This window comes from Balaenoptera musculus, chromosome 3, assembly GCF_009873245.2.
Source record: "Balaenoptera musculus isolate JJ_BM4_2016_0621 chromosome 3, mBalMus1.pri.v3, whole genome shotgun sequence".
NCBI lineage: Eukaryota > Metazoa > Chordata > Mammalia > Artiodactyla > Balaenopteridae > Balaenoptera > Balaenoptera musculus.
Genome location: NC_045787.1, coordinates 19802916 through 20956348, shown reverse-complemented (window position 1 = coordinate 20956348; position 1153433 = coordinate 19802916). Strand labels below are relative to the sequence as shown.

The following is a 1153433-nucleotide window of genomic DNA, read 5'->3' as shown; positions in this document are numbered from 1 at the left end:
CTTCAATTTGTTAATATGGTGTATCACATTGATTGATTTGCGTATATTGAAGAATCCTTGCATTCCTGGGATAAACCCCACTTGATCATGGTGTATGATCCTTTTAATGTGCTGTTGGATTCTGTTTGCGAGTATTTTGTTGAGGATTTTTGCATCTATGTTCATCAGTGATATTGGCCTGTAGTTTTCTTTCTTTGTGACATCTTTGTCTGGTTTTGGTATCAGGGTGATGGTGGCCTCGTAGAATGAGTTTGGGAGTGTTCCTCCCTCTGCAATATTTTGGAAGAGTTTGAGAAGGATAGGTGTTAGCTCTTCTCTAAATGTTTGATAGAATTCACCTGTGAAGCCATCTGGTCCTGGGCTTTTGTTTGTTGGAAGGTTTTTAATCACAGTTTCAATTTCAGTGCTTGTGATTGGTCTGTTCATATTTTCTATTTCTTCCTGGTTCAGTCTTGGCAGTTTGTGCATTTCTAAGAATCTGTCCATTTCTTCCAGGTTGTCCATTTTATTGGCGTAGAGTTGCTTGTAGTAATCTCTCATGATCTTTTGTATTTCTGCAGTGTCAGTGGTTACTTCTCCTTTTTCATTTCTAATTCTATTGATTTGAGTCTTCTCCCTTTTTCTCTTGATAAGTCTGGCTAATGGTTTATCAATTTTGTTTATCTTCTCAAAGAACCAGCTTTTAGTTTTATTGATCTTTGCTATTGTTTCCTTCATTTCTTTTTCATTTATTTCTGACCTGATCTTTATGATTTCTTTCCTTCTGCTAGCTTTGGGGTTTTTTTGTTCTTCTTTCTCTAATTGCTTTAGGTGCAAGGTTAGGTTGTTTATTCGAGATGTTTCCTGTTTCTTGAGGTAGGCTTGTATTGCTATAAACTTCCCTCTTAGCACTGCTTTTGCTGCGTCCCATAGGTTTTGGGTCGTCGTATCTCCATTGTCATTTGTTTCTAGGTATTTTTTGATTTCCCCTTTGATTTCTTCAGTGATCACTTTGTTATTAAGTAGTGTATTGTGTAGCCTCCATGTGTTTGTATTTTTTACACATCTTTTCCTGTAATTGATATCTAGTCTCATAGCGTTGTGGTCGGAAAAGATACTTGATACGATTTCAATTTTCTTAAATTTACCAAGGCTTGATTTGTGACCCAAGATATGATCTATCCTGGAGAATGTTCCATGCGCACTTGAGAAAAATGTGTATTCTGTTGTTTTTGGGTGGAATGTCCTATAAATATCAATTAAGTCCATCTTGTTTAATGTATCATTTAAAGCTTGTGTTTCCTTATTTATTTTCATTTTGGATGATCTGTCCATTGGTGAAAGTGGGGTGTTAAAGTCCCCTACTATGATTGTGTTGCTGTCAATTTCCCCTTTTATGGCTGTTAGTATTTGCCTTATGTACTGAGGTGCTCCTATGTTGGGTGCATAAATATTTACAATTGTTATACCTTCCTCTTGGATCGATCCCTTGATCATTATATAGTGTCCTTCTTTGTCTCTTGTAATAGTCTTTATTTTAAAGTCTATTTTGTCTGATATGAGAATTGCTACTCCAGCTTTCTTTTGATTTCCATTTGGACGGAGTATCTTTTTCCATCCCTTCACTTTCAGTCTGTATGTGTCCCTAGGTCTGAGTGGGTCTCTTGGAGACAGCATATACATGGGTCTTGTTTTTGTATCCATTCAGCCAGTCTATGTCTTTTGGTTGGAGCATTTAATCCATTTATATTTAAGGTAATTATCTGTATGTATGTTACTAGTACCATTTTCTTAATTGTTTTGGGTTTGTTTTTGTAGGTCTTTTCCTTCTCTTGTGTTTCCTCCCTAGACAGGTTGCTTTAGCATTTGTTGTAAACCTGGTTTGGTTGTGCTGAATTCTCTTAGCTTTTGCTTGTCTGTAAAGGTTTTAATTTCTCCATCAAATCTGAATGAGATGCTTGCTGGATAGAGTAATCTTGGTTGTAGGTTTTCCCCTTCCATCACTTTAAATATGTCCTGCCACTCCCTTCTGGCTTGCAGAGTTTCTGCTGAAAGATCAGCTGTTAACCTTATGGGGATTCCCTTGTATGTTATTTGTTGTTTTTCCCTTGCTGCTTTTAATATTTTTTCTCTGTATTTAATTTTTGATAGTTTGATTACTATGTGTCTCAGTGTGTTTCTCCTTGGATGTATCCTGTATGGGACTCTCTGCACTTCCTGGACTTGATTGAGTATTTCCTTTCCCATATTAGGGAAGTTTTCAACTATAATCTCTTCAAATATTTTCTCAGTCCCTTTCTTTTTCTCTTCTTCTTCTGGGACCCCTATAATTCGAATGTTTGTGCATTTAATGTTGTCCCAGAGTTCTCTGAGACTCTCCTCAATTCTTTTCATTCTTTTTTCTTTATTCTGCTCTGCAGTAGTTATTTCCACTATTTTATCTTCCAGCTCACTTATCCATTCTTTTGCCTCAGTTATTCTGCTATTGATCCCTTCTAGAGAATTTTTAATTTCATTTATTGTGTTGTTCATCATTGTTTGTTTGCTCTTTAGTTCTTCTAGATCCTTGTTAAACGTTTCTTGTATTTTCTCCATTCTATTTCCAAGATTTTGGATCATCTTTACTATCATTACTCTGAATTATTTTTCAGGTAGACTGCCTATTACCTCTTCATTTGTTTGGTCTGGTGAGTTTTTACCTCACTCCTTCATCTGCTGTGTATTTCTCTGTCTTCTCATTTTGCTTAACTTACTGTGTTTGGGGTCTCCTTTTCGCAGGCTGCAGGTTCGTAGTTCCCATTGTTTTTGGTGTCTGCCCCCAGTGGCTAAGGTTGGTTCAGTGTGTTGTGTAGGCTTCCTGGTGGAACAGACTTGTGCCTGTGTTCTGGTTGATGAGGCTGGATCTTTTCCTTCTGGTGGGCAGGACTGCGTCCAGTGGTACATTCTGGGATGTCTGTCATCTTATTATGATTTTATGCAGCCTCTCTGCTAATGGTGGTGTTGCGTTCCTGTCTTGCTAGTTGTTTGGCATAGGGTATCCAGCACTGTAGCTTGATGGTCATTGAGTGGAGCTGGGTCTTAGCATTGAGATGGAGATATCTGGGAGTGCTTTCGCTTTTTGATATTATGTGGAGCCGGGAGGTCTCTCATGGACCAATGTCCTGAACTCGGCTCTCCTACCTCAGAGGCACAGGCCTAACACCTGGCTGGAACACCAAGATCCTGTCAGCCACATGGCTCAGATGAAAAGGGAGTAAAAAAAGAAAGGAAAAAATAAAATAAAGTTATTAAAATAAAAAATAATTATTAAAAATAAAAAAACTTAAAAAGTAATAAAAAACAAAAAAACAAAAAAAAAGAAAGAAAGAAGAAAGCAACCAAACCAAAAAACAAGTTCACCAATGATAACAAGCACTAAAAACTATATTAAAGAAAGAAAATAAAATGGACAGACAGGACCCTAGGACAAATGGTAAAAGCAAAGCTATACAGAAAATATCACACAAAGAAGCATGCACATACACACTCACAAAAAAAAAAAGGATAAAAAAATATATCTATATATAAAAAAGAACAAAGGAAGAGAGCAACCAAATCAATAAACAAATCTACCAATGATAATAAACTCTAAATACTAAACTAATATAAACATAAAACCAGAAACCAGTCAATTGCATACAGTAAACCCCAAGTCTACAGTTGCTCCCAAAGTCCACCGCCTCAGTTTTGGGATGATTCGTTGTCTCTTCAGGTGTTCCACAGATGCAGCGTACATCAAGTTGATTGTGGAGGTTTAATCTTCTGCTCCTGAGGCTGCTGGGAGAGATTTCCCTTTCTCTTCTTTGTTCACACAGCTCCTGGGGTTCAGCTTTGGATTGGCCCCCCCTCTGCCTGTAGGTCTCCTGAGTGTGTCTGTTCCCGCCCAGACAGGACGGGGTTAAAGGAGCAGCTGATTAGGGGGCTTTGTCTCACTCAGGCCGGGCAGAGGGAGGGGTAGGGAATCCCGGGTGAGCCTGCACTGGTAGAGGCCCACATGATGTTGCAACAGCCTGAGGCGCGCCCTGAGTTCTCCCCAGGGAAGTTGTCCCTTGATCACAGGACCCTGGCAGTGGCGGGCTGCACAGGCTCCTAGGAGGGGAGGTGTGGATAATGACCTGTGCTCGCACACAGGCTTCTTGGTGGCTGCAGCAGCAGCCTTAGCATCTCATGCCTGTCTCTGGTGTCCACACTGATAGCTGCAGCTTGTGCCCATCTCTGGAGCTCATTTAGGTGGCGCTCTGAATCCCCTCTGCTCGCGCACCCCAAAACAATGCTCTCTTGCCTTTTAGGCAGGTCCAGACTTTTCCCCGGACTCCCTCCCAGCTAGCTGTGCCGCAGTAGCGCTCTTCAGGCTGTGCTCAAGCAGCCAAGCCCAGTCCTCTCCCTAGGATCTGAACTCCAAAGCCCGAGCCTCAGCTCCCAGCCCCAACCCGTCCCGGTGGGTGAGCAGACAAGCCTCTCTGGCTGGTGAGTGCTGGTCGGCACCGATCCTCTGTGCGGGAATCTCTCCGCTTTCCCTCTGCACCCTTGTTGCTGTGCTCTCCTTCATGGCTCCGGAGCTTCCCCCCTGCCCACCCGCCATCTCTACCAATTTAGGGGCTTTGTAGTGTGTGGAAACTTTTCCTCCTTCACAGCTCCCTCCCAGAGGTTCAGGTCCCGTCCCTATTCTTTTGTCTCTTTTTTTTCTTTTTTCTTTTGCCCTACCCAGGTACGTGGGGAGTGTCTTGCCTTTTGGGAAGTCTGAGGTCTTCTGCCAGCATTCAGTAGGTGTTCTGTAGGAGTTGTTCCACATGTAGATGTATTTCTGATGTATTTGTGGGAAGGAAGGTGATCTCCACATCTTACTCCTCTGCCATCTTGAAGGTCTCTTAGATTGTTAGGGAAACTTGGACTGAAACCACTTGCTCCGGCCAGGCACAATAATATCTGCTTGCATGAGTTGTTTCTCAACAGGAGGTTCCGGTAAGGAACACGGTCTGTGTGTGCATTTTTAATAATCCTAGATTTCTAACACACATGCTCCTGCTGCATTTGTTAATTGGACTTATTAAAATATTATCTCATATATACTTTTGTTCTCCCTAAAACCTTTGACTGTCTTTGACCTCATTTCCTAATTTTTTTTCTATTCATATCTTTACTGTATGTTTTATTACACAGAATATATGCTAAGGTTTTCCTAATAAATACATGAAAAAATAACCACGGTGGCTTAAGCAAGATAGAAGTTTATTGATTTAACACAGGGTTGTCAAACTATAGTCAAAGGGCCAATTTCAGCTGGATACCTGTTTTGCACACTGCATTCCAGGAAGGAGAAAATGTCTAATAATAAATAATAACAAAAAATAGTGAAATCCATCATAGTCTGGCTCTTTTATATCTATCTTTATTACCTCCTGTGAATAACTTTTATTATAAAGTTTCCATAATATTGCTAAATTATATATTTATATGTGTATGTGTGTGTATTTTGATATGATATCTTTCATTTATTTAAGAATTTAAAGCTAGGACTGTCTTTTTTCCACACATTGTCAATTTCTAACTCAGTTTTCTTATATATAGTAGACACTAAATAGATATTTGTTAGATGAATCAAGGAATGAATAAATTGGTGAATAGATGAATGAATTGAGTAATTGCTTTCTGGCATTTTCTAAGCATAATATTAGTTTCACGTGGTGGTTTTATTTTGTATTTATTGCAATAAATAAATATTTATTTATTTACTTATTTGTTATTAAATTATAGAGAAATTCTGTATTATTTCACAGACACTAAAATACTACGATAAATATTGTATATTTTCATGAATGAATATGCTCTATTTACTTAATAAGTCGCTGGTAATCGATATTTTACATACTTCTAATTTTCAAAGGTGGGACAGGGGCAGGCAAAATGTTTGACGTGGTCAAAATGTACAAACTTCCAGTTATAAAAGAAATAAGTCCTGGGGAAGTGATGTATACAACATGGTGACTGTAGAGTTAACAATACTGCATTGTATATTTGAAAGTTGCTGAGAGAGTAGGTCTTAAAATGTTCTCATCACAGTAAAAAAAAGAAATTGTAACTCTGTGTGGGGATGAATGTTAACTAGACCTATTCTGGTGATTATCTTGTAATATATACATATTTTGCATCATAATATTGTATACCTGAAACTAATATAATATTATATGTCAAGTATATCTCAATTAAAAAAATACTTTAAAGGTTATTTGTTCATATTCCCTATATTTTAAATTATTTTCATGTATATATTTTTTATTTGTAAAAGGGTATTTTCTGGTCAAAAATTATATAATATATATTAAAATATACAGAATATTGATATATGTATATATTTAATACTCATGATAAAATTTTCTATGTTGATTTTTAATGGGTTATGAAATGTTATTATTCTACTTATAAAAAATTCACCTAGCACAGCAACTTCAATAACATCAACTGTTAGAAAGGGTGGAATTTTTTAGGTACCCGTGATAGAAACACTGCAAATCAGAAAGACTTCAGAACTGTGCTGTTTGTTTGAAAAAGTAATCACTAGCCACAAGTCCCTTTTTTTAAGTTTAAATTTAAGTTAATTGATACTAGATAAATTAAAAGTTCAGTTTCCTAAGTCATACTAACTACATTTCGTGTGCTCAATAGCCTTATGTAGCTAAGTGACAACCATATTGGAAAGGACAGATATAAAATATTTCTATCATCACCAAAAGTTTTATAGGAAAGCACTGTCTAGAGTCCAAGGTACTTCACAAGAAACAATTGTTGGAGAATGTGGGAAAGTGTCTGTATACATGGTGATTCTTTTTTTTTTTTTAGGTAGGAGGTCACACAAACTACAGTAAGTCCCCTACGTAAGAAGGAGTTCCTTTCTGAGAATGCATTCGTAAGTCCAATTTGTTCGCAAGTCCAACAAAGTTAGCCTAGGTACCCAACTAACACTATCTGCTATATAATACTGTACTGTAATAGGTTTATAAAATTTTTCACACAAATAATACATAAAAAACAAATAAAAAATAAAGAAAACATTTTAAATCTTACAGTACAGTACCTTGAAAAGTACAGTAGTACAGTACAACAGCTGGCATACAGGGGCTGGCATTGAGTGAACAGGCAAGAAGAGTTACTGACTGGAGGAGGGCGAGGAGGTGGGAGATGGTAGAGCTGAAGGATCATCAGCAATAGGAGACGGAGAGCAAGCTGCAGTTTCACTCACGCCTGACGTTGATGCACAGGTTCCGGTTCCTTGCTGGATTCAATTCTATGTACCCTCTTGAAAAAACGATCCAGTGATGTCTGGGTAGTAGCTCTGTTTTTCTTGTCATAGATGACACAGTAACACTGGATTGCATTCTGAACGGCTGCTGCAACCTTCGCGTACCATCCTATGTTTGAGTCCTGTGCCTCAAGAACTAACAGTGCCTCCTCAAATAAAGAAAATCCCCCTGCCATTTCCTGTGTCGTAAATCTCTTCAGTTCTTCAGTTACTTCTTCTTCCTCTTGTCTCTTTTCATGCTTTCTCTGGGCCTCCAATTCCATCTTTTTGCCTTGCTCCACTCTCCCAATTATTTTCACTTTTGTTTCCATCATTATCGCTTGGCACTTCTTAGCAGTACCAGCTATATCACTGCTGCTCTTACGCTTGTTTCCAGACATCCTGGGCTTGAAATAAAGATACTGTACTACTGTACTCTATACAGTACTTTATAGTAAAGTACACAAAAGCACAACCACTTGTAGAGGATGCACGCATGTGACAATGTACACCAGACACTTGAACTAACTTATGTAATTAGACGTGCAAATGCACGTTCACATCTTTGAAAGTTGGCAACTTGAAATTTTGTATGTAGGGGATTTACTGTATTAGGAGAAGGTTGAATCTTGACCACTGCCAATATTTGTATGGCAGGCAAGATAAGAACAAGTATTTCTGTAGGGAGGGGGCACTTCCTTTTTTAATGGTACATGGAAATTATTTGAATTTCTAATTTCAGGGTTGATGAATTATTTCTTATTGAAACATAGCCACTCACATGTATTTAAATACTGCTTTTTCTGTTCTATAAACAGCATAGTTGAGTAATTGTGACAGAAAGCTTAAGTCCTCTCTCTCTCAAAACATTTGAGAGTCAGGATAAAGAGAAAAGGAGAATGATGAGAAAAAGAAGGAGGAAGAATAGCTGGAGTCAGGTAAGCCGTAGTACCCAATAGATTTTCATATTTCATCTATAATCTTACATGTACATTATTTCCAGAAATAGGAGTTATTCACATTGCATTTTCATAATAATATCCAAAATACTGATGAATATTCTTATAAATACGTTTCTTTTACAAAGTGAGAAATGGGAGCATTTTGAAAAAAATAAACAACATATTTTTTTAAATCCAATCAGTAAAATGGTTTATTCACCTATATAAAAAATTACATTGGATAGATTGTCAAATATTAATAATGCAGAAAAGGGTGAAGGGGATCTACTGTATGGTAGTGGATGGTAAATAGACTTTTGTTGATGATCACTTTGTAGTGTAAACAGATGTTGAATTAAAATGTTGTACACCTGAAACTTACATAATGTCATATGTCAATTTTACCTCAATTAAAAAAAAAGAAAGCAGAGAATTACATATAATTGTTTATATATATAATATATATATACATGACATTTTAAAAACAGTGCTGTCCTCAGTGAAAATTTAACCTTTCAATACTTTTGAGGGATCTACAACTACCAAAAGCTCTATTATTTTTACTTTGGTTTTAAGTAGTGTCTGTGTTTTATAAATAAAAGAAGTAAAAATCTTATTAATTGTTCTTACCTCAGATGGAAATGCCAAGGTTTTTCATTCAGGGTCTACATTTTAATTGGGAAATTTGAGGAGAACTTAATAAATCATCTCCATACAATGGTGTGGGCTGGGATAGGGAACCTACAAAAGAAAGCACCGCACTGTTGGGCTACTCACAACAGGACAGTTCTACTAACCCCAGCACTGAAGGGGCCAGAGTGATAGAAAGGAGGCATATATAATATCCCAGAAACCTTCAGAGAGTAGCTAATACAGGGCTTTGACAGCCCATAGTCTGGCACCTCACTTTAATATTTTAGTGTCTAGTGTGAGATGAAGATCAAAGTTCTTAAACTTTCTTGTCATTCAGCAGGAATTTTAAAATTAAACATAGACATACATAAATGCAGCATTCATACACGTATGCCCAATTAAACACAAAAAGCATATACACAATCCTCTTAAAGAATAGCAATGCTTCTCAGAGAAAGCAAAGCCTCTATTCATATGATGGAAGGGCTACTTTGATTTAAATATAAAATAATATACTCAAGTTGTCATGAATATAACAGAGAAGCCCTTTATGTTATTTTTTATAAAAAGTGTTGGTCAAATTTTGTTCACCCCTGCCTTCTGAATGTCTTTCCTCTGATATAATTCAGTATGGCTTCTCTAGTATATATAAAAACAACCATTACAGAAACACAGACCTTTTGAACTCCACATACTAGGTAATAAAGTCCTGAACTAAAATTTGTGTCCAAAGTCAAGGTGGCATTGAAATGCACATGGGAGAGAAGGACACATGTTCCCCTTAGAAAATGTCTCCTCTTCTTACAAAAGCATGCTCACATCTAAAACATGGGTGGGTTAATTTCAGAACAGTTTTATTTCTAGCCCCTGAGCACCTATCTTGGGCCCCATCTGGAAATACCCCACAAGTTAAAATATCTAGGATCTAGTTTTGAAGCAGGCAATATCTCCATGTTTAGCAGACTTAGCAACCTGTCCTGGATTTATGACAGACTTCATAAATACACATGCATACACATTTACACACACACAAACACAAACACACACATACATTCTTAGAAGGATGGTATGGTATTTCCCCACATAATGATAATTCATTTTCTACAAGTGTAGTTTCAGATTCCCCTATCTTGTTTTTAGTTGCAGGGCATCTGTGTGTTAATAAACATATAAGGAACAACCTACCACTTTGAATACCTACCACTCTGAATAAGACAATTCAAAAGTTGTCTTATTTTCATTGTTAATAATTTAATATTTACATATATGCTAAGATAACTCCTTTTTCTTTCATATTTAAAACTGTCCATATACCTGAATCTTGCTCTCATTATCACTCTCTCTCCTTCTTTTTCTGCTGTGTTGCTGGTTAATTAAGAGAATGCTTTATTTGCTGGTTATATTTGAAAACAATGGGTACATCAACAGGTTCCCAGGGCAACTCTTCTGGATAAATCAGAAGAGATCAGAAGTTTGACATCTCCTTCAGGTTTAAGCAATTCCATCTTCCTCCTTTAATTCACTGCCCACTTCTCTACATCTTCTACTAACTAGTTTAGAGAGATAGCTTTTTTGCCTTGTTTGGGTTATTGCTTTTTAGGAAGACCTTTAGTTATTTAATTAGAGAGGACAGAAATGCAGGTTTTCCAACTACATCTCCTATGGTCAGTAAATTTGTTCAATAACTTTCTTTAGTTTGTTCTATTACAATCTCTGTATAGACAGAGTCCACGAGATACTACACAACTAATTATGAGCTAATGTATTCTATTGAAGAATTTACCAGAAGTTTTCAAATTACGTGATTATAGCCAATTTACTCTTCATAGTTCCTGCCTATCAGTGGCTCTTTGGTTATCACCCCAGGTCTTTAACATACGTCAGATGAAATTATCAGCCAGAATTCTTCTCCCATTTGAGACTTAGCCAGAGTTTAAAGAATAAGTTGTAGAGGTGGCTTGGTTTTCATAACTAATAGATTTTTAAAAATAAGAGCAGAAATCAAATGTTGACATGCAGAATGGTCGTCATGGTCTCTCTTTTCTATAATTAAATGAAAGATTCTTTAAATTCTATAGTGCTTTACAATTTTCAAAAGTTTCACACAAATGATTTTATGGTGTCTCTTTTTATAGACATCTGGATGAAGTAGTTGATAAAATCCCTCCTGTTCTGTCTCATGCATTCTTCCATGTGTTTCACATTGATTTAGAGGACAGGCCATATGGAGGTAAATACACAGTTCATATTAATAGCTGAAACTAACTTGTCATTACTTTCTACATCTAAAACCATTAAGGATAATATCAAGATCATAGATTACTATAGATACACAAAATAGTTAAGGCATCCTGTATCAATTAAGTACCGGAAGAAAAAAAAATTAGACAACTTATCTCCCAAACTAAATGGCATTCAACAATAACATCTCATGCTCGTGAGTCTATACATCTACTCTAGATTAGCTAATCTAAACAAAGCCTAACTTGGGGACTCTGCTTCTATCCAGGGACCCAGTTTGACTCTTCACTGCAGGCTAGTATCAGTGTGTTACAACTGTGCTTGTTCTGGGACTCAGGCTCAAGGATCAACAGCTACCCAGGAAAACCTTTTCTCCGTGATGGCAGAAGCACAAATGGGCCATGGAAGCACAGTAGAAACCTCTGTATATAGCACATCAGATAATATCTCATTTGTCACAGTGAGTCGTATTACTGACTCACTGTCAGCCATAGGCAAGCTGAGAGGATAAACAATCAGCCCATCTTGTACCCAAAGCCCAACTAAACTGGAGTTAAATGTTTCCTTAAAGAGATAGGAGGTGGGAGTGAAGATGATGAGTAATCTAACCTAAGAATTTTTTCTAAATTTTATGTGTTGCATTAAAGTACATATTGGTTGAGGACACAGTAAATGAAATTTTATTCTTTTGAAATATATATATATTTACCTATATATACACATTTAGAGAGTATTGCTGATGCCTACATTATAACAATCACACATGGAAAACTAAAATGATTCTTTTAAAAGAAAGACCATGAACTTTGTAATTTTCTATATTCAGAGTCTACTCTTCCTGTTTTTAATTATTCTCCTCAAGAAATTTAGGCATCTTATTAATCACCATGGGGAGAGACTCAAATATAAAAACATGAAGTTGAGTGTTTAATAAATGTGAATGTAATTGTTATTTGAAAATTAATTAGCAGTAAATTTTGGAATACATTTTATACATGAGCATTTTAAAAAATATTTTATAATAATAATATTATTTATTATTATTATTATTTACACCACCACCCACACCCCCTGCCACATTCGCCCCTTGGTGTCCATACGTTTGTTCTCTACATCTGTGACTCAATTTCTGCACTGCAAACCAGTTCATCTGTACCATTTTTCTAGGTTCTACATATATGCACTAATATACGATACTTGTTTTTCTCTTTCTGACTTACTTCACTCTGTATGACAGTCTCTAGATCCATCCACGTCTCTACAAATGACCCAATTTTGTTCCTTTTTATGGCTGAGTAATATTCCATTGTATATATGTGCCACATCTTCTTTATCCATTCATCCGATGATGGACACTTAGGTTGCTTCCATGTCCTGGCTATTGTAAACAGAGCTGCAATGAACATTTTGGTACATGACTCTTTTTGAATTATGGTTTTCTCAGGGTATATGCCCAGTAGTGGGATTGCTGGGTCATACGGCAATTCTATTTTTAGTTTTTTAAGGAACCTCCATACTGTTCTCCATAGTGGCTGTATCAATTTACATTCCCACCAACAGTGCAAGAGGGTTCCCTTTTCTCCACACCCTCTCCAGCATTTGTTGTTTGTAGATTTTCAGATGATGCCCATTCTAACTGGTGTGACATGACACCTCATTGTAGTTTTGATTTGCATTTCTCTAATAATTAGTGATGTTGAGCAGCTTTTCATGTGCTTCTTGGCCATCTGCATGTCTCCTTTGGAGAAATGTCTATTTAGGTCTTCTGCCCATTTTTGGATTCGGTTGTTTGTTTTTTTAATATTGAGCTGCATGAGATGTTTATATATTTAGGAGATTAATCCTTTGTCCATTGATTCATTTTCAAATATTTTCTCCCATTCTGAGGGTTGTCTTTTAGTCTTGTTTATGGTTTCCTTTAGTGTACAAAAGCTTTTAAGTTTCATTAGGTCCCATTTATTTTTCTGTTTATTTCCATTACTTTAGGAGGTGGATCAAAAAAGATCTTGCTGTGATTTATGTCAAAGAGTGTTCTTGCTATGTTTTCCTCTAAGAGTTTTATAGTGTCCAGTCTTACAGTTAGGTCTCTAATCCATTTTGAGTTTCTTGTTATGTATGGTGTTACGGTGTTCTAATTTCATTCTTTTACATGTAGCTGTCCAGTTTTCCCAGCACCACTTATAAAAGAGACTGTCTTTTCTCCATTGTATATCCTTGTCTCCTTTGTCATAGATTAGTTGACCATAGGTGCATGGGTTTATCTCTGGGCTTTCTATCTTGTTCCATTGATCTATATTTCTGTTTTTTTGCCAGCAACATATTGTCTTGATTTCTGTAGCATTGTAGTTTAGTCTGAAGTCAGGGAGTCTGATTCCTCCAGCTCCGTTTTTTTCCCTAAAGACTGCTTTGGCTGTTCGGGGTCTTTTGTGTCTCCAAACAAATTTTAAGATTTTTGTTCTAGTTCCATAAAAAATGCCAATGGTAATTTGATAGGGATTGCATTGAATCTGCAGATTGCTTTGGGTAGTATAATCATTTTCACAATATTGATTCTTCCAATCCAAGGACATGGTAGATCTCTCCATCTGTATCATCTTTAATTTATTTCATCAGTGTCTTACAGTTTTCTGCATACAGGTCTTTTGTTTCCTTAGGTAGATTTATTCTTGGGTATTTTATTCTTTTTGTTGCAATGGTAAATGGGAGTGTTTCCTTAATTTCTCTTTCAGATTTTTCATCATTAGTGTATAGGAATGCAAGAGATTTCTCTGCATTAATTTTGTATCCTGCAACTTTACCAAATTCATTGATTAGCTCTAGTAGTTTTCTGGTGGCATCTTTAGGATTCTCTGTGTATGGTATCATGTCATCTGCAAACAGTGACAGTTTTACTTCTTCTTTTCCAATTTGTATTCTTTTTATTTCTTTTTCTTCTCTGATTGCCATGGCTAGGAATTCCAAAACTATGTAGAATAATACTGGTGAGAGTGGACATCCTTGTCTTGTTCTTGATTTTAGAGGAAAGGTTTTCAGTTTTTCACCATTGAGAATGTTGTTTGCTGTGGGTTTGTCATATATGGCCTTTATTATGTTGAGGTAGGTTCCCCCTATGCCCACTTTCTGGAGAGTTTTTATCACAAATGGTGTTGAATTTTGTCAAAAGCTTTTTCTGCATCTATTGACATGATCATATGGTTTTTATTCTTCAATTTGTTAATATGGTGTATCACCTTGCTTGATTTGAGTATATTGAAGAATCCTTGCATCCCTGGGATAAATCCCACTTGATCATGGTCTATGATTCTTTTAATGTGCTGTTGGATTCTGTTTCCTAGTATTTTGTTGAGGATTTTTGCATCTATATTCATCAGTGATATTGGTCTGTAATTTTCTTTTTTTGTAGTATCTTTGTCTGGTTTTGGTATCAGGGTGATGGTGGCCTCATAGAAGGAGTTTGGGAGTGTTCCTTCCTCTGAAATTTTTTGGAAGAGTTTGAGAAGGATGGGTGTTAGCGCTTCTCTAAATGTTTGATAGAATTCAACTGTGAAGCCATCTGGTCCTGGACTTTTGTTTGTTGGAAGATTTTTAGTCACAGTTTCAATTTCATTACTTGTGATTGGTCTGTTCATATTTTCTATTTCTTCCTGGTTCAGTCTTGGAAGGTTATACATTTCTAAGAATTTGTCCATTTCTTCGAGGTTGTTCATTTTATTGGCATAGAGTTGCTCATAGTATTCTTTTAGGATGCTTTGTATTTCTGTGGTGTCTGTTGTAACTTCTCCTTTTTCATTTCTAATTTTATTGATTTGAGTCCTCTCCCTCTTTTTCTTGATGAGTCTGGTTAATGGTTTATCAATTTTGCTTATTTTCTCAAAGAATCAGCTTTTAGTTTTATTGATCTTTGCTATTGTTTTCTTTGATTCTGTTTCATTTATTTCTGCTCTGATCTTGATGATTTCTTTCCTTCTGCTAACTTTGGGTTTTGTTTGTTCTTCTTTCTCTAGTTCCTTTAGGTGTAAGGTTAGATTGTTTATTTGAGATTTTTCTTGTTTCTTGAGGTAGGCTTGTATAGCTATAAACTTCCCTATTAGAACTGCTTTTGCTGCATCCCATAGGTTTTGGATCGTCATGTTTTCATTGTCATTTGTCTCTAGGTATTTTTTGATTTCCTCTTTGATTTCTTCAGTGATCTCTTGGTTATTTAGTAACGTATTGTTTAGCCTCCATGTGTTTGTGTTTTTCACATTTTTTTCCCCCGTAATTCATTTCTAATCTCATAGCGTTGTGGTCAGAAAAGATGCTTGATATGATTTCAATTTTCTTAAATTTACTGAGGCTTGATTTGTGACCCAAGATGTGATCTATCCTGGAGACTGTTCTGTGCGCACTTGAGAAGAAAGTGTAATCTGCTGTTTTTGGATGGAATGTCCTATAAATATCAGTTAGATCTATCTGGTCTATTGTGTCAGTTAAAGCTGGTGTTTCCTTATTAATTTTCTGTTTGGATGATCTGTCCATGGGTGTAAGTGAGGTGTTAAAGGCCCCCACTCTTATTGTGTTACTGTCGATTTCCTCTTATAGCTGTTAGCAGTTGCCTTATGTATTGAGGGGCTCCTATGTTGGGTGCATATATATTTATAATTGTTATATTTTCTTCTTGGATTGATCCCTTGATCATTATGTAGTGTCCTTCCCTGTCTCTTGTAACATTCTTTATTTTAAAGTCGATTTTATCTGATATGAGTATGGCTACTCCAGCTTTCTTTTGATTTCCATTTGCATGGAATATCTTTTTCCATCCCGTCACTTTCAGTCTGTATGTGTCCCTAAGTCTGAAGTGGGTCTCTTGTAGACAACATATATATGGGTCTTGTTTTCATATCAATTCAGCAAGCCTGTGTCTTTTGGTTGGAGCATTTAATCCATTCATGTTTAAGGTAATTATTGATATGTATGTTCCTATGACCATTTTCTTAATTGTTTTTGTAGGTCCTTTTCTTCTCTTGTGTTTCCCACTTAGAGAAGTTCCTTTAGCATTTGTTGTAGAGCTGGTTTTGTGGTGCTGAATCCTCTTAGCTTTTGCTTGTCTGTAAAGCTTTTGATTTCTCCATCGAATCTGAATGAGATCCTCACCCTGTAGAGTAATCTTGGTTGTAGGTTCTTCCCTTTCATCACTTTAAGTATATCATGCCACTCCCTTCTGGCTTGTAGAGTTTCTGCTGAGAAATCAGCTGTTAACCTTATGGGGATTCCCTTGTATGTTATTTGTCATTTTTCCCTTGCTGCTTTCAATAATTTATCTTTGTCTTTAATTTTTGCCAATTTGATTACTATGTGTCTCGGCATGTTTCTCCTTGGGTTTATCCTGTATGGTACTCTCTGCACTTCCTGGACTTCTGTGGCTATTTCCTTTCCCATGTTAGGGAAGTTTTCGACTATAATCTCTTCAAATATTTGCTCGGGTCCTTTCTCTCTTTTCCTTCTGGGACCCGTATAATGCAAATGTTGTTGCATTTAATGTTGTCCCAGAAGTCTCTTAGGCTGTCTTTATTTCTTTTCATTCTTTTTTCTTTATTCTGTTCTGTAGCAATGAATTCCACCACTTTGTCTTCCCGGTCACTTATCCATTCTTCTGCCTCAGTTATTCTGCTATTGATTCCTTCTACTGTATTTTTCATTTCAGTTATTGTATTGTTCATCTCTGTTTGTTTGTTCTTAAATTTTCTAAGTCTTTGTTAAACATTTCTTGCATCTTCTCGATCTTTGCCTCTATTCTTTTTCCGAGGTCTTGGATCATCTTCACTATCATTATTCTGAATTCTTTTTCTGGAAGGTTTCCTATCTCCACTTCATTTAGTTGTTTTTCTGGGTTTTTATCTTGTTCCTTCATCTGGTACATAGCCTTCTGCCTTTTCATCTTGTCTATCTTTCTGTGAATGTGGTTTTTGTTCCACAGGCTGCAGGATTGTAGTTCTTCTTGCTTCTGCTGTCTGCCCTCTGTAATATTTTATAATTATTTTCATGTTATATTCTGGCTTGATGTACTTTAGTATTCTTACTGATTTTCTTAGATCTTTCCTGTATTCTACTGCTAGTGTTGGAGGGTCTCCTGCAGAGGTGGGGTGTGGCTGTGGCTCACCCTGAGGACAAGGACACTGGCAGCAGAAGTTCTGGGAAGTACTCTTTGGCGTGAGCCCTCCCAGAGTCCGCTATTAGCCCCACCAAAGAGCCTGTAGGCTCCAGTGCTGGGTCGCCTCAGGCAAAATAACCCAAGCATTATTTTTTAAATGTCAAAATTTTACTAAGTGAGCCAGTCATTAAAATAATGAACCAAAAACTTACATTAATATAATTGTTTATTTTAATCAAGTAGTCAAAATAAATCAATTTTCAAAAGTATTAAATTGTATCTACTTTTGTTTAGTTTGTTATTTAGTAATAAACACTGATTTATGTTCATATGTGATTACAAGAAATAGTTATCATTTAAAGTAGCTTAGCTGGCATAGTTAGTTTAAAAAAATACAAATTCTTAATTACATCTAAGGACTAAACTGAAGGTATGTTAAAGAAAAAAATTTAAAAGAAAGCCATCCGTCATCTAGCACAATGATAGTGAATTTGGTAGTACTAGATACACAGAATATCATTTATGTTGTAACACGTTTTAAGTTTAACTGGAAAAAAGGCTAAGACTTTCATGTTGCTAATAGCAAATCATGTCATTTAAAAATGTAATGTCCTTATCTCAAATCCTCCAGTCACTTCAATTAAAAAAATGCAATCTGTTAATAATCCAGATGTTTCATTTTAATTACACCAAGCATCTGGATATTTTGGAACATCTGTTTAGCTCTGTTTTACAACATCCAATTTTAACTTTTGAATTTAACCATAGTATTTGTCTATTAAGAAATATGCGGTGTACATACACATACCCATGGGCTTATATCTTCATGTAAAAAATTATCTCCAAAATCCTAATACACAAATAAATTAACAAGTGATTAACAGGCCTTTTAAAACCACATTTAATGACAGTTTTATTATCAGCCTAATAAAATATGCATACATATATGTTTATATCTATGCATTGTGTACACATAGGTATATGATTTATATAATCATATATATATAAGGAAAATTAGGCTCTTAAAGGTCACTAAAGAATGGTTTCCTGTAGTTAGCAAAAATGAAGTTTATGTCATAATGTTAGAAAGAAAATCAATTTTCCTTTAAATGCCATCCTTATGTTTCCAAGATACCTGAAACTTGTTATTGAAGTCTAAACTCTAGAAATTTAGAAACCTGACACAAAATCTCTACTCTTTTCTAGCAAATATTTAGAAATACATGTCCCTAGTCGATGGATGTCCCTTTAACTAGTATAAACAAATCTGAATGTAAGATGTTAACCCACCAAATGTTAGTGATAATGAATGTGCTCTTCCTTTTTAGAAGTTTTAGAATAAAGCTGTAATAATTATAAAATGATGAAATTTATTTCCTTATATAACTTCAATTTTCCCTAAATAAACTCAAATATTATGATAGTATTTTATATATTTCATAACCTGTTTTGATAACAGTGCCATTATTTCAATAAAGTATAGAGTTACCAAGGATTACATAGAAATGTACAGCATCCACTTTGGAAATAGCACAAAACAGTGCAGTGTTTTTACAAATACTCGAATTTTTACATGTGTAATTATGTTATAATTGCATGATATTGTAAAATATATGTATATATCAATTAATTATAATTATTTAAATGTATCATTTCCTATCTGGAAACAAATCCCAACTAGTGTTTTGAAATTCACTGTTAAAATTATTAACTGAAGAAAGGCATAACTCAATTTTCTGTAAATGGATAATTTATAACCTCATTCATAATAGTGTGCTTTTACTTTTGTATATGCTGTGAGAAAGTAGTTCAGTTTCTTTTGCATGTAGTTGTCCAGTTTTCCCAACACCACTTATTGAAGAGACTATCCTTTCTCCATTGTATGTTCTTTGCTCCTCTGTCACAAATTAATTGTCCATAAATTAATTTGTCCATTTCCAAATTAATTGTCCATGTATTGGTTTATTTCTGGGCTTTCAGTTCTGTTCCACTAATCTATGTGTCTTCTCCTGACAGTACCATGTTGTTTTGATTGCTATAGTTTTGTAATATAATTTGAAATAAGGGAATGTAATACCTTCAGCTTTGTCTCCATCCCCTGCCCCCCCAAGTATTGTCTTGGTTATACAGGGTCTTTTGTGGTTCCACATAATTTTTAGGATTTTTTGTTCTACTTCTGTGAAAAATGTCACTGGGATTTAATAGTGATTGTATTGAATCTGTAGATTGCTTTAGGTAATATGGATATTTTAACAATGTTAACTCTTCCAACCCATGAGCACAGAATATCTTTCCATTTCTTTGTGTCTTCTTCAGTTTTTTAAACAATGTCTTACAGTTTTCAGTGTACAGATCTTTCATCTTCTTGATTAAATTTATTCCTAGGTAATTTATTATTTTCATTGGGATTTTAAATGGGATTGTTTTGTCTTCTTAAAGTTTTTATTGGAGTATAGTTGATTTAAAATGTGTTAGTTTCTGATGTACAGCAAAGTGAATCAGTTATACATTCTGCTAGCTCATTGTTAGTGTACTGAAATGCAACACATTTTTGCATGTTAATATTTATTTAACAACTTGGGGGTAAGGGCTGTGCTGACCTCCCACACAGTTAAAAATCTGCATATATAGATGTTTACAGTGACTTCTCCATATCTGCAGTTCTGAATCTGCAGATTCAACAAACTGCAGATCATGTAGTACAGTAATACAAATTTATTGAAAAAAATTGGTGTATAAGTGGACCTGTGCCATTCAAACCCATGTTGTTCAAGAGTTAACTTGAACTATTTTATGGCTTTGGATGCTATTGTAAATGGGGATGTTTCCTCTATTTCTTTTTCAGATAGTTCAAGTTCATTGTTAGTGTCTAGAAATGCAACTGACTTACAGTAATTTTTTTTTAATACAGAAACTGAATTCATTTATTACTTCTAACAGTTTTTGGTGAAACTTTTAGGATTTTCTATATACAAGACATCATCAAAGACATTATTACTTTTTTCTTTGACATGTGGATGACTTTTATGTCTTTCTTACCTAATTGCTCTGGTTATGATTGTCAGTACTATGTTGAATAGGAGTATCTTGTTCTTGATTTTAGAAGGATATTTTTCAGCCTTTCACCATTAAGTATGATGTTAGCTGTGGTTTTCTGACATATGGTCTTTATTACATTGAGGTATTTTTCTTTTATATCTAATTTGTTGAGAGTTTTCTCATGAAAGGTTGGTGAATTTTGTGAAATGTTTTTTATGCATCTATTGAGATGATTACATGATTTTTCTCTTTAGTTCCATTGATGCAGTGTATCACATTTATTGATTTGCACATGTTGAACTATCCTTGATTCCCAGGGATGTCCCATTTGATCATGGTGTATGATTCCTTTAATGTACTGTTTAATTTGGTTTGCTAGTATTTTGTTCAGAATTCTTTTATAGGCATACATATTGTGGTCTGGTTCCAGACCACTGCAATAAAATGAATATTGCAATAAGGAAAGTCACAAGAATTTTTTTGGTCTCCCAGTGCATATAAAAGTTATGTTTATACTGGACCGTAGTCTATTAAGTATGCAATAGTATTAAATCTAAAAATGTACGTGCCTTAATTTAAAAAAACCACTTTATTGCTAAAAAATGCTAACCATCATCTAAGCCTTCAGTGAATCCTAATCTTTTTGCTGATGGAAGACTTTGCCTCAATGTTGATGGCTGCTGATTAATCAGGGTGTTGGTTGCTGACAGTTGGAATGGCTATGCAGTTTTTAAAAATAACACAAGAGTGAAGTTTGCCACATCAATTGACTCTTCCTTTCACTAATGATTTCTGTAGAGAATGCAATACTTTGATAGCATATTACCCCCAGTACAACAATCCTCTCAAAACCTGTTACTGCTTTATCAACTAAGTTTATGTAATATTCTAAACCTTTTGTTTTCATTTCACTAATCTTCACAGCATCTTTACCAAGAGTAGATTCTATCTCAAGAAACCACTTTCTTTGCTCATTCATAAGAAGCAATTCCTCATCCATTAAAGTTGTATCATGAGAGTTCAGCAATTCAGTCACATCTTCAAGTTCCACTTCTATTTCTAGTTCTCTTACTATTTCTACCACGTCTATAGTGTTACTTCCTCCAGTACACTCTTGAAACTTTCAAAGTATTCCATGAGGGTTGGAATCACCTTCTTCCAAACTCCTGTTAATGCTGATATTTTGACATCTTCCTATGAATCACGAATGTTCTTAATGGCATCTAGGATGGTGAATCTTTTCCAGAAAGTTTTAAATTTACTTTGCCCAGGTCTATTAATCAAAGGAATCACTATCTATGTCAGCTAGATCTTATGAAGTGTATTTCTTCAAGAATAAGATACGAAAGTCAAAATTACTTGATCCATGGGCTGCAGAATAGATGTTGTGTTAGCAGGTATAAAAACAGTATTAATCTCATTGTACATCTCCATCAGAGCTCTGTGGTGACCAGGTGCATTCCCAATGAACAGTACTATTCTGAAAGGAATCATTTTTTCTGAGCAGTAGGTCTCAACAGTGGGCTTAAAATATTCAGTGAACCATGTTGCAAACAGAAATGCTATCATCCAGGCTTTGCTGTTCCATTAATATAACACAGGCAGAGGAGATTTAGTGTAATTCTTAAGTGCCCCTGGATTTTCAGAATGGTAAATGAGTATGCGCTTCAACTTAAAGTCTATTTTGTCTAATATAAGTATAGTTACCTGTACTTTATTTTGGTTTCTGTTTGCATAGAATATCTTTTACCATCCCTTCACTTTTACCCTATATGATCCTTGAAGCTGAAATAAGCCTCTTAAAGGCAGCATATAGTTGGGTCTTTTTTGTTGTTATTCATTCAGCCACTCTATGCCTTTTGATTGGAGAATCAATGTTTAAATGAACATTATTTTATTTTGTTTCTATATGAAATATGTACCATTTATTACCCATTAGAAACTCAGTTGCAAATAAAGTTACATTTATGAAATATATCTGGAAATAAAGGATTTTGCAAAAATAAACACATGGTATATAAGATAGGTGTTAAAATATGCAATAACTAAGTCCCATTACTTTTTTCATCAAACACCAGTCTAAGAGTAAACAAGACCTTTTTATTTTTATTGCATTTCTAATATCAAGAATATTAACTATCTACTTTCCAGGCATTACCCTTCATTAACAAAGAGAATTGGAAAAGAGGAGGATTTAGGCGAACATCTATAGAAGTAATAGTAAGATTTAACTACTGGAAGTCTGATATAAAGGAAATAAAGATAATAAAAATCAGAAACGTATAAATTCAAAACCACAGAATTCTGTTTTAATGTCAGGGAACATAGCCTAAACAATATATTATTTTCAAAGGACATTTCTCAATCTCAGTACAATAATAATATGTATAACAATGACTGCAAGATATCAAAAGCATACGTTAAATCATGTGTCACTTAATTGGCTTAAAAAATCAGGAACATGGATAATATATTAAAAAACTCTCTTCAGGTACACCATTAATCTTTTTATTATAAAATGACTTCATGGAAGACCTAAAGTATATATAATTAAGAGTGTAATCTATCAAGTTTCCTTTCGATAACTCAGAGTTGTCAATATTATTTTCAGTTCTAGAAATCTCAGCCAATCTTTTTGCATATTTCTAACATTTCTTATTTATTGATAAACATTAAAGGTAACATTAAACACGGATATCTGTGCAGACTGGTTAAGTCCTAGTGACTAATGTACTCAAGAAATTTGCATCCAAATTAGACTGACAAAATAACACTAGCTTTTAATCTTAAGAAAAAAAATCATGAGCAAGTCTGCTACAAAGTATACATTTTGCTTCAGTAGGTTAGAAAAATGACTGAGACTCTATTTTTGACAAGCACAAAAAGGAGAGACATATTTCTGAATCCTGACTAAATAGTCTTATTGCAATATGTCCCATTGCACCACACTGAATTCCAAAAGACATTTAAAAATATTCTATGAATTATACATATTGCTGTCCTTTGAACAAGTTCTAATTTTCAGAAAGTTAATGTTATAATTAAGTATAAAATTAAATATTATACATTTATAAAATGTTTATAGATTTTATAAATGTTCATTCATGTTTATAAAATAAACATGCATCAAAGATTTTATTTAATTCAGTATAGAGGGCAAAATAAGGTATTACGACAAACTTAAGAAGTTCTGAGGGCTTCCCTGGTGGCGCAGTGGTTGAGAATCTGCCTGCTAATGCATGGGACACGGGTTCGAGCCCTGGTCTGGGAAGATCCCACATGCCGCGGAGCAACTAGGCCCGTGAGCCACAACTGCTGAGCCTGCGCGTCTGGAGCCTGTGCTCTGCAACAAGAGAGGCCATGATAGTGAGAGGCCCGCGCACCACGATGAAGAGTGGCCCCCGCTTGCCGCAACTAGAGGAAGCCCTCGCACAGAGACGAAGACCCAACACAGCCAAAAAAATAATAATAATAATAATTAAAAAGGTGCTAATAATTTTTTTAAAAAGTGGAAAGTATCAAGAGAAAGAGGATAACCCATAAAAATGTATAGTTTATTCTGATAATAAAATACAGTGTCATATTTAGAAAAAAAAAAAAGAAGTTCTGAGAATATGCATAAATATATTCTCAAAAAACAAATGAATGTATAAATATACAGAGAGAGATCTTTAACCAAAAATGTTAAGATTGTTGGGTTAGATACAAAAATGAATATGTCTTACCGTTTTACAGGAGAAAAAACCTTTAGGGTTATCTGTCACACTGGACAGAAATTATCCACATTGCTACCAGACAGAAATATACAAGTTAACCTCTGCCCCTACAGATTGTAAAACAGGCTAGGAAGTACAACATCAAGCCAAGCACTGCACTGGAAGAGCACCTAGGTGTTTCTTTTGTCCAAGTTTCAGATAATAGTTATAACATCTTTCAAATTATTATGGATAATTGAAAGGGAATATATATTAAAATATTTTTATTTTGTTTTATAACAATCTATTGATTATATTCATGTCTTTTTACATTAGCTTGCTAATATATAATTTAAAATAAAATGATACCCAGGAGAGAAGCTTCAAGATGGCAGAAGAGTAAGACGTGGAGATCACCTTCCTCCCCACAAATAAATCAGAAATACATCTACATGTGGAACAACTCCTACAGAACACCTACTGAACGCTGGCAGAAGACCTCAGACCTCCCAAAAGGCAAGAAACTCCCCACGTACCTGGGTAGGGCAAAAGAAAAAAGAAAAAAACAGAGACAAAAGAATAGGGACGGGACCTGCACCAGTGGGAGGGAGCTGTGAAGGAGGAAAGGTTTCCACACACTAGGAAGCCCCTTCGCAGGCGGATGTCTGCTCACCCGCCAGGACGGGTGGGGGCTGGGAGATGAGGCTCAGGCTTTGGAGGTCAGAACCCAGGGAGAGGACTGGGGTTGGCGGCGTGAACACAGCCTGAAGGGGCTAGTGCGTCACGGCTAGCCAGAAGGGAGTCCGGAAAAAGGTCTGGAACTGCCGAAGAGGCGAGAGACTTGTTCTTGCCTCTTTGTTTCCTGGTGCGTGAGGAGAGGGGATTAAGAGTGCCACTTAAAAGAGCTCCATGGACGAGCGCGAGCCGCGGCTACCAGCGTGGACCCCAGAGATGGGCATGAGACGCTAAGGCTGCTGCTGCAGCACCAAGAAGTCTGTGTGCAAGCACAGGTCACTATCCACACCTCCCCTCCCGGGAGCCTGTGCAGCCCACCACTGCCAGGGTCCCGTGATCCAGGGACAACTTCCCCAGGAGAACACACAGTGTACCTCAGGCTGGTGCAACTTCACACCGCAGGCTCTCCCCGCACTCTGTACCCCTCCCTCCCTGCAGCCTGAGTGAGCCAGATCCTCCAAATCAGCTGCTCCTTCAACCCTATCCTATCTGAGTGAAGAACAGATGCCCTCAGGTGACCTACAGGCAGAGGCAGGGCCAAATCCAAAGCTGAATCCCAGGAGCTGTGTGAACAAAGAAGAGAAAGGGAAATCTCTCCCAGCAGCCTCAGGAGCAGCGGATTATATCTCCACAATCAACTTGATGTACCCTGCATGTGTGGAATACCTGAATAGACAACGAATCATCCCAAATTGAGGAGGTGGACTTTGGGAGCAATGATATATATATATATTTTCCCTTTTTCTCTTTCTGTGAGTGTGTATGCATATGCTCCTGTGTGTGATTTTGTCTGTATAGCTTTGCTTTTACCATTTGTCCTAGGGTTCTGTCTGTCCGTTTTTCTTTTTTTCTCTGTTTGTTTGTTTGTTTAGTATAGTTTTAGCGCTTGTTATCATTGGTGGATTTGTTTTTTGGTCTGGCTGTTCTCTTCTTTCTTTATTTCTTTTCTTTTAATCACTTTGAAAAATTCTTTTAATAATGATTTTTTTATCTTAATAACTTTTTTTATTTTATTTCATTTCATTTTATCTTTTTCTTTCTTTTTTTCTCCCTTTTATTCTGAGCCATGTGGATGACAGGCTCTTGGTGCTCCAGTCAGGGCTGTGCCTCTGAGGTGGGCGAGCCAAGTTCAGCACATTGGTCCATGAGAGACCTCCAGGCTCCATGTAATATCAAATGGTGAAAATCTCCCAGAGATCTCTATCTCAATGACAAGACCCAGCTCCACTCAATGACCAGCAAGCTACAGTGCTGGAAACCCTATGCCAAACAACTAGCAAGACAGGAACACAACCCCACCCATTAGGAGAGAGGCTGCCTAAAATCATAATAAGGTCACAGACACCCCAAAACACACCACCAGACGTGGACCAGCCCACCAGAAAGACAAGATCCAGCATCATCCACCAGAACACAGGCACTAGTCCCCTCCACCAGAAGCCTACACAACCCACTGAACCAACCTTAGCCACTGAGGGCAGACACCAAAAACAATGGGAACTATGAACCTGCAGCCTGTGAAAAGGAGACCCCAAACACAGTAAGTTAAGCAAAATGAGAAGACACAGAAACACACAGCAGATGAAGGAGCAAGGTAAAAACCCACTAGACCTAACAAATGAAGAGGAAATAGGCAGTCTACCTGAAAAAGAATTCAGGATAATGACAGTAAAGATGATCCAAAATCTTTGAAATAGAATGGAGAAAATACAAGAAATGTTTAACAAGGACCTAGAAGAACTAAAGAGCAAACAATCATGAACAACATAATAAATGAAATTAAAAATTCTCTAGAAGGGATCAATAGCAGAATAACTGAGGCAGAAGAACGGATAAGTGACCTGGAAGACAAAATGGTGGAACTCACTGCTGCAGAACAGAATAAAGAAAAAAGAATGAAAAGAAATGAAGACACCCTAAGAGACCTCTGGGACAACATTAAACACAACAACATTTGTATTATAGGGGTCACAAAAGGAGAAGAGAAAAAAGACCCGAGAAAATATTTGAAGAGATTATAGTCGAAAACTTCCCTAACATGGGAAAGGAAATAGCCACACAAATCCAGGAAGTGCAGAGAGTCCCATACAGGATAAAACCCAAGGAGAAACATGCCGAGACACATAGTAATCAAATTGGCAAAAATTAAAGAAAAATTATTGAAAGGAGCAAGGGAAAAATGACAAATAACATACAAGGGAATCCCCATAAGGTTAACAGCTGATCATTCAGCAGAAACTCTGCAAGCCAGAAGGGAGTGGCAGGACATATTTAAAGTGATGAAAGGGAAAAACCTACAACCAAGATTACTCTACCCAGCAAGGATCACATTCAGATCTGATGGAGAAATTAAAACCTTTACAGACAAGGAAAAGTTAAGAGAATTCAGCACCACCAAACCAGCTTTAAAACAAATGCTAAAGGAACTTCTCTAGGGAGGAAACACAAGAGAAGGAAAAGACCTACAAAAACAAACCCAAAACAATTAAGAAAATGGTAATAGTAACATACATATAGATAATTACTTTAAATGTAAATGGATTAAATGCTCCAACCAAAAGACAGACTGGCTGAATAGAAACAAAAACAAGACCCACATATATGATGTCTACAAGAGACCCATTTCAGACATAGGGGCACATACAGGCCGAAAGTGAGGGGACGGAAAAAGATATTCCATGCAAATGGAAATCAAAAGAAAGCTGGAGTAGCAATTCTCAGATCAGACAAAATAGACTTTAAAACAAAGACTAGGAGTAGGATTCCAAGGTGGAGGGGCAAGATGGCGGAAGAGTAAGACGTGGAGATCACCTTCCTTCCCACAGATACAGTAGAAATACATCTACACGTGGAACTGCTCCTACAGAACACCCACTGGACGCTGGCAGAAGACATCAGACCTCCCAAAAGGCAAGAAAATCCCCACGTACTTGGGTAGGGCAAAAGGAAAAAAGAAATAACAGAGACAAAAGAATAGGGACGGGACCTGCACCAGTGGGAGGGAGCTGTGAAGGAGGAAAGGTTTCCACACACTAGGAAGCCCCTTCGTGGGCAGAGACTGTGGGTGGCGGAGGGGGGAAGCTTCGGAGCCACGGAGGAGAGCGCAGCCACAGGGGTGCGGAGGGCAAAGCGGAGAGATTCCCGCACAGAGGAGCGGTGCCGACCAGCACTCACCAGCCCGAGAGGCTTGTCTGCTCACCCGCCGGGGCAGGCGGGGCTGGGAGCTGAGGCTCGGGCTTCGGTGCTAGCCGAGAGGGAGTCCGGGAAAAAGTCTGCAGCTGCCGAAGAGGCAAGAGACTTTTTCTTGTCTCTTTGTTTCGCGGCGCGCAAGGAGAGGGGATTCAGAGTGCCACCTAAACGAACTCCAGAGACGGGCGCGAGCCATGGCTATCAGCGCGGACCCCAGAGGCGGGTGCGAGCTGCGGCTATCAGCGCGGATCCCACAGCAACAGGGGCGCAGAGGGAAAAACGGAGAGATTCCCGCACAGAGGCTCGGCGCCGAGCAGCGCTCACCAGCCCGAGAGGCTTGTCTGCTCACCCGCCGGGGCGGGCGGGGGCTGGGAGCTGAGGCTTGGGCTTTGGTGCTAGCCGAGAGGGAGTCTGGGAAAAAGTCTGCAGCTGCCGAAGAGGCAAGAGACTTTTTCTGGCCTCTTTGTTTCGCGGCGCGCAAGGAGAGGAGATTCAGAGCACCGCCTAAACGAACTCCAGAGGCGGGCGCGAGCCGCGGCTATCAGCGTGGACCCCAGAGGCGGGCGCGAGCCGCAGCTAACAGCGTGGACCCCAGAGACGGGCAGGAGACGCTAAGGCTGCTGCTGCCGCCACCAAGAAGCCTGTGTGCGAGCACAGGTCACTCTCCACACCGCCCCTCCCGGGAGCCTGTGCAGCTCGCCACTGCCAGGGTCCCGTGATCCAGGGACAACTTAGCCAGGAGAACGCATGGCATGCCTCAGGCTGCTGCAACATCACGCTAGCCTCTGCTGCTGCAGGCTCGTCCCGCATCCGTGCCCCTCCCTTCCCCCCTGCCTGAGTGAGCCAGAGCCCCCGAAGCAGCTGCTCCTTTAACCCCGTTCTGTCTGGGTGGGGAACAGACGCCCTCAGGCGACCTACATGCAGAGGCGGGTCCAAATCCAAAGCTGAAGCCCGGGAGCTGTACGAACAAAGAAGAGAAAGGGAAATCTCTCCCAGCAGCCTCAGAAACAGCGGATTAAAGCTCCACAAACAACTTGATGTGCCTGCATCTGTTGAATACCTGAATAGACAACGAATCATCCCAAATTCAAGAGGTGGACTTTGGGAGCAGGATATATTAATTTTCGCCCTTTTCCTTTTTTTGTGAGTGTATATGTGTATGCTTCTGGGTGAGATTTTGTCTGTATAGCTTTGCTTTCACAATTAGTCCTAGGGTTAGGCCCGTCCATGGTTTTTTTTTTTTTTTTTTTTTTAAAAAAAATTTTTTTTCCCTAATAAATGTTTTCTTAATAATTTTTTCCTTATTTTCTATTTTTAGAAATTAAAAAAAATTTTTAATAAGTTTTTTCATATTTTTTATTTTAAAAAATTAAAAATTTTTTTTCTTAATAATTTTTTTTCTTAATAATTTTTTCTTATTTTTTACTATAAAAATTAATAAATCTATTTTTAAAAATTAAAAAAATTTTTTCTGAATACATTTATTCTTAATAATTTATTTTCTTATTTTTTATTATAATAGCTTTATTTTATTATATTTTATACTCTTTCTTTCTTTCTTTCTATTTTTTTCTCCCTTTTATTCTGAGCCGTGTGGACGAAAGGCTCTTGGTGCTCCAGCCAGGCATCAGGGCTGTGCCCCTGAGGTGGGAGAGCCAACTTCAGGACACTGGTCCACAAGAGACCTCCCAGCTCCACATAATACCAAACAGCAAAAATCTCTCAGAGGTCTCCATCTCAATCAAGACCCAGCTTCACTCAACGACCAGCAAGCTACAGTGCTGGACACCCTATGCCAAACAACTAGCAAGATAGGAACACAGCCCCATCCATTAGCAGAGAGGCTGCCTAAAATCATAATAAGGCCACAGACACCCCAAAACACACCACCAGACGTGGACATGCCCACCAGGAGGACAAGATCCAACCTCATCCACCAGAACACAGGCACTAGTCCCCTCCACCAGGAAGCCTACACAACCCACTGAACCAACCTTACACACTGGGGACAGATACCAAAAACAACAGGAACTACGAACCTGCAGCCTGAGAAAAGGAGACCCCAAACACAGTAAGATAAGCAAAATGAGAAGACAAAAAAACCACACAGCAGGTGAAGGAGCAGGATCAAAACACACCAGACCTAACAAATGAAGAGGAAATAGGCAGTCTACCTGAAAAAGAATTGAGAATAATGATAGTAAAGATGATCCAAAATCTTGGAAATAGAATAGACAAAATGCAAGAAACATTTAACAAGGACGTAGAAGAACTAAAGAGGAACGAAGCAACAATGAAAAACACAATAAATGAAATTAAAAATACTCTGGACAGGATCAATAGCAGAATAACTGAGGGAGAAGAACGGATAAGTGACCTGGAAGATAAAATAGTGGAAATAACTACTGCAGAGCAGAATAAAGAAAAAAGAATGAAAAGAACTGAGGACAGTCTCAGAGACCTCTGGGACAACATTAAATGCACCAACATTCGAATTATAGGGGTCCCAGAAGAAGAAGAGAAAAAGAAAGGGACTGAGAAAATATTTGAAGAGATTATAGTTGAAAACTTCCCTAATATGGGAAAGGAAATAGTTATCAAGTCCTGGAAGCACAGAGAGTCCCATACAGGATAAATCCAAGGAGAAACACGCCAAGACACATATTAATCAAACTATCAAAAATTAAATATAAAGAAAACATATTAAAAGCAGCAAGGGAAAAACAACAAATAACACACAAGGGAATCCCCATAAGGTTAACACCTGATCTTTCAGCAGAAACTCTGCAAGCCAGAAGGGAGTGGCAGGATATACTTAAAGTGATGAAGGAGAAAAACCTACAACCAAGATTACTCTACCCAGCAAGGATCTCATTCAGATGTGATGGAGAAATTAAAACCTTTACAGACAAGCAAAAGCTGAGAGAGTGCAGCACCACCAAACCAGCTTTACAACAAATGCTAAAGGAACTTCTCTAGGCAAGAAACACAAGAGAAGGAAAACACCTACAATAACAAACCAAAAACATTTAAGAAAATGGGAATAGGAACATACATATCGATAATTACCTTGAATGTAAATGGATTAAATGCTCCCACCAAAAGACACAGGCTGGCTGAATGGATACAAAAACAAGACCCATATATATGCTGTCTACAAGAGACCCACTTCAGACCTAGAGACACATACAGACTGAAAGTGAGGGGATGGAAAAAGATATTCCATGCAAATGGAAATCAAAAGAAAGCTGGAGTAGCAATTCTCATATCAGACAAAATAGACTTTAAAATAAAGACTATTACAAGAGACACAGAAGGACACTATATAATGATCAAGGGATCGATCCAAGAGGAAGGTATAACAATTGTAAATATTTATGCACCCAACATAGGAGCACCTCAGTACATAAGGCAAATACTAACAGCCATAAAAGGGGAAATCGACAGCAACACAATCATAGTAGGGGACGCTAACACCCTACTTTCACCAATGAACAGATCATCCAAAATGAAAATAAATAATGAAACACAAGCTTCAAATGATACATTAAACAAGATGGACTTGATATTTATAGGACATTCCATCCAAAAACAACAGAATACACTTTCTTCTTAAGTGCTCATGGAACATTCTCCAGGATAGATCATATCTTGGGTCACAAATCAAGCCTTGGTAAATTTAAGAAAACTGAAATCGTATCAAGTATCTTTTCCGACAACAACACTATGAGACTAGATATCAATTACAGGAAAAGATCTCTAAAAAATACAAACACATGGAGGCTACACAATACACTACATAATAATGAAGTGATCACTGAAGAAATCAAAGGGGAAATCAAAAAATACCTAGAAACAAATGACAATGGAGACACGACGACCCAAAACCTATGGGACGCAGCAAAAGCGGTGCTAAGAGGGAAGTTTATAGCAATACAAGCCTACCTCAAGAAACAGGAAACATCTCGAATAAACAACCTAACCTTGCATCTAAAGCAATTAGAGAAAGAAGAGCAAAAGAACCCCAAAGCTAGCAGAAGGAAAGAAATCATAAAGATCAGATCAGAAATAAATGAAAAAGAAATGAAGGAAACAATAGCAAAAATCAATGAAACTAAAAGCTGGTTCTTTGAGAAGATAAACAAAATTGATAAACCATTAGCCAGACTCATCAAGAGAAAAAGGGAGAAGACTCAAATCAATAGAATTAGAAATGAAAAAGAAGAAGTAACCACTGACACTGCAGAAATACAAAAGATCATGAGAGATTACTACAAGCAACTCTATGCCAATAAAATGGACAACCTGGAAGAAATGGACAGATTCTTAGAAATGCACAAACTGCCGAGACTGAACCAGGAAGAAATAGAAAATATGAACAGACCAATCACAAGCACTGAAATTGAAACTGTGATTAAAAACCTTCCAACAAACAAAAGCCCAGGACCAGATGGCTTCACAGGTGAATTCTATCAAACATTTAGAGAAGAGCTAACACCTATCCTTCTCAAACTCTTCCAAAATATTGCAGAGGGAGGAACACTCCCAAACTCATTCTATGAGGCCACCATCACCCTGATACCAAAACCAGACAAAGATGTCACAAAGAAAGAAAACTACAGGCCAATATCACTGATGAACATAGATGCAAAAATCCTCAACAAAATACTAGCAAACAGAATCCAACAGCACATTAAAACGATCATACACCATGATCAAGTGGGGTTTATCCCAGCAATGCAAGGATTCTTCAATATATGCAAATCAATCAATGTGATACACCATATTAACAAATTGAAGGAGAAAAACCATATGATCATCTCAATAGATGCAGAGAAAGCTTTTGACAAAATTCAACACCCATTTATGATAAAAGCCCTGCAGAAAGTAGGCATAGAGGGAACTTTCCTCAACATAATAAAGGCCATATATGACAAACCCACAGCCAACATTGTCCTCAATGGTGAAAAACTGAAACCATTTCCACTAAGATCAGGAACAAGACAAGGTTGCCCACTCTCACCACTATTATTCAACATAGTTTTGGAAGTGTTAGCCACAGCAGTCAGAGAAGACAAAGAAATAAAAGGAATCCAAATCGGAAAAGAAGAAGTAAAGCTGTCACTATTTGCAGATGACATGATACTATACATAGAGAATCCTAAAGATGCTACCAGAAAACTCCTAGAGCTAATCAATGAATTTGGTAAAGTAGCAGGATACAAAATTAATGCACAGAAATCTCTTGCATTTCTATACACTAATGACGAAAAATCTGAAAGTGAAATTAAGAAAACACTCCCGTTTACCATTGCAACAAAAAGAATAAAATATCTAGGAATAAACCTACCTAAGGAGACAAAAGACCTGTATGCAGAAAATTATAAGACACTGATGAAAGAAATTAAAGATGATACAAATAGATGGAGAGATATACCATGTTCCTGGATTGGAAGAATCAACATTGTGAAAATGACTCTACTACCCAAAGCAATCTACAGATTCAATGCAATCCCTATCAAATTACCACTGGCATTTTTCACAGAACTAGAACAAAAAATTCACAATTTGTATGGAAACACAAAAGACCCCGAATAGCCAAAGCAATCTTGAGAAAGAAAAACAGAGCTGGAGAAATCAGGCTCCCTGACTTCAGACTATACTACAAAGCTACAGTAATCAATACAGTATCGTACTGTCACAAAAACAGAAATATAGATCAATGGAACAGGAAAGAAAGCCCAGAAATAAACCCACACACATATGGTCACCTTATCTTTGATAAAGGAGGTAAGAATATACAGTGGAGAAAAGACAGCCTCTTCAATAAGTGGTGCTGGGAAAACTGGACAGCTACATGTAAAAGAATGAAATTAGAAAACTCCCTAACACCATACACAAAAATAAGCTCAAAATGGATTAAAGACCTAAATGTAAGGCCAGACACTATAAAACTCTTAGAGGAAAACATAGGCAGAACACTCTATGACATAAATCACAGCAAGATCCTTTTTGACCCACCTCCTAGAGAAATGGAAATAAAAACAAAAATAAACAAATGGGACCTAATGAAACTTCAAAGCTTTTGCACAGCAAAGAAACCATAAACAAGACGAAAAGACAACCCTCAGAATGGGAGAAAATATTTGCAAATGAAGCAACTGAGAAAGGATTAATCTCCAAAATTTACAAGCAGCCCATGCAGCTCAATATCAAAACAAACAACCCAAACAAAAATTGGGCAGAATCCCTAAATAGACATTTCTCCAAAGAAGATATACAGATTGCCAACAAACACATGAAAGAATGCTCAATATCATTAATCATTAGAGAAATGCAAATCAAAACTAAAATGTGATATCATCTCACACAGGTTAGAATGGCCATCCTCAAAAAATCTACAAAGAATAAATGCTGGAGAGGGTGTGGAGAAAAGGGAACCCTCATACACTGTTGGTGGGAATGTAAATTGATACAGCCACTATGGAGAACAGTGTGGAGGTCACTTAAGAAACTAAAAATAGAACTACCATACGACAAGCAATCCCACTACTGGGCACATATCCTCAGAAAACCATAGGTCAAAAAGAGTCATTTACCATAATGTTCATTGCAGCTCTATTTACAATAGCCAGGACATGGAAGCAACCTAAGTGTCCATCGACAGATGAATGGATAAAGAAGATGTGGCACATATATACAATGGAATCTTCCTCAGCCATAAAAAGAGACGAAATTGAATTATTTATAGTGAGGTGGTGGATGGACCTAAAGTCTGTCATACAGAGTGAAGTAAGTCAGAAAGAGAAAAACAAATACCGCATGCTAACACATATATATGGAATCTAAAAAAAGAAGAAAAAAATGGTCATGAAGAACCTAGGGGCAAGATGGGAATAAAGATGCAGACCTACTAGAGAATGGACTTGAGGACACGGGGATGGGGATGGGTAAGCTGGGACAAAGTGAGAGAGTGATAGTGTATATATGGACATATATACACTACCAAATGTAAAATAGATAGCTAGTGGGAAGCAGCCCCATAGCACAGGGAGATCAGCTCAGTGCTTTGTGACCAGCTAGAAGGGTGGGATAGTGAGCGTGGGAGGGAGGGAGATGCAAGAGGGAAGAGATATGGGGATATATGTATATTTATAACTGATTCACTTTGTTATAAAGCAGAAACTAATGCACCATTGTAAAACAATTATACTCCAATAAAAACTTAAAAAAAAAAATGATACCCAAGGTATGACATGAAAGAGTAAGTCCAACATTATTATTTTGCAGTGTGTATATAAGTTAATTTACACAAGATTTGTTAAAACATATGTAATAATTATTTTTCTGAATGAGATATTGTACATAATTTTTGTCTGCATTTCAGACATTGTTCTACTAGCTTGAGATATACTAGGAATTCTTCAAATAGATAAGTGACAATAAATTTAATAAATACCTAAATAATATATTATGTGAGATAATTGGTACTTAGAGAATGGAAAAAAATTGGAATGGTTAGAGAGCTAAGATGTAAGGCATGAATTGCATTTCTAAATATGTTTGTCAGACTAGGCCTAACGAAGGAGGGGACATTTGAACAGTCGGATATAGGTAAGCACCATGTAGACACTGGGAATGAGAGAAAAGGCAGAGAGAACAACCTAGTGCATAAATCCTAAGGCAAAAGTGCCACAGAACTGTTGTGCAGGCCAAATTACCAACAGAAGCTACATATTATAGGTCAAGGAAGAAGCAGTATTAAAAACAGAATGTTTGATATTTAGCTGAAAAGTATGATTTTATCTGATAATATTTCTGATAGTGTATTATCAAATATTTCCTATTACTTACTATATTGTTTATTGTAAACAGGAGAAAAAAATATCCTGCAACCAGATATGATTCTCAAAAGACATTCATCATTAAAAAATAATGCTTATTATAAGGTTGACCCAATTTAAATGTGCCTAACAGTGGTAAAAAAAAAACAAACCCCAAAGCTGGAATATCATACTTCCTGATTCCAAAACTTACTAAAAAACTGCAGTAATCAAAACAGTACTGGTACTGGATAATGACAGACATATAGACCCATAGAATACAATAGCAAGTTAAGAAATAAATCTTTGTATATATGTTCAAATGATTTTGGATAAGGGTAAAGAGACTATTAAATGAGAGCAAGACAATCTTTTCAACAAATGTTGCTAGGAAAACTGCATATCCACATGCAAAAGAGTGAAGTTGGACTGTTACCTATATCATACAAAAAATAGCTAAAAATGGATTCCTGACCTAAGTGTAATACCTAAACCTATAAAAATTTTAGGAAAAAATATACAGCAAAACCTTCATTACATTGGATTTGGCAACAATTTCTTGGATATGATACCAAATGTACAGGCAGCAATAAATAAAAATAGACAGATTGGACTTCATGAAAATGTTGAAAATTTGTGCATTAAAAGGCACTATCAAGAGAGTAAAAAGGCAACCAACAAAATGGGAGAAAACATTGGCAAATCATATGTCTGAAACAGATTTAATAGGTGGAATATATAGAGAATTCCCAAAATTCATGAATGACAACAACAATAAGCAACCTGATTCAAAAATGGGCAAAGGGATTGAATAGACATTTCTCCAAAGAAGGTATACAAATGGCCAATAAACACATGAATAGATGCTCAAATCACTCATCACTAAGGAAATGCAAATCAAGCTACAATGAGATACCACCTCATATTCAACTACTATCAAAAAAGACTACTATCAAAAACCAGAAAATAAAAAAATAATAACAGAAAATGGGAAGGTCCTGGGGAAAATAGGATCCATTTTGTGCACTGTTGGTGGGAATGTAAAAAAGGTAAGCTGCTGTGGAAAACAGTATAGTAGTTCCTGAAAAACTTAAAAATAGAATGACCAAGTGATCCAGCAATTCTATTTCTGAGTATATTTACTCAGAAAATAACTGAAGCTATGATCTGGAAAATATATTTTTGCACCCCTGTTCATAGCAGCATTATTCACAATGACTAAAGTATGGAAGCAATGCAATTGTGAATCAACAGATGAAGGGGTAAGCAAAATGTGGTAAATACATGCAATGGAATATCACTTATCCTTAAAAGGAAGACAATTTGGACATGTACTATCACTACAACATGGATGAAACTTGAGGACATTATACTAAGTGAAATAAGTGAGTCACACAAAGACATATACTGTATGATTACACTTATGTGAGGGCCTTAGAGTAGTCGAAATTATAGAGACAAACAGAATGTTGGTTGCCAAGGGCAGGGGCAAGAGGGAATAGTAAATTTTATGTTATGTGTATTTTACCACAAGAACTGAAAAAAAATATGACACGTATACATAATTCTAGATTAAAATGAAAATGTTTACCATCTCTTCCCTATCTTCACTGCATTCTGGGTCTCTGGTGTCTATATACATATACAGTGTATATGTTCAATAACTGCTGTTGAAATAATAAAGTTTGGATTAATTTCTAGTTGTTTAATAGAGATAACTAGGCATATTTTGTGCATTTTCTCTTCAAACACATCTGATTAATGCTTATCAAAGTAATACTACCGGTAGTAAATTTTTGAAAATAAACTCACCTATTCCATAGAAAGATGAAATTATTTAAAGTCAAACAGTCTGTCTTGTTTACTAGTCTTTTGTATCTGTATCCTTTTAAAAATGTACAAATACATTTTGCAAAATAAAATGTGCATACTATTTTTCAAAAAGGAGAGTAGACTTTTCTTTCCAAAACAAAAAAACAGGTAAGGGTCACTGATTGACATAAAATAATGAAGAGTAATAAGTCAAAATTATTTTAAATTAAATTGAAGGTCACTTTAAAGGCAACATTAATTCAACAGATACTTACTGATGTTTAAAAAGTATCACGTTATATACAAGTCCTGAATCTCTTTAGATAATAAGAAGTAAATTTTTCTTAAGGAATATAATAGACATAATTAATTCAATAATTGTATGTAGAAATATGTGCAGAATACAGTGTGGCATATAGTAAGGGTGGAGCCATCTTATGTGGATGTTAGAAACTGCTTTTTAACAAATATTTGTCCTTAGTTATTTTGAGTACTAAATATTCATATATCTACTCAAATACATAAATTACTTTCATTTCCACATATAGTATAATTGCATTGCTTTCTGGATGCACTGGTTCAGGCTGAAACAGAAATATTTCTAGTAACAATGCATAATGGCAACTTTAATTTTGCAGCTTTAAGGTGAACCAATCAACAAATGCAAGAAAACATCCATCACAGTTCAGCAATACATTGAGTCCTATAACGAGAGGATTTTAAAAGAACAAAGAGGGATGACTTAAAAAGGGTAACAAAAATAGTTTTGATAAAACACATCTTTATTCAGAGATAAACATAAAACAAGATCAACAAAATCTGATAAACAAAATTGTAGAAAAAGGATTCATCACAGGGATGCAGACATTTGGAAATGAATTATGATAAGAAGCAATATATTTTAAAGTAATCATTGTGCATCATCCACAGTGGTTAAAATCACAGACTCTACTCAGATGGCCTAGGTTGAATCAGCTCTACAATTTCAGAGTATTATGACCTTAGATAATTTACTTAATCTCCTGACACCATCTATGAAATAAACATGTACATCGTATGGTTGTGCAGATTAAATGAGCCCTTGTTCAGCATAGTGTCTGGACGGCAAATGGTAATTTCCAAATAAACATTAGCCGTTATTTTTAGTACTATCAACAGATCGTAAGATGTATCTATCAAACAGGAGCTAAAAATCAGAGACAAATGGCTAAGCTATTTTTTAAAAAAAGATCAAGCGAAAACGAAGATGAGTGAGATCAAACAAACAAAAAACAAGATTTAAGATAAACTGTAAATGCAAAAGCTGGATTTAAGTAGCTTTTAGCATACTAAAGAGTAGAACTGAAACTAGGGAAATTTGCATTTGTAATGTTTTCCCAAGGTAGAAAAAAAGGAGGGGGATAAAAATGAGAATTGTAAGCTTTATGGCTAATAATAGAGAACGGAAAATTAGTGTGCCTAATATGACCAGATCATAGCTCACGGTGTTTATCTGGGTGATTCCAGTATATTTTTCTCCCCATCAGCTCCTTGACAAGGGCAATTTTTCCCTTTACAAATGAACGCCCAAGCAGTAAATTGTTCAGGAATCTGCAGGCTCAGGTTCTAGTCTCCACAGCAGGCTTTGCTATACCAGGGCTGGAAAGTAACCAGAGATAGCAAAAACTGAAATAAAGAAGCCCTAGAGATCCAGGGGGGCAAGAGAGGGCATCTTGATTGGGGGAGAGAAAGATGCACTGCCCATGGTTCATTGCGACTCAAGGAGTGAAGTGAATGTGACTCAGACGAACAATAGGTTTCCCCAATTTTCTGTCTTCCATTAATGTGTGACTCTTTATTTACAATTTTTTCCCTCTACTCATTTGAAAGATGCACGCATAGGAGAGTTCCTGAAGCTCTCTGTATCTCAGTTGCCTTCACTAGGAAAATAGGTTGGGAGTTATTTTGCCTACCTGAAAGGTTGTTATAAAATTTAAATTAGTTTAATGCATATAAAGTATACTTGGAAAATAGTAAAAAATATCAGTCATTATTATCTTTTCTCATTTCATATTTGGATTTGTTTTTAAATGTATTATAAATTTATGTTTTAACTAGCAAATGGAAAAAATAGATTGTCTTACATATAATATAAATGATGTATTTATATAATAAAAAATCTTTAGATATATATCCAACAGACTAAAAAGATTGGCTTTTAATTTCCAGTCCTTTGACCTACTATCTTGACAAAATGCAGCATATCACTTAGTTGGAATGATGATTTTCTAAGTGACACTTATTTTCCTAAAGGAAATTATCTCTATATATCTATACCTATATCTACATCAATCTCTGTAAATTTACATATCTGAATATAGATAGAAGATAATCTATATCTATATTTATCTTTAGATTGATCTATATATAGACTGATATAGAGATAGACATAGATAGATATAGAGATATATACTAAGTGTAATAGGCTTTGGTGGTGTGAGATGTATGGACCCATGTTTTTCCAGTGTATGATTTTATGAAGGTTTATCTGAATAGTAAGTAATATTGGTACGTAGCTTATCCTGACCAGCTGGGTATGGATGTAATAGTAATAACTATTACATTTTTTCAGTTTCCAAGTTTACCTTGGTAGTAATTTTTATACTTAGAAAACTAAACTCTTCTAATGGGTTACTGCGGTTTTCTTTAATATTACAAGAGAAATGTGTTAAATAGTACCCTAGAGGCCTAGTGATTAACTCTCATCTATCTTCAGAAAAGTCAGGTCATTTAGAATTCTACCTCCCTCAATTCTCTTACTCTACTCAAACCCATACATGCTGAATAGTGATAATTCATGTTCATAATAATAACCCGGAGGAACTGTAAGACTCCAGTGTACTTTCTGACTCTTTGAAGGAATAATAATATGTTTAGCACTGAACTAATTTTATTAGGCTCTAAGACTTTTTAAATAGCTAATCCCATATTCTCTAGAAAATATAATAATTAACCAAGATTTCTTATACCCCCAATAGCATTCTAGGTAATTAAATTTACTGTATGGAGAATTAATTTGAACTCTGTGGATAGTAGATCCCAATGTTGTTTTATTTTAAAAATGCCCTGGGTAGGTTTACTTAACTTTGCTATGTTGAATTTTTTTTCATTTTTATAGCTGTAATATTAATATGCAAGTTGCTGAGTTAAGGTCCCTGGCATGAAACAGGAATGAATAAATGAGTGCAGTTGTTGTAGTTGTGGTTATACCTGCCATTCTACTATATCAGTTCATTCCATAACCTTCACTGACAGAGATGATGAAAGCAGTGCGGTCTAGTGGAACAAACATCAGACTGTTTTACAGCTGGTCTATATTCAAAGTTTGGATCTCACATTTATTAGTTGAGTTCCTGAACCTCAGTTTTTTTCATAGCTAAAATAGGATTATAAAAGCTGTGCCCTATAAATATATTCATATGTGGTAGGAGTTGGTAATTTATAACAGCTTATGTAGTTATTGTTATAGGTAAAATCCCTTGATGTAAATCAGGCTTAAGTAATTGACCAATTTTTTGAATGTATGTATAATAAGCATACAACTATAAAGTTTAAGATCCAAAAAGTATGCTAATACTAATAGCCTTAAGAGTTCACTCAGAAGTTTATGGAACTAAAACGATGTAGTATGCATGTAAAGAAAGAAAGGTTCTCTACTTCTTTTGTACAGACAATTCCATATCTATAATGAGAATCAGAAAGCATTAATTTTATTTTGAGGGGAAAAAAAACAAGGTTTTATCTGTTGAAATACCATTTCTGCTCATTATATTTTAAACAATGTAATCACTTTGTGAAAAGTTGCTTATGTGCTCAAAAATTAATATACTTACAGTTTTGATGAAGATAGTCATAAACTAGTCTGCAATTACAACAATTGTTTGATTTTAAGAAAACAAAATGATTTCATTTTGTGATGAGTGTCAAGGAAGCACAGTATGATAACCTGTTTAGTTGAATATACAATAAGCAAAATATTTTTGTTTTGAATATTGTTGACTTGTGGAAAAAAATAAATTTTCTGAATGCAGATGTTCCCACAATTATACGATTCTCAGTGCAGGGTAGTGAATCAAAGCGTATGTTAAAAATAGTCAAGTTATTTTCATCTACAGATATACCTATTTAGTTTTTAAAAGGACTATAAATATATACAGAATACTTACGGCTTTTTAAATTATTTTATTACAATTTAGTTAAAGTAGAGGAAAAATTCAATAATAGATGTTTGTCTTCTGATAATAGATAAAAATGCCACCAAAATTCATGCATCATCATTCTATCTATTTACTGGCAAAATAGCTGTGTCCTTTAGCTACACTCTGGGGTCAACAGATGATGTGTCTCATGGTTCTATGCACAATGATTTATGCATCACATAACAAATGAGCCAAAGTCCAAATTTCTGTATGAGGAAATAATATAGAAAGAGATTTGGTCTCTAAACTCAAAATAAATCTTTCAGTATAAATTACACAGTGGTCATATGATGGAAGAACATTAAATGGATTTGAGATCGCAACAAATCTAGAAATCAAAAACAGTATAGCCACAGGACAATCAAATATTTTTCTTTCAATGATGCCCAATACTGCAAAATCAATCAGGTAACTAAGTGGTATTTTTAGTAGTGTATACTTAAATACATGGGCTCAGTATTTCCTGATAAAGCAAAAAATCCGTTACATTAAGCCACAGCATACTATGTTTAGGACGAACATTACCATTATAATATGTGGTAGGTTGATGAAGGGGAAAAAAATCATGCTAGTCTCCAAAGTTACGCTATTGAAATAAAGATTGCAATGCAAAGGAATCAAGACCAACACATAGTTAATACATATTATATAATAAAAAAAAAATGGAACGGAATTAGGTAAATGTAGGTAAGTGTGTCATAAAGAATCTAAGCCTTTCATTCATTTTACTTCCTTATTGAATTTCTCTGTTTCTCTGTCTACATTCTCTTTTCTGAGAAGAGGCGCATCAGAGGGAAATGGAACAGAAATCTGAGGATTTACCCCAGCTAAACATCTGCATATCTTGGGCAGAGTGTTTTGTTTGTTTGTTGTTTGTGTTTGTTTTGCTTTGTTTTTTTTAATAATGGATAGCCTCATCACCAGATGGCTCTAAAGCACTGGTTCCCCCAAAATGACTATTTAGAAAAACCTAGGAAATATTTAAAAATATATATGGGAAAGAATATATTACTAAATATTAATATACAATTTATATTGATTATAAACTTAATACAAATATTAATATACTGAATGTTAATAAACTGAGAAAACAACTTTGGAGAAATTGCAGTTGCAATCCATATTTCATTAAGGCACCTTCTCCAAGGAAACAGAACTCAGTAATAAAATAAATTTAGAACAGCAGACTATAGAATTTGTGATATCAATGTCAGAAAAGCTCCAAGAAAGATTTTGCATTTTGCAATCAGGTTAATGATTTATAAATTAAAGTGGAAGAATGGAAACCAAGGACTGCAAGAAAATTAACTTAGTGTGGATAGTTTCTATTATGAACAGTATAAGCTCTGTGGGGCCTTTAGGAGGTGATCAGGTCATGAGGGAAGATCTCTCATGAATGGGATTAGTGCCTTTATAAGAGAGACCCCACAAAAATCCTTCACTCCTACACGTGAGGTAAGCAGGTACCCTCTATTAACCAGGAAATAAGCCTTCATCAGACACGTTGATCTTGGACTTTCCAGCCTCAGAGGGTGAGAAATAAATTTGTTGTTTATAAGTCATCCAGTCTACGGTATTGCGTTATAGCAGCCCAAATATACTAATACCATCTCTATATTTGATTTCAATTACCCCACATGGATTTCTAGCCACTGACAAAAATTGGTTGGAATCATGGCAGAGTAGAAAGTACTAAGACTTTGCTTTTTAAAATTTTAATCACATACATTTATTTCTAATCTAGTCTCTTCCACAGTACATATTTATGTTATCCTGTGGTCTAAAGTCTGGTAATAAAACATGGTTCTAGACTGCAATGTATATAAATGTTGTTCCTTGCTACTGGGTTTGTAGCTGATGTGAAATAGCCTCATCAATCCTGTTGAGCATTTGAAACTTTGTAGAATTTGGCCAACAAGAACACAGCCTTAGTGGAAGTATAAATTCATTTTGCTAAGTCTGAAGATGCAACACTACTAACTTTGAATGTCTTCACAAGATATATCTGCTGAAGAAGAAAAAACCTCCACTCAGGCAGCTTTTAAGAATGCTATGGATGATGCTGAATGAGACCAGAAAAAAAAATGGAGGAGGTAGATGCCTACACCATATAATATACTAATAAAAGTGACTTCCATCGCTAGTGTTCATTTTGTGTCAAGATTTCTTCTTTAATTCTAGGGTGTCAATATAAAGCAATAGATCCTTGGCCTCTTTATTTTTAAGAAATGCATGAAGTAATGATCTTGAAAAACAAATGGCATGCAAGACCTTCATCACTGAAGAGAACTAGCTTCTCAATCAAATCATCACCTTCCTTAATAACATCTGTTTTGTCTTCAGGGGAGGAATTGTGCCTGCTTTACTGTCTTTACTCACCAAACTTCATCACACGCACTCAGAAGTATACATGGTAGAAGATAAAAAGGTATTATTAGATGATAATAAGAAAATAAAGATAAAAATATACTATGTAACTTGCCAAAATTACCCTGATTTTGCCTATAGTGAAGATTAAACCAAAATCTTTTAGCTCTATCTTTCTCTGTAAATAGAATATTTATGCTACACACAAGCTGTAAGTATTTAAGTTCTATTTATCATGACAATCTTTTGCAAATTTCAGTGAATCTTAATATTTCTTTACATAGTATGCTGATTGGATTGCAGTTTTTGCTGACTTCTGTTGCTCTACATTATCAAGAATAATTAGCTAATGCTGTGTGTACACCCTAAATACTATTTAACTATATTAGTAAACATGTATTGCCATTGTTTGATAAAACCAAGAGGTAACTAAACATATGCATTTATTTGTTGTTAAAACTGGAGAAAAATATAGATTTTTAAAATTGAATACATAGCAAGAAAAGACACTAAATTTAATTACACAAATTCTAATGGGTTGTATTACATTCAAAGAGTGTGTGGAATATTAAAAAAAATAACATAGCAAACTCTTTAACCTCAAATAATTCAGTTTGTTCAATGAGAAATCTCATTGGAGTATTATGTATTGGTTATCTCGGGATTACAAAACAAACACATCTGTGCATTGACGGAGTTCAGGTGATCTTGTTTGCTTCTGCTCATTTTGGCAGGGCTTGCTGATTGGTCTATGGGATTCTGGGCTCACTCGTGTGTCTGCTGGTTGACTGGGGCTGTACTCTAAGCTGGGCCTATCTGTTGAAGCTTCATTAGATGAACACTGCTGTCTGTGTTCCTCATTACCCTGCTGAAAACAGTGGGCTAGCCCAGGCATATCCTTCTAATGGTGATGACAGAAGATCAAGAGACAAGCAGGAATATGTAAGTACTTGTCAAACATCTTCTTGTGATGTGCCTGCTGACAACACAGTGGTCAAACGAGTCAAATGGAATCAAACTGAGAGAGTGTTGTGTTCCAGTTACCACTGCTGTATAAAAAACCAGCCCCAATAATAATGGCTTAACACAACAAACATTGTATTATACATAAGGGATTCTGAATGTCTAAACTATAGGTTAGATTGGCTGGGTGATTCTCTTACTTGACATGGCATTGACTGTGGTCACTGAGTAGTTCTCAGCTAGTGGATAGGCTGGGCCAGAGGGTCCAAGTTGACTGCATTAACCTGTCTGGGATTTGTGCTGAAATGCCTGAAATTTTGTTCTCAGTTAGCACTATTAACCAGTATGGGTAGATATGACTACTCATGCATAATGGTCCCAGAATAGTTAGATTTCTACATGGTGATTTCTTCCCCCAGAAAAAGCATCCAAAGTGAGCCAGGTATATGCTGCATTAACTTTTCCGATTGAGCCCTGGAAGTCGTGCAGTGGCTATTCCACTACATTCTATTGATTACAAGCAAGACATAAAGCTAGATCTGATTCACTGGGAGCAGAATTAGACTTTATCTTTTGATGGGAAGTGGCAAATCACATTGTACCAGGATATGGAAGATGGAAGATATTGTGGATGGACATCTTTGAAAAGTAAAATTTTCCACATACAGTAAAGGTATATGGTAAAGATCATGGATATAGGGAGAGATAAAGAACTAGAACTATTAAGATAATTCACCAGAGAAATTTATACTGATATTTATCAAAATTTTAATATTTTGTGATTAGGTTATAAATAATATTAATATAATTTACTTACTCTAATAAATATTCATTTTCTATGTTTCTATATGTTGTTTTTTTTGTATTTCATGTCACAAGCTAACACAATATTAAATCACCTATAAAATATTCATAAATATATAAAAATGAGATAACAATTGCAGCTTTTAAGCTCAATAACTAATATTATTGTTATACAAAGAACATTTAAAATCATCTTATGTAGTTTCAGTGAGTACATTTATATGTGTATATATAATATATATAATATGTACATATATATGTTAAATCTCAAAATTTGCTTTATAGCTTTAGCTATAGGGATATTCTTTGCAGCATTTTTAGAATAATGAAATCCAGAAGGACCACAAATGTTCAAAAGTAGAAATATAATAAAAATTTAGAGCTTTTTGAAATGATAAAACACTATAAAAACATTAAAAGAAATATAAGCATATTTACTTATGAATATAGAAAGACGTTAATAATATATTAAGTTAAATAATGAGTTTTAAGTAAATATGTGCAAATGTTATCAAGACTATGAGCTGTTAAACAACATCCACCACGTCCCACTTTGTGCACTTAACTAAACTATACATCTCTGGAATCTGCAGTTAATAAGACCATGTCACTAATTTTTATCTGATGAAATAGTGCAGTGAGATGTGCTTTGACTGGTGCATAAAAATCTTACATACACACAGACATACTTCCCCATGGTCTTTTCTCCTTCCAGGTAACTGGAGGGGCAATAACTTGAGTGACTTTAAAATCAACATCATCTGTTCTAAACAGTTACATGGGAAAGAAAGAAACTTCTTGTTCTTTAAACCACTACATCTTGTAGGTTCCTTTGTTCCTTCAGCTTATCCTGACTTCATTTATTCAGTAATGCTGTCTTGTTGTAAAAATATATTACCATAGTGTAGTTATTAAAAGAAATGTCTCTGGAGCCACATTGTATGAGTTCAAACCTTGCCTCTGACCCTTTCTAGATATGTAATCGTGGGCAAGTTATTCAGTCTCTCTCTGCCTCAGTTTCTTCAATAATAAAATGTACATAAAAGAGTACTTATTATTAAGAAATATTTCAATAACTTAAAGATAAGGCAAAAAAGGTGGTTGAATGACCTTTCATTGTCACACTGGAACCTTGTCTATCTGGTGAGTCCAAGGATTACTTGATTTTCTAGGGATATGCTTCTGTGTGCTATTTAATCTCTGAAGGTACATGTTAGAATGGAGGTTTCTGTTAATCAGAGATTCAAGCTTTCTAGTTAAAAGAAAAAAACCCTATGTATTTAGGGTTATTATTGACTGAAGGATATTAAAGGTATGTATCTAAACTTGTGATTTTATTTCAACATTCTTTCTTTGATGTCTATAAATACTCAATTTTTCAAATTCTCTTTGAAAATTTTTTAACTATCTTGGTGGTTCCTAATTAGTGAGTTAAATTTTTTATTGATTTCATTCCTTGGAAAATATAGAATATGTGCATAGTAGACACATAATAAGAGTGTTTAAAGGGTGTATTATATAAATTTTAACCATAGTAAATAATACAGGAATGTCATTGGATATTCTGACTAAAGCATATTTAGTAGCTTGGAGGAATGAAACCAGTTAGGAGTTGGTTTCAAATAGAACAGGAGATTTAGAGAAGAAGTTAATGGGCACAATACAGTTGTTCTTTCTCTTTTCATATCTCCCCAGATTCTCACATAAAGTGAGACTGGACAATCAGAATAGCAAAACCAAAAACCCATTGACAACATCTAGGTGAAAAAGTATCCTGACCAACTTCAAACATGAAGGAGTAGTAGTAAACCAGTGATAGCTACAAGACCAATATAATATGAGTACCTGTGTGGGAGGCATGGAAATCAAGGAACCACAGAGTTATCAAATGTTACTGACAGGAAAAGATGGTGGGCCCACTGGAGGTGAGAAGATGAAATCATGAGGGATTTTACAAGCACTAAGATGAGTGTAAGGGAAGTGTGGGGAAGTTGCAGAGGGATGAAGTAGTCAAGGGCCTATGAACCTGTAAAATTAGCAAAGTCTATTTAAACTGGACAAAGACTCCTGTACTGAGTAGAAACTGCTGAAAACAGAATCCAAATTATGCAAAAATGGAAAAATTGGAGAGAGAGAGATGTGCAGCTAAAAGTATGAGAGGAAGCAGAGGTGGCTGATCTAAGAAGACACCATGCCATATTGCATAAAAACTTCACAGGAATAACAGAAGAGGGAGCTCTGGGATCATTAAACTAGAAAATTTATTCTGGTCTCCTCCTTTCCTGTAGGAAAATCATGTGATGTAAAGTTGAGCAGCAGAAATTATTGTCAAATAAGTGAACAATTAGTACTGGAAAATTAAATTAAGAAGCCAAAGAAATACCTAACAATAACAAAGAATTAATAGAGAGACATTAAAAAAACCTGAAGCTCTAACCAATATTTTATAACTGAAAAAGAAATTTAAAAAAAAAGAAGGAATCTGTGAGAAAAGCAGTAATTAATGTGAGATGATAGAAGAATAGAAAGATTTAGAGAGATAACAGAACTCTAAAAATAATTAAAATGAATTAATAAAATCCTTGACTAAAGTAAAAGAGACAAAAGAAATAATTATAACAAGAAAAATAGAAGATGAAAAGGAAAACTGTAAAAATAAATACTATAAAAAATTGATAGAACAAAATAAATATTAAAAGTTACAATTTAATAAAACATTTCTGAAATTAAAAAAAAATAGTCTTATGAAGTAAAGAGTGGTGCAGAACTCTTTCAGAATAGAGGAGACCAGAGACATAGCAACTACATTTGATGCACAATTCTGAATTGGATCCTGGAGCAAACAACCAACCTCCCTCAACCAAAAAAAAAAAAAAAAAAGAGAGAGAAAGAAAAAAGAGGAGACAGAAGCAGAGACAGAGAGACACACAGAGAGGCTTGAGTCTGCAAATTAAAAGAACACATGATTACTCAATTAGGAAAATCAACCAAGAATGGCCAATAAATAACACATATTTCAGACAAACTTTTCAGCAAAAATTATGGCACACTAGTAACTTCTTCCCCAAAGTTGGGAAGATTCTTTACTAACTATAAGGGTTTACAGAAATGAAAGGTAAAAATAATTGGTAGCTATTATTCCATAGATATTTGACAAAGAGCAAACCCACTTCTTTGAAAGACTAAGAATGTGATTATTATGCTCCCCTGCTTCAACACAAGCTTCAAGATCTAAGATTTGTGCCCTCAAAAAACCAAACAAACCAAAACAAAAATTTTAGTCACTGTTTTTCATGTGGAGTCTTTCTTTTTTCCACAAATATATATCTTTCGATAACACATAAAGAATAAGTTGGACTTGGAGGCCCACGTTTTATGGTATTGGAATTGAGGTCATCAACAGTAAAGCTTTGATAATAAGGCATAATAAGGATTGTAGAATTTTGTGTACTGCTTTGGTTCATTGTCTTTAAAGGATATAGAAATTTAATCTAAAATGAAATTACAAAATTGAAAGTTGAGAATATATTGATATTAGGATTTTGGCTCATCAACTGATCTTTCTGCTACAAATCTGAGAAATGCTACTGAGTTTCTGTTTATTTTTTCTTTTGACTGGTAGTTGTTATTTCTTCCCTACTAATAGACTTATATATATATGTGTGTGTATATATATATACACACACATATAGAGACTATAACCCCTTTCATATTTGCTTTTACTTAAAAAAACTCATTGTATTGTAGTACAGTATAAAAATAAACATTGGTCCTATGATTATCTATATAAATAATTACTATTTTTGTAAATAATACATTCTATATGTGCTATAGCCTCTGGCACCTGTCAATTTTGCACAAGTTATAAAAAAATAATGCCTGATACTTGACAGGTTCATTAACTATGTCAGAGGCATGTAAAGATAGACTTTTCACAATATTGAAAAAAATATTAAATGAATGCCAGATTTTCAAACATCTGACACATATCCATGAAGTTTCATAACACATGAGCCATGTTTGGCTGACAGCCTTCTCTTAAAAGAGTTGGTAAAGCAGCAGCAGTAGTGAAAATTTAAGACAACTGCTGTGAGATACTGTATTTAGAGTGTGACCTTTCAGTTGTTAAGATGATCACCCTAGTTCTGCACTAGCACAAGTGTGAGAGGCCAACATATTGTGAAGTAGATATCAAAAAGGGGCTCAGAACATAGATTTAGATGCCATATGATTCTAGACAGAAGCTCAAAAAGGGAATCAATCAAGGAATAGAGTAATGCTGACAAGATATCTAAGACACACTAGGAAATAGTAAACCACTTACAGTAACCTTACTGAGAGGCAGTACACACACACACACACACACACACACACAAATACACAAAACCAGATATCTAGCTTATGTACTAAAAATTAAAAACAAAATTAGAATTTGCAGTATTATTTGGTAGTGCAAATTTAATTGGAGAAAAATATGAGTTTATATGATAGAAAATATAAAAAACATTTACATATGTAGCAACATAGTATCATGAGATTATTGAATTTCCTTAAAATATTCAGAAATTATTAATAGGCATATACAAGTCATACATAGTATGAGCAAAGCACATTACCATAGAAGTGGATCAAAATTTACTAGAATACATGAAGAGAATTAACTCTTGAAGATTTGGAAAATTTATTTCCCAGTAGTTGAAAGAAACTTTGTCAGTAAATGCTTTTCTCCACAAGTGAAAGTGTAGGTAAAACAAACTGTTGAGGTCATTGATATCTAAAATAAACTATAATTAAAATCTGAGCATTTCTGTCAAAACATTTTGGAACTGGAGCTATCACTGCTGAAGCTATCCTGAATGTTTATTTCTTTAAACAACTGTATTAATGTATTTTAAAATTTCAAATAAGTAAATGCCTATAATTGATGTAAATTTGTAAATATGTAAACATGTAAATAATCTTTCTTTACACCTGTGATTTTGAAATTTTATTCTGTATCATAATCATTTGGATTTCTTTTTTAATAGGCAGGTAATTGGTTCTCATCACCAACATTCTGTAGATGTTTCCCTTTATTACTGCATGAATTTGCATTTCAAACCCCCACCCCCTAAAATTCCATGCAAGTCATTGACCAACCACAATTTAAGAAATATTGGTATACGGAATTGGTACCAAGAACCAACTGAAAACTCCACTTTACACATAAAAGAACATATAGGTTCAAAGCAAATGAATGATGAAAAACATACTGTGCTAACAATAATAAAAAGAAATCAGGAGTAGCTATATTAATTTCAGACAGAGTTGACTTCAACACAGATAATTATCATGGATAAAGAAGGGCATTATGTAATGATAAAGAGCCAGTTCTCCAAGAAGACATATTATTCCTTAATATTTATGCACCTAAATTATGTGAGGCAAAAAGTAATAGATGTGTAAAGAGAAATAGTTGAATCCATTATCAGAGTTGGAGAGTTCTACACTCCTCTTCCAGAAATAGACAAATCTAGCAGGCAGAAAAATCAGTAAGGACATAATTGAACTCAAGAACACCATCAATCAACTGAATTTAATTGACATCTATAGACTACTTTATCCAACAACAGCAAAATACATGCTCTTCTAGGGTTCACATGGAACATTCACCAAGATAGACCACATTCTAGGCCATAAAACACACCTTAATGAATTTCAAAGGATAAATATCATATGATGTCTGCTCAGATGACAATGGAGTTCAACTAGAAATCAATAACAGAAAGACAACTGGAAAATCCAAAAATACATAGAGATTAAACAATACAGTTCTAAATAACACATGCATTAAAGAAGAAATTTCAGGAGAAATTTTAAAAATATTTTGAACTAAATGAAAATGAAAATACAACTTACAAAAGTTTTGATGCACAGAAAGTGGTACTTAGAAGAAAATTTATATCACTGAATCAATGAATATTAGCAAAGAAAAAAGATCTAAAATTAATCATCTAAAATTTCACCTTAGGAAATTAGAAATAGAAGATCAAAATAAACCCAAAGTGAGCACAAAAATAGAAATAATAAGAATGAGCATAGGAATCAATGAAATCGAAACAGGAAAATGATAGAGATAAATCAATGAAACCAAAAGTTGGTTTTTCAAAAAAGTTAAAATTGATAAGCCTTGGGACTTCCCTGGTGGCACAGTGGTTAAGAATCTGCCTGACAATGCAGGGGACATGGGTTCAAACCCTGGTCCTGGAAGATCCCACATGCTGTGGAGAAACTAACCCCATGTGCCACAACCACTGAGCCCACACACCACAACTACTAAAGCCTGCATGCCTAGAACCTGTGCTCCTCAACAAGAGAAGCCACCACAATGAGCAGCCCAGGCACTGCAATGAAGAGTAGCTCCTGCTCACCGCAACTAGAGAAAGCCTGTGTGCAGCCAAAAATAAATAAATAAACAAACAAATAAATAAATAAAAATTGATAAGCCTCTAACCAGACTGACTAAGAAAAAAACAGTGAGGCGAAAGTTACTAATGGGACCAAGCCTAAGGACATTTAAGACAATAAAGGGATGCCATGATAAACTTTATGCCCACAAATTTGCTAATGTATATGAAATGAACCAATTCCTTGAAAGAGTCAAAAACTCACACAAGAAGAAACAGACACTATGAATAGGCATATACCTATTAAAGAAATTTAATCAATAATTAATAACACTTCAAAACAAAAAGCACCAGGCCCAAATGGGTTTACTGATAAATTCTACCCAACATTTAAGGAAGAAAATATGTCAACTCTCTACAATTTCTTTCAGAGGATAGAAGCAGAGGAAATACTCCTAACTAATTTTATAAGTCCAGGATTACCTTAATACCAAAACTAGACAGAGATATTATAAGAAAAGAAAACTACAGATTGATACCCCTAATGAACATAGATGTAAAATCCTTAACAAAATATTAGCAAATCTAATCCGCAGTGTATAAAAAGAATATACCATGTCATGTATACCATAACAAAGCAGGGTTTATCTCAGGCATGCCAGGCTGGTACAACATATGAATATCAATTAATATATCACATCAACAGAGTAAAAACATTACATGATTATACCAATAGATGCAGAAAAAAGCATTTGAGAAATTAAACATGATAAAAACATTAAATAAACTAGGAATTGAGGAGAGCTTATCTATCCCAGCTTCATAAAGATTGCAGAAACACTATAGCTAACATCATACTTAATGGTGAGAAACTTGAAGCTTTCCCACTAAGATTAGGTACAAGGCAAGGACGATCCCTCTCACCACTCCTTTTCAACATTGTACTAGAAGTCCTTGCTAATGCAAAAAGGCAAGACAGGAAAATAAAAGATGTACAAATTGGGAAGGAAGACATAAAACTACCTTTGCTTGCAGATGACATGACTATCTATGTAGGAAATCCAAAAAATAGACAAAAATCTTCTGGAACTAATAAATGATTATTGAAAAGTTGAAAGACATGAGGCTAATATTCAAAAGTCAACTACTTTCCTACACACCAGCAAGTGGAATTTAAAATTAAAAACATACTACTATTTACATTAGCAACCCACCCAAAGTGAAAACCTTAGGGATAAATTTAACAAAATCTGTATAAGGAAAACTATATAATCTGATGAACAAAATCAAAGAAGAACAAAGTAAATGGAGAGATATTCCATGTTCATGAATAGGAAAACTCAATATTGTCAAGATATCATTTCTTCCCAACTTGACCTATAGATTCAATGCAATCCTAACCAAAATCTCAGCAAGTTATTTTGTAAATATAAAGTTATTCTAAAGTGTATACGGAGAGGCAAAACCCAGAATTGCCAACATTGAAGGAGAAGAACCAAGTTGGAGGATAGACACTAGCTGTATTCAAGCCTTACTAATAAGCCTTACTAATAAGCTACAGTCATCAAGATAATGTGGTTTTGGTGAAAGAAGTGACAAGTAGATCAATGAAACACAATAGAGAGCCCATAAGTACTCCTACATAAATACAATCAACTGATATTTGACAAAAGAGCAAAGGCAATACAATAAAGATAGACTCTTCAACAAATGGTGCTGGAACAAGTGGACATCCACACTTTTTTAAAAATTAAAAGTTAAATTAAAGATAATCTAGACCCACATCTTCACCCTTCACAAAAATTAATCCAAAAAGGATCATAGATCTAAATGTAAAACACAAAAGTATTCAATTCCTAGGAGATAACATAGAAGAAAACCTTGATGACCTTGGGTATGGTAATGGTGGTGTTTTTAGATACAACTCCAAAGACATGGTCCACAAAAGAAGTAATTCATAAGCTAAACTTCATAAAAATTAAAAACTTTTGCTTTGCAAAAGATAATATCAAGAGAATTAGAAGACAAGCCTCAGACTGAGAGAAAATACTTGTAAAAGGCACGTTTGATAAAAGACTGTAATTCAAAATATGCAAAGATCTCTTAAAATTCAACAATAAGAAAACAATCAATCTGGTTAAAAATGGGTCAAAAACCTTAATAGATACCTTACCAAAAGAGACATACAGATGGAAAATAAGCACATCAAAAGAAGCTTCACATCATATGTCATCAGGGAAATACAAATTAAAATAACAATGAGATACCACTATGCTCCTACTAGAATGGCCAGTATTGGAGCGTTGACAGCAACAAATGCTGGTGTTAGTGTGGAGCAACAGGAATGCTCATTCATTACTGGTGGGAATGAAAAATTAGATTTTTGTCGATTCTACTGTGAACTTAAAAGTGATCTAAAAATAGAGTTAAAAAGAAAAAAGATTGAGGAAGTGATCACCTGCATGGTTTACTTTTAAGAACTCAATAACTGGCTTACCTAAATGTACCTATTATTTATTTATATGTTAAAAGTCATCATGTGAAATGCATTCATTTGTTTGCAGAAGAGATTAAACTTTTCTAGAAACTTTAAACTTTAAATAATGCTTCCATGCTATATCTAAAACATATAAGTTATCACCTTCTCAAGGCCTCCATAGAGAACAATTTGACAGCCAGGTAAGCATCTCTGGCTGGAGGGTGCCAGTGGAGACAGATTTTTCTTCACTATTTTGCTAATGTACTGGCTAGTAAACCTCAGACTATTTTTGACACTGTTGAATGAAACATATTTCTCCATCTATGGTTACATATTATAAATGCCTATACACAAGATACATGAGACTTGTAATAAAGGTGAATATTAAAATTCAATATAGAAATGTTATGTTACCCTAACAAATAGCATCTTTCAATAATAACTTATAATTCACTGTTTTTTCCAACCAAAATGAAAATGGTCTTGTTTATTCATTCTATTTATTTTGTTTTTATTTTTATGTTATATGCAATTTACATGTTACCTCGTTATCTCTTCGATATGAAATGATTATGCAAACTTATTTACAATAAATTATATTTCTTTTCCCCAATTTACTTCAATATTTGAATTTTGTTAAGTGTTTGCACCAATTTTATTAGATAGTAAAACTTTATTCTCATATAGATATTTCTTGTGATGAATTAAACATCTTTAAAATATTTTTGCTTCTCCAATATTTCTTCTTATTCCATTACACCTACCATTCAAAAACATTCATTGAGAACTTACTACATGTCATGCAGTCTTACTACTGGGGCCCATCACTGAACAAGGAGGCCGGAGACTGTCCTCTTGGGGAGTAGTATATTCCTCCTCCCAGGGCCTACAGTCATATTGAATGCTGATTTCATAATGTGATAGAAAGGACTGATGTCATAATTTGTTAAAGATATTTTAATTTCACTCATGTCAAAGATACACATCTCTTGATTCATAAGATTTCTGGAAATAAAGAATCATCAGGGAAAGAAAAAAATATATTGGGGGTGCTAAAAGACATTTTTCTAGTGTCTCTGAAATTCTGAAGGAGGAGTTGCAGCTATCATGAAGAATGCCTTAACTGATATTACACCTGATAGATTTACATAAAGAAATGTACTTCAGTATAGTAGAAGATAAATTTGATTTGAGCAGCAGTTCTTCTCTCTTCCCAATTTTTTTTCCTAATGTTCTCATAGGACTTTTGCACACTGTATTTACCTGATAGAGCTGTAAATGTTTCCTTGGTATCAATACATTTATCAACACAACCAAAAGCATTAGACATTGTAAGGAAGAGAACTAAATCTTATACAAAATCTTTCTACTCTTAAAAGTATGTATTCAAATGTTAAACGTTAAATGTTCTCTAGTTTCCTCAAGTTTCATGAAATAGCTCCCTTACTTCCATTACTATGACATTTTTTGTGGACAATTTAGCTTTTCAGGTATTTAGGTTATTTAAATTATTTTTATGTCTTAGAAACTAACATTTTGGTAGGGCAATAAAAATTAAGCAAGGTACATTTTGGTGTCTATTTTTAATGTGAGTCCTAAATTCAAATATCAATTATTCAATATATTCAAACCCATTTTTTGAAAATATAGGTTAGAGCATTTACCAACTTTTCAAGGTCTCTATATCAAACATGTTGCTAAACATATTATGATGTATCAATTGTTTTTATTTGTTTGCACATGTTTCAATAATCAGATGATCATGCAAGAAGAGAACAGTTAGTTTTATACTGATAAATTGTGTGCAGGTATAGTTTGAGATGCTTTGACAAGTTTTCCTACCTGAATATTTATTTTGTAAAGTACACAGTATAGTATTTATTTGTAATTCAAGGAAAACTAATTTAATGACTTAGAGCAAACAAAAAGCATAATAATTATTGATCAAAAACTCACACACTGTGAAGCAATAAAAAGTAGAAAATATTTCTTGATAGAGAGAAATCATTTAATAATACTTAACCATGTCTCATAGGTGTTGATTTACAAAACCCTACAACACGAATTGCATTTTTGGTATGTTCAATTTTTCCTTACATACTTTGTAGTTAAGAAGAAAAGAGGGATTAAAGAGGTCATTTGGTTAAGGGGAATACTGAAGTTACCGTCACACATGATTACTGAAGAAAAAATTCTTTTCAAGAGGATCAAATGGAAGAATAATTGACAAAATAGTAGGCTAGGGTTCCTAGAGATATTGATTGCCTTCTATCAAAGTGTTTTTGAAAAGAATATTTCTCATTAAAAATATTTTTTAAAAAGAAGATCATGTAAGAAATTTTATTCTGTGGTAAATGTCATCCAAAATAAATAACTATTTTTATTTTTCCAAAAAGTTACCTATATGTAACATTATTTATTAGGAAAATTTTGCAATTGTATTTTATGTCCCTAAATAACTAGGAATAAAAATACTACAAAAAATTCAAAAGATATGTTTGAGTAACTACCACTATTTATTCACATTGTACAAATACAAATAATAAAATTAAAAAAAAAAAACTCCCTTAACTTCTCCCTAATCTACTTCTTCAACTCAAGAAACTCATTGTTATCAGTGAGGTTGGTAACTTTCAATTCCCCTGTCTATAAAACTTTTAAAACCATAAATTCATAGATAAAGATAATGCAGTTTGCTTGTGTTCCTTGTCTCAATAAATATTATAATTTTCTCAATCAAATCCATCAGTATCTTGGTATTTTTCAAAAGGTAACAGATCTTGAAGTTATTTTATTAGTACATTTGGATTCACATTAATGCTTTTATCTCCTGAAAAAAGGCAGGCGTTTTCATAAGAAAATTATATGGCACAAATAAATCCAATTTATAACAATATTGGTTTTAAATAACAAGTAGCAGAACGCACTTAGGTATACCCAGAAATTACACCATTCCATTTTAATATGGAGAAAGGACAATTTTCTCTAGATACATATTTACTGTGGTGTGATTTGAAATAAATTATTAATATAGAGCTTTTCCACACAACACTACTGTGCTCAGTGATACTAAAATATATAATAAACACAATGTCAACAAATTATTTGTGAATCTTTGTTGTTATATATAATTAGTTGAATAGTGACGATTTAGAATACTGTAAAAAATAAGTTTATATAGTTTTATTTTCCTTTACTTATTTCTAGCTTAGAAATTATCAGTGGTTTTGGTATAACAATCATTTGATAATCTCATGAATAGTATCTTCTATTATAAAGCCCCGAAACTGTACTTTGTATGAGTTATATGACTTAGAAATAGAAATCAGATGATATTAACGTTATATTATTTTGTGTTTATGACAACATTTGAAATGTAATTTCTCAAATTTAAAAACTAATCAAGAAATACAGTATTAAAAACTAATGGACAGGGCTTCCCTGGTGGCGCAGGGGTTGAGAGTCCACCTGCCAATGCAGGGGACACGGGTTCGAGCCCTGGTCTGGGAAGGTCCCACATACCGCGGAGCGACTAGGTCCGTGAGCCACACCTGCAGAGCCTGCGCGTCTGGAGTCCGTGCTCCGCAACGGGAGAGGCCGCGACAGTGAGAGGCCCGCGCACCGCAATGAAGAGTGGTCCCCGCTCGCCGCAACTGGAGAAAGCCCTCGCACAGTAACGAAGACCCAACACAGCCAAAAATAAATATAAAATAAATAAATTAATTAAAAGAAACGTTTAAAAAAAATTAAAAAAAAAAACTAATGGACAAAATAATGGTATTTAGACTATATATACATGGGAGTGCCTAATTCTTAAATGTAATCATCTTTAATGTAATCATCACAGTATTTTGTGAACTACAGTATTTTTGAAGCATCAAATCACATACAAAAAGTGATTTCAGTATATTTTCTTATTATCTCAATTCATTATTATAATAAATAAAATTAATGACCAATTAGTCCCATGTAAGCATATACTTAGTGGTGTGTTAGTATTATTATTAAAACACACATGCAGAGAAACGTAAGAAAATGTAGAAAATAAAGTTAAAATTTAAGATACAAAACCAAACAAAAATGATTGCCATATTTTATATCTGACATATTAATTTAGGAGAAAGTCTGGAAAAAATATTGAAAGTACTATTTTAGAGAAAAATAAAAAGCAATATTTAAGGCAAAAATATGGTACAATGTTTGTATATTTTTCTTATCTACCTTTCATTAATTCCTGTTGGACCATTAGTCTTGCATAACCTTTTTCTTTCCTATAATCATGAAGCTATATTAAGGATATCTCTCATTTATAGTCTGGAAATTACTTTGTAGGTATAAAATATGGTTTTTCAAACATATATATATATATGTTGAATAACTGCCTTTCTTTGAAAGGCTTTATGTGAAAAGAGTTTGAGTCTGATAAAAGTCAGTGTGGTGTAACAAAGAACAAGGATTGAGTTTGACAGGAAATGAAGGGAAAGGCACAGTTTGAGAGGCTGACCATAGAAAGTAGCAAACCAAATACAGCAAGTTAGATAGAAATCTAAAGTGTAATTCCGGAATCTATTCAGAACCAGGGACATGATTTGATACCATGGGGAAAAGCCTCAGTATATTCAGGTGAGAAGCACAGGAGGCAGACTAGCAACAGACATAGTATTGGGAAATGTAAATGTGTGTGAAAATCAGAAAGATAGTTCAATTCTCCTGGAACAAAACCTAATATTAAGCAGCAGTGTCAGTGATCAAAACTTGAGGCTAGAGTATCAGGAAGAACAATTGGCAAAATAATAAATATAATAATAATAACTGCAAGTAATCTAGTAGAACCTCTATTCTGTGACTGAACTAATGAAAGGGTTCAGGCCACAGATTCAGTTTACAATCATGGGGAATTATAGGGGAAACACAGAGTTCTAGCAGTTGTTTAGTATTAGGTTTGAAGAACCTAACATTAAAATTTATTAGAATGTTCAGCTAACTTTGTTAACTTCCATCCCGAGTCACATATTTCTCAGGAAGTGGAGAATAATTTATCATATGGATTATGGCCCATTTGGGAAGTTTTATAAATACTCAAATAACCTTCTTATCCCTAGAACACTCTATTTGTTCTAATTCATGTTCATTCTCTTCCATATTCTCCCAAACATAATGTAACACTCCCAACACCTCCATTAAAATGTAGTAAACTTCCTTCCACCATAATCTTCCCTTTGCAAGACCCCTGAAAAAAAAATGTCATTTGCATTAATTTCCAATCCTTCCTCTACACACTTCTAAATGAATCCTTTTTCTATTCTTTTGCCAAGCTGCTGAGAAGTGATAGCCCATTCATGAAGACAATTGTCCTTGTAGATCCCTGTAAGGTATTGGGTATTGCTTGCTCTAAAGCCGTTCTTTCTGGTCAGCTCTTTCTTTCTCTACAGCATTTCCTATAAATCCCTAAACTGTTTCCTTATGGTCATCACTAGTGTTAGTCAAATATTTCTGGTTCTACCCTGAACTAGGCACAGGATAGGACTGAGTCCAGGGAGATCGATATAACCATTCAGGTCAGTAAAGTGTGAATAGAAAGGCCATGTATATTTTCTGGGCCAGCATAGTTTGTTGGTGGCTTGAGACCCTCCAGGTCTCTCTCCCAGTGCACAGAAATGAAGATTCTAGATGATGGCAGTACTGTCAGTCTTGGTTTCTAAGTGTATACAATAAACAGACCTCCCACCCGGCCCACAAACAATGGATGTATCGCATTAATGACAAATACAACTGTGCTGTTTATGGACAGTGAGATTTGTGCTTTGTTCCTCACTGAAGCATGAACTAGTCCAGTCTGTCTGATTTACCTCCTCTTCTCACATTTAGTTTAATCTGTTCTGAACTGATTTTTGTTCATCAACATTGTAAAAATAACAACAAAAATAAAACCCCCAAAACAGAAAACAAAGAAAACACCTCCCCTCATTTTTCAGCTTCTTTTAGCTTGACTTCTTAGTCTCTCCTCCTAGACAGCTTAATATTTGGCAAATAGTTCAAGAAGAAAATGATTACATAATTATATCATCCTTTCTGTGCTTTTATTTCCTTGCCGGGGCCTAAATTTCTCAAGATCAGGCTGTTTTGACAGCTCTTCAATGCCTTTTATAATTATAATATGTATATTTTTAATAAATATTACATATTTATTACATATACATATACATTTCATTTATTGTACTGAGAAATGGGGCACATTGTTCCGGTGTAAGAGATTCCATTATTGTTGAGAGTAGAAGATTTCTCCACAGTCTTCAATATATTAAAAATTATCTGATAGTTTATTTTTATCACACACTTGTATGCCACTTATTATACATCACTTTCTAGTAAAAACATTCTTTTGAGAGTCTTGGAATCTGACCCAATTGGATTACATTTTCCATCTTGGGAGAAAACAGTAAGTAGGAGCAAATATGGAAAGAAGTAGGAGTTTTTAAACTCCCTTAAATGACCATACTTAGAGAGACAAGTAAAAGTTGAATGATTTATATTCTAAAAATGGATTCTAATCTGAAATGGCAGAGGATAACAATATATTATACTTGTTAAAACCATTTTAGTTTTTATAAATGGATTTTTTCATGCATGCTAGATAATATTTTATTCTGTACTAGTAAGCTAAATTCAATCAGTCACTGAAGCCACATACTGTCAGAAGAAGAAACTATTTACATTTAAAAGAGACAACATATCTGGAGAAAGAGAAACTGAAATCTATACACTATATTTGATCAATGTGGGGTATTGAAAAAAATTTCCTTTGACATTGATTTACTATAGTGGCCATAAAATAGAGTGGATGACATTCCCTGTCAGAACTGATTTGGACTTGGATTGAGAAACAGAATTCTAAGCCACAGAAGCAGAAAAATCTAGTTGGGCTTTAGACATATTATAGGTGCCCTTACCCTTATGACTTTTAAAGATTAAATCATATAAAAGGAATAGTTTAAAATTAACCTGACACATCATTCCCTGATGTAATTTGTTGGTGGAATATCATACTTGTATAACAAAAATACACTCAATATCTCAAATTAATTTGTCCTCACAATCTAATACTAGATATAGTAATGTCATGATAATGTATATTCTCCATGGAAATTCAAAATAAAAGTGAAATATATTATGTCTTTTTATCATATGCATTCCAAGATAGCATTGTGATATATTTTAGTATATGTACAATGCTTTAAATGGTTATGTAATTTTATGACAAGATTAAAAAATCTTTGAGAATAATTTTGCATTTGATTTTGAAAAACTATTGATAGAAAGACTTTGTTGAAAATACTGTTAATCAATTATGTCAATGCGGAATTTATTGATTTATTCATATCATATTCTGATTATTTGAATGTATTTCACCTTCCATTCATATAAATATGAGAAAAAATCTTGGCATCCTTGTATTATTTACCTTTTCCCACAGATCTGTTGAGACAGGTTTTAGTTCCTCTACTTATTTGTACTTGAAATATGAACCAAACTGTGGTCTAAATTAGTTTTTCTGATAATGAATTGTAAAGAATAAAGAAAATCTAATAGAAATATTCTTCATACTACAATCTACTGTATCAAAAGATTTTGGAATTAGAGTAACCTGCTATTTTTACTGTAGTTAGATATAGCCAGTCCCTCAGAACCTTGTCAAAGGGAATTTGGTCCTGTTGGTCTAAATGATATATTTTAAATTACATTTCTACAGAAAAATTAAAAGCATAAATTCCAAGTTAAATATCTGATATAGTAAAAATTATATATATGTGACTTTCTCTTACAAAGGAACAATACCATTATCTTTTCTAAGATAAATAAAAACAATCCCAATATATAAACTAGTATGTAGTTTATAATCAAATGTCTCAAAACTAGTTCATAGTTATTCTTTTTTCAAACTGAGATTCAATCAAGGTTTCCTTCTTATATATTTTTGCTACGCTTATTAAGTCACTTTAAACATTGAGCAATACACCCAGTTGTGGTTTTTTTATTTCAAAACATTGATTTTTGTAAAGAGACCAAGCCAGTTTTCATGTAGAATTAATAATAGATTCTTGATTTGTTTAATTGTCTTCTCATAGTGTCATTTAACATGTTCTTCTATTCCCTGCAAAATCTAAGTTAGGTCTAGGAACCTGGCTACATTCAGGATAAATTGCTGGCAAGAACTCTTCATAAGTAAGGATTTCTACTTCATACCATGTTACATCAGAGGGCACTAAATGGCAGTTTGTCTTAACCTTAGAGATGATCTTTCATAACATTTAATGGTCTTTTCTTCCTTTATGTGTATTAGCAGCTATTACACTGTAAGTCATATCACTGTGGGCTCATTCTTTTATTATTTCAATGTGTTAATGTCATTTATATTAAGTATTCTCTCAATGCTCAAAATATCTCAAATGTGTACTTGTGGGAGCCTCTTTAAACCTGCTCCTTGTGCCTTTTTGATATTACTATATTATTTTATTCTTTTCTTTTTTTTTTTTTTTGCTTTGTTTTTGTTTGTTTCCATTCTGGAAGGATGAGAGAGCTAGATTTGTCTTGTACTCTTTCTGCTTAGAGTTGGCATTGGTCATTTCTCCAGAGATATAGGATTCCTTATAATAGGTAATGGTAATTAAACACAGTGTTTATATGCAATGGTATTTAAAGACAATAGGATTGAAACAAAAAGGTCTCAGTGCTAGCTCTTTAATCATGACTGGAGTGTCACTGATTTTAGGTGTTTTCAGTGTACAAGGCTGGGAATATGAATTTATGCTAATATGCAATTCAAATTACAGGACTTTCTAATTAATTAATTAATTTTAATTTATATTTGTCTATTCACTATAAGAACAAAAATGTTGATTCCTATTTACTGTAATATATTACATATTGATATACATGCAATATATAATATAAATTATATATTGAAATACACATATTTGTATATTTTTATATATATTTGTTTCAAAATTGCAATGTGAATACTACTACTATAAACTGACAAGTATAAAAATTTTTGTACTTAGAATATATTATATGAAGGATGTAGAGTTAAATTACATCCTTCATACAATATACTTAAAATAATATTACTTAAAATACTTAATAATAAATTACTTAAATAATATTTTTCTCTAAGTGGTCATATTTTTTAGTTTGCTATACATTTCAGTTTATTTGGCTTCCTTTTATTTAATCATATTCAATTCAATCTAAATTTTTCCATTTTAATGAAATTTTATATTTGAACATGTGAAATATCTATGTTAAATTGTATAAAATGAAATAGAGAAGTTTTAGCATTTTCACTAAACCTTTACCCTGTATTTATTCAATCATGCTACAATTAATTAGGCATTGAATAATGTTATGAATAATTTTTTTAACATCTTTATTGGAGTATAATTGCTTTACAATGGTGTGTTAGTTTCTGCTTTATAACAAAGTGAATCAGTTATACATATACATATGTCCCCATATCTCTTCCCTCTTGCATCTCCCTCCCTCCCATCCTCCCTATCCCACCCCTCTAGGTGGTCACAAAGAACCGAGCTGATCTCCCTGTGCTACGCGGCTGCTTCCCACTAGCTATCTGTTTTATGTTTGGTAGTGTATATATGTCCATGCCACTGGCTCACTTTGTCCCAGCTTACCCTTCCCCCTGCCCGTATCCTCAAGTCCATTCTCTAGTAGGTCTGCATCTTTATTCCCATCTTGCCCCTAGGTTTTTCTGACCATTTTTTTTTTTTTTTTAGATTCCGTATATATGTGTTAGCATATGGTATTTGTTTTTCTCTTTCTGACTTACTTCACTCTGATGAATAATGCTTTAATAAATAACTTTGTACATATGTTTTTTCCTGCTTGTGGAGATACTTCTCTATAGACTGTTGGTTCAGAGGATAAATGCACATGTAATTTTTTCAGATGTTTCCAATTTTTCTTTCATAAGATTTATACTGTTTTTCACTCTGACTGACAATTAATAAAAGTTCCTTTTCCTGGTCTTATCAACAAAGTGTGTTACAGTATTCAATTATTGCCAAACTAACAGGTCAGAAATGGCATCTTCAGTGTAGTTTAATCAATGTTCAAATTAGTCAAGTAGTGTATGATATTTCATATAGTAAGTTATAGCTTCAGAACTAAAAACTATATCCTTTCCTTTTTTTTTTTTAATTTTATGGTGCTTATCCTGATTAACTTTTAAAAATGAAATTTCTCTTATCCCAAGTAAAATAACCCTGATATGGAACACAACTACCAACTTACTGTTAGTAGTTAGAGACGTTTCATAAAAGTATTGAGCTGCTAATATTTTACAACTGGTTTCTTCTGTTAAATTACTGTAATAACTTGTACTCCCACAGTTACTAAATTATGATTAAACAAGACATCAGTGGGAGTAGGCAGCCTTATAATTGAACCATATGTCCTCTACTCATGTTGGAGATTAAGATGGAGAAAACTTCCATTAATGGTTACTTGCTTGCTAAGAATGATTGCACTAAACACTCATACTATAGTCATATTATATTGAAATATAATTGTGATGTAGAATTAAATATAATTTAAAAATGGATCTCTTCTACTTACATAATCTTCAGAGGGTCAAGCATTTAGTAATGAAGCTGAGATTGGATCTCAGATTAGTTTTTATTTCCCATATTTTTTCTCAAAACAACAGATGTGGGCAAATAGGACACTGGTGAATTCAGAGTGACAGGATACTGATCTTTACTTTTAATTTTCCCATGATAAAAAGTAGATAACCCAAATTAAAAAAAAAAAATTCATGTTAGCGCTTTTGGTACAATAAGGCTTAAGAAAACACCAAACCTTGACAGTAGTATAAAATTATATAATTAAATAATTCTGCATTACTATAAAACAAGGTTGAGCAGCACAGTGACTTTTTATTCCCAAGAGGCACTGGCACCATGGATCTCCTGTCAGGCACTTGGGGGCAGTAATATTCATCTCATTCTGTGTTGTCCTGATTTCATTGTTTTCCTGCCTTTTTTGTAGGGTTTTTCTACATTGATAAACTTTATATTGTAATAAAGGATCTCTTTATGTCTTACCTTGTCATAGATGAACCTTACATACTCATTATGAAATGAAATAAGACAACCTATCCATTCAATAATTTTATGTATAGCACAAATACAGAAATTAGCTCTTTGTAGGTAATTTAGAAGGGAACAATAAAAATTTCATGAACAAAAAGGAATGTTATTAGTCACAAAATGTGAGATTGTGGGAACATATAATTTTAATTATATAACAAGGAATGTGGTACTAGCTAAAACAGGTATAATTGATAGAAATTCAGAAACCATGTCAATTTTAATTCTATTTGGTAAATAATGCTTAGCATATTTTCCCAATTTCAAATTATTTTAAGATTACTTTTAAAAGTAATACTGTATGAATCATTTTAAGGATGCAGTGTTTTATTTAATATTCACACTAATTATTCCTAAATAGAAGGCATAATTAATGAAAATTGTTTCATATAAATTTTGTCCAACATAACTCTTTTGTTTGATATTTAGAAATATTTATTTTGCTATTTTCATTTTGATTTTTTAAAAATTCTACTCATCACTTATTGATGAATAAAAATAAAATATTAACATATGATGGAAAAATTATGTTATAAACTTTTAACTAAATAAATCTATAATAGAATAAACCCCAATTGATGAACACCAGTAATGTTTTATGGGTACCTAAAAGATATTTTGTCATTATATTTAGAATTATAATTTCTCTCATATATTGGCTTCTGGTCTACAAATTGAGAAGAAAATATATAATTTTTCTGTTATTTTTTAATGTTGTCAGTAGCAGGAATAATCTTAGCATGAAAATATGCATTATTACAATATTTTTTTTAAGTTTTAAACTGTTAAAGAAGTATAAATAAACCACTCTGTTAAAGTCCTCAGAGTTTCATCTTTGGCTAGTGTACTATATTTCTGACAATTCCAACTTCATGCTATTTTCAGGTGCTTTTTGGGTACAATTTGCTTGCTTACATTCTGTAGCTTTAAAGAACTAGACAGCTCTCATATAAGTACTGAGGAAATATATAAACTGCAGTGGTTTGAATTGCTGTGAATGGATTGCATACAAGTAGATCAAACAATGGTTTAATAGCGAGTATTATATTCAGATATCCAGAAGAACATATCTGTTCTACCTTTGTAGATGGGAAAAGGTCATGTTCTCAGGCCAAGGTCAAGTTGAGAAACATCTCAACAAAAATAAAGAGCAGTGATGGATTTAAACAAACAAACAAAAAAATTCTATTATTTGAGAGTCCCAAGCCCTACCTCTCTATAACCTGTGATGCCAATCACTATAAATGATCATTAGTCCCCTCGATCATCCTATATTTCCTGTTATCTAATTTTCCAAACACAATGAAAATTTCCACAAACCTTGCTTACAGAAGTGGAAGAAATTTTAACCCTTGCTTGATCATCAGCTTCTGCAGAAAATAAAATTTTTCTAAAACTAAAGCAAACAAAATGAAGGCATTGACTATGAATCCCTAATTACTTTCTAAATCAGAGCACTGGCCCCTGCAATCTCCTTTCTTGTTATCACTGCAGACTTCAGTGTTGCACCCACCCATGCACACACATGAAGGTGAAGAATAGGAATTAAATATTGTTGGATGCAATACGTTAGCCACTACATGCATATAGTTTTCCTGACTTAGATAATGTTCTTAACAAGGATAACATGATGACTTTTAGTTACACTTTTTGGCTGGCTTAAGTGAAAAATGTTTGGGATAGTTACCTTTATTTTCTTCAGAGTCATGGAGAAAAACTCAGACATGTAGTGACATTTTATCTCTTTGACTATGAACAACTGAATTTATCAATTCTCACAACAAAATTATTGTTGCATATTGACATTTTGAAGATGCAATCTTACATACATTTAAATTACTTTGCTATTATTTAATTTCAGAGCCCTTACCCTGCCAGTTTCAATGGGGAAAATTCTTTTCAATGCATACATAGAATTTGGTGATTGACTTCTTGTAACATGGAAGAATGGAGTGATGAGGATGAGCAATACTCTTCCTAGAAACACATTCTGATTAAATTATGTCCAGAAAAATACCCAATCCTGAGAGAATTAAAAGAAAAAACACAGGCACCAAATATAAATTGAGAAAATTAAGAAGAGGTATTTGGGATTGATGTCATGACAGAAACAAAATTCAGTTATGGATATAAACACTAAAAGCTAAGCGCTAACATTATAATGCCTAGGTAGGTGCAGGAGGCCAATAATGTAGCTAAAAGTTCAAAGGAAATGGACAAATAAACAATACTAAGCAAAGGGGCAAAACTATCAATTGAACACAAGTATAATAAAGCAACAGAGAATTTTTTTTAAAAAATTTCATTAAGAAGATTCTTAATGAAGAATGACCATATATCTTGAGTCTGCAAACTTTAAAACTCTCTATGCCTTTAAATATGTATCTTTAAGAAAAATGTTCCAGCTTTTCCAGTGATTTTTAGCTTTTATGTGACTGTGGGAATAAGAACTAAATGAATGCTATTGTATCTCCCAACATATAGTCTTAAGAAATTTTCTTATGTTCAGTCAATCTGGGTAAGTCTCATAAATGATTATCTAAATAGCCTGAATCATGATTTCCGAGGGTGCATTCAACTTAAAGTTGGAGCTTTTACATATTGTTTGGATAAGCATTTAACAGGTACTCTATTCATGTAAAATTCATGGGTAATAGAATTGTACATGCAGTTTACACAATCGCCCTCTTATTTTACGTGATATTTTAAAGAGCACCACACCAAACACTGTTTTGAACTGACTCGGTAACATCATCTTTCTATTGTGGTTAAAGACACATTTTGACTCATTTTAAGGGTAGAGATTTAATCTAAGGTACAGCTGAGTACTCCACCACTTGTCTAAAATCACATGCTGTAGCTTCAAAAAATAATTCAGATATGACTTTTAATTGCTAACTAGGTTCATATCACTAATTAAAAGTATTATCTGTAGAAATTATACACTTTAAAGTTATTAGCATTACTGCATCTTTAAATGCAGTTTTAACTCTAGTAATTAATGAGGATACAATCACTTTATATAATGTTAGTTTTATATATTAATATGATCATTTTTAAATGTAAGAGGAAGGCATATAGCTAAAACTAGCTATATATAAAGGATTAATGGCTACTCCTACTGGAAGATATAATGGTTGTATTATCATTAGAATGACTAATTTTATAAATTTATGATGGAGCCCTGTTTCTCCATTTCTTGGCCTTGCTAATTTTATTTTGTTGGTTTTACTCTATAGAAGTCTTATCCATTACTGCCAGCATTTCCAGACTTACATAATCACTTCTTAGTTTCAAATCTCAAATACGACTTTCTTCCTCTGATCTTTAGAGTGTAGAGCAATAGCTTTGGCCACTCTGGTTGTCTTGCTTGTATCCACATAGACCACACATACAAAAGCTTAACTACAGTTTGAGTCTTGGTAGAAGGCCTTCTGATTTTCCCAGAACAGGAGAAGATGGAACATCTGTGAGGAGCTCCTCCAAGGCCACCTCTCACTTGCCATTGTACCTCATCCATGAGGCTGTCACGAGGCAGTTACTCATCCCCTCTCAGGTTCTGATGAGCTATGTGGCTCTCTGTCCTGCACCCCCCAGAATAAAGCTGCAGAACATAAAACCACTTAGCTGCCGTCTAGAATGTGCTCCTCAGCAACAGGGTATCCAAAATCTCATCGTGCAATCATTCAAAGCCTTCTGTTTGTGTGTCCTCCCTTTTTACATACGGGACAAGAATCGGGAGCTGGCACTTAGGTTTATTCTTGTTTTCATTGTCTATGTAAGCAGTAAACTGTCTAGTGTAAAAATGGCTGTCCTAACATTTTCTTTACCAGTCAAATCAGTTAGGCCTTGGCCCTCGCCTTGTCTTGTCTTGTCCTGTCTTGTGTGTCTGGCACCAAGGAGAAATGACCATGCAGGCTGTCATGGAAAGAGAGAAAAACCTTTTATAAAGTGGAGGGAGAATTTTAAAACTTTGGAAGTCAGAAATATTAAATTGAAATTAATGTATATTTCAACCAAAGACACCTTAATTTTTTAACTTTTTGAAAGATACCAGATAATTATTTTGTGTGTTAGTTTGCTATGGTTGATGTAACAAATGAGCACAAATTTATATCTTTAAACCACTACAAATTTATTATCTTAGAGTTCTATAGGATAGAATTCAGATAGGTGTCTCACTGGGCTTGCTCTAGGGGAGAACTGATTTCCCTGACTTCTCCAGCTTCTAGAGGCTTCCCCCATGCAGTGCCTCATGGCTCTCATCTTCCATTTTCAAAGTCAATAGCATGCATCTCTCTGACAATTCTTCTGTCACTACATTTCCCACTGACCACAGTTTAAAAAAGATCTCTGTCTTTAGGATCCCCGTGATTAGATTCAGCTCACTCAGATAAGGATAATCTAGGATAATGTTTCCATCTCAAGATTCTTAATGTAATAACATTTGTAAAGTCCCTTTTGGCATGTAAGATCATATATTCACAGGTTCTAGAGTTTAGGATGTGGACATCTTTAGGAGGGCATTATTCTGCCTACTACACTTTCCTATGCCATTGAGAAATTTCTGAGAGAAGTACTTGATTGCTTAAAAAACATATCTGTAGTTATACTTAAAATTTGGAATGTTAGTGGGAGAAGATAAAATTAAAATTGAGTATATGGTCCTAACAGACATAGGAGAAACACAGAGTGAGCATCAACAGTTGCTAGCAGGAACTATGGAAATCAAAATATCCTGGTCATTATGAAAGGCAGAAGAGCAGATGGACCATCCAGAACCCAGGGAGTGGTTCTGACATGCAGAGATCACACTGAAAATATACTGCTCGCAAGAATGAAATCCACAGGCAACTAAGTAACTAAACTACAGATAACCAAGTAACTCGTAAAAGTAAGATTGCATAACTGAAAACATCTGGGTCACCACATGAACCACAATACTCTAAAAACCACGGTCTTGTCCTGTTTCCAAACCTATGTAAAAAATCCAAGCACTTTGACAAAAAAGGTTCAGTGAGTCTCCTAAGGAATTTTGCTCTTGCATTATATTTATTGACAGAAAACATTGATCTGATCCTTTCCCAAAGGGAACTGTTACTCACTGTCTAACCAAGCAACTGACTCCAAATTAACCCCAATTCCAGCATGTGACATTAAGTCCACTAGGGTGAATGCAACATTCCCTGAGAGCAGTTGAACACCATATTTTTTCACATTATGATATCCAAAGAAAATGAAAAGATTCGTATAACATTTAAGGATGAAAAAATAAAGGTTCGTTTAGCTACAGGTAACAAGCTGGGAGTTACCAACTTCCAAAGACCCTGCTACTCCATTGGCTAAGGGGATCAACATCAAGGACATGATTACCCAGTCACAGCAAACCAGGGTGTTATGGCACACTAGCTGGGAAAATCTCCTTCTGAAAATAGCTGGTATGGATATATGCAGCACCTGCAGAATACACATATTGGCAACCTTCAATCATGTTGCAACAAACCTTGTAGTAGAACTGTCTAAGCACCTGTCCTCACATGTCATACCTGCAACACACATCCACATCTATTTCAATGCAGTGTCACCAGCAGAGTTGATATTCATTTCCAATAGGTTACACAGTGTTTTTGTTGTCTGTATCCATTCTGATTTGTCAGCATCAATTTGACAATTTAGTGCCCATGTTTAAGCTGGTATTGAATATTTTAAGTCTATTTTGGCCATAGTAAAGAATGTGGATAATGCGGGTGTTTTGATTCTTTACACATCCCTTTTAATTCTTTTTGGCTAAATTAATAAGTAAAATAAAAAATTTAAATAACAGGGCATGAGAATGACACTGCAAGTTCTAACCTAAACAGGTCATGTCCTCGTTGGAGATGCAGTTCTGAACACATCCTCTTTACTAGAGCACACTAATATAGCACTTGGAATAATGACAATTAATCTGGTAAATGTATGTTTCTCTATAGCATAGATCTGCAAACTAGAACTCTGGGGCAATCTCGCCTGCTTTCTGTTTTTATAAATAAAGTTTTATTGGAATACAGAAACATTATTTACTTACATATTGTCTATGGCTGCTCTTACTTTGAAATGGTAGACTGGAGTATTTGCAACAGGCTTCATGGCTCACAAATCTTAAAATACTTACTACTCTGGTCCTTTACAGAAAGAGTGTGTCAATGTCTGGTTTATATCAACAAGCAGAGAAGCATAAGAGAGGATTGCTTTCACCAGGCAAGAACTTAAGTGTCCTTTAAGTTTCCTTTTTCAGAGATACTTGTTTCTCTTCCCCAAGTAGTAAAAAGGCATTCTTATCATCTATGTATCACACTGGTTTCTTCTACTGATGACATCATTCTGATAAAACTGGGAAGAAGGGAATAGCTGGCACTTTAGATGTTTTTGTAGTTAACTTATGTGACAGAGGGTACAAACTTAACATCAGGAATACAGAATTCTGCCATTTCAGTGAAGTATCTTAATGGCATCCAGAAAAAGAGGAAGTTCTGCAGTTGGTCCAGGATACAAAACCCATATTGGGACTTCGCTGGTGGCGCAGTGGTTAAGAATCCACCTGCCCATGCAGGGGACACAGGTTTGAGCCCTGGCCCGGGAAGATCCCACATGCTGCGGAGCAACTAAGCCCGTGCGCCACGACTACTGAGCCTGCGCTCTAGAGCCCACGTGCCACAACTACTGAAGCCCGCGTGCCTAGAGCCTGTGCTCCACAACAAGGGAAGCTACCACAATGAGAAGCCCGCGCACAGCAACGAAGAGTAGCCCCCACTCACTGCAACTAGAGAAAGGCCGCGTGCAGCAACAAAGACCCAACGCAGCCAAAAATAAATAAATAAGATAAATTAAAAAAACAAAAAACAAACAAAAAAAACCCCCATATTAACCAGCAGGTTAGTGAACCTTATCTGGCAGACAGAGATACTATATAAAGTTTGCAACAATCTGTTATTTTGATTATTTTACTAGTCAGCCTAAAGGCAAACATTGGATTACTCTGGCTTGGAGATTACTAGGGTAGATGTTGTAGAATAATAAAGAGTAAACTGAGAATTACATGAAAGATGATACGGGAGGTTTAGAAAGAAATTAAAAATTTCCAATCTCAGGGAATTTTACAGAAACAATTTATTCTATAAAATAACACGCTAGGAAATTGTTAAAACCACATAATTAATACAGATATGCTTTGCTCTTAAAATCCCAATTCTTGTCCATTATTATGTTTAACTGTGTTTAATAAGGGGTACTACAGATAGCAACCCTACACCTAGGTATGTTAGATCTCCATCCACTGGAGTGAGTAGAAAAATTGTTAGACCATAAATTGAAAGTCTCATATTTATGTTGACATTTCTTAGAAGTCAGAACATAAGAACAAATTGCGACCAGATGATAATCAATGACCATATACTCATGTTGCATTTTGCCCACCAATCTCAATATTTTGATGCAAGCTGAGGATCCCAGAATAAAATATATAAAGTTGGATAGTGGAAAGAAAGTATAAATACCTCAACTGACTGGGTTTAGCCTCATTTGGCTAAAATTCATTTCTAGCCATCAAATTTAGCTTAATGCTGAAATTAAATTTTGCTGTCTAAAAATATAGAACATAATACTTTTCTGTACAGTTGAGATTATGGTCCATAAAATACTCAGCCAGAATATATTCATTTGAAACTCTGAGTATGGATGAATATTAGGCCAGAGTCATTTTGAATGAAAAGAATGAAATGTGACTCTAGCTCTGTTACCAATAAAACACGTCCATTAGTGTTTGGTTTATACTTCAATGACTATAACATGACCATTTGAATTGGAATATAAACAATTTTATGTTGAAACATATGTTTGATTTGACAAATTTAATATTTATGGCTTTTACTATTGTCCATTGGCCATGAGTGTCTATGATGTGAAACATTTCAAGTGTATAAAATCAAACCAGCTGCCTGGCGAGGGAGAGTAAAGAAAGCATGGGCATTGGCTTTGCATCTTAATACCCATTTACTAAGGAAGTATACAATATTACATTATATCGTGTTCACTAAATTGGGGTTCTGTAATTCCTGAGAAACTCTAGGGTTTTGGTTTTAAACATCTCAACTATTAAATGTTTCCAATAAATTTGGATAGAAAGCAATCAGAGCCCCATTTATAAATTGCTAAAATTTAAGGTAGGTTTCTACTTAGACATCATAAGGTCTTCTTTTTCCTATCCTTGCATCAAGTGTGCCTAGATATGCTCAAACTCATAGAAAGACAGCCTGCTGTGCTATCCCAGAGAAGAGCTCTGTTATCTGTGTATACATTTACCGAGGTTCTTGTCTCAGTTTCCTGATGACTAAACTAGTTTCTATTTGAAAATTGAAAACTATTGTAGAAATTGTATTAGGAATAATCCTTCAGAGTTTCCCCTAGGATTTAGAGGGTCAAAATCTTTACTCTCAGCTTTGGATTTAGCTTTTGACTCGCTAAAAAATGGACTATCATAGAACTATAGTGCAGAGAACTGCCTAATGTGAGGGTTTACAACTTCCTAATACACTTGCTATAGTTATGCTACCCTCAGCCAAGTAGAAAATGGCATGATACTTCCATTTATAGAAAAAAAGGGCTCCAAAGAAGCTTTGGTTTGCACCGGAATTTAGATTGCTGGTTACTCCCTACAAGCTACATCACTGGTCAATTTTTTTCCCCAGCCCAAATTCCATTTTTTTTTTTTCCTTTCTCTTTCCTATCAATCAGATTTCTCCCCTATACACCAGATGTTCTCAGATGTTGTTATCTCAGTAGCCTTGTCATGTCATCTTGTATAATACAAGATATGTTGCTTAGAAGTAACACTTTTTTAGCAAGGGCTTCATAATCTACTCACAACTGATATTCCAAACCTAAACTTTGACCTTGCTCCCTTAGACCTCTGCCGTTCCTTTTTCTGCCAATAAGACTCTTATAATTCAAATTATGCCCCTACTAGAATGTTGAGTTCATATGTTGATTTCAACACTGGGACAATTAGTAGTCAAGCCTTCTCAATAACCTTATCTTGTAATAATTACAAATCTCTGTTAAAGCCTTTATATTGTTCTGTGTTTATGTTACTTCTAAACACACAGGCACACACACATGTGCACACAAACACAATAAAAAAAAGTGAGAACATTCAAGGGAAATTATAACCCCTAACCTGGTAGGTAGATCAAGTTTACTCAGTATTTTTTCTTAACTTACAGAATTTATTTTTGAACACTTTACTCATACAATGCTTTTTCTTGGCTGTTTTTAAGCAATCACAGTTTAGTTTGTAAATCCACATTAATAATACTTTTCTGGAGGATACTCAATTCGGGCCGCATAGAAGTGTGCTAGCAGATTCTTATTTAGATTCTGTCAGTCAACCTCTTTTATATGATAGTCTGAAGCAATTCAAGTTTAATTTAATGTATTAAATTAAAGCCTTTATTTCGACAGAATATTTTTCTTCTCTGGTTTTGAATTCTTAATCTAGTTTCTTCCCCTGAGCTAAATACTCACAACATTGCGAAGACCAATATCTGAGGGAGCCCTTCCAACATCATTTAAGGTTGTTCATCAAAGACAACTTGAATGGACCAATATGTAAGACAATTAATGGTTATTAAGGATCGATTATTTAAAATAGACATTAAGCTTAACAGATGAACTAAGTTTCAAAGAACAGATCTTTTCTATGCTAGTCTACTGGAAATCTCACCAGTTTATTTTACAAAGACAGCACAACCTAACAAGACCCAATATAGTGTATGCTTGTGTACATGCATGAACACACAGATTTCAGACCACTTATATATATATGTGACTACAGAAGCAAACATCTAAATACAATAGTGCATGATTCCAAAAATATTGAAAGAATAAGTGATAAGAATTATTTTAGAAATCCAAGAATTAGGAACGTCATTATGAAATGTATCAAATACTTCAGTTGTTGACTGAATGAAAATTGCACAATGTAATAGTTGTGAGTTTAAGTTTTATTCAGGGAACTTACTGGGAACTACAGCCCGAGGGACAGCCTCTCAATAGCTCTGAGGGAACTGCTCCAAAGAGCTAGGAGAGAAGCCAGTGTATATACGATTTTTGGCTAGGGAATACATGCAGTCAAGTATACATCTTGGTAAAAAATTACTGTTAGTCATAAAAAACAGATTATCTCCAGTTAATAATTTTAGTTCTTTTCTATGTATGAGAAGATGCACGAATCTGGGTTTATTAAAATTCTTCATGAGTTACATATATCTAACTGTATAAGGGGCCTGCTTGTCCAAAGCACAGAGCATCCTGTTATCATTTTAATTTCCTCTCAGAGTGCACTGTCCATCAGTGACTGCAGTGGCTTACGACTTAATCCTTATAGAACTGAATGGTGAGCAATGCTCTTTGTTCTTTGCTTACACAGTACATCAATTATTGAAGGAAAAAACCAAGAGATTATATAAACATACAACTGAAAACACCTGAAAAATTTATCAGTTAATCCTTATAAGAATTCTAAACAGAAGGAAACTACTTAAGTATGACTTTTAAATTCCTAACTTGAATACTGAACTGGAGAACAGGTGGGGGAAGTATGAAGAACATTTTTGGGAAAATTCATTAAAAAAATAGATTGCTCACCTCTGAGATGCATTGATTCCCTGTTCCAGTTGATTCTGACTAAATCATGTGAACTAAAGCTGTGAAATGCAAGTTAATTCAACAAAAACAGATTTAAAAAATGAAATCAACGTATCATTTATGCATAATTTCATAATTGAAAAAATTGCAAAATTTTTCTCCTAGCTTAGCAAACTTTATAAGATATACACATTTTAAGGAATGTAGCAGCTTAAAACAACACAAAATTATGGGTCAGGAGTCAATCGGACATAGCTTAACCCTGTCTTCTTCTCAGGGTCTCACTAGACTGGCCAGGGAGTCAGCTAGGCTGTAATCTCCTCTGTAGGCTCGTTTAGGGAATATTGTGCCTCCAAGCTCACTCAGGTTGTTGGAGGCTAACAGTTCTTTGCCACAAGGCTGCCACTAAAGCCCTCATGCAATATGGCAGCTTAATTTTTTAAAATTAATTTTTACTGGAGTGTAGTTGATTTACAATGTTGGATTAGTTTCTGCTGTACAGCAAAGTGAATCAGTTATACATATATATAAATATATCCACTCTTCTTTACATTCTTTTCCCACATAGGTCATTGCAAAGTATTGAGTAGAGTTCCCTGTGTTCTACAGTAGGTTCTTATTAGTTATCTATTTTATATATAGTAGTATGTATATGTCAATCCCAATCTCCCAATTTATCCATCCCACCCTTTTCCCCTTGGTAACCATAGGCTGTTTTCTACATCTGTGACTCTATTTTTGTTTTGTAAATAATTTCATTTGTACCACTTTTTTAGGTTCCACATATAAGCAATATCATATAATATGTCTTTCTCTGTCTGACTTACTTCACTCAGTATTGACAATCTTTAGGTCCATCCCTGTTGTGGCAAAAGCCAGCAAGAGAAGTTCTCACTCATCAAGAGGACCCAGTCACTCTTTTAAAGGTTTTATACTCCATCCAGGATAACATCTTATTTGATTAAGTCAACTGATTTGGAATCTTAATTACATCTGCAAGATCCTTTCATTTTTGCCACGTGAAGTAACCTTATTACCAGAACGATATTCCACCATATTTATTGTTATCAACCCCACTCAGGAGGCAAGTATATAACCTGGAGACCATCTTAGAATTCTGCTACCACAAATTATTTAAATATTTAAACAAATTAACACTGAATAATGTTAAACATTAATGTTAAATGTTAAAACTATAACACCTGGGTTTTAAATATCACTTATACCTGCAGGCAGGACAGTAAGTACCTCTGAAATTCAGTTCCTAATTCAAAAAGTTAAAAGTCTAGATCAAATGAACACAAAGGTTACTATTTGTACTTAGATGGTATGACTTGATACTTGTAATTTTTAGTAACTCGGACAACCCATTTTACGAATTATACTGCATAAACATGGGTGCTACAACATTAGCTTCAAGAAAAATTATGGTTACTTGGCAGTCGTAACGCATCACCTCAGTAAGAGAGAACACAGTTTCTTTAAAGAAAGGTGGGCAGTTCACTCAATGACAGTTATTTCTCATTATTTTAAATATCAAATTGCATTTGAAATCAGTTATTTCATTTAAATAATTTTTTAAAATTCATATTTATTTATTTATTGTTGTTTTCAAAATTTTTATTGGAGTATAGTTGATTTACAATGATGTGTTAGTTTCAGATGTACAGCAATGTGAATCAGTTATACATATGTATATATCCACTCTTTTTTTTTTTTTTTTTAGATTCTTTCATATGTAGGGCATTACAGAGTATTGAGTAGAGTTCCCTGTGCTATACTTTCTTAAAACTTCAAAACATCTCAATCTGAACTGATGAATGTCAAAATGTAAATAATGGGGCAATCTTTTGCAAGTGTTAGAAGTCATAGCAGAAAAACTTTTCTTATGTTATTGACTTAGCAATTAGAAGTCAATTAAATCTATATAATGCTTGAGGTTTTCTCTATATTACAGTGATCTTGCAGCATATTACATGATTGTTGAATTTGAGGACATTAAAAAAGATGAGCTGAGTTTCCCCACATTCTGTAGTACATTGTGTTTTTCTTAATAATTTTTAGTTTTAATGATACAGATATATACCCATATTGCATAACTATATTTGTGTGCATACACACACACACACACACACACACACACACATATATTTACACACACTTAGGTGGCATTACATTTTCCTTCCTCAAGGGACTAATACTTCTCTTCAATAGGCTGGATCTCTGACCAAATTTTTCATGCTGGTTCAAATGCCCCTTGTAAGATTTGGTCCACTATTACTGCTTCAACAGCACATTGGATCACTGCCCCCTTGGCAAACTCTCCTCCAGTCACACTGTGCCCATATAGCTTATTGAATGAGTCAGGCAAACGTTTATCTTAAGGCACTGTCACTATTTCCTCTCCCTTGAATTATTTTCCAAAGATATCCACATGCCTACCCCTCTCAGCTATGGCAAATTATGGCTCAAATATTATTTTCTAATAAAGCCAACTCTGAGCACTCTATATACAGCTGAAAACGTATCCCCTCCCACACCAACCATCCCTGATACTCATTCTCTATTTTTTTCCAATGCATGCATCACCTATTTGTATATTATTTATTTATTTATAAGGTTTAATTGTTTACACTCTGTCACTATTACACAAATTCCATAAAATATGATTTATGGGTTTCTTCTATGTCTATTCAAAGCATGTTGATACAATGAGATACAAGGCCATATCCCAAGCACTTGAAAAGAGCTTGAAACAAATACGTGTTGGTATATAATTGTTGAATGAAATAACTGCATTTTGTTTGACATTTATCATGGTTTATTTTATTTTTTAAAACATGTTTCCTTTTTTTAAACATATTAATTGGAGTATAATTGTTTTACAATGGTGTGTTAGTTTCTGCTTTATAACAAAGTGAATCAGTTATACATATACATATGTCCCCATATCTCTTCCCTCTTGCCTCTCCCTCCCTCCCACCCTCCCTGTCCCACCCTTCTAGCTGGTCACAAAGCACTGAGCTGATCTCCCTGTGCTATGGGGCTGCTTTCCACTAGCTATCTATTTTACATTTGGTAGTGTATATATGTCCATGCCACTTTCTCACTTCATCCCAGCTTACCCTTCCCCCTCCATATGTCCTCAACTCCATTGTCTACATCTGCATCATTATTCCTGTCCTGCCCCTAGTTTCTTCAGAACCTTTTTTTTTTTTGTTCCATATATATGTGTTAGCATACGGTATTTGTTTTTCTCTTTCAGACTTACTTCACTCTGTACGACAGTCTCTAGGTTCATCCACCTCACTACAAATAACTCAATTTCGTTTCTTTTTATGGCTGAGTAATATTTGATTGTATATATGTGCCACACCTTCTTTATCCATTCATCTGTCGATGGACACTTAGGTTGCTTCCATGTCCTGGCTATTGTAAATACAGCTGCAATGAACATTGTGGTACATGACACTTTTTGAATTATGCTTTTCTCAGGGTATATGCCCAGTAATGGGAGTGCTGAGTCATATGGTAGTTCTATTTTTAGTTTTTTAAGGACTGTGTTGCTATAAAAGTTCCCTCTTAGAACTGCTTTGGCTGCATCCATAGGTTTTGAGTCATTGTGTTTTCATTATCATTTGTTTCTAGGTATTTTTTGATTTCCTTTTGATTTCTTCAGTGATCTCTAGGTTATTTAGTAGTATATTGTTTAGCCTCCATGTGTTTGTCTTTTTTACAGTTTTTTTCCTGTAATTGATATCTAGTCTCATAGCACTGTGATCGGAAAAGATACTTGATATGATTTCAATTTTCTTAAATTTACCAAGGCTTGAGTTGTGACCCAAGATATGATCTAACCTGGAGAATGTTCCATGAGCACTTGAGAAAAATGTGTATTCTGTTGTTTTTGGATGGAATGTCCTATAAGTATCAATTAAGTCCATCTTGTTTAATGTATCATTTAAAGCTTGTGTTTCCTTATTTATTTTCATTTTGGATGATCTGTCCATTGGTGAAAGTGGGGAGTTAAAGTCCCCTACAATTATTGTGTTACTGTCAATTTTCCCTTTTTTGGCTGTTAGCATTTGCCTTATGATTGAGGTGCTCCTATGTTGGGTGCATAAATATTTACAATTGTTATATCTTCTTCTTGGATTGATCCCTTCATCATTATGTAGTGTCCTTCTTTGTCTCATGTAATAGTCTTTATTTTAAAGTCTATTTTGTCTGATATGAGAATTGCTACTCCAGCTTTCTTTTGATTTCCATTTGCATGGAATATCTTTTTCCATCCCCTCACTTTCAGTCTGTATGTGTCCCTAGGTCTGAAGTGGGTCTCTTGGAGACAGCACATATACAGGTCTTGTTTTTGTATCCATTCAGCCAGTCTATGTCTTTTGGTTGGAGCATTTAATCCATTTACATTTAAGGTAATTATCAATATGTATGTTCCTATTACCATTTTCTTAATTGTTCTGGGTTTCTTTCTGTAGGTCTTTTCCTTCTCTTGTGTTTCCTGCGTAGAGAAGTTCCATTAGCATTTGTTGTAAACCTGGTTTGGTGGTGCTGAATTCTCTTAACTTTTGCTTGTCTGTAAAGGTTTTAATTTCTCCGTTGAATCTGAATGTGATCCTTTCTGGGTAGAGTAATCTTGGTTGTAGGTTTTTCCCTTTCATCACTTTAAATATGTCCTGCCACTCTCTTCTGGCTTGTAGAGTTTCTGCTGAAAGATCAGCTGTTAACATTATGGGGATTCCTTTGTATGTTATTTGTCACTTTTCCCTTGCTGTTTTTAATATTTTTTCTTTGAATTTAATTTTTGATAGTTTGATTAATATGTGTCTTGGTGTGTTTCTCCTTGGATTTATCCTGTATGGGACTCTCTGTGCTTTCTGGATTTGATTGACTATTTCCTTTCCCGTATTTGGGAAGGTTTCAACTATAATCTCTTCAAATATTTTCTCAGTCCCTTTCTTTTTCTCTTCTTCTTCTGGGACCCCTATAATTTGAATGTTTGTGCATTTAATGTTTTCCCAGAGGTCTCTGAGACTGTCCTCAATTCTTTTCATTCTTTTTTCTTTATTCTGCTCTGTGGTAGTTATTTCCAGTATTTTATCTTCCAGGTCATTTATCCATCCTTCTGCCTCAGTTATTCTGCTATTGATTCCTTCTAGAGAATTTTTAATTTCATTTATTGTGTTGTTCATCATTGTTTGCTCTTTAGTTCTTCTAGGTCCTTGTTAAATGTTTCTTGTAATGTCTCCATTCTACTTCCAAGATTTTGGATCATCTTTACTATCATTACTCTGAATTCTTTTTCATGTAGACTGCCTATTTCCTCATTTGTTTGGTCTGGTGGGTTTTTACCTTGCTCCTTCTTCTGCTGTATATATCTCTGTCTTCTCATTTTGCCTAGCTGTGTTTGGGGTCTCCTTTTCGCAGGCTGCAGGTTCGTAGTTCCCGTTGTTTTTGGTGTCTGCCCCCAGTGGCTAAGGTTGGTTCAGTGGGTTGTGTAGGCTTCCTGGCGGAGGCCACTGGTGCCTGTATTCTGGAGGATGAGCCTGGATCTTCTCTTTCTGGTAGGCAGGAGTGGGTCCAGTAGTGTGTTTTGGGGTGTCTGTGAACTTATTATGATTTTAGGAAGCCTCTCTGCTAATGGGTGGTGTTGTGTTCCTGTCTTGCTAGTTGTTTGGCATAGGGTGTCCAGCACTGTAGCTTGCTGGTCGTTGAGTAGAGCTGGGGCTTAGCATTGAGATGGAGATCTCTGGGAGAGCTTTCACCATTTGATATTATGTGGGGCCGGGAAGTCACTGGTGGACCAATGTCCTGAACTCGGCTCTCCCACCTCAAAGGCTCAGGCCTGATACCCGGCCAGAGCACCAAAACCCTGTCAGCTACACGGCTCAGAACAAGAGGGAGAAAAAAAAAGAAAGATAGAAAGAAAAAATACAACAAAGTTATTAAAATAAAAAAATATTATTAAAAATAAAAAAGTAATAAAAAAAGAATAGAGCAACCAAAGCAAAAAACAAATCTAGCAATGATAACAAGTACTAAAAACTATACTAAAACAACAACAACAACAACAACAAAAAAGGACAGTCAGAACCCTAGGACAAATGGTAAAAGCAAAGATACAGAGACAAAATCACACAAAGAAGCATACACATACACACTCACAAAAAGAGATAAAGGATAAAAACATATATATATATATATATATATATATATATAAAGAAAAAGGAAGAGAACAACCAAATCAATAAACAAATCTACCAATGGTAATAAGCTCTAAATACTAAACTAAGATAAACATAAAACCAGAAACAAATTAGATGCAGAAAGCAAACTCCAAGTCTACAGTTGCTCCCAAAGTCCACTGCCTCAATTTTGGGATGATTTGTTGTCTATTCGGGAATTCCACAGATGCAGGGTACATCAAGTTAATTGTGGAGATTTAATCCACTGCTTCTGAGGCTGCTGGGAGAGATTTCCCTTTCTCTTCTTTGTTTGCACAGCTTCTGGGTTTCAGCTTTGGATTTGGCCCAGCCTCTGCGTGTAGGTCGCCTGAGGGAGTTTGCTCCCCGCCCAGCCAGGATGGGGTTAAAGTAGCAGTTGATTAGTGGGCTCTGGCTCACTCAGGCTGGGAGGAGGGAGGGATACAGAATGTTGGGCAAGTCTGCAGCGGCAGAGGCCAATGAGATGTTGCAACAACCTGAGGCACCATATGTTCTCCTGGGAAGTTGTCCCTGGATCACAGGGCCCTGGCAGTGGCAGGCTGCACAGGCTCCCAGAAGGGGAGGTGTGGCTAGTGACCTGTGCTTGCACACAGGCTTCTTGGTGACTGCAGCAGCAACCTTAGCGTATCGAGCTGGTCTCGTGCCTGTGCTGATAGCCGCAGCTTGCACCCATCTTTGGAGCTCCTTTAGGTGGTGCTCTGCCTTCTGTGGGCAGACAGGGAAGGAATGCCCTCTCCTCACACACCCGAAACAATGGTCTCTTGCCTCTTAGGCAGGTCCAGACTTTTTCCTGGACTCCCTCCTGGCTAGCTGTGGCGCACTAGCCCCCTTCAGGCTGTGTTCACGCAGCCAACCCCAGTCCTCTCCCTGGGATCTGACCTCCAAAGCTGAAGCCTCAGCTCCCAGCCCCCACCCGCCCCGGCAGGTGAGCAGACAAGCCTCTCAGGCTTGTGAGTGCTGGTCGGCACCGATCCTCTGTGAGGGAATCTCTCTGCTTTGCCCTCTGCACCCCTGTTGCTGTGCTCTCCTCCATGGCTCTGAAGATTCCCCCCCACTCATCCCCTGTCTCCGCCAGTGAAGGAACTTCCTAGTGTGTGGAAACTGTTCCTCCTTCACATCTCCCTCCCAGAAGTGCAGGTCCTGTCCCTATTTTTTTGTCTCTGTTTTTCCTTTTGCCCTACCCAGGTATGTGGGGAGTTTCTTGCCTTTTGGGAAGTCTGAGGTCTTCTGCCAGCGTTCAGTAGGTGTTCTGTAGGAGTTGTTCCACATGAGACGTATTTTTTATGTATCTGTGGGGAGGAAAGTGATTTCCACGTCTTACTCCTTCGCCATCTTGAAGGTCCCCCCTTCTACATGTTTGCTTTTAATTTAGGACTGACATTGTCCATTTTACCATGATTACAAACAGGTCCCTCCTTTATTCTAAGCAGCCATTATTTCACTGCATTGTCTTCTGAACTCATCTAAATGTAAAACATTCTAATTTATAACATCCCTGTTACAAAAACACTTTTATTTGTTTTGTTGAAATTAAATACTTTTACGGATGTGCAATACTGGGTATTTGTTATTTCAAGTAGGTAAGAAAAATTCTTTGGTAATATGACTGTAAAGAGAAAGGATAAAGTTTTGCAGCGAAACGTTCTGTAATCTTTACCTGTAAGAAACCCCAATTACATAAATCAGAAATCTTGGGCCTTCAGATTTGAACAACAATGTTCAAATATATGTATGTATAAAGAAGAAAACTATTTTTATTTTACATGAAGGCTCTCCATTCTGTGAAAGCAGTCTCCATTTCTAGATCACTTTTCAGTACATCAGTACATTTATGATGTCTTGTATAAAATTATTTTTCCACTTCCATGGTCATGAGAGTGATCTTGGGCTTAGAAACATGCAATAATGTGCAGAGACTATTAATCCTGCCTTAGTTATAAGAAGGCAAAAATTTTATTTTATAAAAACAGGATTAGAGCATTGGCAAAAGAATAAATAAATATAGGATACAAAGAGTCCATGTATATGAGAAAAGAGGTGCTTGTCAAGTCATCAGTCATTGAACTTAAAAAGAATTCAGATTCTTTAGTGAAAAGTCTAATGCCCAAAACAGAAATCATCATCTTTATTTCCAACTGTAACCTTTTTCTGACTTATTTTTTTACTATCTCTTCTCTAAATTATTCTCAGAATGTGAGTAAACAAATAAAGAAAAAGAAATTGTAAACTACCAATATCTGGTACTATATATTTTATAAGACAAAGAGAAGTTTATCTGGACTTAGTTCATGGGAAAGATGATTCCTTGAGGGTGCATTGTGTGTTGTGCTGAGGGCTGGGGAAAGGGAAGAAGTGAAAAGAGAGGATTTCAGTAATTGTCATGATCAGGGAGAGAGGAGGATAAAAATAACCGTTCTTTTCCGAATGACCTCTTAAAGCCTAGAGCACATCCACAGAGGTCACTTTCTGAAGGCCTAGGCACCACTGTCTGAAGGTCTGGTGGTGCAAGGAAATGAGGTATCTATACTAAGAGTACAACAGACATGAAAATTTTCCTACCCCTAGCATCCATCAGTGTTTACTATACTAATTTGGGACCAATTCCTTTAAAATACATTCATCCATTCATTTATTTCTTAAATGTGTAGTGGATTCTAGTATATTTTTGGTTCAAATGGGGTGGTGACAAGTATATGGAAGTTTGTCAGATTTCTGTAGCCATCTGACAGTTACCTTTATTACCCGTCATATGGACCAACATATGGTGAAAAGTAGCTACCTACAGATGATGATCTGGAGGAACATAGTGTGCAAAATTCCTAATTATTCTATTTGCAGGGGATACATAGAAATGCCCTTAGAGCAAAAGGGAAGTGTTGTAACAACACTGTTACAAAATACATGACCACTTGTCATACACTGTGCTTTTGTTTATTCATTTCACTTGTAATGACCTTCGTCAATTTTGCCATTTAAGGAAATCCTATTGAAATTTCAAAGCTCATTTCAAATGCCATCTTCCTTGCTAGAACAACTGAAGTTGTGAGCTCTTTGAAGGTGAGACTCACTCATTCATATAATTGTGTTCCCAGTGAATAGCATAACAGTGTATATTTGTTTCATGACTCATTAAGACATTCTTGAATTTCTGTCTTAATTATTTTTTCTGGTACATCTACTGCCACAGAAACATTCTGATAAAGAGAGTGAAAGTTTTTCTCACTGTTTATATTACTAAATGTGGACTAGTTCTTTTCTCTTTTTTATCTCAATATGTTTGATGAAAAAATATGAAGTGGCAATGTTTCCTATGTCTTTTAAATTCTTCATGTGAACACTGTGGATATGGCACATATACACATATGCGCACACAAACAGTAATAACTTCCTATAACTAAATATTTACTTTGTTCTAGTAAAGCTCCTATTAAAAGCTGACAACCCTACAGGTTAGGTTGACTGACCCTGAAGTTATGCTTTTACAGAATATCATGTTGCCTCTACCTACATGTCATTAATTTCTTTTTGTAGAAAACAACCCACAGGTTTTCAGGATGAGAACAGAGACATCTATGTGATCAATTCATATAGAAAATTTTAATTCTCTTGTGCTCCTCCCACCCAAGGAAATCTGTTTGCTTCTCTATTTTCAAATGCAGGGCATTACAGAGAACTCAATAGCTGTTCCATATGACTTCTGTGAAACATTAACAAAGATAAAAAAAAACACATACACACTGATAAATTATTTGCTTAAGCATTAGTTGTGATAAGAAAAATACTCAGAACTATAGTAATACGTATTTTTACAATAACCTAAAAGAACTAATGCTTAAGGCACCTTTTTTGTACTCTTCCATGTATCTGTTCTAAACCAACAATACCTAATCACCCCTAGAAGTGTATGCTCCATGATACAGCACTTCTTCAAAACCACAAGAATGTCAAGACATTAGCACAGACTTTCAAAAATAACCTTTGTGCAGTAGAATGCTATCCAACACTTATTACCTATGTGAGCATGAAAAAAGTTATATTCTTTAAACCCTAGTTTCCTCAGTTCTAAAATGAGGCTAATAATGCCTAACCTGCTTGAATGTAATTATTATTAAGTAAATTATCTGAAGTGCCTGGAACAGAGAAGACATTTAACTATTTTTAAAAAAACAGATTAAATTAAAATAGACAAACTTTGAATGCTTCCTACTTCTCTGGGTAGTAGGTCCCTTTACATCAGAGTCAGGAGTGATGTTAGTAAAGACTGAGTGTCTGCAGTTAGATAACCCTTACAAGAAAATATGTGAGTGTGTCATATTTTGTCAAACAATGTAATCCAAAGCTTTGTCTCATTCTGATAAAAGTTACTTGCGATAGGAAACGCATTTTTGAAATGATTCACAGGAGACTATATGGTTTTAAAGACATGTTCTCTACCTTTGTCTCCACTGAGAGAGAATGACTGAGAAATTTTAAAATGTGTATTTTCCTCTGGGTTTCAAAAGGTTGTCTTTTAGGTTGATTTTAGGCTCTGTAAAATGTTGATAACAGCCTGTCAAGAGTTAATGTGTTTACCTTGATTTTCCGTTGGGTAAGTTACATACATATTGTGTGAAGTGAGGGTCCTTAGGGTATACCTTAGTGCATTTTTGAACAAATTGTTGTTAGTTTGGGGGGAAAAGACTAAAGTGAGTCAAAGACTTGCCTCACTCATACTCTGAAAATGTTACCACTTTTTAAAATTCTTGCTTTAATCAGGTAATTATACAACGAACATCAGGAAATTTTGGACTTGAAGAAATATATTTAGATTCTTCAATATCTTATGTGTAAGTGGATTTTGCAGTGGAAGGACAAATTTCCTACAAACAGAAATATTAAAGATTGTATTAACTTTTTAAATACATGAAAAAACTCAAATTTTAAATACTGCTTACTCTTAGAACACAATCTTTCAACTATGATGTAAAAATATTTCTTATATATTTCATATATACAGTTGTATTTTTACTGTTGATTTTCCTTAAAAATTAAATGAGGAAGAGTGATAGTCATCTGCCTCTACATAGAAATAAACCGAAAGCTAAAAACCCTGGTCACAAGGTGCAGGTACCATTGTTTGACAATCAAGAAAACTGAGAGGAAATTGGAGGGATAAAAATTCCAATACTACTGAGACCCATAATTTGGAGCCTGTGAGAACAGGCTTCTGAGAGCACACAAAAGAGACAAAGCTTTTGTTCAAAAAGAGCTAAAGCTCTCAATCTTATCCTGTAGCCAGCACTTTCTCTGTATGGTGCAGGAGTACATAATGTTTTAGAATCATCAAAGCAATGCAAATGTAAAAGTGTCCTTTTGGAATTCTAGAAAAGTATTCTTCCTGATGTGAACTGTAAAATTACTTTATTCATTATCATTCAATGACTATATATAGATCTCTCACACAAAATCCTTCTGGGGATGTTAAACTGAAAACCATTTTGGTAATATCGTATGAGTCCATTAACATCAGAGAAATCCATGCTTATATATTTTATTTCATTTTATTTTGCTTTATTTCTATCTATCTCTTCAATGATATTCTTTTTCCTATGAATTACTTCAAACTGGAGCTCTGGGATTTTACTAACATATTCTTGTAATTCTCTAATTTTCTTATAGAACTCTGAGATTATCAAGACCACAATTGTGATTTTAAAATAAACTCTGCACTGTTTCTGTGGACTTTAAAATAATATTTCCAACCAAAAAAGAATTTTCTCTAGGTAACATCAAACTGATATTTTGTTATTACTGATATTCTCAAGCTTTCATTTATTTTAGTTACATAAGCTATTCAAGAGCCTTGTCCTTTAAATTCTGCTTATGCCATTATTTAAAGTACTAAACTTAGTTTTCAGTATATTTCCACTAAAGATCATGAAGAGTAAAAACAAAGTGAAGGAGCCATAGGAAATATAAAGTATTAACAAAAATTTCCTAAGTGAAGCCTTCTGTTTCTGTCTTTTTATTTATATCTTTCTATAGACACTCTGTATCTTGTTTAGTGTAATATATGAAAATATGTTTGGATATTTAAGACAACTTCATAATTAAAATATTACCATAAAGTTTTTTTTTTCATATCTTTGTTGGAGTATAATTGTTTTACAATATTGTTTTAGTTTCTATTGTACAACAAAGTGAATCAGCTATATGTATACATATATCCCCATATCCCTTCCCTCCTGAGCCTCCCTCCTACCCTCCCTATCCCACCCCTCTAGGTCATCACAAAGCACCAAGGTGATCTCCCTGTGCTATGCAGCAGCTTCCCACTAGCCATCCATTTTACATTTAGTAATGTATATATGCCAATGCTGCCATAAAGTTTTCATGTTTTGATTATCAATATTCTTTAACAATTCATTTTTCAAACTACCATTTTAAACTAACTTCTAGAAAACTTAAAAAATTTTTGGCTTATTCCTATAATTAGTGATTTTCTGACATATTATAAAATGCTGGTACAAAGGAAACAAGAAGATAAACCTTCAACCTTCAGGAGGTCCTGACACACTGTCCATCACAAATACATACTTTAAAAAAAAAACTTTTCCAATAAAGGGAAAAGAAGCCTAGACAATCAGAAAAAAAAAAAAAAAAAAAAAAAAAAAAAGAACCAGTAAGCCATCTTTCTCTAAGGAAAATAAACACAGAAAATAAAACAAAAGTATGTTTCCTACTATTGATAATAATAGGTAGAGTTTATTAAACACCCAGTGTATCAGACATAGTTCTGGACACTTAGACATAGTTCTGGATACTTAGATCATTTCTTCAAATTTTACTAAGTGCTTATAATAGACATTATGTTAGGTGTTAAACATGAAACTAAACAAAATAGACATAATTTCCAACTTGACACTAATGAAACTATAATACAGCTAAACAATCTATTGCTACACACTCCAATATAAAATATTCAAGTTACTATATGAGCATGTGAATGGGGATTTAGTCCATGCATAAGGGATCAGATGAGGTTAGAAGGGTCAGTATCAGGCAGAGAGGGTACTACTGGACCAGGGTGTCAAAGATGGAGACAAGGAAAGAAGATTTCAGATGGAGGAAAACACATATAAGATGTGGGAAGTCTTCTGAAGGGTCTGGGATTTTATCCATCTGCATGCTAACAAGTTAGCCTACAGCGATATCATAAATGCTGAAAAAAAAGGGGAGGCACACAGTTCCTGGATCAGGAAAAAAGGACATTATTACAGAACAGCCAACAACATGAGCTCCTTGTTCATGTTCTTTCACCTTACCGCCTGAAGTCCATGGTGTGTGTGGCGGGGAGGTGCCTAGAATGGGCCCCAGGGGTGCTGCTCACACAATGGGTTTGCATGAAGGCTGAGGAAGCTAAGCTTATGAAACTCTATTCTTATAAGGGGGTACAAACCATCTGCCCAACCTTTGCCTCAAAGAGAGAGAGAGATTGTATTTATTATACTGAACAGCAAACAGAAGTGTCCTCTGTTCCAGAGGCAGACACTGCAGTGAACTGTGAGTGAACACTCCTAAGGCTGTTCACTATAAAATCTTGTGAAGTTAGTCTTACACAAAAGGATAAAAAAAAAAAAGTACCTCTGTTTGCAAGACAGGGGGAAACAGGGAGACCATTCTTTGGTATGATTTATATAATATCAGAAGTGTCTTTTCCCTGGAAGATTGAAATAATTCATCCATGAATATAACTAAATATATCCCTTTGGGCTAGAGCCTGGAGAATAGTACTCTGATGACTGTCCCCAACTCTTCCACTGCTAGGATCTGTTGAGGTTTTGGATCCCTCTTGAGATACATTTTTATAATTCACATTTTCCTAGGAAATCATCTCTTTGAATGAGATATTAAAACTCACTTGCATAATATTTTGTAAAGTGTTTTTATGGTACTTTTAATTTGCTCTTTCAGGGAGTATAATTCCCCTTTCCTTTCTAATTTTTGGTGTTTGTACCTACTCTTTTTTTTCCCATTTGGTTTTGAATATTTTTATTTTTGTAAAAAGCTTTTGAAGTTTTAAAGCAGTTCTGATCTCCCTTATTTTTATTTTTCAAGTAATATTAACTGATTTTATTTTTATTATTTCATCATTTTACTCACTGTTTAAACTGTGTGATTTAGATGCTTAAATAATTTATTTAATCACCAGTGATCCTTTCTGTTTCTTATATCTCTAAATGTTCCCATTGTGGTGGTTTTGGTTTTTGTTTTTTCCTAATTGGGATTTGAGATTTCTCAGATATTTCCTATTTCAGATAAAATCTCCTCAATCACCATTAACCTCTCCTGTTGTCATTTTATTTCTTTTGTCTCTTTTACAAGCAACCTTCAAACAATTCAAGCAAGAGTGGTCTGTACTTAGTCTCTACTTCTCCCAACCTTTCAGTCTTCAAATAGTTGCCTTTAAATCTGACTTCTGTCTATATTAGTCCTCACACTCAGTGGAAATTTGCCCTATCTATACTAACACTTCTTTTCCAGATCATTCTGTGTGGCCTCTGAATGTTGGATTTTATTAAGGCTCAACTCTGAAGTCTCTTCTCAACAAGTTACTATTTCTAGGCAAAGCCATTCACTTCTTGATGGCGCCAAGATTCTAATATCCAACCTAGACCTCTGAACTCTGAATACATATAATCAACAATTAATTTAACATTTCCACTTGATAACTCAATAAATCTCAGACTCAATTTATCAAAAATGATTTATTATTCCTATAAGTCTTCCAACTCCAAATTTCCTCCCTCTTCTGTGTTTTCTATCTCAAAATGGGTAACAACCAAACACCCATCTAGTTTCCATGTTACACACATAGGAGTTACTATTAATATTTTTGCTTACTTCAACTAGCATTACCCACCTGTCACTATATTCTGTATATTCTGTCAATTTTAGTTTCCTGATTCCATCAATTTTTGACAGTTTTCACCAAGATTTCTATATCCAAACCATAATCTTGAAACAGGAATAATGCAATTCCTTCCTTACCTTTCTATTTTCATTCAAATGTTGGTCTATCTTCCATTTCCCACATTTCAGCAGTGTGAGCTTTGTAAAATGTGCAGCTGATTATTGATGGGTACCTCATTAAGTATAAATATTTTGTGAAGGAAGGAATCATAAATGTTTTCACCCAGTTTTGGCTTTATTTGTTTCCTGGGACAGTACCTAATAAAGATACTGGGACCAGTATGTTTTTTACATATTTTCTTTATGTCAGTATTGTTCAATTCACTGGTTAAAAATGCAAATAAACCATGGCCCCAGTTTTCAAGGAAATCTCCATGTTTAGCAGCTCAGTAACACTGAATTTGTAGATATTGCTTGTTAGTAGAGAAAGACTGGGCAACCTCAAACATCCTTACTGAATGGTGTCATCTTCTGGTAACCTCCTCATTCAAAGGTCTAGTCAACTACTCTATGCAACTCTAAATAATTTCTGCTCATTTACGATTTAGAATGAGCCAAATGATCTTCTTAGTTGAGTCTTCTCCTGGAATTATTCTAAGGTGGGAACTTTATGAAGAACAGTAAGCTGGGCAAAAGTTGTCTACTTCTTAATCTCTTCTACCCTGGCTTTCAGTGTGTCATAAAATTGTATCTCTTCCGCACTGACACTGCTGATATATCTTTTTTTTAAATGGGTCTCCCATGGCAGCCAAATATCTAAGACAGTTACTCTCAAACTTTAGTGGGTATTAGAATCATCTGGTGGGCTTACTAACACATAGATTGCTGGTCTCTACCATAACATTTCTGCCTCAGTTGGTTGGGAGGAGGGAGTGATAATTTGAATTTCTAAAAGATCAGACATGATGTGAGAGAACCACACTTTGAAAACCACTGGTTTAAATCAGATGCACAAAACTTTACACCTGCAGGAAGATACAGTTTCCCAACCTTCTATTTAGGCATGTAAAGCATGCTGATATTCACCAGTAATTCTTCAAGTTCATCATTGTTAGGACCCTCTTCTAGGATTCTCAATCTAAGTCCCCAATAATCTAATGGTATTAGAAATATATGGAGGGCATTCAATTTTCCAGAACTCCAGAGGAAATAATAAATCATCCCTTTAATTTTAAATTCTCTGAAATGCATTGAGACTCTGTCATTCAAATACTACCCCACTCATTTTTTCTAAAATATACATATTCATACACACACACAAACACACACACACACAGTCACGAAATAAATGTAAAGCTGGTAATAAGGCAGGATAGAGAGATCAGTTTTGTGGTTTTTCTTGTTCCCAACCTAACAATTCAAAGTGGAATAATAAAATATAATCAACTAAAATTCATGCACAGATAAAGAAATATGGGATCATTTAACTGGATCAAATAAAAACAACAATGACTAGTAAGATATTATATTTAAACCACAGATAATAAACATTGAGGGATAAACTGTCCAAAATATGGACAAAGATTGTCAGGCTGATAAAAAATAAGCCTGTATACATGTAGTTTGAAATATTTCTTATATATGAGAATATGAAAAGGCTGAGATTAAAATGATGAGAAAAATTATCATGTAAACTCTAATAAAATTGGGTACAGTTATATCAGTAGAAATCCATAATCATAATAAAGTTTTAACACACCTCTTTTAGAAACTAGTGGAACAAGCAGATGGAAAGAATACTGATGATTTGGCTAACATACATAACATACTGAGATATTAAAGTCATCAACTGAACAATACCCATTCAGTTGGAACAATAATTAAATTGACCACAAGCAGGGCATAAAGCAAGTCTCAATAGTTTTCAAAGGGACACAGTCCTAGTAAATATGCTCTCTGACCACAAGAGGATTATATTTGAAATTAAAACAACAATATAGGCAGAAAATTCAAGTATATTCCAAAATTAAAACATCTCCTTTGAATAACACATGGTTCAAAGACAACAAATATTAGAAAACTGCGTTATGTTGAAAAAGCAAATATTTATCTGGAAAAAAAGAAAATAAGAAAGGGTTTTCTTCAAGTAATTAAAAAAATAACAAATCATTGATTAAACAGATTAAAATTTAAAGGAAAAAATTATAGGAGGCATTCAGGATTACTGTCATAAATTAAGAGAAAGAACAGGTCTATAGATCCTCAACATCAAAAATAAAATGATACTTCATTGGACAAACTTTGGGAAATATATTTGAAAATTTTAGCTGGAATGGAACATATTCTGGAAAAATAGAAATTATTAAGACAGATCTCAAATAAGAAAATGTAAAGTGTTTTTTATCTATTAAGTTTGTACTGAAAGCTTTCCCACAAAGAAAACTGACAGCATAATAGTTTCACCAGTAAATTCTATTAAACGTGTAAGGAAAAAATAATGGTATTTACCTTACTGAACCCTTAAAACTAGAAAATGAGGAAATATTCTTTACCTCTAATTATAAGGTCATCTTGAAATGAATGTTACAGGCCAATTACAAAATATTAATAAAGTGAATCACCAGTATGGCCAAAGATAATACACCACTATCTAGATGCATTCATTTCAGGAGCTCATGTTGATTAATCAATTAAAATTCACCATAATAACAGAGGACAGGAGATAAATCACATGATCATCATCTTGAGAGATGCACAAAAAGTAACTGACAAAAATCAAAACCTATTTATAAGTTTTTTGAGCCAGCTAGAAATACAAGGGGATTCTTTAACTTGATAATACTACTTATGGCAATAATAGGTTGCAGTATCATGAAGAATGTTATGGTTAAGAGGGTCTATGACTAGAAGCTAGGCCATAGGAGAAAGTTACTTGTTTTTCACATTGACAAGGGATTAAAAATTGAGTTAGTTAAAAGTAATAGTTTAAATTGAGTAGCAATTCATTTATGTCAAAGTACTATACATATAAACTCTGAGTTACGACTCATATGAATAGGCATGGTGCATATCATTAGGCCCAGTACCTACCAAAACAGTCAAATATTCAGGTCACTGGGGCTCTAAGAGTCAAGCTTAACCAAGAACACCACTCTAACCTGTTAACTCTATGAGTTAGTCCAGAAAATGGATCAATTAAAACATAAAACACTGGGGGAAGATATGGCTAGATTCTGGGATTTCAAACACATGTGTAGGCAACACATGACATGTGAATTAGTTAATCAAGAAAGGTACAGGGAGCAAGGTACAGGCTATGTGGGAAGACAGGCAGAGGCAAGTCTAAGAACACAGATCTTGGATCAAAAGTTGATGTTAAATATGAAAGGTCCAAAATTTCTTTGAATATTTATAAAGCCAATCTTCAAAGATAGATTCTTATACTTTGATATTTTACCAAAGGCAAAAGAATAATGACATACTGAATAGCTTAATATTGGATTAAATAAATACAACATTATGAGTATCTAAAAGTTCTTTGAATTTATTTTTTTAAAAACTGGAGCTACATTGGAAACACTTTTTAAATATTAACACACCATAATATCCAAGTGCACTTGTTGAAAATACCAAGTCTAGAAAAAGATCACCTGTTCTCAAGTCCCACCTGCTTCATTTACTAATTTGTTTCTTATGCCATAGGTTTCCCAACTGTAAAATGGAGATAAGAATAGTCCTACTTCTTAGAGTGGTTTTGAACTAAAGGAGTTAATAAATGAAAGCACTAAGGACAGTGCCTAGAGCATAGAGTAAACACCCTTCAAGTGTTGGATAGATCTTCCCAATAAAAAGAAATTGCAATGAATGCACTCATTTTTCACTGACATTGGATGCTGAATATTGTTTCATAATCTAAGTTGAATTGAAGATATTTATAAATTACTATTTTGGTAGTAAAATATTTCTAATTTTTAATTTATTTTTTGAATATTCATATTGAATTTTAGTGTTTCCAATAACACATCAAAGTAAATGGTCCTGGTGCTGAAGTTAGGAAAATAAACACTGCTTTGCAATATTCATCTAAAAGATATATTATTTAAATCAATCAATTTGGATTGAAAGTAATACAGGCAATGCAAGATAATACAAAAAGTCATCCATGCATAAAAATAATCTATATTTTCTTAGTAATATTAAATTTTCGTAAATAGTTTAATTTTGAATGTTGCAATACACAGTGTGGGCATCTTTTATTCAATGTAACTAATTTCTTGTTGTGTGTGTATATACTTCAATAAAAATGTTAACACTGATGTGGAAATATTCTTCACCAGTATGATTTTTTAAATTTGCCTTTATTAGTGGAAAATTTGATTTTGTACCACCATAATAAAACAATAGTAAAATTAAAGTTCTCGTCTTATACCATTCTGATAGTAATACAGAAAAAAATTCAAGCACTATGAATAAGTATATATAGACATAAAAATCCATCCATAAGTTATTAAACTAATTATAAAAGTAATACATATTCAGTACTAATTACAAGCGAGAACAAATAGAAGCTTTAAAGAAAAAAATGTAATTCTCTACTACCCAAGATTGATATTAAAATTTTACTTATCTTTCCATTTTTAATAAAATATATGCAACATATGTAACATATCTATGTCTATATTTATGAAAAAGGAATTACCTGAACCAAAATATTATTATGCTTAAGACTGAGAAACTCTGTGTGTGTGTATGTGTGTGTGTGTCTGTTCATTTACCTTAATCAAAGTAGGTGGGAGTAATGGAAATCCCCAGCCCACTCCTTCAATCTATCCTGTTCCCTGGAATGAGGCTCTAATGGTTGGATCTGTCAGTCATGTTGGACAATAAGGATGAAGGCAACACCTTATATATTAGTCCTGGGACTGCTGGAGATCAGTTCCATTCTTTACACTCTCCTTTGCTGCTCAAGATTAAGAAGGGCTACTCTGCTGACTGCACTTCTAAGGCTCCTGTATCAGTCCTATTTAATATCAAAGTGTATTAAAATTATATTTATAATATACATGAATACTATATTACATACAAAGTTTACATGTTATATAATTTACATTTACATATATATGTCCTCTAAATTTAAACATACCATTGTGATACATAATTAGAGAAAGAAGATATTAACCAAATGGAATTTTTTTTCTCTATCACATTTACCTATGTAATCCCAAATATAAATTCATGGACTCATTATTTTTAAGCTATATATATGTTTTATATTACTAATTCATCTTTAGGACATTTGTGTGATAACTTTAATCTCATTTTGCTTCCACTCTTAACCATTTTGACTTCACCTACATAAATTGGTACAGCTTTTATCCATTAGAAAATATGAACATGCATGCATAGTAATCACTATTTTAATGCTATTTTTTTGCGCTTGAGCTAACATGTATTTATGGATTCTTGAGCTGTTTGTTTTTTCTCCTATGGAGAAAGGTGAATAGGCTTGATAAGTAAGTGCAGAAAGCCTCTCAGTTCTCTAAATATACAAACATATATAAGATTCAAAGAGACTTCCTTTTCCAGATAATTTGAGCCAAAAAAAGAATGCATTTCCTTAGTCAGAATATCACCACGACCTATTATACAATCTCACTTGACTTATTTTTCTCAAAATAGAATTCAAAACTCTGTCTATATACAAACTCCAAGTGATGCTTTCTTTCAGTATTAAAAAGAGACCTCTGAAAATAGCAATTGCATTAAAGAAATTAACAGCATTTACATTTTAATTGTTATAATACATAGAATCAGATTTGATTAAGTGATAATGGATTTACGATTGATCATAAAATTATAGCAGATTTTGAGATTAAATTGCTTGAATTATTAACAGTTATTCACACTGTAAACAACACAAACCCAAGTGACTATTTCATCATTTAAATTCCCGCATAAACAAAAACACTCCCACTCAAATGCAAGTATACTTTAATGGAGATAAAGCTGCATCTCAAAAATTTTAGTGGGCACATTTGTTTTCTAATCAGAATTATCATTATGTATCTTTAATAGTGATTAATTTTTCATTATCTCAATGATGTCATCACCCTATAATTTGGATTATGTATTAAGCTTTCTGATTATCATAAAGGATTCAGTGAACTCCTGCTTCCAGTTCAATTATTGCAACAATTTTAAACCCATGTAGAAGCTAATTATAAGACAGCATGAATAGCCAGAATGAATATAAATAATATCAACAGTTCATGTTCTCACAGAATGATTCTGTTAAACACTCACTATAAATAACTAAATTGTTTTTTTAAAAAGTGTTTCTGGGAAAATGTGCTTATAGAATGATTTCCTGTTTTATAAAATCACAAGCGGCCCATTCTACCTTTCCATACCATTCTGCTACACATTTTCTTCTCAATTAAAGCTCACTTTCTCCATCTATTGATACAACATTGAAGTTTATGGATCATGTGTATTTTGCTATAAATCCAAAGAATATCTGGTTAACTAGAGATAGAATAACCATTAAATAGGTACTTCATTATGGATTAGAGAACCTAAAAATATGTTAAGTAAAAGAAATTTTAACTTCTAAAATGATTTCATTATAATTAAAAAATTAAAATTCTAAATTACATCTGCTTTGTAAATAAGTATACCAATTTTTTCAGATTCCACATATATGCATTAATATACGATATTTGTTTTTCTCTTTCTGACTTCACTCTGTATGACAGTCTCTAGGTCCATACACATCTCTACAAATGACCTAATTTAGAAGTAGAGACACAGATGTAGAGAACAGACGTATGGATACCAAGGGATAAGGGGGGGTGGTGGGGGAAAGCGGAGGGGGGTGTGGTGTGGGATGAACTGGGAGATTGGGATTGACATATATACACTACTGACACTGTATAAAATTGATAACTAATGAGAACCTACTGAATAGCACAGGGAACTCTACTCAGTGCTCTTTGGTGACTGAAGTGAGAAGGAAATCCAAAAAAGAGGGGATATATGTATACTTGTAGCTGATTCACTTTGCTGTACAGTAGAAACTAACACAACATTGTAAAGCAACTATACTCCAATAAAATTTTAAAACAAACAAACAAACAAATAAATAAATAAATAACATCTGAAAGAGGTAACACGATGTTGTGGAAAAAGTTGACGGTGTGCCAAGAAATGTAGATTCATATACTGATCAGGTATGTGATAAAGGTTAAGCCATTTTATTACTTTGGTTTCTAGTTTTCATTTTCTGTACAGAAAGTTGCACTAAATTATATCAATAGTGAAAACTGCAAAATGAAAGCTGTTTTACTTACAAATTAACAAGAAAATCAACAAAACAAATGAAGAAAAATGGCAAGATAAGTTAATATATAACAATAAATTCAAAGATTAATTTCCCAGAGAGATTTCTTTTTGCCAGATGATTTAGTGCCTTTAAAACTTTAAAGAAATTTTACACTGAGTCTAGAAAAATGAATACATGAAAAAAGAATTTCTTTTCAAAACAATATATGAAACATATTCAGTATTAAAGGGAAATATTAATTTAAAATTTATATAATATAAAGATGTTTATAAAATTCACAGGAAAAAAAGTAAATATTTAAATGTTTTTGCTTTCCACTCACTTCAGGATAATTTTGTCTCTCAAAATAGTCCTATTTTTATCTTACTAATATCTGATTACTTTGTAGAATTTATAGGTATTCTAAATACTTATGGTAGAGTATGATATCACATTAAAATTTGAAAATAACTCCAAGATTATTTCAATATGAATATTGATGTGGAAAGATTAATTTCAACATTAAAAAACATTTTAACTCAATACGGAAAAGAAAGAGATTTTGTTTACTAAACACTTCTTGTCCTAAAATATGTTGGTTAAATATTTTAAAATAATCCATTAAAAACAGGAATATGTAATATCAAACAATACAAAACAGACAAAAGTTTCCAAAGACAGATGAATCAGAAGCATAAAATAAGTAGTAATTATGTATCAGTATTAGATATCAATAAGTTACAGCATATGTGAAAACATTTCTCTCATTAAAAGGAGAGAGAAATTCCACATATATTTGTAACTTGAAAAATGTTGTCTTTTATAATATTGAAAGGGATATATAAAAACAAAATAAACACAGGATGTTTAAAAATACGTTAGCAAAATTATGGGAGACAAATTATCAAAAAAAGTATTAATACAGGATAAAATAGAATTCAATATGAAAATATGTGAGTGGAAAATTTTTTTTAATTCAAGGAGTAAGTATTAAGTGTACATACATATATATATTACATATGTAGTACTATAAAGTACATAATATTTTGTAGACGTTATTTTTTATTTAGTTTGAACATATTTCAAACATTACATTTTGGCATGTAGATTTAATGCTTTTTTTTTTTTTTTTTTTACTTCTGCTTAATATTCCACGAGTCCACTTTGAATTTTCTTTCTAATCTTGAGATGTGGGTTTTAATGCTAATGAATTGTTATTTTTTTGGTAATCTCCTCTTGGCTTTTGCTATTTTCTTTCTCGAAGTTTTTTTTAGTTACATCTAAGACATCAGGGTTTGAGCTCCAATTTTGGCTTTCTTTTTCCATCATTTTCTTTTTTAAAATTCTCCTCTCTATGACGGGGTCAGTAATACCAATTCCAACTCCAGTCTGCTGCCTGTTTTTATAAAATTTTACTGGAGCACAGCCTCCTACTCATTTGTTTAAATATTTTCCATGGGTGCTTTCCCTCTAAAATTGCAGAGTTGAGTAGTGGTCACAGATATTGTATGGGCTGCAAAGCCTAAAATATTTACTAGTTGCCCCTTTAGAGAAAACCCAGAATTTACAGACCACTGTTCTAGAAAATTACCCAATTTATTTCAACCTTCTTTTTCTGCTTTGATATATTTAGTTTCCAGAGACATTCTTTATTCCTTGCTGTTTCTTTCAAAAACATGCTTTTCTTGCTTTGTGGAAGCAACTAATTCTACAGTCTACCAAAAAATACATATTATTTCTTTTTTGTTTGTTTATTCACCTATTTATTTTTATTGGCATATTTGTTTCTTCTGTTACTTTATTCATTTTTATTTTGGCTTTCAGGTCAGAAATTTCTTCAAATGGAAACTTTATTGTTCAGTACACAAATTTTTGACAGTGAAGCATTAAGTTTCTGGTTGAAACCTGGTTGTGTGATTGTAGATGTGCATGTATGTTGGGGGATTATTAACTAGCACAATTCAGCAAAACAGTATGGTGAAAACTTTTTCTTTTTGAGGGGAAAGTTTCCAACGATATAACTGTCTGCATATGTATCTATTAATATAATTAAGTTGTTTTTTTCACAGATACTTCCTTTGTGCAAAAGGAGAAACCAGCATCTATTTGCATTTTGCATGGATCTGAGATTTGGGCTAGGGAAGAGTCAACCACTCTTCAGACAGATCAGAAAGCCAACCCTCATGTTATCCTCCTCATGTTATCAATTTTTTTTTAAAATTAATTAATTAATTAATTAATTTTTGGCTGTGTTGGATCTTCGTTTCTGTGCAAGGGCTTTTTCCAGTTGTGGCGAGCGCGGGCCATTCTTCATCACGGTGCGCGGGCCTCTCAGTATCGCGGCCTCTTGTTGCGGGGCACAGGCTCCAGACGCGCAGGCTCAGTAGTTGTGGCTCACGGGCCTAGTTGCTCCGCGGCATGTGGGATCTTCCCGGACCGGGACACGAACCCGTGTCCCCTGCATTGGCAGGCGGACTCCTAACCACTGCGCCACCAGGGAAGCCCTATCAATGTTTTATATCGATTGACTCATCCTCATCCTTTGCTCTACTTGAACAAACTCATAATATCTCCCATAAAAAAAAACCACACATAAACAAAAAGGAGTATAAAAATTCTATATATTATATTACGTTTTGGGGTATAAATGTTAGGGAGAGAAGAGAATCATGTGATGATGACTGCAGTGATAATCATTTTCTAAAATAAATTTGAATCAATGTCCCTGTTTTTAGCACTCTGCCGTAGATAATCTCAAAAACCTGAGACTCCCAAGGGGGTTTGATGGTCACTCACTCATGGCTTGCTACTGTTTTGGTTTTGATTTGCCTGTGACTTGTTTTTATTAGCATTACCTTCTGGAGGGTTTATGCTGCCACTTCCTCTCTGTTAATTCAGGTACAATTGCTTTCTATCTTCTAAAAATTTGTTGAACCATTTTATCTACTGCTGTGTCTTCTCAAATTTCTGTGGAGAACATTTAGTTATTTTACTGACATTTTAATTAGCTCTTTAGTGAAGGAAGGGAGAGATAAATGCATACACAATCCTTACAGACTTATTTTTCTTCTTAAAATAAAAGCTTCTATGAGATATTTGTGTATTACTCATATAAGTTAAACCAAATAAATTAGTGTTTTTATGAAGAGCAACTTTTGGGAAGATAGGGGCTGGATTTTATCCCCACCATTCTAATTTTCCAGATTCAAAGAACAACTACATCTATTCTGGACAAAGCAATAAGTATGATTAGGAGGAAATGAGGGCTCCCTGGGCTCTTCTGGAATCTTGAAGAAGAAAGTCATTCTTGATTCTGTTTTTCCCTTGTGGCAAGCTACAAACCTGGAAACAGAATTAGGATTATGAAGATCTACGGATTCCAGAGATATTGAGTTCTGCCACCTTTTCAGCCTTTGTAGGCCAGTAGAGAAGTCTGGGTAAATTTGATTAGAATTGGGTCCATATCAAGCCTTACAGGCCTGCAAAGAGAAGGAATATGTTACTAAAATGTAGAATTATTATCTATAAAACAGAGATTTAGAACCTCCCAAATAATATCTATGGGTTACTAGATTAAAAGAACCACAACCTAACAATCATACCCTCCAGTCAAGGGATGCAGAAAAAGATGTTTAGATATGCAAGGATGTAGGAATCTTAATACTCATTAACTTCCTGCTGTTACCTTAGGCTTAGTGTAGTACTTGGGGTGCCAGATTGTTTTACTAATCATTCCTTCTACAGCCTCAGCTCTCATCACTCTTTGAAGCACTTTTGTCACAGAAAAGATCTTTCTCCCATTCTTGCCCTCGTCCCTCAGCTTTAGTAGCCTTCTAAGGCTGATGAGCAGAACTTGTGTCACAATGAGGGGGTGGGTTTTCTTCGTTCTTCTGGTCCAAACTTATATTAATATCCTGTTGCTAATGTAACACATTATCACAAACTTAGTGCCTTAAAACAACACATATTTTTATTACAATCCTGGTGTGTCCGAGTTCAAACTTCATATTACTGAACTAATGGCATGGTGTCATCAAGGGCTAGTTCTTTCTGGAGTCTTTAGGAAAGACTAAAGACTGCTTCTGCCAGCATCTAGAGGCCATCTGCATTCCTGACTCAGAGGCTCTTCACTGACTCAGCTTCCATCATCACATTGCCTTCTCTGCTTCAACCTTCCTACCTCTCTTGTAAAAATACTTACCATTACATTAAGCTCACAGTGATACTCTTCCCATCAAAAGATCCTTCATTACATGTGCAAGGTTCCTTTTGCCAGTAAGGTAACATATTCACAGGTTCCTGGAATTAGGATGTGGATACCACTGGGGGCCTGTTACTTCCCCTACCACAAACTTCAATCTTAGGCAGGTTCTAAGAACCTTGGCCTGTGGATGGTTCCTTCTTAGCATTCCTGTACCTCTTCCTCTCAGCAGCCAAACTCTGCCTGCTTTCTGTGGTGGGTTTTGGGCAGGAAAGAGTTTTCTGCCCCTTCCCAGTGTTATAAGACTTCTCCTTTGAATTGGCACAGAATCTTGAGCCCAAGGATTTTGTGCCTCTCTCTCTCACTATAAGCTATTCCCAAAGCAGTGCCTGGATCCTGGGGGGAGGATTATTTCCTACATCTCTTACAGCAGCAGATATATTTTGTTTCTGCCCCTCCCTCTGAAACAAAGGATTTTTCATGGCTACATAGGGGAGGGGGGTTTTGCTGCTCCTTTCCCATCAATTTAAGATTTTTGACTCACATAAGAGAATGGTACAGGGGAAGTTGTTTCTGTCTGTTCCGTAGTCACAGGCCATCACCTCCCACTATGGGTACATCTCCAAGGCAGAGGTGGTGCTGTGGGACAGGGATTATCTTTGGTCCCCTATCTTGGCCCACATTTTCTAAATCTGCGTATTACTGTCATGTGAGCCAAACAGTTCTTTGTTGTAGGGGGCCTTCCTGTGCATTTTAGGATGTCTGACAAAGTCCCTGATCTCTACCCACTAGATGCCAGTAGTACTCTATATTACTTTTCTATTACTGCATAACAAATCATCACAAATGCAGAGGCTTAAAATAACATGCACATTTACTATCTCACAGTTTCTTTGGGTCCAAAGTCTAGGCCTGGCTAAGCTGGGTCCTCTGCTCAGAGTTTCACAAGGCTGCAATCAAGATGTGGCTGGGCTGTGTTTTCATCTGGTGCTCGGCTTCTCTTCCAAGCTCACATGGAGTTTTGACAGATTCAGCTTCGTGCAGTGGTAAGACTGAGACCCTCAGTGTTTAGACACAACCTATAGTTTCCTGCCATGTGGCCCTCTCTATATGCTGTTCACATCATAGCAACTTGCTTCTTTAGTGCCAGCAAGAGAGTGAGGTGGGGAGGAGAGAGAGAGAGAAAGAGAGACCCTCACTCCATGGCCAAGATGTAGTCTTATGTGTTGAAACACCGCCACTGGAGTGATACCCCTTCACCTTTGCCATACTGTTGGTTAAAAAGGAGACAAAAGTTGCACCCACACCAAGGGCAAGTGGGAGGTGATAACATGAGGGTGTTGATCATTGGGAATGATCTTAGGGTGTGTCCACAACACCTACAACAGTTGTGACAACCAAAAATGTGTATAGACATTGCCAAATGTCCCTGAAGGGCACAATTCCCCTAGATTGAAAACCACTGCCCTAAGTTGATTATACTTTACCTTTAGGGCTTTATTAAAATTTTAGCTGGTTTCTCCTTAACTGATTTTGTTCCCCCCCACCAATGCTCTACCAAAGATGAAGCAGTCCAGATGTTTCACCTCTCCTCTGAGGCACCTGTCATTTTGGAATTCAGTTTTATTCCTTGTGACTTCAGATTGCTGAGGTTCAGTTTAATTTATGATATTGCATATTATCTGGATTTTCTCATTTAATAAAGAAGCAATAATTCCCAATGGTTTTCTACATCCTATGTGGGAATGTAACTTCGTTGAAGCACAGATTTTTGATATTTCATCACATAAAGGTGAAAATCCAAGCTAATTATTGCATCAGACACTGGAAATTCCCATTATTTTATTATTTCAACAAACAACTACCAATAACTAATACAACTTCCTATATTAGGCAGCAGAGGTTAACTCTAAGAAGTTTCTGCTTTAAAGTAGCTAACAACATGAGACTCTCTAATCACTGTCTAGTGTAATATATTCAGAAGGGTAACATGATAAGGAAGGTTACTTTGCCCCGGACTTTCTACATGACAGGGGCATGAAAACTGAACTGTGATTTTTCTGTGCTCCTGTAAATAAATATTATTTTACTTATTTTATGTTACAATTCATAAAAATCCATTTTTAATAAATGAATAGCCTTGTTTGCATGGGAGACAGGACATTTAAAATATATATTGAATGTGAAAAATATTATTAATACTTATTATAAAACCATTTTATTATAATAATAACAGATTATGAATACTGTGACTCCTCAGAAAATATAACACGTCTTATAACTTCTTTGAAAAAGCAGAAACTTTTAAGTTTTTCAAGCAGGTGAACATTTCCAATAACAATATATTTTTAGATCAAGGAAAATATTAATTTACACACGTGTATCTTACAAAATTTTAAAGATTTTTCTAGGTATTAGAGCTTTCCATGAATACTAGTAAATTTATACTTTTTAAAAAAACAGTGAAACAATAGATCAGGAATAAAAGATTGGAAACTATGCTATGTACTTACTCATAGACTAGAATAGAAGAAAAGTGTATTAGAATAAATCTTATGAAACTTTCTTTTTGCAGGTTGAAAAAGTAAAATGTTCTTCAATTTAAAAGAATAAAAATAGTGTTATTTTCTGTCATAATACTGATATTATTTAAAGCATGTTTGGAATAGTTGAAGTTATCTGAACCTGACAATATTATACTGTAAATGTAAAAATCTCATCATTTTTCTACATGTCCCACTTTTGGGGAAATATATGCTCTGATGTTAACTTTTCTTATTTCTTTTAAAACATATTATAAAATATTGTTATGTATGTTATCACATATTGGTTTGGAACCTGTATGTCTACAATCACGTATCTGGATCAATTTTAGTAAAAGGATATATAGAAGAGAAACACAAAACAGGGCATTTGAACATAGACAAAAATGAACAATGGACTGCTGTAAGTAACACTGACTAGCAGACGTTTGTTTTATTCTTTTGGGATATATACCATCTTACTTTACTGATTTTATGCTTTTGCCATATTCCTACAATTCTTTTCTATGCCCTTATATTTTACTGCCTCTTAATCAAAATATATCAAGTGTTCCTTGAATTATCCGAGTAGTTCCAACTTAATGTATTAGCTGTAGAGTGTGAGCATGATAGAATATAATTTTGTCCCTTTCTTTGTTTCTCTCTTTATCACTATCCTCTTTCTTTCCTTGGAGCTCAAACTATAAAGCCCATTTGTTAGTGTCTCTCCTAAGGTTACAACTTTCAGCTTCAAGCTGATGTTATCTGTGCAACTGTCTTTTTCCTCCAGAACATACTGAGTTAGTTTCAAATTGGCTGAAAATCTCTTGTTGTCTGTTCCTATAATTGAACTTCCCAGAACCCATCGCAAATTTTTATTCTTCCTGGTGGGAATTAACCCTTGGGATTTGTTCTCCTTGAGCCTTTAAATTTATTTTGTAGTGGCTTTTCCCTACAGTACTTTAAATCTTGGATGACCTAGATTTATGGAAGAGTTAACATTGTTGTCACTTTCCTTACAGTATTTGTTTCTTACTGCCCTGGGGATCAAATAATAGAAAACTGATTATTATTTTTAGTTATATGAGTATTTACACACTGTAAAACAATAATAAAATCAGTAAAAACAATTTTTAATATTACCTTGATTCAGAATTTTTTTTAATTAGGAGTTTGGGATTAACATATGCACACTACTATATATAAAATAAACAATAAGGACCTACTATATAGCACAGGGAAATGTATTCAATATCTTGTAATAACCTATAATGGAAAAGAATCTAAAAAAAGTTATATATATATAATATATATATATTATATATATTATATATATTATATATATATATTATATATATATATGGCTGAATAACTTTGCTGTACACCTGAAACTAACACAACACTGTAAATTAACTATACTTCAATTTTAAAAAATGGTTAGAAAAAGAAAAAAATGAATATTAACCTTAAATATTAACATGAAGTACTTTCATTTTTGTTATACTTTTAAGCATGCCTATCTCCCACTTTACCAAAAAAAATACTTCAACTCTATTTGTTATGGTTAACAATAAGTCTACTCCTATAATCAAGGAATAACTCAAATTTTACCCAACTGTATAAATTCCTTGACATGCTTTTATTAAGATTTCTTCTCAGATTTAACTCAAATGTAATTTTTAGAGAAGCTTGCTTGTTTGCTTTTTTCAAAAGGCATCATCATTGGGCATTTTAGAGGTGAGTTATTAAAATAACTAAATCATCTCCTGAGGAGGGAGGATGTATAATGGGAGGAGCATAATGAGTGGCTGCACGAGTCTAGATAAACCACTGGAGATATGAACATGTTGAGGGCATTATTATCTCTGAAGTGATGACTAATCAGAAACTAGATATTTTATGAAGTCCATTCTTCCCTCCAAGGATGAAAGATATTTGATCTTGGTGACTATATCATACTGAGCTTCTGCAAAATTGTCTTATATCCAAGGACCAAAAACAAGCAATCTTGACCCTGCTGCTTTGATTAAAGCAGCTCAGTCATTACAGTTTGTCGGGTTTTCAGATAATACAGCATTGCAGCAATTTGGGTGGACTATTTGAGCATGAGTACTGTAGTACCAAGTTTATGGCATGCTTAGGATAAGAGAGTTTGTCAAGTAAAAATGACACTGAGCTTCTGATAGGTGAGAGGTTTTGCATTTATGGTCAGAAATATCAATACAAAGAAGAGCACTAGCATGGCTTGAGACAGAGATCTGGTTAGGAAAATAATAAATCAGCGATTTTCTCAGCTGTAGGTTTGACCTGATTTAGCACAATCCCTTTTCACTTCTAACCACTCTCAAAGAGCAAAGAGGATGAGAAAGGGAAGGTAAAATTGATAGCCCTCTACAAGGAAATAAGTCCCATACTAGTTTCAATGCACAATCAAAAGTCTTTTACCTATCAAGAGAGAAGACTCCCAAGAATAGAGTGTCAAGATGAAAGAATATGTCTTATTCACTCATTAATTAGTGGTTTAAGGATAAACACTGGAGTTTAATGCCTAAGATTTTGTATCTACCTCTTAATCATTCTCCATGTAACACATTTTTTAATTTTTTTTTTTTTTTTTGAAGTTTTATTTAATTTTGGCTGCGTTGGATCTTTGTTGCTGAGTGCGGGCTTTCTCTAATTGCAGCGAGCCTGGGCTTCTCTTGTTGCGGAGCACGGGCTCTACGCACACGGGCTTCAGTAGTTGTGGCTCGCGGGCTCTAGAGCGCAGGCTCAGTAGCTGTGGCGCATGGGCTTAGTTGCTCCGCGGCATGTGGGATCTTCCTGGACGAGGGCCTGAACCCGTGTCCCCTGCATTGGCAGGCGGATTCTTAACCACTGCGCCACCAGGGAAGCCCCATGTAACACATTTTTGCTCCTATGAATTTGAAACCAAGATATCCCTGGCAGTACCTACAGTTCAAAGATCACTATAGCAATACATATCCATATCAATGTCTATATCTGAAAAGTGTTGGTATAATAACATTTACTTAAAAAGCCAGAGCTAAAGCCCTGATTCAATCTAGTTGTCCTGTACATTCTGTAATAAGCTTCCTGTTTTGATGAGAATTCTGTCTCTGACAGAAATTGCAAGAGGTAGAAATTCTAAGTTGAAACTTGTCGTCAAATATATTTCGTAGTTCTAATTTCCTTTTGCATAACCAATGCACTTTTTTTTTTTTTTTTTAAATTAGCAAACAACTGTTGAGTGAGCTAAATTTATTTATTTATTTATTTGCTGTGTTGGGTCCTTGTTTCTGTGTGCGGGCTTTCTCTAGTTGCGGCGAGCGGGGTCCACTCTTCATCGCGTGCGCAGGCCTCTCACTGTCACAGCCTCTCTTGTTGCGGAGCACAGGCTCCAGACGCAGGCTCAGTAGTTGTGGCTCACGGGCTTTGTTGCTCCGTGGCATGTGGGATCTTCCCAGACCAGTGCTCGAACCTGTGTCCCCTGCATTGGCAGGCAGATTCTCAACCACTGCGCCACCAGGGAAGCCCACCAATGCACTCTTTCAAGCAAAAAGAGGTTCCTTTGGCCTCAATACACAGCTTCAACAAACTAACTTCCAGCTGTACCATACACTACCCCTCCATCCCAAGTGTTTTCAGAGCTGTGTTATGCTGTGTGTTTGTGAATGCATGTGTGTGCGTGTGGAGGAGGTGTTGCAGAAATTCCCAAATTTAGATGCTTTGACTTTTTTATAGGAAATGAAAAGAAAAAAACTAGTTTCTGCAGAACATGTGCAGAATAATGTTCAAACATTTTAGTTAAGTTTTTGAAGAATTAATCATTTAATTAAGTATATGTAGGAAATCCATAAGGAAAATGTTTTACATAAAAGGATTTACTGATTTTAGTTTTGATTTTTCATCATTGCAATTAGAAGTCTTTTATCATAACCATTTTGAAAAGTATATTCAAACCAAAGGAAACAAGAAACAGATACAACCAGGGATTTATTTCTTTTAATTTTCCCAAAACCTTCGTTTAAATTGCTACTAAATTTAATAACTTAGTCTCAGTTGAACAAAGGAGAATTTAGGAAGGATTTAAAACCCAACTGTAGCAAAGTAGCACAGAGTGTCATCCTTCTGCAGGCCAGTCTGTCCTGTTTGTTATCAGTAAAGTGGCAACACCATGAGGCTCTTGATGTCATCAGGCTAGTGGAATCATTTCAAAATGAGTAGAATAGTGTACTACCACTGTCTCTTGGTATCCACGGGGGATTGTTTCCAGGACCCACTGTACATACCAAAATCCATGGATGTTCATGTCCCATAGTTGACCATCTGAATATGCGGATTCTGCATCCTCGAACTCAACCAACTGAGGATCATAGACATAGTACAACAACCACTATTGGTTTAATCCATGGATGTAGAACCACAAACATGGTAGGCCAACTGTATATTTACTGAAAAAAAAATCTGCATATACGTGAACCCTTGTAGTTCAAACTCCTGTTGTTCAAGAGTCAACTGTACACCATGAGGAATTTATGCTAAACAAATGGGAAGCAGTATTTTTGGAAATGCTCAAGAAGAATTTGTTTCTGTTAATTTCCAGGTAACTTTGGATGAATATGACATAATGCTTTGGTTTACACAAGACTGAGCTACATATATTTTCTTAGTGAGTTTATGCTTTGTTACAAAAACAAAAGTAACAGGATAATGAGATTAGAAGGCTAAGGGTGTGCTTTATATTCAAGAGTTCAATACTAAAAGCTAGGAGCAAAGAGCAAAACAGATTGCTTTGTCTGAATAATGCAATATGGATCAGCAAAATCTTCATATGGCCAAACTATATAAACTTACAGTTTAACTCATTATGTCTCCTTGAATCATACAGTCAAAGTCATAAGGTTTCCATATAGAGTGTTATACAACGTGCTATTATAGTTGCATCTAATATTCTAGAATATGTATATATAGTATATGTTTGTATAGATTCTAAACAAACACTTTTTTTCCTCTCAGATAGGAAAATCCTTATTTTTAGTCAGACTTCATATGACTATCCTACACCTTTTGTAATTGGCATTACGAATCTGTAAATATAGCACTATATACCTTACAAAGAAGTTTCACAAAATAATTTTTTATTTTGGGCCTAAATTATCACTGTGAGGTAAATATTAGTAACTCCTTTTTACTACTCTGGGATTATTGAGATTATCTGTGATAAATACCAAAACTGGAATTAGAGTAAAATGAATTTATGTTTCCAAAAATGTCTCCAAACTTCAGAGTTTTCATGAATTTGCTTTCATAAATATGTTCTTACTCAAAGCTAAATTAGCACACAGTGGTAAAGGGGAAGTTTTGTTTTCTACCCTCACACTTTTAATGATGTTAAGTATTAATTGGTGTTTAGAGACTGTAAAGATACAATGGTCACCAGTACAGTTGGTCCTATATCATTGAGCCTATAAATCATATCTGGAAATTGAAAAACACTACCGTATATTTGTGATATTATTTTTTAGAGCAGGTTCATAGTAAAATTGAGGGGAAGTTCAGAGATTTTTTATATATCCCTTTCTCCATAGACTTCTCCATCATCAAATCATTGAACATCATAGTACATTTGTTAGAATTAATGAACCTAAAATGATACAACATACTCAAAGACCATAGTTTATGTTACTCTTCACTCTTGATGTTGTACATTTTATGGGTTTGAACAAATGTATGATGACATGTATCCTTCTTATGGTATCATACAGAGATTTTTTTTACCCTAAAAATCCTCTGTTCTTACCCTATTCATCAATCCTCATTCCCACAACCCAACACTGGCAACAACTGAACTTTTTACTGTCTCCATAGTTTTGCCTCATGCAGAATATCAAATAGTTGGAATCATAAAGTATATAGCTTTGTTCATACTGGATTATTTCACTTAGTAGTATGCATTCAAGCTTTCTCAATATCTTTTCATGGCTTGATAGCTCATCTCTTTTTAGTGCTGAATAGTATACTATCATCTGGGTATACCACAGTTTGTTTATCCATTCATCTAGTGCTTCCCAGTTTTGGCAATTATGAGGCTGCTATAAATATTTGTATGTAGGTTTTTATGTGGACATAAGTTGTCATTGGGTAAATACCAAGGCGTACAATTGTTGGATCCTATGTTTAGTTTTATAAGAAATTACCAAACTGTTTTGCAAAGTAGCTGTACCATTTTGTACTCCCACCAGCAATAAATGAGAGTTCCTGTTGCTTTATATTTGGTGTTGTCAGTGTTCCAGATTTTGGTCATTCTAGGTGTATAGTGGTATCTCATTGCTTTTTTAATTCATTTTTCCCTGATAACTTATGAGTTGCAGAATTTTGTCATATGCTTTTTTTTTTGCCATCTGCATATCTTCTTTGGTGAAATGTTATGTTGAGGTCACTAGCCCATTTTTAATCTAGGTGTTTCTTTTCTTATTGTTGAGTTTTAAGGATTCTTTGCATATTTTAGATATAGTCTTTTTTAGATGTATCTTTTGCAAATATTTTCTCCAAGTCTGTGATTTGTCTTCCAATTTTCTTGACATACCCTTTCACAGTATAAACATTTTCAATTTTCATGAAATCAAACTTGTCACGTATTTCTTTCATGGATCATTTTTTCTGGTGTTGTACCTGAAAAGTAATCACCATTCTGAAGATAATATAGGTTTTCCCTTAAGTTTCTAGGACTTTCATAGTTTTGCAAATTTTTGTTTGATTGCTCATTGTGAATGAGTGAATTTATTGTTTTTCTTATTCTCTTAATAGGTTGGATACTCACTGATGGATAGCTTTGCAGTAACTCAACCCATCAGTTGACTCAGAGTTTATAGATTACTACTTAAACGTATATTAATTGTTCTGAGAGCTTGGCCTATGTATACTTTACAATTCTCATGTTTGGATCAAAATATGACAGTCTCTTTCCTGGTTAACTGGAGGACTAGTTTCCTCCCAATTACCCATGCAGTGTGGTGAAAATTTGTTAGCATGTTCAAGAGCCTAAAGTCAAGTCATCTGGCTTCACTCAGGGAATATATTCACTCAGGGTTGTCTCTCATATTTGCCTGGTGATTTAAATTTTTTGCTTCATTTCTAGTGAAAAGAAAATTTCTGTTCTCACTCTAGGTGATAAATTTTATTATTATTTACATTCTATTCTGAATGTTTTAAAAATTTCTTCTTATATCATGTATTTAAGATGGATAAGTGGAAAGACTCCCAAATGTATTTTTTTCTGACAGCTTAAAGAAGTTTCTAAATTTTATCAGGATATGGTAAAAAAAGATATGTGCACCTCAGTGTTCATAGAAGCACTATTTACAATAGCCAAGACATCAAAGCAACCTAAATGTCCATTGACAGATGAATGGATAAAGAAAATGTGGTATATGTATACCAGGGAATATTACTCAGCCACAAAAAACAAAAAGAAATAATTCCATTTTCAGCAACATGGATGGACCTAGAAATTATCATATTAAGTGAAGTAAGACAGATGAAGACAAATTTTATCATAGGATATCACTTATATGTGGAATCTAAATAAATGATACAATTGAGTTTATATACAAAACAGGAATGGACCCACAGACAGAAAACAAACTTATGGTTACCAAAGGGGAAAGCAGAGAGAGGGATAAATTAGGAGTTTAAGATTAACATATACACACTACTGCATATAAAATAGATAACCAACAAGGACCTGCTGTATAACACAGGGAACTAGACTCAATATTTTGTAATAACCTACAAGGGAAAAGAACCTGACAAAGAATATATATATTATATTATATATATATTTGTATAACTGAATCACTTTTCTGTACACTTGAAGCTAACACAACACTGTAAATCAACTATACTTCAATAAAAAATAAAATTTTAAAAAAGATATGGAAATATTACGTTTAGTTATTGTCAAGTTGTATACATACATTTTTCCCTGCTTTCAATTAAAAAATAAGTATTATCATTTTAACCATTCAAAAATATAATTGTATATAACCTACTACTGTCTTTATGTCATATATAAATCATTCAATCTTTTAGCGCTTCTTTGTTACAGTCAAAACTTTACAAAATACCAACCACAAGTGATACTTAAGTAAGCTGACTTCAGACATATGGTACTTCAACTTCCATTTGGGGGATAAATTTGGTTCACTATAAGGCTACACAACCATACCATTTCTTTATGTATGTGTAGCACAAATTTTCACTGGGTTGAACTTCAATGTTCTATCTACAGATATTCTGGAAAGTTTCTACTAAATCATCACAAATCTAAACAGTATGAGATTTACATCTGCCTTTATACTCAAACCAAGATACTGAGGACATTGTCTAAATATCATCCATTCAATCCTTTATAAAAACACCCAACAATGTTTTTCTGTTCTTAGAATTTATGTTGAAAAATGATGCACTGCCTAGAGAATTTGATATAATTTCTTCTAATAATAATTAGGGCCATGTAAGTTTACTTCCTTTAAAAACTTCCTGCCAGGAAATTTTTGACACAATAAATAGTTTTAAAAACCTAATATTGTTTATAGAAGATGTACCATTGACCTCAATGTTTTAATTTAAAACAATCTGAACTTTATTTTCCTTTTTGAAAAATCCATTTATATATCCTAGATTTTAATCTTGTGAAAACAGAATATATCCTGAGTATTTCTATAATTTTCATATTGACCCACACAGTTTGGTGTACATAATAGGCATAAAATAAAACACAATTAAAATCATACAAGAAATGAGGTTAATATTCAACACAACTATAAAAAATAACATACATATTTCTTAATACATTTTACACAAATTAAACTTAGTAGACATTAATATTTTACTTTTTTTAAAAGATGAGAAAAATGAAGGTGTGAGAGATAAAGATTTGTCCAGAATTTAGGGCAAATAAGTTACTAATTCATTAATAGAACTCAAGTCTTTTTTTAAAAAAATTAACTGTCCTTTCTATGACTGCATGGTCTTTGCTTAAAAGGAATACAATCCACCAGACATCTTAAAAATCATTGTCTTCCTTGTTTGACTCTATCTCAGGTTACACCTACTATCCCAAGTTTATGATTGAATGTTGACACTTGATTTATAGATTGTGATAACTAGTCCCTTTTTGATTTTGAAATTATTAACACTCAGAGATTCATATTTTGGAAACTTTAGTGAAAAATGAAATGTCTACTGGTCTTTTGTCCATGGGAGTAGTTTTGTGGAAGTTCAGACATTCATCATTCACTCAAAAAACATTTTTGAATGCTTTCTGTTTGCCAGGTAGTAAGCTCAATGGCTGGGAATACAAAGATGATGAGAGAGAGAGTTTCTGCTTTGATGAAATTAATTTCTAATACCTATACAATTATATAAATGTGTGTGGAATTTTATTACTAAATAATGCCAGTAAATATTAGAAAATGATGATAGCAAATTATACTGGACACTGTGGGATCACAGGAGAGGTGATATAAAGAATGCCTACAGATATCAGAGATATTAGATGTTCTATAAAGTAGATGTGAGACTTGCAGGAAATATATCAATGCACCTCTCAGAGAAGTACAGAAATTCCAGTTGATGCAAGCAATATATACATACTACACTCTGAAAGGGAGTCATATTTTCTGAGAACCACACATACTTCACCTTGATTCAACAAAATTGTTCAGAACAGAGTGCTTCAAGGTATTATTTTGCAGCTAATGGATATAATGTCCCTCCTTTTAAATTATTTTTATTGAAGTAGAGTTGATTTTCTATATTCAATTACTTTCAAATGTACAGCAAAGTGATTCAGTATTTTTACATAATATACTCTATTAAAAGTTATTACAAAATAATAGTTATAATATCCTGTGCTATACAATCTATTCTTGCCACTTATCTATTTTACACACAGTAGTGTGTATCCCTTACTTCCATACCCCTATATTGTCCTTCCCATTTTCCATCTCCATGCTGGTAACCACCAGTTCCTTTTCTACATCTGTGAGTCTGTTTCTGTTTTGCTATATACATTCAATTAGTTTTTATATTCCAAATATAAGTGATATAATACAGTATTTGTCTTTCTCTGACTTATTTCACTAAGCATAATATTCTCTAGGTCCATCCATGTTGTTGCAAATGGCAGGATTTCATTCTTTTATGGCTGAGTAATATTCCATTTTGTGTGTGTGCATGTATACATATATACATGTATATATATATATCTATCTATATATATCTATATCTATATCTATATCTATATCTATATCTATATCTATATATATATATATATATCTTTACCCATTCATCCTTTGATGGACACTTGGGTTACTTTCATATCTTGGCTATTGTAAATAGTGCTGCTACTAACAGTAGGGTGCATGTATCTTTTCAAATTAGTGTTTTTGTTTTTTCCAGATATATACCCAGGAATGGAATTGCTGGATCATGTGGTAGCTCTATTTATAGTTTTTTGAGGAAATTCTGCACTTTTTTTTTTTTTATAGTAGCTGTACCAATTTACATTTCCAACAACAGTGTATGAGGGCTTCCTTTTCTCCACGTCCTCTCCAACATTTGCTTTTCTAGACACTTTGATGACAGTCATTCTGACACGTGTGATTTAATATCTCCTTGTTGTTTTGATTTGCATTGCTCTAATAATTAGCAATGCTGAGCATCTTTTCATGTGCCTGTTAGCCATCTGTATGTCTTCTTTGGAAAAATGTCTTCATTCAGGTCTTCTGACCATTTTTTGATTGGGTTGTTTTACTGATATTGAGTTATATGAGTTGTTTATATATTTTTTGATATTAACCCCTTATCAGTTATATCATTTGCAAATAAGTTCTCTGATTCCATAGGTTGTCCTTTTGTTCTGTTGATGGTTTCCTTTGCTATGCAAAAGCTTTTAAGTTTAATCAGGTCCCATTTGTTTATTTTTGCTTTTATTTCTTTTGCACTGGGAGACAGATCAAAAAATATATTGTTAAGATTTATGTCAAAGAGTGTTCTGCCAATTGTCTCTTCTAGGAGTTTTATGGTTTCAGGTCTTATATGCAGGTCTTTAAACCATTTTAGTTTATTTTTGTATATGGTGTGAGGAAATGTTCTAAATCTCATTGTTTTACATGTAACTGTCCACTTTTCCCAGTGCACAGTCTTTGCTTCATTGTATATTCTTGCCTCCTTTGTTGAAGATTAATCAGCCATAGGTATGAGGGTTATTTTTGAATTCTCTATTCTGATATATTGCTCTATATGTCTGTTTTTGTGCCATTACTGTGCTGTTTTGATTACTGTAGCTTTGTAAAATAGTCTGAAGTGAGGGAGGATGACACCTCCAGCTTTGTTCTTTTTTTTCTCAAGATTGCTTTGTCAGTTTGGGGTCTGTTGTGGCTCCATATAAATTTTTGGATTATTCTAGTTCTGTGAAAAATGTCATGGGTATTTTGATAGGGATTGCATTCAATCTGTAGATTATTTTGAGTAGTACAGCATTTCAACAATATTAATTCTTCCAATCCAAGAGCATGTGATATCTTTGCATTTCTTTGTATCATCTTCAATTTCCTTCATTAATGTTTTATAGTTTTCAGAGTATAGTATTTTCACCTCCTTGGTTAAGTTTATTCCTTGTTGTTTTATTCTCTTTGGTGTAATTTTAAATAGGATTTTTTAACCTTTCTTTTTCTGACAGTTTATTATTCGTGTATAGAAAAGCAACAGATTTTTGTATATTAATCTTGTATCTTACAACTTTGCTGAATTCATTTATTAGTATTAATAGTTTTTTGGTTGATACTTTAGGGTTTTCTATATAAAGTATGACATCATCTGCAAATGGTGACAGTTTTACTTCTTCCCCTCGAATTTGGATGCATTTTATTTCTTTTTTGTGATTGCTATGGCTAGGACTTCCATATGTTAAATAGAAGTATGTTAAATAGAAGTGGCAAGAGTGGGCACCTTTGTCTTGTTCCTGAATTTAGTGGGAAGGTTTTTAGCTTTTCACCACTGAGTTGATGTTAGCTGTGGGTTTGTTATAAATGGCCTTTATTATGTTGAGATATGTGCCTTCTATACCCACTTTGATGAAAGTTTTTATCTTGAATGTATGTTGAATTCTGTCAAATGCTGTTTTGCTTCTATTGAGATGATCATGTGATTTTTACCCATCCTTTTGTTAATGTGATGTTTTATGCTGACTAATTTGCAAATACTGAAACCATCCTTGTGACCCTGGAATAAATCCAGATTGACCATGGAGTACGAACCTTTTTATATATTGTTCAATTTGGCTTTCTAATATTTTGTTGAGGACTTTTGCATCTATATTCATCAAAGATATTGGCCTGTAATTTTTTTGGTAGTGTCTTTGTCTGGCTTTCCCATCAGGGTCATGGTGGCCCTGTAGAATGAATTTGGGAGTGTTTTGTCCTCTTCAGTTTTTTGGAATAGCTTGAGAAGGATAAGTATTAGTTTTGCTTAATATTTTTAGTAGAGTTCCTCTGTGGAGCCATCTGGTTTGGACTTTTGTTTGCTGGGAGTTTTTTAAATTATTAATTCAATTTTACTACTAGTGATTAATCTGTTCAAATCTGTTTCTTCTTGACTCAGTCTTGTCAGGTTTATGTTTCTAGAAATTTGTCCATTTCTTTTAGGTTGTCCAATTTGTTGACATAAAATTTTTCATAGTATTTTTTAATGATTTTTTTTGTATCTCTGTGGTATCAGTTGTTATTTCTCCTCTTTCATTTCTTATTTTATTTCAGTACCCTCTCTTTTTCTTCTTGGGGAATATAGCTAAATGTTTATTTATTTTTTTATTTTCAAAAAAACAGGTCTTGATTTCATTAATATTTTCTATTGTTTTTGTTGTTGGTGTTCTCTATTTATTTCCTCTCTGATCTTCAGCATTTCCTTTCTTCTGCTGACTTTGGGCCTGGTTTCTTCTTTTTATAATTCTCTTAGGTGGTAGGTTAGGTTGTTTGAGATTTTTTTTGTTTGTTGAGGAAGGTGTGAATCATTGTAAACTTTCCTCTTAGAGCTGCTTTTGCTGCATCTCACGGATTTTGGAGAGTTGTGTTTCTATTTTTGTTTGTCTTAAGGTATTTTCTGACTTCCTCTGATTACTTCATTGACCGCTTGGTTTTTTAGTAGCATGTTGTTTAGTCCCCACGTGTTTTTTCTTTTCCCATTTTTCTTTATGTAATTTATTTTTACTTTTATACTGTTGTGATCAGAGGAAATTCTTGATATAATTTCAGTCCTCTTAAATTTGTTGACAGTTGTTTTGTGGCCTAGCCTGTGATCTATCCTCGAGAAATTTCCATGTGCACTTGAAAAGAATGTGTAGTCTGTTTTTGGATATAATGTCCTGTAGATATCTAATAAGTGCAACTAGTCTATTGTGACATTTAAAATCACGGTTGCCTTACTGATTTTCTGTCTGCATGATCTGTCCATTGATATAAGTGGGGTGTTTAAGTCCCCTACTATTATTGTACTGTTGTCCCTTTCTCCCTTTATGTCTGTTATTTTCTTTATATATTTCAGTTCTCCTATGTTGGGTATATATATGTTAATGAGTGTAATATCCTCTTTTTGTTTTGATCCCTTTATCATTATATAATGGCCTTTTCTGTTTTTTGTTATAGCCTTTGTTTTAAAGTCTATTTTGTCTGATATGAATTTTGCTACCCCTGCTTTCTTGGCATTTCTGTTTGCATGAAATATTGTTTTCCACACCCTCAGTTTCAATCTGTGTGTGTCTTTAGCTCTGAAGTGAGTTTTTGTAGGCAACATATACAAGGTTCCTGTTTAGTTTTCCCCAATTAGCCAACCTTTCTCTTATAATTGGAGCACTTATCCCATTGACATTTAAATAAATTATTGATAGCTATATACTTTTTTGTCATTTTATTGTTTTCTAGTTATTTTTGTAGTTTTTCTCTGTTCATTTCTTCTTGTTTCTTCCCTTGTGGTTTCATGATTTTCTTTAGTAGGATGTTTGTGTTCCTTTCTTTTTAGTTTCTGTGTATCTATTGAAGGTTTTTGATTTATGCTTAACATATGGTTCATATATTGACCTATATCTGCTTGTTTTAAACTGGTAGTCATTTTAAGTTCAAAAACACTCTAAAAGACCTACTTGTTTTACTCCCCTACCCAACATTTTGGGTTTTTGATGTCATATTTTACATCTTCATGTTTATTCCTTAACCATTTTTGGTATTTATAGTTGCCTTTATGATTTCTTGTCTTTTAATCTTTGAAATGGCACATTTAAGTGGTTGATCCTCAGTCCTTACTATATATTTGTCTTTCCTAAGTCCCAATGGGACAATTCCTTTTCTATAGATTCTTATTTCTTTTCCACTTGAGAAGACCGTTTATCATTTCTTTTAGAATAGGTATAGTATTCATGAACTCTGTTAGCTTTTGCTTATCTCAGTTCTTTATCTTTCCTTCAATTCTAAATGATAATCTTGCTGGGTAGTGTATCCTAGGTTGTAGGTTTTTCACTTCTGCACTTTGAATATATCATGCCACTCCTCTCTGGCCTGCAAAGTTTCTGCAGTGAAATCAGCTGATAGCCTTACAGGGATTCCTTTGTATATGACTGTTTTTCTCTTACTGCCTTTAGATTTTCTCTTTAACTTTTGTCATTTTAATTATGTCTTGGTGTTGGTCTGTTTGGTTCATCTTGTTTGGGATCCTCTGCGCTTCCTGTACACGGATATCTGTTTCCTTCTTCAGGTTTGGAAAGATTTCAGCAATAATTTCCTCAAATACACTTTCTATCCCCCCCTCTTCTTCTTGGATCCGTATAATATGAATGTTGCTAAGCTTAATGTTAACCCAGAGATCAATTAAGCTTTGATTTGTTGTTGTTGTTTTTGTTTGTTTGGTTTTTTTGCTGTTCTGATTGGGTGATTTCTATCATTCTGTCTTGCAGATCACTTATGCATTCTTCTTAATCACTTAGTCTGCTATTCATTCCTTCTGGTATTTTTTTTTTAATTTCAGTTATTGAATTCTTCACTTCTGATTGGGTCTTTTTTATATTTTCTAGTTCCATGTTAAAATTCTCACTGTGTTCATCTATTCTTTTCTCCCTAATTCAGTTAACATTTTTAATACCAATGCTTTGAATTCTTTATCTGGTAAGTTATTTATTTCTGTTTCATTATTTTTTCAGGGGTTTTCTCTTGCTCTTTCAATTGAGAGTTTCTGCCTTTTCATTTTGCTTAGCTTCTCTGCCTTTATAAATTTAGTTGAAACAGTTACCTATTGCAGTCTTGAAGGGGTTTTCTTATCTGGAAGCATCCTTATACAGATTGCATGTTCCAAATGCCTTTGATTGGAGACCTGGATTTGATGTGGACACAAGTCGCATCATTTCTCAGGGTGTGCTGGAAGCTATGACCTTAGTAGGTGTGGGGCTAGAGATGGAGGGGCTAGAGCTGTAGCTGGGTGTGAGGTGGGACTTCCCCTCTGTTCAGCGCCTATCACTACCCTATCGGGGCAGGGTCTGATCCCAAGTTGCTGGAGTAGAAGTCCTGAGGTTCATGCCTGAGCTGACTCTGTTCCCTTTAAGCATGTGGTTTCTCCTCACCCAGCATCAGGACCCTTGCCCCAGAGAGGGGGAATGCTGAAGTAAGGGGGACCATGAGGGCTCCTGGCTCATGTTGGCTGCAGACAGAGGTCTCAGCTGTCTCCAATGCACTGCCTGTGCAGGAACCCAGAATTGTTTCCCTTACTCTGCTCAGATGCAGCCTTGGGTGCAAAACTTCACAGCCAATCACTTTGTTCTTCACAGCCAATCTCTCCCCCCAGCCTCCACCACTCTTGCCCTATTGTGGAGTCACACTGCAGGGTAGACAGGGCCCACATGGATTCTCAGCATGTAATGTCCTACTCCTATACACCTGTTTACCAAAGTATGTTTCTTTCCAGTTCCATAGGCTGACAACATGTTCTGCATGAATACAAATATCACTTGTTCAAGTAAGTTTGGATAAAACCTTTAAATACATTTATTTAAAAAGACCCTTTCATATATACATACATTGTAGACCTTTAAGAGGAAGTGTTTTCCATACTTAGCCACAGATTTAATTTTTACAGAATAGTATAGTGAATAACACATGCATAACCACAGCCATCCTCTCACTCACATGTGCACCCACACATCCTCATGTTCGTTCACCCTTAGACACATTCATGCTCATTGGACATGGATCACTACTGCTCCCCATACATATACACACACATTCACACAGAGTATTGCCCCACTTCCTTCTCTTTCTCACTCTCTCTCTCCCTCCCTCTCTCCCCACCCATTGTCTTTCTCCCTCTCACTCTTACATCCACACAACTTAAAATAGACATCCAAACTCACACCTCCAAACTCACACCACTTTTAATCTCCTCTCACAAAACTAAAAATGTTTATATTTTAGAAAAATGTTTGGAGTTAACTCTTTCAAATTATTATGCAGTCTATATATTTACATTAATTTGATAAAACTTGAAATTATTAAATTGTATGCCATGCCATTCATAAATACAGATCAATTTTTAAAGTTTTATTTTTATATGTAATTGTAGATTCTAATTGTATTAAAATGTTCACACAATCATTTTTAATGAAAAGGTAACAATCATTTTTTATTAGAAAATATTAACTGAACTTTAACCTTAAGGTTTTGGTTTTTTTTTTTTTTAACAAGAGAATGTTTACTCTGGTGAGATTTCTTCAATTTATCATTTATAAAGATTAAACACCCCTCACCAAAAAAAAATCTATATCTGTCTATCTGTATAGATAGCTATGTAGATATATATATATATATACATATACACACACACATATATATATATATATTTCTGTTCAACAACAACAAAATAAGTAAATGAAACTTTTAAACAGTATGTTTAAATTTTGGCTGACTAGGAACTGATAATATATTCCATCTTGCTCTTTTAGTATTTAAGTGGCTGCAAAACTGCCTAAATCTTTCTCTATTTTATTTTCCACTATAAAACAAGCACTTGCTATAACTGAGAATTGCTTGTGCTGTAAAGTATTAAATAGTTTATAAGTTTATTAAGTTAAAATAAGAAATGTATTAATTTATAAACCCGAAATACATCAGAATCATTATGACAAATTTTATACTTAAATTTAAATACCTTTATTAACATTTCCTACTTATAAAGACAATATATGCTTGGCATGGAGGAACTGTAAACCACAGAAATATATAATAAAAGTCAACTATATTACTATCTTCCAGGAATATTGAATACTGAAGTTTTGATGTTTGTTATTGGTTATTTTCCTGGCTTACACACATACAACTGCACTTTTAACATTTAATATATACTATTTGTGCATTTTCTATAATATCATGTATCACATAATATATATATGATGAGCATTCCCTCTGGTTATTAAATATTTAAAAAATACATATTCTATATATTTTTTCTTGCCATTTCAAAAGTTTGTGAGCAATAATGGAATAGCCAAGACTTCTGCTTTCCATGGAACAGCTAAGTTCCAGGGAATCAAGTTTGGTTCTGGGATTAACCCTGTGATAACATGGTATGCAAAATACAGTGCTGGGTGTTAAGTCCAAGCGTTAAGACAAATAGCTTGGGAATTAATTCAAGTTTGGTAACCTTCTTTCTCATTTTTTCTATTTTCGACTTCTGTAATTAGGTGGATAATTCAGGGAAGAACTGCTCTTTGTACCTGGGAAATTCAGATTCAAAAGGGAGGACATAGAAAGACATACAAAGATTTCTCCTCGCCTAAACTGTGATCTTCCAATTTTTTACCCGCTTGATATACACTGGTTATTTGCCCATTCATTTACTAAAAAGCAAAAGTTGATAACCTTTCTTAGTAATTTTTTGTATACATTCATGTTCATTTATATTGATGGAGAAAAATATTTGCCGCAAGCCTTTACCAACTCTTAGATAACGTTTACCAAAAAAAAAAGCATAAGAACTATATTTAGACTTACATAGGTGAGATTGCTTCAACGAATCCATAAAATAAAAAACTATCAGTATTACATATTCATAACAAACAGAGGAAGCAGATGTATAAAATCCATTTGGACATGCTGAAAGTGTTCCTTTGGGCAGCTTCCATTTCTACCTTATCATCAATTTCAGAATTATATTGGATATAATTGATGCATGAACTGGCCATATCATCTGTTAACTTAGAAAAAATTTCCCTAGTGACATTTCTTAATATCGTATTATATCTATTCCTATTGTTAAAGTTTATCTCATGATAATTTTAAAAAACATCCATGAAATTATCTGATGCCACTAGGCTTCCTGGAGGTATCCCCATGGATTTTACAACATCATCATTCCCAGTGCTATCTTTTAGAATTGGGGAAAGATTCCAGGCATCTATGTTGAGACATTTGAATTTATCTATGAATTTGTTTGCTGGTTTTTTAACAAGTCCTTTCATACGAACTTTTGTAAAAGCAGCCTCTTCAACATGATGATCAGCAGATTTTTCACCTGCTCAAGGCATAACATGTTAGATAGTTTTATTTATTAAGATTTGATGTTTACCATTAAATATACAAATGATTCTATAAGATCTGAAGATGATTTCCTTAATTTATTCCGGTAAGCAATTGTTCTGAGCCATAAAGAATATGTTTTGGCTCTTGGATCAAGAGATAGGCTAGGATAAGCGATGATTTTTGAGGTGGGCTATGTTGTTGAGTTAATCTCTGTAAAGCATGACCTAAATGTTCTTACACATAAAATATAGATATATATAATTGGGGGAGACAATCCGAAATATGATAAGCTCTGCTCCAAATGATATGCTTATAATTGGGCAGCGTCTTTTGCCAATGGGAATTCTACAGTCATATTTAATTATTGGGTTATTTCTTGAGACATTCATAATGTATGTATACTAATGTCAGGATGTCAAAATCAATTCGAATTTGGTTGTGAGGACAAAAAAATTTGAACTTCTATTAATAGACTTCCTACAGGATATTTTATCGGGTAGTTCCATTTGTAAATTAATTTACTATTAAACTTACAGAGGTTGTATCACAGAGAATAAAGGAATATTTTTCTAATACTGGTCTCAATTGATTATAGTTAGGGACATGTGAAAGAACTTAGTACTGGCAACCATTCCTACTTCACTAGTGATTTTAGCACTTCAGGGGATCTGATATTTATAGAGTATTGGTTAGATATATCACCCATGTCAATAAGCAAGCTGTATTTTGTGCATCTATATGTATTGAAAATTTCCTTTGAGAATTTAAAGGAAGGATACAACACTGTTAGGGGCTAAAATCCCCCACAGAGTGACATTACTTTGTACATTTTTAACATCTGTCCTCCTGATTCTTAATCAAGAGAGAACATTAGTTTTTTTTGTTTGCTTGTTTTCAATGACCTTTATGCTTGTAATCTCTACAGGTGTACATACCCAAAGATTTCCAGTTCTTGGAGGACAACAGGTAAATCAGTCTTGTCTTCTTTTAGGAAACAGTAATTTTATTTGAAGTGTCATAAGTCTGTTTTGATTTTCATACTTTTTTACCTTTTAGCTCTTATTAAAAATATTTAGCTACTTGATGAACATCTTCTCACTTAGAAATTACCCATTCTAACTTAATTTTTCAACCAAGTCTCCTTTTCAGATCTAAGCCCATTTACAAAAAGAAAACAATGTTCTCTTACTTTGAATATTGGATCTATCCTAGAACATTGTTCGAAATATCCCTGGATTCTATTTTTTGAAGTTTCCTTTAATCTTCTTCCACCACAATTTTGAAGCTTTTCCAATCTATCCTCAAGGAAAAGACTCCGGAAACAATCTATGTAGGTCATTTACTCTTCTTTGTTGGTTTCCCTCTCTCAAGGCGAAGGACTATTTAAAAAACCCTAAAGTAACAAAATAAATTAAACAATTATTTAATTAAATAATTCAGAGCTGAGATGGATATAGAAACATTTACTTGGCAGTGAAAAAAAACAAAATAAACAAAACTTAAGTTGGGCCAAGATGCCTAGTCATAATGTCTTCCTGTCCAAAGTTCGTATGGAATGCTTCCAAATGATAGTCTTTAAAATAATATTGATGGAAGCTTCAATTATCAAAGAAAGAGGCTACCGTTTGGTATCAGAACAAAAACCTGAGTTTATTGTAAGTCAAAGAAGGAAGATCGGTTCTGTAGTACACTGTCTATCTGAACAAAGCACACTGTTTGTCCTATCAGGGTTATACGAAGTGTAGAGCTCAAGTGCTGGGAGCCTTTCAGAAGAGTGGGGTTGCTACTGACTGACTGATATTCTGTATTACAATTACTCCTGGAAAGTTGTCGTTAATTATGACAGGTTTAAAACTAGTTTTAGTGGTTACAAGTTGCTATGTTTACAGAACAAACTGTCCTTTTCTTTAAGAACACATAAGAGCATCTATGCATTCTAAGACTATGGAGTGAATCAGAGATAGCACTAAGCTGGCCAATCGCAGATAACCATAGAAATATTTTGATTATTGGAATTTACTGTAATATGTTTCTTTCTAAAGAGTTAAATCACACATAGCTGTAGTGATTAAGTCCTTCATTCCTCCACATAGATGTTAGGCGTAAATGACCAAAGATACCTCACAGAGGGTCCAGTGAGAGGTCGACTTGATATTTGTGTTTGTGTGCATGCATATTCCTATTATGAATATTTTATAAAGCTACTGTGATTTGTTACATAATGCCTAGCCAGAAACTACCTTTGATTATCTTTGCCCAGAAATTTTCAGGGCACCCTGCCCCGTCATATTATAACTAAGAGGCAATTAAAATCCTATTTCTGTTTGGTCCAATCCTACCTAAGAAAACTATTCACCCTATGATTAAAACACAGCTCCCTCTGTGCTCTCCATTTCATTAAAATGCACCATAACTCACATAGACACTCAGGCCAAAAAACCTTGGCAAAACCATGGCTCCTCTATTTTCTCATATCCCAAAACATATGCAAGTCCTGATGGCTCTGCTTTCAAATTATACTCATAATGTCCATCACTGCCATCCTCCCTTGCCTACTCCACTGGAATTATTTCCTGTTTCTAACTACATGCTTCCCATCCCCAATTCTGCTCTTATTCAGCATCAGACTGATATTTTAAAAAAACATAAATCTTATTTTGACACTTTCCTATTGGAAACTTCAATGGTTGTTGCTATCCCACTTAAAATACAATTAAACTAATTCTGGCTACCGACAACTTCTCCATTCTCATCTTCTGTTACTCCCTCCCACTCTGATTCATTCCAACCCTCATACACACCATGTAGACAATCAACACAAAGCCTTATATCTGCTGTTATCTCTGGAATATCCATCTCAAAATATCTATGTGGCTTACTCTTTCATTCATGTCCTTTTTTGGCCTTCCAACATGAGAGTCATCCCTATATACTCTAGTCCCCTATCTTGCCTTCTTTTTTTTTTTTTAACACATTATTACCTAATATTTTTATATTACTTCTGTGTCTCATTAAAGGGAGAATTTTTTCTCCTTTTCCATTGCTTTATTCCCCAGAACCAGTTAAAAAAAAAAAAAAGGTTATGTTTTAACTTGTTAATAGTGCTAAAATAAGCACTGATCATTGAATATCTTATCCTAGAAATTCTAGTGGCAGACTGGGGATTGAGGTATGATGCGTGCTGTGCTTCTTTCTGCCACAACACCCATTAAATAGAACTCTAGCTCTCCATTTCCAGTGTCTGGTGTTGAGCACACAAATCAAGCTGAATCATGGAAATGAGCTAGGAAAGGTTTTAATGAACTTATGTAAAATCCATTCTGAAACGATACTCTTCTAATAGAGATTTTTCTATCCATTCACTTGAGTTATGTAGAGCTTGAAATTCCTGAAAATATTCTCCTAATGAAAAATTTTCCAAACTCAGGTGTAAGGCTAAGCACTTGTGACTGATTATGGTAAACTGCTCCTTCAACTGTGTGAGCATGTTTAGTCCCATGGTAACCACTTAACTTACTGTTCCTCAGCTAAGGAACTACATGCTAATGAAGAACAAATGAAGATATCAATATAAAAATTTGGAATTTATGTTTATTTATTAGTTTATAACATTTATATGAATCCTATATATTTACTCTTCAGTTATTCATGGGAAAACTTATCAAATGCTTACATTGTTTTGTTAATGAAAAACAGCAGAAATCCTTTTTGGATCCAAAATGTGTCTTCTGTTGTTATTCCTTTCAAAGAGCAATACTCAGAGAAAATGACTTTTTGACATACCAAAATTTCATCATGCACTATCAGATTTGTTAATTCTGTTCACTCACTCTTAGATAACTGTGACTTCCATTCATGCTATTATCAATATAAATATCTGCCACCATGAAAATTATTCAGACTAACCTCTCAACCAAATTCCTTTAAAAATTGAAATAAGAATGTGAACAAAAATTTGGTTGACTTCAGTAAAGAGGATTATAGTGTTTTTTTCTGCTCAACATTACAGTTCTAACTGTATCTGGTCATTTATTTCTTTTATAAATGCCTAGGCACTCTCACATTTCAAAGATAATTATTTTGGATATTAAACCCTTGTCCAGTATATGGTTTGCAAAAGTTTTCTCCCATTCTGTAGGTTGTCTTTTCCTTTTGGTAATTGTTTCTTTTTCTGTGCAGAGGCTTTTAAGTTTGATGTAGCCCCATTTGTTGCTTTTGCTTTTGTTTTTTGTGCTTTTAGCATCATATCCAAAGTCATATCCAAAAAATAATTGCCAAGGCTAATGTCAAGGAGATTCTTCCCTGTGTTTTCTTCTAGGAGTTTTAGAGTATGAGGTTTTATGTTTAAGTCTTTGATTCATTTCAAGTTAATATTGTGAGTGGTGTCTAATAGGGGTCAAATTTCATTGTTCTGTATGTGTTTATCCAGTTTTCCCAGCACCATTAAAGCAAATTGGTTCAACCACTGTGAAAAACATTATGGAGTTTCCTCAAAAAATTAAAGATAGATATACCATATGGTCAAGCAATTCCACTTATGCCTAAAAAAGATAAAATAAAAGGAGAACAGGATTTCAAGGAGATATACACACTCCCGTGTTGACTACAGCATTATTCACAATAGCCAAGAAATGGAAACAACCTAAGTGACCAATAATAGATGAATAAAAAATATGGCAGCGGGGCTTCCCTGGTGGCGCAGTGGTTGAGAATCTGCCTGCCAATGCAGGGGACACGGGTTCGAGCCCTGGTCTGGGAAGATCCCACATGCTGCGGAGCAGCTGGGCCCGTGAGCCACAATTGCTGAGCCTGCGCGTCTGGAGCCTGTGCTCCGCAACAAGAAAGGCCGCGATAATGAGAGGCCTGCGCACCGCGATGAAGAGCGGCCCCCACTTGCCGCAACTAGAGAAAGCCCTCGCACAGAAACGAAGACCCAACACAGCCAACATAAATAAATAAATAAATAAATAAAAATTAAAAAAAAAAAAATATGGCAGCTATGAGAAAGGAGGACATCCTGCATTTGCAACAACATAGATGGACCTTGAGCATGTTATGCTAAATGAGATGTCAGACAGAGAAAGACAAGAACTGTATCATATCACTTGCACGTGGAATCTAAAAAAATCCAGACTCCTAAAAACAGAGTAAAATGGTGATTACCAGGGGATGAGGAGTGGGGGATAGGACGGATGTTGTTTAAGGGTACAAACTTAAGAGGAATAGTAAATAATCCTAGAAATCTAAAGCACAGTATAGTAAATATAGACAACAATATTGCATTACAATCAACAAACTTGCTAAGAGACTAGAACTTAATTATTTCAACTACTAAAAATAATTTACAATAATGTAATGTGATAGAGGTGTTAATTATAGCTACAATGGCAATAATAATATATAAATGTAACACATTAACATGTTGCATACCTTAAATTTATACAATGTTGTATATGAAATATATTTCAATTAAAAATAGATTATATGAAAATATTCATGTCCTGAAGTATGGACCATATCAAGAATATTTGTGTAAATGATTACATGAAAATACTCTCAAATCATGATAACTTTTGTAAGAATTATTAATGAACTTAAATGTTAGAGACTAGTTACTCACACTGCCTTGTTCAGAAAAGAAGAAGCTTTTCAAGCATCTCTGGGGGTAGAGGCTGTGATGAATTTTTTTGTTCCCCACTGTGTCTCAGACAATTGCATGAGCATGTGCAGGACACAGCCCAAAAAAAGCCAAGAGAGGGAGGATTCTGTGCATCTCTTCACAACTCCTCTTTCAGGGACGTCACGATAATTACTTGAAATCCACTATGATGGGATTATTTACACCATGTAAATCGACAAACATTACAAGTCAGAGCTTTCTGTGAGCGACTGTGTAGTTTACCAGCATACCACTAACAGTGGTAAATCAATAAAAAATGTATATTGAATGAACATGTGTATTGTAAAATGTCTATTATTAAAATAGTTTATTTCCAAAGCCTTTTGGACTTTATTAGAGTCCATAAAGGACAGATGGTTTGAGAACTAATCTGATGTGATCAACATATTTTGTGAATTATGAAAAGCATCTGTTATGATGAAAAACAATCTAAACTTCATATTTCTATGTATGTAATAACTTGGAGTACCACAATTCCATAAGCTTCATGAATAAATAGAATACATAGCCATTATTCTTTAGTGTTATTAAAACTAAAATGAATTTCAAATGTTTGGAAATCCATTCCTAGCTTGTAGAATGCTCATTTTGCATCTCACAAATACACTTCACATGAAGTGCCAAGTCTAGGTTAACGACAAAATATCCCTAATGCAATTTTTGTTATTTATTAGTTTGTGTTTTAAATTGTGACAGGAAACTCATGCATCATATTTTATTATTTTGTGTTTTTTTTTAAAAGAGAGGATCTTTTCTCCTGAGAAAAGAAAACTGCCTCCCTACATTTTAATACTTCTGATATTAATGTATTAGAGAATTTTTGAAATCCTAATGTAGGCAAATATTACCAACAGGTCTCAAATCATGTTATTTTCTACTATAGTCAAAACCAAAGTAATTAATCTTCCTTTAAGGTAGTAAATATTCCCTGTATTTAGTAGCTCTAATTTGATAACCCTGTTTTTGGAATATGAGAGTAAATGAGAAATTATGACATCCTAATCTAAGAAAGGGTTTATATTTTCAGTTGGGTGAGTACCTGAAATACAATTCTTAAATTTTTTGATAAAATGTACTATTTAGATTAAATTAATTATTAAATTAATCCAGAATTGCAATGAAAGTGTCTGTATAGCATTATTGTATGACCATTCCTCAATTATTGAGATTCTTCAGGATGTTTAGTCAACATTGAAACTTCCTGGTTAATTCAGAAAATCAAATCAGAAGAACATGGCTATAGGTATGTATATGTATATGTTAATTTTCCTCTGAAAATAAAAACTATAAAGTATAGAATATACTTGATTTTTGAAAACTCTAAGGCAACAACATTGGTGTTGTATATGCACTCTAAATAATATTTATTCAAGGAAAAGTATTACTTTTCAATAAAGAGGAATAGGTTTCACAAGGTTTACCATTATCCTCTTCAAAGTGAAATAAATCTTTATCTGAAGGAAAAATATCTGGAGATTCCAGTTTTAGATTTCATGTTGCATTTGAGTTTTTTCTTAAAATACTTAGAATTTTAAGATTTCTTGTGTGAATATTTTGCACTTACTTGTCAATTCTAAATGACAATTAAGAACCTGATCTGTGGCAGCAGAAATATCTCTGCAGTATTGTCATAGGCTTTTCATTTAGATGATTGTAGAAATATATCCTTTAGTATAAAAGTTTCCAATGCTTAAACCTTTATTCCAAAATTTTCCAGGTATTAGGGAACTTAGGAAACTGTAACAACAGGATTTTTTTTTTTTTTTTTTTTTTGGTGTTCAAGAGTTGAGACTTAAAACCTGCTACTCAAACTGTTGCTTGGAACTGGGACTTTGTTAAAAATTCATATCAGTCCTATTGCAGAGCTACCTCAATTTGAAAGTTGAGAATTTCTGTCTTATAAAGTTATAATGGAGGAGGGAAACATACAATTTTATAGAAATTATACTCTTACCTAATGTTTTACACATTAAATAGAATGTTAAATAAATTTGATTTTGACTAAATTTCTATTACCTTTATATGGCAAAAATTGATCTGCTCTAAAATTTAATTTTGTAAAAAACATATGTATTTAATAAAATATAGAAAATCAAATCTTTCATAATGCATACCAATATTCAAATTTGAGTTATCTGGTAAGAACTAATGATAAAAGTTTTTTATTTTAGAAAGGCAGGAAATTACTGACCTATTTTAGGTAAAAGATAACAAGTTTTCAAAAGGAAGAAATTACAGGCCATTCATTTTCATGAGAAAATATTTAATAGATTTTAGACTGCAGTTTATTTTCTCAGCACGCACAATTATTTTTGTTATTAAGACATAAAGAATGCAATTAAAATTGCAAAACAACATTGTAGAATAATAAAAGAAAAATATAACTATTTGATAACTTATTGTGAGAATAACAATAATGAAATTGTTTCCTAATTATAGGAAGTTAACAGTGAAGTAAATTAGAAAATTAAGCTTTATTCTTTAATCTAGTAACACTGAATTTAAACAAGATAGTTATCCATCACTGATTATTATTTCATTTATAGGCTAAACCTAAACGGATATGAACTAAAGCATTTTCTCTAACAAGTAACATAACTTTACAAATGAAACACCATTATCAACTGCTATTTACATATGTGTAAGTAAAAAATCCCAAGATGTTCAAAAAAATTTTAACATTTCTAAATAATTCCAGGCTCGATTACTTAAATGTTATCATGTCACAATTAGTATATTTTGCACAGTTGTATGGATGTAAGATTTTTCTTATTGTCAATTTTTAATAAATGGATCATTAAGTTAATCAATATATATATATATTTTTTACAATTTTAACTATGATTGCAATTGGAGTTTGGATTTTTTGTTGTCTGAATTAAATTTTTAAAGAGATATAAAGAGGTTCTTTTAATGATAATTATAACTCATTACTTAAGTAAAAACTAAAGCAACTCTTTTCTTGATATTTAAATGTGACCCAATTTTTTTTCAGTTGGCTATTTTGTCAGATGAAATTCTAATTTTTATTATTTTTCCACAGAGTTCAAATTCATTTGCTTTTCATATATTTTTAAATATTTCAAAAGTATTAGGTATTAAAAAACCAAGATTCCTATTTTTGTTAACACGGTCAAGAATTCATATCTTATTATTATTGTATTTTGAGGTAAGATTTAGAAGCTCTGTATTTGAATTCTGAGTCTTGAAGTTTTGTAGCTCCATGACCTTGTAGAAAATTGAGTATTACCTATTTTAAAGTAAATATATTATCACTCTCACAGAATTTATATTGAGAAATAAAAGTGATAATATGGGCAAGTGCTTTTCGTAACCTATAAGGTTCTACCTACAAGTTATTATTTATATGGACTAAAAGGTCACATTCCTCATTTAAAAATGAAGTCCTTTCAAAGATATTTTTAATAGGTATTTTTTTTCTTCATGGAACATGCTTTTAAAGTACAATAGAAAATGATGCACTAAAATTATAGCCAAAAGACTGGTAACATCTTGCTTGCTTGATTTTGTATTTGTTTTATATACATAACATCTTGAAGCTGTTGCAAATAATTAACACTTTTACTACAAACAAAAAGGATGGGCTATGAATTAAAAGTGGCATACAGATTATTATCATCGTGATGATTAACCTCTTTGTATGGAAATTTTAGAACGAATATACTTAAAACTAAATATTTTATGTTGCTAGTGATTATAAGCAGCTTTGTAGAGGTTCTTGACATCACTAATATCGCTGAAGCCCATCTTCTGCTTTCCTCACTGTAAACTGGGAATGACAATTCTTGATTTGCCTTCCTAAACTGTCACTGTGAATGAAATCAGTGCAATTCTTGTACAAATATAAGGAATCATTATTTTCATTATCCTCATTTTAAATGATCAGAAGTAACATTTGGGAGGCATAGTGAGGTCTTGACATACTCACTGGTCAACTGATTTTAGGAGATATTTACAGTTTTTTTTTTTTTAATCTATATAATGCATCAGTTCTTCCATTGTCTTTCTAGATTTAAAAGATCTGTTTTTAGCTTCATTAACTACTTCAAACATTTTCCTCGAGTTGGTATTTGATTTTGTCACCACTTGAGTTAAATTTATTAAATTTTAATGAAGCTTTATTACATTTTAATTTATTAAATTTTAATAAATTTATTAATTGTATTAAATTTTGTTAAATTTTAAGTTATATTTGATGACAATGAAACATTTATGCAATTTATTTCATCTGATTTAGGCTTTAGTGATATCCTAATTTTTTAATAGATTGAAATTTCAATGTTGTAAATTTATGGTTATTTATTTTTCTCTGATCCAGTCACTTTTAAGAGTTTTTTTTCAAATTTAGAAATGGTTGGATTATTTTATAAAAACATTTGTATGTGAATAAATATAAGATTTGGATTATATTTTGTTGCTACTTTCTAATTTCATGTTCAGAAAATATGGCTGTGCAAGTTCTACTCTATGGAGTTCATTGTGATTTTCTGTGTAGTCAAATATAAAAATTGTTTTTGTGTTGTTTTAATGGAAATGAGAAAACATGTGCCTCAATGTGTTTTACTTTTGATTGCAATCCAAAATAAGATATCTTATATTAAAATGACACAAGCATATGCACACACACACTAAGAGGCATATACAGTAAATGTAGAAGAAGAGTTTGATGAAAATATGCATAGTTTGAGATACATTTTATTCTGCTCCATTCCATTTTATTTATTTAACGTCTGGTTGTAACATTAAAATGATTTCCTGACCCATGGTTTGAGAAATATTGTTTGAAATATGTAATTATTTGCTTATATTAAGAAAAGAATCTATTTTTTTATCTTCGTGGGAACATTAAAAAAATACATTGAGTCTCAGTGTACCAAATAGTCCCTGCATTATCAGCCAAATTTTTTCTGTTCAGTAGCAACATTTGTGGCTCTGACCACACTTTTTAAAAATAGTGTGACTTGCTGAGAACTTAAAAACTATCACTTTCATTAGCCAGACAATATTTTTAATCACAAATAAATTCTTAAGGCCAAATGGATCTTAGACATTTGCTTACAACTTCTCCACCCCATCAATAAGCTTTCCTTCTGCAAACCTACTGAAAGGGAACTACACATTAATCAAGTTCATCAGGCTGTGGAATTAATTTGCAAACTTATTTCCTACTATTTAAAACTGTCATTCTTTTTTTTCCCCATGTTTTATTTTAAGCTATGTCAGTCATTACTCAATAAACTTATATTCCACTTTATAGTTGAAAATATGCTGATAATTACATATAAATGAAAGAATTATGGATGAAAGGAAAATCGACTTAAGTACTTTATAATAGTATATTAAACAGGTGAAGGTAAGACATAAAAATAGAGTATCAATTTAAATGAATGTACCAAATGCATATGTAGTTGTCTGTTAATCATAATAATTTACAAAGAGCATTATAAAACTTTGTCTGACTAAACTAAGAAACTTTGTATCTCATATCCTTTATACCTTTCATTATTTCTGTTTATTGCAAAATAACTGTTTTAAAAGAATAATTTCGACAAAAATCTCACTTCTAAAACAGAGTGTGTGAGTTATCTATTGCTGTGTATCTCACCACACTAAAACTGAAAACAAGTATTCGTCTTCTAACTGCAAGTCTGTAGTCTTTGACCAACATCTCCTGATATGCCCCACTCCCCAACCCCTATTAACAACCATTTTACTCTGTTTCTACGAGTTTGGTTTTTTTATATTTCACATATAAGTGAGATCGTACAGCATCTGTCTTCCTCTTTCTGACTTATTTCATTTAGCATGATGTTTTCAAGGTCCATTCATGTTGTCACTATTGGCAGGATTTTCTTCTTGCTCATGACTGAAAAATAGTCACGTATATGTACACTCTTCACTAAGCCTCTCTCTGCATGTGGTCTTGTCCTCATAGAGGCTACACAGGACTTATTTTCATAGTCCTCTCAGGACTATGAAAATAAGAGTCAAAGTGGGTGAGAGTCAAAGAAGCAAGACTTCTTGAGGACTATTCTCAGAAGTCATACAACATCAACCCTCTGTGGTATTCTGTTGGTCAAATCAAATCTTAAGGTAAGCTAAGTGTGGAAATTGATATTCTTACTGTCAAGAAATAAGATCTAAGTCATATTTCAGAGGGTGTGCATAGAAGTGTAGGATAACTTTATGGACATTTTTGCAATGTGCCATATAATATCTCAAACTTTAATAATATCAAGATACCATTTAAATGGAAAATAAAATCTATATGCACCCATGTTGGCAGATTTTTAAAAATGATTTAAATTACACACCCACTAACATAACTTATTCTTAAAATCCTGGCTCTTATTCAATTTTCATTTAAAATCAATCTATAAATTACATAAAACAAAAATCAATCTAATAAAGCATATATCTTGATATTATAAATGGTATTTTCTTGCTTGGTTCAATTCTCCAATCTGGGTTTAATAAGAAAAATATGCATTTGTATTTTCTATATTTGCTTGTTAATTTGATTCTTTTTAATTTTAAGGATGATAAAACATCACATTAACAAACATTAATCAACATTATCCTTGCAGAATAATAAATATTTCCACTTTAATAAGTTAGTATAACCAATTATTTGCTAAGCTTTGAAGAAGCAATCTGTTTGATATCTAGAATGTTGTACTAAAGAAAAAATGTTGTTCCATGAATATTTTTCATGGAATATTGTAATGGGCATATTATTTTGACTGATCAGCATATACCACTTATTCTTGCAGTCTTTATTTTTGGTGAAACGTTCTTCCATTCTGGTTCTGGTGATTCAAGCTGATCTATCACCTTATTTCAGCTATAATCATATCATCTAGGTCTGCCCCTTAAATGTATTCTTTTTGTCTGGGAACAGATCATAGTTTAGGCATGGTCTGGTAAATCAATTTGCCCGAGGCAGACTGGTTATTTTGAATAGAAATATTGCTACCTTGTTTTTTTGTTTTCTGGAGCTACTGGTGACAATCTTTTGTACAATGTGAGCCTACTTTACCCTTATACTTCCAGCTTTGCTTAAGTCACTTAGAAGTTGTTTTCTATCACAAGCCATTAGTACCAACAAATGAAACATTTATCAATACTCAAGTGAATTTGATAAGTTGGTATGAGTCAACAGGAAATCAGAGTAGTGAATATATCAACTTTATGAAGACTATCAGCTCACTTTTGTTTGAATGTCTATTCTGTGTAATGAGCATGTTCTATCATTGCCGTTTGCTATTTGGAATACTGTGAAATCTCTGTTCCTAGAGTGTGGCATGATGTCATTTACTCTCTACTTGGCATGGATGCATAATTTGCATATTAAATGGAATAACTTATTTAAATTAAGTGATCACTTCATACTTTCATTGTGTCAATGTAAAATTTTAATATTACACTTTATACGATTAAAATGCAAATACTTTTCAGTTGAGTTTATCAGGGTAAAGACAGCAGAATTCAATACTAGCACAGGACAATTTCAGTTACTGTTAGTGTCAAGACATGGGTATATGAGCAGCTAGTCATGTTTGCAAATATAAAGTGTGTGGTAGAGAACAGTTATAAGCTTTATAATAATTTTTAGGTAATATTTTTCATTTAAAAATTTTTATTTAAACGTTTTCCTTTTTAATCATTTCTCAAAAGTGATTTGATAAACTCAATTTAAGTAATCTACTTTTAAATATAAGTATAGGTAAATTATTTTGTCTACTGATAAATAAAATGATAATTTTTTCAAACTGTCATAGATTTAACTTCCTAATAAATCTCAGTGTTTCATTGATCAATGCCATTGATTAATACTGGCAGCTGTTCTAAGGGAGTGTACATTTCATCCACTTAAAAGGTAATCTCTAAATAAATGGCCTGCAACTGAGTATCAATATTCCTTAAAGAGTCTGTAGTTTTCATTCCTACTGTCAAAATTACATGCTACTCTGGGAAACCAGTACATCTATGTTTAAACTTTGAATCAAAACAAAGTAACTGTCTCAACACAAATGGTAATAAATTCTTCATTGCTTTTCCCTCACACAATATAGCCAAATATTATCTAGGGAAACTTTGTAAAAATTATGTGACAATACAAAGAAGAAAAACAAAAAGTGAAAAAATGGTGATTGAGGAAGAAGAGGAGACAGTGGAAGGAAGACAAAAAGGGAAAAAGAAATTTTAAAGTAAAAATAGCACAAAACGCTAAGTTGCCAGGATATACCTTTCTGATTCTAAGAAATCTAACATAAAGAGTATTGATTTAGAATGGTCTAACTTCCTTAATAATGTCAGAAAAGTTTCTTTAACTATTTCATTTTTTTTCTGTTTGTTTCATGTTTTGTTTTTTCCCTTTGGGAATGCCAATCTGAAGCATATGGGACATATACATTCAGTGGGACCACCGTGAGCCAAAAACAGTTGTCTACATTAAGCATATCCTAATTAAGTATATGGCCATTAAGTATAAAAAAAAGCATCCTTTGGAGAGTCAAGAAAATTTTCTAAATTGATTTTAAGTAGAATAAGAACCCAGGCTTTTATGCAGACAATGAAATTAAATGAAAACTTGCAATATCTACAGGACATTTGGTGGAAAAAAAGAAGATAGTAAGAATTTTTACTGAGACAGGCTATATTCAAATATAAATTTAATAGTTCTATAAAGCTAAACCAAGGAATATTGTTCCCATGAACCTTCTTGAAGAAAACACTTGAAAGATTAACTATCTCCCAATAAAGATAACCTGTGAAACTACAACAAAAGACCAGAAGTAAGTGTTGGTACATTTAACTGCAGAGCTAAGATGAAAACCAATGTGGTGTATGACAATAGAATGTTTATGTGTGTTTTTTTTCCAACCAATGACAACATGATGCAAGAAAAATTAGAACAGAAAAGAAATAGTAGACCGTATAGTAAACTTGCTTATTCTTTTTTAACAGTTGAAAGCCATAAATAATTATGTAAATATGGCAAATGAAGTTTATAAGTATATAATGTATGAAGGTAAACACAAAGAACAATAATTAATTTGATTAAAATTGTGCGATGGGTGATAGACAATGGAGGGAGAAGAGAGAAAACAAATAGAAAAGGAAAAATATGTGTATGTACATATTATATATTGTGTCAGAGGTTCCCAAGATTACACTGATTCAATGATTTGCTAGAAGGACTGACAGAACTCAGATAAGTTGTTATATTCATGGTTATAGTTTATTACAGTGAAAGGACACAAATTTAAACGAGCAAAGGCAAAAGGTGCATATGACTTAGAGAGAAACCAGTCATGAGCATTCAGTTGTCCCTTCCCTGTGGAGTCATGCACATAGCACTTAATTCTCCCAGAAATAATACAGAATTGACAAACAAGGATGCTCACCTGAGACTGGTGTCCAGGGTTTTTACCAGGGGTCAGTGATGTAGGCATGGGAGGTCCACAGGTCTGATGTTAACTATTTAGTATTCAGCTGTCTCCCTCCCCCATCTCCAGAAGTCTAACTGATATAGCATAGCCAAAGACCACAGGTGAACAAAAATAAAAAAATAAAAACTCACCATTAATCACATTGTTACCACAAACTGTGTGGCATAGCCAAAGGCCCCACATATAGAAGCATACAGGCACCATTAAAAGACACTCTTGGGGCTTCCTTGGTGTCGCAGTGGTTGAGAATCTGCCTGCCAATGCAGGGGACACGGGTTCGAGCCCTGGTCTGGGAAGATCCCACATGCCGCGGAGCAACTAGGCCTGTGAGCCACAACTACTGAGCCTGTGCGTCTGGAGCCTGTGCTCTGCAACAAGAGAGGCCGCGATAGTGAGAGGCCCGCGCACCGCGATGAAGAGTGGCCCCCGCTTACCACAACTAGAAAGAAAAGCCCTCGCACAGAAACGAAGACCCAACACAGCCATAAATAAACAAATAAATAAATAATTAAAAAAAAAAAAAGACACTCTTATCAGGCAGAATATTCCAAGGGTTCATAGGATATCTCCCAAAAGTGGGTTAAAGATGCAACCTTTCTTTGGAATGGTCAGAGTTTGAGCACCCCAAGCCTTCAGTGAGTTAACCCTTTACTGTAAATATATATCTATAGATATATATAAGAACACTAGCACTAATAAAATGTTTAAAAGTTAATTATTATTTGAAAAAAAGAGTAGATAAACTGATGGATAATCTCAAGACTCAATAAATATCTTTTTAAAGATAAAAATAACCACTAAAGAATTGGTTAAAAAAATAATTTACTTAACTCTATGCAAAAACATTTTACAAATTTTATAAAATGAGTAATTTTCTAAAAATATATGTTACCAAAAACAACTTTTAACAGGCTTATTTACAATGAGAAAATATAGAATTTTTAAAAGAATTAATCTTCCCCAAACCCCTGGTGAATTTACCTAAGTACTCAACTAAGGATTTAAAGATCAGAAGATTCTTAGACTAATACTTTCAAAACAGAGAAAGAAGAAAATTTTAAGTTATTTTGTATTTTTAAATTTTTCATTTAATTGTAGTTGACATACACTATTATGTTAGTTTCAGGTGCACTGCATATTGATTTGACATTTGCATATATTATGAAATAATCATGATAAGTCAAGTAATAAGCCGAGTAATCATCTGTCCCCATATTGAACTTATTACAATAATATTGACCATATTCCTTACACTGGATATTACATCCCCATGATTTATACAACTGGAGGTTTGTACCTCTTAATCATCTTCACCTATATCTCTAAACATCTAATGCCCCACCATTCTGGCAACCACACATTTGTTGTCTGTTGTTGTCTTTTGTTTTAATTTTTAGATTCCGTATATAAGTGTGATCATGCAGTATTTCTCGTTTTGACTTATTTTTTATTTCTATGGAGTATATATGCACTCCAACGTTCACTGCACCTTCATCATAGCCAAGATATAGAAACAACCTAAGTGCCCATTGGTAGACGAATGAATAAAGATGTGGTGTATACACACACACACACACACACACAATGGAATATTACTCAGTTATTAAAAAAGTGAAGTCTTGGAAGACCTTCAAGATGCCAGAGGAGTAAGACGTGGAGATCACCTTCCTCACCACAGATACATCAGAAATACATCTACATGTGGAACAACTCCTACAGAACACCTACTGAATGCTGGCAGAAGACCTCAGACTTCCCAAAAGGCAAGAAACTCCCCACATACCTGGGTAAGGCAAAAGAAAAAAAGAAAAAAACAGAGACAAAAGAATAGGGATGGGACCAGCACCTCGGGGAGGGAGATGTGAAGGAGGAACAGTTTCCACACACTAGGAAGCACCTTCACTGTTGGAGACAGGGGGCAGGCGGGGGGAAGCTTCGGAGCCATGGAGGAGAGCGCAGCAACATGGGTGCACAGAGCAAAGAGGAGAGATTCCCGCACAGAGAATTGGTGCCAACCAGCACTCACCAGCCTGAGAGGCTTGCCTGCTCACCCGCTGAGGCAGGTGGGGGCTGGGAGCTGAGGTTCAGGCTTCAGAGTTCAGATCCCAGGGAGAGACTGGGCTTGGCTGCGTGAACATAGCCTGAAGGGGGCTAGTGCACCACATCTAGCCTGGAGGAAGTCCAGGAAAAAGTCTGGACCTGCCTAAGAGGCAAGAGGCCATTGTTTCAGGGTGCGCGAGGAGAGGGGATTCCTTCCCTGTCTGCCCACAGAAGGCAGAGCACCGCCTAAATGAGCTCCAGAGATGGGCGCGAGCTGTGGCTATCAGCGGGGACACCAGAGACCGGCATGAAATGCTAAGGCTGCTGCTGCAGCCACCAAGAAGCCTGTGTGCAAGCACAGCTCACTATCCACACCTCCCCTCCAGGGAGCCTGTGCAGCCTGCCACTGCCAGGGTCCTGTGATCCAGGGACAACTTCCCAGGAGAACACATGGTGCACCTCAGGCGGTTGCAACATCACGCTGGCCTCTTCCTCCGCAGGCTCACCCCGCACTCTGTACCCCTCCCTCTCCCCGGGCTGAGTGAGGCAGAGCCCCCTAATCAGCTGCTACTTTAACCCCATCCTGGCTGGGCTGTGAAGAGACGCCCTCAGGACCTACACACAGAGGCGGGGCCAAAACAAAAGCTGAAAACCAGGAGAATTCAGCACCACTAAACCAGCATTACAACAAATGCTAAAGGAACTTCTCAAGGCAGGAAACACAAGAGAAGGAAAAACCTACAATAACAAACCCAAAACAATTTAAAAAATGGTTATAGGAAAAAACATATCGAAAACTACCTTAAATGTAAATGGATTAAATTCTCCAACCAAAATACATACACTGGCTGAATGGATACAAAAAAAAGACCCGTATATATGCTGTCTACAAGACACCCACTTCAGACCTAGGGACACATACAGACTGAAAGTGAGGGGATGGAAAAAGATATTCTATGCAAATGGAAATCAAAAGAAAGCTGGAGTAGCAATTCTCATATCAGACAAAATAGATTTTAAAACAAAGACTATTACAAGAGACAAAGAAGGACACTACATAATGATGAAGGGATCAATCCAAGAAGAAGATATAACAATTGTAAATATTTATGCATCCAAAATAAGAGCACCTCAGTACACAAGGCAAATGCTAACAGCCATAAAAGGAGAAATCAACAGTAACACAATCATAGTAGGGGACGCTAACACCCTACTTTCACCAATGAACAGATCATCCAAAATGAAAATAAATAATGAAAGCTTCAAATGATACATTAAACAAGATGGACTTGATATTTATAGGACATTCCATCCAAAAACAACAGAATACACTTTCTTCTTAAGTGCTCATGGAACATTCTCCAGGATAGATCATATCTTGGGTCACAACTCAAGCCTTGGTAAATTTATGAAAATTGAAATCATATCAAGTATCTTTTCCAACCACAATGCTATGAGACTAGATATCAATTACAGCAAATAATCTGTAAAGAATACAAACACAGGGAGGCTAAACAATACACTACTTAATAACCAAAGATCACTGGAGAAATCAAAGTGGAAATCAAAAAATACCTAGAGACAAATGACAATGGAAACACACGACCCAAAACCTATGGGATGCAGCAAAAGCAGTTCTAAGAGGGAACTTTATAGCAATAAAATCCTATCTCAAGAAACAAGAAACATCTCAAATATACAACCTAACCTTACACCTATAGCAATCAGAGAAAGAAGAACAAAAATCCCCAAAGTTAGCAGAAGGAAAGAAATCATAAATATCAGAGCAGAAATAAATGAAAAAGAAATGAAGGAAACAATAGCAAAGATCAATAAAACTAAAAGTTGGTTCTCTGAGAAGATAAACAAAATTGATAAACCATTAGCCAGACTCATCAAGAAAAAAAGGGAGATGATTCAAAGCAATAGAATTAGAAAAGAAAAAGGAGAGGTAACAGCTGACAATGCAGAAATACAAAGGGTCATGAGAGATTACAATAACTATATGCCAATAAAATGGACAACCTGGAAGAAATGGACACATTCTTAGAAAAGCACAACCTGAGACTGAAACAGGAAGAAATAGAAAATATAAACAGACCAACCACAAGTAATGAAATTGAGACTGTGATTTAAAATCTTCCAACAAACAAAAGCTCAGGACCAGATGGCTTCACAGGCGAATTCTATCAAACATTTAGAGGAGAGCTAACACCTATCCCTCGCAAACTCTTCCAAAATATACAGAGGGAGGAACACTCCCAAACTCATTCTATGAGGCCACCATCACCCTGATACCAAAACCAGACAAAGATGTCACAAAGAAAGAAAACTACAGGCCAATATCACTGATGAACATAGATGCAAAAATCCTCAACAAAATACTAGCAGACAGAATCCAACTGCACATTAAAAGGATCATACACCATGATCAAGTGTGGTTTATCCCAGGAATGCAAGGATTCTTCAATATACGCAAATCAATCAATGTGATACACCATATTAACAAATTGAAGGAGAAAAACCATATGATCATCTCAATAGATGCAGAAAAAGCTTTTGACAAAATTCAACACCCATTTATGATAAAAACCCTCCAGAAAGTAGACATAGAGGGAAGTTACCTGAACATAATAAAGGCCATATATGACAAACCCACAGCCAACATCATTCTCAATGGTGAAAAACTGAAAGCATTTCCACTAATATCAGGAACAAGACAAGGTTGCCCACTCTCACCACTATTATTCACTATAGTTTTGGAAGTTGTAGCCACAGCAATCAGAGAAGAAAAAGAAATAAAAGGAAACCAAATCGGAAAAGAAGAAGTAAAACAGTCACTGTTTGCAGATGACATGATACTATACATAGAGAATCCTAAAGATGCTACCAGAAAACTACTAGAGCTAATCAATGAATTTGGTAAAGTAGCAGGATACAAAATTAATGCACAGAAATGTCTTGCATTCTTATACACTAATGATGAAAAATCTGAAAGAGAAATTAAGGAAACACTCCCATTTTCCTCTGCAACAAAAAGAATAAAATACGTAGGAATAAACCTACCTAAGGAGACAAAAGACCTGTATGCAGAAAACTATAAGACACTGATGAAAGAAATGAAAGATGATACAAACAGATGGAAAGATATATCATGTTCTTGGATTGGAAGAACCAACATTGTGAAAGTGACTATACTACCCAAAGCAAACTACAGATTCAATGCAATCCCGATCAAACTACCAATGGCATTTTTCACAGAACTAGAACAAAAAATTTCACAGTTTGTATGGAAACACAAAAGACCCAAATAACCAAAGCAATCTTGAGAAATAAAAACGGAGCTGGAGGAATCAGGCTCCCAGACTTCAGACTATACTACAAAGCTACAGTAATCAAGAGAGTGTGGTACTGGCATAAAAACAGAAATATAGACCAATGGAACAGGATAAAAAGCCCAGTGATAAACCCACACACATATGGTCACCTTGTTTTTGATAAAGGAGGTAAGAATATACAATGGAGAAAAGACAGCCTCTTCAATAAGTGGTGGTGGGAAAACTGGACAGCTACATGTAAAAGAATGAAATTAGAACACTCCCTAACACCATACACAAAAATAAACTCAAAATGGATTAAAGACCTAAGTGTAAGGCCAGACACTATCAAACTCTTAGAGGAAATCATAGGCAGAACACTCTTTGACATAAATCACAGCAAGAATCTTTTTGACTCATCTCATAGAGAAATGGAAATAAAAACAAAAATACACAAATGGGAGCTAATGAAACTTAAAAGCTTTTGCACAGCAAAGGAAACCATAAACGAGACGAAATGACAACCCTCAGAATGGGAGAAAATATTTGCAAATGAAGCAACTGACAAAGGATTAATCTCCAAAATTTACAAGCAGCTCATGCAGCTCAATATCAAAAAAACAAACAACCCAATCCAAAAATTGGCAGAAGACCTAAACAGACATTTCTCCAAAGCAGATATACAGATTGCCAACAAACACATGAAAGGATGCTCAACATCACTAATCATTAGAGAAATGCAAATCAAAACTACAATGAGGTATCACCTCACACCAGTCAGAACGGCCATCATCAAAAAATCTACAAAGAATAAATGCTGGAGAGGGTGTGGAGAAAAGGGAACCGTCTTGCACTCTTGGTGGGAATGTAAATTGTTACAGCCACTATGGAGAACAGTATGGAGGTTCCTTAAAAAATTAAAAATGGAACTACCATATGACCCAACAATCCCACTACTGGGCCTATACCCTGAGAAAACCATAATTCAAAAAGAGTCATGTACCACAATGTTCATTGCAGCTCTATTTACAATAGCCAGGATACAGAGGCAACCTAAGTGTCCATCGACAGATGAATGGATAAAGAAGATGTGGCACATATATACAGTGGAATAATAGCCATAAAAGGAAATGCAATTGAGGTATTTGTAGTGAGGTGGATGGACCTAGAGTCTGTTGTACGGAGTGAGTAAGTCAGAAAGAGACAAACAAACACCGTATGCTAACACATATATATGGAATCTAAAAAAAAAAAAAGAAAAAGAAGATGGTTCTGAAGAACCTAGGGGCAGGACAGGAATAAAGATGCAGACGTAGAGAAAGGATCTGAGGACACAGGGAAGGGGAAGGGTAAGCTGGGACGAAGTGAGAGAGTGGCACGGACTTATATATATTACCAAATGTAAAATACATAGTTAGTGGGAAGCAGTTGCATAGCACCGGGAGATCAGCTCAGTGCTTTCTGACCACCTACAGGGGTGGGATAGGGAGGGTGGGAGGGAGACGCAAGAGGGAGGAGATATGGGGGTATACGTATATGTATAGGTGATTCACTTTGTTATAAAGCAGAAACTAACACACCATTGTAAAGCAGTTATACTCCAATAAAGATGTTAAAAAAAAAAAAAGGGAAGTCTTGTCATTTGTGACAACATGGATGGATCTAGAGCATGTTATGCTAAGTGAAATAAAATTATTTTTAAATCATGTAAATCATTTTCACTAAAACCTAACAAAGATTGCCCCCTAAAAAAGTAACTGCATATCGACCTCAACAAATGATATTAATAAAAAATTTTTAAATATTAGCAAACAAAATTTAGCAGACTGTTAAAACATGACTAAATTAGTTTATCCCAGAAATACAAAAAGAGTCCAATGATGGAAAACATATAACAAATACTCCTCTTTTTAATAAACCTAATGAGAAAACATCTTTTTCACAAACAATGAAAAGGCATTTGACAAAATTCAACACATGTGCTACATAAAGACATTCAAAAATCAACAGGAACCACCTTAATGTGATGACATACATCTCAGCCCCAAAGCCATCATCATACACAATAGGGAAACAATGAAACACCTGAGACACATCCACTAAAGCCAGGACCAAAACAATAATAGGAGCTGGCTATTGTGCCTATTTATCATCCTTTTGTATGTATGAGCTTGCATTAAAAGAGGGATGAATTTAGATATGCAACAACTGGGCAGGAACAGGTAAAACTATTGCTATTCACCATTGATATGGTAGTATAATGGATGATTTTCAGGGTCAGGTGAAAATTTTCATAAGCAACAAGAGAAAACAGTCAAATAGCAGAGTATAAAATTACCCTATAGAACATTCCTCCCTTTGTGTGTGTGTATCAGATAAAAGATTTGAGGTATTTATTTATTAAAATCATATGAATGTGTTTATATATATATATACATATATCTCAGGTAAAATACATAAGATCCATTTTACTATAGAAAAGCAAAAGTACTTAACAAAAAAGTATGAACTGTTTTACAAAGAAAAGTATCGAAACTACTGAAAATATTCAAAAAGAATACTATTAAAATGATATTTAATTAGGATCATTAGATTTTAGTAATTTACCCATATTCTTGACTTATGTTTCTAATTAGAAAGTCAAGAATATTTGAGTTACTGATGCAGTATAGTTGTGGTATCTGTCTTTGGGTGAGAAATATTCACTCCAAAAATGTTTTCTGATTTCTCACCCTCTCTTCCCACCCCTCATGGGATGCATCTGCCTTAGAAATACCAAAAAGGAACAAAGCTTGCATTTGAAAAACAGCAGGAATAGAGGCTCATTTGTTGTTGCAGAAAGATTTATGTCAAGCAAACAAAAAGGATGCTAACCTCCTCTGGTGGACAGTAACGCCTCCATCTAAATGCTACTATGGTTGCTCTCAGGCTTTGAAAAACTCTCACAGTCAGAATATTCACCACAGAATGGCAATCTGACAACTGGGTGTGTTTAATGTCATTCATCTATAGAAAAGGCTAAAAATTACCCCAAACAGCCTCTGATCAAGGGTATCTCTTAACAGTATCTCTTTCCACTAATATTTCTATTACCTAGTTTACTGTTCAATAAAAATAGTTTTTCTAAGACAGCAGTGCTATTTGCATGTTATTTGTATTCAGAAATGTTTAGAGAAAATTAAAATATAATTTATGTAATTGTTATATAGAAAATAATCCATGTGGCCTATAAGTCATGTGAGGTTAAAAGTAGTCCTAATTTCAGTCTCAGCTTTTGACAGAGCATACGATGCTGTGAAAAACGAGGCTGTGCCACCCTAGTCTCAGAATCAGGAATCAGGTTTACTTTTATCAATGTATGTAATAAATCAGCATTATTATCAATATGATTCAATATTAAAATAAGTTGTCACATAGATGGTAAAATCATAAATTTTCAAACCAAGCTGCTTAAGTTTGATTTCTGGATACTCAACATGTGACTGTGTGACCTCAGGCAAACTACTTACCTTTCTGCACTCAGTTTCTTCATCTGTGGAATGGGGACAAAAGAAGTAACTCCTGAAATGATGGCTGTGAGAATTAAAGGAGATAAATCTGAAGAAATCAGTAGAGTATTTAGCACCTCATCAGCACTAAGCATTAGGTGCTTTTATTACTGACATTATTGTTATTATCCGTTTCTTCAAGATGTAGTACATTAAAAATTGATTAGCCACAGAACACTAAAAAACAGTTTCATTGCTTGGTTCTTTAAAATTCAGTTTTGCCCACTACTTGACATTAAACTAATACTTCACAGCAGTCAATAATTTTGAGATAGATCTTATAATTCCTTGAATTACCATCCTAACTGTGCTTCTTATTTGCTAGTCACAGGCCATGTCAATTGTTGATATGCCCTGAGAAAACCATAATTCAAAAAGAGTCATGTACCACAATGTTCATTGCAGCTCTATTTACAATAGCCAGGACATGGAAGCAACCTAAGTGTTCATCGACAGATGAATAGATAAAGAGGATGTGGCACATATATACAATGGAATATTACTCAGCCATAAAAAGAAACAAAATTGAGTTATTTGTAGTGAGGTGGATGGACCTAGAGGCTGTCATACAGAGTGAAGTAAGTCAGAAAGAGAAAAACAAATACCGTATGCTAACACATATATATGGAATCCAAAAAAAAAAAAAAATGGTTCTGAAGAACCTAGGGGTAGGACAGTAATAAAGACGCAGATGTAGAGAATGGACTTGAGGTCACGGGGAGGGGGAAGGGTAAGCTGGGACGAAGTGAGAGAGTGGCATGGACATATATACACTACCAAATGTAAAATAGATAGCTAGTGGGAAGCAGCCGCATAGCAGAGGGAGATCAGCTCAGTGCTTTGTGACCACCTAGAGGGGTGGGATAGGGAGGGTGGAAGGGAGATGTAACAGGGAGGAGATATGGGGATATATGTATATGTATAGCTGATTCACTTTGTTATAAAGCAGAAACTAACACACCATTGTAAAGCAATTATACTCCAATAAAGATGTTAAAAAAAATATGAAGAAAGAGTGGATGTTGATTCCTCCATGAAAGTTACATGATTTGCATGATAAAAAAATTGTTGCTATGCCTGATTATTAAAAAATGAAAACACTTATCAGCTTCAAGATCAAGGCAGAAGACTGAGCACATATTAAGATATATCTTACTGCTCAAAGTACATTAGTATAGTGGGAATACATTTTAAAATACTTTAACATTCATTACCAGATGCAAAGGTAACAAAGAAAAATCTCTAGAACTAGAATAGAAAGGAAATCTGTAACACTGAATGTAGGAGAAATAAAATTGCAAAATGGGTACTGTGCAGATATGAAAGGCAGACATTAGGGGTTGTGGTTTGAAAGCCATTATTAGATAGAAGCTGGAGCTACTCCCCCATAGTTCCTCAGACCCCACTCTGGGCTTCCTGTTGTAAGTCAAAGGATTATGTACAAACGCGGACCAAGCTAACTTTTTCAACCTTAGCCATGTTTGCAGCAAAAAATAAACTGCCAATTCATCACCATGCTGATCCAATTGAAAAATTGATTCAAAGCAGTAGAATATTTTAAGATCAGGACAAATTTACACAGCATGTGCACATACACACATACACACACACACACACACACACACACACCCATACACAGAATGTGCCAGAGTCACCTCCTGGGAAAGATGTTATCCAGGAATGATAAACTCACAACAATGAAACACATACACAGAAAGCGATAAAGTTGAAAATCATGAAAAGCATTGTAGTCACTCCCAAGAATGTGAGAATTCATACCATTATGAGAGATTATACAGCAATCTAAAAATATATATAGTATGTAAAATTTAAAAGACATAAAATCTATATTACCCATTGAACACAAATAAGGAATATATTATAAAAAACATGTTTAAAATAATCAAGGAGGAATATATCACAATGATACTAAAAATGGCTAAAGTATTTGAGTGCTTAACATTCTTCTTTTTCTAAGGCCTCTATAGGCTCTATCTTATTTAATCCCTACAAAACCATGTTGAAACAGCTGAAAGGTTATACAATGACAGATATAACTGGGAGAGGCTTTGAGAACATATTTAAATGTAGAATGTTTAATATCCATATTATATCAATCATCTACAACAGCTAAAACACACTGTATCTGTGAACCTACTTTTATAGCAAGTTAGCCAACCTGATAAAATTCAAGTGACCTATCCTGATGCTGGAGTCATGCACAGAGAAAAGAATGGTCACTGTTCCTTATCCTTCCCAAACATCCATATTTCAACTGAGTATCTGATGTGAATTGCAATTAGCTCTCATTGTTGTAAAAAACACAGCAAAAATTGCAATATTGACAAAAATGTGCTAAGTGCAAATAATATAGACATATTTTCAGATCCATTCTTTAGAGAAAATTTATAAGCTGTGGTGAAATGTTCTGTGTCTAATATACATATCTGTTGTTTGTTAATATTAATTTAAGATTTCTAGAAATATGTGCAGAATAATTCAGTCCCTAAATCTCAGCACAAACAGTTCAGTGACAAAGTATCTGGATTTAAAATGATTTATTTTCTTTTGTGACTTTTCTATTTTAGGGTAAGGTGATAGCCTTTGCCATTCGTGATTCAAACTTATGTCTCACAGGAGACCTTAAATAATCTTATCAATTGGGTTACTTGGAATTTCTCAGTATGTGTCAAGATTCCTAGTAGGAGACATTCTTTTTCATTTACTGAAAATATATTAAAGCCATCATTCCTCAAATCAAATAATCAGTGTGATTTTAGATAAATATAACACTATAATTTCTGATCTATGTTTCCTTTCACCTCTATGTTTTACTTTAAAGTAAAGCACATGCTAGTTTCAAAACGGACTAAAGTTTTCAGCAGTTACCTGCTCCTCCAAATGCTGATTCTTTATTTCCCCCTTTTTGACACTCTTGTTTTAGGGGTCCAGTGCCCTCTTTTCACTCCCTCATCTTTCAGTTGTTTTCCTCCACTTCCCTTTCTCCATTATTTTTCCACAAAATGCTGCTTTGGTTCGCTGACAATGTATTCAGTGCGTATATACTTTCCTTTTACTGGCATGTTTATTCATTATATCAATATGTAAACATATTCATGGTCACATATTAATGGCTATAGACAGCCAATTAGTCCTGCTACCAGTTAATGTGTGAATCTAACAAGGATTCCTAGCTTTTATTTCAAATGGCACATCTTAGCCATGATGACCCTCTGTCTGAGGCAAGTGTTATTTGACCCAATGAAACATGTAAGAGAGGAAGTTCAAGTGCTGTGGCTAGTCAGCACTTTCAGGCAAGTCAGTTTTAGGGCAAGCATCAAACATATACTCAAGTCAGTTATTTATTTTTATAGTTGAGTGATAGGTAATCTGCTCCTCCATCAAAGAAAAACTAGAGTGAGAGAGCTCACTTTTCCCCATGGCCCATAAAAAGGTGGTGGTTAGAACAGCCCCATAAAATGAGTGGAAATTAATGTGTATAATCTACTTATATATGCCAGATAACAGGCTAAAAATTTTTAATAACCTAATCTGGTGTAGTAACCCTAACATTTACTAGGGTTAGTACACAGTCCTTCTCCAATCAAAGCCCTTTATTTTCATTATATTGTGATTGCTTTTTTGTCTATTTCCCTGTAAGCTCTGTGATGAAAGTCTTGTTCTTCACTTTATCTGCTGAGGCGCTAGGCACAGAATTTGAAGCACAGGAGATGTTAGTAAATCCAAATGGAGAGGGACTGCTTTCAAATCTCTCTACATTCCTCCTACTGGCATAAACCCAACATCCATTACAGGTTTAAGTAGTCCAGAGTATTGGAAAAATTATTCATTGTTTAATTTCAAGCCTTCTGGAAACAGGCACATTTTCCCCCTTCGCTTTATTTGAAAATTTAAAACTTGTCAAAATCAAAAAGTCAACTAAAGGTCAATGTCCCTGAACTAACGCTATTGTATCAGCGATACGTAACACTCATCAGTGGGTTTGTGATGACTATGATATCCTTAAACCAGCCATTAATGTCCTCAAAGTGAAATCACTGTTTTTAATGGTAATAAACCACATTTTCTGTGACATCCCATTCAGAATCATCTATATGTTCACAAGGGAACAATGGTCATCAAGTCATTGGGCAACAGAAGCTATATGTCCAGTTACAACAAAATCAGGAATTTATTTAGCATTATAGAAAAATTACAATCAGCAAGTCACTCTTGCTAAGTGAGGAAATCATCATTCAGATGAAAAATACCACATATGTGGTAGAGAGAATATATTTGAAATAGAAAGGATTTCCTGAGGATGTGGCAGGTAAAATATGGAGAAGAATGATGTTTGAGCAGAAAAAAATAGGTTCATTTATAGTGGAATGACTGCAACAACAAAAAAAGTATTGTGAATTGAAAAAGCATACCTTGAAACAGCAGCTAGACATTTAGATTATTAAACAAATTTTTAAATAAGATGATTTGAAAATATTTGCATGTAGTTTGATGAATTCATCTTTGGGCATATGTAAATGTAAGATGAATTAAAACGTGCTTTGAAAAAAATTAGCAACAAGTCATGTTGATTTAAAAAACTTACTCTATATATATTGTCTATCTCATGATAGTACATATATTACATTATATGAAACTCTGCATTGAGTGCAGAATCGGAGGCATTTGAAATAATAATCATATGGAGAACAGATAAGTCATACAAACATTTGGATGATGTATACATATTTAATCTTCATAGATAAGAAACCTCTAATCTGGACATGATAAAAGTCCTTCAAATGTATTGTATCTTATAGTAAATACCTGCAGAGTTTTATTCAAGGAAATGTAACACCAAGGAAGACTTAATGAAAAGCATAGTTTTTATGATGCTCTTAGGATAACAAATGACATAACGCTAAAGAGAAAAAAAAAGTAAAATAATTTGTAAAGGAAAACTGAATTTGTGCCACACAGAAAAATGTATTCCTAAATCAGAATGCTTGTTATAAAGCATTTTCATAAAGATGGTTCCTCTTGTAATATGGGTGTTTAAAATGGGCCTTTTCAACAAAAAGACCTCAAGGACAGTATAGGCACTTTGGATTACTTATCAATACTTTCCTTTTCTTCCCCTCTTAATTTTCTCTCTCCTAGAATATGGTTCAACTGAAAGAAAAAAATAAGCTGAACAAAAATTTGGAGTTATTATTCCAAAAACTGGACTATTTTGTTCCAGTTTTTATATTTTTTCATTTGATAATTCAAATATAACTTTTGTTGATAAAAGAAGAAATAGTGATCAACAGAATATAAATTAAAGATATGTTCACTTTATCTTGATATTGTATTTTGTATTATAATCTTGAATTGAATCAAAATCTCATCCAGATATGAAGTAAAGAGATGGGAGATAAGATACTGCTGTGTTCTTGGTGACATAGTCTTACCATCAACTAATTCATTCTTACTGTAACACTTTAAATCTCAATCATCAAGAAGTGAGGATTTCAAGGTGTTAGATTTGGGTTATTGCCAAATACTAAGACTGAAAAGAAAGTCATTTGAGAACCGTTGGCTTTTTGCCTTGTTTCAATAAAACATTTAAATCCTATGCCAGCAATTAATAGCAAGAGTAGGCAAATGTCCAAACATTATAATCTATTATGCACTTTTTAAAGCCTTCTACCACTTACTCTACATTTATTACAGGTCATTATATTCATTATCTCATATAACCTTCAAAAACAGTTGATTTAAAAGTTCTCTCTCTCCCTCCCTCTCTCTTTCTCTCTCTCTCTGTCTCTCTCTTTTAAACAAATATGGTAACTGATGCTCAGAGGAGTAAAGCCCTTTCCCCAGGGCAGAGTGCTGTGTTTTGACTCAAATCTGTTACATCAAATCTCCACCATTTGTCATTAACTTATATTGACTTCATTTGGTACTTCTAAGTGAAGGATAACTTGAAAGATTAAATTAATAAAGATTAAAATTATCTTGTTTCTTTATGTTTTAAAGTATTAAGTGATTTCCTTCTGTCTTGAGGCTTTTCCTCTGAAGCATAATGAACATTATTTCAGAATTATGATTTTCATGGAGAAATATGGCTTGACTCAATCATCATCCATCTGATTTAAGGAAGATCTGTCATTTAAAATGCAGACAAATATCTAAATCATTCCAGAAGATCTGTCAATTGTTAACTTTTTTTTAAAGACTCTGAGTCAAAATACCTATGGAAACAAAACTCAGGAGAAAATTTTTGTTCTAATATTACTTTTGCTGTTTTAAGAGTGATTCTAGGTAAAGTGGAAAACAATTCTGAATTCTATGTTCTGTTACACTTTTGTTATATCCCTTGACATTTTAATACTTTTCTAGAACTTTAATGTCAGTAAGTTCAAATGAATCATTGCAATTGCAGCTAATTTTAACATGAATACATAAAATGGTGAATGAAATAGATATTGAATTTGTACTGCTAGTAAGATGATTTTGTACTCTCGTGTCTTAGAATTCTTGTTTTAGGATTTTTTTCTTCTTGAAAGGAAAAAATATAGAATGAGACTAAGTGTTATGTCTTTCTGTAAAAATATATTTTATACATTTATATGTAAGGATTCAGACATAATTAAACATTTTTACTTTGAATATATTTCTCTTTTTTTCATGTTACTATTATAGACTACCTTGTCATTTGGTAACTTTCTTCAGTGATCCATGTTTAGACCTAGATGTATCAAGACTCTTACTTCACTGAATACAATTTCATGATTATTCACAGCTCTTTATGAGTTTGTCCATTTTCTTGGTACACTATGGACAGTTCATTAGTGAAAGAGGCATATTTAGTTTTGCTAATAAATTCAATTAATTAAATAGCTTACATTCTTCAAAAATATTTACATTTGTATAGCTGCTTTTGAGTTTTCTGGGAAAAAAATGGGTAATGTTTGAATGGCAATTGGCAAAACTAAGTCAAAATGGCAGAGCAAATAATGGGTTATAATGTAATGTTTGATTTATCTTGCCATTCTTGAAACCAATCCATGAGAGCAGTTGCCTCTTTGATCTAGGTAAATGCCAAATGTAGTCCTTTGAAATGTGAAGATTTCTAATATATTTTTAAATTTAAAGATTTATGTACATATTGCTTTTATACTTGTATTGTTCTCTATGAATAATTTATTTGTTAATTTTTCTTAGTTAGGTCAAACCAAAAAATATGACAATTATGTTTAGTGAAATGAAATGATTTCTGTACTATGTTTCTCTATTTTAATTGTATCACAGATCCTTCTCAGTACTTCTGAGCAACCATTTATCAAGCTTTGTTGTACTCACTTCTAAAGTCTGGCATCTGGACATTTTTTCCACAACTGCCCTTGTACTACTGGAGTCATTACCCACAAGAACAGAGGTTTAGAAACACCTGGGAATTTAGTCCACACAACCAGTCCCCAGTGACTAAGCACTGGTGGAGTAGGACAGCCCAGCTCTTTTGCCTGGATTTGGACCAAATTCTGAGGCATCGTTTATACTGCAGTGCTCTGCTGCATGATCACACTGAAGCTTGGACACTGTCTAGAGCCAAAAACATTCTTGGTTTCTTCTTCTCTTGACCTGTTTCTTCCACTCACAATTTTTTTTCCTGGAACCAAATTCTTAATAAATCACTTGCACAAAGAATCCTCATCTAAGGTTTGATTCTGGAGAACCCAACTCACAGCAGTGATGTTATACTTTTACTTTATTTCTCCCAAAGCTCAAGAAAAATAATTAATTCAATATGAATTGAGTGATAAATATGTGCCATAATTCCTAGTATGGAGAAGTGTATTCGTGGCAATTAGGTCAGGCTGAGGGCAACAGCAAAGCCCAAATAACCGTGGATTCAAAAAGATCAAAGTTTTTCTCTCTCACATACATATGGGCAATTCAGGGTTAACCTAGACTTCTTTGACCATCAGGGACAAATGCCTCTTCTCTTGTATTTTCTATCTTGTTCAATAAGAAAATCAAATATGGCTGAATCTGCTTTACAAACTTCCAGAAGATTCAAGAAAAAGGGGAGAGAATTCCCCTCAGTTTAAAGACACTTTTCAATAATTTAAAAGATCACCTTTGGATCAAGATTATCACAAGGACAAGTTTTGGGGCAAAGGAGGATGGGAAATCTAGTTTTTATTTTGGGTGGTCATGTGCCTAGTAAATATTGACAGGATGCTTTAAATAGAGAATAATGGGAGAATAAATATTGGGGAAGAAAGAGCAGTCTCTGACACAGAAAGGAAAAAAAGAAGTGGACTTCATCTTTTCTCTTAAGCCTCAAATATACCATATAGAAGTGTTTTAGGCATTCCAAAAATGCAAATTAAAAATATCTCAAAGCCTTTTTTTTTTTTTTTTATAACCGGTTAACTACAGTTCTGTTGTTATTTTAACTGAAGCAATAAGTTTAAAATATAAAAAAACAAATTTAAGGCAAATCTAAAAGCATCAAAGTCTGTTAAATGTCTACAGATGACTTTTAAAGCTACTCAGTGTATTCTAGCATCCAACTCATTATCCCAAAAGTATGTCTGAATGCAAGACTTCTTCTCCAGCAAGGATTCATTCTTGTTATATGACTCCAAAGAACTGTTTCCGCTACTTAAATAGGCAGAATTGTTAGTCTCCTTTGTGTTGTGATTTCACAGGAAGATTCCCATGAATAAATATTTTGAAACCATCAACTCAGGTATCTAACATTCAGCAAGTCTGTTTAGAAATCTATTTACTGAGAAAATTACCATTTTACATAAAGAATCTGTAGCTAGAAAAATGTTTCACTGGGATGACAAATGTTCTATTTCATTCTGACTTTAAAGAGTGTCAGAAGTCCTACCACTAATTCATTCAGGTTTACAGAGAAATTTACTTAATTAATATAGTCTACTTAATAAAATGTGGTTTAAAATCACCAGTTTCATTTGGTTTTTAAGAATTTTAAACTTCATGAAGACAAGGGTTATGGGACATTCTGTATTCACATTTTATCACCAGCCCTTAAGATAGTGTCTGGCCTGAAGTAGAAATGTGATAGTTATTGAATTAAGTATTAATACATGAGTGTGTTAATGGATAAAGAGTGCATACTAGTATTTTGTCTTATTTAGTTATCCAAAACAGGAGAAGAAATAATCTCATTAAATTGGTTAAGGGATTCCAGTTGTCAGAAATCCAAATGGTGAACCTAGGTTTACTTCCCTTGAAAATGTTAAAATCATTTTCTTTATGACCTAAATAGCAAAGGAAACTTGAAAATGAGAGCATACATTTTCTTAAAGCCAGTGTACTCTTACTTAGTCTGTGTTATCTGTGTGCCACTCTAAATTATAAAAACCATAAAGACTGACACCCTAACTATATTATTCATTAATGTACACATAAGTTTACAGAAGTTATTTCTATGATATAATGGATGGTTTAGTAACTTTTTGAATAGATTAATGAATGAGTAAATAGAGGATGGATGAATGGAATCCATAAGAAAAGCTAAAATAACTAGAATTTTTATTGATATCTTGAAGAAATAGATGTTCGGTCATTAGAGATTACACTCTGGCAACTATTCTATATTCAGAAGAATACATTATCTGACATAATAGGAGGTACTCCAGCTTCCTGGTGAGCAACTCAACTTGAGTTTTGCAGGCAAGAACACCTGGATTAATGGATAGTATATGTAGGCAGATCTCAGAGGTAGGATGGTAAAGGGTATGGAGTGGTCTATGGATTAAGTCATTGCAAGAGTTAGAATTCAGCAGGGATTCATCCAAACATAAAAGATTTAAATAACCTATGACTGGAAAACTAGAAAATGTAATTGAATGGAGGTAACAAGAGAGGTCAAATCATTGGGAGAAAAGATGTAGGAGAAGGGCCCCTCTGATACACAGAGCAGGAGATGTAATCACTCAAATTCTGCAACATCTTGACATATGTTTGCAAACCTGTAACATTTGTAACATATGCAATGTTGTCTATAGTTTCTAATATTGCAATGTGCACCTGCCCCTGAAAGTTTCTTATATATAGCAAGTAGATTGTTTTTCCTTGATCTCTTAACTTTTTTATCTCTAAACCCAGTATTCTCTAACAAATTCTTTCATCTTATTCTCTGGCAGAATGTCAGTGTTGCTTTAGAGAAAGAGCTCAAAAAAGGCAGCCTTTCAATAGGAAGACTAACTAAAGAAAGGATCCATGTGGGAAATATATAAATTCATTGAGTATAAATGTAGATGGAGTGTCTCCTTCTGTGTAAAAAACATCAGCCATGGCTTTACAACATTGTTATATATCTAAAGGTTATCATTTGTATGAAATAAGTATAATATGATTAATATAATACAAATGTACCAAATATGTAGTAAGCACCTACTATGTGCCTGGACCGCTTCTTTGCTTTCAGTATAGACAGAATTTTATTTATCAAGTGTCAATTAATTGAGTATAATTAGTTTTACTTATGCTTGTTCTAAATTTAGCTTGTCCTTCTGTTTACCTAAAATATAAATAAAACATTTATAAAATAAATATAAATTTAAAAAGAATAAATCTAATACATGTTGCTTTGTAAATGCCTTAGAAATCATGAAATAGATATGTTCAGTTTTAGAGTGATTTTAAATTTTCAGATGAGGAATAGATGATGGATTAGAATTCTTTAAATATAATCATTTTGATTTTGTCCAGAACAAGGAAAAGCAAAAATAAAAAAAAAATCCAGGTTAATATTCTTATTCTTAATTTTTGTAACTTATAAAGGGATAATTATGATTATGATTTTAGATTACTTAACCATATATTGTCACTAAGTAGTAATTGAGAAAGAAGCAAAATATTAGAAAATTGTACATTTGTGCTATTTTTACTAGAAACTGTAATATACTATGCTTACAATTCAGTATCAAGGAAAATAACCTTTACCTCCAAAATTATTTTCTGTTGAGAGGTTTTAAGTATATTGAAAGCAGCATAGTCAATTGCTTTACACATCTGTTTGGTTTGCTTCAGTAATGCTATAGCGTTTTAATGAACATAATGCAAATTGATTTGTAAGTATGGATTATAAAGAAAGTCTTCTATTTAGATTATTCTTTATAAAAGACAAAATAACACAAGATGAATACAAATGTGATCAGAGATGTACAATGGCAGCTCAATCATAATCACCCATGGTGAGAAGAAATTTCATGGAGTGATAACCTAAAGGCATTGCTTGTCTTCTTCTTAAAATGAAAATCTACTAGCCGGAATGAGAATGGGTTGCTCACAGGCATGCCTTACTTCACTGAATAATGACTATGCTTTTATGGCAGAAATTCAAGTCAGATGAAGGACTGAAAGGGTACTCAGTGGGAAGTAACTGTACTTCCCCAGAGCTGATGAACTTTGGAACTGAGGTAAGTTGAGGAAAAAATGGATATCAGGCATCCTACTGTATCTGTACCAAGCACTCACACTGATAATGTAATAGATATTGATGCCTGCCTACAGAGATGAATGGTTGGAGAAGAAAAGAGACATTTTTCAGCAATTCTTGATTCCATATTATTCTTCTCATGAGTACTGCTTGAAAGCTAGTAAAATGATTCAAGAATACCATTACCTCTGCAATGTATCTGATTGGATAAATGGCAGCAGGTCATGGTTCCCACTGATGGAGAGATAGTTACAGTTATGTCGTAGTTTTGTTTAAGGAAGCTTTATAATGCTCAGTGAATTCTGTTATTTTTGAAAGACTATGATAATAATGCTTTTATCCTTATTTCTTTAGACATGTATCAGCACTTCAAGCACTGTATCTAAAATCTATCATATTTCATCATCAGCAAAAAACTATAGGATAACACCTACTTTAAAATAAGAAAATAAAGCCTTTCTGTGTCCTATGTGATTATCTAATACCTAGTTATTCTTCAGAAAACAAAACTTTAATAACCTAATTTTGGTCAAGTGCACATGACACTTTATTTTGACATAATAATTTTCCTTATGATAATCTACTGATAGTATAATGAAATATGACTTATAAAAAATACTTTGGACAGGTGCTCTATTTGTAATTTTAAATATTTACTAAAATATTACCTTTGTTAAATTTTTAGTGTCAAAATATAAGCATTGCTCACTACAAATCCAGTCAATATATGATGTGATGAAAGAAAATGGACAATATCTATGAGAATAGAAAGGATGTTTTAGAGTTTTGTGGGCTTAATCCTTTTGAATTTTATGTCATTTTCTAATTGATTTGCGAGCTTTGTTGTCATTTTGGATTTGATATTGTTAAAATAACTATATAAAGAAAAGGAAGGTAAATGGTTATTTTTCTTCAATTTCAAATGGAACAAGTTTGTTTTCATTTCTCAACATTACAATTGTAAAATATATTATGCACAGCACTTGAACTATGAACATGATATTCTAAACTTTTAAAATCAAAATTTAATAATTTAAAATTTGTGGAGGTGGTTTCATTCTTTGATATTTCATAATGTGTGATTTGTGTATGGACAATACTGTGTTTCAAAGGAAACAAATGTTCATGTGATTCACATGCATGTATGCTCAGAATTCTTTGACAAAATTCATGGTTTTGTGTGTGCACACGGAGAAAGGTAACAGTGTGCCAAATGAATCACATTACAAGCATACTTTGGCAAAAACTATTTTTTTGGTTATTTTATTTTGAACTTGTAAGTTGTTTCAAGTAGGATTAAAGTTTTTTTTCTTAGGGAATTATACAGAGGAAAATTAGCTTGTAAGTCACTCAGTCTTATGAGAAGAGTGCTGGGTTGTTTTGTTCAAGTTATTTATGCATGGTGAGCCCAAAGCCATAATCCCGCCGTCAGTCAGGAGGAGTTAGGAGGGTGCAAAGATACCTGAGATAAAGAGAAGATGTGAATGGACGATCATTCCTACTGTAACCCCCAGCCCACATACACGGTATTGATGATGGCTGTGCATTCATGGGAAATGTGGATGCTGAGGAAGTTGTTATTTCCATCTGGGAGCACTTTATCCTATCTTTTTGATGTAGCTCAATGTTACAAATGTGTTTCTATATCCTCTATCATAAAGGAAACATATTTCAACTATATCTAATACCATTTTTCTAACAATACTATAACAACCACATTGAAAGTGAGTTTTATGTATGTTTTATGATCTGGTATTATGATTAACACAATCTCAACAGAAAGTGAATCAACAGCAATACTTTAAAAATAATTTCTATAGAAAATAAATAGAAAGGAAAATACAGATATTTAAAAATGTCTGTTCTATATTTTGCCAAAGGCCCAATCAATATTTCTCATATATATGTATGTAAATTGATAAGTTAGAATATAAGAAAAGGAAAGTTCAATTTGTTTCAAGAAAGTAATCCAAATATTTTGCATTCTCTCCTTTTTCCATCAATAAAATAAAATTTAGAGGTATTTGAAAAAGTTCTAGAAATCCTATGTGATATATAATGAAAACTAAACTTTCCCAGTTTTATAAATATAAAAAATTGTGTATGTTCTTCAGCTTAAGAAGAGAATATGCTCTTTTACAGGGTTACAATGATCAAATCTAGACCTAACATAGCAATTAAAAGGGTCAATATTACAGGTTATTTTGTAACAAACCTTGTGAATATTTACTCAATTCACCAAACTTTTCAATGAACTAGATTAAAATTCTCACTACCAACATTAATCATGTATAAATCACCTAGGTAGCCCACAGAATAAATTAAGCAAATATAATAGACATGGAGGTGTTCTAGTAGGTGGTATATCTTTGGATATGAATTTACATGATAATAGGGTAAAAAGTCAGGATAAAATATGTGTCAAAATACATTAGTTGCCAGGGCAGGAGTGTGTCCTATTCAGAGTCCAGGACTCTTGAATGCAAGGGAACATTACTACAAGGTCTGGTTTTTGAAGATTTATTAAAAATAATAATAGTTTCATAATAAACTTCCATTCTGTGACAGTTTTTAATATACCTGTATTCCTACAAATTCTGTCTTTTAGGCTCCCGTCTGAGCTTTGACATTATATTTCACAGAACCATCTCTCTGTAGAGGCCCAACATACAACTTTAGTATTCCTTAACTTGTTATAGTAGTGTAGATTATAATTATGCTTAAACCTGTATAGTGTGCAACTAAATTCCATCAAACCCTGTTCCCAAAGATCACAACCTCAATTTTTTTGTAATTGTTTTACCCATGCTTTCCTTGACCCTATCCTTGTACCCCTGACTGAATAATTGTGGTTGGTTTGAATAAACAAAACAGACCTTGCAAAGTGAAGAACTGTCTTTAATTTTTCTTTTCCCATGGTTAAAAAACTTCAAAGAGAGATCAAATGCCATTGTATACACTATGCTTTCTGAGGAAAGAGTGTAGCTAACATACATTTAATTCAGCTAGAATACTCTATCCCAGAGATTCTGATTAAGATTTTATTATACTTTAAGATGATAAATAGCTTTTAAGTAAATCTCTACTACTCTGAAGATTGTCCAAGCACTTATTTGCGTAAAACTGCAATTTACAGATTTGCAAGTGAAAAGTTCTGCATACACTAATTAGCAGACTTTAGTACTTAGAATTCAAAGCCATAAATTTTGCTGATTATAGCCAAACTTGGTACTTTTGAGTTTCGGTATATAATTAAATAAATATAATGTTATTATCAGTGCTTAGTAAATTAACATTGGAATTGATCTCTTTTCCAACGAAGGAGGACCTTTACAATTTAGCCTGTCTCTAAAACGTTAAGATTTTACGTTTTAAGAGTTGAACTATGCCTTAGTCAGGGTCGAGCAGGCCATCCTTCAGTGACAAGCAATCTACAGGGCTCTATAGCAGGGCGCTCTGTTTTTAAGATGCCCAGGGATCCAGGTTGACGGCAGTTCTACCAACATGCATGGCAACATCAAGACCATGTGGACTACCTCAGTTGCTGTAACAGGGAAAGACAAAGTGAGAACTAAACGTGTACTTTTCACTGTGTCCCTCTGCAAGTGACATACATCATCATTCAGAGCTCATTAGCCAGAATAAGGAACATGACTTTGCCTAACTACAAGGAGGATGAGAAAATATGGTGAGCAAATAGAATACTTGGTAAGAGTTGTCACTGCAATAATTTGGGAAAGAATGAGAACTAAAACAGAAATGACAATTTACTGTAATATAGATGTTTCTATGTTAGGAGACAAAATGATTTGAGATATAATGAATTGCTTCAAATACGCCTAATTACAGTTTATATTTCCATGTCTGTATCCCAATCTGGCTAAGAGTAGTGCTTAAGTAAACTGAGCTTCATAATATGAGCCCTTTCACGTATCATTCCAAATGATTTTCTCAAGACCCCTGGGGCAGAAGCAAGAATTTTTCTATTTTCTGTGATTTAAGAAGGGGTGGTGGTGGTGGGATGAATTGGGAGATTGGGATTGATTAATATGTATAAAATAGGTAACCAATAAGAACCTGCTTCATAAAAAAAATAAATAAAATTAAATTGAAAAAAAAAAAAAACATACGAAGCTCTCCTGAAAGCATTTTTCCCCAAAATGCTTCCATAACTCCCACAGCACTAAACTTTCTGTACTTATAAACAGGATTACAAATCACTTTCTACTCTACAGTTTACAAATTAAAATTTTTATTTGGGCTTCCCTGGTGGCGCAGTGGTTGAGAATCTGCCTGCCAATGCAGGGGACGCGGGTTCGAGCCCTGGTCTGGGATGATCCCACATGCCGCGGAGCAACTAGGCCCGTGAGCCACAATTACTGAGCCTGCGCGTCTGGAGCCTGTGCTCTGCAACAAGAGAGGCCGCGACCGTGAGAGGCCCACGCACCACGATGAAGAGTGGCCCCCGCTTGCCGCAACTGGAGAAAGCCCTCGCACAGAAACGAAGACCCAACACAGCCAAAAATAAATAAATAAATAAAAATTAAATAATGTATAATTCAGGTGTACTTTAAAAGAAAAAAACTTTTTTTATTTTACAAACTTACAAATAAATTCACAAAATTTATTCAATATTAAATTATAATTGCCTCTGGTAAAGACAGGAAATGAATCTATTATGAGCTCTTGAAATCTGAAATTTTAGCATGCATGGTTGTGTTAATTAGCTATGCCTTTATGGGCACTGGACCAGGTAAGCAGCAGGAATGAAGAACATTTAAAAGGGTGCAGGAACATGTCAATATGGAAAGTCACTAAAACAGACATTAAAATTAAGAGTTGTTAATCATTTCTTAGTGAAAAAGAAATGCAAAGCTACAAAAATACTACATCCTCTGAACTTCAATAATAAAATGTAAAGAAAAAAATATGATGCAGGGAAAACAAGCTGTCATTTCTGCTAGGATAAACTGTTAAAGTTTTTTGGGGGGGGGGACTAACTGCATCATTGTCCATCAGAATTCCTAAACCATGCATTGCACTAGTTCCAATAGTTCTTGCATATTTGTGAACAAATGTATAAAGATGTTCATCATTGTATTCCATTTTATTCCAAAATGTCACAAACAACCTTGAAAGGAATAATTAAATAAATTATGGAATATGTATTCTACGAAATACTATGAAGCTGTTAAAGTTGTATATGAAGTGACTTTATGTGGAAATATTCCTTGTAAGGAAGACTCTCTAAGGCATAGGTTAAGTGGTAGAATTAAGAAGTAAAATTACTATTATAGCTAATATTTATTGGGTTCTTTCTCCATGTCAAATATTGTTATAAACATCTCAAATGTGTTACACTTATACTCTCACAATAACTATGTAGTGTAGGTACAATTATAATCCTCTTTTCACAAATGAGGAAACGGAGTCACTGAGAGGTTTTAGGGTCTTGCTCAAGATTGCGGGATTAGTGAACCTAGTGAAACTTGGAAACAAACCAAGGCAGCCTGTTCCCCAGCCTGTGTTATTCCTAGTGGGAGATACATGCATATACATATACATACACACATGTATGTATACACACACACACACACACAAACCCAGTAGTGAATGTGTGTGCTGGTGTGGGTGTATCTTAAAGAGAAATAAAGAGAGAATAAAGGATCCTCTTTGTATGAAAAAAAAAAAATCCTGTCATTATAAACTGACACAAATGCTTTAAAAAGAATGGTAAGATAAAACATCAAATTTCTACTTGTGGCACCAGAATATACACTATTATTAATATTATAAAAGCTGATGCTGTAGCTGTTTTGTATAAAGCTTTCTCTCCAGCAACAGAGCCTTGATGAGGTTAAGCATTTGATAAATATGTTACTGACTTACTGAGTGATGGGCTGACTCAATGTGCACAGTGCTTCCCTTTGCATAAAGGGACACATTTGGGGGAAGCACAGTGGTACAATTCACTTCTTCTGTTATTTTAATTATTGAAAATGAGACCATATTACACATAATTTTATGCTATATTAACAAATTTTGAAAACTATCTCTAGAAATATGTTTTCCAAATGTTTTAAGTTCATGCCACCTTAGTTTATCAGTAAGATTTTCAGGCCACCCCTAGTAAGAAAATATACTTAATAAAAAACAGAACTTTTAAGAATATGGTTTACTAAATTTAGTAAATAGTTAAGACCAAACCACTTAATATATTACTTTATATGATTTTGACAGATGTCTCTATGTTTCCTTTGAAAATTTAAAATACCCTAGGGCACCCTTATAAGTTCATTCACCGAGGTTTCCAGGGGCAACTTTGGATGAATATGGAAACCACTGTATTGTAAAGGTATTTAAATTCCTTCGTTGAAAAAAATATTTTCAAATGTATATTTTAATTCCTAATGCAAATTGTTTTAACTTAGACTTGTTAAATAATTAACTTAGAATAACAGAATTAAATAATATATTATTATTAATAACGTTTACATTAGCCAAGGGCATTGGTATTACTTTTTTCAAGTTTTAATGATGCAGTTTTGTTTAGGGGTATGATCCTTTCCTGACCTGTATAGTAATTGGCTATTACTTATGGGTCTCTTCTGTTTTTAGGAAAAAAGATAAATGTATAGTTCTTTGGAATGTTGCTTATTGTTTTCATTACCTGTTCATTTCTATATTGATAGTTATGTTAACTTGTCAAAATGAAGTATGAGCTTGATGGGATCTCTAATAGCTGCTTCAATAGTGGCTGTTATAAAAAATAAAGACAGAGGGGCTAAAAACTCACATTTTTATCATTCTAAAAATATATTTTGTTTTTCTTATGATGTGCCATATTTTTATGATGTGAGAAAGCCATAAGCATGCCACCATATAAGTCTTCCCCAGAAAATAAATTCTGGATATATTTAATGATGACATTAACATAAAACCACATTTTTGAAAACCATGTGTGTAAACGTATGTTTTTCAATTATTTAACATTCTAAATTGAAAGACAAAGAACATTAGAGATACTAAATTACCTGATCCATAACTTAATAGTAGTGTAACCATAAATGAATTAACTCTTCTGTAACTACACCATGAGATATAAAGTAAAGATATTATCTTCCTCACAAGTCAATGCCAGGGTCAACTGAGCTACACTTTATCACTAATGCTTGGCACAAGTAAGTCATTAAACTAGTAAGTACAGAATTTAAAAGCTTAAGTAATGAAATGACTTTTTATAAAGTTGCAATTTAATTTTGTTTCTGAGAAATTAAATTGTTCATCTGTTATTTTGCTTAACTAGTTGACATTTCATCAATATTTACTTGGAAAATATCTACCAATATTTCTCTATAACGTGTCAATCATTGTAGTAAGCACTGGAGATGCAAAATTGAGCAAGACAAACAAGTTTTCGGCCACAGAGGAGCCTCCCTTACCAGCATGTGTCTGAAAGGTGGGGACACAGAAAATTACTCACAAAATAAATAAATATATTTCAGAAAGTGATCAATCTGGTGATAAACTACTGACTGGGAAGTTATTTTAAATAGAATGGAAAGGGTAATGAGGCAACAGCTAAACTACAGGCTTCATGATAAAGAGAAACCAGTCCTACATCCTAGGAAAATAGATTTCCATGCAGAGGAAACAACAGCACAAATAGCAAGAGATGGAAATTAACCAGAACTAACTGATGAGTAAGAAGAATGCTAGTGTAGCTACAATGTAGCGAGGAAGACTGCAGAGGTCTCATTGCAGGAAGAGGCAGGGATCAGATTTCTAATCATGAGGGGAAGGTTGGATATTTTCTAATTCCAGTAGAAAGCCTCTGGGTGATTTAATAACGTGGTTGACATGATTCAATCTATTTAAAACAGCAATCCAAAGCTAACTAATTGTTAGGCTCTGCTATTAGTCTAAGTAGGAGATAATGGGTGTGCAATAAATGGAATTAGTGGAGATGGAGGGAAATAAGCTCGTTTGGGAAATATTTTGGAGGTACAACCAAGAGAATGAATTTTCTGAGAGCACTAAGGGAATAGATAAATTCAGGATAATTTATGCCATAGCAGAATGCTGATGCCATAATGTGAGAATGGATCAACTGTGAACTGATGCAAGGGAGTGGAGAGGGAGCGATTCATGTATCTTCTTTTGGACAGATTAAATATGGATATCTATTACATTTCCAAAGGAAGATTCTGAGTAGCCTGTTGGATAAATGGATATATGAGTCCAGAACTCAAGGGAGGTAGCAAGTCTATAACCATAAATCTGGCAATCATCGGCATATAGATTATTTTAAAGCCTTGAGGCTAGATGACATTATGCACTATGAGAGGAAAAGAACCCAAGGTGAAGCCCTAAGGCACTCTAGAGTTTTGAGGCCCCTTTAAGGAAAGCCTTAGCTGTAGGGCTAGGGAGGAAAGAAAAGCGATATACTCTACTGTCACTGAAGCCTGGGAATGGAGTTGTTCCACCCCCCCCACCCCCACCAAGAAATTGGAAGTCGTGTTCAATCAAATCCTGCTGAGAGGAAAATTAAGATGAAAATATAGGATTAACATTTTGTAAGATATAAAGTGCTGGTGTCCTTAGTAAGGACTCTTTCACTGGCACGTTGAGAAAGAAAGCTATAGTAGAATAAACCAAAGAAAGAATAAGGATGAAAAAAATGACAGAATTTATACACAATATTTGTTGTATTAACCATATGGTATTGGGGAAAACAATGGACTTTAGATGAAGTTGTGGCACTTCAAGTTTTTTTAGAAGTAACAATTTAGTGGTTAGTATAAAATAACATATTTTTTCTGTTAATGAAAATACAGAAATGGCAACGTTTTATTACTTTTTCCAGTATTAATAAAACAATGTTCAAATTCTTTACACTTCAACTCAAATCCCCACTTACCAATGGGAATTTAATTGTCATAAAGCTTATATTGGAGTCATTTAAATAGTATAAAATAGAAATATAAGTATAATTTAAACCACTTTTTAAAATAAAAAGGATTTAAATTCATTTTCAAGAAATGTTTGTTATATTTATTGATAATGTGTCAAGTCAGTTCTTAGTAATTCAGCTATATTATTTTAGTACAATCTTTTTTGTAATAAAAAATGTATGTATGTGACTGTGTATGGAGACAGAGACACACACACATACACAGGATAAAGACAAAGAAGAGGAAATGAGCTTTGGAGACCAATTTTTTAAATGATTATATATATCAGTTAGATAAAGACATTAATATTTAACTATAATTTAAACAAGAAGATATGTTTACTTGTCCTTCCCTACTAAATATAAGCCAACTTTTAAATGTAATTGATATACTTATTAACAAGTTGTTAGACTGTAGAGTCCAGAAGATATATATTAATAGACACGCTATATTGTGTCAAACGCTAACTGTGGAGTGTTGTAGACCATTTTATATACCATATTTAAAAAGGGATGAGCTTAAAGTACAAATGAATACTAAATATAAATGAATATAAACTATTTCTTAGACTAGTAAGAAAGATTAAAAATAGTCACCTTCAATAATTCAATGAAGGCACATGGAATTTTAAAATATCACTTTTTCAAATAGAGTTTGAAATGTGGTTTGTATTACTCAAAATGGTCCAATATGCATACTCAAAAAGGAATGTTTGCTTCTTGAAATTTCCTACTGCTAACTGGATGTGAATCTAGATGAGTAGATGCTCAGTAGTAGATTCTTAGAGTGTAGACTACTTAGAAAATAGAATACTTTTCCTTGGTGTTACTGACCACTTCTGTTAGCATAACATTTTGTATTACTACACTGAAAGAGCCCCTTACTTCCAGGTGGTAACAGTTGGGAGAAATTAATGAAGAAAAAAAGAAAACCCCATAACACCACACTTATCCCTCACTGAGATTTTGTGATGACAGGATTAGAGCCCTTTTACACTGAGCCAGTGTTGGAGGAGAGAGAGGTTATGTGAAATCCTTAAACCTGAACTATGTTTGTATTTTAGCCTACTATAAAATTTTCTTTAAGCTTATGCATCTATGAAGAATTCAAAATTTCTGTGAAAGAAAGGAGAATTTAATGTTTCCTATCATGAAAACATATGAACACAGAAACAGTTGGAGAAAACAAAGGATCAAAACAAAATTTTTCAAACTTAAAAAGCTGAGCTATATCATTGCAAAATAAAACACTCTAATTCCAGAGTGAGAACATAAATAGTATTTTTAATGAATAGAAAAATAATGATGCAAAATAAAACCAATGGTCAAATTTGTTTTATAAACATTGGATAGATAAATCAAATACTAAAACTATTTTCAGAAAAAAATACTCAAAGTTTTTTATACATTATACATGTCTGCAACAGTGTATTAAAAAGGATAAATCAAAATAAGAAATTAAAATCTGGATTTTACTATATTAATCATAGCTATCATTTGTTTAAGTTTGTATAATCACACTATATCTTTATAAATATTATATTTTAAAGCCTTTGCTTTGTTTTCCAAAGCAAGTTTTTTTCCCCATTTTATAAAAGGGAAAAAGACTCAAAGTTGTTTGATAATATCTTAAAGGACACACAGCCCAAGCAATCTCATTTCCATTTCACTGCATACTGTTTATCTTATCCTACAACCAAAATCTCTAATAGGCACACGTTGACTTTTTTAAAATCATCCACTACTTGTTGGGGGGTTTATATTTAAATCCAATACTGTGTGATTTAACTAGGCAGAAGAGATATGCTTTTCTTATTTCACAGAGTATGGTGAGTAAATAAAAATTAATTACTTTTTGAAAGTTATGTTTTAAGTGCATAGTACTTTTGCTTTTGTTTTTGATTTTTAAAAAAATAGATTAATGGGTCATAGTTGATCACTGAAGGCAAGAATCTCCTCTAGATGTGGCAAGTGGGATGCTCTCTTGGGTTTGGGAATTAGAATACTCTCATGTTGAGGTTTGTTTTTCTGTATATGTTATGTTATATTATATAAAATACATATCATACCTAGGAGAAAATGTGACTTCATACATAATACATATGACTTAAATGGGTACATTACAAGAAAATAACTTGATAAGCAAAATATTTTTAAAATATTTTTTTCTTCAAATACTAGATCTTTAAGTCTGTATAAAATATAATTCAGTTATCAAAGTATGTTTATGCTAAAGCTGGTCATAACAATCTCTTTGCACAAAGTACATTTATGCATTAAATATAATTGAAAACAACAGTACATATTGTTTTAAAAAGATGTGATTGATGTGTGATATGAGAATTATATAAATTATGTGACATAAAGATATTTACCTAATCTGCCCCTTTTGGCAGACATTCTCTGCTTTCCAACACTACACCATAATCTCACCTGGACCGCCTGAATAAATTCATAAAGGATCCCCTTATTGCCATTAAACTTGTCACTTCTACTCTCTTCTCCAAATGACAGAGAGACTGATATTTTTAAAAAGCAAATTTATTCTTATTGCTCTCTGGCTTAATATCTCTCACTCTGTTGCTGTTAAATTTAGAATGAATTTCAACATGCCTAGCAGACATAGCCATTTGTTTCATCTGGACTTAATTTCATTGCACTCTCTGCCTCATTCATTAATCTCTAGCTACCTTGGTCTCTTGTCTCTATGGGTCTTTATTGCTACAAGGACTTTGCATATCCTTTCTCCATATTTTGAATACTCATTCCCCCTTTCCTTCACCTTGCAGGCATCAGATATATCACTTATTATTTCAAATTAGACTGGTCTTCTACTTTTTGGTGCTTCTATAGATTTATTTTCCTTATTATAATTTTAACTTAATTTTTGAAAAAAAAAAATGTTTTCTTTACATGTCAGAGTAGAATTGTGGTTACCAGGGACTAGGGGGTGGGAGAACTGGGGAGATGTTTTGTAAGAGCACAAATGTGCAACCAGTAGATAACCAGTAGATAAGTAATTCAGTATACAGCACAGTGATTGTATTATAAACTTCAAAGTTGCTAAGAGACTAGATCTTAATCGTTCTCATCACAGAAAGGAAATAATTATGTGAGAAGATAGGCGTTAGCTAACCCTATTGGTGGTAATCATATTGCAATGTATAAATGTATCAAATCAACATGTTGTACGCTTTAAACTTACAGTGTTAAATGTCAATTATATCTTAATTTTTTTAAATCATGGTTTTCTTCATTGTTTTGTTTAGTCCTTTTCTTTATTTTTTGTTTTTTGAATGTCCTAGTGGCTATTTCAATACTCAAAATGATAAAATGCAGTTCTCAAAGACTGAAAAGCATTTGGGCAAGGGTCAGTATATTTTTTTCTAGATTTCTCTCTCCAATATTGGTGCAAAAGAATTACAGTGAGCATGTAAAGAAAATAGCTTAAAATCCAATTAAAGATTTTCCCCATAATGAACAGATTGAATTAAATTTGTATTTGCTTTTAAAATACTGAGGTAAAGTAAGTTTTTAATTTTGGCATCTACATACTATAGCAGAGAAAGTAGCTCTAAAAAGAACCAGAACATTATTATCTAGGTCAATTTCTTTAATGATACAATTTATCAGGTTTAGTAAAATGGTACCCTGTAGGAAAAAGTAGAGTTGACATAGCAATATTTCGTAGACATTACAGCCTCTGGAAAATTGCCTAATTTAAAAGTAAGATATTTTGGTTATGGTTGCTTAAGCTATTTAAACTATCTCTGCTATTATATGCTGCTGTCTTTAGATAATCTAAAAGAAAATACATAAAGCAAATATAAAATATTCACATTTCAAGGTGACTATATCTCCAACTCCTGATATATTGCTGTGTATATTTTTATTGTTTAAAATGAACATTATTGTGGCTTTTAAGCTAATTCTACTCTGGATTGAAGGTGAGTATTTTACATAGAAGTTAATCACTTCCTATATGTTGCAGTAGATTGATTCACAACACAAAAAAGCAGCTCTCTTTGGCCTTATTGTTTTGATTATATTTTAGCATTACATTATTTATAACATATTTTAATGCAAATTTATTTGACCTATGGAGTTGATTTTAATGATTATAAAGGGTTTATGTGTAACATTTATTTAATCTCATCAGTCCCAGCAATATGGCGAATAATACAATGTTTATAATTACTATTTTAAATTCTTGGATGGAAATTGTTTCTGTGCTCACCAATTCAAATAAACATGTTTGATAATAACCAGAATTGCCAGTCCAAACATTCTACCTTCTTCATTCCAGTGACTTCATTAACATGAAGAAAATCTTTACGTCTATAGCAAGCAATAGATAAGATTTGCCATATTTATTTTTGTACACTTTTATTCAGAGGGTTTGTTATTGCCGTTGTGTGTTTCAATCACATAGTGGCTCCTCCTGTGCTTCCAGCCTAATTAATATTCACAGTCCATGGATCTATAAATCTCTTATGATTTTTCTAAGCTCAAATACAAGTTTAGGTCACTAAGGCAGAAATTTAAAAAATCTTACAGAGTTAATGTGGCTTTTATTTTTCATTGCATGTTATGCTAAATTCTAATCCAGGTTCCCAAAGATCTTGTAGTTATTTATCTATATTTTTAGAGGCAAGTAATGCAAAATGCCTTTTTGTGGGATGAGTCACTTCAAGGAATATGACTAGAGACAACATATTAGCACTGCTTGACAAAGCACCTTATTATTCAAGCACTGAAAGGAACAAGAAATTGTATTTGAGTGAAAGGGAAAGGAGAGGCAGAGGAGGAAAAACATCAGTACAAACCATAACAACCAGAAAATTGGATGAAAAGAATGAAGTCAAAGTTGTAGGAGGAATACCAAATGCAAGTATAGCCTGCTGCACTACTTATCAGCTGCACACAGGCCAAACTCCTCTAGGAAATCCAATTTGTTTAGAGGAAGTGACCAAAAAGATAGAGCCAGGCAAATGATCCGATGTGCCCTGTAACAAAACATACCAGAGAAGCGGCTTTCCACAATTTGAAATGTTTCCCACTAGGCTTTGTCATAAGAAACCACCCACTTTAAAAAGGCACAAAGAATCCTTAATTTGGTCAGAGTTATTATTATATATATTTTAAAAAATTTATGTAGTGGGAAGAGGTACTAACCACTGAAATAGTGAATTCACATTTTCTTAAGTACTGAACTTTTTAAAACCTGCAGCATTTTATTCTAAAATATCTGAAAATATATTGATCATTTAAAGAAATCCAAACCTAATTAGGGAAAATACAAATTAAAAAGTTTGGCAAGAGTTATTTCAGATGAAGAGTCAAAAGTCAAAGTAGACAATATGGACCACAGGATAGCATAATCCTAAAAGACAAGTCCTATACTGATGGGAATGCGAGTGATACAGCAATAATCCATAAAGGAATTATCAAAGTTGAAGGAGATGCAAGAAACATTGTCCCAATCATCTTGAACATAAAAAATGAGGTACAACTAAACATGAAAAAATGCAGCCTTAAGGAAATAAAACAGTTTACATCAAGGTGGTAATTAACATAGTACAATAATCTCCAAACTTTGTCATGGAATCACCAAATTTCAAGGCAAGTTCAGCTACAGATATGACACTGGGTTAGTATAACTACTGGAATCCTAGACTGGTATTTATGTGTTGTATAAGCTTTTATCTCTAATTTTATTATTTTGGAAACAAAGGGAATTTGTGCTGTGGATTCACAGTTCGGTCTTCATATATTTACATGCAAACCAGAATGATTTTCCTTTATTCCAAGTTTCTTTCAATTCTAATTTACTTGTTCACCATTTCTGTATTTGCTGTATAACTGCCTGAATGTTGCCACTATGGTTACTAGCTGCCTGTATGCACAGTAGAAATTAATTGCATCACAGTTGTTTAAAAGTACTGCAGCATCAAAAATTCTTGAAAGCATTTGCAGGCTTAATGTTGTGCAAAATGATCTATTAGCTGTAACTATATCTAAGCCTATGTTGTCTTTAAGCTGAAATAGTACATATTTCCATCAAGCTGAAAAATTGTTCTAAGTATCCTTAAAGTATCATTTTTTAATGTGTATGAATATTCTGACAATTTTCCTTTATAGCAATTACATAATTTTTCATGGTTTCTTTCATCTATATTTCTACTTAGTCTCATTTCAAATGTGGGAGTGTGTAAAACTACTGAATTTCTCCCCATATAATAGAAATATATTTATAATTTCTAATGTAATGCATTCCTAAGATACTTGAAGTGGTTAGATGGATAAAATAGGTAGGTGTTAGTTTACATGGAGTCCTTCAGTTGTTTCAAAATATTTAGAAACAATTGATTTTATGTGCATGTATCTAATCTACCCTTGTTTATTTGGTTCTATTATATGCCAATCACAGTTTGAAGGTCTGGGAATGCATCTCTGAACAAGACATACAGGTCTCTCTTCCTAGAATGCTGGCATTCTTCTTAGAAGAAGGGACAAATAAAATGAATAACTGATCAAATACCCAATTGAAAAATATGAGTATGATTCATATTCTGCAAATAATATATGGTAAAATGTGGTAAGAGGTAAATGACAAATGTAGATTGGTTGGCAATGGGAGGGGTCTCTGACAACATCACACATATGCTAAGATATAAATAATAAAAATTTTAAAAGCGGTCATAAAAATACCAGAGAGGAGGGCATCTCAAGAAGAAGAAATAGAGACCGCATTCTGTGACCAATATGCCAAGTTGTCTCCAAATCTCAGTTCTGCCTTTCTCCAGAGAACCCCTTATAGGGTATATTCCTTCTCTGAGTAAGAGTCACGTCTCCTCATTTCCTTCTCCCTGAGGCATACACATGTGTCTAAATTTGGGCCAAATATATGTAAATAGAAGTGGTATGTAGTTGATGCCAAGAAACCTCCTTATAAGTAATCAGCTTGTGCCCTTTGCCATATCTTTGTCTCTTCCAGTGTCTTTTTGCCAAAAAGATAGAATTTAATTTCAGACATCTCCTCTAACTACCATGCTGTACCATGAAGTTGAGGCTCTATATCTTCACGGTAAAGCATTTAGTAGAAGGAGTTGATCACATCCTCATGAGGACTATAAGAATTTCATGAAACACAAGGCATCATGTCAGCTATGGGCTGGTCACCAAGGAAGTGTTGCAGGAAAAGAGAAGGGGTCATGGTTATCTCAGCTTTTTTCTCAGCAAATTCCTAGTTTATTGTTATATATAGGATTGTTCAACTATAATAGAGAAAATAACTTAGATAATTTTGCATTGAAAAGAGTAAATTAAAAAAAAAATTATTACCTGGCAAAATTAGCAAAGACACTGTACTTCTGGATAAATCACTTAGACAATGTGTCATTGAACCTGCCTTCCATGTAAAAACAAAGAACCCATGCAGCCCAAAATAGGTGGTATTCCTGTTATACCTTTTTTAATTATAGCTGATTTACAATATTATATTAGTTTCAGTTGTACAATATAGTGATTCAGTATTTTTATGGTTCATATCCCATTTAAAGTTATCTATAAACTATTGGCTATATTCCCTGTGCTGCACAATATACCCTTGTATCTTATTTTATACATAGGGGTAGGGATTTAAGAGGCACAAACTATTATCTTGTCTCCCGCCCCCCATCCATTGCCCCATCTGTAACTACTAGTTTGTTCTCTGTATCTGTGAGTCTGTTTGTGTTTTGTTATATTCATTCATTTTACTTTTTAGATTCCACTTGTAAGTGGTAACATACAGTATTTGTCTTCCTCTGCCTTATTTCACTAAGCACAATGCCCTCCAGGTCCATCCATTTTGTTGCAAATGGCAGGACTGCAGTCTTTTTATGGCTGAATAACATTCTATTGTATATATATCCACCACATCTTTATTTATTCATCTGTTGTTGGACACTTAAGTTGCTTTCATTTCTTGGCTATTGTAAATAATGCTGCTATGAAAATTGCGGTGCATGTATCTTTTCAAATTAGTGTTTTCATCTTCTTCCGATATATACCAAGGAGTGGAATTGCTGGATAATATTGTAGCTCTATTTTTAGTTTGAGGAACTTCCATAATGTCTTCCATAGTGGCTGCACCAATTTACATTCCCACCAACAGTTCTCTTTTCTCCATATCCTCGCCAATGTTTGCTATTTGTGGTCTTTTTGACAATAGCCATTCTGACAGGTGTGAGGTGATAGCTCCTAAACTGGAGACAGATGATCTTAAAAATAGAATATTATTTGATTTCAGAGCATAATTTTATGACTACCTTGCAATGAAACTAGTTACTTGTGGGAGTAGATGGTATTGATGACATATTAAGAGGGAAGAAACTGACATTTATTGATCACCTAAAATGTTATAAGAGCATTCATATATTTTATGATATATCAAACATTCTGAGATGTTTCATTTAACCTATTTGTAGCCAAAATAATCTAAGACAATTTAAGTAAACTTCCCAAAGTGAAAGATTCGGGAACCAGAAAAGAAATTGGAACTGTTTCACATGACTTATTATATACTCCCTATCTGCATAAAACTAACCACAAAATGGTAGTAACCCAGTTCTTTTTCTAGACAATCCAACTACTCTCAGTGAAAAAAAAAAAAATCATAGTAGTGAAGACTAGTTAGTCAAAGATATATGTGGATATTAAAGAATAGAATGCATACCTGTGATATCAATCACCTACCATGAAAGAATATTCCAATGTGAAATATGTATTTCTTAGTTTCAATAATTCAAAGTTTCCTTATCTATAAAATTTAGAAGATAATAGGTTTATTATTATAAGACTAAGGTTTTTAATAAGATTAAATGAACTGTTGAATATACATCAGAATTTGACAAGTATTAACTGTTATTAATTTTATGTAAATAATAAACAATGAATATATACTATTTTAGTTCACTCATAAGGACATAATCATGAAATCAGAATAATCATTTTTCCATTACTGAAATCACTAAGCTAATTATATATTGTATGCATTTACGCAAAAAATTGTTTCATTATTTGTGATCACGTTAAAAATGTATACTGCAATGTTAAACACATGATCCAGCAACCCCACTCCTGGGCATATATCTGGAGAAAAACATAGTTTGAAAGGATACATGCACCCTAATGTTCATTGCAGCACTGTTTACAGTAGCCAAGACATGGAAGCAACCTGAATGTCCATCAACAGATGAATGGATAAAGAAGATGTGGTACATATATACAATGGAATATTACTTAGCCATTAAAAAGAATGAAATAATGCCATTTGCAGCAACATGGATGGACCCCGAGATTATCACATTAAATGAAGTAAGTTAGACAGAGAAAGACAAATATCACATGATATCTCTTATATGCAGAATCTAAAAAAAAAATGATACAAATGAACTTATTCACAAAACAGAGAGATTTACAGACTTAGAGAATGAATTTATGATTACCAGGGGTGACTGGTGGGGCAGAGAGACAGATTGGGAGTTTGGGATTGACATGTACACACTGCTATATTTAAAATAGATAACCAACAAGGACCTACTGTAAAACACAGGGAACTCTGCTCAATATTCTGTAATAACCTAAATGGGAAAAGAATTTGAAAAAAATAATAGATACAAGTATAAGGATAACTGAATCACTTTGTTGTACACTTGAAACACAACATTGTTAATCAACTATACTCCAATATAAAATAAAATCTTAAAAATTTTAAAAAAAATAAAATAAATTCAAAATTGGACAACCTAAAAAAATAAAGAGAATATATGTAATGGATTGTACCTATCTGGCTATATAAACAGGGTAAGATTTCTTTTGGTCTTTGGAATCTCTTCAGCAGATTACCTGTGATGCACTTTATAATCTACTTTAATGCTTATTAAGGGCTAAAACTCTTTTATTCTTTTTTAAATTTTGTGGATAGGTTTACTTGGTTGGCAGGGTATTTTATTTTTAATTGTATTTTTCTGACAATTTAACAATGAGGACAGGATTAGTGTGGCAGTTCCTGAATTGAGCAGACACAGCTGACGGTCTAGTGGCAACACAAATATCAGGCAAGAGACCCCAACTTACAAAAAGTCTCCCTTCCGGCTCTCCACTTTTTTTTTTTTTTGGTATAGAGCCAGACAAAACATTCTCTCCAAATTCAAGAGCTTATGGTAGAGTAAGCATTGGCAATGGGCTCTTACATCCTGTAAAGATCACTGTTAGTTTTGATGACATAAAAATATGTAAGCCAGGAATGTATCCTGCAGGTCTTTCTCATAAATGGCTTATATCGCTCCATTATATTTGGAACAGGTATACATACATGAATCTAGTCTTCCAGTAAACCAGAGGATAGTGTCTTAGATGAATAAATAAGGTATTTATAGGGGTTCTTAGAAGGAATTTGTCACAAGTAAATGGAATGTTGCTATTTGTGGAGTGAATATCACTCTAAGAGGAAAGTTAAAAATACATAGCCAGAAGAAAATATTGAGAAAAAATTGAAGAGGAAATATGATTAAAGTTACTTTCTTGTTCACAGAACCCTTCTTTCCCTACTGTTTCCTTCCTCTTTCATCCTTCTACATCTCTTAGTCTCTCTATTCCTCAAAATCAACTCCTGGGAAGAGGGAAAGAATGGTCTTTTAGATGCGTGGTCCCCTTCATGTGTGGATTTCCGTGCAAAGAGGGACAGGTGCACAATATCTTTAGCTGGTAATGAACCACTTTCTTTGTTGGAGGACACAAGTTTGTGAATCTCATGACCTAGCTGGGATCACTTCATGTATTAGCCTGGATTTAACCTCCAAGAATCCTTTATCATCCACATACCATGTAGCTAGGAAGCAGAAATGAGAGGATAATTGAGAACTTGGATAAAAGGCTGTGTCCCTATGTGAAGGCAATAAGTTGGTCAGTCATTGCATTAGTCACTTGGAAAAAGGCAAACAGAAGTATTAGGTGGAAAAATACCAAAGGGAAAAATCAAAATGCCATAAATTCTACATTTTTATCTCAATAGGAGGAAAATCAGCCCGCCCTTCCTATACAGACTGCCAGTGGAGCTGATGACATTGCAAAGCTACCCAGGCCTCCTATGTAATCCACCTGTTTTCCTTACCTGCTGTTATTACTCATTTAAAGTTTTTTTTTTTTCTTTTTCCCCCTGTGCTCTCTTGCTGACTGTTCAAACTCACGTGAGCAAAAAGTGAGGTAGGGTGGCAAAGATAGACTATTACTTAAATCTTAGCAGCAGCTACTCAGTTTAGGGACAACACAGAGACAAGACAAAGAAAAGAAGAAATAATTTAAAGAATACAGTGTCTGCTGCTGCTGAGTTAGAACTATTTACTCAATATAACCCTTACTCTGTACATCCTCTGAAGGGAGCTACGAAAGAAACACTGTGTATCATTACTGCAAGAGGCCAGGACACTAGAAGATGGATTGTAGACAGAGACTCTGAGAAACACAGAAATGGCAGGAACAGGGATTCAGGAAATCCCAGAAGGACAAAGTCCTCAGCTAGGGAATAATTGGCAAATGGCTTAAAATTGATGGATTGAGGGAATCTCAGAGGTAATAACTGGTGAAATATGTTTCAATACATTTCCTTTATGCTATCTTATTCCTTGCCTTTTCTAGTACATACTGGTGATATTTATTCCATACAAGTTTCTTTCTTTCGAACTGATGAAAAATCAATATCAGCTGTTGGTATTTTTAGTCAGCCTTTCACTCTTTACTTTTCCTTTTCTTCAGTATTTTTCAATACAAATATGTTCTTCTAACTGAGGAACATGCTTTTTTCCCCTCCCAATTCACCTGTAAATCAACTGTGGAGACATAGGTTATGCAAATTAAAGGCCTCCATATTCTGTACTCCAGATGGAATGATTATAGAGCTTCCTGGGGGAATAAAAGGCATTTTATTTGGTTATTTTGTCCTTTCTGAAAGAAAAGGGGGTATGACAGAGTGTCAGTCTCACAGTGTGCTGGAAAAATATCCTCAATGGAAACAAATAAGTGTATCACTTTGGGCCCTGGAGAATAATGATACTGGTTTAATTTGATATGTAAAACTAATAAATATAGCTAATAAAATAATAAGCCATGACCAGGAAGAAAATAATATCTTTTGTCAAGCACTCAATTAGGAGGAAAACAGTCATACAAGAATTAGAAAATGAGGGATAGGTAAAAAGGGAAGTCATTCTGCAATACTCCCATACTTTCAGTAAAGAGGAAGATAAATTTGATCAAGGTGTCACCACTCCACTGATGCCTTTTTCCCCCTATTCCTCTAGTGAATGAGTATTGAAGTTTTGTTGGTGCTTGCTTATAAATGAGTCCAGTATTTATGGCAAAGGAGTTCACAAGATTTCAGGTTTCTTCTTATTTTCTCTTGTTATTTACAGGAAAACTTGAAGAAATTTGTCCCACCAGAGAGATTTATGAATTATTTACAATGTAGATTATTTGCTGGTACTCTTGGAAACTAGACAGCAAAGGAAAACTGATACTTGTATTTGGCTAAGTATGCTTGCTTCACAGGGGCATAAGACCTCAGTAGACAAATTACAATACTGCCAAAATGAAATAAAGTATTTAGGGCATCTGTTGTCAGCTGAAGCCAGCAAGTGTTACAATCTAGGAGTCAGCTAATTTAGCATGAGACGGGCTACTAAAAACCAAAGAAGCAAACAACACCCAAATTGACAATTTGGGGACAAGTAGGATATCACAGACAGTGGGTCTCAGCTTTTGCAAAAGCCACAAAAACCACCAATGGAGCAATTATGTGGTAATTCTCTAGATCAGCGGTCCCCAACCTTTTTGGCACCCGGGACCGGTTCCATGGAAGACAATTTTTCCACAGGGGTGAGGGGGGAGATGGTTCAGGTGGTAATGCGAGCGATGGGGAGCGACAGATGCTCGCCTGACACTCACCTCCTGCCGTGCGGCCCGGTTCCTAACAGGCTGTGGACCTCTACTGGTCCGCGGCCTGGGGGTTGGGGACCCCTGCTCTAGATCGTCTGGGTTTGCTCCTAGGAGCTGTAGAGATTTTTGAAAAATTGAAATGGGCTACAGTCTCTCTTTCTGCTTTGGGGATTCCAGACTTTGGGAAGCTTTTCCACTTGCTTTGTTATGAAAATAAATGTGCTGATAGTGAAATTTTAACTTAAAACTTGTGAGTAGACTAGAGATCAATAACATATTTCTCCATTCTTCTGCAAGTAGTGGCACTGGGAATGCCTGGATGCCTCCAAGAAGGTAAACAGAAGCCACACTTTTTTTGTGTGAGGGGGGGTTAATTTTTACAGGAATACAGTTGCTTTACAATGTTGTGTTAGTTTCTACTGTACGGCAAAGTGAATCAGCTATACATACACATATATCCCCTCTTTTTTTAGATTTTCTTCCCATTTAGGTCACCACAGAGCATTGAGTACAGTTCCCTGAGCTATACAGTAGGTTCTCATTAGATATCTATTTTATACATGGAATCTAGAAGCCACACTTTTGACAAAGCTCAAGCCCTACCTTGGGTTACCTGACAGCTACCTTACAGGTGCATAAGACCTGTAAACATTCATCAATGCACTGTCAAACTAGCTATGAATGAGTGCTCTTTTCTAATCATGATATTACTTAGGAAATGTAGTTCCCTAAACCTTACTTTAAAAAAAAATAAAATAAAATCAGATCCTGAGGAAACAGATGATCATGATTGCACAGTGATAATAGAGGACATTAGTCCCTGACTGGAATAACAGATATTCCTGTTCCGAATACACATGATTATATATAATTAGTGTGTGAGAGGGAGTAGGTGCACATAAGTCCATGTGTGTGAGTATTTGGTCTCTATCAAGCAATAGGGAACATTTGGAAAAATAGGGAATTCTTGATTTTGATGGGAACTAAAATGTCTCATGGAAAATTCATAGCCAATTTGTCAAAGGCTTTACAACGAATTGCCTGCTTAGGTATCAGTAATACATTGTAGAGCTTACACAAGGCAGAACAACAGAATTTCTAAAGGCAATGATTTTTTTGACAAAGCTGGAAAAAAAGCATTGTTAAAACGTGGCAGACTCTAAACTCAGAAGCACCACTTTTAATACAATAAGAGATTTTCAAAGAATAGATACATGTATATGTGTAACTGAATCAGTTTGCTGTATACCTGAAACTAACACAATATTGTTAATCAATTATACTCCAATATAAAATAAAAATTTAAAACATCAAGTAATCCTAACTATCTGGAATTGGACATGCAGATAGCTAGTATCAGTGTTGCCATGTACTCAAATACAATTTTGATTTTTTTTTATTCTAACAAGTCCTAATATCTTATATAATTCTCTGCAATAAACCCTCAGTGTATGAAGAAACAATTCTGAATGACATAGTTTTATGAATAATGAAAATGCTGGAGGCAGAAGTTAAACTCATGATTACAAAGGAAAGAAAGTCTTATTGAAGTTAAATCATTCAAATATATTGAAACTTTATGATTTTTGCAACATGATTATCACTGTAAAGTGCTCAAAATTTCTCTTAGGAATAAAAATGTGAGTTGTACCTGACACCTGCCCCCCACAAAAGAAATTTTCATTCATTGAAAAAAGGCTTCACAGAGGAATTACATGTATTTAGAATGATAAAAACTCAGTAAGTAATGGGAATTATCTGATGAAATAATTCCTATATCAGTCTTTATTTGCTTTGGTAAAATTGTTGTGTCACCAATAAAGCCATGTGAGTAACTAGACTCTTAGTACATCTACCAAAAAAGATGAAATTATTCAAAACATATTATAGAGACATGCTCTTTGTCAGAGTTCTTTATAGGCCACTTCCAAGATATATGCAGAAGTTTCCCCATTAACTTTATAAGGAATCTGGTGGCAGTTGGGTTTCATAAAATCAACACCTGTGGAATGTAAGAGATTTGGTATAATTATGGTATGTATGATATCTGGATCACCTAAAATCTTTTCCTTCTAAAAAGTTGATTATCAGACAGGAGTAATAGCTCTTATAATACACAAAATTCCTACTTTGGGGGTATCAGAGCATACTGAATCATATAGGAATTAATTTTGTTTTCACTGCCATGTAGAAGTTACACAAACGTTTGTGGATATCTATTAGATATCACATTTCTTTACCCTCAGCCCTTTGAACAAATAGAATGGATGAACTGAACTCTAAAAAGAAAACAAAACCCAACAAAACAATTCAACAATTCATTGGCTAAGATTCAACAGTCTACCAGGTTAAAACGGCCTGGAGCTTTACTATTATACTAGCCTTGGTAAAAAGTACAGTAATCCTGCAAGCAAGAAATACCTTTCCCTTTGAACTTACGTTTGACAGGTCTACAGAGTTGGGTCCATGATCCTATCCTGTGCCTGATTTCACTGAATCCTCCATAATTGTTTTCAACATTTAAAAAAGAGCTTCTCATCAGGCTCCCAGACTTCAGACTTTACTACAAAGCTACAGTAATCAAGACGGTATGGTACTGGCACAAAAACAGAAATATAGATCAATGGAACAGGATAGAAAGGCCAGAGAAAAACCCACCCACATATGGTCACCTTATTTTTGATAAAGGAGGCAAGAATATACAGTGGAGAAAAGACAGCCTCTTCAGTAAGTGGTGCTGGGAAGACAGGACAGCTACATGTAAAAGAATGAAATTAGAACACTCCCTAACACCATACACAAAAATAAACTCAAAATGGATTAAAGACCTAAGTGTAAGGGCAGACACTATCAAACTCTTAGAGGAAAACATAGGCAGAACACTATGACATAAACCACAGAAAGATCCTTTTTGACCCACCTCCTAGAGAAATGCAAATAAAAACAAAAATAAACAAATGGGACCTAATGAAACTTAAAAGCTTTTGCACAGCAAAGGAAACCATAAACAAGACGAAAAGACAACTCTCAGAATGGGAGAAAATATTTGCAAATGAAGCAACTGACAAAGGATTAATCTCCAAAATTTACAAGCAGCTCATGCAGCTCAATATCAAAAAAACAAACAACCCAATCCAAAAATGGGCAGAAGACCTGAATAGACATTTCTCCAAAGAAGATATATAGATGGCCAACAGACACATGAAAGAATGCTCAACATCATTAATCATTAGAGAAATGCAAATCAAAACTATAATGAGATATCATCTCACACCGGTCAGAATGGCCATCATCAAAAAATCTACAAACAATAAATGCTGGAGAGAGTGTGGAGAAAAGGGAACCCTCTTGCACTGTTGGCGGGAATGTAAATTGATACCGCCACTATGGAGAACAGTATGGAGGTTCCTTAAAAAACTAAAAACAGAACTACCATATGACCCAGCAATCCCACTACTGGGCATACATCTGGAGAAAACCATAATTCAAAAAGAGTCATGTACCACAATGTTCATTGCAGCTCTATTTACAATAGTCAGGACATGGAGGCAACCTAAGTGTCCACTGACAGATCAATGGATAAAGAAGATGTGGCACGTATATACAATGAAATATTACTCAGCCACAAAAAGAAATGAAATTGAGTTATTTGTAGTGAGGTGGATGGACCTAGAGTCTGTCATACAGAATAAGTCAGAAAGAGAAAAACAAATACCGTATGCTAACACATATATATGGAATCTAAAAAAAAAAAATAAAAAGGATGGTTCTGAAGAACCTAGGGGCAGGACAGCAGTAAAGATGCAGACATAGAGAATGAAATTGAGGACACAGGGAGGGGGAAGGGTAAGCTGGGGCGAAGTGAGAGAGTAGCATTGACATATATACACTACCAAATGTAATATAGATAGCTAGTGGGAAGCAGTCACATAGCACAGGGAGATCAGCTTGGTGCTTTGTGACCACCTAGAGGGGTGGGATAGGGAGGATGGGAGGGGGATGCAAGAGGGAGGAGATATGGGGATTATATGTATATGTATAGCTGATTCACTTTGTTATAAAGCAGAAACTAACCAAAAAAATCCTTTCTATTTGATTTATAAATAAATAAATAAATAAATAAATAAATAAATAAATAAATAAATAAATAAATTGCTGAGATGAAAGAGGAGGCTCATAAAGAAGTTTTGAAGTATATTTCTGTTTTCCTCCTCTGGGCAGGACAGTTGTGTTAAAAACAGTTCAGTAAAAGAAATAGGATCAATCTGAAAGGGTCTGTGGAAAGAAAAAAAATGTAATGAAGCCTGTATTCTGTCACTGTCGCTGTTGTTATGATATAAGCGAGAAAGGATTGTATTCTTAAAGTGGGGAGGGAGGAAAGGCGGGGGTCCAGGAAGGCTAAATACGAAAAGTGAAGTGTCAACTGGGATGAGAACTTTAGATCCAAGTACTTAGTCATTTATAGCATCCTGGTGTGAGAGAAGTCATCTTACCTTTGACTGTGGTTTTTGCTTAACTCATCTATTACAACAAGTGACTGGAAACCCAGAGAGTTTGAATCATTTATCTATCAACTTGCTCAAGCCCAGGCTAACCCAAAGAGAAAATAGTGATGAGAAAACCATCTATCATTTTGAATTAAACACTTGTTACTAAATCATGAAAATTTGTCCTTTATCCAACCTATGTCCAAGATCAATAACAAAAGGTCATGTCTTGGAAACAAGGTGACTTGAAGGCTTCCACTAAATCTCTAGCCTTCCATGAACTTGAGCTTAAACCTTCAAAGACAACAGGGCATGGACTTTGGCAGCAAATGATCAATTACTTTAATTCTGATGTGAAAATAGTGACTCTCTTCATTTAAAACATAGTTTCACTGTGAATATTTCAAATTTTGTTTTGATTCTGGCTTTTAATAATTACTGATAAGTATGCAGAAAGGGATACTTTGGGACTTTTTATTTCCATATTGCCTATTACTGCCTCTGTTTAAAAAATCTGCTTATTCCAAGTAGGGTACAGTCAATTTGTGCATATTGGATTTAATTTTCTACTAAGCAAATAAAAATGTCTAAATGCAAAAAATATCAAAAAAACAAAAAAAAGGGCTTCTCCTTTCCCTGGAAACCAAAGTCATAAGGACCTAGGAGGACTGACATAAAGAAGTCTGTCCTTTCTATTGGGAGGTTTCATCTACATAAGTGTTCCAGAGGAAAGATGGGTTGTCCCATGCTGAAAGGGATCCTTTCAAGGACTGCTGATCATTCAGAAAACTATTACAGTGAAATGAATACCCAGTGGGATTCATGCTTCCCATGTGAAGCAGCACCTCAGGAGTACTGAATTGTGGCTTCAATAAAATAAATACCTGAAATCTAAGCTTTCCAGAGTAACTGATACTGGTACTAAACTCCGTTGAAAGGAGGTGTTCTAGAGAACTTACTATTCTAATATTTTACCTTACTATATACTATTCTTATATTTTATCTTAATGTCATATTCATTATTTCAACGACTTGAAGGATCAAATTGACAAAATTTAACTTGCAATACTACTTTTCTCCCTGTACTTCTCGTAAAGCATGCAGAAGGGAACAGCTGGGTACTGAGACTATGAGGCTACCCCAGAAAAGAGTGAAAGATGTAGAAAAGAAAGCTTTTAATTAATAGACAAAATCTGGCATTTACAGACAGAGGGCTGCAAAAGACAGGTCTAATGTCACTCAGTTAATATTGGAACGTAAGTTCTTGCTGGTAAAAGTGAAGATAAACAAAGGTGGATGCCTATTATTCATGGAGACATAATTAGTTTATCATAATATACCTATTGATTTTGACCAATGTGAAAAATGGCCCACTGGTTGTATTTGTTCTAATGACTTAAAACAATTAGAGCTATGTACATTAAACACTAGAATTGCAATCTGAACACTTCAGTGAGCACCTCGTAATAAGACTCTGAAACCTTCTAATGGCCATGGGCATCATTGTGTTTCACATCCAGGAAAAATTATCTGTGAAGGCAGAATAATTACCAAAGCACCTAGATTAGTGTGTAAATGTAATGTTACTTATGTGATTGATGAAAACTCAAGAAAATTTATTGGCTTTACAACAAAAACTCAGATAAAAAAATTATCAAGCTAAAGAGTCAAGCAGTAAAGATATAACAAGTTGTGTAATTAATGTATGATAAGGAACAATTTTATCATATTACTAATCAAGAATCTGCCTTAACCATTCATTATTAGCATGATATATTGAAAGGTAATTCCCCCAAGACAAACACTGTACTTGATTTAAAAAATTCATCCTATTGTAATTCTGATAATTGCTTTTTTAAAAATTTTATTAGGGACTTCATAGATATTTAGACAGCCAGATTTCTCTGTAGCTGCCTAGAGAAAGGTGGAACTAGAAATGGGGATAATGGAAAAATAGTAGTGTTAGCAACAAATATGAACAAAACAGGAGACAACATAAAGGTAAACACAAATCTAATAATAAATCTTAGATTTTCCTAGTGCCAAAAGGGAAACTGAACTAAACCCCTCTTTTAGCATTTTCCATTAAAAAAAAAAAAGTGTTTTTAAATCATTTCTCTGTATCTTTGAGATGTATGCAATTTTTCAAAAAGATAAATGAGCCTCTTGCATTCCAGGGGTTTCTTTCTTGAGGATCTTGGAATATTAACATCAAGGAGGGTGGCAACCTGTAATCTATTCTCTGTGGGAGTTTAGCCAAGGCACTTGGCTCCAAGTTACAACTTCCACTTGTCAAAAAGATACAAGAAGTGAATGCAGTAGCAAAATTAAACTCATTTTCTGAAACTGAAACCAGTAAGTGTAATATTGCCTTTTGGAACACTAAACATGTCTATAAGAATAAAATCCACAGCACAATATTTTTCTTCTTTACATATCCACCCTCATTATTCATTATTGTACTCACTTCCACTACTGGGCTTCTCATATACCCATAAATACTAATAAGGTATACATATCATTTTATTTCTCGTCTTGGTAGGATATATCATCAGTGTCTGTGTGAATAACCCCTACCTTGTACACTTGGAATTTAAAAAAATTATCCACATTGATGCTATAATTTTTATATTTTATAAACTATTGTTTGCTAAACGTTGTCAAACATCTTGGGAAAAACTAATTTTGGTGAAGTTCCGACCATTAGATGATTTCTCAAAGCTTCAACTTTTAAAAACATGGCTTCAAATGATTTAGGATGCCTTCAGTAGTATTTTTCTTTGCCCACTTTTTAGTGAATCCCTATAGTTTATAATAAAATACTACTGTACCAATGTGAATACAATATAATATAGTTTTTAAGAAAAAGTAAATGTTTAATTTAGTTCCTGAACAGGTTTTCAAATGGCTATATATTTAAAATTTCTACATCTAATTCTAAATATTCCTAAAAGAAAATGTTTACAACTGTTGCCTAGAGAAGTAGTAACTGCTAAAATTGTGTCCATAGCATCTAGTGTGTACCTGTTCATATTTTCTTTTGATAAAACTACACATTAAACTTGAGAAGATCTTAATTTTTATGCCACTGGATGTGAAAAATAATTTTCCATGAACTGACTGTCTCCTATGACATACTACTGGATAGACGTTATCAATATTTCTTTTGAATATAAAAAAATATAATGGATCTAATAAAGTAAGAGGAGAGAGGCAGCAACAATTGGGCTATGGAAAAATGAATAGTTCATTAGTATAGAGACTTTCATTTCATCTGCATCTTTCAGAATTAGACTACAGTCTAGGAGTTTGTGTATTGCCATTTTTGACTGTTATTTATGAGTTTCTGGAGATAATATATCTGAATATTTGGTAAATTCAGATAACTTGATTTACATATAATTTATACAAATAGCATTTTGATATGCTAAATTTTGATTAGTCAAAGGGTCTGACTTCCTTTAGAAACAATAAAATAGCGGTTCATTAAATTGGTTAGGTCAAAAACAATAAATTGTTTTAATTATACTATGGTACTCTTTGTCAAGAAATAAAAAGTTTCTCTATTTTCACTTAGCTAGAAAGAGTCAATGCAGAGGGGAGAAAAAGGGTTCATATTTTACAATAAGAAACTCAGTTATACAGATATAAAATGTCAATTTGAAAAAAAAAATTAGAACATGGTGCAGCATTAGTCATACAGCAGATAAGATTTTACTTTACATTGAAACTTCTACATTGTTTCACAGAGTTCATTCTAACTCCAGTATAACCTGAATAAAGATGGACAGTATATAATTTCGAAGGTATACCTAATTCTAGAGGGGAAAAAACATGATATTTAGTAATACGTGCCAACTATCCAATTTGCAGTAGTGTCCTTTCGGATATGAGCAACTGGAGATCATGTTTACCTTGAAATTACCGGTCTGTTTTAAAGAATTTTAGGAACCTCACCCCATCAGTTTCTGTAGCACCATGGATTCCAGGATATGAATAGATAGTTCCTGCAGTTGAGCTTTATTTTGAGTTTCACATTCACTTAATTGCCTAATTTGTATTTCCATCTGAATTTGTCAAGACACTTCAATGATTCCAGTGACTTTCTATGACACGATATCAAAAGTGAAGAATTGGAATGATAGAAAGCAAACAGGCAATTGCTTGGGGTAGAAACATAGTGAATGATATGCCTAGAAGTGAAAATGGACATGGAAATTATTATGACAAAAGTAGGAAAGGCTGCAGTTATGTTTAGAGTTCTATGAGGCCACAGATATGGGAGAAATATATTCCCTCTCGCAGTCAGAGAACTCCGAGAGAAGAGAAACAAGGATAAGTCCCTAAGGAACACATTTAATGAACAAGTATTAAATACAGTTAGAAAATAAAAATATAGTTGGAGAATCAGATTTCCTGGTCATAGAAAAGAAGAAACAGAAAAGAAGTCAGGATGCCAAGATCTCCATGCAGAAAACTGTCAGCCAAACAGATGAGTGTTATTAAAGACTGGGTGCTCAAGTTGTGACTGAAAATAAATCTGTTGAAGCTCTGCCTGAATGGGGTAAACTTAATGTAAAGAGTAAATGAGTTAAAGCGATGCCAAAGGTGCCATGCCAAGATCCATTTAAGAGTCTGGGACACCCATCCTAGAACTGTTTTAACTATTGGATACTGCTGATGGTACCTAATTGTAAGACAGGCTGGGACCTGGGACCCTTTGCTGCAGTGCTTGCACCTAGACAAATGTCTCCTAGAGCAAAAAATACAAAGAAACTATAAGGGACTAAAAAATGAGTGCATGCGCAGTAGGGGTAAATTATGAACAACAAGATACAAAAAGACCGAAAACCCAGCAAAAGCAGAGCGTTGGGAGCAAAAGCAGGGTACTGAACATGCATGCACCCTGCACACAACATCTGCCACCTAAGCCACCCCTCCGGCCCAACCCCTGGACCCACCCCTACTCTCACCCCATATAAGAAACCAGCTCCCCACGCCTCCTCCAGGGAGGGGAGCAGGGGGACCTGTTACTTGTTTTCACTCTCTCCTGCTGCAGCATGAGTCCCAGTAAAGGCTTGCCTGAATTTCTTGTCTGCCCTCTTATCAAATTCTCTTAACAACTGAAAAATTGCTCCCTTCTCCAGAACGAATAACCCTAAATAGCGGCTATCTGGCCTGGGAGATTATGCACCACCACGCAGCCAGTATTTCACGAGTGAATGAATGGCATAATGTCATGAAAGTACAAAAGATCCACATTAAAAATGGGTAAATATGCAAGTATGTAAAATCATTATTGTCTGGGACATATTAAGTACTCTATTATTTCTCTACTACACCATCATTAAATATAGAAAGGTGAAATATTATTAAAGACAATCACCAAACACATCAACCATAACTTTGCTCACTTTGAAGGACATAGTTCATTGGGTTTCCCAGATGGGTTTCTATGCATAACCCTCATCCAACACACACTTGTTTTTAATTGCCTGAAAATACTAGTGATCAAATTGATTTTATATTAAAAAACTGAATTATTTAAAATAAAAGCTATTAAAAAGACCTACGGAATAGCACTATAAATAGCATAATGGATTGCAATTTTAAAATTTCTGTCATTTAGGTTTATTTCATATATTAACAGCAGATTGGCTAAAGCCAAAATATATTATAAAAGTGCAAATTAACCTTATGTATTAATGGAGATTTTATATACCCAGAAAAACACTATTAGTATTAGAATAGAAGAAATAATGAACTAGACTCTCTAGAGTTTTAGGAAGAAAATGAGATTTAAGGGTCAAATCAACTTTAGCTTCCTCCTGAGAAAATTTTATATCTTTTGATTTTATATAGTATAAATATCAAACTCAGAATTTAGAAAAAAACAATATTTAGGCTACTATCACAAAACATTAAATTATATAAGCACTGAATTGGGACATTCATCTGAATAGAAGAAACACATGGCTATTTATTATGTAAATATTTTGTGAGGTTATAAATGTAAAATTTGTATCTTACATAAAATGACAGCATTATAAATTTTAATCTTAAAAATATAAAATTAAGTTAGAGAATGTAAAATTATTTTGGTATATAACAAATACTGATTTTTAAAAATTTTTACAAAATTATGTAAACAGAAATTAGCATAAAATGAACAAATCAAACACTAACATATTAGTTTAGTTCATATATATAATCAAGTTAAAGCACTAAATATTTTCAGATTCCTCACATCTCCCTGATATTTTAATCTATTTGAAATACTTATTGAGTAAACAAATACATTCAAATAATTATTATTGAGTTTGTGATCTGGAGAATTTTTGAAAAGTACATTCACCACAAGATATAAATTAATTTAAAAACTATGTCACGTACATTAGAAACAGTATATTAAATTAGGAGTTTAAAAGGAGAAAGGTGTAAAAATTAGTTGGAAGATGCAATGAACAGGAAAGACACTTATTCTATTAAACACCAGGATCACTGGAACGTTCATTCATCCTTCATCCAAAAAGTATTCGTTGAACTGTTACGTGTGCTAATAACGTAGTCACATGAGTTGTTAAGTTTGTAGTCATGGACAGATTATTTATTAGCCACTATCCTAACCTTCCCACTAGCACCATTCTCCCACACCCTGACCTTTACTTCAGAACCCCTAAACTCCCTGCAGTTAAAGACTCGAATCCAAGGAGAACTGGTGGTCTCATGGACACTACTTCAACTCTGACTCCAATCTACTGTGACTAGCCAATACTAGCATCATATGGCTTTAAACATTCTATTGTGGATACTATTGTGGATTTGTATTGAGTCAACTACATTTCCCAGAATTCTCCTCCCTGTAGGGAAGGGAACAGAGATACTTTTGAGATGTTGAAGATGGAAGTGAAGCAGCAGACATATTCTTCTTTCAATCTCAAAGAGTCAGTGCAGGGCATGAAAGATTATAGCTCATCACATAATTGTCTCTTCTGCCATTGGTACGAGGCAGCAACTAGGCTCCTCTACTTCCTGATGGATTTCTTAAGATTGTCCAACTGCTGGACCAGGTGTATGTTTTGCTTCATGATGAAGGGCATCATCCTCTCCTGTGGAACATCTCTATCATTGAAGGTGAAGATGTCCAGGTATTGAGAGACTGAGGAGGGTTCTAGGCTATCCTTGTGGGTTGCAGCACATCCTCACTGGTTCAAGTTTTTCCTTGCTTCCCCAAATTTGTGTTTATTTCTCCTTGCCGATGGCCCTACTGACTTCAGGGTCTAACTGCAGATGTAAAAAAAAAAAAAAAAAAAAGCCTCACCTAGACTTTTTAATTATCCCCAATGATGCCTGTAAAAAAATGCTTCTATACATATTCTTTAGTGAGTTCTGCTGCTCTAATTTTCTGATACAGAATTTAGTACAGGAAGTGTTTCCAGTGGAACAGAACCTTAAAATGGATTATTTGAATTGTGTAGTTTATCCACAGTGATCTTATATGATTACAGACATTAATGACAGTATTTCCAATGGTAAAGACAATGCTAGTACATCATATAATGTGGAAAAACATGGAAAGTGACAAAACAATGACTTAACATATCAGTTGTAATCCAGTGATTAAAGAACAAAACGTATTAGGTGACAGATTATTTGCTGCCATAAGAAACATAGTGGAAATAAACAGTATAATAGGGTTAGGTGATTGTTTCAAAATATACTGGAGAATTTAGGGAATAAAACATGATTTTAACTACAAAGCCCAAGGTCTTGCTTCTTTGAATACTCTAAACTCTTATAGCTCCAAGGTTAAGATTTCTGAAAACAAAACCCTAAACCTAATCCTCCTTGTGATCGAGTTATACCATAAGAGAAATTCCAAAATTTTCAAGGTCCATTATTTTAAAGTAGGGAATCAATTTAGTAGTAGAATTTTGAAAATTGGGATGCATCTATAATTAAATTCCAAGGAACTTACACTTTGAAATTGTTCTGATCCTCCTTCAACAGAAGTGTCTTTTCACACCTTCTGCAGGGAGGTTAATCTTCCCTTGCCTGAAAAAACTATAACTTCCTATGAAATAATGGCTTTATAAGACATATGACCCTCTTCAGGATTTATCCCCTTATATTAGTTTCCTATTGCTTTTGTAAACAAACTATAACAAATTTTGACAGTACTTCTGCCAAGTACTAGAGAATATGTTTCCTTATCTTTTCCACCTTGTAGAGGATTCTCACATTCCTTGGCTTGGGTCCTCTTTCTCCATTTTCAGAGACAGCAGTGTAGCATCTTCCAATCTCTTACTCTTTCATCATCACCATGTCTCCTTATCTGACTCTGGCCTTCCTATCTTACTCATACCCAGGTAACCAAGGATAAAATTTCATCTCTTCTCTTAACTTAATCATAATTTGCAAAGTCCCTTTTGCCATAACAGGTAACATATTCACAGGTTCCAGGGATTAAGACAGGGACATTTTAGGGCGGCTATTATTTGGTTTATTACACTCTTCCACTTTCTATCATTAGACTCAAGTTAAAAAGGACTTAGAGTGTGAGTGACAAAGTATGACCCCTTAGGAGATGTGATACACAATATAATCACTTGATTTTAGCAATTGATATCAACAGAAACTTGGGAACATGTGGAGATATATTTTAAAACTGGGGATCATTGTGGAAAGAACGTTGGCTGGATAAGTTTGAGTTTATTAAAATGATCTCTCTAAACAGATTTACGACTAGTTACAACAATGCGACCCAATTTAGAAGAGAATTTTAATATGTATAAGTATTTACTTGGTTTGAAATAATTTCTATATAATCATTTTTTTCTCCTTTCCTGTTTCCTAGCCCATGGATAATAGTTTAAGAGTAGTTAACCACATATCTCAGTATTAAGTTATGGGATATTAAAGGAGGAATTCCACAGCTCGAAGAGGAAAAGATCTCAAGATCGGTAAAAGTACTTTCCATCCAATTTGGAAACGGTTGCTGTTTAGAATATTTTATGAGTGAGAAGCATGATTTTGTCAATATTACTTGTATATTAAATTTGGTTGAAAGTAGTATGTATGAACACCAAGTTGATAATGTTAATTTGTGGTGGGTTTTGGATGGCATCAACCTAATTAAACTAGAACTCCATTTCCTAGCATTCCTTTTTTTGCATTGTTCCAAATTATTGTGGGCCATAAGATATTTTACAAGACTTGAAAGACAGAAGTTAGGGAAACAATTTTTTTTAAAGACATAGAGATTATCTGCATAAAAAAAGAGGACTAAAATAGTCATTAAAACAAGGAATAAAGAAAAAAGGAGTTAATTTAGGAAGACAGCATAAGAGGCAAGAGGTAGTAAGTGCCAAACAGAGGAAGTGGAGGCTAGTTAAAAGGAAACAATTTACCCTGTGGTAGCAGTGATGAGGTCTTCATTAGATTTAGAAGAGAAAAATTCTACAGCACTTTGAAAAAAGAATGAGTAGAATATTGTTACATTATAGGTAATAACAGAAATACAGAAATTAGAACTGGAATTATTAAAATCTCTGCTTGATTCTAGATTTTGTTGGAATTTTCTAAACTACAGATATAAATTTACAGTAACAGAGTCAATCTCAATAATTTAAAACTCTGCACATTGTAATCTCATTTCCCACTTACTGAGAGAGATTAATCTTTGGGATTCAGAAACTAGAAATCAGAATTCCTAGGAATTCTATAAAATTTCAGAACCATGAGTTATTTTTTAAATATTTTAAACATTTTCACACTTTTTATCATTATTATATATATATCTAAAAATTAAAGCATGAGAAATATAGGCTTACAATGGACTGCAGCCCGTGTTGAATAATGATGCACTGAGAAATTCCAGCAAATGTTATCAAGTAGTATTCAAGTAAACATAACCTTCGAATTTCCTTGAAAATTACCAAAGTTAGGGCACAATTTGCTCCAAAAGCAATTTTTTGTATTACCACTCATAGGGTTTGTATAACATGTACTATGTATATAAACAATATTTATGTTGTTTGCACAATGGCTCACTTTTTACAGAAGACAGGGCCATGAACACACACTTATAACACTTCAATGAATACAAGCAGGACTCACTGACTAGATCATGACCACTTCTTGTCCTGTCTGGTCCTTCTCTGGGTCTCAGAAATGTTCAACTTATCCCTTGACAGCACAGCAGCATATCCTGATCTTGCTTTTGAACTGATGTCAGTGGATCCCTTTGAACCAGTAACATCTGTTGACTGTTATAAACCTAATTCTCACTGGAATAAGTTCGTAACCCATTTTCCCCAGAATATAAGATTCAGAAAAAAATAAACATAAATTTCTTAAGAATGCCAAGAAAATTCCTACCTGGAAACTATTCTAACTAGACTTGTTAGGGTTTTTACATCAGTTCCCCAGGATCAAGGAAGAAAAGCTGTCCCACTTCTATCTATATACAAGAAGCAGAAAACTCTTAATGTCCTCTCTTTTATTTGACTGTGCTGAGGTATGTAGGCATTTTGACTTTCCTCATTCTACTCGACCCTACCTTGTAGTTTCCTGGCCTATTAAGCAAAGTAATTTTTTAAACTTATCTAAATGTTCTGTTATATAACCCATTTTTCCTGTGGGTATGTGGTATTTTATACCCTATTTCTTATCCAAATTAAAGCCAATTGTACTTTGTCTTTTCAGAAGATAAAGATCTGAATGTGTATTAAGATCCTTATAAATATATTGACTTTTCTAAAAAGTCGTTTGCTCTTCCTATAAAAAAAAAAACAGTGCTTTGGCACAAATATCAGCTGACAAAATAGATGTAAAGTGATTTTATACATAATAAATGAATACATATATCTCACATGAGAGGTACAAAGGAAAAGAACAGGCAAAAGAAGTCTCTTTCCGGAGAAAGAAGGTGAAAGAGATCATTCTGTGGATTTTAAGAAGTAAAATATAGAAAAGGACCTATTCTAATGGTAGAGGTGGGGTATAAAATAAATTCAACTTTATATATGTTGTTTCAAGACAGTTGTGACATCTGAGTAGTCATGTGTTACATTAGCTATAAATGTAGAGTCAAATTTAACATGAAGACCCGTTTTATTTAGAGAAATAAAAGCACATTGATGCTAGAGAGAAATTTCTCAGGTATTTAGTGAATGCAAATAAGAGATTTGACTAAAAGAAACACAAGAAAGTGACAGTGAGATACAGGGAAATTAAAGATGGTATTAATATAGAGGGTGATAAAGGATTAGCTGAGATGACTAATGAGCATCATTGAATGTTGAAAACAAGTTAAAGGGAGTGAGGCCTGAGGAAAGAAATTATATTTGCCCTTGAAGATAGCACAGGTGATGCTACAGGATGGGTTTTAAAAAGAAGCCAGTTCACTAAATATAGATAAGAGCACACCCGAGCTTTGAGGACCTTCACTATGGAGAAAACAAGTGAAACCCAAATGCCCACTAAGTCCTTCTGATATATTAGTCAATAATTCTTGTGTAACAACTGGAAGAAAATAGACATATTTGGTAGATGATCATACTATTTATTTCTCTGCAAAAAAATTTTATTAGAATTGTTGATATTAGCAAAGAAAAAATATCCAATTAGGTTGGTCAATATTTCTAAATGTACTAGCCTAGAAATCAGCTGAAAATTCTGTTCATAATTTTTGTCATTAAAAACCCCTCCCTACTAAGAACCAATGAATGCATGATAAACTCATACTAATTCCTTTAAAGAAAAATAAATCATTAAAAATACTTCTCAAACCCATCTCTCATTGCCTTTATATTTTTCCTATTTTCTTCACTCCCAGAAAAAAAAATCTGAGTGGATGGATTTATTTTCTTCTATTGTAAAAATCGCTGCAAAGAAATAAACCACATGAGAATTGCCTTTATTCCCAAAATCTGCAAAAGGCTGAAAAATAGGAAAAAGCTATTTTTTATTTATTTACCCTAAGAATAATCGCTGAAACTACAGTTTTTAGTATAAAAGTTCTTACTTCTAATACCAAAATAATTTTTATTTGTTTTTAGTGACATATATTCATAAGATAATCTGGGACTGGACAAATAACAAGAAATCAATTGGACAATTTTCCCATGAATGCCACTTGAATCAACAAAGATCGAGGCCTCTCAGCACCTCCGTGACTCACTGCTGCAGGATGCTACACTTATTCAGAAAGCTCAGTCATGCGTGCACCAAGCACTGCTTACTCAGCAGGAAAGAAGCCCTTTTAGAACTATGGACTCAGCAGGATCACTAGATATAAGCTCCATAACAGACTCAGAAAGCTATAAACACTCCTTTCTTGTCTCCATATAGCAGTTTTCACTCTACATTTACAATGAAGTATGTACCATCTATATAAATATAATGTTGTGTATATAAATGCCATATATGCATATGTATATATACATATATTTATGTAATCCATGATAATATACTGGAGAAGCAGACACTTTTCTCCAGTTGAACATGTTAGATGCCAAATATTCATTATATCACTTTTGCTACTGTTCTATAGTAATTTGAATTTATAAGCCACTTCATTAACTCTTAATTTATATCGAGCACTGTAAATTGAGCTCCATGCTAAAGGCTCTAAGATTTGAAGAGTAATTAAAGGATACATTGTTTTAAAACTGTAGGTGCTCAAAATTTGTATGGCATATGGATAAGAACATTAATAATTAATATATAGCAGCAGAATGTGGTACCATAGTATTATAAAGACTTTTGATTAAAGTATACCTGTGAATTTATATCAGGCGCCCACCTCTACCATCAGAATACTATAGCTCCCTTTCTAAATTTTAACTCTTCTGAAAATTCACAGAATGCTATACTACTTCATATTTGTCCAGAAAAAAAAAGTCATTTCTTGTTACTTTCTAGTAATAAAATCTTGGGAAATAAACTTGGAAAGTAATGAAAACTTTCTAAGCCTTGGATTCTTCAAATAAGATTTTATCATACAAAAATTATTTAATTTTTAAAAGTATATAATTGTGACATTTCTAACACATAAAAATGGGTATTGGGCCATTGGTCAGGTATTCCTTACAACAGCCCTTTTATACATCACCACTTTACAGTTAAGAAACAAAATATTTAACATTATCCAATTATAATGTTCAGGAGCTTTGTTTTCTTATTCACTTATTTTGATAGTTCAATAGTCTTCCTATTATAGTTTCATAATGAAAGTGTTTCATGAACTGATACAGAACATGAAGGAGCAAGATACTACTTTTCACTGCCCCAGAAAGTGGGAAGAAGGAAATGTGAACTAAGCTTGGCCACCAATTTGATGCTTCCACATAAAACCTCAAATCTTCCAGGTGACAATACAAGACAATGAGACAACTGAAAATTATAGTTCATGTGTTGCAACTGGAACTCTCATCGCTGGTGGAAATGCAAAATGGTTCAAACACTTAAGAAATTTTGGCAGTTTCTTACAAAACTAGACATACCAATCCAGAAATCGTGCTCATTGGTATTTGCCCAAATGTGCTGAAAACTTATGTCTACACAAAAGCCTGCACACGAATGTTTATAGCAGCTTTATTAATAATTGCCAAAACTTAGAAGAAACCAAGATATCCTTTAGTGGGTGAATGGATAAATTGTCTTACATGCAGACAGTAAAATATTATCCAGCTCTAAAAAGAAATGAGCTATCAAGCTATGAAAACACATGGAGGAACTTTAATACCTACTACTAAGTAAAACAAGCCAATCTAAGAAGGATACACACTGCTTGATTCCAACTACTTAATGCTACGAAAAAGGAGATATTACAGAGATAGTAAAAAAAACTCTCTCTCATTGCTTTCCTAATGAGTATAGTGGAATGTCATTGTGGTTTGGAGAAATTTGCATTTCTCTAACGATTAGTGATGTTAAGCATCTTTTTCTGTGCTACAGGCCATATGTATGTCATGGTCAGAGAAATGTTTATTCAAGCACTTTGCCTATTTTTGATTTTTTTTTTTTTTTTGCTGTTGTTATTGTGTTATAGGAGTTCTTCACATGTTCTGGATATTAACCTCTCATCAGATATGATTTGCAAACATTTCCTACTATTTGGTTTGCTGCCCTTTCACTGTTAATAGTGTCATTCGAGGCACAAATATTGTTAATTTTTATGTAGTTCAACATATCTACTATGAAGGAGCCTAAACACTGCTCTTTCCACTTTCATTGGCTACCTGGCTGCTGGTTTTCAAAGCCACTACAGAGGTGGGTCTTGGAGAATAGGAACAGGGCAAGTTAAAACATACAAAATGCTGTTAATGCTGGAATTCCATTGTTTTTGAAATAAACATTTCCTACTTTATGCAAGACTTTGGTTGATTTCCAGAGTTCTGGAAGAGTTGTCTGACTTTTTTTTTTGCCAGTTTTCCCATTGTTGTTATGGAAGAGAATTTTCAGATGTCTTTACTATTTTCACTGACATCACTCCTAGCATGTATACTAGTGACACATTTGTCAATGAATTATGAGAAATAAAAACTCAGGGGAAAGAATGGAGTAAAATAACATTTACAGGCTGAAGAAAATCATCTTATATAGCTCAACCTGAAACTTAATGAGTATGTTGAAAAATTACAACAATTCCTATTTTCTGTAAATTCAGCTTTACTTAATGTTTTATAAGTCTGATATTTTTGATGTAACAAACTAAATAGGAATAGAATTTGAAAAAGAATAGATACAGGTACATGTATAACTGAATCACTTTGCTGTACACACCTGAAACTATCACAACATTGTTAATCAACTATAATCCAATATAAAATAAAAAGTTAAAAATAGGTGAACTATTTTAGGAAACTCACGTACTTTATCTAGACTGAAATGAGACACCATAATTATCCTGTTTATTCCAGCCCTAGCTTCTTTCTCTATTTCACATATTCTTGATTCAGTAAATCATTTATTTAAAAATTTGAAACATTTTAAAAGCTATATTAAATTAATGCTTATTGTCTATTTTCCTGTTGATTTTGTTTCTCTCAAACTTTTTTTTTCCCCTGTGGTAGATAAGAAGAGTCCTTGGGAAGTAATTTTTTATTAACTTTTTTATCCTTGTAGTGGAGATATTAGTATCTATTTCATTTTTATACCCCTTAAGATAGTCTACCTTTTCTAAAAATGGGTGTTTAATGTTAATACGGTCTAAATTAAACATAATAACCACTGAATTTCTTATTTCTTCAGGATATGCTTCCATAGCACACAGCATTTTGGTGTTTCTATTTCTTATTTACAGCACACTGTACCCCAAAGAACAGAATTTGCATATAATTTGTGTCCTAATCTTCTCTTCATATTGGCATATAACACTGCTACTATTTGGAATTAAACTAAAGGAAGGGTGATTTCCTTGTAGAAATCAAACCTCATTACTCACCTGCCTGATTGTTTCATTAATTTCTACACATTTAATGTTAAATTCAAAAGTAGTTTTGTGCTTTTTGGGATTTATCCAAGTAATTTTTATGGATAAATTCTTTCACCTTTGTTTTTCATATCTGATTTTTTTCCCCCCACATACATATTTTTCATGTGAAACAGAGCAAAGCGAATACTAAAATTAACACTTAAGTGTCAGAGATAGCGTGTGTGTGCAAGCATGCGTGTCTGTGCTTGCATGCATGGGGGGCAAGAAGAGAGAGGGAATCATGCAGTTGTTCATTCTTTCTTTCCTTTACTCTCTCCCAGCCAACAGGACATTTTTTAGTTGTTGTTTAATATTTAAGAAATCAGTTTATAAACTATTTATGTTTATACTAAAAAAGAATCCAATAATATGTAAGAATTTATTCCATGATATCACAAAAAACTTGAGTATAAATTCTGCTTTCACCATTTATTAGCTTTGTGGCCTTAAGGGAATAAAACATCGTCTCTAAACCTCTACTCCATAATCTACCAAGATGTTACATTTGTTATACATATTTGTAAAGGGTTCAGAGAACTAGATAAAAGTTTTACTTCTAAGATTTATTGGAAATTTTAAACTTATATCATTTAAAAATTATGATAACTTTTCCTCTGTATTGATGTAAAAATGAGTTGTTTCCAGAGTCTTTAAAAAGGCAACCTCCATGAAAGTTTGCATTAATACACATTTTATACATTAATATGTATGTTGAACATAACAATACACTACTGAATATCTAGTTGTTGCATTTAATATCTTCAATTAAAAGATGATGTTAAGTTTTATCTTTGCCACTCAGTCCTTCTGAAACACATCTAGAAGTTTGAGTGTGCTAAGATGGCCCTAGATCAAACATTAAAGGTTCTAAACTCCATAGCAAAGAGCCATTTCATTCTAAGAGGTCAATGTGTCAACTTTCTAATGGAAAGTATAAGTAAACATAAGTTTATCTAGGCAAATTTGGAACCAAACCAATGGAATCAAAATGTTGCTGGCACTGGAGATTTTTGTGAGAATACAGTTCATAATAGACCAATAAATGATCTGTACATCAATAATATAGATGAATGAAAAAGAATCTATTTTCACCATTTGTTTCTTTAGAATCAGGTGAACCAAAAGAATGATTCACATTATACTGCAGGAAAGATGAATCTCATTGATATTAACTAATTTTGGACACAGAAAATGTTATTAGTTATCTAAATGTGATAGAGACACATTTTTACTTAAAAACTAACGTAACTTTGCATATATACCCTTTTATAAATTTTCCTTAGTAACGAATGAAATGAGCCTATCTGCTTACATTTTTTCTTCAACAGAAACGATAGAGTTTATTTTAGAAGTAAATCCATACTGAATATACATATTATATGAAGCATTTTTTAAATTTATTCTACAGAAAACATTGGTAGATTTCTTTCTTTACTTAGGGGGAGGAGGTGTATCAAAAAACCTCCTCCAGGGACTTCCCTAGCGGTCAGTGGTTAAGACTCTGCGCTTCCATTGCAGGGGGCATGGGTTCAATCCCTGGTTGGGGAATTACGATCCTGCATGCTGCACGGTGCAGCCAAAAATTTAAAACAATGAAAACAAAACAAAACAAAAACCCAAAAACCTCTTCTGCCTAGTAAAGATGTACTAAATAACACATAACTTAAACATTTACATTTTTTCCTACCAGAGTTTATTGTTCATTATCACATCTATAACTAAAGAGAAAGGATATGAATCAATCCAGGATATGAATCAATCCATAACAATTTATTAAACTATTACAGTTAAATGTTTCCATCAGTTCTGACAAATCTAACATACTAAAAGGCTGTTTCTAAATTTTTTCATGAGTTTTATGTCATTTAAATATTAATAGGCAATTAGGTAAAACTCTTTACAGTACATTAGAAACACAGGCAAAACTGATTTATAAAGATCTCACTAATTTGCCTAAGGGATTAAACACATACCTGCACAAAGGGAAAACTTGCTTTGAAAATAGAAATAGCTTGAGTAATTTAATAATATAGAAATAAATCAGCAGTATATTTTTCTATTCCTTTTGCCTATTAGAAATTGTAGATAATGCTACATGTAATGTCTTTAAGGAAGTTAGGAAGTTATTTTAATATACGTTGCTTCAGATTTCAGTGTGATGGGAAATCATGCTCTAAATTGTCAGTTTATGTTTTTAATTAGCATATGTGCTCAGATATAATTGTTGGTTACTTTCCTTCTATATATTACTTGGATATTATACCAATTTTGGTATCAAAATTTGAAAAACCATGAAGTTCTCTTGGTATATAGTACAACACTGTGGCTAACACTTTGTTCCTTCCCCTTTATGGCCTTTTAGGATTTGTTAATGGGATTTGTTACTGGTCTAGAAACAAAGAAGGGTGATTGAGGTAGGTTCTGAAGAGGATTATCAGTTCCTTGAATGGCAGCTAATTCAGTGGAGACCATCACAGGTTCTTTGGGAAAAGAAGGGTTAAACTCCATAGCCACTGGTGGAAGAGCCATTTCTATAGGCGAAGACAACTTGGTAACATCTAGATGTCAATGTCCCTAGGTTCATCAGGATCTAACCATATGTTCCCATTTCACTTTTCAGGATGCCATTTACCCCCGTAAGTGCCATAACTTTAACATAAGTTTCACTGCTAAGTTGAGAATTCAATCTGTGTTGTAATTTAGCTTCTCAAAGAACTTGACTTTCAGAAAGCATGGCCCTGTGGCTCCAGGACATAGGATTTATTTGACAAAAGATATAAAAGATCTCAGGTCATTTATGTGTAACTTAAGCTGGTAATTTGAAGCCCAGAGATCATGTTTTTCTTTCCTTATTTTCTCTAGCTCGATTATGAGCAACTAGCCAACCTCATCACAGAATATTTTCCACATTAAAATATATGCACTCAAATCTTGCCTCAAGCTCTTTCTTGGAGAAGCCAAAGCTAATACAATAATACAATCAGTACCATCGGTAGTCCTAGAAAGAACTTCAGGATGGAATTTTAGAATATGACCTCCATCTCTGGTTGAGTGGTGATAAGACCCCATTGATGCTGGTATGTTGGGTGACGAGGACCCCTGGCGTATAGGGTAGTATTGCAGTTATTGACGTTTTATCGTGAGGGACAACAGGGAGCATTGCTATATGTGGAAGCAGTGGCACCTGAATGCAATCTAGTTGTAACTGGGCCAGGGGAAAATAATGAAATTCCAGCTCAACTGTAAAACACATTGAAGCTGTGGATACAGCTGGTGGTTATTTCCCACACTCAATTGCATTAACAAGACAGAAAAAGCAGCAGGCAAAACAGTCACATTGGTTCTGTGACCTGTGGAGTTCTAGCCATTATTTTAGAAGGAGCGAAGTCTGGAGGTACCCCCTCCACATCACTTAGAGTTAAAATATAATTCTAAATATTACATGAATCAAGAGAATTCATAAAATAGAGAAACAAGTGTTATATTTCAAAACATGTATCTGAGTCTAAAAGCTCAGAGGGAAATTTATGGTTAGATATATGAAAGAAAAGGGATAAGTCTGAGATATGTGATATATTCTTCATATTAAAGTTTAGGGGAAAATACAAATCAAACTAAAAGAAAATATGAGGAACTAAATAAGGACAACAGCAGAAAATTAATAAGCTAGTATATAATGGAGAAAAAAAAGTGGATATCGGCAACAGCTTTACTGTAAAACATAAAATTGGATTTAAATAAAAATTCTTCAAAAGCACAACTAAATAAGACTGAATGAATAGATTATAATTTTGTCTGATTCACAGTAATTGTTAAAAATCACTCACAGCCCAAAAAAACCTACACAACTTTATAGCTTCACTAATGAAACATTTGAAACATTTAACGAATAAATAACACCAAATTTACATAAACTCTCAATACGAATAAAGGAAACATCCCCAATATTTTTATGAGTCCAGAGTAACCTACCTAGTAAAAACCACTAACAAGGACAGTACAGGAAAAGAAAGTTATCTCCTGAATATAGATGCAAAAACATAATATATTGGAAGGTCAAATCCAACAATACATAAAAAGATAAATCAAAGGTAAGTTGTTTTCATACCAGGAATGTCTATTAGAATAATATTCAGAACTCAATCAATGTAACAATAATTAGAAGCAGAAAAATCATGATAAAAGCCAACATATTACCCAGATATGTTATAGTAAAAATGCTGAGAGCCAAAGACAATGAAATCTTGAAAGGAGCAGAGTAAAGCTACTCATAACATACAAACACCCAATGCAAATAAAGGCTGAATACTCAACAGAAACAACGCAGTTCAGAGGGCAACGCAAAGACAGAGTCACAGTCTTAAAGTATTGGTCAACCAAGAATCTTATAAACGGCAAAACTGTCTTTCCAAAACAGGATTGTAGTTTTGGCCCTGACTTGGGTGTTCTCAATCCCATTCTTACAACAAGAAAAATTCTGAACAAACTGAGAATCAGTAACTTTTCTTGAATCCATCGGAGAAAGGAGAGCACAGGCCAAACTGACATTGAAATCTGGAGAGATAGGCAAACACAAAATATTGCAGATAAAGCTCACCTGGAGCAGAAACTGCTGGAGCCATAAACTGGTTGGAATACATAAATTTTAATTTTGACAAATTGCTGGAGGATGTGTGTGAAATAGAGAGTGTGAATCTCATGGGGTTTGCCGTTTTAGGGGAAACCCCATGTTTTTGCGAGTTTTTCCTATGAGAACCCCACAAGGTTCTACACTTTAAAAATCAAGAACAAGAAAAAAACTCACCTCATACCTCTGGCAGGAAGAGAGGAAAGTAACCATTCTGAAATAAGCTGAAAGTGTTTTCCATAACAGAGGCTGACTTTCCAGCAAAACAGACTTCTCAAGAGCCTTAGTTCCCTGGTGGAAGGGCAGCTCCCTGATTCCACCTTCTTCTAACCTTTCTTATTCACCTGTAGAAGGAGAGAGGATGAACAGACACTTTGAAGGTTGCAGTCCAGAAATACAGGCTCACCAAAATACTGAAACTTAATCATAATACCATAGAAGGTTTTTTTCCTCTGCGTCTACTTACCACCGCACCATCAGGGCTCAACAATGGAGGAAAGCTGAAAGAGCTGCAGGGGTCAGCCTCCATTTAAGAGGCGGTCTTAGGGAAAAGGATACACCTGGGAAAACAAAACAAGAACACCTGAGAATTTTGAAGCCCTTTGCATTTAAAGTTACAGCAAACATTAAAAACATCCCAGTGTTCACCAGATTAACATAAAGTCTCACATGAAACGTTTACTTACATCAATTTCTATTACCCAATGTTGTGACTTGAATTGTATCTCCCAAATATATGTTGAATTTCTAACTCCTGGTACCCGGGAATATGACCTCATCTGTAAATAGGGTCTTTGCCAGTGTAATCAAGTTAATATGGGGTCATACTGTATTACAGTGGGCCCTAATCCAATGACTGGTGCCTTCATAAGAACAGGGAAATTTGAACATAGAGACACACAGAAATAATACCGTGTGACAATGAAGGCAGATATTGGAGTGATACATCTGCAAGCCAAGGAATACCAGCGGTTTCTGGCAACCACACGAAGCTAGAGAAAGGCAAAGAAAGATACTTCACTAGAGCCTTCAGAGAGAATGGCCTTTTCAACAACTTTACTTTGGACTTCTAGGTTACAAAACTGAAAGAACAAATAAATTTCTGTTGTTTAAAGCCACCTAGATTATCACTCGTTACGGCATACTGAGGATACTAATAAAGATTTTGGTAATGATTGTGCGGTGCTAGTGTAACAATTACTTGAAAACTTTGAAGTTGATTTGGAATTGAGTAATCACTAGAGTCTGGAAGTGTCTTGAGGTTCATGATAGAAACTTAGTCTGAAGTTTATATGGAAAGAAAAAAGATGTAGAATAGTGATAATAACAATGAAAACGAACAACAAAGTTGGAGGACTGACACTGCCCAACATCAAAATTAACTATAAAGCAACGATAATAGAGACAGTGGGGTCTTGGCAAAAAATGGACATCTAGATTAAAGGGAAAGAAAAGAAAGCCCAGAAATAAGTCTCTACAAATATATTCTACAAATTTTTGACTAAGGCACAAAGAGAATGGGGGAAAACATAGTCTATTCAACAAATGGCTGGAAAAATTGTACAACAAAATGCAAAAAAGATGTTAATCTTGACAAAGAATTTACAAATCTCACAAAAATTACCTCAAGATGAATCATAAACCTAAATGTAAAATGCAAAATTATCAAAATTCTAGAAGAAAACATAGTAGAAAATTTGGTGTACCTTAGGTTTGCAAATAAGCTCTTAGACACAACACGAAAATCATGATCTATGAAAAAAACAAAAACAGAAAAATTAAATTTTATTAATTTAAAACCTACTCTGTGAAAAACACTATTAAAAGAAGGAAAAACAAACCCCATGTAAGGCAAAACTTGCAAAGCCCTTATCTGATAAAAAAACTTGTATTCAAAGCTTCTAAAGAACTTTTCAATCTCATGATAAGAAAATAAAACAGCCTAATTTTAAAACACAAGAAAGGTCCTCCAGAAAAATAAGGTGGAATCTAGGAGATAATGTAAGGTCTAATCTCTTCTTTTGTGCTTGGTCTAGTTTTGCTAGCCTCCAGGGGGATGTGTGCAGAGGTCTTGCACCTAACATGTAGGAATAGAGTTCCCAGCACAGAACCACTGTGCTCGCCCAACACCCCAACTTGGCGGGACCTTGTGCAGAAACACTGCTCAGGACTGCAATTCCAGACAGCGACGGCATACTGTGTACAGAGATGCTGCACCCCACACTTCAGACTGAAGCAACAGGACTGCAAGAACTCCCTCCTCCCTCTGCAGACTAAAGGAGGGCTAACAAAGGTCAGCGAAAACTTTTTTTTTTTTTTTTCATGTAATGTCTGAAACATTTATATTAACATATTTCCATACAAATACAAATATAAGATTTTTAGAAATTTCATGTAATGTCTGAAACATTTATATTAACATATTTCCATACAAATAACCCAATGAAAGTTTAGTATTAGTTGTTTTGTTTGTTTTTTTATACTGCAGGTTCTTATTAGGCATCAATTTTATACACATCAGTGTAACCAAAAACTTTTTATAAGGGAAATTTGCACAAGCAAGGGAAAATGATCAGTGGAGTCTGACAGGAACAGTGTCTCCCTGCAGCCAGCCAGTTCCCTGGAAGAGCTGACAAGGGGCATGATCCACTCTTGCAGCTCCTGCTCAGACTTGAGAGAAGTTAAAATCCAGGAACTTGTAGGGAGGAGAAAAGCCAGACTAATTGTTTGGTCAAGACAAAGCAGAGTGTATGAAATGGGCAACTGAGAACATTCATCAGTGGAGATGAAAATTTTCTCTACTCCAGGAAATGTGGTTTCTCTGTTCAGAACTGGACCGTGATGGGCAGGGGCTACTTGGTTTATGGACAAACCCAATTCCACTAACACCAGCTCCTCCAATAACCCAACCCTTTCCCTATGGGGAAACACTCCCTTGGGAACATCGTCACAGGCAAAGCCCATTAACAATTCCCGGGAACTGAAAATAGAATCCGGGTAATAAAGTCTAAACTTTTTTTTTTCCTTTGTGCTTACTCGTTTCAATTGCTGGTGGGGTGTCACGTGCAGAGGCCCTGCCCCCGGCACTTCAGACCCGAGTTCCCAGTGCAAAACGGCCCCACCCGCGCCTCAGCTCGGCGCGCCTCTTGCAGAGGCACTGCGTGCCACACTGCAATCCGGAGCCTGCGAGCAGCACAATGGCCTGTGCGTCTGGGAGTTTGTGCTCTAGAGTACAAGCTCATCCCTCTCCATTCTTTTATCAAAGAATAAAACTTTCCTTTGCTTTTGAACCAGACTCGGCAGGAGGCTCCTTGTTCGGGACCAGCCAGGGCCTTTTCGCCTGCATCCGTCCATTCACTATGCTCTGGGCTCACCTGGCTCCAGGGGGAAGACGGCAGAGGCTTTGGGAGGTTGGCGTGAAGGTGACTGCCTCCGGCCTCTGAGGACACTCTGATGGGGTACGATGGTGGCATCGCTGGGCATCAGAGACTGACACTCACGCGTGTCTGCCCGCTGTCCCTGGCCTCCCTCCCCTTGGTGCTGGACGCCTGGGGACGGTGGGCACCTGTGGACAAGAGGGAGCCGCGGCAGTCTGCCCACTGTCTTGCCAGCAGTGCTGCCCTCCTGACCCCTGTACAAGGCGGCAGCAGCTGCTCCGGGGCTTTTTGCCCTCCTTGCCGACTTCCGGGAATTAACAGCCGATTTTTCCGTCGTCACTTCCGGTTTGGTAAAGGAAACGAGCAGCCCCGTGAGTCAGGAGGCGATACCGGAAAAGATCCAGGTCGTGCGGACCGCCTGACAAAATGGGTGAGGACGCTCAATCCGGGGTCAGGAAAAGGCACCGGGGATGCCCGAATATGAAAGGGTCCCAATGTACGTATGTGACCCGACCTGGGACTGACCTCTTCTGGTCAGAGCTAATTTCTCTGAAGTGGGCTGGGGAACCCTGTGAGTTGCTCTCAAGACCAGGAACCCCATTATCTGGAAACCTCGTGAGCTGCTGGCGAGAACGGGAAACACCCACCGCCCCACCTCTCCTCCCCTTCTGCTTGTGAAGCGAACTTTAGGTGATTCTTCATCCACCAGGGTTCTCCCAGCTCTCCTCCAGGATCAGCACAGGATACCAGCTGCCCCGGTGATCTGGTGAGTACCCCATGGGAATCCTGCGTGCTTTTAGCTCTCACCCAGCTGGAAGTCTGAAAACTCCTCTTGTTTGTCTGAAAGGGGGAAAGAGAAGACCCCCCACCTCAGAGAGCTGTGCCATCCCCTAACAGACCAGATTGGTCAGGAACTAGCATGGCTAAGCTGCTCTGGCCCGAGGCGGTCCCATCTAACCTCCTGTGAGACGTTCTGACTGAGGAGAGACTAATGGGCCATTACACATTCAAGGGGGACCCCCAGTTAAATCAGAGTCCATGCCATTTGGACTCCTCTTATTTTGGCCTTTTGAGGAATGTATTAACAGTTTGGTGCTGGTTCCAAATTTCCGAACTGGAATTCTTATTTGGGTCATTTCCCAAAGTGCCCCCGACGTTAGGTGTAAACTTGGAAACTAGAAACCCAGTGGTTACCATAAAAAACTGTCACGCACAAAATTCTGCCACTGTACTACCTACAGAAACAGGGCCCTTAGTACATGATTGTATAGAAACAATAGACACAGTCTATTACAGTTGCCCTGACCCAGGAATTGAGCCTCTCCTGAACACTGAAGAGGAATGGCTTATAGATAGGAGTAGTTTTATGAGGAAAGGAAAAAGGATGGTGGGATACTCAGTAAGCTCCCTCAGTAAATTCCCAGACTCAAGTCATAGAAGCAAGAATATACCCCCAGGGGCTTCTGGGAGCTGATAACCCTCACCCAAGCCTTAGAGCTCAGGACAGGAAAGATATTAAATGTTTATACAGATTCCCAGTATGCATATGCCAACATACACACACACACACACACACACACACACACACACACACACACACACACACACACACACACACACACACACACATACACACACACACAGCTATTTGGAAGGAAAGAGGTATGCTTACTGCAGAGAATAAACAGGTGAAACATGGCTTAAGGATATTGAAGACTGCTTCTAAAAAAGGGGGCAGTGATTCATTGCAGTGGTAACCAAAAGGGGGAATGCAGAGGTAATAAAAGGAAACAACTGCCGAAAGAGTGACTCTAGAACCAGTAATTTGTCAAGTAAACCCCAATAACCAAGGAGGAAGCACTACCATCAGACACATTTAAGAGGAAATACCACCTCCTCCCAGCAGGTGATAAACTGTAAACAAATTGAAGTGTTAGCTGGTCCCAGTTGTGACACTTATGGACCAACAGCACCAACAATATGTGAATAAGGCAGTCCAATGAGGGAAGACACAGTTGAGTTTGGCACATGAGTGCCCCAATAGGACTCTAAATATGCTTACGTGGATGAAAAACCAGAGCACCAACCCATCGAGGACTCCAGCCAATGGTACAAGGCCCATGTATTTGCAAAGAGGGTACATGTTCTTGGATAAGCCCCTAAACTCAGTGAGGGGCTGGGCATCCTAATGTTTAGAATTGCCCTAGATTATCTATTAGCCGATCAAGGAGAGGTTTGTGGGCTGGCCGGTATGTCATGTTGCTTTTACGTCAATGCAGGTGGCCTGATTGAGGAAAGTGCAGACAGGCTACCAGGAAAAGCAACTCAACTAACAGAAGCCAGCCAGCCTCATCTGGCCGAACAAATTCGCAATGGGATAAAACAGGCCCTCCCCAGCGCTGCTTGGTTTCTACCTTTTCTGAGCTCCTTAATAACCATTGCTCTCTAGCTAATATTTGGGAATCCATAAAACTTCAAATGGTGGTCACTCAGGGATATGAACAATTTGGGCTAAGGCCTGGTGACAATCAAAATATCTAAAGGTAGCTAAGGAAAAGTTCTGCTCCTCAACATCTTTGGATGTTGTGTTATGACAACATCCAAATTTGTCAGAAAGCAGCTACAGAAGAAAGACAATTGCCCCTCAGCAGGGTAAAGAATGAGGAGCAGGACAAAAGACAGGGGAGGGATGTGTTAGTGGCAAAGCCCACTGGGGTTCCTGGGGGGGAAAATAAGATGGTAGGTGATAAGGTCTAATCTCTTCTTTTGTGCTTAGTCTAGATTTACTTGCCTATTATAGGGGGCTGTGTGCAGAGACCTTGCACCTAACACGTAGGATTAGAGTTCCCAGTGCAGAACCACTGCACCCAACACACCAACTTGGCAGACTGTGTGTAGAAGAGCTGCACACAACACCTCAATTCAAGATGTTGACCCGTAAGAACTGCGCCCCTCCCTCCCCATTGACGAGAACCCTATAAAGCAACCCTGCCAATGGCCTGTTGGTGAAAGTATGTACTCTAGAGCAAGAGCTCGCACCTCTCCATTCTTTAATCAAAGGATAAAACTTTCCTTTGCTTCTGAACCAAACTCCTTCTATTGACATGAGTGACACTGGGCAGGAGAACCCTTTTTGGAGCCCGACTTTAAAGGGTTGGTAACAGAAAGTAGACTCTGAGGATCTACCTGTATGATAAATGTATGAAACAACTTCACTGCCTGGGATTGGAGAAAAAGGTGCTGACCTAAGTAACTTCGGAAATGAATGGAATCTTTTGGACTAAGAACAAAAGAAACTTCCCATCATCATTCTATCTAGTTGATAAAGTTGCTTCCCATGGAGTATGGGTCAACATTTCTGATGCTGCTATACATGTATGCTGAAATTAAATAAATGGCTGGTGAATAATGGAAGCCATGTTTCTCACTCCTGTGGTGGAAATTTATAGATAAGCAAGGGGGGATGCTAGAGTGATTCATTTGGTTGGTAACGGATTAGAGTTGAAGTCATTAGTCTGAACTCATGTTTAGGAGTACCAGAGTGGGAACACCTGAACTGTAATTGCTGAATTGCTAGCATCTCAATGGACAAATCTGAGAGTTAAAAACTTCAGGGGGACCCAGAGACTTTTCTGAGACTTATACCTCCAGGAGCTTGACCAGGTTCCCACAGCAAATATTAGAGAAATGTTCCCTCCTAATTACTAAGAAGGGGGAGGGGAACAGGAACCATTTTGAAATAAGCCAGAGCATTCAGCTCTTCTTAACAAGCTTGTCCTTAGGGGAAACTAGTTAACGAGAAGCCTAACCTGCTGGGGTTTTATCAGAACCTAATTCACCTGGGGGAAAGGAAACAGCCAGCTCCAGTCACTGCCAGCCTTCCATATAGAAGGGAAGTACGCAACTTCAGCCGCTTTTAGCCATCCTGTCCCACCTAAGAAGGGAGAAGAAAAATAAAATCACTTGTGAAGTTCACAGTCCATAGGCATAGACTCACTAAAAAAAGTGAGACCTAATCGTAGGACTATAGAAAGTTTCCCCTCCTCCCATGCCTCACCACCACATTACTAAAGGCTTATTTGCAGTAGTTCATTTTATGTAGTACATCATGTCTAGTTATCAACATAAAAATAAAAGTATTACCAAAAGGTAAAAGGTACAATTTGGAAAACAAGAGCAAGCATCAAAACCAGACATGGCAGGGATGTTAGAATTATCAGACTGGGTATTTAAAACAACTATGATTAATATGCTAAGGGCCCTGATGGAGGAAGTAGACAGCATACAAGAATAAATGGGCCGGGGCTTCCCTGGTGGCGCAGTGGTTGAGAGTCTGCCTGCCAGTGCAGGGGACGCGGGTTCGAGCCCTGGTCTGGGAGGATCCCGCGTGCCGCGGAGCAACTAGGCCCGTGAGCCACAATTACTGAGCCTGCACGTCTGGAGCTTGTGTTCCACAACGGGAGAGGCCGCGATGGTGAGAGGCCCGCGCACTGCAATGAAGAGTGGTCCCCGCTTGCCGTAACTAGAGAAAGCCCTCGCACAGAAGCGAAGACCCAACACAGCCATGAATAAATAAATAAATGAATAAATAAATGGATCATCACTTTAAAAAAAAAAAAAAGAACAAATGGGCCATGTAAGCAAAGAGATGAAAATCCTAAAAAATAAAAAAAAAACAAAAAAATGCTACAGATCAAAACCATTGTAACACCAATAAAGGATGCCTTTGATAGGTTTTTAGTAGACTGGACACAGTTGCAGAAAGAATCTCTGAGGTGGAGGATATATCAACAGAATTCTTAAAAACTGAAAAGCAAAGAGAACAGACTGGAAAAACAAACAAACAAGCAAAAAAAAAAAAAAACCAGAACAGAATATCCAGGGACTGTGGGACAACAACAGGAGCTGTAGCATATTCATAATGAGAATACCAAAAGGAGAAGCAATAGAGAAAGGGACAGAAGAAATATTTTGAAAGAATAATAATGGAGGATATCCCCAAATTAATATCAGACACCAAACCAGAGATCTCGGAAGCTCAGAGAACACCCAGCAGGATAAATTCCAAAAACAATCAAACAAACCAACAAAAAAACACTACACCTAGACATAATCATTTTTAAGCTATAGAAAATCAAAGATAAAGAAAAAAATCCTGAAGGAAGCCCGGGGGCTGGGGGGTGGGGGAATACCTTACCTACAAAGGGGCAAAGAAGAATTACATCTGCTTCTCTTCAAAAACCATACAAGAAGAAGAGAGTGGAGTGAAATATTTAATATGTTGAAAGAAAAAAAAACATTGCCCTAGAATTCTGCACTTTGTGAAATTATCCTTCAAAAGTGAAGGAGAAATAAGGACTTTCTCAGACAAACACTGAGGAAATTTGTTTCCAGTAGAACTGCCCTGCAAAAAATTGTTAAATGAAGTTCTTTAGAGAGTGAGAAAATAATATAACTCAGAAACTATATCTACGTAAAGAAAGGAAGAACATAAAAATGAATAAAGTAAAAGAAAAACCTTTAATTTCTTATTTTTATTCTGAATTGAACTAACGGACAATAGTTTGTTCAAAATAATAATACAATCTAGATCTCAAAGAAGAAGTCTGGGTTGATTATATGTGTATATATATATATGTATATATATATATATATATACACATATATATATTTATATTTGAAATATTCCAACATGTATATGGTATTCAAAATCATTAAAATAATAATACCAATAATATATTTGTTTATGGAGATATATACATAAATTTCAGAAACAGAGACCTGACTGAAATAAAGAGGCATTTATTTGGGGTTTTTCAGGACTGCAGCCTAGGAGACATAGATTCAAGAACACTTGCCAATGTTGTGTTCCCACGAACTAGAAAATGCAGGAGGCTTATAAAGGTTACTGCAAGGTTACATTAAGTTGTTTGTCAAGAATTAGAACTGGAGCTGGCAAGAAGTAAAGGTGCTTGTTAAGCCAGGATTGGTTGGGGTTTGAAATTATTACAGAGTTGTGAATCAGGGAGAACTTTGAAACTACAAGGTTGCAGCTAGCAGCTTCTTGCAGGTATTGTTTTGAACGTGGCTAGTGGTGTCCTTGAGTGTGATACAGTTCTCAGTGGTGCAGGGGTGTGTCTGAGGCCAGATCCTCGGTGGTTGCCTGACTCCATTTTTGTATGCCTGAATAATAATTACTTCATTATAATTTCAATTGTCATATATATATGTATATATGTACATATACCTGTATCTATCTGCCTATCTATCTATATATGTACATGCTTACATATATGCTTACACATGCTTAATTATAAGTGAAATGATTGACAACAATGATACAAAGGATGGGAGGGAAGAATTGGTATTATTTTATTATGTAAGGTACTCACATTACCTGTGAAGTAGTGCAGTGTTACTTGAAAGTGGACTTGGATTAGTCATAAAGGTATATTGCAAATTCTAGGGCAGCCAGTCAAAAAAAGTAGAAAGAAGTATAACTGATACTGTAAGAAAATAGAAAAAAATAGAATTATATAAAATGCTCAATTAAAAGCACAAAAAAGAAGAAAGAGTGAAAGACAACTAGGAAGAAAGAACAAGAGTAACAAATAGAAAAGAGTAACAAATATGGTAGATATTAATCTAACTATACCAATAATCATTCTGAATGTCAATGTTTTAAATGCACCAATTAAAAGAGATTGTCAGAGCGGATTGAAAACAAAGACCCAATTAAATGTTCACTACAGGAAACCTGCTTTAAATATAAATACACCTATAAAGATAAATTTTTTTAAAAAGTAAAATATTTCATTCTTTTTTATGGCTGAGTAATATTCCATTGTGTGTAAGTACCACATCTTCTTTATCCATTCATCTGTCGATGGACATTTAGGTTGCTTCCATGTCTTGGCTATTGTAAATAGTGCTGCTGTGAACATTGGGGTGCATGTATCTTTTTGAATTAGAGTTTTCTCTGGATATATGCTCAGGAGTGGGATTGCTGGGTCATGTGGTAGTTCTATTGGATGGACCTAGAAATTATCATATTAAGTGAAGTAAGTCAGAGAGAGAAAGACAAATATCATATGATATCATTTATATGTGGAATCTAAAAAATGATACAAATAAACATATTTACAAAGCAGAAATAGGGTAAAAGATGTAGAAAACACACTTGTGGTTACCAGGGGGAAAGAGTGGGGAGGGAGATTGGGATTGAAATATACACACTACTATATATAAAATAGAAAACTAATAAGGACCTACTGTATAGCACAGGGAATTCTACTCAATACTGTGTAATGACCTATATGTGAAAATAATCTAAAAAAGAACGGATATATGCATATGTATAACTGATTCACTTTGCTATACAACAGAAACTAACACAACATTGTAAATAACTATACTCTAAAAAAATATATATATATAAATACAGAAAGGTATACCATGTTTACAATAATCAAAAGAAAGAGGAGTAACTATGTTAATTTCAGACAGCAGACCTCAAGGTGAGGAAAGTTATCAGGAATAAAATATAATGGAATATCTCTAATACCTTAGTAAAGTGTTGAATAAAATATCCACTACCATGCTGCTTGTGAATTGTAAGACTGTAAGTTGAACACTTCATGTAAAACATGTTTACTTATTTATTTTAAGTTAATTTAATTTATTTATTTTTGGCTGCGTTGGGTCTTCGCTGCTGCACGTGGGCTTTTCTCTAGTTGCAGAGAGCAGGGGCTACTCTTCGTTGCGGTGTGTGGACTTCTCATTGAGGTGCCTTCTCTTTTTGCAGAGCACAGGCTCTAGGTGCGTGGGCTTCAGTAGTTGTGGCTCGTGGGCTCCAGAGCACAGGCTCAGTAGTTGTGGCACATGGGCTTAGTTGCTCCGCAGCATGTGCGATCTTCCCGGACCAGGGCTCGAACCCGTGTCCCCTGCATTGGCAGGTGGATTCTTAACCACTGCACCACCAATATGTATGCATGTGAATGTGTTTGTGTGTTTGCATGTGTAGACTGCACATTCCCAACGTAGGTAGCAAACTAAGTAGCTTGTTACATCTCATCATTTTGACTGGGCAGTTTGTAAGAGAATTAGTCTTATTAGTCAATCATAATCTTGTATATGTTTTTAACTCATCCTAATCATGCATTATTTTTACAATAGTAATTAGTTTCAATAATAGTCAATAACTAATAAAAATAGTTCCTAGACGTTTACAAATACTCTGAAAATTATAAAGTGGCTTTCAAAAGCAGGTTAGAGCAGAGAGATGAGATTAGGAACATTTAGAATACAAGGAAACTATGAAGAATAAGAAGAATAGAAAATTAAAGTAATAACAGTGGTTACTCCATGGACTGAAATTACATCGTGATGCTTTGAAAGTTTTATTCTGTATCAACCAGGAAGTGATAGACTCACTCTGAAGTTTAGCTTCTGAGTCTTTGACTTCCGGAGAATTGAATACAGAGATTCTCCCCTGCACTTTTTCAAGTTGAATATGTGACTAACTGATTTGTAATCTGAAGTGTCTTATATAGCAAATTAAAAATATGTCATGTCTATTCATTATAATTTATCTACCAAGTGCCAATGCCTTCCACACTCACTATTCCACTGCAAAGTCCATCCTGTGTTTACCTGCATTTACGAGAATTTTCTTGTTGAACATATTATTTTTCATATAATATCATCACCTCCTGTTTTATTGCAAGACTACACTTTGCAGTTTTTTTTGTATCTCTATTTCTCAACCTCATTAACATACTTATTCTTATCTCGTATTTTATTAAATGTTCCATTTCTTTTATGTTTTATAGAATAAAACAAGCAATTCTAAGTTAAACTATTCTGCATCTTATGCAGCAATCACATGTCTATGTTTACCTATATAGCCAACTTCTTCAAACAGTTGGTGAAGGTTGCCATACCTATTTTTTAATCACTCATTTTTCACCTCACTGTAACTTGGACTTCCCCCATCCCATTCCCTAAAATATATTTTGCTAAGATCAATAGTGATTTATATGGCATTAAATCCTACAGCAGTTTATATTGCTGACCACTGTCTTCTTGAAACCCTCACCTTTTTTGGTTTCTTTGGTTTTTTTTTTTTTTTTTTTTTAACACTGGCCTCTTGATCTTCTCCCCCCCGCCCCACATCCTTTCTTGAATTTCTTCAAATCTTGTTTGTAGAACATCATTCTCCTTATTTCAGGTTTTTCCCCAATAAAAAATATTCATGTCAGTGAATTCAATTGCCACTTTTATCAGATTTTTCTCACATTAATACTTTTAGCCCAACTCTGTCCTCTGAGCTTCATACCTATGTATTTATATTCCTCTATGACAGCTTTCTTTGAAGTCTCAATTCACCTTAAAAAGAACAAGTTTGAAATAAAAACCATGAACTCTCCTTCCACAATTTTATACTCTAGTAGGGTTCCTTATTTTAATACATGACACCACTATAAATTTTAAACTTGAAAACCTAGGAACCAAATTCAACATTTTCCAACATTTTTTAGTCATTTTATTACTTAAATATCCCTTGAATCTATCAGCTTTTCTTCTTTACTATCTGGCAATTTTCAGCCACCATAATCCTTAGTTGGAAATATTGCACATACCCAATGGGATAATTCAGTCTCTCTCAGTATATACAAAGCTGATTCTAACAAAGCCATTTTCTATGTGACAAGTAGAGTCCTCCTATCAAAATTCAGATCTGATTATATTGCTCTCTGCTTAAAATATCTCAGTTATTTTCATTTGTTCTTAGATAAAAGGCAAAATGTATTAAAATAGAAAACAAGCCTAGATATTCTGACTCTACCTACCTGTCTACCTTCATCTAGACATATTCCCATCTTGATCGTGGTGCTCCAGATGCACTACAATTATTTTATTTTATTATGTACTCCATGTTTGCTCCAGCACAAGGCCTTTGCTTATACTCTCTTCTCTCAGCCTAGAACATTTCCATTCATTCCTCCATTTGCCATGTTAATTTCAATTCTGTTTTCAATTTCAGCTCTATCATTTCATTAGATAATCCTTTGCTAACCTCCCTAACTATAAATTTTCTTCATGATGCATTTTCATAACACCAAGCGTCTATTTAGCACTTTATAAATAACTTTTAATTTTATATTTATTTGTGTGATTCATTGATTAATATCTGTCCTTTAGTAGATTCTGTGCTAAAGAATTTGTCTTTTCATTTTTCTTTCATTATTTTATTCCCAGTGTCTAGAAAAAACCTGATAGATGGAAGGTGTCCCTTAAATATATGTAAAATGGATTAATAGGTAATGTATGAATAAAATAAGTTCCATGATTTTTACTAAATATCTTATTATTCTCATATACATGTTATTATGACACGCATTTTCATGGTATTCTTATAGAGTGTGAAGTGGTTTTGTATTTTGGAAAATAAAATATCTGTCAGACTTTCCTATTATTAAGAACACTTAATCCCAAGCATTATCCATGCAAACTCTATAGGAATTTGGGAGGGGAACATAGATCTGAAAGCTCTATATTTGTAGTTAGATATCCAGATGAATAGACTAGTCTAGATTTTTCCAGAAATAGAGCTCCTTCATGGAACCACACACTCAGTATTAGTTTAGTAGGGAAATTGTGACTTTTGCTTTAATTTATACCTAGTGGTTCACTCAGTTAAAATGCTATTTGCATAATGTATACCCTTCCAGTATTCATAATCAGCATAGGTAAAAAATTAAAATGTCAAAAGGTCAAAAGAAACTCCATAACTGACTGTATTGCTACTCGGTTAAAAGACATCTGGGGACATTATTCAGTAGGACCAACCACAGAATAAATTAGTGGATTAAAAATGGATATGGTTATTCAGGGAATTGTGTGAGATGATAATAAAATACCTGGGAAGGTTTAATGATGAAAATTTCCCTAAGGAAAACTGCTGAACAATCATTAAAAGTGTACTCTAACATCTCTTATATTTTTTATCATTCCTCCCAGTGATTCAAATGTTAATAATCACATTTCTAAAAAGGCATGTAATGACATCTATAAGAGAAACTGTAGGAGTAGTTATGCCTGAAAAGACATAGGTGGCATTTTAAGAGTCCTGCAAAGAGCAACCCTTTTTGAATTAAAAAGCATGCGACCTTATAATCTAATATTGGTTAAATCTAACATTTAATGAATGCAGATTATGCTCCAGACATTCTCTTAGGAGCTATCTTATTTAATTTCTATAATAACATTCTTTTAACTTATTCATAATTCACAAAAAGGAAACTGAGGCTCAGTGGAGTAGAATGCATTTGTGAGATTTTGTAGCCGAGATGGGGCTGAGCCAAGGTATAATTAATTGACTCCAAACTCTAGGTATGTTTCATTATGCCATATGATCCTTAGACTGCCAAGGCATTTTTCCCCTTAGAGAAAGATAAAATGTTAATACCCACAAGATTGTATCTCTGTTCTACACTGTGCATAATAACTAATAAAACTGCTTACATTTTAAATTATTCTCTGTCACAATGTTACCACTTAACCTGAGAAGAACACACTAATTTACATTCCAAAGGCAGTTTGCGATTTGAATTAAACATGAGTATACACAAGAAAGGCATCCTATGATGTTTTCCAGGAAGTTAACTTCTAAGCACTCATTAACTAATATATTTCCTTGGCAGATAAGTGGTAAACTAAAATATATTGTGCTGTCAGTGGAAAGACACTGAACTGAGGGCTATCCTGCCTTCTAGTCTCAGCTATCACAATAACTTGTATGACCTTGGAGAAGTCATTTCATGTTTCTGGGTCATTTTTTCTTTTTTTTTACTTTTAATATAAGGGAATTGACTAGATAATCTATGTGCTTATTTTGAGCCTTAAAATAATTTTTTAAAAATAAAATGAATATAGAACCCTTCTTACAAATATGACAATCCTCCTAGTTCCCGCATCTTAATCAATCCCCTTGGACTGTCTTCAAACCAGAAAACATTTTCACTTCATTCCTTTCCCTTATCTCCAATGGAATAATGAGACATATGCACAAAGAAGGTTCCTATCACATGGACATACTGCAGATTGTTCTTCCATAAAGCCTTCCTATCCCACTGCTACCCAGCATTTTTCATAACAGATGTGTGAAGGCGGTGGATTTTGTTAGCATTCCAATGACCTGGCATACAGGATGGGGGCATTGGGAGCTTGGGTACCAGCTGCTTAGGGAGCTACACACAACTCTGTACAAAGCAGCTACCAAGCAGAGTTGCATATTAGTGCCTGTACCTCTACAGCACTCTACAGCAACTGGGGGAGGTGAAGCTACCTGGGTATTTAGGAAGTGGGTTGACTTTGTGGCTTTTTATGCTGTAGCTTCATGTATTTACACTTACCGAAAGTTTTTTGTTTTACACTTCCAAAATTTGGCCTGAATTTGATCACTTCTCTTCATATCTACAACTGTCACTCCAATCGAAGCCTACCTGATCATGAATACAATTTTGTTAATTGCTCCTTGGTATCATTCTTCATCTGATATGATCCATTTTCTTTATAAGGCAAAAATATCGATGCCAATTCATCCTTTCTGACTCAGACCATCCACATGCTCCATTGCAATGCTAAATCCGCCTTTAACACCAGCTCCTTTACCCGTTCTGAATTAGCCACTGTCGACTTGAAAAAATGCACAACATGAGAGTTGTGAGTGAAGTTTTACTTGGGGCAAAATGAGGACTACAGCCCGGGAGACAGCATTTCAGATAGCTCTGACAAACTGCTCCAAAGAGGCAGGGGGGAAGGTCAGTAAATATGTGATTTTGGTGAAGGAGAAATACATGCAATCAAGCACATATTTTTTTACAGAAGGTCTCTGCTAGTCTCGTGCAGGTTACTGCTAGTCATGAGAAGCAGACGTCACCATGAAGGATTTTTTCTAGATATGAGGAGATACAAGAATTTAGCTCATAAAATTGGCTCCTGAAAAATATTGACTATCTGAAGACCTATTCTGCCAGTGTTTCCCAGAGCACAGAGTGCCTCATTTCTGCTCTTCACCTGAACTCCTTTCAGGGGGTGTTGAAAGTCAGCAGCTGCAACAGCACATGACTTAATCCTTGTAGAGGTAGATGGCAAGTGCCAATGGAAAATGCCAATTTGTAGTTGACACCACACTGGCTTCTATGTGTTCCCAGATTAAGTTAAACCAGTTCTCACCTTAGTTTTTGGGCCCTGCTCATTCTCTTTTACCCCACATTTTACATGGTTACCTCCTGTAATTATTCATGCCTCAGCTTTCAGAAAATCCTTCTTGAATACCTGTTTAAAGTTTCCCAACTCTCTGCCCCTCCCTAATTATCACTCTGTTTTATTTTATTAATTTTACTAGTCACTCTCATATTATTACTTATTTTTTAACATTAATATTTTTTCTATTAGGTTGTATCTTTCACGAGAACACAAGATTGTCTTGTTTAATTGTGAATTCCTAGCAAAATCATTTTAATATATATTAGATTATATAATAAAGAAAATGAGAGACAGTAAGAGGTAAATGAGTACAGGAGTAAAGACACACCAAAGTACAGCTAGAGATATCTGTGGCACTTGGGACACAGCATTTTTCTTGCATGTGTTCACTGCATGTTTTCTTAATGTATGTGTTCCTATTCATGTGTGATGTACATCTGATGTAAATTGATCTCTATGATCTCTTCCCACTATAATAAGCTTTATGTATATTCATATATAGTTAAAAATCCTACCTTCAGAAGAAAATAATCTCATCAGGGTCAACATTATGAAAAAGTATAAAACACAGAATGCTGAACTTGTTCCTTTTAGATTAATATTTGCTTAATAAGAAGGTGAAAAATTCATATTTCCTCAAAATGCTACAGTTGTTTCTATACTTAGGTAAAAATACTCAGATACTTAGATCTGGATTTACTTTATTATTAAACAAAAAGTTTTAGATAAGATAGTCTAGCTTGCCATGTTTTACACATCACAAGTAGTTTATTTGCTGATGCAAGTTGATTTGGACTTTTTGTAACTTTATTTCTTGCTATAAAATAAAATATTGGAACTTGGCTCGTGAGTAGCAGAAATTCTTTAGAATTGCTCCCTCGAGGGAATGAGTCCTCAATAGAATGTTGTTCTGAAAAGATGAATAGTATTGCTGGAACATAGAAATCTTAATTGAGATATATTTTTGTTTTGTTGTATTATAGTGTTATTCTTTTTCTCCAAGCATCATTTGGAATATTAGTTTAAAAATGATTCTGAAACTTAGTTGAAATAAAGACAGAAAGAAGAGTAGCAAGGTAACAATGATAAAGTTCCAAAGACAGAAACTAAAAGTAGTCAAGGGGGAAAGATTAACTAAAATTGCTAAAAGAAAAAAATAAATTGATAAAAGAAACGTCACTTTAAGACATCAGAATAAAATGAAAGACAGATAGGTTCAATTTAACGACTACTTGGTGGCTTATATGAAACGGATTGATTTTCCCAGTCTAACATTTAATAGAAAATCATCTATATTCCAAGACAAGGCTAAAATTTGAGTTAAAGAAAACTTTATGCATTAAAGACTTCACATGATGTTTTCCGCTGAAACAGCTATGAAAACTTCTTAGAAAATATTTTAAAAGACTAGAAGAAAATTCTAGGTTTTATTTGATAATTTTTATTGTTCTCAGCTCTAGATTGAACTTTATACATCAAAACCTATTAATGAAATTACCTGTATTTGTCTACAACATGTTTAAAGATTTCTGACTCATTTTATGATTGTTATAATTTAAGTCATTGGTAATGATGTCACCATTCATTACAAGAGAAATCTAATTTAAATTCATCTTACTTTAAAAAAAAAATATTCTTAGTAGTGGTATAATTGTGTCAGCCATAGTTTCAGAAAACTAGATAGAAGATGTCAAAACTTAAAGTATTGTTATGATAATCTTTTCAAAAATGATGATAAAAACTTATTTAGTAATAACTTGCTTTCTTGACCAGTATTCACAACTTTTCCACCACTAATCAATTTTAACATTTTCAATCCGATTCATTTTCATCAGCTTTATCAATATGAATTTTTTGGAGGGCTTAAAATTTGTCTAAGCTATGTGTCTTAAATGTTAATGAACATATAGAATCAGTGTTCTTATAATAAGGTAATATTTTAAGTTAAAAGCAAAGGCACATCTTTTATTAACTTAAATGACCTTGTTTTATGAATACTATAGAATTTCATTTTAGAAACTAATTCGGATATAGTGGGTTATCTGATAATCTTATATCCCATAAAACTAATGCTTTTAAAGTGATATTAATTATAAGGACACCAATGACATTGAATTTAGGACCCACTCTGGCCCAATATATCTTATCTTAACTAGTTACATCTGCAGAAGACACTATTTCCAAACAAAAACACTTTCTAAGGTACCATTAGACATAAATTTTTGAGTACACTCCTCAACCCACTGCACACAGTGTAAGGAAAAAGAAAAGATCTACACAAATTGTATTAAACCTAACAATTTTACAGGCCAGTTTTAATAATCTTCAAGAAACAGATATTGTCTTATAGAAACTCGAGGGTCTAGAGCAGGAAATTTACTCACCTTATATGAGACCCATGTAACACTGCTCCAAAGTGGGTAAGAACACCACTGCAAAGGAAATGGAGATCTATATGTATATGTATATGTATATCTATCTATCTATCTATCTATATAAATATGTAAATATATTATATATGAAAATATATTATATATATGTAAATATTAGGTTAATGAACAGCAATGCATTAAATATATATCTGTCTATATCAGGGAAAGTTTATATTAGAAGAATTCCTTATATAACTGAATATGTTAACAGATTAAAGGAGATGAAGCCTATGCTTCTTTTAGTTGAAGTTAAAAAATTCTAACTTGATAAAAATTCATCATCTATTCATAATAGTTTTATTCAAGCAACCAACTATAGAGACATTTCTCAATAGATGCTAGGTATATAGGGAAATATAAGCTTTAAAATGAAATAAAAGCTTTAACTTGAAGGCATATATCTAGCCAGCATCCATTTATTATCTTTTATTTTTCAAGAGGCACTTAAGCAAGTGTCTAAATGTTTTCTGTCTAGAAAGAGAAGACGTGTAATTTTATTATGGTAGAGTAATCAATGTAAGTTTAATAAGTTATCCATCAAAAGCAGAGATGTCCTATGAATGATTCACCTAAATTTCCCCTAATAAGCATCCTTGCAAACACTATTGACTGCAGCAAATTTGAAATTAAACACTGAAATAATTTTACCCTTGCAGGTGATGGCTGTTTTCCGTAGGATCTTTGTGTACATTTTTTGTAACTAATTGCAGAATATCACATGGAAGCTATTTTTTTTTCCTGGAGAAACATCTTAAATGCAATTTAATTAGCACAGTTACAGAACATATATAAATTTAACTCAAGAAATTCATCTCATTTACAGTTACCCTTATGTAACCATCTTCTTACATTCTCCCCTACTTTTGCAACCAAGCACAATAATTAATCTGACACTTTTTATATTCACAATATTGTGTAAACAGTTTTATTTCCTCCCAAGTTTTGCCATTAAATGCAAAAGAGATTTGTGGTCTCTGGTTTCTTTTCATTTTAATCAAGAATGAATGAGGATATTTTGGTCTTATCATTTTCTAATTCCATTTTTCAGTTCTAGTGCTTCCTTTGAACCAATTTGCTTCACGATCAAATGTTTTGAGTAGAAACATTCTCCTGATTATGTCAGTCTTATTTCTAAATAAATATAATATTTCCATCAGTAAATATTTTTTATTTTTATTAGTAATGTAGCCTAGGTAGCATTTTATCACCATTTCTACCACATTTAAGCCAGAGATATAATATACCATGCAATTTAGATTTTAATTTCCCTTATAATTTAAGGAACACAAGGACACAATCCTACTTTCTAATCTGGTGTGATATTGCCCTTCCCTTTCTAACAAAATTAGTAAACAATTTTGGATAATTTCTGAATTATCAGGAATGTATGTTAACTTGTCTTTAACAAAGAGAGGATATACTCCTTCATTATTCAACTGAATAATTCCAAGATATTAATTAAGAATTATCAACCATATATTTTATTTTAATTATGTCCTGAGAGTTAGATTTATTAACACTAAATTCCTTTAAATTGTTGCCCTTTCTTCCCTCCAAAGAGATCACACAATCCATATGTTGAGAGTGCCTGTACTTTTTGAAAGTTCCATGAGCCACAAAATCTAATGATATCCACAAATAGGTATATATCCTAGAAAACAAATACATTCCCTTATGAGTTGCTATACCTTCTTTTTTGGAGCACATGAACTCGGATTAGTTCACCCGAGTGGGGAAAGGGCTTATTATCATTAAGGTGGCTCTATGATGGAGGTATGAATATAGTTAATTAGGAGAAGAAAATGCCTTTCCCCTTATTGTGGCAAAGATAAGCATCCTGGGAGTGTTAAGCCTTGTATTTGTACTAGGCATATGAAAATTCATTATGTAATAATTAGCATCACATGAAAGACAATTAGCAAGTCACTTCCACAAGGCATCAATTGCACAAAGATCTTGAACAAAATAATACATGATCTACAGCATTGTTTGATACAAAACTAGTTGTTTGATACAGTGTTTAAAACATTCAACAGATAATACGTCTCCAAAAATACTAGCCTTCCTGACAGGTGGATTGCTTAGTCTATTTCGGAAAATCAAAAAGAAAACAAACCAAACCAAAACAAAAAGCTAATAATTAGGAGCAAGTGAAAAATAACACCTCTAACTCTCAGGTTATAATTAAAAATAATCACTAATAATAAGCAAAAAGTAATAGTAAATTATATGACAATATAATGATAATTTCTTTTTATCATTATCTCAATAATTTTTCATTACCTCAATTATCTCAATTTCAAACATTTATCTCAGTGTTTTTTCCCATGTGAAGTTTTAAGCATATGGGAAAAAACATTGAGAAATATCTAGTTGAGAACATTCTTGCAGCCTTTAATAGCTCATCAAAATGATCTTTATGAGAAAGAGTCTTTCTAGGGTTGAGAAAATTCTCCTCATGTAATGAGGGAAGACAATTCCTAAATCAAGTACATATTATTCTGAAATTCTATAGTCATGTATCTGTTTTTAATAAGTTACTTCTGTCAATATTGGGGTTTCCAAATCTCAATTAATTGGATACACCTTAGGGATATTTTTATAGACCAAATTAAAATGTACTGACTCAAATAATCAGCTTCCTATAAAACAAAATGAATGTATTTATAGTAGAAAATTAGATGCTACAGTAGTACATATATGTTTCCTAATGTTAACCCTACAAAATATAAATAGAATACATTTTAAGATTGTTTAAATATATATCAAGATTCACATATTTCCACAAGTATAGTATCAAATATTCAATAAACTTGCTATCAAATTTGTAATAATGTGTTAAGGATATTACTATTCCTTTCCTTGAATACATAGTGAGGAGTAAAAAATACTGGCTCTAATTAGCAAAGCATCTGTGTATGTACTTTACTCAAGAAAGACCTTTTTTTTTTTTTTTTTTAAACATCTTTATTGGAGTATAATTGCTTTACAATGGTGTGTTAGTTTCTGCTTTATAACAAAGTGAATCAGTTATACATATACATATGTTCCCATATCTCTTCCCTCTTGCATCTCCCTCCCTCCCACCCTCCCTATCCCACCCCTCTAGGTGGTCACAAAGCACCGAGCTGATTTCCCTGTGCTATGCGGCTGCTTCCCACTAGCTATCTATTTTACATTTGGTAGTGTATATATGTCTATGCCACTCTCTCGCCCTGTCACATCTTACCCCTCCCCCTCCCCATATCCTCAAGTCCATTCTCTAGTAGGTCTATGTCTTTATTCCCGTCTTGCCACTAGGTTCTTCATGACCTCTATTTTCCCTTAGATTCCATATATATGTGTTAGCATACTGTATTTGTTTTTCTCTTTCTGACTTACTTCACTCTGTATGACAGACTCTAACTCCATCCACCTCACTACAAATACCTCCATTTCATTTCTTTTTATGGCTGAGTAATATTCCATTGTATATATGTGCCACATCTTCTTTATCCATTCATCCGATGATGGACACTTAGGTTGCTTCCATGTCCTGGCTATTGTAAATAGAGCTGCAATGAACATTTTGGTACATGACTCTTTTTGAAGTATGGTTTTCTCAGGGTATATGCCCAGTAGTGGGATTGCTGGGTCGTATGGTAGTTCTATTTGTAGTTTTTTAAGGAACCTCCATACTGTTCTCCATAGTGGCTGTATCAATTTACATTCCCACCAACAGTGCAAGAGTGTTCCCTTTTCCCCACACCTTCTCCAGCATTTATTGTTTCTAGATTTTTTGATGATGGCCATTCTGACCGGTGTGAGATGATATCTCATTATAGTTTTGATTTGCATTTCTCTAATGATTAATGATGTTGAGCATTCTTTCATGTGTCTGTTGGCCATCTGTATATCTTCTTTGGAAAAATGTCTATTTAGGTCTTCTGCCCATTTTTGGATTGGGTTGTTTGTTTTTTTGTTATTGAGCTGCATGAGCTGCTTGTAAATCTTGGAAATTAATCCTTTGTCAGTTGCTTCATTTGCAAATATTTTCTCCCATTCTGAGGGTTGTCTTTTGGTCTTGTTTATGGTTTCCTTTGCTGTGCAAAAGCTTTTAAGTTTCATTAGGTCCCATTTGTTTATTTGTGTTTTTATTTCCATTACTCACAGCAAGATCCTTTTTGACCCAGCTCCTAGAGAAATGGAAAGAAAGACCTTTGAAGAGCCTCGTGTTAACTTTTTAAAAAAAAATTAATTAATTAATTAATTTTTTTATGGCTGTGTTGGGTCTTCGTTTCTGTGTGAGGGCTTTCTCTAGTTGTGGCAAGCGGGGGCCACTCCTCATCGCGGCGCGTGGGCCTCTCAGTATCACGGCCTCTCTTGTTGCGGAGCACAGGCTCCAGACACGCAGGCTCAGTAATTGTGGCTCACGGGCCCAGCTGCTCCGCGGCATGTGGGATCTTCCCAGACCAGGGCTCAAACCCGTATCCCCTGCATTGGCAGGCAGATTCTCAACCACTGCGCCACCAGGGAAGCCCTGATGTTAACTTTTTTTTTTTTTTTTTAATTTTTGTTTTTTTATAATTTTGCTTTGCAATTTAGTTTTTGTTTTGTTTTGTTTTTAATTTTATTTATTTATTTATGGCTGTGTTGGGTCTTCATTTCTGTGCGAGGGCTTTCTCCAGTTGCGGCAAGCGGGGGCCACTCTTCATCGCGGTGCGTGGGCCTCTCACTATCGCGGTCTCTCTTGTTGCGGAGCACAGGCTCCAGACGCGCAGGCTCAGTAGTTGTGGCTCACGGGCCTAGTCACTCCGCGGCATGTGGGATCTTCCCAGACCAGGGCTCGAACCCGTGTCCCCTGCATTGGCAGGCAGATTCTCAACCACTGCGCCACCAGGGAAGCCCCTGATGTTAACTTTTAAAAGCACGTTTCTGTTGCAAACAAAAGACAGAAACTTCAGAATCTTTTCCTATCTTAGGAAGGTATTGCCCTTATCTATGCCAGGTTGGAGGAAAGATTATTCACATTTTTGGGAAAAAATAATTGCACCCTATTATATAGCCTGAGACCAATCATCTGATCTGAAATTGATTCCTCATGTGACATTTTTCGTAAATTAAATACATCCACAATGAAAATATGTGCCTTGGTATTTAAATCCAACTCTTCTCTGCACTCACCTACCTCACTAGACCTCTGAATGCTTGAAGCCCATCTGTGCAAGGTCACCATTTAATGTGTTGTTGTGTCATAACTTCCATTCACATCAATACTCACGGTATTCAGTGTGCAACATAAATTACTTAAATATTGTTAATCCAAGTCCATACACTGTGTATGCTGTAGAAAGTATGCACTTAAAAATTTTTTTTCAATAAAGGGCTAACTTGCTAGATAATACACATTTTCTGATTTGAGGTTTGGCATCATCATTTTTAAACGTCCATGGAAATGCAGAAGAGAATTGACAGAGTGCTGCTGTCAAAATGCCTTCTAAAACTTTATCGAAAGTATAACAAAATTATAGAAAGTATTATATATCAAAGGGGAAATAAGGCAAGTATAGACCTTTCATTCATTTAAAAAAAATTGTTTCTCCAAGGAAACAATTTTGTGATTAAATTGTGTTTGGTTCTGATTCTTATTAGGTTATTATTTGTACTATAGTTACAAAAAACATGCTATTTAAACACTTAGTGTATTATTATGGCTAACTAAACTCACAAGGGATTCCTGTCAAAACCCATGTTTTTATATGTTCTTGTAAATATTCCTAGGGACCCAGTAACTCTGTGTCGTTCAATCTACTAACAGCTAAAAATATATAAAATTGATTTTATATTTAAACAAAAAAGTAATTGGTCATAATCACTCAAAATACAAGTTACTTATATGTATAATGCTAAATATTGTTAAAAAATAAAAACACAACTATATTTATTTATTCTGGTACCTTAAGTTAGGTATGACCTCTAAACCTTTTATTCTTTTAAATCTCATATACTTTCATATGTTTAGTGATTCATATTACACTCAGTTCATGAAGGAGGAATTAATACGAAGCTGCATGCATGTTTAGTGTTACTTCAAAAAATTATTTTTGAAGAAAATAGTTTTCTTATCCATGAACATCCCAATAAGGCACAAAATTCATTGTGAATCTACCTTAGGTTTAAATTTTATTACAATGTTATTGATCACACCCTTTACATTTACATTATATTTGGCAAACCCAGTATATGCTCTGTGATTTTTATGGATTTCTGATACAATATATAAAGGGCTATCAAAAACTCTTCCAGATCAAAGCCCTCTAACAGAATTAGATATCACTAGCAGTATAATAGAAGTGTTCCTTTATGCAAGCATCACATTAAAATGAGATAAATGCAAGAAATGGTCACATAGGCACATATGTAAATATCACATGGCAAACTATTTTGAAGTAGGTATTAAGTACTCTGAGAGACCCTCGCTCTAAGAATAACCAGATTTTACATAAGCCACATTCTTTGAGGTGATGATGGTTACCCAAATGGTAGGGAAGTGCCAAGAAATGCCTCTTCATGAATGTTAAATACTATAGTTAGAGCTGGGGGCACCAAGAATCAAGCAGCAGGCAAACTTCTGGGAAAGGGAAACATGAGTCTCCTTTAGGGCAAACGTAAATAGACACTAAGAGAAGCAGGGACATCTGATACAAAACTTACAGCAGTAGTATAGTGAAATCCCTGAGCCTGGATCTCTAGTTCTCCACTCTCTGTCTTTCTCTCTCTCTTTCTCCCTCACCCACCACACTCACTGAGCCAGGTCATCCATTGCATCCAAGAAATCCCCAGTTTGATGTTGCTTCTGGTTGCAATCCAAAGCAGAGGCAGATCTTCTATGGAAGAAAATGTTCCCATTTTAAGTTCATAGGACAAATATTGAAGGAATGAGTGCCTGTGCAGAGAAAAAGCAAACTACTTTAAGTCTGGGTTATCAGAAACATACAAACAAAGCAAATAATAACAAAACAAATCTAGATCCTTGAAGACTGTAGACTTAAGTATCAATATCTATATTAGTCAGGGTTCTCCAGAAAAACACAACCAATAGGAGATTTTATACATATATTAAGTAAGGTGTTGGCTCACACATTTATGTAGGCTAAATCCCCACAATCTGCCATCTGCAAGCTGGAGACTGTGGTGTAGTCCGAAGGCCTGAGAGCCAGAGCCAGTGGAAGGTATTTATGATGCCTGGATTAGCTGCTATGATGAAAGCCAACATACAAGAAAGGACAGAGTCAAGAAAACCACAAAGAAATTGTAGTAGGGCCTCCTTAACACCAGACTTGATATTTTTTGATTCATATATTTCCTTCATTGTTTAAGACAGTTTGAGTAAGTTTTCACCTCTTCGATATAAAATATTTCTAATGAATAGACATTAAATTGGCTCTCTTGTGTATAAATAATTTTATAACAAATTAATACCTTATTTGTGTAAGACTATACACTATGTGTTATGTTAGCTACTCATTCCTTGAGAATTATATGAATATAGCAGCAAAATGTTCTTTCTTCACCATGAAAGTTTATAAAAGGACAGTGTAGGATTGATCTTAATCAGTTAATTTTATATACTCGTGTACAAAATGGAAACAAGATATTCAGAAAACCATGATAGATTCCTCCTTTCTGAGTCTCTCTAAGGAAAATCTCTAGTCCAATAGGCCAAGGGCATCATCACAAGCCCTTTAGATGTTAGTAACTAAGAAACTTTAGAAAACTGATAGCCATTCTTTACAAGTGCACACATACGGAGATTAGAGATGACTTTGCTGAATCAGCATAGTATTATGAACTGACAATCAGCCTGAAGAAGACAGCTCATTAGCAACCTAAACCATGAAAACACACCACAGAGAACTAAAGATCTCCATGGGTGACATGGAGCTGGAAGCTGTCAGTGAATACTGCTTCTTCTTCAGCACAATTGCCTTTAAAAGGAAAGTTAATGGGAAAAAATAGCAAACCAGATCAATAAAATCAGCATGACCTTCAAGATGGCAGGAGGCAGAACACGTTATCCAACCAAGTTAATGGTTTCTCGAGCAGAGACTCCACTTATTTTGAGGATTTTGTTATTTGTATCTGACTTGAACATTATATACACAACCTTGAAACATAATTACTTAAAAATTGACCAAACATGTTCTATATTTGACAGGAAATCACAGGGAACCGTTATTAAGGCCATATAAAGATTAAAAAGGTAGAGAGTATTTGAAGCAGTTTTACAGAAGTATCAAATACAACAAGAATTTTTAATGAAAGGAAAAGAATAGGTGGGGTATCTGTATAGTTTGTGTTAGAAAAATAAAGAAATGGGAGTATTTGTTCAAAAGCATAGATATAATTGGCAAGTTCACAGAGGAAAATGTCAAATAACTGAGAAATAGTTATACTTTATGATTAAAATGACTATATAAAACCAATAAGTAATTTCAGACTCTAATAACCTCTATGAAATAATTCTCCATTTTCTTTGAATTTGTAAAATTTAAACACAAGTGAAGAGTACAAATATAATCAGTAGTCATTAAGGTATAAATAAATATATAGAAATTAAAGATATATATAGAAACATATTTGTATAGATATAAAAACATCTAAGTTTTTTGAGCAAAATTAACACATATATACACATATACATACAGATAAAAGGAACATTATATGTAGATATGCACATATAAAGCATGTCTGTGTATATATGTTTAGATGTATATATATGATATAAATAATATATCATTGGTTACTATACTTAAATATAAAATAGAATTTCTGTTAGCAGGGAAGTAAAAAAGTTACCTTAAATCTAAATCACAAATCTCAGAATAAGTATTACTTTTTAATCATTGTGCATCATAACAATTGACATACATTTACTTGAACAAAAATAATAAATAAAAATAAGTTAAAAAAATAAGTTCAAAATGCCACAAGTAGACTTACAGTAACACTTTGACACAAAAACCTTGTAGGCTTAGAAAAGAAAAATTACTGTTAAAAACAATATTTCATTTTATAGAAAGTAAAATGAAACAAAATTGAGTGAGATCTATGCTAATATTCTAAAGATGCATAAATGTATTTCATACTTTGGCTTTTCAAGGTAATGCTATGAGTAAAATATAATATGGCAATTAGAAAATATACAATTGCAGAATATAGCAGTTATTTTTGTAGGAAAAATGCATATTCATAAGAATATTATACACTTCAAAAATCACCATGTTTTCAAACTTTTTCTAAAATTAGAGTGAATTTCTTTGTTGAAACCTATTGCAAATCATAAATCTCTTTTTTTATGAATGTAGAAACAGAGATTATAGGCAAATGACAGATAGTTGAATCAAAAGTAGTTTGAAACAAGTGATCCGCAGATGATTCATATTTGTAGGAAACAGTCTATCATTTGGCATTAAGAGAAAAGAAAGGCTGCATTGTTGAAAAAAATAATTCTTCAAGTCAGTTGGCTGGGGAGAAATAAAGACTAAAACTTTTTAAATAAGGAAGTTCTCAGTTAGTCAGGAATATTGCTCTAGCCTCTCTACAACACAAACTTCCCTTAAATAGTTGGTCCAGAAAAAAACCTTACCTCCTATAAATATTAATAACTTAAAAATGAGTCATATAAATTTAAAAAATAAAAAGGAAATGAAAGAAGTGAAATATGAAGTACTCTTATTAAGAAAAATAATATTGTTTGAGGTGCTGCATTAATGTTGTGAACAAACATTATTATTCAAAAATCATAAATCTGTGTCTTACATAAAGAGTTCAAAAATGTAAGCTACAGTATATCAGGAAAGAGAGTGATAATATATGAGAGAAGATGAAACTTCCATTGGCAGAATTAAGAAAAGAGAAAAAGAAGAATAGATTGTCCAAAAAAAAATGAAGGCAAGCCTCAAAAGATCCAATGGAAGAAGAGATTGCAAAAGAAAATTCAGTAAGGAACATTATATAATTCTGGGCTATGTTACTAAAACAGATACCATCTTTGGCTTCCAGGTCTAAAGGTTTCAATTATAAGACAGTGTTTCTCAAACTTTTTCAGCTCAGAAATCTTTTACTTTCTTAAAAACTGCTGAGAATCCGAAAAAGCTTTTGATGATGTGGGATATAGCCAATAATATTTACCATATTTGAAATTAAAACTGAGATATTTATATTTATTAAGTGATATTAAAATAATCTTAATAAGCCCAATTTATGTTAACATAAATAGCATATTTTTATTTAAAACACATTTCCATTATAAAAATTGTGAAAAGAATAGCATCATTTACATTGCTGTCTCCCTTAATTGAAGACAGGTGGATTCTCATATCTGCTTCTGCATTCAATATGTTATACCATGTTATTTTTGTTGAATGGCATTTAGAAAAAATCTATCCTCACAGAAATATGTAGTTGGAAAAGGGCAAACATTTTTAAAAGACTTTTCAGATAATTGTGGATATTCTTCTTTGATACTACAGCAAACATGGTGTGGAATCTAATCAATGATAAAATCCATTGGTCTATCTTGTACTTTGAATGCATCGTTAATCAAATATGATTTTGTTTTTGTTATTGTATTTTCTTATCACCCATCTTTCCTAATCCTTAAGACTTACGTTACATACTTGTGGTGTGACTGAGTGGGTATGATGCCTAGTCACTATCACATGAGTGGATAGTGTAGTGATATGACATTGATGTCATAGGAATTATTTCTACCCAAAACTGAGATGCTAGGTCTGGGTAAAATAGCTCACCATATAGAGATTTTTGAAAATATATATATAAGAAAATTATCCTGGAATTACTTGGGTATGTGGCTAGGCTACAAGAAGTCTGAAAGCTCGGCCCCAACCTGAGATTGTGGACTCCATCCTACTCATGCTGGCAACCATTGGCAAACAGAGTGATTGCTCATAAGAGTAAGGAGTAGGGAGACACAGCAGGTATGTTCATGAATATTCCTCAGGCTGAAACCTATGAATAATAAAAGTAACATTTATTTTGTGCACATTTTGTGTGTGTGTTGGGATGTCTATTTTTGCCAATCCTTAAATCCAGTTCTCTATGGAACTGATTCAAATAGTAAGGGATGGCACGGTATAATTACAACCCAAGGAGAAAAGCCACTTATGGTGTAAAACCTAAGTGTGTACCTCTCTTAAATTTCTTGTGTACATTAATATATGACATTTGGAATATTTTTTGAAACGGCATAAAACCTTTTATGAAATCTGTCAGGATGTATACATGGGAAGAGTTATCTCCATCATTCTATAATATAACAGTTTTGTAATTATTTAGAAAAGTAAATCAAAAAGTTATTTATGCTTTTTAAAACCCACTCATAGCTTAATAACAGTAAACACTGCTACTGCTTTTCTCCCTCAGATGTGATTTTATCTGTTTATAAATATATAAACTAGATAAAATATATGGGAAATGTAGTTTCTTCTAGAGAAAATTCTAAAACCTCTTTCTTGGGTTGGAAATTCAAATGAGTAGTTAGTGATATTCAATATTCTGGGATATTATTATAAACGATAATCTAAAAGATACAGTGAAATTGAATTTTGACCCCTTATTCACCTCTGGGTAAAAATGATAAAAGTCCACAGGGACTAGAGAATTTTAAACTGAAGGAAAAAAAAAATCAATAAAATTAGGTAGACTTTCCTCAGTATCCTGGAGGGTATTTTTATGTCTGTGCTAAACTGCATTTAAAAATCGTTTTTTTCCTTTTGCTTTGACAAACAGCTCTTTACATTATTGTAGAAATTAAAACCTTTCATAACCATTTCAGGTTAATATCTTTAAAGGAAATTATTTAGCTTTCCAAAGTTTTTGCTCTGTTTTTTAGTTTAAGTCACTTCAATAATTCTTGAAATAACTAAAGAAAAATTATACTTTGAGAGAATTTTTATTTGTTATTTTCTAATCTAGTTCAAAAAATTTCTTTTCATGAGTCTTAGTGATTGTTTATTTTTTCAAATTTCTTAAGCATTCCAGTTGCTTATTTCTCCATGTCAGAAACATTGGTATGAATATTCTTAAACAACTTGCTACAGTCACTTCAAACTAAAGCAATTCTCATTTTTGATGCTCTTTATTATATCCTAGGTCATGGAACATATATGTGTGTATACACATTAATATGCGACATATGCATTTTTGCACACTAAATGTACATATTTCAATTTGAAAGCTATATGCGCTTAAATTTTGAAGACTGAATTTGATGTGTAAACGAGAATAAGTTATAAAAGCATGCCGTCCAAATGATACTGTAGCTCAAAAAGTCATATTGGCTCATGTGCTGTCTTCATCTCATGTATATATTTTGTTTGATTTAGTTATTAACATTTTAAATGGGAAGATTTTACTTGCATACCCCATAGGCTGAAGTTTTGACTTTTGTTCTCCTATGGCACATTGATGAGAAAAGTTGAGGAGGTGGGGAAGAAGTAGTTTTCACATTATTAAAAAATTAAATATTTCAATGTGTCAGTATGAGACAGGCTGGGACCTCGGACTCTTTGCTACAGTGCTGCAATGCTTGTACCTGGACAAACATCTCCTGGAGCAACAAAATACTAAGAAACTATATGGGACTAAAAATAACTGCATGCATGTGCAGTTGGGGCAAATTCTGGACCAAAGGTACAGAAGACCAATAAAAAACTCAACTGCCGCTTCTGAAAAGCTGGGGGAGCAAAAACTGGGTGTTGGGAGCAAAAGCAGGGTACTGCACATGCTCTCTGCACACAACACCACCTAAGGGATGGGCAAACCACCTAAGTCACACTTCCAGCTGGACCTGTAGACACACCACTACCCTCACCCCATATAAAGGACAAGCTCGCCTCCACTGACCTAGTGGGCAAACAAGGGAACCTGTTGTTTGTTCTCATTCCTCCCTGCTGCAGCAGGGACCCCAGTAAAGCCTTGTCTGAATTTGTTGTCTGACCTCTGATCAATTTCTATTGATTAAAGAGGCCAAGAACCCTAGCCAGCAACAAGTAGAGAAAGTTTCCATACGTAATTCATGGCTGTTAAAAAAAAAAAAAGCTTAAGAATTGTTATATACCTCTCTTAGCTCATGCTGCTATATATTATAGAGTGTTTGGCTTAAACAACAGACGTTTATTTCTCACAATTCTGGAGGTTGGGAAGTCCAAGATCAAGGGGCAGGCCAAATCATTTCCTGGTGAGAACTCTCTTCCTGACTTGCACAGGACAGTCTTCTTTGATGAGTATTCACATCCCAGAAAGATCTCTCATATATCTTTTCTTGTCAGGGTATTAATTCCATTCTGGGGACTCTACACTGATGACTTCATCTAGATGTAACTACCTTCCACTTCCTAAAACTGTCACATTGTGGATTAGGGCTTCAACATATAAATATGGGGGGCACACATTCAGTCCATAGCAATACCCATAAAAACCTACCTCCTTTTCTCTCTTTTAATATAAAGGCAATATAAAAGGATTTTCTAATAAACCTTCAGAATAGGAGATTCTTAATATCACTCAAAATGACTGTGAAGATGTGATCTTATATAAAACAACTTATTTAGAACATTGAAATTTCCTCTTACCTTCTCTGCAGTTCTGTATGCTATATAGAATCAATGAGCACAATATCACCCTCTAAATCAGGTTTAAAAATGAAGTAAGCAAGGGAATGAAAAGTAAGTGAAGTCAGATTTCACTAAGTGCAGAACCACAAAAGTGAGAGGTAAAGGAAAATGGCCCCCCTAAATTGAATGATTTACAATTACCATATTTTTCTAAGATGGTATAAATTCTAGTCCCTCCCAGCAAGGAGGGATTAGAAATCAACATCATATTTCCATATTATTCCAAAGTTTAGCTGCTTCTAAACTTGGAGGAAATTATAGAATCTGCTCTTCCTATCATTTATCAATCTGTTCTTTGGAGAAAAAGCTGGTATGGAGCAGTGCCAGGAATGGTGTCAGAAGAGGGTCTTCACACTTGCCCCACCTTACTTCACCCCCCACAGTGCATTCAGAATGAGAATTCTCATAAAATCTCATCTCATTATGTTGAACCTACACATTGCTCTCAGAGTAAAGAAGAGATTCTTCTGCTGACCCTACCAACACTCCGTAGATTCTCCTATGGAGATGGCATCATTTTGTATGTCACATATTGTTGTCACTAACTCGGCAAGGCCCAGAAATCACTTGCATCAAGAAGCAGGATCAGGAAGGAACATTTGTAAATGCACATAGTCACACTGGTTTTTGGAAAGTCATTTTCATTTGCTGAAATTACATTTAAAACTCTTTTGCCCATATTAGAGACTGTGCTTCTGAGAAATAGCCAGAGGGTAAATCCCCATGACTTTTTTACCAAATGTCACACTATAGAGGGTAGGATTACAGAAGCAGCAATAAATAACATAAACAATGGAAAAGCATTTTATATGTACAGTCTGATTTAATCTTCTCAACCAGTTTGTAAACTGAAAATTAGATTCTCCTTTTTCAAGGATGAAAACTGAGACTTTATGGTTATGTAAGTAACTTCAACAGGAGTATGAATCTAGTAAGGGCTGAGATAAAAATCCGGTTTTATTTCATTTCAAAAGCATATTCTCTTAGTGACTTTACTATTCTTCTTTCTAGAAAATGCAGAGTTGATGATACAGAATCACATATGTAATCATTCACAATCCCTCTTTCATTTCCCCCCAATGACCTGTCTAAAAATAAAACAGAAAACAAAAACACACATACACAAACATATCTATATTTCAGAATCTCTCTATTTCACATCACTCTATTAAACTAGAATCAGAATAAGAATCAGAAATCTATATTTCTCTTAATCTTCAGGTGTGATGATTTATTTATATTGCCTCATATATAGCTAACTATTTTATGTATAATTATAGAAATTTGTCATTTTAAATCATAATTTACCATTTCCAACTTTGCATCTTAAACAGTATTTTAAGGTTATGCTAGAACATTGTCTTTCATGAACAAAGTATTTCATTTCTACATGAATTAATTCAAAACATTTTTACATTTCTGGGAAAATCATAATATGCAGCCAAAATAGAGAATGACTGATACCTCAAGTGACCAGAAAGAGCAATTTATCTGAAGCCTTATTCCTAAGTGCCTGGTATCTTTCTTTGATAACAGAAAAGTACCTAGGTTTTCTGATACTCATTTCCTTCAAGCTGTGCCATTCACATATAAAACAAAAGTCTCATTTAGCCCAAATCTCTACCATTCCACCTCTATAAGAAGAGAGGAAATTGAGAGTTTAACCCAAATGTCTCCCTCCACAAAGCTAAAAGGTTTTTCTCAAATTGTACCACAAAAAGTTAGTGTGGTAGAAGGAGATTTATATAAAATTCCTTCTCACATCTCACCATCTTCTTTTCTTTATAACTCTAACCTTGAAATGAAGCACGTCTGGATCGGGAATAGTTTTGAAAATAGTGCATATGTATAGGGATTTTTCCTTAGTAATTTATCTGTATTAAATTGGAGGCCAATAAACTGTGACAGAGCTAAGTCCATCTCATCACCTGTTTCCTGCCCCTCATCTATGTGACCCATGGGTACCTGAGTGAGATATAGTTGGCCTGACTAGATGTTTAAGTAAAAGCATTAAATACTTTTATAATCATTAAGATGCATAGAATTAATACTTAAAATCCAATTTCCAGAGGTTTGTACTTAGACTCCTGCAAAATTTTGTGCATCAGTACTTTCTTATTATTACTATTTTATCACTGGAGTCTCATAAAAAATAGAGTGTCTAAAACTCTGCATAAGTACATTCTTGCCAATCTTTTCTAATAATTTTAATATGCATTCGATCAAAACTCTAAATGGCTTTATTCAAATGAATTTTAACTTGCCTTCTTATAAAATAGTTGGAATTAACTAATGTGTAATTATTATAATGACAAACACAGCTAACATTAATAAAGTTTTAATAACAAAGACTTCAGTAACAAAGTAGCAAGCCTTCAGCAAATATTAAAAGTCATTGACTCATAAAAGCAAAATGTAATGTGAGAGCCTAAATTAGATCATGAAACAGAAAAAAGAATTCAGTGGAAAATGGAGGTGACTTCTAAATAAAATCTGTAGTTTAGTTCATAATATTATATCAATATTACTTATTTATTTTTAGTTTTGATCATTATACTGTAGTTATGTAAGATGTTAACATTAGGAAATCTGGGTGAAGAATGTGTGCAACTCTGTACATTTTTGCAACTTCTTCCATAAATCTAAAATTATTTCACACTAACAAGTTAAACAAAAAAGTCATCACAGTTTGATTCCATTTTTGGACAGTTCTAAAAGTAAAGAAAAAGAATTTTTATACTGAGCCATTATTTGTCTTCCTGAAGCTTCCACCCATACATTCTAACCTTATCTCTTGAGAAACTATAGAACACAGTTAATCCCTTGTCTGTGATGTGTAGTTTCAGATATTTGAATGGACTTAACCACATCGCCAAAATGTTAACTTTTCCACATTAAACACTCTCTAGTCCTTCAGCTTTATATCATGTAAAAGGTTTTTAATACCTTCACCATCCAGTTACTTTCTCTCTAAAAGTGAAGGTACAGGATCTGCCTTGTCCTCAGGGCTGTACTGACAGCAGTGCCTCTTGGCAAATGAAGAGACACTTGACAGAAACATTTCCTGATGCAGACCCTCAATAGCTAGGCCTACCAGCAGTGTCTCCCTCAGCTGTCAAACCTTGCTAGAGACAGGAGTTCCTGGCTGCTTGTGAAACTAACAGTGACAGTTCTTGTTAATGTTAGCTAGTAATGTAAGTAGCAATTTATAGCAGTATTCAGGGCTTTTCAAAATTTCCTTGGGATGACTGGTATTTTTGAAGCGTCCTTCTACTCGTCACCATAGCTATATTATATCTAGTCAGAGGCTTCTTGGATACCAGGGGAGTGGATTCATGTGGCTATAAAACTCATTGTTTTATTCTACTCAGGCTGCCTTAACAAAATACTATAGACTGGGTGGCTTAAACAACAAATTAATTTCTCACAGTACTGGAGACTAGGAAGTCCAGGGTCAAGGTGCCAGCCAGTTCAGTTTCTGGTGATAGCTCTCTTCCTGCCTTGTAGATAGCTGCCTTCTTTACAGTGTTCTCATGTGGCCTTTCCTAGGTCCTTGCACATGGAGAGAGAGCTCAGGTGTCTCTTTGCCTTAGTAAAAGTGCAGTTCTATCAGATTAGAGCTCCAATTTATGACCTCACCTGAATCACCTCTTTAAATCCCTAATCTCCAATAAGGTTCATGGGGAGCTGGGGAGGAGGGAGGGCTACCACATATGAATCTGGCTGGGGGTCAGGGGGGGCACCACAGTTCAGTCCATAGCATTCTTACCCTGAACAACCAAAATTCAGGTCCTTCTGGCATTCCATCCTAACATCTCCAAAAGTTTTAACTCATTCCAGCATCAACTCTAAAATGTGTCATCTAAATCGAAGTATGATTTGTCCTGAGGAAAAATTTCTCTCCAGCTGTGAACCTGTGAAACCAGACAAGTTATGTGCTTCCAAAATACAATGGTGGACATGTATAAGATAGACCTTCTCATTCAAGAGGAAGGGGTGATGAGTCCCATGCAAGTCCAAATCCTAGCAAGGCAAATTCCATTAGATTTAAGGCTTGAGAATAATCCTCTCGAGTTCAATACTTTGTCCTCCAGGCTTAGGGCAGTGCAGAGTCACCCCTAAGGCTCTGTGGGTGGTGTTGGCCCTTCAGCTCTTACAAGGGCAGTCCTACCCCTGAGGCACTGGGCAGGATCATCCTGGCTCCTTGAAACCACAGAGGTAGCCCTACGCTCTGATACAAGCAAGGAAAAAACCTTGCCCACTAGGCCAATGGGGAGAGTGCAGATATGATGATCTCTGAATCACCTTCTGGGTCATTCTTTACTTTCCTTGAAGAATAACACACATTTGTAGCAAAATAGCTCTATGGTCTGGTCCTTCAGAATTCAAGAAGTCCAACAGCCTTCCTTCACTTCATCCTGCTATTTCTGTCTCCTATAATTCAAACTGTCTGTGTCCCTGTTGGTATAAGCTCATCTTTATTCCTGATTTCTGCAGAGATTGCTAATTAAGTCCATAATTCATACCCCTGATCTGTTAATCAAATGGTTATTCAGCCACAACCTTAGTAAAGAACAAGCTTTTTCATTTTTTTCCGGTATGGATTGGATGAGAATTTTCCAAAATTTCAAGCTGTATTTACTTTTTGCTTAACAATTCCTTATTAAATTTTTCTCTCTTTTTGCATTTTACTATAAACAGGAAGAACCAAGCCACTCCTGCAGCATTTTACTTACAAATCTCCTCAGCTAAATATCAAATTTCATCACTCACAAGTTCTACCTTCCACAAGACACTAGAACACAGTTCAGCCAAGTTCTTTGCCACTTAATAACAAGAGTTACCTTTCCCCCAGTTTCCAAATAAGGTGTTCCTCATTTCTGTGTAAGACCTCACTAGAATTGTCTTTAGTGTCCCTATTCCTAACATGCATCTCAAAATTCTTTTAGCCTCTACCTATTACCCAGTTCCAAAGCTGCTCCCATATTTTTAGGTATTGCACCCCACTTCTCAGCTCCAAAATTAATGTTAGTCAGGATTCTCCAGAGAAACCGTCCCAATGGAATATGCTTATGTGCACACACACATACACACACATTTATTTATTTATTATAAAGAATTGGCTCATGAGATCATGGGGAGATCTCTTTTGGCAAGCTGGAGACCCAAAAAGCTGATGATATAAATTCAAATGTGAAAGCTGGCCGTCTTAAAATCCAAGAAGAACCAGTTTTTTGGTTTGAGTCCAAAGGCAAGAGAACAGTAATGTCCCATCTCAAACAGTTAGGCAGGAGGAGTTCCCTCTTATTTTTAGGAGGAGCAGCCTTTTTTTTCCAATTCAGACCTTCAGCTGATTCCATGAAGGCCAACCATATTAGGGAGGGAAATCTGATTTACTCAGTCTGTGAATTCAAATGTTAATCTCACCCCAAAACACTTTCACAGACACTACCAGAATAATGTTTGATCAAGTATCTGGATATCTCATGGCCCAGTCAAGTTGAAACATAAAATTAACCATCACGCCCACATAGTCAAAATTCTGCTTATAAGATACATATTTCTTTAGATAGCATGGCCATGGTTTACCATTAGCTCTTTCTCAGAAAAAAAAAAAAAACACAAATATTACAAAAAACTTGTAAATGGCTCCAATTTAAAAGGCTCCTTCCAGTAGAGTTCCTGCTGTGTTTTCTCGTGGCAACCACAGTGAGGCTCATTTGTTTCTAAGAAATTGCATTAGGAAAGCAATGTTCTCTGTATAACAGAATCTTAGCTGCCATTTTAGTATTCTTTGAAAGGGATCATTGAATCACCCTGGGCTCAGCTGAGCAAGTGTTCCCAAATTGGTGCCCTTCTAAAGTTTGTAGTAAAGTATATTAAAAACTCTCATGGAGAGTTTGAACTCAGGTAACTAAAGGAATTGGTAGGAATCCCATTTTCTTTCTACATGGTTGCTTCTAAATAAAAAGAATTACATTTAAGCATTAAATCATATTCTAAATAACATTTCAGGACATATTATAGTTCTCCAATTTAGATACACAAACTGTCACATAGTAATCATTCCTGTGTTGCATAGTTATTAAAAATAATATTTTTCATAATTTTGCCACATTTGAAAATAACTTTTATTTTTATTTTATAATCAGTACATATCCATTATAGAATATTTCAAAATGAAAAAATAGAAGGTAGAAAAAAAATTTCCTGCCACCAGAGACAGGAAGTACTAATAACACTTTGTGTTATGTACTTACACACACATGCACACACACACAATCTGGTGTAATTCTTTTTTTAAAATTAATTAATTATTTATTTATTTGGCTGCTCCGGGTCTTAGTTGTGGCACACGGGATTGTTAGTTGCTGCGGCATGCGGGATCTAGTTCCCTGGCCAGGGATCAAACCCAGGGCCCCTGGCATTGGGAGTGCAGAGTCTTAACCATGGAAGTCCATTCTGATGTAATTTTTTAAAAAAAATTTAATTCTTTCAACTGAGTATTTTGTTCTGTTTCATGTGTATTACTCATGCCATTTAATGATTCCTTTTAATTTTAGATGCTTCACTAATTTCCTTTAAATACATTATGAAACATTTTAGGCTTACAAAAAGTTGTAAAGAAGAGGGTAATAAGTACCCAACACTCTGATTATTTCTGTAAAATTTTTAAAAAATATCAAATAGTTGATTATCACTCTTCAATCATATCACTTTTCCCTCATCTGAGAAGTAAACCCTATCCTTAATTATCATCAATAATCACAGTGGTTTTCCTTATACTGTTATTAGTGCATGCATTCTTAACTATAAATATTTCTCTCTTTTTATGTCTTTTTTGGGAAGAAGGGAAATTTTTCATACTCTTCATGTCTTCAGCTGGTTTTGAAGATATACTCTTTATTGCTGTTTACCTCTTTTACCCACAAAATTTTAAAATGCGCATTAACCTTGTAAAGACTAAAAAAGTTCCAAAAATTTAGCTCTCATTATGCTTCTCACATTCTGATGTAGATAATATTGCTGTCCAGTATTTAGGTTCTATCTTGTGTTTTGTATTTCACCCTAAAATACTACATCGCTCTTACTGCTTTTAATGATATTACAGTGCCAACTTAGATTTACCTACATAGCCCTTAGTGTTGTAAGTCAACTGACCTTATACTTCAAACTTCCCTTCTAAGCTAATTCATATCCCATATTAAGTACAACTATTTTTGTTTGAGGCCTCTGGAATCAGAGCTTGAAATAAGGATGAAGATGCCGGCAGTTTTGGAGACTGTCCCAGAAAACAGGCCTGAAGGAGCTGAGAGAGTTAGAAAAGGGTCAAGATGGTAAAAGTCCTCCCAGAATCGTCTGGTTTTTTGTCTACCAGCTACTATTCCTCTTATTTGAGAGGGGGCTCCGGAGCTATTTGTTTCTAGGCTTGTTTGCCGGGACATCCAGAGAACTCTGTAGAGAATGCCTGGAGGAAGAAAGCAGAAAGCAACAAGGCTGGTATTAATTCTGGCAGCTGTGAAGAGAACGTGAGTGCACAGGGTACTGTTCAATACGGGTCTGGCTGAAATCACAGGTGGGCTAACCTTCTGTCAAGAACCACTGAAAATACTTCAACAACATGATTTAGAAGTTCTGCTTGTCACTGTTAAGGGGTCACAGTTAAATTTTTGTTTTTCTGAAAATATCTATTTATATCCATGATTAAAAGTAACTTTGCTGAAAATTCAATTCAATGTACAATAGTTTGTCTCAAAACTGTAAAGGTAAGGAGAAGTCATTTATCTTTCATTGTCGAGGTGAGCAATCTACCAGTAGTATACTTGGCATTCCATTTGATGTGATCCTCCTTTCTCTTTGGCTGTTTTTAAGATATTCTCTTTTATAGGATGATTTTGACACCCATTTCCATGCATCTAAGTGTGTGTTTCTTGTACTTGCTTGTCTGAAATTCATTGTGATTCTGGAATTGGAAGACACCTGACTTTAACATTTTTGGAATTTTATCAGATATAACTTCTTTGAATGCTACCATCCCATACTGTCTCTATTCCTTTTGTCTGCAACTCAAATTAGGTGTGTTTTAGACATTTTCATTTTAATCTTTGTAACTTAACTTTTTTCATATTTTCTATATTTTTTACTCCAAACTCAATACTACGTAATTTCTTCTGATATGCATTTCGGCTAGGTAATCTCAACTTCCTCTGTTTCCAAATTGCAATTTAACTCAATTTATATTGTATTTTCCATATTTTGTTTTTATTTTAAGATATATTATTTGGTTTTACCGCAATCTATCTTTTATTTATTGTTAGCCTGTCTTTTGTTCATGTAATTTTTTCTAAGAAACAAACATTTTTATATTATTTAACTGTTAATTCTGTTAACTGGAGTGCTTGGGTTTTATTTGGCTATTGTTTGATATTACTCTCAGTTGTGTAGATTTATGAAATATATGTGTGTTGTGTGTACACATGATTATTATTGCATGTATATCTGAGTGTTTGTTTTTATATGATACAATCACTTAAAGCAAGGCTAAGGCTTCAAACTACTAGTGATAATTTACATTTATTTTTGCCATATTCCCTGAAATTATTTATGAACACTCAAACCCTATTAGAGGGTACTCCCAAAAGTGAATAGAAATTCAGATACCACTCCTGCATCTTGACAAGGTTGTGATCCCAAAATTTCAAGAGGAGCTTTTTATTGGTTTGATTTTTGTATGTTTCTTTTCTGTTTTGTTTTGTTTTAGATTCTGTTCCACAAGGAGCTCAGAACAAGCTAGGCATAGTATGTTGTATTGTCTTAAACCAATAAAATAGCACAGGATGGCAGGTTTTGAATGTTCTGTAGGATTCCCTGTGAAGCCAGCTGGACCAGTTGTATTTCTGTGAGCTGTCTCTTTAAAAATTTTCTCTATTCCTCCCTTGGAAATTTATCTGTTTAAAAATGTTATCTTTAGGCTCGTTTTTAAAAAATATATTCTTTTGGAAATTATACATTTAAAATAATTTGAAAATATTTGCATAAAGTTTTAGAAATAAATATTTTATAAATAGACTAAATTATTCTCATTCCAATAATTATTTCTCCCTTGTAATTTCTTATGTTTGTAATTCTTCTTTTTCTTTCATTAGATTGGTGAATAGTTTGTCAATTTTGTATATATTTTTGGACATATTTAGCATTTTCATTTACTTAAAAGCTCCATTTTATGGATATTTTAGGTCAGTGATTTTGACTTTTTATATTATTCCTTATTTCTGCTTCATTTTGGTTTACTTTGTTGAAGTTTCATATAGTTTTGAAGTTGTTCCTTAACCCATTTATTTTTCATTCTTTCATTTCACTTATATGAATATTGAACAGCACTCTCTAACTTTATTTTGTCTCATGATTTCAGGTATATTTTATGTTCATTAACTTTAAAAAATATTTTCCATCTATTTTTATTTTTGCTTCGACCTAAAGTATTTAACTGAGTGGGAAATCCATTATTTTTTCTTACGAATATCTCCTTCTTTGTACTTTGATCATACACTGTGTTTTATTAGATTTACTTTATGGTGTGTATTGTGACTTTTTAACAAATGCTTTGATATAGGTAATATGGCTTTTGTAAATGTTCATGAATCCTGGAAAACAATTTTTTTTTTATTACAAGGATTCAAAGACACATAAACATAACTATAAATAAGTATAGAAACACATACTCATATGTGAAATATCTTGATTGTATTAAACTTACTTCATATTGAATCATTTTTTGTGTGTGAATGAGAGGAACTGATTCTAGCATTCATATAGGAAAATAAATAAGTATAAATAGCAAAAATAACCCTAAAATGATGTGCTATCGTACAGGGTGGAAGATACTCTACTAGAAGATAAAATATATAAGATCCCATGTTATGGACTGAATGTTTGTGTTCACACAAAATTCATATGTTGAAGCTCTTTCTCCTAATGTGACTGAATTTGGAGATAGGGGCTTTAAAAAATAATTAGGTTTAAATGAGATCTTAAGGATAAGACCTTTATCAGATAAAATTAGTGTCCTTCTAAGAATAGATACCAGAGCACACTCTCTCTATCCTTTCCCCTTCTCCTTCTCCCTCTCCCTCTTCTCTCTCTTTCTCTCTCACATATGCACAGAAGAAGGGCTTTGTGAACTCATCTACAAGTCACAAAGGGAGCTCTCAGTAGGAACTAAATCAGCCAGTACCTTGATCTTGAACTTCCCAGCATCCAAAACTGTGAAAAATTAATTTGTTATTTAAACCACCCAGCTTGTGGCATTTTGTTACAGCAGCCTTGGTAGACTAATACATCCCATAATAAAACATGTTTTGGCATTGGTTTATGATGAATATCAAAAACCAATGGAATAGAATAGAAATCCAGAAATAGAACCAACCTATTATGATGATTTGTTACATACGAAGGAGAATATCTCAAATCAATGGAGTTAAGAAAACTGTATAAAAGATACTGGTAAAGTAGACAGTCATTTGAAACAAGATGAAATTGGATCCATACCACAACATACACCAGAATAAACTCAAATGGAACCAAATGTATAAAAAAAAAAAAAAAAAAAAAAGAAAAAAAATATATTTTATAAATATTTATGTGAAGCATTTAAAAAAATTTATCTATACTTGGACATACATTGTTTATGTCGTATGTAGAGCATGTATTTTTAGATTTGGGATTCTTGGATCAAACTCATTTCCCATCAAGTTTCTGACACTGTTACCTGTTAATTTATAGATTTTAGAATTATAGAAAACACTAAACCTATCCTGGGTTGTAGGGGTAGAAGTTAAACAGCTGGCCTGAAATCCATGTCTCTCCAAATTACAAAAGAATGCCGTGGGAAAAAAAAAAGTCCTCAGGAAGGAGAGTGGTGTCTTGGTCTTATTTTCTTGTAAATATAGTTATATGTTGATCTACTGGTAAATAAACTTCTGATATTTGCTAGGAAGAGAGTAAGTACTATCTATCGTTTAGTCCTAGCAGAATGACTATACTTTAGGATTGCTTAAAGTAAACAAACCTAGAATCTATGGATTTATGAAGCATGACTCCTTGGAAAATGTCATACAAGTCCTGAAATCATCTGGGTATAAAACAAAGGTGCTTCACAATTTAAACTCTCTTGGGTGAGGTAGCCCACAAATTGCACTTAGTGACCTCATCTATCACACTGAGCCAGAGCGAATGTCTCCAATATGAGACTGGAGTACCAAGGAGCTATGCAGAATATGCCAGAGCCCTCCCACCTTTGCCTTTGCTTCTTACTTGATTGTATCTTTCAGATTATTAGTAGAATTTAATGCTGGGTAACGTCTCTGATTTGTGTGAGTCAGATCTGACAATTCAATTTTTGTGTTAGCTTTCAGTAGGATTGTGAACAGGATTACTTTACAGACTCATAAATCATAATAGCTAGAACACTTTTTAAAAGATAAGGGTGGGGATGGGAAAATGTAATGAGGCTCTGATGACAGAATTACTACCTACCCATCCTTTGTATGAAGGAAATAATGGGGTAAATTCATGTGGGATATCTTATCAGTGGAATTTGGAGAAAATAGATCCAGTGGAACTGGCTAAATAGATTGTTGGGCAGTATAAGGCTGAAGGAAAAGTAACAAAATTTCTATTCCTTAGTTTTTACTAACAGCTCTTGTCCAGTCTAAAAACCTAAAAGAAGAGTAGATGGAATTGGCAGAAAAATCCATATTTAAGACTAATTTTTCCTGTCACTGGAAAGCTTTCTTAAGCCTTTGGCATAAGCAGCCTTATGGCTGTGGGGAAATGTAATATTCACCTACAAAGTAAGTCAGTAAAGGTCATCTATTATCTGTAAGAATATACAGATATCTGGATGTCAAGGAGAGTATTCTTTTAAATAGTCAGATTGTTTCATAGAACAATACTAGCAGAAACCTGGTGAAGTATACAGGCTTATATTCTCAGAAGTAATGTTCAGAAGGCACATTACTAGATTTTGATTCTACTGAATAGAATGGATTATTTGAGTTGATCCATCCTCAACAGATAGCAAACTATTTTGGGTAGGATCTTCCAGAAATATGCCAGCTAATCTGCAGCAGTAGCTAAATGCAACTATTGGGCACATCTACCCTGAGAGGCGTAACTGCCCTATCGTTTTCCATACACAAAAGGAATCCTTCTTAAGAGGTTGAAATGTTAGCAATATGTGACTTTATATTACTTTTATAATGATCATAGAGAAAAAGTCTAATGCCATTGACAGGGATGTTGATTGGGCTTTTTGATCTTGGATGCCTTGTGTAAGCTTGCTCTTGGGAAACCAAGGGAATAGTCATCAGGCAGGATCTTAACTGGCTAAGCACCGTACAGAGGAACTGCATAATGTGAGAAAAAGTCCACACCTTACAAAAGAAAGAAAGCATGAAGAGACTTGAAAAGGCAGGTGAGGAAATGACAGCCAGATCAGCTGGGTGGGCTTGTTTGTTTGGCTTATAAAAATGGAGTGATAAAAATAAATAATTGGAGTTTTTCTATTAAGAGTTTGACAGTTTATGATCAAAATTTGATTGGTGAAGGGAGCAACTCCAGCCCCACTTCCTACTCCTTAAACACCTTGGCAAACTCACTCTCTCTATATCCTACTCTTAAAGAAATCAAATCCAGTTATGAGGATCAGGATTCATAACAGATGATTCTCAAATAAGGTGCTGAATTTATTGCTTTAATTAAGGCCATAGAATCTGAAAAAGACTGAACAAAAAGCCAAGGTCTTGCCCTAGCACTGAGACTGAAATGGAGGTGGAATATTAGGCTGTATTCAATAGTTTGGGGAAATGGCCTTTGGCTAGTAAACAAGAGGGAGAGCAGCATATCAAAGCCCACTCATAAAGTAGATTATATTAAAGAACATACTAAAAGGAGCAGAATTCAAGGGGAGCTTACTGCCTTCAGGAATATGTTGATTAACTACCCAAATGGCCAAGGATAGAAGCATCCAAAGACCTTTTCCTCCCATCACTCTCTGATCAAGGCCTTATGATTCTGTTCCAGCCAAGGCAAAGCTGAACACCTGATGCACTGATGAGAATTTCTGGATAGAGTGATACTTTACTCTTTGGAAATCAGCAGCAGTACACCTTAGAGATGGTACAGCCTTGGTGGAGGAGGGCAAGGCCAAGATTGTACAGTGGTTGAAGTTAAGAAACATTATTTTTAAAGCAGTGGAGGAAGCACCAAGCTCCCACTCTTAGTGCATCATTTGAATATTCACAGGGTCTTAGGACAAAGACAAGCACACTTATATATAACTAGTTAAATAGGCTCAGAATGAATGGAAATCTTTGGGGACATTTGAAGAAGTAAAGTGAATAATGTAGATGGCCACCAAAAAAAAAAAAACATAGTTGCAAACTCAGAAAGGATTGTAAGGCCTAATCAGATGCCTTGGTCATATCTCCGGCGCCCACCCCCCCCACCCCCACCCCACCAAATAGCTGCCTGTTTCTATGTATGTGATAAATTAGACTTTGCATTTGTGGACTAAGAGATGACAGAAACACATGGACCAAATCACCAAACTATGAGATTATTGATCCATCCAAGGAATGGTGCTCCATGTAAATAAGAGAGATATCAATTTTTCTTTTGTTTTTCAGATCTAGTGGTCCCAGGCCTGACACTAAATAAGCATTCCCCAAAAAGCTGATGCCCCAAACATCATAGCAATAACATTATTTTTGACAGTATGTATTCCAGAGGCATATTGGTTTGGGACATAAATTTACCTCATCTAGCTTCATTAAGGCTAATTGAGAATCCCTCCATTAGCAAGTGGCAGAGATAGTTCTATGAGTGTTTATTTGCCAAAACACATGCTATGTGCCTGGGATCAGGGGTCAAGTGTAATTTCTGTGAAAATATTATTATTAGCTTTGTGGTAAATCTTACATCTGCTGAGCTGGAAAGTCTGACTTAAGGAGAAGGTAGAAGGCATATAGTCAAAATTACTCTGTTTGTAGGGGGAATCATTATTTCCCATTAAAAGGTTCAAATCCTGGTTGTCTTTTGGTTGTTAATTGCCTTATCATTTTGTAAAAGATTTTGGAGAAAGTTTTCTAAGCCAAATAAGAACAACAACCTGAAAAATATATGGCAAGGGATACTGGACTAAAAGGGATACACTTGGGAGGAAAATGTTAAAGCAGCTGGATTGTGATTCATCTCTCCTGAATACTGGAGGAATGTTCCTGGAGCAAGAGGAAGGTGACCTGGTTTAAATGCCTTGTAAATGTGTTAAACAAAACTCCTCCTTAATAAGACTGCTAATATTGTTTAGAAGGAAGGAGAGGACTTATCTAAGGAAACTCTTAGCTGGATTTTTTTGGCTTAGGATTCCTTAAAGTAAACAAAGCTAAAATCCAAGGATTTAGGGAAATGTGACTTCCTGAAAATATTTTACAAAATACTCAGCAATCTTGGTATGAAATGAAGATGTTTGTTATCTTAAATGGTGCTGGTTGTATGAAGGAACACACAAGCCTTAGACTTCTTTCTCTCTGGGGCAGAGAATGTGTGTCCAATTCAAGAACAAGAGACATGCAGAAACCCCCAAATCTCCCAGGTGTATCAGAGTCTCTTTATTTGTCTACTTCTTTTATGTTATTAGTAAAGCTTGATCCTGGGGAAGAACTCTGATTTATATGAATCTGATTTGACAATATGATCCTCTGTGTTCACACACTATATCTGTTTCTTTCTTTTTATAAACCATTTCCTCTTCCATATGCAGGTGGGATTTTTTTTTGAGATTTACAATCAGATTTTCTAAATTTTGGAGTCACATTTTGTTCATATTACCTTGCTTTTTTGTGAGCCTTTTTGATTTGAAAATCTAAGTTTAGTTTGCTTTATTATTTGCTTCTACATCATAAATGCTCTTTTATAAAAATGTATTTATGTTTTTGGCCGCATCGGGTCTTAGTTGCGGCTCGCGGAATGTTTCCTTGTGGCGCGCAGGCTTCTCTTTAGTTGTGGTGCACGGGCTCCAGAGAACGCGGGCTCTCTAGTTGTACCTGCGGCCGTAGTTGCCCCGCGGCATGTGGGATATTAGTTCCCCGACCAGGGATTGAACTGGTGTCCCCTGCATTGCAAGACAGTCTTCTTAACCACTGGAACATCAGGGAAGTCCCCATAAATTCTTTTTAAATAGTTATTTTGATTCTTGTAATCTTTTATTTCCTTCTAAATTCCTATTATACAATGTTAAATTTGCTGTATCTTTATTCTTCCTTACCTTTTTTCTGTGTATTTATTCTTCCTTACTTTTCTTATTTCACTTGACTTTAAAATACCTTCCCTTTCAGAAAAAAAATCTTGACAATATTTTCGACTTCACTCTTCTGACTTGTTGCATCATTAAATTGATTATTTGACATCTCCAATATGTGTTTAATGTACCAGTCATATTTTCTGACTCTTGTGATATTTTCCAATTTAAACTTTTCTCTTTTTATGCATAGTCCTTTTAAATTTTTGATAATAAAAATTGTAAAATTTTCATAAACATCCTAATTTTTGCATTAATTCAATTATTGATCTACTTCCTCAGAGAATTTATTTTAAAAACAAAAATTTTCATGCATCTGATTATTTTACTTAATTACTTACTTATTCTTCCAAAGGAAATCCTCTGCTTTGTCAGTATTTAAAATTGAGATGAATTTTGTTAGTGATTTAATTGCTATAGAAATAGTTCAGGACTAGGTAGCATATAGAAAATGTTGAAATATAGGGTAGTTTAATTTTGCCAATTCAGAGAACCAATACGAAGAATAAGTAGAGAACTCTTTTCAGGGGCGTTTACTGTAGAACCATCGCTTTTATGATGAAGAACTATTTAAAGTTTTGTGTAGCGGTTAACAGTTAACTGGTACTATTTTCTTTTATTTACCCCCTTTATGTGGTAAAGATGAGATACGTTGTTCTTGCTTGGTAGGGCACCAGTATCAGTGCACTGCCCACATGTACTCTGTAACTGGATAGCTGCACAATGGTTTCTACCACTCACTCACTTTAGAAAATGGTTAATGTAGTCTCTAGTCTTTTCTGTGTACCTCTCAGAAGGCATTTGAGAATAATTGCAGATCATTTGGCTCTCCTTTCAGATAGTCTTCCTTGGCAGATAGTTTTCTATACTGTTGGTGGGTGCACTAACCTTTTCCAATGTGTACTTCCAGCACATATATGTATTATAATCCTTATTTTCACATAAAAACAGTGCTTTCAATGTTCAACTAGGAACTCCAGAATAAGACACCAATACCCAAGTCCCAAGATGCCTCGAAATTGGTTTAGTTGCCTAAATGAATTTCTATATTGTAAGTTCACATCCTAGGAACATCACATCATTATTGCTGAAAACGTAATTGCTTAATAGGGACCACACGTGTAAATGGCTGTACATGCATTATCTTATTTAATGTGTACAACTTGCTGAAATAATGTAGTAGATAATTGATAGTTGCTCTCTTAGCAACAATGAACCTCTCTGTCTTCTTATAACCACCCACCTCACCCCTGCCCACACACACTTTAGGAACTGAATATCTTCTTCCAGGAAAGCTACTTCACTTCTGGTTCAAAGTGTGAAGCCCTTTACCTAAGTTAAGCTAATCAGTCTGTCCATTTACCTGACAACCCTGCATTATTCTGGGGTAGACATTTGACCTTATCAATCATAGTAAATTTAGATCATTTTCTGGGAAGGTAGGAATTGTCCTAGAAACAGAATGATATGGTTTTTTAAGAACTAAAAGTCACACAGTAATTTTGCTATCATGAAGAGTACCAGCCTCAAACTGAAGCCAAAACTCAGAGGAGCAAAGAATTGATAAGAAAGAAGAATTCTGACTGCATTGGGAAATTTCGGATCAAAACGTGCCTGATTTAGTTCCACGTCTGGATTTTTGAAGTTACATTACCATAATTTTGGAAAAAAAATTGAGTTGTGTTTTATGTGTGTAATGCAAATAACTGTTATAGAAAATGAATAACTTGTTCAAGTGTACACACTCAGGTGGCAAAATTGAATGTCGAATTCAAGTTGATTTCTCCATCCATTTGTTTTAACATTTTCAAATATTATGTTAGGTAGAAAATACAGCTCTTGGGAATGAGGCAAAATAATAGAACAGATTTATTTATTTGTATTTTATTTAATTTATATTTTCACGAGCTATCTTTGCACAGGGTAGCTTATTGTAGTATCTGTTTCCTGATTAAGCCTTAATCAAGTACTTTTGGAGTTCCAAGGATTTTCTTGCACATTCTTATAAAAGGTCTACTCATCTACCTGGTCTTCTGACTTGGTTTCTTTCCTCTCACACTATTTAACAACACCTGCCCCATATTCTGCCATTGCATACCAATAAGTTTGGTGATTGTTATGTTTTCTGGATATCTTTGATGATTTTCCTGGTTTTTCTGCCAACCCATTTGGTGCTCTGTGACACAAGTGTGAAAAACATCCCTTTTACCCATAAACGAGTGCTGCTTGGAATCTCATGTCATAAATTTTCTTAAGTAAATGTAACACACCTTAAAATTATAAGTGATAGACTCAATTTCATTCATGTATACAATCTATGATGACATGTTTCCTACCCAACCCTATTTTAAATTAATGTACCAAAAAGTTCTCTTATTCTTCTTCCAAGAATTTCTCGCATAAACTGATTACTTAAGTACCCATCAGAAAATTTGTCAGACATGTGAACACAAGAGTGATTCATTTTGGAACCCTTGCTTCACTTGCATAATAAAAGAACAAAATATTTTTGTGACATGTATTCAAGAAATTTGAAACCTTAAGTTGACTTGAGAAAAATAATCCTATAAAACTGCCATTGTACAAAACACTAAAAGAATCAGTATATGTAGGCAGCTTTTGTTGTAAATATATGCTTTTGAAATGTCTCAGCAAAATGAAAATCCACTGCATTTTATATATAAATAAAGTAAACTATACAATTAGCAAAGTGATGCCTCCAAGTTAAGTAGATAAAAATAAATTTTAGAGAAACTTTTGACCTTAGCAATGCCCTAGGATTTTATGGATTTGTTTAACAGTAAGGAATCATGATATGCACTAATGTGATAAGGGCTAACAGTAAGACCACAGAGTCTTTCAAAAATTACAACTTATTGCTGAAAGGGGAGTGTACAGTGAGAGTGCCCAGAATAGCAATGTGTTTTTAAAGGCAGCAGACCATAAAGTGAATGCTGCAGAAAATAAAGGAGGCATATGGAAGGAGAGTGTCCTCACCTATTCACCTGTATATGAAGATAATGCTGAATAAATACAAACTGTCATTAGTGCACATAAAAATGAAATAAGAACCTTGAACATCTTTATGGTTTTATGCAACATAAACTGTGTTTTGTATTGTTAACCATTTCTATGCCTCCATAGTTATAACTGGGCAGTAATATGAATAGCTTAAAACTGATGGGAGAATCATAAGATCACTGTTCTAATTCTTGCATTAAAGAATACTCATATGGCTTATATAATTAGTAATTGTGAGCCTTAGTGTCCTCATTTACTGATTTTTATTTGCATGGTTATATAATCCCTACACTGTTTCATGTCTAATTTTGAAAAATAAAATAATTCATGTGAAAATGCATTTTAAATCACAGAGTGCTGCATTTGTAGATACTTTTGTTCCAAGAAACTAAAATAGAACATGATTCAGATTGGAGGCCTCTTTGCCATGATGATCTATTGAAGAATTCTGGGTATGTTGGCAAAGAATTATTATTAATGCTAGTTTCTTTCCTTTTTTAAAATTTTTATTGGGGTATAGTTGCTTTACAATATTGTGTTAGTTTATACTGTACAGCAAAGTGAATCAGCTATACGTATACGTATATTCCCTCTTTTTTGAATTTCCTTCTCATTTCAGTCACCAAAGAGCACTGAGTAGAGTTCCCTGTGCTATACAGTAGGTTCTCATTAGTTATCAATTTTATACATAGTGTCAGTAGTGTATATATGTCAATCCCAATCTCCCAGTTCATCCCACGCCACCCTCTCCCCACTTTCCCCCTTGGTATCCATATGTTTGTTCTCTTCATCTGTGTCTCTATTTCTGCTTTGTAAACAAGATCGTCTATACCAGTTTTTTCAGATTCCACATATATACGTTAATATACAATATTTGTTTTTCTCTTTCTGACTTACTTCACTCTGTATGACAGTCTCTAGGTCCATCCACGTCTCTACAAATGACCCAGTTTTGTTCCTTTTTATGGCTGAGTAATATTCCATTATATATATGTACCACATCTTCTTTATCCATTCCCTTTTGATGGACATTTAGGTTGCTTCCATGTCCTGGCTATTGTAAATAGTGCTGCAATGAACATTGGGATGCATGTGTCTTTTTGAATTATGGTTTTCCTGTGTTTATTGGCCATCTATATGTCTTCTTTGGGGAAATGTCTATTTATGTCTTCTGCCCATTTTTTAATTGGGTTGTTTATTTTTTTGATATTGAGCTGCTTGAGCTGTTTGCATATTTTGGAGATTAATCCCTTGTCAGTTGCTTCATTTGCAAATATTTTCTCCCATTCTGAGGGTTGTCTTTTCATCTTGTTTATGGTTTCCTTTGCTGTGCAAAAGCTTTGAAGTTTCATTAGATCCCATTTGTTTATTTTTGTTTTTATTCTCATTATTCTAGGAGGTGGGTCAAATAAGATCTTGCTGCAATTTATGTCAAAGAGTGTTCTGCCTATGTTTTCCTCTAATAGTTTTATAGTGTCTGGCCTTAAATTTAGGTCTGTAATCCATTTTGAGTTTATTTTTGTGCATGTTGTTACAGAGTGTTCTAATTTCATTCTTTTACATGTAGCTGTCCAGTTTTCCCAGCACCACTTATTGAAGAGGCCATCTTTGCTCCATTGTATATTTTGGCCTCCTTTGTCATAAATTAGGTGACCACAGGTGTGTGGGTTTATCTCTGGGCTTTCTATCCTGTTCCATTAATCTATATTTCTGTTTTTGTGCCAGTACCATACTATCTTGATTACTATAGCTTTGTAGTATAGTCTGAAGTCAGGGAACATGATTCCTCCAGCTCCATTTTTGTTTCTCAAGATTGCTTTGGCTATTCGAGGTCTTTTTGTGTTTCAATACAAATTGTAAGATTTTTGTTTTAGTTCTGTGAAAAATGCCATTGGTAGTTTGATAGGGATTGCATTGAATCTGTAGATTGTTTTGGGTAGTATAGTCATTTTCACAATATTGATTCTTCCAACCCAAGAACATGGTATATCTCTCCAACTGTTTGTGTCATCTTTGTTTTCTTTCATCAGTGTCTTATAGTTTTCTGCATACAGGTCTTTTGTCTCCTTAGGTAGGTTTATTCCTAGGTATTTTATTCTTTTTTTTTTGTAATGGTAAATGGGATTGTTTCCTTAATTTCTCTTTTTGATCTTTCATTGTTAGTGTATAGGAATGCAAGAGATTTCTGTGTATTAATTTTGTATCCTGCAACTGTACTAAATTCATTGATTAACTCTAGTAGTTTTCCGGTGGCATTTTTAGGATTTTCCATGTATAGTATCATGTCATCTGCAAACAGTGACAGTTTTACTTTTTCTTTGCCAATTTGGATTCCTTTTATTTCTTTTTCTTCTCTGATTGCCATGGCTAAGACATCCAAAACTATGTTGAATAATAGTGGTGAGGGTGGGCACCCTTGTCTTGTTCCTGATTTTAGAGGAAATGCTTTCAGTTTTTCATATTTGCACAAAATCACCATCAATTCCACAGTGTGATGTGAACAGGACTTGAGTGAAAGCTAGAGACCAAGGCATGGAGAGTTCTCCAGAAATACTTTTACGATTATAGGTTAAACCAACTCATTGACCCAAAAGTAATATAAGAAATACTTGGAAGTATTTGATTTGTCAAAACATGCTCAATTATAATTAAACATATTACACAATTATTTTATCATGTTTATTATTGTATTTAAATATTCATAAATATGTGTTGTTTAGCATTTATTAATTCATTTATTTAATAACGATAGCAACACCACAAAACAACTAGAAGTATAGATTGAAACTGCTAAGACACAGACAAAGTTCTTTGTGCTTGGACTCAGTGTTGTACAATAGCTATAAGTCTTCTCTCCTCACACAATTTTCCATCCACTGAAAGACATTTCCATGATTTCACAATGATACATTATTTTTAGTGGTACCTGGATTCCTATCACCAACACCAATATTGCTTTTTTTAGCAGGAGATTAGCTATTCTAAGTAACAAGTCATTTCACCTCTGAGAGACACATGGGTTTATAAAACAATCCTAAAATGGATTTCCGAGGCTGAAGGTTGCATAAGGGGAATTTTGTCACAATTAGCCTTCATCTAATTTTATTAAAAGTAAATCCTGACAGCAGCAATATTTAGATTTCTGTAACTCTTGCTGGCTCTTCCTACTGGTTACATCAGTTTTCTGCTTGAATAGAGTTAAAGATAGTCTAAGTTCCTTTGAAAGCTAGGAAAAATCTAATGAGTGATTTTATTGTTTTTTACTTTTTATTTTATAGGACCTGTTAGTGCATATCTGATTTCTTGTATTATTTGATAACCATTGTGTATTACCCAAAGACTGGCAATTTAAATAGGGTTGTAGGAGCCAGATTTTTTCTCAGATAGGACACAGTTCATTTGTTTTCTCTTGGATCTTTACAATTTTTTTCAAAATAACAAAATATTTTCAAGAAAATGAATAAAACAGTGGTTTCCCTTTAGTCTGTGAGTGAGAAAAGTGGTATGGGAAAATAATATTTTAAGCATAGAGCCTGTTTTCTAGTTCAGAAGTACCCTTTGAAAATCTATGGAATTGTGGAAATCTCTATTCTTTACATAAGTAGAACATCATTCTCTCAGACTTTGAGCCCAGTCAGGTTTTTATATGCCATCACCCAGGACAGAGATATGAATAAATAGGGTTGCATTGGACTCCTGGATTCTGACTCACTCTTTCCTTGACTCCAGCAGGCCTCTGTATTAAGGATGAACACAAGATTTATCAGGTATCCACAGTAAAATGACTTACATGAAGCTGTGGAGTTACTGAAGGCAACCAACATTCCCTAGCAGATGGATGAAGTTACCTGTCATAAGATGACCAATTTGAATTAAGTAGAAATGTAATATATAAAGCATTTAACTTGGGTTAATAATTAATTATACTTAAAGGTTCACTTTAGAAAATTCTAGCAGTACTATGTGATCCTAAAGATTTAAAGAGTGTAATTCTAATCTTTTTATTATCACATTATGTGGGGTATTCATGAATTTTGACAACAAGGGGCACATAATGTGATTTCTTTTTGCAGAATTACTGCACCTTGTGTGTACTATTCTGCTTTCACTCTGCAGCTCCAATTTGGGCTGTGCAGCCTGAACAGGTGCAGAGTGATGAGCTCTCTAAGCAGCTCTCCACATATTCCAGGACTGGTTGAGAACCATTGGATGGATATGGTACCACCTTGCCAAGAGGAGAATCTCCCCAAACAGGAACAGATGTTAATACGGGCAAAATGTTCTGTAACAATTAAATTTTTACTTTGACGTTTATAGGAATTCTTTTATTCCCCAAAATGCTTCAGCATTCCATTTTTTTTTAAACATCTTTATTGGAGTAAAATTGCTTTACAATGGTGTGTTAGTTTCTGCTTTATAACAAAGTGAATCAGCTATTCATATACATATATCCCCATATCTCTTCCCTCTTGTGTCTCCCTCCCTCCCAGCCGCCCTATCCCACACCTCTAGGTGGTCACAAAACACTGAACTGAACTCCCTGTGCTATGCAGCTGCTTCCCACTAGCTATCGATTTTACATTTGTAGTGTATATATGTCCATGCCACTCTCTCACCTTGCCACACCTTACCCTTCCCCATCCCCGTGTCCTGAAGTCCATTCTCTAGTAGGTCTGTGTCTTTATTCCCATCCTGCCCCTAGGTTCTTCATGACCAATTTTTTTCTTTTAGATTCCATATATACATGCTAGCATATGGTATTTTTCTCTTTCTGACTTACTTCACTCTGTATGACAGACTCTAGGTCCATCCACCCCACTACAAATAACTCAATTTCGTTTCCTTTTATGGCTGAGTAATATTCCATTGTATATATGTGCCACATCTTTATCCATTCATCTGTCGATGGACACTTAGGTTGTTTCCATGTCCTGGCTATTGTAAATAGAGCTGCAATGAACATTGTGGTACATGATTCTTTTTGAATTATGGTCTTCCCAGGGTATCTGCCCAGTAATGGGATTGCTGGGTTGTATGGTAGTTCTATTTTTGGTTTTTTAAGGAACCTCCATACTGTTCTCCATAGTGGCTGTATCAATTTACATTCCCACCAACAGTGCAAGAGGGTTCCCTTTCCTCCACACCCTCTCCAGCATTTATTGTTGGTAGATATTTTGATGATGGCCATTCTGACTGGTGTGAGGTGATACCTCATTGTAGTTTTGATTTGCATTTCTCTAATGATTAATGATGTTGAGCATTCTTTCATGTGTTTGTTTGCAATCTTTAGAGAGATGTATGTTAGGTCTGCCCATTTTTGGATTGGGTTGTTTGTTTTCTCGATATTGAGCTGCATGAGCTGCTTCTAAATTTTGGAGATTAATCCTTTTTCAGTTGCTTCATTTGCAAATATTTTCTCCCATTCTAAGGGTTGTCTTTTCAGCTTGTTTATGGTTTCCTTTGCTGTGTAAAAGCTTTTGAGTTTCATTATGTCCCATTTATTTATTTTTGTTTTTATTTCCATTTCTCTAGGAGGTGGGTCAAAAGGAGCTTGCTTTGATTTATGTCATAGAGTGTTCTGTTTTCCTCTAAGAGTTTTATAGTGTCTGGCCTTACATTTAGGTCTTTACTCCACTTTGAGTTTATTTTTTGTGTATGGTGTTAGAGAGTGTTATAATTTCATTCTTTTACATGTAGCTGTCCAGTTTTCCCCACACCACTTATTCAAGAGGCTGTCTTTTCTCCATTGTATATTCTTGCCTCCTTTTTCAAAAATAAGGTGACCATATGTGCGTATGTTTATCTCTGGGCTATCTATCCTGTTCCATTGATCTATATGTCTATTTTTGTGCCAGTACCATACTGTTTTGATTACTGTAGCTTTGTAGTATAGTCTGATGTCAGGGAGCCTGATTCCTCCAGTTCCGTTTTTCTTTCTCAAGATTGCTGTGGCTATTCGGGGTCTTTTGTGTTTCCATAAAAATTGTGAAATTTTTTCTTCCAGTTCTGTGAAAAATGTCACTGGTAGTTTGATAGGGATTGCACTGAATCTGTAGATTGCTTTGGGTAGTATAGTCATTTTCACAACGTTGATGCTTCCAATCCAAAACATGGTATATCTCTCCATCCGTTTGTATCATCCTTAATTTCTTTCCTCAGTGCCTGATAGTTTTCTGCATACAGGTCTTTTGTCTCCTTAGGTAGGTTTATTCCTAGATATTTTATTCTTTTTGTTGCAGTGGTAAATGGGAGTGTTTCCTTAATTACTTTACAGATTTTTCATCATTAGTGTATAGGAATGCAAGTAGAACGGAATATAGAACATGGCACATAGAACTCTCGTTATAGAATGGAACATAGAACATAGCGCATAGAACTCTCGTTATAGAACGGAACATAGAACATGGCGCATAGAACTCTCGTTATAGAATGGAACATAGAACATGGCGCATAGAACTCTCGTTATAGAACGGAATATAGAACATGGCGCATAGAACTCTTGTTATAGAATAGAATGTAAATCATCCGTGTCTATAGAGAGAACTCCATATAAAACTCTCATTATGGAACGGAAAATAGAACACGGCAGATGGAACTCTCATTGTGGGGCGGAACATAAAACACGGCGGATGGAACTCTCATTGTGGGGCGGAACTTAGAACACGGCAGATGGAACTCCCATTGTGGGGCGGAACATAGAACACGGCGGACGGAACTCCCATCGTGGGGCGGAACTTGGAACACGGCGGACGGAACCCCCATCGTGGGGGGGGAACTTGGAGCTCGGCGGACGGAACCCCCATCGTGGGGCGGAACTTGGAGCTCGGCGGACGGAACCTCCATTGTGGGGCAGAACTTGGAGCTCGGCGGACGGAACCCCCATCGTGGAGGGGAACTTGGAACTCGGCGGACGGAACCCCCATCGTGGGGCGGAACTTGGAACACGGCAGACGGAACCCCTGTCGTGGGGCAGAACATGGAACACGGCAGTCGGAACCCCCGTCGTGGGGCAGAACATGGAACTCGGCAGATGGAACCCCCGTTGTGGGGCGGAACTTCGGACCCGGCGGATGGAACTCCCAATGCGGGGCAGAACTTGGGACATGGCGGATGGAAGCCCCAATGCGGGGCGGAACTTGGAACACGGCAGATGGAACTCTCATTTCTCTGTTTGCTGTGGCTAAAACTTCTAAAACTATGTTGAATAACAGTGGTGAGAGTGGGCAACCTTGTCTTATTCCTGATATTAGTGGAAATGGTTTCAGTTTTTCACCATTGAGGACGATGTTGGCTGTGTGTTTGTCATGTATGGCCTTTATTATGTTAAGGTAAGTTCCCTTTATGTCTACTTTCTGGAGGGTTTATATCATAAATCGGTGTGGAGTGTTGTCAAAAGCTTTTTCTACATCTATTGAGATTATAATATGGTTTTTATCCTTTAGTTTGTTAATATGGTGTATCACCTTGATTGATTTCCATATATCGAAGAATCCTTGCATTCCTGTGATACACCCCAATTGATCATGGTGTATGATCCTTTTAATGTGCAGTTGGATTCTGTTTGCTAGTGTTTTGTTGAGGATTTTTGCATCTATGTTCATCAGTGATATTGGCCTGTAGTTTTCTTTCTTTGTGACATCTTTGTCTAGTTTTGGTATCAGGGTGATGGTGGCCTCGTAGAATGAGTTTGGGAGTGTTCCTCTCTCTGTATATTTTGGAAGAGTTTGAGAAAGATAGGTGTTAGCTCTTCTCTAAATGTTTGATAGAATTTGCCTCTGAAGCCATCTGGTCCTGGGCTTTTGTTTGTTGGAAGATTTTCAATCACAGTCTCAATTTCAGTGCTTCTGATTAGTCTGTTTATATTTTCTGTTTCTTCCTGGTTCAGTCTCGGAAGGTTGTACTTTTCTAAGAATTTGTCCATTTCTTCCAGGTTGTCCATTTCATTGGTGTATAGTTGCTTGTAGTAATCTCTCATGATCCTTTCTATTTCTGCAGTGTCAGTTGTTACTTCTTCTTTTTCATTTCTAATTTTATTGATTTGAGTCTTCTCCCTTTTTTTTCTTGATGAGTCTGGCTAATGGTTTATCAATTTTGTTTATCTTCTCAAAGAACCAACTTTTAGTTTTATTGATCTTTGGTATTGTTCCCTTCATTTCTTTTTCATTTATTTCTGATCTGATCTTTATGATTTCTTTCCTTCTGCTAGCTTTGGGTTTTTTGTTTTTCTTTATCTAGTTGCTTTAGGTGTAAGGTTATGTTGTTTATTTGAGATGTTTCTTGTTTCTTGTGGTAGGATTGTATTGCTATAAACTTCCCTCTTAGAACTGCTTTTGCTGCATCCCATAGGTTTTCGGTCATCATGTTTTCATTGTCATTTGTTTCTCGGTATTTTTTGATTTCCTCTTTGATTTCCTCAGTGATCTCTTGGTTATTAAGTTGTGTATTGTTTAGCCTCCATGTGTTTGTAGTTTTTACAGGTTTTTCCTGTAATTGATATCTAGTCTCATAGTGTTGTTGTCGGAAAAGATACTTGATACGATTTCAATTTTCTTAAATTTACCAAGGCTTGATTTGTGACCCAAGATATGATCTTTCCTGGAGAGTGTTCCACGAGCACTTGAGAAGAAAGTATATTCTGCTGTTTTTGGATGGAATGTCCTATAACTATCAATTAAGTCCATCTTGTTTAATGTATCATTTAAAGCTTGTGTTTCCTTATATTTTCATTTTGGACTATCTGTACATTGGTGAAAGTGGGGTGTTAAAGTCCCCTAGTATGATTGTGTTACTGTCGATTTCCCCTTTTATGACTGTTAGCATTTGCCTTATGTATTGAGGTGCTCCTATGTTGGGTGCAAAAATATTTACAATTCTTGTATCTTCTTCTTGCATTGATCCCTTGATCATTATGTAGTGTCCTTCTTTGTCTCTTGGAATAGTCTTAATTTTAAAGTCTATTTTGTCTGATATGAGAATTGCTACTCCAGCTTTCTTTTGATTTCCTTTTGCATGGAATATCTTTTTCCATTCCCTTACTTTTAGTCTGTACGTGTCCCAGGATCTGAAGTGGGTCTCTTGTAGACAGCATATATATGAGTCTTGTTTTTGTATCCATTCAGCCAGTCTCTGTCTTTTGCTTGGAGCGTTTAATCCATTTACATGTAAGATAATTATCGATATTATGTTCCTATTACCATTTTCTTAATTGTTTTCAGTTTGTTCTTGTAGGTCTTTTCCTTTTCTTGTGTTTCCTGCCTAGAGCAGTTCCTTAGCATTTGTTGTAAAGCTGGTTTGGTGGTGCTGAATTCTCTTAGCTTTTTCTTGTATGTAAAGGTTTTAATTTCTCCATCGAATCTGAATGAGATCCTTGCTGGGTAGAGTAATCTTGGTTGTAGTTTTTTCCCTTTCATCACTTTAAATATGTCCTGCCACTCCCTTCTGGCTTGCAGAGTTTCTGCTGAAGGATCAGCTGTTAACCTTATGGGGATTCCCTTATGTGTTATTTGTTGTTTTTCCCTTGCTGCTTTTAATATGTTTTCTTTATATTTAATTTTTGATAGTTTGATTAATATGTGTCTCGGCGTGTTCCTCCTTGGATTTATCCTGTATGAGAGTCTCTGCACTTCCTGGATTTGATTGACTATATCCTTTCCCATATTAGGGTAGTTTTCAACTATAATCTCTTCAAATATTCTCTCAGTCCCTTTCTTTTTCTCTTCTTCTTCTGGGACCCCTATAATTCGAATGTTGGTGCATTAAATGTTGTCCCAGAGGTCTCTGAGACTGTCCTCAATTCTTTTCATTCTTTTTTCTGTATTGTGCTCTGCAGTACTTATTTCCACTATTTTATCTTCCAGGTCACTTATCCGTATTTCTGCCTCAGTTATTCCGCTATTGATTCCTTCTAGAGAATTTTTAATTTCATTTATTTTGTTGTTCATCATTGTTTGTTTGCTCTTTAGTTCTCTAGGTCCTTGTTAAATGTTTCTTGTATTTTCTCCATTCTATTTCCAAGATTTTGGATCATCTTTACTATCATTACTCTGAATTCTTTTTCAGTTAGACTGCCTATTTTCTCTTCGTTTGTTTGTTCTGGTGGGTTTTCACCTTGCTCCTTCATCTGCTATGTCTTTCTCTATCTTCTCATTTTGCTTAACTTACTGTGTTTGGGGTCTCCTTCTCACAGGCTGCATGTTCGTAGTTCCCATTGTTTTCGGTGTGTGCCCCCAGTGGCTAACGTTTTTTCAGTGGGTTGTGTAGGCTTCCTGGTGGAGGGGCCTAGTGCCTGTGTTCTGGTGGATGAGGCTGCATGTTGTCTTTCTGTTGGGTACGTCCGTGTCCGGTGGTATTTTTTTGGGGTGTCTGTGGGCTTATTATGATTTTAGGCAGCCTTTCTGCTAGTGAGTGGGTTTGTGTTCCTGTCTTGGTAGTTCTTTGGCATAGGGTGTCCAGCAGTGTAGCTTGCTGGTCATTGAGTGGAGCTGGTTCTTGGCGTTGAGATGGAGCTCTCTGGGAGATTTTTGCCATTTGATATTACATGGAGCTGGGACGTCTCTTGTGGACCAATGTCCTGAACTTGGCTCTCCCACGTCAGAGGCACAGGCGTGACACCTGACTGGAGCACCAAGACCCTGCTATCCACATGGGTCAGAATAAAAGGGAGAAAAAAAAGAAAGAAAAAATAAATAAATAAATAAAATCAAGTTATTAAAAGAAAAAATAAAAATAAGTATTAAAAATTAAAAAATTAAAAAGTAATAAATAAAAGAAAGAAGGAAAGAAAGAAGAGAGCAACCAAACCAAAAAACGAATCCACCAATGATGACAAGTGCTAAAAACTATACTTAAAAAAAAAAAAAGGACAGACAGAACCTTAGGACAAATGGTAAAAGCAAAGCTATACCGACCAAATCACACACAGAAGCATACACGTACACACTCACAAAGAGAGAAAAAGGAAAAATATATATAAATCATTGCTCCCAAAGTCCACCACCTCTATTTGGGAGGATTCCTTGTCTATTCAGTTATTCCACAGATGCAGGGTACATCAAGTTGATTGTGGAGATTTATTCCGCTGCTCGTGAGGCTGCTGGGAGAGATTTCCCTTTCTCTTCTTTGTTTGCATAGCTCCCGGGGTTCAGCTTTGGATTTGGACCCGCCTCTGCATGTAGGTCGCCTGAGGGCATCTGTTCTTCCCTCAGACAGGACGGGGTTAAAGAAGCAGCTGATTCAGGGGCTCTAGCTCACTCAGGCTTGGGGGAGGGAGGGGTATGGATGCCAGGCGAGCCTGCGGCGGCAGAGGCTGGCATGATGTTACAACAGCCTGAAGCGTGCCATGTGTTCTCCCGGGGAAGTTATCCCTGGATCACGGGACCCTGGCAGTGGCGGGCTGCACGGGCTCCTGGGAGGGGAGGTGTGGATAGTGACTTGTGCTTGCACACAGGCCTCTTGGTGGCGGCAGCAGCCTTAGCATCTCATGCCTGTCTCTGGGGTCCACGCTAATAGCCATGGCTTGCGCCCGTCTCTGGAGCTCCTTTAAGTGGCGCTCTTAATCCCCTCTCCTTGCGCACTAGGAAACAAAGAGGCAAGAAAAAGTGTCTTGCCTCTTCTCTTCAGCAGCTCCAGACTTTTTCCTGGACTCCCTCCTGGCTAGCTGTGGCGCACTAGCCCCCTTCAGGCTATGTTCACGCCACCAACCCCAGTCCTCTCCCTGCAATCTGACCGAAGCCCGAGCCTCAGCTCCCAGCCCCCGCACCCACGGCGGGTGAGCAGACAAGTGTCTCAGGCTGCTGAGTGCTGGTCGGCACCAATCCTCTGTGCGGGAATCGCTCCGCTTTGCCCTCCGCACCCCTGTTGCTGCGCTCTCCTCTGTGGCTCTGAAGCTTCCCCCCAGCCCACCCCCCATCTCCACCAGTGAAGGGGCTTCCTAGTGTGTGGAAACTTTCCCTCCTTTACAGCTCCCAGAGGTGCAGCTCCCGTCCCTATTCTTTTGTCTCTGTTTTTTCTTTTTTCTTTTGCCCTACTCAGGTACATGGGGAGTTTCTTGCCTTTTGGGAAGTCTGAGGTCTTCTGCCAGCGTTCAATAGGTGTTCTGTAGGAGTTGTTCCACATGTAGATGTATTTCTGATGTATTTGTGGGGAGGAAGGTGATCTCCACGTCTTACTCTTCCGCCATCTTGAAGGTCTCCTCTCAGCATTCCATTTTATACAAGAATCATGTTGTAGGAGAATTTCTGTCATTTCAAGGTAATCTGTAAACTGCTGCATAGTAGAGAATGGTAGTAATTTAGAAAGTAAATAATCTTTTTGAATTATTGAATGTGGATCTCATGGACTCCTGCACGTTAGTTTTAAATTTGACTTAAAGTAATCCTATAATAAGAAATTATGTGAAACTTAGTTGGAGAGATAGATGTATGTTTGATGAATCTCCAAAATAGCTTTTATACACACTCGATCTTCAAGGAAATCCATACTGCTACGTGAACTTACAATAAATTTTCAACTCCTTAAGAATTTCCACTGCTACAACATTTTAAATTTATTTAAATGCACACTTGAAAGTGAAAATCACCTTTGAAAACTATTTTTTTCTGGTCAAATATATGGTTAAGTAAATAATTTTCAGGGCATGATGTTATTATTGAGTTGGCCTAGCTGTCACTAGCTTTGAAATACTCAGTTATTTTAGATGATCCTTTCCATTTAATCAGTAAATGTATTAATATTAATTAGTGACTAACAAAATGGTGATTTTTGGACTATTTTTATTTGTAGAACAATGGTTTAGCACAGAATTTTCGTAGACAGTATTCATTTAAATAGGTATTCCAGAAACTTCCATGACTGCAATTTTAGATGTGACAAAATTGAAATTTAATTTTAGAAATGGATTTTATTACATATATAGACATTACAATTATTACTGTATCTCTGCTTTTATATTTACCATATTTTCTTTCATTTGGAAAACATTTAAATCATTAAAATAGAGAAAAGTATCTAGAATGTCAAAGGTGAAAAAAGATGGTTTCAAAATGTAAACTTGTTAATTTTTTCTGAAAATGATAACTATCCACTGTGTTATTTATGAGTTTAAATATAGATTCACAGGAAATATTTGAATTCAGTGCATTGTGTATGGCATCAAAAGAGTTGAATGAGAAAAGCAAATATAAAAACTTAAAATATTTTTCATCTACTATGCCACAGATATTTGACTAATTGAAAGTTTCAGTTATTTACTTAGTGTCATTGTCATGTAAACTCAAATACACTTCTTTAGACCAACAAGTATAAAAATGATAGTATGTCAAGTGTCAGATATTTACCAAATTATGGTAGGCATTTAATTTCAGAATGAGGGCAAACAATCTGAACAATCTAATTCAGCTTCTGGAGCCAGAGGAAACATTAAATATTGTTTTACTGCAAGCATGTTAGGACCAAAAGATTGTCTCAGTGGGATTCCTTTTAAAGAACAGATCGTAGATATCCTCAACGAGATCCACTTAGCCTCAATATGGTCAGAAAAAAAAAATGCTTTTTCTGAGCAGGTGAAGTTCAGAGAGACATAAAAAGACAGATTTTCAGGCCACTATAATTTATCACTGTGGGTTCATTTAAGTAATTGTATGTGGGCAAGTTGGGCACATAACATCCCAGTAACCAGCAGCTGTGGTTTGTAGTTTTCAGATTGATTTGAAGTAACCATATCCAGTTGTATTCTGCACTGAACGAAAAAAAAAAAATTGCATATTGACTAGAAGGAAAAGAACACTTTTGTCTCCAGAAGTTTATCAACTGAACATATTACATTTAGAGTATGACATCTGTCTAAATGAGGACAGATTAGTACACTATATAATTGGTATTCAAAGTGCTAATGCAAAGAATTGATAGATATGAATCAATATGGGATTTGAACACAAGGAGTTCAAAAGATCAATGAATACTGCAACTCAGAAAAACAAAGGGAGAAGGTCCTGACTAAACTAAGACAATGTTTATATCTACCCTTACTGAAGAGTTTCAGCAGTTCTCTAGTGTTTAAGGATTGTATGCTATTAGCAAAACCACACATATATAACATTATAATTTGACATTTATTAATTTGGGTCTTTGGTAGTCACTAGTAAATTATATATCATTTGTTCCCTAACCATAATTGTCATTATTAACAAATTCTGTATTGCATTTCTAAATCCTGAGTTATTGAGCCTGCCCAGATATTATCTGATAGTTATTTAAAATGGGTTGATTAAGATGAATGACTCAAAAGAAATACATGGCTAATAACTGTTACTTCCTGAGCACATAATGTATTATAATGACATTAGTAATTTTCTTTTATTTTGTGTGTTTCCAGTTCCATTTCGAACCCTACCATTAAACACAGGAGTTGGGCACTGTAACCTACTGCAATAAGAAAAGAAGAATGGATTATTAGAGCCTAATAATCTTGAGGTAAGGTAATTTCAGGGGAAAATTTGACATTTATTTGGGGAATCTTGATGAAATAGTGAACTTTGAGGTGTTTAAAAAAATACAGTAAGTCCCCTCCATACGAACGAATTCTGTTGCAAGAGTGCTTTCGAAAGGCCACTTTGTTCGTAATTCCAACAAAGTTAGCCTAGGTACCCAACTAACACAATCAGCTATATAGTACTGTACTGTAATAGGTTTATAATACTTTTCACACAAATAATACATAAAAAACAAACAAACACAAAAAATACAGAAAACATTTAAATCTTACAATACAGTACCTTGAAAAGTACAGTTGTACAGTACAACAGCTGGCATACAGGGGCCGGCATCGAGTGAACAGACAAGAAGAGTTACTGACTGGAGGAGGGAGAGGAGGTGGGAGATGGTAGAGCTGAAGGATCATCAGCAATAGGAGACGGAGGGCAAGCTGCAGTTTCACTCACACCTGACGTTGATGGCACAGGTTCCGGTTCCTTGCTGGATTCAATTCTATCTACACTCTTGAAAATACCATCCAGTGATGTCTGGGTAGTAGCTCTTTTTTTCTCATCATAGATGACATGGTAGCACTGGATTGCATTCTGAACGGCTGCTGCAACCTTCGTGTACCGTTCTACGTTCGGGTCCTGGGTCTCAAAAACTAACAGTGCCTCCTCAAATAAAGAAAACCCCCTTGCCATTTCCTGCATCGTGAATCTCTTCGGTTGTTCAGTTACTTCTTCTTCCTCTTGTTTCCCTTCATCCTTTCTCTGGGCCTCCAATTCTATCAGGTCTTCATTAGTAATCTTCTCCTGTCACAGAGCAAGGAGTTCAACGTTACAAGAACAAGCGACTTCTACCACCTTTTTGCTTCACTCCACTGTCTCAATTATTTTCACTTTTGTTTCCATCGTTACCTCTTGGAGCTTCTTAGCAGTACCAGTCACATCACTGCTGCTTTTACGCTTGCTTCTGGACATCTTGGGCTTAAAATAAAGCTACTGTACTACTGTCCTCTACACAGTACTATATAGTAAAGTACACAAAAGAACAACCACTTGTAGAGGATGCACGCACATGACAATGTATGCCAGACACGTGAACTAACTTACGTGATTGGACATGTGAACGCATGTTTGTCTCTTTGGAAGTTCACAACTTGAAGTTTCATATGTAGGGGACTTACTGTAACTATAATCAATTGAAGTATATTTTTCCTTGCAGTTCCTCTGCCATTAAGCTTGGATTAGTGGATTTCTGTGTGGCACTAAGAAGACATTGGGTAGGAAAAAGGGAGACTATAATGCAGAGGATATTTCCACTAGGTGAAACAAAAAAGGCAATGCTATGGCAGGGTGGAGAGACTTTGAAAGTAAAACTTATTTGTTTTTTGATGATTATAGCACTAAAAGGCACCCAGATAGTGAGGAAAACATATTGGAACATATAAGCTGGGACTTTGTGTCCCCACTACATCCAGCAGAGTGTTGGAGCAATAGAAAAGCCAAAGTTTAAGATGGAGACTAGATTGGTAAGTACCAAATGGTACCTTGATCTCCCATAGCCTTGATTTGGTACACAAGAAACGAGTATGCCACATGATGGACGCACCTGTGCTGAGAGAATTAGTGGCTGCTTAATAATGTGAGGTCATTCAAGGAAGCCACAAGAAAGACCTAACATTTGAAGGAAAAAAGTAAGCACCTGAACTTCTGAAGTGAGTGTTAGCGTGACATCCAAAAGGGCCTGGTAAAAATGGACAATGAGACTCCTCACTGCAGGATCACAGGGATGCAGTTGTGACCATCCACTGTGCAGCAAATTCCAACAAAGATGCAGAAGAAACCATTTGGACCAAGGTCTTTACCCCTACCATCATGAGGGTACTATCCTCAAGAGGAGAGATTAATAAGGTAGACAAACCCCTGATAGGGAAATGGGATATAAATTAACTGTATTTTGCTACTAGGAACTAAGATAATGTGAGACATTTTTGATCTCTTTACAGCAAAATGCTTCAACTGTAAAACACTGACTGATGAGTTAGTCAATTCAGTGACAGTGATCAACTGACAATTTGACTAAGTTAACTGGTGAAGTCAATCCAAATATATTATTAATATATTATTATGCACATAGTCAAGTCCAGGTAAAAGTGGTATAATAAGTTGAAACTACGTTCAAAGTTTTATCACAGAAAATTATATAAAGAGAAAAAAGAGTTAACCTGTTTCTACTGAGAATCTTTGACACTGATTTTTACAGAGGGAAACAAAATTTAAGTTGTACCCAAGTAATAGCTTAAAAAGCTACATTTATTCTCTAAAAAGTGACCAATTATAGATAATGAGTGGCTTACTTTTATCTTAATCCCCCAGTATTGTAGGTTTTAGAGGGCAATGTTTAACTACTATATCCCGCTAAATTTGTTCCAGATCTTAACCCCTTACTATGTAATTACTTTGTGTTGCCCCTTAAAAAAGCAATTTAGTTGTCTTCTGTTTCTTCTTTCAGCGGGCCAGTAATTTTCCCCTTGCTTTTGGAGTCAGAGAACTTTTCAGATATTTTTAGAGGAGATATAAGGTGTTTAAGAAAGTAAACAAGACTGTTAAATTGGGAGAAAAACACATGAGAACTTTTAATATGGTCACAATTCACTATAGAATCTCTCTCAAAAAGAGAATTTTGTGATTACCACTCACCAGACTTGGAAACTCATTTACTGCTAAACATGGTAGTTAAAAATATCCTCTCTGGTTTCTAACAAGGAGCACCTTTGAAAGAAAAGTCTCCATATTTTGAAAGCAGTGTGTAGGGGGCAAAAATCAATTTACACTTTATATTTTTTTTCTCAGCAAGTCCTTGTCCATGTAACTCTATCTTTACAGAAGGTATACTCCATTTTTTGTTCCTCATATTTGAATGAGTTGAATTTTCCTGAATTGTTTCAGGAGGTTCCTCAGGAAGGAGTGAAGGTAGGGAAGAAAGCTTTCAAGCTTTGCCACTCAGAGGCTCCCTGCTCTATTGCGACAGTAGAGACTGTTGTTACTTTATAGCATGGATCTTTGTGCAGCCACAGCTCCTCTGACATGAAGAACCAACCTGGGGCAGGAGAACTTGTGCAGCTCCAGTGCTTCCCTGTTTTCCTCTCAGACTACCTCATGGGCCACCATCATCAAGAGACACAGCCCTTAATTTCCAAAGCCATGCACTGAATTTGTTTTCATAAATGTTAGTTCGCTAGAGCTTTCTGACATTGAGATTTTTAGGTCACTCAGAGAAAACTTCTTGCCTTCTCTATTGGCTTTCACTAGCGCTTAAGCCCTGTTTGATCTCCATCCTGGATCTGGCAGTTTCCCTTCTGGTGGGATCCCCTCCTTCCTCGAGTGACTATTCTACCAAGACTAGATCCTTCCTGTCTCCCAGTTTTTCCCCACCATAGCTCAAGGACTCCTGAGGACATGTGGGGCTCCAATTTTGGTAAAATTTTTTGAAGTATCTCAGATTACCATTGTCACATAGCTACTTTGTAAATGGAGATTTTTGGGTTTGTTGTGCTTCTGGAAAAGTTCCAAAATTCAGAAGCAAACTGTCTCTATGTTTTACAGATATCAAAATTCTTTATAGGCATAACTTTATATGAATATCTATGGGGAAAATTACTTTCCAAAGGATTCATGGTATGTTGTAGGGATTTCAAATTTTATAGGTTGAATTCTCATCCAGAATTTGGAAAGATTTTCCTACAGGACCATGTGGGATCTTCAATTTAAATCATAAAGTCTCAGAAGGGCAGAAGGATACTTAGAGGTTATTTAATTAACATGCCTAGCAAATATTTGAAAGTGCTAACTAAAATATAGTTTACATACTTTCTAGGAACTTTGAAAGTCTACTTCTGGCATTCCTATATACTTGATTAATACGCTGTACTTTACTGTATGCTGTCACACATCACAAATGATTAGAATATAGTTCGATAACCTGTATGTCAACTTCACTGAATAATAAGCTCTTTGAGAGTAAACATTATGTTCTCTTTACCCTTGTTGGTCTAGCACATAGGAAACCACTTGGAATAAAGTACATGCACATGAAACAATCCTCCTCCACCCACCACCCACCTCTAATCTTGCATTCTCTCCATAATTTCTTCATATTTTTCCCTTATAGGTCTTATGAACATTTACATTATATATATTTTAATTATTTTTTCGTGTATACTGCTGCTAGAAATACCTCATGTGGGCTGGAATATTTGGGGTTTTTTTGCACATTATGTCTTGTATAGTGTCTGTCTGTTGTATAGTAGGTACTCAGTAAGTATTTATTTTATGGATAAATGAATGTAGAGGAAAAAATGAGTCAATGAGACAGAAAGTAGAAGAGTTTACATATGCACAAACATTCACAAAGATGATCTTACAGAGGAGAGCTTAAGCAAATATATTTATTCTTAAACTTTATACTACAGGTTACAAAATGGTGTCCTACTGGCTTCTTTTGTTTGGTCCAAACACAGATTTTTTTTTTTTTTTTAATTTGTTGGAGGGGGAAGGGGTATGTTGCTGCCAACTGATTCCCAGATAAAATCAAGCAAACAAACAAATGAACAAACCAGATTTTTTGGTTTGTTTAAAAAATGCGATATTTGGCCATGTTCAACATTGTTGTCAATTGCTGGATTACAGCTGACCCTTCAATTTGCCACACATCCTACAATATTCTGCTCTCTTTACTTAGTTATATTTCTTTGCTTGGCATTACAGAAATTTAAATTGTCATCTGGACCCTACAGAGAGGTTGAGTTGTTGCAATTACAAATTATTTTTAGAACACTAGTTATCATTTTGTAAGACCGCATTGTATTAATTTTCTATTGCTATGTGACAAATTACCACACATTTAGCAGCTGAAAAAGATTATATTTATTAGCTCATAGTTTCCATGGATCAGGAGTCCAGGCACAAGTTAGCAGGGTCCTCAGTTCAGGTTCTCAACAGGCTAAAATCAAGGCACTAGCTGGGGCTGCAATCCCATCTGAGACTCAATCCTCTTCCAAGCTCTTGCAGGTTGTTGGCAGATGTCATCTCTTGTGGCTGTAGAACTAAGGCCCTAAGTGTGCAGTTCTCAGTGTAGTTCATTAATATGGCCATTTGTTTCTTTCCTCTGAGTTTAGCAGGAGAATCTCTCAAAACATCACTTTCTTTTAAGACATTACATGACTAGGTCAGGCCCACCCAGAATAATCTCCTATCTGACTAACAAAAGTTAACTGATAAGAACCTTAATCATGGGAGTGATACTCCATCATATTCATAGGTTCTGCCCACCCTATGGCAGGGAAGGGCATAGGGGGAGGGGATTATACAAAGGTCATAGGAGATCATCTCAGAATTCTGCCTGTCTCAAGTTTAAACTCAAACTAGTAAAACAAGGCCTGGGACTGGATGTTATTAACAAGTTCCTAAAGCCATAAAACTTACAAACTTAGAGCTTATAAAAGAAGTGTTGCTCTAAGCCTAGTGTTTCTTAGCATAAGCTTTTGGAATAAAAATATTTTCATTGGGTAATCATTTGAAACTACACGAGTCACTGCCTCTGCTCTAGGGAAATTAAGTAAGCTCCTGAAGCTCTGATATTGTACCACACATGGGCACATGTTTAACATAGGATGGTTATGCCCAAGGGAAGTTTTGTGTGTCACATTTGAAAGTTGTGCAGGGTAATTGTATAAAACTGGGGATTTTGCATTTATCTATTGCCCCAACAGAGATGATTTGGTTATCTGTGATATCCCCACATTCCTTAGATTACCCATGTCATTTTCATCAAGTTTTGCACTACAAGTTTACACACACCTCCTACTGACTTAATTTACAGTGTAATTTTTTTGTGCTTCTCACCAGGTGCAAAGACAGTTATCACCCTCTTTTCCAGACTACACACATTTCTCTTCAAGATTTTTGAAGATTGTTCTCTTTGTTTTATTTTTACAGATTCTGTCCGGCCTCTTTGCAAGTCAAACAACCATCCGGCAAGTTCACAGAATCACTCAGGTTAATATTCATTTGACTCTTTTTTTAAAAAATATGGTTTTACCCTTGAACCACAGAAGATACATTATCACTGCTCTATCCCCAAAGAGAGTAAAAGATAAAGGACCTTAGTCCTTCTTAATTAACATACACTTAATAACTTAATTTTTTCCCTGGGAAATTTTACTTTAAAATACTTTCCCTTTAGATGTTTTCATTATTATTATTATTAATACATTATTGGTAGGTACAGGCAAACTGCCTGTTTCAATGCAGGATGTATGATAAGGATGAGATTTCTCAAGTGAATCTACAGGCAAAGTACATGGTTAGCAATTATGGTTTTGAAAACTATGCACTAAATTATGCCGTGATGCAAAATGTGGAAACATCATAACTCAGTTCTCGTTACAAAAAGGAGCTGTGCTAAGAATCTTAAAATGAAGGAAGAAAAATCATTTCAAACAAATGTCTTACAGATTTGAAAGAGATTTTTTTTCTTTAATGAGATCTAGAACATATAGCCACTTGTATTCACCTCTCTAACCATGTAACCTGAGAGTTTGAATTCCATAAAATTATGGTGTTAGTTAATATAATTATTGGGTACTATAATCTATCTGAAGCTAACTTTTGTATTTGTAATTTAAGACTTTTTTTAAAAATTTATTTTTTTTATGTTTTATTTATTTTATCTTTGGCTGCGTTGTGTCTTTGTTGCTGCACGTGGGCTTTTCTGTAGTTGCAGCGAATAGGGGCTACTCTTCGTTGCGGTACATGGGCTTCTCATTGCGGTGGCTTCTCTTGTTGCGGAGCACGGGCTCTAGGTGCATGGGCTTCAGTAGTTGTGGCTTGTGGGCTCCAGAGTTCAGGCTCAGTAGTTGTGGCGCACAGGCTTAGTTGCTCAGCAGCATGTGGGTCTTCCTGGACCAGGACTTGAACCCATGTCCCCTGCACTAGCAGGCGGATTCTTAACTACTGTGCCACTAGGGAAGCCCTAAGACCATTTTTGAAAACTCTATAATATATATCATTCACATCTTACTGGTTGGAAAGTATTTTTAAACATATTGTATATTGTATATTCTTACTGATTCTATTTAGTTTGGAGTATTCTGGAATGTCCTATTAAAAAGATGGTGGAGTACCATGATAGAAAATGGGGAAAAGAAGACTTAGTTAATAGGATTAAGCACAATTTTATGAAGAGTATTTCACTGAAAATATATTTTTGACATTTAACAGCAACTCCTACTCTAACAATAAATGGAAATATTAGTGTTTGATGTTCTTGTTTTTTTCTTTTTTTAGTTGTTGTTCTTAAAGCCCTACATGTATTTGTATTGTTTCCCATATGATGACTATTGCTTTCCTAATGTATACACCCAAGCTGATTCTTATAAGTTCCTTTGATGCTTGGTCTCAGATACTGTCAATCAAATATTCCTTTTACATATAGAAACCATATTTTAGGGTGTTTCATGGTGTGATCCTTTTGAGCCACCATACTGGAGATTTTGGCCGGTAACTCTGAGAATAATTGGTATGACCCAAAGAAGCTAGAGTGTTAGTGAGCAACACAATTTTGGGCAACAAAATTGGTGCTGTTGTTAGTAAGGCCCAGTGCATTGATCTCGCTATATATATTATAATATTGGCTCTCTAGTTTCCCTGGAATTCCTAATATATTTTAAAATGTTTTAAATGTTACAAGTTTTCTGTTTTATCTAGCCACAGTGAATCCTGTTGTAGGTACTGAGAACCTTAACAAATGGGAGTGTTTATTAAACAAGGTATGTGTCTATAAATTTCTTTTTTGATTGATTGATTGATTGATTGATTGATTGCTATGTTGGGTCTTCGTTTCTGTGCTAGGGCTTTCTCTAGTTGCGGCAAGCGGGGGCCACTCTTCATCGCGGTGCACGGGCCTCTCACTATCGTGGCCTCTCTTGTTGCGGAGCACAGGCTCCAGACGCGCAGGCTCAGTAGTTGTGGCTTACGGGTCTAGATGCTCCGCAGCATGTGGGATCTTCCCAGACCAGGGCGCGAACCCGTGTCCCCTGCATTAGCAGGCAGATTCTCAACCACTGCGCCACCAGGGAAGCCCTATAAATATTTTTTAAACATATCCATCTCAATATGATTCTTTCTCTTTATTTTGTGTCTTCCATTAAAATATACAAATATATACATATATATTTCTATGTATAATTCTTATTGCCTCTTGTTTTCATAACATTTTACCATGAACCTAGCATGTAAAAACAACACAGATGTAATATCTCCCTTTTTATGGGTCAGAAGACCCAGGATGCAGAGGCTCACTCGGGTCTTCTGCTTAGGGTCCCACAAGGCTGCAGTCAAGGTGTTGGTAGAGCTTTGATCCTTTCTGCTTGTGGACCCTCCAATTTAACCAATTACCATGGGCTCTAAGCCTCACTTGTTGGTTTGGTGACTGATAGGTAAGTAAGCGAGGTCTTTGGGCTGCAGGGCTTGTATGAACCAAACTCGATGGCATTTGGGCCTTAGCATTTGCCATATTTGGTTGACATAATAGCTTACTTGGACTGTTTAAACCTCTGTATCCCAAAGCAGTAAAAGCACCCAGACCAATAGTAACAAGACCAATAGTTAACATCTTTCTGTGCAGCTGTACTTGATATGCTTTTGTTTTCTAATGTTGATTTTTCTCATGTATTATAAGGAAGGTAATATATCAATGTGTGGTTTACAATTATGGAATATTGTGCTGATTTTAATATTATTTCTGAATCTGATTTTTATTTATAAAACAAAGTTTTTAAATCTCCCTTTTTGATAGTTTACACTGTCTGTGGAAATGGCTCTGGAGAACTCACTTCAATTTCTTGGAGGGAATTTGATGGAGAGCCTGGATTAATTAACTACTCCTTTTAACCCCAATACTGAGGAGGTTTTTTAATTTACTGAAGTTTAGGTTCACACGGGTTCCATACCAAATGGACAGGCGATGGGTAACAGGTCCTAGGAGAGTATGCACCCTTGATTTGACCTCCAGCCCTATGGGATGGGAGCACGATGAAAAATCCATAAAGATAAGAGGCAATTTTATTGAAGGGCCTTATATAGAGTTACTCTTTATTTACATGGCAGTGAGACATATTCCCCTTTAAACAGAGGAAAAGGCAATGGGAATGTATTTTTATAGTTGGTGTGAGGTGTGAGTCAGCCAAGGGGGCTTGCATGAAGAGAGATTAAGGCCTTGGGTCAAACAGAGACCCATTTAGGAATCCCATTTGTCAAACCAAAGAGTTTAAATAGGAGTTGACTGAAGAAATCCTTATGTCTCTCAACTAAACAGGCTGCCTGGGACCTACTGGGGAGATGACAGTTCCATTGGAAGCCTTTTAAAGAGCACAGGATTTTGCATCCAGGGAGTGGAGTGAAGTGTGTGCCTTGGTTAGCAACATCTGAAACTGCAAGGGGATAAGAAATATCCTGTTAGACCTTCTATGTGGCCTTAGTATATGTAGAGACATTTGACCTTGATTTCTATTTTGAGTGTCTGTGGGGCAAGAGATTCCCAGAAATTTTTATCCTGATAGGGTAAAGAGCCCAAGAGTTTTTAAAATTGCGCAGTTGGAGCCATTTGCTGACATCCAGTGCTAAAATGACTGCCTGAAGTTTGGCCACTTGTGCTCACTTTGGGGCTCATTATTTATTTGGGACATCCTTGTTAAGGGATGGAAAGCAGCTACTTTTCACTTAGCTCCATCGTGTTTATGATGGTGGTAAGGCTATTCACACAGTCTATGAACTTTCCTTGGTGTTGACTCAGTTAATCTCAGGGGGTTCCCCAGGTAGCCAATGGGTCTTGGGGAGGATTGACCCCTTGCAGCAGTGGTATCTGGCCAGAGACTAAGAACAGAAGAGACCGTCCCCTCCTCCAGGTGGAATATGCCACAGGGCCCAGGTTTGGTATCATACTGTATCAAGAAGGATTTGGCAGGCTTGTGGAGCTTGTGGGGTGCTGCTTCCATAGATCAAGGCATAATGGGCAGGTGGGTAGAGAGGGTCGTAGGCTCAGCATCTGTGAGAGTCTCTGTTTTCAAAAGAGCCCAGAATGTGACCAGCAGTTTTCACTTTAACAGTGTATAGCACTGGGTAGAGAAAGATAGTCTCTTGAGTCAGAAGCCCATTAACACCTTATGTTCATCGTAGGTGGTCCAGAGACTCCAGAAAATGTGAGAGGAGGTTGTTAAAGTTTCTACAGTGAAGGAGCCCCTGGGGGCACTAATAGAAGTGTGTGTTGATTTTAATTTGTATAAATTTTAGAGCCTTTGTTGGAGAGAGCACCTTTTATAGCGGACTGATTTGTAAGTAGCGACTTCGGTGAGGCTAAGTAAAATTGTAAATGAGGAATATGTTGCCTCCAGAACTCAAAAAGGACCAAAAGATATTAGACACGTAGATCCTTAAGGACTGTGTCAAATCAAACTCCTTGGAGGATGGTGTCTTCAATGTAATGTCATACGTGTGCTCCTGGAGAAAGTTGGATGCAGTTAAAAATCTTTCCTGCAAAACTTGTGTGCAAAGGCAAGGCTGCTAAGGTAACCCATGGGTAGTTTGAAAAAGACGTATTGTGTCACTTTGGAGGTGAAGGTAAACTGCAGCCAAGAGGCTGTTGAAATAGGCACTGAACAGAATGTATTAGCTAATCTACTGTAGCAAAATATTTACCAGTTGTTGAATGGATGATATTAGTAACTTCAATAATATTGGGTATCAGGTTCAGGGACCTTAATGGAAGAGACCATAGCATTAAGCTTGCAGTAATCCACCATGAGGCACCATTCATAATTTTTTTATGTTTAAGAACAGGCAAAATTGGATTTTCAGATGGAGAAGCAGTGAGGATAATCTCCATTAATTCATTACTTAGTTCTTATATAATAAGTTTTAACACTTGAAGGCCCTATTATAACTTACATTGAACCATCTTAACCAATTTAAATGGTGGTTTCCATAGTCTTATTTTGGCAAGCCAATTTGTAATTGCCCAGGGCTTAATTTAATTTTAATTTTGTACAAGTGCCATATTGTTTATACCCAATATGGACTATTATAGGACAATGGGTAGTATGACTGGGGGAAATTTAGGCAAAGCTATAGTTAAGGTGAAGTATACTTAGTTTTCTCTGTCATATTTAATCACTCTCTTCAAGTTATAGGAGGCACCATGTATAAATTCAAAGTGATTCCCAGATATGTCTTTAATTTGAACCCCAGTATTGATTAATCCATGAAGCCTTATCAGCTGGTGCATGTTGGCACATGTGAAATGTAACTTAGAACTTCTGATGTAAAGGCACAAAAGCCAGCCAGTGCTGTTTTTACCTTTATCTTATATAAATTCTTCTGGTAAAGTTTGGATTTTCAATTGTGCCAAATTATACATACACACACACATAATTTATTTCTAATTTTTAAAATTTCCTCCCACTGTATCTAGGTTGTGTTTTGTTTGATAACTTCTTCTGCAAAACTTCTGGGTGCATCCTAGGAACTTGTAGGAAAAGGGAGAGGGAGAAGGAGTCCAGTTGTCTCTCTCATTCTAAAGAGAATGAGACTAAGCTTTTGTACTTAGACTAAGTATAAGGACTAGGATTTGTACTTAGAGAACTATAGCACACTCTCCTTGGGACAGCAAAGGTAACCCCCTTGTTGGAAGTATTACTCCCTTGGCATGTTGATATGCAGAGGTACTCACTAAGGCCCAAGTGAGGCCACTAAAACCCACTGGAACTGGTCCCAGAAACTACAGTTCAAGTGATCCATCATTCCTCCTGTCCTAGGTTGGGCCGTTTGGGTGAGTGTCTAGCTACCAGAGTTTAGAAATTAGCACTGCTAGTTTTGAATATTCCCACCGTGAGGACATTTGGGTCTGGTGATGCAGCAACCACCAGTGGACACAGCAGCAAGCAGTAAGTCTCAAGCAGGACTGAGCTCAGTGTCAGGAGCATTTCCTTTCCAAGCCACTGTTGTGGAGGTTTATAGATAATTAGTAATCCAAGAGCCATCCTCCAAGAAACTATCTAAGAGTCAATGGTCATGGCTTCACTGTTCGCCTCATGGTGCCAATGTCTTATAAACTTTAAAGATTCTTCTGATGATGGAATTCAACACACATACACTATGAGGTCAGTTGGAGGTAGAACTCTGTTATCTACAGCTCCAAGCAGAGGAGGCTGCCAGGCAAGGCCACATACAGGTTTGCATCTGGTGAAAGGGTAACAGCAGTCTGAAGCTTAGGGGGCAGTTTGTGTATGGTGAGTGGGTAAGGGTTAGCTAGGTTTGGCCCTGTTTCCCTACAGATTATTAGCTAATTTGAATAATTTTGTGGGCTCCTGGGCATAAGGACTGTCCTTAGTTATCTAGTATCTGGCCCTGGGGTCATTAGGGTGGGTGCTTAGTGGCCTGGAATGTGAGAATCAGATAAGGAAAGTGATTGCTGTGAGGACTAAATCAGCTGCTCAAGAACTGACAAGACGTTAAAAAATAAATAAATTAATTAATTAATTAAAAATTCAGAAGGAAAAAAAAGAGTGGATATATGTATATGTATAACTGATTCACTTTGCTGTATGCCCAAAACTAACACAAGATTGTAAATCAATTATACTCCAATAAAAATTAAAAAAAACAAAAAACAAAAAACTGACAAGCCTTTGGGTAGGACCTCAAAACTAGGTCAGGATAGCATTAAAACAAACAAACAAGCAAAAGACTACATCACAGGTGGAAAAATGGCTTGCAAGGAAAAGGGAAAGAAAGAAGTAGAAGGCCTATTCCAGCAGATTATAGGATATCATCTATACACATAAAGAATTATGACTCAGCAAATTGTATTGCCTCACTGAGGAAGGAAGTATTTGGCAGGAATTATGAGGGGTTGAGATAAAGGAGAAAGATTGACCAAGAAAAATTAATAGATAGGAATTCATGATTTGATGCAGTGGCTCAAGTGCCTGAAAGTCACTTTAAGAATCTGCTAAATTGGCTAAATAAATCCTGGTTTCAGTGGTGACCTATAGTTAATGAGATTGAAATTCCTATATATATTCTACACTATAATACAGTTGGTCCAAAGTTTGAGGAGATGGGAATGTTGGAACAAATCTAGTATATGCAGTCTGCTCAGCCACCCTTTATTCACATTACCAGGGAGAGAGCCTGAAAAAGATTCACCCTTTACCACGGCATGGAGAAATGCTTTGATGAGAGGGCTGCCAGAACCCTTGAAAGGTTTTATGGTGACTGAACTCTAATACGGAGATGATGGTAGGAGATGCTACAGTGGCATTGGGTTGCTTGATCTCAATGGGAATAATGGGATTTTTTTTTTTTTATAGGCTGGTGGTAGCTTTTAATTTTAGAGACATGATAGGAACAATTAGAGCCATAAGCCACATATTGTGAGTTATTTATTTTTTGATCATCAGGGATGTAGTGTGCCGGATAATTTATTTGCTGGGGTTTAGAAATGAATGAGATTACATCCTAGTACATATTCATGACCTCTTAACCCACTTCAAAAATGAAGCCACTTTATAGACCTACAGTGTCTTGAGTGAGAGGAAGCCAGAACCAACTTGAGGAAGAACCTTACATTATGGTCACAGATATATACCTTGAATCTTCCTTCAAACCTTCTCAGGAGGAAAGAAATTACCAAATCTAATAGGGATTATTATCTCCTGACTTTAAACTGTTTCTGGAAACTAATGATGAAGTGGGGGACTTATGGAGGTCAGGTGATAAATGGAGTCTTGACCCAATTTACCTCCAGTGCAATCTTGACCCATTCTATAGTTATTTCTTTCAACCCCAAACATATATAGGGAACAGAAATAAGAAATAGCTGTCAAAATTCCCACATTGATTTTCTGATCCATGGACAAAGGACTGTTATGGTAGGAAGGACCCAGTAGAAGCCACTGGAATTGCACCTGCCCAATGCTGACTTGCTAGAAAACAAAACAAACAAAAATATCACACCCCTAAAGGAATTACAAAGATTAGTGCCACCATCAATGACTTGAAATATGCAAGAGTGCTAATTTCTACCACATCCCCATTTAATATGCCTATTTGGAGAGTGTAAAGCCAGATGTGTCAAGGAGAATGACAGTCGATTATCACCCACATAATTAGGTAATGATTCCAATCACAGCTGCATTTCCAGATACGATATCTCCCCTGGAGAAAATTAACACAGATCCTGACACCTGGTATACAGCTATTGAAATAGAAATGCACCTTTTCCCCCCTATCTCTGCGAGCAAAGGAAAACATAAGCGGTTTGCTGTCACATGATAAATACAAGGTCATACCTTTCCTGTCTTGTTTCAGAGCTATGTCACCTCCCCAGCTCTCTGTCATAAAATATTGTTGACTAGGGACATGTGTTGATACTGCACAGAATACAACACTGGTCCATTATATTCCTGGTTGTATGATTATTCCGAAACAAATGCACAGGAAGTAGCCAGCATCCTAGATCCTTAGTAAACAACAGGGTGCTAAAGGTTGACAAATAAGCCCCTCAGTATTCACGGATCTGTAAAACTGATGAAATATCTTGGATTCAAGTGGTCTTGGAGCATGTTTTCTTATGCTGTAGAAAGAGAAAAAAATTGTTGCACCTTTCAACAATCACTATCAATAAAGAGACACAATATTTAGTGGATCATGTTTATGGATTTTGAAGGCAGTGTATGTCACATTTGGCCATCCTATTCCAATCCACTTCCTGGGTAATTTGAAAGGCTGCTAATTTTGAGTTGAGCCCAGAATGAGAAGGGCCGTGTAATAGATCCAGGTTGCTGTGCAAACTGCCCTGCTACTTGGGCCTTATGACCCAGAAACCTACTGTTATTGCAAGTGTCTGTGTCAGAGAGATAATTTTCATGGCGCCTTGACAAATCCCAGTGAGAGATTGAGTCCTAAATCAGAGAATTTGGGAGTAAGGCCATGCCCTTTTCTACTGACAAATTATTCTCCATTTGAAATGTTGTCTGGTTCATACTGGGATTTCCTTGTGAATATGTTACCTTACATGGCAAGAAAGGTCTTTGCAGATATGATTAAGTTAAGGATCTTGAGATGAAAAAGTTATCGCTAATTATCTAGGTGGGCCCAATATAGTCACAAGGGTCCTAATAAGCAGAAGACCAGAGTTCCAAGTCAAAAAAAATAGAGAGGGGGAGATTGGAAGGTTCTACACAGCTGCTTTTGAAGATGAAGGATGGCTCCATGAGCCAAAGAATACAGGTGCCCTCTTACAGTTAAAAAAGGCAAGAAAACAGATTATCCCTTAAAGCCTCCAAAAAGAATGCAGTCCTGTCAACACCTTGATTTTGGAATCCTGACATCCAGGACAGTAAGAAAATAAATTTGGATTGTTTAAGCCACTAGGTTTGTGGTAATTTGTTATGGTGGCAATCGGAAACTGACACAATGAAACACAAATTCATTAATTAAGTTCAACTGCTCATTATGTAGTGGTTGTTATTAAATTCACAAAATAAATATCACATACAAAATGCATCCATTCATAAATACTTTCACAAATTAAAAATGGATATGCACAACAGCATTAAATTATATAATATAAATAGTATTTAGGAGATTGGACCTGAGTAGTTCCTGAAAGCTCAAAAAAAAAAAGCTACATGAGCAGATATCACAGATTCCTGCACTAGATCTCCTTTTGCTTTTCTTCTTTCCTATAAGCTCATACCTGTGGCCTCTGCTCAAAATTAATAAAACAGAGAACAACAGGAACTTGATTTGTGAATATATCTGCACGTTCTGCCGCCACCAGTCAGAAATGAATGACTTCTTCCCTAAAGCCCCACTCAGGGGTAGCTCTAAAGACAATGGAGAAGAGAAATTATCCTTAAGGATAGATCTCTGGGTGGTGCACCTGTTTGTTCAATCCATGGAAAGAAAGAAGACCTTCTACACAGAGAGGCTGAATTAGAAATTCATAATCAATAGTTAGTGCTTTGACTAGGTGACCAGTGGTTCAAAAAACAAAAGAAATAAACAAAAAAACTCCAGATATTGGAACGGGGTGCAAAAAGTTTGGGAGAAAGATCTGTAAATGCATGACATGGAGTGCAAAAATATTTATGTTGAACATAAATGCCTACCAAAGAGCATTTCCTGCAAAGAAAGCATGCAGTTATCAGATATATCAGATGGATGACCAGTGCTAGAATTATCAGCTTCTTTTCTCAATCTCTCCATCTTACTCAATGGCCTGATGTATAAAGTTGTAATGGAGGCAAGAAACAGGGATAGGCATGAGTTCACCGTGAACTTCTCATCAAAGCTAATCTGGATGGCACCACTGTTGAGTGTACAATGTGCTTATAGCATGAGCCAATGCCAAATTGATGAGGTATTCCCATTTATCTGAGGAAAATAGCTGATCACTTCATGAAAATTTGATTGCACATTTCATTTTTGAGGGAGCATGGAGAGGGAATTTGACTCTATAGCAATTGTGTTATCTATTTCTATGGTTTTACACACAGTATTTCCTCTGACCACTGGACATGTTTTATAAGAAGTGAAATGTGGCAATAGATTTTCACTCACAGAATCAACTGGTCTTATGTGTTCTATCACCTAGAAAGAGCTAGCATGAAGGAAGTGTGCTGATGTCTAAAGTCAGAATGCCTACATCGTTGAGATATCATTCTACAGGATATGGCAACTGCCATAAACCAGCAACTGATATGTTATCTTTTTCATAATCAGAATGCATAGCCCTGGGAACCAAGGGATAGAGGTGACCAATTATATAATCACCCCCTAAAAAGTCATTTGGAGATTTTTTTAAAAAAAATTTCAACCTCACAACTTTAGGCCTGGTTAGCTTAGAGGTCTTTGAGCCCAATAAAGAAATGCTTTCACTGAGGAATATAGTCAGAATTCAAATACATGACTGTTGTCTGGCCAGACTGAGTTTCTCTTGTTGTTGAATGAACATGAAGAGAAGGAGAATATGTGCTGGCCAGGGAGAGTGATCACAGGCACTAGAAGAAAATTGCCTTCTGATACACATGGAAGATAGCAGGACCAAGCCTGGAAACCTAAGTATTCACTGGAGGTCCCTATTACTACTTTCTTAGTTAATAATCCTGGTTAATGGAAAACTGAAGTAAACTCAAATAGAAAATAACTCCAAGGTATGAAGGTTAAGCTCACCCAATTGGTTAAATAGTCCATCTAACTGATTGGCTGTTTGAGGAGAAGAGAAATAGTAGAAAGTACTAGCAATATAGGAACTCGATTACAAATTCCGTTCTTCTAATCAGCTGAAGAAGTAAAGATTGTACTATATTAATGATTGATTCTTTCTGCCAGCTTAAACCCACTGCCTTATATGGAGAACATTAATGATGTCTAATATATTAAGTTTCAGGCTGAAGTTGAACTGAGTTGACTTCAGCAAATGCATTGTGGTTGCTGCTGGGACTTTGAGTTCTCCTGTGCTATAAAAATTCAATTCTCACCAGAGTAAAATGTAAGAATGAATGCTGAGAAGTTATGGAGTAGACTGTTTTGGAGATTCTCCCTTCGTGACTCTTGGTTCATTCTCCATTTTCTTCATCTGCTCTCTGCTCTGGGAGGCTGACCTGTCTGGACAGCGTGGGATCCCTTGTTATCTAACTTTGGGTGGTTAGAACACCTGGGAACACTAGGAAGCCTGAGTAAGGTTGTGTTATTTATTCTCTTGGCTGAGACCTGCTGCGCCCCTCCAGGAACCCTCCCTTTCTGGAAAGGCAGTTCTCTCCTATAGCTGCTTGCCTTGGAAAGTGACCTTGATGTGTTGCTGTACTTTAAGACCTAGGGGTAATTAGAGCACCCTGGGGTCCTGTATTTTACTTTTGCTTTCCCTATAATTTTGTCATACTTTAGTCCCTTTATTAAACTCTTCTCAAAGTTTGCCAGTTTGACTTAGCTCCCTTTTTTTCCAGCATGCTGACGGATGGATTTCTTTACAACATCCCAGGCACCAAACATACATTAACGTATCTAGATGCAAAGGGGGAAAACTTTAAAATTATACTCTATTTTTCAGTTGATGTAATGTCCACATTTCAAGGGGACAGGCATTTTCTCTCTGCAAGGTAGAAAGACACAAATACTTGGATGAAACTCAATCAACTGATTATCTTGTTACACGTGAATAAAGGACACTTCAACTTGTTCTTAAAAGCTTAAATTTTGTGAAGGGGTTAAAATGCACGTATGTTGGAAATAGGTGTTTAGTATCAAATTAAGAGAGAAACTAGTACAAATAGTTCATAATTTGTTATATTTGAATAATCATTTATTTTTCAAAATGCCATTTTAACTTTTAATATGAGAAGGCCCAGAGATTCACTCATAATGAATGTCCCAAACATTTTTTTTTTTATTGGAGTATACTTGCTTTACAACTTTGTGTTAGTTTCTGCTGTACAACAAAGTGAACCAGCTATGTGTATACCTATATCCCCTCCCTCCCACGCCCCCCCATCCTACCCATCTAGGTCGTCACAGAGCACCAAGCTGAGTTCCCTGTGCTGTACAGCAGGTTCCCACTAGCTATCTATTTTCCCAACCATGGCACCCTGGAAACTTGCTATGAACTAGAAAGTAGCCCAGATGTAGACTAACAGTTTATATTTCATGAAATTATCTAATATTGTTTACTATATGATTATTTTCTTTGCTTGCTGTAAATTTGAATTGAGAGAAAGAATAACTTGTAGAGTAATAAGCTGGTTTGAGATGATTTCTTTCTTTTTTAAATTAATTAATTAATTAATTAATTTTTGGCTGCGTTGGGTCTTTGTTGCTGCGCACCGGCTTTCTCTAGTTGTAGCAAGCGGGGGCTACTCTTCATTGCGGTGTGCGGACTTCTCATTGCGGTGGCTTCGCTTGTTGCAGAGCACGGGCTCTAGGCATGCAGGCTTCAGTAGTTGTGGCTCGCGGGCTCTAGAGTGCAGGCTCAGTAGTTGTGGCGCGCGAGCTTAGCAGCTCCGCGGCATGTGGGATCTTCCTAGACCAGGGCTCCAACCCATGTCCCCTGCATTGGCAGGCAGATTCTGAACCGCTGAGCCACCAGGGAAGTCCAAGGTGATTTATTCCTGAAGCATGAAAACATTTTAACAAGATTCCCAAAAATGATTTGAGAAAACCTGGGCAGGTGATCAGATGATCCAGTGTAGTTAGTAGTTTCTTCTACTATGCAGGTGGGAGATAATTCAGAAGACTGTATTAAGACTGCATTGTGATGTCCAATTAGGACAAGAGACAGAAGTATCAGCCAATGACAACAATTTAAAAATGAGCTTTAAGGTTTGCACAGGCATTGGAAAGGAGCATCTAGGAACTATGAAGAGAGTTTCCGGGAAGGCTTGCAGAAATTCACACTGATGCTGAGTTTTGGAGGAAGATTAAGAGTTAAGTTTAATTTAAAAAAAAAAGAGGACAGGAAAAGATAATCTATTTTTGAAACAATACTATATACTTAGATGCAGAAGTGTTAAATTGTCCAACATTCAGAGAAGATAATTAATTCTCTAATATGACTAGAGATGAGTCAGCATGTAGAGTAAAGGTGGGCTTAGAAAGGGAAAGTTAAACAGAGATGTGTTTGTGGAGGAATTGCATGTTTAAGACAAGGAGTGTGAAAATCATATTGAAATCATGGGGGAGGGCACATCATAATTTTAATAATAGGACTGACATAATTAATGTAGAATTGTAACAAGTTTCCTTACAGCAATTTCAGATGTATATGAAGGGGCCAAGCTGGAAAGTGGAGGATAAATTAGAAAACTGTTACAAAAATGAAGGAAGAATGCAGAGGCAAGGATGAATTCAAGCGTAGAATATAAATGAACTGAACTCAGTAGCAAATTGGTTTAGGAGATCATGAGAGTGGGTAACTGAAAGCGATGCTCTGGTTTCTGGCTTGTGGGATGAGTCTGTAAGATAGGAAACACTCTGAAGGAATAGATTCTGTAGAAAAGAGTAATTTGTCTTATTAGGCTTAAATTTGTCAATTTCCAGTGGGAGAAGTTTAATGTTATATACTGGTGTACAATCATTAAGAAAAAAAGATGTTGAAAGAAAGTGGAAATGTGGAAGTTTGGGGATAGGAAGGTGCTGACGTCAGTTCTACTGTTCAGTGAATCCACATCAAGGAATGAGGTTATCCCCCCGACGCCCATCTCCCTCAGCATGTTGCTGCCTATCCGCATCTGTGACTGATGCCTATGTGAGGGTTAGGCAGCTTCAGGCTCTTTGCCCTTAATAAGATTAGGAGAAAAGAGGAAGGATGGCACTGGCCACATTTGTTTCTCTACTCAGGTGCCTCTGCCTGTCATCTGGATCATGACATTTGAAGGAGTGGTAATTGACAAAATGTGGTCACTTTAAAAGGGAAAAGAAGCTTAAGCATAGGTTTGGGGTTAGTTGGTCAATAGTAACTGCCATCAAAAAATCAGGTTGTTATAAATGGGATAGTTGAGACTTCCCTGGTGGCACAGTGGTTAAGAATCCACCTGCCAATGCAGGGGACACGGGTCCAAGCCCTGGTCCTGGAAGATCCCACATGCCGCGGAGCAACTAAGCTCGTGCACCACAACTACTGAGTCTGCACTCTAGAGCCCGCAAGCCATAACTACTGAAGCCTGCGTGCCTAGAGCCCGTGTTTTGCAACAAGAGAAGCCACCGCAGTGAAAAGCCCGTGCACCTCAACAAGGAGTAGCCTTCGCTCGCCGCAACTAGAAAAAGCCCACATGCAGCAACAAAGACCCAACGCAGCCAAAAATAAATTTTTAAAAAGTCAATTAAAAAAATGGGATAGTAAACAAATCTAAATACATCAATAATTTTTATTAATGTAAATAGGGTAAGCATATCCACCAAATGTCACCCAGCTTCAGTTATTTAAAAAAAAATCTAGCAATAGCTGGAATACAAATCTAAAATATGATAGATAACCCTGAAAGCCTGAAAGTAGGGCAATGAAAAATGATATAAAAAAAATACAAATCTGACATAGAGACACTAAATATAAGATAACTATGTTTTAATATGGTCTATTTGTAGAAATTAAAGAAATTTAATAATTAATAAGATGGATTTCATAATTATTTTAATAATTAAATATTCATTTACTTTTTAAATATTTGGAGTTTAATAACAATTATTGTCAATTAGTTATTAATGATATTACCACAGAATTACTGAACTAAAAGGAACAATTGCTGTAAGAAATTATAGCAATTATATCTTTGTATGAATATTGCAAACTAGCTTCTGAAATACACAAAGCAAATATATATGTATGTATACAAAAGAAGTTATAAATGTTATGAAGTTGGGAAACCACCATCACATTGAAACATTTGCGAACAAATTTTTCAGAGACAGACATATCAAGCACATATATTTTAGTAAGTGTATATAGCAATTGAATAACTCAATTAACAGCTTAAAACTAGTGTTTCCTTTTGAGGTCACATGTAATATTCATAAAACATTTACTGCAGAATTGATCATGAAGAAATTATTTAAAAATCCATAAGGATAAATACCACAGAGAGAACAATCCTTGATTACAGTGCAATGTAATTTAAAATCAGTAATTTTAAAAAAATGTATGTTAGAAAACCAAAAATAATTAATTGGTTTAAGAAAGCATTACAACCATCAATATGTCTGAGAAAATACAGACTTACATACACAAATTCATAATGATGTTAAATAAATAATACTACAATTTTAAAAACACTGTTGAGCTCAAGAATGAAAAATAACGAATAAATGAACAAATTTCTTATATTTCAGACTCAAAGAACGACCAACATGTAAGTAGAGAAACTTGTGATTTAGAGTCACAGAAACTAGGGTGTTTGTTGCTACAAATATTTCCCTTAATATCTAGGGATTAAGTACTTAACGTCCATGCAGGACCATCTGAATGGAGAAGTGGAGCAGGGACCTCTTAACCCAATTGTTATAATAAGAGTAGAGTAGGGACCACTAACTGAATGAGAAAATAAAACAACTGTGCTAAGAGAGGTGGCATAGAAACTTTATCTCTAGGACTCTGTTAGAAGGAAATATATTCTATGAAAAGTAGAAGTTGCATGACTTTTGTAGGAATTCACTAGTTTTCCTGTAAGTTGAAGAATTTCTTTAAGGCTTCATTCCATTTTGTTGAAAACTCTGGAATTACCAGCAGAGGTGTGTCTAAAAATGTTCTGTATTAATATACACTGATTGGATTAAGGATCTAAACAAAAAAGGAAACATTTTTTAAAATATAGAAGAAAATGCAAGAATATCATGATTATTTCAGTTTATGGTAGCTTATTTGAAAAAGCGCCAAATACACATTCCACATTTAAAAATATCAGAATATTTAACTACATTCAAATAATAATTTAAAAGCCTACATTAAACAACAAGGTCAAAGACAGGGCTACCCCATAAAATTGATGATATTTTAAGTTTATGTTTGCAAGAAAAGATTAGTATTTATAATGTGTAAAAACTACGAATCAAAAACAAAGTGAAAGGCTGTTAAAAGAATGAAAAGATACAGACTTGGAGAAAATATTTGGAAATTGCATATCTAATAAAGTACCTTGGTATAAAAACTAGTATCAAATCTCAATTAGAAGAAACAAAATTAAACATGGGCACAATATTGAATTGAAACCTCAGCAAAGATGATAAAAAAGATGGCAAATATGCACATAAAAAGATGCTAAACTGCATTAGTCATTGGGAAAATGCAAATTATTATCCCCAATGAGATATCACTACTGTCTTTTGAAAGTCTAAAGTTAAAAAGGCCGATTATACCAGTGTTGGTGAGGATGAGGAACAACTGGAAGTCTCATACCCTGCTGGTGGGATTGTAAGCGGGTACAACCAATACAGAAAACAGTTTGGCCGTTTCTTGTAAGGTTAAACATACACCTACCACGTGACTTAACTATTCCACTTCTAGGTATTTACCCAAGAGTAATAACAGCATATGTCCCCACAAATGTTTATAGCGATTTAATTTGGGGGATGTAATAACCAAAAAATAGGAAACAAAAACAAATAGCAGTCAGTAGGCGAATGAATAAGCATATTGATTTACATATTATCACGGCAGGCAGAGATGTGGATAACATGTAATTGTATTGAACATAAACAGACTTGTGGTCGAGAGTTTTTCATATACAATATTTTCATAATTGTTTCCTTTCTTAGTCCAGGAAGTGAAACACAGAATAGGTAGATTGGCCCTATGTAACAGTTCATAGATAAGCATTCATTAATCATGCAAATTCCCCTGTTTCTGTCTCTACAAATGAGTTATGTAACATCTTCTTCACACCAAAAGACATTATTCCATTTTGGGAGACCATAAGAGTGGGAGAGACAATTAGGCATATTATACACTCACTGAAACTTATCTTAGTTAACAGTAGGACGCTAAAATAATGGGAAAGAGGCTGAGAAAATACTCCTTAGTATCACCAGGAGGGAGAGAAATCCTGTAGAAGATTAAATTGCTTAATTTTTTTTATAATAAAGAATCTATTAATCAAATGAAGCAGTGTTGTAACTTTACCCACACTTCAAGTCAGATCAGATAATTCAAAAATGGAAAATAAGCAAAATGCCAACTAAAACACAAATGGATAAATAATTTTTATATATCCATGTAATTGATATTACTATATTGATATCAGTATATTCGTTGATTATTGCATTAATTGGTAGTATGTTATATTGATTGATACGAGTATATTAGTTCACACAGCACCATGAACTTCAAAAAAGGTATGTTGAGTGAAGGAAGCCAAACATACATGGTGTATGATTCCATTTAATTATTTTCACAAAGTGGTATAACTAACTGATGTTTATAGAAATCAGAAGGGCGGTTATACAGAGGCAGGGGATGTAGCCTATAGGGTGCATGAAGGAACCTAATGGGATGCAGGAAATGTTCTATACCTTCATCTGGATGAGGGTTACTGGGTACAGAATTATTGGAATGTACAAATAAGATTATTTTATTAGCTTTACTACATGTAAGTAATCTTTCAAAAAAAAGATAGAAACTTTACCTATCTATTTATTTATTTATTGTAGTATAGCTGATGTATAATATTATACAAATTAGAAGTGTACAGTATAGTGATTCACAATTTTTAAAGGTGACATTTCATTTATAGTTATTATAAAATAATGCTTTTATTCCCCATGTTGTACAATATATCCTTGTAGCTTGTTTTATACATAGTAGTTTATACTTCTTAATCCCCTACCATTTTATTGCCACTCCCCCTCCCCTCTTCCCACTGGTAACCACTAGTTTGTTCTCTATATCTGAGTCTGCTTCTTTTCTGTTATATTCACTAGTTTGTTGTATTATTTAGATTCCACACATAAGTGATATCATATAGTATTTGTCTTTTCCTGTCTAACTTATTTCACTTAACATAATGCCTTCCAAATCCACCCATGTTGCTGCAAATGGCAAAATTTCATTTTTTTTTATGGCTGAGTTATATTCCATTATATATATACCACATCTTCTTTATCCATTCGTCTGTTGAGGGACACCTTGGTTGATTCCATATCTTGACAATTGTAAATAATGTTGCTATGAACATTGGGATGCCTGTATCTTTTTGAATTAGTTTTGGTTTTTTTTTGGTTTTTTTTTTCGGATATATTCCCTGGAGTGGAATTGCTGGGTCATATGGTAGTTTTATTTTTAGTCTTTTGAGAAATCTCCATACTGTTTCCACAGTGGCTACACCAATTTACATTCCCACCAAAAGTGTACAAAGGTTCCCTTTTCTCCACATACTCCCCAGCATTTGTTATTTTTGTTCTTTTTGATGATTGGTGTGACGTGACATCTCATTGTGGTTTTTATTTGCATCTCCCTGTTGATTGGTCAATGTTGAGCATCTTTTCATGTGCCTGTTGGCCATCTGCATTTCCCCTTTGGAAAAGTGTCTATTCAGTCCTTCTACCTATTTTTTAATCAGGTTGTCTTTATTTTTTGTGATGTATGAGCATTTATATATTTTTGATATTAACCCCCATCAGTCATATCATTTGCAAATATTTTGTCCCATTCAGTAGGTTGTCTTTTTGTTTTGTCTATAGTTTGCTTTGTGGTGCAAAACTTTTAAGTTTAATTAGGTCCCATTTGTTTAGTTTAGTTTGTTTTTTTTCTGTAAATTATTTTTGTCTTTTTTTTTTTGTGCATCTTTACTGGAGTACAGTCGCTTCACAATGACGTGTTAGTTTCTGTTGTACAACAAAGTGAATCAGCCATATGCATACATATTGCTTTATTTCCTTTGTTTTAGGAATATAGTATGGTTATGAGTTGGAGGTTTGAATGTCATAAAAATATCAATGCTCCATGAGCATTATTCTAAATAAGTGGGGACATTTTTAATAGCATTATTTATCAGTAATGTGTTTGTAGTGTCTAGTTTATTTTATTTTTGGCATAATCTCCAGGAAAGCCACTAGTTAGATATGCCAGCATTCAATGATTTCTCTTGAATATGATGTTATGGAGACCTAAGATTAGGTGTGAAGAGATGATGTTTGCCTATAAACATTCTGGAAGCACATTTTGTTACATGAAATGACCTATGGGTTCAATTAAATCCCAAAAAGTGTTCCAGTAGGTGTTTTGGTAGGATTTTATAGGATGATTTGAAAGGTGTATGGGAAATAAATGGACTGAAAATAAATATGCAACTATATACTTAGGGCCATAGCCAAAACACTCTTGAAGAAGAAAAACTAAGTTGGGGATTTATACTACCATACAGTGACAATTATCATTAAGTATTGATACTTAAAACAATGTGATAAAAATGTAAACTTAGATGAAATCGACCAATGAACCTAAAGAGATAGCAGAAATAACTGAAAACAAAATGGTTACCAAATTTAGGATAAAAGTCCTCTGAAAAACCATGGGGGGAAAGTTTTTTTCCCCTTTTGTAAAAGGTGGTGGATGAATTTGACACCTTTATTAATGAAAAAAATCAAGAAATTGTGACGTTTATGTTGTTCTTTAAAAGCAGTGATAATTAATCAATTTCTGATGGATCAAATACCTAGAATATCTTCATGAACTTAGATTATCAAAATTACATTAAGAAAAGGAATTACTTTAAAGAAGAATATTGATAAATTGAACTTCATTAACATTAAGAATGTTCATTAAAATATACCTTTAGGAGAATGAAGAGGCAAGTCATAACAAGGGAGAAGATACTTTCAATACAGATATTTGAAAAAGGTTTTTATCCATAACATATAAATCAACTCCTATAAATAAGATACAAACAATTAAAAATTGCAGAAAGATTTAAACATACACTTTACAAAGATAATTAATTATAAATCCTAAAATCATTTGTTTTAATTTTAACTCTGCTTTCTTTGAGAAATGTTCTCAAAGGTTGAATCATTTCATCACCAAAATGAAGAGCAAGCACTGTGTTTAATCTTTCTGGTTTGAGCCTTTCCCTAGGCCATATTCAGCTCTTATCATGTAGCTTTAAAATCAATAGGAACACTAGAGGTATTTATTGAACTAATGCGAAATATCAAGTCTGGTGTGGGTACTAATCTATTTTAACTACTCCGATTTATATTTGATTTTATTTTCTCTTTATACTTGGAATATCAGTATTATATATACATAGTCGCACTAAACTTTAGAATTTATGAAATTCAGTGCAACAGTTGACAGCTGACCTCCTTCATGACCTCTTTTGAATATCTCTTGGTATATTTCAGGATACCTTGACTTATATAAATATAGATAACAGCCTATATATTTAACTCAAAGACAGATGGAGCACAAAGGCTTGACTCTAAACTTATATTTCCACTTTGGAAAAAGGCAGTTACTCTAAGAAAGTACATCTTACTGAAAGAACTGGGAAAAAATTTAAAATTTAATAGTTGGTGAATACAGAAGTTAATTATAATAATAGGCAGATTAATACGAGTGGCTTAGAAATTAGTGATTTTTCATACCAAATAAATTCAACATGGAAAGAATGTATTTTTCCATGTTAATTATCACAAGACTCCAAAGTAGTAGTTTCTTTTTTTAGTATGATGCTAGCTTTCTTTCATTCTTTCTGATTTTTAGTTTGTGTTGTTAATAACTTTCTAAAATGTTCTATGTCAAATAAAGCTGTCGGCATAGTTTGAGGAGACGGATGAAATGTTTAACAGTCCACCATTCCATATATGTATAGGTATATAATTTTTGGATTATGACGTCATGAAACAGGAGATCATCAAAGTTACTTCCAAATGTGAAAGTGACTGGAACCTCCAAGAAAAGGTAGATTGCCTGCTATAGCCTATGAAATATGTATTAACTGAGGAGTCTTCTATTGAAGATGAAATTTATAAAGAATCTTTTCATTCTTTGCCATAAGAAAACCTCATATATCACTCATTGAAAAGGAAGAGGAAGTGTTCACTGGAATTGTGTAATAAAATGTCAGTACTGGATGGTGATTAAGATCACCATCTAAATTCTATTTGGGCAAGGTACTTGAAAATCCAGATCAAATAGGCCATGTATCAAGAGAGCAGACTAAATGTCACAATGTTCCACTGTGACAGATAGATAAGTGCCAGAGAATATATATAGGCATGAAAAAAGAATTTCTAAGCAGACATTTTAAGACATGCTTCGTAAGCATTATTCTAAATAATTAGGAACATTTTAAATAATGATATTTATCATTAATGGGTTTGGAGGATCTTTTAAATTTTGTTTAATTTTTGGCATAATCTCAAAACAAGCCACCTGTGAGATATTCCAGCACTCAATGATTTCTCTTGACTCTGATGCTAAAGAAGCCTAGACTTAGATATGAAAAGACAGTGCTTCTATATAAATTTGATGCTTTCCATCCTGTAATGTTTTTCTTTTATTTTTTTTTAACAAATTTTTATTGGAGTATAGTTGATTTACAATGTCACATTAATTTCAGGTGTAAAGCAAAGTCAATCAGTTATACATATTGTATATCCACTCTTTTTTAGATTCTTCTCCCATGTAGGCCATTACAACAGAGTATTGAGTAGAGTTTCCTGTGCTATACAGTAGGTCCTTATTAGTTATCTATTTTATATATAGTAGTGTGTATATGTCAATCCCAGTGTCCCAATTTATCCCTCCCCTGTCCTTACCCCCAGTAACCATAAGTTTGTTTTCTACATCTGTAATTCTATTTCTGTTTGGTAAGTAAGTTCATTTGTACCCTTTTATTAGATTCTACATATAAGTGATATCATATGATATTTGTCTTTCTCTGTCTGACTTACTTCACTCAGTTTGACAATCTCTAGGTCCATCCATGTTGCTGCAAATGGCTTTATTTCATTCTTTTTTAGGGCTGGGTAATATTCCATTGTATATATGTACCATATGTTCCAACGTTTTTCTATTATCATCTTTTTTTCTTTTGTTGCCTTTAATGTTACTCCCTGAATATCTAGTTTTATAATGAAATTTTATCTAAAAATTAATATAGCAGACATTCAGATAGGAACTTAAAATTTTGAAGAGGTTAGGAGATAACCAAACAAGAGTGCTTGACTAGGACCAGTCACTTTTGAGGAGGAAATAGAGGGAATTTATCATGAGAGAAATAGATGGGGCCATCATTCTCCTGCTACCCTGTAAATTCAGAATAACTTAAATTCTCCACACCTATTCTACTCTTAAGTAAAATTAGTGATTTATTTTTCATTCATCATCATATGTCTGAATTCAGGTGTTTCCTCTTCTTTTTTCATTTCTCCTATATTGCTGCCTTCTGATTTCTATTCCATTGCTGCCTAGTACATAGCTCAGTGCTGTTTATACATGATTAATTTGATAGAAAAAAATGTGACACTGTGATCTACTGTAATTGTATTTTGTGGATGAAGCTAATAATGATTTCCTTTTTTTATTGGAGTAATATGAGTAAAGTGAACTTATCTTAACACTGAAATTTTTATTTTGCATACATCGATGTAACTAAAAATAGGGGAAGAAAAGATAAAAATAATAATTCCAGGACCACAGATGGTTGCCTGTTGCCATATCCCAGTTAATGTTCATGCCAAGTTAACCAGTGTGCTGGCTTCTATCAAAATCGCTTAATTTTGCCTGTCTTTGAACTCATATTAATTGAATCAAAGAGTGTGTAATCTGTACATTACAATTTAACTTCACAAACTTCTGTGAAATCCATCCATGTATTCTACGTAACTCTAATTTTGTTTTAATTTACTATGTAGTATTCTATCCTTGAAATATATCACACTATATTAAAATATTGTCTTTTTAAAATTAATAGCCACAGTCTTTATGCCATTTTAGGTTTACAAAAACTGAGGAGATGGTACAGAGAGTGCCCGCATACTCCCTGTCCCCTTCGCCTTCAAACTTTCCCCTGTTGTCAATACCTTGCATAAGTATGGTATATTTGCTGCAATTGATGAACAAATATTGATATGCTATTATTGACTAAAATCCATAGTTTATATTAGGGTTCACTCTTTTGTTGTATATTCTACAGGTTTTGACAAAATATCATGTATTGACTATTACATTATCATACAGAAGAGATTTATTGTCCTAAAAGCCCTCTGTGCTCCATCTATTCATCCTTTCCTTCCTCTCTCCAGATTCCTGGCAGCTACTCATCTTTTTATTCTCTCTTGTGTTGCCTTTCCAGAATGTTATATAGTGGGAATAATACAATATATAGCCATTTCAAACTGTTTTTTTCACTTTGCAGTGGCCATTTAAGGTTCCTCCATGTCTTTTTGTGGCTTAATAGCTCATTTCTTTCTATCGCTGAATAATATTCCATTGTATAAATATATCACAGTTTACCCATTCATCCCTTGAAAGACATATTGGTCATGTCCATTCTTGGGGAAATTATGAATAAATCTGCTATAAATATTCATGTGGAAGTTTTTGTGTAGATATGAGTTTTCAACTTATCTAGGTAAGTAACTAGCATGGAATTGTTGGATCATATGATAAGACCATGTTTAGCTTGTAAGAACTAAACTGTCTTCCGGAGTGAGTGTACCATTTTGAATTTCTACCAGAAATGAATGAGAATTCCTGCTGCTCTATAAACTCAACACATGTGATGTTGTCAGTTCTTTGGAATTTTAGCCATTGTAACAGACATGTAGTGGTATCTCACTGTTGTGTAGTTTGCAATCCCCTCGTGGCATATGATGCTGAGCATATTTTCATATACTTATTTTCCATCTGCATGTCTTCTGGATGAGGTGTCTGATCGGATCTTCTTCCAACTTCATGAAGTAGGGGATTTTTTTTCCTTATTTAATTTTGAGTTCCATATGGTATTTTGGATGCAAGTTCTGAATAAGATGTATGTTTTGTAATTTTTTTTTCCTAGTCTGTGACTACTCTTTTTATTCTCTTAATATTGTCTTTAACAGAGAAGAACTTTTTAAAAGTGAAATCCAACTTATCCTTTTTTTGTGTGTGTGTGGATTGTGTTTTTGATGTTGTATTTAAAAACTCATCACCAATTTTTTAAGCCAATTTTTAAAATGTTTTAAGTATATTTTTCAATGCTTTACTTTGCACTTTGTGTTATCTTACAAACATACTTCTTGGTAAGACACAAAGAGGGTCTTTCCTCTCATTTTTTTAACCATTTTTGTCTCATATTTGGAATTTGAATTAGTGCACTATTGCAGTCCACCCTGTTGGTCACAATGATTTATAATCACCCCCAAATGAAAAATATATTCTCTTCTTCCCCAAACCACAGAATTTTCATCCAGTTATGAAATCTAATTAAATGCTAAGAATGCTGTTATTTCGATCATGTCTAATTCTGGTTGTCTTTGTTTTAGAAAACTGTGACATAAAAAGATCATTTCTATGTCCTGATATCCAACAAACAACGGTCAAATGGGAAAGAGTAAACTGCAAGCAGCACCTCCATTCAAAAAGGGAAAGACCATAAAACACATAGTCACCATTAGGACTGGTGACTTAAGCAGTCACTTGTATCCAATAATGTCTCCAAACTAGAAGTAGGAAATGCTCTGCTTCCTGGGAGTGGCTTCATAGTACATCTTTCCCCATCATACTTCCATTCAGTTTCTGAGACACCTTTTCATTTTCATTATACTGTTTTGTCAGTATTGAAGAGAGCTTTGAAAAATATATACCATTTGGCATCTGAGAAGTTTTCTTCATCTATTTCTTGCTGGTAAATAGAAAGATGTCTTTTTGCATTTCATAGAGATCTATTTTCTTTTAACCAAGATCAGTGCCATTTTTTCCTCTAAAGTTCTCTTTCTCAGGAACACTGTGACTTTTTCTCTCTATTCATTTATTTTCTGTATTTCAAAGCCACACCCATGATTATTTTACAGACATGTCTCTGTCTTAAAATGTAATTACAGGTAGATTGGACCCATCAGACTTCTCTCATACCACATCCTTAAGCTTTCTAGAAACATTTTATTTAAGAAACCATCTACTAGAGAGCATCTTAATGATTTCAGAAACTATAATAAAGGGAGTTTCAGATACACTTTGCTGCATAAAAATAACAGTCTCACTGACATAGAACTAAGGCATTTGTTTTTTGCCCATCCCTCTGCTTGGCTGAGGTTCAGCTGATGAATGCTGGGCTTCATTGCTCTTGGCTTCCAAGATGCAGGTTTGCTTTAGGTCTGGTTCATGTATCACTCATTTTTCTTGAAACAGCAGACTGAGGCATATTTGTCATAACAGAAATCAAAAGTTTTCAGAGAAGTTGAAGCTTTTGCTTTTTTTAAAAAAACTAGACTTGAAACTTTTACATTTCATTTCTGTCTCACTCTGTTGGCTGAAGAAAATCCACATGGCCAACCTGCTCATTCCTGGAGCAAGTAATGTCCTCCATCTGTATTAGACTGAACTGAAGACACATGATAAGAGGTAGACACAAGAAAAAGTAAATAATAGTGAGCAATATGAAATATACCATGGAGCAGTTTGTCCATTTTCACTTAATACAGACATGGGCCCTGCCCCTGTTTACCCACATCCCACCAGTAACCATGTTCTCACATATTTTAATATAACATATTTAATCTACTAGCACATAATTATCAACATTATTTTATAAAGTTGTTATTTAAATACATTCACATATCTTTCCTATGCTTTTCATTCTCTACTCTTCCTTCATTTTCTGGGATATTTTTGGTTTGAGGTTTGCTTTTTATGACTAAATATTATTCCTCTAAATTAAATTCTCATACATATATCAGAATTACTACTATTTTAATAAATTTTGTTGAAAAAATCTGCATACCTGGGTAGCCTGTGGGAAGTGAGGTTGAAATCATTATTATTATTATTATCTTTGACTTCTATAAATCAGTTATTAAAATAGGTGAATGATATTTGAATAGCTGTTTGACTCTATGGAAATGAGGGGACAGTTTAAGTCATATATATCCTATTGGTAGAATATATGAACTTTTAAAAGGCAAAATCAAGTAAATTTGTAGGATAATTTTTATAAATCATTTAAAATATAATTATATATCTATTTCATATATTAGAATAATTATCTTTAACTTTATTTCAAGCATGACAGGTGTTTCCACACTGCAACCCCTTTCTGTCTCATCTCAGGATACCACAGAAAGCCTCTCTTTCTTTTTAACAGAAAGAGTTTAACTAACAGATAAATTATTGTAAACCTGTTCCAGTTTTGTTCATTAAAGACCTTCATACATAAAGGGGATTTTATTTGAAACAAAAGGAAATTTGATTCATGCAATCACTGGTGAAATCTTTTGGGGTGCTCAAAATGCAGAAGCAGGCAAGTTGTTACATCATGATCTGGTCAAGGAGATTAATGGAAGTCTCTGAAGCACAGAAATTGGTGAATTTAGACTCAGGAAACCCTGCATATAATTGGCTGAGACTTTGACTGCAACAATACATAGGAACAGTAATAGAATTACAGCTTCTAATGAGTAAGTTGAACCTGAGATGTGGTTATTGGCTTGGCGTATTCCACTCCCACAGCTATGAGCCCTTGTCCTCTTCACACATGGTCCTAGAATTCGAGAGGTAAAATGGCCTTGCATTGCAGGCATAAATCCCTGTATATACCTAGGGCCTTTTCTACAAAAGCTATTGTATCATTTAGCATTTTATTTCATCTGCGTGTATCAGATACCCCTTAGTGGTTTAACCAAGTACAAGGATTTTTCTCACTCTGTTCAATGGTTTGTGACCCATGGCTGTTCAAAAGCAAACTTCTTTCTGCTCTGCTCTTCTTAGTATATAATTTTTATCTTCATAATTTTAAGGGGGTTTGTCCTCCTTTGCTTATAATTTCCTAATTCCATCAGGAAAAAGAGAGAAGGGAAAGGACAAAAGACATGCACAAACTGATTCTGTCCCTTTTTATAATAAAATGAAAAGTTTTATGAAAGATGAAATGTGGACATGTGGACACAGGGGAGAAGGGGAGGGTGGGATGAATTGGGAGATTAGGTTTGACATAAATGCACTACCATGTGCAAAGTAGATAGCTAGTGGGAACCTGCTGTATATCACAGGGAGCTCAGCTCGGTGCTCTGTGATGGCCTAGGTGGGCAGGATGGTGGGGGGAGAGGGAGGTCCCAGAGGGAGGGGATATATGTATACATATAGCTGATTCACTTCGTTGTACAGCAGAAACTAACACAACATTGTAAAGCAATTATACTCCAATTTAAAAAAAAAGCATAATGCATTTTTCTTATGTATCATAGGGCAGAAGTACAGAGATGGCTAGATGAAGCTACAAGGAAATCAGGTTTATAAAGTTAAATGCACTGATTTTCTCATTAACCAAATCATTGTTCACTTAATGAACTAGACCAAAAAAAAAAAAAATGTGAATCAGTAACTAACTCTATCTGTAACCCTCTCAATATAAAAACTGTTACCTGCTATTTGTATCTTACAATTACTTGCCTGAGAGACCCAGGTCCTAGCAACATGTACTCCAATAATTCAGAGATATTTACCATCATGGAAACCCACGCACAAAACCACACAAAATCTTTTATGATATGGTTTGGCTCTGAGTTATAAGGACCTAAAATACAGCGGTTAAATATGGTGCAGATCTACCTCTTTTTCAGTTACTATATCCTGGATCGATAAGGCAGTGTGGCACCACAAAAAATCTCAGGTATCCAACTTCTTCCATGTTTCCACTTCACCATTAGTAGCTATGACCTTCATCTTAGTACTCCAAAACAGAGCTCATTCCCTCAGTAAAATAGTACAGCTTTCTCTTTCAGAAGGCTCCTGCAAGCCACTGAACAGTTCTCCTGTTTATCTTCAGTTTTCTGAGGTTTAGTCACTTGGTATACTCACCATGAAGGGAGTCTGAATTATTGGAAATCAGCTAATGAATGAACATTGAGGGTTTGAGGAAAACTAGTAGTCTCTGCAACAACAGTCTTTTAATACAAAAGTCATCATTCCCACCCAGCTCCTGGAATGCCTAGCAACAAGTTAACCTCCAAGATGTTCGGATCTATGCCAGTGCTATACAATGAAATTGTCTGTGATGATGGAAATGTACTTCTGAACAATCCAGTATGGTAGCCACCAGCCACATCTGGCTATTAAGCACATGGAATGTGTTTAGATTGACCAAGTAATTTAGTTTCCTTTTTAAATTAATTTTAGTTAAATTAAATTTAAATTAAAAAGCCACATGTGAATAGCGGCTACCATACTGGACTATGCAGGTCTAGATTTTCCAAATAAGGGAATTAAAGGATTAAGTTCCTCAATTGTGAGTTATGCTTTTGCAATAAAGGTAAATCTTCAAACCACTTTCACTAGAACAAAGAAAATAATGTAAAGATCCATCAAGATATTTTTAACTCAATAATTTGCTCTTTACATTTTTATTTTGTCATTGGGTTATACTTTCATGTGATAGAAAACTAAGAAATCATTGCTTCTATTGGCAGTTGACTTAGTAAATTTTAGATAAGAACAAACAGAAAATGACAAAAAACTTTTTTTGTTTGTTTTTTTGTAGCTCTGTTAATATGTATTTTGAGGCAGAACTTTAACCCAGGTTTTCAGAGAGTAAGAACATTTCCACAAACACCCTCTCCACTATAAGATCCTTATATAAATCTGCTGCAAAAGTGACCTGCAAAGCTATAACTTACTGAAATGAGCCCTCAGAGTCTTGCTCAGGATCTGGAGCCCACAACGAAGGATTATTGATGTTTTCAGCAAAGAAGCTGTCAATTAGATGTACAGTTGGCCATAACAGCTCCCGGCTATAAGCCTGAACTCTTCTGTGAATTTACTGGATCTACTTTGCAGCCACAGGGCCTAGCACACAACTCTCCATTTGCTTCAGGAGATCCAGATGTTCACCTTATTTGGATGTGTGCCAGAAATTGGATTGTAAATTTGATGCATTCTGGCCTTATAGCATTATCGGGTTTTAGCCTAATTGCTTATTTTTAAAAGTATGTTAATTTTTTTCTGACTATAAAGTGATACATGTTGAACGTGGCTAATTTAGAATGTATGAAAAATATGAACAAAATTATTGTTACTTATAATTCTACAACATAGTGATAAGGACTGTTATCATGTATCCTCTAAGTTGAGAAAAACTGCTATTTTCATTAACTTTGCTTTGCTATGGAACATTTTAAAAGTATTTTCTTCCCTCTGTCTCTTGCTTGCTCATTTATCATTCACACTTCTCAGTGCACTGCCACCTGGCTCCCTTTCTGTCAATCCATTGTGACTTTTGTTGCCAAGGTCACCAATGTTTTTTTGTCACTAATTTGAATGGAAGCAATTCAGTCTTTATCTTACTTGAATTCTCTGCAATAGCTCAGAATCCTGCCCAGTCACTTAGGGAAGTTTGTAAAAGCTGCTGAGTCAGACTGCTTCCAAATTACTGCTTAAACTTCTGAGACTCAACCCAGTCAACTTTTTGTGCCAAAAAGAATAAAGACTAAGTCTATTTTGCTTCACATGCTAGTTTACCTCAAAAAATCCCCAGGGGGCAAGTATATCTGCTCAAGGCTTATAAAGTAGTCATCGTTGGCATTGCTTTTTGCCCATTTCTCCCCCATGGTTATCTTATCTCCCAGAACATGCCTTTCTGGGGGGAAAAAAAATGTGGTTAATCGCACCCAATACAAAAACAGACATATAACTCAGATCCCTCTTCTTGAATTCCAGTCTTCCACAATAGTGGTCATTACAGAGTTTAGCATAAGTCTCTGCAGTGTCAGAGACATTTGGGGGCACTGAATGTAGATGTGACAAATTTTAAGGACCTGAAGCGCAGAGAAGCTGATTTTTGCACGTTGGAAGGAACTTGATGGAAATTGAAGCAAACACAAAAGCGAGAAAAGCAGAAAGGAGAAAGCAAAAGATACCTGATAATGTAGTTTGAGCCCGGGAATCTAGCTAGCTCTTGGTCTTTTCATTTATGAGTCAGTGAACTACTTTTCCAGCTTTTTCCTTTTTCTCTCTTTCTTTCTTTCTTTCTTTCATTTTCTTTATCTCTGCTTCCTCCCTTCCTCCCTCCCCCCTTCCTTCCTTCCTTCCTTCCGTCTTCCTGTCATTCTTCATGTATGTATGTATGTATGTATGTGTGTGTGTATGTATGTATGTATCTATCTATCTATCAAATCATCATGGTAAAGCAACAGAGCTTGGACTGATAGCTCCTGAACACTGCTCCTGAAAACTTTGCATAACTTCATATGCACCAACTCTCATCTCTCTCCTCTTGCCATATTTCCCCTATTCCATCTGGAAATCCTGAGCCATAATGACAAAAATCATATTTATTTTATATTTCCTTATTAATTTCTCTGCCTTCTCTTCGCTTTTCTGAAAACTGACTATTAATTTGAGGACCTACAGCTGTCCCAAGCTGCTAACTTTGGCTAACATTGGAACCACCAGGATGGCTTGTTAAAACACAGATTGCTGGCCTCCCCACAAAGTTTCTATTTATTCTAGTAAGAGGCCCAAGAATTGGCATTTCTAAAAAACATTGATGCCCCTGATCTGTGATCACAGTTTTATCTGTTATCGTGATAGAGTGATGACTTCCTAGTTCCTTATTTGTCAGACCAGAAACTAGAAGTTTCTGTCAGTCAGACTTTATCAACTTATGTGAAGGTTAACCAGTAACCTTCTTTTCACTGAAGGTATGCTGAAGAAATTACCACAAATATGGAAGATTTTTAGGAATAACAATAATCCTTATAAAACTAAAAAAAAAAAGTAATAATAATTTGAACATAAAAAAGCTAAGCAAACATCACATTTATATTGAATAAAAAGTAAAAAAGCAATTAAAATAAGAATTATGAAAATTTTAGCAGTTATTTGAAATATATACATACATTAATAAAACAAATGTGATTAAAACTGATATGATTAAACTGTATAAAGAAGATAATAGTAAACCAAAAAATACAATTACACAAAAATATTTACCTGTAAAAATAACATTTACAGTGCTAACCATTCTTTGCGTTTTGTGATTAGGGGATTTTCTAATGTAAAATCTTTGTACAGTATCCACATTTTCTATACTGAGCCTGTTGCTTTTACAACAAAGATTATTTCTTTATATGTTATGAAAAAAGTTAATTGCTCACTCCTTGCATATCTCCAAGGGAACCTGGAATCATGTTGACCCTTGACCAACTCTTGGGAATGTGGCCCTCAGAAGGGTCTTAATGTTAATTATTAAGGATTTTGTTGTTTACACCTAGAACAATGGACCATGCTGCAGCAGCTTGTCAAGCTTCCTTGGCACAAGCCTCAAGAGTGATGATTTGCATCGTGGCTCAGTTGGTTAGAGAGTGGTGCTAAAAAAAAAGATTGATGATTTGCACTTTCTGTGCTTGTTGGGGGTCCTGACTTTTTGTTGCCATGGCTGGGAATATAATAGGATGGGCCTATGTGACCTGCCTTCCATACATCCCCAAATTCTTAGACTTAAATGGATTTCTATGGGCAGAGAAATTCCACATATATTCTGGTAGTATGCTTCTAGAGAAAAAGCATATTCTGTGTAGCCTTAGGTGAGAAAGAACTTAGATGCCTGTGTCTTTTCTTTGTGGACTCCACCCAATGTACATTTGTTTTCTGCTGCTTTTGATCTGTATTGGTTGCTGTAATAAACCTTAGGCATGCATATAACTTGCTATTTATGGAGACTTATGTATCCTTACAGTGACATCAAATTTGAAATGGTCATTCAACCTCCAAACAATATCTATATATGTATGTATGAATGTAGGTGTGTACGTGTGTGATGAACATACAGCAAATGATTATCCAATAATTCTGTTCCTATCATAGGCAACTTATATACTTTATTAGAAGTAAACGGTCCCTGGGAACTCTACTCAATACTCTGTAAGGGCCTATATGGGAAAAGAATCTAAAAAAAAAAAAGAGTGGATATATGTATACATATAACTGATTCACTTTGCTGTACACCTGAAACTAACACAACATTGTAAATCAACTATACTCCAATAAAAATTAAAAAAATGGAAAGAAATATAAAGGGTCAAGTATACAAACTATTAAACAATTTAATCAGTCACACCTGTAAGTTTCCTGAAAAATTTCATTCATTTATGCATGAATTTGTTAATTTATTTAACAAATACTTTGTTAAATAAATATATTATATGCTATATACTTGGTATATAGTAGAGAACAAAATAGTCCTGCCTTCATTTTTACAATTCTTATTTTTAAAAAACTAAAGACCATACAGAACACTGCAATGCAGAGTTAAAAGTTACATCAATAAAGGAAATCAATAATATCTTCATTATTGTTAGTGCTAGTTTATATTTGTTGAGGAGTTACTCTGTGCCAGCCAATATTCTAAGCATTACCATATAATATTTCATAAGTCATATAAATTTCTATGATGTATGTCTAATTATGATTCAGATTCTGCAGATGCAGAATTGTGTCACTGAAAGATTGAGTAATTTGCAAGCCATCACAAGACCAGTACTGGGTATTGCGATTTAAATGCAGTTTAGTCTGATCCTGGAAACCATACTCTTCACCTACATCAATACCACAAATTGTTTCAGAAATATAGAGATTTCAAGTCTTTTGAAAGGGTTAGTTGGAAAAGGCACCATAGATAAACTATACATTTACAAAACCCAAAGTATGAGTAGAACAAAGTTTACAAAGGGCACTGAAGTTTATAGGAAGGAAGAGGATAAGTGTTCTAGACAGAGGGAACAGCATGTTCAAAGACCCAACTCTGAAAGCAGGGATGGCTTCAGGGATATGTCCTTAGAGGGACTGTGTACTTGGGTTTTAATGATCTGTGATTACCATCTTGAAATGCTTAATAATTTTATCTTCGAATTTATGTTTCAAGAGAAGTCTGATCAGTCAATAGAGCATGTGCACTGAACTCCCATTGCCTCTCTGTCTCCTTGGAAAAAGTCTCTGTAGTTCCCCTATCCCGGGAGCCCCAGGTATCCCACTTGGCTTCACTTTCTTGGCCCTGATCCAGTGAAGTCTGCCACACTTAGTCTTTGGTGGGGATCTGGGCAAGGGTGCAGGGAGGGTCAGAATTGGCAAGTCCCCTGCAGCCTTGGGGCAGAGCATGATGGAAGACATCTCTATCACGGGGTAGCAGTGCCATACACTTTCCCAAGGCTACTTGGTGGGAGTGAGCCTGTTGCCCACCACTGATTCAGGTACATGTCCTGACACAGAGTTTCCAGTCTCTTGGGTGTTCCTTTGTGGGTAGGGAGGGGAATCATGAGATGGGGAGATCCTTGCATGAGGCAATTTGATATTAAATAGCAAATGAAAAACACTATGTTGGGTTGAGAGTGAGGGTTTAGAAGAATGGAAAATCTTTTGTATCTTAATACCATCAATGGCACTCTTTACTGGCTTTTTGAACAAGCGTACCAGCAGTCTTTCATTTTGCACTGAGCCCTTCAAATTATGTTGCAGCCATGTGTGAGATTCCATGGTATGCTATGCTTTAATAACCAAAAAGATATCAGTATGTGTATCAGATGGTCTTTAATGATGTGACTAAATTCTGGAGAGAAAAAGGAAGAACAAATTAGATCATACAGGAAGTTATATTCTAAAAGCAATGAAGAATGAGTGAGATGTTTTAGGTATAAGAATCTGGTGAACATATTTGTGAAATACATGGCTAATTCTCACTTATATTCTTGAGATGGATTTTATGGAATTAAGACTAGAATCAGAAAGGCTTGTTAGGATACAATTACTCTCATTTAGATAGTAGATTATTATGACCTGAATGGAGTGATGACAATGGAGAGAACTGGACTGCCTTAAAAATTTTTTGGAGATGAAATAGACAGAAATTTATGAATGAGAAGATATGGGGGGTGTTACAGGGTCAAGAAACATAACTTGGATTCTTGCTTGGCCACAAATATATAGAGGTGTAATTTACTAAAATTGTGGCAAAATCTTACTTTGAGATAATAGTTTGGAAATTCATTAACATAAAAACAATTATTTAAGCAATGAGAATAAAGTAGATGACCTGTGGAGTGTGTCTTATTTGAAAAGATAGGAATGATTGAGTCATTACCTCTAAAACCGTGCTGTTTATTACATTAGTCACTAGCCACATATGGTTTTTTTAATAATATTAATAAAATTTAAAAATAACTTCCTTAGATGCACCAGTCACATGTTAAATGTTCGATAGCCACATGTGGCTATTGGCTGCTGTATTGGACATTGCAGATTACAGAACATTTCTTTCATTACATAATGTTCAACTGGACCGCACTGTCTAAAACTTCTGGATTTCAAGGATAGACGAAGGGATAGTAATTATCATACAAGACTGAGAACTGGTAGCTAGAAAAAGAGGAGAAAAACAGAAAGAAATGATGTGAAGGAAAGAGAGAGAGTTTTTCAAGGAGAGAATGTTCAACCACATCATATGCTAAGGGGAGTTCAAACAGCATTAGAATAAAAAAGGTCCTTTCTCAATCCCAAAACATTCAACTGGTTTTATTACTGACTTTCAAAATCAAGCATATAACATATTAACTGGCTAGAAGATGCTTAGACAAGTGAGATTTGGAAGTTACCTTTGACATATGTATATATTCTGAAAATTTTGAAAATTTTTGCTTCCTCACTAATTTTTCTACATTCAGTAACCACTATACTAGACAGTACATTACAAGAAGGTGTAAAGAGCAAGATATAAACACTTAATGTTTAAGTAATGAACCAACAAATTTTCAAAGATTGTTTTGCTCATCTGAGCAGATTAAGATAATATGTACACAGGATCATTTCCAGGAAAAGTTAAGGGTCATTAATATTGCTAAATAGAAATAATACTGTCATCACAATAAAAGAAAAGTGGGCTTTTCTAGCAAAACACGTTACCTTTCTACACTTTAGAAACATTGTTGAAGTGGAGGCTGAATTTCTCATCTTTTATTCTGAAAAATATTGGTTGTAGAAAATAGTTTTGAGAGGCACTAAAGTATATTCCACTTGCTTTTATTTGAAGGTGAGAGTCCTTGAAAATGCTTTATATACCTCTTGTTACACATAATCATTTCATTCCTGGAGACTTTTGTTCCTTTTTTATTGTATTGCTGGTATTTTATTTCCATGCAGGCTTTACAGATTTCTTCTTTCAATATGTAATATTGAATATCTCCTTTCTTTAATATTTGATATAGAATTATCTTCATAGCTGTCTGTGAATGCCAAACTCTCCTGACATTCACCTACCTTCTCCATTTTCTCCATCTCTTTTTTTTTTTGGCTTGAAGATCTATTTATGTTAGGAAGATCTTTTCACATTGCTAAAATGATAACTTTCTGGGGACAAAATGAATGTGTAGGAATAAAACAAGCCAAGGAGAAAAAAAGAGGTAAGAGCATGTCAATAACATATATACACCAGGAAACAAAGAGACAGATATTTATGTGTGTTTACACGCACACACATAAATAAGTCCATTTAACACAAAGGAAGATTTGGAATAGTAGTGAACCATTTTATAGGATGTATAATAATCATAGAAGTTCTTGAAGAAAAAGAAAATGCAATTAGAGTTGTGAAAACTGATTTAGGATTTATGAAGCATAATTATAATTTAATAAAATGTATATTTATGTGATACTTATTAAAACAGTTTATGATTTCTAGAAACAAACAAACTTGTATTTAGCATGACAGTGAAATATTAAAATTAATGAAATTATAAGATCATTTGTGAAAAATCATTTTGGAATTGATACAGCAAATAAATAGTAAAAGCTAATAAAATATGTGTAATCTACCATGTTTATTTGACTTTGGAAAAGCTGCTTAACTTAGTCAACACTATAAATTCTATTAAAACTTTTAATTTGTTTGTTTATGTACATGATTTTTTAATGTGGAAATTATAACTTTTCTCACTACATACAGGAGCTTTATGATGAGATAAGGCAACCATAGAATGAAATAATTGAAACATTTGAGTCTATACTTAATTATTTTTCTTAATTGATTTTCCCCTTATTGACATGGCATAAGAAACAAATACTGTAAAATATTTATTGTGCCAAAGTGTGTCTTTTAATGCACCATTACTTTTGAATAAGTATATCCAAAAGAGAAATATTCTTTGATTGTACAGTATTATACAAAAATTAGCAACAGATAAAAGCTAATAAATATTTGAAAAATTCTCCTTCAATATTTGTCTTGTGAGAGTTATTCAAATGAAAATAATCTATTCTCAAAAAAATCTCCTTTTGAGTGGTATAGAACTTTTAGTATACCACTGTGCTGCACGTTACAGTGTACCCTGAAATTACAGGGTTAGGCTCAAATCTTCTTGCTTAATTTTTGCGTGTGCCTTTGGGAAAGGTTGGTTCTTTGCCGTACTTTTATCATTTGCAAAATGGGGATAATTATGCCTAACATGCAGGACCATTACAAAGATATTAAGTAATAATACACTTAAAACATTTAGTGCAGAATGTTGTACTAAATATCTGTATGTTATTTCTCTTAAGTATATTCAAAACACATGCAAATAAGTGGGTAGGGTTTGACATTAAGGAATTGTTGGCAGGCATTGTTTTTTTTTAAGTCTACTGTATTTTTGCATTTCTTACTATTGTGAATAACAAAGATGTTTGTATTCAGTGAAATGAAAATGTCTGTACTATAAATGAAAGACACACTTGTAAAGTAATAGTGAAGATAGAAAATGCTTGCACAAGATGATTATGTTACTATTGTGAACATTTAAAAAATTACATGATATAATTGATCGAACATATAAGTTTAACCATATTTATTATATTATTTAGTCCTGAGGGGTCACCTTTTTTTTTAAACTGGGGAGAAAAATATTAAACAGAATCTCACTGAGATGTGATTTCCCAGATTGAAATTTGAATCTGGATGAGCCAACTCACCAAGTTTCCTTTGGCTCTCCTTTTGAAAGGACTGTTCATTGTCATTTTACATTCATGAAGCAATCCAATTTAATACTGAAAAAGGAAATCTAAATTCTCAAAGGCACAAGAAAGAAGATTGTTGATAAGGTTATTTGTGTATGAAACACAGAATATTTTTTCTACAAAACAGAATAATCCTCAAAGTCTTTCAGTACTTAAAGTGACTTATTATTCTTGGTATTATTTGAATAACACACACATATGCACAAACTAAAGAAAAATCATTAATTACTATATAATCATCAGATTTCTTATTTTTAAAAAAATGGTAGCTTAAAAAGTTTTCACTTTAAACTAGTGAATTCCTACTTTAAAAAATTATAGCTTTAAAACTTTAAAAAAATTTTATCATAGAATAAACTTCATTTGCTCATTCTCTGGCATTTTCAGTTTAAATTTTTTTACATTTAAATATTCGATGTTTTTAGAGTTAATTCTGGTTTTCTTATGAGGTACAAATTAAATTACCATTTCTAAGTCTTTGAAGTTGATTATGCAATTTTTATTCTTTTACTGATTCATCTGAATATTTACATTTATAGATTTTCTAGTAATGGATAACCTTTGAAATTATGAAATACATGTCTCGATTATTATGTGTGACAGTTTTTAAATGCAGTTTATCCTGTTGTAGAGTATTTAATTTTAGTATTTTATATCCATATTAATATGTGAAATTGGTTACTATTTTACATTTTTATGCAATCCCGATCAGCACTGAACTTTTAAATAAATATAATTTATATGGTTTCCTTCATTAACCATTCTCAAAAACAATGTAAATGCAACGGAATTACCTGCCATTAATAATCTGAGTAGAATTATCTGAAATATTCTGGTCTGGTTCTTTGGAGCGTTATTCTTTGAGAACTTTTTCTGTTTTTCATATGGCGATAGATATTTTTGACTTTGTACCTCTACAGTGAATTTTAATGCAGCATTTTTCAAGAAAATTACACATTTTTTAGGACTCAAAATTTATTTTAAGATGTGGTAAAAAGTAGTCACATTATTTATTATTCATTGCCCCCCCCTTTTTTTAAACACCTTCATTGGAGTATAATTGCTTTACAATGGTGTGTTAGTTTCTGCTTTATAACAAAGTGAATCAGCTATACATGTACACATATCCCCATATCTCCTCCCTCTTGCGTCTCCCTCCCACCCTCCCTATCCCACCCCTCAAGGTGGTCTCAAAGCACTGAGCTGATCTCCCTGTGCTATGTGGCTGCTTCCCACTAGCTATCTATTTTACATTTGGTAGTGTATATATGTCCATGCCACTCTCTCACTTCGTCCCAGCTTGCCCTTCCCCCTCCCCGTGTCCTCAAGTCCATTCTCTACATCTGCATCTTTATTCCTGTCCTGCCCCTAGGTTCTTCAGAACCACTTTTTTTTTTTTTTTTTAGATTCCATATATATGTGTTAGCATATGGTATTTGTTTTTCTCTTTCTGACTTATTTCACTCTGTATGACAGACTCTAGGTCCATCCACCTCACTACAAATAACTCAATTTTGTTTCTTTTTATGGCTGAGTAATATTCCATTGTATATATGTGTCACATTTTCTTTATCCATTCATCTGTCGATGGACACTTAGGTTGCTTCCATGTTCTGGCTATTGTAAATAGAGCTGCAATGAACATTTTGGTACATGACTCTTTTTGAACTATGGTTTTCTCAGGGTATATGCCCAGTAGTGGGATTGCTGGGTCATATGGTAGTTCTATTTTTAGTTTTTTAAGGAACCTCCATACTGTTCTCCATAGTGGCTGTATCAATTTACATTCCCACCAACAGTGCAAGAGGGTTCCCTTTCCTCCACACCCTCTCCAGCATTTATTGTTTGTAGATTTTTTTGGTGATGGCCATTCTGACCGGTGTGAGGTGATACCTCATTGTAGTTTTGATTTGCATTTCTCTAATGATTAGTGATGTTGAGCATCCTTTCATGTGTTTGTTGGCAATCTGTATATCTTCTTTGGAGAAATGTCTATTTAGGTCTTCTGCCCATTTTTGGATTGTATTGTTTGTTTTTTTGACATTGAGCTGCATGAGCTGCTTGTAAATTTTGGAGATTAACCCTTTGTCAGTTGCTTCATTTGCAAATATTTTGTCCCATTCTGGGGGTTGTCTTTTCATCTTGTTTATGGTTTCCTTCGCTGTGCAAAAGCTTTTGAGTTTCATTAGGTCCCACGTTTATGTTTTTATTTCTATTTCTGTAGGAGGTGGGTCAAAAAGGATCTTGCTGTGATTTATGTCATAGAGTGTTCTGCCTATGATTTCCTCTAAGAGTTTGATAGTGTCTGGCCTTACACTTAGGTCTTTAATCCATTTTGAGTTTATTTTTGTGTATGGTGTTAGAGAGTGTTCTAATTTCATTCTTTTACATGTAGCTGTCCAGTTTCCCCAGCACCACTTATTGAAGAGGCTGTCTTTTCTCATTGTATATTCTTGCCTCCTTTATCAAAAATAAGGTGACCATGTGTGCATGGGTTTATCTCTGAGCTTTCTATCCTGTTCCATTGATCTATATTTCTGTTCTTGTGCCAGTACCATACTGTCTTGATTACTGTAGCTTTGTAGTATAGTCTGAAGTCAGGGAACATGATTCCTCCAGCTCTGTCTTACTTTCTCAAGATTGCTTTGGCTATTCAGGTTCTTTTGTGTTTCCATACAAATTGTGAAATTTTTTGTTCTCATTCTGTAAAAAATGCCATTGGTATTTTGATAGGGATTGCATTGAATCTGTAGGTTGGTTTGGGTGGTATAGTCATTTTCACAATGTTGATTCTTCCAATCCAAGAACATGGTATATCTCTCCATCTGTTTGTATCATCTTTAATTTCTTTCATCAGTGTCTTATAGTTTTCTGCATACAGGTCTTTTGTCTCCTTAGGTAGGTTTATTCCTAGGTATTTTATTCTTTTTGTTGCAGTGATAAATGGGAGTGTTTCCTTAATTTCTCTTTCAGATTTTTCATCATAAGTGTATAGAAATGCAAGAGATTTCTGTGCATTAGTTTTGTATCCTGCTACTTTACCAAATTCATTGATTAGCTCTAGTAGTTTTCCATTGCCCCCTTTTTAATTGTTCTTTTCTCCTAGTTACATCTTATTTTGAATATTGTTAGCTTTCTGTTCTTTTTCTTGATTAGAGGAGTTGATGGTTTTCTCTAGTTTTTAAATGTTTTAAAATATTGTCTGGCTTTCCCTATGAATTCTCTTTTTACTGTGTTCTAATAAATTGGTATCTGCTTTCCTTTTTTTGTTTATATTGTTGTACTTCATTTAACTTTTATATCTGATGGCTAAATCTAGTAGCTAAATATATATACCTATGCACACAGACATACATATGTATAATGTGTATATATATATACACTAATATCCATAACATATGTGTATATAATGTATAATGTATGTATAATGCATATATACACATACATATAAATATATATTTAATATATATAATATACATATTGCTTTTAAGTGTTTAAGGCTTTAAATCAATCCTTAAGTATTGAATTATGTATTCATACATATATAAATATATGATATTCTCAATGTCATTTTTTTAGAAAAATTCTATAATTTTAATTTTTGTCCAAGAGTTATTTGATAGACGTTTTGTGGTATTGCTTTGTTTTGTTTGACTTTTTTTGTGTGAGCATGTGTATGTGTTTGTTTTTAACCCAAGGTAGTCAGAGAATGCTGTCCATATTTTTTTTTCTAAATTAGTAAATTTAGTGAATTGGTCTTTTATCTTTTGCAATATATGGAAAATTTCCATGACTTTCCATGGCTACTTGCCAAGAATATATATTTTCTTTTATTAGGATTACATATTTCAATACATATATTTATAAGATTTATTTTTTACCTTGCTATTTAGATTGCCTATATCCACAGTTTTTTGACCATCTCATTTCTCTTGACTGTAGACATGTTTCAAAATCTACAATTAGTTTATATTTGGTTTCTTATATATCCTATAGATGTTAATATATTTAAAATTCTGCTATGATATTTGTTGCATAGATATCTCTAACTTTTAAATAGTCTTTCTAAATTGTATCCTTTAGTCATATATTTTTTGGTCATAAATGCCAGTAAAATTGATAAAACTTTTGGAAGTCTGATTAAATAAAATATGTGGAAAAGGAGAAAAAACACACATAGATATTGGAAACAAACAAAGAAACAAAAATTCTGAAACTATTTTCAGGCAACACTATGGCAAAAATCAGAAATCCTGGAAGCAATGGTAAATTCTGCCAAAACAGAAATTTTGGTAAATAGAAAGCAAAGATTATAATTTTCCTTGAGTAAATAGTTTTGAGTTTTGTTAACTCAGACATGTTATTTCTTTTATGCAATCCTTCATATATTTTATCTGAAAAATAGTGCTAATTATTGATAATTATGGTACCAACTTAATAAGATTTTTGTAATTATTAAATGAGTTAGTTTATGGAAGTGCTTAAAACAGACTGGCATATTTTAAGTGGTATATACATATATGCTATTATAGTCTTATTATCACATTTATTATTAATAGATAGCTACCTTTTTTTTAAACCTAAAAACAAATGATGGCATTTGAGGATCATATTTAAAGTTTCTAACTGTATTTTCTTTATATTTATTTTTATATTTTTACTTATTTCTGACTTTGTAAATCCAGAAAATTATTGAAATTTGCCTTTCTTATTTTTATGAGGCCAGCAAAGAATTCTTTTAAAATATCTATGGAGGGTAGTGTCAAGAAAGAAACATATAACTAATCTTTTTAAATAAATATTTTGTAAAAATTGTAAAAAATGTAAAAATTAAAGAAAAATATTAAGAAATTAAACAATACACTATAATACAAAATAAGATACTGTATTTTAACATAATAATTGACATAATAAATACATAATAATACATTATATGAAAAAATTAATACTAATTGACTAAGTAGTTTCTGGTCCATAAATGCAAGAATGGCTCAATGAAGTTAAATATTAAAAACAATCAAAAAAATAAAATGAGGGTAGTTAATAGCATAAAATTTATTAATCACAAATCAATTTATAAATATAAATCCAATTAGAATTCTGTAAATTAGATTAAATATTTTATAGTTCCAAAGTAATAAAAGTGATACGAGGATAGCCTAGAAACATGAAAATCACCACCATATTAGGATAGTTAAGAGGACAAATTCTGGAGTCAAATTCTGGGGTTAAATTCTGAATATGCAACCTTACAATATTTCCCTTACCTATAAAATAGAGATGATGATGATGTATCCTTAATTGGATTTTATGAGAATTAGTTGAGTAAAAGAGTTGTAAAAGTCTCAGAACAATGCTTGGCACATAGTAAGTAAAGACTCTTTGTTGAGTAAATAAAAATAGAAAAAAATATGCCAAGTAGGCACTGGACTTAAATGTTATTAGTATGATTAAACAATGATGTTAATGGCATAGGGATCAACAAAATTATTGGTGAAAGAGGTTAGGAACACCCCCAAATAGTTCACTTTACATGCCAATAAATCACTTTCTTGTACTTAATCTCTTGCCCTCATTCCCACCCCTGTTCCACATTACTTCCTTGGCTACTAGCTACCCAAGTATTTTTTTCCCCTCATGTTCAGCATATGTAATTGTTGTTGAACTGTTATTTGATAATTTGTTAACGTACCAATTAATAATACTATACCATATGAAAGAAAAGCATTACAGTCTACAATCATTCCTGTTCATTGTGAACAAAATTACTGGTAAATGTAGATATCAATTTTTGTAACTGAACAATGGCAACTAAATTATCTTACTTGTCTTAATTCTTAGTGACTATTTTAAAACAGAATGCAGAGCTCATTTCTGAATCCTATAAATCAGTGCAGGAAGAACATTTGCATACTGGAGAAACTATTTGAAGGATTGATAAATTGATAGTATTTGTCCAAAAAATTACTATTCTTCTCTTTAGAAAGATTTGGAACTTTGTATCAAAGACAAAGCTTGAAAATACAAAAAAATAAAATGTAATAAAATTATCTAGGAGCTTATGATAGAGACATTGTTTAGGCATAGGGAAGTATGATATTTTCCAGCCCCATTTTGGTTAGATGAGAATCTTTTGATTGAATTCTAACTAATGGGATGAGAGTGGAAAAAGTATAGCATTTCTAGACCATGAAATCATTTACCATTCCACACTCCCCTTCCCATTCTTCAACGACCATGGTGGCTATGTACAATATCATAAGATGGAAGAGGCCACAGTTATCTAACTTCAGAAAATGTAAATACACTAATTGGAGAAGTACCACCAAGGATAGTGGTTCAAACTCATTCTTGAAAGGGGTGTGAAGGAGAAATAAGATTCTCTTGAAATATGTTACTAAGATTGGGGGGAGGGGATGTTTACTACAAAGAACTAATGTTAATTCTGCCACACAATACTGAGCCATCTAACTTAATATGATGGATGCCCACAAGTATTAATCAGTATCCCCAAAAAATGTTTAAAGGGGAAAGTCATTAAAAACTTATATTTGAATCATTTTACATTAACTAGAACATAAATGCATCTATTTTGAGGAAGATATAGGTCCAACTTTTTTTCTTGGAAAATGGACATTCTAATTAGAATTCCCTGTTTTTCCTTGCATAAATTGCATTGATAGTGTAAAAGTGGCACTTAAAATTTGATATCTATAAAGGGAAAAATAAGTCAAAAATACAAAGGAAAAAATTTGAGTGCATAGGTGGGTGTATATAACCTGTTTCCTTTTATTTTTAACCTAAATAGATACCATTTTTTTAGCTTCTTATTTTCATAGAGATTTTCAATAAATACAATTTTTTCACACACATTACACTATATTATGTTTAGGAATGAGGCATTTTCTTTATACAGTCCATTCTAATACAATGCTTTTTTTAAAGAGGAATTTGCTCCAACATGATTGCTATATTGGGATATTTTGAGCGTCAGGCTAATTTCACCTTTGCTTATGTGTGACTTTGAGTCAGGAGATAGATGGGCTCCAGGCTAGGCATTTACAACTGGCCTCCTGTTTACATTTTTTGGGGTGAGAAAAAGATGGGCTTCAGGCTGGACACTTAGAACTAGCCTCCTGTTTGCATTTCCTGATTTAGGAGATAGCTGGACTCCAGGTTAGGCATTTACAGTCAGCCTCCTGTTAGTACTTCAAAATAGAAATAACAACAGAAACAGGGTAAACAGCCAGGTTTTGTCTCCTGAGGACACTTTAACATAACAGTCATGGCAGGAGCAGAGAGAGGCTAAACCCTGTTGGAGTAAAAGATCAAGAGGTCACATATTTCCCATCCTTGGGACAAGGGAAACATGCACAGTAGCAGAAAGGCTCGTTGGGGGGTCAAAAAGGAGGGAGCACCACCCCATAATATGTGATGCCAAGGGTCCCCCATAGGCCTCTGGGCTTGAATCCATCTTGGAAAAAAGTTGCGCATGCATGTTGGGGAGGGTCCTTGGGCAGGTCAGGTGTGGAAAAAGAAACCAGATAATTGGTCAAAGGTAAACAAAGACCCAGAAGAACTGCCCTATATAAATGATTTAACCACCCATTTCCTGTGCTCCTCCTCATTAGGGAGGACACCCACACCCTTGCTCTCTGGGTGTGCATCTCTGCCTTGCTTCAGTCTTAACAAACTGTTTCTCTGTGTGCTCTCCCACTTGTTGTTGTGCTGTGTCTCTAATAATAAACTTTGTACCTGTTTTTACAGTTTTTGCCTCCTTGAGAAATGCATTTTTCAATGGGGGCAAGAGCCAGGGAAAATTTGCTTCTAGCCTCTAGCTCTTGCTGGTCTAGTGGCTAGGGTTCCTGGTTTTCATCCAGGCTACCAAGGTTCAATTGCTGGGCTCTTCAAGCCACCACTCATGGTTGCTGCCTCGCCAAGATCAATTTCATCTGCAAAAATCACTAGGTGATTATAGAAAATTCCACCCAGCTGAATAGAGCCTTCTAGGAATACACAAAAGCAAACACACACACATACATACACACAAAGCATCAAGCATCTACTAGTTACCTTAGTTCACCATATGTGCTATAAGCCATGTTCATTCATACCTGGTGTTACAACTTTCCTTCTGATTTCAGATAACCCTTCCATCACGTCTTCATAGTAACTAGTAAACTGTAACTCTTCTGATACAAACAAATTTTAGGGCTTTTCCAAGGTGGAATACTATATCATAATTATGCATTTAACTGTTAATGTGTGTAAATCTGTGATATTATTTTATTAAGTTACTGTCAATTTTGTGTATGTGTCACTGAAAATGTTCTGATGGTTTTGCCCCAACCTTATTTTTCCCTATGCTCAATTATGCATAGTGAGGTGACCTTTAAGAACATGTATATTATAATATAACTGACTGTAAATATAACTTATTGCATCTCCCCAAATGTCATAGAAAAAGTGGAAAGCATCAGTTAGCCTGGCAAGATTGTTCAAGAGGATTTGGTTAAGAGAATTCTAATGTATTGATTTAAAAAAAACAAAACACAGTGATGAGAATAAGATAATACTTCTTACTTTGAAATGTTTATTGGTAATATCTGTGTCGTCATGGGTCCTTCCTCAGCCATTCTTAGGCCTTGAAGTTTGTTACCATTTCAAGAAGTCACAGAAAACCTTTTTCAGAATTTACTGTTCAAGAAGATTGCCTGATGGGCATATACTTCCCTGTACCCTCAAAATTCTATTCATAATACATACATATGATAATAAATGTATAATATACTGAATACAGAAAGGTGTGATGTCAGCAAGTGAGATAATTTGAGGAGTTTCAGGACAAAAATTGTTTCAAACTAGGGCACACCCTAATGACCACATTTAACCTTAATTACCTCTTTTGAAATTAATTACATTTAATTACCCTATTTTGAAATACAGCCACATTCTGAAGTAGTGGAGACTTCAACATGTGAATTTGGATGGAAGGGTGCAAAATTCAGCCCATAACACTATATCATAAAGTAATATTAATTATTATTATTAATCAAAATAAAGTGAGCATACATTTTGCCAAGGGAGGTGAGTTAAATAATTCACATAGTTTTCCTCATTTATTTATAAAATTAGTGGTTTAAAATTTTAGAGAGTTAACCTGAAGTAGACTGTATGTGCTCCATGTGCACATACATTAATGGATGTTTCACTTTGATTTTTATAAAGTTGCTATCTAACTTCATAAAAGGATTAAAATAATTTATTTTCTTTACTGTTTAATCACAAAAAAGCACCGTAGTATGTATTTCTTGAGGGGTTCTTTTCTTCAAATGCTATTAAAATGCTCCCTTGTTTTCTAAACTTAACTGTTGCTTTAGGGACACATGAGGTCAATAGAATGTGTCCTGTCTTTTTAGAGAATTGCCTATTTTGTGAAGCAAACAAGACTATTTTCTTAATTTTAACATTTATTAAGTATACTTATATTTTTCTAATTGATTTTAAATGTTTCAATTTTGGGGAAAATAATGTTGTACATTATATTCATTTGCTTAAGGAAATACTTTTTAATTACATAGTAAACTATTTTTGTATATTATTTAATGTTATTCTATTTTTTAGGAATATCAATTATATTTATGTGGAATTCTCAGTTATCTCAATAGTTATCATTTTCTCTAATAATTTTAATCTTTATTTCCTTTTTATTTTGTGTCAAATTCTGAAACATATTCTCTACTCCCATGAATTTATTTTTAGCCAAGTCTGTTCTGTTTCTTTCTGTAACATGTAACTTTAATTTTGTTAAATTAAATAATTAAAATAGGCTTACTTTCTATTTCTTTATTAAATCTTCCCATTGCATTTCATATAATTTATTCTCTTCAGTAATTAATCCTCCTTTCTTATTTACATATTTCTAAAATTATTCCATTTTCTTTATAATGAGTTGTGATCATCTGCTTGAAATTTTGTTCAGGGTCATGAAAATTTTTCCTGTTATATATCCTTCATCTAGATTTTTCTTGATTTTTTGTTTATTCCATTTTCTTTGTAACATTTATGCATGCGTGTACTTTCTGCTCAATAGCAATATTGGAATAGGAACAGATCTGTCTATATCTCTGTTTACTCAACAAAAATATTTGTGTTTGAGGCAGTAGCCTGGGGGGAAGGGGAAAAGGTAACCGGTAAGTTTACTTTTTGTATATATTTTTAGGCTAGATTACCTCTCATCATATATAGGTCTTCTTTCATTGGGGGTGTATATCTCCCTGTACTTTAGGAACTCCTTTTGGGACGAGCATATGCTCTAGGTAGGAGATCACCATGATGACAAACTGTAGACAGAGTGCTCTCTGGTGATTTACAGTGCATTCATTACTCTTCAACCGACTTTGGAAAGCAAAATTACAGGTCATTGACACTTGATCTCTTTTCTCCTGTGATCTCACCTCCAGGCCATTTTGTTGTTGTTGTTGTTACTATTGCCTGTGATGTGGTAATGGATCAAACCAGGAGAGTTCCTTCTCTTTTCCAATGCCCCATTCTCATCTGTAAACCTATAAAGCATCATTGGTCAGGTTTGTTTGTTTTTTTCCCTTTTAGAACCGTTTCATTTAGCTTTATTCTAATTTTGCCCCAAATTTAGTTATTTGATAGATATTATTAAATTGTATTATTTATAGTTATATAATTTAATATAATATGGATTTTTTTCTAATTTTGTATTATCTGTTTGCTTTCAGAAAAATATGGGAAAAGTAGAATAATAATAGCTAGATTCTGCTATCTTTAAAAATATTGGGTATTATAATTTTAAAGTCATTTTAAATAACTATAAACTGTATATTCATACCCATCAGTTACATTTGTTTGAATAAGGCAATATCCACCTTTGTAAAATATAAAAGTATGTAATATTAGTTCATATATATAAAGAAACTACATATTTTTTATATCTGTCTTCTAATTTTCCCATTTACTCCTTAAAATGCAATAGAGTTGTGTGTACATTTCTTATAAGTAACATTTCAAAGGCACTTTATTTTTGACAGGGTATATTCTATCTAACCTCTTCCCTCCTGTACCTTGTTATGGTGAAAAGAAACTATGAAAATTAGCTCTTTAGAAATTAGATGCATAGAAATACTTTCCCTTATTATGTCCAGTAATATAAGTAAGCAAGCTCTAAAGTAATAAGAATTACTTTAAAAAGTGCCAGAGACCAACAACTTATTTGATTTAGATGTTCTTATTTACTAATTGTATGTTGTTACTGACATATATAACAATTGCTTGATAATAAGCACACAATTTCCTTGTTCTCAAGTCTTTAAAACACCATCTAATCAGGGAAAGATTTATTGGGAAATTTTGAATCTGAATCTTAAAAAGTGAAAGTTATCGTAATTGTGGTTAGAAAAACTCAGTTTCAATTCCTCCTAGATTTCTTCCTCTGAGGAACCACCCACACAGTTATTACAGGCAGCAGAGTCATTGCAGTAGTGTGGCCAAGCAGCTTTCCTTCCTGCCTTCAGGCCCACTGCAGGCCATGTTCAGTTTGAAGGCTGGCACACTCTATTATGTGTGCAGAGAAACCCCATAAATGTGCTGCAACTACATGGTAGAAAAATCATTCTCTCAACATACTGCTCCTATCACTACTGAGACATGACACATAGATAGCCTCACGTGTTTTCTATGTGTTTGTAGTTATTTTTTCTATTTTTAAATGTTTTAAATAGAAATTTAAAAGCACTAACAAAAATGGAGAGACGAATATAGTAAGCATCTATATGCTTGCCATTCACATCCAAGAATATCAATGTTTTGACCGTGTTATTTGTTCTACTTCCTGTGCTTTGCAATTGTGCTTTTTTCTTTTTTCTGGAATATCGTTGATTCACAATGTGCAATTATGTTGTTTTATTTTAAAGTAAGCCCGTGACTTTATTTTTTTCCTGTAAATATCTCAGTATGAGTGTCTAACTGATAAGGAATTTGATAAAACCGCTGTGACATTTATCATATACCAATGGGTAAATTATATCATTTCTCCCACAGTACTCTCTCTCACCTAGTATGGATCACCATTATTCTATCTAGTTTCTTGCAACAAATGTCTAACTAGTTTTTTTCCTCCAGTATTGTTTTTCTCTAATCTATTTTTTTTTAAATTTTTTTAAATTTATTTATTTATTTTTTTTTTTTGGCTGTGTTGGGTCTTCGTTTCTGTGCGAGGGCTTTCTCTAGTTGTGGTGAGGGGGGACCGCTCTTCATCGCGGTATGCTGACCTCTCACTGTTGTGGCCTCTCTTGTTGTGGAGCACAGGCTCCAGACGTGCAGGCTCAGTAGTTGTGGCTCACGGGCTTAGTTGCTCTGCGGCATGTGGGATCTTCCCAGACCAGGGCTCAAACCCGTGTCCCCTGAATTAGCAGGCAGATTCCCAACCACTGCACCACCAGGGAAGCCCCTCTAATCTATTTCTTAAAGGGCACCTGTTCTGGTCTTTTGAAAAGCAAATCTGATCATGTCACTCCCAAGTTTAAATATTTTTAAGAGCGATCTATGACTTTCTGAATAACTTTCAGATTCCTTAATATGCCTCATATGGTCCTTTATAAATTGGCTGCTGATCACTTCTCCAGCCTTATAACCGATTCAATTTAATGGCAGCATAGTCAATATTTTATCTGATATTAACCACTGGGTGTTTATATACACCATTCCTTGGCCGAAATAATCATTGCCCATTCTTTGCCAGTCCTTTAGGCTTAACTTAGATATCCATTTTGGCAGGTTGTGTTAACTGGTCTCCCAAGTCCTGGTTATCTATCCTTTCTGAATATTCACATAGCACACTATAATTACCTCATCACTTACTACACTGCAGAGGAAGTTCCTGAGCACTTGTCTCTATTATTATTGATTTATCTTTTAACCCTGTAGCTAGTCAGTCAGTAGACTTGGTTGATCTTACTGCAAAACAATTTGAATATGTTCATTTCTCTGCATATCCACTGCTTCTAACCTAACCTAGTCACTACATGTTATGACTTAATTACTAGTCTCTGCTTCATTTCTTACTAATTCTACAAATATTATCTACAACATGATTTTTTAAATTTCAGGTGAATTTTCCTATCAGATTATTTTTAAATCACATGATAATGATTAGTCTTAGATTAAATTACTTTTTTTCCAATATGCTCTATATGGTCTAGCCCTTGCCTACCCTTCTCCATCATCATTTTATGTCCCTGTCCCTTTCATATTGCTCAAGCCACACAAGTTTTATTTTTTCCTAGAAAACATTAATTTTTTTTTGTCCATCCAAGGGAATTTTTAATTCTGCTTCTTCTCTGTAGAGTGTTCTTCCAACAACTTTTGCAAAGATGGCTCCTTCATATCCTTTATGTTAAATGTTGTGATCAGGGACATTTTCCTTGAATTCTCCCATTTTCTCAATAACATTTTGTATTTTTGACCCATTAAATTTGTGTACTAGAATATGGTTGAACCTTAAATGACACAGGGGTTGGGGCACTGACCCCCCACACACTCAAAAATCCATATATAACTTTACAGTGAGACCTCCATATCCATAGTTACATATCTTTGGATTCAACTAACTGTGGATCACAGATAGTATAGTATTGTAATATGTATTTATTGAAAAAAATTCATGTATAAGTGGACCTGTGCAATTCAAACCCATGCTGTTCAAAGGTCAACTGTATAACCAATTTTCCTTTGTGGCTTGTGAATATTCTAACAATTCTTGAAAAGAAGGTGTAGTCTCTTTTTACTGGAGGTCTGTATTAGTCAGGGTTCTCCAGAAAAACAGAAAAAATAGGGTGTGTACATATACAGAAAGCTATTTATTATAGGGAATTGGCTCACACAATTATAGAAGCTGGCATGTCCAAAATCTGCAGTGTGAGCCAGCAAGCTGGAGACCCAGAAGGGCTGATGTTCCAGTTCAAGTGTGAAAGCTATCCACTGAAGAATTCTCTCTTACTCTGGGGTGGGTCAGTCATTTAGTTCTATCAGACCTTCAACTGATTGGATGAGGCCTTATGGAGGGCAATCTGCTTTACTCAAAGCCCACCAATTTAAATACTAATCTCATTAAAAAACACCCTCACAGTAATGCCTAGAATAATGTTTGACCAACAATTTGGGCATCATGGCCCAGCCAAGTTAATACATAAAATTAACCATCACAGGGTCCAAGTTCCATAATTATATATAAGAACTTTTTTACCTATTATGATTATGTGGTTTAGATCTACTCCACACTACCTTTTTCTTCACTTTTTGTACTTAGATTGAGAGAGGTATGTTAATGACATTTTTGATACTATGTTATTTTTTTTTCTCTCTTATATCTCCGTTTCAGATTTATGAAAATTGGGGTTGTACTGTTTTCTAGATGAATAATTAATAATATAAACTGTATAAACTTCATTGTTATTTGTAGCTTATATCATAAAAAAGTTTTGTGCTTCATTTAATTTTATTATTTTAGCTTTAGCCTTTTAAACATCTCTAGGCATGTTACTTTCATTCAGAATGATTTTAGATTTTTCTTTGATAGTCAATCTGAAAATATTTTTAATCGATGAGTTGAAGCTATTTTTATTTATTTTATCAACATTGTTGATGTTTATTAACCTCAGTTCCATCAAGTATTTTTACATTTCATTTATTTGTAATGAAGTCTATGGTAGTATTTACTGTCTCCTTTTTTGTGTTTTTCTTTCTTTAAAACATACTTTTTGTTTATAGGGAAGGTTTGAACATTTTTCTAATGGCTACATTTATACTAACATTTGTGTAAAATATCCTTAGTTCCCTTTGTTTAATAGTGTTTATTGTTACTCTAAGCAATGATTAAATTTTCTGGTAACATTTCCTCCCATCCCCTCCTGGTTTACACCTATTTAATCATAATTATAGGGCTTTCGGAAAGCCTTATCTATTTTGACATATTGTATTCATTCTTCTCTCTCAGGTTTTGATAGTGTACTGGTTCTACCTTATTAAAGAAAGCATCTATTGCAAACAATTTTTTCTTTGTAACTATATTTTAATCTTATTGCAAAAAGAAATATATATGTGGAGATCAGCAAAATTCTTTATGTTAACATTATTTCTAGTCATTTTGGTTGTTTGAAGTCCTTTTGATAGTTGATTTTTTAGGAAGCCTCAAAAATAAAATATTTTATGAGACTTTATGTTACTAAAAGCATATCTGTAGCCTTTAAATTTGAAAATGAGTGTGTTTAGATATACCCTTGGTTCACAATTCCTTTCTCTGAATATCATAGATAAGTTAATTTATTGTCTTCTGGCATGAGGTGCTACTATTGAATAATATGATGGCCTACTAAATTTTTTATTTGTTTGTTTTCATTCTTTATTTCATAATTGACTTGATCTTTTTGCCTACCAGCAAAGAGTACCATTCAAAATTTAGCTTTATTTATTAAAAAATTTGTTAATTAATTTTAGCTTTTAATATTTTTCTAAGTACAGTGTTTGTATTGTATTTTTGTATCGGCTTTAGTTTTCCTCTTCAGAAATTCATATTCATTAATTTTGCCTTTGACCACATGAAAATGTGTCCTCTTCTCTTGGAACAAGATTACACCTTCCAATATTTCATTTTTAGTAACATATTTTTCTTCTTCTGCTTTCAATTTTTCTTGACATTTCTGTTGTATTTTTCAGTGTTGTTTTCTTTCAGTTTTAGACTTATTTTCTAAATTGATATTTTTTTAAACTCATAGATTTCTAATTCATGAGATTAATCACTTAATTTCTGAGTATTACTAATTTTGATTTATCTTTCTCATATATATTATGGAATTTCAAAAATTTCTGTTAGTCCATTTGAAATATTCAGATGAAATCTGTGTTTGTTTTATGTGCAAACATTTTTGTGTGCTTTCATGATCTCAGGGGGTAGGATTCTGCTCCAATTCCTCCCAGAATTTAATTTCTCATAATAAATGGTCATGGGTTTTATAATAACCCTTTTATTTGACAGCTTTATGAGAATTAAATGGTGTTGGAATTTTTAAGGGAGATAAACCTCAGGATATATGTATTTGTGACACCAAAGTGTTAGTCTAAAAGCTAGCACTATCTGACAAAGAAGTAAGGAAAGGAGTCTCTTTTACAAGAATATCAAAAACAATAAAATACTTAAGAATATATTTATCCAATGAGGTGAAAAATCTCTACATTGAAAACTATAAGGCATTGATAAGAGAAATTGAATATGACACCAATAAATGGAAAGATATACATGTTCAGGGATCAAAAGATTAAATGTTGTTAAAATGTCCACACTGTCCAAAGCCATCCATAGATTCAATACAATTACTATTAAGATTCCAATGGCATTTTTTACAGAAGTAGCAAAAAATAATGTTAAATTTCGTATAGAACCACAAAAGACCCTGAATAGCCAAAGCAATCCTGAGAAAGAAAAAGCTGAAGGCATCACACCTCCTGATTTCAAACTATATTATAAAGCTGTAGTAATCAAAATAGTATGGCACTAGCATAGAAACAGACACACAGATTGATGGAACAAAATAGAGAGCTAAGAAATAAACCAATGCATATATGATCAACTAATATTTAACAAGAATACTCAATCGAGAAAACACAGTCTCGTCAATAAATAGTGCTGGGGAAATTGGTTATCCATAGGCAATACGATAAAATCTTACACCTCACAAAAAATAAAAATAAAAAACTTAAAATGATTTAAAGACTTAAATGTAAGACCTGAAATCATAAAACTCCTAAAAGAAAACATAGGGAAAAAGCTTTTTGACATGGGCCTTTGCAATGATATTTTGGATATGACACCTAAACAGGAAGAAAAATAAATTAGACAAGTAGGATTACACCACACTTAAAAGCTTCTGCACAGCAAAGGAAACTATCAACAAAATGAAAAGGCAATCTACAGAATGGGAGAAAATATTGGGTTGGCCAAAAGGTTCCTTTGGGTTCTTCTGTAAGATGTTACAGAAGAACCCAAAGGAACCTTTTGGCCAACCCAATATTTGCAAACCACACGAATGATAAGAAGTTAATATCCAAAATATATAAAGAACACATACAACTCAATAGTAAACAAATAAACAATCAAGGAAATAAACAAAAATTTTTAAAATTTTAAGTTTAAAAATTTAAATTTAAAAAAAAGAGAAAAGAACCCGAATAGACATTTTCCCAAAGAAGATATTCCAGCAGCCAACAGGTACAACAGAGGTGCTCAACTTCACTAACATCAAATGCATATCAAAACCACAATGATATATCACCTCACACCTGTTAGAATGGTTATTATTAAAAAGACAACAGATAACCAATGCTGTTGAGAATGTGGAGGAAAGGGAACAATTGTGCCCTGTTGGTGGGAGTGTAAATTGGTACAGCCACTATGGAAAACAGTATGGTAGTTCCTCAAAAAAATTAAAAATAGAACTGTCATATAATTCAGTAATTCCACTTCTGGGTATTTAGCCAAAGGAAACAAAAACACTAACTCAAAAATATATATGCACCTTTATGTTTATTGCAGCAATATTTACAATAGCCAAGATATGGAAGCAACTTAAGTGCCCATTAATGGATGAATAGATAAAGAAAATGTGATTACACACATACATACACACACACGCAATGGAATACTATTCAGCTATAAATAAAGGAAATCTTGCCATGAAAGAACATGAATGGACCTTGAAGGCACTATGCTAAAAGTGAAATAAATCAAAGACAAATACCATGTGATCTCACTTATATGTGGAATCTAAAATTTTTTTTAAAAAAAGAAGAAGAAATAAAAAACTGAACTCATAGATACAGAGAAGAGATTAGTTTTTTCCAGAGTCAGAGTATAGAGCGTGGGTGAAATGGGTGAAGGGTGTCAAAAGGTACAAACTTCTAGCAATACAATGAATAAGTCCAGAGGATGTAATGTGAGAAATGGTGACATAGTTAACAATACTTTATTATATATTTAAAAGTTGCCAAAAGTGTAGATCTTAAAAGTTCTCATCACAAGAAAAAATTCTTAACTACGTATGGTGATCATGTCAACTAGACTAATTGTGGTGATCATTTCACAATTATATCTCAAAAAAAGTTTAAATAGGTGAAACTAATATTAAAAAAGACATTAAATTTCAATGTGAAATTTCTATCTAAAAGGAATTCAAAAGTAAGGAACAGAAACAATCCATGCCAATAAAAGTTCTCTCAGTTGAAGAAAGTTTCCCATCTAGAGAAAGTCGTGAAGCTTCAGATTGAAACATATGTAGATAAATACACTCATATTTAGAGATATCATGGTAAAATTTCAGAGCCGCAAGAACGATGAGACAAAGTAAAATGCCAGAGAAAAGGGATAGAGACAATGAAAATGAGAAACAGAATACAGAAGAGAAGGAAATAAAAAGCTACCATATGTAGAATTTTGAAAATCAACTACTTCAATTTCTTGAGAATACACAGTAGAGAAATGTACATAGATGAACTTATGTATAGAGTCCAAGCACAAATCAGTAATTATAAAACAAAAATGTTAAATATCTAATAAAGTATGGGAATGTGGTAGGTGGAGAGGGAATTTGTCAAAGTTCCTTATTTTGATGGAGATTTAAATTGATTTTTGATGTTGATAAAAATATATACATTTATAATTATTGATAAAAATTTTAAGGGAAGTTACATAAGTAATAGAAATAAAATGTGAACTTCTCAAACTATGAGAGGGGGAAATGCTAACAATCCAAAGAAAGTCAGAAATAAAATGCAATCAAGAAAATCTGGTGTAGAGAGCACATATACTAATATGACAAGCCAACTTCATTTGCTAAATGAAAATAAGAAAGAACAAAGGAAGTGATAAAAAAAATACACCTTTTGTGATACAATGCAATGGAATGATCACAAAATCAATCTATAGAACAGAAACATCTTTCCCAAACACTATGCCATCTGGAATCAAATTGAGGAAATATTTTTCATAATTCTCAGGCTGGCAGCAGAAACCATAAGTAAACTTCTTATAAACAGGTCAAGGAGATCTGAGGTTATGAATAGGACATGGGAGAGGGGCATGGCCCCAAAGAGACCTTATTACACACCACTTAGATAGATAAGGAAGGAGACAGAATTCTGCTTGAGTCCTTTTATTTTCTATGACCTATTTCCTCTTTAGGGAGCCTAAAGCAGTGAGGAGGATGAAGAAGGCAGTAACCACCAAAGCACAAGAGAGAGAGCCTGTGTAAAGGCTGAGTTTGGGGTCAAATTATCCCATTTAATAACATTAAGGTGCATGTACTTACATATAATAATGATAGTACTGACAGGGTTTGAGAGGATGAATAATTAAGATGTGTTGACTGTTTCAGCTCATTCTGCCTACAGTCACCCTTAATTAAACGTTTTAACAATGTAAAAATACTAGAAGAAAAAATAGGAAAACTTTTTAAATAAATAATATTCAGAAAATGATGCATTCTTGAGTTTTAAAAAATTGGAAATCAAAAAGTTGGTATTTGGTATAGCTGATTCACTTTGTTATACAGCAGAAACTAACACATTATTGTAAAGCAATTATACTCCAATAAAGATGTTAAAAAAAATTTGGTATTTGCATAGATTTTGTTAAACAACAATCCTAGGTGTTCCACTACTCTGTGTCTATTGTAAATAAGGGATTGGTCAAGTGCAGAAAAGGAATACACTAAAGGAGACTAATTCCTACACCGTTTGCAAGAGAAAAATTAAAAATGAGGAAAATACGTAAAACCCATTATTACTAGGCTATGTATTGTGGGACACTGCAGCAACTGAAATAAAAAGTCAGATTTATACCCTTTGCTGAGACAGATCATAGTATGGAGTAATGCAGTCACTCGGTTTTTAACTCAAAGGACAGGTTTCTCAAAAAATTATAACTTATAATAAAGCCTCCTCAATAAGTATTCTAAAGGTTCCTATGAGTCTTCTGAGTTTTCTAAACTGAAGTTTACTCCTTTTCTTAAAATTTAATAAATGATATATATCTATTAGTATTTAATAATATTTGTAACATCCGTTTATAAATACAACTTAAAAATATTTGCTCAGGACTCATAGTGCCAGGCAAGGTACGGATAAAAATATTTCCTATGCACTTAATTTCTTTTTTACTCCTGATAACTTTTCTCCTTGCCCTGGAACTGGGTTCAACTTTCTGATTCAGTAAAACCTCTAAATCCTTAAATGTTTCCCTTTCTGAAGTTCCTTCCAAACCCTTGCACTTAATCTCACAAATCTGAAGCAACATTGCAGAGCTCCTAGGAGTTTTTCTTACTGAATGTTTGTAAGAGTGGTGTCTATTCATTTTCCCAACTTATGTACAGTCCAGCCAAATATTTTACATATATTATATAGACACAAAAATTATACGTATGTGTGCATGTGTGTGTGTGTGTGTGTGTGTCTGTGAGAGGTGAGAGAGAAGAGAGGGAGAGAGAGAGATTCCTGCAAACTGATAAAAATGTCATTGGCTCTTTTGGGCTTACAATGAACTGTGCATCCTATAAGGGACCCATTCTTGTATATACATGAGGTATGAGCTAAAACATTTGAAGTATTGTAAGGGAAACATGCCAGCAAAATAGGAAAATGTTCTGATTAACCACTGAGGAGGAAGCTGTGGCATTATGCTTAGTGGACAGAGAGAAGGTGAATAATCAAATAAGTAAAGACATGGAGAAGCAGAGGAGGAACAGTACTGTACAGTGCACTGGAAGCCATGGGGAAGGAGAATTTCCCAAGACCATCTGTTTAAGAGCATTAATACCACAATCAGTGTTTTCCCCTTTCTCCTCACTTACTAACTTTCCATACAGCACTCAGAGGAGTTATTTTGTAATTTATGTCAGAATATGGATCTCTTGTGCTAAACCTATAAATTAGCTTCTCATCTCACTCAAAATAGAATCCAAAATTTTTCCTTTGGTCTCTTCTTCCTTTGAGCCCAAGTAACCTGGCCTCATCACCTAACACTGTCTCTCCTGACCACATTATTTTTGATCCTCTGTAAGTTCCTTAAACAGACCAAGCTTGCTTGTGCCTTAGACACACTCTCTCCTGCTTCCCTTGGGAGAACTCTCTCCTTTCCCACAGATTTTGTCTGAAAGGTTGCCATAGGAGAGAGCCTTCCTGATCTTTCTATTTACAAGACCACCTTACATTCCTCTATTCACTTGCCAGGTTTTGTTCATCCATAGTGTGTTTTTTAATTTTTAATTTTTAATTTTTTTACAGTAGGTCCTTGTTGGTTATCTATTTAAAATATAGTGTACATGTCAGTCCCAAACTCCCCATTTATCCCTCCCCTCACCCTTCCCTCCTAGTAACCATAAGTTCATTCTCTAAGTCTGTGAGTCTCTTTCTGTTTTGTAAATAAGTTCACTTGTATATATATTTTTTTAGATTCTGCATATAAGTGATATCATATGATATTTGTCTTTCTCTGTCTGACTTAATTCACTTAGTCTGATAATCTCCAGGTCCATCTATGTTGCTGCAAATGTCATTATTTCATTCTTTTTAATGGCTGAGTAATATTCCATTGTATATATGTACAACATCTTCTTTATCCATTCATCTGTTTGTGGACATTTAGGTTGCTTCCAGGTCTTGGCTATTGTAAATAGTGCTGCAGTGAACATTGGGGTGCATGTATCCTTTCAAACCACGTTTTTCTCTGGATATATGCCCAGCAGTGGGATTGCTGGATCATATGGTAGCTCTATTTTTAGTTTTCTAAGGAACATCCATACTCTGCTTTTTATCACCTGAAAGATCATTTATCTTTCTACTCATCGAAGTTCTAGCCACCACATTTGAATGTAAGCTTTCTACGTTAAATGGCCAATCTCTCTTGTTCAAGTCTGTTTTACCAGTACAGTTACCTAATGTTTGTTGAATGCATGAATGGATGATGATGCCCTTTTGGGTTTTCATCTCTGTAATAGTAACATTTAAAACAACAATTTTAATATGGTGATAGGCAATAAGACACATTCCAAAGAGAGTATGTGAGTGATTGGATATGCAAGTGGTTAACTTGAATCAATGCTTTTTGCTTGATAACTGTAGTTCATTGGCAAAAAGAGGGAGCACCATTATAGATAAAAGCATGTTAAACATATTTGACTGAGGAAGAGATTGATTCACTGCAGGTAAAAATTTGATAGATTAAGAGCAAGATGTCGAGAGACTAATCGGTCAAACAACATGTTTATAAAAGCTAGAAATTGATGTAAGAGGAAAGAAGCAAGACTCAGTATAAGTTAAACAATACAGGTATTTTGCAATGTAAAATAAACCAGGGAAGTGCAAAAACACTTTTGAATTATCCTTTATTTTCAACATAGGAATTTCACATTGCTCCAGCAGAACAGATTGAATGATTCAGTATTCACATGGTTTTTCTCTGGTATTTATACTTTCTATTTTACTGACTGCTAGCCTGAGAATGCTCTGCAACTTACTCCTCCCCACAAACACACACCCACAAACACACACACACCATGACCTGCCTGTCTCCAACATCCTTTGCTACTGAATTCTCAGAAACTTGACTTGCTTCAGCCCTCATTCTCTATATGTGTGAAAATGTTAACTAACCTGCTGTGTTTTCATATTAAATGCTGAATTTGATGCTGGTTGTGTTAGGATATTCGGAGACAATATTAAAAATAAACACAGGATCAATTCCTCTATCAGCTCTTATCCCCCTTGTAAATAGCCTATTGCTTAAATGGGGAGGGGGAGAGGTCAGTTTCATATAAACTATGGAAATATTAGTGGAGCCATAACTGTTTTTGAACATATGTCTTATGCTGTAATGACTCTTGGCTTCTGGTATTTAAGTCTTTATCATTTTAATAAGAGTAATGCTAAAATTAATGAAAAGCACAAATGGCTCTAGAAACATTTGATAATGTAGCGGGATAGAATTCTCCTAATAGCAGTGATTATTCTTTATTTGTACTAAATCAAGCTGGATTATAAGAAGTAGATTCTATTTCATGCTATTAATTTCTCCTAGTAATTAGTAATTAAGTTGATCTGTAAAATCAATTTAAAAGTCCTTTTTTCACCTTTATTATTATTTTTTAAACATATTATGATTATTTTGTTCATATTTAGTTGAACATCAAAAACTTTGAGTTATATTCTCTGAGAAAAATTCTTCTAGTACTCTATTTTTAATATTTGAACTAAACATAGTGCTAATTTCTAAAGCGTTCCCTTTTTTCAAGAGTGGGTATTGTGCAAAATGGAATGATCGATTATGATATTATCAACCGTGCAGTTCTAATTGTGATTTATTAATATGATCTAGAAATTGGCCATTATTCTGTCAGACAATTAAAAAACACAGATTGCAATATGTAAGACAAAGTGTTGTTTATTTTTTTTCAAAGGATGAATAGCTAAATACAAATATTCTTAAAGAAGGGCAGAGAATTAGCAATGGATAATGAATGAACAAACCAACAAATTGAAAAGCTAACAGACATGCCATATTTAAAAGTTGAAGATTTTTAGTGATTTTTCTAAGGTTTGGATAGATCTCAGATTTATTATTATAAGTAATAGTAGCATGCAATCATATTTAAACAGCTAAGGTAAGAGCATGAAACATGTTCACCAGAGTAATACCTCTGAAACTCCTCACCCTCTCACTTCACGTATATCAGGACTGATCTAGAGGCTCATTTGCAAAGACCACTGTACATAAGATACTTGGAGGTAGTATAATAACAGATCTATACCACCCTATACCTTCAAGAATTTCCTATATTTTTCTTCATCTTCACCTGAATGTGTTCCTTTCTAAGGGCTCCACAAATAATGCCTAAGAAGCTCAAATCCACAGTGTGCTTTATAGTTTTTTTTGTTAAATGTCAGACCAGTTGAAGCCAGCTCAAATGTCTTCTCATTTTAGGAGAGAACTTGGACGTTTTTTACAATAACATGGCATTCATGGGGTTTGGATCATATTACACTTATGTAGACAAGGCTTTATATAACAAGTATGCAGTAAATATATTGAATTAATATATTATTATCTTTTCATGGAATTTGCATAAATTTAGGATATCTTTAAAAGTTACATATGTTTAAAAGCTTTCTCAACTTCTGATATGCTACAGTTCCATGCTCTCAGGCCAATTAGAAAGGATCAAGGCCCTCAAAGCAGTTTATGTGTTCAATAGGGAGATTATTTTTTTAAGTATTACATAGCTAAAATTATTTTTAGAAAATTACCATATGCCTCTAGGTTACAAAAGAACTAATATGTTTCTGCTTTCAGCTGATTTTTTTCAACATCTGATTTTTTTAAGATAAAGGGTATTTTTTAAAGTATATTTATTTTTCAGAGGCTCAGTCATTTTCTTTTCTCCCAAAGTAATGTATGGATTCGCAGGCATTTTTACATAATCTGCTAATTTCTTCTGTGTTGATGAAAATTAGTCCTTATTATTCCCCATTGGGGTAATCAAATTTGATGAGTAAGTTAGCTGTCTACAGTGTTAAAGTTGTATGGGCCTTTATGTATTTTTCACAATAGATTTGCTTATTTAGCCTAGAGATATAGTTTACTGTTGTAATTGGCATTTAGTGAAATTTGTTTCTGGTAACCTTCAACTCTCTTAAATTTTTTTCATTTCTTTTTTTTAATAGTACCTGTTTTATTAGCTTTATGTTTTCCCTTTCAAATGCCTCATCAGTTTTTGAAAATCTTTTTTTTTCAGTTAAAGAAAATTGCCAGTTACAGAGAATCTCTTAACCCAGTATAACCTACTTGACCTATTATCGTTTTTCATAAGAGTTTTTTACTATAATTTTCTTGTGATCATTACACACTGCCATAGAGAATATTTTCAGAGTTCTTTCCTCAACAAACAACAAAATAACAATGAAAACAAACGATAACTTCAAACATGGGCAAAGTGAAATAATGAAATTTTCTAAAGACACAAGCTTAAAAGCAGAGTCAGAGAAAATAGAATATAAAAAAATGAATATATGGAGATGAAAGATGATGAAAAGAGGCTTTTTAGCTCCCCAAAGAGAAATATCAATACATTCATATTTGCTACTTTACTAGTCAGTGTGAGCCCTGCTTATAGAAGAGACTAATGTATTCATATCTGAAGTTATTTGAAAGTTTAGTTTTTATCTCATTGTTTGTAGGTAAATATAAAAGCTACCTATAGAATTAGTTATTTACAAAGAGAAACTTTAAAACCTTCTGAAAGGTACACAAATATTTTTATACACACACGTACACACAAACACACAATGATGGACCTAAAAATACCTAAAAATACCAGTGCAAATCCTAAATACATGTTTTCTCTCATATTCTCAATAAAGAGCTATTGGTAATGAAACTATGAAAGTCAACAGCTACTTCTACCTTCCTAGAAGTAAATCTTACCTCTAGTGAGTATCTTTTAACACGTTATTTAAGGCTATTCACATTTACTTCTATACTTTATCTACATTGGTTAATTTCATATGTAAAACGCATGTATTTTGTATGATATCTGAATCAATTTCTTAACCTTGAAATCCATACGCTGATTTATCTTCATTTATATGAGTCTGAAAATTAAATTTGTTAGAGAAATTAAACACTATCTAATAGTGTCCTCATATTCTAGGAAAACTTGAATAAGACAATTTGAGATCATGTGAAATTATATATACATGTTGTATTTCAGGATTAGCAAGAGGAGAACGCTACTTTTGTGCCAATGATGCAACACCAGTGAAGAATACTGTTAGCTAATTACTAGGGAATTTTATAGGGAAATATATTAAAATTATAATAAAATGTAGCGTTAAAAGCACAGACAAGTGTACTATAGTAATGAAATGTGGACACTCTTACTCGTTCTATAAAGTGTAGTGATCCAGAAAGGTAATTCCTTTGCTATTTCCCTTGTGTGATTTGACCTTTTCATTTATTTTCCCCCTGGTGATTTTCCCACTGATTATCTCTTCCACTAGATGTCAGGCAAGAGGAGGGAGTGGTAATGAATCTAAAACTAAGAAAACATTTACTTTTAAAAGTGTTAAAATTATGACTAAATGCAGCCAAACGGAGTAGTGATTAGGCACGTGGAAGATAAAATGCTCTGATAATTAGTTTGAACTAAATATTAATAACAGCAGCTGCAGGAGGAACCATATTCTTTTATGATAATATCAGTCTTTATTTTGTCTTCCTCTGGGAAATATTCCCTGTTTAGAAAGTTTAGCTCCACTTATGCTTTCCAAAAACAACATGTATGTGTCCTTTGTAGCACTCAATACAATTTTAATTGAATAATTAATTTTGTCAAGGTCGATTTAATGCACATCCCACTACCACCTCTCACATGTTAATCTCGTAAGGTAGGGACTAAGTCTGTTTTGTCAATTTCTTTATCCACAGACTCAGCATAATACATTGGGAGAGTGTAAATGAAAAAAGTGTATTGAAGGAGTGACTAAATTTAAAAAAGGAATAAATATGAGTGAATGAATGAATGAATGAATGGATGGCATTATAGAGTTATCCACTTCAAATAGAAATACAGTCTAGATTCATTGTTTGAGCTCGATTTACATATATTATCTTAACAAATAAGACTCATAACAATGATATATGAAGGCTCTGTGGTCTATTTATTAGACAGCCTATAATATTTTGGTTAAGATGTCCTCAGTAGGACATAAATGATGGTATTGACACCAAATAAAAAAGACAGAAATTAGGAAGATGTAGCCAACGCACAACAGGTATATGAGCTCTCTGAGCATATTATCCATGTTTTACCATATTGTAGTTCACTTTGTTGCATGCCAGTTCCTCTGATGAGGACTTTAAAATTGTACAACAGAAGATAACTTACGATCCTTGCTGCTTCTTGTCCAGCTCATGTCCCGTGCCTTTGAATAAACTGTCTCTTCTCCCTAGAAAATTCATCTTCCTCACTCTTAACAGCTGTGAAGATTTTCTTACGGATTCCTCAGGGGACATCTACATACTACCTTCTCAATAAAGCATTTCCCAGTTTCCTAGGTATATAATTGCTCAGTCCTCTGTTCCCATTGCACATTTTGTAGCCTCTGCAATTAAACTGAGCAAATTTTATCACAGCTTAGCAGTTTATTTGCATGTTCCCCCCTAACTATTGAATCCCCTTATAAAATGGCCATCTCTGTATCTAGAGTACTTTGCAGAGTTCTTGACAGGAGTTGAACTAGTAAATTTGTCAAATAAATTAATAAAGTAATAAAGTACATTTAGGCTGAGGGGGAGCTAAGACCTTCATCATTGAGAGTAGGCATTGAAATAGTATAATCAATCAAAGATTTAGTCCCATTAAATTATGTAATTTGAGTATAAGACAATTATCAGGTTTTAAGAGTTGCATCCCTATTTTCCTTCTTTGATCTGATATTTAGCTCTTTACCTTCAGGACTATGGCATATCTTATTTTGCTACAGTTTCCAGGAATAATTTTGCTTTGCTTCATGACTTTAAATTCTATATTCCTTTGATGCCTTCACCACTCCACAACAAGTATTTCTTCTTTAGGACTTTGTGTTGTTTTTCAGAGTTCTAAACATTTCAACTGTAATATACATGGTTGCCAATCATCAATCAATAGTAAATTTAATATTAATAAACTTCGCATTGTCTTTCATGTACAGAAAAACATGGTTATAACCTACTACAAAACATGAAGTTTAAGTGGATTATTTATGCTCACAAAAATCTAGCTTTTCCTATTTTGAGAAAATTCTATTATGGTAATAAATGTATGAAAATAGACTCAAGAGTGGATGAATAACTTCTATTCAGAAAAAGGAAATTATTTTGTAAGTTTTTTCTCAGTGCATTGATTAAATGAGAGACTTAGGATTTCAGTAGAATAAGCGTGTTACGGTGTCAACCAAATTTATCTCAAACATGTCTCATTTTATTATGCTTCATTTTATTGTTCTTCACAGATAATGCATGTTTCACACATTGGAGATTTGTGGCAACCTCCGTCCAGCAAGTGTATAGGCACCATTTATCCAATAGCATCTGCTCAGTTTGTGTCTCTACGTAACATTTTGGTAATTCGCACAATATTTCAAACTTTTTCATTATTATTAGATTTGTTATGGTGATCTGTAATCAGTGAACTTTGAGGTTACTATTATACTTGTTTTTGGGCACCACAAACCATGCCCATATAAGAAGGCAAACAATTGCTAAATGTTACATGTGTTCTGCCTGCTCCACCAACTGGTTGTTCCTCCTATTTGGACCTCCCTATTCCCTGAGAAATAATAATATTAAAATTAGGTAATTAATAATCCTACAATGGACTCTAAGTGTTCAAGTGAAAGAAAGAGTTGCAGTTCTTGCACTTTAAATCAAAAGCTAGAAATATTTAATCCTAGTGAGGAAGGCATGTTGAAAGCTGAGATAGGCTGGGCTTCTTGCACCAAATATTTAGCCTAGTTGTGAATGCAAAGAAAATGTTTCTGAAGGAAATTAAAAGTGCTACTGTAACAGGGAAGAGCCAAATCAGACTACATGTTGCATCTGTTTCTTTTACTTTAACCTTTGCTTCCCCTTGCTTTTGTTCACTGAAAGGATACTGTCTATACATAATGGCCTGCCTCAGGGAACCCTGCCCCTCTGCCTGAATGTTAAACCAAAGTGCCTTTGTTCAGGGAAACATCCAGACCCTGTTCCACCTGCAGATGACTACAGGAAAGAAGAATTTTTTTTAACACATCCCCTCCCTGAGGCTGACCATTCAGGGGATATTTGCAAAACTTATAGACTTTTTACTTTACTTCCCCATCTCCTCCCCATCTCTGTGCTATAAAAGAAACTGGCATCCAAACCCCGATAAGATGGTTATTTTGAGACTTTAGTCTGCCATCTTCTCGGTCTGCTGGCTTTCTGAATAAAGTCGTATTCCTTGCCTCAACACCTCGTCTCGGATTTATTGGCCTGTCGTGCAGCAAGCAGAGTGAGCTTGGACTCGGTAACACTACTCCAGTGAACACACAAATGATAGGAAAATGAAACCGCCTTATTGCTGGTATGGAGAATGTTTTAGTGGTCCGGATAGAAGATCAGGCCAGCCACATTTCCTTAAGCCAAAGCCTCATCCAGAGCAAAGCCCTAACTCTCTTCAATTCTATGAACGCTGAGAGTTTGAAGCTAGCAGAGGTTGGTTCATGAGATTTAAGGAAAGAAGCCATCCCATAACTTCAAAGTGCAAGGTGAAGTAGCAAGCGCTGATGTAGAAGCTGCTGCAAGTTATCCAGAAGATCTAGATAAGATAATTAAAAAGGTGGCTATGCTAAACAAAAGATTTTCAATGTAGACAAAATAGTCTTCTATTGGAAAAAGATGCCATCTAGGACTTTCACAGCTGGAGATGAGGAGTCAGTGCCTGGTTTCAAAGCTTCAAAGGACAGGCTGACTCTCTTATTAGTGATTACTGCAGTTGGTGTCTTTAAGTTGAAGCTAGTGCTCATTTATCATTCCAGAAATCCTAGGGCCCTTAGTAAATTATACTAAATCTACTCTGCCTCTGGACTATAAATGGAACAACAAAACCTGGATGACATCTAGGTACATTTATTTATAACATGGTTTGCTGAATATTTTAAGCCCACTGCTGAGAACTCCTGCTCAGAAAAAATAATCTCTTGCAAAATATTAGTGCTCATTGACAATGCACCTGGTCACCCAAGAGTTCTGATGGAGATGTGTCGATACAAGGAGGATAACATTGTTTTTATGCCTGCTAACACAACATCCATTCTGCAGCCCATGGATCAAGGAGTAAATTTGACTAAGGCTACCATAGATAGTGATTCCTCTGACGGATCTGGGCAAAGTCAATTGAAAACCTTAATGAAAGGCGTGACCATTCTAGACCATTAAGAACATTTGTGATTCATGGGAAGAATTCAAAGCATCAATATTAACAGGAGTTTGGAAGGAGTTGATTCCAAACCTCATGATTGACTTTGAGGGATTCAAGACTTCAGTGAAGGAAGTAACTGCAGATGTGGTGGAAATAGCAAAAGAACTAGGATTAGAAGTGGAGCCTGAAGATGAAACTGAATTGCTGCCATCTCATGATACAACTTGAACGGCTGAGGAGTTGCTTCCTATGGATGAGCAAAGAAAGTGGTTTCTTGAGATGAAATCTACTTGTGATGAAGATGCCATGAAGACTGTTAAGATGACAACAAATGATTTAGAATATTACATAAACTTAGTTGAGAAAGCAGTGGCAGTTTTTGAGAGGATTGACTCCAATTTTGAAAGAAGTTGTAGTGTGAATAAAATGCTATCAAACAGCATTGACTGCTACAGAGAAATCTTTCATGAAAGGAAGAGTCAAGGGTTGTGGCAAAGTTCATTGTTATCTTATTTTAAGAAATTGCTACAGCCATCCCAACCTTCAGCAGCCACCGCCCTGAACAGTCAACAGCCATCAACATTGAGGCAACACTTTCCACTGGCAAAAAGATGACAACTTGCTAAAGGCTCAGATTATGGTTAGCATATTTTAGCAATAAAGTATTTTCAAATTAAGGCATGTGCATTTTTTGAACATAATGCTATTGCACACTTATTAGACTACTGGATAGTGTAAAAATAACTTTTATGCACACTGGGAAACCAAAACATTCATGTGATTCACTTTATTATGATATTTGCTTTATCATGGTGGTCTGGAACCAAACCCACAATATTTCCCAGGTATGCCTGTATCCTCACTTAAATGTATTTTCAACACCTTGCATTTACAGTTCAACTGCATCCACATGTTGGAGTGAGTTCTAGTCTTTACCATTAAAATAAAGAACAAAATGACACACACACAGGGCAATAACAAAGTATCTCTTTTTTCCCCATACTCCTGTACTCTGCTACTAGCTCATTTCTTTTCTCTAAAGTTCTGTACTCATGATTTCTCTTTCGCAACTCTTATTGACATATCATTACACATCAATGAACCTAAATTTTTATCCATAAATTTACCATTGACTTCCATATTACTAAATTCAGTGGACATATCAGTTTTCATGCTTGGATTAGCTCAGCATTGTTCTCCTGCACTGGAACTTTTTTCTGTGTGTGTGTGTGTATACACATATGAGATGAGTTTTTAGGGATTATGTCTTCTGTTCTTAACTGTACATGACAAGAATGCTTAGCCTATAAATACTTCTCAATAAATACTTATTGAATGAACAAATAAAAATGTAAATTAATAAATTATTGAATTGGAGTTACAAATTTTCCTAGTGGAATAATTTTAGAGATGTTAGTCTCTAAATTTATGTTCACAGATATAGTAAAGGGAGAGATGTCTTCTATATTGAAACATTGTTATGAAGATTACATTTGACTATCTATTAAAGGAACACAACATATATAGTCATTTCAATTTGTTGACCCTAAGGTACTTGTGGTACATCCAAGTGAAAGTCCAAAACTACCTGGCAAATCATTCAGGAGAAAGCTACTTAGGAAGTAACTAGAGAGAGAAATCTGTACATTTGCTCTCAGAATTTTTCAACCATTCTGCATTGTATAAAATGTGTGTGTGTGTGTGTGTGTGTGTGTGTGTGTGTGTGTGTTTCTGGCAAGATTCTGTTTTTGAGGTTATGTATTATTAAAAGTGAAATGCTTAGGCATGGTCTTAGATACAATTTTTTTCTACCTACATCACAGGATCTCAGTTGTCTTTAGGTGGCTAAAAGAAAAAACATCCTGTGAGTTATTAGGACCATGCTCTATCCTAGTGAGCTTACTGACCCAAAACATTCTGTTCTTATTCTCATACATGAAATGAGAAAGCTGAGATATTAGCATCATGTCACATGTTTATGGTATTTCCTCACAATTAGCATAACCTTTGTTGAACTAAAACTAGTGATAGCTATTTCAGAATGAATGAAATTTTACTCACATATAGTCTATCATCCATCATTTACTGCCTGCCTTCTATAAAATAATATGATCAAAGCTGTCGTCTTATGAATATGCTTTATGTTATGAGTATACTTTATGTTATGCCTCATTTTTTCATGAATATATTTCTAAATGCCTACATTGCTGCTATTATTTATTAATAACAATCTCCAAAAGAAAAATAAAAACAGCAGGTTGCATAAGCAATGGTAAGCTAACATGTTGACAAGGAAAACATTTCACCAAAATTGCATTACACAGTTGAGGAGTTGAAGACAACATTGTCACCCATCAAATGCATTGATGATGTTTATTTAGGAATTGGAGTTTAGAATTACAGCAGATATTCAAGAAGTATATGCTCTACATATGAAGAAAGTGTTAGGATAATTCTTGGTATCTGTAAGAACATAAAGCAAATATTTTGATTTTAAGTATGTGATACCAAGATGAAGGGCTCAGTAGGAAATGGAAGCTAATACTGAAATATGTGGAGTAAAAGTACAGATGTGTTATAAAAGAATAAGAAATAGTAAGTGGTTATTTAAAAAAACATTTAATACTGAAACATTTGTAGGAATAATATATATCAAGAATTCTCCTAGGTGCCAGGATATCAGAGATAAATAAGATAAACAAGTCCTTTCCCAAATAGAACTTACATTATAATGGAGGAGTTAGAAAGTAATATATATATATAGTAATTTATATATACACGTGTATATATACACACATACAAATATACAATGTGGAAAATATACAAAAGCAGTAAAGTGGTAGAGAATTACTGGGGTGGAAATGTTAATGTAGAAAATAAAATCAGCGAATGTCTGGTTAAGGAGTTTTCATTTTATTACAAACCTGAATGAATGAAGTGAGACTGAGAAACAAGTGAAATTACTGGGAGAATGTTCATACAAAAGCCAGTACACAGGTGTTAATAGCAGCTTCATGTGTAATAGCCGAGAACTGAAAACAACCCAAATGTCTTTTAATGGTGAATGGACAAACTAGCTCTGGTACAGCCATACGGTGCAATAATACTAAGGAACAAAAAGGAGGAAACTATTGATACACATGAGAACTTAGTGGATTTCAAGTGCTTTATGCTGAGTGAAAAAGTCAATTTCAAAGGGTTATATGCTGAATTATTCCATATATATAACGTTCTCAAAGACAAAATTATGATGGTCACAGATAAGTGTTTGCCAAAGTTTAGGGTTGGTGAAAGGGTTTGACAATTAAGAGCTTATGTAAGGGAATTTCTTTGTGGTGATGGATGGAATCCATATACTGATTGTGGTGATAGTTATTCAAATATATTCTATTTATGTGATAAAACTTCGCAGAACTATACACCAGCCAAATCCATACCACTCCCCAAAATAGTGCATGTAAAAACTGCTGAAATCCAAATAAGTTATGTAGCCAAAATAATAGTACTATACTAACATCAATTCCCTGTGTTTGCAATGTCCTATGGTTATATAAGATATTATCCTTTGGTACATTTCAACTCTTTGTGCTATTTTTGCAAGTTCTTCTGCAAAATAGTCAAACTATTTCAAAATTAAAACAAAATAGTAGAAAAAGAGCAACTGTTAGATATCTAGGTGTGAAAAAACATAACATGTTAGAGGAACCTATTAAACTTTTACTGCCCATGGAGAGTACTATGCTCATATTTGTAAAATAAATAAAAGTAATTAAACAACAAATCTTCAAATATAATTAAAGTGAGATAATCAAGGGATACATGTAGAAGAAAAGGTTAGAGGTAACGAGGGTCTCATTACTATTCAAATTTTATCTTAACTGTTACAGGAAAACATTAAAGTATTCGGAGCCAGAAAGTAAATTGAATTCACTTATACTTTACATAATAGCCAGGTTTCCCTCTGAGAACAGTAATATTCATCATTGTACTAGTGGTTTTAGCCAGTGCAATAGGTGAAGAAGATAGAGAAGGTATAATAAATTTAAAAGAATTGTAATTACTGGAAGATAGTATGATCTATTCTCTGAAAACTGCAAAGAGACTTTCAAGTAAGTTTTATTTGATTTAAGTGGATCTAAAAAGTTTATTGTCACAAGGCCACTGATTGCAGTCAATGCATTTCTATATGTCAGTGATACAAAACATAGTTTTAAAAAATGATATAATACAACTGAATGAAAAATATCAAATGCCTAGGTAAAGAATCTAACAAAAGATATGCCAGACTCTGCACAGAAAATTAGAAAGCATTACTGTAAGACATTATTGAAGACCTAAATCAATGGATGGTTGCTTAAAGTATTGTAAGTCTCATCATCGTGAAGATTTAAATTTTCCTCAAATTTATCTATTGATTCAATGCAATTCCAATCAAAACCCTATTGAATTCTTTTGGTAGATTTTGAATGTCTGATTCTAAATTTTATATGGAGTACATTACTCCAAGAAGAGTCAAAATATTCTTGAAGAAGAAAAAAAATAGAAGATTTACTTTACTAGATATCGTTAAATCTATAACGATGAAATAACGTGGGTTTGTCACAAGTATAAACATATAGCCCAACATGTATTATAAAGAGACCAACAGTAGACCAATATTTACAAAAATGGCATTTCAAAGCAGCATAAGAAAGACAGTCTTTTCAATAAATAGTAATTATTAAATTGGAATATCTATATGAAATGTAAATAAATAAAACTTGGTACATACCTCAACCTTTCACAAAAATTGGACTTAGGTAGAATTTATATCTAAAAGGGAATGTTAAAAAATGAAGATTACATTAGATGACATATGAGAATACTTCCACTAATTGAAGAAATAGATTTAATTATCAACCCAAGGTTTTGGATTATGTTTCTGCCATTTCTCCTTCTAAAGAGATGAGGTACATTCACCTGTTGTCCCCTCTTGACTTCAGATGTGACCATTTGACGTGCTTTGTTGATTAAATGATCCAGAAATGACAAGAAGCCATTTGCAAGCTTGGCACTTAGCAGACTTGACTGTTTGATCTTCTACTCTGCTCTGCCTAGAGAAGAAGATGCACCAGCAAGCCCTCTAATTCTAAGCCCTCTAATTCTAATTCTAAGAGGAGGATGAGAGGCACTTGGAGGGCCATCCCAGCTGAGCTGAAGCCTGAAGCAGAGGCAACACAGCTGCATCACACATGTGCAGTGAGAAGCAGTGTCACCTTGCCAACCCTGACCCTCTGCATACTTGTTAATAAAAATTAAATATCGTTGTTTGAAGCCACTGAATATTGGGGTGGCTTGATAGTGATCATTAGAATAAGTTAGCATAAGTTAGTATTGGGGATAGCTACTATGAATTTGTGGAAGAAAACTCTAATTTTTTAAACAGAAATCAAACAATTCTCAACATAAACAAAATATTGATAAAATTACATTAAAATTAACAACATTAAACATTAACAACATCAAAAACTACATACGAAAGTAAAATTTAAAGGAGACTTTTTTCCAGAAAACACGAAAATATTTTACAAATCAATAGGAAAAACACATTAAAATAGAAAAATGAGCAAGAAGTTTTCACAGGCACTTCATTAAACAGCATATCCAAATGAACAATAAACATTTGAAAAGATGCCTCATTTTATTATAAATTGCATTAATGTTAATTAAACACAAATCAATGGAAACTCATGATTTCATTAATGCAAATTAAAACAAATATGAGACACCACAAAACACCCCAAAATTAACAAAACTTAAAGGCCTGAAATAACAAGTATTGGATACGAGGCAACTGGAGCTGTCAAATGTTGCTTGTGAGATTATAAATCAGTAGAGCAATGTCAGAAAACCATTTGGTACTTTTTAGTAAATTTAGTAATACATGCACTCAAGATTGATAATTCTACTAATAGGTATACATAAGTGTTCATGAACACTGAGATATTATAAGAATGTTCAGAGCAGCATTATTTATAATGACAAATATCTAGAAACAGACAAAATATTCACTGACAGTGTAATGATGGAAAATAAACCAAATATACTTACAGTCAGCAAGGATAACTCTCATGAGATAATGCTGGGGAAAGAAGTCACACAAACAAAGTATACATATTTTATAATTCATGTTATATTTGTATTTTAAACCAGACAAAACTAATACATAATGTTAGAAGGCAAGATGGTGGTTATCATCATGGAGTAGGGAGTTTGTATTTGTTGGAATGTAAAACTAGGGTGGCTTCTGCAGTGTGCGTGATCTATTTCTTGACCTGGGCCATGGTCATAAGAGAGCTCTCAAACTGTGAGGTTCATTCAGTTGTTCATTAAAAAAATATACATTTTTGAGTTTGATTATTTTGCTACAGTGAGAATTTACCCATAATGATCTGTAGAGAAGAGACTATAGTGAGTCTCAAGTGGAGTTAGAAATGCCAGTCAAGTGCTGGCTGGGATTATGTTATTAGTGGAGGGGGCTAATAGTGATGAGTTGTAGTGGGAAGCTATGGATGCAGTTAACCTTAGGTTAACTTATGATGATCATAGTGATGATCATTTAATGGTTTGTCACAGCCCATGACAACTCCAACAAAATGCTTTTTTTTCCTACTTTTAGGCCCACATTTTTCCCCCCAGTGGTTTACAACAATGTTTATGTATTTATTTATTTATTTATTATTTCAATTATATATATACATGTATCTATTCTTTTTCAAATTCTTTTCCCATTTAGGTTGTTATGTAATATTGAGCAGAGTTCCCTGTGTTATACAGTAGGTCCTTGTTTGTTATCTATTTTAAATATTGCAGTGTGTACATGTCAATCCCAAACTCCCTAACTATCCCTTCCCCCAGCCTTTCCCCCCTCATAACCATAAGTTCATTATTTAAGTCTGTGAGTCTGTTTCTGTTTTGTAAATAAGTTCATTTGTATCATTTCTTTTTATATTCCACATACAAGCGATATCATACAATATTTGTCCTTCTCTGTCTGACTTACTTCACTCAGTATGACGATATCTAGACCCATCCATGTTGCTGCAAATGGTATTATTTCATTCTTTTTTAATGGCTGAATAATATTCCATTGTATATATGTACCACATCTTTTCTTTATTCATTCCTCTGTCAGTGGACATTTAAGTTGCTTTCATGTCTTGGTTATTGTAAACAGTGCTGCAATGAACACTGGAGTTCATGTATCCTTTTGGACCATGTTGTTCTCTGGATAGATGCCCAGGAGTGGGATTACAGGATCAAAAAACAAAACAAAACAAAAAAAAAAACAGAACTAAAAATAGAGCTAGGCCCATCTTTTTGAAACTTAACAGAAGATGTTTGTTCTGAGGAGTGTAAGTGTTGACATTGCTGCACAAAAGGAAGCTATTTTGATTTTAGAATATCAAAACTTTTTAGCCATTGATTAGTTGAATTAATTAATAGGCTTTTTTGACTACTCCTCATTCTCTAGCCAGGCACACCATAAACCCATATGGACAAATTTGTTTATAATAGGCTATCTTGATGGACCATGTATGCCTGCTAAAGCTTTTTATAAATCAAGGCCCTCCATTAATATTCCACTGGTAAATGCCATTAGAATGTTTATCAGGAATTCTGATATATTGCATTTTTTTTCTCCAAGAAGATTTGACTTAGATTATTTCTTCTTCTGAGACTTCTGTGATGGAGTAGTCAATGGTAATAGTCCTCATACTTACCTCCATTTCTTTACCGTATGTAATTGCTTTTTTTAAAAATTATGGCTTATACTCTCAAATAATATGTAATAAAAGATATTAACTCACCTATTTAGGTGTTGATATAACACATATTGAATCATTATATGAGATAAATATTTTTGTTTTATTTTATATAATATGACTGGCCATATATTTAAAAAAATTACTTTTTCAAATATCTAATTAAGTTTTATTCTAACAATTTATCTCCCAAAAAGAAATGGGAGATAAAAAGAAATGACTTTAAGGTCTAATTTTTAAAGATATCAATGAAAAAAGTATAAGAAATGATTTAAATATTTAGTTTAAAAGACATGAGTTAAAATATCTTCAATTCTATTATGAAATGCTACCTTATATTCCAAGATTTATATTCTAATTAACAACTTTATCTAAAATAATTAATTTGTAGATTTTCCTGATGTATCCTACAATATTTTATCTTTATTAAATCTAAATTTCCTCAACTTAAATTCCCAATAGTAACAAAATCGATTGGATGGGAACACCACTTCATAATTATACTGTTAAGACTAACACATCTCCCAGGAGCAGATAAGATCAGTAAAAAAAAAAGTAAAGATATAAAATATCTAAACAACATAGTAAAAATGATCTAATTTAGATATAATATGTACTAAAGAATGAGAATTCCCATTGTTTTCAATGATATTTGATACATTTACCAAAACTGACTATATGCTGTGTCATAAACTATTGAAATCATTAAAATATGTTATCTGTTTACAGTGGATTAAGCTAGGAATAAATATCAAAAAAAGATAATTCATTCATTTGGAACAAATCACTTCTAGGTAACCTATGATTTATAAGAAATATTTAAAAATTTAAATAAAGGATAATGAAAAAACAACATATAAATCTTGTGGGATGCAGTTACACTTTGCTCAGGGAATAATTTTTGCTTTAAGTGCATATATTTATAATGAAAGAAGGTAGAAAATTATGGACAAAATATTTCATTTCAAAATGCCAGGAAAAAAATAAAATCAAGTATAAAAACACAGAATAAGGAAATAATAACAGAAGAATATCATTAATAAAATAGAAATTAAATGTAAAATACAGTAACATTGAAAAAAGAAAATAGTTGTTTCTTTGAAAAGATTATTAATTTTGATAACTCCTCCATAACAATGATGAAGAAAATTAATTTAAAACTACAAAAATTTATTTCAGCAATGAAAGAGACATCCTCATACATTTAATAAGAGACTGTTTAAATAATTTAGATTCAATAAATTTGGCAATTTTGAGTAAATGGAAAGTCATTTTTAAAATAAAATTATAAAAACTGTCACAAAGAGTTGAAAATCAGAGTGGATCTAAATATTTTTAAGGAATCAAGCAATTTTTTAAAATTAATTTATTTTTGGCTGTGTTGGGTCTTCGCTGCTGTGTGCAGGCTTTCTCTAGTTGAGGCAGCAGGGGTTACTCTTCATTGCAGTGTGTGTGCTTCTCATTGTGGTGGCTTCTCTTGTTGCAGGGCACGGGCTCTAGGCGCGCGGGCTTCAGTAGTTGTGACTCACCGGCTCTAGAGTGCAGGCTCAGTAGTTGTGGCGCACGGGCTTAGTTGCTCCGCGGCATGTGGGATCTTCCCGGACCAGGGATCGAACCCATGTCCCCTGCACTGGCAGGCCATTCTTAACCACTGAGCCACCAGGGAAGTCCCAAAAAGATACTTAATGTACATCTTCCTAATATCAGTGAGAGTGAAATTCCTTTTATATGATTATTGACCTTTTATGTGTCCTTTGTGTGTGTGAACTGACTGTTCACATCTGTCTCTGACTGGTAGAAAGACTGTTCAAGCCACCGTTTGGATAAATCATATGAGACTAATCTGTTCCAAGAATAAAGAGGGCAGACTGTCAGAATACCTCATGGAGGGATCAGCACCATCATCCAGGACAGTGGAGGTCCAGTGTTCAGAGCCCTCCAAAGGGATCAAGAAATTTAGGAGAACAGGCCATAAATGATTGTGCTGCACTTTAGATGTACTTTTATTTGGAAGAAAAATAGTAACAAACATATCTTGTAAAAATAGAAGAAACCATTAAATAAACTTTTTCTATCAGAAATTTTGTAAGAATGATTTTCTCAGTCTGGTCAAAGTTATGAATGAAATTTCTTTTGAAATGGAAGTGAAAGAGATTTTATATGTGATAGCATTTTCTGGAAGAAAACAAAAACTATACTTTCTCATGGCTGAGTGTAACTTCTGTTTCTATATTAAGAAATGCAAAAGTTCATAGCTGACACACATTCATTTTTAATACATTTATATGAACACCTGCAAGCTGCTCAGCCTCCAATTACTTTTTTATTGCTTTATAAGGAAAGTGCTATATTCTGAAAGACTTAATGCCCTGTATTAAACTATATTGTATATTTTACAAGGAATATTAATCCTCAAAGTAATAGTACAAAATTACTACTATGACTTAAATAAATGATACCAACTTGAGAAACACAGCTTTGTCATTGTGCAAAAAAAGGACACTCTTTTCAAAAACCAGAGTCAGGATACAAAAGAGAATATCAATTAAATAATATCTTCATGGCAAAAATTGTTTTTCCAAATATTAATATATTACTTCAAAAGTTTGAATCCAGCTATATACAATTCACCAAGTCCAACAACTATCATTCAAAATTATTCTAGCTTTATTCACTTTGAAGTAGTTAAATACAAGATCTTTTTTACGACTTATAGAAAAGCTCACACTATCTTGACCAAATTCATCAAGATGTATGACTTATACCATCTAGGAGATATTATTTCAAATATGTTTTATCATTATATGATATGTGAGTATTTTATGTCAGGTAGTACAAAAAATTAAGATATTACCAAACTCTTTCATTCTACAACTCAATTTCAAAATATAACAACATATGTAATATAGATAAAATTTACTTTTCAAAATAGTAATTACAAACTTGCCATTCTATTTCTAAATAATAACAACATAAAATATGTTTTAATTTTACATTATATATTGAAGGTAGTTATCATTTCTTAATATACTTGTTTGGGATAGTTATCAAACAATGCTAAATTAAGAGGAGAAAATCTCTAACTGCAAAAGTAACTTTGTGCCCCTCGGACATTAAGACAATATCAAATGGAAAGGCAGCAATGATTAGCAAATATTTTAATACAATTATGTTCAGACACTATTTTAATACACAGAGATAACTTCTTATACAACTATTTGATCTCTTAATGTACGTAATTCCACTAATGACAGCATTATTTGAACTTCGTTTTAAATATGGATTTTGATATGTTTCTGTGAGGGTTTCTGCATGGTTACATTTTGATAAATCCCATAGTACAGCTTTATACTTTTTAAATTGCCAAAACAAACAAAAAAAAATCAGTACTAAAAGTCAGTATGTTGGGTTGTGAAAACAGTAAGTGGAATTATATACATATATATATAATATGGATAGCAATTATATCTATACACATATGTATGTGTATATATATTTGTGTATGTGTGTAAGTAGGTGCATATTTATGGATGATGGATTAAACAGAATGACATTGGTTTTGGTATCAGAATGAATTTGCAGGTGTTTATTCACTTATCGACCCTCAATTAATTTTAGTTGATTTTTTTTTAAATTATCTCCTTCAAGGCGTTGGATGCTACTTAATCCTTGTACTTTATCGTAATGTATTTTCTACCCCCATGAGCTCTCAGTAAACATCCAGTAGTTACAGGAGAGCTGTGTGAATGTGTATGGACCAGTAAAAAGAGCACAGGCTATGGAACTAGTCAGAATGGATGCCTTTCCTTCTAGCATAGATACTTCCTTTAATAACAGAAAACACCTGTTATTAATTGTATTCATTTTTCTTTTACCAGACATAGTTCCTGATATTTTTAAAGCATTTGCTAAATATGTTTATACATGAAGGAGAAAGTGGATGAATAAATAAACAAATGTGTATGTTCACTATTATAGAATTAGACTTTGAGAACTTATATGTGTGTGTATATATATATATATATATATATATATATATATATATATATATATATATATATATATATTGCATGTATGTCTTTGTTTTTGATGATGCTGATGCTGTTTTTAAAATAATTGCATGCATTCACTGATCCTGTCTTAATATTTAATGGTTTACCTAGTATTTTTCAGGAACTGATTGAGAGGATGTAGGTGATAGCTTACAATTATAGCAATGATGATGATGAAGAAGAAGAAGAAATAAAAACATTGTCTCTCTATTCATTGAACTTCTATTAAGGAAGAAGTTACCACAAATGCAGAAAGAAGATTAACATGCAGTATAGCCTGAGAAATGTCATGGTTAATATCCAGAAGTAGTTTCATTTCATCTCTCTCTAGTGAGTGGCCTCCAGATACCAACAATAGTTAGAAAAGTCTTCCTGAGTGAAGTGATCAACAAGCTTAGTCTTAAGAACAAGAGATTTTTAGTTTTTCAGTGGTTATTGGGGCCGGGTAGGGAATAGGAGATTAAACTAAAAAAGTATGCCAGGATCAGTTGTTGAAGGTTTTATGCCAACACACACAGAGATACACTCTTAGGTTGCTTCCATGTCTTTGTTATTGTAAACAATGCTGCAGTGAACACAGGTGTGCAGATATCTCTTTGGCATCATAATTTTATTTCCTTTGGGTACCCAGAAGTGGAACTGTTGGATAATATGGTAGTTATATTTTTAATTTTTTGAGGACCCTCCATACCATCGCTATACCAATTTACATTGCCACCAACAATGTACAAGTGTTCTCTTTTCTCCACATTCTCTCCATCATTTGCTACCTCTTGTCTTTTTGATGATAGCCATTCTAACAGGTGTGAAGTGATATCTCATTGTGGTTTTGCTTTGAATTTCTCTAATAAGTAGTTATGTTGAGCACCTCTTCACGTACCTATTGGCCATTTGAATATCTTCTTTGGAAAAATGTCTATTCAGGCCCTTTGCCCATTTTTAATTGAATTATGTTTTTTGTTTGTTTGCTATTGAGTTGTATGAGTTTTTTATATATTTTGGATATTACTCCTGATCAGACATAGGATTTGCAAATACTTTCTTCCATTCCATAGGTTTCCTTTTCATTCTGCTGATTGTTTCTTTTGCCGTGCAGAAGTGTTTTAGTTTGGTGTTATTCCAGTTGCTGATTTTTTATTTTTCTTCTTGTGTTTTAGGTGTTTCATCCAAAAAATCATTGCCAAGACCCATGTCAAGAAGATTTTCCCCTAGGAGTTTTTTAGTTCAAGGTCTTACATTTAAGTCTTTCATTAATTTTGAGCTAAATTTCATGAGTGATGTAAGAGAGGGGTCTAGTTTCATATTTTACATATGAATATTCAATTTCCCCAGTGCTATTTATTAAAGAGGCTGTCATTTTTTTGTTGTTATTTGTGGCTACCTTGTGAAGTATTAGTTAACTGTATATGCATGGGTTTATTAAGTTTATTTTCTAAAATTTTACCAGGTGAAAACAACTAGATAGAGAGCTTAGATAATAGAAATTGGGGACAAATAAATGTATGGCTTTTGGCCAATGATAATAATGGTTCTTGTATGAATTAGAAAATTATTGTTCTTTTTATAAAATTTTGGCATGTCACGTGACCAAACTAATTTCATTCCCATGAACAATGGGCACTGTGCAATATGTTATCACAAATATTATTTCATGGGGGGTGGGATGGACTGGGAGTTAGGGGGAAAAAGAAGAAAAATTTTTTTCATTTAATTCCCATAAATGATATCCACCTCTTTTCACATAGATATGTATTTGCTGGATAAATAAAAAAAGCATCACTAATAATTCTACTGATAATCTAAACCCTCTGAATTGAGAGAGGCACTGACCTCAATCATTTTCATTTGATTCTGTGCTGAAAATATATATTTCTGTAAATTCATAAAGACTTTATCTTACAGTTTTATAATCTAGTCTTAAACTGTCCCTCTTTAATTAAATTATTTTAAAAATTGAGGTATAGTCTCAACATCTAGTTTTCTAAAGAAATGCTGAGAAGAGCATAGCATTATGAGTAATATTATTTTACCATTGCTTTATCTAAAATCAAGAAATTATGCTAATAAAGGAAGCAAGAACTTATTCTCCGCAAGAGTATTCAAGGTATTTTAACTTTATATTATGGTCTATTTCACAGATTTTGTCTGAAATCCTAAGGAAAAGTAATGTCTTTTTTAAAGTTTTTACAAGATCCTCTAACTATATAGACATATCTATTCAAAACATTTTAAAATTTGTTTTAGAATGTCTTACTGCCTTAAGAACCAAATATCTAGATAAGCCATGGAGATTTAGAAATGGAGAAGAAAGATTAAGATACATAATTGTAGCATTAGTAATACAAGTGTTAAGAAAATCTACTTATGGTAGCATATGAATTCAAGAAATGCTAACCTTAAGGTAATGGAGCTAAAATAAATATGTTCAACATCAGTTTAGGATCAACTAAATATAAACTAAAATTGAGGATAGTATTTTCTCTTATCTTCTAAAAGAACATAAATTAATTTTAACATAAATTTAGCAATTAAATTACGAGTGCCCACAGAAAAGCTCTGTGGTGTTTATTATAAAGTGTTTTCATTAAATTTGAGGATTGCAGTAGGTCCTTGTCTTATTTAGAAAGAACAAAATAAATGGTATATGAATAATGAAAATATGATATGATAATTTGTACAGCTATATCATCATAATGAAATACTTGAAAATGCAATTCCTTCCTTAAAGTGCATATTTGAAGGAAATTACCATAATGACTTGTTATGCTTATCTATGTTATGATATGCATGTAAGAAAAGTATTATTCACTGGATAAATTACCATTACTATGAACAGATGATGATTTACATATATTCTCAAGCACCAAAATATTATATTAAACTTAAATGTATTGCATATTTCTAGCTCCTAAGAATAGTGTTTCTCTTATTAAAACATGCTAAAGGTAAAAATAAAACTCACAGTATTGAAGCCCATAGTTTGGAATCGCAATTAAGACAGAAATAAGTTATATCTCTGCCCATTCCCTCTAGCTGATAATAAAAGGGATAAAGGAAAAACAGAAAAGAAAGCTATGTCTCCTATGTAGCAAGGAAACACATAATTCTAGCAAGAGTTTATATATGAAGAATAAATATTAAGTAATATGAAATAAAATCCTAGGAACAGGCAGATCATGCATCAAGGAAGTATTTATGTGGAAATCTTGGGCACAAACAAAAATAGTAAAGACAAATCAAAACTAATACTCAGAAAAATTGTATTATGAAACATATATAAATTATTAACAATGGAGTGACATCATGGAATTTGGTGGAGTAAGAAGCTCTAAGAATCAGTTCCTGGACTGAAACAGCTATTGAGCTGGCAAGAACAGTCAGAATAAAATATGTCAGAACTCTGGTGTCTAGGTGTCCAGCGGAGTGTTTATTAAAGTGAGAGGCTGATATGTTTCAAATGTTGGTATTTCACATAGTGGCTATCATTCCCTAATTCCCAGCCTATGGAAGACATTCCTAGGGTTGGCAGACTACATTCTTTATGTGGTTTGCTGGTGCCAAGGTGGACATAAAGACCTTGTAGTCTAAAAATTGGGGTTATGTGTTTTAAGCATCCTGGAGGTTCACTGGCAACACAGGCTGGCCTTTGTTTTCACCCCACCGGGCTGAAGTGACTTCCTGGGAAGCATCTGTCAAAATAATTCAAAGAGGCAGAATGCATTTTTGCTCAGCTTGTCTTTTTGGATCCAGACGTTTAAGGAAATCACTCTGAAGTCACTGACTGACTGAAAAGTTAATGAAACAGAGATTTGAGTGACCACACACAACAAGGAATATCATCATTGCAAAATATTTTGAAAAGGACACTAAACAAATGGATGACTACAGCTCTCAACCAAACAACAGCAAACAGTGGGGGGGAAAGGGAGAATCTGATTTCCAAGTTTACTAGATTACAATCTTCACTATGTCCAGTTATCAACAACAACAATTACAAATGACAAAACACACACACACACACACAAAAAACACAAAAGAAAAAGAAAGAAGAAAAGTGACCAGAGCCTAAGGGACCTATGGAATGCCATCAAAGGTACCACCATACACATTATGTGAGTTTCAGAGGAGAAGATGGAGGGAAAGGGGGGAAAAGAAACATTGGAAGAAATGATGACCTGAAACTACCTGTTGAAAGCCAAACCCAAAGAGAGTATCTTGTAAGTAGCAAGAGAGAAGTGACATACACGTGTATCAATCAGGGTTATCCAGAGAAAAAGAACCAATAGGATATAGGAGATCTATAGAGAAATTTTATGGAAATGGTTTACAAGAAGATTGTGAGGGCTGGAATGTCCAATATTTGTAGGACAGGCTGGCAGCCTGAAAATTCAGATAAGAGTCAAATAACCCAACTGAAAAATGTGCAAAATATTAGAATAGACATTTCTCAAAGAAGATATACAAAAGACCAACAAGTACATGAAAAGATGTTCAACATCACTGGTTATTAAGGAAATGCAAATCAAAACCACAATGAGATACCACTTCACACTCAATAGCATGGTTACAATAAAAATAAAGGAAAATAGCAAGTGGTGGTATGTTTGCACTTTTAACCCTCTCACTTAGTTAGAACAATCATTATCGGACCTCACTCTGTTCCTGTTCAGATCCCACTCAACTCACAGATTTTCAAGCTTCAGTACTCTGTGACTCAGCAATTACTTTGTTGACAAATTACCTGCCTAACCTTGGGATTTATGACTCTTGTATCTGTGGACTCTATACCTGTTAAAGGCAACCTGTAGTCTGTGCATAATCCAGCCACTTAACCACAGAGACACTTAGATCTCACTAACCTGTCCTCTTGTGAACATTAGTCACCCAGTGACAACGTACCCATCTCATTATTGGTTCTTTTGAATGCAGTCTTCCTTCATCATGGTACCCATTCGGTTCTTTCAGCCATGCAATAGCATGGAAAACCACCTCATGTGAGCAGCTACTCTGTGTTGCCTATGAATTCATCAGCAAGTATCACAAAGAAGAATTAGGCTGTTACTCATGAGCAAGAAATCAGCAGGTACATGGACAACATCCTGTGGAGAAATATACTTGGACTGGAACACAACTGTGTACACTGTGGGTCTGGAGTCCAACAGAGAACCATCCCTCTGTGGCTCTTTCATTTTATAAAACATGCTTGAGGGGTAGTGGTTGGGTTATAGGGAGACAATTGTTTTGGGTTAAGGCACCAAGCAGTCTAAGAAGATAAGAAACGTTCAGAACAAAGAAAATTTATTTTTGATGCCATGGGAAGTTGAGTCTAGATGGGAGTTGTAAGTGGGGAATTGAAAGATTTTGTTGGCAGACAAAAAGAAAGATAGTTAAGCAAACAATCATATTTTTTTCAAATATTCCATCGTAGTCTATGAATTTGGTTTATTATTATTGTATAAAAGAACTATAAATTTTAAGAAGAAATCAAAATGTTTATTATTTTTTGACTTCAGAAATTTTATAGAGTTTGAGTTACCTTTACACTATATAAATATCCACAATTCAATAAAGAATTATAGACACTGGGAAGGCACATTTAAAATAAGGAGAATGAATTCAATTACCATACTTTTTGAATACAGAATATAATTGAATGCACTTCTATATTATCAACTTAAACTGAGGCCTGGATGTTCACAGGGTCTCCAACTTTTCACTTTATTTCTGTTCAATGAATGGAAAAACAGCATTGTAAGGCAACAACTCTAAATTCTTTTACTTTTTGTACCATTTAAATGAGTGAAGGGATATTTAGCTATTTCTATTGTTGCAGAAAGGCAGTGTTTTTGATAAGGTATTATAATTTATTCATGTTAATTATAAAAGTCATACAATAAAAGTCTAATTTAGAGGTCAAGAACCTAAGAACTAAGTCCTATTCAAATGTAGGATAATATGAGTAACTATCCTCCAGAGATTTTGTTGAAAGCAAATCCAAGTTCAAACTGTGACTCTAACACTCTTGAATAATTTCCTACATCTCTAAATTTTGTCTTTTAGACTGGCTACAAGACTTTTATTCTACTGTATTCTAAACAGTTTTCCAGAGAAACAGAACCAACAGGATGTGTATATATGCAAAGAGAGAAATTTAAGAAATTGCTCATGTGATTGTGAAGGTTAGCAAGTTCAAAATCTGCCAGGCAGGCCAACAGGTTGGAGATACAAGGAAGAGTTGATGTTACAGCTTGAGTCCAAAGGCAATCCGGAGACAATTCCCTCTTTCTTGAAGGATCTCAATCTGTTTTCTGTTAAGGCCTTCAACTGATTGGATGAGACCCACCCACCTTATGGAGGGTAATCTGCTTTACTCAAAGTTGGCTGATATAAACGTTAATGTCATCTCAAAAATTCCTTCACAATAACATCCAAACTGGTGTTTGACCAAATATCTGGGTACCATGGCCCAGCCAAGTTGACACATACAATTAACTATCACATATACCTAATAATAAAGTAAGATGGACTAATGCATTCCTGATTTTCTTTTCTCTACCTTTAGTATGCAGAGCTTAATGGAGATTCATAAACCTACAGGTGACCAGTTAGTGTTGATAGTGCCTTTGGTTGTATATGCTAAAAGTAAGTCAAAGAACAACAGAAGGCACCAATGGCAAACATGTCAGTTGTAAAGAAGAAGAAAAAAGGAAAAAAAAAGCTAGAAGAAATCACTAGAAAGGAAGAATTGTTAGAAATATGAGAGGAAATATGCTCACATTAGTGAATCAAATTGAGTCAACAGCTTTTGGTCTTAGACAAAGTATACACTATCAATTTTATCTATCTTCCTTTTTTATACTTCCGTGTTATTTACATTTTCTTACCATAGAAATAACTTTCAAGTCTTTGTAGACTTTTTTTTCAGATATATGAAGGGTTGATGTCAACTGAATTAAAAGTTTAGTGCTTAGGTACTTCTGTACTTTAATAACCATATCAACTTTAAACAGATGCTACCATCTGTTTTTAAAGCCTCCAGGAAAGTTTAAACTAGGTTTAGGCTGTAAGCAGGGGATGACTTACTTCTCATTGAAGAGAAGGAGAAACTAATGATTTAGGTAAAATGATTTAGAGTAATTTGCCACTATTCTTCCAGTTGAATGACTGTCAATCAAAATTGTTTACAGAGATTCCACAATGTGAAAAATTTTAGTTCATTTTATGCTCACTCATTTTAAACGTTTTGCCTTTAGACTTGAATCTTCACAAAATCTTTACTTTCCATGTACTTATATGCTATACAACATAGGAAAAAAACAACAGGAAGGTTGAAAATATGATATCCAGTAAAAAGGCAATACAATCTGGAAGAGAAATGAAGGAAAGATTCAGAAATACGTAACAGCATAGAGAGCAACCCATGAAGACAACAGAAAGACATAGTAATCTAGAAGAAAAGATCAAAAAAATAGAATAGAATATCTCAGTTTCTTCAGAATTCTATCAAAGAATTAGAGATAAATTAGGAATAAATATATAGTGTACATGACCACACAGGGCAGTGATTCACTACAAAACAATCATTGTACAAGAAAATGAATGTGATATTACTTCACTTGGCAGTAAGCAATGTGTTTAAAATTATAATTAAATAATAAATATTGATATAATCAAAAAGCTCTTATAAAATTATATTGGGAGAACAAAGTGAAATGTTTATGTTTTTGTTGAGGCATGTAAAAGAGATTAAAATCTAAATTGACTATTGGAGGCATTCAATAGGTAATGTATATAATAAAAAAAAAAGTTATGTAAATAAGTTGGTTAAAAGGAGTTAAATAATGGAGGAAGGGCTGTAGAGATGTTAAAGCACACCTTCTTTCCTTCAAGTCTAGTATCAGAGCTGTGAATTTCCCCCAGTCAGTTCTATATATTCAATTTTAGAGGAAGAGCTCTAGAAGTTCTTCTTGGAATGACAAATGGGCAGTGCTCTTCACCGAACTCTTTTATCACCCCAAATCAATCTTTTACAACTTGGCTTTGTTTTTTATGTTTATCCCACAATCTTAATGGCTAAGATTGTATAGGTTCTCCAGAATCTTGTCTGTATGTTGCAAATAAATTGTGGTCTTACAGGGGAGTTACAGTTGAAGCTTTTCCAATAGTTTATCTCTTAATTAGCCTTTTGGTAATTAGAGGAACAGTCTGAGACTATTTTCAGAGGTGTTTCAAATCATTCTGTCTTTAGAGAAGATGTCTGGAGGAGAATAAAGGCAAAACTTCAGATTTGAGAATTGTAGCCTTCCCTTCCCTATCCTATCTGGTAACTTTATCTGGCATCTTGTATTTTCATTAAAAGTTAATGGTCTATTAATATAAGTAAGATTTATCTGGTATTTTAACTTTATCTGGCATCTTGTACTGAAAGCTAATAATCTCTTCATATCAGATTTTGAACTCTATATTTTCTCTAAATATATATATGTACAGTACATATAATATGAAAGGCATTATATGTTATATTTATATTTATAAATATAATTAAATTATTTATATTATATATATATAGTAGCTCTGAGATATTGGGATTCTAGAAGTCCATATTTTCAAAGGTGCCTTATTACATTTCTTTTTAAATTTTTAATGATTATCAAGTAACTATTCCTTAAAATTTATACAGAACTTTTTCTACAATAAAAAGACAGGTAATTACTAATTTAGGACAACTTTAATAGCTGTAGCTGACAAGCAACCATTTTCTGTGATGTCCATTTGGCTCTGATGAATTTGACTTGATGCCCTCCTTAGGGTTAATATTATGTTTATACAGTTTAAGTTAGGAACTATAGACTACTTTCAACTTTCCAAGCATCAGATTTTATTGCCTGATACAATGGTTGTCCCCTAGATGGAGGTATAATTTTATTTTAATCATTCACTCTATGGAAAGACTCTTGGCTCATTCCATTTAGAGCAAAAAAATTTTTTTCTCAAAATTTCAGTGGCCCATATCAAAGTACAGCATATTTTTAAATTCCATACAGATCAGCAAATATGAAAAGGGAAAATGGAAATGGGAAAAATGACCAAATGTTTTACCCACCATTTCTCAACACAATAATTATCCTCTCACAAAAGGAAAAGCCTCACGTTTTCACTTAATAACATATCAGAGTACTGAATTTACTCACAACCTTATCATGCTGACTATACTAAATTTTTATGGAAATTCTTGCCTAAATAGCAGGAGAGAGTCCTTTCTCCATGCTAGACAATAAGTTGAATTATATTTTATGATTGAAAGATTTGGACCTCAGTAAGACAGACAGAATTGATGTGATTTGTATTAAAAATATTATTTTCCCATTTGTTGTTTAACCCAAGATTGTGCTGTCATAGATGTCTGCTCATTGTTTTACTTTCCTTTAGTTGCTTCACATATCTGAGCAGTGATAATCTGTTAAGAGTGGCAGACAAATAGAGATTCATTAATTGTGATATTCCATGGATGTGTCCTTTCTACTGTGATTGGTAAAAGCAAAATAAACCACTCAGATTAGTATTTTTAAGAAAAAATTGGTTTATTAGATTGACATAAAATGGTAACATTTAATGAGAATGTTGTGCATGCAGTAGATATTAAATAGTGTATTCTTCCATCTAGCTATTTTTTCTCCCTGATTCTTGGTTGACACTCATTTGTTGGGTCTGCTTCTGCTTTCTAATATGTCTGTCTCTGAAAACAGGCTCAGTGGGAAAAAAAAATAAACAAACAAACAACTAGTTAGTCTAAGAAACCCCAACATAGTCTTTTTGTAACTCAGTCTTGAAATGAATGTGAATTTTGGGATAGTTAGATTATTTTTTAATTTAAAATGATTATTATCTTGGGAGGAAGTATCTCAGTATTTTTCTTCCTCATTGGCAACAGGAATGACAAGTTATAAACTGGCAAGGGTTATCTGGAATACATGCTAAAAATATATATAAATATTATAATAATATACTTTATATATACATTTAATCAGAATAGGTCTGCATAAGCCATGTCTTAAGTGAAGGGAGTTTGGACTCCATAATGGACATCAGGCTCCAATGTAATATCTAAGGAGCCAGAGAAATATCTCAATGATGTAGGCATGTATGTTGAGAGGAATGAAAGAAGTATAACCCTATTTTTGGTACCACACTTTGTGTATTAGTCAAGGACTTGCTTTTATCTGCTTGATATGTACATAGCTCAGTTTAATTGGATACTTGAGGCAGCATCATGAAAAACTCTCACTAGAACTATTCCAGAACTCTTCATATACCCCAATAAGTGCTAATATGTTTGAAAATATATCTTATCTCTTGCAGTTTAATCACTGCATAGATATCTGGCGTGGATATAAGTGTGTTAATACTTTTGACACTCATGGTTTTCTTCCCTGAAAATATTCTTCCATAAAAGTGGAAGCTCAAATATTCTTGAACTAACTATCATAAATTTTTAACAGTGAAATTCAAACTCTTAAAAGACTGCATTATTATAAAGCATACTATTGGGCTTTTATATTTTTTCCAGTTTTATTAAGATATAATTGAGATATAACATTTTGTAAAGTTAAGGTGCACACAACATGTTGATTTGATACACATATGTGAACAGAATTTTAAAAATTGGTTTTTAAGTATTTCTTGATTTGAAAAGTTTAGGGCAGTGTTTTATACATAGAACATGCATAATTCAGTGAAGGTAATACAGCTGAGCCCTGAGATTTTTTTTGGGGGGGGGCAGGTTTAAAAGTAAAATTGTCAGTGGAAAACAGTCACATAGATATAAGAAATATTGCCAAATAGGAACTATAAACTATATTTATTACAAATTACAGACAAAAGATTCTGAAAATTGAACAATTTCTATAAAAATAAATTGCAACTGGAATGGGTTAAGGCTAGCTTGATACATTCAATGTTTAAGAATTTATTAACTCCTAAATAATAATTTATTAATCTGCTTCTAATTTCCAAATAATTCCTAAGTAATTAATTCATGTATTAATTTATTGATGCAACATCAATAAATTAAACTTTAAATTTTCTAAACTCTTGAATTTTTTTCTTTGTAGTCATATGATTTAAGTAAATTTTAAGATGTGATGTTGAATTTAAATATCTTAAAATATAATTGACAACTGGCTTCCTAATTGTCATGTAAGATAAATCAATTCTAGGTTACTAATTATGTGCAGCAGCAGTTTTGTGGAATTGCACATTGTCACATATCACAAATTAAGAAATCAGTTCCCTTGGGGAAAGAGAAAACTTTAAAGCCCATTCAACAAGTAAAAGATGCAGATTCCCAACTTTCCCATTACTTGCATAAGAAGTATCAGGGTTCAAGCTGCTTGTTGGACATCAAGTATACGTACATGATTTAGTATTCCAAATTGCTATAATTGCACATTTTAATAGTGCAAGTGTGAGTGACTTTATCCATGAAATGTTCTATTAGGTGATCTGGTACCAGCCTCTTCTGGATTTAGGTACCAGCAAGTCGAAAGAGTTGTCTGTCATCAGCCTTGCCCATAACCTGGAAGTCTTGGTGAACGGGACATTGTAGCCCTCTTACCAGGATGTGGAAGCCACAGGACAAATGGGAAACAGAGGTTGTCTACATGCTCTCTGTGAGAAGAGGAAGACAATTCCTTTCAACTAATGTTGTCCAGACCACTCAAATCAAGATCACAGAGCCATTTTTGGATAATCTGATTTTTGCATCAAGTGACATCACTGTTAATGGTGATATATCTAAGATATACCATTCTGATATGAAAGCACTCCAGTTACTACTGTCGACTGAAAAAAAAATGCACAACCTAAAAGTTGAGAGTTGTGTTTGATTTGGTGCACATTCTGAGGACTTTAAGTCCAGGAGACCAGCCTCACAGATAGCTCTGAGAGGCTGCTCCAAAGAGGTAAGGGAGGAACCAGGATACATAGGAGTTTTGCAACAAAGACCAGGTAGTCGGAACATCGAAAGATTACTGTTAATTAAAGAAAACCAGACATTTCAAGTTAATGAATTTAGTGCTTTTCTATGAATGGGAAGATGCAAAAGTCTGAGCACATTGAAATCATTCCTTTTATATGCACCTCAGCTATCTGGGCCCAGTAACCTGTGCTTTCTCATCCTGAGTCTCCTCAGGGTGCATTGTTGGGTTGGATGAAATGGCTGACTGCTCGATGGTGGACATCCTGTTTCTATCCTGAGTTTTCTCAAGGCTCACCATCGACACCATTGTAATGTGATGGCTTGATAGCTGCAGCATCCTTTGTTTACTGTTATGGCAGCTGACATTTTTTTCATTCACACTATTATGTGTAACAATCCACCCCAAACCTAGTAGTATAAATCAACATTTGGTTACTCCTATGAATTCTTTGATCAGGAATTTGGACAGATAGAGTAACCTGTTTCTGCTCTACTCAACAGTGTGGCACGGGAGTCACCTGGATGCATCTTCAATTAGATGTCTGAAAATTTATGTGTGCTGGAACCTCAGCTAAGCTGTCAACCCTAACAACTCACCAAGATATTCCACATGGCCTTTCTGCACAAGCTTAAGTTTCCTTACACAATTATATCTGTGCTCAAAGAATAAGTTTCCTAAGAAAGAAAGGTGGAACTTCATGACATTTTTATAATACAGTCTCAGAATTCAAAAGCATCACTTTTGTCATATTCTATTAATCAAAGCAGTCTAAAAAGCCCATCAGATTCAAGGAAGGATAAAGTCAAGGAGCTCCTCCTTATGGCGGAGTATCAAGGTTCAAGAAGAGCTAAGGGATAAGGGGATAATGTCTTGAAATCTTTGGGAAACATAATATGCTACAAAGAGTTAAAAGCATTTACATGATACAATTATACTCAAATTATTGTAAAAACATTTAAATTTACCAGCTCCATTTCCTGCTTTTAATCAAATTCACTTTGTTTCTGCCTGGAAAGTGTTTTTTGTTACATAGGTAATAGAGACTTAAAAGAGAGAGTTAAAGGATTACCTTGGAAAAATAAAAATGACTGAAAATTCTGAAAGGGCCAAGCACAATATATTCATCTATTAATTGTCTAACAAAGAAATAAATCTAGAACAGCTATTAACCCTGGGCTAAGAGGATAATGAAACTTCCTCCTTCCCTTCCTTTTTATTTTATTTCTTTTTTGTGTTTCTTTTTGTAAGAAGAAAAAAAAAGGAAATCTATCCATCAGGCTTTTGTTTTGTACCTCTAGAGAAACTTTATAAGGAGTAGATTTTTGTCATCTGAGATTTTGTGCTGTGTTTGTCTTTATCTTAGCAGAAATCTTCAGTCTTGGGATTTTAAAGGGGCCAAGGCCATCAGAAAATTTCTTGTGGGAGGTGATTACATAAAGTTTGTTCTACTTAATAAGAAGGTGGCAAATAAATATGTGTGATGAATTCTGTTCCCTAGATTTTCTTTCATATTGCTTGGCTAAAATAAATAGGGTAGGAAGGTAGACAATGATTGATTCTATTTGTCAAAATCACGAATTTAGTACATAAAGAATTTTGTACAGGGCTTCCCTGGTGGCGCAGTGGTTGAGAATCTGCCTGCTAATGCAGGGCACACGGGTTCGAGCCCTGGTCTGGGAAGATCCCACATGCCGCGGAGCAACTAGGCCCGTGAGCCACAATTACTGAGCCTGCGCGTCTGGAGCCTGTGCTCCGCAACAAGAGAGGCCGCGATAATGAGAGGCCCGCACACCGCGATGAAGAGTGGCCCCCACTTGCCGCAACTAGAGAAAGCCCTAGCACAGAAACGAAGACCCAACACAGCTATAAATAAATAAATAAATAAATAAATAAACAAACCTAAAGTTAAAAAAAAAGAATTTAGTACATAATGTAGTGAAGCATAAGAAATTCTAAAAATATTTAACTATAATAAGGAAACATTTAATTTTATAATTACTGAATTTATTAATATGTCAATCAACATTATAGTTACATTGTAGAGGCTTGAGGTAGCATTCTACATATGGCTATTTATACTTTTAATCAAAATAAACTGTTGGACTTGTCAGTTTTTTGAGTCAACAGTACAATTACTTTTGACATATTCTTGGTATTTAAAATTGAAAAGAATTGAGGATTGAGTAGCAAATAATTCAGGGCATCAAAACAGGGTAGCAAAAATGATAATTTTAAAAGGTGCTATTTTTACTTTGAAATAATCTGTATAGTTTATTCTGTAATTCTTTATATTCCTGTGCCATAAGTGATATAATATGTAACCCCTCTAATTCATATGGATTTTAAAACCTAAACTCATGCTAATAGATGCAAACTGACTGCAAGGTTTTAACTTCCTGTAGTTAGGTCAGAGTCTATTTTCAAGTAGAGCAGACAGTTAACTCTACTTATCACCTAGCATCCATTGTCATGTAATTGTAGGTTAATTAAGATTTGTTAAGCTGCTGCTCTAATAAAATGTTTTGACTATCTCTGTGGATTATGACAGAGGTATATTTATAAACTATGCTATACTTTGATCCCAATTCAGGCCACTATTAAGTTTAACTGTATCAAAATATCCTTTGTACACCATAATAGCACATATCATTTCATATGAAAAAGGCTCTACCATTTAGCAAAAAAAAATTCTCTCACATTTTTTATTCTCCCTGAAACTTTGAAGGAATATGTGTAGTTCTCATAAGATGTAGGCTCTTAGAAATAAGGCATTCATATGTACTAAGATTTAACTATTGTTCATTGATATTAAAAGAAATACACAAAAATTACTAGGAAGAAAATAAAATATTGAGTAGATTTTATAATTTTTTTCCCAGATTTACTGAAGAAAAATAATCATTTCTGTGAAGTTGTATTTATAATGGGGTACACAGGTTATTTAGATTGTCAAAGATAAGACCAAATTATTTGATTGCAAAGTTTAAATCATCAACAGAAAAAATGTAATTTAAACTAACAAGGTCTTATTATTGGCATAATAATCTTCTGAAGCTCTTCTGTTGAAAGCAAGATTCCATAAATGTCTGAAATCCACACATGACCCAAAGGCCTTCTTAAGTATATAATCCATTGCTGAAATGAATGAGTACATCTAATCTAAGAATCAACATTTTTCAGAGATGTGGATTTAAGTGCCCTCATTCATGATCATAGTTACTCATCTAGTGACAGAGGAACTCATGTGATAATGGCAGCTGTGATCCATAAAAGCATATCTATTTGAACTTTATAAGCATTGAAATTTTTTGTTTCTAAATCAAACCTTTTATTGTGTCATATTCTTAGTCCATTAATACACTGACATATGTTTAAATTACATGATATATCTCACTCTAATTGATATAAACTGTATCACTTATGTCTTATTTCCCTTCCATTTCTGATGGCACCATCTAATTTATTTTACCTTATGCTAACACCCTCCTCCTGATTTCTGAGGATCCCTTCTTTCCAAACACCAACCAATTATGTTGCCTCCAGTGATCATTTCTAAGGACATAATGGTTGTATTATATTATTTCATCTCTCAGAAATATTTAGTGGACTTTTATACTCTGTTAAAGAAAACAATCCTACTCTCCTTACCATCAGTACTGACATATATATATATATATATATATATATACATATATATACACACATATATATATATATATATATATAAAACATACACACACACACATAAAAGATGTAGCCTTTGTATTTTCTATGCCTCCATACTCCCTTCAGTCATATCTTCTTCTCAAGAATCTACTTGCACATATATTATCGAGTGGACATTTAACAAAGGAATTCCTACAGGGCTGATGTTTCTCTACCAGTGATTTGTAATTTGGTCACAGTAATTTGAGTCAGTCTCATGAATATTCAGTCTCAGAAAGGCATATAGAAAACTGGAGTAGGCATTTTCCATTGTTTGTGTAGAGAAACACTGAACCGTTAAACAATATTTATGTACAGACAGTATGTGCCAAACAACATATTAAATAGTATTTAATACAATGGGAGCCTCAAAATAGTCTCTCCCTTTTGAATCTAGTGCAGACAGCCAATCCTTAAACAGTGGGAAGAATGAAGTAATCACTAAGAGAGAAGAAAATGTGACAGTGCAGGTGGAAACTGAAGCTGGTTCTTTAGTTTCTGGTTGCTTTCCCAGTTCCATGTTCCAGTCTCCCAGCAAATCTAGCTTAACGTATTTACTTCAATTTTTTTTTTTTGGTGAGATTTCAGAATCCCCTTTCACAGATGAGCCCATTGTCCATTTACTCAATGTAGGACATGCAAGATGTTTGCAATTTCTCATACATTGTTGTTTCCCTAAGGTAGTGCACCTGCACTGTTATAGGCAATGATGGGGTGTGAGTTGAATAGCTTTTTGACTTTGGAGCATTTGGATGTCCACTCTATTATGAATATATTATTTTGCAGCCAACTTTGATTTATGTCTCACAGTGTGCTACCTACTCAGCTAGCTCATGCCATAAACTCCAAGGTTTAAGAGTTATATTTCCCTCTTAAAATATTCTATTCCTTGGCAACCTGCCTCCTCTTTTCAGGTGCAAACATTTAATGTAACTAATTAGCCATAAGAGAACATTAGAGAGTTACAGTGATGAGGCATGGAAACATTTAGGATTTGGGGGATAAACACAAAGGGTATTAAATCTATGATATTAAATATATCTTCGTAAAAAGTAAGTAGGGCTTGATAATCAGAGATCATAAGCCTAACAAAGATATTCTCTTATTTAATTTTTTAAAAATGTGTTTTCTTACAACCAAGTGATTCCTGACTGCAGTTATATTCTTCAATGTTACCTGATTATTGTTAGGATAATATATGTTCTCCATAAAATAAGTTAAAAACACCATATTACTTACCTCTCTGATACTATATCCCCATATAGATGCTCACTCACTACCTGTCCCTTTTCACTAACACAAATCTTACCTACACTAAAATTAGCTCGCTTTTCTATTCATTGAGTTCACTTAGAAAATGTATTTTGTTAGTTTGCTGCCTGTGCTTTAATGGGATAACTTCTACTCTTAATTAAAAATATAGGTTTTATATTCTCCAGTTGCCTTCTTTCACTACACACTCCTCCCTGACTTAAGTTCATAAATTTTTCTTCATGTCCTTTTATGTACAGCTTATAGCACCTTTTCCATACTTCTACCATAAGATCAATAAAATGTTGTGTAGATTCCTTGATTTTTTTTTTTTTTTTTTTTTGCCTATTGATGTCACTAGACAGAGATGGTATGGAAAATGAATTCTATTAGTTCTTGCATTATCTGTATAAAGTACATTTGGCAGATATTAGGCATTTGGTAATTATTTGTTGAATGAAAGAACGTCCTTCCTCAGTTATATTAGTCTAGATGAAGTCATTGCATCCTTTTTTTATCACTAAGTTCTATATTGCTACCTTTGAATTAACATTGCCCTGGATTTGAATTTCAGCATAGCAATTCACTGTAGGGTTTGGAGCAAGCCTTTTACACCCATGGATTCTAGTTTTATCGTCTATAAATATAAATAGCCAGCTTTTATTCTTTCATATTTAATGCGATCAAGCTACCAACGATGGATGGGAGAGTGGGGAGAGGGAACAGTAAATATAAAGTATATAATGTAAAACTGAACAGTGACTGAAACACTATCCTAACTCCTAAGCTATGTGGAGAGCCTTATTTATAAGGTGTATAGTTATAATACAGTGATGTAGAGGATAAAGGATACTGATGAATGGAATGAGACAACATAAGGGAATAAACAACAGAACAATATCAACCTTACTTTTTTTCCCTGTCTTTGTCCCACACTATCCTCATTACTTCCTTATCTTACTCTTATTGCTCACTGTATTCTTCGCTTTACTAACTTCCTCTAGACATGGCTAGTACTAGGTCTTTGTACAGACTGAGTTTTTTTCATTTTCCTTTGTTGTATCTGCATATTCATCTTTAATTTCTTTGTCTTTTTCTTGCACTTCCTATTTTCTAGGCTGTTAAGAATCCACTTAAGCATTATTATTAGCATATATAATAATAAAATATGGAAAAGAATATTATGGTGAAAACATCTATTTTTATACCGCAATTCCTAGTCAAAGAATTTTCTTCATTCCTATGTATGAATTAGGTAAAGTTTAAGTACTGCATTTGATCAAATAAAGGATGACTTATAATTTATTAACCCCATTGAGCTAGAATTGTTTCAAAATAAAATCTGTGAGACTATTTAACATTTATAATAGTATAAAATTTGGGTACACAAAAGTTGTTATTGCATTTTTTTTCTTATTTCCAAGAAGGAGAAGACCAATGGTCCATGACAAAACAATTTTACCTATTTGGTATTAAAGAGTTAATATAGTTGTTGTTTTTTTACATTTGTGGGTTTTTAAAATTGAAGTAGAGTTGATTTACAATGTTGTGTTAGTTTCAGGTGTACAGCAAAGTGATATATGTATTCTTCTTCAGATTATTTTCCATTATAGTTATTAAAAGGTACTGAATATAATTCCTTGAGCTATACAGTAGATCCTTGTTGTTTATCTATTTTTTATATATAGTAGTATGTATCTGTTAAACCCAAACTCCTAATTTTCCCCCTCTCCTTTCCCCTTTGGTAACCATAAGTTTGTTTTCTATGTTTGTGAGTCTATTTCTGCTTTGTAAATAAGTTCATTTGTATCATTTTTTTAGATTCCATATATGTGATATCATATGATATTTGTCTGTCTGATTTACTTCACTTAGTATAATAATATCTAGGTCCATCCATGTTGCTGCAAATGGCATTATTTTGTTTTTTTTATGGCTGCATAATATTCCATTGTACATATATGCCACATCTTCTGTATCCATTCATCTGTCAATGGGCATTTAATGCCCTTGTCTTGGCTATTGTAAATAGTTCTGCTATGAACATTGGGGTGCATGTATGTTTTTGAATTAGAGTTTTCTCTGGATATATGCCCAGGAGTGGGATTGATGGATCATAGCATAACTTTATTTTCAGTGTTTTAAGGAACCTCCATTCTGTTCTCCATAGTGGTTGTAGCAATTTACATTCCCACCAACAGTGTAGGAGTGTTCCTTTTTCTCAACACCCACTTCAGCATTTATTATTTGTGGACTTTAAAAGTTAATATAGTTTTAAAATAATCATATAAAAGGATATTCAATTTTATTGATAAGCAGGAAAATACAAATTAAATTCACACTGGGGGTCTGCAGTACTGATCCTGCCTGAAAATTTCAGTACTGAATATATGGTAGTTATTATTATTTCCATGTCTGTGCCTTCATTCAACATTCATATTGCTTACCAGTTTCTTCACCTCCAAAGAAACCAAACAGTTGATTTGTATGCTCTTGAGGCCTTTCCAAATTACCCTCATATCTTTATCTATCTTTGTATTTCTTAATATTAATTAGTTTAGATTATGTCATATGCCCTCCCTAGTTGGTAAAATCATTATATATTTTACACAACCTAGCTTATTTCCTTATACTAAACAAAAGTTGGTTGAATGACTTAGTTTATCCATTTCAGTTGGCATGATTAAAATTTTGAGTTAGTTTTTCCTCCATAGCTAAATCTTTATTCCTTGCTGATGATGTCCCCAGCATCCCCCCATGTATCATTTAATTTTCTCCAGTTTAACACATATAAAGCTTCAATAAACCTCTTAGATTCTACTTACTGCTCCCACATTGGCATGCATTGTAGCTGAGCAGTAGGGGAGATATTTCTATTAAGAGGATTCAAAGGTAATGCTATTATTACCTTACAGCTTTCAAGCTTCTTTCACATTATCATTTTGCTTAATCTCCAAAGAAATAAATATTATTATCATTTACTTTATTCCCCAAAAGAAAAAAAGGCAATCTTACTTATTTAAAAGTACATACTTCAAAACACATATTTATTTTCAGACTGTCCTTTTCTCCTGAAATATGTATAAATCTAGCCAATATATTAACTCACATGCATTTCTTTGAATCCTTTGATCACTTAGCTAAATCTTTATGTCAAGATAGTAAGTATGAATGATTGCTTCTCTCTTTTCTTTTAGATAACTATTTTTAATAATCTCTGTTAATATGAAAGTTTAACTAGGTTAAATTTCAATACAAGTAATTAAGAGACATCACTTTGGAAGTAATTAAAAGATAACTCATGCTAATTATAAAACCAAACCACTGAAGTATAACTTTATAATAGTGGCTACTTTTATAGCTAGATAAGGTGCTATTATTTTAAGATTTAACTACACTAGATCTTGTCAAAAAGTCCTCAACGGTTACAGAATCTTGTGAATAACAGGGTAATAAAATCCTTTATCTTTAGTGCAAATATGTGCTTTAAAAAAAATACCAAGACTCAAATTGTAGTCTAGAAACTGATGAGTTAGTGTAATGCCAAAAGCACATAAAGGTAGATTCTGTAAATTTCCCATGAGAGATGATTCATTATTTTGACGATGTCAATCAGACAGATGTTACATTGGAGTTACTTCCTCTAGTTTCTCTCAATTATCCTTCACTTGCTAGTATATGTGAGAAATACAGATTTTCTAGAATGATATTCCTGTCTAATGTTCATCTTTTGCTCTCAGTTCCTGGGGCTTTGAACATGCGAGCATCTATTTTTGCAAGGAAATGATGGCATAATTAATTTTTGAATAGCAATGTTCTCTGAGTAACTATTATCCCTGAGTAATTATTCAGTAAATAATCATCTAGCATTATTCTGAACTGCATATATTTGCAAGTGAAGCAGCTATACTTTGAAATCTTGTCTGAGGCACATCAACACATTAAGAGTGAATTATTTTATGTGTGTTAAGTCTATGTTTGTTTACAATTTCAGCTTTTATTTCATTGTATTAAGGATATTTATCATGTTCATTATCATCCATGACTAGGATTTTTTTTTTTCTTTGAAAAATGCCATTGGAATTTGGCTATGAATAGTATTGAATCTGTAGATCAACTTGGGTAGTGTGGAGATTTTAACAATATTAAGTCTTCCAATATATAAACAAGGGATATCTTTCTATTTGTTTCTGTTTTCTTCAATTTCTTTTATCTATATTTTGCAGTTTTGCATGTACAAGTCTTTCACTTCCTTTGTTAATTCCTAAGTAGTTTATTCCTTTTGATGTTATTATAAATGAGATCATTTTCTTAATTTCCTTTAGGGTTAGTTTATTGTTAGTGCACAGAAACACAACTGATTTCTATATGTTGGTTTTGTATCTTGAAACTTGACTGAATTCGTTTATCAAATCAAACAGTAGTTTTGTGGGTTTTCTACATATAAGATCATGACATCTGCAAACATATAACTTTACTTTTTCCTTCCCAATTTGGATGTCTCTTATTTCTTTTTCTTACCTAATTCCTCTGGCTAGGACCTCCAGTACTATAGTTAGTAGAAGTGATGAGAGTGGGCATCCTTGCTTTGTTCTTGATCATAGAGGACATGTTTTCAGTTTTTCATCATTAAGTATGATGTTAGCTGTGAACTTTTCATGTATGTCATGTTGACAGTTTTTCTTATGATGAGTGTTGACTTTTGCCAAATGCTTTCACTGAGTCTATTGATATGATCATATGATTTTTATCCTTCATTCTCTTAATGTGACATATTGCATTATATGTTTTGCCTATGTTGAACCGTCCTTTTCTCCCAGTGATAAATCTCACTTCATCATGATGTGTGATCCTTTTAATGTGCTGTTGTATTTGATTTGCTAATTTGGAACCACAAAAAGACTCCAAATAACCAAAGCATTATTGAGAAAGAAGAACAGAGCTGGAGGTATAACATTTCCTGACTTCAAAATATATTATAAAGCTAGAGTAATTAAAAAAGCATGATACTGAGATAAAAATAGACATATTACTCAGTGGAACAGAATAGAGAGTACAGAAGTAAACCCATGAATATGGCCAACTGATCTTTGACAAGAGTGCCAAGAATACACAATGGGGAAAGGTTATTCTTTTCAATAATGGTGGGAAAACTAGATATCCACATGTAAAAGAATAAAATTGGATGCTTATTTTACATCAAAAATTAAAATCAACTCAAATAAATTAAAGACTTAAATGTAAGATGTGAAAATATAAAATTCCTAGAAGAAAACATAGGGGAAAATATTCATGACACTGTTACTGGCAACTCTTTCTTGGATGACACCAAAGCACAAGAAACAAAAGCAAAAACAGACAAGTAGGACAATATCAAACTAAAAAGCTTCTGCACAGCAAAGGAAACAATCAGCAGAGTAAACAAAAAACCTATTAAATGGGAGAAAATATTTGCAAACCATGTATTTCATATGGGATTAATCTCTAAAATATATAAATAGCTCCTACAGTTCAATAATATAGGCACAACATACCCTGTCTAAACAATGGACAAAAGACTTGAGTAAACATTTCTTCAAAGTATACATACAAATGACAACAGGTATGTGAAACCACACTAAATATGACTAGTCATCAGAGAAATGCAAATCAAAACCACAATGAGGTGCCACCTCCCACCTGCTAAATGACTATTATCAAGCAAAAAAAGGATAAGTGTTGGTGAGAATGTGACTATATTGGAATGTTCTTATGCTATTGGCAGAAACATAAAATGGCACAGTTGCTATGGAAACAGTATGAAGTTTCCTCAAAAACTAAAAAAAAAAAAGAACTACCATATGATCCAGAAATCCCATTTCTGGGTCTATATTCAAAAGAATTGAAATCAGAATCTCTAAGAGTTGTCTGCACTCCCATGTTCATTGCAGCATTATTCACAATATCTAAGATATGGAAATAACCTAAATGTCATCAATGATGAATGGATAAAGCACATACAGTAGAACATAATTCATTCTTTAAAAAAAAAGAAAATCTTGCTATATGTGATAACATGAATGAATCTGGAGGACATTATGTTAAGGGAAATAAGGCTGTCACATAAGGAAAAATACTGAATAATTGCTCTTATATAAGGAATTTAAAATCGTCAAGCTCACAGAAACAAGGCAGAATGGTGGTGTTCCAGGAATGGGAAAAGGAGAAAAAGGTGAGTTGCTCTTCAAGAGGTATATAGGTACAGTTATGCAAGATGAGGAAATTTTAGTTGTCTGCTGTACATTGTGCCTATAGTTAACAATACTCTATTAAAATTTAAAAGTTTGCCAAGAGAGCAGATCTCATCTTCACTGTTCTCTCCCAATAGCAGCAATTAAATGAGAGGTCATCTAAGCCTAGCCCAGAACTAACATAGAAGCTTACCCATTGAAAAAAAAATTTTTTTTTTCTAATTGTGGCTCGCGGGATCTAGAGCGCAGGCTCAGTAGTTGTGGCACACAGGCTTAGTTGCTCCACGGCATGTGGGATCTTCCTGGACCAGGGCTTGAACCTGAGTCGCCTGCATTGGCAGGCGGATTCTTAACCACTGTGCCACCAGGGAAGTCTCCCATTGAAATTTTTGTACTTACAGAATATGGTTATAGCAGAGAGTTAGTGGTCTCTGACACCACTAACCATAGGGACACATCTTGAATTCCACACTTGCTAAAATACAAATCTTAAGGAAATACCAATTAAGGTATATTTGAGAAAGGAACAGCAGGGTAGAAATCAGGCCAATCCTGAACTAGCTAAAGTTATAGAACAAAAATCAAACTGTAAGTCAAGACATCTGTTTCCTTGAAGTAGCTGAAGCTAATTTCTGAAATGAGGCCTCCATGTTCTCACTTATACTTGAGGCTCTTGATGCAACCTATCACCAGTAATCTTTCCCATGTTACAATTTTAGTTTTGTAGAAACTTGTGATTTTTTTTTTAATCAGCACAAAAGTTATGTTTTAAAAAACGATATTGCATTGAGTTTGCTGAACTGCATATTGATCATATGAGCAGATCTGTGTCAGAGTGCAATAAATATGTTTAGAAACTTTGGGTATTTCTCTTCAAGAAGGTCTCCATTGAAAGAGCATGGACTTCGAAATGGCTCTGCTGCTTGTCTGTCATTAAATTACATTGGACAATGCACCCTACTGAGACTTAGGCTTTCATCTCCAAAGTAGAAAAGAGAAGGGATAAATTTTAGAGGTATTTGGAAGACAAGCAGTAATCTATATGAAATGAATATTATAATGCCTGACATAATATAAACTGTGATGATATAAATAATTACCAAAATTAATAATCTGTGGTAAATGTATAGAGGTGGCTTGAAGATTGAACCCTTATAAAAATTAAATTATTTGGTTTGGATAAAGAAACTCTATATCTGAATAACCTTAATAATTAATAGTTATAAGAATATCTATGCCAGACAATTTTACCTATGTTATCATATTCAATAATCACAATATGTTATGAGTAGCTATTTGGAATAAAATCAATAAAAACAGCAAATAACCATATACAGCTCATCTCCTTGGAGCATGTACTTCACACTAGTATCTGTGTTTATGCACTATCTAGTCCCTTCAGGGAGCTGCTTTTTATATTATGTACAGAATTTATAGTTATTATCTGCAAGAAGGTCTACCTGAAAGGCCTTACTCAGACCTCACTGGGGGCAGAATTTCCACTGATCTATTCATAAAATGTAAATTTTATCATCCTTAAAAGCCATCAACGGCTTCACATTGTTCTTAGGATAAAACTCAAAGTATTAGATTTGCCTGGTTCTTAATAATTCTAATACAGCAGAGGCTTCCGCTTCCCTCTCTGCATTTCTCAACATGATTCATTTATGCTGCCTTCTCTCTTCCTTTAATCTCCTTTTGTCTCTCTGTCTAGGGCTTTCATTTATGTAGTTCAATTTATACACATTCCTTTCCTTTTCTTTTCCACCTAACTGCTATGTTGAAGTGTGTTTTCCTCAAAAAAGCCAATACTGTCCTGCCATTCAAGATGAGGGTCCATTCATAAATTTTCTTGAAACATTTTATAATTTTTCTTTAAACTTTTAGAGTTATTTATGTAATCCCTTGTATTTACATGTTTAGGTATGAGTTCAGTCATTGCAAAAAACATAATTATCATATTCAGTAGTTATCATATAGTAAGGTGCAATAAATATTTGTAGAAGGAATGAATGATTGAATCCTAAATGAGGCCACACTATTTTACCTTGTGTGTTTGTTTGCTTATTCACTTGATTTGGTTTTATTTTCTATTTCAACATTATTTTACTCCATTAACACACTTTAAAGAATTTTGAATAAAATGACTTATCAAAGTTATCCTTCTAACAACCTTTCCTCAGAAAGAGACTGAACTAAGGGTTTGAGGATGTATACTATGTTCTCATATTTTATTTTACTATCCAACTTTTGTGGAAACTTACAGCAAAATTAAATAATTATTAGTGGTATAATTTAAGTAAAATAAGGTTAGCTTAATTAACTTCATCTATAAATTTTAAGGAATGAAACATTTTTAGTTTAATATCACATTTTTTCAAGTTACCAAAGTTTCAAGAAAGCTACAGCAAATTCATTTTAAATTAATTAACTCCACTTAGACTAGAGACTAGAGAAGATATTCCAAAAAAAATTAAAATGTGTTTGTAAACTTGTGAAATTCCCTGATGAAATCTCCCAGATTTTATTATTAAGTGATCTTTATATGTATTTCCTACAGAGCAGCAAACATAGATCTCAGCAACACCTTCTCTGTGTATCACCACATAATATATATAAAATACATAAATTGACTTCTCCATTCTACTTTTGATAAAGTCATCCTCCTAGACCTTTACGTTATGTGGTATTGGAATTTTGTGTTAGGTTCCTCTGTTCCCATAGTACCTGGCACTTCAATCTCTTGTTAAAATTATACACTCCATTCTAACAAGTTAATGTCCTGACTCCTTCCCTCATATAGTGTGATCTACTTTAGGATAAGAAACACAGGACTTTTATTTCATTATCTTAAAATCTTACACTTTCATTGTTACAATAACTAAAATTCGGTTTTATAGGCAAAATGACATAAGTAGATAACAGAGTGATAAAAAGATTAATAGGGGTTAGAATACCTTCCTGATATCTATGAAAGCATGAGATTGGAGGCTCTGTTGAATGTGGATAGAAAGAAAACACAAAAATCTGTGAGCAATTTGCCAGGTGTTCAGGAAAATGCTGAGGCTAACACAGTTGCTTTAATGATGTGAGATGATATGAAATCTAACAATGGATGGACTTTCTGTGTCTCAACAGTTCACTCTGTGCTTATTCACATCTTTAATGATGCTCTGAGGAATTACTCACCAATCCAGAAGGTTAGTTATAAATCAGTCCCTGCTTTTGAAGTAAGTGATTACTATAGACAAAGGAATAAAAGGCAATACATCTTGTGTTTTAAGTCAGATGATACTGTCCTCGATTATGACAAAAATTATCTAATAGTACATGGAAGTCAACAGAACAAGTTTCCTCACTTGTTTTCTAGATGGAAAACTTTGGAGTAGAAAAGTCTAAGACAAATGTAAAGGCAGAAATTAAAAGTGATTGAGGGGAATTTGGGAAAGATGACATCAACAGCAGATTTTGACTTTTCACATTAAAAAAAGAGAAAGAGCAAAACCCCCGAAATCTTGGGCAACATTTACAACAAAACTAGTTGAAAAATTATCCTACCTCCCCCTAAATACAAGCAAATGGTGACAAATTGTCAACACACACAAGATGTGCATGGTGTCAACATCTGTAAAGTGAAAAGAAGAAGGAAGTAGAAAGATGGAATCTGGTGGCATTGAGAAAAGGAAAATATTAAGAGAGCCAATAGATATTCACTAAAAAGCAGGTGAAAATGGAAGGGTTTTACCCTCTCCAATGCCTGGTAAATGGGAGGAGCATACAGTAAGGACTGAAGGAGCTGTGATCCCTTAGAAGTCTTAAAGGTCCTTTCTGTATGGAAGAAAAGAGGAGGGCCAGAACAAAATGGGATTAGGTAACAGCACCAGAAAGTTCTGGAACACAAGCAAAAATATTTTTGAAAACTACACAAAATTTAGGTAAGGTGAAAAGTCTGTGACATTAGAAACATATCCTGATCCTTGCTTTATTCAAAAAGTGAGAAAAACTAATTGCAAATGGAAATAAGGAATGTAAAAGTATCAATGTAAAATCTCATTAAAAAGTACTATAAGGAGAGAGAGAGAGTGAAAGAATTACCTCCCTGCAAACATTAATTTTCCCAGAAAGATATGTATACAAAAATGATTTAAAGGTAATGTACTCTCTCAAAATGAGTTAAAATAAAATAAGAAAATAGCAAAAGACATTAAAGAACATAAATCAGAACTAGATAAACTCAGAATGAGGTGAAAGAAAGTAGATAGAAAATTATTTTAAAAATTAAGATTAACTAGATGCAACACATGAGCAAATAAGCATAACATAAGAGAAAAAGGAGAAAAAAAGAGGAAAATTTTAAAAAATGAAAAATGCAAAATAAAGAGACTTCCATCAAGCGGATAACATTGACTGGATATTCCCTCTTACCTGAAACAAAGAAACAAACAAGAACAGAAGAACATTCCTGAGAGATGAGAAATAAATAAGATAAGCTCTACAAGTGGTCCAGTCTAGTGCCTTAATAGATTCTAAGATTCTGTAGAATGAGGGGAACCCAGACAGGCACAGCAGAATCCCACAGTTGAGGAGATGAAATTAAGAATGACACTGTTGTGAAACAGATCTCTATAATTTATTCATCTTGTATAAATGTAACTTTATACCCATGAACAATAACACACCATATCCTCCTCCCTCTATCCACCAGGAACCACCATTATACAATCTGCTTCTATAAGTTTGACCATTTTATGTACCCCATATAAGAATCATGGTGTATGTATATGTCCAAACTCATTGAAATGTATACATTAAATATGTGTAATTTTTGGTTTATTAATAATACTTCAATAAAGGTATAACAAAAGAGACATTTTGCCAATTAGATAGATTTAAAAAAAGAATCTGGGAAAACCAAGGAAGCTAGATCTCACAAGATAGTGTATCAAATGTAAACAAAGAGAGCCCCTGAAGATCTGCAGAGGGTACTCAACAGAGTTCTAGAAATGATCTAAGGCTGGATAGATAACTATCTGAAAGAATTAGAGAAAAACCATACAGGAAAACTGAAATGGGGTTAAGGATAATACCTATTTCCACCAACTTTATTTGCAAACCTCAAAATTCACATAGCACTGAGTATTCAGAATGACCCTGCCTCAATAGTGAGGAATAATTAGCCACAGACTAAATGCTTAAGGTTAGGTCCCATCTAACATACCCAAAATATTTATGCACCTAATGACAGTTTCAAAATAAACCTGATAACAGAGAAGCCAGAACCAAGAAAACTGAAAGAAAATATAGACATATCAACAATCATACTCAGGAATTTCAACACCCTTCTCTCAGTACTTAATAGAACAATAGATGCTGTATTAAATCAGCAAGGTTGTCTTAGACCTGAACAGCACCATCAACCAACATAACCTAACTGGCATTACAGAATACTCCACCCGACGCTCCACACTAAAAGAATACATATTCTTTTGAAGGACTTGCTGAATGTTAATCAAGATAGATCATGTTCTGAGTCACAAAGCATGTCTCAATGAATTTAATAGGTTTTATGTAATACAAGATATGATCCCTGAGACTAATGGAATTAACTTAGAAATCAATTACATAAACATATTTCAAAATGCCCCCAACATGTGGATAGTGAATACACACACTTTTCATCAACCAATGGGTGAAAAAGAAATTGAAAGAGAAGGAGGCTTTTTGAACTGAATGAAAATGAAAACACACCATATTGAAATTTGTGTGATGCCACTAAAACATCACTTAGGAGTGACATAGTACTAGACACCTGTATTAGAGATAAAGTTCTTAAATCACTGTCAGGAAATCAGTAAAGATATAGAAGATTTGAGCAACTCTATCCACTAAGTTGATCTAATAGACATTTGTAGATACACCACGCTAAAGGCATGTAGAATATACATTCTTTCAAGTGCATAAGGACCATTTACCAGTATAGACTATATTGCGAGCCATAAAACAGATCTTGGTAAATTTAAAGTAAGTTAATTCAGATAAATTATGTTTTCTGATCACAGTAGAATTACATTAAAAATCAGTAACAGAAATATGTCTGGAAAATCCCCAAATATTTTGAAACAAATAGCATACTTTTAATAATAAATAGGTCAGAGAAGAATTCAAAAGAAAAATTAAATTAACCATACTTTGAACTGAATGAAAATGAATACACAATATATAATTTGTGGAATGCTCTGAATAGCTCTGAATGCCTATAATTGAAATGAAGGAAGTTCTCAAATTAATGATGTCAGCTTCCACTTTAAGAAACTAGAAAAAGAAAGGTAAATTAAGCCTAAAGAGAACAGAAAAAAAAGTAACAAGATAAAAGCAAATATTTGTAAAATAGAAAAAAGAAAAATGATAAAGAAAATCAAAGAAACAAATGTTAGTTCCTTTAGAAGATGATTAATATAGACCAACCTCTATTCATAATTTGACAATTTCAGGAATGAGAAAAAAATGAGAGGAACACCTATTGAATCACTAAAGAGTCTATAGGTACTAAATGAATAATAAGGGGATATTATAAACCATATTGTACTATCAAATGTGAAAATTTAGATTAAAAATATAAATTCTTTGAAAGATATAAACAAAATTAACTAAAGAACAAATAATAGATAGCCCTATGTCTGTGAAATGAATTAAATTTGCAGTTAAAAACAATATTTCAAAGAGAACTCCTGATCCAAGTGGCTTCACAGTGAACTCTATCAAGCATTTAAGGAAGAAATAATAATAATTTTACAAAAATCTTTCAGAAACTTAAAGAGGTTATACTTCTCAATTTATTCCATGAGAATAGCCTTACCTTTATACCAAAGCCAGACAAAACATTAGAAGAAAATAAACATCCCTTATGAACTTATATTATTCATTAACATATGTGCAAAAATTCTAAATAATAGTTTAGGTATTCAAATCTAGCAACATATAAAAGTAATAAATATATCATGATCAAGTGGAGTTTATACATAAATATAGGGTTGTTTAACATTTAAAGCTCTATCAGTATGTTTTGTCACGTTAAAAAAATTTTAAAGAAAAAGGTATGATCATCTTCATAGATGCAGAAAAACATCTGACAGAATCTAACATCCATTCCTAATAAATAAGTGAAACAAGAATAGAAGAAAACTTCCTTAATCCAATAGAGGGTATCTTAAAAAAATCTACAGCTTATCTAATATCTAATGATGAAAGATTTAATTCTTTACCCCTAAGATCAGAAATAAGATAAGAGTGTCTGTTCTTAGCACCCCTATCAACATTGTACTAGACATTATAGTCAGCGCAATTAGGTAAGAAAAAGGAAGAAAGTAAAACCAAATTGGAAAGTGTCAACTAAAAAACAATACAGGATGCTGCAAATAAGAAAAGAGTTTATTTGAGATCTTAAGAGCTGCAATTCAGGAGATACAAATTTGGATAAAACTAAAAGAGCATTCTGGGAAAAAGAAAGACTCAGGGGCTTATAAGGAGAAAAAGCCAAGAGGTTGTTAAAAGTTGCCTGGTAAGATTTTGATTGACTCTGATGGGAGTCAGGAAATATTTGTCCTTGAGAGATCACAAGTTCCTTCAGGGTAGGGGTCCAATAAGAATCTTGAGTTTCTGGCTGATGTTCTGGATGACTTCATCAGGACAATAAATGATCAAAAGATCAGATTCTATCCAGGCTGAGATGTGTATAAGTCACACTTCCTTAATGGCCACATGGCTCCATTTTAGAGAGCTCTCTTAGCAATATCAACTCCATTTTGATTTTCCTTTCACATTTTCCCTTTTGCAATGATTTGTATAACTAGTTGCAATCCAGATCTCAGTAAGCCACAAGTCCAGAGGGGAACCAGCTGAAAAAGATTTTTTAGATGTCACAGTCAAAACATCTTTTTTTTTTCTTTTAATTCACAAATTGATTAATTTTTCTGGGTTTTCTTAGACAATGAAAATGTAAAAAAAATGTGGAATGAACATTTTCCATGAGGTTGAACAGATAACAACATTTGGAAATAAAAGTAATAAAAGTATTAAACAGATAACAACATTTGGAAATAAAAGTATTAAAGTAAAAAAAATGTGGAATGAACATTTTCCATGAGGTTGAACAGATAACAACATTCGGAAATAAAAGTATTAAACAAGGAATAGATTCTTTGGATACTAAATTCTTTGTATGCTATAATAATTTAAACTATAAAAATGGCATCATGCAATGGAATATTACTCAGCCATAGAAAGGAATGAAATTGGGTTATTGGTAGAGATGTGGATGGACCTAGAGACTGTCATACAGAGTGAAGTAAGTCAGAAAGAGAAAAACAAATATTGTATATTAATGAATATATGTGGAATCTGAAAAACTTGGTAAAAACGATCTTATTTACAAAGCAGAAATAGAGACATATTCAAAACATCTTTTGCAGTTTTTAATATGTCTGATGATGTCATCTAGTGTTTAGGTAGAGGGCAGTTTTAGTTCTCAATGATTCCGAAGATGGAAATGTCAGTCTGGAGAGTCATAGCTAAATATTAGAGGAAACCAGAAGAATTTAGGATCTAGTCCAGTTTACAGCTTAAAAAACTTCAAAGATGGTTAACAGCACTATCCCCTAATATCCACAAAGGTATATTATTAAAACATAATTTTTCTCTCCAAGATCACCCTTGTTTCTAACAAAGATAGTCAAATTAAGACTAATTTGTTTGCAAAACAGGTCAAGTTTCAATAAACTTGGCCTGATTATTTACATATGTCTAACAAGGATACCAACTGATCATATAGGCTCTCTTAAATCTACTTTGTTAGAACTTTTCACAAGGAGTCTCAGATTGAACTTTTAAAGACCTCTTGGGGACAGGAAAGCCAAACCAAGGACCTGCCAAAAGACTTTACCTGCAACACCTACACACTTGGGTGAATTCCTCTATTTTCAAGGTCCTCCAAATATCTTGAGATTCCTGTACGTGCCAAGAAGTGACCTTCCTTACACACCTGGTAAGGCTGCTGGGAACCCTGTAAATGAGGTACTTGGCTGTTTTTCCAAGGGTCTTTATTGGCTCCATAAAGTCAGTCTTTGTTCCTTAAAGCTGTCTGGTCATATCTGAGTCTATGCACGTCTCTCTCAAATATGACATTCCTGCTAAAGCCTTGGTAATATAACCAATATTTCTAGCTGTGTCTTGTTATGAGCAGAATGGATTCTTATTTAATTTATTCAAATAACTATATTGCCATGAAAATAAGAATACTCACTAATAGTTTCTGAATTCTGGAGGGATCAGGTAGGGAGAAAAAACTGAAGTTTCATCTTTGTTTACAAAGGTATACTTTTCAAATTTATGCAAGCCAATGATAGCTTGAGATAAAAGGTTACCTTAAATCTGGAAAAGCAAAACATAAAAGAACCAGTAGTGTTTAAAATAAAAAGTCAGTCATAAAAATTATAATCATCCTCATCAGTTCATTCAGTCCCATGGAATTAATTCTTGATCTTGACCTTTCATTAGCTTTTTTATGAAACCATCAATTTCTTCATTAGAGTTCTGTAAACTCTTACCCAGTTCAATGATGTGATCTGAAAGTTTATCAGAAACCTGTACTCCAGAGTGTCAGAGTCCGTTCCATGAGTCTCTCTGAGGATAAAACATATTTGTAAAAGCAACATAGTAAAACAACAACTGTTTTTAAATGACAAAAGACTTTAAAATGGCATGGTTAAAGAGCTGATTACAATGCAATTGACAAGAAAATTAAGTTATTTCTGTGACATACAACAATTTAAGATAATAACTAGAATTATGACTGATAACATTATACCAGGAAATACCGTATTTCCAAGAATTTCACATAGTTTCTGAAACACTTATACATATAGAGACTCCACATAAAGAAAGCGTAGTATTACATTTTATTTCTCAATACTTCCCATTTAATGTAACATATTAAGTAAGCCTGATTAGTTTAACATCTTCCTTTTAATAAGGATAGAGAACAAATCTTTGCGATATATCATGGGCCCTCTGAAGCATCTCATCTCAAAGTTAGTTGTAAGTCAAAAGAACAAACTTAGAATTTGATTTTGGGAATTTTGTCAAAAATATCAAAAGTTTTTAAAACACTTGGTCAAATAGGATCATAGGTCACTATGAAACAATGCGTAGATGTCTACCTAACAAAATGACAAGCAAAGACCTCATAGGCAAATATAGAAGGTTGCATAGTTGTAAAAACGCTTAGCTACAAGATGGAGAAGCTTTGTTTCTAGACAGATTACATTAAAGTAGAGATAATCTTTGTGTACAATTTCTTATTAAGAGCAGATCAATTATCCAAGAAAACTTTGTCCTTTTAAAAGAGAGAAAACCCAAATTTTAATTTTGCACCAGCTTACTTTTGATATTAAATCTCATTCACTTAATTAAATTCACTTCAATTTCAGCCAGTCACACTTACAATTCTTTTCTAAAATGACCTGTATTTCACAAATCTTTTGCAACTCCTTATGTCCATTTTAGTTTCTCACAACAAAATGCATTTTCATTCCTTATACCTTTTTTTGGAAAACTTCCTTGCATACAAATACATTTTTCTTATTAATTTTGTAATCTTAATTATATGTATACATTAATTAGAACTTTTAATCCTTAGAAACCTTAATTTCTAATGAAAACTAAGAAGTACACAATTATAAACTGTCTTTCACATTAGGACTCTATAGGTTGGCAAACTTATAAATACTTTCATAATTTCTGGAATCGTGTTTTCTCATAGAAAATATCTCAGTGTGGCACTAAATATGTTTACTCATAGTCCCAAATATCTTTAGTTTCTCTGTAAATGGCAGTTTATTTTCAGTAATCAATGTTTAAATATTTTATTTGGGAATTATCTAGATATTCAAAAAATGTCTATCATTTAATTTAGCAAAACTCTAAAGTTTCAAGTTGCAAAAAGTTTGGAGAAACTATTTTTAAGTAGACATATAATAAAACATCATTCTTAAAGAGTTTACCTAAAACTCATATCCCATTTACATTTAATTTACTTATAAAAACATTATCATACCAAGTTATTTTTCTTGCTCAAATTTTTTTTTCTATAAGATATGTGAGGTACATCCTTAACTTTTTTTTTTTTTAATTTTATTTATTTATTTATTTATGGCTGTGTTGGGTCTTCGTTTCTGTGCGAGGGCTTTCTCTAGTTGCGGCAAGTGGGGGCCACTCTTCATCGCGGTGCGCGGGCCTCTCACTATCGCGGCCTCTCTTATTGCGGAGCACAGGCTCCAGACGCGCAGGCTCAGTAATTGTGGCTCACGGGCCTAGTTGCTCTGCGGCATGTGGGATCTTCCCAGACCAGGGCTCGAACCCGTGTCCCCTGCATTGGCAGGCAGATTCTCAACCACTGCGCCACCAGGGAAGCCCCACTCACAAATTTTTTAATGGAGATAATATAAACTTATTTGACTTATAGTAAACCTAGGTACAATAAAAGTATTATATTTAATGTTGCTAACTCTAAAGACATGTTTGTACTAACTAAACCAACAAAGTAATTTTAATACTGAATATTAATTTAATACCAAATATTTCCCAGATCATATAAACCTGAAACTCATTTGGGTGAGTTTCCATTATATTTGAGAATTTATATAACTGCCTAATTTTCTTTAAGTCAATTGAATACAGTTCTTTTACAAATTCATTTTGGCAATAACATCCAAAGGTAGAAACATACCATATCTATAACATACATACATATATATACTGTGGTACACAATGGAATACTGCTCAGTCACACAAATGAATGAAATAAGTGCATGGAAACATGGAAATGTGGATGAATCTCAAAATAATTTTGCTGAGTTATAGAAGCCAAACAGAAAGAGTACATTTTACATGATTCCATGGATGTAAATTCTAGGCAATAAAAACTAATGTATAATGACAGAAAGCAGATCAGTGCTGGGGAGAAGGGTAGTCTGGGATGAGGAGAGGAGAAAGAGAGGGAAAACAAAGGGGTTTTGGGGAACTTTTGGAAGCTAATGGATGTGTTTATTGTGGTTTCATAAGTATACACATATGTCAAAACATTTCATCTCAAAATTTGAAGAAACACCATGTGTTATATTCTTCACTAAGACACATTTTTATATGATGGCTGAAGGTAATAACATGTTTTGTCACAAATTCCTTTTGGATGTAAAATATCAAGTTATTAGTAAACCAAAATATTTTTCTAACTTGTGATGAGTTCTCAAAAAATTCTATACTGAAGATGCAAAGGCTTAATAAACATTTAATCTCACACAGAGAATTAAGAAACCACACAGTAAACTCACCACAAAATAGTGGCAGAACACCAAGTGAAACACAACTTCTGAATCTGAAGAGTTATATATTATGCATTGTCCTCTGTTAGTAGAGAAGTCCACATTAAAGTGGAATATCTTTCAAGTTCAGTCAGAAATTATTTTTTAAGATGTTGGGAAGTTCGTGTTCTATAAATAATGATATTAATGATATATAATAGCTCAAAAGGCCAGCACATTAATCAAAAATATTCACTGAAACATTGAAAATTGACCAAAATCATAAAGCATTTTGTGTAGTTAAAGTGATCTTATAGTAGACTGTGTCTTACATACAAATGCTTAAGGAAATGTAATTGTGGGAATTGGTACATGAAAGCATTACTAAAAATCTGAGGAAAGCTCTAAGGTGTTAAGAGAATGATCATGCAGATTTAGTAGTTATCTAATTTCACTTGAAATATATGACTTTCCTTTTCCTTGATAAATGCATATTGAGTTAAAGACATCTAGGTGTCATAAAAACAAAACATTATAATGCTGACTTCATCTTTTTATTTTATGCTTCACAAGGCAGTGTAAGAACTGGCACATATTCTAATTGATACTCAAGTAAAAGTAGGTATTATTACTCTGCAAACACCTGAACATGCACATACATACAATCCAATTAGGTATTAGTAACCAGAAAGTCCTTGGTTCCTGAGCATTAACATTATTTTTAGAAAATTATTTTCAGATGTAGCCCAAAAGCCCAAGCTCTCTCTGCTCACCACATGACAGGCAATAAATAGGGAGACGAATTGTTGGATCAAGGCGTAACAACTTTTAATTGGAAACCTAGCAGACCAAGAAGATGGCAGACTAGAGTCTCAAAAAACCATCTTCTCTCAGTCCAAATTTAAGTTCCTTTTATACAGAAGAAGGAGAGGGTGGGTCCCCACTGTGATGCCAACCAATGGCTGAGAGGGACTGCTATTGGTCAAGCCTGTCCCACCCCTATTGCAAAAATATTCTGGTAAACTCCAAAACTATTAACATTCCAAGTAAGTGAAAGTTTACCTCCTCTACCTAGTTTATGAGGCTGAACAAATTATTGAGAATAGAAGTCTCTTATAAATGTTTACGTATCTGTAAAGGGTACTTGGTGAAACTTTCAAACTCAGTGAAGCCACACCCCCAGGCACATTCTGAAACCACCTTGTTAGGAGTCCAGGAAACAGCATTAGTTTTGCATTGGAAAAACAAAAAAAAATACAAATTCCAATTTTTATTTAGTATAATCCTAGCACCCACTTGTTCATTTCTATCCCAAAAATTCCATGGGATTAACAAATTGGCTGTCCTAGTTGCATATTCAAACATTTTTAAAAAGTTATTTTAAGAAGTACATTTACAGTAAAAAACACAGTAAATTAAAGGAAATAAAACCAGTATTTTAAAATACCTGAAACTATTTTGTTTGGTTTGATTTTACTGTTTGTTTCTTCTTTATCATTCCAGAGAGTACTTTCAATCTACTGTGATTATAGCACTCTGGCAGCATAGTGATTTTATGTTCTACTAAAAATGATTACTTTTCAAACAAAAAAAAAGGAAAAAAATTTCCATTTTGGAGTTTTACCCCCATAACTACCTAGACCCTATGTCATATTTATTCCATCTTGCCTCTGGATGAATAGAACAGGTCATACTTTAGAGAAAGGAGTGGTGTTGGTTTCAACAGATGGCTTTGTGTCCTCCCTGATTCAAGGGCAACCATGGCAACAAGCAAAGAGGAGGTGTTGCTTAACAACTAGAAACATTAATGAAGAGATTTCCAAAGTGTATTTAGAAAAAAGATGCTTTGGAAGAACTTCAGGACTTGGCATAAATGTACACCAAAATTAATTTATGAAACATGCTGAGTATGTAATCAGAAATCTGGAAAGCATAAAGCTTTATAAGGGAAAAATATCAAATAAGTGGCTTATTTGACATTTTCTCTAAAAATAATAGTTTTGCATCAATAACAGCATTTATGTAAAAATACAGAAAAATGTTAAAATCACAAATCTTTTTTTTTGAGATGTAATAATTTAAAAAGTTAGGTTAATTACAAAATCTATTATTATCTTATGCTGTAATACAACCTGAGGTTTTAGGTAGGATCAGGAATTTAGTTGAGCTGCTATGCTGTACCATGTTTGCTAATATCCATGATGCAGTCACCCAAAACTTTTCAGGGGGTTCTCTCTCAAGCTAGAATAGGCACTGTGGTTACAAACTGTCAATGTCTGTGTTGGTTAAAATTATATTTTCCCCCAGAAAATATTTTTCTTATCAGCATTTTCCCCTGTATTATGTCTTAAACTTAATCTTGAAAAAATGACTCATGAAATATATATTTTTTTGGAATTCATCAGTGAAAATAGAGCCAAACTGGGTCTCTAAGACAAGTGTGTAACTATTTTATTATCGTAAGTGCTTTTGCACTTAAATATAAATTCTAATTGATAGGTCATGTCAGGTTTGATACAAGAATGTATGTATGTGTGTATATATATATATATATATATATATATATATGACCTATACATATTTTTTATTTAATATATATGTTTTTACAAGTGTCTATCAATGTATAAGCACTGGTTTTATAATGACTATCACATCATCAACTTAATATCTTGAAATTTATTCTTCAATGATTCATAGATACTTATAAGGCACCAACATTTTGCTAGGCAAGTGTTAAACATATTGTAAAGGAAGAACATCCTTCTGAGTTTCTCCTCTACTCTATACAACACTCAACATTTCTGTGCTCTGGTAACCAAGGTGTGGAAGTTTTTCTCATACCAAGCAATTCTGCAACACCAGCTGGTTGTCCTACAGTTTAACTCAATTCTGGTACTATACCTGAGATAGCATCAGATCCCACAGGTTAAGGTCCCAGTCTCACAAGACTCCCCTGTCCCACTTCAAATGCCAGTAACAAGTCTAGGTTGTTACCTGTGCTTCTGACCAACATGCTGTAAATCAGAGGTTCCCACAATACCCTCCTTTGCTAGAGCAGCTCACAGAACTCAGGAAAACATTTTACTTACTTACTAGGTTACAAGTCTGTTATAAAAAGTTGTAACTCAGCAACAGTTACATGGAAGAGATGCATATAGGGAAAGTATGTGGGGAGGATGCTGAGCTTCCATGCCCTCTCTGGACTTACCATTCTCCCAGCATCTCCAAATGGAAGCTTCATTAGGTAGGAGTGATTGATTAAATCATTGGCCTTTGGTGATTGAATCGATCTTGAGCCCCTCTCCCCTCCCTGTAGGTTGGAGATGTGGGACTGAAAGTTCCAACCCTCTAATCACATAGTTGGTGTCACTGGCAACCAGCCTTCATCCTTAGGGGCGTTCCAGAAATCACTGCATTAACATAAAGTCAGGAGTGGTTGAAAGGGGCTTTTTAGGGTTAACAAAATACACCTTTATTACTTTTCTTTCTTAGGAAATTCTAAGGGTTTTAGGAGCTCTGTGTAAGGAGAGCAGGATGAAGAGCAGATACCTATTTCTTCTTATAAGTCACAATATCATGCATATATTGATAATCCTCTCAAAATGTCTGCAAATTGTTAATGTCTCCAATTTAAGATGAGGTGATGGTGACTGAGAAAGTTTAACCAACATGGACATCAGTATAGCCTACTGCTTATAAACACCTGAATTACATGAGTTCAAAACTCACCTCTGCGCAGTGTTGTGCAAGCTATTAAATCTCTCTGCTCCTCAGTTTTTTCATTAAAAAGAAAAAAAAAAAGAAAAAAAAAACCTGAGTACTTACTACTGTTAAATTAATTGAACAATGAGGCCATTAGACTGGGGGTGCTCTAATGCCTTGGCAGCTGTCATAAGCAAACCCAAATCTAAACCTGGAAATGCCTCAAGGTTACAAAATCGAAATCTAAGGACAGCCAATCACAAACAGCCAACTAGGTTTTAAGCTATAGCCAAGCAGTAATTTCCTTGCATTACTTCCACCATTTCTCTGTAAAAGTCTGTCCCTAGTTTCTAATCACAAAGCCATTTAAAAGCATTTCTTGTTTGACCCTGCCCAATTCTAATTGATAAATGTCCAAACAAACTCTTAAAATGTTTTACTATGACTCAGTTTATCTTTTAACTCTACATAAATACTCTTAGGGATTGATACACATAAAGCACAAATACATGGATTGTGAGAATTGAATGAATTAATACACTTGAAGCTCTCCGTGCTGGTGTATGCATTGATGCTTTCACTTCTGTTGCTTTTTTACTTTGGTATTATTTGTTTGTGTTATTATTACATACACTATTAATATAACAAAGGACTCCTCTGGGATTTAGATGTGGTTGTGATTAGCACTAAGTACTATTGATTTAATAAAAGTAATTAAATTTATGTTAGTTTACCAATGGAATAGAAAATGTTTAGCATTAAAACAATTTTAGAGTCATTAGTTTAATTTTTTTTCTTTTGTATAAGAAACGATTCACCCAAAGTAAAGTAGTCTGTGTTTTTCTCCTTCACTCATTTTGTTTATTGTGTGATTCTTCCAGCCATATGCTCTGTATTTTAACCGTACTATTCCCTCTTCTACATCCCCTAAAATATATTAGCTAGAAATTATTAGTTCTTTATAAGTCGCCCTGTTTGTACATCAAAGAAAGTGTCGGAAACTGGATTCACATCTGTATCAGTTTTCAATTGCTGCATAACGAGTTACCACAAACTTAAAGGACAAAAGCATTATCTGTTTACTGTCTCATGGTAAAGTCAGGATTGGGTCAGCTGGACTGAGTTCTCTTAGAGTCTCACAGGCTGAAATCAAAGTATTGGCAAGGCCAGGAACTTGCCTAGGTGCTCTGAGAAGAATCTGCTTCTTAGCTCATTTTGATTGTTAGCAGAATCTAGTGGCTGATGTCTATAAGTCTAAGGTGCCCATTTTTTTTTTTTTGGTCAGCTCTCAGCAGGCCATTCTTCACTCCTAGAGGCTGCCTGTATTCCTTCTCACATGGCCCTCTCCACCTCCAGGGTCAGCAGTGGTTCATCGTTCTCACACCTACTCTCTATTTTCCTTTCTGCTACCAGCCAGCAAAAACTCTAAACTCTCTGCTTTTAAGTGGCTTTGTGATTAGATTAGGCCTACCCAAATAATCTCACTATTTTGACTTTTATTAACAGCTTTTATTACACCTGCAAATTTGCTTTTGCCATGTAATACAGCATAATCATGGAGTAACACCTAGTCATGTTTACAGATTCCACTCACAATGAAAGGGGAGATTTATACAAGGGAAAGGTCACTGGGGTTTATTCTTAGAATTCTGCCTTAGAATTCCCAGCACCCAAGTCTATGACCCCAGAGAACATTCTCTTAAACACATGCGATAATGTGAGACCATATCCACGGTGTTCCTAATATCTGGTTGAAAAAATCTTAGGGTGAACAGTCATTAGAAGAATCAATTTAGCTGGATATTCCACTACATTAAAATAGACTTACCCCTGTCTTCACAGGTTTATTTTGTTCTAAATATCACTCTTTTAACTCTCTTTCATGCTTCAGGAATGCTATCAAGAGATCCAAATTAGTTGGTTTTTTGGCTCCAGATTTAAGATCCAGATGTATTACTGGAAAATGTGAGATTAATTTCACAGAAGTCTCTTTTTTCTGAGTTGTACAAAATTTACTATTATAAAAATCAGTATATAATTATGTACTGTGTTGGACATAAACAATGAACCCACTTTATTATTCTCAATTTCATCTGCTTGAAAAGATGATTCTATTATTAAGGAAAATAAACTTGTCATCATTTCTACATTCTTTCAAGTAATTATTATATATTTATTATAATATCTTTCAAATAATTATCAGAATCAACAACTGTTAAAACAACACTGAAACATAAACCCTAAAGTTAGTAACACATTTTATAGTTGGGAGGAAAGTTTGTCATTATGTACTCTCTTAGAATGTAAGCTTTATGAGAGGTGTCAATTTCATCACCAGTACATAATAGAACAGCACCTATAGTACCTCAGTTGTTAAAAAAAAAGAAGTTTCAAGTAAAAAATAAAATAAATAAAATTGGATTAACTTTATAAATCAATAAATTAATTCAAATGATCATCAAAAGTTTTGGATGCAGGTACATCTAATTTTTCAGAATAAGGTATATGCTAGTTTTAAACATTGTCTTCAGAACAATTGTTCCAACTAAAATCTGCAACATAGTCAACACAACACCATCGCTTATTTCTTCATCTCTATTTGACAGAGTTTTGCTGTGTATTTGATTTACTATTATTGTAAATAAGATCTGATTGTTTTAAGTTTTATTATCTATGAAATATTGCTCACATTATGCTTATGTATCTGTTAAATAATCAGAGATAAATATAGATCATATGTAAAATGTGGATTTTTTTTTGTATTTCTCTTGTTTTAATTTTTAATCCTATATTTGTATTGTTGTTTTAAAAATTTTGCCCACTAGAATTACATGGAATGAACAAGACACATCTTAAAAAACTAAATCAAAAACTCTGCAGATAATGACCCCAGGGTTTCATAGTATTTGTGTCTTGTCTTGTGATCCTAATGCACAGAGTTGACAACCAATGACCAGTACTCTCAACTGTGATATTTAACTATCCATCAAAATATAGCAGAAAAATGTCAAAATCAAAGAAGTGTGCTTCAGGTTCCCTGAGGTGGCACAGAATATAAATGCCCATACTAGAATCTGATTTAGCTCTTTTTGATTCCTGGGAGGGAAGCACACAATCCAGAACAGATGCAGGTGAAATTCCTTTCCACCTCCTAAAAATATATGTGCTTGATGAACAATTAACAAATTGTTAAACAAATAATAAATACGGAAATGGTCAAAGCAGCAACAAATCTTTAAGATGAAGGGTAAAGAGGACACAGTAGACAAAATCTATATGTTAAACTGTATCACAGTATAGTCCAAAAGAAACAAGGAAGGGAAATATGAAAAAAGTTTAGATTAATAGCTTCAACCCAAAACTTCTAAATACTTCTAACCAGAGTTCTAAAAGAAAGAATGGTGAGCATGGAAGATAGGAAACCTGAAACAAATAAAGACCTCAAGTTTTACATTAAAAAAAGTGATGATTATTCAGAATTAAAGTATCTGCTATGTACCACTTCAATCAACTACAGCTACAACAACACCAATACAACAATATATACAAATTTCAGCAACAACAAATAAATAAGCATTGTAATGAGACTTCAGTGTATAAAGGATAAACAGAAAATCCTGAGTAAGTAGAGAGTGCATTGCATACAGCATATGAGAATCAGTTTTGTTTGTTGCTTAGCAAATGTTGAATTTTATAATATCAGGCACTCATGTATAGGACATGCAACTGATCAGAACAGCAAAGATGGATGCTCCCTGCCAATCTTTTATTCTAGAGGAAGGAGATGGAATATAAACCATAAAGATATATTGTAGTGTTATGGAAAGTGATCAGACCTCTGGGGGCATAGACTGGATTGGACTGTAAATGTCAGGGCAAGGCAGAGGTTAGTGTACTCGTCTTTGAGAAAGTGACACTGAGTGAAGATATAAAGGAAGTGAGGGAGATATCTATGCAGATGTCTAGGTGAAGAAATAAGGAGTGTAAATGCTTACAATAGGAGTTTACTAAGCATAGTTGCAGAACAAAAGCAGGTAGCAGGGGATCAGATTAGGAAAGGATCCTGTTTGGGGATCATAATGACCTTTTTAGGTGACTATAAATAATTGTGCTTTTACTCTGAGTGAAATGAGGAGTTTAAGGATGATTCTAAATAGAGGAATAAACATCATCAAACTTAGACTTTAAAAGGACCACTCTCACTATTTTGCTGAGAAGAAATTTTGGGAATTGGTCAAGAATGAAAGCAGAAAGACCAAGTAGAAGACAACTGTAGCTGTATCTCTGAGAGATAACAGGGACAGGCACCATCAAGGTAGCAGGAGACATGGTGGGAAGTGGCTGAATACTGGGTTTTAAGAAACGAATTGAATGTGTAAGAAAGGATTCAAGTGTAGCTCTAACTGGAAAAAATAGAATTGCCATCAAATGGAATAGGAAGGACTGTTGTTGGATAAGATTTGGGGCAGAAGAAGATCAGAGTTCCATCTTGGACATGTTAAATTAGAAAAGCTCATTTGATATGTAAGAGGAGAATTCAGGTAAGAAGCCAGATATATGTGTTGACTTTGGAAGAGAGGTTTGTGCTAAAGATATAAAACTGGAAGTTGTTGCTGTGCCAAAACATGTTTAGGGTGTGAGAGCATATCAGTCCAACAGTGGACAATGAATGAGCACTGATAGATAAGAAAAGAACATCACAAAGTCATAGGATACTACACATTTAAAGATATCTAGAAAAGGTGAATAACCAATAAAGCAGACTTTGAGGAAGGCAGCCAGTGAAGTGGGAGAAAAACTAATATAATGTGTTATCTTAGAGATTACATTTTATTAAGGAGTCTGTGATTAACTCTGACAACAGCTGTTGGGTTAGGCAATCTGGGAACTAAGAACTGACCCTTGGATACAGCAACATAGATATCATTTTGATGACCTTGAAAAAAGCAGGTTAAATTGGTTGGTGAAGGAAAAAGTGTTTAAATAGGGAATAAGAGATGAGAAATTGGAGACACTGTTTATACAGATCTTTCTCAACTTACAATGGGGTTATGTCTCGATAAACTCATCGTAAATTGAAAACATAGTAAGTCAAAAATACATTTTTTTCTTGAAGTATACTTGACTTACAATATTATAATAGTTTCAGGTATACCACCTAATGATTCAGTATTTTTTTAGATTATACTCCATTTAAAGTTATTACAAAATAATGGCTATATTTTCCTGTGCTGTACAATATAACCTTGTTATTTATTTTATACATAGTAGTTTGTATTCTCTTAATGCCCTACCACGATCTTGCCCCTCCCACCTTCCTTCTCCCCACAGTAACCTCTAGTTTGTTCTCTATATCTGTGTCTTTCTGTTTTGTTATATACATTAGTTTGTTTTATTTTCAAAATTCAACATATAAATGATAACACACAGTGTTTGTCTTTCTCTCTTTGACTTAGTTCACTCAGCATTACACCCTCTAGATTCAACCACTTTCAAATGACAGAATTTTATTCCTTTTTGTGGCTGAGTAATATTCCATTGTGTGTGTGTGTGTGTGTGTGTGTGTGTGTGTGTGTATATATATATTCATTCTTTTTCTGTACATCTGCTGATGGGCACTTAGATTGCTTCCTTATCTTGGCTATTGTAAATAATGCTGCTGTGAACATTGAACATTGAGGTGCATGTATCTTTTTGAATTCATAGGATTGCTGGATCATATGGCAGTTCCATTTTTAGTTCTCTGTGGAACCTCCATACTGTTTGCCACAGTGACTGCACCAATTTACATTCCTACCAACAGTGAACTAGGGTTACCTTTTCTCCACATCCTTGCCAGCATTCCTTATTTGTAGTCTTTTTGATGATAGCCCCAATTGCATTTAATACACTTAACCTACTGTACTGAGAGTGAAAAACAGAATGGTTGGGCTTCCCTGGTGGCACAGTGGTTGAGAATCTGCCTGCCAATGCAGGGGACACGGGTTCGAGCCCTGGTCTGGGAAGATCCCACATGCCACGGAGCAGCTGGGCCCGTGAGCCACAACTACTGAGCCTGCGCGTCTGGAGCCTGTGCTCCGCAACAAGAGAGGCCGCGATAGTGAGAGGCCCGCGCACCGCGATGAAGAGTGGCCCCTGCTTGCCACAACTGGAGAAAGCCCTCGCACAGAAATGAAGACCCAACACAGCCATAAATAAATAAAAATTTAAAAAAAAAAAATTAAAAAAAAAAAACAGAATGGTTGTCTTGGTACAGAATGGCTGTAAGTGTAACGATTATTTAGTATTGTGACCGTATGGCTGACTGGGAGCTGCAGCTGCTGCTGCCCAGTATCATACAGCATATGGAAAGCCTGGGAAAATATTCAAAATTCCAAGTGCGTTTTCTATTAAATGTGTATAGCTTTCACACCACCATAAAGTAAAAAAAAAAAAAAAAAAAAAAAAAAATCACAAGTCAAACCGTTTTAAGTCTGGGACTGTCTGTAATTTATTCATTTGAGAAGTTTTGTTTGAAGTGGGGGAAGCAAAACTTGACAGCTGGGGGTTAGGAAAGAATTCTTCCTCTTCTTCTTCTTTTTCTCCTTCTCCTTTCCCTTCCGCATCATCACTTCTTTTCCTTCTTCTTAGCTTTTACCTGCCTCCTCCTTCACATTCTTCTCCTCTTTTACTTTGAGAAGGGCAATTACCTGAGCTATATTTGTGAGTAGGCAAAAATATAAACAAATTAATGCTTGAGTTAGGACGTTAGCTGTAAAGAGGATCATGAGTGGTTCATATATAATAAAGAGGTAGTAAAACAGATTATATGAGTTGAAATTTGGGAGGTATGCTGGTGTGGCAGAGGAATCTGGAGAAGTTCTCTTTTAAGTGCTTCAATTTTCTTAATAAAAGTAAGGTTATAAATTTAGAGAAAGGGCAGAAAAGGTGGTTTTGGTCAACTGAGGAGAGAAGAAAAGTGAAATAGTTGTAAAAGATAGAGGAAAATTAATTGAATACAAAAAGATTGTCAAGATGCCTGGAAACGTGAAGACCCACTTCAAGTTCCAGATTTTGAATTTAAAGTGTATTTTTCAACATTCCAAAGACCTGCACTAATGAAGGTTCAGACAAAGTAGAGGCACTATACTTCCATAGTGTGATTTTTCCAGCAAGTGAGATAGAAATACAAGGGAGAATTATTATGATTGACTATAGAACTTTACCTGGGTAGGGAGGGACAGGATGATCCCTTAGAATTGTGGGAGAGAAAAAAGTTGCTTTTATCAACGGACTCGAGGTTCCAGAGGGATCACAAATACCTGGGGACTGTAGTACTAGAGTTGGCAAAGAGTTGAAAATGGGGGCTCCTTTCAGTGACCAGTGCAAGCAGGGAAAAAAGGTGGATCAGTCATGGTCAATATAGAATGTCTTTGTTTACTTAGCAATTTGAAGTCAGATTTACCAGGAGTGTGCAGAAGCCTTGTTGATAGTGTTTGCTGTGGGCAGAGCTCCTTCTACACAACCTAGAGGTAGAAGACCTGAGAAGGATTGGACTTTGTGCCAGTAAGGGAAGGACCAATAACTCAGACTACCAGAATCCTCACTTGAATTTGGGATTGTTAGTGAATATTTAAAGAATTTATGATTGACTACTGTGATTTCTGAGGTTGGGAATAGGGTTACAACTCCACCCTGGCTGAACACCTTTACTTCAGAATCCACTGGGTCTTTTTTTCTTCGTCAGCCTTTGGCTAGCTTCATTTCTTTGTGTGTGGTTGATATTAATACATTTTTATTTTTAATGAATTTAAAATAAATATATTTTAACATTTCTGGAGTAAGCAAAATCTGTGATGCAGTATCAGTCTGCCATATTAACCCAAAATTTTACCTTTTTTTGTTTTTTTGTTTACCTTCACAGTCTCTCCACTTCCACTTTTTTTTCTTTTCTCTTTCTCTCAAACATACATATATATTTGCAAAGAATGATAAATTTTTTGGTTAATAAAATATCTAAACCATGGTTTTGCTCTTTCAACTTCTTTGTAATTTAATGTAAAGAATTAAACCAAACTAAAAAAAAAAAAAATCACATATGTTTTGATAGGATTGATATTGACTCACCTTTCTTCAAGGTACATAATTAGTCTTCTCACCTCATCTTTTCATAACTTATCAGATAGTATAGAGAATATAGTTGCTATTAGAGTGAGAATAAAAGTTGACACCTATTTATCCCAAAAAATTTTAAAGTATAATATTCATACATGTCTTCTAGTAGTAGTTTCATTATGGTTGTAAAATTGCTAGCCAGAAATTGAAGTGAAGAAATGATGACATCAAGAGTAAGATACCCCAGGGAGAGAATTAATGTCAAAATAATTACATGGTTCACAAGTCAAGGCTATATGGTTATTAGCGACTCTAGAGAAGCTAATTAAGTCAAAAATTGTGTTTAATCTAGTTAGGTCGGAGTGTTTCTATGGCTTCTGAACAAATAGGTAACACCTAAAAGCTGAGAATGTACTCATTAATCAAAGGAACTGAAAATTATATCACACTGATTAAAACCACATGTAGTAAAAATGCCTATTTAGTCTTCTTTTAAAATGAAATCTTAGAAAAAGCTGAACTGCTACTAACTATAATTCACTCCAACAATAGACAAGTTTTTCATCTTATTATATTCAACTATTTTTTATAATTACCTAATTTTCTTCAACTCCTCAGTCCCTCTCTTTTTTATCAGTATGAATTATTAGTTCCTAAATTAGAAAAAATCACACATTTAAAATATAGACCCAACTTCTTGTGTGAAGACTGAAAACAAAAAAATAGAATGTGCAGCGGGGTACCACATTTACAAAAGAACTAACATGCAATCTTTACTCACCACTCAAATAAATGTTACTATAGTTCAATTTAAGTAAATTTGCCCTTAAGTCTTCCAAATATTTTGTTTAGAAAAGACAAATAGAACAATAGAAATCTCTGTGTATACAACAATGGCAGAATTGTAAGCTTTGGGGGAAAAAGAAGGCAGAATTTGAAGGATGAATAGAGACGTCATGGATGTCATAAACATAATACAGTGTCAAATTTTAAAACTTGCTAGTATTGAAGGCTTCTAATCTTTCTCCTTTACTGGGCTATCTTAGTGGTCATGGTTTATTTTGGAATGTACCACTGCAAAATTTTTAAGAAGATACTCCTCAGGTTTTCATGAAGTAAATGCAACATAATTAATTAACTTACCAAACATTTTCAAGCTTCACCTCCCATGACTTTAGTTCAATCCATAACCAGTTAGAGAAGAATATTAATAATTATTCAGAAAAAATACTTATTTTCAAAGAATACTTCAAATAATTTTTAGGTAGTGAAGTCAGTTAAATTTTAACTTTGTATTCAAACAAACATTGAGATAATTTTGGAATTATAATTTTATGTTGAAGATTATAAACATTAAACAAATTAGAAGTGGTGGAGTGCGTATCTCTTAAAAGAATACTGTGTGCTTTAGATTACATGAGACAATGTATCAGGTAGGCAGCATACCTGAGGAGTAGAAATGGATATTCTGAAATGTCCTTATCCTTGCAGCAATGTTTTGTTGCCAATTTCATATATATACATGCCTTATGTGTATATATATATATATATATATATATATATATGTGTGTGTGTGTGTCTGTGTGTGTGTGTGTGTGTGTGTGTATGTATACATGCCTTCAATATATGCAAACTAGCTAATATCCTCTAACATTTATTCTAAATTTTTAGTGCTATTCCATATTTGAATATCTTCATTTTGCATAGAATTTGGTGACAAGTATATATTGCCTGTACTTAAAAATACTAGCATAAACATGTCGAGGACAATAATTCAATAGGCATTTTAATGGTTCTTAAATCTCTGAGACTGTGCCAGCCTCCAGAGAAGAGAAAATTGAAGAGGATGAGTTCTGTAATCTGACACACCTTTTTAAAAAAATTTTGGCTTTTAACATTATTAGATGTGTAACTTTGAACAAGTTACTTAAATTTTCTTAATATCTGTGTTTCATCTTTAAAGTAGGAGATAGTAATATCTGACTTACTAAGCCATTTTGACACATTGAAATAATTTATTTCAAACAAGTGACGATGTACTTGGCACAGAAGGGAATTTTAGAATTCTTAGGCCTAGAGATATTCAGAGCTTCCTTCCACTGTTCTATACCTGGGCAGTTACTAGAAGAACATGCAGAACTTTTAAAATGTTAAAATGGTCATGCCATTCCCCAGACTAATTAAATTATAAACTCTGCAGGAAGGACCCAAGCGTTACTATCTATTTTAAACTTCTCAAATGATTGTAAATTGCAACCAGATTTGAGAATCATTGATTTTAATATAAGGCAAATTAGTATTGTTGCTTCATTGCAATAGTCTAAAATATTCCTTGGTTATAAGTGTTTAACAAATTCAGTATTAACCGCCCTGGATGGAATCAACAACAACAATGAAAACCAATTTGTTAACAAATGGGGGAAGAGACATTGCTTGGGGAAATGGCAGGATGTAAATTTTAAAATGACAGAAAATAAGATGAATTCAGTGCTTTTAGTTGAAAGGAAGATAATTAAGATGCACTGTATTTCGATGGAAAGTTGAGGTATGATAGCATTCTTACAACACTTCCATATATTTATATATTTCTGATCAAAATAGAAAGGCAAATCCTAGGGTTAAATTTCCAAAGTTATATCTAATGATGCAAAAACATGTAATTTCATATGCAAAATGGGTAATTTTGCATGTAATCTATAATTTGCTGTTGTTTAATTTGAAGGTTAGCTAAATTACTGCCTTTGCCTATAGAATTTTAGGTTGCTATATTTTTTACCATTTGAGATGTTTTAAAGTTATTCACCTATATTTGCCTTGGAGAGTTAAGAACTGATCTTAATTCAATATATATCTATTACATGTGGGTCCCATATAACCATAGCAGTTTTAATAGCTTTTATGAAATGAAAATGGGCTTGTTTAAAAATTTTTCATGTATAATTTTGTCAAAGAAATTATGAATTATTAAGCACTGGGAAAACTGTATGACTTTGCTCTAATAGACAAGTGAAATTTGTTAAAAAAGAGGATATTGTACACTTCCACCTTTAAATATTCCTGAGAAAAAATATATAGGTACACACACATACACATACACAATATAGAATGCCTTTGTTTACTTAGCAATTTGAAGATGATCTGATTATCTATTTCTTTATTTTAAAATATGATAGACATATATTTTTGTAAATGAAATATTTCTTTTTGTATAACATTTTCTTTAGGGTAGTATTTATACTGCCATATATTTTGCATGTATTTTATTCTATCATCCAACCCTGGAGCACATTTCTTTTATAATTCCTCTTCTAACATTTGAATAATATGAAAGAACTAATGCTTATTTAAGGGTAGAACTTCCAGTTCACTGGAGCAGTCATTTATTAAATAGCACCCTGTGGGCTTAAAAATCAAACACACTTCTTCAAATGTTTTGCTTTCAGGCAAGAATTATATTCTCCACGCAAAGATTTAAATACCTCGTTTGCAGATTTGTGTTTTAAAAGTATATAGTATATATATAAAATATATATCCACACATAAAATATTTGCATCTTAATACCTGGAATCTGTGAATATATTACCTTACATTATAAGGGGAATTTTACAAATGTGATTATAATAAGGATTTCAAGATAGGGAGATTATCCTCAATTATCCAGGATGGCCCAATATAATCACAAAAGTGCTTAAAAGATGGAATTGAGAGACAAAAGAAGAGTCAATGTTATAGTTATGTGACGTGATGTGATGTGAGAAAGATGACCGGCCATTGCTGATTTTGAAGATGGAAGATACAAGTCAAAGAATGTGGGCAGCTTCTAGAAGCTGGAATAGACAAGTAAGTAAATTCCTCTCTATAGCTTCCAGAGGGAACATAGCCCTGTAAACACCTTGATTTTTGCCCAGTAAAACTCCATAACTATAATAAGATAATAAATTAGTGTTGTATCAAATCACTAAGTTTTAATAATTTGTTAAGCAGCAATAGGAATATAATAGGTGTGTGTATATATTTGCAGCTGTGTATACATATATGTATAATAGTATACAGTACATATTTATTTATTTATATTTATACAATGATCTTAAAGAATACTTCTCATTATGAAGAATGGTATCCTGACCTACCAGTCTATGATAAAGTCTGCTAAATTGAATTCCAGGTAGACATGGAAGCGAAAACCCTGGGAAACCAGAATAAGGAACTATGCAACATGATAATATTGTTTATTTTTATATTTTTATTATCATTTTTAAATCAAGCATCTTCCTGTATGTAGTAAAGACTTTTGAAAGAAAGCCATGTTGCCCTCTAAGATCTAGGATTATAGGAAACTGACAAGCCAACTATTTAATCGGAGTTGAGGGGCTGGTAATAGTGGCATCCTGAACTGGCATTTAAGTTCTTCTGAATAAAAAGAAAAGGAGATGGATGGACTTCAGAGTGCTTTTAAGAAATAGTATGTTTACTTTGACATAAATCACAGCAAGATCTTTTTTGATCCGCCTCCTAGAGTAATGGAAATAAAAACAAAAATAAACAAATGGGACCTAATGAAACTTCAAAGCTTGCACAGCAAAGGAAACCATAAACAAGATGAAAAGACAACCCTCAGAATGGGAGAAAATATTCGCAAATGAATCAATGGACAAGGGATTAATCTCCAAAATATATAAACAGCTCATGCAGCTCAATATTAAAGAAACAAACAACCCAATCCAAAAATGGGCAGAAAACCTAAATAGACATTTCTCCAAAGAAGACATACAGATGGCCAAGAAGCACATGAAAAGCTGCTCAACATCACTAATTATTAGAGAAATGCAAATCAAAACTACAATGAGGTATCACCTCACACCAGTTAGAATGGGCATCATCAGAAAATCTGCAAACAATGAATGCTGGAGAGGGTGTGGAGAAAAGGGAACTTTCATACACTGTTGGTGGGAATGTAAATTGATACAGCCACTATGGAGAACAGTATGGAGCTTCCTTAAAAAACTAAAAATAGAATTACCATATGATCCAGCAATCCCACTACTGGGCATATACCCAGAGAAAACCGTAATTCAAAAAGACACATGCACCCCAATGTTCATTGCAGCACTATTTACAATAGCCAGGACGTGGAAGCAACCTAAATGCCCATCAACAGATGAATGGATAAAGAAGTTGTGGTACATATATACAATGGAATATTACTCAGCCATAAAAAGGAATGAAACTGAGTCATTTGTTGAGACATGGATGGATCTAGAGACTGTCGTACAGAGTGAAGTAAGTCAGAAAGAGAAAAACAAATATCGTATATTAATGCATGTATGTGGAACCTAGAAAAATGGTACAGATAAACCGGTTTGCAGGGCAGAAGTTGAGACAACAAACGTATGGACACCAAGGGGGGAAAACCGCAGTGGGGTGGGGATGGTGGTGTGCTGAATTGGGCTATTGGGACTGACATGTATACAGTGATGTGTATAAAATTGATGACTAATAAGAACCTGCAGTATAAAAAACAAACAAACAAACAAAAAAACAACTAATACTAAACTTTCTTTGGGTTATTTGTATGGAAATATGTTAATATAAATATTTTAGACATTACATGAAATTTCTAAAAATCTTATATGTTCTGGTATAATGTTATAAGTCATAATTCTAGTTATTACTTTAAAATGTATATCTCAGAAATAACTAAATTTCCTTGTCAATTGCATTATTATGAACTTTCCTCAAATCTTTAACCGTGGTCATTTTTAAGTCTTTTGTCATTTACAGACAGTTCTGGGTGTACTCTGATACTTTTGCAAAAATGTTCTTATAAAAGGGTTTCATCTTCAAGGAATTCATGGAAAAGACTGACAAGTACAGGTTTCTGGTAACTGAGTATACTGCTGAACTGAATGAATAAGCATTTTCAGAACTCTAATGGAAAACTGATGAATTCATAAAAGTGCTAACAAAAGATCAAGATGAAAAAAAAAATTAATTACATGGGACTGAGTGAACTGATGAGGATGATTATAATTTTTGGGACTTTCTGTTTGAATAAAAAAAAAAAAATCCCACAAGGACTCAGAGACAAAAAATATACAAATCAATTTTCACCGCAAAGTAAAGGAACTGTTACAGTGGAGGATTACTGGACTGAATGTCAATATTATGACATAGTATGAGTGTGTTTCGTGTTTGGTAATTACAATCATTGTTGCTTTTGTTGTGGTCATCCATTTACAATGCTTGGTGTCAATTTATTTATCTCTTGTAAAAATAAAATACAGTGTGTGTGAAAAATAAATAAATAAATAAATAAAAATAAATAGTATGTTTAAAAAGCTAGATTCATAGGTCAACAAGTTCTATCTGGTCTTTTGAGAATGGTGAATTAGTAGGATTGTTTTGCCTTTGAATAAATTAATCAGTTTCTGCATTTTCATCTGTAAGATAAGAATGGTAACATCAATTTCAAAGTTAATTGTAACAATAAAGAGACAATAAAAAATAAGATGATTTTTCTGATACATAACACATGCCAAAAAATGTTTGATCCTTTTGCTTCTGTATCCCGACAGTGCCTAGTATTATATTGAGTAGACAAAATAAAAATGATAAAGTTTAATAAAAAATATAAGGAAGATTGAGAGTGATATTTTAAAATATTAGTTTAGATGAGATTGATAACCTAAAACATATTAAGTCTGAGATTTGATAAAATATCATAAAAAATTTGAGCACAAATAATGGGAAGTATTTCAAGTTGAATTCTACCTTTGATTTGAGGAGATAAGCTGTTCATCTTACATTCACCTAAATATGTATATTACTACAAGAGTATATATACTTTTTTTTCCAGAAATAAGGAGCATGAAAAATATCAGATCTACCAAATTGTCAAAGCCTCCTTCAGTTTTAAGCTCCATTTTACCCTATTTTTCATAATGGGACAAACCCCTGAGAACAGATATAATTGGCAATAGAGAAACAAAATTTTGTACTTCAAATTAATATTTTTGAAAAACAGCATTTTTGAAATTCTAGGGAGACCTGTTTATTTTCTACATAAAAGTTGTATGTCTCTGAATAAATATTCAGTCATAAAATCCCCATCAGTTTATAAAAATAGTCCTCACAGATCACTGCTATAAGTTACTAGTTTCAAATATACTTTTATATTCAATCTTTTATTTCAGAATTAAGAAAATTTTTAAGCAAAAAAGTCTGAGTTATTCTATAAAGTCACAATGAAAGTCATTTCATTTAATAATTCTGCTGTCCTTAATTTGTTTGCTTGCCTATTTCTATCTTAGGTTAAGCTTTCAATGTGTCTTAAATACTTTACAAGTGTTATTGTGTGTATATGAAAATAAGTAAACAAATGGAATTAGAAACATAGAGAAAAGTCACACAAATTAAAGAACTATGTACTCTCATACCTTAAAGTATTTCAAATACACTTAGGAATATATAATGTATGTACATTGACAAAATACAATGAAACTTGCAGATACAACTTAGACATGGATATAAATTCATTATTTCCAAAACGGTTCTTTAAAAAAACTACCATATGACCCAGCAATCCCACTCCTGGGCATATACCCTGAGAAAACCATAATTCAAAAGGCCACATGTACCCCAATATCATTGCAGCACTATATACAATGGAATACTACTCAGCCATAAAAAAGAATGAACTTGGGTCATTTGTAGAGATGTGGATGGACCTAGAGTCTGTCATACAGAGTGAAGTAAGCCAGAAAGAGAAAAAAAACAAATATCCTATATTAACACATATATGTGGAATCTAGAAAAATGGTACAGATGAACCTATTTGTAGGGCAGAAATAGAGACATAGAGGTAGAGAACAGCCATGTGGACACGGTGGGGGGGAAGAGGAGGGTGAGATGAATTGGAAGATTAGGTTTGAAAGAAATACACTACCATGTGTAAAATAGATAGCTATGGGAACCTGCTGTATAGCAAAGGGAGCTCAGCTCATTGCTCTGTGATGACCTAGATGGGTGGGATGGGGGCAGGGGGTGGAAGGGAGGTCCAAGAGGGAGGGGATATAAGTATACGTATAGCTGATTCACTTCATTGTACAGCAGAAACTAGCACAACATTGTAAAGCAATTTTACTCCAATAAAAAAAATTTATCTAATTCAAACTATTTAATCTGTGTTGGAGAATGGGGAAGATGGTTTTTATTCCAACTCCCTTGCCAATTAAAATAATTTCATTTCTTCATTCAATAAATATTTGTTAAGTGTTTACCATTATATGCTTATATAAACTCGACAAACATCACTGAACAAAATAGACAAAGATCTTTGTCCTCAGTCCTAAAATTTCAGCTGGAGAAATTGACAATAAAAAAAGCATAATTAATAAATAAATTGTATCATATTTTTTAATTGAAAAATATTGAGAAATAAGAAGTAGAGCAATTAAGGAATATATGATTTTGTTCTTATAGACTGAAACAATAAAAATTTTCAAAGATAAAAGTACTTATCAACTTATCCCCAGAAGAATAAATCTCTTTTTGTTTGTGTGAAATGAAGTTTTTTTATTTTGTTGTTGATTTATGTTGGTTATTGGAAGTTTAATATAAAAGAAGGGATGGCAAACAGTGCCTTTTGAATACCTTTGTATATATGGGGAAATCTTTATGTTGTGAATTCTGCCATCATGGCAAAGGAATCAAGACATATTTCCAGGTCATTTTCAGCTAGAACTGCCACTCAGATATGCCCACGTGAGACTTCTCTTCAAAAGGGAAAGGATGAGTGAAGGAACTCAGTATAGAACTTCCATTTTGTGCAGATGTGAGCAGTGAAATGGAGTTAGTTTTTACATTTAGCAGCAGCACAGGTTTCTGATGGTTGCCAGGTCACAGAATGGTATCTGTCTGGTGGCAGTAGCTATTGCAGTCTAGTCAACATACTTATTTTATGTTCCACAGAGCGGAGATGACATTTTATCTCCAGGTGATTTCTTGCTGTGTGGTTCTGATGAGGCACCTGGAAGGGAAGCTTGCACACAATTTCTCCGTTCCTCTGAATGAATCGGCAAGTTCCCTAATAAACATTAACGACTTCCTCTTCCACTTAAAGTAGATCGAGTGCTTTCAGTTTTTTAGTAAACAAGAACCATAACTGATACACTAAATTTTAAAGAGTGGGAGACTTCCTGATTCGCTTTCCCTTGTATCTGAAACGGATTGTTTTCCATTTTTTTCTCTTTAGGATCCCCACTTGAGGCATGGGTGAGGGAATCTGAATTTGTTGTATGTACTCCAATTCGGAGGTTTTCTCTATTAAATGTGTGTGCTCCTTCATAATTTAAGACCCTGTCCCACCTGCAAGACAGGTCTCTTGTCCACTTTGCATCTGCCCCTTAACATCACACATATCTCTGGAGCCCCTCTTGTTTCCACCAGTGTTTTCCACCTTGTTCACCTCCCAGTTTCACCAGCTGATCCCCAGTGACCTTCCCCTACTCTCCAGGAAAGGACAAGAAAACATACGGTTTCCCCTCGATACTCTTCTCACCAGATTCAAGATTGACTTCAGAATTTCGTGGTGTGGCTTTTTCTTTACAGGGCATTCTTAGGAGCCTTAGTGTGATGCTTCTGCTCTGTGCCATCTTTCTTTTGATCAGTTTTTGAATCATATTACATAAGAATGAACCCCATTTCCTCTGCAGTTGCTCATGGTAAACTGTTTTTGTGATATTTTATTTTTTTTATTTCATCTTATTTAACATGATTGCTATGTGCCAAAGCTGTTTTCTAAGGACTTTATTAATACCAACTTACTTAAAATTTATACAAATGTGATGATGTAGTACTATTATTTTCCATTTTACAAATAAGCATATTGAGATGAAAGGATTTAGGGTAGCTCATCCTAAGCCCACAGGCAGTAAATGGGGAAGCCATAATAAAAAGCAGAGTATGACCCACAGTCTACATTGCTCTTAACTACATTATCATTTCCCTTCTTCATTTCATTGGTAATCTGCAAAAAGGAAACTCTGTAATATAGTCTCTTTCTACTCTTATTGCAAAATTATCTTTATTTCATTTTCCCATATTGATCTTTACCACTTAGGAAGTATAAAAATAGGACTCTATTCCTATAATTCTCCATTTTATTCTCTCTTCTGTCCCAAGTGTACCTTTTCCCCAATATAGTAATTATGCACCAAAGTCAGATAAAATCCTAAAGAGTTATATAGTCAGTCTTCCATATCTCTGGATTCCACATCTGTGGATTGAACAAGCTGTGGATCAAAAATATTTGGAAAAAAATTCCAGAAAGTTCCAAAAAAGCAAAATTTTAATTTGACCCATGCTGGCAAATATTTACATAGTATTTTCATTGTATAAGGTATTATAAGTAATCTAGAGATTATTTAAAGTATACAGAAGAACATGCATAGGTTATATGTAAATACTACATCATTTTATATGAGACTTGAGCATCTTTTGATTTTGGTATCCTTGGGGGTCCTGGAACTAACCCCCACCTTGGATCCTGAGGGACAACTGTATGATTCTCACTTGCTCTGAGTCCATGCCGCCTAATACAGGCTTATCCCTAATTCTAATAACTTCACATGGACTGATTGACATTAACTCTTTTTTTTTTTTTTTGACATTAACTCTTAAGACAGCTATTTATTGGGCATAGTCCATAAATGCATAAAGAACGCCACTCATGTAAGGGATTCTATAGTGTTGCCATTTTCTTTTATTCAGATCAAACTACTACCAACTCCATCTTGGTCATTTATATAGCAGATGGGATGTGAGAGAGAATTAAGAGCCAAGACACCTTTTAAAGTATCTTCTTAATAAGGAAGACATCCACTTGAAGCAGCCCTAGTCCATAGTCAGGATTTAATCTTTTTCAAAACTTTCACTGTCCATGTTAGCAAGTTCTTTTTCCAGTCCAACTTTCAAACGTACTATTTCAGTGGTGGAGATTGATTTCCCATTGGTTGATTACCACCTCAGTTTGCCACATTAAAAGAATAGCATACTCAATTTTGAGTATAGAATTTTATATATATGTATATATATAGTATTGCTAGATATATTATGTATTATTAAAATACATAATTATGATATAAAATAATTATATACTTTTAAATTTCTACTATAAAAAATAGGGACTCTCTAAGAGAATTTAGTCAGCAATTATTGCATTGTATGGGTCACTTTGTGTTTGCTAAATGGCACTTATCAAAGTGGGGCTCCTATGTTTTCACAGAGACAGGAATATAGGGGTCTTTATCTTCCTTGATGATTACATTTTAAAGTAATGGCCCCTAGGTCCTTGAAAAAAAATAGTCCTGGGTTGTAAAACTGGCAAGGGGCTGGAAAAAAAATTTATTTCTCAAAGGGGCAGAGAAAGAATTTACACTGGGGAGTTTTCAAAAATAAATGCTGTAAGAAAAGGGAGGTCAGAGACCTATGATCACGAGGAAATCTGACTAAAATTCAGTCAAGCTGGGGGGAACATGAAGGCCATCTTGCTCAGTGTGTGTGAAAAGCCAGCAAGGCGCTTACCTCTATTCACATAGAAAACCTGGGGACCTCAAGGTGAGGAATTAACTTGTCAGGGATAAAGAACTCAGGCACCTGAGCTTCATGTAAAACATGGCTTGGTTTTTAGTACACCGTGGATCCTATTGCCCCTGTAATCCTCTGTCCTGGCTTCAGTTCCACTCCTCATCCCCAGAGTCCTGTGATGAAGTCTGCGAAGTCTGTAATGAGAAATAAATAAATAAATCATTAAAATAACTGTGAGATAATGAGTGCTTAGGGCAATTTCCAAATTGTTGTCATTGTAATGGAGTGAAATAAAAGCCAGGAAGTAAAGGGTTTGCTCTAGTTCAGCAAAGTGATTATGGGAACAGAATAAGGATGCAGCAGCCTTAGGGAAGCAGAGGCCTGGGCAGTGAGAAAGATCAAGATCCCAATGGAACAGGAAGCCACAGAGCCAGTGGTAGGAATCTCAACAGCAAGCCAAGTAGATTCTCTCAGGAGTAGAGAAGAAAAAAACAAAGGACAAAAAACAAAAAAAAACCCTAATATGAAATTTGCTGAGATGTCGGTGGATTGAAGTCGCAAATCATCCCAGACGTTTATGTTGGAAATAGGAACATAGGAAATGCTTAACAATGGTTCCTAAAAACTTAGAAAGACAGCCTGTGAGAGGATTTACACAATTCCTTAGATCCAAATCACCATAGTTACCCTTAACACACCCAGATGAGTTCAATCCATAGAAATCTGTTACACATATGACCTTCTCATCGTAGATTAGTTGAGAATCGATCATCACCCTTTATACCGATACTGTTTTATGCATTTCGCAAAGAATCTCAAGAATAAGAAAAAATATATAACTTGAAATAGCCAAATAAGCCAATTTGATGATGACACAGTCTTTGAGTGTCTTAGAAACAGAAACATTAAATTGCACGTATTTTAAGCCACAATTAAAAAACAGGATATGCGTAATGCTGAACTGCATGATATTCCCGATAAATCTCTGCTTTTGGGAGAAGTAATTACTAATGCTCTTCTGAACTTTTGGTACCTGCTATTAACCCAGTGGGAAATTTTAAATTGTAACTTACCCTGAAGTAAACCACTCATCGAAATGAATGGATTCCTCCTTCTAACAGGAATAATAACATTCTTCTATTTCTTCTTTTGAGCTAAAGGGGCTGAACATTGAATATAAATACTAAGCGTATTGTTTTCCCTTAAGTATTCTTTTTTGCTGTATTAGTTCACTTAAACCAGTATGAAGTTAAAAAAAAAAAAAAAAGGGAGTAGGTGTAATGTTTTCATTTTAATTGTTGTTATTTTGTACTTATACTAAATTTAGACTAAATATGAAAAGGATCAGGAAAACAGGTATCTGTAATACTTTTATTTAAAACATTCACAAAAGAAATGTAAAGCACTTTGTGTCTGTTTTCAAATAATCAACTAGCTACTCCTTGCATCTTCTTACTAGCATAATTTTTCAAAATTTAATTACTGAGTAGAGAAGTACGACTCTATCGGTCACAATTTTGTGACTGATATAAATATACATTTATATCACTTTCTGACTAGATACTTAGGAGGAAACCAAGGAGCTATAATTTGGAGAAAACTGCACTTAGAATATCGGATAATAAATGATTTCCAGTTTAAGAAAAGATGTTTCTGAAATCTCAGAGTTTTGTGTATGCACACGTGTGCACGTCTGAATGACTGTACTTCTGACTCCCAAACTATCAAGTGATGTTCCAAAAGACATTGTTACATGACTTATCACATTAATTTTTTTGTAAAGTAGCTAACATTGAACACATGCTCCAAAATTAATATGTGGTATGGGCATGCAGGTGGTGATTGATGGATGAATGAGGAATTCACATTAGTAATAGGGAAGAACCAAAGGATCAGGTCTAGAGAAGTTCATAATGTAGAAGTTGTAATGGAGAATTTAGTATTGAAAACGATCTTGCATTTAGGAGGTTTACAGGAAATAAACAGACCCAAGAGAACTCAGTATCTCATTTTACCACCCCTTTTATTTTTTCATAGAGACATACAAGGATGGCAGAAATATTTCCGAAGAAGTTTTGTATTTAAAGTTAATGCCAATTTCTGATATATGTATGATAATGTTCACAATACAATATGTCTTAACATACTCAAATGGGAGACATTTCTTTAAAAGCATATACTATACTATAAAAAGGGAAAAGATCTTATATGTAAAAGCCAGTTTCTTCTCTTTTGTTTTATCCTTATTTAATTAATATCGTAAAATGTGTTAAACAGCAACTCTGGGAAAATATCCTGTGTTCCATAGGCACTTGTAAGGAAGTAATAAATTTGCTTAGTGCTACATAAGACATCCTGTGAGAGCCCAATAAATACTTGTTGACTTGCTGACTAAAATAAAATATACCCTTTCTCATGAGCATGCAGTCGTTAAACAGGTATTGAAAACATTCTAACTGCAATAATTCTAAAAATGTTTTGAATTGGTGAAATTACACTTTATAGGCAGGAATCTTCATCAACGAGTTATGGCAGTTAAATTAAGTAACCTATAAAACATATCAAAAAGACTACTACATAGTGACAGTAGAAAAGAGTAGGTTTTACTACAGTAATTGTATTATTAAGAAAATGCTAGTTTTCAAACTGATATTCTATTATTAGTGTACAAATAGGAATATGGGGTTGACTTGAACATTTTTACTTCTACTTATGTAATTTTATGATAATCAAAACTCATGTTGAAAATAAGATGCTAAAAAAATCACAACATTAAAATAACTTTTAACACCTCTCAGGATCACCAAATGAAAGTAAAAGAGTTTATGCAAAGCCATTAGATAGTGAAGCAAATACAGTGAGGCATGAATAAATATTAGTACTTTTTAAAACTTTAAATCAACTTTATTGAGGCCTAATTTATATTTAAGAAATGACATCCATTGTAAGTATACCTTTTTAATGGAGTTTTGATAAAAGCATACACTATGATATTCCCTATATTCCTATATATCACCCCTATAAAGATAGAAAGCACTTTTATAACCTTCAAAACTTTCCTAATGCTTTTTTCCCCCATCCCAAGTAATAACTGATATGCTTTCTGAGACTATAAATTAATTTCCTCTTCTACAATCTCATATAAATGGAATTGAACAGTACAGAGTTTTGTACCTGGCTTGTTTTACCCAGCATTATGTGGTCATAAATGCTTTGGAATATATCAGCAGTTCACTACTTTCTATTGCTAAATAGTATTCCAATGTACTGGATTTATTACAATTTATCCATTCACCAGTTGATTGGCATTTGAGTAATTCGCAGGTTTTGGCCACTCTGAATAATGCTGTTATAGACTTTCATGTGGATCATTGTGTGCATGTGTTTTCATTTCTCTTGGATAAATATGTATGAGTGTAATTCCTGGGTCATATGGTAAGTATATGCTTAATTTTATGCATTTTTCTGCATTTTAAAACTCTTAGATGACCTGAGTTTTATTATATTATAGTCTTTTTCTATAGCCCTTATTAAATATAAATTGGCATCAACATCTAAGAATTAAACACTGCATTTAAGCAGCAAGTAGACTCATTTTTACACATTTTGTGTCTATGGGGTATTGGAAATAATAAGAGAAGATGGGGCTCTTAGGTAATGATGGCAGTTGGGAAAGGGTTGTCTTCCTTGGAACATGAAATGGAAAATTTCACTCCTACTCCTCCTATCACTCAGAGGGCATGCATAGGCTTTCTCAGGTTACTGAGTAATTATCACTAGGATAATTTGGGGGAAAAATTACATTTATGTGATTTTAATAGTTTATGAGTAGCTTAGATGTATATGACATTTACTGCAGATGAAAAAGTTCTCTACTTTGAAGACTCCAGTTTGCCGTTGAGAGCTCTAACATTTTGTTATCATCAGTGCATCTGCTCTGAAACCAAGAGATTATCAGTGGAATACTAAGCTGATCAACACACCTCCAAGACGAAAGAGATGAGCTGAAAATAGAGCAGAGAATTTTTTCCTCATCATTATGGTTTTTTTTTTTGCCAAACCATACATGGTGGGAAAAAAATGGTTAATATGGAATACTCATAACACACACACACACACACACACACACACAACACACAAGGGACAACACACTTATTTGCATCAATTGTTTAAAATTCTATACAAAGGATTTTCAGAGATTAAGTTTACAACACCTTAACTTAAAAAAATAATGCCTTTAATGTATCTATTCTAATTTGGATATTTTACTCTTTACAGAAGTATATAGTTGATTTTAATTTTATTTGAAATAATAATGATTAATCTGAATAATGTCATATATATGTTTAGCTTGATATTAATTTTACACTCTACTTAAATATGTTTGAATTGTAAGATTCTAGAGGATCAGCTTTGTTTATCTGGTAATAATATGAATAATAAGCAAAAAAAATGATGGGTTAATTGAAACTACAAGAAACATACCCTATAGAATATAATTCAAAATATTCAAGCATGATATGATAGTACTAACAGGAAGACTTCCAGCAAAAACAGTTAATTAGCACTGAATCATGATGTTACTATCTTCGTGCATGATTCTTTAGCTGTGAACTGTGAATAAACTCTATGTAAATGATGAATAGAGTATGATAGCCTTGACACATTTTCAGCTTAATCTAGGATGCAACTGGTCTTATCTTTGTCATTGATGGTGCAGTGGAAAAATATTTTCGGCTATATTATAAAATATAGCTATTAATTCATTATTGATTAAAATCAGATTTATGTATGATTTAGAGTCTAGATTACACCATTCAACAGAGAGTTTTGAGATATTAACTGTATATATTTTAATTTAATTTTGAAGAATACCCATTTGTTAATTTGAATGAATGGGGATTATCATTCATTTAAAATTTTTATCTTACTTCTTTATTTCAAGTATAAACCGATATTAGTAAAGTCATCTTGATGTGAAATTGCTTAAATAGTATAATATTAAGGATCATAAGCAAAATATATAAGGCAGTAATGGTTTTTCTTATTTATTGCCCTCTATTTTTTTTCTATGGTAATTAGCCTAAGTTTAGTTCCAAAATATGTAAAACATTCTTAAGCACATTTGGCAATACCTCAGTTACTCTGTTTACTTTATTCTGTTCTATCTTCATAAAAATCAGGGTCAATGTTTCATTTTTCTATAGGGGTAGTTTAATACACATACTCATTTAGATATTGTAAAAACTTATCAACAGTCTAAAATATAATTTATTATAAAAGGGATATGTACAGTTTCACTTTTTCAAAAATCCATAAGTAGATAAAATAATATATCTATTGACCCAATTAAATTCAGAATTTTTATACCATCTAAAATAGTTAGTTTGCACAAGCTAAGCAAATTAGCTTTATTCTTTGTTTTCCTTTAAATATTTTTGTTTATTATCCACACCAATACAAATTCAGATATACATAAACACAAATTCACACATACATATATATATTTCCCATGGAACAGGCTTTGGGCATTAACTTATAAATTCTGACATCCATCAAACAATACTCTGAAATTATGTTGGGGTGTGTGTGTGTGTGTGTGTGTGTGTGTGTGTGTGTGTGTGTGTGAAGTTGGAATGTGATAACTAACTTGCTAGAGGAGAACAAACTTAACCAAAAATTAACCTCAAAATGTCTTTAAAAATAGATTCTACATACATATTATTAAATAATTTATATGTAGGTTCAGACAAAACAACTAACAGTTATACTGTTCAATGGTTTGCATATTTATTATCTGTATAAATACACTGAATAGTTTTATAAGTTGCTTCAAAATAGTTATCATCATATATCTTTCTTTTTTAGAAATAAGAAGTACAAAATAAAGAATATAATCCATTCAACTAAAATTTACTGAGGTACTCCAAAAACAAAGTGTAAGTGGAATTAGCACTATTTTCAAAGATCTAACAGTGTTTGAAGAGACATATTAAACAATACATTTTATAAGAATACAAATATTAGGAAAAGTTCTAGATGCCAACTCGTTTTCTTGGCACTTCCTAACTCATCCATCAGAGGTCCCAGCTGGTCTCTGGAAAGGACAGTACACAGAAAAGGCTGGCTTAATTTTTTTTCCTGTCATTCCCATGGAATGGTGATTCAGTAAGAAAGCATTATATAAAAGTTTCTTTCAAATCTCAATTTGAAGGCTGAGATCCACTTCAAATTCATGTGGGGGCTTGGCATGTAACAGATATGTGTTTCCAGGATCACATATGTGCACAAAGAGCATATTAATAATATTTAGAATTACAACCAATTACTTTTGATATAATAATAAAGAACCTCTTTGATAATAGATGTATGGTAACAAAGATAAGTTACAACCATTTTGGGGATACCAGTGGACCACTTTGAGACTGAGTTGACAATGTTATAATCTAATGAATGCATGTTTTAAGATCCCTGGCTGAGTACAGTGTGGCTGGAAAAGAAAAAAATGCAGATTGTTTGAATTTGCTAATAAGAATACATTTTCACGGTATTCCAGAAAATTATCTGAAAAGAGAAGGCATAGAATTAGTTGTTAAAGCCCCTACTTTGGATCCAGAATTTTTCAATTGAGTAAAAATCTCCCTAGAAGTATTGGGCATAGCACAAGCTCAGGTTTAACATGTGCAGATGTGATTTACAAACCTAGACTGGTTCTTTTGTGTATTTGAATTAACTACATATGCTATATAACTTATGCTAGCATCCTTTCTCTAGCTTCCTAATGACAATATTCCAGCACAAATGGACCCTGGTATTTCACCAGGCATGTGTCCATTTATCATCTGAGGTATGGATACCTGAAGGCAGACTATGACTTAGAAGACTAAACTCTGTAGAAGAGTAGAAAGTTCAAAAAGACATGTCTTACATCTGGTTAGTAGGAAAAGTGGCAGGTTTAATTCTAAGACATCTATTATGAGTTTAGAGAAGAGAGTCTGCTTTTTCTTTGGGAGTTCATGGTAAAATTTTCCCATTAAGAGCTCCCAGGTCTGTAAAGCTCAAAGCTAAGGAAAACTTAACTGAGTATGAGTAAGACTGAGGAGCCTTGGAAATCAGAGAAAAAAAATTGTTTGGTGCCACTCCAGCCAGGAAAATGTGTATGATCAATCAGCACCCATTTCTGTTCTCCAGCCTGGCATATGTAGTCCAGAAGGGTGAAAAAAGACAAGAAATTCCATCTTTTGATTATACTAGGTAGGTACTGCTCACACTGCAGCTTTCTTCCTCATCTATCCCCCTAGTGGAAATACCTGAACAGGGAATGTCTTGTTAGGTCTAGAGACTGGATGAAAAATAATGTATCAAAAGAGAAATTGTTTATGGCTGCAGTTACAGGATAGGGAACCACATGGTTAGGTGCAAAAAACTAGAAACTGAACAAGTTGGCTGTTCAAGCATTTTCCTGTTTTTCACCTTCTAGCCACTTGCTGTGGAGCTCATCTTGTTTGGGGAATGATTCCACCTGTGCTAGGGGTAATCACAGTGAGAAATAAAATAAGGTAAATAACAGAAGGATGTAGATATTCAGCTAATATCTAAGTTTATTCTTCAAACACTCAGAGACCTTGAGGAAAATAACACTTTCATAGCATCGTGCTGCTTTGCAGATAAGCATTACTGCCTGGAAGGGAACATTCAGATTCTCCATGGGAGGGAGATACAATAAAAAGTGAACTATACAGAGGGTTTGTTGTGAAGGACTGTGTCTGGCATATTTTGTAATTCTAATAGTCTCCCATTGATTCCCTCTTCTTCCTCTTCCATGGAAACATTAACTTTCCTGTGTCACTGTTCACAAAACAAATGGATGGAAGGCAAATACAACTTTGGTCCCAAGCATGGCCTTATCTAACTTCATTTCCACATGGCAAGAGAGAGAATTCATAGGTAGAAAATACACTGCTCAAACGCTGAACAGGAGAATCACTTTCCCAGATGGAAAATAGATTTCTGATTGGGTTGTATACAGGAAAGGGGAGAGAAAAGTCTGTGGATTTTGAAAGTAGGGAAAAATTTCTCAAGAAGTGGAAACAAAACAGACGGATGAGCACGAGAGGCATCTAAGACAAGGAGGACCACACTCGCACTTAACATTTCAAATTATTTCCCAAATACAAGTTATAAACATGATGGAACAGAGGAAACCTTCTAAACCTGAGTTATGTGAGCATAAGAAATTTTCAGCAGTTAGGAAGAAGAAAAGTAATTTTTGGCTAGTGTATTTCAAGAAAGGTTTTAGAAATAAATAGAACCTAAATGGGTAAAATAGCCAACATTTTGGATAGGTAGAAAGAAAAGTTAGGACCATTTGTGTAGGAATAAACTTATGATTTCATTTTTAGCAGGGAGAATATGTATAAAATTATAAAAGATAAATAGATACTCTTGGCTGCTTTGGGAAGAACATTTACTTAGAATATAGCAGTCCTGGAAATGGACAAGCTGGGGCTCTGGATTTGGAAAAGATGAATAAATTCCTGGATGAACCTATGTGTCTTTGGGGAAATCATTCAACTTCCCTAATGCTCTTCTCCCTCATTTATGGAATGGGGATAATAACTGTATCTACTAAGTAAAGTGTAGAATAATTCTAGCAATATCTTTCAAATATCAAACCCAAATAAGCATCCAATACACTATAGTTTGCTACCATTTTTAAATGAAAATTCTTGGATTTTCAGAATTTAATCTTTATTTTATTGATAATAAGAAATAACAAAAAAAGTTTTTCAACTTTTTTTGAAAACTAGCAGTTGAAGTGATCACTGTTGATCTCTAATGAAAAATTTCTTAGTTCTAATGAGCAGTGTGAAACTGAGTAGAGAATGGATGATATAGTCAAAAACATCAGTTTGTGGCCTTAGAAATATAGATTGACATTGTTCATTTTAACAAATTATTGGATAATGTCCTGATTATGAATGTAGGAAAAACTATGGAAACTATATCTTTTTTTCTGAATGACACACTTATGTGTTTAAATGCATTTTAATACTTTTTCATTTTATCCACTAAAACTTTTTAAATTGGCATATGAAATATTTGCCCCATTAGTTTAAATTTTATTTCAGAGACTTTTACTGTTTATTTCAGAGACTTTTACTATTTTAACAGTGTAGTGCAAAATCTGAAATGTTAAAATCTCAGAGTCCTTTTAATACAATCCAGGAAGGAAGTAAATATTTTAGTTCTCAAGTATAAATCTGTTCATTAAAAAAAGGTGTAACAGAACCACAGGAAACAAGAATTTGAAACTTTTAAATATAGAAGGACATTAGGTATCAGAAGTTGGAGTCTTGAAGACCATCTCAGAAATTGCAGATAGAAAATTAAAGGCAAGTTGATTTACCCTAAGTGAAATCAATGTAAATATTGTTCAAAGAAATGTAGGTGTTTGCCAACATTAAATAAGATGGAATTAAATGTAAATGGCGCACAGAGAGAGTATGCAGAGTAGTACATACTGTATGTTCTGCATGATTCCATTTATATAAGGTTCAATTTTGACAAATCTAATCTATAGTGTCAGAAGGCAGGATTATTAAGCTACTCTTTGATACTAGTGTTGTGTCTCTGAAGACGTGATTTCTTTTATTGCCAGCTGACTCTTTGTTAGTTTTTAATACTTTGTTAGGTTTTAATACTAAGTGACTTTGTTAGTGAGTGAAGGAAGACTGGAAGGCAGGAAGAAGGAGAGAGGACTTGCTCCATCCTGTTTGTTTACTTTCCTAAGAGACTTGCCACAGAGATGGCTCTTCACCCATGCAATGGCTGATAATCAACACCTCCAGCTTGTTTCCTGGCACTCCCAGAAACAGGATCTTCCAATATATATATATTAAATTTAGTATAAGAAATTGGTTCAGAGATGATGGAGGTTGACAGATCCCAAGATCTGCATTCAGCAAGCTGGAGATTCAGGAAAGCCCATGGCTTAGCTCCAGTATGAGTCCAAAAGCATGACAGCCAGGAGACCCAAGGGTGTAGTTACAGCCTGCAGGCTTGAGAAAGGGGACAGCTGATGTCTCAATTTGAGTTCGGAGGCAGGAAAAGACTAATATCCCAGGTCAAGGCAGTTACACAGGAGGAATTCCCTCTTGCTCAGGCTTTTTATTCTATTCAGATATTCAACGAATTGTATGAAGCCCACCCACCCACACTAGGGAAGGCAATCTTCTTTACTCAGCCTATTGACTTAAATGTTAGGCTCATCCTAAAACATTCTCACAAAACACCCAGAATAATATTTGACCAATATCTGGCCATTCCATGACCCAGTCAAGTCGACACTTTAAACATTATATCTATCCTTCAAGTTTCTAGATTCTAATAACCAAAGGCTTTCTTCTTTGTCACCTCAAGGAGTTACTTCTTTCTGAAGTTACAATTTCAGTGTTCCCTTGTGTCCTTGTTTCATATTTATTTCTCCAACAACTTATATTCTATCCTCAACTTAACCTCTCAGTTTTGACATACCTAGCTTATTTTCTGCTTTTTTGATGGGACCTGGCTGGTTCAGCATATGGTCTCAGGAGTGTTCCCAGCAAACAGACCCTTAAAAATGAGATTTAGGAATTCATTTGCCTGTATCCTTGCATTTGATATCAGTTATATAGCCAATGAGAAATGGGAAAATATCAATTAGTGACATGTATGGGCATTATGAATAATTAATTTTGAAGCAAGAGTTTTGGTGATCAAATGACTGTTGCACTTGTTTTTTTATGTTAAGAAGAATAACTACCAGGACTGTGAAATGGGGTGGCTTTTTCTGACCATCCTGAAAAGCCTAGAAGTCAGGACAGTGGCTTCCTGGAGGATTGTAATATTTAGGGGACATGAGGAGAATTGCTGAGATTTTATAAAATGTATTTCCTTAATCTGATTAACAGATAAAAATGTTGGTTCCTTTTGTAAAAATGTATCAAGGAATAAAATTGTTTATGCATTTTTCTTTATGTGTTTCATATTTCATAATATTTTCCAAAAAAGTGGGATATAAGACTAAATTGTAGAGGCTGCCATTGATCATGTTGACAATTTGGGTATAAAAAAGAATCATGACAGTAATAAATTATAACAAATTGAATTAACTAAAAAAATTACTTGAATCCATGAAGAGAGAGAGAAAAGAGTAAAGTTAATAAATGTACAACAAATGATGATATTTTTAAAATCCCCATTTTTTTAGACAATTTAAAGGAAAGATTATCAAACAAAGATTCAGGCAAGGATAATCAAGAGATGCTAAAATTCATTGTGTGAATGTTTTTTGAGGAACAGACCATTAACATGGTCTCAAAGAATAACTCCATAATTTACTTTTTAATTACACATTGAAAAATATACTCTTATAATAATGAATTCTATCATTCTCCTCCTTAACTAAATGTTCAAATTTTCTATCAGCAAAACTGGGCAACTTATATGAATGTCATAAAGTAGGAGTTAAAGGCATCATCTGTAAAATGTTCTTTCCAGAAACTATTGACCAGAATGTAGTCAAAAGAAAATAGACAAATTGACAGTGCAAGACATTTTCCAAGGTACCTGGTCTGGACGTTTCAAAGGTTTAATGCCATAAAGAATAGAGAAAAGCAATGGGAATGATTTAGTTTGAAGGGGTTAAAAAGGACTTCATAGAAATGTGAAATGCATGAACCTGCATTGCAAAATTAAAAGATAAAAGAGAAAGTGTGAAGCCAGCTTGGGGATCTTGTTTGATTATACTATCGAATTGCTATTGATTTTTGTAGGTAATTTATAGTAATTTTGTTATTACATAGAAATTAATGTCCTTTTTCCTAAGAGATACATGGCAAAGGATTTAGGGATGGAAGGCCTTGTCATCTGCAATGATTTAGTGATAGGGAAGATAGAAAGAGGTAGAACAGGTTTGGAAAGATATTAACATTTGATGCATCTGTTTGAAAGGTATATAAGATTTTGTACATTTGAAAAAAAAAGAAATAAAAATAAATAATTTAATTAAAAATATACACACACATGTATTTTTTTCCCATCAGAGCTTTTTAATTTCATGCATAGTAAGGATAGAAAATATTCAATATAAAAGAAAAATACCTTAAAAACCAATATCTTACCTTCACAAATTTTTCAGCAACTTCACAGTTTGCAAATAACCTAAAACAAATACATATGCTTCACTGGTAAATACCACCACAAAGTTTCTCACATAAAAAAGACAAATGAATGTGCAGGAACAAAATCTAGAACTAAGACAGAAAACTACATTAGTCCTTTTTACTTATTTTAGCCTGTTGATAAAAATGTAAATGCTTGTAACAAAAAAAGCATTTTTTTCCTACCAAGCTTTATATTTGACTTCTTTAACCATGGCTTGATATTTTTTTCCTCACATTATCATTTTTTAGAGAAAGTTCCTTGTAGACATAATGATTAACTGGCTTAGCAATTGGATATTTCTACCAATATTCTTAATATATGAGTTCCAGACTTATATAAAGGCTAAGATGGCATAGAAAAAATACTAGGAAAAAGCACTTCTCAAAGTAAAACTGAAAATATAAGTTGAGAACTTAGATGATATATTTATTGTACTGAAAGTGTTATAGCACATTTTAAGAAGTTACTCCTTTGTCTAAAATTAAACTTTTCACATATGACAGAATTGCAAATGGAGAAACAGAATAAAAATTAAATTAGTATGATGGATGTTTTTCCTTGTAAGTAAAGTAAAATTAAATGTTTTTTAAATGTAATGTTTATATTTGATTTGGTTAGGATGTAGTCACAAATAACCATCACTCTAATTAGAACAATAAAATCAGCCATTGTAAGTTACAAAATCATAACCTTCTCCTTCCCGTCAGAGCACTAAACATTAGAAAATCTAAATAAAATAAATTCTAAAATAGAATTGCCCTTTGTAGGAGAAAAGCTTCCCAGGGCTACTTTCATTCTGGGAACAGAACAGAATAATAAGTGAACACACAAGGGAAAAAGAAAAAGAAACACATGGACAATTAATGGCCATATGTAGCCTAGCACGATGAATTAGAATCCTGAGCACCCCCAGTCATGAAGTGAGTCTCCTCCCACTTGCAAACACTTACCCTAACAGTCTTCACCAAGTAAATATGAAGAAGAGGCCAATAGCTGGGAACCAGGAAGTAGAGCTGAAATCGTTCTCCATAAAGGTATATAGGGCATCCCAGGGTATAAAGCAGCAATCTGAGGCTCAGGACAGGGCAGGAGGACTGAGACATGTACTGCCAAAGCAAGAATGACCTATACCAAGTGTCAGCTAACAACCTGATAAAAGCCATGGACCAGGAAGCATGGTAACAAGAGGAGATTTGAGAAACTTAAAAATTGGGGCAGGAGTAGAGGACATAGAAAACACAAACAAAAACACCCCCTCCCCCCAAAAAATCTGGCACCGGGTTGCAAAACAAAAAGGAATCTCCCACAGTTGAGAATGATTGGATCAGAGCTGTAAATCAGCATAAGATACTCAGATCTCATTTCTACTAAAGGGAAGGTCTTAATCAGGCCCTCAAAATATTTGAAATTAAAGAAGTAAATCTAACAATAACTATAAAAAATCCAGATGCTTCTAAGCTACTGACTAGATATCAGTCATACAGGCTAGCATCTTGATAGAATATGGGGTATGCCCTTTTCTGGAAATCATATTATTTATATCAACCTCCAGTGTTTGGTTTTTTTAATAGACAGTGACCCACATACAAAGAGGATTGTGCAATTACAAAGTAGCACTAACATATACCCATAACCAAGAGCAAAAAGTATCAATAGAAGAAGATTTTGGAGTAATAAAAAAAAAAACTTTAAAATAAGAATGAAAAATATTAGGTAAAGTGTCTATTGGAAAAATTTGATAACTGCATAAAAAGATGGTGATTTTTCAATGCAGAAATGGAAGCTATAAAAAGAAGCAAATGGAAATGTTAGAACTGAAAAATACAATAATGTTAGTAAAATAAATCCATCAATGAAATTCACAATGGATTAGACACAATAGAAAAAAAAGGGGATCAGTCAACTTAAAGCTAGTCTATAAATTATCTCAATGAAGAGGAGTTAAAAACAAATTAATAAATGTAAACAGAATATCCAAGGTCTGCCGAAAATATCAGATGTTCTAACATACATGTGATTGGAGACCCAGGAGAAGAGCAGAGAGGAATTGTATACAAGACATATTTGGAGAAACAGTGGCCAAGAATTTTCCCAAAATGTTGTAGTGCCTCAACTCAAAGATCCAAGAAGCTCACTCTGTCCAAAATAGGATGAATACAAAGAATATCAAACTAGGCACATCAAAATCAAGGGCTGTGAACTAAATATAAAAAGGAAATCATAGAAATTGTTGGGGTTAGTGGGAAAGGACACTTTACAAAGAATGACATAGAAAATGATGCCTAAAGTTGCATCACAAAAAAAGAAAAACTAGAGAAAGAAGACAATGTGCTGGGATCAAAATAAACTGTACACCTAAGATTCTACATCCTGGAAAAAATAAGCTTCACAAACGAAGACAAAAGTAAATACATTTAAAAAGTAAATTTAAAAAAAATCTAAATTAACTTGTCTCATATAGTACTTCACTACAATAAATAACAATAAAGGTTTTTCATTCTGAAGTTAAATGACGCCAGATGGAAGTCCAGATGTGTAGGAAGGAATAAAGACCAAAATAAATGGTAAATATATGAATAAGCGTAACTTATCTGTTCATCAAAAGACAGCATAAGAAAAATGAATGAGTGAATCACACACTGGGAGAAAATATTCCTTGTAGGTGTATCTGAAAATGCATTCATTTCCAAAATATATAAGAACTCCTATAAATCTATATTTAGAAGATAACCACTGAGTTTAATAAATAAGCAGTAAAAAATTTGAGCGTAATTTCACTAAAGAACATGTACAAATGTTGAATAAGCACATGAAAGTTATGAAACATCATTAGTTAACAGGGACATGAAAATTAAACCACAATGGGTTATGATATCTTGCCACTGGAATGACTACTATTAAGTAGAACTTACAATATGTTGGAGAGGGTGTTGAAAAAGTTGACTCTCATGTATTGCTCATGGGTGTGTAAAATGTTAAAATTTTTGAGAACTGTTTGGCAAAATCTGAAAAATAATATGTACTTCTTTGTCATGATCAAGAAACAATATTCCTGGAGAAACTAAAACATGTGTCCACAAGAAATTGCATTAGTCTTATTCCTAGTAGACCAATAAAATCCCGACAACTGCTTAAGAAATTCTCATATTCTCATAAGAATGGAATACTATGTAAACATAACAAGATATTAACTACATACACACAATACAACATGGATGAATTTCAAAACACAGCCATCTTGAAAAAATATGAACAAAATAAGCAGACATAAAAACATGCATAAAGTATGTATTAGCTATCTATTGTTTCTTATCAAATTGCACCAAAATATAGTGGCTTAAGACAACAAACATTCATTTTCTCATGTTTATGTGAGTTGGAGAGCTGAGCACAACTTACTGGTTACCTCTGACTCAAAGTTTCAGAAGATTGCAGTCAGTGTTAACTGGGGCTATGGTATCTGAAGGCTCAATAGCAGAAGGATATGTTTTCAAGTTCACTCATGTGGCTATTGGGAGGAGTCATTTCCTTGTGAACCGTTGGACTTGAGTCTTAGTTCCAAACTGTGGGCTGGTAGAAAGCTTTCCTCAGGTCTTTGTTAGGTAGAACTTTCAGAACATCATCGCTGCCTTTCCAGATTAGTAGCAAGACTGCTCCCAATATAGAAGCCATACTCTATAACCTAATTTCCCCCCCAGCTTTGTTGAAATATAATTGACCTATTATGTAAGATTAAGGTGTAAAATATTTTCATACACTTAAATAATAAAATATAATTATCACTGTAGCATTAAACACCTTCATAATGTCATGTTTATTTTTTTTGGTGAAAACATTTAAGATCTGCTCTCTTAGCAACTTTCAAGAATATAATACAGTATTATTAATATAATCACAATGCTATGCATTAGATCCCCAGAACCTGTTAATATTATAACTGGAAGTTTGTGCTCTTTGACCAATATATCCCCATGTCTCCCACATCCCAGCCCCTGGTAACTATCACTCTTAACTGTCAGTTTCTCTGGACTTGGTTTTGTGTTTTTTTGTTTTTTTTTAAATTCCACATATATGTGAGATCATACAGTATTTGTTGTTCTCGGTCTGACCTTTTTCACTTATCGTAGTGCCCTCAAGGTCCATCCATGTTGTGGCTAATGGCAGGATTTTCTTCTTTCTCTTGCTCAATAGTATTACCTCAAATGTATACATAGCACATCTTCTTTATCCATCCATCCATTGATGGACATTTAGGTTATTTCCATATCTTGGATAATGTGAGTAATGCTGCAATAAACATGGGGATGCAGATACCTCTTTGGGATAGTGGTTTCATTTCCTTTTGATATCTCACCCAGAAGTGAGAGTGCTGGGTTATATGGTAGCTCTATTTTTAATTTTTTGAGGAACCTCCATTCTGGTTTCCATAGTGGCTGCACCAATATACATTTCCACCAACAACACACAAAGGTTCCCTTTTCTCCTCATCTTTACCAACACTTGTTAACCTGATGTTGTTAGTGATTTCCTTTTGCCATATTTCGGTCATTAGATTTTACTAGATCCAGCACACACTAAGGAGAGGGAAGCAAGAATTATCAGTGGTCATGTTGGAGGTTGTCTACCACATCTATAATTCCATTTACATAAAATAAAAAAAAAACAGTTATTCTGACTGAAATCAGTAAGTGGTAAGGTAGGGGAATTTTAACTGGAAAGAAGAATGAGTGAACTTTTCGGGGTGATGGAAATGATCTATATCTCTGTGGTGATAATGAGTATTTGCAATTTTGAAAGCCTAATACATTAATGAAACTGAAACATAGCATATGTATAATTCTACTTTTGCTATTTATAACCTTAATAAACTTTTGAAAACAAAAGCAACATTAAATAAATATTTGAATTATTTGAATATTGTAGAACTAATGAAGTCTAAAATTATTTAAAGGACACTAAAGTGTCAGCATATCATATCTAATTTTCTGCAAAAAATCTGTCAATTTGTTTACTGAAATATACTTTTACTATAACATACTTTTTTTAAATGATAGCTATATCCAATATTTGGACATAATATCAATATATTAAAGATGAACACATTAGCTATACATCAACTTTTCTTGAAAGATCTAATGTTTTTCTAAAAAATAAATCTTTCACTTGAGTTTTAGTCTTTTTAAGAAAGTAAACTAAGAATATGTGTTGAAAAATCCACAGCAACCATTGACATATATTAGTAGATCATAAATGTTTTTTTAAACCTAAATATACATAGAGGTGGTATTTTCTGCATGTTAATGTCTATCTGTCTGCCTGCATCTATCTGTCTATCTGTCTATCTATCATCTATCTAGATCTATGACAAAATTCCAAACTAGATATACAAGGGTAAGTATGCATATTAATAATGCAGATTTCCTGTCCTCGGTCCCCATGTATCCTTTCTGTCCTCAGCCTATTGTAAAACTTCCCATCCTGGCCACCACGTGTTCTGGTTAAATTGAAGTCAGGGAAAACAGGCAGAAATTGAAAGAAAAAAAATATTTTAAAGGTGGTTTGGATTAATATTTAAAACTTAGAAACAATAAAAGTGAACAATTTCCACCTGAACTCAAAAACAGCAATTACTATAAGAAAAAAGAAAAAGACATAGTAAATTACACAACACTTATTCAACAAAGGAATATCAGTATAGAACACTGACACTTAAAAATATCATAATGAGTGTCTAATGATTAGCCAATCATAATGATAATGATTAATGATAATTCTTGTGGTACTAAACATTCACTTTTTCCAGAAAACAATATAAATATTTTGATTTTTGTAGAAATTATTTCAAAATTTAATGCTCAAATGCCAAAACATATTATATAAAAATATAAGACAAATAATTACTCTTTAAGATGGAGAACTGAAATAAGATTATTGTTTAATGGTTAATTAAATTATATACTATAATATACATAAATTTTTTAAGTAAATATTACTCAGGCCATCTAGTCATGTTAAAAAGCTGAGATTCACTTTACATATATTTGAACTATAAGAGTAAGAAAACAGCTAAGTTTAAACTCATGATTGTTTCATTGATTCTTTTACTTGTAAAAATACAGAATTTTGACTTAAGTGAAGATTGAGAAAGCAACCAGTGATTATAATCCTTGATTATCACATTAATAATGCTGCTGATAAGAATAAAAAGAAATTACAATCCAGAATTTTGGCTAAAATTCCAGGAGATTTTTTTTTGTGCCCTGTGTGGTATGTAATTGAATGCATTACTGGGAGACATAATCTCAACTGTGCTAATTACAACAATCTTTAGAATATTCAAACATCATTTTTGATATTTTCTAGAATCTCTTAAAGTTGAAATTATTTATTTTTTATTTTTTTAATTGAAGTATAATTGATTTGCAATGTTGTGTTAATTTCTGCTGTACAGCAAAGTGATTCAGTTATATTACATATATATACGTTATTTTTTATATTCTTTTCCATTATGGTTTAATGAGGCACATAACAAAGACCAGCTTACAACTACTCTCAGACACTCAGTGGAAAGAATTACTAAATACTATTATAATAACTAGATTTAATTTAGACGGTGAATATGATTCAATATAACAAATAAAACAGAAGATCCTTTAAAAAAGGAGCAAATCATTTTGAAACCATTTTGAATATGCACAGTATACTCTTATTTAATATGAACTATTCTTTGATTTTTGTTATGACAACAGACACTTACAAAAAACAAACAACTGTATGTTTTATTGTTTGAACCTATTAATAGGTTTGAAATACTTTTATAAGATAGAGAAAATTTCTTTTAACAGAAAGAAAATGCCTTTGAAATAGTCAACAGAGTTTCATTCCAATAAATTTTAAGCAGATTGGAACAAATAAAAGAAAACATTTGCATGACTCTGAAAGAGAAAATTCACATAAACTAATCCCAAAAGCAATGTTAGATGAGACAATGATCTGACCATTTTAGATCATGATATAATCTTGTCGACTGAAAAAAAAAAAAAGCACAACATCAGAGTTGTGAGTTAAGTCTTATTTGTGGCAAAATGAGGACTATAGCTCAAGAGAGAGCATTTCAGATAGCTCTGAGAAACTGCTCCAAAGAGGTAGGGGGGAAGGTTAGTATATATGTGATTTTGGTGAAGGCGGAGTACATGCAATCAAGCACATATTTTTTGCAAAAGGTTTCTGCTGGTGTCGTGAAGGTTACTGCTAGTCATGAGGAGCAGACGTCACCATGAAGAATTTTAGTGCTTTTCTAGATACGAGGAGATACAAGAATTGGGCTCATAAAATTTTCTCCTGAAAATATCTAACTATCTGAAGGCCTGTTCTGTCAGTTTTTCCCAGACCACAGAGTGCCTCATTCCTGATCTCCACCGTGAACTCCTTTCAGGAGATGTTGAAGGTCAGTAGGTGCAGCGGCTCATAATTTAATCCTTGTAGAGGTAGATGGCAAGTGCCAATTTGTAGGTGACAGTCTCAACTGAAAGGAGATGTGAACACAGAGAGCTGTATACTGCTTCTTTAAAAGTTTTATTTATATTACTCCAGTATTGAAATTCTGAAGGAAAAATAACTTAAACCTTCATGGATCTAGACATTACTTTAAGAATCACTGAGATTCTTGATACAAAATTTGATCCATAGGATAAAATTAAAATAAAACAATAAAAATAATGATTTGATTTGATTTTATATTTAATTTATTTTATATTTATATAAAGATTCAGGGTTCATTTCTGAATCTAAATATTGCTTACTAATTCTATTGACAAACCTAATTGTAATCCTCAGCAGATGAAATTTCTTTAAATTGAAACTATTAAGACAATTTTGGGAACTACAGTGACTCAAAGCATTTTTAGTTTGTTGTTACATGAGTTTAATCCATTCATGTGAAAACCATATCACAACATAATTAGCAGATTTTGTGAAAACCAAGGCAATATAATATATACTAACATAAGTTACATACATTTTTATTTTATTACTTATCCAAACATTGCCCTCGCATCAATAGAACATCTAGATATGTGCACTAGCTCTTGTACACTGGCCCCCTTAGCACAAGAAATTCTTCACAAACAATCAAGAGCACACACCAATTTAATATCAGTGTCATTAGATCCTTCAATGAGAAAGGTAAACTAATTCAATAATGGTTTTATTTTTTCCATCCAACTAATGTAAACGAATGACAACTTTTAGAATTCATTTTGCCAAAGATGAAAAAAATCTGACATTTGTATAAATGTTATTTTAATTTCAGTCTAAAAAGCTAATGTTAAAGAAAAAATGTATTTGCTAATATGAATGCAAATTTTGTACTACTATGAAAATTTGCATTTTGATGGAACGCAGAGTCATATTAAAAAGTATTTTTATTAAGTTAAGGAACTTATGGAGCAAAAATGTACTTCGAATTGATAGCGATATAAATATGCAATTTATAACTGCATCAAAAAAACTTTGTGATTTTCTGCCTATTGAAATAAAACTGATAGTTGTAAAACCAAAAGCATATTCTTATACAGACACAGTTACAGAAAGTGTACATAAAACTGTTGGCCTGAAATAAACAGACTGCCAGATATTTCTCCAACAAAGATGGGTTTATTCAGGATCAGCCAAGAATTGCAATTAGGGGTCGGCCACAATGGCAAGCCACGTGCAAGAGAGGGAAAACGCTTTTATAGAGAGGAAAAGGAAGTTGGGAGGGCTATAGTAGACAAAGAGTGCATGGCTTTTCATTGGCTGAGTCCTTGCCAGGAAAGAAGGGGAATCTTTCTTCTTCTTGTTGGGCTCTGCTAACGTCACAGGGTGTGAGAGCTACCCCTCTCTGGTCTCCCAATTCTATTTAATGGAGATTTCCATTTCTTAATTAGCTTATACAAAAATTTATGATAATGCAATGTGGGATAAAGACCAGCACAGCAGAAAAGTTTTCTTTCTTTGCTACCCACGTGCAATTAAAAAAACAAAACCAAAAAGACAGAAAACCTTCAAATCATTCTAAGATCCTACAACAGCATTAGAGTGCTATTGAACTGACTCTTTTATGAAGAAGGTTCATTTACAATAAACAAACATTTTAAATCAAAGTATTGAAAAATGGTGCATTAAGTCTTAGGTTTGAAGTTTTTAGGTAATAACAATTACTGAAAATAAACCTTGCAACTGGGAAGTAACTTATATACAGCTTTACTCTAAATAAGAAAAAAATTGCTCTTGAAACATTGTACAGGATTTTATTATTAAGATCGTATTTTGAAATATCTCAACTTGTGAGAGAAATCTTTTGAATAGGCTTTTTAAAATCTGATACATTTATTCTAATGCCAATTGAATGAAACAGAATAGACCTACAATTTTGCAGAATCTAAAATCAAATAATGTAATAAAGTCAACTTATTTTAGGAGTGTTCCTTATAGAAATACGTTTCTAGTTCCTAAGAGAGTAGATCTTAACATTTCTCAACACAAGGGAAACAATTACAACTGTGTGATGATGGATGTTAACTAAACTTATTCTGGTAATCATTTTGCAATATACACAAATATCAAATTATTATGCTATACACCTAAAACTAATACTATGCTATATATCAATTATATTTCAATTAAAAAAATAGAATGTGACTCTTGAGAGCACAGTCTAGCACTTGGCCCTGCTTAGGACACTTTCTTGGACACTTCACCTCTGGGCTTGGAAAAAAATCTCAGCCCAAATGGTAATAGTTTTAGAAAATTACCAACCCTTGAAAATGAAGGTGGAGGATGAAAATGCTATTTCAGCCTTGAATGTAAAGAATTAAATGCCAGTACATCCACCCTGGTTCCATTATTATCTATAGCTAAAATGTGTTAAAGAAAGCAAATATCATCTGGGAAGGCTCCCTGCAGCTTTCAGGACCCACTCCACAGAGGTCTCTGGACACCCTGATTCTCTTGCAAGTGGTAGTGGCACTGTAGCCCACAGGGCAGGAGAGAGGTGTTAGAGTCTTCCAGACCCACTGGGGCTCAGTGACTCTTTTTTTTTTTTTTTTTTTAAATGTGTATGCCTGGTCTTGCGACCATGCTCTTTATTTATTTATTTATTTATTTATTTTTTTTATTTTTGACTGTGTTGGGTCTTCGTTTCTGTGTGAGGGCTTTCTCTAGTTGTGGCAAGCGGGGGCCACTCTTCATTGCGGTGCGTGGGCCTCTCACTATCGCGGCCTCTCTTGTTGCAGAGCACAGGCTCCAGACGCGCAGGCTCAGTAGTTGTGGCTCACGGGCCTAGTTGCTCTGTGGCATGTGGGATCCTCCCAGACCAGGGCTCGAACCCGCGTCCCCTGCATTAGCAGGCAGATTCTCAACCACTGCGCCACCAGGGAAGCCCTCAGTGACTCTTTTTTAATATTTACATTCTCAACTTCAACAGTTTTTACCTTAGGGTTATGGGATAAGTGATATTCTTTCTAGAAGGGCTGATCTTTGTGTTTTTTTGTCAGACTTAATATTTAAAACTTTTACATAATAACATTTGAAGTTTGTCCCCAAAGTCTCCTGGGAGGACTTAAGTCCGACTTTCCCAGGTCTCTGCTGGGTGACCCCAGATAGACCAGCTGTACAGGCAGCTGGGTTGGTGAGGATGGTGAGACCAAGAACTGTCCTTCCTCTTCCTGCTCCTGACCAGTTGGTTGGAGGGTGCTCTCCCTTCCACAGACATACACTGACCCCTGACCTTGACCCTGACCTTCCAGATCTGTGCTTGTTGACCACTGGGCACAGAAGCACAGGTAAAAGAGGTGGTAACCAGCAGGCTAAACTCTCACCTCTGCCACAAAGGCCCGAAGTGATGTGGAATTGGAGTCTGATGCTCTGGGTTTTTGTCCTTCTTACTAGCAGTGGAACCCCCTTGAATCTACTTTATTTTTTTTAATCTGTAAAAAGGCTATTATGATAATACACACCAGCTTATCAAGTGAGAGAGTGTGTGTGAAATTGCTTTACCAAGTGCCCAGTCCCATAAAAGCATAAGGAACCTGTAAAAAAATGAAATATTTTTCTAAAATGTGTTTTAAGTATATGAATGGAAAACAAAAGTATTATGAAAATATCTGACCTGAAGTATTTACACATTTTAATATGAAAAATGTTAGACTAGAGAATATGATCTACATAGCAAAATTCACTCTCAGCTTATATGATAACTTTGTCCTCTAGGGAGAGTATATTCCTAGTTTTAAACTATTTTGCTTGTAGAGAAGAATCCTTTGAAGGTGTCAAAGATTTCAAGTTGCAAATTCAAGAAGACTGTTGATCATTTTAACTTAAATAATTAACATATATGGTCATATTGGGGGAAGCTTTTTTTTTTTAATTTTATTTATTTATTTTTGGGTGTGTTGGGTCTTCGTTTCTGTGCGAGGGCTTTCTCTAGTTGTGGCAAGCGGGGGCCACTCTTCATCGCGGTGCGCGGGCCTCTCACTATCGCGGCCTCTCTTGTTGCGGAGCACAGGCTCCAGACGCGCAGGCTCAGTAGTTGTGGCTCACGGGCCTAGTTGCTCCGCGGCATATGGGATCTTCCCAGACCAGGGCTCGAACCCGTGTCCCCTGCATTGGCAGGCAGACTCTCAACCACTGCGCCACCAGGGAAGCCCGAAGCTTTTTTTTTAATTTCTGAAAATACCAAAGTGTAGGATAGATACGGTACGTGAATGTCCATCAAGAATTAACACTCTACTTATTTTTAATTTTTAATATTTGTATTTGATTTATATATTATATAATATTATATATTATATTATATATGTATTTTAGAAACAGAAGGGTTTTCTGCTTCATTTAAATGTATGTTTCAATATTTGTAATTTTTTCTATTTAGAAAGAAATTTATTTTTATAATAGTTGTTTAATGTACTTATTTTATGGGTTCAACAAGATATAGAACCAATTTATCAGTTAATAAATTAATGTTTCAAATATAGTGTAATTTTAATTTATTTAATTTATTGCCTTTTTCTCACTTTCTATGTTTGGACAATTAATATATGATCCAATTCTACTTGATACTTCCTGTTTATCAGTTTCAATCAACTCTTCCTTCAGTCTAACACTTGAAGGTCCACTCCCATATGGATTATTTCTTCTACTAGTAATATTAGTCAAGTCCTGCATTTCTTTTGATAGTAAAATGTTTTATTCTGATGTATTTTCTACCCTTGCATTAAGCTGAGACTGGTCCATAATTATTAACCTGGAAGCAATAAGGGTAGATGGATGAGGATCATCAAGAAATGCATTTCTTAAGGTTAGATCTTTCCAGTCTTCAGACAAGAAGAAGCTAATCTCCAGCAAGCAAATCAGAGCTCATTCTGCTCTCCTACATAGTTCATGGTAATCTACGGAATTTACAGGTCTTCAGGTGCATCCATCCAAACATCTTCAGCCCAGTAATAACGATCCTAAAACGTTCCATTTCAGGTCTCTAACCTTGGCAATAGAAACCTCTCAAGACTATACATTATACAGCTCTGCCGTATGGATGTGCTTTTTTCCCCACAGTCCTCGATTCAGATGTAGGAGATAAGGGTTTATTTAAATAACTTTGAAGGAGTTCTGGATTTCAGCATTTCTGAAATTGACTACCCTGAACTTGCCATTCTACACTTTAAGGCTAAAGGCAGTTAACATAAATCACAATTCTTATAACCACTTTTGCCCTCATACCCTTCAAATACTTGGGGACAGCATTACATAAGCCAATGTTTCCCATTCATCTGCACCTCATTTCATACCTCCACAGGTAAGCTCTTAATCATTGTGATGCTACAGCAGAACCCAGATTATTAACACCCACTTCAGCAACCGGGTTTTTCTTGCCATCTGACCAGTAATTGACCCAGATCAAGAATTCTATACTGAGAGTCTGCTCTTTGGGGCTTCTTTTAGCAGAAACTGTTAATGGGGATTTCTCCCCAAAGACACGTCTTGTACATGGGCCAGATAATATATTTGGGAACGAAGTAAATATTTATGAGTTTATCTCAGTAGGAAGGAGTGAAGGAGGAAGGAGAATAAGAGAAAAAAAAAAGCCAATTAAATGTTCATTATTAAAATAACTGCTATAGTCAATGAGTGTTTGACTTTTTAGGAACCTCTGAAAATTTTACAGTGTCACTCAAATTGTTACTGTTAGAGTTTTTAGTTTCGACACTTAACCATGGACCCCTGTTCACCAGTGTTGCCTATCTGCTAGCATGCATGTACCTTCTTACCATGCAGCCCTTAGGGATGCCCAGCAAAAGAAGAGTAACAATCCCCATCCCTCAACCTCAGACAGTCCCTCTGGCAGTGATAGAGTTTCCTCCGTCACTCTAACTCTCACCAGAAAGAGTTCACTGTGGTACCAGATTCCCACAAATGAACCTGCCTTCCTGGGTCTGGGGAAATCCCTCCTCCCTTTTTTTCCTATAGCCTCAGGATGGTAGTAGCTTCTGTTGTTGACAGTTATCTTGATTTTGGCATCATCCTATTTGACATCTGATTTTCCATTACCTAGGTAAGCAATACCCTGCATTAAATTCACCCACTTAATCTTATATCCATTTCTCCACTTAAACTCCCTTACTTATAACACTGACTTAAACCATGTTCCCAAGCACTTGTTCATTCCTCAGCTTAGGTAGTTATTATCAGCATCTGATACTGTTGATCACAGCCTACTACTGAAACATTTTCTCTCCTTGCATTCACTGAACAAATTATTTCCATTGATACTCTTCCTTCTCAGTCCTTTTTACAGAATAAGTCTCCTCCACCACCCACTTAGTGCTGACCATTATCAAGACTTAGAACTGGATCTGATTTCCTTTCATTCTATAGCACTTCTACCCACATACACAGCTTCAATTACTACCCACTGGCAGAAGACTCAGAAGTTTGTGGCTCCAGCCCAAATTTTTTTGAGCCCTTCACTTATATTAAAATGCCTACTTTCATTTTTACTTGAATGTTTCAAAAATAGCTAAAATTAAACATGCGCAGGACTATTTCATGATACCCTCCCGAATCTGCTTGAGTTATAATCAGAAACATGGTCTCCTGGTGTGGCTAATTTTATTTCAAGGAAATGGGTTGTTGGTTTTTCTCTGATCTCAAAAGTTTTAAGTCACATTAATAATCCCAATTCATCTCTGCAATGTATATAATCGAGAGGTGGGAAGTGAAAGCTCATTTCTATTATTTCCATTTAAGTTAGTGTTTTGTTATTAACTTTGGGGCTCTGTTTCTCTTTGGTATTTAATATAGATGCACTAGCATAATTCCATTGGATTATTTTAACTATTTCTCACAGATTTCTTGATAAACATCGATGAATGATTTACATATTAGGCATATATTGATCTAAAATTTTACTATTATTTGGAGGAATGGAAACTTACATAAATATCCTTCTTAATTTCATATGGAAAGTAGAAAAAAAAATCAGGTTACCCTGGTCTTTTGTTCCTAGACTGTTTGTACTAGGAAAAATAGAATTAAAGCACTTTAGATTATAACTATTTAGACCTCACACCCAGTTCTGAGTCACAAATTTTATTAAATTCACACTGCTTATTTAGAAAGAATGTGGGTAGAAAGACTATGAATTAAATACTATTACCACTATTTAGCTGTTGATTATTCTATAACTAATTTTTTTGGATTACAGTTTCCATAGGAAATAATGTAAAAATTATCTATATTGGAAATTAGACTTACTATACAATAATTGCTTTCAAACTTATAGAAGAGCAATAGATAAGAGTTAATACTGCTAATACTGCTAAAAATTCTATTTCTGATATTATCATGTTAGTTTTAATAATCTTTACTTTTTACTCATGCTTGAATTATCAACACAGCTGAACTTACTGTCTCCTCAACTTTAAGTTTAAAATAAAAAGAAATTGATTTTATATAATATTAATAACATAAAATTTATTTTGGAATTTTCTGTTGTTGACATGAGAATTTAAGACATTCTTAGAAGGTGATACAAGTGAAACATATTTCCCCTCCATATTAATTTTTGTTTCTGTCTTTTTTCAATCATTGTTTGGTGACCCACATTGTATAAATCCATTATTAACAAAATAGAAGCAAGCATGCCATCAAAATTAAGGTCTAGTAAGATGTATCTTACACTTCAGAGTTTCTGTAGAGAGGAAAGCTGTCAACCTTCTTTTTAATTCTAATTCTTATTTGAAAGATCACGGTAATTAGAGAACTCCTGGCATGGCATTTATACTTCCATTCACAGTGATGGATGTACATTAATCAAGTTGTCAATTCCAAAACATATAAGGATTAATTTAATATATATTTATTTTAACTATTTCATCTGCAGCAAGGTATAACATCATGCAAATATTGCTCTGTAAAATATTTGTCATGAATAATACAGTCATTTGTCTTTCAATTACAGCATTAATTTGAAACAGGAATGAATATGGATTTTCTATGCAAATGAAGGAAATTCATACCATAATTGGGTTTCTTTGCACTATGATGTAGACTCCTCCCAAATATCTTCTTTCAGCTCTGAAGCTAAGCATGGAGAAAGCTGCTGCTAGGAGTCAGGGGTGGTGTTCATCGACCACTCTGCTGTGGGAACTGGCAGCCCTCCACTGTGTCAAATTTTCTGCTGATGGTTTTTCCCAATAGGTAACCTCTCTGACTCCCTCCATTCAGCCCTGTTACTGTGCTGAGTCTAGATTCATCGAGAATTACTCAATATTAAAAACCATTACCGAGATTTACTTCCAGAAAGTGGTATGGGAGCAGAAAACTTAACATGGATTTCTGACATTATGATGTCTTTTTACTGCTATTCTAATTATCAAAAAGAGTATAGGATTTTTGTTTTTTATCTAAACCATTCCAAACTCCTTCTAACTGTTTTCATGGCTTCCCTGGTGGCACAGTGGTTAAGAATCCACCTGCCAATGCAGGGGACACGGGTTCGAGCCCTGGTCCGGAAAGATCCCACATGCCACGGAGCAACTAAGCCCGTGCACCACAACTACTGAGCCTGCGTGCCACAACTACTGAAGCCCGAGCACCTAGAGCCCATGCTCTGCAACAAGAGAAGCCACCACAATGAGAAGCCATTGTGAAGTTCTTACTTCATTCTAAGACATTTTATACATGACTTCCAAGTTAAACTATCTACTTTAGCAGTTTAATTGTATTAATTCCTCAACATAAGCACAGACAGTGACATCTTTTCTGGGTTTATGGATTACAGAATATCAGTTAGAAGTTAGCACAGAGTTTAGCCAGGACGGATCAAAGTTTAGAAGTACCAAACTCTTAAACGACTTGTCTGAAGTTACACAACTCAAAAGTGACAGACTCAGATATTAATTTTTTAAAGCATTATTATAATCATGATAAAAGCAATATTATTTTCAACTTTCCATCCTGCCTTAAACTACTGTATAAATGGCATTTGTGTAGTCCTCAGCTCCATCTGATACCCTTTTTTCTATCTAAATTAGTCTTTTACTCTTAACAGGAAATTTCTCCTCTAGTCATATTATATTCTTCATTTTATCCTTTTATGCTCTGGTCATCTATGTGATAGTTTTCTTCCTCATGCTCCCACAGAACACCAACTTCAGTGCCTAAACAATTCTACTTCTGCAGTAACTATTTAAAGATTATGTGGATAGATAAGCAAATAATTTTAATATTTCCTTAAAAATAGATAACTCCAGAAGACCCATTAGTATGGGCATACAGTAATCTTATGTTTTGACTCAATCCTAAGTATTCTAGTACTGGCAGAAAGTATAATATTTGTATAATATATTCCATGCACTGTGTAAACTTTTTTTTCTTGGAATTACTGGATTAAATTTCTTATCCAGTCAAGTTTGAGTACAAGGGTTAACTAAGAAACTGGTAGAATTAGAAAGTGTCGCTATTAATTGTACATTCGCTACAATATTTTGGTGTTATAATAAAAATGAAGCTCACATTATGGGAACATTTAAAGGAGGAGGAAAGACTGGTGAACCAAAGTATTTTTTGTCAAACACATTTCCTCAGGTTAGAAATAGTTTCATTTAACCTCTACATGTGACCTGATTTCACTGGCAATCATTAAATTTCTGTGAGGGAAAAACTGTAAAATCAATTTTGATATTTATTTTTATTGGCTTAAGAAGTGAAATATGTCACGTATTAATGTTCTTCCAAAATAGACAAGTTATGAGAAAGGCTTTCTGTGTCTAGAATGCTAAAGTATTGTTCTCTGATCAGAGCTAAATTATTCTGACAAAAAGCAAAATTGAAGTTGTCCAAAGTGATTTCTGAAATATAAGCCATGTCATTAACAGCTAACTAAATAAAATAAATACCTCGTTTTCTAATTTATTATTAGATATATGAATTCAAGTCTAACAGGAAGATTTCCAAATTCTATTAAAGAAGGCAGTACTAGTTTGTACATTGTGTTCTGTGGATAATTTAAAGTTAATTTGGAATAATAATAATTTGGTATAAAATAGAGTAAAATATTTTATATCAGAGATAAAGTTTAGAAATAAGGACCATTAAAACTTTCCTCCTTATCCTGCCGGACCATTGGCCTCCCCTCCAGAAATTATTGAGTCAACTTTTCATTATCAGATAAACTATCTGACTCCAGTTGCCTCATTTACAACAGAAAGATAATAATTCTATTTTTGTCTGAGTATTTGACTAAAACAGATAAATTTGTTAGAGATCTTTGTTAACTTTAAAACCATTGTTGTCTTGGTTAAAATTATGCCTACTAAGGAAACTGTTTTAAGCTATTTTTTCTATATTCTAATTTATTGTCAAGCACTTAAAAACTAATTTAAAAAATAAGGCAGATTTTTAAAAATTAGACATTCATTTTCTTACTTATTCCTTATTTCCAGATACTTTTCATTAAATCTTTTTGGACAAATACTGAGTGGTAGTTTTTCAACAAAATGTTTGAATCCTCATTACATTTCTTATTTAAAATCATCTTACTGTATTATAGGTAACATATATTTTTAAATTATGATAAAATGCAAATTCTATCAAATATAAATATTGTTTCATTCTTTTAGTGGAATAGCAATGGGAGACTCTCTTATTTCCTACTTCCTTTTATTTAGAAATAATTATTTTGAAGGAATTTCCATAGTAGGAAGTCATGATTTATGCTGTTCGCTGTTCACAAGACACTTAGGGGAGAAAGTGGCAGGAGAAAAGAAGAAAATCAAAGTATGTCATCAGTATAGTCAAGTCAAATAAATCCAAACAAAACAAAACCCAAAAATTTAAGGAAAATGTAATATATGTTGATCTTAATTTTTTCATACTCCAAAAAAGCATGATTCTCTGAAATCACAGATAAATATGTACCAATATTTGCAAAGAAATCATTTCCCATGTGTTTGTTCTTTTTAACAGCACCATGTATTTTAACCTTTAGCGATTTTATGTAAATACTTTTACTATAAGCCATATATTATCCTTGCATGGTTTTTAAAGGAATGAATTTTGGAACTAGACTGCTAAAGTTGAAATCTAAGTTGCATTACTTACAGTTTCCTCATTTGAAAAGTAATAATAAGAACAATGCATTCCTATCTAAACATGAAGGTAATTGAATGTAAAATGCATGTACATACACACACACGTATATCACACAAATATATCTTGTTTGTAACAATGCCTAGCACATGGTAAGTACTATAAAATGTGTTATTATTTTTGATATTTCTACCGAGGTATTTTTCCTTAGAAAATGTAAAAGTAATATATTGTTTAAATTTGGTTTAAAACAAAACTTCTTATATAATTATGGCTAAGAAGGTTATATTTTATTCATTGAAAGAGACCACTTATATTTAGATACATAAAGTAGTTGAAAGCAGGTTTACATCAACATCAACATTTTTGTTTAGACATAGGTGGTATCATATACTTTTGAATTCACAAAGTTAATATAAAGTTGTTAGTTCATAATGACATAACCATTACAATGCCTCATTGTCCTGATATTATTTTGTTGCTAAAATTGCTTTCATTTTCTTATGATACAACTCTAACTTCAAGATAGAATAATTTTAGTATTTGATTATTCTAAAAGTAAATCCTAAGATGCTATTGGCATATTAATTAAATTTTCTGAATTGTAATACAAGGTTTATGATTTTCCCCAGGAATTGCATAATCAATCATAATTATACTTACATTTTATAATGTACAAATGACATTCTAACATTATTATTAGAGAACTATGCGTAGTGGCACCTTATCTGAGTACATAGATTTCTAAGTCCATCAAATTAAAATTATTTTTTTCTGTTGAAAGTCTTCCTCCTCCTTCCTCCTAATTACTTGGCTAATGTGTATACAGAGGCAGAGATAAAATTTCGATAGAGAGAAATATTGACATAGAGATAGGGATCAGGACAGGGATAGAACCTTACACATATGCAGCAACAAAAAACAACAGGTTTTATTTTACTTTCCATATTGTTTATATTAAATCTCTTTAGGACCATTATTTTATGAGTCCACTTTAATGAAAGCTCCATGATTCCAAAAATCTTTAGATCATTATTTTTTTCAATGATTTCTCTGTAAAACCTTAAAAAATGACTGGCATATTATAAGCAATCAATAATTTTTACAATAAAAATGAAAGTAAAAAATTACTACAGATTGACTTCCCATCTGTGTATATTCTGCTGGCCAAATTATGCAAATACATAGGAAATCTGAATATTTTGGTTTAATATTATATATCACCTGATGTAAAATGTTAAAAACACATCAGGCCAGGTCAAGGAGAATAAGTAATGGTCTATGTGAGTGGGGCTTTCTGAGAGTTTCCTAGGACTGCCATAATAAAGTACCAAAATCTGGATGGCTTAAAACAAAAGAAATGTATTGACTCATAGATCTGGAATCTAGAATTCCAAAATCAAGGTGGCAGCAGGTCTATGCTCCCTCTGTAATTTGTAGAGGAAGTTTCCTTCTTTGCCTCTTCCAGCTTCTGGTTGCCCCAGACATTCCTTGGCTTCTAACAGCATATTTTAATCTTTGCCTCAAATTTTATATGGCGTTCTCTTGTTTCTTCACATTGCCTTCCTTCTATATGTATTTGTTTCTGTGTCCAAATTTCCCCTTTAGGAAGGACACCAAACATTCTGGATTAAGGCCCACCATTATAACCTCATTTAACTTGATTATTAAAGATTCAATTTCCAAATAAGTTCACCTTTTGAGGTACTGGAGGTCAAGGCTTCAACATATTTTATTGCGGGACAGAATTCAACTCAAAACAGGCTTTAAAGTTCATACAGGAGGGTCTTTTCCTTCCAGAGATCTGGCTCAAACAGCTGGACCTGGTCAGTTAGACAACTACATTTAAAGCTGAAGGCAACAACTAGAGTATTGAATTTGTTGAGAAAATGAGACATGGTAGATACTCAATCAGTATTTGTTGAGTGAATGAATTAATTAGTTTCATTTTGTCATAAAATAGAATCATGGAATCCTAAAAGGATTGGAGTAAATATTGCAGTGCTTCACATATTTTTTAAAAAGCTATGTCAAGGGGCTTCCCTGGTGGCGCAGTGGTTGAGAATCTGCTTGCTAGTGCAGGGGACACGGGTTCGAGCCCTGGTCTGGGAGGATCCCACATGCCGCGGAGCAACTAGGCCCGTGAGCCACAATTACTGAGCCTGCGCGTCTGGAGCCTGTGCTCCGCAACAAGAGAGGCCGCGACAGTGAGAGGCCCGCGCACCGCGATGAAGAGTGGCCCCCGCTTGCCGCAACTGGAGAAAGCCCTCGCGCAGAGGCAAAGACCCAACACAGCCAAAAATTAATTAATTAATTAATTAATTAATTTTTAAAAATGCTAAAAAAAAAAAAGCCATGTCAATAGTTTCGCCTTTTAATCAGTGGCCATATGTCAAAGTGTCACTTTTTTTTTGTTTGATCTGATATTTTTTAGAATTTCTAGATTAAGAAAAAAAGACACAGTTAAATTTGAATCTAAATTAAACAACAAATAATTTTAATAAAAATGTATTACATTCAATATTTATTTGGTAATCCTATTTGTTTTCTTTACTGCCAAAGTTATTTATATTTTATTATTTTTGTAAGAATAAATTTTAGAAAAGTTGTGGTAAGCTCAGTCTACTGTTGATAGGTAGAAAAAAGTAAACAGAGAAACCAGATTTGTAGAAAATAATCTTTTTTTGCAGTTTAAGATAAACTTTTTGTTGTGAGTCATCTGAAGTCAAGAATGTAGAACTTCATAGGAGATATAAACATATACTAAGTGATTAAAATGTAATTTTAAAGTACACCTTTAAAGATTTTTGATTTAATTATCTGTTGCAAAAATATCAAGTTATTTTCTGCTAATTTTTGTATAGATCACCCTACAAACCTAATACAAATAAAATCCAGGAATAGTACATGATCAAATTCATGTTAGTAAAAGCGACTCCAATTTTCTGAGAACTTAAAATGATGCAAATTTTATGAGAAGAATGAAGTAAAGTTGAATGAAGAGCATATATTAAAGGACAGCAAAATATGGAAGAAATTGTGGCTTGAGGTTTGGAGAATAAGTGGGTTTAAATGTGTGTGTGTGTGTGGTGTGTTTGAAAAATGACAGGTAAAGAGGAAGACGGAGATATAAAATGGTCCATTCTGAAGCAGAAGATGGATAACACCTACACCATTTGAACAGTGAAATTGAATTGTGAATAAGAAATCAGAGACTGAAAATTAAATATAAATGCAAATACTTTCCCCTGCTTTACAATTTTATTGTTTTACCTGAGTTCATAAGTATCCCAGAGTTAAAATATCCAATACCAGCAACTTGATCCTTCTTCCTCCATCCTTGCCCAACCCAGACTACACTCCCGGTGTCTTCTCTCTCAGTAAGTGGCAACACCATCTTTCCTGTTTTTTAGGCCAACAAACCCAATTTTCTTCCCTATCTCTTCAAGGCAGTGATTTTATTTCCGTTGGGTATATACTCAGAAGTGGAATTTCTGGATCATGTGGTGGTTCTACTGTTAATTTTTTAAGGAACCTCCATACTGGCTGCACTGATTTACATTCCTACCAACAGTGTATAAGGGTTCCCTATTCTCTAAGACATCCCTACCAATACTTGTTATCTTCTTTTTTTTGTTTTAGGCTTACAATTTTCTTATTGTGGTAAAAGTCACATAATATAAAACTTACTATTTTAACCATATTTAACTGTACTGTTCAGTGGCACTAGGTACCTTCACATTTTTGTGCACCTCTCACCATCATCCATCTCCTGAATTTTTCACCTTCCTAAACTGAAACTCTGTCCGCTTTATTTATTTATTTTTTTTACTTGTTATCTTTTGACTTTGTGATAATAGCCATCCTAACAGGTTTGGAGTGATGTCTTGTGGGTTTGATTTGCATTCTCTTAATGACTAGGTGTGTTGAATATCTTTTCATATACCCATCGGCCATTTGCATGTTTCTCTGGAAAATTTCTATTCAGGTCCTTTGCCTATTTTGAAGTCAGGTTACTTGTGTGTTTTTTGTTTGTATGTTTGTTTTTTGCTATTGAGTAGCATGAGTTCCTTATGTATTTTTGATATTAATTCTATATTAAATATATGATTTGCAAATATTTTGCCCATTCTGTAATTTTCCTTTTCAATTTGACAGTTTCCTTTGCTGTGCAGAAAATTTTTAGTTTGATATTGTCCCAATTGATTATTATTTTTGTTGCCTGTGTTTTTTTTCTAGCTTTATTTAGACACCATTAACATACAACATATTCTAAGCTTAAGGTATACAAGTGATGATTTGTGGCAAAATGATTACCACAATTAGGTTAGTTGACATATCCATCACTTCATATAATTTACAATTTTTTGTGTGTGTGATGAGAACTTTTAAGATTTACTCTCATAGCGACTTTCAGGTATCAGAAACCCTCCCAGTATTGTTAATTATAACCACCATGCTGTACATTAGTTGCCCAGAACTTATTCATCTTATAGCTGGAAGTTTGTACCCTTTGACCACCTTCAACCATCTCTGATAAGCCCTGGCCCCTGGCAACCACCAATCTACTCTCTGTTACTATGAGTTCCTTTGGTTCAGATTCCACATAAGTAAGATCGTAGAGTATTTGCCTTTCTCTGTGTGACTTATTTCACTTAGTTAATGACCTCACGGTTCATGCATGTTGTCACAAATGGCAAAATTTCCTTCATTTTTATGACTGAATAATGTTTAATTTTATATACATTTATCCATTTCAAAGACATGGATTTATCCATTCATCTGCCTAAAGACACTTTGTTTCCATGTCTTCATTGTAAATAATGTTGCAATCAACATGGGAGTGCAGATATCTCTTCAAGATATATGCTTTGAGATATTCCTTAAGATATATACTCAGAAATTAAATTTCTGGGTCTTATGGTAGTTCTATTTTTCATTTTTTGAGGAACCTCCATATCGCTTTCCGTAATGGCTGTACTAATTTACATTCTCACAAACAATGCACAAGCTTTCCAGTTTCTCCACATCCTTGTCAACCTTTCTTGTTATCATTTGGCTTTTTTTTTTTTTTTTTTTTTTCTACAGAGACATCAGTGGTTTAATGGATGGGGAAGCTTACACATCTGAAGCAAAGTTCTGGAGCGACACCCCACATGTGTGGTGGATGGCACGCAGGACATGGTGGCAGTCTTCACTCTATTACTTGTTTTCTTAATATGACAATTCTAATAAGTGTGATGTGATATCTCACTGTGGACTTGATTTGCATTTCCCTGATGATTTGTGATGTCAAACACTTTTTCTTGTACCTGTTGGCCAGGTCCCCAGACTTATGGGTCTGGGTCTGGGACAGAATCAAGTAGGGCTGGAGCCAGGTAACATGGCTGTTACCAGCTCTGCAGTTGGGTCTGAAGGTGGCAAACTTCTTATTATCATGGGTATGGTTAGGCATGGTTCCTGCTGGATACCCAGGTGGAGGAAACTGCTTCTGGGACCAGAGCTGACCATAGCTGCAATCAAGTCTACAGACAGTGGGCTTGGGAATGGGGAAATAATGGATGTGGCTCCCTCTGGGTCCCTGAGTAGGCTTCTGTCAAACCCCTGGCCATGCAAGACTGCATCTGGTACCTTGACAGTGTAGGCGGGGAGCCAGGTAGCAGGGCCACTTCAGGATCTGTGGTCAGGTCTGTGGCCATGGTGCCTATTACCAGAGATGTAAATAGGTGTGATTATTTTTGGGTCCACTGGTGGCTGGGGGTGGTTGCACACTGCAGTATAGTGGGGCTGGAGCCAAGTCTATAGGGAGATGGGGCTGCTTCTGGTCTATACGCAGGACCACATTGTAAAGCCTGCTTCTATGTCACAGGCTTGCTTCTTCAAAGCATCTCTCCTTGTTCTTGGGCTTCACCAGCATTTTGCAAATTACTTCCTGGATCCCAAAGCTCACACCAAATCACTTTGGTTCATGAATGGCTATCAAATTATTGTTTATGTGGGTGAACACAAGTTGGAAACCCCAATCCAGGGCTCGTTGAATCCGAGGATGTGGAACCCATGGACAAGAAGAGCCAACTGTACTACACCATTTTATATAAGGGACTTAAGCATCTCTGGATTTTGACATCCATGTCCTGTAACTAATCCCCTTCAGATCCCAAGGGAAGACTATACTCTGCCATTTTATTAATATCACTCCCAAAGAAGTGCATTTTCATGTACTCAGAATATGTACTTGAATTTTGAAGTTAATCATTATAGATTTTTCTAAAGAAAGTATAGAACACTTTAGAAAACACACTAATAATTTCCAGAATTCCCATATCTTCCAGAGAGTCTCAGTATTTTCCTAATAATACTGAAAAAATTATTACTCAAATTTTATCTTGATTTTTCACTATTTAGACTGAATGAACATGTCCAAGCATGTTTGTTATTAACATGGAATGTTTTCTTAGATTTTTCTCTTATTATATTAATTTACATTTAGATTGATGGGCCTTTGAGAGCATTGAGGGGCAAACTATTCTTATGAGTAACTAATTTACTACACATCACTTGCAGTGAAGTTATACCTGCAGAACGCTGGTTTCATATATCTATACTGTTTGTTCTTTGTGTCATCATCAAGGAGAAATGACACTTTGTTCTTTTACCTAATTAATATATTCTACTAGGTATAAAGTATACTGTTTAACACCCCAAGAGAAAAGGTAAATATTATGATATTAAGACTTTAATTTTATTCAGAACCTAATATCATAAATTACTTTATGGCTTTCTAAAATACTGGATAAATAACTATCATTTGAATAATACATTTAGGATAAGAAAAATATAAACAGAAGTAAAGTACAGCAAACTTACCCACCTAAGGGATAAATTGAATTGTTTTAATTGAACCTCAGTTGTTATTTTGAATTACAAAGTAAAGTAGGAAAGAATGAAATTAAAACTTTTCAATGACTGAATCCATAGTCATTCTCTTGTAGAATTTTATATATTATCATCAGGGATAATTCAGAAAATGGAATAATTTCTGTGGAAAGTACTGCAAAACACCAAAGGAATATGCAGTGATAGCATTTTCTACAACAAATGCATGAACACATTTCATGCTGCTGTTTTTTTCTATGAGACTACTGTTAATGATGGGCACAAAACATTAAGCATAACTTAGTGAGGCAATTCTGCAAGGTGCTAGAATTATATACACCAGATGTGTAGCCTTCTGGTGGTGAAACTTAATTCAAAGCTATAATTTAGAGTAGTAATAAGTATATATAACAATTCTACATACATACCCTAGAGTCATTTCCATGTATGTGCACAAATTAACATGTATAGGGATAATAATTGTAGAAATGTTTGCAAAACCAAAAAAAAAATTGTAACATAAATATATATATATTATGAACTGGGAAAATAATATATTGTATAGTCTATGAGATATTTTATATAAACAAAACAAATTAGTTATAAATAAAGTTAGTCACAATATTAATTAATCAAGACAGAGCACTGAGTAAAAAAAAAAAAAAACAGTAAGAAGCAGGAAAAGAATTGGTAGTATTTATATAAATTTAAAAAGTGCAACTATAAATTATAATTATTGTTTTTATAGGTCATAATGACAAATATTGGCAATTTAGTATGATTCAACCTAATATATTTAATGCATAAATATGTACACTTTTGTAAAATATTTTTAAATAAATATGCACCCCCATCAGAATAGTTATTACTGAGGTCGAGATTGGAGGGCAAAATGTCAGAAGGTAAATTTTAAAGTGCACTTTTGCTACATCATGCAGTGTTTTCAAACATCATTTTTTTCACATGTGGATCTTTCATAGAATCTGAAATGCATAGGCTTGATATGATTTTCTGGACATAGTATGAAAGTAATATTTTTGACTGCTTATTGAAAGTGTATCCACATATAAAAATAGTTAAATTGATATCTCCATATTAAAAAAATTGAGGAGTTTGGCATATGCCTGATGGAAACCCACTCAGTTCTATCATAAAGGTCGAATTAAATACTACCTTCAATCAAATAAAAAATATGTTAAAAATGCTCACTCCTACAAACTTATAAAGGACAAATAAGTTTCAAATTTTTGCATCAAAGAGTATGTTCAAACCGTTTGTTATAAGACTACATTTAAAGGACACATTCTTGTTGCTAATTATCTCTGACACGTATGCATACAGGTTCAGTCAATTAACCTATATTATTCCTGAGCTCTGAATAAAAATTTTTAAAATCTTAAAATATTAACAGCAATAGAAACAACAGAAATAATAACTGAAAGAAAAAAAAACAATAAAATCTTCTTAGTGGTGGAAAAGATAGTAAATAGAAACAGTGTGACATAAAAATGGGAAAAAAAGTACAGGATTTAGCAAAGACATGAAAAATAAAACAACTAAAAACTCAGGAAAGCATTCAATATGCAACATATGTATCTCCAAAACATATCTGATATGAACGATCAGTTTTAGCCACACAAACTAACCCACAAGAAACAAAATAAAATGCACACAGAAAAGGTATATTCAACAGCCAATTAGGATCAACTGCTTTTCAACATAATTATAATTTGCAACAAACCTAAATATGTGAATCAAATATGAAAATAAAGGCTTCACATTTTCAGGAATATAAATCAATTTTTAGCTTCCTTTTCAGTAAGTTTTATAATTTTGAAAGAATTTTTATTTTAGCAATTAATGATTCAATATTTGATGTTTAAAAATGTTCTTATGGTATTCTTTGCCAAACAAATTATTGAAGTAGAATATTAGTGTTTACTTGATTTTTTCATTTGTTTTTAAGATCAAATATGAAGATTTCTGTCACAGATATTTGAGTCTAATTTACTCTTTAAGAGACTATTCTATGGACATAAGGTTTTATAGCAAGATTAGAAACTATAAAATTAGGTTTATTAATGTATTATTGGACTATTTCCCTTTTCTTATGTTTTATGAATTTCTCAAATTTATTTTCAGATACTACAACTTTAGGATTTAATCTAAGACTGAAGTAAACACTAAACAATGACTACTGAAGTTCTATTGCCATCAGAATCTAATATCTCTATTGCTGAAGTCAACATTTATTCACAGAAATTTAAAACTTTAGCATAGTTTTTATCATTAACTATTGGATAGGTATTTCAAATATACTTCAAGTAAACATATGAACTTACTAACTCATTGTCTTTTCAGCACATAGCCAACGATTTCACTTATACTAGATAATTTTATTTTATATAGAGGCTTTAAAGTATGATCAACTTTTTTATTATGAGTGATATTGTATCCAAGAATAAAGTCTTTTGTTGCTACATAATTCTCCCTTTCTTCTAGCGACCACAATCGATCTAATTAACATATCCATCAACTCACATATTTATCACACTTTTTTTTGGTGGGAAGAACAATTGAGATCTACTCTTGGCAAATTTCAAGTATACAATTCAATATTATTAACAATGGTCACCATGCTTTACACTAGATCCTATTAATTACTTAATTATCTCATATATAAGTTAAGTCATAATCTTTATTAATTTTCATGTTAATAATTTGGGGTTTAGATTTTTGCATGCATGATTATATGTGTATGTTTCCATGTAGATGACTGTGTTTCTAAGTATTTCAATATTGAAAAATTCATAAATTACATACAGATTTGAAATATACCAATAATATATTTTTAATATTATGGAATACTATATGATTTTATTGTATGCTTAACCTACACACAAATTCAGTCATGTAAATTATTGTCAGTGATAAAACAAGATATTCATATAATGTGTAGTGAATAAGACAAAATAATCATATACAATGTAGTGCATATCTGTCATGTTTCTGACTACCCAGCATATTGAACATCCTTAGTTATTATTGGAAAATGCCCAGGCTTATGATCTTGCACATCAAAGTAAAACCCAGAAATAGAAATTCCTAGAGTCATTGTCAGCTAGTACACAGACCTGGGAAAGAATACTCTTAAATCAGAAACACTACAAACTTAAGTCTGGAAACAAGCAAGGTGGTAAGAGGTTTCATGACACTTGTTTTGGGCGATGGTCAACTTATCAGGTATTGATGGCAGCAGGGATGATGACAGTCTGGTATTCTGTTGATTTCAAGACTGAGTACTTGACAAAGAAATAGCTTCAGTTGAGAAACAGCGGTTGTGTTGTCTTTGGCTCATTTTTAATGTATGTTCTTAGGCACAATTCCTGAAAATTGTTTTCTATTCCTCACAACAATTATCTGAACTACCTAATATCCTTTTATTGAATCTGTTTTTGCTTATTCGTACAGAGTCAGCTTCTGTTGCTTGCAACTAAGACTTGTAGTTGAAACAGAATAATCTCATATCCATTAAAGAATTAAGTTTGCTATACGCTATAAGCGACAGAAATCTGATCGTATATTGAAAATGGTTATTTTTTTTCTCCCAGAATGTCCTAAGTTATCCAGATGAAGAAGATCACTGCATTGATTCAAATACCCACAAGCTGACAGAGCCAAAAATTATTCTCTTAGCCTTTTTCTGTGTTGATTGTTACAGATACAGCCATTAAAACAAATTTCCTGCAGTAAAAGAGGTTAAAAAAATAATGCAAAGGGCAATAGGAGACAGGCATATTAGGGTCACAAAACTTTAGCAGAATTTTCCAGTAGACTTGTGCTTGTGCCTAATTGGTTCAGTCACAGGGCCACTATAATTGCAACATAGGCCAATGACCGTAGTTTTATAGCTGAGTGCATTGCTGCATCCAAATAAATTGGGATCTGTTCTAAAGAAGAATCTAGCCTGATATGCAGATAATAGCAAACCTTTTAGCAATTTTATACCAAAAACTATTTATTTAATACAAATAATTTTACATTTATAATAATCACCAAAACTAGAGGAATGGCTATAATCTTTGTTTTTAGTAATGACTTTTAAACAACTTTCATATGAACAGAACTAACCCAGCAAAGGATGTGCTTCTTCTGCTTGTCAGAAGACTACTAACAAAACTGCTTTCCCCTGAATCACATTGCTTATTATCTTAGAATCCAGATGTCACTGCTGTGAATATAGGGTCCAGATTCACACTTCTCCAGCCCTACTGAATGGCTCTCATACATTTTCCAACCATCTCACTTTAATGGTCCTGAATTCAAATTTCATGTGGAACCAAATGAGATAGAACCAAAATCATAATCACAAAGACTATCTGAAGAGAAGTTTAGAAAATGTAATTTTTAACTTTTTTTAACTTTTTATTTTATATTGGTGCATAGTTGATTAACAATGTTGTATTAGTTTCACGTGTACTACAGAGTGATTCAGTTATACATGTTCATGTATCTATTCTTTTTCAAATTCTTTTCCCAAATACATTATTACAGAATATTGAGCACAGTTCCCTGTGCTATACAGTAGGTCCTTGTTCATTATCCATTTTAAATGTAGCAGTGTGTACATGTCAATCCAAAACTCCCTGACTATCCTTCCCCCACCCCTTCCCCCCGGTAACCATAAGTTCATTCTCTAAGTCTCTGAGTCTGTTTCTATTTTGTAAATAAGTTCATTTGTATAATTATTTTTTAGATTCCACATATAAACCATATCATGTGATATTTCTCTTTTTCTGTCTGACTTACTTCACTCAGTATGACAATCTCTAGGCCAATCCATGTTGCTGCACATAGCATTATTTCATTCTTTTTAATGGCTGAGTTATATTCCATTGTATATATGTACCATATTTTCTTTATCCATTCTTCTGTCAGTGGGCACTTAGGTTGCTTCCATGTCTTCGCTATTGTAAACAGCACTGCAGTGAACACTGGGGTGCATGTGGGATTGCTGGATCATATAGTAGCTCTATTTTTAGTTTCTTAAGGAACCTCCATACTGTTCTCCACAGTGGCTGCACCAATTTACATTCCCATCAACAGTGTAGGAGGGTACCCTTCTCTCCAAACCTTCTCCAGTATTTATTGTTTGTAGAATTTTTGATGATGGCCATTCTGATCGGTATGAGGTGATACCTCATTGTAGTTTTGATTTGCATTCCTTTAATAATTAGTGATGTTGAACATCGTTTCTTGTGCCTCTTGGCCATCTGTATGTCTTCTTTGGTGAAATGTCTATTTAGGTCTGCCACCCATTTTTTAATTGGGTTGTTTGATTTTTGTTGTTGATTTTTAGCTTTTAAGCTTGCACTTTATTTTTTATTTTATTTTTTTTTATACAGCAGGTTCTTATTAGTCATCAATTTTATACACATCAGTGTATACATGTCAATCCCAATCGCCCAATTCATCACACCACCACCCCCACCCCACCGCGGCTTTCCCCCTTTGGTGTCTGTACGTTTGTTCTCTACATCTGTGTCTCAAATTCTACCCTGCAAACTGATTCATCTGTACCATTTTTCTAGGTTCCACATATATGCATTAATATACGATATTTGTTTTTCTCTTTCTGACTTACTTCACTCTGTATGACAGTCTCTAGATCCATCCACGTCTCTACAAATGACCCAATTTCGTTCCTTTTTATGGCTGAGTAATATTCCATTGTATATATGTACCACATAATCTTTATCCATTCGTCTGTCAATGGGTATTTAGGTTGCTTCCATGACCTGGCTATTGTAAATAGTGTTGCAATGAACATTGGGACGCATGTGTTTTTTGAATTATGGTTTTCTCTGGGTATATGCCCATTAGTGGGATTGCTGGGTCATATGGTAATTCTATTTTTAGTTTTTTAAGGAACCTCCATACTGTTGTCTATAGTGGCTGTATCAATTTACATTCCCACCTACAGTGTATGAAAGTTCCCTTTTGTCCACACCCTCTCCAGCATTTGTTGTTTGTAGATTTTCTGATGATGCCCATTCTAACTGGTGTGAGGTGATACCTCATTGTAGTTTTGATTTGCATTTCTCTAATAATTAGTGATGTTGAGCAGCTTTTCATGTGCTTTTGGCCATCTGTATGTCTTCTTTGGAGAAATGTCTATTTAGGTCTTCTGCCCGTTTTTTGATTGGGTTGTTTGTTTTTTTAGTATTGAGCTGCATGAGCTGTTTATATATTTTGGAGATTAATCCTTTGTCCATTGATTCATTTGCGAATATTTTCTCCCATTCTGAGGGTTGTCTTTTCGTCTTGTTTATGGTTTCCTTTGCTGTGCAAAAGCTTTTAAGTTTCATTAGGTCCCATTTGTTTCTTTTTGTTTTTATCTCCATTAGTCTAGGAGGTGGATCAAAAAAGATCTTGCTGTGATTTATGTCAAAGAGTGTTCTTCCTATGTTTTCCTCTAAGAGTTTTATAGTGTCCGGTCTTACAGTTAGGTCTCTAATCCATTTTGAGTTTAATTTTGTGTAAGGTGCTGGGGAGTGTTCTAATTTCGTTCTTTTACATGTAGCTGTCCAGTTTTCCCAGCACCACTTATTGAAGAGACTGTCTTTTCTCCATTGTATATCCTTGCCTCTTTTGTCATAGATTAATTGACCATAGGTGTGTGGGTTTATCTCTGGGCTTTCTATCTTGTTCCATTGATCTATGTTTCTGTTTTTGTGCCAGCACCATATTGTCTTGATTGCTGTCGCTTTGTAGTATAGTCTGAAGTCAGGGAGTCTGATTCCTTCAGCTCCATTTTTTTCCCTCAAGACTGCTTTGGCTATTCGGGGTCTTTTGTGTCTCCATACCAATTTTAAGATATTTTGTTCTAGTTCCGTAAGAAATGCCATTGGTAATTTGATAGGGATTGCATTGAATCTGTAGATTGCTTTGGGTAGCATAGTCATTTTCACAATATTCATTCTTCCAGTCCAAGAATATGGTGTATCTCTCCATCTGTTGATATGATCTTTAATTTCTTTCATCAGTGTCTTATAGTTTTCTGCACACAGGTCTTTTGTCTCCCTTGGTAGGTTTATTCCTAGGTATTTTATTCTTTTTCTTGCAATGGTTAATGGGAGTGTTTCCTTAATTTCTCTTTCAGATTTTTCATCATTAGTGTATAGGAATGCAAGAGATTTCTGTGCATTAATTTTGTATCCTGCAACTTTACCTAATTCATTGATTAGCTTTAGTAGTTTTCTGGTGGCATCTTTAGGATTCTCTATGTATAGTACCATGTCATCTGCAAACAGTGACAGTTTTACTTCTTCTTTTCCAGTTTGTATTCCTTTTATTTCTTTTTCTTCTCTGATTGCCCTGGCTAGGACTTCCAAAACTATGTTGAATAATAGTGGTGAGAGTGGACATCCTTGTCTTCTTCCTGATCTTAGAGGAAATGCTTTCAGTTTTTCACCACTGAGAATGATGTTTGCTGTGGGTTTGTCATATATGGCCTTTACTATGTTGAGGTATGTTCCCTCTATGCCCTCTTTCTGGAGAGTTTTTATCATAAATGGGTGTTGAATTTTGTCAAAAGCTTTTTCTGCATCTATTGAGATGATCATATTGTTTTAATTCTTCAGTTTGTTAATATGGTGTATCACATTGATTGATTTGCATATACTGAAGAATCCTTGCATCCCTGGGATAAATCCCACTTGATCATGGTCTATGATCCTTTTACTGTGTTGTTGGATTCTGTTTGCTAGTATTTTGTTGAGCATTTTTGCATCTATATTCATTAGTGATATTGGTCTGTAATTTTCTTTTTTCGTAGTATCTTTGCCTGGTTTTGGTATCAGGGTGATGGTGGCCTCATAGAAGGAGTTTGGGAGTGTTCCTTCCTCCGCAATTTTTTGGAAGAGTTTTAGAAGGATGGGTGTTAGCGCTTCTCTAAATTTTTGATAGAATTCACCTGTGAAGCCATCTGGTCCTAGACTTTTGTTTGTTGGAAGATTTTTAATCACAGTTTCAATTTCATTACTTGTGATTGGTTTGTTCATATTTTGTGTTTCTTCCTGGTTCAGTCTTGGAAGGTTATACCTTTCTAAGAATTTGTCCATTTCTTCCAGGTTATCCCTTTTATTGGCATAGAGTTGCTTGTAGTAGTCTCTTAGGATGCTTTGTATTTCTGCGGTGTCTGTTGTAACTTCTCCTTTTTCATTTCTGATTTTATTGATTTGAGTCTTCTCCCTCTTTTTCTTGATGAGTCTGGCTGATGGTTTATCAATTTTGTTTATCTTCTCAAAGAACCAGCTTTTAGTTTTATTGATCTTTGCTATTGTTTTCTTTGTTTCTGTTTCATTTATTTCTGCTCTGATCTTTATGATTTCTTTCCTTCTGCTAACTTTGGGTTTTGTTTGCTCTTCTTTCTCTAGTTCCTTTAGGTGTAAGGTTAGATTGTTTATTTGAGACTTTTCTTGTTTCTTGAGGTAGGCCTGTACGGCTACAAACTTCCCTCTTAGAACTGCTTTTGCTTCATCCCATAGGTTTTGGATCATTGTGTTTTCATTGTCATTTGTCTCTAGGTATTTTTTGATTTCCTCTTTGATTTCTTAAGTGATCTCTTGGATATTTAGTAACGTATTGTTTAGCCTCCATGTGTTTGTGTTTTTTACCTTTTTTTCCCTGTAATTGATTTCTAATCTCATAGCGTTGTGGTCAGAAAAGATGCTTGATATGATTTCAATTTTCTTAAATTTACTGAGGCTTGATTTGTGACCCAAGGTGTGATCTATCCTGGAGAATGTTCCGTGTGCACTTGAGAAGAAAGTGTAATCTGCTGTTTTTGGATGGAATGTCCTATAAATATCAATTAAGTCCATCTTGTTTAATGTATTATTTAAAGCTTGTGTTTCCTTATTAATTTTCTGTTTGGATGATCTGTCCATTGGTGCAAGTGAGGTGTTAAAGTCCCCCACTATTATTGTGTTACCGTCAATTTCTTCTTTTATAGCTTTTAGCAGGTGCCTTATGTATTGAGGTGCTCCTATGTTGGGTGCATATATATTTATAATTGTTATATCTTCTTCTTGGATTGATCCCTTGATCACTATGTAGTGTCCTTCCTTGTCTCTTGTAACATTCTTTATTTTAAAGTCTATTTTATCTGGTATGAGTATTGCTACTCCAGCTTTCTTTTGATTTCCATTTGCATGTTATATCTTTTTCCATCCCCTCGCTTTCAGTCCATATGTGTCCCTAGGTCTGGAGTGGGTCTCTTGTAGACAGCATATATATGGGTCTTGTTTTTGTATCCATTCAGCAAGCCTGTGTCTTTTGGTTGGAGCATTTAATCCATTCACGTTTAAGGTAATTATCGATATGTATGTTCCTATGACCATTTTCTTAATTGTCTTGGGTTTGTTTTTGTAGGTCCTTTTCTTCTCTTGTGTTTCCCACTTAGAGAAGTTCCTTTAGCATTTGTTGTAGAGCTGGTTTGGTGGTGCTGAATTCTCTTAGCTTTTGCTTGTCTGTAAAGCTTTTGATTTCTCCATCAAATCTAAATGAGATCCTTGCTGGGTAGAGTAATCTTGGTTGTAGGTTCTTCCCTTTCATCACTTTAAGTATATCATGCCACTCTCTTCTGGCTTGCAGAGTTTCTGCTGAGAAATCAGCTGTTAACCTTATGGGAGTTCCCTTGTATGTTATTTGTCGTTTTTCCCTTGCTGCTTTCAATAATTTTTCTTTGTCTTTAATTTTTGCCACTTTGATTACTATGTGTCTCGGCGTGTTTCTCCTTGGGTTTATCCTGTATGGGACTCTCTGTGCTTCCTGGACTTGGGTGGCTATTTCCTTTCCCATGTTAGGGAAGTTTTCGACTATAATCTCTTCAAATATTTTCTCAGGTCCTTTCTCTCTCTCTTCACCTTCTGGGACCCCTATAATGCGAATGTTGTTGCGTTTAATGTTGTCCCAGAGGTCTCTTAGGCTGTCTTCATTTCTTTTCATTCTTTTTTCTTTAGTCTGTTCCGCAGCAGTGAATTCCACCATTCTGTCTTCCAGGTCACTTATCCGTTCTTCTGCCTCAGTTATTCTGCTATTGATTCCTTCTAGTGTAGTTTTCATTTCAGTTATTGTGTTGTTCATCTCTGTTTGTTCTTTAATTCTTCTAGGTCTTTGTTAAACATTTCTTGCATCTTCTCGATCTTTGCCTCCATTCTTTTTCCGAGGTCCTGGATCATCTTCACTATCATTATTCTGAATTCTTTTTCTGGAAGGTTGCCTATCTCCACTTCATTTAGTTGTTTTTCTGGGGTTTTATCTTGTTCCTTCATCTGGTATATAGCCCTCTGCCTTTTCATCTTTTCATCTTGTCTGTCTTTCTGTGAATGTGGTTTTTGTTCCACAGGCTGCAGGATTGTAGTTCTTCTTACTTCTGCTGTCTGCCCTCTGGTGGATGAGGCTATCTAAGAGGCTTGTGCAAGTTTTCTGATGGGAGGGACTGGAGGTGGGTAGAGCTGACTGTTTCTCTGGTGGGCAGAGTGCAGGAAAACTTTAATCCTCTTGACTGCTGATTGGTGGGGCTGGGTTCCCTCCCTGTTGGTTGTTTGGCCTGAGGCAACTCAACACTGGAGCCTACGTGGGCTCTTTGGTGGGGCTAATGGCAGACTCTGGGAGGGCTCATACCACGGAGTACTTCCCAGAACTTCTGCAGCCAGTGTCCTTGTCCCCACGGTGAGCCACAGCCACCCCCACCTCTGCAAGAGACCCTCCAACACTAGCAGGTAGGTCTGGTTCATCTCCCCTGGAGTCACTGCTCCTTCCCCTGTGTCCTGATGCGCACACTACTTTGTGTGTGCCCTCCAAGAGTGGAGTCTCTGTTTCCCCCAGTCCTGTAGAAGTCCTGCAGTCAAATCCCACTAGCCTTCAAAGTCTGATTCTCTAGGAATTCCTCCTCCCATTGCCGGACCCCCAGGTTTGGAAGCCTGACGTGGGGCTCAGAACCTTCACTCCAGTGGGTGGACTTCTGTGGTATAAGTGTTCTCCAGTCTGTGATCACCCAACTAGCAGTTATGGGATTTGATTTTACTGTGATTGCACCCCTCCTACCGTCTCATTGTGGCTTCTTCTTTGTCTTTGGATGTGGGGTATCTTTTTTGGTGAGTTCCAGTGTCTTCCTGTCAATGATTGTCCAGAAGCTAGTTGTGATTCTGGTGTTCTCACAAGAGGGACCGATAGCACGTCCTTCTACTCTGCCATCTTGGTTCAGGGTCCGCTGGGTTGTTTGTTTCGATGATATTAAGGCACATGAGCTGTTTGTAAATTTTGGAGACTAATCCCTTGTCAGTCACATCATTTGCAAATATTTTCTTTTAAGCTTCTACTATACAGTAAGAGATGCCACAAAATCATTGAGAGATATGTTTGGTCATGTCTGCTACAATTGTGTAAAAATAAAATTACATTTCAATAAGTATTTTTACTTGCCATCATTCAATTACATTTTGCAAAAGATCAAATCACATTATCACTCTTTAAAATCACAGTGATTTGATATAAGGGATACCCTAGCAAACAATCTGCCTTCTCTATTTCCAAGACCTTCCAGTGTAGTTCATTCTCCCTTTATAAAGCCATGCCTGGGCTACCAGTGAATTCTTATGATTAATTCTCTGTCTCTTTTCTTCCTTTCTTCAAATGCATCCTCTATACAGTTTAAATAGGGAGGAGAACAAAGTAAATGTTAAATATTTAATTTTACTATTCTGCTTAAAATTCTCCAGGGGCCCCTTGTCATTATAGGAATAATATTGAGTTCTCAACTGAGCATATGAGGTTCTGCTAAACTCTCTCCTACCAACATCCCTTGCTTTATTTCTGACAACTCTGTAGAACACTTTATATTCTGGTTTTTAAAAATTATTTATTTATTTATTTATTTTTGGCTGTGTTGGGTCTTTGTTGCTGTGCACGGTCTTTCTCTAGTTGCAGCAAGTGGGGGCTACTCTTCATTGCAGTGCACGGGCTTCTCATTGCAATGGCTTCTCCTGTTGCGGAGCATGAGCTCTAGGCACGTGGGCTTCAGTAGTTATGGCACGCAAGCTCAGTAGTTGTGGCTCACGGGCTCTAGAACATAGGCTCAGTAGTTGTGGCTCATGGGCTCAGTTGCTCCATGGCATATGGGATCTTCCTGTAACAGGGCTCGAACCCATGTCCCCTGCATTGGCAGGCGGATTCTTAACCACTGTGCCACCAGGGACACCCAAGACTTCATATTCTAATCCTAGACATCTTGCAGTTCTCCACACAAACTTCTTTGTTTTCCAAATCCAAAATTTACTTTTGTGGTACTTTACCTGTCTCATATTTTTCCCTGTACGTTCTATTCACCTGTTAAGATACAGCTGTGCCATCACATTCTACTAGATACCTACTCTAAGATGATATCCTCTCACTTTTCTTTCTTTCCCCTCTTCTCTTTAAGAACATTTCCCAATAGCCTTTGAATAGACTTATCCAGTACCTGCCACATTTTATTTTAATTATGTTTGTGGGAAACTTGTCTTTCCTATGACATTATGAGTTACTTGAAGAATGGATTTATCTTCACTTATATGTTGCTGACACATTACTCAGTGTCTGATCCTTACAAGTCATCAATAATTGTTTATGAGAGAAAACAAAATCAAATGATAAAGACTACCTTTAGTAATAATACAGATTAAAGAAAAGAAAAGCTTTTACTCTAGTATTGCTTGATTTTTTAAACATGAAAGTTACCCAGCATAAACTTGGTAATTAAAATCAATACTTTGGACATAAGTAAAAATTTCCTTGTACTTGTGGGGAAAAAAGAATCAAGACATTGTTATTATGAGCAATAAGCTCCACTCTCTTTAAATTATTCATAAGTAGTCATATCATGAAACATTAGTTGAATAAGCTAAATATGCTTTAAGATGTTGTATTTACAATGTACTTTTTTATGTCTGCAGTGACAGACAATGCTAAATAATTTTTTAAAATAATCAAAAGATTGGAAATTTTCAGGACAAACTTTAGACCTGATTTCACAACTAGATTCTTTTAAAAGCTAGAGTTACATAGAGTTACATTCTATGAAAGTAGCATAAAGTCTTCTGCTGAGTATAATCATCTTCAAAAAGTTTATGATTAATTTATTTCTACCTTTTTGTTTCACTATTAAAATTATAGGCTTGTCTATCTTCTTTAGAGCAAAAATTAATATAACTAATTCTTTAAAGATTCCAAGAAATAACAAATGAGGAAGGGTGCCCTCCTGTGTTATTAGTTACACTTTTGCAAGATCTCTACAATTAATTATCTCACAACAATTACTTGTTTTCATTAATTAGGAATATACTTTCTCTCCATTTCTAAATTCAGTTAAAAGTAAAATAAAGTGCAATATCCATATGGACTCATGGCTGCAAAACTGTCTTTTAGAAAATGTTCTCTAACACAAAAGTAACGGCTCAGAAGTTATTTAGTCCACTCTAATGTTACTTTGATTCATGATTTTCAGGATTGATCTTTAAAAAATTAATCTGATAAATTGCCATCCCAAGAGTGGAGATTTTTTTAAAAATCCACTAACAAGTTATCCCAATATGAAATTATTTCATGTGGGGCAATCAGCAATGATTTTCGTTTGAATACCACCCAAAAATTTCTCCCAAGAAAAGGAACCATGTCCACATTTTTGGCAATCAAAGCTTAGGGGTAGCTCTCATTTAAGACTTTTATATGGTCCTGTAGATTTTCATTACTGGTTGCTTTTTCCTGAGCATTAGAATTCTGCACTCTGAAGGCTGGGGTAAAAGCCTAGTATAAATGTAATTGAGTTTTTAAAGGTTTCTCTAAAGTTCAGCAGGGATTTAAAGCAAAGAATTTCAAGCCTGCCTGGCTATAAATATAATATGTTCTTTAATGTTGGAACCAAGCCCTTTTTTTTTCTTGTCAGCAGAAGGAAAAAAAATCATCATTTGAGAAAAATGAAATACGGCTGATAAGTCAAAATAGTTTTCATCCTTGTCTTGATGTTTTGTTACTAGAGGTCAAAGTTCTTATGATAATACTTCGTTTTTCCTTTATCACTGGGGTCAGGGCAGTCGGTGGGAATCAGATTAAACTGTCGTAATTAGGAAATTTTTTCAACTATTCAGCTCAAAATGAGTTGGTGGAACGAATACATATGTATGTACACACACATACATATACATATAAACATATGTATACAAACACACAAGTATACACACATATGCATATATACATAATAGTTGCTGTTATCATCATTCCTTATTCTTATGTAACAGATATATGCAAATATTAATATCAGCAGAATACGGCTGTTACAGAAATAGGAAATAACATTCTAAACAACAACAAAAAAGCAAGGTACATGTAATAGCAGAGAAATATTGATAATGTTCATGACTAAATGATGAATATAGAACTTTTGAAAGAATTAAATAGCTTTATGGGGAAAATTTAGAGAACATTAAGATATATGGTCATTAAAGTTATAGTTCTTATGTAATTAATTTTATATTAAAGGTAGCAATTAGATGTACCAGTACTCTCATACTGTGCCAGTTTTAAAGTACAAGATTATGCTGATTTCTTAGAAGTTAGGAACATTACTGAGCATTGGTTTCTGTTGTGCAGGAACAATCACATCAATACAAAGAATGACCTCTATTCTTGTATAGAACTTACCTTGTATAAAATATGTGGACTCAAATCTGTGTCAAGAAGTTATTTCTTGACAGTTACAGAAAGATAGACAAGATGAAAAGGCAGAGGGCTATGTACCAGATGAAGGAACAAGAAAAAACCCCAGAAAAACAACTAAATGAAGTGGAGATAGGCAACCTTCCAGAAAAAGAATTCAGAATAATGATAGTGAAGATGATCCAGGACCTCGGAATAAGAATGGAGGCAAAGATTGAGAAGATGCAAGAAATGATTAACAAAGACCTAGAAGAATTAAAGAACAAACAAACAGAGATGACCAATACAATAACTGAAATGAAAACTACACTAGAAGGAATCAATAGCAGAATAACTGAGGCAGAAGAACGGATAAGTGACCTGGAAGACAGAATGGTGGAATTCACTGCTGCGGAACAGACTAAAGAAAAAAGAATGAAAAGAAATGAAGACAGCCTAAGAGACCTCTGGGACAACATTAAACGCAACAACATTTGCATTATAGGGGCCCCAGAAGGTGAAGAGAGAGAGAAAGGACCTGAGAAAATATTTGAAGAGATTATAGTCGAAAACTTCCCTAACATGGGAAAGGAAATAGCCACCCAAGTCCAGGAAGCGCAGAGAGTCCCATACAGGATAAACCCAAGGAGAAACACGCCGAGACACATAGTAATCAAAGTGGCAAAAATTAAAGACAAAGAAAAATTATTGAAAGCAGCAAGGGAAAAACGACAAATAACATACAAGGGAACTCCCATAAGGTTAACAGCTGATTTCTCAGCAGAAACTCTGCAAGCCAGAAGGGAGTGGCATGATATACTTAAAGTGATGAAAGGGAAGAACCTACAACCAAGATTACTCTACCCGGCAAGGATCTCATTTAGATTTGATGGAGAAATCAAAAGCTTTACAGACAAGCAAAAGCTAAGAGAATTCAGCACCACCAAACCAGCTCTACAACAAATGCTAAAGGAACTTCTCTAAGTGGGAAACACAAGAGAAGAAAAGGACCTACAAAAACAAACCCAAGACAATTAAGAAAATGGTCATAGGAACATACATATCGATAATTACCTTAAACGTGAATGGATTAAATGCCCCAACCAAAAGACATAGACTGGCTGAATGGATACAAAAACAAGACCCATATATATGCTGTCTACAAGAGACCCACTTTAGACCTAGGGACACATACAGACTGAAAGTGAGGGGATGGAAAAAGATATTCCATGCAAATGGAAATCAAAAGAAAGCTGCAGTAGCTATACTCATATCAGATAAAATAGACTTTAAAATAAAGAATGTTACGAGAGACAAGGAAGGACACTACATAATGATCAAGGGATCAATCCAAGAAGAAGATATAACAATTATAAATATATATGCACCCAACATAGGAGCACCTCAATACATAAGGCAACTGCTAACAGCTATAAAAGAGGAAATTGACAGTAACACAATCATAGTGGGGGACTTTAACACCTCACTTACACCAATGGACAGATCATCCAAAATGAAAATAAATAAGGAAACAGAAGCTTTAAATGACACAATAGACCAGATAGATTTAATTGATATATATAGGACATTCCATCCAAAAACAGCAGATTACACGTTCTTCTCAAGTGCGCACGGAACATTCTCCAGGATAGATCACATCTTGGGTCACAAATCAAGCCTCAGTAAATTTAAGAAAATTGAAATCATATCAAGCATCTTTTCTGACCACAACGCTATGAGATTAGAAATGAATTACAGGGAAAAAAACGTAAAAAAGACAAACACATGGAGGCTAAACAATATGTTACTAAATAACCAAGAGATCACTGAAGAAATCAAAGGGGAAATAAAAAAATACCTAGAGACAAATGACAATGAAAACACGACGACCCAAAACCTATGGGATGCAGTGAAAGCAGTTCTAAGAGGGAAGTTTATAGCTATACAAGCCTACCTAAAGAAACAAGAAAAATCTCAAGTAAACAATCTAACCTTACACCTAAAGAAACTAGAGAAAGAAGAGCAAACAAAACCCAAAGTTAGCAGAAGGAAAGAAATCATAAAGGTCAGAGCAGAAATAAATGAAATAGAAACAAAGAAAACAATAGCAAAGATCAATAAAACTAAAAGTTGGTTCTTTGAGAAGATAAACAAAATTGATAAGCCATTAGCCAGACTCATCAAGAAAAAGAGGGAGAGGACTCAAATCAATAAAATCAGAAATGAAAAAGGAGAAGTTACAACAGACACCGCAGAAATACAAAGCATCCTAAGAGACTACTACAAGCAACTTTATGCCAATAAAATGGACAACCTGGAAGAAATGGACAAATTTTTAGAAAGGTATAACCTTCCAAGACTGAACCAGGAAGAAACAGAAAATATGAACAGACCAATCACAAGTAATGAAATTGAAACTGTGATTAAAAATCTTCCAACAAACAAAAGTCTAGGACCAGATGGCTTCACAGGTGAATTCTATCAAACATTTAGAGAAGAGATAACACCTATCCTTCTCAAACTCTTCCAAAAAATTGCAGAGGAAGGAACACTCCCAAACTCATTCTATGAGGCCACCATCACCCTGATACCAAAACCAGACAAAGACACTACAAAAAAAGAAAATTACAGACCAATATCACTGATGAATATAGATGCAAATATCCTTAACAAAATACTAGCAAACAGAATCCAACAACACATTAAAAGGATCATACACCACGATCAAGTGGGATTTATCCCAGGGATGCAAGGATTCTTCAATATACGCAAATCAATCAATGCGATACACCATATTAACAAATTGAAGAATAAAAACCATATAAAAAAAAAAAAGAAGTTATTTCTCCATTAACACTAAAGAATGTATATGCTATAAGAATATCATTTTTAAAAAATCATTTAAAATGTTCTCTTATCTATTCAGTGAGGTTCTCTCATTTACGTTCCAATAATAAGCATATAGATTTGTGTCTCAAAGTGTCATAAAAACAGTCTCATGAGTATTAACTTGCTTCTAGTAGTATTATTACTATGGTTAGATTGCATTGAGTATTTCAAATAAGACTATTCTATCACCAATATTACTACTACTATTTAAAGAGAAGGATGAACAATAATGTTAGTATTTGTTGTTCACTATAATACTTGAATTTTCCTAAAGATTTTACATGCTTTATCTCTAATATAGTAATTAAATGATGTCGGAATGTCATTAGGTTTGAATATAAGACATAGAAGAGAAACAGATATATCACTGTAGAACAATACCACAAAAATATCTCTTATTTTTTAATCCTATAGTTAGTCAACCAAATTGATCATAACCACTATTTATATCCACTGTTGCATAAGAGAAATAAAACATAAAAATATATAACCTCGTTTAATCAAACCTGAAAAATGATTTATTTTGTCATTTCATAGTGCCAACAAATGTCTGGACAACAAATAAATTTTTCCCTGCATCAGTTTTGCAGCTCAGCTCATCACAGAAATACAGTTGACACCAACAATGTCATGAGCTGGTTGACTTTTTGTTGGAATTTTTTTCAAAAGTATATTTTGGAGCAAAAGTAAATATGCTGTTTTTCTATATGTTGATGAAAGAGAAAAGAACTAGATGAAACAAAAATTATCAGTCAAAATTTTATTTTGGAATCTAATAAATTCTCTAAAAATATTTCCATGAAGAATGAATATACACAAATAAAATATTTGCACATTTTAATTTGGTCTGTTCATTTGGAAACAATTGTAAAATATATTTTAGATAATTCAGAATGTACACACAAAGTTTGAAAAGAAATGTGTAAACTTGAGGTATATAGGCCAAAATTAGTCTGAAAATAGTTGAATTAATTAAAACATATAACAAATTGAATTTATTTGTGTGCGTTTCCATTTTTTTTAAAGTTGTGGCTCAGCAAAAATTAAACTTTACGAATGAATGCTTTTTTTTTGGTCAGTCATGATATGTCATTTTACAAATAATCAGATGAATTTTTTCTCACTAAATTTTCTGATAGTATTAACCAGATAAGAGTTAGTTCTATAGTTCAATATAGTTTCAGGTAATCTAAAGACTTATAATCAAGAGGTCTTTGTTTATTTTGCTTCTTTTTTTAAAATTTACTACTAAGAATATTTTTACTGGTATGTACAACTGGTGGTTTATATAACTTTTTACTCTTTCACCTGAGATTAGAGCATAAGTATAATCATTATGAAGAAAAACTGCCATTTGAAGTACTAGTCTCATACAGAAAAAAAATTCCATCTCTCGATGCCTTTCATTGACAAGATTTCAGGTATTATACCCTATTGTATTGGGTATCGTTTTAGATTTGATTCATTACAATTATCCAGATAATATTTACATTACATTCTTGACCAAATCCTATGATAACATTGACAAAAGAGTTGGGAGAGCATGATTCTGTTACTTTCTGCATGGGTGAAGTAAGACAAAAGGGATAGTGGCAAGAAGGACATATAAATCCTCAAGAATAAATATTTGGGTGGGGCATTGCCAATACCTATAGGACTACAGTTGACCAGTGGCCCCAGGGAGGGAAGGGAAGGGAAATGCACATTGATAAGACTTTCCACTTAAAGTACCTAGAATCTTAAATGTTGATTCATCCTGAGGCACCTGCTCTTCCATTACTTCTTTGAAATCCTAGCTAAGACTCTAGATGGCTCAAATATTCTGCTTGCTTTCACAATTATGTTGTATATCTGTAGCTTCCTTGTCCATTTGTGTTAATGGGAAAATGCACTGCTAACAGATAATGCCTTCTTACAGGCAGAACTTAAGTTTGTAAACATTTTAATTATTTAATTCGTACACTGTTCCAGTGTGAATTGATCCTTGATATCTCTACTATTGAAAATAATTTTTAGAAAAGAAAATGTAGAATAAAAATACAAACCTAGGAGCACAAAGCAAATGAGAGCTGTACTGAATATCGAGAGCTATACTAAGCTTAGGATGAATTCATTGCATAGTAAAGAATTAGAAAAAGATGATTAAGAAATTGTATTGTTTTATGTAGATCATAATAAAAGACAATTAGAAGCCCATTTCACTTATGAAGAATTCACAACTGAATTCTTGCATCTTAAAAACTATGCATTCTCAATTTAACAATGTATTAAATAATAAAACATCACAATCAGGTGACATCTGTCCTGTAAATGCAAGACTCTTTTCACACCAGAAAACCTAAGAACATAAATTGGAAATTTATAACACTGTCATAAAATTATCTTAAATGATGCAAACAAATTATTTTATGTATTTCAACACTTACGATTTAAAATATTTATCAAATAAAGACTGGAAGATAATTGTTGAATTTAATAATTACATACAAAAAATGACAGTAAACATATTTATTGGAGATTTTTTAAATATATATTAGATGCATTTTTTGAGAGCAAGAAAGGAGTGTCCACTATCACTGAAATATTTGCACTGGAGGTATTGGCCAGAAAGAAAGAAAGAAAACAAAAATATTGTGAAGATTAGAGCAGGAGGGATGCAGTATTTTTATTTGCTAATGATAGTATCTTAATTAGAAAATTGACAGACTTAAGAAACTAATTAAACAAATAAAAGAACTTGTCAAATTTCCAAATAAAGCATGCATTTACAAATGTCAACAACATATTCTAACCAGCTAGAAAATTTAAATTGTAAAGATATACCACCAAGTATCAGTAAGAATCATAATTACATAATAATTAACATAGACAAGAATACAGAATTTTAAAATTCTAATAAAAACAGTATGATCTGGATTAATAGAGGAATACTCCAAAGGCCTATTATAAATGGGAACACATGTTACCAGAAACATATCCCACATAGGGAAAGGGCATTTATTTGGTACCATGCCCCTCTAGCTTTCCTGTCTCATCTAAACCTGAGGGAGAGGATGAGGAACTCTGAAACACTTGTTGAAGTCAAACCCCCAAGACACAGGCCCAGTAACAGACTGAGAATTAATCAGAAGATTATGGAATACTTCTACTCCACAGCTCCCATCTTACTGCCATATCAACAACGCTCAAGTATATTTATGGGAGATTATAGCTGAAGTTCTACACGACATACACTGTCTTAGGAGTTGTCCTTAGAGAAGCTCAAAGTCAAAAAGGGAGACAAAAACAAGGACATTAGATGAATTTGAAGCCATTGGCACCTACATCTACAGCAAACATTAAACAAATCCCAACTTCTAGCCAGATAAATATAAAATCTCCATTAAAAGTCTTTTTACCTGTTGTTATTACTATCTAATATAACATGCTGAGCTTTCAACAAAAGTTTACATGGCATGCCAAAAGGCAAGGAAAAAATAAACTGTTTGAGAAGACAAAGCAAGTATCAGAACCAGAAGCAGATATGGCATAGATGTTGGAATTATCAGTAAAAAAATTTATAATAATTGTCATTAATATGTTAATACTCTAATGGAAAGGGTAGAAAGTGGGCAAGAACAGATGATTAATGTAAGCAGAGAGATATAATCTATGAGAAAAAAAATAAAAAGAACATGATAGAAATTTTGAGTAGCAACAACACTGTAATAGAAATGAAGACTGCCTTTGATGGATGCATCAGTAGACTGAATATGACCAGGAAGAGAATCAGGGAGCTTGAAGATCCTTCAATAAAAACTTCCCAAATGATATGCAAAGGGAAATGAGAGAATAAAAAAAGAAACACAGAACATTTAAGAACTATGGGACAATTTCAAAAGGTTTAGTACACTTGTGTTTGAAATATCAGAAGGAAAAGAAAGAGGAAATGGAGAAGAAAAAAATACTTGAAGAAATAATGGTTGAGAACTTTCCAAAATTAATGACAGACTGCAGAACCAGATGTAGGATGTTCAGAGAATATCAAGTAGAAGAATAAAAAATACACCTAGGCATATTAGTCAAATTGCAGAAAGACAGTCACAAGGAAAAAAATATTAAAGGAAGTCATGGAAAATAAGCATTTTACCTAGAAAAGAATAAGGATAGAAATTACAGTGGATTGCCCATCAGAAATCCTGAAAGTAAAAGAGGGGGTAGAGTGACATATTAAAGTATTGAAATAAAATACTACTAACCTAGAATTCTATATCAAGTTAAATTCATAGGTGAAGGAGAAATAAAGAGTTTCTCATGCAAATGAAAAAATGAGAGAAATAATTGCCAACCAACCAACCAATTCTTAAAATTCATTAATAAGAAATCAAATATCACAATTGAAAAGTTAGCAAAAGATATTCCCATTTATGAGGTGAACAGACAAGTCATCAAGTAAGATATAGAGATGGCAAATATGCATATGAAAAGATGCTCATCATCACTTATAATTAGGGAAGTGCAAATTAAAACAACAAAAAGAAACACACCTATTAAAATGACTAAAATTCAAAACTTAATTTTATCTATTGTTGGGGAGGATGCAGAGTTACAGAAACTCTCATTCTTTACTAATGGAAATGCAGAGTAATATAGCCACTTTGGAAGAGAGTTTTGCAGTTTCTTACAAAGCAAACATAGTCTTACCATACAACTACACTCATACGTGTTTACACAGAATATTGTAAAAGTCTGTGTCCATACAGAAACCTTCACATGAATGCTTATAGCAGCCTTATTCAGTCTCCCAACCTCTCCCAAACTTGAAATAACCAAGATGTCCTTTGATAGGTGAATGGATAAATGATGGTACATCTCCACAATAGAATATTATTCAGTGATTAAAAGAAGTGAGCTATCAATATATGAAACAACATGAATGAATCATAAATGCATATTACTGAGTAAAGGATACTAGACTGGAAAGACTACATGCTGCATGATTCTAATTATATGTCGTTATGAAAAACTCAAAACTATAGAGATGATAAGTGTTTCCCAGTAGTATAAGGCGAGGGGGTCAAAAGGGAAGGTTAAGTGGATAAAACACTGGAATATTTTAGGGTGATGAAACTATTAGATATAATACTGTGATGGTGGATGCATGACACTATGAATCTGTCAAATGCCGTGAAATTTTACAGTATAAAGAATGAACCATAATGAATTAAAAAAAAACCCCAGGAACTTAGCAGAATACCAGGATGGAATGTAGAATTTAAAAAAATAAATCCAATTGAGTTACAAATATATGAAACCTCATTGAAGGTGGGTGGGGGCAAGGAAGATGCTGACCTAAGCAACTTTGGAAATGAGTGGAGTCTGTAAGTTAATGGCCAAAAAAAATTGTATAGAAGCACTATATTCTAGTGGATATTTTATTTAACATGGTGACAGGGGTTACCAAATCTGATACAACTCTATGTGTATATTGAAATTGGAGACACAAGTAAATGGATGGTGGATGGTGGGAGTTAGCTTTCTCAGTGTTGGTGTGGCAAGTTACATGTAGCAAGGGAGAAGGCTAGAACTATCCATGTTGTCATGGATTAGAGTTGGAGACATCAGTATGAACTCATGTATGGCTCAATATAGATATGAAAGTAACATATACAAATATTTATAGATATGGTATATGCATCTGTTAGGATAGAAGCATATATTTCCTTGCTCTGTCAACACAGAGTTCCTAGACGCAATGACAGTCCACTGTTAACGTGCACATGTGGTACCCAGATCTTGGTTTCTAACTCCATTCTCCAATAAAAAGAACCATATCTCCTTGGTAAAGTGGCTGATTCAAGGATTGATGCAGGAAATATAAAAGAAGACCCTGGAGAATTTTCTAAGGCCAGAAATTAAGGCAGTGTTAGAAACAATAAAACAATGGAGGTATGTAAAAAAGACAGAGGACCCAACTAGAAGAGCTTCCACTGTCCAGAGCTGGAACAAGTTGAGGAAAAAAATATAAACAATGTGGTATTGGATTATCATCCAAAGTATAAAATGCATATACTTGAATCCATACTGACATAAATAAGTGATTGTATAAATAAATGAGGGGAAAATAGACAAATCTCCAGTGCAGGAGAATTCCAGACAACTTATGTAAATACTCCACACTCAAGAAGGTGGAGAATAACTCCTGACTCCCTACGTGTGGGGTGCATATAGTGACTTTCTTCCAAAGGGTACAGTATGAAAAGGGGAAAAAAAGAGTAACTTTACAGTGAAGAAACTTAACAAACACTATTCCAGGTAATAAAGATTAACGTCAATAGTGTTAAGTCACACTATAAGCATGTATCCTTGTCTGAATTTAGCTATTTTATTGAAGTTGCTCTCATTGTCATTTGCATTAAGGAAAACTGCCTTTGAATTTTTCACCACAAAGCACTATAGATTAAGTTGTTTTTAAAAATCAATTCCATATCAGTGGAGTAAAATAATATAACAGGCTATTATGAAAAATAATAAAGTTGTAAGTTTTTAAAAAATTTATATTCTAAAGATATTCTTTGTCTTTCACAAAAACCAATCCCATCATTTCAAACATTATGTATGAATTTCAGGTTTATTAAAATATAATTCTAATACAGCATTCTCTCCCTTTAAAAGTTAGATTAATAAAGTACAAATGAATGTATTAAGTATGAATTGCAGCACTTTTGGCTAGGTAAGCTTAATTATGTACAGATATTTTTAAGGTAACAAAGATAATAATATTTATATAAAAATGCATGCATATATGAACTAAACAAGATGGATCTTAATAGGTAGAAATAAACAGAGAAGGCATTAACCAGATTAAGGTATATTTTAAATATCAATAATTAGAGTAGCATGATATTCATGAATGGACACAAAGATCAATGGGGTAGAATAAAAAATCCAGGACTAGACTTAAGCCATTTTTGGAGCTTTGGGGAATGTCAAGCCAATGCAGGAAAGACAGAACATTCACTAAATTGTAATGTGATGACTTGATTAACCATTTTTTAAAAATAAAATAAAGTTATATGCATATCCCATATTGCACACTGGGATAAAATCTAATGAATCACATATTTAATTGGTAAAAGAAAAAAAATACTAGAATAAAATATGTGAGAATTCCCCACTTTTTAGAAGGAGATTTTAATAGATTTTGTTTAAATTTGATGATTCAAAAAAAATAGGGTACTTGCATATTACAAGAAAGGAAGCAAACATTTTAAAATATTAAATAGGAAAATGTAGATTATTCTGGGGAACAGGAAGGATCTAAAAAAGTTGTAAAGGCTGCAAGACTTTTAATTTTGTACTCACTGACCACTTTGGATATTCATTTCCATGTGTTTATTTGGCTTTATGACAGTAAAAATTCAAATTGTATGAAGATTGTGTGAAGACCACATAGAATACAATGGTCAAGATAAAGAATTGTGGAAAATCACAATACATATTTTGGAATCAACTAGATTGTTTGGATTGTTTACTCTTGTATTTCAGTCTAGAAAATTTTTTAAAACCAGACATGGCATATAGATCTTAACTCATGTGTGTACCCTGCTTGATTAGTTAATGGTTGCCAGTAGCTGAACTGAGAAAATTTCTAACAATGTTTCCAGGATTAGTAAGAAAACAAATGGGATAATTTAGCTGTCTTCCAGGATTTGAAAGAGGATTGGAAAGGTGGTGTTGTCTTTATTTCCTCTAGCTTTTATCAGTATTGTGATGTACAATATGTATTGACAAGTTCTTCCTGTAAAATAAGTGAGTTCTTAAATACAGACACTCCAGTATAGCCTATTCGATTTTAGTGAAGCACACATCAAAATACATTTTCATAATATTTCAACATAGAATTAATTGTAAACTATGTAAGATTATTTTTTTAAACATCTTTATTGGAATATAATTGCTTTACAATGGTGTGTTAGTTTCTGCTTTATAACAAAGTGAATCAGCTATACATATACATATATCCCGATATCTCCTCCCTCTTGCCTCTCCCTCCCACCCTCCCTATCCCACCCCTCTAGGTGGTCACAAAACACCGAGCTGATCTCCCTGTGCTATGCAGCTGCTTCCCGCTAGCTATCTATTTTACATTTGGTAGTATATATAAGTCCATACACAGTCTCACTTCGTCCCAGCTTACCCTTCCCCCTCCATTTGTCCTCAAGTCCATTCTCTACAGCTGCATCTTTATTCCTGTCCTGCCCCTAGGTTCTTCAGAACCTTTTTATTTTTTTTTTTAGATTCCATATATATGTGTTAGCATACGGTATTTGGTTTTCTCTTTCTGACTTACTTCTCTCTGTATGACAGACTCTAGGTCCATCCACCTCACTACAAATAACTCAATTTCGTTTCTTTTTATGGCTGAGTAATATTCCATTGTATATATGTGACATATCTTCTTTATCCATTCATCTGTCGAAGGACTTAGGTTGCTTCCATGTCCTGGCTATAGTAAATGGAGCTGCAATGAACATTGTGATACATGACTCTTTTTGAATTATGGTTTTCTCAGGGTATATGCCCAGTAGTGGGATTGCTGGGTCGTATGGTAGTTCTATTTGTAGTTTTTTAAGGAACCTCCATAGTGTTCTCCATAGTGGCTGTATCAATTTACATTCCCACCAACAGTGCAAGAGGGTTCCTTTTTCTCCACACCCTCTCCAGCATTAACTGCGTGAGGATTTTTTGATGATGGTCATTGTGACTGGTGTGAGGTGATACCTCATTGTAGTTTTGATTTGCATTTCTCTAATGATTAGTGATGTTGAGCATCCTTTCATGTGTTTGTTGGCAATCTGTATATCTTCTTTGGAGAAATGTCTATTTAGGTCTTCTGCCCATTTTTGGATTGGGTTGTTTGTTTTTTTGATATTGAGCTGCATGAGTTGCTTGTAAATTTTGGAGATTAATCCTTTTCAGTTGCTTCATTTGCAAATATTTTCTCCCATTCTGAGGGTTGTCTTTTCATCTTGTTTATGGTTTCCTTTGCTGTGCAAAAGCTTTTAAGTTTCACTAGGTCCCATTTGTTTATTTTTGTTTTTATCTCCATTAGTCTAGGAGGTGGATCAAAAAAGATCTTGCTGTGATTTATGTCATAGAGTGTTCTGCCTATGTTTTCCTCTAAGAGTTTATAGTGTCTGGCCTTACATTTAGGCCTTTAATCCATTTTGAGTTTAATTTTGTGTATGGTGTTAGGGAGTGTTCTAATTTCATTCTTTTACATGTAGCTGTCCATTTTTCCCAGCACCACTTATTGAAGAGGCTGTCTTTTCTCCATTGTATATCCTTGCCTCCTTTATCAAAAATAATGTGACCATATGTGCACAAGTTTATTTCTGGGCTCTCTATCCTGTTCCATTGATCTATATTTCTGTTTTTGTGCCAGTTCCATACTGTCTTGATTACTGTAGATTTGTAGTATAGTCTGAAGTCAGGGAGCCTGATTCCTCCAGCTCCGTTTTTATTTCTCAAGATTTCTTTGGCTGTTCAGGGTCTTTTGTGTTTCCATACAAACTGAATTTTTTTGTTCTAATCCTGTGAAAAATGCCATTGGTAGTTTGATAGGGATTGCATTGAATCTGTAGATTGCTTTGAGTAGTATAGTCATTTTCACAATATTCATTCTTCTAATCCAAGAACATGGTATATCTCTCCATTTCTTTGTATCATCTTTAATTTCTTTCATCAGTGTCTTATAGTTTTCTGCATACAGGTCTTTCGTCTCCTTAGGTAGGTTTATTCCTAGGTATTTTATTCTTTTTGTTGCAATGGTTAATGGGAGTGTTTCCTTAATTTCACTTTCAGATTTTCCATCATTAGCGGGTAGGAATACAAGAGATTTCTGTGTATTAATTTTGTATCCTGCTACTTTGCCAAATTCATTTATTAGCTCTAGTAGTTTTCTGGTAACATCTTTAGGATTCTCTATGTATAGTATCATGTCATCTGCAAACAGTGACAGCTTTACTTCTTTTCCTATTTGGATTCCTTTATTTCTTTTTCTTCTCTGACTGCTGTGGCTAAAACTTCCAAAACTATATTGAATAATATGGGTGAGAGTGGACAACCTTGTCTTGTTTCTGATCTTAGTGGAAATGGTTTCAGTTTTTCACCATTGAGAAAAATGTTGGCTGTGGGTTTGTCATATATGGCCTTTATTATGTTGAGGTAAGTTCCCTCTATGCCTACTTTCTGGAGAGTTTTTATCATAAATGGGTGTTGAATTTTTTCAAAACTTTTTTCTGCATCTATTGAGATGATCATATGGTTTTTCTCCTTCAATTAAGATTTTTTTTTTGATGAACTATTTTTGACCTATGGCTCGATTATATCAAAGATGAATATTTATAGTATATAGGTTAAAAAAGCACTATCATGAGAAATTCACATTTTCTACACATAGTCGCTCAAATTTTATAAAAAGTAAATTTATAATTTTCATTTTAATATACTTTCATTTAATTTAAAATGATATTCTATCATTTGTGTAAGGACGGTAGCAAATTCCCAAATTTCACTGCAGGGTCAAATACAGTTTGCAACTGTGACCAGTTCTATGATGATTTGTTAAGGTCTTCTGCATTTAAAAGCTGAAACTCATCTGGTTTAAGGTTAAGCAGACCAAGGTATAAATTTCTAACAGGGAAAGCATGGTTTTATAGACAAATTTTAAGAGTCCTTGTGAATCACAGCAGAGAGAAGTGTCATTCTAAATTATGCACATTTGTTTATTTTCTCTTCTTTTCTTCCTTTTTAGCTTTTCCTTTTTAAAAATAAAAACAGTGATATTCTCGCAGAAAAGCTAGAAAAGGGAACTCTCAGCAAATGGTTAAGTTAAAATGAAGCTAATGTGAAATGGAATTTGCATTCTAGTCATTGGTGTGGTATATAATCATGTACTGTATGCAGTTAAATGAGTCTGTTGTCTGGCTGTAATGAATATCTACATCCATCCTAACACTTAATGAGGAATAAATGACTTATTATCCACAAATGGCTGTGTCTAAATAGCTCTGCAACAAAAACAGAATATTAAAATGTGTAGCCAAAATAGATCTTAAATGATAATGAACTTAGACTATTAATTAATTTTTAAAGCATCATAATGTTCAATGCTTTAGGATGAAATCAGCACTAGACCAAGTTCAAGCACAATGACAGGTCGAAAGTCTGAATTTTAAATTGGACTTGAATGCATATATGTTTTTGTGTGTATACATGTGTATATATGTATATATTCACCTATATATATATATACACACACACATATACATACATACACACACTAACACATTTTTAAAAAACTGTCCTTTGTAAGATATCTTTGCTTTCATAAAAATGACAGCACATAAACTAAGCTTGCCTACTCAAAAGTGCTACAATTCATGTCTAATACCTTCATTTATAATTTACAAATCTAACTTTTTAAAATAAGAGAATGCCATAGTAAAACAATTTTTTGATATGCCTAAAATTCATGCTTAGTTTCTGAAATAATGAGAGAATTTTTTTCTGAAACCTAAAAGTGTATCTTTTAGAATATAATTTTTAAAAATAACTTACAACTTTATACTTTTTTCATAACAGTCCACTATGTTATTTTACTCAACTCATATGAAATACATTTTTACAAACAACTTAATCCATAGTGCTTTGTGGTGAAAAATTCAAAGGCAGTTTTTCTTAATCTGTAAATGGCAAGAGAGCAACTTCTGAAAATGGCTGAGTTCAGGCATTGTCTAAATCACCTTCCAACATTCAGAAAAGCTATTCATTATTTTATCAACTCAATAGCTTTTAATTGATCTATTCCCTTAATTTAACTCCAACAAGATCCCAACTACCTTTATCACTAGCTCAGGAAACTGCAGTCATCTCCAAATGACCTAACAATGTTCCTGAACTCAACCCACATTCTTGTCCTTCAAATCCATTTCTTTCCCTGAAGGCAAAGTGATCTATTAAAATATCATATCTGAGTGTGTCATCCCCCACCCATTACCTACCATTCAAGCATTCCCATTTCTTTCAGGCATGGGCCCAAATCCTTTCATACCTGTTCCACTTCTTCTACAGTGTGCCCTCCTTTGCTCTTTTCATCACTAATTAACAGTACTTTTGAAATATTCTTTTATTGAGTCTTGCCCATTTCCAAGGGACTTTTCATATTCTATTATACTCATACTTCATTTTTTCTGAATCATCAGTTTTCCAGGGAAAATTACCCTGAATTTCCAGATAGTTCAATCTCTCTTGTATGTTCCATACATAACCCACACATCTCTCTGGATGAATTTTCCAGTTATAATTTTCCATACATTTGTAAGCAGGAAGCATAGTGTATACTAAAAAACAGGACAAATTTATGTAAACTGGAAATTATGACCTGATCACAGCATCATGTGGCAAACAGAATGAGCATTAGATTTCAATCACTTCTTGCCACATACAGTAGAAACATAACCAATGAATGAATGACATTTGAACATTTGAGCAAGAATATCTAAGGTTGGCAAATTGTCTTAGTTTTCTGACACCTATTCCTGGAGAGGACAGCAATATTCAAAGGTGGGATATCTATATCAGAAATACATATTTTAAACCATCACTGTGATTTATTTCATAAGTAAATGACTAAAATATCAGTACTTAAGGAACATGTGCCTTGAATGTTTAGAATGTTCAGAAGCTGAACATTTTAAAACTTACATTTGAACAAAAATTTGGCAGACAGCTGTATGTTTGGGTTTAGTTCAAAGTGATCTCATGTTTTTTTTTTTTTTGTCAAGTGTCATTATTTTAAGGTATCTCTAATTTGATGCAAATGTCACTTGGTGTTTGTGGATAAATTAACATCTATTGTGTCCCTGCTAATTCCTAAGACTATCCAGGAAAATACCAAAGGCATATTTCTATTTTGATACAATTAATGATCAAAGGAAAATATAGGTCAAACTATAGAGAGTAAAGCAAATACAAATAAATTTGTATGATTAAATATGAAGGGAAATTTTGCAAAAAACAATAGTTTTTTATTTGAATATTTAAGGTGGCAATTTTTACTACATATCATGGTATTTTATGCTAATTTTTATAGTAGAATAATATAACTCAGAAACAACATTCTTGAAGAGTCTAGCAGACATAATGCATTTAGATATAAGTAGGCCAAATGAAAAATATATGAGAAGTTTCTGGGTTAAGCAAGGCCAGAAAGGAATTGAAAGTGCAAGTATATAGTGTACATACCATGTATTTCTGAATTTTCTATCTAATAACAGATATTGATAGGCATGGATTTGAACCAATGACACTGATATGAGAATATCTGTTACCTGCCCAAATTTTTTTGACTCAGCCAGTTTTCAAATTTGGTTGAATTTGCATTTAAAAAATTAAAATGCATTTACAATTTAAATTATTCTTAGAAATATCTGAAAAGTGTAATAGATTATGAAACTAAACTACCCAATTTGAGTAGAGAACAAAGAGTTAAAAAAGAGATGGTGATCGAGGAAAAATGCAGGGAACTCAAGTCAGGTTTCTTTAAATCATGCAATGTTGATGTAGTTAAAGATAAAATGCTGGTTTCAACCAAGGATGGGAAATTATTTGTAAGTATTATTTGTGGTTCTACTTTATTTTTTATTCTAACATTCACCATTTGCTAAAACAATTTTCCAAATAATGGGGAATATCTTATACCCTGACAGTGAAATGTACAGACTCTCAAATTGCTACATATCTAAAGCCTCACAAAAACTCTTGTAAATACCATATACATCATTTGTTTGTAATTTAATAATGAAGTAATCAAGCTATATCCAGATTCAGTAGTAAAAGAAAACTTTCAACTCTAGGGTAAGTGTTTAAACAATAACAACATATAATTGGCCTATATACTTTTCATTGTTCAAGACTTCCAGGATTTATATTTTAAAACCATGTTTTGATTATTTGCTCCCAAAACCTGTTCAATGAAACAAAACTGTTTTAATTGATTCTTTTTAAGTGTTCTCTAATAGAAGAAGTGTCAGACACACTACATCATTTATCCCTCTTTTGGATATTTGGAGGTGTCCAAGCTAAATTTATTTAATCATGAAATTCCTTTTCTAAAACAAACAAGATTAAAATCAACAAAATCTAGCCTATTGGATAAATTCTTACCACTTAACATGGTACCAAAACTTACCTAGATCTTCCTTGGTACTTTTATGTCTATCATCTCTTGTCTTACTGTATGTATTCTGTGTTTCAATCACCTAACATATTTGTGACCGACTTTTGATCTCTTTGAAAAGTTGGTGTTCCATAAGTTGCTCCTTTTTTTCTCACTTGTCCAGCTGAAAAGTTACCTTCTCTATAAACATAGGCCTCTTTTGAAATGGGAACCACAGCTTGTCTCTCTCTCTCTCTCTCTCTCTCTATATATATATATATATATACACATACTAGCATATTATCTAGAATATAAGCTTATAAATATTGTCCAGTATATGTTAAAACAAATAACCAAAAAAAAGGAAAATTATATTAAATTTATTTTCTTTATAATGATAACAATATAGAAAGAAATATATTTTTCAAATTTCCATCATGTTAAGGAAAGTTGAAGAGAATGAGAAGAAAACCTAAACGTGTTCTTAGTGCAGTGTTCTAATGACCACTTGAACTACACACATACATGAAATACATCATCTGCTGACCACCATCATTCCCATAGGATGATTTCTGTGGGATGTACATGTTAAACTTTTGTTAGCACTCTCATTAAATTATATTTTAGGTAAGGCAAAAAAAGTGAAAGGTTAAGTACATTAATGTTTGTTAAACTTTTCTTAGGAAAAGACATGGGAAACAAAAGGACTTCTGTGGATTTTGATCAATTATCCTATATCATTTTTATAAAAATATTAATACTTTAGATTAAATTTTGAATATGAATTTAGGTCTTTCCCACAGTGTTTCCACCTAAAGAAATAACTATCCATAAGTTTCTGTAGTTTATAATCATAAGTGACTTTTAACAATAGACATCAAAATAAGCCATAGAAAATGAAGCACAGATGTCTTCAAAATTGTTCAGCACTTGGTATAGCATATTGATTCTAATTTTATAAAAGCAATCCTTCATTTCACATAAATGTCAAAAGTTGTAGATATCTGTTCAGAAACCTGGATCCTAAAGCAGTGAAAGCAATGAAGGAAAAGTTTGTATAAATATGCCTACGTTATGAAAACCAAAACCAAAACCAAAACCAAACAATAACAAAAACTGTAAAACTTCCCTCAACTTCATTATTTAGCCCAACTTTGAAATTTGACATTGAGTTCATAATTACTTTGGTGCAAATGCAGGTCTGAACACAACTCTTTATCATATCTTGGCAACTAGAGAAAATTGTCTTTCAGAGGGGAGCCCTAAAAATCGTCAAGGTCATTTGTGCACTTGCAAGATGGCCATTTTTCCCTCACTGAATGCATGTCTGCTTGAAGCCAGTAAAATCAATACCCAAAGAAGTTGACTCTGAGGAATGTAATAGATTTACTGTACTTCTTTCCCTTATTTATTTGGCAGTTAAATGTTAAGTTTAAGGTTTTCTTAGGTTTTATATTTAGGTTTATCAGTTAGCTTACACTTAACGTGCTATGAACATCTATGTTTTTCTATATTTTAGTCACTTTACTTACATATCTCTGAGGCTTACCAAGGATCTAGTTACTTCTTCTTTGGGGATATTTAAGTCATACTGATTTACAAAATAAGTCCATTTTAAAACAATGAGGGATAACACAACACAGCAGAAGTTGGGCTCTGAAGCTAGACTTTTAGGTTTTGAATCCTGGAGCTATCAGTGGGGGATTATATAACTCTAGAAGTAACGCCTTTTTTTTTTTTTTGCTTTAGTTTCCTTATCTCCAAAGTGGAGTTACTTGTCTGACAATAATTATATGAATTAAATTAATTAATTATCTGAACATGAAAGACATATCTAAATACGCAATATGTATTTATTTTTCTTTTTATTGAAAAACCAAAGCTGTTTCTAAACATCTACATGTTTTTGCATGAGTTATTTTTATCATTATTATCATTTGATATTATTACTTTAATGAACATGCCAAAACCATATACTTTAACTTATTTTTTGTAAAGCGTAGAGTTTTCTACATTTTTCAGATACTTTGCTTTCCATTTATTATATTGTATTCTCACACGATTTCTAAATTTGTTATATATTTGTTCATATATACATTAAATCAAGTATTAAAAGGATTATAACTTGGAAAGAAAGCACTGGAGGACACTTTTTTTTGAATCTGTACTTGTTTCAAAGCTTATTTATTTTTGCAGAATATGTATTTATATTGACAGGGGGATTTCAGTGATAGTAGACACTATTCACATTAAATTAGGAATATTTAATACCAAAGAAGAACATCTTATATTTTAGTCACAGCTGGGAGGCAGTATTAAATAATATTTCTTTCCTACAAATGGTGAGGAGGGATATTGTCAACATTATCTATAACATTTATCATTATTTTAATATACCACATAACAAATATATTTTTTAGTTCTGTACTTAGGCATCTATCTGCTCTCTTAGAGGACACCAACGGTATTTGTATATGTAACCTATTTTAATGACCTCACTAAGGAGTCCATATACTTTCAAAAAAAAGTTTCCAAATTTATTAACAGCCAATTACCGTAAATAGTAGATATAATTTATTATTTACATCTTCAAAGTAGGTTTTAACAAATTCACTTTTTCTATGTGTAGTTATTTTGTATATCTATACCCTAAAATTTAGTTTAAAAGAATATCTTCATCTTTTATGGACTTGTTTAACTACAATAACATACTCTAATAGTATGTTAAGGGAAAATTGTTGGGCATGGTAAGAAAGTTAATAAGGAAAGAAACATTCTTCCCCTATATGCTTGACTGGTGAACTTTTGAAGATATAGACAGATTGATAGATATCTCTTTTTATATATATATATATATATATATATATATATATATATATATATATATATATATATATATATATATATATATATATATATATATATATAAAATACTAAAGCATAACATGAATTAGGAAAAGTGTGAAACCATAAATGCACAGCTCCTTTTTAACTGCTAACTTTGCAGGTTTTAATATTCTAAAGCTTACTGAAACTCTCCAAGAGAGATTTAATGAAATCTTTTTGTACCAGGTAAACTGATTATCATTGCAATGAATTTATTTGGGATACATTACATGATCCCACCTCTTAGATGTTTTTATTTGACACCTACTTCCTTTCTGATGTCACACTAAAGAAGACTGTATATATCTACCAATTTTTTTTTTTTTATTTCAATGTAGGTTTATTTCCAAAGAAGAGTTCCCAGAGTAGATGTAAAGGAAAACTGGGGGACTTCCCTGGTGGTGCAGTGGTTAAGAACCCACCTGCCAATGCAGGGGACACGGGTTTGAGCCCTGGTCTGGGAAGATCCCACATGCCATGGAGCAACTAAGCCCCGTGTGCCTCAGCTATTGAGCCAGTGCTCTAGAGCCTGCGAGTCAAAACTACTGAGCCCGCGTGCCACAACTACTGAAGCCCACATGCCTAGAGCCCGTGCTCTGCAATAAGAGAAGCCACCGCAATGAGAAGCCCGAGCACTGCAACGAAGAGTAGCTCTCACTCGCCGCCACGTCTAGAGAAAGACCGAATGCAGCAACGAAGACCCAACGCAACCAAAAATAAATGAATAAGTAAAATTGATTCTAAAGAAAACTGGAAAAATTGTTCACTCCAATTTGTGTACAACAGCATAACTCTACCAGAAGTGGACCCAGCTGTGATGAATCTTTTGGAATTGTTTTCTTGACACTTACATCAAGAAGATTAGTATCTCCCATACTCCTGTTCTAACTTCTTGAGGAACCAATTCTATCTTTGAGGATCAGGATAGCAGGGATATATGGCTCAGAGATTAACATTAAAATACAAATACAACATGAACGTATCTATCCAGTCCGATTTATTTTCATGTCACTTCTCCCCTCTTCCTTCTCCAGTCCTCCCCTATTCATCATACTATGTCAAAACATACAGAATGATCTACAGTTTCTCTAAAACCTCATATAGTTCTACAACTTGTTCTTTTAATTAAGTTTACTTCCCTTCCCAGGAAATATTTTAGTCCCATTGTGGTGTATCCTGTGTTCACCTTGTCTTTACAACAAAATAATGGTTAATTTATTCTCAAAATAATCAGTGGTTTAGGTTATAGCTATATTTACCTACCTAATTATTTGAATGATACTATTTTTGTTAAAAAACAAAAAAACAAAATTCCAAGACTCTACATTCTGTATTCACTAGATAACACTCTTAGAATAAAAGTGAAAAATTCTCCAAATCTTAAAAGGTATCAATAATGTTTGTGCCTAGAAACATTCTCCTTAATTGCTCCTCCAAAAGTGCCTTTGCCCAGGACCTTGTCACAGTGACCTGTCCTTCATACAGTATACATGGCATTTTTGAAACAGAATATTTTTTGCTATTTACAATGAAAGAAAACTGGGTAATGATGCCAGATTAGCAGACATTATTTATTACATGAAAAAACTGCCCAACTGCAGAAGGAGAATAAACATTGGAAACCTAATGTGTGTAGTTAATCTATCATCTGAAAAACAATCTAGCAAAGAGAGATGGCCACAAGCTAGCATAAATGGAAGTAAACATTAAGTTAATCAGTTGTGAGTTAAATAAATAAGAAATAAGATTCTCTTACTGAGAATGCAATAGATCCTCCCACAATGAGTAAAAATTATTCCATTATTCCAAAGATTGTTTCATATCAGAAAAATAAGCGAGAAAAAGTATTATGTTATATTGTTAAAGAAAGTCTTATTACATCAAATGTGTTTGCTAAAATGGGGGATTTTATTAGCCAGTTGGTTAAGGAAAAACGTCATGGTAAAAATCATCTGCATGCACAGTGGTGCTTTGAATACATCCTGAAAGCAATTTTCAGTTGAGTTACATTCTATAACATACAAACTAAATTTAAGGTAAAAGGTTTCTGTGGCTCATTAAGTAAGTTAAAGGTTGTATAGAAATGGTAGTATATAAAAATCCATGAGATACATTGTATCCACATAGATAAACAGTCCAAAATGTCATGTGTGTCATGGTTGGAGCTTATTTAAGTACCTGAAAGATAATAATCCAATAGAGTTAGAATTTGTTTTACAATAACTTGGAATATTAATACTTATATTTATTGTATAAAATCAATGTTAGGAAATCCAACACGCCTAATTCACAACAGATATTTCTTGATGCATACTTACTTTTATAGAGAAATCCCTTTTAAATTTTTGTTTCTTTTTGCTGTCAGTTACTATCAATGAGTTAAACCTTTTAAAGCAAGAGGAGAATTCTTAGATCATCTTTATTTTCTTGCTTTTCAAAGGAAATATGTGAAAAGGACAAGCATTTTCACTGAATGATTGAGTATCCTTTTATAAAACATATCTTTTATGCCAGGCACTTGCATAGGTATTGCATACCTTACAGTTTGAGAAGATATGTGAGCCTAATTTTATTCTTATTTCATTAGGAGTCTGACATTGGCACCTCAGGGACTTAGCTTATCATTAAAAAATTTTATTAAATTAGAAAAAGTAAATTTGAGTGCCTAAAAATGAATAGTTAACTTGATTACAATAAAAAAATACAAGTCTTTACTTTCAATGTCTCTATTAGAGAAACAGTTTTCACTTAACAGTGACTAAACTCTGAAGAAAGCATAAAAGAATATTTTGAATCGGTTCAGTTCAACTTTCCAAGCGTAATTTATAAAAGTATTGGATTTCAGATTTTGTAGACTTAAAAAAGCAGACAGTGATAATATAAGAGCCATACATTTTTAAAAGGTGGCTCTTTGAATAATTGTGCATTTTTATTTTCATGTAAAATAAAGTAGCATGGACACATTACATTCAATTTTAATATTCTTTCATTAATTTATAAAATTCAAGCAACTTATGGTATGCTTAAAACACAAACATTATTATTATTTTTTTTTCAATTTTTATTTATTTATTTATTTACTTATGGCTGTGTTGGGTCTTCGTTTCTGTGCGAGGGCCCTCTCTAATTGCGGCAAGCGGGGTCCACTCCTCATCGCGGTGCGCGGGCCTCTCACCATCGCGGCCTCTCTTGCTGCGGAGCACAGGCTCCAGACGCGCAGGCTCAGTAATTGTGGCTCACGGGCCCAGCCGCTGCGCGGCATGTGGGATCCTCCCAGACCAGGGCTCGAACCCGTGTCCCCTGCATTGGCAGGCAGACTCCCAACCACTGCGCCACCAGGGAAGCCCCACAAACATTATTTTTGAGCAAATAAACCAAACTCAATGATTACTTAAAACTAAATGGTATCAGAGGAAATGAAATAAAGTAACTTAAATGTGTCTGTTTTAACATAAATTTAGTTTTTATTGTTATTAATGAAATTAATCCCACATTATAATTAATGAATATTAATTATAAATATAAACATCACACCACCATCAATATTACTCAGTGAAAAAAAGCAATGAATCATTCATGCTTAATTACTCTTTTTTTACAGCCTTATTAAGGTATAATTGTACTACAAAAAGCTACACATATTTAAAGTATACAACTTGATGAGTTTGGACATATGCATATACCCGTGATACCATGCTCAATTACTCTTAAGGACTCTGTATATGCAAACTATGTATGAGTTTTACAAGCGAAAATTGAAAGTCATAAATTTCTCTACATGTAATAAATGACTAAAAAATGCAAAAACCTGTCACTGAAAACAACCCACTAGCTGTTTTGTCAGTAACTGACGATCTAAGAAGGTTAGAATAATGTATCCAAGGCAAATGAGTTTCCCTCTATGGGTATTGGCTTCCTCAACAGATAAAAATTCTGATTGAACCAAATTTTTTCAGCTTTCACATAATTCTATAATTCTAAATTTGAAAAATGTTTTAAATTAACATATTTAGGGTAAGAAGCTGAAAAAAACTGAAAAGATAACCTATAAATGTTATCAGGGGAAGGAAACGGAACACGTTGTGTTTGTGTTAGCATGTGAGTAATGTAAACTTCAAACTGGGATATGTTCTGAGCTTCGCTCCCATATACCCATTCAATCAATGTAACTTGCAAAATGCATAAACATATGACAGTTTGAATTTATAGTGTTGATGGAAGAAATCATTTTAATGTGTACTATAAAACCTGAAATACTCAGGAGCTGAGTGAATATGTCTGTTGCTACTTACAATCCCGACCTGATAGTCCCGTAGTTTTGTTTTAATATGGTCTTTTTCAACTTTGTTTCCTGTTCCACGACAGATGACTTCTGTTGTAGACTCACAAGATGAACTGTTGCATTATAACAGCAATATATGTCAACAGTGTGGTCATGACCTTTATTTATATAAAAACCAAATATTTAGTAAAAAAATAAAAAGTCATTTATTTCTACCCCACACCCACGACTTGGCACTTAAGTATTACTGTCATTGGTCATAGAACATAAATGAAACATCAGAGCAAATTACATTTTGTTCCCCTGTTGAATTCAGGAGAAAAAGAGGATACACTTAGTTATAGAAAAATAGAATTGTATATTTCTTGCACACTTAAATTTGTAACCGAAATAAGTATCTGCTACTCTTATATGCATTAAGATTTAAATAAGTGAAGACACTGCATATCTAATTTGTAGATAAGCTTTCTTACCAAGTAAATATATTACATATGCAATTAATCAAAAGCTGATTCCCTGAATTTTATTAATAGATTAAATTAATATATTTCTTTACATATGAATGAAAGTAAGACTCATAGACTGTCCTTACATTCATGTGGATACTTAAAAACACATACTAGATTATCTGGGCTGTGTACTTGCCTCTGATCTCAGAATGTTCTCATTCAAAAGTGTACCTCTGGATTTATTATGTAAACAGTGATCCCAGGTTGCTGGTTATCATAAGAATTCATTCAAACAAGCCATCTTCTAAAATGTTTTGGGGCCCAAGTCAATTTTAGAGTCTTCCAAGAATGAGATGGATAAAAGGAAGTGGCCCCAGTCTGTCCGCAACATTACCACTAATGGAAAAATAGCAGCAGTTAAAGTGATAGAGTTGGCAAATGGTAAATAGGATCAAAATCACTAAGAACTCAAAAATTAACTCCTATTTTGTTTTATCACAGCATAGATGACAGAATTAATATCCATGTCTACAGGCATTTGAGTATATAAATTTTCCTGTTAAACATTTTTTCATTAGTAAACATTTTATCACACCTATATGTTAAAATGATATTGTTTAGATATAGCCTAATAAATCAAAATATTTAATAATATAATCACTACCAATTTTTACAATTTTAGAATATGATTCCATTTAATTAATCATTGCTCCATTTGTCTTCTCAGAGTTCAATATTTCTGGCAATAATTTTACTTATTGAAAGAATAATAATGGGCTTGTAATGCACTTGTTTTCAGATTTACTGAAGTGTATTTCATAGTAATATTAAGCTGCCTTTCACCTAGCTATGTTCATTCATATTTAATCTATAATTAAATATTTTAAATGAAACACTACATAGAACTGATCTAATTTAACATACTAAATAATCAAAATTATAGCAAACAAACTTTTACTTTGTGCAAATAAAGAGATATTTGTTTAGTATGGAGATTCCTCAAAGGACTAAAAATAGAACTACCGTATGATTTAGCAATTCCACTCCTGGGTATATATTCAAAGAAAATAAAAACGCTAATTAGAAAAGATACATGCACCCCAATGTTCATTGCAGTGTTATTTACACTAATTTACACTAATAAGAAATATAGAAGCAATCTAAGTGTCTATCAGCAGATGAGTGGATAAATAAGATATGGCATATATATATATATATATATGAATATTACTCAGTCATAAAAAAAGAATGAAGTTCTGCCATTTGCAACAGCATGGATGGACTTGGAGGGTGCTATGCTTAGTGAAATAAGTCAGAAAGAGAAAGACAAGTACTGAATGTTATCACTTATACGTGGAATCAAAAAATAAGACAAAAAAATGAATATAACAAAATAGAAATGGACTCACAGATATAGAGAACAAACTGGAGATTACCAGCAGGAAGAGGAAAGGAGGAGGGGCAAGATAGGGCTACGGGCTTATGAAATACAACCTACTATGTATAAGATAAATAAGCTCAAGGATATATTGTACAACACAGGACATATAGCCAATATTTTACAATAAATTTAGAGCATAATCTATAAAAATATTGAATCACATTAGACAAATTGCTGTCACATTATCTATGCATATAACATCTATGCATTATGACTCTTACCTATGTTATTTAAAATGGATATTTTTCCATTAACAAACAATAATATGAGGAAAAGCAAATGAACCTCTACATGCCTTCTCCATTTTTATTTTGTCACTCTACACCCTACTGCCTACCACCCACCTATAATACACATTTTTCTGGGGAAAGGAAATACTTTTGTTCATTTATATAAAAGAATAATTTTCTAATAAGGAAGAGGTTTGAAGATGTCACCCACCAAGGACTTGTGTTTAATACTCCACGGTATATTTTCTGCTTTGCCTATATTTTATTCACGGATTTATTTTGTAACTAAAATATTTTGTTCATATATTTCTCTTAAGTTTTTCTCTAATCAAATTTCTTCTAAATTTTTAAATTATAAATTCAGGCCTCTTTTAAATTGCCTTTTATTTTTTATGAATTGATAATATCCTCAACTTATTGTTGCACGTAATATAATTTTGACAAATGGCAAATAAAACTGAAAACGCACATGTTTGCAGCTAGTCATGCATCAAATGCAGTGTGGTAAAAGTCAATGAAATTAGTTGATACATCTCATTAATTTTAGGTTCATACAATGAGGATGTTTCACTACATATGTGTTTTGGGGTGGGAAAAGACATCATTCTGAATTCAAACAAAGTACTGGTTATTCCTTTAATTTATTTATATAAATAAGACTTTACTTTGGAATAATATTAGATTTAGATTTTAAAGCCCAAGTAGACATCATTGATAATACTTGGTTATTTACTAATAATAAGTATTTGGTAATTTTATATTTTGAATTAATAAGAATACATAAAATTTTTTTGCTTGGAATGATAGTAAGCAGAACAATGTCCTCCAAAGATGTCCTTGTCCTAATCCCTCAAACTTGTGAATATGTTACTTCCCATGACAAAATGGACTTTGCAGATGTAATTAAGAATCCTGAGATGAGAAAATTATCCTGGTCTGTAAGAGGAAGGCAGGAAGTTCAGAGTCATAGTGGACATGTACAAGGAAGCAGAGGTTAGTGAGATGAGCTTTAAAGATGGAGAAAGAGACCATGAGTCAAGGAATTCAGGCCGCCTCTAAAACCTGGAAAAGGCAAGGAAATGAATTTCCGCCTAGAGCCTCCAAAAAGAATGGAGCCCTGCTGATGTATTTTAGGTACTTCTACCACAGATCTTTAAGATAATAAATTTGTGTTGTTTCAAGGCACTCAGTTTGTGGTAATCTGTTAGGGCAGGAATAGTAAACTAAAAGAGCATCCTTACAGACACTGTCTTAGGTGAACATTTGCATAATTTTCCCTTCTTAAATTTATCAAAAATTCTTCTGTCCCTGCTTTTCTCTAAGGCAAAACCATTAATATCCCCTCCCACTTCAGTCCCTTCTCTAGTGTTCCATTGTGTTTTGGGCATGGAATATGTTCTACTGTGTCTTCTTACTAGTTCTTGCCACATCAGGAATGTTAAAGTAATTATTTTCACAAATATAATATTTTTTCTTACAACCAAGACTTAATTTTCTATTTTTTCTTCCTAGAAGCCTTTACACTTTCCTTTCCCTCATTAAATTTTATTCATTCTTTAAGATCCATCCCAGCAGTCTAAGCAATCTCCTTTAATTGTCATGGGACCCTTCCTTTGAGGGTCCACTAACTCCATTAACTCTTTAGTACAGTATCTGATGCAATAAACACAATAAATCTTCTTTTACATGTGAACTGAGATTATTTAAAGCTAAATATTAAAATATATGTATATAAAGTAATAATAAAGAATAAAGTTCTCTCTCTTTATACAATAAATTTATTTCCAAAAATGCTGCCCAATAACTACTTTTCAAGTATTACACTGGCAATTAACTAAAATAATAACAAGAGTATATTTATTCAATAACTGTTTGACATGCTCTGGCAACAATTTGTACATTGAACTACCAGCTATGTGTAGGGTCAAAATTATCTCCTTAAAAATAAGAATAATTGCTGTGCTTTTTCCCCCCAAATTTTCTAAAGAATACGTAGTGGAGTTTACCAGAGACTACTCCTCAACAGATTAAATGTGAACGCAAATATAGAAATCCAGCTGTCTTCTAATTGTCAGTCATTCAGGAGATTTGAAAAAAAAAACCTAAACCAGCCTACTTTTCTCATTATTTCTACTGGATTGTAAATTATAGTTAGCTTTCTTAAAATGCTATTTTGTTAGTGTACAATGAGTTTATTACTGCTATTTTTAAATGAATAAATAAATAGCTTTAAGTTTTCCCAGTTTTAATTTCTAATACAGTAAATACTGACCCATATAACTCATTGAAATGAAAGTCCTTTGGGGTTCTCAATAATTTTTAAGAATTCAAAGGGGTCCTGAGATCAAGGAGTTTGAGCCCTGCTGACACATGTCAAAGCATAAATATACCAATGGAACTAATCCTAGCTGCATGTGAAAATCTCGCAGGGAACATTTAAAAAACACTAAGCATAGGCTCCATCCACAAAACTTCTGTTATTCTTTGAAAATACATATGTTCAATTATATTTTTCTTGTTTGTATAAGGCAGATGTGCTCAGTGGTGCTCCTAGTTGCCTAACCACAGTGAAAGCAGATAAACGTAAGTTTATTGTGCTCTTCCATTTTCTTCACAGCCATGCAGAAAATATTTATAGAAACCTTCGAAAATATAAAGTGTGGAGTAGAAGGATTTGCAGGAAAATTTGAATGTTGAAAAAAATGCCTAGTTTAAACCATGATGCTGAGCAGGGAAAACAACAAAATTGACAAGAAAGGTGGTTGAAATAGACAATAATTCTGCATTCAGCAACTGAGAATAACTGAAATCACTGAAGAGGATGAATAATGACTTAACACAGTTTTTATAGGTAGTGATTTGTAGACTGAATAAATTTTAACAAGCTTGTGGATTCTCCCCTGGTAATCTCTGTGATGTTTCTAAAATGGAAAAATCATGAGGTCGTGTTATCCATATTGTTATCTGAGGATTCATGCCACTTAAAAATAAAATGTGAAAGTCAGCTTTAAAGAACAGTTGAGTCTTGTATGGAGAGTTAAAAAACTAACTAGATGAGATAGCCAACACTTTGAATCTTTATTATATTATATATCTATTATTAATTTATCCTTTTAGGAATCGTAACATACTAATTGCCCTTTTAGCATGTACTGATAATATTTATATTTGAGCTGCACTCACATTCTTCTCCATAAAAGAGAGTCAACTATATTTCTAGAATAATATTTTGCTAAAAATTACTCTCTGAACATCAAATACCACAATGCCCCTCCCTGTTGGCAAACTTGAATTTCAGATGTTAATAAAAATAGAAGAGTGATAAAACTCTTATATTTCTTGGTATTTTACTAGATTAACTTTGAACCATAGGGAATATCTTTAAATCCAGGTCTTACTTTGTGTCTACTTTACTATTATCAAAGTTAGTATTGTCAATGTAAATTTATATTTGGGTAATATATATTTTTTTGTTATGGGACTCATGAAAAAATAAACATGAAACATTATTTAAATCACCAGACCTATCTCTTCATAAAAGGTGTATCTGCAATGCAATGTTTATCTTTTTTAGTAGTCATTTAAAAACTTTTGAGATAGTGTCAGATTTATAGATTTACAAAACTAGTACAGAGTTCTGGTAACACTTCATAGAGCCTCCCTCTATTTTAATATTTTACATAACTATAAAACATTTATGAAATTTAAGAAATCATCCTTAGTACAATACTGTTAACTAAAATACAGAACTTATTTGGATTTATCACATTTCCTGCTAATGTCCTGTAAAAAAAAAGAAACCATTTCACTGAGGTATGATTGACATGTGAAAAGCTGTACATATTTAGTAGATACAACTTGATGAGCTTGGGAATAAGTAGACACCTGTGAACCCATCACCAGCATCAAGTCCATAGACATAGCTATCACCTCTCAAAGTTTCCTCTTGTCTTCATTATTAATATTATTTTACTGTTATTATTAGTGGCTTGTGTGGTGTGTGTGTCCGATAAGAACGTGTAACATAAGATCTACATCTTAGTAAATTTTTATTATAATACAGTGTTGTTAGTGCTAGGCACTATGCTGTATAGGCTTTCCAGAACTTACGTATCTTGTATAACTGAAACTTTGTACCCTTTGACCATTCACTCCCCATTTCCACCTCTTCCGAGCTCCTGGCAACAAACATTCTACTCTCTGCTTCTATGAGTTTGACTACTTTAGATATTTCACAAAAGTGGAACCATAGCCTATGTCCTTTTGTGACTGGCCTATTTCACTTAGCATAATAGCCTTTGGGAGAAGAGAGAACAGCCACAATGAGATAGGTATGAAGAGCAATTCCTGTGCTTGCCACTTTAAGGTGCTTTTATCAATTAACCTTATTATTACTGGTACTGTTTTTCATGTGTTGTGTGGTTTATCGTGCATCTTACTCATCAAAGAATCTGATCATTTCCTACCACTCCACTGGTAACATCCTCGTTAAATACTCATAGCTTCTTAACTGATTTCCTTTTTTCTAGCTTTGCCAGAGAATCTTTAAAATCAGTTCATGTGAATGTCAGCTCAAAACTCTCCAATATCTTCCCAATTCAAAGTAAATACCAAAGTCCTTTGAAAGGCCTGGAGGGTCTCATAGGATCTGAGCCCCTCTTTATTCTTCTGAACTTAGCCCTCACTACATCCTCACTTTTCTCTCCACTCTCATCTCATGGGCAGACCTCCTACGTGTTCCTTAAATACATCAGGCAAACTCCTATGTCAGTGCATTTACAGTTGTCATACCTTCCGCCTGCAAATCTTTTTTTCCCATATAGCTACAACTAGGCAACAATTCTTTCTGGTCTTTTGTCAAATTAAACCTTCTCATTAATGACTCTTGGAATATATAAAATTGTACCCTTCCTCCCTGTAATCCTTAGAGGCTTATCCTTTTATTTTATGTTTTATAATCATCCCCACATGCCATATATTTATCTCGATTATTAGGTATATCCCCTAGCAGAAAACAAGCTTCATAAAGGAAATACTTTTTGTTTGGTTGGTTCCTTATTCTATATGTGATTTGTAAACAGTGAGCCAGAACTATTTTTAACTGGATTAATTAAATAATGCGTTATGGCTACTATTTCATTGTGAATTTGAACTATATTTTTAAACAAAGAAATAAGCTTTTTAATTACTGTTAACTTTATTTTGAACTTTAGCTTACTATTTATTTATAGACTAGAAAGTAAGGGTATGCTTCTTTATGCCTTCAATTCCAAAACAGTTTTTTTCTATTTACAACAAAACCCAAAGAAATATTTTTTGTGCCTGCCAAAAGAAGCTACTGTTTTCTCTAATGAATCCAGGTGTTTAGTTTAAGTGACTTTCATTAGATCACTCATGGGATAATCTTCAAATTGTCATCATCAACCATTTATTTAATTCTAAGGATTTTAAATCTTTTGTTGCAAGTTAAAAGTATATTTGTGATGCTTGCTAAACTTTAAAATATATAATTTCCATCTTGTTAAAACCTTTTAAATATATTGATTAATATTAATATTTATTCTTAACCATTTTGTAGAAAGAAGAATGCTTAGATAATAAATGAAAATAGGCTTTGTGGAGATGTCAAATATTAAATGGAAACATTTCTACAGTGTTCCTATTTCAGTAGAAGGTTTGGCAAACTACTACCTATGGTCCAAATCCAGTCTGCCACCTGTTTTCGTTAATGATGTTTTACTGGCTCACAGCCAGACCCATTAGTTTATGTATTGTCTATGGCTGCGTTTGTGTTATAACAGGAGAGTTGAATCATTGCAACAAAGACACATGGCCTGCAAAGCTGAAAATATTTTCTATCTGACCCTTTACAGAAAAAGTTTGCCAACCACTGTACTAGTAGATGATGAGGGTTAAATTGTGTGCAATTGAAAGGAGTAAAACTCTATGACTACCCTGAAATTTCTGGAACATTAAAGCCAGTTCTCATGAGCCATATTTGCAAATAGACTCCTGAGACTTCTGAGAGAAGTCAACATATTGGAACATTAAAACTGAGAATTAGCATGAAGATTGAGATATATTTTGGATCAAGAGTAGATCTGAATGCTATACCTATGTTGGGATAAACAAGTGCAGTAAAAATGGATTGTAACAGACAAAAATTTAAGGAACTATCAAACTATATAGCCATTATTTTGTGTCATGGTTTGCTATTTCCCAAGGAACATAAACATGTGCTACTTAAATGTCTCTCCAACATCCACCCTTACATTTTTTTCAAAGTTTCTTATCAAAGTACGCTAATGCTTAAAGGCATTATGTGCCTAATAAAGAGATCTACTGAACATTATATCCATCCTCATTTTTTTAGCAGTCAGGCTTACCACACAAGAAAGAAAAATAACAATCCTGGCAGTGTTTGTTAAAGGCAAACTTTTTTGGGTCACTTTTTGTTTATAGTGGTGGAAGAAGAGGGAGAACTACAAAATGATGCAGAACAACAAAAACTGGAATAACCATACAATTGACTTCAGTAAAGAATGCATTATATAAACCCAGGGGGACATAGAAGGGTGTGAGAGGCACTGTGTCAAAACATTACCCTATAAGTGTACTACCTGCCACTTTATAACAAATGACTATAAAATGTAGTATCTTAAGCCAATGACAATCTCTTATTAATTCATGAATCTACAATTCTGGCAGGAATTGGTAGGGAAAGTCCTGCTCCATTCTACATGGCGTCCCTTGGGGTGATTCAAAGGACAGCAGGGGCATGGAATTATTTGAATTCTCATGCACCCACATGTCCAATGGTTTGATGTTAGCTCTTAGCTGGAGCCTCACAAAAGGGCTTTCAGCAAGAACACTCCCATGTGGCTGCTTTGCTTTATCACAGCCTGGTGATTTGGATCCAAAAGTGAGCATACTGAGAGAGAACCAGGAAAAGCTACCTTGTCTTTTTGTCTCGGAAATCATATTTTATCACTTCTGCCATTGTTCAATATGAAGGGACATATGTTCTACCATTCAGTAGTAGAGTAGCAAAATTCTGAAAAGAACACAAGAAACCAGAGATATTGTTGTGACCACTTTTGGAAAATATAATCTGCCTTATGAGGGTAAAGCATTATCTTAAGTATTATCCATGCCACCATGTGATTCCAAATATTGTTGACTTAAAAAAAATTGGATATGCTTGGCTCTATATTGCATCTTATAAAAAATAGTTCTTGAAAGAGAAAGGCAAGAAGAAACTCATACAAGAGTACCAATCTAGGCATCAACTTAATTGCTTTTATTTAATTCTAGTATTTAATCAACAAAATGGATGAAAAATAAAAAGACCCAGAGAGTTTAATTGCTGATTTTCACATACTTAGTGAATGGTTGAGAGTGACTGTTGAGTAGCAACAGAAGGAATCATGGCATATAAGTTCTTTATTAGTTGGTGAGGATACAGCTCACTATTGGCAGAAGTCTCGTGCACAAAGGTTTATCTCAGTGGTACTGGTGCATGCTTCCCTGGCTTTCAATTCCCAATGAAGGGTCCTGGATGCCAAAGGTATCACCTGATTTAGGTCACATAAGGTGACCCCTTGTGCATTATCATGAGTGTTTTATATCTTCTTAGTCCCTTTCAATGGTTTCTGAAACACTAGCTGTGTGCTGGCAAACCCACTAGGAACGTGCAAGTGAGTGCTAACAGATCCATCATACTCCTGAATACTTAGGGTGAGATTGGATGAATCAAAGGTCAAGATCCCTTTGTATTATCTCCCTACCAGATCTGGGGTTTACAAAGTTTATTCTGGCATACTAAAAACATCACAAGACACTACAAGCACAAATTGATTAATTCATCATTTTTTCAATTCCTGCTCAATTCTAGATAAAACCTCAAGAAAATGAAAAAATGGACTTAGGAGAGAGGATGGAGTAATAATTGATGATGCTTGTAATTCTTTGTTTGAAACACCAATGGCATAGTGACCTCATGAACAAAAAGAGGAAGAACAGGGGTTGTATTTATGGGAATGAAGTATGGTACAATTTTTACATGCTCTCTTTGATTTGTAGTGGAGTATGAAAATCAGAAATGAGCTTGCCCTAAGTAACAGCACATACATAGTGCGTGAAGCACTAAGAACATGTGAGCTCATCCTAGTGTTAGTTCACAACACTAGCTCCTCAACTCCACCAAGAAAGAATATGTCTGTTTTACTTCAGATGTTCCAGTTAATTTTGCCAGAAACCTAGACATGCAAAACTAATTTTGATCAATACCATAATTTCCCATATGTCAAAGGCTATCCTTTCTTTTCTGTAGTAATGTGCTGATCAAGACCTTGAGCATATCTGAAAACCTAGGGAATCTAATATCACAAGGAATTAAAATAGAATATTTTTCCAAAGAAACCAGAAAGATCACGAAGAAATTTTAAAATAAATGGATTGCTGGAAGAGAAAAATCACACTGTTGAGTGCCTGGTATGGGCACACTAGGGTAGAAAGGAGTAAAAGGAGATGTTGGATTTTATGAGTTTGGAAGTGAAGTTTACTATCTACTCTTGGAGCCAACTTTTTCTAAATATTATGCTGCATATTCTGTAAATCAATATTATATCCAGAATTATAAGAACACTATTTGAGGAAGGAAGGTCTTGGCCCATATATACTAAATTCTAAAAAAAGTTTTGAAATATTTCTCTGAACACGAAAAATATTATATATTATCAACCTTGTTATTTTTTCTGGAAACACTGAAGGGATATTTCTAGATATGAATATAAATATAAACTAAATGTATATTGAAATATAAATAGCTGAAATAGCATAAAAGAGTGCAAGGTAAAAGTAGGGAAACAATATGACCTCAATAGCATGCTTCTGCTTGAATGATCTTTTACAGCTAAATTACAAGTACAGTAAAATGGACATATTGACAGACTATTAACTCCATTTGTGCTAGAGGCAGTACATATTAAAGTATTTGTTCTACTTACTTTTCAATGTCATGCTCATTATCCTTTATAACTAAAAGGATATTTATGTATTTGTAAGAAGTTTTGTTTATCTAGGTATATGAATTGCTAATTTTGATTGATAAGGAACTGAGAACTGATTCAAATGTGCAAGTATTCAGAATTTTTATTAGACTGCCAGGTATAACAAACTATATGTCTACATTCTTTGATCTGGTTCTGAGGAGGAGATGGCTTAAAAAATGGACTGTCACTAAATATTTCAGTTTATCTCCATGGATCTCAGTGAAATCAAATCATGTAATAAAGGCTGAAACTTCATCTAGCAGCATAATACGCTTCTGTCACCTTTTATTAACATGACAAGGTTTAAACCATAATTCATGTGTGTAGCTTTGTTTCCCATTATTCATAGATATGCCTTTGTCCTTAAGATTTCTAGCTCAGAAATGATATTCAAAATTTAGGGCAGTATGTAAATCTCTGACAATTATACCAAAGGTGTACTTTGTTTGCTGCTGAATATATTTATAAGAAAAGACCTTCCATTTCTTCCAAATGCTGATTTTTTCGGATATATATAAGTATATTTGATATCTAGAAACAAAGTAAAATGCTGCTACTTTAACACTGTTATTTATTTTACCTTAGAATAGTGAATATTAAAAATATAAACTTATAATAATGACAATTTCATAGTCATTTTTAAAAGCTATATTTTAGATTCTCCCAAGAATATATAAGGTAGTTAAGTTCTTGGTTCAAATTATTTGGGGGCTAGAAGACACATTTCATTGAAAAATTCCCGTGAATAAAACTGCCAAAATGAAATAAATAAATCAGTTATTGTTTTTATTAAGAAAATAAAAGTGATCTGAGGTAGGACTGACACCTTGATCATAAATTTCTTTTCTTTTTTTAACATCTTTATTGGAGTATAATTGCTTTACAATGGTGTGTTAGTTTCTGCTTTATAACAAAGTGAATCAGCTATACATATATCACCATCACTTTAAATATGTCCTGCAACTCCCTTCTGACTTGCAGAGTTTCTGCTGAAAGATCAGCTATTAACCTCACGGGGATTCCCTTGTATGTTATTTGTTGTTTTTCCCTTGCTGCTTTTAATATTTTTTCTGTGTATTTAATTTTTGATAGTTTGATTAATATATGTCTTGGCATCTTTCTCCTTGGATTTATCCTGTATGGGACTTCCTGGACTTGATTGACTATTTCTTTTTCCATATTAGGGAAGTTTTCGACTATAATCTCTTTAAATATTTTCTCAGTCCTTTTCTTTTCCTCTTCTTCTGCTGGGACCCCTATAATTCAAATGTTGGTGTGTTTAATGTTGTCCCAGAGGTCTCTGAGACTGTCCTCAATTATTTTCATTCTTTTTTCTTTATTCTGCTCTGCAGTAGTTATTTCCAATATTTTATCTTCCAGGTCACTTATCCATTCTTCTGCCTCAGTTATTCTGCTATTGATTCCTTCTAGAGAATTTTTAATTTCATTTATTGTGTTGTTCATCATTGTTTGTTTGCTCTTTAGTTCTTCTAGGTCCTTTTTAAATGTTTCTTGTATTTTCTCCATTCTATTTGTAAGATTTTGGATCATCTTTACTATCATTACTCTGAATTCTTTTCCAAGCTGACTGCTTATTTCCTCTTCATTTGTTTGGTGTGATGGGTTTTTAACTTGCTCCTTCAACTGCTGTGTGTTTCTCTGTCTTCTCATTTTGCTTAACTTGCTGTGTTTTGGGTCTCCTTTTCACAGGCTGCAGGTTAGTAGTTCCTGTTGTTTTTGGTGTCTTCTACCAGTGGGTAAGTTTGGTTCAGTGGGTTGTGTAGGCTTCCTGGTGGAAGGGACTGGTGCCTGTGTTCTGGTGGATGAGGCTGGATCTTGTCTTTCTGGTGGGCACGACCGGTGGTGTGTTTTGGGGTGCCTGTGACCTTATTATGATTTTAGGCAGCCTCTCTGCTAATGGGTGGGGTTGTGTTCCTGTCTTGCTAGTTGCTTGGCATAGAGTGTCCAGCACTGTAGCTTGCTGGTTGCTGAGTGGAGCTGGGTGTTACTGCTGAAATAGAGATCTCTGGGAGAGCTTTCCTCATTTGATATTATGTGGAGCCGGGAGGTCTCTGGTGGACCAATATCCTGAACTTGGCTCTCTCACTTCAGAGGCACAGGCCTGATACTTGGCTGGAGCATCAAGGCCCTGTCTGCCACATGGCTCAAAAGAAAATGATGTTTTTAAAAGTCTTTTTATATTATGAATGACCACAATTAATTATTGAATATTAAATCCTGTATTGCTTGAATGAACAACACTTAATCACAACATATTTTAACGTTTATATTTACTGCATTCAGTGCCAGCTGTGTAATTTGTGGCATCCAGTGCAAAATGATAACATTGGATCTCTCGTTCAAAAAAGCAGGAAAAGAGTCCCTGTTAAGGAACTAAATTATATAGTTGTTCTCTTTCTTCTGCACCTCTCTTAATATATGTATTATGGTGTTTTTTTTCTTTGCCACTTAATGTTGTTAGACATAAAGAAAAACTAAAATTTTAAATTATTTTCATGGCTATTATCATTTATACTTACGTTGTGCAATGCCAGTTTTAAATGCAGATACATGAGCACTCATGGAATCACCAGAATTACACGCTTTGTATTTTGTGGCTTGTACATGCATATGCATTTCATTCTTGGGAGAAAATGGAAACACTGCACAAATCTAACTCAACTAAGGCTATTTCACCTTTTGATATTATACATACTACCAAAACTCTCTACCTTTGCTTACCGATGGGTATGAATGGACTGAAAGAAAAAGAAACCACGGGTTGTTTTATTTTTCCCTTTATTTTTTTTTTTGCCATGATATTCAGTATTAGTGGTTGGTCAATACAAAAAAGTGCACCTGGAAAGTTCAGGCTCTTAGGGCTTTAGGTGAGCTGGTTTATTCAGTTATAGCTATTGATGAAATGAGCACAGAATCCCCATGGCCCCCAATGCACTGTAGTTCAGAAAGACTAAAAGTGAACACAAGGTATGGTACCATAACAGGTTTACCTTGCATTTTCTTTGACTCTCACTGAACTACCATGCATTGTGGTTTCCCCAGAATCCTGTGCTCATTGGATATACAAATAGGGTATCAAGGAACTAGGACATGCATACTGTGGGTATTTCCTCTGCTCACTTGCATGCTCAATGGCCTTGTCAGACTTTGCTTGCCAAACACAATTTCAAAGATAAAATTATTAAGAATTTCAAGATGGTGACATCAGAGCATTAAACCAAGCATAGTGGCTGGATAAACACTGGGTTCTGTGCAACTGCACAAGTCATAGGCCCATAAAGCTAACCCTGTTACATGTATGATATATATGTTCATATTTTGCAAGCTAATATTCTGTTAAAAAGAGAAAACAAACATTTAAATACTTTGAACCTCTCATTAAAATTTTTTAAAAATTACAAATTCTTTTTATTCTAGTTATGTTTCTTCAGTAATATATTTTCCTTTTTATGCATTTTACATTGACTTTTCTCATTTGAACATCACCAGGGAATCCTAGTCTTTTACAAACTCAACAGTGGCAATTATTATTACTACTTATATCATTGTTACAGCTGATATTTTCAAATATTGGGTAATGAGAGTCACTTAAGCTACCTCTTTTATTCTGCACCTATCATCTTTTACAGCACCCATGGTTTCTAGCAACAACAGTGTTACCAGATCCAACCTGACATTTTCCTTGCATCCTAGGGCCATGAAAGATCAGTGACATTCAAGGTGTCCCCTTAGAGGACAGTAGTAAGAGATGTAATTAAAATACTGGGGATAAACAGAGTGGGTAGTAAGCAAGAATTCTCTGATATTCTTCAGCCATGTATAATATGGACAGAGTTGGGGAAAATATATTATAAAACATACAGATTCACATTGATTATTCCAATTAAAGATGCAAATGTTACTGTAACAATTTTTTTTCTCAGAGAATATGTTTCACCTATCACCAAAACTTTCTACAGTAGTGACATTCAAAGAGATATATTTTCAAAAATCCTAGACAGGACAGAAGATTATTTTTTTATTTTCCACATATTTAATGAAAAAAGGTATATTTCTTACTTCTTCACCTCTTTTTACTACCACTCCCTGAGTATAGAAGAACAAATCTTGCATTTTAGCCACATATAATTTTATTTTTACATAATATACTATCTTCAATTTTCAAATTTATTTAAGATGTTTGTATTCTGCTCTGACCTGGATTTGTAAACAAAATGTTTACATTTAGATAGTCATAGTAACCCTATTCAGAGGAAAGGCAAAATTACAAAACACTTTTAACTTATTTTGATGCCAGATTGACTAGAAACCAAGTTCTTAAAATTATATAGCCCTATGACAGAATTAATATTTTGATTATCATACAAAGATAGAGCAGGATCCCTTTCTAACTCCTGACATGATGACAAATATAACTTAGGGTTTAAAAATGTACCAAATAACCAGGCACAATTTGCCACTTTTCACTTTCTCAAAAGAGATCCTAAATGTATTGCTGAATCTCTAACTCCTGTAGAGATGTAGATTTTTCTGGTCAGCAGGCTCAAGACTATCTTTTACTTAGGAGTCATTCATATTATCTTATAGTAGCTGTGATGTGGAAGTTAGCCAAAAACAGGGTAATAAAAGGAAAGACAATTATCTAAAGAACTATAGTAACAATATGCACTTGCGACAAGAGGGAAGAAACTGGATGCTTGTCTCAAATAAAGAGATAACATTGTAAATTCAAGGGGAGAAGCAGTAATATATTACTTTATATCTTATATATATGCACCATAAAGTGAAAATACTGTGATACTAGGGAATGAGAGAATGGAAATTTGTAGGGAGTCAGCTTTGAACATTTTAAGATAGCCTTTTTAAATTGGTACGTATCTTCTGCAAGGACAAGCTTTCCATACCAGATATATAAAAGAACAGAAAATTTAATCCCTTAGTAACATTGTAATCCTGGGATAATATCTTTCCATCTTCCCATATTTGCATAATTAGGAGGGATGATCTTATCTAGGTGAACTGGACCTAACTACCTAGAGGAGGCTAGCATTCTAATCGCTCCTCATTGGTAGGCATCTCTCTTAATCTTGATAGTGTATGGGCACTTTTCTTTTCCTTTACAATTATAAGTAGTTTGTGGGGCAATTGTTAGAAACTCTATGAATATGTGGATCCCATTGTGGAAGACATTATATTTTCCAGAGATTGATGCAGCAGTATCTCTGGTCCCACGTGCTTTTTTACATTGTGCCCTGGCCATTCTTTCATCAATAGGTACTGCTTTTACTAATAAACTATGGTGATGGTTACACTGTGTGACTGCCAAATCCATATCATAAAAGGTGACCCAGCTTTTCCCTAGTTTCCTGGAACATGCTCACTCAGAATACTGAGCTACAATGTAAGAAGCCACCTTGCTGTGAGGAATCCAAGAAAAAGTGAGACTATATGGATGGGGTGCCTTTGCTTCTAGAAGATTCTAATAAGTATGTAATATCTTTTCATTGTAGTGTTAATTTTCATGTCCCTAATGTTTAATGGTGGTATCTTTCCATATGCTTATTTGTCATCTATACATCTTTGCTAAGTGTCTATTTAAATCTTCTACCTATTTTTTTATTTGAGCTGTTTCCTTTATTATTAAGTATTGAGAATTCTTTATGTGTTGTGAATACAATTTCATTATCAGAAATATGACTTGCAAATATCTTTCCCAATCTTACATTGTTTTTTCATTCTCTTAACAGTGTCTTTCAAAGAGTAGATAGTCTCAATTTGTATGAAGTCTAATGTGTAAATTATATTTGTAGATTGTGCTTTTGGTATTGTACCTAAGAAATCCTTCATTAATCCAAGGTCACAATTCTTTTTCTCTATTTTTGCTTCCAGGAGTATTTAGAACCACAATACATTCTAGTTTATTTTTGTAAATAGCCCAAGGTATGGATTGAAATTCACTGTTTCGCATATGGATATCCAGTTGTTCCAGTGCCATTTCTTAAGAATATATACTCTTTCCACTGTACTGCCTTTGCACCTTTGTTGAAAATAAGAGAGTTGGCTCACTATCCTTATTCATTGAGTGATGGGTCTAAGCTGATGACAGTAAGGCACAATCTTGAATATTGTAGCCATTTAGTAACTCCTAAAGCAAGGAAATGCATCTCTTCCTACTTCTTTTTCAAATTGTTTTGGTCACTGTAGTGACTTTGTATTTAACTGAACGTTAGAGTCACACTTTCAGTTTCTACAAATAAGCTAGCTGGTATTTGGTTATGATTGCACTACATCTATGCGTGGTTTAGAAAAAATTGATATCTTAAATTATTGTTTCCATTGCATGAACATGATATCTCTCTCCATTTATCTAGGTCCTCTTTATAGGTAATGTTTTACATTTTTTCAGAAAACAGTTCTTGCAAAAAATTGACAAATTGTTTCCTAAATATTTTTATGGTGTTGTTAATGTCATTGTTTTCTGAATTTCATTTTTTAAGTTATGGTTGTTAGTGTATGGAGAAATTAATGGTTTGTATATATTAATCTTGTATCCTAAAACTTCACTAGTAGCTTCATCTCTCCCTCTCCCTCTCTCTCTCTCTCTCAGCTTCGTTGTAGATTGCATTGATGTTTTACATCAAAAATCATGGTGTCAGGGACTTTCCTGGTGGTCCAGTGGTTAAGACTCTGCACTTCCATTGCAGGGGGCACAGGTCCGATCCCTGGTCGGGGAACTAAGATACGTGTGCTGCACAGTGGGGCCAACAAAACAAAACAAAACAGAACAAAAATGGCATCAGAACATAGAGATAGATTTCTTCTTTTACCATCTGGGTGCAATTTTCTTTTTTAATTTCAAATACTCTTTATTTTCAGAACAGTTTTAGTGTTACAGAAAAATTGAGATGATAGTGCTGAGAGTCCCCACCCTGTATCTTCTATTATCAATATTATCTTCTATTATCAATATTATCAATATGTTGTCTTTAGTATCTTCTATTATCAATACTTTATATTTGTATGGTGTGTTTGTAGCAATAAGTGAACCAATATTGATACATTGTTATTAACTAAAGTCGATATTTGTTCAGATTTTCTTAGTTTTTACCTAATGTCCTTTTTCTGTTACATGATATCATTCAGGAGACTACCTTACATTAACTAGTCATGTCTCCTGTTCTTTTCTTGACGGTGACAGTTTCTCAGACCTGATGATATATGAATAGATTAAAATAATAAAAAAAGTTATCTTCACCTACATAAATTTCAAGTGTTCTTCATTCCTTCATGAAGATCAGGAATTCCTACTGGTATTATTTTCCTTATGCTTGAAGGACTACCTTATATTTCAATTCTTTGGATGATGAATTTTTCAAATTTTCTATGCTTGTAATGTTTTTTAATGCCTTACTTTTTTAAATATGTTTTTTCATGAAGTAAATAATCTTGGTTTGACAAATTTTTCCTTCCAGTACTTTAAAGGTGATGCTACACTGACTTCTAGCTTGCATTTTTTTTTTTTTTTTTTAATTTGTGTGTTTCAGGTCTTAGTTGCAGCATACAGGATCTTTAGTTGTGGTGCACAGGCTCTTTGTTGAAGCATGCAGGCTTCTCTTTCTAGTTGTAATGTGCTGGCTACAGAGCGCATGGGCTCAGTAGTTGTGGTATGTGGGCTCTAGAGCGTGCAGTCTTAGTTGCCCCACAGCATGTGGGATCTTAGTTCCCCGACCAGGGATTGAACCCGTGTATCCTGCTTTGGAAGGCAGATTCTTAACCCCTGGACCACCAGGGAAGTCCCTATCTTGCATTATTTTTGAAGAGAAATCTGCTGTCAATCTCATGGGGTTTCCCCCTCCTCCCATTTGTACCTGTTGTGTCCTTTTCCCCTCATTTTTTGTGTTTTGTTTTTTGTTTTTGCTTTGACAGTGTTTTCAAGCAATTTAATTATTATATGCCTTGGTGACATATTTCTTGTTCTTGGGGTTCTTTAAGCTTTTTGATATGTGGGTTTATACTTTTTATCAAATTTGTGGCTTTTGTATACTTTGTCTTGAAATATATTTTTCTGAACCTGCTTCTTACTGATCTCCTTCAATGATTTTAATGACATATACCTTAGTCTGCTTGAAATTGTCCACAGCTCACTGAGACTGTTTATTTTTGCCTTTTTTTCTCTCTGTGCTTTATTTTAGGTAGTTTCTATTGCTATGTCATCAAGTTCACTAGCTTCTACTACTGTAATGTCTAATTGCATCAATTTGTTTTTCCTTGTAAACACTATAGTTTTCATGAAGCAGAAGTCCTATTTTTTTTAATCTTCTGAGTTTCTAAAAATGTTCATCTTTATCTTGACTTTTTGAAAACAGAAAATTCATTTATAATAACTTTTAATGTCCTTTTTTAGTACTGTGTAATCTGTGTCACTTACAAATACGTTTCTAGAGGTTAATGTTTCTTTTCATTTTGCTTATATTTCCTTTCTTGTGTGCCTGGTAACTTTTAAGTGGATATCTGACATTGTGAATTTTATCTTGTTGTTGATATTTTGATATTCTTATATACCTTGCTGTTTTCTGGGACAAAATTGTTTCTTGAAAATAGTTTGTTATTTTTATTTTTTGCTTTATTATCTGGGATGAGAGTAGTGTTTATTTTAGAGTTAATTCTGCCCACTATTGACACAAAACTCTTATGAGTATTCTACTCAATTCTCTTTTTATAAGTTTATAAGTTTATGCATTTTTGTTTGGAGGAACAGGAACTATTTCTGGCCCTGGGTGAGCATGGGGATTGATCTTCTTGTTCCTTTAAGGTGGTTCTTTCTTATCCTTGGACAATGTCCTCAAATCCAGGCACTGATTAATACCAGCTGAAAATTCAAGTGAGGGCCTCTCTAGAGATATCTGGATTCTCTCTGTTTCAGCTCTCTCATCATCAGTACTCTCTTTCATAATATCAGGCTTCTTTGACCTCCAGAGACTCCCAGCTCTGTCTCCTCATCTAGGGAGACAGGCTGACTCAATCTGCATTTCCCTTCTCTGCGTGTGACCTAGCAACTCTCTACAGGCATTAAACTGGGGAAATCATAGGATTATCTTACTTATTTCCCTTCTCTCAGGGATTATTATCCTTCATTACCTAATGCCCAATGTATTGGGGCATTTTTTTTCATATACTGTATGTATTTCTCTATTTTGGATGAAAGTAAAAATCAATGCTTAAATTTTTTTAAGTGTTTGAGATTTTCTGTAAAGATACTAACTCACAGAATTGAAGGGAAGGCTGAAAGAACAAGTAAAGGGACATGGGCTCTGGGGTCTTAAGAACTATAACTATTCCACAATCTTATCTGAATGAAGTTACTAGGGTGAATGCTTATTTACAGATTTTTTGTTGTTGTTGTTCTAGTACTGAATTCTAGAGATCAGCTTAACTTCAGTGGTAGATATGAATGTATACTTCATCTTCATAACTGTGTGTGTGAGAGAGAATATTAATGCACAGAGAAGTTAAGTGAAAGTAAGGGAAGGGAAGAGAAGAGGACAGGAGGAAAAAGAAATAAAAAGGAAGAAAAAGGAAGAAAAGAAAAAGATAAAGATCTGGGGATAAATGGAGATACGATCCCATACTATATGCTCACACAAAAATCTTAAAACAATAGAAGAGAATTAATTCTCAAAAAAATCTGGATACCTTTTTCAAAGAAAGAAATTGTTAAAATAAGGTCCCCCCCAAATCAACAAATATTTATCACATCCTAACTTATTTAAATGTGTGGTTGGAGGTATAGATGGGAAATAAAACAGTCATGTTTAGACACAGTTAAAGTAAGATAAAATTGCATGTAGTACACATACTGATTTAATTTCTAATTACAAGTAAATAATATGTTAAGATTTTTAAAATAGATAATATTAATTTTACTATTAACTTCTATATTCTGCTATCCAAAAAAGATTGATGTCTATTTATTTCCAGATATTTTTCTATGAAATTGTGTTTTAGATTTAACAAAACTGAATATTTTTTCTTTGATTCTCTTTTTCTTGTGTGTGTGTGTGTGTGTGTGTGTGTGTAATTCTTAATCCTGGTAGTGTATTTGGTTGTACTGAACACTTTTTCCTATGGTTTGTTCTTGAAGAGATCAGGGAAAACTCATTGACTTCTCACAGTCCTTTTATTGCTTCAAGGAAACAATTAAATCATAATTTCAATTCAATGGCATTCTAAAATGCACATAAGTAATCTCATTTTTTACCCCCTCCTTTTTTTTTTTTTTTTTTCTGTTCTACTGCCTTCTTAACTGCTGTACTCTAGGAAAAAGACAGAGTTCACTATCCTTAAAAATGTAGACAAGTTTATGCCAAAGACAAACTAAAGAGAAAAGTTTGGGAAAGAAAAGGAAAAGTGAAACAAGTTCCTTCATTTATGCTTTCCCAGCTATATACAAGTGATATATAACACATATAAGTTTAAAGTATACCATGTCTTAATTTAATACACTTATATATTACAAAGTAATCATCACCACAGTATTAGCTAACACCTCCACCACATCACATAATTACCATTTCTTTTTTATGGTGAGAATATTAAAGATCTATCCTCTTAGCAAATTTCAAGTATATACTAATTTTGTTAAGTGTAATCATGCTGTTGTGCATTATATCCCCAGAACTTATTCATCTAACTAGAAGATTGTACCCTTTGACCAACATCCCCCCATTTCTTCCACCTCCCAGCTCCTGGTAACCACTATTCTACTCTGTGTTTCTGAGTTCAGCTTTTTTAGATTCCACATGTAAGTGATATCATATAGTATTTGTCTTTCTCCGACTTATCTCATTTATCCTAATGCCCTCAGTGCCATCCTTGCTGTCACAAATGGCAGGATTTCCTTCTTTCTCATTGTATATATAAACCACATCTTCCTTATCCATTTTTCCATTGATGGACACTTAGGTTATCCATATCTTAGATATTGTGAATAATGCTGCAATGAACATGGGAGTGCAGATATCTCTTCAAGATCCTGTTTTCATTTTCTTTGGATATATAACGAGAAGTGGGATTGCTGGATCATATGATAGATCTCTTTTTAATTTTTGAGGAAACTCCCTACAGTTTTCCACAGCAGCTGTAGTAATCTACATTCCCATGAGCAGTGCACAAGCATTCTCTTTCCTCCATATTCTTGCCAGCACTTATTGTCTCTTGTTTTTATGTTGTTGTTGGTTTGTTTATTTGGTGTTTTTTAGTAATAGCTATTCTAACAGGTTGAGGTGATATCTCATTGTGCTTTTGATTTGCATTTCCCTGATGGTTAGTAATGTTGAGCACCTTTTCATGTACCTGTTGGTTATTTGTGTATCTTCTTTGGAAAAATGTCTATTCAGTTTCTTTGCCTCTTAAGCAGTTGTCTTTGTCTTTCTGGCAACTTTTCCACAAAGAATGTTTCATTCTTGCTTTTGAGTGTCAGAATTAGGGGATCAAAATTTACTTCTTTCTACTTTGAATGTCAGGAATACCAGATAAGTTTCTTCAAATACCTGTTTCCATAATTCTCTAATTGTTTCACTCAAAAGATAATATAGGCTGACTTACATTTTAATATGTTTAAATTTTATGGTTTGTATTTTATCACAAATTTTATTCAATTATGTTTAAAAAAAGAAAGAAGACTAAGGAAGCTCTTTGCAAGCTGTCAATCTCAGTCCTTAATATTTTTTGGTTTTATCTTTTGGAAGTTTTTATATTTGTTTATTTAATCAGTATTTTATATTTTAAATTCATATTTATTGAATGATTTGATATTCATAACTTTATAAATTATTGAGCAAAGATTAATAATTCACTATACTCATATGTATTATTTAAATTATATTAAAATACTTCTGTTATATATAACATGAAAGATATTTTCCTTTCAATTACAAATAAGAGTTATCTGCTTAGATTTATCTACTGTTTAACAATTACTTATTGATATTCTCAAAATTTTCATTTATATGCAAATACATGTATAATACATACATGTATATAAGCATATGTATCTAAACTTATAAATAAATGAAATATTCTATTATACCTTGTAATTTTTAATCTTGCCTCACCTAACAATCACATTTTAGCATCATAGATATCTAATATATTGTCTTATGTACAAAATAATGCTCCATTTAGAGTATATTAGATAAATAAATCTCCCATTCTGAGAAACAATTAATTTGTCTCTACCTTTTTACAAAAAAAAATGCCGTTTTGAAAATTCCCTGTAAATTTGAGTATTTCTATAGGATAAACTCATAAAAATAGAATTACTAGATCAAAGTCTATATACATTTAAATTTAATAAGGTGCTCAGTAATGTGGTTCACTTGATTTGCACTAGATTTAAGAATGTCTGATTCTCAGAAACTTTGTGTGTTTTCCAGATTGCAATGATAAACCAAATATTTTATGCTATCAGTCTTTCAAACATGGCCTATGAAATGAAACAAAATCTATGACAGAATGTTAAGTAGGATTCTTCCTCTTTTGATGTTTCAACTGAGGACACAGAGTTGAAAAAAGTGATGTCTTGTAATCCCCCCCACCTTCGCCCAGTTTTAATATAAGTAACTAAACTGTTCATGAAGAATCTCCAAAGTGATTTTACCACCCTTAAGTCATTTTCAAACTTGATATAAAAGAGGTGAGAAATCAATAAACAAGATATTTGCTTTATGAGAGTTGTCAGGATCCTCCTGATACTATGGTCCTATGAGGAGGGTGGAGTTTGCATCCCACAACTCTAAGCGCAGTGAAGATGATGTCTCTTGGCCACTGATACATGACCAGGTGATCACTGTGACCACCTGACCACATGAACACAGGACCACACTGCCACATCCTCCAATGACTGTGGGGGACATTATCTCTGAAACCTTAGAAACTTTACCTTAGAAAACCTTAGAAGGTAAGGTTTACCTAAGAAAGCCTTAGAAACTTTTCTGAAACCTTACAACTGACAAGTTCCAAAGGAGAGTGGCTGACTGGAACTGACACAGAAGAGCAAGAGAGAGAGAGAACTGGATTAGGATTGGTCCTTTCATGCTTTTCAGCACAAGGATGCTTGAGTTTTCCCAATGACCAATCTTTGGAAATCCACTGGATTGAGTAAATTTTAAATGTACCAAGTCATAATGGCTTGCCTGAAAGTGCAAGATTAATGCTCAGAGAAAGTCTCTGTGATATAAGCTGCTAGAAACAGGGGTAAAGGCATATTGATAATAGGAATTGCCATCTACACAAGACATATCCTGACTTGAGCACTGCCAGTGATTGACCCCAAAGATTTGAATCAATGAGCACCAAAACTCCACAGGTGACAAAACCAGCCTCAGACTCCCTGAAGTCAGATCTGAAGTAAATAAGCTGTGCACAATTTTTTTTCTCTTTTCTTTTGAAATACTTATTTTCCTGGCCCCAACACAAGTAGAGCCATAAAAGTAATTATTGAGATCAGGAGAGTGGGGAATTTCAAAGAGAAAAGAAGCCAGCTATAACATCTACCTTCTCCACGATAGACTTCTCATTCATAGCGAGAATTATCAGATTTTGGAACCAGTAATAGATGATATTTTTTAAAAATACAACTAATTTACCTTTATAGCAATTTTGTCTAATTTTAATGTATACTCTCAAATGTAATTAATGTATTAACTAGGGAATGTAGATTTTGCTGTTATATTATAAAAAATTGACAAGCATTTACAACAATATGCTTAGGTCTGTTCCTATTGTGGTGAACAGTGAAAATCATGTGGTCCCACCTGCTATTTTCCCTTCCCTGGTAGGTCACATCCAATGATGGATTCTTGTGAGGTGTAAAAGCCTGGACATTTCAGCTCAACTATGTATAACTTTGAAAGACCATTCTCAATCCAGGGTTCCTTCAAGTGATCAGTTGAGATTGTTGCCATGCCTGTATTGCAGCTGAACTACTCCCTTGGCCCATTTTCACCTCCTCCCCTTCCTTGCACAGATGTTGATGCTAAGAGTACTGAAAACATCATGCCAGCTAAATTTTGTCCAAGAGTTTGCCATCAGAAGCACCCAACCAGTAATATGTGTAATAATTTGTTTAATACTAAACAAATCTCTAATATGAGAAAAATTAATATTCCCATTTTAAGACAGGGAAATATAGAAATGCATATATTTTCAAACATATAAGTAAACATATATAGCGAGTATATAGTAAATATCTAAAGTGAATTCTTCCAAAGGATTTAGAGACTCTTATTTTAAGAAATTTTTAAAAGAACTTTAGTGATCAGACCTATGAAGAAAAAGAGCACATTTTCATAATTTTTGATCAAATCTATAGGATGCTTGTGGAATAAGCAACATTGTTTTGTCAGATAATAATACTTTTTATTTTCTTATCTAATTATTTCTGAAAAACAAAACATCTGTTTGTCATGTCCAAACATCAAGAAGTATTGACATTTTTTTTTTTTTTTACTTTAGACTTATCTGCCTTTTGATTTTGTGTGTCTCCATAGGACCAAAGTCTTACTTCCCAACTTTCAAATATTTTCCCTAGTTCATAACTTACTCCACCTTCTTAAATGCTATCTACTAAATTTAAATCTTTATATTATTCAAGATTAGTTATTTTAAACTAGAAGTACCATAAAATCCAGAAACCCCGGTGATTTAACACAACAAAAGATTATTTGTTGATCTGCCAAAGTCTGCTGCAGTCTGCTGACTCTTTAGAGAGCCATGGATCCAGTCCATTTGCAGTGTATGGCATGATCATGTCAAGATGTGGCTTCTAACACACATAAGCATGGAAAGAGAAAGAAAAATATAACTCAGCCCAGGAGTCATGCATATCATTCCTGTTTGAAGCTCTTTAGGAAGAACTAGATTCTACCTAAGTACAAGAGGTCTGGGAAGCGTAGTCTCCTGTGCTTCCTGAAAGGAGAGGCACACAGGTATTGATGATGATGGTGATGTTTACAATCCTAAACCCAGACTAACCTTATGACTAAATTGGCTATCTACCGTGACTCCCAATAGAGAGTCCAGCAGTCACGTTCCAGCCAATATAAGAATAGAATATGAATACATCATTCCAAATTCTCCAACTCTTACTAAAGAAAATACCATTTTTGTAACTATGGATCCAGAACACTCACTATTATGGCCTACATTTTTCTTATCCATTGGCATCCTAGGTATGTTTTGTGGGATCCTAGAATTGTTAGCTCAGGTTCAAATAGTTGTAAAGAAGTAGCTTTTGTTAAAGTGTCATTGCCATTGAGTATATTTTATGAAACATCTCTCCATGTTGATTATCTTTTAAAAATCTTTGGAAAATTCCACAATGTCATAGAACCAAATAGAATCCTGAATATAGTGAGTTCTCATTAGCTATTTGCTTAAGAATTAAATATAACATTGTGTCTTGAAATTATAGTTAAAATTGCAGAACATATGTTCCCTTTTTCCAGAGACTGGTTAGTTTTTCAATGCTTTTATAATTGCAATTGTGCATCTCAACATTTAGAAGTAGTTACCATTTGGAAAACTAAAATCTTTGATTATGCAATTTACAGGATTGAAATGTTGAATTCAATTTAATGTTATAAACATATATCAAATATATCCAAAGTCAAGGCATCAAGATTATAGGAATAAAGAAATCCAATTAAAACATATACTGTCAATTTTACCTGTCTTCTTAAAAACATATTTCTTACTAAAGCTGCAACATTACAGAGGAAACAATCTATGTTTACATGCTAATATTAAATTATACATTTTATACACTAAAATATTGAAACATTGAAAGAACACTCCATTAAGAATCAAACAGTTGCTTTTTTCTTTGATCTAAGCTCTATTTAGCCAATGTTCAACAGTTGAATATCTAGAATAAATATATTAAGGATTTATAAGGTCACTTCCTGTTCTAAACAGGTCAATTGTGTAATTTCAACACACCTTATGGTTAGCTTTACTCTAAGAGTCATAGACAAACTTTTCTTATGGGTCAGAAGATGCCTTGGGCACATATGCTACATACCAGCAATTCTATTATTGACTCAACCATAGATCATCTTGATTTGGCATGAAAACTAACCACTTCATCTTTTCTGCTCTGGTTCCTTCAGTTGAGGATCAAAAAAAAAGTTTCTATTTAATTGTCTTATAGAGAGGATATTTATGTCATGCTGTTAGCTCTAATCACCTATAGAAAAAACTTGGCCAACAATACATGGCTTTCTGTTTCCCAGCTGTGTTTTCCAACTTTTCCTTCTGTAAAGGTATACTTGGGGTATAGTGTGCAAGTAGTAGAAAACTTATGATGAAAAGAACTGATGTTCATATGATGAAGGTTAAGCAATTCTCTGACAAAGATATACCTGGACAAAATGAAGAAAGAAGATAGCCAGCGATGGATAATGATGTTATTGAAGCAAGTGGCCAGGAAAACAAAAAGAAGCCAGAGGCTGGATTGAGGTCCAAAGAAGGGTCTGATGATAAATAGTAAATAAGACCTCAAAGTTTAAGTGCTCTACAGCTACCCTCTAGTCCCCAGGAAGATTAAAGAAAAAGTAAGCTTATATGGATTGGTTTCGATTCAAAGTCACATATTATAGGATGCTATTGCTGTTACATTTGTGGGCCCAAAAAGTACATACTTTATACATATTTTATTTGAGTAAGAAATCAACAAGACCACTCAAAAATGGTAATAAGCACTTCCTCAAAGACTCCAACATTTATATTTGCCCTTGTATATTGATACTGGTGTTCTATTAGTAAGGAAAGTCAGCTCAAGTCTTGGAGTTTATTAAACTTTTGAAGCACGTTTTGCATCACTTTAGGCTCTGTTACCCCGGTGAGATCTAACTGGATGTACAGATAGCTATAAGGCAGTGGTTACAACCTGGCCAGGTATATATACTGCAGCATCGTTATGGAAATGCACTCCCACTGGGAAACAAAAATATTATAAAGAAGACAACGAGTGAAAAATCCAGGGAAACGTCAAATGAAGTGGTTTTTCTGGCAGCAAAGGAAGAAGCAGCACAGGGTATGCCAATGAGATGAGACAGGGCATTCGCTACAATTTGGTATATGGTAGAGCAAAGAAAGAAAAGATCTAAATTCCAATTCCAGGTGCCCGAATACCAAGTTCTTGTGTCTCATAGTATCTGGCTATAAATTACTACTGTAGCAGTAATTGAAAAATTCAATGACTCAGTTTTCCCTTCCTAGTCTTTATTTATACACATTGATATAAAGAAAATCCAAAGAGTAAGTCCTGCTCAAATAATAGCTCTTTAATTAGGCTTTAATATGTGTGAACAGTCTGCAAAAGGCATGAAGAAAACAAAATGATATGCAATGCATAAAAGATTGCGGGGAATGGGGGGGGACACCAAATGTACAGTGGTAGACATTTTGTCTAGATTCATTATTGTAGTATATAATATAATAACTTTTATTTTGAATAAAATACATAAAAATTCTAGAATTTTGGAGCAAAGAATATTTTGAGAACAGAGAGGAAGAATATTGCAAAGAACATATATAAGCTTTTACCCAGTTCATTACTATCTCACCCATCTATACATGCACTTTATCATGTGCTCCCTCAATATCTCTCTCTCCACACGCACGCACACACACACACACACACACACACACACACACACACACAGGCACACACAAATGATTTTTGAACAATTTGAAAAGCTGAATACATTGTGGCCCTCTAACCATAAAACGTAAGTGTTTTCTAACAATGGGGAAATTTACACTATAGTTATCAACCTCAGTACATTTACAAGTAATATTTTACCTAATTTACTTTTCATTGTACAATTTTGTCATTTGAATCAACAATATTCTTTATAGTATTTTTTCTTCGATTATTGGCCTCAGTCTAAAATTTTGTATTGCAGAATGTACTATAATATTGATAGAGACAAATGGAGGTTTGAAACTCAATGTGAAGTGCTCAAATGCTTGGATGTAGGAAGAGCTTGCTCTTGCTATGGCATAAAGTTTTCCAATAGCGTAGGTGTTTGTGTTAGGACATTCAGGTATGTATGGATCTTAGCAGCATGAGGGACAGAAATCAACGAAGTGGAATGTGATTAAATTCAACTCTGTTATATTTTTCCCCTAATATTTATCAAGGATAACAGGAAAATAAACAAGAAAAATGAAGTAACATGATATCTATCTCTTGGATTTCTCCCAATGCTATACTTGTTTTCTCAACAAACGTGTTGATGACTCCTTGTATAAAATACTTGCATATTAATTAATCCATTCATTTATTTAGCAAGTATTCAATGACTGTTTACTATACGTTGGGCTTTTTATTGACAGTCTGGGAATATACAGAAGAACTCACAGGAAATCTCCCTGCTGAGTAGAGTAGCAGATGAGATCAGAGAAGGCAGAAACCATACAGGGTATCGTAAGTTGTGATTAGGAGTTTGGAATGTATTATAAATATAATAATAAGTTATTAAAGGTTTGGGGCAGTATATTGACTTATATTCTGGAAGTATAAATCTGGATACTTTGAAAATAGATTTTAGTGTTTTTGGTAAATTGACTGTAATGTAACTCCAATTGTCCACACTCTCCCAAGCCCCGTATCACATCTGCAATCCTTGCAATGTGTCTTTGAAGCAACTCTCATCATTTCTGTTTCTCCATCTTTTAAATCTGTCTTGGACTTGCCACTTTGGGCCAATAGAATGTGACAGGAGTGCAGTGTTTCAGATCTGAGCCTAAGTCTCACAAGGCATTGAACACTTCTGTTCTCTCACTTGGATCATCATGAAAAGATGCCCAGGATAGGCTGCTGCATGAAAAGATGCCTGAAACAGAGCCAGTAGTCTAAGCGTAAGTTATCCTGCATCAGCCAACGACTAATGACTGACAAACATGTGAGTGTGCCTAAGCCAAGCCCAGAACTTCCCCGCCAAGCCCAGAACCCTCTGCTAACCCCAGTCTAGATCATCAGAAGCATCTAGCTCTTCTGTAGACTTATGAGCAATCAAAAACCATTCTTTCTTTAAGCCACCAGGTTTTAGGGCAGACTGTTTCTCATTAATAGCTCAGTGTTGCAGGGAAACAGGGTTACCAAGGAGGATAGTTAGAAAACTATTATGAGAGTGGACGTCAGTGAGAATTTTGGCATGAACTAAGGCTCTAATATTAGAAATGGAGAAAAGAACATATTTGGTATATATTTTGAAGATGAATTCAAGAGAACTTCTAGATGGTTTGAATGTGGACGGTGTCAAAGATTACTAAATGTCACCAAAGACTCCATTTCTATTTTTTTCTTCAGGGAATAAGCTAAGGTGTGATATTTTTATAATTGTGAAACTAGCTTACATTGCTTTCCTGATTATCAGTTTTTAATATTTTGATTTGAAAAATATACTTTGAAATAAGTAGTTAATAAAACCTCAGATCAATGTTTTATAAAGGAAAGACACATTTTCTACTCATTAATATAATTATTGTCCTAACATTTGTGCTAATTTGAATTATCCAATGGAAATAATTCTGGAACAATACTGTTTATTCTAATAAAGCTCTACTTGGGAAAAAATTTATGTCATTCTTTATTTTACTTTAAATTTGGCATAAAAATTATTTTTCTCTCAATTTATATTAATTCTCAAAATAAAGTATTGGGAAATGTTTAAATGTATATCTAAATAAAGATTTTTTTTATAGTTTCAGTGTGCAATGCTACAATATTAGAGGCATATTGCAAGCAGTAAGCTACTCATTTTCAGCTGCTTTTAAATGTCAGGACTCTTACTTTTTAAGGCTTTTTTTTGTATTAAGAAAGCACAATTACCATTTCATTTTTTTCTTAGTGATGAGCACAACAGGGGAAATTATTCTGTGTGTAATGTTTTTCCTTTTGTTGTTGAAACTCTACAAAATGTCATTCATTTAACACAAAAACTTTCACAAAGTAGAAAATAAAACATGAATAAAGTTTTGCAAAATGTCTTTCCAATGCTTTGAAGAATATCACAATTGTCTTTAAAGAGTTAGAGAAAAGTTAAAGTGTTTCAATGAGCTATTTAATTATAAATTAATCATAACACTGATATAACATTTTATTTTAATGTCTGTGATGGTAAATTTTATGTGTTAACTGGGGTGTGGAGTGTGGGGTGCCCAGGTATTGGGTTAAACATTATTCTGTGTTTGTGAGGGTATTTCTGGATGAGAATAACATTTACTGAGTAAATCAGATTGTCCTCCCCAAAGTAGGTGAGTCTCATCCAATCCATCCAAGGCCTAAGTACAACAAAAACAGGAATAAGAGAGAATTTACTCTCTCTGCCTGTCTTTGAGCTGGACATTGGTCTTCTCTTGCCTTCAGACTAGAATTTATACCACCTTCTCTCCTGCTTTTAAGCCTCTGCACTCAAACTAAAACTATATCATTTTGTTCCTAGCTTGAGGTAAGGGGAAACATGAAGTGCCAGAAATTCACTTATTCATTCAGCAAAATAGACTGAACGTCTGTTAGATGATAGAAAATGTTATATATACTATGGAACACAACATTTAAAAAAATCTTCCTTCATGAAGTTTATGTTTTATTGGAGAAAGAGATTTAAAAATAATTAGTAAAATCTGGTATGTTATATGGTGGTACATTCAGTAGGTAAATAAAAAGCAGAAGAATATATGTTACTTTGGGGAATGTGGCATTTGAATAAAAACTTGAAAGAAGTGCATAAATGAGCAATGTACAATATTGGGGAAGGATTCCCTCAGGCCAAAAAAGAACAGAAATATAGCCCTTGAGGGAAGCACATCTATGCAGTGCCTAAGGAACAACTATTAAGTAATGTATTGTGTATTATAGATCATTTTAAGGATTTTGTTTTTTACTATGAATGAGATGGGAATAGAGTGGAGGATTTTGAGCAGTGTTTAGCATGATCTGTCCTCTATTTTAACAATATCTTCTAGCTGTTGGGTTAGCAACAGATAAAAGGGAACACATGTAAAAGCAGGGAGACTGTCTATTGTAATCATCCAATAGAATGATGACGATGGCTTGCACTAAACTGTCAGTCAGTGGATGTATAAGAACTAGTTGGGTTTTGGATATTTTGAAAGTAGAGACAAGAGGCTTTGCTGGTTGTGATATATAATGGTGCACAAATCCTCGATTCTGAGTTTCTATAATCTGTGTAACGGGGGAAGGTGAACTTGCCATTTACTGTGATCAGAAAGACTGCAGGAAGGGCAGGGTTTCTGTATAATACAAAAATTTTTGGACATAATTTTGAGATGACTAAGAAGCTAATAGGAGACAGAGAGAAGGCAATTAGATATATCATTTGGGAGCTAATGGGAGAGTGCTGAATGGAACTCTGGAATATATATTTGGAATTTTTCTGTGAACACATGGTACACAAAGGCTATACATTGGATGAGATTAAAAAGGCACTAGTTGCAGATAGAAAAGGTAAGTTTTCTAATTACTGAATTTGGGACCTTCCAACATTAAGACACAATTAATCAAGGAGGAAACTTTAAAGGAAGAACCAATAATATAGGAGAAAAAAAATTTAAGGTATCCTGTCCTGAAATCTAAGTTAATATATATATACATATGGAAAAAAAGAAAAATGGGCAAATACAAGAAGGACTGAGAAATGACTAATATGTTTTGCAACAAGTAGGGCATTAGCATGCTTGCTGAGGGAATATTGAGAGAGTAAAAGTCTATTTGGAATGGGTTCAAAGTGTATGGGATGAGGAAAAGTTGAGTATAGACGATGCTTTTTTATCAAGGTACTTAACTCTAAATAGAAGATAAAAATTGTGCAATAGTTGGAGGAGAAAGTGGCATCAACATAGGGTTTAATGAAACTACAGCTTTTTAAGAAGAAATGGGACTGATTCAACAGATACGGATAGAATTGACAGTGCAGTTGTAGTGTGGGTAGTGGGTAGGTTTTATTTACCAAGAGGAAGAATTTACCTTTGCCTGGAACAGAGTCAATTCTTCCTAAGTTAAAGGAGTATGGTAAACTTTAAAGTAACTTGAAAAATGAGAGAAAAAAATGCACTTTGGAAATATGGTAAGTTTACCAGGCATCCTTCATGATCCCTTTCAGGTATTAGGTGCTCCTGGAATCTACCATGATTTCTAGTCTCCTATTTATCCAATTATCTCCCAGGAATGAGGAGTGATAGTAGGGATTGGTGACATAGATACAGCCATGTTTTTTTGTTTTTTGCTTTTAGAGTAGGATTTAGTAGGAAGACTAAACATAGTTTGTACTGGGTTCTTTTCATTCTATGGGTTCCACACAGCCCGAGGGGTATGGGAATTGAAGGTGTTTCCCATAGGAAGAAGATCCAGTCAAGTTCTTTTCCCCATTCGTTGCATGTGTTGTTTCAAAGCACAGAAGCTAACTGACACAGGGACTGGAGACTCTACCTGAAGAATACTTGAGGAAGAGTCCTAGACAAGATCAACATGTAGGAATTTCATCAAAAAGTATTTCTTAGTTCATTTTTATTACTTATTATCAGTAGTCAAATAATATATTAACATGTTAGCCTTTTAAAAGGATACAAAGGAAGTCTGACTGTTTGCTTTTGGGGCCTAGTCTGGCATTCGGTCCAGAAAAAGAAAAGGTGATGATGTGGTTTAGCTTAAATTAATATTGGCATTTTGATGCAAACCATCACAATAATAAAGGTAATTAGCTTCCCAGTCATTCTATACTTCTCATACATGGTATTTGGAAACTTTCTGGATATGGTGGCTGGGAGTAGAAAGAATTCCCATCATCATAGGCTTCCTGGAGAAACACTATCTCAATATCACCACTTAACCGTGTTTTGACAGAAAACAAAGAAAATTTCAGTATCATGTGTGGTCAAATTTTATATAAATTTTATTTGTCCCAGGCTCTTTTGTTAATTAATGATTTGATGATTTTCAATTAGCCTCTTTTGCCCAGAACTCAAGTTAAATTACAGATTTAAGAATTTTTTGAAGTAGCATTAATCATTTTATTTCCCCCTAATGACACCATATTCTTAGTTGACAAATTCAATGATTCTAATCAAGAATAGGTTACTTAGGTAACAATGAACTATATTGCTACTTAAGCCAATTTTTAATTCTTGCTTCTTATTTTTGATGAAATGCCTTTTCTTCTTCTTTTTTTTTTTTTAAATTATTTATTTATTTATTTATGGCTGTGTTGGGTCTTCGTTTCTGTGCGAGGGCTTTCTCCAGTTGCGGCAAGTGGGGGCCACTCTTCATTGCGGTGCGCGGGCCTCTCACTATCGCGGCCTGTTTTGTTGCGGAGCACAGGCTCCAGACGCGCAGGCTCAGTAGTTGTGGCTCACGGGCCCAGTTGCTCCGCGGCATGTGGGATCTTCCCAGACCAGGGCTGGAACCCGTGTCCCCTGCATTGGCAGGCAGATTCTCAACCACTGCGCCACCGGGGAAGCCCCGGCTTTTCTTCTTTATCTTCATTTCTCAACTTTATTTCTTCTTGCTTATTTGGGTTAGATAAACTCTATTATCCTTATGAATATTCAATTATAAATTTTATAAATCTACAAAATTTTTTGCTAGTGATTTCTTAGGAAAATTAATTAACACCTGCAACGTGCATATAGAGTGAATATAGAATTCACACTTTTGAAGGAAAATAGGAAAAAAAAAAAGAGCAATAGTGGTTTGATACTATGCTACCATTTGTTTTATTTTCCTGTGGAGAATTCATATAGGAGTGCAAGGACAACAAATGGACAGGTTCAAATAAAATTTTAGCCCTTGAGATAAAATCAATCAAGAGGCACAAGAAAACAACACAGATCTTCTCAACAGAAGGTCTCCTGTTGCTCTTGTTGTAGATGGTAATACTATGTGGTCCCAAGGTCCTATGAATTAATTACTTCCCTGACACATTGTTGGGAACCAATTGCCAGCCTTCTTCCTTACAGAAAGCCTTTGAGGTTTGGAAAAATAGAAAGCATATTGCATTTTATCTTCATTTTTAAACTCTCAGGCATCTCTAAAACAAAATGTGTTTTTAACTTCCATTATTTTACCTGGTATGCTATGAAATAAAAGATTTTTTGGTGGCATTATTTTTCTCCCAATTAAAGAACTTGAATATACTTCCTCTTAATCTCTGTCTTATTGTTAAATCCACAATCATGTTTCTATATTTCTAAAATGAAACCTCGGTTTCAGTCCTGTTCAAACATCACTACTTCTGTTCAAAGAATCACCAAAGTGTCACAGTTTCACTCCCAAATTACTATCTTAACCATCATATCATATTGACTTCTATGGTCAAAACTATTTCTATATTTTATTTATTCATTTTTGTACTATTTTATTACGGGTATTATAATTGATCTTTGATTCATATTACCAACTCAGACTGGTGCATTTTCAATCGTTCTGAATAATTATGAGATCACATTAATCACCTATTTGAAAATCTCAAGAACTCACCCATACAGTGTCCAAATTCCAATATATTGTCACAAAAATAAATACAATGATCTAACGGAAATCCAACATAGGCACTGTTTTGTTTCAAATGACTTTTGAATAAGTGAGAACTATGGGTGCAAATGATCTCTAATATACTTGAGATAACTAGAGTAACGAAATCAGAAAGGATATAACTAGATCATATGGAATAGCTTCCTTAGAAATAAAACCACTACACATTTTAGCTACCCTGGGATAATGAGGGATGTTCCTATCTCATCCTCCTCCTGGTCGAGCACAAATTAATTGACCCATGCCTTAGTGAGCTTCTCAGTTTCTGCAATGTTATGTGGTAAGAACAACACAATCCAAAGGGAGGAGCTTTCAAGTCAGTCGTCTCCTGTTTTCCACAGCTGGATTTAAGACTTCAGTTCAAGAATGCTCATGTGACAGTAGGGAGGGAACCTGGAAATCTTGGAAGCATCTAAGAATATGATTAAATAGTATGAGTCTCTTACCCAGAATTAGCTATGGTGGTTCCTTTAATCTATGTGTCTTCAAGTTACTACTGTTGAGATTCCACTGTTCATTAGTGTAATATTAGAAATCATTAGTGTAACAGATTTAAAGACCAGAGAGAAAGCTAGAGGCAAAGCTTGGAGTTGAGTTCTCTCTACACAAAACATTGCTTATGTTTTCTTCAACTATGCCTTGCATGTTCTCAACTATGTCTCTTCCCTTAGTCTATTATCACTCAATTGCCTTTCATTTCCTTTCCAAACATGCCTATTAAATTTCTATTACCAGCAGCAAAGCATATCACCTACTATTATCAGATGCTTGAAGTACATAATTTAATCTATTGTTATATCAATATAACAGATCAGATATTATTTCATTTTTAATTAACCAAAAATTGATATTTTCCACAAATTATTCAAGATAGTGTAGCAATTATCAAGTAAGTTGTAAGATGTATTAGTATGGAACTTGGAAAATAGATCCAACTTCAGTAGAGTTGTGAAGTCCTTACCATATCCATTGTAATTAATGTCATGAAAGAGTATGGAATTATTCAAGGAGAAGAAAGTACTAGAGAAGAGCTGACAGCTTGGAAATTGATCCTTGTATAATTTAGACATTTTGATGTCAGCAAAAAGGTAAGACTGCAAAAGACTACTGTATTATTGATCAAAACATAGAGTGGAGATGGCATAGTTGGGTATCAAGGAAGCCATAAAAATATAAAAGTTTGATAATGCTAAGCAATTTCAAATGATCTGAAGATGTCAAGCATTATAAAGACTTAAATCTATTAATTAAATTTAGTGACATGAAAATTGTAGGTACATCAAATTCAATTTATCCAAAAATGAACTAATATATTCTTCAATCTTACCTAAAAAAATAAGTGTAGATGTTTTAAAGTAAAACAAGCAAATCCAAAAAGAGAAGATAAGTTGTTTTAAAAGTACAATACTTAATTCCAAAATTTTACTTCCCTGCACAAAAATTGAAAGCCATTATGTATGTTGGATTAAACATGGGAATAACTGTGTTTGGGTGGAGTTAAAGTAAAAGGAATTAATATAATATGCTATAGTTATTGCTTTAATAAGGGGTATAGATATAAAATTCATAATTTTGAGACATAAAAAACTAGAGAATATTAGTATCTTGGAAATTTATGCACTGTTAGTCTAAAAAAAAAAACTTGAATCTTCTATAATTGAACGTTCCTATTGCTCCAGGAAAATGGAGACCTATTGATTTAAATCCCTCCATGTGACCTCTAAAATTAAAAAGAAAAAGTGTAAGATCAACAAGGCATAGAAATATAATCAAACATTATCCAAACTTTCATCATTACATGGGGACAGGGAATACCCTGACTTTCAAATTACTAATAAGCATAAAAATACATACCAAATTCCAACACAAACACCATTGAAACTTGAGCCATTTCTGTAAGTCTGTGGATATTGAGAGTAGGGGAAGATAATCTTTAAAAGTCAGTGAAAAAGAAGATAGCGAAGCAGAAGACTTAGACAAAACCGGCAAAATGACTTTGAGAAAAATGTTCAACTTTAAGTGCAACAATTTTGAGCACAATTCAGGTACTTTATGGTTCACTGCCCGCAGCAAAGAAGGTGTTGGAAAAGGAGTAAGACCAGAGGTAGCAGCATTGGGAAACAATTACTTCTGGAGGAAAAGAAGATGGAGAACTGGAGTTACCATGACACTGAGTGGAAGGAAGTGACTAGTGAAAATGTAGCGTTCTGCAAATTGAAAGAGATCTTCGGGACATATCAACTCTTCCCTTTTCCCCATGGATATCACCCATAAAGACTGTATCCATTAAAAACAAACAAACAAACAAAAACTGCACCTCACTATGCTGACTGTTAAATTAATTAAACAGAGGCCATTAGGCTGAAGTGGCTCCAATGCTGAGGTGGCCTATGTAAGCAAAGCAAAATCGAAGCCTGTAAATGCCTCAAGGTTATGATACTGAAACCCAAGGACAACAAATCACAAAGAGCAACTGGGCTTTAAGCTAAAGACAATCAATAATTTCCTTCTTTGCTTCTGCCTTTCTTTATGCAAGTGTCTTCCTGAGCTACTGTCAGGTGGAGTGGTCCTAATCACTTCCAGTTTGGTGCTGCCCAATTCAAACTGATTTTCTCTCAAAAACTCTTAAATTTTTTTAATATGCCTCAGTTTATATTTTAACATGACAGAAAAAAAAAATCTTTAACTAGAAACACATCTAAGAAATTCCTTAGAATAGGAAAAATCAGATCCACTTTGAAAAATAGAAAATTTGAAATTAAAATATTTCAGTTTCTAGAAATTTTCCAATTTGAAATTTTGTGCAATAATACAATAATCCAAGATAAAGTCAATATCAACAAATAAGTATTTGGAAATTTTATTAAAAAACACATCTAAAAAGTAAAATAAAACCTAAGAATAGAAATGAACCAAACCTGACAGATACCACGATATCACTTACATGTGGAATCTAAAATACAACACAAATGAACATATCTATGAAACAGAAAGAGACTTACAGACATAGAGAACAGACTTGTGGTTGCCAAGGGGGAGGGGTGGGGGTGGGAAGTACTGGGAGTTTGGGATTAGCAGATGCAAGCTATTATATATACAATGGATAGACAACAAGGTCCTACTGTATAGCACAAGGAATTATATTTGATATCTTGTGGTAAACCATAACGAAAAAGAATATGAAAAAGAATATATATGTATAATTGAGTCTCTTTGCTGTGCAGCAGAAATTAACACAACATTGCAAATCAACTGTACTTCAATACAATTTTTTTTAATTTAAAATAAATGGACCAAACCCAAGAAAAAAATGCACTGAAACTTAACTGAACTTAAGAAAGAACTTAGAAAGAACTGAACTTAGAAAAAAAATAAGCCATATCAGAAATGAAGACTAAGCTACAAGTTTAAATTAAAATACACTTAAATTTAATGTTTAATTTATAATAAAATTTAAATAAATTTTAATGAACAAATATTAAATTAAAAATATTAGTTTTAATTTAAAATGATAATTTTAAAAGGGCCATTGAAAAATGGCATGATCAAAACCAAGAGAATAAAAATGAGATAATAAAAAATATCAAAGGAAAATGTTTCACATAAAAGGCAGGCAAAGAAGAACCAATCTCTATATGTATGTGTATGAATGGGGGTCTTAGAGAATAAAAACAAAATAATAGAACCAAATTAATATTAAAATTATAATACACAAAACCAAAATCATTATAGTGAAAGTATCCAATGTGTGCTTGGGAAAAATGACTGAGACCAATTAATTTACAAAAGTTATTAGGTTTTAAAGCCAATGGATGGGAAACAAGCCTCAGGTCACCCAGGAAAAAGACCCACTTGGTAATAAGGATATGAAAAAAGGATAGTATCTACATCTGGCTTCTCTAGAGCAACATGTAACGTAAAACAAGTGTCAAGACTTTTTTTAATGGATGGAAAAAATTGATTTTATATTCAGTCAAAGTATCCTTCAATTAACAAGACAGAGCTGTTAATATGCACAAATTCTGACTGCGCAGGAAAAACTGTTCTCACAAACCCTTTCCATGAATCTCTTAAGTAAAGAATGAACTTCATTCAACCAAGAAATGATTGAAGAAACCGGCAAAAGGACTGCCGGTGAGGGATCACGGAGGAAGAGCAGTGTTCAGACAAGGTGGAAAGGATAATGGAGAAACAAAGGAGAGAATTAAATAATGTCGTTCATGGTTGTGTAGGTAATAGGTAGGAAGCAAATCATATCATCTAAACTTGACAAACTAGATACTTAAAGAATAGTTAAAGAAGATTAAGAACATTATAAAAATACAAACAAAAGGTAAAATAAATACTCTAATCATTCTAAATACCACAAGCATTACAAAATAAAGATGCATACAATGAGAAAGAAGTATAGTAAATATAACATATAAACACAGTAATTCTAAAAATACAATAATATGACAGTGTCGCTGGGTAATATACCAAGCATATCAGAAATCTGAGTGGGTTTTACTCACTAATAAAAAGAAAACTTCATATTGAATCATAAAGTAATACTCAGCTCTATTCTCTGAAAAGAGACATTTAGAACCAAATGATTAATAGAAGTTGAAAATAAAAGGATGGCCAAGTACACACACACACACATAGGGAAAAGGAAATATTAATAATAAAAATATTAATAAAGTAAGGGTTGTAATATGAATATAAAAAGTAGAATTCTTATCAAAAACATTAACAAGAAACATTTTTTAGTGCTAAAAGGCAAAAAATATTAATATCTGTTATTCTAATAACATAGTAAACACCTACATAAACGGTAATCTATAGAAATTATGTAGTGATATATTTCAAAAAAGCACTGAAAATAGAACACACTCAAGTTAAAAATAGGACGTATCAACAAAGAATAAGTATGATTTTAAAAGATTTAACAACATAATCAGTAGGGTAGACCTATAAACATAATTATAATCCATAATACACTCTTAAAAGACTTGCGAGTAAAGTTGAACAAATGGAAAGACATTCCGTGCTCTTGGATAGCATGTCTCAACCTCATCAACATGTCAGTTGCCTTTAAATAAATTTATAAAAGTAATGTGATTGCAATAAAACTAACAACGTACTTATTCTGGTGATAAAGAATGTAATACTAAATTTCATGTTGAGAAATAAACCTACAAGGAATTGGTAGGAAAACAGAACTGAAAGTGTAACCAGTCCTATGAGATATTTCAGCATACTACAATTTAACTACTTTTTTTTAAAACCTGCAGTATTGACACGTAAATAGATAGACTGATGGTATAAGATAAAAGATCCAGAAATAAGTTAAGAACTTAAGAAATTAGTACTTGTGAAAGATGGTATCTTAAATCACTAACAAAAACATCAACTTTTAACTAAATTGCCTTGGGACAACTGGAGAGTGATGTGAAGAAAACAAATAGAGACATTCCTCAAACAATACAAAATAATGAACTTTAAATTGATCATAAATATAAATGTAAAATGTAATCAAATAAGCACTAGAGGAAAACAAGGGTAGATTCCTCTATAACGTTGGTGTAGAGGAAGGTTTTCTAATTATGACTGAAAATCCAGATGCAGTAATAGAAAAGATTAATAAATCTGACTAAAATATATGTGGAAGAACGTAGTTACCAAATATATCATCAGATATAAAAAAGTGTCTAATAAATGACGCTTAAAAATGAAGGATATAAAGACCAAAAGCATGAGAGAAAAATAGATGAAAGATATGAACACATATTTCACAAAAATGATACAAAATGGCTCTTAAATATAGAAAAATAAATTCAAATCCAGTTTTAATAAAATAAATGCATATGTAAATATACACCGAGATATAATTTCTTAATTATCAGATTGCCAAAATCTTTAATATTCTACATTTTCTTTTCCTGTTAGTCAGTTTATTTTGCAACATAATTCCTATAGCTTTAAGAGCATGCCTCCTTCAGAGGTGTATTTTGCTGTTCTATCATTCAGAGTTTTTGTATGTTTAAAATGCATGTCTTTCCATGGTATACAACATTGTAATTTACAGAATTTTCCACAGACTTTTCTATAGAAAAATCTGATTAGAAAATTTCCATAAAATACATACTACAAAAAGGCTTTCCTAATGCATTAAATTGTCAACATGAAAGCTGTGTATACTCTTAATGAAACTATTGGGAAACAGACATTCGTATGGATTACTGGAAGGAGGGGAAAAAAACCCAGTCTCTAGAGAGATTACTTTAGTACATCTAAAAATTTTTACATTTTACCTTTATCCTTTCACACAGCAATTCTAATTCAAGGAATTTACCTTAGAAATACCCGTCTAATATTATGAAAATACTTATACAGAAAGCTATGCTTTGAAAATAATTAGAAAATATTGGGAACCTGGAAAACATTCTAGATTTTGTGTAAGAAAGATTTTGTGTCAACCTATTTTTTTCTGCAAAAAGAATAAGCCATATACAAATGAAATCAGTGATTAACATGGGTTGAGTGGCATGTGATAAAAGGGATAAGAAAAAATAATCCCAAATAGAAAGCAAACTGGGCAAAAGAATCAAAGTGTATTTCAGATGAAAAATATAATCAAATGTAACAAGAATAACAAAAATAATTTCTCCAAGTGAAATTTGAACATAATACTTTCTTATACACCCTCAGGTAAAACACATACACAAAAACACACACATACACATACACAGGAGTGCACACATCTACTGAATGCTTGGTATTCTTTTTAGTGGTAATGATGGGCATTTAGGACTTTTTTGAAACATTACTATGTAATTTTAGGGTTGAGCAATTGAAAGCAGCTCTTTTGCCCCTTCCTTGTTTACCCATTTCTGTCCCCCTCTAACCTTAAAAACCTAATTATAGGAATGAGATCACTAAGTAATTGAAACTAACTCCTGACCTATGCTCTCTTGAATGCACACTATGCCTTGTCTAACCTGTTGATTCTTTTCCTAGATAAAAAAAAGAATGACGAATTAAGTAGTTAAAGAATGATTGGCTCTCTACCTCCCAAAGCCCCCTAAAGAATCCTGCAGGCAGATCATGCGGGCAAGAAGACATCTGAAGAGAGAGTCAGCCAGTCTGCACACGATGGAGAATGATGCAGAACCCAACCTTCTGCCTCGATGATTCACTGAGATTCTTCCCCCATTTTTTTTTTTTTTTAAACTGTCACGGCTGAGCAGAATCTTAGGAGTTGGTCTCTGAACATGAGTCTACCATCTCCCTGGATTGCTGGTTTTTCTGATTAAAGCACCATTCCTTTCTACTGACACTTGCCTCTCAAATTATTCGCTTGAGAGTGGCAAGTAGCTGAACCTGAGTTTGGTAACACAATAAGTAAATATATTTTTGTCTAGAGCTGGGTTTCCCAACTGAAGGAGGGAAATATCAATAGTGAAAGGCAAGGAGGAACAATATTGGATTAAATTAGACTAATAAAAGCATCAATATAACTCCTGATGTATGTTCATACATGTGAATATATTATACATACATATATATTCACATACACATAAACACTATTTCTGATATATACACATATCTATTGGAATTATGTATTTTATATATATACTATACATATACACACACATATATTTCAGAGTATATGTGTGCGTGTATACACTTCTAGTACAAAGTTGAGAAACAATACCAAAGAGTTAAAAAAAAGGCCCCAAATTCTTACAGCTGGTGAATATTGGTGGTGGTGTTAACATTCCAACACTCAGCTCAAGAGTATATGTTCTGAATCACTATATAAATTTTCTTTCAAAAAAAGAAAAATTAAAATTAAATGGAAATTTAATTATAAAACTACAACAGCCAGAGAATTTTTTTAAAATTCTCAATATTTGACAAAGTAGATGTGCCCCCAAAAATAAGTCAGACACAGTTTGTATACTTAATAAAGTTAATTTGACACATTTTACATATTACACACCATGAAGTACAAAGTGGAACATTTAAACATGATTAGCTTTTACATCACCAAGACAACCTAAATAGATTAAAATTTTATAGTACACTGATAATGAAGCCACCTCACAAAATGCAAAATTAATAATTAAATGTCGATCACATTTTAAGATTATACTGCATTTAACTAAAATAATTAATTGATTAAAAGATTGATATATCTATGGCACAATCTTTTTGTGTCTAAACAAGATAAATAATATTTGGCCTTTTAGAAAAGATGAAAACAGTAGTGCTGCTTATCAAAACTAAACAATCTCACTCATAAATATAGATGTTAAATAAAGAAAACAAATATAACCTATAAATACATTAAAAGAATAATATACAAGGACTAAATATGCTTTATTCCTGATGTTGAAAAACAAATAATCTCTTTAAAATGTCTTCACATTAATAGTTTAAATTAGAAAAAAAAAGCAATAATGAGACAATATCTAGATATGAAAAAGTTATTTCTGAATTGAATAAAATTCTTTTCCTGAAAGTAAATCACAATACAAGAATATATGCTTTATCACATCTTCAGCTGAAGCCAACAGCCGAATCACACTGTTGATAGGAGTATTCCCATTAAATGAAGATCAAAGCAAAGATCAAAGTTACTGCCATCTTATTATTCAATCCCATGCAGATTACAAAATTGAATACAAGATAGAAGTATCAGAAAGGAGGTGATAATGCCATATCCAAGTGCAATATGATTTTTCCCTAAAATCCAAGAGAATCATTTCTAGAGTAAGATTTAATATTACATCATAAATTCTCCCATAATCATTTCTAATTATTATTTGAGTAAATAAAAATTCAAAAATAACATTTTAAATATATCTGATTTTAACAGCCATTAGGGAACAGAAAATAGAGTTACAGAAGTTTATACTCTGATGAGATAGTGACAGTGGGCAAAAGAAGAGTGATAATACAAGGTCTGAAGTTGACCAAGGGGGGAGATGATTCTGAATGCAGTTAGAAAGATGACCTTACCCAATAGGAAGTATGTATTTTTCCATGAGAAAAGAAGAAAGAGTGTGAAATACAGGTTACATTGTAGGATTTATTACAAAATATGGTGAGAAAGTAGAAAAGCATGTCAAAATGTGCATATATACCCACATTTCTAGATGGCATATCAAGCACTGAGAATTTATTACACAGGTAAAATAACTGACATAAACTCAGTTGGCAAAGTAATTTTTAAAAAGCCAGAAACAAAATAATTTCTAGTTATACTGTAAATTTACATGTCATGTCAACTTCCTATTGTTGCTATAAAAAAATACCACAAATAGTAACTTCAAACAACACACATTTATTATTTTAGAGTGTTAGCTTTCAGGGATCTAAAATGGGTGGGCAGGGCTATGTCACTTCAGGAAGCAGCAGGGAAGAATCTTGTTTCTTAGCCTTTTACCAGGTTCTCGAGGTTGTCAATGTTCTTTGGCTCCTGGGTCTGCATCATTCTGACATCCACTTTGGTCATCATACCTCCTCTTCTGACTCTGAAATTCCTGCTTCCCTCTTTCAGATACCCTTTTAATTGTATCAGCCCTACCCAGATGATTCAGGATAATATCCCCATCTCAAAATCATTAACTTAGTCACATCTGCAATATCCCTTTCACCATGTAAGGTAACCATATTCACAGGTTTCGGGAAATAGGATGTGGACATCTTTTGCAGGGGCCGGGGTGGGCATATAAAAACAAATAAGCAAAAAGACCAAACTAAGACACCGTGGAAGAAGACAGAATAGGTATGTATTTTTATTCTTCAGATGGATACAAATATTGTGTTGGAAGACTCAGACATAAACCATATTCAAGAAATATAGGTTTTTGATTACACAAAATCTGAAAAATGTGATTCTTATGATTAGAAATTCTTATCCCAATAGGAAAATATCCTCAATCTATGAAAAAAAGACTTCACCAAAAAGATATAAAATAAATACTGGATATAGTAGATTATTTGGATTACTAATAATCAAACCAATAATAAAATTACTATTATATTTCAAAAACAGGAAACAATAATACTCATAAAATGCTGAAAGAAATATGAATTGGTACATGCTTTATTATGTATATCATAAGATAAAAGTACTTTCTAATGCTTTCCCCACCAATTCTAGTTCTAGAAATATCACCTAAGACAATAATTGGAAAGATAAAATATTTTTTATGGAAGAAATCTTAACCAAAGATAAAAATATGAAAATTACCTTAAGAATTATGACATCTATAAACTGTTATACTCTGTGAAAATGTACAGTGATGGTCACTTATTGGCATGGAAAGATGTTCCTGATTATATCAAATATACATGACAGTAACACACACACACACACACACACACACACACACACACACACACACTATACTTCTTCCCAGGACACATTGTAGCTATAAGGGGTCATAACATGTCCAGACTTTGAGTGATTACTTATTTCTTAGTCACTGAGAAACTTTGTTCTATATATTTATGGGCGATCAGAAATGATGTTTGAACTTCTATCAGGATGACTGAAACATTCTACTCTTGCTTGAAGGATCTTGGTCATATCAATATTAAGATCCAGCCTCCATTTAATCCCAGATGTAAATCAGTGGTTCCTGGACACAACATTACACATCTATTTTAACTTTGTAGTTTCCAAGTATATAGAACCCTGAATTCACTTCACAATCTAGACCTGATGTTGGCCCCTTTAAATATAGCTTTGTGTTACTTTGGTCATCAAAACATTGCTTCATCTAAATTTCACAAAAATGTTTTTTTCCCTCCAATTACTGTAATTTCTATTGGTTTTCTTTGTTGAGTGAGACATGCATCGCTTTTCTGATATATAGTCTCCCTTGTTGCAATTAGCCAAGAAACCTGAATTTGTCTGTGTCAGGAACTCAGTTGAGCTAGGAGAGAGCTGAGCTGCCTGGTGCTGGAACACCAATAGATGAAACTTTGAGTTAAAATGAAAGTAACAGTGGACAAAGAAGCTTTTAATCACTTATCATGATAGTATAAGCAAGAGGCTAAACCCAGAGAAGGTTCCAACCTCTCTGCTGTTTCATTTTTCCCCATGAAACAGTGCCCTGGTCGCAAGTCAGGTGTATCTGCAAAGTTGTGGGGTTTCTCACTATTGAGGGAGCGCCAAACAAAAGTCTCTGGCAGTTTATTGGACCCAGGTCTGGGTGAAGGGGGAGGGGAGAGTGCTAAGAGTAGAAAAGCACTGGGTACTGAGTCACAGTGGATTAATATGTCTTCAAAGTTTCCCTCTTCTCCCCATTCCAGACCCTACAGGTCTGTGTGAAGACCTCTGCCTAAGGCCGCAGAAAAGGCTACCTAGGTATGGAGCCACCTGTATTAGGAATGCAAATATGCAAAGAGCATGATCAGTCATAGGTGTCTGAGTGCTTGACTGCATCTCCCTTCGGAGGCTGTGGGCCAAGTCTGGTGTGGGGAGGGCAGCTTACCTGGTGAGGCCTGCCAAGTAAAGCCTTTGTGCTTACCTATGGTTGAGCCTGAAATATCACCCATAGGTTTTTAACGAGGAGCCGTACTTCTCAGACAAGAATTTTGTCCCTTACAGTCTTAGCTCTCTGGTCCTAGACAGTGCATAGATATAAATTCATACACTCACAATGCACACACATTCATACAACACACACATACACACTTATACCTCTAGACAAAAGCAGTTCATGATGGGTATAGGTGGTGGAAAATTCAATTTTTATGTTTGCTTATTTACACATTCTAATTTTGTCTATTAAACTGATATTACTAAGCAATATTGCACTAATAATCTTGTTTTAAGATTGTTAACAGAAACACATTTAAGAACACGAAATGCATTTCAGAGTGGATGGATTCCATTTAAATTATTTTTCCAATAATACTCCAACTTCCAGAATTGAAATATGTGCACCTACTCCTCATTTTCTATGTACATAATATCTTCCACAAACACAAAACAGAGAAATATGGATTGAAAAAATAGCATTAAAATGGTTTGATGTCTTATAGAATGAAAAGCCTAGATACATATATGTTAGTTTTCTATTGATTTGTCATATGAGATAAAGGAAATTTCTGCTTAAACCTTATACATATGTGCAAAAGCTTGACTGCAGGAGGACCTTAAATCTGTTTAAGTCTAAAGGACTCATCTCTGGGAGAACTAGGCCTGGCTTTATGCCCCCCAAAATAACATCATGCTACTATAATGACCAATCACAAAAAAGACTTTTCAATCACCTTCTGTAACTAATCAAATTCTGCTTTTATGAAACAAACCTAATTTAGAATAAAATTCCTCCTTCCTGCATTATAACTACCCCTCAGAAGGCACATTCAGAAAGATCTGCTCTATTTATTCTAGCATAACATGGGGTCTCTTGGCAAAATAGACTAATAAACTCAGTCTTGATTTAGATGAATTGTTCATCTTTGACTATTTTTCAACATTTTCCTTAAAAAACAATGATTTCCAATTAATTTTCTATGCTTTATACACCAAAACACTAAAAGAATCATAGCTTAAAAATCTTTTCAGCATACATGTAATATTCATGCTTTTGGGAATTCAATTCTTCTTCCCATCCTATTTTTATTTATATACTCATTTTGTGTTTCTTCTCATAAGGCATATCTAAGTCTTTCTTTACATAAGCTCAAGTGGTTAGATCATTCGTCTCTTCACCCCATGGTGAACTAGGAGCAAGTAAGTAACGTGGGCTTGCCAATCCAATCTTTCTCTTTAGGAATTTTAATTTGGGGTATTTTTGGAGCCATCATATAGGGAATTTAGGAAGATGAGTTAAATTCAGCCCATGATCAGCAAATACATGAAATCCTATTTCATGTGGATACACTGATCCTATTTGGCTGACTGATTTTATTGTGGTGCTACTGTCTGTATCTCTGGAATTTCCTTGGTTCATTTCCCATTCCCCTACTCTCATTTCCAAATAGGCCTTTCAACTTACTTTCAATTGCTTTAATTAATTCTCTCTATGCCTTTAAAAATATTTGAGAGTGTCATGGACATATATACACTACCAAATGTAAAATAGATAGCTAGTGGGAAGCAGCCGCATAGCACAGGGAGATCAGCTCGGTGCTTTGTGACCACCTAGAGGGGTGGGATGGGGAGGGTGGGAGGGAGGGAGATGCAAGAGGGAAGAGAAATGGGAACATATTGTATATGTATAACTGATTCACTTTGTTATAAAGCAGAAGCTAACACACTATTGTAAGGCAATTATACTTCAATAAAGATGTTTAAAAAAAAAAAAAAATATTTGAGATCACTTTTTATCACTTGTAATCCATAATCCCGCCTGGTAGATGAATTGCTATTAAACAGTGGGCTGTTGGCAAGAGAACTGTAGGAAAATGTGGGGATTTAGAAATAATTAAATGGCTCAGAAAAAGCGGAAGGCTATAAAAACATATTGTTATGCCTAGATGGTAAACTAGCTGACCATGGCACACAAGAGTGAAAGAAATTTCAACTTATTGGCTGTGATCATTTGGAACCAAGCGCTCACTGAGGATAGCTCTTGCAGAGTGCACTGTAGGAAGAATTCAAGAGTTCTGAATGGAAGTGTCTGCTTTTGACAGTGTTTGACAGGCTAGAGAAAACTCAAGAACAAACGCACACATGCATGCACGTGCGTGCGCGTGCGCGTGCACGCACACACACACACACTCACACACTTCAACTTTCTTAGCTTAAATCAGAACTAAACTCAGAAATATTCTATGGCAGTAGAGAAACAAATTCAACACTTCTAACTTCTTCAGGACTGAGATAACTGGAAGCCACACTCAGACTTTTGCATGGTAGGTTGTCAACTTAGAACTTCCACTGGTTAATCCAAGCCTGGTTTTAATATATACAGTCTAAATAAATAAAGATGATGGAAATGCCTTGGCATAATCAAGAACAATGTTTCTCAATAACTTTCAATTCATGTCAAAAAATAATTATTAGTATTTATATGGAGTCTCACGCTAAGTAGAAAAGACTACTCATAGCTCTGAAAGACCAATCCAGGGCTCAGGAACTTCCTAGCTACACAAGGACTAAGGGGACCAAAATATAAGCACACCTGTATGACAAGTACAACACCCCATGTTGAGGGAAAGGAATATAAATATTTGGGAAGATAGGAATGGTGGATCATGTTTGTTGGGTTCAAATAACCCGTAATTATGACTTTAAAGATAGTGTAGAAAAAGTACTCATTACCAAAGGTTTGATACATACTCCCATTGAGGGAAGTTTCAGCATCCATGGAAATCTCTTACTGGTGTGTCGCTTTGATGGAGAATCTAGTATGAACTGCAATAATTACAATGGATCTGTGGTGGTAATATAAACATTTTGGGTGGTTGTGTGGTCATGGATTTCCGTAGAATTAAATAGATTAGCATTTCACTAAATTTGTATCTCTCATTAAAAATCTAACAATCAATCAGTCAATCAATTCAGGGCAGTAACCAAAGGTTATGACTGAGCAAAAGGATAGAGAATTGTGATTTCCTCCTCCAGTCATCTCTGAGTCAAATCAGAGATGCAAAGCTTGAGGAATAACATATGTTGGGTTGCATTATTCTGTCAATATATTTGCTGTTCCTCTCTAATTCGCCCCGTGCATACTATATGGCCTCTCTCATCTATCTTCTCTGTGGGAAGACTATAGAGGCTTGGCCAGTGACATATTGACAGAAATGATATTTTCCGTTTCCAAGTAAAAGGTTTAAAAGGCATTATGATTATGGCTCTTTTTTCCTGGCCCTAAAAATGGCATATTCTCAAAATGTGTTGCTTCTTTAAGATGTATCCCAAAATGAAGAAAACAGATGAAGCAGAGACACAGCCAACATGTAATATGAGAAAAATAAAATAAATTTTAGTTGTGAATACTGCTTAGCTTTTGGATTTGTATGTTAATGAAGCATAACCTAGTAAAGTTTGATGGATTCAGAAAGAAGTTCAAGTATATTTGAGAAAGTGATATGCAGTAACAACTCAGACAATATTGATGGGTATATTTATTATAGCCTTATCTAAAAGGATCTCTCGCAATGCCATTTAAATATCTACTGAAGAAAGAAAAACTCAAAAATTTCTGGAATTCTTATATACTAGCTGTAAATCATCATTAATTTCCAGAATCCTACAATATCTTTGCAGCCCAATGATTTAAAGGAGACATCGCATTCTGATGACTAATAACATTTTGATCTCAGTCACATTAATGGTTACCCAAGAGAAGCCAGAGCCCCTTCTGATTAGTCCCCCAATTTCTGAGTATGAAGTCAGAATATTCTGGGTCAGAAAACATCAAGATCTGCTCTCTTTCTCAGTCCAAGAGTCAGGGAAGTTAGGAAGATAATCCATTGAAGAAGTGACTGAGTTCCCATATGAGGAGTGAGTAGGAGTTTTGAAGTGAGAAATTCAGGGAACATCAAATTTCCCAATCAGAGTATGGGCAAGAAAAGTAATAGGAGGCATCCAATCTGGAGGAAACCACTCATTAAAGAATTTGGAACAGCAATTGGTAAAGCAGTAACTTCTAGAGAATGAAACAAGGACAGTGCTATTGGAACAGGGAAAGAAAATGGTTTTGTGAAAGGGGAGAAGGACCTGTGGCTTAGCATTAAGACTATAGCTTTACACTAACAGCTGTAAGTATGACTGAATATATTTTAGCAGTGTGATCAGACTTCCACTTTGTCATTGTGGTTTGGGTATTCAGAATGACTCAGCAGGAGGCAAAAAAAAAAGGAGATGGTTAGAAATATTTCTATTCCCAGACAATTCCAAATCCGATTCTTATACAGTTGCAGTAGCATACTTGAGAAATGATATGGGGTAGGGAAAAGTGGGCAGAGATATATAAAGAGATATTAAGGATGAAAATAAGAGAAACTTGTATGTAGATTGGTTAAGAAAGGTAATGGCAAAGGAGGTAAAAACTAAAATTTGGATTTCTCGGACTTTTGGGATCATTGTCCTATATGTGCATGCACATTCACACACACACACACACACACACACACACACACACACACACACACACACACCCCTCTGTTTTTCCTAAAGATTTCCATTTTGTTATCCTGCAAACAACTCTATTTTTCCCGTATTTTATAATTCATTCTTATTTTTTCTGAAATTAATTTTCTATCTTCATCATTTTTTCTAAATTTAAAACATTGATTGAATGTTAAGTACATATAAAAAATCCTAAGCATACAAATTAGTGAATTTTCACAAAAAGAACACATGCATGTAACCAGCACCAAATCAAGAAACAGAACATTAACTGAAATCCAGAAGCCCCCAAGGTCACCTTTCATTCATAACCCACTGCCTCAAGGGTAACTACTATTCTGACTTCTAACAGCCTAGATTAGTCTTGCTGTTTTTTCAAATTTATATATGTGGCAAAAACAAAACAGTGTCCTGAGTTTTAATTTTGTTTTTTATGTTGTTTGTTTTACATTGTTTGCAGTTTTTAAATTTAGTATAGGTAAGTCAAATAATTCCATCCTACAACATTTTGGCTCATGCTGTTTTAGGCATACAGTTGATTATTTCCTTGAAAACAGTAAGTGAAAAAAGCAGAATGAGAGTAGAATATAAAGCAAATTAAAGGCATGTGCTAAATGCAAAATTGTACAGGTAGGAAAGAGAAGTTTCAAAGTAGGTTATATGTGTTTTCATAATTTGAATACTCGATTACTGGTTTTTGCATTAAAATTCTAATTATTTTTAGTAAGACTGTCACTATATAATGACAGTTCATGGTGATATTCAGTTTAGTTTTAATGATTACTACAAAGAATTTATTATAATATCAAAGGAGAACTTTAATATTTATTGCTTTGCCAATAACTGTTCTAAATTCTTTAATGAGTGATTTCCTCAAGATAGGATAACTAGGTGTTCAGATTAGAATTCTAGCATGAAAGTATGGTTTCAAACTCTTAATACAAGAATCTGAAATCCTTTTAAACAAAATACTTGTTAAAGAACCAGTGAAGGTACTTGCCTTAAATGTTCAGGAAGTAGATCTGGGTGGATTTTTATATTCTATTCTTGAAAGTTAGAGAGAAGAGTATCTTTAAACTATTTTAGCTAATCCAAACTCCTGAATACTTTTAATTGAACCTTAAGCCCATTTCTAATATTTGTTATGCTAATCAATAAGACACTGTTTAACCAATATAAAACTTTTTTATCCAATATGCTAATTAGAAAAGTGCTGATGGTTGAATGAAATATGGCTAACAGAAGAATATATAATAGCCACATATACAACATGGCTTTTTCTCTTATAAAGCTAGCTGATTGCCGTCAAACTGTGCTTGCTTGATAGAATTTGTTATCTCATCACACTTAGAATTAAACTTAATGTAATTGGCACATACATAATAAGCCTTTCACATTGATTATACCCAACTATATGAAATATGTTGTCTTTAAAGAAAAAAGGACCATTATCGATGAGAATAAAATATATTTAAGATTGTGTCATTAAAATGTAAAGTGTTATTTTAATGTAATTTTATTTAAAGAAAATATTCACTCCAGTTTTGCAAGCTTGGAGCTCCAATAAAACACAGAAAACATTATATTTAAACTATTTTAAGAAATTAAAATTATTCCTTAGCTGTCATACCCAGCAGTAGAATTTCATAGAGCCAATACGCATTAGAGAAGTGAGATTTAATTAGAGCTGTTTTAAACTGCAAAAAGCTCATCATTTGTAAAGAGAAATTTGATGAAGAGAATATGTTATTATTAAGTTTTAGATTATGAGCATATATTGATTTTGAAATGTAGCTTTCGGCAATTTTAACAGAGCCCATCCAACTTTAAAACAATATTTTGAGAAAATATTACTTTGGAGGAATAATGGCAATATCTATAATGTTCATTCATCCTTGGTTTCAGTAGAAGTACCATTCAGTAATTTCAAGATGTGAAAATGATATATATCTCCATCACATTTTCCAGCTGAAGCTCATTGCTTTTGAATTTTCCTGCCAAGAATCATTGTTGTAGCAATGCATTTAAATGTTACCTGCCGGAGGCCAGTGATGGGTAATAGTCACACCTTGGGAGATAATGTGACATGCAATTCCTAAAAATAAAGAAAAATAATCTTTTAAAAGTAAAAAGGATAATGCTTTCAAAGTGAAAAGTACAGATCATGTTGAAAATGTCTGCCTTTAGCACTTTCATGATATGGCTATATTTCTTAGGCCCTTTGTGTCTATAGACATCCTTATTCTGTCTTTTACTATTTCCAAATCTAATATATTATTCCTGGGAGCCTTACTCCTCCTCATATCTTATGTCATAAACTTGACTGTTACATAAGATATAGGTTTTACATCATCCCTACCCTGCCCATTTTTCTAACCTTGTCTGGTACTGTGCTCCGAGCTCAGTTGGCTGCTTGCTATCCCATAAGCAAACTAACCTCTTTCCTACTTTAGTGCCTTTGCACATGCTTTTATGGCTTCTTGAAGGTACTCTCTACTTTTCATGTGACTGAAACCTACTTATTCTCCATTGTTCAGTTTAGATGTCAAATTCTTAGTTGGACAATTAGTTAACAATGTATCTCAGTGGGTTCCCTGGCTGCCAAAATCTGAAGGCCCCTTACATTTTGTTATTCTCTATCATAACAGCCTGTTCCCATCAGTGTGTGTATTACACATTTCTATCACAAACTGTGCTTTTATACCTACAGATATAGATAGATGTACATAAACAAAAATTTGCCTACTTGTTTACAGCCTAATTTTCCTTGATTTATATACTCTCTCTTGTTCAGTATTTTATTGCATCAATAGTAAATATGAAGCTTGCCACATAGAATGCAAATAATATTTTGGTTATCCTTATTGTGGTTATCCTTAAATCCTAAGAAACTTTAGATTACTGCTTTCATGTTATAGTTAGGCTTAAAAGTTAAACATTTCCAAAGACTAACCATTAGTTATTAGAAAATACACACTCTGGTGAAAAAAACAACTAAATATAAACATTTCCTACACAGCTATGTAAATCTTCATTACTCCTACTCAAATTATCTTATAGCATTATTTCCACCATTTCCTCATTTCTCTTTTCCATTACTCTAACCTTGTTTACTTGCTCTTGCCTGAATGAAGAAGACATCTTCCTGTGTTTGTTAAAATATGGTATTCCCTTTGCCCACAATAGTATCACCATTTCTTCCTGCAGGTGATTTATTCTTTTCCTTAAATGCCACTACTTTCTTTACTTTTCCATATCAGAAGGAAATATTTTTCCTTCTCATAACTCCATATTACATACCTCTCTTTTAGTCTTAATTTCAGTTGAAGGATTTAGCAATGACTCATGGGAAAAAACAAAACCTAGAAAGTATCCTCAAGCACTAGTCTCTGAACATGAACACATATATTCAATTAAATTTTCCAATTTCCGCCCACAAATTTATCTACATTTCATTCTTTTCACTATATTCTATTACCAGTTCACACATTCATGTTGTATTGCAATTCAACAGTGCTACCACAACAATGTACAAAAGGTTTTCCTTTATTCTCTCATCTTGGCCTCCTCAAAATATCTCACAAAAGATGCCAGGTTGAACATCTAAAACACTAATGTGACAGTGTCACCCCTTGAGACAAAATACCTCAGGGCTCCCTATTTTCTTGAAGGTTGAATATGACCTCTTTGATCTGGCAGATGGAACCTCCAAGATCTGCTTCTGCAGAATTTTCCCCTTTCTTATCCCTTCATTCCACTGCTCCACTTTCATACTCCAGAATTCTGAACTGCTTGACATTCTCCACAACAGCATTCCTCATGCCATTTCTACAACTTGGGAGCCCTTCTCCCACTCTCTTGCCTTCCTTAACTGTCTAACTTTATGACATTTCAGAGGATATGTCCTAACTTAACCTCATTCACCATGAGCTCTCCAGGTAGGTAGTTCTTCATACACTCAATACCACCTTGTTATTATATATATAGGTATTGACTGTGTGTGCATTTTAAAAATTCTACTTGAATTGCATTGCAATCACACATTTTTATTCTGCAGTTGTATGACCTAGGGCAAGATAAATCTCTATTCCTCAATTTCATTTTCTGATACATGACAATGAGAATTGAACCTAAATTAAAGTACTATTGTAAAGATAAAGCAAACAATGATTGACTCAAGGAAAGCATCCATGCTTATTTTGTTCTGATAATTATTTGTGCCATGAATATCTGTCTCTGTGTCCATCTCTCTCTCCAAATTGTCAACTCCTTGAAGGTAGAATTCATAGCTTGTTTATTTTGGTGTCAGCACAGCAGAGAGTAATGGCAAGCATGTATATTTATACAAAACTTTTTTAGTTAAAGAAGGAAACAATGAACAAGTTGATTATTTGAAAATTTGAAAACCTCCGACTAGTATAGCAGGCTTTATTTATACATATGTGCTCTTTAGTGTTTTGCATATATTAAATCAATTAATATATGTTTAAAACATGTAATATTATCTAGGCAGTCTAGGTGTCATTTGTGCATTTTAGTAGCAACCTCTGGAGACAGTGCCTCAATTCAAAAAAGTTTTTTTTTAAAAATGGAGAATGACAGGTAGTGAAACCTGAAAACAATGCTTACAGACCAGCTTTGGCATTGACTGCAGCTCATTTCTATTCTGCTCTAGACTTTAGCTATTTTTCTGTGATGCAAGCTCTGTGATCAAAAATAAATTTATTTTTCAAGCTTTGAAATACTGAAGGATAACACTGAGGTGATGAGGAGGGGATCGAGTAATGAAACTAAGAGATTACATTGCATTTGTTATTTACTCATGAAAATGGATGATTTCTTATTTGCATATTGTTTTGCTGAGATCTGCAAATGGGAAAGTAGTGGTGACTGTTTGACAAATTGGCCAATCTAGAGTATTTTTTAAACCTCATATGCATAGTTTAATAATCTTACACTCGTTATGGCTTGGAATTTTTCAATATATAATTATGTGTATGAATGAGAGAATTGGCTATAGAGGAAAGAAAATGGGGAGGGGGCATTAACCATAAAACAACATAGTTTCATGACATATATGAAGCAGTAAAACAAAACATTTCTAGAACACAAACAAAAATCATCAAGATTGATCATGTTTACATAATAAACTCTTCATTTGAAATACTAATATTTCTTGACATCATATAATCAACAATTTTACCTAAAATGCAGATGATTTGTTTGCTTAATGCTTCTAAAGTCTATACTGGTAATAATTATTTACTAAGTAATTTAAAGATCTATCTTGTTCTGTTTACTGACATTACATATTGTAATATCCAGTAAGTTTACAATTGGTGCAAGTCCAGAATGTTCTTTCCTATTTAAGTATAATTTTTATATTAATTTAAATTAGTATATATATATATATTTATTCACACACACACACACACACACACATATATGTGTGTGTGTGTCTACAATACAATACCTTGAATCAAAATTCTGTAAAACCCAACTGAAATTTTTTAGTCCAAGTTCATTTATAAGTGGCATATTATTCTAAGTAAGAAAGAAGAAGGTCCTTGTTTCTCACACTCAAAATATAGTGGTACCATTGGAAAATTGTAAGTAAGGAGAGTCCAAATAACTGTTTTGTTTTGTTTGGTAAAATATAGCAAGTCAGTTCAGGGTATTTGGTAATTTGTCATAATATTTGTGGACCAAAGGATCTCTGCCAGACCAGGAGGAACGTGAAAACAGTAGGAAGAATTAATTATTAAAAGAGTGCCATGAGAATGGTTGGTTGGTATGAGGAGAACAGTTGAGGAGATGTTTTAATTACTAATTTTTAAGTGATATTTCTAACATCAGCAAGAGTAGGGCATACTCATAGGAATCTGTGTTTATAGTGAACAGAGAAAATATCATTAGTGGTATGCAGTTCAAGAAGCAGCTTGGGTGGATATATCAATGTCCATCCATATGGATATACCCATGTAATTGTCTGGGAATAATGGCATGATTTTAGATATAGAAGAAGTCTGTAAGTCAATTGTTATTATTGTCCAAGACTGGCAGAGATAAGAGTTTGGTATATTAAAAAATAAAAGGACGAGGGAGAAGATCAGGGCATTCCATGGCATGCAATTTAAAGCTGTGGTGTTTTGTTTGTGCTGTGTTTCTCACTCTCTGTTTGTATAATTGTATAATGAGAAAGAGAAAGAATGTTATGGAAATAACATCAAGGAGAAAGAAGGAGCCCTACACTAACTTCAAGCTCAAGGCTTATCAGAACTACAAAGCAACTATAAAACAAAAAAGAAAACTTTAACTGGGATTTACAGGGGCAATATTGTCCTCTGGGTAGAATCATTTTTCAGTTAAGATAAGTGGGTAGAGAGAGAGATTGGGGAAAGTTTTTATTGATCTTTAGGCCAAATTTTCATAAGTCAAACTGGGAATCTTGGGGGAAAGAGGAGTGAGAATTGAGTGAGCTAAAGAGAATGACTGAAAAGAGAGACAACATAATATACACAGTTATTGTGATGTTTAATAAAAGAGCAGAATGTTAAGCCTATCAGTGGAATCATGAAGACTTCATCAAGATGCATGGTAGTGGAGGGTGATTTTGGTGTCCAGACAGCACTGCACCATTGATTTTTGAGGGATAGTGTGGCATAGAATAAAAAGAAGGTATTTTAGTGGTCTTCAGTCATTTGCATGGAAAGGTGTATATTTTTCCATCTTCAGTTTCACTCCTTGGTTAATATTGATTGTTCTGTTTCTAACTTCTACAGTGTATTGACTGTGTGACTTCGGGGAATTAAATGCAAAGCAAGCATTTGGGGACGTGAAAAATATGACTTCAACAAATTTGTTATCTGACTAGAAATAAAAACTAGTTAATAATTTTGGTATTATGCATTATAAATGTCATTATAAATATCAACTTATGCAAGTTTTTATATTCTCCTATTTTGACCACAACACTAAGATCTGTCATGTCCCCACATGACAGACTGTCACATGAGAACCAGAAAAGGCATCTAAAATTCTGACTTTTGATTACAAAAGCAGTAGTAGAGTCATAAGACATTTGTGGGGGGGGGGGGTGGTGATTATAGGTTTCAGAAGGACCAAATTCATGGTCCAAAAAAGACATAAGATATTACACGCTAGATTAGAAGAAAGGAAGGAAAAAAGTAAGAGATTAATGAAATACTCTGAGAAAGAACCCAATCTTTTACCAGGGAGTTAGGGTTCTGTGGGAAAAAGACAACTGCGTGCTGAAGAAATTAGAATGGTTCCATATTTTTCCCACCTCACCAACATGGTCAGGCAACAATACAGGAGCTGTATAATGAGACAGCTGACCCAGATCTTTATATTCGACAGAATGTCAAGGGACAGATGAGTTACCATAGTACTCCTTTATCCAGAGGGGATATGTTTCAAGACCCTCAGTGGATGCCTGAAACTGCAGACTGTACCGAACCCTATATATTCTGGTTTTTCCTATATATACATACGTATGATAAAGTTTAATTTATAAATTAGACACAGTAAGATTATAACAAAAATAACTAATAATAAAATAGAACAATTATAACAATATACTGTTACAAAAGTTATGTGAATGTGCTCTCTCTCTCTCTCTCTCAAAATATCTTGCACAAATTTAATGCCTTTTCCATCTTAACTAAGCACTATCATGCACTGTGGCTATAACTTTTGCAATCTGAGGTTTGACAGCAAAACTAGCACATATTTCTTTTTCCTTCTTTATAATTTCACACATAGATTTGTTCTTACCTTAGGTCTTAGCAACCTCACCATACGATTTTTTTCTTTCTTTAATAAGTGGAGAAATTTCACCATTCACTAAAAGGAAAAACTTTATGGCTTCTCTTTGGCATATCTGAATTGCCAGCATAACTACTTTTGCACTTGGGGTCCATTAAGTAAAATAAGGGTTACTTGAACACAAGCACTACAATACTGAGACAGTTGATCCTATGACTGAGGCAGCTACTAAGTGACGAATGGGCAGGATATGCTGCAAAAAGGAATCACTTACTTCCCGGGTGGGAAGGAGCAGACTGTGTGAGATTTCATCCAGCTACTCAGAAAGGGGTATAATTTAAAACTTATGAATTGTTTATTTCTGGAATTTTCCACTTAATATTTTAGGATTATGTTTGACCGGGTAGCTAAAACTGCAGAAAGTGAAACCGCAGATAAGGGGAGATTACTGTATCTTAAAATTTTACTGAAAAAACATGTGCTTTTAATCTCACTGCATCATAAGGACATGTTATACAGCTGGCCCTTGAACAAAATGAGTTTGAACTGCACAAGTCTACTTCTACGTGGATTTTTTTCAATAGCAAATATTAGAGTACTACATGATCCTCAGCTGGTTGAATCCATGGATGCAGAACCATGGATACGGAAGGCCCACTATAAGTTGTACTTGGATTTTGACTGTGTGGAGGGCCAGCACCCTAACCCCTGCATTGTTCAAGGGTCAACTGTGTAAAAGCAGTGATATGGGGATACACACAGATAATGACAAGGCATGAAAAGTGAACAAATTTGAGACTCACATAGGATATTACAGTAGAGAATAGCAGAATAGATAATCTCTTCTTAATGCCTTGAAATCACACAACCAACTTCAAACTTATAGGCTCTTCCAGTGTGTGCTTGCATGTGAGAGAAAGGCTATCCAATTTCTTTCAATACAACCCCCAACATATTCTTAACATTATATCTTCAGCCATTCAATACTATTTCCTAAACTGAAGCATTGGATAATTATTCCTTGGTTTTTACTATCACACCTTTTTAGTAGCTTCTCTAAGAACTGTCCGAAAATTCAAAGCTTATTATGCCAGTCCCTTGCTTTAAATTTATTAATAATTCACCAGAGTAGGACATTGTGCTCCTTGGCTTAGAACACAGGACTTGTGGAATCAGACCAACTGCTGACCTCTCCAACCTACTTTGCCCCAGATTTTATCCCATGGTCACCTTGCACATTCCACTTAAAAGGTAATTTAAGCAGTATGTCCACTGGGGATTTGGTATTCAAACTCTCTACTCCAGCAGATAGTTTACTCATTTATTATACACTTAATCTCACTGTATTATGGTTACTTCTGTTTGTGGTTGTTTTCTCATTATTATACAAACTCCTATAAAACAAAATTTATGTTTTTCATCTTTACATCATATATATCTAAAATAGGACCAGATTAATGTTTACTAAAACATTAAAAAAAAAAAAACCTGCCAGACGTTTGAATGTCAGCATGGATTCACATATTCAGTGCTTATAAATTTCATGGAATTCTACTACATGAGGGAATAGAAAGAATCCTAATCCTGGTCTTTGCAACAAATCACACTAGTCAATTGTTTAAAAACGGGAATGTTTTAGATAAAGGACACATTATATTTGCTTTATTTTCCTATGTGACAAAATTTTCATGAAAATAGAGAATTTTCAGTTTTTGATTGTGAATACAATGTGACAATATTTATATCATATTTAAAAGAAAAATCATTGAGCCTTAGAATCAACAGAACTTTATTAAAAACTAACTCTTTGCTATGTTACAGCTTCCCTTTATATGCCTTAATAAAATTAATGACTATTTCATGTTATACCCTGCACACTAAAAAAAAAAACCACTTGTACAAAAGTATGTCTCTCTTGAGGTTTATAAATGTAACTGGGGCAAGGGATATGTCCACCTTTTAGTGTGATGCAAAGACATGTTATACTTTAACTCTTTGTTTTTATATTACTAAATAGTAATTATAATTGAGGTGATAGGGATAATCCAAAGTTTACATACAATACCGAACCAACTACTGAATAGCTTATAATCTAAAGCAAGTGGTGAAAATGTACACAGACAATATAGATTCCACATTGGTATAAAGACCAATGTTCTACTAAAGATAGGAAAATAATAACTTCAGAGCACAGAAACAGAAAAAGTTAATTCTTCTTGAATGATGTTTAAATGAGGTGTTTTAGTGAATTCAAAGAGCAGAATTACAACAGGCAAAGTATGCAAAGGTTTTCCAAGGTAGGATTTTGTAAAAGGTAAAGACCAACCACATCCTCTAAACTTTACATTGGATTTAGCATTTAAACATGGGATAAATAGGAGTTGATATGTTGGAGATGCACCTTGAAAGTCCATATAAGATTTTAAGGTTTAATGAATAGTAAGCTAAACAATACTTCTGTTTCCTTCATTTGTTGAAAATAAAAACTTGTTTTGTATTTTTTTCCTTTTTTAATTCAGTGGGTGGTGGGATGGCCATAGAAACATTGATCAGAGCGATACACTTGGGTGACAAATAGCAGCTAAATATTACTTTATCTATTTTGTTTTCAAAATTATTTATTTTCATATTTTTTAAAATGGTAAGCCTTTTCTACACTTTGTCCTTTTTTTTTAAACATCTTTATTGGAGTATAATTGCTTTACATTGTTGTATTAGTTGCTGCTATATAACAAAGTGAATCAGTTATACGTATACATATATCCCCATATCCCTGCCCTCTTGCGTCTCCCTCCCACCCTCCCTATCCCACCCCTCTAGGTGGTCACAAAGCACTGAGCTGATCCACCTGTGCTATGTGGCTGCTTCCCACTAGCTATCTATTTTACATTTGGTAGTGTATATATGTCCATGTCACTCTCTCACTTCTTCCCAGCTTACCCTTCCCCCTCCCCGTGTCCTCAAGTCCATTCTCTAGTAGGTCTGCGTCTTTATCCCTGTCCTGCCGCTAGTTTCTTCAGAAACCTTTTTTTTTTTTAGATTCCATGTATATGTGTTAGCATACGGTATTTGTTTTTCTCTTTCTGACTTACTTCACTCTGTAGTACAGACTCTAGGTCCATCCACCTCACTACAAATAACTCAATTTCGTTTCTTTTTATGGCTGACTAACATTCCATTGTATATATGTGCCACATCTTCTTTATTCATTCATCTGTCAATGGATACTTAGGTTGCTTCCATGTCCAGGCTATTGTAAATAGTGCTGTAATGAACACTGTGGTACATGACTCTTTTTGAATTATGATTTTCTCAGGGTATATCCCCAGTAGGGGGACTGCTGGGTCATATGGTAGTTCTATTTTTAGTTTTTAAAGGAATCTCCATACTGTTCTCCATAGTGGCTGTATCAATTTACATTCCCACCAACAGTGCAAGAGAGTTCCCTTTTCTCCACACCATCTCCAGCATTTATTGTTTGTAGATTTTTTGATGAGAGCCATTCTCATGGGTGTGAAGTGATACCTCATTGTAGTTTTGATTTGCATTTCTCTAATAATTAGTGATGTTGAGCATCCTTTCATGTGTTTGTTGGCAATCTGGATATCTTCTTTGGAGAAATGTCTATTTAGGTCTTCTGCCCATTTTTGGATTGGGCTTTTTTTTTTTGATATTGAGCTGCTTCAGCTGCTTGTATATTTTGGAGATTAATCCTTTGTCAGTTGCTTCGTTTGTAAATATTTTCTCTCATTCTGAGGGTTGTTTTTTGTCTTGTTTATGGTTTCCTTTGCTGTGCAAAAGCTTTTAAGTTTCATTAGGTCCCATTTGTGTATTTTTGTTTTTAATTTTCATTTCTCTAGGAGGTGGGTCCAAAAAAGACCTTGCTGAGATTTATGTCATAGAGTGTTCTGCCTACGTTTTCCTCTAAGAGTTTTATAGTGTCTGGCCTTACATTTAGGTCTTTAATCCATTTTGAGTTTATTTTTGTGTATGGTGTTAGGGAGTGTTCTAATTTCATTCTTTTATGTGTAGCTGTCCAGTTTTCTGAGCACCACTTATTGAAGAGGCTGTCTTTTCTCCATTGTATATTCTTGCCTCCTTTATCAAAATAAGGTGACCATATGTGTGCGGATTTATCTCTGGGCTTTCTATCCTGTTCCATTGATCTATATTTCTGGTTTTTGGTACTGGTTTTTGTGCCAGTACCATGCTGTCTTGATTATTGTAGCTTTGTAGTATAGTCTGAAGTCAGGAGGCCTGATTCCTCCAGCTCTGGTTTTCTTTCTCAAGACTGCTTTCTATTTGGGGTCTTTTGTGTTTCCATACAAATTGTGAAATTTTTTGTTCTAGTTCTGTGAAAAATGCCATTGGTAGTTTGATAAGGATTGCATTGAATCTGTAGATTGCTTTGGGTAGTATAGTCATTTTCACAATGCTGATTCTTCCAATCCAAGAACATGGTATATCTCTCCACATAACTGTATCATCTTTAATTTCTTTCATCAGTGTCTTATAGTTTTCTGCATACAGGTCTTTTATCTCCTTAGGCAGGTTTATTCCTAGGTATTTTATTCGTTTTGTAGCAATGGTAAATGGGAGTGTTTCCTTAATTTCTCTTTCAGATTTTTCATCATTAGTGTATAGGAATGCAAGAGATTTCTGTGTATTAATTTTGTATCCTGCTACTTTGCCAAATTCATTGATTAGCTCTAGTAGTTTTCTGGTAGCATCTTTAGAATTCTCCATGTATAATATCCTGTCATCTGCAAACAGTGACAGTTTTACTTCTTCTTTCTGATTTGGATTCCTTTTATTTCTTTTCCCTCTCTGATTGCTGTGGCTAAAACTTCCAAAACTATGTTGGATAATAGTGGTGAAAGTGGGCAACTTGTTCCTGATCTTAGGGGAAATGGTTTCAGTTTTTCACCATTGAGAACGATGTTGGCTGTGGATTTTTCATATATGGCCTTTATTATGTTGAGGTAAGTTCCCTCTTTGCCTACTTTCTGGAGGGTTTTTATCATAAAAAGGGGTTGAATTTTGTCGAAAGCTTTTTCTACATCTATTGAGATGATCATATGGTTTTATCCTTCAATTTGTTATTATGGTGTATCACAGTGATTAATTTGCATATATTGAAGAATCCTTGCATTCCTTGGGTAATCCCCACTTGATCATGGTGTATGATCCTTTTAATGTGTTGCTGAATTCTGTTTGCTAGTATTTTAGTGAGGATTTTTGCATCTATGTTCATAAGTGACATTGGCTTGTAGTTTTCTTTTTTTGTAACATCTTTGTCTGGTTTTGTTATCAGGGTGATGGTGGCCTTGTAGAATGAGTTTGGAAGTGTCTTCCCTCTGCTGTATTTTGGAAGAGTTTCAAAACGATAGGTGTTAGCTCTCTAAATGTTTGATAGAATTCACCTGTGAATCCATCTGTTCCTGGGCTTTTGTTTGTTGGAAGATTTTTAGTCACAGTTTCAATTTTAGTGCTTGTGATTGGTCTGTTCATATTTTCTATTTCTTCCTGGTTCAGTCTCAGAAGGTTGTGCTTTTCTAAGAATTTGTCCATTTCCTCCAGGTTGTCCATTTTCTTGGCATGTAGTAATCTTTCATGATCCTTTGTATTTCTGCACTGTCAATTCTTACTTCTCCTTTCTCATTTCTAAATCTGTTGTTTTGAGTCTTCTTCTCTTTTTACTTGATGAGTCTAGGTAATGGTTTTCAATTTTGTTTATCTTCTCAAAGAACCAGCTTTTAGTTTTATTGATCTTTGCCATCGTTTGCTTCATTTCTTTTTCATTTATTTCTGATCTGATCTTTATGATTTCTTTCCTTCTGCTAACTTTGGGGTTTTTTGTTCTTTCTCTAATTGCTTTAGGTTTAAGGTTAGGTTGTTTATTTGAGATGTTTCTTGTTTCTTGAGGTGGGATTGTATTGCTATAAACTTCCCTCTTAGACCTGCTTTTGCTGCATCCCATAGGTTTTGGGTCATCATGTTTTCATTGTCATTTGTTTCTAGGTATTTTTTGATTTCCTCTTTGAGTTCTTCAATGATCTCTTGGTTATTTAGTAGTGGATTGTTTAGCCTCCATGTGTTTGAATGTTTTACAGTCTTTTCCTGTAATTGATATCTAGTCTCATAACGTTGTAGTCAGAAAAGATACTTGATATGATTTCAATTTTCTTAAATTTCCTGAGGCATGATTTGTGACCCAAGATATGATCTATCCTGGAGAATGTTTCATCAGCACTTGAGAAGAAAGTGTATTCTGTTGTTTTTGTATGGAATGTCCTATAAATATCAATTAAGTCTATCTTGTTTAATGTATTATTTAAAGCTTGTATTCCCTTATTTATTTTCCTTTCGGTTGATTTGTCCATTGGTGAAAGTGTGGTGTTAAAGTCCTGTACTATTATTGTGTTACTGTTGATTTCCCCTTTTATGGCTGTTAGCATTTGCCTAATTTATTGAGTTGCTCCTATGTTGGGTGTATAAATATTTACAATTGTTCTACCTTCTTCTTGGATTGATCCCTTGATCATTATGTAATGTCCTTCTTTCTCTCTTGTAATAGTCTTTCTTTCAAATCTATTATTTCTGATATGAGAATTGCTACTCCAGCTCTTTTCTGATTTCCATTTGCATGGAATATCTTTTTTCATCCCTCACTTTCAGTCACTATGTGTGCCTACGTCTGAAGTGGGTCTCTTGTAGACAGCATATATACAGGTCTTGTCTTTATATCCATTCAGCCAGTCTATGTCTTTTGGTTGGAGCATTTAATCCATTTACATTTAGGGTAATTATCGATATGTATGTTCCTATTACCATTTTCTTAATTGTTTTGGCTTTGTTATTGTAGGTCTTCTCCTTCTCTTGTGTCCTGACTAGAGAAATTCCTTTAGCATTTTTTGTAAAGCTGGTTTGGTTGTGCTGAATTCTCTTAGCTTTTGCTTGTCTGTAAAGGTTTTAATTTCTCTGTCAAATATGAATGAGATCCTTGCTGGGTAGAATAATCTTTGTTGTAAATTTTTCCCTTTCATAACTTTAAATATGTCCTGCCACTCCCTTCTCATTTGCAGAATTTCTGCTGAAAGATCAGCTCTTAACCTTGTAGGGATTCCCTTGTATGTTATTTGTTGCTTTTCACTTGCTCCTTTTAATATTTTTTCTTTGTATTTAATTTTTAATAGTTTGATTAATACATGTAGGCCTGTTTCTCCCTGGATTTATCCTGTATGGGACTCTCTGCACTTCCTGGACTTGATTGACTATTTCCTTTCCCATATTAGGGAAATTTTCAACTATAATCTCTTCAAATATTTTCTCAGTCCTTTCTTTTTCTCTTCTTCTTTTGGGACCCCTATAATTAGAATGTGGGTGTGTTTAATGTTGGCCCAGATGTCTCTGAGCCTGTCCTCAGTTCTTTTCATTCTTTTTTTTTTTTTTTCTTCTGCTCTGTGGTAGTTATTTCCAATATTTTATCTTCAAGGTCACTTATCCATTCTTCTGCCTCAGTCATTCTGCTATTGATTCCTTCTAGAGAATTTTTAATTTCATTTATTGTGTTGTTCATCATTGTTTGTTTGCTCTTTAGTTCTCTAGGTCCTTGTTAAACGTTTCCTGTATTTTCTCCATTCTATTTCCAAGATTTTGGATCATCTTTACTATCATTACTCTGAATTCTTTTTCAGGTAGACTGCCTATTTCCTCTTCATTTATTTGGTTTGGTGGTTATTTACCTTGCTTCTTCATGTGCTGTGTGTTTCTGTGTCTTCTCATTTTGCTTAACTTGCTGTGTTTGTGGTCTCCTTTTCGCAGGCTGCAGGTTCGTAGTTCCTGTTACTTTTGGTGTCTGTCCCCAGTGGCTAAGGTTGGTTTAGTGGGTTGTGTAGGCTTCCTGGTGGAGGGGACTTGTGCATGTGTTCTTGTGGATGCACTTTCTGGTGGGCAGGACCACGTCTGGTGGTGTTTTTTTGGGTTTCTGTGACCTTATTATGATTTTAGGCAGCCTCTCTGCTAATGGGTGGGGTTGTATTCCTGTCTTGCTAGTTGTATGTCATGGGGTGTGCAGCACTGGAGCTTGCTGGTCAATGAGTGGAGCTGGGTCTTAGCTTTGAGACGGAGATCTCTGGGAGAGCTCTCGCTGATTGATATTAACGTGGGGCTGGGAGGTCTCTGGTGGTCCAATGTGCTGAACTCAGCTCTCCCACATTCAGAGGCTCAGGCCTGACACCTGGCTGGACCACCAAGACCCTGTCAGCCACATGGCCTGGTACGTGGGGAGTTTCTTGCCTTTTGAGAAGTCTGAGGTCTTCTGCCAGTGTTCAGTAGGTGTTCTGTAAGAGTTGTTCCACATGTAGATGTATTTTTGATGTATTTGTGGGGAGGAAGGTAATCTCCACATCTTACCCCTCTGCCATCTTGAAGGTCTTTTTGTCATATTTTTATTTTCTATCATGTGACATTCAAATATAAAGGATACAAAATTAACGTGCACTAAGAAAATGGTGTATAGTCAATGATAAATGTTGGAATGTTTCAATATTAAAATTTTAGTTAAATTTCATCCTTTGCTTTTGGATAGCACAGCTTAAGAAACACTAATTCAGAATTTTGTTTATAAGACAGTAACATTACTGTAGCATATTTATGTAATAATTTTAAATGATTTTAAAAAAAGTCACAAGTATAACTAATTATGTCATTTCAGTTTCTTCCCTTAGAATTTTCCAGACTCTTTTTTTTTTTTAATTACTTTTCTCTCTTTTCTCTCAAGATTCTTTATCTTATATATATTTTTTATTTTGGAGGTGTCTGAGTCAGAGATGAAAAGGACTAAATAAACAAATTGTAATCTTTGATCAAAATTGGCATTTAAGATGTTCCGCAGTGCCTTGTGTGCCAGTTATTTACACTCTGCTAATTCCCAAAATTCATATGTGAGTTTGTGACTGGTAATAAACTTACTTAATGTGTACTTTAAATATGACTTTTAATTACACAGTGAGTGCAACATAAAATTTTGTACTCTGAAATAAACACTAGAGATTTATATTCATCCAAGGGCAAGTATTTCAGTTCCAAACCCAAGGTGCCCCAAGATACTGCATTGTGATATTGATTGTACATTTATAGGGCATGCTTGTTAACGTGACTAGGCTAATTCCTATAAAGCAGAGCGTGTATGTATTTTCAGAATGGTCCCATGAAAAAATAGCTGTTTATCATAATGCTAAAATTATAAGCATATTAAAATATATTTTTATTTAAAAATCATATTATTAGCTAAAGTATTTATAATATTTCTTATGAATATATCATGTGTATAATCCCAAAAGAAGATGTACAAGTCTAAAATGTGTTTCATTGTTCAGGAAATAGATTGTAGATTACTTGCAATTCAAGTCTTGGGATAACATCCATTCTTTTTTCATGTATATTGGTCAAGGGAGGTTGGTCAATGATTTTACTCATATCTTATTAAAGGGTAATAGAGAGATGATCTAGACAATTTTCTGACCCTTGAGCTCATCTCACGGTTATTAATTGTTTGTATCATTATTGTGCATCTATGAACAGAGATTTCACTATAGTAGTTTGTTTTCTAAATTTGAAAATAAATACAATGAATATTTTAATGACATTTAATAGGGAAGGTCTTCAGGGATCATAAATGTTTATGCTAACAAGCCTCTTAAAATTTCAAAGTAGTTGAAACAAACATGATTATTTGAATTATAATATTTTAAACTCATGCTTAGTATAAAATCTTAAACTTCTCTGAGTAAAAGTATTTAATTGTTCAGTAACATATTCCTTGTTTATTGCTAAATGGTACTAAATATTTTAAATATTTATGTTTGTGTGTGTTTGTGTATCACATGTGGCTGAATAATAGAGCAATTCTCCCAATGCTTTCAAAAAGAGGAAATTATTAAATACATTCATGAAATTGAATCATTTTTGTTAGATTCAGTCCTCATTTGTGTCAGAATAATTCAATAATTATCACCACATTTCAAGTTGCCATCATGTTTCACCTGGACCATTACAGTAGCCTCCTAATTTGTCCCCCTACTTTTTTGTCTTTGTTCCTACAGCCTATTCTCTATGAGCAAGCAAAGAGTTCCTTCTTAAATGTAAATGTGGAGAAAAAAATTCTCCAATTCCTTGCTGAAACCCTGTAATGGATTTATCCCCTTCTTAGGACCAAAGACCCTAAGTCTGTTCTCAGCATCCGATGTGTTTTTGCCCCTGGTTCTTCCTCTGACCTCATCATTTGTTAACTCTGGCTGCTGGATGCCCAGACATACTGGCTTCTGGCTTGTTCTGTGGTCATGCCAAGAATGCAAGTTTTCAAAGTGCTGGCTCAACTCTTTCCTTGTATATTTTCTACAGTCATTCTCTTACAACTTAAAAATGTTCAGCCCAAATATAACTTAAAAGACTTATCAACCTCCCTAAATCAAATTTTGTCCTCATTTTACTCTGTATCTTCTCATCCTACTTTATTTTTCTTCAAAGAAAGTATCTCCTAATGATGTATTATATCTTTCTTTTGTTTGCTCTTTACCTTCCATCTCTTTATCCTCAGTACAATGTGTCACAAAATGGTCATTTTCTTTGTTAGTTTTATTTGGTTTTTTGGTTTTTTTGTTATGTTGCGTGTTGTTTTACTTTGATTTTTGCTGCACTTTCTTCAAGAGTTGTAACAATTCATGGCAATAAGTAGCATTTCAATAAAAACAAATTGAGCTAATGCATGTTATCATGTGATTAAGATAGATAATAATTTCATGAGTATTAAGCATTTTCCTTCTAGTCTTGTCCATATATTTGGGAAAAATGCATTTTAAAAACGTATAGGGACCACATTAACATAGAGTTGTAAGAAAATTAGAAAAAATACATTTAGGAAATATTTCAGAAGGCAATTTCAGGAAATTGCCACATCATAATGTCCAGCATTGATGAGTTACTAATATATACTTTTTAAGGTGCATATAGTCATGCATCTAACTAATAAGTATTTATTGCATGTATAAATGAACTCAGAGATGGATGGATGAATAAAGAAGAAAAGGAGGAAGATGAAGAAAAACTTGATTTTGAACAGATGTGTTTTGTCTCTTTTTCATTCCTTTGGTAAGGAGAGGATTTCTGCCCTGGGTTATGGGGATGGTGGTCCATACAACACCCAACATCGGACAGATGAGATCGACAGCTGGTTATTAGTCACATATGCTCACAGCCAGGGGGAGGAGGACACTACACACACAGGGCCACATGGGGGCTGCACTGAGAACAGGGTGAACAAGCAGGGCCTGTGGGAAGCAGGCTTTGTAGGAACGAGGATGGGGATTGATGGACTTATTTGAACAATTCGGCTAGCTGGCAGGGAACTGATGTCTGATACCAAGAAATGAGTAGTCAGTGGGCCTGACTTAGGAGGGTTGTTTGGCTAGGGGACCTTAATCAGAAGAGAAGAGAAGGGAGGAATCTTGTGGTTAGGCCCTTTAAGGCCCTCCAAATTTTACCAGATTTTCAAGGTAGTACATAATATTGGATCTTAAAATTTCAAGCCTTGCACCATAAGATGTTATTCATTAAGAGAGGCAGAACTGTAGACTGACTCAGGTTTCTGAAATGGAAGCTGATGAAAGCATCAAATTGGAGAGATTAAATAGAAGAAGGAGAAGTTGAGATGAAATAAGATAGATAGATATGCCAGTTGTTGAGCTGTTGACATTGTAAAGCTGAGGAGTTTGGATTTTCTTCAGGCTCGAATAAAAGTTTAGGAGTTTTTCACTAGGATGCTTAATTCCAGTATGGGTACCCAATTTTAGTAGCATACATAAATGCTAGGGTTATTATGACATTTTTAGAACATTAAGAGTAAAATTCAAATAACATGTCAGTGCACCTATTAAGAGGCAGAAAACTGTATCTTGTACTTTAATTTGGAAAAAGAAACCTAGGGGGTTTATTTTCATTATTTTATGGATAAAGACATTGATATTCAAGCCATCTAAATAATCTAGCCAGAATTATGACACAATTCTATCCTTCACCAAATCTAGTAACATTTCTACCAAACCGCAGTTCACATTGTAGGGGCATTTTAAAGATGTGTAATATTCAGCCAAGAGAAATTATCAACATTTTTAAAGTACAAACTAAATATATCCAAATATTAGGACAGTAAGAAGATATAATAGTAGGAAGAAATACTCTACTATATGTTTATAATAAATTTTAAAAATTTGAGTTTTTTGTTCCAATGAAAGGAACAAAAAACTATGATTGGGATAGATATGAGAGTGGGCTGCGAGGGAGTTAAAGTAACATATGCAGACACTCTGCTAGGGATTATAATATTATATTTGTTAAAGTATACATTTTGTGTATTTAAACACATGACACTCGTGCAAATATAAAATAAAGAAGTGCCAATTTTTTTACCTGATTAATTAATGAGGGAACTAGAAATAATTTAAAATCAGTTCAATGAGCATTTGAGGAGCTAGGTCTTTATCGGTAGTTTAATAAAGGAATGTTGAGCTAAGATTGTGGGGTTAGAAACAAAACTGATTAATATCTTAAGAGCAATAAATGTGACTTTTAAAGTTTTCTTTTCTTGAAGTAAAAGGTGAAAAACCTAAAAGTCTCATCTATAGAAAGCCAATTAAAGATGAAAGCCCTATACTACACTGAAAGAACACTCAGTAATCTCTTTTGCCAATTTTCAAGTTCAGTATATTTTTTCTGACACTTTCAATCTTTACAAAAAACATATGAGACAGATATATTTGAATACATTTATCTTCATTTTACATATGAAAAAAACAAAGCTCAAAAATGTCTAAGTAATTATACAAAAACTCTTAAAGTAAATAAGTAGAAAATACTGGAATTAACGAAGGTCAGTCCACTCTATTCACAAATTTATTTTCTTTCTATTATAACCATTTCCTTCTGAAACCATCCCTAGATGTTGGGCAATCGTTAAGCAGAAATATATTAGAAGGAAAGCAAACATTAAATTGGTAGTTGGTTCTGTAACCAAAATGTATATAAAGTGAGGTTTTACATATAAATCTTCAAACAAAATTTTTGATACCTTCTCCACCTCCCTCACTCTCACCTGATAAAATTGTAATAATAATTTAAAAATCTACAAGCTTCCAACCAACTATCTACACCACTTCATGCATCTATCTATGCATTTACTCTTCTTTCACTACAGATACTATAAAAGAATCGCCCCCTGCTTCAAATGAAGCCCAACTCTTTCACCTGTGACCTAGATCACACCCTTTGTTATGTACTCAAAAATATCCATGCAAACATTCTATGTACATTATCTTCCATATTGTTTCTTCCCTCCTTTTTATTCTCATTGCATACAAGCACGTGGTTATATATTTCTCTTCATTTCCTAAAAAAAATCATTGATGCAACTTTAGCTCCAACTATGAATCTGTTTCCCTTCTTCCCTTGAGAAAAAATACTCTATGAAAATAATGTCTTTGTAGCTTGTTCCAATTATTTTCTTATATTTTTTCCTTGAATTGCATCTAGTGAGGTTTCATCTCCTCCCCACTGAAATTGCTCTTGCCAGAGTCACAAATAATGTATAAATTGTGAAATACACAATCCATTTCTCAGTTTTCATCTTACCTGAAATACTTTACCTGCTTGGCTTCTAGGATGCAACATTCTTCTAGCTTATCTTCAGTCTCACTTGCTTCTCCTCTTAGTTTCTTTTGCTAATTCTTCCTATCTATCTCCCTGACTTGTTAATTAGGAGAGCTGGAGGGCTCACTCTTACAAGAATATCAATAAGCTGACTCAAATTTTATATTTTCAGCCTGAATCTTTCCCCTGAATTTCAGTCTTATATATTCAACTGCTTACTCAACGTCTTCAATCCCATGTCAAACCAGCAGCTGAAACATGGCAAATCCAACATGGAGCTCTACATCTTCCACTTCTGTCCCCCTTGTCATTATCTCCATCTTAATTGATAACAAGCGTATTCTTTTAGTGGCTCAGCCAAAATAATTTATCATTTTTGACTTTTCTTTTTCTTTCTCGTAACCTGTACTTAATGTACCAGAAAATCTTTTTGGTTCTATTTCCAGAATCCAACCACGTATTATCAGCTTCAATAGTAAAATCTTGCCCAAGCTACCACAACATTCCCATTAGATTATTCAATAGTATCTTAAAGTATCTCTTTGCTTCCCCCTTTAATTTATTCTCTAGAGGCAGCCAGAGAGGCTTTTCTACATATAAACTGCCATTTCTCTGTTCTAAGTCCTTGACTAAATTTCCATATCACTCTGAGTCCTTACAACAGTTGATAAGACTTTACATGGACTGGCCTTTCATTATCTGGAGTCTGTCTCCTACCTCTCTGACCCTCACTTGCTCCATCACCCTACCATATCAGTCTTCTGGTATTTACTAGGAAATTGCAAAAATTAACCCAGCTGAAGTTATTAGTATTTGATTTTCCCTTTAATGAAATTCTATGTCCCCAGTTACTTGCATGGCTCACTCTCTCACTTAATTTATGCATTTATTCAAATACTACCTCTTTTGGAGAGGCTTTGCTTGACAACACTCTATTCAAAAGAAGCATTTCCACTTCCTATACCCTTTTTTTCTGGTTTATTTTTTTTTCCATTAATCACCATTCACATCCTATACATTTTAGTCAATATGTTTTAATACCTATCTCTGTTATATGAAAACAAAATGTCTAAGTGAAGAAATTTCCCTTTTTTTTGACTCTCCCATCTCAGTCTCACAGAAGAGTGCCTGAGTGCTTCACATATCATAGGCATTAGGTACACGTGTTCACTAAGTTAATCAACAATGAATAGATGAATAGCATCTGAGTCAATAAGTAATAAATGATTATTGGATAATGTTCTCTTTTTTCTTGCCCCTTCATTCCAAACCAAATCTACCTTTCTATGATTCTTAGAGTCTTAATATTTTTCTAACTTTCCAAGACCAGGATGACAGTGGATCTAAAAAAGATGCATACAATAATCCACCACTGCAAATTACTTTCATTATTCTCAATGACATTTATATGCCTAACAGTTCTTTAGTGACATGAATCTAAAGAAATTATTCTCTAATAATGTCGTTTAAAATACTATAATATTTTGCCTGAATGATTGATACTACTAGAAAAGTAGGAGAACCTACTATGGATTCTAAAGTCTTTTATTTTCTTTTAAGGAACATGCTTAGGAAGACAGACGATATAGATTTTTTAAGGTGATCTGAAGTATCTAAAGCTTGGGTGATATAAATAATACCTCTGGTTCCAGAATTAGTTAGGAACTTTTACACCCCCTTTCATTAAAAACAGACAGAAAAATGAAAGCACCATTATTCTACAGAATGTCAGTACATATTAATCTAGTGGATAAGAGTATTAGACTTTTCTACGATTGTGGGCAAAGAGGAAACGGAAGTTGAAAGAAGGAAGTTTGGTAACTCAGGGAAGAAAAGAGCAGCACACATTTCCTTAAAGGAGGAATTTCCTAAGGATAACCAATGAGATAATAAAAGAAAAAGTGATAAGATAGTGTACACAAAACCAATTTTTCCTACTTTTTCTGGAACCTATTTTATCTTGTGCTTATATCTATTAAACACATTCACACATTAATGAAGATAAGCATGGAATACAGGTGGACAAATTATGAAAATATACTATAAAAGGCCAGGAGGATGATGATGCCTCTTTCCTAGAAGAAATTTATTATTTGGATATATGCTATAATGAAGTTTATTCTCAGGATTTACATACTCATAGAGTGACCAAAGCTTCATGACTCTGATTATAGTCACTAGCTATACACTCATCTGAAACAAGGCATGTGCGGAATGGAAAAAAGAATGAAGAGATCATGCCAATCACCTCTAGCCAGCACTCTCCAAGTGCCATCCTACCCATTTCTGTTTTTTTTTTTTTTAATTTTAAGTATATGATGTCAAATTACAACTATAACACTGGGCATATCAGAGTTTAAGGTTTGTAGCTCTGATTGCTTAAATTCTGCACATAGCTGTAGGCACATATCTGTGAGATTTACCTCCATCAAATTCTTTGCACAATGTGTACATTCCACTGACAATGTCAGGGAGAATCAACAAGGTAACAAGATGCAATCGGTGGGAAATCTTGAACATATAACACATTTCCTTTTCCTAAAATGATGAAAATTCATTAAATACTGACAGAATGTCCAAAAATATAGACTTTTTATTATTTGTCATTAACTAGCATATTGTAAATTCCCTAGCTGTGAAAGGCACTGTGTGGATCTATGGCACTAATCCCAGGTCAAAAAAAAAAAAAAGTTCTTTTTAATTTAATCATCTTACGTTTAACACGGGATATAATGTGATAAAAACAGAGAGTTTGTCCAATGATGTATAATAGATTGGAAGGCTTCCAATATTAAAATGTCTTTTAATATTTCCCTAGGAGGAAGATATAAAAGGTGGTTTTGTTTTCTCTTTTTGTTTTTAACTCGTTTTCAACAGTTTTCTGTGGTTGAACAGATACACTTGGAAGAGCATAATTGGCCATTGTGGTTTATATGTTCAGTATCACTCTTTTAATTAGCAAATTATAATATTGAATATATTAAATAGTTTCCAGGAAAGACTACTGATAAATTAGTGTCACCAACATTCTTGAATTCTCTCCAATGTTCCAATTCATAAGTACATGGACAGAAAATTTACAATGTTTAGAACCTTGCTGTTCAAAGCATGATCTATTAGTTTCCCCTTGCTGATATAAAAAATTATGATAAACTTACTGACTTAAAATGACATGAATTTATTATCTTACAGTTCTGGAGGTCAGAAGTCATATATGGGTCTTACTGGGCTAAAATCAAGGTATCTGCAGAGATGCATTCCTTTCTGGAGGTTCTAGAGAAGAATTCATTTCCTGCCTTTTCCAGCTTCTAGACACTGCCCACATTCCTTTGCTCATTAACCCTTCCATCTTTAAAGTCAGCAATGGCCGGTCTTGTCTTTCTCATGATGCCACCTCTTTCTCGTTCTGACTCTTCTACCTCCCTCTTCCCCATTTAAGGAACTTTTAGTCACATTGTGTCAATATGGATAAATCCAGATAATCTCCTTGATTTATAGCCAGATAGTTAGCAAATTTAATTCCACTTGTAACCTAAATTTCCTTTTGCCATGTAACAAAACATGTTCACGGATCCCAGGGATTAGTACGTGGGCATTTTTGAGGGATCATTTTGCCTACTGTACCTATTAATAGATAGTATAAACATCAGTTATGAGTTGGCTAGAAATGAAAATTATTGCAACCTATTCAAGCCCCACTCATTCAGAATCTCTCAGGGTAAGGTCCAGGATTCTATATTTTACCAAGATCTTCAAGTCATTTACACTAAACTTGGTAAATGATGGTTTAGGAGACAATACTTACCAAGAAGAAGTGACTTTCTTTGTCCAATAAGGATTAAAATCCTAAAGACATTAACTTATGCATTTTAGATCTTTTCCCAGCTCTCCCTTCTTTGCTTTTGCATTACTGAACAAAGTTTACTACCAAATCTTTGAGTAAGCTTGTTGTTGTAGTCTTTTCTCTGCCCATCTTCCATTCCATGGTTTGCAAACATTTAATTTCTTTCCTCTCGCTCTTCTTACCCATTTCAGGGGCATCACTGGTGCTATTACTACTCTGAAATCAAGATTGCACCATGCCAAAGTTTTTGGAAAATAAATCATATCGGGGATTTTTAATCCAGAGTCTGGTTATTACTATTACCTGTCTGGATATTGGTTTTGTCATTTCAATCTCTACTCCCAAAGAGCTATAGTGCATTTTTATGAATTGTAGCTGGGCATATCAACTTTTTTTTTCCTGATGGAAATATCCAAGAAGCCAGATGAAATCATAATTCAAATTCTGTAAAAGTTTGTTCTAAAAAATCTATTATAAAAATTCTACCATTTGTTATATAAAGAGTGATTTATAAGTACATTACATTGAAGATTACAGTTTTAAATAAAACTGAAGAAATAAAATTGCCTTCCCTACTTTGCCACTTCCTCTCCTGTTATCAGACATCTACTATCTAATTAATTCCATATTAGGAAGCATTATTTTTCTTTGTCACTCAGGTAGAGACAGTGATTTGAATCATTTCTCAAAGTAAATTGTTATCTATGAGACATTAGGCAAAGTGTTTAGTGTCTGCAGGAACCTAAGAGGCAGAGACCAGCTAATGTTTATATAAAGCCCTACTTGTCTCTAAATGACTTACTAGATGACAGGCCAAGTAACATTTCACACCACTACCCTTGCTGACTGAAAAGGAGATCTCCACATTTTTATAAAAGTCCAGAGCATCAGATCTTGTTTTGCACTCAGGGAAGAAATATATGTCACAGCCAGTGTTGGCTGGATTCCCTGCTCACATTGTGAGGCAAACCTATTTATGACTCAATGCATCTATTATTAATCCATCTGTTATCCCTGCAAGAAATTTGAGGCCTGATGTAATACCTAACAAAAACAATAATTATATAGTTCAGGGAATATTTTTAATTTATTTTCCAGGAAAAGAAAAATAAGCATGATATCTAATCAGAGGATCTTTAACCCAAGAACACAGATCATGGAATACATTACTTAAAAACAACAGAAAAAGGGTTCAGTCATTTTATCCCATCTAATAACCACTGGCAAAAAAAGCTATGCTATTGTCTTGAATTTTCCTGAATCTACATCAAGTTTTTTAAATGTCCTTACCTCTTATTCTCTGATATATGATATAAAATTAAGGCTTACTTCATGCAGTTATTTTGAAAAATGAATGAAATAATAATGTAGATAAAAGCCACAGTAGATTGCTTGGCATATAGTAACCCCTCAATAAATAGTAACCACAATGATGCATCATATCACTAGTGTTTTTGTTATTTTATTTAAATTATTTTTTAGTTTAATTTAATTTTTAAAATAAAATTTTATTTAAAGTGTAAAACATAATGAATTATTATACATAAACATAGTGAAATTATTAGTCAAGCTAACTAACATACCCTTTCACATAGATACATACAAATGGCCAACGGGTACAAGAAAGGTGCTCAATATCACTGCAGGGAAATACAAATCAAAACCACAGTGAGATATCACTCCATACCTGCCATAATGGCTATTATCAAAAATAAATAAATAAAAGATGACAAGTGTTGGCCAGGATGTGGAGAAAATGGAACCCCTGTTGGTGGGAATATAAACTGGTACAGCCATCATGGAAAACAGTATGCAGAGTCCTCAAAAATCTAAAAATTGAACTACCACACGATCCAGCAATCTCTTTTATGCATATATATCCAGAGGGAATGAAATCAGTGCCTCAGAAAGATATCTGTTTTTATTATTATTAACACAGAAATCTATATTTATTTCCATGACTTGTGTCATTTGATCCTTCTTTCTATGGAGATTTTGGAAAATTAGATAAAGGAATAATGTAGGGAAATTTAGGCATGGAAATCATTGATTTTAACAAAGGTATTAATTCCTAATATCTCCATATTTCTTGTTCTCTAAATTAAGAACAGGAAAACAAAACAAAACAAAAAAAGCAAAGAAAAAATAATGCAATCAACATTTTCCTTTTTGTTAGACTATTTAAAGACTTTTCATTAAGTATTTTTTCTATCATATTTTTCCCTTTCCATTCCAATCTGATCCCAACCTCCAGTGCCATCCAACACTTTTTTGTCACTTTATTCCTATTAGTTGACACCATGTTTTCTGTCACCAGCCCTATTTTTCCCCCAGAAATCAAACTTCTGAAATGTATTTTGAGTGCTACAAAAGACAGCATGAAATTGTTTAAACATGAAGAATAATTACTTTCTCATGCAGACCTTTAGTGGTTCAAAACAGGTGCTTATTTCAAGGAATTCAATGAAATATATATTTTTGGAAGGCATTTCCTTCTCAATGCTGAGTACCCATTTCCTTAAAAACACAAAAGCACTAAGAAAACATTATAGAAGAGTCATCTTATTTGAATAAGTCTATGCAGTTATGTCTGTCAGATAACCATAGTTTAATGTTGTATTTCTATATCTTGTTTAAGGTATTCTGTGACGGTAGTTGGGAACTCCGTAGAAAACAGTCAGTAACATTCAATCCTGAATTACCATGGCAGGATAAACATAAAATAACCTTAGAGAAATAAAAGTTTATCATTTAATATCATGTGATAAATGTTTAGAACAAAATATAAACTAGGAAATGAAAGCATGTCTTGATGCAAACCAATATATATTAAGTTAATACATGAATAAAATCATTTTTTCAAAGACTATCATCAACATTCGTGTCAAACAGTCAATTTTCTTAAAAATTCTTTGCTTTCAAGTCCTTAAAAATTTAAACAAAATGTTCACAAATTCAAAAGAAAATGAGAAAATTGTTTTTGTCCATTCTACATATTCATTCAAAATAAACTGTTACCTGTTGGTATGTTTGTGTGTGTGTGTGTGTGTGTGTGTGTGTATGTGTGAGAGACAGAGAGAGAGAGAGACATAGCTCTACTGCTACTTTAATGCATGATGTATGAGGGTAGAGATGATTCATTCTTGTTCACTACTCAGTCTCACAACCACAAAGATAACTGGAGTATCTTTAACTAAAAAAAAAAAAAGTAATATTGTTATTAGTCTTATTTGTAGAACTGTAATAAATTATCAGGATTCTAAAGTTTAAAAATTATTTTCTGACCTAGGCAACTCTTAGACAACTCAGAACTTGATAATAGCATGTCTAAGTTTCTACCTCTTTCTTCCTTCCTCCACCCTACAACCTATCTATTCCAATTTCCATTTAATATACCCAGTATTTCTATAAATTATAATATGACAATTAGTCAATCTATTGTAGCCGTGACACTAATATTTAGTTTTAACTTGAATAACCATCAATATTCTCCCTTTGAATAGGAGCCTTGTTCCTCAAGTTTACACTGATAAAATAATATTTTATAATCATTGTGTGTGAAACATTGATCTATTTTCTTATAGATAAATCCTGTGATTGCTTGCTTCTAAATACTTAGAAAGTAAACCATTAAATTAAAGACCATGTCCTACTTTTTCGTGTATCAGAACAAACTACTGCATTGCCCATAGCTAAACATTTAAGGAGGAAATTCAAGGGGTACATTTTGTTGTTAGATTTTTGTGAAAACTGATTGATATCTGTCCGGTTCAGTGTCATATCTCCATAACATAGCACAGTTGCTGGCACAAATTTGATCTTCCATAAACACTTGATAATTGAATGACTTTATTTTCTCATCAGTGTATCATCTGGCGCAACCCTTCAGGGTACTGCCACTGTCATACAAAGGTATGAGGAGCAGCAGGATATGGCTGGGGAAAAGAAGCCAAATCCAAACATTGGTTAGGGTAAGAGAGTTCTGGCAGATTCCATTGGTGGGCATACAAGAAATTAATTATGTAGAACTGAATATGTCTAAAAGTATCAGGAGGGGTACGTTGAACTAGGCAAGCAAGAAATTCAGTTTAGAAAAGTCAGGGAAGGTCAAACAACTACCAATCTGTCTATGCATTGCTCTGTTTTAGTCTATCTGTGTATTTAGTTTGAGCAAAAGTCACTGAGAGGATTTTGACAAGGGAAAAGTAGTCATCAGAAAAACAATAAAATGAGGAGTTCATTCACAAATTATACATTTGGATCTGTCAAATTATGCATTTAGGTCTGTACTTTTACGTAAGAAAAAAAGTCATAAATGACTGTTTATATCAATACCAGTCCAGTTACAGAAAGTAATCCAACTATTCATTATACTGAGATTTTTAAAGAGATTTTGTGATATTTTTATATGAGTCATCATGAAAAGATTAAAAATTGTAATAACAATGACATTGACAACATTATTCTATTGAAAAACAATTCTTCTTTAAGAGTTTTCTGTATTAACACAGGGCAATGAAATAACAATCAAATGCATTTCAGTAAAAACATTTCCATTAGAGGTTAAAATATGTAGCCCATGGTAGTAGGCTTCCAGGATAATCTAGTTTAATTTAAAAAATAATAAAAATAAAAATAAAATAAAACAGGATGAAAATATATAAAAACAACATTTTCAAGACATTGGCAATCAGGCAACGGAGGGCAGTAATCTCTGAGAGATGGAAAACAAGGTGAGCCCTGAGATTACCCCAGCCTATTGTCCAGTGGGTGCTTCCAGATCACAACAGATTCCTTAAGTAAGGCAATGTCACAGAGTATACAGGGAGACAAAGATACTTGAGCTTGCAAGGCAGAGTGCCAGAGGAGAGAGATGCAGCAAGAGAAAGGTCTAAAGATCTATAGCGGGTCCCCTCAAGTAGTTAACAGATCAATGCAGGCATGTGAGGCAACTATGCTGGTCTGCGGAAAGGACCACCCATAAGAATTACAGAGGATTTAGAAAAGGTCACGACTCATGGCCTGAAGGTAGAGTACTCAGAAAGATCCTGCCTCAGTAGAAGTGAATAATTAGCCCTAGACGACTGCCTGTTCTAGTCCCACTGGACAAACTTTAAAAGCAAATCTCAAAAGAACCAATTTCCAAGTAACTTAACTACCTTTCAGAACAAAGTGCAACAGCAATTAGAGGAGTACAAAAATATCCTGCAACTAATAAGGTGCCAAATTCACAACTGCTGTGCAATCAAAACCTACCAGACATGCAAAAACAGCAGGAAAATATAACCCATTTGAGGAAAAAGGAAATAAATTGAAACAGACCAAGACTAAAACAGATGTTAAAATTGTTTTAACCTTATTCCATATGTTCAAAAAGCTAAACAAAAGATTGAACATGTTCAGCATAGGTATGAAATATATAAAAACAAATCAAATTGCTGGAGATAAAAATTATAATAATTGAGATAAAAAATATACTGTTTGAGATTAACAGAAGATTAGACACTGCAGAAGAAAAGATGGATTACTGTGAAGATGTAGCAATAGAAACCAATTCAAAATTAATAACAGAAAGGAGAATGGAAAATAATGAACAGATAATCAGTTAACAGTGGGATTTCTTCAAATGTCCTAACATACATGTGTAATTGGAGTTCTAAAAGGAGAAGACAGAGGGGGAGACAGAAAAAATATTTGAGGAAATAATGGTAAAAATAGTCTAAATTTGATCAAAACAATAAACTCACAGATCCAAGACTTGGAATATGTCAGGGATATGGTTTTCCTTGTTGGGGTCTCAGGAAATAAGAGGGCTTCTGGAGTGCTGGTGAAGTTCTGTATCTTGATTTGGGTGCTTATACAGGTGTATTCAGTTTGTAAAAATTCATCAGCTAGATACTTCACTTGATCTTAGCCAAAAGGCTGAGAAGCGATCAGCTAGATACTTATGTATACTTTTCTACATGTATATTTACACTTCAATAAAACATTAAAATTGAAAAAAATTATAGCACACCTTGCCTCAGGGCATTTTTCAGTACTTGCATAAAATAGCCTATGCTCCCACAAGCTGTCATAAGGTGCTCACAATGAGAGTTTGTCAAGATGGAGACCAGAAGGGCTATTTCATAATATCTGCAATTTTGAATGTTTCCTTTTAAGAATCTGTGTGAAATCTTTCTTCTCTGTATTAAAATTATGTTCATATGTAGGAACAATAAGTTTTAGTCCATGATAGAACATCACGAATTGCCTCCATCACAAGTTTAACACATTGTTCTATGTTTCTATCTCTCAGCCCTGTTAAAATGGTAGTGTGGCAAAGTTTCAAATAACTGCCAGTTTGATTTTCCCATCAGCAGGACCTCTATGATGAAGAAGGTTATTTTGAAGCAGAGTGTTTTGCAAATATTTTCATTTGCATAGGTTAGTTTTCACTTTGTTGATTATTTCCTTTACTATGCAGTAGCAACTTGTCTATTTTTGCTTTTCTTGACTGTGCTTTTTTTGTCATATCCATGAAATCTTTGGTAAGATTAATGTTATGAATCCTTTGAATGTTTTCTTCTAGGAGTTTTAGAGTTTCATGTGTTACATTTGAATCTTTAGTTTTTTTGAGTTTATTTTTGTGTATGGTATAAGGGTCCAATTTTATGCCTTCCTTGTGGATATCCAGTTTTTCCAACATCATTTGTTGAAGAGACTATACATTCCCCATGGTGTAGTATTGGTACCCTTGTAGAAGATCATTCCACCATTTATATGTGGGTTTATTTCTGGGCTCTCTATTCTGTTCTTTCAGTCTATATGTCTGGTTTTTTTTGTTTCTTTGTTTTTTGTCCCTACTATACTGTTTTCATTACTTTAGCTTTGTAATATGTTTTGAAATCAGGAAGTTTGATGACTCCACTTTTGTTCTTCCTTCTCAAGATTGTTTTGGCTATTTGGTGTCCTCTGTGGTTCATATGAATTTCAGGATTGCTTTTCCTATTTCTTGAAAAAAAAATCATTGGTATTTTGATAGGGATTTGATAGAGATGGCCCCCAAGAAGATGCTATACAAGAATATGTGAGACAGTGAATACACTTGCTTACATGGTAAAGGAGTTTCACTGATGTAATGAATATTACTAATCAGTAACCTTAAAATAAGAAGATTATCCTGGTGGGCTCACTAAAATCACATGAGCCCTTAATAACAGAGACAGAAAAGAGAGCAAGAGAAATAAGGCAGAAGAGATTATCTAAAGGACAAAAATTATGAGGGAGCCATGCAACTAGGAATGCAGACAGCCTCTAAGAGTTGACGACTGACAGCAAGAAAGGAAATAGCGACTCAACTGCAGTCAGAAAGCAATAAAAGACCTATATCCTACAATTATGAGAATGAACTCTGACATAAAATGATTAAAAGTGCATGTGGATTGTGCTCCAGAACCTCCAGAAAAGAGCCCAGGCTGACCAACACCCTGATTTTGCCTTGGAAGAGCCTGAGCTGAGCAGAGCCACCTAGACTTCTGACCCACAGAAATGTGAAAAAATAAATGGATGTTATTTTAAGTCACTAAAATTGTGGTGATTGATTTTGCAGCAAAATAAACAAATACAGATTGTGTATCTATTTGTTTATTTTTGAGTATAGGATTAGGAATAGAAGTTCCTTCTCTTTAACTCTTTAAGTTACCTGGGTCATTATTACATTCTCTACTCGTAAGATCACTTTGTCATAAATCTACTTGAAGGAGTTGTGTATGTATTAAAGATAAAAAATATTTTAGCTTTATTAAAGCTGTTCTACTGTCCTCTAATTAATTATCTGTGCAGTCTACCAATCCTAACTTCCAATGCCTCCATATTTTAGGTCACCATGAGAAAGAACTGATATTTTTGGTGATCCTCATTTTCGTCTGTATGTGGTTTTGTTTTTCTCAGCTCTATTGTATTGTATTGTAAAACTCATTCTTCTTTTTATGCCATTCAAATTTCCTCACTATTTGTATATGCATTCCTAAACTGCTGCATTTTATTTCAATTTTATTTATTTAATTATTTTAAATAATATTTATTTCATAATTTAAATCTTGATTCTCAGAGAGGTAACATTTGTTTTTAATCAGCCATTTAGAACTCAGTCATATATATAAATATATATATATGTATTTTTTTCAGTTTCCTAATTATTTTCAGATACCTGTAACTATTTAGTAGAGAAATGTGTGTTTCTCAGAATTCAGAAAATTGAAATTAAAGTAATATAGTTTCTAATGATATATGATTATAACAGACATACTATTGCAGGACCGGATAGCAATAAGGGCATAAAATAATTATTCTCAACCTCACTTATTAAAAACAAAGACTGCCACCTTTAAAATTATGTTTACATATTTAAAACATGTGAGGCCAGTAATGCTCTTGTATGACTATGTATAAATATGTTTTTCATTTTGTTTTGACACTATATTATTTTTTGCTTAAGTTCCTAGAAATAGTGCAATATAATATTTTTTAAATTTCCCATTGATATGTTTTAGATATTTTCATATATCTGTTTATATTCAAAACAATCTTTGAGAAATTTATGTGGCATTTTTTTTTTCTAGAGGCTCAGATGTAAGACATTTTTATCTTTAGTGGTAAATAGATCTGACAACATGTTTAGCTACAAAGTCAACAAGATTAATAATATCTGTTAAAGGAAAATTAAAAACATTCTTTTCCATCTACAAAGAAAAAGTAAATTACTGCAACAAATACACTAATGCTGTTAATCCATTACATTTATAGATTCCATTATGTAAATTCATTAGATTTTTATCCAACATCATTTGTTCAGAGTAATACAATCTTACAAGCCATAAATCGAAGCTTGCTAATGGATTCAGATGTTTATATTTTTTAAACACTGAGGAGAAGAAATGCAAATACTCTTGGACCACGGGTGACTCAGATCATTCATCCATGAATGAAGACAAAAATTCATCAAAGCAATAAAATGATGACCAGGTGTAAATAAATATCAGAATATTTTTTTCCAAAGGAACAATACCATCTAGTATATCTGCACTCAATGTTATTGAATGGGAAAATGTTTGTTCACTATGTGTTATTCACTCCCTAATGATTCCTAATAATTCCCTAGCTTTGTGTGAATGTTGGTAGTCTTGGTTCAAATGAAATCTCTGACCGTCTGCTGACAATTTATTTTTTCTCCTTATTTGTTTTTGTTTTCTAGGATTAATACTTAAGATAATTACAAAATTTGTAAAAGTGAGTAAAGGTAAGAAATGAAAGAAAGGAAAACCTTATTATTTATTTTCATGCTTCAATCAAATTTCACCAGCTCAATGACTGATGACTCCTATTATCCTTGTTAGACTCCTTACCTATCTGCTAAATATTTAGTGTAGTCTCCAGATCCTCAAGCCTTTAATCTGGGAACAATTTTATTTATATCAAACCAATAGTATTGATTTAATGGTCAATATGATAGCTTAGTATTCAGAATTATTGACAACATTAATAATTAAAAGTTATATATTTCTTTTCAATTAACATGAATTCTTATTTGAAATGTGTGTGATGATCCAGAGCAGTATTTCTCAAGTTGTTTAGAAGGGTACTGGTCAGAAGTCATCTATAAAATTTTTTTTTTTTTTGTACAATACTTTTATTATAAATACTTTTGGTGAGGGGTTTAGAATGAGGTACGAACATAATTGTACTAAATAAGATTTCAATAAAGACATAATACTACATATATGGTTTCATACAATGAATGGTTACATACAGTGACAATTGTAGTTCTTATGGAACTCTAAACATGTTCGACTAAGCATAAACCTATAATAAAAGTTGCCTTTTTCTTGTGAAGTTGACTATCTTGAATAAGGAAAGTATATATTATATTACAACCATGTAGACATCCTCAGCGTGCATTGGGTATAGACCCAAAGGAGCTCATCTTCCTTTTAATTAGGTGACAAAACAAAACAGATGCTATTATTTCATTTAAAAAGGAAATATCAATACTTTGTAGAAGTTTTAAATATTATATAAATTAGCTACAGGTCAGAAGCTCATTATATGTATAAAATGACCGTTAGTTTTCTCATTTGTTAAAAAGATACTTTAGCTAAATAATTAGGGATAGAAACTCAAATACAGCTTAAAGGAATGTTTTAATAAATAAATATCTAGAGACACACCTATGTTAAATAAATCTGAGCAAATATATGTACACTTTATTCTGTGACTTAAAATTACAAACCCACTTTTACAAAGATGTTGTCTTCCTGTCCACATGTGGACACTGTAAGATAAAATAACATGAAGAAAAAAATGGGAGTATAAGACTCACTGCAGCAGTTCTAAAAATTGTGGAAGAATAACATTTTACAGAACACAAAGTTTCCACTAAGTATAACATAGTTGGGATATATTTCAATCTATATGGAGATCCTGAGTTCCAACTCACAAGTACTCTTTCCTACAACTCTTGCAATAAGTTGATTGTCTGGTGATTCCACTTTGGGGAACTCAGTGTAGTCCCAGATCTGTACCTTCCCAAGCAGGCAATCTTGGATAAATTACTTACCTTAATTTCTATTACGGTATTAAAATTGCATGAAAGTAATATATACCTGTGCTGGTTGAATCATCTGAGAAACAGGCTTCAAGATTATTTAAACATGCAAGGATGTTAGAGAGAAATTGGAGAGAACTTCATAAGATTAGGTCAGCCATCTAAATACAATTGAAATCTGACCTGGTAAGAAGGAGAAAAAAAGAAAAAGATTAAAAAGAAGATAGATTTGGTGGAAGATCTGTAAACTGCTGTGGAATGTAGGAAATTTCAGCAAGGCACTGGAAAGTCTTTAAGCCAAAAACAACTGTCAGAGGTATGTAGACTCAGGAATGAGTCTACAAAAGTAGCCCTGATGAGCTTACTTACTGTCTGCGAGCCGCCTAAGTGGAAGAGTGGATTTAGCACAAAAGCTGAGATGGATTTCAGAGTATTGCTTCTAGGTCCCTGGGTCAAATATGCTCCCTATAGTGGGGGGTCTATGAGGTACATTCTTGTGGTGACTACATTGCCTCCTAGAGTAATGAACTTTAGGGAAAAAATTTCACAAAAGCACGTAGAGCAGTTTTAAGACAGTGTTCAATAAATGCTTGCTATTACTTGGAGAGGTTAAATACTTGCCTTTGAGTAGTGAAATAAGCTACTGTTCATTTGCAGACACTTAGGACTTTGAAGATTAACAGTATTTAAAATTGCTAAGCCAGATGCACAAGTACAAACTGAGGAATGTTAAGGACCCATACTATAGGGAAAAAGACTCCTTTTTGATCTCACAGGCCTTTTTCCTAACCTAGCAGCAGTATCAACAGGAGTGAGATCAGTCTTCTTATGAGTGAAGATAAGGGAAAACTGGACATTTCAGCTTGATTCTGACATGACATATTCACCAATTATAGAGAATAACTGCACTAGGGCAGAACAAACATATAGCAACCAGCCTCCAAAGGCAGAAAAGTCTTACAACACTTTTGTGAACAAGCAGGGTATATAATTTGCAAAATCTGACATAATTTAAAATTTTATATTAGTTAAATAAAAACAATGCATTATTGCTATATGACATACAAGATTTTTACTTAGAATACAATTCAAGTGTAGATTCCTCTATATGCACATATTTTTCTCAAGATGTTTCTGAAGAAGAGAGGAAGACATTTTCCTTATATAGTTACAGATTGCCACATATGTAACTGCTTATAGTTTTTTGTTTGTTTGTTTGGCCTAAATGGGAATTACCAGGAACAAACTTCTGTTCAAGGAGCAGTGTGATATCAACTAAAGGCATTGTAGTCGTGAATCATTGCCAATATCTTAAATTCTCTGAGCCTCAGTTTTCATATCCATAAAGCAAGATAGGAATAACTATTTCATAATAATGCTTAAGCATTAAATTTATAATTCAGGTGACCCTTTAACAACATGGGTTTGAACTGTGTGAGTCCATTTACACAAGGATTTTTTTTCAGCAGTACATACTACAGTACTACAAGATCAATGGTTGGTTGAATCCAGGGATGTGGAACCATGGATATGGAAGGCTACAAATTATATGCAGATTTTCAACTGAGTTGAGGGTCGGCACCCTCAACCTCTGTACTGTACAAGGGTCGAACATATATGCAAAGCATTTAGGTTAAATTAAGAAATCACAAGAAAAAATTCTAAACTATAGAAGAAGGCAACATTTCTTTTGCAAAAAGTATTCACGGGAGCTTCCTAGTTGGTGAAAGCATCCGTTTGTCAGGAGGGTGGTGCACCCAAGGCCATGGGAACAGAAGCTCGTGCACTCAAGACCCTTCTGGAACTTGTCTATGTACCTCTTCATCTGACTATTCATCTATATCCTTTATCATATTCTGTATAATAAACTGATAGACATATGACAAGATTTATGGACACATGAACTAGAAATTTCAGACTCAAATTGAACAAATAAGTTATGCAGATGGCAAGTGAAGAAACCATTTATTTCCTAACACCAAACTCTGAGCTCATTGGAATTAGATTTGCAGCTATTTTTGGAGACGAAGCCATAACTATGAACAAAATTAACAGATTTGTGTTCATGTAAATCTTGCTTTAAATTCATCTGGCTGCCTCAATATACATCCAAATATCAATGTGACTCAAGGAAGATGAGATACAACTGAAAGTGTAGTGTATTTACCCAGAAGACAATAAAACTTTTGGAGTTGGAGACATACACCTGACTCTCAGAGTAAATTTTAAAAAATTAACTCTTGGCCAAATTCTGAATATTTGGGTTCATCTGACTCTGAAATTATAATCTCATTTATGAAACTAGTGAAATGAAAGACTTGTTATTTTAAATTGTATATTAAATTCATTCTATCATAAACCTCATCACTATACAAAATCCCCTAATATTCTAGAGTTAGCATTTTACTATTTTTCAATCAGTAAGATTATATTTTTCAGTTATTAACAGATGAGTACATATGCTGTTAAACAGTGGAAGTTATATAAATGTGTACTGATTAAAATTTATGGTGTCAACTTCTGATAATATAGAGATTCAACTGATCCAAGTCAACTACTTTAAATTATCTCTACCAGACTAAGGAAAAACCTATGTATATTAGAATGTTCTTCATACTTATATAAATCATATTAGCAAAAAAATGATAATAAATAAACTATTCATTGAAGAAAAAAATGTATTCACAGAGGCAGGATAAATGTTAGGCTTGCCTATTTTATTGAATATTAAATCACTGAAAAAGTGTTCAGAAACCCTATGCTTCCCTAACAAGCTGTGCATTGTGCAATTGAAAATTTGACTGTTCCTCCAAAGCTTCCAGACAGTTATTTCTTTTCCTCTCCTTTTTTTCTTTCTTCAGTTCATGTTTTTTTTTTTTTACTCACAAAGAAATAATTTACCCAAACATGAAAATAAGGCAAAATGATAACTGATTATTTAATATGTTGAAGTGTATTTTTATAAGAAATGATAACTCAAAGCTTGTAATTTTGTGGCTCTGCAGAAAATCTGGCTTTTAGCTAACTTGACTTTTTCACTTGTGCATTCTTTCTTTAATGAGTTCTTCAAACACCTACATAATCTACAGAGAAAAACTTTGACCTGAACTAAAAACCAAAACCAAAACCAAACCAAAAGTCTTTGAATATTTTGCATTTACCCATTTTCCTTCCTACCTTCTCTCCCTCCAAACTCAACTTTCTTTCTTCCTTCTTTTTTCCTTCCTTCCTTCCTACTTTCCCTTATTGCCTTTCTTTCATATTTCTTTCCTTTCCTTTGCCTTTAACACTTTCTTCCTTCCTCCCTTCTGTTTTTTTCTATATTTACCCTTTATGGACTAAGCTACAAACTAGATTATTACCAGTTTTTAAACACTGACAATATTTGTATTATCTCATTACAATTTTGAATCATTGAAGTCTCAGATATGATTTGAGATTACTAAATAATATTTTATAGGTTATAGTGATCTATTCACCCCAAATTATAAATATTTATGGTATAAGATAGCACCTCAAGGTTTTGAAATATGTAAGTTACTTTGAGGGTCTGGGTTTGATCATTTGACCAATTTCATTTTCCTTTTATTTTTCTGAGATAATTGAAATTATTGGTCATAAACTTCTGTCCTGTATGCCACACAAAACCAGATTTATGTGGATTGTGAAACAAGAGAAAAGATATACTAAAGTTGATAGTCATTTTAACTGACACAGACTTAACAGTTTTTAGTAGTATAAATGGAAAAAGTGCACAACATAGCAGTGTCAATTTATGAAAGGTTACACTTGTTTTGTGTCAAGTGTCTGAGACTCTCTCTTACATCTTTATTTTGCCTGACTGTTAAGATCCAGCATATTTTCGAAGTCCCCACTTCTAAGACCTCGTTCTGATAGAAATAGTTACCGAGAGACTGGAAGAAAATGCGGGTAACTGACATTTACACAGTAAATTATTTCAACTATTGCAGTTTCTTTAATCACGCACTATATGTCTGCCACTTCTAATAACAGCTTGGTGTCTGGCAGACATTCTGCCTAATCTCTGAATTTCACTGCTTGTGTGATCCTTTGTGAATAACTTAATCTAGTCATTACGTACATTCTTAGATTAACGTTCACTTAATTTCATTGCTTCCACGTACTTCTGTTGTTCAGAACTAACTGGCACTGATGCTTGGTCTAATCTGACCCTGCATTCCTTCTGCTTCTGTGAGAGTTTCCATAGAGGAGGTACCTGCCATGTTTATTTGTAGAAATTGTTCCTTGATTCAAAAACGAAAACCAAAATGTTCTCTCTTATTTTTTGTATGGTCATATTGAATGTATCATTGTGTTTCTATTTCTGAATTATTTTATTTACTGAATTGATGGTCTCTCATCTTTTAGCCTCGGAGTCACCATCTATGACTCTATTAGCCTATTTTCTCCCTGAACTCGCTCTCTTTCTCCTAAGTTATACCAATAAAAAGTGGTGTATTTTTATTAATCTGTTCACTTGTAAATAATGTCTAATATTCCCTCTCCTTAATTTAGAGTTAGAATAAAAAAGAGTATATTTCTCATATAACATAACTTTAACCTCTGTGACTCTCTATGAATTGAAATATTCCTTCTATCCTTACTTTATAAAAACTTGGCACCAAATTTTCTAATCAAATTGAACAAATTTATTTTTTCTTAGAACTACTAACTGTATTCTCATGTGAAATTTTTAATATATGCATCTTGTCTTACTGAATAATTTAAATATTATATTATTTTGTTTTTTTAAGCACTCTGTTAGACATTCATTCCTCCTAGATAAAATCCACTTACACATTTTATATGTCAACTTTTGTTTTCTATATTTCTTCCAGTCTAGTCCACATCTTTAAATAAATGGTCTAGGAATGTAAAATTAGCAACAGGTCTTTTTAAAATTATTATTTAAGTTCCAATGTCATGACTTTTTAGTGAAAGTTAATGTATCTGTCAGTATTTTTCTCTGCTTGTTCATTTATACTCAGTTAAATTTCAAGACATATAAAAGTTGTTTATGATTTACATGTTAATTGGTACTTGTAGTTATAAACTATGTATTCAAAGTTAAAAATCCTATATGTAACTATTCTTTCTCTAACACACATTTTAGCTATTTTGAATTGGTATTTGTTGAATAGTTTCAATTAAAAGGTAACATTTTGAATGGATCAATTATACTAGAAAGCTTTAACCTTTCATCTAACTTTATGTACCATGTAAAAATGTGAAGTTTAAAGAGGGAAATATTTATTGGAAAGTAACTTTATCATTCTATCAGTATTATGTGATTGTATATTACTTTACTTTCTGAAATATCATGTATTCAACTATATAATGAACTAGTAGAAAAGCTCAATTCCATAAGAAGCAAATAATTTTAAAGATATCTATTTTTAAGTTAATGATATTTAAGTCTAATATGGTTAATGGTTACAAGGAATAGAAAATATTATAATGCTACGTAAGTACTGAATGCATACCCTTCAAAAGAACATAAGCATTAGACCCAGAGGGCTTCCTTCTCACTGTGGTGTATTGCTTTTCCACAAAAAGATAGGAAGTTAAAAAAAGATGAGGTTGCTGGGAATCTTATACTCTGACAGTCAATCCAGACACTTTGAGCTTTGAATTTAACTGGAAGTCAGTTATTGACAGAAAAAGAAATCTTTTGCTTTGGAATCTCCATTTAACACATAAGAAAAGAAATAGAGAAGTGATTTGTACAGTAACAATTCTATGGCTATTCTCTAAAATAAAGAGAAGACTTTTTAAATTATAAAATTGATATTTATTAGAAGAGAACTTAAAAATCTACTTTATTTGAATTTCTATATATATTTTAATGGTAACATTTTACAACAATTATTTCCTATATAATATGTGTGTATATGATACATACATTCACTTTTTAAATATTTTTTGTAAAGATATTACAGACTACAGGTCATTTGAAGATAGTCAAGACACTTTTGGAGAAGTCAAAGACAAATAGTTTGACAGGACATAAACCAGACCTATTGGATCAATAGTTACTGGGGGAAACTCATGGGGCCCAGAGCAATCACAGTTGTGTGAGCATCCAGTTTTCCTTTCATTGAGACTTTACATTATATCCATTAGGCTACATCTCACACATTGTAAAGAAAACTTGACTCTTGGGCCATGGGCTTTTTAGCTGCAGAACATTAGAACATTAGCCCACCCCCTGGTGTGTTAAAAAGCTGGGGTCCAAACCTTTTATCATGTACAGTATAATAAAATAGGATTTGTGGCCAGAGCTACCATCTTAGAACTCTACCAGGTTGGTTAAATTCAGCAATTTGTTGAAGGATTTTTCATGGAGGTTTTAAAGTATCAAGCTTCCAATCAGTGCTAGATACCACTTTCATACTGGCAGATATAAAACGATGGCTGCAATGGGCCTGATGGTCATTGTCAGGGAGTAAGTCATGTGGACTGGAGTAGGACTGAGAGATGTTTTTGTCAATGTGATGCACTCATAGGAGGTACCTGGAGTATTAGAATTCATAGAGAAAGAGAGTAGAAAGACGGTTGCCAGAGGCTGAAGGAAATAGGTAATGGGGAAGATTTTTTTGTTTTGTTTTTTAATGGGTACAGAGTTTCAGTTTGGGAAGATGAAAAATTCTGGAGGTGGAGTGTGATAATAGTTCCATAACAATGTGAATGTACATAAAGCCACTGAACTGTACACTCAAAAAAAGTGAAAATGGTCAATTTGTTTTATGTATACTCACCACAAAATTTTAAAAAATGACCAGAATACAAAGTCTAGGAGAATAAAGGTGCATAAACCTTTATAAAGCATAATATAGGGAAAAAAATCTTATTTTTTACTTGGAAATCATTTCTGAACCAATAAAAAATGCTCTAAGAAAAAAAACAGGAATATTAAATATAAATCAATCAAAATTTTTAAAAATGAAGATTCATAATACCAAATATGTAAAATTCTATTAATCTATGTGAATAATGCTTAAGATCATGATTGAAAAATAGATATATGATGATATCAATTTCTTAAGATTAAACAAAATTTTCTAAGTTTCACTGGTTAATAATGAAATGCACATTAAAGCAATATGCCATTTTCAACTATAAAACTTGAAATTCTTTTTTTTTTTTTTAAGTTTACAATGTTCAATATGGCAAAGGTTTGGAAAATGAATGTTTGCTTCCTTGAATGTGGTAGATTAAATTGCTATAATGTTTTGGGGAAGTATTTGCTAAATGTGTCAAAGTGAGGTTTTTAATGCATCCGTTATTTTTTATGTCTAGTGATTAGCATGGTGGTTTAATCTTAATAATGGAATGAATAATATATTATTTTTGTTCTTACTTTTTAGAATTTCTAAATTATATAGACTGGCAATGTATATTGCACTAATTATCAGAAAAAAGGGGGCAGTCAATGAATGCTATTTTTTAAGGAAAAAAAATAGATATCCAGTTAGAAGAAAATTACATAATCTGGTTAACTCTAGTGACCTCTCTAAGGGCTTTTGAAGGTATTTTAGAGCTGATCAAGGAAAAAGATATGACCACCAGGTGGCAGTACCACACAAAAACTTTCTTGGGTGATTTTGGAACTGGTTTGCATGGAGAAAGTTCCTCATAGCACCAGACTGTCCAGAAGGGACCGAAGGGCCACCATCTAGAAGGTGAGGAGAGCAAGGAAATTCTGGGGAGAGAGGGACCATGAAGGGGTCTTACGTATGTAAGCAATGTCACCTGGCAGCAGGACAGGCTGTCTCTGAGTCAGAAACTCTTGAAGGAAATAGTGATTTGGGGTCTTCATGGCACAGGTCTTACCTTACCCATAGCTAGCAGATTTGGGCTGCAATTTTGTTGGGTATGCAAAGCAATCAGGCTATTATTGGCTAAAATTCTGCTTATTTGGGCTATGCTTGAAACATATAGATGTGTAAAAATTTGGCGCCAGTGGGCTTTTGAGCTAACAGGGCTTAGCCCACTGGAAGAAATAAACAACTTAGAGGCCAATTTACAAAAGCCATCTTTGACTCATTTATAACACATTGGAAGTACAACACCTAAAGAAGAGGCTCAGTGAACATTTTATGTGCATTGAAATAAGGACTGTGATTTTATACTTCAGAAAATGGAATTCAAGAGACTCTCTTGAATTCACTCAGCCAGCTAGCCAGAGTACATTCTGTGACTGAGTTTCTCTAGATTAGAGTCAACTGTTCTTTCCATCATTATTCTTTCTTCAAACACTGTTAATAAAGTTAATGAATTTACACATGTATTTCCAAATTCTCCATTTATCAATTTATTTACCAAATACAACTTCTGGTTTTTGAATACTGAATACCAGTCTCTTTGCATCATGTAAGGTAAGTGATAGTAAATAAAACACAATTTTATTTTTCACAGACTTTTGAACATGGCAAAAATATTATGGGTTAGTTAAATTGCGATTTTCTCTATGAGATAGATATACAGATAGATGCATTCTCGAACATTCTTCCATGTTTTTATATAGGACGTTAACTTTATGAATAAGGGGGGGGGAAGTTTGTATCCAATATGTGTGACAGATCATTTGGTAGAATGAATTCTGAGCTAGAAGTACTTTGATGTGAGTTCTGTTAAATTAATTTAAAAAGGAGGTCATTAGACCAAGGTGGCTCTAATGCCATGGGCACCTACATAAGCAAACCAACATCTAAGGCTGTAAGTCCCTCAAGGTTATGAAATTTAAATCTAAGAACAACCAATTACAAACTAGGCTTGAAGCTATAGACAATCAATGATTTTCTTAATTTCTTCCACCTTTTCTCTATAAAAGTCTCTCCCTGAGTTGTTGGTGGAGTGCTCGTAACCACTTCTGGTCTGGCACTGCCTGATTCTGATTTTCTTAGCTCAAATGAACTCTTAATATTTTAATATGCCTCAGCTTACCTTTTAATAGCTCCAATTCTGGCTCACCCACTAACACAAAAATTGATACTTTTAGGAAACACTGAGACTACATTCTAAGTGTAATAAATCACAGGGTATTGGTTAATGTGTAGAATCTCAAAAGTGATGAGAATATTTATAATTTGAGGTATTAAACTTATAAGTTCCAGAAATATGTAAGGGGTTGTATTGCCTTTTGTAGCCTTAAGTATCCATTAATGTGTATTGCATAACCTGTATAAAGTTGATTGCTTTAATTAACTGCTTTTTAAAATACTCTTACTTATGATATTTCTTGGAAATCAAATAATATCTAATGGCATTGTTAGAAAAACTTTACTACATACTATAACTTCTAATACTAAAGTAATTTTACTTTGATTATGGTAAAATAAGCATATCCAAAAAGGTTTTGCATGTATGTGTTTGTGTGCATCTTTCTACGGACCTGTTTTTCTACTCAGTATATTACTTAATTTTCATGGACAGAGAAGGAAAAATAGCTAGAATTCAGCTGAGTAAGCTAGTACATAGAATTTTATTCACTTTCTCAACAAATTGATATTACTAAACATTATCTTTCTCTGAAAATATTTATTATAAAAGAAAAATAATCTATTTTATATGAAATGGACACAATGTACACTTAATGAAGGCAAGAAGGAGAAGGACTCTGGCAAAGAAATAATTTTTGAGGATAAAAAAAAAATCAGTGTTTATTTAGAGCTGTAGCTGTAGGGTATGAAAAATAATTTTTCTTCTTCCCTTCTAGGCTGAGACACCCTGTAATAAAAGATCAACAGGAGCAAAACCAACCAGTTTAATAACATGTGTACTTCCTGTGTACATGGGAGATAACCAGGAAAACTGAGTAACTCTCCAAAATGGCCCAAGCCACCATCTTAAGTACTATCTCCAGCTAAAAACAAAAGAAAATGTGGGGGGTGGGAGGGGCAGTTAAGGGAGGCTATCAGGAAAAGCATTTTAAAATGTAGGATTGTTATGCAGATTTAGATAATTGCCTTCTCCATTGATAAAGACTTTCTAGAGAATTAGTTTGCCTTCTCTACCTGGAAAAGAGAAGAAGATACCCTTACAAATGGACATTTCCCTTAGAAATATAAATATCTCTTACAAAATGGTAATTTTACTCTGTTTTCAGAGCTGTTCCTATGTCTGTTGTTTCTTAAAAGTAATCAGCCTGAAACAGAGCAGGACCCTATGGTCCTTGCTCCCTATGTCCTCAGCCTGCCTTTTGTCTGTGGAAAAACTTTAGCCAAAGAATATGTTTAATCAGAGAAGTGAGAAAATGCAGAAACAAAAGAAAACAGTCCAACAAGACTAAATCATAATAGTTTAGTCCTTAAGCAAAATCAAGGACCTATACTTCCTCTTCAAGGGCTATGGATAATAATTTGAGCCATATCCTTTGAGCTGTCTTATAGATACTAAAACCTCCATCATGTGGAAGAAGTTAACTACATGATGACCAGACTATAGCCATGACATAAGCTGCCACAACTCCGAGAACTGGCCTCAAAGAAATGGGAACAAATTGATCCTGGAACTGAACATTAACTGTGCTTAAAACAATCAAGATGATGCTGATCAGATGACCGCATAACCATTTCAAGATGACTGTCAGAGCTGACAGGGGGCAGGGTACAACCTTTAGAAGAATGACATAGCCCAAGGACATGACATAAACTGATTAGAACCAAATAGGTCCAGGACTTCCACTAGTTGACTTCCACTAGACCTTGAGCCTCTGTATATGCTCATTGTAACACATCAGCAAGCTAAATGACACACCCACAGGCACCATGACTGTTCCAAGGCTGACCATAAAGGTCAAAAAGTGGGTGGGGCCCAATTCCTGGAAATCTCCACCCCTTCCCCAAAATAGGTGGAATACTACTCCCACTTATTAGCCTATGAAATTACCACCCCTATAAAAACTGACAGCTCCATACCCCAGTGCCACTCACGCCTTCTAAGAGGGCCCACCCTCTGTCTGTGGAGTGTGTTTCTCTCTAAATAAACCTACTTCTTATCTATCACTTTGTCTCTCAATGAATTCTTTCTGAGACGAGACATCAAGAACCTGAGCTTCATTAAGTCCTGAGATCAGGTGTGTGATCTCAATTAAAAGATCGTGGGTTCAAGTCCCAGTCTGGGTTTTGGCTGGGTTCTAGTCCTGGCCCATCCATGGGTTCAAGTCCCAATCTGAGTTACATGGTTTCACTTTCACCTATAAAAGTTCTTGCCCACTGATTGTCAGTGGGGGTGGGGGGGGTCGGCCTTTGGACAGAAGCCCGCCCCTCCCCTCCCACTGCCAGCCTCCAAAATAAAACAAACTTTCCTTTCCACCAACCTTGTCTCTTTATTGGCTTTAGAACAGTGAGCAACTGGGCCCCCACTTTCAGTAACAAGCCTAAAATTATCCTTATGCCAAAGAGACACAATTTAGCATGGCAAATTTTGTTCCCCTTCATAGGCAATATAATACTTGTCAAGAACAACAATTTACACAGTAGGCTATATGAAGGTAATGTAAAAACATCATGTCATATGTGAAATACAAATGCTTGATATATAACTAGAAACAATCGTGTATAGTAGCAGATTTAAAAGAAGATAATATAAAGGTTGAAACAATATACCTTTCATGCTTTTAAACTTGCTTTAACTATATTTTTCAGTTGCATAAATTATTATTAAGGTTTAATAAAATTATTAGGACATCATCCTTCCTACCTCCTCCCCTTCCCCCAAACAACTAACAATGATGGATAGGTGTTTTCTTAGGATGGTGGTAACATAAGTTAAATCTCTACACACATCCCTGAAAACTATAGAGTTCAACAGGGAGAGCAAATAAATCCAGCCACAATCCACTTCTACAGAAGGATGAGGAGACAGAGAATCCACTGACCTTCAATTTACATATAAATGAAAGAAACTTCTGGAGCAGGCTCAGGTGTCCATAACAGAGCAGAGAATCGGGTAAGAAAAAAGACACGTGCAGGGGCAATCTAGTGGTAGCAGGCACAGATGTAATCACCCAAAAAGAAGATTTCTATGGTGAGTGGAAAGTCAGGAGAACAGGAGCAAGATTTAGTAGAGCACAGCACTGGCTACTGGGAAGTTGAAATAGGTTCTCAACTATGGATGGAATCACAGGGGCAGCCTTGGGATGGCAGTGCTGGTGGAAGGGAAAGCAACTTGGACAGGAGAGGCATATCTTGTTGATTTTGTGTAGAAGAAAAAGAAAATAAAGTAGTAAAAATAAGACTCTTACAGAAACAGGAGCATCACAATTCTGAAAACCATAGTTGTTTCTAATGAAATATTTTATTGAAATAAATGCACTTCATTTTACTAATAGTAGAGTTGATCTTGCAGTGAGAAATTTAATTAGCTAATGAAACACTTCACATCATTTATAGAAACAATTGTTAATGTGTTTTAATGAAAGTTTAAAACATTTAATATAATAAACAGAAAAAAGTCAGAAATCATACATAAAGAGCTATTTAAGACAATAGAAAAAATTGAGAAGCAAAATTTTCACATTATAAAAATATTACGCTAGCAGGAAAAAACTATAAAAAATGCTCCAACATAAATATCTTTAAATTAGCTTTTGTATCTAAGAAAGTACACAATAAATCAGCAATTTGTAAAATTCAGAGTAGAATTTTAAAAATAATAACAGTAAGATGTGAGAAGAGAATTCAGAAAATTCACTGAAGAGAATCACCAGATCAAAACAAAAAAGGAAGACAGAGTTATAAGATGATCAATAAGTGTCACTGTGAAGAGAAACAAAACAGTGAAGAGAATAAAAACAATATAATGTGCACAAAAAATGAGAAAGTGAAATATTTAGAACACTCAGACTCTAATCCTAAACCTAACCCTAATACAAAGTGCAAATGGGAGTTCTCAAAGAAAAACAAACAACATAATGGTGTAGAAATAACACTTAAAACAATTGTTTTTTAGTTTTAATGTTTATATTGAAAGTTTCATCATTTAAGTAGGAAAGTTGTACCATGATTGACAATTTTAGGACCTATCCTTGTAAAACTATTAGATTGTAAATTCACTGGGAAAAAATGCAAAACATCCAGGCAAAATGATCAAGTCACTTATAGAGAAAATCAGGTCAACACCAGCTTTTTTATAACATACAAAATAAGACAACAGTGAAATAATATTTTAAGAATGACAAAGAAAAAAAGAGTGAGCAAAATTTTAACTTCAGACAAGCTGTCCTTCAACCATAAAGAATATTAGAATAATGGAATTTGTAAGAATATAGTCATGTTTCTTTTCTGAAGAATCAACTAGATTGCTGAAACTTCAGTGAAGAACTATGGTCAGCAATAAATATATTTAACTGTAGTTACTATAATCAAACAAAGGTGGGAATAAAATGAACTAATAATATTTAAATTTTATAAATTCCATAAAAGTAGACATAAATTAAATGTGAAAAAGCAAAATAATCTCATTGATGATTGTATAGGTAATAAATGAGAGTCAAGGATATCATACAAAGATAATAAAATGTAGAAACCTAACTAATTAAAAAGAAGACTAAGGATATTATGAAATATATTACTATAAGATAATTATTTGAACTAAATCAAAACCTCTATAAATACCAGAATTAGTACAAAAGAGCAGAGAAAATACACTATATATGGAAAGATGTATTTAATACACACATGAAGTAACTTAAGACCTCCTGAAAATAGGAAACTAAGCATATCCTTCAATACTTATGGATGAGTTTAAATTTTTTGCTTTTGGATTTGCTCACGAATCAAAATCTGTTTATTCTGTATAAGAGACTTACCTAGAATAGCTAGACTCATAAAGTTTAAATGGGTGGGTAAAATTATACCAAGAAAACACAAGCACTGAAAAAGTAGGGTTTCTGATATTGTCATCAGACAGGTTTTTAAAATTTTTTTTAATACACGAATGTGTGACTTTGGAGAAGATTTGGTCTGAGAGCATAAGAGGTCACGCCTTTCCAAAACAATCTGTGTATGTAGGTAGGTATGGCTAAAGATAAATGAATACCCAGATCAGATCTGGTTAGAATAAATTGATGTTCTGAATTATTGAATAAGCCACCCTTGGAATTAAACTATAGACTTAACAGGAATCAGAACACATCTAATAATGTTTAATTATTTCACACCGATTAGTATTATTATAGAAATACATAATAGTTACAAGAGTCATGTTTTAGTCAAGGAATAAACATAATTTTAAAAATATATGAATCTGTTAGGATTCAAAAGAAGTGGGAAATTGAGCAGATTGCAAAAACTCTTAATTTTAGGGAAGGCACACATATGATAGTCACAGACTGGATGAATTCTACATGATTTTTCAGGTAAGACATTACAAATCAAAGATGTTGCTAATATCAAGGGGGAAATGGGAGGAATTTTTACTGGTTCTTAGGGTAAAAGCAAACGAGTCTAATTAGGCTTTATACTTTCTGAAAGCCATATTCTAAGGATTTCAGCACTGTCCACCTGGGAGATGCATGTTGATAGATAATGATTACATCATACTCAGAAGAACTCAGCACAATTAATACAATGATGAAATGGAGTGCAGATAATGAAGATGTTGGTGGCAGTGAGGGGATGCCTTGCTGGCAGTGATGGATGGAGCCTACTATCCATGGAGACCATGAGCTTGATCTGTGTGGCTACTTGTGCTGAGTTCCTTCAGCCACAGAAGTCGCTGATCAAGGGACTAAAGTGAAAACAGATGTTTTACTAACATACCTTCAGACAACAACGTATGACTAATGCAGGCAAAAAGAGTCACATCTATTTATTATGGGAAGCTTTGACGTAAATTATTTTAAATATCTTGGCTGTGTTGATACCATGTTTACACATTGGGAGTGCATAAAAGAGCTTCAAGGGAAGCAAAAGAAAGTGGAGATAAACCTAGTTTCTGTAGTTTACCCTCAGAACCATACTGATTTGTATGCTCTGACTATGCCCACTTTGGCTCTATTTGAATGTTTATTTTTGTAAATGAAAGGTATATACAATGTTAATATTTAAAACAATTCAGTGTTCACAGTCTAACAAAAGCAGTGAGAATTCCTATGCCTACAAAATCATTGGCATTATACAGATGATAATTTCTCTCTTGATTACTGCTGGCTCTCATATAAGAGCTATCAACAAATGTCTAGTGTATTATGTAAACAATTCAGAGTTTCCTACTAAGGAGTCAAACAATAGCTAGTAAACCACATTATTTGTCAACCGTATTTTATGACTCAATCATTTAACTTACCACTACAGAAATAACTTGTTATTCTCTGTCTTTTATGGCCTGAAATTCTTTGTGTAATACGAAGTAAATTTGACCCTAGTAAATCTTGAGGCTTCCATTGCTGTATAACAGATTGAAACCATGGTTAGAGATGAGGGAACATGAAATGTTTATCTTGCATTCACATAAAATCATGGTTAGTTTGCCTTTTTATAGTTAATAATAGTATTCATTTATCACAGTTTAAAATTGTATATACTAGTTTACTCTTTTTGTTGTCTGGTGAATCTTTATTCCTTTCCATATCTGAAGCAAATCAAGAGATATTTTCAGTTATTTTTTTCCTTTGGTTTTCAATTATTTTCTCCAATTATGAAAAGAAGGAAAAGGCTTTGGATCTTAGTGGATTAAGCTGAAAATTTTACTTCTATGCTTTTTAGAAATACAATAGTTATACAAAATATCTGTACAGAGTTCACTATGGGAAATATAAATGTTATTCAGAAACAATCATCTTTTCTAAGATTTCAAAATCTAAAGTATTTAATAAGAGATGGAATATGAACATAGAAAAGTATGTCATAAGAGAGTTAAAGATCAGAGTCTTTGTTTTTTTTTTTTTGGTTAGAAGAGGAAGACATTGCTTTAGCACAGGTCTTGAAGGATCAAGAAACATTTTGTGTTAATTGAGATGGACTCTAAAGTGTAAGTGGAATGTGGAGCCACGGAGATGAGTCAGGACCAAGGAGCATCTTTGTAGAAAAAATGGAGACCTGAAAGTATAAGTATATATAAGAAGCAGCTTAGTTTGGACAGGTCTTACGATTCATTACGGGGATTAAAAAAAGATAAGTCTGAGAAAGCTGACTGGGTCTAGTTCAAGCAGAAAATTAAATATAAAGAAAATAAAATTGGGGTGTAAAAAGAAGACACTGATGATTTTACTTTCATTGTTGCTCTTTGCTTGGGAACCGAAACATTATTAGACTCTATGGGAGAGACAGGGAAAAGAAATATCAGAGGAAAACTTTACGGACAAGACACACTGAGAGCATGAACTGAAGAATTGGCAGTGTAGAGTTGCCAAAGAATAATCTTGGTTATATTTTAGAATTCTTTATATTTTCTTAGGACAATGAAAAGAAAAATATATTTGCTAGTCTTTGCCTGAAAAGAGAAAGAAAAGTTTCAACTTAGATAGTTATTACTGTAATATGAATTAAAATATATAATAAATCACTGATGCTATATTTGTCATTGAGTCAAGGAAGAAGAGTATTATGCTTCCAAAATAATTTTCAGATATTGTGTATTATAAAGAACCTCAGTATTCTGATTTAGATTCTGATAAGGAAGAACTCATACAACAATAAAATACAACTCCTCCTTCTAGGTCCCACCCTGACCTGAAGAGGAGCAATAAATTCTTACAAGGACTGAGGCTTATCTACAGGGCAAGGATGTTAAAGTGCCCTCTTGCTTTTCACCACATGTTGAGACATACCTCAAACTCAGTCATTTCTACCTATGATCAGATCAAACACCAGCTACTGCTGCTCTTGTTCCAAAAAAGATGATTCCCATTATATTCCTCACTAGCTTTACACACTTTCAGGAAACATACACTGAGAATTGCAATATCTTGCCTTGGAATCACAACAGGGAGAACAAAAAAGGACTGATGTAAGTGGCACTGTTTTTGTTGTTGTTTATGCCACACACTATATTCTTCCTTCATGAACATGCCTGAAAAAAAGTAATCATACAACTGAGTTTGAGAGAGTTTGCATAAACACATTCAGAAGAAACTTTGTAATTCTTCAATAGGCATTGTTAAAAAATATTAGTTTGGTAATTGTGAGGAGCCAGGTACCAGACATCATCAAAATTGATTTCAAGTATTGTATAACTAGAAAGATATAAGTGCTGTTTTGAAACAGGGCACCAGAGAGAAGCAGTGGATTACTTTAGGATAAGGGATGTTGAGAAGTAAGGTGGTGAATATTGGTTTGAAGCTTTTTAAAATCGAAATACCATTGTGTAGTCAGAATTTACCAAAGAGGAAAAATTCAGTTTTAAGTAAGAGTTTGATTAAGAATCATGAAAGAGTGATGGACCCCCAACAGGCAGCAGGTGCCCCATGCTTCCCTCCACAGAGATTATCTGGCACAGTGACATGGAATAAATATAAGAACATGGTTAACAGGAAGCCAAAGTTGTCACCAGGACATTAAAAGGTGTTTTTCAGAAGAAGGAATATTATTTAAAGTGTAGAGATGAAAGAAGGAATAAGAGGAAATAATGTAAATGAAATTAAGTATACATATTGACTTTATATATCAATGATGCTGTACTGTAGAGTTATATGTTAATAATGAATTAAAGAACATGGCTACACAATAACAAAATGTAGGAGAGTGATAAGTGGAGAAAGTGCACTAAGGCCCTTGAGGGATGGGTGAAATAGTTCCTCTAATTACATGAACTAATGATGATTCAAGAAAAACAGAGCTCATATCTAGACAGAGTCTGCCTATGGTGGAGAATGACATCAAGGATATTTATGTGACCTTGTTGAATCAGTCTCTTAGTTTTGTAGTTGTAGGGCTGTGACCACCAAAATTTTAGTTCTTAGAATGTTTGCACATGCTACATACTGACTTACATAGCTGAATCCACTTTCCCATTGGTACTCTTTAGAGAAAGTTAGTAAAACAGTTGAAAAACAACAGGGTTCAACAAGTAAAATAAAAATATTTGGTGCCCATTAAAAACCTAGGGAATTCTCTTACACAAAACGTATTAAAATGGTTTTATTTGTATGAAGAAGAACTGCTCTAATGAAAGGAAAAAGCTAACAGTTCTCCTTATGGCCAAATGCCCATGGACCTCTGGAATCAACCTGGTCTTGAAATAAATAAAATGAGAATTTGATGTAGGAATCAGTTATAACCTGGGTAATGTTGTTACTAGTGGCTATAAGGATGCTTGAAAAGGAAGGTGGAGGACAAATTTGAAGTGAGCTGAAATTCAAATTGCTAGAGAATTTGTAGTAACTCCACTGACTTAAGGAGCTAAATATGTTCTCATGAGATTGACAGTTGACATATGTTAACCTGGATCTAACATCGGCCAAGCCCAAATGGTACCCAAGGGTTGGAAATAGTTTGCCACAATGTAGTGGAAGAATACTAAAAACTACATACTGGTTTTTATTAACTGTGTGTCACCCAAGACACATCTGAGAATGTACTTGAAGATTCTTTCTTCTCCCACTTAATGCAAAGAATAGATACTAATATGGAATGCCAAATTATTCAGAAAAAAAATAAAAATTTTTTTTCTGCTCTCTCATACTCAGAAATGTCTGGGACAGTATTACAATTACAATGGTCTCCTTGATCTCAGCAATACTTGTGAGTAGCAAACACTTGTGAGATAAATGATGGCCCAGCATACTGCTTTCCAGTTTTTCTCATTTTATGACACATATAGTAAATATTATTTGTACAATTGGTATAGCATGCCAGGGTAAGAAGATAAATCTGCTATAACAAAAAGATGCTGGCCAGAGGGTACCAATTACCTTAGTCCCTGTCTGACTGACAAAGGAACAAAGGTGTCAATATTCCCACATACCTGCACCTATTTGAGGCACATTAAACATTGTGTTTTATAACCAAGATTTTGAGCCACATGTCTGCCTCACCTGCAGATGCTTAAAAGCCAGAGTAAACATAAAGTCATTGCCATGGTGACAAATAGGGAGAAGATGACCATCAGATCTCAAGAAAAGTCAAATATGCATAGTTTATTCTGTCACTAATTAATGATGGATATCTCAGAAAGAAAAAAAGCTACATTTTTACTTTAATTCATATAAGAATGGTTCATACCAAACAAATTTAGAATTGGAAAACTGAGGCCAGAATCAAGTCATTAATCTACAATAGAATCTTAGTTTACATTCAATTCTGAGACTAAGTCAACACATACCAGAATGAAGAAGAAGCAAGGTAATTTACAGGATCCTGATGTAATGTCATAATTTTGTTCTGCAAAGCTTCCTTCTTTAAGGAACCTGTGGCATGTAAGTTTTTAAAAATAGCCAAAGTAAAGGGATATGCCTAAACTTTGAGAGACTTTGCATCCTAGCTCTATGGAACTATCAATTACTCCCATTTGTGATTGGTCTGTTTCCTTTACTTATAGTATTTTCAGATAAACCTAAAATTTTAATTTTAAGATTTCCCTATTCATAAATCTTTTTTTCATGTTTGTTGCTTTTAATGTCTTATTTAAAAACACATCTTTCCCCAAGTTTATAATAATAATCTAATGTGGTTTAAAATGTTTACAATTCTTCTTTTCATATTTAAGTTTAATATACTGTCTCATGCTATGAGGAAAATATCCAATTTTACTATTATTTTTAATTTGGAACCAATTAATCTTTCTTTATTTCTTAAGTAACTGATCTTTCCTCCACTAACCAATAGTGCTAGCTCTGACCAATATGTTATTTCCTCAAGTGGTCTTATCTATTTCTAACCATTGTATTCTTTCCCTTGTTTTATGTTTCTTTCTGTGTATCAATACCACATTACCTTAATTAATATAATTTTATTATAACCACTGACATCTGGAAGGAAAAGTCTCCCTCTTTGATCCTCTTTAGTTGTGTGTTGACAATTCTTAGTTATTCACTCATTTATATATATGCCAGAATTATTTTGTCAAATGCCACGCAACAACACATTTTGAGATTTGCATTAGAATAGTACTGAGACTAAGTTTGATTTGCTAAGGACTGACATGTTTCCCTATGCATGAACATGATTATCTTTCAATGATTTAACTAATTTATAATATTATTCCAAAAAATGTCTTAACATAATTTTTAAAGTTTTTGAATATATTTTGATAGAAATACTCTTAGGTACTTTAAACTTTTGTTGATATCATAATCATACATTCATTTAAATTATGTTGTTTTTTACATTTATATAGACAGAAAATTGGTTTGTTTTAAGCAAAATTTATAAAAATCTCTCGTATTACTTCTAAGAATTTATCCCTTTTAGTAAATAAGCTTATAGGAATATGAAACTTCTATTCCTAGCTTTGATATTTTTTATCATAAATGTGTATTGGATTATATCAAACACCGTTTTTTGGACTACTGAGATGATCATATGAATTCTCTTCTCCAATATGTTGACTTGGTGAATTATACATGATTTTAATAATATACTAATGTTCTTTGAGTAAATATTAGCTGATTATTATAACCATATATCCATACCTCTATTTATATCTATCTACATATTGTTTTCTTCCCCCTAATTTGTTTGGAAATTATATTCTTTAGTGGTTAAACCTGAAATTAAACACAGTTGGTATTTAAAAAGTTAAATAATTCAAAATTGGTACTCCCATTCCTCCAAATTAAAAGGCCTTAAAACACCTTAAGTCTAATCATCTCCAACTAGCTTGTGTATTTTTGTTATACAATATTTCAGTTCTATTTATTATTACTCTTAATTTCATTACTATTTTGGTTCTTTGTCATCCTCCTGCTCTCTTCCTCCTGTTCATCATCATTACCATTATTTGCATAATTGTTGTATTATTCAGTAAATGTTTATTTAAATGTATGTACTGTTTTTCCAATTTGTTTCTTTGTAATTTGCCACATTTTATTCTTGAAATATGTTAATTCTTCTTGAAGTACTTTCCTCAGAAGATCCTTGTTTGATGTTACCTTCTTAAAAAGAGGTTTTGGTTATTTGCAATGTATTTTACCATTATTATTGAAAAATAACTTTGAGTAGAGCAATCTAGTTTGTCAGTATTGTCTCTCAGCTCTTTGAAGTTATTATTCCATTTTTTAAATCTTACATTATGCTTTTGAAAAATCTCCCTCAGTCATATATTTTCTTCTTGTAGTTAATCGTCATTTTTTCCTGGCTGCTGTGGGAAAGGAAAACTTTTACCTTCTTTCCCTTTAGATTCTTTGGCTGCTCTAATAATTCAATTGATATGAGGCAGATTAACAAGAGAAAAATAAAGTTTGTACATACGGAAACTCCATAAAAATATGAGACTAAAATGTCAGGCAATTGAGGCTTGTATGCCATCCTAAGCTAAGGAGAGGGGGGATGGGTCTTGGGCTTCAAAGAGGAGGAAAACACTTGACAAGAAGACGGTAAGGGCAAATGTTTGGTAAGCACATGTTTGGCCTGCTGTGCAGATACGTTTTTCTGATATAAAAAGTTATATCTGACAACAGCTCTCTTCCAAGTACAGGCCCCCTACCTAAATTCCTTTAGGCAATTAAGGGACAGGTAAAAATCTTTTGCTAAGTCTTCTGAGTCTTACTTGCTCTCAGCTCAAAACAATGCACATGTCAAAGTGGAACATTTTGGGGTGGTGCTCTGTTCCTCCTCACTGCTTTTAATATAATCTTTCTGACTTTGTTTTTCTGCAGTTTCAGCTAGGATTTATAAATAAAATAAGTGATTTGTATTTACTTTCTGGTATATATTGTTCTTTTAGCTGTGGTTTTATGTCTTTTATTAGTCTGGGATATTCTCAGAATATTCCACTGACTGGCTTCTCCTTTTAGGCCTTTCAATCCATAGTCCTTCTCATTTAATTATTCTTTCATATTTCAAATCTTCTTTCTCCAAACTGTATTCTGGGTGAGGTTTTTAAATTTATTATCAATTTACAAAATGTATATTCCTTTGTGACTAATCTGGGGCTTTACTCATCAATTGATTTTTGTTTCTGAGTTAATTCTTATATCCAGAGATTTATTCATTTTTTCTTCTTCCTGGTCATCGTAATTGGTCCTATTTGTTCATTTTGCCATTAAAATTTTTTATTTCTTTACATGTTTCATACATGGTTATTTTACATTCTGTTTTTAAAAGTGAATGACTCTAAGAGCTTTAGGCTCCAACTCCTGTGTGTTGATTATGTTGATTACCATCCATAGAAGCCTGTGTTCCTTTGTGTTTTGTGAGTTTTTATTATTGGTCATATTTGAAAAAGTTAACATGTGGGAACACACAAATATCTGCATTGAGCATTCCCTTTAACCTAGAGAGGATTTATACTTGTTTCTCATAAGCACCAGGGATACTAACAGCCAAGAAGAATTTAATTCCTTAACCTAGGAATGCTCTATCCAACGACTAATATAAATTTATAAGTGGACAAGGTCTGTAGAGCAACTTGGGAAGTGCACTTGTGACAGACAAGGCAGGTTGTCCTAAGTGTGTTAAAAGGATAAACCGAATCTGTGTGCTTAAGCAATTCTGGGTACTTCTGGCCTGCTGCTCCTCCCACTAACACTGGTAAAGTCAATGTAGTAACTACTCATATAACTTCATACAAATATTGTGTTGCATTTTTTACACAGCAGCATTACTGGTTAGAATGAACCAAGAGTTGAAAATACAGCAAGCTAATACTTCTTGGGTTCTGTGTTAGCAGATCTGGGATTAGTGCACTTTAGGAATCCCGGCTGCTTTTATCACTATCTCTACTTTTGTAACTGTCCTGGCCAGTGATGACTACAATCTGCGATAGGCATTTGGAAGAGAAAGCAATGAAATATGTTCCTGGTTTCTCTGGAGCCATGAAAGTAGAGCTCTACAGACCCGTGGTGAGGGGCATGTAGCTTCATCAAGTACAGACACTAAATACTAGGATTCTTCACCAAAGATGGATCATTTGTGAAGGGGTAATAAACCAAGGCCAGTATATTTGGTTTCTAAACTGGCTAGTTTCCAGAAAGGCTTCCAATTTATCTAAGAGAACCTAGGAAGTACTCTGAAGTCCTACAAGAAAGAATACCTTTCTCCAGAAGAAAATAGAAAGAATTGGGGAGCAAGTAAAAGGCTGTATTTGGTGGAGGGTAAGTAAAAAGGGCACTCCTGAGGGTTTTGGCAGGACTTCAGTCAACGTATTAAAGCCAAGGAGCCATGACTAAAGACAAAATTGTCTCTCTGTAAAAAAAAAAAAAAAAAAAATATATATATATATATATATAGAGAGAGAGAGAGAGAGAGAGAGAGAGAGAGAGAGAGAGATGACTTGACTAGAGGTTGCAAAAGAACCACTGAGAAAGACTATAATGGTTACAGGAATCCAACAGATTCTCACTGTGAACTCTGTCGAGGTAATCTCAGCAGTGGGGGGGCGTGGGGGGGACAAAACAAACAAACAAGCTCCCCCCAAAAAACAAAACAAAACAAAAACAGCCACTACAAAAACACTTGGAAGTTCTCTTGGTGGAAGTAGAAATTATCTAAGCAAATAAGGAGTCCTGTGAGGCCATAAAGAAGAAAAATTCTCAATTTACCCTGCACTGAGAGATAGTCACTGTTAAGGTCTCAGAAATTTTCAGTAGATTTTCAAAGTTCACATATTTAGAGTGTGAAAGGCAACCTTGGAAAGTGACCAAGAGTTTTAGAGTATGCTCTCATAATCATATTTTACTGTATTCCACGAAAACTTGTTGACATGACTTAAATTATAGATCCAGTGTGATAAATATAAATATTCTATTTAATGAAAACCTAACTTGGGGTGAGATATAAAATTAGCTTTAAAAGTACACCAAGGATTGTTTCTATTCTTCTTTACAAATACTATTTTAAGTAGCCACTTATCAAGAAGGTATATGAAATAATACTTTTCAGAGTGAATAGGTTTATCAAAATTCAGAATACCTTTTACCATGGCAAAACAAAGTTTCAAAAAGGAGAACACTTAAGAATACAATTTGTTATTTTTTTCCCCTCTAGGATATCAGATAACTAGGTAGTTGACTGAAGTGACTGGTTGTTTTCCTCACCAGGCAAACATAAACAATATTATTGGAAAAGCCATCAAGAGCTTCTAGAAATCAGATTTTAGAGCTGAATGTGCTGTGCAAGTATATTCTTTTCCCTTTGTTTTAAGACTGTCATTCTGGAACACTCAAAGTGTTACATTTATAACCAGAGACAGAGAACAACCATGCAAACCCATGGTTTTCAAATTTGTTATGCACCTCACAATAAGTAATGTTATGAATGCTGAAGAAAAATACAAACTCTCTGCAACCTGACACAGAATACAGGGCTGATATGGTGATTTCCTAGCATTCTTATATATTTATGAAGTTTTCTCTGAATTCTCATTTGGAACACAACTGGATTTCACCCCAATAAACTGTCCTTTTTTTAATGTACAGTGCCATCTATCCATTTTGGCATAAAACTTCATGAGATGTATACAATTATCCGCATTTTAGAGATGGATAAACCAAGGCTGAGTGGTTAAATACTTTATATAGAGAGTCACATATTTGTAACAGACCACAGCAAAGATCCAAACACAGTTGCTTTGTCCCAACCACTATTCTATAAGCTTGCCCTAAAAATAGTTTGCTTTAATAGGACAAATAAATTAATGAACAGAAAAATATTTCTAAATTTTAAAACACCACAGCAATATTATGTTTCACTATTGTTAAGTAACTACCCTTAAGTATATTATGTGATATCTATACATAAAATAAATCTAAATGTACACTTTATCCATACATGCATTTCTCAATTTTGCTTGATTTTTTTTTTCCTCTGATTTTGGGGATAAGAGGGAAAAAAAATGGGCAAAATATGACTTAAAGAGAGTCTGTTCAAAATATGCAGAAAATGGTTGATTCTCCACTCATGAAAAAGAGCAATATAAGGTGTCTTGGTTAGTTTGGGCTGCTATAACAGAATACCATAGACTTGGTGCCTTATAAACAACAGAAATTTATTTCACATAGTTCTGGAGTCTGGAAGTCCAAGATCAGGGTGCTGACATTTTTGGGTTCTGGTGAGGATCCTCTTCAGGACTGCCAACTTCAGATTTCTCATTCAGTTGCTAGATGGAAGAGAACAGAGAGACAAAGCATGCTCTCTTGTAACTCTTATGAGGGCGCTAATTTCATTCATGAGGGCTCCACCCTCATGACCTCATCTAATTCTAATAGCTTCCTAAAGGTCCACCACCTAATACCATCTCATCATGGATAAGGTTTAATATTTTATTTAGATAAATAGTATGTTATCCATTTGTGCCATTTAAATTATTAACATTTATAAGCAAATGAGAAAATCTAGCTATTGTAGATAATAGTTTGAAGATATTTTATTTTGTTTACAGAATGTACTTGTCTTTTTGACAGCCTGAAGAATTCATGGCAACGGTAAAAGATACAGTGTTGATAATTCATGAGTCAGTGTGTGAAATTAATGATTTCTATAAGATTCAATTTTTAATCGAGGATAATGGAGAGCACCTAGCTGAACTCCCTGTGCTATACAGCAGGTTCCCACTAGGTATCTATTTTACACGTTAGTGTATTTATGTCAGACCTACTCAATTCATCCTACCCTCCCCTTCCTGCCCTATATACACATGTCCATTCTCTAAGTCTGCGTTTCTATTCCTGCCCTACAAATAGGTTCATCTGTACCATTTTTTCTAGATTCCACATATATGCATTAAACAGGGAGCTCAGCTCGGTGCTCTGTGATGACCTAGATGGGTGGGATGGGGGTGGAGGGAGGTCCAAGAGGGAGGGGATATATGTATACATATAGTTGATTCACTTCACTGTACAGCAGAAACTAACACAACATTGTAAAGCAATTATACTGTAATTAAAAAAAAAAGGATAATGGAGAAATTTGGTAATATAAGGAATAACTACCAGCTGTGTGCCTCCTAAATTCTTCAGTGTACCACTGGCATTGGCTACTTATGGATAGCCAGGTCAATGGATATACATACTTAACTTTGACCAAACTTTGTTACACCTGGTAGGTGCCTTGCTTTGTACTAGTATACTAGTACTTTGTACTAGCTTTTAAAATGTTGCTGTTATTGGGCTTCCCTGGTGGCACAGTGGTTGAGAATCTGCCTGCCAATCCAGGGGACACGGGTTCGGGCCCTGGTCTGGGAAGATCCCACATGCCGCGGAGCAACTAGGCCCGTGAGCCACAACTACTGAGCCTGCGCGTCTGGAGCCTGTGCTCCACAACAAGAGAGGCCGTGACAGTGAGAGGCCCGCGCACCGCGATGAAGAGTGGCCCCCGCCCGCAGCAAATAGAGAAAGCCCTCGCACAGAAATGAAGACCCAACACAGCCAAAAATAATAAATAAATAAATAAATAAATAAATTTTAAAAATGTTGCTGTTATTGATCACACACACACACACACATTTTGTATAATCATTTAAAGAGTATCTCAGACAGGTAATACATCCACTCTCAAATTGACATTTTACCCAGAAGGCTTCAATAAACTTCATTTCAATATAATTGTATCCTGATTTTAATTTCCTTATCTTCATATTCCTATGTAATATCAATGACTATTGCATAATAAAAATGACATCAAGCTAACGCTTATGTTTGGATTGTGCTTTTTCAGAACAGCATAATGGTATTATAATCATAGATACAGGAAACTGCCAAATTTTATTCTTACGGATTTTTAATAAGAAAATTAATGCAAGTTACAAATAAGAAGTGGCTATCAATCTATTCATCTCTATGGCAGAAAATGATATCAAATCTGTTGACATTTCAATATTTCAGATTCCAAGTGATTCTGGAAGCTCTAAACCAAAATAGTACATTATTTACATTCATAATTTGCCTGCTTTTGAGGAAAATGACATCTGTGCAATTCTTTCCTTCCAAAACATATTAATTTCTACATAGGCTGAATTTAGAGCTTGTAAAACTAATGCAGAATACCACTCCTAACATGTCACATATAAAATAACACCATTACAAAATATACATTTATATCAATATTTTAGTAGATAACTTTTCAGAAATAAGCATAGATTAATGTTTTACACTATAAATGTCAATTTCATAAAAAATTTGTTAAATTTTTAGTTAAAAATAAGTAATTCTCTTTTCTTTTGTTCGGTGTTCAATTCTATGAGTTTTAACACATGCAGTCCATCACCATAATCAGGATACAGGAAAATTCTGTCACCCAAAAATTCCCTTATGTTGCCCCTTTGTAGTCAGACCCTCTCCTCATCCCTAATCCCTTACAATACAGATCTTTCCTCCATATTTATAGAATTGTATTTTCCAAAAATTTGTAAAACTGGAGTCATATTGCATTTAACCTTTTAAGATTAGCTACTTTAACTTAGCGCAATGTAATTTGTAGTTTTTCCATTTCATTGGCTATATCAATGTTTTATTCCTTTTTATTACTTAATAGTATCCCATTGAATAGATGTACAATGGATGTACAGTTTTTTTATCCATTGAAAATGGATAATTGATAATAATGTCCTGAAGGACATTTAGCTTATCTCTACTTTTTGATGATTTAAATAATGGTTTTATAAACATTCATGTACAGGTTTTTGCATGACATAATTTTTTTCTCTAGGAAGGATTTCTGAGTCATGTGTAAGTATATGTTTGACTTTATAAGAAACTGACAGGCTGATTTTCAAGTTGACTGTACCAGTTTACATTCTGACCAAATTGGCAACAGTTTGTATTGTCAGACTTCGTTTTGTTTTGTTTTAGCCATTCTAATAGGTAAATAGTAGTAAATATTTAGTATTTCATTGTGGTTTTAAGTTATATTTTAATCCCTAATGATTTTCTCTACATTTTTTGCCATCCATTTATTTTCCTTGGTGAAGTGTTTATTCAATTTTTTGCTCACATTTTAATTGTTTTTTGTTCTTACATTGTTGAAGTTTGAATTTTTACATGTTCTAAACACAAGTACTTTGCCAGATATGAGATATACCAATATTTTCTCACAGTCTGAAAAGTTTATACTTTTTCATCATATGGTGCCTGTGTATTAAAATAGATAAGAATGTTTATAGCTGATAAAGTTATAATCTACTTTGCTCTAGATATATCTGTTTTACTCATGTAAATCCAAATGGCTATAGGTTCTATATCAGGGGAATTATTATGTAGGTTTAAAATTTACATTTACTTTAGAAGTTGGGTGACTAAAGCTTAATTAGCTTAATATCATTTAGTTTAGTTAACTTAAACACAAAGGAATAATAGTTACTAAATTATAAGGCTACTGTAATAATGTATGTAAAGGCACTTAGCACAATACATAGCCTATAATGAGTGATCTGTGAGTTAAATATTAATAGTGAACTTTTAAAAATGACTTCATGAAAATAACATAATCTTGACAAATTTTCTAACTTTACCACATATTTTAAAATATCTTCAAGTTGCCAACTTTTGTTGCATTATTCCACCTTTATTTTAATATTACCTGATATTTTATTCCAATTAAAATGTTTTCTTATATATGACAGACATGTATTAAGTTTCAGTCACAATATGTCAACTAAATCTTACAGTCACAACCTTGTATACAGCTTCATGTACATCTTGGGACTTTTAAGTTTGCTCAGCTATTTCCACTTTTCTTTTTATGTTTTTAATTCACTTCTTATTTTTTAAATACCAGTACTCCTATTATGCTTAGTTCCTACATACAAACATGAACTATATTCCTCTTCTTTGGATTTTATATTTCTTAGAATAATCACATAATTATGCATGTTTCTCTTTCCTCCTCCTCCATTTTTATATAATTTCTTCATGATGAGCAACATATATTTTATTCCACAGAATGATTCTTAGTTTCCTAGAGTGGAGGGTGCTGTATTTCCAAGCTTCTCAGAATTACAAGGGAGATGCAGGTGAACTGGAAAAAGATTCCTCCTGATATTACAATATGTTATCTGCTGAGGAATGGTTTCTAGATTTGGGTAATTTATGAACATCATATTTCAGTGTTCACCATTTTATATATCAAAATGAATAAAAATTCTTATTGCCAGATACTTACAATTAGCAAAGCAGTGTATCATTTTGGGTCTTAAAGGATAAAAAGCAAAAGAAAAAGGTGGTTTTATCACCTAGTTTTGAAGATTTCCAATTGTTTATTTTCTATGACTTTACCTCAATATCCAAGTGGCTATGAATGGATTTAGTTAATATCATCTCTGAAAGTTGGGTCCTGTTTTACAATTGTGTGGATTGGTTTTGAGAGATAAAGGGTTAATTTTGAAACAAAAGGATCATGTGCACAAGCCAGAAGAGCACATTTCTTGTTTGTGCATTAGGCCTCTGCTAGAGCTTTCCTGCTCTCCACTCCCTTATCATCTGTCTACCAGAATCATACTGGGTGATAACTGATTCCTGAAAATCTTCCATATTGACTCTGCTTTCCTTCTAATTCAAGTGATGTAGTTTGGGTTCTCCCATAAGCAGACCCTGAAATGAATTTAGAATTGCAAAGGTATATTGGGGAGCAACACTTTTGAAAGAAAAAAAAAGAGGAAATAAGTAGAACTGGGCAGGGCAAACAATCAGACATGAGGATTCCACATGATAAAATCTGAGTCTGCCTAATAAAGAGTTCTCAGAGCAAATATTGCCTGTTAAAAAAGTCCCTTTGTTGCGTGGAAATGGCCATACCTTTTTACTACCCCCTTGGTCAGCTGGGTGCCTGATCTATAAGAGCATAGCTGCTGTTCAAAAGCATAGGTGGACCCTGAAAGTCCTAAGCATTGGAGACTTTCAACTAACTCACACATTGCAGTGGGACAGAAAGTCCTAAGATGAGATGATCAAAGTGGTGTTTCTGTTCTCCATGTCTGACACAGCAAACGTTTAGTTAACTGCTTTACCACACATTAATTACCTTATAAATCAATGTATTTATATGGCCAAGTAAAGTTATTCATTCATAGTTATTGATGATTCAGAGTATATTATAAGATTAACACATGGATATACTCCAAAAAATATGTTGATTGGAGTTTTGTTTTCCTGAGAAAAAGAAACAAAACATCAAAATAAACACAAAACACTCCAAAAGAATGTTTCCAATATGTAATCTTATATATTTTTACTTTCTTTGCTCTGTAAGATTATGTTATCCAGAAGAAAACTTTAACAAATATAAAATAAATTCAACCTCTTGAGGACTGTGAACTAGGAACAGAGGCAATTACAAAAAAAAACAAACTAATATATGGATTTTTATATTTCTGAGAAAACTTCAGTGTAAATATTTTTAAGAACATAATTGGGTAGGTGAATATAAACTATTTATATATATAAATATATATAAAAATATATATATATAATAAATATATAATATATATATTATATAATATATATAAATATATAATATATAATAATATATATTATATTTTATATATATATAATATATAATATATATTATATAATATTATATAATATATATATAAATATATAATATATAATAAATATATATTTATAAATTTATATATAATAATAATTTATATATATATAAATTCTAGAACAGAATGTACAGTATAATAAAATATGATCTGCTTTTGAATAAATGTCCCAAAGCATCTATTTATCTGTATGGAATGATATACTATTCATTTTAGATTTTAATTTAATAATCTAAGACATACTCCCATTTTTGTATGAGTAAACTTTAAATATGTATTTTTTAATAAGTCTCATGGATTTATACTTAGATTGAAAATTTATACTTATATTGAAAAAAGTTAAAACAAATATTAATTTTGGAAAAAGAATCATAATAAAGTACTCATTAATACACAAATCAGCAGAGTTAAAAATTAAAACCAATCAATGGTATACAATACTTCCACATTGAAACAATGGAAAAGATATTGAGTCACTGCATGCCTAGCTTTAAAAAAAAAAAAAAAAAAATACATTAAATAAGTTCAAAATATTAAATCTGGCTATTTTTTTACTTTTGTACTCATATATTTCATATAATTTTAGAACATATAAGATATTAAATATCACTTTATATTTAGCAGGATAACTTATTGCATAGTATTATTAAATAATAAATGTGTTGTTCTATTTTGTCAATTTTCTTTTACTGAACAACTATGGAAAATTCAAGTATATATACTATTATGTAATCTTTGTGTTCTCATTTGATTCTAAGTGCGGATAAAAGCACAGTGAAACATCAAAGACATAGATCAGAAGAATATCTGCATTATACACAAATGCATATTAATGATTGACTGCCCTGCCTTGCATGAACTATTAAAAATGAGATTAACCATCTTACTCAGAATATATGGGCTGGTACATTGGTAAGAGTATGATGCAAAGAGAGCTAAGTTTCCATAACTGATAGTTAACTAGACTTTACAAAGAAATCGGGTAGCTAATATGTTCCAATATCAGGAGTTAATTATAATTCATTATTAAGTCAACTGGCAAATATGTACCATTGTTTTATTTAACTCTAATTATGAACTGTTTAATAATAAATTAATCAATATTTTAAAAAATTGTTTACTGTAGTCAAAAAATTCCATGGATTAAGTCTATGGGACATTATATAATTTTAACTATTAGAATTGATTTTATAGACATGAACAATTATGGAATTTTGGAAGACCAAGTAAATAGAGTGCATTACAATTTGGGGAAAACATTAATTAGAGGAGGTGGTATATAAGCCATTTCCTTAATCGTGCATTGTGAAGGTATTTAAGAACAAATTTTGAGGATATTGACTGCATGCATTTTATAGATACAGAAAATTCTTCAACCAAATTTTGTAATCAATCATTCACCTATTGAAAATAAAAGCTATACTTTTTCCATAAATTAATTTAGTATCAGTGAACTGGAAATTTGTAATAAAATGATGGTTATGTATATAACTGGAGACACTCCTCAATCATCATCACTATTAAGATTCTTCTATATATTGTAAGGTAGATGAAAGATTATTAATTAATTAAAGTATCTTTCATTAGAAGAAAAATAATAACAAAACAGTTAAACAGAAAACATGAATATTTCTTAGATTTTTTTTTTTTACTATGAAATACATAAACCCACAAAAGATATGATGATGATGATAATGAAAGAAGACTGGTTATTACAATGCAACCAGTAAATATCTCCAGTTTCTTCTCTCCAATTTATTTAACAGTCTCTGTATCTCTACCAGGTTTTTATTCTATATTCCTGATTCATTTAATCACCTGTATAGTCAATAAGCCTCTATGAGCTTCTTTACAAAATTACAAAATGAAGTTCTGGCATCTCTCTTCTTTGAAAATCAAATTGATCTGAGGTCTATGTAATGTCTCTGTATAATGAATAAATTACTTGTTTCACCTAACTGGTGTTTCACTGTCCCCTAACACTCATGTCTATCCCTACCTATGAGCCACTGGTATTTGCATCTTCTTTTAAAGTACAGATTAAAATTCTATTATCCTTTTGCTTTTCTCTTACATTAGTTCCAGATGAACAGTGTTTTAAGAGGAAGCATACAAAATGAAGCAGGTTTGTTTCACCAGAATTTGATGGTCTCAAACATAAACTCAGATATCCTACTATTTCTCAAATCATATTGTTATCTTGTTATCAAGGTATTTTCAAAGGTTATTTACTTACTCTATGCCATATTTATCATAATGGTCTTTTTTCCCTTTTATTTTACTTTCAGTACAATGAAAATTATAATACAATTTACTTTTATTGTTATAAATAAATTTAATATTTGTGATTTGATTCTAATGCAGCTTGTTTTCCCAAGAATTTGAGAAAATAAACCCTCTACTTCTATGACCTTCAATCTCTCCATCTTTACAAACTTTTAATACTCTCAGTTATAGCTCTACATATATATATATATAATTTTTACAAAATTTAAATATATATATATAATTTATGTTTCTTTCCTCCACTGGTAACTTTTCTAAAAGAACTGTTAGGTTCTGTGCCCACCTCCTCCCTCCCTGTTTACATGCTATCCCATTGTAATCTTGATTTACTCCCCTTCATTCCATGGACACTACCTAAAAAAAATATATATATATATATATAGTGTCTTTGTATTATTTTAGTTCATGAAAACATTTTAGATAACTTATTCATAAACTTATTTTTTCATTATTTTTGTTTAGATTCTACTATGTATCAGGTACTCTTTTAGTACTGAAAGGTACTTTGGTATTTTTTTAATGATTTATAAACGAGTATGGGTAGAAACAGATAATAAATGAATAAATAAAATAGCAGGCATTATTTTAAATATATATATTTATACTTATATATGAGTACTTATATGTATAATATAATTTATAATGTTAAAAAAAATGAGACAACAGGCCTACAATGGAGTCACATGTACAATACTAAACCCATATTACCAAACCTGGACTTAATACTTAACTTAATTACAGTTTCAAACTCTCCCAAGAGTGGAATCTTAAACCAGTCAATCTGGAATTACCTGGTCAGTGTTAATGAGGTAATCTGCCTGACAGACACCTGAGGTCTCCTAAAGGAAGGTGACCTTGCCACAAGCAACCCATTCTTTGCTAGTAATTTCCTTGTCTCTACCTCTTCTGCCTATAAAAGGCTTTCATTTCCTACAGCTCTTTGGAGCTCCTTCTGTCTGCCAGATGGAATGCTTCCTGATTCATGAATTGTTGAATAAAGCCAATAAGATCTTTAATTTTGTTTTCTAACAATAATCATATATAAATAAACATATATACTTGCTTAATACATCAACTCTTTAAGGCAGGATATTATTATTTTCCTCATTTTACAACTGAGGAAACTGAGGTTGTAGTGAAACCCTGACAGTTGTTTTTTCTGTTTGTTTTGTTGTTGTTGCATTCTTTGTTTGTTTTCTTTTCATAATGCAAGTGCCAGATATAAGCTTTAATTGTAGAGGAATCCATTTCAAAGAGGCATCCACTTCAATGACGGCTATCTCAAATAAACACATTGTCAGCCACACAACTAGATAAAGAGCCAGACCACCTTCCATTGTCCATTTTGTTTTAGATATCTTGGTTGATTTAGATAACTAACCACTTGGGCCACTTGTTCTTTTCTCTTCCTGCACTTTAAATTCCCACTGTTATGTTTTAAATTCACCAATAAACAGTGCGCTCACAGCTCACATCCTCAACCCCAGTAAAGGCAGAGCCACAGACCTTGATTTCCTCCCTCCTCCCCCACTGTGTGACCTCGGGAGTGTCAAATAATATCCAAGACTTGTAAGTAATAAACCCGTTTCTCAAAGTTTACTGATGGTTATTGCTGAAGGATGTCTTGTAATCATAATAAAAATTACAAGGGTGGGTCAAGCCACAACACAACATTGGTTACCCATAGGCTGAGACCAGGACACAACTAAGGTATAGAGGTATCATGTACCTTGAACAAAGCCAAATATATACATAAATATATATATATATATATATATAGAGAGAGAGAGAGAGAGAGAGAGATAGATATAGATATATAGAGAGACAGAGACAGAGTCAGAGACACAGAGACAGAGAGACAGAGATGTATATCTATAATTATTATGAACAACTTTATGCTAATCATAACTTATACAACTTTATATAACTTTATATATATGATTTTATACAGTGACCAAGTGATAGTTATTCAGCAAGGCAAAATTGTTTTAGCTTCTGAAAGTCAATTAGTGTAATACACGATATTAATAGAATAAAGGGAAAACCCCACATAAACATTGTTATTTATGAAGCAAAAACATCTGACAAAATCTAACTCCCATCCATGAAAACTCTCATCTAGGACTAGAAGATTTTCTCAACCTGAAAAAGGGAACTATGAAAACCCACATTAAACATCATATATAATAGATTTTTTTGTCCCTCAAAATTGGAAAATTCAAGCATGTCTACTCTTGTCACTTCTATCCACCATTATATTGGATGTTCTAGCCAGTGTAAAAGGGCAAAAATAAGCAGATAGTTAGATAGACAGCTAGATAGAAAGAGATAGATAGATAGATAGATGACAGATAGATGATGGATAATTATCCACGTTGTAAAGGAAAAAATAAAACTTTTTTCTTTACAGATGACATCATTTTAATGTACAAAATCCCAGAATATCCACAATAAAGCTAGAGCTAAAACTATTTCATCACATTGTAGGATACAAGATCAATATAATAAAATCAATCGTATTTTTACATACTAGAAATGAACTGAAAAATAAAATTAGAAAAAAAACCCAATAGCATCAAAAAGAATAATTTAACAAAATGTGTTCAAAACTTGTACCCTGAAAACTACAAATCATTGTTGAAAGAAATTAAAGAAAACCTAAATAAATGGAGGATTTTTATTCCATATTTATACACTGGAAGAGTCAATATTGTCTGTGCAAATTTGTATTAAATTAAACGTATTCTCTTTCAAAATCTCAACAGACATTTGGGATTTATAGATATTGACAAATCAAACCTAATATTTATATGGATTTGAATAGGAATTATATAAAGACACAGTAATCCAGATACTGTAGCTTTGTGCAAGAACAGGTATTAGAGCAATCAAACATAACTGAGAGTCCAGAAATAACCTTTACACTTACAGTTACGTCAATTTTTCATAGGTGTGAAGACAAACAAGGAAACGATATTTTCAAAACTGTGTTGAGATGGGCATTCATAGGCAAAATAAATTAATTCAGAAGGTTAACACTGTATGTAAAAATTAACACAAAAAGATTCATAAACCTAAATATAAAAAATAAAATTATAAAGTGTCTAAAAGAATACATAGGGATTTCCCTGGTGGCGCAGTGGGTAAGAATCTGCCTGCCAATGCAGGGGACAGGGTTTCGAGCCCTGGTCCGGGAAGATCCCAAATGCCATGGAGCAACTAAGCCTGCGTGACACAACTACTGAGCCTGCGCTCTAGAGCCCGTGAGCCACAACTACTGAGCCTGCGTGTCACAACTACTAAAGCCTGCATGCCTAGAGCCCGTGCTCCACAAAAGAAGCCACCACAATAAGAAGCCTGTGCACCGCAATGAAGAGTAGCCCTGGCTCGCCGCAACTAGAGAAAGTCCACACGTAGCAACGAAGACACACCACCACCAATAAATAAATAAATAAATAAATAAATTTATAAAAAAATAAAAGAATACATAGGAGAAAATCTTCACAACTATGGGTTAGGCAAAGAATTCTTAGATAAATCACCAAAGCATGATCCCTAAAAGGGAAAAAAATAATAAACTTGACCTTATCAAAAATAAAAACTCTGGAACCGAGCAGAACACTGAACCCCTCCTCCCCACCCCAGTACAAAACTGAGCAGTTAATGACTAGGACAATAGGGTCACAGACTCAGTGTCTGATGCACATTCCTGAGTTGTTTTACAATACTAAAACTGCCACCAGAGGCTAACTACATGATGACCAGACTGTAGTCATGAAATAAGCTACTCCATCTTGAGCAGTACTGAATCTATGGCTAGAAAATTTCCAAGAACTGGCACCAAGAGAATGGGATTAACACTAGTGCTTATAATAATCTATATCTTTTTGGGCATCAAAATAATTATTGTCAGCAAAGAGATGCTACAGACCCATGTTGACATCTTCCACTCTGAGAATACAGAAGATAGATCTCTGCCCTTAATTCCATAGAAATGGAATGATATTTGACAGTGGGGAATTGAAAGCAGCTCTTTTGCCCCTTTCCTGTTTGCTCATTTCTGTTCCCCTCTAAGTTTAAAATAACCTAATTATAGGAATGAGATCACTAAGCAATTGAAACTAACTCCTGACTTATGCTCTCCTGAATGCACACCATACTTTATCTAACTTGTTGATTCTTCTCCTAGATAAAAGAAGTAAGACTAGCTCTCTAACCCCAATAGCCCCTCTAAGCAATCCTGTAAGCAGATCACTTGGGCAAGATAACATTTGAAGAGTCAGCCAGTCTGCACTCAATGGAGTATGAGGCAGAACCCAACCTCCTGCTTTGATGATTCACTGAGATTCTTCCCCCACCATTTTTCCCTTTAAAAACTGTCATGACTGAGCAGAAGCTTTGGAGTTGGTCTCTGGACACGAGTCCACCATATCCCCAGATTGCTGTCTTTTCTGATTAAAGTACCATTCCTTTCTACTGACACTTGCCTCTAGAATTACTGGCTTATGAGTGGTGAGCAGCCAAACCTGGGTTCAGTTACATTTCTATTTCAAAAGAAACTTGTTGACTGAAAAACAAAACAAAACCGCACATCCTAAGGGTTGTGAGTTCAGTTTTATTTGGGGACTTACTGAGGACTATAGCCAGGGAGACAGCCTCTCAAATAGCTCTAAGGGACTGCTCTGAAGAGGTAAGGGGGAGGTCAGTATATATATACAATTTTTGAGAAGGGGGTAAGTGCAAGTACACATCTCAGTACAAGGCTGCTGCTAGTCACAAAGAGCAGATGTCTCCATTAATGATCTTAGTGCTTTTCTAGGTATGAGAAGATACAAGAAATAGGGTTCATAAAATTTTCTCCTTAAAATAGCTACTATCTGAAGGCCTGGTCTGCCAGTTTTTCCCAGAGCACGGAGTGCCTCATTCCTGACTTCCACGCTGAATTCCTTTCAGGGTGTGTTGGAAGTCAGCCATTGTAGCGGCTAATGACTTAATGCTTGTAGAGGCAGATGGCTAGCAACATTCTTCAGGTGGCAACACCTTTATGAATATGAAAAGATAAGCCACAGATGGGGGAAAATATTTATAAAATATATATCTGACAAAGAAAATATATTCAGAATATATAAAGAACTGTTCCGGTTCAATAATAAGATGCTAAACAAACCAATTAAACATGGGTAAAAGATTGAATAGACATATCACATTAGGATAGTTTTTACCTAAACCTAGTTTTATACATAACAAATATAATTAATTTTATTTCTCTTAACATTTTTGTTTTCTTTAACACCTAAATATATTCTGTCAATATTTAATAAAACACACTTCTTGAGGTGCTTTTAAATAAAACATCATGCTATTTTAATTTGCATATATATTACTGGCTACAGTGCATTACTACATGGCTGTCTTATGTAGATCTGCTGACTTCAAAATGTTAACTTATATACCTTGGTTATTTACAAAAATTACACCATAAATTTTAAATGCAAGGATGAAAAGAAAACATGATATTTGCTTATAGTGCATTATAACAGTTATTGAAAATATTTAATCTCATGTAGGTGGCTTCTCAGAGCATATTTTACTTAAAAATATCTCTTGAATTTTTATTCTGATTTTATTATAATTGTAAGAGATTCTCATTGTTTATATACATCTAAATAATTGTTTTGTAAGTGAAGAAGTCTATACTTTTCTAATATATTTGGGAGTGCACATCATGAATATGCATACAGATGACAGACATTTTAAAAATATTTTTAAGGCTCAGTTCACTGTTCATGATTCTTCAGTGCAGGCAAAATGAATGAATTGGGAAAGGTATCATTTTGAACGCATATTTGTTACCATGAACATACTCTGCAAACTTTTGTGGTGCACAGGAAGATCACTCAAGTGTAAATTAGTGATGGCTTTAGTAGCTGCATCTGTTCCTCAGTGACATGGGCTGCTGGTTGCAGCAACATTCCAACATGAGGGAATAAAAAAAATTCTGTATAATCACCTTTGAAAATGGTGTAGAACAGAGTCCAAAAACTCAAATATGTACAGAGGTTATCATGGTGGTATACATGAATGAATCAAGCCAGATGCAAAATTAATATTTTCAAGAATTGAAGCTGATTGATCTTCTTGCAATGTATGGTTTTCAATGAGTCAAGGATACAGAAAATGTGCTTCCTCCTTCTTTGAATCTCTTTTCATGAGAAAAGCCACAAAGGTAGCCTTGGTTATTAATGGTTGCTGACACTGGGCCTGAATGTCAGAAAATCACTGGGGAGGAGTGGACAGAGTAAACTATCAAGTGCTGTGATCCAGCTAATAAATGACTGTGATTCAGCTCCATCAGAGCGTTGCAAAGGCATAGATGTGTAATCTTTTCATTTATTTTGGAGGAGAGTACATATCTCAAATATTATGTGATATTGCATGTTTGAACACAAATTTAATTAAAGCACACATATGCACACACACACACAAACACACTTGTGGATCGATATTTCCTTAGTCAAACGAAACCTCAATTTGGGCAATATAGAGCAGGTGAGTTGCCAATATGCAACTTCTAATAGTAGTGATATATGAATTGGATAGGCGTTTGAATTAAATGTTCCTATAAAATCCTCACCATCTTGTAAATTAGGTGATTCTGAGTTTAAAGCATCAATGACTATTGTAAAACTCTCAGCATCTAGAATCCAAAAACAATTGCTGTCTCATTTGCAATTTCAGTTTAAAACATTAATATCTATGCTTCTTGAAGGAAGGAGTTGGTCAACTTTTTCTTCTCATATGCCTATGAGTCAGTAACACAGTAGGTTTCCTCTAGATATTTTGTAATAAATGACTGAAAACTACAAATTGATATAGCATTCTTTACATCCTTAATTATTTTATTGGAATACGTTAAGTTTCTGTAAGATAAAGCACCTAAATTTATTCCTTTTCCCCTTCACTTTTTATTCTCAGCTGTCTCAAGTATATATAGGGGAAATTAACTTTGAAACCATACAAAGCATCTGCTACAGACGTGAGAGTAAAGGAGAATGAGTCTCCATAGGCTACTGCTCTTCCTGCTGTTAAGTGAATGTCATAAAGAAGTCCTATACCCATTATTAAAATATAAAATAGTGCTGCCATTCCTAAAACTTCCATAGAACTAAGAAACATTTGAGTTGAGTCTTTTATATAATTAACTCACATTTGAGGGTTTTATATAGTAGAATATCTTTATGATTGCTGATTCACAATTTCAATTAAATACAGATAGGTGATCATCAATGTAATGACCCCATTTAAATATGCCAGAAAAACTGCAGTTTCTTAGTTATAATATTTAATTTGATTAGACCTCAAAGAAGACAAGTGCACTTCAATGTTTCTGAGCTCCACTTTTTCCAAACTGTGTTGTCAAAATGAGCTATTAATACAACCAAGCTGTGTGTCATAGTATCAGCTTATACTGCACCACACAAGTACGTAATTGTTCATTTTCTAAATCTTAAGCAAAGTACACAAACATTTTGACTATATTTCCTCTAAAATATTTTACCACATAAAAGGACAAGCAAGTTAATCAATCAAGATTTCCATGTTAGTTAATCTCAAGTTTCTTTGACAATGCCCAGATAATTAGGTAGTTGGTGAATAATATTTTAAAAAAAGCCTCAAAAAAAAAAAAAAAAAAAAGCCTCATCCTTGAACCTGGAAGGATGAGCACTCAAGTAAAAGTACATTATTATACTGGAACTAGGACAAGATAGGATTGATTTACTTCTCCGTACAGATAGTGCTGGTCACTCAAAGTAGAGAAAGTGGAAAGTAATGCATTGTTTTTTTATTTCATCTTATTTTATTTTATTTTATTGTATGTACTCTCAAAGATCAACACATTTGGCTTTAAAAATAAGTTGGTCACTTTGTAATCTTACCTGTTCATCATTGTTTATTGATTAATGTGCCACATACTTATTACAAATAAAGAAAAAACTCAAATTCTTTGAGTGAGTTTCATACGAGGCATATATACATATATATTTTAATGCATTTATATTTTCAGATACTTTTACATTTAAAAAGTAATACTTTAAAATTATATTCATTAAAAACTGAAATATATCAGAGATTAAAGGATTTTTAATATCTGATATTATAAGCAATAAAATACTGAGGAAAAATTCATACTAACTAGAAATCACTGAAAGTTGAAAGACTATGCCCCTGCTTCTGAGTAGGCTATCATAACACCAATTTATTTATTAGCCAAAGTAAAAAAAAAAAAAGTGTATCAATTATTTGATACATATTAAAACATGGATTTTATTACTTTGAAGTCAAGAGAGTCTGCATTTTGTTGTCTCTTGTGAGAGAAAACCTTGAGCAATAACTAAATAAAAACATCACTCAGAGCAATATTTTGAAGCCAATAATGCAAATTTATGAATGAATATGACAAAACTGTTTTTGCAACTCAAAAGAAAAAATTCTTGGCTAGGAACAATGCAATGAAAAATATAATCAAAAACCAAATTAATTAATTGCTTGGAGCTTCATTTTAGGGAAGTTTGAAAATTGCCTTGATAAGTGAATTTTATGGAACAGAGAAAAATTTGGCAAAGCCCTGCAAGTAGTTATCCACCATGTGTCAAAGAGGGCAGTCAGACTCCAGAAAACATCAACTTAGGACACTACTTTGACACTGCACTACAAATGAGTACATTTAAAAGTGCTCAAAACATATTTGAAAAAAAATTAGAAGCCTAAGATAAGGCTAATCTTTACAGTTAGATAAAATGATGGATATCATCCACTAAGCCTATTTATCCACTTGTATTTATTTTATTTGCATTAGTGACTTCTTAAAGTTGATAATTAACAAAGTGCTTGATTAGTAAAAACAAACTTTTGAACAAAAGAAAAAAATGTGACTTGTGGAGAACACTGAATTAATTGGACAATATGAATGCTTGTATAGATAGTTGTCAATACAGTGTGCAAAAAAGAATTGTGCAAAAATTATTAGTTATATTCCAACCCTAGTTCCCTTCTATTTTTTCTTTTCTCTATTATTAATGGTATTAAGGAAGAAAAATTTTAAAGACTCATGTCTTACATATTTGATTTTACAGTATTTTAAAAAAAAAGAGTAAAATGCTTCTAAGATACTTTAAGTAGATTAAAATTCAAATCACTTAAATATTTAAGATAAACTAGTAATATTTAACCGTTTTAAAAGAATGGTAACATATGGCCTTCCCTGGTGGCACAGTGGTTGAGAATCCGTCTGCCAATGCAGGGAACATGGGTTCGAGCTCTGGTCCGGGAGGATCCCACATGCCGTGGAGCAACTAAACCCGTGCGCCACAACTGCTGAGCCTGCGCTCTGGAGCCCGCAAGCCAGAACTACTGAAGCCCACGCACCTGGAGCCCGTGCTCTGCAGCGGGAGAAGCCACCGCAATGAGAGGCATGCGCACAGCAACGAGGAGTAGCCCCCGCTTGCTGCAACTAGAGAAAACCCACACAGCAACGAAGACCCAACGCAGCCAAAAAAAAAAAAAAAAAGAATGGTAACATATGCCATTATACTGAGTGTGGAATGATCTGAGAACAACTTTAATACATTTCTTAATATTCAGCAAGTACATGTAAATTATGATTGATGTCCATTTTAGAGGTGGCAGAAGTAAGGCTTAGAGAGGATAAGAAAGTTGACCTAGCCATCCCCTAGTAATATCAATATTTAATCTCCTCTGTCTGGTAACAAAATAGATCCTTTCTCTATTACATCAGACTGACTTCTCTGGTGGTGTGGATGTTACAATTCCAGGTTTACTGAGAAATGTTTTCTTGTTTGTGACTGGTTTTTCATTATTTGGGACAGAGCTGTGATGGTTATAAATCTGTTTAGGGGAAGTTTCTATGAGTTTGCAGAGGTACACATTGCACTAGACAACTGTGCAACATCACTGTTAACATCTGAGGGTAATATGAGGATAGTATGTCCAGAAATGTTTGTGTTATATATCAAGAGCAAGAAAATGTCTTCAATTCCATGTACATGTGAGTCTTGAGTGATTTCAATTACTTTCTAGTAACTATGTCAGCAACTATTTTAGCTGAGGCTCTTAGCTAGCAAATTAATTTAGAAAGGTCCTCCTGAAGGTAGATTCTCTGACTCACACTATGGGCTGAAGAACTATAATAGCTAGGATTGTACTACCTGCCTCTACACATCTAGGGACAGCATCATGTGGCCCTTATTTTAAAGGTGATAAAAAAGCCTTAATGTATTTGACTGTTTATTTCTAGAGGAATTTCTAAACCAACTTCCCTACTGACGTAGTACTGGAAATCTGAATTTATATATCTATTATGTGTTTGTGTGTGTGTGTGTGTATGTGTGATATATGTGTTTATATAATAGATGTGATATGTATGTATATATACAAGATTTATGATATATGTCATATGTATTTTCACTGTCTAGTCTAGAATGCAAGTAGCAAGAAGCTCTGTTTGGTGGGTTTCAAGCAATGCAAACAAATCAAGTGTTTGGCAGATAGAAGAAAAATGAACATACTCTACAGGTATTAAGACAACCTCATTTGTTCTCAACAGCCTGCATTTTCAAGCAACTGGTAAGGAATGTATATTGCCAAATTTTATCACCTTGTCTCTTAAAAGCTAAGTTCATGACAAAGACTTTTCCATTAAAGACTATAAATAGCCAATTTTTTTTATTTTTGAAACTTTCAGTATTCAATGAGGGCTCATTTTAGACAAGTAAACCAGATATAGTATTTTGTTGCTCTTTTTTTCTACTAGGCATCTGGAGTTAGGTTTAAATTGTTAAAATATTCATTTTTAGTGATAATATATGAAAATGAATAATAATTTCCCAAAGCTTTCTATTGATTGCTGTTGTGTCAAGGAGTACCTAATAGTAGATTTTTAAATATATATTCATGCAGCACTTGAATGATGTAAAGTCACAAGTATTTCTAATGCCTGTAATAGAAATATGTATGCAGATTCTGTCATTCAAATGTTCCTTTTACTTTATCATATTTCACAGAATTTTATATCCAAAGGGGAAAGAGAAATTTGCAAATATTTCTTATTCGATGAGTAACCATAAGGACAGTCCTCAGAGCACTTTGCAAATTGTGCTAAGGCATCAAACTGGCAAGAATGTAAAGGCTCCAAATGCTTTTGTTGGTCTATTTGTTTTGCACCTGCCAGCCTGTGTGCATTCTAGTTGCCGACACCAGCTTCTCCATTTCATTTTGCAAAAATCCACCTCATTTCTAAATGAGATGAAAGCAAACTTTGAAATTTGAAGAAAATTTATTACATAGAAAAAAACCCTCTGTCATTGTGTCAGCAGCCAAAACTTTTCATTCAAGAGAATCATATAAAAAGCCATATTAACTTAATTCTACACCTCAGAAATGATTCCTAACTACTGAAAAACTGAGGATTCATGTTCTATGAATGGTTAGGAATTCCATTTGCTACCTAGTTAACTGACCAAGCATATTTGATTACTTTTAGGGTCACAGAATATTTTAGTGGGGAAAGATGATTTTTTTGTAGCTAAGGAAAGATTGTCAGCTATTTCTTCACTGAACAAATTTTTATTTTGGTAGACACTATTCTAGCCACGTGAATCACTTCAGTAAACAAAGTAGACAAATGTTTGCCTTCAAGGAACTCATATTATTGAAAAAAAGATAATAAGCCAGAGGGTGAATTAACCATATGCCCCTTTTGCTTGTGATAGTTTCAATTTGTGCCTACTGTCATTATATGTTAGTAGTAACCCCCTTCCATTCCATTGTACTACTCAGATAATATATTAAATGGTCACCCTGTCAAAATAAATAATAACTAGGTAAGTTATATAAAGAGTTAGGTGATAAGAAACAGTAAAGTGGGGTGGAATGTATTGGAGTGTGGGAGACGGTGGAGAGGGAGTTGATATTACTAAGGCTGTCAGAGGAGACCTCATTTCAGATTGAAATTCAGGGAAGACTGGGTGGGTGCAGTGGCTCTCTGGAGGAACCTAGTCCAAAGGAAATGTCACTGCAAATATTTTAAAGTGGGTGAGTGCCTTAAGTCGCCAGTATAGCTGGAACAGAGTAAAGATGTCCAAGAGGAAAAGATAGTCGGATCCTGTAACTACTTGTGAGGCCATTGTAAAAATTTTGGATCTTATTCTAAGAAAACTGAGGAAAAATCTGGATTGGTTTCAGCAGAGAAGTGACAAAAGAATCCCCCTGACTGTTAGTAGAAAAGAGATTGGTAGGAGGAAAGAACAAAAAAAGGAGTTTTGTTTTGGGGATCTTTTTATTTCCCACTGGCCAAAGTTTTAATACAATGAAGTGATTTAGTAATAGTGCTATCCTTGGCATTTTTACCATTTTTAAGAAATGCTTCTACATTTTCAACATACAGTACCATGCTTGTCCTATCATTTCAATTTCTATTTTGCTTTTTCAATTGCTTTTATTTTTATTTCATATGGAGAATATTATCAAATGCTTTCTTCTGTATCTTTTTATGTGATTAGTTTTGTCCTTTAATATACCAATGTGGTGAATTAAATATGTATGTTTCTGTGTGTGTGTGTGTGTGTATATATATATATGTATATATATATATATATATATGCTATATATATAGTATTCTTTAAATACATTTTTGTATTTATTCCTATTCTCTTTGGGATTTTTGCATGTATTTGGTGATACATTTTGACTACAATATTCGTTTCTATTATCATCTTTGTTTTATTTTGATATCATGAGACTAGACTCACAATTAGGTAATGAGTATTTCCACTTTTTGTATCCTCTGAAATAATTAGTATAACATTGGAATTATCTTACTTGGAGTATGTGATACAACTCATCTGTAAAACTGGATTTTCTATTTTGCTGTTAGGATGTAGTTTTTCAATCTTGATTTATTTTATTTTATTTTGAAGTTTCTACATTTATTCATGAGTCTGTTTTCTTGTTATATTTTCATATCTTTTGCTTTAATCCAAATTATTAAATATATTGAATATATTGGCAAAATGTTGATCACAATATTTTCTTACCTTTTTAAAAGTACATGTAACCTTAAAAGTTATCTGCTCTTTTTCTTCCCTGATATTGTAACTTGTGCATTTTTTCTCCTTTGAGAGGAGATGGAAATATTGCAAAAATTCTTCAGTTCTTTTCTTTTTGTCTCTAACACTTGACTAAAATAAATGATTTTACAAACCCCCTCATTTTAATTTTGTAGTCTCTTTAATTTCTTCTCTAGTTTTAACTATTTACTTTCTTCCTTGTTTGGATAATCCATTAGTTTTCATCTTTTCAGGAATACTTATTTATGTCTTTGAATTTCAGCCTTTATCTTAGTAAGTTCTTATTTAATTCATAACTGGTTCTTGGAACTACATTTATTACATTTTTATAAAGTACTATTTTCATTATTGTTTACATCTAAATATATTCCAACTCCTGTTATGATTTCTTCTTTGATTTATTTTAAAGTGGCCATTAGGGCTTCCCTGGTGGCGCAGTGGTTGAGAGTCTGCCTGCCAATGCAGGGGACACGGGTTCGAGCCCTGGTCTGGGAGGATCCCACATGCCGCGGAGCAGCTGAGCCCGTGAGCCACAACTACTGAGCCTGCGCGTCTGGAGCCTATGCTCCGCAACAAGAGAGGCCGCGATAGTGAGAGGCCCGTGCACCACGATGAAGAGTGGCCCCCGCTTGCCACAACTGGAGAAAGCCCTCGCACAGAAACGAAGACCCAACACAGTCATAAATAAATAAAAATCAAAAAAAAATAAAAATAAAGTGGCCATTAAAACTGTTACAATTTTATAATATTTTTCACTAAGTATCATGTTAATTTTGAACTTAAATATATTGGTATCTGGTAATGTGGCAAACGATGCCCCACAGATGGAGTCCAACTCCAGCCCTGATTGGTAAAAAAGTTTTATTAGAACCCAGTCATGCCCTATTGATATACATGTTTTCTATGGCTGCTTCTACACCACAACAGCAAAGTTGAGTAGTTTTAATTGAGACTACATGGCAGGCAAAGAAGAAAATATTTACTCTCTGGAACTTTACAGAAAGGAAATTCCTGACTTCTGTTATATAATGTTTTGAAACTTGATAAGCTTTGCTTAATGTAATATATAGAATATGTAGTGGTATTTATCTATTTTTGCTGTAAACTTCTTTACTGTAAACATCTTTGCTGCAAGCATTTCCACTGCAAACATTTTGCCATGAAAGATAAAATAACTGGCTTTTTTGGTTTGACAGTTTGCTTTCAACTGGTAGGAATGCATTAGCATTTCTTCCAGTTACCGACCTTACTAATAGCTTTATCAAGCTGACAGATGAGGATGATTTGCCCCAAGAGTTGGTTTCTTATTTTGAAACATACTACATTAGAGGAGAAAGAGACCAAGGAGCAGAGGTGAACTCACATTTCCCATAGAACTTTGAAATGTTTGTCAATGGACATGTGACAATATGAAAAGAAAAACCAGCAGTATATAGGTCTTTACAATGCAACACAAAGCTCGGTTACAAATATGATCTGAGTATTTGGAAACTGATACCTCCCTTAATGAAGGAAGAAATTTTAGCAAAAAAGAAAAAGTGCAATGTTGAACAAGGAGATGAATCAACAAGCAAAAGAACAAAACAAACAAACAAAGAAAACCACTAAAAACCCACATGTATAAAATGCTATGAATGAAAGACTTGGAAGACAAGTGCTAAGGTTCAAACCACAGAAAATAATCAGTAATTTGCATAGTGTTGCCATGAATTTATACACATTTTAAATTTATTTGAATATTTTGTATTTTGCAATAGAGTCTTTTTAGTTTTGCTATTCATTTCTCATGTTTCATTATAACCTTTTTAATGACGCTTTTTTATTTTTCATTATTTTATCATTTATGACAAAACTGCCTTATGACCAATTAGTTGGGAGGCAAAAATGTTTGCTGCAAAAATACTTGCCTCAAAGATGGCAAAGATGGTCACTGTGAAAGTACTAGAGCCTTATTTATATTGCTAGGTATGCTTGAAAATGTGTATTTTGTAATCAGGCACTGTTTTGTATATTTGTTCACTGAATACAATTTATATATGTTTTATTTAAATCAATATATTTGCTGATTTTTTGTATGTTTTCAGTTTTATTATGAATCATGTAAAAACTGAACAGTGATGATTCTTTATCTCAATTATTTTAGTTATACTTTTGAGATATTATGTTAGGGGTATGTGAGTTGAAAATTAAAATTTGTGTCACACTTTCAACACTGCCTTAAAAACTTTTCTTTTTAATTTCAGTAGAGCTACAGCAGGTTTTTGATTTTATTACCAGATTTCATGACATATATATATATTTTTCATATATATATATATACTTTAGCCATTATTCTTGTAAACAGCACATAGCTGCAATTGTGCTTAAACCAATCTAAAAACCTTATCTTTTAAATGAAGAGTTTAATTCATATCTAATTTGATTATTGATTTATTTGTATCTATCTTCAAACCACTTAGTTTACTCTTTCTATTTACTTCACTAGATGTGCCTAAATGTATGTGTATGGGTGTGTGTATGTGTTTCCTCTTTTGGTTTTCATTTATTTTGTTTTCTAAATCCATTAATTTTTCTTGACTAGTTTTGAAGTTATTATATACTCTTTCAAATTTTTCTAGTCATTTCCCTAGATATATTAACTTTATAAAATATAAAGTTAATAATAATTTTACTATATTTCCAAAAGGTACAACTTCAAAGAGCTCTAACTCTGATATTTTTCCAAATGATATGTAAATATTGTAAAATAGTTTAGCTTTCCTTTTCATGCCACTTGTTAGAAATTATTTCCATTTTAATATATCAAATTATTCAAGTTCATCTACTATAATTTCAAATCCATTTTTAAACAAATAAAATACATTTGTCTTTCTATTGTTTCATCTGATTCCTGTCCAGAGTGGTTTGTTTCTTTATGTGATTATTGCCTTTTTCATTGTGAGTCAATGATTTTTGAAGACTTGACTTTAAAGATTTTCCTTTGGCAATGTCAGTCTGTCATCTTCCTGGTGTCATTATTAACTCAGGACCACTTTAAGTCATCTGACTGGTTTATAGTTTTTTGGGCCAGAATAATATAGTGAATTCAGATCCCAACCTCTGTTTTTGCATTTTTTGAAAACTTTTACTATCCCTCCAAAGAGAATGAAGGTCTATAAATGAGTGAAGGTACAGGCTGGGTCTGTGTAGTAGAGATTTAGATTTGTTCAGTTTTTATGTATGTCATCTCTTTCAAGGATTCAGCTTTTCCTTAGGAGTCTTTAATTTGACATTTTACCATGTGTAAACTCTAGGGTTTGTTTTGTATCCTCTAAATATACAGATAAATTGAAACCCAAGACATAACATCCAGTGATTATCAAATGTCCTAAGGCAGCTACCAACTTCAAAGCCTACTTTCTTCTTTGAATTCATGCTTTTTCAGGCTCATAGATTTCCCTCACTTTCTTGCCTACTATAAAATGTGTTGGAAAAAAAGTTTTCATGTTATTTTTCCAGCATTTTTGGTTTTCTATACTGTGAGGTTTGTTCACATTGCTCAGATTGCTAAATTGCCATAAACATAAGTACTCCAGTTTCTATACATTTTCTGCAAATTAAAATTGCTGAGACAATTTATCTGTTACACTCTCTTATCCTATTCATTTTCTCAAGTAACTTTCTGTGATTTTTGTTCTTCTCTTTTCATTTTAGTTAATGGAAGAATTTAACATTTTGGTAATCCTGCTATCTTAAGCAGAAGTTCTCATAACATAACTGACAAATTTCTAACACTATGACCTTTGCGTAGCTCTCAATATAAGATCAGGAATTAGATTATCTGGATGTTCCTGTATAAATCTTCCTTTTGGTGTTTTGGGGGGAGAATTGTAAGCAAATAATCGATGCATAATAAATTATTCTAATTATTGTTCCAAAATACCAGAATCCTTCTACATTATTTAAGATAATTCATTTATTATTTAATTTTTCAGCTTCCCAAAGATTTAATCAAATTATGGGTGATGAGTTCTGTTCCAAGCATTTCCACAAATGTTATAAAGGCACAATTTACCTTCTTGCTCTTGTTGAAGTTTGATAATAAACTGGTTACTGTGGAGCCATTTTATTTCAAAATACTACAACAGACAGACATACGAAATGGAGTTAAGGGAAACTAAATTTGACCAGCAAAGGTCATAAATGAAAATCTCTACCTTGAAAGATATAATAACTACGTGAAAATAAAAGGTTAGAAATATATGTGCCATCCTATGATTTCAAAATTATACTGAAAATATCAACTAGTAGTGATACCTCTTTCTAACACTAAAGCACAATAGACAATATTATGTCAATTTTTTAGACTGGTAAAATGAAAGGCATGAAGTCTTACATAAGGCAATATTTGCTTAGCAAATCTAAAAATGGAAAATGAAGAATTATTTTCAGAAAATAAAGACATGTTACCTCCTTTTTCCTGCATCTACTTGGACAATAATATCACTTAAAAATTAATTAACCAACAGATTTTTGGCACCCAGTTGGTGAAAAAATTTTCTTTTTCTAATTAAAAAAAAAGGGGCATTATAATGAACCTCTAGAACGAGAAAAGAAAATATATAAACATTAGATTACAGCTAGGACTGTCAAAAGTTTGGTAAAGCTGTATGAAAACAAAACTTGCAATTTAATACTGGGGAAGAATCAATGATACTACTATTTTAGATTCCTGTTGTATACTAAACACTGGTTTCAAAAGTGTAAGCCTCTAAACTAAGGACCCAGCTTCCTCTTAACAGTTTTACTCTTTCCATTCCGTTAAAATAATTATCTTTTCTTTTTAAAACAAATGAAGTTAGTAAGGGATAAATTTTTCCTTTAATTTCTGTTTCAAAAACATAAAATCAAAAAGAAAAAGAACTTTATGAAATTGACTAATATTTTCATATCGTGCTTGAAATAATGAGTGCAAAATTAAGGAGAAAAAAAAGCCTGTGTGCCTCTGAAACACACGTAACAGTGGAATACATAATATAATCTGTATTCCAAAAGATAGGGAGGCCAATATTCCTGTTACTCTAGATATATGGCAAGGTTATGGACCACACCTTAAGGTCTATGTGTGTGTGGGCAATGGAGATTAGGAATCTTCCTATCTGTTAGATTTATATTCAGCAATGACTTACTTGTTAGAGTAGTTGTGAGGACCAGATAAAATAATGCATATGAAAATATTTTGTAAACCAGCTAATACACATTTTTCAGGTAGACATTTGCTATAGCAGAGACAATAAAAAGGAATATATAAATATCAAATTGATCAAAGCAAGTCCAAAGTCCTGCTTCAAAGTTCATTTCTCCAATGTTCTCCTGAGATTATAATGAACAGCTTCTCCAAGTATTATTCAGACTTCTATCAGCTATGGGGTACTAGCCAGTGGGAAATATGCTGGGTGAGTAAGACTGAGTAAAAACAGACAGAATTCTGCCCCCTGGAGCTTATATACCAGTGCTTAAGGAAGGCATCAATCAAAACAACACATAAAATAATTTAAAATTATAATTATTTACTGCCACAACCTCTTTCCTTAAAGGGAACATTTGAGGGGAGAATTAAAAATAAGTAGGGGTTAAGTGAATATGGTGGGAAAAAAGACATAAGAAAAAGCTTAATATTGGGAGGATGTTTGACAATGATGAGGTAATTAAACATGGCATTGGCACGTGTGAACAAGAAGCAAAGTATATAGGGACAGAGTCTTTATCCCAAGCACAATGAGAATCTGATGAATGGTTAAACAGAGTGAAAACAATACAGATTTTTTTAAATATTGCTCTTCACATTTGAGCAGGGAGGGTGGTAGAGAAAAAAACGCATGAATGCACTGGGTAAGAAATTATCTCACCCTAAAGATGCATATGATTTTTCAGTAATTTGGTCTAGTAATAAAGAAGGGATAGAAGGATCATCTTTTCTGTACTTTCTCATTCTAATCCAAGCAGGTATACAGATAATCCTCCATTACCTGGAAAGTGAGAGAATGGCTTCTTTATCTTAGCTCAGTCCTATTCCATAGCATTATGTGTATCCCCCTACCTAATCAAACATATGGAATGTTGATATTGATCCAATATGCAGCAAATCACTGCATTTCAAATTCTTCTGTAAGAAATTGAATGTGTCAGCTGAAAGAACAAAACTTACATAGACTAACCATGTACTACAGAATGATTCAAATTTGGGTCTGTATTTCAGTAAACCTAGAACTCCTTGAAGGCAGGCATCATATTAGACTTCCAATAAATGATAATGGAAATAATTACTCATCTATTGAATGATGCGATATATACCTACTTTTTTTCCACAATAAAACAAAAAGCCCCATAGGTTCACACACTTTTTTGCATACCTCTCAGAGAATTTCAGCCCTGTTTTATGGTTATAGCCTTAGGTTAAAAACATCAGTTTTTAACTCCGAATCCAGTAACAGTATTAGGTTGCTTACATAAGAGCATTAGAGTAGGGTCCTCTATATTTCTTGGCTCAGAAATTATTAGCTATATCATATTTTTAGTAGATTTGATAATAAACAATTATACAACTATTTAGATCAAAGGAAAGGGGCTGAGAAATCTGGAAATAGATTGAAATTTTATTCAATAAGATTATTCTACTGAAAATATTTTCCTTTACTGACATAATATATGTTGTCTCAAAATATTCTTTAAAATAAATCTGGCATAATCTTCTCCAATCTTCACAACAATCAGAAATTGCTATATATTGTGTGTTGTGACTTCTTTGAGTGATTTTTTGATTTTCTAAGTATATATATTTATATATCTTTAATTAAAGTAAGGTCAAAATATAAAAATACAATATCATCCAAATTTAAAATAATAGTTTTTGACTGGTTGGAATTATGTTAATTTCATCCCTGATTCTTTGAAAGAAAATGGACCTGCAAAACTGTGAGATTTTTTAAAGTAAAATAATCAGTTTTGAATATCATGACTTCATTATCCTGTGTCAGTTTGTACCCATTATCATTCAGTGAACTGACCCTAAAGTTTATTTATAGACTGAAGAGTCTCTTAAGAATTATTTTATTATAGCAGAAAATTGAATCAATAAGTTTGATAATTCCATTGTGTCCTAATTTGAGCAGTGGAGGATTATAAAGAAGAAGAGGCAGTTTGTCATCTCTGTTAAACTTATACAAGCTATAAGCTGTTCTTTTTTCTTAAAATTTATTTTAAATTCTTGGAAAAATTGTTGTAAAGTGACAAGCAAGTCAAAATTCTAAGAAATGTTTGACATCTTTGCAGATAAACTAGTATTTTTTTGTTTTATTTTGTTTATTCGTCTTGAAGACTCTGGTACCAATAAGCAGATATGATGGTATCTTTACATTGTGAGTGTATCATGTCAATTCACGATTAAAATTGACATGTGAGTGTATCATGTGTGTGGCATTATATTGTGAGTGTATCGTCAATTCAAGATTAAAAGCTACAATTTTGTAAAAAGAATCTTTTCAACACAAATCCAGAAGTTCAATTGGACCATAAAATTTATTGACATTTGTAATAGAACACTTATTTTTCTTCACTGTGGGCATTGTGTCTGTCACAAATGCCTAAATTCTATAGTTCCAATAACAATTAAATGTAGATAATTCATAAAAGTACATTGAGTTATATTTATTCCACATTTTTGATTATCAATAGTCACTGTAGACAGTAACTATATTAAAATTGTCATGAGTTCAAAAGTTTGAATGATTACCATTTCCTTCACCATTATTAAAGTATTAAAGTATATTGTCTAGTCTCCCTAATCTTGTTTTCTTAGAGAGAAAGATGACAAAATATTTTAACATGAAAAGAAGAATAATTATCAAACTGGTCACCCCAAATATCATATAAAGTCAAAACTGCTAAGGTATACAAATTGTACTTTAGTGATCAAAGCAGTTCTAATGCATCTATATAAAACTCTAGGTCAGCAGAATTATGGTGGCCAGACATAGCTCTTCAATGAAATTATTAGGTTATAACTTCCCAGCATTCATTTTGATTTTTGATCATTTTGGAGAAATAAGAGCACATTATAAAGGTCTTGTTGATAAGGATTTATCTGACTGCTTAATTCTTATTTTAAATGTCATTAACTAAAACATAAGCCTATTTAGTATTCTAAATTTTATTTAGAAGACTACTTTGTAATTATATAGCACACTGCTAATAACTACAGATCAATAAACAAATACCATATCTATCTCTCTATCTCTATCTATCTATCTATCTACATTGTTTTAAAGCAATATCCTTGGGAAATCAGTGAAAAGTTACAATATCTTTCTTTGGGAATGCTGTGAAAATGATGTGATGGAAGTAAATGACTTCTTGAAGAGAACATGGGAATAGGGACTTTGGATCTAAAGTTAGGCATCACTTTGAGGGCTGTATCCATTTTGATGGATACAGTGCCCGTTCTTAAATGAAATTAATTCACTCTTTAGGACTATAACTCAAAGTTCTGTCAGAAGCCTTGCAAGCCTAACATTATGTGTTCCCATATGCATTGCACTTCTTACACACCATCTGCACCTGGGTCTATGGTGAAATTACACAAGTAAAATGTAAGCATGGTGGGTAAAAGATAGCCTACAAAAACAGTATAAAGCTCAACTTAGAGCAATTTGGCATTGCTGCATACAGCTGGGAAGTGAAAGCAGCAGATGGGTTATGTTGACTTCCTGAAATCAGAAATGAGATGGTTTATATCTTACAAAATTTTGCATAGCCTCTAAGGCAAAGGCATTGCAGACTTTGCAAATGATGACCAGAAAATAACAAGGTGACATTCTTGAAACTGCAAGAGGACAATAGTATAATTGGCAAGAATTTTATGGATATAATCTTATTTTAGTTTTTTAAAGGAGAAGGTGCCAATAAATGAGATCAATAGTTATTTTTATGTCACAAAGCTTACCTTACAAATGAGTTTTCTCATCTATGTATAGAATATATAGACTATTGCAATTATATCCCTAAAATGGAATATTTAATCAAGTAACTAATAAAAATTCAAGAACAAGAATATTTTGTTTGGTTTTGTGTGTTTTGCTTTCTATTTTTGTATTGACCTATAATATTCCTAGAGTATAAGGACATATAATTTAAAAAAAGTTCTGATACTTGGCAGATTGAATTTACAAGCAACATTTAACATTGGCTTGTTAAGACTCCATAAGAACCCTTTTTCTGATAATGACTTGATCAATGATAGAAAATATAAGTTAAAGTACATGATTTAACTTCTTCCTGCAATAGAATATTTAGCTATAATATATTGATAATAACATAGTCTCTTCTCAGAGTGCTATGTCAAATTAACTTAAATATTTAAGTTTATTAATTATGGAAATTTGTGTATTACTTTGTTTCTATGAGCTACATTCAGGAACTATAATCAGTGTAACTGCTGCAGATCAAAATCTACATAGCTAAACAATCATATCCTTTATTTATGACAAGGAGTTCAAATTTTACAAAATCATTTAAAATACTTTCAAGAGATAAAATTTTAGGGACCAAGATATTACTATTACTTGGTTTTAGTTGCAGTATATAGCTTTTAAACATTTTCTAATTCTTCCCTGCTTTGTGTGTTTACTTGGTATTGTGTCGCCTCTTGGTGTCTCTGAGAGAATTAGAGTGGCAAGTGTCAAATGCTAAGTGGTTTCCTGCACTTATCATTTCCCCCACTTATATCATTTTGGTATTATTGTTTTTTATCTTAGTCACTTGAAAATCTATATAAATGAGCTTCCCTCTTTAGCTGTCCTTTCATTTCTATGGCAAAAATAACTTTTCCCCATATCTAGAAGGAAATGTTAGAGGGTATATGACTCTTGTGTAATAAAAAAATGTCAAGATACACATTTCTCAAATTAGTTTCATATTCCACAACCGCCCATCTCTGTTTTAATGGTCATTTGGCTGTCTGGAATCAGTATCTCAGCCCATTTTAAACTGTTTAGTCCTTGGTAAAATTGCTCTGCTGTTCTTTCTCAAATGGTTCAAATGGAGCAGTCATTGTCAAGGTGATCTTGGGTTTTTGAAAGAGAAAAAAATTAGACAAAAGTTATACTACCTGAAGAGCTATAAAAAAGTAAAATACGCATTTAAGGAATACCAAATGTGACTTCTGCATGACAGAAGCATAAAACTTCTAAGGACATTACAAAGTTCTCATTTCAAGATTGATAAGAATCAGGATACTCATTTTCAATTTTAAAATCACATTTGTTTTTAAATTAAGAATAGGTTATTAGCCACATGGCTCAAGGGAGGCAGAAATGCATTCTTTCCACAAATATTTCTTCAAAATTATTGATATTTTTTGTTTTATTGTGTCACTGTTTGATATAAATTCAGTAAAATAGTTTTCTAATAAAAGGCAAGTAAACAGGGATGTGTTTAAGATTAAAATGTATATATTAAATTTATTTAAAACAGTATAGACTACATGATTCTTTTCTTCTACTTGTTAGTTGTTACACAAAAAATCCACAAAATTTCAGGACCTATTGAATCTACCTAGGTTTGAGACGTAAAAAGTAAGTGTTATTCTAAAATTACCTTTCTATTTTCAACATAATTCATAGAACTTTGATGAATTATGTTGAAAATAGAAAGGTAATTTTAGAATAACACTTAGTTTTTACGTCTCAAACCTAGGTAGATTCAATAGGTCTTGAAATAGGAAGTATCCTTGAATGTCAAAGAAATAAGATTAATGGAAGATGAGACATGAACACAAAGAAGGAAATAGAAGAATATCAAAACTACCTCATCAATTTGACAAATTTGCTGAGAGTTTTCCATAAGATTACTCTGGACAAAGGACAGAAAATGTCTTTTTTTAAATATGCAAATGCTGACCTACTGGTAACGATCCAAAAGACTTTGTTGCAATGAGTTTTGAAGTTAAGTGGAAAAGCTCAGTGATTTATTCCAATTGTCAGTGGCAGGCTTAGAAAAGAATAATTGCAGTAGAGCAGCAGTGAATTTGTCTTCTTTTTTATCTACCTTATTTACTTTCCCAAATTTCCTTTTTCACTCATTTCCTTTTTTTTCCTCTCAAATATATTTTATTCTTTCTACCTAAGTTATGTCATGTATCATTTAGTTAATTTTTTCAGGCTACAACCTATGCCAATATATTTTTATTTCTATGATTATCCATACTATGATTATTTCATCTGACAAAGTTCTTTAACCATAGTCTATGACAAATCCTTTAACCAAGTGTCAAATAAATTTCTACCAGACTACACTCCAAATTTTCCTGTATTTTAACATTCACTGTAGACTTAATTGAATCAGTCATTTCATCTTCAAATTAAATATTTATTTTTTTCTATATTTCATAGTATCATATATTTATATCAATGAAAGTGTCCAAAAAGTTATTTGGCCTTACTTTCTCACTTAGAAAATTGGGTAACTGGGTTCTAGAATATTGAAGATTTATTCGGAGATATAATTAATAGCAGAATTAAATTTTGGAGTCAAGGTCATAGAAATGATTTTCCAATGCTTTTGAAGATCATCTCTGGATTTTCTCAATACTATAAACCCTCTGCGGCAGCCTTGGCCTAATATCTTTCTTGTCACACTTTTGGTTTATTGGATGGTGACAGATCAGTTGTTGAGTGTCAGTGTTTCTAAATACCTGAACTCAGGAATAGACACAAAATATGGGCTTTCTTACAGGAACCTACAATCAGTTATTTTGATAGAGAATCATCCAGAATTCTGGGCTTTAGCAGCTGCCTAGGCTTACTCTAGATTTCAACTAGGTGCCTTTGGGCAAGGTACTACATAACTCATTGTAAGGAAGATAGATTTTGGCATTACAGAGAACTGTGTTTGAATTTGTTTCCAGTTATCAGCGAATATGTGATCTTCTAGAATTTTCTTAGGACCACTCAGACTCAGTTCCCTTAGGACTTCAGTTACTTCTGTATATTTGTTTTAGGTGAAGGTAGCTTATCTGTTGTCTAATACTCATTGACTCCAATGTCTCCAAAAAAATCCCAAATAATATTTCAGGGTTTTGTTTCATCTAATTATGTACCCTCAAATTACCTCCTCTATCATGTCCAGATAGCTTTCAGCTTTCTCTCCAAGGGTTTTTGACTCTCATAATAAGTCACTGATCCTAACTAGAATAAGCTTTCTTTTTTCTTAATCTCATTTTATGTAAAATTTTTAATTTAAACAATATTGGATAGAGATCTTTCTAAGTGTATTTATTACATAGCCCCCTGCTTTATAAACAAGGTACACAAGAGCTAACTTAATCTTGGTGACCCAGGGTCACTGTTCTGACCATCAGGTAATGTACCATTCCATAGGATAGTCTCTTTTTTTAAACTGCAGTTTAGTTGCTGTACAGAATAAGCTTTCTTGAATAACAGATATGGAAACCGATATATATGATATTACAAACTGTGATACTGGACTTTTTTTTTTTTTTCAGTGTGTTAGTCTTGGAAAGATAAATCAAAATAAACGTGCCAAATTACAAGCTTTCATTTTTGGAGATCATTGTAGTAATAAGCATGTTTCAGGTGGCCCTACTCCCTTGAGTGAGATTATTTGGGGATGTGGTAGGGTTAAATATATATGTAGCCTGAATTGTCACTGATATTTACAAACCCTATTAATCATTAAACAATTTTGATAGATCAGGTTTCTGCTAAGTTAAGACAGTAGATACTTTGATGATAATGTAAAAGTCAGTTGATACTTAATCACTGAAAAGTCACTAATTCCATTTTGTGACATTTAAAAAATAAATTTTTTCTTGGTGAGTCTAAATTATGCTGAAGCTGGCACTGGGCATGCCTACTTGATACACCAAATACTACATATATGAGAAGTGCTAGTCAGTATGTGGGAATAAAATCAAGGTACATGCCCCAGATTCTATGTTTATATCCAAAATACCAGAAGGACAAAGGGATTGGATTTTAGGAAGATTGAGGGGGCATTGAGATATGCAGTGTAAATGTGACAAATAGTTCTCTGCATTCTAATGAGGTGGTAGGTAACTTCTGTAAACAGCTTAATAAATCCATAGACTTTTTAGAGGAGGTCCAGTCAATTTGGATTAGTATAAATATCAACAATGTTGTATAGTTTGTGCACTGAGGCACAGGTAAGTTTTAAAAATGCAAAAATCTCTTGATTTGTCTCTTTTTTTCACAGGGGATTTTTTTTTTTTTATAAGAGAAGGAATTATGCCAATAGAGTTGAGTAGAACATTGGCTTTGAATTTGGAGCACACTGATGAGAAGCTAGCCTTCAGGATCCAAATATACTGAGTTGCCTTGATTTTTGCATGGAGGTACACACCACCAACAGAAATGCCTAATATATTTTGGCTGTTGTTATAAAGGAAGTGTGTAAAAGAAACAATGTGCATAAAAGCGTAATTTTTTTCAGAGCCTTCACTGGGGTCCTTATGAAATTCTTTACAAGAGAAATCTTATTGTCTTGATATTTACTGGATAAGTCATATGTGGGTGTTTAAGGCACAGGAAGCAGCATGTAATAATGGCAGAAAAGCATGAAAATAAAATAAAGCCTAAAGATTTGAGAGCAATGGAGTATAGAGAGAAAATTAAAGAAAAACCTGGCTGGATATATACTATGAACAGATATGATGTCATCTTTGATGTATTGTCAAGGTTAAATGACCCTTTTCAGTATTTTAAGCAAAGGAATGATACAGTCAAATAAGTAAGTTAATAAAAACTTATTTTTGATGAGAGTGTAAAATGGATTGTGAAGAGATAAGACTAGCTAAGAAGCCAGGACAATAATGGTGTGACCAACTAGCATGGATATAATTAGCACTAGGCAAATACAATAGAAAATTAAGAGATAGAATTATCAACTTATAATGAATTTAAAAAAGAAAGTATGAAGAAAGGAATTTAAGGTGTCTTCTTGTACTTGTTTAATTGGGTGTACCTTAAATGTCATCAACCAGGACATAAACTATACAGGAAAGATGGGTTTGGAGTGGGAAGATATAAAATGTAAGGTACTTTAAGGCTATCTAAGTGAAAATGTCCAATAGATCCAGGAATCAAGTTCTTGAGATTATAGAATTTTGTTGGCTGGGAATATAAATTTTGGATTCATCATTGCATTGTAGTCACTGAAGGAAAAGAATTCCTAGAGAAATGGCTGTACTGAATTGTCTTCTATCCTTAATGGAAGCTGCATTAGAATTAATTTAATTTGTATGCACTAATGCATGCTAGACAACTGGAAATCTGTAATGTTACTTAAAAGTCAACTTTTTATGCATATACAGATATATCTGTGAAAATGCACTTTACAGTTAATAAAATTAAGAAAACAGTTATAACATTAAAAGAAAATACCTTATTTGAGGAGGTGGTTCAAGATGGTGGCATAAGAAGGTCCTGAACTCACATCCTCCCAAGGACACAACAAATATACAAGTATATATGGAAGAATTTCCTCTGAAAAGAACCTGAGAACTAGTGGAACAGCTGCTCCACAACAAAGGATAAAAGGGCTACATCAAGACAGGCTGGAAAGAGAGAGACACACTCTTCAAAAACCCCACCTCCAGCATGGCAGCCCACAATCTGGAGGTATCTCAATAATAAATAAATAAGTAAATAAGTGAGTAAGTAAGTAAATAAATTAATAAATAAAGCTTCTTCCTGAGGAGAAAGGGGTTTGTATCCCACACCAGTCCCCCCAACCGTTGAATTCGGCACCAGAGAGATGAGACCACAAAACTTTGACTTTGCAAACCAATGGAACTTTGTCCAGGAGAAACACACCGCTGTAGGAAATGAAGGTTCTGTTCTTAATGGGCTTATACATAGAATCACTCACCCTGGGATCCAGTGCAATAAGCAGAAGCTTGAATGGGACTACTCAAACTAAAGAGCTTTTGTACAGTGAAGGAAACCATCAATGAAATGAAAAGGCAACTTACTTAATGGAAGAAGATATTTTCAAATCACGTATTCAATAAAGGGTTAACATCTGAAATATATAAAGAACTCATACAACACTATATAAAAAATGGGCAGAGGACCTGAATAGACATTATTTTAAAAAAATATATATATAGACAGCCAACAGGCACATGCTCAACATCTCTAATCATCAGGGAAATGCAAATCAAAAGCACAAAATGATATCACCTCACACCTGTCAGAATGGCTATTATCAAAAAGACAAGAAATAACAAGTGTTGGCAAGGAGGTCTAGAAAAGGCAACCCTCATGCACTGTTGGTAGGAATGTAAACTGGTGCAGTCACTAGAGAAAACAGTATGGATGCTCCTCTAAAAATTAAACATGGAATTAATTAATTCCAAATTAATTCAGTGGGCTTTGCTTATCCCACTGTACACACTATCATTTTTTATGCCAATAATTTACTTTCATTTTTTTATCCAATAATAATTTCAGTTTTTAATCAATAATTCTCAGAAGATTTTTCCTTCTTATGAATCTTGTTACATCACCCCCCCCCCAGGAGAATTTAACAATACCTTGAGCTGTTAATTTTTTCTCTGCAATATTTTTTCTTTCAGTTTTTTCAAGTCTTCTTTTCAAACTTCTGGGTTTAGTTTTCTAGTTGATACCACAATGTTTTGCACCTATCATTGTTTCTCTTCCCAAAGTCTTCCTCAAGAGGCTTAATTTAGTTAAATTTGTTTGCATACTAATAATGAATGTGAAGGTAGAATTTATTCTTCTCTATTGTCAGATAATGTTGTATTTTGGATAACAGTTGCTAGAATCTATCAAATTTTAAGTTTAAATCTTCTTCTACTAAAAACCCCTCAAAAGAACCCCTTGTTATATTTAAGATATTTAAAAATAAAACCATAACAGAATAATTAAAACACAAGCAGTTATATACTAATATTAATGGTATTGTTATATTTAGATAATAAATACATGAATTCATGAGAAAATATAACAGATAGTTATGTGATTTAATTGATTTTTCTAGTACTGTTTAAATATTCTTTGTTCAAAGACTAAAGGACTAAGGACTGCTTAGTAAGCAAATACAACTAAGCAGATTTTCCATGCTAAAAATCACTACAAAAATATGGAGATCTTTCCCCTGGGAATATACTAAAACTGCTCTTTAAACATAATATGAACACAAGCTGGGGCATGTAATATACTTTACATTTATTAAACCCTAGTTGCTCGGGCCATGAACTTTAATAATGCGAATATTTTCTGGGTGACCTCAATTCCTTTTCCTAAGTATCGTTTTCCCATAATTCTTAGTATTATAAATGCTATTTATGATAAAATATTTGATATGCTACTATTCTAGTCTTCTAATCTAGATACTTATTTCTAATAGCAGTGGAGGGAAATGCAATTAAACATTCTAATAGAGTTTATTTCCATTTCTTGATGAAATGCTCTCAGAAGTTTGCTACTAACTGAATTATTTGCCCAGTCACTTCTGCACAGGTATAAAAATGTTCAAAGAAAGTAAGCAAGTGACATGTAATTTATCACAGTCTTGTCAGTGTTCTTTGCCAGTAGACGCTGCTATGAAACTCAGTACACTAAAAAATGCTCTTTTATGATGACAACAGGTTCAAAAAGAATCTCGAAGAGCTGTGTTAGTTAATAGTGTTTGTATTATTTTCCATTAAAATTTCATTAAAAACAAAAAACAACTAAATGTAAGAGAAAACTTTATGCATTTTTTATTGAATGATATGCCAATAGGTAGTAAAATAAGCATGGGTATAAGTGATGCCCATGAGAGTTCACAAGAATAATAAGTGGGGGCTTATATCTTATCAGTTCAAGTGAGTATTATTCCATTTTATTTGATCACATCCTTGTAATATCAGAAGCAGAACACTTGATGATAAGCAAAAGCTCTGAGCCTCACACATTGGGCACATTCTTCAGAATGCCCCCATTTTTCACCACCACTCACCAAAAATAAATAGCAGAATGGGGTACAGTTATGACAACAAAACTGTAGCAACATTCTACATTTCACAGATCTTACCAACATTTTAATGAAATAACCTCTTATGATCTGCTGAACAAGGTTGATGCAAAGGTTTTTAATCTGTCTCACAATGACCAGGATTGTGAGTGGCTACCTATTACCTTGAGAAATGAAATGTTGAGCCATCCCGAAAGACAGTGGCAAGGGACAAAACTCATGTCTAAATGACCAGTTCATGGCAACCTGAAATTTGACAGAACTGATTCAAATTGGGATATTTACTCTGGAGCTAAGTACACTGTAAAAGCCTTGGCTCTCTATCTAACATGTGAAGCTTAAACAACATGGTGACTATAGTTAATAATACTGTATTGTATGTCTGAAAAATGCTAAGATAATAGATCTTAAAAGTTCTCATCACAAGAGAAAAAATTGTTATGTGTGGTGATGCATGTTAACTAGACTTACTGTTGTGATCATTCCACAATATATGCAAATATCAAATTAAAATGTACACCTGAAACTAAAATAATCTTATGTGTCAATAATATCTCAATTTTTTTAATATGTGAAGTTTGAGAAAGGTAAAAATGAAATTAAGAGGTAGTCTCCAAATCACTGGCTAGAATGTAACTTATACCCAAGAGGCTGTTGTCTATCATGTGTCCATATAAAGATTTATAATCTCATGAGAGCAGAAAAACATCCTGAATGGGCCATAGAGCTTGTGGTCAATATTAGTAACATTGTTTTTGTTTGTTTGTTTGTTTTTCAGTTAAAAAAAGAACCAGCATTTAGTTCCCAGTGACTGGACTCTGCTGTCGAGGAAATATATACAGTATCACGAAGCTTCGTATAAAAAAGGTTAGGCAGAAAAATATAAAATCAATTACAGGTAGCAATTCCACATTTCTAGCAATAAAGTACCAAGAGAGCAAAATTAAATTACTTTAAAAAGATGCACATGAGAGTGCTGGGCAGGGAGGGTGCCTTGATAGTGGAGAAAATAAGACATAGGAGGTGGAATACCACTAGAAGGAAGAGTATGACCTAATCCTTTATTTCCTTGCTAAATCCTGGACAAAGGAGTGGGTAATATACTAGCATCACTGAAACAGGTCTGAACAATAGACATAATGGACCAAAGAAGTCACAATAAGGACACATTATCTCATAGTACAACCTTAATTTTAACCCCAAACCAGTTATATTTTCAGAAGATTTTCAAAATTAGAAGTCTAGTGAACTAATGTTTACCTCATTGACTAAGTATGAAGACTCAAAGGAACATTTGAAATGATTAAAATGGGTATTAATTCCTATATCCAGAAACTTATCCATCTCATATTAGCCCTAGAGGTGAGGGACAAATTTTATTAATCTAATTACTGATGTTCAGGAAGCAATTGTATCTGTGACATAACATCCTAATGCAATCTTAAAGCCCTGGAAAATATACTTGATAAAGATCCAAACTACTTCCTGTCTAAGAAAACAGACTATAATGAATATTTTAGACCAGATCCAAAATGCTAATGCTAGGAGTTTTCTAAGATGTTAAAAAACATTCTGATATTCCTTTTAGATCCAGCGGTTGTAACTATGAACCCTACAGGAAAAGCCCTTAAACATGATTATGAATGTGATATTTTGGTCAATAGTCACAAATTTGGAATTGAATGATACAATCAGGTCTGGGAAGGGAAGATGTATTTAAGCTTTCTGCACCCTGGAATTTATATTTGGCATCACGTTTGTAGGGAATTTAGACACTCCTGGCTGGTAGTATGATCATTCAGAAAATATGAACCATAGATCCTAGCACAGATTTGAGATCTGATGCCGGTACTACCATGGGTTGCAACTGGGTAAACAACCCAGCATGTTTAAGAGTGTCAGAAATACTTTTTAATGTCTCATCAATACTTAAAGGCAATATCAAGAAAGTTATATATCGAGGGAAAAAAATCTAATTTTGACCCTCTCTCAGTGAGTATATTATAATAATAATTGAGTTCAAACTTGTCACATGCAATTTTTAATTCAAATTTCCTTATAGAAATAGTTCCACAATGACTCCTAAGGTGACAAATGATCCCCTTCATCTTTTATTATCATACAATCAATCAAATTCAGTTAAAACATTAAGGAATTCCAAGGGGGGAAAAAAAAGGTTGTTCCGTGCCATAACCACTGCTTTTAACATCTAGGCAGATAAATAAAGCAACCATATAGGACATTATCAACTCACTGTGAACTACTGGCATATAGGTCAGGTATTCTCAATATTACAAAGGAGTATTAGGCATTATTATAACTTGGAAAAGTCATAACCCCAGCCTTAGGCAGGCTCTACACAATCTTGAATTTAGCAAATGCATCATTTTCATTACCAGTGTACCAGGTGTACAAGCCCAAGTTTTATTGGTATGATAGTGACAGCTATCTCCCTTCTTTGTCTTAAATCAAAATGATATTAACACTCTGTTTCTGTGCTATAATTTATTTGGAAGGAATCCAAACTGGACCATTGATTAAATTCTACTAGTTGCCAACCTGATGTATTAAATCAATGATATATTAGTCAGGTTAACTGGAGATATTGAAATGAATACTCTAGATTTCCTTTTGCTGTGTATATTGGAGAAGTATGAGTTATAAACACAAATAAATCCAAAGCATCCAACCAGTGACAAACTCATTAGGGTCCCAATATATGTTTAAAGATCTGACAGTACACCTAGCCCCAAATGTCTCTTTGGATAAGGTAGACAGATCATGCAATCAGAGAATTCTATTTATATGATTATACTGGTTCACAAGCAATGCAAATTAACATAGTGGAGCACAGAGCAGGAAGAATTCAGCATAAGGTCAATTTGAAGTTGGGCATATATTTCTTGGTGTATCCAAGTAGATGAGCATGCCAGTGTGTCACGTCTTTGGCAGACCCTTAAGAGAATTACAAATAATACTTTCTAAAATTAGGGATGGAAAGAATGGTCATTTTAATTAAAATGTATCTGTAACAGATACATAAAGATAAAGACTCCATAAACTAGCAGTGACTAGAACAGCTCATTATGACATGCGTGATATACTATACTAAAACTAACCATAATAGGACAAGCTGAATAGCATACAATGGTAAACTGGGAAACACATACCTTGCACAGGGCTTCACTTGGTGCCACTTTCATTAAGGTCCTTTGTCAGTTCATTGCATGGAGTAAGAAGACGAGCTAGCCTGGTCTCTTCCAGCATATTTGAAGGGAGATTGCTAGTGACTATTAAAATTTCAGTATTACCTAATCTTTGTCCCTAATAAACAAATGAGACCTAATTAAACTTGATAGCTTTTGCATAGTAAACAAAACCATTGGCAAAACAGAAAGAGCCTACTGAATGGGACAAAATATTTGCAAATGATATGACTGATAAGGGGTTAACATCCAAAATATAGAAACAGGTCATACAACTTATCATCAAAAAAACAAACAACCTGATTAAAAAATGGGCAGAAGACTGGAGCAGACAGTTTTCAAAAGAAGAAATTCAGATGACCAACAGGAATATGAAAAGATGCTCAACACTACTAATCATCAGGGAAATGCAAATCAAAAGCACAATGAGATACCACCTCACAAAGAACACAGATAATAAGTGTTGGTGAGGATGTGGAGAAAAGGGAACTCTGGTACACTGTTGGTGAGAATGTAAATTAGTACAGCCACTGTGGAAAACAGTATGGAGTTTTCTCAAAAAAACTAAGCTACAATACGACCTAGCAATTCCACTCCTTGGTACATATGTGAAAAAACAAAAACACTAATTCAAAAAACTACATGCACTCCAATGTTCATAGCAGCATTATTTACAATTGCCAAGATATAGAAGCAACCTAAGTGTCCAACAACAGATGAATGGATAAAGAAGATGTGAAGATGTGGTATATATATATATATATATATATATATATATATATACACATATATGTATATATATACATAATGAAATACTACTCAGCCATAAAAAATGAATGAAATTTAGCCATTTGCAACAACATGGATAGAACTGGGGGGGTATAATGTTAAGTGAAATAAATCAGACAGAGAAAGACAAATACTGTATGATATCACTAATATGTGGAATTTAAAAATACAACAAACCAGTGAATATAACACAAAAGAAGCAGACTCGCAGATACAGAGAACAAACAAATGGTTACCAGTGTGGAGAGGGAAGTGGGGAGGGGCAATATAGAGGTAGGAGATTAAGAAGCAGGAACTATTGTGTATAAAATAAGCTACAAGGATATATTGTATAACACAGGGAATATAACCAATATTTGATAATAACTATAAATGGAGAATAACCTTTAAAAATTGTGAATCACTGTACTGTACACCTGTAACTTTCATAATATTGTAGATCAACTATACTTCAATTTTAAAAAGGATCTTTGTTAAAAAAAAAAAAACTTTAGTATTACCTAATCTTTGTTGAAAAGATTAGACATTATTGATTGTTGGTGTCAGATATTTTGTAAAAGTGCAAAAATTAAAATAATTTTTATTCTGTGCTGAATATTATAATCTTGAAGACAAGGAGGGACCATTGGAGCTTATACAAACAAGAAATGCTGCAATTTTATGTATGTGATTAAGCATCATTTAAGTTAGAAGATTAAAGGCATTTTTTAATCTATACCCACACTCCTCAACTCACTTCTACTCGATCCTCTTCAGTATTCATAATCATACATTATTCTGCTTTCAATAAAATATGATTATAAAAGAATATCATAATTCTCAGTGAAGGGCCAAATCCCCAGTAAGATGCATTCCAATCTACAGAAGACAGGTATGTTGATATACCTCTCTTGGATGATTTTGTCCTGTGCTCATGATTAGTGGACTTTATGACACTTGAGAATTTTTCAAGATGTTACTGTTACTCAAAATATGAAAAAGAAAAGTTATTTAGTAAGAATGCTGGCATACCAACCGCTGATTAGTAAGCAATTGTGAGGCAAGCCTCTTTAGGATGCTTTAAAAGTTTAGCTGGCCAGTATTTGTCTTCTTGAAAGGAAGTTGGTAGGACTGTTGCTATTGCTCTACCATTAGCCACCAGATAAGGGTTTGCAATGGATGCCATCACCACTGAACCTTAGAAGCAGCAAGAGTTGAAACTGTAAAAACGTTTTAAGTAGAACAAAACTTGACAGATGCCTTTAAGCTATTCTGATCTCTCAACTATAGTAGCAAATTGACTTTGCAGGCAATTGAATGCATGAACTAATCCTCCAATGTAGGATAAAATACCCATGGGTCTGATTTTGTTTTATGTTATGTGCTACCAAGAAGCAAAAATATGTTGATGAGAGAGAAGAACAGCAATAGTTTGGAGGTGGCAACAAAGCAGAAGAAAGACACTAAATTGTACTCTCCATTACTGAGCACAAGGTCCATGTGGTTAGTGGGAGAAAAAAAAAACAGCAGCTAATTGGAGAAGTGAAAAGGAAGTATTGTTCTCAAAGGACAACCGACATTAAGGCAGAGACATAAAGAGATTGAGAAAATGATTTAAGCTGTAACCAACAGAAAAAAAAAAAAATCTTGTAGAGAATCAGTACTTTTAGTCAGTGAAAGGCTTAGTGAGTGGGAGAGTTGGATATCTGGGTTAGACATCTAGGTTAGAAATTAAATACAAGGTAGGGAACATGGCAGCTGTGGGACAAGTGACTCTCAAATTTTAAGCAGCATGCAGTCACCTGGGAAGTTTGCTGAAGTGCATATTCTTGTTCTGTAGGTCGGGAGCAGCTCCAAGATTTTGTATTTCCTATAAATGCCTCACATGATGCCAGTGCTGCTGGCTTGTGGAAAATGATTTTGGGAGCAAGGCTATTGGCCAAATGACTCATAGGCTTACACAGTGGAGAAAAAAAGCAGGAATGAAGAGGATAGTTGCATCTTTTCTTTGACGAGGGTGAGTATTAAGCTTAGTGGTCAGAAGACTAATCTCAAACTGCCAGGACGGATGCAGGATTCATATTATCACTCACTCTCCAAATGATTTGTGAACTGCTTAAGGGGAGAAATCATGCAGAATTTTAAAACTTTTTATTAACTTCAAGAATGTCTGCTTGATTCAATGAAGTTTCCAAATAAATACTTCTTCTTTGATTAATTCATTAGTATGTGCTTTTTATCTAAAGGGAAAATGTATTTGTTCATGGTGGATTGCATTAAATAATAAAGCAGTCACTGCATTTTTAAACAATTGTAACTTACACATTATTTTGAATTAATATCATGCCACTTTTAGTGATTTGGTTTCATTCTTATATTTGTTATAGCCACTTAGCATAATTTTAATTATAACCAATTTAATTTAATGAATTTTCCAAATATACTTCATTATTATGCAACACAGAAATAGCCCTCAAGATAAATTATACATGGAAGTGGTTTAATATATAATCTCACATTTCAAAATATCTGTATATGTGTAGTTATCATGAATCAATCTGTATATAACAGTTGTTTTTCTTATATAAATTCATATAACAATTTCTCTATACAGAATTTCTAGTAAATATAATTACTGATAATATTGAATAATTTTCTCTTAAGTAAAATAAAATATGCATTAAATTATCCACAAATAAGTGTTAAATTATATATTGCTTGATCCAATATCTTTTCTTTTGTCCTATTTGTTTGGTGGGATTATATTCAATTCTATTTAATTAAGCACATTTTTTTAAAGAATTTTTTGACGTGGACCATTTTTAAAGTCTTTATTGAATTTGTTACAATATTGCTTCTGTTTTATGTTTTGGTTTTTTGGCTGTGAGGCATGTGGGATCTTAGCTCCCCAACCAGGGATCGAACCCACACCCCCTGCATTGGAAGGCAAAGTCTTAACCACTGGACCACCAGGGAAGTCCCCTTAATTAAGCAAATATTTACTGCACAATATTTTATCGCTAATGCATTACGTATTATGCTCTGGGGACCATATGGTGAATTACAGTTCATGATGTTATTCACATTAGAATCTTATGGAGGCAATTGACCTCTCAGTGCTAGCTACAGTGCATAGCATTCTGTATAAGCAGTGTAACAGCAGAAGAAAGTGATGCAGAAGTGCAGATAATTAACATGATTTCATTCATTACATTTGTCGAGTCTTCAAGATGAAATTTGTGCATTTGATCTGGATCTTTAAAATTAAATAAGAAAATTTATTACTCATAGTTCTAGACACTGGAAGTATGAAGTCAGGGTGCCAGCACGGCCAGGTACTGGTGAGGTTCCACCCTCATTACTTAATTACTTCCCAAAGTTCCCACCTCCAAATACATTAGATTGGGGTTAGGATTTCAACATATGAGTCTTTGGGGGACATAAACATTCAGTACATAACAGTAAGCAAGACCAAAAGTATGGAAATGTAGTGCAGGGAGTATTTTAGACCAGTAGCATCGTGGAACTCAAAGTGGGAGAGGTACCTAGAAAACAAATTTGGAAGCACAAACAATGGCACATAGAGACAATATCAATATGTCTTCTGAAAAGATGATAAATGTATCTTGTTTGGGTTAGTAACAAACAAAAGAAAGTCAGAACTATTACACTGACCATGATTCTTTAATGACAATTATTATTAAAGTTTTATTCTGATATTTTCCATGTAATTATAATATCCACAACCACATGAATTTGAAAATACCAGGCAGAACTGAGTTTGAACTGAAGATTGACATGTCATATAAAACAGCCCTTATTTGCTTGATTCAACCACAAGAAGGGCTTATTATTGGTAGTGTCTTTTATATTATAGCATCACTCTGTCACGTTAGGAGAAGTAGCAATGCCAGTTGTTTCCATTTTGTTGGTTGCAGTGATGAACATGGAAATATGGGATTTTGGTGAGTCTGATTCTAATCATACTCAACAGGGTAAAAGATGGAGCAGGTGGTCTTTTTAGGGCTGGGTCTAGTACAGAGAGTGACATGGTGTCAGAGACCACTTGATTCAAAAGAGTGTGCAGGATTTAAAATGGTGCAGTGTATATGGAACATAATGCTATATATGCTGAAAGGGGCAAAGGAAAAAGTTGAACAAGGTTATGAGTTTAGTTTCTCATTAAAGAATAGTTTCTCAAAGGAGGACTAGAAAATGTCAGGGGCAAAAGCTGACTGGCAAGCAATGATCCTCAAGAGCTAGGGGATGTCACAGATTCTGGGGGAAGAGGGTAGTAGAACAGAGGAAAATTGTGAAATAGAATGATATCATGGATAATACGTTAGCTGGGGGCTGAAATTATTGTACACAGCTGATTTTTATGCACTCTTTCAGAATAATAAGTAAAAGACTTGTCTACAGCTAATGCAGTGATTATCAACTAAGACTTCACATTGAAATCACCTGGGAAAACATCTAAGCAGCATTAATGACCCTGCCCTACTGCAGATCAATTGAATCAAAGTCTCAGAAGAGTACACTTATTTTTAAAAGCTCCCCAGATGACTCTCATATACAGCAGGATTAAAAACTACTGATCCAATTGATTAAGAAAGTGAACCAAAACCAAAAATTCTCAGGAGTTGTAGTTAAGAAATTCACCTCTATCCATGCATTAAATACGATGTTCCTAAAGACTGATTACTCTGTGGTAAAGTGGTAACTTTTTTCTAGAATAAATAAAGAACTCCAATTAATCAATTAGAAAAGAAATGCAGTGTAATAGAACATTGGATGATGGATATGACAGACTATTCAGAACTGAAAAAAAAGTGTCCAGTAAAATTATTAAAAGACGATCAATCTCACTGGTAATCAAGCCAATGACATTTTACACTAAAATATTTCATTTTCATAGACCTGGCAAATTTTTGAGAGTTTAACTATGTCATGGTAAGAGTATGGGGCAAGTAAATACACCTATAATGTTAGCTGGAATATAAATTGTTAAAAAAATTGGTGGAAATTTTGATAAATTATATTAAATTAAATGTGTGAATGCCATAAAAAAGACTGATTCTATTTCTGGAAAAATACCCTGTAGAAATATTTAACAGATTCGCCCAAGGTGTTCAATATAAGAATATGTGTCCCAGCATTAATTGTAATAGAGAAAATCTGGAAATAACCTAAGTCCTTATAAAATAAGGTATTAGAGATATATTCTGATATATTCATACAAATGAATTAAATAATTAAATAAATGAACAATAGTTACATGTGTCAAAATAGATATATTTTGCATACATGTAGGAGTGTTTGTGTGTGTGTAACTTTGGTAAATGACTTTGGGAGCCTTTATATATGTATGTGTATATATATACATATATATATATAAAATTAATTCATGAGTGAGGTATTACCCAGATATTGCAGAGTTTTTGATCTGTCAAGGGGTATAACAATGGTATCAAGGGCTTCCCTGGTGGCACAGTGGTTGAGAATCTGCCTGCCAATGCAGGGGACACGGGTTCGAGCCCTGGTCTGGGAGGATCCCACATGCCGCGGAGCAACTGGGCCCGTGAGCCACAACTACTGAGCCTGAGCGTCTGGAGCCTCTGCTCCGCAACAAGAGAGGCCGCGATAGTGAGAGGCCCGCGCACCGCGATGAAGAGTGGCCCCCACTCGCCACAACTGGAGAAAGCCCTCACACAGAAACGAAGACCCAACACAGACAAAAATAAACATAATAAATAAATAATAAATAAAAATTAAAAAAAAAAAAAAAATGGTATCAAGAAAGTGATGGGAGATTGAAGTATATTTTGATACTTTATGTCACGAAAAAAATTGAAGCAAATATTGAAAAATTAAGATTTCTTTTAACTTAAGTATCTTATACTATTATTTTCTACGTTTGGGATGTGCATAATAAAGTGCACTTTTAAAAACTGATTTTGGACAGTTCCTGGAGGAAATTAATGATCAATACTATTCTCCTATTGCAGCTGTATCCTGTGGGTTCAGTATAACTATTCTGTGTGGGGTGAGCCCGGCAACATTAATGTTAAGTTATGCAGATGCCACAGAAGGTTGGGATTTTCTGTTTCCCTTAACTTTCTGTGATCTATGCTGAAATGGAATTAAATGGGTATTCCCATTAAAACTTAAGTTCCTCAGGGTGGGGATTTTTGTCTGTATCATCAGTAATATCTTAACATTTCCTGGCTCATAATTGCTCCTCAAACATTTTCTGAATTAAGAAAGCCTTTTAGATCATGGTATTCTAATCCCAAGGTCAGGGATCATTAAATATGATTCTACACAATTTGTTTTGAATAATAAAGGAGACATTCATAAATAAAATAAATTCCAGGCTAAAAGTGTTTGCTATAGCAAGTTTCTTGATGACAAATTATAATTTCAATTTCTTTTTAGCTCCCACAGAAGTCTAGGTCATCACTGATGAATGAACAATGAATGGTGTTAGGATGATGATAAGGATATCCTTAGATGGCCAAAGCTCCTCCAGACTACTTGACAATAAGCTGCTTGTTCTGGTTTGCATCTCAATGAGCAGAAGGTGGTGTTATAAGTGGACTGCCCTGCTTTCACTATAACTATACTTCACCAAGGTAAATAAAATAAGAGATATTTAAAATAATCCTATAACAAATTCTCTGCTGTGTTTAAAGTTATATGAATGTGGCCAAGAAGTTTTTTAGTATTTTCTATGAGTAAGACACTCTAAACTCCAGAAGAAATTCTATGATGGAATGTATAATACTAGCCTCGTTCACAAACAAGAATAGAAGAGGTCACCCTTTGATGTCCAGACCTTTCCCTGAGATTCTCAGATAAATACCAGCATTGATATTCTATTAAAAAATATGCTCAACAAGAAATCAATCAATTGGATAAATATGTAATCTTATCATCTAAAAGGGGACACTAAAATTAATGAAAATTATATAATTTTTGAAATATTTATCAGCCAAAAAAAGATTTTTATATCGGTTAACTTAGACCCTTTCAAAAATTTGTTTAAAATATCAAATTATTTCTGAAAAAGTATATCCATATAAATTAAAATAAACATATATTGATATCTGGACATCAAGAAATAATATATAGAAATGTTATTCTCATACATATTCCCATATTTTAATCAATTTCTTAACTGTAATTGTCTCTAAGGCCATGTCACTGATACTCTTCTGAATAAAATCTTTTTTTCTCAACATGATCTTTTAGGTTATTTTCACAACAATTTTGTGGTCTGCTTCAAAGTTGAATTTTATGATTACTGTATTTGAAAATATCTATACTTTAAACTGAATCTTCTATTTGGACCATGATTTTTCAATTGCGATAATGTTCTGAACCACTTCTACATTCTTTCTAGCTCTCTGTCTCTCCTTCCCAGTTTCTCTCTTCAGACATAACAATGTTGAGTTTTGTGCCTTGTTGAAATGTTTGCTCTAGCTGTCCCCAAGCCATGTGAGCCCTAGACAAGCAGTCTCTTATAAACCCAAGACTACAACACATATTGGAAGAAACCTCACCTAGAACACAGGGTCTCTGAACACTTTCTGCTCCTCTTGCCTTGGGTTTATTGAACAGTCACTAAGACCCCAGCCTGAAGCACTGAGGAAGAGAGAGAGGCCTCAGCAATTCTGTCATTCATTCACAATAAGTGAAAGGTCATGGAGGGGTCTGTGAAAGCATTGCATTAGGTCTGGAGAAGCAGGTATGAATTTAACAGTCTGGGTTTCAATAATGAAATTATATTTACTTTCCTTTTGTAGGTCTCAATGTGTTCGTTCATTCTCCCTAAAGAGTCTTCTCTTTGGATTTATAATTTTTTGCTTTGGATTTAAATAGATCTAACCATATACCTGGACTCTTGTATTTATTTCTTACCATCCTTGTTTTATTTCATTTCAAAGGGCTAATATCTCTTTCTGGGGATAAAAGCTTTATTCATCTGGTATCAAAAAATAGCAAGACCCAAATGGTTTCCTGCAAACTTCAGCATGTTCTAATCTCCAGGATCAAACCTTTTGGCTATCCAATGCTGCTGAGCATTGTTGATTTGAATTTATGTCAGCTCTCTAGACATGGGGACTTGGATTTCTAGTACCTCCAGGGAGACCTAAGCCCATGTGCACTGGACATCCTGTATTCAGTCCTTCTATTCAGCCTAGTTTTTTGGGGTTTTTTTCCATATACCCAGCAGTTTTATTTGAATAACATCATATTGACATACGAACTTTACCCCTACAAGACAATGCTCTGTTTTGTTCCCATCTAACGTCTCCAATTTCATACACTTGCATGGAACTTTCTGCTAGTAGAAAGTCATGCAAAATTTTAAAAAAATGTGTCATGGGTATACTGTCATGTGGCATTTCAAGTAACAGCTTTCTTGTTCCAATTTGTAATCACTAAATTCCTTGAACAGTTCTGTGATTATAGTAGGAAGTTAATACGCATCTATTTATCTTGACTAACTGCTGACTCGTATATGTTTTTATGACCATGTATTTTGGGGCTTATATATGGTGCTGGATTGTCTGTAATTAACTAAATACAGCCTTCATTTCTTTCCAACACAGGGAACTATATTTGTAAAAATCACTTTCTAATATGGTCGAGGTTAGAATTTTCTTCTATGGCCCAGGATTAGAATTTGCCATGAGAGGCGAATTTGGAAGGCTGAAGGGAAGAGGAAAGCATTTGTCTCTGGAGACTGTTGTGTTAAAAGGCAATGGCATCAGGCTTACAATTTTCCACTTTGCAGTCCTTTCCTACTTTGGAGAGACTTTACAGACTTCTCCCTAAACTTCTTTGAAAAGTCTTGATACACTTTGCCAAGTTCATTTCCTCTTCCTGCTCCAGTGCTCCAATGCTCAGATCTACCTGCTGCCTTCATTCTCCCAGCTCCTCCACATCCACGGATGCCCTCATTCCTAATCTGTACCATGTGTCCCCCTCATGCTTGCAGTGGCTCTGTTTTCCTGACCGAACCCAGAATGACCATATGTTCATGGGGCCTCTGTTTGTGAGCAGACTTGAATCCTCTTTATTCCAAGTGCTCTGATTGTTTGGCAAAGTTTGGATTTCTGTTGGTAATCTAATTGACAGAGGTTTGTGTGCTTTTCCTCCTCAAAGACCTGGATACCTAATTAATAACAACTCCATCAAAGACATTTCAATAAATTTTAAGTATGTTCTCTGTCATATATTACCACCCACTGGATACGAACATCTGTGAACAGGTATTTATCAAAAATATTAGTCCCTTCTTAAATTATAAACTGTGAATAACTTTTAAATATCAAACTCTATGGGATTCTAACTGGAACAAAATTCTGATTTTCTTCTAAACAGAGAGCTTTTATTTAACACATATTTATTGAGCTTTGTATGTGTGTTGGGCTGGGGGGTTAGTATTGCAACAAAATACTATGAATATAAAAATATATTATTGATTTTGATTCTACTCTTTAAGATAATCATTTATTTAGTGAAGTAATTTGTGAACAAATAATTATAATTCAAAAATACAAGTCTTATTAGAGTAGAAGTTTTATTTTTAATTAATTATTTGTGTGTGTGTGTGTGTGTACCCGTATGAGTCATTCACCAGAAAACAATCTGAGTCACGTTCACCATACCAGGCTACCCTAGTGTGCTCTTTCACACTCTGACCCTAACTTGATCGAAAGAATAGTGAGTTGATGAGGTGTATATTTTTCAGCCTTTTAAAGTAGCAACATGAAAATGATTCCATTTATAGGACAATAATCCTATATATATGCTCTTGAAATAATAAGAGTTGTGAAACAGTCAAAAATTTATCAGAATAAGGACAGTTTTTCATAGATACTATAAATTGCTGAGCATAAATGTTCTATTTTGTATTTGGAGCACTTAAAAAACTGAATAAAGTGTAATCTTTCACTGTTTACTCTATTGTTAGGGGTAATGGACCAATAAATTCACCTAATGTTAATTTGGACTTTTGGTTGAAGTTTATTGCCCTTTTGATCAAATTTGGTTTGGAAGGGGAGGAAACTAATAGCAATAACATTAATTGGATAACTACTAATTATTGTGAAAAATGAAAATTACATTGTCTTCTCTTAACTTTGGAAGATTTGTGATATCAAATTACCCTAAAGAGCACATCTAAACGTGAGATTTCAAGAGAATGCACTTTTCCAACTGCTCAAAGTTTTCCAACAATCTTGGTGTGCTAATTATCTAATTAACTGGGATAGACAGTCCAATTAGAATTCTGAAGTTCACTGTGGAAGTATAATTATTTTTGTAATCATTAACTTGGCTTAATCACCTTTAACACTAGTTTTGTAGGTCCTCAACTAATTAGTTTTACTAGCTAATTACTGAATACAGAGAAATTTGATTTTCATTAAGATCTGATAATATCTATTATCTTCTGGGTAGGAATGTGAGGACATTGTGTACATGACACTAGATAAAGGTCACTAAAGGTCAACTTTTGTTGAGCTCAGACGTTCTATAATATAATTGATTTATAGGGACACATATAGACGCACAGAAAGTAGTCCATCATTAACTTCTAATAGAATCTTTGATTTTGTCTGCTTGTAAACTCCCCTTCCATATAAACTAAGTAATGTTGAAAAGGTCATTTTCAGTTGCAGCTTTAACTAAAATAAATTTTAAGTTAAATTCTTAGGGAAAAAATGATAAATGAGAAAAAATATATAATGCCTATTTTGGAAGTCAATACAACTTTTCTATTCCTATGTTTGTTTTTACTTACTTTAAGTTTTTTTCATGTCAGTCCTTTATATCATTTTCCTATATTTATTATTCTTTATTTTTCCATTTTAAAGCCAATATGAAACATCTTTAACTTTTAACACCAGTTATAACAGTTCCTTTTATTCACTTTGAAAAGTCAGATCCTGAAAGTCATTTACGTTGGCAAATCATATTCATTACAAATTCTGGAACCAAGTTCAATAGATATTTGTTCCCTTTGGATTATTATATTATTGGATATAATACACTGATTTCATCCCCAAAGATGAAACAAAATATTTACATATTTATGAAAAATAAGTAGATATCCCTGAAATTATGCATATGAATACCCAATGGCACATATGCAATAATTTAAATTTATAACGTTAAAATGTTGCCATCTGTCTTACAAACAGCAAAAGACTAGCCTAAAATATCTCTAATGCAACTCATTTTTATGAAATTTTATTGTTTGCATATTAAAATATAAAATAATATTTATAAAGTGACCAAACCAATTGGAAATATAAAACTATATCACCTGTCCCTTTACCATCTTTGTTTTAACCAGAAAAAGAAGCCATGTTTATGGAGGAGAGTTTAAGAAATACTGTATGTACTTACTAACATCAAACTGTAAGAAGTCAGAATAATTCAAAATCAACAACTTGTAGTGTAGAATACAAATAAGGACTAGAAATACTTAAACTACCATTGCCTGTAGACAACTCTTTCCCCATTTATTTTTCTCCCAGGAATGGAGATTGACACTCAGGAAAAATAAATAAATAAATACACAAACACTTTACTCGGGATCAAATGGCTCTAAGTCCTGGAAATTTGTGACAGTTCTCAATGAATATTGCTACACTTCGGCTGTGTTATATTGCTTCTTACTCTCAGCAGCAACCCAGAGGACAGAAGAAAAAACATTGCCTCTTTCTTTAAGGAGAGTTGTCATCTTATTAGCAAAAGTAAATGCAGGAAAAATTGCCTAAATAAGTAATTGAGAAGGTGCACAAGCTATATTCATTAATTTAAGCGTTAGACTCACCAAACTGTTGGCAATTCATATAAATTATATGAAATTTACATTTTTTGAGCAATCTTTCTGTTCTACATAGTACAATTTATCTTAATTCAGACTGAAATAATTTGAAGACTGGAAAACATATTGGAAATATGTTCCTACTTGGAATTAGTTCTTATATAGTTGCCCTCTCTATTATCTAATGTGAGATACAAAACAAAATACTCTTAAGTTATTGTGGGAACAAGTAGGTAATAAGTAAAATAGGTAATATATGCCTATGGAACAGAATTTTGGAAAGATAGAAAGGTACTCTGTGCATAGTAAGATTATGAACACTTCAGTTGCTCAGTCCTCCTGTTCTTCTCTCCAATGTCCACCAACCACCTTTGGCACTTAATTACTGTTCTTCCAGAGATATCTAAGCACATTTTATTTATTTAAAACACAGTAGCATAAATGCTCCATTTTGCTTATTGCTTTTTCACTTAAAAGTGTTTCATGGAAATAATTCTCAGTAGCTACAGAATATTCCTTTGGAATGTTTGTAGTTATTTAACATGTCCCTTACTGATGCATGCTTGATATTTTTCATGCTAGACATACCTTAGTTTTCTGCTTTAAAGAATATTTCACTAAATATTATTATACCTAGATCATGTCACCCATGTGCAAGTATATCAGTAGGAAAAATTCTATGTATGAATGGCTGCATCAAGGGGTGTGGTAGATTAATTGATTTAATGGCTTTAATACTTCACCTTCTCTTGCCTCCATGCCCTTTGACAGGTGGCTTTCAAGTTAATGCTGATAAAGGAATGGAGTTTATTTCCCTCCCCCTTGATTCTGAGTTCAGGCTTGTAACAGGTTTGTGGACCAGTGCAATGCTGGAGAGCAGGATGCAAACGGAGGCTTGAAAGACACTTTTAAGACTGAGCTTGCTTGCCTTGGTACCTCTGCCTTCACCACACTAGCCTGTTGGAGTCATATGGGAGACGCATGAAAGAGGGAAGTAACTCCAGTCAACACATATCTGATCCCAGAAATGCAATGGAGGCCAGACAAAACCAACCTGCCTAAATCACTGATTCACAGCATTGTGAGAGTTCGAAACTAATTGTATTTAAGCCATTTGGGATGGTCTGTTATACAACATTATTATTGCAGTAGATAACGGATATAAATGCATGTGTTTTAAATTTTAATAGATATTGTGTTAATAAGAAGAATGATACTAGATTTTACTGTAACCAGTAACGTAAGAGAGAGCAAAGCAGTATGCCATTAATTTGTTGTTCTTTGACAATCAGATAGATGATACATAGTAATCCTGTATAGTTTGTATTCCTCATATTATAAAGCGAGATCTTTGCGCAAAATTAGAAATTAAAACATTGGCAATTCAACTGAAGAATGCTGTGAATGCCTCCTGATTATATAACCCTCCTCCACTTGGCCTGATCCCAATATTAAAGTTTGTATTTATTACATATAAATATAAATTATTCAGATAAACATATCAGATCTATTTCAGGTGTATTTTCTAGACATATCCATTCTCATTTTCTCTCATTTTAAATCCCTGTACTCTTACGTTTTTGAGTGTCTCCTTATAATGTATATTAAAATTTTTTCTTCAAAACAATCTCTAATTTAGGTGATAATTTTAGGCCAGTAATCAGTATTTTGAATACAGATATATCTTGATGTATTTTAGCATCTTTGTGTACTTTCTAATTAACTATGTCCACTTTTTTATTTTTTGACTTTTTTATTTATTAAAGTTTATTGTGTTACTTTTCCTCTACCATCTGGAACTAAACTTTTATTCTTTTAGTATTGATATTATGCATTTTAAAGAATTAAGTGCAATGTATTAAGTTTACTGAAGAGAAAACAGGATACTCTTTTAACTCAGATCAATCCTCTTCTGTCTTACATCTTAATATTACCCAGTATTTTCCTGGAAATAAATCTGTTGAGTAGGAAAACAGTGTGTAAGAGGGAATTCCTCTCTCTATATATAGATGTATATATATATAAAGTTGAATTTAAAGATTTCTAAAGTTTCTTTTCCCCTTAAGCTTAAATATTACTAATACTCAGGTGCTTAACATGAAACAGTGGAAAAAGAATGTTTTATTTTCACATAGTGATTTGTAGCATGAGGGAACTAGGAAAAGTGTGACCTTTGGGTGACAAGAGACTTAAGTGAGTCTACTGTGAACACTATCTTATCTCCTAACCTCTCTGAGACACTTCATTGTTTTTGATAAGATGAATATTAACATTAGAGGATTTATAGAATATAAATATTTAATGCACCACTTGTCATATTACTGGTTCCCATTACATTCCTTTCCCTTTGTCTTTTTACTTCCATAATACAAAGAGTGTTTAAACCTCAGTGCCTTCTTTTAATTTTACTTATTTCTCCTTTGGCTTCTGACACAGGTTAGAATAGGTAGGTAATTTACATGCTGGCACTTAATGATAAGCTATGTTAGTTCTGGGAGATATGACCTGAAAAATGTATCTAAGAAAGAACCTGATACTGCCTGGAAGAAGAATGGAACAGTTGAGAGCAGTTGGATAGAGCACAGCACTGGGGCTCTCCAGCAGGTTTGCCTTCAGCTGATACTTAACATTTCTAAGCTTTAGTGTCTGCCTCTTTAACCCTCCTTCATTAGTCTTTTAAAACAATGCATACAAGTCCTCAATACATGATAGCCATCATTTTAGATATTATATTTAGATTAGACAATAAACTTTAGAATAAAATATACCTATGTTAAAGCTTTGTGCTGAAACTCACTATCTGTGTGAATTTTGGGGCTGTTACTTGATTTCTTATCTGAGCATCTGAACTTGATTTTGCATCTTAACAGAAATAGGTGTTGGAATATGACAAGTGCTGAAGATATATATGTAGACATGTAATTGATTTAAATTACTTTCTGTAAGCAGTGGTAGTATAAACTTTAAAAAAAAAAGTTTCCAAAAAGGCAAGAGTAAATGGATCACTATAGAAAAAAAGGTGTTTTACTAAGTAAGATTTTTAACATGCTTTTGATATGAGATAAAATTTCATGTATATAGGAAATTGTATTGCAACTTATTGTTAATAAAGAATGAAGTAAATTGAAACATCTTTAATAAAAGTAAATGAAACAATCAATTCAGGTCCTCTAATGTAATAAACCCAATTCAAATTAAGTAGCTTCTAGTAGTTTCAATCATGTTATAGCTTTCCACCCCCATCTCTTATCTACATTTGCAAATTCTTACATTTGGATTAAATTAAAACATTCATCTAAAATTGTATTTCCTTTTAGTGTTAATTAATATTGCTCTGTGCTCTCTGGACTATTTTTTGGCTCAAAAGATTCTCATAATTTTTTATTGATCTTATGTACTCTATAGCTTTTCCTAATGTTTTCTACATCATAAATAGCAAAACAAGTTTATAGCACATATTATGAGTCATATATGCTTTAAAAATGCAAGGAAATCTTTGGAAACAAAATAAGTTTGTGCAATATGAAGAAATAGAAATGATCTACCCAAATAAAAGGGCCATTACATTTTTCAGTTTTAGTTTTCTGGTTTTTTTTTTTTTTCAAAACATTGTCCCTGGATAATTCAGATTCCCCCAGAGAAATTGCAAAATATCCTACTATTTGGAGCCCACTCAGTCTACTGAATCATAATTGCTGAAGCTAGAACTAGAGAATTTGAATTATTGAAAAATTCTTTCCATCTGAATATTCAATATGCTAACACTTGAGAAGCATTATAAGAATAAGGAATCAGCATTATAGGAATAAGAAATCAATAATACACAGATAAAGTTGATTTTTAAAATAATACATTGTAATATTTTATCTCAATTCATTTAAAAATTTGAAAATATATCATCAAAAAGCTCATTATATGTGTTTTAATGTATTAATAGTGACAATGACAATTTATATTTGTTGAGCTAAGTGAGTTGCAATTATTGTCCTCATTTATGGACAAGATTGAAGCCAGACTGATTAAATAATTAGACAAAGAGTGATGAAAATGGACTGGTTGAGCTACAATTAAAGAATGGCCATGGTGTTAAACCCAATAAGAGTTTGTGTATATGTTTGGGCTTTAATCACTCTATTATATATTCTCCTGGCCCTTTGTATTACATTGCATCAGGAGACACTTGTATTCTGAGACAGGAGACGTTGCTTATGTAGATAATAGAACACAGAATAACATATTACAGGTGATCAAAAATGTAGAGTCAAATGGTTAATAGAATATATATCAAAAAGAAAATTGGGGCTTCCTGGGGGGACCTTCAAGATGGCGGAGGAGTAAGACGTGGAGATCACCTTCCTCCCCCCAAATACATCAAAAATACATCTACATGTGGAACAAATCCTACAGAACACCTACTGAAACCTGGCAGAGGACCTCAGACTTCCCAAAAGGCAAGAAACTCCCCCACATACCTGGCCTTATGGCTTACAGGGTCTTGGTGATCTGGCCGGGTATCAGGACTGAATCTCTGAGGTGGGAGACCCGACTTCAGGACATTGGTACACCAGAGATCTCCCGGGCCCATGTAATATCAAATGGCCAAAGCTCTCGCAGAGATCTCCATGTCAATGCTAAGACCCAGCTCCACTCAATGACCAGCAAGCTCCATTACTGGACACCCTATGCCAAACAACTAGAAAGACAGGAACACAATCCTCCCTCACTAGCAGAGAGGCTGCCTAAAGTCATAATAAGGTCAGAGAAACCCCAAAACACACCACTGGACGTGGTCCTGCCCACCAGAAAGACAAGATCCAGCCTCATCCACCAGAACACATGCACCAGTCCCCTCCACAAGGAAGCCTACACAACCCACTGAACCAACCTTAGCTCCTGGGGGAAGACACCAAAAACAACAGGAACTAGGAACCTGCAGCCTGTGAAAAGGAGACCTCAAATATAGTAAGTTAGGCAAAATGAGAAGACAGAGAACTACACAGCAGATGAAGGAGCAAGGTAAAAACACACCAGACCAAACAAATGAAGAGGAAACAGGCAGTTTACCTGAAAAAGAACTCAGAGTAATACTAGTAAAGATGATCCAAAAACTTGGAAATAGAATGGAGAAAACACAAGAAACGTGTAACAAGGACCTAGAAGAACTAAAGAGCAAACAAACAATGATGAAAAACACAATAAAATGAAATTAAAAATTCTATAAAAGGAATCAATAGCAGAATAACTGAGGCAGAAGAATGGATAAGTGACCTGGAAGATAAAATAGTGGAAATAACTACTGCAGAACAGAATAAAGAAAACAGGATGAAAAGAATTGAGGACAGTCTCAGAGACCTCTGGGACAACATTAAACATACCAACATTTGAATTATAGGGGTCCCAGAAGAAGAAGATAAAAAGAAAAGGTCTGAGAAAATATTCGAACAGATTATAGTTGAAAACTTCCCTAATACGGGAAAGGAAATAGTCAAGTCCAGGAAGGGCAGAGAGTCCCATACAGGATAAATCCAAAGAGAAACACGCCAAGACACATATTAATCAAACTATCAAAAATGAAATACAAAGAAAAAATATTAAAAGCAACAAGGGAAAAGTAACCAATAACACACAAGGGAATCCGCATAAGATTAACAGCTAATCTTTCAGCAGAAACTCTGCAAGCCAGAGGAGTGGCATGACATATTTAAAGTGATGAAAGGGAAAAACCTCAAACCAAGATTACTCTACCCAGCAAGGATCTCATTACAATTCTATGGAGAAATTAAAACCTTTACAGGCAAGCAAAAGTTAAGAGAATTCAGCATCACAAAACCAGCTTTACAACAAATGCTAAAGGAACTTCTCTAGGCAGGAAACACAAGAGAAGGAAAAGATGTACAATAACAAAACCAAAAACAATTAAGAAAATGGTAATAGGAACATACATATTGATAATTACCTTAAATGTAAATGGATTAAATGCTCCAACCAAAAGACACAGACTGGCTGAATGGATACAAAAACAAGACCAGTATATATGCTGTCTCCAAGAGACCCACTTCAGACCTAGGGACACATACAGACTGAAAGTGAGGGGAAAATATATTCCATGCAAAAGGAAATCAAAAGAGAGCTGGAGTATCAACTCTCATATCAGAGAAAACAGACTTTAAAAGAAAGACTATTACAAGAGACAAAGAAGGACACTACATAATGATCAAGGGATCAATCCAAGAAGAAGATATAGCAATTGTAAATATTTATGCACCCAACATAGGAGCACCTCAGTACATAAGGCAAATGCTAACAGCCATAAAAGGGGAAATTGACAGTAACACAATCATAGCAGGGGACTTTAACACCTCACTTTCACCAATGGACAGATCATCCAAAATGAAAATAAATAAAGAAACACAAGCTTTAAATGATACATTTAACAAGATGGACTTAATTGATAGTTATAGGACATTCCATTCAAAAACAAGAGAATACACTTTCTTCTCAAGTGCTCATGGAACATTCTCCAGGATAGATCATATCTTGGGTCACAAATCCAGCCTTGGTAAATTTAAGAAAATTGAAATCGTATCAAGTATCTTTTCCGACCACAACGCTATGAGACTAGATATCAATTACAGAAAACAATCTGTAAAAAATACAAACACATGGAGGCTAAACAATACACTATGAATTAACCAAGAGATCACTGAAGAATTCAAAGGGGAAATCAAAAAATACCTAGAAACAAATGACAATGAAAACACGATGACCCAAAACGTATGGGCTGCAGCAAAAGCAGTCCTAAGAGGGAAGGTTATAGCAATACGATCCTACCTCAAGAAACAAGAAATGTCTGAAATAAACAACCTAACCTTACACTTAAAACCATTAGAGAAAGAAGAACAACAACAACAAAAAAAAACCCAAGGTTAGCAGAAGGAAAGAAATCCTAAAGATCAGATCAGAAATAAATGAAAAAGAAATGAAGCAAATGATAGCAAAGATCAATAAAACTAAAACCTGGTTCTTTGAGAAGATAAACAAAATGGATAAAACATTAGCCAGACTCATCAAGAAAAAAAGGGAGAAGGCTCAAATCAATACAATTAGACATGAAAAGGGTGAAGTAATAACTGACAGTGCAGAAATAAAAAGGATCATGAGAGATTACTACAAGCAACTATATGTCAATAAAATGGACAACCTGGAAGAAATGGACAAATTCTTAGAAAAGCACAACCTTCTGAGACTGTACCAGGAAGAAATAGAAAATATAAACAGACCAATCACATGCACTGAAATTGAGACTGTGATTAAAAATCTTCCAACAAATAAAAGCCCAGGACCAGATGGCTTCACAGGCGAATTCTATGAAACATTTAGAGAAGAGCTAACACATATCCTTCTCAAAATCTTCCAAAATATAACAGAGGGAGGAACACTCCCAAACTCATTCTACGAGACCACCATCACCCTGATACCAAAACCAGATGAAGATGTCACAAAAAAAGAAAACTACAGGCCAATATCACTGATGAACATAGATGTAAAAATCCTCAACAAAATACTATCAAACAGAATCCAGCAACACATTAAAAGGATCATACAACATGATCAAGTGGGGATTATTCCAAGAATGCAAGGATTCTTCAATATAGGCAAATCAATCAAAGTGATACACCGTATTAACAAATTGAAGGAGAATAACCATATGATCATCTCAATAGATGCAGAAAAAGCTTTCGACAAAATTCAACACCCATTTATGATAAAAACCCTCCAGAAAGTAGGCATACAGGGAACTTACCTCAACATAATAAAGGCCAAATATGACCACCTCACAAACAACATCATTCTCAATGGTGAAAAACTGAAACCATTTCCACTAAGATCAGGAACAAGACAAGGTTGCCCACTCTCACCACTACTATTCAACATAGTTTTGAAAGTTTTAGCCACAGCACTCAGAGAAGAAAAAGAAATAAAAGGAATCCAAATTGGAAAAGAAGAAGTAAAGCTGTCCCTGTTTGCAGATGACATGATACTATACATAGAGAAACCTAAAGATGCTACCAGAAAACTACTAGAGTTAATCAATGAATTTGGTAAAGTTGCAGGACACAAAATTAATGCACAGAAATCTCTTGCATTCCTAAACACTAATGATGAAAAATCTGAAAGAGAAATTAAGGAAACACTCCCAATTACCACTGCAACAAAAAGAAGAAAATACCTGGGAATAAACCTACCTAAGGAGACAAAAGACCTGTATGCAGAAAATTATAAGACACTGATGAAAGAAATTAAAGATGATACAAACGGATGGATAGATATACCATGTTCTTGGATTGGAAGAATCAACATTGTGAAAATGAGTATACTACCCAAAGCAATCTACAGATTCAATGCAATCCCTATCAAACTACCAATGGCATTTTTCACAGAACTAGAACGAAAAATTGCACAATTTGTATGGAAACACAAAAGACCCCAAATAGCCAAAGCAATCTTGAGAAAGAAAAATGGAGCCAGAGGAATCAGGCTCCTGGACTTCAGACTATACTACAAAGCTACAGTAATCAAGACAGTATGGTACTGGCACAAAAACAGAAATATAGATCAATGGAATAGGCTAGAAAGCCCAGAGATAAACCCATGTACCTATGGTCACCTTATCTTTGATAAAGAAGGTAAGAATATACAGTGGAGAAAAGACAGCCTCTTCAATAAATGGTGCTGGGAAAACTGGACAGCTTCATGTAAAAGAATGAAATTAGAACACTCCCTAACACCATACACAAAAATAAACTCAAAATGGATTAAAGACCTAAATGTAAGGCCAGACACTATGAAACTCTTAGAGGAAAATATAAGCAGAACACTCTATGACATAAATCACAGCAAGATCCTTTTTGACCCACCTCCTAGAGAAATGGAAATAAAAACAAAAATAAACAAATGGGCCCTAATGAAACTTAAAAGCTTTTGCATAGCAAAGGAAACCATAAAATGATGAAAAGACAACCCTCAAAATGGGAGAAAATATTTGCAAATGAAGAAACTGACAAAGGATTAATCTCCCAAAATATACAAGCAGCTCAATATGAAAAAAACAAACAACCCAATCCAAAAATGGGCAGAAGAGGTAAATAGACATTTCTCCAAAGAAGATATCCAGATTGCCAACAAACACATGAAAGGGTGCTCGACATCACTAATCATCAGAGAAATGCAAATCAAAACTACAATGAGGTATCCCTCATACCGGTCAGAATGTCCATCATCAAAAAATCTACAAATAATAAATGCTAGAGAGGGTGTGGAGAAAAGGAACCCTCTTTCACTGTTGGTGGGAATGTAAATTGATACAGCCTCTATGGAGAACAGTATGGATGTTCCTTAAAAAACTAAAAATAGAACTACCATTTGACCCAGCAATCCCACTACTGGGCATTGAGAAAACCATAATTCAAAAAGAGTCATGTACTAAAATGTTCATTGCAGCTCTACGTACAATAGCCGGGACATGGAAACAACTTAAGTATCCATTGACAGATGAATGGATAAAGAAGATGTGGCACATATATACAACAGAATATTACCCAGCCATAAAAAGAAATGAAATTGAGTTATTTGTAGTGACGTGATGGACCTAGAGACTGTCACACAGAGTGAGGTCAGAAAGAGAAAAACAAATACCGTATGCTAACACATATATATGGAATCTAAAAAAAAAGAAAAAAAAGGTTCTGAAAAACCTAGGGGCAAGACAGGTATAAAGACACAGACGTAGAGAATGGACTTGAGGACACGGGGAACATAGAGAATGGACTTGAGGACACGGGGACTGGGAAGGGTAAGCTGGGATGAAGTGAGACAGTGACATGGACATATATACACTATCAAATATAAAATAGATAGCTAGTGGGAAGCAGCCGCATAGCACAGGGAGATCAGCTCGGTGCTTTGTGTCCACCTAGAGGGGTGGGGTAGGGAGGGTGGGAGAGACATGCAAGAGGGAGGAGATATGGGGATATATGTATATCTATAGCTGATTCACTTTGTTATAGAGCAGAAACTAACCATTATAAAGCAACTATACTCCAATTAAGGTTAAAAAAATTAAAATAAATAAGTAAGTAAGTAAGTAAAAGAAATTGGGCAATGGACAGTTACATGGGAAAGAAATAAAAACTCTACAGAGAAAAGTACTACATATTGTTGGAATCCTCACTACCTTTTCCCATATATTTTCAACTTTCATCCTGGACAAGTGGTAGAATTACACTTCACTTTCCCCTTTGGAGTTATGTGCAAATATGACTTATTTGCCCTTTGAAATATAAATGGAAGGTGTATGTGATTTATGGTGGAAAACCTTAAGCGCTAGTAAGCTATTTGAGACGTTATTTTCCTCACTTCTTCAGGGATATGGAAGTGTATATCCATTAATAACTGTGATGAGAGACCCCCACCAATTCCACTCAAAGCATATTAATCATATTGAACATATGGAAATCAAAGGAATATTTTTAACTTGTTTATTAAATTTCAAAGAGTAAGAGAAATGTATGGTTATCTAATAGATGTAAACATAGAAAATACTATGTTTAGATAGGGAAGAAATATTAACAGACAATTAATTTAATTTTTATACTTTAGTTTGATACTCAAAAATAATAAAACACTATTAAACAGTAAATTAATTTTATATTTTTATATACTAATCTATTAACATATTAATTTTCTATTTAAATGTCTGTGAGAGCACACTTGCATAAATCAGTGGTATGGAATTAGTTTTCACTTACCTGAATTTATCACTATTTTTTAACTACTTAAAGTATTTGAGTGCCCAGTACTGATGATAAAAATTATATATTGATTAATTCATAGTAAAGATTAGATCATACATTGATAATCTTAAAAACATGATATTTCATGTTTTAAATAGTCATCCATGGACAGAAGTGAAGAGGAAAATATGCATCAATTAGAAGCACGTTTTAATGTAATATTCCATTATAATAATGAATGCATTTTATTTATCATTTTTAATGTTTAGTGAATAATGTCTCCACTTTAGCAAATAATTAATGATACAAACTGTCAAGAATATATAACTTATTTTATCTTCTAGATATTTTTCTCTGTAAATATGGGGATAAGATTTTACAAATCACAAAAAGGCCAGTATGTGCCTTATTCTACTGTCAATAATTGATGATTCACAGAATAAAAAATATTTTGTTTTCATAAATTATTCCATTACACAGTAACTGTGAAACAAAACTACATGACCTATGATTCATGTAATAGCAGGTTCAAAAAAGAAAATTAGAAGCAAATATAGGGAAACAAGATTTTAAGAAATAATAGAGAAAGCTACCCTTGGTTGAAGAAACATTTGAGTCTAAAAATTATAAACGTTTACTGAGCTACAGGCAAACTTGAGGGAAAAAAAAGCTATTCACCTATACATATCCTAGTAAAATTTTTGAATTCTCAGAACTTAAAGGAAAGGAAAGAAAATCTTTTAAGTTTCCTGACTGACAAGTCACTTAAAAAGTAAAATATTCAAACGTATTAAACTTCTCCTCTCTAACACTGAAAGCTAGAAGAATATATGAAAAGAATCCTCTACCCAGGAATCATATATCAAGTTAAGATAGTATTACTTTTTAAGAGATATTTCACCTTCTCAGTGTGGAAAAAAATTTTTGTAGAATGCAAGAATTCGAAGTCTGTATGGGGATGCAACTCACTTGCAGACAATACTTAACAGAGGACTCTAACACAAATTAAAATTAATGAGGAAAAAAAGACATCAATATAAAAGACAATGAAGAGGAAGTTGTGTGGTGACCTTATAACAATGCTTAGAAAGATTTATATTGTCAACATTGGCTGGGTCTAGAAAAAAATCTATATGCTTTTAATATTTGTAATAATGATTAAAATGTTAAAATACTGCTTACAAAAAACATAGGTAGTGTTCCTTCACAAAATAAGGAGTCAGAATTCTTTACATGACTTTGATTAGGGTCTAAAATTTATCTCATTTATTTGAATTTAACTTTCCTTTCTCTTTGGTCATGGGGATTAGGTACTGAATGAGGATATGCCAATCCAGGAAAAGAATAGCAAACTAGTCAACCTGAAGAGGTTTCTAAACATGTGAGGGTTTATTGTTTTATTTTTTTTTTTTTGAGAAGGAATTAAAAAGAGATTTTTAAAATATATTTTCAATAAAAGAAACCTCTCAGAAAAAAATCATAATATAATATAAGTTAAAGTCAAAACTACCCTCCATACCTAAACTAAGTTCCCTTGCTTTTCAAAATTGTTGTACTTGCTTTTTAAAATCGTATCTATGGAGCAGTTGGTCACAAAGTCTTTTTCTTTGTCCTCTTCATACCTTTCACCTTGGGTGTTTTATAAAATATAATCCTTGTGTAGGTAGATTTTTCTTCTTCCTTCTTTAGTGTTTGTCATACTGGCTCTCAGTGTCTGGTTTATACTCTCTCCCAGGCACTCTGAACCACATAAAACATTTTTCTTACTTCTCATGCAATATGTTAAAACTACCTATATCTTTTCATTTTTCCCCAACTTCCAGTTTTTTTTTTTTGTTTTTAGTTTTATTTTTAAAATGTTCTTTCCTTCAGAGTTAGGAGAATGAGGAGGAATAGAAGGAAAAGGAGAGGAGGAAGAAAAAAAAATGAAGGAAAGAAGGAAGGAAGGCAGGCAGGCAGGAAGGAAGGAAGAAGGGAAAGAGGAGAATAAAAACAAAAAATAAAAACTCTCAACAGAATTTTAGGAAATAAATGCTTTTGAATACCAGAATTTTAGTTTTTATCTTTAGTTTTTCAAAATGGAAGAGCACTGAGTCACGAGGGTAGCTACACTCAAGGATTAAGCTTTGGGATAGGGTGGGGTCTATGCGTTTTTGTTTCACATTCCTTCTGCATTTCCTACATGTGATCAGTTACCAAAGTCTGTAAATATCAACTCCACTGTAATTGCTTCTTGGAAAAGAAGGCATCATCTAAAAACACTGTTAGCTTGTTCTTCTTATCTCTAGGTTATTTCTAGGGAAAACTCTCTATTTTCTATAATCATTCATCTACCTTAAATGCAGATTTGATTTTCTAAAATTTTGTTTCCCATTTAAAATCTCCTATAAGCTTTGATAACTTATGCAATAAATTGCGAAATCCTCAGCACTCCCTTCTAAGATTTTCATTGAATATCTTTTTTTTTTCTTGAGGATAGTGATTATTTCTTATTCTTTATATTTAGAGCATTTCTTTACATGACTGGAATGATATATATTGTCACAGGTTTTTAACTCAATCTAAGTTAATATAAACAAGTTATTATTAACTATATCATATGGTTTAATATGTGAAACAATTACAGAAATTTCCTTCTATACCATCTTCCTCCACCTGGCAAACTATGGACACTATGGTTTGTTATTTTAATTCATCAAATGTGAAAAAGTATGTTGCATATATAATAAAGAGAAATTTTAGTCTCCTCTTTTATTTTGAGGACTAATATCTTAACATCTTACATACATAGTTGATGAGGCTGATACCACTGCCATTTGTAAAAAATATAGAAAGAATATAGTATAAAATAAATTTTTACATGCCCTTTTTAATATTATCTATCTGTTATTGGTTGAATCTTGCCCCTCAAGAAAGATATGTTGAAGTCCTAACCTTCAATACCTCAGAATGTGACCTTTTTAAATGGAGGTTTATACAGAGGTAATAAGTTAAAATGAAGTCATTAAGGTGGGCCCTAATCCAACTTGACCCGTGTCCTTATTAAAAATAGGAAAATGTGGACACAGACAGACAACACAGAGGGAGACAACTTGAAGAGATACAGGGAGAGAACACCATGTAAAAGTGGAAGATTGGAATGATACGTCTACAAACCAAGGAACACAAATGTTTATTGATAAAACCACCAGAAGCTAAGAGAGTGGCATGGAACACATTCTCCTTCAGATACCTCAAAAGAACCAACTCTGCCAACTTTTGATTTCAGAAATCCCAGTCTCTATAGTTGTAGGAAAATAATGTTCTGTTATTTTAAACCAGCCAGGTTGTGGTACTTTGTTACATTAGCCCCGAGAAATTAATTATCTATCTATCTGCCTATCTATCTTTATCTATCTATCTATCTATCTATCTATCTATCTATCTATCTATCTATCTATCTATCTATCATCTATCTATCTATCTATCATCAATTTGTCTTCTATCATCTCAGTTGTATTCCTGCGTTACAAATATATTAGCCTTGTTTTGATAAAAAAATAAGGAGGTGGTGACAAAAGTTGCTTGTGACTACCCCTGTTGTTGTAGGTCATTGACATAACTAAAGTGTCTATATGGATGTATACACATACACAAAGGCTCACACACATACACAAACACGAGCCCAAACATATTGGATTTTGAAAAGAGGATAATATGGCATTTATTGGAATAATATGATCTAATTGGATGATATTTGTGGAGGTGATCAGGAAGTCAGTATTTCCAAAAAATGTCAGTTCACGTAGATGACATTTTCTCAAATCAAGTCATTCACTCTCCAATAAACTCCTAGGCAACATTCATTTTGCTCAATGTAACAACTCTGAAAAAATAAATGTTAATGCTGACAGTATCAACTGAACAGAGCAATTCTGCTCTTGGAATATAAAACTGGGTAACATGAATCTACTTTGCTAAATAAATTTATGATTGCTTGCTGATTGTTTTTATCCCTCTCACTGTAATGTAGACATTTGGCAATAGTATAAAATATTTACAAATCTTCCAAGTTAGAGACCAGAAAAATTACATCTTGATTAAGAATGTCAATATTGTTAGAAAAGATAATGTAACATAACAAATTATCAAAATATGTATTTTCAAAGTAGAAATGCTGCTGGTTAAAATATTCCCACTACTTCCATGTAGTAATTAGGAAAATAGAAATAACTAGTTTGATAAAGTACAGATTTCTCTCACTTTTAACATCAAAATGTCCAATAACAAAAAAATTGTACTGGAGTTTTGAATAAGAATATACAAATGGGATATTATAGCCTTCCTCATTTAAAATATAACAGTTCAATTTTTTTCTAAAAGGTCAAATTTATTCTGCCAATCTATTTCCTATTGCATATAGACAAGCCTGCAGCTATTTTTTTTTTTCGTGAAATGGAAAATTTGTAAATATCATCATGGATGAGTATTAATGCACAAATATTTTTTCCAGTTTTATTGAGAATTAATTCACATACATCACTATATAAGTTTAAGGCATATAGAAGGATGGTTTGATTTACTTATATTGTGACATGATTACCACAATAAATTCAACTAACCTCCATCTTCTCATACAGATACAATAAAAAGAAAAGAAAAAAGAAAAAAGATTTTCCTTGTGATGAAGACTCTTAGGATTTACTCTCTTAACAATTTTTTTATATATCATACAGCCATGTTAGCACTAGTCATCATGCTGTACATTACCTACCTAGTAGCACTTATTTATCTTATAACTGGAAATTTGTATGTTTTGACCATCTTCCTCCAGTTTCCTCTTCCCCCACCCTCGGATTCTGGTAACCACAAATCTGAGTGTCATCTCTTTTCCTATGAGTTTTTTGGTTTGGGGGTTTGTTTGTTTTGCTTGTTGGTTTAGATTCTACATACAAGATATAAATGAGATTGTGCAGTATTTATCTTTCTCTGTCTGACTTATTTCACTTAGCGTAATGCCTTCAAGTTCCATCTATGTTGCGGCAAATGGTAGGACTTCCTCATTTTTTTATGGCTGAATAATATTTCATTGCATGTATGTATATACACACACACACACACACACACACACACACATATTATATACCAAAACTTCTTTAACCATTTATTCATCAATGGACACTTAGGCTGTGTCCATGTCTTGGCTGTTGTAAATAATGCTGCTATGAACATGCAGGTGCAGATATCTTTTTGAGTTAGTGTTTTTGTTTCCTTTGGATATATTCCCAGAAGTGGAATTGCTGAACTATGTGGTAATTCTATTTTTAATTTTTGAGGATCCTTCATACTGTTTTCCATAGTGACTGTATCAATGCGCAGTCCTACCAACAGTGCACAAGAGTTTCCTTTACTCCATATCCATACCAGAATTTGTTATCTCTTGTCTTTTTAATGGCCATTCTAACAGGCATGAAGTGATAGCTCACTGCAGTTTTAATTTGAATTTCCCTAATGACTAGTGATGTTGAACATCTTTTCATGTATCTGTTGGCCTTTACACATATTCTTTAGATAAATGTCTATTCAGTTTCTTGCCCATTTTTCAATTGGGTTTTCTGGGTTCTTTTTGCTATTGAGTTGTAATATAAGTTTTTTATATATTTTGGACTTTAACTCCTTATCAGATATATGGTTTGAAAATATTTTTCCCATTCCACAGGTTTTCTTTTCACTTTGTGGGTGGTTTCTTTTGCTGTGCAGAATAATTTTAGTTTTATGTACTCCACTTGTTTGTTTCTTATTTTGTTACTTGTCCTTTAGATGCCTTATCCAAAAGATCATTACCAAGACCCATGTCAAGAAGCTTTACTCCTATGTTTTCTTCTAGAAGTTTGTTGGTTTTAGGCCTTACAGTTCAGTCATTAATCTATTTTGAGTTAATTTTTGTGAGTGCTATAGAATATGGGGCCACTTTCATTGTACATGTGAATATCCAATTATCCCAGTACCATTTATTGAAAAGACTGTCTTTTCTCCATTGAGTGTTCTTGGCTCCTTTATCAAATATTAGTTGATTGTTGATGACTGAGTTTATTTCTGGGCTTGGAATTCTGTTTCATTGGTCTATTTATCTGTTTTTATACCAGTACCATACTGTTTTGATGACTACAGCTTTATAATATAGTTTGAAATCAGGAAGTTTGAGGTCTCTAGCTTTGTTCTCCTTTCTGAGGATTTATTTGGCTACTGGGGGTCTTTTGTGGTAATATAAATTTTAGGAGTGTTGTTTCTTCTATAAAAAATGCCACTGGAATCTTGATAGGGATTGGATTAAATCTACAGGTGGCTTTTCATATTATTGACATTTTAACAATATTAATTCTTTCAATTCATGAGTATGGAATACCTTTCCATTTATTTGTATCTACTTTGGTTTCTTTCATCAATGTTTTACAGTTTTCAGAGTAGAGATATTTCACCTTCTTAGTTAAATTTATTCCTAAATATTTTATTGTTTTCAATGGTATTGTAAATTAGATCAATTTCTTTATTTCTTTTTCAGAAAATTTGTTTTTAGTTTATAGAAATGCTACTGATTTTGTATATTAATTTTGTATCCTGCAACTTTACTGAATTAATTGATTAGGTCTAACAGCTTTTGGTTAAATCTTTAGGGTTTTCTATATATAAAATTATGTCATCTGCAAATAAAATTATGTCATCTGCAAATACGTCTTTCTTTCCACTTCTGACCCCTTTTATTTCTGTTTTCTTGCCTGATTTGTCTAGCTAGAACTTTTAGTACCATGTTGAATAGCAGTGATGAGACTGGGTACCCTTGTCTTGTTCCTGATCCAAGAGGAAAAGTTTTCAACCTTTTACCACTCAGTATGATATTAGGTGTGGACTTGTCTATATGGCCTTTATTATGTTGAAATATGTCCTTTCTATGCCTAATTTGTTAAGAATTTTTATCACAAAAAAAAAAAACTGTTGAATTTTGTCAAATGCCTTTTCTGCATCTGTTGAAATGGTCATATGATTCTTTTTTTCTCATTTGTTAATGTGATGTATCACATTGATTGATTTGAATATGTTGAATCATCTTTGCATCCCAGGGATAAATATTGCTTGATCATGGTGAACAAGCCTTTTAACGTGCTGCTGAATTTGATTTGCTAGTATTTTATTGAAAATTTTTGTATCTATGTTCATCCAGGATACTGTTAGTGATTCCTATATGCTAATATCATATTGCAGAATATAACTATGACTATATTACCATTACCAATGAGATTTAAACTACCTTTTTATTTTTATTTTTTTAATGTGAATTAGTGGTCTTTTACTTCCACTCAGAGAGTTCTCTTCAGCATTTCTTGTAAGGCAAGTCTGGTGGTAATGAACTCCCTCAACTTTTCTTTGTTCAGGAAAGTCTTTATCCCCTCTTCATTTCTGAAGGACACCTTTACTGGGTTTGGAATTCTTGGTTAGCAGTTATTTACTTTCAGTTCTTTGACCCTGTCATCCCATTCTCTTCTGGCCAGAAGTTTCTGCTGAGAAATTCTCCCATAGTCTTGTGGGTTTCCCTTATATGTATCTTCTCTTATTTCTCTTGCTGATTTTAAAATTTTTTGTCTTTGACTTTTGACAATTTAATTATATTGTGTCTTGGTGTAGCCCTATTCAGGTTCAACCTATTTGGGATCTTTTGGACCCCATGGATCTGGATGTCCATTTCTCTCCCCAGGTTTGAAAAGTTTTCAGCCATCATTGTTTTAAATATACTTTCTGTCCCTTCATCTTTCTCTTCTGAAATTCCCATAATGCAAATATTGTTTCTTTTCATTGCGTCCTATAATTCCCATAGGCTTTCTTCACTCTTTTTCATTTTTTTTTGCTCCTGCCTAAATAATTTCAAATGTCGTATCTTCCAGGTCACTGATTCTTCTGTATGATCAAGAGTTCTTTTGAAACTCTCTATTGAATTCTTCAGTTCAGTTATTGATTTTTTCAACTCTAAGATATTTTTATGGTTGTTATTTCTTTGACAAACTTCTTGTTTTGGTCATGCATTGTTCTCCTAATTTTGTTTAGCTGTCTGTCTGTATATTCTTGTATTTCACTAAACTTCCTTAAGAGGATTATTCTGAATTCTTTGTTTGACAGTTTATAGATCTTCATTTCTTTAGGGTAATTTATTAGAACTTTATGGGTTTCCTTTGATGTTATTATATTTACCTGACTTTTCATGATTCTTGATTTCTTACATTGGTAACTGCACATTTGAGTAATCAAGCTCCTCTTCCAGACTTTACAGTTTGCTTTGGTTGAGAGTTCTTCACCAGTGAGCTCAGTTTGGATTTCTAGTTGTGTCTTCTGGTAACGTCCCTGGGTAGGTGGGTCCTGCTGTTATGGTATATTTTTATTGACTTGAATCAGGCCAGAGTCTGCACTGAATTCTCTGGTTAGGTGAGGCCACCAGTTTGCAGTACAGAGGAAGGAAGCCATGGGTTGTGCTCTCTGTTCAAATGTCTCTGCACATAGGACTGTTGAATGGGCTATGCAGCTTCTTGTGTGCTCTGGTTACATTTCCTGGTTGGACAGTTAGAAGCATCTCTTCAGAGGTAAGCAGGGCCACCGATTAGATTCCCTACTCGGGCACAGCAAAAGCAGCACCAACACCCCCGTTCCTTCACTGAACAGGGCCACTGGCTTTGATCTGCAAACTATCTACTCTGCCTGTTTTTTTTTTTGGCTGCACCACGTGGCATGTGGACTCTTAGTTCTCCACCAGGGATCGAACCCACACCCCCTGCAGAGGAAGTGTGGAGTCTTAACCACTAGACCGCCAGGGAAGTCCCTGCCTCTTGCTTATTGGTTCAAGTGACACTGGGCCTCACACCTTCCAGGAGTTTTTGCCAGCCCTTCTGGCAAAAGTTAGGGTTGAAAGACACTCTTCACAGTGGATAGGTCTATGTCACAGCTCCCCTGCCTGGGCGAGAGGAAGAAGGGCCACTCCAGGCTGCTCTCAACTCCCCAAACAGGCTCTCTGATTGTGATGGGCCAGGAGCTATCCTTAGCCTTGGCTATAAATTTATCCTCCTGCCTGTGTGTAGCAGGGGGACACTCTATGCCCAGTACTAGCTTTGCTCTGGGGTGATCAGCTCTGCCTGCTGATCTTTCAGCTTGAGTTCCACTGGGCTCACTGTTTCCAGGAGTTGTTGTCAGCCCTTCTGGTCAAATAAGGCTGGAAGACACTCTCCACAGTGGGTGGTGCTGTAATTCAGCTCCTTGTCTGAGCATGGGCAAACCAGGGCTTGCAAAACTCTTCGTTTGAGGATTCGTATCAGGCATATCTACACCCTGCTGAGTTCCCTGGTCGGAGTGTGCTTTCACTTTAGTTCTGCAGATGAGCAAAGCCACTCTTTGGGATTACTACTTGGGCATTGCAGGTGTGAACTTGACCTGCCAAAATCCATTTGGTGAGGAAACTCCTAATGGATGAATCTTAATTGGTGAATGTCAGAATAAAGTCTGACAGTCAAAGAATATGCCTTATGTAAGCTTTTGTCATTCTTAATATTGCTATTATTTTAAGCACCCCCTTAAGTATATACCACATTCCCAATATTGTTACAAATAAAATAAGAGAAGTGAGTTGCACATATCAAAGACACTTCTATATTTACATGTATGTGCATAATACTTAGATGATGTCCAAATAAGCATTGACCATTGTTTTAATGTTTTTATTTTTCCCTTCTAAATTTAGCATATTATCATCTACAGGCCAATTTCTGTCCACTTGCCTTACCACATATATTCCATTAGGATGCCTCAAAAATTTTTCTATAAGCATGTAGTTAATTGAACAATGAATAAAATAATAAGAAAGCTGATTGTTCTGAGAAATACAAAGCATCAGTTTCATAATTGTTACCTGTCTTTTTTGTTTTCATTTCTGTTATTTGGACGGATGAGCAAAGAGTATGAAGCCAAAAAATGTGAAGGAAAAAGAAAGATCATAGAGTTTTGTCAAAGAGTTAAGTAATAGTTTTAAATCTGTTATTTTTCTGCATTTTTTTCTTTATGTTAATTGCCAACTTTTAAAATCTGGTAATTAGAATTCTCACTGTATAAAAGTGTTGCTTATTACCTAATTTTATGTTTGTGTGTTATACCACTTCTCTTATAGTGGTCCCCACAAATTGTTTAACTGTTAGGTCCTGCAATCCTGAATTTCTCACTTGGTTTTGGACATTGTCAAAGATGTGACCTCATGGAGGACTGTGGTGTTTATATTCTCTAACCTGAAGGTCCATGGCCTTTCACTGCCTTGCACTTCAACTTCTGTCTCTAATTTTACCTACATTCCTTCTGCTCACTGCTTCATGATCAGAGTTTTTTGGGGTTTTTTTTACAATTTTTTTAAAGTTTTTCTTTTTTTTTTTTTTTGAAATTATTTCATCCATGGAAAAGTTCTCTGAGATGAGGATGCTAAGGAGCCAATGTGCTCTTTTACATATGACTGAGTTTTTCATCTATGTTCAAAGTCTGTGCTCATGGTAAGTAGTTTGTTCTATATCAATTTCTAAATACATCAAAAAGCATTACTGCAGAGCTATATAAATTACTCCATCCCCTGTCAAGAGGGTTAACATATTATTTAAGAAGATATAATATCAGGGAATATTTTCTTGTATCAAACTATTGCAAATCCTTTCTATTAATTCATTTCAAGCCTATATAACAATTGTATGCTTAAGGAGCTTTGAACAATGACAGCATTAAATTGTGTGTGATTTTGTTTTTCTATAACATATTTAATGAAGATGATATTCTAAAGGCTTTAAATATATTTTGATACTATTTTGCCTATAAAAAAAAAACTTCCATGAACTTTTATACTAATATTTTCTAGTCTGCTTAACTGGCATCCTGAGATACTGCTATTATTTGATATCACCTAAGTCCCTGGTTTCAGTAGTTTTTGGTCACTTCTATAGCAACCATGATAAATATGTATTTCATTACTCTGAGTTGAAGCTATCAAGTTACTTTCTTTCCAAGAAAAGAGTTAATATTATGACAACAAGGTATTAATTCTTTTAGAATACTAACAACTCAAGTCAATAAAGGAATGCACCCATTTTAGTGATTTCCCATAAGTCATCAATGTTTTATTCCTCAATATTTTATCTTGCATCCCCTGAAAAATGATTTCTGAGGGTAATAAGAGTTTGGTATCCAAGTATAAACGATCCTTGCTGTGCTGTTAAAATGACTGATAAGTTTCCTTCTGACCTGACATCCTGAATAAAGCCATATACACAATTAGCTGGGAAATTGTGGCTCCCTTGCAGATTGACCCAAGTTTTGAGGCTATCTTTCGCTGTAACAATTTTTTGATTTAAAGTAGTTTATAATTTAGGTTAAAAACGTTGATGGAAACAGGAATCTGTTGTCCTCATGTCTATATTTTACAGTTTGGAGACAATATTTCAAGTTTCCCACTTGGATCATTTGCAACATCACAGGTACTCAGTTTGAAACAGAAGGAGCATGTGACTATTGGAAGAGTTCTGTGTTTATCATTTTATTATCAACCGTCTACCCAGAAATACTGTGTGAAAGCTTGATCCTTAAATCCTAATTCAAAATAAGGCTGTATATTGGAAATGCCTTTATTCCAATCTGCTGATCGATCAATGGAATCTGGAAGTAGTAGAAAAATAAAATTTAACCACAGCAGTGTTTCCAAGGGCTCCTGAAACATTTGATGAGGAAGTAAAGTGGCAAACACAGGGAGATGATGCAGATTGCCCAGAAAGCTGCTCTGAACAGGTGGATGTCTTTATTCTGGCCTGCCACAAAATTCCACTTGAATCATTGAATAAATCCTGAAAAACTTCTCTTAAGCCATTCCAAGGAAAATGTACTATCTTATGCTGGCTAGCTTAAAGTCAAAATGAAGGAACATCCTTCCACAGTCCTAGGATGCTCCCCTGGTGTTGTTGGCTAAAAGAAATCTACATGATAAACTTTATCATATCCACAAATGCTGTTTCATCCTGCACCCTGTATTTGTCCTTACCATGTGATAAACTATGGTTGAAATTTATAATTAAAAATCCAAATACTCTGACTGGTCTCCTATATTTAAAAAACAAAGAAAAAACCCATATTGATCAAAATCTTCCAAGCTGTCTTTATCTGCCTACAAATCACCATTCTTAGAGCAATGGCAAAATGAACATAGTAGAAGGGTGCTGGTGATATGCTTACATGAAATCATCTCTACTTCACAGATAGCAGAAAATAACTCATAGAACTCCTCCATGCATACAATTACATTCCACACAACTAAAATTTGATTCTCTGTACTTCTTGCCATTGCTAATGCTTCCCTTTGTCAGCTAGTGTTTGAGTTATGTTTATGCTTCTCAGTAGCAATGTTAGTTCAATTTCTTTTAGACCGAGAACTGGTAAATTTCACTGGCACTGGTTCCATGACGTGACCTTATGGTTTGGAGATCTTTGGTATACACACACACACACACACACACACACACACACACACACACATACATATCTCATTATGTGATTTTGTATCACAGTACTTATACCAAAAGCTAAGGCCAATTAACTGGATGTCAACTAAGTTCAATTGTGACAGATGTGATGTCTGACATTATAGAGTCTAATGACAACAGACAAGAGAGCAAATAATTAAATATAATGATTACAATTATATTTGTTGTGAAATTTGTGAATGAAAAATTGATGGAAATTAACCAAGTACTCGATGAAAAAAAAGGGGGGGATCAGTTTAACATAATTTGTTAAGAAAGATCTCTCTGAAGAGGTGACTCAGTACACATATTTCAGCAGTAAAATGCAAAATGTATTTTTCTATTTTCTATTTTTTTTGTGGTATCAACCTTGGAAATCAAAACTGTAAATGCAGTTATGTGAATTAAATCCTATTTTTAAAGATATATTTCTGAAACTTACTCAAGTTTTATATTCAATGGTATTCTTTTCAAGTTAATAGACTTCTACGTGATTAAAATTTTAAAAAAAACTATTTCAAAAAACATGATTGATTTCTTTCCAGTTAAAATGTTTTGACAGAGACAATTACTTGAGCAGGAGAAACTTGATTCAGAAATAATTATTTCACATAAGCTAAAGAAATCCCATTGCTCTTGTCACAGTCTCTAGGAAAGAAGTTGATAAACATTCAAATACGAATGCCTAAAATACTTTGACAAATATACCTGTTTCAATTACTTTTCCTAAGATTTGTTATGTCTTTATATAACAAAGTAGGTGTTTCTTTTCTTAATAAATATAGTATGGCTACCTATTTCACAGTCTAATGATATTCATTTTCACTATATAAACGCAATTTGCAAGGAAACAGAAATGGCAAGTTTTTGAAAAAGCTAAAGAACAGATTTAGCACTACTGTGATAACAACACTGAATCTTTTTTAGGTATTGTGGCTTAACTAGAATTATACAATTAAAACAGTAGAAAGAAATAGAAATGGTAATATTTTATATTATCAAATGTATACATTTGGTAATGTTCATTATATATGATTTCAAACTTTCTAGTTTTTATTCATCTAATTTGTTCTACGTGTTTTTAAAGACATGATAGCATGTTGGAAATGCAATGGAACTGTGGATTTTGAACACTAGCAAAACAATTCCTTTTATTTATTTATTTTGATGAATAGTTTCTGGAAATAAATAGTGGAGAGAGTTGCACAACAATGTGAGTGTACTTAATGTCACTGAATGATAGGCTTAAAATGGTTAAAATAATAAATCTAGTTATGTATATTGCAGCACAATAAAACAGAAACACCTTACCTACTATGAGAATGAACCAAGTAGTTTAATGGTTAAAATGTGAGCTCTGACACCAGATTAGCAAGGCTTAAATCCTTGCTTTACAATTGATTGTCTAATAAACTCAGCCAAGTAACTTAATCTTTCTGATATTTGTTTCAACTCTGAAGTGAGCTTTATGTGAATTTCTAACTCAGCTTGAGAATTAGATGATATAGAAAAGTTCTTAGTTCATAGTGAGGATCATATATGAGACAATTTGAAACGCTAAACACGCAACTCTAATTCCTATAATCCAGAATTTGTTAACTCTATAATTTTATAATATGCTCTGTAATTTTTATTTTTATTTTCCAGTAATTAAACAATCATTTCTATGAGAATCAGGAACTGCTGTAACCTTCCAGTGATGGTCTAAGGATTACTTACTCTTCACAAGGACCCAGTACACAGCCATAAAATTAGAAGAGGTCCAGGATTATAGAAAGTCCCTGAGCAATGCTAGCCTGTGTCAGGAACCTATAAAAAACACACTGATATAAAATATTCAATATATTATGGCCCTAGGTACTAGAGTATTAATCCAGAAGACTACATACACACAACAACAACACTTAAGTCCCAAAGGTATGTTGAAGTGTACCTATATATACTTTTGTTCTATGATATGCCCATAAAAATCCATAAGACCATTGTGCTCTACATATCTTTAATGGTAACATATTATAGAATCACACTAGAAAACTGTCATCAAAATTATGTGCTCTACAATACTATGTCTACCAATTTCAACATCTGTCTTCTGAAGAATGTTCTGTAAGAAACGTGAATACTCAAAAGCTTTTTGCACACTATTGCAATTTCGTTTAAGATCTCTATTTTGGTGATATAAGGAACATACCCATTAGCCAATAATTAAGAACAAAAACAATATAATGTTTGACAACACAATTGTGAATACTCAAAAAAATGTTATGTATTAACTCAAAATATATATAAAGTATGAATTATTACAAGATATGTAATTTTCCCATATTAAGTAAATCTGAAAGTAAAATAATTGTGCTTTAAATAATGATTGCAGCATCAATTTAAATAATGAAAAATGAATACATTGAATTCTTCTGCAAATATATTTTCAATATTGATGATGCACTATTTCTATGTGAAAATTATTGTTTGGTGTTGGCCTTTTTTGTTTTGTTTTGTAAAATTCCCTAAATTTAAAAGAATATTTAATCTTTAAATATCTACACTTAGCAAAATAAATTTTAAATAATAAATAGTTGTATATGTGTATACATTTGTGTGTGCATGTGTATATACATATATATATACCTACATAGTCAAATGCTGATATTTGCAGTAGTCATGTTCTATGGTATCAACACAAACACTGATTTAGCAAATACTGAACCACTGTTTCCAGGGAAAATGAAAATACAGGTTTTGAATGTTGGGACCTCTGATCCAAACATTTTTGTCAACTGATCAATACATAAACTTATTTTGTGTGTTTCTGTTTAAAGACACCATATATTGTTCATTCACTAACACTGAACTAATAGCCAACAGCACTTTAACTTTTGCCTTAATGAAACATCTAACACACATATTTTCTCAGTAAGGCTAATCACACCCTTCCTGTGTTTAACAGAACTATGCACAGTCACCATTTTAAACAGCGAAATTACTAACAACAACAAAAACCCTAAAAAGATGCAAAAAAAAAAAAAAAAGTAGCACTACATAGACCATGAAGAGGGCACTTGTATGAGATCAGAAACAAGAAGACAGAGCATTGCCTCAACTGGGAACACACATGTCCATGAATGACTCAAAGTTTTCACCTCACTGCATATGTACACAAATGAATGACCATGAAAGCACCCCAAATATTGATTTTGGAACTACAAATAAATGCATTTTTGTGAGTAGGAGAAATCACAAATATGGAATCTGCAAAATAATAAGGGTTGACTATACACACACACACACACACACACACACACACACCCTAAATATATGTGTGTGTGTATGCAGAAATTTTACATCACATGGCTAAGATAATTTGACAGTCAATTCAATATGCAATACTGCAGTACATTTTGGAGAAATTAATACATTTCTGTAAGTGCTATTTTTTTTTTTTGCTAGAGCAGATGTAATCAATGACCTAAAAGGTTTGAGGAATATAAGATTATTTCAACTACCAAGTCTCAAGATATTTAGTAGCCAAGAGGAACTCTTGGCTTTATGTTTCTATAATTCATTTTTAATTGCCTTTTTCTAAAGTTTTATTTTAAAGGACTAGTGTTATTAATATCTATGCTGGCTGTCAGAAAACTTTAAATAAATAGTTGAACACAAGGAGGTCATTTAGTTTAAACATTTATTTCATTTCCCAAAAATGGAAGACTCACCACTTAGTGAAAAAGAAGCTTTGATATCTAGTGTCAGTTACACCTAAAAGGGAAGGATTTTCAAATTAAATTTAAGAATATGTTCCTGGAACATTTATCATTTCTAGTAGCAAAAATAACACAATTCAACCTGATATGTTAGCTAATAAAATTGATAAACATCATTAATTACCATGACTCAACCCAAATCCAGTGTCTCACTTGTCTTTTCATTAACACCCTTTGTGTGAGAAAAAATATATATTTCTAATAAACAAGACTTCAATAATTTCAAAACACTTGCCTCATAAAAGCATGTCTAATGTAAAACTTAATAAGGAAAATTGTTAGAAAGGTTCATGGCAAGAATTCTAATTACCTTAAAGCATGTGACTCTTAAAACAAATGTGGAAATATGAGACAATTATTGATATGCTTCCACATAAAATATGCAGACACATTAGCAAATAATTTGAATAAGTCTGACTTCTACTATTTTTGGAATCAGGTTGTATAAATACACAAATGATAAGAACACTTTGACAAATCTGAATAATAACTAACTCAACATTAACTAAGCAAACTAAATATTAATATGCTGAGTAAATAATTCAGATCAGGAGACAAAAATCAGTAACATACATTCACTCTTAACTGTCATCACTTTTAAGGAATAACTTTATTATTAGAAACATCATATATTTTATAATCAGATATTTATAGATATTAGTAAAAAGGAGACATAAAGAAATTGTAGAAAGAATAAAAGTTTTTAAAAGTCCAACACATTTACTTAGTGATAGTGAAACCCTATGACTAGTAAAAAAAGCAAAACAAAACAAAACAAATACAGGTAGAGTGAAGTTTACTGCAATTCCATTTCCATACCCAAGTCAAAATGTCATAACATTTTTTATTCACGTAGAACTAAAACACCCCAACGTCTATTTCTAGTGATCTAATATTCATGAGAAAAAGTTTTATAATATGATACATATATAAGAAAAATGTCATTTCATAGCAGATCTTTCATTGAGAGCCTTTTTTGGCAAGAAGCCACTATATCAAGCAGTTAGACAACGGATTTCATGGGCTGGTCATGGCAAAATCAACACATTTCACAGTTTGGTACAAATTAATGAAAACAGCTGCAAAAATACAAATAATGTCAAATGCCTTTCAGATGTTTCTAATGAACAAAATGAATAAAAATTAAAATGTATCTAAATGTGAACTTGACATTTCTCACTTGTTTCACCAAGTCAAAACTATAGCAAGTATGTTTAAATCAATTATCTGGCCATACACTAAACTTTTAAAATGTTATTTTCCTGTTATAAACAGATTATTCTTGATTTTTTTCTTATATTTATACTTTGTAAAAAATAATATGTATTTTTTGCTTTTCATTTTGTCAATACTTTTGAACACAAGCTTTCTTTGGCATTTTGCATCTATTTCCATTCTTTAAACACAAAACAATAAAAAAATCCAAAAATTGAAAACGATGAAAATGCTTCTTAATACTGTATTTACATACTATTACAAAATAAAGAACATGACTTTTAAAAATAATAGAATAAATACATATAAAATATTTGTTCTGCTAAGTAACAGTGGAACCAATAAAATGGTGTATCTGGTTCAAATTCAGCAATAAAAAGGAATGAAGTACTGATACATGCTACATTAGGAGATGAATCTTGAAAATATTGTGTTAAGTGAAAGAAGTGAGTTTTAAAAAACACATATTTTATGACTCCATTCATTTGAAATGTCTAGAATAGGTAAATCTATAGGGAAAGAAAGTAGACTGTTTTCCTAGGACTGGGGCAGGGATGGATGGGATGTAAAGGGAAGTTAATGCTAATGTGTACAGTGTTTTCTATTGGGAGTAATATGATGAAAATTTCTAAAATTGTTTGCAATGATTGTAAAACTCTGTGGATGTGCTATAAAACATTGAATTATACACTTTAAATGAATGATATTTATGTACATGAATTATACCTCAAAAAAGTTTTTATTTAAAAGAAACAAAGAACCTAAGGTACAGAGTTTTAAATAGTCTGTCAAAGGAATGGTGAAATGAGTTTGCTAATAAATAAAAATACAAGGCAATAAATTTTAGTCTTTGAGATGAATTTTTCAACTGAACAGAAATCTACAAATTTATATGTAATTTGATAGTGTGTGGGCTCTAGTCAAACAGTAAATAGAAAATTCAAACATAGATATATCCTCCTAAAATTTCAGTAATTATGAAGTAGACTTATTAATCAGTTTCTCAGTAAGATATGTAAGAACGTGCTTCCTCTGTACACCCAAGTTTTCAATAATATTTTTTCCTTAAAAATTGTAAAAGAAAATATATCAACCAAAGATAATTAGTAAAAAGTTGTTATGTAGAAGTTAATGGTTTGTATTACTACTAGATATACTTCTGCATATTATGGTTTTTTATTTCAAAGTTTTGGAAATTTTTTCTTAACAGCTCATCTGCCCCTTTTGTAACCATATATAATCTTGAAAGATTGTTCTTGATCATGCACATACACACTCACTCCACTGGTCTCATTTTGGTTTGTACATGATCATTTACAGTGGTGCAACAATAAGTGATAAATAACACATATAGACCATGTTGAGGATCACAGGCTGAACATATTAAGATAAGAGTGTTAATTTAGACACAGACATTTTTATAAAGAATCTGATTGGACACTTAAAAGTCTCTATTGGTTGTTTTTCTATCCTGTTGCTTTGCAACAAAACTCAAGAATCTCTATTCACAGATTCTACAAATATATATATATATTACTCATTAAGATAAGTAATCCACCTCCTGCCCTCAAGCATGTGAAAATGATAAAACAAATCCAACTGGAAAGGACTGCAGCACTACTGGATGGCATATAATTTTCATTTGGGTGACATAAGACTCAGAAAATAAGATTCGAATATAGAGGCATTTGGGAATCACTTATCTTGCACTCTAAAAGAGACAGTTTCAGGGAAACAGATGACCTGAAAAGCTTTGTTTTCTGTCGAATAAAATAAATAGAAAGGTGAGGCAGTACAGCTCGAGTTGTGATGCTTTCATGGAAGTAGAGTAGATGGTTCAATATGTGGTTTTGTTTTGTTTTGTTTTTTAATAAATTTATTTATTTTATTTTTGGCTGTGTTGCATCTTCATTGCTGCATGCAGGCTTTCTCTAGTTGCAGGGAGTGGGGGCTACCGGTGCATGGTCTTCTCATTGCGGTGGATTCTCTTGTTGTGGAGCACGGGCTCTAGGCACGTGGGCTTCAGTAGTTGTGGCATGCAGGCTCAGTAGTTGTGGCTTGCAGGCTCTAGAGTGCAGGCTCAGTAGTTGTGGAGCACGGGATTAGTTGCTCCATGGCATGTGCGATCTTCCAGGACCAGGGCTCAAACACATGTCCCCTGCATTGGCAGGCGGATTCTTAACCACTGCACCACCAGGGAAGCCCCAATATGTGGTTCTGAATGTTCTCTTCCCAGTAAAGTTAGTGATATTTGGAATGAACATATGCTTTCATGTGAGATCAATTTAATGCTTAATCTATGAAGAAGTTGTGTTTAAACAGTCAAACAGTAGAAAAAGAGTAATACTTTTGTAGATTGTTCTTTTTTGGGGTGATTTCTTTGGACCAGTTATATAATAAATTCATTATTAAACCACTATGTTTCATAACCACAAGGGGTGCAAATAGAATAAATTTTCTCACCTATAAAATAAGATTATTTCTAAATTGCCTTCAGGTCATATGGATTTTATTTCTTGTAAATTTATTTTAGTAAGATTAAATGACATGGCCACAGATAAATGGTAGAAAATAGTGTGTTTATTCCTGAATGAAAGGCCCTAGCTAAGGCAGGAATTAGTCTATGTAGAAGTGGAATATTTCTACTCTGTTTATTTGTCATTGAATATATATTAAGGCATTGATTTTATTATTGTTGATAAACTGAAAAACATATCTAAGTTTCCTAAAGCTATAGCTACCTTTCCATCATTAATTTTTCAAATTATCCTGACAAATGGGATATTTTAAAAGATGCTAATTGGGTGGCTTTTACTGTGATTTCTTTATGAAATACAAAAGATTAAACTTTGTTTTAGGCTTAATTTTTCATAGGATATGTAGTGAATTTACCTGATTTCTAAACTAATCATGGCTTCAATATACATCATTTTGAATAGATTACTAAGCAATACTTTTTGAAAAAATTTAAGTGAGGATAAATAAAAAGAGAAATAATAGGCTCAAGAAAAATAGCCAATGCAGATTTCATGCCAAATGCATTAATGTGTTAACACATTTTTCCCCCCTAGGTATATGTATAAAGATATGAACAGACCTGCCAACACCACCAGTTCTATTTCACCAGTTTCACCTATAAAGAGCATACTCTTATCTCATATTCTCATTCATTAAGACAAAATTAAATGACAGTGCCTATTCCAATGGGCTTATCTTTCACATGAGGTTATATAAGGCTATCCTATTGTTGTTCAAGATGGAATGGAAAACACCATACCATTAGCAAGTGTATGCACAAGCCCAGGAATTTAAAAAAAAAATTACCTGGTTCCTGCAGTTACCCTTGCACAAATAAAATGTGGTCCAATCATTGTCCTGGTCCAAGCAATCAGATTACCTACACTTCTTTCAATGTGTTTAGATGTGAAAGGAGCTGTAGCTCCTGGAATTGTTCCCTCCAACATTGCTCTTCATAAAGAGAGTCTGTGGGTCTCTTCCCAAATCAGGAGAATAGGTGAAGTGTACCTGAATATTTAAGGGTGGGTTGCAAATTGTTTTCTTCTGAATTCCTTATTCAGTTTTGTTAGGAAACCAATTATGGAATCATAGTTAGAGGGATGAAGACTGTGGGTAGAGAATTTTTTAAAGGTCAATGGTGAACTCTAATAACTAAACAGAATAACTAAATAAAGCAAAGGAGTATAAGTCATTATGCCTTGCTTTAATTTTTCTTTAAATTCCAAGTTAATGAATACTTTTATACCACAAATTTCTCCAGATTCACTCATCCAGAGGGATGTCACTGTTATGATGTTTATAAAGAAGTAAGGAAATGACTCTTCTCCCATCAGCACCATCTTGTCAACATAACATTCATAATTCAACCTCTGGCTAATGCAAGGGGAGTTACTGGAGTTTCTCCTATGTCCTCATGGATTTCAATAGCTTATATTTTCTTTTGCCACTTCTTATCTCCACTGAGTTGTTGAATGAAATGCCATGCAATATTTTCTCCTAATATTAGCATTGGTATTGTCATAATAGGTGGGAAAATTGGTCCAATTCTAAATGATTTCCCTAATATCTAATGTTAAGTCCCTATCTAATCTCTTCATGTTAGATCAATTCATGGGTGTTCAGTCACATTACAGACTGCCAGTGGCTTAGATATCCAATACTAATTAAATCAGTTGATATCAATGTGAAAGGAAATGCATTATGAACCATGGTAAACCTGGTGGAACAGTTACGGGCTACTGAAGTTGTGGCAGCTAAAGATGGAGAAGTTTTCTGTTGTTTATTTGTTTTGTTTTGTTTTTTGTTTTTGTTTTTTTAAGAAGCATGCATGGACCTGGTCAGCATTGTGAAGAAAAGTTATGATAATCTGCTTTATATTTTTTAAATTAATTTATTTTGAAACATTTTAATTCAAACTAATGATACTTCAATGAATGCTTGTGCCCATTTTTTCAATTATCATCAAATTTTTGGTTGTAGATATTGTCACTGGTATCTGGATTGGAATGGAGACAGCATTCATTTAAAAAATGTTGTCAGGAACTGAGCAGTTGCATGGTTTAAGGGCGTCAAGATTTATCTGTATTACTTAATTACATAGATATATGAGGCAACTAGTGATAGCTAATTTGAGTGTTTCATACAGGAGGGGAGAAGGTTTTAGTCTACAAATTATGGACTAAGAAGCTTGATAACAAAAGAGTGCTAATAAAATAATGATAAAAAAATGAAAACTGTCATTATTTCCAGATGTTATGATCCTTTATGAAACTTTAAATTATTTCAAGTACATAGAAACCATTATAACCATATGTGCACAATAATTTTACAAAGTAAATTATAATATTAAGAAACATTAAAGAACTGTAAAATGTTAATGAATTAATACCATAAAGAGGTTACTTATCTCATAACTGACCTATAGATTTAATGAAATTTCAAACCAAAATCCCAATAAAATTTTAAACAGAAATTGATATTCCGATTCTACATATATTATATAAAAGAGAAAAGAGGCAAAAATAATTAGGGCATTTCTGAACAGGAAGAACTGGAGGTGGTGATTTGCTATTCTGGATATTAGAATTGATTGTGAAGTTATAGTAATTAAGACACTTCTATATTACAGGAATAAATACATGTCTAGCAGACTAGTATAGAGAGTACATAAAAGACCCAACTTCTCTGGAACTTAATCTTATGTACATGCTACATGCCATATCAGTGGGAAATCAGGGAAAAAAAGATTATGTGAATGAAAAATAAAAATGTATATTAAATACATGTCATATATAGGTATATATATAATATTAAATACATTAAAACTTTAATGTTGATTAAAAAAACACTTTCAAGTATCTAAGTCAAAAATATGGTAAATATTGAGGGGGATTATTTTAAATTACTAATTAAACAGAGAAAATATGGAAATTTAATTACATTTAAATCAAGATTTCTTTTAATAATAAAGACACCCTAAGGAAATTGCAAAAAAGAAGTTATAAACTTGGTAAAGATATTTGCAATTTTAAAAACCAAGAAAAACTATTATTGACTATGTAAAGAACGTTTACCACTTCATAAGAAAGTCAGAAGCAATAGAAAAGTGAAGAGAAAATGGGCAAGAAGCATTGACAGACATTTCCCACAAGAAAGAATCACATATGGCCGATACATATTTGAAGAGATGTTCAATATGGCTAAAGACCAGAGAAATTCAAAACAATACACTTATCAAATAAAATTTTATACACATTTAATTGGTAAAAATCAAAAAGGCATATATATTAGTTTCCTACTGCTGCTGTTTAAAAAATTACCACAAACTTAATGGCTTAAAGAACACATATTTATTATTTTACAGTTCTGGAGGTCATAAGTATGAAATGGGTCTCACAGGGATAAATTAAGGGGTTGCAGAGTTACATTTCTTTCTGCAGGTGCTAGAGGAGAAAAAAAAAAGAATTCTTTTTCCTTTACAGCTTCTAGAAGTTATCTCCATTCCTTGGCTCATGACTCCCTTCCATCTTCAAGGACAGCAATGCCCCATTAGGTCTTTCTTGTGTCCCATCACTCCCACTCTGACTCTCTTGCCTAATTTTTCCACATATAAAGGGCCCTTGTGATTACATTGAATTGCAGATAACTGAAGGCATATTGTAGATAGTTCAGGATAATCTCCTTATGTTAAGGTCAGCTGATTAACCACTTTAATTCTATCTGCAACCGTATGCCTCCCTTTTGCTATGAAATATAACACATGCACAAATTTTGGGGATTAGAATAAGGACAACTTAGAGGGGTCATTGTTCTGTCTATCACAATGTCCAATAACAATAACAAGAAGATGGTAATCTATAGTCTCTTTTATTTACTGCTGGCCAAGTGTCAAGTCATAAAACCATTTTATTAGGATGATAAGAATTGTGTGATAACAAATAACCACATGATCTTAATAGCTTAACAAAAGAACAAGTTTATTTCTTTCTCAACAATATATCCACTATAGTTCTGAGAAAAGAGTTTGTAAAGATGTACAAATGTAAATCAGATGCATCAATTGCACCACTAGTTTATATCTAAAATAAATGATTGTATATGTACTAAGGGAGACATGTAACAGATCATGAGAGCAAACCTTGGAACAGAACACCCATCAAACCATAGGTTACTCACATAATGAATATTGTATCTCAGCCAAATGAATAAAATGTGATTATTCACACAATGAATATTATATTTCAGCCAAAATGAATGAACTATATAACTGCTGAAAAGTCAAAAGAAAGTTCTTGGGGAAGTCAGTTGTTGTTGCATATTATATCATATTTAATCTTACAAGGTGAAAAAAACCCTAATCATTCTTTTTTAAAGGAAAAGCATGTTTATAAAAGAAAAAAAATTAACAGTAAATAATTTACATTAATATGTTTTAAGACAAAATTCGGGTATCACTTTTACTTGGAAGCCTTTCAGGAATCATCCCCAGGTAACTTGTGTTTGCCACCTACCTATGCCTTTTATTACACACACACATTCCATTTCATTATATATAAATTTATTTCTTACTGAATCTTTATCTAAACAGAGAGATCCTGAAGGGATCTAACTTACCTTATGCGTCTCTTTATTGCAGACCATGGGTCTGCAAATTTATTCTACAAAGGGTCAGGTAATAAATATCTATGTTTTCCTAACTCCATATAGTCTGTGTTGCAACTACTCAATTCTGATATTGTAGCATGGAAGTAACAATCGACAATACATAAGGAATGGGTTTGGATGTGTTCAAATAAAAACAGGCCAGGGCACGGATTAGGCCAATAGGTCATAGTTTGCCTAAGGCCCGCCCTAAAACAACCCCTCACATATTCTGGACATAGAAGTATGTGATTGGATTAGTTGATAGGCACATGGTTTTCACATCGAATTAATATGTATTAATTCATATTGATAGAACTGAAATGGTTTAACAAAAATGTGAGCCCAAGAGCAAGTTAGGAAGAAAACGAGACTTCAATTGTGAGCTAAATTTTATAAACTCATATCATAATCTATAGTGACAGGGAGATAATATAACACATTTATATGTAATGTGTATTATAATATACCTTCATGGCCTCCATCTAGTAGTTGTTGATTGTCAGTGCAGCATTATATAAAGCATTCCAGAAAGAACTGTGAAAAAAACATGTCTTACTCTAATTTCTAATGCTAATTTTATTTATCAGTGATATTCAACATGTGGTTAATCATGCTTTCTACTTTTTAATTATTAACGTTCTATATATTTTTTTATTTATTATTATTTTAGTTTTGTATTACTCTCTCCTACTTGGTGATTGTATATTTTTGCTTGTTTATTTTATTTATTATTTAGTGAATCAACCAATTCTGTGAGAATTCCCTAATAACTCTCTAAAATATCTCAGCAAACTTAATAGGGAAATAATTCATAATTAAATGGAGCCAATAAAACTGTGAACTATATCCTTAAATATCCTCAAAAGAGAGATAAAGATGGTTTCCTTACAGTGCTAATAGCTCTTCATCAAGTTATGTACGGTTATGTACGTAACTGCTAAGTAACAGTTTCCATTTTTGTTTATGCCTATGGTTAAAAGTATATTGCATATCATAAATTCATAAAGAGAGATATATTATACAAAATGGAGCAATCTGATATATTTATTCTATTTTTCACTGTTCTAATGTTGACTATTTTATTCCATTTTTTAAATTCAGGACACGACCCATTAAACTGATACTTGATTGATAAGCTAAATGTAATCCAGTTTGAAAATCACTGTCTTAGAGCATAAAATGATATAAAGTTAGTAGTGAAAAGACTTTTTTCACATACTCCCTGCTACACATTTTAGTTACATGCCATGCGTTTCTATTTTTTAAATTAAGATATTAGGATTTCCAGAAAATTGAAAAGTTTTGACTTAATTTAGAAAATTTGAGGTTAAGAAGAAGATGACATCCTCTATTTTAATTGTTTCAAAGACAATCTTTTATTTGGCATCCCACTGAATTCATTACAGAAATTTCAATTATTTATCATTTAGTTCTTTTTATAAAGCTTTGTCAATTTTCTAAGTTGTCAGTACTTTTTATATTGGGATTCTTTTAAAGTGATATACTGATACTATTATGCTCAGATCCATTAAAAATAAATATTGATTTCTATAAATATCTAGTTACGTGTAGCACCTAAGTTTGTGAAAAAGAAAATTAATTCTATTGAATTGAGAGTACCTATTGTTTCGTTTAGATTTATTTAGATCTATCTAGTTGGATCTTTTATGAGAGAGAGGCAGTTTTACAATTTTATGACTTCTTTCCCATGATCACATATATGTTAGATAAACTTCTCTAGAGAAAAATTAATTTTCTTTTTCTGTTTTTTTTTTCTGCAGCTGTGCAGTTGAGAATAGGTCTGTCAGAAAGACTTATTTTTGTCACTTTGTTTTTGTACTATTCTATTTTTCTTTGTTTCTTCAGTACCTAGCACAGTGTCTGTAACATATTTGGCATATTTATTGGTTGAAATGATGACTGAATATTCATAAAGCATATGACAAATTCTGTGTAGAAAAAAAGATTATACTGTACCCAAAATAATCCAGACTCAGATTCCTTATACTCCAAAAAATTAGGACTACATGATCCTTAGTTTTCATAAGCACATGAGCCCAGGTAGAGGTAGCACAATTTATAGTATGGAGAGCAAGACATCAGTTGAACACGTAAGATTTTAACGTGGCAAAAATTAAATGTATACAACAATGAGATACTACTACATACCTATAAAATAGCCAAAATCCAAAACACAGACAATATCAAATAATGATGAGGTGTAGAGCAACAGGAACTCATTCTTTGCTGGTGGGAATATAAAGTGGTAGTCACTTTGGCAGTTTCTTGCAAAAATAAACATGCTCTTACTACATGATCCAGTAATCCACTACTAGTTATTTACTCAAATGAGTTAAACACTTATGTCCACATAAACCTGCACATAAATGTTTATAGCAGATTTACTGGTATTTGCCAAAACTGGACACAACCAAGATGTCTTTCAATTGGTGAATAGATAAACAAACTATGGTGTATGAAATACATATTATTAAAAAAGAAATTAACTATCAAACTACAAAAAGACCTGCAGGAAACTTAAACACATGTTGCTAAGTGAAAGAAGCCAGTCTGAAACGACTACATACTGTATGCTTACAATTATATGACATTTTGGAAAAGGCAAAACTATAGAGACAATAAAACGATCAGTGGTTGCTAGGAGTTGTGGTGGAGATAGCAAGGAGATAGGTGGAACACGGGGATTTTTAGGGCACTCAGAATATTCTGTATGATTCTCTAATGTAGATATAAGATACCATGCATTTGGCAAAACTCACAGAACTATGAAACACAAAGAGTGTATCCAAATGTAAGTGTGGACTTTTGTTAATACTAATATATCAATACTGGCTCATCACTTGCAACAAACATACCATACCAATGTGATATGTTAATAGGACAAACTGATAGCAAGGGGGTAGGGAGTATATGAGAAGGAACATTCTATATTTTCTGTTCAATTTCCCTATAAAACTAAATCTGCTCTAAAATATAAAGACTTAATTTTAGAATAGCAACATTTTAAAACTAAATGCATAATTTATGCTCCTTTAGTTGAATAGTAAACTGGTAACTGTTTCTTTATACTTAACCATTAGAACCTCCTATGATATTTTAGGAAAATTATCACTTAGTATTTAATCTCCTTCGAAGGAACTTATTCTACCAAAATCAAAGGTTCGGAATTTAGGATTTCTAAATCCTGTGTCAATCATATATTTTAACATATTCCATTTAAACAGTTTGTTTGAAACTATAAATCTTATAGGTTTTTTTTTTTTTTTTTGGTTTCTATGTTACTATTGTGAAAAAAAAGTAATGAAACCAATTAGTTTTACTTAAATTTATTTTTAGTACAAAAGTATGTCACTTACTTTATAGTCATGCACTCAACATGACAAATAAATAAACCTACATCCTTCTATGATGTTTATATTAGAGTGTGTATCAAGGAGTTGTACATATCTGTTTAGCTTGTTTAAAGTAGTTTGACAATGTGCACTATGACATTAGCAGGCTTTAGTGTAATAACACAAATATGAGGCATTATTATTACCTGAATATACTAGAAAGGCATTTCATAGTCTGTACTTAGAGAGATGTGTAGTGATTCAATAAACCTTAAGTATCATGTTGAAAGTGGAAAAAGAGCAGACACAAAAAATTTCATAATAGAGGCTTATATCAGAACTGCTATCAGAAAGAGTACATCCATATTCAGTTCATGAACTACATACATTTATGATAAGTTAGTTAGATGTGATTGTTAAAGACATTGCATATGTTAGCCACTTTTTTACTTTTACTATGCAATTAATCTACTGATATTTGATCACCTATTTTATCATATTTTTGTTAAATGCCCATGAATTATACTCGATAGATACAGAATTTTGAACTCTATCATATGCATCTTAATTGTCTAATTTTCAACAAATCTACTTTGAAGCTATTTTAAAAATAGATTAGTGTATTATATGAACAGGAAAGTTATTAAATGAGAAAGGAAGTCATTAAAGGACAGTAGAATTTTAAAATATTTTATTTTGTCATTTGCAGTTTTTTAAAATCAGATATAAGATAAATAAAATGAACATAAGTTTGAAAGGAAGTATTTCCCTTCACTATATTTTAAAATTTTCAACTTAAAGATTTTAGCAGTAATGTGTTCACTTCATTTAAGAGCTTTTTCATTAAACTAACGTCAAACTAAAATGAGAATTAAAACTATATTCAGTTGCACAATTAAATATATCTTACATTTTATATAAAACAATTGTAACCTGTTTAAAATATACATTGATGGATAGAGCAGGCTTAAGGCATTAATATCTGTATATACTGATCTAAAATTCAGATGATGTCTTCTTTACTAAGCATGAAAATATTTTGGTAAAATTTAAATCACATGAAATGTAGCTAATAAAATTCAATTATTTTACTCAATAATATTGTGGATGAATTTGTTCTTTCAACACAGAAATAACTATGACAAAAAGACAGAAATATTCATGAAAATTTTAGTCTGTATTTTGAACTGTATCTTATTAATAAGAACAAGATATTTTTTCCAAATTTTTAATTTAGGCAATGGATATGTATCATTTTTATTTTTGCCACTTAACTCAGGAAAACTAGAAAGGTATTTAGTAGGGTAGAATGCTATAAGACACAGAGGATGTTGAACATGATTAAAAGGAAGCATATTCACAGAATAAACGGTTGATAAACTAACAAAATGCTGGATCACTAAACCGGTGGTAGGCATTCACATTCAAATTGAATTTTAGTCATGATAAGAACCATTCAATAGTTACTTTTCACTAAAAAATATATACGCTTTATTATAGCTAAGCAGAAATTATTTTTTCTCTCTGGCCTTGATTCCTATTCTAACCAGCTGACTGACTTGTGACTTGTGCTGATTGACAGGGCAGAAATGCAAAGGCTTTGCAATTAATAATTCTCTGCTGCTGTTGAGCACCAAGACCTTCATTTTAAATTATGCCAGACGGTTCACAATTTAATCATAGCCCAAGGAATGAATACTATGGTTTTAATCAAAGATTCTTTCTGACTAAATAAGTATACCCTTCTACAATATTTCAATATGACCCTAAAACACATTTTAATAGTTTTCTTTTAAAGAATGCTAACATTATATTTTGGTCTTTATGATTCTGTCTATTCATTCACTTTCATTATTGCTTTAAGATGATGTTTCCATGTCCATCTAACATATATATCCACGGCTAACTATGTAGACACCCATTTAGATTAAGTGCTTATTTTGGATCAGTCTGTACTTACACTAAACCACCATCTTTAGCACTCTAAAAATCCTTAACTGTAGCTACATATTTTCAATGAGAAATGATTAACTCTCAAGTGTTGGCATTTTTTGATCAAATCAATGCAGATTAACCCAAATCACTCAAAATATTAAGGTCTGGTGACAAGCCTACCAGTCTTTGCATAAGGAACAATTTAGCCTAATGAAAGATTGAGCAACATTTGAAATATTTACATACTTTTAAGTATTTTAAAGTCAGGAGAAATAATGTTCAAAAATGTTGGGCACTTTAAGAAGGTATTACCAGAAACCTCTATATATTAAATGAAGTTTTATTTTATTAGAAAAAAAAAGAGGGCTTAAAAGAATAGTGTTGAAAGTTCAAGATTCCTTTTAATATTTTTTAACTTAATGGCGATATTTATAGTTTAGTAAAGCACAATTTCAATTATTAGAGTTTTTTGGGTTTTGCTTTCTGTCAGTTACACACAAGCAGCATTGTTGACCCTCAATAACAATTTTTATTCAGCTCTATGTTCTATTCCACCCCCCTTCTCCCTTAAGAAGCACGTATTTCCTTCTCTTTCCAATTTTTATTCTGTAGATTCTTTTATAGTGTCATCCATGCCTTAATTTTGTTAAAATTATACATTCATTAAACCAGCACACTGTTGTTAAATACTTAATCTCTCCAACCTTAAAACCTATTTAGGAATATAGAGACAAGAGTAATAACCATCCACACATAAGCTGTATGCTTACTCAGTGCTTTTTTTTGACTCAGTATGCTTTAAGGAAGATTCTAGACAAGGGTTGTTTGATTAACTCAATTTGAAAGAACTCGATTCAGGTAGTGAATTATCAGTGTCAACAATTCCTTAATTGTCTTGAGGTTTAAAGGATTTTAAAGAAAGTAATGGACTTTTAAATAAGTAATTTTCAGGAAAATATTTAGAAAGATAAATGTCATTGTGCAGGTAATAAAAGAAAAAAAAAGGATCAATGTTCAAGTAGAACTTGAGCACTAAAAACAAACTGAAAAATAAAGACAATTTTCTTTTCTAAATGTGAGAGTTTTTATCAAACTGTCAACTGAACTCAGAGATAAATTCATATGCCTACATAGTAATTGTTGATTGAAATTGAGAGAAGTCTCCACATATAATTGCAAATTAAATATCACAGCTTCCTTTTAATTTCAAAAAATGCTTAAAGCTACTTCTCAAAAATGCCATATGGTTTACATTGGATAAATGCAAAGACTTGAATTTATGTACAGCTTAAATTCAATATAAATGGTGTTTATGTCTATTATGCAGGTTTATTAAAGGAATGGGAATTTAACTTCAATGAATAAAAATTCAACTTTTTTTCAGCCATATTTTATTATTTTTCTTTTACAACATTTAATTTTAACTTTCTCATACTTAATATTTTTCAATCAAATTATACTGGAATCAAATAATATTTCCATGCTCTAAAGATGAAATCTGAAATATGGGCAAATTGTAAGGTTTTAGACCAGTGATCTCACTAAATAAAATAGATTATATAATAATTTAGATAGAAAAGAATAGTGCTTAATGAAGTTATATCCATGACACTAAAGCCAATGCTAAAGAAAATATATGTTTGGTTGACTTAATAAGAGAATAAATCTCATATAGTTTAAGATATTTTTCCCCCAATCACAACTCTAGTAGAGGAAGGAGGAAGAAATTGACTTTCAGATTCCTAAACTTAATCGTCAACCTTTTTGCCTAGAACCCCGGCCCTAGAAGTAAATGATGTCAGAGCACTTTTAGCTGGCTATGCCTGATAAAGTTAGCTTGTGCCATTTTCCAAGACTTTTTTAGTTGAATTCACACCACAATTAAATTAAATAATAAGCTGCAAGATCTACTTCATTTTTATTGTCTATGTAACGGAGAAAAGCATTGCAAATACACATTTAATTTTTAAGTTGGCATAAGCAGGAGTAACTTTCATAAGATATCAACTTTGCAAATGTTTGTCTGCTAAGAACATACCATAACCTTATCTATTATACAAAAACATTTCTTTAGCATGGCATGTTTAATAAACTTGCAGGCTTCTTTTGTCCTCTTCTAGGGGGACAGCATGGCCAAAAGACCTGGTAGTTTCAGAGTTCTATATTCTTATGGTTCTCAAGTTTCAAACCTGAATTTTTCACTATATTGCCAGATACACATACTCAACTGTATACTTGATATTTCTCTTACCTTCATTCACAGTTTCAACAAAATATTTATTAAGCCTATATACATTATTTAGTTATAAAAGTTGTGATACACCATTAAATGAAGTCTTGGTTTTTATTAAACATATACACAAATAGTGGGAGATGTTTGGTGGTGATATATGCAATGAAGATAAAATAAAACAGGGTAAGAAGAAAAGAATAGTAGATGAGCAATGGTCTTTCTGTAATGAAGTACCAGGAAGCCCTTACCAACAAGAACATAATTACCAAATACCTGAAAGAAGTGAGGGAATAGTTATAACTATCTGGAGAAGGGCATTCCAAACAGAAGGACTAGAAAATGCAAAAGCTCAGAGGTAGCACATGGATTATGGCTGAAGCATACTGACCAAGAGGGAAGGAGGTAGCAAATGGAGCAAAGATTAGCCTAGTGCAAGATCATGTGGAAGCAGATACATTATTAAATAACCTTTAATTTTACTCTGAGTGATAATGGAAGCCACAGAGTTTTGAGTAGAAAAGCAACATAATCTGAGTGCCATTTTAAAAGGGTGATTTAAGTTACTGTGGAGAAAATAGAGTCTGATGTTTTTTGGTTCTTTGGGTTTTTTTTCTTTCTTTTGTATCTGCTCTTCCAATAACCTTCCTATCTTTGTAAACAGCAAATAATTTTTCTAGTTGCTCAGTCAGTAATGCTTGTTAAGAATTATCAAATAGAAAGATGTGCAGAAAACAAATAACTGAGTAAAACTAATATTGTTACAAATGCAAAAAATTCATCAAATTGTAGAAAGTATAAATATCTGACACACTAGATCAAACAGAACCAGAACTTTGGATAAGAACCAGTCCTTGAGAGAGATGCATCTATTGAACACATTGATTAAATGATAAAATATAGATCATGAAATTAAATACATATATATTGTACTCTATATATGTATGTATATACTATATATGTATGTGCTATGCATGTATGTTTATACTATATATATGTATATGTATATCAATTCAGTTTACACTAGTGTTCATTAATGTATTGATGAGAATGGTCAGATGTTTAAAACAATAGAGGATTCTTAAAAGGACAAGTAGTATATATGACTTAGGTGTGTGAATACTATGCAATCATTCTAATCATAGGTAACTACTATGACAATATTTGTCTATCAATCAAGTTCATTGGAGAGATGCCAACAAAATTAATGGAAGTCACTTGAAAATAAAATAAAATAGGATTAGAGAAAATGGCTAAAAGAACTCATTCACATTTTATTCACTATAGTTCTCCATTTATTACTAACTTGGTGAAAAAGAAGATGTTTTTTTAAAAAAAGAAACATTAATGATTCCAAAATGAAAACATGATTTGATAGTGACATTAATTCAAATTTACTTCTTTGTTACTATCACCAAACATAATGAGCCATTTTCAGGACATCTGATTTCACCAAGATCTCACATCTTTTGTTCAACAATGCAATGTCATCTTTGTCTTAATGAATGTAAATCTCTAATTCTGTGGGGGAAAAATTATTTAAGTTGTACTTTTCCATGAGAGATTCTAGAAACTGGGTAAATAAAAGTTATTTTTCATTTTCCCTGATTATGTAGGTTGGGGACTTGTTATGCTAATTAGTCTTGTATTAGGGTAATCTGAACAGCTGTAACAAACAGACCAAGAAGTATAATCACTAAACACAATAAATATTTATTTGTTTCTCCCATAGCAAATCTGAGTTGGTACTCCACAGGAGCTGTACCCTCTGCTTGTTTCTCAGGCAGTTTTAACATATCACTGTCAAGGTCATTCTGGTCACTATTTTCCTAGTCCACAGGCCTACAACAGCCATATGTTATTCTCCACACATTTCACTGGTGTGAATTTATTCACATGGACATGTCTCACTTTAGCTGTGGAATGCTATTAAACAAAGAGAAGCAGCAAGTATTTTGATAGACAGATAGCATTCTTTGCCACGCTGAAAAACTGAAGTGAGGAAATTTAATTAATTGATGACTTCATTTAATCTGTTTGTTTATGCTTACATAGTAAATGGTATTTTTTTACAAAGATAATCCTAGATAGGATTTTCAAGCATCCCTTAATCATCCCAGTAAACTCATTCAAATTTTATTATCAATCAATTAAACATTCCACTTTTCAATAGAAATAATGCAGTTTCAGAGGATCAATATTACACCTACCATTTTAATTTATTTTGGGGCCAATCTAAGATCTCTGCTAATTTAAATATCTCACAGTCAGAATAATATTTAATTTGGAGAACAATTTTAATATGCAACAAATCAACTTTATTTTGTCATTATTGTGCTTCATCATTTTACTTCAACCAGAATTAAAGTTCTCTAACTTTTACGTTACTGGTACAAAAGCCAACTCAGATATCATTATTAACAATTAAGTATAATGATACATTACAAAAAAGGGGAAGTTAAAGCTTTGTTTGTACATTTCAAATATACCACAGTTTAAAAAGAACTTACATAATTGCTATATTGTGTTCACATGTATAACACAACTTAAAGTTACTTGATCAAGGATATTTCACGTTGGTACTCACCTCATCTTCTTTCATTTTAAAGTACTGATAAAACAATGTAGAGAGCTACGGAACTGTAATTGGTTTTTATAAACCCTAGCCTGAAAGACCCACGTTATATGGCATCTTTCACAATACTCTCCTCATCTGTTTATCATTCTTTTGATTTTTTTTCCAACTCATAAGAAGCATGCTTGCACATTTGTATTCTGTTCATATCTAATTCCAGTAAAGGTCAGCTTTCCCATAAAAAAGGGTGTAAATAGTGCATAAAATGATGGTCCAAGCTAGCACATCAAGAAAATAAAAGCATAAAAGTAAAGGTCATTTTCACAATTTTTATCTTGAAGCAGTCTCAAAAATATATAGTGTGAAAATTTGTCAAAGTTCTCAAAAGAGGAGTTTGGATATTGAGGTTCTTTCTTTTCTATTTTCTTTGCTATGACCTTTCTAGAAGTTAAAAAGAAATTGTATATTATTTGAGATCATTATGTTGGTTTCGTTATTAGGGTAATTGCCCCTGATATTTAATCAACTATCAAAGTAATACTTGTTTAGGTTGAAAATAATCATTCTTTCCTTGGAAGCCACATTTCGATTTGGCAACATTAACAATAGATAAAGCATATCAGCATTTCCAAGATAAACACAAAGAAAATATTCATTACTTATTTAAATAATTATTTAACTGAAACATTTTTATAAATTTTAATATTTTGACTTTCATTTAGTGAATTTATCAGGAAAGCCAATACTTATACGAGGAATACACTGAACTTATTAAATTAACTATGTATTTATCTTGTTCATTCATCTGGAGTAAAGAGTTTGACTCTGATCCAATTTGGATTGATAACTGAGTAATGACTGTGATATTAAACTTTTGAAAGTCTTTGGAAAAGCTACCTATGTGAACTTTTGCATCCATAAAATATGGAAGCAATATGAGCTAGCTTTAGTTTCACTGTATTTAGAACAAGATCAAGACTTTTGATAAAGTCTGTGGAATCAAGACATGTAACTCTATTAGCAAAACACAGACACTAATGCTAGGGCATGAGCTCTCTAGCTCACCAAAATTAATAGAGCACCACTGTGGAAAAATATTTAACCCTGTCCTTAATCTTCTCAACCTCTGATATTTTTTTTCTCTATCCTAATAGTCTCCACATCTTATCAAAATTACTTATTTATAGGTGTGTGTGTGCAACAAAATTGTTAACTACTCTGGGTAGACACCACATCTCATCCATTGCTTTTAAATTTATATATCTTAAATAAATCATTAATTAGGAACTAGTATCAGACAATAAAAGAATAAAATAAAGCAAATAAATGTTTGGTTCCAAATCTCAAAAATTGTAAGTCTACAGGCATACCTTATTTTACTGCACTTCACTTCATTGCACTTCACTGATATTGCATTTTTTACAAATTGAAGGTTTGTGGTAACCTTGCATCAAGCAAGTCTATTGGTGCCATTTTTCCAACAGTATTTGCTCACTTTGTTGCCTGTGTTACATTTCGGTAATTCTCACAATATTTCAAAATTTTTTATTTCATTTTCATTATTATATTTGTTATGGTGATCTGTGATCAGTGATCTTTGATGTTACTATTGCAAAAAGATTACGGCTCACTGAAGGCTCAGATGATGGTTAACATTTTTTAGCAAAAAAGTATTTTTTAAATAAGGTATGTACATAGATTTTTAGACATGATGTTATGGCACAGTTATGTAGTATAAACATAATTTTTATATGCACTGGTAAACCAAAAAAGAAAATCTTGTGACTCAGTTTATTGGGATATTTGCTTTACTGCAGCAGTCTGGAACCAAACCTGCAATACTTCTGAGGTCTGCCTGTAATAGGGGAGATGGATATTTTTAGTACGTTTAATGCACACAAAAACGAAATAGTAAAAAAGTTGAAAAGGAGGTTGTGATACATCCCTTATTGTTCTGCATTTATGGAGGCGTAGGATTTTAATAGGTAGAAGGTTTGGAATGAGCATGATAGGTAGAGAGGGATGTGGTTGTGAGTTGTGAGGGGAGAGGAAGCATTCTATAGTTCTATGATTAGAAGTAAAAGAGTCACTAAAAGAGTCTATGCCTCTGTACATGAACATCACAACAGTTTCTCAGTTTTTTCTCATTCCCCTATCTGGAACAGAATGATGAGACAGGGCTGGATTTGAGTATTATCCTTCCCCAGGTCATTTAAGTTATGGTAATAGCTTAGCAAGTTATGCTTTGGTTAACTAGTTGAAAAGACATATTTAATTAATCTCCAAAGGACTACTGATTAAGGAAGAAAAAATTAGAATCAATAGCATTCCATATTTTAAAATAAAATAATAATTTAAAGTATGCAATACAAAAATATAATAAAATTAATTAAAGGTGACTCCTTAGAATAAGATATAAAACCCTAGATTTAAAATAAAATACCCTTTTCAGAGCACTACAACAAACAAAACCAATACTAAAATGTTTTACATGATAAAACACAAATGAGAAATATTTTAAAAAATTGTTTCTGATTAGAAGAAAATGCTAGATATATTTACACATGCATATTCATATAAAAGAACAGTTTCCATGCTCATGAAGGACACTAAGAGTTCAATAGAAAAGGACAGCCTATTTTTAACAATAATCTTCAAGTGATAGGAACTTAGGAACCGTCATTTCACAGAGGAATAAGAAAAATCTTAGTTTAAAAAACTGTTGTCTAGGGCTTCCCTGGTGGCGCAGTGGTTAAGAATCTGCCTGCCAATGCAGGGGACATGGGTTCAAGCCCTGGTCAGGGAAGATCCCACATGCCACGGAGCAACCAAGCCCGTGTGCCACAACTACTGAGCCTGTGCTCTAGAGCCTGCGAGACACAACTACTGAGCCCACGTGCCACAACTACTGAAGCCCGTGTGCCTAGAGCCTGTGCTCCGCATCAAGAGAAGCCATTGCAATGAGAAGCCTGCGCACGGCAACGAAGAGTAGCCCCCGCTCACCACAACTAGAGAAAGCCTGCACGCAGCAACAAAGACCCAACTCAGCCATAGATAAATAAATAAATAAATTTTAAAAAAAAACAAAAAAACCCCAAAAAACTGTTGTCTATTCAGTGGGCTAATATATTTGGAAACAGTCTGCATGGTTGTCATGGGTTAATAATTAAATCAATCTTTAGAGGGAGCTGTCAACAGTAACACCAAATTAATCAGCTACTGTGCTGTCATCAAAACTGAAAAAGGGAATTAAAATATGGGTAAATTCTTTTCAGTCAAACACTCCACAGTAACAAAATGTCCTACTTAAAGCAGATTATGGAGTGTCTTTTATTAATTCTTGGTGAATGGAAACTGATAGTGGTTAATAAAACTTCAACTCTATGGAAGTAATTAAAAGCCTGGGAACATAGTTATATTGCTTTTTAGTGGAATATATCAAGCTTGACTTTATTTTCACTTCTGAAATTTTTTTCCTTGAAGTTTCAGCAACTTTTTTCAAGCCTAAAACTTACAAGCAACTGTAACAGTCCTATGAGTTGTTGTAAATCAGAAGTGTCTTCTTTATAATATATAAAATTAGAATTCTTAGCTTAGTGTAGTAAATCCTCTCCAAATAATATGCCTAGTTTAAATATCTTTCAAAATAACAGCAAAAATAAAAAATTAAAAAGACAAATCTGCCTTAAAGGTTTAGGTATACTAATTCAAGACATAGTCATTATGTCCTTATGAAAATGCGTTCATAATATGATACAGCTGGATGGAAGCTGAACACAAAAGAAAGTTGATTACTTATATCATTTTGATTTTCTAAACAGATGTTTCCTTTGTGGCAAGTTGCATTTTAATACAACAGAGAAAAATGACAAGTGTAATATTTCAATATGTCTCAATTATTTTCCAGAACATTCTGCCAAAATCATTCTCATCGTTTCAAAATAAGTGGTTTTACCTTGACATTTACTCATTGTACAAATATTTGCATAGTTACTAAACATCATTACTGACTTACAGAACTGTCTATAGATTTGAATCAGTCAATTCAATAGCTAACCATCATTTACATCAGGTACTTTATAGATAATCATAAATCATAAGACATATTAAGGTAATTAATATAAATGAAATTAAAAGGATTGAGAAGTACCCTAATAAATAGTAAAATGCTGTTTTTTAAAATGTTCCCTGCACATCACTGCATTTAAGTTATTGTCCTAAAATAAAGATACTATAATGATACTTTATTTATTCTAAAACTTTTTGAAAGTCACAAATAAAACAAATAATCTTTTCAGTATGAATAAGGATGTATTTTGATTTAGAAATAACATGAAATTGGTGCAAATATCTAGAAGACAGAGACATGGAAATATATGCTTATTTTTACTTCGAAGTAAACAGAACTCTCTAAAAGCACACAGTCCACTCCTGGGTCAGATGGGAAATTTTAACTGTTCTTGATACATTAGTCAAATATCCGAACACTTGGCTGAACTCTATTATTATTTCTTTAAAAAAATGCCTATAGTTTTTATGGAGACAAGTAATCACAAGTATAATGAGAGTTTTGTGTGTTACTTTATATATATGTATGCATAATTTATTTACTAATTATTTTATTATACTGATCTCGTAAGACATCCAATAGAATATCCAATGGATTTCCAAGAGTGGCTATTGTGATTTTTCCTGTTTTTAAGAGGAATATTGGTAATGTTTTAGGATCATATACTACAGTCACCCACACCCATACTTATCACAGTTCATGCAACTGTTTGACATAAAACATCACTAAGTAAAGCTTTGCCTTTTCTATATTTCATCATGTATCTTCAGATAAAAACCGTGATGGCCCATTGACCTAAAGAGATATTCCAGTTTGTTGGCATTTCTACTTTATTCCAATTCATAACCCACATTACTTGTCTTTTTTTCTAATATATTTCAGTATTTCCTGTCTATCATTTTAGTAATTTTTTTTTAAATTGATACACAAAATTCTTACCTCTTCCCTCTCTTTTTCTTAAATACTGCCTGCAAAATTTTGAGTCTGGATGATTCCAAATTTTCAAGTCTTTACCTGTGCTTATATTCAAATGATTTAATATTGACGTAAAAAGTCATACAACATTTTTAACACTTTCTGCTATAAATCAGAATAGGCATATTTAAATTATTCTCTGATTTTGATAATCATTCTTCTTATCTTTATCTGGTTAGGCCATGTGTTTTCACTTTCTATGGCAACTTTCAAATGCCCATTACTTTTATCTAACTTCTAGTTCTTAGATTTCCACTCTTATTCATAACATATGACCACATAAAAAAATAGAGAACTTCAAAAAAAGAAAACTTGCAAAACTCTTTATTTCCAATCACACAAATCCCACTACAGCTGTACTCATTTTATTCCTGTCACTCCTACTACAAAAAAGAAGCTGACTTTTGTAGAAATTTGGATCACACTCTTCTTACTGTTCAAGAAATTTACATTATTAGTGTCCAGTAACCTTGACAAGGAACTGTATTAGTCCTCTTATTTTCTGTAAATTGTAGCTTTTTTTGTTTCTTCATTTTTATTTTTGTTTCTTATTTTTGTATGTCTCATTGCTTTGACTAAGATATCTGCTACAATATTGAATAGATAAACTGAAAAAGTGTATCTTATTTATATTTTTGCTCTAAATGGGAATGTTTGTAGTATTCACCAAGAAGATATAACATTTATAAACATATATACGTAACATCAGAGCTCTAAAGTATATGAAGCAAATTTTGACATAATTCAAGGGAGAAACAGTTTTACAATAAGAGTTGCAAACTTCAATAATTGACTTCAATAATTAGCCAATAATGGATAAAACAAGCAGATAAAAAAGCAATAAGGAAATAGAAGACTTCAATAACATCGTAAAGCAATTGTACCTAACAGCCATATATGGAACAGTCCACCCAACAAGAGCAGAGTACACATTTTTCTCCAATGCACATGGAAGATGCTCTGGGACAGAGCATATGTTAGGCCACAAAACAAGTGTTAACAAATTTCAAAACACCAATTTGGATGGTTATTTTCAAAAAAAAGGGAAACATGAAAACAAAACAGCGTTTTCAAGGATGTGGGGAAATTGGAAATTTTGTACACTACTAGTGATTAGTTTGCCACTGTGGAATATGGTATGGCATTTCCTCAAAAACATTACTATAGAATTACCAAATGATCCAGCAATTCCACTTCTAGGTGTATACCTGAAAGAAAGCAGGGGCTCAAATAGATATTTGTATACCAATGTTCATGGCGGCATTATTCATAATAGCAAAAAGTGGAAATAACCCAAGGATCCACTCATAGATGAATAGAAAACTAAAATGTGATATATACATCCTGTGGAATATTATTCAGACTTAACAAGGAGTGAAATTCTTATACATTCTACAAAACAGATGAACTTTGAAAATATTATGCTAAATGAAATAAGCCAGGTAAATAAGGACAACTAGTGTATTAATTCAACTTATATGAGATACCTAGAAAAGTCAAATTCTTTAGACAGTAGAATACAGGTTACTGGGAAGAAGAGGTGCTAGGAAAGTATTGCTTAATCATTACAGAGATTCAGTTTTGGATGATAACAATGTTTTGGAAATGAATAGTGATGATGATTGCACAACAATGTGAATGTATTTAAGGCCACAGAATTGTACACTTTAATTAAATGTTTAAAATGGTTAATTTTATGCTATGTATATTTCACCATAACAAAAACAGAAAAAAAAATAATAACATAAATTAGCTATCACAACCATTTAAGTTTACTGCCCATAAGTCTGTGGGTTAGCTGGGCTCTCCTTTTGATATGCACTGGGCCCCGTTAAGTTTAAATTTGTGTGCCTATGCTTACCAGTGGGTCAAATAGGTGACTTTACTTATGTGGGATGAAACTTCTCACATGTGTGGAGTTTTGCTGTGACAATCAGGTCGATTTAGCTCTATCTTATGTTATCTCTCATCTCCAGCACGATAGTCTGGGCTTTTACTCAGGGTGGAGACAGGAGTCTAAATAGAGATTGGAAGTGTGTAAGGCTCTTGAGGCCTGCATTCAGAACTATCATATCATTTCCATCATGTTCCACTAGTCTAAGTAAGTCACAATAATAATTCAGATTCAGGAGACAGGAGAATGTACTCCACACTTTGAAGACAGGAGCTTCAAAATCACATTTCAAGAGAATGAATAGAAGGAGTGGTGTAGAATTGTTAACAACCTACCAAAATGATAAATCATCTTTTAGTATTTTGCTAATATATGACTTAGGATTTTACAGATTGTTTTAATAAATAATAGTGTCCTACATTTCTTTACAGTAGCCTTTTCTGTTTTACTATCAGGATTTTAATAGTGCTATAACAAGCAGTCCAATGATCCTTTCAATTTTATGTTGTTTGGTTAGGGCTTTTTGTTTATTTAGGATTGGCAATACTGAACCATAAAAAAATCTATATTATTTCGAAGATTATATTTTCAATTTATTGTGTCTCTTCTTAACTTTTTCTTAACTTTTTATTTTGTGATATAATTTCCAAAATTTATGTTTTTATATACTTCATATTATATAGTTATTTTTTTGAATATTTTGAAGAAATTATGCATCTATTTGTTGTATCATTTTACTTAAACAAAGGAAGAATTATGCATGGAAATTTTCACATGTATTGTAACTTTTGAATAGACATACACATAGATGCATATTATATTCATATATCATTAATAAGCATATTCAAACTAAACATTGTTATAGATAAATATTATATTAGAAGTATGTTTATTATAGAACATATAATTCATATTCTACATGAAGGATATCATTTTCACATTATCTGTATGCACATTTAACTTATAATGTGAGTCCTCTATAATTAACACTCAAAATTCTAATACCATGTGTATTTACTTCATTCCATTTTTCAGTTCATTTTGCTGGATAATATCAGAGCAGAATTTGAGCAGTCTATTATGTTAAAGAATAAACTGTTCAGAGAAAATGAATATATTATTTTGTTCATTTTCATGAAGCTTCTTCACCCCAATACTTGAAAACATAATAATGCTATGTTTTGTGCTTTGTTACACCAAACACACTGTTCACCTTAGGGCCTTTACAGAGGCTGCTCTCTGCCTGCAAAGGTGCGGGTAACTTCTTCACTTCTTCAAGCCTTTGCTAAAGAATTACATTACAATGAAACCTAATTATACTTTTTTTATTTAAATGATCACATGGGGGATGTTATTTTATCAGGATTTTTCAACCTGGGCACTGGTGTCATTTGAGGCCAGATAATTCTTTGTTGTGGGGCCAGCCCTGGGCATTGAAGGATATTTAGCCATATCCCTGGACTCTAACTACTAGATGACAGTAATATCCACCACCCACAAATTGTGGCAACGAAAAATATTTCTAGGAATTGCTAAATATCCCCTGGGGGCTTGGCAAAAACATCCCTTTCCCTCTCAACACACATACTCAGTGGAGAACCACTGTAGTAGGTTATAATGAATGTATCAATGTTTTCTGCAATTGAGAATAACTATGGAATTAGTTAGTGATATCTGAGCAATAACGTTGAGACTAAGAATTCTCAGAACTTATTTCTTGTTACCCTGATCTAAAGAAATAGCATTCCAGCCTGCATTTTCAAAAGACACAAAATGAGATCTGATGCAGAAGCCAGAACAAAATTAATTTCCAAATTTTTTTCCTTACATTCTTACAATGAGGAGGCTATTCTTATACCTAAATATAATATAATGGTTATTATTTGGAGATTTTATTTGTATCAATCATACTGTTAAATGCATAATTAATTTATCTGGCAGTTTAGTAGATTATTATAAAGCCTCAATTGAACTAACATTTTCAGGTATTTTTATAAGTAAATATGAAAATTAAAATGGTCTCAATTACTGCCTATACAAGCAAAAGAGTTTAAAGGCAACTGATGATCTAATAGCTAATGGCTGTATATGCTACATGAGGCATTGGCACATTGGGAAGGAAAATCAATTCCATATAATCCGAATCTACAGAAAATGAGAATAAATTGCTAATTTAAAAGACAACTTGGGCTTCCCTGGTGGCGCAGTGGTTGAGAAATCTGCCTGCTAATGCAGGGGACACGGGTTCGAGCCCTGGTCTGGGAAGATCCCACATGCCACGGAGCAACTAGGCCCGTGAGCCACAACTACTGAGCCTGAGCGTCTGGAGCCTGTGCTCTGCAACAAAAGAGGCCACGATAGTGACAGGCCCGTGCACCGCGACGAAGAGTGGCCCCCACTTGCTGCAACTAGAGAAAGCCCTCGCACAGAAACGAAGACCCAACACAGCCAAAAATAAATAAATAAATATTTTTTTAAAAAAAAATCTAAATGTTGAAAACATCAAGATTAAATAAATAAATAAATAAATAAATAAAGGACAACTTTTTGAAATTTTCTATAGATTACAATTTATTTTCCTGTCTTTTCCACCTAATGTAAGAGACCCATAGATTATGTAAACATATGTGAATCATACCTTTGTAAATGAAGCAGATACTGTATTTTAATCTTTCTACTCACAGCATCTAGTAAAATTCTAACACACAATGATGGCTCAATAAATAGTTGTAGAATCAATTTTTTTTTTGTAGGGGGTAAATTTTGCCTGCCTTACAATTTTACTTTACGTTACCTAATTCTTCCCTCTTAAAGTATACCTGGCACTCAAAACTATGCAAGAAATTTCACCTGAACGTCCTAAAAAAGCAATTTAATGGCTTTCTTTTCCATCCATTCTTCTTTTACTCATGGACTACACCCTGCACATTCAGTTGCCTTGTATTGGCTCTCCTATCAGTCTCGTCACACTCTAAGTTATTTTTGTCTAGACTCTGTTGCCATTAGACTGCCTTTTAACTTTTCCAATATTGTCAGTACTCACTTTTACCTTCTCATCTATGTTACTGAAAACCCCAAACACAATTCAACCAGTATTTTCAACAAAGAGAATGCACAGAGTACACATATATCTGCAATATTATATAAATATGCAAACTAAGGATCAACAATTATCTCTTGAATCATCAGAAGGCAATGTTTAACTAATTTCCTTAAAATGTACTCATATGTACACAAGTCTATAATATTCTCGTGGATAATTGGAATAATTCTCTAACTATTCACTCTCTCCTAGTTGGAGTTATACTCATCACATATGATTTGTTTGACCAATGGATTGTGAGTCAAAGTGGCGAAGGGCCACTTCTGGACAAAGCTTAAAAGGTATCATGTATTTCAACTTGTCCTTCTTGCTCTTGCTCCCCACCATAAGAGCAATGTGTCTGAAGTGGTGGCTTTCCTTTATTCTGTATTATGGAAAGAGTAGATATGTTGAGCCAAATCAAGCCTACCTCAGGTGAGTCCTGCAGAACTTAGAAGAGGCAAGGTTAACAAAAAACCTCTTGCAAAATGAGGAAGAAAGAAATATTTGGTGATGTAAGCACTGGAGTTTTGAGATTATTTTTATACTGTGTAGCTTAATAAAAGCTAACTAAGATAATCCTCAATAGGGTATTTTAGTCTTGCCTCAAACTCCAGAATTTCCCCTCCCTATTCAAGTAAATTATATCATGGTCATGAAATATGTATTAGAAAAAAAAAATAAAAGCAACCATGTACACCACCGTTGATTACTGCTAATCGCGCATTTTAAAATATTTATTATATATTATAAAATGTGTCAAATCTATATCAGGACAAATGCTATGAAGAACGTGGATATTTTATTTTCCTAATAACAAGGATAAATTAAATTCTCAGTGTTTAATTCATATATTTACTCTGTGACAAATTCAGTAATTTGGGAGAAAGACTGATTTCCAAGAATAAAACTATACTAATTTTTTTTTTATTTAAGGTGAAATCATAACCTTGACATGGACAAAATAAACACTTAAATGATTTGATCAGATTTTCAGTAATAGGGTTTTTCTCTATAACTTTTGTCAAATAAAACCTCATTTTACTTTTAACATTATTGAATGATACTTGACCACAAATTATAAGCAGTCATATCAGTGATACAGATATTTACTGTATCTGTAAATATAAAAACTCTGGCTACTGATCGTTTTAAGTGACTGACTTTAATTTTCTTATTTTTATAAATTCAGGCTTTCTTATTATTATTTTATAGGATAGGGTTTTATATTTCTAAATATTGATCACAGACCTACAGCTGTTTCAGTTTTGGAAAGAACATGTATGACCTATGTAGTTATATTTAATTAAAGAAGCTGGTATTTGCCTTTAAAGTATTACATTTTCTCTTCAGTATTCAGTATTTAGAGAAATTCAGGTATCTCTGACTGAAGTTCAGTAGAGGAGAAGAAGAATGTCCCTGAAATAAAATGTCCTTGAGCAAAAAGAGTATAGATTCATGACAAAATCTCAACCTGATTTTCTAAATATCAAGGAATGGGGATAAGTCTTGTCACACAGCAATCCATGAATGGAAGATTCTAAGAATTTAGCTTCACTAGTATCTGCTCTGCATTAATATAGAAAGAGTGACCGTGAAGTCTAAACACAATTTGTACAACTGGAAACTCAGATTTACTGAGACTTGATTTATTGTCCATAATATAGTCTGTCTTGGAAAATATTTCATATGTAGTTGAAAATAAGGGTTAATTTTGCTACCATTGGTTGGAATGTTCCATAAATGTTAATTAGGTCAAGTTGGTTGATGGTGTTTTCCAGGTCTTCCATATATTTATTGCTTTCTGTTTGTTCTATCACTTATTTAGAGAGACATGCTAAATTATTTTCCCATATTTGTGGTTGGTCAATTTTAGTAATTTTATCTTGAATCCCTGTTGTTATGTCCATAAGCACTTAGCATTGTTATGTTCTCAGATGAGAATTGACTCCTTGGTTATTATGAAATGATCTTCTTTATTGCTTGTAATATTCTTGCTCTTAAATATACTTTTTCTCATATTAATATACCCTCTACATCTTTCTTCTGATTAGCATTAGCCAAGTATAATTTTTCCATCTTTTAATGTATTTTAATCTTTATATGGTAAGATTTATGTAAGCAATATAGAGTTCATTATTACATTATTATCCAATCTGGCAATCTCTTCCTTTTAAATGTGTGTACATATCATTTATATTTAATGTGATTATTGGTATGGTTGAGTTTAAATCTAGTATCTTGCTCTTTGGTTTCTATCTGTCCAATCTGTTTTTGTGCTTTCTTTTTTTTTTTCTGTTTTGTTTTGGATGAACCGAGTATTTTTTATGGTTCCATTTTATTTCTTTCTTGTTGGATTATTAACTATAATTATTTTTGTTATTTTTGGGTATACTTTAGGGTTTATAGAATCATCATTATTTTGTCTCAGCCTAAGTTCAAATGATATATACCACTGTATGTATAAGAACCCTAAAACAGTACACATCTATTTTCTCCTCTCTCAGCCTTCATGCTATATTTGTCACATATTTAATGTATAAATGCAATATTATTACTTTTTATCTAAATGGTTCATTATTTCTTAAAATGACTATATTTTTTAAAAACCTTTATATTTATCTATGTGCTAAGTTTTCTCTGTTCTCTTCCTTCTTTTGTATAGATCCAGGCTTCCATCAGGTATGACAAGTATAGTATTCCTTCTGAATGTAGAACTTCCTTTAATATTTCTTAGAGTTGAGATCCAGTGCAGTGGTGATGAAAGCTTTCAGTCTTTTTACATCTGAAAAAGTACTTATTCACATTAGTTATGAAATACTTTTGCTGGATAATGCATTTGATGTTGACAAGTTTTGTTTGCTTGTTTCTACTTCAGTACTTTAAAGATGCTCTTTTATTTGTCTTCTAACTAAAATTGTCTTCAATTAAAAATATGCTGCTATCCATATCTTTGTTTCTTTGTATCCAATGTCTCTTTTTCTGCAGACACTTTAAAGATTTTCCTTTTATCACTCTTTTAAAGCAATTTCATTATGAAATACTTTCATGTAATTGTCCTCATGTTTCTTGTGCTTTGGGTTCAATGAGCTTCTTAGCTATACGAGTTTATGGATTTCATCAAATTTATAATACCTTTATAGTAACACAATTTATAATACATTATAAATTTCTTCACTTAAGTAGTTGGTGTTTATATAAAAGATAGGAGACTTTTTCAGAGTATTAGGAATGAATGCAAGGATTTATCTAGATACTTTTCAGTCAGCTTCTCATTCTTCAGTGAGTCATTTTTCATCTGCACTGTAAATTCAATTTGGGAGAGAACACATATGAATACTAGTCAATGTCTTATCTGTGGTTTCCCACAGAAGTGTATCTGACTGACTGAAAGTTTCTCAAGAGGGACAAAGTTGCATTATAAGAGACAATATTCAGTGCAAGGAACGCTAAGACTGTTTCATCTCCTGGACCATATGATCTGTAGTGACACAGTAGACTATGAAAGGAGTTGAACAGTAAGACAATCCAGCTATTGCCTTAATTCCTTAATAAGCATTACACCTCCTGATTCACCCACCAAGTAAACCAGCCAAGCTGCTAATGAAGCACCTGGTTTCTGCCTACAGTGGTCACAAATTTTCTTCCTTTCACATTTAGTGTAAATTTGTGTCTCTGACACTATTGAAATACTGAAAGGAGGCTGAAACTTCTGCCTACCCAGGATGAATGTAGTACTAGTTACTAAGAAAATTTGGGCTTGAGGCATCACACCAAACTGGCAAGGAAATCCACTTGACTGAAGGTCAGGTCTTTGAACCTTCTCAGTACTCAGCCTGCAACTACCTCCTCTCTTCCTCCTTATTAATAGGCAATACAGTATGCTAATCATACTATTTGATCAACATGTTTATGGTCAATTTTCATAGATTCCCCTCAAAGAGCAATAATTGCTCTCTAAGACCCTTATTCTTCCTGTTTCAGAAAGTTGTGTTTCATTCAGCATCTTATCTTTCTATTCTCAGCACCAAAACTGTCAAGAATTCTCAAGGATATGAGATTTTACCCCACTTGCAAGCTTACAATTTAACCTGTCACAGTATAATGATGCTGGTGAAAGACACAAGACTCCTGGGTCAGGGACAAAAAAACAAACAAACAAAAAAAACAAAAAAACAAAACAAAACACTTTATTACTCACAGAAATAGCAGTGCCAGTGTATCAGCATTTTTACTGGTTTTCCAAGCCACAGTGCTGTAAGGGTTACATGGAGAAGGAAAGATGGTACCTCCATACACAGTGGATTGCATTATAGAAGCTTAGGGAACTTGAATCTTTCAGAATGGGCACTAAATATACTTAGTATTTTCTCCAGGGGGAAACACTATCTATCTCCAAAGTCTATTTATGATAGAAGCTTCCTTAAAAAGATAGTCCAGACAAAAGGAAATCAGGCATTCACCTCAAATACAAAGATGTGATAAACCATGGAGAATTATCTGCCAACATTAGCATCTCTTGAAATTCACTAATCTTTTATTCATTAATGTTTATCTGTTTTAATCCCATGCAGTTTATAACATGTCTTTTTACTATCTTTTATATATCTACTAAATTAATACATTCCATCTTAAGCTTCTTAGATATATAGAATAAAGTTGTAATACCTTTTTCAATGTCTCTGTCTACTAATTTTTCATTTGTGTTATTACTGATCAGTTTGTATTCATTGATTTTTCTCCTCATTAGTAATCATATTTTCCTGCTTCTTTGCATGCCTGCTAATTGTTATTAGATGCAGACACCGTGAAATGTAACTTTATTGTGCACTGATATTTTTCCATTTCTACAAATACTCTTAAGATTTTTTTCCTGGGACTTGGATAGGCTAATTGGAAACAATTTGCCCCTTCTGAGTTTTGACTTTAAGATTTATTAGTCAGGCCCAGAGTTTCATTTTATTTAGAACTAAATTTCTGCAATACAAAGGCAAGGCCCTTTTTTTAGTACTGTAATCAATGCTACCTGAATTATGAAGTTTTGCATTCCACCTGTTGGCAGTATTCCCAGCCTTCTGTGTATTGTGGGGATTGTTCCCTATAATTATTTTAGTTGGTTCTTTTCCATGTCTTAGAGTTTCCTCAAATGCATGTTATGATCACATTTCCCTGAATATATGAAGAGTATTCAAAATGCCCTTTGTAGATCTCTGGAGTCTGTGCCTCTCTCCTCTCTGGTGCTGTTTACTGTAGCTACCTTGGTTTCCATGGGCTTCAAGCCCTATCCCATCACCTTAGGGAGATTTCTGAGCTCTGCCAGCCTTCATTCCTTGCTCTGCATACTGGAAAATTTCTCTAGGCAGTAAGGTAGGGCATCTCTGGAGCTCATTTCATTTATTTCTTGCCTCTGATGAATAGCTTTCCTTCATTGCCTTATTTTCAATGTATTACGTATTGTTTTTTCATATATTTTCCCTATTTTTTCAGTTGTTTTGGTTGAAGGGTAAATCTGGTTCTTGTCATTCTATCTTGACCAGAAAGTGAAATTTTTTTTTTAATAAATTTATTTATTTTGTTTATATTTATTTTTGGCTGTGTTGGGTCTTCATTGCTGCATGCGGGCTTTCTCTAGTTGTGGCGAATGGGGCGGGCTTAGTTGCTCTGCAGCATGCGGGATCTTCCTGGACCAGGGTTTGAACCTGTGTCCCTTGCATTGGCAGGCGGATTCTCAACCACTGTGCCACCAGGGAAGTCTGAAAGTGAAATTCTAATTTACCTTTTGAAAATTTAAATATTCCTCTAATACTAGCATAAAATACTTCCATCTCTATATAACCTTTTATACCCATTAAAGTCAGAATTAGTCCTTCCCAACTCTAGGCACATGTTGCACTTTGCATATAACTGGACAATTTCATAAAAAATACTCATTAGCTTATATCATTCTATATTTTATTTGTTTACCCTGTCACCTCAGTTTCAAATATCCTGTGGTATGAAGATAGGTTTTATTCCTTGTCCACACTACTTACATGTAGTAAATTATCAAAAAAAAAAAAAAACGTCAGATTGAATCAAGTGTAATCATTTATAATCAGTAGTTAGCATAGAAACCAAACTTACAGCTTATTGACAATATGCAAATAAGGAAGGAAATATGGAGAATAAGTTCAATAAAAACCTTAAATCTGTAGCTGCATGGCCAAACCCACTTGAGTTTAAACTATATTTTTACCTACATCATATTTTTTAACTTTTTAAACGTTACTTTCCATACTCCTTACTTATAAAATAGACTAAAATACTTCATAATTTATAGGCATTTGAGGTTGACTAATTAAGGTAATGTATACAAAAGATTTAGCTTAGTCTTGTCACAGAGTAAATTTTAAATATATTCAAGCTATTAGAGTTTTGGGATGATGGCAGAAGAGTAAGACGTGGAGATCACCTTCGTCCCCACAAATACATCAAAAATACATCTACACGTGGAACGACTCCTACAGAACACCTATTGAATGCTGGCAGAAGACCTCAGACTTAAAAAAAATCAAGAAAATCTCCATGTAATTGGGTAGGGCAAAAGAAAGAAGGAAAAAAAAAAAAAAGACAAAGGAATCAGGGTGGGACCTGTGCCTATGGGAGGGAGCTGTGAAGGAGGAAAAGTTTCCACACACTAGGAAGACCCTTCACTGGTGGGGATGGGGGGAGCTTTGGAGCCTCAGAGGAGACTGCAGCAACAGGGGTGTGGAGGGCAAAGCAGAGAGAATCCCACACAGAGGATCAATGCTGACCACCAATCCCCAGCCTGAGATCTTGCCTGCCTGCTGGGGCAGATGGGGTCTGGGTGCTGAGGCTCAGGCTTCAGAGGTCAGACCCCAGGGAGAGGACTAGGATTGGCTGCATGAAGACAGCCTGAGGGGGCTAGTGTGCCACAGCTGAGGGTGTCCAGGAAGAAACCTGGGCCACCAGAGATGCAAGGGGTGGGGGTGTCCATTGGAGAGGAGCAGGCCTGCCATAGAAGCTTCTTTCTCCCTCCACTCACAGACAGCAGGGCACTGTCTACATGAGCTCCAGGGTTGGGCGCAAGCCACGGCTGCTATATTAGACCCCAGAGGGAAGTGCGACAGCTACTGCTGCCAACATTGCCACCAAGGGTCATGTAAGCAAGCACAGGTCACTGCCCACATCTTCCCAAGAGCATGTGCATCCCACCACTGCTGAGGGTCCCACGATCCAGGGTCATCTTCCCTGGGAGAGCTAACGGCGCACCTCAGGCTGTTGCAACTTCCCGTGGGCCTCTGTCACCGAAGGCAGTCCCCACATATCCTAATTGTGACTCCTGTATCTCTCCCAATCCCTGGCCTGAGTAAGCAAGTGAGCCCTGATCAGCTGCTGCTTTCACCCCCTCTTGCCTGGGTGGCGAACAGATGCCTGAGGATGGCCCACATGTGGAGGCGAGGCCAAAACCAAAGCTGAATTCCAGTGGCAGTGCGACCAAAGAAGGGAAATCTCTCCGTGCAGCCACAGAAGCAGCAGATTAAATCCCTGCAATCAGCTTGGTAAACACTGCATCTGTGGAATATCTGAATAGACAATGTGTATTCCCACAATTGAGGTTGTGAACATTGGGGGCAAGTACACGCAGGAGCTGGGCCAGGTCAGAGTCTGAGTTGGCCCCACAGTGCCCACAGCAGGTCCAGAGACCTACCTAGAATTTGCTTTGTGCTTTTCATTTGTTTTGGGTTTTTTGTTTTTGTTAGTTTAGTTTTTAGTGTTTGTTTTCATTTTGGGGTTTGTTTATTTGTTTGGTTGCTCTCTTCTTTTTTGTTTTCTCTTTGTGTGTGTGTGTGTGTGTGTATGATTCTTTGTGTGTTTTTGTCTGTTTGGTTTTGTTTTTACCATTTGTCTTGGGGTTTTGTTTGTTTGTTTTCTTTTTATTGTTTTTTGTTTGTGTGTGTGTGTGTTTCCTTGTGTGTGTCTGTTCATTTTCATTTTCTATCTTTCCTTTTCTTCTGTGCCATGTGGCTTGTGGGGTCTTGTAGCTCCAGACAGGGGTTGGGCCTGAGCCTCTGAGGTGGGAAAGCCGAGTCCAGAACATTGGACCACCAGAGAACTCCCAGTCCCAGGTTATATTAATTGGCAAGAGCTCTCCCAGAAGCCTCCTTCTTAACACCAAGACCCAGCTCCACCCACTGGCCAGCAAGTTCCAGTGCTGGATGCCTCATGTTAAACAATTAGCAAGACAGGAACACAAGCCCACCCATTAGCTGACAGGCTGCCTAAAGTCATACTAAGCTCAAAGACACCAAAAAACACACCACCGGACGTGGCCCTGCCCATCAGAGGGACAAGACCCAGCTCTACCCACCAGAATGCAGGCACCAGTCCCCCCACCCCCACCAGGAAGACTACACAAGCCACTGGACCAACCTCACCCACTGTGGGAAGACACCAGAAGTAAGAGGAACTACAACCCTGCAGCCTGAAGAAAAGAGACCTCAAACACAGTAAGTTAAACAAAATGAGAAGAGAGAGAGATATGCTGCAGATGAAGGAGCAAGGTAAAAACCCACAAGACCAAACAAATGAAGAGGAAACAGGCAGTCTAACTGAAAAAGTATTCAGTGTAATGATAATAAAGATGATACAAAATCTCGGAAATAGAATAGAGAAAATACAAGAAACATTTAACAAGGACTTAGAAGAACTAAAAAACAAACAAAGAGTGATGAACAACACAATAACTGAAATTAAAATACTCTAGAAGGAATCAATAGCAGAATAACTGATGCAGAAGAATGGATAAGTGACCTGGAAGATAGAATGTTGGAAATAACAGCCATGAAACAGAATAAAGAAAAAAGAATGAAAAGAATTGAGGACAGCCTCAGAGACCTCTGGGACAACATTAAACACACCAACATTCGAATTATAGGGGTCCCAGAAGAAGAAGAGAAAGAGAAAGTGTCTGAGAAAATATTTGAAGACATTACAGTTGAAAACTTCCCTAACACAAGAAAGGAAATAGTGAATCAAGTCCAGGAAGCGCAGAGAGTCCCACACAGGATAAACCCAAGGAGAAACATGGTGAGACACATATTAATCAAACTATCAAAAACTAAATACCAAGAAAAAATATTAAAAGCAGCAAGGGAAAAGCAACAAATAACATACAAGGGAATCCCCATAAGGTTAACAGCTGATCTTTCAGCAGAAACTCTGCAGGCCAGAAGGAAGTGGCAGGATATATTTAAAGTGATGAAAGGGAAAAACCTACAACCAAGATTACTCTACCCAGTAAGAATCTCATTCAGATTTGATGGAGAAATCAAAAGCTTTACAGACAAGCAAAAGCTAAGAGAATTCAGCACCACCAAACCAGCTCTACAATAAATGCTAAAGGAACTTCCTTAAGCAGGAAACAGAAGAGAAGAAAAAGACCTACAAAAACAACCCCAAAAAGATTAAGTAAATGGTAAAAGGAACACACATATCGATAATTACCCTAATGTGAAGGGATTAAATGTTCCAACCAAAAGAAACAGACTGGCTGAATGGATACAAAAAGAAGACCCATATATATGCTTTCTACAAGAGACCCAATTCAAACCTAGGGACACATACAGACTGAAAGTGTGGGTATGGAAAAAGATATTCCATGCAAATGAAAATCACAAGAAAGCTGGAGTAGCAATACTCATATCAGATAAAATAGACTTTAAAATAAAGACTGTTAACACGAGATAAGGAAGGACACTACATAATGATCAAGGGATCAATCCAAGAAGAAAACATAACAATTATAAATATTTATGCACCCCACATAGGAGCACTTCAACACATAAGGCAAATGCTAACAGCCATAAAAGGGAAAATCGACAGTAACACAAAAATAGTGGGGGACCTTAATACCCAACTTACACCAATCGACAGATCATCCAGACAGAAAATAAATAAGGAAACACAAGCTTTAAATGACAAAATAGACCAGATAGATTTAATTGATATTTATAGGATATTCCACCCAAAAGTGGCAGAATCCACTTTCTTCTCAAGTGCATACGGAACATTCTCCAGGATAGGTCACATCTTGGGTCACAAATCAAGACTTGGAAAATTTAAGAAAACTGAAATCGTATCAAGCATCTTTTCTGACCACACACTATGATATTAGAAATCAATTACAGGAAAAAAAAACTGTAAAAAACACAAACACATGGAGGCTAAACAGTGCACTGCTAAGTAACCAAGAGATCACTGAAGAATTCAAAGGGGAAATCAAAAAATACATAGAAACAAATGACAGTAAAAACACAATGATGTGAAGCCTATGGGACACAGCAAAAACAGTTCTAACAGGGAAGTTTATAGCAATTCAATCTCACCTCAAGAAACAAGAAAAAAAATCAAATAAACAATCTAACCTTACACCTAAAGGAACTACAGAAAGAAGAACAAAAAGACCCCAACGTTAGTAGAAGAAAAGAAATTGTAAAGATCAGAGAGGAAATAAATGAAATAGAAATGAAGAAAACAATAGCAAAGATCAATAAAACTAAAAGGTGGTTCTTTGAGAAGATAAACAAAATTGATAAACCTTTAGCCAGATTCATCAAGAAAAAGAGGGAGATGACCAAATCAATAAAGTTAGAAATGAAAAAGGAAAAGTTACAACAGACAATGTGGAAATACAAAGGATCATATGAGATTACTACAAGCAACTATATGCCAATAAAATGGACAATCTGGAAGAAATGGACAAATTCTTAGAAAGGTAAAAACTTCCAAGACTGAACCAGGAAGAAATAGAAAATATGAACAGACCAATCACAAGTAATGAAATTGAAACTGTGATTAAAAATCTTCCAACAAACGAAAGTCCAGGACCCGATGGCTTCACAGGGGAATTCTATCAAACATTTAGAGAAGAGCTAACACACATTCTTCTCAAACTCTTCCAAAAAATTGGAGAGGAAGGAACACTCCCAAACTCATTCTACAAGGCCACCATCACCCTGATACCAAAACCAGACAAAGATATCTCAAAAACAGAAAATTACTGATGAATATAGATGCAAAAATCCTCAACAAAATACTAGAAAACAGAATCCAACCGTACATTAAAATGATCATACACCATGACCAAGTGGGATTTATCCCAGGGATGCAAAGATTCTTCAGTATATGCAAATCAATCAATGTGATACACCATATTAACATTTGAAGAATTAAAACAATATGATCATCTCAGTAGATGCAGAAAAAGCTTCTGACAAAATTCAACACCCATTTATGATAAAAACTCTCCAGAAAGACGGCATAGAGAGAACGTACCTCAACATAATAAAGGCCATATATGACAAATCCACAGCAAACGTCATTCTCAGTGGTGAAAAACTGAAAGCATTTCCTCTAAGATCAGGAACAAGACAAGGATGTCCACTCTCACCACTACTATTCAACATATATTTGGAAATCCTAGCCACGGCAATCAGAGAAGAAAAAGAAATAAAAGGAATACAAACTGGAAAAGAAGAAGTAAAACTGTCACTGTTGGCAGAAGATGAAATGATACTATACATAGAAAATCCTAAAGATGCCACCAGAAAATTACTAGAGCTAATCAATGAATTTGGTAAAGTTGCAGGACACAAAATTAATGCACAGAAATCTCTTGCACTCCTATACACTAACAATGAAAGATCAGAAAGAGAAATTAAGGAAACAATCCCATTCACCAATGCAACAAAAAGAATAAAATACATAGTAGTAAACCTACCTAAGGAGGTTAAAACTGTACTCAGAAAACTATAAAACATTGATGAAAGAAATCAAAGATGACACAAACAGATGGTGAGATATACTATGTTCTTGGATTGGAAGAATCAATATTGTGAAAATGACTCTACTACCCAAAGCAATCTACAGATTCAGTGAAATTCCTATCGAATTACCAATGGCATTTTTCACAGAACTAGAACAAAAAAACTTAAAATTTGTATGGAGACACAAAAGACCCCAAATAGTCAAAGCAATCTTGAGAAGAAAAAATGGAGCTGGAGGAATCAGGCTCCCTGACTTCAGACTATACTACAAAGTTACAGTAATCAAGACAATATGGTACTGGCACAAAAATAGAAATATAGATCAATGTAACAGGATAGAAAGCCCAGAGATAAACCCATGCACATATGGTCACCATATCTTTGATAAAAGAGGTAAAAATATACAATGGAGAAAAGACAGTCTCTTCAATAAGTGGTGCTGGGAAACTGGACAGCTACATGTAAAATAATGAAATTAGAACGCTCCCTAACACCATACACAAAAATAAACTCAAAATGGATTAAAGACCTAAATGTAAGACTGGACACTATAAAACTCTTAGAGGAAAGCATAGGAAGAACACTCTTTGACATAAATCACAGAAAGATGTTTTTTTGACCCACTTCCTAGAGTAATGGAAATAAAAACAAAAATAAACAACTGGGACCTAATGAAAGTTAAAAGTTTTTGCACAACAAAGGAAACCATAAACAAGACGAAAAGACAACCCTCAGAATGGGAGAAAATACTTGCAAATGAATCAACAGACAAAGGATTAACCTCCAAAATATACAAACAGCTCATGCAGCTCAATATTAAAAAATAGACAACCAATCGAAAAATGGGCAGAAGACCTAAACTGACATTTCTCCAAAGAAGACATATAGATGGGCAAGAGGCACATGAAAAGATGCTCAACATTACTAATTATTAGAGAAATGCAAACCCAAACAACAATGAGGTATCATCTCATACCAGTCAGAATGGCCATCGTCAAAAAATGTGGAAACAATAAATGCTGGAGAGGGTGTGGAGAAAAGGGAACCCTCTTGCACTGTTGGTGGGAAAGTAAATTGATAGAGCCACTATGGAGAAAGGTATGGAGGTTCCTTAAAAAACTAAAAATTGAATTTCCATATGATCCAGCAATCCCACTACTGGGCATATACCATGAGACCACCATAATTCAAAAAGACACATGCACCCCAATATTCATTACAGCACTATTTACAATAGCCAGGTCATGGAAGCAACATAAATGTCCATCAACAGATGAATAGATAAAGAAGATGTGGTACATATAAACAATGGAATATTACTCAGCCATAATTGGGTTTTTGGACAGACATGGATGTACCTAGAGACTGTCATACAAAGTGAAGTAAGTCAGAAAGAGAAAAACAAATATTGTATATTAATGCATATATGTGGAATCTAGAAAAATGGTACAGATGAACCTGTTTGCAAGCAGAAATAGAGATACAGACATAGAGAACACATGTATGGACCCCAAGGGGGGAAAGGAGGGGGTGGGATGAATTGGGAGATTGGGATTGACATATATACGGTAACTAATATGTCTAAAATAGATAACTAATGAGAACCTGCTGTGTAGCTCAGGGAACTCCACTTCGCTGTACAGTAGAAACTAACACAACGTTGTAAAACAAGTATACCCCAATAAAATAAATAAATAAATAAATAAATAAATAAATAATAAACTAAGTAAATATATTTGAGCTATTATTAGTAGGATATTTTGGATATAACAGAAAAAAATGAGTATAAACTGCTTAAAATTCAGGATTGTGTTTTTTTCATGCATGTTGAATGCACCGGTCAAGTAGTTCCAGAGTTGGTATTTCAGCAACTAAATAATGCAATGTAGTGCCAGGCTCTTTCTATATTTCCTCTGTTTCCTAGTAGCACATGAGATTTCAAACTCAAGTTTGTTCATTCATGTTCACAAATGGCTGTCACAGTTTCATTAATCACGTTCTTCCCCAACCACATCCAGTGGCAGGGGAAAGAGTGAATTTTCCTCATGCATTTGTCCTTTGCAATGCCGAAAAAAACCCTTTTGGAGGAATCTCAGCCGACTTTAATTAACACAGTATCAGTCAGAACTTCTTCCCATAGTTATTCCTAAACCAATCACTGACAAAACAAACAAACAAACAAAAAACAAACAAACAAAAAATTCCCGCAATATTCTTGAAAGATTTAAGCTATTAAGAGTTAGCTCTTCCCTGATTTGCTTAGTTTAGTGGAGAGTAAATAAAATCAAGTTTGAAGGTTGTGTATAGGCAGGCAAGCTGCTAGGCACTTATTCTTTTTTAATTAAAAGCTAAGTTAAGTATATAGCAAGTAATGGCATCTTTTTTTAGAGACACAAAAAATTGACAGAAGCATATTTTTTCCTAACATTTTTCTAAATGTCAGTGCTTTTTATTATTTTTTAACCTAGCACACTTATGATTACAATGTCAGGAAAATTATGTAAGGTAAACATGTCTTATATAGTGCTACAGTTTTTATTAAAATTTAATGAAAAGTTCTAAAATGCACAACCTCGGACAGTTAGGATGAAATATGTTTTGATATGCACATTCTTCAGTAACTTAAAAACAATCATTATGGAAAATATTCATCTATTTTTCTGCTTTGGCTTGGGTATTGTATTAGTATACTTGGGCTGCCATAACAAATTACCACTGACTGTTGTGACTTAAAAAACAGAGTGTATTTTCTCACAGCTCTAGAGGCTGGAAGTCCAAGATCAAAGTGCCAAAAGGGTTGGTTTATCCTGAGTCTTCTCTCCTTGGCTTGCAGATGGCCACTTTCTCTGTGTGTCCTAACATGTCCTTCTTTCTGTGTATACATCTTTCTGGTCTCTCTTTCTCTTCTTATAATGACACCAGTCAAATTGGACTTGGACCCCACCCTTATTACCTGATTTAACTTTACCTCCTTAAGATCCTATCTCCAAATACAGTCACATTGGGGGTTAGGACCTCAACGTGTGATTTTTAGGGGAACTCAATTCAGTCAATAATAGGTATCTTTCTCTAGGTTGATTGAAGTTGCTACCCATCTCCAAGTTATTTCTTGCTTTATTTTCATATTCCAAATTTCATTTTGTTAGTCTACATTACACTGTAAGTTCAAACATGGGTGGGATATCTATATCCCAAATCTAGAGACAAATGGAATTTCTTTTCTAAAATATTTTAGAAATACAAATACAGCTTTTAAAAATCTTCTCACCTTTCAAATGTTACCCATAATCCCAAACTGTAAAATTTTCAGCCCTTTCATTAAAGGTGTTATAATGGTGAGAAAGCGCTTTCAGATACCATAGTGTTAGCCTTGAATAACCTCCATGTCTACTAATCAGTCTGCATTTTTTTCCAAAATCGTTATTTAATTTAAGGAATTCGGGACAAAGTGCCTGAAACAACTTCCTTCAAAATCAATTTGGTAAGAAAGAAATCCACATAATACATTCAAAATGAAAATTATAAACCAGTGCTTTCCTCCTGACGGCATTCAGCAATAAAATATTAAATGGAATATTAAGAACAACAATTAAAGAGCTTAGCTTTTAAGCTGTTTGGTGGTGTGTAAGATTCAGTTCTTTATTGGCTATTAGAAAAATTAACCAAGATGACTTTAGCTTATTCTAAGGGAATACAGAACCACCTGCTCATCCACAGTGGCAGGAAGTAGCTAATGAGGAATAAAAGTTCTTACATTTTCATTTTGGAAAAATTATTTTGCTATTTTTCAGAGTTGAGTTTATTTAGTTTGAATAAAATTTAAAATGATATTATATTTAAAATAAATCATTACAACTATATTATTCCTAACCCTGGAAACGTTTTAAGTCATTTCCAATGCCTCTGCTCCAGGACAGTCAATCACATAAAAATGTCACTTATTTAAAGTCCCTAATGAATATTAATAGGAAATAAATCCATAGAAGAGATGTATATTGTAAGAAAACCACTGCTGTTTTGAGACAAATGTAATCCATAAGAAACAGCAATGCATTATGAAACAAACCATATCTGTCTTCTTTTCATTAAGAAATAATTTAGTATGTGTTTTTAATAAAAGTTATGCTTTAAGTGAAAGTGAGATGATTGAAGGGGGAGGCCCTTTAGTAACTGGTTGCTTAGCTATAAAATGTGGAAAGGATAAAAGAATAAGAAATGAGAAGGAAAAAAAATCCTTTTCTTTAATGAAAACTGCTGGCTGAATGAGCTGCAACACGAACACAGGATTTTATTTCAGTTTATGTGAATTCTTTCTTTCATTTGGTAATCTTAATTCTTCAGAAAATAATATTCCACTTTGTGGTAACACAATCTCTCCTTTTCTGTCTCGTAGTAAAAGAGCTCTGGGATCAAGGTGATAAGAGTCTTTATCGAGTGTTTTAGAGGTCTAGGAAATAAAGGGTGGTATAATCGTGGCCCTCCAGGAGTGCTGTGGTAAAAGAACCTCTACTACATCAGCTCCACTGGTTGTACTTCACTAGATTCTTGTTTCAATGAGGTCAGACAACAGTAATTTGTTATGTGAGTCATGGCAGAATCCTTCTTCTAAACACTGCAAAGAATGACTCCTTTGTCAATATAAATACATCCTAATGCATTTAGTCTCCCTGTAAGCTGTATTACACACTTGAGAGCTATTGTGCCAAATTCTGCCACTCAGCATTATAATACCTTTTCATCATGCCTTTTTCCCCCTAGTTTATAATGAGAGAGACTAAAACACACACAAGTAAAAGGTAAAGCTTGTTCTCAGTTTTTTAAATATACATTTTACTTTGCAGACATTATCAAAAATGAACATCAGAAGAATGGGCATGCCAACAAATGTACTTTAAAGACAGGACTATGGTACAATGGAGAAGTTAAATTAATAATAATTCAGCTCATTCATATTTTTATTTTCCCACAAAATAAGCTTCTCTAAATCTATTCTTTCTTCTTCATCCAAATAAATATGTATCTGTAAAATATGAAAACTGGAAGAGGTAATTTCTCCTCAAAATTGTACACTGATACAATACAATGAACAGTGATTTTCGAATTATCTGGATCAATATAGATAGGTTTTTCTATTGTTATTAGTATCATTATCTAAATTTATTCTAAATTTCCTACCTTAAAAATTCTTACAATTCTTGAAGTTTTAGATTTAAGTATTGTAAAGCAATTAGCATTAGTTTCACTACATTACCATGAATAGTTCCATCAACTAAGATTTACCCTGTGTGTCCCCTTTGCAATCAAACACTCCTTCACCCTCCAATTCATGACAATTACAGATTTATTTCCTGTCCTTCTACCTTTGCCTTTTGCAGGATGTCATATAAATGGAATAATGTATACACCCCCTTTTGGGTCTGGCTTCTTTCACTTAGAAATATGCATGTAACCTGCGTTCATGGTATCTCATGAGTCAATAAATTATTTTTATTCCCTAAATAGTTGTTCCATTGTATGAATGTAATAGTTTGTGTATTCATTCATCTGTGGAAAGACAACTTGGTTTTTTTCCAGTTTTTTGTTATTATGAATAAGTAAAATTTCTATAAACATGCACATACAGGTTTTGTGTGAAAATAATTTTCACTTAAATATCTAGGAGCATAACTGCAACATTGTGTGGCAAATCTATGTTTAATTTTATAATAAAGTGCCAAACAATCCTTCCAAAGTCAATGTAAACTTTTTCACTCAAACTAATAATGAATAATACTTGCCAACATTTTATATTGTCAGTCTTTTTGAATTTTGGATCCATTTTAATGGTGTGCAAAGGTATCTCATTGTTGCGTCAATTTACACCTTCCTAGTGACAAATAATGTTGAGAATCATTTTATATGCATATTGGCCATCTATTTTTCATCTATGTTAAAGTATTTGCTCCTAACATTTATCAATTTTTGTATTGGGTGGTTTATTTTCTTACGCTTAACTTTTAAGTTCTTTATGCATCAAGGAAAATAGTCCTGAATCAGATATGTGATTTGCAAATATTTTCTTTTCATCCCTGGCTTATATAATAGTATTTGTCTTTAGAGAATCTTAACAAAGTACAATTCATCAGTTTTTTAATTAATTGTACTTTTAATGTTATACCTTAAAACTCACTCTCAAACCCAAGGACAAAACATTTTTTCCTATTTTTATTTCTATAAATTTTACAGTTTTACATTTTATATTTGTCTATGATCTACTAAGAATTAACTTTTTGTGAAAGTAGTAATTGCCATGAAATTAGATTAGATTGGGTCTACATTGTAGCAATCATAGGTGCCTCACAGAATCTATCAGAGACCCTCTGGAAGAAGTCACTTTTAGCTGAGCTCTAAGATTATATCAAAAGATAGTTTATTTTTAGTATGGTTTTACTGGAATACAATTAATATTAATCTAAATTCTAATGAAATAAAGCACCATGAATTAGAACAAGAATAAAACATGGTACCTACTGGGATTACATTTTAAAATGCCAGCTTGAAACAATAGCCAGGGAACATGATTCACTAAAAAGCAAAGACAAAAATCAAAAAGAAGAACCTAGAGGATTATTATAAGATATACAAATAAATATAATAATCAAATTTTTAAAATGATTATAACAGCAAATTAAACTCAACTGAAGAGAAAATTTAAAATTCAAGTATTGTCAGATTGCAATGTGGGAGAACTTAAAAATATAAAATACAGAAAAGAGATTAAGAGTTATAAAGGATAGAGCAAAGGTCTAACAAATATTTAGCTGGAGATACATAAGTCAAGAAGCAAGTCAGAGGCAAAATACAGAGACAATGTTTGAAAATTTTCTAAAATTGATGAAAGATATCAATTCATAATTCTATGAAGCCCAGCAAAATCTAAAGCAGAATAAATAAAATAAATCCATTCCTAGATACATCATGATAAATCTCCAGAATACAATAGCTAGTGCGATAGGGAGAAGATGGGGTTGGGGAGGAAATATTAATTACTTTTTGTAAGAGGAAGAATTAAACTGACTATTGACTTTCTACCTCAACCATGGTAGCCAGGAATTAGAGAAATTTTTTTCCAACTATCTGAGAGAAAATACCTGTCTATTGATACAATTCTATTTTTTATGGATACTTCTAAAAATAGACAAAAGATAGTCATGAGTAGTGGCCAAGATATCAGAATAGGAAGACACTGAGCTCACTTCATCCCAAAGGCACACCAAAATTATGACTATTTACAGAGCAACTATTAGTGAGAAAGATCAGAAGACTAGCAGACAAGATCTTCTACAACCAAAGATATGAAGAAGAAACCACAAAAAGATGAGTAGGATGGACAGAGATACAATACAGTTGAGTCCCATACCCTCAGGTGGGCAACACACAAACAGGAAGGTAATTACAATTGTAGAGGTTCTCCCCAAGAAGCAAGGGGTTCGAGCCCCACATCAGACTCCCCAGCCCAAGGGTCAGGCACTGTGAAGATGAGCCCTCATAATATTTGGCTTTAAGGCCAGTGAAGCTTACTTCTGGGGGAGTCAAAGGACTGAAGGAAACAGAGAATCCACTCTTAAAGGATGCGCACAAAATCTCACATGCTCCAGGACCAGGGCAGAAGCAGTGATTTGAAAAGAGCCTGGGTCAGACCCACCAGCTGATCTTAAAGAGCCTTCTTGAGAGGCAGGAGGCAACCCTGGGTACACAGACACTGGGACAGCCATTTTAGGGAGCTTCTACTACCATGTGGACACTGGTGCTGAAAAGCACCATTTTGAATCCTCCCTTTAGCTTATTAGGGCTGGCATCTGGCTCCGCCCACCAGACTTTAGGCACCAGTACTGGAATGCCTCAGACCAAGCAACTAGTTAGACAGAGACACAGCCCCACCCACAAGCAGACAAGCTATCATAAGACCACCTGAACCCACAGCCACCCCAGGACTTGGCCCTGTACACCAGAGAACCTAGAACCTGGCCCTGCACAACAGTGCATTGGCACTAGCCCCAGGGATTCCAGGCCTTTCAGCTAGAGACCTTGGGACCCAGTTCCATCCACTAGTAGGCTGAACTTCAGCTCCATCCAGCAGAAGCCCAACACCAGCTCTGGGACCCTTGGGCTCTGCAGCCAGAGACCCCAGGATATGGCTCCACTCACCATGGGCCAGAATTAGCCCCAGGAACTACTGGGCCTTGGCCCCAGCTATTGGCAGGGTAACACCAGCTCTAAGACCACTCAGTTATCCACCCCAAGATCCAGCTCCACTCACCGGTGGGTAAGTAAGAACTTTGGGATGAATCAGACACAACAGTGAGCTGTGTCTGGAACTGTCTCAACCCACCAGCAGGCCAAAACTAGATCTTGGAATCTGGGCCGTGCAACCACCCACTACAGAACCTGGCTCTACACACCAGTGGGCCAGCCTTAGACATGGGACCTACTGGGGCTCTGCAGCCAGCTCTCTAAAGACCAAGCCTCACCAACCAGCAGCTTGCAGCTTCTGCACAAGCCAGGGCCTGGCAACCAAAAAGACCTGGGGCCATCCAAGCCTACTATACCACCCATAGTAGTCAGACCACCACAACAGAAGAACCTACAGAGCCCACATAGGGGGCACCCCTAGAGCATATAGCTCTGGTGACCAGAGAGGAGTGCACTGCTGGGATGCATATGACATCTCCTGCAAAAGGCTACTTCTCCAAGGCTGGGAAACATAAGCAACCTACCTAACACATAGAAATAAAAACAGCAAGTTAGGCAAAATGAGGCAACAGAGGACTATGTTCCAAACAAAGGAACAAGAAAAACCCCAGAAGAAGAATTAAGTAAAGAGGAGACAGGCAATAAAGATACTCAATAAAGAATTCAAGGTAATGATCACAAAGATGTTCAAAGAACTGGGGAAAGGATTGGATGAAGAAAGTGAGAAGTTAGAAGTTCTTAACAAAGAGTTGGAAAATATACATAAGAACCAAAGAGAGATAAAGAATACAATAACTGAAATGAAAAATACACTGGAAGTAATCAACAGAAGATAAGCTGATATAGAGGAATGGATCAGCAAACTGGAGGAAAGAGTAGTGGAATTCACTGAAGGTGATCAAAAAAAAAAAAGAATAAAATAAATGTGGTAGCTTAAGATCCCTCTACAACAAAATCAAGTGTACTAACATTTGCATTATAGGGGTCTCAGAAGGCGAAGAGAGAGAGAAGAGGCTAGACAACATATTCAAGACATAATAGCTCAAAACTCCCTTAACCTGGAAAAGGACACAGACATCCAGGTCCAGGAAGCAAAGAGAGTCCCAAACAGGATCAACCCAAAGAGCACCACACAAAAAGACATTGTAATTAACATGTCCAAAATTAAAGATTAAGAAAGAATATTAAAAGCAGCAAAGGAAAAGCAACAAGTTACATACAAGGGAACTCCCATAATGCCATCAGCTGATTTTTCAGCAGAAACTCTGTGTTCCAGTAAGGAGCAGCATGATATATTTAAAATGATAAAAGGAAAAAACCTACAACCAAGAATACTCTATCCAGTAAGGCTTTCATTCAGATTTGAGGGAGAGATCAACAGTTTTATAATCAAGCAAAAAGCTAAAAGAGTTCAACACCACTAAACCAGCTTTACAAGAAATGTTAAAGGGAATTCTCTAAGTGAAAAAGAAAAGGCCACAACTAGAAATATGAAAATTATAAAAGGAAAAATCTCATTGTAAAGACAAATACACAGTAAAAGTAGTATATCAGCCACATATAAACTAGTAGGAAGGTGAAAAGGCAAAAGTAGTAAAATCATCTATTGTGGCAATAAGTAGTTAAGGGATACACAAAACAAAGAGATGTAAAATAACAGTAAATGTGGGGCTAGTATAATAAAAATGCAGGGATGTTAAAATGCATTTGGATGTAAGAGATCAGCAACTTGAAATAATCACGTATATATTGAGATTGCTAGATATAAAACTCATGGTAATGACAAACCAGAAACCTACAGTATTGAGATACACAAACCAAAAAGAGAAATTAATCCCCACATAATACTAAAGATAGTCATTAAATCACAAAGGAGAAGAAAGATACAAAAATAGAACTAGAAAAACAACCCCAAAATAATTAACAAAATGGCAATAAATAAATACCTATCATTAATTACTTTAAATGTAAATGGAATAAATACTCCAATCAAGACATAGAGTGGTTGATGGATACAAAAATAAGACCCCTACATATGCTGCTTACAAAAAAACTCACTTCAAATCTAAAGACACCCATAGACTGAAAGTGAGGGGATGGAAGAAGTTATTCCATGCAAATTGAAGTGAAAAGAAAGCCAGAGTAGCAATATTTGTATCAGAAAAAATAGACTTAAAGACTGTGACAAGAAACAAAGAAGGACTTTACATAATTATCAAGGGATCAATACAAGAAGATATAACAATTGTAAATATATGTACAACTAACATAGGAAAACCTAAGTACATAAAGCAAATATTAACAGACATAAAGGGAGGATTGATGTAACACAATAATAGTAGTGAACTTTACCACCCAACTTACATAAATGAACTGATCATCCAGGCAGAATATCAGTAATGAAACACTGACTTATGACACATTAGATCTACAGGATTACATCCCTATCTATCTATCTATCTATCTATCTATCTATCTATCTATCTATCTATCTATCTATCATCTATCTATCTATAGAACATGCCATACAATAGCAGGAGTATACTCATTTCTTTTCAAGTGCACATGGAACATTCTCCAGGATAGATCAGATGGTAGTCCACAAAACAAATCTCAGTAAATTAAAAAAAAAAAAAACAACCTAAAATCATATCAAGCAACTTTTATGACCACAGTGCTATAAGACTAGAAATAAGTTACAAGGAAAAAGAAAAAAAAAAAAAAACCTCCAAAAACTACAAACACATGGAGGCTAAACAATATGCTATTAAACAACTGGTGGATCACTGAAAATGATCAAAGAAGAAATCAAAAAAATACCTGGAGACAAATAAAAATGAAAACACAACAATCCCAAATCAGCAAAACATTAGTAAGAGGGAAGTTTATAGCTATGCAAGCCTACCTCAGGACACAAGAAAAATCTCACATAAACAACCTAACCTTATACCTAAAGGAACTAGAAAACAAAGAACAAAGAAAATCCAAAGTTAGTAGAAGGAAAGAAATCATAAAGATCAAAGCAGAAATAAATGAAATAGAGGCTAAAAAAAAAAACAATTAAAAGGATCAATGAAACTAAGAGCTGGTTCTTTGAAACAATAAACAAAATTGATAAACCTTTAACCAGACTCATCAAGAAAATAAAGAGACAGGGTCCATATCAATAAAATCAGAAATGAAAAAAAAGGAGAAGTTACAATGACATCACAAAAATACAAAGGATCATAAGAGATTACTACAAAAAAATTATATGCCAATAAAATGGACAACCTAGAAGAAATGGACAAATTCCTTGAAATGTACAATACCGCAAGACTGAACCAGGAAGAAATAGAAAATATGATCAAACCAATTACCAGTAATGTAATTGAATCAGTAATAAAACAACTCCCAACAAACAGAAATCTAGTATCAGATGGATTCACAGGTAAATTCTACCAAACATTTAGAGAAGAATTAATACCTATCCTTCTAAGACTATTCCAAAAATCTGCAGAGAAAGGAATGCTTCAGCATTCATTCTATGAGGCCAGCCTCACCCTAATACCAAAAACAGATAAAAAGATATCACACAAAAAATAAAATTACAAGCCAATATCACTGATGAACATAGATACAAAATATACTCAAAAAAATAATAGTAAACCAAATACAACAATATATTAAAAGGGTCACATACAATTATCAAGAGCAATACATCTTAAGGATGCAAGAATGGTTCAATATATGCAAATCAAACAATGTGAGACACCACATCAACAAACTGAAGAATAAAAATCATATGATTGTCTCAATAGATGCAGAAAAAACCTTTGAAAAAAATTCAACATTCATTTATAACAAAAACTGTCAACAAAGTGGGTGTAGAGAGACATACGTCAACACAGTAAAGGCCATATATGATAAGTCCTCAGCTAACATAATACTCAAAGGTGAAAAGCTGAAAACATTTCCTCTAAGATCATTCTCACCACTTTTATTCAACACAGTATTGGAAGTCCTAGCCACAGCAATCAGACAAGAAAAAGATATATAAGGAATACAAATTGGAAAGGAAAAAGTAAAGCTGTCACTGTTTGCAGATGACATGATACTATACATAGAAAATGCTGACAATCCCATCAAAAATAATAAAAAACTTAGAAATAAATCTAACTAAGAATATGAAAGACCTGTGCTTGGAAAATGGTAAGACACTGATGAAAGAAATCAAAGACATAAACAGATGGAAAGGTATACTATGTTCATGGATTGGTAGAAGTTATATTGTTAAAATGATCATACTAACCAAGGCAATCTACAGATTCAATACAATCCCTATCAACATAACATTACATTTTTCACAGAACTAGAACAAATTATTATCAAATTGCATGGAAAAATAAAAGACCTCAAATAGTCAAAACAATCTTGAGAAAGAAGAACAAGCTGGAGGTAGCATGAGCCCTGATTTCAAACTATACTACAAAGCTACAGTAATCAAAAGGGTATGGTACTGGCACAAAAACAGAAAATAGCCAAAGCAACACAGTAGGGAGCCCAGAAAGGAACCAACATTTATACAGGCAACCAGAATATTACAAAGGAGGTAAGAATATACAATGAGGAAAATGCAGCCTGTTCAAAAAATGGTGATGGAAAAACAAGACAGGTACATGCAAAAAAAATCAAACTAGACTACTCTCTCACACCACACACAAAAATAATACAAAATGGATTACAGACTTAAATGTAAGACCTAAAACCATAAAACTTCTAGAAAAAAACATAAGCAGTTTGCTCTTGGACATCCATCTTAGTAATATTTTTGTAGATATGTCTCCTCAGGCAAGGAAAACAAAAGCAAAAATAAACAAATGGGACCATGTCAAACTAAAAGGTCACTTTCTGAATGGGAGAGGATCTTTATGAAGGATATATCTGATAAGGTGTTAATATCTAAAATATACATACAACTCAACATCAAAAAAACATAGAACTGGCTTAAAAAATGAGCAAAGGACCTGAATAGATATTTTTCCAAAAAAGACACACAGATGGCTAACAAGTACATGAAAAGATATTAAACACTGCTAATCATCAGAGAAATGCAAATCAAAATGACCATGAGATATCACCTCACACCTGTCAGAATGGCTATTATCAGAGAGACAACAAATAACAAGTTTTAGCAAGGACATGGAGAAAAGGGGACATTTGTGCACATGTAAATTGGTGCACCCACTATGAAAAACAGTATGAAGGCTCCTCACAAGATCAAAAATAGAATTAAGCTTAGGAAAAAAAAACAGTAATTACAAAATATATATGTACCATTATGTATGGCAGCATTATTTACAATAGCTAAGATATGAAAGCAAATTAAGTGACCATCAATAGATGAATGCAAAAAGAAGTGGCATATATATATATATATGTACAGAATATTGGAATACTACTATGGGAATGCTCCTCTATTGGAATACTACTTCACTATTGGAATATTACTATTGGAATACTACTCAGCCATTAAAAATAATGAAATCTTGCCATTTACAACAACATGGATAAACCTAGAGGGTATTATGCTAAGGGAAATAAATCAGATAAAGATAAATACTGTATGATTTCACTTATATGTGGAATCTAAAAAAAATAAACAAACATAACAAAACAGAAACAGAATCATAGACACAGAGAACAAACTGGTGGTTGCCAGAGGGGAGACAGGTGGGGTGAGGAAAGAAATAGGTGAGGGAGATTAAGAGGTACAAACTCTAGTTGTAAAATAAATGAATCATGGATATATAATGTACGGTGTGGGGAATATAGTCAAAACTATGTAATATCTTTGTGTGATGTCATATCATGACAAGACTTATGGTGCTGATCAGTTTGAAATGTATAGAAATATTGAATTACTATGTCATGTAAAAAGAACTAACATAGTGTTGTAGGTCTATTATATTTTAAAAACAAGCAAACATAGAAAAAAATAATAGATTTCTGTTACCAGAAGTGGGGTGTTTGGGGAGGGAGAATTGAAAAAAGTAGTTAAAAAGTACAGACTTCTAGTTATAAGATAAATAAGCAAGGAATATAATGTAAAACACTATAAATGTAATTAACACTGCTGCATGTTATTTATGAACGTTGTTAAAAGAGTAAATCCTAAGATTTCTCATAACAAGCAAAAAATTTTTTTTGATATTTAAAATTTTGTATCTATATGAGATAATGGATATTCAGTAAATGCAGAGCCATGGAGGAGAGCACAGCAACAGGGGTGCAGAGGGCAAAGTGGAGAGAATCCCACACAGAGGATCACTGCCAACCAGCACTCACCAGCCTGAGAGGCTGGTCTGCTCACTGCCGGGGCAGGTGGGGTCTGGGAGCTGAGGCTCAGGATTTGGAAGTCAGATCCAAGGGAGAAGACTGGGGTTGGCTGTGTGAACACAGCCTGAAGGGGGTTAGTGCACAACAGCTACCCGGGAGGGAGCCAAAAGAAAAGTCTGGAACTGCTTAGGAGGCAAGAGACCATTGTTTCAGGGTGCATGAGGAGAGGGGATTCAGAGCACTGCCTAATCGAGTTCCAGAGATGGGCGTGAGCTGCAGCTATCAGCATGGACACCAGAGACTGGCAAGAAATGCTAAGGCTGCTACTGCAGCCACCAAGAAGCCTGTGTGCAAGCACAGATCACTATCCACACCACCCCTCCTGGGAGCCTGTGCAGCCCACCACTGCCAGGGTCCCATGATCCAAGGACAACTTCCCCGGGAAAACACACGGTGCGCCTCATGCTGTTGCAAGGTCACACTGGCCTCTACCGCCGCAGGCTCGCCCTGCATTCCGTATCTCTCCCTCCCCCCAGCTTGAGTGAGCCAGAGCCCCCTAATCAGCTGCTCCTTTGACCCCATCCTGTCTGAGCGAAGAACAGATGCCCTCAGGCGACCTACACGCAAGGAGGGGCCAAATCCAAAGCTGAACCCCACGAGCTGTGGGAAAAAAAAAGAGAAAGGAAAATTTCTCCCACAGCCTGAGGAGCAGCAGATTAAATCTCAACTATCGACTTGATGTACCCTGCATCTGTGGAGTACCTGATTAGACAATGAATCATCCCAAAATTGAGGCAGTGGACTTTGGGAGCAACTGTAGACTTCAGGTTTGCTTTCTGCATCTAATTTGTTTCTGGTTTTATGTTTACCTTAGTTTAATATTTAGAGCTTATTATGTTTGGCAGATTTGTTTATTGATTTGGTTGCTCTCTTCCTTATATATATATATATATATATATATATATATATATATATATATATATATGATTTTTTTCCCTTTTTCTCTTCTTGTGTGTATGTGTATGTTGCTTTGTGTGATTTTGTCTGTATAGCTTTGCTTTTACCATTTGTCCTAGGGTTCTGTCTGTCTGTTTTATTATATATTTTTTGTTAGTATGGTTTTTAGCACTTGTTATCATAGGTGGATTTGTTTATTGGTTTGCTAGATCTCTTCTTACTTATTTTTATTACTTTCCTATTTTTTTTATTTTAATAACTTTATTTTATTTTATCCTATTTTTCTTTGTTTCTTTTTTTTTTTTCTCCATTTTCTTCTGAGCCATGTGGCTGACAAGGTCTTGTTGCTCCGGCTGGTGTCAGGCCTGAGCTCTGAGATGGCAGAGCTGAGTTCAGGACACTGGTCCACCAGAGACCTCCTGGCTCTACATAATATCAAGAGCAAAAACTCTCCCAGAGATCTCCATTTCAACGCCAAGACCCAGCTCCACTCAACGACCAGCAAGCTACAGTGCTGGACACCCTATGCCAAACAACTAGCAAGACAGGAACACAAACGGACCCATTAGCAGAGAGGCTGCCTAAAATCATAATAAGTTCAAAGGCACCCCAAAACACACTACCTGACACAGCCATGCCCACCAGAAAGACAAGATCCAGCCTCATCCACCAGAACAGAGGCACCAGTCCCCTCCACCAGGAAGCTTAAACAACCCACTGAACCAACCTTAGCCACTGGGGGCAGACACCAAAAACAACAGGAACTACGAACCTGCAGTCTGCAAAAAGGAGATACCCAAACATAGTAACTTAAGCAAAATGAGAAGACAGAGATATATACAGAAGATGAAGGAACAAGGTAAAAGCCCAACACACCAAACAAATGAAGAGGAAATAAGCAGTCTACCTGAAAAATAATCAGGATAATGATAGTAAAGATGATCCAAAATCTTGGAAATAGAATGCAGAAACTACAAGAAACGTTTAACAAGGACCAAGAAGAACTAAAGAGCAAACAAACAATGATGAACAGCACAATAAATGAAATTAAAAACTCTCTAGAAGGAAGCAATAGCAGAATAACTGAGACAGAAGAACGGATTAGTGACCTGGAAGATAGAATAGTGTAAATAACTACCACAGAGCAGAATAAAGAAAAAAGAATGAAAAGAATTGAGGGCAGTCTCAGAGACTTCTGCGACAACACTAAATACACCAACATTCGAATTATAGGGGCCCAGAAGAAGAAAACAAAAAAAAAAGGAAATGAGAAAATATTTGACAAGATTATAGTTGAAAACTTCCCTAACATGGGAAAAGAAATAGTCAATCAAGTCAAGGGAGCACAGAGAGTCCCATACAGGATAAATCCCAGGAGAAACATGCCAAGACACATATTAATCAAACTATCAAAAATTGAATACAAAGTAAAAATATTAAAAGCAGCAAGGGAAAAACAACAAATAACATACAAGGGCAGACCCATGAGGTTAACAGCAGATCTTTCAGCAGAAACTCTGCAAGCCAGAAGGGAGTGGCAGGACATATTTAAAGTGATGAAGGAGAAAAACCTACAACCAAGATTACTCTACCCAGCAAGGATCTCATTCAGTTTCGACAGAGAAATTAAAAGCTTTACAGACAAGCAAAAGCTAAAAGAATTCAGCACCACCAAACCAGCTTTACAACAAATGCTAAAGGAACTTCTCTAGGCAGGAAACACAAGAGAAGAAAAAGACCTACAATAACAAACCCAAAACAATTAAGAAAATGGTAATAGGAACATACATATTGATAGTTACCTTAAATGTAAATGGATTAAATGATCCAACCAAAAGATATAGACTGGCTGAATGGATACAAAAACAAGACCCATAAATATGCTGTCTACAAGAGACCCACCTCAGACCTAGGGACACATACCGACTGAAAGTGAGGGGATGGAAAAAGATATTCCATGCAAACGGAAATCAAAAGAAAGCTGGGGTAGCACTTCTCATATCAGAAAAAAATAGACTTTAAAATAAAGACTATTACAATAGACAAAGAAGGACACTACATAATGATCAAGGGATCAATCCAAGAAGAAGATATAACAATTGTAAATATTTATGCACCCAACATAGGAGAACCTCAGTACATAAGGCAAATGCTAACAGCCATAAAAGGGGAAATCGACAGTAACACAATCATAGTAGGGGACTTTAACACCCCACTTTCCCCAATGGACAGATCATCCAAAAGGAAAATAATGAAGGAAACACAAGTTTTAAATGATACATTAAACAAGATGGACTTAATTGATATTTATAGGACATTCCATCCAAAAACAACAAATAAACTTTCTTCTCAAGTACTCATGCAACATTCTCCAGGATAGATCATATCTAGGGTCACAAAACAAGCCTTGGTAAATTTAAGAAAATTGAAATTGCATCAAGTATATTTTCTGACCAAAATGCTATGAGACTAGATATCAATTACACGAAAAAATCTGTAAAAAATACAAACACATGGAGGCTAAACAATACACTCTTAAATAACTAAGCAATCACTGAAGAAATCAAAGAGGAAATCAAAAAATACCTAGAAACAAATGACAATGAAAACACGATGACCCAAAATCTATGGGATGCAGCAAAAGCAGTTCTAAGCGGGAAGTATATAGCAATACAATCCTGCCACAAGAAACAAGAAACATCTCAAATAAACAACCTAATCTTACACCTAAAGCAATTAGAGAAAGAACAAAAAAAAACCCAAGTTAGCAGAAGGAAAGAAATCATAAAGATCAGATCAGAAATAAATGAAAAAGGAATGAAGAAATGATAGCAAAGATCAATAAAACTAAAACCTGGTTCTTTCAGAAGATAAAGAAAATGGATAAACCATTAGCCAGACTCATCAAGAAAAAAAGGGAGAAGGCTCAAATCAATACAATTAGACATGAAAAAGGAGAAGTAACAACTGACACTGCAGAAATACAAAGGATCATGAGAGATTACTACAAACAATTATATGCCGATAAATGGACAACTGGGAAGAAATGGACAAATTCTTAGAAAACCACAACCTTCTGAGACTGTACCAGGGAGAAATAGAAAATATAAACAGACCAATCACATGCACTGAAATTGAAACTGTGATTGAAAATCTTCCAACAAACCAAAGCCCAGGACCAGATGGCTTCACAGGCGAATTCTATGAAACATTTAGAGAAGAGCTAACACCTATCCTTCTCAAACTCTTCCAAAATAAAGCAGAGTAAGGAACACTCCCAAACTCATTCTCCAAGGACACCATCACCCTGATACCAAAACCAGAAAAAGATGTCACAAAAAAAGAGTGCTACAGGTCAATATCACTGATGAACATAGATGCAAAAATCCTCAACAAAATATTAGCAAACAGAATCCAACAGCACATTAAAAGGATCATACACCATGATCAAGTGAGGTTTATCCCAGGAATGCAAGGATTCTTCAATATATGTAAGTCAATCAATGTGAAAAACCATATTAACAAATTGTAGGAGAAAAACCATACAATTATCTCAATAGATGTAGACAAAGATTTCAACAAATTGCAACACCCATTTATGATAAAAACCCTCCAGAAAGCAGGCATAGATGGAACTTACCTCAACAAAATAAAGGTCATATATGGCAAACCCACTGCCAACATCATTCGCAATGGTGAAAAACTGAAACCATTTCCACTAAGATCAGGAAAAAGACAAGGTTGCCCACTCTCACCACTATTATTCAACATAGTTTTGGAAGTTTTAGCCGTAGCACTCAGAGAAGAAAAAGAAATAAAAGGAATCCAAATTGGAAAAGAAGAAGTAAAGCTGTCCCTGTTTGCAGATGATATGATACTATACATAGAGAATCCTAAAGATGCTACCAGAAAACTACTGGAGCTAATCAATGAATTTGTTAAAGTAGCAGGATACAATATTAATGCACAGAAATCTCTTGCATTCCTAAACACTAATGTTGAAAAATCTGAAAGAGAAATTAAGGAAACACTCCCAAATACCATTGCAACAAAAAGAATAAAATACCTGGGAATAAACCTACCTAAGGTGACAAAAGACCTGTATGCAGAAAACTATCAGACACTGATGAAAGAAATTAAAGATGATACAAACAGATGGAGAGGTATACCATGTTCTTGGACTGGAAGAATCAATATTGTGAAAATGACTATACTACCCAAAGCAATCTACACATTCAATGCAATCCCTATCAAACTACCAAAGGCATTTTTCATAGAACTAAAACAAAAAATTTCACAACGTGTAAGGAAACACAATAGACCCCAAATTACCAAAGCAGTCTTGAGAGAGAAAATCGGAGCTGGAGGAATCAGGCTCCCCAACTTCAGACTATACTACAAAGCTACAGTAATCAAGACAGTATGGTACTGGCACAAAAACAGAAATATAGATCAATGGAACAGGATAGAAAGCCCAGAGATAAACCCATGTACCTATGGTCACCTTATCTTTGATAAAGGAGGTAAGAATATACAGTGGAGTTAAGACAGCCTCCTCAATAAGTGGTGCTGGGAAAACTAGACAGCTACATGTAAAAGAATGAAATTAGAACACTCCCTAACACCATACACAAAAATAAACTCAAAATGGATTAAAGACCTAAATGTAAGGACAGACACAATAAAACTCTTAGAGGAAAACAATGGTAAAACACTCCATGATGTAAATCACAGCAATATCCTTTTTGACCCACCTCCTAGAGAAATGGAAATAATAACAAAAATAAACAAATGGGACCTAATGAAACTTAAAAGGTTTTGCACAGCAAAGGAAACCATAAACAAGATGAAAAGACAACCCTCAGAATGGGAGAAAATATTTGCAAATAAAGCAACTGACAAAGGATTAATCTCCAAAATATACAAACAACTCATGCAGCTCAATATCAAAAAAAACAAACAACCCAGTCCAAAAATGGGCAGAAGACCAAATAGACATTTCTCCAAAGAAGATATACAGATTGCACACAAACACATGAAAGGATGCTCAACATCACTAATAATCAGAAAATGCAAATCAAAAGTACAATGAGGTATCACTTCACACCAATCAGAATGGCCATCATCAAAAAATCTATGAACAGTAAATGATGGAGAGGGTGCAGAGAAAAGGAACCCTCTTGCACTGTTGGTGGGAGTGTCAATTGATATAGCCACTATGGAGCATAGTATGGAGGTTCCTTAAAAAACTAAAAATAGAACTACCATAGGATCCAGCATTCCCACTACTGGGCATATACCCCGAGAAAACCATAATTCAAAAAGAGTCATGTACCACAATGTTCATTGCAGCTCTATTTACGATAGCCAGGACATGGAAGCAACCTAAGTGTCCATCAACAGATGAATGGATAAGAAGATGTGGCACATATATACAATGGAATATTACTCAGCCATAAAAAGAAACGAAATTGAGTTATTTGTAGTGAGGTGGATGGACCTAGAGATTGTCATATGGAGTGAAGTAAGTCAGAAAGAGAAAAACAAATACCGTATGCTAACCCATATGTATGGAATCTAAAAAAGACAAAATGTTCTGAAGAATTTATGGGCAGCACAAGATAAAGACACAGAAGTAGAGAATGGACTTGAGGACATGGGGATGGGGAAGGGTTATCTGGGACGAAGTGAGAGAATGGCATGTATATATATATACGCTACCAAATGTAAAATAGATAGCTTGTGGGAATAATCCACATAGCATAGGGAGAACAGCTTGTTGCTCTGTGTCCACCTAGACTGGTGGGATGCGGAGAGTGGGAGGGAGAGGCAAGAGGGAGGAGATATGGGGATGTATGTATATGTATAGTTGATTCACTTTGTTATACAGCAGCAACTAACACAACATTGTAAAGCAATTATACTACAATAAAGATGTTAAAAACAAAACAAAACTAAACTGAAAATTCAACAGAAGGTGAAACTTATCAACTAGAAATGAATCAAATAGAGAACTTGAGAATGAGAAAGCAGTGGTAAAGTAGTTCTAGTTAGCATAAGTTTTGTTTTAATAATAATAATCATCAGCATAATCTAAAATAAATTATGTGGAAACTGTTGTTGTAGAACAGAGCTTAAAATGGACATTTCTTCAGGTTATTTCCCTCATTATCTCAGAGTTTCATCTTGTTTCATGGTCTTCCTTTTTTATTTTCCTAACCATGGCCCTTTCCCTTGAAAGCCATGTGCCAAGATAATCCATCCAAGATCATATTTGCTTAGTTCCTTCAAAGACCCTTTCCTCTCTCTGGTATTAGTTATTCAATTTTTTGATTTTACCCATAATTTTGATTCATGAACTTCACCTTCTCAGAAATCTTGGCTACATACTAACTGGATTGTGGCTGTCTTCTATGATACAATTTTCTACTGAAATCTTGATTCTCTACATAGGGAGACATACATTTTCTAAGTGTTACCTGACTTCTGATTTCCTTCATCTGTTTAAATATTAGAACGATGAATAAACTACTTTGAATGCTTGCTTAATATATTCATTATTTTATATATAAAAACATAAATGATAATTACTAAGACAGCCTTATACAATTAATTTGAAGTTACTTATACATTTTTTGAAAATCTAATGTTGGATTAAGGTTTTGCATGTGTTCAACTTTGGAAACACTTGAACTTAACTCCATAAGATGATGTCTCCTTTCGTGCATCCAATTCCACTATTCTACATACATTCTGCAGGAATTTCCTCTCTTTTTTCTACAGATCTGTTCATCCAGGTCTCCTCTTCACTGCTTAAAAAAAAAAAAAAAAACTAATAAAAAAAGGCAGATATGCACACTTGCTGCTGTTGACACTTTGCTCTGTATCTCATTCTAATTTCCTGCCACCAACTGCCAAACTGATCTATATCTTGGCAATTCCCTGTGACAATCTGTTCACAGTACCATCTACTGTTTTAAAGATAAAGTCATTAATTTTACATTCTGAAAACAGCAACAAATGACCTTTACACACTTATTAAAACAATGACTTGATGATTACTGATATGTTTTTCAATCAAGACTACAGCAAACAACCCTGATGCACGTTATAAAAATAGTAAAATTAATTCAAAGGTTTGAAGATTTTTCCTTTTCCCCTTCTCCCCTTCCTATTCCAGAGATACTTCAGCTTTACTGCTAGACTGGCTGCTTTGTTAATGTCATCAAATAAGGCAAAGAGCAGATACATGCACATTGTTGTTCAATATACCACCTGAATCAAGAATACAGTAGTCCAGAATATTTTGAAACATATTTCAGGGCTTTTTCCAGCCAATCACCTCATCCATACAATAATCCTTTCCTCCCATTTCTGAGTGCCTGAGAGTGGTTGCCCTTTCAGATTTGGAGAGGACTTGGGTAGCATAAGATAAATTAGATTCTTAGTTTGGTATATTTGGCTTCTTTTTCCCTCTTGTCAGTATTCCTCTTAAGCTGTTTAGTATTGTGCACCTTTCTTCCCTTCTCACCAAAGGGCTGACCTCAGGAGACAGAAAAGAGCAGGCCTTGTTGTAGCTAATTAGAGAGGGTAGATACCTGGGAAACTGGCTGGCTACCAGCTTCACAGTAACCCTTGAAGATCTTTGCATTTAACAAACATTTACGAAACATTTTATTATGTGCAGGGCTCTGTACTAAGTTCACTGTTTTTTTGTTGTTGTAGGTTATTTTTGTTTGTTTTTCATTTGTTTTTTCGTTCTTGAGAATATGTCTAACAGCTTGAGGTCTTTACATTAGTAAGTCATATAACTTTAATGAATCATAATCATAAATCCTAGAAAACTATGTACTAGGCCAGTTTAAGACTGATATTTGATATTTAATATGGGAGCCAATTTGTTTCCTTTCTTACAAGATTATGTATATATATAATATACAAATAATATATAATATTTATATATTATATATATTTATAGTATACACACACACACACACCCTCTATATCTGCTTACAATGCTCATTCTCAATGTGTTGACCTTCGGTCCTTTTTTTTTTTTTTGGCTGCACTGGGTCTTCGCTGCTGTGCACCAGCTTTCTCTAGTTGCGGTGAAAGGGGGCTACTCTTCGTTTCGGTGTGTGGGCTTCTCATTGTGGTGGCTTCTATTGTTGTGGAGCATGGGCTCTAGGCATGCAGGCTTCAGTAGTTGTAGCACGTGGGCTCAGTAGTTGTGGTTCGTGGGCTCCAGAGCGCAGGCTCAGTAGTTGTGGCACATGGGCTTAGTTGCTCCACGGCATGTGGGATCTTCCCGGACCAGGGCTTGAACCCATGTCCCCTGCATTGGCAGGCGGATTCCTAACCACTGCACCACCAGGGAAGCCCTGACCGTCAGCCTTAATTTACAAAGCAAACATCTCAAATCATCAATAATAAAATGTGTTGGTGTTCAGTAATAATGTGTAAATTTCAGTTTTTTTTCTTTTTCTATATAAAAAGAAAATAAAATTCAATTACACTTTAGGGAGTGGTTTGTTCATTTGTTTTTCCTTGGTTTAAATAATCAATGAATATAAATAGTTTGGAACTGAAAGAAAGGAAAGCAAATTTTTTTTATTAGGGAGCTTATAAAACATATTAGGCTTCAAAACCAAATTATCATATATACTATTAGATTTTAGCCTTAAAATAATCAAGTTTTTACAAAATAAACTTTGTATAATAAGACAGTAAGTTGAGAATCTAGTGTGGTCTCTCTGATCACTGTACACACATACACACACACACACACACACACACACACACACACAAAACCAGGGCACCTACAAAGTACAAAATTATTGCAACTAAACTGTATAAATGATGTACTGTAACCTGCTTTTGACATGTGATTAAAGCCCAATGTTATAAAATCATTATCTTATTTTATTGTATGCTTACAAAAAGTATGGGTTGAATTGTTTCCCTCAAAAATGTAAATGTTGAAATACTAACCCCTTATACCTCACAATGTGACTGTATTTGATTATGGGGTCTTTGAAGTGGTAATTAATTTAAAATTTTGGTATTTTACCAAGTTGACAAGTGAGAATTCACTTGCCAGCAACTGGTTTCAATTTCCCAAGAAGTCCATTGTCCATTTTTAAGCAATATTATAGATCTTGTGCTCTCATATATTGTCTTCAAATGTTGTTGACTTTGTTAATACATTGTCATATAGATATAAAATAAATAAATCACACTAATAATCTGTGGGAACTCAGGATTATATATCTAGGCTCCCTGTGGGAGTTTTAAATAGTTCTTATCAATCTTCTAGAGGACACATATTTTTTTAAACTCTTTGTAAAGTTTGTTATTCAATTAATTTAAAGAAAATATTTCTATATTTAATTTACCCTAAACACATAAATGTTTTATGTCACTCAATTTTGTGTCTTTGATCTGACTGCACACATACAATACATATACTTCCAAGTTTGCTGGGGAAAAAAATGAGGTTCTTAAACTCAAATGCCTACAAGGAACAGACTAATAATGTATTCATCTGAAGCACACCAATGAGTAGACATAAAAGAGTGCTGGGATTGTGGAAAACTGGAAATTGATCAATACACTTCAAGATATTTAGAGACACTTTTGATTGACATAATTGGTCAAAATAAAAGATGTTTTAAGTCTAAATACAGCCCATTGGTAATACATTTACTGTCCTCACGTCAATTAAGTACTCATGATCCTCTATATTTTCAATATGCATGGTGATAAAATGAGAATTTGAAATTCACTATTCCTGACTTTATTTTCAATATGATCCTACCAGACTTTATTTTCAATATGATTAATATAAAGAATTCAATCAATGATATCTATATATCAATAAATTATGGAATTAAACTGGTAATATACGCTACTCTTTGATGGTAAAATCCAAGACACCAGAGAATGGAAAATTAAATAATGAATTTAAGTAGTAGAGATAGGTAAGTATGACAACACTTTTAGTCCAGATAACACTAGCTAACTCTTCATAATATGTGTGTGTTTACTTTAATCCATAAACCAGATGTAGAATGTAAAGCATTATTTTATTGAATATGTATACTTTGTCTTAACTCATTATTCTGTGCTTTATGTGGTAACACAACCCTGCAGTAGCAAACATGAGACCTTCTGAGTCTAAAGTTACACTGCCCTGTGACTAAAAGTAGCAATAGGCATTACCTTCCTTTGGCTTAGTAATCTGAGGATGCATTTTTAATTTCATTCATTCCATTAATATAATGGAGGGATAAAGTTGGTTTTCTGACTGAAAACAAAATGACATTTAACATAATGAAAAAGTGTAAATAATATGGTTCTGACTGGGAAGGTCTCCAAAAGCTTGACCTTTCTAGGCTTGATGTATAGACACAAACCAGGAGATTTTATCCTAAGGTGATCTTACATAAGAAAAACTCAGTACACACAATACTGATAAACTCAATAAATCCTATTTTTTTTAAACCAAATGGCAGAATAACAGCTTAACTGAACTACTCTTCTTTTTTTCCCTAATCTTACTTTAAGGTCAGACCTAACTCAGCTTAATTGTTCAATCTTTTAGGGACATAGAATAAAAAGTAATAATGATAGAACAAACTGGAGGAATCGTATTTACAAAAGTGATATAGTGGATGGGATGATTCATTGACCAAGATTTATGCCACTCTCAAAGTTTTATAAATAGAAAGCAATAAAAGAACTTTTAGTGGCTAAACTATGACTATTTAAGAAGAATTTTCAAAATACTATTTACAAAAAATAAAGTGGTGGAATGTTTTGATCAATATTTAGTCTGTAGTAGCACTTAATTGTGTTAGTCCTTCCTTTTAAATGTGACTATTTTATTAGGTTCAATTGTTGAGCTAAATACCAAAGAAGTAAAAGATTAGGGAAATCATACAGTAAGCATAATGCACCACATAACAGTATGTGACAGAAATCTATATACATAGAAGCTACTTTCTTCAGTCTTATGTGAATACTTTATTCTATTTTACCCACGATAATTTATTCTTCACTTGGATCATTGCAAATTGACATTAATTAAACAAATATAATTTTAGGACTAATGATATGTACAATAAAATAATATAAAATGCCTTTAAACTTCACAGGGATATAAAATATTATCATATTTAGTCTACAATTCAAATTGTATTATCATGCCTTTTCTTTTTTTGCAGGAGATAAAAATGAGGCATTAAGACATTTAGAAACCTTATGTAAGTCACATAACTGATGCAGATGTAAGCCCCGATTCACTCCCTTGAAATCTATGTACTATTAGCACCAAACTGTCATTTGATAGTCATGATACCTCACTCTCCTAAATTCCCTCTTACCTCTCTGTCCTTCTGTTTTGATTTTCCTGAAGATTCTCCTTGTTTATCCTTTATTTCGATTATGGCACACCCACAAATCTTTTCTAGGTCCCCCTTTTTAAATCCATACTTCTATAGTTCTGACTGGGGGATTCTCATCTATTTATATGTCTTTATTTACCATTTTATGTGGAGATGATTCCAACCTACATTTTAATCTAGATCTTCTCCTTAATGACTCTATATAACAGTGATTATTATAATGTTGCTGACATAAAGTTAAAGAAATATAAATATATAGATAGATGTACATATATGTGTATGCCTGTGTATATTGCACATATTTATATGTGTGTATCTATATGTCTGTGTCCATGAAGTACATCCTAATACATATTTGGTCTCTTGCCTATGCTTACTACTTCCTGAAGTGACTTGTTGAAGAATGTCAAAACTGCTATTTATGATAATTAGTAGTCAACATCACAGAAACAATAAAAAAGCTCATGATCTTTGAAAACTGTCTGAGGGTGCAAGTTTTTTTAATTAATTTTTTTTGCTTGATTGCATTTAACTTCCACACCTTCTATTTTCAGTCTTCATGAGACAGTTCATAGTAACTCTATTTACAAACTATGTAAAATCATAATATAGGAAAATGAGTCATGGAAAAAAGTACACAGTATTCAGAATGGTAATAACTGGCAAATATTACACAAAATGCAGCATGAGTTTTTAATCATCTGATTCTATATCAAGACACTTTTTTTTTATCAAGTCATCTGTGAACAGCAGTTTGCTGAATCAAGGCATTAAAATATCTTGAGAAGTCACAAACCTACCAAAATTCCTAATATCATTAGAATTAGGCTATAGGACAATATCCCAAAGGATGTTTATAGGAAGCCTCATTGCTTTAGTCATTTAAAATTAGTCTGGACAAATCACAGGAGAATATAGTTAAGGAAATAATGCTTTGTATTTCTTGAAGATGCTGTATAATAGTATGATTATGCTAAATAAAGGAGAATATTTCAGAAGTGTCTGGATCTATTAACTTTTTAATTGATTAATGGTTAGAGGAAAAAGAACCAGTAACATGTTAAAATATACCAGCAAATATAACATTAAGGTGGAATCATTTTAGTATCCATATTCTTTTCTTTCTTTCTTTGTTTTTTTAAAAAAGAATCAGGTGAGGGGGTTTGCTTAATTACTTAACTGGAAACCACGGAAGGAAGAGGATATACTCTTAAGAAAAGCAAAAATATGCTTAACCTGAATCACCATAGAATAACCGTGTCAGTTGTTTTGATGGGATTTTTTTCTAGTCTTCACTTCTAAGTGAAATGTCACATAAATATCACATATATTATATAAATGTTTAATATTTTTAAGATGTTACATAAAGAGAAATAAATTTTCATTATTTTTTCAATTAAAAATAGTTTCTTCCCAAGTTAGGAAAACTACCAAGGCAATGTGTTATAATGGAAATGATGGAGCTTTTAACATTAGCTAGAGCAGACCAAAAACATTTGCTTTGATTCTAATTAACTAAGAGAATGTACTTACTGGCAGAATTCTGGATTCTGAAAACATCCTATGAGTTTTATTCAGAGCACACTTTCTGCTACATGATATTCTCTGCCCCTTTCTTTCTCCTTCTTGGCAGATAAAGTGGAACAAGATAGCTTTTACTCCCTTGAGGAAGCTACTACACTTCTGACTTTTTCTTAGATTTATTAGGTAGATATAGGTTATCATTCTTTCTCTTGTCTTATCCATTTTCTCTTACAGCACATAACGTTGGATGCCATTAAAATTTAGGCCCTTTTGAATTATCATGAAGTTAATTTTACCATCTCATAGTTTTAAGGGTTTTTTTCCCCACTTTTTATAAGAGAAAATCAAACAACTATTACTACTTGCCACTTTCCAAAGCTTATATAATGATATGATACTATAATTCATTTTAGAAAATATTTAATGCGTTAGCACTTTTATTTGACTTTTAATAATCACATTTGATTTTCATTCCTTTCATTGATTTCTCATGAGCTGCTGAACCATTCTTGAGAAAGGGACTTTCATAATTACACATGTAGAGTATAATCTTCTACAAATTTTAGGAATACTTTATCACTAGGAATTTGGAGAATGAGCACTACATATTAATTTATTGAGCAACACGAGCACTGCATTATCAGTTTCAGACTGAAGGTGGAGTATGCTTGGACTGAAAACCCCTAAACAATATAGGATTGACCATGAGAAGTTTCAGGCCACAGAGTAAAGTTTCTGTAAAGTTTCCAGACAATCTTGAACATGTAAAATGGGACCTGAATTTACTTCATTAACTGCATAGTATATGGCTTCTAAAATATTCCTCAGACAGGTTGAGGAAATCTTTTTATTTGATATGAAATTATAAAAGCTTTAGAGGTATTCCATCCTGATTATTTCCCCCAATCCTGACAAGCAGATGCAGATTAGGATTCTTTGTGTTTCAAAAAACCTACACTCAGAGGGATCCAAATCCAGGCTCGTTATTTTGATAGATGTGGCAATTCTTCTAACAATCTAACTAGAAAACCTGTAAACTTTTTGGAGTATATAGACATCCTACTGTCAGTTGTACCTGATTTCTGTCACCTCTCTGCCTCTATTTTATTCCTTTTACTTTGGGTAGTCTTCTAATACTGTGATCAAATTTTACTACACTGGAGTCTTAAATCTCTACATCTGCAGTTGTGGATTATATGTTTAAAAAAGCACCCAAGGTTTCTAGGAGGAACATTAGGTTTGGCTCAGCCTGGAGCCAAAGAATACTTTATACAAGGTTAACTGAAGTACATGATGAAGGAAAACAAGACAATGAAAAACAGCAGGGCCCTGTGGGTCTTTCCTGGGGACAGACTCCCTACCTTATATCCCCCATCTCCTGTTAGTAGAATCTTAATCTCCTAGGTGTTCTCCTAGTTCCAAAGAACAAATTTAATCAGAGAAGTGAGAAAATGAGGAAACAAAGGAAAGCAGTCAAGTAAGACAAAATAATAATAGTTTAGCCATGAAACAAAATCAAGGACCTTTAGTTCTTTCTAGAGGGCTATAGATAATATTCTGAGCCATATCCTTGAGTTGTTTTGCAGGTACCAAAACTCACACCAGGTGGAAGAAATTATCTGCATGCTTACCACCAGCACATAGACCCCAGATTGGTTAGAACCAGAAGGTTGATGACTGAGATTCCCAACACATCACCTTTTTACCTTACCATCAACCAATCACACTCTCTCTCACACTGTCTTTAAAAACGCTTCCCTGAAAGCCATTGAGGAGTTCCAGTCTTTTGAGCATGAGCTGCCCATTCTCCTTGCTTGGTACCCTGTGATAAATGCTGTACTTTCCTTCACCACAACATGGTGTCAGTAGATTGGCTTTACTGAGCATCAGGTGAGCAGACCCAGCAACAACAGAAGTTTTCTCTTAGAGAATACAAGCATTTCTGGTTTATGGCATGCCATTTCTCTCAGTCTACTGGGAAACTTCTTCAAGTATCTATATTTAACAAAATAAAATGTTTATTACCAATCAGTCTTATTTAGTCGGCATTATTGTTATTGTTATTAGACCAGATTAAGAAAACACTGTGAATATTTAAACATTTGCAAACTGTATCTTAAATGTTATAATATTTGAATTAAACAACTCAAGCATTTGACCATTTCAAATTAGATTACAATATCTAAAGGTGACTATATAGGGTGTATTATTATTTTTTTTTTACATACGTATGTTTTATTTTTAGATCTCCTTCTTATAGAATAGAATAAGAGAAAATGAAAACATATTTTTTTCTATAAATTTTTGGGCTATTGTTATAAATTCAGGGAACAGAAATAATATGGAAATGATCTACATGAAAAAGCAATGAAGATAATAATTAGAAGATTGTAAATTGCAACCTGGTCAACTGTCAAATATATCCATTTTATGTCTACCATTACAAGCTGCAAAACAGAAGGAATATTTATCAGATATTGCTCTTTTTCTGACCTTTGTAAAGTGAAATACAAAATATCTTCCATATAACAACATCGTATTTAAAGGCACCTTACTATCATTTCAATTAAAGGATTTCCAAGTGTATAGGTTTTAGAAGCAAGGTAATTTGGTAAGGGACACATTCACTATGAGGATTAATTTTGAAATCTCCTTATAAAATGCTGTCATCATTTTATCTTTTATTTCTCTGTATCATCTGCCTCAAGTTCAAGGGAAAACATTTTTTTCAAAGCACTATAACATTAATTATTTTCATTTCACAAAGTCATTAAAAATAAATGTAAATTATTTTTGGATTTTTGTTTAACAAAATGGATCACATTATTCACTGTCTTTTTCAATTGTTATTCAATATATTATTCTTTGAAGATATTTAAATAGCAACATAAAGAGAACTCTTTGATTTGTATTAATAAGAGCAAAGTATTCTATCTTATAGATACAGAAATACCAGATTTAATCAGTTTCCATTTGATATATATTTAATTGTTTTTGTTTGGAGTCATTAAAAAATTAGAAATATTTTGTTCATTTATTTCAGCCACTGTTTGCAAATAGATACAATATTTTAGATGTTGCCAAATCACTCTCCATAAAGTTTTTACTAATTTATTCACCCACAGACTATATGAGAGTACCTTTTCTTCATATACTAATCATCACTTGATAGTATCTTTTTTTAAAAGATAACTTTAAAAATACTTTCAAATATACACATAAAAATTTGCATTTTGGGGGCTTCCCTGGTGGCGCAGTGGTTGAGAATCTGCCTGCCAATGCAGGGGACAGGGGTTCGGGCCCTGGTCTGGGAAGATCCCACGTGCCGCAGAGCTACTAGGCCCGTGAGCCACAACTACTGAGCCTGCGTGTCTGGAGCCTGTGCTCCGCAACAAGAGAGGCCGCGATAGTGAGAGGCCCACGCACCGCGATGAAGAGTGGCCCCCGCTCGCTGCAACTAGAGAAGGCCCTCGCACAGAAACGAAGACCCAGCACAGCCAAAAATAGATAAATAAATAAATAAATAAATTTATTAAAAAAAAAAAAATTTGCATTTTGTGATTTACAGGAGAGGTTGAACATTACCACAGACATTTACTGTTTATTGATATTGATTTTTCTTTGAGCTATTTGTTCATATATTTTGTGCCTCAGGATAATTTTTTAATCCAAATTACTGGTGGCATATTGAGGAACTTTGCTTTTTGGTTAACATTATCAATATTTTCCAGCTTATCTTTTTTGTCTTAATTTATGGTGTTATTATGACATACTAACATTTATCTATTCATTTTAATTATTCCTGAGTCAAAATACTCAATCCTCTTTTATTGAATGGTTTGAATATGGCAGACACATCAGGAAACAGCTGTATATATGTATATATATATATGTGTGTGTGTGTGCAGCCCAGCCTATAGCCTTTAATGCCTTTTGATTTCTCAGATACAACCCTGATGGTTCCCAAACATATTCAGGTATTTGAAAACCTCATTTAAAGTTATTACCAAGACCAGTCTAATCAAAATCAACTTTTTTCAATTGCATTGAATTTAATTATGTTTTTTACACACAGTTCTACCCACAAATAAGACGAGACCCAGGTTCACTCATTTGTTGAAGGAAAGTAAAGGGAAGTAAGACCTTAGCCTTCACTCTCTTCTTTTCGCATCATCTCTGTGTGCTCGAGGTAGCTTCCAACTTCTCCAGGGTTGGATTATCAAAGGATGGTGAAAGGAAACAAGGTTTCTTTGGACTGCTGCTGTTGGAATTCGGCAATGATATCTCCTTGGTGGATGATACCCACATGTCAGCACTCTCTCATTACCAGCATAAACTACGTCAATGCACTCTTTGCTCATGGATTACATTGACCAAAACCACCTTAACATTCCTCTCAACTTGACTAACCCTACCCCCAAAACCTGATGGTATTAGGAGATGGCTTTGGGAAGCCTCTGGGAAGTAATCAGAATAGATGAGGTCATGCAGGTGGAACCCTCATAAACATGATTAGTATCGTTATGAGAGTCAGGAGAGAACTGTCCTCGTCTCTCTGCTCTCTGCTCTATGAGGATGGATACAAAATACAAGAGAAGTCAACAGTCTGTAAATCAGAAGAGGGCTCTCATTAGAACCTGACTGCTTGCACCCTGTTCTTGCACTCCCAGCCTCCAGAACTGTGAGAAATAAATTTCTGTTGTTTATAACCCACCCAGTTTATGGCAGTTTGTTATAGGAGCCTGAACTAAGATACCCACCATTCCCTAAAAAGATACGGGCTTATTCTCTGATCCTCCACTGGTCGTTTTTACACATGGGCTGGGAATGGATTATGGACTAAAAGTGTAAAGACTGATTTTTGCCCATCTCTCTGAAAGTCACTATGTGAGTTATAGTCAGATATTGTTCTCTATAATACTATGTTTTCCTAGCCAAGTACATGATGCTGATTAAGTTTTTTTAACTATCTTTCAGTAAACATTTTCATAAACATTTGCTCAGTTTCACCAATTTTATCCCTGGATGTTTATTGACACCTCAAAGAATATTATTTCTGATTTGCTAATGATGTCATATATGCAAATTTAATTGCAGATAATTATCTCTACATTTGTCACAATGAAATTGGAAACTGTTATCAGCATTATTTTTATTTAAAAATTTATTGAATTTTGACTTTGGGTCCTAGCAGAAAGCAAGAACATACTTCATGAGCATTAAAATTAAAATTGCATTTCTTATTATTAGGGATAGAATTTGATTTGTATTTACTTGATGAATTTTATTAGTTCAAACATTCAAATATTCTACATACTGTTAATATTTCAATCACTTGATTTGTCATGGGTTCACAAAAATGGGTCAGATTGACTACGAAAATATTTATTTCTTTAAATATCTCTACACATTTCCTAAAATATATGTTTACATTTCTCATTTTTAGTTTATAAATTATGTGACATAAGAGCTCTTTTACTCTGGATCATCCTTTTAGTTTGAACGTTTCTGAAACACTTTCTCTTAGATGCATCTCTGGCACAAATATATATGAATTAGTTATGTTATTTCATTAATTTCAAAGTAATTTTTCTTTGCTAATTTGAGCTTATTCATTAATATTGTTTAGAATAGCAAATATATTTAGTTTGAAATTTTTAGCATATTTTATGTGAATTTCCATTTTAACACTCTGGGGTTGTCTCATGCTATATAAATTACTTTTTCTCTCTGTTGTAATATTTGTATTTAATATTTAATAAATTCTGAAGTTTGTACATCATAACCATATTTGTGTAACATGTATCCATGTATGTTTCTTATTCATAAATTAGAATTGGAACTATTGGCTTTTGTCACAAATGATATAAAGACTGATGAACTTGTACTTTTCCTTCTAAGCCTGGATTTAATTTTGGTTTTACTTTAATTTTCCTGATTATTAATTTTATGATGATAAGTAACATACATTTAAAGGAAATCAATACAAAACATTTTAAAAAAAATTTATTACTGCTATTCATTATATAGTAAATTCTCAAAAGGAAGGTAAGATTAGTAGTACTACACTTCCTCACAACAACCATCAAGCTCTCCAGCATATCCCCACCCTTATCTCTCTCTCTTGCTCTCACTCTTTTTTGCTATAACATTAATTTTTTGTTGTCCTTCATGACAGTTACCTACAACAAATATGTCTTAACTATTTAAGCTTGGTTCTCTATGTTAATGTGTGCAACGCTCAGCACCAGTTGGTTTATCCTGGCTTATCCATGAGATACTGGATAGCTAGATTTTAATATCATGCAGATCTCGTTGTTTTTTTAATAAACATTCATTGGTGCTCTACTACCTGGGTTCTTGAAAACATGAGAATGTCTGCTCTTTGCCTCTGTACTTCAATAAAAAAAGCTTGGATATAAGTTTCTTCATTTCTACTTTCATGCCTTGAGAATTAAATTTGTTTCATTTCTTTGACATTGTGAAACCAGCCTGATAACTGATTCTCGCATCATCACCAATAGCACCACCAGGATCACACCACAAACAAATTCATGCAAACACATTCTGTGCACCCAAAGTTAATTGTTTCCTAAGACTATTTACTAATTTTATTTTATTTTATTTTTTTAATTTTATTTTTTTAATTTTAATTTTTTGTTTTTTTAAAATTTTTGGCTGTGTTGGGTCTTTGTTGCTGTGTGCGGGCTTTCTCTAGTTGCGGTGAGCGGGGGCTGCTCTTCGTTGTGGTGCGTGGGCTTCTCATTGTCGTGGCTTCTCTTGTTGCGGAGCACAGGCTCTAGGCGCGCAGGCTTCAGTAGTTGTGGCATGTGGGCTCAGTAGCTGTGGCTTGCAGGCTCTAGAGCTCAGGCTCAGAAGTTGTGGCGCACGGACTTAGTTGCTCTGTGGCATGTGGGATCTTCCCCGGCCAGGGCTTGAAACTGTGTCCCTTGCATTGGCAGGCAGATTCTTAACCACTGCACCACCAGGGAAGCCCTATTTACTAATTTTAGATCTTAGTAACTTCACTAGGATATTTCTCAACATTAATATTTCTGTATTAAAATGTACAAAGCACGTTTTACCCTTTCAGGTTAGATTATATATTCATATATATATGATAAATACATATTTATTTTATCTTGTATATGTTTTTTGTTTCCTTCCTATTATTTAATAATAACTGTACCTTTAAATTTGGGTCACACTAAGTTTGTAATTATAGATTTCTAATTGTGTTACTGTCTTTTTATTATTTTTTAATTTATGTTCACCAAAACCATGAAAAAAAAAAACTTCCTCTCAGTTGCTACATTGTTTATCTTACCATATGCATTTATTTTGTCCAAATATCAGTTATAGAATTTGTTACTGAAAATATATTCCCTTATTTCAGAAGAATTGCTTCATTGCTTTTGATCATCCACTATATTAATGAGTGGCCAAATGCCATTCTAATTCTCACTGACCTCCAGGTGACCTGATTTTGTTTTCTCTGAAACGTATCTTTCTTTACATGTGGTTTCTATTTCTCAGTGGTATCATTTAGTGGATTTCATTTCCTTTCACCTATCTTACTATTTATTGGTACCTTCAATCTAGCAGCAAAGGTTCTTTAGCTGCAATATCTGCTTTTGTGTTATTTCCTAGAAACAATAATTCTCTACATTATTTTGTTATTGTTCTCACATTCTGGAACACAACTTTTGGAACATCTGGGTCAATTTTAAAGTATACAATTTTTCTCTTACAGCTGTCTTTTTTGTTCTACTTTTGTTAGATTTATTCAACTTTATATTCCAATGCTATTAAATCAGTTTTCTTTATAATTATCTGTGAGGTTTAAGCCTATTTTTATTCTCTGTTCATTTTATATAGTATTCTAATATTTTATTAATAAAATTTATTTTCAAGTGCTTATATATAGTCAAACTGAACTTTTTTTTGAAGTATCCTTCTAATAAATTCTCAGTTTTAGAAATTTTCTTCAACTGTCTAAGGATATTTGGTTCTTAGGTTTAAGTGGAAATGCTAAAATCTCATGCAGGTCTGCCTGAATAGGGAATATAGGGAATAGTGAAATATAAAGTAAACCTACTATTCTGTCTCACCCAAGTGTGCTTTAATTCAATAGAAACAGATTTGTGATATACTGGAAGTAGTATTTAGGTTTGATTAAGAATTTAATTCCTCAGTACAGAAATTATAGTCAAATAATTTACTGTACTTATAACTACCTTATTTTTAACCCTTCCTTTTAGCTCTTCATCACTAACTGTTCATACTTCTTTGGTTTTGTAGCAATAATCATAAGGACTAGTACATAACTACCATAACGTTCAACTGAGAATGTCTTATCATCAGATTATCAGGTTCTCCCCAATTACCTAGAGTGGTAAGCAGAAAAGTGACCTCTTCAAAATACCCACATTATTATCCCACAACATGTGAATATGTTGCCTTGAATGGCAAAAGAGAATTTGCTGGTATGATTAACTGAAGGACCTTAAAATGGGGCAATTATCCTGCATTATCCAAAGAGGCTCATTATATTCCCATGAATCCTTAACAGATACAGAAACTTTACAGGCTGTGGTGAGGGAATTATGACTATAGGAGATAAAAGATTGCTAGAGGAGGAAGATAGAGGAAGAAGAAGATGAACAAAGGAATATGGGTAGCCTCTAGAAGTTGGGAAAGGAAAGAAAATTGATTGAATTATCTTATTTAGTCTCCAGAAAGGAATGCAACCCCACCGACACTTTGATTTTACTGGAATCCATCAGGCTTCTGATATACAAAGCTGCAAAATAATAAATTTATGTTGTTTTAAGCCACTAAATTTGTGGTTAATATATTAAAATAGCAAAAGGAAACCTGGTATCCGGAAAAGAAAATTAAAAGTAATCACTCAATTCTCACTGAATGCAGCTTTGGGAGTAGTCTCATTTTTTATTTTATTTATTTTTTTCACTTCCCCTGAATTTTACTAATCACACTTGTATGCCTAGTCCTGAGCATAGCAAAAGGAGGTCAACAATTTTGAGTGAAATAATCAGTGAAGAAATTAATGAGATTGATTTGATACCTTCCAATAATAACATAGGTTATTTATTAGCATTAAGAAATTCCTCCTTAGTAAATATCTTCTCAATTATTATCTATTCGATTTTGACAGACAATAAAATAATCTATCAGCATCACACAAAGATCTGACCATTTGGTGGTGGTGGCCAGAGACCAGGAGTAGTGGCAAGTAGAACTATATAGTTAGAACAAGATTAACAGTATTGCTAATAAGCCTCCTCAGCTGAGAATACATTACTTGGATAGGATGCAGAACGAGAAATATGGACACAAGGTAAAACAACATCATTTTATTCGGTTGAAAGGAAACAGAAATAGGTATCAGGAGAAAGATGTTCTAAGTCCAAATCTGTAAACCTGTCACATTTTAGCTCAGTGCCCTTGAGAAAAATTTTAAAATTTTCTGCATGTCTGTTTCTTCACATGCGATAGGAGTTTGCAATAGAAGGACTTTGTGGCTCTAATTTTGTTACTTTAGGTTACAAATTCTAATTATTATAACAGTTAAATTTGATAGCAAAAAAACAAGACTTATAGGGGTCACCCAGAAGGGCATTTTAATCATCAATCGGAGTCTAGCAGCCAATTTTCACCCACACTGTCACATTCCTAATACTATTTCTTCTGCCCCTGAGTTAACTGATATGGATGCTCTTACCTCATATATAATTCTACTTGGTTAGTAAATAATCATATTGTTCACAACCTGATTTCTCGCTCAGACATTGCAGTGCACACTTTGGCCATCCTGACATTTTCATTTGGTGAGAGTGTGTCAGGAGATTCAGAGCCTATGTAAATTTTAGAATAAATATATAGAGTTAATAAAAGAGTGGAATTGTTATTATTTTGCACTGAATCACTCACTCATGTATAAATCCTGACATTTTATAATATAATTTCACACACCCCTAAAACGTGCAATGTTCTATTAGTAAAATAAAAATTGTAGTCTGTTTTAATAGAGCTAAATATTTATTTCTATAGAGTGTCTGTGTGTTATTTGCTAAATGAATTTGCTCAAATTATAAGTACTGTTAAGATTTTGAATGTTGTCTTATTTTTAATATGTATCCTACTTGATTACTGCTGGTGTAGATTATATGGTGATCTTGTAGGCAGCAATACTGTGACACTTTCTAATCAGTTTCTATAAATTCTATTGTTTGTTCTATATAGATAATTACATAACTTATAATTGCAGGCTTATTTCTCCTCTTAAAATAGTTCTCAGTCTTATTTCATTTTACAATATTGTAGGTTACACCAGTTCCTCTATTGTATGATCTGTTTATATATTTGGGGTATTAACCCCTTATCTGTCATATCATTTACAAATACTTTTTCCCATTCATTGAGTTGTATTTTCATTTTGTTGATGGTTTCCTTTGCTGTGGAAAAGCTTTTAAGTTCAACTACATCCCATTTATTTATTTTTCCTTTTGCTTCTTTTGCCTTAGGAGACAGATCCAAAAAAGTATTGCTACAATTTATGTCAAAAAGTGTTCTGCCTATGTTCTCTTGTAGGGGATGTATAGTTTCAAGTCTTATATTTAGGTGTTTAATCCATTTTGAGTCTATTTTTGTATATGTTGAGAGAAAAATGTTCTATTTCATTATTTTACATGTAATTGTCCAGTTTTCTCAACACCATTTATTGAAGAGTCTGTTTTTTCTCCATTGTATATTCCTGCCTACTTTAAAATACATTAATTGACCATAGGTGCATGGGTTTATTTCGGGGCTCTATATTCTGTTACATTGATATATGTGTCTGCTTTTGTGTCAGGATCATGCTGTTTTGATTACTGTAGCTTTTTAGTATAGACTAAAGTCAGGGAGCATGATACCTCCAGCTTTGTTTTTTTCCTCAAGATTACTTTGGCAATTTGGGGTCTTTTGTGCTTCCATATAAATTTTAAGATTATTTGTCCTAGCTCTAGTAAAACACAGTGATTCAATGTTTTTTTATAGATTATAATTAATTTAAAGTTATTACAAAATAATGGTCATATTTCCCTGTGCTATACAATATATCTTTTTTTGTTTTTTTTTTCTTATTTGTACAATATATCCTTGTTGCTTATTTATTTCATACATAGTAGTTTGTATCTCTTAATCCCATATGCTTATCTTGTCCCTCCCCACTTCCCTCTCCTATTTGGTAACTAAGAGTTTCTTCTCTGTATCTGTGAGTCTGTTCCTGTTTTGCTATATACATTCATTTGTATTATTTTATAGGTTTCACATATAAGTGATAACATACAGTATTTGTCTTTCTCTGTCTGACTTATTTCATTAAGCATAATACCCTCTAGGTCCATCCTCATTGCTTTAAATGGCAGAATTTCATTCTTTTTTAATGTTTGAGTAATATTCCACTGTTTGTGTGTGTGTATGTGTGTGTGTATATATATATATATATATATATATAAATCACAGCTTCTTTATTCATTCATCTGTTGATTCCTCTCACTTTATTCATCTTTTCCAAAGACTTATTTGTGTATTATAAACATAACAATTATTAATTATATTATGTTATATATGAAATACATAATTTACTATATATTTAATTAATATATTTTAATTTTGGTGTCACAGATTTGTTGTTAGTATATACAAATACAACTGATTATTGTATATTTATCTTGTATCCTATAACCTTGCTAAACTCAGTTATTAGCTATGAGTTAGAAATATTATTTTTGTAGGTTCTTGGGAATTTCCACATAAGCAATCATATGAAATGTAAAACAGGAGTGTTCAATTTTTACTTCTTTGCCCTGTTTTTTTGCCTTGTTGCCATATATTAAAACTTCCAGCATTATAATAGAGTGTTGATAGCAGACTGCATTTCCTTGTCCCTGATCTAATGGAAGAAAGTGTCCCGTTTCTTATTAAATGTGATACTATCTATAGAGTTTTTGTAAATATTCTTAACAAAGTTGATGAATTTGTACCTATTCCCATTTTCTGAGTTTGTTTTTTTCATGATAGAGCGTTAAATTTTATCAAAATTAGTTTTGCATTATTTGATATGATCATGTGATTTTTCTTCTTAAATTAACATGGTGAAATACATTGATTGATTTTTGATAATTAGCCAGTTGTGTATCCCTTGAATAAATCTCTCTAGGTCATAATATATAACGTTTTCATATGTTACTGAGTTCTACTGGCTAATATTTTTCATAAGAAATCTTGTCTTTTATTTTATGTGGTTTTGGTATCAGGGTAGTACTAACTTCATAAAGTAAATAATAAATTCTTTCTTCACTCTGTGTTTTATGGAAGAGATTATGCAGACTTGATGTTAAGTCTCTTTAAATGTTTACAGTTATCAAAGGGCCCAGCATATAGATGAGCCCCCACTAAGTTTCTTGCTCTGCCTATGTTAAGTCTCTTTAAATCTTTACAGTTATCAAAGGGCCCAGCATATAGATGAGCCCCCACTAAGTTTCTTGCTCTGCCTATCACAGTAATAACTCTGGATCAGGGGATACTGGATGCTTGCTCTGCATTGGAGTTTCTAACTTATAATCCACAAATTTTGTAGCTGGTATGATTTGTGATATATAAATATGGTTACTGCTGGAGAAATAATACACTCAAATTAATATATGCAAGATTTCCATAATGAAAATGGATAACTTATTTCTTAATAGGCATTGATTTGCAAAAAATGATATATTTGATAAATATTCTTTGGTATTGATTCATTTCATATTTACTTATTAAATGTGAGTTTATCCATAAAGCTATAGAGCTCTTCTACATATATTCTTTTATTGATTTTAATAAAAATATAACATCATTGATAATAGATATTTTATTTTGCATATCGAATTATACATGGATTATTAAATAACTACTGGAAAAATAGATTGAGTCTACAATAATGCATGAATTTTTTCATTACAATAAAGTTTAATTAGAAGTTTGAGTTATTGAGTTCTTGCTTGGGTAAACTAATTCCTCCATTACCAGTGGCAACACAAACATGTCATAATTAGAGGATAGGACTAGGTAATGGAGAAGAATCACATCAAATAATTACACCTCTCAGTTTGACAGATCTTAAGTGAGGATTGGAAAATGATATCAGTTATAACAATATATTTTTATTTGCTTATTTTCCTACTTATAAAATTCATAAATAGTCTAGATTACATTGTGTGAATATTTTTTTCAATTATTCAGGTAATTGAAAGAGAAATTAACTTATTAACTAAATATTAACAATAAATTAAGAACAGAAATCTTGTAAGTTTATGTTTTAAAATTGGTTAATGTTTCTTTTGGGAGGGGGGTCAAGATAGCAGAGTATAAAGATGCAGAATTCACCTTCCTCCACAAACACATCAAAAATACATCTACATGTGGAACAATTCTCAATGAAAACTAACTGGAGACTCCTGTGCAACCAAGGTTGAAAGAAAAATTCACAGGAAATCAGGTAGGAAGGGAAGAGAAGCCATTAGATTGGGACCTGTGTCCCAGGGAGGGGACTCAGAAGAGGAGGGGGATTACATGAATGGAGATCCTCCCTGAAGAGTGAGCAGTTTGAGCCACATATTGGGCAGCCCAGCTCTGGGGTCCAACAATGGGAAGATGAATTCCCTAGGCTGGTCAGAGGGCTGGTGGGGCTAACAGGAGGGCTGTGAGAAGCTTGGACTCTGCTCATGAGGAACATGCACATGCTTGCTTACTCCCAAAATAGGGCAGAGAAGGCAGATTAAAACTGCACAGGCCATTACTGGTTTCAGCAGCTGCCCAGGTACATACCCCAACCTGGGCTGAGAGACTGCTCCAGCCCCACTTGACACAGCTCCACACTGGGGTGAGGGCTGCCACAACCAAAAAAATAGTTCATCTATGAGGCACAAAGTCAACTCAGATCTCAAGCAGTGTCTGAGCAGGGTGGGGGCAACTATTACCAGCTCTTACAGAAGCAGCACATCAGAAGTAGTCTGGATCTCTGACTGGCCAAACTGCCAGAGCCCATGATCAGCTGAGCATCTATGCCAGCCCCTTTTGTTCCAGCACAGCTCCCAACAGGAGTGAGGGTGCTGGTGCTGGGAGAGGGGAGAGCACACACTTAAAGAGAACAGAGTCAGCTCAGACCTGACCCTCAGGGCTTCTCCTCCAGCAACTTGGGACCCAACCCAGGACCTGATAGGGCAGGGAAGGCCACTGAGCAGAGGAGAAGCCCCAGCTCACAGCAGCCTCTGGCCCTAGCCCCTTCATCTCCAGAACCACCTCCTATCAAGGTGATAGCTGCCAGTACACCTTAGGTAAAGATATGACTTGTGTTTAAGTCAGATCCAGCTCTCCCACCAAAGCCACTGGGCACACACATACTCTAAAGGGACACTCCCACACAAGGACACCTCTTCAAGACCACATAAAGTAACTTGTTTCAGCTAATTTCATAGAGACAGAGAAAGTTAAGCAAAATGAGAAGACGGAGAAATTTGTTTCAATTGAAAGAACACGAGAAAACTGCTGGAAAAACAACTAATGAAAGAGAAATAACAGATTTACCAGACAAAGAATTCAAAGAATTAGTAATAAGAATGCTAACTGAATTAGGGAAAAGAAGAGATGAACATAGTGAGAATTTTAACAAGGAACTAGAAAAATAAAAAAGTATCAGTCAGAAATGAGGAACACAATAACTGAAATGAAAAACATACTGGAATGAATGAACAGCAGACTACATGATACAGAAGAGCACATAAGTGATCTGGAAAAAAGAATGATAGAAATCACCCAATCAGAACAGTAAAAACAATAATAAATAAATAAAAATGAAAACATTTTAAGTGACCTTTGGGATAACATCAAGCATACAAACATTCACATTATAGTGGTCCTAGAAGGGAAAGACAGAAAGAAGGGGGTTGAAAATATATTTGATGAAAATTATGGCTAAATATGTCCCAAACCTGAAGAAGGAAATAGATATCAAGTTACAGAAAACACAGAGGCTCCCAAGCAAGATGAACTAAAACAGACCCCCACCAACACATATCATAATTAAAATGGCAAAAGTTAAACATAAAGAGAGAATGCTAAATGCAGCAAGAGAAAGACAAAGAGTAATGTACAAGGGAATCCCCATAAAGATACCAACTGATTTCTCTGCAGAAACTTTGTAGGCCAGAGGGGAATGGCATGATGTATTCAAATTCCTGAAAGGGAATAACCTGCAACCTAGGATACTCAACACAGCAAGATTATCATTTAGAATAGAAGGAGAGAGAAATAATTTCTCAGACAAGCCAAAACTAAAAGAATTCAGCAATACTAAACCTACCCTAAACAAAATGTTGAAGGGTCTTCTCTAAATGTAAAAGAAGTAAGCATCCATAGGAAGGAAAAATCCCAATAGGAAAGGCAAATATATATTAAGGATTGAAGATCACTTAAGTCAGCTAGTATGTATATTAAAAAAGAAAAATTTGTAAGATCCACAATAACTACAATAATAAATAAAGGAAAAAACATGAAGATGTAAGATATGACATCAAAAACACAAAATGTGGAGGGAGGGTAAAAAATGTATAGATCTTCTCAAATGTGTTTAAACGTAAATGACTATCATTTTAAGACAAGTAGATATAGGTCAACATATTTGAAGCTCATGGTGACCACATATCAAAAACCTATAAGAGACAAAAAAACTAGAGAGAAAGGAACACAAGCATACCACTACAGAAAATCATCAAACCAGAAGGTAAGAAAGTAAAAAGAGAAAAAAAAGAACAGAGAAGAACTACAAAACAACTGGAAAACAAGGTTTAAAATAGCAATTAGTACATACCTATTAATAACTATTTAAATGTCAACAGACTAAATGCTCCAATCAAAAGACTTCAGAGGGCTTCCCTGGTGGCGCAGTGGTTGAGAATCTGCCTGCTAATGCAGGGGACACGGGTTCAAGCCCTGGTCTGGGAAGATCCCACATGCCGCGGAGCAACTAGGCCCGTGAGCCACAATTACTGAGCCTGCGCGTCTGGAGCCCGTGCTCCGCAACAAGAGAGGCCGCGATAGTGAAAGGCCCGCGCACCGCAATGAAGAGTGGCCCCCACTTGCCACAACTACAGAAAGCCCTCGCACAGAAACGAAGACCCAACACAGCCATAAATGAATAAATAAATAAATAAAAATTAAAAAAAAAAAGCATATACCTTTAAAAAAAAAAAAAAAAAAAAAAAGACTTCAGAACTAAAGACACACACAGACTGAAAGTGAAGGGATGGAAAAAGACATTCCAAGAAAATGAAAGCAACAAGAAAGTTGGGTGGCAATCCTCATATAAGACAAAATAGACCATAAATCAGAGTCTATAACAAAAGACAAAGAAGGGTATTATATAATGATAATGAGATCAATAAAAGAGGAGGATATAACACTCGTTAACATATATACACATAATAGAGGAGGGCCTCGATATGTGAAACAAATATTAATAGACATAAATGGAAAAATTAATAATAATATAATAATAATAGGGGAATTTAACAGCCCACTTACATCAATGGAGAGATCATCCAGAAAGCAAATCAATAAAGAAACATTGGTTTTACATCACACATTAGACCGGTTGCACTTAATAGATATCTACAGTATACGTCATCTAAAAAGAGCAGAATACGCATTCTTTTCAAGTGCACATGGAATGCTTTCAGGATAGATCACATGCTATGCCACAAAACAAGTCTCAATAAATTAATAGGATAGAAATTATATCAAGCATATTTTTTGACCAAAAATGTCTGAATCTAGAAATCAATTACAAGAAGAAAAATGGGTATAGCAATAACACATGGAGACTAAACAACATGATACTAAAAAAACAATGAAGAAATCAAACAGAAAATTAGAAAATACCTTGACAAAAATGAAAATCAAACACAACTTTCCAAAATTTATGGGATGCAGCAAAAGCTGATCTAAGAAGGAGGTTTATAGCAATATAGGCCGACCTCAAGAAATATCTCAAATAAACAACCTAACCTACCATCTAAAGAAATAATAATGAGAAGAATAAACAAAGCCCAAAGTCAACAAAAGGAAAGCAATAATAAAATCAGAGACCACCTCCACAAAAAAAAGAAAATAAATGTTAAGAAAATGAAAACAAGAGCTATTTTTTTTGACAGGATAAACAAAATCGATAAATCTTTAGCCAGGATCATCAGGAAAAAAAGAGAGAGGACCCAAATAAATAAAATAAGAAATGAAAGAGGAGAAATAACAACCAATGCCACAGATATATAAAAATGTATAAGAGAATAGTACAAATGATTTTATTCCAAAAACTGGACAACCTGGAAGAAATGGACCAATTTCAAGAAACATACAGCCTCCCAACACTAAATAAGGAATTAATTAATTAATTAATTTGGTAAAGTTGCAGGATACAAAATTAATACACAGAAATCTCTTGCATTTCTATACACTAACAATGAAAGATCAGAAAGAGAGATTAAAGAAACAATCCCATTTACCACCACATCAAAAAGAATAAAATATCTAGGAATAAACCTATGTAAGGGGTCAAAAGACCTGTACTCTGAAAACTCTAAGACGCTGATGAAAGAAATCAAAGATGACACAAACAGATGGAAAGATATACCCTGTTCTTGGATTGGAAGAATCAATATTGTTAAAATGACTATACTACCCAAAGCAATCTACAGATTACATGCAATCCCAATCAAATTACCAATGGCATTTTTCACAGAACTGGATAAAAAAAATCTTAAAAATTGTATGGAGACACAAAAGATCCTGAATAGCCAAAGCAATCTTGAGAAAGAAAAATGGAGCCAGAGGAATCCAGGGTCCCTGACTTCAGACTATACTACAAAGCTACAGTCATCAAAACAGTATGGTACTGGCACAAAAACAGAAATATAGATCAATGGAACAGAACAGAAAGCCCAGAAATAAACCCATACACCTATGGTCAATTAATCTATGACAAAGGAGGCAAGATTATACAATGTAAAAAAGACAGGCTCTACAATAAATGGTGCTGGGAAAACTGGACATCTACATGTAAAAAATGAAACTAGAACATTCTTTAATACCATACACACAAAAAAAAACTCAAAATGGATTAAAGACCTAAATGTAAGACTGGATACTATAAAACTCTTAGAGGAAAACATAGGCAGAACACTCTTTGACAAATAATGTGACTGTTAAGGGTTAATATCTAAAATATATAAACAGCTCAGGCAACTCAATATCAAAAAAAAAAAGAAACTATTAAAAATGAGTAGGGCTTCCCTGGTGGCACAGTGGTTGAGGATCTGCCTGCCAATGCAGGGGACATGGGTTCGTGCCCTGGTCTGGGAAGATCCCACATGCCGCAGAGCAACTGGGCCCGTGAGCCGCAACTACTGAGCCTGCGCGTCTGGAGCCTGTGCTCCGCAACGGGAGAGGCTGCGATAGTGAGAGGCCCACGCACCGCGATGAAGAGTGGCCCCCGCTTGCCACAACTAAAGAAAGCCCTCACACAGAAACGAAGACCTAACACAGCCATAAATAAATAAAAATAAATTAAAAGAAAAAATGAGTAGAAGACCTGAATAAACATTTCTCCAAAGAAGTCATACAGATGGCCAAAAGGTACATGAAAAACTGTTCAACATCAGTAATTATCAGAGAAATTAAAATCAAAACCACAATGAGGTATCACCTCACACCTGTCAAATGGCTATCATCAAAATGTCTACAAATAACAAATATTGGTGAGAATGTGGAGAAAAGGGAGCCCTTGCACACTGTTGCTGGGAATGGAAGTCAGTGCAGCCACTATGGAAAACACTATGGAAGTTCCTCAAAAAACTAAACATAGAACTACCATATCATCCAGCAATTCCACTCCTGGGTATTTATACAAAGAAAATAAAACACTAATTTGAAAAGATACATGCACCCTAATGTTCATAGCAGCATTATTTACAATTGCCAAGATATGGAAGGAACCTAATTGTCCATCAACAGATGAATGGATACAGAAGATGTATATATAATGGAATACTACACAGCTATAAACAGTGATGAAATTTTGCCATTTGTAACAACATGGATGGACCTGGAGGGTATTATGCTAATTGAAATAAGTCAGACAGAGAAAGACAAATATTCTATGTTATCACTTATATGTGGAATCTAAAAAATAATAAAACTGAATGCATATGACAAAACAGGAACACTTTCACAGATATAGAGAAGAAACTAGTGGTAACCATAGAGGAGAAGGAAGTGGGGAGAGACGAGATGGTCCTATGGAATTAAGAGATACAAACTACTATGTATAAAATAAATAAGCAACAAGGATATATTGTAGAGCACAGGGAAATGTGACCATTATCTTGAAATAACTTTAAGTGAATTTTAAGCTATAAAAAATATTGAATCATTATGTTGTACATTTGAAATGAATAAAATATTATAAATCAAGTATACTTCAATAAAAAATTTAAAATACTTATAAAGAATACATAGAAAGAGTATTATTTACAAATAAAGAAACCTGGACTCAAAGAATCAATAAATTATTGTATGACTCCTCCAAACAAATAAAATACAATAAAAGTAATGTTCATGATGTCAGAAACATGGTGGAATAAAAGGTCCACATTCCTCAACTCCCCCATAGAAACATAATTTTTCATCTGTCCATAGACAAAAGTGCCTTTGTGGAAGCCTTGGCACCAAGGAAGAGTCTGCAAAACGTTGATGGATTCCAAGACTAATAAGGTTCACTTCCAGAAGGCAGGCCCTCACCCTGGTGGCAAGCTTGCTCACTGTGTTTCAGTCCCAGATGGGAACCTGAGACAGCCCTGTGCTCCTATTGACTCTGCTCTTGTCCCACTTTTGCATGGTCTTCCAACCAACTCCATCCACCAATGGATAGGGGAGAAGCCATACCCACCAGCACCCCCTGGTAACAGACCTTCTTATAGACTCTGAAAGAGCCCATAACCCAGCAGCAGCCCTGCTTGACTGTGGTCCCAAAGCTGTCCTATCAGGCTGGGAACCAGAAAGAAGTCAGTCCTTACATGCCAAAACCAGTCGTAAAGACTGGAAAAGGTCTCTGCTCCTTCAAATGACAACACATGGCTACACATGTCATGAAGAATCAGGGCAAATATGACACCACCAAAGGAAACTACTATTACATCTTGAAAACTGAGTTTATACAATTTATCTCTTGTTTCCTATAAGAAATTACAGTAGAAACATAAATACTTCCTATTGTAGTTTACATCACATGACTATATACTTAGAGTAATTAATAGGCAAGTGAATATACATTTTAATTCTGTATCTGTTTTATAAAATTAGCTACTCATAAGCCACCATTTGGTTATGTAAGAAGATGCTTGCAATAATAATGATAATAATAAAATATATTGCTTAACAATATGCCAGTAACTGTGCTATGTATTTTGAGCATGGGGCATTGTTTGACCCTCAAATAAACATATGCATTATTATTACCATCTCTTTATACACTCTAAGTACCTGAAACCTATTAAATGTTCCTAGAAAATTAAATCTAATGGAATAACTAATATTATTTAGCTTTGATGTAGCTGGAGACCGGGCTTATTTAATGTAAGAGACATGCTGTTAACTACTTCATTGGTCATTCTCTTAAAAGTATCCTGTAATTTTTAAAAAGACATGTCTTCTAAGTTACACATATTATATTTATTATCATGTAACTCAGAAAATAACACAGATTCTTCACTTAAAACATCCATTCTATCCAAATAAAATCAGCCTCAATCTGAGAATCTTTGAAGAACATAGAAATTACCAGTTTCTAAACATAAAAGGTCTTTGTGAAAATATATAAGTAGCAGAACAGATGTATATTATGGCATCAAGATATAAGTGTTTGATGTCTGGGTGTGGTGCACATGTACTTTTTGTTTGTTTGTTTCATTTCTGCTAGGGCAAGCTTTGAAATAATCTTTACATGTAATAGTTTATAATGTAGAACAAGTTCCCTTTTCTGAAAGTAGAATATTTACCAGTACACATTTTATATCCATGTCTTTTTCTTGATATTTTGATTATTTTCAATAGATATTACTCATCATCTCTTTAAGATTATGATAGTTATAAATATTAATCAGAATCTAACATGGAAACAATAGCAAATCACAGTTGTAAGAGGAAAATTTATTATATACATACATTATTTAGCCCTTATTCCATTTCTCAGAATTTAACAAGATTAACTTCCCCACCCACTTAACACACACAAACAAACACATATGAAATAATTTAAAAATGTGTCTGGCCGTGCCTTATTAGATATAAGCACATGAGAGCCATGTGGAAAATTAATTAAGAATAATTTTTAGTTTGATTATTTGACACGATGAAGAGATAAATTTAAATTGATGTTAACTGTGAAACTCATAGACATATTATTGGAAAGGTAGAAAAGTCAATGAATACTTCAAGGAGATATTAAATTAATATACCATGGAAAGCACATACAAATAAAATAACAGTAAACATGGCCAAAATTTTTAGAAAGTTTAGAAAACTTTCCAGGCTATCACATAAATGTTTAGCTTTGTACTACCATTTCAGCACTGCAGTGGCAATTATTCTCTCTAGATACTGAAGAACTGAAGGGGAAAAGATATGGAAAATAATTTTTTGTCTAGACTCAACCGATCTCTAAACTATTCTCATTTAAATGAATAAAATGAACATGAATATTAATAAGCCACAAAATGTGTGGTACATTGTAGATAATTTAGAGAAAACTGTAGTTCTATAAAAAGTGGTGTTTTTGAGAGCAGGAAGGATATTTTAAGCTAAAATAAATCCCAAGTGATTAACACAAAGGCTGATACATAGTCTCATTAATGTTTATTTAGTACAATATTAGAATAAATTCAAGATGCCAAATATCTGACATTGTACCTATTCCATAAAATGGGCTCTCTATGGAAATTCTTACTGGTCATATCTTGTTTTATATTGCAATTTAGATATAACATTGTTATTAAGGCACTACACTGATTATTTTGACTCTAGAAAATGAGATCAATCAAAAATAACCTAAACATTCAAAACTGTCCCTAGTTTTAATATCTTGAAATGAATTAATATGAATTTGGAGTATCAAGTGTAAAAATACTGTGGTAGCCTTCATGGAGTGAAGGAAAAGGACGGTTTACACATTTTTACTTTCATAATTTTTTTGTAGCATATAGGAAAAAGAAAATGACAGCACTTTATACAAAAGACTCTCAGATACAACTTGTTACTTAGAAATAACTTTTTTTCGCCACAAAAATGATTGAGTTAAAAAGAAAAACAACAATTAAAAAACCACCTAAATTTTAGAATTGAAATTGGCCATAAACTTAAATACCTTGTCAAACTAATTTCAGAGAGGAGAATGCAAGTAATTCACTTTTCTTTGATGAAATTATATGTACTTAATTTAATTTGATCAACACTTAAAGTCATGATGTGAGTAAAAAAATGGGAAAAGAACAGGTTGTTTTGAGGAGAACAATTTTTGAACAAATTCAAAATGTATAAGGTATCTGCTTTATGGCATGCAATAGTTATGAAGGTAAAACTGGTTTTGTCAACTTGAAAAAAGTGTCATTGGCTTATTAAATAGGAGAAAGTCAGAGTGGGAGAATCATTAAATAGGTTTATTTTTCCTACTTCTGGAAGATCACTTAGGGAGTGATCTATAGCTTTCCATATCTCTGCCAGCTAACAGAATAGTCATTTTATATTTTCAAGGATTAGAAGTTAAATCTAAACTAAATTTAAAAAAAAATTGATCTTATTTTTATTCAAAGCTAATACATTCCCACTCAAACACAAATCTCTCCTAAGGGCAGTGACCTTCATTGGGATGGAAATTTTTGTTTGCTCACTTTCTTCATCTCCTTAAGGTTTACAATGACCTTGGTTTAGATCATTTGTGATTTGGGATGAGAAAAGGAATAAGGAAAAAAACAACTTATACTTAACAGTCGAGGTAATTATCAAAAATTAAGATTTATTAAACTGTAACTAAATCAGGGCTCATATTTTTGTTAGCTCATGAGAAACAGGAAGATATATTAATGTCACTGCAAACAGAAACAATTATTGCATTTAATGAAAAATTCATGTCTTCCACAATTTTAGGTAAACACACAAACAGAAATTCTAATCATCAGGAGCTGAGAAAAAATTCAATTGACAATTAAATTTTAATTAGTAGGGTAACAATTTTGTTTAACATTCCATTTGAAAATACATATTTCATTTTATAGTACTTGAGATATTTTTCCGGTCAGGATAGCATGAAACGGAAACATACTATATGTTAGAAATCGATCATATTATTTTACTGAGAAATAATTTTAAATGAATTTAGCAGCTAGCTTACATACAATAAGAGAATTAGAAAATGTACACTTTAAAAATGTATTGGACGAAAGATATGACTACTAGAATATGAGTTTATAACTCACATCACTATTATATATGGTATGTGATTATTTATATAGTCAGTTAAAAGTGCAGTGTTGATTTTATTTACATACCTTTTTGAATTTATGTTAATAAAAGCAAATGAATATTTACTATTTTAAATTCAAGCTAAATTAAATTATTACATTCCAATTAAGAAGGGTACCCGATTTGAGATCCCTGTAGATATTATAAATACATAGTAAAATTCATAATTTATCTTTATTCAATGCAAAATCTATAGAACATTTCTATTGTTTACCTGAAACAAATATACTGTCAGATATTTATCCAGCCATTGGTATTTCTTCCTTGGAAAAATGTCTATTCAGATCCTCTGCCCATTTTTTTTTCTTCCTTTTTTTTAAAAAAAATTTTTTAATTGCTTTACAATGTTGTGTTACTTTCTGCTGTACAGTAAAGTGAATCAGTTATACATATATCCACTCTTTTGTTAGATTTCCTTCCCATTTAGGTCACCACAGATCACTGAGTAGTTTCTAGTGTTAAACAGTAGGTTCTCATTTGTTACCTACTTTATACATAGTGGTGTATATAGTCAATCACAATTTTCCAATTCGCCCCCCCACCCCACTTCCCCCCTTGGTAACCATAAGTTTGTTCTCTACATCTGTGACTCTATTTCTGCTTTGCCAATAAGTTCATCTGTACCATTTTTCTAGATTCCACATAAAAGCGATATTATATGATATTTTTCTCTTTCTGACTTACCTCACTCTGTACGACAGTCTCTAGGTCCATCCATGTCTCTGCAAATGACACTTTTTTTTCTTTTAATGGCTGAGTTGCATATCCATTGTATATACGTACCACATCTTCTTTATCCATTCTTCTGTCAATGGATATTTAGGTTGCTTCCATGACTTGGGTATTGTAAACAGCGCTGCAATGAACATTGGGGTGAATGTATCCTTTCAGATCATGTTTTTCTTTGGGTATATGCCCAGGAGTGCGATTGCTGGATCATATGGTAACTCTATTTTTAGTTTTTTAAGGAACCTCCGAACTGTTTTCCATAGTGGCTGTACCAATTTACCTTCCCACGGACAGTGCAAGAGGGTTCCCTTTTCTCCACACCCTCTCCAGCATTTATTGTTTCCAGATTTTTCGATGATGGCCATTCTGACTGGTGTGAGGTGATACCTCATTGTAGTTTTGGTTTGCATTCTTTAAAAATTAGTGATGTTGAGCATCTTTTCATGTGCTTTTTGGCTATCTGTATGTCTTCTTTGAAGAAATGTCTATTTAGATCTTCCCCCCATTTTTTGATTGGGTTATTTGTTTTTTCAGCATTGAGCTGCATGAGCTATTTGTATATTTTGGAGATTAATCCCTTGTCAGTTGCTTAATTTCCAAATATTTTCTCCCATTCTGAGGGTTGTCTTTTTGTTTTGTTTATGGTTTCCTTTGCTGTGTGAAAGATTTTAAGTTTAATCAGATCCCATTTGTTTATTTTTATTTTTATTTTCATTACTTTAGGAGGTGGATCAAAAAAGATCTTGCTGTGATTTATGTCAAAGAATATTCTGCCTATGTTTACCTCTAAGAGTTTTATAGCAACTGGCCTTACATTTAGGTCTTTAATCCATTTTGAGTTTATTTTTGTTATGGTGTTGGGGAGTGTTCTAATTTCATTCTTTTACATGTAGCTGTCCAGTTTTTCCTAGCACCACTTATTGAAGGGATTGTCTTTTCTCCATTGTATATTCTTGCCTCCTTTGTCATCAATAAGGTGACCATAGGTGAGTGGATTTATCTCTGGGTTTTCTATCCTGTTCCATTGATTTATATTTCTTTTTTTTTTTTTTTTTTTTTGCCAGTACCACACAGTCTTGATTCTGCCCATTTTTAAAAACTGTGTTGTTTGTTTCTTTGATATGAGTTATATAATTCTTTGTATATTTCTGATATTAAACACTTATCAAATGTGATTTGCAAATACCTTTTCCCATTCAGTAGGCAACATGTACTGCCTATGTTTTTTATTCCCCATAAGTTTTATGTTTGCAGGTCTTATACTTAACTTTTAATCCATTTTGAATTTGTTTTTCATGGTATGAGAGAGTAGTCCAGTTTGATTCTTTTGCATGTAGCTGTCCAGTTTCCCCAGTACCATTTTTGAAGTGGCTGTCTTTTCCCCATTATATTCTTGCCTCGTTTTTAGTAGAGCAATTGCCTATATAAGTGGGGGTTCTATTTCTGTGGAAAATGCCATTGGTATTATGATAGGGATTGCACTGAATCTAGATTGCCTTGGATAGTATGGTCATTTTGACAATATCAATTCTTCCATTCCTGGAGGTTGGTACATCTTTCCATCTCTTCGTGTTGTCTTCAATTTCTTTCAACACTGACATAATTTTCATACAGATGTATGAAATACTGAGTATTTTTACCTCCTTAGTTAGATTTATTCCTAGGTACAGTATTTTTACCTCCTTAGTTAGATTTATTCCTAGGTATTTGTTTTTGATGTGATTGTAAATGGGATTTTCTTAATTTCTCTTTCTCTTAATTTGTTGTGATTTCTGTATAATAATTTTGTACTCTAAAATTGTAGTGAATTCAGTGATGAATTCTACTAGTTTTTTAGTAGAGTCTTTAGGATTTTCTATGCATAGTATCGTGTTGTTTGCAAACATTGACAATTTTACTCCTTTCTTTCTAGTTTGGATTCCTTTTATTTCATTTTCTGTCTGATTGCTGTGGCTAGGACTTCCAATATTATGTTGAATAAAAGTGGTGAGAGTGGACATTCTTGTCCTGTTCCTAATCTTAGAAGAAATGATTTCAGCTTTTAACCTTGAGTGTGATATTAGCTGTGGGCTTGTGATATACGGCCTTTATTATGCTGAGATATGCTCCCTCTATACCTACTTTTTTGAGAATTTTTATCATAAATGAATGTTGAATTTTGTCAAAAGCTTTTTCTGCATCTATTGAGATGATCATATGATTTTTATTCTTCAATTTGTTAATGTAGTGTATCACACCGATTGATGGATATTGAACCATCCTTGCATCCCTAGGATAAATCCCACTTGATCATGGTATATGATCCTTTTAGTGTATTACTGAATTTGGTTTGCTAATATTATGTTGATGACTTTTGCATCTATATCCATTAGTGATATTGGCCTGTAATTTTCTTTTTTTTGTGATATCTTTGTCTCTTTTGGTATCAGGGTGATGCTGCCTCATAGAATGAGTTTGGAAGTGTTCTTTCCTCTACAATTTTTTGAAATAGTTTGAGAAAGATAAGTGTTAACTCTCTCTACATGTTTGGTAGAATTCACCTGTGGAGCCATTTAGTCCTGGACTTTTGTTTTTTGGGAGTTGTTTTATTACTGACTCAATTACATGACTGGTAATTGTTCTGGCTATAGTTTGTATTTCTTCCGGGTGAAGTCTTGGGGGATTGTACATTTCCAGAAATTTGTCCATTTCTTCCATGTTGTCAATTTTATTGGCTTATACTTGTTCTTAGTAATCTATTATGATGCTTTGTACTTCTGTGGTGTCTGTTGTAACTTCTCCTTTTTTATTTCTGAATTTATTGCTTTGGACCCTCTCTCTTTTTTTTCTTAATGAGTATGGCTAAAGTTTTATCAATTTATTTTTATCTTTTCAAAGATCCAGCTCTAAATTTCATTGATCTTTTTGATTTTAAAAAAAATTTCTATTTCATTATTTCTTTTCTGATATCTACAATTTCTTTCCTTCTATGAACTTTTGGTTTTGTTTGTTCTTTGTTTTCTAGTTCCTTTAGGTGTAAGGTTAGGTTGTTTATTTGAGATTTTTCTTATTTCCCTTGGCAGGCCTGTTTTGCTGTATACTTTCCTCTTAGAGCTGATTTTTGCTGTGTTCCAAGGAGTTTGGATCATTATGTTTTCATCTTCATCTGTATCCAGGTATTTTCTGATTTCTTCATCTATTTCTTCAGTGATCCATTGGTCATTTAGGTAGTTTAAAATGTCCAGGAGCAGCACAAACAGGCTTCCCTGCTTTGTAATTTGGGCAAGGGGGACAATTGAAGTTGACACTTTTGGGGGCCTTGTTAATGTTTCCCCAGCAATATTGATTCATGAAGGCTATCATTTTGTCAGTAGACCAATGGTTTAATGCATGTACACTGGTGAAGAGTGGGAATTTTACAACCTCCAGTAGGACTGGGTTGTTATTTGGTCGAAACCAGAGCTTTCTCTTTTTATCAAACTAACCTGTATGGAATTTACACTATTTTTCTTTTCTGAGGCTAACTGCTGAGATTCTCTAGCTAGTTTTTATAAATTATCATTTGGGGAAATATCCCTTTGGACCATGACAGAGTTTTGGCTGCTGTTCATCCCTTTAAGGGCAGGATTTGTTACAGAAATATCGACAGCGATTTCGATTTGCTTCCAGCGAATCAAGTTTAGAATGCCCCAGAATCTTAATAATGTCTAAAGTGTCATTAAAAGTACTGAATTCAATAATTTTTGAAACAGGGGCCATTTAAAATTTTGTTTCCACTAGAAGCAAGGAATTCATGTTGCTTCCACAACATGACAAAATCATGGGCTACTCCAAAAGCATGTATACTATCAGTATAAATAGTGTCAGTTTTGTCCCTGTCTAAAGTACAAGTCCATGTAAGAGTATATAATTTAGCCTGTTGGGCTGAAGTAGCCATAGGCAAAGATGTTGCCTCAACAACATCAAAAGTATTTCTAATAGTATACTCTGCACAATATTTGCCACTGTCACCTTTTAAATAAAAACCATCAGTGAACCATGAGAAGTCAACGTTACCCAGTGGAATTTCCTGCATATCATTGCAAAGAGTCAGGACGTGGTTCATCAGCATTAAGCAGTCATGAGGGATTTTGTTGGCAGCAGAAGGGAAAAGGATAACAAGTAAACGTTGTCATACTTAAAGCAGTTATGTGTGGGACAGTTAAAAGAAAGAACTTCATAGGAGGTGAGGCGTCCGGCTGAGAAATGTTGAGTGTGATGAGAATTCAGGAGAGCTTCTACTGCATGAGATATGAAAATGGTTAAAGAGGATCCCACAACAATTTTCTCCATGGTCTTAACCAAAAGGGTTAAGGTTGTAATGGCTCTAAGGCAAGATGGTTATCTCCACATCATGGGGTCCAGCTGTTGGCTATAACACCTTATGGGTCAATGGCAGTCCCTGTGGTTTGAGGTAAGTACCCCCAGGCCATTCCCTTTCTTTTCATATACCAAAAGAAAAAGGTGACTTTGATAATTGGGATGCCCAAGGACAGGTGGGTTCATCAAACCCTCCTTTAAGGCCTTAAAGGAGAAGGCTGTGTGTTCTGGCTCTTCCCATAATGTTGGGTCAGGGTTGTTATTGTTGGGGAAAACATAGATGTTTGGCCATAAGAGAGAAATTTGGAATCCAACTTCGGTAATAACCAATTAGCCTGAGAAAACCTCACAGTTGGCACATAGTTTTGAATTTTGAGAAACTTAGGGCACCATGAAGTCTATCTGGATCTAGGTGTAGCTCTTTTTCTAATATCAGATGCCTTAAATATCAAACCTGGGTTTGGGAAAACTGCAATTTTGTCTTTGTCACCTTATATCCCTTTAAGGATAAAAGCTTTATTTAGCAGGTGGATGCAGTCTTCCTATGAAGAGGCTTGAGAAGGAGAGCAGAGAAACAAATCATCCACATTTTGCGATAAAGTAGAACCTCTTGGGAAACTTTATGTCATCCAGATCAGCCTTTTAGGATTTGCAAGAAATAAGGATTCTCAGTAAAACCCTGAGGCATTACTTTCAGGTGAATTGGTTTTCTTCGCAAGTGAATGTAAAAAAGTATAGCTTCATCAACTGGAATACTAAAGAATGCACTGGACACATCAATTACAGTAAAGAATTTACTTCCAGTGTGAATGGATGCTAGTAATGTAAGAGGGTTAGGAGCAACAGGGTATCAAAGGATAGCAATGTTGGTTATTGCTCAGAGGTCCTAGATAAACCTAAACTTTGGCCCTTAGGTTTTCTTACCAATTAAATGGGAGTGTTCAGGGGCTGGCACAGGGATAATAAGGCCTTAAGATTTGTGATCTTCTGTTAAGGGCTTTATGCCTTGAAGGGCTTCTTTACTTATGGGATATGGTTTAATTCTGGAAAGAGATTTTGATGGGTCTATTTGAATCTTTTTTGATGGGTCTATTTGAATCTATTTGAATTTGACAGGAGGTATGCTATGAATTCTGCCAATATCAGTTGGAGATTTTGCCCATAAGGAGAGTGGTAGCTAATTCAATAGGGACAAATTATCAGTGTTCCAGAATCAGCTCTAGTATCCTCAAGAGACAAAACAGATAAAAGATATCAAAGGGTCATTTAATTCACCTAGTTGGTTACTTTGATGACTACTGTCAAAGTCTAGAATTATTTCCCCCCTTTTGGGATGCAGAAATTCCATCATGATACTTCTCTAAGAAGTCATGGTCTAATAAATGGGAAAGGGCAGAGGCACTAAGGAGAATAGGATGTGCATCTCTCAAAGGGCCTAAACAGAAGGAAATCATAGGTTTAGAGATAGGAACTTCTTGAGGTTCATTATTGATCCCCACTATTTGAACTGTTTTAGTACTCTGAGGCAGGGACTGTTCTATAGTAGTGGGGTTGAGCACCAAGAGTGTGGCTCTGACGTCAATTAGCACTGGAAGAGATTCATCCTCAATCTTGAGAAATGTTTCTCCAAGCTGATTAAGAGGAAGGATTGGGAAGAGCCCCTGTAGTTCCTCAGATCCCCATCTCTGAGAATTGGAATAATGTTGGAAAGGCTGGTTAGAAGGCTGAAGATACCTAAAGCACTTAAATTTGTAATAGTCTCTTTTCCAATGTCCTGGCTTTTGCAATAATAGCAGAAACTAGGAGAGTTTTGGTTTTAGGAGACTTCATTTGCTGGAGTTGAATATTAAGAATTTTGGCAATCTTCCTTTGAAGTGACTCATTTAGAGTGCAAGAGAGCTGGCTTGCCAAATTGACTAAATCTTTGGTGGACATAGTTTCCCTTTCTATCTTGGTCTTTTTTACTAGAAGGGAAAGGTCATCCAACTAATAAACATAGTTAAAAGCTACTCAGATGGAATCAAGCTCTGAATGAAGACCCGTATTTCTTTAAAAATACTCTGAACTCTATTGTAATAATCCTGAACAGGCTTGTCAGATTTTGTGTGTAAACCTAAATCTGTTGCAATCAACAGGCTTTGGAAAAGCCCTAGGTATTAGTCAATTAAGTTGCCTAGGGATTACCCAAGCCTGATATCATATAAGTTAGCAGGCTGGTCTCCAGGTGGTAGACCTTTTAGGATTTTCCCAGTTAGCAGTGTTCATCCAGTGCTAGGTCTATCCTTCACTGACAAGCATATGAACTAGATGCTATAAGTCAGAGAAACCAGGTTGACAAGTTTTAATGACTATATTAAATTCCTTAGCAAATCTGTGAGGATCTTCGGTTACCTTGGGAAAATCTTTAACTATGGCTCACAGTTCTCCTTTAGTCCAAAGAACATAAGAAATTAAGGGTTTACCCTCTGGATTCTCAGAAGGCTTAAATGTAAAGTGACAGGTTCTGATAATGTCAAGAAAAGGGAATGGGGGAGTTTCAGAGAAAACAGGGGGTTTGGCGAGAGTATTAGTATGGTGGAATTGAGGGCATAGTGGAAGCTTAGGTGGTGTAGGAGGGAAGGAAGTGGAGTCTGGCCATAAAGAGCCAGAGGAGAGGACAAGATGGAGTTGAAAGCAGAGCCTAAGACAAAGAAGCCACGGAAGAAGAGCCTGAGGCTTCTAGGGCCATTTTATCTTTCTTTACCTATTTGTTTGCCTCAGTTAATCTTAAAATCTTATTTTGGAAACAGGCAATTTTAGACTCCTGATAACACTGGGAGGCTACTCCTGTTCCTGAAGGAATGAGCCAGTGCCTAGACAGTGAAACACTCTGACCTCAAAATCAGACCTAAGTGCCAAACAAGTACTTTCATAAAGAACAAGGCCTTAACCTGAAAGACAAAACCTTTAAATAATCCAGAATGAAGCCTGGAGAGCTTCAAACACAAAGAGGATGTGAGCTGGGATCTAGGAGGAAGATGTACCTTGAAATTTCATGGTTGGTGAGAAAGCAATGAGTAACGACGGGCTCAACTGTGGGTACTGCAACTGTTTGCTCACCAGCTCGGCAGAGAGTCTTCTCTGGTCCCCATATGGGCCACCAAAATGTTGACTTGAAACAAATAGACTGTCAGATATTTATTCAGCAAAGATAGGTTATTTAAGATCAGCAGAGAATTGCAATTCCGAGTCTGCCGCCATGACTAGCCACATGCAAGTCCCTTCACAGCAAGGGGAAAAGAAAATTTTTATAGAAAGGAAAAGGAAGTTGAGAGGGCTATAGTAAACTAATAGCTTTTCACTGGCTGAATCCTTGCCAGGAAAGAAGGAGAGCTCTTCTTGCTGGGATCTGCTGTTTTCACAGGGTATGAGAGCTTTTCCTTCCGGTCTTCTAACTTTATTTAATTGAGGTTTCTGCTTATTAATTTTTACACTATTAGTTACATAAATGCGTGAGCACTACTAACAAACTCAGAAGGAAAAAACATGCAAAAAACACTAGATCTAAAGTAAATAAGATGAAAACAGCAAGTTTTAGAAGACAACAAGTCCTTCCTTTTCATTTGAAAGGACATTCTTTATAAATGCAGACTCACCTTGCTTTTTATTGGATTGGTCAAAAAGTTTGTTCAGGCTTTTCCAAAACATCTTATGAAAAACCCAAACGAACTTTTTGGCCAACCCAATAGAGCTGAGTTTTGATGTTCAGATACATTAGTAGTTTAAGTATTACATAGTATTAACCAACCTCAAATGACAGTCTTGTTGTAAAAGTTACTTTTTTCGCCCTCTAAATGTGCTGTTTGAGACTAGACCTCTAGAAAAATTTTTTCCAGAAGTAACTCCTCCATGATTTGATTATTAGATAATATTTTTTGGTGATATATGGACACTTCTCATGTGCCCTAAGCTCATGAATTTTCCACTAGAACATCTATTTAATAAGTGATAACAAGAAAATTGTTTTGTGTAGTTTACCATAAATTCTAAATGATATTTTCACATATCATTAAAAAAAATAAGACCCGTCTCTTGCTATAAAACAAAAACAAAAACAGAGCCTCGACAGTAGTTAGAGGAGTAGAAGCAGATTTTAATCAGGAACTACTGCAGTAGTGGAAAGTACTCAATTCCATATACAAAAATGATGAATGGGGATTTATAGTCAAAAAGCAGAGTGAGGGGGTTGGTGGATGGAAAATTACTAAGAGTCTAGGGCAGCTCTTGCTAAACTGACCTAATAGAACTCTTATTGAAGGCAGGTCAGGGTAATCAGATGTCCCCTGGGGGATGATAGGGAATTAGAAACTTGGTCAGATATTAAGGGTGGTCTGATATCAAGGGAAGGGCTCCTCTCTAAACTAATTTAGCAGAATTCTTGCCAAAACTGGACTCTACATGAACAGACACAAAAGCCCAAGGTTGGACTAGTCGAGCAAAAGGTCCAGAGAAACCTGACTAAAGTTTGATCAAGGAGAGGCTCTGTCACCCTGACAATCATTCATCTCTGAGAGGAAAATATCTCTTTATAATAATGTTCAAGATAGTTTCAGGAAATGTGTTTCATCACAATCTTAATACTCCAGTCAATGAACAGCTCCCAAAAGACTCATTAATAATGGCAGAAATGGCTACACATTTATATGACATTTACTTTCAGATCAAGAGCCCATTTGGATCTTCCTAAGTGATGTACTAATAGAGAGACCATTGTCAGATCTGTTTAAGAAAGCTGGGTTTACATTCATTTGCAATTGTTTTTTCATTATATTTGGAAGCAAGATAAATATAATACAATTGTATTTTCAACTCTGTGGTGAAATAAGGGATTGAGAGAGCAAGCAGTGACTTTTTTCATGAGGCAAAGGCTTCTTTTATTCTCCAGTGTAAACCTAATGAGAGAATTGCTTTCTCCGCTGTACAGTGAACTGAAGGTCATCATCAATTCTGTTTACTCCTGTTGCAAAAGACTCCACTGCTTGTAAATAATTCATGATACTATGTTATAAATAACATTTTATGTAAAAGAAGACCATGCCTGGGTTTACTAAGTGCCTCTTTAATCTTTAGAAATATATTCAAATAGCTCCCACCTTCGTATATAGCCTTAGCATAGTCTCATAAAAATTGCTTTCTGAACCTTCAGTATGAAACCCAAGGATGTCTTATTGTTGAAATACAGAGAATTTGTTGCATAAAGTTAAATTGGCATGCAGTGGCTTATTTTTAAGATTTCTCAAAAAGAAGCAAGGAAATGCATGGAATGTAAATTTCTTGGAAAAATTCTTCTAAAATATTGTACAAAATTTTGTTTTACAGCATTCACTTCACTGGTTTCTCTCATTAAACTTTACTTAAAAATGAGTAAAATTATGATGATTAAGAGTTTTCCAGTAAAATAAAAAGATATTTAAACAAATAATTTCTTTTAACTATACATGAATATATTATGTGTTTTACCACGTGATATTGTACAGTTTAGATGTGTAAATGTATGCATATCTCAGTTTGCTAAAATGTTTGACATTTCAGGGAGACCTTCATGATGGCAGAGGAGTAAGACGTGGAGATCACCTTCCTCCCCACAAATACATCAGAAATACATCTACATGTGGAACAACTCCTACAGAACACCTACTGAATGCTGGCAGAAGACCTTAGACTTCCCAAAGGGCAAGAAACTCCCCCACGTACCTGGGCAGGGCAAAGAAAAAAGAAAAAACAGAGACAAAAAAATAGGGATGGGAACTGCACCACTGGGAGGGAGCTGTGAAGGAGGAAATGTTTCCACACACTAGGAAGCCCCTTCACTGGCGGAGATGGGGGGTGGCAGGGGGGAAGCTTCAGAGCCACAGAGGAGAGTGCAGCAACAGGGGTGCAGAAGGCAAAGCGGAGAGATTCCCGCACAGAAGATCGCTGCCGACCAGCACTCACCAGCCAGAGAGGATTGTCTGCTCACCTGCCGGGACAGGTGGGGGCGGGGAGCTGAGGTTCAGGCTTCGGAGGTCAGATCCTACGGAGAGGACTGGGGTTGGCTGCGTGAACACAGCCTGAAGGGGGCTAGTGTGACACAGCTAGCCCAGAGGGAGTCTGGTAAAAAGTCGACCTGACTAAGAAGCAAGAGACGATTCTTTCGGGGTGTGCAAGGAGAGGAGATGCAGAGCACCACCTAAACGAGCTCCAGAGATGGGCGCAAGCTGTGGCTATCAGCCCAGACACCAGAGACGGGCATGAAACGCTAAGGTTGCTGCTACAGCCACCAAGAATCCTGTGTGCAAGCACAGGTCACTATCCACACCTTCCCTCCCGGGAGACTGTGCAGCCCACCACTGCCAGGGTCCAGTGATCCAGGGACAACTTCCCAGGGAGAACACACGGTGTGCCTCAGGCTGTTGCAACGTCACAACAGTCTCTGCCACTGCAGGCTCGCCCCACATTCCGTACGCCTCCCTCCCCCTGGCCTGAGTGAGCCAGAACCCCCTAATCAGCTGCTCCCTTAACCCCGTACTGTCTGAGCAAAGAAGAGAAGCCCTCACACGACCTACATGCAGAGGCAGGGCTAAATCCAAAGCTGAACCCCAGGAGCTGTGTGAACAAAGAAGAGAAAGGGAAATTTCTGCCAGCAGCCTCAGGAGTAGTGGATTAAATCTCCACAATCAACTTGATGTTCCCTGCATCTTTGGAATACCTGAATAGACAATGAATCATCACAAAATTGAGGCAGCGGACTTTGGGAGCAACAATATATATATTTTATCCCTTTTTCTCTTTTTGTGAGTGTGTACATGTTTGTTTCTTTGTGTGAATTTGTCTGTATAGCTTTGCTTTTACCATTTTTCCTAGGGTTCTGTCTGTCTGGTTTTTTTTTTTTTTTTGTATAGCTTTTAGCGCTTATTATCATTGGTGGATTTGTTTTTTGGTTTGGTTACTCCCTTCCTTCTTCCGTTTTTTTTAAATTACTTTTTAATTTTTTTATTTTTAATAATTATTTTTTATTTAAACAACTTTATTTTATTTTATTTTATTTTTTCTTTCTTTCTTTTTTTAAAATTTTCTACCTTTTCATCTGAGCCGGGTGGCTGACAGGATCATGATGCTCGGGCCAGGTGTCAGGCCTGTGCCTCTGAGGTGGGAGAGCCGAGTTCAGGGCATTGGTCCACAAAAGACCTCCTGGCTCTACGTAACATGAAATGGAGAAAGCTCTCCCAGAGATCTCCATCCCAAGGTTAAGACCCAGCTCCACTCAATGACAAGCAAGTTACAGTGCTGGAAACCTCATGTCAAACAACTAGCAAGACAGGAACACAAAACCCACCCGTTAGCAAAGAGGCTGCCTAAAATCATACGAAGTTCACAGACACCCCAAAACACACCACCGGAAACAGTCCTGCCCAACAGAAAGATAAGATCCAGCCTCATGCACCACAACACAGGCACTAGTCCCCTCCACCAGGAAGCCTACACAACCCACTGAACCAATCTTAGCCACTGGGGGCAGACACCAAAAACAACGGGAACTACGAACCTGCAGCCTGTGAAAAGGAGACCTCAAACACAGTAAGTTAGGTGAAATGAGAAGACAGAAATATACACAGCAGATGAAGGAGCAAGGTAAAAACCCAAGAGACCAAACAAATGAAGAGGAAATAGGCGGTCTACCTGAAAAAGAATTCAGAGTAATGATAGTAAAGATGATCCAAAATCTTGGAAATAGAATGGAGAAAATACAAGAAACATTTAACAAGGACCTAGAAGAACTAAAAAGCAAACAAACAATGATGAACAACACGATAAATGAAATGAAAAATTCTCTAGAAGGAATAAATAGCAAAATAACTGAAGCAGGAGAATGGATAAGTGACCTGGAAGATAAAATAGTGGAAATAACTACTGCAGAGCAGAATAAAGAAAAAAGCATAAAAAGAATTGAGGACAGTCTCATAGACCACTGGGACAACATTAAATGCACCAACATTCAAATTTTAGGGGTCCCAGAAGAGGAAGAGAGAAAGAAAGGGACTGAGAAAATATTTGAAGAGATTATAGTGGAAACCTACGCTAACATGGGAAAGGAAATAGGTAATCAAGTCCACGAAGCACAGTGAGTCCCATAGAGGATAAATCCAAGGAGAAACACGGCAAGACACTTATTAATCAAGCTAACAAAAAATTAAATACAAAGAAAAAATACTAAAAGCAGCAAGGGAAAAACAAGGGGAAAAAAGCAGCAAGGGAAAAACAAGTAACCTACAAGGGAATCCCCATAAGGTTAACAGCTGATCTTTCCGCAGAAACGCTGCAAGCCAGAAGGGATGGCAAGACATATTTAAAGGGATGAAAGGGTAAAACCTACAACCAAGATTACTCTACCCAGCAAGGATCTCATTCAGTTTCAACAGAGAAATTAAAATCTTTACAGACAAACAAAAGTTAAGAGAATTCAGCACCACCAAACCACCTTTACAACAAATGCTAAGGGAACTTCTCTAGGCAGGAAACACAAGAGAAGGAAAAGACTTACAATAACAAAACCCAAAACAATTAAGAAAATGGTAATAGGAACAAACATATTGATAATTACCTTAAATGTAAATGGATTAAATGCTCCCACCAAAAGACATAGACTGGCTGAATGGATACAAACAACAGACTCGTACATATGCTGTCTCCAAGAAACCAACTTCAGACCTAGGGACACATACAGACTGAAAGTGAGGGGATGGAAAAATATATTCCATGCAAATGGAAATCAAAAGAAAGCTGGAGTAGCATTTCTCATATCAGACAAAATAGGCTTTAGAATAAAGACTATTACAAGAGACCAAGAAGGAAACTACATAATGATCAAGGGATCAATCCAAGAAGAAGATATAACAATTGTAAATATTTATGCACCCAACATAGGAGCACCTCAGTACATAAGGCAAATGCTAACAGCCATGAAAGGGGAAATTGACAGTAACACAATCATAGTAGGGGACTTTAACACCCCACTTTCACCAATGGACAGATCATCCAAAAGGAAAATAATGAAGGAAACACAAGTTTTAAATGATACATTAAACAAGATGGACTTAATTGATATTTATGGGACATTCCATCCAAAAACAACAGAATACACTTTCTTCTCAAGTGCTCATGGAACATTCTTCAGGATAGATCATACCTTGGGTCACAAATCCAGCCTTGGTAAATTTAAGAAAATTGAAATCATATCAAGGATCTTTTCTGACCACAACACTATGAGACTAGATATCAGTTACAGGAAAAAAAAATTTATAAAAAATACAAAAATATGGAGGCTAAACAATATGCTACTAAATAACCAAGAGATCACCAAATAAATCAAAGATAAATCAAAAAATACCTAGAAACAAATGACAGTGAAAACACGACGACCCAAACCCTATGGGATGTAGTAAAAGCAGTTTAAAGAGGAAAGCTTATAGCAATACAATCCTACCTCAAGAAACAAGAAACATCTCAAATAAACAACCTAACCTTACACCTAAAGCAATTAGAGAAAGAAGAACAAAAAAACCCCAAAGTGAGTAGAAGGAAAGAAATCATAAAGATCAGATCAGAAATAAATGAAAAAGAAATGAAGCAAACGATAGCAAAGATCAATGAAACTAAAAGCTGGTTCTTTGAGAAGATAAACAAAATTGATAAACCATTAGCCAGACTCATCAAGAAAAAAGGGAGAAGACTCAAATCAATAGAATTAGAAATGAAAAAGGAGAAGTAACCACTGACACTGCAGAAATACAAAGGATCATGAGAGATTACTACAAGCAACTATATGCCAATAAAATGGACAACCTGGAAAAAATGGACAAATTCTTACAAAAGCACAACCTTCGGAGACTGAACCAGGAAGAAATAGAAAATATAAACAGACCAATCACATGCACTGAAATTGAGACTGTGATTATAAATCTTCCAACAGACAAAGTCCAGGGCCAGATGGCTTCACAGGCGAATTCTGTCAAACATTTAGAGAAAAGCTAACACTTTCTTTCTCAAACTCCTCCAAAATATAGCAGAGGGAGGAACACTCCCAAACTCATTCTACGAGGCCACAGTCACCCTCATACCAAAACTAGAAAAAGATGTCACAAAGAAAGAAAACTACAGGCCAATATCACTGCTGAACATAGATGCAAAAATCCTCAATAAAATATTAGCAAACAGAATCCAACAGCACATTAAAAGGATCATACACCATGATCAAGTGGGGTTTATCCCAGGAATGCAAGGATTCTTCAGTATATGCAAATCAATCAATGTGATACACCATATTAACAAATTGAAGGAGAAAAACCTTATGATAATCTCAATAGATGCAGAGAAAGCTTTTGACAAAATTCAACAACAATTTATGATACAAACTCTCCAGAAAGTAGGCATAGAGGGAACTTACCTCAACATAATAAAGGCCAAATATGACAAACCCACAGCCAACATCATTCTCAGTGGTGAAAAACTGAAACCATTTCCACTAAGATCAGGAACAAGACAAGGTTGCCCACTCTCACCACTATTATTCATCATAGTTTTGGAAGTTTTAGCCACAGCAATCAGAAGAAAAAGAAATAAAAGGAATCCAAATTGGAAAAGAAGAAGTAAAGCTGTCCCTGTTTGCAGATGACATGATACCATACATAGAGAATCCCAAAGACACTACTGGAAAACTACTAGAGCTAATCAATGAATTTGGTAAAGTAGCAGGATACAAAATTAATGCACAGAAATCTCTTGCATTCCTATACACTAATGTTGAAGAATCTGAAAGAGAAATTAAGGAAACACTACCATTTACCACTGCAACAAAAAGAATAAAATATCTAGGAATAAACCTACCTAAGGAGACAAAAGAACTGTATGCAGAAAACTATAAGACACTGATGAAAGAATTCAAAGATGACATAAACAGATGGAGAAATATACCATGTTCTTGGATTGGAAGAATCAACATTGTGAAAATGACTCTACTACCCAAAGCAATCTACAGATTCAGTGCAATCCCTATCAAATTACCACTGGCATTTTTCAGAGAACTAGAACAAAAAATTTCACAATTTCTATGGAAATACAAAAGATCCCAAATAGCCAAGCAATCTTGAAAAAGAAAAATGGAGCTGTAGGAATTAGGTTCCCCAACTTCAGACTATACTACAAAGCTACAGTAATCAAGACAGCATGGTACTGGCACAAAAACAGAAATATAGATCAATGGAACAGGATAGAAAGCCCAGAGATAAACCCATGCACATATGGTCACCTTATTTTTGATAAAGGAGGAAAGAACATACAATGGAGAAAAGACAGCCTCTTCAATAAGTGGTGCTGGGAAAACTGGATAGCCACATGTGAAAGTATGAAATTAGAACACTCCCTAACACCATACACAAAAATAAACTCAAAATGGATTAAAGACCTAAATATAAGGCGAGACACTATAAAACTCTTAGAGGAAAACATAGGGAGAGCACTCTATGACATAAATCACAGCAAGATCGTTTTTGACCCACCTCCTAGAGAAAGGGAAATAAAAACAAAAATAAACAAATGGGACCTAATGAAACTTAAAAGTTTTGAACAGCAAAGGAAACCATAAACAAGACGAAAAGACAATCCTCAGAATGGGAGAAAATATTTGCAAACAAAGCAACTGACAAAGGATTAATCTCCAAGATTTACAAGCAGCTCATGCAGCTCAATATCAAAAAAACAAACAACCCAATCCAAAAATGGGCAGAAGACCTAAATAGACATTTCTGCAAAGAAGATGTACAGATTGCCAACAGACACATGAAAGAATGTTCAATATCACTAATCATTAAAGAAATGCAAATCAAAACTACAATGTTGTATCACCTCACACTGCTCAGAATGGCCATCATCATAAAATCTACAAACAGTAAATTCTGGAGAGGGTGTGGAGAAAAGGGAACCGTTTTGAACTGTTGGTGGGAATGTAAATTGATACAGCCACTATGGAGATCAGTATGGAGGTTCCTCAAAAAACTAAAAATAGAACTACCATAAGACCCAGCTATCCCACTACTGGGCCTATACCCTGTGAAAACCATAATTCAAAAAGAGTCATGTACCACAATGTCCATTGTAGCTCTACTTACAATAGCCAGGACATGGAAGCAACCTAAGTGTCCATCGACAGATAAATGGAGAGAGAAGATCTGGCACATATATACAATAGAATATTACTCAGCCATAAAAAGAAATGAAATTGAGTTATTTTTAGTGAGGTGGATGGACCTACAGTCTGTCATACGGAGTGAAGTAAGTCAGAAAGAGAAAAACAAATACTGTATGCTAACACATATATATGGAATCTAAAAAAAAAAAAGAAAAAAAGATGGTTCTAAATGAGCAGAAGACCTAAGTAGACATTTCTTGAAAGAAGATATACAGATTGCCAACAAACACATCAAAGGATGGTCAACATCAGTAATCATTAGAGAAATGCAAGTCAAAACTACAATGAGGTATCACCTCACACCGTTCAGAATGGCCATCAACAAAAAAATCTACAAACAGTAAATGCTGGAGAGGGTGTGGAGAAAAGGGAACCCTCTTGCACTGTTGGTGGGAATGTAAATTGATACAGCCACTATGGAGAACAGTACGGAGGTTCCTCAAAACCTAAAAATAGAACTACCATAAGACCCAGCAATCCCACTACTAGGCCTATACCCTGAGAAAACCATAATTCAAAAAGAGTCATGTACCACAGTGTTCATTGCAGCTCTATTTACAATAGCCAGGACATGGAAGCAACCTAAGTGTCCATCGACAGATGAATGGATAAAGAAGATCTGGCACATGTATATAATGCAATGTTACTCAGCCATAAAGAGAAATGAAATTGAGTTATTTGTAGCGAGGTGGATGGACCTAGAGACTGTCATACAGAGTGAAGTAAGTCAGAAAGAGAAAAATAAATACCGTATGCTAACACATATATATGGAATTGAAAAAAAAAAAATGATGGCTCTGAAGAACCTAGGGGCAGGACAGAAATAAAGACGCAGATGTAGAGAATGGACTTGAGGTCACAGGGAGGGGGAAGGGTAAGCTGGGACAAAGTGAGAGAGTGTTATGGACATATATACACTACCAAATGTAAAATAGATAACTAGTGGGAAGCAGCTGCATAGCACAGGGAGATCAGCTTGGTGCTCTGTGTCCACCTAGAGGGGTGGTATAGGGAGGGTGGGAGGGAGAAGCAAGAGGGAGGAGATATGGGGATGTATGTATACATATAGCTGATTCACTTTGTTATAAAACAGAAACTAACACACCATTGTAAAGCAATTGTACTCCAATAAAGATGTTAAAAAAAAAAAAGAAGATGTGGTATTTATATACTTATACAGTGGAATAGTACTCAGCCATAAAAAATGAAATTTTGCCATTTGTAGCAACACGGATAGGCTTGGAGGTTATTATGCTAAGTGAAATATGTCAGACAGAGAAAGACAAATTATGCATGATATCACTTATATATGGAATCTGAAAACAATAACAAACTAGTGATTATTTTTTAAAAAAAAACAGATTCAGAGATAAGAAGAAAAAACCTTGGTTACAGGTGGGACAAGGGATGGGGGAGGGGCAACAGGGGTAGGGGATTAAGACTTACAGACTATTATGAATAAAATAAGCTATAAGAATATAGTTCGTATTTTATAATAACTATAAATGGAGTATAACCTTTAAAAATGGTGAATCACTATATTGTACATCTGTAAGTCATATAATATTGTATATCAAGAGTACTTCAATTGAAAAAATGCAAAAAAGAAGACACAGTGATATTGGAAAAGACTAGATAAAGACATCAATGGAAAAGAATAGAGAAATACACCCACGTAAACATAATCAACTGAGGGACTTCCCTGGTGGTGCAGTGGTTAAGAATCTGTCTGCCAGTGCAGGGGACATGGGTTCAAGCCCTGATCCGGGAAGATCCCACATGCTGCAGAGCAACTAAGCCCGTGTGCCACAACTACTGAGCCTGTGCTCTAGAGCCTGTGCTCTGCAACTACTGAGCCTGTGTACCACAACTACTGAAGCCCGTGTGCCTAGAGCCCATGCTCCACAACAAGAGAAGCCACCGCAATGAGAATCCCATGCACTGCAATGAAGAGTAGCCCACGCTCGCCACAACTAGACAAAGCCCTTGCACAGCAACGAAGACCCAACATAGCCAAAAATAATAAATAAATAGATTTGCCTGAAAGAACAAGCAAATAAAATAAATAAATAAAAATAATAAAAAAATAAAATAAATATAAACAACTGATTCTTGACAATGGAGCAAAGGCAATACAATGAAGAAAAAAGTCTTTTCAATAAATGGTGCTGAAGCAAGTGGGTACCCAAGGGCCAAAAAAATGTATTCAAATGTAGATCCTACACCCTTTACAAAAGTTAACTCAAAATGGATCATAGACCTAATTATAAAACTCAAAACTATAAACCTCCTAGAAGATAACATAGGAGAAAAACTAGATGATCTTAGATATCACAGTAATTTTTAGATACACCATGAAAGCACAATTCATGAAAGAAAAAGTTGATTAGCTGGACTGTATTAAAATTAAAAACTTCTGGTCTGTGAGAGACAATGTTAAGAGAATGAGAAGACAAGCCACAGACTGGAAGAAAATATTTGCAAGACTCATGTGATAAAGAAATGTTATTTAAAATATACAGAATACTCTTAAAACTCAGCAGTAAGAAAACAACCTGATAAAAAAAATTGGTTAAAACCTTAAATGACACCTCACCAAAGAAGATATACAGATGACAAATAAGCAAATGTAAACTTAAAACAACTATGAGAACCATCACACACATAGTAGAATAGCTGAAATCTGTAACACTGACAGCATCAAATGCTTACAATGATGTGATGTGGAGCAACAGGACTCTCATTCATTGCTGGTAGAAATGCAAAGTGGTACAGCCACTTTGGAAGATATTTTGGTGGTTTCTTACAAAACTAAACATACTCTTAGTATATGATCCAGCAATCATGCTCCTTATAATTTACCTAAAGTAGCTGAAAACACATGTCCCTGCACAAACTTGTACAAGAATGTTTATAGCCATTTTATTTATAATTGCCAAAACAATCATGATGTCCCTTCATATGTGAATGGGTAAATAAACTGTGGTACATCCATACAATGGAATATTATGCTGCACTAAAAACAAATGAGTTATCAAGAATGAAAAGACATGGAGAATCCTTAAATGCACATTACTAAGTAAAAAAAAAAAAAAAATTGAAAAGGCTACTTACTGTATGATTATAACTATATGACATTCTGGGAAAGGCAAAACTATGTAAACAGTACAAAGAAGTTTGGAGGATGGGGAGAGGGATGAATAGGCAAAGCACAGAGGATTTTCAGGGTAATGAAAATACTCTGTATGATACTATAATGCTGGCTCTATGCCATTACAGATTTTTCCAAACTCACAGAATACACAGCACTAAGAGAGAAACAACTAAGGCAAACTATGGACTTCACGTGATTATGACGTGTCAGTGTAAGTTCACCAACTATAGCTCATGTAGTGCTTTCTTGGGGGATGAAGGCAATGAAGGGATCTATGCATGCATGGGGGAAAAGGATATACAGGAAATTTCTATACCTTTCTCTTAATTTGGCTGTTAACCTGAAACTACTCTAGTAAATAAACTTTTTTTTTTAAAGAGAGAATTAAGTTCTGAGACATTCTACAACATGAATGAAACTTGAAAACATTATTTCTAAGTGAAAAAAGCCAGTTACAAAATTCCACATACTATATAATTCTGTTATCTCCAAAGTCCAGAATTGGGATATCACTGTAGAGAAAGTAGTTTAATGGTTGCTTAAGACTAGGTGGAAGGGGTTGAGAGAGTGATGGCTAAAAATAATGGCTAAAGTTATTTTTTTGAGGTAATAGAAATATTCTAAAACTGATTATGATGGTAATTACACGTAGCTGTTAATATAATGAAAACTATGACTCATACTCTTTTTTTAATTGAGATATAACTGACATATACTATTGTATAAGTTTAAGGTATACAATGTCTTGATTTGATACACTTACATATTGAAATTTGATTACCACCATAGCATTAGCTAACACCTCACATCATTTTTTTTTTTTTTTGTGGTGAGAATATTTAAGATCTACAGCAGTCTCTTAGTAACTTTCAAGTGTATAATATAGTATGGTTAACTATGATCACACTGTTGTGCATTATCCCCAAACTTATTAATCTTCTAATTGCAAGTTTGTCCCTTTTGACCAACATCTCTCCAACTCCCCTACACCCCAACCCCTGGCAACAATCATTGTACTCTTCGGTTTTACAACTTCGACTTTTTTAGATTTCAATTTTAAGTTATATCATACAGTATTCGTCTTTTTCTGTTTGACATACCTCACTTAGCATAATGTCTTCCAGTCCATCCATGCTGTTGCAAATGGCAGGATTTCCTTCTTTCTCATATAGATATATGCATATAGATATAGATATATATATGGATATAGATATAGATCACATCTTCTTTTTCCCTTCATCCATTGATAGACACATAGGTTGTTTCCATATCTTGGCTATTGTAAATTAATGCTGCAATGAACATGTGGGTGCAGATATCTTTTCTAGTTAGTATTTTCATTTCCTTTGGATATATTCCCAGAAGTGGAATTGCTGGATTATATGGTAGTTCTATTTTTAATTTTTTGAGAATCCTCCATACTCTTTTCCATAGTGGCTGCACCAATATACATTTCCAAAAAAAGGTGCGCAAGATTTCCCTTTCTACACATCTTTCCCAACACTTATCTCTTGTCTTTTTGATGACAGCCAAATTAAAAGGTGTGAGGTAATATCTCACTGTGGGTTAGATTTACATTTCCCTGATGATTAGTGATGCCAAGCATCATTTTTATGTACCTATTGGACATCTGTATGTCTTCTTTGGAAAAATGTTTATTTAGTTCCTCAGTCCATGGGTGAATTATATGGCAAGTGAATCAAGTCTCAATAAAATTGTTTTAAAAATTGGAATAGGAGCTTTATAAGATGTAAGAATGTGTATATGTAGGTGTCTGTGTCTATCTGTATCTAACTATCATCTACTTATTTATATTTTTATTTACCTATGTTTTTATATTTCTATATTTATATTTCTAGATATCTATGTCAATTATCTACCTATCATCTAAGTATCTACTAACCTACCTGATTACTTCTTTATTGTCTATTTAAAATTTTAACTCTAAATACTTTGCCAGGCAAAGTATTATACCAAGTATTTGTGGGAGGTATGGAACATTTTATTCTCAGGTGTTGGTGGGATTTGGAGAAAAGGGTTCATTCATTGTGCATTAATGGTGAGGATGCAGACTGGCATGGCCAGTACAGGAAAAAGGAGCACAATTTTGTTAAAGTTTATTAATTAGTAAATAAAGAAATCATTGTTACTGGCAATACTGAATGCTGTCCAGTAACTGGGCATTAACAGCAAAATGGGACACAACTAATGAAGTAAACTTTTAAAATATTACTGTATTCATTTGCTTCTCAATCATTAAATACATATTTTATGCTTACTAGCTGCTTACTTAATAACCATGAGTTGTTATTATTTAACCTTTCTTATAAGTTTTTGGTGGTTTGGTTAAATGTTACACAAAAATTAATGACTTCTTGAACTCTTAAAGGTTGCTGTGTGTGTGTGCAAATTTTATAAACAATTTGAATAAAACTTCCAGCTCAGAAATAAACAAAATAATGCAATTGAAACACTATTTCTTAGCTATCCTTTTCACATTTTTTAAATAATCATCTTGTTGCCGATGAGAATCAGCAAAAAAAATTAATACCAATAGGGCTTCACTAGTGGCTCAGTGGTAAGAATCCGCCTGCCAATGCAGGGAACACGGGTTCGAGCTCTGTTCCGGGAAAATCCCACATGCTGCGGAGCAACTAAGCCAGTGTGCCACAACTAGTGAGCCTGTGCTCTAGAGCCCACGAGCCACAACTACTGAGGCTGCATGCCACAACTACTGAAGCCCGTGTGCCTAGAGCCTGTGCTCAACAAAAAGAGAAGCCACGGCAATGAGAAGCCCACACACTGCAACGAAGAGTAGCCCCCACTCGCCACAACAAGAGAAAGCCTGTGCGCAGCAACGAAGACCCAACACAGCCAAAAAAAAAAAAAAAATTAATACCAATAATTTGTGAGACATAGGTCTTCATGTTATGGTAAAGTGACATAGCAGGACTTGGATAAAAATCCTATCACTGACAGTTATTATTGATGTGATCTTAGGGAACTGAAATATTTTACTTTTGTGTCTATGAAATGAGAGTAGGCTTATAGTATGAATATTCAATTAGATTTTGTACATAAATACTTAATAAACTGCCTTCCCAAAATTAAACAATGAATATTATCATAAGTATCATATAAATGCATGTGACATTTACAAAGAGAAAACAATTATTTATACATGAACACACAATATATATTTATACATGTTATCTTAGGCAAATATATCATTTACATAAGGTAGATGGTATGTATAATGTTATTTTATTCTTTCAATAATTTTTTTAAAAATTTATTTATTTATTTTTGGCTGTGTTGGGTCTTCGTTTCTGTGCGAGGGCCCTCCCCAGTTGCGGCAAGCGGGGGCCACTCTTCATCGCGGTGCGCGGGCCTCTCACCATCGTGGCCTCTCTTGTTGCGGAGCACAGGCTCCAGACACGCAGGCTCAGTAGTTGTGGCTCACGGGCCCAATTGCTCCGCAGCATGTGGGATCTTCCCAGACCAGGGCTCGAACCCATGTCCCCTGCATTGGCAGGCAGACTCTCAACCACTGCGCCACCAGGGAAGCCCCTTTCAATAATTATTAATGAATACTTTCTAGATTTCAAGAGTTGTATGTTTAGCTTTTGTCACACACTAATTTACAGATTTTTAAAGCTGTTATCCATACTTTTTGACATGTTATAGAATTGGATTTGTGTAGTCTGACAAACTTTATTAAACCTTGAAGCAATATATATTTGCTTTTATGTAAAATTATAGCAACATATTTTTAAGATGTAACTGTGAGTAAAACATGATTATATTTGGAAATTCTATCATCAGTCCTCATTACACTATTGGCTTCCTCTTCAAGAAAATAAGCAGGCTAGAACTTCCTTGCCTGTTTGGAATATATGTGTTAAATACTTATCATTTAATATGTTTCAGGTGGAAATATTTTTGTATGTTATTCATTTTTTCTTTCATTTCTCTGTAATTATTGAATTTCTGAATAGTCCTTTTTTAAATATGAGTGGAATAAAATATTTAATCACTAATGTATTTTATTCTGCAACCAGTATCTACAAGAATTTATAATTTGCATTTTATCATTGACTTAAGCCTCATTGCTTTCAGAAAAGTTTTCTTTTAAATATGTCAAGTCGTTTATCTGATATTTAGAATCATTTTTTATTTTTAAGCACCACCCATTTTCCTTCAAACGTGTATATTTTTGTAATGTAATGGTGGAAATTTGAGAAATTTTATTTCTCTTTCTATGCTTATTTTACTTAAATATTTAAAATAAATTTTAAAATATCTTTTAAGATTTTTTTATGCTATTTTGAAGGCTTGGACAGAATAAAGCTATATTTTCATGATAGCATGATAAAATTATAAACAAATACCATTTAATATTCTTGCAAAAAGATCCGCAAGCTTAGTCTGCTATATATAATTTAGATGAATTTATGTTCTCTGAACAATTTCTGTAAAAATACATTAATTCTCTTACTTACAAAACCTATGATAAAACAAAACCCTAGAAAATGTTTTCAAACACAAGTTCCCATATGAAGTAAAGTTTTATACATTTAATCATTTAGTTGTTTTTGTTGATCTGAAAGGTGATATATTCAAATCATCAAGTAATTGACTTGTTATATGCAAAAGGTACATAGCCTGAAGTTGTTAAATACACATGAAGTACAAATATTCTTCATTTTAAGTTAAGATTACTTTGATTTGTTTATATTTTTGTTTAATTAACCTATTAACAAAATACCATTGTTATTAGTATTGGCATTGCTGATTTCAAATATCAATAAGGTAATATTTTCAGGATTTTCCATTTGTTCCAAAGCAGAATATTTAGTACTCATTAAAGGACCACATCCAGGTAATGAACAGAAATATTTTCTTGTACTCAGAAGCATAGACCTAATAATGATAGGGCTGTTCCCTCAAAAGCAATGAGAGATAGTAGATAAAATAAAAGGTATATACAAAGCTTCAATTTTTTTCCTCCTTTAATTTTACTGTATTAATGATGATCTTCAAATAGCTCTCCAGATCTCATTAAGGAGTATTAGTGAAGGTGTATTGAAAAACAGTGTAATTGGGAAAACATTTGAGTGAACCTCTGACATTTAAAAACATTCTAATTCACTACAGGATGTCGAGAAACCTTGGATCTAGTCATGTTTTGCCCTAATTATCTGTTAAAAGAAGAGTTTGGTTATGATTTTTTCCTCTGACATATTCTACTCTGTTTCTTAATTGTAGGCTGGAGCACACTAGGATAAATGTGCTTAACAAAGCTAGAACCTGTCACAGGAACTACAGAATGGAGATACCTTGCTAGTAGAATTGTGGGATATGGGCAGAATCAAAGAAAAGACGATTTTACTAAGCATGGGCAGCACAAGACACGCACTGATGTTTTATTCAGACAAAATTGCTTTTTAGCTTTCTGAAGAATGCATGTTCACAATTGCTTAAATCTCTCAGTGGTGAAAATCCATGAAGGTTACATTATCTGTCCAATGCTTAAATCAAACTCCCCTGCCCCTTTTCTTTTACAATGACAAACTGGAGTACTTCTGGTAAAGAGATGATATAGAAAAAAATATTTGTAATCTGCCTTTTTGCTTTTATTTCATAATTGGTTGGAAAAGAAAGTCAAATCAAAATAAAGGTTCTTAAAACACTGGCAACTTCCCAAATGAGAAAACTCACCCAGCTTAATTAACTATGGATAAGAAATAGTATGGAATCCCCACATTGATGAATTATAATGGTAGGTGAAGACTGTTTAATTCTATGAGTGTATGAATGAAAAAAATCACCACATACTTTGGTTGGAAAATCTTTGACAAATATTTAATAATTTGCAGTTTTACACATGCTCGTCTAAGTTACAAGACATCTAAATTATCTATATACAAATTGGAAATTCTACCTCATATTTATGAGAATAAATGACAATACTATCCTTATATTACAGCTTAAAATCTGATATACTGTGACAATTTTATAGTCTTCTACAGTAACTTTTATATATATATATATATATATTTTTTTTTTTTTTTTTTGGTGGGAAAGGAATTTATTTGGGATCTCCAGTCACTCCTTTTTTTTCTTTCCTTTTTTTTTTTCTCGTGTGCTATAGTTTTTTTTAATAATATTTATTTTTAAAAGTTTCCTTTATGAAACTGCTGTAGATTCAGATTTACCAACTATATATTTTAAAAGCCTGATTATTTCAGAAAAATATTGTAATGATAGCATGAAATTTTTAATTTTAAATGATTGCTTAAAATATCTAAATTAGATATTGTTAAATTATAGGTCATCTTTTCATTCCAAACTCTGTGGCAAATATATATATGCTAAACTAAAGAACTAGTAAAGTAGAAAATCATGCCCTACAAAAATTCTGAAGAGATTATATTTTTCATATTATGTTTGCTTTACTGAATAACTTGTTTTATTAATGATTTAGCTATATGTGCTGCATTCTGGTTGAAATGTGGGTTTGTATTTTACTGCCCCAATTGTAGTTGTATATTGTGGGAAACACTATGAGCAACTATTTGTAAATTAAGAAAATAATCTTTGGTCACAGTTACAATATTTATTATGTTTTAAAAATAATTTAAAAGTTATTTTTAATCGAAACTGTGTTCTAATATAATTTAAATAAATATTAGAGAAGTTTAATATTAATTTAAATTTAGCTTTATTTTTATATATTAAAATTTTTATTTTTCTTTAAAAGTTATAATTTTTTAGTTCTATAAATAAATTTCAGGTGAGTCAGTATCAGTTCTATTTCACAAATCAAAAATAAATCTTTCAATTGAAAAGAGGCATTATATTTCCATTAGATCCTGTTTTCCATATGTCTGTTTTTCCAGTCAATAATTTCATCTAATTTTGGTTAGTCATGGATTCTGTTTCATTTATTCCACAGGAACTATACTGTTTGTACCACATGAATACTTTTCTATGCTAGACATAATTGTAACTTGATAGCATTTTATCCACTGCAAAATATAAAATATATTTTAAATATGCTCCTGTTCATACCTGAAGGCAATCTTGTAAGATGCAGACAGCTAGTATTGTTATCTCTATTCTACAGGTGAGGAAATAGCTTCAGAGATGTTAAATGATTTAAACTATTCATGTGCTGAGAAAAGTGGTGATAAATCCAAGTTCTAAGTTCAAGGCTCCTTTTCTCAAGTAGAGAACACATAGTAAAACAGAAAGGACTCAGAGCTGTTATTTAATAATATATTTTTATAACTGGCAATTTTTATGTCCCTAAGTTTCCCAACAGAAGGTCATGATTTCCCATCATTGAACATAAAATGGGGGGCAGTGTGGGGGGAGGAAAGACAAAACTAACATGAAATAATCTACATTTAAATGCCAGATTCTCATCCTTCAAAAATCATTAAACATATGAGAAGACAGTATTACACTCATTCAAAATAAATACATTACTTTTCTTTTTCACTTTATTTTTGTTATTTACTTTCATGATTCACTCTGTTTTTTGAAGTATTTCTAATATATACCCAAGGGAGAGTTTTAACAATTACCAGTTCATGGAAGAAGTTGAGATCAATATCCTTTTCCATCTACCCCTTCAATATTATAGAAGAGTTAGCCAGATATAATTTTACCATGAACCATAAAAAAAGAATAAGGTCTATTTTTATCATATTTTAAATAATTATTTAGTATAATCAAATATCCAGTAAGTATGCTAATTTGCATCAGATAAATATGAATTACAATGCATTTGAATCAACATCCAAATACAACCCTTTCATTTTCTTTGGTTGAAAGGTGTCCGAAGTTTCTTTTAGTTCATATGTTCCTTTTTTTGTTTCTTTCTGTCTTTCTATTTTAACCTCCTTGTACATATTTTGCTGGAGAAACCTGAATATTCAGAGATTTACAATTTTGTTGGGTGAATACTCCTGGCATAGCTATAGTTGTAAATTAAAGGTTATATCAAAACTTTTGAACAAATTCAGGTTGCATTTCTTTTTTGAGGGAGGTGGCAAGAAAACACCATATGTACCTTCCATCATCATATGTAATATCAGGTCTTCTTGTGTTTAGCACATTTTAAGATTCTAAACATGGCCTCTTCCTTCCTAAAATCTGCCTTCTCTGCACCTACACCCCTCCCACATGTTCATTCTAACATTTTCTCTTTACCTTGCTTTTCATTAAGCAAGTAGAAAAGAACAAAATGTTACAATGTTTATAGAGAAGACCGTACATGTTAAAGAGAACAAAGAGATCAAATAATCACAAATTTGCTGTCCTTGCAGAAGTGCACAGAATACATCAGATAAATAAAAAATGAGTCTGTACTGTTTAACAGTGTTTAAAGATATGAACAGGAGAATTCAACATGCAAAAAAAAAATGCCTAAAATAAACTAACTAGACAGATATAAAAAGACAAAACTGATACTCTAAAATGAAATACATTTACTCTAAAATTTAAAAAGTTAGGCAAGGAAGAGCAAAATTTTAAAGTTGGAAAACAGATCTAAAGACATTACATAGAATGTTGCACACAGAGGATTAAAAGCTAGAAAATATGAAAAAGGAACTTAAGAAATAGAGGCTAGAGGGAGAAGTAGAATCCATACTTCTAACTGGAGTCAAGAATGATATAATAGAGGAAACCATGATAACAAATGGTTAATAACTTTGTCCAGAATTAACCAATGGTATGCACTTTTGAACAAAGTAAGTATATACTAAATTCCAAACAAATGACAGATGGACGGATGGATGGAAAGAAGGAAGGAAGAAAGGAAGGAAGGAAGGGAGGGAGGGAGGGATAGATGGGCGGGAAGAAGGAGAGGGAAGACAGTAGATAAAGAAATCTACATCAGGATAATTGGTAGTTGTATTAGTTTGCTAGAGCTGCCTTAATAAAGTACCACAAACTGGGTAGCTTAAACAAAAGAAGTAGGCAGCTTATTAAATCACTGCTGGGCTTTGCATCCTTAGCTGTTGTGGTTAAGAACTGACCATCTATTACAAGTTGAGTACTTGAGAAGCAGACATTGAGACAAAGTTTGGAGTGCAAACTTTACACCTCTTCAAGGTACAGGATGTAGGGTTGATCAGAGGAAGAAGTCAAATTGAAGGTGAGCCTGACAAATCCTCAGTCTACCCAGCAGGTAGCTTGGAGACTGTCAGACTTATGCTGTATAAAGAGAAATGGACTAGTACTGGTTATGAGCTGTTATGGGAAGAAGAATGACTTCAGACAAGGTGGCTCTTTGAAACTGAGACAGAATCTGAGAGAGTAAGCTGACAGACAGCTGGAGGCTGCCTGCTGACCATACCACCCACATTTACGTGGACAGCCAAGTCCTTCATTAAAGGAGATGTGGGAAGTACATCTCCTTATCTACCACACTGCTTTATCAGAGTTGCAATTTGGAGATCAAGTATTCAGTGGTAACGATGCTATATTGAACTATTGAAATGCCTGTAATTTAAACATTTCTGCTTTGCAACTGAACTTAGATACAGCATAAAACAAGATACAAACTGGGAAGAGAGCAATATCTAATTCTGATAAACTGTTCTAAAGGATTCTTAGAAATCAAAAAGATCAACAATCCAGGAGAAAAAAAAGCAGCAAAGGAAATAGTTTGCAAAAAAGTTGCATAAAGACTTAAACCCTGTTGAAATATGACCTAGCACACTTAAAATAAAAGAGATACATATTAAACTTCAATGGGAAGCTAGTCTTTGGCAATCAGTTTTGTCAAGTACAAAATATCTATAATATTCACAGTGCTGACAAAGGTTTGAACAGCTCTCCTATACATTATTGAATTATATGGAAAATTGGGTAAAACATCCTTGCAGGACATTCAGCAATATCTTTCAAAATGAAAAACGCACTTTATGTTTTTCCAAGCTTTTCCACTTTTAGGTATTTATGTTAGTAATATACTTGTTTTGGGCAAAAAAAAAGCATATAGATTAATGACAACTGAAAACAACTGTCTACCAATATGGACTTAGTTTATTTATGGCACTTTCAAATAAGGAACAGATATTAAAAGAACGATGGGCATACATTCCAAAAGGAAATTTACTCAAAGGATCAACATCTTTTGAAAAACAGTTCAAATCATTAAAAAGGGCAAGGTACATAAGTGTGTATTCATAGGCTAAGAGTAGTGTTAAATATATGCATATCCTTATAGACATACAGGTATAGATTAAAAACAAAACAGTCACAGACTGTGTGAAAAGTTGAATTTTCTTTATTGTTAATACTTAAACCTATTTCTTAAAATGAGTCCCCTTTCTGCTAATGGTCTAAAACTTCATCTTAATACAACAAGAACACAATTGCTCCTTTTAAAAATTCATAGCATTTTTCTATTGTTTATTTTATATTATTTTTATATGTGTATCTTAACATATTTTGCCAAATTCTCAACCTCCTGGTGGTAGTCAGTTTCTGAAATGACTCACAATTTCCCCCAATTCCTGGTATTCATGCCCTTGTAAGTCCCTTCCCCATGTGTGGCTGGACCTACTAACTTTCTTATGATGAAAAATATTTGGCAAATGTGATGAGGGACATTTCCAAGATTCGATTTTAAAAGTCTGTGTCTTTCATTTTGTTTGGATTCTCTTTCTGGCTCTTTCTCTATTCCACCTGGCAAGAAACTTGGAAACCTTCAACTGACAGCCCATAAGAAGCTGAATTCTGCCAATGGCCTTTCGAGTGATTATGTGAGGACATATTGGAAGCGTCCTTCCCTAGTTGAGTCTTCATGTAATCTGTGTTTTACCAAGTGCTCCAGATGATTCTGATGCAAACCCACCCCAAATTTAAGTGGATTAAAAAAGCAAAGTTTCATTTATTATTGAATGGTTTGAGAGGGATGAGGGGCTAAGGAGGGGTCTTGCAACGTGAGGTTGTTCTTAAGAACTAGGTTGACAACAGATCCATCATTTTCTGATGGTCAGATATCAACATGCATTTTCAAGGTTTATTTTGATTATAGGTTACCTCACAACAAACCATCCCCAAACTTAGTGGCTTTAAAAAAAATTCAAAGCTTTACTCTATCTCATGACCTTTTCAGTTGACGAGGCAGTTTTTCCTATGGTCTTGCCTTGGTTCACTCATGCTGCTACATTCAGTTAGCAGCTGCTTGGGTTGGAAAGTCCAAGATGGTCTCACATGTGTGGTGCAAGAATGACTAGAGGACTGAATCTAACCCTCTCTCTGTCCACGATCTCTCAATATCATATATTCTGGCTTGAATCTCTTTAGATGGCATCTGTCTTAAAAGACAGCAATAGAGTAAACACCCAGGGGTCTTCTAGACTAGGCCTGAAACTGTCACAGGGTCACTTTCACTATGTTTTACTAGGAATGAAAGTTACAAGGTCATCCAAATTCAAGGGAAAAGGAAAATATAGAGTCCATCTCTGGATGAGAGGACTGGCATGTGCATACAAGGAAGAGAGAAATTGTTGGTTGGCCATCTTCAAAGAAAAGCTAACCCAGAATTTATTGTAACAGAGGATGAATGACTCAAACCATCAGTTAAATTCTTCAGGCCGGTGATGATATACATCACTTCTCTAATATTTTATTCTAGAACTATTCAAATGGTGTTATCAAATTTCAAGGAACAGAGAGTGCATTCCTTTGTGTACCCTTTAGAATGATTAGACTGGTGAATGCTAACAATGTCTACTTCAAAAGAGGTTCACTTTCATATGAATTTCAGTATTGATGATGTTGATAATATAACCAAAAAGTAATTTTGTTTTCCTTCTTTTTTTCCTATGTTGTAAATAACCAAGGCAATGACTAACCTATTCTTTACCTTTTAAATTTGAAGATTTAGTTGCTGTTAACGGTTCTTGTGATTGGCAATTCACAAAGAGAAGCGTGGTGCACTGCTTTCAAATTTTTCAGAGGCATATTTAAAATTATTGCTTTTATTTTTTCTAATACTTTTGCATCTACTTTATGATTTTTAAAACCTCTTGAATAAAATATGTCCTAGAACACTGGTTCTTAAAATGGAATTGCAGAAAAAAATCATCTCTGACTTTTGTCTGCATTTTGGTTTCATTTCACTTTTACCACCAGTGATATCTCTGATGAACTGGACAGATAGGAAAATCCTTAGGAAAGATGTGTAATAGATACTTGTATTCTCAAAGCATCAGTTTGGTTACTTCTTGCTCAGATTCCAACAAATAAACTATTTTCTCTGAAAACTATTACTAGAATATTCTGTGTTATCACAGATTAACAAGATTTATTTAATTAGATGTTTTAACATATAATAGCTACTATTTCATCCTGTTTGAAATTCTCAGTAAATATCTGACAAAAAAATCAGAAATTTTTAGACATCTTGTGTTTTATCTTTGAAACACAAGTCTTTATCTTTGAAAACTAATAAAAGTGACATAATCTTTTTGCTCATAGAGATTAATACTTAAATATTACATCGTATTTTAATTTTTTTCAAAAAACCAATTGAGGACTATGAACAAATTACTGTAAAACTCTGATTCTTAAATCATTCATACATTCACCATGTTTGTCCATTGTCAATGACAACTACATGTCACTTCCCACTTGATTTTTTCACTCTGTAAATAATTCTTGAATTAAATTAAACATTTTCTATCTATATACAACCCAGAAATTCTTAAGCAAGTAATTAAGCAGAAACTGATATAAATTCAACATTAATTGTTTAACTGAATGTAAAAGAATCCTGGAATAGAAAGCCCAGAAATAGACCCACATAAATATAGTCAACTGATTTTTGACAAAAAGCCAAGGCGATAAAATGGAGACTTAAAAAAACAGTTTTTTCAACAAAAGTGCTGAAACACTGGACACCCACATGCAAATAAATAATATATATATATATATTTTTTAAAGTCTTTATTGAATTTGTTACAATGTTGCTTCTGTTTTACGTTTTGGTTTTTTGGCCGCGAGGTATGTGGGATCTTATCTCCCTGACCAGGGATACAACCCACACCCCCTGCCTTGGAAGGCTAAGTCTTAACTGCTGGACTGCCAGGGAAATATATAAATAATATATTTAAACAAAGACCTTTCACTCTGCAAAACAATAATAATTCAAAATAGAGCACAGACCTAATTGTAAAATGCAAAACTATAAAACTCCTAGAAGATAACATAGGAGAAATCTAGATGCCATTGTGTATGACAATGACTTTTAAAATATAACACCAAAGGCACAACGCATTAAAGAAAGAATTGATGAGCTGCACTATATTAAAATTAAAATTTTCTCCTCTAAGAAAGTCACTATCAAGAAAATAACAAAGATGCCACAGACTGGGAGAAAATAATTACAAAATACACATTTGATGAAGGACCGTTACCAAAAATATACAAAGAACTCTTAAAACGCAACAGTAAGAAAACAAACAACCCATTCAACAAAATGGGCCAAAGACCTTAACAGACATCTCACCAAAGAAGGTATACAGATAGCAAAAAAACACATGAAAAGATGTTTCACATCATATGTTATCAGAGAAGTGCAAATTAAAACAACAATGAGATACCACTACAACCTATTAGAATAGGTAAATACCAAGACACTAACAACACTAAATGCTGGTGAGGATGTAGAGCAACAGGAACTCTCATTCACTGCTGGTGGGAATGCAAAATGTCACAGCTACCATGGAAGACAGTTCGGCAATTTCTTACAAAACTAAACATACTTTTACCATATGATCCAATTGTGTTCCTTGGTATTTACCTGAAGGAGTTGAAAACTTCTGTCCATAGGAAAACCTTCACATGGATGTTTATATCAGCTTTATTCATAATTGCCAAAACTTGGAAGTACTCAAAATGTCCTTCAGCAGGTGAATAAATAAGTAAACTGTGACACATTCAGTGAATAGAATATTATTCAGGGTTAAAAAGAAAAGAGCTATCAAGTTATGAAAAGACATGGGGAACAATAAATGCATATTACTAAGTGAAAAAAGCCAATCTGAAAAGGCTTTCAGGTTGTGTGTTTCCAACTGTATGACAATCTGGAAAAGAAAAAACTACAGAGACAGTACATCAGTGGTTGCGAGCAGTGGGATAGATGAATAGGTAGAGCACAGAGGATTTTTAGGGCAGTGTGAAACTATAATGGTAGATACATATCATTATATGTTTGTCCAAAATCATACAATATACAACACCAAGAGTGAACCCTAATATAAACTATGGACTCTGATTTATAATGATGCAGCAACATAGGTTCATCAGTTGTAACCAATATACTACTCTAGTTAGAGATATGGATAATGAGGGAGGCTATACATGTGTGGGGGTGGAAGATACATGGGGATCTCTCTACCTTAGGGTCAATTTAGGGCTAAACCTAAAACAACCTTAAGAAATCAATTCTATTAAAAATAACAGTCCTGGTTGTTTACGCATGTTCAACTGATGTACACAATATATTGATAGAAGTAACATTTTTTACAGTATTTTTTGTGCATAGCAGAATATAATTCAAAAATATATATTTCTGAAATGAGTATTCTGAAAGAGAATTCATAGCTTGCACAATTTTCAAAAATCTTTGTAAACATCAACTATTAAAATGATTCATTTCAATAACACTTTTTGCCTAAATTTTAGCTTTCATAAAGTTAAGAAGTATTATCTTTTTAAAAGTCTATTATTTTCAAGTTTGACTAGTAAGAATAAAATAATTTGTTTCCTTGTTTTCCTTTTCACAGTTTTTTTTCAATTTTTCCTGTAATATATATGTCCAAGCATATACATATATGTGTATATATATGAGACATTCATATATATATATACATATATGTGTATGAGACAAATATATATGCATTTATTTATATGTATAGAAATAAATATATGTGAACTATAGGCATATATATTCATATATATGTGAAATATATCCACATACATGCATTTATATATTACATATATCCAAGAAATAAATCATAGAGGAGCATGTATACATACACACACACACACACATGCATGCACAAGTGTATATTCTGCAGAACATAACTTCCCTTGTCATTGTATTTCTCAATATGGCACAAACTAAACAGAGATGATGCTCAGAATGAATGAAGTCATCTTACTATTTAAATATTTACATCAGATCAAACTTATGTATAGCAGTTGTGCTTGCTTTACCCCTTACTTTGTACAATCTTGGCTATTATTTTACCAAAAATTGATACTGATATCATCCATTAGGTAAATATACAAAGATAAATAAAAGCATAAACATTTTTTAACAAGTTCAGCAATGAAAAAAATTAGAAGAAATATTTTATTTTGTCTGAAGATAAAATTCAAATGTGTAAGTTAAAATTCTTTTTAAAATTTAAACAAGCTATTTGGGAGCAAATTACTAAATATTGATTATCCTCAGAAAGAGCTGGTGCAGTTACTCAAAAAACACACTAAAGTATGTACGTACAAAAATGTATCCTTTCCATTTTTGTAGAAATATGGGTTTTTGGGAATGTACAGATTACTAGGAGTTTGTGTCACTCTTTTTTTCTCTGACAAAAATATACTTTCTCTGAAAAATCTTGCTCATTGCTCTTTTTGCTTTCACTCCACATTATATCAAATTTCTTTTTTCCTTCTTATTTGTATTTCCCTCAAGAATAAAAGTAGTTACATGCTTTTAGAAGAAGGAGGGCAGCTTAAGATAGACATATGTAGTAAAACACATTAAGTTTACCCATTAGTTTACTCCTGGAAGAAGTAGACTGAAAGAAGATTAAATAAAAGCCCTGAGGAACTGGAAATGCAAGTCGAAAATAGAATCTACAACTATAAAGTTTTAGAGAACTTTAATCATAAATAGGCACCTTGAAGATGTCTGTGCAGATTACAGTAGAGAAAACCACAAAAAAGATCATTTAGCGTTTTTTTTCCCTTGTTCTACAATCATTGCTTGAAGTAGGCAAATATGTGTAATTAATTGAACTACTAACAGAAGAGCCAGATATTTTTGGAAATAATGTTGGCAGATGTTGGGGAGTAAAAATAATGTATAAAAATGTTTTTTAACAGCAACAGCAAAACATTCTGGATGGACAGATGGATTAAAAGTTTGGATATGAAATAATTTTTGATCTTCATTTGTCTGCATGCATATTTAAAATTAATGAAAACTGTCTATAATACAAAAGTGTCCTAAAAATAATTGTAAGTAAAATGGAGGATTTGGACTCTCATTTATATTTCTTTTTAAGTTCTTACCTTTATAAAGAATAGATGAAATATTCTACAATTATACTTTCATAAATTAACCTACTTATTAACATGTTTTCTAGATGCCAAATACCAGTAACATATTTTAAATAATACATTTGAAAAATGTATTAAACTGATTTTTTTAAACTTCGTATTAGTGAGATAATCACTGGGAATTCTCTTGATTTCAAGAGACAATGATATAATTAAATAAGTAGCCATGGTATAATTAACAATAAATTTATTCAGATACAGGTATTTAGAAATATTGTTAGTGGATCAGATGGATCAGTTAGAGTTTGGTCAGGGAAGCAGAACTACTCTCAGTGATATTGAATGAGAGATTTATTATAGGCATCATACCTTACACAATTTCGGGGGTAAGTGAAAAATGTTCTATAGGTCAGCAATTCTGGCAGTTGGACAGAAACCATGGATATGAAAAGGCTGAGGGTGAGAAAAAATTGAAACTCACAATGAGAATCTAGAATCTGCAAGGTAAAACTGGAACCCACAATTTTAGGGGGGTAGTAGGTGCTGTTTCTCACACTTGCTTCCAAATCTAACTCAAATGTTTCTTGTGCCATCTGGAATCAACCATAGAGGTAAGCGTGGAAAATACAATCCAGCCTAGATATACTGATGTAGTATAAAAATCACAAAAGGGCTTTTGAAAAATCTATGTCAATTTATGAATTAGATTCAAATGTCATGTGTCACTCTAAATTACTTATCTATAAGCTAAATTACAAGTTATAGGATATTTGGTTTAGTATTTTAAACTACATTGTACCCTTTCAATTTTTTCCCTCCTAATAAAAGACACAAAGAAAAATCTGCAAGATGAATAGTTAAAAATAATCTAAAGGGAAAAACAAAGACTTTAATACTAGAGGAAGCATAAAGAAATCTGAAAGAAAAAATATGCATTTATCATTTTGCATATTCGAAGACACAAATATACCTGTCATAGAAATATAAAAATATATCCTTTCCAAATGATATAGTTATTTCTATTTTTTGAATTAAATCTTATCACATTATTCACTAAGTGAACCTACAACTATGATCCATTTATCTCTAATAATATTTTAAAAAATAGCAAACAAAAATAAGGCAGATGAAGATGAAATCCCTTTACGTGTACATTCACTGAGCTAAACATGATTAATGAATGCTATGTTCTCATTTGTAAATAAAAGCTTATTTACAAATATAGTCACAATCAATATATTTCATTTATAAAATGATTTACTACATCGTGGATTAAGTGTATGATACCATGTGCATAGGAATATATAGCACAGATCTCTCGTTACCACACAGAAAACTTGAATATTTTCTTTTTGGCCGGGCCGCGCAGCTTGCGGGATCTCAGTTACCTGACCAAGGATCGAAACCGGGCGGGGCAGTGAAAGTGCCGAGTCCTAACCACTGGACCGCCAGAGAATTCCCAGAAAACTCGAATTTTAAGATAAATCTCACACCAAAAGTGTTCAAAAATTGTCCTATGTCTCATATATTTTCATTTTCAATTATTGCATTCTTGACTATCTCAGTAGTTCCTAGCATCTATCATTATACACTGCACTGACTTAAAAATTTTTTGCTTTTGAAAGAGTTGTTTTACTTGTCCACTGTTGCAGTTCTTGCATAGCAATGCCATTGACAGAGAAATTATATCTAGCAATGTCCAGAACTGAGAAGTGCTAAGACATAATTTCTTAACACAGTCATTGTTGATTTTGTTTAGAAAAAATTATATATTTATTTAAAGTATTTTGGGGTCTTGGAACTACTTTTAAAATTATATAAGTAATGTCTGAGCAGAGTAAAACTAAATTTCAATGTGTTGTAGGAAGGATTCTTCAGAAACCTTTAGGAAGACTTTCACAGACTCTACTGACTCTGTGACTCAGAGTTTTACATGCATGGGTTTTATTTGGTAATGTATTTTGAAAAAAAAAAATGCCTGCAAAGTTTGAGGGAAGAATTGGCCCAGGGAGGACTTGAAAAGTGATGCAGTTATAGGAGAGCCCCCAACCAATCCTACTGGAAGTTCTGAAGTTGAAATGGCACTTCCAAAGTGTCTGACTTTGAAACAAGAGGAACAAGCCTTTACCTTCCCACAAAGCCTGCGCATTAGATGTGGGTTGTTCCCAGGAAATGGACAAGTTCTTAAGGAATTAGCTATCTTCTGATTAGAACATTTTCCAGAGACAGATTCAAGTGACAGCTGTTAGTTACCATCACTCTCAACAGGTGCATTGAAGGGGAAAATTTGGCAGTACATGCCAGCATCCATTACACACACAAATGGATATAAACTAAAAAGTACAATTATTTTATTCTTAAATCCATTAGAACACACAGAGAAAATGCACAATGATAACGTGGGGACAGTTTACATATCTTAACTACTCTTGCAGTATGCAACAAATTCCACTGATTGCATACCACATAATATTGCTTGATTAGACTGGTCCTGCACAGTCAACAAGTTGAAGATGGACTTAGGTTAATGGTGTTGACTTACTCATCCAGATTTCTGTATAGATCTCTCTAGTTCTTTGAAGAAAGATAACCTGACTCCCTAGTTCTTCTGGGTCTCTCTGTGTTTTGTATCTATTTAGCTCCTTTTCTCTGTATTTCTGGCCTACTTAGATAACCACCGCTCAAGTTATAAGCTCTGGTCTCAGGACTGATTAAGACTTGTGCTAACATCCTCCACATATTTAGATAAGACTCATCATTTATCACTGTTCTTTTCCTAAGACAACATACTAAAGAGGGGGGGAATTCTGATTTGAACTTCAACATACAGGAGTTTAATTGGTTTCCCTTTCAATGTACATGTACTAATCCATTTTAAAAAGTAGTTATATATGCCCTACATCCATATTTCGGAAGAGCCAACCAGTGGGGGGCTGGTAAATGTTAAGAAATGGCTCAAAATTAATTTTATGGGTGTATACATTCATATAAGTTTATTATAAATTTTAATGATATACAGGATATCTACTACAAAATTTACATATAATAATAATATATACGATATATTATAGTAAATTCCATGTAGTCAATTGATTATCACATAATTATTCTGCTTATTTTTACAGAATTCTTGTTTCTATAGTGAACATAGAGTTGCAATTAACAAATGAGTATAATTGCAATATAAATGTTGATATGTATTTTCATTTCTGTTAACTAGTAAAATGAAAGTGAAACAATGAAGACTTAAGCTGGAACTTTACTCATTTAAAAATGACATCAAAAACTTCTTTACTAAATTGGAAAATAGTTTTACATTGCCTGATGACTATTTCTGTGATAGTTACTTTTATGTGTCAACTTGGTTAGGCTATGGTGCTCAGTTGTTTGGTCAAATACTGGTCTAGATATTACTCTGAAGGTGTTTTTCAGACGTGATTAACATTTAAATCAGTAGAATTTGAGTAAAACAGATTACACTCCATAATGTGGGTGAGCTTCATCCAATAAACTAAAAGCTGGCCAGCCTGCCCAACAAATTCCAGACTTTCCAGTTCCTACAACTGCATAAGCCAATTACTTAAAATAAATGTCTCTCTCTCTGTCTCTGTCTCTTTCTCTCTCTCTACACACACACACACACACACACACATATATATATATACGTATATATATATATATATATATATTATATATACATACACACACACAGTCTCCTATTGGTTCTGTTTTTATGGAAAATGCTAACACAATTTCTCGTTATTTGTGCTAGTAAAAATTTAATGGATAGATCCAATGCAATTTTATCTTTAAGTATAATTCACATTTTCTTTATCACTTTCTTAAATCTAGACAATGAACAAAACATTTTCCAATTTCCAGGTGTAAATACTCCTACCACCATGGCCAGTTTCAAGCTTCCAAAGTGATTGTACTGAATGAAGAGTTTGGAAGAGCTGTATAGCAGTGCACTATTATATATTATCTCCACCATACATATATGATAGATGTAAATAATCTCAATTGCATAGATAATAGTGAATAGATAATAGTAAAATGTAGTTCATTATTTAGGGAGCAATAGTTGAGTATTTTTGCATGTATTTTTAATATAGAGTTGACACTTGAAGGACAAAGGGGTTGGGGGGACAGTTCCTGGGTACTTGAAAATCCGCATGTAACTTTACAGTTGGCAGTCCATATCTGCAATTCTGCATCCACATTTCAACAAACCTTGGGTCATGAAGCACTGTTGTACATACATATTGAAAAATATCTGTGAATAAGTGGACCCACACAGTTCAAACCTGTGTTGTTCAAGGGTTAACTGTAATTTATTAATTTGTAAGTTTATAGTTTAATTTTTAATAATGGCTATAGTTAACAACCAGCTCATAAAGTTCAAGAAAAGTCATGGGCTATTCATTATACTCCAGTTCCAGAAGACCCCTGGAGCTGCCTGTCAGTGATTGTATTGTGGTCTATTTTCCCAAGGGAGGATAAGCTCAGTAGTTCTTTCTAAATTTTTTCCTGTGGCCTCCTATGCTGATATTTGTATGGCAAATCCCTGATGAAACACAAGGTAAGGGAAGGAGAATAGAAGCAAAGAAAGAGAAGGAAAGGATGAAAGGGGTGGGAAAGAAAGGAAATTGAGGGAAAGGAAGGGAAAAAAATTAAATTCAATCTTAAACAGGACATTCTTTTAGAATTCTTCCAACACAAATATACAAGAAAACCATATTCATAATCCATTTAACAGTTATCATCCAAAGCAAGTTACTATAGTATCACTCAGAATTATATTTCTCAACCTGCATGTAGGAAAAAATGATAGCTAGATTACCAACATGAAAACTCTACTATCTTGAGGGCTTCAGAGAAATTGGCTCTTTAATTTATAATAAAGTATTCTTTGTTGCCAATGTTCAGAAGAGTAGCTTGAAATATAAAATACTCACTGAGATATAAATATGCATATATATCATAAATTCAAATATATATACATACTTATATATATGAATTCTATTCTTGTATCTGGTACATGATGAGAAGAAAATGTGATGTATATGGAGATTCTGTTATTTTCATCCTAAAATTCCATTTAATTTCAATTTGTTTCTCTCTGTAGCTATATATTATAATCCAACAGAGCAAATCAATCTGTTTCTCTGTGTTGCTATAAAGTAAATCCAACTGAGCAAAATATTGTTGTGTGATCTTTATTAGTTTAATATTTCCTCTATAAAATGTCTGATTTATGGATCAATTTTTACCAAAGAAAATGTATTTTAATATTGATTTTTTTGTCTTTTTACTATATAATGTCATTTTCTATATGCCCCAACTCCCTCCACCCCATTGTTAATGGATAATTGATTTGTCAAATTAACAGTTGATGTAATGTGAAATAAAAGACTGAAAGGAAGTAATTACCATAATAGCTACAATTTTCAGTTACTTATCGCTTTATATTTCTGTGCATTTAAAAAAAAATTTTGTATATAAACCCTTTAGTCTGAATTAAAAAAGGAAATAGAACTAAATGGGTGCGGGACTGCAAGGAAGAGTAGCCTCTGCTCGCTGCAACTAGAGAGAGCCTGCGTGCAGCAACGAAAGACCCAACGCAGCCAAAAATTAAAATAATAAAATAAAATAAAATAAAATAAAATAAAATAAATAAAACATAAAAAAAGAACTAAATGGGGGCATACAATTCCACTGTTAATCTAAATAATTTATATGTTAATATTATGTAAGAAAAGAGATTTCAGTAAAATAATTTTTGCAAAAGAACTGTGAAGCAGTCCAATGCACATGGTTAAAAGCTGAGATATTCTAAGTCAAGCAGAGTTTAGTTGTGTGAATTAGGTCATTTCTGTTTCCATCTTGCTCTGCATCTGCTACTTCTTTGTGACTCAACTCTTTGATACCTCTCGAGCTCCATGGGGCAGAGTGGAAACCACTATTTCAGTAGTGCATAAATTCCATATATATGTATATATATGTAAATTTACATATATATGTAAAATTGATCTGTTTGATTTAAATATAGGTCAAAAATCTGAGAATAATAATAAGGACACTGTTATAGTTCTTGGCAATTCTTCAGTTAATAATTGCTGATTGAACTAGCTTTTAGTTATATAAGTATAAATTCCAATTCCTGTATATCATTAAAAGAATAATCAAATTATGAATAACCTATAAGTTGCTTGATTGGTACCTAAAAGAAAACAATATCAAAAATATATATACTATTTAAAAATCTTCAATATTGCAACTTTCACTTTTTTACTCAAACTTTTTTCTTAGACAAGATTCTTTAAGGACGGAACTTATATTACATTTGTCCTAAGCAAATGCCTTGTATGTTATATGTGCTTAATGAATACTTAAAGTTGAAGTACATTGATTCTAAATTTCTGTGGCATATCCATTCCATAATTAAACAAGGAATGTCTCTCAAGCTTAGCCTATTTTCTAGTTATACTCTTATGTGAGATGGAAATCCATTCTCTATTTGCTTTCATTTAAAACTTTCTGCAGAATAAATATGTTGTCTCCAGTAAATATAAAACATAATGTTGGATAAGTGTACTATTTTAATTTAAAATCCTTTAATATAATTACTGAGAATATTCCTTAAAGTCATTTTTCTTCATGCTGAACATCAGTCACTCCTAAGGTATTACATCCTTGTTGTTCTATTAGAAAAATCAAATTGCCTGTTTCATTGATTTTTATCTTTTATCAAAAACTCAAATGGATAAAGTCAAATCATGTTATGTCTTACAAAAATTTTGAGAGAATCCCCTCCAGCAGTGTAGAATGCCCATGATATAATTATGTATTCCTTATTTTAGTCATATAAGCCCATAATACTAGAATTCTCTGAACTGCTTTACACAGGGTCTTAGTGCTTGCAATCAAACACTCAGGAGAAAATACAAGTATGGTAAATCATAGAAGACCCAGACACCAAATACAAATGAGACAATGGTCATAAAATATTTTGCTGCCAATAAATATTACTTACAGTCTAATTTCTCACCTATCTAAAATCCAACATCTGACTTTTACTATCATGGCGGTGCCCTATCAAAAAGGTAAGACAATAGTATAACCCTTCTCAAAATTCACATATTTTCAAGCTTATTAATGGAAACTAACTGAATTATTGGCTATTGCAACAAAACTCAGAACAGTATAGATGTGTGTGTGTGTGTGTGTATATACATAGACTTTTTTTTTTTTAATCTCAGTGTTCTTATATTGCAGCTGTATGGTGAAGTTCTATGCAATGTGTTTGTACACAGGGAGTATTTAAAATCATATTAAAAGTAATTGTATATTGGTAAAAAACAAACAAAAGCAGCTATATAGAAAATGTGCAAATGTATTATTACCATTTCCTCTATTTGAAGGTTATGCTATAATAACCACTAAGAATGGGTGTGATTGCAGTAAAAGAGAAAGAGACAGGATGTAGGGGACTTATTGAATTGGTGGCATATAAAAATATCAGTTTACATTGAATTTAGACATTGATTTCCAAGAGTTTTACTTGGACAGTGCCAGTCCAGGGTAGTCCTCCTGTAGATTTCAGTGATATCTTACAAATGCATGTCATACCACTTATTACACTGCTTTCAATAATCAATTTTACTTTTATGGTCCCACCACTATACTGCAAGCACTAAAACAATAGGTATTATTTCAATTTTGTCAGTTGTTATATTCTTAATAGTTAGAAAGTTTCTGATTCATGGTACACAATTAATAAACATATTTATGAGTATATCAAACTGTTCTAACTGTATTTATTGTTTGTTTAATAATATAAACTATGCAGTAATATAGCTATATTCTTTGTTATGACAATTTAAAAATATTCTGAAAGGCAGAGCATTTTAAACTAAATGGTAAAAGTAAAGTCACCATAATGTATGCTACACTTAGCTTTTGACTTTTAAACTAAATGGTAAAAGTAAAGTCACCATAATATATGCTACACTTAGCTTTTGACTTTAAGACACGTTTTTTCCATTTCCTTTTTCTTCATCTGTAAAACAAAATGACTCACCTAGACATTTTATATACTCCATTCTAACACCAAATAAGTTTACATTTCTTTTATTAAAATGACTTTTTCCCTAATATTTAATTTTGCATGATTTTGATGTTTTGTTTCTTTAAATGTAAAATCATTATTTATTCTGCCCCAGCTCACTTTTATTAAAAATCATAAAATATATTTAAAACAAATATATATTCAAAACAAATACTTATTTAAAATTAAACTATATCAAAATAACCCTATATACTGGCTCTGTTCTTCTACACCAATCTGTTTATTCTTCTGTCATAGGTATTTGAATACCTCAATGAAAACTGTATTTTTTTAAAATCTGGATTCTTGTTGAAAATTATAATCCTCTTTTTAAATTTTTTCCATTGAATAACTTTATTGTTTTTATTCAAATATCAAATATTTTTGAGGGGGATAGCATGCTTATAGCCATCTTCTTTAATACATGTGTTTTTAAACATATCTCTGCATGCATTACAGAATGTCTATCACATCCATTCACTGAAATAACATTTCTCAAATTAGTATGCATGTCACACCTTTAAACATTTTTTTAGAACTTTTTTTTAACTAAGCAGGATGGGAAAATGTCCTTTATATTAAATCTCTAGACTAAAGCCTGAGGACCACAAATCATGAATAGGTTTCATTCATGAGTCTATGAATGAGTCTATGAATCATTTGAAATTGTAGCCATAGTCTTGAGTGGATGTGTCTTGTAGACTCATAGATGCCAGAACACTCACAAAATTAAGAACTAATTCAACATACATATCAGCAAAAATGTACTACTTCAAGGTATTCTTGACATCTTTTATATAACCAGAGTGAATTGGAATAACCAGCCTATATCCATTCTGAGAAGAAGGACAACTCTCTCATGAGCAATGGACACAAAGGCTGAAATGCCCTTTCAAATAATCCAGTCATCATTTCCTTTGTTTTGTTTTGTTGGTGTTTCTGTGTGTGCAAACGTGTATGCCAAGCTTCTCACTTATTTTTGTTACTTTCTATTTCATGTTTATGGCACATACAGATATATGGCAATGTTTGGTTACATTTGCTATCTAAGAAACTTCGTAAGTGATACAAATTTTTATATCTATGCTATAAGTTGAATTATTTATTTTAACGTTAAAGGTATTTAAATTTTGAAAGGAACTATATTGAAAACTTGTGTGTTATTATGCTAAGCATGACCAAATGGAAAGGGTTGTCTCTCTGTTTTAGAGAGTTTAGGATTTTATTTATGTCTACACTGACAAATATTGATATCAGATGAGACCTTAATTCAAAGTTTCTGAGACTGCTTTGAGGATCACAATTTTGAGTTGTCTTATAGAAAAACAGTCAAATACATTTGGAAAATGCATGACTGCTCTGTACAGCCGCTCATATTGTGCACTCACATTTGCAGTATTATGTAAATTGCAATCTGGGGTTGCAATGTATGGTGAACCTGGTTAAATGTTATATATGCCTTCCTTTAGCTTATATGAAGCTTTAAGAAGGTCATTAGTAACTGGTTTAATTTTGTATATTCGATCATGCAACTTTTTTCCCCTTTTATCGCATCTCTTACTTTAGATGAGGCTAGTTCTCTGAAGAACATCAGGAAATATGTATAACTGTATTTAACTAGACGTGTTATTGTTGAGGTACAGAATGATCTACACCTTATATCATTTTAATGTACTGGGCAGAAAATTTCACCAGAATCAATACTCTATATTTTTCATCAAATAGTGGTAGGTAACATTTATATGGCACTTAACGATATACTTATCGTTATCCTACTGCTTTGCATCAAATGTCTCATTTAATTACCATAATAAGTTACGTGATAGGTGTTATATTATCTTCATTTTATTTATGAGAAAAGCTACATGTGGAGTGTTTGGGTGATTTGCCAAGATTTGGCTCAGCTAGCCCATGGTAGAGTCAGAATATAAATCTGAATGATTTTACTATGGCACATGGGACTTAACCCATTTTCCCTATCCCAAATCTTTGGTTCTTATCATGGCAATGCAATACTTCTTTTATAATAGGTCACAGATGACCAGGAAGGACAAGAGGCATGTTTCGAAATCCCATTTGCTCTGCATAAGGAATCTCTCAGTTATAAAAAAGCTTTGATGGAAAAAATCTTTCTATTATCCCCACCTACCTGAATTTCCTTGCCTTTTTATCTTTTTTGCTGTGCATTTTTAGTTTCATTACTTTTAAAAATATTTAAATAACCTTCAATTTTTAGGATAGTTTAGATTTAAAGAGAGTAGCAAAGACAGTACAGAAAATTCCTATATCCTTCTTACCCAGTTTGCTCTATTATTAACATTTTACATTGTTGTGGTACATTTGTCTCAGTTAATGGAACAATAATGATATGGTATTACTAACTGAAGTTCATATTGTTTTCATATTTCCTTAGTTTTATCCAATATCCTTTTTCTGTTCCAGGATCCCATCAAGAATACCACATCGGGGCTTCCCTGGTGGCGCAGTGGTTGAGAGTCTGCCTGCTAATGCAGGGGACACGGGTTCGAGCCCTGGTCTGGGAAGATCCCACATGCCGCGGAGCAACTAAGCCCGTGTGCCACAACTACTGAGCCTGCGCGTCTGGAGCCTGTGCTCCGCAACGGGAGAGGCCGCGACAGTGAGAGGCCCGCGCACCGCGATGAAGAGTGGCCCCCCCGCTTGCCGCAACTAGAGAAAGCCCTCGCACAGAAACGAAGACCCAACATAGCAATCAATCAATAAATAAATCTTTAAGTGTACAGTGGTTTTAAATAAAAAAAAAAAAAAAAAAAGAATACCACATGACATTTAGTGGTCTTGTCTAAGATTCTTTTTGGCTATGACAGTTTCTCAGCATTTCCTTGTTTTTAATGATGTTGCCAGTTTTAAGGAGTACTGGTCAGGTATGTTTTAGAATATCCCTTGATTATTTTTTTCTGATGTTTCCTTGGGGTTACAGGTTTTGGGGAAAAGACCACACAGCTTAAATGTGACAGGTTCCTCAATAATAGGATATTTATTCATTCCTATTTGGCATTCTTTGGTTGTGGCAAATAAATACAATGTAAATATCTGTAAAGAACTTGACTTAAATTCAGATGCATCATGATTACCGCTGACAGACTTAACATTACTTCCATGCGTACGTGCATAATTATTTTCAAGTAAGAGGAAATATAAAATTTATCATATATACATACATATATATTATATAAGCCCTAATAACACCTCTGGCTATGCAATTTCTCCCCAATATAATTTTATTTCAGTATTGTTGAATCAGAACATTTGATTCTTCACCAACATTCTAGTCCAATTGTCTAATTCTTTCACTTTTTAGAAGTATTCTATTGGTGTAGCTGGAGATGAACTGATCAATGAGCTTATAATGTGGTTAATGAGGATATTTTTAAAAGGTGCAGTATGTTCAGATTTAGAGAATACTGTAGGTGAGGTCGAGGGATTTGATTTTACATGATAAAGCATCTGTCAGGACAGAATCCTTGCAGATTAGTTCAAAACTTAATGTATATTTGGGAGGATGGAGTAAAGAAAGACTATTACGGAGAAGAGTGGTGGAAAGCTCCTTATTGCAAAATTTTTAAGAATAGAACAATAGTTAATATTAAATAGGAACAACAAAACTATATTGCTCTAGGCAACTTCTAATTCACACCAAGAAGGCTTAAGTAAGATGATTTTTCAATTCAGCCAGGATGTACCATTTTCTGACTATGACTTTAAGTTAAGCTCTCCAATATGCTTCTTTCTTTTCCAGACTAATATTTAGTCCCCTAAACAATCCCATGTGTTATGTTAACATTTACTTATGTATTACATTTGATAATTGTTTGCTTCCTTAAAAGAAAACAAAGCACCCGTTTAAATATTACTGGATTCCGTAATATATTTCTTCTTAGATATAATGCTTCTAATCTCTGTGTTTTAAAGGCATTTTTCTCATAATTTAAGGATGATCTACCCACATACACACACACAAAAAAGACGGAAATTACTTTTTTACTTTTAAACTATGAATTAAGTGAAAGACAACAAAGAAGATCAGTATATAAATGAAGACATAATTTCAAAAGGCTACAATAAATTTTTTCAGATTTTGAAGTAAACATATTTGTAACAGTGTCAACTATTACAAGTTCCCATAAGATGGCTCTTGAAAGGTGTTGGCAGAGTCAAAATTATAGAATAAAATTTAAAGCACATTGAACTGGAATTCGTTTCATAGAATATAATGAAACTTTTGATTCTACCAAGGGTTAAGTAAATAAAGTCAGGGAAAAATAGCATTTTACATAGTATAGACAAATAGATGCAGCTGCTCTCATCAAGACAGTGTTTCCCAAGGATTGGCCAAAAAATCTAGTGGTCTCCTTTTCTTATTTGTGTTATTATTTCTACTTTTTAATGTTGCATGTAAATAAAACATAGCAAATAGTGCAGATTAACTTCCAAATAAAAGCAATGTTCTTCTGCCTTTTCTCTTTTTTCCTTCAGTCCTACTCTCATAGACATGCTCTTTTAATTACTTCTGTTGTAATTCTTCTTGTGGATGTCTGCATAATTATAACTAATATTATTTTTTGATACTGTTGTTGATTTGATAAAATTAGAAACTATATTTACTATTCTGTCACCTGGCACCTAATATCTTATAATTTTTTATAGCTCATAAAAGTCTTGGCCTTGTATTAACTTCACTTGTAAGTTTAAATTATATATTTAACATTTTTTGTTGTTGTTGTTCAATTGCATTTTTCACAGGTCTAGGAACTCCCCACATTTTAAAATATTGTCTTATGTACCAACTTCTGGTTTTCTCATCCCACTTCCCTATCCTAATTGTGGCAAAGGACATATATATTTAGACTGCTACTGTCTTTAACATTCATTTGTATCATGAATCCATTATGAAGTTTTTCAGTACTTTTGTCATAAAACTTAAAACAACATTTACATTGCAACTACTATATAAATATAGCTTATTCTGAAACAAATGTGAGTTATGATTATATTATTTTCATGGATCTAATGCCATATCCTTTAAGCAAGCAAATAAGAACAATCTTTAATATATGTCTCTATCATTTACTATCATCCTGCTAGCCATATTTCATTTGCTTCATACTGGGAAGGTTTATTTAATATTATTGGGTTTTGGTGGTGGTGGTTTGTTCTTACTTTTACCTAGAGGTGTTTTTAATTTTTTTTTTAACTCTTCTCTTTGAATTTTTTCTTTTATAACATTCTCAAATTTGTGCATGCTATCAATCAAAATGTCTTCCCTGTTGACTGGGGATTTTCTTTTTTTTTTTCTCCCTAAAGACCTCTGTTCTGGAACACTCTATCCTGTTCCAACAGCAACTAATTCTTTAATAGTTTCCTACCCAGCTGTCTTTGTGTTGATCCTCTTCTTGTTTCACTGATTTTAAAGTACCATTAGCTGGATATCACAATCTCCCATCTCTTAGATTACTGCCATGTTCCTCTGAATTAAAATCTCAAGTAACTTCCTGAAAATGGGTTCATGTGAGATAACTTTGCTGTGTGCTTACTTGCCTAAAAATGCCTTTTGAAATCTAGATTGATTTATTGTTTGAATGTGTATAATATACTTTTTAAATAATTGCATTCAAATCTTTAAAAGCAATATATCACTATTTTCTACCATTTGTAATTGATAATGCAAAATATGATGCTCTGCAGGCTTTTTTGTGTTGTACATTACTTTTTGTTCTTTTTTATGTTTATTTTTCTCTGGAATTATAAAATAAAACTGGTGATTTGTCTAAACCTGAGTCATTTTAGACACTGTCTGAGTATTTCCCAGTCTGAAGTCTCATGATGTTATTCTCTCTGATTAATTCCCTTCTGTTTTTGGTTCGTTATGTAGCCAATTATTCCATCTCATATTTCCCTTGTGATGTTGGAGCTCTTAAATTTCCTTATATATCTCTTTTATATTCTTATATTCTCCATTTCTTCCTTTTTCAATTTTTTTTAACCTTTCAGTAGAGACTGCTGTATATCCTAATTCTTCATTCAATTTTATTTTGGGGTAGAAAAATTATATCCTATTTTTGCAATGTATATTTATGTCACATAATTTATGAATACAATATTTTCTTTACACTCTCTGAGTATCTTCATTCAAGTTTTTATAATTTTTTAATCTTTAAGTTTTAAAGTATTTTTCTATTGCTTACTCTCTGGTCAGTTTAATTGTTATTGTTTTTCATTTTGGCTTTTCTCTTTTATGCTTGGTTTTTCTTGATTGCCTGATTGTATTAAAATCTCGAGGAATTAAAAGCTATGAAATTTTACTTTGCTGCTAAATATTCAAACTAAGAATTTTAGAATTTCTAGATATTTGTTCTATTTACTGAGAGTACTTCCGTTTCCTCACAGAGGCTTATACTATGAGCCTGAATAGATGAAATCAATTCCTAAGTGGTACAGTTGTATATTTTCAGGCCATCAATTAACCTAGTTTTTGTGGTTCTTGTCCTAGTCATCCACTTTTCCCTACCTGGGTACTCTGAACTCAGCATATCTGTTTTACCACCATACAGATTAATTATTATCCTTTGTTAATGTTATGATTTTGAAAAATTAAGCCTACAATTTTTCCACCTCCATAATCCCAAAATACAATTCTATAGATGCTATGGTTTATAGAAATTTTTGTAAACTCTAAATAGTTGGAAACTTCTAAGACAACTTCCAGGGGTAGGATACTAATTTTCTATTTTTCAGCCATGCTTAATATATAAAAGTAGGCCTTTAAATATCTTTAAGTTCTGAAGTGAAATATGAGTGGTGTATGCGTGTGTGTGTGCATGTGCACATTTGGTATTTCTGACAGTTCAATAATTGCAAGGAACAACTGTAATATTTCACCCAATTCTAGTCAGAGACTACTAATTGAGACATATTTGTATTTCTAAATGTATTTCTCTACTTAAATCATCTCTGCAATTCACCATTCAATTTACTTCTATTATATAATAAGTATTAAATGCTCAGAAGATGATGGAAAGAGAGGTTTATTTCCTTAATAGAAGGATAAAATAAGCTTTCTACATTTTCACATCTATACACAATAAAAAAAAGAAATAGTTGCAGGGAGGAGGAAAGCAAATTGTTCTTCATCGACCCATACTTGATCTTTTGTCAGCAATCTCACTGTGGTTTTCAACAGTGAATTGTTACCTTACAGAACATTATCTTTCAAAATATTTCAACTGGTTGTTATTTTTACTTTCACTTCAGAAAAATGTATGACCCAACTGACAGTAATAAAATAAAATCTGTAAAATGATCAGTGCCTATTTGATCTTAAGCAAAGATTATATTCGCTGAACAGTGACTTGGTTCAGTGGGAGATACAATTTATCATTCATCTTGAAAGGTTAAAAAGAGGCAACTATATATAAAAGTGAATGAAGAAATATTTGGTTGGAAATTCACAGCAAAGTTCAAATCTTTGCCTTTGCACTTGCTCTCTAAGAAGAAAGTGATGTGACACATTTAAATGTCAGCAGAGTTAAAATTTTTTGTCTGCTTGTATCACAATAAAAAGTCAAAATAATGTATTCTCCTGAATAAGAAAATATTTAAAATTATGAATTCTGAGTATCTTATCTGGATTTTAAGCAGTGATGTGCTGCTAAATGCTTAAAAACAGGCTGTTCCTATAGAGGTGAAAAGAAGCCTTGATTTGCAGTGTTTGTCAGCTTTCATGATGAAAATACTTCATGGCTGATTTCAACCTAATTACCTGTCCTACTGAATGCAAATGGAGAAGAGAAGCTAACAAGAGGCTCTGTGAGCAACTGTAAGCCATCTCCTGCACACCACTGCCCTAAGGCAGTTATGGTAAGATGGAAAATTGTTTTAAGATTATGTTTAGATCATCCCTTCTGCATATAAATGATTATGCTGTGTTATTGATCAATATGCAATGATTTTGAAAATAGGATTGATACTGCTAGCTTCCTGTATAATCACAGCAAAATTAAAATGTAGGGCTTATAAGCATATCACACTTTTGCATGGATAAAATATAAGGCTCTCCTTCCTCAATGCTTATCACAAATCTGGGAATGTGATTAGGAGTCAACTCTCTCTGTCTCTCTCTGTCTCTCTCTTTCTCTATCCATTGGTGATCAGATATAAGTTAAAATATTGGATATTGGTGTGACAATTTTTAGTAGCATGCAGAGTGATAGGAGGTTTCAAAGAGAAAAGTATTCTGAATAAAGAAGTTGTATTTATAGTTTTAAAAAGTTTGAACTGACTCATTAAACATAAGGCTAAACCTGGTGATATTCCATTACTCCAAACATCAAGAACTTAAAATCTCATAAGTTTATTGAGAGATAAAAAGAAGATAATCCACAAATGAGTAGGAAACATCAGTAAGAGAAGTTTTTCAAACACCAAAATTTTGGGGTACTAGAAGGAAATATCTTTAAAAAGATGGGGGGTAATTAAGAGTCAATGATAATCCCAGTCCTCATGCTTCTTTAGCATAGATTCTGGACTAGTAACACTTCTGTATTCTCTCTCAATATCTCTTAGTCAGATTTTCCCAGTGGAATAGATGTGAAATATTATTTCCTTGTGGGGCATAGTAGGCACTGAGCACATGTGGATCATCCTTTTCTGTGTTTGCAGATCTTATTGCCTTCAGAATAATAAAAGAGTTCACTATTCTTGCTTCTATGTGCAAGTAGGTGTAGGTTAATGTCTGGGGCAAAGGTAGCCTTTGAAATCATAACCAGAAGCTGTTTTTCTCTGTCTCCAACAATGTGGCTGGATGAGTATGAGTCAGCCAGTTAATAATATATCTGCTCCATAGAGTTAATCAGTTTCTCCAGCATACCTCCAGTAAGAATTGAGAGTAAATTTAAGTAGTCTGATCTGTTCAAAAACCCAAGCTGTGATCTTGTATTGCTTTGGATTAAATAAGATATTTTAATATTCATCAATCTGACTCTTTTTAAACTGGTTTAATATTTAGGAGGGAAAGGGAGCCAATGCCAAAGTCAAGTGCTTTTGCTGAGCCAGAGAGCCAGGGTAGGGTTCTTTTCTCTCCAAGCTACAATGTCGCTAAACATCATTTCAAGTGCTATCTTTGTCATATTTTCTGTAGGCTAATTTAGCTTGCTCAGTGGCAGTTTGCCCTACCCTGGCTCTCTAGCTCAGCAAAAGCACTTGACTTTGGCATTGGCAGTTGATTCCAGCCTCCAACTTCTATCACTCTTAGATAAATTTCAGCTTCATCACATTCCATCAGATATAGCTAGCAAAAACCTGGTCAGGAACCATGCACAGGATTCAAGCCCACCTCCACCACTGACTCCTCCATCCCACTACCCCTCTTCTGAACTCCTTCATTTCTTAACCCCCATTTTCTTCCCTTTTGTAGTACCATACCAGGACTGGTAACTATTTCCTGGATTCCTCAATCTGGGTTAACTCAGTGTTAAAATTTTGATAGTACAACCCTTCAATGCCTATGTAATGAATCCTTATAATGAAACCCCATTTGGGGAAGATATAATTTGTTATTAATACTTGTATATATTCTTGGTTGACATATAAATTTCACACCTTCAGAAGGATACCAGTGTGCCCTTTACCACAACCCTACCTAAAATAGTCTACTAAGAATTTTTTCCTTTTAATTTTCTGATTTAAACTCTTAAATCTACGAGTAAATTTTCCAACAGCTAAGATGTATCCAAATTTTTGGTCATTTCCTTATAACTTTCTTGAGCAAATTTATCTTATCCATGCCAAATATTCATTATTTTATATTTGATATGAAAAATTTTAAAATATCCAATGAACCCACACCCATTTTAATTTCCTTCAAAATATACAGCTTGACTCACTAAAATTTCCAAGGACTGAGCCAGTTTTAAAAATAAAGTTAATTTGTCTATATGATTTTTATTTTTAGGGATCATTTTTTGACATTTTGATCAAGCATATGGAGTAATCTTAACTCACATGACTAAGTGATTGTTACAAGTTTATAAATGGGAAAAAAAAGAAACCCTTATTTCCAAATGCCAGTTATATCAGCTATTTTTTAAACATCTGATTAAAAAAGAAGATATAAAATAAAATGCCATTAGACAATATTATATTTTAACATCTTTGATGTTAGAATTCTGAGACAGACCTAAAAGTACATAGGTTGGCAGCTTTTTGTTTATATTTTAAAATGGAATTAACAGGGTATTTTTTCCTATGTCATGCTTGAGAAGCTATGGACAAAATAATGTCAGCATTCATTTTTATCTGGGATCCATGAGTTAGAAAGAAGAAATGGAACCTGAACTATTTATGGCAAAGAGCTAAGCGGAAAAATCGACCAAAATATGGTATCATTCTTGATCTTAAAGACAACCTATGTCTATTGACATTTCTAAAAATCCTTTTAAACTTCTTTAAAACTCCTTTTCAAAAATTATTTTTTAAATAAAACTCTTATCATCTCAGATACTGAAAAAAATAAATTTGATGTTGAAATTTAAACAGCATCTATAGCAAATAAAAAGGAAATATTAAAGCCTTGATTTACTTAAACATATAAAAAACTAACATTTAATGAATTCCTGCAATGATCCCTATGCTCTGTCAGCTCTGATTAACTTCCTTAAAATCTCCAAAACTTTTCTTATTTGCATTTTAGAATAAGAATTTCAATAAACACAGTACTCTGAATATAATTGTGCATCACCAGATTAAACATGTAATGTAAAAATAGAAAGTGTTTTTCCTCCTTAGCAATTCATGTGTAAGTTAGATATTTAGAGATGCAATTTTCATGCAATAACTTTAACACATAATTTATACTAAACGATTAGTCATCTGTCATATAGTTGAACCTGCATATATAAAAAAAATCTGATATAAAAATGGGTCCTTCTCTAGGTGACTGACATGTGAGCAATTCCCAGAAACCCTCACTGAGGGAATAAATTAAAAGGTTCATACTTATCCATTCAGTAGTTCATATTCATACATCCTACTATGTAGGAACCTCTCTGTTAGCTACTGCGGGAATTTTCAAATAAATTGTCCCCTTATCAGAAGGAACAAGGAGACAAATACATACATGCAAAAATACTTACATGCATTAAAAAATGCACCATAAAATGTGATGACTATTTGTAATAGGGGCATGAAAGTGATACTTGAGTCAATATTGGAGGGTATGTCAAAGAAGGCAAAGCTTAGCTACAATATAATTTTTTGATGTTGCTATACCAGGAATAGGCAAACGTTTTCTGTCAAGGGCCAGAAAGTAAATATTTTAAGCTCTTTCAGCCATACAGGCTCTGTCACAACTCTCCAACTCTACTATTTAGCACAAAAACAGTCAGAGGCAACATGTAACCAAATAAGCATGGCTGTGCTCCAATAAACTATTTATGGATACTAAAATTGAGTTCATATAATTTAACATGTCACAAAATACTTTTCTTCTTTTGATTTCAACCATTTGAAATGTTAAACCTATTTTGTGCAGCTCATGGGTCATACAATAGCAGCTGGCCGGCTGCATTTGGTCCATGTGCAGTCATTGCCTGACCCCTGTTCTATACACCATGACTCATGAAGACAAAGAGAACACTTTATTATATGGGTAAGTATAAAAGGATGAAGGAATTCAGAGAAATTAAATTGCCCACCAGTAAAAGTTAAGTGAAAACTAATACAGTAGATCACAATTTCCTAGAACACTACTTCCATTAATACATTCACTTATTAATTCATTCAATCAAAAAGTCACGTACTTGGCACCATATGCCTGATGCTGTTTTACATGCAAAAGTTAGCACAGTAGACAACATAGGCAAAACTCCCTTCTATCATGGAGCTTACATTACAGAAAATTACTTAGTTTATAAACATTTCTTATTACCTAAATTCTCCTAGGTAATAGGTTAGGTGAGAGTAATGGTGTAGAATGAACACAGTGAGTACAGTGAAGACACAATCCACTGAATTTCTTTTGTTTTGTCCCTTGTCAGAAGGTTATTTTTTTCAACCACAGACAGTAAGGGGAAAATATAGCAAATATCCCTTAATATGTACTCCGTTCTGAATTAGCATGTTTATATTTTTCATTTTTGCTTCATTTATGTTATTTATTTTATTAACAAAAGTTAAGTTAAAATGCAAGTTTCCTTTATCATTTTTACCAATTCAAAATTTCCTTTCAGAAGTAACTACTATCATGGATTTGGTATGTGCTGCTCCAAAATACATTTTTATTCATTATATCACATAACTATGTATTCTACAGGCATATGTATGGGATTTATTAATTGTCCGATATGTTATCATTATTTATATGTTATCAATAAATTACAATTTATGTATTAGTCTCCAAGTGTTTTTTTCATTCATCATTATATTATGGAGAGCTATTCATGATGACATGTAGAAGTTTACTCAAATATAAGCAATGATATATGGCTCATCCAACAATTTCATTTTTCCATTTCCCTGATGATGGCTGCTTCCTATTCTTAAATTATGCAAATAATACTGCAGGAAATATTCTTAAGCGTTTCACTTGGTGTAATTTACAAGACCATTTAGAGGGTATGTATGTAGAAATGAAATTGTAAGATTTTAGAGAGTTATATATTACATACTACTAAATTTTATTGCTCTCTAATGCTGTTACAATTTTATACTTCTCCTTGCATTATAGAAGAGTCTCTTGATCTACCATTCTTTTATGCAGTTATAATTAAAGAATTTATTTTAGTCTGATTCTTATGAAATGGTATCCAATTGTTACATTTTAATGCAACTTTTGATACTTTCACTGGTAATATCAATTTATTCTTTTGAAAAATTTTTAATCACATACATTTGCCTTATTTTGCTTTTGATGTTCTACTTTTAGTATACATATGTAGAATCATTTAATGTATTTTTAATATTGTTCATATATGATCCAAGTACTGCCATATATGATGAAAAATTATATTGCAATTTCTTTGCTGTTTTAAACTTTATTTATGTAATTAAATACCATACAGAAGGTTTAATTTTAAAGTAAAACATTTCATTGATTCATACCCTGAAATCAGAAAGACATGTGTCTTTGTGTTTCTTTCTCATTAATTTTAGTACATCTAAACTTCATTTGTATTGTGCAAAGTAGTGTTTACTTTTTTCCTATAAGGGAAAATAATTTTTAATGCCATTTTATAAGTATAACATTGCTCACTTGATTTGTAAGGCCACCTCTTTCACAACCAAGTTTCCACAAATGTTTGCATCTGATTTTAGGATAGTGATTAATATTTTTTTATAATTATATAATTACATATAAACATAATATCTGCATATTATGAATATATAATAATTAGATATAATATTCTAATATGTTTTAGATTTCCCTTAATTGTCTCTATCCCACATTTTATATTATCCCACATTTTATAATCAGCTTATCTGGATCCTTTAAAATAAATTAGAAGTATGTGGATTGATGCTGATTTTTAGTGATTACATAACACTGGCATTTTTATACTTTTGGAACTTTCTATCTAGAAAGCATATTTCTCTCCTTCCATTTGTATTTGCTTTACATACATCAATGGCAGTTACAAATCAATTTGTGTATAGCTTCCTCTTCCATACATTTTTCTCTGGATTGTATATCATTTTGTCTGATATTTTAGGTGCTAGTGAATAGTAAGCTTTGATTTAATGTACATATTGAACCCAGACAATTTTTTGAACTCTTTGTAAACTCTTCCAGAAGTTTTTATTTAATAAGTTTTTTATTAATTAAGTATAAGAAAACATTGTGTATTATCTTTATAAACTATGTACAAAAATCATATTAGCTGAACCTCATAACATTTTTGTATTAACATTTCACATAGACAGGCTTCATTTATTTTACATTTTGTATTTCATTGATTAGTGCTTTGGTGTTTAAGCACAATTTTGACGGTTTTATTAATAATAGGCATTGTTTCCATTATTTTTTTGAATTTATTTGGTGTGCTTATATTTGCATTGTACAATATTTATGTACAACTGGGACTGCATTATTTGTTTCCAAATACCCTCTCACTTGCTATAATAGAATTAGCACCCATGTCCACTTTCATGTGACTGGCCCACACATATTATGTGATTGGGTCCCTCAAAGGACTCAGAGACCCCCAGAACAACCACCTGAGGCCATTCAAACTAGGAACAGACTGTATATTTTTCCATTCATATGGGCTTTGTTTAAATAACTACCTGGATTACCACAGCTGTTCATGCTTTACTTTTTTTTTTTTTAAAGTTTTCTTTTTATTTATTTATTTATATTTAACATCTTTATTGGAGTATAATTGCTTTACAATGGTGTGTTAGTTTCTGCTTTATAACAAAGTGAATCAGTTATGCACTTTCTAAAGACACTTTGAGCCCAACATTTAGTAATTTTCTGGACTTGCTGCCTCTGGTCTCAGAAACTGAGTTTATAGCCTGTTCCAAACAATAATCTTACTTTTCCTTTTTATTTCCATAGGAATCCCCCTCATTGACTGACTATCTGATTGCTCAGATCATCCAGCAAGTATCCTTACCATCAAGTCTAGACAGAAGATTCAACTAGCATTTCAACCACAGAAATCTACCTGAAGCGACATATAAGGACTAGCTTCCCTAAATTGTCGAAACAAAAAGGAGGGATTGGCCAAGGGGTCCTTAACATTCCCCTCAGCCTGAGTAATCTTTAGACAAGCTTCTTCCAGACTCTAGGTCCTAATCTCCCCTTATTTAGAACACTTAATTTAGAAAACTTGTAATTGCAAATTTTATTTATGGCCCTTCAATATGTGAATATTTTTAAAAGCTTCTTGCCAGTTTCATACTGCAGGATTCTTTTCTCAAGGGCATGGGAGGCGTCCCTTTGAAATGTAAGCATGAAGAAAGATTGAGCTTCCCCCACCTCCCAGTCTCTGTGGGAAGGTGGGAGTCTAACTTCTCTGGGTGCCTCGCTCAGAGTTTTAAACCTACTTTCTGGCATGAATATAATAGAAAGTTTATTTTTCCTTTGGGCAAATCTAATTAGCAAACAGATGGTCCATGATCTCTCCCTCACCTAGTGTCTAAAAATCCTTTCCTTGCCCTTTGATTTTGTTTCGGCAGGCCTGAGCCTAGATTCCCTTCTGCAATAGTCTTGAATAAAGCTTTCCTTCCCAGTTTAACATTGCCTAGTTTAATTTTGCTTTGACACTAGTTAAGAATCATTTGAAGTTCTCCTTTCAATTAGGGATATAGATCAAATCCACCATAGATCATTGCTCCCATAATTACTAGAAAACCCTGGTAAACTAAAAAATGCATTATTATTATACTATAGAAGAGTTGTGAATGCAAGATGTCCAAAGAAATTATGTTCACAGAAAGTTAATCCTACAGTGGTGATCAGATTGTTAACCAATGGGAAAATTTGCTGAGCCTGAGAAGTTTGGGTTGCAACAGAGGGAGTCTTTTAGTGTAAAGAGAAACCATTAGAGCTTTTAAGACTGAACTGACTGATATGATATATTATAATCTCTAAGATATTCAAATACAAAGACAATCTTTACACCTGCTAATTTTTTTTTTCTTGAGTTCATAGTGGCATAGGAGTCTGGGGAGCTGCACTGAACAGTAAAGATAAATATCTATATTATCATGCTTAAAGCCCCAAATCTTGCAAGATGTAAGAGCCTATGATAATACAAAACATACATTGTCCTCTAAGTATTGAAACTAACTGGAGCTGTAACACAGTATTGATTCAGTTAAACTCCTAATTAGAACACAGACTTCACTTCGGCTCTCGGGTAGATGAAAGGGAGTTAGCTCTCTGTTGGAAAATAATACATACAACATATCCATATGTCTTTAAAAAATAATACCCAGTAGAAGATTTAACAAAAAATAGAAGACATGAAGAAGCAGGATAATGTGCTCCAACATTAAGAAGAAAAAGACATAGAAACACATTTTTTTCCTGATATTATTGTGTTCAATGGTATTCATAAAAATTCAGTACAAATGCACATATGTATCATTCATTTAAAAATTTCTTAGTGCTATATATCTGGCATTCACATATTTCATAGCATCTCACACTCCACAAATAGTGACTGCAATTTTTAAAGAGTTTTTCTCGTATGATTTCTAGTCAAAATGGAAATAAAGTAAATGTTTTTGTTAAATATTAATCTGCTTTATAGATTTCCAGTTAAAGTGATTATTGCTTCATTATTATCATAAATACATAAAATGAGATTTATTTTATTTTATTACCTTTATATAGAAACTCACTAGAAATGAGCTCATGGATGGAATATAAGTGTCTGTCCATTCATTAAACATTCACACAATTACCGGATAAAGTAAAAAGAATAAAGGAATACAAAAAAAAAAAAATTTTGTAAATTCAGAGAAAGAGTTAAAAACATTGTTTAATTTTCACATTTGTTTAACACAATTTTTATTTCTACTAGGGTGTTTTACATGTAATATTAAATTAACTATGAATTTGAATCCAGTGGCCTCATTTAGATTATTTTATTATAACGAAGATTCAGTAATTGAGAATGTGTGTTCTTGATGTTAAAAACCAGAATAGGATGTGTACAGAGTATGTTAATTGTGCATCTTAACTTACAGAACTCCACACAATTATCATTTCATTTAAGAATAACTAAGATTCAATAGAAGAGAGAAGAGAGAGAGGAAGAATCATTCAAGTACATGCTAATTAAAAGGACTTATCTGTAGATTCCATGACACTAGTAAGCATATTGAAAATACACTGAGTCAGGCTTACACATCCACCAATGAAGTATGTAGTTCCCACACATACTGCAGAAAGGTAGTATCATAAACAGAACTGAAATGCAAGTCATCATTTTTCATTTACTTTTCCATTACTCTTATGATTAGGTTTTTTTAAGTTCAATTAAGAAGGATTACTTTTCTTCTCAACATTTTTGGAAAATCTCCTCACCATTTTATTAAATAGATAATGCTCTTTTCAGTACGATATATTTTAAATGATTTAAAAACTGGTGGTTATTGTAGATAATTTATTTGACGAAAGAAATGATAAATTTCTTCCACTACACTGTCTCCATAACAAGATTTTCATATCCTTATAATTAATTATATTAGAGCACAAACATCTTGTGAACATTAGAAATGTGCTACATGTTTGTATATCAACCATTTTCATCATAAAATTTGTCAGAATAAAATTCAATGCATAAATTAATATAAAGCATCTTTTTAATGGACCCAAGTGACTGGTAAGTTTAATATCTGAACTCATTAGTGCATATCACAAATAATATTCTTATGAAATATTGGATTGAGTTGTATCTGCTTGCCTCATCAGCCCTCATCATTCTGAGCAGTTAGCACAAACTCAAAGAACTGAAAAAACCATTCTACTCCTATAAATATTTCATTGTTATGTGAAATTTTATTTGTGAGAGGCAATTTGGAATTTTGACACAGATTTTTTTCTCACTTTGTTCCTTTGAATGAAAGAAACATAAATCCAACCTTTTTTTCAACATAACTTTATCTCTACCTCAAGAATCAGATAAGTGCCATTAAAAACATAATTTACTTTATTTGATAAAAACGTCCATGCTTATTCCTTGGCTTATAAAATCAATGTATTCCAGACAAAGTTTCTGCGTTTGTCCAGAAATCATTAAATTGCCTAATTTCCTATACAATTTCTACTGCACAAAGTGCAACATCTTTGGTTTATGAGAGCACTGTAGAATGCAAAATTTCTACTCCTGTACGTATATTGATACATATCATATGTATTCATATTCCACCGGCTGAAATTTGGTCATATGGCCATGCCTAACTCAGAAACGTAGTTTTTCATTGTGATCACAAGTAGAGGGAAACACAAAATTCTGTTACAGCTGCCAATCTCTACCACAAATCTTATGTGCATAAATTAGAAAATAAGATTGCAAGTTAATTAAATTCATGTGTTTATACAGAAGAATAGAATAAACCAAAATAAAGAAAAGTTAATTAAAATGAGAGCAGAAATTAGTGGAATATCAGCTTAAGAAGAATGAGGTTATCAACAGTGTATATAATCTTAAAACTTTAAATGATTAGGTAAAAACACAAAACACTGGCAAGATTAATCAAAAGAGAGGATAAGTAAAATAACCTAGACATAAATATTATTTGCAGTAAAAATATTTTAAACTTTAGATTAATTATAATTCCTAGAAAATAATTATAATATTTATTCAAATGACTAATAATCATTATATAAATAAATTTATTAGCAAAATTTACCAACAAAATGCTGAGAATTTCACAAGTGAATCATAATAAATCCTTAAGATGTAGAAATGACTAAGTAACCAAGACTAATATGTATTTTATTGAAAAACCAGATAAGAATACTTTAGAATAAATACAAATTTAATTTAGGAATATAGATTCAAACATTTTAAATATAAATTGAGGGTACTAACATGGAAAAATCATTGCATCTTTCCCCTCAAACTGTTCACAATTTAGTACCTAGGACCATTTTTCACTGGAGATTTTCCTTTCCCTTTTCTAAGTACAACTCTTAGAATGAATTTTTTCTCTATACAGTTAGTATTTTAACTGCTTTCAATGAGAGGGATTTGGATTATTTTAGTTTTAGATATCCATATTGCTGACCTAGCCATTGTTCCTAATAAAGGTGTGTGTGCTAAGGTTGCTGCTCCATTTCTTAAAATACAGACTGCATAAATATTGCCTCTTTAAAGCCTCATTATTCAAGATTCATGATTGTTTTGGATTTTAATATTTAATATTTCCCTAGATATAGTTATAAGAAACTTGTCTTTTTACATTCAAAATCAGGACCAGGGAAGACAGAACTGGGTTTCATCATTTGTCAAAAATTTCCACTCACAGATAATATTAAAGAAGTCAAAAATCTTACCTTAGTTTCCTGGCACTGTCACTGTTGAGGACCTACCTGAGTTTGATACTTCACCTCTATGACTCAGTTACTGTTGAATGACTGATTTCTTGTCTTCAATAAGAGGGCTGAAAACCAAGTGACCAATATCTGATTACTTAGCATCCTCCTTTCATTTATTAAACTTTGGATCTAGTTTATGCATATGTCCTAGCAATGTTTCTTAAAGCTGGGAATTATTAAACAGAATCTATCTATATTTAGTTGGATCTCCAACTGTGCCAGTCTGGGGCCCCACCAGAACTGGAATTCTCACAAGGACCATTTGGAGAGATATGAGAGAAGGGTAAGGAAAATAGCAATGGATTTGAAGCACTCATGAAATAGCAATGGTGGGAAGTCAGAACCACTATAGATCTGAAGAAACAAGAAGAGAAGATGAAATTACACAGGCCCTACAATTTCTGGAAACTCAGAAGAAACATTTTCTAAGGGGTGGCACAGCAATGTAGCTCTTCCAGCACTGACACAGGCAGGGACGGAGACAGAAAGAATAAACTGCTTGCTTCCAATATTTTTCCAGTGTATAAACCCAACTGTACCAGAGAACAAAGGGTCCACATAACTGACTTAATAAAGAACATCATCCAATGGTCATTGTGCAAGGCAAAGAAAATAAAGAATAAATCTTAGGATCAAAATGTGACTAATGAGCTTAATTCCCACAGTGTGGTCATCAGACTATGAAGAAGCAGATTAGCTGCTGGAAACCTGGTCTGGAGTTTTCACTTTTCGAGTAATATTACATAAGAATGGTCTGTCATGAAGTGGTATTGGTAAAATAAACATCAGTGGCATATAATAGATAATTTAGAAATAGAACCATACCTATTCAGTCAATTGATTTTAAACAAAAGTTACAAAGTAATTCAACAGGGAAATAATAATCTTTTAAACACATGTACTAAAACAATTGGTTAGCCAAATGCAACAACATAAATCTCAACAAAAACTAAACTGAAGTGGATCACTGACCTAAATGTAAAGAGTTAACAGTGTAAGACTTGTAAAAGAAAACATAGGAGAAAATGTCGGTGACCTTGGGTTGGCAAATATTTCTTAAGTAAGACACAAAATGCACTTAAGTATAAATTTGCACTTTGCCAAAGTTAAACACATTTGTTCTCCAAAACACAATGGTAAGGAAATAAAAAGATAAATCACAGACTGGGAGAACATATTTGCAAAGCAAATATTCAATAAATTATTTTTATCCAGAAAAAATAATGAGCTCTTACAACTCAATACTGAATGGATACACAACTGGATTGAAAACAAAAAGAGCAAATAATTTGACCATTTTCCAAAGATGACAAATGAGCACAAACAGAATGCTCAACTACCTTACACATTAGAGAAGTGCAAAATAAAACCACAATGAGATACCGCAACTAAAACAGCAACACTTAAAAAGAAGATGCTGCCATTAAGTGCCAGTGAAGAGGTAGAGAAAATGAAACTTGTACATTTTTGGTGAAAATAAAAAAAATGGTACACCCACTTTGAAAAACAGTTTGGCGGGCTTTTATAAGGGTAAACACACAGCGACCCTATGACTTACCAATCTCATTCATAGATGTTTATTCCCAAATGTAATGAAAACATAAGTCCGCCTCAAAATTTGTTAGTATATGCTTTTAGCAGCTTTACTCATAGAAGCCCCAAATTAGAAACTTCTCTAATGTGAATCAACTGGTGGTTAAACAAATTGAGATATATGCATGTAATAGAATAGTATTCAGTAATAAAAATGAATGGACTATTTTACATGCAGAAACATAAATAATCTCAAATACATTGTTCCTAGTGAAAGAAGACATTAACAAAAGAGTATATGCTGTATCATTCTATTTTTATGAAATTCTAGAAAGTTCAAAACTTTAGTGGTGGAAAGCAGATCACCAACATCCAGAAGGGGTAGGGTGAGGGGATTGATTAAAACAGGGCATGTGAAAACTTTCTCAAAGTGTCAGAAATGTTCTGTATCATGACAGTGGTGGTACTTCTTGGTCTTGCTAATTGTCTCACAATACCTATTCTTCTTTCAATCTTTTGGTAAAGAATTCCCAAAATTTTACTTTGTATATGACCTCCAAGAAACAGATTCCATATCACAACCTCACTTGCAGCAAATCTGGTCATATGACTAATTTCTGACCAATGGATGTAAAGCAAAATAAATGAATGTAATTTCAATGTCATGTCCTTAAAATGATATGACTCTCTCTACACTTTCTTCCATACTTTAAACATGTAGATGAGGACAATATTCAAGCTGATGACAGGGCAATAGGAAAGAAGGAACCAGATCCCTTGCAGAAACACTATCTACCCTATACCGTTCAGTTACATCTGCTTATATTGTGTAGTACTGCTACATGAAAAAATGAAGTCTAGGATGGCATGTACATTATATAAAACACAGGTTAACCCCTATTATATATCAAGCTCAGTGTTTTATCATTATGCTTTATCATTTTATGTGGTTTATCATTTTATTCTTCTCAATTATTATCAACATAATATTGAATATCTTCTACACTTCTTTCACTTCAGCCATATTGAAATATTATACTTGATGCTGTAACTTAAAAATAGAAACAATGGTACTATGGGATTGAAATTTGTTGGTGGCTGAGTAAATTTGTGGGGCTACATGGGAATTAATATCTTCTACATTTGAGGGCTTTCTGCTTCAGGTGTTTATACTTGCTTTTGATTCTTCCTGGAAAATATTTACCACTTCTGATCATGCAGTTCTTAGTTCAATTATCATTTCCTCACAGATGCCTGTGTTGAAAAAACTATCTTATACTGCATGATCTTTCATTTATTTGCTATATATTGAAATAAGTATTGAAATTTTTATCATTGAATTACTTGGTTTTTGCTCTTGCTGTTGTTGTTTCATTTAGAATATGATCTTAATGAGAGAACTTTTTCATCATTATACAAAGTTCTCCCCTCATGGGGCCTGTATAGGAGAAGAAAACAGAAGATATGCAGATAAAATAATACATGTTTCATACATGGTGATTATTAAGAACAAAGATGGGGCTGTTGGTGAGTTGAAAGGGGGCTAATGATTTGCATAGGCAGGCAAGTTGAACTCTTAAGCTGGTATTAGATGAAAGAAAGGAAAGAGTATGGTAAGGTAGTCCAGGCATGTGGAACTGAATAGGCAAAGATCTAAGAGCTTTTATTTGTTTTTATTTCTTTGAGAGGGAACGTATTTTCAAGGAATAGAAAGGAGACCAATATCTTTGAGGAGGCCAGGGGAAAAGGAGAGTGTTTACAAAAAGGAATGGAGAATTAGCAGGGCAAAAACATTTAGAGCATTCTAGCTCATTATAAGAATGTTGGTTTTTACATTCTGTTAGATTATAAGCCATTCACAAATCATAATCTTAATTGATCTTAATATTTTTATAACTGTTTGACTCTAAGCTAAGAATGATTTAAAGAGGGGCAAGTGTTGAGTAGGAAGAACATTTAGGAAGGTATTGCAATAATTCTGGTGATAAAATTTGTAGCTAGGGGCAAGGTAGTGGCAGTGAAGGTGGCTAGAAGTGTTGACATCCTGCATAACAGCACCTACAGAGTGTGCTAAAAGACTACATGTCAATGAGACAAAGAGAACAAAGTTATAATATTGTTTTGTTTTGTTTTTTCTCTAGAAATTGGAGAACCACAGAAGTTTAGAGTATACATTTACTGAAATGGAGTAGACAGCCAAGGAGCATGCTTGGGCATGGAAGAAAGATCAAAGGTTTAGTTTTTGAAGGGTCTTTAGATATCAGAATGCAATAGTGGTGTACATGGTCTTGAATTTAGGGTATATTTCCTTAGTTTATGCAGTAAGTGTAAGAGTAGACTTCAAACTGGGTTCATCAGCATGGAGATGACATTTAAAGTCATAAAACTGTATGAGATCATTAAGGAGTGTGTGAACCCTTCTGTGCCACTCAAGTATTTAGACATTACAGAGATGATAAAGATTCTTGCATATGAGAAATTGGAGTAGTGGAGTTGTTAGGAATAAGATCTAGGGTATGATCATGTGAATGAGTGGTTGACATGAATTGAAGATTAGATGATGACAAGATTAGAGGAAAATATATCAAGGAACTGAGAGAACAGGGCTTCAGAGTCATTGTCTCTGTGGATATTAAACTCACCAAGAATTATGATGCCCATAGAGATGAACAAAATTGCAATGACTCAGTAAAGTTTTCAAGGAATGGTGGGGGCTATGTCTGTAATCTATAGATAAGAGTAATGAAAAGGCACTACTGCAAAACAAGCTTATCTTCCTTCTAATGTGTCTGATCATCCGTTCAATAGCCCATATATGCCTTGGTTCTTGCTATCAGGGAGATCATTGGCTAATATGCCTTGCCTCCTTTATTGACAAAAATTTGCATGCTTTTATACATCATAAAATATGAAAATTGGTGTAAATGGAATAAGCATTCACAGATACTTTTAATCAAAACATATAAATCCTTGATATGCTTTCTTAATATCAATATATCATATTTTCTCAAATTTAATTTATCCCCTAACCAAAAAGAAACGTCAATCACCAAAAATATCAATAAATCATAAATACTTAAAAGTATAATATGTTAACAATAAATACAAGGGCGTAAGCCTTAATGTTTAATGTTAATGTTTAATGTTATTACCAATAACATTGTATTTTTATTGACAAATTAATGGGATAAGATTCTAAAGATCCTCCAACTACTTTAGCATTTTCTGTGGGAGAGCAAACCCTATACTTGGTTTCAGTTACATAAAAATATTATACAACTTGGAAGAGGAAATTTATTTGCCTTTTGCTGGTAGTGATTTCTAATCACATCTCAGACTATTTAATATTGTAGAGTAGAAAGAAGAAATAGAGGTAAATATTATGTTCTTTTGACATTAAAAATAGGCAAATGAGACTTCTGAGGAGAAAGCTCCAAAACCAAAACTCACATTTAAGCAAGATGGCAATTTTTCAAGTAACAAAACATCTAAATCTGAATATATTCACATAGATGACAACAAACAAAAGCAAACTATAATGGAAAAAAAATCAAGGAAATATTTCTAGCGTCAAAATTTAAAACAGAGAACTGACAAAATACCATCAAGATTTCCTCCAACATGTAGACAGCAAGGCTGCATCATTTTATTTTATAGAAACAAATACGGCAATGGTTGCACAACTCTGTAAATCTACTAAAAGCCACTGAATTGCATGTATAAGATGGGTGAACATTATGGTATGCAAATTATATCTGAATAGAGCGGTTTAAAATATCCATATGTATATGTATATACATATGGATATATATGTGCTTGTATATGTATGTGTATACGTGTGTATATATGTATATAGTATGTACATAATAAGCCATCTAACAAGTTGAATGTGTGATCAAAACAATTCAGAATAATCTTAATGAAAATATACCAAAGTGAAAAGACACCAATGTGGATAGACTATTATTATTGTTTCATGGATCTAACAACAGAAAACACATGTACACACACAGAGAATTAATCAATATAGTTTATATTCTACTGGTGTTTCATGTAGTATAAAAAAATAAAGAAATTTTTTAAATGGTGATTAATTTTTAATCACATTTGATTTCTTTGCTATAGAAGCAGAAAACTGTAAAATTCAGGAAGACATCATAAATAGGAGTGAGAATCATTTCATTTTAACTATGAAATATGGAGAAATCCCTTCCAAGTAATGATAGTACAGATTATTTTAAAAGTAATGAGCCTTAAAACCATAGGGAATAAAAAAGAGATTCAATGTAAAACACCTTAGTTCTTCCATGTTGCATATACTATGCCCCATATTCCAGAATTGACATTTATTTTCCTGGTTGTTTATACTAAAAGTATTGAAATCACTTTAAACATATGTTTCTCAAATGTGTATACTACTAGAGAAAGCAGGTTTTTCTTGAAGATAATAAAGCCAACATTTAGAGTCCTTCACTTGCATGCCCCACCTCCCAATTTCTGAAAAGAGATACTAGCCTCATACCTAGCGTCATGAATTCATAGAGTATTTAAGATTAGTTAAAAACCATGTAAAACTCTAATAGCCTAATGTGTTAAAGCACACACAAGAACAAGTCTAATATAATATTTTCAAATTTGGCAAAAATTGTAAAAATATCCATAACATTAACAGTCAGCTACCAGAAACAATGATAAAATTTCAATGAAATAATTTTGATAAATGATGCTATAGGAAAGGCTGAATTAATGCTCTGTTCTCACTGTAGGAAAAGAAATTATTAAATCACTGAAATATAAAGAGTCAAGTAAAGAAGACAAAGATGAAGAAAAACAAAATTATAGAGGTGGGTCTGGCAGTTAATTAAAATATGTTTATGTTTAAGGTCTGCAATATTTTTTATATTTTTCAGCTTTTAAAAATAGGTAATTTGTATCATTTATTTTCTAATTTTCAATACATTTTCAGTCTCATCTTAATATTCATCATTTTGCATTTTAAAGAATGGTTCCACAAAGAGTTTGCCTGCAAAATCCTGGATTTTGTGTTGACTCCTCCCAACACCTCTTTAAAATATTTTGTAGTTTCTTCTCCTACTTGGCTCACTGATTCATCACTTGCCTCAGTTCTTCATTCCATATTCCCTCCCTCACACTGCTTCCAAAATGTTTTTCCAATGTAAAAATCTGATCACAAGAGAACATAATTCAATCAATCAATTTTTTTTACATGTAAATTTCAAAATATTGAGCACAATATAGCCCCTCTTTGGTGAGGTACTGGTTAAGGTCTTTGGCCCATCTTTTAACCAGGTTGTTTGTTGTCTTACTGTTGAGTTTTAAGAGTTCTTTATATATTTTGAAAAACAGCTTTTTATCAGCTAAGTCTTTTGCAAATATTTTCTCCCAGTATGTGACTTGTATTCTCATTCTCTTGACATTGTATTTCACAGATCAGAAGTTTGTTGCTGTTGTTTTTAATTTTAATGAAGTCCAGCTTATCAATTACTTTTTTGAGAGGTTTTGTCTTTAGTGTTTTATCTACAAAGGTATCATAGCCAAGGTCATCTAGGTTTTCTCCTATGTTATTTTCTCCTATGTTATCTTCTATGGGTTTTACAGCTTTGTATTTTACATTTAGGTTCATAATCCATTTTGAGTTAGTTTTTGTGAAGGGTGTAAGATCTGTGTCTAGATTCATTTTTTGGCATATGGATGTCCAGTTGTTCATAGATTTGTATTTTAAGGATGAACAATTTCAATATTTCCATATGGTATGGTTTATTTTATCAGTGTATTCCATAGTGTACACTTTTTTCCTATAAAGAATGATGCTATCTTTTTAAGATTTCAGGAAACATTTAAACATAATTTTTTTAAAGTTATACTGAATATGAAATACACCCATCCTTGTCAATATTCAAATAGCAAATATAGAAATAGATCAAGATAAATATCAGAATAGGAGAATATAAAAAATTGAATGAAACTTTCATTCCTGAGAATACATTTTTAAAGATAACTAATAGTAAATATTTGAGTTCTCTCTCTATGATTTGTGTGTTGGTAAAGGTTGTAATGAAAATTGTCAAATGACTTTCATTTTTTCTTTCTTGTTAATCGCTTTCTCAAGGTGGAAAGTTGTCCTACATTGTGTCAAAAGAATAAGCTGTCAGATTGCTAATATTTAATACATTCTGAGAATAACTGCCATGTACTATATAAATTTGACCTTTTCAGAACTCCAAATTTGATTGGATGGACATTTCTGTCCTATTTAAAAACTCAAACCCCTGTTGGAAAGAGATAGAATGACCATCTGTTGAAATTCAGAATACTAAAAAGGTTAAAGTACACAACCAAATGCTTCAGAGAATATTTCATAATTAAATTTTTCTATCTTATTTAGTGTCAAAAATAATGAGAAACTGAGATGATGATATGAATTCAGTTTTCATTATTCAGAAAATAAAATGTAAGGTGAGAATGTTGTACCATTAGGTGTTATATTGAAAGCCTGTATAAAAATGTTTTTTAGTTTTGCTGAGGTATCAGGGATTAGTCTAAAATACAACCACCCTAGCACAAAGAATGCTTCATTTTAGTTCAAAATGGCATTTAGATTAATAATAAAAAAGTTAATGTTAGTACTGCATTAAATCCTGAAGGTTTAAGTCATCTGTTCTTCAATGTTGGCAGGTATAGGTATACTTATCATTTAATTTATAATATCCCAGACATTTAGAGTAGGAGAAATTAAAGCACAACAGCTGGCAGAGCAGAAATCATAAATAATTAGATTTATTTTTTAAATGCCAAGATTGATTTTTTGACAGAATTATGTCTTAGTTTGGACTGCCTTAACAAAGTATCATAGACCGGGTGGTTTATAAACAACAGAAATTTATTTCTCACAGTTCTGGAGGCTGGAATTCTCAGATCAGCATGCCAGCATGATCAGGTTCTGGTGAGAGCCCTCTTCTGGCTCTCTTCCTGTATTGACAACTTACTCTGGTTTCTTCACATGGCAGAAAGATATGAGATAGCTCAATGTCCTCTCCTTTTAAGGGCACTAGTCCCATTCATAAGGGCTCTACTTCATGACCTAATTACCTCCCAAAGATTCTACCTCTTAATACCCCTAATACCATCAAAATGGGTATTAGATTTCAACATAAATTTTGGGGGGTTAGATATTCGGCCCACATCAAATTAAGTATCATAGTTCTTACTATCTGACATAACTGTAAACATAATTTGTATGATTCCTAAGAGAAGGTGATAAAAGATTCAGTAATTAACTGAGATGAAATGGATTTTATGCTTTTATATATTTTAGCCCATGATGGTAAAATCTCTGAAAGTCCACTGACCTATGCAAGTTTCATCCTATATGATACTAAACAGACATGGATAGCTTCTGCTATTTAAAATAGGTAGAAAGGCTGTATAAAATATACATTATCATATTAAAATATATAATGAGATTAAATAAGGAAAGGGAAACTGTAGTTTAAATAAAGATAGAGAGTAAGCACTAAAACTTATGATACATTGGCATTGAGGTGAGTGGTAAATAATTAAACAGAAAAGTACATATTGCAATCTAAAGGCTGGTTTAGTGCTAAACTGGGAACATGAAAGAAATGTGTTCTTAAGAATGCAAAAGGGAGAAACTGGAAGTGAGCTATTCTGTAAAATGGAGACAACAGAAAAGCTTAGTAGAAGGAAGGGAAGCAGGGATGGAGAAAGGAAGGACTAAAGAATAAAAATCTCCTTTATCTGGTCCAGGCAAAAGAGATCATGACTCTGCCCATGACTTAGGCAGTTACCTGCATGAGTAGAAGTACAAATACACACCTGATTTCATGTAATATTTAGTCTTACTAGATACTTGTGGCATCTGATAGATGTTATTAAAGTAAAAATGAAAAGACTAGAAAAAAAGCAGCATTTAAAGATATTTTTAAGATGTTCACAATTAAAGAAAAATATGATCTGTTTGGGAATAGCAAGCAAACCTAGACAGATTTTAGTGACCGAAGAACATTAAACACAATGCAACAATTTTAAGATCAAACAGAAGATAGAATACCTATAAATAAACAACAGCAATACTGAAAACAGTAGTTTCTGCTTGTCAGGCATATTAGAAGCCAGAAAAGAATAAGGAAAATATTTGAAGTGCTTAGACCTATAACTGTTAACATAGAATCCAATAGGTTAACAATATTTTACATCTTGCTCCTTCTTCAGTGACCCCAACCAAACTTCTTTAAGGCAACACCACGCACCCATGCTAGAAGAGATGAATTGAAAACATATGTTTAAATAAACCTTAATAATAAGAAAAGCTACATATTTATCATTTACTTTTTAGTACATAATGATATAACATGTTTCTGAAATGAAACAACATCAAATTTCATGTATCCTACTCATAATTTAATATGGGAATTGCTGCAATAACATTTTAGATGTTTGCTGAATCAATTAATTTATAAATATATACAAGAGTATATAAATATAATATCATATTTGCAATTAAGTTTATCTTAATTCTGTTACTTGTTAGAAATGTCTGGTTGTTAATAACAAGAGTTACACCTAAGGAGGTAAAAGACCTGTATTCAGAAAACTATAAGACACTGATGAAAGAAATCAAAGATGACACAAACAGATGGAGAGATATATGTTCTTGGACTGGAAGAATCAATACTGTGAAAATGACTATACTACACAAAGCAATCTACAGATTCAGTGCAATTCCTATCAAATTACCAAAGGCATTTTTTACAGAACTAGAACAAAAAAAATCTTAAAATTTGTATGGGACAAAAAAGACCCTGAATAGCTAAAGAAATCCTGAGGGAAAAAAACGGAGCTGGAGGAACCAGACTCCCTGACTTCAGACTATACTACAAAGCTACAGTAATCAAGACAATATGGTACTGGTACAAAAACAGAAATATAGATCAATGGAACAGGATAGAAAGCCCAGAGACAAACCCACACACCTATGGTCAACTTAACTATGACAAAGGAGGCAAGAATGTACAATGGAGAAAACACAGTCTCTTCAATAAGTGGTGCTGGGAAAACTGGACAGCTACATGTAAAAGAATGAAATTAGAACACTCCCTAACACCACACACAAAAATAAACTCAAAATGGATTAGAGACCTAAATGTAAGACCAGACACTATGAAACTCTTAGAGGAAAACATAGGAAGAACATTCTTTGACATAAATCATAGGAAGATTTTTTTTTTTGACCTACCTCCTAGAGTAATGGCAATAAAAACGAAAATAAACAAATGGGACCTAATGAAACTTAAAAGCTTTTAGACAACCCTCAGAATGGGAGAAAATATTTGCAAACAAATCAACGGACAAAGGATTAATCTCCAAAATATATAAACAGCTCATACAGCTCAATATTAAAAAAACAAACAACCCAATCAAAAAATGGGCAGAAGACCTAAATAGACATTTCTCCAAAGAAGACATACAGATGGCCAAGAGGCACATGAAAAGATGCTCAACATCACTAATTATTAGGGAAATGCAAATCAAAACTACAATGATGTATCACCTCACACTGGTTACAATGGACATCATCAGAAAATCTACAAACAATAAATGCTGGAGACGGTGTGGAGAAAAGGAAACCCTCTTGCATTGTTGGTGGGAATGTAAATTGATACAGTCACTATGGAGAACAGTATGGAGGTTCCTTAAAAAACTAAAAATAGAAGTACCATATGACCCAGAAATCCCACTACTGGGTGGAGCAATCCAGCAATCCCAGAGAAAACCATAATTCAAAAACACACTTGCACCCCAATGTTCACTGCAGCACTATTTACAATAGCCAGATCATGGAAGCAACCTAAATGCCCATAGACAAATAAATGGATAAAGAAGATGTGGTACATATATACAATGAAATATCACTCAGCCATAAAAAGAAACAAAATTGGGTCATTTGTAGAGACGTGGATGGATCTAGAGACTGTCATACAGAGTGAAGTAAGTCATAAAGAGAAAAACAAATATCGTATATTAACACATATGTGTGGAATATAGAAAAATGGTACAGATGAAGCAGTTTGCAAGGCAGAAATAGAGACACAGATGTAGAGAACAAACATATGGACACCAAGGGGGGAAAGCGGAGGGACTGGGAGTGGTGGTGGGATGAACTGGGAGATTGGGATTGACACTAATATGTATAAAATAGATAACTAATAAGAACCTGCTGTATAAAAAAATAAATAAAATAAAATTTAAAAAAAACACAAGATTTACGAGCAAAGCTAGGTATTCTTCTCAGTTTAAAACAGTCCTGTAAAGATGTAAGCAAAGATTTCCAACTTATACAATAGCAACTTAAAAATTTAACTTATACAATAGCAAGAAATACACATAACCATGAGCTTAACTCCTATAATCAGGAAATTCAGGAGTAAAATTTAAATGATAAAATCCATTGAAAATCTTTGCTGAGAACAGAGTATGAAAAGACAGTTATTTTTGCTTTAAAAATGGTATAATATTGTGGTCTGTCATTACTCTAAATCTGAAAAAAATTATGTAAACTATTCAATGTTAAACACTTTGAATTAATAATTTTTAATAAATAACAGTAAATAATCTGATTAATAATTGACTTAATTAATTGATGGACTGATTCTTTGCCACGTGTTGTACATTTTCAGCTGTTAGGAAATAGGCATTACTAATGCCATACAGATAATTCAGTAAGCGGTAATCATCACTAAAAAGGATCAGGGCATGAGGTTTCCACCTGCTCTGACATCAACGTACAATAGGGTACTGGATAGAGTTTCTTCATTATTTTTCTGTTTGTGTTTTCTTTTGTAGCTTCAATTTTACCTCTGGACTTATTTTCCTTCAGTCTGAAAATCTCACTTTAATATTTCTTGAAATACAGGTCCACTTCTGTTAAGTTCTCTCTTCTTCAGTTGTCTTACAACTTTTTTATTTCACTCTCAATACTTTAAAATGTTTAATGCAATGTTTTTTGGCTCACATGACTTCTGATATGAAATTAGCAGTAGTTCTCACCCTCCTTCATGCTCTTTAAAAATGTCTGTTTCCATCCCCATCCAGAGCTTCATTCAAGATTTTCTTAGAGTCTCCATCTAGTTTGGAAACATTTCAGCCCAGCCATTAATTCTCAATTTTTCCCCTCTCTTCATGTGGGAAACCACTTAAAGTTAAGCCCTTCAATACTGTCCTGCTTGTCCCTGAGTAACTACTGAATTTTTTCAAAATTGTTTTCCTTTTGTTTCAGTACAGATAATTTCTGTTGTAACATTTGAACATGTGAAGTTTGTGATGAACAATTAAAATGGAGAGTTTGAATAGATAGTCAAGAATTTATAACTGAAGTCTAGGCTACAGATAGACATTTTATTGTGATCTGAATTTAGATGGTATTCAAAATCTGGTAGTGGATGATCACCAAGGAAATGAGTATAAAAGAGAAAACAAGATTTGAATACTGAATCCTGGAACACTCCAAAAATAAAGAGATTGGAAAATCAAGAGGAAGCAGCAAAGGAGATAATAAGGATCAACCAGTAAATAGGAGGAGGATTAAGAGTGTCTGGTAACATGAAAACTAATGGTAAGGGAGTGTTTCCAAGGGAAAATAGCAATCATCTGAGTCAACACAAAGTGAATACTCAGGATATACTTTGGACTGACACACTTAGAAATTTTTAGTTACATGAGAGCAGATATGATGGAATGTTGGGGATGAAGATTGTAATGACTATCGGAAAGAATTAAAAAAAAAAAATTGGAAATAGGTAATGCACATCTCTACCCAGGCACTTTCACATACACATACACACATTTTATTCCCATACATATTTATTTTACATATTTTGGAAAATATATATACTTTAGACAGAATAATTGCCACCAAAAGATATCCATGTCCTAATCCCCAAAAGATTGTCCATGTCCTCAACTGTGACTATGTTCCTTAATATGGCAAAAGGGACTTTGCAGATATGATTAAGAATCTTCAGATGGGAGAGTTTCTTGGATTACCTGGGTTGTCCTTACAAGAGGGAGGTAGAAGGATTAGAGTCGGAGAGTGATTTGAAGATGCTATGCAGCAGTTTTGAAGATGAAGGAAGAGGCCATGGACTAGGGAATGCAGGTCACCTCTTTAAGCTGGAAAAGTCAAGGGAATCTATCTGAGATTCTCCAGAGGGAATGCAGACCTACTAACACTGTGATTTTAGGTCAGTAAAAACCATTTCAAACTTCTGATATTCTGACCTCTAAAACTATAATAAATTTTTTAAGCCACTAAATATGGAATATTTTAACCACCATATGAAATATACACATGTATATATATATAATTATATATACATACAGTTCAGTATTATATTCAGTATATAAATTCTAGATATTATCATATAAACTCCATATTTAAGTCTTTGGTTTTCAGAAACTTTTAACTGGGACTTCTCTGATGAAGTTCTCATTTGAGATTGAAAGTCTATAATAATTGTACACCATGTTCTACTATTTATAAAAGCTCTAAGGTTTTGAAAACTCCTGCAGAGAACATTGCATAATGTTCATAATCAATCCAAATTATTGATAATATAACTTAAATGTGTTTAAGATTTTGAATCAGAGATTTTAAAGAGCCATCCATTATAAATGTGCCAAAAAAAAAAAAAAAAGATATGGATAGATATGGAAAAACATTTTGCTTAACATAAAGAGACAGAGAAAGATCACTATCAATAGTGGGCATTGGTCCCTCATGGCCCGCACAGCTCTCCTAAGGGTCTGCAGAGGACAACATGTCTATGCACACCCCTCCTGTGCCTGTGCCACAGTAGAAAGTCTCATGAAGGACAGGTAAAACAGTGGAATTGGTCAGGTGCCATATGAGGTCCTTATTTCAAGCAAAGACAAAAGAGCATTCTTTGAGCCTGAAACAGAGAAAGATGTTTCTACACAAGGTGATAAGCCCAGCACAGGCTGTGTGGGCTCTTTATATCTTGGTATGGAAATGCTCCAAGCCCAAGGCCCATTCTTATGCAAGTGGGTACAAAAGACTTGGTGCCTGAGACAACCTTTCCTTACACAATGTATTTAGTTTGAGAAAGGTCTTTCTTTTATTAAAGATAAAATTGAGACTATCAGGGAGAAATCTCAAATCTTATTTTGCTACTAATCTAAATTTCTTTCTCTTATTTATCTCCTTATTTAATTATGAATGGAAGAAGTAAAATTCTCTACATCTTTTAACTACTTCTGTTTCTTGAGATCTTACTCTATCAATTATCTTTTGTTTCCTTTTCTTCCTGTACTACCTCTTCATTGACACATTCATTAATACTCTTAAGGTAGAGGAGATTTTGGGATACATTCACATTTTTCACTTTCCTTCACAGGAATGGTATTTGTCGATCTCCAAGCCTCATCCTTCTCTAAAAAATTCCAACATCTTGAGGTTACAAATCCACTGACAGTGTTTTCATTAAATTCATTCTTTGGTGGTAACTGATAAAATAATTCATATGGTTCAGTTTTTATATTTCTAACAACCTCTCCTCTGCACCTCACAGATAAATACAAACACTGGCAATAGGGACTTCCCTGGTGGTCCAGAGGTTAAGATACTGCATTTCCAATGCTGGGGATGCAGGTTCAATCCCCGGTCAGAAATAAGATCCCACATGCTGTGCAGTGGAATCAAAAACAAAAAACAAACAAAAAAACCCCCGGCAGAATCTATGGATTCTGTATCAGACCAATTACACTGCTTAACTAACAGAACTGCCCTGCTTACTCTCAAAGTGGCAAATATATAATTCAATGTTTTGTCTCTTGCTAGCCCATGTTTCACCTTCTTATGTGTATATATAAAAAGTAGCATGTCTCCATATATAATAAGCTTATTAAGTAGGACAACTACAACCCTGGATTTCAAACTCTCAGAGAGCACTTGAAAGCATAATATTAAAGCACAGGACACACTTTAGAAAATGAAAATATTCAAATAACTGACAAAATGTTTTTAAAGTGCTGGGAAACTGTTGGCTAAGTCTCTGAAATTCCATAATAATTACACCTGCAATCAGATAGATTATTGCAGCCTTAATGAACACTAATTTTAACAGGTTGTAGGGTTCTAGTCCCAAACAATTTGGTTGGGTCCCAGATACCAGAGTTGGAAATACTTACTGAGGAAATCCAAACAATTTGCTTTAATCAGCTATGAGATGCATGGGCATATATCCACTCATCTGAGCAGTAAGATTATTGTGATCATGTCAAATAAGTGGACTGTGCTTGAATTACTGGAGTCAGTTCAATTTGCTCTGTTATAGTTGCCTATGCAATATCTGTAATATAACAGACAGCGTAGAGTAAATTGTCGTTTTAGGATTTGTCTCTAATTCCACAACAAATAATTTCAAAGAAACGCCCTCTAGCTCTCTAAGTGGCATGTGGTTTGATCTATTTCCATAGGTAATTAGACAAGAGATGTTTTTAAAGTTGAGAAAACAATTATCTGGGATATGAAAACCTTTTTTAAGCAACTATATGATTAAACAACAACAACAGTAAAACTTTAGGGTGTACTTAAAAAAAACCAGGTTTTATGCATTAATTGTTTTATTAACATACAGAAAATCTATATTAAGTATATTTAATACATATATTTGACATAGTATATTACATTAAAAACTCTTAGATCTCACTTGTTTCACGTTTTCAAAATAATGACATTGTCCTTTCAATATATTTCCAGGTGAATTTATAGTCACCAATTCACTGAAGAATTGACAAGAAATAACCTAGATCATACTAAATGGTTGAAAAAACTATTTCAAGCATTTTATATTCCAAATAAAAAAAATCATTCTGGTGACTCATATTTAAATTTTTCCTTGTTAATTGTTTAAGTTATTTACCTCTAAACTGTATTTATAAATCAATACAATATCTAATATATACTTAATGTTGTTTAGATAAATATAAATTATAAAATTTGCTTCAAAATATTTAATGATAAAACATCACATTGAGAGGTAATTAAATGTCAAACAGTATTTTAATTCTAGATATATATTATGCAAAGTTAGCATCAAGAAACATCTTTTCAACTGTTTAGAAGTTTCTATTCTGTATGGTAAATAAAAGAACTATTATTTTACTATCATTATTAACTATTCATTTGCCTCTGATCATCATGTGCATAAGAATTTTGGCCCTGATCAGTTATTGACATCATAAAGAGTATAAAGTATCAACAAATCCAGGAATAATTTCATATGATCTGTAAAAATTTTCTTCACAAGTTGTTACCTTGAGAATTTGATTTTCCAGAAGGTACACTTCAAGAGGATAGAGGTGTTTCCTTTTTTTGTGGGGGGTATCCCTAGCACTTAGAACAGTGTACAGCTAATTGTAGGAAAGCACTAAATATTTTTAATCAATTAATTTGAAAGAAAAAACCACAAATCCATTGATTTGTAAAAACTGAAGACAATTGTAATGTGATTTTAATAAATGCACAGAATTATGAATAGCTTACACTTATCAATATACACACAATAAAAAACAAGATGATTTTATAAATTATAGAGCAAAATAATTAATAAATGTATATAAATATTTATTCTGTGACAGCTTATTTTCTTTGGAAGGATGTTTTCTGAAATATAAAGGTAAATATTATGTACATTTGAAGTGACCTGTTAGTATCTTGAGTTAGAATTTATTCTTAAATGTGGAATAAAATATTGAAAATATTCATATGCATTTATTTATTTATTTGATTTTTTTTCTTTGAATATCATCATTGTTCACAGTTCTCTATTTTTAATGGGCTACACAATTTAAGAGTGAAACAATGTATAATTCTGAAGGCAATATAATTTTGTGAAAAGTCTTTTTGCTTGTTGAGTATTATGCTCAATACTACTGAACTGTTGAAAGTTGAAGTATACATGCCAAGTTCCTACTGCAACTTATTATATTACTAGTTAATTATCATCTCATTTTATTTTTTCTTATAAGTCAAAAACTATTAAATAAATGGTTTACATCACCATGTCAGTTTTGTGATATTGCATCAGACTCAAAATAGATTGTCTGTGAAATGAATATTCATTGTTTGTGAAAATTAATTTCTACAGTAAATTTTTTACTACAGAAATATATCTTAACTGGTAAAATATTTCAATATAAGCACAATCTTGGGGAAAAAAATAGCTCATGGCTGCATCAGTCAAATATGCTTACTAGCATATTAAAACTTACAATTGGTTCAATAATGACATCAACAATATTTTTAAAATATTTGTTACTGAAAATATGACATGCATAAAATATAATACATTAAATGTGTAAAAGAGAAATACTAAGAGAAATGATAAACACACATGTATCATTTTCTATAGGTCAAGGCAATTAAAGCCTTATGTATGGTACACACTGTCACACCTCCCTCCCTTCACACAATAGATTTTACAACATATATTCATTAGCTCCATTCTTTTAAATGTTTATATAAATGGACCTTGATATATATTTTTTTCTAAAATATTCTTTATTCATAATGTCTGATGTACATTCTCTTTAGTAAATGTAGCTTCATCTTGTTATTTTTCATGGCCATACACTATAATACTGAATACTTTATTCATGTATTTAAATTTCTGTGGACAGATTGTTTTGCTATTACAAATGAATTTGTTCTTGTAAATGCCACCTTTACTCTTTAGTGTGTATATACATCTTAGGGTACATGAAAAGAGTACCATAGCTTTACTTATATTGTGAAAAGGTTCAGATTTTATTGTTTCCCAAAGTACTTTTTTCCAAGTTATAGGTTTACCAACACTATATGAATGTTCCTTGCTTTAGTATCCTTAAGACACCTGTTTTATCTCCTTGGTGTACTGAATCATGTATCATTGTGTGACTGTACTTAATAATAGTTTTGTTTTATGTATATTATTGTCTAACTGGAAGTTACCTAGCCTTCTTTAGCTTTTATTTGCTTGGATATGCATTTTTCTTTCATTTTATTTTAAAAATCAGTGGCTAATATGCCTTCTTTAAACAACATATGACTAAATATTTTTGTTTTATGAAGCTTGAGACTCTATGATTTTGTACTGGAGACTTCAGTCCATTTGCCATTATTGTGATTTTTCTCTATAGTTGGATTATCTTCTACCCTCTTATTTTGTGCTCTCTCTTTGCTTTGCTTCTCTATGCTTCTTGTTTCTTCTTTCTTGCCTCCACTTTTTTGAGTTGATATATTTTCTCCATTTGGTTATTTTCTTTCCAGAGTTTTGGATACAGAGTTTACTGTATCCATTTTCCAACTACATAAAAATCACTATACATTCCAGCATTTGCGTCCCCAGAGACTGCTGTCTTCATATTGGAACAGAAATAATACATATAGGATAAAATATTTCCAAGATTTGAGAAGAAACTGAGGAGAATAGCAGAGATCAGATTGGGTAAATTCACTTTCTTCTCTCAGATTATGTTGGTTACTTTTTCCCCTATGTTGTTTAAAACAAACAAAAGTAGAATCATTCATGGTAGAAAGGAGGGACTCATTAAATGTATCAGAACAGGATGTATTGTAGAATTTTTCCACATTAGTTCTAATCACATTATCCTATCCAGTTTTCTTCATTTGTCTTGATTTTTCTGTCTGATTCAAACCTATCCACTCCTGAGAACCAATTCTTTTGAAATGCTGCTGAAAAAGAGTTTCAGAAGTCAGTCAGGTTTCAGATGGTTGACATTCTCCATTGCTTCATAATACAAGCCTGATAACTTCACTAAGAAAGAGCTGAACATTTGCATTTTATAAAATACCACTGTGATGCACAATGGAGTTCAGATTTTGTTGATGGCAGGCTAGTTAATACATTATTTAAAAACCACTGTTAAAGCATTAGAAAATGATTCATGGAACCAACATTAAGAAGAAGAAACCTGGAATGACTTTGTGCATTTCTTCTCACCCCTCTAGAGTAATCTATAAACTCCAGAAAAGGCAACTATAAAACTGAGGTACTCAGCAGAGCTTTATTAGGTCTTGGGAAAACACTGGAAATAGCATTTGAGTGCAGTATCTTCCAAAGTCAGGGATCCTTGATAAAAGCTTCACAAAACTGTGGTTCTAGTTGGACAAAACAGATATAGAACAAGCCCTGCCAGAGACAGAGACCCAAACTCAGAAAAAAAAAAAAAAAGACAAAAAATCCCTATGAGGACTGTAAATAAAAATTATATTTAAAAATAAATAAATATCTCATTATTCACACATATTAGGAATATATATACAGACTCTCTAAAAATATTACAGATAATTGTAAGATACAGTGAATTAACATAATAGAATTGCTTGATACAGGATCAAATATGGAAAAATAAAATTCTTAATAGCAGCATTGTTTTAAAAAATAAGAAAACGTTTAACAAAACAGGTGATTATTCTATGGGATAAGTTCTATAAGAAGACTAGAAAACATGATACATTAAGTAATTGTCCAAGGACATACCTTTAGTCAGTGTTGCCTAAAGTCAAACCCCCATTTCCTGAGTCTGTATGCTTAATTACTATTCTGTCTTTTCTCAATAACATTACATTGGAGGAAGCATGGAATTTCCCTACTCCAATGAACCTTCTTACTTTATTTGTTCTTTCAATTTTGAATGCTGTACTTGCAAATTTTGCCCTGGGTTAAAATAATTGAATATTTCAAAGGCCTTTCCTCAGCCAGTCTTACATATACTAGATTATATGTGAACTCAGAAAACTACAGTTTTTCAGTATTTATGGATGAGACCTCAAAGTATCATTATTTTAATGCCATGATTTTTATCTCATTCAGTACCCTGGCTATGTACTTAGCATAAATCTGTTACAATTTATGTCAAGTCTGAAAAGAAAAAAACATGGGATTTGCAATTGTGATGAACTATTCAACTCATTCCATGATATCCCAGGAATACCCCCACCAAGTGGGCCAGACCATTGCCCCACCCTGAATGGACATCAGCACTAATCCAGCCCACAAAAATCCACTAGCTTTGGCTTCTGAATGAGCTTTGATTATAGCTTTCATCTGGAAGGGCTGCAGCTGTCCCTTCAGGTGTCAATTTTCTCTAATACTTAGAGTTTAAATAGACCACTTTCGGGGTGGTCTCTCCCATTTAGTGTTCAACAGGATTATTACTCTTAAGATTTATATATTCCATTAACGCAATTTAAGTTGGTTTAACTATTGCTAAACACCTCTATTTTTCATTTACTTTGATCAAGGAGTGTCTAAAATAATTTTGGTCTACATCAATGACCGAATTTTAGATCTATATATCTAATACACTATATTTGATTCTGCTTCAGCAGAATAAATTATATATGAATGCTGTTCTGTATATGCCAAATTCATAACAGCTTTGGTGTCTTTTTGGAGCTTTTTATGAAGTGCACAGATATTTATAATTGTTATAACTTCCTGATTAATTTTCCCTCTTAATATTAAATGACTTTCTTTCTCTCCAGTAATAATTTTCTTCTTAAAGTCTATTTTGTGTGATATTACTATAGCCACCTCAGCACTATTTTAGTACAACTTTTCCTTTTTACTTTCAACTATTTGTGTATTTGAATGTAAAATATGTCTCTCTTTGACAGCATTATAGGTGGATCAGGTTTTGTTTTTTAAATCAGTTCTACCAGTCTCTGTATTTTGTTTTGAATGCTTAATCCATTTACATTCAATATCATTACTGATATAGGAGGATTTTTCTGCCTTTTTATTATTTGCTTTCTGGATGTCTTACTTTCTGCTTTTCATTTCATCATTTCTCCATTACTGCCTTCTCCTGAGTTAAACAGAATTTCATATGTACCATTTTAATTCTCTTGTTGGTGATTCTGCTATATTTTTTGGTTAGGGCAGATCTGCTAGCAATAGATTTTCTCAGTTTTTTTTCCCTTTAATCAAGGAATGTCTGTTTTTTTCTTTCATTTTTGCTGAATATAGAATTTTTGGTTGATAGCATTTCTTTCAACACTGTAAAGATGTCATTGCATCCACTGTCTGTAGATTCCATGGTTTCTGATGAGAAGTCAGCTGTTAATCTTACTGAGGAACACTTTTAAGTGGTAAGTCACTTTTCTCTTGCCAATTTCAAGGTTTTCTTTGTCACTGACTGTTGTTTTTTTTAAATTTATTTATCTTGGCTGTGTCGGGTCTCAGCTGTGGCATGTGGGATCTTTCTTGCGGCGCGCGGGCTCTTCGTTGTGGTGTACAGGCTTCTCTCTAGTTGTGGCACAGGCTTCTCTCTAGTTGTGGCATGCAGGCTCCAGGGCACGGGGGCTCAGTAGTTGTGGCAAGCAGCCTCTCTAGTTGTGGTGCACGGGCTCAGTAGTTGTGGCACACGGGCTTAGTTGCCCCACAGCATGTGGGATCTTTGTTCCCCAACCAGGGATCGAACTGGCATCCCCTGCCTTGCAAGACTGATTCTCAACCACTGGACCACCAGGGAAGTCCCACTTTTTTGTTTTTAATATGACTACAGTGTCTCTAGGATGAAACTCTTTGAGTTTATTCTACTTGAAGTCTGCTGAGCTTCTTTGATGTGTAGATGTATGTTTTTCATCAAATATGTAAAGTTTTTGGCCATTATTCCTTCACATATTTTTTCCGCCCTTTTTCCTCTTCTCCTTCTGCGATTTCCATTATGCATATGTTGGCATGCCTGTTGGTTTCCCAAGTGTCAATAAGATTCTGTTCATTTTTCTACATATTTTTTTTACTTTATCATCCTCAGAATATATGAACTCTACTGATGTAACTTCAAGTTCACTGTTTCTCTTTTCTGTCAGCTCAAATCTGCTGTTGTGCCCCACTTAGTGGACTTTTCATTTCAGTTATTGTTCTTTTCAAATTTAGCATTTCCATTTGGTCTCATTTATATCTCCTTATTTGTATTCTCTATTTATGACTTATTATTGTCACACATCTTTCATCATTTATACTGATACATTGTTTCCTTTATTTCTTTAAATATGGTTTTATAAGTTGTATCTATTAAGACAAAAATGTATGCTCCCTCAGGGAAATTTTCTGTTGGTTACTTTTTGTCTTCTTTCAGACGGCATACTTTCCTACTTCTTTGTTCATTTGGTAATTTTGGGCAAAAGCTGTTTATTTTAGACAATATATTATAACAGTATTAATATGCATCCTACATCGTGGTTTGTTGCTTTTGCTGGTTTTCACTCTTGTTATTGTTGTTCTTGTTGCTGATTATTTGTTAGTGAGTTTCCTGGAGTAATTCTTCAGATTCCGTATTCTCTACAGTGTTCCCACACTGAGTTCTCTGGCAGGTTTTTGAAAAGTTGTTGTTTGTTTGTGTATTTTTAAGCCTAACTTCCTAGAGATCATCCCTGTCTCAATATACTACAGTGATCTGGAAATGATTGCTCAAAAGTTTCTCGTAATTGCTTTGCTTATATTTCTCTCTCTTTGCCAAGGGGATCTCTGTGAGAAGGTAGAACTTCAAACTTCAGGCAGTTTTTCTTTATGTTCTAGTGACATTGACTTTTGCTTTGATGTTTGAATGTCTAAATATCCAAGGTGAGGATCCTTCCATTAGGGGCACAGTAAGAGTCCTCTTGAATTGCAAGATGAGCCCTTTCTTGCTCCTTACACCAGAGAAACCAGCAGATAGAAAAGATGGCTTTCTCTACTGGAGTGATTGATTCTGATTCCTAAGGGGAAAGTGGAGTAAAGAGCACTACAACTGGAACCCAGGGCATTCTCTGGGTGTCTCAACTTTTCCATGCTCAATAATAAAGGTAAATGGAAAATTACAGGAACCTTCCCCCAAAGACAGGATATTTGAGGACTCAGGCCATTTGTTAATTCAGGTTTGAGTTACTCCATTGGGTGAAGAACCTCAACCAGTTGATGTACTGCACTGGCAACAGTTAGGGAATCATATCATTATTCCATCAGGTGTTTCTCCACCTGTCAGCTACCAGCTCTGGCCAGAAACAGTGGAAAATGTCTTCACCCTTCTGTGGGCTTCAACCACCCTCCCCAAAGAGGTCTGATCTAATCCCCGGCCTAGCTGAGAATTTTTCCCTTCAGTGTGTTACTTTCTTGGGTATCCTAACTCAGTCCAAAAGTATTCTTTAGGGTTCTCTTTTTCTTTTCCACTTAAGCAATTCCCTGTCATTCTAATCCACTGTTAATAACTCTTTATATTAAATTCCCCGTGTTCAAATTAAAGGGTGGATTCTCTCACTTTATTGGAGCCTAATTAATACATATATTAAATAAACATTTTGCAGAATTCACTAGTAAAGAACTGATTGTGTAGATAATGGATGACACTACATAAATGGTAGCATGAAACAAAGTATGTTCACATTAGAGCATGTGACATATTGTAGAGTGTCATATATAGTTCACTCAACCTGTTTCCATTTTAAATGTCCAAAGGTAACTTTAACCCATGTTGCTGTAAGTATGGATTTAAGACATCACAAATTTAGGATTCTATTAAGTACAGTGCTAAATGACTGAAGGTAAACATTAAAGGTAAACATTAAATTGTGCATGCATGACATAAAGTCAGAATATATTTAGAAAGTAAAAGTGTAGCAAATATTTGATATCATTTTAGCTGCTACAAAGCAAAAGGGGAAAACCATAAATACATTTTTCTTTGTCATAGCATGGAATACCTTACATGGAAAATATTAATATGTTCATATAAAATGAAATTCTGCTTGGCATCTGATGGGGAATCAGATTTTTAAAAGAAAGCTGTATAAAATGTACCTTTCTAAGTGTCTCTTCCCCTTATCTGAATGACTAATTTTGAGGAAGGTAAGTTTGATTTTGTAAGTCTTTTGGTCACAAGATAAATTTTTCACACTTGGTATCACTGAAGAGCCTTAGACTCATCATTAAGTCTTGTTTGTCAGAATACCAATAACAGTTTTCAGCTCTTTCTGTAATGATTGGTTGAGATGACTCTCCACTATCAGAGCATGCTTTGCATTTTATGTAGAGTAAGTACAAAGGAAAAAACATGTTAAAAAGTATACAAGTTTGAGCAAAGTAAACATGTTAAAGCATTTAAAATGTTTGTGCATGAACAACAGGCCTTTATAAGCTTTGCCAATTAAATGTTAGATTTTGGCCTTACAGGGAAGGGGACATGACCATGGGCAATGTGTCTCATTGATCAAGGAAGTTCCCAAAAGAGAACATCAGGGTAAGGCTGTCTTAAGGCAACACTCCCAGAAGCTAGAATAGTAAGTCCTTTGTTCCTGGAGGTACGTCTGGGTGATGCATCACAGCATCCTCTCACCATGAGTGAAGGCAGAAATATGCTGCTGGGTTGAGACTTAGGGTGCTTTTCTTCCCAAGATGGGTAATCTCCCATCCTCATAGATGGTTCTAGCCACACACAGGGAAGCCGTGGTTTATACAAATTCTAGAGTTAGAACTTCTGACATTAAGTCCATATTTCTATGACCTCTTCCTGGCCCAGTATTTGTGTGAATGTCTGTTTGTGTGTGCCATGTACATGTTTTGGGGGTATTTTTTGACCTGTGTAGAAGGTCCTGCTGTTATGATCAGTCAGACACTTGTTACTTATGTAGAATATTTCCAGGTGTGGATTAGTGCAGCTTTCTGCTTTAATAGAAATATTATTTAAGAATGTTTTAGAATCTGTTTTTAGTCTTCAATGTATTGTTACCTCCTTTTCACCTTGTAATGAGTCCAGTATCTACACTTCCTATTTTTCAGAGCTATTATCTATTTAATTTTTATTCTTATCCTAACTTCATTACTTATATTTTCTGTTACTTTTGGAATTTATAATGAAAGGGAGTGGCTGCAGTATGTGCTCAGTCAATCCTCTTAAATTAGAGGGTGTGGTAGATACTTTCACATGATTGTATACATGCTTTACTGCTGAACTTAAAATACACATATATATCAATATTTTTAAAGCAATTTTAGAAAATTTCAGCCTTCTTTCTCTAAGGCTATTTCATATCCTGTTGTAATTCCTGAGCTTCACAATTCAGTGATCTTAATTCATCGGCATACATTTTTAAAACTCAACAAATCCTTGTCATGAAAAATTCTACTTCTTTAAAAAATAAGTAATGACTTTCTCTGTGATACCTTTCTCTCTTCTCTAACTTTCATAATTTATCTAGTTACTATCCTTTATAAATAGCATTTAGATCGTTGTTATACTTTGAATGCCAAATGCCTACAATTTAGCTTTCTTTATTTTATATAATATTTTGATAAATTAATACTATATTTTAAGAGGAAATTTGTGTTATCCCTTAAGCAATTTGCCTTTGTGCCTTTTTACCACTTTATGACTGTATTTATCATTTTCATTTTGGGAGCTAAGGATTAGAATTATTCACTTTGAAGTTGACATCATTTTCTATAGCACCATTTTCAAATAAATTGTTCATAAATGTTATAGCTTGTTATTTTAAATATTTTCTTTCTATTCTGTGAACTTTGAAATAGAAGAAAATATAGCAAATATCTATATAATACTTTAAATGGCAGTATATCTATAAAACTGAAATTTTTAGAGAGTTTTATTTAACCAATGGTATCCTCATTAAATGTCAGCTGGAATATTGAATATTACACATGGGAATTAAGGTGGAGACTCAATAGTAAGGAAAGTAAAAAAGAATGTAAATGCTATTGTTGATTATTTTAAGCAAAAATATTATCTTGTCAATTTTTCACAATATAACTAGCAATATCATTATTTTGAAAATTATCTTAATGAGCACTTTGCTTTAATTTTTCTCCATTCACATTTCCTTTCAGAATATATAGTCATCCATTCCATGAATTAATGTTCATTGTTCTCCTAGTGTACCCAAGGCATAAGACTAGATGCTGTGGTGTATAAAAGTGATGACTTAAGATATAGTTAGTGGCCTTAAGTACAATACACAGGTATAGTGGAAATAGGCAAGCGGTATTAAAAACAAGTTCACAAAATAGTACACAAAGCTAAAAGCCCAAGGATTAATATTATTTGCAGGTTTAAAAAATATCTTTAAAGGTATTTGGGATTTTAGTTACACAGACAGACCGTGCCAGGGATGGTGGTAATAAAAACAACTTTCCCAAAGACAAAAGGCAGTGGAATGTGAGAATATGAGGTATGAAGAGGGAACAGTGAGCAGAGTGATGTCTACACTATTCTCTGAGCAGCCAACACCATCTAAAATGTGACTCTGGTCATAACATGCTCATAATTAAAACCACAAAATGGGCTCATGAGAAAACAGGAATTCTCATGAGCAGAAAGCTCGCCTGCTTTCAAACAGTTTAGAGTGAGGAAGATATCCTGGAACAAGATAGAGGTGATAGTTCCACAACAATATAAATGTAATAAATGTAATAACTGAATTGTACACATTAAAATAATTAATGGTTAATTTTATGTTTTATAAATTTTACCTCATAAAAAATTTAAAGAAGAGTGAAATATAATTATCATGTCCTCTTGCTTTGGTCCAAGATCTCAAATATCTGTAGCTGAAAAGCTCCTCACTTGCCTTATTTTTTTTCCAGGCTCTGATATTGAAATTTTTCAACAGTGATTCTCCTTCATCAGTGGCCTTAATCATACAATCAGATTCTCAATTATATGCCTTAATCATGCAACCAAATCCCTAGAGGTAACTTTGCAGGTAAATTCCTGGTACCCCATGTGCCCATAAAATTTCTAAACTCATAGTTGAAACCAGAATAATATAAATTAGTTCAATTAATCTATGACTAAGAAGGCAAGAATATACATATGAGAAAAGACAGTCTCTTCAATAAATGGTGTTGGGAAAACTAGACAGCTACATACAAAAAAATGAAACTAGACCACTTTCTTCTGCCATATACAAACATAAAATCAAAATGAATTAAAGACTTTAAAAGTAAGACTTGAAACCATAAAACTCCTAGAAGAAAACATTCATTGTTCTTTGACATTCATCTTAGCAATATTTTGCTAAGACAATCATCTTAGCAATGTTTTTTTTTGGATCTGTCTCTTCAGGAAAGGGCAACAAAAGCAAAAAATAAACAAATGGGACCATATCAAACTAAAAAGCTCTTGCTCAGGAAACGAAATCATCAACAAATGACAAGCCAACCTACTGAAAGAGAGAAAATATTTGCAAATGATATGTCAGATAAGGAGTTAATATCCAAAATATATAAAAAACTCACACAACTCAATATCAAAAAAACAAACTATCCAACTAAAGAAATGGGCAGAGGCTCTGAATAGATATTTTTCCAAAGAAGACATACAGATTGCCAACAGGCACATGAAAAGATGTTCAACATCGTTAATTATCTGGGAAATGCAAGTCAAAAACCACAGTGAATTACCACCTCACGCATGACAGAATGGCTATTATTGAAAAGACAAGAAATAACAGGTGTTGGCGAGAACATGGAGAAAAGGGAACCCTTGTGCACTATTGGTGGGGATGTAAATTGGTGCACCACTATGAAATACAGTATGGAGCTTCCTCAAAAAATTAAAAATAGAACTGCCATACTATCCAGCAATTCCACTTCTGGATATTTACCTGAAGAAAAATTTTTTAAAAATTTCAAAAAGATACATGCACTCAATGTTCATTTATAGCATTATTTACAATAGCCAAGATATGGAAGTCACCTAAGTTTCCATGGATAGATGAGTAGATAAAGAAGCTGTAGTATATAATTACAATTGAATATTACTCATCCATAAAAAAAGAATGAAATCTTGCCATTTGCATCAACATGGATAGACCTAGTAGATATTATGCTAAGTGAAATAAGTCAGACAGAGAAAGACAAATACCATATGATTCCACTTACATGTGGGATCTGAAAAACAAAACAAATGAACAAACAAACAAAATGAAACAGAAACAGACTCATAGATACAGAAAACAAACTGGTGGTTCCCAGAGGAGAGGGGGTAGGTGAATGGGTAGAATAGTTGATGGGGACTAAATGGTACAAACTTCCAGTTACCATGTAAATAAGTCATGAGGACCTAGTGTACCACATAGGGAATATAGTCAGTAATATTATAACAACCTTATATGGTGACAGATGGTAACTGTATTTATAGTGGTGATCATCTTATAATGTATAAAAATAAGGAATCACTAGTTGCACACCTGAAACTAGTGTAATATTGTAAGTCAATTACACTTAAGTTAAAAGTATATATAAATTAAAAAATATGGGCTTCCCTGGTGGCGCAGTGGTTGAGAATCTGCCTGCCAATGCAGGGGACACGGGTTCGAGCCCTGGTCTGGGAAGATCCCACATGCCACGGAGCAACTGGGCCCGTGAGCCACAACTACTGAGCTTGCGCGTCTGAAGCCTGTGCTCCGCAACAACAGAGGTCGCGATAGTGAGAGGCCTGCACACCACGAAGAAGAGTGGCCCCTGCTCGCCACAACTAGAGAAAGCCCTCGCACAGAAACGAAGACCCAACACAGCAAAAAAAAAAAAAAAAAATATATATATATATATGTGCTAGTGTCTTTTTTTCTTTCTTTTTTGTCTTTTGCCCAGGTATTTATTCTGCCAGATGAAGCCACAGGAGAAATTAGGTTTGTAACAGAAGAAATAAAAGAGAAATGAGGAGTTAACGTCCAGATTTGGCACACAGATGGCTCCTTTCGGTTCCTAGAACAGCACTGTCGAATATAAATATAATGTAAGCCATAGAGATAATTTTAAATTTATGGAAGGCACATTTCTTTAAAAAAATTTAATTTAATTTAATCAAAAATATATAAAAAATTATTTCAACATGTAATCGATACAAAATATTATTGAAGTATCTTTATATTAGGTTTTTCATTAATCATTCTGCAATATATGTTGTGTATTTTGCACTTACAGCACATCTGAATTTAAACAATTCACATTTCAATTACTCAGTAGTCACTGTGACTAGTGACTGTTTTATTAGACAGCACAGCCCTAGAAAATATGTGAAGTGCTGATGGTCATACATTGTTGAAAACAGTTATTTTAAAAAATATTTAAAATATTTAAGCTTCCTATCCAAGAACCAGATCTGACTATTTGAATGTTCAGCATTATCATATACCATCAGTAGAAAGACCTCAATATATAATTGAAAAATTAGCCCCTATTTTCTCAGGAAGTGAGTGGGAGTGTGGGAAATTATATGAATCAGGGAGGGAAGCACACAGTCACGGACTGGTTGTGTTTTGGCTACAGAACCTGCAAATTTAAATTCTGAAGAGGATGAGTGTTAAGGTAACTGAAACCCTAAAAATATTTGTTAGTATCAATCAGGGTGATCTTATGACAAAAGTATAGATGCAGCAGAGTAAAAAGAGCTGTACTACATGGGTAGACATAGGAAAAAGAATAAGTCAGTAGACTTAAATCTTAATAATGATTTTCTGGTATTTCTTGGATACAAAATTCCATATTTCTGTGAGTGATGAATAGGGTCACTGAGTTGAAGGCCAATGTCTTAACAAGAGCTTTCTGGAGAGGGACAATGGAAACAGATATCCAAGGTTAGTAAGTCGCCAGTCTTTATCCAAAGACAGGATGAAATGTGCATACTTTGGAGGTCTTCAGGTCATGCATGCCAACAAGGGAGGACCAAAGAACTTTCCTGAATCTAAGGACAACAACTTAACTTTTTTTCTCTTTGGAAAACAAAAATGAAAACACCCTGTGGACCTCACCAGACTGTCCTGCAGGGGGGATCCAGGTCTACACAGAAGACAATGCAAAGACCAGAGTTCAAATAACAACCTTCCTCTCCAGTTACAGACAAAATCAGGAAAGCCTCTTATCCTATATACACCTTTAAAAACAGAATAAAACAAGCAAAAACAAAATGGAAAGTTCCTCAAGAGACATGCTTATTGGCCAGAAAAAAAAGAGGCTTTTAAAACCAAAGAGACTAGAATAATTAGTAAGTTAAAGTGTTCTCCCACAAACTCTGGTGCCCTGAGGATCAAGAAGCTTAAGAAAAAAAAAGCTGCAACATTTCTGCAATTTTGTGTGTAAATTTGTCACCATACTATGTATCTATATGCTGCTATTTTGCATTATTATTGTATTCTTCCTCTAATAGAAGGATTTTCAGTCTCCTTCAATTCATTCTTTATAAAAAAGTTGAAGAATCAGCAGGAAATCCATTGCTATATGGGATCCAATTCCAAAGCATCATCTTAGTCCCTTCTTTACATATGTCATAAAGATTCACTAGGCACTGACAGTCATCAGTCTTGAAACCCTTCTATTCCTCTATGAATTCACATGCTAGAGGCCCTCAGTCACACACAGGACCTTTACCCTCAATGCATTACTTGCAACAATGATAAAATTCCTTTTGTCTCAAGACCAGTCATTGCCCACAGTCTCTCAAACCTTTGCCTCACTTGTAAGCAATCTACATTCCATAAAAACGAGGCCCAGAGTCCCTTATAGGTTGAGCAATTTTGCATTGCACTTCATTAAGAGATGTTTCTGAATCTGTGCTTCAACCCAGTGTGCACAACTTTACCTTCTGCCTCATCCAGCCCTATCATTTCATTGATGAGCTATCGATAAAGGTATCATTTTAAAATATCTAATATCAAGAATGGATCAAAGCCAAACTTAATCTAAGGAATTTACAGTCACTTAGTTTTCTTCAAAACAATTATTTTAGTAATAAAAGTCAACTCTAACATTTTATAAATGAAGAAACTGAATATATGGAATTTAATCAGGGACCGGCATTGAATTCTAGGCAGATGGACTCCCACAGCATGAATTTTGCTTTCCATAGTGCACTGCACGTGATGCCCTTTACAAGTGAAGGGATTCCTTCCTTCTCTTCCAGTCTAGATATACTCATTCTCTAAAATTACACTCATCTTCTCTCTCTCAAAATAGTTATGATTTCTTTGTTGCCTCTTATATCTGCTGTTTTTTTCTAAGTATAAAATAAAACTATGACTAATCAAGTAAAAGGAGAGATAGCAAAATAAATAATTGTGGGGATAATAAAGAGGATTCAGCAACAGTTACGGTAGAAATTATAAAGCAAAACTTATACAAGGTACAACTTTAACCCAAATTTTCAAAAATAGAAAAGACATTTTATATAAATTATATTGCCAAGTTTGAGTAAGGTTATACAAGCAAGGATTCACTATCCTCAAAAAATGAGAGTGACTTTTTCTATCCTTGAAAGAATATGTGTAAGACTAGTGCTATTCCTTCCTTAAATATTTGGAAAAATTCATCAGTGAGGTCATCATATTCCTGGTCTTCCTTTTTTAGAAAGTTTTATAAAATGGATTCATAATCCTTAAAAATGAAACCAGATTCTTTACAGTTTGTATTTCTTTTCCAGTCATCTTTGGTAATATAATTATTTAGAGGAATATATCTATTTTATCCAAATTGTACAATGTAATGTTGTTTATAATATTCACTTGTTACTTTATGGATGTGTATAAGATACAGTGTGATATCCTTCTTTTATTACTAATATTGGTAACTTTTATTTTCTCTATTATTTTTTACCATCTTACTATAAGTTTATAAATTAAATAAACTTTTTCAGTGGACTGCTTTTAGGTTTGTTGATTTGCTATACTTAATGTTTGGTGTCTCGTTCATTGATTCCTCCTCCAGATTTGATTATTTACTATTTTTTTTCGTTACGTTTGATTTTCCTGTTATTTTCCTCGCTTTTTGAAATGGAAGATTGTCACTGCTTGTCTTCCTATCATCTTTTCTCGTGCATATATTTAAGGTGACCGATTTCCCTCTAATCAGTGCTATATCTGTATTCTGCGAGAGATAATATGTGATGGCTTATTATTATGTTCAAATATTTAAAAAATTTTGACTTTATCATTTGACTCACTAATTATTTAGAAGTGTACATACACTTTTTTCCCTTTATCTGTTTGTTGTTAATTTTTAGATTAAATCCACTAAGGTCAGGAAAAACACAAATTATTTTAATATTTTGAAATTGTTGGTCATTTTGCTTATGGCCCAGCATATGGTCAATTTGGCAAATATTCCATGTACACTTGAAAAGAATGTAGATACTATAGTTTTGTATAAAGTGTTGTATAAATGCCTATTAGGTCAAATTTGTTAAATATTTTGTTCAGACATTTTATATTTTTTGGCTAATTTTATCAGCTATTGAGGAAAATATGTTAAATTTCCCCACTAGATTTATGAAATGTCTATTTTTTCTTCCTATCCATATCTTTTTCCTTCATATATTTTGAAATTTTATTCTTGGGTACATTCAGAATGATTGCACATATGATAATAAAGGTTAAAACAATAAAAATTTGGGGGGCTATAGGAAGACATCTTTATGATACTGAAGTAGAATAGATTTTTTTTTCAAACATGTTGCAATAAGCACTGACTATAACAGGAAAAATAAATGGGCTATAGTAATATTAAGAATATCTATTCCTCAAAAGTCACAATTATGAAAGTATAAAGATCACTCACCAAATTAGGAAAAGATAGTCATTGTACTTATATCTTTTTTTTTTCAAATGCACAAACGATTAAGAAAAAGATAGATGACCCAGGAGAAAAAAAAAATGGCCCAAATACTTAAAAAAATACTTCATATAAGAGAATATTTAAATGGGCAAGGAACATACTTAAAGATGTTCAACTTCATCGGTCATCAAAAAAATGCTATAAATTTACAAATGCAAGAATGGCTCAAATGAAAAAAACTGACAATTCCAGGTGTTAGCAGCAATATGAAAATACAATTTATTTTTGATAAAATTTGATATTTTAAATTTGATATTTCCATATTTATCATGCATTGCTGGTGAGAGTGTAAATTTGAAAATGCCTCTGAAAAACTCTTTGAGATTCTCTTCTAAAACTGAACTTACGCCTACCCTATGGCTACATAAGAGCATTCCAAAATAATATCCATACATTTGTTAATTAAAGCATATGTACTGGAATGTTCATGGCTACACTATTCAAACTGTCCTTTCCCCCCTCCCCCCTCAAAAAGAAAACCTACCAAACTGCTTAGCAAAAGCTTAATGTATAAATAAAGTATAATATAGTCGAGGGGAGGAGTGACGTTAGTAAACTAGCAGCATAGGAATTTCTAGCGCTTGTCCCCTCAGAAACATCAGTTTGAACAACTGTGCACGAAAATACCTTCACAAGAGCCAAGGATTCCAGGTGAGGGATGACAGCACCTGCGCGAATAACATAAGAAAAGACTCATTGAAGAGGGTAGGAGGGATAGATTCACATTCTCCCCATCACCCCTCCCCCAAACCAGGGGTGGCCAGCCCGGAGAGAGAAAAGTGAGCGCCCACTTCACAGGGGACCCTAGACCAGCCCACCCAGCACCAGGCCGACTCCGCAGCCCTAGATGGCTCCTGAGGGCTCCCACGAGCCAGGACCTTGGCTAACCTGGCCCCGGGCAGCTCGCTTGCCACCAGGCTCCTGGCAGGCGCCCCCAAACCCAGCACCTCCCGCCCCCGCCCCACACTTGCCAGCTCCAGCAGCCGCAGGCGGCCCCTGCGGCCCCAGGCAGCCTCTGGGATACCAGACTCCCAGGGTTCCGCGCGCGCGTGCGCGCCGCCAACCGCGGACTCACCGCAGCGCTTTAACTCTGGCTGCCGCAGACGGCTCCCAGAATGCTCGGCTTCCCGCGCACTCCTGTTATCCCCGGCTGCCGGCACACCCCACGTTGCTGCCCCCGTGGCCCCAGCTGCTGTGGCCCTGGGGTCGCGCGAACCCAGGCTCTGGACCTCAGTAGCCGCCGGCTCCCAAAGACATAGGACACCGGGCTCCTGGCCTTAGCAGTTCTGGACCTGCACGGCTCCCTTAGCCCTGGGAGGCTCCTGTGGCCTCAGCTTTAGCCCCAGCAAACCCAGGCTGCCGACCAGGCCCCATGCGTCAGGCCGACTACTGCGGACCCAGGCTTTCAACCCACCTCGGCACCGGGCCGCTCCCAGGGCCCCAGGGCCCAGCTGGCCCCCACGGACGTAAACCGTGGACGTTCCCGCCAACTGGACTCCAGGCGCCTCAGTGCCAGGCCCGCCCTCGCGGACCCGGTTCGCACTGGCCCCGCAGACCTGGGCTCCCAGCCCGCTCTGATATCAGGGCCCCACGATGCAGGCCAACTCTCAAGGCCCCAGGTTCCAGACTTGCCAAGCGCCAGGCCGGCCCTGGTGGGCCCAGTGGCCCCAGCCACTTTGCAGGAGCCTCAAAACAAGGTTCCCGGCCTGGCATCGTCTTAAAGGGCCCTGGCACCTGGTTGGTTCCCGTGGACCCAGGATGCAGGACCGCCCACGGCATACTGCTCAAGGTAAGTCAAATTCAGACTACACTAATATTGTAATACGGTGCTGGGTTAGTCACGTAACTGTAGTTTAAAAGTTTTGAGGACAAGAGTACTAAAAATAATTAGAACCACAATAATTTGTTAATAGATACACAATATAAAAAGATACACGTATATAAGAGTAGATGTGTAACAGAAATTATGACATCCAAAATATAAAATTTGGGGAAGGGGAATAAAAGCATAGAGGTTTTGTATGTGATGGAAGTTAAATTGTTATCAGGTTGAAATAGACTGTTATATCTGTAAGATGATGAATACAAATCGCATGATAACTGCAAATAAACAAAAACAAAAACAAAAACCCTACAGTAGATACACAAACGGATAAAGAGAAAGGAATCAAAACATACCACTACGGACATTTTGTAGCACTTTGCAAAATTAAAAAGGCATATGAATGTTTATAGCATCATTGTTTATAACAATGAATCACTGAAAATAGGAAAACAGACAAATTGTATCTGTAATACAGTGTCACAATTAGGATTAATAATCTTGATATAAATCTGTATTGGTATATGAAAAACATAATTTTGAGTGGTAAAAGCACACTGTACTTCACATAGGGAAATATAAAAATCACATAAAAATTATTTTAGAATTGTATATATGTACATATATGCAAAGGTAAGACATTTATTTGAAGTAGTAAAACTACATTTATCATAATGAACTACTTTAATAAAAGAAGGAAAGGAAAAGGAAAGGGACAGGGTTAAATTGAACTTAACTTCTTCTGTAAAGTTTCATTTTCTACACAGAAAACATAACTCAAATAAGGAAAACCTGAAAAGATTATGACTCTCATTTGTGGGTATCTAGGTGATTGTCATTTATATCTGCAGCCCTGAGGTTACTATGAGGAGATTTACATACTAGTTCTTGTTCTGTCAATGAAAAGTTTATGGAGAGGGAAAGTACTTACAGTCTGTGGTAAATTTCCTCATGTGTAAAATGGAGGACTTGACTTATACAATAAATAATACCCTTTTCTGTTATACCTATACCTTTTTACTATTCTACTGCAAACATAAGTCCAAAATAGGTTATGAAACCACCAGCTGAATGTATATAATACCACTAAATCTCATGTTTATTACATAGCTCTATTTTTTTTTTGTTATTCACAATAGCCAGCAACTATACATTTAAAACTGTATTTTAAATTAGGTTGTAGCACCTAGTGAAGAAAATCAGTGAATATTGTTTTAGTGCAAAAATACATCCATATTTGAATATGCAACAAATAATCAATTATATGATTCTCTTACATCTGCAAAAATTTTCTCTCATAGTGCCTCCTAGTCAAGACTTTATTTATGTCATTTTAGAGCAAACAAAATATAAAATGAGATTTTAAATTTATATGCTACATAAATGCATTATAGTCTCAGCTTTATATTTTGCTATGTATGGAGTCTCTACTGAGTTTGAGAAAGTAAAAAGAACACTGTATATTCTCTTTCTCTGGGGAAAAATTTATATAACCTGTTGTAAACTCAAGCTGATTTAACATATTATGTGATAATACACAGAGAAAAAAATCTTTAGTTTCCGCAAGTATTAAACTTATTTTTTCTTGAAATATCTCAGAGACATTCATTAAAACTAAGATTGTAAGTTAATTTTATTATCTTGTGTGATGTTTAAATTTATGTGTCAATTTGGCTGGGCCACGGTGCCCAGATGTTGATCAAACATTTATCTAGATGTTTCTGTGACAGTGTTTTTGGATGAGATTAACATGTGAGTTGGTAGACTGTAAGTAAAGTGGATCTGTTACCATAACGTGGGTGGGCCTCACCCATTCATTTGAAGGCTTTAATTGAACAAAAGACTAACCTCCCCCCTAGCAAGAGGGAATTCTGCAGTAGACAGTCTTCAGACTTGAACTACAGCATTTTATAAGTCTCCAGCCTGCCAGCACCCCCTGTGGATTTTGGATGTGCCAATATCCATAATCACACAAGCCAATTCCTTAAAATACATTTCTTTCTATATACACAAATCCTTTTGTTTCTGTTTCTCTTGAAGAAGCTTGACTTATGCATCTTAAGACCTACATCTAGAGTTGTTTTTTAAAGCATTGCTACATATTGATGCATATTGCCACCCATTGATTTACAAAGAAATTTCTTCAAAAGCATTAAGAAGATTTTTATAGCATCGCAAATAAAATTTGACTACTTTGATGTTCTCCATCAGTCATGCTCAGTAGTCTCTTCTGAGTTCCTGTGGTGGATTCCAGAATATGAGCAGGGAAACAACCTTTACAACATCAGATTGCATAGCATAACTGGAGAGTCCATAGCATTAGCATGGCAGCCCCTTGCACAGACTGGTATCAGAAGTTAACAGGATAATCTGATCCTCATCTTGGAACCCTTGCTCTGGCCAGAAAAGGGCAGATAGCATAGTAAGAGTCTAATATATAACCAAAGTGCTTCCACACTCAGAGTTTTCTAATACTTGCCAAAACTTGAAGCACAGCTTAGCTTTTGCACAACTAACTGTCATCATGAGTGTAGTATATGAAGAAATGGCCATTTTTATAGAGACAAAGCTACTCAAGAGTAACTATGCTACCCTGACATTTTAAGGCTTGTCTCTAAAGATGTAATATGTCACAGCTAGAATATAATCATTCTCCTTCTTTTTTTCCTTTCTTTCTTCCTTCCTTTGAATAAATTCATTTTGTGGTTATTTCTAACTATATAATTCATACATGTATGCATGAATTCATACATGTATCCATTTAAAATATTTAAAAATATTTACGTATATCTACAGATATATGTGTGCTTATTTCTCTAGTTCAGTGCCACAAAAGTGGAATATGTTGGTTGAAAGAAATATAATAATAAACACTACCTATTGCTTTCCAAAGAGTCTTTACATTCATATCAACAATGTATGGTATTCCTGTTTTCCTCGTACTCTAATGAGCATTGGATCTTAACAACTACTTAAATTTGTGTTCAACTGATGAGTAAACTATGTGGCCGCATACCTTGTGGTTTTAAATTCCATTTCCCCAGATAATACAGCGTTTCCCACTGATCTGGAAAGGCAACTAAATCAAACTCGAAAAGCCACTGGTTTTACCACTGTGCTAGTTGTTATTCTTTTGACAAATAACATATTTTCTTTTCAATTGTCATTTTCTATGTCTATATCTATGGTTTTATATTTCATTGGCTAGAATCTATCATTAAAATTTTAAGTATCTCCTATTCTCATGGAGCTCACATTGTAATCAAGGAGCCAGACAGTGAATATGCAGTATGTCAAAGAGGGACAAGAACTAGAAAGAAAGATATAACGGAAACAGTAAGTTTTGATAGGAAGTGTGGGGTGCTAGGGGTGTAGTGCTCTATTATAAAGAGTCCTCATTCAGGGCCTCCGTGATAAGATGAAATTTCAGGAAAGACCTGAAGGAAGTGAAAGTGATCCAGACGCAAAATCATATAGCCATCATGTAGAAGGGGTTCCAGTTTGAATTTAGAGCATGTGCAGAGGTCCTGGGGTAAGAAATCACTTGATGCATTTGAGCAACAGAAAAATAAAGAAGGATAAAGAAAGTCAGAATAACTATGCAGAAGATAAAGTGGGATATGATGAAAAAGACGTTTTTGTTTTTTCTGTTTTTAAAATAAACAAGAGTGCATCCTGTTTGCTAATGGAATGATCTAATAGAATCAGTGTAGAGAGAGAATTTATGGCAGAGAGGGCCATATTCTGGGGCACTTCTTGAATAGGTGAAAAGGGATGGGACTGAATGCAAAAATGGACACGTTTGCCTTAGCATAGAGCACTGATAGTCCCTCTGTGTTAGCAGGAGAGAATGTTGAATCTGACCGCAGTGTGTGAATACATACAGTAGTGCAGATAGCCATTCTCTTTTAATTGATTCTATGGTCTCAGTAAAAAGAGAAGCAAAGGTACTAGCTAACAGTAAGGAGTGGAGAGTGTTGGAGATTTAAAGTCAGATGTAGGGTATGAAAGAATTATTTAGGGCAGTGAGTAAATTGGTAGACAAAGAGAATGTAGCAAATTAGCACTGAGGGCCAGTGGATTAGTGGTCAATAATTTAAAATATGATTTTATTATGTATGATTGTATGTTTTTCTTCAGTCAGGGTCTAAAATCTAGGGGAGGAGAGCGTTAGATTAATGAAAGCCTTTTGCTTAATTGTTCCAAGCCTAACCCTTTTTTAAATAAAATGTGAGCATTTGAGACAGACACCTTAAACATTATCTTTCTCTGTTCTTTCTACATCCTCCACCCCATCACACTGTGTTTTCTATGAATTTTTTTAAGCATTCCCTTCCAAATGCAGTCTCTTCCCTATTCCCTGTAATTTGCCAAATCTGTGGTTTCTCTGAGATTTTTTTTTACCTCTACACGGCAGTTCTTCAAAGGAGCCTTTGTTGTTACCTCAAAATCAATTGGCTTTTAAACTAGAAGTTGTGAAAATTTTATGACACACATATATAAGAACCAGAGATAGTTCACCATCTTGGACACATTCCTACATGTAATGAGTTTAAATTTTGTTCTCAAGGGTGAGCAATATCACATTCCTTCAAAATTTTTAATCAGATGAAACTGTTCTGCACTCCCACCCTCTTGAATGACTGGAAAATACAGTTGTATATTGACAAGCTTACCCATCTGCTGTCTCAAAACTGCTGGAGGTTGGTGTCAAGGAAAATGGTGGGGATTACTCTTCCTTGTGATTCATTGTGATGCAAATCATTTGCCCTCTTTCTGATGAAGACACCAATGTCAAGCAATGATTGTCCAGCGTTGTTCTGGGCAGACTCAGAGATGACTTTCACACTGAGCTGTTCAACTCCATGTAGACTTCTTCAGTGATCCCCCTGCTGCTACCAACCTGTTCCCATCCCTTGGAAACCTCACCTGCACTTCACAAATTGAGATTTAAGCACAGATGGGATGTAGGTTTTGTGTTTCTTGAAGTTTATTCATTTGCAGGGGTCCTCCAAAATAAATAAGAAAGTAAATCTGATGTTATACATTCTTAAAAACTGCTAAATACAGTTATGAATTAAGAATACTAGCCTAATATTTGTATTAGTTAACTACCCAACATTATTATTCTGAAATAATGCTTGTCAACATACTTTTTGATAGCCTCTTCATACACAAAATTTTATTCTATTTTCTATAGTGAGAATAGAATGTTACTTGAGATGTGCTACTTACTAGAAGGATTGATTATTGTTTTCATTATTGCTCGTTAAGGACACTTTTTTTTCCAGCTTTTTGTTTCATTATTGGTGATATGTTAAGGTGGTATTCTATAGCTTGGAATATACAGCACGTGCTACTTCACAAACATAGCTACTAACATTTTGTGGTAATGGTAGTTTTGTGCCCTGCAAACACAGGAATTATTCTTTAGATATATATATATATATTTTATATATATATATATATATATATGTATTTAATATATATATATAATTGTATATCTTGAACCATCAAGTATGTTCTTGTTGACAGAAATATTCTATTTTGACTAGGCAAAAAATGAAAATCAAATATTCCTTTAAATTTTGCACATCTAATACATTTTCCACAGACTAAATTCAATTTTGAACATTTAATATCTTGGTTTTTCTTTTACTACCCACATATGTTCAAGACTTATTGCCATAGAATACATATAGTGACATGATCTTGAGTGAGGCTGTGTCCTTTCATGACTTTAGGTGAGTTTTGACAATGGTTGTTAGAATTCCACCAAACTATTACAGACAGATAGGAAAAGCATAACTATTGATGGAGATGATTCTGATCCACGTAAATATATTCCACTAAACCTATAATAAATGCTTCTCCAACTTAACCTCCACTTTGTCAGTTACCAGGAATGTGGGTGCCATGTTCTGCTACCAGACACAATAGGAAGTATGGGGGAGGGGAGTTATAGATGAAAGACGTAAAGGCTTTAACAAATACAGTTAATATACCTTTTAAAAAAAAAAAATAGCAATAAAAATTAAAAAAAAAGAAATACTAGTATTCTGGATTCTCCAGGATCAAATTAAAATCTCCTTGCTAAGCTTTTTGTCTACACAAAATTTGTTCTAACTGAATTGATCTAATTTCATATTTTTAAAATTCCATTCCTTTATGTTATCTCCCTATCCTATAATTTCATCACCTATACCTATCCAAATAATTTCCATTTTACCAAAATTTAGTTTTTGAAGCCAAATAGAACCACAATGTAAAGTATTTTTCTCTTTTAAATGTCATTTTCTATCATTCATTATTGAGTAATTACTTTTTTAATCTTCCATTTCCCATAAATCCATGTTTTAGTGCTGTCTCTTTTATAAACATTGGCAGGAGCCACCTTTTTTAGCACTATCTCACTCCTAAAAATACAAAATCCTTACTATTAATCCAAGTCCTTAATAAAAGCTATTTTATAGTTAATGGTTAACCAGATCATTTTAAGTTTCCATCTTTTCACATATTTATTGGTTTTAATTAAAACATATATTTATATTCTTGTTTTTATTCTGAAACAATCAAGGTGACAAATATAATGTGATAAATGCATAAGAAGAAAGAGAAAATGGACATTGAAAAAAAAAAACTTGAGATGCAGAATGGTATAGATAAAGGAAAAATCTGGTGCTTTTATTTGTCTGTTTGTATTTTTGTTTTCAACAATACTAGGTTTAATTTTACCACCATCACTTTACTAGCAGTATTACATGCAGTATGTAAATTAACTTGATTGTGAGCAGGTAGTCAAAATCTCTAAGGCTTTATTTTTAACATGTAAATAGAAATAAGAATATGTATTTCATAAAATTGTTTTGAGAATAGAAGGGATGCTCACTTTCCATGTTCCAACACAACTTCTCAATAAATGTTATTTCCCACTTTTCTTCAAGCCTTTTGTGAAAATCAAATGCCATTGTCTTTTATACAAGGTGATCAGAAATCAGATAATATCTCCTTTGGAGACATAAAAGGGACGCAGAAATTTTCATACTAGGGCTGCTGAAAGTTGTTAAAACACATACACATAAGATCCACATGCAGTTCATGAATTCCCTATATCCCATTCATGGATGGTAAATAATATCTACTGTGGAAGATGTTAATAAAGCAGTTTATGAAGCAATAAGGTCTTATGAAAATGATTGGCCAAATAGTCATTTCTCAGAATAATGAATCAGTCTCGTTCTTTGGAATTTTAATTTGGGCATAAAAAAAAAAAACCAAAAAACAAATCACAAATAAGCCTAATTAATAAACTAACTAACTAAATAGATATGGAGAGAGAGAGAGAAAGAGGGAGAGAGAGAGACATGCCCCCTCCTCATTCCAAGATAAGTGAGAAAAACGAAAACTCCATATCTAATGTAGATGGTTTGAAAAGGTATAATTCTGGAAATAAAACTTGAGACTTAATGCAGGCATACCTCGGCTATTGTGGGTTTGGTTCCAGATCACTACAATAAAGTGAATATCACAATAAAAAGAGACGAAAAAGTTTTTTTAGGTTCCCAGTGCGTAGAAGAGTTATGTTTACATTATACCATAGTCTATGAAGTATGCAATAGCATTATGTCTAAAAAAAAATGTACATACCTTAATTAAAAATTAGTTTATTGCTAAAAAATGCTAACCATCATCTGCACTTTCAGTGAGTTGTAATCTTTTTGCTGGTGGAGGGTCATGCCTCAGTGTTTATGGCTGCTGACTCACGAGGGTGGCGGTTGCTGAAGGTTGGGATGGCTGTGGAAATTTCTTAATATATAAGACAGCAGTGAAGTTTGCCACATTAATTGACTCTTCCTTTCACAAACAATTTCTCTGTAGCATGCAATGCTGTTTGATAGCATTCTACTCACAGTAGAACTTCTTTCAAAATTGGAATCAGTCCCGTGAAACCCTGCTATTGCTTTATCAACTAAGTTATGTAATATTCTAAATTCTTTTTGTCATTTCAATAATTTTCACAGCATCTTTACCAGGAATAGATTCTGTCTCGAGAAATCAGTTTGTTTGCTCATCCATAAGAAGCAACTCCTTATCCGTAAAGTTGTATCATGAGATTGCAGCAATTCAGTGTCGTCTTTAGGCTCCACTTTTAACTCTAGTTCTTTTGCTGTTTCCACCACATCTGCAGTTATTTCCTCCACGGAAGTCTTGAACCCCTCAGAGTCATCCATGAGGGTTGGAATCAACTTCTTCCAAACTCCTGCTAATATTGACATTTTGATCTCTTCCCATGAATCACAGGTGTTCTTAATGACATCTAGAATGCTGAATCCTTTCCAGAAGGTTTTCAATCTACTTTGTCTGGATCCCTCAGAGGAATCGCTGTCTATGGCATCTATGGCCTTAAGAAATGTATTTCTTAAATAATAAGACTTGAAAGTCAAAATTACTCCTTGATCCATGGGCTACAGAATGGATGTTGTGTTATGTGTTAGCAGGCACGAAAACAACCTGAATCTAATTGTGTATCTCCATCAGAGCTCTTGGGTGACCAGGTGCACTGTCAATGAGCAGTAATATTTTGAAAGAATTTTTTTTTTTTTTTTCTGAGCAGTAGTTCTCAACAGTGGGCTTAAAGTATTCAGTAAACCATGTTGTAAACAGATGCACTATCATCCAGGTTTTGTTGTTCTATTTATAGAACACAATCAGGGTAGACTTAGTATAAATTCTTAACAGTTCTAGGATTTTCAGAATGGTAAGTGAGCACTGACTTCAATTTAAACAGCTGTATTAGGCCCTAACAAGAGTCAGCCTGTCCATTGGAGCTTTGAAGCCAGGAATTGGCTCCTCCTCTCTAGCTATCAAGTCCTAGATGGCATCGTCTTCCAATCTAAAGCTGTTTCATCTATATTGAAAATCTGCTGTTTAGTGTAGGGACCTTCTTTAATTATTTTAGCTAGTACTTCTGGATAACTTGCCTTAGCTTTTACATTAGCACTTTCTGCTTCACCTTGCACTTTTATGTCATAGAGAGGCTTGTTTCTTTAAGCCTCATGAATCCACCTCTGCTAGCTTCAAACTTTTTTTCTGCAGATCCATCACCTCTCTCAGCCTTCATAGAATTGAAGAGAATTATGGCCTTAGCTCTAGATTAGATTTTGGCTAAATGGAATATTGTGGCTGGTTTGATCTTCTATCCAGACCACTAAAACTTTCTGTATATCAGCAGTAGGCTATTTCACTTTCTTATCATTCATGTGTTCATTGGATTAGCACTTCTAATTTCCTTAAAGAACTTTTCCTTTGCATTCACAACTAGGCTAAGTATTTGTCACAAGAGGTCTAGCTTTCGGCCTATCTTGGATTTCGGCACACCTTCCTCACTGAACTTAATCACTTCTAGCTTTTGATTTACAATGAGAGATGTGGGACTCTTCTGTTCACTTGAACACTTAGAGTCCATTGTAGAGTTTTTTTTTTTTAATTAATTAATTAATTAATTTATTTATTTATTTTTGGGTCTTCATTGCTGTGTGCGGGCTTTCTCTAGTTGCAGCGAGCGGGGGCTACTCTTTGTTGCGGTGCGCGGGCTTCTCACTGCGGTGGCTTCTCTTGTGGAGCATGGGCTCTAGGCGCACAGGCTTCAGTAGTTGTGGCATGCAGCCTCAGTAGTTGTGGCTCGTGGGCGCAGGCTCAGTAGTTGTGGCACATGGGCTTAGTTGCTCCGCGGCATGTGGGATCTTCCCAGACCAGGGATCTGACACGTGTCCCCTGCACTGGCAGGCAGATTCTTAACCACTGTGCCAGAGAAGTCCCCACTGTAGAGTTATTAATTGACCTAATTTCAATGTCATTTTGTCTCAGAGAATAAGGAGGCATGAGAAGAGAGAGAGAGATGGGGAAACAACCAGTCAGTGGAGCAGTCAGAACACACACATATGTCGATTAAGTTCACCATCTTATAGAGGTGTGGTTTGTGGCACTCCAAAACATTACTATAGTACTCTCAAAGATCACTGATCACAGATCATCATAACAAATATAATAATAATGAAAAAATTTTCAGTATTACAACAATTACCAAAATGTGAGAGACACGAAGGGAGCAAATGTTGTTGCAAAAATGGCACTGGAAACTTGCTTGACATAATTCAACTACTATGGTTTTCATGATAGGAGCTCTGACCATGCCAGCTTGCAGAGCTCTCATTTGCCTCTGAAATTCTTTTACATGTTATGCTTTCATTATTATCCAAGCTATTGATGCTTACTTAAATGTAATCATTTTCATCTTCATGGTAGTTATTTCCTATAAGTTTTTGTTTTCCAACAAAATTGAGAATTGAAATGTGTCTTATACCTGTTGAATATTTTGAACCTTCTCCAGAATTCAGGAAAATACCATGTGCATCTAAACTCTTTATAATTGTTGTTCAGTGGGTTATCCAAGTGGTGTGTGAGGGCATTGCTAATAATAGGACCTTGGTGATGGCAATATAGTTATTTATTTTAGCTGTCTTAATAGAAAATCAACTTATACTTTGCTGAATCTGACAAATTTTGTTACAATGGGTAACTCAATACAGACTGGGATTAGAGATTTAGAAGAGATCGATATTATTCATCCCTACAATTTGGGGGTGGTTAAGTTCTCTTTTGCTTCCATCTTCTATCATTTTCAGCTATACTTGATTTATTACTATATATCAGTTACAATTTTTTTGTCCTCAGTATCTGTGTTTCTTCAAAATTTCAATAAAACTAGAGTATATATTCTCATTAACATATCAAATATGTTTTTTCCCTCATCTTGGGATGAATACATTTTATTATTGATGATATCATATTCAGTTCATAGTTACATTTATCTTTATTTTTTTCTTTTATACAAAGAACAGATTGCAGAAGAATTTATGATTTCATCATTCATGCTCAAGGCTTTTCTTCACAATTGATGGCTCACACACATCAAGGAATATTGAAATTCATTTTCATGATGACCCTCGTCTTTTGCAATAAGCCATATCCCCTTTAGCTTACATTACAAAGATAAAAGTGATTGGCAGAAAAGACAACCGTTTACCATTTATGTGAAGAACAAAGTCATATTTTCAAAAATGTTAGCTACCAGTAGAGAATAGTATTTGCTTATAGAAATAAAGCATTGAAAAATTGAAGGGTAATATAGTTCAAGTTTAACTCACTACTTTTACAGACAGGCCTCAAAACCAGAAATAAAGAAAATATTTATGTAGAAGAAATTTGCATATTCCATTTTAAATATGCCCATTGTTTGTAAAAAGACAGGCTAAGTGGATTAAATCTGTACTGCTTGTTGAACTCAAAATATTGAGTAGAGTCAGAAACACCTGTCTTCATATTTTATTATTAGTTGTTTGATCTTGACAGTTCCTTGTACATTTTATCAATGTCCCCATCTATAAAATAAGGGTGATAATAGTAACAAGTTTATAAAGGTGATGTATATATTCAGTTAGTTTATTCCTGAAGATTATTTACACATTGATTAGCACATATATACTCAATAAATGTCAACCTTGATAATAATAAATTGTACTTTCTTAGAAGAAAAAAAGGCTTACAGTAAATCCATGTCTATTCTACATTGTTATTGAAAAGGCATGCTAATGAACTTCTAAAACCCTAATTATGATCACAGACATTTAAAATCATCCAACTAAGCCATTAAACTTTGATGCTCTATTAACCTCTCCCAGGAATATTGTATTCTTAAAATTCTTATTTAAAGTTGAAACATCACGGACATTCCTACTCAGTCAGAAACTAAGCTTGATGTAATAGTAAAAAAAGATGTTCAATGTAAAGAAAGAAAGAAAAATACAAGTAAAGACTAATTGTCTAAACCCTAGTTCTGTGCCTTGCTCAGTTAGAAATGGAAACACCATTAAAGCCATCCTCAAATAAGTAGCCTTGATATTTTGCCTCATTTATTGAAGACCTTACTCATCATAACTTTAGACTGCAGAAAAATATAATAATTTTTCAAAACAGTCACATGCTGTAAGATGTGAACTTGTAATCTTACCAATGTAAGATACAGTGGTATTTTCTTTGCCTAAAATGTACTCCTGCCAATTGAAGCTTAAAGAAAAATAGTGGTCTTAATTCTGATTATATAAACTCAAAGGGATTTATTATTTTAATAGGATATCAAAAATGAATATAATTATGTGTATCAGAATTTGCATTGCTTCAATTTACTGCTGTAGAAAAAGCTTGCATTTAAGCATAGTAATAAATTCATTAATTTCAAATATCATTTTTCTTCCTTTAGAGCACAAGTACACCAATATACCCTCAAAAGAGAAATAATATGTGATGTCACCTATTCCAAAGAAGTATTTTTAAATTCAACAAATATTAATAATCTTATGTTATATGAAGTGATAAACCTTTGCCAGTATTTATTGTTTGGGATGGCCACTAAGTAATCCTTTGTTTCTCACAAAATTGTCAGATTTATTTAATCACAGGCCCTCTGCTTATCCTCTACCTCTACCGACTCTCCTAGTTTTCTTATATAGCATTGCATGGAACACATTCTGAAGACAGTAATATTGATTATTAATCTAATTATGACAGAGGTTATAGCTATGTTCTTATTGAATTTCAGATAGTTTCTCCATAAGTTTGTAACAGAGAAAAATTAAAGCAATGCTATGTATTTCATATCCATAAATGGCAGATATTTACTTTTTTGAAATCATATAGAAAAAAGTAAATTTTCATATTAATTGCAGCAGTTTTTTGTTAATAGTCTGGCATGATTCACATGACTTCATTTTACAAAAAGATTAAACTGTCAATAAATTTAAAAATATGTTAATTAAACTGCATAAAATCTGCTCCTGTGTGACTGTATTTTCTGAATGGTCCTTTATTTAACATGTGAAAATCATGTGAGTGGCTTATTAAAAATATCCTTTCCTTATACCCCCACATTAAATCTACTAACTCAAAATAACTAAGGGTTGGTTGGAGCTTAGAAATATGTGATTTAAACTATCTTCCCAGGCAATTCTTATGCACATAATAGATTGAGCAAGATTAAGCATTAGTGCTCCTATAAAGATAAAATAACATGATAATTTAGTTAAAAACATATGTAATTAAATTTATATTTGTATATGTCTAATCTCTAATACTCTGAAATACTATAATTTATACTAGTTGGCGATATTTTGAGATGCAGCACTATATCTTTGCATTCAAATAATTTTTGCATCAATATTAATGAAATAATAAAAATATTTTAAATGTCTAGGATATTTTTAATAATTGATTGAATTTACTTGACTAAATATCCCAAACCCACTGCTGCAGGAGAGGAAACATTTTCAAATATTTGAAACTCATATCTTGAATTTGTGTTTTTTCTCTGTTTTTTGCATGTTTGTTTTGTGGGGGGATGGTCTATTTAGAATTTAGTGAGCTGAAAACAGTCTGTCAGTTTCATTCTAACAGCCAGGAGTAAAAGACAAGTAAACAAAAACAAAATATACAATATTATTCTAGACTTTCAGTTTGGTTTGGTAGTGCAAGAAACAAGATATAATTGATGTAATGGGATCAATTCATCTATTTAAATCTAAAATGGCAGAATAATTTAAATTCATTTTTACCATATGAATATATGTTTTAAAATTTAACCTCGTGAAACATTTTAGGAAATTAATGGACATATAAATACAATTGTAGATATAGTTAATGTATGAGAAAAATGATAATGTATGACAGTTATTAGGGAATGATAGTTTGGTGATGTCTAGGTAAAGAATATGAATCTTATTAAAAATGGAAAAGTGAACATTTAACAAGATCCAAAAGCCACCTTTAGTAATCGACAGCCTGTCAGGCATATAAAATGAGATGCTAGAGCTTAATTGTCAAAGGAACACTGCAGTGCAGTGACTTCAGAAGAAATCTACTTTTCAGAACTGTAGTGAGGCACATGAGAAAAATAATACGGGGAATCACCTGTGTGAATACATAAATTGGAAACTCAATTAGTTTCTTTATTTGAAATGGCAAAATATCCTGAAGAAAATCTCCCTAAGGGCAAAATCTAAGTATTAACATATATGTAGTAATATATGTTCTCAGATAACATATAAATGAATTTTCGTGAGTAAATGTAAGTACAGCATAAAAGAACATGAAACAGTTGTTTAAGATTAAGAGTTATTGATATTATTTGTTTGTGTTTGTTTTATTATTTTGCAAAAGACCATATAAAGTATCTGTGTAATCACTGTTTTACTTACCTAAAATTTAACTTTGCAGAATGAAACCACATATCATTAGTTACTATGGTAGGCTAAATAATGACCCTGATGTTCATGTTCTAATCTTCAGAACCCATGAATGGTACCTTGGCAAAAGGTATTTTGCAGATATGACTAAGTTAAGGATCTTGGGATGGGAAGATATTACTCTGAATTTTTTGGGTTGATCTGATGTAATCCCAGGGTTCCCATAAGAAGGAGGCAGGAGATAGGAGAGAAGGCAAAATGATGATGGAAGCACAAAATGGAATGATATACTTTGAAGTTAGAGGAAAGGACAGGTATCCATTAATAGCTGAAACAGGCAAGGAAAAGGATTCTTCCCTTGGAGTCTCTAGAAGAAACAACACTGCTAACATCTTGAAACTGTTTTTTTGGTTTTTTAAAAAATTTATTTATTTATTTATTTATTTATTTATTTATTTTTGGCTGTGTTTGGGTCTTCGTTTCTGTGAGGGCTTTCTCTAGTTGCGGCAAGCAGGGGCCACTCTTCATCGCGGTGCGCAGGCCTCTCACTATCGTGGCCTCTCTTGTTGCGGAGCACAGGCTCCAGACACGCAGGCTCAGTAGTTGTGGCTCACGGACCCAGTTGCTCCGCGGCATGTGGGATCTTCCCAGACCAGGGCTCGAACCCGTGTCCCCTGCATTGGCAGGCAGATTCTCAACCACTGCGCCACCAGGGAAGCCCCTTTTTTTTTTTTTTTTTTTTTTTTTTTTTTTTTTAAGTTCAAAGGTTAGAGTTTATTGCACTATAAGACATTAACCAGTTTTGCTTCCAACCCAGAAGTCTAACGTTTAATTATTTAAATAATTATATGAATTTTATAATTTATATTAGCACACATAATTATATCACACACACACTTTTCAAATGTCCTTTGGCTCTTTGAAGTGATTGTATTATTTTATTGGTTCACTCTTGTAGTGAGTTGAATAAAATCTTTAACACATGTTCATTTTACATTTGTATTATATCACCATTTTACTTCTTAAAATTTACTTTAATGACAACGATACTCCCTTCTTGGTTTTTTGGGCTTTTTTTTAACATCTTTATTGGAGTATAATTGCTTTACAATGGTGTGTTAGTTTCTGCTTTATAAGTGAATCAGCTATACATATACATATATCCCCATATCTCCTCCCTCTTGAGTCTCCGTCCCATCCTCCCTATCCCACCCCTCTAGGTGGTCACAAAGCACCTGTGCTATGCAGCTGCTTCCCACTAGCTATCTATTTTACATTTGGTAGTGTATATATGTCCATGGCACTCTCTCACATTGTCCCAGCTTCAAACTTATGATCTTTAGAACCTTTAGAGAATAAATCTGTGTTGTTTTAAACTACTAAGTTTGTAGTGATTTTTTAAAGAAAAAACTTTAAAAATTTTATTATAAAATATCTTTGTTTACTTTTGATAACATTTACTATTTTACTGAATATTTAATATAGAAAATATGTGAGAAAATTATGAGTATAAATTTTAAGTTTTAAGGAAAAATAGGCAGGTTGGGATAATGGAAAAGCACTAGCTTTAGGAATTTTCTTTTTCTTTCTTTCTTTCTTAAAGTTGGAGAAAAATCTCACGACAAATAAAAGATACTCTTCAAATGAATTAAAAACTTTAGTATGAAAGTAGACATATGAATCAAATAGAAAAAAAATGTGTTATGCTATCTTGGTGAATTTTTTTTTTTTGGCCACACTGCACTGCATGTAGGATGGAACCCATACCCTCTGCATTGAAAGTGCAGAGTCTTAACCACTGAACCACCAGGGAAGTCCCTATCTTGGTGAACTTTTATTGATAAAGGACTTCTAAAAGAAAATCTAAAAAGCATAAATTTTGTGGTTGGCAAAATGCGTAATGATTCCTATAAGATAATGGATATTATAAATAATTCAATTACAGTTGACAATCTGAGACAATATAATTTCAATAGCTACCATTGATGGGGGATTAATATCTAAATTATACAAGAATATAGTACAATCCATCTGGATAAAAAAGGGAAGACTCAACTATATGCTGCTTCCAAGAGAAATACTTTAAATATGAAAACACAAATAGGTGAAAGTGAAAATGTGGAAAATTATATCCTATGCAAAATAAGCATACAATACCTGGTATTGTTATTGAAATAGATTTTTAAAAAGGAGTTTTTGTGGACATAAAGATGGACATTTCATAATGCTTAAAAGATCAACTCATGTGGAACTCATAAAACCTGAAAAAAAATACATACAGCTTCAAAATTTATGTAGCAAAAACTGACAAAATAAAAGGATAAGTAAACAAATCTATAAAAATATTCGGGGTAGAGGGGACTTCCCTGGTGGTCCAGTGGTTGGGACTTGGCGCTTCCAGTGCAGGGGCTGTGGGTTCAATCCCTGGTCGGGGAACTAGTATCCCACATGCCATGTGGTGTGGCCAAACATTTTTTTAAAAGATTAAAATAATATACATTAGGGGCAGGGACACTAACTTTACTCTCTGTGCAATTGATGAAACCAGTTAGACAAAGAACATATTTAAGTAGAGATACAGGAGATTTAAAGAACACTGTCAACGAACAATCTACGTGATATTTACAGAAAACTCACCCAAACTTTAGAGTAACATATTCTTTCTAAGTGTGCATGAGACATTCACAAAGATAGACAATATTCTGGGCCATGGATCACAAAGATTGTAATTATACAGAGTATGTTCTCTGATGCAACAACATTAAAATACAGATAAATATCAATAAGATAGAAAACACCAACATACTTGGAAATTAAACAACACATTTCTAAGTAACTCATGGTTCCTAGAAAAATAAAAAGGGAAATCATAAAATGTTTCAACCAAATGATAATGAAATTACAACATATCTAAATTTGTAAACAACTAAAAAATTCCTAAGGGAAAATTATAACATTAATTATCTACAGTAGGAAACAAGAAAGGTTGTAATTACTGTTTACATTTCAACTTGAAAAGTTGGAAATACTAAGTGGAATGTGGTAACCTGGTTTGGATCCTAAACCTGCAAAAGGACAAGAGTGGAAAACAAGTGAATATTAAAGAGTGTTTGGAGTTCAGCTAATACTAATTTAATTTCTTATTTTTGGCAAATACACAATTGCTTTATAAGATGTTAACATTAAGGAAAACTGAGTGAAATGTATACAGATACTCTTTATACTGTCTTTGCATTGTTTTTGTAAATCTGATGTTATTCCATAACAATGAGATAGAAAGATAAACTAGTAATGTAAACAACAACAACAACAAATATAAGCTTAGGAAAATGAATACTAAATATCAGAGCAGAAGTAAATAAATAAAATAGAAAACATATGTACAATACAGAAAATTAGCAAGTCCAACGATTGATTCTTTGAAAATATTTTTTTGATGATAAATACCTAGCAAGACTAATAAAGGAAAAAGAAAGAAAAAGCACATTACCAATATTAAGAATGAAAGAGGGAATATCAATACAGAAGCTAACAACATTAAAAAGATAATATTCCTTTATGTTAATAAATTTAATAGCATAGGTAAAAGGCACAAATCCCTTAAAAAATAGCAGTTATCCTCAGTTGTCCACAACTGACTGGAAAAAAATTAATTTTTGTTTAACTAATGAGCTTTTACACATTAAAGAAATTGAATCTGTAATCAGAAACTTCCCTTTAAATTTCACCTCACATTATTTCACTGGTGAATTCTGTCAAAAATTTAAGAAAATAATATCAATCTACGTAAAGTCTTTTAAAAAATACAGGGGACAGTATACTTTCTAATTCATTTTATGAGGCTGACACACCTTGATACCAAAACTTGATAAAGACATTACAATTTTCTTTTTTATCACAAACCTAGATATAAATCTTCTTTTAAAATTTAGCAATCCTTAAATATATCAAAAGGGCCAAGTATCATGGCCAAGTGGGCTTTATTTTAGCAATGCAAGATCAATTCAACAATCCAAATCAATTAATATAATTAACCATGGAAACAAGAATAAAAGGGAGAAAAACCATATGATCATCTACACAGTTGTAGAAAAGGCATTTCACAAAATTCAATACCGATTCATCATAAAAAAAAATTTCAGGAGCTTGTGAATTAAAGGATTTACTCAACCTAATAAAAATTATTTATGAAAAATGTATAACTCACAGAATTATTAATAATGAAAAGCTGAATGATTTTCCCTATGATCAGAAATAGGCAAGGATTTTAGCTCTCACCGCTTGTATTCAATATTTCATTGTTAGTACTAGCCAATTAAATAATGCAAGAACTATATAATAGGGGTGCATTTTGCAAAGATTTAAATTTTTCTCTTTTTGAAGAAGATATGATTGCAAATGTAAATGAAAAATAATTTTCAAAACATGGGTTTTCTTAAGATAAATAAAATCTTTGGTCTTACATTGGAGTAACTATGGTATTATCTGATCATTGCCCCAAATGCAATCATATAATGTATTTTATAAAAATAATGTAATTTTTAAAATCAATTTTATTACACCTATGATTTGGGAGAAAAATTTATGAGACTTCACCACATGAATGAATGATTATATAAATGCACAAAAATTTTAATAAGTATTTTGTGAATATAGTATACAGTATCTCAAAAATCATTTATTTTCCCCAATACTTCAGTAATTGGAAATTGTAAGTTTTCAAAAGCCTTTATTTAATTTAATGTTTTTTGTTGAGTTGAGAGTGCCTTTATTTTTGTTTTAATCTAATTCATATCTATATTCAAGCTAAAATATTAATTGGTAGGTATCAGGCATTTATTTTGCAGTTTTTCATATACTAGGTATAAGAAAGGAGTGAATCCTTACTAATTATCATTATGAAGTTGTATCAATTGTAAGATATCTATTTACATACTTTAATTTATAGAAGATATTTTTAGTTAAAACCCAATGAAAAAGTTTCAGTGAAAGCTAAATGCACTCACACTGCACACTTAATTAGATTAAGAATAATTTATTAAAATTGCAGTTATCACATTATAACTTTATGAATCTAAAAAAGCATAAACTTCTTCAAATTTTAAAATAATTAGTTTTATGATATCTCTTTGTGCTATGGACTCACAAAGTAATTGGGGTATTCCAGTTAAAAGATTATTTCCCCAACTTTACAAATAGCCAATTTAAGTAAACTTCTTAATTTCCCATAATGCATTTCTTAATTTAGTTAATTAGCAGTTATTTTAATTTTGGCTAATAAGAGAGATTTTCTTTGTTAAAAAATGTAAAGCCGTTTCCAAGACAGTATGTCGCACAAAAGGAATTTCAGAGAGCAATCTAATTTAAGAAAATAACTAACTTCATCTTTTTCTACATTCCCATAAAATAAGCAGGGAAAATGTGTCATTGTGCTAAAAAAAATCAAGTCTAGTTTTAGTTTAGCTGATGGTTTCAGGCAATTATAAATAACATGGAATTAAAATTAAGAACACAGCTTTGAAATTCAAGTAATAAAACATAGTAATAATAATAATAGTTAACACTAATATTAATTGAACTATTAGTCTGCTATATTTAATATTTTAAAACATCATCAATTTAAAGAGAATTTAAGACATTTAAAAGCACATTCAAATCAGTTACTACTGAGAGTCAAGTTTTGGTAGTGTTATGTAAGAAACCCAAACTGATACACTTGATTCTAGCATACCTCTCCCTCTCCCTGAAAGAAAGCATCCCATTGCCAACTTGCCTAAATTATTATCAAGTTTTGGGATAATTCATGCTGGGGAAAAAATCTCTGGAAAAGGTGTTTTGCCAATAAAAACCAAATAGGACCTAAATTATTGTAAAATTAATTACTGTTCAGTAATTTATTTGTAACCAAAATGTAAAGGCTTTATTAAATTGGAGGGCATGTTCTCAAATGTAATGATATAATACATAGAAAATAGAACTGGAGGTCAAAATATTCTTTCTTGCCCTAAAACTGACTTGAATAAGTTATTTAATTTCTGTTTGCCTCAGGGTCATGATTTACAAAGTTCTCTTCTAGCTATAAATTCTTATTTCTGTGGAATTAGACTTCCCCCATCTATTCAATATCTTGAACATTGTTTCTCTACACACAATTAGTTTACAGAGTATGTGAGATCTAAATTAATTCTCTGTACCAGTGTTGAATTTATATTACTTTGTATTTATTAACCAGGAATCACCACTGTGACCTGTAGAAATATACTGAAGAATAATTTTAGTGAGCTGTCAAACAAAAATAACCACAAATAAACCATGCTTTGTTGTATTATCTACAAATTTAAGGGATGTTTTAAATCATAAGCATATACAAAAGTTCCCTTAACTCCACAATCCCTATATGTGTTAAATAAGAATGTAATATTTTCTTAGAAATAAAGATTTTAGACTTGTATAATATGTTAATTATGTTTTAATTTACTTTTATTTTCAAAAGTCATAGAGTTAAGATATTCAGTTACAATGTTATAGAGACATGAAATTTGAGAAAAAGATTGTGAAAATTAGTAGATGCATTTAATAGGCAACTTTTTATTCTTAAACAGGTTAAAAAGGTTTTTTTAGTAAGAATTGGACCATCTATACATGAGACTATTTAGGAAAAGTGAAAAGTCAAGAAGTCTGAATTAATAAAAAGTTAGGTATGATAAGGATTAATTGATTATATCAGACTGCTGGCCTCATAAGCTACTTAATTTATGCATTATAGATATTACATATGACTAGGGATAAATTGAACAATAGTGAGCCATGTTGAGAGTCAAAAGATTGAATGGAAAAATTATATATAAACCAGACCTTTTTTTTTTGTTCCTTTTCTTTTCTTTAAGTTTTCCTGGGGAGGATAAGGCTTGGCAGAGAAGTAGGTATCTTACTGTACTGGTCTGTATATGGATTGAATTTCAGATCAACTACTTGAACAAGCAAAGGATGATATTTTTAAAATATTTAAATATGACAATAAATCCATGTTAAATTTAATTCAATGATATTTCAACACCAAAAAAAAATTATCTAATTTTGTAAAGCACTTTAATTAATGACAACTAGCAGCACATGCTAACATTGAAAAGGAAAAAAAACCACTAACTAAAAGAACTTTCTGTGTTTTCCCTTTAGCATTTAGCAATGTGTGTACTAATTAACTTTCTATATTTTGGGTAAAATATTACCATTGATACTGTAGTAGACTGAATGGTGGTCCCTCAAAAATATGCCCACTCAGAACCTGTGGATGTGAACTATTTAGGAAAAAGGGTCATTGCAGATGCACTTAAGTTAAGCTTTTCAAGATGAAATCTTCCTGGGATTATCCAGGTGAACCTTAAATCCCATGACAAATGTCCTTAGAAGAGAAGAAACACAGAGGACAAGATCATGTGAAAGGAAGCCAAAGATTGGAGTGATATGCTGATAAACTGAGAAACATCAAGGACTGCTGTTATCCAGCATAAGCTAAGAGAGAGAGACATGGAACAGATTCCCCCCCAGAGCATACTGACCCGTTATTTTTGGGCTTCTGGCCTACAAAACTGGGAGAATAAACTTCTGTTGTTTAAGCCACCCAGTTTCTACTAATTTGTTAAGGAATCTCTAGGAAACTAACACAGGTGTACTTTACCAACAAAAGTGTTTTGAAAGGCACTGATGTTTTATAAACCTATTGTTATTAATCAGCATTGATCACCATTATATTCCACAATGTAGTAGTCTCATACATACCTACCAGACCTTAAAATCGATTGATATATTTATATGTATTGTAAAATAGTTAAACTTTTTCTTGTTTGAAAAAGATATTCAAGAATAAAATGTTTAGCCATCATGCCCTGCTACCTATATAAACTATAAGGATAAATACAGAGAGAAAACAGAATATTATACTTTCTATTATCTGGATAAGAAATGTATAATACTGATGATTTACCCACTATATACACTCATATTACCTTCTTCATGTTTTAGATACAAGCAATATATGATTATTACTTAAAATATGAAACATAAAAATAAGTATAAAAATAAATAAACATAAATATTAAAAAACATAAATATCTCTAGACTGATGATTGACATATTTGATATTTCAATATTGAGGTGGATTGTATTTTGCAAAAGTTACCACAGCAATATCTCCATTCTCATATATCTTTCCAAATGTTGCCAAGTCTCTTCCCTATCAAGTATTGGAATCTATTTCCTTCCCCTTGAATCTGGGGAAGAGGTATCATGACTTCATACAATGTGTATGGCAGAAATGATACTATTTGACAATTGGGACTATGTCATTAAAAGAATATAGCCAGTCACTGTCTCTCTCTCTCTCTCTGTCTCTCGATCTCTGTCTCTCTGTTTCTCTCTCTCTCTGCATGATTTACCGTGGAACCTAATCACTCAAGCAGTCCTAGCTACATGGAGAGGCCACAAGTAGGTGTTTCAGTTGATAGTCGCACCTGAGGTCTCATCCATCAACAAGTATAAACTGCTAGCCAGGTGAGCTACTGAGCCTTCAAATGATTCCAACTTTCAAGACTTCCAGGTGAGGCCCAGCCCTTGGGGAGCTAAAACAAACTACCCTACTGTTCCCTATCTAAATCCCTGGCCCCTAGAATTCATAAGGATAATAAATGGTTATTTTATGCACTAAGTTTTAGAGTGATTAGTTATGCAACCAATTCCTATATACCTTTCCATAAGTATCATGACACAGACTGGCTCATATTCAGCACTGAGGAACAAAACAACACAGAGGCCATAATGTGGATTAAACACCTTTGATGAGAATAACAATCAGCAGAATAGGGGAAAGTTAGTACAATGTTTCATGCAGAGAAGAGGCTCAGCAAATACTTGTTGAAATATAAAGAAAAAGCAAAAGGTTTAATATATAAAGTTAGTTGAACTAATATGTATATTATATATAATATATTGATATATATGTTAGTTGAACTAATATATATTAGTTCAACTAATGAGAATCTTTAAAATTTTGTTGAGAAAATGTTCACCTTCATATTTCTAATAGAAGTGCATATACTATATATATGAAGCTTTTTTTTGTAGTGAGAAAGAAATGTAAACATACATTACATCAGAGTTTTTAAAGCTTTTACCAGTATGCATTATACTTCCCTACAGATTAAAAAGAAAATATGTGCAGTGACACTTTGGGGGTTCTCTTTGGATGTCTAAGTTAAATATGTCCCCTAAAGATTCAGATATTGTAAAATATATATATTTGTTTCTCAAAAATAGATATACCTTCTTTCAATTATGTTATGCACATCCAAAATTTAAAACATTATTTTATCAAGATTTGTATCTTGATTTCAAAACTACTAATGGAAAGTCATCTCTATTTTCCTTATTTTAACTAATGGTGATGTAATTATAAACAAGCTGTTGGTTATATGTATCGCATACACACAGAAACACATATTTGACATTAATATAATTAAATATTTTTTCTGTACATTACTATATTATATATATATAGTTCAGGGAAAATTAAATATTTTAAAATCAATTATAGACCAGTGTTCACCAGTTCTTAGTAATGAAATTATATTCTTCAAGGTAACCTTGGAAACAAAACACATGATAAGAAATAAATTAGTAAAAGAACTGAACAAATGTTACAGGCTTTATATAAAAGTAATTATTATTATAAATCTAAGCAAGGAAGAAAGCAATGACATTGTTTATAGATTATACTTATGCATCATATGTTTTCAACTATGTCAGATGTTTCTAAAGTTATAGAAAGCAGCAACACTGAAGTATTGTCTGGTAAACAATTATATTTGGAGCGAGGTATATAGAAAGTTTTATATTAGAAATGTGTTGCTTAGTTTTATTTTCATCTGTAGAAGTATAAGAGTAATGATTATAATTAGCACTATGGCATTTCTTTATGAAATTTGAAACCTCTAAGCATTTTACATAAACTATCGATCTCTGATTTAATCTTTTTATCAAAAAATAGGTATTATTTTTCTCACCCATCATCATAAATTAAGAGGTTGAATTATGTTTTCAACTGCACTCCAGTCATCCTAGGCTGTCAAGAATATTAATTTGTCTAATCAATTTTTAATTATCTCCATCTAGTAAAACATTCTGGCTTTTATTATTTACTTAAAATCGGAAATTGTAAAGCAATAAATGATTTTATTAACCTCATTTCTTAGGACATTAATGAACTCCTAATTGTCACATCTAATAGATAATTGTCAGTCTTCAAGTTACTCTTATTTTCATCTTTAATCACTACTTTCCTCCTCTCTTTTCGAGCTCTCTCTTCTCTTCCAACTCTTCTGATTCTCTCTGGGTTTCTAGCCTGTCATTTTCAGTATCCTTCAGGATCTTCTCTTATCCCATCCACTCCTTAAATGTTGGAGCTCTTGAGTTGGCTTTTTTACTACATACAATCTTTCAAGAAGAATCATCAATTTGTCTTGGTTTAGTTTACATCTGGGGCCGTTTATCTTACAAGCTAGCTTTAATAATTAAAGGTTGAGCAAATATTAATACCTTCTCACATGGGTTTTTCAGACTTCGTTTACAATAAACAAGTTGGAATAGTTTAAAATAAAGCTTACTTCATATTTATTTATCAATTCAAAAAGAAATCTAAGAGTAAATATGATAGAATGGATTATCCTTGCAACCCTTCATTTCTTTCCTGTAATAGAAATATACATTCATACCCTTGTCCATGTCTATTTTCAAATATCATCTCTCACTAGAACAGATGGAAATATATTTTCCTGCCAACTTGATAGTTGGTTTAGCCAGGTAAGTTGTTTCTTCAAATTCATTTCAAAATGAATTTGATGAGAGCAGAAATTTTAAATGTACTTGTAAGCTTTGGTTTGCCCTCTTATGTTTCTCTAATCCACTGTGAAAGAAAAATAGCCATTGGTCCCAGAATGAGGAAATAAATGGAATAGACCTGAACCCAAATCTCAGCCTGGGCAAACCATCAGAGCCATAGCTGACCCATATATAAGTGTGCAAAAAATACATTTTAAATTGTTGAAATTTGGAACTTGTTTGTTATGCATTATTATCACAATAAAACTAATGTGGAAGCAATGAATACTAATCTAAGATCTTAATAGATTATCTGTGTAAGCAAAATGCATACCATAATAGTCCTACCCAGGACATCAAATTTTAGTAATACATTAACAAAAACATCTCTGCATTCCTCTCTTCTTACCAGTACAATCACAAGAAAAATACTGAGAGAAATTTAAGAAATCCCAATTCACAACTGTAGGGGAAATTTCTACATAAATATAATTATTGGCTACTATTGCTATATGTTATAACCATAGTCTGTTAAATTCCTGATATTTTCTAAAAGAGAATTTTTAAAGTCTTCTTCTGATAAATTGATACCTTTTGTATTCATTATGTCAGATAGTACTCAACCAATTACTCAAAATAGATACCTGAGAAGTTACATTAATTAAATAAGGAAACCGTGAAGGCTCTAATGCTGTGGCAACCTATGTAGGCAAACTGAAATCTAAGTCTGTAGATACCTCAAGATTGTGAAATCAAAACCTAGGGATAATCCGTCACAAATAGACAACCAAGCTGTAGGCTATAGGCAATCAATTATTCCTTACTTTGCTTCTGCCTTTTCTCTATACCCTCTCTCCCAGAACTCCTATCGGTGGAGCGCTCCTAACCACTTCCGGTTTGGCACTGCCAGATTCTAATCAATTTCTGGTCAAATAGGCTCTTAAAACTTGTAATATGCTTCAGTTTATCTTTTAAAAGAAGCAGCATCATTAATCATCAAGGAAATATAAACCAAAATCATAATGAGCTATCACCTCACACCTGTCAGAATGTCTTATCATCAAACACATGTTGGCAAGGATGTGGAGAAAAGGGAACCCTCCTGCACTGTTGGTGGGGAATGTAAATTGGTGCAGCCACTATGGAAAACAGTATGGAGGTTTCTCAATAAACTAAAAATAGAACTACCATTCCACTCCTGGATATATATCCAAAGAAAAGGAAAACACTAATTGGAAAAGATGCATGCACCCCAGAGTTCACAGCAGCATTATTTCCAATAGCCAAGACATGGATGCAACCTAAATGTCCATCAACAGATGAATGGATGAAGATGATGTTTTATATGTGTGTGTGTATGTGTATATATATATACACACACACATATATATGTATATGTGTGTGTGTGTATATATATATATATATATATATATATATATATATATATATATATATATGCTTAGTGAAAGAGGTCAGACAGGAAAGACCAATACTATATGCTACCACTTATATGTGGAAACTTAAAAATAAAACAAAGGAATGAATGTAACAAAACAGAAACAGATTCACAGATATATAAAACAAACTAGTGGTTACCAGTGGGGAGAGGAATGGGGGAGGGGCAAGATGGGAGTAGAGGATTAAGAGCTACCAACTGCTCTATATAAAATAAATAAGAGCATACTGTACCACACAGAGAATATAGCCAATATTTTACAATAACTTTAAATGGATTATAATCTATAAGAATATGGAATCACTATGTTGTACACCTGAAACTAGTATAATATTATAAATTAACTATACTTTAATAAAAATAAATAATAAAAAATAAAAGAAGCAAATGACTTTCAATAAATGTCACGTACTAATTTGCCATCTTTATTATTTTTTTAAATTTATCTTTTCCTCTACCCAAGTGACTAATAACAGAGACTCAATTCTCTCTTTCTTAAAATACTATATTCTTCAGATATGGCCTTTCTGTATGCAGTATTATTATACCCTCTAACAAAATCAAAAATAAGAACTCTGATAATAGTAATAGCAATTTGTATTATGTATATAAATAGCTAACTGCTCTATAGAACTTAGGTGTTAAGCATTGCTCTAAATACTCTATATTAATTCACTTTAATTCACAGGACGATCATATGTTAGAGATTATGAAATTGAGGCACACAGATGCTAACTTAGTTACCCAAGTACACATAACTAACATGTGACAGAGCTGGGATTTGAGCAGAAGCAATCTGGTTTCAAACCTCCAGTTAATTTAATCACTATCAATGCTATAATTCTTCTCTATATCTGTGAAATAGGAATTGTAAATAGGTTATATCACTCCTCTTCTTAAAAATCTTCTGTGAAGCTCTTAATCACCTTTGAATAATATTGTAGTGTGGACTTTATAATGTGACATAGAAGGTAACCCATGATTTATTCCATTCCTCTCTTCAGCTTCATTTCGCATCCATCCTAGCATTCCTCTTGGCAGTCAACAAGAGCAGACTTCTTACACCATGCTTTTGCTGGCCTTCCATTCTCTCTCCTTTCTGAGATTTGTCTATTTTTCTACTTTGAAAGTCCCTGCTCTTTCATTAGAATTTAGTCCTAAGCTGAATCAAGTCCTGAGATATTCTGAATCAGGGAGCCAAACTGAGATAATAAACCCTCTTCCAAACTCCCATAAGTGATATACAGATGTCCTGTGGATACTTGCTCTTCCCTACTTCTTACACATTAAGGTTTGAGCTGTTTTGAGTGAGGGATTTTAACTTCTTCATATTTGTTTCCCCAGACCCTTAGACACATAAATGCTAAATAATTTTGATAGTACTGTGGTAGTATATAAACACAGTAAAAATATGAAATACTATGTAAGCATAAACTATTATAATGATTAAATATCTTAATTTTCTATAACTTTTTTTTTTTTTTTTTGCTTTACTAAGTGGAACTTTTAGTGTCTTGTGCTGTGGTGAGGTCAAAAGGAGAATGGGGTATAGCTACAGGTGAGGCCATCAATTTTACAAAAGCTTCACCTACTCTCAAAGGTGCTTTGGTTAGAATAATATAATAAAGCCAATGGAAAATGAAAAGTAAAGTATTATTTTTAAAGAGAAGAGAGGGGCAGAATAAAAAGGATTCAAAAATAGGGTGGTACATAGTGGTACATTAAGATAAAGTCCCCACCCCCTTTGGTCTTTATGTAATGCAGGGCTTTTGAAAAGCCTGTCACAATATGAATTCATTTTACAAACTCTTTCAAAGAGATTTTGAGGATATGTCTGAGCAAGAGATAAATAACTGAGGTGTATTTTTCTGGCAGATTCCTCTCTCCTTTGAAGGGAAGATAAATTAACTATAATACCTCTATTTGCTTGCATTTCTGCATTGACCAAGATTGTAAGAGCAGCTTTTTCTCACTGAACATTTCTTCTCTTTAAAGCCAAGTCAGTAACTGACCTCACCACCCTTTCCATTCCTCTCAAGTGATTAGGATGACAATTTCATGACATTTTAAACTGACCAGTTAAATGACCAGGGGCTATTTTGACTTCTATCCCCCAGTTCTTCAGAAATTGTAAATCTCTCTCTCTCTCTCTCTCTCTCACACACACACACACACACACACACACACGGAATGTGTGGGAGTTGCTGATATCAAGGATGATATAGCTCTGTATTTCCTCATCAAGGAACACTTGTCTGGGATTTTCCTTTACTCTCTAAATTTCAGAGGACAGATGTTGTGCACATCACAATTATGTAGTGGATATCAAGAAGGGTGATAGAAGACGCTTAGAGTCGGCCAAACCTACAGACTGACAAGATATATTCTTCCTTTCATGTGTTTACCATATCTTTTGAAACTGAAATAGAATCTAATTTATACTCTAAAATTCATGTATGGGAAAAGAGGATTTTGGGGAGGTAGTTTCTGTAAGTAAACTCACATGTGCTTTTTTTTTTAAGATTTATTATTTATTTATTTTTGGCTGTGTCGGGTCTTAGTTGAGGCACACAGGATCTTCGTTGGGGCATGCAGGATCTTTCGTTGCAGCAAGCAGGCTTCTCTCTAGTTGTGGTGTGCGGGTTTTCTCTTCTCTAGTTGTGACGCGCAGGCTCCAGGGCATGTGGGCTCTGTAGTTGTGGCGAGCGGGTTCCAGAGCGCGTAGGCTCTGTAGTTTGTGGCACACAGGCTCTCTAGTTGAGGAGCATGAGCTCAGTGGTTGTGGTGCGCGGGCTTAGTTGCCCCGTGGCAGTGGGATCTTAGTTCCCTGACCAGGGATCGAACTCGTGTCCCGTGCATTGGAAGGCGGGTTCTTTATCACTGGACCACCAGGGAAGTCCCTCACATGTGCTTTTACTTCACCAATTTGGCTAAGGAAAAAAACCAAAATCCAGTTTGGTATGCTTAGTTAAATCCAGTGATTTGATTAATATCCTACTCATTGTTCAATTCATAGTTTTGGCTAAGGAAAAAAACCAAAATCCAGTTTGGTATGCTTAGTTAAATCCAGTGATTTGATTAATATCCTACTCATTGTTCAATTCATAGTCTAGTCACTTTGGGAGATGTAAACAGAACGTCTGTGTTTCTTCTCACTTCACTTGTCCATTTTAGTCACTTTAGGGCTCTTACTGATCACCTCAGCATTGGTGAAATAAAGTGTCCTCAGAATACTCCAATGTTTAGTCATCCCTTGATTAGTTTAATTCACTTTGACCTATCTGGCCAGCAGATTTCTGCTTTCCTGCCTGCTGCTGGTGCTGCCTACCTTGCTCCTCTACTGGGTGTGATGTTGGCTATTGCTGGTACCAATTATGGAGCAGCAGAATTCTATATACCCTGGAAAGAAAGCTTTTTTCCTTTCCCTGATGCAAATATTGGCTCATTAAGTCTCATTCTGTGTTCTCCTAAAAGGGCAATGGCTTTCTAGGCATTTCTCTCCACCATATTGGAGCAAGTAGCGTCCATGAAGATGCTCTCAGGATAATCCCACAGGTTCCATTTCTTTGCTATCGTCCTTGAGCCATATTGGATGTTAGGTTTTCTGGAAGTTTCTAAAGTGAACAATAAAATTATTTACAACTTTGTTTATGACAAGCAGAATTCCAAAATGCCACCTTAAAGTTTCCCACCAGAATCCCTGTAATTGTGAATATGATGAGATATGACCCCCATGATTATCTTATATTACATGGCAATGGGATTTGGCACATATAATTAAGTTTAGTAATCAGTTAATTTTGAGTTAATCAAAGGAGAGATTGTCTAGGTAGCCTAATATAGTCATATGAGCCATTTAAAAGCAAAGTTTCTTTAATTTTTGGTAGAAAGGGAAGTAAGAGAGATTTGAAGCATTCAAAGGATTCACAGTACTACTCTGGCTTGAGATGGAGGGGGGCCCATAACAGAGAATACAGTGGCCTAGAAGCTGAAAGCTGCCCCCAGCTGATGGCCAGAAAGGAAATGGTGACCTTAATCCTGCAACTGCAAGAAAAGAAATTCTATTAACAACATGAATGAGCTCAGAAGCAGATTCTTCCCCAAAGCTTCTAGAGAAAAGGCTCAACCGGAGATTTTTATTTCAGCCTTCCGATACCCTAAGCTGGGAACCCAATACAGCCAGCCTGGCCAAAAATTGTGGCCTACAGAATGTGAGACAGTAAGCCAATAATTTATTTTAATTCTGAGTTCTATAATTTGTATTATTTGAATAGTTAAGTTTGTGGTAATTGTTACATCTATCATTCTATGTAAAGTTTCCCAGAATAATAAAGCCAAGTCGATAAAGACAGCCAAATAGATAGGTCATGTTAATATAGGCAGCAAGCTGAACAAATGTCTATGGTTTCAGTTCTCATTGAGATTGTTTCTCGTATTACTACAACCAAGTAGCCCATAGGTAAAGATTTTCAGTTCCAAAAATACATAGAAGAAGGATGCCACTCATGCCACTAAAATGTTCTTTAAAAGGGGGTCATTTTAAATATTATATTTTTGTGCTAGTAAATGTACATACATGTGTTAGGGTATGTATGCTATACAGAGAGGTGATTTTTTAAATGATTAGATTATCATAAAATATTTGCCTACAGTGTGACAATATGATGGCTGGTTTGTACAAATCAACTTCTCTTGTATTAAATTTTCTTTCTTTCTCACTTTATACCTGAAAGTAAATTTAGCTATGACAGTATATTAAGTCATTTGTTTCACTCTTGATATAGAAATCAGAAAAGTTAATGTCTGAGAAGAAAAAAAATTTTTTCTTACAAATCTTTAATCCTAATTGTTATAAATTTATATTTACTTTATGTATGGTCAAAAAATAATTTATATGCTTTTTTAAAATACATAAATTTTTCTAAACATTGTATTCATCAACATATTTAACAATTAAAATAATACTAGATTATAAATAGTATATATAATTTTGAGGTTGAATTAGATTAGTGCTTAATGACTTAAATCTCAGGATTTGATTTTTGGTAAATACTGAATTTTTATGTTAGAAATAATTTATTATTATTATAAAAGTATAATTAATTTAGAAAATTATAAAGAAAAAATCATCCACCACCCCAAATAATCATGTTACTTCATCAGAACACATTTTGGGGTATGTAAATGCAATAGACTTTTTTTTAATATGAAAGATTTTAGTCTATGATGAATTTTCTATTTAATTTTATTTGATGTATTTTCTCATCATTAAAACTTTCTAAATACGTGTGTGTGTGTGTGTGTGTGTGTACACATATATCATACTATATATACAATTAGGCTTTTCTTTATTCAGGAAGTTGGTTAATAATTTTGAATTGCATTAAATTATGCAGCTTTTGTTCTTTATCTGTGTTTTGTGTTTGTTATTGTTGTGGTTGATCCTACCGCTGTAGGATCACTATTGGATTTCATATCCTCCTTTACCCATTAAATGTTTAATACATATCTTATATTTTGATTTGTATGAAATATGTTAAACCATTATCTGCAAGAATTGTTTGACATATCATTCCAGGTTAACAATTTGGAATTTCAAAATATTCAGGCAGAATTACTTTTCAATTAAAATGTGGCATTTAACATTATAAATATAGCTTTACTACTGTACATATTTAATTCTCAACCTCCCACTCCCAGTAGTACTCTGTCAATTTCTAGGTATTTTAAGTAAGATGGAAACTTACAGAAATATTAAAATGTGTCTTTATATTGATATTTTGGTCTGATTCCCCCCTGAATAAAATCCAATGTATTTTCTAAGTAGCTCCTTAATGTGGAAATCATTTTCAATCTGAATTATCCAGTACACGTTTATCACTGTACAAATTTATGCTATATATTTTGTGTATAAATTTTAAGTGCCTTGGAACTGTCTCAAACATTTCATAGGTACTTATCACAACACTGAGACAACACTTTTAATAGTATTCCTACGACTACTGTGACTACGACTTCTACGAACTACTTATAATAGTGATAGCTCAAAGGCTGTATTCTAAGCACCAGGTTTACTATTCACATCAGTGAAACAGAGATTAAAAAATTTTTTTTTTCTATGCTATGATTTTGAGGATAGGTTTTAGTCTCTATAGAATGTTTAGATTTTAGTTACAGTTAAACCCATGCACAGCAACTACTTAGCCCGTGTGCTGTAACTACTGAAGCCTGCGCACCTAGAGCCTGTGCTCGGCCACAAGAGAAGCCACCCCACCGCAAGTGAAAAGCCCGCGCACCGCAACGAAAGAGTAGCCCCCACTCACCGCAACTAGAGAAAGCCCACACAGCAACAAAGACCCAATGAAGAAAAAAAAAAAACCAAAAAACCTAAACCAATGCCTTTCATAATGTTTGAAAATTTGTATTGGTAATAATTTGTGTAATGAAATAATATTACACATACAAAACTGAGTATGCAAGCATCCTAAACCCCTAAACTCCCAAACCCAAGCATGCCCTACAAACACAGGCATCGGTATAACTTGGATCAGGTGTTTAGCATCTCTTTTTCACTTGGCAACCAGAGAAGTAAGATATCAAACTCCTGAGGCAAGTTCATCCCAGAAAGAAACTTTCAGGGAATTGTGCTGCCAGCTATGCCTCTGGACGTTTCTTATTAGTGAAAGCTTCACTGGGCCAACTACCTAGATGATATATACTTTTAAAAAAAAATTTATATAAAACTATTGTAAGAAACTCTTATCTATCTCATATAGAATATCTATTTTTAAAACACAGTTGCTTTTTCAAATGGAGAAAACTGAATCATCCTAGTTTTGAGAAAGGGCAATATGATATTTCTGTTTTAATGATGGCGCAATTGCCCTATCCACTACCAAATTTATCCTTCCTTCACCCTAAGCATACTGATGCTTCAGCCAGTATTTGTCATTTAAAAAAATATTTCTGCCTTATAGGAATGTACAGTTAGATGGCATATATTTATCCTTCTTCTGTATTTATTCAATATTGACCCTCAGATACAGCTTTGTGTTTTAACTGTGTTTCCTGCAAGTTGTATTGGTAATATCCCTGATCACTTACCTGGCTGTTACTTTAGAGATCTGTATTTGGCAAAATACTTTAAATAAAAAATATTCAAATTTGAGAGTAGTCTAAAATATTTGTTCATTCATTCAGTCAGTCATTCCTCCATTTAGTCACTTATATGAAACTATTTATTATAGACCACCATGTTAGCCCCCTAAAATAGCAATTATCATGTAAAACATGACCTTAGCCCTCAAAGAGATTACAGTTTGTTCTGGGAAACCAATGGTAATGAAATAACTATATGTCATCATGGAAGTTATGATGGATTAAGGTACAGGACACTATGAGATCAAGAAGAAAAGGGGTGATAAAACATTAAAATGATTCTGTAAGTATCTATTTAAAATAAGAAGTAACTTTGCCCAAAGTTTTAAATTTAGCTAATGCTTAAATACAAGCAAACTTTGATTAGTTAAATCACTGTATTTGTATGTCTGTTTTGAAAAAGTATGTAAGACTATTCTCTTGAAAGAGAACTTCTTGACTTTTCTGATGATCCCTATTCCTTGAAATACTTGACTCTCAGGGCAGAGTATTTGCATTTGCTGACATATATTATCTGTTATTCAAGGTTCCCCCCACCAAAACAAAATAAAAGAAAACAAAACTAGTTTTGACTCATTTCTAACCGTATATCTGCAACCATGGCAGCCCATGTTTCAGCAATGACAGGAATAATTTTGCTAGATGTTTTCTCACATTATTATCGATTATCATTCTGCTTCTTTCTACTATTTCAAATATACTCAGTCTATGTCCTTAAAGGTAAATCATTTTCATTTGAACTATTGTTTTCAGCTGGCAGTATGTCAAATTGTCATACTAGTGATATTTAAAAAAAATACATATGTAGGGCTTCCCTGGTGGCGCAGTGGTTGAGAATCTGCCTGCTAATGCAGGGGACACGGGTTCGAGCCCTGGTCTGGGAAGATCCCACATGCCACGGAGCGGCTGGGCCCGTGAGCCACAACTGCTGAGCCTGCGCATCTGGAGCCTGTGCCCCGCAACGGGAGGGGCCGCGATAGTGAAAGGCCCGCGCACCGCGATGAAGAGCGGTCCCCGCACCGCGATGAAGAGTGGCCCCCACTTGCCGCAACTAGAGAAAGCCCTCGCACGAACCGAAGACCCAGCACAACCAAAAATAAATAAATAAATAAAAATAAAAGTAGCTAAAAGGAGGAGGAAATTATTAAAAAAAAAAAAAAAAAAAATACATATGTATACAAAGTGAGTGCACATCCCAAGAATAATTCCTACTATTAAATGGCATTTTGTAAACAAAATCCTACATTGTCATATACAAAGAATAAGTTTTATAGATTCATATATTAATTGAGATAGTGTTAGAAATATAAGCAATAAGTACTTTCACATAAGAAAAAAAATATGCTGATTTTATTGGTTTCTTTATTATATAGCTTGTTATCTGCTTTAAAAATCTACTAGTTCTTTAATATGTATAATATAAACATATAAGGATAACCACTATTTTTACTTTGATTATACATAAATATGTGTGTATGTCACACATACACAACATACATATATAGTGTTTTCTATAAGATAATTTTTGTGGTGTGATATAAAATGTGTTTTAGAACTTGAAATATTCCCCCTAGCAATTCTAGACTCCTGAGGCACCAGCATAACAGAAAAAAGAAAGTAATGACAAAGGGAATTTGTAAAAACTTGTGGAATTTATTATCTGTTGAAGAGAAAAATACTCTCTGGAGAGAGCAACTTGATTTCTCAAGCTTTTCCCAGTTGAGTACAAATCACATAAAACAGTTCTTCCTAAGGAACCCTGTTAGGAATTCTTTTAATATTCATGTCTTTTTGGATTATAATAGTCTGTATCATGTCCATAACAAATAGAATGTATTTGTTAGATCAAAATTAATCTAACATTTATATACCATGAAATTCATTTTTTTAAATGAGATACACAAGAGGCTATATGCAAGAATATTATGAGAGATTATCTTGAAACTCTTAAAATAATTACCTAGAGCATGATCTCAGAATCGGAGGAATTAAACCCAGGGAGTTTTCAAAATGTAGTAATTCACTGTAATTATGTTGCAGGAATCATACATTAGAAATATATATATATTTACATATATATATACATACATATTAATATCATAATTTTCCTGTCTATTCATTATAATGCTAAAATAGATATTGGTAAGGTATTATACATACGGTTTTTTCAAAGCATAAATAAATATAGACATATTGAGAGTCAGTGTTCCAATTTTTATTTTACTAATGGGAGCGCATGGATAACATTTTTGAGATACTGATCTAATCACAAAGAAACACGAAAAGAAAAGTTTGTACACAGTTGGATGATCAATTCATTTGACAGGAAGATACTTGCTAAATCCCTAATATTGAATTAGGTACAGTGACAGGGGGAGGCATAGTTCATCATACTTTTCATGATTTAGATATGTCTTGGACTTCTTGATTCTGGTCGAGCATGTAAGGAACTTGGAAGTTATCACTCTGTCCTGAAAACAAGACAAGAAAAAACCTGAGAAACTGAAGAGTCAACTCTTCATAAATATGTTAGGGAAATGATGTCACAGGGACAACTACTACCATATGTATATATATATAGATAGAGAGAGAGACAGAGAGACACACAGAGAGAGAGAGAGGGAGAGAGAGAGAGAGAGATAAGTGAATTACATAAATGTTACAAAGAAGGGGAGGACAAGTTAAGATTAGTTTATTGGTATAAGATTATATTGTGAGTTTGCTCACTACCTGTGGTACAGTATTATTTGAAATTGAACTTGGATTACTTGTAAATGCATAATCTTGAGCAACTAAAAATTGAAAAATGGTGGTATAACTGACAAAAAATAAAGAGAAAGAACAAGAGAAACAAATAGAAAACAGTAACAAATCTGGTACAGTAACAAATCCAACCATATCAACAATCACTTTAAAAGTCAATGGTCTATATACACTAGTTAAAAGAAAGAGTGGGTCAAAAAAATTACCCAATTATATGTTATTTGCAAGAAATCCACTTTAAATATAAAGACACATATAGAGTTAAAAGTAAATGGATAGAAAAAGTTGTACCATATTAACAATAATCAAAAGAAAATGGGAGTAGCTATATTAATTTCACACAGAGCGTACTTCAGAATAAGGAAGTTTATCTGGGATAGAGAGGGTATTACAAAATGATAAAGGGGCCAACTCTCCAAGAAGACGTAATAATCATTAATGTATATGTGACTAATAACAGAACATCAAAATACATGAGTCAAAAACTAATAGAACTACAAGGAGAAGTAGATGAATCCACTGTTAGAGACCTTAACACCCCACTATCAGAAATAAACTTATCTAGCAGGGAGAAAATCAATATAGACATAATTGAAGTCAACAGCACCTCACTTGACTAGATATAACTGATATCTGTTGATTACTTCATCCAACAACAGAATACAGATTCTTCTCATGCTCATGTGAAACATTCACCAAGCTATACCATATTCTGGGCCATAAGACACACCTTAACACAGCAGTCTCCAACCTATTTGGCACCAGGGACCGGTTTTGTGGGAGGCAATTTTTCCATGGACCGAGGAGGGGGTGGTTTCGGGATGATTCAAGCACATTACATTTATTGTGCACTTTATTTCTATTATTATTACATTGTAATATGTAATAATAACTATATGTATGTATGTACAAAATAACTATATATATGTAAAAATAACTATACAACTCACCATAATGCAGAATCAGTGGGAGCCCTGAGCTTGTTATCCTGCAACTAGATGGTCCCATCTGGGGGTGATGGGAGACAGTGACACCCGAAGTGTGTTGCGTATGTCCAGTCTACTCCATAATCTTGTTTTGGTTGCTGTCACTGCAGAAAACCCTGCTTCACAAAGATAGGATGTTGGAAATGGAAGCAGGTTTTTCAGTGCTTCTGTGGAAATATCAGGATATTCTGCCTTGACTTTAATCCAGAATATATGGAGATTTGAAGGTGTCTGAAACATACTTTTAAGACCACCATCATTTGCAATCTCAAGCAGTTGATCCTCTGCTAGCACAGACAAAGTCGATTCAGCTGGCTTATTCACAAATGGGTCACAGATCCATTCCTGCCCAGTTCGGGGGTCTTTTGTGGTTGGGAAGTAATGCTCAAACTCTTGAAAGCTGAGATAGGTGATCATGCACCAGCTGGGAGAAAGAAGGCCCTGGCTCAGTCTCTTTCAAAATCTCTGCTAATGTTTGAAACATGTCAAAAATCCCAGTGTTCATTGTCGCCCCCATAATTCCAGTTTCCAGTTTGGTTTTGAATGCAGCCACTTTATCTGCTGACTTGAACACAGTTGTCGTTCTCCCCTGAAGTGACAGATTGAATTTGTTGAGCAGGTTGAATATGTCACACAAGTAAGGAAGTTTTGCGACGCATTCTGTGTCACTGAAATGTGCTGCCAGTGTTGACTGTTTTTCTAAAAGAAATCTCTGGAGCGGCTCTCATAACTCAAAAACTCTGGCCAGTGATCTACCTTTAGAAAGCCTTCTCACTTCTATGTATAAGAGAAGACGTGTGTGCTCTGCGTCCATCTCCTCCCAGAGCTGCATGAACAGACGTGAGTTAAGGGCATGTACTTTAATGTGGTTGATAATTTTAATCACATCCTGCAAAACGTTGTTAAGTTCAGGTGACATTTTTCAGCTAGCCAGCATTTCTCTATGGATGACATAGTGTGTAGACTCACATTCAGAAGTGACCTCTTTGACCCGAGTAGTGAAACCAGAAAGCCGTCCAGTCATGGCAGCCGCTCCATCTGTACATATACCAACACAAAATGACCAATTCAGTTTTCCTGATATGTAATCATTCAAAGACTTAAATAGTTCTGCAGCTGTAGTGTTGGTTGGCAACATAAGTGCACATAACATATCCTCATGCACATCCTCCTGAAAACTATATCGCATAAAAGCAAGCATTGTTGCCTTGTCAACATCGGTAGACTCGTCAACCTGGACTGCATACTACAGTGACTCATTAATCCTCTCTAACAATTGTGCCTCAGTATCCTCTGCTGTTTCATCAATTCGTCTAGTTATGGTGCTAGCTGAAAGAGGAACATGGGCCACCTTTTGAACCGCATTCTCTCCTAAAAGTTCATGACAAATGTCCTTAGCAGCAGGCAGGATCAACTCTGCACCAATAGTAAAGGGCGTCTTAGGTTTAGCAATGTCGTTAGCCACTAAGAATGATGCTCTCAGTGCAGAGACAGTTGATGATGGTGGCCTTCAATAATCACTTCTGTTCTTCGTGTTCACGTTTTTTTCTTTAGAAAAACTCCAAAGGCTTGTCCTTTAATGCAGGGTGGGTGCTTTGTCTCCATACGGCAAAGCAGTTTTGAAGGTTTCATGGCTTCGTTGGATAGCCGGTCGCCACATGTTATACAAAAGCTGGCTTGGAGAATGTGAATCACTGTTGCAGTGAACCCATAATTTAGGTAGGACTGTTGCTATTTTCTTTTAAATGCAGCTTTCTTTTTGCTGGCAGTCTTAGAGTCTTCTGCTGTCTTATCATTGAGTCTTTCCCCCTTTTCAAATAAGCTCCCCAGCAATGTTTGTTTTTTACTCATTTTGGCTAGGGTTAGCTTGTGGGCTTACCAAAACTGTGACTGAGACAAGTGCTCAGTGCAGGAAAGAGGTACAGACAGAAGTGGTAAATAAAATAATGGGTGGGCCACACGCAGACTAAAATAAGTGTCGGATTCTAACTTAAAGCCTGCCACCAGATGCAGCTCTACAACTGAAGTACATCAACTCACTTGCCACTCTAAAGCCTGCCACCAGATGCACCTTAATTGTCACTTGCCACTCACTGATAGGGTTTTGATATGAGTCTGCAAGCATTTGATTTATTATGGTCTCTGTGCAGTCAAACCTCTCTGCTAATGATAATCTGTATTTGCAGCTGCTCCCCAGTGCTAGCATCACTGCCTCAGCTCCACCTCAGATCATCAGGCATTAGATTCTCATAAGGAGTGTGCAACCTAGATCCCTCGCATGCACAGTTCACAGTAGGGTTCGCACTCCTTTGAGAATGTAATGCCACCGCTGATTTGACAGGAGGCGGAGCTCAGGCAGTAATGTGAGCAATGGGGAGCGGCTGTAAATACAGATGAAGCTTTGCTCTCTCACCCGCCCCTCACCGTCTGATGTCCAGCTCGGTTCCTAACAGGCCATGGACCAGTACCGGTCTGTGGCCCAGGGATTGGGGACCCCTGCCTTAACACATTTAAAAGAGTAGAAACCATATAATGTCTGCTCTCAGACAACAGTGAAATTAAACTAGAAATTAATAATAAAAATAGTGCTGCGAAATTCCAAAATACTTGGAGACTAAACCAAAGAGTCTTAAATAATTTATTCGTCAAGGGAGAGTCTCAAGAGAAATTTCAAAATACTTTGAACTAAATGAAAATGAAAACACAACTTATCAAAATTTATAAAATATAAGGAAAGCAGAATTTGGAGCAGAATTTATAGCATTGAATGCATATTTTAAAAAAGAAGAAAGATCTAAACTCAATAATTAAGCCTCTAAGGAAACCAGAAAAAATTAAAATCCCAAAATAATCAGGAGAAAGAAATTTTAAAATTTGTACAAAAATTAATGTAATTGAAAATAAGAAGTCAGCAGAAAAAATCAACAAAATCAAAAGCTGGTTCCTTAAAAAAGATCAATAAAATCTATGAGACTCTAACCAGGCTAACCAAGAAAAAAGAGGGAACAAATTACTAATATCAGAAATGAAAGAACATAACCACAGATCACATAAGCATTAAAAGGATAATAAACACTAGGAAAAATTCTGTGCCAACAAATTTGAATGTCTAAATAAAATGGACCAATTTTTGGAAAGACACAGTCTGCCAAAACCCATACAAGGAGAAATATATGGTATGAATAAGGCTATATCTATTCAAAAAACTTAACAAATAATTAATCACTTTCCAAAACTGAAAACATCAAGCCCAGATGAGATCAATGGGGAATTCTACCAAACATTTAAAGAAGAAATTATACCAACCCTGTAAAATTTCTTACAGAAGACAGAAGCACAGGAAATACTTCCTGACATTCTGTGAGGTCTGCCTCACCTTAATACCAATATCGATCAGGTCATTACAGGAAAAGAAAAATACAGACCAATATTTCTCATGAACACAGATATAAAAATCCTCAACAAAATATTAGCAAATCAAATCCAACAATTTATAAGAAGGATTATACAACATGATCAAGTGGGATTTATACCAGGTTCAACATTTTAAAATCAATTAATATCACATCAACAGGCTTAAAGAGAAAAATCATGTGATTAAATTAATAGAGGCAGAAAAAGCATTTGACAAAATCCAACACCCATTCATGATAAAAACTCTTAGTAAACTAGAAATAGAGGGTTATTTTCTCAACATGATAAAGAATATTCACAAAAATGTACAGCTAACAGTACATTCCGTGGTTAGAAAGTAGAAGCTTTCCTTCTAAGTTCAGGAACAAATCAATGATGTCCTCTCTAAACATTCCTTTTCAACATTGTACTAGAAGTACTAGCTTGTGCAATAAAACAAGGAAATAAAATTATACTGATGGAGAAGTGCAAAACAAACCTGTCTTTGTTCACAGATGACATGATTGTCTATGAAATTGTGAAAAAAAAATTGGCCAAAATAATACCAACAGTAAATAAATAACTAAAACCTCCTGTGAGTGATTTTAGATAAAGTATACAAGGTTAATACACAAAAGTCAATCTACTTCCTATATATTTGTAATGATCAAGTGGAATTTGAAATTAAAAACAAAATGCCATTTATATTTACTCCCAGCTATGAAATACTTTGGTATAATTCTGACAAATTATGTAAAAAACCTATATAAGGAAAGCTACAAAACCCTGATGAATTAAGTCAAAGTAGAATAAATAAATGGAGAGATATTTGATGGTCATAAGTAGGAATATTCAATATTTTCAAGATGTCAGTTCTTGCCAACTTGATCTATAGACTCAATGCAATCAGATAAAAACCTCAGAAAGTTATTTTGAAATATTTTGAGATATTTTGGATATCAACAAACTGATATTAAAGGTTGTATAAAGATACAAAAGCCCCAGAATATCCAATTAAAGGAGAACAAAGTTGGAGGACTGATGCTACCCAACTTCAGGACTTACTATAAAGCTACATTAATCCAAACAGCATGGAGGTGGTGAAAGAACAGATAAATAGATCAATGGAACAAAGCTGGCAACTCAGAAATAGGCCCACATATATAGTTAACTGATCTTGACAACAGAGCATAGGTAATACAAAGAATCAAAGATAGTCTTTTCAACAAATGATGTTGAAACAGCTGGATATCCAGAAGAAAAAAATCTAAACGTAGACCTTAAATAAAAGACATTCACAAAAATTAACTCATAATGGGTCACAGACCTAAATGTAAGATGTAAACTTATAAAACTCCTAGAAGATAACAGGGAAAGATCTAGATAACCTTGAGATATGGGGATGGATGATCATCGATGACAGAAATAATTGATAAGCTGGATGCTACTAAAATTAAAAACTTCTGAAAAGAAAATGTCAAGAGAATTAGAAAACAAGCTACAGACTCTGAGAGAATATTTGCAAAAAGACATACCTGATAAAGAGTATTATCCAAAATATACAACAAACTCTTAAAACTCATCAAGAAGAAAATGAACAACTTAATTAAAAATGAGCAAAGTATCTGAACAGACACCTCACCAAAGAAGGCATACAGATGGAAAATAAGCACATGAAAAGATGTTTCACATCATATGTCATTAGAGTATTCCAAACTAAAACAACATTGAGATACCTTACACACCTGCAAGAATGGCCAGAATTCTAAAAATTAACAACACCAAATGCTGGTAAAGTTGTGTATCAACAGGAACTCTCATTCATTGCTGGTGGGAATGCAAATTTACTGCCACTGTTGAAGATAGTTTGGCAGTTTCCTGCAAAATTAAACATACTCTTACCATATGATTCAGCAATGGTGCACCCCAGTATTTACCCAAAGGAGTTGAAAACTTATGTCCGCCCAAAACCCTGCACACTAATGTATATTGTAGCTTTATTCATTATCGCCAGTTCTTGGAAGTAACCAAGATGTCCTTCAGTAGGTGAATTGAAACGGTGGTACATCTAGACAGTGAAATTTTATTCAGCACTAAAAATAAATGAGCTATCAGGCCATTACAAGACATGGAGGAACTTTAAAAGCATATTGCTAAGTAAAATAAACCCATCTGAAAAGGCTACATACTGCATGATTTCAACTACATGACATTTTGTAAAAGCAGAACTATGTAAGACAACAAAAGGAACAGTGTTGCCGGGAGTTAGGGGGAGAGAGTTGAATAGGAGAAGCACAGAGGATTTTTATGGATTTTTATCTGTATGATACTATAGTGATGGATACTTGCCGTACGTTTGTCCAGATCCATCGAATGTACAAAACTTAGAGTGAACTCTAATGTAAACTATGCACTTTGGATGATTATGATGTGCCAATGTAGATTTATCAGTTGAAACAAATCTATGAATCTGGTGGGAGATACTTATAATGGGGGGCTATGCAAACGTGGGGATAGGTAATATATGGAAAATATCTATCTTTCCACTCAATTTTGCTATGAACACCAAACTATTCTAAATAATAGTCTATTTAAAGAATATATAAGCCTTTGCAACCTAGATTCATTTTAAGTAAATAATTGGCATTATTTTTATTTAAATTTATAATTATTCATGAATATTTAAGCAGAATTATTTACATTAAATTAATGTAATACTTCAGAGAACATATTTTATCTATTTTATTTAATTTATATCATAGTCTTTATACATAGTTAATTATTAATGACTTCTTTAAAAGAATACAGTTGAAGCATATTAATTCAATATCTCAAGGAAAGATACCTAGTACATTATTGCTTGCAAATTAAACTGAGATTTTAAGAATCATATTATATTCCTCATGGAATTAACGTATGGTGTCAAAGATGGTAGGAAGCAATGTAAAACAGATATTAAATATTTACTATTAGCCAAGGGGCCAAAAGAAAAACACATTTCCCTTTGATCCTCTAAATATGATGGGACCCGAGGCTATGTCCACTGCTACCGTCTCTCTCCAGTCTTAACCGACAAATTCTGTTCTAGTGTCTCCTTACTTTAGCTTGTCCGAACAGTAACCTGACATTAGTCTCATTCTTCTCACGCACATGTAACCCTTGAAGACCTATGCTTATCATTCATAAGAAACTCACCCCTATAGTGCTTTAGAACAAGTTTGATATTTTTTTTCTGCTTCTCCTATACGAGAAAAAAAAAAAAAAGAAAACTTTATAAAGAATCCTGTTCACATCCTATCACTTTACTGATACCCCAAAGCAGGGAGGTGTCAAAAGACACTTTTTTTATGAATAAATGATATCCTTTAAAAAGATACCCCTTCTTTATTTATTACTGTGTCTTTTATAACACAAACTGGGGTAATCAAAGAATAAGTTTCGCCATTGATTACTGTGATCATTTTGGAGTATGTGGTTGTGGAAAATCAAATGGCTACAGTTTTTGAAACTTGTCTCATAGAGGGCTGGTGTGTGGATGTTTTGACTTGTGCAATATGGTAAGCTGACAATATGTGGGTTCTGGTCTGTAAAAGGCCTAGTAGGTTCCATGGTGGTCTGTAGAAGTCCTAAGTCTCCTCTTAGAAGTGTAATTACCTTGTTGGAGAGATCATGTGGAGAGGTTCCACAAGAAGTGGGAGAGAGGCCCAGATGAGCCTAGACTTATAGCCATCCATGCCAAGGCTCTAAGTATGTGAGTGAGACCATCTAGGCTTACCTCCAATTCAGGCAAGCCATGTGATGAATATGTCTAATATACCACAATCAGTGCTACCTTGATCAGAAGAGTTACCCTACCAAGCCCTAGTCTGATTCTTGCCTTCCTAAACTGTGAGATATAATAAAATGGTTGTTTATGCATCTAATTTTTGTTGATACTTTCTTATGCAGCAGTAAATAAACAAAATTCATTTCTGGCTGTTCCTACCAAGTTTGCTATTTTGTTAGGAGGCTTCATAAGGCCTTTCCAGTAAGTAATCCCACGCTCTCATGTCAACGAGCTGATGGTATGGGGGGTGGAGAAGAAAGATATTCTGCTAGTTAATAACAAGACTATTCTGACTATGCATTGCAGATCTGAGGAAATTAGTACAAGTCTGGACCATTTATGCCTTGGTCTCACTGTGTGGTAACTCAGACCAAAACACAACCACCACCCAAATTACTATGACATGGTAGCTTACTATTGCTGCAGGGATTCACATTATTTCATGGACTATTAATAGTATTTCCCCAGAAGTTGAATCAAGTCGCTTTCCTAGTCGCCACGTAACATGGCTATAGGTATCTTTAGGGACATATTTGTAGTTACACATTTGTGACCGCGTTGCAAGATCCTTGTCTGTCTACATTATTAGGCATTTACCACTTCATCCCTTAAGTTCACACTTGAGTGCACTGAACTGTTAGAACTTAATTGACATCAACAATTGCAGCCCAAAGGAATCTGGAAAATGGTTTGAGTTGTATATTTTATTTCCAAATAGGAAATAGAAAAAAAAGTGAAATGAAGATTAAGAAAGCCAATCCAAATATGTATCAAAAGAGGATATTTGCACTTTAAACACTGGTAGTTAGTCCTAATTTCTTTTTTTTCTTTTTGGTAAATTTTCACTAAAGCCTGTGACCTTTCAATTTGCAATTTACCTTCCATTCCTGAAAATTAGAATGTGTCACTTCCTTATTTTCACGTAAGTTCATTTTTCAAGTTTTTCATTGCAGCTTTGATCTCTATAATTCCAATAGAGATATTTCTCTCCATTATTCCCAAGGTAAATGCACATATCTACCATAGAATATGTTTTAAAATTCAGGAGCAATTGAAATCAACCAAGTCCTCTGCTATGTTTTCTTTTTCTTTTGTAAACCTCTCAATATTAAAACATTGTCACTCCCTGCATATCACTGTTGCCCAATTTCCTAGACAGAGATTTTCACTCCAGTGTCCATCATATTTTCAATTTAATAAAGTTCTATACTTATTGATCACCATACTATACTATGACTGTCTTAAATTTTAAGGATACAAAAATGAATCTGAAACTGATCCTATTCTTATTTAGAACAAAGTTTTCTAATCATTCAAGTTATTTTATGTTTAAAAAAATATATATATTAGTTACCATTTCTTTTCAGTCAAATACTTTTAAAGTCTAAAATAAAGTAATTATTTTGTCCATCTTAAAATATTTGACTCATCTATTGCAAACAAAGAATTATAAAACCAAGAATTGCTCACCGTCTGTCAGATAGCTTTTGTTATGAAAATCAACACATTTTGCCTGTGGTAAAAAGAGGAATATTTGTATAAAGTCTACTAGATATATTTTATGGGCGAATGCTTTGGTTTGCAGTCAGAAACACTGAGTATTAATAAAATTGTCATCTATCTTTGTCAACTTAGGCAGGAATCTTAACCATTATAAATGTTAGTTACTTTAGAAGTAAAATAAAATACTTGGATTTGTATAACTAGATGAACTTTTAGATTTCTTCTGATTCTAAATTTAGATAAGTATGTATATGAATTCCTGCAATGTGGATATATTTTAAGCCCAAAATTCAGCAGTTATAAATGTTTTAGATTTTATCCTTCGTCTTGAAACAAATCTTAAGGGACACAGTAAAAGAATGTTTATTCTATTCATGAATCTCTTAATTCAGCTTATTAAATGTTTACATGCTTAATTTCATCAATCAAGCATTTAGAATGAAATGAAAGCCAACGCTCTAGAAAACTGTACTGCCCAGGTGGTGTTAGGATATAATGTACTGGAAGTAATATAAATTACTGATTTAAGAGCCATTCAATAGGACAATGTATTTTCCAGGCAACACTAAAATTAACCAATTCTTTTAGATATAATTTACAGTGTGATATATATCATTAATTTTAAAGAAAAAGTACTATATATAAAGAAAAATATAAATATCAATAGAGATTTCGAATTATAATCTATGTGAAATACCAATCATCCACTAAAAAGAGGGAAAACCATTTTAAAACAAGGAACTATTCAAAGATTTCATGTATAGCTATACTTACGTAAGTAAAGGGAGGAAATTAAGTTTTTAGGTTTCTGTAGCAATCTTTTCTAGCAAAAAAGAAAAAAAAAAGTACTTCCAATATTAACAAGAACTTATCTAAAGAGAAGTCAATTTTTACTTTGAAAATAATAGCAAATACAAATAGCTTTCTAATATTGTCAATAGTGGGTCACAAAGAAACCTTTTGTTTAACTCATGAAAAAAGAAAACAATATTATTTATTTTTTTTGCCATAAAGTTTTTCTGGTTTCATTTAATTTTTACTACATCAACAAAGCAACCACATATAATTGAAAACAGTAATCAAGTACATATAATATGTTTTAGGAATATTGACCACTGAGGACTTTTAAAAAACTTATACTAATGATTAATATAGTACTGAAACTGTATCTCCTTTTTGAAAGAAAATCTCATTTTGTCATTTGCTTCCTTCTTCATCTGTGGCTCATTGACTGATTTCAACATTCACTGTCTAGGTTCCATGAGTGAATGTTCAAGCACATCTCTCAAGAAGTGACATATTCAATATTGGATTTGTGATCATTTTATGGAAGGGTGGATAGCATGAAATAGTAGATTAGTCTCAGTTCTTCAGTGCTCAGAGAGTAGTTTAGTCAATTTATCTATTAGGTAGTGAATTTTAAGTGAAGCACTAAATCCCAAATTTTTTTGTGCTGACAGATAACTTTATTTATATTAAACAACATTGACTATAAATATTTAAAATGCACTTCACTTTACAAATTCCAGTAATATAGAATGTATTTTCAATTTCCAAATTCTTTTTCACATGATATAGAAAGCAAGTGCTATTTTTTAACTACCTGTGTATATGGTTATATACATATGTTAAACATGTTTATAAAAACATTAATGCCATGCATTTATATTTATAACTATATATGGCATAAATGTGTAATTTATTGTGTGCCCAACTTTTATTTCAAATAATATTTTGATCAAATAATGACTGAAATTTATTGAGCTGTTGATATGCCCTTTTTTGTGTAGGCCTAGTAAATGAAATTTTAAAAGTTGTATAATAATAAATATACTAATATAAAGAAGAATAGACAAAAATAATATCAGAGCAATATTCTTATTGGACTTAAAATGTTGTTTAGAAAAATTAATACGTGTGTTGATTACAGAAAAATACATGTTTAAATGACTGATATTAATTAAATATATGATTATATATTGAAATCATCTTAAAAGATTTTATGATCCCAAATAGAATAGAACCTTTAAAGAAGTAGAAAAAAAGAATTTATTTTGCCAAATTTTGGAAATAAGAGTAAGCATCATTATACTCTTCCAAATTTTAAGTATATCAACACTGAATTGATTCTTCATGATTCAGGTGATTCTTGACACAGTAAAAATCCATTTATGGGACTTCATTTGGTCGAGTAGAGAATTCAGGTTCATTTAATCACATGAATACAGATGGTTGTCAACATTTGTGATATAGAAAGCTGGTGTGTTCAATATACTTCTTACATTGTATATCTGAAGTATTCTAGTGAACTACTTTCAAGAGCCATATCTATTCCTATTTTTCTTCTAGTAATAGTTCAATACATTTATTAAAGTAACAACAAGTAGAACATGCCTGTAAAATAAGGAGACTGTCTTCATAGTATTTGTTTTTCTGTGTATTTGTGTAATGACAGCAGGGAGAATTAACTTTAACCTAGACAGGCATGACTGTAACATGGCCAGAGCCAAATACAAATGTAAGTCCAAATACCATGTCTACACTTTTAAAATCATAAATCAACCTAATTATTTGATAAATAAAATATATTGTCTCTTATATTGACAAATATATCTTGAAAATGACTTACAAGAATAGGTTTGGATTTAGAATTCCTAGGCTCCTTGGAGTCCTACTACACAGTGTGTTAGCACACAGAGAGTGGGCTCATTGCCCCTGGTCTACCACCCTTTTCTTCCAACTTCTGGTTTTAGCACCCAAATATGCACATGTGACATCTCAATCTACATGTCTACACTCCATCTGCAGTAGCCCCGTCTCTCAGCAAAGTCACCAAGTGAACATTGCTCAGGTCTGTGTGCACAAAATCGAGACATGGGCCATTCTTCCAGAGTCAGATTCCCAATAATTAAAGCTGGTGCCCATCGGGCAGAGAACTCTGGAACCACAGATAAGTGAAGCATTGCCTTGTATATTGGTTTACTAGGGCTCCTAAACAAAATACCACTAACTGGGTAGCTTGAACAGCAGAAATGTATTGTCTCACGGATCTGGAGGCTAGAAGTCCAAGATCAAAGTGTTGGTGAGTTTAATTCTTTCTGAGGGCTATGAGGAAGAATATGTTCCATGCCACTATCTTAGTATCTAGTAGTTTACAGGCAATCTTTGGCTTTCCTTGGCTTATAGGTATATGTAGTGCCAATCTCTGCCTTGATGGTCACATGGTGTTTCCCCGTGTTTGTATATGTTTGTCCCAAAATTTCCCCTTTATGTAAGAACACCAGTCGTACACGATTAGAGGCCAACCTAATGAACACTTTTTAATTTGATTCTTTCTGTAAAGACCCTATCTCCAAATAAAGTCATATTCTGAGGTACGGGGTGCTAGGACTTCAACATATGAATTTTGAGGAGATGTGTTTCAACCAAAACATTCAGAAAATGGAGGCAGGGAGGCAGACATGAGCTAGGGTGGGCATAATCCTTTAGCCCTGAAGATACTTTATTTCACATGGATGGGTGAAGCTAAAAGAGTTTCAGAGTACCTCTGTAAAATGTAGATGTGGTAGTGTCTGTGGTCCAGGTCTGCAGATTGAATTTAAAGTAGATTATGTAAATTTTACTTTAAACTTTTACGTTCAAATAGAAACTATCATCGCTTTTGTTGTATTCTCATATTTGTTATATGTTTTACATATAAATATATAGTTATATTTTACATATAAATAATTAAACATTCTACAAATCAATATACTGAAGAGCAAAATTACCTTTATTCTTTCAACATTTTCTGGTTATCAAAAATTTACGATTATTTTTGTTACTTAAGAGAAATATGTAATTATTCTTGGTAAGTGCATCACATAAATGTGGAATGTTTTATCTGTAGAATTTAAAATTATTTTCTGCTCTATATGAATACTAAATCTTGTTTCATCTTGACATCTTATTTTTCTTCATAAAAGTAAGAGTATCCTTGATTTTAGTGTCTGTCAAAATGTCAAAACCAAAGTATATATATATTTTTCACAAGGGAGCATCTTTGAATTGGCTCTTTTCCTTTGTTATTCTCTCCTAGACTCTATATAAAAGCAAATAAATCTTAGTGCTTCTGGCAATCTTAACTTCCTTCCCTCAATCCTCCTTATCCCTATCTCTAAAAAACTTTCGGAAAGACCAAACCAGGCATGCATTGATGATTTACTTCTCCCAAGAGAACACCTGGTTTAATCTCATTTACACCACACACACACCACACACACACACAACACGTATATATGTACAGGTACATATGTATATATATGTATGTATGTATATATGTGTATACATGTATGTAAGCATACACAGATGTGTACGTGTATATATTAAAATCTCTGTTACTTTCATGAAGCCATGGACTCACAGATCCTGTCTCCTCACCTAGAATAGCTTCTCACTGTGGCTCTATACTTCTCATCTCACTTAGTCTTCCATCTCTATCAAACTATACTGGTGTACGTACTATATACTTTAGTCAGCAACTCCCAATAAATTAAAAGTCTTCTTTGGAAGTTTATGCCATCACTCTAACAAAACATAACTGTCTCTTTAGAATATAGTTTCTTTGCTTTCCTATAAAGATTATTGCACAATGTCAATTACAGAGAAGCAGAAAGGATGAATAGGAACAAGATTGATTGAAGGAAAATTCCTGTGAAGTAAAATAGAGAGGGATCTAAAAAAAAAAAAAAAGGCTTGAGAGTCATCAGATCATGATGTAATTTTCAGTCTTAAAAAGAATAGAAGAGAAAAGGGAAAGAAGGAAGGAACGGAAAGAAGGAAAAGAAAGAAGAATAAAGGGAAGGAGGGCAATCTGCTTGTACAGGTCTGAGAAATTATCAGCAGGCTCATGGGGAATCTTCAAACAAATTTCATCTATCAGGGAAATGTGTACGGTCATTGGCTCAGAACAGCATTTGTAAGGTATGGTTCTAGTGTTAATGTGGAGGTGGATTTCAGAGCACAGCAGCTAGGCCTAGCAGTCAATTATGTAGTAGGAGATTTGAGAGGTATATTTTCATAACTCCCATGTTCCCTCTTGCTTAATATGGTTTCTTTCCTTATTTTCTAGGGTATCAAGAAACCCCCACCTCAGTTTCCATTACTTGTCTGAATCCTTAATTGATTATTCTATATCTTTCTGACATACAGATATCAAAATGCTCAAAAATGCTTAAACATTTTATCTTCTGTATATTCACTTCCCAGAAAATTTTATGCAGCCCTATGATTAAAAGATCCATAGCATGATATCCGTACATATCCATTCTGACCTTTCTCGTGAGTTTGGATTTGTTATGTTATAACTTTATTTAAATCACAAATATGCACCTCGAACACAAAGGGAACTTCCCTCCTCTTCTTTGTCTCTGGACAACACTGAGACATCTCTATCACTCTTTCAATTACCAAACGGAAAACTTCTGTATCCACCGAGGATAGAATAATGTATTCCAGATTAGCTCTTCCATAATAAATAGCCATAAAACTAGATTAAAAAGTATTCAAACAAACATCACTCATCAGAGAAGTGTGAGTCTCCCAGCAGTGAGTCTGTCTTAATATCTTAAATAGTTATCAATATCAACTCTAAATTGTCTTTGATAAATGTGCACACTGATAGCCCTGTTACTGCGAGTCCAAGCTCCTCCTGCGCACTGTACAACGGGGCAAAAAATGGAGAGACAAAGTGTCGTGGCAAGAAATAGCGACTTTATTCAGAAAGCCAGCAGACTGAGAAGATGGTGGACTAGTGGCCCAAAGAACCATCTTCCCTGAGTTAGACTTCAGCCTTCTTTTATACTAAAAGTAGAGGGGTTGTGTCTGGTTGTTACAGACTTCTTGGTGCTAGGTAGGCTTCTGAGGTGATATCCTTTGCTCTTGCAGCTGTTCATGTAGGTCTGGTCTCAATGTCCCTGTAAACCTTCAACAAGACAAATGTTATTTTCTGTTCTGAAACTTTTTATCTCTGTATTTCAGGCTATAGGCAATATTATTTTACTGTTTGAGGAGACAAGGGTGCAGAGCCAGCATGGCTAAGCATAGACAACAGAGCACAAAGGTTAGAGCTAAAGGAATAGATCCAATATGGAGTCAGGTTTGTTCTTCTCTGTTACAGCCCTAGAACACCTATGAACAGAATAATAAAAGGAAGGTAATCTAAGATGTCAATCGAATAAATCTAATAGTAAAAAAAAAAAATTCGATTAACTCAAAAGAAGTCAGAAAGGAAGTAAGAGAGGTAAAGACAAATAGAAAGGACAAATGGAAATCAAATAGCAAGAGAGCAGACGGAAATCATGCCTTAAATATAAACGAACAGTTTGATTAATTGACCAAAATTGTTAAACTGGGTAAGAAATTAACACTGGATAATATGTTGCCTAAAAGATATACCTATTTTAAATCTAAAATACAAAAAGGCTGATATGAAAATGCAAATTGTAAGCATAAATTCTCTCAGCTATTCTTTATCTGAAAATATATTTATTTTGCTCTCATTTTTTTATGCTGTTCCAGGACCCAAATAGGTCACAAGTACAATGTATTTAGATCCTGCTATCTATAGCATAATGTAAAGTATGCTTTTCAATAGACAACAGCAAAAATTGCTCACATTCTGTGCCATTTTTTTCTTTTTTGGACAGAATCAATTACTTGTGCTCTTTCCTCCTCATTCTTTTACATTTTAACAGTCTATACTTTAATTCGCACATGGTAACAATGGGAATGAGATGAGCTTCCATATAACCACTTTACATGGTTGCCTTAAATTTGTTCCCATGTACTATACCAATATTAAAAAAAAAAAAAAGGCTCTGCATTAGACTCATCTAGTAGCTTTGGGAAAATACTGTAAAAAAATTACAGGTTTTCTTTTGGCCTGTTGTATTTGGGTGTATGTTGGGGGAAGTGAAAACCAGATGGTATAGGTTTTAAGTGTTCCTTAGGTGACGCATTTTTTTGGCTTATCTCTGAATTGGCCACTATAATAATGAAATAAATATCAAAATTTAAGTGATAGGTAGTATATTGAAATTATTTTATGAACTGGCATGCTGAAATTTTTTTGATTTTAACAGAACAAACAAACATATGAAACCTATGCAATAAAAAAACTTAGAGGCTATGTAGTTAACAGACTCTGAGGGTATTTTGAAACTCTAACAAAAACACAGCAAAACACTGAGCTTGCTTTTCACAATTGGACTTGAAATTGCTCAAAACACTGAATTATTTTTCTCATTTTTAAAATGAAGCAGAGTCCTTAGTGATTAGAGTGAACCAGACAGAAATTGTTCTCAGAAATTAGGAGTCTTTGTAGTTGTCAGATAGAATAAACACAATTCCTGATGGAATGGCTAAGTGACAGCAACCACCTTTTATTCATTACTTTACCAGAGGATACCCAGTGAATGACAATTTTTGCAGTCCTGAACCTACATTGTTATTTTAAAAAAATGAAGAATGAGTTATAAATTTCTTAGCAGTAATGATGCTTGTCCCAACAGATGAGGGAAAGAGCTAAGCAGCTGCAAGATGCTCCGTTTGATGAGGAGGATTATGATTAAAGAAGGAACACGTCAAGGCTTTTATAAACCTGATAGGGGGATTATGTGAGCTATAAAAAATTGTGGAGTGTTAGCCATCATAAAACCTCTCCTACTTGATTTATTGAGACTTTGAGGGGGTTACTAAAATCATTTCTCACACAATACATTTCAAGTTAAATAATATTTCAAATTGAGTTTTACTTTTTGGATCAAAAAAATATAAAACTATACGGTAATGAGATGTGATTTGAAAACGTGAATGAAGATGAAGATTTCCTTAGATATGATCATAGCACAGTCATACATGCATTATGCTATTATCCTTAACTGGTTATAGTCTGTCAACCAGTTAATTATCAAATATAAAATAATGAACACATGAGTAAGAGTAAAGATATTCTGATTCAGTCAGTGAAAATAATCCTGAGTCTATTTTTTTAAATGCATTAACAGAAATATTAGTAAGATCCAAAATGTTTACTATCAAAACAATGACTCTGAGAGCCTATCTATATAGATGTAAAGATGAAAATAGATATAGCTATTAGAGTACCAGGCAAATTTAAGTAATTCGTTAGTTGTTAAATCCAAACTTCACTCAAATAAAATTCTTATAGCCATGGCACAATCAATACAGATTCTGCCACGTGCAGGCCATGTTGTTATGTATCTTAATCTTTTCACACAGTTGCTAGATGCACTTTATATTTTATTCATTTTTTTCCCTGAAACTTTAAGAACATCATGAGAGACTGATTATGTTTTTCATTTTTTAATTTTGAGACAACTAGAAATGGACATCCTCATATAAATGATTCTAACAAAATCACAGCATCTTCAATGAACAAGGCGCTGAAATTGACTTCACCACTAGCTCCAACAGTTAAGAACTTTCATAGTACATTGGTTTTACGACTTTTCTAAAAATTCTAAATCTTTACAGTTAAGCTGACACAAGTGAAAGCATGAATTTTTCATTAAAACTGTGTGAATTAATTCCATTTTTCTTCGCTTTTTAGGAAATATGACAAGAAATTCTATATCACAGTTTCTGAAACAATGAAAAAGAGTCAAATTTCTGGATAAATACACATGTAGAGCTTATATGTGTGAGATTAAAATTAGAATATGAACACTCCATATGATAGTGTTACCATGATTTGTAGAAAAACAAATGTTCAAGTTCATTCATGTTGTATTTTGTTACATCATCTGTTGCATTTATGTTATAGTTTACAAAGGATTTTAGTGTTGTAGCTAATTCTTTTTTACAGCTAGTTCTCTTTTCAGATTCTAGCTAATTTTCTTTAATGGGTCAAGATTAAAAATGTACCTTTTGTCTTTTCCCAGTTGCCATATCTCTAAGGCTTTTCTCTATGAATTGTCAATATGGTATCCCTTACGTTTGTTAAAAATTTAGCTCTAAATATCTATGTCAATCCAATTTAGGGCAGCACTTGTTAAGCTAAGTCTTTACACTTGTTTGGAAGTTAATAAATTGTTCATCAAACAAAGTGATAACAAGGAAAGGGGGGACACTTATAATCCTTTTCAGGTGAATTTGTTGACCTCAGTGACTCACATCAAGGTTGGATCACAATTCCTTACAGCTGGGGCTTTTGAACAGCTTTTCTGAAATGCGAGATATAACAAGGCTATAGTTTGAGGTTCATTTTTATTTTCTCTTAGGAATGAGGTAACATTCTAAATCAAGGTAAAAACACTGAGTTTCAGTGACTTTCTCCAACAGGAAAAAAGTATATATGTATATATATATATATATATATATATAAAATTATATTCCCTAACATTCAGCTGCTGATTGCTGAAAGAAGTTCCTAAACATTGAAAAAAATCCAAAACACATTTAAAATATTTGTGATTTTGCTTAAATCTTCAAGATATTTCATAGGTGCTCTTCAGTAGTATCAATGTGGTAGGCTTATTTGATTTTCAAAAAAGAAAAATTTGAATATACCAGAGGCAGTTGATATGGAAGATCAGATTTGGTAAAAATCCTACTGACTCTCACCAATAGGACAAATCACACCATAATCTCTTCACAGGAGCCCCACTTTCATGCAGCTGTTTCCAACTAAATGGCATTTCTTATTTATGCAAAATGTGTTTCTTAACCTTCTTAGGTTTAGGTACCTTCCTTTGTTCAAGGCCACTTATCATTTAGAAACAGAACTGAAATGCTTTGATACACCAAGGCAGGATTAGCTCTTCCACTGTTTACATGTAAAGATAGACATGATCACTTATTCTATGATAAAGGACTGACAGCACAAAGCTTCCTTTGCTAAGCAACCTGCATAGTCTTTAGGGGATGAATGCATGCTAAAATTGCAATGAAAGGAAAGCAGCAGCTCTCAGTGCATTTGAAAGAAAAAAAAAAAAGGTTAAAAAAAGCATTAACTGATATAAATTTTTGAAATACATGGCTGTGTAGTAAATTTAACATTTTACAGGTATGTCTAATTATAGGTTCACAGATTTTTAAATAAATTTTTACGTGATAAATTTATTCCAAAATAAAAGATAACTTTTGTGTTTCATTTATAATTGGTTCTACACAATGCTAAAATAGCTGTCCAAATCAATACAACTAAAAGTAGTATAATTTGTACAATGCACACATAGATTGATTATTTTATCATTAGTGATAAATTAGTCTAATTTCATAAATAGTTGGTCAAAAATCTATTCAGACAAATGCAAAAAGAGGAATTGTTATATAAAGTAAATAAGTCAATAATCCAAATTCATGTTTACCATTTAATTAGTTTTAATTGGCTTGACCTATAATGCTAATTCATTCATGACATGTATACATTGCCCATGATGAAAAAAAAAAAAAAAAACTCCAAATATCTAATATATATATATATATTTATGGTATACTACATAATTTCAATATAAATAATTCAAAGATATTATCTTCAAGTTGTTAGTATAGGAAAACCACAAGTATAAAGTAGAGATTTCATGATTTCAACACAAGGTACCATGAGGTCCCATCATTTCGTGTTTTATCACCAGGTAGTATCAGTTCTTAAAACCTTAAGTACTAGCCATCACCAAATATTTTCATAGAAAATAGTTTCCTGTAAGATATATGGGAGGGGCTTCCCTGGTGGCGCAGTGGTTAAGAATCCGCCTGCCAACGCAGGGGACACGGATTTGAACCCTGGTCCGGGAAGATCCCATGTGCCGCGGAGCAACTAAGCCCATGCACCACAACTACTGAGGCTGCGCTCTAGAGCCTGCAAACCACAACTACTGAGCCCGCATGTCGCAACTACTGAAGCCCACGCTCCTAGAGCCTGTGCTCTGCAACGAAAGAAGCCACTGCAATGAGAAGCCCACGCACCACAACGAAGACTCAATGTAGCCAAAAATAAATAAATAATTAATTAATTTTAAAAAAGATATATGGGAGGTATAAAGGAGAAATTTAGAAAATAAGCATTTATTAAACATAAACCATAAATCATAACGGCTATGACATCCACCTCTGCCACTAACCTTAAAGCCTAAATTGCAAAATACAACTTCATTCTACCAACATCCATTTTATTCTCGCCTTTCTCTGCCACCAACACAGCTGGACTGGGTTCTTGTTCAGGCCACATGAACTTTTATTCTTGTAGAATATGAGTCCTTGGTGATCTTGCCCTAGTTGGTTGATATCATTTTCCACTGATCAGTAGTACAGTATGAAGGAGTATTAGGAAACATTTCATTGACTTAACTGGGTCCCAAAGATAATCCTCTTTGCCCCCATTAAATAGCAGAAACCAGTTTTTCCCTCAATTAGAATCACTTAATCTCTCAGCTAAGTGAGTAGAAAGCAGTCTTAAATTCCATTTCATCTGAACCTGTAGTTTTCCTGGTGGATGCATTCATCTGTTGGTCACTTGGTTCTTCAGTCTTTTCCAGAGACAGAAGACAAAACATGTTGATTATTATTAAAGTCATATTGGAAGGGCTATTCTCAATTTTACCCCATGCTTCTCAAGGCAATGCTTCCTGTCTCTGGGGGAGAGGGCATTATATATTTGTCACTGGTTTAAAATAAATACCATGTAATGTAGACTGGTCATGACATTTGTAGGATTTTATCTGCCAGTTGGTGCCATAATTTAGCCTTCAATAGGACATTCTGTATTTCTACCAGGTCACTGCTTTTGACTGATGGGGCATATTAGTAATTTCAATGGGCACAAACATTCCTTTTTAAAAATAGTTTTATTGAGGTATGATTGGCTTATGATAAGCTGTACATGTTTGAGCTACACATCTTTCTTTTTTCTTCTAGTTTTGTTGAGATTGTAATTGACATACAGCACTGTATCAGTTTACTAGGTGTACAGCATGTTTTGAACTATCACAAAATTATCATGAAATGATTATACAATAAGTTTAGTGAAAATCCATCATCTCATATAGATACAAAATAAAAGAAATAGAGAAAAAATTTCCTGTGATGAAAACATTTAGGATTTACTCTCTTAACAAATGTCATATATAACATACAGCAGTATTAATTATATTTATTATGTTGTACATTACATCCCTAATACTTATTTATCTTATAACTGGAAGTTTGGACCTTTTGACTGCCTTCATCCAACTCCTCCTCCCCCCACCCCCCACTTCTGTTAACCGTAAATATAATCTCTTTTTCTGTGAGCTTGTTTGTTTGTTTTTGAAGTATAATCAACCTACAGCACTATGTTAGTTCCTATTACACAACACAGTGATTCAATATTTCTGTACATTTCAAGATTATCACCATGATAAATCTGGTTAAGATATGTCAAAGATACTACATAGTTATTGGCTGTATTCCCCACAGTGAACATTTCATATCTGCAAATCATTTATATTGAAACTGGAAATTTGTACATTTTCATCTCCCTCACCTTTTTCTTCTGCCAGCATCTTCCCCTCTGGCATCTACCTGTTTGTTCTCTGCATCTGTAATTTTGTTTCTGCGTTTTTTGTTTTGTTTTCTTAGATTCCACTTATAAGTGAAATCATACAGTATTTGTATTTCTCCTACTTAACTTCACTTAGTATGATAACCTCTAGGTCCATCCACGTTGTCACAAATGGCAAGAATTCATTCTATTTAGGGCTAAGGAATATTCCATTATGTATATATCTATATACATTTTATTGAGTAACAAATAGAATATGTTTATTGGGAACTAAGTATCTAATTTTCATGTGGAGGTTGAGCAAAACGTTATCCATAGAATTTTTTATTGACTGCAAATAATTTGAAACCTTTGTGTGTGTGTGTATGTTTATAAATGCATTATATGTATAGATTTATATACATTATATAGCTCTTTTTTAATGTGTCCCAGTTTTTTATTTATTCAGGTATAGTTGATTTACAATATTACATAACTTTCAGGTGTACAACATTGTGATTCACAATTTTTAGACAGAGGCTACATTTATAGTGTTATAAAATACTGCTATATTCCCTATTCTGTAAAATATATCCTTGTAGCTTATTTAATTTATACATAGTAATTTATAACTCTTAATCCACTACCCCCAACTTGCCCCTTCACTTTCCCTGTCCCCACTGGTAACCACTAGGTTCTCTATACCTGTGAGTCTGTTTCTTTGTTGTGTTTACTTGTTTGTTTTATTTTGTAGATTCCACATATAAATGATAATATACAGTATATGTCTTTCTCTGGCTGACTTATTACACTAAGCATAATACCCTCCAGGTCCCTTCATGCTGTTGCAAATAGCAAAATTTCATTCTTTTTAATGGCTGAGTAGTATTTCATTGTAAATAGATACCACATCTTCTTTATTCATTCATATGTTGTTGGACACTTAGTTTGCTTCTATGTCTTGACTGTTGTAAATAATGCTGCTATGAACATTGGGGTGTATGTATCTTTTCAAATTAGTGTTTTCACTTCCTTATAGCCAGGAGTGGAATTTCTGGATCATGTGGTCATTCTATTTTTAGTTTTTTGTGGAACTACCATCTGTTTTCCACAATGGCTGCACCAATTTACGTTCTCACTAACAGTGTACGAGGGTTCTCTTTTCTCCACTTCCTCACCAACATTTGTTATATGTGGTCTTTTTGATGATAGCTATTCTGACGTGATGTGATATCTCGTGGTTTGGATTTGCATTTCTCTAATAGTGTTGTTGAGCATATTTTCATGTGCCTGTTGGCCATCTGTATGGCTTCTTTGGAAAAATGTCTATTCATATCTTCTGCCCATTTTTAAATCAGGTTGTTAGTTTTTTGATATTGAGTTGCGTAAGCTGTTTAACGATTTTTGGATATTAACCCCTTATTTGTCATATCATTTACAAATATTTTCTCAGTAAGTTGACTTTTAGTTTTGTCAGTGGTTTCCTTTGCTGTGAAAAAGCTTTGTAAGTTTAATTAAGTCCCATTTGTTTATTTTTGCTTTTATTTCCTCTGTCTTAGGTGATAGATCCCAAAAATATTGCTAAGAATTATGTTCTTCTGTCTCCTCATTTTTGTCATTTGCTGCTCATGTTTCTTTATATTTGGTAGATTGGTTTCATTTTCCAACCTTGGAGAAGTGACCTTTTGTAGAAGACATTCTATGTATCGCAATAGCACACTCCCCTCTGGTTGCCAGAGCTATATGCTCCAGGGGTGCCCCCTATGTGGGCTGCATGGGTCCTTCTGCTGTGTTGCGCTGACTACTGTAGGTGGTTTGGTACTTGTGCTTGGCCCTCAGTTGTGTCGGTTACCAAGCCCTGCCTTGTGTGGAGGCTGCCAGCCACAGCTGGGTGAGACTGGGTCACGAGATGCCTGGCTCCAGAGCCTAGGGAGATCCTGGAGTTAGTGGTGGCCCACTGATGGGCAGAGCCAGGTTCTGGGATGGATGGTACTGTCTTGGATGTAGTGTTGGCCTGATGGTTTGCAGGGCTAATTCCTGACATGGCTGACTGTGGGGTTTGACATATTCCAAATCTTGTGTCAGCCCACTGGTGAGTGAGACTGGATCTCGAGAAGGCTGGCTGAAGGGTCCAAGGTGTCTCAGAGCTGGTGCAACTCTGCTGTTGGGTGAGGCCAGGTCCTAGGCCTTCTGATGAAAAGGGCTGTGTGTCAGGGCAGCTTTGGGTTCAGGGGTCTTAAAGCAGCCTACTTGCTGGTGGGTGGGCTGTGTCCCCCACTGGATAGTTGCTTGAATTGGCCTGAGGCCAGTCAGTAAAGTACTGATTGGTTATTGAGCGGTGGCGGGAGGAGGGGGGAGGAAGTCCCTGCACTAATAAGCTAGAAGGAGGATTCCAAAATGGTACCTGTCAGCATCAGTGTCCTTGTGGTAAAATGAGCTCCCAAATTGGCTGCCGCCAGTGTCTGTGTTGCCAGGTTGAGCTCCAGTTGCCTCATGTCTTTTGGGAAGCTCTCTAAGATTAGCAGGTGGGTCTGACCCAGGCTCCTTTCAAATCACTGCTTCTGCCCTGGGTCCCAGAACATGTGAGATTTTGTGTGCATCTTTTAAGAGTGGAGTCTCTGTTTGCCACAGACCTCTAGCTCTCCCAAAAGTAATCCCTACTGACCTTCAAAGCCAAACATTCTGGGGGCCTGTCTTTCTGGTTCAGGACAGCGGGCCTAGGGAGCCCAATGTGGGGCGTGGCCTCCTTGCTCCTTGGAGAGAACCTCTGCAATTGTAATTTTCCTCTCATTTGTTGATCACCAACCTGGGGGTATGGTCTTGACTATACTGCATCCCTCCCTCTCCTACCCATCTTGTTGTGGTTCTTTCTTTACATCTTTCTCGTGGAAGATCTTTTCTACTAGATTCTGGTCTTTCTCATGAATAGTTGCTCTGTAAATATTTGTGACTTTATTGGTGTGCCTATTGGAGGTGAGCTCAGGATTTTTCTAATCCACCGTCTTGGCCAGAAAGTCTAAGCTATGCATCTTGGTAAGTTTGATATATGTATACACCCATGACATAATCATCACAGTAAAGATAGTGAATATATTCAGTCACCACCATGTATGTTGTCTTGCACCTCACTATAATTTCTTCTTTATGTCCCTTTCATTCCATACCCAACAGGTAACCACTAATCTGTGTTTTCCTGTATTTTGTCTGTTTTTTTGTTTTGTTTTGTTTTGTTTTGTTTTTACTGAAGGATAGAAGATAAATCTGGTCTCTGTTGCTCCAACTTGATCAGAAGTGGAAGTTCTGCATTTCTTAAACTGTAAATGTATATCATGAGCAGGAACAATATTGAGTAGAGCAAAATGGTGATAAAGATTGTTTCAAGTCCAGAGCTAGTAATGCTGATAGAAATGCTATTGTAAGGGAAGGCAAATCCATACCCAGAATATGTGTCTATTCCTATGAGAAAAAAAAAACAAACACTATCCAATCATGACAAAAAGATGTAATCAACCTATCACTAGGTAGCCAGCTGGTTGTGTCATATCAATGTTGCAGCATTGGCCTCTAATGTTACCTGGTTTTGTACTCAGCAGTAGTATTATGGGGAGAACTCTTGGTGAGAAGTCTACATATCTGAACTCATGAGCTTTCACTGTAGTTGCCTTCTGGTGGGCATATTCATTGGACATCAATAGCTCTACATACTATGCCCATCCATACAGATAGTACTACCCACATTCTTATCTTTTCAGATTTACTTGCCACATTAATTTTTCAATTTTATTTTTTCTGAATTTTGTCAAGCTGGCCAACTTATTAGTCCCTGCCTACGATTCGTAACTGGTTATATCTGTATCTCAGTTCATTTATATTTCCACACAAAGTAGATAAGGTATTTCACCAAATTATATGTTTACTGAAAGGATTTCCTGTCCCTAGAGTCATTCAGGAAAACCCAAGTAGTATTAAGTAGCCATACATATTAAGCTAGAATTGGAATGCGATGCAGATCCATCTGTAAGTAAGGATGGACTATAGGCAACTCCCCACGAGACCCAGGTATGGGTTGAGAGAGCTGGCAAAGTAGTTAGAGCAAGTACCATGGAGGTCTTTACCACCTTCTTATGCAGATTATTTGCACAAGACCTACATGGGCAAAATACATATATTTTATTTTTCTACCTTAAACTTGAGTGCTACTATGCCATATAATTTTTGTTTAATGTATCTTATACACTGCATTTATAGGGGGCGATTAGAGACTCCTAGTAACTTGATGTCTCCCAGTCAGGAGTTAAGCTCCTACCAGGGCTCTTTAGCAAGCTAGAACCTGGCATTCCTCCAAAATACTAATGGTCTGTGTTGCGATTCTCCAAAGAGAACTCACAGGAGACTCCATTCAGATTTTAGCATTGCCACAGATACCATATGATGTGCTGAATCATAAAATAGGGCAATTTGCACCTGATGAAGAGATCTATTTTTCTCCATGACCCACTCAAAACTGATAGCTTTATGGGTTGCCTGATAAATAGGTTAAAGCAGAATAGCCAAATGTAGTATACATTTGCTCCAAAATCCAGGGAGATACACCAAGATTTGGGGCTTTTTTTCATGATGGATAGTATAGGAGGCCTCTTATTTTAAAAAAGTACCCCATCATTCCTCTGTGTAAGGTGTCTTAGATGATCAAATTCCTTCTAAATTGTGGTATTATACAGATAAAGAAAATTTACATAGCCCTGTGTCAAAGACATCAAATAAAATCTTAGACTAACATAAATTATTATTTTTCCTTACTGATAGAAATTAGAAAAAATTGCAGCATAACTTGTGTTAATGTTCACATTCTTTCAATAAAGATACCACATCTTGACAGTATTTACGATTAGCATCACCACCTAAGAATGGCATCATGGAATCATTGTAATTCTTAATGACTAACCTGGATTTAGCACTGATCAAAATATTTGAAAGGGGATAAAGTAGTAAATAATCAACTATGCATTCCTCAAACCTTTTGTGGTAATAATAATTCTCTACAATTCAACCCAGTATGCGATGCTATGGCTCACTGTCTTTGTAGGATGTGGGCAGTTTAAGGAGCTTCTAACTAGCCTTTTCTAGTTATGACTCCTGTCTGTAATATTGCTCCAAAGGTTAGTGCAACTATATGGGAACTCTGCCATACACTAAGTATGTCTATTCTGACTACATCTTCTGGGATAGGGGAAAAAACTATGAGATATATATGTAGTTGTATTGGCCCCACTGTTAGAAGGACTTGGGTTAATACTTAATCTACAACTACTCTGACTGGTGGACAACTATGACATGTTAAGTCTCTGAAGATCAACAAAAACTGAGAGCAATTATATCGTATCATCAATTTATATCTGAGAATGGCATTAGCAAATGGCTGAAAATCTCTCTGGTGAAGGCTTCATAAAATAGTCTCAGGATTTATAGGTGACCCCAATGGTGAGTTCTTCCTCAAATGCACCCTGCCTCCTCCACATTGGAAGAAACCTAAGTGTAGTTTCTAAAAGTTTGGGTGCAGTATTAGTCTTCTTAGCCTGCCATAACAAATTACCACAAACTGGATGACATAAAAAAACAGAAATTTCTCTCTTACACTTTTGGAGGCTAGAAGTCCAAATTCAAGATAGCAACAGAGTTAGTTCCTTCTTGATGCTCTGCAGGAGAATCTATCCCATGCCTGTGCCCTATCTTCTCATGGTTGCTGGCAATCCTTGACGTTCCTTGACTTAGAGCTGCATCACTCCAATCTTTACCTCAGTCACCATGTGGCCTTTATTTCCTATGTCTCTTCTGTGTCTCTGTGTGTCTCCAAATCTGTTTTTCCTTATAAGGACAACAGTCATTGGATTTAGAGCCCACACTAATATAATATGAGTTCATCTTAACGTAAAGATATTTCCAAATAAAATCACATTCACAACTGCCAGGCATTAGGATTGCAATATCTTTATAGGGATACAAGTCAACCTACAACCGGTATATAGGTACTACAAGAGGTCATATCGTAACTCTGAACTTAGTACAGCAGAATGACAAATGTGGACTGGATCAAGAAGGGCAAATGAAACATATTGAGTACATATGCCAATGAAATAGAAATATCAAGGAGAGTTTCTGAGAACAAAACCCTGAGCAACGAAAAATGGTCTGGTTAAGGAAATTAATTCACTGCCAAATCAACTCATACTTGCAATCTTTGTGCATTATGATATGGTGTATGCTTTGAGCTAAAATCTGCTATGTAAATATTGAACCTGTAATTTTCCAAATTGGAATTTTTATAGTAATATCCTAATTTTTTTGCTGTAACATTGCATAGCAGGTATTTTGATGTAATGGTATAATTTGCACTTTATCCATAGGTTACTGAAATTAACCAAGGCAAATGGACAAACTCTGAAAGTTTGGACTTGAACCAGAATACCAAATCTTAGTAAAGCTCCGGGTTATTTTTTTTTCAGGAAGTCAATGATATTATTTGATATTTATTTGTCAGTGTGTCAGTAGTCCTTATAGCCGCAGTCATTGCTTACGAATGACATCTTTCTGATTGGTCAGGACCCATGCCCTACTAGTTACTAAAATTTTTGACTGGGTATATGTGATCGTGGTAGTTTCCTTTTTAAATTACATATCTGGGAAAATGGTGGATGTGTATGTTAGCTTGCATCGTGATAAACTATAGAAAAAAATGAATAGTTGTGTATTGATAATTTCCTTCTGTTCTCAGTAAAATCATATGAGAGAAGAGCTGAAAGTAGAGCTAGTCCATCCATAAACAGAGACATCATATCCACCCACTGGATTCACTCAATTTTGTAAAGCAGAATAAGCAAATCGTTTTTGTCCCTGAAATTTAAATAGCTGTAAGACTTTGTCCTTTTGTTGTAAATCTGCTTTCAGATATGAGAATGAATATGTTTCTTTCCATCCAAACCATGTTTTATTCTCAGATGGTGTGATAGATGAAATAAGAGTAGCTCCCAGCTGACAACCAGCAAGGAATCTAGAATCTTAGTCCTACTACCTGTAGGGACTAGATTCCTCGAACAACCTCAATGAGCTTAGAAGCAGATTTATCCCTAGGTCTCTGGGTAAGAGCCCAACAAGCCAACACCTTGATTTCTACTCTGTGAAACTTGAGATAGAGCATTTAGCTAAGATAACCTGTACTTCTGACCTACAGAACTGTGAGGTAATAAATGTGTATTGTTTTAAGCCACTGATTTTGTGGTGATTTGTTACAACAGAGATAGAAAACTAATACAGATGACTAGGTAGCTATTTTTATATGAGGTGAAGAGGGCAAAATGAGGGAGGCACAAGAAACCAGCCAGAAAAAGACCAGAAATTGAAACTGAAACACTATATCTATAATGATCTTTTTCAAGACAGCCTAACCAGACCTGTCTAGAAGTTCTAACCAAGGAACTTAACCAAGTTCTAGGGCACAGGTTTGATAATTACACTAGATAGTGATTGCTGTTTTCTCCATTCTGCACCCCAATCCTGTCTCTAAATATGAGTTTGATACTAGTCATCTTGTTTCCATTCCAGTATGCATATTGGACATTGGGCATTGTGGCAAGATTACATAAATTTTTCAAAAAGTGAATATAGTTTATTTTGTTTTAAAGTAATTTTCATTTTAAATATGCAATATTTCTATGTACATTAAGTTTAAAATTAATTCCTTTATAAAACATCAATTAAGCATCTACTGTATTTCAAGAATTTTGTTAGGAAAGAGAGATATTCAGGTTAATATGACTTGCTACACCAAGGAACATACAGTTTAGTATAATAGTAGACCTTCTAGATATTTTATGCCTAAGATGAGTTCAGACTCTCTCATCAATAGAATAATGGCAACTTACATAGGAGAAAGTATGGTACAGAGATAAGAAAGAGCATGGTCATACAACCTGGTTTTAAATGGTGATTCTGAACTAGTTAGATGTACAATCCTAAGTTATTTCATTTCTCTGTTCCTCAGTTTCTCATCCTTAAAATGGAAATACAGGATCTTTGGATTGAGTAATGAAAGTATTATCTATAACAAAGGTAAAGAGCTTAGCAAACTGTTGGTTGCATAATGATGAGTTCATAAAGAATATTATTATCAGAATTACTTAGAAGTAGTAATAATAGATATTTTGTTCTTTTAGATTGGGGATCACTTGGCCATGGGAAACTACATTCAGACCTTTGGATCATATTGCAGATTACCCAGATGTGCTGGATTTGATATGAATTAATTAATTGAAAGGACTTTCCTGCTGTCTACTTTGGACTATGGTAGCAGGAGTACTGTACATGTGAAAATACAAGTTAGACACATACTTAGATAGGAAGATAGGTAGCACCATCTTGATTGAGTTCATTTTTATTGGAGACAGCAGATAAAAGACTTCACCTGTTATACATGGAGCATTAACCAGCCATTGTACTGCCTTGCTAGACTTTAATATTAGAGAAAAACAAAGCTTTAACTGTTTAAAGCATTGTAATTCTAGGAAGCCCATCAATCTCAGCTAAAATGTAATAGATGAGTTATTTAGGGATTTTGTCAAATTGTCTATATTAGAACCCCTTGTGTGAAACAAGGCCAAGTAAAAAGATAAGTAGAACAGGAAACTTGTGTTTTATTTTAAGATCTTCAGTAAAAAGTTGATGCTTAAAAATTTGAATATATGCTATGCTTAATTAGGTTTGTGTGTATCTAAAATCTAGTTTTAATATTCAAAAATAAAAATAAAAAACAGGGTATAAAAAAAAGAAGCAGGGATAGTTAGGATTCAACGCATGACAGAGATCACTGAAACCTGAACAGCAGAAGTGGAAGGACGATTACACTAGTTAACCAGAAGCATTCTTTCCTTCAGTTTAATAAAATAAGACATGTTATTTAGATGCTGAACAATCAACAAAAGGCCCTTAATGGGCAATTTTATATTTTGGCTAACTGAGCGCCAGGAATTCCTTCCTACTCAGGACAACACCCCTATTATGCATTTATTGCTATAAAGCAGGCCCCACCCCTCTGTGTGGAAAACTACGGGGGGAAGCATACATTTCCTTTACTTTTCTTCCTAACAACTATGATGTGGTAGGACCAGTTTTAGCTTTCAGGTCTGTTTCTTTGAGCTTTGAAAGAATGATGCAAGGAAGATGCTATGCTAGGTAGAGGAGGTGTGGGTCTAGAGACAATGAAACAAGTAGTGTCTTTTTCCTCAGACTGACCATGTATCAGGATCATGACTGTGTTGGTGGCTGCATTCTTCTATTCCATTCTCTGAAATTCCTGTGTCTTTCCATTGCATACACTTTCTGCCTAATTTAGTCAGAGATAGCTTCTGGTTTTGTATCATAAACGCTACTTGGTACTCTACCTCTCTAATTAAATTTTACCACTCCTTTCTTCTTCCATATCTTTCAGCATCACGGCCCTATTTCCTGATTCTTGAATATGACACACTTCTTTTAGCCAGAGACCTGGGAAATGCTTCTGTTCTGCCTGAGTATATCTTCCCACAGAGCACTGCATAATTGCTTCTCAAAGAAGCAATTTAGGTCTCTTCTCAAAGAAAGAACTTCCTGGCCAGTTGTTCACATTACTTAGAGTAATGTGAAAATTAAATGAAATTTAATTTTAATTTAATTTAATTACTTAGGGTAAATGAAAATTACTTTATTATATATTTATGTAAGTGTTCATATTTGCAGTTATTATTTTTTTTTTAAAGTTTTTGCTTATCCTTCCCAGTAAAATATAAACTCTCTGAAAGCAGGGACCTAGCATGGCTTGATCATGGCTCTGTCTCACAAATAAACAAGAATAACTCCTAATGTAGTGATTTTTACATGAAAAAAAAAAATCAAAGAAATAAGTAAAGTTGTTGGATAAAAAGTTATACCAAAAGGATTTGTATAATTGCTGAAGATGAATAGCATATTTAACTCTGGGTTTTCTACATATTTGCTTTTATTTTAACATTGATTTCTTTTGTTATACACTTTCTCTTTTTTGCCCTATTTATGTGATAGTTGTTTGTCATTTTATACCCTTACTTATTGGATAGTTTGTTTCTATATAGATTTGTTTGAGACAGTCTTGGAAGAGTTACTGGGATGAGAATGGACTACATCAAGAGAGCCTGAGAGTGGTAGCCAGGGGTGAGTTGGATCAATCAGTCCAAAAATAAAGTTATAGTAAAAACCCCAAACCATGAATCTATTCTGAGAGGAGGTGAAAACATTAGAATGCCCTAAGCTTGGAAAGAAAAGTTTATTAAAGCTTGAATGGAAGCTATCAGTGGGAAAATGTGTTCCTCTCTAACATTCTGTTAGATTGTTTGTTCTCATGTCCCTAAGCTATACTTGACTACTTGTGGTCAACCAGGGGAGTTGTTGAGCAATTTGTCAGGGCAGTGCTACCCCCAACTTCAGGTGCCATTCCTTCAATCCAAACTATTACTATTTTGGACATGGTGCCCAATGTCAGTTCAGAAAGTTTACCTGGAAAGATCATATGTGAGTCAGAAAAGTACATCTGGGAATCAATATCAAGGACATTCTATACAGTAGACTGAAAAGTCCCATGTTATTTTATTTCACATCCTAAATTGTGTTTAACCACTATGACAAAAATATTACATGAGGTTTTTCAACAAAAATAAATGAGAACATGAAAATAAAATTCATAAGCCCTTCAAAATATCAAAATTATGCCCTCTTGAAATTTAAAGTTCAAAAATATTAAAATACAAATATATTAAAAGTTGAAATCTTTTTGCATTTTCACTATTAAAAGTTCAATATGTAAAATCCTAAATCTGAAATAAAGCACAAATAACAAACATCAAAATGACATTCCACAGGCAGGGAAATGATCTTGAGTTTGTGGGCAAAAGTAGATCACAAGGCTGCCCTTCCACAGTTCTTTCCTTAGTCTTGAATACAGGATAGTAGATCAGTGCTGCCCTTTTTAAACCGGGCATACATGATTTAAGACTGGAAACTCTTCATATTTTATAATACATGGGAATTCAGTGGTCTTACAGTTTAAAAGCATCAAATGCTGTTTTGCCAAACTATGCATGCTTGAAAGTCCAATAAAGATTGTGTTTCCCCTTGCCTCTGAACCTGCTACTCCTGCAGTCTGTGGCCCTGAGACTTCCTGCAGCCCCTGCTACCTTCTCTCTGATGTTTGCCTCGACTTGGAATGCTCATGCAGACCTCTATGGCTATGAATTCTCAGGTTTTACATTGTTCTTCTGGCATCTCCCTACCCTAAGCTGCCTCAGTAGGAACCACTACTTGCCTGGAGGTCTCACTATATGTTTGGTTTTAAGAAGTACCCAATAAAAAAGTTTCCTTTTCCTCACTAGGGTTCTGAATGAATTGAGGAATAAAATAAGAGAGTGTCTGTTGATGAACTAAAATCACTATTATCAATGCTAAGGATAAGTTGTGATTTTTTGCCCAGAATTAAGAAGACTACCCTTGCATACTTCAGTCCAGCACGGAGCTGATGCAGGTAGACGTCCCCTAGAGCCTGAAGCAATTAAGGCCTAAGAAGACTAAAGTCTAGACAGAGTTAACGTGCAGGGTGACTCAATACCAAATTTTCAAATCATTTGTGACTTCTTCTCCCCTTGTGTGTACAGAATAAGGGAGCAGAGAGGACCTGGAGTGTGCCTGGGGGGGAGCAGTTTTGGCAGGAAACTGGGAAATGGGGCAAATATTTTTCTTTCTAAGAACATATGCTGTTCTACTTAAGCGTTAACTGTTCAAGGAACAATCTCTATTATGACCAGGTAGCTTTGCTACAAGCTCCAAATCACAATATATAATAAGATTTTTAAAAATCTAAAGTGGCATTCAGCTGGCGTTAAATGAAAAATTATATAGAGACATATACATATATGATTTATTGATCACATTGACTAGCTATGACAGGTGTTTCAATAAGCATACATAAATCTTAAAAACTGATAGATATGTAAAATAGAAATAATCGTGTTGAGTAGTACAGCATATACTTAAAAGTTAATATATATGTGTGTATATATACATATATATGTACATACAAAACCGAAAAAGTCACGTGACTCGCTTAATTGTGATATTCACTTTATTGCGGTGGTCTGGCACCCTACCTTCAATATCTCCGAGGTATGCCCATATACATGGGCATACAATATTGCAGTGTGTACCAAGGACTAAGATACATCTTTATTGTTTTTCTCTCCTTCTTATGGCATACTCCATACACCTTAAAAAGGAGTTTCACACACACACAAAAAAGCCCTTATCTTAATTTGAACAATATCTGATCATTTCTAATTTGCAATGTTCTACTTCTTTGTTCTTAATTACGAGGTTAAATTCATAAGCCTATAATAGCTTACATGCATCAGTGGAAATCTCTGGTCAATATGAATAGAGATATTAAAGTATCTCTATCTTAAAATTAATATGTAAATTTAAGTGGATATTCCTTTTTTGATACTTCTTCAGCTTTTCCACTTTTAATTTAAAAAAATCTAAATATGTATATCATTCAAGCAGCAGCAGTTCCATTTTAAATTTTACTTCCTCTATTCACCAATTGTTAGATATTTTTCTTATTGTTGACAATAAATATCTATCATTTAAAATATAATTTAAGTTTAAAATTGTCATTTACTACAACATATATGTATATACATATACATATATGTAGCAAAAATTGCATGAAAAACCTCTTATTCATATTGTATTTCATTTAAGGTGCAGCAAAAATGCAAGCTTTAATTTCTAGAAAAAAAAATTAAAATCTTGAGTTGGTGTTTGTGACCAAACACAGTATTATTACTATTTAAGAACAAAAACTGTCATATGCCTTACATAAAAGGAATTTTCAAATTAGGGCAAATTTTATTTCCTTGTTTTAAAAGAATTTCTTCATTTTTCCTGATGCTAAATTATTTTATTTTATAAATAGCTAGAAATGTAGGGTTAAAAACAAAGTAAGAAATAAAATAGCATATGATTCTAATTCTCAATAGGTATGCCTTAATAAAACTGGAAGTTATTTATAGACAACAAATAAATAAGTATAAAACAAACTCTATTGAAATTATTTAAATAGAAATCATAAAATTCTGCACTGAGAGATGTAAAAGTGATAACAAAGTTAAGGTGAAAAATAAATAACCAAAAAATGGATTTAGCTATTATCATGAATATAATTTGTAACAGTCTGACAAGTGCAATCCTGATAAATGTATAGAGAAGGATTGAAAATTTTAGCCATAGATTTCTCTACAGCAATTGCAGTAGTGCATACATATGTTTTTTGTTTGTTTAGATATCTTAATTTAAGAAGACAGGCATGTTTCTTTGAATTTAAAAGCTAATCTTTTACAAATGCACTGACAGTTCAAGTTAATTTATAATATTTTTTTAAAAAGATTATGTTATCACAGTGATATATAAGCTACAAAATAAGTTCCCTGAAACTGACTCTGTACTGAGGGAATGATAAAGCTGATTTAAGTTTTCAGTTTCTACTTTTAAGAGAATGTGTTTTCCGAGGAAATATATATGTGTGTGTATATATATATATATATATATATATATATATATATATATATATATGTATATATGTATATATATATATACACACACATATGTATATATACATACATATATACATATACATATATATATAACCTTCAGTCTCTCATTGTTTCTCTGAGCCTTATCTTCCTCATTTGTCAAAAAAGGATAATGGTCTGATTAATATATTTTAAAGTAATAATTGCCAAATTATTCCAAAAGCAAAACCAATAATTGTGGCTTAAATAAACAAAACAAAACAAACAATAAACAAGAAAAAAACTACTCTGAATATAGTAATAATTTTCACCTACAGATTGTAAACTGTTTACACTTTATTCAATGTTTTAGCTCCAGGGTCTACTTAAAGTCTCCCTCGTATAAAGTCAAACATACCTTTTCAATGATGTAGCAGTGTTTAAGGAATGAAAGAACACAGGGTCAAGGGAAGTGAGGCAAGCCACACATATGCTACTTAAAATTCTGAAAAGAGCAGCAATCTCTCAAGGGGAAAATGATCAAAGAGCTGGTCATAAGAGCACTTGGCTTTTGAGAGAAGCTGCAGAGTGCATGATTCTGGAGAAAATTTGAGTAAGTATTTTTCTTTTTAAGAATAGCAAGTCCTGATAGGCAGCATTTGAATGGTGGGGTTCCATTCTTCAGTTACCCAAAAGCAACTAAAGCAGAACAAAGAGGAAATGTTTGTTTTCCGTGAACGAATCACTTCATATTCATATTTTCTTTCACACTCAGAAAATTTAGTCCATTGTACTTTTGGTCAATTGCACTGCATATACTATCAGGTTGTAAAAAATTAATAATAATAAATAGAAACCTCAATTAAATACAATTGGGAGACCAGAAAGGAGAGCTCTCATGCCCTGTCTCAACAGAGTCCAATGAGAAGAAGAAAGACTCCTCTTCTTTCCTGACAAAGAAAGACTCAGCCCATGAAAAGCCATGGACTCTTTGTTTACTATAGTCCTCCCAAATCTCTTTTCCTCTCTGTATAAAAGGGTTTTCCTTCCCTTAACCTGTGGGGACTTGCACCTAGCTTACCATGGTTGCAGACCCTGAATTGCAGTTCTCTGCTGATCCTGAATAAGCCCATCTTTGCTTTAAAAATATCTGGCTGCCTATTTATTTCAGCTCAACAAAGCCTTAGATTGCATGTCAATTATAGAGCCATGCATTATTTTGGTAGAGTTAGTTACAAAGAAAAGATTAGTGTAACAAATGTATTTTGTTTGACCAAGTTGTTGTTTATTTTAATTATTTTAAGATTATCTTAAGACTCAATATAGGTAAACATGTTTTCTTTTTTTATTATAAAATATTTCAAATATACAGGAAATAAAAACATTAAAATTACTTTTAAAACTCCATTTCCCTACAACACAACCACTGCTGAAAGAATATGAGGGAAGAATACCAGAATGGAAATATTTAGTCAAGGAAAGCCTAAAATCTACTATAAATTCTGCCCAAATCTCCAATTGACTCCCAGATGTATTTTAAGAGGGCAGATTTAAACTAAAATAATTTAATTCATACTTCAATACCATACACTGCAAGGGAAACAATTTAATTTCAGAAATGTTAACTATTTATACAAAATTATTATTCCTTGGAAAAACACAGAATATAGAGTGCCTACAATAAATCACTCACAACGTGTTTGATATAATAAAAATTACTAAACATAAAAAGAAAGGAAAACACAACCCATTGTCAAGAGAAAATACAATCAAGTAGATCTAGACTTAAGAATTGGTGGAAAGGATATTAAAATTATCATTATGAATATGGTCATTAAAGTAAATTATGCTGGTAACAAATAAATACACAGGAAATATTTGCAGAAAACTATAATTATAAAATAACCAAACTGGAAAAAATAATATCTGAAATTGAAAAAGAAATACAGTTTAAACTTAAGTACAGAATGGAAGTTAAAGAAAAGCTAGTTAACTATAGATAAGCCAAGAGAAATTATCCATTTGAAGAAGTGAGTTAAAAAAAAAAAGATTGTGAAAAACAGAGTTGAATAGGAAATATCAGATGGTACAAAATGTTTGAAATTAAAGTTGCAGAAGGAAAGGAAAAAAATAAAGAAATAATGCTTGATATTTTCCTCAATTTGATAAAACTCAAATTTGTGTTTATAAAGCTCAGAGAGCCCTGAATAAACACACACACCGTTGTCATAGTCAAAATTGCTTAAGAATTATAAAGATAAAACCTTGAAAGTATATGGAAGGAGGAATACATTGCATAAAGAATGAGAACAATTTAAAAAACACTGACTTCTCATCAGAAATGATGAACTCGGACTTCCTGGTGGTACAGTGGTTAAGAATCCTCTTGCCAATGCACCGACACGGGTTCAACCTCTGGTCTGGGAAGATCCCACATGCTGCGGAGCAAGCCCGTGCACCACAACTACTGAGCCCATGAGCCACAACTACTGAAGCCTGCACATTCTAGGGCCCGTGTGCCGCAACTACTGAGCACATGTGCTTCAACTACTGAAGCCCGTGTGTTCTAGGGCCCGCGTGCTGCAACTACTGAGCCCACGTGCTTCAACTACTGAAGCCCACATGCCTAGAGCCTGTGCTCCACAACAAGAGAAGACACTGCAATGAGAAGCCCGTGTACCTCAATGAAGAGTAGCCCCCACTCACAGCAACGAAGACCCAACACAGCAAAAAAAAAAAACAAAAACAGAAATGATAAACTCTAGATTACAGTATATTAAAGTGCTAAAGAAGGGTTAAATATCAATGATGAGTTCTGGATTAGTGACGATATCCTTCATGAATAAAAGATAAAAACATTTTCATAAAATTTGTAACTTACAGTTGTTTAAAAAATACAATGACATAGGGAGTTTATACACATGTATACATGAGCAAAATAGATATAAGGTGATAAATGTACATTTTGTGTGAAATATTACAACATCGACTTCAATAAAACTGTAAAGAAGTAAAAACCTACTTTTTAATGCCTGAAGTTACCATTTAGCTTTATATGGTTGTAACTTTTAGCACTAATATTAAGATTACTTTGGAATTAAAAAGTAAATTAATAGAACGGATCAGAGAAGAGGAATATAAAACAAATATTACAACTGTATACCTAAACCCAACCATATCAATGGTTATTTTTATGTTAATTGACAAAAATTGTAAGTACAAGTTAAAGATTCTTAGATTGGATAAAATAATAAGATTAAACTATTATGCAGTCTACAAACAACTATGTATACATATAATGACACAGATAGTTTGACGGTGAATGGATGGAAAAAACATAAGTAATGCAAACTGTAAACCTAAGAAGGAGAGAGTAGGTATATTACTATAAATGAGACTGGAAAAGTGTGTTACCATAGATATAAAAAATAAAAATGACATAATGAGAAAGGATCAATACATTAGGAAGAAATAATAAGAATTAATGTGTGTACACCTAAAAACAGAGCATGAAAAAGAAGCAAATACTAAAAGAATTAAATGGAGAAATAGGCAGTTCCATAACAATAGTTGAGGATTTAACACACCACTAATAGCAATTGATGGGACAGTTGGAACTGAAGAAAAAAATCAATGAACACAGAGATCTGAACAACACTAATCATGATCCTGAACTAACAAAAAACTGCAGACTACAAGTTCTATTATCAACTACCTACCTACCTATCTACCTACCTACCTACCTACTATCTATTTATTTACTGGCTGGCTACGTATCTGTTACAATACATACATCTGGTAAGAGTAGGCATCATGAATTGTTTTAGATTTATGGCTAAATGAACAAGTTTACAAATTCATTGGAATAAAGTTATTCATAGAATTATCTTCTATAAACAACTTTGTCTGTTGTCATGTTCTGCTTAAATTTTTCATATCATTACTTGTGTTTTTTACTTTGTGTCCATTAACATTATCATAAATTACTTTGTTTCATTATTCTTTTACATAAGCTACTTTTGATTTTTACTTTGTGCTATTTCTTTAATTGTCTTTTCATGCCTTTTTACTACTGTTATTCATTGTACATTAACCTTATGATTTATCTGCCATCATTTCTAATATAAGTATTTAAAAATATTAATTTTCTTCTGCAAAAATTATTTCCCAACATTTTAATACCTAGTGTGCTAACATTGTTTAAAAACAACTGTATTCAAGACGATATTGTGAATTTAACCACATTTTTAGTTAGAAGGCTTTTAAAATTTCTCATATTTCCTCTTTTATTATCTATTTATAATTATTTATTAATAGTTTGTGTCTTGAACTTGTATGAACGGAACTGACTTTTTAAAAAGTTTGTTTGTGACCTAATACATGGAAAAACTTTAAATTCTTCCATGTTGTAGGAAATAATAAAGTAAGATTCCAGGAATCTTTGCCCCAGTTTCCCCAAAGCTAACATATTGCAAAACTATAATACAAAATCAAAATTACCTATAAAAAGTCAAACCTTTAGAAAAATAATGTTTACTAAAAGAGACTACTTACAATACCTTGGAAATATCAAAATAGAGGAGAACTTCAAGATGGCAGAGGAGTAAGATGTGGAGATCACCTTCCTCCCCACAACTACATCAAAAATACATCTACATGTGGAACAGCTCCTACAGAACACCTACTGATTGCTGGCAGAAGACCTCAGACTTCCCAAAAGGCAAGAAACACCCCACGTACCTGGGTAGGGCAAAAGAAAAAAGAAAAAACAGAGACAAAAGAATAGGGATGGGACCTGCCCCTCTGGGAGGGAGCTGTGAAGGAGGAAAAGTTTCCACACGCTAAGAAGCCCCTTCACTGGTGGAGACAGGGGGTAGTGGGGGGGAAGCATTGGAGCCTCGGAGGAAAGTGCAGCAACAGGGGTGCAGAGGGCAAAGCGGAGAGATTCCTGCACAAAGGATCGGTGCTGACCAGCACTCACCAGCCTGAGAAGCTTGTCTGCTCACACGCCAGGGCGGGTGGGGGCTGGGAGCTGAGGCTCCGGCTTCCTAGGTCAGATCCCAGGGAGAGGACTGGGGTTGGCTGCTTGAACACAGCCTGAAGGGGACTATTGCTCCACAGCTAGCCGGGAGGGAGTCCAGGAAAATGTATGGAACTGCCTAAGAGGTGAGAGACCATTGTTTTGGGGTGCGCGAGGAGAGGGGATTCAGAGCACCACCTAAACCAGCTTCAGAGGCAGGCGCGAGCCACGGCTATCAGCGTGGACAACAGAGACGGCCATGAGAAGCTAAGGCTGCTGCTACAGCCACCAAGAAGCCTGTGCGCAAGCACAGGTCACTATCCACACCTCCCCTCCTGGGAGCCTGTGCAGCCTGCCACTGCCAGGGTCACGTGATCCAGGGACAACTTCCCCAGGAGAGCACATGGTATGCCTCAGGCTGGTGCAACATCACGCTGGCCTCTACCACTGCAGGCTCGCCCCTCATTTCTTACCCCTCCCTCCCCTGGCCTGAGTGAGCCAGAGCCCCAGAATACAGATGCCGGGGCCAAATCCAAACCTGAATCCCAGGAGCTGTGCAAATAGAGAAAGGGAAATCTCTCCCAGGAGACTCAGGAGCAGCAAATTAAATCTACACAATCAACTTGATGTGCCCTGCATCTCTGGAATAGCTGAATAGACAACGAATCATCCCAAAATTGAGGCGGTGGGCTTTTGGAGCATCTGTAGACTTGGGGTTTGCTTTGTGCATCTAATTTGTTTTCTGGTTTTATGTTTATCTTAGTTTAGTATTTAGAGTTTATTATCATTGGTAGATTTGTTTACTGATTTGGTTGCTCTCTTCCTTTTTTTTTTATATATATATATATATTTGTTTGTTTGTTTTTCCTTTTTCTCTTTGTGTGTGTATGTGTATGCTTCTTTGTGTGATTTTATCTGTATAGCTTTGCTTTTACCATTTGTCCTATGGTTCTGTCTGTTCCTTTTTATGTTGTTGTTGTTTTTCTTTAGTATAGTTTTTAGCACTTGTTGTCATTGGTGGATTTGTGTTTTTTGTTTGGTTGTGCTCTTCTTTTTTCTTTCTTTTTTCTTTACTTTTTATTTTTAATAATTAAAATTTTTTTTAATTTTAATAACTTAGTTTATTTTTTTCTTTCTTTCTTTCTTTTTTTCTCCCTTTTCTTCTGAGCCATGTGGCTGGCAGGGTCTTGGTGCCCTGGCCAGTTGTCAGCCTGTGCCTCAGAGGTAGGAGAGCTGAGTTCAGGACATTGGTCCACCAGAGACCTCCCGGTCCCATGTAATATCAAAAGGCAAAAGCTCCCAGAGATCTCCATCTCAACGCTAAGACCAAGCTCCACTCAATGACCAGCAAGCTACAGTGCTGGACACCCCATACAAAACAACTAGCAAGACAGGAACACAACCCCACCCATTAACAGAGAGGCTGCCTAAAATCATAATAAGGTCACAGACAGCCCAAAACACACCACCGGATGCAGTCCTACCCACCAGAAAGACAAGATCCAGCCTCATCCAGCAGAAGACAGGCACCAGTCCCCCCCACCAGGAATCCTGCACGACCCACTGGACCAACTTTAGCCACTGGGGGCAGACACCAGAAACAATGGGAACTACAAACCTGCAGCCTGTGAAAAGGTGACTCCAAACACAGTAAGTTAAGCAAAATGAGAAGACAGAGATATACACAGAAGATGAAGGAACAAGGTAAAAACCCAACACACCAAACAAATGAAAAGGAAATAAGCAGTCTACCTGAAAAAGAATTCAGAATAATGATAGTAAAGATGATCCAAAATTTTGGAAATAGAATGGATAAAATACAAGAAACGTTTAACAAGGACCTAGAACTAAAAAGCAAACAAACAATGATGAACAACACAATAAATGAAATTAAAAATTCTCTAGAAGGAATCAATAGCAGAATAACTGAGGCAGAAGAACGGATAAGAGACCTGGAAGATAAAATACTGGAAATAACTAGCACAGAGCAGAATAAAGAAAAAAGAATGAAAAGAATTGACGACAGTCTCAGAGACCTCTGGGACAACATTAAATGAATGAACATTTGAATTATAGGGGTCCCAGAAGAAGAAGAGAAAAAGAAAGGGACTGAGAAAATATTTGGAAAGATTATAGTTGAAAACTTCCCTAACATGGGAAAGGAAATAGTCAATCAAGTCCAGGAAGCGCAGAGAGTCCGATACAGGATAAATCCAAGGAGAAACATGCCAAGATGCATATTAATCAAACTATCCAAAAATTAAATACAAAGAAAAAATATTAAAAGCAGCAAGGGAAAAGCAACAAATAACATACAAGGGAATGTCCATAAGGTTAACAGCTGATATTTCAGCAGAAACTCTGCAAGCCAGAAGGGAGTGGCAGGACATATTTAACGTGATGAAAGGGAAAAAAACTACAAGCAAGATTACTCTACCCAGCAAGGATCTCATTCGGATTTGACAGAGAAATTAAAACATTTACAGACAAGCAAAAGCTAAGAGAATTCAGCACCACCAAACCAGTTTTACAACAAATACTAAAGGAACTTCTCTAGGCAGAAAACACATGAAAGGATGCTCAACATCACTAATTATCAGAAAAATGCAAATCAAAACTACAGTGAGGTATCACCTCACACCCATCAGAATGGCTACCATCAAAAAATCTACTGACAGTAATGCTGGAGAGGGTGTGGAGAAAAGGGAACTCTCTTGCACTGTTGGTGGGAATGTAAATGGATACAGTCACTATGGAGAACAGTATGGAGGTTCCTTAAAAAACTAAAATTAAGACTACCATATGACCCAGCAATCCCACTACTGGGCATATACCCTGAGAAAACCATAATTCAAAAAGAGTCATGTACCACAATGTTCATTGCAGTACTATTTACAATAGCCCAGACATGGAAGCAACCTAAGTGTCCATCGACAGATGAATGGATAAAGAAGATGTGGCACATACATACAATGGAATATTACTCAGCCATAAAAGGAAACGAAATTGAGTTATTTGTAGTGAGGTGGATGGACCTAGAGTCTGTCATACAGAGTGAAGTAAGACAGAAAGAGAAAAACAAATACCATATGCTAACACATATATATGGAATCTAAAAAAAAAAAAAATGGTTGTGAATAACCTAGGGGCAGGACAGGAATAAAGATGCAGATGTAGAGAATGGACTTGAGGACACGGGGAGTGGGAAGGTTAAGCTGGGACGAAGTGAGAGAGTGGCATGGACATATATACACTACCAAATTAAAATAGATAGCTAGTGGGAAGCAGTGACATAGCACAGGAAGATAAGCTCAGTGCTTTGTGACCACCTAGAGGGGTGGGATAGGGAGGGTGGGAGGGAGACGCAAGAGGGAGGAGATATAGGGATATATGTATATGTATAGCTGATTCACTTTGTTATAAAACAGAAACTAACACACCATTGTAAAGCAATTTTACTCCAATAAAGATGTTAAAAAAATAATATAATAAAACTAAATAAAGGATGTGCAACACTTTCTCAGAGAAAACAATAAAGCATTATTAAGATAAGTTGAAGAGAATCTACATAAATAGGTATGTATATTGGAAGACATTATTTTAAAGATTTCAATCCTTTACAAAGTGATCACCTGGGAACTTTTGAAAAGTAAACGTTAATAATATGATTAGTATGTAGAAATTCAACTTGAGAATTAAAATATCTATATCAAATTAAAGATTGAATCAAGTCAAAATGATTTACCCTTAGTAAAGGTTGGGATGGTGAGAGTTTTGGCATTGCTATTTTAGTTGATTAGCATGATGTTATTTCTGAGTGTTTGTGTCCCCCCCAAATTAATATGTTAAAATCCTAATGCCCTAGATGATATTACTAGGTGGAACCTTTGGGAGATTTTTAAACCTTGAAGGCAAATGCTGAGACAACACGTCGACAGAGAGAGTTCTGAGAGACCAGATGTGTAAATGATGTGTTCATGCATTTTCCAGTTCAGCTGTTAACAGAAGACAACTAAGGGATTGTCATGGGCCGATGCCACATGGAGCAGAAGAACCACTCAGCCAGCCATCTCCTGAATTCTTGACCCGCACTAATTCCATCCATTCCATGAATGGAGTTAGTGCCTTATAAAAGAGGTACCAGAGAGATCCCTAGTCCATTCCACCATGTAAAGATACAAAGAGAAGCCTGCAGCCCAGAAGAGAGTCCTTATCCTACCATGCTGGCACCCTGATCTCAGACTACTGGCCTCCAGAACATGAGCAATAAACTTCTGCTATTTATAAGCTCCTCAGTCTGTGGTATTTTGTGATTGCACCTTGAATGTACTAAGACATATGGTATATAAACCAGGAAATTCACAAGCATTAATTTCCTCTCCAAACATTAGCATTAAAAATGAATATTTTCAATGCTCTTCTTCATCTACCTTATAGATCTGCATAATTGATCCCATTCCTTTAAGCTGATGTGGCTAACTGTTAATGCTGGCAGTCTTTTCTTTCTAAATGTGGATACATTGAAATGCACAACTTTGTTTTGTGATTGTTTTTTTTTAAACCATTTTATTGAAGTAGGATTGACATTCAAAAAGCTGTACATTCTAATGTATGTCACTTGATGAATGTGGAGATAAGTTTGTATCCATAAAATCATCACCACAATCTACTCCATAAACAAATCCATCACCTCCAAATGTTTGCTCCTAACTTCTTTACTTATTATTATGATTATCATTTTTATTATTATTTGTTCTAAGAACAATCAACATAAAGTCTACCCTCTCAGCAAATTTTTTAGTATCCAGTACAGTACTGTTAACTGCAGGCACTATAGTGTATAGTAGATCTCTAGGACTTACTCATCTTGTATAACTGAAACTTTGTACATTTTTACTAATACCTCCCCTTTTCTCCCTGCCCCCAAGCTCTGGCAATCACCATTCTACTGTTTGTTTCTATGAGTTTGACTATTTTAGATTCCTCATGTAAGTGATATAATGTAGAATTTGTCTTTCATATCTGACATTTCACTTAGCACAATGTCCTCTAGTTTTATCCATATTGTTGCAAATGGCAGGATTTCCTTCTTTTTTAAAGCTGAATAATATTCCATTGTATGTATGTACCACATTTTCTTTAACCATTCATCCCTCAGTGGAAATTTAGGTTAATTCCATGGCTATTGTGAATAGTACTGCAATGTTTTCTGATTTTCTCTATGTGCATTTTATTTCACAATGAAAAATTTATAATACTCTGTCAAATGCCATCCTTGTAAAAGAGACTTTTAGTAAAGTTCTTAATCTCAAATTCATACTTCTTGAGGTAACTTTTTAAAAGAATGTCATGATTTGAATAGTACTTGCAAATATGAGTAAATTATTCTATTACCTATTCTACAGGGTATTATTGAAGAAATCACTTATATATTAGAAGACTGCTTATTACATAATAGTGGTAACTATTAGTTATTATTTATATATTAGATAATATAATTTTTCATATTATAAAATTACACTAAATTTAACATATACTGAAGAACATGCTTATAAAATAAATATTCACTTTTTTTAAGCTTCATTGCTAAGATTTATTAACTCTGTTCAGCCTGGACAGTCATTCAGCTCAAACTTTAAAAACTCACAAAATATCTAGTAGAAGTCTGTTTTTTTATTTTTTTAATTATAGTTGATCCACATTATTGTGTTAGTTTCAGGTGTACAGCAAAGTAATTCAGTTATACATGTACGCATATACATGTATATTCTTTTTTAGATTCTTTTCCATTACAGGTTATTACAGGATAGTGAATATAGTTCCCTGTGCTATACAGCAAATCCTTCTTGTTTATCTATTTTATACATAGTAGTGTGTATCTGTTAAACCCATACTCCTAATTCATCCTTCTCCTCCCTTCCCCTTTGGTAACCAAAGTTAGTTTGTTTTCTATGTCTGTGAGTCTGTTTCTGTTTTGTAATAAGTTCATTTGTATTATTTTTTAGATTCCATATATAAGTGATATCATATAATATTTGTCTTTGTCTGACTTACTTCATTTAGTATGATAACCCCTAGATATATGTACATACCACATCTTTTTCCCTTCATCTGTTGATGGACATTTAGGTTGCTTCCATGTCTTGGTTATTGTAAATAGTGCTGCAATGAACATTGGAGTCCATGTATGTTTTCAAATTAGAGTTTTCGTCGTTTCCAGATATATGCCCAGGAGTGGGATTGCTGGATAATGTGGTAACTTTATTTTTAGCTTTTTAAGGGAACTCCATACTGTTTCCAACTGGCTGCACCAACTTACATTCCCACCAGCAGTGTAGGAGGGTTCCGTTTTGCTCTTTTATTTATTATTTACCATGTCACTCATACAACATATCACTATTTTTCTGAATTTCTGAAAACCATATACTTTTTAAATTTAAAATATAATGTTAAACATGTTGCATTTTATTCCAAAGCTATTTTATGAACCAAAATCTAGAAGTTTATTTGGTTTTTGATTTACAACGTTGGTGAATTGTTTTTGGAATTACTTCAAGATTGCTTCAAGAGTAGTTTAATTTTGACTTTCATTGAGAGAAGGTTCTGAACTTAAAATATACATGGGAATGTATCACAGAGTAAAAATTCTGTGACTGTGAAAATTTCTTCCACTCTAATGCTTGATTATTATATACAGTTTAAGAGATTTTTATTCTTTCCATTTTTACTATACCATCCTCATAAGAAAAAAATATTGATATTTCTAGTGTGATAATAAATGAGAGCTGGGTAGTTGTTAGATTTATTTTAAGGTACATAAGAAGGCTTAATATTACAGAAAATTTAGAACAACTCAACCAAAAAAAAATGACATGGATTTTTACATAGAATTTTATTTCAATAAAAATTTCTCTATTGCTTTCTATTTTTAAAGAGCAAATAATTTCCCTGTGAGGAAAATAACTTCAAAATATACAATCAAATAATTTGTGGCCAATAACTATAAATACCCATGTGCTTTCCACTTTTATGTGTGCAAGTTTTATTTTTATTATTTAAACATATCCAAATTTTACAAGTTTAAGTAGCTAGACATTTCCTAATTTTTATATATTATTTCAAGAAACATGTATCAAAGAATGATGGTTCATTCTGATTGACAGTTTGACCACTATCAAATATGATGTCTTTAAAAATTCATGGTGTAAGAAATAATTAAATTACCTCAGCTGCTCTGTGTGTGTGTGTGTGTGTGTGTGTTAGTGTGTGTGTGCTTTTGCTCTATCAGGTATAAAATCTTATTCTCTTCTGAGTTCAATGTAACTTAATATTTCCTCTTTGAATGAGTCTCTTGACTATAATTTATATAGCTTCTTACCAATGACAGGCATTAAGCTTACCTCCTAAGGTGGAAGAGTGCATGGGAATTGTGATAGATTGGCAAAGCCCTAGATTTATCTACTTTATTCACAAAACCAGAGAACCATGCCTAATAACCATAAGATATTCTCTTTTATTTCTTCAAACATGGATACCAAGATTACAGCTGATGGTTCTAAAATGGTATGGTACAGCAACAAATTCTCTTTGATATGTATCTTCTAGAAATTCAATATCTATGATTTTAATATTCTAGGAAGAATTTAGACTTTTCAAGCATCTAAGAGTTAAATTAAGGTGAGATACTACTTTTTTCAACTTATAAAAAGGAATATATAAACTTAAAAGTTTCAACTGATAGCAAGGATTTGATTGTAAAGACAGGAGAGACAATGTCAAATTTTCTCAAAGAGTTAACAGCTCTATTTTTTGTCACATATTCATCATAAAAGGATTTGGGAAATCTACCCCATTATCTTTTATTTTATTTAACTTCTGATGTATTACTAAGTCTGGAGGCTCAGAGTTTAGGAAGTATATATATTTTACCACAGATTTAGGAACTGGCAGGAAAGTTATAAAATCTAATCCAAATGCTCTTTTGAAATAATGTTTCTTGAAAATAATTAGGGAAAATAACCTTCATAAATGAGTGATAATGAAACATTTTAAATAATATTTGCTTTCTTTGAAAAAAATTTTTTCATTATTTTAATAAGAGAAATTCTTTTTAAGGGCCAGCACATTCATGAGAAAAGTAAGAAAGAAACAAACTGAGTAATTTTATCAGGTCTATTTTCTGTGAGAAGATTAATATATGTTGCTTTTTGTTGAAGAAACTCAATTGCCTAAAGATTTATGAGACACAGAGCAATATAAGAGGGTCTCTAAAGACCCACAAATAATAATACATATATAAATCTAGATTCTGACATCAGTGTATGTTTCAAAAATTTTTTCAAGTAAAAAGTTAGAAAATTTAATAACACTAACTCTATCTTTAAACATTTTGAAATCCACAATAAGACTTTATTCTTATGGATTATTTTATCACAATAATATGAAAATAAATCTGGACAGTATTCACTGTGGGAAATATATAAAACATTTTAAAATCTCATTTCTATCTTTCTCATAAGTCTCCCTTTAAATCACTGCAATGACTATTCTGAATTCATTTGTTTTAAAAAGGAAGTTCAAAAGGTTTTAATTTTTAGTAAACCAGTCATTTCTTTGAAGATCTCAAGTGCAACTAATGAGTTTAATGACCTTCCTGAGCAATCTAAATGATAAAAACGTTATCGAACACTTGGGTCAAATGAACATTCTACCTCTTTGTTTAAATGCTCAGAGATTGGTGACAATATTTTGCAATAAAATATTGTTTAGGGTATCCTTATTTTGTATTTCCATAAAATTTTACATTAATTGCAGATGTCAGCTATTACAAAACTTCAAAACTCAGCTTTGAAAAAGTAATAAATAGGATAATACAACTGTTTCTACATCTAGTTTATTCTTCCTGCTAACAACTGTGTACCTTTCCACTGCTCCTGCTGCTAATATATCAATAACAGTTACAATAGTAGTTCAACCACGTCTAGCTTCCCGTGTCACTTAGAATGTGAAGAAATATTTTCACAGAATTCCATTTGGTATGCACAACGTGTATGTCAAAAGGTTGTAAGTTTCAATTCTTTTTAATGTGTAAGAAACAAAGTGAAAAATTTTATGACATTCTCAACATTATTCATTTAACAAATTGTTTAGGTGGAACTTCCACTTAGAACTTCGTACATCAAACGCAGTTCCTGTGCCTGTTACAACAAAGTACTTTCCTAGAGTTCCAGGAATTAACTCATTGTTTTCACTCATGGAAGAAAGTAGCATACTGGAAATGTGACCAGCTCTATAGAGTAAAAGTATGACAGGCTGCTTGTTTCCACTGTCAGAGACTATCTCCATTTTTCTCATCTGTCATGGTGTTCAATAAGAGATGAGATCAAAGTCATTTATGAAGTGCAGACACTGAACATTTTAGAGGTACATGAGGTCAATGAAAGCATTTAGAACATGTCATTAATTTAATACTATACCACTCTGTTACCAAAGTAATAGTTAATGCATTTTGAATCATCATATAAAAGCTCCCTATCATATCTGATGGAGCCTATTTAGACATTTTATTTTAATGTCTGAATATGTAGCTCCCTTTATATTATATTGCCCCATTGTTTAGGCAATATTAAAATAACTTGAAAAGCAGTAATGTGAAATCATTTTATCTTTTTGGAGAAAAAATTAATGGTTCCTAGGATATAAAAAAACCCTCTTCATTGTGGCATATAAACCTCAAAACACAAATAATCAGAGTCTATAAGTATTTATGACTCATCCAAGGAGAAAGATAGAAAATACCTTACCAGATTCATTAACTTTTCAGGTCACTACATACAATTCAGAAAATTGCTGCCACGGTGTGCTAAATCAGTCATGTAGAGTGATACAAAATGTTAGAGATCAAACCATTTAAAATTTTTTCTGTCAATTTTCATTTCAGTGTTTATCTCATGGTAGAACACATCTGTTTCCCTAATATGCTAATATAATATTTGTGTGCTTTATTCTTATTTAACTTCAAATATTTCATTGATTATAAATGCATATATTTCCATACTAAACATATCTGAAATGGAAATGTTTTGCAATCAATAAGAATGCATTATGTCATAGCTTCATATTCAGCTTTTTCTCTTTCTTAGTGGTACATGAAATAATGTTATATCTAACAGATTAGTATATATAAGATGTAATGATATGTATAAGATATAATTCTGTGCATTAGGAACTAACATAGTGTTGTAGGTCAATTATACTTCAAAAACAAACACACAAACAAAGACACAAATAAGCTCATAGAAAAAGAGATCAGATTTGTGGTTACCAGAAGTGGGGGTTGGATAGAGGGGAAATTGGATGAAAGTGGTCAAAAGGTACAAATTTCCAGTTATAAGTTAAATAAGTACTAGGGATATAATATACAATAATATGATTAATATAATTAACATTCCCGTATATTACATACGAAAGTTTTTAAGAGAGTAGATCCTAAGAGTTTTCATCAGAAGGAAAAATTTTTCTTTTGTGTTTATATGAGGTGGTATTTGTTCAGTAAACTTATTGTGGTAATCATTTCATGAGGTATGTAAGTCAAATCATTATGTTATACACTTTAAACTTATACAGTGCTGTAGGTCAATTATGTCTCAATAAACTGGAAGAAAAAAGATATGATGCTTTAAAATATATATATATATAAGACATGTGCTTGGAAAACAAATAATCTCCATATAAATGCTGCTTTTAGGAAATACTGGTCTAGTGAAGGATGTTGGCAAGCTAGAAAACAAATGTGCTTTGATATCTAAGCCTGTAGAACAAAGCAATAGAAGAGTTTTAGAGGGTAGGAGTTTGTGGGGTCTAGTAATATGTAAACACATACAGAGAAACATTGCATATTTATTAACTCTTAAAAACTCCAAGTATATACCAGATATTATCCCATTAATTTAAAAAGTAATTATATGAAGTTATTTAATCCTATATATATGTATAACAATAATATAATTATTTAATGAAGATCCTCTTGATGAGACAAATACATTCATTTTTTGGAGATTTTGAAGTGTTTTAAATCCTGGCACACAATATTTTGATACACTTGAACTCTACCTAAGATTCTGGCGGGCACTCGTTTAGTCTCTTTATGAGCTATTTATAATATTCAACAATCTGTCCCCCATTTTTGTGCCATTGCCACATAGATTTATTTATTGAATCATTAAGGCACACTTGAAGTTATGTTAGTACAATAACTCCTTTGTTATTAATTTTTATCATAATTAGTTGCTTTTTACTATCTTTAAATTTACATTTATCAATCTTGCTGCACTTTTAAATTGCATGAATAGAGTTTCAAAACCCTAACCTTCAAGCTATACACAAACTATTGCATCATACCATTTTAAGTCTGACTCAGTACTGATGTCTTTAAATTTCTTGATCGGGTAAACAAGGTTGAGATTCCCTGCATTAATCCATCTTTGGCATGCTTTATATTCAATATGTTCTTGCTTAAACTAAACTCATTTCTTTACCATTTTGTTTTATTTTCATTGTTTGAAAGATATAGGATACTTGAACATGAATAAAAATTGTGAAGATTCTAATTTAACATGAGCAAAAATATTAAATATTAGAATTTAATAAAATATTTTGTCCATCATATTTTTACTGTTCTGTAGAATAATAGTTATGAAAAGCCAAAATGGACAGATATACTGCAGTCTCAATCATGTTCTCTCCATATAATTGAAATAGCAATCATCTCCAAATTGCCAAATTCAATAGACCAGTGCTTGGAAAGTTTTTCTTGAAGGACCAGATATAAAATATATTAAGTTCATGTGCCATATAGTTTCTGCCACATCTATTCAACTGTGCTGTTGTATTTCAAAATCAGCCACAGACCATACAGAAATGAATAGATGTGTATGTGTTCCAATAAAATTTTATTTACAAAAACAGATGTCAGTCCCATGGACCATAGTTTGCCTACCTCTGAAAAAGACAATTATCACTTATTTTATTTAGATCTGAAGTGAGCCTCTTGCAGGCAGCAAATATACTGGTCTTGTTTTTGTATCCATCCATTCAGTCAGTCTGTGTCTTTTGGTTGGAGCATTTACTTCATTCACGTTAAAGCTAATTATCCATATGTATGTTCTTATTCCATTTTGTTAATTGTTTTGGATTTGTTTTTGTAGGTCTTTTTTCACTCTTTCTTCTTTTGTTCTTTTCTCTCGTGATTTGATGACTATCTTTAGTGTTATGTTTGGATTCCATTTTCTTTTTTGTGTGTATATCTATTATAGATTTTTGTTTTGTGGTTACCATGAGGTTTTTGCATAGGAATCTGTATTTATACATGCTTGTTTTAAGTTGCTGATATATTAATTTCAAATGCATTTTAGATACTCAGCATTTGTACTCTCCTTCCCTCACAATTACTGTTTTTGATATTATATTTTACATCTAATTGTTTTGTGTATCTCTTAACTGCTTATTGTGGATACAAATGATTTTACTACTTTTGTCTTTAACCTCCCTACAAGCTTTGTGTGTGAATGATTTCCTACTTTTATTGTATGTTTGCCTTTATCAGTGAACTTTTCCATTTTGTAATTTTCTTATTTCTAGTTGTGGCCTTTTCTTTTCTGCCTAGAGAAGAAAGGTGGTCTGCAACTTTTTATCTCTATGTGAATGGAAAAGTGTTATACCTTTAGAGGTCACAGCCTTGAGAATAGGCTATCTTGTATATTTTGGGCTATGAACAACAATCTTTTCCAAAAGGCGCAGAGCCAGCATGACTAAGCACAAGCAACAGAGCACAAAAGAGCTAAAGGAATAGATTCAATGTAGAGTCAAGTTTGTTTTTTTTATTACACCAACACCACTATATGGTAGACTCCTTGAGAAATCATTTATTCATAAGGATACTACTGAGGAAAATTGGTTGGCTTTGAGGGTTGTAAGAATTACAACTTAAAGATAGTGGTAACTAACTCTAGTAATACAGGTAATATAACAGATGGGAACAAATTTGGAAAATCATGAAACTACAAAGGGAAAAACAAATAGTAATTTTACTAAAGTTAAATGACCTAAAAGGAAGTAGTGTGTTGAGCTAATATATATAGAACTTTGGCTATAAATAAAGTGATCCAGTCTTAAGTCAATAGTTACTGACCTATTTTAATATTTCAGGCAGAGAAGCCACTTAAACACAGCAGTATTTTAGTTTAAGGAATCTAATTTCTTTGGGTAAGATTTATTCAGATATGAAAGTTCGTAAATAAGAAGGCTCTTTGGAAGAGACTCATTATTAAATTTCAGACCATAAAAACAAGGACTTATAATAGGAGTGGAGGTTGGGCTGGAAATGAATAAAAATAAATATGCTACATATTAAAGAAAAAGAACCGTTTCTTAACTTTAATATTCATTATGAATTCAGAATTTTAAAGACGATAGGATGGAATGCAAGAAAGGAAAAATTAGGGAAAAAGGGAACTTTCAACAGAGAAAAAAAAACTTATTAAAGTCTTAAAGGATTCTGTGTCCAATAATAGATTATGGTTCTCATACTTCTAACGTACTCTACCATCTTTTGAACCTAATAATGCTAAAACTCAGCAATATCTATGTAGAATTAGCTGATATCCTTACATTTTCTTTCATCCCCATAAAATATAATCTGATGTATAATAATTAGTGGAACAATCTGTAATCCTATTTGATTATAGTTTATAAGTTTTGTAAGGTAAACCCAACCTCATGTATCACCACAACCCAAACAGCATACTCATCAATATGCGTTTTATAAAATGAACACACACTCTTCGTTGATGGTATTGTGCTTATATTATTGTTATTGCCAAGAATGTTCTCCTACACTTCATCTGAAAAAACTTCTACTGATCTTTATAGGTCCAATTCAAATATTGCTTCTTCTTTGAAGGCATCTCTGCTATTCATTTTTCTTTTTGTCACTAGTAAATTATTTATTTTATTTTATTTTTTTAACGTCTTTATTGGAGTATAATTGCATTACAATGTTGTGTTAGTTTATGCTGTATAACAAAGTGAATCAGCTATATGTATACATATATCCCCATATCCCCTCTCTCTTGCATCTCCCTCCTACACTCCCTATCCCACTCCCCTAGGTGGTCACAAAGCACCGAGCTGATCTCCCTGTGTGATGCAGCTGCTGCCCACTAGCTATGTATATTACATTTGGTAGTGTATATATGCCCATGCGACTCTCTCAGTTCGTCCCAGCTTACACTGCCCCCTCCTCAAATCCTCAAGTCCATTATCTACGTCTGCATCTTTATTCCTGTCCTGCCCTTATGTTTATCAAAACAATTTTTTTAGATTTCATATATATGTGTTAGCATGTGGTATTTGTTTTTCTCTTTCTGACTTACTTCACTCTGTATGACAGACTCTAGGTCCATCCGTCTCACTACAAATAACTCAATTTCATTTCCTTTTATGGCTGAGTAATATTCCATTGTATATATGTGCCACATCTTTTTATCCAGTCATGTGTCCATGGACACTTAGGTAGCTTCCATGTCCTGGCTATCGTAAATAGTGCTACAGTGAACATTGTGGTACATGACTCTTTTTGAATTATGGTTTTCTCAGGGTATATGCCCAATAGGGGGATTGCTGGGTCATATGGTAGTTCTACTTTTAGTTTTTCAAGGAACCTCCATACTGTTCTCCATAGTGACTATATCAATTTACATTCCCACCAACAGTGCAAGAGGGTTCTCTTTTCTCCACACCCTCTCCAGCATTTATTGTTTGTAGATTTTTTGATGATAGCCATTCTTACCGGTGTGAGGTGATACCTCATTATAGTTTAGATTTGCATTTCTCTAATGATTAGTGATGTTGAGCATCCTTTCATGTGTTTGTTGGCAATTTGTATGTCTTCTTTGGAGAAGTGTCTATTTAAATCTTCTGGCCATTTTTGGGTTGGGTTGTTTTTTTTTTTTGGATATTGAGCTGCATGAGCCGCTTGTATATTTTGGAGATTAATCGTTTGTCATTTACTTCATTTGCAGATATTTTCTCCCATTCTGAGGCTTGTCTTTTTGTCTTGTTTATGGTTTCCTTTGCTGTGCAAAACCTTTTAAGTTTCATTCGGTCCCATTTGTTTATTTTTCTTTTTCTTTCCAATTCTCTAGGAGGTGGGTCAAAAAGGATCTTGCTGTGATTTATGTCAAAGAGTGTTCTTCCTATGTTTTTCTCTAAGAGTTTTATAGTGTCTGGCCTTACATTTAGGTCTTTAATCCATTTTGAGTTTACTTCTGTGTATGGTGTTAGGGAGTGTTCTAATTTCATTCTTTTCCATGTAGCTGTCCAGTTTTCCCACCACCACTTACTGAAGAGACTGTCTTTTCTCCATTGTATATTCTTGCCTTCTTTATCAAAAATAAGGTGACCATATGTGCATGGGTTTATCTCTGGGTTTCTGGCCTGTTCCATTGACCAATATTTCTGTTTTTGTGCCAACACCATACTGTCTTGATTACTGTAGCTTGTAGTATAGTTTGAAGTCCAGGAGCCTGATTCCTCCAGCTCCGTTTTTCTTTCTCAAGATTGCTTTGGTTACTTGGTGTCTTTTGTGTTTCCATACAAATTGTGAAATTTTTTGTTCTAGTTCTGTGAAAAATGCCATTGGTAATTTCATAGGGATTGCATTGAATCTGTAGATTGCTTTGGGTAGTATAGTCATTTTCACAATGTTGATTCTTCCAATCCAAGAACATGGTATATCTCTCCATCCGTTTGTATCATCTTTAATTTCTTTCATCAGTGTCTTATAGTTTTCTTCATATAGGTCTTTTGTCTCCTTAGGTAGGTTTATTCCTAGGTATTTTATTCTTTTTGTTACAATTGTAAATGGGAGTGGTTCCTTAATTTCTCTTTCATATTTTTCATCATTAGTGAATAGGAATGCAAGAGATTTCTGTGCATTAATTTTGTATCCTGCTACTTTACCCAATTCATTGATTAGCTCAAGTAGTTTTCTGGTAGCATCTTTAGGATTCTCTATGTATAGTATCATGTCATCTGCAAACCATGACAGCTTTCCTTCTTCTTTTCTGATTTGGATTCCTTTTATTTCTTTTTCTTCTCTGATTGCTGGGGCTAAAACTTCCAAAACTATGTTGAATAATAGTGGGGAGAGTGGACAATCTTGTCTTGTTCCTGCTCTTAGAGAAAATGATTTCAGTTTTTCACCATTAAGAATGATGTTGGCTGTGGGTTTGTCATATATTGGCTTTATTATGTTGAGGTAAGTTCCCTCTGTGCCTTCTTTCTGGCGAGTTTTTATCATAAATGGGTGTTGAAATTTTTCAAAAGCTTTTTCTGCATCTATTCAGATTATCATACTGTTTTTATCCTTCAGTTTGTTAATATGGTGTATCACGTTGATTGTTTTACATATACTGAAGAATCTTTGCATTCCTGGGATAAACCCCACTTGATCATGTTGTATGATCCTTTTCACATGCTGTTGAATTCTGTTTGCTAGAGTTTTGATGAGGATTTTTGCATTTATATTCATCAGTGATATTGGTATGTAGTTCTCTTTTTTGTGACATCTTTGTCTGGTTTTGGTATCAGGGTGATGGTGGCCTTCTGGAATGAGTTTGGGAGTGTTCCTCCTTCTACTACATTTTGGAAGAGTTTGAGAAGGATATGTGTTAGCTCTTCTCTAAATGTTTGTTAGAATTCATCTGTGAAGCCATCTGGTCCTAGGCTTTTGTTTGTTGGAAGAATTTTAATCACAGTTTCAATTTCATTGCTTGTGATTATTCTGTTTATTTTTTCTATTTCTTCCTGATTCAGTCTTGGCAGATTTGTGCTTTTCTAAGGATTTGTCCATTTCTTTCAGGTTGTCCATTTTATTAGCATATAGTTGCTTATAGTAATCCCTCATGATTCTTTGTATTTCTGCAATGTCAGTTGTTACTTCTCCTGTTTCATTTCTAATTCTGTTGATTTGCATCTTCTCCCTTTTTTTCCTGATGATTCTATCTAATGTTTTATCAATTTTGCTTATCTTCTTAAAGAACCAGCTTTTAGTTTTATGGATCATTGCTATCATTTCCCTCATTTCTTTTTCATTTATTTCTGATCTGATCGTTATGATTTCTTTCCTTCTACTAACTTTGGGGTTTTCTTGTTCTTCTTTCTCTAATTGCTTAGGTGTAAGGTTAGGTTGTTTATTTGAGATGTTTCTTGTTTCTTGAGGTAGGATTGTATTGCTCTAAACTTCCCTCTTAGCACTGCTTTTGCTGCATCCCATAGGTTTTGGGTCATCATGTTTTCATTGTCATTTCTTTCTAGGTATTTTTTAATTTCCTCTGTGTTTTCTTCAATGATCTCTTGGTAATTTAGTACTGTACTGTTTAGCCTCCATGTGTTTGTATTTTTTACAGATTTTTTCCTGTAATTGTTATGTAGTCTCATAGCAATGTGGTTGGAAAAGATGCTTGATACGATTTCAGTTTTCTTAAATTTACCAAGGCTTGATTTGTGACCAGAGATATGATCTATCCTGGGGAATGTTCCATGAGCACTTGAGAAGAAAGTGTATTCTGTTGTTTCTGGATGGAATGTCCTATAAATGTCAATTAAGTCTGTCATGTTTATCGTGTCATTTAAATCTTGTGTTTCCTTAAGTATTTTCTTTTTGGATGATCTGTCCATTGGTGAAAGTGGGGTGTTAAAGTCCCCTACTATTATTGTGTTACTGCCGAGATTTCCCCTTTTATGGCTGTTAGCATTTGCCTTATGTATTGAGGTCCTCCTATGTTGGGTGCATAAATATTTACAATTGTTATATCTTCTTTTGGATTGATCCCTTTATCATTATGTAGTATCCTTTGTCTCTTGTAATAGTCTTCATTTTAAAGTCCAGTTTGTGTGATATGAGGTTTGCTGCTCCATGTTTCTTTTGATTTCCATTTGCATGGAATATCTTTTTCCATCTGCTCACTTGCAGTCTGTATGTGTCCCTAGGTCTGAAGTGGGTCTCTTGTAGACAGCACATATACCGGTCTTGTTTTTGTATCCATTCAGCCAGTCTATGTCTTTTGGTGGGAGCATTTAATCCATTTACATTTAAGGTAATTATCAATATGTATGTTCCTATTACCATTTTCTTAATTGTTTTGGGTTTGTTATTGTAGGTCTTTTCCTTCTCTTGTGTTTCTTGCCTAGAGAAGTTCCTTTAGCATTTGTTGTGAAGCTGGTTTGGTGATGCTGAATTCTCTTAGCTTTTGCTTGTCTGTAAATGTTTTAATTTCTCTGTCAAATCCGAATGAGATCCTTGCTGGGTAGAGTAGTCTTGCTTGTAGTTTTTTCCCTTTCATCACGTTAAATATGTCCTGCCACTCCCTTCTGGCTTGCAGAGTTTTTGCTGAAATATCAGCTGTTAACCTTATGGACATTCCCTTGTATGTTATTTGTTGCTTTTCCCTTGCTGCTTTTAATATTTTTTCTTTGTATTTAATTTTTGGATAGTTTGATTAATATGCATCTTGGCATGTTTCTCCTTGGATTTATCCTGTATCGGACTCTCTGCGCTTCCTGGACTTGATTGACTATTTCCTTTCCCATGTTAGGGAAGTTTTCAACTATAATCTTTCCAAATATTTTCTCAGTCCCTTTCTTTTTCTCTTCTTCTTCTGGGACCCCTATAATCCAAATGTTCATTCGTTTAATGTTGTCCCAGAGGTCTCTGAGACTGTCGTCAATTCTTTTCATTCTTTTTTCTTTATTCTGCTCTGTGCTAGTTATTTCCAGTATTTTATCTTCCAGGTCTCTTATCCGTTCTTCTGCCTCAGTTATTCTGCTATTGATTCCTTCTAGAGAATTTTTAATTTCATTTATTGTGTTGTTCATCATTGTTTGTTTGCTCTTTAGTTCTTCTAGGTCCAACAAGGACCTAAATGTTTCTTTTATTTCTTCCATTCTGTTTCCAAGATTTTGCGTATCTTTACTATTATTACTCTGAAATCTTTTTCAGATAAAAAAGTTTCCTGTAACTTTCCTGTTTCCTATCCATTTGTTTGGTCTGGTGAGTTTTTACCTTGCTCCTTCATCTGCTGCATATTTCTCTGTCTTCCCATTCTCCGTTACTTACTGTCTTTGGGGTCTTCTTTTTGCAGCCTGCATGTTCGTATTTCCCGTTGTTTTTGGTGTGTGCTCCCAGCGGCTAAGGTTGGTTAAGTGTGTTGTGTAGGCTTCCTGGTGGAGGGGACTCCTGCCTGTGTTCTTGTGTGTGGGGCTGGATCTTGTCTTTCTGGTGGGCAGGGCTGTGTCTAGTGGCGTGTTTTGGGGTGTCTGTGAAGTTAGTATGATTTTAGGCAGCCTCTGTGCTATGGGTGGGATTGTGTTCCTGTCTTGCTAGTTGTTTGGCGTGGGCCATCCAGCACTGGAGCTTGCTGGCTGTTTGGTTGAGCTGGGTCTTATCATTGAGATGGAGATCTCTGGAAGAGCTCTAGCTGATTGATATTACATGGGGCCGGGAGGTCTCTGGTGGTCCAATGTCCTGAACTCAGCTCTCCCACATCATACGCTCAGGCCTGACGCCAGGCCAGAGCACCAAGACCCTGTCACCCACACGGCTCAGAAAAAAAGGGAGAAAAAAAAAAAGAAAGAAAAGAAAAAATATATATATAGAATAAATAAATAAGATAAAATAATTAAAATTAAATTATTGAAATAAAAAAAACGTAATTAAAAAAAGAACAGAGAGCAACCAAACCAATAAACAAATGCACCAATGATAACAAGTGCTAAAAACTATACTAAGAGATACATAAAAATCAGAAACAGTTCAGTCACAGACAGCAAACCCCAAGTCTACATTTGGTCCCAAAGTCCACTGCCTCAATTTTGGGTTGGTTTGTTGTCTATTCAGGTATTCCACAGATGCAGTTTACCTCAAATTGACTGTGGGGATTTAATCTGCTGCTCCTGATTCTGTGCTGGGAAATTTCACTTTCTCTTCTTTGTTCGCACAGCTCCTGGAGTTCAGCCTTGATTTTGGCCCCACCTCTGCCCTCAGGCTTCTGTTCCCACCCAGATAGGATGGGGTTAAACCAGCAGCTGATTAGGGGTCACTGGCTCACTCTAGCTGGGGGTAGGGAGGGGTACGGTAGTTATAATTGGAATGTGAGGGAAGCCTGGGGTGGCTGGCAGCAGAGGCCGGCATGACGTTGCAACAGCCTGATGCATGCTGTGTGTTCTCGTGAGGAAGTTGTCCCTGCATCATGGAACCTTGGCAGTGGCGGACTGCACAGGCTTCTGGGGCGAGGGGAGGGGGGTGCATGTGATAATGACCTGTGCTTGCACACAGGATTTTTGGTGGCTTCAGCAGCAGCGTTAGCATTTCATGCCCGTCTCTGGTGTCCAAGCTGATATCCACGGCTTGCTCCTGTCTCTGGAGCTCATTTCGGCGGTGCTCTGCCTTCTGTGGGCAGACAGGGAAGGAATCCCCTCTCCTTGCACACCCCAAAACAATGGTCTCTTGCCTCTTAGGCAGGTGCAGAGTGTTTCCCGGACTCCCTCCAGGCTACCTGTGGTGTACTAGCCCCCTCAGGCTGTGTTCATGCAGCCAACCCCAGTCTTCTCCCTGGGATCTGACCTCTGAAGCCCAAGCCTCAGCTCCCAGCCCCCACCTGCCCCTGGGGATGAGCAGACAAGCCCAGCAGACCCAGGCTGGTGAGTGCTGGTAGCACCAATCCTCTGTGTGGGAATCTCTCCACTTTGCCCTCTGCACCCCTGGTTCTGTGCTCTCCTCCATGGTTCCAAAGCTTTCCCCCCACCACCCCCCATCTCCACCAGTGAAGCAGCTTCCCAGCGTGTGGAAAATTTTCCTCCTTCACAGCTCCTTCCCAGAGGGGCAGGTCCCATCCCTATTCTTTTGTCTCTTTTTTCTTTTGCCCTTCCCAGGTACGTGGGGAGTTTTTTGCCTTTTGGGAAGTCTGAGGTCTTCTGCCAGCGTTCAGTAGGTGTTCTGTAGGAGTTGTTCCACATGTAGATGTATTTTTGGTGTATTTGTGAGGAAGAAGGTGATTTCCACATCTTACTCCTCTGCCATCTTGAAGGTCCCCCTCATCCCTGCTATTCTTTCACTCAGTTCTCTTGACATAGCTCTATTATATTGCATACTGTGTTACAGAATAGATCGATTCTACAAATGAAAATTGATTCTATATTTAATCTCCTTCAAAGCAGGAAGTTGGTTTTCTTCATTTACAGGTTCTACCTCACAGTGTTATTGTGAGAATTAGGTATAAAACATCCAGAAAGGTACATAAACCAGTATTGGACAGATTCTGTTGTTGTAATAAACAACCTGCATATCTCAGCAGCCACATGTTTATTGTGAGTTAGCAAGGGCACTCTGCTTCAACTTTTTGTCACTGATGGATACTCCCTCTTGACATATGCTTTCAATATTGCAGAGGCAAGGAAAACCACAGTCTAGCTCTTGAAACTTATGCTGGTAAGTGAGGAAAGCCACTTCTGATGACATTAATATCCAGCAGTTTATGAGCTAGGCTTGATTGTGGAGGTTACATATTGAGATTTCTTATTATTTATTTTTTATGTTGTCAGTATCCATAACTAAGTGTTAAAGTGCACTGTACAGAGTTTGGATAGCAAATTTTGGAGGAAACATTAAATAAATAAAAGAGTCACAAGATAAAATGAAGCTTTGAGTAAAGTACATAGATTATCATTTTATCTTGTGACTATTCTCAATTGATCTGTCTCTTTACATAAGGGTAAACCATGTGCATCTACTCTGTGCATTTCCTAAAATGTGCTTCTCTGTAGTGCAAAATGAATGCATTTATCTTTATTTTCTAATGGATTTAAAACTAAATAGCAGCTTATGTTACAAGTGAGTTAACATAAGTAGTATATTTTGGTTCATGAGTGAGTTCATGAATATTGGTAATAACACAGTAATTACTTTGATAATTCCAAGTAAAGAATCTAGCACTATATTCTGGTGGAGAAAATGGTCTACTTGTAAAATATGCAAATAGCTGAAGTTTATTGATAATATATGCCCAATGAGTTGCAAAACTTGAAAAATATATTTTCTATGGTACTTTCATTATAGGCACAGTACTAAAACAAATTTAGGAGTAATTCCTAAAATTGACATCAGTTATTAACATCTGAATGACTGAGGTAACAGTGACAGCACATGACTTGGCAGATCATAAGGAGTGGGACGAGCGAAAATTTTAGTTAAAATATATACATTTTAATTAGAACTATGAGTGTAGCAGTATTTTATATTCAAGCTTAATATTAGGTTTTAATTAAAACTGGGCTTTAATTGTACAGAACATCATATGGTATTCCTTGTAAGTAAATAAAATAAGAAACCAGTAGGGAAATATGCAATAGTTTTTATATAAGCAATCCTTGGAACATTACATTTGGAGGACACCTAACCCTAGTGACTTCATTCCTCTGAAGTAGCTATATGCTATTAGTACACTAACATTCAGTGGACTTTTGAGGGAATAGGCTTTCAAATATTATACACACTTATCTGAAATGTTGTTCAAATTCAAGCATCATGAAAATGTTTTTTAAATATCAGATATGGAATCCTGCAGTATATGGCTTCTCAACTCCAGTCTCTAGATTTCAGCTCTCTTGATTTTGACATTTAAATAACTTTATCTCAGCAGCCAATTCTATAGCTATACTTTTTTCATCAATGTTTAATTCTCTTAATTTTTACAAATGACTTAGTAAACAGGAAATACAGTAAACAGGAAAATAGGAAAAATATGAAAAGTATTGAATTACTCAGGGTTCTCCAAAGAAACAATATATATATATATATATATATATATATATATATATATATATACACTCACAATAGGGAGGCTGGCAAATTCCAAGATCTGCAGTCAGCAAGCTGAAGATCCAGGAGAGCTGATGGTATAACTTCCAGTCAAAGGTCAGCAAGCTTGAAACCCAGGAAAAACCAGTGTTTCAGTTGGAATTCAAAGGCAGGAAAAAACCAGTTTCAGATAAAAGCAGTCAGACAGGAGTTCCCTCTTACTTGCAAAAGGATCAGCCTTCTTGTTTTGATCAGGCCTGCAGCTGATGAATGAGTCCCATCCACCTTAGGTAGGGAGGGTAACCTGCTTTACTCAGTCTGATTCAAATGCTAATCTCATCTAAAACACCCTCACAGACACAGGCAGAATAATGTGTCACCAAATACCTGAGCATTCTGTGGCCCTGTCAAATTGACAAATAACATTAACCATCACAGTTACACATAATAAATTTAAAATATGCATATTAGAATATATGTGTGTTTGACTTTTGATTACAGAATAATAAATAAAACTTTTAAAATATGAAAACCACAAAAAAGAAGAAAGAACAAATTGCATATAAATCAACTGAGATATAGAATATAAGTAAAAGATTCAGACTGTGGCTAACTTAAGTGAACAAAAGAATTTCTTGAAAGAATATTTGGATTTAGTGGGAATTTAAAGCATAATTGAGCAAGCAGTCCTAATGAAAGGTCAGGCACTAGGGTGAGTTCAGTGTGTGCACCAAGAAGCAGCAGGTTACAGATGTATCTTCTGGTCTATACTCTGTTGTGACCATGCTATAGGGAAGAATAGACCCCCACTCAAAATTTGTTTCAGATATCAAGACAGATGACACAAACCAAGAAGGTATGAAAAGTTTTATTACTCACATATTGAGGCTCCTGATAAGGGCAGATCTAAGCTGGTCTTAAAATAGCTTACGAGTGCAAGGATGGGAGACTGGTTTGAGGTTTCTATAGTGTTTAGTAGGTAATGCTGTGCTAAGGATTCCTATGCTATGGAAGGGGCATGTGTGGTTTGAAACTACCACTTGTGTCAAAGCAAGGAGCATCCAGGTTTTATTATCAGGTTGCCCAGATGTGAGACAAAGGGGAAGTGGGAGAGATGAGGCTTAAAAACTGTCAGCAAACATCAAAAACAGGGTTTGACTCATTATACACTGTGTCTGATCAAATTGTATGTGCCACGATGTTCTCCAAAGAGGTTAAGTTTACTGGGATTGTCACTGATATGTTTTCAAGGCTATACTAGCTAGCACCCAGAGGATATGATCTGTACTCATTGATTCATTTAACAAATATTTGGGTGACTACCACATGTAAGACGATGTTCTAGTCTAGGCACTTCAAGTCACTGAACCAGATCCAGAGTCCTAATGAATGAAAGGGAACTCCAAGGAGGTTGGTGGCTGACAGCATTTGCAAAACACTAGAGCCCCTGTTCTGACTCCTTACAAGGGTACCCTTCTTTTGTAAGCATTGGTCTCTTAATGTGTCCTGTGATTTTTTTCTGCTTATAAATCCGTTTATTATGGTTAACTCAGTGTTGGTAAATTTTAGTTCTGTCAGAGATTGCTGACAACATTGAAAACAAAACAGAAATTCAGAGAATGTTATTTCATGGTAGACATGGTAAAGATAGCTATAAATCTTATCAAAACTAGAATCTAATAATTAAAGAAAAGTTAATCTGATAGTGAAGCTTTTTATTTTTTTCCATAGTACTATTTTATTTATGAGCTTGAACTAATTGGTATTGCTACATAGAGCTCAATATTTAAAGACATTCAATGTATTTTTTTCTATCCTTTTGCTAGGCAAGGTATATCATCTTCATAAGCCTTTTTTCTATATAAGCTTTATGAAATAGACATTTCTTTTACCATGTTACTCTTTTGTGTGTGTGTGTATGTGTGTGTGCCTGTCACAACTGCTTCCAAATTAACCAACCATGCTATGACTTAATATAATATGTTTCGGATATGACCCAGTAAATGAAAACAACAAAAACTCGGAATTAGAAGACAAAGGTATGACTATGACTCTGACTTACTAGTTGTTTTTACTGAGATAAATCAGTTAATAAAACAAAACTAGAAGGTAAGATCTCTTTTGCATGACACCGCTTTCCTTTCTTAGAGGCTACTGTCTTCATGTATAGAGTGAGGGATTTAGCTTAGCAGACATTTAAGACAGCAGCCAGATGTATAGCTTAAAATTCTATAAACCTCTGACAACACGTTGGAGGGATCTAAGATTTATTTAAGATAAGAAATCATTGATTTCTCCTTTTTCATTTGTTTTTTGTTATTTGGAACAGGAAATTACTAACCAGCATTAGAATTTAGAAGTAATATATAACACAAATTTGTATAATAATTTATTGTTCTTGGATGAACACTACTGGTTTAAAATTTATTGGATTTTTCAATTGTATTTAGGAACTGAAATATTGGGTAGCTCTCAGTATTAACAGAAATAATCTTCTATAGTAAAATATGCTTTAAAGATTAAGCTATACAGTACCTCAGCATATTTTCATAACAGAAATATACTTAATTCTCAGTCCTTGATAGTGCAAAAAAATTATGCCATTTTTATAAGCTATATTAGTTTTCATTTGTAAAATGTAAAGAGTCTATTGAAATTATAATCCAGTAAATGTAACTTCTTTTTTTTAATCAATGGCTTATCACTTGTCAATGAATTATTGTCATCACTGAATATTACATTAAAGTTTTTGATTATTAAATTATAAGTATGCCATATTATTATGTATATCCATTTTATCAGGACTAATCCTACAATTTAGCATACATTTCTGAAGGGATATGGCCTTAGTAAGTAAATTTATGTTAAATATGTATCATGACATTGAAGTGAACCTAAGTAACACTCATGTTGGGATGGGAATCCCATTTTAGCCACTCACTTATGTAGAAACACAAGGAAATTATAATACAGGAAATGTATATATCCTGGAATCTTAAAAACATCAAAATTAAGACAGTATCATAAAAAACACATGTTTATTAAAATAACTTAGTGTATTTCTTCTAAAAGTACATTAAAAGGTTTCCAATTCATAAATAATCATAGGAAATATTTTTGAAATTTTCTTCTTCTCAGTGTTTTTAAACCATCCAGTCCCTTTGACCATAAATCTCAATTCCTCCTCACATACAAAATCACTATAAATTTTGTTTCTCTCCCCCTTCTCATATGGCTTATCTTTATGTTTCATAAATAAAACTGAGATTTTTCCAGGGCAATCTGTTTATTTCATTGCAGAAGACCCACTCGGATAAGTAATTTTGGGTTTGGGAACATGTGGGACAGAAAAAACATTTTTGAGAATATTTTTTTTTCTAACAAATAGAAGAAACAAAGGGACAGTGTATAATAAAACATTTTTTATTGGGTCTCCTTAGACACTCACACATACATGTAGATGGTTGTAGTTTTTAATATAATATTATTGATTATGGTACCAGATATAACCCAGTTTAAATAATATGAGTGTCTATGGAGAGATATGATTAAGTTACTAATCAAAACATGAGTTTTCATGACCTATTAAAATATGTCCATTATATAAAAATAATTTATTAAAAAATAATTTATTAAAAATAAGTGCAGACCCATTCGAGGAAAAATAAAACTAATTAGCTATCTACCTTTCTATATATGACTTGCATATATTTATAAGAGAGATTGTACCAAGTTTTTACAAGTTTAGAAATTGAGCTTATATAGTTTTTAATGCCCCACTTACTGCAATTGAATGTATTACTTTTACATTTAAATTTAAATATTTGGCAAAGAGAAAAGCATGGAAACAATTTATTAGATGAGTGTGTGTGTTGGAAAGAAAAAGAATTATGAGAATAGACAGAGTTCTGTATTGATCCCCTGGCCCAACCCAGAGGACTAGACTTTGGGATAAATTGGTAGACCTGTCTCCCCAGTATTAGGAAACAAGAACAACAGCTCAGGTCCAGGTAATCTATTATAACCCAAACTTGAGGAGAAAGTCATTCTTCACCTATTTGCAAGGTGTAGAACATGAGGATTTCAGCATGCCTTGATATTTTATAAAATCTCAATAACAGCAAGCCTGGAAATTTTGAAGTTAGTACTCTAAACTGTCCTCAGAATAATCAATGTTGGCAATTGTGCAAGTGATTCAAGTTGTTTGAGAGAGGCAGAAAACTAACATGGAGGATGTCACAAAATAGCAAAAAAGACTTCATTAAGAGCAGACATGGGACCTTCTAAGGATACACCAAACAATTGTGTTTGTGTGTGTGTGTGTGTGTGTGTGTGTGTGTGTGTTGGTGTGTTTCAGCAGAAATGAAGATTTTGCAATACAAAGTGAGGACAAGTGTCAGTGAAATTAAGAACTATGAACTTAATACAAACTAATTTTAAACGTTCAGCTAGTGGGCCTATGGAAACCTTGTTCACCAACATAAAATTAATCTGATTGGCTTTGTACTTGAAAAATAAGTGTTGCTTTTATTAAAAAATTATCATGTCCATTAGAAAAAACGAATGAAGCGATTTAAAATCATTACAAAATTTTGTCTGCAAATTTCAGAAAATTCAATTTTGAAATATAGGAAATATCAATGGAAAAGCCCATAGTTGACAGAAATTTTTATTAGGATCAACCTTGTTAAATTTTATTTGACATTGAGTCTCTACTATTTGCCTTGCACTGTTAGGTGCTCAGAATCTAGTGGACCACCAGACAAGATAGATTGTTCTGCAAGTTGGGAAATGAGGCCCTTGGCTGAGACTCTAATGGCAGAACTAGTCTAGTGTGAAAAATCAGGAAAGACTACCTACAGGACTGAATATAATAAAAATTTAAATAAAATGTTATAATATTAAATATGTATATATGTATTTAAACATACATAATAGGTACTATATATTATCAGTTGTAATTTCATCAGGCATCTCTTCTAGCTGCTGGGGAAAAAAACATATGAAAAGTTGTCCTGAGTGTAAAGTTCTTATAGAGGGAAAAAAATAAAAAGAATACACAGACACCATGCACAGGGTTAAGTGATATGAAAAAAAGTTATTCTTTTAATGAGCAACATATGTAAAATTAAAGAAGCAATGTGAAACATAAGAAAGTACCCACTATTTGTGGTCAGATAAATTTCGGATAAAATGTTATGCATTTTATTTATTTCCTTTGTGAATTTAGAGCAAATTACCACGTTGAAATTGTTTTTTGTTGTTGTTGTTTAAAATAAAATATTATCTATTTAGCTTATTTGATTTAACAATTAGATATATTTTAAGGAAAATTCAAATTACCTAATAATTGCTTAATGTATGTCAGCAGCTATTATTATTTTATCACTTTTAAGAATCAAATAATTTCCCAATGCAACCTTAATCCAAGATTGGTATAATTACTTCCTGTGCCTAACCATAAAAAAAAAGAGATAGTTGCAGACACATTATCACTTTATTCCATTGTATTTCTTCATATTTTTAATAAAACTGTAAGACATATTATTTCATAGTTCTATTATTTAAGTACCTATTACCTATTTGATTCATAAATATGCATTTAAACTACAGGGTGTAACCACTTAAGTCATTCTGGTCTTCATGGTGCATATGTCTTAAGAAGTTACCAAAAATATATAAGGCCATTTGAACATCCCAGGTGAAATCATGCATAGTTAGTGATATGTCATTAAACATTACCAAAGTGCTATAAAGGTATAGGATGCCAAATGAATTTAAATTATATTCTTGATTTTATATAGAACACAATAAATTGACAGGATAAAGATTTTAAATAGATTCATCAAGTCAGTAGTATTCATACATCACAACATTTTTTTTATGAACTGAATTAAGAGATGTCTCTTAAACTTAAACTAGTAAATTATACTGAATTTATTTTTGTGTGTGAAAACATGGTCAAAATCCTTAACTAATAACTACCAGGAAACTTTTAAAATGTTATTTGCTTTCAAAAGCACATGTGTAAATAGATCATTCCCTTCAAGGCCTGAATGCTACATTTACAGTTGTCTATTGCTGCTTCAGAAACTGTTTTATTATAACTTAGTGGCTTTAAACAGATATTTTACTCATAGTTTTGTGGGCCATCATTTCCACTCAGCCAGGCATCTTATCTCTTGTACATGTTGTCAACAGGACAGTGCTACTGGGGCTCAAGGATTTACTTTCAAGTTTACTAATCTATGTGGCTGGTAACTGTATGCTGGATTAACCATCCCAGTAGGCCTAGGGCAAGGTTCCTCTAAATGTGGATGTGTGCTCACAACATGGTAGCTGGGTTCTAAGAGAGAACTGAGTCTGCCAGCTAGCAGAGAGTAACTTTTGTCATACTCTATTACTCAAAACTGTCCTAGGCCTGTCTTAAATTCAAGGGGAAGTGACATGCTCTCACCTCTAGAGGAAGAGTGTCAAAATATGACTGCCTATTTGTAATCCTCCACCAGTACTAAATACTCTTTATATGAAAGTCTATGGTGATTTGCAGGTTTTTGAAATAAATGTGCTTGAAAACTACAGATTCTAAAAATAAAGTAGTTAGAGGAAAAGTGGAATAGATTTATTTTACTGACAATAGAATGATAAACTAAACTTGAGTCTGAGTTGTAATAAATGTTAGAATTAAAATACTCAAGATATTTATCTATCTTATTAATGTGACATTTCTGTGTGTTTTGAGATTCAAGCTCAGGAATAATTACCCCCAGATACACAATATTGGAATTCCTTTGAGAGGTCTAGACTTTGCCTCAGATAATAACATTACAGATAGTAGTAATATTGTAAGTCAGAATATAGGCAGAGGATATGTCTAAGTTTGGATTCCTCCAAAAGTAAAACTTGAGACAAAGATATGTGGGAAATTTGTTTGTTTGGAAGGTGAAATAAATAATATTTTGAGAGTAGGAATAGAGAGAGAAGAGACAGAAAAATAATGGTTAATAAAGGTGTTGTTATGAATACAGCTACCATTGTTTGTGACTGAAGTTTAAACTTGTTGAGAATATGCTGGAAGTTACTTTAGAATGTCCATCTCAGAGTTACTCCCTGCCTCAAGGTATTTATACAACTACTATCATCAGTCATTGGTTGAAGGCTGCTCCCTGGGGAAAGTATTTTCCTGGCACTTCCAGTCTAACTTTGGTTGGCAAAGTAGGCTACTGAAACCAGAGCAACTTCAGCCGAAGAGTCCAGATGTTTGCAGTCATAAATTAGTACAGCATGCACTGAAGTACTACAAATGAGGAAATAAAATTGGGGGATTGTCAGCATCTGCTATAAAGAAATGTACAAAGAGAGAAAGGTGTACTTATGTTGAAAAGATACATCATTCATGATGGCAGAATAGGAGGACATAGAATTCATTGTTCCTCACAAGTACGTGAAGAATACCTCTACAAATGGAACAGTTCTCTCAGAGCACCTGCTGGACCTTAGCGGAAGACTTCAGACTCCTAAAAGCACAAGAAAAATCCCCTCACAACCAGGTAGGATGAAAGAAAGAAAAAAAGAGGAGGAATCAAAAAAGGGACCAGCAGCCCTGGCGGGAAGCTGAAAGTGAGGGGAGGTCCTTGCACTCAGAAAAACTCCCTCTTGGTGAGGAAATCAGCTGGGATAGGAAGAGACCTTCGGGGGATCAAAGGAGAACACAGCAGATCAAAGGAGAATGCAGGGGATGGCCTGTGGAAGGCAGGAAAAAAGTAAGAACTGCTTGCATGGTCTGCACCACAGCTCTGAACATCTCAGCCTGAGTTGTGAGTCTCCTGTTGTGGAAGGGGTCTTGGTGCTGGAAAGTGGGGTTTGGAACTGGACCCAGGGAGGGGACAGCTCTTGGCTGTGAAAAGACAGCCCAAAGGGACAGGAGTAAGGAGCTCCACAAGTGGGAATGTTTACAGAAAAAGCCTGGGATACCATAGAAGCAAGCTGTAATTGTTGATGGCACACAAGGGGCAAGGCCACCAATACAACCCTTTTTCCCACTTGCCAGCTTCTTTGGCCTTCACAGTCACTGGAAGGGACTCCCAGTAGAGAGAGTGTGCCCCAGACTGTAGCAACTGCTTGTCAGTCCCCGCCGCTGCAGGCAATTCACGCACACCCCAGTTGTGGCTGCCACACCCTTCCCTGGCCTGAGGGAATAAGTGTGCCTCAATCAGCCACTGCTTTTGCTCCCTCTTACCTGGGCCAGAAACAGACACCTGAGGGCAGTGCACACGCAGAGGTGGGGCCAAAACCAAAGCTGAGCCCCAGCGGCAGTGAGACTAAGGAAGAGGAATGGAAACCTTTCCTGCAGCTGCACAAGCCATGGATTATATCTCCATGATTTGCTTGGTAAATCTTGCATCTGTGGAATACCTGAATAGACGAGTGTTCCTACAACTGTTACTGGTGTAGCCTTAGCAGTAGTGGACTTTGGGGGCAAGTACATACAGGAGTTGGGCCAAGTCAGAGTCTTAGCTGGCCCCAAAGTGCCCACAGCAGGTTCAGAGAGCTACCTCGAGGTATTGGAGGGCCTCCTGGGGAGGCAGGATTGGCTGTGGCTCACTTTGGGAACAAGGACAATGACAGAGTAAGACCCAGGAAAATATTCTTATTACTATTATTCTTTTTATGTTTGTTTTGTTTTGTTCGGTGGATGGTGTTGTCGTTTTTATTATTTTTTATTTTTATTTTTATTTTTAATATATATATTTTTTATATTTCTATTTTGACTTTACATTTTCTTGTTGTCTGGTTTTTTTTTCTTTTTTTTCTTTGTATTTTATTTTATTATTTTTTTCTTTTTTTGATTGTTTCTATGTGTTTATTTCATGCTTTCTTTGCTTTTTTTTTGCTTTCTGTTTTTGTTTTATTTCTCATTTTTTGTTTTTGTTAGTTTAGTCCTTATTGATTGTTCTCATTTTTTAATTTTTTCTTTGTTTGTTCTCTTTTTTTTTCTTTTTTTCCTCTTTTTTGTCTGTCTGCTTGTTTGTTTCTGTTAGTTTGGTTTTGTTGCTATCATTTGTCTTGGATTTGGTGGATCTGTTTTCTTCTTTTTGTGCATGCATGTGTTGTGTTGTTGTTGTTGCTGTTTGTTAATGTTTTTGCTATTTGTCTTGGGTTTTGTTTGTCTGTTTGTTTTCTTTTCCTTTTCTTTTTCTTTTCTTTCTTTTTTCTCTGGCCACACAGTGCAGCTTGCAGGCTCTTGGTTCCCCTGCCAGAGGTCAGGCCTGGGCCTCCAGGGTGGGAGCATTGAGTCCAGGATGCTGGACCACCAGAGATTTCCTGGGCCCAGGGAATATTAATCAGCATATGCTCTCCCGGTGGTATCCATCTCGACACCAAGAGGAGGCTCCACCAACCTCCCTTCAAACTCCAGTGCTGGACACTTCATGACAAACAACCAGGAAGACAGGAACACAGCCCCACCATCAGCAGACAAGTTGCTAAAGTCATATTAAGCTCACAGACACCCCAAAGCACAACACCTGATGCAACACTGCCCATAAGAGGGAAAAGACTCAGCTCCACCCACCAGAGCACAGGCAACAGTCCCTCCCACCAGGAAGCCTACACAAGCCCCTGGACCAACCTCATCCACCAGGCTTCTGTTCCTCATACAACAGAATCAAGAGGACCTACAACCTTGCAGCCTGTGGAAAGAAAACCACAAACATACTAAGTTAGACAAAATGAGACAACAGAGAAATATGTTGCAGATGAAGGAGCAAGGTAAAAACCCTCAAAACCAAAATAAATGAAGAGGAAATAGGCAATCTACCCGAAAAATAATTCAGAGTATTGATAGTAAAGATGACCCAAGATTTCAGAATAGAATGCAGGCACAGATCAAGAAGATACAAGAAATGTTTAACAAGGACGTAGAAGAACTAAAGAACAAACAATTAGTGATGAAAAACACAATAACTGAAATGAAAAGTACACTAGAAGGAATCAATAGCAAAATAACTGAGGTGGAAGAATGGATAAGTGAGCTGGAAGATACAATGGTGGAAATAAGTGCCATGGAGCAGAATAAAGAAAAAAGAATGAAAAGAAATGAAGAGAGTCTCAGAGACTTCTGGGACAACATTAAATGCCCCAACATGTGAATTACAGGGGTCAGAGAAGAAGAAGAGAAAGGGAAAGGGCCTGAGAAAATATTTGAAGAGACTATAGTTGAAAACTTCCCTAACATGGGAAAGGAAATAAATCCAGTAAGCACAGAGAGTCCCATAGAGGATAAACCCAAGGAGAAACATGCTGAGACACATATTAATCAAACTAACAAAAATTAAATACAAAGAAAAGCAGCAAATAACATGCAAGGGAATCCCTATACGGTTATCAGCTGATTTATCAGCAGGAACTCTGCAGGCCAGAAGGGAGTGGCAGGACATATTTAAAGTGATGAAAGGGAAAAACCTACAACCAAAATTATTCTACCCAGCAAGGATCTCATTCATTTTCGACAGAGAAATCAAAAGCTTTACAAACAAGCAAAAGCTGAGTGAATTCAGCACCACCAAGCCAGCTTTACAACAAATGCTAAAGGAACTTCTGTAGGCGGGAAACACAAGAGAAGAAAAAGACCTACAAAACCATATGCAAAACAATTAATAAAATAGTAATATAGAAACATACATATTGATAATTACCTTAAATGTAAATGGATTAAATACTCCAAACAAAAGAAACAAACTGGCTGAGTGGGTACAAAACAAGACCAGTATATATGCTGTCTACAAGAGACTCACTTCAGACCTGGGGACACATACACACTGAAAGTGATGGGATGGAAAAAGATATTCCATGCAAATGGAAATCAAAAGAAAGCTGGAGTAGCAATACTCACATCAGACAAAATAGACTGTTAATAAAGACTATTACAAGAGACAAGGAAGGACACTACATAATGATCAAGGGATCAATCCAAGAAGAAGGTAGAACAATTGTAAATATTTATGCATCCAACATAGGAGCACCTCAACACATAAGGCAAATGCTAACAACCATAAAAGGGAAACTCGACAATAACGCAGTAATAGTGGGGGACTTTAACACCCCACTTACACCAGTGGATAGATCATCCAGACAGAAAATTAGTAAGTAAACAGAAGCTTTAAAAGACACATTAGATGAGATAGACTTAATTGATATTTATAGGACATTCCATCCGAAAGTAGCAGAATACACGTTCTTCTCAAGTGCACACAGAACCTTCTCCAGGATAGATCACCTCCTGGGTCACAAATGAAGCCTCAGTAAATTTATGAAAATTGTAATTGTATTAAGGATCTTCTCTGACCACAATGCTTTGAGGTTAGAAATCAATTACAGGAAAAAAAAATGTAAAAAACAAAAACACATGGAGGCTAAACAATATGCTACTAAATAACCAAGAGATCACTGAAGAAACCAATGAGGAAATCAGAAAATACCTAGGAACAAATGACAACAAAAACACAATGACCCAAAACCTGTGGGATGCAGCAAAAGCAGTTCTAAGAGGGAAGTTTATAGCAATACAATCCTACCTCATGAAACAAGAAAAAAGTCAAATAAACAACCTAACCTTACACCTAAAGCAGCTAGAGAAGAAAGAAGAAGAAGAACAACAACAGAAATGTTACTAGAGGAAAGAAATCATAAGGTCAAAGAAGAAATAAATGAAATAGAAACAAAGAAAACAATAGCAAAGATCAATAAAACTGAAAGCTGGTTCTTTGAGAAGATAAACAAAATTGATAAACTTTTAGCCAGACTCATTAAGAGAAAAGGGCAGAGGATTCAAATGAATAAAATTAGAAATGAAAAAGAACTTACAATGGACACCACAGAAATACAAAGTATCATAAAAGACTACTATAAGCACTATATGCTAATAAAATTGGCAGCCTGGAAGAAATGGACAAATTCTTAGCAAAGTACAACCTTCAAAGACTGAACCAGGAAAAAATAGAAAATATGAACAGACCAATCACAAGCACTGAAATTGAAACTGTGGTTTAAAAACTCCCAAAAAACAGAAGTCCAGGACCAGAAGGATTCACAGGTGAATTCTACCAAATATTTAAAGAAGAGCTAACACCTATCCTTCTCAAAATCTTCCAAAAAATTGCAGAGGAAGGAAAGCATCCAAACTCATTCTATGAGGCCACCATCGTCCTGATACCAAAACCAGACAAAGATACTACCAAAAAAAAGAAAATTACAGACCAATATCGCTGATGAACATAGATGCAAAAATCCTCAACAAAATACTAGCAAACAGAATCCAACAGCACATTAAAAGGATCATACACCATGATCATGGGGGATTTATCCCAGGGATGCAAGGATTCTTCAATATATGCAATCCAATCAATGTGATACACCATAATAACAAACTGGAGAATAAAAACCATATGATCCTCTCAATAGATACAGAAAAAGCTTTTGACAAAATTCAACACCCAGTTATGATAAAAACTCTCCAGAAAGTGGGCATAGAGGGAACCTACCTCGACATAATAAAGCCCATGTATAACAAGCCAACAGAAAACATTATTCTCAATGGTGAAAAACTGAAAGCATTTCCTCTAAGATCAGGAACAAGACAAGGGTATCCCCTCTCACCACTATTAAACATAGTTTGGAACTCCTAGCCACAGCAGTCAGAGAAGAAAAAGAAATAAAAGGAATCCAAATTGGAAGAGAAGCAAAAATGTCACTGCTTGCAGATGACATGATTCTATACATAGAAAATCCTAAAGATGACACCAGAAAACTACTAGAGCTCATCAATGAATTTGGTAAAATTGCAGGATACAAATTTAATAGAGAGAAATCGCTTGCATTCCTATACACTAACAACGAAAGATCAGAAAGAGAAATCAAGGAGGCAATCCCATTTACCATTACATCAAAAAGAGTGAAATACCTAGGAATAAGCCTACGTAAGGAGGCAAAAGACCTGTATGCAGAAAACTATAAGATAGTGATGAAGGAAATCAAGGATGACACAAACAGATGGGGAGATATACCATGTTCTTGGATTAGAAGAAGCAGCATTGTGACAATGACTCTACTACCCAAAGCAATCTACAGATTCAATGCAATCCCTATAAAATTGCCCTAGGCATTTTTCACAGAACTAGATAAAAAAAATTTAGAATTTGTATGGAAACACAAAAGACCCCAAATAGCCAAAGCAATCTTGAGAAAGAAAAATGGAGCCAGAAGAATCAGGCTCCCTGACTTCAGACTATACTACAAAGCTATATTAATCAAGATGGTATGGTACTGACACAAAAACAGAAATATAAATCAATGGACTGGGATAGAAAACCCAGTAGTAATCCCACACATCTATGGTCACCTAATCTATGACAAAGCAGGCAAGAATATACAGTGGAGAAAAGACAGCCTCTTCAATACGTGGTGCTGGGAAAACTGCACAGCTACATGTAAAAGAATGAAATTAGAACACTCCCTAACACCATACACAAAAATAAACTCAAAATGGGTTAAAGACCTAAATCTAAGGCCAGACACTATAAAACTATAGAGGAAAACATAGGCAGAACACTCCTTGACATAAATTGCAGCAAGATCTTATTTGACCCACCTCCCAGAATAATGAAAGTAAAAACAAAATAAACAATTGGAACCTAATTAAACTTAAAAGCTTTTGCACAGCAAAGGAAACCATAAACAAGATGAAAAGACAACCCTTGGAATGGGGGAAAATATTTCCAAACGAAGCAACTGACAAAGGATTAATCTCCAAAATATGAAAACAGCTCATGGAGCTCAATATCAAAAAAACAAACAACCCAATCAAAAAATGGGTGGAAGACCTAAATTGACATTTCTCCAAAGAAGACATATAGATGGCCAAGAGGCATATGAAAAGATGCTCAACATCACTAATTATTAGAGAAATGCAAATCAAAACTGCAATGAGGTATCACCTCACACCAGTCAGAGTGGCCATCATTAAAAAGTCTACAAATAATAAATGCTGGAGAGGGCGTGGAGAAAAGGGAACCCTCCTACACTGTTGGTGGGAATGTAATTGATACAGCCACTATGGAGAACAGTATGGAGGTTCCTTAAAAAACTAAAAATAGAACTACCATATGACCCAGCAATCCCACTACTGGGCATATACCCAGAGAAAAACATAATTCAAAAAGACACATGCACTCCAATGTTCATTGCAGCACTATTTATAATAGCCAGGACATGGAAGGAACCTAAATGTCCATCAACAGAGGAATGGGTAAAGAAGATGTGGTACATATATACAGTGGAATTTTACTCAGCCATAAAAAGGAACAAAATTGGGTCATTTGTAGAGATGTGGATGGACCTAGAGACTGTCATACAGAGTGAAGTAAGTCAGAAAGATAAAAACAAATATAGTATATTAACACATATATGTGGAATCTAGAAAAATGGTATAGATGATCTTATTTGCAAAGCAGAAATAGAAACACAGATGTAGAGATCAAACATATGGTTACCAAGGGGGAAAGGGGGTGTGGGATGAATTGGGAGATTGGGATTGACATATATACACTATTGACACTACGTGTAAAATAGATAACAATGAGAACCTACTGTATAGCACAGGGAACTCAACTCAATGCTCTTTGGTGACCTAAATGGAAAGGAAATCCAAAAAAAGGGGGATATATGTCTATGTATGTATAGCTGCTTCATTTTGCTATACAGTAGAAGCTAACACAACACTGTGTTAGTAACACAATACTCCAATAAAAATTAATTTAAAAAAAGATACATCATTAACTTAGAAGTATTTTTTGCTATAAATATATACAACTGTGAGAATAAAGAATTAATGTGTTTAAGTTTATTATATAATAGATGAGAAATGTTAAATACCCACATATTTTAAGCAAACAATATCTTTAGTACTAGACATATACTTACAACTTAACTTCATCTTATGATAAAGTTTCTGCATTTTGTATGTTTTGGATAGACAAAAAATTGAAAATAATTAAAAATTTTACTAAAATGTGCAGTGATTTTCAAGATACTTAAAAGACATTTTGTCAAAATATATTAATGGTAAAAAATAAAAGCTACTTGATCAACAACTTGGGTATATTTAATATAATTAGCTAGCATGTTGAATACACATATATAATAAAATGTGTATAATAATGAAATATTTAATTTCATTTCCTGGTACATTACTAATAATGATGGAACATTTTATGGGTTCACATCACACTACCTTTATATTATTTGGATTTGCCTTCAGAGTTTTCAACCCAAAACACAGAAGATTTTACATTCAGTTTGAAGTATATTTATTATTTTACTATCCTACTTGGTTTTAAATTCATTTGAAATAAATATATAGATCAGCATGCTGTTGCAAATCATTTTAAAAAATAATATTTATGTTTGATCTGATATTGTTTGATTTAACCAATTTATTGTAAAGGTTAGAATAAAAGTACCAAAAGTTTTATGGAAACTCTCATTTAATTCTTTCAGATTTTCCCATTGTTAACTAAAAGGGTATTGTTACATGAAGTCCTTTCAGCCTTCATTAAAATTCTGTAGAAGCATTCCGTATTAGGACTAAAATCAGTAGTCGTGTTTTGTATACTTCATAATCATTGCACTGGGTTTATTTTTCAATATCCCTAGGGTGTTCAGCTTTTGAAAACTCACTTGCAGTTGAGATGATTCTTTTCTAAAATATTTCTTTATTCCCAATAGCACAACATAATAGGTACTATTTCTACTTTTACGATGCATCAACTAATTTGCAGTCACAGCAGATCTTAAGTTTTCCTCATTCAAAATGTCTTAAACTGCCAGGCCTTATATTCATTCAATTAATGTTTGCTGAGTGAATTAATTTCATGTATTTTTTTGCTAACTCCTGTCTTAGTAAGAAGGTCTCTGTACCAAAGCATCAAGTTATGATCTTGGTGTTTTTTGTTTGTTTGTTTGTTGACATCTAATGATAGGTCAGGGGAAACTATTTCTGAAGATATCTTGTTAACCTTTTAAAGTCTAATGTATGTGATGCAACTGTTTCTGTGCCAAACTAATTGTTTTACTAAGACATTAAATTTAAAATACCAGGAAGTGTTATTCTGAAATCAATATACTTAAATCATCAATTTTCAAATTTGTAGGAAATGTAAAGTTTGTAATGAGTTTGAGATAAGAACATTTGAGTTTGCAATCTGGATTTCTCATTTAAATATGAAATTGGGCAATTTATTTAAAATAATTGTTCCTCAGTTTCCTAATAAATTAACCTGTTATAATAAACACACATGTGTGTGTATATATCTTTATAATCAGTCACACTAAAGGATATGGGTATTAACCTAGGAGGCATATCACTTCAGCAGTTAGCAAAAATGAGTAGTTAATTCAGAATCATGATAAGTGGAAAATCATACATTTAGACATAGGATATAATAGTCTGATTTAAATCAACAACAGATCTAAAGGTATCCTTGCTGCTTGGATCTAAAAACAGACATAGCAAAGATGAAGTTAAATCTGACCTCAAATGAGTCCATGTTGCTATGCTCTCAAAGGATGCATGTAGAGATTAAATATAAATATCATCTCTTTCTTATTCCATTTATTTGGTACCTCTGCTGTATTGCTTCAGATGTTTTTAAGAGTGATCAGTAACTATTTTATTTTTTATAACCATTTTTTATGGAAGTATAATTAACTGACAATGTTGTGTTAGTTTCAAGTGTACAGTAAAGCTATTCAGGGGTGTGTGTGTGTGTGTGTGCATGTATTCTTTTTCAGATTCTTTTCCATTATAGTTTATTACAAAATATTGAATATAGTTCCTTGTGCTATACAGTAGGTCCTCATTGTTTATCTATTTTATATATATTAGTGTGTATATGTTAATCCCAAACTCCTAATTTATCTCTCCCCTCACTCCCTGCTTTGATAACCATAAGTTTATTTTCTATGTCTGAGAGTCTATTTCTGTTTTGTAAATAAGTTCATTTGCAATTTTTTTTAAGATTGCACATATAAGTGATATCATATGATATTTGTCTTTCTCTGTCTGACTCCACTTATTATGATAATCTCTAGGTCCATCCATGTTGCTGTGGCATTATTTAATTCTTTTTATGATTGAGTATTATGTCTTTGTGTGTGTGTATATACATATATATATATGTGTGTATATATATATATACATACATACCACATCTTCTTTACCAATTCATCTTTTGATGGACATTTAGGTTGCTTACATGTCTTGGCTATTGTAAATAGTGCTGCTATGACCACTGGGGCTCATGTATCTTTTCAAATTAAAATTTTCTCTGGATATATGCCCAGGAATGGGATTGCAGGATCATATGATAACTCAATTTTTCTAGTTTTGTAAGAAACCTCTATACTATTCTTCATAGGGGCTGCACCAATTTACATTCCACCAACAGTATTGGAGGCTCCCTTTTTCTCCACACCCTCTCCAGCATTTATTATTTGTAGACTTTTTAATGATGGCCATTCTAATTGGTGTGAGAGATACCTCATTATAGTTTTGATTTGCATTTCTCTAATAATTAACGATATTGAGCATTTTTTCATGTACTTTTTGGCCATTTGTATGTCTTCTTTGGAGAAATGTCTATTTAGATCTTCTGCCCATTTTCTGATTGGGCTTTTTGTTTTTTTTTTTACATTAAGCTGTATGAGCCATTTGTATTGATATATTTTGGAAATTAATCCCTTGTCAGTAGCATCGTTTGCAAATATTTTCCCCCAGTCTGTGTCTTTTTGTTTTGTTGATGGTTCACTTTGCTATGCAAAAGTTTTTAAGTTTAATTAGGTTCCATTTATTTACTTTCATTTTTATTTCCATTACTCTGGGAGAGGGATCCAAAAACATATTGCTGCGATTTATGTCAAAAGAGTGTTCTGCCTGTGTTTCCTCTACGACTTTTGTACTATCCAGTCTTACATTTAGGTCTTTGATTAATTTTGAGTTTAATTTTGTATATGGTGTTGGAAAATGTTCTAATTTTATCATTTTACATGTAACTCTCCACTTTTCCCAGCACCATTTATTGAAGAGACTGTCTTTTCTCCACTGTGTATACTTTGTCGTAGAGTAATTGACCATAAGTGCATGAGTTTATTGCTGGGCTTTCTATTGTATTCCATTGATTTATATGTCTGTTTTTGTGCCAGTACCATACTTTTTTTAATTACTGTAGCTTTGTAGTATGGTCTGAAGACAGGGAGCATGATTCCTCCAGCTCCATTCTTCTTTCTCAAGATTGTTTTGGCTATTTGGGATCTTTTGTGTTTCCATGCAAAAAAGAAAAAAAAAATTCTTCTAGTTCTGTTCACTATTGTTCTAATTCACTAACAATGAGTTACCTGAAAAATAAATTAATAAAACAATCCCATTTAAAATAGATAGCATTAAAAGAAAGAGAAAAAGAAAACAGGTATAAATTTAATCAATAAGGTGAAAAATCTGTATATTGAAAACTATGAGCACTAATGAAGAAATTGAAGAAGATACAAATAAATGGAATGATACTCTGTGTTCATGGACTGGGAGAGTGAATATTGTTATAATGTCCATGCTACCCAAAGTTATCTACAGACTAAATGAAATCCCTATCAAAATCCCAATGGCATTTTTCACAGAAATATAAAAAGCAATGCTAAATTCATATGGAACCACAGGAGACCCTGAAGAGCCAAAGCAATCTTGAGAAAGAATAATACTATAGGTATCACACTTCCTGATTTCAAACTGTATTACATAGCTGTAGTAGTCAAAACAGCATGGTACTAGCATTAAAACAGTCACATAGACTGATGGGACACAGTAAAGAGCCCAGAAATGAGCCCATGCATGTATGGTCAACTAATCCTTGACAAGGCACCAAAAATACACAATGGGGAAAGGATAGTCTCTTCAGTAAATGATGTTAGTAAAATTGGATAGCCAAAAACAAAAGAATGAAATTGGATCCTTATTTTACACCAAGCACAAAATGGATTAAAAACTTAAATGTGAGACCTGAAACCATAAAATTTCTAGGAAAAAAACCTAAGGGACAAACTCCTTGTCATTGGTTTTGTCAATGATTTTTTGATAAAACATCAAAAGCATAGGTAACAAAAGCAAAAATAAAAAGTAAAAATGTAGGACTATATCAAATTTAAAAGTTTTTACACAGCAAAGGAAATAATCAACAGAGAGAAAAGGCAACCTACAGAATGGGTGAAAATATTTGCAGATCATCTATCTGATAAAAGGTTAATATCCAAAATACATAAAGGACGACTCCAACTCAAGAGCAAAAAAACAAATACTACAGATAAAAAATGGTTAAAATTTTGAGTAGACATTTCTCCAAAGAAGACATACAGTGGCCTACAAGATATGAAAATGTGCTCAACATCACTAATCATCAGAACAATGCAAGTCAAAACCACAATGAGACATTACTTTATACCTGTTAGGATGGCTGCTATCAAAAAGACAAGAGATAACAAGTGTTGATAAGGGTGTGGAGAAAAGAGAATCCTTGTAGATTTTTGATGAGAATGTATCAATAAATTGGGTCCACTACCATGGAAAAAAGTATGGAGGTTATTTATGTAAAATAGGGGAAATATATATAATCAGGCACTGATTTCATAAACAGTGAAACCTCTTAATAATATCATAAACTCATCAAAAGCAATATGTTTTAAAGTATTTAATGTCATATATTACATGAAGATTAGATTATAAAGAAGCCAGAAATTATCTTATTAGAAGGTATAAAAATTATAAAGCAAGATATTGCAGCTTGTTTATTTTCAGGTGATTTTAATTTATTCTTTTTGCTTAACTATATATTCAACAAAAAATATTGATTTTTTAATAAACAAAGATAATTATTCATTTTTAAGCAATGATTTTTGATCACTTCAAAATTATCAATATCAAAATAACTAAAATATTACATGGTATTTAACATTCCAAAAATTTTTTTAAATCCTTTTAGCATTTGCCATGGTAGAATTTCTTCCCTCCCAAATTCTTATGTTGAAGCCCTAATCCCCAGTGCAATGTTATTTGGAAATGGGGTGTTCAGAAAGTAGTTAAGCTTAGGTGGGATTGTAAGGGTAGGAACACCATGATGGAAATAATGTCCTTATAAGTGGTGGAAGAGACCACAGCTCACTCCATCATGTAAGGACACAGAAGACAGCCACGTGCCTATAATCCAGAAAGAGGCCTCTCACCAGGAACCAAATTTGCCTGCACCTTGAACTTGGACTTCCCAGCCTCAAAAATTGAGAAATAAGTGTTTGTTGTTTAAACTACCTAGTCTATGATTTTTTGCTACAGCAGCCCTAACTGACTAAGACAGATTTCATTTGGAAATTGATAATACTTCTTTGAAAGTAAAAATACGCTTAGAAACGGTCCTTATGCCAACAATGCCCTTTCAAATGTTCTGCAAGGTTTTTCTTTTTTTCTTTTTGTAGAACTGATTTTCAGAGTGTTCAAGTTATAGGACACACTCTCTTTCCTTTACCAAGAAAGAAATCAATACTGATGGAGTACATAGGCCAGAATGGATTGGAGTAATTTTCCTGTATGAATTTAGATCCTGAAAAGACATTATATAAAATAACTGATGCAAAAGACTGTAAAACCATTCACAACCTTCACCTGTTCTAATACCTAGAGCAGTTATTTTGCAAAATTATTCTGAGGTATGGGTTCCTTCCTATATATGAAAAAAAAAAAACCACATTATACTTCTTTTGAATGTAAACCTAGTTGAGTAAAAATAAATGTGCATAGAAATATGGATATCCTTTTTTGTTCGGGGTGAGTAAGTAGCAATATATTTTAATGATGCCTAAGCAAGATAAGGTCATTTGAAGGCTGTGATTTCATGACAATTATTTGTCTATGAAAGTGTACTAGATTAAAGATAAATGCACTATATAAATGGCTCTTGAAAAAGCTAATGGTACATTGTGTCTTCTGCCATCATTCATATGATATTCAAATAACTTAATACAAAATGGCTTAAATTGTTTTTTTGAAAATATTATAGTTATTCATAAAGTACTCTAGACTCCTTTCTGACACCTGCTCAAGGCACGTTGGAATTAAGTTAGGGAATACAGTTGGACACTTTTGTATTTGAAATGTGTCATAAGAAAATTCTATAGAGACTTTGAGAATAATTTAGGACATCAAAAAGCTACATAAAATCTATTAAAATAAATTCTATATTTAAAAATAAAACTGAAATTCACACTCTTTATTTCATTATCTAATAGAATAGATCCGTCTTTTTATCTATTATGGGAGACATAAAATAACCATTTGCTTTGTAATGTGAAAAAAACAAACTGATACTATGTATAGTTAATAAGATTCCCTACTAGGAAAATTCAGGAGAATCAAATAAAAATATATATACACACATATATATATATATATATATATGGCATTTAAAGCAAAGGAGTTCATTCAAGTAGACAGAGAGTCAATTAAAAAGTATGCCTTTCCTACATATATCCTAGAGATCACCAATTTAAAAATATAATATGGCAAAACATTCACATTAATAAAAACAACTACATTAAAACTATCAAGTACTTTAAAATAATGCCATAAGAATGTCCAAGACATTAAGCTGCATACACCAAAATGTGAAAAAACATATGAGAAAATTTGAGTGTGAGAGAGCTTATGTCTCTTGGTTCAGAAGACAATATTGTATAAATATCAATACTCAACCTTTATCTTTAAATTCAATGTAGCCTAATGAAAATAGCAACAAGATTATTCGGAGAATTTGGCAAGCCCATTTTAAAATTCTTATGAAAAAGTAAATGTGCAAAAGAATAACCCACACAAAGTTTGTTAATGGATTTTATTCTTCTCCTTAAGAAGAAAGAATGGATCTTTTAATTTATGGTACAAAATATGTATTTCATCATCCTGTGCATGAATCATTTATTTGGAAAGAGTAATGTCTGGGAAAATATTAAAAGTATTCTGATTATTGTTCACACTATTTTATATTTTTATTAACTATGCATTATACATAAATGATACTGAAAGTGGTAATAAATTATATAAATATATATAAAATATGTAATTATTGTGTATATAACTGATTGCATAAGACACATTAAGTATACATTAAGCCTATATATACACACAGAGAACATATACATGCATACACACACACATATATATAATTATATTTTGGACATACTAGTTAAAATAAAATATTTACATGAAAATTAAGCTTACGTGTATGTCTGAACCTAAATATATTGATATGATATTCAATATATCAGCCTTCATATTTTAAAAAGTGTTGAATTGTACTTTCATTTTATTTACTTGAAATTGGCTTCAGAACACTTTATGTTGAATCTCACAAATATACAAATAGTTTGTAGATTTTATTTCATACAATTTAAACTAATATTCACTTATGAACATGGCCTCTATATTTTAATTGTCTAGCTTATAAAATATGGTGTCAATCTAGATTCTTTAACAACCTAATAGAAGCTGATTTATATTTTGTTTCAATATCTTGTGGAAAGTTATTAATAGGAATGAGACTTTTTGTTTCTTATGTAAAGTCTTAATTCTTGACTTTATTTCCATCCATTTAAATTCTCAACATAAGCCAAATTACCTTGAAATACTTGTGGATCTCAAATGTCCTTTCAAGATCAGAGAACAGCAGTCTTTCTCCTTTTAAGTATAAAAATAGATTAATAGATTAGCACCTATTTTACAGAGTAATCACCCGTATAATGTTAATGTTACTATTCCTGGTGAATATGAACTAGAAATTAGTATTGAACAAATTCTACAAAGAATTAAAACAAAGCCACAAGGTGATTCCACCATGAGGTCCTGTCTCTGGCTCCTAATCACCTCTTTCATTTGGGGGTATCTCACTATTGACTACTGCCACTATCAAGTTGTTTTGGATACACTCAGAGTTTTAATACTGTGTAAAAAAAAAAGCTACCAACTACTCTGCAGAAAGAGGCACAAAGTTATAATGTTAAACGTGTGATAATACACCAGGGGAATACTTGACCTCAAAACTTTTTGACTTTCAATAAAGAAAGTTTTGAAAGGAAGTAGCAGAACCTAGCACAGTCCATTATGAATAGAACGTTTATGTCTAATAAATAGTATCATTTAAATCAAAGTAAGCCAAACTTCAGGAAAAAGTTAACATGGTAATAAAATTTATTTTCTGATCAATTGTTATAACTTTCAATTGTTAATTGTCCTTAAACTACTTTTCCTTTCCTAGGAATTATGTAATATCCAATTAACTCACGAAATGGGCTTCTTTTCTGGGCTCCTTTGAAGTCAGTAAAATTAAGCAGTTAGACCGGGTGTTCTTTACTGCTACCTAGTTATTATGTAAAATAGAGGATACCTAATTAAATTCGAAATTCAGATAAACAGTAAATAATTTCTTAGTATAATTTTTAGTAAAAATAAAAGTATGTCACTGGTATTATAACCAACCACCAATATTTGGAATATATTTATACTAAAAAAAAAATCTCTTGTTTATCAGAAATTTAAATTTAATTGGATGTTCTCTCTTTATTTTCTAAATCTGGCCACCCTACTACTACTGCAGCTACTACTTCTACTACTACTACTGGCTAACATTTATTGCTGGCTTAACATGTGTCATATACTGTTATATGCATTATCTCATGACCCTCACAGAAATCACACAAGGTGGATGCTATTATTATGCCTATTTTACCAAAAAGAAAACTAAAGCAAAGAGAGGTTAAATAACTTGACAAAGGCCACACATCAAGTGGTGTGGCTGGTTTCAAAACCATTCATTTTAAATTCAGAGTCCACATTATTATAATCTAAGGTTTATGTTTTATAAGACTTTTTTCTACCTCATTTAAAGTATAGAATTCCATACCATATAAGATGCTTCATTCGAATGTGATTAAATTCAGTATTATGAGATATATTCTGTGGGCCAAAGGATTTAAGCTGGCTGCCAATATGGAGAAGAGAATTTGATAGTGGAATGAAAGAGGATTCAGTTACCTGGGTGATTTATAGCACAAAAAGAGAATTTTCTCATTTCTATCAAGAGAGGAAAGTCTGTTTTTCAAAACATTTGATCACATAGTTTTTCTTGACTTGTGCAAATTTCTAACTCACAAGACAAGTGTATATCACCACTGTTAAAACAGTCTTTGCAAACAGGAGCATTGCCTGTTTATTTCAAGGTAGGAAAGTACTAGTATGACACACATTTCAAAATAATTTTGTTGTATATTTATACTGTAATTTGTCTGATTTCCCAATCTCTTCCAATTGTGGAACGTGATGATATTAATCTGCAAGATAAACCCTACTGTTTGTCTGAACCAGTTCTGATGAATGTGAGCTCTAAATCAGGTTGCCTCTACCAGAAATCACTATAGGTAGAGTGATACATTGGCTCAAACCATAACTCTAAGTAGGTAATTAGTGTAAACATGTTGAATGAAAGGGCATACATATAAAAGTATATAAAGTTCTCCTGAATATTTTATGGAACATTATTTGGGTGCCACATAATGCTACCACCAGAGTTCCTTATTCTGACTTCATTTTGTTTTCTGGCTCCTTTTCTCCTACCTGAATTTACTGTAGTGACAGCTGTTCCTTGTTCATCTTGTTTTGGCTTCTGCATCTGGATTCACTCCTGGTACGTGGTCACACATCCCTGGTTGTCAAGAGGGTTAATTCCTGCTTTCTGGCATAAGCCCTTGCATTCATCCAGATCCTCCAATAGGTTCCCAGTAGTGTTTCCTTCTCCATCCTTTCAGATCAGCTTACATCTATTCAAACAACCTACTCCAGTCAATTACGCAGTTATATCCATGGAATATACCCCTGGTTGGCCCCATGGATTATAGCATATGCAAATCCTCTTCTAGTCAAAATCCATATTTAAAGTTCTGCTTTCACACCAGGACTGGATCTTTGTCTGTGTGGCTGAGACCTTAATATTCTCTCTAGTTTCTGGCAGGTCTGTGGAAGATTGTTAATATAGAACAAGGCCTCAGATCAACAGAGTGGAACATCTGAACTATTTCTACCATTCCCAATGCAAGAATTGAAATTACTTATATATATATACATTGACACAAATCAATTCTGTAATACCTTTGTACTTTGGACATTTGACCCCTGCCTCTCTCTCTCTTAACTATCCCTCATCCCCACGTACCTTAAAAGAAGACTGCAGTTAGATCATTCCACCTTTAGCAAAAATTGATCTCCCAGCTAATCTATTTTTTGTTGCATTTAAGCTTTAAATCACTTTATGAGAGTTTTCCTTCAGTGACACTTCCATTTTACGTTTTTTCTTTCTATCTCTTTAATTTGTTTTTATCCTTTTGAATTTTTGTATATTTTTAAAGCTCTGGGGAAAATATTTAAATTCATTAAAAACAAACATTTTAGTCAAATGTACTTGTTTATGTATTTTTTTTATCTCTAAGCATAATGAAACCATTGTTCTTAAGTAATATGACATATTTTCTCATTTCCAGTTTTCTTTTTTTTTGGGGGGGGCAGGGAGTTAATTTTTTTGTTGCTTTTTGCATTTTGCTTTTAACTTCACTGGTGATGTCTGTACTAGATTTAGAACAATTTGACAACTTTGCTTCCTCAGTTGCTCTCTTGTTGTATCGACTTCAATATAGCCCATCATTTTGACCAACTTATTTATTAATTGTCTGTGTTTATATTGACAGTTGCCATTTTAGGCCTTGATTGTTTTAAACTGTTTCCATTTTCACCCAAATAAACATATTTTTACCACCTCCAATCAAGCACATTGACAGGTTTATCATATAAAATCCCCAGAAAGAGCCATCTTCTAAAATATTGAGAATGACCTCTTCTTTGTATGGAGGTCCTGAATCACATAAACCAGATATTGCTGAAATCTGAGTGATATGTAATTTCATTCTGCTCCCTTTGCTGTGAAGTATAGAACCACTGGTGTCATGAAATCGAAGAAGGATAAAAATGAAGGTCTTTACTGATAGAAGCATGTGCAGTTTATATTAGATTAAGAGAGATGGAAACAGATCTGTAGCTTTTGAAGTACGTGAAAAACTACAGTAGCACCAAAGATACTGGCAGGTCAGGGGTGTAAATGGAAATAACTACTTTAGGGACAGACTGCTCAAGATCCATATTGAGAACCTACGTGTCGCATATTTCCGGAAAATCAATTTATTTTCAGTAACTTGGGAGTGCTATGCTTTATGAAATATAGGTATAGTTCAACTGTCAGCACAAAGCAGGACTTCAAATGGAGTTCACCCCTGTTGTTTTGCTCCTTTAGGAGAAAAACACACCAAAGATTTTACTTTGCTATGCACTTTTCAGTTTTCAACCTAAATTCATCCCACAAGATGTCTTAGTAGATGTGTTCATTGCTTACAAATTAAAATAATTTGAACCTATGCATGAACTTGTTCATATGATAGCTATGAGTCATAAGTGAACTTGTCAAGCTGAATAAAATATTTAGACAAACTATGATAAAAATAATTTTTTACTTGTCACTGACTAATAAGTTGAAGTAAGACTCTGCCTACTGAACACACCTACCTGCAGATACCTTTGGGTTGTAGTAAATAAAGAGTAAGTTCCTACTTATATATTAATATCCCCTCAAAATAAATTACAGTCAATGTACAGATATTCTGAAATATCTCCTTCAGTACTTCATAGTGCATAGTGGTAATGGGAAACATTTGCCAAGCCCTATTAGTTGTCATACTGAAAAAAAAATCCAGTTCCCAGAATTATATATAGTATTTATCTTATTAATGGTTAAACAAAAAGTATGTTATTAAATCAATCTACTATTTACTATGTAATCACTTTTCTGTTTGGGAAAATATTTCTTAAAATACCTTGAATATATATATAGAATGTAACTTATCATGTCTATTTCAAGTAGAATCTCTTTCTATTAATAATAGAACCAGGATTTATATTTCACCTACTGGCATCTGAAGTGTTTTCTTCCTCTATTCCAATAACACTAATCAAAAAAATATTTTATTGACATCTCGAGATCTGATAGTTTTGGTTTTCTTCCAGGGCCAAGACATGACATTTATTTAGCTAAACTTTTGAATCTCTGAGGAAATGAAAATATGAGTTAGTATATAGGAATGGTGCTGTAGAAGTACACGAGCCTTCTGTGGCTCAGAGTTCAAATTTTACTGATGTACTTTTTTTGTATATCTGTTCTGCCACAGGAATTCTGTTTTTCTGTAATAAATAAAAAGCAAGTATTACCTGGAGGTGGAGTTAGGGATTATCTTTGCAGAGTTAGTAAACACCTATAGTCATGTATTCAAAAGCCTTTAACCTTGTCTTAAACCTGATTTTGGCCAGAAATTCAGCATTGTGTTTCATATCTACAATTTCCATAAAATGTAAATGCTTCTGTTTAGGCCTTATTCCGAATATAGAACTTGACAATTTAATAGAGAAAAAAGAGAAAGTGAGAGGGCATTGGTATCCTGAGGTTTGATGAAGAGAAGGGAGAGCAACAAAACCGAAAAACAAAACTTTGAGTAGAAGAGACAAATTTTGAAAGGATCATGCTTTCTGTCAGGCTTTACCAATGGTTGTCTGGGAAGTTGTTTAGCGAGTATTTAACCCAGCATTGAGTATAGGACCTAAGTGTGAATTACACATGTTTAGAGGCCATATTAAAAAATATATATGAATACAATGAGCATATAATTTTTTAAAAGACAGAAAACTTAGCAAACCTTAAATATCTTTCTTTGCTGGCACCAATATCTAAAGAGTAATTTCAAAGTCAGCTGATGAAGGGCACATGTTGTAGTGGCTGATACTTCTTTCCCTAGCATCCTAGCGATGGTATAGGAAGTTCTTCTTAGAGTGCCTGGTAGACAGCAACACCTCAATTCATTTTAGCTATGTATAATGTGAGCATTAATAATACAAAATGAGAGAGCCATTTTATTATCTGGGAAATTACATCCTGTTTTCTGAAAATATGCTATTTATAAGTGTAAGAGTTGTCTCAATCTCACTAGTAGAGTGGATTTCCTAAAACATGACACTTGAGTCAAAGAGGAGATGTGCCAACAGCAATGGGCAATGTTATTGATATGTCATGTATTGCCATATATTTTCTTTGTTCATCTTATAGGTGAAAGAATAATATTTTAGTATGTTTCATTTTACATTTTTTGACCATTAGTGAATTACATTGTATTTTAATATACTTTTGACCCTCTGTATGTCCTTTTCTATAAATTGACTATTGAATATAGCTAAGGAGATACTCTATAGCCCAGATATCATCTTTAGTAGCCAGCTGCAGAACCCCCATTGCCAATAATGGACCACAGTTGGTGGAAGAACTAATACTCTAGTTGATGAAGAAGAGCGGATCATTGATTAAAGGAAATGGCTTGTTGGGGGATAAGATCAGATATTATAGGTGGAAACTTTTGATCAGAATATCTGTGGTAGGATAACCAGAAACTGTGTTCTTCACATATTTTGGATAATATTGCTTGTTTTGGCTTATATAATATTTGAGTGGCATCCCTGCTACCTGTAAGCCAAATGCCCTGCCAATCATGCTTATTCTGAAAATAAGAGCATTGTTAATATTTTATACAACTTTTTTTATTGAGGTATAATTTACACCTACTGAAATGCACAGATTTAAGAGAATATTTCCATCATCCCCAAAAGATCTTGTATGCCCTCTTCTCTTCAATTTCTACTCCCAGAGGAAACCACTCCATTCTATCATCATGGATTTTGCCCATTTTAAAATTTCATATACATTAAATATATAACTATTATAATAATATATTTATATCTATATTCTTTCACCCAAGATAATGTTTTTGAATGTGTCAGTAGTTTAGTTTTATAATTATTCTATTGAATAAATATTCAACAACTTATTTTTTCCAATTGATGGATCCTTGGGCTATTACAGATTTTATTAACATTAATAAAGCTGATAGAAACATTCTTGTACAAGTTTCTAGACTTTTCCTTTCTATTGGTACACACACATATCTATATCTATATCTATATTTATATCTATATCTATCTATGCCAGTACCACACTGCCTAACTTTGGGTCTTTTAGGTACTTTGTATTTTCATATACATTTTAGAAGCAGCTTGGCAATGCATATAAAATGATTTTTTAAAAATTCTGGGGTATTGTTGGCAGATGCTTTGACTGTAGAACTGAATCAATCTCAAGAATATTGATATCTTTAAAAACTGAGGTTTTCTCTCTGTGTTTTAGGTATTCTTTAATTTCCTTCAGTAATATTTTTTAGATTTTATAGAGTAGAATGTATTATTTCTAAATACTTGAGAGGGAAAAGTTTCGTTGGACTTAAAATCTACTAATAATAATCACAAAGATATTCAACGTTTTATTTATCAATAAAAGAATACGAAGAACTTTTAGTTTATGGAAGTAGTTTTAAATTCCATGTACTTTTGAATAATTGAAAAACAAATAAAACCATTTAATTACTAATTTTGTGAAATTTTTTTTACCAATGTTGGCAATATAGAATTTGAAATTATTACAACATCTTGGTGATGAAATTGATGTAGCTGTTATGAAATATTCATCAGAAATAATTAAAACTTGAATTGGGAAAAAGGTAAATAAAATTGCTCATTTGTAAAACAAAAGTATTCTTAGTTCAAAGATGGCAAAAGATTTTATTATTTTATTTTAATTTTAATTTTTAAAACACCTTGGCAGTTTTTTATTTTTTATTTATTTCTTTTTTAAAAAAATTTATTTATTTATTTATTTATTTTTGGCTGTGTTGGGTCTTCGTTTCTGTGCAAGGGCTTTCTCTAGTTGCGGCAAGCAGGGGCCACTCTTCATCGCGGTGCGCGGGCCTCTCACTATCCTGGCCTCTCTTGTTGGGATCACAGGCTCCAGACGCGCAGGCTCAGTAGTTGTGGCTCATGGGCTTTGTTGCTCCGCGGCATGTGGGATCTTCCCAGACCAGGGCTCGAACCCGTGTCCCCTACATTGGCAGGCAGATTCTCAACCACTGTGCCACCAGCGAAGCCCCAAAAGATTTTCGATTAGGTATTCTCACTACCATGATATCTAAAAAAGTGAGGGAAAAAGATTTAATGTATGCAGAAAGATTTTTTCTTTTTTCCTAAAAAGAATAAAAAAAAGGAACAATATAAGTTTATATTTTCAAAAAATGGCAGAGTGGCCAAGGAAGGAAACATGAACATTTAGCACAGCATGGCTGCTAATTTTTCTCCCATTCTCCATAAGCCACGTTGTTGACTTGGCAAAATACTAAGAATTTTTTGATAATGCTGAGTTTAGAACAAAGGTAAATGTATGGACACTCTTTATTGCCCCTCCTCTATATGAAGAGTAGAGGAAATAACTGTTGCAGATAAACAGTGTAAAGAGAGAATGAAAATGATCACTGCTGACTCTCTTGCATGACAAATTTTCAGGCATCTACAATACATTCCTGAAACCCTGACACCATTCCTGCAATGGCGATGGGTAGCATTTCTCACAGTCATATCTAATAACTTTACATGATATTTAACAAAATCAAGCAGGTAAGTATTGTTATTGTAATTCAGACTAAACAAAGAATTAGTTAATTCTCCCTCCCACCCCACTTCCACATATTTTAACTTAGAGGGAATCTATACAGTGTCACCCAAGCAAGTAAGATCATCAAGAAAATGTCACTAAAGCTGTATCAGATGAAATAGGACATGTGGACAAAGTGTCCTACATTAACGTGAAGTAAAATGAAAGGAAATGGCCTGATAATCAATCTGAAATTTAAAAAGTAAAATGAACACAACATGCAAATGTTGTCGAAGAGACCACTCTGGGACAGATTGAAATGTCCTATAAATGTTTCATGTATGAGAACAACTGAAGTAGATCATGGGTTCAAGTTTTATAAAGAAAACTTTAATAATGGGATGCCATAATAATAAAATTAGCTAAAACCAGATATTCAAAAGACAAGGCATGGAAGTGAATACCCAAACAGTGCTTTTAGGCCTTAATAAATATATTAAAAATAGCAACAAATAGACAACTGAAACTTGACTTATAAGGAAAACTTGAGAAAACTGCAGTGAATTTAGAAGGGAAAAAAAGGGATTAAAGAAATAAGAGAGGAAATAATAGCCATGGTGGATAGAAAAATAATAACTTAAGTCTTTGAAGTAGAAAATCTAAAAATTACATCCAAAAAATCCAAAAGAGACAGAATTTGAAGATAATTAAAAATAATTCTGAAATTGAAGATCTGAAACTATATATCAAGAAGGGTCATCATATTTCATTAAAAAGTTGAAACAAGTTTATTGATGCTCAAATATAAACTGATTCAGATATTGAATTCAGAGTCAAGTAAATAATTCTTGATTTCCTAGGTGTATCAGTTAAGAATGCAAATAATAGATAATTTGATAACTACTGGCTTAAATAAACACTTATTATAAACATTTGTTTATGATAAATGCAACCTTTTAGGAAAGGCATCAAGGTCACATACAGCCTTCTTCTTCCTTCCTGTCCTGGCATGTGGCTCTCATCTCACGGATGTAAGGTATATACCACCAATGTAGATGATACATTTTATTTTCAGGCATGAAGGGTAGGGTAGGAAGAACTAAGGGTAAATAGAGAAGAAAACAAACTCTTTGTTTCCTATCAAGGCTTTGTCTGTTTTTCAAGGAGGGACAGTAGTGGTTTTGTAATGTGTTACCTTAGTAAACTGTAACCCTAATTTTATTTTGCTATGTTTCCAATTTAGGATTAGCTACAAGAAAAATCTGCGTGAGATTTAGGTAGGCAAAAATGAGGCAGTAGCTATCACACTCAAAGGTCATCATTAGAGGAAATGAGGGAGAAACACACTGGTAAGGTGGGTTTCTGTTTGTCCATACATTTTCTCCTTCAACATATTTCAATTTCCATCACTTCTGATTAATTGCATCCTTACAGATCAATTGTAACCCCCAAGGCTACCACCAGGAACTTTGTTTTAAATTTACAGACCACCAAACTTCCATAGGCATCAACATCAGACCCCTGCCATACCATTAAAACAGCAGGATGTGCCCAGCTTTCTGCAAGCTTCAATTTGTTCCCCTTCACTAGAGCCGCTTACGGACATTTTTCTGATTATTTTTGAACATTTAATTCCCTAGTTTTTCCCACAGTGTGTATGATCTAGTTTCTAGGGAAAAATTCCTTGTTGCTTAATACTCATAATCTGTTTCCCTGATTGAGATCTAACAAATATAGAGGCAGTGCATTGGCAGAACTACCTCATTTTTAAAAATTCAAATTATTTAAACTAAAAAAGAAAAGCAGTTCACTCATTCCTCCCAACCCCTTACCTCTTGTCTCTGGCAACTGACAATCTGTTCTCTGTATGTATCTGTAAGCTTGAGCTTGTTTGTTTTTGTTGTTTTTAAGGGGTTTTTGTTTGTTTGTTTGTTTAGATTCCACATATAAGAGGGATTGTATGATATTTGTCTTTGTCTGACTTACTTCACTTAGCATAATACCTTGGAATTCCACCCATGTTGTCGCAAATGGCAAGATTTCATTCTTTGTTATGGCTGAAAAATATTCATATATATATACACATTGCAATTTCTTTATACCTTCATCCACTGATGGACACTTAAGTTGTTTCCATATGTTGGCTACTGTAAACAATACTGCAGTGAACCTTGGAGGGCATATATCTTTTTGAGTTCTGGTTTTCATTTATTTTGGGATAAATATTGAGAAGTAAAATTGCTGAATCATATGGTAGTTCTACTTTAAATTTTTTGAGGGACCGCCATAATGTTTTCCATGGTAGCTACACCAATTTGCATTCTCACCAGCAGTGAACAAGGGGTCCCTTTGCTCCACATCCTTGCCAAGGCTTATTATTTCTTGTCTTTTTGACAATAACCATTCTAACACATGTGAGGTGATATCTCATCATGGTTTTAATATGCATTTCCTTGATTATTAATTATGTTGAGCATTTTCATGTACCTGTTGGACATTTGTATGTCTTCTTTGGAAAAAAAAATGTATATTCAGATCTTCTGCCCATTTTTAATTGATTTATTTGCTATTAAGATATGTGAGTTCTTTTTATATTTTGGGTATTATCATCTTATCAGATATATGATTTGCAAATGTCTTCTCCCATTCAGTAGATTGCCTTTTCATTTCATTGATTTTTTCCTTTGCTATGGAGAAGTATTTTAGTTTGATGCAGTCCCACTTGTTTATATTTGCTTTTGTTGGTTAGAATCGTGCCATATGAATACTACTAAGTATAAGGGAGTAAGCAATGTGAGTAGTTTTAGCCGGGCACATTGCTACCTCTAACATAATTAGACTAATTTTATTAGGGAAAAACCAGGACTGCCCATTGGGTTAGCAAATGAAAGCATGTATATAACACTTTATCTCTTTGGCTAACTAACATATATTCACACAGTCCTCTTAACAGAGAGGCACTTAGACACTCACCAAGGGAGAAACTCCAAATCATATTAAGTGACTGCTTTGAGCTTGTGAACCAAATTCTTTAGACTATGCTTTTCAATTTCCATTGATCCTGATGTTGTTCCTCATGACCTTACAAATAAAATCATTAAAAATATGTTGCCTGCTTCCAACAAACTGGCATACAGTAAAGGAGAAAGAATTAATAACTGTGATGATAAAGAGAGATAAAGTTAAAAATTAATAGAGAATATGAAACCAACAGCAATCACTGGTCCATGACATGTATCAAATTCTTCTGGTTAGGAATTAGGAAAAATACATACTCCTGTTAGTGGAGGATATTACTTGGTTAGTCAGTCATGCTACCACTAATTCATTTCTTTAGGAGAATCTCCATGGTCCATTTTATTTCAAAATTTCATGGATCTACCTCTGGGAAAATCATGCATAGTCATTACACACATTGTAAATCAACCTCAAGGAGATTACCCTTTCCTGGGACAGTACAGCGTTTGTGCTCGAGTATTGATGACCCATACTCTTTCCCTCTTATTGTTCAGCCATCCATATCATGTGATTTTTGTCTTCTTGGTTGTAAGATGTTTGCCCCATATCCAGTGATTAGAACTAAATTTCAAGTAGGAAAAGGTAAAAGGCTAAAGAGTAGAGGGAGGCATATCTTTCTAAATTTTACCTTTTCATTTATGAAGATTTGTGTTACACAAAGACTGTCATCACAACTGTGTTGGTTAGAATTCTGTCCCATGGTGGACATTGTCCACATGGAAATGTAGACAGCTGAATATTTGGTGAATATTTGTAGCTGGGCACATTGCTCTCCTAAACAAAAACGGGACCCTATTAATAAGAAGAGGAACGTGATTGATATCAGACACACATCTACCAGAGTCAGCTATTCTTGCCAAAATATTGGATGGAGCACATGCCCGAACCAGTTCTTTCAGCCTGGGGCGGGGTGGGGGGGGGGGGGAAGGGAGGGGACTAAAGTAAATTTTAAAAGCATACCCCCATTAACGAGAATCCACAATGACAATTGGTATCTGATAATGTGTAGCACTCATGGTGATAAATCCAGATATAAACCATCCAGTGGAGCCAAAAGCAAGCTGTTTAAGGCTAAGGAGGGAGCAGAGTTGTCCTGACCAGAAAAGAATTCAAATTTATAGTGTTCATGAATATAGGTCCTGAATTTGGCAATTTTTTTGGACAAGATCCCTACACTGAACCATAAAGAGAGGAACTGGTGAAAAACATACATTGCATTCTAGCAGTTTGTAAGTTGACCACAAAACTACTTCCTAGAAAAATATGCAGAGGAAAAGATGCAATCATGGACAATAAGGATTCATACAGAATTAGGAGATTTCAAAAAAAAGTCCACCATAAAATTTAAACAGGCAAGGAAGATTTTATTCAAGATAATCACAATAAGGAAGAGGCCAGAACTCAGTCTGATCTCTGGAAAGGTTTTTTTTTTTGTTTTTTTTTTTTTAACCCTGTATTGTATTTTATTTTATTTTATTTATTTATTTATTTATTTTTTTTGTAGTGAGATTTTTTACTTCCAGGCAGTTTTGTAGCATGCTGTGTCTTTTCAAATTCAGCATCAATCTTAAAGTGAGTGTTTTATCTGCTACTTATTTAGATATTTTAAATCTGCTATCATTCTTCTGTATCTTCTGTTTTGTTTTTTTTTTCACACACACACACACTGTATTTTATTTTTACAAGAGATAAATAGACTGACACCAAGCATTGTACATGGATGACCACAACAAAAGCAACAATGATTGCAATTACCAAACATGAAACACACTCACACTATGTCATAATATTGACATTCAGTCCAGTAATCCTCCACTGTAACAGCTCCTTTACTTTGCAGTGAAAATTGATTTGTATATTCTTTGCCTCTGAGTCCTTGTGGGATTTTTTTTTTTTTTAATTCAGACAGAAAGTCACAAAAATTATACTCATCCTCATCAGTTCACTCAGTCCCATGTAATTAATTTTTTTTTTCATCTTGATCTTTTGTTAGCACTTTTATGAGTTCATCAGTTTTTCATTAGAGTTCTGAAAATGCTTATTCATTCAGTTCAGCAGTACAGTCAGTTACCAGAAACCTGTACTTGTCAGAGTCTTTTCCATGAATTTCTTGAAGATGAAACCCTTTTATAGGAACATATTTACAAAAGCATTAGAGTACACCCAGAACTGTCTGTAATTGACAAAAGACTTAAAAATGACCACAGTTAAAGATTTGATGAAAGTTCATAATAATGCAGTTGACAAGAAAATTAGTTATTTCTGAGATATACATTTTAAAGTAATAACTAGGATTATGACTTATAACATTATACCAGAACATATAAGATTTTTAGAAATTTCATGTAATGTCTGAAACATTTATATTAACATATTTCCATATAAATAACCCAATGAAAGTTTAGTATTAGTTCCTTTGTTTGTTTGGTTTTTTTACTGCAGGTTCTTATTAGTCATCAATTTTATACACATCAGTGTATACATGTCAATCCCAATCGCCCAATTCAGCACACCACCATCCCCACCCCACCGCAGTTTTCCCCCCTTGGTGTCCATATGTCTGTTCTCTACATCTGTGTCTCAACTTCTGCCCTGCAAACCGGCTCATCTGTACCATTTTTCTAGGTTCCACATACATGCGTTAATATACGATATTTATTTTTCTCTTTCTGACTTACTTCACTCTGTATGACAGTCTCTGGATCCATCCACGTCTCAGCAAATGACTCAATTTCGTTCCTTTTTATGGCTGAGTAATATTCCATTGTATATATGTACCACATAATCTTTATCCATTCATCTGTTGATGGGCATTTAGGTTGCTTCCATGACTTGGCTATTGTAAATAGTGCTGCAATGAACATTCGGGTGCATGTGTCTTTTTGAATTACGGTTTTCTCTGGGTATATGCCCAGTAGTGGGATTGCTGGGTCATATGGTAATTCTATTTTTAGTTTTTTTAAGGAACCTCCATATTGTTCTCCATAGTGGCTGTATCAATTTACATTCCCACCAAGAGTGCAAGAGGGTTCCCTTTTCTCCACACCCTCTCCAGCATTTGTTGTTTGTAGATTTTCTGATGATGCCCATTCTAACTGGTGTGAGGTGATACCTCATTGTAGTTTTGATTTGCATTTCTCTAATAATTAGTGATGTTGAGCATCTTTTCATGTGCTTCGTGGCCGTCTGTATGTCTTCTTTGGAGAAATGTCTATTTAGGTCTTCTGCCCATTTTTGGATTGGGGTGTTTGTTTCTTTAATATTGAGCTGAATGAGCTGTTTATATATTTTGGAGATTAATCCTTTGTCCGTTGATTCGTTTGCAAATATTTTCTCCCATTCTGAGGGTTGTCTTTTCGTCTTGTTTATGGTTTCCTTTGCTGTGCAAAAGATTTGAAGTTTCATTAGTCCCATTTGTTTATTTTTGTTTTTATTTCCATTACTCTAGGAGGTGGATCAAAAAAGATCTTGCTGTGATTTATGTCAAAGAGTGTTCTTCCTATGTTTTCCTCTAAGAGTTTTATAGTGTCCAGTCTTACATTTAGGTCTCTAATCCATTTTGAGTTTATTTTGTGTATGGTGTTAGGGAGTATTCTAATTTCATTCTTTTACATGTAGCTGTCCAGTTTTCCCAGCACCACTTATTGAAGAGACTGTCTTTTCTCCATTGTATAGCTTTGCCTCCTTTGTCATAGACTAGTTGACCATAGGTGCGTGGGTTTATCTCTGGGCTTTCTATCTTGTTCCATTGATCTATGTTTCTGTTTTTGTGCCAGTACCATATTGTCTTGATTACTGTAGCTTTGTAGTATAGTCTGAAGTCAGGGAGTCTGATTCCTCCAGCTCCGTTTTTTTCCCTCAAGACTGCTTTGCCTATTCGGGGTCTTTTGTGTCTCCATACAAATTTTAAGATGATTTGTTCTAGCTCTGTAAAAAATGCCAGTGGTAATTTGATAGGGATTACATTGAATCTGTAGATTGCTTTGGGTAGTATAGTCATTTTCACAATGTTGATTCTTCCAATCCAAGAACATGGTATATCTCTCCATCTGTTGGTATCATCTTTAATTTCTTTCATCAGTGTCTTATAGTTTTCTGCATACAGGTCTTTTGTCTCCCTAGGTAGGTTTATTCCTAGGTATTTTATTCTTTTTGTTGCAATGGTAAATGAGAGTGTTTCCATAATTTCTCTTTCAGATTTTTCATCATTAGTGTATAGGAATGCAAGAGATTTCTGTGCATTAATTTTGTATCCTGCAACTTTACCATATTTATTAATTAGCTCTAGCAGTTTTCTGGTGGCAGTTTTAGGATTCTCTATGTATAGTATCATGTCATCTGCAAACAGTGACAGTTTTACTTCTTCTTTTCCAATTTGTATTCCTTTTATTTCTTTTTCTTCTCTGATTGCCGTGGCTAGGACTTCCAGAACTATGTTGAATAATAGTGGTGAGAGTGGACATCCTTGTCTCGTTCCTGATCTTAGAGGAAATGCTTTCAGTTTTTCACCGTTGAGAATGATGTTTGCTGTGGGTTTGTCATATATGGCCTTTATTATGTTGAGGTAGTTTCCCTCTATGCCCACTTTCTGGATAGTTTTTATCATAAATGGGTGTTGAATTTTGTCAACAGCTTTTTCTGCATCTATTGAGATGATCATATGGTCTTTATTCTTCAATTTGTTAATATGGTGTATCACATTGATTGATTTGTGTATATTGAAGAATCCTTGCATCACTGGGATAAATCCCACTTGATCGTGGTGTATGATCCTTTTAATGTGTTGTTGGATTCTGTTTGTTAGTATTTTGTTGAGGATTTTTGCATCTATATTCATGAGTGATATTGGTCTGTAATTTTCTTTTTTCATAGTGTCTTTGTGTGGTTTTGGTATCAGGGTGATGGTGGCCTCATAGAATGAGTTTGGGAGTGTTCCTTCCTCTGCAATTTTTTGGAAGAGTTTGAGAAGGATAGGTGTTAGCTCTTCTCTAAATGTTTGATAGAATTCACCTGTAAAGCCATCTGGTCCTGGACTTTTGTTTGTTGGAAGATTTTTTTTTTTTTTTTTGTTATGCAAGGAGTATCTTTAATGCTTTTAAGATTTTTTTTTTTTTTTTGGAAGATTTTTAATCACAGTTTCAATTTCATTACTTGTGATTGGTCTGTTCATATTTTCTGTTTCTTCCTAGTTCAGTCTTGGAAGGTTATACCTTTCTAAGAATTTGTCCATTTCTTCCAGGTTGTCCATTATATTGGCATAAAGTTGCTTGTAGTAGTCTCTTCGGATGTTTTGTATTTCTGCGGTGTTTGTTGTAACTTCTCCTTTTTCATTTCTGATTTTATTGATTTGAGTCCTCTCCCTCTTTTTCTTGATGAGTCTGGCTAATGGCTTATCAATTTTGTTTATCTTCTCAAAGAACCAGCTTTTAGTTTTATTGATCTTTGCTATTGTTTTCTTTGTTTCTATTTTATTTATTTTTGCTCTGATCTTTATGATTTCTTTCCTTCTGCTAACTTTGGGTTTTGTTTGTTCTTCTTTCTCTAGTTCCTTTAGGTGTAAGGTTAGATTGTTTACTTGAGATGTTTCTTGTTTCTCTAGGTAGGCTTGTATAGCTATAAACTTCCCTCTTAGAACTGCTTTTGCTGCATCCCATAGGTTTTGGATCATCGTGTTTTCATTGTCATTTGTCTCTAGGTATTTTTTGATTTCCTCTTTGATTTCTTCAGTGATCTCTTGGTTATTTAGTAACGTATTGTTTACCCTTCATGTGTTTGTGTTTTTTACGTTTTTTTCCCTGTAATTCATTTATAATCTCATTGCGTTGTGGTCAGAAAAGATGCTTGACATGATTTCAATTTTCTTAAATTTACTGAGGCTTGATTTGTGACCCAAGATGTGATCTATCCTGGAGAATGTTCCGTGCGCACTTGAGAAGAACGTGTAATCTGCTGTTTTGGATGGAATTCCTATAAATATCAATTAAATCTATCTGGTCTATTGTGTCATTTAAAGCTTCTGTTTCCTTATTTATTTTCATTTTGGATGATCTGTCCATTGGTGTAAGTGAGGTGTTAAAGTCCCCCACTATGATTGTGTTACTGTCAATTTCCTCTTTTATAGCTGTTAGCAGTTGCCTTATGTACTGAGGTTCTCCTATATTGGGTGCATATATATTTATAATTGTTATATCTTCTTCTTGGATTGATCCCTTGATCATTATGTAGTGTCCTTCCTTGTCTCTTGTAACATTCTTTATTTTAAAGTCTATTTTATCTGATATGAGTATTGCTACTCCAGCTTTCTTTTGATTTCCATTTGCATGGAATATCTTTTTCCATCCCCTCACTTTCAGTCTGTATGTGTCCCTAGGTCTAAAGTGGGTCTCTTGTAGACAGCATATATATGGGTCTTGTTTTTGTATCCATTCAGGAAGCCTGTGTCTTTAGGCTGGAGCATTTAATCCATTCACGTTTAAGGTAATTATCGATATGTATGTTCCTATGACCATTTTCTTAATTGTGTTGGGTTTGTTTTTGTAGGTCCTTTTCTTCTCTTGTGTTTCCCACTTAGAGAAGTTCCTTCAGCATTTGTTGTAGAGCTGGTTTGGTGATGCTGAATTCTCTTAGCTTTTGCTTATCTGTAAAGCTTTTGATTTCTCCATCGAATCTAAATGAGATCCTTGCTGGGTAGAGTAATCTTGGTTGTAGGTTCTTCCCTTTCATCACTTTAAGTATATCATGCCACTCCCTTCTGGCTTGTAGAGTTTCTGCTGAGAAATCAGCTGTTAACCTTATGGGAGTTCCCTTGTATGTTTTTTGTCGTTTTTCCCTTGCTGCTTTCAATAATTTTTCTTTGTCTTTAATTTTTGCCACTTTGATTACTATGTGTCTCGGCATGCTTCTCCTTGGGTTTATCCTGTATGGGACTCTCTGCGCTTCCTGGAGTTGGGTGGCTATTTCCTTTCCCATGTTAGGGAAGTTTTTGACTATAATCTCTTCAAATATTTTCTCTGGTCCTTTCTCTCTCTCTTCTCCTTCTGGGACCCCTATAATGTGAATGTTGTTGCATTTAATGTTGTCCCAGAGGTCTCTTAGGCTGTCTTCATTTCTTTTCATTCTTTTTTCTTTAGTTTGTTCCGCAGCAGTGAATTCCACCATTCTGTCTTCCAGGTCACTTATCCGTTCTTCTGCCTCAGTTATTATACTATTGATTCCTTCTAGTGTAGTTTTCGTTTCAGTTATTGTATTGGTCATCTCTGTCTGTTTGTTCTTTAATTCTTCTAGGTGTTTGTTAATCATTTCTTGCATCTTCTCAATCTTTGCCTCCATTCTTATTCCGAGGTCCTGGATCATCTTCACTATCATTCTTCTGAATTCTTTTTCTGGAAGGTTGCCTATCTCCACTTCATTTAGTTGTTTTTCTGGGGTTTTTTCTTGTTCCTTCATCTGGTATATAGCCCTCTGCCTTTTCATCTTGTCTATCTTCCTGTAAATGTGTTTTTTGTTCCACAGGCTGCAGGATTGTAGTTTTTCTTGCTTCTGCTGTCTGCCCTCTGGTGGTTGAGGCTATCTAAGAGGCTTGATGGGAGGCTCTGGAGGTGGTCAGAGCTCTGTAAAACTTTAATCCACTTGACTGTTGATGAGTGGGGCTGGGTTCCCTCCCTGTTGGTTGTTTTGCCCGAGGCAACCCAACACTGGAGCCTACCCGGGCTCTTTGGTGGGGCTAATGGCAGACTCTGGGAGGGCTCACGCCAAGGAGTACTTCCCAGAACCTCCGCTGCCAGTGTCCTTGTCCCCACAGTGAAACAGAGCCAGCCCCCGCCTCTGCAGGAGACCCCCCAACACCAGCAGGTATGTCTGGTTCAGTCTCCCCCAGGGTCACTGTTCCTTCCCCTGGGTCCCGATGCACACACTATTTTGTGTGTGCCCTTCAAGAGTGGGGTCTCTGTTTCCCCCAGTCCTGTCGAAGTCCTGCAATCAAATCCCACTAGCCTTCAAAGTCTGATTCTCTATGAATTCCTCCTCCTGTTTGTTGCCAGACCCCCAGGTTGGGAAGCCTAATGTGGGGCTCCGAACCTTCACTCCAGTGGGTGGACTTCTGTGGTATAAGTGCTCTCCAGTCTGTGAGTCACCCACCCAGCAGTTATGGGATTTGATTTTACTCTGAGTGCGCCCCTCCTACCGTCTCACTGTGGCTTCTCCTCTGTTCTTGGACATGGGGTATCCTCCTTGGTGAAGTCCAGTGTCTTCCTGTCGATGATTGTCCAGCAGCCAGTTTTGATTCTGGTGCTCTCGCAAGAGGGAGTGAGAGCACGTCCTTCTACTCCGCCATCTTGGTTAATCTCCTTTTTGTCTGTGGAAAGGTTTTAAGAGCTGAGGTGGGAGGATCGTACTCCACCTGTGTTTGCTAATTGACCTATTCAAAGAAAAAGTAACCTTTCTCGTATCTTCATGACAGGAGGTAATTTTACAACTTGAAGCAAGGTGCAGCACTGAAGGCTCCTATCCTCCTATAGATCCTGGGAGATAGAGGCACTAACTTTCTTGATGATTGCATTTCAAAGAATGGTTCCCAGGTCCTTGAGAAAACAAACCTGGGTTGTGAAACCAGCTACAGTTTTTTGTTTTTTTTCTTTATTCTATTTTATTTTTTATTGAATGGAAGATTCTTTAAATTCTATAGTGCTTTACAGTTTTCAAAATTTTCACACACATGATTTTATATAATCCCATAATAACCTTTTTTCCCCTTACTCCTATATTGCTCTTCCCTCTTCCCTCTCCCCACTTGAAACAGGTTTTGAAAAAATATTTATATCTCAGAGGGGCAAAGAAAGAATTTACAATTATAAATTTTCTGAAGTAAATGCTCTTAAGAAAAGGGAGATAAGGAACCTAGAGTCAGGAGGAAGCCTGTCTAAAGTTTAGTCTAGCAGAGGGGAACATGAAGACCATTTTAATCAGAGGTACACAGAAAGCAGAGCACCATTACAAGCACTAAGTGGACTCCAGAAATAGAAGAATCCATATCCAAGCAACTGGAGAACTCTATAGAGCAATTAGAAAAGAATTGAAAATAAGCACATTTGAAATGCACATGGAAATTTGGGAGAGGAAAATATGAATGGGACAAATAACACAGGTATAAATGAAGAAAGATAACAGACATATTGAAAATGAAAACATACCTACCACTCCATAGTCAAAAGAGTAGATTGGGCATTACTGAGAAAAACAGTTTAAATCAAAAGATAGCTCTAAGGAAATACCCCAGAATTTCATAGAGATTAATAAAGAGATGCAATATGTGGAAAAAATACTTCAGAAACATTGATAATTAATAATAAAGTGCCAGCTTATATGAAACAGCAGTAGATAAAGGTGAGAAGACTTTTGAGAAACAAATTTGCAGTTATCATCCAAAAAAGAGGAAAGAAATGAATCTATATATTGAAAACCCCATTGATGAAACATGCATCAGGAAAAAAAACACACCCAAAGATGCTGCACACAGCAAAATACCATACCTAAAGAAAATCTTCTTAAGCTTTTACAGGAAAGCTAAATAACCTGCAATGAGATGACAGTTACAATTAGATCAGTAGCATTCTCTTGTAGAAGCAATACACAGCAGAGAACAATGAAATAAGACAATCTAAGTATAAGAGAAAGATTCAGCTAAAATAGCATTTAGTAGTCTGGCATATGCTTAGCATTGCTTTTACAAACTCTATTATCTATTTGTTTTTTCCAACTTTATTGACATGTAATTGACACATAACATTGTGTAAGTTTTAAGGTGTTTGGCATGATGGCTTGATACATTTATGTATCATAAAACCATTGCCACAGTAAGCTTAGATAACACTTCCATCACTTTACATAATTACCATTTTGTGGTTATATGTGGAAAAGACATTTAAATTCTACTCTATTTATGACTTTAAATTATACAATAAAATATTGTTAACTATAGTCATTATGCTGTACATTAGAGCCCCAGAATGTATTTATCTTATAACTGGAAGTTTGTACCCTCTGACCAATATCTTTCCCATTTTCCCCACCCACCCCCAACCCCTGGAAGCCACCTTTGTACTCTCTGTATAATTCAGCTTTTTTAGATTCTCCATATAAGTGAGATCATACACTACTTGTCTTTCTGTATCTGACTTATTTCACTTAGCATAAGTGCCCTCAAGGTCTGTGTTGCTTCAAAGGCAAGGTTTCCTTCTTTCTCACGGATGAATAGTATTCCATTGTATATATACCACTCTTTCTTTATCCATTCACCTGTAGATGGACACTAAGTTTGTTTCCATTTCTTGGCTATTGTAAACAATCCTGCAATGAACATGGTAGTGAAAATACCTCTTTGAAATCCTAATTTACATTTCTTTCTGATATATACCCAGAAGTGGGATTGCTGGATCATAAGGTAGTTCTACTTTTAATTTTTTGGAGAGCTTCTGTAATATTTTCTATAATGACTGTACCAGTTTCCATTCCCATCAATAATGTACCAGGGTTCCCTTTCCTCCACACCCTCATCAATACTCATTATCTCTTGTCTTTTTGGTAATGGCCATCCTAATGGTATTAGGTGATGCTTCATTGTAGTTTTCACTCACAATTCCTGATGATTAGTGATGTCAAACACCTTTTAGTATACCTGCTGGCCATTTGTATGTCTTTTTTGAGAAATGTCTATTCAAGTTCTTTGCCCATTTATTAATGATTTTTTTTTTTTTGCTGTGCAGAAGCTTTTTAGTTTGATGTAGTCCCATTTGTTTATTTTTGCTTTTGTTGCCTGTGTTTTGATGTCATATCAAAAAAATCATTGCCAAACTGATGTCAAGGAGGTTATATCCAATGTTTTCTTCTAAGAGTCTTACATTTAAGTCTTAAATCCATTTTGAGTTAATTTTTGTGTAGGTGTAAGATAAGGGTCCATTTTCATCTTTTTGCATATGGATATTCAATTTTTCCAGCATCATTTGTTGAAGAGACTTTACTTTCCCTATTGCATAATCTTGGCATCATTGTCAAAGATTATTTGACCATACGTGCATAGGCTCATTTCTGGGCTCTCTGTTTTGTTCCATTGGTCTATGTATCTGTATTAATGCCAGTACCTTGCTGTTTTGACTACTTTGTAGCATAGCTTTGTAATGTAGTTTGAAATCAGGAAGTGTGATGACTCCAGTATTGTTCTTCTTTCTCAAAATTGCTTTATCTATTAGATGTCATTTTTTATTTTATACAGATTTTAGAATAATTTCTTCTATTTCTGTGAAAAATGCTGTTGGAATTTTGATAGAGATTTCATTGAATCTATAGATGGCATTTAATGATCCTCTTCTTCCAGGGACATTGGGAAGTCCATCCCTTAACTCCAAGTGATGGGTATTGAATCACCTAAGGCAATAGTATCAAAACCACCCTCCCTTTTTCAAGTGGTTGTAGTATTAGCAAGATATAACGTATTCTGGGACACATGTCATAAAGAGAGGCTTTCTGTGGATATTCAAGAAATATGTTATTAATATAGTCTCAATTCCTGTTTCAGCTCTGGGTGTTATTGTGTACCAACATGATCCTTGAAGCTGATACAGTTGTTTTTTTATAGAGAATGAAGGCACAATACTAAACTCAGCTTCATGGAACTGTGGTGGCATGGCAGAAAGAAGGAACAATACTAGGTTCTTGTTGATATCACTGACTTACTGAATTAAGCAGTCCTGGAAGTGCATTTTTCATGTGCTTCTTATAATTCGAGATAATAAATGTTCTAGATGTTAAAGCCCTCTCCAGTGGGTTTTCTGTTATATACTACCTAAAGAGCCCAGGTAATACAAAGGGGTGGAATCAGAATTTAAGTTCTCATAGATCACACCCCAGGAAGATTACTAAAGTTCTTACTTCAATAAGAAAAAAGATGAAAAAGAAGAGTGGAAGCATTTATCAAAGGCAAGCTAAAGCACATGAAATAAAAATATCTGTAATAATGTACACATCATGACAACATAACTATTTGGGCGACTGGATTTGAGTAATTTTAAATTTTGGTCTCTGACAATCCTTTGTTTTCATTTTATTGAATAAATATATGGCATTTTAAAAGATCAAGACCTCATAATTTTTAGAAAGTAATAGAAAGCATCAATTGACTTATTGTTAAGCTGCACTATAAAAATGTTGGGAAATATGTTAAATTATAATGGCAACTCATAGGTAGTATACATTCCTGCATATATCTTGACCTCAATATTTACCCAGCCCCAAATCACCTTTTGATCAGTCTTATACTTTGATAACTTTTTAAAAACTTGTCTGCCTTTTCCAAACCTTTCATTATGTTGCTATTTCATGATTTTTATTTTTTTAAATGAGGAAACATTCACAGACTGCAAACATTTATTCAGCAAAATTATCCCAGCATCCCTCAATAACATTTTGAAAACAACCCTGTATTTTTCAAAATATGCTTGTAATAGGTGCTGCCAATACTCCCTTAAAAGTAATAGTTTTCTTCCCAATTTTATCATTGTTTCTTTGGTAGCCTTCTGTTTAGTTACATTTTTAAACATATCTTTCAAAATGCCATTCCTAACAAGCTTATATAAATTTAGCTTTTATTTAATTAACCTTTCTTCAGTAAGAATTTTTATTCAAAATTCTTTGTTTCTGTATGTTCTACATTCTCTTCGTATGAAATGGAAAAGCTTTCTAGAATTTTTTTTTTTTTGAATAGAGAGAGATGAATTTTAGCCATGTAGAAGTTGAAAATTTGGATGATGTCAGTTGTAGTCAAGGTCACACCAAAAATATATTTTAATACAGGAGCTGGGCCTCCCTGGTGAGAACTACACAAGTTTTATATAGAAAAGAAGGATATAAGAACAACTCTTCTCTGGGCCCATCACCAATTTAAAACAACATGTCCCTGTCCATAGCTGAGCCCACATAGACTATGCAAATGTAGACAGGGGGATAAGACACCATAATCAGATACAGTAGGTGGAAACAAATATGCTTGAAAAGTGTGAATTTATTTAAAACAACAGACAGCTCAAGAAGTTACACTTTTTAGAAAAGCACATATTTTAAAAAACTACTTTGAGACAAACCAATTACCATATGCTGTGAGGTTTGAATTCATCCTAAAATGAAAATGTGTTAAAAACTGTCAATTACTTTTTTTTTTTTCTTTACTGGTGATGCTTTTGAGCATTTCCTTTTGGATTCTATCAATTAAGTGTTGGCTTTTTTTGTGAACTAGAATAACTTACAGTAGTCAAATAACATAGGCAGTATGGGATAGAGAAATTAAACATCACACAAATACACACACACACACACACACACAATGTTCTAGGTTCTAGTTCTGACAATTAATGCTTTTAAAAACACAACCCATATTAATTTATTTTTAGTAAGGCTGTAATGTGAGATGATGTCTTAGATTCTCCTTGCTGCTGTAACAAATTACCATACACTTAATAGCTTAAAACAACACAAATTAATTGTCTGCAGGTCAGGAGTCCAAATGGATCTTGCTGGGCTAAAGCCAAGCTGTCAGGAGGGCTGTGTTTAATCTGGATGCCCACAGGGAAAATTTCTTTCTTTTACCTTTTCCAGAGATTGTTGCCTCCCTGGCTTGTGACTCTGAACTCTGCTTTCCTCTTAAAATCATCACACCTCTTCTTGACTCTGATCCTCTTACAGTGACCCTTGTAATTAGACTGGGTCTTCCCAGACAAGTCAGAATAATCTCCTCATCTCATGGTTTTTAATTAAAGCATATCTGCAATGTCTCTTCTGCTATGTAAGGTAACGTTTTCACAGGTTCTAGTGATAACAACCTGGGCATTATTCTGTCTACCACAGATGATGTTTGTGACACAACATCAAATGCTCAGAGTACCCTCCTTTTCAATCCTAGAATATCTTCTTTTCTTAGCTAAAATATTTCATCATTTCATGAATTCTAGATTTCACATTTATAGAAAAACATACAAAATTATTCAAATACTTTTTACAAAAATTATGATGTTGCAGCTGAGTAAATAAAATACATTTGAGAATGTTTGGAAATTTTGAGGCTGTACGCAGAATTTACACATTAAAAGAAAGATTTCTATAGAAAGTCTGTGAGAGCCTTAAAAATATTGCTAATGAAATAAACTCTTCCTTTGCTTTAAAAAGTTATTTACTTAGGAAAGAGTTAGAGAATAATAATGGTGAGAAATTCAGTTTTTCATACACACACATATTGATTTTATGTTTTATTTTTGTCTTTATGGAAATTTATGTTCTTCATATAAAACTTTAAAATTATAGGGAAAATTGCAACATCCACCTAAAGACAATCACTCCTAGTATTGCTTCTGAATTCTTTCATGTCCATGTAGCTTCGTGTTCCTTTTACATGCATTTTTTTCATTAACATTAGTCCAATCATAGTTTATATATTTAATTTTTACCCTGATTTTTTTGACACATTTTTATAGGGAATACTTATAATATTATGCACTTAAAAGTTAGTTAAATCATGTTTAATTATCTTGCATTTATTAATCATTTAGATTGTTTTTATTTTTCATTAATGTATATGTAATGAACATAATAATGCACTTTTTGTCATAAGAGCAGTTTTATGAATGTAGAATTTTAAAGCATTTCTAAAAGCTGCTTTTCTACCAGAGGTAATTAAATTTTACTTATGGAGGAACATAAGCCTGTATTTTAATCCACCTGAACATATTACAGATATATTTCAGAGAATTAAATAACGTAAGAAAAGCCATGTTAATAAAGCTGTTAACATTATATAAAGGCATATGTTTTAGATATTTTTACAATCTGATTTCGTTTCTAAAATATGTCAAATGTATTTGAAATTTTGATCAAATATCAAAAGAAATATGAAGCACATAAGATATATCCAAAAAGAAAATAGAAATTAAATTTAGTGATGTCTTTTTTTAAAAATATTGAGCAATAAGGCTTATTAATTTGGTAACATACTCTAAATTAGTATTTTTCGATTAAAATAAGAAATTTAAAAAACATTTCTCATTATTCTATTGGTACCTTTTTGTCTCTGCTATATATTTAAATGAGTAATAGAGTATCAGATAAATGTTAATTACTCATATTTCACAGATTATTGTCCTGAAACACCCTTAAAAATATAAGTATTATGAAAAGGAGAATGAGAAATAGCAAGACATATTGTCATTGGGGGGAAAAACACTTAAAGGAAAACTCTTTGTTGTTTTAAGGAAAAGCCATCAATATTTGATTTCCAAGCAAGAATAATTTCTATTGTGGGAAAAAAAGGAAGGTATTTTATTTAACCAGTTTTATTAATAAGCCAGACTTTACATAACTCTGTTCTACCATTTACTAGAATAAAGGTCTGATATGCTCTTTAAGTCCAAACCATAATTTCACTCAACAACACAATGAACATGGAAAGCAGTAAGGGGAACAAAACCATGCAGGAACGACATTTCAGCCTTTACACATTATTAATACCGACATCAATACCAAGATTTTTACTCTCAGACAAGGACGGGCATATTGAGTTATAGAGCATGTGGCAAAAGTTAGATTTTAGCGTGTCATTTATTTGAATGTCTCTAGATTTCTAGCATATGTTTAATTAATGATACCCTTTTAAAAAATAACTGATTAAATTTAATTTTGGATTGATAGTTCCTGCTGAAAGGCTTACATAAAGATAGCACAGAAGTAAAGACACACACACACACACAAATCACCAAAGCATTAGCATGAGCACTGCCACTCATACCAGGAAGCATCACATCAAAATAAAGATAAGGTGCAAAACTCATGTGGTTCTCTTAGAAACACAGCTGCCCATCCAGAGAACCATCCATAAACTTATAGTGATTCAACATGATCCTTCTTCAAAAACCAGATTTATTTGAATCAGGATTGGAAGCTTTCCTGGAAGACAGTTTAAAAGGTTGGATAGACAAATTCCTATAAAAGAAATAGGATTACATGGAGTCTCTTGGATATTTAAATTGAAAATAAAAATTAGAGACCTCTATCGATATTACGAACATCTTAATATTTCCCATTTCAGCATGAAAGTCCTTCTTTTCTGTGTCCTAGTTGTACAAATTTTACTGGCCTCATTTATAGAGATAAATGGTAGAATACCCATGACAGCATAAATTATAAAGATATGCTTAATGAATAAGTCAGAAGCTGGTTGTTGAAAAGATGAATACTTTATACAAAACTTTAGTCAATCATTGGAAAAAAGATTGAAGTTGCGAATAAGAAAACATTAGAAAAAAATAAAGTCTTTTTAAACAACCTAATATATCATGAAACATTAGACAGGTCCTCATCAATATCAGCATTGAATCAAAGGTCATAGCGATTGAAATTAATAACAGGAGTATAAAATGGACAGATAAGCAACAAGGTACATAGACTATATTCCCTTTTTATTACAGAATAATTTTAGGGTGCAAAAACCAGTGTTGCTGTATCCTAAAGATCTGTTGAGAAGTTATGGATAATGTTTTCATTCACAAGTATTATTTTTTACTCACCCTGTCCATCAGAATACGTATATTTTGGAACATGGTGATCATTACATTAAAATACTTAATTTTGTATAGTACTTTAAATTATGTTAATAAAGCTGCCTGGATTTCTTAAAGTTGTAATTATATTTTTTCTCAGAATGGTGGATACTTGATAACATTTCTGAACTTCTCCTTAGTAAAAGTGTTTGCCTGACAGTAAGAAAGACCAACTGGCATTATGCATATTGAAAACCTGAGTTTTTATATTTTTTCCACAGTGTGGTAGATAAATGCCCTGAAATTGAGTATCCTACGTGCTGCTAGATTTGATGTTGCTCGCTAGGTACTCAAAGGGCAGAGCAACTTGATGTACATTTATCTAAAAAATAATATAAAATGATTTAATGACTATACTCTGTATATTCTTGTAATTTTATGCATGATTCTTTAATTAAAAGCAGCTGTGTAGAACAGACAATGCTGAAAAGCATGGATAGGCCAATATGATAAAATATGGGTCATCATTAAGTTATATTTATAACTGACTTGATTGAGTCATTAAATAAATTAAATGTTAATTTTGAAGAAAATACCATTAGCCACAAATTTAAAAGATGGCACATAATTTTTCAATTCAGGAGAAGTATAATGAGCTAATTTCTAAGCTCGATCTAAGTATATAATTTGGGCATTTTGGGATGCATAATAAAGATTTCAAGTGATCTGAATGACGCAGAGTAGATTAGTGTTATAGTAAAAACATACCACAAATCATAGCAATTAAAGCCACCCTGAGAGGTTCTCTTATGTGTTCCCTTAATCCAGTTCAAGTCCTAAAACTCGATTATTATAGAAAAATTCATTATATTTTGACCTCCAGAGAAAGGAGTTTCACAAAATATAGTTCTTATGAGTACACCTTTACATTCATGGAACTCATTCCTGTCACTTGCATTTGAGCGTTTTTAACATCTAGCTCTATGATGCAGTTATACATGCTATGAAAATCTTTGTTTCACATTTCCCATGGGTATATTCTTAAAAGTTAGATATAAATGGATTACATAGAACCTCCACTCTGATATTGTATCAGTGAAATATAATAGAAAATGTGTTATCTAAAATCTTATACCTTAAGCCAACTCTTGCCTAGATTTCTCTAAGATGTTGGAGAGGATGCTGCTGGTTGACAAGTCAATAACCATTGCAGTTCATCCTTATTAACAAGCAGATAATGTAAATTGGTGAAATTTACATGCAAGCAAACAGGGAATAATTTGTAATTGTTCCAAGCCAATTATGACATTTTTATTCCTTTGTGCCAATGACTGGTCTAGCTATGAATTTTTTTTTTTTCTCTTACTCCCTTCCTGTCTAATCTAGGAGGCTCTCTAGCCAGGATATAAACCCTGGATCTACGATAACTATCTCAGAATTGTAGAGTGAAAGCCTTAGAAATAAGGTTAATTTCCCAAGGGTAGCAAAGAAGGGGAGAAAAAGGCCTGAATCCAAGAACAGCAACCACAGACCCTTTGACTACTGACTACTTATTAGGGAATAACAAAATCCAAAACTCTTGACTGTTCTTTAAGCATACAGTAAATATTCTTAGCGTTTAAGCTAATCTAATTCACATTTTCTGTTATTGCAGCCAAAAATATTCCTTTCTCATACAACTTTTGTTTATTTGCCTTTATCTTTCATTTCTCTTATAACACAATGAGCTTAATTTTGAGTTGCATAAACATAAAAAAGGATGACCTTGTTTTTACTTTCCTCAGTCATTCTTAATTAATGTACATGTTTTATGAAAAGTAGAAGATAGTGATTTAGAAAGAAAATAAAATAGTACTCATGTTAATATTTTATGTTAATATCTTTCATCAAATTTCCTAATACACACATACACACATAAATGACAGAAATAAGTGTATTTCAATGGTGACTATATGTCTATGTATGACTATATGCATACAACTATATATATATATAGTTGTATGCTAAGATGTAGTTTTGTTACTAATTTTTAAAATAATTTTATTTTTTAGAGCAGTTTTAGGTTCACAGCAAATAGAGCACAAGGTACAAGATTTCTCGTATAATCGCTGCCCTCACACATGCATAGCCCCCTCAAATAACGACATCCCATACCACAGTGGTAAATTTATTACAATTGATGGGCATATATTGATGATTATACTACATGATTGTCACTCATACACTGACTCATTCTAATGTACAATCTATGGGTTTTGAAAAATGTATAATGAGGTGTATACGTCATTATAGTATCAATCAGACTAGTTTGCCCTAAACATATGTACAAAAATGTTCATATCAAAATAAAGATGAAAAAAAATAAAGATGAAATACTCACAACTAGTACACTCATTTATACAGCTGGTAACATGAATATAGCTCATATACATAGTGCAAACCTATTAAGGTGGTTTTTTAAAAGTTATTTCCATAAAATGTATTTTATAGCTTTATTGATGTAAAATTGATATACAAAAATGCACATTTTTAATGTATACAATTTGATAATTTTCGACATATGCATGCACCCATGATAATAAACATAACTACACATCCAAAAATTTCCTTTTGAACTTGTAATATGATATATTAAAATTGTTGAAAAAATTTTAACCAGAATAAGACATATGTTTGGTTGTTTTAAATTTCTGGTATCATAGTATATTTCTATTTTTAGTACTTTATTTTCAGCTCTGAATAATTTTCAAAAAAATATTGATTTTTGTCTGAATAAGCAATTACTGAAAATTGATTCTTCAACTAATAGGAAATTTTCACAAGATTATACCTTATTACAAGCTGGCAACATTTTTCTTAAAGTCTCTATTTTTTAATCAAAATCAAAGAAAAATAAATATTTATTCATGATGTATTTACTTTATTTCAAATCAAATTGCAATATAACTATTCCAATGAAGCCAGCATTCTTATATTTGATTAAAAAATGAAATTATCTAAAATAATCCATGTCATGACAAGAATTATCCAAGTTATAAAAATTAAGTAACAACTATAAATGGTAACAATAGCAACTAAGTGTAGTCATGGATACCATTGTGTCCAGCAAATCTAAGGAAAAAAGAAAAAGATATTTTCTATTTCCCCATGTCAGTCACATATCATCTAGGAAAGGACTCTGGTTTGGTTCATGCTCCATGCTCACTTCAGAACAATTTTTGTGGTCAGAAGAAGTACAGTGGTCAGGTCTCAGTCCTGGGGTTTTGTGAGGCCAAGAAGACAGTATTTTTACTGGCTGGAGAAAATTTCTCAAAAACGGATTGGTGAGTTTGGGCTGCTGATCACACAAAAAAATAGATGCACACTGAATGTGCATCTAGGGTAAAGAGGTTTTTAAATATTATTATTTATATTCTGCTTCATATTATTATTTCCCAGAAAATATCCTTAATGTTCTGAATGCCTTTAAGTGAGATTTTAATATAACTAAGCAACATTAAAAAGCTAAAATCAATAGATGAACAGTGACAGTAATCATCCAAAATAACATTGAAAGAATATATTTCTAGCAGTTGTATTTTCTTGTAAATTGTTCTAAGCCACAATTTCTTCTCTGCCTATTTTTATATGTGCACGCCATTTTGCTGTAAGAAACCAGAATACTTAAAAAAAAGACTTTATTTCATTTTTGTATTATGACAAAAAATCCAAGAAAGCTCACACATTGCCCTCTCATGAAATTTGCTTCTCAGACAATATTTTAAGATTTTTTTTTTTCACATGCTTACAGCAATCATTTAGTTTGAATATCTGTATCGAATAACAGGAGATACTATAAAGCAGATTGTATTTTTTCACACTTTTGGCTACATATATGTATGAATATCTTACTTCTTCCTAAAATAAATCCAATCCTTTGCCAGTATCGTTAAAATTCTGTAGTGTATTACTGCTTTATGGAAATCAAGTTCACTTCAAGATTAACTGCTGCATTTAAAACACTCAAAAAAGTCATGAAAAATTTAATGCAGCCTTAAATTTTGAACATATTTTTATAAATGTACATGGTTAAGAGCACATTTCACTTAAAAGCTTACAACACATCTCTCGTTATTTTAAAGACATCAGAATGTACTTAGGTTAGTGTGTTTTATTGTTTTAAACATAAACCTATTAAATTAGGGAGGATAAGCTAACTTAGTTCATTTGCTGTTTTAAAGGTCTTCTAAAAGTTACCACTATCACTAATTATTGTTGAAGCATTGTTATAAACCTCTCTGCCACCTCTTATATGTCTCCCTTAGGGAGACACTGTAAGAAATGATCCATAAAAGCAGATTTAAAAGTGGTCTCAACAATAGTGTATAAACCACTATAGTAATATTTGCACAGTAAAGGCACTGAAATAAACCAGATGGTCTCTTTCCCATCTTGAAGGTTAAACTGAGTGCATATTTACTTTCTCTTTAATTATAAACTTTAAGACATTGTGCATAATTCAAATATAATTTTTCAGGTCAATGCATAAATTGAAAAAACATAGCATAGTATTTAGGTAGCTAATATGGCTAGGCATTGCATCTTTCTCAAAATTATAGCTTATTTTTTAATTTAGTTGATACGGAAGTTGTGTATACCTTCCTTCCTTAGCTATATTGAGAGCTCCTTTTGCACAGAGAATCTTTTTATCATTTGCTTCTGAGCATTACATAACCTCTTGGAGCCTCATTTGTAAAACACATAGGAGAATACTTAAAACACAGTGTTTCCTTGAGAATCAAATACGGTGATACCCATTAACCAAGCATAGTAGATCATACCAACTTTTAAAAGTAGGTTAATTAAAAGTAGGAAATTTAAAACTGAACATATCAACCCACAAATTAGACTAATTATCAGCACTCCTTACTTACCCTTGACTAAAGAATAAAGGATATGTCAGCTATTGAATGCCAAATATTGGAAGTCTTTATTAAGCCTAATAGTGTTCTATAGTGTACTTCTTTTATCAATATCAATATGATAAATGAAATAACTGATAATTATTAATCCATCCCATGATGTATCCACAATGTAATGTGTCTGTTTTCTTGATTTTATAGATCAGGAAGCAGGTATTGAGAAGGCTTATAATTTGCCTCAAATCACTAATCCTTCTACCCTCTATCATGTTTAAAGGATAATGTCAATTATTAGATATCAAAACATTTTAATAAATGTTAAACGAATTTGACAATACAATTAGACAATATATATGTAAGATGTCTGAAACAGTGCAGGAAGCAAAAAAGGCAACCCAGTCCATTTACAGAAGGTGACACTTAAGTTCACTCCCATCTGTAATGTTTAAGGTTCCTGTAGGGGTAGAAGTCATACTGGAAAAGGGGGAACTGCTGGGAAAAAGGATAAACTTTGTGAATCCTACTCAAAGCCTTGCTCTAGAAATTATGACAGGTGTGCTTGTGTGTGTGTGTGTATCTTGGGGATGAGGTGTATTCTCATGCACTATGTTTATTAAAAGGAATCCCAACTCAACTAGTCAAGGCTGTTTGTATTAAAACTCTTTCAATTAATTATCTTTTCCCCTAATGAGGTTAAGATGGTGGAAATCAAGAGAATGCTAGGTGAGGCCTCTGTTCAACAGAAATTAAAACTAAAAAAACCCAAAAATCAGTGAGTGAAAAAGTGGTTAATTTATGTAAAGCAGGATATTTAGGAGGCTTTTCAGAGATATATGTACTGTCTATACTGTTGAGGTTTTTCCAAAGGTTGCCTATAGACTCATAGTCAGGAGAAGTCTCTGCAGCCTGCTAACATTGTCATCAAGCAAAATTGTTTTGATTCTATACCATTTCAATTAAAAAGTATTTTAACCCAATCTTCTGGTTTCATGCTTATTTCTGAGAACTAAAATTTTAAAGCCAGTAGCAATTATATTTTCTGTTTGTTATGTAAAGGAAAAATGGGTCCCAGAAAAGCTTGACTAGGATCAGTTGGAAAATCTTCCAACTTCATGGATTTAGAACCTTAGCACTACTGCCCAGGATACAATATCTGAGATAGGCCCCCACCTTCTCATATGTGATTTTAAAATCTACCCCCAAGTATCAATTCTAATAGACAACACATTCAGTTATTTAATGTTGATAGTTATCCATGCTGTATCTTTTAATACATCTGGCAGACTCTTTCACAAAAAATTTACATATATAAATATGGTTTTAGGTGATGCACCTATCTCAGTATCAAAAATGTCTTATCTGTTCCCTAAAGTTCAGGAAGAAATGCACATACGGTTGTTGACTTTGGAGTCAGGTAAGTCTGAATAAAGTTCTAAAATCTGTAATTAACTCTGGGTAAGTTCTTCACCATTTCTTAGCCTCAGTTGCATTGTTGTAAGTACCATATTGTGGACTTAATTTAGGGAGCTATTTGTATTTCCTCTGACCAGATTACACCAATATGTATTTAGTTTTGGTTACCGTAATTTTTTCTAAGGCTAGAAGGTATGTACAAAGGATAGTGAGAATGGAGGAGAATCTAGAGGTTTTGCCACATAATAGAGAATTGAAGTGCTTAGAACAAAGAAGAAATGTGGTGGTTTATGATGAATGGGTTCAAACAGTGGAAGCATTTTCTAGTATTTTCTGTAAAAAAAATCAAGTGGAGTTTTATTATGATGTAATGAAAAAGATAAAATTGATTTCTCTATGTAATTTATTAGACAATAAAATCTAACATTAAACTATTTAATACAACTTGAATTTAATAAAACAACTTAATAAAACTCCTATGCAGAAACGGTATTATAGCCACTTGTTGAAAAAAAAGATGAGTGATTGAGACTTCCCACATGATGAGACAGAAAAATGTGTCACTTTAAATAGAAAGCTTGTAAACTCAGAGGAAAGGATTTTCAACTTTCAATTTTATAACTCTAAGGTGCTTTAAAAAATGCTACAAGAATTACTTGTTTTCCAGAGCAAATTTCCAACCCTTGAAGTTTAAAGCAGGCTATCCTAGGAATAAACACATGCCAATCATGAAAAAATATGAGACAAGTATTAATATTCATAACTCTAAATATGAAGATATAAAAAGATCAATATAAATATTTTCAGATGAAAAATGGGCATTGTTATGGTCTAAATAAGATGATTGTTCAATGCAGTCTATTAATTAAGTAAATTAAATCCCATGAACTTTATTTTTAAAACTAAACTAAAAAAAACACAAAAACAAAGAAATAGAAAATTATTCAAAGAAGAGTGTTATGGCCTGAACTGTGGCCTCCTTTTGTTGAAGCTCTAACTCCCAATGTCCTTTTTTTTTTGGAAATATGGTCTTTAGGAGGTAATTAAGGGTATATGAACTCATAAAGCTGGGGCCCTAATCTGACAGGACTGTGGACTTACAAGAATAGGGAGAGAGAGACACAGTGAGAAGGCGGCCATGTGCAAGCCTCACCAAAACCAAATCCTGCTATGAGAATCAACTGTTGTTTAAGCCACCCAGTCTATGGTCTTTTGATATGGCAGCCCAAGCAGACTAATACAAAGAGCAAAGTGAATTCAATTCAGCAAATATTTATAAACTTATTGCATGCAAGACATTCTGTGAAGTACTAAGACACTTGACACATTATTTTTCATTGAATAAGTAAAAACATACAATTGTACCTTATCTTACCAAAGAAGACATCAGTCAAAAATAATAGAAACCTATATAAACATATATGTATACAAGCCACAAAACATACATAAATATGCAAATGTGTGTGTGTTTGTGTAGAAAGAGAGAGAGAAAAAGAGAGCAAGAGACTGGGACTGGTGGGGCAGAAGTGAAAACACATTTTTAGAGAATTAGATTATTATCCTATTAGTAGCTTTGGATAGCAATAACACATTCATGTTTTAGTAAACAATAAAAAAGAAAGTTTAGCTAGTTTTCCTAATTTTTATAATGATGCCTCATAAAATTCAAGCCTTTTAAAACTGGAGTCCATGTGCAAAATATCACTGTTCTTTGGCAAGAAAGCATTGAAAGTCCTAAGTGTGCTGTAAATAGAAATGAACTCCCAAATCATATTGAAATGAAACACTGCTGTAGTGAAGACACTGTCTCAAACAGAATCACAGCAAGTTTCTTTTGTTCCACTTAAACCAACTGCCTAAGTTCGAAAATATAGGCTCTTCCTTCTTAACCAGAAAGACAACAGAGGATTGAGGCAATTTCCTGGGTGATTATCACAATTCAATGCCTCACTCTTCTACAGAGCTCTCTGTCAATTATTCTTATTTAATGGAAGTAGAAATTTTGGAAATGAATATATTTGAGTGACAGTAATTTTTCTAAAAATGCTGGAAGAAAAGCGAACCTTAAAGAAAAAAAAGCATATCAACTTCATGAGACCAGAACAGAGCTATTGCCTTTTCTGAGGTAATAGCAATGCAGTCATTCAAACAGGGCTGTAGCTCCAAAATAATTTTATCCTCCAAATTGCTGATCACTACATTCATTCTATAATGATACTTAGAGATAAGTATGTTATATGAGAATTTACGCAAGGTAAGATGTTTATTTGTACACATATTTGTTTTTTCAGTAAATTTATAAAATATGTTCACATGATAGATCATGGTGATACACTGATGGAAAGACAGAAGTATCACTCTCTTTGATTACAGAAGTGAGGGAAAAACAATAATCAAACTATATATATGTGTGCGTGTTAAATACAATCATAAAATGATAAATGATAAACGCCATTTTAAACTGATAATGCTATGATAAATCCTATCATAAATAGGTATGAAAAATGATATTGTAAAAATCACGTGAAATGATATGGAAGAAAATGAATAGGGAAACTTATCTAAAGATGTGATTTTCAAGGTAAAATCTGAATGAAAAATGGGGCCAACTGTGTGAAAATATGGAGAAATATTCCAGAAATCAGAGCAGAAAAACAAAATCATAAGGCACAGAAGAGTTGGAGGAAGATTGATAAACTTTTTCTGTGGATAGCCAGTTAGTAAGCAGTTTAGGCTTTGAGGGTCATGTATGATCTTTGTCACATATTATCCTGTTTTCATTTAAAACCCTTTTCAAATCTACAAACCATTCTCAACTCATGGACTGTATTAAAACAGCCCACAGGTTAGATTTAGCCCACAGGTTATGGTTTGCCAACCCCTGAATTAGAAGAAGAAATAGTAGACAAATAAGGATGGGGTTTAGTTGGTTAAATAGCAGAGCCAAGATTTAAGACAGTCTGATTCAAAAGTGTGCTCTCAATCATTATCCTACCCTACTTTACAACAGTAAGTATAGATACAATTCATATAAATAGCAGAAAGATATAAATTATAAATCATTCCTTAAAAAACCCTGAGAAGGTTTCTCTGGGTAGATGATAGCTATACAGAAAGTTAGAAGGTGATGCTCTGTTGTTTTAATCTCTTCTGTTTTAATCTATTTTGGTCTTAAACAAAAGACATCTGTCTTTTTCTTCTGGTTAAGTCAGTGAAATGCATGTATATCAAATACTTTTTCTATGTCCAGCACTTTGCTAGGCTCCATGACACAATGATAGCAGTAAAGTTGAAGGCACAGTTTAATGTTCCTGAGTGAGGCATTATGGACTGGGTGAAAGAGAAGACCTTTTGAAGTCAGATTGTAATAAATTGAATTTCACACCGGCAATTTCTTTAGTTGTGTGACTTCAAGCTTATAATTACCTTATATCTCTGGACCTGATTTGCTTTTTCTATATAAGAAGTTTAAATAAAAAAGTAATTCACAAGTTCCAAGTTTAAAAAAATAGCAATTATGAAACAGCAATCATAGTCTCTTGTGTATACTTCCCTCCTTCTCTCTTTCTGATTTTGAAAAAAAAATCAATTTTCTTCAGCTGTAAAAGTCAATAATATATACGTATAATAAATTTACTAAAGTACGTATATTTTGGACTTTAATGTTTAGGTATAGAAATATAACTAAGGACAAATTAAAAGTAAGCAAAGTAGAGAAATACCCATGATTCAGGAGGAGGAATGAAAGAATAAAATGCTCCAACAGAAGAATACTGTCCCCAAAATGTGAACAGATACATTATAAAATGAGGGGGGGAAAACCAAAGAACCCAGAGGAGAAAACATGAGCATTAAACTTAAGCTAAAGTTCCCCCAGGCTGGACACCTTGACTGTTTTTCCAAAAAATAGCACCCCTGAGTCTTCTATGGCTTAATATTATTGGGGAAAGGGGAAAAAAAAAGTAAATGTATGAATTAGTTTTCTATAGCCACCATAAAAAATTACCACAAAATCAGTGGCTTAAAACAGTACCCATTTGTGACCTCACAGTTTTCATAGGTCATAAGTCTAGGCACGCAACGGCTTAAGTGGTTTCTCAGCTCTTGTGTCTCACAAGACCAAAATAAAAGTGTTGGCAGGGCCACTTTTCTTAGAGTGGGCTCTGGGGAATATTCTGCTTCCAAGCTCATTTAAGTTGTTGGTAGAATGCAATTCCATTCATTTGTAGGACTGGGGCTCCCATTTCCTTGCTGATTGTCACCTGGAGACCATCCTTACCTCCCAGAGGACTCTATCAGGACCTTGCATGTGGGCCCCTCCATCTCAGAGCCAATGACCATACCTCCAGGCCTTCTCGTTTTGCAGCCTCTCTTCTGCTTCCTCTTGGTACTGCATCTCCTAGGCTGTCTGTTCTGCCTATTTTTTCTATTTGTAAAGATTCAAGGGATTACACTGGATCCCCTGGGACAATCCAGAATAATGTCCCCATTCTAAGGTTCCTAATTTTAATCACATCTGGAAAGTCACTTTTTAAGGCTGCATATTCACAGGTTCTGGGGATTAGGGCATGGGAAATTTTGGGAAAGCCATTATTCCGATACCACTATATATGTATATGTATATGTATATGTATATGTATGTGTATGTGTATGTGTATATGAATGTGTATACACATATACATATTTGTGTGCATTACATGCATGTATATAAAACTCCAGATAGATGGATAAATGTAGATAGAGATAGAGATAGTTTGAATGGTTTTAAATAGGTCTGGATGTAGAATTGGTGGCAATTTTTAGAAAAGTACATAATATTCTCAGTTGACTTTAGTTATTCCATGCATTAAAATTCAGATTGTTGAAGAGTAAAAGAAAATAATTGAAGAGGCAAACTTCCATATGGTTTGTAACCAGACATGAAAGTAGCAAGTATTCCTTCCACGAGTTACTGATCACATTAATTACACTTCAAGTACTCAGTAGTCCAGAAATGGGCAGAAGACCTAAATAGACATTTCTCCAAAGAAGATATACAGATTGCCACCAAACACATGAAAGGATGCTCGACATCACTAATCATTAGAGAAATGCAAATCAAAACTACATGAGGTATCACGTCACACTGGTCAGAATGGCCATTATCAAAAAATCTACAAATAATAAATACTGGAGAGGGTGTGGAGAAAAGGGAACCCTCTTGCACTATTGGTGGGAATGTAAATTGATACAGCCACTATGGAGAACAGTATGGAGGTTCCTCAAAAAACTAAAAATAGAACTACCATATGACCCAGCAATCCCACTACTGGGCATACACCCTGAGAAAACCATAATTCAAGAAGAGTCATGTACCACAATGTTCATTGCAGCTCTATTTACAATAGCCAGGACATGAAAGCAACCTAAGTGTCCATCGACAGAGGAATGGATAAAGAAAATGTGGCACATATATACAGTGGTATATTACTCAGCCATAAAAAGAAAGGAAATTGAGTTATTTGTAGCGAGGTGGATGGACCTACAGACTGTCATACAGAGTGAAGTAAGTCAGAAAGAGAAAAACAAATACCGTATGCTAACACATATATATGGAATCTAAAAAAAAAAAGTTTCTGAAGAACCTAGGGGCAGGACAAGAATAAAGACACAGACATAGAGAATGGACTTTAGGACACGGGGAGGGGGAAGGGTAAGCTGAGACAAAGTGAGAGAGTAGCATGGACATATATGCACTACCAAATGTAAAACAGATAGCTAGTGGGAAACAGCCGCATAGCACAGGGAGATCAGCTCGGTGCTTTGTGTCCACTTAGAGGGGTGGGATAGGGAGGGTGGGAGGGAGATGCAGGAGAGAGGAGATATGGGGATGTATGTATATGTATAGCTGATTCACTTTGTTATACAGCAGAAACTAACACACCATTGTAAAGTAATTATACTCCAATAAAGATGTTAAAACAAAATGAAAGAGAAACAATTATCGAAAGCTATCAACATGAACTTCAGAGATTAGGCTGTATAAACTTTACCTCAAAACTGAAATTTGTATGGTATTTTAATTAATTTTAACTGAAGTGATAATCAGGGAGGGCAGATTGTGGTTTTTGTGTCATAGGGTGGCACAGTGGAATATACGTCTGAATACAGGATTTATAAGTGCACTATTCTTAAAATACTTTTTATTCCAAAGTCCTGCCTAAACATGTTTATAGGAAACCTATATAGAGGTGTTATAGTGGAAATAGCTTGCTGCCTCCGTAAGTATGGTTACTAATGAGTGTGCTTCTCACATTTGGTGGTTTCAATTAGATACTACTGTCAGAACCATCTCTGTTGATATGACTTTCATGATAAGATGCATGTTCACTAAAAGACTGACACGTAAACCAAACTGATAGTATATAGGTCTACAAAAGGTGAAATTAATATCTCACTTTTTGATATTAGTATCTGTGTTTTCAATCCAGGACTGCCTTAACTGATATCAACATATACTAGAAACACAAATAATGAAAATCCCTTCAACCTAATAAAGTCTCCTTCTCTATTAAAACATATGCATATCCTTTCTTTCAGGGACAGAAATTTATAAACAGTCCAATTATTTTTCTGACTTTCCTACTCTCCATGAAGGGAGTTAAGTACATCCTTTTAGAGTTTTTCTTCAAAACTTAGTATAAATGTAATTTATTAGCTTACAAAATCACACACGATAAAACCACACCTTCCAGTGACTATAGATATTCATGGACAAAAGCATGTCTAGAGCTAATATTAACTCATTTGAATTTGAATGATCTTTTAAATGACTAATAGGAAAGAGACTAATGAGTTTTTACCTGGAGAAAGTAATTGTAGTTTGGAATTAGATATTTCAATGAAGAAGAGCTTGGGTAGGGGAGGTAAGGAACACAAATAGAGGCCATGTTGCTTATTATTGTGTTTCACTTTCTTTGTCTCTTCTCCTTTCTTCCAGCTCTTCTGCTGCTTCTGACACTTAATGACAAGGGCACAATTCTTTGGAAACTGTACTGAGGAAGAAAATTAGTAGACATGGTATTTGATTTTCTTTCTTTTTAAATTATAGATTTGAAGGAGAAAGGCAGAGACACATATTAATGAAATTGTCCCTTTACAAAATTGTGTCAATATCAATGATTGCACTCATGTATACATAATCCAATTTAAACTTTTCATGCAAACAATAATAGATATTTCAGTGTATTGAGATTTCATTATGCTCAGATTTTCAATGATGAGTTGTGTTCAAAAACTCATTTTGGCTTGAAAAATTCACTTACATTTGAAATATAGATATAATACCTATGATATACAGATTTGTTCTCTATCTAAATATAGGAAAAGCTGGAAGAAAATAGTCCTACCAAAAAGATAATGTATCAAATAAACTATAACAATTGAGAAAATTTACACCAGAAGTAGAGAAACAGAATGAAAATATTTAACTTGACTAGCAAAATATATAGTTATAAGGAGTTATTAAATTGGATTTTTTTGTATATATATGTATGTGTGTGTGCATGTGTGTGTTCATTTGTCTGGAGTAATATAGGACTTGGTCCTTGAAGATGATGATCTTCCTATTTACCATGCCTTTATAAGACGGTGATTGTTGTACTTGAATATTTACAGTTGAACCAGGCATATGAGTATCCAAAAATGCCCACAGAATCAACTAAATCTCAAACATATTTTTCCCTACCCCATATGTAGCAGCAGCTCTACCAACAATATGGTACTATTTTGCCTACACAAGTTACTCAAAGTGGCCAAGAAGTGGCCATAGTTTAAAGAGTAGTGAGGTTCCTCCTGTGTGTCCAATCTAGGAACCAAGATCCCCAGTCCTGCAAAGCCTAAATTTGCAGAAAGAGGAAGCACATATTCACCAAGTGGACAGCTGATAGTAATTGTGAATAGAGTCACTCCTGTTTCCACTCCTTGCTTTCTGTACCTTGGTAGTTTACCTTTTCAGGATATGGCCCTTCTACTGCTCAATCAGGCTGCAGCTTCTGGATGGTGAACTATGTAACAGATCCTATAGTCATTCTCCCACTTCTGCATATAGTTTGCTTTAAAGAAGATTCCTTGTCCTGAGAAAATAACATGAGGGATTCAGTGTTAGTGGATCAATATTATTTGAGCCCTCAGAGATAGGCTGAAAGGGTTGCATGAAAGGCAGACCCATATCCAGAAAATGTATCACTCCATATCAGGATAAAACATTGCCTTTTATGAAAATGGAATGGTTGCAGTATAAACAACTTGCCACTAAGTGCATAGTTGGTTTCTTCCTTTGTACTACAGTGGGAGCTTACTGTCTCTGCTGCAGGCAGGTCTAAGATTTCATTGCAGTACATGTTAGATCAGCTGTGTTGAGTGAAAAACTCATGCTCTTGGGCTCTTGCCTTACTCTCATTTCTGCCACAACAGCAAAAGTATTTGAGTCTTTAAGGACAGCGGTTGACTGACAGCTACTGGCTAAATTGTCCTCTCCATTTGTTCATTAGTGTGTTTCCTGCAGTGGAAGTCCACTGTGGGAATTAACATGTAATATCTTCACCATTTGTGCCCATTCCCATAAGTCCATCCACATTTTCTACCAGATAACTCCTTGTGCTAGATCTTCTTATTCCTCAGGTCCCTTAAAAAATAAGCTAAGCCATTCATTACTGTTGATGAGTCCAGGTATTTCATTAACCCAAGAACATTTCTTTCTCCACACAAATTAAATAACTAGTACATTGCTTGAAAGTCTGTTTCTTGAGAGGATTTACCTTTATCCGTGTCTTTCAGCATTATCACTCTGAATGAAGGCATAGTGCACCCGACAGTCATTTCAACTCAAACCAACATACATGGTGACACATCTGTAACCCAAGCTCCATTTTTCCCCTCTTTCACCAGCTTTCATATAGAATACCTCAATACTGCAATTTGTGTGAGGTGAGGGAATGGCAGAAGTGTAGAAGAGGTGGGTAAAGTGGAGTTCCGGATCATGTGTTCATGCAGCTAGCTTGTGCTCTCTACTACTTCTCAGACCCAGTCATAGATATATCACTTTTAACTTAGGTTGGATGGCTGCTGGTCTCAACTAACTTTATGATCATTGGTCAAAACTATCTAACTTATGGGGGAAGTTCAAGATTCACATTCACTTTGTGTCTCATGATCAATTACTCTAGTTCTACCAAGAACTAGTATTATGCCAGGAAGTATATTTTCAAATGGACTGTAACTTTCAACTACACATGGCATGGTAAGTATCCATCCCTATGACGATAAATTACTTTATCTTCCACCCCCGGATACCTCTACTATCTGGGTGGTCTACTGAATCATATGACCCAATCCAGCAAGACTGCTTGTCTCGCACACTGTACTCATTTCAGGATTCATTATTGTTCTGGCACCAATTAAGAACCAGGAGCCTCCCTCCTTACTCAGTAAATGGGTTACAGCTGTATCCCCACCACCCCTTGGAGAAAATGCTACTTCTAAAATGTGAAGAGGTCTACCAAGGATTGTTTTTTCTTAGTGGTAGAGTAGGAGAGTTACAAATACTTGTCCTTTTCTTTGGAGAAGATGTCCTGGCCTGTCCCAAACCCCTGCATACCTAAAATCTTCATCAAAGTAACAATTTCTTTACAATTTTTATGTTTATGTCTCAGTAAGGAATCCAGAATGCTTGCTGCTTATTGCTAGCCAGATACAATTTAATCAATATCACAAATATAATGAATCAGTATGACATCTCCAAATGTTTTTTTAGACTATGTAGCATCAGAGTGTAGAATTAAAGATATCTTTGACAGGACTATGAATGTATACTGATAGTCATATCATGTGAATTAAAACTGCATATCTTCTTCAGTGGTGGGCATTGAGAGAAATAAAACACATTTGCCAGACCAATATCTATATAACCCTTACCAAGGCTGTACTACTCTATACTAAAAGTACCACAATTAGTAAAAGTGTTAAAATTGTGACTCAAACTTAGTTACATTTTTGCTAGTCTATTATCATCTGTCATGATTTACCTAGTTTTTCCAAAGGTTTTATGTTGGAATAAAATATGGGAATAATGGGGAATATCATCTCTATATTACTTAAGTTTTTGAGAGAGGCAGTAATCTGGCCTACTGGTTTTGATTGACTATCTTGACTGGGCATGATAGGAAGTTTTCAAGATTTCCATTTATTGTTTATTTGCTTGTTTGTTTGTTTTTTACTAGAATAATTCTTATTCTATAGGTCAAAGATCCCACTTCTAAATATGTTAAATTGAATTGTATATTTGGGAATGGGGAAGTGATCACCAGTTTGGGCAATAAAATCAATGAATTTACTATGAAATTGAACCAGTCGGTGCTCAATTTTTACATCTAATCACTATATACTATTCTACTTTAACCAACACTTTTGGCCCTTGAGTATCAATGTTAACATGGACCCTGAATCTAATACTTCTGGAAATATGGGTTATTTCCCTTTCACTGGGGCATGGTTACTTATGTAAATGACTATAGATCCCTTTGGGGAAGAGCAGAATAACTACCACTGAGTCCACATACTACATGGTTGCATAGTCCTTCTTCATGAGGACCATCCCTTGCTTCAGTCAAAGGGTGCTGAGTCTGCGTATTAGTTCAGTTCTTGAAACCAATGGGTGAATCATAGCTTTCCATTGGATTGATTGCCTTTAGCCTTCTGCTCGTACATTGTAGATATCTTTTATTTATATATGTTAAGCAATTCCTTTGTTGGCTGTCCATCTATTTTGTCTCTTGGAAGTCTATTTTCTATTAGCCACTTCCATAAGTACCTGAGGAGAAGGTCACTCTTTGACAACCTTTTTAACACACTGTTGATTATGGTTATTACACCAACCTTATAACTGATGGTTAAGTGCTGCCATTGGCCACTGATATTTCAGCTTCCCATCATCCCTTTTGCTATTGAGGATTCCAGTTCGATAACATCTTTATTTTCTGTAAGCCCTTGTCTATAGAGATCAGCCATTACTAATCTTCTCAATGTTATTAGTTTCCCTGCTGCATTATTTGAGACTTCTGCATAGTCTTCAAGCAAGGGAAGAAGGGGCATTCTCACTTAACAAGAAAGAATGGGCTACTCCTGCAGATACACAGGTTTCAGGGGATGCTGGGTCTTCATTCATCTCAGTCATCTGCCTTGACATGCCCCAAAGTCTGCTCCTTCTCTGACAGGGCCCAGGCTTTGGCACAGTAGAATTGCAAACCTGATAATTTAACCTTTACTGATGATCTCCTACTCAAAATTAGGTCCGAAGTCTAGTGCTCAGCATGAATAACCCTCTGACACAGTAGATGAAGATTTTTGTTGAATAGGAAGAGTTCTAGATGCTATATTTTTCTTTGTATACATGATGGATTCCGTTGAGCCTAACAGTTTTTCCTTCCAAAATACTATTGGTCCTCAGCAACAGTCACTTGATTCTAGAGTTCTAATAGCAACTATTCCCCATCTATCTCAACTCCAGCAATATTGTATGAGTCAGTGCATTCCTTTCTATGTCTATCTTATCTTAACTCAATATTGGTGCAAATCCTAACTTTTGCACAGCTACAGCATGCCATGGAATATCAATAGTTAACTTACTTTAGTGAAGGTGTCTTCAGTTCCATTTTGTTCTTTAGCTGATGAATGAGCTAAATCCATTAACCTATCTTTAGAATTTCCTTCCTAATGTCAAATTTGACTTATATTTTATACTCATTTCTCAGAACTAAATGATCAGCTAATCCTGACAACTTTATCTTCAAAATATATCCAAAATCTGCCTTAGGTAATCTTTCCTAGAAACAGAACCTGTGATTAAAAAATCTGGTGTACATGATTTTTTGAGGGAGTGCTCTTCTGTAGAAACCTATAAGAAGCTGAGGTAAGCAGAATAAGAAAGTGGAAAGAGCCAAGCTATGATTGGATGCCAGATAAATCTAGACTTGGCTTGATCCATCAGGGGACCTGAATTGCAAATTGTGCTACGGAATTCTGGTGTCTTGAGACAAAAAAATCCAGGCTTTTGTACCCATGTATCTGTTGGCCTATGACTGACTCTAAGAGTTGTGCCAGGTATCTTATTAGATGGCTTTTGTCAGCCAAGTACAATTCTCTGTATAAGCTTATAAATTTAAGCTAGCATCTTCAGCCTGCAAATAGTTACACTTGTATGCAAAGGGAATGTGAATAGTACAATATGAATGTCTACTACAGTCATCAGAATGAAGCAAGCCGATAGGTATGTAGCCTATATAATATTTCACTAAACTGTCTGCATTTCCTTTTTTAATTCTTTTATGGGACCTTAATACACCTCTTAACTGTTTTACACTTTTCTTAAAGATGCAACTTTTTTACCACATCTCCCTCACTTTCCTTGCCTTTTCTATTTTTTTTTTTTCCCTCTCCCCTGCTTTCCTCTCAATAATATAAAATGACAGAGTCAGAGCCCTGGGGAAGCCTACAAGCAAGATTTATACATTTCTTGTACTTTAGGCATGAAACAATAGCTGTCTTTGGACTCAGACAAAAGCGGTTGCATTACAGCTAGTACTTGTGACATCCTCTAGCTTTCCAGCCAGTTTCTTTGCCCTTTTCTGTGGTTCTATAACATTAAATATCATATATATCCTAAAAATTCCCCACTTTATGATCCTACTTAACATTGTTCTTGTAATTCCAGGTTCTTGTATTTAACTCCTTCCTGGATGAAAACCTATACTTGGACATGAAAAGAAATTTCAAAACTTACTTTTCACCTCTCTTTCCCACACACTTAGTACTCATATTCTATCTCCTATGTCAATAAACTTCAATACCCTCTCTCCATGTTCTCAGGTCAAGAACCTTGACGTCATCTTGACCTTCTTTTTCTGCCATATCCCAATAGCCAATAAATTAACAAATATTGTTGGGTCTACTTTCAAACAATATCCAGAATCAGAATATTTCTCCTTCCTTCCACAGACATTCACTTCATGATCATCCATCTTCATAATCTCTTAACCTATCCTCCTGCTTCCATACACATCTCCCTCCCCCTTTTCTATTCTGGGCACAGCAGACAGAGTGATTTTTTAATATTGTCACTATTGTGAGTTATATTGTGTCACTCCTTCTCACTAGCCCATAATGACTTCCTTTCTCCTTAAGAATGTAACAAAAGCCCATTTTAATTGACAGGTTTCTGTGGTAGAAATTCAATGTGATTAACAGAAAAGAAAACTAGCTTCATGATTTCTCTGCCACTTACAATCCATTTCTGCAGGGCCTAAGTTTTCTCATCTCAAAATATGGAACACGGAATAGTCTTATAAAGCAACCAGATGGTATTTAAAAAACATGTGACCCAAGTTCAACATTTAAATCACCTTTTTAAAAATACTACCAGTAATTTAAAAGTTACATTGAGACCTTCAAAACAATTTTTATAGAAAAGGTAACAATAAAAACAACAAAATAATTTGGTTTTTTTATCATATATTTTGCCTATTAGCTTTATTCACTTTATCAAACTGAAGTCACTATTTGACCACTGCTATGGATTTTCAAGTTTACACCACATAAATACCTTCCCACACAAATACCATATAATTAATAGCCTGTAACTCTTCTCTCCCAGAATTTATTATTTATTATTAATAATTAACTAGTTTTGCAGTTTCAAAATATTTCCAAAGAAACTGAATCTTAGAAAATTGCTCAAAAGCACAGTTCATAATTAATATAAGTTGAAATATTAATTTAGAAGTTTTGTCTGAATCTGGAGCATTCAACCTTAATTACAATGTTATGCTTCATTTCGGGAATTGACATTGTGTTGATGACGATTGACTTGTTGCTATTTCTTTTATTTCATGCAGGAAGATCACCAGCATTTGACAGAATTTTTCCCATCTTTGACTGGATATTTACTAAATTGGCATGCTTAGAGGAAACTAGCAATTCCTGATGGAGGTGACAAATTCTTCTGAAGGGAACTTCTGGATCCCACCCTAGTAAGTGTTTCCAACTGCAAGTAATATTAAACTCAAGTTCAATTTTTATTTAAATATATATATTGAATTAAAATATTCAATTAAAATATGCAATCTAAGAAATAGCAACATGCTCAAAGGTAAGGCAGGAGCCAAGCATTATGCATCCTGAGGCCATAGGCAATTTCTTTTTTATTATCCCTGCTAGTAACTCTGCCCAGCCTTCTTTTTTTTTTTTTTTTCTTTGTTTTGGCTATTTAAATCATCCTCATTTTATTTATTTATTTATTTATTTATTTATTTATTTATTTTTAACATCTTTATTGGAGTTGCCTAGCCTTCTTTTGAATTTTCATTTTGTCTTCATAGTAACATCCCTCATAGTCACAAAAAATATATTAGCAGTGTGTCAGCAATCTGAAGTCACACACTTTATCCTTTCCATCAGTGAGAGATGGGGGAAATCACTTCCCTATTAAGGGAATGAAGTATTTTCTTTCAGTTTGAACAGACCAGTAGTACCTGGATCAATAGTAGTCATCAAGAGAATGCTACATGAAACTTGAAGTGTGCATTCCTGAAACAAGTATTTGGAGGGGGTGAGTGGATGGAGGTAGATGTTATTCATTCTTTCACCTATGTAAAATGAATTTATTTAGAGCTTACTGCAAGGTAAGGAATGTTGTACATGCTACCTATACAGCAGTGATCCAACTTAACAAAATCCATGCCTTCAAAGAGCTTATATTTTAATAAAGGAGTCAGACAAATATAAAATGCATATTTAATATATGATAGGGAATGTGAAATTTATTTTTATGTGATATGTACAATACACCATGCAATATGTTTCAAGCCCATGTAGAAGAGTAAAACAGGGTAAGATGTGCAAGAGGTGACTTTTGAACATAGATCTGAATTAATTATTTTTTTACACTAATGACAATGCATCTTAATTCATACAGAAATATTGCATCAAAAAAATTTTTTAAATTGGAACAGGAGAAATGCAAATTGTGGAAAAGAGTGTCTTGCTAGATATTAGTGCCTATTTTACAGTTATGAAACATAAGTAACTGTAACCTTGGCTCAGCATTAAATAAATAAGAGCAGTGAGAGATAATACAGAAATTCATTCATATAATAAAAAATTCCATTTTGGTAGTATAGGTGAGTAAGAGGAGAGATGGTTCAGTGAATAGTGCTTGGGGAATTACTTTCTATGAAAAAATAGAGAAATTTCACATTCATATAATATTCAGTTAATTTTATATATATTTCAATTTCATATTCATATAATATTTCATGTTATAAATAAATATAAATTTTCTTTTGATTAAATACTTAAATGCAAAAACTGTTATTTTTATCTTATTCCTTTTAAAATTTATTTTTATTTTATTTTACTTTTTAATTGAGGTAGAATTGACATGCAACATTATATTATTTACAGGTGTATGACATAATGATTCAATATTTGTGTATATTGAAATTGATCACATTAAATTTAGTTAACATTTGTCAACATTTTTTAAATTTAGAAAAAATAATGTATTCAAATTTCCTGTTTTATATTTGGATCATGATGATTTGTTAAAAACAATATGGTTTTCTAAAATTGATTTTATTACTGGTGGACTTTCATTAACTTGGAGCAAATTGACTTTTACTATGCATGTCTACAGTTATTCAAATATGTATGCCATTTATAAAATATTTTTGCAGGTGCTTGAAATAGAATGTTATATTTTTTTCTGTAAAGGATTTATGCTTTCTATTAGATTTACTTTCCAATATATCTTTATCTGTCGTTTGAATGCTATCTCATTTTCTATTGTATTTTTAGTTGGCTTTTGCTGTTATTGGGAGAAAATACTGAATTTATTTGTTAGATTGTATATAACTATATCTATCTACCTATGACTTATTATAATACTCTACATTTTTTCCCAATCTTTTACTCCATGCCTTTGTTTTGTTTTTTTTTACAATAGTTAAGATAATGACTAAAGTGACTAAAGTTCCCCTCAGGTTGACTAAACTTTAGATAAGTTTCTTCTTGACTATACTTTCCTGACCTCACTTTTCTTAGAGCCTTAGAAAATTTGCAAACTTTTTCTCTGTCCCTTAGAGAAGTAAATATTTTTAAAATCCTCTTGACAATTTTATAACTCAGGAAGGTCTTTCTCAAGGATCTGAGAACTATCCTTTTGCAGTGCAATCAACAAAGATAGAATTTCTATCTCCCAATCTCTATGAGCCTAAGATCAGCAAATACAGATGGCTTAATCACCTTGAGCAACCCCCACCCTTCCAACCCAATGTGTCCTCTAGTACTTTTTTATTAGCTTACCCCAGCGTTCAATAATTTTTGTCATGGTCTTGAGTGAGATTTTCCTTGCCTGTTTAACTCTGCTCAAGGTAGATTTTCTTTGGCAATATGCAGTATTAAATTGAGCAAAAGTGCTTATATTAATGGGGAAAATTTCTAGGAGGAGGGGATTGTCTGTTTTTAAATTTTGGTTAAACTCACTTATAGAAAACATTTGTGATATATTTGTTTTTATGATGTGCGTAAGTGGGAAGTTTTGATTATCATTTTTATTTTATTAATGGATGTTCTTCAATTAATATTCAAACTGCAACTGATTACTTGGACATCTAGGCAAACATTGTGTGAACACCTTGATTAGAATGGATAGTAGAAAGTGGACAATAAATGATTTTTGTACATAAATATTAAGGTTTCTGAATGCATATCTAGGAACCCTATAGTTGTATTATTTTGTTATAAAATTTAGATATTAAAGTGTTCAATATTATACAGAAGAGGAACATGTGAAACAATATTTTCATTAATGTACAATATTTTTGTAACTTCATTACCTTGAATAATCCTGTAAGTTTGATTGAAAAATATAATATTAATAGGAAATCATGTAAGAAGTGATTTTGTTCAAGACGTTTATTCTTGCATTGCTCAGACTATTTTTGTGGCTTCTGGAATATATATTCAACAAATTTTTGAAAGTTTTAGAGTATGACTTATCTGATTGATCCTAAATGAAAATATATAAGTTTGAAATAGAGTTGAAAAAACAGCCTTGTGAAAGTTTGTGTTGGATATTTCTTTCTTTACTGATCTTCCTGACAGTACTGATTACAGTAAAAGTGTAGATTTTACTATGAAATTCATTTGAGTTTATATGAAAAAGAATAGGTGTGAGTGTGTTAACAGACAAAAACCCTTTATGATACAAAAGTTCTGCCTCATAACATGCCAAATTCAAAGAGGAAGATCTTTGATGTGAGCAATTACAAATTTATTTATGAACTTACTATAAAATATATTCCTTCAATTCTCTTTCAAAAGTCTGATCTGGGGGTGGATTTCAGTGGGGGGCAGTCAAGAGACTCATGTCTCTTCCAGTGGTACATTAAATATTCCATTTGTGGTCTAAGAATAGCCTATACTAGAGAAGAAAGAAGAAAAAAAAAGCATTTTTAGTTTCTCCATTATCCTGTTCAGCTCACTACTAAAGGAAATTGTATATCACCAAGAAGTATGGAAAGAAGTATTCATTTAAAGTGAGTAAATACTATTATCTGTGTCTGGACAGGTGCCCTAATACAAAACAATTGATGTAGTAACTTATACAGCTCTTATAATGTCTCATGCATGGTTTATATATACTGTTCTTTCAACATCACTATACCGTTAGTACCATTATTTCCCTAATTAACAGATTAATAAACAAAGATGTACACACCTTGTCTTTTGTTTATGTGATATGTAGATGACACACTTCTGGAAATCATTCAAAAATTAACATTGCATTCTGCACATGATTCAGTAATTCCAAATTCTTACACCTGGAGTAAAAACACAGTACTTATCAATGTCTACTGTGAATCCGGTTTATGTAATATATTAGAAAAACTGAGGTAATACTATTTACTTTCAAGGAATTTAAATTAATGAGTATATTTTTAGGAGAAAAGAATTATATAAATCATTATTTAAAAGACATTTACTGTAGAAAGAGATTGAGGCATCCCCAGGAGTCTTTAGTGAAATGATCCACAGATTGGAAATATTTTAAACTCATTGCTGCAGATCTCCTTGTTCTTCATGCTCATTATCACCTAAAAGAAATAAACAGACAGATGTCAGAGAAGAAAACAGAAAACTGCAAGTTCTTCATTGTATTCTCTCATGGGGAAATTCTTTTAGTCAATCACACAACAGGAGAACATGAAATGCATTGTAGGTGATTTTTTTGTCTGTCTTTCATGCTCACTTTATCTGTGTTTGAGATTTGGGGATTTTTGGAAAGCCAGTCATATATTTCAGAGAAATAAATATAAATTGAGTGACATGTGAGTTGAGAGAAGTGGTAGTTGTTAAGGGACTTAATGTGTGTGGCAGATGTCTCAGGGCATCATATGAGTCTGAATTTGATTCCATGAAATCTACAAGAACTGATATGACTTCAAATATAACATGAACCAGTTCTAGAAATTATTTTCAAAAACAGTTAAACTTTGTGAATTACTTACAAATGGAATAATCTAAAGAAACTGAAAACTACTCTGCAGTAGTGAGTAAATGCATGTGATTGGACATTAATATTTGATCAAGTACCTGAAAGAAAATATTTTCTATTAAACCTCAAAAAGTACTAGCTCTGCCCTTTGGAGATATAAACGTTCCATATATATATGCCTGAACTTACAGTCTTCTGTCTCAGTTGAATTAAAAGAAAAAAAAAGAAAAGCAAAAGAAAGAAAAAGAAACAACTGGAAATGACTTTCTCTGATGTTTCTCATTCTGACTTAAAGTCTCCACAGTTGCATTACTTCCACTTTACTCTGCTTTCTGGTTGTTTTTATTTATCTTTTAGAAACTTATTAAAGCATAATTTTCTGTATTAGTTTCTAACACTAAATAGGACTCACCATTCAATGCTATCATTTTTTCTTCACTCCATTCCTAAACAAACAGAAGAGTGATTTATAAGTACTGAATATGTGAAATAAAAAATGAATGAATGGATATGTAAACAAAAAAAAAATCATTAGAAAGTTCAAGATAAGCATTACAATCTAAATTAAATCACTCTAGCACTAACATTAAAAAATGTGCATGTTAATTAAGACAAAATTTTAAAGTATAGATGAGTGGAAATTAACATATTAAGATGAAAGTAAAGGACATGTCCACCATGCAGTTTTAATAATTCAGTAATCAAAGAAGTACTTTATTATTACTTTCACACTTGGTGTATTAAACAAGAATTACAGAAAGTTGATATGTAACCATGTGCAGAAAGCTGCTGTCTTCCTGATTACATTTTATCTCCAAATGCTTGTCATTACCATTTTATTTTCTGAAGCTAACCAAAATAATATATTTAATATTTTTTACATTTATACAATACAACTTGAAGAATACTTTTTTAGTACCTATATTTCAGGTTTTAAAATTTTTCATTGTTTAATTTTTAAGATTATTTCTGTCCACTAAGAAAATGCCAAATTTCATTGTAAGTTCCTGATTCAAGATCAACTTCCTTCTTGAACACGAGAGCAAGTGTGAGAAGAAGAGGGCAGAGTAGAAGGACCTCTCACTTCACCTCCTCTCATGAAAACAACAAAATCACAGGTACTGCTGAACAACCATCAACAAGAAGACTGGAATCTAGCAAAAAGATATTCTACTTCCAAAGACAAAGAAGCCACAACGAGACAGTAGGAGGGGCTCATTTGCGATACAATCAAATCCCGTACCCACGGGGTGTGTGACCCACAAACTGGAAGATAATTATATTGCAGAAGTTCTCCCACAGGAGTGAAAGCTCTGAGCCCCACATCAGGCCCCCCAGTCTGTGGGTCTGGTATCAGGAGGAGGAGCCCCCAGAGCATTTGGCTTTGAAAGCCAGTGGGCTTGATCATAGGAACTCCACAGGACTGGGGGAAACAGAAACTCCACTCTTGGGGGGTGCACACAATGTCCTGTGTGCACTGGGATGCAGGGAAAAAGCAGTGACTTCATAGGAACCTGTGCCAGACCTACTTTCTGGTCTTGAAGGGTCTCCTGTGGAGGCAGGGGGTGGCTGTGGCTCACTGAAGAGACAAGGACACTGGTGGTGGAGGTACTGGGGAGTACTTAGTGGAGTGAGCTGTCCTGGAGGCTGCCATTTTGACACTAAGACCTGCCCCATCCAACAGCCTGTAGGCTCTAGTGCTGGGATGCTTGAGGTCAAACCAACAGGGCAGGAACACAGCCCAACCCAAGAGCAGACAGGCTGCTTAAAGTCTTCCTGAGCCCACAGCTGCCTGTAAACACATGCCTTGACATGGCCCTGCCCATCAGAGGGACAAGACCCAGTTTCATCCACCAGTGAGCAGGCACCAGTCCCTGACACCAGGAAGCCTGAATGAGCCTCTTAGACAAGCCTCATCCACCAGGGGGCAGAAATCAGAAGTGAGAGGTACTACAATTCTGCAGCCTGCAGGACTGCAAACACAAAAAGGTAGACAAAGTTATACAGCAGAGGAATGTGTTCCAGATGAAAGAAAATGAAAAAACACCAGAAGAACAGCTAAGTGAAGTGGAGGTAGGCAATCGATCTGAAAAAAATTCAAAGTAATGATAGTAAAGATATCCAAGATCTCAGAAAAATAATGGAGGCACAGACCAAGAAGGTACAAGAAATGTTTAACAAAGAACTAGAAGATATAAAGAACAAACAAACAGTTGAACAATACAATAACTGAAATGAAAAATACACTAGAAGGAATCAATAGAAGAACAAATAAGACAGAAGAATGGATAAGTGAGCTGGAAAGAATTGTGGAAATCACTGCCACAGAACAGAATAAAGAAAAAAGAATGAAAAGAAATGAGGATAATTTAGGAGACCTTGGGGACAACACTAAATGCACCAACATTTGCACTATAGGGGCCCCAGAAGGAAAAAGAGAGAGAGGAAGGGCCTGAGACATTTGAGGAGATAATAGTGGAAAACTTCCCTAACATGGAAAAGGAAAGAGCCACCCAAGTCCAGGAAGCTCAGAGAGTACCAGACAGGATAACTCCAAGGAGGAGCACACTGAGACACTATTAATCAAATTGACAAAAATTAAAGACAAAGAGAAAATATTAAAATCAACAAGGGAAAAGCAACAAATAACATACAAGAAATCCTCATAAGGTTATAAGCTGATTTTTCAGCAGAAACTCTGCAGTCCAGAAAGGATTGACATGACATATTTAAAGTGATGAAAGGGAAAAACCTACAACCAAGAATACTCTACCCAGTAAGTCTCTCATCAGATTCAAAGGAACAATCAAAAGCTTTACAGACAAGCAAAAGCAAAAATAATTCAGCACCACAAAACCAACTTTACAACTAATGCTAAAGGAACTTCTCTAGGTGGAAAAGAAAAACCCACAACTAGAAATAAGAAAATTATGAATGGGAAAGCTCATTGGTAAAGGCAAAAATACAGTAAAGGTAGGAAATCAACCACACACAAATATGATATCAAAACCAGCAATCATGAGAAGAGGAGAATACAAATGCAGGATATTGCAAATGCATTTGAAATTGAGAGACCAACAACTTAAAACAATCTTGTATACATATAGACTGCTATAGCAAACCTCAGAGTAACTGTGAACCAAAAATCTACAATAAATACACACATAAAAAAGAAAAAGCAATCCAAACACAACGCTAATGATAGTCATCAAGTCACAAGATAAGAGAACAAAAAAAGGAAGAAAAAAGACATACAAAAGCAAATCCAAAGCAATTAACAAAATGGCAATAAGAATATACATATCAGTAATTACCCTAAATGTAAATGGGTTAACTGCTCCAACCAAAAAACATAGACTGGCTGAATGGATACAAAAACAAGACCCATATATATGCTGTCAACAACAGACCGACTTCAGATCTAGGAACACTTACAGACTGAAAGTGAAGGGATGGAAAAAGATATTCCATGCAAATGGAAATCAAAAGAAAAGCTGAAGTAGCAGCACTCAAAATAGACTTTAAAATAAAGACTGTTATAAGAGACAAAGAAGGACACTTCATAATGATCAAGGGATCAATCCAAGAAGAAGATATAACAATTGCAAATATATATGCACGCAACACAGGAGCACTTCAGTATGTAAGACAAATGCTAACAGCCATAAAAGTAGACATCAACAGTATCACATCAACAATAACGTTACTGGGGGACTTTAACACCCCACTTACATCAATGGACAGATCATCCAGGCAGAAAATCAATAAACACAGCTCTTAAATGACACATTATACCAGATGGACTTAATTGATATTTATAGAGCATTCCATCTGAAATCAGGAGAATACACATTCTTTTCAAGTGCACATGGAACATTCTCCAGGATAGATTACATGCTGGGCCATAAAGCAAGCCTCAATAAATTTAGAAAGTTGAAATCATAAAGCATCTTTTCTGACCACAAACCTATAAGATTAGAAATCAGCTACAAGAAAAAAAAAACTAAAAAACAGAAACACATGGAGGCTAAATAATACTAAACACCCAATGCATCACTGAAGAAATCAGAGAGGAAATAAAATATACCTAGAGATAAAACAAAAATATGTCCCAAAACCTATGTTATGCAGCAGAAGCAGTTCTAAGAGGGAAGTTTATAGCAATATAATCTTACCTCAGGAAACAAGAAAAACCCCTAACACCTAAAGCAACTAAAGAAAGAAGAACAAACAATACCCAAAATTAACAGAAGGAAAGAAATCATAAAAGATCAGAACAGAAAGAGATAAATGAAATAGAGACAAAGAAAACAATAGAAAAGATCAATGAAACTAAAAGCTGGTTATTCAAAAAGATAAACAAAACCAGACTCATCAAAAAAAAAAAAAAAAATGGGGAGAGGGCTCAAATCAGAATTAGAAATGAAAAAGGAGAAGTTACAATGGACACCACAGAAATACAAAGGATCATAAGAGACTAATACAAGCAACTATATGCCAATAAAATGGACAACCTAGAAGGAATAGACAAATTCTTAGAAAGGTACAGTCTCCCAAAATTGAACCAGGAAGAAATAGAAGATATGAACAGACCAATCACAAGCACTGAAATTGAAACTGTGATTTTAAAACTCCCAACAAACAAAGACCAGGACCAAATGGCTTCACAGGTGAATTCTATCAAACATTTAGAGAAGAGTTAACATCTATCCTTCTGAAACTCTTCCAAAAAAATTGCATAGCAAGGAACACTCCCAAACTCATTCTACGAGGCCACCATCACCCTGATACCAAAACTAGACAAAGATATAACAACAACAAAAAAAGAAAATTAAAGGCCAATATCACTCATGAGCATAGATGCAAAAATCCTCAACAAAATACTAGCAAACCAAACCCAACAACACATTAAAAGCATCATACACCATGATCAGGTGGGATCTATCCCAGGGATACACAGTTTCTTCAATATACTCAAATCAATCAAAGTGATACACCAGATTAACAAACTGAAGAATAAAAACCATATGATCATCTCAATAGATGCAGAAAAAGCTTTTGACAAAATTCAACACCCATTTAGGAAAAAATCTCTCCAGAAAGTGAGCATAGAGGGAACCTACCTCAATATAATAAAGGCCATTTATGAAAATCCCACAGCTAACATCATACTCAATGGGGAAAAGCTGAAAGCATTTCCTCTAAGATCAGGAAAGAGACAAGGATATCCACTCTTGCCACTTCAATTCAACATAGTTTTGGAAGTCCTAGCTACAGCAATCAGAGAAGAAAAAGAAATAAAAGAAATGCAAATTGGAAAAGAAGAAGTAAAACTGACACTGTTTGCAAATGACATGGTACTATACATAGAAAATCCTAAAGATGCTACCAGAAAACTACCAGAGCTCATTAATGAATTTGGTTAAGTTGCAGGATACAAAATTAATACACAGAAATCTCTTGCATTCCTATGCACTAACAATGAAAAATCTGAAAGAGAAATTAAGGAAACAATCCTATTTACCATTACAACAAAAAGAATAAAATACATAGGAATAAACTTACCTAAGTAGGCAGAAGACCTGTACTCCAAAAACTATAAGAAGCTGATGAAAGAAATTGAAGATGACACAAGCAGATGGAAAGATATATCATGTTCTTGGATCATGAGAATCAATATTGTCAAAATGACTATACTACCCAAGGCAATCTATAGATTCAATGCAATCCCTATCAAATTACCAATGGCATTTTTTGCAGATCTAGAACAGAAAATCTTAAAATTTGTATGGAAACACAAAAGACCCTGAATAGCCAAAGCAATCTTGAGAAAGAAAAACGGAGCTGGAGGAATCAGGCTCTGTGACTTCAGAGTAGACTAAAAAGCTACAGTCATCAAAACAGTATGGTACTGGCATAAAGACTGACTTATAGATCAATGGAACAGGATAGAAATCCCAGAAATAAACCCAGGTACCTATGGTCAATTAATCTACAACAAAGGAGGCAAGAATATACAATGGAGGAAAACCAGTCTCTTCAATAAGTGGTGCTGGGAAAACTGGACAGCCACATGTAAAAAACTGAATTAGAACATTCTTTAACACCACACACAAAAATAAGCTCAAAATGGATTAAAGAGCTAAATGGAAGACCAGATACTATCAAACTCTTAGAGGAAAACATGGGCAGAACACTCTGACATAAATTGCAGCAATATCTTTTTGGATCTACTTCCTAGAGTAATGGAAATAAAAACAAAAATAAACAAAGAGGACCTAATTAAACTTTTACACATCAAAGGAAACCATAAAAAAAACGAAAAGACAACCCACAGAATGGGAGAAAATATTTGCAAACCATGCAACTGACAAGGGATTAATCTCCAAAATATAAAAACAGATCATGCAACTCAATATAAAAAATGAAAAATAAGGAAAAAAAACAATCAAAAGTGAGCAGATCTAAATAGACATTTCTCCAAAGAAGACATACAGATGACCAAGAAGCACATGAAAAGATGCTCAACCTTGCTAATTATTAGAGAAATGCAAATCAAAACTACAATGAGGTATCACCTCACACCAATCAGAACGGCCAACATCAAAAAGTCTACAAACAATAAATGCTGGAGAGGTGTGGAGCAAAGGGAACCCTCCTATTCTGCTAGTGGGCATGTAAATTGGTACAGCCACTACTGAGAGCAGTACGGAGGTTCCTTACAAAACTAAAAATTGAGTTACCATATGATCCTGCAATCCCACTCCTGGGCATATATCTGAAGAAAACCATACTTTGAAAAGATACATGCACCCCAATGTTCACTACAGCACTATTTACAATAGCCAAGTCATGGAAGCAACCTAAATGTCCATCAATAGATGAATGGATAAGAAGATGTGGTGCATATAGACAAAGAAATATTACTCAGCCATTAAAAAAGAATGAAATAATGCCATTTGCAGCAACATGGATGGACCTAGAGATTATCATACTAAGTGAAGGAAGACAGAAAAAGACAAATATTCTATGTTACCACATATGTGGAATCAAAAAAATGATACAAGTGAACTTATTTACAAAACAGAAACAGACTCACAGACTTCAAAAACAAACTTATGGTTACCAAAGGGGAAAGGTGAGGGGGAGAGATAAATTAGGAGGTTTAGATTAACATATACACCCTACTATATAGAAAATAGATAACTGATAAGGACCTACTTGTATAGCACAGGGATCTCTAATCAATACTCTGTAATAACCTATATAGGAAAAGAGTCTGAAATAGAAGAGACATATGTATATGTATAACTAAATCACTTTGCCATACACCTGAAACTAACACAACATTGTAAGTCAAGTATGCTCTAATATAAAATTTGAAAAAAGTTTTTTAAATTAAAAAAAAACAAACATGAGAACATGACAACCCTGAAGTCTCCCATGGCATGGCTAGCTAAGTTTGAATGTCTCAGTTTGATTGTTTTCTGTTGTTCCCTCTTGCTTTATTACTTCATTTGTGTTCCTCCCAATTTTGTGTATTTTCCTTTATGGTAGGAAATAGCTTTTATTCCAAAAGATTCTAGTGACTACCTCTTCTGGTGGAGCTTCCAAAAAAGCCTTTAGTATTCCCTACTGTTTCAGAGAAAATATTAAATCATTTGGCAGGTATTTTAAGCCTTGTTACCTTGTAGGCAGTAAATACTTGATTGTTTTGCTACTTCAAACAGTGCAGACCTCTGACAAGACTAAAAGGAGGCAGATAAAAAGAGAGTACACTAAAAATAGAAAGCACAAAAAATAGGATGGAGGGAATGATTGTAGTAAAAAATAAAAATAGATTATGAAATTCTTGAAATAAAAGAGGTGCGATAAACAGAATTTTAATAAGACAAATTTAAAAGCTAGCCATTCCTTATACTTTGAGAAAGGGAAAAAGTAAAATCTTTCTTTTGGAACCTTCCAAACGTACACCTTTACTAACAAATTGAATTTTATCACCATAACTAGTGAGACACATTTTGACATTTAGGGATATATGAGAATTCAGAGAATCAGTTATTTAACTTTTAGTTAACCTGAATACCTTAATTCACCTAGTGAATAAAAAAGTAAAATTAAAGTTTTGTATTTTAATATAACATCAATAACATGTCTGTTTTAATACGATTTAATGTATTATTTAATAGGAGTTATCTATTTATACCATAGGTATAACAAAGCATTCTACTAAGAATTTTTTTTTAGTATATTCAGTTCTCTTATCAGGTACTTGGGACTCTTATTACCATCTCTTTGTCTCAATGAGGTTCAGTAATTTGTACAATTTAACATAATTGGAAAGTGACAAAACTGATTTGGAGACAGTTCTACTTATCAAAAATCCTATGTTTCTCTTTTGTTTTAATTCACTGATTCTGCTAAGTGAGGAATTTTGTTTATGTACACTGTATGTTTCCTAGCAATTTAAAAATACGTTTATATTTTATTGTATTACTCGTGGAACCTGGGTCAGTACCTTTAAATCAGATCCATAGTAATACTCCTCTTTGGTTGTGTTGAACCCATCTTTCTGTTTATATATCCATTGTTTTTCTTTATTGGATAAGGTATATCTTGAAACCAATTTTTTGCCTTTTTTTAGTTGAAGTATAGTTACTGTACAATATTATGTAAGTTGCAGGTGTACAACATAGTGATTCACAATTTTTAAAGGTTATACGCATTTCATAGTTATTATAAAATGTTGACTATATTACCTGTATTGTACGATACATCCTTGTAGCTTATGTCTTTTATACATAATAATTTGTACCTCTTCATCCCCCACCCATATCTTCCTCTCCCTCTTCCCTCTCCCCACTGGTAACCAGTAGTTTGTTCCCTATATCTGTGAGTCTGTTCCTGTTTGGTTATATACATTGATACATATATAAGTGATAACATACACAACTTGTCTTTCTTTGTCTGACTTATTTCACTAAGCATAATACCCTCCAGGTCCATCCATGCTGTTGCAAATGGTAAGATTTCATTCTTTTTTATGGCTCAGTAATATCACATTGTATATATAAATATCACATATTCTTTATCCATTCATCTGTTGATGGACACTTAGGTTGCTTCCATATCTTGGCTACAGTAAATAATGCTGCTATGAACATTGGGAGGCAATCTTTTCAAATTAGTGTTTTTGTTTTCTTCAGATATATACCTATGAGGGGATTTGCTGGATCATATGGTAGTTTTTTTTTTTTTTTTTTTTTTTTTAATATATATATGCTAGGTATTATTTTTTTAAATTTTCTTTATTTATGGCTGTGTTGGGTCTTCGTTTCTGTGCGAGGGCTTTCTCTAGTTGAGGCAAGTGAGGGCCACTCTTCATCGCGGTGCACGGGCCTCTCACTATCGCGGCCTCTCTTGTTGCGGAGCACAGGCTCCAGATGCGCAGGCTCAGTAGTTGTGGCTCACGGGCCTAGTTGCTCCGCGGCATGTGGGATCTTCCCAGACCAGGGCTCGAACCCGTGTCCCCTGCATTGGCAGGCAGACTCTCAACCACTGCGCCACCAGGGAAACCCCATATGGTAGTTTTATGTTTAGTTTTTTGAGGAAACTCCATACTGTTTTCTATAGTGGCTGCACCAATTTACATTCCCATCAACAGTGTACAAGGGTTCCCTTTTCTCTACATATTCACCAATATTTGTTATTTGTAGACATTTTAATGATAGCTATTCTGCCAAGTGTGTGGTGATATCTCATTGTGGTTTTAATTTGCATTTTTCTGATGATTAAAAATGTTGAGCATATTTTCATGTACCTTTTAGCCATCTGTATATCTTCTTTGGAAAAATGTCTATTCAGGTCTTCTGCCCATTTTTTAATCGTATTGTTTGTTTTCTGTTGTTGAGTTGTATGAGCTGTTTATATATTTTGTATATTAACCCCTTACAGGTCAAATGGGTCATATCATTTGCAAATATTTTCTCCCATTCAGTAGGTTGTCTTTTCATTTTGTTTATGGTTTCTTTTGCTGTGCAAAAGCTTTTAAGTTTAATTAGGTCCCATTTGTTTGGTTTTGCAAGAATTTTAATAATTAATGATTTAATCATATTAAACAGTTCAGAAGGAAAACAAAATATAAATGTCCTCTGATATTGTTTCTGATTTCATTAGTAACTCCACATTGTTAGATAGATGATGGTATCATGAGGGGAAAAAACATGTTCTTAATATATTATATATTATCTATTTATAATGAAATTTTGTTAAATTATTTTAATTAACAAACAATGAAAATAGCATACCCTTGTGGTTAAAAACAGACTCAGGATAGGTTCTTTTACTTTTGACTTTACCTCTTATGAGAAATGTTAAATTAGATATTTGTATCTTAGAGTCTCAGATTCCTTACTAGAAAATTACTTTTTCAGAGAAAATCTCATATTGCTGATTACCTGTTAAATGTTATATGAAGTGTAATAACAGAAATGTCCAAAGATTGACATATGACATGGGAGAATGATAGAACTACAAACACATCTATTTTTTTCTTTGGACAGTCATGCATTCCTAAATACTGGCTTGAAGATAGGAATCATTTACATTTCTAAAGCTATTTTCCCACTGTTAAAAATCAATTGGAAGAATAACATTTCCAACCAGGGTGAGAGAAATCTGTAATTCATAACTATAATATTCTAGAGGAGAAGGAAACCTGAAATTATTTCTTTTAAATGACTGTGAAGGATGTGATATGATGGAAGAAATGTTTTTTTTTGTGAAAATATTATTTATCGATATAATCTTATTTACTTTATAAGTTCTATAAATTCATCTCTAGGTTGTCTATCTGAAGAACAAATTTATAGAGCACACCTAACAAAAAACAAAAGTAAATAAAAGCCTAATCATCTATTGTAAATTATGAAAAGGCCAGTAGGAATTTGCAGGCTCAAAGCCAGCATGGTACAGAATCTTAATGGAGTTAACAGGAGCTCAACAGATTTAGATCTTCAAAGGCCACTTGATTAAAAGCTGACAGAAGGAAATTCAAAGAGTTTACCTTTTTCAAAAATGTAATTTTCTATTTTCTATTAAAACATTATTTTTATGTGAACTGTATATTTTGATAGACAGTAGCTACTTTTTTGATGGGAGAAAATTCATTTTAAAATAACTAAAATAAAATATCTGTTTAGTACTTATATACTTAAACTAAATAGTTGCCTTAAGAATCATCAAATATAAATCCTTGTGTTTTTTCATGTCACTCTCCTAACTGATGTGAAAAATTGCAAAATTCCATTACTCCTAAAAGTAGTAATGTAACTATCATGTATTTCTTACACCTTTCATATAGTTAACATATATATATATATATTTTTTATTTCCCTAAGTACATTGTGAAATTTCCAAGAACACAAAAACTACTTCATATGTTTTAATCCATGACAGACTTCCTCATCAACTTCATTGTTAGGGATGGACAGGTTTTACTGGGTAGAAGTCGACCCCAAAATCTCAGTGCTAACCAGTATAAAGGTTGATTTATCAGAGTATGGTAACTCAGGGCTCTGAACTTCTTATATTTTTTTATAACATCATCTTCATCATGTGCCTTTACAATTCCTTGACAAGGAGAGAGTCATATAGAGGTGTGTGCACAGAACACATTAAAAGTCAGGCATGGCAGTGTCTTACATCAGTTCTGCCCACATTCCATTGGCCCAAGTCCAATCATAGAGCCCTAACCTAAAGAGCAAGGGACAAAAAAAAAACCCAAAGTATCAAATATTCATAGATTTACGTGATGAAAATATATTTCTCTCTCATATCACAGTAGATTGCATGTGGAGCAGGAAAGCTTCTTCTCCAAGCAGTGATTCAGGGACATTGCCGTCTTCCATTCTGTGGCTTAGGCCATGAACATCATCAGAGTTCTTTACTTTTTACATATTGATGGGGAAGAAGAACAAAATTATGTACAAATAAGTTTTATGGGCCAGGCTGGACTAGTTGCAGTCACTTCTGCTCTCAATTCACTGGCTGGAAGAGGTTCACTTGAACTGATGTAAATGTACATGAGATGGGGAATATATTTGGACTCTGTATCTATGAACAAACCTGGATAGTGATGAGTACTGGCAGTTGTTGTCACACCCTTTTTTAGGAAGGAAATCAAGGAAGAGAGAGCTTAACTAACAACTTATTCAAGATCACACAGCTAGAAAATGACAGAAAGAGAAGTTTAATCCATGAAATTTATCCCCATCATCTGTGCTCCTACCCACTATACTATTTTTCAAACGTGCAATTTAACGCAAATGTTCGGTGCATATTTCTTAAACAAATGACTGCAGAATAGATAAAATTTACCCAAAATCATCTGTTCTATACCTTTATTAAATGATTGAATGTGGAACAGATAGTTTTACCCAGATATTTGACATAAAACCCTTTGTTTTTTGTTGCCATTTGCTGGCATTTTAATATCACTAGTAAGGCATTGCCCCGGCACAGTGCAATACTTTATTACTTGGAAAACATTTTGTAGATATTCAATTTTATATCAATAGGGTTCCCCCATCCCCCCTTCTGATAATTAGCTGTTCAGCCTTGTATCTGTGGATTAAGTTTCCTTATCTTTACCTTCTTGTATTCCAGCAGATAACCTTCAGAATACAGACAGACAATTTTAGAGTTAACACTCCTCTAATCAATTGAGGCAGTCCTCACAGAGGACAGAATCACAGAAAATGCTTAAATGATTACTAAGAAAAAAAGAAGGTGGTGGATTATTGAACACTTCTACATTAATTGTAGAGAAAGCCAATCTAGGAATGGGTTCGTCCAGTGGAAAAAATCTAAACTGAAGAAAGGGAGACTAACTTGCACATGGGATTGGAAATAATTTTTAAAACATCTTATTTCCCTGCCTTAACTGCATGGAAATTGCTATACTGTTAATGGTCTGTGAATCTTTAATCACAGATAAATGTTAGTATCTGTCCTCAGGGCAAAATGCAAACACATTACACCACAAGAGAAGCAAAGAAATGAATTTATGCTTTAATGAGCTGTGCAGTCTTATTATTCACCTAATATAATATGACACTTTGACTTTGTTCTGGAAACAAACTGGGAATATGAGGTCCAATTTGTATTCGGGGAGATTGTTTACTATGAAAATTTATCCAATGATTAGTTATTTTTTTCTTTTTTATCTGAAGACTTCCTTTTATTGTTTTTCCTTTATATTTTTAATTAGTTTAAAGTAATTATTTAAAAATTCTCTCTAATCTGGAGGGAAATTATTCATGGAAAAATCTCATATTAGGTTTCTCATTTCACTGTGACACTGTGTGTTTTGTTATCTATATATGAACAAGCAAAATCAGACTTAACAGTTGCCCCCAAATGCTAATGACCCATCCATCTAATGAAGTACTTTTCATTATGTAGCATCACCAAATTTAATTGAGCATTTAATTCAAAGTTTGTCACTCTGCTGGTTGCCTGGTGATTTATATGCAATCCTCAAACCAAAGCTAGAAGGTAGTGTCAGTTTAAATGAGTGATCAAAACTCAAACCTTTTAAAATAAGAAATCAAACATGTCTAGTAGATAAGTTAGTGTAATTGTTATTGCTGTTGCTTATGTTCCAAGTGTGCTGCATGTGGGAGAAGAGGGAAATGACAAATGCAATAAACTTTTGGCTTACCAAATGAAATTTACAAACATTTATAGCCATCATAATATGGAAAAGTAGATATTATTTAAAGGCCCACAAATATTAAACAGCTAATCAAAATTTTATTTCTATTAGAAGGTAAAACTTATATGCCAAAGCTATACCAACAGTTGTATAATACAGATGATTATTTGCTTTTTTCAACTGCAAGGAAAAGAGAACATTTTTTATCTTCCTGAAACTTATTTGAAAACTGTCAAGGGGACTTGCAGCTTCAAATATAAGTAAAGCAATGGGATTTTTGTAGTTAGCACTGAGAAAGAGAAATCAGTTCTGAGAAAATAAAAATTAACACTACCTATAAAAGTGAATAGGATAAAAAAGATTTGAAGCATTACATGTTTTGTATATTGTGTAGGTGTTATAATTCCAGTTTAAAACTGAGGAGAATGAAACTCAATGAGTGTAAGTAACTACTCATTCAAAATGTATTTATTGAGTTCTAGTCTGTGCTACAGAATGCGATGAAGTGAGAATCATAGCAGTGATAAAGCTGACCCATTCTAACCTCATGAAGCAAGATAAAATAAACAACCCCCAAAACGTCTCCTAACTTTAAATTGTTTTAAGTTCAAGAAATAGAAGTAGAAGATGCTATGAGAAATAGTTTCTAAGAGTTTGAATTTGTGTAGGTGCCAAGGAAAACATCTATGAAGAATTGCAATTTAAGAGGTCACTTAAAATATGTATATTTATTTAATTACATATGTACATGTAAATATGAGAAAAAAAGAGAAAAGAGAAAGGCAGAGAAAGAAGGAGACAGAGAGAGAAAGAGAGAGTTTATGATGATACTACTTCTCCATCTGTTTCTGATCCAGTGAAAATTGGGCAGCATGGCCTATTGAGAATAAGAGCACAATTCATACTTTACTGCTATTGAAGGCAGAATGGAGAAAATGGCTTGGACCAGGAAAATACACTCATTGTCTCTTCATCCTAGAATTAACTTGATTTAAGTACCTAGTAGAAGTTGAGGAAAATGATTCATAGGGAAAAATTTCACAGTATATTAGTGAAAGCACCGTATCAACATTCATGCATATGATGAGTGAATTCATCTATAAACTATATTTTACTTTTGGAATGTATGGAAAGGGATCTTAAAAACTAACATAATCATAAATATTCTTCATTTTGTACCTACTCTACTTTATGAATTAGTATTTTCATTCTACTTCAACCATCCACATTCACTGTTTCTACTTTATAATCATCCCAAACTAAAATCTCTATTCTAGCGACTCCTCTTTTCCTTACACTGTTCAAAAAGCAGGTACTTTCCCTTCCCTTATCTGAATGTTCACCCCTGGCTGGAAAAAAATGACCATTTTAATTTCTTATACCCATCACCTTTCCTTTTTCTCTAGTTTTTCACTCATAAATTTGATAAATTCTTGTCACTATCATTAACTCCAGCATACATATTTAGGGGCATGATTATCAGTGTTATTAACCTCATCACATATACTTAACAAAACACTAATTCTTTCCCTCAAACTTACATGAAATTTGCATGCTCATTATGCTCATTTATGCATCTAATCTAGCTATAAAACATGTATATCAACAGCCTAAAAATTCTTGGAGCAATGTAGCTTCTCATGGCAAGTGAATAGATAAATTTATCTCAGTTTAAACTAATAATTTCATTGATTTATAGAAGAAGTAAACATTATAAATCACACAATATATGCTAATCAGGCTTAGAAAAAGACATGATATAAAAATGTTAGTTATAAAAGAGGCCAAGGAATTTTGTGATCATCAGACTTTAACATGTACAAGTAAAGTTGGGCATATAGGAATATTTGTAGCCTTAAAAACATATTTTTTTAACTTATTCTATGCTCTATATACATATTTTATTCATATTAAGCTTATTTTGCATTTTCTCTCCTCTTTTAAAAATAATTGAAAATCACTCAGTTATTCATTCATCCAACAAATATTTATTAAACAATTACTTGTTTCAAGTGCTCTTCAATGTGTTGTGGAAAACAATGAAACAAAGCAGACAAAAACTTACATTCTAATAGAAAGATATATATAAATAAAAGGTAAGATATATTGAATGTTAGTGACAAAAGATGATGAGAAAATTAAGCCGTAAGAGTATATGGTTGTGGCAGGTGGTATTTTTCAATTATAGCTACAACTATATCACTCATCTGACATGCTGTTTTACAATGTGATGTTATACCACCTTGCCTTCAAAAGATGGTGTCTAGGCCACATTCTCATGAATCTTCGTGAATCTGAGACTACTTTAAACAAAATAATACATTAGAAATGAGATTATGTGGTTTTGCAGTCAGAGCCACAATAAGGATTTCACTTTGTCCATCAGGACACTAGCTTTTTGAGTTCTGTGCCTCCTTATAAGAAGTCTGATTATCCTGCTATCCCTATTCTCAGAGCAAGTCCAGAGCATGTGGGGAAATGACCTGCATGTCCTCTGACTGAAAATCCCATCTGAGGTCCCAACTGAAAGGAGAGTGTGTGTTTAAAGACACTTGCAGATGATTTCATTCCACAACCTTCAAGCTGTGGATAAACCAATCTACTCTTGCCCTGTCCAGATTCCCAACCCACAGAATATGTGAACATAACAAGTGGTGGTTTTCAGACAAAGATGTCACAAAGAAAGAAAACTATGGGCCAATATCACTGATGAATGTAGATGCAAAAATCCTGAACAAAATACCATCAAACAGAATCCAACAGCACATTAAAAGGATCATAGGGGCTTCCCTGGTGGTGCAGTGGTTGAGAGTCTGCCTGCTAATGCAGGGGACACGGGTTCGAGCCCTGGTCTGGGAGGATCCCACATGCCGCGGAGCAACTGGGCCCGTGAGCCACAACTGCTGAGCCTGAGCGTCTGGAGCCTCTGCTCCGCAACAGGAGAGGCCGCGGTAGTGAGAGGCCCACGCACCATGATGAGGAGTGGCCCCCGGTCGCCGCAACTGGAGAGGGCCCTCACACAGAAACAAAGACCCAACACAGCCAAAAACAAACATAATAAATAAATAATAAATAAAAATTAAAAAAAAAAAAGGATCATACACTATGATCAAGTGGGGTTTATCCAAGGGATGCAAGGGTTCTTCAATATATGCAAATCAAGCAATGTGATAAACCATATTAACAAATTAAAGGAGAAAAATCATATGGTCATCTCAATAAATGCAGAAAAAGCTTTTGACAAAATTCAACACCCATTTATGATAAAAACCCTCCAGAAAGTAGGCACAGAAGGAACTTACCTCAACATAATAAAGGCCATATATGACAAACCCACAGCCAACATCGTTCTCAATGGTAAAAAACTGAAACCATTTCCTCTAAGATCAGGAACAAGACAAGATTGTCCACTCTCACCACTATTATTCAAAATAGGTTTGAAACTTTTATCCACAGCAATTAGAGACGAAAAAGAAATAAAAGGAATCCAAATCAGAAAAGAAGAAGTAAAACTGTCACTGTTTGCAGATGACATGATACTATACATAGAGAATCCTAAAGACTCTACCAGAAAACTACTAGAGCTAATCAATGAATTTGGTAAAGTAGCAGGATACAAAATTAATGCACAGAAATCTCTTGCATTCCTACACACTAATGATGAAAAATCTGAAAGATAAATTAAGGAAACACTCCCATTTACCATTACAACAAAAGGAATAAAATACCTAGGAATAAACCTACCTAAGGAGACAAAAGACCTGTATGCAGAAAGCTATAAGACACTGATGAAAGAAATTAAAGATGATACAAACAGATGGAGAGATATACCATGTTCTTGGATTGGAAGAATCAAAATTGTGCAAATGACTATACTACCCAAAGCAATCCACAGATTCAGTGAAATCCCTATGAAACTACCAATGGCATTTTCCACAGAACTAAAACAAAAAATTTCACAATTTGTATGGAAACACAAAAGACCCTGAATAACCAAAGCAATCTTGAGAAGGAAAAACGGAGCTGGAGGAATCAAGCTCCTGGACTTCAGACTATACTACAAAGCTACAGTAATCAAGACAGCATGGTACTGGCACAAAAACAGAAATATAGATCAATGGAACAGGATAGAAATCCCAGAGATAAACCCACGCACATATGGTCACCTTATTTTTGATAAAAGAGGCAAGAATATACAATGGAGAAAAGACAGTCTCTTCAATAAGTGGTGCTGGGAAAACTGGACAGCTACATGTAAAAGAATGAAATTAGAACACTCCCTAACACCATACACAAAAATAAACTCAAAATGGATTAAAGACCTACATGTAAGGCCAGACACTATAAAACTCTTAGAGGAAAACATAGGCAGAACACTCTATAACATAAATCACAGCAAGATCCTTTTTGACCCACCTCCTAGAGAAACGGAAATAAAAACAAAAATAAACAAATGGGACCTAATGAAACTCAAAAGCTTTTGCACAGCAAAGGAAACCATATACAAGATGAAAAGACAACCCTCAGAATGGGAGAAAATATTTTCAAATAAAGCAACTGACAAAGGATTAATCTCCAAAATTTACAAGTAGCTCATGCAGCTCAATATCAAAAAAACAAACAACACAATCCAAAAATTGGCAGAAGACCTAAATGGACATTTCTCCAAAGAAGATATACATATTGCAAACAAACACATGAAAGGATGCTGAACAACACTAATCATTAGAGAAATACGAATCAAAACTACAATGAGGTATCACCTCACACCAGTCAGAACGTCCATCATCAAAATATCTACAAACAATAAATGTTGGAGAGGGTGTGGAGAAAAGGGAACCCTCTTGCACTGTTGGTGGGAATGTAAATTGATACAGCCACTATGGAGAACTGTATGGAGGTTCCTTAAAAAACTAAAAATAGGGCTTCCCTGGTGGCGCAGTGGTTGAGAATCTGCCTGCCAATGCGGGGGACGCGGGTTCGAGCTCTGGTCTGGGAAGATCCCACATGCCACGGAGCAACTAAGCCCGTGAGCCACAACTACTGAGCGTGCGCGTCTGGAGCTTGTGCTCCGCAACGGGAGAGGCCGCGACAGTAAGAGGCCCGCGCACCGCGATGAAGAGTGGCCCCCACTCGCCGCAACTGGAGAAAGCCCTCGCACAGAAACGAAGACCCAACACAGCCAAAAATAAATAAATAAATAAATAAATTAAAAAAAAAAAAAAAACAAAACTAAAAATAGAACTACCATATGACTCAGCAATCCCACCACTGGGCATATATCCAGAGAAAACCATAATTCAAAAAGAGTCATGTACCACAATGTTCATTGCAGCACTATTTACAATAGCCAGGACATGGAAGCAACCTAAGTGTCCATCGACAGATGAATGGATAAAGAAGATGTGGCACATATATACAATGGAATATTACTCAGCCATAAAAAGAAATGAAATTGAGTTATTTGTAGTGAGGTGGATGGACCTAAAGTCTGTCATACAGAGTGAAGTAAGCAGAAAGAGAAAAACAAATACCGTATGCTAACACATATCTATGGAATCTAAAAAGAAAAAAAAAAGGAAAAATGGTTCTGAAGAACCTAGTGGCAGGACAGGAATAAAGACACAGATGTAGAGAATGGACTTGATGACACGGGGCAGGGGAAGTGTAAGCTGGGATGAAGTGAGAGAGTAGCACTGACATATATACACTACCAAATGTAAAATAGCTAGTGGGAAGCAGCCGCATATCACAGGGAGATCAGCTCGGTGCTTTGTAACCACCTAGAGGGGTGGGATAAGGAGGTTGGGAGCGAGATGTAAGAGGGAGGAGATGTGGAGATATATGTATATGTATAGCTGATTCACTTTGTTATAAAGCAGAAATTAACACACCATTGTAAAGCAATTATACTCCAATAAAGATGTTAAAAAAAACAAAAAGTGGTGGTTTTATGCCATTTTTTTTTTTTTGCAATGGTGTGTTGCAATAACTATAAAATGGGGTCTTACAGTTTAGACAGGATGACCAGAGAAAAATAGCATTTATGTTGTTTTTACTTAGATGAAAACTTAGATAACCAAGTGGAATTATCAGTAAAGGAGAGGGGACATAAGACTGATGTTTGGATGAAGGTCCAGGGCCAAGAGAAACCTTCAGTGGCCCTCCTTTGGGAAATATTGCATAGAAGTTCAGTGTTCTAAAAGTTCTCTAACTTTCCTTAGTACCATTACATAAGTTCAAAATAAAATGTTTTCCAGCTTCCAGAGTCTTTTTCAATTATATCCATGGAATACTGGGTTAGATATTTTAAAATTGTTAGTACATGTTTTGCACATATTTATAATGTGCATGATTTTTAACTATATTTTTTTCTTATTTTAGTTTCAATGTAAATTATTAGAGCTGACTACTTCAGGTTCTCCTCATTTACTTAAAACTCTTTGCCTGTCTCTTCTATTTGTTGAGCAAATAAATAAGCAGATATATTTACCTAAACTATCAGGTTTGATTTCCTGAATTTGCTTGATTCTAAGATGTATGATAAAAATGCATAATTAATTTACATAAAAGCACATGCTTTAAAATTATATTTACATATTAGTTCCAAGAATAACCCTGAATTCATAAAAGATAAAATATTGAAAAATGCTCGAGGACACCAATAATTTATAATAGCACAATGTTTGGTTTGTCTTTTTATATGTAAATTTTAGAAGCGTTCTTTTAAAAAATGTACCTTAAAATCATTCAGGTAAAAGCAATCTTTCCATATGAACAAAAACAAAGAGATAATTAGGAAATGGTCATTTACCTTGTGAGACTTTATGATTTATATTATTCTAACCTATATCAATATAGTACTCTACATCTTTAAATAAAATGAGTATTAGTGTTAATGAATAGAGAAAAAGAGTGAAATTATTTATTTTAATCTCCTCACCTGCACTTTCCATGTTCTCTGGGTTATAGTAATCCATGCTTAATATTTATCTTGAGTTTTTAAAATTTTTCTTTATTTTTATTTTTTATTGAGGTATAATTGACATGCAACATTATATTATATAACATGTTAGTTTCAGGTATACAACGTAATGATTCAATTTCATGAGATTTTTTTTTTTTTTTTTTTTTTTATTTATGACTGTGTTGGGTCTTCGTTTCTGTGCGAGGGCTTTCTCTAGTTGCGGCAAGTGGGGGCCACGCTTCATCGCGGTGCGCGGGCCTCTCACTATCGCGGCCTCTCTTGTTGCGGACAGAGCACAGGCTCCAGACGCGCAGGCTCAGCAATTGTGGCTCACGGACCTAGTCGCTCCGTGGCATGTGGGATCTTCCCAGACCAGGGCTCGAACCCGTGTCCCCTGCATTGGCAGGCAGATTCTCAACCACTGCGCCACCAGGGAAGCCCTCATGAGATATTTTTGATGTCTGTCATAGTATAACTTGGAAGGACCTCTTCTATGCATTAGCATAATTGTATATATTAGAATTTTCTATTTAGGACAAAACATTATCATCTAAAGGAAGAAAAAATTAAGGTGAATTTTTAATAATATTTACTATAAATTTCTTTTCCACAATATGGAAAACTTATGCATTATTTGAATTCCATTTCATAAAATGCTCTGTAAAATAATTGGCCTACATCATTTAATTATCATTGTGTAAAAAGAAATCCCGTGTCCTGTAGCTTAAAATCAACTACTATTTATTATAAGTTGAATTTCCCATGGCTCGCATGGCTTGGCTAATCTAGTTTGGGCCCAGTTTATGTTGAGTTTGCTCAGGTATCAGTGGTTGGCTGGATCTGAAATTTGGTCAGGGCTCTATTCTCAGCTGGGCTTTCCTGGGACATCTCAGCTGATACTTCTCTGCTTTAGTTGTCATTCATCCCCTTTTAAGGACCATCAGACTTATCACGTTGACATCAGAAGCTCAAGAGCTAGTGAGTCTCATCTTGCAAATGCTTTTCAAGACACTGCTGATATCAGGTCATATTGACCTAAGCAAGTCACAAACTAAGCCCAGGCACAGAGAATTAAACTTACCCACAGTGGGAAAGCATTGAGAACTTACACAGAAAAATGCACAGATAGAAGTGGTGAGGAAATTGGGCCGTTAATGAAATCTAAGCACAGTCTGTAAACAGTGTCAAATTAGTCTTACAAGTTCTTTTTGTCCTTTCTCATCTCCATCTGCTTTTGATTTTCAATCTCATATGTATACTTTTTCTTTCTATACATATTACCAAAAATATATTTAATTATTCAAGTATAAATGATTCACAAAAATTCACATTATATTTCCCACAGAATTAATTCCATTTTAATAGTTAAAAGTGTTTATATAAATGTATGAAAGTGAATGTTCAGAAATCAGTTAATGGGTTATGAAGGGTTTGGGAATTACTATAGCCTTATTAGCCATTCTTGATTCCCCTTTGTTGTAAACAAATTATTATTTGTAAACAGCCATGAATAATATCTTGAAGTCAAGTTTTTTTGGTCCTATTTATTAAGCAAATAATGATGAAAATAATAGACATCATTTTAATTGTTATAACTGTTTTTGTAACAGTGACAAAATGTATACAAAACATAAATATTTTGGTACTATATACCTTTTAATAATTTATAAGTCAAAGGAAACATATTAGTTAAAAAAAGTTAATCTAGAAATTTATCTATGTGGCACAACAAATTCAATCATAAACAAATCTCTAAGACTGCCCATCTTTGATATAATATACTGCATATCAAGTGACTAAAAATTTGAATAATTATTACTCTCTAATTAGCATAATATTATTAATATATCTAGATGTCAGATTTACAGGGTTGAATAATGTATTTTTCCATTTTCAGTGGATTATATGTCATTTTTATAAAGTTTTTTTCCCAACAAAAACAAAATATGATAGATTTATGCTACTTCATACTATTTACTAGATGTCTCTGAGGCATAGTTTAAAGATGCACTGTGTGCAATAGATGTATAAATGATTTGTTTACATTACTCTATATAAATTATGTGTTTGCTTAATGTCTTGGAAATGATTTGATGTATTATAGTTGCTGATCCTGTTCTCATTGGAGTAGTACAATAAACAAGATCTGTGTCTAATTTGGTCTTCTTTTAGCTTATCTGAACCAAATAAAGGTGTTTTTATCTCCATTATATTTTATATTAATGACACTTATCAATTTCATATTAATGTATCACATTTATGTTTCCATTTCCCCTTATTAAATATTATTTCAAAAATTATGAAATATTTCAAACAAGAAAAAGTAGAGCATAATATAAAATATATCTATGCATACTCTACCAAAACGTAATATAAGTTAATAGCATTTTGCCACATTTGCATCTGACATATTATTTGAAAAATATAAAGCATTAGAAATGATATGATGCTTTCTTTGACCTCTCAATCATCCTTCATTGAGGCAATATCCTGATCTCAATGCTTGTACCATGGATTAATATTATATCTTTACTACATATTAATATAATTATGTACAATATATAATATTTTGCTGCTTTAATATACAAGTATAAAATCATCTATACATGTAATTTTTGTAACTTATTGGTTTCACTCATAATTTTGTGTTCCAGGTTAACCTATATTTATAAATTTTTTAAAAGTTCATTTTATGAATAACCCATTTATTTCTTTTCCCAGTTCACATGAGCCATAATATTTTTTACAGGACATATCTAGAATGAATTTGTTGAGTCTTATGACTTGAGATTATTCATATTTAACAGCTGTACTAGCTACCAATCACTGCGTTAAACATTTCTCCAAAACATGGCTACTTAAAGGAATAAACATTTATTTTTTTTCACAGTTTCTGTGGGTGAGGAATCCAGGCATGCCTCAGCTGCCTTAGATATCTCACAAAGCCATAGTCCTCTCAAGGTACAACTGAGGGTGGATTTGCTTTCACACGCACCCATGTAGTTGTTGGCAGGATCCAATACATCACATGTTGAACTAAAAGCCCAGATTCCTCACTGGCTATTGATGGAAATCCAGCCTCAATCCTCTCCACAGATCATTTCACAATAAGTCAGCTGACTTCATCAAACAGAGCAAGGGAGAGATCCTAACCTCTGTAATCTAATCTCAGAAGTGACATCCTGTCAACTTTTGCCACAGTCCACATGTTAGAAGCAAGCGACTAAGTCAACACATACTCAGGTAAAAGAGATTACACAACGGAAAGAATACCAAGGGTTGAGCTCATTGGTAACTATTTCAGAAGCTACTTACCGCATGGGCTATTAGCAAAGTACTTTCAAAGTGATTGATCCAAATTTTTTTAAATTATATTATTATTATTTAAATTATATGCTGAGATATAATCAGCATATAACATTCTGTAAGTTTAGGTGTGCAACATGTTGATTTGATACATTTATATATTTCAATTACCAACACAACATAAGCTAACACTTCTTTCATGACACATAATTATCATTTATTTTTTGCAGTGGGAATGATTAAGGTCTAGTCTCTCAAATTTGAAGATTATAATACAGTATTCTCAACTGTAATCACTATGCTCTGCATTAGATATCTGGAACTTATTTATATATTAATTACAAGTTCGTACCCTTATACATTTTTCCAACTCCCAGCTCCTGGTAACCACCATTCTATTCTCTGTTTTTATAGGTTCAGCTTTTTTAGATTCCACTTAAAAATGACATCATACAGTATTTGTCTTCCTCTGTCTGACTTATCTTATTTAATGCCCTCAATGTCTATCCATGCTGTAGCAAATGGCACTATTTCCCTCTTTCTCATGTCTCTCTCTCTCTCTCCCCTCCCACCCTCCCTCCCTCTCTCTCTCTCTATAGATAGATAGATAGATAGATCGTATCTTCATTATCCATTCATCCATTGACGGACACTTAGGATGCTTCCATACCTCGATTATTGTGAAAAATACTGCAGTGAACATGGGAGTGTAGATATCTCTTATAGATCCTGATTTTATTCCATCAGATATAGAACCAGAAGTGGGATTGCTGGATCCTATAGTAGTTCTATTTTTCATTTTTTTGAGTAACTTTTCACACTTTTTTATAATGGCGGAACCAATTTATATTCCCACCAACGGTGCACAAGCATTCCGTTTTCTCCACATCCTTGCCAACATTTCTTATTTATTCTTTCTTTGATGATAACCATTCTAACAGGTGTGAATGATATCTCATTGTAGTTTTAATTTGAATTTCCCTGATAATTAGTAATATTAAGCATCTTTTCCTGTACCTGTTGATCATTTGGATGTTTTCTTTGGAAAAATGTCTATTCAATTCCTCTGTCCATTTTTTAATCAGATTTTTTTTCTTTTTTCTTGCTATTTAGTTGTATGAGTTCTATTTTTTGTATCAATTCCTTATCCAATAAATAGTTTGCAAATATTTTCTCCCATTCTATTGGTGGCCTTTTCATTTTGATGTGCAGAGGCTTTGTCTTTTGCTGTGCAGAGGCTTTTTAAGTTTGATATAGTCTCTCTTATTTACTTTTGCTTCTGTTGTTTGTGCTTTTGGTGTTATATTCAAAAAAATTATTGCCCAGATCAAAGTCAAGGAGCTTCTTCTCTATGTTTTTTTAGGAGTATAGTACCAGGTCTGTCTTATGTTTAACTCTCTCATCCATGTTGAGTTAATTTTTGTGAGTGGTGTAAGATAGGGGTCAAATGTTATTATTATTATTATTATTTGCATCTGATTATCCAGGCTTCATCACATGATTTGTTAAAGAATCTGTCTTTTACCCATTGAGTGTTCTTGGCTCTCATCAAACATTAGTTGATTATATATGCAGCAGTTTATTTCTGGACTCTAAATTTTGTTCCACTGATTTGTATTATTGCTATTATGTCAATACCATACTATTTTGATTACTATAGCTTTACAATATGGTTTGAAACCAGGATGTGTTATGTCTCCTGTTTTGTTCTTTTTTCTAATGATTGCTTTGTCTATTCAGGGTCTTTTGTAGTTCTATACATATTTTAGAATTTATTTCGATTTCCATGAAGAATTCCTTTGGAATTTTGAAAGGGATTGCATTGAATCTATAGGTGACCTTTATTAGCATGGATATTTTAACAATACTAATTCTGGTCCACAGAGATATCTTTCCATTTGTTTCAATCTACTTCAGTTTCTTTCATCAGAATCTTGTAGTTTTCATTGTACAGATCTTTCACATCCTTGGATAAATTTATCTCTAAGTATTTTATTGTTTTTGATGCTATCATGAATGGATAGTTTTCTTCATTTCTTTTTCAGATGTTTTGTTGTTATTGTGTAGAAATGCAACTGTATATTGACTTTTTTCCCTGCATCTTTACTGAATTCATTGATTAGTTTCAACATTTTTTGGTTCAGTTTTTAGAACTTCCTATATGTAAGATCTTTTTTTTTTTTATTTCTGAGATATACAATTTAAAGTAATAACTAGAATTATGACATAATATTATACCAGAACATATAAGATTTTTAGAAATTTCATGTAATGTCTGAAACATTTATGTTAACATATTTCCATACAAATAACCCAATGAAAGTTTAGTATTAGTTGTTTTGTTTGTTTGTTTGTTTTATACTGCAGGTTCTTATTAGTCATCAATTTTATACACATCAATGTATACATGTCAATCCCAATCGCCCAATTCAGCACACCACCATCCCCACCCCACCGCAGTTTTCCCCCCTTGGTGTCCATATGTCTGTTCTCTACATCTGTGTCTCAACTTTTGCCCTGCAAACCGGCTCATCTGTACCATTTTTCTAGGTTCTACATACATGCGTTAATATACGTATTTGTTTTTCTCTTTCTGACTTACTTCACTCTGTATGACAGTCTCTAGACCCATCCACGTCTCAGCAAATGACTCAATTTCGTTCCTTTTTATGGCTGAGTAATATTCCATTGTATATATGTACCACATCTTCTTTAACCATTTATCTGTCGATGGGCATTTAGGTTGTTTCCATGACCTGGCTATTGTAAATAGTGCTGCAATGAACATTGGGGTGAATGTGTCTTTTTGAATTATGGTTTTCTCTGGGTATACGCCCAGTAGTGGGATTGCTGGATCATATGGTAAATCTATTTTTAGTTTTTTAAGGAACCTCCATACTGTTCTCCATAGTGGCTGTATCAATTTACATTCCCACCAAGAGTGCAAGAGGGTTCCCTTCTCTCCACACCCTCTCCAGCATTTGTTGTTTGTAGATTTTCTGATGATGCCCATTCTAACTGGTGTGAGGTGATACCTCATTGTAGTTTTGATTTGCATTTCTCTAATAATTAGTGATGTTGAGCATCTTTTCATGTGCTTCTTGGCCATCTAATGTCTTCTTTGGAGAAATGTCTATTTAGGTCTTCTGCCCATTTTTGGATTGGGTGGTTTGTTTCTTTAATATTGAGCTGAATGAGCTGTCTATATATTTTGGAGATTGATCCTTTGTCCGTTAATTCATTTACGAATATTTTCTCCCATTCTGAGGGTTGTCTTTTCGTCTTGTTTATGGTTTCCTTTGCTGTGCAAAAGCTTTGAAGTTTCATTAGGTCCCATTTGTTTATTTTTGCTTTTATTTCCATTACTCTAGGAGGTGGATCAAAAATTTGCTGTGATTGATGTCAAAGAGCATTCTTCCTATGTTTTCCTCTAAGAGTTTTGTAGTGTCCGGTCTTACATTTAGATCTCAAATCCATTCTGAGTTTTGGCTTTTGAGCTTTGGCTCATTTTGAGTTTTGAGCTTTGGCTATTCGGGGTCTTTTGTGTCTCCATACAAACTTTAAGATGATTTGTTCTAGTTCCATAAAAAATGCCATTGGTAATTTGATAGGGATTGCATTGAATCTGTAGATTGCTTTGGGTAGTATAGTCATTTTCACAATGTTGATTCTTCCAATCCAAGAACATGGTATATCTCTCCATCTGTTGGTATCATCTTTAATTTCTTTCATCAGTGTCTTATAGTTTCCTGCATACAGGTCTTTTGTCTCCCTAGGTAGGTTTATTCCTAGGTATTTTATTCTTTTTGTTGCAGTGGTAAATGGGAGTGTTTCCTTAATATCTCTTTCAGGTTTTTCATCATTAGCATATAGGAATGCAAGAGATTTCTGTGCATTAATTTTGTATCCTGCAACTTTACCAAATTCATTGATTAGCTCTAGTAGTTTTCTGGTGACATTTTTAGGATTCTCTATGTATAGTATCATGTCATCTGCAAACAGTGACAGTTTTACTTCTTCTTTTCCAATTTGTATTCCTTTTATTTCTTTTTCTTCTCTGATTGCCGTGGCTAGGACTTCCAAAACTATGTTGAATAATAGTGGTGAGAGTAGACATCCTTGTCTCGTTCCTGATCTTAGAGGAAATGCTACCAGTTTTTCACCATTGAAAATGATGTTTGCTGTGGGTTTGTCATATATGGCCTTTATTATGTTGAGGTAAGTTCCCTCTATGCCCACTTTCTGGAGAGTTTTTATCATAAATGGGTGTTGAATTTTGTCAAAAGCTCTTTCTGCATCTATTGATTTGATCATATGGTTTTTATTCTTCAATTTGTTAGTATGGTGTATCACATTGATTGATTTGCATATATTGAAGAATCCTTGCATCCCTGGGATAAATCCCACTTGATCGTGGTGTATGATCCTTTTAATGTGTTGTTGGATTCTGTTTGCCAGTATTTTGTTGAGGATTTTTGCATCTATATTCATCAGTGATATTGGTCTGTAATTTTCTTTTTTTGTAGTGTCTTTGTCTGGTTTTGGTATCAGGGTGATGGTGGCCTCATAGAATGAGTTTGGGAGTGTTCCTTCCTCTGCAATTTTTTGGAAGAGTTTGAGAAGGATGGGTGTTAGCTCTTCTTCTCTAAATGTTTGATAGAATTCACCTGTGAAGCCATCTGGTCCTGGACTTTTGTTTGTTGGAAGCTTTTTAATCACAGTTTCAATTTCATTACTTGTGATTGGTCTGTTCATACTTTCTGTTTCTTCCTGGTTCAGTCTTGGAAGGTTATACCTTTCTAAGAATTTGTCCATTTCTTCCAGGTTGTCCATTTTATTGGCATAGAGTTGCTTGTAGTAGTCTCTTCGGATGTTTTGTATTTCTGCGGTGTCTGTTGTAACTTCTCCTTTTTCATTTGTAATTTTATTGATTTGAGTCCTCTCCCTCTTTTTCTTGATGAGTCTGGCTAATCACTTACCAATTTTGTTTATCTTCTCAAAGAACCAGCTTTTAGTTTTATTGATCTTTGCTATTATTTTCTTTGTTTCTATTTCATTTATTTCTGCTCTGATCGTTATGATTTCTTTCCTTCTACTAACTTTGGGTTTTGTTTGTTCTTCTTTCTCTAGTTCCTTTAGGTGTAAGGTTAGATCATTTACTTGAGATTTTTCTTGTTTCTATAAGATCTTATCATCAGTGAATAACAACAATTTTACTCCTTCTTTCTTCAGTTTGGATACCTTTTATTTCTTTTCCTTGCCTAATTGCTCTAGTTAGGACTTCCATTACTATGAATGAGTGGTGAGACTAGACACCCTTGTCTTCTTCCTGATCTTAGAGGAAAAGCTTTCAGTCTTTCATTGTAGGATATGATGACAGTTGTGGGTTTGTTGCATATGGCCTTTATTATGTTGAAGTTTGTTCCTTATATACCAAATTTGTTGAGGATTTTTATCATGAGAAAATGTTCTATTGTGTCAAATGCCTTTTCTGCATCTATTGAGAAGATCATATGATTGTTTTCTTTCATTCTGTTAATACAGTATGTTACATTTATTGCTTTGTGTATATTGAACCAACTTTTCATCCCAGGAACAAATCTCACTTGGTCATGGTATATGATCCTTTTAATGTACTGATGAATTAGGTTTACTAATATTTTGTTGAGAATTTTTGCATCTATATTCATCAGGGATATGATAGGCTATGAAACAAATCTTATCAAATGCAGGAAAATTGAAATAATACCAAGTATCAGTTCCAGCCACAATAGTAAGAAACTAAAAATCAGCAAGAGGAAAGCTTGAAAATTTTAAATCATGTTTAAACTAAACAACATACTCCTGATAAACATATGGGTCAAAGAAGAAATCTTAAAAGAAATAAAAAATACCTCAAAACAAGTGAAAATGGAAATACAGCATACCCAAACCTATGGGATGCTGCAAAAGCAGTTCTGAGAGGGAAGTTTGTAGTGATAAATCCATTTATTAAGAAATTAGAAAAGTGTCAAATAAACAACATAACTTTATACCTCCTCAAGGAACTAGAAAAAGAAGAACAAACTAAGCCCAAAGGTGGGTAAAAGAAGGAAATAACAAAGATCAGAGCAGAAGTACGTGAAATTGGGACCAAAAAAAAATCACTGAAACTAAGAGCTGGTTTCTTGTAAAGATAAAACTGGCAAAACTTTAAGTAGAATAACTAAGAAAAAAAAAAGAAAACTGTAGTAAATAAAATGAGAAATGAAAGAGAAAACATTACAACTGATAGTACAGAAATACATAGGATCGTAAGCGACTACTGTGAACAATTCTACACCAAAAAAATTTGGAAAAGTTAGAAGGAATAGATGAATTTTTAGAAATATACAATCACCCAAGACTGAATCAGGAAGAGACAGAAAATCTGAACAGACCAATAGCAAATAAGGAGATTGAATCACTAATCAAAAACTTCCCAACACAGAAGAGCCCAGGATCAAACATTTAAAGAAGAATTAATGCCAGTCCGTCTCAAGCTGTTCCAAAAAATTAACAAGGAGGAAATACATTCAAACACATTTTATGAGGCCAGCATTATCTCAACATCAAAGCCAGATAAGGACACTACTGGAAAAGAAAACTGTAGACCAATATATGTGATTGCTCCATATTTTAACCTCATTAATACCATATTAAAAAATCACCTTTCTTCCATTTCTTGTCAACTCAGCATAGATAGATTTATAATTTTTAATGAATTATTAAGTATATAAATGTTTATTTTACATACGTTGATTATCAGTGTAATTTATTATTTTATATATTTATTTACGTTTTTCAATCCCTTTTTCTGTGGCTTGTCAGTTTTACTTTTTAGAACTTGGTATATTTGTATTTTTTATCTGCTCAGTTTTTCTGTATTATCTGAATACTAATGATGTTTTTTGTTTTTTTTTTAAACTTTTATCAAGATTTAATTGATAGCTAAAGAAATGCGCCTATTTAATGTGTACAATTTAATGAGTTTGCACGTTTGCAAACACCCATGATGCCATACCACAATCAAGTTAATAAACATACTCATCACCTCCAAAAGTTTTCTTGTGTCCTTTTTTTTCTTTTTCTGTTTAGTAGGAATGCTTAACATAAGGTCTGCCCTCTTAACTACTGAAGTACACAATGCTATATTGTTAACTAGAGACATTATGTTATACAGCAAACACATAGAATTTATTCATCTACCATAACTGAAACTATATATCCATTGAATAACAACTCCTCATTTCCCTTACCACCCAAACCCTTGTTACCACTACTGTATTTTATCCTTTTATGAGTTTGACTAGCAAGTGGAATCATGCAGTACTTGTCCTTCTATGATAATATCTCATTGTGGTTTTGATTTGAATTTCCTTGATGATTAGTGATGTTGAACATCTTTTTATATTTTCATATACCTGTTGCCCATTTGCATGTCTCTGGAGAAATGTCTCTTCCAAAGTCCTTTGCTCAATTGTTTGTTATGTTATAGTAAAGTTAATTAAGCTTGAAATAAAAATGCAGATTTACTAGGCTATGTTAAAACATTTCTTAGGTTCAAATTTAAAATTTACTGTCTAAACTAATACATTTGTTGGATTAAAATGCATATCGTTTCCTGATTGATGTCTTTAAGACTAAACATATTTTGTTTGGTGAATGTACTAAATAATAAAATCAATTTTCTCAGTGAATGTCTGAAAAAAACATACAAAGCTAAGAATTAATATTTAAGTAAAGCATTCATCTACCACCCCCCACAGTTAGTTATTTATAGAGCAAAAGCTGTTTAATCTTCAATTTGCAAATAAGATATTCATTTTAAAAAGAATGCATATCCCTTTTAAGTAAATTGCTCTTTAAAAAAAAAAATCATCTAGGCTCACTCTAACATGGTGCAATTAACACTTCCTGTCCTGAATCTCAATCACTTGCTAACACTATTTGCAATCTCTGGATCAGTACTTCCTGAGCCAGTTGTTTTGCCTCTGTGTACATGCTCACAGTGTAATACCATTAATAACATTCTGATCACTTTCACTTCTTTCCATCTCAAACATGCTGGAATTCATAGTATGAACATATTCTATGCTATTTTACATGGGAATCAGAGAGTAAAATACATCCATCCAAGAAATCAGTAGAAATCTTCTATAATTGTAACTGTCACACTTTAAAGCTGCACAAATTTATTTCAGGATGGAAAAACACTAAGTACACTTTGTATGACAAATATCAGGAATTTTGAAGAGGAGAAGGCATTAAATATTATAGGCATTTCAACAAATAAAATTTATTTGATTATTCTCTTTAAAAAAGCCAACAATTTATAAAGGATAACTGAAAACTTTATTGTAAAATATTTCATTTACTTTTAAAATTGTGAATATTTCATATATCAAATGTTAAACATAAAACTTAAATATTTTTTCTTTTAAAATATTCGTAGAAATAATATCTGCTCTTAGTATATCTATCAGTATAGTTCCTAATCCCAAATTCAGTTAAGTATACCACCATAAGGAATCTACCTATGTGTCTATCCATGTGTATCTATCCTTAATCTATATATCTGTATGATTTAGACATTTTGAAGTGATACAATTATTAAATATCAATATTCAAATAAAAGCAATTTTCTAATGCGAATGTGTTTTTTCCTTAAAAAACTAAAAATAGACCTACCATATGACCCAGCAATCCCACTACTGGGCGTACACCCTGAGAAAACCATAATTCAAAAAGAGTCATATACCACAATGTTCATTGCAGCTCTATTTACAATAGCCAGGACATAGAAGCAACCTAAGTGTCGATCGACAAATGAATGGATAAAGAAGATGTGGCACATATATACAATGGAATATTCCTCAGCCATAAAAAGAAACGAAATTGAATTATTTGTAGTGAGGTGGATGGACCTAGAGTCTGTCGTACAGAGTGAAGTAAGTCAGAAAGAGAAAGACAAATACCGTATGCTAACATATATATGAAATCTAAAAAAAAATAAAAAGGTTCTGAAGAACCTACGGACAGGACAGGAATAAAGACGCATATGTAGAGAATGGACTTGAGGACATGGGGAGTTGGAAGGGTAAGCTGGGATGAAGTGAGAGAGTGGCATGGACATATATACACTACCAAATGTAAAATAGGTAGCTCGTGGGAAGCATCCACATAGCACAGGGAGATCAGCTCGGTGCTTTGTGACCACCTTAAGGGGTGGGATAGGGAGGGTGGGAGGGAGATGCAAGAGAGAGGGGATATGGGGATATATGTATACCTATAGCTGATTCACTTTGTTATACAGCAGAAACTAACACACCATTGTAAAGCAATTATACTCCAATAAAGATGTTAAAAAAATAATAAATAAATAAATAAATAAATAAATAAATAAATAAATAATATGGGTTAAAGAAAAAGATTAAAAAATGTGTTCTATCGTTTCAGACTGAACAATAACTATTCTTGCCATGCCCATTCTTTTTAATATAATAATAATAAATAGTGTAAAGCATAAAGATACCTATTAGGCATCACATGCTTATATTGTGTATGAACTATTTCCAAAAAGCCTTTAAGAATGTTCATGTTGTTAAAATTATCCTCATTTTGTAGATGAAATAACATTTGGTGATATCATGTATGCCTTGGTCCTATTTCAATTTATTATAAACTAGATCAGGACTGATTTGGACCGTAACAAATAGTGATTGTTTCGGACAGTAATAAATAGTGATTGAGATATTATCAATATCTCTGTATCAATGATCCTATAGAATACAGTATACCTAGAGTATTACAGACAGATAAGATTACTTAATTGTATCCATTTATTTTAAATTTTTATTTGAATGGTTTTTCTGTATTAGAGGAAATTGAACAATAAAAAATGCATCCTTGTCATTAATCTATAATTTGCAAGAAGGGTTTGGACACTTCATAAGTACAGTGCCATTCAAAGAGAATTATATTTGAGAAATTAAATTCAAAGTTTAACAAAGATTGGTATCTGCCACCATTACAGGGTTAAATATTTTTTCTTTGCAAAAAAAGAACTCCTTGGAATCCTTCACTCGATTTAAATTATTTAATCAAATAAGACAATGTACAGTGTTAGTCAAATGGGAAAATTCTAGGAAGATTTTCCCAGTGAGGATGTACCCATGGTCATATTGATAGAGTTAATGAGATTTGGATACTTGGGTATAAAAACCTCTTATTAAGGGGGAAAAATGTGTTACACCTCTGAAGGATTTTGGTATACATTTGACAAAACCAGTGGCTGTAATAGATAAAAAGCCTAATTCTCCATTTTATATTATTGTTTATTCTGAGTAGTTTGTAGTTTGTAAAATATGAGCACATGCCTATGTGCATGCATGCGCACATGTGCATGCACGTGCGCTCGCACCACACACACACACACACACACACACCTACCCAGGGAACACTTTCATATTTAGAGTGATATTACTGAGATCCAATTTGTAATAACAAGCATTATGTAACTCACGTAGAAAATTAAGTAAATTACTCAAGGTCGTAGATATCTAGGTTTAGAACCTAGGTTTCTTTTCTTTGTTTACATACTATTTGTTGTTTGTGTTAGATAAATGCTGTTTACTTGGAGTTCACATTTTCGTTTAGATATTTTTCTCCTTTTTGGATATTAAAATATTCACTACATTCAAATATATAAAATTAATATAACAATGAAAATATAACCTGACAAATAAATATTTGTCTGTTTTTAATGTATGATACCAGTGCCTGCCTATGACTGAAAAGATGAAATAATGTAACATATAGCCACAGATATGAAAGGTAATAAAATCATGTAAAATAATATGATGTGCAACTTTGGACAAATGCATTTTAAAAACTAAGCAAATGGAGCCCTCAGTCAGACGGGTGCAGAGACGCTTCTGGAAGTAGCATCACCATGGCTGCCCAAGTAGAACCCCAAGTTCAGTTCAAACTTGTATTGGTTGGTGATGGTGGTACTGGTAAAACTACATTTGTGAAACGTCATCTGACTGGTGAATTTTAGAAGTATGTGGCTACCTTGGGTGTTGAGGTCCATCCCCTGTGTTCCATACCAACAGATGACCTATTAAGTTCAATGTATGGGATACGGCTGGTCAGGGGAAATTTGGTGGATTGAGAGATGGCTATTATATCCAAGCTCAGTGTGCCATTATAGTGTTTGATGTAACATTGAGAGTTACTTACAAGAACGTGCCTAACTGGCATAGAGACCTGGCATAGAGATCACATCCCCATCGTGTTGTGTGGCAACAAAGTGGATATTAAGGACACAAAGGTTAAGGCAAAGTCAATTGTCTTCCACCAAAAGAAGAATCTTCAGTACTGTGACATTTCTGCCAAAAGTAACTATAACTTTGAAAAGCTTCCTCTGGCTTGCTAGAAAACTGATTGGAGACCCTAACTTGGAGTTTGTCGCCATGCCTGCTTTTGCCCCGCCAGAGGTGGTCATGGACCCAGCGTTGGCAGCACAGTACAAGCACGATCTAGAGGTTGCTCAGACAACTGCCCTCCCGGATGAGGATGATGACCTGTGAGAAAGTGAAGCTGGAGCCCAGCGTCAGAGTCTAGTTTTATAGGCAACTGTCCTGTGATGTCAGTGGTACAGCGTGTTTGCCTCTTTATTATATAGCTAAGCAGAACATGTGCTTAATCTTTGGGATGCTGAAGGAGATGAATGGGCTTCGGAGTGAATGTGGCAATTAAAAAAAAAATCTTCATTTTTTTGGACCTGCATATTTAGGTATTTTGGAACACAGTTATTTCCTCCTTGAGTTTCAAATATAAGACTGCTACAGTCACATCACAATATACAGTGGTGGAATCTTGTTTGTTACTGTCATTCCCATTTCTTTCCATTTAGAATCAGAATAAAGTTGTATTTCAAATATCTAAAAAAAAAAAACTAAGCAAATGGATGTTTTTATAGTGAAGCATAAATTAACAAAATTGACAAGGAACAGTTTCTATTTTATTTAAAATGTTCCATAACATAGAAAATATAAAAAATCTTATCCAATCATCTTACCAGATTACCATAACAGCACAAAGAACATTACAGATAAATTTTATTTTGAAGAAATGACAAAATATAAATAAAATACTAGAAAATCAAGCCATTCAGTAGTACTTAAATCAAAATGAATCAGGACAAACAGGGTTTATTCCACGAAAGTAGGGTAATCTATCATTAGAAAAATCTATCAGCATTATTTATTATTTTTTCTGTGTCTTAGAGAAATTTTGACTTGTTCAATAAAAACTTGGAGAGTTATAAAAGTAAGTGAGATATAATCCCAGTTTAGGTTAAAAGTGAAAGATCTAAATATGCATTGATATAGAAAAAATTAACTAGGTTTTATTTATAAAAGATTAAAGCATTTGGAAATGTAAGTGAAAATCAGAAGTATCAATGTAAACTCAGGACCAAAAAGAAGAAAATGTTACATGTGTTGTCAAAATGTGAAGGATGGAAGTTTTATATCTGGCCTCTCAAACTATTTTCTATGAGTTCCCAGATTTTTTAAAATTTAAATATGATCTCACAGATTTTTATCTCCAACATTATTTCTAAATTAAAAAAAAATTACAAACTATTTCAGAGCAGCTGCTTCCATGCTATTGCAAGAACTTTCCTTCTGCGATAACATATTTCCATTAACCATTTTTATTACTACATCATTAATAATGAGGGGAGAGTTATGAGTGTAAGTTAAAAAATGGCTGTGTGGATTCATGTCTGATTTACTGAAGGGAGAGAGCCAAAATAGTGGCTAATTGTAACCCTCAACAAAAAGTAGTAAGCTTGGTTATTTCGTAGGCAAGAGTCCCTTCATCTCTATTTTTGGAAACTTGAAACTGGGTCTCTGCCCTGAGTTTACTCTGGAGAGCTATAATCCCACCACTAAAGAGTCCTAGGCTCAAGGTAGGTTTTACTTGCCACTATGCTTAGAGCGTCACTTCCCTCTGCATTGATTCTGTGCCTCCCACAAGCCAAAGTTTCATCCCTATTATTTTTGTGCAATTTTAATATCCCCCAAGGCAACTTCCAGAAAACCTGTGCTGTTTGCCTGATCTGCCCCAGTAATTTACCAAGATGCCAATTACTGTTTTTGTTAGTACTCTGTTTACGTAGCTTCGTATGTTTTAGCCAGTGCCATTTTCTCCATAAGCCCTGTTTGTGGTGATTTTACAGAATGCAAGATCTTTCAGGAACGTGTGCATTATATTCAAACAGATATGCCTGCACTGAAGATAGTGCCAGAACACTTTGTTCCAGAAAGCAAAAATGCTTTCAAAAATAGAAGTATCTAAATGTTAACGGAGTTAATGTTAATAGGAAGCCTGTTGACTAGGCAGTGGTAATGGACAGCAAGATAGAATAAAAATTCAAATTATTGGTTTTATATATTATTATTATATAATAATAACCATTATTGGTTTACATATATATCTGATTATTCCATAATATTAAGCATTTGTCTGTATAAAAACTGTGGTTTACTAATTTTTTCCCACTGAAAAATAGAGAAGGGTAAATAAAGGGAACTGTGAATAAGCCAAGCTATTCTGGTAAAAGTAGGACATACACTAGAAACAGAAAGGCTTATCAGCTCCAGTTTTTACAGAGTGGTCAGGTAGAAAGCATTCCCCAAATCTGATGAAGGATAGTAGCTTGATCTACTGCTTAGAGAAAACCAGACTGCATACCCAATCTCTGAATTCCTAGGATATGTAAACTCTGGACCACCCTGTAAAATATAGTATGTGATGCCACTTGATGTTTCTAAATATTTAAGGAACATGGGAGATAAAGAAAATTAAACTTGGTAGACATGGTTACACACAGAAAATACTTCAGGTTACAAGGAAATGCACAAGTTTAGAGGGTTATGTGACTTAGAAAATTAATATGATGTTTAAAGATGGCCTAGAACAATGTTTAAATAAAGATTATTGAGACACCTTAGAAGGTACAATCAGGCCTCATAGTTGAATTAGAAGTCAATTGTTGACAAACCACAACCCATAACCTAGGCAAAGATAGTATGCTATTTTATTTCTAGTTCTGAGATTATGATTCTATCCTTGAAAAGTATGGGAAAAAGTATAAGGAAAATGAGAAAATGAATAAATTACATAATGCAATTCCTTTAAATAGTATAGGAGAAGAAATAAACTTTTATAGTTATTTAATGATTTCTGTATTGGTATAGTATTTGAAGCACTTAGAAGTAGTCAACAAAATGATTTGTTGAAATAGTAAAATTAGTAAAAGGAAATGTGAAATTACTTTTCAAGATAACTATTATTATAAAAGTAAAAAAAGATATATCGTGTGTGTTTTTTAAGATCTTTAGAATAAATGTAATTACAATTAATAAGTTAAACGCTAAACAAACTAAAAACATTAGTAACTATCTTTCTGCAACAAAATCCTCTTGGATAGGAAAATCATTTAATAGTACTTACACAATTTTCAGTTGCATTTATCTGTTTGTATTACTGCTTTTTCTTTCTTCCTAGTGTTACCTTTTTCCTTTTTACTATTGGGTATTTCTGACCTACAGTAGACACGTCGATATATATATTTCAAGTAAAAGAAAGAAAGGAATTAAAGGAGAGGAACCAAGGAATTATTGAACTTTATCCCATACTTTCTTAGCATTGGATAAAATGTCCATAGACAAATTAAAAACAAAAAAAAACTCAGTAAAACAAATTGAAAAATAGACAAAGATATTGATGAGCCAGAATTTAAAATGTAGGGATAGATATATGCATGTATGGGCATATGATTCATGAGGAGTTTGCCATTTCAAGTAATTAAACAGCCTTGAAATAGTTGTTTATCCATATTGAAAGATGAAGCTTGGTCCTGACCTCAAACCACCATAAATGTGTTTCAAATGGATTAAAAAGCTGCAATCGAAAAATGAAAAAAAAACCTTCAAAAATACAGTTGAGCATATGGAAGAGTATATTTCCAGTGGCTTGTTTTTACCACTAATTTTTTTTTTTTAATTTTTATTTATTTTATTTATTTATTTTTGGCTGTGTTGGGTCTTCGTTTCTGTGCGTGGGCTTTCTCTAGTTGTGGCAAGTGGGGGCCACTCTTCATCACGGTGCGCGGGCCTCTCACTGTCGCGGCCTCTCTTGTTGCGGAGCACAGGCTCCAGACGCGCAGGCTCAGTAATTGTGGCTCACGGGCTTAGTTGCTCCGCGGCATGTGGGATCTTCCCAGACCAGGGCTCGAACCCGTGTCCCCTGCATTGGCAGGCAGATTCTCAACCACTGCGCCACCAGGGAAGCCCCTTACCACTAATTTTTAATCAATGAAAAGATCCAGATGTGAAGACAAAAACTGACAGATTTTACTATATGGATTTGTTTGTGTATGTCTGTTTATATTTGAAGACACCATAGAGGATGTACAAATATAAGATTGAGAGAAAATATCCCTTATAATAAGAGATTTCTGTTCCTAAATAGTTTCTACAAACTAATAAAAAAGTATGAGAATAGGGTATAAACAAATAATGACAAGATAAAGACAAATGACCAGAAATATTGTTTATGTCACTAACAAACATATTAAAATTAATATATTGTTATAATTTTTATGTATCAGTTTACAAAAGGTAAATTATTAAGAACATTTAGTAATAACTCAGAGTGTAAAGAAAACATTATTCTCATGTAGTACAAGTAGATGTAAAAATTCATAGTCTTTTTAGAAAATATACTTCTATTTATAAAAATTAAACATACATTACTGTTCTTCCTGAGTACCACTAAACAGAGTGACTTATACCATAGGCCAGATTTAAACCTAGTTGTGAATTTAATAACAAAGATATTTTGGAATAGAAGTTAATTTTTTCCCTCATACTGAATCTGATGATTATCTTTACGACTCTTAAAATTCACCAAGTACTATGTAGTTTCACAGACTCATGTCTTTATCTTTGAGAAGAAAAGCTAAGATTTTGAAAAATATAATTATGCTAATATACATTTGAAGCAAGAATGAACAAGAAATAACTGATGAAAAAGTATAAAATACTATATATTTTTTATTCAGAAAGAAAAATAAGTGCAATTTAGTGACCCACTGGCTTGGAAAGGCTGAGTTATTAGTGATGCAAAGGATTAGAAGCAAACTAAGTGCTTAGGCAACAGATTTAGAAACATTCAAGGAGGCAGTGGAACTAAAATCCCATGAATGAAGAAACCATAAAACAAACAACAAATATTACTTTTAGAGAAATGAAAGGCTCTTACTTGGTGTCAATAGTGCTATGCAAATTGTAAGCTAGCAGTAAATTTTCTTGATTAATTCAAATAGCAGAATAAAGCATGCCCTCTAATGGAGGAATAAAGCCCTCAGTGCTCAAGCATAAAGCACTCAGGGGCAAAGTGTTTTTCCCTGGACAGGCTCACCCCAGAGTATGAGATGGAAATGATATCCATGCCAAATGAAAAGAAAAATCCTGTTTCAGAGTTAATGATCTTTCAACCTATGCACATTTGAGTCTCTCCTGAATTGCTAATTTTTTGTGCTGGATCATTAGATAGTGCTTATATCAGTTCCCTTGACAATTTATTTCTACTATTTTTCTAATTTCATCAGAGGTCCTAAGACAACTCTAGCTGAAATTCTGATTGACCAAACTCTTCCTCTACCGAATCATATATAGCAAATAGTCTGATCCCTTTTTCATTATTTATTTAGATGTTTTTATTGGGCATGTGTTTCAGGGTAGTCTATTCTTTCACATTAATTAAAAGCTGAAAGTAAATGGATGGCCTGCTACTCCTACTATCTGTGTGAGAATGGCTATGAAAAACTTGAGGCTTATATTTTAGCACAGAGAGAAGTGAAAGCAACAGTATTCTTAAAAGCCATACTTAGAGTTGTTTGTTTTTTTTTTTCTATGAATGTACAGGTAACTCATTTCAACTTAATTAGTTAAAACAAAGACAACTTGTTGCTACCATGAATATCTCTTTATAAGCATGAATTGTATCTCAAAAATAAATCATATACCAAGCTCAATGATAAAACCATAAATGAGACAGAAAACAAGTTTTCAAATTTATTTTATAAATTTCTCAAAATCAGAGCCCTTCTGCATCCCAAATAGTAACTCATGAGCTTAAATGTACAGAAACACACAAAAAAATTCAGACATAGGAACACAGAGTTTAAACCATATATGTTTTAACATGTGCATTTTAAAGAAAAAAATCTTAGGAAGATTTCATTGTAGTTCACATTATATCATGTGCTTTCATCTCTTATGTTCATCATCTACCAACTTCTTGATCTTCACCCATTTATTATGATTAATAGGCAAAACATTTTATGGTCATCTATATTTTATTGGAGATAAACTGTTAATCATCCATTCTATAAAAGTTTAGTAAACAGTTACTGTATGCAAGTCTTTATGGTAGGCATCAAAATTATTAAACATGTAGAGAACAGACACAAATGCAGAAAACTTGCATTATTATTTCCTTTGAACTTTGTGCCATTTTTATAACTAAAAGTCTTTCTATGTGCTATATGGATAGAGATTCCAGGAAGATGATGGATGTGAGAGGGAAGAGGGCTTGGCAGATATTCAACTAAGTCAGTATTTTCAGAGAGAAAGGTATGGGTAAAAACGCCTTGATTGTAAGTGCTGACTGGTTCAGAGTCATATAAAGATCAAGAACTAGCACATTTAGAAATGTGGCATAAGCCAGAGTTTAGTATGATTCCTGTCCCTTGATGGCTTGTAAATTCAAAAAGATCATTCTGGCTGAATAGATTACAGTAGAGTGGTAGCAACAGCCTGAGGAATCTGGCCAAACAACACTGAACATAAGCTACAGAGTGCTTTTGGCATTTGTTATTATTTAGCCAATATTGTCATTATAGGGGAAATTTATAGGAAGCATTGATAGAATCTAGGCAACATGTTCCTGAGGTAGCAATAACGTGGTTTGGGGGTACAGCAGGCTAAATGTGAATTCTTTCAAGAGGAAAACGGTCCAGAGTAACGTGATAGATGCAAGTGGTTTCTTGGGTAACAGGATAAAATAGGATCTGTAAAATATGCCCAAAACAAGTTAGGTTGCTTGAATTCATTCTGTGATTTACAAACTACTGCTTTTGCTAAATTTCAAAACTCTTGAGTCAGAAAAGGGCAATGGTATTTAATTTATATGCCACATATGCTAATATTTTAGAATGTCATGTTTTGTAATTTCATACAGTCTTCCTGCGTTACAAAATCTTAAACAATATACTGCTTACTGCTTCCCTTCTGTAACTCCTAATCAAGTTAATTTCATTAGCCCAATTTATTATCTTCAAAATGAATGTAGCACTTTTAGATCCACAATTACTCTAAAGGGGATCTGAATCCTGTTACCCCTTTTTTTTTTCATTTCTTCTCTTGCTCTAGGACAGAAGGAACTTAAAAATCTGATCTTACTGACTCACAACTCAGTTTACTTGAAAGGATACAATCCTTAATACAGCTACTAGGATTTGAAAGAAAAGAAATAAGTAACACCACTTCTCTATTCAAGTGCTGAAACAATTGAGAAATAAGACAAAAAAGTAAGTGGAATGGAGGATTAAATAAGGCCTTGAATCCTGATGAAGCTCACATTGAGGGAAGTGGCATACATAATTTTATTGATTCTAAGACCCACATCATTTCACATTTTACCTTATCCAAAATTGATGTACATGCATATACATTGTTGTTTTACAATTACTGTAGCTAGTTGACATTTACTGTATATTTGTTAGCTTATGCTTATTTTTTTCTTCCAAATTCATTTATTAGATTTAGTCATTCATGAAGACCTAGGGGGAAGTAACTGAAGAACAGAAAAAGAAGCTACTTATGTACTTATCCCCACAATACTCGCCTTCATTCTCTGTATGTGCTGTCTTTCATTCAGTAACTAAAATGCATGATGCATTCCATACATTATTAGAGTAACTGTCAATCATTCAACAACACACTCTGACATTGGCTTTGTCCCAAACACTCCACACTTGACATTATCAGTTTTGGCTAAAGACAATGACTTCTGTGACACATTATTTAATTGATGCTCTTTAGTCAGCTTGTTAACATTTCAGGTTCCATTGGAACTACTGACCGTTTGCTTCTTCTCGAAATAGTCTCTGATTTAAATTTGGGTGGCAAAGAACTTAACAGAGATGTCTAATCCCAGCTATGATGGAGTAATTTTGTTAGACCAAAAGTCCTACCCAGAACATATAGGAAAGCCAAATAAAATAAGAAGAAGGAGGAGAAGGAGAAGAAGAAAAGGAAGGGGAAGTTTACTGAATAATAAGTCTATTGGAAAGCTGCTGTGGCAATCAAGATTTGATGAAACAAGATCCTAGATAGAAAGAAACCAAAGAAGAATGAGCCAATATTCACTTGCTCCAGTTTTCTTCTTAGGGGTTAACTATTCTTTATATGGAGGGAGAATTTGAAAATCTGGGCAGCAATGCCCAGAGGCAGAGAAGTTGGAAGGGATTTCATCAATCTTCACTGGGATGGGAAGACACAGTTTTAGTATTTGGGGCCACTAAGGTAACCAGAATATGATGAGGTCAACATCCCAGAGTAAAGAGAGGTACAGAGATATGAGCAGGATAGGCCTATGTATGAAAAATAATAAATGCTTTCAATGATGCTTTTATCATCAAGAGTAAGTTAACCCTATAATCTGATAGGCAACAAGATTAAAAGAAGATTACATCATACTGACTAGAGGGAGTGTAATAATCTTTGTATGATTGTCTGGATTCTCTGGTACAATCATAATTATATAAGAATAACAGATATTAATATTGCTTTTATAATTTGCTTTCTTCTCCTTGGCAACTAATTAACTCAAATTTTTATTCCCTTAGCACTGTGAAAATGTCAAAAACCCCAGTCTTCCTTTCAGATTCTTTTGTCTCTACTTTTAACATCTTGCCCTTGAGGGATTTGCAAAATTATTTTTGTAAGGGCAAGAGACTGACCTTGGAAAAATGCAGTAGAAATTAAATATAAATTATTTTATTATTTTATGAAGTTTATTGTACTTATATCAAAATCTGTTGTTCCATAGCTAAAGGATTCTGTTCTGCCATTATTTGTTGAGTTCATCTTTAAAGGCCTTGTACAAGATATTTCTGGATATAAAGTATGTTAGACATTATTCCTATCATAGAACAACTAGACAAGTAAACAGGTATATTTATTACTAGCTTGAAAATTTAAATACTGCAAGAAAGGTCCTAAATAATTTTGTGAGTTCAGAGGAAGAAGTGCTTTCCATTTGTTGGTGAAAGTGATGATGGTGGTGGGACTAATAATATGATTTTTTCATCTGAAAAGGTCAAATTACAGAGGGTTTTATTTGTTTTATTTGCTGGAGACTGAAATGAATTTTTCCATTTGGAAAAAAAAGGTAATAACAAGTATTTTAGGCTGCAAGGAAAGAAATGAGAATGGATCAAATAGTGTGGAAGCATAATGTGCAGGAAATCAACACATGATACATTTGGCCTTAGTATACGGATCAAGTCAAAAAAAAAAAAAAAAAAAAAACAGGTTGTGTCAGGTCTTTGGTGACCTTGATGGTCTGGTGGTTAAAGTTGTGGAAAATTTGCTGAGTTGTGAGTTGTTAAAATGTGTCTTTAACTTCACTGTGCCTTTGAATATTTTTTTTTTTTAGGGAAATTTTGATAGCGCTTTCTTGAGGAAAGATTTAAGAAAGAAAAATCTGCTCTGTTAGTATTGGTACTGAGATAAGAAAATCCACCCCCCCAAAGCATTTGCATTGGGGATAGAAAGGAAAAATATAATAAAAGGCATATTATAGAGTCAGCATTGCTTAGAAACTGATTGATTGGAACAAAATGAGATATGCAATGATAACTTGAATACTTAGAGCCTAGATGACTTGAAGAATTATTAAACCATTAAAGGCAATAAGGAATACACGATTAGGGAAGATTTGGAATTAAATAACAAATTCAGTCTGGCTCGTGCAGAATATGACTATAGCTCCTAAAATGCAAAACACATGAATAGCACATTATACTTGCTGCTTGTGAACAAAGAGAAGGTAGGCACTGAGTGATGACTGAGTGTGTTGTTACTGAGAATATACAATTTAATATTGCTGAGGGGGGAGTTCCCAATACCATATTGCAGTAGATATAAAAAAAAAAAAGGTTGCCAAAAGTCCCGCCCACTCCTGTATGCATATATTTTGCAATGTGAGCTTGTCCCTACTTTCTTCAGAAGATGGACTCTTTCTCTCTACCCCTCAGATTCAGAATTCGCCACGTGATTTGCATAGGCCAATAGACCATTAGCAGATATAATAAAACTGGAGACTTGAAACCAGGTTTTGCAGTATGACTTGCCATCTCTGTCTGCTTGAATTCCTGAGCCACCACATGAATAATCCAGGAACTTCATTTCAAGCACCACATGGAGAATTAGACCCAGTCATTCCCTGGTATTCCCTCTGAGGCCCCATACACATCAGTGAGACCATGCTATGTTGTCAGCTTGTAAGCAGCTGGCCCAGAGAAGATCTGCTCAGAGAACCATAAGCATTGTGAGAAATAATAAACATTGCTGTTTTAAACAAATATGGTTTGAGGTAACTTTTTTTTTTCTCCCTCAACAAAACCTAAAATATGTGTCACTGATTTTGATACCGGGCATCAAGTGGAAACTATTAGTCAAGGAATCTATTAAAAAAAGACTAGAAAAATGGCAAACAAAATGTTAGCCAAAACTGAAAAAGTAGTGAGGAAATAGATTAAAAAGGCTGAAAAAAAGGACACATTTAAGTTATAATAAAATATATGGCAAAAATATTGCTTACAATATCATAGAAGATAAAATATGTGCCTAGAAACCTTTCATGTTAAAAGTGTTACTTGAGGGGCTTCCCTGGTGGCCCAGTGGTTGAGAATCTGCCTGCTAATGCAGGGGACACGGGTTCAAGCCCTGGTCTGGGAAGATCCCACATGCCGCGGAGCAACTAGGCCGGTGAGCCACAATTACTGAGCCTGCGCGTCTGGAGCCTGTGCTCCGCAACAAGAGAGGCCGCGATAGTGAGAGGCCCGCGCACCGTGATGAAGAATGGCCCCCGCTTGCCGCAATTAGAGAAAACCCTCGCACAGAAAAGGAGACCCAACACAGCCAAAAATAAATAAATAAATAAATAAAATTAAAAATAAAAAAAAGAAAAGAAAAGAAAATTAAAGAAAAAAAAAAAAGTGTTACTTGACTTTTCCAGTATAGGTATGATAAGTTACTGCATGAGAGTACTGAGCTAAGGAAAGAATTGTTCAGTTTGAAAGCAGAATTTAAATGAATTATATATGGCTCAGGATTTGCCATATATATATATTTTTTTAATAGATCTTTATTGGAGTATAATTGCTTCACAATACTGTGTTAGTTTCTGTTGTACAACAAAGTGAATCAGCCATATGCATACATATATCCCCATATCCCCTCCCTCTTGTGCCTCCCTCCCACCCTCCCTATCCCACGTCTCTAGGTCATTGCAAAGCACCGAACTGATCTCCCTGTGCTATGCTGCTGCTTCCCACTAGCTATTTTACATTCAGTAATGTATATATGTTGATGCTACTCTCACTTCACTCCATCTTCCCCCTCCCACCTCGTGTCCTCAAGTCCATTCTCTATGTCTACGTCTTTATTCCTGCCCTGCCACTAGGTTCATCAGTATCATTTTTTTTTTTTTTTTAGATTCCATATATATGCGTTAGCCTACGGTATTTGTTTTTCTCTTTCTGACTTACTTCACTCTGTATGACAGACTCTATGTCCATCCACCTCACTACAAATAACTAAATTTCATTTCTTTCTATGGCTGAGTAATATTCCATTGTATATAGGTGCTACACCTTCTTTATCCATTCATCTGTTAACATTTAGGTTGGTTCCATGTCCTGGCTATTGTAAATAGTGTTGCAATGAAAATTGTGGTACATGCCTCTTTTTGAATTATGGTTTTCTCAGGGTATATCCCCAGTAGTGGGATTGCTGGGTCATATGGTAGTTCTATTTTTAGTTTTTTAGGGAACCTCCATACTGTTCTCCACAGTGGTTGTATCAATTTACGTTCCCACCAACAGTTCCAGAGAGTTCGTTTTTCACCACTCCCTTTCCAGCATTTATTGTTTCTAGATTTTTTGATCTAGAAAAAAAATACCTCATTGTAGTTTTGATTTGCATTTCTCTAATAATTAGTGATGTTGAGCATCTTTTCATGTGCCTCTTGGCCATCTGTATGTCTTCTTTGGTGAAATGTCTATTTAGGTGAAATGTCTATTTAGGTCTTCTGCCCATTTTTTAATTGAATTGTTTGTTTTTTTGATATTGAGCTCCATGAACTGTTTGTATGTTTTGGAGATTAATGCTTTGTCCGTTGTTTCATTTCCAAATATTTTCTCCCATTCTGAGGGTTGTGTTTTCGTCTTGTTTATGGTTTCCTTTGCTGTGCAGAAGCTTTGAAGTGTAATTAGGTCCCATTTGTTTATTTTTGTTTTTTATTTCCATTACTCTAGGAGGTGGGTCAAAAAAGATCTTGCTGTGGTATGTGAAAGAGTGTTTTTCCTATGTTTTCCTCTAAGAGTTTTATAGTGTCTGTTCTTACATTTAGGTCTTTAATCCATTTGGAGTTTATTTTTGTGTATGGTGTAATAAAAGGAATACAAACTGGAAAAGAAGAAGTAAAACTGTCACTGTTTGCAGATGACATGATACTATACATAGAAAATCCTAAAGATGCCACTAGAACTAATCAATGAGTTTGGTAAAGTTGCAGGATACAAAATTAATGTACAGAAATCTCTGGCATTCCTATACACTAACAACGAACAATCAGAAAGAAAAATTAAGGAAACAATCCCTTTTACCATTGCAACAAAAAGAATAAAATACCTAGGAATAAACCTACCTAAGGAGACAAAAGACCTGTATGCAGAGAACTATAAGACACTGATGAAAGAAATCAAAGATGACATAAACAGATGGAGAAATATACCATGTTCTTGGATTGGAAGAATCAATATTGTGAAAATGACTATACTACCCAAAGCAATCTACAGATTCAATACAATCCCTATCAAACTACCAATGGCATTCTTCACAGAATTAGAACAAAAAAATTTTCAATTTGTATGGAAACACAAAAGACCCCGAATAGCCAAAGCAATCTTGAGAAAGAAAAACAGAGCTGGAGGAATCAGGCTCTCTGACTTCAAACTATACTATAAAGCTACAGTAATCAAGACAGTATGGTACTGACACAAAAACAGAAATATAGATCAATGGTACAGGATAGAAAGCCCAGAAATAAACCCATGCACCTATGCTCAATTAATCTATGACAAAGGAGGTAAGAATATACATTGGATAAAAGACTATTTCTTGAATAAGTGGTGCTGGAAAACTGGACGGCTATATGTAAAAGAATGAAATTATATGTTTGTTTTTATCTTTAGACTCTCTAGTAAGCAAAGTTTTCAAAGGAAAAAATGTAGCTCATTAAACAACTAATGATGAATGTAACACACTTTGTTGAGGCCTCTGAAAGATTTAAGATGTGCAGAGCAGACAAGCTTAGCTAGACCAAAAAGCTTTTAAGAAACCTAAAGGGATTGGCCTGTAGTTATTCAGCCATATGGTTCAAGTCAGAGAGAACTCAATTTCATAAAAATGTGTGGATGTGTCTTTTGAAACAGGAGTGGACCCAAATACTATTCATAGAAAACACTAAATCTTTAAGAGAGTTGTATTGATGCATATAACAAACTTGGATTAAATGGTATTGAGATTATTTAAATTACAAAATGGGATCTGGGCCACAGATTTCTATGAAAAGGGAGTTGGATTAAGTGTTATCCAACTTCAGTCATTGACTATTCTTATAAAAAGGGAATGTCATCTGAGAGGGCAGAGTCAAAGTTTCATCTGAGAGTAAAGCCAAAAACCAAAGAGAACAATAAACTAGGAAACAAATCCCAGAAAAGAGAACACATGCTCAGCTGTATTTCATAAATGCTTCTTGTACTTCCTTATCCTGGTCAAAAGTATCTATTGCAATTATCTGTAGCCTGTCTCAATTTTGCATGCTGGGTGTTTGGGAAATGAATGATTTTTTTTTTTTTTTTAATTCACTGTGTTGGATCAAGAGGTAATACACTTTAGAACTTGCACTCAGTTGGGCTTCATCTGTACCTGGACCTAATACAGTTCACAAGATTATGAACTTTGAACCTGATGCCTCAATTGAAAGATAATTCAGAGGTTCCTGGAATGCAACTGAACATGTTTTCTATGGGGAAGTGACTCAGATTAGGTTCCTGGGAAACATGCTCTGAGAAGAAAATTGCCTGAATGAAGTTTATTGATAAAAGTTCTCAGAGACAAATCTTTGAGTGAATGATTGAAGCAGGTTTGGACAGAGGAAGAATCTGAACTTTAATGAAGTCACAACAAAACCTTAACTAATATTATTGAGAACACTGGAACAGAGATGAATCTTCAAGTTGAAGGCAGGGAGGCCAAGTCTTTACACACAGCATCAATAGGTAATTGAATGCAGCTTTCACAAGAGGAGAGAAGATATATTAAAGGAGGCAACTCCCTTAGTATGACAATTCCTGGGAAGGGGTTAACTTTTGAGTTTTATGCAGAATACTCTCTTATAGCTAGGGAAAAGATTCCTTTTGTCATTAGGGAGGATTTAAGGGACAGATGACATCATCCTCTAGAGTGAAGAATGTGACTAATTTGTGACCAGAAGGCACATGTCTGTAAATTGCAAAAAAAAAAAATACCCCAAAGTTTTCCTATGTCTGTATGCACATCCACTTTAAATGTGCTTTTATCATTCACCTATCTACAGTAAGGGTCTATCTCTGACTTAAATCCGAAGTTGACCACGTTGCTTCTGTTGGTCAATGGTATGCTTAGCACACAGCAAAAAATGAGAATAAGAGACCACTTGGAGAGAGAACATGAAGGACCACATGGAAAGAGAGGTATAACCATCCCAGTCATTCCACTCATCTCAGCTAAGGCCAAAGACATGCAATGCCACTGTCTTAGACAATCAGCTCTCACTAAGCTGGCCCAGACCAGAACTGCCTGACCAATCACAATTCTTAAGAAATAATAAATCATTGTTGCATTAACTCACTAAATTTTGGAAGAGTTTGCTATGCATCTAATTAACACACAGCTTTCAACTATGTTTTTGCAATTATTTCCTTTACTTCCTAGATTAGATATTAATATCTTTTTTCTATGGTGCAGGTTTATAGAATATCTATAGGATAGATTGATCACAGATCAAAAGTGGCTAATAAGAACCATTATAGGTGCAGTTAATTCATACTTGGAAGAAAATACAAAAGATATAGTCATAACTTAGGTGGAAAATTAAAATGACTTGTTGGTAGCACAATCCATATTTGAATACTATCTGTAATTGATTTGAAAGTAATTGCCCCTGTTATTCTATTTGTCCAAGAAATATAAGTGGAATCCATGTCATCTTTTAAATATATACTTACCTCCTACTAATACCTTTCTCACAGGGAAAATAGGACCCTCAATATTAGTATGTTTACAAATAATAATCATTTGTCAAATGGACCATATAGAACTGTTTAGTCAATGCATGCATTATGAGAAAATTACAGCAGGGCAAAGCAACAGCATACCTCTGTTTTCCTTTCTTCTCCATATTTAATATTTTAAAATACATTATTGATGTATATTTTCTTATATGTTCAGAAAAGTACATATCTTCATAGTGGTAAACAATTTAAAGAATATTTAGATGTATGGATATGCTAAAATTAGATTTTCATTTTTTATTTAATGTCAACATGATTGTCACATCCAAATCTGAAATCATGCTACCTTAAGTCATATATTAAAAAAAAACCATGTCTTTATATTCATAACTTGGGCTCTTTCCTCACACATCAGACACACACATGTAATATTCTTCACTGATTAACATATATATTTTGTCTTGAAATTAGATAATCTTTTACCAGAAACATCATCCTCTATTGCATAGTTGTTATGAAAACCAAATATAGTGTACCATAATATTTGGGGTAAATCAGCAGTTTTTCTCATTAAGATATTTTCAGAATCAACTGAGGCCATAATAGTAATTTTAATTCTTTACTGAAATAGACATCAATTTGTTCAAATTTTTTAAATGACAGATTCCTTTTTCTATATATCATGCAAAGCAAAAGGAAATTTAGTTTAGAAGTTACCTTAATATCATCTGTCCTTGAAACAGGGATGTCAAAAATAGCCTCAGTTTTTCTCTTCATGTGAGGTCTCATCTTTTCCATAAGTCCAGCTCCTGTATTATCTTCAGGGACAAATTTATTTCAAAGAATATCATAAATAGAACATCATTTTTACTCCATATTTAATTGTGTAGGGTGCATACACATTTTGTCTTTGTATTAATCACTCATTGAACAATATTTTAATGAAATAATTATAGTATATATAGAAGCACATCCAATTAAACTATAAAATATATCATCACTACATTTTAAATTCCTGGTATACATATTAAGGACCAGATGTAATGATTAGTAATTTATAATTATAGTTTATCAACCAGAGTAATTCTTAGCTAAGAAATCACCCACCAAAAAATGACGTGGAGAATGCATTATCCTTGATATATATTAAAATTTAAAGGTAAACTTTAATAAACCATGTACATTGTCCTGCAAAAAGGAATAACTTAAATTTTTAAATATTCAAAAAGTAATATATTTTTATAGTTTTATGATATATATATAAAACCTATATTTTTAAAATGGAAACTAATTTTCTAAAACTGGGAAGTCTATATCCCTGATAGCTTTCCTTGTTTGAAATCTGCTGTCTGAAATTAATGTAAATACTTGTGCTTTCTTATGATTAGTGTTAGCATGGTACACTTCCCTCCATTCATTTACTATTAATCTTTATGTGTATTCGTATTTAAAGTGGATTTCTAGTAGATGAAGTAGAGTTGGGCTTGTGTTTTGATACACTCTGAAAATCTCTGATTTTTAATTGGTACATTTAGACCATTGGCGTTCAAAGTGATTATTGATACAGCTGAATTAATATCTATTATATCCATTACTGTTGTTCTTTTGTGCCCTTATCCCTGTTTTTGTCTTCCACTTTTTTTCTGCAATTCGTAGTTTTAATTAGCATTTTATATGACTCCATTTTCTTTCCTTAGCATATAGGTTATACTTCTCTTTTTTACTTTTATTAGCGATTGCCCTAGATATATATATGTATATATATCCATGTATAGCAAGTCCACTTTCAAAAAGCACTATACCATTTCCATTTCATGGGAAAAGTACCTTAGAATAGCAAAACAATACTAATTCCTCCCTCCCATCCTTTTGTCATTCATTTCATTTGTATACAATCACACCTCTCTCAGATAGATAGATATACATAAAATATACATAATGTATACATAATATAAATATATATATACACATAAGCATACATAAATGAGTACATTGTATATTATAAATTTTAACAAATTGTTATCTGTTAGATCAATTAAGATTAACAACAATCAAGGTTTTTATTTTGCCTTCACTTATTCCTTCCTTTGATGCCCTTTTTTACCTTATGCAGATTTGAGTTTCTGACCTATATTATTTTTGTTCTCTCCAAATAACTTAACACTTTATACAACATTTTATGTAGGTCTACTACCAACAAAATCCCTCAATTTTTGTTTGAGAAAGTCTTTATTTCTCTTACACTTTTGAAGGATAATTTCAAGTATACAGAATTCTAAGTTGGTGCTTATTTTTCCTCTCAACACCTTAAATACTTCATCCACTCTCTTTTTGCTCACATGATTTCTGAGTAGAAGTTAGATGCAATTCTTATCTTTGTTCCTCTATAGGTAAGGTGTTTTTCTTTTTTTCCTCTGGTTCTTTTCAGAATTTTATGCTATGGTGTACTTATTTTGGTATTTATACTGCTTGGTTGTCTGAGCTTCCTGAATCCATTGTTTGGTGTCTAACATTAATTTGGGGGAACTTCTCAGTCATCATTGTTTCAAATATTTCTTCAATTCCTTTATCTTTTTTCCTTCTGTTATTCCTATGACATGTATGTTATACCTTTTGTAGTTGTCCCACTCTCCTTGGATACCCTGTATTCAAAGACTTGGGTAGTCTTTGTTCTCTTTGATTTTCAGTTTTACAGGATTCTCTTGATAAGCTCTCTGAGAACTAAAATATTGCCTGCCATATCAGTAAGCAAAGGATGTTGCAGCCATCAAGCCATTACGTTACAGTCACCAGGATGGTGAGCCCTGAGGGGACTCAGGATGGAGACAACGGGGCTGCCCACTGCCAGGCCCATCTAGCAGTCAGCCTCTGCAGCCCCTGCCTTCCCCCCGCCACCACCATGGTGCACACTGAGGAAACTCAGGATGACAAAACAAACACAGGATACCAGCCCTGGATAGCTGAGATGCATATCAAAGGAACAATTTCAGTGATCTAGACTCTTGTATCTTCCCATGCACAGAAGAGCACTAAATTCCTTAACTTGAGATACCTGGTTTTCTCTTATTAACAGTAATCTTTTGATGTTCTGACTACCTGGTCTTTTGTTGCAAAAACTCCTATATATCCTGGCTCCCCCCCTTACCTCTTTGGAACAGTTTTCTCAGTGTTATCTGAGATGCTGTATCTTGGGCTTGAAGTCCTCAGAAAGTCTGCCAAATAAAACATAACTCTCAAATTTTAGGTTGTGCGTTTTTTTCAGTCAACATGTCTCACTCAGAGATGTTTTTCCTCAGCAATGGCCAGTCTACTAATCAGCTCATCAAGTCATTCTTCATTTCTGTTATGGTGTTTTGTTTTTCGCATCTGTCTTACATGTTATTTACTTTATCCATTAGAGCTGTTAACATATTAATCATAATTGTTTTAAATTCCTAGTCTGATAATTCCAACATCCCTGCCATGTCTGGTTCTGATATGTTCTCTCTCTCTCTTTAAATTGTGGGGTTTTTGCCTTTTGGTTTGCCTTATAAAATTGTTTCTTGATAAAGAGACATGAGTAAGGAACTGCAATAAATAGGCCTTTAGTAATATGGTGGTTTCTTGTTGGGGGAGAGAAGGCATTAAATAGTCCTGTGGTTACTTCTCAGTCTTCTAATGAGCCTATGCCTTTGAACTTCAGAAGAGATCCTCAGTTTTGCCACCCCCCACCCGCCTTTAGGTGGGACAGGATGGCTGTAGTGTATGAGTATTTCCCTTCCCCATTTCCCCCAGGTCAGTTAGGCTTTGATAATATTCCAGCAGGTTAGGCTCTGGTTAAATACCTTAGTCTGAGGTCAGGCCTTTTTAAAATGAACAAAGTGATCTGAGTATTTCAAAATGGTATTTTTCCCCCTCCCCCTACTGGGAGCATGAAGTGATTTTTCTCAAATATTTACTCTAGAAATTTGGTTGGCCTTTTGGAAATAAATCTCACATTATTATCATGGCCCCCTGTATGACTGGATTCGTCTGGTTAAACTCCAAATTGTCAACACTGAGCCTCCAGCAATTTATCAATTGCATTTGAGGTTTTCCTCTCCAGGCACTGCTTCCTGAGGCAGCTTCTGCTTGTGAGTCTCTGCTCTAGTAAGTCGTAACTCCCTGTATTTAATCCTGTCTGTCTCACCAATCTTAGAGGCAGTTTTGGCCCTGTGTCCTCCTCTTTCTTAAGGATATGTAGACAAAGAATGTTGCCCGCCATTTCATCAAACAATAAATGTTGACTCCATCAAGCCATCAGCCACTGCAGCTACCCCAAAGTAGTGCCCTGAGGGGAATTCAGGACTGGAGAAAAATAGAATACTGGCCCTAGATAGTTAAGGTGCATATCAAAGGAATAATTTCAATGAGCCCAGACTCTTGCATCTTCCTGTACATAGAAAACCACCAAAATCATTAACTTGAGATGTCTGGTTTTTGTGGTTACCAGTAATTTTTGATGTTTCACTATATATATATATATATCTTTTTTTTTTTTTTAAACTCCTATATATCCTGACTCCTCCCTTACCGCTTTGGAGCTATTCCTTGGAGCTATCTGAGAGGCTGCTTCCCAGACTAATAGCCCTCAGTAAGTTCCCCGAATAAAACATAACTCTCAACTTTTAGATCGTGCATTTTTTTGCAGTCAACAGTTTCAAGAAGTGTTGTTGATTTTTCAGTTTCTTCGGCTTTTTATGTTGTTCAGATGACGTGTCAATTTTCAAACTCCTTACATGCAGAAATGGAAACTGGAAGTCATTTGTTTGTTTTTTAAATGTCTTGAGCTACATATTGCAAATTAGGAGAAGAAGTGTTGGTCATTATGATGATTACATTTATTCTAAACAAGTTGGGAAAGGCAACACAAAATATCTTGAAAATTACTATCATCTAGAGAACACTGTGGCTTTAAAGTAATAAAAGTGTATGCTTTATTAATATACAGTAACTTTTAATTTGGGTATTTTTCCAAGGTACTAGTGCCCTGGAAAACAAGGCACTAGTGCCTTGGAGAAAATTTGAGCCATCGAGGTGCCCTGTATATGTCTTTGTGAATGTACCTCTGAAGTGTAGCCTTTGTTTCTTCCCTTATAAAATGTGCAGTGGAGTATTTTCAAGGAAGCAAGGCAAAGTATCTTGTGCAGTAAAGGAAAGTCCCTTACTCTGGGATAATTAATTTGACCAATGCCATTCAAGAAAAGCTTTGATGTTTAAAAAACGTTTTATTCATTAGTGTTGGTCTACATATATTTATTTGCTTAAAATAGTCAAAGATAAGGCTAAATGATTGAATTTCCAATGTTTTCATAAGTAGATTTGATACATTTCCTAACCAAGTATGTTTTAATCCCTCATTTGATATTTATTCAACTTATTAATATCTTTTTAAAGTAACACTAGGAAGGGTTTCACTTAAATTATCTTAAGTAAGAATTTATTATGTTGACTATATTTTCATAGTTACGCTCATTTCTCAATTCTACATATATTGTGAGTAAATACAGTAAAATTATCCAAATATGTTGTTGTCTTTGACTTTTCAACCTCAAGTCATATGTAAGTCCATGTTTTCTGTCACAAAATCTTACTTGATGACGTATCTCTTTAAATTTTTTTTAAAGTATAATGAACGGACATGATAAAACATGTTTGCTAATTGTGAAGCCAGAAGCACAAACAAAAACATATAAATTATTATACTTTTCTATTTATATTCATTGCATATCAATTAAGACACAAAGAGTGTGGAGAAATAGTCAAATTTTTCTGTCACATTTTAACTAAGAATGAAGACGTGTCGGCAATTTTTCAAAATAACTGTGAATGTACAATTGTCTCCATCTCTATCTATCTCTATCTAATTATCTATCTGTTTATCTATCAAATTTTGAAGTGGCAATTATTCCCAGCATATATTAATATCTAATTCCTTAACAGTTGTCAAGCCCCACATTAAATATCACTTCCAAATACTGGGTTTGCCCCCACTCTCCTCCCACCAACACACTAATAGCAACCATGATCTCTTTTTTTTCTCATGTATCATAATGGCAATGACTTGTGTGATTATATTTTAACTACATCTCTCAGGCTGATTCAAATATAAGCCATCTAAGGACGGAAAACTTTTATATTCTTCTTTGGTTCATTGTCAATCTGGTTGGTATCATAGGGTCAGTAATTGATTAAAAAAATACTGAGCAAATTAATTTCCTATCAAGTATCTGTGACAATCCCCAGAGTAAAATGGTGTTATTCAAATTCAAATCCATCTTACTCAGAGTCAGTGTGGATATTTAGTTTAACTGTGCTCGATTTTCATTCCCATTCAATCATAAATCAAATGACAATTTTAAAACATTTCCCTCTGCTTTAAGAAGCTTACTATACACAATGTTTTATTACCTTAGCAACATATGTCAATGCAATACATAGGCTGAAACAAAAATAATTAAAGTTTACGGATTGTATTTCATGTTATACTAGATCATGGGTAATTATAATTTCATATAAAATTATTATAAAACAAATAAAAATTATAAAGAATATAGAAAGTGAAGTAAAAATATATAAACCCTTTAAAATCATCCTTCATAATCTCACAACACAAGGAAGAACCACTGCTAATATTTTAGCTTTTTATTTCAGGAACACTTTTTCTCTTGTGAAACTATGTAGTAATCGATGTGGATGTGGACGCAGTTTATGTTACTAGAGATTTTTCCATAGGTGAGATATATGTATACATTTGCATACATAACATGTGTACATATGTATATAGTTCCATGCACATAATCATGTGTGTATAATGTACATAATACATATGCTATAAGTTGGTATATGCATTATAACTTGGTATCATGATTACAGCTTTTTTCTTTAAAATCACTTTGCTAATAGTTTCCCTTATGATTAATTTTAAAATAATTTTTAATAGTTACACATTACCTTCTTCTTCTTACTCATCTCAGACTATCTCAATCCATATAAAATCTTTGTATAGCATCTATTCTTCTTTCATAAAGAGGAATTGCCGTGATGAATGGGTATTCTCTCAATGTGATAGTGAAACAATGATTAACTGAAATGAGTTATTTCTACCACAATTTTCTTGAAAATTTCTATATCATTTCCAGTATGAACAGCTCTTAAGTCTATTTCCTGTTCCCTAAATCTAAATGCTGTTCTTGTTTTGGGCCCAGAAGTATATGTTACCAACTGTGTAAAATCTATAAACATCTTCCTTTCTTTTTATTTTCCGTATGTTGCATCCTCCATCAGCATGCAAAGATAAACAATGGTAGAGGCAAAATAAAGGTAGAGAGTATTGTCCCTAGTTCTCAAGGCAGTGCCAGCATCACCTTCACCCAAGTATACGGTTGGTTGCCAATGCCAGTTTGTATGCTATTATATAGTTTGTTTTATTATTGTTTATTTTTATTCCTTGTGGCAAACAGTGTGTGGAAGAAAACAATTCTCTTCAAACCTGTTTTTGGATGGGTAGTTTTGCATTTTGATTCCTTAAAATATTTTTGTATATTGATTTGAATATTAGGCACTACTTTATACACTGGACTGCATCAATAAATAGAGAAAGAGCTTACTCTATTATTGAAGGAGGAAAACAATAATCACATATATAGAAAACAATTTCAGTGTGCACAAACACTATGAATAAATGTGGAAGAGGCTCTTGTCATAGAAAATTATGAAAGAGGCTGATTTAGTAGAGTGGTCAAAGTAATCTCATTTGAACTGAGACTTCAATGATAAGAAAGTAGTCACATGACATTCTGGAGGATGCGTATTCTATACACTCTGGGGGGGAAAGGACATGTAATGATGCATGGTATTTTTTTTTTTTTTTTTTTAACACTGGAGACTAGTTAGCAGGGGAAGAGAACCCAAGAAATGGTCAGAGATGAAGGCAGGTAGGTCACTGTAGGTCATGTAAAGAGGTTTGGATTTTACACAAGACATAAAATGGGGATATTGTAAGTTTTAGGAAGGACTGTGACATGAACTCACATATATTATATTTAAAATTTTTTAAATAATATAATATATATTATTTAAAAATTTTTATGGATATTATGTGGAGAATGAGTCATATGGTGGCCAAGTGTCTAGTACAGGGATAAGTTAGGAAATTTTTGCAGTAATTTGAACATCTGATGATGTATATTTAAAACACCAACTTACAGTATAGCAAAAACATTGAAAAATATTCAAATTCTTTGCAACATCAATTTTACTTTTTATAAATATATGCTAAATAAATAATTATGGTTCTGCTATGAGGAGTTTTAGATAATATTCTTATAGTGATATTTAAAATAATAAGTTGCTTAACAAATTAAATATCCAAAATAGACATTCATGTATCTTGCCATATGATCTAATGTTTTTCCTCACTAGAACTATGCTTTAAAATTATATATCATGACATAATATGTTGTTTATGATACATACTAAAAAACAGATTAAAAAACCTGTATACTTCTATTTGAGTATGATTATATTTGCCACCTCTGCTCGTATTTATTTTCTTTCCACTAAATCTTCCTTAAATGACAAAGAAGGAATAAACTAGATATTATCTAAAGAGGTAAGAAGAATTAGTGAGTTTTATTTCCAGTAGTAAAATGACATAAATAACTGAACAAATTTGCACTACTAAGGCATGGGTGGGTAAGCTGGTACTTGCCTAAACATATATCAAGACTTGTTAATAAGTTACCATTATTAGGCAGACAGTATTGGAAGAGGAATAATAGGCAACTAGAAATTTCCCTCATGTATAAGAAAATATAAATTATGCAATTAATACTTCAACTGAATAAAAAGTCAGTAATTCTGTGACAGTTGAATATCCAGCTAGAAAAAATATAGGTTCCTAGTTCACATTATACACAATAAAACCTTACAGTTTTTTTCTTACAAAATATTAGAAAACATATTGTAATATGTTGAAAAAATATTTTAAAATAGCTTTAATTAGGAAGGGTTTCTTAAAACACAAAAAGTGCAAACCACAAGGAAAACAATCAAATTTTTGAACAAATTAATATTAAATGTTTGAATAGTAAAGTGCACCATGAACAGAGTAAAATTAGAAGTCATAGACAGAGAGATACAACTAATAAATTATTCAGAATGTATTAAAAAGAAATACAGTCATTCAAGATGAGAGATACAACTAATAAATTATTCAGAATGTATTAAAAAGAAATACAGTCATTCAAGACCAAAAAATAAATAAATAAATAAAAGCAAATGATCCTACTGAAATCTGAGCAAATTTGGGCAAAATCTATGATCAGATATTTCATGGAAGAGACACACCTGGACAATGCTCTGATGCACAATTGTTAAGAACATTTCAATAAATCGATGTGAGATGTCATTTTAAATTGTGATTATTGAAGCAATGGAAACTTTCATGCACTGTTGATGGTGGTGAAACTTATAAATTTAAGATGTCATTCAAAAATAGAGTGAACATATTCCACCCTATCCTAAGCAACATAGCAGGGAACAAGGATTTCCAGAAATCTATCCCAAATCATCACAGCATGAATACTAGAATCTATGCAAGAGTCACATTCAAATACATTAAAATAAAAATTCCAGCAGGGCTTTTAATAAAGCTTGAAAGACTGGATTTAAATTTTATAAGAACAAGAATCATATTATAGCCAAGATACTCATGAAGAAGTAGAATGTGTTGAAGGACATGCCCCACCAGATATTATAAGTTATTAAGTTGTATTTTACTAAATAAATTATATAATATACATATATATACATATTCACACACACACACACATACACCAGGGGATGTATGCAATATTAGTATGTCAATAACAGCAGTATTGTTAATAAAAAAAGGTCGAGTAGGAAGGAAATATTCAACAATTACATACTAACTTAATAGATAAATATATTGTGGTCTATTCATACAATGAAAAATTATGGAATTGGGAAAATAGACAAATTAAAGGAATAGAGATTCAAGCATCAATGTGGATGGATCGCAAATACAATTTATCTTAATACAAATAAGACAAATTACAATTATAAGAAATTGGAAAACAGAGAAAACATCAATCCATTATTTGTAAAGTCATGGTTAATTAAATTATTTTTAAATATAGAAATATGAAATTCATAGTAATTATTTATGTAATACAAATATTTAGCAACTAAGAAAATAGTAGAATCTTAACACTAGATAGGAACTTCAGGAACATTTACCCAATTGTTTTATATTTCCATAAGAAATGTATGATAATTACAGGAATGTCCCACTCACACATAAACACAGTTAACTAGCTTCAAATTGTAAGCTTAATTTTGGCTCAAGTATAGTAAAAAATAATTGTGTGATCTATGAAGGGGTGCATGAACTTCGTGTCATGTTAGCATTATCATATTTTAGTAGTGAGAAAGAGGCTGAATATTTTGTTTTACTTTCAAATAACAAATTAAAGAATAGATCATATAGTCTACTTTTATTCATATATCTCAACTATGAACACGACACTTTAAAACATTTTGAAGATATTTGAATATAATAATTAGATAAATACCAAGTAGAATAATTTTAATTATTTAAATTCTGTATTTTTAAAGACTAAATCTTCCTATAGTTCTCAACTTATCTTAAATGATTGTAAAGATTATGATTCTATTTTGGTTACTTTCAGTAGCTCTTAATCTTTAATAATGATGCAAAAAGTATATGCACACATACACATACACACACAATCTTTTTTTATTAACTTAAAATATACCCATTTTTCAGTCCCTTTGTGCTGCATTTGATTATTTGTATGACACTTTTTTTATTAACTTAATTTTATCTTTTTTTATTAACTTAAAATATACCCATTTTTTAGTCCCTTTGTGCTGCATTCAATTATTTGTGTAACACCTTTTGCTATTAAAATTTATCTAAATGCATTTTCTGTAGTTATTAAAATATTCTACTCTTTTAAATTATCTATCCTTGCATTGCACTCTAACATCATAATTCATTTAACACCAGTCTATTTCTTGTCTCCTTGCTTCAGTATTGACTCTTTTATGGCTTTGTATCCATAATAATAATACAACACACAGAGAAACAAATAATAATTCATTTTGAGAACATCTATTCAGAAAATTGTTACATCTTTGAACTCCAAAACAAAATCATATATTTGATTTAATAATACATAAGCTGTGCTGAGATAGTTAACATTTATTCCATGAGGTGTTTTTCATTTTTATTCATTCTTTGCAAGGAAAAAAAAAAAAAAAACCCTTTTCAATCACATTTCAAACAGAACACTTCTGTAACCATTACACTGAAGATTATAAAAGAGGAATATGTTACTTCTCAACAAGCAACTCCATCATTAGAGAAACAGAGATGTATGCTGAAAACATCTCTTTAAAACTTTTCTTAGATTATTGTTTAATTTTTATAGACTTGAATGCCAAATACATGGTGTTTCCTAATCCATCTCACTATTATCTGAACAATTTTTATTTTTTGCGTAATCTATAAGTCCTATAAGGGAAACAGAGTGCAAATACTAGGTAGGAGATAGAAATGAAGCAAGAAGTTGGCAGCCTTCAGATTCAGTAGTCGTTATTGAATGTCCGTGTCCATATTATCGAAGCAATTTGTAACTGATAGACATAGTTGTTTCCACAGTGGTGAGAGGAAAATACTCAGGAAGGATAGGATGCAATGTAGTTACCAGAAACTCTTACATGACATTTTGCCATTAGAATGTCATAGCAATTAGAAAAATGAGGACATTAATGAGGTGTATCCCGAGTTTATAATCTAGCCAAAGCTTTCTTTTTCCAACCCTGCAATCCATATTCAATTTGAACCTTGGAAGGACCTCTTATAGTTAAGTAATGGAGAAAACTATATCAGGTCTCTTATATATATTAGGATCCTGTGAACACAGTAGGTTATACAGAACAAAATGTAAAAGTTAAGAATTAAAGTTTTGAAGTAATTCTGCCCACCTGGGTAGTGCCATTAAGTGGAAATTATTCCAGATCCACTTGATAAAAATAAATAAAATCTTGTATAATTATTGATTAAAGATATTTCAATGCCATCATAATAGGATTGAAACAGTCAGGGAACTATCAGGGATGGACAAGTTATAAGCATCAGTGATCTGGAATATCACTTCAGTATCCTTTAAAGTAGGGGTCCCCAACCCCCAGGCCACGGACTTGTACAGGTCCGCGGCCTTTTAGGAACTGGGCCGCACAGCAGCAGGTGAGTGGCGGGCAAGCCAGCGAAGCTTCATCTGCCGCTCCCCATCGCTCCCCATCGCTCGCATTACCGCCTGAGCCATACTCCCTGACCCTGCCCCAGTCTGTGGAAAAATTGTCTTCCACGAAACCGATCCCTGCTGCCAAAATGTTGGGGACCGCTGCTTTGAAGTCTACTGGAAACGGTTACATAGAACAACAGTTCTAATGGTAGTCTTGGATTAAAAGAAGGTTTCCATAAAAGGACCATGTATCAAGGACTGGACAGGATTTTACAATTGCCTGAACTGGGGTACATAGAATGTAATATGTTTTAAGAGAGTAGTAGATAATATAGATAGTAAGATAGCATTTCCAATACATAATTGAATTAAAAACCTAGTTATTGAATATCCTTTGTAGAGGATAAGAAATGAAAAAGGAGAATCTCCATTTAAAACATTACAAAAACTTTAATTTTCTGAGATGGATACAATATAATTTATGTTTCTTAAAAACAGTATAGGAATTCTTTCAGCACAACATTTAAATCAGTTCAAGTACATAGACTCCTTTGTCAGACTAATGTTAAGATATCTATCTTACCAAATTTTATTCTAAAACTGAGAACTCAATATGCAGGTAGTGGGTGTCTGTGGAACCAGCTATGAGAAAGTGCGCAAAACAGAGGAAAGAAAACAATGTTGACATAGATAATACATAAATAGTCTCCTAATTGAAATATGAGAATGATTTTTTTGTATTAAACATTACATGAAGTGTTTATTGCAAAGCATTGAACAAATAAGAAACTGTTGAATATACAGTATTTTTGCATCATCAATGAGATTATCTATAAATGAAGACATTGTAGACTTCAAAGAAGAGAAGGAAAATGTAAAGAAATTTCTGAGTCAGAAGTCACATATAATTATTGCACAGTGGCATGATGCCAAAGCATATTAATTATTCATTGGATGCTTAGCTCCTGGAGGCCCATGGATATGGCTTGTCACTATTTAAACCCCAAATGCTCTTTATGATGCCCAACAGATAATAAACACCATCCAACACACCCACCGATTCACTAATTCAAAGTTAATGTGTGCAAAGTAATTGTACATTACCATTTTCTAAAGCAATGTGAGAAATAAATTTTATTTAGTAATTTTAACAGTTTAACAGTTAAAATTACAGTTTACTAAATAAATTTTATTTAGTAATTTTAACAGGTCAGTAACAACATTATTTGAAATCATTGTTAGGAAGCGTACTTTAAGATTTTGTTAGGGCCAGGCCATTTTTGGTTTCAGGAAACAGTTGAAAATTTTTAGAAGGACTAGACTTTTAGTGATTTCAACACTGTCAAAAATATTCCTCTCCAGCTGTAGAATGGCCTCACAAATTTTTTCACACTTTTTTTTTTTCTTAAAAACAAATAAATTGCCTCCTGAAAACATTGTCTCACTTCTCATCTTACTCAAATTGGATCCCAATTCAATTCAGCCTTTTGAGGCTGGAAGAGAATAGTTACTGTTTGATGGTAATCTCATTAACTTTATTCTCACTCCCCTTAAATGAGATAATATCCTAAATAATTATATTTTGCTTTTTCTCAGTAATGTAAAGTAGTATGCTGAATGAATCATCTGTAATGTGAGAATTCAAACTTGGATTGCTCGCACTTCCTTTGCTTTCTTGCTTTATTGGGAGATTTAGGTGTGTATACAAACGGAAATGTGTTGGATGCCTATACATCAGAAAAGTTTTAATTGCCTGCTGTGAGCTAGTTGTAAACTCTCCCAAGCTCCCTATTTATTTATTTACTATTTTGCATAAGAAGGTTCATGTAACTCTTGTCAAGTTCAGTTAACCTTTTTAAACTTTCATCTCTACTTCAATTATTACAACTATTACTGATATTTTTATTATATTATTTTTATTCTCAGTGGTTTTCTGGTGATATAAATAATCAAATAACTACACATTACATGTCTTTTAGCATGCTTTAGATAAATCTTAAATTTCTTCTACATTATACTCACACTTCTCCATGTCCTGCATAGAAACTGTAGCAAATCTGCCAGTGGAAGTGAGAGCTAAAAGACACCAATGACATTGATGGAAATACATATTTCTGAGTTTCAGTAAAGTGAAGGATGTCTCGATAAAAATATTTTCAGCTATCCCTGTATTAAACAATCTACCAGTCAATCAATCAGAGGATGACACTGTGTCACAGAAATGCAGTCCAGGAAACTGTGATATATAACCTTATATCTATTTTGAACATGCATCTTTTTAAATGTCAATTTCTTTACCATTATGTCTTAGAAAAGCACATAGAAAAACAAATGAAAAAGAAATGTGGCTTATTTTTGAAAAACAAAGAAAAAATAAGTGTTAAAGTGATGATTAATAGCTTCAAACCATAAATAACATATTTAATAGCTCTTATTGAAATAATATATTTCATTTAGCAAGATTTTGACCCATAATAACAGTTAAAAATCTTATATGTTTTGGTATAATAATGTTATAAGTCATAATTCTAGTTATTACTTTAAAATGTATATCTCAGAAATAACTAAATTTCCTTGTCAATTGCAATATTATGAACTTTCATCAAATCTTTAACCGTGGTCATTTTCAAGTCTTTTGTCATTTACAGACAGTTCTGGGTGTACTCTGATGCTTTTGCAAATATGTTCCTATAAAAGGGTTTCACCTTCAAGGAATTCATGGAAAAGACTCTGACAAGTACAGGTTTCTGGCAACTGACTGTACTGCTGAACTGAATGAATAAGCATTTTCAGAATGCTAATGAAAAACTGATGAACTCATAAAAGTGCTAACAAGAGATCAAGATGAAAAAAAAAATTAATTACATGGGACTGAGTGAACTGATGAGGATGATTATAATTTTTGTGACTTTCTGTTTGAATTAAAAAAAAAAATCCCACAAGGACTCAGGGGCAAAGAATATACAAATCAATTTTCACTGCAAAGGAAAGGAGCTGTTACAGTGGAGGATTACGGGACTGAATGTCAATATTATGACATAGTATGAGTGTGTTTCATGTTTGGTAATTGCAATCATTGTTGCTTTTGTTGTGGTCATCCATTTACAATGCTTGGTGTCAGTCTATTTATCTCTTGTAAAAATAAAATACAGTGTGTGTGTGTGAAAAAAAAACCCAAAAAACAATTAAGTGGTTTAAAGTGCAGATTTTGACTCTTTAGTGCAAAATTTTGACTCTTAGGAAACACTGAGATAATTCAATAGATTAAAAAACAAACACTCCTCTTTCTATATATATGTATGCATATGCATATATATATATATATATACATACCTATAACATTACATCCATGCATTCAAAGATATAGTATGTATATTTTCATATGTTTATGTTCATAGGTGTTAATTTTTATAATGATAAATTCAAACCTATTAAGTCAGAAGGTGACTGATATTTGATGTATCTCTTTAAAAATCATTATTAAAGTAGCATGAGATATTCATGAATAAAATTAGGCTGATATTTGAAGGCTGTTATTTGAAGTATTTTCTTATATTATATGATAGTATATCAGATATTTATGAATAAGAGTAAATCCAATAACAATCTATGCACAAACCTGATGTACACCTAATGGAACGTCACAGAACTATTTATGTTATGATGGTGTAACTCATTGTATCATTTCTTGGAACTAACATAATTTCCCAGAACTGACAGATATCAATACTACTCTCCTGTAACTTTTCAGATTAAACAAGTATCAGATGTCTGTCTCATAACGTAATGAAAGAAGCAAAAAAAAAACTTCAACATGCTTGTAATTATAACTGTGGTATCATATACACATTTTTTTTAATAGTTTACACTGTTACAATTTTAATAGTTTAAAAAATGGCCTACATCAACAGTAACATAGTTGACTTATGGTGTAATCTACAATGATAAGTAAAATGTATTCATTTTTCCAGATAAAGTTATCCAACAGTTGGTGTACCATTTGTAGATTAGGCCCCTAAATAGTCATGACGACAGTGGACTGAGAATAGGGTCTCCTTTCACCAAGATTAGAGATCCTCTTTTTTAATGTGTTCCTTGTGAAGCTTCAGCAAGCATAATCAGTCTCTTCACTGAATTATATCTAAATGAAGTGTGAACATAAAGATTAAGGAATTCATAGAATTAATGAATTAATGAAAAATATATGTGATCTAGTTTATAAACTTAGCACAATTTTTTTTTCTTTCTTTACATCCTCTCATTTCTACATAACAAAATTATACTGACCAAAAGCACATAAAACTGCCTTTCTCTCCTACCTAGCCCACTCTCTCCCTTCCAACCTGCCTGTGAAGTAGACCTATGCAGTTTCTCTCCCTAAGCAATTTCCCCTTTGGGGGCTCTTTATATTCTCTGATGTGATAACACAATTGTCTAGTAGATGCTCTGTTAATGGCTACTCTTTTGTAGAACTAGGCAAAAGTGAGAAGGCAAAGAAACTTTATTAGAATTTGAGGAAGAAAAGCTAGGACTACTTATATACCAATTTTGAGTCTACTCCTATTTATATGAATAACATAAAACAACATATATGAATAACATTAAATAAATAATGGTATATTTTAAATGAACAATGAAGGAGACTCCATGGTAGTAAAGGAAATGCTTATTTTTGGTAATAAACTTTAAACTCCAAATTTATTTGGTAGTTTTCATACGACTAACTATAAGCTCAAAAATAAACAAGTAAATAAATAAGACAGTAAGTCTAGAGAATTCATAAAAGCAATCTTTTTCTGTGTTTGTTTTCTATTACAGTTAAGTTTCTCTATTTAAATTTCTAGCTCCAAATTCTTCCCTCTTTTCAGACGTTTTTATTTTCAATTGGCTCTTCAGCACAATTTAAAAAACAAGTTGACTTATCACTGTAAAATAATCATTACCTATTTTCTGATAACCCTCAAATTTGCATTTCAATCCAGATGACTTTTTTGAGTACAAGACCCAACCAAGTATTTTCTTCACATTCCTTCTTCAGAGGCACCCAGAACTTCAAAATGCCTAAAACTTAATTCATTCATTATACCTCCAATCCTAGTATAAAATTTGTACATCTCAATCTCAGTGTTGGCAGCACTATTCATCAAGTTGCCCAAATCAGAAAACCAGCCTACTTCTCTTTCAGCATCAGATCAAGCACAGTATCTCATTACACTATGACTTAAGTATCTCTTGATTTTTTTTTCACTCTTCCCAACTTTTAAACCCATTACTTTGTTCTAAGCCATTGTGAACTTTTGGCTGGAAAGATATTTTAAACCCCATTTATGGTCATGTCACTATCGCACTTAGTCATTTAATTATTTCCCATTTTTCTTAGCATTTTTGCATCTATAATCTTCAATACAGCATAAAAGACCCTCTCAGATATCATTTTCTTTTTTTTTAATGGTTTTATTAAAAATTGTGCCAATTGATGGAGTCAGATATCCTCGTCTTTGTATTCATCTGTATATTGTGCCTCATTTCCTCATTCTCTATGTTGTAGCTATATTATATTTCATTTAGTTACTCAGAGATGCTATGATCTATCCCACCTCAGGACCATTTTTCTTCTCTTCATCACCCCAGAAAATATAATATATGCTGAAGATTTTCCCTTTCTTACATGGACTAGACTTTTCTCTTGCTCAGTTTAAACCTTTCTTGGACTTTTATTTTCAATGATCTTTTCTACAACTTGTGAATCTTCTTACCATGTCAGGCTTTTCCTCATATATAGAGTGATAAGATGTAAAAACCTGGTTTTAACTTAGAAAGAAAGGAAAGAAAAAGGCCTTTCAGACTGCTTTGGAGTTTGCCTTAGGCCTTTCCCAAGAATGAGTAAGAATGTTGTGTAGCCAGCATGGTTCGCCAGGGGACTCATTATTTTTAGTACAGTGATTCAAAATAATTCAGAGCAATTTTAATATGGTGCATACTTTTAGCATCCATCCCTTGGAAACCTCCAGAAAAAGGAGTAGCATATTGAAGTCAGCTAATACTGTCTTCTCGCCATTTCTTTCTCTTTCCGTCTTCCGTACATTCCCATTCACAGCATCCTTTGTGCAATATTACTTTTAAAAGACTTACTTCTTAGTAGGTTAGGTAATTATGGTTTAAGGTCCTTTTGATCTGTGTGACTCTAGTGGTTACTCTCACTTCAATTTCCTATGTACAATGGTTTTTCTTTTTTTTTTTCACTTTTTCAAATCATTCTGTTACATATGCTGAGATTTATTTTTTCTTGTCTTCTCAAACTTTTATTTATCAGTTCAGTGTTCGGCTTACCTCCTCCAGCTTAAAAATCTCAGTTCCATTCTTTGAAAGGAAAAATAAAGGGGAATACTAGAAAATGGAAATTTAAAAATAAATGTGATTTTGGCAACTATGTAAATATTATAACTAAAATGACATTTAAGATTACGAATACTTCTCAGGACTTGGTGATTTTCTCAGAGACACTTATGTCTACATTTCAAGCCCACTGACGTCAGACTGTGATACTTTGATGTTTTACTAGACTGTTGACCTCCCTATAAAGATCCTAAAAATTATGCAAATGAGCAACTCTCCAGGTCTTAGTACTTGGTCCTTGGGGAGGAGTGGGAAGCCAGGATGAAGATGGGACTGGAGATGGGTAATGTGAAAACCAGCAGAGAAATTAAAAATATCATTTATTAGGAAACTGAAGATTAAGTAACATTCTAAAACGTCATTTATAGATAATAATCAAAAAAAGATAAAAGCATGTTGATATTAAACATTGAGGTGATCAGAAAGCTCCTGAGTCTTACTGAGTTTTGACCTTTCCAACATGAATGCCAGCCTCTGCTAGAGCATAATACATGTGTTACATGTAGAAGGCCAGACACAAAGCCAACATTAGGTGTCAAAATTTAATTACTCAAATTTCTCCTAATATTAATTTTTACCTCTATCTAGCACTCCCCATCGTGCTGGCTTAGCTTATATGTTTGCATAAGATAAGAACTTGTCCAAATCACTCTCCTTCAGAATACAGTATAATTTAACTGAAGGAAATGAAAATCCATCATTAAGTATCACATAGACATTATTTCATATTTCTCACAGTATTATAAAAGCAAATATGAACTACACTTCTGCTATGATTATTTAATCCCTCTACCAATATGGTGATTATCTTAGTTGCTATATCCATTGCTTTGCAAACATGAATGGATTTACTTAATGTATAAATTTTCCTAATATGTCAATTTTCCAAATTAGGTACAAATATTAACAAATTGGGTACAAATATTGAGGGCATAACGTTTTATTCACTTTATGAATATTATATCTATAACTCAACATAATGACTTTTAAAAACATAAATGAGTTTAATTTAATAAATTATTTCTAAACCCAGTGAAAGAAAAAATGTCTACCAAATAGAGAAATGTAAAATTATATAAAGTATTTTTCAAGAAATCTCATATTTTTATTCATTGCTATAAGTATAAAATTATTCTCAATATAATTAATCTCTATTTTAAAAAATTCAACCTGCTAGCATAGCTTGTATTCATGTGTAAGCAAGGTTAAATTTAGCAGCAATTCCAGTTAATCACAAGTAATTATATTGTGCATCTGCCCCCATACTTGTAAACTTCTAAAATGACATGTTCAAAATCTTCTTTCTTGTTATTGAAAGAAAATATATTTGAAATTGTATTTTCAGATTGTTTTAAAGAGTTTGTAATAGAAAAGTCTTTTTGTTCACAAATGATTACAAGATAATTTTTTGAAACATATTCTGGACTTACTCCACTTTTCTAACTTCTTAAAGATTTCATATGTTTGATCTTTACTCTCATGATATTTATCTGTGCCTCCCCTTTGGCTTGTCACAGATTCTTTTTTGCAATCTGTATCTGTATCACCAAGCAAGAATTTATTGATCATTTTTTTATATACAACCTAATACTTACTTTTCTATGGAGTATGAAATGTCAAAGGGAATATGACTTCTCCGCTTCTTTCTGGAAGCAAACAAATGAATCTTAGCATGTTAATTGATAACACTTTCCACATCTTTTTCTCTTAAGTGACCCACAAAGTTAGCAGCTTTCCATTCCCACTGTAACAGTCCATCTCAGCAGTGGCACTGTTGCTGTGGGTGCTGTCCTGTGCACTGTAGTACCTTTAGCAGGATTCCTGGCCTCTGTTCAACAGATGCCAAGAGCACACTTTCTTCTGCACAGTTGTGACAACACAAAATATCTCCCAGCTTTGCCAAATGTCCTTTGAGAAGAAAAATCAACCCCATTTGAGAACCACTCTTCTGTAACATATCCTGTCCAATGTCCAAAATCCTCTTAATTCACTAAGCTCCTAGCTATTTCTAGTGAGCCACACACTTTTTCCCATGGTAAGTTGCATGCTTACCGTGAGTAAGCTAGTTTTGTTCCCAAACCTGTTCAAGTCAGTGCTGTTTCCAATTGTATGATTTAATTAAATAATAAGTTAACATCTAAAATTATTAAGAAAAAGAGTTTCTACTAAGAAAATTGAGTTCTTTGGAACTAATAAAAGTAAGTCAACATAATTACTGTCAAAATAGTATTAGACAAATATAAGATGTGATTGACGGAAAGAGTTATGAAACTCTTGAAGGATTACGAGGCCAAATTATTTTTTAAATGTATCAAAATTTTCTCCCCACTTTGAAAAAATGAAACTGGTTGCTAAAAAGTCATCTGACTGTACAATAGACCTCCACTGAGTATGGGCCCCAATGCTCAAATAAAGTCTGGCCAACATTAAGGGAATGGAATATTTGTGTAGCATTTATAAAAGAAATTAATGTACATCTTTTTATTAGGAATTATACACTTAAACCAACTTTTAATTTTAACCATCTAACTATTCTTCTTTTTTAAAAAAACATTTAAACAGAATGTTTTATTGACTTTAGGTCAGCTGGGACTAACTATACTTCTTGATAAAAACTATAATTCAAAGAAAATTCTGGAGATCGCTCACTGAAAAAAGAATAAAATGAAATGGGTGAATGAGAGAGGAGAATTACATTTATTGGGAAATTAAGAAATGATCAGGACCTTTAAGTATTTACTCTCCAGAGGAGGCAAAGCCATAGTTTTGTTTTGTTTTTTCCTTTTGTACCTTCTTCCAAATTTACAAATTTAATCTATCTTTGAAAATCTAAATTATAGTGCATATAAAATATCTACCTCTCTGCCTTCATCACTCCATTCCATGCATATGTATCCCTATGGAACATTATAATATAGCTACATGCATAAGTATACAAGCTTTCTCAATATCACTTTTTCTCCTTTTTCATATATCAGTGTATGTTGTAGTATATTTCTTTGTGTGTATGCATATTTGTTTGTAATTTATATTATAAAGTACATTGTGTATATATTTATGTTGTATTACACATATTATAAAAAGGAACAGAATTTATATATTTCCTTACTATATATATTAGCAATTATAATATTATATATTACTTATACATCATTATAAATGTATGCTATACGGTATACTAATTATATATGATATATAAATAATTAATAATTAGTATATTATATATTATGTGGATGTTATATATGTAACTTCCTTTCTCCTATTGAGAAATTTCTAAAATTACAATGCTTACCTTTTCAAATAATGCTGAAGTGTTTATCTTTGTGCATAGGTAGATTACTTCTGTCAGAGAGATTCCTAGAACTGGAATTATCACAAGAGTTTTTAGGCTGCCTGTCTGACTCTTTATAGCCCCAGTCTCGTCAAATCCATTATCTTTCTTCTCCTTGAATGCCTGGCTTCCAGCTAGAATATAACATAGGGGTAGAAATACAGTACTTGCCCAGGAAGTGAGGGGGCCATGAAATAGAACAACAGCATTAGGGGAGCCTCCATACTCTCCTGTTCCTCTTTTTTTGTCAATCTGTCACTCTCCACTTTAAAAAGTGACAGAACATACAGATATTAAAAACATGCCCTCCTCCCCAAGCAAGTCTGGTCTGTCATCTGCAAAGGTCACATTCAATTCCTGTCTGCATGTTCAATTCCCTCTGAGGTCTTGTATTTCACCAATCTGACAAACAAATTAAAAGCCACACTCAGATTAAACAGTTCCCAGTGCTGCAATCCCACTCAGTGGCCTTACTATCTGGGAAGCACATTGCCTTTGACTGATGCCTTGGACCACTTCCAGGAATCTTTTGATGTTTCTGCCTCCAGGGAACAACCACCACTTGTAATGAAGCAGCCTTGCTTCACCCTGCCCTGCTCATGTGCGCCTTTTAATTAGCTGAGGGTCACACATGCTGTTAGATAACACAGTGCATTTCTCACATTATGAGATGTAAAATCCCTAATTGTCAAATAAGGGAACTAATGATCTTTGAACTAAACAGGCTGGCATTTTTGTTTTGAGCATGATATACCAGTAACCATCAGGGTTATTTTAAAGCCTTCATCTGTCTTCTCAGCAGCTTCAATTTAACAATATTAATGCTATGTGGTTCTTATTTTAGTTTCATTCTTATCAAACCAAGAGCAAATGTTAATTCCTTTTCTGGCCTTTGTGCTTTGGCAAGTGAACACACTGGATATTAAACGAATAAAAATGACTAATCATTGCCTTTCTTTATATATTTAGAGAGAGTTACCATGAGAACAAATATTATAACCTTTCATTTCTTTTCTTTTAATAGAACCACTAATAACACTAAGTAAAATGAAAGAATACGGTAATGCAGTGTTTTTTCTTCATGCTAATTATGTTGTCAGCCTTTATCTGAGTATATAATTGGTTCTAGCATCAACCTATATTGTAGTGTGTAAGTGTCCTTTGTTGGAGTTTTGTTTATGGTGTCCCTGAAAAGGACACAGCTTTGGTAACTGGATTCATTAGTCAAACAACTTAATATAAAAATTTAGCAGTGGAGAATTCCTCGGCCATGGGTAGCTACTAAAGAGCAAGTAATAATGAGTCAAAAGTTAAGGGTTGGGAGGAAGGCCTAGAATGCTAAAGAAATTTAGAGGTAGTAACCTCTTATTTTTGAACTGATGAACTAGTCCAGTAATTTGCAAATTTGAGAACACTTGTTACCGATAACACATCTATGTACCTAACTTTGTGAAAAATTTCAATAAGCATCCAGTGTGGTTAGTTTTGGTGATTAATTTCTCGACAAAATATTAATCAGTTGATTTAAGAAAGATTGGAAAATATTATTCAAGCCAAATTTGAAGACTATAACCCGGGAAGAGCATCTCAGAAAGCTCTGAGAACTGTTCCGCACATTAGAAGTCAATACACAGTTTATATAAGTTTTTTGAGACAGAGGGCTGTACATTAAATAATGTATTATTGACAATTTATATAATCCAGATTTAAGTGCCATTGTTGTGGGTCACGTGACCCTTTACAAACTCAAGAAGGAATGTTATCTTTTAAGGAGTTGTCTTGTCAGTGCTGGGAGAATGTTGCTGTTTATGATTGAACAGGTATTCCTGCTGATGGGAGAGGTTTGGTTGATGCACAATGCAGATGCGCAATGCACAGTGGGAGGAGAGGGGTGGCCAAAGGGCAGAGAAAAATTTTTATGTTTAAATTTTTCTTGTCTTGCCATAAATATGAATTTTATTTCACAACTGGTACCCCAAACACAAATATAGATATTATAATTTCTTAGTAGTATTTCAACCAACATTGTCGTCTCTATGATTACAACAGAATGTGTGTGTGTGTGTGTGTGTGTGTGTGTGTAATTACAAAAGTGAAAAATGATAGCAGGTGTAATTCTCTTAGATAATGACCAAGATGGCCTTACAGTTTCCCTCAGCTTGACTAAACTTTGGACAGGCTTCATCTTATTCTATGTCCCTACCCTCCCTTTCCTGAGAGCATTAACTTTAGAAAACTTGTCTGTGTATATTCTTTATTTTTTTAAACATCTTTATTGAAGTATAATTGCTTTACAATGGTGTGTTAGTTTCTGCTCTATAACAAAGTGAATCAGTTATACATATGTTCCCATATCTCTTTCCTCTTGCGTCTCCCTCCCTCCCACCCTCCCTATCCCACCCCTCTAGGTGGTCACAAAGCACGGAGCTGATCTCCCTGTGCTATGCGGCTGCTTCCCACTAGCTATCTATTTTACATTTGGTAGTGTATATATGTCCATGACACTCTCTCACCCTGTCACATCTCACCCCTCCCCCTCCCCATATCCTCAAGTCCATTCTCTAGTAGGTCTGTGTCTTTATTCCCATCTTGCCACTAGGTTCTTCATGACCTTTTTTTTTTTCCCTTAGATTCCATATATATGTGTTAGCATACTGTATTTGTTTTTCTCTTTCTGACTTACTTCACTCTGTATGACAGACTCTAACTCCATCCACCTCATTACAAATACCTCCATTTCATTTCTTTTTATGACCTAAATAGACATTTCTCCAAAGAAGATATACAGATTGCCAACAGACACATGAAAGAATGCTCAACATCATTAATCATTAGAGAAATGCAAATCAAAACTACAATGAGGTATCATCTCACACCGGTCAGAATGGCCATCATCAAAAAATCTAGAAACAATAAATGCTGGAGAGGCTGTGGAGAAAAGGGAAACCTCTTGCACTGTTGGTGGGAATGTAAATTGATACAGCCACTATGGAGAACAGTATGGAGGTTCCTTAAAAAACTAAAAATAGAACTACCATACGACCCAGCAATCCCACTACTGGGCATATACCCTGAGAAAACCATAATTCAAAAAGAGTCATGTACCAAAATGTTCATTGCAGCTCTATTTACAATAGCCAGGACATGGAAGCAACCTAAGTGTCCATCATCGGATGAATGGATAAAGAAGATGTGGCACATATATACAATGGAATATTACTCAGCCATAAAAAGAAGTGTGTATATTCTTTCTTTTAAGATGTAAATCTCCTGCAACCCAGAAATGTCTTTCTACTGTACCTGGGAGCCATCCCTCTGAAATGCAATCAACAAGAAAGATAATGCCTCCTTCTCCCGGTCCCTAGAGAGGGTAGGATCCTAACTTTGATAAGCTACAATTTACAAACAGGATGACCTAATCACACTCACCATGCCCCAACCAAGTCCTCCAGTACTTTTCCATTAGCTCACAAATGTTTAAAACAAATGTTGACCCCTATTGCAATAGTCTCGATAAAGTTTTCTTTGCTGTTTTTAACAAACGGCTAGTGCAATTTTTATTTACATTAAGTACCAGGTTCTGACTCTGGGTTTGTGGATCCCCATATCATAATTAAGGACCTAATCCTTAATTACTGTTTTTAACAATGAGTGCCTCTTATATTTGATGATTAATTTAAAAACATGTAAGGTCTTCTATTGAGCAGGACCTAAAAATCGAAATCCATAGTCCTGCTTACCAGGAGGAATATTTCTGCTGTGTTAGGTGTCATTCAGTCATGAGAAAGGTGACTCTAATCAGTTCATTCCCTTTTGGAAATTAGAATAAGCATATTCTAGATTAGATTGTCTTTATAGTTTCCTTTTACTTTAAGACATTTTAAATATAAATTATAAAATAGACTACGTATAGAATCTGATCTCAGAGTTTCATTATTAGTTACTTTTCTATAAGCCCAATACAGTTGAAAATATACACAGTATATTTATGAGAGTTCTAGAAGATGGATATTATTATTTAACACATTCAATCAATTCATCTTTAATTAATAAATTCAAATTTATTTTAAATAAGTATATTCAAATTTTTATATATTATTCATAGTGTAAGTGGCCAGAAATAATAAATACTGTATTTTCTTTATGTCTCTCAAATATGACTCCAAAGATTCTGAAAAAATTCTAAAACACACGTTTAAGTATTGCTCCATCCACATGAATGTGTGAGGTTAAAATTCAATAAGGTCTAATGACAACAATTATGATTAAATAATTCTGTGTATAATACGATAAGTAAGACTTCTTTCAATAAGCATTGCATAGCCTGGCTACCTAGTATCTTGTCTTATTAGAGTCACTGAAGAACATTTCATGGAGGGCACATTTTATGCTCTGAAACTAATAACAAAAGATAAGGAGATGCACAGAAGTAATCTAAGATCATTTGTTTAAAAAAAAAAATCCCTTTTTAAATAATTTAATCAATTATAAATTACTCAATATTTAAACATGTGTAATATATTCTAATAAATAGTTCTACTGGAAAAGAGGGCTTAGGACTACTAAATTGTGAATTAAATAATTAATATTGTTACTCATTCCCAGGTGTCTCTTCTTAGAAGGGAAAGAGGAATGGCAGAAACATCATAAACATGCTGGAATGCTCCCATCCCACCTCCACTGGAAATTTTATCTTTGTTCATAGTTTAGTTCAGAAGCAGACCTTGAGGTATGGATCTGCATGAAATTCAATTATTTTGCTGGTGAAGGAAACCTGACCCTAGGAGTAGGGAAAAGAGACATCAAGAGAATGTAGTTTATAAAGGTTATGTTCTGTTGTCACAACTACAATTTTGTGTGACTTTATTTTTTTTAACATCTTTATTGGAGTATAATTGCTTTACAATGGTGTGTTAGTTTCTGCTTTATAACAAAGTGAATCAGGTATACATATACATATATCCCCATATCTCTCCCTCTTGCATCTCCCTCCCTCCCACCCTCCCTATCCCACCCCTCTAGGTGGTCACAAAACACCAAGCTGATCTCCCTGTGCTATGCAGCTGCTTCGCACTAGCTATCGCTTTTACATTTGGTAGTGTATATATGTCCATGCCACTCTCTCACTTTGTCCCAGTTTACCCTTCCCCCTCCCCGTGTCCTCAAGTCCATTATCTAGTAGGTCTGCGTCTTTATTCTGTGTGACTTTATCTTAATCTGATGGGGAAACTCGGAGAGCCACAGTAGAATATACTACTCAGTGAGTGATTCCCTGAGGAGTGAGGGAGCTGGGGTATTCATAAGCCAACTCCCACCTATAATTGATTGGGTACTGCTGGGTGAAGGGTGTTGTAAAATTACCTTCCTGGTGAACAACTGGCAAGAGAAACTCCCAGGCAAAGAATGGAAGCTGGGTTCGTCACAACGTTGCTTCCTGCTCAAGCCAGAAATGGCCAAAAACTTCTTCCCAGCAGTACCATTCCTGCAGCTACTATTAGTAAATTGGACTTTAAGTTCTTAACTTTAAATAGGTACATTGATTCAGCTTCCTAGATTTCAAAGAATTTTCACTGGAGCACTCTAGAAAAAGTTAAATTAGTAATCTGAAAAAGAAATTCTTGCACTGCTCACACTATTTTAATATTATTTTAATATTACATTAAAATAATGTAATAATATTTTAATATTACAATAAAATAAAATACATTATTTTAATATTACATATACTGCTGATAACTCCATACATTTCAACAATAATTTTTTTTTCAATCTTGGGAACTCCTTTTTAAAATGTAAGTATTTTAAATATTTATTCTATTTTAGCACAAAGTATTCTGTCTGAATTTTGTGCCTTTTTATTTCTTTTGCATCAGTGTTTGATTACTTTGAAGTATATGTGATCTGGGAGCTTAAATAATGACTCTCTCTTCTATCTACCTATCATTTATAATTATATTAAAAGAAGCTCATCCAAGATGAAAAATTTGGAGAAAATTATAAAATAATGAATTAGAGAAGCCAAGGAAGGAAAGATTTTTAAGAAGTGAAAAATCAGCACTGTCAAATGGCATAAAAAGGTCATGTAAGGTGAAGACTAATAAGTGTCTGTTGTATTTAAAAGCCCCCCAGAGTCTCTAAGGCAAGGTTCTCCTGTTCTCTTTTTAAGACATAGCTCTCCAAGGATCTGGTGTCCTATTCCTGAACTCCAGTACAATGGTTATAATAATGTTATCTCTTAGCAGATCTCCCCCTTGCATAAACTCAGCCATGAAGTTATTCAATAGATACTTGTTGAAGACCTACAATATTTCCTACACTGATTATTTGTTGAGTAACAAAATCAAAGATAACTGATTTCCCACTCTCTAAAAGGTTACATGCTAATTAGAGAAAGAAAAATTAATCAATCAAATTAAGAGCACATACAATTGTATACTTAAACACTGTGAGGAGTGTTATGAAAAAAAATTAAAGTTTGTTATAATAAATATAACAAAATCAATATACCATTCAGAAGTTGTTCAGGGCAGGCCTTTCAATTAAAGTAGCTTTTAACTTGAGAGATGAAGAATGAATAAGCATCGGGGGAGAAGAGGAGGGAAATACCAAGCAAAATAACATCAAAATAAAGGTGGACAATAGGCAACTTGTGAAACTATATTTATATATCACATTCCCTTTGACCTTGAAAATCTAGTTCTAGGGATCTAGCAATAACAAATAATTAAGTATATGAGTAAAGGTTCTGCTATAAGACAAGGCTATAATATGCTATTTATTATGGTTTATAAATAGAAGAATATAGTGTAAACATCTAATATTAGAGGATAACTCAAGTAAGTTGGCTGGGATTCATATGAATAAAAATTTCAGGAACTAAAATTTATGTTGCAGACATATATCTATTACATATGATATGTTCATGTAGTAATTTCATGTTTTAAAGATTTTAAAAATATATAGAATTTGGCTTTTTGATTGTATATACACTCATATTCCTCATTTTAGACAACATCAACATGTCTTGACGTAGACGTAGTCATAGATGAAAATATACTACAAATATATACCAAGCCACATCTGGTTGGTGGACATGTATAATTTATAGCTTTCTATTTTGGCTTGGTTGAATTTTCTACTTATTTTATAGTAATCATCTGGACGATTGTTACCAATAAAATAAATTGAGGCCATATATTAAATAAGTTACCATATTTATGGAATATTTTTGAATGACAAATTCAAATATGTACAATTTTTTCCCTTATAGTTCCCTTTAAAGAACTGTTAAGAGTTCAATCTGGACTGGTTTTTTCTTATAGTAACTTATTAGTGGTTACTTTTCCACTACTTTGTCAGTTTCATTTAGCTTTTTAGTTACTGTCTACTATGTAAATAGATAGCTTTCTTAATAAAGAAATAGGGAAACATGTTTGTGATATGAGAATGTAAGTCAAAAGGTTAAGGGGTATTTTCTATGCTGTTTAGACAAACATTTGTGACATTGTTAAATAAACCAGGCAGTAATTACAATCAAAGATAATAAATGAACATTAAATTGGGCTTAGTTATTTAGTTATATAGAAAGTTGAACTAACATAATGAGACAAACCAGACAAACTTTTTTCTGGATAAATTTGCAAAGAAACAAACAAAAATATGTACAATAAGCTCAAAAAGAAAAGAGTTTAAAAATCCTAAGAGTTCAAGATGAACATCCTTCTCATTCTCAGTGTCTTCCCCACTCCAATTCAACTAACAAATTTCCTTTAGATTAATTTTTATGAATTACCCTTTTTATCACTTAACTCCTCTGCTCAAAGTCATTCAGTCACTTTCTATTACCAATAGGCTGAAATTCAACTACATATTCCAGAATTTATGATGCTTAATCATCTGACTGCAACCTATGTTTCTAATTTTAATCATCAATACCAATCAACTAGTCAGAAATTGTTATAGCATGTGTCATTAAACCACCATCCCTACTCCTACTGCTAAATCTCTCTGAACCTCACACTTTAAGAATGAGGTTGATCTGGATTTCCAAGTTCAAGAACTTTGAACTTGACCATAGTCTTGGTGGAAAGAGTTTCTAAAGCCATTAAATATTTGAAAGCTTTTATATGTGGTATATTTCCCTTTTTTTTTCTCCCACGGCCCTATGTAAGACTTGCCTTAAGGCAAGCAGGTTTCTTTGCCCAAATATCTACACTCAGGACAGGCCTTGTGTCTACACTGGTTGTACCTGAATCATGGAAATAAATATTTATGCACCCTTTGTATTTCAAATACATTTTCTGGTCAGGTTGCAGAGGTGACATAGTCAGGTGGGTGAAATGAGAGAACGTGACTCTTATGGGTTTCTTTGTCTTTGGCTATGATTCAGCATTACTTTACCTAAAGTGTCTCCTCCAAATTGGATCAAACTTCTACACCAGCATTTTAAAATTACTTCTTAGCTAGTGATAAATATTCTGTGGGGGTGAAAGCTTTCTTGTTTCATTTCATCTGTGTATAATACCTCAAAAGCTCTATACAGAGTAACAGTAAGTAAAGGGCTCCTCATATTATACTATGGATACTGGGCTTTAATCACTTCACACCAAGGCACATTACTGGAAGCATCTAATTTTTTCTCTACCTAACCATTTATTTTCCAATGTCCAGAGTATATGAATATTCATCTGTAGCTCTAGATTAACACACTGTTATCAAGAGAAACTTAAAAACAAAATACTACAATGATGGGAACATATTTGATTTGAATGAGATATCTCCAATTATGACATCATATAATTTTCTTGGATTTCCAATTCTCCACATATTCTTGCTTACTTTTTGATAATTATACTTTCAATGTTTCCTTTCATGAGTTACAAGTGTATCAAATCAATAAATAATTTATATAATAACATATTTTCAGTTTATGTTCTATTTTAATAGTTTGAATAAAAACAGAACAGGGTCTTCTTTACTAATCATTAAGCTGAGACATTTTTCTCCCTCTGATCTATGTTACAGCTTTAGAAAAAGGCATGTTATGACATATGTGTATATAAGCAAATCAGTCTTCCCTTCAGCATTCATCTAAAAGTCAGAGATGGATTTTTATAAAAGGGATAACCCTGAAATGTGCAATGAGGGTATATTAAATATGGTTTTCAATGGTATATTATGCATTTATAGCAGTTTTAGCATTCCAACATGTGTACAGTTATCCATGGTATCATGAATTAATTCATCCATTCAGAACATATATTGAGCATGTAGGCCTATGTTCTTTTCATGTCTCCCCGATTAGTACTTCCCAGATATGTGAAAGCCTAACTTCACAATATCAAAAATTATTTTTGCTCTTTTTCCTTTATTTGGATATTTAAACTGCCTTGTATAACTGGGTTGCTGAATCACAGTTCATAAGTATCATCAATAATTTTCACTATCAAAATCATATTTTTCTATCTTAATTTTTTTTAAGAAGAGGGCATCATTCAGCACAAATTATCGTCAAAGAAAATGGAAAGCAGTGCTGGCAGTATCAGATAAGAAGTAGGCTCTGTATTGGTGAGTAAAGATCAGGATGGAGACTCCTCAGGAATAATCAGGTTCCTGGTTGACAAGGACCCAGCCTGAAAGCTATCCGGGCAGACAAGTGGGCTGGAGAAGTGGCATATTGCAGGGAGGAAAGGCCAAGTGTTCCTAATGCTGAAATTCTGTGAAACTGTACTTACCCTCCAGCTACCTCAGTTCTTAGTCAATTAATGGCAGAATGTGTTTCTGAACTCCAGTGGCCAACTGTCGTCCTCCAGGCTGAACCCTTTTGCTTCAAGTAAGTTATGGCAGCCTAGAAATTGCTAGATGTTTATCATAGACAGTTAAATGGGACTATGGTACATACGCTCATTACAAAGGGGGAACTCACAGGGGAGTAGAGGTCAAATGTGAAAACCTCTTGTAGCAGATAGAACTTGGGAGATACACACAGTCACTGAAAAACTTTTTTAAAAAATGAAAAGAAGAAATATTAAGTAACCTTGAAGTATGCATAACATATTTTAAACTGTTACATAACTACATATAAGAAGGGCTGAAATTCAGAATTTTCAACCTCCAGCACAACATGGTCACTAATAAATGAGGATAGACATTCAGCATGGTGCTGAAATATGGGCCAGGAAGACCTTTCTGTACCCAGGATTAACAATCTGATTGCTGAACTGTGGGGTGGTACAGAGGATACTAGCAGAGAACCCAAGACCCTTAGTGTAATGATGGCACAGTCAGAATGTGTGGGTTTGGAAACCGGAGGCACTACCTATTTATCAAAAGGGTGAAAGTATTTCAATATTTTAAAAACCAATATGGATGTAGTCTTGCTTGCTGGCTGAATATCAGCAATGCATAAAGGATTTTTTTTTTCTTAAATAATGTGTCATAGTGTTCCATGAAGATCTAAAATTGAATCTTAGCTGACTGAATGTTTGGTTACCTCTTGCTGTCAGGGGCATTTTGGATTCCTAGAAAAGTGTTATTTTAGAATATCATTAAATATATTCAGGAAGTGGCTTCTCTGCTGAATGATGCAGCAGGAGCAAAGAGGCTACAAACTTCAGGGCAAAAACACAAAGCCCCAAGCAGCAAGTTATCACATTTTTCTCTGCTCCATGACTTTTTCCCCCCACTGCACATTCTGCTTAGATTTACTTTGACCAATGGTTTTAAAATAGAATGTATAAAACATTGGTTCCATCAGTGGTAATTCTGATGTCCTATTCACCATTTTATAGGTAATATTAAATAACAAAGGTAAATTATTTTTGTCCATAGAGACAAATTCCACTAGTATTCATAACTGTTTTGTTAGAGAGGTCAAATATTTCATATACCTCTGCTTTGCCTGGTTAGTTCTGTTTCCATAGCATAGTTAGTCCTATTTAAGTTAAATTGTTCTTAACTTTGTTTAAAACATACATTCAATAGATTTTTATCACATGCTGCCAAAACTATGCACCTATTTGTAATTTATCTGTTGAATAGATAGGAAAAACTATTCCATTTAGTTTATAACATACATGTATAGTCTATTTTATTTTAAAGGAATAAACAGTCACATCAAATTGAGGCATATGAGCATATGTCTCCATTACTGATTTTAGTACTTTTCTAGATATGAGAAGATGCAAGAAATCGGGCTCATAAATCTCCTCCTTAAAATATCTAATTATTTGAGGTTCTGTTCTGTCAGTTTTTCCCAGAGCACAGAGTGCGAGAGTGCATCCTTCCTGATCTCCACCCTGAACTCTTCAGAGTGTTGAAGGTCATTGAAGGTCAATGACTGCAATGGCTAGTGACCTAATCCTTGTAGAGGTAGATGGCAAGTGACAATTTTACTTAGCATGTGTGTGTGCACAAATATATGTATGTGTGTAAGTACACAAACATTTACACATACACATTATAGTGGCCTCATTTTTTTACATAATTTTGTATCCACACTATTACAATTTACAAATAATCAATATTTTATCAATTACATAGCATTTACACAATTATATATAAACTATTCATAGGTAATCTACTGGTCAGACAGTTGGATTTTTCAAATATTTTGTAGCTGGAATGAATTTGTTTATACAGTTTTCCTTTTGCTACCTCATGATATATTATTAGACATAGAATTACTGTGTTTATGGACATTTTTGTAAAGTGTTGCAAATCCTGACAAAATAATTCAAGTTTATTTTAGAAACAAAAGTCCAGTGTAAATATACTCAGACTGCAGATGTTCACTGTGAAGAGTTAAAAAGTGGGTTCAAAGGAGTCATTCAGACAAGGGGAAATTTTATATCCCCTTAATTTTACATCACCATTAGCCTCCCCGATTTAACCACAATTAACCCTTAGAGTATAAAAGTGTCTTTCTATCATTCCTTTTAAAAACTCTCTCCCTCTTTACTTAAGTAGATATGTAGGTAGATGATAGATAGATAGATCGATCTTAAATATATTATTTTGGAACTAGTGTTTGTCATTTAATACATTAACAACAATGTTGAAATATATTTCCAAATGGTTTCCAACAGTGATGTACTCTCTTTTGTTTCTACCAACCAACATGTTAGACTGAGCAGATATATGCATCTTATCAAATGAAAATACAAAATTGCTGCATCATGTTTGAAACCTTCTCAAGAGAAATAAACTGAAAAATCACACGACATAAATGAAAGAATGTCTTAAATTCAGAGTGGTTATCTAGCAAGGTGAGGCATTTCAGGAAGAGATATATACCTTTAAAATTAAGGATATTATTTTAATGTTATGTCACAAATGGTGATGAGGTATTGGGTGTGTGAGGCAGTGACAGGCATCTGATTCCTGTATATATAATATATATAAGATCCTGGAAGGACAGTCTCAATAAAAGGTATGTTCAAGTTAATAAAACATCCCATCTGTCCTGGGCTGAGTTTTGTCCCCCAAAATGTATATGTTAAAAGCCTAACCCCTAGTTCCTCAGAATGTGACCATATTTAGAGATAGAGTCTTTAAAATAGTAACTGAGTTAAAATGAGGTCAGTAGGGTGGGCCCTAATCCAGTATGATAGTTGTCCTTCGAAGAAGAGGAAATTTGGACACAAATAAAGAGAGAATATCATGTGAACATGAAGTGGTCATCTACAAGTCAAGGAGACAGGCCTCAGAATAAACCACCCCTGAGAGTACCTTAACATCTGACCTCTAGCCTCCAGAACTGTGAGAAAATAAATTTCTGTTGTTTAAAACACCCAATCTGTTGTACTTTGTTATGGCAGCCCTAGCAAACTGATATACTGTCTGTGGTGAGACTTTGCTTTGGTGAGGGGATTCTCCTATCAGGAAAGAAAACCCCAATCCATATGCCACAAGAGTATAAAGTTCAAAGGCAGTTTTCGTAAGTAGAAGATGAGAATCCAGGTTAAAAGTTTACAGCTGGAGGAAACTGGGGATCTTGGTAGCTCACAGGGAATTAATACTTTTCTTGTAGAAATTTTTCTATAATATAGAAACAGAAAAATAATTTCTTGCTTAAGATATAGTTATGAACAAAAATTACAGTGATCAAGGATTACTGAACTCTTTAAAGGTTTTCCAAAAACAAATATATGGAGGGATCATAGCCCCCACAAGAATGTAAAAAATAGAGAAATATCAAGAGATGATAAAAAGTATATTTTATATAATAAAAGAAGAAAGAAGAATCATGAACAATGAAAGAAAAATGTTGAGCAAGAAATACATATTTTGGGGAAGAAGTAGGACATATAATATCAGTAGAATAAAATGTTTATTGAAATTTGAACCTTGTCAATTTTTGGCTTCTTACTCATTTAAATGGTGAATAGCATTTTTGATTTTAATATAGTCACGTGTGTCAATCTTTCCCTTTATGATAGTGTTTTCTTCATCTGATTTAAGTAACCAATTCTTACTCCAAAGTTATGCAGATATTCTCCTGTGTTATCTTCTAGAAATGTTTTTGTTTTACCTTTTATACCTGGATTTAATTTTTGTTTGTGGGGTGATATAAGCATCAAGTTTCACTTTTTTTTTTTCCTTACAGAATCCAAAAGATTCAGCACTATTTATTGAAAATTCAGCTCTTTTTCACAGTTCTTTGTCATAAATCAAATGACCGTGTATATGGATGTCTGTTTCTGGACTTCTGTTGTGTGCTGTCAAAATCATAGAGTAGAGAAGGTATTTATAGCCCAGATAGGCCATAAGTGTCTCATCAAGGAGGTATAAAGAATACCTATAAATTAATTAGAAAAGGCAGAAAACTTAACAGAGAAAAGGTTTAAACAGACACTTCAAAAAGAAGAATGTACAATTTGCTAGGTAATATATGAAAAGTTTCTCCATTACTTTAGTCACCAGGGGAATATAAATTAAAACCTCAATGAGATAATAATACCATAAATAAAGCAGAAATACTAAAATTGAAAATAGACTGCCAATCTGAAACATTGGCAAGAAAGTGAAGAAATAAGAATCCTCATAGCTTGCTGGGGTAGTTGTAAAACTGGTATAAATTATTTGGTAATACATTAAGATTTATCTTCGAAATTTGAAGATATGCATACATATTGCAGCAAAAGACATTTGAAAGACATGAACATCCAAAAACTGAATATAATCTATCAACAATAGAATGGATACAGGAATAATGAAATATTTTAAAAATACAATACTATCAGTGAAGTAAATTTTAAAAAATAAATATATGCTGCAACAACATGATGTCTTACTATGTGTTCAAATCTCACTATATAAATATCAAAAATAGGCAATAAATGATCATAAAAAATGTTGAGAAAGAGGCAGGGGTATTTGGGAGGCACACTAAGGCTATTTCTGGGTTACTTCTAATATTGCATTTTTCTGCTTTTAGCCTGGGTGGTGCTTGCATGGTTATATACTCCCATGGTTTTGAGGTATACATATAACCTATGTATTTTCCTGTAATGTATGTTTATAATTCAATCAAATAGTTTATTAAAAGTCAACAGATGTGAGAAATTTTAGGTAAAGAACCATAGTGACTATAGTTTATGAATTCATTCAGGATCAAATCAATAAGAAAAAAGAAAATTTCTAAAAATTGAAAGGAAATCAAAACAAATAAATCTAACTATACATCAAGTTGTTTACTTAGTCACACTAGAGAAGGAATTATTTCCAGTGTCTTCAGAACACTGTATTCCTACATTTTATTCTTAGCTGAATATATTTTATAATCAAATAAAACTTCAAATAAATCTTAAAATTTATTCTGCTTTCTTATTGTTCAAAACAATACTGTCATTATTATTTTTTTTTTATTATTATTTATTTATTTTTATTTATTTATTTATTTTTGGCTGTGTTGGGTCTTTGTTTCTGTGCGAGGGCTTTCTCCATTTGCGGCAAGCGGGGGCCACTCTTCATCGCGGTGCGCGGGCCTCTCACTATCGTGGCCTCTCTTGTTGCGGAGCACAGGCTCCAGACGCGCAGGCTCAGTAGTTGTGGCTCACGGGCCTAGTTGCTCCGCGGCATGTGGAATCTTCCCAGACCAGGGCTCGAACCCGTGTCCCCTGCATTGGCAGGCAGATTCTCAACCACTGCGCCACCAGGGAAGGCCCAATACTGTCATTATTACTTTGAAACTGTATATATGAAAATTTGTGTATAGATAAATAAAACAAATAAGTAGTTATACTTACTTACTAGGTTTTCAGTACAAGAGAACAAAGAAATTAAAGTTTAAAATCAAGGAAATTTTGTAAACATCCATCCTATAGTACTAAATATAAATTTGAAATATCAATATAAATCCATGAATTTTTAAAAATACATCTGTCCTATATCAGTACACTAAAACAACACTATTGATCCATGAGCTAAACAACCCTGATGGCCAAGACTTAAGTTAAATATGGGCCCAACAGTAAGAGCTCCCATATACCAAGGCAGGTCTAACTACTCTGTCTATGAATGTTCTACCTGTCAGAACAGAGATCAATGTTGATCTGTGGATATTGCACGCACTATTGCTCAAGTAGACCAACAGGCCACTTGGTGACAAATTAAGCATCATCCTTGGGGGTTGCTACTCTATTTTGCTCTTAAGGAAAGCTGCACACCTTTAACCATCTTCACAAATCTTTGTTGGTTAAGTGCTTTATCTTTCCTTTTGACCTTGTCAGTCATAACAGTAATTGCAACCTCCTGGCAGTTAAGTGCTGAATTCTGACCTGTTACTTTTGAGCCCTATCATCCAACTCTGCAGCTGCCTCTTCTATGTCAGCCCTGTTCTGCAGAGTACTGTTGATGCCCCTCTTACCTCATATTCTTGGTGAATGGTTCTTCTGGGCTCTCTCATGGAATATAAATCTCTGATGGGCATCCTGACCTTATATAATATATCCATTCCAGTATGCCCACTTCTCTTAACCTCCTTCTTCTATACCATCTCCTAGGGCAATGCAAACATTCCTGCCGCTCCCACTTTAGTGCTCACTATTTAACTTTCCCAGGTTTCTAAGGGCCTCCTCAGTAGCAATTTTTTTCTAATACTTTGAGGTCTCTCCTAAGATAATAACTATGTCCTGGGAAAGAGTCCCCAATTCAATAAGTAGTTGCTTGCTTACTCTTACATTTTGGCCTCCTTGATCAAGAACCCTAGGAGTAAATCCTAGGAATACCCCCCTGGCTCCAGTCCAAACATGATGACTATTTCTTGCAACTCTTTTGGTTTATGGTCTCTTTCCTATGTTAGGTTCAGTGTGTTCCAAGGCAGGATTTCCTGGGATTTATTGCTATCATTATTCTGGCAATCAGAAAAGGATATAGGGGTAGCTCCTGAGGAGAAAACCTCTTGCCTTGTGGAGCAGCATCTTCTCTTCTTCTGCAGCAACTTCCAGCAGAACACAGTGCTAGCTCTTACTAGGAAGGGTAGGCAACCTCTGGAAGTCCAGAAAATCAACATATACAGGTATATCCATACACATGCCCCTGCCCCATAGTTCAGGATCTGGATTTTTCCCATTAACAGATCTGCAAGCGCTGAGCATCTAAATGTCTGAGGAGATCTCCAACTTTAATAAATAGGTCTACAGCGTGCTGCTCAACTTCAGTCTGTTTTTCCACTTTTCTAGAGATAAGCTCCTTTTTAAAGACCTTCTGGCCTCTCAGCTATTAACTTCTTGCCCTTAGTCTCTTAATATTGCTCTGTTGACACCAATACAACCTAGCAGTAACCAACTAGTTCTCTTTTCTTTATAGGCACTGTCCTCCCATCTGCTCTCTGCCCCCCATATTTTTGAATGCCTGAATCATCACATCTGCTGCAGCATTCCCCACCGCTGGAAATTTTCCAAGGTAACAGCCAACAAAATATTTAGCAGCTGAGTCACTATCTTGTATTAGGGCACTAAGCACCTTACCTAACAATTGTACCTCAACTCTGATGCATGGTTTAGAGCCAGTCCCAGATTCCCCATCTTACCACCTGTATTCTTGGAACACTTCTGGTACCACTTGTTTTAGTCTTGATGCTCTCTGAAGCAGACACCTAGACTGAATAAGCCATGCATGTGATTTATTAAGGTCAATGCCTAGCAAGGAAAAGGGAAAGGAACAAGGAAAGGCTGAGAGAGCTACTAGTCTGTGATGCTGATCTGACCCCAGATAAAGGCAAGAGAGAAGGAAGAAAGTTTGAGTGGAAGTCTCTTAGAAGGCAAATCAGGTTTAAGAGTGTTCAGCAAGTCCATTCCTGAGCCAATATCACTCCTCAGTTGAGTCCTGTGTCTCTCAAGAACAGGGCTAACTTAATATTCCTGCCATGAGGAGTCATGGGCTGAAATCTGTGGGAAGTGTGGCCTCCATGTGAACAGTGATGAATTACAGAGTGTAACAGCTGGAGCCATCAGTCAACCATACTCTCTGCAGACAGAGATTGAGAGGCATTTTTCCATGGCTGCCACATGTATAAATAAATATATCTGGGTCTAGATACCAACTGTAGCTTTGAAGAATTCAGAATATTTAAATTTAGTTATCAGACATTGAGCAGTTTTGGTGTATTATGCACTACAATGCTTACAAAGATAAATACAATGTTTACCTATGAAAATCAGTAAATTTATGTATTCACTGTGTTTAAGGATGTTTAATGATGCATTACAGGTATGTTTAGGGTATAAAGTAGTAAAGAATTGATTTTTTAGGCACGGGGACAATTAGGAATCTACTACAATAACCCGTGTGAGAGGAAGAAAATAGATGTCAGAGCTGAATTTTGAAAAAGGTTATAAAAGTAACGGTGTGGAAACAAGTGACTAAGTTGATGTAGGAGAAATAAGAATGAGAAGTGTCTAGGATGAGTCCCAGTTTTTGGCTTCTTTGACATATGATGATGAAGATGACACTCCTTCTGATGAAGACTACTGAGCAAGGAAAGGAGCTCTGTTGCTACTGCTAGTGAGTACAATATGGGATATAACAACTTCTTGATATTTCTCAGCCACTGATGTTGGATCAATTTTATTAGACTTCAGAAAAGAATACTTTGGGATGAGGATGCAGAGTTTGTGATTAAGTTGTCATATAGAATGAGAGGACCAAAACATCAGTGAAGACCCAGTGAGAATAGCTTTTCAAACGCCAAGGTAGAGGCAACAATAAGAAAAAGAAAGTTCATAATAGAAATATTAGTGAGAAATGAATAAAGCGGAAGAATCTAATGAGCCCAAAGTGTCCATAATTAGGAACTTATTGAGGAATTCTTCCAAGACACAGTGAGTGAAGTGGTGAAGATAAAATCCTGACCAAAATATATTATGAAGCAAACGGGAGCAAAAAAAAAATTCCCTCCAAATTGCCCCTGGTTGTTAGTTGGAAGCCTAGCCCTATGACTGTAGAAAGCCTCAAATATACAGCACAAAATCAAATTCTATCAGCTGTATTGTTTCCAGTTATTACAGAGGTATTCAACTGGTATTTGAATAAACCCAAAGGCAACTACATTCACTCCATTATTTGAAAACCCATGTCTGTCGAAATTCAAAATTATCAAGGAAATCCACCTTTATATATGACATAGAGGTATAGGATCACGTTTTTCCCTTCTCCGACACTTTCCATCTGCCTGTCTTGTACATGAACCTCTTCCCCATGTCAATTAAACCTTTGTCCCAGGGCACAAAATCTCATTTGGAGACAAATTCATGACTACATTATAATTATTATAGGTATCCAAAGGATTCATCACCTGGAAAACGGGGATGAAATCCAAACAAAACTCTTCTAAGGGTGGTCAACAGGCTTCAAACTTCCTTTACTTCTGCATTTGGTGTGTGACTACTGCTATAATTCTTCCTATTTTAGTACAAATCTTACTGTTTCTTGAACTATCTGGACTGTATACAATTTACTGTATACATCTGTTTCTTCTTACCCAAATAGAGAGGTATATACCTCCATATTTTATAGAGAGACATATGCATATAGATCCATATGCCCAAGTCATTTAGAAAATAAACACTAATTTAAAAATTAACATTTGCACATTGTATTTTTTTACAAAGTTTTACAAAACCACCTTAAAAGAATGTTCTATCATTTCACATTTACATTATCTTATACAAAACAATATTTCCAAATATGATTACTATTTCTTTTTAAATATTGTCCTTTATCATTTAAAATTTACAACAAAGGACTGGTAAACTAGAAGTCGACAAAATCTTGAGTATAAGAGATACATAATGTAAACTGATTTATATTTAATATTTATGACAAATAATTTGGATAATATAGTAGTATGCTTCACAAATATTTTGGGTACACTTAGTGTTCACTTTTCCTTTTTTTATCTGCATAAACTCCACACTTACTAACTCATTTTAGTTGACGCTGTGTGTGTATGTGTGTGTGTGTGTGTGTGTATGTGTTTACCTAGAAGAAAGCAATACTTATCATCAAGATAATATTTTCCAAAGGAAAATAAAAAAGCAGATATGTATATTCAATCATATTTCCCATTCAAAATTTTTTTAAAAAGAGATTGTTACATATACGTAGAAAACATGTTAAATCTAAAATTTTAAATGTAAATCTTATTATGACTGGTATTGTAGCCAGTCATTCAAAATGAATAGTTAATTCATTGTAATTCATCATAAGGAAATGTAGGCATTTCCTAAGAAAAGACTTATTGTTATGTTTTCTTACTTAAGTTACTTAATTTTACTCTCCATATTTTACTCGTGACATTTATTCAATTATATTTATTCAATGTACTTTAAAGTACTTCACAGTTTTTATGGAAGTTGAAAGACCTCAACAACAACAACAAAGGAAAGAAGGAAACCAATTAATAAAGCCCTAATAGCATTTGTTACATACTTATACTAATTTAGAATTAAGTGGCATTTTTCATGAAAGACTTAAATATTTTAAACATTTCCTCAGTTTTAACAAATTCAACATGTAATTTTATTTTACTTCTTTTATTTATTTATTCCATTAAAAACAGGTATTTATTTTGAAAGGTGCTAGTAGAATGCTGTTATTTTTTAAGGGGGAAAAATAGACTAATGCGCCTCAGGTTCCACATTAACAAAATTTACTGCGTAAAAAAACCACCTGAGTAAAAGTCAATATGTCAGAAGTGTGTCCTTAAACTTTTATGCAAGCAAGGGACTGGTTTCAGTTTACCGTCCTAACATGATATCTAAAGAACAAAACTTTTCTTTTACAAGTACAGAAATATATTATTTTTCTGACCTTGTTTACTGTGTCACTTAGCTCCAGAAGTTATAAATCTAATAGTTTATCTATTTTCTTAACTGAATTGTAATCATGAAAAATATTCAATTTAACATAGTGTGAAATCATTACTTATGATAAGTAAGCTATTATTCCAACGCTCACTGTGAGAGGCAAGCAGATCTGTAAGCATGCTTACTTTACATATTTATTTAAGTAATTTAACAATTTACTTGTCTCAGAAAATAACCTTTCACAAAATTCATTTTTGATATATTCGTCCTCTGCTCTATTAATCGACATATGTCTGAGCATGGAAGGTTGTATAACAAACGGTGGCTTGTCACATGATATGACATATGTGTGGATGTAGGCTATATAATTTACACACTAATAAACTTTCCATTGACATTAACAGATTAGCTCCCTGTTTATAGAGTGACTGTGAAATATTTTCATGTCCTGTGAAGGACAGAAAACAGGCATAAAGGAAATGTGGGCACCGACCCACAAAATGTTCATTGAGTAAGGTTAGTCACCTACAGCTAGGAATGATCTTAAAAGCCAGTCATTATAATTTTCTGAAATACTCATTCAGTGTGATACTTTTATCTTCCAACCAACCAAATAAACTCCTTTGTCAAATATATCAATACAATAAGACTTTATATATGTATAAGTATATATATATATATATATATATATATATATATATATGCTTTTGTTTTGTTTTTAAAAAATTGGTTTTTATTCATTCGTTGGTTAAAACAAAAAAAAGGCACCTGTGGAGAAGAATTTTTTTTGGGGGGGCACCACATTTTATCACTTAAAAGTCATTATTTTTTTCTGTCTAAAAATGGAAACATCAATTCATTTTGGAGAAGTATCCCTTTGCCCTAGAAATAACTATGTGAATAACCCCTGTTGCAAGGCAAGAATGTTCTCCCGTTTTCAGGAGGAACTGTATATCAGGCCATTCTGATGACACAGTGTAAACTCTGTTTAAGTGTATGTTGTCATGGTGCCCCTCACCTAAGAACTTGGCTATTTTAGGACTGTAGTAGTGCAAATTTGCCTACAAGGTCGAGGGTTTCTCAATTCTGTCTCTTGGTAATTAAACTTTATTGAAAAAGAAACCCTTTGGATGAATTAGGTTACCCTGACCAAGATGATTTAAAGGAAAGGGCCAGTGCAGTCCCTGAGAAATAATTCACCATAGAAGTGAGACTGAATTGGGTTCTCTGGGCAACTTGCCATGGTTAGCTGGACACTGAAGAGTGATTATTTGGTCACAGAATGGCCTGGCATAACTCACAGAGTTGTTGACCACATGCTGGGAGAATAAAACAAGTCTCTGTGGTATGTGCACCCTTCTGTGAATTGGAAGTATTGATAAGGTTGGGGACCAAGCACTTTTTGATATGAGACAGCCTTCACCATGTGTGACTTGGGAAAGAGTGACCTCCTTTATGTTTGAGAGCCACAATGGCTTGAGTAAATGAGCAGATGATTATGCTATGTCTCAAGGCCCACAAGCCAGAGGCTGATGAGAACAAGTTTCAGCAGTAGTGGTTAATGGAGGCATTTCTTCAAAATGTCTCATACCAGAGGCACACTCCAGCCTGCTGCTTTGAAAAAGTCAGTGAACTGGTCTTGAAGGCTGCAGTAATCATCAAGCAGGTCAAAAAGATTATAAAGAGTTGTTTATGATATGAGGAGCCTATCTCATTTTCTATTTCCTGCATACAACTGTGAACCTGTGTAAGAGTTTTTAAAGATGATTAAGAGAATTTTAGGAAAAGACTGGATTTCCAAATAAGCAATACAGTCTCGGTATTAAAAAAAAAAAAGGTAGAATTACTTTTTAGTCCAAATTTGTGAGACCGAAATCATAAACATTAATTTATTCCAAATATATTGAGCATATAGTCTGTGGCAGACAATGCAACAGATATTAGATTAGATACAGAAATATCAAGAAATGTCTTATTTGTAGGGAGAAAGAGGTGAAAAAGATTAGAAGTAACTATTAGTTTATGTGAATTTACTTTGCAGTCTTTCAATAGCATTTGCTTTTCAAGAACTATTATTAACATATCCAATCTGGTGTTCCAAATAAAGTAGACAACAACATTTAATTATTTTCACCATAGGTTGCCACTGTAACACAATTACTTTTAGAAGGAATTTAACAATGCATATCTAATGTCATAAAAGTAATTGTGGAATCAGAATCTAGGGATTACTCCCAAGGTAATAAGTATATGGACAAATAATTTATATCTTTTTCGAAGAGAATAATTTGAAATATAAATATCTAATAAAATTTACTGGATAAATTTTTGGCAAACACTAAATAGATATTAGGTAAACACTAAAATTTATTTTATATGGGAATATTTGATTATATATTAAAATTATTAAAAACATACCATTAAATAAAGATGATACTATCACATTAAAAAAATCTACACACACATAAGAGTGATCATAGGAGTAGTGATATTTATCTCCTTTCTTTTGATCATTTGTTTATTTAAATATTTATGTAAGTAAAACCTTAACTGTGCTTTAAATACATTTTTACCATCTGTCAAAGATGAAATAGTCAAAAGGAATGGCAAGGCTTAGGTAATTGGTCTTATCAATTCTATCGTCTTCACTAGAAACATCTCATGTCCTGAACTTGTTGGCCCTGAAGTCAGAAGAAGTCTATTCAGGTGTACTTGAAAGACAAGGCATAATTTTCACTGAAAAGGAGACACAAGAATTTTACAGTAGATGTCTAAAGTCATAACACTCAAGCAAAACACAGGTAGTCTATATAGTCATCAAAGTAGTTACATTTTAAGAATTCTTATCACTCAAGTAATATTATACAGTTATTATGCAGATAACCCTAAACTTTATTTAGTAGACCTTAAAATATAAAAGTCTTAAAAACAAAACATATGTTAAACTTAAATAAAGTATTTAAATTAATTAAATATTGAAAATAATTTACTCAAATCTAAAGTTAAGTATAAATAAAAATAATCAAATTTAACAACAAAAGACATAAACTCTAAATATAATAAAAGTTATGCAAACTGAAAAAAATATAACCCACAGGGCAATATCAAACAGAACACATATAAAACCCCAGAGTAAAGGAATATGCTAATATTGAAGACATTAATTCTGTGAGTTATAAAATAAAAGACAAATATACTTTATAATATAAAAATAAAGTTTTTATATGGAAAAAAGTACAATAACTAGTGATTAGATAAAGTGCAGTTGAGGAAATAAAAGAGAAATAAAGAGTACTATATGGAAGATTCCTACAAACTCAACTTAAAAATATGCAAGTAAGAACAAAAAGAGAAGGATACAAACTGTTGAATTCTCAAGCATATCAAAATTCCAGAAACCATAATGGCAAAATTCGTTAGAAATCACAGAGAGAGAAGCAAAGAAAAAATGAAATATCAAACAACATGCAGACTGATTTGAGCAGTACAGCATTCAGTGAATAACAGTCTTTTGTGTTACTGGTAGAAATATGAATTGCTGCAACCATTTTGGGAAAAAAGATAGTCTAGAGATCCTATCAAAAATAAATAAATAAAGCATAGCTCATGCCCAAAAAGTACTCCAGGGACTTTCTCCTATAGAAATGAAAGAACCAAAATATAAAACTTTATATAAAAGGTTGTTTGCTTCCTTGATATCTGAAGTGGCCAAACTCACCCCTGAAACACAGTGCCAAACCTAAAAACAAAGATGGTAGACGGGTAAAGGAACTGAAAATCAATCTAACATCTTATCATGGACATTATACAGCATTAAAATTAAGTAATTTAAAAAATCATGAGATACTTTTGATTGAGAAAAACAAAAATAGATGAATTTATAAAACAATCACACTTTAACACACACACACAGACTGCACTAACATACATTTTATGTGAACTTGAGTTTCATGCAGTTGCAAAGAGGGGAAATGAGAGATATATCAGTGAGAATAGCCTATTAATATTTTCCCAAAAAAAAACCTTTCCCTAATGATAGAAATTATCTATCTGCATAGTCCAATATAGTTGCTACTAGGTACATGCAATTTTTAAGGCACTTGAAATGTGGCTAGTGCACCTGAAACACTAATTTTTAATGTAATTTTAATTAAATTTTAAATGGTCACGTGGTAATTCCTAGATTACGTTATAGGAAAAAAAATAAAACCACGATAGTTTCAAATAACAGCATGTCTTTCTCACTTATAGTACTTGTCTATTTTAAGTTCTTGTCTTTCTTAGACAAGTAAACCTCTGTTCCATATGTTTCTCACTCAAATATGCAAGCCAAAGAGGCATCCCTTATCTGGGTCAAGGTACTTTACGGGAAGGAAACAGCAGCATGTTATATTTTGAACTGTCTGTTAAAACTTTACCAAATTGTGACACATGTTATTTGCTCGCATATTCCATTTACCAAAGCAAGAGGAGAGAGAAGACCCTTATTGCCATGTGCTTAGAGCTGGGCTTGTCAACCTCACACTACTGACATTTGCTCCACATAATTCTTTTGCAAGGGATGTTCTCCACATTTTAGAATATTTAGCAGCATCTCTGTTCTCTACCTGCTAGATCCCCATACCAACCCCTCGATCTTGAAAATCAAAAATGTCTGCAGACTTTTTCAAATAATCCCTGGTAAAAAATGTTGCTCCTGGTTGAGAATAATTGGCCTAGAAATATTTGGTGAAAATACAAATAGATACCATAGAGGGGGATAAAGATGGCAATAAAATAATAAAATATATAACCCCATTGTATGTATATGTGATATAAATATGTACAAAGTTATTTATTTTAATATAAGTTGGATCTATAGCTAATGATCTCTGAGCATATCCGTGATATTGTTATATGTAAACAGAGAAAGAAAAAGAAAAATCTCACTTCAAAAACCAATGATAGTTAATAAATTATAATCCACATTAAATGCATATCTGTTTTTGTAAAGAAAGATCCTGAAACAAGAGAAATGTGAAAGAAAGGTGCTAAACAAATAGGAAAACCTTGGACTTTACCAATACCTGTAGAATAAAATAACCTTATGGGAAATAAGAGATAAGCTCTTGAAACTACCTAAGATAGAACTGAGTTCCCACATAAAACAGGAATCATTGAAGAACATAGACATTAAAAATATAAGACAGAAAATAAGTACATGTAATGATTAATTTTATGTGTCAGCTTGACTGGATCGTGGATTGCCCAGATGTTAAACATTATTTCTGGGTGTGTCTATGAGGGTGTTCCTGGAAGATGTTAACATTAGAATTGGTGGCATGAGAAAGTTAAATCCACAGCTATATCTTATTATTAACGAATAAAAAGACAATAATGTGTATCACTGTTTGAGATGTAATTAAAATTTCATTCAGAGTTAAATTCATGCTCCAACTATTTCTGTATAAATGGATAAAATAATTTAAAACAATAATAAATGAATGATATTAATAACTATAGATGAATCACTCAACAGAAACTAAGAAATATAGGAAAACAACAAATATAGTAAAACAAATAAAATATATATTTTGTTTTTATAGTAAATATAGTGATAATTGAAAGTTTACTTTTGACAAAATAACAAATATAAGCATGAGAATAAACTCAGGATGTGCAACAGTAAGAAGATATAAAAAGGAAAGAAAAAAATTAGAGGATGTTCTGTACAAATCTAACTAATTAATTTGAAGTTAATTTTAATTTGAAATTATAAGAATATGTATAATTATGTATATTTATTTACATACTAAATATTAATATAGCATATTAATAATATAATGTATGTTTTGAATTAAAATATATGTATTTAATATATATAATCCCAATGAATTTATAAAAATAATTTAATAGGAAATAGTTAAAAGTGGCAAAGTGAGTATTCAACAGATAATTTGTTTCAAACCTTAATTTTTAAGTTTTCTATTCTACTTGAGTATTAATTCAGTATTATCTCATTATCTCCCTTTTAGTTCTATATAATGTTAATTCTCTTGTTCAGGTCAATTCATCTCTCTCAAACATGCAT

At 33.8% G+C, this 1153433-nt stretch overlaps 1 pseudogene; it reads left to right on the top strand.

Annotated features, from left to right (window-relative positions):
* The first annotated feature begins 1089224 nt into the window (after positions 1–1089224).
* Positions 1089225–1089919, top strand: LOC118893182 (annotated as a pseudogene).
* Positions 1089920–1153433: the final 63514 nt, after the last annotated feature.